The sequence below is a fragment of the Pleurodeles waltl genome, chromosome 8, assembly GCF_031143425.1.
Source record: "Pleurodeles waltl isolate 20211129_DDA chromosome 8, aPleWal1.hap1.20221129, whole genome shotgun sequence".
Taxonomy (NCBI): Eukaryota; Metazoa; Chordata; class Amphibia; order Caudata; family Salamandridae; genus Pleurodeles; species Pleurodeles waltl.
In genome coordinates, this window is record NC_090447.1 from 707,863,076 (window position 1) to 708,893,366 (window position 1,030,291).

The 1,030,291-nt window shown below is 44.3% G+C and overlaps 2 protein-coding genes across 2 annotated transcripts; both read right to left on the minus strand.

Annotated features, from left to right (window-relative positions):
• Nucleotides 1-108,103: 108,103 nt before the first annotated feature.
• LOC138250233 (G-protein coupled receptor 35-like) lies at nucleotides 108,104-262,338 on the minus strand. Its single transcript, XM_069204849.1, has 3 exons — nucleotides 262,216-262,338; nucleotides 191,467-191,574; nucleotides 108,104-112,335 (listed from the first exon to the last, which is right to left on the minus strand). The coding sequence occupies exon 3, from the start codon at nucleotides 112,307-112,309 to the stop codon at nucleotides 111,335-111,337; it is 975 nt and encodes a 324-aa protein (XP_069060950.1). The 5' UTR covers nucleotides 112,310-112,335; nucleotides 191,467-191,574; nucleotides 262,216-262,338; the 3' UTR covers nucleotides 108,104-111,334.
• Nucleotides 262,339-304,070: 41,732 nt separating this feature from the next.
• IMPG2 (interphotoreceptor matrix proteoglycan 2) lies at nucleotides 304,071-962,701 on the minus strand. The gene is made up of 22 exons (XM_069203500.1): nucleotides 962,604-962,701; nucleotides 962,382-962,474; nucleotides 958,369-958,629; nucleotides 782,553-782,719; nucleotides 657,403-657,434; nucleotides 651,738-651,755; nucleotides 623,304-623,353; nucleotides 591,479-591,570; nucleotides 564,711-564,872; nucleotides 550,202-550,260; nucleotides 545,518-545,535; nucleotides 538,543-538,796; nucleotides 514,977-515,041; nucleotides 509,007-509,352; nucleotides 459,820-461,762; nucleotides 437,215-437,434; nucleotides 434,071-434,281; nucleotides 424,805-424,993; nucleotides 395,477-395,678; nucleotides 384,051-384,130; nucleotides 382,248-382,309; nucleotides 304,071-313,626 (listed from the first exon to the last, which is right to left on the minus strand). Exons 1-21 carry the CDS (start codon nucleotides 962,638-962,640, stop codon nucleotides 382,270-382,272), a joined length of 4,539 nt encoding a protein of 1,512 aa, XP_069059601.1. The 5' UTR covers nucleotides 962,641-962,701; the 3' UTR covers nucleotides 304,071-313,626; nucleotides 382,248-382,269.
• Between the last annotated feature and the right edge of the window lie 67,590 nt (nucleotides 962,702-1,030,291).

Here is a 1,030,291-nt window from a genome sequence, read left to right on the forward strand (position 1 = left end):
GTTGAGATGATGGATAGCATGGCCATCCCCCCTTAGGCTCAGGGGGAGCGGAATACCAAATTTGTAGAAAGACGTGATGCTCACAGTGTAGGTGACAGTTATGTTGATCAGGCTTGCATGTGTACTTATCAGCTCTGACCCCTTATGGTTACCAACAGTTTACCCTCCTCACACTGACATGTACAAGATACTGGTTATGTATGATTAGAAATAGACACAGATGAGGAGGAATTTTGTCTTTTCTGGAGAGTGTGTTGGAGTGCATGTGCCATTAGATGTAGTAGTGTAAACTAGTAATCTGTACAGACTCCAGCCAATGCTGACACTGATGGTTGCTTGTCTTCATATTACAGCTGCTAACATGACAAATGAGGAGAGGCGTGACTTCCAGAAGAGGGCAGTATGGTACAGCCACATCTTGGAAGTGGAGTCAGGATACCGACAAATGGGTCGCCACTTCCGGCCAGAGAAGGCTATAGGGGAATGGCAAGTATTCCCACATGGGGCCCCCACACAGCCTAAAAAGGTCCCCCAAGGTTCAGGATCCTCAGCATTGGAGGGGAGCACAGCTGGAACCACCTCAATCACATTGGCTGCACTGTTCGCCACACAGACACAACTGCTCACACAACCTGCAGCCGGTTCTAAGCAGTTGCTGCAGGATCTGCATAGGGACGTGTCCCTCATTCTAAATCATTTAGACAAGCTGCAGGAGGAAGCGGCGGACAACAAAAAGATATTGAGATACATCAAAAGAAAGATTAAGAAGGCCAAACTATGATTTTACTTGTTTTTTGCTACCTCCCAGTTCAGTCCCCTCCCTTATGAAGTTGTCTAATATTTTATTGTGGGTGGTAGAGGGTTAGTGTAGGTGTATAGATTAGTTATGATAAGTGTAGTTGGGGGTGTTTTTTTGTCTTCTTATGTGTTTATTTGTGGGTGGTTGGGTGGGGGTATCTATGTGTTTAAAAATAAAAACATAAAACAAAATATAAATGAAAAATAAAAAATATATATATGTTTGTTCAGGATTAGTTAGTAAATGTATAGTATTAGTAATTGTTGCTCTGCTTTTTTCTAGTAACTTAAGGGGCGGGGAGGCAATGTTTACAGTGTGGTGTTCAATGTGTAAGTTAAGTTTAGCATAGGGTAGATAGCCTTAGTTGTTGAATAAGTATAGTTAGTATAGGTTAGTTTAGGAGAGGGTAGGTTTTAGTTGTTTTTAGGTTTCTTGAATTAATAATAAATAGGTTTGCATTCTCTCATACAATTTGTGTAATATGCTTGAGTCTCAGAGCCTTCCCATGAGTGCACAGGGCAAATTGGGGGTTGGCATAGGGAATTCGTCCTGCCTTCAAATCCCTCTCTTAACATTTGCATCACCTATTGACAACGGAGCTGTCACATTGGCTGCAACATCACATCTACTTATCCATGCATCTGCCATGCAGCGTAGCCACCATTCATTATGTCTATGTATTCCTTCTCTTGAACAGGTAAGTCGGATCCTACAGCTGTCATTGTTGGGGTCCTGTTTGGACAATGTTGGGAATTGTGACAGATCTGACTTAAGGCCCAAATGGTACTCTATCCTTCAACATAGACCGGTGTCCATCACTGATAAGGTTAGCTACCTCAGTATCACACCAATGAGGTATTCTGGTACTCCCAGCTGGCTACAATGCCTTTTACTCGGTTTTCTGCCAGACCTGCCTTATATCTTCACCAAAGTCTATATGTATCTATCAGCTTATGAGAAGTCTATATCAATCACCATAGTCATGTTTGGATCCTTGTGTGTAGCTTTGTGGCCCCACAGTTCAGCACTCATGCACTGATTTTCTGAAGTCATTGACATGGTTCCACACAATGCTATCATGTTGCTGAGTAGATGGATCACAGAAAATATTGAAATGGAAAATGTGTATAAAGTGTTTGTTTACAGGTGGAAATGCCTACGTGATATATGAACAATGTCCATGTGTAAAACCCCATTTGTGAATAACAGTTTTTTAACACAATCAGAGTCCCGGGTTGAGGGACATGTCCTGAGACATGCTTCAGAGTAGTGTTGATAAGTGTGGAGGAACACAAATTGCCAATTGGTAACTGAGAGACAATGACAGTCCATAGCAGACAGGTCAACAGTGTGTGGGTGAGGAGTGCACATATCCTACAGTGACAACAGTGGCATGATCTTTAGCACAGAACTAAGGAATACACTGCCCATGTGGCATAGACTTGTACTACCGGGTACTCTTCTGAGTAAAGGTGATCTGTTCAATCTTTTCATCTTCTGATGTGTGGTGTCTCCTGTGCTATTGGTTGTGGTGGTGAAGAGCTTGAGGGGGCCACACACACTTCAGTGGGTAAAGATGTGGAGTCCCACTTCCCGGCAGCTGCCATTTGTTGTATTACATATGGCATCACTGAAGCAAAGAGGAAGTGCTGATTTTATAGGATAGCAGCAACATTCCGATGGTAGGCAGCCGTCTCTGCCTAAGGGAGGACACTTCCTACTGAATGGAGTCCAGCTTTTTCTCTATCATGCTGCTGTCAGTTTGAGAGGGCAGTTGTTGTAGCAACTCCCTCATGGCAGCAGCTATGTCCTTCATACACTGGTGGACTCCACACAGTGGGGAGTGTGTGCCTTGGTTGGCAGCTGTGTGTTCATTAGCTGTCACAAGAAACATGTGCATTCCCTCTAGGCTGGGTAACACTGTCTCCAACCCCATCCACACCTGCTTGGCCAGCTCCCTCTAGATTCCTACCACTGTCCTTGGGAAGCTTGTCCCTGGGTCCTCGGAGTCCTGTGCTGTGTCTGTACTGGCAGGTTGCACATGTTGGGTGCTGGGTGGGTCATCTGGGATAGCTGCTACATTGGTTGTCATCCTTGCAACTGGAGGTAGTGTCTGGAGGGATACTAGGACATCCCGGAGAGTCTGTTGGCTGATGGTTGTCATCTGGTCATCCAGGTCAACGGAGAACTCCAGAACAGGCAGATCAGCAGGAGAGACATCATCCTCTTCAATTAGATGGTGTGAAATCAGTCTTTCTATGTTATGGCAGTTGACACGTCACATAATTGATTTGCTATTGGAGGCTCAAAGACAACTTACACCCCAGACATTGTTCTTGTACATTTTGGGTGCAATTTATCAGCCCTTTGCTCCACCTGAGTGTCACATAAAGGGAAGCTCAGATGGCGCAATAGGCTGCATCGTATTTTCAAGGTGTGATGTATTTCCTTTTGGTGGCTTGACCCATCTTGTTATTGTGGCCCCTTCTTATGCATCAATTTACATGGTACGGACTTGCAATGGGTGTTGCAGTGGTCATGCCACACCAACACACATTGCATTATGCCTCTGTCTTAGTTTTAAGTGTTTTTCTTACACCAAGGCTGCACCAAAACCTTACACCACCCCAGGGATGGCATTACCGAGGTGCAATGATGTAGTTTTCTTTGATTGGTCCTCATGTTGATGTATGTGTATGTGTTCTACATTCCACAGCACACATGGACCTAGCAGATTGCCATTTCAGTTTCTGGCTGTGCTGGAAGGTGCTCCTCCTACATTACTAATGTCTCCCCCTCAATGCAGCCAAACTCGCACTATGGTGCAAGGGATGCAGCATTGTGGCAGTGCTGCTAATTTAACTCTGGCACAGGGTTGGTATCATTTGTTGATCTGAACATCATTTTCTACATGACAGTGCCTGATGCCATCTAATTATGGACAAAGCCAGTTGACTCATTTTTTACTTTGATCAGGGCCTCGAGCTAGTTTGATGGCGATTTTGAAGCTAGTTGTACTGGTGCATACATGGACCCTCATTACAAGTCTGGCAGTCCTATGACCACCAGACTGCCATTGGCAATATGTCCATTGCCGACAGCACATGTTGGCCATGGAGAATGCCCCATGGGCCAATGGCCTGGCACTGGCAGGTTGCCGGCACCTTAGAGACTGGCTATGCTACCTGCCTTGTGACACCGGCCCAGCATTACAATCAGTGCTACCCTCCAGGTATTTTACCACTTTACCGTCAGCATTTGCATGGCAGTCCAACCTCCATACAAAGGTTGGTGGTAATGTGGTGTGGTGTGCCCCTGGGTGCCCCTGAACATCCCAGGCACCTGGCATGGGCAGTGCAGCACGCTTTCCACTGCCTGATTTGCAGTGACAAGTGCAATGTGTGCTGTCACACCCAATGCACCCCAAGATTGGCGCTGGCTCTATTTGATCCTGCAACAATGTTGTGGTAACTGCCCCACAGAGCTGACATGAGGAGACAGATTTCCACCGACCATCCCATCGTGTAACCCATTATGCCACCCGCAGAGGCTAAACTGCACTAGCAGTCTTACCAATGCCAGACTTGCCCATGCACCATCCCCCGCCCGTCAATGTGATATTGTGCACTGTGATGTTCACAGACATACACCATAGGTTGTGTTTGTGTGATTGTTTCCAAATTCCTATGTGGCTCACATGGTTGTGTCAGAGTTGTTCTTGCCTCAACCTGTATGTGTTGTGTTCTACAGATTGCAATCTGTAGTGCATATGTTCTCTAGTGGCACAGTTCTGATTAGCATCAATATGTGTGGCTCCACACTTCACCAGATTAGTTACAGAGGGTAGTGCCATGATTCCTGTGATACAGGACCACCCTGCAAGTACCCCAGCAGCTGCACAGATTAGTTTTCCCTGCACCCAGACAGGCATTGTTGCAGCATGGTGGAGAAGTGGCTGTCCTATGAGGATGTGTTGTTTATGTGCAGTGGGATGTTGGTTCCCGCGCATATCAGTGGAATGTTAGCTAAGGTGCCATTTTAATGTGTGCTGTAAGATGCAGCATGCCATGTGTTTTGGCAATGGGACATGGTAGTTGCAAAGTGTTTCTGCAAGAGACATCACCATGCCATTACCCCAGGGATGGTATTGACTGACATCCTAGTCTATGATGTCTCAGTTGTGGGGGAAGGGTAGGTTTGACTGTCTGCAAGAGGTGTTGTGATGACAGCCACAGGCACAGTAATTATACATGCCTTCCATGCTGCATATGCACATGGTAGAATATAGCCCTGGTGACTGATGTATGTCCAGGTTGTATATGTGTTGTGGTACATGTGTACATGTGTTACTTAAGTTTGAATGGTGCAACTTGATTCATGGGCAATGTGTCCCACTGAACTCCTTTTGCATGCATTGGATATGTCCTATGTGCCTCCCCATTTGTAAAATTGGCAGTTATTTTCCCCATGCAACTTACCCTGCATTCGTGGTGGTTGTTCAAAGTCTGTGCTGTCCTGTCCTTGTATTCCTGTGACCAGTTCTTCCGGGATGACGCTGCAACCATTTCCTCCATCTTATCCAGGTCCTCCTGAGGTGCATGACTTTCACCTCCAGTTTGCAGTACTGCCTTTCTGTTCCTGGACACTTTCTTTTTAGTTCTTCGCTTACAATCATGCCAGCATTTCTTGCACTCAGTGACAGATCACTTCACCTCTGTCACACTGTTGAATTTGTCTGCTATTTGCTGCCATGTGGCTTCTCTCTTGCCAATTGGCAATTTGGAGGTGACGAACAGCTGCTATTGGTGCTCCGTCACCTCTCTCACAAGGATCTCATGCGCCTCCTCACTATGTCCGACACTTGCAATTTCTCTTTTCCTTCCCCTGGGTCTTCTGTGTCCCCTCCTGGCGGGTTCCTGGGTATATGGGGTCACTCTGGGGTTTCTTCTTGCCTGCTGATTCCATCTTCCCTCTGCTTTGCCACCTTTCCTGCTTTAGCATGTAAAGTTGATGCTAATGCAGGGTTAAAATGGTTCACATCCATTTGTGACATGTTTACGTGCCACAAAATGGGTTAGAGTCAGTTTCGCAGCATTAACGTCAATTCGCCTCATGACAGGGCACAATGGCTACGTCAAAACTTTTGACTCTAACCATTTTTTAGTGCCATCCTGCGTCATAGTGTAAATATGATGCCCAGATGGCGCTAAAAAATGGTGCAAGCCAGCACTAAACGTTTTGGTGCGTTTGCCCAGTTTTGCATCAAAAAGTATAAATATGGGCCTATTTATCTAGGATTATTGTTGTAAGATACAGATTTTGATTGGTTGTGCCTAAACAAATGTATTGCCTGAATGCATTTAAAGTGTATAAAATCATTTTCACCCATACAGAATTGCTGTTTATTACATTTTTAGCCTTTTAACCAGGTAATGAGGTCAGAAAGTGGAAAGTAGATTATTGGTAAGGGCAGGTAAGTACCTACACTAACCCCCACTAGGTCCAGTCAGGTCTCAATAAATTAATCCCAGCTCAACCCTTGGTAGCTTGGCAACGAGAATTTAGGCTTAACTTAGAAGACAGGTGTGTAAAGTATTTAAAAATCACAAAACAGTAAATAAGTAAAACAATAAAAACCCAACAACAATTTCTAAAAATAGATTATGGCCCTCTTTGTGACATTGGTGGTAAATCCCACTTACCACCACGCTGACTGCCGCCAACATACCGCCGCTGCGGCAGATATCCGTTCACCATATTATGACACATACACACCAATCGGTCACTATTCAGCCACACACACAAGTCCGCCACCCCAAAGGTCAGTGATAAACTGGCGGTATCCAAACCCACGCCGTTACTCCAACAGAACAATGCCCATCACATAATGACACACGAATCACCACGGCGAACATTCATTGGCGGTAAACCATTGGCGGTACATACTGCTGCGCTCAAAATACATACACACAAACAAAACAGCACCACATTGGACAATTCAAACTGCACACAGCTGATACACATACACACACCACACCCACACACCCACACCACTATAAAATACACGCCCACACTAGCCACAACCCTTTATGACTACAAACAATTACCACGAGATAGACACCACAGAAAAGACCAGAGCCACACATCACCATCACCTACACGCCACCCACGCACCCCAAATCACACACCCCAAAACATCACCCTACACACCCTCACCCACACTACTCACACAACACCCATGGCACCACAAAGACACCCCCGATTCTCGGAGGAGGAGCTAAGGGTCATGGTGGAGGAAATCATCAGGGTTGAGACTCAGCTATTTGGAGCACAGATGCAGCAGATATCCATTGCAAGAAAGATGGAGCTATGGCGGAGGATCATGGACAGGGTCAATGCCGTGGGACAGCACCCCAGAACAAGGGATGATATCAGAAAGAGGTGGATGACCTACGGGGGAAGGTATGTTCTATTGCAGCAAGACACCAGCTCGCTGTACAGAGGACTGGCGGTGGACCCCCTACCTCCTCCCCCAAAATTAACAACATGGGTGGAGTAAGTCTTGGTAATCATGTATCCTGAGGGCCTGGAAGGAGTAGGAGGAGGACTGACTCTGGTAAGTCAACTATATGCTACTACTGCCCCCCTACCTGCATGCCATCACATACCTCCACCCTCACTCCCATCACTCCACCACTTCCCACACACCGCACCATCACATATCACTCATCCCAATGCCAAGCACTGCATGCCATACCAATGCATGGAAACCACTCACAGACCTGAATGGACACCTAACACTAAAGCATTCACACTAGAGAGAATCAGCTAGCCCACCACATACCAACTAACACAAATTAAAGTTGCCAGGGCAAATACAACCAAAGAGGGCAACCCACCCATGCAAACTATGTCACACACAGAAACAATAACACTGCATTTACATCCTCACAGGTATCCCAGCAAATGTCAGTGGAGAAGAGGTGCCAGCAATTTCCAGTACCCCCACAAAAGAGGCCCACAGTGATGACAGCAACTCTGGTCGCCTGGATCTGGATGACCAACCTGGCCCATCAGGGACCTCTGGACAGTCGGTTACCCAGGCACAGTCACACACCACCATAGAGACTCCCCCCTCAGGAAACACCACCACAACACCCACGCAGCGTACCCATGTCTCTGTCCCCAGGACACGTCAATCAGCAGTGTGTCCACCACTACAGGGACCCCGGGGCACACCTCGCACCCAAGAAAATCAGGGACCTCGGGCAGTGGCAATGAGCACACAGTTTACGGGACAGAGGCACAGGGCAACAGGGACACTGGGAGGAGTGCTGTGTACCAGGGGAAGGACAGGCCCAGGGAACCGACTCACCGAGATCCTGGGAGCCTACCAACATTCCCAGGATATGCTGGGCCACATCCTGGACAACGTGCAGAAGAACAGGTGGCTAAGGAGGGACAGTGCTAGGGGATCAGGGAGGACTTGCAGGCCATTAACACCACCCTGTTCTCCATTGCAGGGGTGCTGGCACACATGGCCAACATCATGAGGGAGGTAGTCTTACAACAGCGGGCCCCTGCCACTAGCCAGACATCTGAACTGCCTTCAACCTCCGCTGCCGCTAGTGGACAGGAGGCCCCACTACAGGACCAACAGGCCACCAGCACCCCTCCCCCTGCTGAAGGAGAACCACCCCACAAATGTTCCCTGAGATCCAGGCAGAAGTCAGAGACTATTGCCAAGTCCCCCGCCAGGAAACAGGACTCTCCTGATTGTCACCCTTGTGTCCCACTCTGTCACCCTGTCCACCTTGAACTGCCATTGCTCCCATTCCTATGTCCCCATGGACAATGCATCTGTACTAAAAATAGACTGGAACTCTACCCTGGACTTTCCTCCATCATCACCTCATCCCAATGCACTTGCCCCACTCCTCCTTATCACTTCAATAAATATCCTTTGAATTAATACAAGTATGGAGTATGTCAAAGGATTTAAGTATGTATACATTTAACAAGGTTCAAACATTGCAAATCAGCTGTACAGCAATGTTCACATAGGATAGACCTGTAGTTGGCTGCAGTGAATACACCAGGAGCAATAGTGGGGCACCAACATCTGCAAAAAGAGTAGCCAAAGGGTACAGTGAATGGGCATAGAAGTGAGAAATCACAGCCTGCCAGTGACAATGTGAAACAAAAAAATGACAATGAAATGTGAAGTTACACTGTCTTACCTGTGTGTCATTGGAAGTATTGTCGAATGACTGCAGTTCTGTTGTCCGCATCCTCATCCTCTGCCTCCTCATCTTCACTGTCCACAGGGTCCACTGCTACCACACGGCCATCTCCAGCCTCCTCCTGCTGCAGAAAAAGCACATGGCGTCGCAAGGCAAGGTTATGAAACATGCAGCATGCCACGATTATCTGGCAGACCTTCTTGGGTGAGTAGCATAGGGATCCACCTCTTTGCACAGAAACCTGGCCTTCAGGAGGCCAAAGTTAGGTCCAATTATCCTTCTTGTTCACCCATGTGCCTTATTGTAATGTTCCTCTGCCCTTGTCCTGGGATTCCTCACAGGGGTCAGAAGCCATGATAGGTTGGGGTACTCTGAGTCACCTGTAAATATTGAGGGACAACTGTTAGCCACACACTATGCCATACGGCACACAACATACCCATACACCAACATCCACTGGGTGGGAACCGCGGCTCACCTATTAGCCACACCCTCTGCCTCTGTGGTTGGGCCATCACATTTGGGATGCTGCTATTCCTCAGCATAAAGGCATCATGCACCTACCCAGGATACTTAGCATTGACGTGGGAGATGTACTGGTGCACCAGGCACCCCATCTGGACATTCATTGAGTGAAAACTCTTTCGATTTCTGAACACCTGTTCATTTTGCCGGGGGGGACAACTGCAATATGTGTGCCATCAATTGCCCCAATGATGTTGGGGATAAGTCCCATTGCATAGAAGTCAGCCTTCACTGTGGCCAAATCCTCCACCTGGGGGAAAACAATGTAGCTGCACATGTGTTTAATCAGTGCAGCCAGCACTCTTGTCAGTACAATTGAGAACATTGGCTGTGACATTCCCGCTGCCAAGCCCACTGTCACTTGGAAAGAACCTGTTGCCAAGAAATGAAGCACAGATGGGACTTGCACAAGAGGGGGGATCCCAGTGGGGTGACGGATAGCAGAAACCAGGTCAGGCTCCAGTTGGGCACACAGCTCCGTGATTGTTGCCCTGTCAAGTCTGTAGGTGAGGATCATGGGCCTGTCCTCCATTGTTGGTACCAGGGGTCTGTACATGGGGTATGTCTCCATCTCCTATTCATCCGCAGCGGTAGCAATCTATGTGGCAAAAGAGTGTGGAACCGGTCACAAACTGTACATTGTAGCCACAACAGTACAATGTACAATGCATGATGTTAATTTGAAATATATAAGTGGTATTTGTCCTGTACGCCCAATTGTGACCTGTGACACAGTTATAATCCAGGGCCTGCCCCCTCCCCCGAAATGGCGTCCGCCTGTCCTGTGTGGAGGGACAGGTGGAACTGATGTAAGTCCACTGACATTGTGCGCTGTTGCGGGAGGCAGTCGGGAACCGCCGTGCAACACCTCATTGGATAATATTGGGCCCTATGGGGTACAGTGGCCAATGGTGATGTACGCCGGCGGAGACGGTATGCACCTCCGCGGACGTCACCGCCATTTTCTATTTGTTCACTCACTTGCTACCTGACCTTCAACAGGAGAGGACCTACACTGCATGTGATGCTGTGATGTGTGTCTGGGACCTACCATGGCGCTTGTGACGGGGAAAGGGCCCCTGCCTTCACCTCGGCAGAGTTGGAAAGACTGGTGGATGGGGTCCTATCCCTGTACAGACTGCTGTATGGGCCTCCTGACCAACAGGTGAGTACACATTGAGCACGATCCCTGGGGCATTAATGCATGGAGTGGTGTGTGTGAAGGCCTCGTGTGGGGGGGTTGGTGGATGTCCCCTAGGATGTGCGGACCTTGGGGGTCTACAGCAGGCAGAGCACCCATTGTCAGAAACGGTGGGGAACCTGAGACGCTGGGTACGGAAGATGGCGGAGGCCCAGCTGGGGATGGCCTCCCAACAAGGAAGGGGTGCCCGTTGAACCCTGACCCCTCTGATGGCCTTCATACTGGTGGTGGCCTAACCTGAGCTGGATGGGAGCTTGAGGGCATCACAGCAGCCACAAGGGGGCGAGTACAGTGCCCATCATTACTACTTACGCCTAGTGGGGTGGTATCCGGGTGGTGGATGTGTATCTGTGGGTGCTCCTAGGTCCGGCCTGACATTGCAGACTAGATCCCATGTTGGGCAGGGCTCTGATGTGATATTCCTGCTACCTAGCTTGTAGACATCCACTACTGGGCAGGGCTGTGTGGGTCCCAGGTATGCTGCAGTTGGCGGTATGTGTCCCTCCCCATGCCCTGGTGACTAGCATTGTTACTGGTAGTGCACTGCATAGTGCATAGGCCTGTTCCCTGTGTGTGAGGGTGCTGTGTACGCCAACGGTGGTGTTGGTGCAGCCATTGGCCCAGTGTATCCTTTGTTTCTCCCCCCTTCTTGTTTTGTCATCCTGTCCTTATGTGCATTAGCATCATCTGGCAGAGGAGCAGAGGCACCGGCGATGGAGGGAGCTGCATCCCACAGGACCCAGGAGGCAGAGTCCACTGACGGTGAGGGCACCAGTGGGACAGAGGGCCAGGGAAGCACCACAGCGGAGACTCGAGGGGACAGTTCGGACACAGATACCTCCTCCGATAGAAGCTCCCTGGTGGTGGCGAACACCTCTGTGACCACCCCAGCTACAGGTACAGCCGCCACCCCTGTACCAGCACCGCCCTCCAAGCAGCCCCTCATTGAGTTGCCCGTGCCCGCTCACCCGGGAGGGTGGGCATCTCCTTCGCTGCAGGCACCTCAGGTACTGCCCCAGTTAGCCCTCCTGCCCTGAGTGAAGAGGCTATTGACCTCCTGAGATCCATCTCTATTGGGCAGTCAACCATTGTGAATGCCATCCAGGGGCTGGCAGCCCAAATGCAACAGACCAATACATTTCTGGAGAGCATTCACACTGGCTTGGTAGCCCAACAGAGATCAATCCAGGCTCTGTCCTCCTCTCTGATGGCAGCCGTTGTCCCTGTTTCCACCCTCCACCCTCCAACGTCCTCTTCCCAGTCCCATTCCCCTCAACCCCAACATATCCCAAGCATACAGGCAGACAAGCATGCACACACGACAACACACAAGAGTGGCACAGGCAAACACAAGCACCACACTTCATCCCACAGGCACTCACACAAACACCATCCAGATGCAGACATATCAACATCCACTGCCTCCACTGTGTCCCCCTCCTCCTCCTCCACCTTCCTCCCAGTTGCGTCTACACTCACACCTGTATGCACTACATCCCCATCTACTACCGCCATCACCAGCACACCTAGCAGAACACACACCTCATTGGCAGACACAACCACAACAGCCATGCACACTTCCCCTGTGTCCTCTCCCACTGTGTCTGTCCCCCCTCCTCCCAAGGTACACAAATGCAAGCACTCAGACACCCAACAGCCATCCACCTCACAACAGCATCCAGCCCATGCACCTGCACACAAACACAGCAGACACCTCCCACAACCACTCCCTCTTCCTCTACTCCCAAACCTTCTCCCTCTTCCCGCCTCAATGTCCCTAAGAAGCTTTTCCTCTACACCACTGACATCTTCCCTATCCCTCCCCCCGTCCTTCACGTCTGGCCAGGGTGGCTAAAACCCAGGCAAGCACCTCAGCCACGCAGTCCATGGGCCCAGTAGTGTCCACAGCAACTTGTGGTGGTAAAGGATCCAGGGCATCAGGCAGCCTCACTGAAAGAGTGCCTCCCCCAAGCGCTGGCCGGAAGGGCAAGGAGCCCTCCCCAGCTTCTGCCCTGAAGGGCAAGGTGCCATCCCCAGCTTCTGCCCTGAAGGCAAGGTGGCATCCCCAGCTGCTGCCAGGAAGTGCCAGGAGCCATCCCCAGCTGCTTCCCTGAAGGGCAAGGTGCCATCCCCAGCTGCTGCCAGTAAGGGCAAGGAGCCATCCCCAGCTGCTGCCAGGAAGTGCGAGGAGCCATCCCCAGTTGCTGCCAGAAAGGGCAAGGAGCTATCCTCAGCTGCTGCCAGGAAGGGCAAGGGGCCTGGTGCTGGGACTCAGTCGAAGCCCCCACCACCAACCATAGTTGTGAAGCCGTCCGAGGCTGCAGGGGATGGGCAGGAGCTCCCCCGACAACCAGCAGCAGCAGCAGCACCCCCACCACCAGCAGTGGGCAGCCCTCCGAGGCTGCAGGGGATGGGCAGGTGCTTCCCCAACAACCACCAGCAGAGGCAGCACCACCACCAGCAGTGGGCAGCCGTTTGAGGCTGCAGGGGATGGGCAGGAGCTTCCCCCGACAACCAGCAGCAGCACCACCACCAGCAGTGGCAGCCATCCGAGGCTGCAGGGGATGGGCAGAAGCTTCCCCCCATAACCACCAGCAGCAGCAGCACCACCACTACCAGCAGTGGGTAGCCGTCCGAGGCTGCAGGGGATGGGCTGGAGCTCCCCCCACAACCACCACCAGCAGCAGCACCACTGCCACCACTGAGCAGCTGTCACCGCCAGCGGACATTCTGTAGACCTGCCTCAATGGGCTGTTGTGCAGCCTGCCCCCTGCAAATCCTGTAGGTATGACACCCAGCTGAGAGACTGTGACCTTGCACTCCCCAAGATCTGCATCACAGGGCACAATGCCCCCTCCAGAACCAGTGAGTATGACACCCACTCACCCCATCCTCCCCAGGATGAAGATCACAGGGCACGATGCCACCTCCAGAACCAGTGAGTAAGCCACCCACTCACCCAATCCTCCCCGGGATGAAGAGCACAGGGCACAATGCCCCTTCCAGAACCAGTGGGGAAGACACCCACTCACCCCATCCTCCCCAGGATTAAGAGCACAGGGCACAATGCCCCCTCCAGAACCAGTGGGCAAGTCACCCACTTGAGAGACTGTGGCCTTGCAATCCCCAAGACCAATCACAGGGCATGTTGCCCCCTCCAGAGCCAGTGGGCAAGTCACCCACTTGAGAAACTGTGGCCTTGCACTCCCCAGGATCAGAAGCACAGGGCATGTTGCCCCCTCCAGAACCAGTGGGCAAGTCACCCACTTGAGAGACTGCGGCCTTGCACTCCCCAGGACAGAGCAATGGGCATGTTGCCCCCTCCAGGACCAGTGGTGTTGTTCCTTCTGCCAGCTGAGGTGTCCTCCCATCCCCCGTCACCCTGAGGTGCCTGCCTATTTTCCAACTGATGCCCCTGCAGTGTTCTCGCCATGTTGGTGCAGGAGACAAGTGGGGCCTTGGACCTTGTCATGTGGCCCTGTGGCCCATGCACATTGAGGACTGGGCAGTGTCCCTTGAATTGTACATATGTATATTCTTTTAGATTGGATGTTCGTATTTTTACTGTATTTATATTATAACACTCACTTTCATCTGTTCGTGTTGTCCTTGCATTATTCCTGAGGGGTACAGGGTAAATATGTTTTATTACTGCATCTGATTGTGTGTATGGTGTTGGGGGTGTTGCATGTGTGTGTCACTCTTGTTTTTCTCCCCCCTCTCCCTTGTGTGCTAGGCGGCTGTACTCACGGTGGTCGTCTTCGCCGCCGTTGGTGTTCGTGGTGGAGCAGGACGTAAAATATCATCTGAAATATTTGCAGCTCAGGCTCCATGGAGGCGTGGTTCTTCCCTGTGTCTCCAATGGTGAGTCCTTTCCCTTCTGAGGTCTGTTTCTGCCAGGCTTTTGATGTCGTTGGTATCGCCCCGGAAAAGGTTGTCATGTTACTGTGGGCAGAACATTGTCTTCTGCCTGGCTGTAGGTGGCTACCGCCGTGGTGCCTGTTGTTTCCACCCTGGCGGTCAGTGTGGTAAAGTGGCTGTCTATCTAAGCTCTTTCCGCCTTGGTCATAATTTGGTGGTATTTACTGCCAGCCTGTTGGTGGTATTACCGCCACTTTATCACCGACCGTCAGGGTTGTAATGAGGGCCTATATTTGTATCTTTAAAATGACAGAAAATACAATAAAGGGGCCCGGAGATTAGAATTTTTAAAGAATAAGGCCCCCATTACGTCCCTGGTGGATGGTGTTATTTTGGAGAAAGGTACTGCCAACAGGCTAGTGGTACCTTTCCCCAAAATATGACATTGGTGGTTTGGCTCAAGCCAAACTGACAATGTACCATTCCTTCTGCCAGGGCGGTAACAGCCGCCGGGCTGGAGACTTTGGTCTCCAGCCAGGCAGCCGTCACAGTCCCACCCTCGGGATTATGACCCCACCTACCGCCATGGTTTTCGTGGCAATCTAACAACCACAAAAAGCATGGCGGTAGGCACTATCAGTGCCAGGGAATTCCTTCCCTGGCACTGATAGAGGTCTCCCCTACCCACCTCTCCCTCCCCAGAGTCCTCCCCCTCCCGACCCCTCTGACATACACACACCTACACGCACAGACATACAAATGCATACACACACGCATACACACATTCACCCACACAGTGACATATATTATAGCACACACGCATTCACACAACATACAGGCACACTCACACACATTCCTCTACACACGTATTCCACACACCTCACACCCGCACGCACACAAAAATAGTCTCACACACACACCCCCCCACACACACAACACCCCCCCTCTCCTGTCGGAGCACCCGACTTACCTACTCGCAGGGGGTCCTCTGGGAGGAGATGGGACGCAGTGCTGCTGCCTGCAGCAACATCCGCCAGCGGAACACCGCCAGGCCATATCATGTGTCATGATACGGTCGGTGCCGGTCTACTGGCATGGCACTGCTGCTGGCAACAGCGCCACCTTACCGCCGTCCGCCGCCATGACCGTAGCCAGAATTCCGGCTACGGTCATAATATGGCAGACGGTAGGTAGCCACGGCGACAGTCTTTTGGAGGCCGTCGCTGTGGCGGTAGGTGGCATTTACCGCCTGGGTTATAATGAGGGCCTAAATGTTTTTAGCACATAGAAACTAAAAGCGCCATTCTGGACACCTGGTCTCACTTGACCAGGGCAAAGTCCAAATTTAAGGCCAACCGCGATGGAGCCTTCCTACAGTGAGTGGCAGGCCTTGGTCATACTTTCACCTTCAGGCTTAGTCTTTTTCTTGAAGATTTTTATCACCGAGACAAAGTCGGAAGTCAGATCCGACCTCCCTGGAGCCCTCAATGGATACGTGTCGCAAGAGACCTCGGAGAAGAATTCTACGTTCAGACTTGAATGATTTTTTGTGCCAGAAATTTTCATTCAGGATGAACTTTAAATTGAAGCCAAGTTCCCGGAGCCCTCCTTGGATACTCGGTCAACTTTTTACGTTTGGACTTAGAAAGATTTTTGGAGCTTTTTCCCGCTGATGTCAGACGACCCTCTACAGCATGCATATTTTGAGTCGACGTCGTCAGATTGCGTTCCCACCAGCCCTGGTGAAACCCTGGAAATCTGGGGCTCTGGAGCTTATCAGCTGGATAAATCTGCAAGTCAGGCCGGGTCGCGGTCAATGAAAGCCAGCTTGACTCACGACATTAGGTCGATTCACTTATGGAGCTTTTTTCCAAAGTTGCTCCAATTTTCTCCAAACTTCTGGATCTTCTTCCAGAAGCTCTTTGAAGGTCCTTTAGCAGTCTATAACTCACCCCAAGGTTCCAGAAGCTCTGAGTTGCTCCTTGAGGGTTAGGACTCCAACTCCCATAATGCATCTGGTTCAAATCTAAGAATGACCACTGGTCAGCTGGTCAGTTGCTTCAGGACTTGATGCAGGAGTCTCTGGTCAGCTATTTACTACCTGTAGCAAACAGGGAGTCCCTTCTTGAAGCAGTTGATGACAGACAAAGTCCTTTTAGTGGTGAAGCCCAAGTGTGCAGCTGGTGCAGTCCTTCAGAGTGCAGTGTCCAGGTGCAGGTCAGGGGTCCAGCAGGGCAGTCCTTCTTCTTTGTCTTGTTACTTTTAGGGATCTGAGGTGGGGGTACAGCTCTGCCAATTTTCTCATTGCTCCTAGGGTGGAAAGCAGAGGTGCCTCTTGAGCAATCACATGGAGGCCACTACCTTCTTGAGTGACCACTTCCTGGCAGGTGTGGTAAAAATCAATCCCAGGGATCAACATTCTCCCAAAATCCAAAATGGCAAAACTTCAATCTCCAAGGTTAGGTCTGGTTGAGGCTGCCCACTGGTATGGCTACACTTCCCTTAATACACCCCTTTCCAGTCCTCTCTTAATCTAATCAGGAGGCACGTAGCTGTCTGGTTTTGCAGGAAATGGGGAGGTCCATTTGCTGGCCCAAATATCCTTCCCTCCTTTGCAGTACAGTTTGGCAGCCCTCCAGTTTAGCAGCCCTCCCCCATCCTGTTTCGCCATCTGCTGGGGCAGTTCTCCTCCCCCAGGCACTTCCTTTGTGTTCAGCCCAGGGCACTTCACACCTCACCAAGGCAGCCTGGCCAGGCTGCCAGAGACTGGCCAATCAGAGAAGGGCATTACAGAGCTGAAACTGATAACTTTTAGAAAGAGTTCTAAAACTCTTTCTAGGTGCAGGTTATAACAAATTCAACAGTGGCAAGATGTTGGATTTATTATAACTTTTAGTTTTATACCATATTTTGCTCCTTCTTGTGGAAAAGAAGACTTTATTATTTTAAAATAGGTCTTCCCATGTTAGCCTAGGGAGCCCATTTCACTACAATGGGGGAAAATGAATTTAGCTATTTTCCCTCACCACAGCTTATAAAACATCTTCTATAGAGTTCCTGCTTATAGTTGCCCCGCACCCAACCCTGGGGGCACCTAGGGCACACCTTAGGTTGACATATGTAAAAATAAGGTAGCCTAACATTTTGGAATTATAATTAGTCTACTTTGCATATCCAGTTTAATCAGAGCACAGTCCGTGGGATGGTTTTGCAGTGCCCAGGGCACCATCCGAGTCAGAAAAACACCAGCATAAGTAAAAATGGGGGCAAAAATTTAGGGGGCTTCTGCATTTAGCCCAGTTTTCCCACAGATGATATTTATGTTTTTAATGTACTTTTATTGTACCAAAGCCTACTTGTATATTATACTACTGTATTTTTCTTTAGTGTGCTGTGGTCACATTTGTTCATTACTTTTATTGTATGTTCGTTTATGGATTTGATTACAAACCAGAATAAAGATATTTTAATTTGAAAGTGCATCATTCATCAATCCATATTTCGGATTACACTGGTCACAATTATTGATGCAGTGAAGCCCATCTGTACATGTGGGTCAGTTTGAGGGTCCAAATTTAGGATCCACTTCATTTCTTAACCATTATATTCAGGGATAAAACATTCACAACTCACAGAAAGCACAGTTGCAGCAGTTGAATAAAGTGCATCAATTAAGGGTCCATCGAAAACCACTTCACTTTGCAGTAAAAATGCTACATCTAGTTCAAAGTGACACTGCTGGGTTCTAGAGGAATTTTCAGGATCTAACCTTCAGAATACCTACATTGCACTGCAAAAAGTAAGAAATATAAACACACTGCCTTAAAAGTACTTTAAACAAACTGCTTACCTTTTAACTTAAAATCAACCACTGACATTTTTATTTTTTATGTCTCCAAAATATAGGGCCTCATTACGACTGTGGCAATCGAGGATGGCCATACTCCTATTGACAGTTGGACACTCTGGAAGGTCTGACCACCCAATTATAACTCTGGGGGGTGGAACTGCCTGGGGACCTCCCTCTCCGCCAGCAACAAGGCTACCGATGGAATGACAGCAGTCAGAGTTGTACTCGCTGAACTCAGCACTGCTTGGCCGAGTACAACACCCCTGATTGCCATTCTTTCCATGGCGGTTTCACATGGAAAGGCTGTTGATGTGCTGGGGGGCAACAGTGCAGGATCATTGGTGCTTTGCAGACAGTGCGCATTTCGAGGGTGTTTGTCGGCCTACTCTGTGCTACGAGATAGCACTTGTCTCCTTTAAAGGAGCTGAGAGCTATCTCGTAGCACAGTTCCTGCCGGTCTGACCAGCGGGAATGCTCCATTTCAATGTTCCCCCGGTCAGACCGGTGGGAATAGTGTAATAGGGCAGGGTGGAAGCCACCGCCATGGATAAGAATGGAAGACGTAAGATGAAAATGCTGTCCTGCTGAACAAAAAGACCAATTTATCAAACAAAAAATTAAACAGACTTAAGTAAATGCAAATAACTATTAAAAAACTAAAAGCTCCCAAATGTTATAAATGCAACTAACATCAAAACACCATTAAATAAAAAATTAAAAAATCCTGTTAATTAAATTAAACTTTCTATATCCTACAGGCAAAAAAACCTGGCCCTCATAAAAAGCAATTAAAGAAATCTAAAAACAAACCACATGAAAAGGACAGCAAAGATGTAAATATAAAATCTAAAAACTGGTCATTCGTATTAAACTATTAACATTACTAATTAATAGATACATTAATAGAAATATAAGTGTAATGTTTATGCATATAATGACTGAAACAGCCCCTTACATCACCTCCCAAAACAGGAACAGCTATTAGCGCACCTGTGATACACATACAACTAAAATAGTAAAAGCATGAAGAATATGCATTGAAAATATACAAAATAATATGCTTGTTATGGGAGGGCTACAATTAGAAATCATGTTGTAGTTAATGTTAGAAAGCATAACCACCCCAAATGTAACAGAGATAGAAGTAAGAAACGGTTTAAAAGACCTCATAGAAGCAAGCACTAGTTTCAAAGAAGCAACAGGAACAATTTAAAAAATATATACTACAACAAGTTCCTGAGTACACTGCAGGGCAAGTGCTGGCAATCAAAAATTTAAAAAGATTAGTAGCATGCTCCAGAAATGGTACAAGAGAAACAACTTGGTGCTCCTAAAAAATGCCAAGATATACAAATTGCTGAAAATCTAACCACTAAACATAATGAAGAACCCCTCTTCTTGCATGTAATGTTAAAAATGACAGAAGAATAATAATCTATACAAAAGAAAATAATCTTCTTCGACTAACCCAGAGCCAAATGTGAAAGATGGGTGTCACTTTTAAATTGTACTCTTCACCATTCAGACAAATATTTACCATGCAAGCTGAATATCATAACAATAGTATACCTATAGTATACGCGCTGCTTCCTAACAAGCAAAGTGCAACATACTATGAACTACTTTGCCAAATTAAAATCAAAACAACAACTACTACCACCAAACAATACTTTTTTACTTTGAACAAGCAATGATACAGACAATCGTGAAAGTCTACTGACTCATAGCCATAAAAGACTGCTATTACCATTACAACCAAAGCAGCTAGAGACACCGCTAAAAATCTATGCTAAGGGCCTCATTACGAGGCTGGTGGTCTTGAGCATGCCAGCCTCATAGTAGCAGTCAGACCACTGCACTACAGGTGGTCTGACCGGCAAATTTAGACCCTGTCTGTCAGACCACAAGGGGACCACTGTCCCGTGAGGGACATAGTCCATGTCATGGGCAGTGCAGGGCGTTTCTGCCCAGCACCCTCAGAATGCACACTGTCTGCTGTGGCAGACAGTGTGTATTCTGAGGATGCTAGGAGCTCCCTTTTTGTGACGGCATTGGCCTCGGCTCCATGAAGAGCCGAGGCCAATGTTGCCATATGGTTTCCAATGGACTGAACCGTGTAAAGCTTTGATTTCAGAGGTTTCCACTGGTGAGCTCAGTAGAAACCTTGTAATCGGCCTGGTGGAAGACCACCAGCTCCATGGCTGTCTCCTCTCCATGAGGCTGGCGGGCAAACGGTCAGCCGGGCAAACTTGTAATGAGGTCTTAAGTGTAGAATATGCAACAAACACACAATTTGCTTTGGAAAAAAATATATAAATAGCCCTAGCATATGCAGCATTCACAGAAGTAGCTAACCAGCCCAACCTCCTCATGAAACCTGCCTACTACCAAATACACAAACAAAAACTAAGGACCAGATTTAAGAAACCCTAGCGCCACCTTGCCCCACATTAGCGTATTTTTTTTTACACTAATGTGGCATTAGGTTGCCAAAAATGCAGCACCATATTTACAAAGTGGCACAATGCACACATTGTGCTACTTTGTAAACCTTTGCACCATATTATACCTGCTCCAGGCATAATGTACACATGAACACATACGTTCCAGCGTTAGCAGACCCAGAAAAACCGTGCCATGGAATCTATGAGATTCCACTGTGCATTTCAGCACACATGCAACCTAGCATGCATGCAGCGTGAGAAAAGTTTTAAAGTGCGTCTAAGGATAGTATTTTGTATTGGAAGGGCACCCTTCGAATACAAAACCTTTGCTAGACTCTCCCACACACCCTTGCACTATGGTGCAAAGGTGTGAGAGTGGTGCAGGGCACCTAAAATCTGTGCCAGCACTATAGAGAGGGGGGAGTAAGCCATATCTTTGTAGATATGGCGCTCTCTTGCTCTCCCATCACACAGCGCAGCGCAGCACAGCATTTTTCACTGCTGCGCTGCTCGTGGTGATAGTTTTGTAAATCTGCCCCTACATATATATACTACACAGAGGACTACAACATTACACAGTGTTAAACCAAAATACAATCTAACACAAAATTAAAGAGCCACTACAAAACAATACACTAGTCCACATCTTCCCTACCCACAAAATCTCAAGTAACTCAAAAATAGTCTTACCTTATCAGTGGAGCATCAGCAGGGAACCCCACCAACAGGAACCAAGAACAACTAACAAAGATATTAATGAAGTAAGAAAATGCCCACTAAATGAAAACAAATAAGATTATATTGAAATACAAGTAGCTGTGTGTTTAAAATAAATATTAAAACATATTAGCTTTATCATTACCAATGTGTAAAAATGATTTTAAAATGTTACTAAATATAATACAAAATGTAATAAACATCTACAAAATTATATGTAAAATGCATGTTAACAAGACCTGTTAGATTATTATTACTTATTATATATATACAATTAGTATATATGGTTACAAAAATGTTTATTCAATGTCACCTTCAAAATAAATTTACATATATATGTTAAAAAACTATTATATGACATGTGAAAAAGCATCTAATGTCTAATATATAGATATGTCATGTAAATAACACTAAAACATCTAAAAATCTAATAAGTGCAAATTTATGGTAACAGAAAAACATGTCAAACAATGGATTAATAATCGTTCTTAAGTAAACCTATGTGTAATAAATAATCACTAAAAAGCATGTATTGCAATTATTGGAAACATGTTTTAACAAAATATATGTTAAACAGTGAAAGTGTATTATTTCTTGTAAAAACATACACTACCCAATACAAAAAGTTGAAAATATATAATAAATATAGGAATTCCAAAGCCTTTGTGTCAGGTTTGTATTACTTTTTTAACATAGACCCAATGCAAAGTCTACTGGTGGGATAAACAATCAACAACAAATGAGGATTTGCATTGGATTGCAACCCAAAGTACCACAAGGCAGAGAAATACAATGCTTTGCATTACTTTGCATCAATGAGACACTCTGTGGGTGGTGCATGGGTGTTTTTATTCAACCGGACATGGATTTTGAAGCAAATCCCTATGTTCAAAGAATTGAAGACATTGATTTGAGCCAGAGACATTGATTTGAGCCAAAATCCTGCCTTTCCCAGAGGCAGGCTTAACAAGGAGAAATATTTTCATGTCTCTGCTTTTTTTTACTCTTTCCATGTGTGCCGCACACAGACAAAGAAGAAGAGGCACCCATTACTGCACAAAAACTATACTGACCACAATGCAGATACCCTTGCACTGTGGCACAAGGATGCCTATGTTGGTGCATGATTGTCAAAAGTGCACCATTGCATGGAAAGAGCAGAATCACGCTACTTCTTAGTAGATATGATGCTGTTTTTCTCTCTCCTGCTCACGCAAAGCAGAGAAGCAACTTTACATGCTGCACTTCAACCCGTGAACTATTTGTAAATGTGTCCCATGATTTATTATTACATTCTTCTCCACGATATAATTGAGGTGAGTTTGCAAATTAAAGGGGGAAGATTTACTATTCCCACTCCAAATTAAGCTACATTGGGGAAGTTAGTGAACACTGAAATTGTTAGATTTACTATTCCCACTACAAAATATGCCTTTTCAGGGAAGATGTTGCACATTAAGGGGTTTGGATTTACTATTCACGCTTTAAACTAACCTACATTGGGGAAGTTGTGTGGAGGGGTTAGACTTACTACTCCCATTCCAATGTAAACCATTTTGAGGGAAGTGTTGGACATTAAAGAGATAAGATATACAATTTCCACTCTAAACTAAGCAACACTGGGGAAGGTGTTGGGAATGAAGAAGTTATATGCAGTATTCACACTTTAATCTTATCCATTTTGGGGAAGGTGTTGGACATTAAAGAGATAAGATTATTTGATTCCACTGCAAACTAAGCTACATTGCGGAATGTGTTGCGCATTGACAGGGTTACATTTACTATTCCAACTCCAATGTATGCTATTTTGGGGGAGGTGTTGAACACTAAAGGGATCATTTTTACTATTCCCATTCCAAACTAATGTACAGTCGGGAAGGTGTTATACACTGAATGTGTTAGATCTACTGTTCACACACCAATGTAAACCAGTTTGGGGAAGGTGTTTCACATACAAACAGTTAGATTTGCTGTTCCCACTTCACACTACACTACACTGGGGAAAGTGCTCAAATCTGTATGTTGTGCTAGCAATTCCTGAGGGTTATTGTATAATTAGGCAGTATCGCAATGACAAAAGAGGGGACAATATTCCCATTATGTATAAACCAACCTTGAGATGTAATGTATCTGAATTTTTGTTATACTCAACAAAAACAACCCATAAGTAAATGTGAACCTGGGTTTATTGTTATAGTAACAGTGGTTCACACGGATATCATCTAACATTAATTATGTTTTTAAAACTGTAAAGTTACTGTAAGCAATATATGAAGGTATATAAAATAATATATAATAATAATAATAGTACATATGAATATTAATATAGAATAAATAATATAGAAGGTTCTAATGGCAAAGAGTGATTTATTACATCATAACTCAAACATGTAGCAAATTCTATGATCAAGTACTTGCAAAGTGATGCCAGTGATTGGGAAAATCACAAACTGATGTAGTGCATAAAGGTTAGTATATAAACAAATGTGTGTTAATGTACAAACAACGTATAGAGCTTGTTTCATCCAGTATAATAGACCTACAATTACTTGTATTTGGTTCAAATCAATTTGTTTGTATTTTGGTGCTGAAGGCATTTTGATATCTACAAGCAATTCAAGAGTCTCATCAGGACATGGAGATAACTGGTGAACACCTTGTATCCAAAAGTATGTAGACAAGGGATACCCTGGCCACCTGTAGAATAGAGAGACTAAGGTGCAACCAAGGTAATTCACCTTGGTGGGAATAAAGATTTGCACTTGCAGGTAATGAGTCATGTTGCAACACAGGCCTTGGATCCATGAAATGGATCATCATGTATTTGAGAGTGACAAGAATGGACACTGATAGTTCAGTCTACTGCACTTGTCTCTAGGGATCCCTCATTGCTCAAGAGACCCTGTGTTGCATGGAGGCAGTACATCTGTTCTATGCCTTGACTGACCACATTTCCTTATAAATATCTGATCACCGTTCTGCTGTGAATGTGACTCTTCCCCATCCACCCAGAAAACAGTGGTATAGTCAATGATTAATTCTCACATAGTTAGATGTCACTCAGGCTTTGCAAAAATAATTTAAAATCATACAAAATGTGGTCGCTTTTATTCTCCTATGTATCCCGATACAACAGTCAGTTTCCACTCATCTAGCTGACCTCCACTATCTTCTTATTGGAAATTGTATTCAATTTACAGCTCTCTGTGTCACATTTTGTTCCCTTTCCATAACAGGTCCTATCTTCTAGAGACACCTGATTAAACCTTACACTCCTAGAAGAACCCGGAGGTCCTCCAATTGAAAACTTGCCTGAATACCTAGGGCTGTCAAGTCCAGAGAAGGAGGACACTCCTTCTGCTATTTGGCCTTGAAGCCACGGGATTCTTCTCCATCTAAAACTGTGACTTCCTTCCAGGAAATCTTCTACGGAAAATAATTTAAGGCTTTGTTGTTTTAACCATGTAAAATCTGGCTGTTTCAACTGCTCTGATATGGTCTTGGGACAGTTTGCCTATAGCACTGAGAAGCTTGTATTGGTTAGCCATGCACTCTACAAGTCAAATCAAATCAAATTAAAAATCACTTTATAAAAAGGAAGCAGTTTTAAAAAAACAATAAAATGAAATATATAATTATTCTAATGTACATTTTATGTTCATATAAAGTAAAAAAAATGAAATCTCTAAAAACGAAAAAAGGACTGACTTTTTTTATTTAAATGTATACATTTTAATAATTACCAAATGTATTTTATACATAAAAATTAAACAATAAAAAATGTGTATTTTAAAATAATAATTAATGATTACAATTATTAATAAATAATACTTCTATTACTACTAAATAATATATAATATTAATATAACATGCATGTACTTTAAATTCTATTGTTAAAATAACAATACAAATTAACTATATGATATTAATTAATTATTATTCCAACATTAACATTTCTTACCTAAACCCAAAAATTATTTACTGAATTAAAATGTGATATATAAAATTTGATCAGTTTTACTTTACATATTTTACAAAACAAAATCTCCCCACTCTTTTACCCTTTAAACTCTACATCCTGCTGCAAAAACAAATAACTTAGGGCCTCATTAAAAGTTTGTCTAAAGACTAGCAAACTTGCGGTGGCGGTTGGACTGCCACACTTGTGATGGTCCAACCACTAGATTACAAAGTTGGCGACCGGACCACCAGGGGGCCGCTGCCACTGCCACGATCACGTATCCAGACAGGGCGGTGGTGGTCGAAGTCGCGGTCACCCACGGAGGTGCCCATGGCAACACCGCCGTGCTGATCATGAGTTCACTTTCTGCCAGCATTTCCATAGCGGTTTCACCACCATGGGAAGGCTCGCGGAAAGCCAGTGCTTGGTGCCACAGGAGGGGCACTGCACTGCCCATAGCATGAGCAGTGCAGGAGCCTCCCTACCAGCACCCTCGGAATGCGCTCTGTCTGTTCTGCAGACAGTGCGCATCCCAAGGGTGCTGTGTTCAACAGCAGTGGCCTCGGCTCCCTCAAGGGAGCTAAGGCCAATGCTGTGGCACTGTTTCCACTGGGCTGACTGGCGGAAACATTGTAATACGATGTTTCTGCCTGGTCAACCCGGTGGAAACATGGTAATACAACGGGGGTGAGGGTGCCAGTATAACGGCTGCCTCACCCCGAGGGTTTGGCGGTCCGAACGGTTGGACCGCCAAACTCATGATGAACCCTTAATAAAAATAAAATGATATAATTTAAAAAAGTGAAAAACATTATTAAACATGAAATATTCTCAAACTAATATGCATTTGAATTCTTCAAAACATTAAAAACAATTGGACGAAATAACAACTGCAATAAAACAATTTTTAAACATTTTATCATAAAAACACTTACAAAATATATAGAATATAAAGTTATATGACTATAGAAAAAATGATATTACTTACAGTGATATTTTCAACCACAATATTTGTAACAAGAGTAAATAGCTATATTCTTACTTTGATATTCCTGTTGATATTTTTAATATCACAAAAGTTTGTTTAAATACATTCCCTAACATAGTATTACAGCTTATGCCAGAATAACCTTTGGGCCACTGGTGCACTCTACAAGCCTCTGAAGTGAAGAAATAAAAAAATGTGGTTTTCTTTTCTATGTCCAGACATGAATAACCTTCCGTACATCACGATGTTTAGGATCTATATTGTTACCTCTTGGTTAATCCAGAGGTGCAACTACCACATGGATGCTTTGTTTATGTGGATCCCTGGCACTACAGCTGGCTCAACTTATTTTTCTTTCTTCTTTTCAGATACTGCCTGTTTTCCTTCCATGTTACTTACTCTGGTGTACATAAGCTTATTTCTGTTTTTGCACAGCACCAATTCTTTACATGATGATGTTAACTTCTTGTTAGGAAAATAACTTCATGGTGCTAATCTTATGGTTACTCTTTACCTAAATGTTTCCTTTTCAGTTGTGGTGAATAGGAACGTGTTCTCTAATAGACACTTTTGGCAAAGTATTGTCTTTTGCAACTTCATTAGGAATGTTTGATACTGCAAGTTAGTAAATTCAGTTGGAAGGGCTGTGACTACACCTTAGGGATAGTACCTAGATCTTTGACTTGACCTTAGCAATTTCCTTCATTGATCTTGAACAAAATAGCAATTATTAACCTGGTAATATCACCTGTAGGTGAAGTGGAATTGTGACAGTAACTTCAGAACTAAGAGGCATATTTACAAGCCTGTGCCATGCTGGTGCGTCAATTTTGTGACTCACCAACAGCGCATAATGAAGCCCCATATCACTTTGCGTGGCTTTTCATGGGCTTGCACATATGGGCTAAGGCAACACAGCGAAAGTTGCTGCTTTGCCCTACACTACATTAAGGGTCGTTCCACGGGGTTTGCGGTAGGTTTTCCCTCACACACCCATGGGTTTTGATGCATTTACAAGAATCTGCAAACCTGGGAATGCATCAAAACTGTACTCCTCCCCAGGGCAGGCACAACAAGGAAAAATACCTTTGTTTCCCCTCATTGTTTCCCCTTTCTACGTGTGCTGCATTTGCAATGTATTTTGTAAATATAGTGCATTTCTGCCCTTTCGAATTGGCATAGGGCAGCACAGCAGAAAGGCTAGCTGCGCTGCCCTACTCGAATTCCTTGCAAATATGCCCCTGAGAATTCAAGAGTAATATAATCCAGCAATAGCTACACTTCTTGTATCATTAAAAACATTTTTTCAGACAGTTATCTTGGGTTTTAGCTAATTTCGATGAACCATGTTCAAAGAACGAATTACCTTTCTCTTTGTCATTTCCTGCAGTTACTACTACTTCCACTATTGCTACTACTGTTGTGATTACTACTACTACGACTACTAATCTCATTTGAATAGTGCCTGATGACTCGGATCTCTAAGCGCGTCAGTACATTTTAGCAAATTATAGAAAAATATATGGTTTACATTTTTCGTTGAACGTTCTAATTATTTTTCTAACCTGACGTTTCTATTGGGAGACCATTGCATACTTTTGAAGCCAGCATTGCGAACGTCTTTTGAAGAGAGTTTAAAGCAGGGCAGCGAGTGAGTAACAGCATTTCTACAGCCTCAATAGCCCTGAAAGAGTCTCTTGGCGCTATACCAGAAAAGACTCAATAGGGCGCCTTTAGAGATGATCCTACCGGTTAGTTTGTATTGAGACTGTTATATATTCAGGGGGCAGATTATGCAAGCGATTTAGTGCTAGGTAGCAGAGCTTGAAGAGAATATGGTGTCAAAACTTTAGGAACACTGAGGGACAGAAACCAGGCGTAAATATCACTCCAGTCCTAGGCGCATGTCTGATGTGCAGTTTTCAGGAAGGCTGGCTAGGTTGTAACCCAGGTCGTGTCTTCAAGGATTGCTCGAATTTGTCCTTTTCAAGTCCCAGTTGGCTATGTAGTGAGCTACAGAAGAAGGTGCCTTGATAAAGCACGGATCAACTACCAAATCTTTTATATCTGAATTGATGAAGTGATAAAAGGCCTTTTTCAGCCAGCCTGAGAATCCAGATCACTTGATAGATAATTAAATGTGTAACAGTTTTTTTCGAATTTCTGTCATGTAATGCCTTTTGGACAAGACAGTGTTGTAGAAGCCACCCTAAGCTTCGCAAGGGAGCCAGTGCAGAGATATCAGAGCAGGGGTAAAATGATTATGTTGTTCAAGGCCAAAAACAAGTCTAGAAGAATAGTTTTGTACACATTGGAGCTTGTATAGGGATGTTAGAAGAAGGACTGTATACAGGTAGTTACAGTAGCCCGAGTGGGTCATGCCACATCGAGAATGAAGGCAATTTCCTGCGATCAATGTGTTAACACCAGGATCCTTCCGATCTGTGAAAGGTAGAAAATGCAGTCTAGCAAACCACTGCCCATATTTATACTTTCTGGCGCAAACCTGTGCTAACGCAGGTTTGCCCCAAAAAGTATAGCGCTGCAGTGCCATTCCTAGATGCCGGGCGCCATATGTATTGAATGGCGCTAGCCGGCAGTAAGGCCCTGTTAGCGTCCTTGGTAAGGACGCTAACAGGGTGGAGGAGGCATAGGGGCAACTAGGGCTTGTGTGCGAAATTATGGAGCTACACTGTTTGGAGGCAAAAAAATTGCCTCTAGGCAGTGTAGCGCCATTTTCTGGCGCACAAGCCCCATGGACATGGTTCCTGTCTTAGTAAAGACAGGAGCCATGCCCACCACCCCAATGGCCATGCCCAGGTTGCGAATGTCCCCTGGGCATGGCCATTGGGGCCAGTGCCGTGCAGGGGGCCCCAAGTCAGGGCCCCCGAGCGGTGTTGGGCAAAAAAAAAGAAAATACTCACCCAGACTTACCTTGGATGGGTTCCCCATCCTTAGGTGACCTTCTGGTGTGGGTAGGGGTGTCTCTGGGGACAGGGGAGGGCACATGTGGGCAATTTCCATGGTCTCCGACCATGGAAATCTACCTACAGGTCCCCTTATCCCTGCCCAGACCCAGACGTTAAATAATGGCGCTAAGCAAGCTTTGCACCATTACTTAAGGCCCCCATCCCACAGTGCTGCGTTTTAGCACAGGGATAAATATGGCGCAAAGGCCATATCGTCCTTTTCTGGACATGAACGCCTACCTTGCATCTCAATGACGCAAGATAGGTTTTCCCCTTCAGAAAACGACATAAACTCCATAACTTAGGCGCTAGACGTTTCTAGCACTAAAGTATAAATATGGAGTTTGGTTTGTGCTGAATTAGCATTAAAAAAATGACGTTTATTCAGCGCAAACCGAGTATAAAAATGGACCCACATTTGTCTACAGTGAGCCTGAGAGATCACTAGCAACAACAGCTTCTTGGATGCATGCTTGGTTCACCAGGTTGAGGGTGGGGCCCAATTTCTCAAGGCCAAAAGATGCAGAGATGGGCTGATCTAGCCAAAAAGCAACATTTCTGTATTTTCACCATTTACGCATAATCAGTTGCTCTGCGGACGTATGCACACTAAGGCCCTCATTACAACCCTGGCGGTCAGTGATAAAGCGGCAGTAATACCGCCAACAGGCCGGCAGTAGAAAAAATGGAATTTTGACCACGGCGGAAACCGTCAACACAGACAGCCACTTTAACACACTGACCGCCATGGCGGTAGCAACAAGCACCACGGTGGTAACCACCAACAGCCAGGCGGAAGACAATGTACCACCCACAATATTTCAACAAGCCAATCCGCCAGCTTTTCCGGGGCGGTACCAGCGCCATCAAAAGCATGGAGGAAACAGAACACAGAAGGGAAACGAATGCCGGCGAAGACGACCACAGTGAGTACCACACCTAGCATACAAGGGAGGGGGGAGGAAAAAGAGAGTGACACACACACGCAACACCCCCACCCCAACACCATACACACAAACAGATGCAACAACATTGCATATCCACCCCATACCCCTCAGGAGTAATGCAAGGAAAAAAGGAAGTGAGTAAAGTCAGTGTAATAATATAAATTTCGAGAAATACGTCCTTAAAGCACAAAACAGTATCTACTATATATACAAATGAAGGGACAATGCCCAGTCCAAAATGTCCGTGGCTCACAGGGACATAACACATAGGCAAAGGCCACACTTGACTCCTGCCTCAATACGGGGAGAACACTGCTGGGGCATCAGCTTGAAAGTACACAGGCACCTCAGGGAGAAGGGGAAGGGGGGGCACTTCAGCTGGAAAATGGTAAAACACCACTGCTCCTGGAGGGGGCTACACGCCCTCTGCGATGTCCTGGGGAGTGCAAGACCACAGTCTCTCTAGTGGGTGGTTTGCCCACTGCTTGGTCCTGGGGAGTGCAAAGCCACAGTCTCTCTAGTGGGGTGGTCTGCCCACTGCTTGGTCCTGGGGAGTGCAAAGCCACAGTATCTAGTGGGTGGTCTGCCCACTGCTTGGTCCTGGGGAGTGCAAAGCCACAGTCTCTCTAGTGGGTGGTTTGCTACTGCTTGGTCCTGGGGAGTGAAAAGCCACAGTCTCTCTAGTGGGTGGTCTGTCCACTGCTTGGTCCTGGGGAGTGCAATGCCACAGTCTCTCTAGTGGGTGGTTTGCCCACTGCTTGGTCCTGGGGAGTGCAAAGCCACAGTCTCTCTAGTGGGTGGTCTGCCCACTGCTTGGTCCTGGGGAGTGCAAAGCCACAGTATCTAGTGGGTGGTCTGCCCTCTGTTTGGTCCTGCAGAGTGCAAGACCACAGTCTCTCTAGTGGGTGGCTTGCCCACTGCTTGGTCCTGGGGAGTGCAAAGCCACAGTCTCTGTAGTGGGTAGTCTGCCCACTGCTTGGTCCTGGGGAGTGCAAAGCCACAGTCTCTCAAGTAGATGCCTTCTTACACTGGTTCTGGAGGGGCCTTTGTGCTCAGCGATGCAGATCTTGGATGGTGCAAGGTCACAGTCTCGCACCTGGGTGTCACACCTACAGTTGTTGCAGGGGACAGGACGCACCACAGCCCATGTAGGCACGACTACACACTGCCTGCCGGAGGTGATGGCTGCTCAGTGGTGGCAGTGGCGGGGCTGGCGGTGGTGCTGCCAGTGGTGGGGGGAGGCTCCAGCCCTTCCCCTGCCAGCCTTGGACGGCTGCACACTGGGGCTGCTAGCAGTGGTGCAGGTGGCGGTGCTGCCAGTGGTGGGGGGAGGCTCCAGCCCTTCCCCTGCAGCCTCGGACGGCTGCCCACTGGGGCTGCTGCTGCTGGCAGTGGTGCAGGTGGCGGTGCAGGCGGCGGTGCTGGTGGCAGTGCAGGTGGGGGTGCTGCCAGTACTGGGGGAGGCTCCAGCCCTTCCCCCGCAGCCTCAGATGGTTGAAGTGCCATGGCTGGTGTTGTTTGCCCAAAGGCTTCTCCAGCACCAGATCCATCCTGCCTGCAGTATCTGTGCCTTTTTCATTGCCTTTGGCAGCTGGTGTTCCCTTCCTGCCCTTGGCAGCTGGTGGTGCCTCCTTGCTTCTGCCAGCTGGTGTTCCCTTCCTGCCCTTGGTAGCTGGTGGTCCCTTTTTGCCCGTGTTAATTGGTGGTGCCTCCTTGCCCTTGATAGCTGGTGGCGCCTCCTTGCCCTTGCTAGCTGGTGGTGCCTCCTTGCCCTTGTTAGTTGGTGGTGCCTCCTTGCCCTTGCTAGCTGATGGCGCCTCCTTCCCCTTGCTAGCTGGTGGTGCCTCCTTGCCCTTGCTAGCTGGTGGACCCTTCTTGCCCTTGGCAGCTGGTGCAGGCACACTGGTAGTGCTGACGGGTGTCTCCTTGGAGCCACTCACACCTGCACTAGCTGTAGAAACTACAGTGGCCGTGGACTGGATGGCTGAGGTGCTGGCCAGGGTTCTGCCCACACTAGCCAGAAGTGAAGGACGGAGGAGGGGCAGGGAATAGGTCAAGGTTGGAGAGGAAAAGCCTTTTAGGGACACTGGGGCTGGAAGAGGGTGAAGGTTTGGGAGTGGAGGAAGAGGGAGTGGTTGTAGGAGGTATCTGTCTGCTGTGGTTGGGTGCAGGTGCATGGGCTGGATGCTGTCGTGAGGTGGATGGCTGTTGGGTGTCTGAGTGCCTGCGTTTGTGTCCTTTGGGAGGACGGGGTACAGACACAGCGGGTGAAGACACAGGGTACGTGTGCATGGATGTGGGGGTGGTAACTGCCAGTGAGGAGCGTGTAGTGATAGGCGTGATGGTGATGGAGGTAGTGGATGAGGATATAGTGCATGCAGGTGTGAGTGGAGACACTACTGGGAGGGAGGTGGACAAGGAGGAGGAGTGGGACACAGTGGAGGCTGTGGATGTTGGTGTGTCTGCATCTGGATGGTGCTTGTGTGAGTGCCTGTGGGATGAAGTGTGGTGCTTGTGTTTGCCTGAGCCACTTCTGTGTGTTGATTTGGGTGCATGCTAGTCTGAAGGTGTGCTTGGGATAGGCTGGGGTTAAGGGGAATGGGACTGGGTAGAGGAAGTTGGAGGGGGAGACTAGAGACATGGACAATGGCTGCCACCATTGAGTTGCCCAGAGCCTGGAATGATCTCTGTTGGGCCGCCACGCCAGAGTGAATGCCCTCCAGGAATGCATTTGTTTGTTGCAAATGCCCTGGCAGCCCCAGGATGGCATTCAGTATGGTTGACTGCCCAACAGAGGTGGATCGCAGGTGGTCAATAGCCTCCTCACTGAGAGCAGCAGGGCTGACTGGGGCAGGGCCTGAGGTGCCTGGGGCGAAGGAGATGCCCACCCTCCTGGGTGAACGGGCATGGGAAACACACTGAGGGGCTGCTGGGAGGGCAGTGCTGGTACGGGTGGTGGCAGCTGTACCTGTAGTTGGGGTGGGCACAGAGGTGTCCACCACCGCCAGGGAGCTTCCATCAGAGGAGGTGTCTCTGTCCAAACTGTCCCCTCCAGTCTTCGCCGTGGTGCTCCCCTTGCCCTCCGTCCCACTGGTGCCCTCACCGTCAGTGGATTCGGCCTCATGAGCCATGTGGGATGCAGCTCCCTCTGTCATCGGTGCCTCTACTCCTCTGCCAGATGATGCTAATGCACACAAGGACAGGGGGACAAAACAAAAAGGGGGGGAGAGACAGAGGATACACTTGGTCAATGCCAGCAACAACACCACTGTTGGCGTACACAACACACAGGGAACAGCCCTATGCACTAAGCCATGCACTACCATTTACAATGCTAGTCACCAGGCCATGGGGTACAATGCCTAATGCCAATAGCAGCACACCTCAAACCCACAGGACCCTGCCCAGTAATAGATGCCCACTAGCATTTTTGGGGTTGGAGTGCATCTATGCCTGCCCATCATGGAACCTACACTGCCATGTTCGTCCTGGCCTAGGGGAACCACCAGACCCATATCCCCCACCCAGATAACACCTCAACACGTGCAATTTCATGATTCTGAAACTGTACTCACCCCCTTGTGGCTGCTGTGATACCTTCAAGTGCCACCTGCACCTCTTTGGCAATGGCACGCCAAATACCCTTTTTCTGATGGGCGCTGACCTGCAGAAAAAGATACATAAGAAAAGGTATTAGTCATACCGTCCGGCCTGTTACACTAATGGCCCACCATATCCCTCCCATCCCCTTACGCACAGTCATTGCCCACCATACATGCAGCGCTCTGCCCAGGACCCCTCAGCCACCCCGCCACACGAGGCTTACACACACAGCACTCCATACATTCATGCCCCATGCATCGTGCTCACAGTGTACTCACCGGTTGGTCTGGAGGACCATAAAGTAAACGGTACTGGGTAGGACCCCATCCACTAGTCTCCCCAACTCCTCAGGAGTGAAGGCCTAGACACTCGAGCCATGGTCGCTTCCAGACACAGGTCACAGCAGCACTTGCAGCGTAGGTCCTCTCCTGTTGAAGGTCAGGTAGCAAGTGAGTGAACAGATAGAAAATGGCAGTCACATCCGCAGCAGTGCGTAACGTCACCACCGGCGTACATCACCATTGGCTCATGGAACCCATTGGCTACAATGATAACCAATGAGGTGTTGCACGGCGGTCATCGACTGCCTCCCGCAATGGCGCACAACGTCAGCGGAATTACCTCATTTCCACTTGTCCCTCCTCACAGGTCACGCAGCCACCATTTCAGGGGGGAAAAGGCCATGGCACCTAACTGCGTCACAGCAGACATAGGCACATCAACAAATCTACACGTTCACATACTGATTCTGTCACAAAATGCAAGGCATTTTTCTCTGAGGATATGTTTGAATATGACCATCTGCTCACCGTTTTTCACCCTAGAGTTCAACCGGTGAGGATGAATAGGAGATGGAGACATACCCTGTGTACAGACCCCTGGTGGACCTGGCGACAATGGATTACAGGCACATTATCCTAACCTACAGACTTGATAGGGCCACAATCCAAGAGCTGTGTGCCCAATTGGAGCCAGACCTGATCTCAGCTATCCGCCACCCCACTGGTATCCCCCCTCTTGTGCAGGTCCTGTTAGTGCTCCATTTCTAGGCAAGTGGCTCCTTCCAAGCGACAGTGGCCAAGGCAGCAGGGATGTCACAGCCTATGTTCTCAAACATGCTGACCAGAGTGTTGTCAGCCCTGATGAAACACATGTGCAGCTACATCGTATTCCCCCAGGTGGAGGATTTGGCCACGGTGAAGGCTAACTCCTATGCACTGGGACATATCCCCAACACCATTGGTGCTATTGATGGATCACATATTGCCTTTGTCCCCCCCGGAGAAATGAACAGGTGTTCAGAAATCGAAAGAGCTTTCACTCTCTGAATATGCAGATAGTGTGCCTGGCGGACCAGTACATCTCCCATGTCAATGCAAACTATCCTAGGTCTGTGCATTATGCCTTTATCTTGAGGAATAGCAGCATTCCATATGTGATGTCTTAACTCCAAAGGCACAGGGTGTGGCTAATAGGTGAGCCCATGGTCCCTACCCAGTGTCTGTTGGTATATGGGTGTGGGGTTGGCCCTAAGGGTGAGGGTGTGGCTAACAGGTATCCCTCGATATTTACAGGTGGCTCTGGTTACCCCAACCTCTCATGGCTACTGACCCCTGTGAGGAATGCCAGGACAAGGGTAGAAGAACGTTACAACGAGGCACATCGGTGAACAAGGAGGATCATTGAGCGCACCTTTGGCCTCCTGAAGGCCAGATTCTGGTGCCTCCATCTGACAGGTGGATCCCTGTGCTACTCACCCACGAAGGTGTGCCAGATCATCATTGCATGTTGCACAACCTGGCCTTGAGACGCCAGGTGCCTTTTCTGCAGGAGGATGAGGCTGGAGATGGTTGTGTAGCAGCGGTGGAGCCTGTGGACAATGATGAAGAGGAGGCAGAGGAAGAGGATGTGGACACCAGAACAACTATAATTCAATAGTACTTCCAGTGACACACAGGTAAGACACTGTAACTTCATCTTCCATTGCAGTTTTGTGATGGACATTTTACATGACAGACTGATTTTCCAAATTCTATGGCCACTTACTGTACTCTTTGGCATCTCTATTTTCAGATATCTGTGCCCCACTCTGGCTCCTGGTGTGTTTACTGCTGCTCACACCTATGTATACATAACTGTACAGTTGAACTGCAATGTTTACAGCTTGTTAAACAAATACATATTTCAATCAACAGACTCCATACTTGCATTTGTTCAAAGGGTTTTTATTTTTGTGATAATAAGTGGAGGGGGTATTGCAATGGTCTGGGTTGCTGACGGAGGAAAGTCCAGGATAGAGTCCAGTCTATTGATATCACAGGTGCATTGTCCAAGAGGGCATGGGAGGTGGAGCAATGGCAGTTAGAGGTGGACAGGGTGACAGAGTGGGACACAAGGGTGACATTCAGGGGAGATTTATTTCCTGGCAGGGGTCTTGGCAATGTTCTCTGGCTTCTGCCTGGACCGCAGGGACCCTTTGCATGGTGCTTCTCCTTCTGCAGGGGGAGAGGTGCTGGTTGCCTATTGTTCCTGTGGCGGGGCCTCCTGTCCACTAGGGTCAGCAGAGTTGGAAGGCTGTTTATCTGTGTTGCTAGTGTCATGGGCCCCTGCCTCCCTCATGGTGTTGGCCCTGTCTGCCAGCACCCCTGCAATGGTGACCAGGGTGGTGTGGATATCCCTCAGGTCCTCCCTGATCCCCAGGCACTGTCCCTCCAGCAGCTGCTGGGTCTCCTGCAACTTGGACAGTATCTGGCCCATGGTTTCCTGGGAATGGTGGTATGCTCCCAGGATGTTGGTGAGTGCCTTGTGGAGAGTTGGTTCCCTGGGCCTGTCCTCCCCCTGTCACACAGCAGTCCTCCCAGCTTCCCTGTTGTCCTGTGCCTCTGTTCCCTGAACTGTGTGCCCACTGCCACCGACCCCAGGTCCCTGATCGTCCTGTGTTTGTGGGATGTCCTGGGGACCCTGTAGTGGTAGACACACTGCTGATTGACCTGTCCTGGGGACAGAGGTATGGGCCCACTGGGTGGGTGCTGAGTTGGTGTCTCCTGAGGGGGAATTTCTGTGGTGTTTCTGTGGTGTTGTGGGACTGTGGCTGAGTAACCGGCTGTCCGGAGGTCACTGATGGGCCAGGCTGGTCATCTAGATCCAGGCGTGCAGAGCTGCTGTCATCACTGTGGGCCTCTTGGAGGGGGGGGACTGGATGTTGCTGGCACCTCCTCTCCGGTGACATTGTGTGGGGGTCCTGTGGGTATGTGAAAGCAGTGTTATTGTTACTGCGTGTGACATCTTGTGCATGGGTGTGTTTCCCCCTATGGTTGCTATTACCAAGGCAGCTTTGGCTTGTATGATTTGTGATTTGGTTGGCTAAGTGATTGTCAGTAGTGTGCATGCTGTGGTGATGGGTGTCCATGCAGGGTTGTGAGTGGTATCCATGCATTAGTGGTGCATGCAGTGCTTGTTACTGGGATGGGTGGGTTGTGATGGTGGGGTATATGTGAGGTGGTAGGGTGATGGGGGTGAGGGTATGTGATGGCATGCAGGTACGGGGGTGAAAGTAGTAAAGATTTAACTTACCAGAGTCTCGTCCTCCTGCTACTCCTGCCAGGCCTTCAGGTTGCATGATTGCAACTTGCTCCTCCCATGTTGTTAGTTGTGGGGGAGGAGGTGGGGGTCCACCGCCAGTCCTCTGTATAGGTTTCTGGTGTCTTGTAACCACAGAATGCACCTTCCCCCTTAGGTCGTTCCACCTCTTCCTGATGTCACCCCTTGTTCTGGGGTACTGTCCCACGGCGCTGACCCTGTCCACGACTCTCCACCATAGCTCCATCTTCCTAGCAATGGACGTCTGCTGCACCTGTGATCCAAATAGCTGTGGCTCTACCCAGATCATTTCCTCCACCATGACCCTTAACTCCTCCTCTGAGAACCTGGGGTGTCTTTTTGGTGCCATGGGTGTAGTGTGAATGGTGTGTGTGAGGATGTGTGGGGTGATGTGTTGGGGTGTGGGCTGTGAGGTGCGTGGATGGTGTATGGGTGATGTTGTTCTGTGGCTCTGGTTCTGTGGGTGTTCCTGGGGTGTCTCTCTCTCTGTTGTAAACTGTTTGTAGTGGTAAAGAGTTGGTGGTAATGTGGGTGTGTTTTTTATAGTGGTTTGTGGGTGTGGGTGTGGTGTGTGTATGTGTGTCAGGTGTGTTTAGTTTGAATTGTCCAATGTGGTGTTGTTTTGTTAGTGTGTCTGTATTTTGAGCGCAGTGGTATGTACCACTAATGGTTTACTGTGTTGAATGTCCGCTGCGGTGATTCGTGGGTCATAATGCTGTGGGTGTATTTCTGTTGGCGTAACGGTGTGGGTTTTGCTACCGCCAGTTTATCACTGACCTTTGGGCTGGCGGACTTGTGTGTGTGTCTGTGTAGTGGCGGATTTCTATGTGTTGGTCATACTACGCGTAGCGGTATACTGCCACAGTATGTTGGTGCAGTCAGCATGGTGGTAAGCGGCACTTACCGCCAATGTCATAATAATGAGGGCCAATGTGTATGTTATGCATAATACTGTTCAAGCAAATGCACCCAAACTCAATAAAAATAGGTAAAAAGTAGGAATATTTCTCCATGTTTAATAAAAGGTAATGCATTAACCATTTATTAGTACACCTTGAATTTTTTAGCAAACAAACCATTTCCAGGCAAGTACAAATCAGCTACAGGAGCCTTCATGATGTTGAGGGAAGCACCCAGCTAGCTGGAATGCTACAGAGACACCATCCCAGTCAGACTTTCAGCTGAATGTACAGTCACTCTTAATCTGACAGCACCCTAAAAGGCCCCCCTTCTATGGAACAATGAACTCATCGCTTGCCAGTGAGATCAGAGGTTCTCTCAGGAAAGGTGGAAGCTAGTCTAAAGGTCACGCAGTCATTTCAACTGGTCTTATATTTTGGAATGCTTTCATATGAGACCTTGCTGTCCACTGGAAAGAAGTTCAGTTTTCAAGAAATGAAACAGATGAAAGAGGATGTCAGTGTCACGGTTCGCCTGTGAACTGACTGGCCACATAAAGTTCACGATGGCCCAAGATTCATGATTCACCCTTAAGTAAAATGAATGATAAAGCCTACTCTTTGGGGAATATGAAACAGAGAGAAAGGCTGAAACACCCATCAAACGGAACGGAGACAACTGCTAGAGGAGTGGCATAAAGCATTTCATTCTACCGCAGCCACAATCTACCAACATCTTAATGTACTGCCAAGTGTTGTACATCTTAAACTGCATCAGACTTCAAGATGAACATTTTTCCAGTTTTTGGTTAGTCCTGGAGATTGCTTTCGCTTTTCTCACATGCCCTATGTCCAAATTTCACCATATCAAAAGAGGCTAAGAAATTAAAATGGCAGAAACACAAGGGAAGTAATTTGTTCTCTGCACTCTATAATGTCATTATGAATACCAAGTTTCCATGGCCTGACTGCATACTATCTAGAATACTACAACTTTCCAGGAATTCTACAATAAAGGATGATAAAGGTTCTCTTCAATGACTCAGAAAAAGTCGTATTCTGTTTCCTGGTAATACTTAGGTGGGAAAACAGTTTTGAACAGCTTTAACCCCTTCGCTGCCAGGCCTTTTCCCCCTCCTGTGCCAGGCCTTTTTTTGCCTATTTGGGGCAGTTTGCGCTTAGGCCCTCATAACTTTTTGTCCACATAAGCTAACCAAGCCAAATTTGCGTCCTTTTTTTCCAACATCCTAGGGATTCTAGAGGTACACAGACTTTGTGGGTTCCCTTGAAGGAGGCCAAGAAATTGGCCAAAATACAGTGAAAATTTCGTTTTTTTCAAAAAAATTGGAAAAAGTGGCTGCAGAAGAAGGCTTGTGGATTTCCCCCTGAAAATGGCATCAACAAAGGGTTTGCAGTGCTAAACTCAGCAGCTTCCTAGCTTTCAGGAACAGGCAGACTTGAATCAGAAAACCCAATTTTTCAACACAATTTTGGCATTTTACTGGGGCATACCCCATTTTTGCAATTTTTTGTGCTTTCAGCCTCCTTCCAGTCAGTGACAGGAATGGACCTGAAACCAATGCTGGATCCCAGAAACCTAACCATTTCTGAAAAGTAGACAAAATTCTGAATTCAGCAAGGGGTCATTTGTGTAGATCCTACAAGGGTTTCCTACAGAAAATAACAGCTGAAAAAGAAAAATATTGAAATTGAGGTGACAAAAACATCAATTTTTCTCTACGTTTTACTCTGTAACTTATCCCTGCAATGTCAGATTATGGAAAGCAATATACTGTTACGTCTGCTGGTCTCCTCTGGTTGCGGGGATATATAGGGCTTGTAGGTTCATCAAGAACCCGAGGAACCCAGAGCCAATAAATGAGCTGCACCCTGCAGTGCGTTTTCCTTCTATACCGGGTATACAGCAATTCATTTGCTGAAATATAAAGAGTAAAAAATTGCTATCAAGAAAACCTTTGCATTTCCAAAAAGGGCACAAGATAAGGTGCTGAGGAGCAGTGGTTATTTGCACATCTCTGAATTCCGAGGTGACCATACTAGCATGTGAATTATAGGGAATTTCTCAAATAGATGTCTTTTTTACACACTCTCCTATATTTGGAAGGAAAAAATGTTGAGAAAGACAAGGGGCAATAGCACTTGTTTTGCTAATCTATGTTCCCCCAAGTCTCCCGATAAAAATGATACCTCACTTGTGTGGGTAGGCCTAGCGCCCGCGACAGGAAACGCCCCAAAATGCAACGTGGACACATCCCATTTTTTTTAAAGAAAACAGAGGTGTTTTTTGCGAAGTGCCTACCTGCAGATTTTGGCCTCTAGCTCAGCCGGCACCTAGGGAAACCTACCAAACCTGTGCATTTCTGAAAACTAGAGACCTAGGGGAATCCAAGGAGGGGTGACTTGCGGGGCTCGGACCAGGTTCTGTTACCCAGAATCCTTTGGAAACCTCAAAATTTGGCTAAAAAAACACATGTTCCTCACATTTCTGTGGCAGAAAGTTCTGGAATCTGAGAGGAGCCACAAATTTCCTTCCACTCAGCGTTCCCCCAAGTCTCCCGATAAAAATGATACCTCACTTGTGTGGGTAGGCCTAGCGCCCGCGACAGGAAACACCCCAAAGCGCAACGTGGACACATCCAAATTTTGGAAGAAAACAGAGGTGTTTTTTGCGAAGTGCCTACCTGTAGATTTTGGCCTCTAGCTCAGCCGGCACCTAGGGAAACCTACCTAACCTGTGCATTTCTGAAAACTAGAGACCTAGGGGAATCCAAGATGGGGTGACTTGCGGGGCTCGGACCAGGTTCTGTTACCCAGAATCCTTTGCAAACCTCAAAATTTAGCTAAAAAAACACATGTTCCTCACATTTCTGTGGCAGAAAGTTCTGGAATCTGAGAGGAGCCACAAATTTCCTTCCACCCAGCGTTCCTCCAAGTCTCCCGATAAAAATGATACCTCACTTGTGTGGGTAGGCCTAGCGCCCGCGACAGGAAACACCCCAAAGCGCAACGTGGACACATCCAAAATTTTGGAAGAAAACAGAGGTGTTTTTTGCGAAGTGCCTACCTGTAGATTTTGGCCTCTAGCTCAGCCGGCACCTAGGGAAACCTAACAATCCTGTGCATTTCTGAAAACTAGAGACCTAGGGGAATCCAAGGAGGGGTGACTTGCGGGGCTCGGACCAGGTTCTGTTACCCAGAATCCTTTGCAAACCTCAAAATTTGGTTAAAAAAACACATGTTCCTCACATTTCTGTGGCAGAAAGTTCTGGAATCTGAGAGGAGCCACAAATTTCCTTCCACCCACGTTCCCCCAAGTCTCCCGATAAAAATGATACCTCACTTGTGTGGGTAGGCCTAGCGCCCGCGACAGGAAACACCCCAAAGCGCAACGTGGACACATCCAAAATTTTGGAAGAAAACAGAGGTGTTTTTTGCGAAGTGCCTACCTGTAGATTTTGGCCTCTAGCTCAGCCGGCACCTAGGGAAACCTACCAAACCTGTGCATTTCTGAAAACTAGAGACCTAGGGGAATCCAAGGAGGGGTGACTTGCGGGGCTCGGACCAGGTTCTGTTACCCAGAATCCTTTGCAAACCTCAAAATTTGGCTAAAAAAACACATGTTCCTCACATTTCTGTGGCAGAAAGTTCTGGAATCTGAGAGGAGCCACAAATTTCCTTCCACCCAGTGTTCCCCCAAGTCTCCCGATAAAAATGATACCTCACTTGTGTGGGTAGGCCTAGCGCCGGCGACAGGAAACACCCCAAAGCGCAACGTGGACACATACATTTTTTTGGAAGAAAACAGAGGTGTTTTTTGCGAAGTGCCTACCTGTAGATTTTGGCCTCTAGCTCAGCCGGCACCAAGGGAAACCTACCAAACCTGTGCATTTCTGAAAACTAGAGACCTAGGGGAATCCAAGGAGGGGTGACTTGCGGGGCTCGGACCAGGTTCTGTTACCCAGAATCCTTTGCAAACCTCAAAATGTGGCTAAAAAAACACATGTTTCTCACATTTCTGTGGCAGAAAGTTCTGGAATCTGAGAGAAGCCACAAATTTCCTTCCACCCAGCGTTCCCCCAAGTCTCCCGATAAAAATGATATCTCACTTGTGTGGGTAGGCCTAGCGCCCGCGACAGGAAACACCCCAAAGCGCAACGTGGACACATCAAAAATTTTGGAACAAAACAGAGGTGTTTTTTGCGAAGTGCCTACATGTAGATTTTGGCCTTTAGCTCAGCCGGCACCTAGGGAAACCTACCAAACCTGTGCATTTCTGAAAACTAGAGACCTAGGGGAATCCAAGATGGGGTGACTTGCGGGGCTCGGACCAGGTTCTGTTACCCAGAATCCTTTGCAAATCTCAAAATTTGGCTAAAAAAACACATGTTCCTCACATTTCTGTGGCAGAAAGTTCTGGAATCTGGGAGGAGCTACGAATTTCCTGCCACCCAGCGTTCCCCCAAGTCTCCCGATAAAAATGATACCTCACTTGTGTGGATAGGCCTAGCGCCCGCGACAGGAAACACCCCAAAGCGCAACGTGGACACATCCAAAATTTTGGAAGAAAACAGAGGTGTTTTTTTGCGAAGTGCCTACCTGTAGATTTTGGCCTCTAGCTCAGCCGGCACCTAGGGAAACCTACCAAACCTGTGCATTTCTGAAAACTAGAGACCTGGGGGAATCCAAGAATCCTTTGCAAACCTCAAAATTTGGCTAAAAAAACACATGTTCCTCACATTTCAGTGGCAGAAAGTTCTGGAATCTGAGACGAGCCACAAATTTCCTTTCACCCAGCATTCCCCTAAGTCTCTCGATAAAAATGGTACCTCACTTCTGTGGGTAGGCCTAGCGCCCACGAAAGGAAATGGCCCAAAACACAACGTGGACAGAACATATTTTTTCACAGAAAACAGAGGTGTTTTTTGCAAAGTGCCTACCTGTGGAGTTTGGCCTCTAGCTCAGCCGGCCCCGGGAGGGGGGGGGGGGGGGTGCAGAAATGCCCTAAAATAAATTTGACCCCCCAAGCCCCCCCTGCCCCTGCCCGGGAACAACCCCTGCCTATGGGGTTGCTCCCCCTGCATGACATTGGCGCCAAAAAACAAATCCCAGGTGCCTAGTGGTTTCTGCCCCCTTGGGGGCAGATTGACCTAAAATCGGCCAATCTGCCCACAAGGGGGGCAGAAATGGCCTAAATACAATTTGCCCCCCAGGGGAGCGACCCTTGCCTGATGGGTCGCTCCCCATCTCGAAAAAAAAAAAAAAAAAACACAACAAAAAAATTTGCCCTGGTGCCCTGAGGGTACTGCCCCCCCCCCCCCCCCAGGGGGCAGTTCGGCCTAATAATAGGCTGAACTGCCCCCAGGGGGGTCAGAAATGGCCTAAAATAAATTTGCCCCCCCAGCCCCCACCCCCGCCCCCGGGAGCGACCCTTGCCTATGGGGTCGCCCCCCCCTGCGTGACATTGGCGCCAAAAAACAAATCCCAGGTGCCTAGTGGTTTCTGCCCCCTTATTGACCTAAAATCGGCCAATCTGCCCCAAGGGGGGCAGAAATGGCCTAAATACAATTTGCCCCCCAGGGGAGCGACCCTTGCCTGATGGGTCGCTCCCCATCTCGAAAAAAAGAAACCAAAAGAAAAAAAAACACAACAAAAAAATTTGCCCTGGTGCCCTGAGGGTTCTGCCCCCCCCCCGGGGGCAGTAATGGCCTAAAATAAATTTGCCCCCCCAGCCCCCACCCCCGCCCCCGGGAGCGACCCTTGCCTACGGGCTCGCTCCCCCTGCGTGACATTGGCGCCAAAAAACATATCCCAGGTGCCTAGTGGTTTCTGCCCCCTTGGGGACAGATTGACCTAAAATCGGCCAATCTGCCCCCAGGGGGGCTGAAATGGTCTAAATACAATTTGCCCCCCAGGGGAGCGACCCTTACCTGATGGGTCGCTCCCCATCTCTAAAAAAAGAAACAAAAAAAAAAACAAAAAAAAAAATTGCCCTGGCGCCTAGAGGGTTCTGCCCCCCCCCGGGGGCAGTTCGGCCTAATAATAGGCCGATGTGCCCCCGGGGGGGCAGAAATGGCCTAAAATAAATTTGCGCCCCCAACTCCCCCCCCCCCACGGGAGCGACCCTTGCCTACGGGGTCGCTTCCCCTGCGTGACACTGGCGCCAAAAAACAAATCCCCGGTGCCAAGTGGTTTCTGCCCCCTTGGGGGCAGATTGACCTAAAATCGGCCAATCTGCCCCCAGAGGGGCAGAAATGGCCTAAATACAATTTGCCCCCCAGGGGAGCGACCCTTGCCTGATGGGTCGCTCCCCATCTCAAAAAAAAAAAAAAAAAAAAAAAAAAAAAACACAACAAAAAAATTTGCCCTGGTGCCCTGGGGGTTCTGCCCCCCCCCCCCCGGGGGCAGTTCGGCCTAATAATAGGCCGAACTGCCCCCAGGGGGGGCAGAAATGGCCTAAAATAAATTTGCCCCCCCAGCCCCCACCCCCGCCCCCGGGAGCGACCCTTGCCTACGGGGTCGCTCCCCCTGCGTGACATTGGCGCCAAAAAACAAATCCCCGGTGCCTAGTGGTTTCTGCCCCCGGGGGGGGGCAGAAATGGTCTAAATACAATTTGCCCCCCAGGGGAGCGACCCTTGCCTGATGGGTCGCTCCCCATCTCTAAAAAAAAAACAACAACAAAAAAAATTGCCCTGGCGCCTAGAGGGTTCTGCCCCCCCCCTGGGGGCAGTTCTGCCTAATAATAGGCCGAACCGCCCTCAGGGGGGGCAGAAATGGCCTAAAATAAATTGTCCTCCCCCCCAGGGAGCGACCCTTGCCTAAGGGGTCACTCCCTTTGCGTGAAATTCACGCAAAGAAAAAACTCCCTGGTGTCTAGTGGTTTCTACCCCCCTTGGGGGCAGATTGGCCTCATCAAAATAGGCCAATCTGCCCCCAAAGGGGGCAGAAATGGCCACAATATAATTTTCCCACAAGGGGAGCGACCCTTGCCTAAGGGGTCGCTCCCCACCAAAAAAAAAAAAAAATGAAACATAAAAAAAAAATAGAAAAAAAATGGTCCATGGTGCCTAGAGGTTTCTGCCCCCCCTGGGGGCAGATCGGCCTAATAGTAGGCCGATCTGCCCCCATGGGGGGCAGAAAAGGCCTTCCCGAAAATATGCCCCCCCTGGGAGCGACCCTTGCCCAAGGGGTCGCTCCCTTTTGTCAATAACAATAAAAAAAAAAAAAAATCCCTGGTGTCTAGTGGGGTTTCAAAAGCCGGATTGCAAGCAATCCGGCTTTTGAAACCCTCGGAGGGACTTCAAAGGGAAGGAAATACTTTTCCTTCCCTTTGAAGGCCCTCTGGGCCTCCCAGTGATTGAAAGAGAAATGCTTTTGCATTTCTTTTCAGCGCGCGCTGACGTCACAAGGGGGGGTGGGGGGGGTCGGGGGTGGAAGGGGAAGGTCTTCCCCTTCCATCCCCGACTTGGGGGGGGGAGCGGGGTGCACGGGGGGCGCGCTAGCGCGCCCCCAAGTTCCCCTCTGCCATCGACGAGATGATCTCGTCCAAGGCACAGGGGAACTGTAGCCTTGGACGAGATCATCTCGTCCAAGGCACAGAACCGGTTAATACAGATGGAGAAAGCAGATCTGTTGCACCGGGAAACTTGCATTTGCCATGGAAGCGAATTTTTGAAATAGACAGTTTAGGACATGTGTATATCACAGCCTGAATAACAATTATATTTTTCCTGTTGAGCCACAGTTAACCATGGTGCTCTGAAATTACTCTGGAATATTAAGTAGTAGAAGGACGTTTTGAAGTTCCAAGACTCAAATGTGACCTTGGTCCGTGGAGGCATATCATATACCTTTGTCTTAGGAATTCCACTCTATTGTATGAGGAGAGAGAAGAGGACTAATCCAAAACATAATCAGCTAGTAGGACTGCCAGAAAGACAGTTTGCAGTAAAGAGAAGTATGTCTAGATGTTCATAGAGTTGTCCATTTGACAATCATTCTGTATAGGCAGGTTTTGAAAGACACAAGCAGTTGACACACTTATCTCATTTTCTCATAATCCATCACATGTGGGAGAAGGAGGAGGGGCTCAGAGTCCAGTGTCCCTCTTCTGAATGTTTTGTTAGGGGTATATAAGTGTGCAGAAACCTATGGGGTGTCCTCGTGCTGGGAGACTAGCAACTACCCTACCCACACCTTAAAGTTCCCAGAACCTAAACAAAAAGAAACAATTGAAAGACCCAAAGTCAATGCTCTTCTACCAGGCTTTGCAAAAATATTATCTGCTATATGGCCAGGTGTTTAGGACCTTTAAGAAGTACACGTGCAGAAAATGTTTTCAAAATGTGATAGGAAGGGAATTGCCACGAGAGTGAAGGCCATCCCATGCAGGAGTTCTCTCTGAAATTTGGGAACTAAAAGAAGGTAATTGGTCCTTTCCAAAGAATAAGGGAACCTATTTGTGGTACAGATATTGAATCTCTTCTTCAAGGCAAGTGGCTAGAATTATTTATTGTGGGATGGATGATGCTTAGAGATTTATAAGTAATTCTTTTAGTAACTGAAAGCCAATGTAGCATACACAGTGTAGAAGAGGATAAGGAATGCCAAGACAGACCATGAGCTAGGGCTCGATTACGAGTTTGGCGGTCAGACCTCCAGTCTGCTGCGGAGGCAGTCCCAAATATACACTGATTTGGTGGTCTCCTGCACTCCCAATTAAGAAGCATGCAGCCCGAAATCCCAACTGCAGAGACAGAGGTTGGCTCGCCTTCATAGCAGTGGTCTGAAATGTTGGCCATACGTACTCTGTTGTCATCAGTGCAGCGTGTTCCCGCCAACCAGATTATGAAAACACAGGGACACTGTTGGTCCCTTGTCGGTCGACTGCCGGGGTATTGGCACAGCATTGCATCAGAATAGTGGGCAATGAATGGAGACAAATACAGCATTACTGATGACCAACTGCAAACTGGAAATACCTGACAATCACACTATAAAACACACCCCATTTCAGACCATGATTCTTTGCCACTTCAGCGCAGCACAAGCATACTGACAGTGCATATTGCTGAGAAAAGTCAGGCCTTTTTTTCCAGTCCCATCCCTATTAATGCTCACCACACACCTTGCCAGCACCTTTTTTCACACCCCTTTGTGTAAATTATTCACTTCTATTGTTGCACTGTCACCCTATCCTGAGGACAAGTCACAGCCCAAAAACCCATGTTTTTCTTAGGCAGAGTTGAGAATCATGGTGGATGAAATCATAAGAGTGCAATTGTTTGATGCCCAAGTCCAAAATAAACCTTTCCATCAGAAAAGGGAAATGTGGTCCAGAATAGTAAACAGGGTGAATGCAGTAAGCACCAACTTGCACATACAGGAGGAAATTAGGAAGAGGTGGAACGACCTAAGGGGATGATGCATTCCTGGCTTCCAAGCAACACATGGAGGCCAATAGGATTAGTGGTGGTCTTCCAAGCAACCCTATTTGATGGTTCCCATGGGAGGAGAATGTCTTGGCCATCCTGCATCCTGAAGGCTTAGCAGGAATACTGGGGGGTGTTGCGACTCTGGTAAGTTACCGCTCACAGTCACCCAATCTCAATGTTTTGTCTACCCCCAATCAAAATTAAGCCTCTACAAATGTGTGAACCACCTAGTTTTCAAACATGCAAAGCACAAAGTAGCAGACAGCTGGTGCTATCTTTGCCAATGTGTGTTGTTGTAGATGAGATTCCATTACATTTTTTAAAAATAAATTTTCATTGAAACTGCATATTGTACTATATCCATTAAAAATCCCCATTGTTGTCCTAACGTTTTGTTTGCCCATTGATCGGCAAAATGTACAACCCTGAAGTATGTTTAAAAAAAATATATGTTCCATGTATTTGGGAATAGGGAAGATACTGTTAATGATGGTATATAGTGCACCGCTCTAATCAAGCCTACATGCACACAAAAGCAGCAGACACATGAAAGTGTTAATTAAAATCCTTGCCAAAAGACAGATGGAACCCCTCATTTGTAGTGGTGGTGACACAAATAACGGTCTCCATTGCAGCATTATCAGCTGCTGAAACAGCAGCTGCCTGACCTCGCATATTGGACATTGTGCGTCAGACCCCGCCGGCGGAAGTTGAAAGCACAGTAGGCGGATGAGTGCATGACGAACACAGCCATAGGTTAACATTGTGGATTGTGGCATATGTGGGCCAATGGATGTATCCACAGACGCTGACGACAGCGTACGTCACATACATGTACTCCCCGATTTTGAAAAAAGCTCACTTGCCTCCTAACACTGCTGCTATCAAGACCTCCTCTATTTTAACTGCTGTTTGTGACCTCTGGGAACAATCATGACTACCCAAACAGGTGAGAGGGCCCCTGCCTTCTCAGCAGAGGAGCTAAAGATGCTGGCAACTGAGGTCCTCTCCCTGTATGAGCAGTTCTATAGCTCACCAGAGGAACAGGTAATTCTCGCACATGCATATGTCACTCAGTATTAATCCATAATGTTCCTTCATACTGGTAACATTGTGCCTCTGTCACCAAATGCTCACTCTGTTTACTGGGCTACAGCAATGTGGCCCTTACATACCCTCATGATATCTAGGAGTGGGCAGCACTATACATTGTGTACTGTACATCATCATTGTGATGTGTGAAGTGTGGAAAGCCCTATCTTCCATTGGCGGATTATGTACCCATATATACATGTATAGCTTTCCTGGGAGTAGTGTGGCATTAAGAGCATGCTAACTCTGCAAACATGTCTGCCCCTTACTGAATGAACTGTGAATGTATCCTGGAATGACTTCTTGAGAATGAGGTAGGGTAGGTGCAATTTCCCAACTATCGCTCAGTACAGTTCGGGTCTCCAAAAATATGTTGTCCATGAACTATCAATAGCTCACAGACACCTTCAGAGTGCCACACAGCCTTGAGCACACATATGGAATTGCCTAAAGTTGCAAAACATCATTTTGAAATGAATATGAGGTTAACTTTGGACTAATATGCTCTGCCAGCAGTTAGCAAGACATGAGATTGAGTTGTACCCAATCATTACCATGGGCCAGGCTGGGGCAGGGGATATGTGGCAATATGATGAGGCCAAGAGTATTTCCCCTGTGGATCTATGAACCGTGAATGAGCACTGAAATAATTTGACCACATATTCTTAGCCATGTTTAGTTTTGAAGGAAATACATTTGGAATGGTGACAGAGGTAACCCCTTTAATCTGATGCCTCACCCATGGAACCTGTTCTCGAGTAGGGGGTGGGTACCTGTATTACCAGTCAACTTAAGTAAGTGACCGGTTTCCATATATTTCTAAAGAGGTCTGTTTACATAGTTACGTGGGTCCTGATGAAGCGTCAGTGGATCTGTATGGACCAATAGACGCGAAACATGTCGACCATATCATAGAGGTGCCTTATAATTTTTAGGACTCTCTAACACAATTTTTTTCATTTTTGAAAGACGTATGAGCATAATCCTCAACCTTACTTTCAAAATTGTTTTTAACCTTGGTCTTCATCCTTGTTACATTTGACCGATTAAATGATGAAGTTTATGGATGAATAACCAATTTTAAATCCTTTTTCCTCTTTTTTGTCTTTGATGGTGACTTATAGCACCTTTGTTCTGCACTATTGAATTTTCTAGTCACTATCTCAGAATTCGGCTGAGAGCCCCCATTTCGGGGTGCCCACTAGGCATTGCAGTGCCGGCCTAGTGAGGAGCGTTTCCCAATGATGATGCTAGCCATCCAGAGTGATGCTTGAGGGCTCTCGCTCCTGAGATTACAGGTCTTCCCTGTCTTCATTTTCTTTTCTCTGATTTTGGAACAGTGTACCTGTATATAGTTACTATTATAGGGAGATTGTACACTGGACCATTAACACTCCCAGTCCCTCCTTTTTGTGTTAACAACCAATAAAAATAGCCAGATCTTTGCATTGACATACGTTTTTTTTTCCATCTCTTGTGTCCATACATGTCAACTCACATCATAAGCGGACAATATGGAAAGTCATCTCCTGGAAGGTGCATTCTGGCGGAGGCCTATCCAAAGCTGGATGGGCAGTTGAGGGCCCAACAGCAGCTTCAAGGGTATATGTAATGGACAGAGTTGTCCATGATACCTTATCATGGTTTCTTTTTCAGTGAGCCATTTGCCCAAAAACATTGTGGGTGTGTCATGTCCAACACAAGGAAGATTTCTGGATTGTGTAGGTCTTGTAATAGAGGTATGATGATGTTCTTTGCCGAATGTTGTTATGCCTAAGAGGCCAGCAGAGACCAGTCCACTGCCAATTGTCTATTTTGAGCAGACACATGACTGGGTAAGGCCATGATCATCACATGTTGTTTGATGTTCTAGGAGAAGGTTGTACCAGGCAGACCACATGTCTTCATTGTGTCAGGAGGGATTATCCCTCAATACTGTGTTTAATGTTCTGAGACCCATATTACATGTGCCATAGCATACAGTGCACTTTACCTGCAGTAGCTGACCTGCAGGGTTTCCAGTGACATGAGTATGCAAACATCACTGGTGGCATCAGCAGCAGTGGCTGCACATTACACAGTGTACCTTTCTATGGAGTTGTTTCATCTGCAATACTGTTTGAAGGTACATTCATTGACTGATGACATGCATCAGGGAGTGATATGTGGCAATGTTAGTTTCATATGTGAGTGCCTGCACTCATTTTTACAGGGCCATTGGTGTTTCATGTCCCAAATGGTGCAGTGTTGTGCCATACCATCAAACCTGACGTGTGTTCACCTCTTCATGTCCTTGTCATTCACTGACATACAACAGACATCAAAGATGTACGGGCTTCTAGGAAGGCAAGCTGACAATGGTGTTGTCACCACTTCCCAGCCTGAATGGTGATGCTCCTGGTGCAGTATGAACTAATGTGATATCTGCATTTGCTGTAGGTATCTCCCAATGTCTAGGCCATGATTCTCTCCTGTCACTTTTCTATGCTACATGTGATAGGTAGTGGAGCTACCTCAATACAGCTTTCATTGTACTATCGTGAAGTAGGTCATAGGGAGAAGTATAACCAGAAAAATGTAATCAGTGTGAACTCAGCATTTGCACGTGAAATGATCCCTGCCACAGCACTTATTCTATCTACCTTGCATAATGACTTGCTCGGCGTGACTTCATGATGTCTGTCTAGGAAAATGAGCATTAGGGGGAATATGGGGCTTGTGTGGACACTGTGGAGATGTCCTATTGGTAAACATTATGGCCCTCATTACGACCCTGGCGGTTGGTGTAAAAGTGGCGGTAATACAGCTAACAGGCCGGCGGTAATTACCACCAAATTATGACCATGGCGGTGTTATCCCCAATAGAGAGCCAATGTACCACACCGACCACAAGGTGGAAACAACAGCCACCACGGCGGTAGTTGCCTACAGCCATGACAAAGTCAAAGTTCAGCCCACCATATTAAGACTCTGGAAACCACCACCTTTTCCGGGGCGGTACCAACAACATCAAAAGCCTGGCGGAAACAGAGCTCAGAAGGGAAAGGACTCACCATTCGAGATACAGGGACCAACCACGCCGCCATGGAGCCCGAGCTTCATGTCTTCTCCATGGTCTTCTACATGCTGCTCCACCACGAACACCAAAGAAAGTGAATGTAATGAGAGCAACACATCAAGATCAATAAGTGAGGCAACATAATAGATAACTACAAATGTACATATAAAGGGACACAGCCCAGTCCACAATGTCCGTTGTCCACATGGTCACAGGCCAAAATCCAAGGCCATACATGGCACCTGCCTCAACACGTAGAGAACACTGCAGGGGCATCAGTTTGGAAATAGCCAGGCACCTCAGGGGGACTGGAGATGGGGGGCACCTCAGCTGGCAGATGGAACAACACCACTGGTTCTTGAGGGGGCAACATGCCCTGTGCCTGGTCCTGGGGAGTGCAAGGCCACAGTCTCTCAAGTGGGTGACTTTTCCACATGCTCTGGAGGGGGCAACATGCCCTGTGCTTAGTCCTGGGGATTGCAAGGCCACAGTTGGGACATAGGAAGGGGAGCAATGGCAGTTCAAGGTGGACAAGGTGACTGTGTGGGACAGAAGGGTGACAATCAGGAGAGTCTCATTTCCTGGTGGGGTCTTGGCAAGTGTCTCTGGCTTCAGTCTAGATCGCAGGGAATGCTTGTGGGGTGGTTCAGCTTCTGCAGAAGAAGGGGTGCTGGTGACCTGTTGGTCCTGTGGTGGGGCCTCCTGACCACTAGCGGCAGCGGAGGTGGAAGGCTGTTCAGATAACTGGCTAGTGGCAGGGGCCGCTGGTGTGAGACTGCCTCCCTCATAATATTGGTCATGTCTTCCCGCACCCCTGCTATGGAGATCCAGGTGTTGTTGATGGCCTGCAAGTCCTCCCTGATCAACCTGGTACTGTCCCTCCTGCAGCCGTCTGTTCTCCTGCACATTGTCCAGGATCTAGCCCATCGTGTCCTGAGAATGTTGATATGCTCCCAGGTTCTCTGCAAGTGCCTGCTGGAGAGTCGGGTTCCCTGGGCCTGTCCTCCCCGTGGCTCACAGCACTCCTCCCAGTTTCCCTGTTGTCCTGTGCCTCTGTCTCCTGAACCAAGTGCCCACTGCCACTGACCCCAGGTCCCTGATTGTCTTGGGTATGAGGTGTGCCCTGTGGTCCCTGTAGAGGTGGACAAACTGCTGATTGACGTGTCCTGTGGACAGAGGTATGGTTACGCTGGGTGGGTGCTGTGGTAGTGTTTCCTGATGGGGGAGGCTCTGTGGTGTTGTGTGACTGGGCCTGGGTAACCGGCTGTCCAGAGGTCCCTGACGGGCCAGGTTGGTCATCTAGAACCAGAAGACCAGAGTTGCTGTCATCACTGTGCGCCTCTTCTGTGGGGGGATTGAATATTCCTGGCACCTACTCTTTGCTGACATTGGCTTGGGTACCTGTGGGGATGTAAATGCTGTGTTATAGTTTCTGTGTATGACATAGTGTGCATCCATGGCTTACCCTCTTTGGTTGTATTTGTCCTGGCAGCGTTCACATGAGTAAGTTGGTATGTGGTGGGATAGCTGATTCCCTCTAGTGTGCATGCTTTAGTGATAGGTGTCCACGCAGGTCTGTGAGTGGGGTCCATGCATTGGTATGGCATGCAGGGCTTGGCATTGGGATGAGTGAGATGTGATGGTGGGGGGTGGGGGTCGTGGTGATGTGATGGGAGTGAGGGTGAGGCTATGTGATGGCATGCAGGTAGGGGGGTGTTAATAGTAGAGAGTTGACTTACCAGAGTCCAGTCCTCCTCCTACTCCAGCTAGGCCCTCAGGATGCAGTATTGCCAAGACTTGCGCCTCCCATGTTGTTAGATGTGGAGGAGGAGGTTGGGGTCCACCGCCAGTCCTCTGTACAGTAAGCTGGTGTATTGCTGCAATGGAACGTACCTTCCCCGTAGGTCGTTCCACCTCTTCCTTATGTCATCCCTAGTTCTTGGGTGCTCTCCCACAGCGTTGACCCTGTCCACTATTCTCCGCCATAGCTACATCTTCCTAGCTATCGTTATCTGCTGCGCCTGTGCTCCAAATAGCTGTGGCTCTACCCTGACGACTTCCTCCACCATGACCCTTAGCTCCTCATCTGTGAATCTGGGGTGTCTTTGTGGTGCCATGGGTGTTGTGTGAGGTGTGTAGGTGAGGGTGTGTAGGATGATGTGTTGGGGTGTGTGACGTGGGGTGTGTGAGTGGTGTATAGGTGTGAGTGGTGTGTGTCTCTGGTTTTGTCTGTGGTCCTGGTGTCTGTCTTGTGCCAATGCTTTGTAGTCGTAAAGGGTTGTGGGTAATGTTGGTGTTTGTTTTATAGTTGTGTGTGTGTGGTGTGTGTGTATGGGTGCCATGTGTGTGTTGTTTGAATTGTCCAATGTGGTGTTTTGTATGTGTGGGTGTATTTTGAGCGCAGCGGTATGTACTGCCAATGGTTTACCGCCATTGAATGTCCGCCGTGGTGATTCATGGGTCATAATGTGATGGGCCTAGTTCTGTTGGTGTAACGGTGCGGTTTTGATACCGGCAGTTTATCACTGACCTTTGGTGTGGCGGATTTGTGTCTGTGTCTGAATAGTGACGGATTGGTGTATGTGTGTCATAATATGGTGAACGGATATCCACCGCGGCAACGGTAAGTTGGCGGCAGTCAGCGTTGCGGTAAGTGGGAATTACCACCAATGTTATAATGATGGCCATTGTTGCACCACCTGTCTTGGTCTTGACAGTGATTGTGCTCCACTGGATGAGTGACAGCAATAAGGCATCCTTAACACTTTTTCATGGCCCGGGCCAACAGGCACTTCAGGGAGGGCAACACGGAGTTGACACACCCTGATGGAGTGACAGACATTTGTCATGACCTTGCGCTGGCCACCTATGACATCCATGCAACCCTGCATGTGACTATTTGCCCTCAGCTTGGTGTTGAGGGCTAAAAAAACTAAAACTATAGGGCACACAGCTAGCTAGGCTGTGGGGTAGAGCAGCAGTGCTCCACTGCCAGGTGGATTATAGTCCTGAATATCAACTTCAAAAAGCTATCAAAATAATGAGGCCACAATATTGACTATTAAAATGTTGTGAACCCTAGAGTAATAAATAAAATAACAAAAATATTGATTCTAAAATATCATCCTACAAAAACGTATAGAGTAAAAAAATGCCTACTACAAAAAAATAGACTACAACAATATTAAGTTTAAAATTAACATTAGAATTAACAAAATATTGAAAACCAAAATACTGTGTAAAAATGTTGATAGTATAATTTAAATTATTTTATATATTTAATTTAGAAAATAATTTGATATTTAGAAATTGTAATATTTTTCAAAAATATATTTTCAATAAATAAAATTAATCTATTTTGAAATAGTTTTCTAAAAAATAGTCATAATAAATTACAAGCATTCAAAAATACTGTACCTTTTTACATTAAATATACTTAATCGTAGTAATCGTAAACATTTTGTAAATTAATTTTGTTCACATTTATCTATCTAAAATCAAATAAATTAAACATCTTGGAAAAGGAAATGCATTTTTCAATTTCATAAAAATATAAAATATTTTACAAAATGTAAAAAAGTAACTATTTTACTAAATGTAAATTAATAGTACATTAACATAGATCATGAACAAAAATATATAGTAACAAAAGGTAAATAAATAAATTATTCTTTTAAAACTTAATGAATTGCAGAGAAAAACTAAAATAATTAAATGTAAAAATCAAAGAACAACTATAAAATCCAAAGTAAACATTACCTTTATGTAATGCTAAGTCATTTTCTAAAATTATAAAAACAAAAGGAAAAATAAACTTGTGGAATTAGATGCAGTATTCTAACTTCAGCCCAAAATGCATATTTGGGGGGGAGGCAGTTTTAGTTTTCCAAATTCAGTCCAACTTACTTTAAGGGATTTTGTATATAAATTAGGTGTGGGGTTGATAATCTAACCTCAATTTATGTAACACTAGTGAAAGTGAATATGTTTGGTGCAACAGATTTACTATTCTGACTCCGTTCTCATTAACACTGGAAAGTGCATAACCTGGGGTGGGAGGCAGATTTACTGTTCTCACTACATTAAAACAAAAACAGCGGTGAGTGCATATAAATAGGAAAGGTATATTTACTATTCAATCTCCAATCCAACAAACATTTTATGGTAAGCTCATGTAACTGAGTGGAAGCATATACAGGGAGTGCAGAATTATTAGGCAAATGAGTATTTTGACCACATCATCCTCTTCATGCATGTTGTCTTACTCCAAGCTGTATAGGCTCGAAAGCCTACTACCAATTAAGCATATTAGGTGATGTGCATCTCTGTAATGAGAAGGGGTGTGGTCTAATGACATCAACACCCTATAACAGGTGTGCATAATTATTAGGCAACTTCCTTTCCTTTGGCAAAATGGGTCAAAAGAAGGACTTGACAGGCTCAGAAAAGTCAAAAATAGAGAGATATCTTGCAGAGGGATGCAGCACTCTTAAAATTGCAAAGCTTCTGAAGAGTGATCATCGAACAATCAAGCGTTTCATTCAAAATAGTCAACAGGGTCGCAAGAAGCGTGTGGAAAAACCAAGGCGCAAAATAACTGCCCATGAACTGAGAAAAGTCAAGCGTGCAGCTGCCACGATGCCACTTGCCACCAGTTTGGCCATATTTCAGAGCTGCAACATCACTGGAGTGCCCAAAAGCACAAGGTGTGCAATACTCAGAGACATGGCCAAGGTAAGAAAGGCTGAAAGACGACCACCACTGAACAAGACACACAAGCTGAAACGTCAAGACTGGGCCAAGAAATATCTCAAGACTGATTTTTATAAGGTTTTATGGACTGATGAAATGAGAGTGAGTCTTGATGGGCCAGATGGATGGGCCCGTGGCTGGATTGGTAAAGGGCAGAGAGCTCCAGTCCGACTCAGACGCCAGCAAGTTGGAGGTGGAGGTGGAGATGAGCTTGTGGGGCCTTTTTGGGTTGAGGATGGAGTCAAGCTCAACTCCCAGTCCTACTGCCAGTTCCTGGAAGACACCTTCTTCAAGCAGTGGTACAGGAAGTAGTCTGCATCCTTCAAGAAAAACATGATTTTCATGCAGGACAATGCTCCATCACACGCGTCCAAGTACTCCACAGCGTGGCTGGCAAGAAAGGGTATAAAAGAAGGAAATCTAATGACATGCCTCCTTGTTCACCTGATCTGAACCCCATTGAGAACCTGTGGTCCATCATCAAATGTGAGATTTACAAGGAGGGAAAACAGTACACCTCTCTGAACAGTGTCTGGGAGGCTGTGGTTGCTGCTGCACGCAATGTTGATGGTGAACAGATCAAAACACTGACAGAATCCATGGATGGCAGGCTTTTGAGTGTCCTTGCAAAGAAAGGTGGCTATATTGGTCACTGATTTGTTTTTGTTTTGTTTTTGAATGTCAGAAATGTATATTTGTGAATGTTGAGATGTTATATTGGTTTCACTGGTAATAATAAATAATTGAAATCGGTATATATTTGTTTTTTGTTAAGTTGCCTAATAATTATGCACAGTAATAGTCACCTGCACACACAGATATCCCCCTAACATAGCTAAAATTAAAAACAAACTAAAAACTACTTCCAAAAATATTCAGCTTTGATATTTATGAGTTTTTTGGGTTCATTGAGAACATGGTTGTTGTTCAATAATAAAATTAATCCTCAAAAATACAACTTGCCTAATAATTCTGCACTCCCTGTAAACAACTCCCTTTTTATATGTTCTGCGACTACATATTTATAATCTCTGTCTTACTGAACAACATCATCAGGTGTCTCACAATCACCAAGGACTTAGACCTTCTTACACTTTTCAACACGTTTTTGCACATTCGCAGTCCCAAAATCAAACTGTTATTCTGTTGTTACTGCATGGAAATCAAAGTTTGTCCATTTCTTCAATTTATCTTCTGGGAACCTTCTTTCCATGTGCTCACAAGGAAATTTAATGAAGGATAAAATTGGCTCACTGTTATACTTCTGGTCTTCTCTGTACAAATCCTTTAGATTTCTTACTGTGTTGCTCCAAAAGGCAGAGTCGCCCAAGTACTCTTCCTTGATTCAGCCAATTTTTGCTCTTGCATACTGTACAGCTTCTACAGTGGTCACAGAGCTTTTCTGAAACAACTTGTATAAAGATACAAGTTCACTCAGAATGTGATATAGTGCTGCAAGGAAATATGGCAGTTTGATTCAGATAGTTTCTTTTAATAATATTTAGCAATTGGGTCACTGTGACCGGATGGTAGGGAAGGAATCACTCCAACAGAATTCCAAGTGTAAAAACAAAGAGGTTTTATTTGAATAATATGGATGAAGCAAGCGCAGGTACGTGTTTTCTGATCATTAATTGCTGGGTAGAAGGTGTTGAGGGTTGGTCTGTAGTCAGGTTTTCACTCTCCTCTTCTCTGTTCCACTTCCGTAGGGCTTCCCCGGGAGGTACATGCAGAAAGAAGAGAACAGAAGTGGTAAGTGGACTAGGTATTTCTGTCATATGGTAAGTATTGAGTTCCTTATCCTTTTATCCTCACTTTCTATTCATGATACTAATCATTCCAGTGTTTCTTTTACATTTAACATCCTTTCTTTCTATGGTTTTGTTTTTCTGTAGAGCTTGTGATCCTGGTTGTGATGGCTTCGGTGATTTAGTCTCTTATTATATTCTACGGTGTTAGTGGTAAGTGAAGTTTCCGACCTTTCCCCACCCCCTTCCTTCCACTCCTTCTCCCCCCCCTTTAGTGCTCGTTTGTGCCCTCGTTCGACTCTCTCTCTCTCTCTGTCTCTCTCTCTCTCTCCGCTGTTACTCAGGTTCAGGCTCGTGATCCCACGCACCTGTATTGCCACGCTTCTCCGGAAGCGTGGTGGGCTGCAGCAGCTCGTCCTCCCGGTCTCTGGGCTTCAGGATGTCCGATGTTTGTCCCCAGCCGTCACCGCCAAGATACGAGTGCTTCACCTGCCTCCGTGTAGTCCTTTGGCTCCGTCCTCTGCTCCCGACGTCTGTATGGTTGTCGTCCGTCTCCTTGCTTTGATGGGATTTCACTGGTCCTTGATCGCCTCCAACTCCTTCCTCACAAACCCCGGACACCGAGAACTCCGGTAGCGGCGATTTTAACTTCCTGACATCCCGCCGCTTGCAAACGTCCAGCCAATCATGGGACGATAAACTGGGCTGCCGGGGCCCACCAGTGGCAGCACAAGTGAAGTCCGAGTACGGGCGAAAAGGTTCCGGCCCGTCACAGTCACTCTCCTCAACTTTTTCATGCTCAAAGTATTTAAGAGCAATCTCATAATTACGCAATAGCGTGCCAACTGCAAAGTGCCTGGAAAGCCACCACACGTCATTCAGTTGCTGAAAGGAGACCGTGTCACATTCAGTGGCCAAATCAATTTCATCCAGTTTGGACTTCCTTCCAGGAGACCGGGAGAACACAGTGTAGACAATTCTCCATAGCATCTCCATTTCCTGCATCATCACCACTTTCTTCCAGGTATCATCAACTCCCAAATCTTCTAAGTCTTTAACACAGTGATGCTCAACTAGATATTGAATAGATTGTTTAAGGTGGGCAGCAACACCATTGTTCTTTCCCAGCATCACTGATGCACCATCTGACGTATACATGACCATTCTCACACGGTCCAGTTTATTTGCAGTGTAGAAGTCTCTTACAGCTATAGTGATAGCATCTGCATCACATGTACTCAGAGTTACTATACCCCCAAACACTGATGTGTGCTCTGTTGATGTTAAGGATTGGAATGCTTAAAGCGATTTTGTAACTGAAATATCTGTGCTCTCATCAATTATCAATTTATGATACTGAGCGCTGTGAAGTTCTGCCATGTTGTCAGAGCGTATCACACTGTCAGAGTCACCAGAACCTCAGGGTCTGTGCACGTTCCCAACACGTCCACCACTGAACAGCTCCAAGACTCTGATAGATAAATCACAGAGACTGAGAGAGTTCAAGAGGGGAAGAGGGGATTAGGAAGGGAACAGCTGGGAAGGAGACCTGTAGTAAAAAAAAGGTTAGAACACACAATATGAAAATTATATATCCCGAAATCAATGCTAGACTATGATTCTAATCCTAGTCACTCTGAAAACATGAACAATCTAAGGGTTAAGTTTAAAATGACTAAGTTTCAAGATGGCCGGATGCCTGTAGGGGAATCAAGATGAATTAAATGAAAACTTTCTTATTCAAGTACTTTTCTTTACATGAGAATCAGAAAAACATTCTGACTAAATTTTAAACCAGTCATATAAATCCTGTTTTGAGAATGTATACTAGGACCATACAATATTGCATCTAGAAACTCTGGCCTCCTGTGTACTCTTAAAATGTTTCAACACAAATTGCGCATATTGCAGATATATATATATATATATATATATATATATATATATATATATATAGTAAACACCATAAAAGGATTGTGCACCATGAATAACACAATATGGATTCAGGAAACAAATCACATAACTTGTCAACTCGAATATTACATAATAAATATCTTAGAATAGTGGCATACAACAAACAACATGAAATAAACTTGAGGAGAGAATCGTGCGTCTTGCCGATTCAAGTGTCACCATGTAAAATACCAAGAAATGGTAGCACGCAATGAATATCAAAGTCAAATCATCATTAATTGAATCGCGCGTCTTGCTGATTCGTAAAACACAATGTAAATGTCAAGAAATAACAGCTCACAATAAATAACCAAAGTACAATGAACCAAATTGCGCTTCGTTTGCTGATTCTTAAGCCACCATGTAAATGTCAAGAAATGGTAGCGCGCAATGAACAACAAAGTTAAAGCCTCATGAAGCGAGTTGCGCGTCTTGCCAATTCGTAAAACATCATGTAAATATCAAGAAATAGTAGCGCGCAATGGACAACAATGTTTAAACACCAGTAAACGAATAGCGCATCTTGCCGATTCTTAAGCCACCATGCCAATGTCAAGAAATGGTAGCACGCAATGAATAACAAAGTCAAACCTTTATGAAACAAATCGCGCATCTTGCCTATTTGTAAACTACCATATAAATGTCAAGAAATGGTAGCGCGCAAGTAATCTGTTACTCATTTAAGAATTAAACCAAGAATATGAAAATTCTCAATAACGGTGTTGGGACAGTCCAACCACCGTCTTACCACCTGGAACAATGATCACCAATGAAGGATGAAGGGCAGAAGACTGGAAGATCCAAATAGGCCGCCGGGACAGGAGCTCAGGAAGAAGCTGCTGCTCTGCACCGGGACCTCTGAATAGTGAGCACTGGGAGTTGGGCTGGCTCTCTTTTATAGAGTCTTGGCCCAGCCCCAGAACCACGCCCAGGCATGTTGCAGGGAAAGTCTCTTGAAGGCCCGGGAAAGGGGCCACACCCTAACACACTCTGAAAACCTGCAGCAATACATTGCAAAGGAACAGTATTTGTAAGCATATTAAAAATAAGTTTTCAGGATTGAACTCTGTAATGCAAAAGGTTAAACCACAACATATCAGCACAATGCATAAATTACGTTGTTTTGAGAGTGCTGGGTTTTTGCATTTTTGTCGCCAATAGAGCACGTACTGCTCTGGTGTTGACAGTACTCCCCTCTCCCAGACGCACTCTAGGGCCTGGTTTGCTTGGATTAAGACGATGAAAGTGTCTCCCAAGTACTGGATCATGAACATCAGATGCGGAAACCCATGAGTTACTTTCAGGACCATAACCTTTCCATGAGATTAAGTACCATACATTACGCCCTCTCAGTTTAGAATCCAAAACTTTCTTGACTTCGTATTCTTCTTCCCCTTGTACTAGAACAGGAGCTGGATGAAAGAGGACCTTTTGGACTGCCTTTTTCAAGAGGGAAGTGTGGAACACTGGATGAATCCATAAGGATCTGGGCAATTGTAGTTTATAGGTCACCGGATTGATTTGCTGAAGGACAGCATAAGGACCTATGAATTTGGGGTTAAGCATATGCTTCTTCTTGAAGTCTATATGTTTTGTGGAAAGCCACACTTTGTCACCTGGTTGATATTGCGGTCCCTCACAATGTTTCTTGTCATAGTGCCTTTTATAATTTTGTTTGGCTTTTTCTAAATGCTGTTGAATCAGTTTCTGGGTTTGATGTAAATGCTGAATGGTTTCTGACACAGCTGGAGTAAGAGAACTTTCTTGAGGAATTGTGATGGGCAAGGTGTTAGGATGATAGCCAAATAAACCAAAAAAGGGTGTAACGCCAATAGAAGTGTGGAATGAGTTATTGTAAGCTAACTCAGCTAACCAGAGCATAGATGTCCAAGAATGAAGTGCCTTTTCAGCGTAGGCACGTAGGTATTGTTTCAAAGTCTGATTTAGTCTCTCTGTTTAACCATCTGTTTGAGGATAATGACTAGTAGATAGCGTAGATGTCACTTGGAGTGTTTTACACCATGTCTTCCAGAAATTGGAGGAAAATTGTGACCCCCGATCGGAGAGGATAACCTTTGGCAGTCCATGATAACGAACCACTCTGTTCAGTAAAATAGTTGCCAATTCACTAAAAGTGGGCAATTTTTTACAGGCGATGAAATGTCCATATTTCGTGAGACTATCTACTACCACCAGAATTACTGAATGCTGTTGAACCACTGGCAGACCGGTAATAAAGTCTAAAGAAATGTGCTCCCATGGACGACTTGGGGTTGGAAGTGGATGTAACAACCCTTTTGGTTTTGAATGACTTGTTTTAATGCGAGCACAAACTTCACAGTTGTTTACCATTGTTTTTACATCTTTTCTTAGGGTAGGCCACCAAAACTAGCATTGGATCAGTTCAAGGGTTTTAGGAGTACCAGGGTGACCTGCCGTAGGTATAACATGCAACCAATGAAACACTATCTTGCAATGTTTGGTAGTGGTTACGAACAAGCGAGCGTCATGAAAGGGTAAACCTTGCTTGATTGACCTTTTGGGATCTGCTTGGGCCCATGTTTGCCATTTTTCAACAGTGAAAGAGTTACAAATTTCTTCAAAGAAATCTTCAGTTTTTATGATACATAGGGGGTTATTCTAACTTTGGAGGAGTGTTAATCCGTCCCAAAAGTGACGGTAAAGTGACGGATATACCACCAGCCGTATTACGAGTTCCATAGGATATAATGGACTCGTAATACGGCTGGTGGTAAATCCGTCACTTTTCCGTCACTTTTGGGACGGATTAACACCTCCTCCAAAGTTAGAATAACCCCCATAGAACCTTGTCAGGAGCAATGATAGCTCTGGAGGCTTGAAATGCAGGCAATGTGGTAGACTCTTGACGGGACAAGGCGTCAACCTTGCGATTATCTTTACCAGGCCAAAAGGTTACTACAAAATCATATTTGGCATAAAAAAGCATCCAGTGTAATTGCCGAGGGGTCAAAAGTCTGGCGGAACTCATGAATTGAAGATTACGATGATCAGTATATACTGTGACAGTGTATTTGGCACCCAACAAATGATGTCTCCATTCTTTAAAGGCGTCACGAATCGCCAGAAGCTCTTTTTCAGCAATGACATAGTTCTGTTCGGCTTCGTTCAACTTCCGAGACATATAAGCTACAGGATGAAGTTGACCAGTGTTTTTATTTCGTTGCATGGATCACGTCAAGGATGATTTTCTCTTTATGTTTTTTTCTTTGATTCTTATCTTCACAAATCATCGACAAGGGGATAGTCTGAAGAGTTACCGGACCTCCAGTCAAGAGTTTTCCATCGACTGCCTGGATGATTTCTGGGGTCTTCTTTTCAATACATGGGATCCCCCGTGCATAAACCAATTGGACATCAACAAAGTTCCCGGTAGCCCCAGAATCGACTAGAGCTTTTTTGAAATAGATCTTTTTCTTGACCTGAACTCTTATTTCCAGTTTAAGATGTCTAGATTGTGAAGGGTCCACGGTGACACCCAAGAGCAACCCTTCTCTGCCTCTTGGGTGTTTTAATTTTCCAATTCGACTGGTGCATTGGCTGCGACCTTCTGAACTGGACCTTGCTTGTTCTTTGGTTTGATTGGACAATCTTTGGCAAAATGACCTTTTCGCCCACAATAAAGACATTGTCCATTTTTTCTGCGTAGGTCCTTTTCATCTTTGGTCAAAGGTCTTCTAATGGTTCCAATTTCCATTGGTTCCGACGTTCTTTCTTTCAGAGTTCCTGAGTCTCTGTTATCATGAATGTGCCATGAATATTTTGCAATCTTTTTGCGCGTTCCTTTACGTTCTGCTAAACGATGATCAAGTCTCAAGACAAGATTTATTAATTCTTGAAAGTCTGTAGGTTGTGGGTCGATTTGCACTAAGATATCTTTTAGTTCCTCTTTGAGTCCCTTGTAAAACAAGACCGCTTGTTTTTCTTCAGGCCAGGATGTCTCGGCAACCAGCCGGTTGAAGTTGGCTAAATACGACACTAGATCTTGATTCACTTGGCGTAAATCTAATAATTCATGATCTGCTGACTGTGTTACAGTTCTACGATCAAAAACTCTCTCAAATTCACGAACAAAATTTCTCCAGTTGTACAACAAGGGACTATTTTTATGCACAAGAGGAATTGCCCAAGTAGCTGCATCCCCAGACAGATATGATAACAAGAAAGCTACTTTGGACTGGGCATCGGGGAAACATTTGGTCTGCAGGTGAAGTGTAGTTCCACTTGAACCAGGAAAGATTGCGCTTTCAAAGGGTCATCTGAGAAACGTTCTGGGGGAGCTAAAGGAATTGCAGAAGGGACATTTAGGGAAATCGGATTACTTCCTGATGCCTGAGAAGAAGTACCTGGCCAAGACACACCTGTGGGACTTTGTTCCTTCTTCTCTACCTTATCTTGCAACTGACTCACTCTCTCTGCTAAGCTAGCTGTCAATTCTTTGGATGATACCACCTCTGCTTGGAGCTGGGTGATAGCCTTGACTAACTCGTCTAACGTGGCCATGCTGAGAACATACACAAGCCAGGAGGATAATAATTTGTGGGCTCACTATTCTGTCAGAATCACCAGAACCTCGGGGTCTGTGCACGTTCCCAACACGTCCACCACTGAACAGCTCCAAGACTCTGATAGATAAATCACAGAGACTGAGAGAGTTCAAGAGGGCAAGAGGGGATTAGGAAGGGAACAGCTGGGAAGGAGACCAGTAGTAAAAAAAAGGTTAGAACACACAATATGAAAATTATATCTCCTGAAATCAATACTAGACTATGGGGGTCATTACAATATTGGCGGTAAAAGCCGCTTACCGCCGTGCAGAAGACCGCCAATACACCGCCGTGGCCGCGGAAAACCACCACAGCTATAATGACCCACATCTCGGAATCCGCCGAAATTCAGACACCCACACAACTCCGCCACACCAAAGGTCAGTGATAAACTGGCGAAAACTAAACCTCCACCGTCACGCCAACAGAAACACGCCCATGCTATCACGACCCACGAATCCACGCAGCGGTCTTTCAACCGCGGTATTCCATTGGCGGTACACACCGCCGCGCTCAAAATACACACGCATCTCCAAAACACCACCACATTGGACAATTCGAAATACACACACCTGATACACATACAAACACCACTCCCACACACCCAACACAATATAAAACACACACACACGTCACCCAAAAACCCCTACGACCACAAATTATTGACGAAGGCCAGAGAGACTGCACAGCATAGACAACCCCACCACACAGAGGCACACGACAAAATCACCCACACAACATCCACGCACAAAACACCACACACCACTACACATCACCACATTCATCACCACACACACCACCCCTACACCACCCATGGCACGGCAAAGACACCCCAGGTTCACCGAGGAGGAGCTCAGGGTCATGGTGGAGGAAATCGTACGGATAGAGCCACAGCTATTTGGCTCACAGGTGCAGCACACGTCCATAGCTAGGAAGATGGAGCTATGGCGAAGGATAGTCAACAAGGTCAACGCAGTGGGACAGCACCCAAGAAATCGGGACGACATCAGGAAGAGGTGGAACGACCTACGGGGGAAGGTGCGTTCCGTGATATCCAGGCACAACATTGCGGTACAGCGGACTGGCGGCGGACCCCCCACCTCCTCCCCCACAGCTAACAACATGGGAGGAGCAGGTCTTGACCATCATGCATCCTGAGGGCCTCGGAGGAGTCGGTGGAGGAATGGACACTGGTAAGTCAAATCTTAACTATCATATCCCCCACCCTACCTGCATGCTATCACAGACCCCCACCCTCACCCCCTCCCCTATCACTCCAACTCCTCACTAATGTACTAATAACACAAACCACCCATCCCAACACCAAGCCCTGCATGACACAACAAAGCATGGTCACCCCTCACTAAAGCATGCCCACAGCACATACCCATAACACCACCCCAACCATCATCACACAAGCCCCCACACTGGAATGCTTGCACTGGGGTACACCCTCACCCACCCATTGCACACCATGACACACACAGATGCAATAATCATGCTTTTATACCCCTGCAGGACCCCTACCCAACGTCACAAGACAGGAGGGTCCAGACATCTCTACCCCACCCACAGAAGAGGCCTACAGTGATGACAGCAGCTCTGTCCAACTGGATCCAGATGACCAGCCCGGACCATCGTGGGCCTCAGGACAGTCAGTTCCCCTCGCATAGGCACAGCCCAACACTGACCTTCCACCCTCTGGTAACACCAGCACAGCACCCACCCAGCGGGCCCATACCTCCGTACCCAGGACACCTCAATCAGCTGTGTGTCCACCACTACAGGGAACCCAGGATAACCCACCACCCCAACAACAACAGGGACCTGGGGGCAGTGGTAGTGGGCACACAGTCCAGGGGACGGAGGCCCAGGAACACAGGGGAACTGGGAGGGCTGCTGTGTGACAGGGGGCGGACAGGCCTAGGGAACCCACTCTCCACGAGGCCCTCTCCTCCATCATGGGAGCATACCACCACTCCCAGGAGACGATGGCAACGGTCCTGGACACGTTTCAGGAGACCCAGCGCATGCAGGAGGAACAGTATTTGGGGTTCAGGGAGGAACTCAGAACCATCAGCTCTGCCCTGTGCACTATCGTAGGGGTGCTGAAGGACATACAGAACACCATGAGGGACACCGTGGCACTCCAAGGGGCCCCTGACACTAGCATGGACGATGAACTGCCCACCACCTCCGCCGGCGCTAGTACACAGGACGCCCCGCCACAGGACCACCACACCAGCACCCACCCCCTGCAGATGGAGAAACACCCCGCAAGCGGTTCCTGAGAACCAGGAACAGGACAGAGCACAATGGCAAGACCCCCGCCAAGAAATGAGACCACCCTGATTGTCACCCCACTGTCCCACTTTGTAACACTGTCCATATTGAAACTGCCCCAGCTCCACTTCCTATGCCCATATGGGCAGCGCACCTGTGAGACTAATAGACTGGACTCTGCCATGGACATTCCTCCACCATCCCCCCCTCACCATTTTACCACCACCTCCAATAATTAGCACTTCAATAAACACCCTTGAAGCACAAAACAATCTGGAGTCAGTCTGTGATTTTGAAAATGTGTATTAGCAATGACAGTGACAGAAAGCGTTTACAAATTTAATGTCAACATACCTATGTCACACATCACAAGTCCATGAAGGATGCAAGCAGATGACACACATTGGTAACCACACCTGTGAAACAGTAATGGATATGTACAACTCAGTTACCAAATACTGCTTGAAACAGACAGACAGGATAAAGTTAGAAGTGTGAAAGTACTTGTAGTAGGCAGGAATGTGTTCTCACCTGTGTGTCACTGGAAATATTGCTGGATGATTGAGTCCCTGTTGTCAATGTCTTCTTCCTCTGCTTCCTCCTCATCACTGTCCATAGGCTCCACAGCTGCCACAACACCGTCATCTGGACCATCCTCATGCAGAAAAGGCACCTGGCGTCGCAAAGCAAGATTGTGAAGCATACAGCAGGCGATGATGATCTGGCACACCTTCCTTGGTGAGTAGAATAGGGAACCACCTGTCATATGGAGGCACCTGAACCTGGCCTTCAGGAGGCCGAAGGTGCGTTCGATCACCCTCCTAGTCCGCCCATGGGCCTCATTGTAGCGTTCCTCTGCCTGGCCTGGGATTCCTCACTGGGGTCAGTAGCCATGACAGGTTGGGGTAACCAGAGTCCCCTAATAGCCACACACGGTGCCTCTTGAGTTGACCCATCACATAAGGGATGCTGCTATTCCGCAGGATGTAGGTGTCATGCACAGAGCCAGGGAACATAGCATTTACCTGGGAGATGTACTGGTCTGCCAAACATACCATCTGTACATTCATGGAATGATAACTCTTCCGGTTTCTATACACCTGTTCACTCCTGAGGGGGGGACCAAAGCCACATGGGTCCCATCAATGGCACCTATGATGTTGGGGATATGTCCAAGGGCATAGAAGTCACCTTTAACAGTAGCCAAATCCTCCACCTGAGGGAAAACAATGTAGCTCCTCATGTGTTTCAGCATGGCAGACAACACTCTGGACAACACGTTGGAAAACATAGGCTGGGACATCCCTGATGCCACGGCCACTGTTGTTTGAAATGACCCACTTGCAAGGAAATGGAGCACTGACAGCACCTGCACATCAGGGGGGATTCCTGTGGGATGGCGGATTGCTGACATCAGGTCAGGTTCCATCTGGGTACACAGTTCCTGGATTGTGGCACGGTCAAACCTGTAGGTGATGATTAAATGTCGCTCCTCATTGTCAACAGGTCCACCAGCGGTCGGTACACCGGAGGATTCCGCCATCTCCTCACATGTCCCAGCTGACGGTGCCCAGGAAGGACAACAGCGACCACAGAGTCAAGCTACTCAGAGGTGTGTACCCACAGTCTACACAGAACACGAAACATAATCCAAACAGTTGTCTGTAAGTGTGTTGAGTCCAGGCCTAGGTATGTGCGAAGCAGTTGAAAATGAAGCCATGTGGGCCCCTGAAATGGCGGCTGCCTGACCTGTAAACTGGGACAATGGGATGTGAGTTAACTGCGCTGGCGTTGTACACCGTCACAGTAGGCGGTCGAATACCGCGGCGCAATGCTGCATTGGTTAACATTGGACCCTATGGGTCCCAGGAGCCAATGACGAAGTGCGCCGGCGGTGATGATACGCACCGCCGCGGACGTCACCGCCGCAGACATGACTGCCATTTTCTATCTGTTCAATCACTCGATACCTGATCTTCGACAGGAGAGGACCTATACTGCAAGTGCTGCTGTGACCTCGGTTTGGAAGAGACAATGGCTCGTGCGTCTGGGGAAAGGGCCCCTGCCTTCACTGCACAGGAGTTGGAGAAGCTTGTGGACGGGGTCCTCCCCCAGTACACGCTACTCTACGGTCCTCCAGACCAACAGGTGAGTTCACAGGGAACAAGTTGTATGGGCTATGCCTGGGTGGAGAGGGCTGGTTGTAAGAAGGAAGGGGGCACAGTTCTGCGAGCATGAAGAACTGTGAATGCATGTGCCACATGGCAAGGGTAGGTATGGGGGTCACTCACTTCGACGCTGCAGTTGGTAATGACTTCTCTTCTCCCCCTGTACATGTCATGTAGGTCAGCGCCCACCAGAAGAAAGATATTTGGCGTGCCATCGCCAAGGACGTCCGGACCCTGGGGGTCCACCAGAGACGGAGCACCCACTGCCGGAAAAGATGGGAGGACATTCTCCGCTGGAGCAAGAAGACGGTGGAGGCTCAGCTGGGGATGGCCTCCCAACGTGGGAGGGGTGCCCGTCGCACCATGACCCCCCTGATGTTCAGGATCCTGGCGGTGGCCTACCCTGAGTTGGATGGGCGCTTAAGGGCAACACAGCAGACACAAGGGGGTGAGTACAACATCATTCAGCTGAATTTGCACGCAGTGAAGGTGTTTGGGTGGGGGAGGAGGGCTGTGGGTTCCCCTAGGCCAGGGCGTGTTCCGTAGGCTAGGCCCCTCCGTAATGCAGGCCATGTGGCACTCCATCCCACCTCTGTAGAGTGCCAAGTACAGGTATACATGCCCCTGTGTCATCTATGTGTGCTGATGTCCACCATAGCCATGTAGGACATATCCCAGGAACTGCATCAGTATAGCCCAAGAGCGCGGCGTAGTGCAGGGGGCTGCTGTGTCTGTATTGTCAGCCAACTGTAGCGGTAAGCCATGCACTCAACCTGTCTTTCTTCTGTCGTCCCCCCCCCTTTTTGTGCTCTCCATGTTATTTTGTGCATCAGCATCATCAGGCAGAGGTACAGTGGCACCGGAGCATGAGGGAGCTGCATCCCACATGGCCATGGAGGGCCACACCACGGACTCTGAATGCACCAGTGGGACGGAGGGCGAGGGGAGCTTCACAGCAGTCACCGGATCAGCAACCAGCGACACGGACTTGTCCTCCAATGGGAGCTCCCTTGTGGTGGCAGCAAAATCTGTGCCCCCCACTTCTACAGGTACAGCCGCCACCCCCCCTACCAGCACCGCCCTCCCAGCAGCCCCTCAGCGTTCGAGCCGTGCCCGCTCACCCAGGAGGGTGGGCATCACCTTCGCCCCAGGCACCTCAGCCCCTGCCCCTGTCACCTCTGCTGCCCTCAGTGAGGAGGCCATTTACCTCCTCAGGTCACTCACTGTTGGGCAGTCTACCATTGTGAATGCCATCCAGGGTGTAGAAAGGGAGTTGCAACACACTAATGCATTCCTGGAGGGCATTCATTCACTACACCGACTAGGACCCGCACCAGCACACCCACCACCACACCCCGCTCACCTGCACTCACCACCCCCACTACCATTTACACGTCCCCTGTGTCTTCTCCCAGTGTGTCTGTGACGCCCCCTCCCAAAGTACACAAACACGGGCACACACACACACCCAACATCCATCCACCTCACGACAGCCTCCAGAACATGCACCTGCACCCAAATCATCAAAAGTTACACCTCCTACAACCACCTCCTCTTCCTCCACTCCCAGGCCCCCTCCAGCTACCCGTCCCAGTGTTAGTCAGAAACTTTTCCTGAGCAACGTTGATCTATTTCCCACCACCCCCCCTCCTATTCATAGGTCCCGTACTAGCACCTCAGCCAAAAAATCTCCGGTACCAGTGGTGCCTGTTAGAGGTATGTGGAGTGCACCGGGCACCAGGGCAGCCAGCGTGACACGGAGCCAAAGCATAGCCAGTCCCCCCGTGAAGAACCAGAAGTTGGACAGTGCCCAACGGGATAGGGGGAAGACTCAAGCCGGCAAAGCAGCTCACAAGGGTCCCGGGGGGAGTGTCGAGTCAGCTGTGACTCCTCCCAAGATGGGGAAGGGGCAGAAGAAAGCGCCAAAGTCTGGGAAGAGCAGCACGGCGGAGAAGGCCGCCATCATCCCCGCTGCCCAGGAGGCCACTGTAGGAAAGTACCATCTGGACTAGCATGTTACCCCCATTTTTCACTGTATATATGTTGTTTTAGTTGTATGTGTCACTGGGACCCTGTCACCCAGGGCCCCAGTGCTCATAAGTGTGCCTGAATGTGTTTCCTGTGTAGTGACTAAGGGGGTTATTCTAACTTTGGAGGAGGTGTTAATCCGTCCCAAAAGTGACGGAAAAGTGACGGATTTACCACCAGCCGTATTACGAGTCCATTATATCCTATGGAACTCGTAATACGGCTGGTGGTATATCTGTCACTTTACCGCCACTTTTGGGACGGATTAACACTCCTCCAAAGTTAGAATAACCCCCTAAATGTCTCACTGAGACTCTGCTAATCAGAACCTCAGTGGTTATGCTCTCTCATTTCTTTCAAATTGTCACTAACAGGCTAGTGACCAATTTTACCAATTTACATTGGCTTACTGGAACACCCTTATAATTCCCTAGTATATGGTACTGAGGTACCCAGGGTATTGGGGTTCCAGGAGATCCCTATGGGCTGCAGCATTTCTTTTGCCACACATAGGGAGCTCTGACAATTCTTACACAGGCCTGCCACTGCAGCCTGAGTGAAATAATGTCCACGTTATTTCACAGCCATTTTACACTGCACTTAAGTAACTTATAAGTCACCTATATGTCTAACCTTTACCTGGTAAAGGTTAGGTGCAAAGTTACTTAGTGTGAGGGCACCCTGGCACTAGCCAAGGTGCCCCCACATTGTTCAGGGCCAATTCCCCGGACTTTGTGAGTGCGGGGACACCATTACACGCGTGCACTACATATAGGTCACTACCTATATGTAGCTTCACAATGGTAACTCCGAATATGGCCATGTAACATGTCTATGATCATGGAATTGCCCCCTCTATACCATCCTGGCATAGTTGGCACAATCCCATGATCCCAGTGGTCTGTAGCACAGACCCTGGTACTGCCAAACTGCCCTTCCTGGGGTTTCACTGCAGCTGCTGCTGCTGCCAACCCCTCAGACAGGCATCTGCCCTCCTGGGGTCCAGCCAGGCCTGGCCCAGGATGGCAGAACAAAGGACTTCCTCTGAGACAGGGTGTTACACCCTCTCCCTTTGGAAAATGGTGTGAAGGCAGGGGAGGAGTAGCCTCCCCCAGCCTCTGGAAATGCTTTCTTGGGCACAGATGTGCCCAATTCTGCATAAGCCAGTCTACACCAGTTCAGGGGACCCCTTAGCCCTGCTCTGGCGCGAAACTGGACAAAGGAAAGGGGAGTGACCACTCCCCTGACCTGCACCTCCCCTGGGAGGTGTCCAGAGCTCCTCCAGTGTGCTCCAGACCTCTGCCATCTTGGAAACAGAGGTGCTGCTGGCACACTGGACTGCTCTGAGTGGCCAGTGCCACCAGGTGACGTCAGAGACTCCTTCTGATAGGCTCCTTCAGGTGTTGCTAGACTATCCTCTCTCCTAGGTAGCCAAACCCTCTTTTCTGGCTATTTAGGGTCTCTGTCTCTGGGGAAACTTTAGATAACGAATGCAAGAGCTCATCCGAGTTCCTCTGCATCTCTCTCTTCACCTTCTGCCAAGGAATCGACTGCTGACCGCGCTGGAAGCCTGCAAAACTGCAACATAGTAGCAAAGACGACTACTGCAACTCTGTAACGCTGATCCTGCCGCCTTCTCGACGGTTTTCCTGGTGGTGCATGCTGTGGGGGTAGTCTGCCTCCTCTCTGCACTAGAAGCTCCGAAGAAATCTCCTGTGGGTCGACGGAATCTTCCCCCTGCAACCGCAGGCACCAAAGAACTGCATCACCGGTCCCTTGGGTCTCCTCTCAGCACGACGAGCGAGGTCCCTCGAATCCAGCAACTGTGTCCAAGTGACCCCCACAGTCCAGTGACTCTTCAGTCCAAGTTTGGTGGAGGTAAGTCCTTGCCTCCCCACGCCAGACTGCATTGCTGGGAACCGCGACTTTTGCAGCTACTCCGGCCCCTGTGCACTTCCGGCGGAAATCCTTTGTGCACAGCCAAGCCTGGGTCCACGGCACTCTAACCTGCATTGCACGACTTTCTAAGTTGGTCTCCGGCGACGTGGGACTCCTTTGTGCAACTTCGGGTGAGCACTGTTTCACGCATCCTTGTAGTGCCTGTTTCTGGCACTTCTCCGGGTGCTACCTGCTGCTAAGAGGGCTCCTTGTCTTGCTCGACGTCCCCTCTACCTCCTGGTCCAATTTGGGACCTCCTGGTCCCTCCTGGGCCACAGCAGCATCCAAAAACGCTAACCGGACAATTTGCAGCTAGCAAGGCTTGAGGGTGTTCTTTCGGCGGGAAAATACTTTTGCACGACTCTCCACGGCGAGAGGGATCCGTCCACCAAAGGGGAAGTCTCTAGCCTTTTTCGTTCCTGCAGAAACCTCAGCTTCTTCTGTCCAGTAGAAGCTTCTTTGCACCCACAGCTGCCATTTCCTGGGCATCTGCCCATCTCCGACTTGCTTGTGACTTTTGGACTTGGTCCCCTTGTTCCACAGGTACCCTCGACTGGAAATCCATTGTTGTTGCATTGTTGGTTTGTGTCTTTCCTGCATTATTTCTCTATCACGACTTCTATGTCCTTGGGGGAACTTTAGTGCACTTTGCACTCACTTTTCAGGGTTTTGGGGTGGGCTATTTTTCTAACCCTCACTATTTTCTAATAGTCCCAGCGACCCTCTACAAGGTCACATAGGTTTGGGCTCCATTCGTGGTTCGCATTCCACTTTTGGAGTATATGGTTTGTGTTGCCCCTATCCCTATGTGTCCCCATTGCATCCTATTGTAACTATACATTGTTTGCACTGTTTTCTAAGACTATACTGCATATTTTTGGTATTGTGTACATATATCTTGTGTATATTTCCTATCCTCTCACTGAGGGTACACTCTAAGATACTTTGGCATATTGTCATAAAAATAAAGTACCTTTATTTTTAGTATAACTGTGTATTGTGTTTTCTTATGATATTGTGCATATGACACTAAGTGGTACTGTAGGAGCTTCACTCGTCTCCTAGTTCAGCCTAAGCTGCTCTGCTAAGCTACCATTATCTATCAGCCTATGCTGCTAGACACCCTATACACTAATAAGGGATAACTGGGCCTGGTGCAAGGTGCAAGTACCCCTTGGTACTCACTACAAGCCAGTCCAGCCTCCTACAGCCACCGCCAGGCCGATCGTCACTGGTCAGGAGGCCACCGCCAGAGTCAGTGCCCAGGAGGGCAGTCCCATCGTCACTGGTCAGGAGACCACCGCCAGAGTCAGTGCCCAGGAGGGCCCCGGCAGCCACAGCCCCGCTGGGCAATAAGGGACCGCCATGGCAAACACCGCTGCACATGTCAGAGACAGCAAAGTCAGTCACCGCTGAACAGGGCAAGCACCGCTGAACAGGGCAAAGACCGCCATGGCAAGCACCGCTGAACAGGGCAAGCACCACTGAACAGGGCAAAGACCGCCATGGCAAGCACAGCTGAACAAGGCAAAGACCGCCATGGCAAGCACCGCTGAACAGGGCAAGCACCGATGAACAGGGCAAAGACCGCCATGGCAAGCACCGCTGAACAGGGCAAGCACCGCTGAGCAGGGCAAAGACCGCCATGGCAAGCACAGCTGAACAAGGCAAAGACCGCCATGGTAAGCACCGCTGAACAGGGCAAGCACCGCTGAACAGGGCAAAGACCGCCATGGCAAGCACCGCTGAACAGGGCAAAGACCGCCATGGCAAGCACCGCCAGCTCAAGCACCGCTAGCCCATGTGCGGCAGGGGCAGTGACGGAACTGGGACCGTCACGGTGAGAGTGATGCACTCTGGGCACCAGTCCCCCTCCAGAACCAGTGGAGACATGCATCCACTACATCAGTCCTTGGCAGAATGACGCACTCTGGGTACCAGTCCCCCTCCAGAACCAGTGGAGACATGCATCCACTACCTCAAGTCCTTGGCAGGATGAAGCACTCTGGGCACCAGTCCCCCTCCAGAACCAGTGGAGACATGCATCCACTATATCAGTCCTTGGCAGGGTGAAGCACTCTGGGCACCAGTCCCCCTCCAGATCCAGTGGAGACATGCATTCACTACCTCAGTCCTTGGCAGGATGAAGCACTCTGGGCACCAGTCCCCATCCAGAACCAGTGGAGACATGCATCCACTACCTCAGTCCTTGGCAGGATGAAGCACTCTGGGCACCAGTCCCCCTCCAGAACCAGTGGAGACTGTCATCCACTTGAGAGACTGTGACTTTGCACTCCCGAGGATATGGCAGTGGGCAACCCACCCACTGTATAGACTTGTGAGACTGTGGCTTTGCACTCCCCAGGATGGTATAGTGGGCAAGCCACCCACTGTAGAGACTTGAGAGACTGTGGCTTTGCACTCCCCAGGATGGTACAGTGGCCAATCCACCCACTGTAGAGACTTGTGAGACTGTGGCTTTGCACTCCCCAGGATGGTACAGTGGCCAACCCACCCACTGTAGAGACTTGTGAGACTGTGGCTTTGCACTCCCCAGGATATGGCAGTGGGCAACCCACCCACTGTAGAGACTTGTGAGACTGTGGCTTTGCACTCCCCAGGATATGGCAGTGGGCAACCCACCCACTTGTGAGACTTGAGAGACTGTGGCTTTGCACTCCCCAGGATATGGCAGTGGGCAACCCACCCACTTGTGAGACTTAAGAGACTGTGGCTTTGCACTCCCCAGGATACATCAATGGGCATGGAGCCCCCTCATGGATATGGCGTGGTACTGTCATCCGGCTGAGGTGCCCCCCCTTTCCTTCCCCCTGAGGTGCCTGTTGTATTTCGATCTGATGCCTCAGCAGTTTTTTCTCCGTTTTGCCCAGGTATCATGAGTGGGCCTCGCCCATGCATTTTGGGCCCAGTGGTCCACAGACATTGAATGGTGCATACCTGCACTACTAATCGTGATGTATCTTTTGTTGGATTTGTATATATATATATCTGTGTATATTTGGTTACTGTATTTTGGTACATTACAATGGTTGAACTCATTTCCTTTTGTCTTTGCATTCTTCCGGGGGGTTTTGGGGTTGTTACTGTAATGTTTGGATATGCATTGGTGTGTGTGTTGTAGTGGGTGAGGGTGGGGGTGGGGGTGTTGCATGTGTGTGTCCCTGACTTTTGCCTCCCCCTCCCCTATGTCGTAGGTGCAGTACTCACCGTTGTCTTCAGCGCCAGCGTTGCTGATGATCGTACAGGAACAGGAAGACTAGTGCAGAAAGAATATGGAGTTCCGGCTCCATGGTGCCCTCGTTCCTCGTGGAGTGTGTAGAGGTGAGCGTTTTCCCATTGAAAAGGCTGTTTCTGCCGTGTTTTTATCCACGGAGAATCCGCCCCGGAAATGGTGGCGGATTGGTAGGTTGTGATACTGTGGGCGGTACTTTGTGTCCCGCCTGTCTGTTGGCGGTGACCGCCGCACTGCTTGTCTGTACCGCCGTGGCAGTCGGAGTGCTAAAGTGGCTGTCTTTGTTGGCGGTTTCCGCCACGGTCATAATTCCCTTTTTTTTCGCAGGCCTGTTTGCGGTCTTACCGCCACTTTAACACCGTCCGCCAGGGTTGTAATGACCACCTATGATTCTAAGCCTAGTCACTCTGAAAACATGAACAATCTAAGAGTTAAGTTTAAAATGACTAAGTTTCAAGATGGCCGGATACCTGTAGGGGAATCAAGATGAATTAAATGAACACTTTCTTATTCAAGTACTTTCCTTTACATGAGAATCAGAAAAACATTCTGACTAAATTTTAAACCAGTCATATAAATCCTGTTTTGAGAATGTATACTAGGACCATACAATATTGCATCTAGAAACTCTGGCCTTCTGTGTACTCTTAAAATGTTTCAACAGAAAGTGCGCATATTGCAGATACATATATATATATATATATATATATATACATATATATATATATATATATATATATAGTTAACACCATAAAAGGATTGTGCACCATGAATAACACAATATGGATTCAGGAAACAGATCACATAACTTGTCAACTCGAATATTACATAATAAATATCTTAGAATAGTGGCATACAATAAACAACATGAAATAAACTCGAGGAGAGAATCGTGCGTCTTGCTGATTCGAGTGTCACCACGTAAAATACCAAAAAATGGTAGCACGCAATGAATATCAAAGTAAAATCATCATTAATTGAATCGCGCGTCTTGCCGATTTGTAAAACACGATGTAAATGTCAAGAAATAACAGCTCACAATAAATAACAGGATCAAAGTACAATGAAATGAATCGCGCTTCTTTTGCCGATTCTTAAGCCACCATGTAAATGTCAAGAAATGGTAGCGCGCAATGAACAACAAAGTTAAATCCTCATGAAACGAGTTGCGCGTCTTGCCAATTCGTAAAACATCATGTAAATGTCAAGAAATAGTTGCACGCAATGGACAAAAATGTTTAAACACCAGAAAACGAATTGCGCGTCTTGCCGATTCTTAAGCCACCATGCCAATGTCAAGAAATGGTAGCACGCAATGAATAACAAAGTCAAACCTTTATGAAACAAATCGTGCGTTTTGCCTATTTGTAAACTACCATATAAATGTCAAGAAATGGTAGCGCGCAAGTAATCTGTTATTCATTTAAGAATTAAACCAAGAATATGAAAATTCTCAATAACGGTGTTGGGACAGTCCAACCACCGTCTTACCGCCTGGAACAATGATCACTGATGAAGGGCAGAAGACTGGAAGATCCAAATAGGCCGCCGGGACAGGAGCTCAGGAAGAAGCTGCTGCTCTGCACCGGGAGACCTCTGAATAGTGAGCACTGGGAGTTGGGCTGGCTCTCTTTTATAGAGTCTTGGCCCAGCCCCAGAACCACGCCCAGGCATGTTGCAGGGAAAGTCTCTGGAAGGCCCTGGAAAGGGGCCACACCCTAACACACTTTGAAAACCTGCAGCAATACATTGTAAAGGAACAGTATTTGTAAGCATATTAAAAATAGTTTTTCAGGATTGAACTCTGTAATGCAAAAGGTTAAACCACAACATATCAGCACAAGTGCTGGGTTTTTGCATTTTTGACGCCAATAGAGCGCATACTGCTCTGGTGTTGACACATGCTGTTGATGACCTCCAGAAACTCAAAGGCATAGTTCTTGCTCCTCCAGCAGTCTGGTATATTCACATACAATGTGAGGTGGTCATGGATGTCTTGAACAGATACAATTGAATTGTTCATCCTGACCACTAGCAACACATTGTTGATGAGAACCTTTATCTCTTCAGGCAGAGATCTTTGGTGGTCAACCACTTCTAGTCTGTTTGCTCTGCCAGTGGCAGTTTCTATCAGCATAGTGCACACTCCAAAAACCAGCCTGACAGCAGCCCCTTTGTTTCTTGGGGTCACCAACGCATATTCATGAACTTTGCTAGTCAGATGGCATTTCAAGTAGTCCAGCTTACAGCCATCGCTCCATTTCTTCCTAGTCTGGGTTGTATTGAAATAGCTCTCCCAGTTGTATGCAAACTTTGCTCCATGGCTTCGCTGTTTCAGTCTCCACAATTGATTTCATCCATTCTTCTTTGAACACAAGACAGCATTTCATTCTTTGTGGTGAAGCATTGTCCTCTGCAGAAGTGACAGCTTTGAGCGTGAACATTTTAATGACAATCAGACTGATCCTACTATGCTGCAAAGCATGCAAAAAAAGGGAAACAAAATTAAGTTGGTTCTTAGGCTCATGAATGCAGTCCGTCAGACAGTCCTGAACTACCTCTTGGAAAATGTAGTCAGTAATTACCTGGACTTTTCTGTTGGTCCTCACACCTGCCCATTCAACTTTCTATGAGTATTGTCTGTAATGTCTGCAATGCAAGATAAGATGGATAAACAGGATGTTAGTTTATATTCTACCAGATGCATTGGAAGTAAAAACTGTCAAATATTTTTTCTGATCTGTCTGCTCCATGTCTGCCCATTCAAATTTAGGTGTAACACTGTCTAAGATGGCTGCAATAGAAGAGAAAAATTGCTAAACACATGGTTATGTTCCAATGTTTCAGATGCAGCACAAAGGAAAAACTACCAAATAGTTACCTTGTCTTTCTCCTTGTAGTCACACCTGCCCCTTCTAATCTACTATGAGCAGCACTGCCAAAGAATCCTGCAAAAGAAGAAGAAATGGTTGAAGCACCCTGTTATATTATAATATGCACAGTGCACTATAGGGGAAATAATCTACCAAATAATAACCTTGTCTTTCTGCTTCTACTCACCTGTGCCCATTCACATTTATGTGTTGCACTGTCTAAGATGCCTGCAACAGAAGAAAAAGTGGTTAAATGTTGGTTAAAGCATGTTGTCATATTATGATGTGCCAGGAGACCCAGAAGGGGGATCTACCAAATATTTACCTGGTCCTTCTCCTTCTACGCATGCAAACTCTTTCAAATCTATTAGCTTTGGCAATGTGTTTTGCCATGTTGTACACCAGTGTGGCTACCATCAGCGTGGCTAAAAGTTAGTGGTGTGGAGTGTCAGAGTGGGGGGGGTGGTAGAGTGGATTTGTTGGAGTGTCATAGAGTGGAGTGGGGGGAGTAGAGTTGAGTGGTACAGTGGCTGTGAGTGTTGTAGAGGAGAGTGCAGTGGAATAGGGTGGAGTGGGTTGGAGTGAATTATGGATGTGGGGTGGATTAGAGTAGAGTGGGGTCGATTGGTTTGGGGTAGAGTCGATTGAGTGGAGTGGGATGGATTAGATCGGACTGGGGTAGATGGAAATGAGGTGAAGTGGATTGGTGTGGATTCGAGTGGAGTGAATTAGATTGGATTAGGGTGGTGATGTAGATTAGAGTGATATGGCTTGGGTGGGGTGGACTGGGGTGAGGTGAGTAGGCTTGGATTGCAGTGGAGTGGAGTGGGGTGGATTGGATTGAAGTGAGGTGAATTGGATTAGAGTGGGGTTGCTTGGACTGGGGTGAATTGGATTGGTGTGTGGTGGGGTGGATTGGATTGGATTGGTGTGGGATGGACTCAATTGTAGTGGAGTAGACTGGATTGCAGTGGAGTCGATTGTGATGGATTGGAGTGGGGTGATTTGGGATGGAGAGGGTTGGATTGGATTGGGGTGAGGTGGATTCGAGTGGGGTGAATTGGATTGGGGTGGGGCAGATTGTTTTAGAGTGGTGCAGATTGTCTTGGATTGGAGAGTGGTTTGAATTAGAGTGAAGTGGATTGTTTTGGGGTAGAGTGGCGTACATTGTTGTGGGGTGGGGTAGGGTGAGGTGATTGTAGTGGGGCAGATTATAGTGGAGTGGATTGGAGTGTACTGCACCATTATGAGTAAAGGCATCATTTCGGAAATTACACATAATAAAGAAATCATGTTGTTTTGCAATATTTAGAACAAGATAATAGTCATCTTTTGAGAACAGCGCCCACAAGCAAAAACAAAAGAAAACATGAGTGCAAAGTTAGAAAAGACGACTTAGCAAAATAATAGAAATGTAGCTATAAAAAGAAAACTTTTTAATTTAGGCACATATTCAGACTTTTTTTGAACCACATTTGCGTAATTCTTTTACGCAAAAGCAGCACGTACTTACGAAATACAATTATATTTTGTAAGTTTGTGCATGTTTTGCGTCAAAAAATGACACAAATGCGGTGCTAAAAAAGTATAAATATGGGCCTTAGTTTGTCCTTCTGGACACGTTTTTGCCAGTCACAAGCCTTTAGTTTGCAGGGGGTTTTGAAGTTAAAAAGAACAAAATAGTACCCCAATCACGTTGGGAGCAGCAGACGGGCACTGATTACAATGAATAAATCAGTGCTTGGACCCTACTACACACAGAGGGACAGAAATGATGCTTGGAATGCAGTGACAAATTATGAGGCTGTAAAGAAGAGTGTCACACAAGCCCAAAAATGGTAAGCGACAGGCGGCTCCAGACCTTTACTGTATACAGCTGAATCTCTCAAGCAAGATGCATGCGCTAGCGCATGCACTCGCAGGCTCAATCCTAAAAAGAGGGTGCTACAAAAGGGAAGGGACATGTTCAGACAGATGCCTAACACCACCACTACTCACCTACAGTGGAAGAGCACTGTGAGCTTAAACAGGGATTGGTGCTCTCCTAATTACTATAGCTCTACTTCGCAGACAATGAGGTGGGTGCAACCTGCTCTTCAGTCGCCTTCAGGGGCAAGCAATGCTCATGTGCCCCTGAATAGCTGCCACCTGCTCACCTCTGTAAGCTGGTCATGGAGAGAAGAGAAACTTTCTCATAGGCATCTCAGCCACAATCCCACTGGTGTGAGGAACTGGAAACAGCACCTCCAGCAGCAGCACAATATCTACATAAACAGTCTATTCTCATCCAGGTGGAAGCTGTGAGCAGAGCTGGCAGTAAGGCCATGAGGTCTCCTCACTCTCCTTACCCCAAAATATAAGGGCACCTAAGGTTGCATGGGAAAGCACAGGACACACATGGTCACCTCAGATCCTTGCTATTACAGTCCTGCCTCCTTGAAAAAGGCCATCTCACCAAGAAGAAAACATTGCCCTCTACAGGTAGCAGTCACTCACAAAATTACTAATGGATTTTTATTCTGAGTACCTCGGATATGAAGTCACCTACATTCACATTATTATTACTAGGGCATGGCTAAATTGTCTCAACAGCACCATTTGCTGACCCCCCCTCTCATCCACAGAACGGTCAGAGGAAACAGTGTCACTCAACGCACATTTTATGAGACCAAAAACTTAAAGATCAGAGGGAATTTTGACCAACAATGCACCATACTTAAGACCACAATAGCAAAAGATCAGATGAAACAGGTGACTCAACACATTGTTCATTCAGGATTCACAGCCATCTTTTCAGCAATGTGGGAGCTAACCCATTTTTTCAGCTGCAAATCTGAAGTCCTGTCTGAGGAGTAGTAAGATGAAGTGATTTACTCACAATCCTGCATTCGGAAGTCAGGTTATAACTTTACATTTTACTCCTTATTGTTCTTCCACCTCCATAGTACTGCATTACCTGTCAACGCCACCCTTGCAGCCATTAAATAGTGCTTTATTATCCCCTAGAGCATACCACCACCCTACTAGACTGTTTTACCCACAGCACTACACTACAAACCACTAACTGATGCCTCCTCCCACAATAGGCCCTACATTTCTTCCCACTGGACAGCATGACACACACACCCGTTTCGCCAGGAGTCACACCTTCTCTTCAAATAAAACATTCTCCTACATCCTCCTGACCTAGCCCCTGCCTCTGGTTATGAACCAGTGTAAATTAGGCCAAGAATGCGTCCATGAATCATTGTAAACAGTAACAGAAATGATGACCTGAACCATCATAAACAAGATGAGAATGTGACATGAGTTGAAGGAAGCAATGGTGGCATGAACTAGCATAAACAATGGTGAGAATGGTGACATGAACTAGCATAAACAACATAAAATGGTGAAAGAAACTAGTGTGACTGGGACATAAATGATGGCAAGTGGGAGACTAAGGAGGTCATTACAACTTTGACAGATGGTTTTCACTGTCCGCCGAATGCCTGCGGTCAGATTGCCGCCAGTGCGTCCGCCTTCCCGTAGGCCCCATTAGGAGTTCCCTGCTGGATCAGCGGGTGTTTCTGCCCGCTGGCCCAGCGGGGAACAGCCTACAACATTGATGCTGACTCAGAGCCTGTGGAAATGCTGTAGTGCTTAGGGTGCACCAGTACCCGTTGCGATGTTCACTGTCTGCAAAGCAGATTTTAGCAGTAAAACACTAAGCAGGAACACACTTAGCAGGAACACACTAAGCGCTGGAACACCACCTTAGCACCACCTGTAAGGCACAGTTTATATTTTACAAGAGAAATCAATCTTCAATCAAATCCATGTCAATGGTTGCATACTGGTCCAAGAACCAGAAGCAGGGTAAGCATTCACTCAAAATTATTTCTTTAACACTGAAAATACATTTCCACAAAGCACCAGCCCCATCAAAAAGAAAGTTGAATAGTCCAGGAGGAAATTTAATGAAGGCAGCATGATCGCACCTACAAATTGTACAGACGTTTTTGGGCCTCTAAAAATACTTTTGAACTTTTAGACAAACTGAGGGTGAGATGAGAAAACTTGGGTTGCAAGAGTTTGGCTCACTCAGAAGATTGCTAGAGTTCTGACCTGCACAAGTGCGGATCGCTTTTTGTGATCCTGGTAACATGACAGAACAAACAGGTTCTTCATTTCTTCATGATTCTTCATGATTCTCTAAGGCACAGGGCAGGGAAGATGCCAGAACCTTGCTATTACAGTCCTGCATCCTTGAAAAGCAAAGCAGACAGTGAACATCGCGATGGGGCTAGCTGGAAGTCTCACCACAGCACAACCGCCACGGTCATAATGTGGGGGTCAGACCATCGGCAAATCGGTTGGACCACCGCTTTTGAGGCAGTCAGATCGCCACAATTACCCTCTAAATGGTAAGACTGGTACTAGGAACCAACTAAGTCAAGATCAACAGATTGGATGAACCAGTGTCAACAAAAACCACTGTAAACTTTAACGTGAATGGCACCACAAGACATGAATAAGTAAGTCAGCAAGAATCAATGAGCTTACAATAATAGAAACAATGGGAGCATAAATGCATGACAAATTAATGAACGTGTGAACCTTTGAATGAAAGAGACAATGAGGATGGGGCTCTTCCTGAGGGCCTATATGTTTGAATGAGCAGACACATGATGGATTTACCATATTTAGTGAATGGAGTGCGGTCTGGGGTCTGCATGAAAACAATTATTAAATTAGGGAGTGAACCATCGGAATACAAGTGAATGATTCAATTATTAAAAGACTGATATAGCAATAAAATTAATTAGTGAATGCAAGGCTGAATGCTCATAGTTTAGTTTAAGTGTCATTTTACAGAGGGGTACCAAGCTACTATTGCACCAGTGTAGAACAGATCTAACGTTCCAGGAGAGAATGAATGGGATTTTATGTATAACTATTCATCTGGCCTCAAGAGTCAACATACTGATTTTAGTGTTAAATACAATTTCCACGTTAATTCAATACATTTAAATACTTAAAATTGACCATCAAAAACCAGTCTGCATGGCATTAAATAGTCACTTGAAACAGTCTATTTCAGCATGCTAATGTCAAAATGCTTGGATATGCAATAAGTAGTGGTACACATTTTATAAAAGTTAAACGAAGGCCCTCATTACAACCCTGGCGGTCGGTGATAAAGTGGCGGTAATACCGCCAAAATGCCAGCGGTAATAAATATGAAATTATGACCACGGCGGAAACCGCTCAGACAGACAGCCACATTAACAGGGCGAAACCAACAGGCACCACGGCGGTAACCGCCTATAGCCAGGCGGAAGACAATGTTCTGCCCACTGTATTATGAGACACCAATCTGCCACCTTTTCCGAGGCGCTACCAACGACATCAAAAGCCTGGCGGAAACAGATTTCAGAAGTCAAGGGACTCACCTGTGGAGACTCAGGGAACAACCACGCCGTCATGGAGGCCGAGTTGCATATGTTCACCATGCTCTTCTACCTTCTGCTCCATTACGAACACCAATGCCGACAAAGATGACCACGGTGAGTACTGCCGCCTAGCACACAAGGGAGGGGGCGGGAAAAAGAGTGGCACACACATGCAACACCCCCAACACCATACACACAAACAGATGCAATAACATTACATATGTACCCCCTACCCCTCAGGATTAATGCAAGGACAAAAGGAATTGATTAAAGTGAGTGTAACAAGATAAAATAGTAGGAATACGTGCATCCAAATCAAAAAGTATATACATATTTACAAATGTAGGGACACTGCCCAGTCCTCAATGTCCGTGGGCCACAGGGGCACATCACATAGTCCAAGGACCCACCTTACTCCTGCAACAATACGGAGAGAACGCTGCCGGGGCATCAGGTCAAAAATAGCCAGGCACCTCAGGGGGAGCGGGAATGGGGGGAACCTCAGCCAGAAGATGGTACTGGAGGGGGCAACATGCCCTGTGCTCTGTCCTGGGGAGTGCAAGGCCACAGTCTTTCAAGTGGGTGATTTGCCCTGTGCTTGATCCTGGGGAGTGCAAGGCCACAGTCTCTCAAGTGGGTGACTTCTTCCACTGGTTCTGGAGGGGGCATTGTGCCCAGTGAGCTTCATCCTGGGTAGGATTGGGTGAGTGGGTGGCTTCTCCACTGGTTCTGGAGGGGGCATTGTGCCCAGTGAGCTTCATCCTGGGGAGATGGGGTGAGTGGATGGCTTCTCCACGGGGTCTGGAGGGGGCATTGTGCCCAGTGAGCTTCATCCTGGGGAGGATGGGGTGAGTGGATGGCTTCTCGACTGGTTCTGGAGGGAGCATTGTGCCCAGTGAGCTTCATCCTGTGGAGGATGGGGTGAGTGGATGGCTTCTCCACTAGTTCTGGAGGGGGCATTGTGCCCTGTGATGCAGATCTTGGGGAGTGCAATGTCACAGTCTCTCCCCTGGCTGTCAGACCCACAGGATTTGCATGGGTCAGGCCGCAAAACAGCCCATGGATGCAGGACTGCACACTGTCCACCGGCGGTGACGGCTGCTCAGTGGTGGCAGTAGTGCTGCTAATGGTGGAGCTGGCAGTGGTGGGGGGAGGCTCCAGCCTTTCCCCTGCAGCCTCGGACTGCTGCCCACTGGCGCTGCTGCTGCTGGCAGTGGTGCTGGTGGCGGTGCTGGCAGTGGTGGGGGGAGGCTCCAGCCTTCCCCTGAAGCCTCGGACGGCTGCCCACTGGGGCTGCTGTTGCTGGCAGTGGTGCTGGTGGCGGTGCTGGTGGCGGTGCTGGCAGTGGTGGGGGGACGTTCCAGCCCATCCCCTGCAGCCTCGGACGGCTAATAAGCGCAGTGGTGAAACATAAAGTCAGTGGTCAAACACATTTAATGGCATAAACCCCCCCCCCACACACACAATCACACACAGACACCCCCCCCCTCATACACGCACTCACAACATTCACCCCTATAGACATGCATACATACCCATACACATCACACACGCATGCATACAGTCTCCATCCCCCGACCTCCTCCCTTCAACAATATACATACACAACCCCCACCCCCTCACACATCTTCACACAACCTCACCCCCCACCCCAAATGTATCTCACCGCACGCACACACATACACACCACATACACATACAAACATACACGTACCTGCATGCACTCACACACACACTCACCCATTCACACATCCCCACCTCCCTCCCCTTGAGGATGACACTTACCTTGTCCGACGAGGTGCTCCTCAATGAGGGGATGGGAGCTAGCACTCCCACCGCCGGCAGCACCCCGCTACCAGAAGACCGCCACACAGAATTACTGGTCATAATTCTGTGGGCGGTCTTTTTCTGGCATGGTGGTGCCAGCGGTAGAAGCGCCTAAGCGCCGCCAACTAGTGTTGCGAATGCCGCTGAATAACAGACCGCAGGCAGTATAGATATCCTGCAGCAGTCGTAATATTGAGATTGAAAGACCGCCAGCACTGGCAGTCTACCCGCGGCCATGGCTGTGACTGTGGTGGTCTTCCGATAAGACCTCCACAGTCGTAATGAGGGCCATAGTCCTGAATGCTGCTCGGTGCCCACCAACCTCGATAAGAACATACTAAGCATCATAAGGAGAAGGAGCTGAACTCTGTGGCCTGCTGTAAATCTGAGGCCCTGGAAAAACATGAAGCTTATTCACTTTTGGTGGTGTCCTCTTGCAGGGTGATTGCTCCTCTGGATAGACTGTTGCTTCTTCCCCTGTGCTAGCGCGAAGAGAGCATATTTTTGCGCTGCTTATTTTTTTAATCCAGCACTGATGAATGGTTTCACACTCTTTTGTGATGCAAGCAGTGACGTCGTAGTAAAGTGCGCGCTTGGCAATAGTGTCTACGCGGTAAAGAAAGGTACGGTGCACACCTTACAGGGAACATTGGTAAGTATATATAATTGGGATGTGCATATTTACTATTCTAACACTAGTCCAGCAAAAAATGGTGTGAGTGCTTATAACTAGAGTGGGCATGTTTACTATTCTAACTCCAGACTGACAGATATTGGGGTAGGTACATATAATTGGAGAGCATGCACATTTACAATTTTAACACAAACCAGCAAACATTGGGATAAGTACATATAATTGGGAGTGTCACAGATTGATGAAACTGCATTTCAAAACTTTACTTTAACCATTTTATATCCATTCCTACATACATTCTTAATTAACAAATACTTTTGTATTGTAACCCTCTTATCTTAAAATAAAATAATTAGAATATATTACATTTAACTTAAATATACTCTAAAAACTAGGTTTTAAAAATTAAATGATTTAAAAAAATACTATTAACTCAAAAATCATTAATACATGTCATATTTTAAGTAACCTTTATTCATTATTGTAAATAATTTTGAAAATATAAAGGTAAAATACATTTCAACATTTCCATATATTTTAAAGTCCATTTAATCCAATATATCTAAAAATATTTTATTAGAACAATGTCATGATTCACTAATACTTATTTCTTTTAAAACACTACCCACCGACCCTCACAAAACCCACAACCCTTTAAATAAAGCAATAAATAAAACAAATATTAATTAGCATAAATTATTAAGACATCAAGAACACACAAAGTTACAAATTGCTTGATAAAACACTACCTACCCAATAGCCCAATTAAACCCAACAACCTGAAAGAAATATTAATATTTATATCTTTTATATTATTAATAACAATATACCTCTAACAAACACATCTAGCAAAATGGTATAGAAGACACAATCTTAACTTCCACAATATTTTAACAATCGATATTTGAAACTTGAATATTAATGTAAAACATATATATACTTCCCCTGAATATTTCCTACTTTGATATTTTTGTAGCCACGATATTTTGACCTCAATATTAAACACCAACAATATTCTGGAGTCGATAATCAGGATCGTGCTGATCCTGTCTCTGGCTTCTACTCTAAACTCCCACTTGGCCTTGTGGCTGTCTACTGTTGCAGATGGAAAAAAAATGCTCCTGAGACTCAAATAATCATGCAGACTCTTCTTAGCAATCCAAAGACAGTAATTACTAACTGTTGTGACTGGGAGAAGAACACTGCGGACTGCACCTCAGCTATGCACACACTGCCCCTACGTTTTTTCTCAAATGCCTGTTCACAGCCTTTTTGAACAATTTGACACAATACCTTATTACTCATAGCAAAAATAGTTAACTTGCAAGTTATAGAGTTAAAATGGAAAAACACTTGAAAACATGTGACCCTCATAACCCTGAATTCCTCAGCTACTACATTGCACATTCTTTATTATACATTCACCTATCTTTATGACACAGTATTCTTTGACCAATAAATGTCGGTGTGCTTCATGATCAATGTAATTTATGTGAAGTGTGCTAGGTGTGTCTTAGACCTCCATGACCTCTGAATCTGGTCTATTCCCTGCACCTATTGTTTAATTGTGTACATGTGTGTTCTGCACTAATTTAATGTTGTACCCAGTGCCTTATCATGCTGCAATCTGTTTGTAGGGACAGAGAGTGTGCTGGGGGACTCATAAGTGAATGCTGTAAATGTTTATGGGTCAAGTAGACATGAGCTGGCCTTTAACTGAAAACCCTTTCATGTCTCTTATTCCATTATACTGTATTCTAGAATGAACCTTTCACCTTGTTCGTGTCGGTGTGGGGGTTAGGCCTAAACTGGCTTCAAACTGACAACGGCTGTGTGGCTTCTGCTTGGGCTGAATACTGTGTGATATTTTCATGTTTGTTATTTGCTATAGTGCATTTATTATGCACATTTCATTTCACATTCCCCCTCTAGTTGATATTTCAACTACTTCATCCAGATCTTGGTCTGTCTTGGGTACCAGGTGATACATGCTGCCTTGGGAATCCACTACATGTGCTGGTGTCCTAATTGAAAACATTCCTCCCGCCTATTCTCCTAACACATGCTAAAATTGCTTGTATCATACAATATACTAGTAGTAAGATCACAGTGATTGGTAACAGAGCTCCCAATAGTCCCTACATCCAGGATGGCAGTGACGCAAACCAACCACTAAACCAACTGTGTGAGGCACCTCCTTCATCTACCATCTTAGTTTATAAATTATGCAGTATCTGTATTGCCTTTGACAAAGTTCTATTTTCTGCATCATTCCCTGGGATAAAAGTGCATCATGCAGATCCTATCTTCTTGCAACCCCCTCCTTGTGTGTCCGTCATAAGGTTTAGTACATAGCAGTGTTGCAGCACCATTATTCTTAGGGCATCCAGTTGTTCCTTTATGGCATTGAAGCCCTCGTTGGTGATGTTAGTGACCTTGAGGAGCTCCCACTTTGTGATCTGGAGCCAACGAGCTCTTGCTTTTACTTGGACAAATGGCAAGATGCTCCCGAACAACAATTCAGCATCATTAACATTCAATACTCTTGAGGAACTTCATTCCAGGTGCTTGTGCCATAGTATTCTGCAGTTCTCTTCCTTCGGCTGTGATGTAGCAAGGTCATTGAATAGCTCATGGAGTGTTTATGCAAGGCAGAAATGTTTATTCTAGGTATTTCCAAAACTGTAGTGTGCAAGGTCACTATGGAAATCCCTCCTTAATCAGGTGGTAACTGGGCATGCAGCAGTTCTCCACACTGTCAGGAGAAAACCATGAGACAGGAGATGCCCCACTGCATGTCGGCATTGAAGACTGTGACCTTATAACCATTATTCTGACCTACCTCAATGCTGCCATTTCACCGTAAACATTAGGAAATGGAAGTTAGTTTTATGACAGCCTGGGGACTTTCAGTGTTATCTACCGAAGGGTAGTGCATAATACTTTTGTCCCATGTAGTTGTACATCTCTTTACTGCATACTAGCCAATACCAATGCCATTCCATGAAGACATAGCCCTGCAGGAAAACTCAATGATGGGATGCCATTGATTATGAGGAAAGACAGTCCCACTGACTCACTCTAAACCCTGGCTTCCAGACACAATCTGGGGGTAAGGTGTTTGCAAAATAGGTGTTACATTCAGTTGGTGGGCATGTCACCCCTAGAATTCCTAGATCAAGGACCACCTGGGCCCAATCCACAGTGGTGGGGTGACCTGTCTTTCTCGTACGTGATATTTTTTCCCTGATGTGTTACTTAGCTATGAGGAAGTATAGTACTTTTGATAAAGTGTTTTATCTTGTGGCATTGACCAGAAAGCGCATTACTTTGAGTTATTTGCATTTGGGCCTTAATTCTACAGGAGTACAGATGTAATAAGCAGGGAGCTATGTTTGGTGCTACTTTGTGGGGTGCGGTCTATCTGAACCAGTCGTGTGAGGGTTTGGGGAGCACATGAAGCACGACTCATTTGTGGTCTCTGCACCTATTTCTAACATGTGCTGATACAAAAGATTATCTGACAGTTTAGCATGGGCATTATGGGTCACATTGCTATCAGAGAGCTCTCTCAAGATGTGAAAGACATTAATATCAGGGAGCCATTTGCTAGCAGAGAGAAGAAAGAATAGAATTAAGAGGCAAAAAAGAAGCATAAGAATAAAAATACATATCTTTTGTATTATCCATACCGGTCTGGGGACTGTCAAACCCACAGTGGCAGTCGGACCGCCACACTCCTGGTGGTCTGACTGCCAGATTATGATCCTGGTGGTCAAATCATCAGGAGACCGCTGCCATCACTAGGATCATGGATCCTGACGGGTTGGCGGAGGTCAGAGTCGTGATCACCCAAGACAGTGCCCATGGTGGTACTGCCATGCTGATCACCACTCCACTTTCAGGCAGCCTTTCCATGGTGGTTGCACTGCCATGGAAAGGCTGGCAGAAAGCCAGTGCTGAATGCCACAACACCCTCAGAATGATAGCAAACACAGCATGTGCTTAAAGGAGCCGAGGCCAATCACGCTGCACTATTTCTGACGGGTTGACCAGTGGAAACATCACAATATGATGTTTCCACCGGTCAGCCCGGTGGAAACATCCTAATATGATGGGGGGTGAGGCCACCAGCATGACGGCTTTGTCACCTCCATGTGTTTAGCGGTTTGATGGTCGGATCGCTAAACTCATAATGATCCCCATAGTATCTCCTCTGCACTGTTGTTCAGTAGGACTACAGATCAATATGTCATCAACATGTTGCAACAGAGTGCTGTCACTTTGACATTTTTACAGGCCATTCTTTATTGCCATTTTGAACATACTGGGGGGCTCGCAATAACCTTGAGTCAAACAAGTGTAACAAATACTGAGTACAGAGATATGAGAACACAGTCAAAGAGTGGCTATCTGGATGGAGTGGGATGCTGAAGAAGACGTTCTTAAGATCAATGACTGAGAAATATCTGAATCCTGGGGGATATTCCTCAACATAATGGAGGGGTTAGGGACAATTGGGAACTCTGGTAACACTTTCTTGTTCAAGGGGTGCAGGTCTTGAACCATGTATCAAGTTTTGGCCTTAGCTTTCTTAACTGGGTAAATAGGGGTGTTCCTAGGAGACACCCCTTGCTAAATTACTCCCTGTTTTAGAAATGCCTGTAGAATGGGGGTGACTCTCTCATCAGCCTCCTTGGCCAGGGAACACTGCTTTACTCTGTATAAAATGGCACCTTCCTTCAATGTAATCCAAAATGGTGCAGCAGTACGGATGAGGCCATCATCGTGGTTACCCTTAGTCCACGGGGTATCTGGTTCTTGTGACAGATCTACTTCTTTTACTGAGTCAAACGCTCTGTTTGATGTGGGTGACCTGACTTCTGACACATTTCTTAGTGGTATGTCTTCCTGAAAAAGTATAACTCTTTTATTGGGGTCATCATCAAACAGTTCGCCATCCAGTATCTCTTTAACCATCTTTGCTGGCTCAAGGAAGGTGACACATGCCCACAAAACATCATTATGGTTGTGGGCTATAAGAGCACCATAAGCTGGTGTTAATTCCAAAGCCTCTTTCAGTGATATCACCTCAGCTTCTGAAAACACAGAGTCCTGTCCTTGTTGTAATATAAACGCAAGCTTTATTCGGTCAACATAACCATCAAAGCAACCATAAAACAATTTTAACTCATAAAAAGGTTAAAACATGGAAGAAATTAAAGAATCATTCAACAATTACAATAAAATATAAAACCTCCCACATCATATCCATAACATACTTATTTACAAGGCTTTTAAAGATTTTTTAAGAGAACGAATACGTATATGACAGGCAGCCACAAGGAACTTGCTAACCACAGAGATTAAAAAGGTTGAAGTGTCACTTTTCAGAATCCTTAAGGCAGCACGACATTGTCTTAAGCCCAAATTTCGGCAAATTGTACGAATCCACTTTAACCAGAGAATAGAATATGCTGGGCAAAAAAAACATAAAATGTTCAACAGATTCAGTACTGTCAGAACAGGCAGGACATAAGTCAGATGTTAAAGACGATCCCCAACTATCACTTAAGGACAGCAACAGTAAACACCCAAAGCGAAAACGAGCATACAAACTCTTTCTCAATAAGTCAGGTATGAGATTTAAGTAGAGTTCAAACTGGGGATACCACTTGAAGTCAAGGAATTGATTTGTCAACCGAACCATGTGATATACAACAAAGGAGATTATTTCTTACATAGGACCAATAAACTGCTTTCAAAGTCAATTTGTGATTTTTCCCTAAATTCTGTGGATTCTCCCAGTAGCTTTCTAACCCCAAAGTACGAAACCATTTTGACACGTGTCTAAACCATGGGATAGAAACTACATTCAGTCTTTTTAGTAGGTCAAGAAGGGAGTCCCTGTATATAATAAGCTCCGGGGTAGTCCAAATCCTTACCCAAAAGAGTAAGGGTCTCAGAGCTATCAGATCAGCTATGTGATTAAACCCAAGATCCAGAAACGCCGGGGTCAGAGGTGTGCTATGAGGGCACACAAGTAGAGCCCTGGCAAAACAATTTTCACCCACGGACAATCTTTTGCTAATATAGAACCCCCACATCTCGGCACGTTAGACAGCTGCACCCTGCGCCTTTGCCAGATAGATTTTAATAGCCGGGTATATGGCTTTTGATACAGAGCTTTTATAGAAATGCAGGATAGTGCCCGCCCTATGCTGGAGCAGCACCGCACTTTTGCTAATCTGATCCTCCCAATGTAAATTATTTGAGATCCTCACTCCCAGTTAATCTATTGAGCTAACCTTACTTAAAGAGGTCCCATCTAAAATGATGGTACATCTCCTAATTGATCCTGGACTAAACACCATTAATTTGGTTTTACTAACATTCAGTTCCAGGCCATAGTACACAGTATGATTTAAACCATTCAACAAGAATCTGGAGACCCATTGGGGTCTTAGAGATGAATAGAGAATCATCTGCAAAGAGTAGTATAGGGATTTTCTGCGTATTTAGAGAGGGGGCATCATTCTGACAGAAAGACAAAATTTGTACCACCTCATTTATAAATAAAGTAAATAAGGCTGGAGCCAAAACACATCCTTGGCAAACCCCCCTCTGAATGGGAATATGTTCTGTTAATTCTCCCTGATTACCCCATCTCACCTGAGCATATGTATTCTCATGTAGGCATTGTAATAGAGGGATTATATTGATAGGAGTACCCATTCTGTGTAACACTTCCCATAGTTTTTCTCTGGGGACCATATCGGAAGCAGATCGAAGGTCCACAAAAACAACATATAGATTTTGCTTGGCAAGGACTACATATTTCCAGTACAAAAGGATCAGCCTAAAGACCTGATCTACTGCACTGGTTTTTGTGCAAAAACCCACCTGTAATGGGGATAGCACCTGGTGGTCTTGTACCCAATTTAATAGCCTTTCCAAAAGCTGTTTGGCAAAAATGTTCTGGAAATTATCAATAAGGCTAATAGGTCTATAATTGGCTTGGGAGCTCACATTGCCCTTTTTGTGAATATTAATTATTTCAGTCCCTTTCCAAGTACTCGGGATTGGGCCCCAAACTGCGATTTTATTTGAAATCAGGTTTATATACCAGGACCATATTATTGGTTCAGATTTGTATAGGTCCCCCGGAATCTTATCCGGGCCTGGCGCTTTATCAGATTTTAGGGAATTAATTGCTGCTATAGTTTCCTCTAGAGTAAAGATAATTGGATCTTCATAAATACAAGTATCCAATCCTGGTTCATCCGGGAAATAGCTTGTTCTAGCCAACAGCGGGGAAAATGATTCATGGATTGAAAGATTACAAGGTGTAGCATAAAGTTTAGTAAAATTATTCACCCAGCTCTCAGGTTGAATATGATTACTTATAGTGCTCTTACCCCCTCTTTGTCTATTACAAAGTAGCTTCCAGAATGTCATGTTATCAGTATGTTTAGTTGCATCAAGCAAATTTTGTCAGATTGAGTCTTCCCAGTTTTTCTTTGCTTGTATTGTGATCTTCTTATAAGCAAGTCTAGCTGATTGTATCGCCCCATGAGAACATGTCATAATAGCTGTTTTTAATGCTAATTTAGCCTTTGAATAATCCTTATTAAACCACGCATTATTTTTAGAGTTACCACAGAAATACTTAATGTTGGTCTTTCTGTAAAAAAAGCTCTGCAGTTTCTTCAGTAGATCTTCATGGATACTAAGAATGGGAATGTTGTTAACTTCATACTCCTCATAAACAGCCATTACATCAACAAACAATTGATAGATCCCACTTATCAAGTGGGGATTAGACAACACTTTTGGCCAACAGACCAGAGTATGACTATTGTCCAACAGTGGAGCTCGAACCACGGTACGATGGTCATTCTCTGATCTCCTAAATACATCCCTATGCATGGTAAGAAGCAAAGGATTATGATCACTCTCGTAGTGGGAGTCCACCTTCATATCTTTTAGAGAAGGACATAACCTAACGTCCACTAAGAAGTAATCAATTACACTAGTGGACGTACCTCACTTGAATGTAGGCACAGTGCTCAAATCAGAGGGAGTACGGCCATTACAGGCCCTAAGTCCGTATTTAAGACATAAAGATACCAACTGGGAAGCAGAACAAGAACAAGTACATTGTCGTTTATTCGTTAGGTGTGGAATACCCCAAAGTTCATCTTCTTCATCCATCAAACCACTATTTCGACAAGAGGGTTCAAAAGTACAGTTCATATCTCATGCAATCACTAAATGAGTCAGAGGGTGCAAGGTATCCAAGAATTCAGACAACTGGGCCAGGGTCTGAGACTCAAAACCCAGAGAGACTGACCGAGCATAGACGTTAATTATAGTAATCTTAAAATCTCGATCAAATAGGAGTTGTACTTCCAGTAAATCAGGTGAGTCCTTTTTTAATACTAAATTATCACACTGTAGTTTCTTGTTTAGCAGTACCAATAGGCCTCCTTCACTGCGCAAATTTGCTTGGGGACTCATTTGCTGTGCTGGTCTATTGTGGAGTGTCACCCATCCCCTAACCTTGCTGGATCCTATTCTGGAGTCTGGCTGGCAATGGGTGCTTTGAAACTGGAATCGCTCAAGCTCTGATGCTCAGAGCTCCCTTCTTCTAGGGAGCACGTGTCGCTCTCTTTCCGTTGTATTGGTTTGTTCAGTTAGGCAGTCTCCACGCACCCCTTGTGAATTCTCAGTCAATGAGGGGTCTCTTTTGGATACCATAAGTAGGATAACTTACTTCTTGGGTTTGAAGAAGTTCACCCACACTCTCCACATGCTGGTGTATGGATTCTAGCCTATCCTCCAACTTCCCATAACATCTTGTCTGTCTTGTAAAGTCATCATCATGCCCTTCTCCTCTGACTTCACTTGTCTCTCTTCTACTCTCACTATGCGATAGCCAGTCCTGCACCCTCTCTGGTGAGACTACTACACACCCTTTTCCTCCTGCCAAGAGGGCAGACTACCTTCAGTCCTCCTATTTTCCTGTTCCCTTCCTTAAGATCTTGGCTGTTGTGTCATAGCTACATTCCTATGCACATAGTGTAGGAGGCTGGCCTGGTTTGTAGTGGGTACCTAAGGTACTTACATCTTATACCAGGTCCATTTATCCCTTATTAGTGAAATGTAGTCAGTGTCTAGAAGCCAGGCTGCCTAGAGGTAGCTGTAGGCAGAGCAGCCAGGGCTGAACTAGGAGACATGCAAAGCTCTTGCAATACCACTGTAATCACACATTACTTACAAAAAAGAAAGACAATACCCAGTATTACCAAAAATAAAGGTACTTTATTTAAGCGACACAAGGCCAAAAATATCTTAGAGGCTATACTCCCTTAGGAGATATTATACACAAAATATACACTAGTAACCAAAATCAGGTAAGTAAACAGTCAAAAATAGTGCAAATAGTGAAAATCACCATAGGTTACAATGGGCTGAGGGGAACACATACCATAGACTAAAATAGTGGAACGTGAATGTAGGTTTCCCACCTAGGCAAGAGTGGTGTGTAGAGGGGGCACTGGGAGTGTAAGAAAACACCAAAGGTAAGTAAAGTACCCCACCCCAGAGCCCAGGAAAGCAGGAGTAAAGTACAGCAAGTTTCCTCAGAACACACTAGAAGTTGTGATAAAGAATTTTGCAAAAAAAAAGCAAGACTGCAAGACACCAACAATGGATTCCTGGACCTGAAGACCTGGGGAGAGAGGAGACCAAGTCCAAGACCCGCTGAAGAGTCCAGGATTAAGAGGACCCCCTGCTAACCCGTAACAAGGTGCAAAAGCGGATTCTCTGGTTAGAAGAAAAAGTAAGAAATGCATCAACGAAGACAGCTGCAGGTTCCTGCTTGGTGCAAGAGATGTCCCACATCGAGTAGATGTATGCAGGCTGGTTTTCGTCATTGGATTCCATCAACAAGCCTTGGCTCACACAAAAGACGCCTTTGGTGCGAAAAGGCACTACCTGGACCCAGGAGGGACCTGGGGGTCTCAACTCAGACTGAGGAGACAGAGGGGGCCCTCAGCACTTCAGAGAGCCCTCTTAAGAGCAGGCTCACCCACAGGAGTCCCAGGACATGGGGACAAAGGAGTTGCAAATCATGGTTGTCGCAGCACTACACAGAGGGATCCCACGTCACTGGAGAACAACCCAGGGAGCTCAGAGTCACAGGATAGATTCCTGGGGACCTGGGCTATGCTGTGCATGAAGGATTCCTTGGCGAAGCACACAGAAGTCCTAGGAGCTGCAAAACATGAGGTGCACAGGGGTACTGTTTGGCTCAGAGAGGCAAGGTCTTACCTCTACCAAATTTGGACAGTGGGACCTTTGGACAGTCAGGGTCACTTCAGTCTACCACCTGGGTTACAGGATCCATAATCGTCATTAGGGTAGGGGACCCAGAGTACTGGTCATCGCTGCAGAGAGGTGCCTGCTGAAGCAGGGAAGTGACTCCATCACTCCACAGGAGATTCCTTCAGTCCTTCTGGTGCAGGGTGAAGACAGACCTCAGAGCTTGCATGACCTGGAAACTGTTGCAGTTGCTGGCAGGAGCTGAAGTTACAGAGTTGCAGTAGCCTTCTTGGATACTTTGTTGCAGTGGTAGGGTTCCTGGAGCAGTTCTGCGGTTGATCCGATGGTAGAAGGTGAAGCAGAGGTTGCAGAGGATTCCTGAGGGAGTCTTGCAAAACTGAATCTGAGGAAACACCCAGAGGAGAGACCCTAAATAGCCCTGAGAAGGGGATTGGTCACCTAACCAGGTAAGCACCTATCGGGAGGGGTCTCTGATGTCACCTGCTGGCACTGGCCACTCAGATGCTGCCAATGTTCCCTGACCATCCTGAAAACAAGATGGCAGAACCCAGAGACACTCTGGAGGAGCTTTGGACACCATCCCTGGGGTAGTGATGGTCAGGGGAGTGGTCACTCCCCTTTCCTTTGTCCATTTTCACGCCAGAGCAGGGACTGGGGGTCTTTGAACTGATGTAGACTGAATTATGCAAGGAGGACACTGTCTGTGCCCTTCAAAGCTTTTTCTGAGGCTCTGGGAGGATGCCCCTCCCATTCCTGTAACACCTATTTCTAAAGGAAATGCTATGTTCTGCCTTCCTGGGATTGGAATGCCCAAGCCCCAGGAGGACAGAAGCTTGTCTGTGAGGTGGCTGCTGCTGTGGATGCTGTGAAAACCTCAAAGAGCTGGTTTGGCAGTACTGGAGGTCCATGGTGGAGCCCCCAGGGTGCATGGAATTAGCTCCCTAACACCGGAATCAGATTGGGGGTTCAATTTCTCAATCTTAGACACCTCACATGGCCATATTCGGAGTGCTAGTGCAGGGGTGCCCTCGCACACAGTGACCTCAGACAGGAGAGGTCATCCTGGAAAGGGGCAAATCTCCCCTTTCTAATGGTATCCCTCCCAAGTGGATCCCTGCTAGGGGTTTGCCCACTAGGCATCAGGGAGGGGGGAGCGGCCCTTTTAAAAGGATTTTTTTACCCCTGATAACTTTGGGCATAGTCAGTCTTTCTGCCCCTTGGGGCACAGAAAGCCCACTAGGATGCCAGGGATTTTATTATTTAGTTAGCATAGGGGTGAGGACGGGCTGTGATGGCCCTACCAATGCCCGCACCCCAAAGAAATTAGCGGTCTTTCTGCCCCCTCTGGGGCGCAGAAAATGGGGGTAATAGCCCCCAGTCTGCCCCCCGACAGGGGCAGAAAGCCCACTAGCACACAAGGGGATAATATTTTTAATTATTAGTGGAGCGGCTGGCCTTGATGGCCCAGTCAATGTCCCTATCCAATAATAAGTGGGTGCAGTCTTTCTGGCACCCCTCCAGGGGTCAGAAAGCTCATTAGGACACCAGGGATTTTTTTTATTTAATTAGTGTAGGGGTGGGGGCTGGCCTTGATGGCCTTGTCAATGGCCAAACCTAAAAAAAATGGGCACAGTCCTTCTGCCCCCCCGGGGGGACAGAAAGCCCACTTGCACATCAGGGAATTGTATGTATTAGTGTAGTGGTGGGGGCATTGACAGGTCCATCATGGCCAGCCCCCACCTCAACAAAAAGGCCACAGTCTTTCTGCCCTCTTTTGGGGGCCCTTTGAGGGCAATATCCTCTGATCTGCCCCTGGGGTGCAGAAAGCTCACTAGGCACAGGAATTATTTTGTTATTACTGTGGGGGTTGGGGCTGCCCAGTATGAGCATGGCAATGCCGCCACCCTAAAAACAAAATGCGCACAGTCTTACTGCCCCCCCTTGGGGAGCAGATAGAGGTAATAGCCCCTGATATGACCCCGGGAGGCAAAAAGCCTACTAGGCACCAGGGGCTATTAGGAGGGGGGCTGCCCAGAATGGGCATGACAATGCCCCACACGCCAAAGTGGGCTACCTGGAAAAACTTACCAGACCAACTCACTTCTGCAAAGTATGCTTACGTGGAAGTCCAGGGTAGTATAATTTAAATGCACCACACACCAATTTCTTATCCACAATGCCCTGCAAAACTCCAACTTTGCCTGAAGTCACACATTTCCCCTACATTTCTGTGATAGAAACTTCCTGAATCTACAGGAATCCACAACATTTCTGCCACTTAGTGTCGCTCCACATGTGCTAATAAAAATTCTGCCACACTTGTGTGGCTAGGCCGAGTGCTAGCTACAGGAACGGTCCAACTGAGGTCAATAGGTGCCTCCACGCAATTGTTTCCTTTGTCCTCAGTTGATCTGTTCCTGTTGTGGCACTAAGCCCAGCCACACAGGGCGGGCAGCGTTTTTATTGGCACAAGCGAGGCAGTGCTGGGTGGAAGGAATCTTGTGGATTGCTGCAGAACTTTCCAACATAGAAATTAAGAAAAATGGGTGATTTCAGGAAAAGTTTAAGGTTTGCATGGCACTGTGGGTAGGAAACCTAATGGGATCCACTCAAGTCACATCGTCCTTGATTCCCCTAGGTGTCTAGTTTTAAAAAATGTACAGGTTGGCTAGATTTCCCTAGGTGCCAGCTGAGGTAGAGTACAAAATCTAGAGCTACCCAAAATGGAAAAAGTTGATCAGTTTTCGGTGGAAAAATGTGATGCATGCATCTTGTGTTTTGGGACATTTCCTGTCGTGGGCACTAGGTCTAGTAAGGTACCACTTTTATCAGGAGACTTGTGGAAATTCCCCGAGGGAGGAAATGTGAAGAAAACATGTTTTGTTACCCACCGTTTGAGGTTTGCAAGGGATTATGGGTAAAGAAAACCGAGGGGAGAGCCAAGCAAGTCAGCCCAGCCTGGATTCCCCGATGTGTCTAGCTTTCAGAAATGTACAGATTGGCTGGGAGACTTGGGGGAGTGCTTGGTGGAAAAACGTTTGTGCCTTCCCTCAGATTCCAGAAAATTGCATCACAGAAATGAGGGGAAATGTGTTTTTGGCAAATTTTGAGGACTGCAGAGGATCCTGGCTGACAAAAACTAGTGAATGCCCCACCAGTGGCCTCATCCTAGATTCCCCTTGGTGTCTAGTTTTCACAAATGTACAGGTTGGGTAGGTTTCCCTAGGTGCTGGCTGAGCTAGAGCCCATAATCTACAGCTAGGCTCTTTTTAAAAAACGAGTCTGTTTCAGTGGAAAAATGTGATGTGTCTATGTTGTGTTTTGGGGCGTTTCCTGTCACCGGCACTAGCCTACCCCCACAAGTGAGGTACTGTTTTTATCAGGAGACATGGAAGAATACAAAATAGCAGAACACGTATTATTACCAATTGTCTTTCTTTGCATTTCTGCCTTTCAAATGTAAGACAGTGTGTAAGAAAGAAGTCATTTTGAGAAATGCCTTGTAATTTACATGCTAGTATGGGTACCCCCAAATTCAGAGATATGCAAATAACCACGGCTTCAAACCTCCATATCTTGTGGCACTTTTGGAAATACATAGGTTTCCTTGATACCTATTTTTCACTCTTGCTATTTTACCAAATGAATTGCTGAATGCCGGGTACACAATGAAAACCCATTGTGAGGTGCAGCTCAATTATTGACTCTGGGAACATAGGGTTCTTGGTGAACCTACAAGCCTTATATATCCCCACAACCAAAAGGTTCCAGCAGATGCAGCGGTATATTGCTTTTGAAAATCTGCCATACTTAAAAGACGATACAGATGAGAATGTGGACACATAGCTGTTTTCAATAACAAAGGTGCACTGTTCCTAACTATAGGGTGAACAGTTAAAGTTTAGGAGCTAGAACCCTCACACACCCTGTGGGTGTCATGCTTCATCATCGGGAAGCTCCTCCTCAGACCGGCTGGTGCAATGTCTGACGGGCTCCCCTTTCGGGGGCTCTTTGCCGGAGATCTTTTTTGGTGTGTGGTGGCTGCCGTTGAAGTTGTGGAGGTCAGACACTCTGAATGGCAGGAGAGTGGAAAGAATTTAAGATTGATTAGAAACCCCTGAACTCATTCTGTTTAATATGTATCCAGAGGGGTTACGATCAAGATTAAAAACACTATTACGTGGAGATTGAGAATAATGCTCAGCCACTTAAGAAAGCCTGGAGTACTGGGAAATTGTCACCTGCCCCCTAGGGTCTGGTCAACATGTTTCGCGTAATATTGGTCGTGAAAGATCCTTTAACGCTTCATCAGGACCTACATCAAACTAGACTTCTCCTGGCTATATACAAAAAGAAAGAAAACACTATCTAATAATGTGTATGGAAGGTAAGTAGCAGTCACTTACATTTATGTGAACTGTCTCGTCAGTAGTCTGTAACAATAAATGTCGCCCTAGAAACAAAACAAATATATAATACACACAAAACTGAGAGCACGGTTGTTTGAACTTCACCCCCAATGTGAATCTGTGCATCACGTGGTGTCAAAATAAAAATAAAAAACACACAATATTTGCTTACCCGCCCTCTTCGTATGGGGGGCCCCTTAGGGAGTAGCACGATCCAGCCTATAGCTTCTGGTAGGGGTAAGAAGTTAATAATACATGAAAAACTATATATATATGACCGCCTTCAGTGGGGGACAATATCTGCAATAGAATAACCCCTAAAACAAAAGGTATTGGTGCCGAGATAAATTAGTATACAGTGCAACATTGAATACCATCGTTCTGACATCATCATAATTTGTAGATCTCATATCTGTGAAAAAGCCATATATAAATACCTTTTTGTCTTTAACAAATATCTGCTAGAGTAACTGGCTCCATAAGTTAATAGTAATAATATCTCATGGATTAGAGCATATTTCCATCCGACCATCGTTTGGGATCAAGCAGTCTCACTCGGTCAGAGTATATTTAACTTAGTGAAAAAATCCAGAGGTAGTCTCTTTAGAGCGCTATCCTCGAAGTACAAGAACCCCCCCACCTCACTTACTTAAAGGGTGTGTGAGGGTTCTAGCTCCTAAACTTTAACTGTTCACCCTATAGTTAGGAACAGTGCACCTTTGTTATTGATTATATGTATAGGGAGCATGTGCACTGGACCTTTAATTCTCCCGATCCCTCTCTTGGTTGACACATAGCTGTTTTGTCAACTCAATTTCAATATTTTTTTATTTCAACAGTTACTTTCTATAGGAAAACCTTGAAGGAGCTACACCAATGATCCCTTGCTGAATTCAGAATTTTATCTACTTTTCAGAAATGTATAGCCTTCCAGGATCCACCACTGGTTTACACCCGTTTATCGAGCTAACTAAAAGGTGATTGAACAAACAAAACATAGGAAAAACGGGCTATGTCCCAGTAAAATGCCAAACTGTGTTGAAAAAAGTAGGTTTCTGATTTAAGTTTGCCTGTTCCTAAAAGCTGGGAAGATGGTCATTTTAGCACCCCAAACACTTTGTTGATGCCATTTTCAGGGAAAAAAACTGATGCTTTCTTCTGCAGCACTTGTTTCCCATTTTTCCCCAAAAAACAAATTTTTGCTATTTTTGGGCTAATTTCTCAGTCCTCGCCAGGGAAGCCCACAAACCCTGGGTACCTTTAGAATTCCCAGGATGTTGGGAAAAGGATGCAAATTTGGCATGGTTAGCTTATGTGGACAAAAGGTTATGGGGGCCTTACCGCAAACAACCCCAAATATAAAAAAAAAGGTTTAGCACAGGAGGGGGGAAAGGCTTAGCAGTGAAGGGATGAATACTTCAATTTATATCTTTTCTGTTATCAGACTAAATAATTTTAAAGTTGACGTACATGGATTTTAATGATGCTAAACCTAGCATGACAGCAGTGTCAGGATCGGTCTGAGTGGCTTGGACTGCCGCTCAGACACTGCCCTGGGGTCTGTGCAGCTTCTCCAGCCTGGATGTTCAACAGAGCTGGGTTGGAGAAACCTAAGTGTGCATGTGTGTTTGGCCGACCTAAACCATCGGCCAAACACACATGCACACTTAGTGCACTCTATTCTACCTTTCCCCACCTCCCCCCATGGCCCAGCCCTCCCCATGCCTTCACATGCTGACTGAGCCAGCAGCAGAAAAATAAAACAATAATGAAGTATTGTTTTATTTTTTCTGCTACTGGCTCTTACCCAGGGGGGCGATGCTCCTCCGCCAATGCAGAGGAACTGCCCCTGCAAATACACTTTACTATCCTGGCTTTTCAAGCCTGTAAACATTTTTTATTAGAGGCTGGAATCACAGTCTCCCACTTCCTCAGTCCAAGCTAATGAAATGTATACACTTATGGATTCTGGAAGTTTTAGTGGAGATTTCTGGTGAGGAAACACGTTACAAATTGAGGGGCATATTTAAAAGCTCCTAGCACCACCCTAGTGCCGTCATACACTAAGGCGGCACTAAAGTGCAATTTTCCCTGTGCCATATTTACAAAGTGGCACAATACATGCATTGCTCCACTTGGTAAACCCTTGTGCCGCATTATGCCTGCGCCAGGAATAATGTATGCAAGGGGGGTGTTCCCCCATTAGGGTGGCTATAAAAATGGCGCAAGGAAATCTAAGGGATTTCCTTGCACCATTTTTTTTGGCACTTTTAACGCCTGATCAGAGCAGGCGTAAAAGGTGGAATACCATTATTTATAATAGGCCCCTATTTACCCTGCAGGAGTAGAGCCAAAATGTGGGCGCTACTCCTGCAGAGTACAACAATAGTGTAAAAAAAATGACACTATTGCCCCCTACCCTGTGACACGGTGCACCATATTTTAAATACGGCGCACACTTGTTGGAGGTAGGGGAGCGCTAAGGTACACAAGGTAAGTGGCGCTGCACTAGGTGCAGTTGCACTTTCCATAAATCTGCCCTTGAATTTTAAATTTGTTTTTTAAACTATGGTTTTCAGTTTTTTCACATATAAGAATAATGGTTTGAAATGTAAAAAATAAAATGAGTGTCTTTCTTTCTGGTCAACAGTAGAAAGGCAGTTTATTGTTCTTGTCTTTGTGTTTAACATTGATGCTGCGTTTTTGCAACTTTTAGCTCAGTAGATTGCCTTTTCAGCCCTGTTTTACTGGACTACACTGTTTAATGAATAATATGATTTCATCAAAGACTTATTTTGGTGAAATAATTTTCAGAATTGCGTTGAACTAATTTAAAGCTGTCAGTGTTAAGAACATTGCACTGATGTATAATTCAATGAGAAAGTTATCTGGGAGTTTTTTGTTGTTGTATACGTCCTAAGTCACTGCACAATTTAACTGCAAAATTTTATTGCTTTTGTTAGTTTTGGAGGTGTTTATTGATATGTTACAACAGTATAATTGAAATTACTGAATTGTGAAGACCAATGCAATTATTTAATTCACATCCTAGAAATTAGACACGTTTTAACCTACGCATATGGTACACTGCTTTAAATTTAGAAGGCAATTCAGACTTAGCAGCACACAACTCATTCAGACTTTTCCTGTTTTTTAAATCAGTTTATTGATCTTAGATCAGAAATCAGTTTCATTGTAACTTAAAGAAAACACCAATGAGTTTTTACAATTGAATTGTTAAAATATAGCATCAAACTGAAGCATTATGGACAAAGATGATGTCATGAAGCAAGTGAACATTACCGTGACCCTTCCTGTGTTTTATTTCTCATTTATAATGGTACCTGACCAGGTAATGGCATAAGCAGCATTTTTTACTAGTATATAATTAAAGTAATGTTAACAGTTTAAAACAGCTTATAAACAAAAAGTCATGCAATGTTCCTGGTATGTACACCTTGACTTCGATATTATTCTAAATGTAGATTTATTAGGCAGTGACCTGCTCTGTACCAGGAGTAAGCTATGTGTACAAGAGTAGGTTCTCTCTGCATACCAAACACTTCATTATTTAGTGACTGCACAATCCGCTGCATGAGAAACGTGTAAGTACTCTGGCCCTCATTATGAACTCGGCGGGTTCGGCGCTGGCAGTTAACAAAAGACCGCCAGCGCGTATAAGACCCTGCCAGCCACATTATGATCATTCACCTGGGTCGGCGGGCGGAAACAGTGTTTCTGCCAGCCGGCCCAGCTGAATGCAGGGCCTGTACATTGAAGCTGGTTCCACATGGAGCCGGCAGCAATGTAGCAGTGCAGCAGGTGCAGCAGCACCTGTCGCACATATCACTGCCCGTATATCGGGCAGAGACATGCGTGATGGGGCTGTGCACGGAGGCCCCTGCCCTGCCAATGCCAAGTACAGCGGCAGTGCAGAGGCCCCGAGACACCCATTCCGCCAGCCTTTCCCTGGCGGGGTAAACCGCTAGGGTAAGGCTGATGGAATCAGGTACATTATCCAGGGGGCAGAGCTGCTTGCAGCGCTGCCCTGTCGGATATGTAACTCCGCCATCACTAGGCTGCCTGGCGGTGGAAGCCTGGCGGTGGCGGAGTTACTCCAGTGGCGGTTCTGCCATGTATATTATATGGCGGTCTGGCCGCCATGCCGGTGGCGGTAATTACCAGCACCGCCGACATGGCAGCCCAGACCGCCATGTTCATAATAAGGGCCTCTGTGTCACACCATGTCCTGGGCATGAAGTTTCATATGCACGTTTGTATTAAAAAAGTGTTCTACAGGAATGCATTTGACAATGGGTTGAAGCTCTTCCGCCTGAAAAAGCCATTCGACAAACTAGTATTGTCGTACCATGAAATGTGGTTTCAGTGTGCTGTATTTTATCTTGAAATTATTACCAGGTGTATTACGCCTCTTGCCCTAGTCAATTTGGCAGGTGTCTTCTCAGATATTAGAGACATGTGCCTTAAATGCTTTTAAACTGCAAGTCTCAGGTGTTTTAGCTTTATTTTGCAAGTTAAGCACCAACTCCCCCAACCTACCAATTCAACAGTGTTAGATTTCCTTTCCATGTAGCAGTAAACTGCACAAAGTCTACTATAGAAGCCCTTTTTGTTTTGTTGCTTTAATGAATCTCTTTAGCTACTGGCTTCCAGTGTAGCTTCAGTAGTCTTTTTTCCTCTGGCCACAAGCTGTTTTCCCTTTTTAGCAATCTGTTATCTGTGTTTTTAAGTTAGTTCAGTTATTTGCATTTCTTACAAATGGAGTCTAAGAGTAACTGCCATGTTTAGGCACTCAATATGTTCCAGTCTTTGGTGCTTCTGCCAGGCAGTATATTAGCCAGACAACCTGTTTATGACATTTGTGCCATGTCCTCATATTATCTTTTGCAATCTGCACTTTCTGTTGTTTGCTGCAGGTTTGCAGGTCACTCACCCGATCTAGCATGTATCGGTTTCATCGGTATGTTGAGCCACCATCTAAGCTGAAAACCAAGGCCCATATTTATACTCAGTTTGTGCTGAAATAGCATCATTTTTTACACTAATTCAGTGCAAACTTAACTCCATATTTATATTTTGACGGTAGATCCGTCTAGCACCAAAATATTGGAATTAAAGTCATTTTTTGGATGCGAGAAACCACCTTACGTCAATGAGATGCAAGGTGGGCGTTCCCATTAGGAATATGACTCTAAGGTCCATATTTATACTTTTTGGCGCAAACCTGCGCTAAGAAGGGTTTGCATCAAAAAGCATAGTGCCATTCCTAAACGTCAGCCGGGCATCATATTTATGAATTACGCTAGCTGGTGCTAAGGCCCTGTTAGTGTCCTTGGAAAGGACGTTAACAGGGCCGGGGAGGCGTAGGGAGAACCGGGATTTGTGCACCAAATTATGGTGTTACACTGTTTAGAGGCAAACAAAATTGCCTCTGGGCAGTGTAGCACCATTCTCTGGCGCACCAGCCCCATGGACATGGCTCCTCCATGCCCACCACACCAGTGGCAATGACCAGGGGACAAATGTCCCCTGGGCATGGGCACTGGGGCCAGCGCCGTGCAAGAGCCCCAAGTCAGGGCCCGAGCGATGTTGGGCAAAAAAAATATAATACTCACCCGGACTTACCTTGGATGGGTCCCCCATCCTTAGGTGACCTCCTGGTGTGGGTAGGGGTGGGTGGGGGTGTCCCTGGGGACAGGGAAGGGCATCTGTGGGCAATTACCATGGTCTCCGACCATGGAAATTTGCCTACAGGTCCCCTTACGCCTGCCCATACACAGGCGTTAAATAATGGAGCTAAGCAAGTTTAGCGCCATTAAATAAGGCCTCCATCCACCCGTGCTGGATTTTAGCACGGGAAGATAAATATGGCGCAAAGGCCATATCATCCTTTTCTTGACGGGAACGCCTACCTTGCATCTTATTGACGCAAGGTAGCTTTACCCCTCCAGAAAACGATGTCAACTTCATAACTTTGGCGCTAGAAGGCTCTAGCACCAAAGTATAAATATGGAGTTTGGTTTGACAGGAGTCATGTGGTATGGATGGTTTTCCATCAGAAAATGACACTACGTTAGTTAGAGGCATTTTTTTTTGCCTCTAACCAGCCTAATGTAATTTTTTGTTGCAAAACCTCCTTCTCAGTACCGTCACCCCCATCCAGCTAAAGTCATTTTTTTTACGCTGGCCCATCCTTTGCGCTGGATTGTGCCATGCCATAAACTTGGCGCCCAGCTGGTGCTCTGGAATAGCGCAAGCCAGCGCTATACTTTTGTTGATGCAGTTCTGCGTCAAAAAAGCATAAATATGGGCCCAAATGCCTTATCTTGAACATCACTAATGTAAAGGGAGAGGCGGTGTGTCATTTGAAGTCCTGTTGTATATCTCTGCACCAATCTGACTAGGAATTTTAATCATACACTAACCTGGAAACACTTAGGGCCTCATTAGACCGCCAGGGTTGTGGTGGTGGTCAGACCACCGCCAATGCGGCTGTCCGACCACCATATTGTCATCTCCCTCACTACGAACCCAGCTACCGCCAAGAATAACCTACATGCAGGACTCCTCGACATTGCCAACTGGATGACAGCAAGCCACATCAAATTGAACTCAGAAAAAACACAGATCATCATCTTTGGTCCCAACAAGACAGCATGGAACGACTCTTGGTGGCCCACCATCCCTGGACTACCCTCAACACCCACCACCCATGCACGCAATCTTGGCATCATACTGGACTCATCTCTCTCCATGACTCAGCAAATCAACACCATATTATCCTCCTGCTTCAACACCCTTTGCATGCTACGCAAGACTTTCAAATGGATTCCATTAGAAACAAGAAGAACAGTCACCCACGCCCTCATAAGCAGCGGACTGGACTACGGCAATGCCCTCTACGCAGGGACCACAGCCAAGCTTCAGAGAAAACTCCAGCGAACCCAGAACGCAGCCACACATCTCATCCTCAACCTCCCTCGCCACAAACACATCTCCGCCCACCTCAGATCCCTACACTGGCTGCCCACCAACAAAAGGATCATTTTCAAAATCCTTGTCCACGCTCACAAAGCCCTCCACGACACTGGACCGGCCTACCTCAACGAACAAATCAACTTCCACAAACCATCTCGACAGTTCCACTCCGCCGACCTCGCTACAGTCCCCCGCATCCAACGCACCACCTCCGGCGGCGGATCTTTCTCCCACCTCGCCGCCAAACCTGGAACTCCTTCCTCACCAACCTACACAAGACCCAGGACCTCCTAACCTTCAGAAAGCACCTCAAAACATGGCTTTTCGAGCAGTAACCCCCCCAGCGCCTTGAGACCCTACCGGGTGAGTAGTGCACTTAAGAAATGTATTTGATTGATTGATTGATTGATTGATTGATATTACGACCACAGCGGTAATGCATAGTCGGACCGCCAGCACCATCAGATTACACCTTAATGTCAGCCTCGAGGTGCTAGCGATCCTAATCCACCAAGGCATACCTGCTTTGGGGATTACGACCCTCTTTCCTCTAGTGTTTTCATGGCAGTAGCACTTGGCATGGGCAGTGCAGGGCCCCCCCTGGCCAGCCCGGTCACAGTGTTCACTGTCTGCAGACAGTGAACTTTGCGGCAGGTGCTGGTGCACCCTGTGCACTATAGCATTGCCACCGGCTTTATTACAAGCCGTAAACAATGCTGTAGGCCGTTTCCCACTGACCAAGCGGGAAAGTCGTAATGGCCCAGGCGGGGAGGCTGCCATACTGGCGGCAACCCACCCATTGGAACTTTGGTGGACGGGCTTTTCCATCCACCGAAGTCACAATCAGGACCTTAGTGAACAATGGAGTATTCATATCAGTTTTGGAGACACCCCTTTTGCTAAATGTTATGTATTACCATTTAAACAAGCTTGAAAATATATGTACTTATTCTATTAGGATTATGTTTTATATTTTAGCCACTTTAGTGATATCCACTCTGGGTAAGTAGTCTCTTGCAAAGCTGCTTCAACAATGGTATAAATGTAATGTTCAATTGATGTCACTTCCTGTGATGTCCTTCCTGTGACGTTACAGCCTAGAGGGGCTTTGCAGGATTGTATTCTATCCAGGACCCCACAAATTCTAGGACTGGCCCTGCCTTAGTGTGAGATGCCAGAGCACATTATCGAAATGGCTAGCGAGCTTGTCCCTTGGGGAAGTGCTTGGTTGGCAGGGTGTTGAATTTGAGGTGACCACATGTGGAAAGGTTTTTAGTGCTATGTACCAGTGGCCAGCGAGGTGCTCTTACCTTGGGTTACCCATTAGCCGGCAATTTACAAGTTTATTCAGCAGATCTCATGTTGCATATAAAATGACTATTCTATTATTCTCAATCTGCACACGACCGCTGTACAAATGCTGCAGATGGCCTACCAGCTTTGCAAGTCTTATTAGTGTGGGAAGGATAGTAGACAAAAAGAGGATGGGGGAGAGACCGCTATTACTGCTGATGTAGTTGGCTGTGTAGCACTAAACAAGTGTTGTTTAAGTCCACCCATTAAAACACAAACCAAAGTGCAAATTTTAATACTATTTTTTAGCAACAAACACGAATATTAACCATATTTTCTTTGCACATATGACAGACTTATTGTGAAACTGACCTGTAGGTTTGGGTCCTAAAGGAACAGTGTTTTCAAGAAATACGTAGAAAGAAACGTAGAAAAAAGATTGTTGCTACTTTTTTTTCATTCATTTTTTCCTGAAACGGTGGATGCAACAAACATTTCTTGATTTGGATTTCTTTTGTTTATTCATTTTCTTGGTTTGCATTTCTTGCCTTATGTAAAGCTTTTAAGGCGAATACCAGATGCCGCATTGTGGCAGACATCACAGACGTATATCTTGTGTTGGATTTGATTCTTGTTTTGGATCTTTTTCTTCTGTTTGATTTCTTGCCTTTTGCAGACATTTTAAGGTGAAAGCAAGACCTGAAGCTTCCCAAAATTCTTTTGCCACAAAGTAATAGCAAATGGCATCTAAGCAGCAGTTCAAGTGGGACAGGCAAGTAGTAATGTGTATATATGTGTGGGTTCTTTGGATGATGGTGCATGAGGTCAAGGAGGACTCTAGGCCAAAACGGATAAGTTTCCCTACATGGTCTGGCAGAAAACAGAAAACAAAAACAAATAGATTGGCAACCACTATTTGAATGGCTTTCCGAACAGATCTTCCACAATCTTGACTTTTGGTTATCTTCCTCTTGAGAATTCTGATTACTTGAATGGAGCAAAAGGTCAGTATTAAGAAGGGCAAGAAAAACCCAAACACAGAGAAAAAGAGAATTCGCTTCATAGGGCGATCAGGATTTTTCTGAAAACATCTAAGATTGTCATGTGCTGGGATCCATTGAGCATCCTGCACTAGTAAATAAGTTCGAAAGGAAATTATGATAATCCATAAAAGAGTGCATATTATAGCTGCCTTGACTGGAGACCTTAAAACCTTTGCTTTCAAAGGGTGCTGAATTGCTATATAACGATCAACAGCTATCATGGTAATGATAAGAATGCTCATGTATACGTTCAAAAAATAGATAAACATTACAGTGTCACACATCCTTTTCCCCAAGCTCCAGGTCTCGTTGTAGGAGTACAAGCGGAAAGGAAAGGTAAAGAGCAGGCTGAAGTCTGAAATGATGAGGTTGATCATGTACACCCTTGTTTCAGTCCATTTCTTAAGCCTGAAACAAAAGACCCACAAAGCCAGTCCGTTGAAGACCAGTCCAAAGCTCAATGTAGGGATAAAGATAATCAGTTGAAATACTTTCACTGATGGCTCCATTGTCAGGTTGGTACAGTTCATTCTTGATATAGTCACAAGTTGAAGTGCTGCAAAATAGAAAGATAAGAAATGAAGTAAATAAGTGGTTCTGGTGTTTCACAGAGATCAAGTTTTTATTACTAAAATAGTGACTTAGAAGTAGCATATGGCAGCTAATAAATATGCAGTTTTATAAAGATTAACAGAGAAAATAAGGTAGAAATGAAAATGTGCAAATTTAAAATGTGGCAGACATTTGTGCCCACCAATCGTATTTTGACATCACGTTTAACATGAAGACATGCATTTGTAATTTGAGTGAATTATCAACAAATATGAACCTGAAAGTATTACTTTCAAGTAAAACCAATAGGAATGAAGGGCCAGATGTAGCAAAGGTTTTTCCCCATTCTGTGTCTATGGGAAAAAGTGTTCGTACATATGGCCCGAAATGTATTATGAGTATTAACTGAATATGAATTAAACTCACTTACATTGATATAAATTGATTTCATTATTATGGATTACGTGTTTAGAAAATAAATACACACTATAATCGCTTTGACATAACATGAATAATATTGGAAATAAAATAAATTGCTTTAAATGTTTGATATACAATTTAAGGTATTTGATGGGTTTGTTAATGTATTAAATGTATTAATGTACATTTAGGTTTCTTAACTTGACTAGGCTTGAAAATTCATTTTACAAGCAGCATGGAAAAGTACTTGTTTATTCTGTCCCCTCTGACCTGAATTGTTTAGCTAGGTTGAATGTCCTACTGTATTGCAGAAGAAGAACATGTTTCAAGTTTGGTTAATGTAACAATATTTGTTCTACCTGTCAAGAGGAGCAGGAAATCATAGCGTTCATGTGAAAGAATATTAATTTAGTTTACTGTGGATTGTGTGCAAGGAACTGTAAGTTACAAATCATTTGAAAATGTAATATTTTGGTGGAACTGTATTAAGTCACACAGCAAGCAACACACATTTGCTGAGAAGATTCCTAAAAGTTGCAAATTTAGTGGTGTCATCTACAGTGATTGGATGTTGAAACTGACGCCCAGTATGTGCCCACCCGAAGGACGAATCAAATGGATTTTGGTTATTTTAATTAGTGAAGAACTTTGGAATTGAAGTCAGTTCCCTTCTGCTCCTTCTTGAAGTCAGTCCGTCTTGAGATCTCTTTAGGGTCAGTTTATGTCTGCTTAAGTCTGCTCCTACACATTCTGTTTTCTTTAAGTTTCCTGATGAATTTCCTTATCATAGTTGTAACTGCCCTATTCTGCTATGTGGTTCAGTGCTAATAAGGCCAACTAATTCTGAACTGCTGATCTGTCTTATGTGCAGCACGTGTTCTGCACTGTCCTGATGCTGCTGTCAACTCACGCTGGAAGATGGTGACCGCTCTGTCTTGATGAACTACAACTGTATGCTGTCCCACGAGGAAAGGTATAACTAATTGTGGTTTTTTGTTTCCCTTTTCAGTTAGTAACTTACATCAGCATATTTTTGTGGTGAGTTATTCTAGTTAAATGGTATCCAAATTGTTTTTGCCTTCTTTTAATTTTGATTTTGCCCACATGTGTTAGCCTGTTCCAGCACATGCAAATCTCAATTCTGGTTAGTGTTAGAAATGGCCCAGCTCTGAAATTGATTGTTAAAATAGTATTTTGATGATTTACTGATGTCACCATCATCTGCTTTCAATTCTAATAATAATGTGCATATTGTGTTGTTGCTAATCTACATAATTCTTTTGGAGTGTCTACCAGTATTGATGCTTAGTAGGTTGAATCTTTTTGGATGTTTCAGTCAGCCTATGGTTTTCATTTATGTTTATAACTTAGTTTTGGGCACCATTTATTTTACATTGATTTTGAGATTGTAATAAAGCTTTGAAACTTCATTCGGTTTGGAGTCTGATTTGGAGTTATATTGTTTATGGTGCCTAGAATTGTGTATGGTATAATGTCATTGACTTGTGATTGAATGATTCTGACTACTGCACTCTTCACCAAGATCTAGTCGACCTCCATAGGTGAGAAAAGTGATGGTATCTCACCTGCACGCTGGTGGTTGTTGAACCCAGAATAAGAGAGTAAAAACTCCTTTCTGGGGCCCCAGCGGCACTCCAGCAGGTTTGGTAGCAGAGTTACGGTTATGTCTTGTGAGGAGCAGAGTCAGAATTAGCCCACATTGTGAGTTGTTTTTGGTGTAGTGTAGGGGTTGATTAAATCTCAGTGTTGTTTTACAAGTGTACGGTATGTGTTTTGAGTAGGGTTTGTGCTTGCAATGCTTTGGCAAATCGCTGTGAAGTGTGATGTCTGAGTGAAGTAGGGAGTTTGTGTACTCCAAGGTAATTGAGTAGGGAGTCTGCGTACTCCAAGTGTGAGAGTGGGGATTTGCCGTACTCCAAGTGAATGCTGCGCTATGCAATCAAAAATTGCCCACATGGTTGTTGTTGGTAACGGGTCCTGCGGGGCTTAAAACTCCAGAGGATTGTGCAAGTGTATGGAGAAACTTGGTTCATTGATTTTCTGTGGGTAATGTGTTAGTCGATGGAGACTTTCAACAACACTAAAAGATTTCCCTTGAGTGTGCGTATTGTTGGGTGGTAATAGGTGAACCCTAAGTGCACATGGGGGATTCATACTAATCCGAATGAGGTTTGCAAGTCAAATCTTACTTGTGTTTCTGAGAAAGCCATAGCCGGAAGAGCAGCTGTTTGTGCAAAAGGCCACAATTGAAATTTCTGTACAGCTTCTGAGGTGTTTGAGTCCTACCCGTAGTGAACAGACAGGTTTTGGTTTTGAGCTCGCAATATTTTCATTTAGGTTTTATGGGAGAGGTGTATGAGATGGCTCTGATGTGAGTCGCAGCTGCCGAACAGAGTGAGTGTGTTGTCATTTGGTCTGCGCTGGGATAGGTTGGATAGTAAGACAATCTGCACATGAATTGGTGGAGAAGACTATGCTGCTATAGGTTGAGAATGGCTTGTGAATAGGACGTGTGGGGCTGAGCATTACTTCCTGATTTCGTAGAATTTGTGCTTGTGAATTAGATTTGTGTAAAAATGCAATTTATCAAAGCTTTAAGGAGTGCGATGAGAGGGGATGTCTTTATTACAGTTAGGGAGGGTGAGCCTATTCCACTTCAGGGTACACCAGCTTTTGAGTTAATGGAAGAAAGAGGAGTTTCAGCATGCCTCTGGGTAAATCAATAGTGCTAGCTTTTCCTAGTTATGGAACTTTTAATTTGAGAATTTTGGTGAATCTGAGGAGGGTGAGGTATGAATCAAAGCCCCTACGTTGACCTGTACAGTTTGAAGCACTTGCTATTTGTGAATTAGTTGCAAGACGAAAAGAAGCTTGGAAATTCGAAAGGAGAATGAGAAAAGCAGAAAAGACCTTAGCTGAAGCTAGGTGGGATGTAAAGCAGAAGATATGGTGAGCAGATACATTACATGGAGTGAAGTTATTTCCAGCAATTACACAGGAATGTGATATAAGTGATAAGCCTAAAGCAAAAAAGAAACCTGAGGAAGATGCAGAATAAAATCTGGGTGAGAATAATAAGGTAGCAGAATTCAAGTGTGATTCAGATGATGAATTTATAACTCAGTTCTTCCAGAATCGCCCCCAATGTATAATGTAATTGAATCAGTAAATCAGAATGTAGTCCTGAATGTTGCCACAGGTCCAATTGTACAATGCCAAACATGCCTACTGTAAATGTTGCAAAGGTGCCAGGTGTTTATCCAACAGTTCCAAATGTTAATACAGTTCAGAATGTTCCGGCTCAAGTTATACCACAGCATATTCAGAATTCAGGAATGACTCAGTTTGAGTCCACACCTAATGTACCGACATCTGCACACTTTGTGAATCAGAGACAGACAATCCCGATGTATTCCCAGTAATGACACCAAAGAATGTTGCCCCAACTCAGTCAAATCAAGCTTTTAGTACAGTATTAACTGGCCAAAGTAAAGTATTAATGTTCTCACAAAATCAGTTGAATTTGTCAACACCAGAAGCATTAACAGTTCCTGTAACCATTGGATCAGTAGTCCCATTATATGCCCAGGGTAATAATGAGAGTGGTCCCCAGATTACAAATCCAGTATCAGTAATGAATTCACCTTTTGGAACTAATTCAGAAATGGAGAGACTGAGCACTACTGTTTCAGCCATAACCCCTATGAATTATTTCAGTTCGAACCAGACACATAATGGAGTTGGTCCACTAATTAAAGTGACATGTCCCGTGCTCAATGGGATCATTCGTAATGGCTCAAGAGCAGGCTATAAGAGCCCTATATAATATACCAGTTTGTGCTCTAAAACAGTAGCAATAAAATTAACTTAAAACACTGGTTCACAACCTCTTGACTTCTGTGGACCCCCACTTTATCAGTACTGGAACCCAGGGACCTCCACTGAATCATTATTGGACTCCTGCCCCCCCAATGGGTCATTACTGAAAGCGAGGGACCTAATGTGTTAATATTATTAAATTTTCTAAGCAGTCACGGGCCCCCTGAGGAGGCTTTGCGGACCCCAATGGGTCCCCAGACCACAGGTTGGGAATGACTGGCTTACAAGGATTAACAGCCCAACAATTGACTGACTGGTTAGATAATTTGTGTGAAACTTCAGCTTCAAGAAACACGCTAGAGGGAGAAAGGACATAACTAGATTAAAATTTGAATTAAATGAGATGATCGAGGGAACCCTTGAATTGAATAGATTCGATTTGTACAATGAGAATGAATTGCGCTCCATGTGCAAGGACGTTACTCTTAGAGCAGGACATGTTTATAAGAAATTAACTAATTTGACTGAGAAATATGAAATTGAAACTAATATATCCAAACAGTTGATGAAGAGTTACAGATTAGAATTCGATTTGAGAGACATTGCAAACATGAGATCACCTGGAATGAAAATGCACATTAAGGAATTGATTCAAAACATTCAAACATGGAGAGCATTAGATAAATGAGAAGGCAGATGGGCAAAGAAAAGAGATTAGAAGAAACAGCCAACTGCATCTTCAAGTGATGTGCAGCAGGCTGAAGGAACTGTAAAATTTATGCCAATGAGGCAAATTTTGGGAGGGAATTTTGTTCAAAACCCTTGGAGTAGAAGTTACATATTGTCATTTCCAAATGATTACCCCAGGTTGAGGGAGAAACCAGGGGAATTTTACCAGCAAACAGAAGTTTGTCTAGCTTGCGAAGTGTTTGTGGGAAGATATGAACACTTTATTTGAGATTGTGGTTCCAGCACATTTGTGGGTTGAGTGCATGCAGAGTATTGATTGGCTAACGCTTGAACCGCAGAGAAATGCAGTAACAGGTGAGCCATCTGAAGAGGTGATAAAGAACTATTGCAAAAGATTGAGTTTCTGAAAACTAGAGTTTTCCCTAGAGACACTGATTGGCAATAGAATTGACAGGACATCCATGTGGCAAAGGAGTCTGTTCATGCTTATAATGAGAGACTGCTAAAAGCATTTAGACAATGTAGTGGCACAGAAATTAATGAGCAAAGAGACATGATTCATTCTGTGTTTAGATTCTCGCAAGGATTAAAGCCTGAAGTTAGCAATATGACTAAGACTCATTTGATTTGCTGCAAGGAAAAAAGATTGATGAGGTGGTGCAATATGCAAAATACTTTAGTGAAGAGACTGATATGAACAAGAAAAGGTTGAAGAAAAAGGTAAAAGTGATGCGGATTAAATCTGCTCAGGTAAGATGAATGCAAGGAATGCAACAGCAGGGCAATGTGGTGTCTCAGTTCAGAGGCAGAGGTCATGGAATTCGAGTAGATCCAAATGCGAATGTGGCTGATGTTCAGAAAATGAAGAAAATGCTGCCTTGTCATGTGTGCTGCAACGTTGGACATTGGAAATGTGAGTGTCCCTTTAATCATGTAAATAATTTGGTGCAAGGCGGTGGTATTCCACAGATGGCTGACAACAGTCAATTTCAAAATGCAAAGGTTGAAAGACCCTGTAATCAAAGCATGAATGTCCCTAATGGAGCAGTCTGAATGCAGGCTCCCAGGCAACAAGTACAATTTTCTCAACAGCAAATTCATGATCCACAGCAAATGTAGATACCACAAGGTCCGATGACACAGCAACAGGTGATGGATCCTCAGCAGAACACGAACCAGAGAACAAATGCAAATGAAATCAGTTAATCACACAATACCCATTGATTGAGTTCAGTGATTATGAGATGAGTGAAGAATGCATGTGCAAAAGTTCAGAAGAAGAATGTGTGTTGGCTGACTCATTGGAGGTAGATCAGCGTGGTCCTTATGTGAATGCGAGTGTGATGGGTCATGATGTTTCATTCCTGGTGGACACAGGAGCAACTCATTCCTCTTTCACATCTGCAGAAGTCCCAAATGTGCCCCTTTCAGGACGGACAGTTCAGGTTGGAGGAGTAGCAAATCAGCATTTGGTAAATTCCATTACACAGCCCACTCTAGTTAAAATTGGAACCTTTGAGGTCCTGCATCGTTTTGTGGTTTTCAATTCCAAGTCCTGTGAGTCTGTTAGGAAGAGACTTGCTATGCTAATTAAAATGTTCCATTACTTGTACTCAAGAAGAAATAGAAATTCAGACTAATAGTGATGATGAAACTTTCAGTCAAACTGATGAGACGTATCCTCTCATTACACTGTTTCCTGCCATGACAGTTAAAGATTTGCCTGATGAATTATAGGAGACAGTAAAGCTGAGAGTTTGGGATCTTTCTGGAAAAGATATTGTACTTATTCGAGGTGTTGAACCTGTCAAAGTAACTGTAGAGCCAAATGCAGTTTTCTCCAGAACACCACAGTATCACATGACCCCAGAAGTGATTGAAGGTATTACCCCAGTAATTGCAGATTTTGTTGAGCAGGGTGTGTTAAAAGACGTGATGGGCAGCCCATGTAAGTAAACAATTATGGGATTGCGGGAGCCAAGTGGGAAATATCGCATTGTTCAGGATTTGGGAAAAGTGAAAGAAATTGTAGTATCCTGTTGTCCCATAGTGCCAAATCCAGCAGTGATTTTATTTCAGATTCCATGTGAAGCAGAATGGTTTACAGTTATTGATTTGTCACAAGTGTTTTTCTCAGTGCCATTGCATTATGATAGTTCCTTTTTTGTTTCCGATTCGGCAGCCATGTGTATGCATGATGTCATACTCCACAGGGGTTTTTGGAATGTCTGTACATTTTTAATCAGCTCCTTAAGAAGAGCATAGAGTCTTTGAACATGCCATTTCAGTCTGCTTTAGTGAAGTACATTGATGACCTGATGGTTGTGTCCAATAGATGAGAAGCTTGCAGGCAAGACACAATAGCATTATTGAATCATTTGGGTGGAATTGGACACAAGGTTTCCCAGGCTAAATTATGGTATTGTCAGAAATAAATGAAGTATTTGGGTCACTAAACTGAGAGAGATGTGAGAAAAGTGTTCCGAGAGAGAGTTGCAGTCATTATGCAAAGTAATCCCTCAGTTAAACAGAGAGGTGTCAGAATATTTTGGGGAATGGTGAGCAACTGTCACAAATCGATCTCAAATTTTTCAGTCATTTCCAAGCCACTGCATAAGTTGATACACAAAGAAGTCACAGATCCAGCCCCTTTCAATGAAGAATGCATGGAAGCGCTCACTGAGTTAAGGGAGAGTTTGTGCAGAGCTCCAGCTTAGGGAATGCCTGATTATTCTAAAGCTTTTGCACTGTTTTGTCATGAACATGATGTTTGTTCTCTTTCTGTTTTAACACAGTCACATGCAGGAAAGAACAGGCCAGGGGCATATTTTTCCACCACATTGGATCCTGTCGCTGTTGCTTTGCCCGGCTATTTGAAGGCCTTAGCTACTGCTGGTGTGAGCATTAGTCAATGTGAAGACATTGTGATGGGACACCCTTTAACTGTCTTTGTCCCACACTCAGTAAAAATACCCCTGACCAGGTTGAAGATCCAATATTTGACCAGGGCCAGTCTTACCTGTTATGAGTTATTAATTCTTGGATATCCGAATGTTGTGATTAAGACGTGTTGAACTTTGAATCCTGCCACATTGATGCCTGTAAATGTTGATGACTCAATTGATGTTAATGAAATGAAACATGACAGCCTCAATGTCCACTGAACTATGCACCAAACCCAGACGTGATATTCAGGATACTCTGCTAGAGGAGAATGATCAAGTTGTTTTTGTTTATGGCTCCTGTTTAAGAGACATTGAAGGTACTTTGAGAGCAGGTAATGCAGTTTGCACCCTCTCAGGAGTTGTCAAAGCCTCAGGGCGTCAAGGAGTCATTTCTGTCCAAGTAGCCAAATTGGTAGCTCTTACAAGAGCATGTTGTGTATCAGAGCAGCTCAAAGTGACAATATTCACAGACAGTCAATATGGAGTTGGTGTGGTCCATGATTTCGGGTAGTTATGGCACCAGTGAGGTTTTATGGCCTCTTTTGGATCACCAATTTGAAATGGTGAAAGAATTCACGATTTGTTGAATGCTTTACACTTACCTTAGAAGACAGTGGTTGAAAAATATACTGCAAATGTAAGGTCAAATGACTATGCAAAGTTGGGTAATGCCTGTGCTGACCAAATTGGCAGATATTGTGTGCTTCTTTGCATCACCTTCTATGAAGAGTGGAGTAATTAAAATGACACCAATGAGACAAATCAAAATTTCCTGATGTCAGAGGTTGATACCTGGGATGAAATTAAGAGGCTGAAGGAAGAAGCAACAGGGGAAGAACACAGAGGTTGAATAAAAGCAGGTTGTTTTCAAAGAGAGAGAGATGATGTCTGGATTTCAAATGAAGGGAAAGTCATATTGCCAGATTGTTTGCTGAACTTGATGGTTATGGATTATCATAGTCAGGGTCATCTCAGAAGAGATGCAATGATTGGCACTTTCAAATAGACATGGTATAACCTCAGATTTAGATTGGTCACAGAAGCAGTTTGTCACAAATCTATTATATGCCATCAAAAGAATATAGGGAAGTGCACAGTGGTTAATTTGAGCCACATAGGTAGATCGAGAGGTCAATTTAACAGAATGCAACTTGATTTCATTGAGATGCCTGCTTGCAATGGATTGAGGTATGTGTTAGTCATCGTATATGTATATATGAAGTGGGTGGAAGCTTATCCAACACATAGGAATGATAGTCTCACTGTAGCTAAGCTGCTGGCAGGGAACTTATTCCACGCTATGGTTTCCCGATTTCTTTGGAATCAGATCGTGACACTCATTTTAATAATGAGATCATAAAGGTGTTGTGTGCTGCACTGAACATTGAGCAAGAATTGCACTGCAGTTACAGACCTGAGGCATCTAGAATGGTGGAGCAGATGAATGGAACACTACAATCACTACTGGCAAAGGTTTATGCTTCAACTGCATTGTAATGGCCAGATGCATTGCCACTTCTCCTGATGAGCATGCGTAGCACCCCTGACAGGAGAACAGGACTGTATCCTCATGAAGTCATCATGGGTCTTGCAGTGAGACTGCCAGCAGTACCTGCAGGTGCCCTTGAGGACATAACAGCTGACTTAGTGCTGGAATATTGCAAAGGTTTGGCTGATGAGGTTTGCTCTTTGTCTCATCAGGTTGAAGCAGCAACAGTTCAAATGACCCAAGAACAGTGTCATAGCTTGAAAGCTGGTGACTGGGTTGTAGCGAAGAAGCATGTGAGGATGACTCGCTTGGAACCAAGGTGGAAAGGTCCATTCCAAATCATTTTGTTGACAACGACAGCTTTGATGTGTGCTGGTCTTCCAAATTGGATAAATGCAAGCCACACATGCAAAGTTCTGTGCCCTCCTGAAAACACAGAGTCTGATCCTACAAGAGCGAATGCTAAAGAAGAAGGTGTTCAACTTGACCATGCTGTGAGGACAGAACCAATGGCTGAAGCAGAAGTAGTCTGCATGCAGAGAAAAGTGCAGATAAAGGCGCAGACAAAGACACAGATAAAGGCACAGACAAAGGTGCAAGCAGCCTGCAACCTGACAAAAGTGCAGGAGAACAAAGGCAAAGTCAAACTCAACTGATTTCTGCCAGGACAGCTAGATTGTGAAAGCAGTTGCACAAGGAAAAAGAACTGTGAAAGGAGACAAATGACCTTCAGCTGCACATCTATTCTCTATCTATTCTCCCCCTTCTCATCCAAAACCTGCCTCACAAAAGCAGGAGTCCCCCAAGGATCAATCATCTTGCCTTTGTTTTTCAACATCTACATGATGTAATTACTAGAATTGATCAATGATTTTCAACTCACATGCTACAACTATGCAGATGACACACAAATATTACTTAAATTGGAATGCCCCAAAGACATTGAAAACTCACAAATCTTCAGTTGCCTCAGAGCTGTTGATCAGTGGATGACTTAGAGCCATCTCAAACTAAATGCTTCCAAAACGGAAATACTCACATGTGGCGACTGGAAAAATAATGATCCACTGTGCGCCTGGCCTGATGATCTCAGAGTATCTCAAGTATCCAAGGAAGTTAAAAACCTTGGAATTGCCATGGACTCCAAGTTAACAATGAATGCCCAAGTGGACAAATTAGCACGATCAAGCTTCATCACCTTGAAGACTCTGCGGCGCATCTTTCCCCACCTCGGATTTCCACACAAGGTACAGGCTACTATCTCTCTTGTACTATCCAAACTGGATTATGCCAATGGCCTCTACCATGGATTGAACGGAATTGGGAAACAAAAAAAGGACGCTGTCCCGCAATTCGATCAGAGACTGAGAGCCAATTTGATGGTACAGGGCTCTTCCTGAGTATGATAAGTTCCAAATAAAAGTAAACTCTATGAAATTATTCATTTGTTGGATTATCGTGAAGCAAAATACAATTTGTGGCTAAGGACTTGTGATGAATGGTGAGCAGGTATCTGTTTGACTGATGCTGGATGCAGATTTGCAAAATATATGTTGGGAGTGTATTGAACTGTCCTGAAGAAGGTGGTAGAAGAATCTTTAAAGACCACTGAAACGCGTCAATGCAAATTGGATCACTGGACCCATTGGAACGGGCTTAAAATTGAATAGGGATTGTGTGCACAAATCAATTGGCCTGTTTATACTAAAATTAGGAGAGCAACAACATAATGGACTAAGATGGATGTCTTTAATTTGTCTCCCTCATATTTGACTTTTACATGTATGGTTTTTATTAGTTCTATGTTGGTTTTTAAGGGTGATTTCATTTTGTATTTTTATGGAATTAGCTATAAAATATTTTTTTAGATTTCTTTATTTGAGATTGATCATTGGAGTGAAGGAGTGGGGGATTTAGTGAGCTGTATATTGAATGGTTTGTTGCTTCCCTTGGGGATTTTTTCCTATTACTATCTCTCTTGTCCTATCCAAACTGGATTATGCCAATGCCCTCTACCATGGATCATCTCTATGTATTATGAAAAAACTACAAAATATTCAGAACTCCGCTGCCAGGCTACTATTACATGTAAAGCCACAAGCCCACATCTCCCCTGCCTTGAGAGCACTATACTGGTTACCCGTTGCCAGAAGATCCACCTTGAAGCTGCTTTGTATCACCCACAAAGCTACACATGGAACAGGACCACTTTTTTATGAAAAACAAAATAACCGAATACATTCAACAAAGAAACCTTTGCTCACAGTTTGCACCCTGCCTTAGAACACCACCATACAAGAAAAAGTTGATAGGTGGTACATCCTTCTCCGTCCAAGCAGCCAAACTACAGAATTCATTACCCCCAAATATAAGATCCACGGATAAATATCTTGCCTTCAGAAGACTACTCAGGAGTTAGCTCTTTCCTTCATAACTACCATAACCAAACAGCAATGGACTGCATATGCCTGTGTTGATAAAAATTCATAATATGATTGTGTATATTCTAGATATGTATAGTTCTTTAGAAAATATGTATCATTACTATGTCATAATAATTAATTATACACATACTCTTTAAGTCTGTTTAACAAATGTATATTTACTCATGGTTACATATATACATGTTTGTGAGTGTGTGTGTGTGTATATATATGTGTGGGGGTGTGTATATGTATATGTATCTATTATTATATGCTTAACATGTTCATAGGTCATTGAATAACTCCTAGATAATAAGATATTAAATACTTATGAATCCTTACTTTCGTTTTTATATCAAACTGATCAAATGTTTTATTATCATGAGCATTTTGGTATTCAAAAATTTAGGAAAGATACATAAATGTTAGAAAAGTACACTTATTACTTAACTTCACACATTACAAATCTCGAAAGTCTGTGTTCATACAATACTACTTTTCTTCTCATCATATTATACTCAATATGTTATTCCTTGCATATAAATTACATATCTATTTATTACTCTAGTCCTACTGTACTAGAGAAAAACGAAATAAAAATAAATAAAATAAAATATATAAATACAATTCAAATTGTAAATAAAGTACAAAATAATAATAAAAGAAAAATTAAAATAATAATACAAAATTATATATGTAAATATGAATAAAATAATAAATAAAAAATATAAATTTACTCTCCTGTAAACTTTACTCTGTCTCCCCATCACCCTATGTCTCTATCAATCTATCCTCCATCCCACTCCGACTCATCCCAATCCCATTCTACTACTTTAATCTTCAAAATAACCCTGCCTAAGCTCTTTCCTTCTCTACCACCTGTAGCTCACCCCAAATCTCAGTTTACTACCATGAAATCCCAAACGTCCCTACTGAATTCTCCCTCATTTATCTCACCTTTGACTCATTCAAAACCCCTCCTACTACTATGATCTCCCTAACCCTTTCCACAGACTCTTTTCTCCTTCAACTCTCCTTTACTCATCCCAAGCCTCATCCTATTACTATAAACTCCCAATGAACTCTTCTGGATTCTTCCCTCCTCTATCCCTCCATTACTCTAGTCAATCCAGCTAACAAACTCACATATCATCTGCTCAAATTAACTCATAATAATACTAATACTGTACTCATATTTCCCTATACTAATCCACCACTAATTCCTTTTGGGTTCCGGAGTAGCTGCTATTCACCGAAAAGTGCTTTGATGCCTCGTCAGGAGTAGTAAGCGCTATATAAATACTATTACAATTACAATTACATGAACTGGTTGCTGATAAACTCCCATCAGTAACAAAAGCAGTCAAAGAGTCAAATCAAAATGAAAATGAAGATGGTGCTGTAAGGAGAATGAAAAGAAAATGAGTGGCGAGTCACAGATACTGTTTACCTGAATCAATCTATTTTGCCACAAATGAATGGGAGAACAAGTTTACGGCCTTTTGTTTTTACCTTGCGAATTGAGTTGAACATTTTAGAACTTGAAATTGCATTTGAACTGAGCTTTGAAATAACCTTGCCAATAAGTGATCATCAAACTGTGTTCTATTGAAAATTAACATTTGAACTTATTATGACGATATTTGCTGAGTTTGAGAACTTTCTTGAAGATTGATAACTGTTGTAAATAGTGCAAAGAGAATTAAAAAGCTTTTGTTTTGTTTTGATTTTTGCTCGCTTTTTGTCTTTATATATATTGTTTTCTTTACTCCTCTGACTCTATAGAAGCCATGAATCCTGGATAGGACAATTACAGTAGTTGTAAATATGTGTATGTTGGTTTGATAATAGTATATGATTGCATGCATTTTGTTGATTGCAGGAATGTGTGTTTCAAAGAAATGAGAAGTGCAAAGTACAGCATCTTCAGTGCTGAGAATGACAACATCTGAGCAGGATAAGATTTTTAAAGACTATGGATTGCTTCACTTAGATGATATAAAGGGAGATTTGTCTTTCAATGTACATTATAGTTTGTTGTATGAGTATGTGGATACAATTAATGTGCGTGATTGTTATGTATGTATACAAATTCCTTCATCAGTGCAAGAAGGAATCACTTATCGTACGTTACCACTAATTTATGGGATTAGCTGCAGTCTATTTTTAACATGATTGTAAAATCAGGAATATGTTCAATATTTTGATTCAAACTACAATGTAGTTTTCTCTTGTGGTCCTATTAATCAGCATTTGACTAGCATGGCAGAAGCTATAAACATAGACATAGTAGGAGGTTTATTTGCGCCTACACTGACTTTTGGCACAACATATGCACACAGGAATAATTTAACATGTATTCTTTCATGGGTAGAAAAGCAGTTCATTAATCAGGTAGGTGACAGAAGAAAAGTAATAAAAGAAAGGATAGGTAAAGGGATAGTTAGCAGGAAGAAATCATTTCAAAACACACCTGATTACACAAGGACGCTTAGCTCTAGATTGGCAACGTGCAAGAATGTTTTGTATATGTAGGCCACAATCAAAAACTGACTACAAGTTTGTAGGAACAAGTGAATGCAAACGTGTTCCTGTTCAAGAATGTATGGGATTTTACGCTACATTGACAAGACCCCACTGTACCTAGTGCCTTTTACACCTGTGGTAAGAACACTTATTACAAATTGCCAAAAGGCTGGTATGGTACATGCTATTTGGTAGTGGTTTTCCCGAACATTTACCAAGTGGACAACATTGACAATCCAGAAGGGATTGAGAGATCCTAACTGAGATTTAAAAGAGGAGCAAGTGGTTGAGAGAATACAAGAGATGTTTGTGGAGATATTATTCTATCAGTGGGAGTGATCTTGAATGACCTAAAAATAAGGAAGTTATCAACAATTGTAGATAAGAGGTCAACTGTTCAGGTGCAATGCCTCCAACGTATACAGAAATGGCTGTGGCAAGGTCAATGGTTTTTCAGAATCAACTTGCGTTAGACATTCTTTTAGCAAGAGTCTGCAGAGTTTTGAAATCACAGCACCGCTGCATGAATATGTCTAATAACAGCAAGGAGATAAGGAGGTACGTATCTAATCTGACAAGTCTGAAAAATGACACAAGTGATCTAAAAGAGACAAATGTTTGGGAAATGGTTTTATGAAAATGATCGTGAAACCTTTATTGATTGTGACAGTGTGCATATTATGTGCACTTGGATTTCACAAAAGTTAAAATTTCTAGAGAAAACAAAGAGCAAAGAATAAACAGAGGAGGGAAGAAATGGAATTGGTGAATATGAGAAACAGGTATCATCAGACGATGAACAAAATTGACAATTATCGCAAACCTAGATCTATGTGTTATCAAACTACAAGGTTTTGATTTGTCTCATTGTAAATGAGAATAATTCTTTAGTGATGGCATAGATTGCCTTAAGAGGAGGGTTTGAGATTGATCATTTTTTAAAAATCAATTAGTGGCATAGAAGTAGCACATGGTAGCTAATAAATCTGCAATTTTATAAAGCTTAACAGAGAAAATAACTTAGAAATGAAAATGTGCATGTTTAAATTGTGATGGACATTTGTGCCTATAAGTCGTATTTTGACATCACATTTAACATGAAGACATGCATTTGTAATTTGAGTGAATTATTAATAAACATTAATCTGAAAGTATTACTTTCAATTAAAACCAGTAGGAATGAGATATATTATAAGTATTAACTAAATATGAATTAAACACACTTACATTGATGTATATGGATTTCATTATTATGGATTATGTGATTAGAAAATAAATACACGTTTAAAATTGCTTTGACATAACATGAATAATATCTGAAATAAAATAAATTTATGTAAATGTTTGATATGAAATTTAAGGTACGCGATAGCTTTATTAATGTATTAAATGTATTAATGTGCATTTAGGTTTCTTAACTTGACTATGCCTGAAAATTCATTTTGCAAGCAGCATGGAAAAATACATGTTTATTCTGTCACCTCTGACCTGAATTCTTTCTCTAGGTTGTTAACGTAATGTCGAATGCCCTATTGTATTGCAGGAGAACAGCATGTTTCAAGTTTTGTTAATGTAACAACACTTGTTCTAGCTGTCGAGAGGAGCAGGAAATCATAACGTTCATGTGAAAGAATATTTGTTTAGTTTACTGTGGATCGTGTGACAGGAACTGTAAGTTGAAAATCATTTGAAAATGTAATATTTTGATAGAACTGTATTAAGTCACAAAATAAGCAACTCATATTTGCTGAGAAGATTCCTAAAAGTTGCAAACTTGATGGTGTCATCTACAGTGATTGGATGATGAAACTGATGCCCAGTATGTGCCCACCTGAAGGACCAATCAAATGGATTTTGGTTATTTTAATTAGTGAAGAACTTTGGAATTGAAGCCAGTTCCGTTCTGAACCTTCTTGAAGTTAGTCTGCCTTGCGATCTCCTTAGAGTCAGTTTATGTCTGCTTAAGTCTGCTCTTTCACCCTCTGTTTTCTTTTAAGTTTCCTGATGAGTTTCTTCATCATAGTCTTAACTGCCCTATTCTGTTATGTGGTTCAGTATTAGTAAAGCCACCTAATTCTGAACTGCTGATCTGTCCTATGAGCAGCCTTTTCAGTTAGTAACTTACCCCAGCATATATTTGTAGTGGGTTATTCTAGTTAGATGTTTTCCAAATTATTGTTTTCTTCTTTTAATTTTGCTTTTGCCTGCATGTGTTAGCACTTTCCCACACATGCAAATCCCAATTCCGGTTAGTGTTAGGAATGGCCCAGCTCTGAAATTGATTGTTATAACTGTATTTTGATGATTTACTGATGTCACCATCATCTATTTTGAATTCAAATAATAATGTGCATATTGTGCTGTTGCTAATCTACATAATTCCTTGGAGTGTCTAACAGTATTACTATTTAGTAGGTTGAATCTTTTCAGACGTTTCGGTCAGCCTATGATTTTCATTCATGTTTATTGCTTAGTTTTGCACACCATTTATGTAACATTGATTTTGGGATTGTAATCAAGCTTTGAAACTTCATTCGGTTTGGAGTCCGAATTGGAGTTAAATTGATTTTGGGTTCTAGAATTGTTTATGATATAATGTCATTCATTTGTGACTGAATGATTCTGACTACTACACTCTTTTCAAAGATCCAGTCGACCTCCATAGGTGAGAAAAGTGATAGTGTCTCACCTGCGCAATGGTTGATGTTGAACTCAGAATAGGAGAGTAAAAATTCCTTTCTGGGGCCCAACGGCACTCCAGCAGTGGGATAATCACTAAATATTTCAGCCAGTCATGCATTTCCAGCACTTACTGTACCTTCTTCAAGACAGCCAATGTTATATACAAAAAGCTCACACCAAATTCATTCTAACCAGTGCCCTTTTTCTCTCTGGAATTACTGGCATTCAGTCACCTCACACTGTTATATCACTATCTATTGCCTACCAAACTGATGCTAGTCAAATTTCCATACTTACCATTGTACTGGGACAACTGCCATTCAGACCTCCAAACTCGTTTTCACCTACACATAACAGGCACTTGTGTCTATTCTCTTTTTCCTCCTCAGCACAGTTAGCTTCTACATACTCCTTCCAACTCTGGTTCACCCATATAAGTCCAGGCTTGGTGCTATTCTTTCTGACCTCTATCAGTCCTTCTTTCCAGTCTCTTGGTGTTTCATTATTTCACCATAACTCACTTCTGGTAGCAGTCCATCAAGATGTTTAAGCAATGTCACCTCATTTGTGGTTTCTAATGCCATCTATTCATTGATGCAAAAAGAACAGTTGATGGACAGAATTCAGAACAAATCATTCACCCCCAGTCACAGATCTGGGTTGAATCCATCAGTTGTTTGCTCACCATGCCATTCCAGTTGGACCCAGCCATATGCAAATCAGTCTTGACCCTGTTCCCCATGGGAACAGTCCAGCCTGAACTACCAGACCAGGTCCTCCCTGGACCAGAAACAAGCATCCTGACACCGGTTTTGCAGTATCACCCCTCTTCAGCCAGCCTAGCTTGAATCTGGTGGCATAGTGAGCACGGGACTGACGTCTGCGCATACCCTTCCGGCTTGGGGCAACACATGTAAAAAGAACAGTTGATGGACGGAATGCAGAACAAATCAAACATTCACATCCAGTCACAGATCTGGGTTTAATCCATCAGTTTGTTTGCTCACCATGTCATTCCAGTTTGGACCCAGCCATATGAAAATCAGTCTTGACCCTGTTCCCCATGTGAACAGTCCAGCCCATTCATTGGTAACACACAGAACATATTCTCTAGTCCCACTTTCAACCTCAATCTAGTATTAAAAACTGTATGCATACATTACTGCGTAGCAATTAAACTTTAGCAAATACATGAGTAGTTAGTTCTATTTTTTCTTTGCTGCCACATTTCTTCATCCCCAGGGACTGCCCCCTTGGCATCTGTTTGCACTTTGAAATCCGAATAAAACTGTCCACCTTCATTATCTCCACTTTAGTAGCTACTTTATTGCACCTCCTGAGTATACTCAGCGTCCTGTAAAACATCTCTTTCAAATCACCCAAAACATGAATTAGTTCTGTAGTGTTTAGTAAACTTCAAATTTCTTTATGGTAATAGCCTACTGGTTTACCAACTATGCATTCACACTCATTAACAAAGTTATCAACTTTGCCACAGTCAATCTGTTCAATTTCTGCAATCCAGCCCTAAATCACATCATCATCACCAGGCCAGATAGGGACAAATTGTCAGACACAGATTTACCATTACTTGACACTGATTTATCATTATTTGATTCAAAGCAACGCAATAGTACAACTCGTGATGTGTCAAATGGGGCGAGCAGGAATGTGCCACATTTACTTACATAGGGCTTATTCCTGCTCGTTCTGTGCTGGGACACACTGCAGCCTAGCGTCAATATAGGCACCCTGCTGCCATGGTACAAGGATGCCATGTAATATGCAGGATTGTTTTTGTTTATAGATAAAGAAAATAATGAGGAGACATAAAGGCATGTCTCCTTGTTACGCCTCTGGAAGGTGTAGCATTATGACACATTCCCATGTTTACTAATCTTAGTAAAGCTGGGGATGCCCCAACATTCATTAGTAGATGTGTGGGAACACCCACACTCCACCCATGGAATGCCTTCCCAATGCAGAGTAATGCAAAGCAATAACTTGCACTGCCTTCCGTTACTATGCGTTACACTCCCTTGCGTTATTAGTAAATCTCACTGAATCCATTGTGTTGCCTTAAGCCACCTTACATGACGCAATGACAAAACACACAAGGGCACTCTTAAATCTGGGCTTCAATTTCTAATCAGTTAATTTTACATTTACATGACAGTGAAAACTGGGAGATGTCAAATAGTCTTGCTTTCACTAGAACATAAAAAAGTGTTTGGTTCTGAGGGGCTTCTAATCTTGCTTGTTGGACAGATCCTAAGATCTGAAGGAGAAGAAATGTCCTATAATAAACAATCTGATGATTGAGTGATGAGAGAAATCTGGGTTCCCAGACACCAGGACAGTCAGAAGGTACTGTCCTCAACTGTAACAACTTATGTCGTTTTCTTTTGGTGTTGTGTGGCCCCTGTACTTTGGCCAACAAACTGGGAACCAAATATCCCTTTTAGAACTTGATTCTCAAGGTACTGAGGAAGAGTAGTGCAATGATAGCAAAGGAGATGCTGTGTGCTACAGACTCCACTTAATAAATCACTGGTTTTAATTTTAAAAAGGAAATATACTTTATTAGACATAAATATAAACACCACACATAGATTAACAAACATATAGACTGGCAAAAGGAATATGCAAGCACCTCACTATCCACAGGGAGGCACACATCAAGCAAAAGTCACAGTTACCCAGTAAGCCCGAATATGTAGGCTAGACATCCTAAAGTGAGGGCACCTTTGCCACTTTGCACAGGAGCAGGCTCTAACTTAAAAGCATGAGCTCACCATCATGTGGTGGTGCAGTTTCAAACACTGGACTACTGGCTTTGGCAGAGTGTTCCCATACAATACAACAGTAGAACATAAGGTATTCTATATGTTTTAGAAAAGAAAGACGTTCCAAAAAAGCACCAGAAACATGCCCTCATTATAACTTTCATTTGCAACATGACATTCCCACAATAATAAATATTAGAAGAGTGAACATTTCCTTCAGGATTCAAATGTCTACTCCCTATAAAATTGCCTAGCAACCACAGGTAACCTAATTAGAAAAGTCTATGCGCCCGAGCCTCTAAGCAAAATCTCTAACTCCAAGAGTACTTGCAATAACAAGGACATTTTCTTCCAAGACATTATAAGAAAACCTTGGTGTGACTGGCTGTTTTCCAGTTGTCCCTAAGACAAAGGCAAGCATAGTCTTGTCAGGGAGTGTCAGCTATCACCCATTATAGATTCCTCCCACTCCCTTCCTCCAAGAGAAAGCTAATTCTTCCTAAATGGGTCTACCGTGCAGGGGATTTTTCCTGCTACCTAGCCAACAGAGTAATAAACCACGTTCTCCAGCAGGGTAATTCATAACCTAAACCTCATTAGGGCTGGCTCATTAAAATATCACAAAACTCAAAAAACATCAAGGAATGCATATAGGTAAATACTAATATTTGCATCTATTCAGGACAGGGGAAAACATGGAACAAGTTGTGTCAATAGCTTTTGCATTTTAAGCCAATCCAAAATTAGATTTCACCCAGCTTTCAAACAAAGACTAAATACAGTTCAGAACTACCAACTTACTCTTTAGTCAGTGAGAAAGGAGGCATTCCTTTTTACAAAACTAATTAAAATATAAGGCCTATACAGGCCGTAACTGATTTTTTCTGAGTTCGTTCTGTGACACAGACAAATATGCATAGGCACCAGGTTGAGTCAAACAACAGTTATGTCTAACCAGTCTAGCTCCTCTTAGCCCAGCTAAGCATCAGTAGCCCCTATTTTAAATGGTTGTCACTGGCACCTTTCAAATGGACACAAGTCAATTTTAACAGAAGCTTACAGTGGGTAGGATGCCATAGAGAGGTGGGGGTCTCAATCTTAAAAGATCCAAATACTTGGAAGTCCGAAATATAAAATAAAATGGTGTTCTTTTACAGGTCAGAACCCCTTTTCTTCTCAAAGTTTTTTTTGTTTTTGGAGTGTATGTGCATAGAAATGTTTCCAAATGAACAGTGTTACCTTTTCTCCTCAGTGAATAACCGTTTTTCAATGGTATCACCTTTTTGTTAACTGGCCAACATCTGGTGCATGGTTTTAGAGTTTGGCATTTCAGTACTATTTTGATTTCAGACCCTCCACCAGAGTAGAAAGGTGTTCTGGGATTCTCTGAAGGTATATATCAGAAGTAGAGATTTACTATGAGAAGGCCCTAATAACAGGCTGAAGCAAGAGCAAGTCTTAATAATTTAACAGTATTGACTAGGACCAAGAAGGGGTTAGAATTCAGGGGATACCTGAGAGAGTGGCAGTGGGTCCAGTAGCTAAGCTCCAAGAACGGTTGTTACAGAAGATTAAGAACTAAACTGGTTAAGGAGTTAGCTGTAGCTTAGGCCACTCAAAATTGAATTTAGGAAAATAAAATTGTCAACAATTGGTCTGAAATTGTTTCCACTGGAGAGCGGGCCAGGAGAAAAATGCGAAGGGGTTGTGAAACTGTGTACACAACAGGAACAGTCTACCTATAATTCAAGTATCCCTCCTCATGAATCTGTTTCCCTTGATAAATTGGATTGACTATGTACAGGGGCTGATCCAGAAGCCATTCCCTGTTTACCTAGTCTTCAGATAACAGAGAACAACATTAAGAACCTGTTTGTGGAAGGATTCAACTCTGTTGATTTCCCCAGTGACTGCTTTGATGTCATTTATAGTGAGCCAATAGTAGATACAGGAGTTCAAGCACTTTTTGAGGACCACAAGGGAGGGGGGTCTACTATGAATCCAACACTCGCACCACATGGGACAGTCTCACAAAGCACTATTGACAGCTCCACTCAACCAGAAGAGTCTAAGAAGCTACAATCACATCAGGCTGTTTTTAACTTGGGAAGTATTTTGAGAAGTGGAACAAAAGTAATCTCCAATAGCCGGCACATAGTGATGTCATGGAACCTAGCTGGAATTATACACAAATTACTTGACGCTGAATGATTATCTTATAAAGAGAACTGTGACATCTGTATGTTCCAAGAGACTTGGGCCACAGAAAAAATATTCTTTGATGGCTTTACTTGCTACAACATAGAGGCTAAACCACCTTGTAAATTTGGGAGGGCAAGCAGGGGTCTGCTGACCTTGATAAAGAATGATTTACCCAGCCTTCGCAAGATTGTGCATGTAGATTCACAGGATATTTTGGGTGTTATTTTAACTTTCCCCTCTGGCGCACATAGTGCTTTTATTAATATCTATGTGCGATAGGTAAATAGGAACAATGAGACCTCAACTCTACTCCTATTAGAGGAGTTATTAGGGAAAATTAACATTGATGTAAAGATCATATTGGCGGGGGATTTTAACATTACTTTTGAACCTTTGTCACTTTTGAAAGAGGTCACAATCACTGATGATGAATTGTGCAATATTCCCCCAATAAATGGGAAGTATTGCGGAAATTATTCAGCTACTGTCCTTAAAATAGTGTCCCGATGGTTAGTTGGAGTTTGAGAACCATAAATGGCCGCACAGTATCTGATTCTGGGATGGCCAAAACTTTTAAGAGGGGTAAATATTCAAGAGTTATTGACTACATCCTACTGGATGTGAGATTGTGGGGCCTTCTGGGAGGTATGTTAGTCAACAATCATTTGGATAGTGACCATAAGCCTTTACTTTTATTGTTATCTGGGGACACAGTGAGGAACGTAGACAACTTCTTTGAGATGACGGGCCCAGAGCCTATAGTGGCTGGTAATGGCTGCTATTTATCCTGGCCTGCTATGACGTCTGATCAGAACACTTACCCAAAGATTTATGATCTCTTTGTATCCCATCTTTCCGGATACAAGGGATATCAACCCCCAGACATTCCAATTTTAAATGTGCACAACCAGTTATTTCGCAAATTGAAGGAACTGTTTTACAGGGATTATAGTGGGAAGGAGGGAAAGGGTAAAATTGCCAGCTGGTTTAACACAGACTGCAAAAACGTAAAAGCCCATTTGAGAAAGGTTCTAAAAGAAGGAGATACAGTGGGTATAAGGGAAGCTAGATGAGAATATGGCAGAATTCTCCATACTGCAAAAAAAAGAGGGATGAGCGGACATGGCGCGATATGTTAAAAGCGTCTGAAAGGATAGACACAAGTGCTTTTGGAGGTTGGTAGCTACTGCAGGGTCAGATGACATAATCCCACTCCATTATCATATAAACCCAGATTTCTGGGTTTCCCACTTTACTACTCTCTATGCCCTTGAGGTTACTCTTGAATGTGAATGCGATAAAAGTGAGGTATTTCAGGGGGAGACTGCAAATGGCTTGGAAGTGAGGGGAGAGATAGGTCTAGTAGTGTTTAGTGTAGTAGACACAGTGAGAGCAATAAATGCCCTGAAGTGTGCTAAAGCACCTGGTCCAGATAAATATATAGGCAACCTATATAAATCAGATACTAGTCTTGAGTAGTTACATAAATTTACTATCAAATGCAATTTCCAGGGATAGGTTAGACCAATAAGCATCATCGACAATCCCCAGAAGTTTTTTCCAGACAAATCCTAGAGAAACTGCTACTGTGGGTGGCAGATGAAAAAAGTTGACTCCATTACAGGCAGGCTTTCGCCCAAAAACTAACACCACGGGCCAGGTCTTTAGGCTGGTGGGTCCGTACTGGAAATATGTGCTACTAGCAAGACAGTCGCTTTATGTAGCCTTTGTAGATCTCAAGGCTGCTTTTGATTCTATCCCACGCGCAACACTGTGGCAGGTATTGTCGGATAAGGGAGTTCCTCAAAATTTGCTTACGCTGATTATCAGACTATATTTGAAGAACTATGCACAGGTGTGATGGGGCAAAAGGGAAGAACTGACTGACAAGTTCGCCATAGGTCGTGTTGTACAGCAGGGGTGTGTACTTGCCCTGACATTATTCACACTCCATATGAATGATGTGGCGAAGGAACTCCTTGATTGCGAAAATGATTCTCCTTCACTGAGCAATGTAAAAATCCCCATATTACTTTGACTCCCTACTAATATCAAAATCACCAATGAGACTCCAGGCCCTCATAAATAAATTCATGAGCTTTTGTAATTCTAGAGGTCTGGAGCAGAATGTAAGGAAGATTAAACACATGACTTTTGGGCAAAGGAGATCTAAGACTAGTCCAATTATAGCGGGCAACAAATCATTGGAGAGGGTTAAATCCTTCGACTAACTTGGGGTCAAATTAACCAGCGAATTAAAATAGCAGCCACATCTAACAAAGTCCTTACTAGCAATCAAGCACAGTTCTAATGCCATCATAAGGACTTACTATACTACTACTACCGCACAATATGTTTCTCCTGCCCTTGCCGTTTACCAAGCTAAGGCACAAGGAGCTGTCTTATTTGGCACTGAATTGTGGGGACATAAAAATGTGGACTGTTGAACTATGGTCGAAAATACATTTATTAGGAAACTTTTAAAGTTACCCGTAAGAACCCCTTTGATCCTACTTTTTTTAGACCTAAACGTACGTAGAATAGCAAACCTGGCAGCTTTAAGGTCATTGGCCTATTGGGTCCCATTATGGACCACTAATGAATTGAGCCACTATAGGGACTCCCTAAGGGATTTGACTATACCAGCTAATAGTAACTGTTTTCCCTGGGTGAAGTTGTTGGGCGACTGGTTTAGTAGATTGAAACTGGATAGGTTCTGGGATGAGCCTGACTGCTTGCACAAATCTGATATCCTGGTATTAAAAAATCGATACTGGGATTACATGAATGAGAGAAATGTTTTGTCAGATATCTATGGCTCTATGACACCCAAGTTTTTGGAGATAAAGTTGTACCCACACTTTGAATAATTTTTGATAAGATCACTCCTGCCCTTGCTAAAAGTTTGTATATTGAATTTAGGATTGGTGCACTTCATCTAAGTTTCCTTATGAGTAGGTGGTAGAGGGGAACCATAACAAGCTTATGTCCCGCATGTGGCTTAGCTTATGAGACTGAAGCCCATATTTTATTTGCATGCCTAGAATATAGGGAGTTGCGCAGGAGATGGATTTGCATGATATGTTTGGACCTTGGGATAACACAATACTTGCAGGCCTTAAGAATCTAAAAAATATGACACAACTGAGCTAACTGTATTTTCGATCAGTAGATTTTTATTGTTATTCTGGTGTAGACGTAACAAATGTTTTGCATCAAAAGTTCAATTTTAAAGCAGAATTTTTAAAATATTTCTTTGTACCTGTTGATTATCCTTGTATAACTGAACACACTTCTATTGTATCCTAGGTAATGGGGAAAATAATGTTTTTATAAGATACAGGGGCAGAGGTATCCTAACTTTAGATAATTAAAAAAGCAAATAAGTGAAATCTTCTGCCCCCCCTTAGGAGCACCATTTTTTAAAACAGTGTTTACTTTATTTTTACTGTAACTGCTTTGAATGTAATATTTGCAATTTGCACTTTGATAGTCAACAATGGCCGAATAAGGTATGTATGAATGATTGAATGAATTAATTAATTAATGTAGTTATTCCAAATGGTAATTTTATAAAATATTACAGCGACTTACTAGATTGGTAGATAAAATCTTTGACAAAAAGACTATAGTCTTAGTGAATGAGTTGGAGTTACTCATTCTGATAAAGATGAGATGTCTGGGATGGTTGTGTCAATTCTTGAAAAGGACATTATGTTGGCAATAAAGTTAATACGTATATCACCAGATTTTGGAAAGTTTTCTGACTGAGTCTCATCTTAGGTCTAGTGCAGAATATGGTGGTCATTCTGACCCTGGCGGTCTTTGACCGCCAGGGCGGAGGACCGCGGGAGCACCGCCGACAGGCCGGCGGTGCTCCAATGGGGATTCCGACCGCGGCGGTAAAGCCGCGGTCGGACCGGCACCACTGCTGCACCGCCGCGGGGATTCCGACCCCCCCTACCGCCATCCAGATCCCGGCGGTCGGACCGCCGGGATCCGGATGGCGGTAGGGGGGGTCGCGGGGCCCCTGGGGGCCCCTGCAGTGCCCATGCCACTGGCATGGGCATTGCAGGGGCCCCCGTAAGAGGGCCCCTACATGTATTTCCCTGTCTGCTGCGCAGACAGTGAAATACGCGACGGGTGCAACTGCACCCATCGCACAGCTTCCACTCCGCCGGCTCGATTCCGAGCCGGCTTCATCGTGGAAGCCTCTTTCCCGCTGGGCTGGCGGGCGGTCTGAAGGCGACCGCCCGCCTGCCCAGCGGGAAAGTCAGAATTACCGCCGCGGTCTTTCGACCGCGGAACGGTAATCTGACGGCGGGACTTTGGCGGGCGGCCTCCGCCGCCCGCCAAGGTCAGAATGAGGGCCTATGTGTCTTCACTATTTTTTATTGAAAATTAGTTTTTCCACAAGTAAAGTACTGTGCTTCCATTTTAGTTCTTGTGATGGCAATACTTACAGTTTGATAGAGATAAAGGTTGTAGGCCAATATCTTTGAATTTTGATTATAAAAACCTAATGTGTTGTCACTAGTTTGGAAAAGTCTCATAGGAAAATTACAATGTAAAACTCACAGAGGTTTTGTAAAATATAGACAAGAAATCTCTCATTTCATTCATTTTAATTGTTTAATTCAGCCATTTGCCAATAAAATGATTGCACAGTCCTCGTAAACAAACATTCCCTGCAGTACTTGCATTAAAACCAACAATACTATAAATAAAAAATGAAGATAAAACCACCTTGTTAAAACATAATAAAACCATCCACGTTATAAGAATACATAATTTGCTCCTAATAATACAATCAGAATTGATTTTAGAATGTTAGTCCATCCTCTTGATTAGCCAGACTGCACATTGATATCAGCTAACCCCACAAACAAAAGGCTCACTCAGATCGGAGCGCAAGAGCCTGTAAATCTCTTGATAGCGCCTCACACCACTATCATTACATAGAGGTTTAATCCAGGATCGGAAGGCTTGTTATATACAGGATAGAAGAAAATCACATGCTCTATACTCTCACGAACAGATCCACAATATTGACATCCAAATAATGTAGGAGGAAAAGTTTACCACTTACTCACAAATCACAAATACACTTGCTAAAAGATTCCCCAGGCTGAACTTTAAAAAAAGCATCAGAGTGACAGGAGGGTATATATCGTCAATATAGGGCTCTCTTCCAGACAATGGTTTTTGCTCTAGGAAGTCCTTCTCCAAACTGTCTATCTTAGCATTATGATGTTACTCCAGGACCCTCTTCTCCCAACAGCTGGAATGATCCTACCCTTGGCAGCTGAACCAATCTCTTGGGGACCAAACCAGTACTCTCCTAACCCCAAGTTAATAAGGTGATACTTAACAAATCTGAACCAAGAATAGAATGAGTCTTACTTAATTTTAGCACCTCCTCCACAGCCAGCCTGTAAGGGTAAAGCTCTTTCATGGACCATGACCTATCCCAATACAGAAGTTGCCCCACAGCTCTTAAAGTCCTAGAGTTTGAGTGCCCCCATACTTCTGCCCATATAGGACAGCAGCCTGCACCTTTGCCCTATAGATCTCGACCACTGGGAATAGGGCTTTTGGGGTTGTCCCGTCGACCCTTTTGGCATTTGCAGAGGCAGCGTTATCCAACCTCACTCCACTTTTATCCAAATGGCCCTTCCAAGATCTAGATTTATCAAACCTTATCCATAAATAGTCAAAGGAGTCAACCTGTTGTGACAGTTCCTCTTTCATGCTAGATCTCCCTCTACAACATCTATGCCATTTAAAATAACATGATTTTTGTCTTGGTAGTGTTAACCTCTAAACCCCGAACATCACAAAATCGACAAACTTATTTAATTTAAGACATTTTAAAAAACAATCGGTGTACAAGAGATCAGAAGCGTATCATCAGCATATAGCAGTGCAGGGATTGATGCTCCTGCCAGTTTTGTAGAATTATGGACACAATCACACAAAAAGTCAACAACCCTGTTTATATATAGAGAGAAAAGAGATGGTGCCAGGACACATCCCTGACGGACCACACGGTGGACTGGAATTAATTCTGTAAGTTCACCATCCATCCCCCATCTCACCTGGGCTGTGGTGTTTTCATGGAGTCTTATTAGAGTGCTCAATAAGTTCCTTCACGTACCCATATTGGCCAGTGTGGTGCACAGTACAGGCCTCAGTACCAAATCAAAAGCAGCCCTAGGTTCCACAAAGGCCAAATATAGGTGGTCCTGTGTTTGTCCAACGTATTTCGACACAATGAGATTGAATCAGAACACTTGGTCAATGGTACTCACCCTCGACTGGACCCCCGCCTGCAAGGGGGAAAGTATTGAGGCTTCATCCATCCAGGTATTTAGTGTACCCAATACCTGTCAACAAAAGATCTTCTGCAGATGGTCAATTATACTACTTGATTGGTACTTGCTGGGAACAGTTCTATCGCCCTTTTTACACACAGGTATAATTATAGCATTCGTCTAGGAATCATGGCTAGCTCCCCCTGCTGGTACATCATTTGAGAGCCAATTGATATAGAGATCCCACACTAATGGGTTGAATTGATCATTTTCTTATTATTACTTATTGATATAGATGCTACTAATTTGAGTCCCCGGGCCATTGGCCTACCCAAAAAGAGGCCCTTCTGCTGAAGCTCATTATGATCACTATAACATCAATTTATAATTTCAAAATCCACTGCACCATGCCAGAGATCCAGATCTAGAGGAAGTAATCAATATTACTTGATACTGTCCCCGGTGAAAAGTGGGACAACCTTTCAAGTCTGAGGGAATCTCCTGTTGCATGCTGACATCTAATGGTTTAGTGTTCAAAACAAAAGCTGAACAGAAACCTGGGGCCAGGACGAGAGAGACTCAGCCCCCAAAGCAGGAACACCTCTGGCCAGGTCCTCATCACCATAGACTTGTTCCAACCTTTCCAATGGTTCAAAGGTGGTGTTAAAGTCCTCTGCCAAAATTAACTGATGCCTTATTCTCCTATTGCACAAATGGCAATCCAATAACGCCAGAGTGGGTGACTCCTTGTTGTCCTGTTTATAACTATTATATATATGCACCCAAGCCCCCCTTTATCTCCAAACCACTAAGGCTAGGATGTCTTGACGATTTGTATTCAATTTTGTTATCTCAACGTCCAAGCTATTTTTTACCCAAATAATCAGCCCCCCAGATGTGCGCCCCTTTTTAGAGAGTAATGCCTCAATGCTATCATTTGTATATCCCACTCTGTGAATCTGATCTAGGGCCCATAACTCTTGCATGAGGATTACATTGGATTTGTTTATAAACAGCCCCTACTCCTGATATACAACTTTATCTTTTAGGCCAGCTATGTTCCAGGATAGTAGATCACTACATTCCATTGGTACCAAGGTTTTAACTTCGGCCTCAGCTTGAGGGGCTGGATGCTCTGATCAAGAAATTACATGAGGATAGCTGGAACAACGAAGTCTCAGTACTAAGTCCCCGGCCCTAAAGCCAAATTATTTTCCTCACTGCTCCTCCTGGGTTGTATCAAGCTTCTCAGTACAGTTCCCATTCAAACAAGGCACAGTATCTCCCCTTTACCCACTTATATGATCACTATAAAGTCAATCCTAGCTCTCAAGATCATTGAGGGACAGAAATCCATTGTTAACTGGAACGTTGTACTATACCTTCTGCTCGTTTTGATCCACCATGGACCCCCCTCATTCTTGCTTAGAGACTTGCCCCCATTAAATTAGAGTAGAAGAATCCCAACGGGACAACCCTCACACCTGTGCTCAGCCTTTCTAAGTTAAGCGTGTTCCCCCAATAAATCAATATTTCTAATAGTGCTGGATACCTACAAGTAATTACCACACAACTCCCCCTTTTGGTTTTAGCCAGCAGCCCAATCCACCCAATTCTGCTCACCATCAACATGTTGCTTTACTCGTACAGCTTAACGGGGGCTTGTCACTATGTGGACTACCCAGTGTGCATAGCCATTTCTCCAACCGCCCAGCTTGCATCTCTTGCTAGACATACAGAAGTCTCGTTCATTTTAATGGTGGGCCCTCCTCCCCGGCTGGTACTCTCTCTCCCCTGTCCTCCACCTCTAAGTGTGGCCATTTGTTCACTTGATGACCCACTAGGCAGTAGCACACTAGATACGTGGACCAGGGGATCCCTATCCCTCATATCACTAGAGCACAAAAGAGGAGCATGACTAGTCACCTTCGCCTCTATCATAGCTAGTCATAAAACAATCTGGGTCAGTTTATTGTCTAAAGCTGATATACATTTTGTATAAATCTCCTCCATGAGTACTCTCAGTTTATGAATTCCTGAGTCAGTTGCCGGTCTATCACCCAATGTAGGAGATGGTACAATATGTGGGTGTTTAGACTTTCTATCCACACCTCTCCTTTCTCTTTTACCCAGCTTGGCCTCCCCCTGTTTGCCAGGGATCACTCGAATTTCAGGCTCCTGGGGCACAGATTTACCTTCCCACAAATACACAAGGGCAAAGACATTCCCCCATTGTATTTGGCTCTGTCATCTGACTCTCCAACAGCTGGAGGAGACGAGGAAGTAATACATAACCAGTGTCCTGCCAGTTCGATCTCTTTGGTAATAACCCCCATAGCACATTCCAAAAAGCCATCCAAAGACGGTGGGTTAGGTACGTGGGGTTTGTTCAGCCCAACTGTCATTCAGTTTTCCCATCTTTACATGGGCAGCAGCAAACACATGCAGCCTTACCAGTCCCTAAAAATGGAGGGAAATAGCATACCTAAGTTGTAGCACAGCCGAAAGTGGAGATACACAATAAGGAGGGGTTGCCCAGCTCAGTCTCTTCCTGGCAATGACGGGTGAAGACAGACCCATTCTTGGCCTGATCTTGTCCCAGGCATGTCTCACGTGCGTACAGCACAGCAGGGTGAGTGCCGTGAACATATAGCACCTCCGGGGGCGCTTGCTCCTTCATCTGCTGCTCCTACCGTAAGTCTCCCTTTGGCTTGTGGTCCACCCCCTGCTGCCGGCAAGTTCCTTCTCATGCAACAGGGTGGGTGCTGTGAATATACACCACCTACGGGTGCATTAGCTTCTTCACCTGCGGATCCTGTCACGAGTCTCCCTGGGGCTTGAGGTCCGCCCCCCTACTGCCACCAAGTTAATTCTTTAAGTGACAAAACTGATACAAGAAGTTGGTTACAAGAAGTGAACGTGATAGTTTTGACTGAGTAAAATGGGAATTATCAATGGACATTTGGAATCCTACTAATACTAATATTTGGGGGGAAAGGCATGCATATTGACAAATAGAGAGTGGGCCTAAGCCCTAAAGCCTCTGTAGAGGGATGCATCAATGTCGTTTTTCCCCATTTTTATCTGATTTTTGTCTTATACGTATTGCCTGCCAGTATTCATCAACAAAGTACACTTAATCGACTGAAACCACATTTAATTTCTGCATGTAGATGATATGTTGTTGTCCCTGACTGAATCTGAGGAGTCTACTAAATCTTTATGTTTTTGATGGTTGCATTTAGTGGTTTCACAGGAAGCAAAATTTATGTTGAAAATGTGTTTTTATTTTTTTATTGTTTTTCAAGGGAAAGATAGATTGTTGGAGCTGTAAATGTTCCACAATCAGGTTATGTACCTGGGTATTAACATACATAGAGCATTTCATACATTAATGGTTAAATAAAGAGAAGAAATGTTGGAAATGATCAAGGATGGGAACCTGTGGTAGAGAATTGCTATTTTTGTTTGTGGGTAGAGGTAATATACTACATATTATTATCTCTATTTTAGAATGTGCAAGTAGGGTTACAAAAATATTCTTTTGGAAGAAGCCTTAAAGGATTTTTGTGGGTATCTGGAAAAATACCTACTTTTTGTGGATGATTTAGAAGTTAATGTTTAGAGGTGATGGATTTATTAAGCCTAAGCTACAGCTTCAGTGACCAATGCACAAACGTGCCCTGTCCTGTGAAAAAGTGTAGTTCATTCCCTACGCCTATGACACTATGAATATAAATAAACAATTGATTAGGAAATGTGTTTCCTATTAATTAATATATTGATCCTTTTGAGCACATTTGTGGTTGTTTTTATCCATTGGAAATCAACAATTGTTAAAGAAACTCACAAATTATATTTAGGACTGTAGTTGAAGTGATACTTCTATGACCTGTGCACTTCTATGACCTCATATAGGACATCACAGAAAGCTTCACAAATGTCATAATACATAATATTACATCTGACATCACCAGAGTCTTCCTCAATGACACCTCTCAGATGACTGCTATTTACCAAATTTAGCATATGTTGGATTGTTAATAGGAAACAATGAAACATTTATTAGAGGAAATTAAACTGTCAGGTGTTCCAGGGGACAACAGAAAAAAACCCTTATTGTAAGATGGCCATTGTAAACACAAAAAGGCCCTTTACAAACTACTTATGTTGAATTTGTGTGCAGTGTTGAAACTAATTAGTCAAAAAGAGTACATTATATTTTATTGGTAATTATGTTTCAAATATATGAGATTGAAACCTTTAAAAATCATGTTGGGTATTGAAGTAGATTTCTGGCAGAAATGGTTTGCTTTCCTGTGCAAACAATGGGAAAAGGGAATGCTATAATGGCCTTTCTGTCCATCAAGTTGGAAGGATTGCTTCAAGCACTTTGGGCCAAACAGTTATTGGATACTACTCTTGCTCCCTTATGGCTCCTTTCAATTCTTTTTCCCAAGACACGGAGGCCACATCCAGCATCTTGTAAAAGCAACAGCAACATGTCTTCTCTGTTGCAGCCAACCAATCAGAGCACTTTGGGTCTGTGGGAACACTTTTGGCTCAGTAGACTTGATATGGATGAAGTGAGAAAAAACTCCTTCATCCAAAACTATTTGATTATTATTTTAACTCCTTTGCTGCTATGGATTCAACCCCCACCCCTACTCCCAGTGCTTAGTCTTATTTTGGCTATTTGGGGTAGTTTGCACTTAGGCCTCCAAAATATTTTGTCCACATGAGCTTTTCACTCCAAATTTGCCTCTTTTTATCTTAAAATCCTGGGGATTCTCAAGGCACTAAGGGGTTCTGGATTCTCCTGAAGGGCATCAAAACATTAGCAAAAATATAGCTACATTTTGGGCTTTTTGGGGAAAGAAATGGGACAAAAGTGGTGCAGAAGTTAGTGTCTGGTTGTTTCCTGCAAACGGCATTGATAAAAGGTTTGCAGTGCTAAAATCACCATCTTCCCAGCTATTAGGAACAGCAGACCTCATTCAGAAAACGTTTTTTGTGCCACAGTTCTGCTGTTTTAATGGGATATAGCCCATATTTCCTATTTTTTGTGTTTTTAACCTCCTTCCAGTTTGTGGTGGAAACGGGAGTAAAATCATCCATGGTAGAGCCAGTAAAGCTATACATTTCTGAAAGCTATAGAAAATTCTGAATTCAGCAAGGGGTCATTTGTGTAGATCCTTAATGGTTTTCCTAAAGAAACTAAGGGCCTCATTATGAGCTTGGGGGTCAGACGAGCCAACTGGAGGAGGATGCTAACATCATATCAGTGACGCCCCCCAGCGTCTTATAATGTTCCAGTTAGGCTTAACAGCGGAAACATTGTATTATGCGTTCCTGCTGGGCTGACCATCGGGAACAGTGCTATGGTATTGGCCTTGGGTCCATTAAAGGGAGCTGAGCCCAATATCGTAGCACACCAGCACCATCGGAATGCACACTGTCTGCACTGGGGTTGGGCAGGTGGGCCCCAGCACTGCCCATGCCATGGGCAGTGCAGGGGTCCCCCTGTGGCCCCCGGCACTGGCTTTCTACCAGTCTTTCCATGACGGGGTCCCTGCCATGGAAAACGTGGCGGTAAGCTGGGTTGTATTGAGTTCAGTGTTGCCCTTGCTGAGTACAACTCAGACTGACATCAGCCCTGGTGGGGATGGCGGTCATCTGGTCAGTCTGCTGACCATGGTTGTAGAGCAGTGGTCAGACCACCACACTCGTAATGAGGCCCTAAGTGTTTTAAAAAATATTGAAAATGTATTAGGAACAGATGGGCATTTTTGACAATGTTTTCATTTGTAACTTCTCATCACAATGGACGATTTACAAAAGCAATATATCATTACATCTGCTAGACCGTTATGATAGCAGGGATATATTGGGTTTGTGGATTTTCCAAGAACTTGAGATACCCACTGCCAATAACTGAGCTTCACCTTTCAATGGTTTTTCATTGTAGACCAGGTATTCAGCAATTCATATGATAAAATATAAATAGTGAAAAAATAGAAATCAAGGAAACCTATGTTTTTGCATAATGGGCACAACATATGGAGTTTACAAGCAGTGGTTATTGGTGGGTACCCATATTAACATTTGAATTACAGGGCATTCTCAGAATTACTTCTTTCTTGCATAATGAGTTACATTTAAAAGGTTTAAATGCAGAGAAATACTATTGGTAATAACACTTCCTCTACTAGTCTGTGTTCTCAATAAAAATGGTACCTCACTTGTATGGGCAGGCCTAGTGCCCGCAACAGGAAATGGCCCAAAATGCAATATGGACACATCACATTCTTCCACTGAAAACTGACCCTGTTTTAGCAATGTGCCTAGCTGTGGATTTTGAGGCCCTAGTTCAGCCAGCACCTAAGGAAACCTAACAAACCTATACATTTTTAAAGCTAGACACCTAGGGGAAACCAGGACAGGGTGGTGCACATGGATATGACCAGGTTGTGTTATCCAGAATCCATTGCAAACCTCAAAATTTGAATGAAAACCCATTTTTCTCACATTTCAGTGATGGAAACTTCTGATTCTGAATACCCTGAGGAATTCTGCACCAGCAATAGACTCGATCCAGGAATTTGAAACAAAAGAGAAATTGACTATCCTCATGAAGGGGCACAGAAAAGATTGCTTGTGACAAATCGATAACAGTGAACCACTCAGCATCACATGGAATCTGGAACATTATCACAGCTGGGTTTGGCACCACGGTGCAACATTTGACCACAATATCATTTTAAATTCAAATTCAAAGAAGCTTTATTGCGGCTACAAGAGCCAAAAAAGCGCGAGCAGTAATAAATACAAATAAATATACGTAATAAAATAAAATTGTAGGTAAATATAGTGATAAAAGGAAGTTAAAAAAAAGAAATAATAAAAAGAAATAAAAATGGAATAAAAGTGAGATAGAATAAAATGAAATGAAATGAAATGAAATGAAATGCGCTGTGCAGGATGTTAGGACAGTCTTATTAGGAGTCTTTGTCCAGAAGAGTTTTCCCTCTGATAAGCCAACTAGCTCCGAGGAATTTGGCGATAGCGATCACTAGCGTTGGCCTGGTGTCTGATCTAAGGATTCGCAGGGCTAGCGCAGAGCAGCGTGCTCCCAGTAGTCTGCATGCCGGGGCCAGCCATTTCCTACGGGGGGCGGTATACGCGGGGCATGCAAAAAGGAGGTGAGGGAGATTCTCGACGGGGGCTTTGCAAGCAGGGCAATCTCATTTATTTTTCTCAAATCCTGAACAATCTGAACCTTCCCACTGGGATTTTTCAAACCCATTATCAGTGAGTTACATGGACTGCTCAATACTTCCTTCAGAACCCCTTGTTTTACAAAGTCTGCAATTATCTGGGCTACTTTCATCAGGACATCTTGCGGCATGTGGTACTGCGGAAGTTGAGGGAAAACTGCATTAGGCTTCACAGTAACTTTGACTGGCTCCACTCTCTTTATCAAACCTACTTCTTTTCCTGTCAAATCCCACACCTTCTCCTTTACTGTTCCCTACAAATCAGGATGGAGCTCTTTCACTGTGAACATCCGGAAAAACTCAATCAAAGGGTACGCCTCATTTATAGTTTCACACGCTATTTCTGGGGTTTGCTCTTCTTCATCATCACTAGTCATCTGAATCTCAATTCCATCATCTGAGCAAGTAATTAAACACCTTTTTTTACACAACAAGTCTCTTCCCAGTAGGGATACTGGACTGGAATCGCAGACTACAAATTTATGCAATCCCTGAAAATTGCCAATCTCTACTTGAACTGGATCCGTAATCAGGTTTGTCAAATACTGGTTTGCTACCCCCACGACCTGAACTGTTCTACCTGGAAGGGGTAAATTTGGAACGTCTGCACTCCTCAAATTAGAGCGTGTAGCTCCTGTGTCAACCAAGAATGAAACCTTGTGACCCACAACCTTTCCTTTCATGAAGGGGCCTCTTTGATCTACTTCTAAGGAGGTCACAAGCACACATAGCTCATCACCTGAAATATCACTCGTCCATTCATCATTTGTTCTATTCTCACTGTGTATTGGGAATTGGTGCACTTTGTTACTACTTTTGTTATTCCTATGACCTGTGACCTGTTGAGAAAGCATCATCTGTTGCTGCTCGATCGGGCTTGAGGTTTTTGAATTTGCTATCTAGGTACCATGGGAACCTGCTGTTGCATCGGATGCAACTGTGATATTTGTGCACAGGGTATTTGCACCTGCTGCATGGGCTGAAATTGTTGTATTTGATTCACATTATTCTGAAAATTTCGATTAGGACCTCTTATTGTCAGTCCTCTCTCATTCTGGAATGAATTGATGTCATTACTCTGCTGAACAACACCTTCATGCACCATCATCGGACACTCCCGTTTCCAATGTCCAATGACTCTGCAAATGTGACATAGCAATAGCTTCTTCATCCTCTGCACATCATTCTGAACCACTACAGTATTCAAGTCTGGACCACGATTCATATTGCCTTCATCTTCATCCTCTGCACATCATTCTGAACCACTACAGTATTCACGTCTGGACCACGATTCATATTGCCTTCATGACCTCTACCCCTCATCTGAGGCTGAAACACGATGATTCCCTGCTGCTGCTGTGGCATCTACTGCGAAAACATTCCTTGCACTCCTGTTTGAGATGCTTTAAACTGCATCACCATTGCCTTATCTTTCAGCTTTTTCTGATTCAACTCAATCTCATCACTACAGTATTTCGCATACTGCAATACCTCACCAATCGGCTTTGCTAGCCAGCAAATCAAATGACTCTTAATCATCTGGCAAATTTCAGGTCTCAAACCTTCCACAAATCTGAACACAAAATTAATCATGCCTTTCGCCTCAATTGTCTCTGTACCACTGTAATGCTTGAATGCCTGCAACAATCTCTCATAATACGCATGTATCGACTCCTTTGCTTCCTGAGCAGTCCTGTCAATCCTCTGTCAATCAATATTCTTGGGCGAAATCCTCGATTTTAGAAACTCAATTACCTTATAATAATATTTCATTACTTCAGGGGACGGTGCACCTGTATTCTTGTCTCTCTCTGGTTCACTTATTGGCCAATCTACACTTCTCTTACACTCGATCCACAAGTCAGGTGGAACCACTATCTCTAGTAATGTGTTCGAGTCCTCCCACAAACACTTCACAAGTTTTACGAACCTGTGTGTCTGCTGATACCACTCTACTGGCTTTTCTCTCAATTTTGGATAATCATTTGTAAATGACAGAATGTCACTTCTGCTCCAAGGGACATGAACACAATTCCCCCGTGTAATCTCTCTCATTGGTAAAATCTTTACCGGATCTTTATCCTGCTGCACATTTTCAGTCAGCTCTAGAGAATCTGTTTTTCTCTTGCCTCTTTTCTTTACCCATCTGCCTTCCCATTTGTCTAATGCTACCCAGGTCTGAGCACTCTGAAGCAATTCCTTAAGGTGCGCCTTCGTTCCGGCAGACCTCATGTGTTCTGAATCTTTTGTCTCAAAATCTAATCTGTAATTCCTTTTCAAATGCTTTGTTTTCTCTATTTCTATGCCGTACTTGTCTTCCAACTCTGCTAATCTCTGACGCACCTTGCTCACTTCTCTCGTTATCTTTGGGCACAAATATCTCAACTCTGCCTCTGTGTAGGATTCCAACCTATTCACTCCCATTGTTCCCTCAATGAGTTCACCTGCTTCCATGCTTAGCCTAGCACAATTCAAATGCTCCTCCCCATTAGGGGCACTCTGTGGGGTATTCAGCTTGTCTAACCATTCAGTTAATTGCTGAGCTGTCAAACCTTGTAACAAAATGTTACTCGCTTGGACCGGGGGCACCTGCCTGTGCAACTGCATTCAGAGTCTGGGGTGTCAATAATTTCAAGTTCTGGCTAACATTTGGCCCTGTCACCGTATCTGGAAGTGCTACGAATGGACTAAGGTCTAGCAATGATCTTGATCCATCAAAAGTCTGACTCACAGGAGAGACTACCTGAACATGTTCATTATGTCCTCCCCTTATTAGGTTCTGGGACATTGTTCCCTGTTCACCTACAGTCAGCTTCTTCTGTGCGAATAATGGTACAGCTGGACCAACAGTAATAGGTAGCGATATAGCATCTGAGGCCATTCTGGCACCTACACTATGTGGGAGAGCAACTCCCATATTTTGATTCATCATCAGAGTCATATCTGACTGTGTCCCTGTCACTGGCGTAAATCTTGGCATTACCTGTGGCTGCACTTGGGGCAACAAAATTGGAGTCAGCTCAGTCTGAACCAGTATTGGTCTCGGGAAGACCTGCTCCGTGGGCACCACTAAGTTGAAAGTCTTTTCCATAATGGGCACATCAGGATAAATTCTCTGCACCTGTGGCGGTTGCATCTGGGTCTGCACTACAGGAGTAGTAGGCACATTAAGACTACCTTGTACTGCATTCTGTGTCAGGCTAGCATTAACCTGCACCAGACTTGCTGTCCCATTAACCTGTGATGGGGCTGTCGGATCGAAACTGATACTCGGACCACTCTCATGTACTGTATATGGTGGTAGCGAATTCTCAATAACTATGTAATAAACTCATCATTGTGCAATTCCTCCTCTACGGTTGAAGACTTTCGAGTCTCCTTACTCTCGGACAGACTATTACTAGTTTTCCCAATAGCTTTCTTTCCTTCCTTCTCATTCTCATGCGGAAACAACTTAATCCCCTGCAAAGTATTCATTATCCATACTTTCTCAACACAATCCCATTTAGCCTCTGCTAGAGTCTTTTCTGCCTTTCTCATCCTCCTCTCGAATTTCAATTACTGTTACTGTTGCTACTAGCTCCCAAATCACTAATGCCTCAAACTGTGCTCGTCTTGGAAGGGGCTTCGATTTGTATAGCACCATTCGTAATGCTCCAAAACTCTCAAATTAAACGTCCCATTTGTAGGAAACACTAAGGCCCATATTTATACTTTTTGACGCAAAACTGCGCCGGCGCAGTTTTGCGTCAACAATATTACCGCCGGTGAACGCCATTTTGGTGCGCTGTGCGGGCAACATATTTATACTTTGACGCACGGCGGCGCAAACAACAGGTGGGAGTCATTATTTTTTAAGCACACCGCGGCGTCAAGTCGTAAAGGAAAACGACGTTAACGCGGCGGAAATTAATGTGGGTCGATTTACGACACCGCAAACCGGATATGCGCCGTTTTTTTTGACGCAATAGCGTCAAAAACCCCACCGAACACAGCCATTTCAACAGAGGAGAGCCAAAATGGATCCCAGATGCCACTACAGACCCCAGGAAGATGACAGCAAATCAGGAACCAGCCAGGAGGACCCACACAAGAACCAGGACACTTTTAAGAAGAAAAGAAAGTGTTGCTTTAGTGCAGAGGAGCAGGAAATTCTGGTTATAGAGGTGACGGAACACCAGCACCAACTGTTTGACACATCAAAGTTGCCAATCAGTAGGAGAGAGGCTATATGGCAACAAATTGTCGACAAGATTAACAATGTGGCTGAAGTACGCAGAACAGTCATTGAGTGCAAGAAACGCTGGCATGACTGCAAACGCAGGACCAAGGAAAAGATGGCAAGGAACAGGAAGGCAGCACTGCAGACTGGAGGGGGGAGTCCAGCACACCAGGAGGCCCTGGACCTCATGGAGGAGATGGTCACAGCCGTCATCCCTGAGGAGATCGTCACAGGGATTCAAGGACAGGACAGCGCAGACTACCAGGAGACAACGCACATATAGGGTAAGTCGAATGGGGATTTAAAATGCACAAATGTTAACTGCAAGCAGGGGGGATACCGACCACAAAATGCATAGAAGTCAACATATACATGGAGTGGCATGGGTAAAGGGGCATGACATTGGGGCATGGCCTGCACAGACAGAAGCTGGGGCACACCATTACACTACACCAACAACAGTCCCATGGGGGCATGCTGTCATGCCAACGATGGAGCAAAGGGAAAGCCACGACAGGAGGGAAGGCCACTACGTCAAACTTACATCCTGGCACTCGTCAGCCAACATACCTCCTACATTAACTAGGGCCCTATTAGCAATCCTCTAGCCAAACCGACAACTGCAATGTAACTGCGACAACAGTTGCCACTACCACCTCTGATCTGTGTGCAGCTCAAGTAGCCAATGGCAGTAACCTCCCCATGGATCATACACACCTAAATTAGGGGGTGAGGATGACATCTGCAACAATCCCCAGAAACAAGACAAAGGCCCCAGTACACTCAAATGTCAATGCCCATAGTTGTCACAAACATCAGCTAAAGTAAACAACAATAGGAGTGACACAGCACTAAGGACACACCCATGCTGCATATGTCAGGGTCCATCCTGTGCATGGGTAACAAGGCAACATCCCAAATGTCATACTGCTCAGACAACAGCATTGAGGAGGGGACACATGTAACTGGTCACTGAAATACACCTGCACAGTCAGAGGGCGAAATAGGACACTGATACGACTATCAGGGCAATCCAATGTAACACACATTACCCAACATCAGCAGGACACATTAACAATGTCAACATCCATATCGGATCATAACATTACCATGCATAGGATATGCCACATGTCAATTACATTTAAGTCGATGTGAACGATCAGGGATTGGGGCAGGTCCAGATTGTTAAGTGTGCTGCCAGGGCCATCAGAACACCCACAGCCAGTGAAAGGTCTCACCATGAGAATGGATGTACACGGAGGGTCGAGTAGGAAAAGAAGGTGGCAATTCTCTATTTGGCTAAAATCAACACTTAGAGGCGATGAGGCTGCCAAGTCTAATAACTCAATAACATACATGTGACACACAGGTGGGCCATAGGCCTGAAACAATGCCCATCTGAAGTACTGCAGATATTAACACAAAACAAGATCACAAAGTGAATTCATCAAAAGGCAGGCACGTCACATCAAAATTGCCACAACACAGACACACTAATTGTACCCTGTTTCATTGCAGAGGAAGATGGATCTCCTGCTGATATGCCTGTCCCAGATTTCCCTGATGACATGGATGACGAGCCAATAAGCATTCCCCAGGAAACTATCCAAAAGGTCCTTGAAACCCTCCAGACCCCACCTTCTGTCACAAGGAGGAGCACAGAACAAGCAGCCATCACAGAGGAGCCACCCACCACCCCATTTGTAAGACCTGCCAGCTCCAATACAGCTAAGGACTCAGACGACACTGGCACCAGCTTTGAGAGAACTGTAGTTGGAGTACAGCGGGAGCTGGCCAAGGAGGTGGGGGTGGGGATGCAAAATATGGCAGCCAGCCTTGAGGGGGTGCGTTCGTGCATGATGTCATTTGCAGATCAGGCAGCAGCTATGCAAGCCCTAACATCTATCTTGCAGGAACTGCAGAAAACCCAGCAGGAAATCAGTACATCTGTAATACAGTTGACCCAACACCTACAACAGCAATCCTGTCAACGCGTGCACAAATGCAACATTGAACCCCTCAGTGCCGACCTGGCTGCCTACCATCGTGATGTGGCTGCTATTCTCAAGAACCAGCAGGCCCTCCTTGCAGCAGTACTGCCCTTAAGACCTTCACAGGGAGCAGCGACCGGGATGTCTGACTCCACGTCTTCTAACACTGAGGTGTGTGTTGCCCCTTCACAACCAACAACAACAAGGACAAAGCAGGCAACACACACATCAGAAGAAGAAGACATGGAACAGATCACATTCACAAGGAAAAGTACCCGGAAGCACTAGTCCCTGCCACATGGCCAACTATTACCAAAGTCCTGCGTTTTGAAACATGACAGTCTTACAACAACTGTACTCAAGCACTGTTCTGCTAACCACTGTATATCTTGTCACCCAGCCTAGTGATTGTCTCTCTCCTACTCATTGGCTAAGTCTGTCCCTCTGCACTGTCTGAAACAGCAACCCCAGCATGACAAAAGCATTTAGGTAAACCCTTGAGTTGGATCACAATGGAAGATATCACTATAATGGACTCACAATCATGGACAATGTACATATAGCACTACAGCACTTTTCAATAAATAGCACTTTCACAACAAATCTGTCTCTGGGTAATGCGACATATCAACTGTGCAGTAGATAACTGAAATGTGCCTACTGTCAAATTACGTAGCTTGTCAATACAACTGTCCTGATATTATGTAGTTAGAGAAATCTGCACAGTGACCATGATTGCATCATACTCTGCCCATCCTAAGGGAATAATCTGATGAAGTGAGAAAACATACACCACCATGCTATGTAGGACAGAAGAATGCTTCCTCAGGGGATAAGTAAGTCATCAAATACTGCCCGCTAAATGTTGTCAACATGCAAAAATAACACAATAAACCTTCCACACTAATCTAAGTAAATACAAAAAAAACTGCACAAATGAAGGTGTCTGAGTTAACATACAAATAGGTAATCATGGCAAACTGTGTCACAAATGATCTATGAGGGTCATGAAGACAAGAATTCAAGATTGCCAATGAGAACTCATCTTATAAGGGTGTGCATGATCATCACACTGCAGTCAGACCTAAAACTGTTTCCCCAGTATAAAGTCTGGAAGCACTGTTAGTGACTTTGAAAACACACTTATCAACAGAAACACATTGGGAACCATATTAACTGTGATTGGTGGTTGCAACAAAGGGTAGACACTTTGCAAGGTAGTTCTGGGCCAGCTGCCAATCGTACAGCTCAGTTGGGATTTGTTTGTAGCATAGGACACAGATGTCATGGTACAAAATTGATGTACACTGAATCCAAACCCACGATCAAGTACCATTCAACACATACTATTAAGGGGTAACCAAATATTTATTAAAAGCTAACCATAGATGAGGAAACTGAATGAAAAATCTTACCTACCCTAATCTACCCTGACTACTCATTACCCACAACTGTCCCTAACTAACCTAAGCTACACTTACTAATCACATGTAACGAAACGTTCTAAACATCTACCCCCCAGCCCCCTTATGAGACGGGACACACTGAGGACAACACATACTAACCTAAACACGTACTATACTATCCTAAAGAAACATATATTTTGTTGGTAATTTTATTTTTATTTTAATTTATTTATTCATTTTCACACACAAGAACCCCAACATAGCCAACACATGTAATAAGTCAAAAAATAAACTAGCAGGACCCCCCACCCACCAACACTAACTAAACTAACAGCCTATACTAACCTAACACTAAGGGGGTTATTACAACTTTGGAGGAGGTGTTAAACCGTCCCAAAAGTGACGGTAAAGTGACGGATATACCACCAGCCGTATTACGAGTTCCATAGGACAGTGTTTTTCAACCTTTTTTGTGCAAAGGCACACTTGTTTCATGAAAATAATCACGAGGCACACCACCATTAGAAAATGTAAAAAAAATTAACTCTGTGCCTATATTGACTATATATAAAGTAATTCTCTTGAATAGGAATCAAATAAACACAAAGAAAGTATTTTATAATTACTTTATTATGAAATAGTAAGTAAACAGAAATATGCAAAATTATAAAATACTTTATTCAGTGCGCAACCTGGGCCTGTTTGGCTGAACACAAAGCTGATATTCTGGCTGGAATCGAAGAAAGACACATACGTAGCTCTTCGTCAACAGCTCTCAGTCTCTCTCTGTATTTAGTTTTTATAGCAATCATGCTTGAAAAGCTCATCTCACACAGATATGTAGTGGAAAATGGGAGCAATGTCAAAATAGCTTTGTTTGCCAGAAGGGGGAACTCCTTGGCAGTATCCAACCAAAAACTGTCCAAAGGTAGATCAGCAAATCTTAGCTTGAAACCACGATTTTGTCTCAGTTCAGTTAGTTCCTCCTGCTCCTGTAAAGTCATGTCCTTTCCACCAACTGATGCTGAGCTATAAGGGTCCCTAACCCAGTCAAGGCATTCAGTGGAGACTGAAGAGAAATAAAATGACAACTCCTCGAGAGTTTTTAAATGTTTAACTATTATCTCACACAGTGCAGCAGTGTGAACACCTTGCCATTGCTTGGTGAGTGTGAACATTTCAAGATTGCCACTTTCCACGTGTTGATGCCAGAGTTGCACCTTTGAACGGAATCCATTTATTTTATCTGTACTTGTAAGCAGGTTTTCATTTCGGCCTGGCATTCGTGTGTTCAGTTCATTCAGATGATGAAATATATCTGCCAGGTATGCCAGCCTTGCACACCACTCATCACTTGCAAGCAGCTTTGCGTAATCTGACCTCTCATTTGTCAGAAACACTTTAAGTTCCTCCCGCAGCTCATACACACGAACCAAGACCTTGCCACGCGACAACCACCGGACCTCCGTATGAAACAGCAAGGTTTTATGCTTCGCTCCCATCTCCTCACACAAAGCTGCAAATATGCGAGTTTTCACGGGTCGTGACTTTACAAAGTTTACCATGCGCACAACATCATCCAACACATGAACTAGGTCTGCTGGTAAAGTCTTGGCTACGAGGGCCTCACGGTGTAAAAAACAATGCGTAACAATCACATCTGGATTTCTTTCCTTCACTCTGCTTACAAAGCCTTTGGTGCGCCCGACCATGGCTGCAGCTCCATCGGTGCAGACACTTGTGCAGTTTTCCCACTTAAGTCCTCCTTGTTCAAGGTATTCTGATGTGACCCGAAAAATTTCTTCTCCTGTTGTTTTTTCTGGCAATGCCTTGCAAAAAAAGAAGTTTTCTCTAATTGCATCACCATCAACAAAACGCACATTGGCCAAGAGTTGAGCATGTCCACTGATATCAGTAGACTCGTCAAGTTGCAATGCAAATTTCTCACTGATACGGATCTTTTCCAAAACCACACTTTCGATGTCTGCAGACATGTCATTAATACGTCTGGAAATTGTGTTGTCTGAGAGAGGGACTTTGGCTATTTCCTTAGCTGCTTCAGGTCCGAGCATCTCCTCTACAATAGCTTTGCAGGCGAGAAGTATTAATGTCTCTGCCACAGTGTGCAACTTTTTTGACTTGGCTATAAGTTCAGCAACTTGATAGCTAGCTTTAAGAGCTCTTTCATTTACCTTTGTGGTTTTTCTCATGAAAGTTGGCTGTTTCTCCGTGTTTTCACGCAGACAAACAAAATAGTCCACATTCTTGTTTTGAAGCGAAGGGTGTTTCGTTTGGAGATGGCGTTTAAGTTTGCTTGGGACCATAGCACTGTTAGCTAGCTTTTCACCACACACCACGCACAGTGGAGTTGGTTTGTTTGCATCTCCGGTGAAAGTAAATCCAAATGAAATATAGCTTTCGCTATATTGCCTTGTGCCAGAGAATTTGCTTGAGCTAACCATCTTTGCTTTCTTTTGATCCCCACTCATACTTGGGCTCTCATCTGGCTCCAAATTTTGTTCAGAGTCCAGTTCTTTCCTTTTCAAAAACTTGTCCATCACTGCAGTATCTCACTGTCACTCAGTACTTACTGCGCTTGTCTCCTCCAGATAGCCGCTGTCCGTCACACTCAGCACTCTTCTGCGCATGTCTCCATCCAGATCCATCAGTCAGCGCTCTTCTGCTCTTCTGCTCATGTTTCCTCCAAATCCAGATCCATTGGCGCTCTTCTGCTCATCGGCGATCTACTGCGATGTCTCCTCCTGTCCTCCTCCTGTTAGTGTAACAGTGACACCGGAACTATTTATAGTCCTTAACATCAGTGGTGGGATTCAAAAATTTTAGTAACCAGTTCCGACATTCAAGCATGGTTTAATATTTTTTTCTTTAATGGCAAACAAAAACGTTGCAGACCGTTCTCTGCTCAGCGGGGATCGATCCGCTGATACCCGCTGAGCCGGTGGATGACAGCTCCGTCTCCGCACTGTGTGCGGAGAGGGAGATGTCAGAGCCCCGCTGCTCTCTATGGGGAATCGGATGAGAGCGGACCGCCTGTCCGCTCTCATCCGATCCCATCCAATCTGATCCCCACCCAGGACGGATGGAAAATAGGGTTTCCATCCGTCCGGATTTCACGGACAGGATCGGATGCGGATGGCAACGGGTGTCAGCAGACATGTCACCGCTGACGCTGACATCCGCTGCTCCATAGCGCTGAATAGGGCATCCAATCAGATCTGACAGGCGGATCTGATCGGAACGCCCGTGTGCAAGAGGCGAGCCCTTACTTTTATTTGATGAATAATAAGTACTGAATAATAAACTTTCCAAACTACTGTATAATAAAAATCATAGTAATAGTCAGAAAAAATCACAATGGTTTGTAAAGTGTTATTGCTATTTTGAATGATTTTTTTTTTTTTCATCTTAAATTGTCTCACAATATTATATGAATGAATGCGTGGTGGTGGGGACAAGGTGCCTTCCAAGGGGGAGGCTGCGCAGAGAGCATGGGGTGGCAGCATACCCCCTCCTTCTGAATCATACCCAGGCCACATCCCTTTTAACACTGCGAGGGTACCTTTCAAAATGAAGCCCCCCCCCCCCCCCCCCTCTTTGTAAGGCAACTTGTTCCCAGGTTGAGGAGACAAAGATTTAATTTCTACATCTTGCTCCCAGAACGGATCATGTGACTCACGGGCATGTGCCGGGGGCCTATTAGAGTGGAAGCCCCTTTATAGTAATAGGCTTTGCACAGGTGATGGTACAGGCATGGCACAGGTGATGGTATAGGCATGGCACAGATGGTACAGGTATGGCACAGGTGATGGTATAGGCATGGCACAGATGGTATAGGCATGGCACAGGTGATGGAATAGGCATGGCACAGATGATGGTATAGGCATGGCACAAGTGATGGAACAGGCATGGCACAGGTGATGGTACAGGCATGGCACAGGTGATGGTACAGGCATGGCACAAGTGATGGAATAGGCATGGCACAGGTGATGGTACAGGCATGGCACAGGTGATGGTACAGGCATGGCACAAGTGATGGAATAGGCATGGCACAGGTGATGGTATAGGCATGGCACAGATGGTACAGCCATGACACAGGTGATGGTATGGGCATGGCACAGATGGTATAGGCATGGCACAGGTGATGGAATAGGCATGGAACAGATGATGGAGTAGTATGGTAAGTATGGATATTTAATTAAATCTGTGCGAATATAGAATATTATAAGGTTTGTCTTGCGGGCTGGGGTGGTTCGGTTCTTTTGTTAACTTCGTCTTCTCCTGATTATTCCTTAGGTTGGAGGCTCTGGTGGGCTCTGGTGGCTCCAGTATTACCGGCAAGGAAAACAGAAATAATACCAAGGTAAGTGATGGGGTATCTCTGGGGTTTCTATTACCGTAGAAGAGGGGAAGGGGTTGTGGGGTGACAGGTATATAGTGGAGTTACCCGGTGCAAGCAATAACGGGTAATGGTGAGGGGTCTCTAATTTAGTGCATCGTGCTCCCAAGTGGACAGGAAAACAAGACTGTCCTCGGTTGCTGTTATTGTGCCCCTATCCTTTCTCCTCTCCCAGCTCCCCTATTTCCTTCCCCAGTGCCCTTTTCCCTCTAGGTTCCCGCGTCCCCAGGAGGGACCGTACCTTTGCAAGCCACGACCCTCCTGGGTCGTGGCTGGCTCCTCGGCTGTTCTGCTCCGGCTCTTCTCCGTGGTAGACCTCCTTCTCCTTGTCTCTCGTTACCGCCGCTCTCTCGTCCTCCTCGTCCCGCTCCTCGACTCCGGTTCTTCCTGACTTGACCTCCTTCGCTCCTTCGTCTCGTCCTGACCTCGTCGCGCTCTCCCTCTCCGCGTCTTTCGGCTCCGGCCCCTTTTCACCGTCGCTGCCCCGGAAGTCCTCAAGCGTTTCCCTGGAAACAGGGAAACGTGTCATCGACGCCCGGAGCATTCCCATGGAGACATGGGAACGCGGAACTGACTCGTCGGGCTTTCCTGGCGAGAAGCTGGTTGGCGCTGGGGTGGACGTGGTCGTAACGACCCGTTCACAATGTCCTACTGTGATAGGTCCAGGCTGGAGTCTGGACCAATCACAGCCCGGACATCAGAAAAGTGGAGGGTGTCCCCCTGAGGAGCGCCATTTGGCGCCCCTGTGGCCGAGGGTGGGGTCAAAAACCCCACCCCCCCATACCCAGGACACAGTCTGGCGCCCGCCTAGTGGGCGAAAATGTGATTTTTTTTTTTTTTTTTAACTCTTTCGAATTTTTCAATTTTTCTCACGGCACACCAGGCAACATCTCGCGGCACACTAGTGTGCCGCTGAACAATGGTTGAAAAACACTGCCATAGGATATAATGGACTCGTAATACGGCTGGTGGTATATCCGTCACTTTACCGTCACTTTTGGGACGGATTAACACCTCCTCCAAAGTTGTAATAACCCCCTAAGCCCCCTAAGCCCACTAACTATAAGAACAAGGAAAGAGGAGGGAGGGGAGGGTATCATGTCCATCAAATCAACTGTCTAGAGGTTGTCCCTCCGGAGGGTCCTCTTTATATCCTTGACCTGCCGTTTAATCTGCTGCACGTCCCGGCTCAGGTGGCTCACCTTGCGCAGCACTTTGTCCATCTTATGTTCAAGTCAATTGAAGGCTGCAGGGTCAACAGCTGGAGCAGTGGCAGTCTGGGTACCGGTGGAGGAGGTCTGTGTGGGCTGTCCTGCACTGGTGGCAATGCTGGGGCCAGGAAGTCCAGCAGATGTTGGATCAACAGTGGCAGCTGTGGGTGGGGCCACCTGGCTCTGATTGGTGGTTATTTCTGTGGTGGATGTGGTGGCCAAAGTAGGCCCACCCCGTGGGAAGGCTCGCCATGCCCCGGAAGCACGTTCATGGCGATATCGTCAGGCCATCCTCCGGAACCCCGACTCCACCAGCAGGATGTGCTGGTATCGCATGGCCCGACGCTGAAATTCACGGACCTGGTCTGGAGTCATGTTAGCTGCTGTGAAGACAAATGCAGATATGCTACATTAGTAACTGCATTGTGTGAAACGGCACAGCAAGTTAATCAGACATTACATCTACTGTACTTGTAACAGCTCATGTCACGATACAGAGCATTGAATGTCCCTGAGAAAGTATATAGCAGGCCAGGCAACAAAGGTGACATCACACAAAGCACATCCATAACCCACAAGATGGGTAACTACTGGCTTTGACTTGCAATCTGAGTTCTGACAGTTAACATCTAAGAATCATGCTGCATATCCTCCACCAAGAGCTGGGCTACAAATGTCAGTGTACAGAAAGCAAAACTAAAGCCACATGGTCTGCAAGTTGTAACTGGACTTTCCAGTTTGGTACCAAGTGCCAAACCTGAGTGTGTATACTAGTATGCAACCAAACCGTCACTTATTCACAGGTATGTGTAACATACTGATAGCATCAATACTAGGTACCCCATTCACAAACCCATGGCCATGTTTGAGGGGGGGCGGTGGATACACAACTATAATTTACCAACAACATGTACACCAAGGAGTGTATAGGCAACTCCACACGTGTTTGTCTCTACAGACACACCACAGGTAAGGTCTATCTACAATTTGGAGTCAGCAAACCCTAGAGCACTCATAGGGTCAGACATGTCAGGAAATTCAGAACTTAGTACACAACATATACTTCCAGTGAGGCCTGACTTACATCAGACACAGAGTTGCTAGAACACCCATGATCATGAATTGCATGCACACCTAGGCCATTACACTCAGGTTCCACAGACTTGATGCACTACATGTGAAAGTACATGCTGCTAGGAGGTTCTACCTACTGTTTCAAACTTACGTAGGTAAATAGGGAAGCAGATGTCTATTGGGATGCTATTAGCTCCACCAATCTTGGAGAATGTGGGTCTGACAGGCTGACTAAATAGGGGCTGACTTCCATTGCGACTCTTTGTGATACAAGTGTCAGACACATGACTATCCCCTGTACTCACAGTGGGGCCTACAGGGATGTCCTACAATCCCTACATGATACCATTGGATACGCATTGGCAAACTCAAAACATGTGAGAACTGCATTACCACTCATGGAACAAGTGAAAAACTTGCCCAACGCATCACACCTTGCTATGCGTCCAACTCACACAAGTCCATAACCAGCAAACACAACACATAACAGACATATAAACACTTACTGGAGTGGTCGGGGTCCTCAAATGTCACCACCTCTCCCACAGTGTAGGGTGCCGGTCCACCTGTAAGGTATGGAAGGAAGAAATGTGCTCAAATTCTGTGCACAGTGCAACAATTTCATAATCATTTACAATGTGTAGGTTGAATAAGAACATGGCAGCCATTCAGACATGATGGTACTGCATCTGATATTTCACGGCCAACTTGTACATAGCATGGGTCTTCTGTGACAGTTACACACATATCTGCACACATACATTGGCCCTAACTATCATGTGGTTGCAAACTTGCCCCGTAATTGGTGAGCACTAAAAAATATGGAGTGTAATCGTCTCATCATGTGCATCCAAGAAAAACATCCAACGCCTGGTTACTTGAGGGCTGCATTACCAGTCAAACATGCCTTGTGGCCATGACACATTTATTGCACATAGGCCCAATGTACAGAGGGAGGGGCAGGGACTCCTGTAAGCCATCCTGTTGTTACAGTATAGTCAATTGATGTGGCCCAGCTATGGTGATTTGCACCAACCATGGAGATGGGAGGCCATGTGCATACACTTGGACTGCCATCCATATTTGGATTGTGGCTCAACTAATTCCAACAAACATCTTAAGATGTTAGCTGAGGGCACCTTACACCTTTTCACGATGTTTTCAAATCATAAACTGACATGTATCCAAAAAGATCAAGAAACCAAATAATCCCACACATTCATAGTATTTCTGTGAACGCTTTCCTTCCACACTCACCAGACTAACATGAGACCAATGTTTGAGCCACTTTGCTATTATCAATTGACGTGAAGGCAGCACTCATTTTCAGCATCATGTAGTGATTCTAAAGTCCGTCTAGCAATTGCGTCAACATAGTTGGCCTAAATGTTGGTACATCTGTACTTCTCTGTCAATAATACCCTGTATAGACATGATTGGCTCCTATTTTGTTAGCTGTGCTGACAAAAAGGCCATACCAATTTCCTTCATGGTAAAGTTACCTGTAAGTTTGCTGAGCACGTGCTACCTGACAGCTAGCAATTGTGATCCTTGCCATAGTGCATCAATGATCCCCTTATATTTCCCCAGCATTATACACAGTCATCAAGTTAGCTGGCAGACATTGCACTAATCCCCTGATGTCACTACAGAGCATTTAATTGTGCACATTAACAATTGTCGTACTCACCAACAGTGCCACCAATCATGATTCCCAGGTGGTCCAAGAGATCCTGCCACCTGGTGATGAGGTCAGCCCACCGGTGCTTCAGCTGGTGGTCACTCCTCTGGCTGGCATACACACGCTGCAGGTGATGCAGCACCTTTCCCCACCGGACTCTGCACGCCTCTGTCGGGTACCCCTGTATGACCCTGCCCCCTGCCTGGATCATGAGCGGCAAGAAATATGTCACCAGCCAGATGAAGCCCCCCAACTCCTCTTCCCCCATCCTGCCAAGACGTGGCCTACCAGACATACTTATAGTTGAAGATAAGGAATAGGGGTAAAAGAAATAGAAAGGGGAAATAAGTGAAAGTAGGGGTAAAAAGACAGAAATAAAGTAAACCTAAACACTAAAAGAGCCCAACTATCCCCAAACTAACACTACACACAACAGACTCCCACAAACAAAAAATACACAAGATAAATGGACAAATGTAGCCAAACACAATACTACAGTATACACAAACAATATTTATTTCACAAAAGGACTTTACAGATAGCACACAGGACAAATACAACACAAAATCTCTGGACAACACTCTCTACACAGCCACACAGTCTAGAAGGATCATAGACTGCAGAGTGAAAGTGAAAATACACCCACTGTACATGATCTGTAAACAGGATATCCTATTACATCACTTCCTGGATGAAAAGTCCCACCTTTTTCACGTTATGCGTCATTTTGTGTTTACCAAAACTGTATTTGCGTCATTTTTTTTTTACGCACAGACGTGAATATTAACCCGCATCCACATAATGATACATGGACTGTACAAATATCTGGATGTGTGCTAAATTTCACTCCTGTGCGTCCAAAAAAATGACGCAAATACAGTTTTGGTAAACACAAAATGACGCACACCGCTAGGGACGTCAATATTACAGTGCATTAACTGGTTTGGGGCATTTTTACTTGTTTTTTGGTTATTTTACATTTGGAACACATCAGAGATTGGTAATTGAAGACAGTATGGTGTTGATGGTGTATGTTCACATGTGTTACATCATACTGCAGCGGAACATCGTCCACTACACCCTTCACAGTATGTTTACAGTTGGCTGACGTCATAGATGGTCATAAGTGTGGCCTACATATATGTGTGGCACAAATTGTGCATGCTTGTCATAAGGAGAGGATAGCAATGTGACACACATATGTACAATACCTAAATGCCTTTGGCTCAAAGTGTGTGCTTTGACAACTAATGTGTTGGTTGACCAAGTGTGTGTGTATATCACATGAAGCATTATTGTACATATGGTTGTATGAATGTGACGTCCATGTGTCCAATCCTAAGATGCAAGTCAAATTTGGAATGAGCAAGGGCATGTGTTAGTCATACATGTAACAACACCCGTAAAGTATACTTCCAAGTTTTAGGGTCACGTAGACACCACATGTGACATAGCATGCACCAGATGGATGGCAGACGCATGTTCATGTCAATGGTCCACATTTTCATCATCCTATGTCCTAGAGTATTGGTAAGAGCTTCCTAGGCACTAGTTGATGAATCCCAAAGTGAATCATACACATGCATTGAGGAAGTGGGTACCATGTTGTTTGCACAGACACACAAGGGTCAATCTCATATGTATGATGACACCACAGTTGAGGCCATAGAAGTAAGCCTCAACTATCAAGTGGCTGTGGTGGGCCAGCATACAAGACAGCACGTGTCCACATATTTCCAGTGATCAATTGCACATAGGTGTCTTGTTCATGTGTGTGGTTCAATGATGATCCTGTAGATTGTTTGGGGTGTAATTTGTCACAGTTCAGACCAGGACTCATCATGAGTCAGTGGCAGCTATTCCTGTAACTACTGAGTATCCTTTGTTGATCAATGTGAGTAAAGTAGATGTGGACATGTGAACCAACATGTGGATGGTCCCACCCTGTCACTAAAGACGTGTAATGAGACAGTCAACAGGGCAACCTTGGTGTGCTGAGTGAGATAATGTCTCAATTGTCATGTTCCGGCAGGTGTCATTACAACATTTGTACACAGGTTGGCCTCTGCACTTCCCACTGCATCAGGGAACATCATAGCCTCTGTGCTGTTTATTCTCGCAGCTATTCACCACACACGGCCCGTCACTATGTTGTGCGCACTGTGATGCTGTGTGTGAACTGTCATGATTCTGACATTTGTGTATTATTCATGTACATTATCAGAAGTTGCTTATTGTGCTGAAAGCCCTGTACCCAATCCCTGCCTATGACCCTGGGACACTGTCACACTTTGTCAATCATGCATATATGCAAGCCAGACAAGGGATGGGCCATGAATTTTGCATTTCCAAGAGGATGTAACTCAAATGGTACAGTTAAAAGGCAGATGATGCTATACAATGTATTTGGGTATGCATGGAAGAAGCCCATGCCCAATGCCCCCTGATGAATGGGAGGTTTTCTTACGCACGTGTGGTACATATGTAGACACAGGGATACTTTAGTGTGACGCACAGACAGTTGCCAGTCAGGCTGACAGAATGCAAGGTGATTCAGGAGCCAGCTACTGGACAAGTTACATAATCAGTGGTCTGACTGAGACTGTTTGGAGGACAAACTAGACAGTTGACATGTCAAACTGTGTACGTCCTGTGTTTTTGAAGGTGACAAATGAACCCAAAGGCTGTGTTACACGGCTTAATTAGTATCAATGGTTGACGGTGTATTTGACATAATGGTAACTCCTATGCTGTTCCAGGCATCATCAGGGGCAGTGCTTTTTTAAATGGGTGGTGTGCATGGAGGTGATCACAGGTGTGGGCTGCATCTGTTTCTCACCAGTCCTGTAGGTGAGACTTGGATTCTAAGGGCCAACAGATATTTTCACAAGGGGAAGCAATCTACATGTGCTAACAGGGCTTTGAAACTAGAAGACAGTGTATAAATTGACCTGACGTCCATGCAGTCAGATGTTATATGACAATGGCATACCTTAGGAAAGGGTGTAGCACACTGGTTTGCTAATGTTGGTCTGTGTGTGTAGAGAAGGTATTATCAGGGTACACATCTTAGTATTCCAGGGACCTCTTCTGACAGGTGGGTTGTGAACAGGTGCATGGGTGTGTCAGGAGTTAGGAAATGGGCTGACATGTGCATGGAATGTCATGTGCGCAATGCATGTCATATGTGTGGCACTTGTGCTGTCTATGTTCTGCTTCTATGGAACTCTAGTCACAGATATTCCTTGCAAATATTGGATGCAGTTGGACTAACTGCTGTCAAGGGTCTTGTCAGACATTCCTGTTAGTGATGCCAAAGCACATTGACTGCCTCATGTATGAGGCTTGTTTTTCCCTTATTGAGTGATGGTGTCATAGTTGTGTGCCATATGCTGTGTTGGACCTTGCTTTCAACATGTATGTGTGAAATAGTTGTGGTCCTCTGCTATTGGCCTTCAAAGGAGATATGTACATGATATATGTCATTAAGGGTGTGTGTGTATGTGACCATTGTATGTTAGGCATAACATTAGCTCCGGGATGTTCCGTGTCCTACTCAGTATCTCAGCAATGCTCCATGAGGCAACACTCTTATTCTGATAAGAAGAGATGAAGGTGTGCAAAAAGGAATAGCCAGACCATGATATGGTGATTAGAATAGGTATTTATTAAAATTAGTTAACTAAAGTGGTGAAGGTGATCATATTCAGAAGAAATTATTTACAATCTGTTGCCGCCTGCGTATACCAGCAGCTGTGTTCTGTAGTTCCCCCTTCTGTTGCAGGCCAGCATCCTCCTCTTCCTCCTCTTCAGGCATGTGTGGCTCTAGTTCCAGGAGGGGAATGTTTCTTCTGATACAAATGTTGTGCAATATTGCACATGTGAGGATGATCCTACAGATCATCTCGGGGGAATATAGGAGGCTACCACCAGTGATGTCGAGGCAGCGGAACCTTGACTTGAGGATGCCGAAGGTCCGCTCGACAATGCTGCATGTCCTCCTATGGGCCTCGTTGTATGCACGCTCTGCAGCTGTACTTGGGTTGCCAAATGGTGTCATAATCCATGGCTGGATGCCATACCCCTGATCAGCTGCAAGAGAAAATGAATGGGATCATGTTGATGTAGCTGGCACTATTGAAAAGACCTTTAATGGCAGTAGTTGTCTTGTGATGTCTGTGACTCTTTTGTGTACTAATGTGACATCCTATGCTTGTAGGCTGTACCATCTGCATTGTGTTGTTTCCTTGGCTGAACGAGTGTTTGTCTGCTAACCGTTTGTCAGCAGTATGTTTTGGGATTTGCAGTACAGTGTGCCCTCCCTAGCATTGTTACTTGTGATACAAGTGTCCGTGTGTCTTCACTGGGGGTGAGATGATAGTTCCATGCACAGTTAAAATTGAAAGTGTTGTTAACACGTTCATATCAAAGTACCCTGGACATCCCATACCTTGACACTTAAGCAATGTATTAATGTAAAGGTCATTGGGACACTTACAATTTGCAAGGTGACATTTAGGCAACCACACTCATTGACGACTTCACATTAGGCTGTACAGTAATTTCCAATGTGTGACAGGTTCAATGGTGACTTAAGAAACATGGCTAGTGATGTCACGACCTCAGTGTGTTCCTGTTCACATGTTGCTGTTGTGGTGTATGTGTTGTGTGTCCTACAGGGTTGCTGTGCAGTGTGTATATAAGTAGGTTTTTGTACTTACCAACAAGTAGTCCATTGCCATACCGTCCATCCTGGAAGTGTTCATTGATGGTGCAGTGACAGAAGATGTATGAGTCATGTACACTCCCAGGATATTTAGCCACGATGTTGGTGATCGACTATGGCCTGCACATTGATGGAATGTGTGTGCTTCCTGCTGCGGTAGAGGTGTTCAGTTGCAGCAGGTGGCACAAGGCGTACATGTGTGCAGTTGACTGCACCAAGGATGTGTGGAAAGCCACTGATTGCGTAGAACCCCTGTTTTGTTTCCTGCTGCCTCTGCAGTGTGTTAGGGAAGCAGATGTGGCAGGGTGTCAGTCGAATGATGGCATCCAGTACTTTGGGCAAAAAGGGGGAGAATGATGGTTGTGATATTCCGCCAACCAGGGCACCAGTTGTTTGGAAAGAGCCACTTGCCAGCATGTGAAGTACGGCAAGCAGCTTGGTTTCTGTTGGGAAGGTGCGGGGTGTCACCAAAGTGGGGGCCAACTGCAGTTCAATGTTTCGCAGCAGCTGCTGAATGGCCTGCCAGTTCAACCGGTACCTCTGTATGATGTTGTGTTCCCTGAGGCCCTGAAGGGTTGTTCTTGGGCGGAATATCCTCTCCTGCCTTCTGCGCTGCCTTTGGGGTCCCTGCTGGTGTTGTTGTAGCTGCTGTTGTTGCTGCTGGGCTCTGCGCCTGCGTGCACGCTGGATTAGGATCACCTCCATGGCTCCCTGTTGCTGCTCTGCTGTTTGTTCTGTGTGTTCTGATTAAATACAGGTGTGTTTGCCCCATTTTAACACCTGCCCTGACCCAGTCGTTAATTTTTGACACAAATCAGGCTGTGCGTCATTTTCTGGCTCTGCCTCCTGGCTGTGCGTCATTTTTGCCCAAAAGCATAAATACGACGCACAGCTGTTTAAGCCATTTTTTGAACGGGAACGCCTACCTTGCATATAATTAACGCAAGGCGGGTTGCCGCATCCAAAAATGACGCACACGGCGGAATTTTGTCATCCGCGGGCTCGGCTGTCAAAGTTTAAATATGGGGCAACGTTTGCGCTGATTGTGCGTGAATTTTTTTTACGCACAATCGGCGCACGCAGAGTATAAATATGCCCCTAAGTTCCCATCTTTCTCTGTTAATTTGCACCATCACTTTAGCAAACACATGGCGCAACACCCTTCTCTTCCATTACAATGTAAGCTGGTGTATTTTCTGGCGGTGTAGCCTTACCTACACTCGCTGTAATATATGTATCTCCTCTTAGGGCACTTTTCAATGCTTTGAAAAACTTCATCTTTTCTACCTTTTCTTATTCAAAATCAAATCAGGAAGTGACTTTTAATCCCAAGATTCCTTTCACCTACATTTCTCAACCAATTGCCTCTCACGGATGGCTGCCATTCCATGCGTGACCCTTCTCACTTACCGACCTATCCCTGCGCGGCTCCAATGACGTCACACTCACACGTACTGTGGCAGACAAAGGGGGTGATTCTGACTATGGCGGACGGCGGAGGCCAAAGACCGCGGCAGCCATTCAGACATTTCCTCTGGGCCGGCGGGCGCTCTCCAAAAGAGCGCCCGCCGGCCCAGAGGAAATGCCCCTGCAACGAGGACGCCGGCTCAGAATTGAGCCGGCGTAGTTGCAGGGGTGCGACGGGTGCAGTTGCACCCGTCGCGTATTTCAGTGTCTGCAAGGCAGACACTGAAATACTTTGCGGGGCCCTCTTACGGGGGCCCCTGCCGTGCCCATGCCATTGGCATGGGCACGGCAGGGGCCCCCAGGGGCCCCGCGGCACCCCCTACCGCCATCCTGTTCATGGCGGGTTTCCCGCCATGAACAGGATGGCGGTAGGGGCTGTCAGAATCCTCATGGCGGCGGAGCGCGCTCCGCCGCCATGAAGGATTCCCCGAGCAGCGGTAAGTCGGCGGGAGCCCGCCGACTTGCCGCTTCTGACCGCGGCTGAACCGCCGCGGTCAGAATGCTCGTGGGAGCACCGCCAGCCTGTTGGCGGTGCTCCCGTGGTCGGTGGCCCTGGCGGCCACCGGCCGCCAGGGTCAGAATGACCCCCAAAGTCTTTCGGCTTGTCCTCCTAAACTCCAATTCACACAACTAATGCAAAATATTGTGAGCACTAATCAAAAAACAAAAAACAAAAACAAATCTGCTGGTTTACTACAGGAAAGGTAACACAATCACTTCAGAAACCTTACGGATTTTTCACTGATTCCTCTTCCCACACTCCTTCTTTCTCAGTCTCCCCGATTCACAAGCAAAATTCGACCTGCAAATTTTACTCTCAACTGATCAATGGGTCTGTCCTGGTGCACATAGAACTCGCCAAATCTCAGTCAAAATTTTCTTTCACACACTTTGAACTCACATACTGACTTGTTGACCACACCCGATCAACCTACTGAACCAGACGGATTACAACATATAACCAAGTGTCTCATACACTTTTCAATATACTCCGGAGTCTTAGACCACGCAGGGTCTGTGCATCAACAACCACATAGACAATTTGTAACCACAAAGCGCCACACACATATGAAGTTTGACGACTTCCCTACTCTCACACTGCGGAGTACGCACACTCCTACTACAACTTCATTTGGAGTAGGCAAAAACCCTAAATCCTTGAAAACTTCACAATTCACCTGTGATTTGCATAAGCTGTGCAAGCGCAACCTATTTCACTCATCATTAGAACACCGGGAACATCCTCAGACAACCATTAGCCTGATCCAGGATCTGGGAAAGTCATTTCTGGAATTAAGGGAACATTTTCTATCCAAATTATCATTATTGAAAAACAAAATCCAAATCTCACTAATAATGAACTCTCAAAAAACCAACTCATCAAGCTGCTACCATCTCTGGGAACACCTGTTACTGTGTACTGCATGTCTATGGTAAGCTCCTAAGGAGACAAACCATCAGTCTCTTACCATCCCTGATAACACCTGTCACTCTGTACAGGATGTCTATGGCAAGCTCTTAAGGAGACAAACCATTACCTCAGCTACCATCTCTGTTAGCGCGTCTGACCTTAATAAGTAAACTTACAAGGGGATACGAATGGGTCACAGAACCTTTTGTTTTGCAATTAAGGCGTTCTTACCATAGATCCAGTACATAATCAATAATCAGTACACAATAGTCAATAATCAATTGGTAATCAATAACATCAATAATCAATGGAGTCAGTAATTGTCACACACCATGACCTTTCAGTCATGAATAACCACACCTTTATTAAAAGCTTAGAATGATTATTTCCCTATAGTAACAATGCTAAGGTATTCTAGATTAATCTCAATATCAAATGAAACACATACAGAAACAATACTGGTTGTCCAAATCGGCGGAAGAAATGCAATCTAATTAAAGCTTGAACTTCAACACATTCTAAGGCTATGGAGCAAATCATTAACAAGGTCAACAGCGTCATTGAACTGAAGTACATGAAGTTGAGCATTGAAATTCACCAAGCATTAGTCCATGTTGTCATAAGTCATTAGTGAGAAACCTTAACTAACATCAGATTAGCATTAGCATGATGGGATTCATGCAAAACAAGTTATAACACAAATTTGAAAAACATCTAACTATGGTTCTATCAAAATAACGCAGTTGGTACCTAGAAAGAAAAAGAAAATATGCATAGTAATCACAGTTCTGAATATACCTATCCTCAGGGTGGATCAGCAAAGCAGAATCAGTCTTCGTCCTCAGGACATCAGTCGATCAGCAAAGCATCAGGCTTCAGCATCAGAATTTTAAAGGGCAAAGTCTTTAAGCATTTAAGTTAAGCACGTCTCTAGTAAAGACGCATAAGAAAGTAATAACCTTTCGGTCAGAAAAATATGTGCAGTAAGCAGTCTTCTCTCAGAATGTGTGACAGCATGAAGTCAAGGGCAGAATGAACCAGAATGTCCGCCTTCTCACTGTGCAGTGTTGTTATATTAAAGTTACCTAAACTATCCCCTAATTCCCCATTTGTCAGTTAATTACATATTCACAATCGGTCCAATAAAACTAAAATCCCAAATCTATGATTTCTAATATTTCTCAGTTCTCATATTGTTGATTGGTTCATCTTGTGATGTCCTATCATCCGGCTTGTCAGGTAACAATATTTTTGCAGCTTCTACTCTAGTCATTATCTTCATTGTTCTTGTCCTGGGAAAGTCAGCCTCACACACATTACACATAAAATGTTCACTTAGCAAGAACATCATCTCCTGGCAGTCGGTTCACACGAAAGGTTCCGTTATGAGCACATTTAAACAATACAATAGACATTTCACAGTTTAATTCACTTGGTCAGCATTTTCATTAAACGCTAAGAAATACAAATTTTACATGAGGCCCACCAAGGAGGCCAAGACATTCGTTAAGTTAAGGCCTACAATTAATAAAGTTGAAGCTTAATTCATAACCCTTAATATGACATATTACTACATTTGTCAAACATATATTCAGCATTTCATAATATTAAATCATTGATTGGTACACTTTGTTAACATTGGTGGCTATTCTTCATGATCACATTTTCAAATTAGTGCATGATTTTTCTATGTTATTACATTCTCTACATAAACATATTATTCAAAATACATAAACACCCATTAATAATTTTGTTATTAAGGCACCTGTGCTAGCAGTTGCAAGTAGGAGTTTGGGTGATCCCACACTCACAAGAGTCTCACAGAATTGTAAAACAAAAGTAGTGGGGCAGAGAAAATCTGTCCCTAGAAAGAAGTTTCATTGAAGAGTGTTGTGTGTGCAGACTGTAGTACTGATACTCTATTATGCACAACTATTATCCATGAAATATATGTTAAATGTTTGAACTTGAGAGCCTCTTGCAAGAGTCTGGAAAACACATGCATGGAAGAAGGAGTTTGGGTGCTCCTGCTCTCACAATATTCTTGTGGTGTCATTATTTCAAAAGAAGAGGGAGTTGTTTCATGAAAGGATCACATTATGTAAGAATAGGCTGGCTCTGACAAGAGCCACTGTGTTTACAGAGTGAAGTGTTGAACTACACATAGAACTGGATGCATTATTTGATGTTATTGAGGAAGATCTAGTTCCCGTCTGCAGTGAAGTGCACTCCATCTCTCCTACAGACACCTGGCATATCAAGCTGGATGTTGTTGTGATATTCAGAGCCCATTCAATGGTCATGAAAAAATGCAGAAACTGATTTATTGACACGTTTTCAGGACTTCTTAATCTTAGCACAAAACCCTTTTGACCATTGCCATTTCTGCCTTTGACATATATAAGGATATACAAAGGTGGTTTCAGGAAAGAGAGACATCAATTGAGAAAAGGTCTCCTTCATCTGGACTCCAAGTGCAACACATGTGATTTTGCCTAGGACATTGCCACTGCAATGCACTATCATCAGGTTTGGGTGCTCACAATCCAAAATGCTTTCAACCATTCGTAACAATTGATGCCACTTCATACCTCTAGGGCCAACCTGAGTTAGGGAAATCCAAGATTCTTGTCAATACTACAATTAATGACATATTCTCTAGCCCAGTGGGTGAAGCTGTGTCCCAAAATCCAGAGGCGAACCATGGTGCAGTATGGAGATTTGAGTCTCAAGAGAAGTGCTCAGCAGAATGAGTAAACTTCAGAAACAATATTGAGTGTTATGATGTAGGAAAGTCAAGTATTATGTTGTGTGAGAATTAGTCCTCAACATGTAATACTCTCACAAGACCCCAGAGGTGGTCCTTGGATTCACACTACTAAATCATTAACTGAGTCCTGGTAGTATGGCAAATAGCAGTCAGGCTTTACTTAGAGGAACATGTGTAAGCATTTCACAGCACAAACATGGACGATAAGTAATTGACATGACTGGAAAGAAATCCAACACCAATTTATGAAAATAGAGCTTATTTATATCTTATATATTAGGCTTCAAAATAAACAGAATTGAGTAATTATAACTGGAGTTATTGATTTTAGAAGCAATATTAATTCACAAGGGAACTGGCATTTAAGTGTTGCATTGAAGTCTATGGGGAAATATCACTAGTTGCAAAAATACAATTAGAAAGCGAGTTGCATGGAACCCTTATAGGGTTAAAGTTGTGCATTACCTAGGACCAGATCACGACAGTCAGTGCAGTTTTACCTCGCCCGTGGTGCCAGGGTGCAGAGTTGTCTTGGCTGTCCATGGTACTAAGCGGGACGTGCATTGAAGTCAATGGCAGGAAGCAGCTGGTGACAAACTACCACTTGGAGTCGATCTGCGGGGAACACTTTCAGGGTTAAGATTGTACAGGTCCTGGGACTAGGCCACAGCAGTCACTTTACTTATACCTAGTCCATAGGGCTCGGGTGCAGAGTTTTGCTGGCTGTCCATGGTGCAGGACGTGACTCGCACTGGTGCTGATTTTACCACTTATACAACGGTGCTGACAAAGGGATGCAAAATCTCAGCTGGGTTGCACATTGTGCCCTGCACCTGCATCGTCGAGTGTGGGAGTTAGTAACCGGACTTGCAACCAACAAGCCCTGGCAGCAGTATGGGTGCAAAAATGCTTTGGGAACTTCTTTGTGTCTTAGACAGTGGTGGAGTGGCCTGAAACTTGGAGGCAGGCAAGACTACAACTCCCAGAAGATGCTGGACCATCTGCCTTTTGACGGTCCTACAGCTGTCCTGATGGCCACCAGACGAGAGTTAATCACGCAGTTTGCAGTTCACAGCTTGTTGCCTCGGGCAGAGTAGCCCTCTTGTGCCTTGGTGCAGTGAGCGGAGTCCAGTTGTCAGTGATGCAGAGCTTCTCCAGGTCCTTTTTTGAAGTTTGTCAATCAGAACTGAGGTTGTGGTGTCAGGGGTGTCCCTTACATCCTGGATTTAGAGGAATTAGGGGTGTGGAGAATAGTGACCAATGGGCAGCTAGCTCCTACAGCTAATCTGTCCCTGAGGTGACCACAGACGGTGGGACACATCAACTTTAGCTACCCAGAACCCTCTATTCTGCCTCTCCTAAGATGGTAAAAATCAAAATGTAGTGCACAGACTGGGCTGCTCACTCTAGAGGTGTGGTCAGCCTCCTAGAGGTGTGTACAGTCCTACATACCTAATGTCACACTTGTCCATGAGCAAATGTGCCTGGGGCCAAGGGGAGAGCTACTTCCTCCACTGGGGACAGCACAGATGGCTAACAGGAGGGTGAAGCCTTTGAAGCTCGCTGCCATGATGGCTCTATTCACTGGCCTAGCGGGGGACAGGAGGTGTGGCCTTCTTCCTGCTCAGTCTTTGTTTCTGTCCTCTGGGAGTTCCCAGGCTGCCTGGCAGGAGGTCAGAACCCTTTTTTAGCTGCAGCAAGCATGTGGAAAAGTTCAGGCTGCTCGACCAGAGCACAAAGAAGGGTGGAAAACAGGTGGGCATCCTCTAGTGTGCCACCTGAGTGCATGCTAGCCATCCTTCAACACCAGATTCATATTGGGGGAGAGAAAACACATTGTTTGACACCGAACTCACCGTACCTTGGCCGTACTATATTGCTGCTAGTAACCTGTGTCTGCCCGAGCTTAAATCCTATGATATCCTATGGACTGGCCTGCACTTATAGTGTACCTTAAGGGAAAAAATGCTATTGAGATATACATGATTGTGCTTATATGTCTGCACCTCAGATATAATGTAGCCCGCCTCCTGGATTGCAGAGGCTTACCTTACAGGTGCCTGACATATATGTAAGGCATTGTATGGGACTGTGCCACTCTTGGTGAGGGCACAGTCGAACTCAAGCAATTTGCACTGCTATTACAGTCTGCAATGGCAGATCTGCCACCAGCAAATTGTGTTGGTCACTTAGGGTGGCACAAAGTCGTGCTGCAGTCCTAAGGACCTCTTTACCCCCTATGCTCTGGGTAGCATTTATGAGGGGCTTATAAGGGGTAAAGTCTTGCCAATCAGGGAATCACCATGTCGACAAAGCAGTTTAGGGAGAGAGTACAGGCACTGGGGGTTGGCAGGCTTCCAGAGCACTAATAGAGTCGTACACAGCAGAATTGGGGGCAAAAAGTGGGGGCGCACAAAGGGCCCCTTTCCTACATATGAGGACAGAAAGAAATGGGAGGGTGGCAAAACTATAAACGTAATTGGTAGGTTTTTTGGCAGTTACAAAAGTATGTTAGGTTAGGTCCAATTGCTGTCTGTATGGTACACAGTTACATGATAAATAATATGAGCTTTTCTATTGCTTGACTTTCAACTTTTAGTACGATCCCCAGAGAGTATCATAAGAGTCATTGAGAAGTAGGTGAATCTTGATGAGGGTTTCCTGGTATAATCCTGCAGGAATCTCTCGAAAGTCACATGGAACTTGACAGTGTGACCCTGGCACGTGGTCTTTCGTTTGATCTCGTGAGAGTCTCTCATTTAGGACTGTACAGGGAGCAACCAGTGACATTAACTTGTTAAACGGACATAAAGCAACAGAAGTAAAGCAGGGTAGTCAAGATAAATTATGAAGGAGAAATAAAAGGTTACACAAGCTATTACAGGGGATTATGCTACATGCAGTACACTTACTATGAAACAGATGCATTGCTTCTCCGAAGAATCCAAGAATGGGGTTATATTATGATCAACCAATCGTTGACTTTCCCTCTTTAATTTCAAAAACAGCTTAAATGTGATTTGCCTGAAGGCTTGGGCATTCATATACATATGTGTTATATAACCTCAGACACCTGAGATTGAGAGTTTGAGGTGAAGCAAGTGTAGTCTCTTTGACTTGTGCTCAGCAGAGGTCCCTTGACTTTGATTACAAATGATTGGTGTATTCAGCGACCTTCCAGACACAGCTTTATTTTCAGGTAAGTAAAAATATACTGTGATTTAATTATGAAGCCTGTGATTAGATAATAAAATAAAATAATATATTTAGAAAAAAGTTTTAATATATTTGCTGATTTGCCAGTTCTAGTAATTTGGAATTTTAAAATGATGAATAGAACTCAAAAGTGCTTGCTAACAAGCCTTAAATGATTGTATTTTTCAGATATTGTTCAGTTCACAGCTGTCTATGGAGACACTTTTATTTTAAGATCTAGATGTTGCTCAAGCATGGTTGATGTATATCCTCAATATGGTTAAATATCTATGTTTTTGCAGTAAAGAGTGTGCACTAAGTGCATTGAGCCATAAAGTCAGGTCAGTCAGAGTAAATATTTTCAGGTAATGAATGAATTGGTTTCTACAATGTTTAACTCTGAGATTTCACGCTGTGCAAATGTTTTGTGGCTCTCAGTATGACACTGGCAGTAAGTCCCGCTTACTGCCATGCCGACTGCTGCCAACATACCGCGACCGCAGCGGTATACCGCTACCCATATTATGACATACACATAGCAATCTGTCACTATACCGACACACACACAAGTCCGCCAGCCCAAAGGTCAGTGATAAACTGGCAGAACCAAAACCCACACCGTTATGGCAACAGAACTACGCCCGCAGCATTAAGACCAATGAATCACTGCGGCGGACATTCGACCGCGGTAAACCATTGGCGGTACATACCGCCTTGCTCAAAATACACACACACATACAAAACAACACCACATTGGTCAATTCAAACTACACACACCTGACACACATACACACACCACACCCACACCAATATAAAATACACACACACATTGCCCACAACCCTTTACGACTAATAAAAAATGACAAAAGAGAGAGAGAGAGAGACTCCAAGAGCACCCAGAGAACCAGAGCCACAGAACACTATCACCCATACACCATCCACGTACTTCACAGCACACACCCCAACACATTACCCCACACACCCTCACACACACCACACACACTACACCCATGGCACCACAAAGACACCCCAGGTTCTCAGAGGAGGAGCTAAGGGTCATGGTGGAGGAAATCATCCGGGTAGAGCCACAGCTATTTGGATCACAGGTGCAGCAGACACCCATCAGGAAGATGGAGCTATGGCAGAGAATCTTGGACAGGGTCAACGCTGTGGGACAGCACCCAAGAACAAGGGATGACATCAGGAAGAGGTGGAATGACCTACTGGGGAAGGTGCGTTCTGTGGTAGCAAGACACCAGATAGCAGTACAGAGGATTGGTGGTGGACCCCCACCTTCACACCCACAACTAACAACATGGGAGGAGCAAGTCTTGGCAATACTGCATCCTGAGGGCCTGGTAGGAGTAGCTGGAGGACTGGATGCTGGTAAGTCAAATCTCTATTACTATCACCCCCCCCTACCTGCATGCCATCAAAATCCCCCACTCCGACCTTCACCCCATCACCCCACCACCTCACATACACCCCACCATCACACCCATCCCAATACCAAGCCCTGAATGCACCACCAATGCATGGACATCACTCACAGCCCTGCATGGACACCCATCACTAAAGCAGGCACATTAGAGAGAATCACCTAGGCCACAAAATAACTACTCACACAAGGCCAAGCTGCCAGGGCAATCACAACCATACAGGGCAACACACCCATGCACAACATGTCACATGCAAAAACAATAACACTGTATTTACATCCCCACAGGTCCCACACCCAATGTAACCGGAGAGGAGCCAGCAACATCCAGTCCTCCCCACAGAAGAGGCCCACAGTGATGACAGCACCTCTGCATGTCTGGATCAGGATGAACTACCTGGCCCATCAGGGACCTCTAGATAGTTGGTTACCCAGGCACAGTCCCATACCACCACAGAGCCTACCCCCTCAGGAAACACCACCACACCACCCACCCATCGGGCCCATACCTCTGTCCCCAGGACATGTCAATCAGCAGTGTGTCCACCACTACAGGGACCCCAGGCAACCCCACTAACACGTGATGATCAGAGACCTGGGGTCAGTGGCAGTGGGCACACGGTTCAGGGGACAGAGGCACAGGACAACTGGGAAGCTGGGTGGACTACTGTGCGACAGGGGGAGGACAGGCCCAGGGAACCGACTCTCCACAAGGCACTCACCAACATCCTGGGAGCATACCACCATTCCCAGGAGACCATGGGCAAGATACTGGTCAAGTTGCAGGAGACCCAGCGGTTATAGGAGGGACAGTACCTGGGGATCAGGGAGGACCTGAGGGACATCCACACCACCCTGGTCACTGTTGCAGGGGTGCTGGCAGACATGGCCAACACCATGAGGGAGGTAGTGGCACACCAATGGGCTCCTGACACTAGCCACACTGATGAACAGCCCTCCACCTCCGCTGACGCTAGTGGACAGGAGGTCCCGCCACAGGAAAAACAGGCCACCAGCATCCCACCCCCTGCAGAAGGAGAACCACCATGCAAACAGTCCCTATGATCCTGGTAGAAGCCAGAGACTATTGCCAAGACCCCCGCCAGGAAATAAGACTCTCCTGATTGTCATCCTTGTGTCCCACTCTGTCACCCTGTCCACCTTGAACTGGCATTGCTCCACTTCCTATGACCCCCTTGGACAATACACCTGTGATACAAATAGACTGGACTCTATCCTGGACTCTCCTCCACCAACCCCGAGCCTATACCAATACCCCATCCACTTATTAGCACATGAATAAACATCCTTGTAAAAAATACAAGTATTGAGTCTGTCAAGTGATTGAACTATGTATTCGTTTCACAATCTGTAGACATTGCAATTCAACTGTACAGTCATGTATACTTAGGTATGACATGTAGTTTGCTGCAGTCAATACACCAGGAGCCAGAGTGGGGCACAGATATCTGTGAATAGACATGTCAAAGGGTACAGTAAGTGGCCATAGTAGTCGGAACATCAGCCTGCCAGTGAAAACTTACAACACAAAACTGCAATGGTAGGTGAAGTTACAGTGTCTTACCTGTGTGTCACTGGAAGTACTGTCAAATGATTGCTGTTCTGTTGTCCACATCCTCATCCTCTGCCTCATCTTCATCACTGTCCACGGCTCCACCGCTGCCACATGCCCATCTCCAGCCTCATCCTCCTGCAGAAAAGGCACCTTGCGTCTCAATACAAGGTTATGCAACATACAGCATGCCACAATGATCTGGCACACCTTCTTGGGTGAGTAGCACAAGGATCCCCCTTTTAAATGGAGGCACTGAAACCTGGCCTTCAGGAGGCCAAAGGTTCGCTCTTTAATTCTTCTTGTTCACCCATGTGCCTCATTGTAGCGTTCCTCTGCCCTTGTCCTAGTATTCTTCACTGGGGTCAGTAGCCATGAGAGGTTGGGGTAACCAGAGTCACCTGCAAATACCGAGGGATACCTGTTAGCCAGACACAAACCCTTAGGGCCAACCCCACACCCATATACCAACATCAACTGGGTGGGAACCATGGGCTCAAATATTAGCCACACCCAATGCCTCTGGAGTTGAGCCATCACATATGGGATGCTGCTATTGCTCAGGATAAAGGCATCATGCACAGACCCAGGATACTTTGCATTGACGTGGGAGATGTACTGGTCCGCCAGACACACTATCTGCACATTCATAGAGTGAAAGCTCTTTTTATTTCTGATAACCTGCTCATTTCTCAGGGGGGAGACAAAAGTAATATGGGTACCATCCAGTGCCCCAATTATGTTGGGGATATGTCCCATTGCATAGAAATCAGCTTTCACTGTGGCCAAATCCTCCACCGGGGGGAAAACGATGTAGCTGCACATGTGTTTCATCAGGGCAGACAACACTCTGGTCAGCACGTTTGATAACATTGGCTGTGACATTCCAGCTGCCAAGCCCACTGTCACTTGGAAGGAGCCAGTTGCCAAGAAATGAAGCACAGATAGGACTTGCACAAGAGAGGGGATCCCAATGGGGTTACGGATAGCTAAGATCAGGTCTGGCTCCATTTGGGCACACAGCTCTTGGATTGTGGCCCTATCACGTCTATAGGTGAGGATAATGTGCTTGTCCTCCATTGTTACCAAGTCAACTAGGGGCCTATACACAGGGGATGCCTCCACCTCCTATTCATCCGCAGCGGTTGTAATCTCGGGGGCAAAACAATGAGCATCTGGTCAGTTTTCAACATTACCTAAATGTACATTGCATTGCATGTTATTACAGAAACAGTATGTTGCTGTTTAGCCCCAAAACATGCCTATGTGTGCTGTGACGCAGTTAGGTGCCATGGTCTGCCCCCCAAAATGGTGGCCGCCTGTCCTGTGTGATGGACAGGTGGAAATGAGGTAATGCCGCTGACGTTGTGTGCCGTTGCGGGAGGTGGTCGAGTACCGCGGTGCAACTCCTCATTGGTTAACATTGGGCCCTATGGGTTACAGTAGCCAATGGTGATTGCCCCGGCAGTGACGGTATGCACCACCACAGACATTACCGCCATTTTCTATCTGTTCACTCACTTGCTACCTGACCTTCAACAGGAGAGAACCGACATTGCAAGTGCTGCTTTGACCTTTATCTGGAACCGACCATGGCTCGCATGACTGTGGAAAGGGCCCCTGCCTTAACTGCTGCGTAGTTGGAGAGACTAGTGGATTGGGCCCTACCCCAGTACTGAATGCTGTATGGGCCTCCAGACCAACAGGTGAGTACACTGTGAGCACAATACATGGGGCATAAATGCAAGGAGTTCTGTATGTGAGGGCCTCGTGTAAGGGGTGGTGGTTGAGTTGTCCTGGGCAGCCTGCTGCATGTATGGTGGGAAATGTCTGTGCACAAGGGGATGGGAGGGCAATGGTGGGCCATGAATGTAACAGGCCGGACGGGATGACTGATACCTTTTTTCAATGTTTATTTCTCTGCAGGTCAGCGCCCATCAGAAAAAGGGTATATGGCGTGACATCACCAAGGATATGTGGACCCTGGGGGTCTATGGCAGGGGGAGCACCCACTGTCGCAAACGGTGGGAGGACCTGAGACGCCAGGCAAGGAAGATGACAGAGGCCCAGCTGGGGATGGCCTCCCAACGAGGAAGGGGTGCCCGTCGAACCCTGACACCCCTGATGTTCCGCATACTGGCGGTGGCCTATCCCGAGCTGGATGGGTGCTTGAGGCCATCACAGCAGCCACAATATACTACTTGTGCTTGGTGGGGTGGTCTACAGGTGGGGGATGTGCGCCTATTGGTGCCCCTAGGCCAGGCCGGACATTGCAGGGTAGGTTCCATGTTGGGCAGGGCCTGAGGAACTCCACCTCCAAACAAGCTAGTGGGCATCCACCACTGGGCAGGGCTCAGTGGGTCTCAGGTATGTTGCAACTCGTGTTAGGAATTGCTGTCCATGGCCTGGTGACTAGCATTGTGACTGGTAGTGCATTGTCTAGTGTGTAGGGCTGTCCCCTGTGTGTCAGGTACGCCAACGGTGGTGTTGTTGCTGCCATTGACAAAGTGTATACTCTGTCTCTTCCCCCCCTTTTTTTGTTTTGTCATCCTGTCCTTCTCTACATTAGCATCATCTCGCGGAGGAGCAGAGGCACCGGCGACCGAGGGAGCTCCATCCCACAGGGCCCAGGAGGCCGAATCCACCGACGGTGAGGGCACCAGTGGGACAGAGGGCGAGGGGAGCACCACAGCAGAGACAGGAGCGGACAGTTAGGACAGTGATACCTCCTCCGATGGAAGCTCCCTAGTGGTGGTGGACAGCTCTGTGGCCACCCCAACTACAGGTACAGCCACCCCCGTACCAGCACCGCCCTCCTTTCAGCCCTCAGAAAGTTTCTCGAGCCTGCTCACTGAGGAGGGTGGGCATCTCCTTTGCCCCAGGCACCTCAGGCCCTGCCCCAGTTAGCCCTGCTGCCCTGAGTGAGGAGGCTATTGACCTCCTGTGGTCCATCTCTGTTGGACAGTCAACCATAATGAATGCTATCCAGGGCCTGGCAGGACATTTGCAACAAACAAATGCATTCCTGGAGGGCATTGACTCTAGCGTGGCGGCCCAACAGAGATCATTTCAGGCTCTGGCCTCTTCCCTGATGGCAGCCATTGTTCTTGTCTCTAGCTTCCCCCCTCCAACTTCCTCTGCCCATTCCCATGGCCCTGAACCCCAACCTATCCCAAGCACACATTCAGACCAGCATGCACCCAAGACAACACACAGGAGTGGCTCAGGCAAACACAAGCACCACACATCATCCCACAGGCACTCACACAAACACCATCCAGATGCTAACATAACATCATCCACTGTCTCCACTGTGTCCCCCTCCTTGTCCACCTCCCTTCCAGTAGCGTCTCCACTCACACCTGTATGCACCACATCCACACCCACTGCCTCCATCACCATAACACCTATCAGTACACGCCCCTCGCTGGCAGTCAACACCCCCACATCCATGCACACGTCCCCTGTGTCCTCTCCCACTGTGTCTGTGCCCCCTCCTCCCAAAGTACACAAATGCAAGCACTCAGACACACAACAGCCATCCACCTCACAACAGCATCCAGCCCATGCACCTGCACCCTAACACAGCAGACAGACACCTCCTACAACCACTCCCTCTTCCTCCACTCCCACACCTTTGCCATTTTCCCACCTCAGTGTCCCTAAGAAGCTTTTCCTCTCCTCCGTTGACCTCTTCCCTACCCCTTCCATCCTATCCTTCACGTCTGGCCAGGGTGGGCAGAACCCACGCCAGCACCTCAACCACCCAGTCCACGGCCATTGTAGTTTCGGTAGCTACTGCAGGTGTGAGAGGCTTCAAGGAGACACCTATCAGCACTGGCAGTGTACCTGCACCAGCTGCCAAGGGGAGGGGCAAGGTGGCACAACCACACAGCAAGGGCAAGGTCAAGGAGGGACCACCACACAGCAAGGAGGCACCACCACACGGCAAGGAGGCACCACCAGATGGCAAGGGCAAAGGCACTGCCCTTACAGGCAGGAGGGACAAGAGGCCTGGTGATATGACAGAATCTGAGCCCACAAAACCAACCATGGCGCTTCTCCCAGTGGGCAGCGTCCGAGGCTGCAGGGGAAGGGCTGGAGCCTCCCCCCACCACTGGCATCCCCGACACCAGCCCCGCTACTGCCACCACTGAGCAGCCGTCACCTCCAGCAGGCAGTGTGTAGTCCTGCCTCCATGGACCGTAGTGCGTCCTGGCCCCTGCAAATCTTGTGGGTGTGGCACCCAGGTGAGAGACTGTGACCTGCACTCCCAATGTTCTGCATCATATGGCACAATGCCCCCTCCAGAACCAGTGGAATAAGGCATCCACTCACCGCATCCTTGCCAGGATGAAGCACAAAGGGCACAAGGCCCCCTCCAGAACCAGTGGAATTAGGCATCCACTCACCACATCCTTGCCAGGATGAAGCACACAGGGCACAAGGCCCCCTCCAGAACCAGTGTGCAAACCACCCACTTGAGAGACTGTGGCCTTGCACTCCCCAGGACCAAGCAGTGGGCAAACCACCTCCTAGAGAGACTTTGGCTTTGCACTCCCCAGGACATTGCACAGGGCATGATGCCCCCTCCAGGATATGTGGCGTTGTACCATCTTCCGGCTGAGGTGCCCACCCATTCCCCTACCCCCTGAGATACCTGTGTATTTTCGACCTGATGTGCTCCAGCATTGTTCTCTCCGTGTTGATGCAGGAGTCAAGTGGGGCCTTGGCCTATGTGATGTGGCCCTATGGCCCACGGACATTATGGCCTGGGCAGTGTCCCTCCATTTGTCTATCTGTAAATACTGTTTTGAATTTAGAGGACGTTTTTCTGGATTTTTATCTTACTACACTCACTTTAATCAATTCCTTTTGTCCTTGCATTATTCCTGAGGGGTAGGGGGTAAATATGTAATTTTACTGCATCTGTTTGTCTGTATGGTGTTGAGGGTGGGGGTGGGGGTGTTGCGTGTGTGTGTGTGTCACTCTCTTTTTCCTCCCCCCTCCTCTGTGTGCTAGGTGGCAGTACTCACCGTGGTCGTCGTCGCCTGCGTTGGTATTCCTGGTGTAGGAGGAGGCAGACCAGAATGGGGAAGATCTGCAGTTCGGGCTCAATGGCGTTGTGGTTGTTCCCTGAGTGTCCAGAGGTGAGTCCTTTGACTTCTGTGCTTTTGATGTCATTGGTACCGCCCCAGAAAAGGTGGCTGATAGGCCTGTCATAATAGAGTAGGTGGTACATTGTCTTCTGCCTGGCTTTTGGCGTTTACCGCCGTGGTGCTTGTTGCTACCGCTGTGGCGGTCGGCGTGTTGAAGTGGCTGTCTGAGTTGGCAGTTTCCGCCGTGGTCATAATTCTATTTTTTTTACCGCCAGCTTGTTTGCGGTATTACCGCTGCTTTATCACCGACTGCCAGGGTTGTAATGAGGGCCTCTATGTTAACATTAAATCAAAACGTTCATGCTATCTAATGTTGTATGATGCACATTGAAGGTTTTATCAAGTTGCACTTAATGTAATCTTAACATTGTTAAAATGTATTGTATTCTGCAGTCTAATGAAAGAGGTGCTGTTTCATAAAGCACTTATATATGTAGTTTTCTGAAAGAAAAGGGTTTAATAGAGGGATCTGCTTATAGTAAAACTCTTTTACAAACAGCATGGTTTGCATGCTATTTTTAGCATTGTTAGTAAAGTGTTTTGCTGTTATGAGGTAATTCATTTAGACTGTATACGCTTTGAGAAAAGGGGCTTCTTTCTCTTGAAAATGAATTATATATAATGAGAGACTTCTTAAGGTGTGATATTACATGTGTCATTTTCAGTTCACTCTCAGAAAGCATCTGTTGAGAGACGTGGTACTGTTACTGAATAACTTCTCACCCAGTGTCTAACTTGTACAGGGCTGTCAGGAGACATACTGGTTGTTTTAAATTTGAACCATTCACTCCGTATGGGCTTATATAGGAGGGAGTTAGTCTTTCATGAAACAGTGGCACAACCAAAGTGTACTCTGTTTAAATCTGGGAGCAGAGGGCCTAGGAAAAAAGGAAGTGGAAGTGGAAAAGACTCTGGTTCCAGGTCCGATCCCCAAAAAAAGGAACAATTGAAAACAAGTTAAATGAAAAAAGGGGCTAGAAAAGTTAAATTCCCTATGGACATTCCCTCTACAGAGATGATTTAGTAGACCCTGGGTATAGAGTGCAGCCAGTGGTTGCTACCAAGAATCTACAGTCAAATCTTGGTACTGACAATTCCTGTGAGCCAAATAGGGCGAGTAGATCAATATTATCAAAGGAGGCAGAAACTGTAGATAAAAATGTTACTGACTTAGATAATGAGGCTGATGCAGTGTCCATTGGCCTGAAGAACTCTGTTCCAATTATTCATTTACTCTGGGATTCTAAAAAGGAAATATCAGCTTCATCTTCACCTTTGAACTCAACCTCATCCGCATGTGTGCCTCATCGACTGTCTGGAGTTCTGGAAAATGGACCCCAAAATCATCATACTTACAAGAAAAAAGTACAAATGAGAGAGGAGAAACATGCAACTTTATTGTCTTATTTGAGAACGATTCTGTTTTTTAAAAATCTTTGTTGAATCTTCTGGCACAGGTAGACCAACTTAAGTTAGCAAGGAGTGGTGATTTGGAAATGGGGGAACTACTAGACACATAGAGAAGAAAACAAGGGCTACGTTTAATTCACCATTTATTGTGATGTTAATCTTGAACAATTGTGAGTTCTTTATGTCTCAAGGGATCAATTTTGTACCTTTTCCTTTTAAAAATAAAGTTTTGCTTGTGGGAGGGAAAGTTATTTGCAAATCTTACGCCCCATAAAGGAATGAACTGTTTCCCATGGAGACATGATGATTAATGCAAAATTAACACTAATTTTTTGCAAGGCTGGGTCTAGGGTGGTATCATATTATGATTATAAATCTGGCTTGGAACCAAAAACAATGATGTATCCCAATGGGCTTGGTGGGCAAGTCTTTTAAATAGTGTAAAAGTGGCTGCTCCAAATGTGATGGATCAGGTGTTTAATAGTTTGATCTACTTTGTTAAAACTGTGTCATGGAATATAACTGGCTGGTGGAATCACTTAGGAAAAATCCAAAATCTGAACACATTACGTTCTGTCGTAACCGTTTGGCAAGAAACATAGGCACCTGCTACTCTTGAGGTTGAAAATTACTATGTGATTAGGTGTCCTGCTATTAAGTCAAAGAGGGCATGCTAGTGGTGGTTTAGCCACACTATTGTCAGCAAATGTTATTTGGACATACAATGTGTATTATCACCAATCAAATTTAATGCATTGTATTAATTTCAAAGCAGAATGTGGGTACTTGCTCTTTCTTTACTTTTATTCTCGACAATCTTTATATTTACCTGGTAAAAAAAAGAATCACTTGTTAATTGAGTTTTTTCAATTTATAAATATGATTATGCGGGTATTTCAATGGTCTCAATAATGGGAGATTGTTGTTGCTACCATCTCTAAACAGAGGCTGTAAATATACAAGTCACTGTGTTCCCTGCCTACTCCAGGACAAATAAATGAGGAACTCTCCACCTGGAGGCCCTCAGGGAACATGAGTTATTTATCCTTAATGGGAGATTTCAGAGTGACATTCCAGCTCACCATACTCATGTCATAGCTATATCGACTACAATAATTGACTATGCTATCAGCTCATACTTGGTTTTGTCTTGTTTATCGGAACTAAAGGTGATAAATCCCATCTGGAGGGACTATAATGTTATACTTTTTACTATCCATGTGAAGCCAGGTGTTGTATGCTCATGGCAGAGATTGGATAGTGATGAGGTATTATTTAGTGCTGTGAATGGAAAGATATTATGGGTCAAAAAAGATAAGCAGTCACTACCAGTAGAATTAAAGAAAATTAGGGGAAGCCTTTCCTCATTAGGTTGGTTGCCTGTTGACATATTTGAGGAGCAAGTATTTTAGTAAATTGTTTATTTTTAACAAGATCATTAATCATTTGCAAAGAAGATAATACGCCTTTTTCTCCAAATAACGTAACAAGTGTATCTCTCGACTGAAACGAAGACCTAGGTTAGTAAGAAGTCAAAAAAGATTTAATGCTGATAATATTCAGGTTCGGGTAAAAATAATAAAAGTAGTGAAATGTAAAAATCAAAAAACCTTTGGAAAAATAATAGAGGAAAATAGTGGATCTTTCTCTAAATCTAAGATACATAAGAATATTAGCTCTGAAAGGCAGAAATATATAACTTCTCTTTACGCTTTGAAGAAACAGATGGATAGCAACAATGTAATGGACTCCCCTGGTGAGATATCAGATGGGAGATGTCCTCCTCTTTCCCCTCCATCTATCTTGGAGGTGTAGCGTTATCTTAAGGCTGCCAGGAATAGCGGTGCAAGAAGTCCTGATCAAATGCCCATTGTTAGAAATGGGGTCTCTCATTTGCAGTGGTTTGCATCCTGTCCAAGTAGGGACTCTCACTCTAGTCAGGATAAGGGAGTGACATACCTAAAGCAATTAGTTTTATCTCAGAGGCAATGTGTAAAATCGGTGAAGTGAGGTGTCGCTGGAACTGGTGGGGTGTAAGTTCTTACTCTTAGGCGGGGTGAGGCATCGGCTGTGCTTCCTTATGACAATGCGGGGTCGATGAATTCAGCAGGTCAAGATGCGAGGTGTCAACTTCAGGGTGACGCGATCACAAGTGCTATGGCAGAGTCGGAGTCGAGTGCCACAGATAACAGTGAAATGGTGCTGTGGACTCATGCTCTGGCAAGACTTCGGAAGCGCTGCGGTGGCATCAGGCCTGCATTGTAAGTGGGGACCATGGCTCCAGTGCAGGCAGTGGCATAGGGTCAGAGAGCGGTGCTGGTTCCGAAGTTGTTCTGGAAGTCGATGTACTAGTCTCTACCTTGTTGCACCAGAACTCACTCCCAAGGGCCCAGGAACTGGATTTAGTACCACTTGGCGAGTCAGGACTCCCAACAAGAGAGGCCTGGTGCTGACAGTGAAGTCTTTGATGTTCCAGAGACTTCTTAACAGGAGGCAAGATCAGTCCAAGCCCTTGCAGAACCTTTGAAAGCAGGACTGTAGAAAGCCAAGTCCAGTTCTTTCAATCCCAGGACAGAAGCAGCAGGCCGGCACAACAAACAACAGGCAGAGTGGCAGTCCCTCCTACAGTCTCCAGCTCTTCTTTCTGGTAGAATTTCCTCAGTCCAGAAGTATTCTAACTGTGTGGTGTCCAAGTTCCAGTACGTATATCCATTTCTGTCTTTGAAGAAGGCAAACTTCCCGGAGAAGTCTTTGTAGTGCACACGACCCTGCTTTTCCCTGCCCTGGCCCAAGACACACTCCAGGGATTGGAGACTGCTTTGTGTGGGGAAGGGTACAGCCCTATTCATGTGCAAGTATCTAGCTCAGGAAGAGACATCAGCCTGGTGATGAGCCATCAAGATATGCAGGGTAAATCTCAGCTCTCTTTATGTGACTGTCTAGAAAGAATGCACAAACAGCCCAACTGTCATCCTGATCCTGACGTGTATTCAGCAGACAGGCAGTAGCACAGAATGGTTAAGCAAGCACATGGCCACTTTCTAAAAGTGGCATTTTCAAACTCATAGTTCAAAAAAACAACTTCACCAAAATATCTATTTTTAAATTATGAGTTCAGAGACCCCACACTCCATATCTCAATCTGTTTCCAATGGGCAAATACACTTAAAATATATTTCAAGGCAATCCCCATGTTACCCTATGGGAGAGATAGGCCTTGCAATAGTAAAAACTGAGTTTAGTAGTATTGCACAAGAGCACATTTCCTGCCTCTTAAATACACTGCACCCTGCCCATGGGGCTGCCTTGGGCCCACTTTAGGGGTACCTTATATGTAGTAAAAGGAAAGGTTTGGGCTTGGCAAGTGGGTGCACTTGCCAGATTGAAATGGCAGTTTAGACCTTCACACACAGACACTGTAGTGGCAGATCTGAGACATGTGTACAGGGCTACTCATATGGGTGGCACAATCAGTGCTGTAGGCCACTAGTAGCATTTGATATATAGTCCCTGAGCATACATAGTGCAATTACTAGGGACATACTAGCAAATCAAATATGCCAATTGTGAATAAATCAATCACCAACACAATGTAGACAGGAAGCACTTGCACTTTAGCACTTGTCAGCAGTGGTAAAGTGCCCGGAATCCTAAAGCCAGCAAATTCGAAATTCAGCACAGGATCATAAAAACAGGAAGCCAGAAGCAAAAAGACAGGGGAAACCACACCAAACATTTCCAGGTCTAACACCCTTTACTGTCATAAAATTGGATCTGCACTTATGGGCCTCTTACATAGTCGCACTAATTCGTTATTGCTGTTATACAGGAGCGGTCCCTAGTACTTGGAGGGATAATATTATCACGTCGCTATATAAAAAAGGCCCCTTAAACATATTACAGGCAGATTACACTGTTGGATGTCACAAGGAAGGTTTTTCTAAATGTGTATAACCTAACCTACTTGAATAGGTAGGGGAAAAACACATGTATACCTTTCGAGCAGACAGGGTTCAGAGCAGGCCATTCGACTCTGGATAATTTAACTGCAATACACCTGGTATTGAAGAAATACATGAAACAATGGGCACAACCTGTCTACGCAGTCTATATTGATTTTCCAACTGCTATTGACCACATAGACAAGCAGACCCTTTAGAGGAAGTTGAGTGTCATGGGAATCACAGGGGGTCTTTTGAAACTCATTATTGCTCTTCACACTGCTACATGGCATCACATTATGCTAGGAGGCAGGCACAGTATGACTCTGAAAATCTCCACCAGAAATGGCTTGAAACAGGGATGCCTGTTGGCCTCCTTTCTTTTCTGACTATATATGGTGGATGTGCTGAGTAAAGCAGCTGGTGATGCCCCAAAATTAGGCTCTTACCTTTTGGGTACACTCCTGTATGCAGATGATATCGTCCTGTTACACCTTACTCCTAACAGTCTCCAGAGATGTCTTGATACCTTATTATCCTACTCAGATACTCATTTCCTGAAGGTAAAGATAAATAAAACCAAGGTTATAGGGTTTTGTCAGATAAACACAAAGTATAAGTGGCTTTAATAATAATTCTGTCATAGAAGTAATACAATCGTATCCTCATCTTGGAAGAATTATTTTGGCAAATTTGGCTGATAGCAAACTTATTGCACATACATCAAATAAGGCATTTGGCCACGTAAATCCACTAAAGGTACTTTATGGAGCACCAGGTAAAAGGCACTTTAATCACCTTTTAACAGTATACAAAATAAAGATCAAAGATCCCAACGGCACTCATATGCTGTAGACACAATAAGAATTAATCACCAGTACTTTATACATAAGGTGGGGGGAACATTCTTTGCATTATTTGCACTTTAAATTCTATGGTATCAACACAAACTCTAAGGTTGGAATTAGGATTGGTGAGCACTTTCTTAACAGGATTGGCTGCTGAATTATGATGGTGCATAGTCTATTGCATGCTAAAGAAGGCCTTAAGGAATCTTTTGGTTTTGGAATGTCCTTCCCCAACTATTTAGACTGCGTCACTTTAACTAATATTTTAACTGCACTTCAGCACTTTCCTTTGACTAGGTTGGATAATCAGAATATGAGATATGTTTGGCTTAAAAACGATGTAAAATATACTATGAAAAACTGCTCCATAGAAAAAGTTATATAGAACTATGTAGAGCAAAATGTCATTTCCATTTTATTATTCAATGCAGTCAGTCAGCAGCTTCTCTAGCATATTTGAACTGGAACTTGGAACATAGAGTGTGAAGATGCATATTGCTATATAGAATGTAGGGCCAGATGTAGGAAACTGTTTGCGACTCGCAAACGGCAAAATTTGCTGTTTGCGAGTCGCAAATCGCAGTTTCCTATTCAGAAATGCATTTTGCGAGTCGGGACCGACTCGCAAAATGCATTTCCGACTCGCAAATAGGAAGGGGTGTTCCCTTCCTATTTGCGAGTCTGAGTGGGATGCAATACCATTTGCGACCGCGTACGCGGTCGCAAATCGTATCGCAGTTACCATCCACTTCAAGTGGATGGTAACCCACTCGCAAATTGGAAGGGGTCCCCATGGGACCCCTTCCAGTTTGTGAATGGACCCCAAACATTTTTTTCAGGGCAGGTAGTGGTCCAAGGGACCACTGCCTGCCCTGAAAAAAAAACGAAACTAAAGGTTTCGTTTTTTTTTTTAAGTGCAGCTCGTTTTCCTTTAAGGAAAACGGGCTACACTTAAAAAAAAAAAAAACTGCTTTATTCAAAGCAGTCACGAACACGGAGGTCTGCTGACTACAGCAGGCCTCCATGTTTGCGAGTGCCTTGACTCGCTATGGGGCCGCAATTTGCGACCCACCTCATGAATATTCATGGGGTGGGTCATTGCTACCCCATAGCGAGTCGCAGTCGGTGTCTGAGACACCGTACTGCATAACATTTTGCGAGTTGCAAATAGCGAGTCGCTATGACTCGCTATTTGCAAGTCGCAAAATGTTTCGTTTCTACATCTGGCCCCTGGTGTTTACCAATAAAATGGGTGATGGATGCATCACAGAATGTAACATGGGAGGAGAGAATATGCACCATATGTATAAATGATTTACAGATTATATACACATTATATTTCCTTGTTCTGCTTTAAAAATGTATCAACAGAGATGCTTAACACCACTTTTTATAACATATGGTATTATATCAGCAATAGTTGCAATGGAGATGCTAAATTGTACAGTTAATGATTTAATGTGCTGTAAATGTTTTTCCTTTTAGTTCCTTTCTAAAGCTTTATTAATGGTTGTAATGTTAAATAGTGTAGATCTCATTGTAAGATCTAAGGGCCACATGTATGTAGGTTCAGATTTGTGACTCGCAAATCCGAATGTAGGATGGTGTCCTTGACACCATTTGCGATTTGCAAGGGGGTCGCAAATGCCCACCTCATGAACATTCATGAGGTAATTTGCAATTTGCGACCCCCTTGGGAATGGCGGCCCTCACAGGGATGGTGTCCTGCTGGAGACAGCAGACCACAATGTCTGTGACTGCTTCTCAATAAAGCATTTTTTTTTTTTTTTGTAATGCAGCCCGTTTTCCTTAAAGGAAAACGAGATGCATTAAAAAAACAAAAAATGAAACGTTTTCGTTTCATTTTTACAGAGCAGTCAGTGGTCCGTAGGATCACTGCCTGCTCTGATTTTTTTTTTTACAGTGACATTCACAACAGGGAAGGGGTCCCCAGGGACCCCTTCCCTTTTGCGAATGGGTTAGCACCCATTTGAAATGGGTGCAAACTATGATTGTTTTGCGACCGCGTTCGCGGTCACAAAACAATCCTACATTGCACTGCGAGTCACAATTAGGAAGGGAATACCCCTTCCTAATTGCGAGTCGCACACCCGTTTTGCGATTCAGTAACCAGGTTACCGAATCGCAAAACGGGGTTTGTGCATCGCAATGTGCTTTTTGCACGTCGCAAACAGCCAAATTCGCTGCTTAGTACATGTGACCCTAAATCTCTAATAAAAACTTGAAAATTGAACTTAGACTAGTGCTTGTCTAAAACCTTCTACACTAACCCTTTACTCTCTTCAGAGGTATGAGTAGAGACCTTGCTGTCTGTAAAGTCATTTATACACCACATCTGTTAGTAGAGATGCCTTTGTGCAGGGGTGAATTACTTATTACCACTTTTACACCCAATCTATACCCTCAACACATCTATTAGTAGAGAGGGAATGTTCTTAGAAGAGTGAGCCATTCATTTTTTTACAGCTGTGTTACAAAGCTCTCATTTTAAATCAAAGTTCGTTATTCCTCATTGCCCCTATGGCAAAATGTATTAGTACAGGGGTATTGTTTATCTTAGGTCTGTTACAGACACTGTTTACTCTGTTCACAAATATGAGTACATAGATTGCTGTTTGCAAACCCATGTGAAACATGAGGTACTAGCTCTCAAAGGTCTTGAACACAAAACATTAGCTCTCTGTAGAGCTCTCATTTGAAGAGGCTGCTGTTACAGGGTTGTATGGGATAGAATCACTGTTTCATCCAACTGCACCATGCAGAATGTGTAGCATGCTGAAGTATACTTGCTCAGGGCCTACTTGTTCTGCTAATGCTGTTACGGGCACTCTCTATTCCTCTGAGAGGAATTATAAGAGATGGTGGTGGGACTCTACTGAACTAAACACCCCATTCATCCCATTCACTCTAGAGAGGGATGGCTTTCTCAGCAAAGCCTTTTACAGACAGCCCTCAATGTGAAGAGATGTCTCAACAGAGAGGCCATGATGTTGTAGAAAAAATAGGTATTTAGCCTGTGTACAGTTATAAGAAAAGGAACTGATTGCTCCTGAAACAGTACCATAAAGAATATGTGGGTTTTTAAAGTGTGCTAATGCAAGGCTGACTGTTCCCATAGATCCTTCTACATATCCATTATACATTTCAGAAATCTTAGTAGACAGATAGGTCTTTCTGATCTGAACCAAACATTCTGTTCACTCTGGGAAAACATCTTTTGAGAGACATGGGTCTATTACTAAATCCCATCATGCCCAGTGGCTTGCACAGGGCTGTCAGGATAGATGGTGTTATCTTTTAAATGTGAACCATTCACTCAGTATGAGCTTGAATGAGAGGGAGCTAGTCTAGCATGAAAATGTACCACAACCAAAGTGTACCCTGTTTAAATCTAATAGCAGAGAGCCTAATTCTTGTCTAAAACCTTCTATAGTGACCCTTTTCTCTCTTCAGAGGTATCACTAGAGACCTTGCTGTCTGTTAAGTCATTTATACACCATATTCTGTCAATAGAGATGCCTTTGTGTAGGGGTGAATTACTTACTAAACCCTTTAATACCCAATCTATAACCTCAACACATCTATTAGTAGAGAGGGAACGTTCTTAGAAAAGTGAGCCATTCACTCGCGTTTGACTCTTCCTCATCGGGCCGGCACAGGGCAGGAGCCCTTTGAAATTCTGCGTAGCGCTCCCGCCACTCGGGACGCGCTCGACTCTTCCTCATTGGGCCGGCACAGGGCAGGAGCCCTTTAAATTCCGCGTAGCGCTCCCGCCACTCGGGAAGTGCTCGACTCTTACTCATTGGGCCGGCGCAGGGCAGGAGCCCTTTAAAATCTGCGTAGCGCTCCCGCCACTCAGGACGCGCTTGACTCTTCCTCATTGGGCCGGCACAGGGCAGGAGCCCTTTAAATTCTGCGTAGAGCTCCCGCCACGCGTGACGCGCGCAGGCTAAGGGCGGGCCCGTCCTGCGCCCGTCAGTGGCTGGCAGAGGCTGGGCTGGGCCACCTCCCTGACATTTACCACCCAAGTAGGCCTCATTGGACTTAGCCCTACATGCTATTGCCAACACTGTGCCCCCCGTAAGCTGCTCTACTAAATCTGACACTTTATAGAACAATCTTGCACTAACATCCATTCCAGATGGGCAAAAGGAAAGCAATAGAGGCTGGGGCAGGGGTTGTGCTAAAAGCCAAGCGAAAAAGACACAAGCGTGCAGCTGGCAACTGCGTTATGGACAGAATCGACTCTCTCCTGGGTGAATGTAATGGAATATTAACTAGCCCCCAGGGAAATAATTCTATTGATACTGGGGGGGAGCCCTCACCAACCAACAGGAAGGATGGTCATAAGAAAATCGCTGAGATTTTCGTGAAACGTGGACAACAAGACGCAGCCACTACAGGGCAGGGAAAGAGCAGGAATGTTATCACCCACACCGCCCCATCTCTAGTAGAAGACCTACCACTGGGCTCTAACAATTTCATCCAGTTCAGTAACCGCTTTAATCCTTTAATCAACACCCCTGAATCACACAATGACATCGACCCAGGCACCCGGGCGGATGGGCCAGCAGCCACAAATACGCATTTAACCCACATAATCCAACAGCATATTGAATGCATACAAGATCTAAAAAAGGAAGTTATAGAACTCAAGCTTATGGTCAACTCCTTAATTGCGATTGTAAAACAGCTAACTCTCGCAAATAACACGGCCACCATGAACCTTACCCAAAATCCAACCCTACCAGGCATCACAACAAATCTGCCCAATCTCTCAGCACCCAGCTATGTCGGCCCTCTCCCAATCGGTGATAAGACCACGAACTTATACCAGACTCCCTTTTTCCTCAATTTAGGCATAGGAAATTCACTAGACGTCCATCACAAAACCCCCAAACCCATGAGCAATACTCCCTCAAAATACTCTGCACAGCCTGCCACTGATCGGCCCCATACAGGTAATATAGTTCTAATGGTTAACGTTCCCAAGTTAACCACATCGACACATAAGGAAGGGGCAGACTCTATCAAAAACAAGGCAATCCATTGGATTCGCCATGTTAGAGGCTGTCGCTCCATAATACGCGAGGACTTAATTAATGTAGTACGATGGCCAGACCCGGGAACACATTCTGACATTTTAAAACTGACACTCAAGGACGGGATCATGGCGAACAATCTGGTGGCCCTAGATGCAAGAACAAGCCCACCATTATACTCACGCATCCAGTTTAAATACCCTAGGCCACCTACGTACTACGAGGACTGCCCGAGTTACCACCCAGCAGAAAATGTATCTACTCTTGGCAAAAATGATTGACTTTCAGCTTCATCTAAAATCTATGCTGGTAAACAATGCAACCTTCTAACATCTATCACCCCCAGGTCTGCCTTAAACCCCACCACTGTCTGTCCATGTATTCTCTCCCCTATCCATGACACTAAGACCACTGTCAGTCCACTGTGCAAACATGACAACGATGCATCTTTCATCTTGCAGGCGTATTGTCCACCAAACCAAGAGCTAATGGCTAGGCCTGCAAGCACCTCCCGCACCAAGACCAGGTCAGTTCCAATAGAGGAACATCACCAATCACCTCAGGCCCCACAGGTAAACATTGGTATTGACCCACTTCTTCCCACTCAACCACATCTGCCAAATCAACCTCTGACAGCCAACCATGCAAACACCAGGCATTTAGACAGGATAGCTCAACCACTGACTGGGGTACGACTTGTCTCGTGGAACGTGGCAGGTTTGAAATCTATTCCCCCCTTCCATCCTTCTCCTCCTTTATTGACGAACATGACATGTATTTTCCAAGAGACATGGTCACTCGACCCACTTTTTCGAACAGGCTATTCCAACTTCCACATCCCCGCTGTGGCCAGTATGATAGGCAGGCCCTCAGGGGGCCTGACCATCTGGATTAAAACATCACTTAGCTGCCATATATCACAGCTACCTACCGATTCTCCCGACCTGTTAGGCCTTCGTCTATCCTTTGGGCCTGACTCTGTGGTGAACATTTTTTATATCTACACTCGAGGGGTCAGGGGGGTCAAGTTTCCAAAACCCTCTGCGCCCTGGCAGCCCTCTTACAAAACTATCCCTGCCATCATAAAACCATTGTGGCAGGGGACCTCAATGTCACATTCAAACCCCTTGACTGGGACGATCTCAGGTCCAAAAACGAGGAGGATCAAGCATGGTCTATCCCCGCCCTGTCGATCCCACCCATCAAGAGATGGACGCAGGTCGCTGTCCAAGTCAAATCACTGACCATGGAGTTCGGGCTCAGGGCGTTAAATGGCAGAACCAAATCAGACGCCAATGGCCATCACACGTTCAACAAAACCAATCACACCAGCAGAATCGACTATTGTCTATTCGACATAAGACTATGGCCTCTAGTCATCGACATGACGATCGTTGAAAGGACTGAAAGTGATCATAACCCTCTCTCTGCTCACACATTAGCTCTAGGTAATCTCCCGCCCACGTTTAACTCCCCAGCAGTAGCACCAGAGGGTATTAGCCTGGTTAACAATAAACTACACTTAAAGTGGGACAAGGTTGCGGCTCGGCCCGCACTCATCAACGCAGCTAATAACACCCTAAAATCCACAATAATGGACCTAGAGGCGGGTCCCGCAATCCCCTACCAGGAAATAAGCTTAATCCACACCTCCAGTTTCAGGGATATCGCAGCCCACCGCTCAGTACCCCCAGCCCATGATTTCAAACGACCCATAGGTAGGCACCGCTGGTTCAATAAAACATGTCGGTCCCTAAACAAGCGCTTAGTCCAAGCCATTAAATCCAAGGACCCCACTGCCATCCGCGTAGCTAGGAAGTCCTACAAGTCAGCAATACGCAAAGCCAAGCGTGACCAAGATAATAAATGGTGGACAGCACTCAGTGACGCTGTGCGCAAGAGGAACTATAGTCTGTTCTGGTCCCTGGCAGCGCGAGACCCAGAAACCAGTGGTTTGGACATCACAACCAATATTGCGCCGAAAGACTGGGTAGTTCATTTTAGCAGCCTGTACTCCCCTGACCATGATAGCCCCGTTCCTGTTGGCATGGGCCCCCACCTAAATCCCTCATTAGCACCCACCACTGCAGTACCCCTGTTGTTCTCCCAAAGTGACATAACCTATTCCCTAAGCACCTTAAAACGTGGCAGGGCCCCTGGATCGGACTGTGTCCCAGCAGACCTGTTCTCAACAGACTTAGCATCCTGGTCAAGATACCTCACTATTATAGCGAACGCAATAGGGGGTGCCAATCCCCGAGTCCTGGAAAGCGGCTATTGTTATTCCAATCTTTAAAAAGGGCGACAGATCACTCCCTTGCAACTATAGACCTATTAGTTTAATTGACTGTGTGCAAAAAGTCTTCTGCCACTGCCTCCTAGGAAAGATCGAAGACTGGATGACTGAACATGATATTCTTAGTCCCCCACAAGCCGGCTTCCGGAAGAAAATATCCACCACTGATCAAGCCCTCAGATTCCTATTATTATATTGGAAAACAGTGTTCATTGGTAAAGGCAGCCTTTATGTAGCTTTTGTGGACCTAAAATCTGCTTTTGACCTAGTACCTCGCAACAAACTATGGGACACTCTCTCTCGGATGGGAATCCCGGAGCATATTCTAGCCATATTGATACGACTCCACGAGGACAACTACGCACGAGTCAGATGGGGCAACAAGGGGCAACTAACTGATAGAATCCACGTTTCTAGGGGTGTGCGGCAAGGGTGCGTCCTTGCCCCGACCCTCTTTTCCCTGTATATCAATGAAATCGTCCCCTCCCTCCTCAGAGTGCAGGCTGACGCACCTTCACTTGGCACACAAAAAATCACAGTCTTACTCTTTGCTGATGACACTCTTCTGATATCCAAGACCCCTAGCGGTCTAAGGAAACTCCTCAAGTGTTTCTAGAAATTCTGCTCAACACAGGGACTTGAAATCAATGCCTCGAAAACAAAACTAATGACCCTCAATCCCCATAGATCTTTTAAAGGGAAGTTTACTCTCGAGGGCTCCACACTTGAGAAGGTGGGCATTTTCAGCAACCTGGGCATAACATTTACTGACAACATGTCTTGGAAACCACACATTGGAAAACAAGCTCTAAAACTAAAACAAACAACAGGGGTACTACTAAAAAACTTTCACCTCTCACACACAAAACCAATTCGCCCAGCAATACAGATATACGAAGCCCAGGCCGTGACCTCAGCGCTTTACGGGGCTAAACTATGGGGCTACACCAAAATCCAAGACATAACCATCACTGAAAACAACTTCCTGAGAAACCTTGTGTCCCTTCCGCCAAGCACCCCACTGTTCCCCCTTTTTAAGGATCTCTGTATCAAACGCATTGCACATAAAGCCCGCCTGCGTCCTCTGCGGTACTGGCGGTGTCTCTGGACCACCCCTGAGCTCGATATCTTTACTGAAGCTCTACAGGTCATTTTAAAAACCGACCATCTTCACAGAATCCCCTGGCTACGATGCATCAAGGGTTCACTGTACTCACTTGGGCTCGATGATCTCTGGAACTCACCAACTACGTCCGTCTTCCCCTCGAAAAGCGAACTAAAGAAACTATATTGGCAAATGGCAAATTACGAAGACACAAGGGCTGCACTTCACACTGCATTATCTTGTGACTTTGCCAACCTAAAAGAGTCATGCAAGTATGAAGCTTTTTGGGACCTAATCACGGCCCCAAGGGAAAGGAAACTGTACTTTCAGCTCCGCATTGGAACACTCCCATTAAGACTTTTCACCAGCAGCTGGTCACACAATGAATCAACCGCCTGCCCAGCCTGCAAAGCCCCCGTCGAGAATCTTCCTCACGTCCTTTTTGCCTGCCCTGCGTACACCGCCCCTCGCAGGAAATGGCTGGCCCCTGCATGCAGACTACTGGGAGTCCGCAGCTCTGAGCTAGCCCTGCAAATCCTCAGATCAGACACTAGGCCAACGCTAGTGATCGCCGTCGCCAAATTCCTCGGAGCTAGCTGGCTTGTTAGAGGGAAATTCTTATCTGTATAAAGACTCCAACTAAGACTGTCCCATCGTTCTGTGCGAGCGCATTTTATTCCATTTTATCCTTATCTTTTACTTCTTTTCATCATTATATTTATTATTGTAATTATCATTTTGTGTATTTATTTGTATTTATTACTGCTTGCGCTTTTATGGCTCCTGTAGCCGCAATAAAGTTCCTTTGAATTGAATTGAATTGAGCCATTCACTCTGTATTTAAGTGTATTGCAAAGCTCTCATTGTGAATCAGAGTTCAGTATACCTCATCTCCTCTCCGGTAAAGTATATTAGTATATGGGTACTGTTTGGCTAAGGTCTTTTACAGACTGGATTTACTCTCTTCACAAATATGAGTACATAGGTTGCTGTTACTAAAGTCATATTACACAGGAGGTAAAGGCCTTGAACACAAAATCTTAGCTATCTGTTGAGCTCTCACTTGGAGAGTTTGCTGTTACAGGGTTGTTTGAGATGGGATCATTGTTTCAGGATACTGCATCATGCAGAATACGTAGCATGGTGAAATACAGTGCACAGAGCCTGCTTCTTCTCTCAATGCTTTTGCAGGCATTGTCTAATTTGCTCAGACAAATTATTAGAGAGGGTGATGTGAGAGGGTGCACTGAACTAAACACCCTATTCTTTCAGACAAGACATCTCTAGAAAGTCTCAACAGAGAGGCTATGATCTCGCAAAAAAGAAAGAAGCCTTCAGCCTGTATACATTTATGAGAAAAGGAGCCCCTCTCTCCTGAAACCGAACCATAGTGAATCTGTGGATTGTTAAAGTGTGATAATAGGAAGCCTAGGGCCACATGTAGTAATCTTTTTGCACGTCACAAACAGCGAATTTCGCTGTTTGCGACATATAAAAAGCACATCGCAATGCACAAACCCCGTTGTGCGATTCGGTAACCTGGTTACCGAATCGCAAAACGGGTTTGCGAGTCGCAATTAGGAAGGGGTGTTCCCTTCTTAATTGCGAGTCGCAGTGCAATGAAGAATTGGTTTGTGACCACGAACGCCGTTGCAAACCAATCGCATTTTGCACCCATTTCAAATGGGTGGCAACCCATTCGCAAAAGGGACCCCTTCCCCATTGTGAATGGCACTGCAAACATTTTTTCAGAGCAGGCAGTGGTCCTATGGACCACTGCCTGCTCTGAAAAAAATGAAACGAAAACGTTTCATTTTTTTGTTTTTTTGTAATACATCTTGTTTTCCTTTAAGGAAAATGGGCTGCATTACAAAAAAAAAACTGCTTTATTGAAAAGCAGGCCACCATCCCTGTGAGGGCCACCATTCGCAAGGGGGTCACAAATTGCGACTCACCTCATGATTATTCATGAGGTGGGCATTTGCGAAACCCTTGCGAATCGCACATGGTGTCAGGGACATCATCCAACATTCAGAATTGCAACTCGCAATTTACGGGTCGCAATTCTGAATGTTGCTACATTTGGCCCCTAGTGTTTGTACTGATCATTCTACATCCATCCCTTATCCTACTGAGAAGTGTCAGTACACAGATAGCTCTTTCTGATCTGAACCAAAGACCCTGTTGTCTGTGAGAAAACATCTGTTGAAAACATCTGTCTATTACACAATCCCTTAATACCCACTCTCTAGCCTGTACAGGGTTGTCAGTAGAGATGGTGTGTTGTTATAAATGTGAATAAATCACTCTGTATGAGTTTGTATAAGAGGTAGTTACTCTTTTATGAAACAGTACCATAAGCAAAGTGTAGCCTATTTAAATCTTGTAGCAAAGAAGCCAGTGCTTGTCTAAAACCTTCTATATTAATACTTTACCCTCTTCAGAAGTATTAGTGCAGCCCTTGCTGTCTGTCGACCCATTCAAACGCCATGTCCACTCAGAGGAGATGCCTTTGTGCAGGTGTTAGTTACTCACTAAACCCTAATACACGACCTTTAACATGTACAACCTAATTATTCTGTAAACAATTATTTAATACATTTCTCATTTGACACCATACTTTATTATCCCTAATTTCTCTTCAGGTACAATGTAGTAGCACAAGCGTTAGTGTTTTTCCATGGCCTTTTAGGCACATTGTTTACTGTGGTCAGAGATATTAGTAGACACCTTGCTGTTTATAAAGTCATGTAGCACAGGAAATATCAGCTCTCAAAAGCCTTTTAACCTAAGTAGTTGGTGTGTGTTGAGTTGTGACTTAGAGAGACTGTGGTTACAGGGTAGTTTGAGATAGGACCAGTGTTTGGTGAAATATATCATGGAGAATGTGTAGCATGCTGAAATGTAGTACCACAAAGCCTAACTTTAATTTATTAGTAAGTACTCTTTAAAATCAGAAAAAAAATAATATGTGTTGCTTTTCATTTCTATGGGAATTCCAGTCAGGTCAAGATGCCAACACACCAAAGGAAGAGAAAGAAGACAAAACAGCAGTACTGCAAAGAACTCTCCAAAAAGGAAGCAGAGAAGAGAAAGAAAGTGATGGTAAAGGAAAATTTCGATCTAGTAAGTCTACCAAATGTTTTTTTAAAAGATTAATAACATAATGTAAACGAGCCTCCACTAATGTGAGTAGAATACAAAATGTGTCAACATCTAACAAAAAATTGTATTATTCTTCAAAAAAAGATAATGCCACAAAAAAGAGCCCAGCCAAACAGGTTTAAGAAAAGTTAATTTTAAATAACTTCATCAGGAGTTCTTTCGTTGAAGAGTAGTATGTAATATTATGAGAAGCATGAAAACAGTATTGCATTAAAAAAGAAAACTATTTATTTTTATTTTGTAGAGAATGAGATGTTTAGATCAACTGATTACTTCTCTCAAGAAAAAATGCTGTCAGAAGGTTCAAGTAAGTAAAGCACATTTCTGCAGTGTTTTCTAGGGAGAGTGGACACACATCTCCATTATGGAGGCTTTTTTTAATGAGTAGAACTATTTACAATAAACTCAGTGTTGTCAATTGACAGGGATGGTCATGAGATGAAATAAATGAAGATACACCTGTTGAAAAAGAAAAATCTGTGCCTACAAAAGTAGAAGAGTTAACTAATGAAGTATTAGGTCTACGTCCCACAAATCCTGTGTTTGACTGGAAATGCAGAGACATTTGCAGCATAGGACCACAGTCTATTGACATACATAGACTGTTCTTAAGAAATACAGCAAAGGAACTGTAAAACAAAAAATTAAATCACTGCAAAGCCTTGATCCTTGTCATGTAAGGAAACTTACAAACCTTCAAGAACATTTAATAATTTGCTTATCACAGTGGATCTGTGACAGTACTTTCCATCACATACGTATGCTGTATTTGCACCACACTAAAATGTGTAATCTATAAGGAAGATTGTATTTTGTAAAATGTCCAGCTCTGCAGCTTCAGAAACTAAATGATATGTCATTAACAGGTCAGTTCTGTAATAAATGACTTGTAGATGCAATACTTTGAGCCTGAAAGGTAAAGTCAAAATGCTTATTGAAAACAAAACTGAAAGTTCTGATACTAAAACACTGTTAGATCATTTTAAGAAGTAAATTGATGCATGTGGAAGAACAACTGCAGAAATTCCAGACAAGACGTGTGTTTGTTGCAGGTGAGCTCACTACAAATCACAAGTCAAAAAATGATATTTGTGAAAATCAGTTTGTCTGTAAATACTCTATTGATAAACTGGATGATAATAAAATGCCTACAAGAGGAATTCATAACAAACTGGACGTTTTTCCACTTCCACCTCAACTTCAAAATCTGAATGTGCATGAGAATATTCTCATACACACATTACATCTATTCCAAGCCATTGCTATAATGGAAACAAAAAATACAAAATTATTTCCTTCAGAACTACTTAAAGGTTTGAAAGCTAAAGTTGTGTACTTGCCTTTAAATATGAAGGAGAATATTAAATGTATTGCAGTAAATTGATGTGATGAAGAACCGCTGGTGGTTCTAGTAAATATAGATCCTACCAAATAGAAATAAATGATAGAAACTTGTCAGCATTGGCTGGGTTAAGAGAGCTTTACAATATCTTAAAATAGAAAATATATTATTTACAAAGATATTGATGTAGAGTGACATGTTAGCTCTTAGAACAGTCAGTTCCACATAAATTCCTTCTGCTCAGTTTGAAAAGGTTGATTTAGGTCAGGCAGAAGAAATATATAAGCATTACAGCATCCACCCTCTATATTCCAGAGATGTCATAGGTTAAACTTTAGAATTGAACCAAATGAAGCAAGCAACAGTAGAACCAGTAAGTGGGTGGGAAAAGAGTATAGAAGCACAAGATTTTCCAATTCTGTAACCTACAGGACAGGGTGGTTGTTATGATGACCATCCTCTACAGATTCCTGCATCAGGATATAGATGCAGTAGATTAAATTCTAAAGGTCCCCACTTTAGACAAAATATACTGTACATTTTTCACCTTTTGTTTGAGAGTGATCTCTCAGTGATATCATATGCTGTGGGCCATGTTATGAAAACAGTCAGATGTTTTAATTTCATTACTGCAAAAGATGTTGTGGGAAAAGTACATGTTAAATATGAGGTACTAGAAAGTAAGTTGATGAATGTTTTAGCTTGCCAACATGGTACCAACGAATACTGGTTCTATCATCCTGGTCAGCTGAAATGTATGTTACACAATCTAGGAGCTCCCACTTGGTTTGTTACTTTGAGTTGTGCAGAGTATGCTTAGGATTATCTTCATGACTTCCTCCGGCAAGCTACTGCAAACATTCCAGGGACTGAATTCAAGTCTGCAGGTAAATTGTGTTACATTGATCCTGCAAATGTTTGTAGATACTTCAAGCACAGTTTTGAAGCAATGCTTCATTTTATCTCCAATAAAATGAACGTACCACTAGGTGAGGTTGTAGACTTCTTCTCGGGAAAAAATACAAATCAAGAGAAACACCACATATACATATGTTATTGTGGGTGAAAGATGAGCCAAAGGCTGGTCGAAGATGACTCAGTGACTCAAGGCTGCAGATGACTCAGTTTTGTCATTCATTGAGCAATATTAACTTGTGATATTACAGAAGAGTCTCAGAACAGATCTCTTAGGCATCAAGGCGTGTGATTCAGTCCCATAAATGTGGAAAATATTGTCAATGGAGATACAGTGCAAAACAGAAATACTACACCAAGTATTATTTTAGATCTCCTAGGCCAGTAATCTCCAAAGGAAGAGTGAACAGTTTGATGTCACCAGTCAGACACAGCATTACTGGGAAATCTCCTAAAAATACATGCAACCTTAAAAAGAGTGAAGCTCCAAAATTGATCAATAATTACAATCCAGTAATCCTGTTCATGTGGAATGCTAACATTGATATTAGGTTTGTAGCAGACAATTCTATTGCTGTAGCTCAATAAGTCACTTAATATATAACACAGGGCTTGATTTAGATATGGGTGGAGGGATTACTCTGTCACAACGGTGGAGAATATCCCAACTGCCTAAATTCTAAATCCCATTATATCCTATGAGATTTACATTTTGGTGGACAGGATATTCATGACCGTTGTGATGGAGAAACCTCTCCACTAATATCTAAATCAGGCCCAAAGTCAGAAAAGACAGAGATGAAGGATGTATAGGAAGAAAGAAATAGCAGCAGAGAATTCTTTAAGTAAAAAGCTTTAAGGTTTTAGTTTAAAAATGCCCTTACACAGGAAAATTGTATCCTATGGAAGTTGTGACAGACATAGGGCCGTCTTATGAGTTTGGCATTCCGGGGACTGCCACAGCAGCGTTGGTGGTCCGACCACTGCAGTGTTAGCGGTCTGATAACCATATTGCGATAGATTTGGTTAAATAGACAAAAGACCACCATGGTCCTACCCACATTGCTAGTAAATCTAGACTACAGTGAGATAGGCAAATGTGTCTGTCAGAGGGCAGACTACCAGTGCAACAGCCATCCCAATCACAATGTGCTTTCTGCTGGCGTGACTGTGGCAGTCGAACCCCCACACTTGAGCTGGCAGAAACAGAGTGATATGAGGCCGAAACTCAACTGAAGGCAGCACCTCCCATGCAAAATAACTGAAATTGACCCACACATATCACCCACATTGCAAGAGAACGTAAGGTAAATGGGGTGCAGAATAATTTGTTTGACAAACATCCAAAGCACACTATATAAACAATCCCTGTAGAATAGGTATGGTGGCGTCAGGGGGAACCCAGGAAGGCTACTGTGCTGTGACACATTTCACTTTGCACATGCCTCAAAACACTATTTGAATAGGAACTGTGGCCTGAAGAATACCAGGGACAACCAATAGTATAATCATGTGTCATGCCTATGTTGCAAATGTGTAAGTGCAATTCTAGAAAACAAATACACCACTAACAGTATGGGTCACACATTTAGATAAAGTAGGTGCAAGCTACACACATTGAATTGGACATTCAAATTTAGAGAAAGTAAGCACAATTGAACACCCTCCATGCGTAGACAAACAAAGCTCAAGCTTACGTACATGAAACAAATGTTTACAACAGGAAGAAGAATGTAACCCAACAGATGTTGACAGTGGCCAAACTAATAGGAAATACTTACCATATAAAACAACACCCAATGCAATGCCACCCCAATTGGTTTACATCCCACATTTCCACCCATCAAACAATTCCCCTTGCCCTGGGTGACTCTAGCACTGGTTCCAAAGTAAGATCTTACCAATCACATCAAATGGATCATCAATCAGGGTAAAACAGACACAGCCGTAGTCATACATCACACATAATTCATGAACATCATAAATGTATAAAAATAATGGCAGGACCAATACGTAGCAAACCCAACAACTGAACTTTATTTACAACACTTCAAAAATGGAGAAAAGACCAATGGCCAGACCTTGGTAAAAAAGTGTGCTGAGCACACTAGTGTGCCCCTCAACGTGCCTCACACATCACTGCCACAGGAACCTAAACAGGAAAGGGCATCAAGTGGGCATTCCAGGCACCTCAACGATCACCCCTGGGTGGGGTGCGGTTGGGTTTTGGATGGATGGGTTTGGTCTTGGGTGGGCTACATTTTGGGAGGGGTTGGCTTCTTTTTGGGTTTGGCTGGGTCCAGGAGGAGGGGCAGGTGTCACAGGGGAGGGCTTGAATATGAAGGGATGGGTTGGGATGTGGGTGGTGTCCCTTTTGCTTTGTGCGTGGGGGTTTCACAGTGGTAAGGGTTCAGGCCAAACAGGAAACCTTATTTGGGAAAATGAGGAGGGTGTACAGGAGAGAGTAGGGGTTGGGGGGTTGAGGACATGCTTGTGTCAGGTGTGCTTTGAGTGTTGTTGGTGCTGGTGTGTGTCTGAAGTATGTTTGTTTTTTGTTGGTCACAGTTGCGTGTGAGTGTGGGCATTTGTCTCTCCTGGTGGGTTGTGACGTGGATGTGATGGGTAAGGTGGGAGTGGTGGATGTGTCTGTGTGGGTGAGGGGGATTTGGAGGTATGGTGTGAGTGGTGACAGTGTCTGTGGGTGTTGGAGTGGTGTCTGGGAGTATGGTGGATATGGTGGCTGTGTCTGTGGATGCTGTGGTAGTATTGTGGGGGTATGGTGGATGTGGTGGCTGTATCAGCGGGTGTTGGGTGGTATCTGGATGTATGGTGGATGCGGTGGCTGTGTCTTTGGTTCCGAAGTGGTGTCTGGGGTATGGTGGGCGTGGTGGTTGTTGCAAGTGAGGTGAGTGACCTTTGAGTGCTTGTGTGTCTTGTGGTGTTTGTGTTTATGTGTGTTGTTTATGGATGTTTAGGTGTGTGCGTGCAAATGTATGAGTGTGCTTTGGACCGGTGTGGGAACTGGATGAAGAAGAGGAAGATGGTGGGGTGAGGATTGTGCGGGGTGGAAGGCTGCCATGAGGGAGGAGACCAGAGCCTGAAAATATCTCTGTAGGCCACACATAGCACTGTGAATACCTTCCAGGTATGTAACCACTTGTTGGAGCTGGGTGCACTGCACCTGGATGGCATTCAGAATGGCAGTCTGTTCCATAGAGATGCTCCTCAAGAGGTCGATAGCCTCCTCACTCAGGGGGGCAGTGGGTTAGGTGCCTGGCGTGAAGGAGACGGCTACCATCTTGGGGGAGCGTGCCCTGCCACCTAGGTAGGGAGCAAAAGGGAGGGTAGAGATGGAACTAGGGGTGGCAGACAAGGATGGAGCAGGTGTAGGTCTTGAGTGTTCTGTCACCACTAGGGAGTGTTCTGATGTTTTCTGACTGGAGGTACCGTGGCCAGCTGCTGCCCCACTGATGTCGGCCCTGTCTCCTCCACTTGTCTGTGATGATGCTGAAATTACAAATACAAATAGGGTCGGTCCAAGTGCCTACACACACTTGAACAACAAATTTTATTACAAAACATTACCATGTAAGGTAGCCCTCAGCCAAAACGTCCTCCAAAGTACCTCTAACATTTGCAACACCACATGCACGCATGCTACATGAACTGTAAACATTTGCACACAGGAAAATCAGAAACACAGACAACTTTAATTGCATGAGTGGAGTTGTTCAATCACAATACCCATGGATCAAGTAGGAGACCTTATCACCTTGAATGGTTTGGCTCTTGGATCAACCCTTACTAACCTGTTGGCATCAATTATAATGTCAACACCAAGGACATTCCACAGATTCCACAAAAGGTTCAGTAATCAACAAATGTTCATACACACAATACCACATCATGATGAAATGATGGGCAAATAATACAGTTATGTTGCAGTAAAAGGTACAGTAGCCTGAAGAAGGGAAACACCCATGTCACACTGTAAAAACTCACCAATGAAAAGTTCACAATATGTTCATTGTCTAAATAGTCTAACGGACGTTGTACTAAAGTTACTTTGGTGGATAACATACCTTGCACAGGCTCAGGGAATCTTCAATATCTGAAGAAGGCCTTTAACATGTTTCTCAATGGGAAGGCATACTTCTATAACTTTTTGTCATGCAAAGACAGATTCCATTGGATTACTGAGTGTACACACTGACATATGATTCCAAAATTTCTGCATGTCACACCCTGAGGTCATCAATCAGGTAATGAACCTTCAACAATTAAAATGTGTAAAGTCCCTAGCCAAAGGCACATTGTGAGTAATTACTGTATGTCTACCAGTCATGCCCTTCATTGCTTCTGCAATTGTCCATGATAAATGACTTGAGGTAACGGGTTAGGGTAAATGTGACCCAACAAGCAATGTTTACACATTCCTGTCTGTGATACCACATGAAATTTATACCCATCATATAAAACTATTTTCCAAGAGATTTTGGTAATCACACATATGTGATGGAATCAGACTTCATCCCATGAAGACAGGTAGATCATGTATGAAATAGTTGTAGGAAAGTACCATCTTTCTTGACATGCTACCCCCAATTTCTGCCTGTTTGTCAGTATGTTCTCAGTATGCTCTCCTGGCGACGAGCGTGCTCCTTGGAACACAGGTGGTGGACCCCTTCGGCCCAGACAGTCCTAAGGTCCAGCTGTTCAAATCTGACAGAGGTAAGAGCTTGCCTTTCGGGTTTGCAACAGTACCTCTGTGCACTGCGTCATCTCTAGATCCTGTGGCCTCTGTGCACTTTTTGCAAGAATCCTTCATGCCCAGGTCCCCAGCATTCCATCTAGCGATGTACAACTCGCTGAGTTGTTCTCTGGCAGCATGGGACCTTCTTTTGTTGTGCTGCACCAACTGCAATTTACACATTCTTTGTCCCCGTGTCCTGGGACTCCTGTGGATGCTGCCTGGTGATCTGTGGGCTCTCTCCAGTGTTGGGAGTCCCCTCTGCCTCCTCAGTCCAAGTTGAGGCCCCTGGTCGCTCCTGGGCCCAAGCAGCGCCATTTTCATGCAAAACTCGACCTTGCTTGAACCAAGGCTTGTTGGACGAATCCAGCGCCGCCAACTGCCAGCATCCAACATCTCGACGTGGGACATCTCCTGCACCACGCAGTAACAAGGAGTGTAAAAGACTTGAAAGGAAATGGAGGAAAACCTACAATGATGTTTCCAAATTGGAATGCAGAAAATCGGTCAGATTATATCATATGGAAATCAAATCTTTGCAGGCAGCTTGTTATGCTTCTAGAAGAGAACGATCCTCTAATTCTCCTAAGGAGATCTTCTCTATATTTAAGGAAATGACTCAGGAACCTGTTGCCTCCAGTCTTATAGAAGCTTCCAAAGAACACAGCAATAATTTAGCTTGCTTTTTACGTAATAAAATTGCTGAGATTCAGTCAACCTTTTCTAATGACTCATCCAAAGAGCCTAAAAAGTTATCTCAAACTGAACACCATCACTCCAGACCCTCTCTCTCAGTCATCCAACCAATGACAGATCTACTTGGAAATTATTTGTTAAGAATGAAATCTCAGGATCTCCTTTGGATCCTGCTCCTCCAGCCACTTTAGTTCAAGGTTTGGATGTTATGGCGCCGCTTTTAACAAATATTTTCAACGATTCTTTTATAGTTGGGAGTCTACCCCAAATTTGGAAACACGCTATTATCAAACCTCTACTGAAAAAGCCTAAGCTGGATGCATCTCTACTAAGCAATTATAGACCTATTGCTCCTCTTCCTATGGCATCCAAAATAGCGGAAAAGCATGTTAACAAACAAATTTCTGGCTTCTGAGAAGAACATAAGCTCCTACATCCCACTCAGATGGGTTTCAGACCTCAACATAGTACGAAAACCACCCTTTTCACAGTGACAGAAGAAATTCGACAACGACTAGATACTGGTGGCTATGCACCAATTATTTTATTAGACTTAAGTGCAGTATTTCACACAGTCGATCATAAAATCCTTCTTCAAAGATCTACTCAAGTGGGATTCGAAGGTACTATTTTTAACTGGCTTTCTTCCGTCTTAGAAGGTAGGTTGTTTCAGGTTTTTGATAAGTCTGGTCTATTTTTTCTGCTATCCATTTCTTTAGCTGTGGGGTTCCTCAGGGCTCCTATCTAAGCCCCTCTCTTTTTAACATCTATAGGTCTCCCTTGGCTAAAATTGTGGAACCCTATGGTCTCTCTCCAATATCTTATGCTGATGATACCCAGCTGGCCTAGTCTTTTAGTAGCAATGTAAACTCTGATCAAGAAGTGCTATCCTCCTGCCTTACAGACAACGTTAACTGGATGTCAGATAGTAAGCTCAAGCTGAATGATGGAAAAACTGAAGTAATGTTGGTTGGCAATTGTTCCCTACTTAAATCGCCCATCTCAATTCTAGAAGAATTGAAAAGACTTCCTCCCCCAAAGGAAACCATAAAAAGCCTAGGAGTATGGCTGGACTCCCGTCTATCGATGGAACAGCATGCAAAAAAATTAGCAGCTTCTTGCTTCAATCTTCTAAGAATGCTTAGTAATATTTTCAAAACTCTCCCCTTTCTTGTCAAAAGACTTATTATTCAAGCCCTCATATTATCCCACCTAGACTATGGGAAAGTGCTGTTCCTGAGTTCTCCCATCTGTGTATTAAGGAGACTGAAGATAGTGCAGAATGCAGCAGCCCGGCCACTCATGGCCATCCCTTGAACTGCATCAGCCAAACCAGCCTTAGCCTCCATCCATTGGCTTCCTATCCAGCAAAGGATTAATTTTAAAGCTTTGTGTATGGTACATCGAGCTCTTCATGATAGGGGACCTTCTTTTATCAAGCGCATGATCACACCCTACACCCCCCAGAGATCCCTGAGATTCTCATCTGCTGCTCCAATTAACACCTGCCATGTTAAAAATGTTGGGGAGGTAGGTCCTTCACGTGCAATGCAGCGAATCTATGGAATTTCCTCCCACTGTCACTTCGAATGGACAATTACAACTCTCTTTTCGAGGTAAATTGAAGACTCTACTCTTTTCACCATAAATTCTCACTGTGATGCCTTCATTCTCTTTCAGCACTGGGAGGCCTTCAGGTAGCCATGCGCTTTATAAATCTATTAAACTAAGCTAAAAGAAACTAAACCCTTAGCCATCTTCCTTGGTGCTCTTCTGCAGACTTCTTCTAACCGGAGAGTCCTCTTTTGCACAATCTTCTAGGTTGGCAGGGGCTCCTGTCCTTCGTGGAACCTTCTGCGACTTCTGGACTTGGTCTCCTCTTACACAAGTCTTCAGGTCCAGGAATCCATCTTTTGTTGTTTGCAGTCTTGCTTGGTTCTTGCAATAACTCTAATCACGACTTGAAGTTTGTCCTGAGGAAACTTGCAGTCCTTTACTCCTACTTTCTTGGGTTCTGGGGTGGGGTAGTTTACTTACCTTTGGTGTTTTCTTACACTCCCAGTGCCCCTTACACAATACACTTGCCTAGGGGGGAATTTGTGATTCGCATTCCACTTTCTTAGTATATGGTTTGTGTTGCCCCTAGGCCTATTGCATTCTATTGTATTTTCTATTGTTTGCACTATTTTGGGACTATTTACTTACCTGATTTTGGTCTCTAGTGTATATATTGTATATAATACTTACCTCCAGAAGGAGTATTGCCTCTAAGATATTTTTGGCGTTGTGTCACTAAAATAAAGTACCTTTATTTTTGGTAACACTGAGCATTGTCTTTTATTGTGCATAAGTACTGTGTGACTATAGTGGTATTGCAGGAGCTTTGCATGTCTCCTAGTTCAGCCTAAGCTGCTCTGCTACAGCTACCTTTAGACAGCCTAAGCTGCTAGAACACTGACTACATTTCACTAATAAGATATAACTTGACCTGGTATATGGTGTAAGTACCTAGGAGACCCACTACAAACCAGGCCAGCCTCCTACAATAGTAGTGGCAATTTTACTACGAAAGTGCTAGGTACACATACTAGCATGTAGGAACAAATACTGATGCCAACAGTGACATTACCCAAATCGTGTGACTGTACATTCACTACTTACCAGAGGAAAGTATTGCTCAATGACTGCACACAAGGGACAATGTATGCTAGGTCACAGGTATGATGGCCACCATCACATGAGATACAGTAGTGAGCCACCAGCACGCCTGACACACTGAGGACAAGTAGCCTGTTGGGTACAGATTCGAATATACTCTCTTGAGCAAACACATTGCTGAGTACAGTGATCTATTACCTCATGTTGTTTGAGGTTGGGGCTGACACACTAAAGACAAGTGGACGGTTGGGTACAAATGACACCCACAACTTGAAACAGCATGAGATGATTGAACACTGCACTCAGCCAAGTATATTGGTAGTGGAGTGTAATCTTTTGTGCACCTGGTCACTAGGACAATAGACAAGGCACACCATGATGAACCAACTACCATACCTACACAAACAATAACTCATCTTGTGTATCGCATATTGGACATCTTCAATATTCATGGGGAGATGGCTGTCTCTAACACATCACCCTCGTAGCTGCTGTGCTCCCCTCAAACATCCATGAAGCTCAGGATAGGCCACAGTCAGTATGCCGGCTATCAGGAGGGTCAGGGTCTGGTATGTGTCCCGCCCACGTGGGGAGGACAGCCCCAGCTGGACCCCAGGATCTTCTGTGATCTTCAGTGCCCAGCTTTTCAGGTCCTCCTACCTTTTGCGACAGTGGACGCTCTGCCGATGACAGACCCCCAGCGTCTGCACCTTCCGGGTGATGGTGATGGCTCTCCAAATCCCTTGCTTCTGATGAGCTTTGACATGTATGGATGCAATAGACAAATGAAGAGGTCACAATTGTACTTTTTTAGGGTAACTGGTTGTTTAAAACACATTTTGGAAATACCAAGCAAAAGCACACATGGTGATAAGTACAGGGACATAAATACGCACTTTTGGAGTCACACACTTGGCCATGGCCTACACTGACCAAGTAAGCCCACTGACCTCATGTAGCCCAGGGCCAAGCAACACGTACTGTGATGTGAGCTACTCGAAAACACAAGGCACCATTGTGACCTTCTGAAGGGTAAACTACTTATGCATGACTGTACAGATACCTTTACATCCTGGCACATTGACTCTCTGCACACGGTCCATAAAAGCAACTATCATGGTACAGACCACACCCCAAGAAAATTAAAGGGCTAATGGGTGTCACTGATAGCTGCTTCTCTGAGGATGTGTGGACATGTGATCTACATAATGGAATCTCATACCACTTCTGAGTGGGTTTGTGTGGAATACACTGGTATCATTGGAGATGCCTCTTACCATATGTGGCACTCCTACAGAGATGACATTCAACATGCCAAGTTATGCTTCAGGCATATTGGTTGCATGTAACAAAGCTAGTGATCCACATGTCATGATCTCCCCTGCATTAACCAACTATCTGCACTGTGGGTTTGTCACTTGTGTAGTAGGCTTGTTCTGTACAAACATGACTTCTGGAAAGGTGAAAACAGACCTATAGGCGTAAGGGGCCTGTCATTAGTCAATGATAAACATGGACAATAATGGTCAATGGAAAACAGTACCAAGTCAGGTGGTTACGCCAGTCCCCATTCTTAATGCAGTCAATGTAAAAGCATTCAGGCCAAATTTTGCTTCATTTTAGCCACGTCCAAGGATCAGAAGGTCTACAAGGAGTGGGCCCAGTGCCTCAGTTACATAGCCACAGTACTGTGCACCAGCTTGGGCTATGTGCCATACTGTGAAAAGGCTTTGACCAGCCTTGCTCTCTACAGGCTGAGCATACAGAACCTACATGCACATCACATGTTCATCACTTCAATACATGACAGTACATCCTGTGGCCATCCTATATGTGTGCTCAGGGTTGTGTGGTACTCTGAAGGGCTCAGTGAGTTTTACATTGGTCTCATAACACAGTTTGTCAAGGCCTAATCTGGGCTGAGTACTTTGTGGGACTTCACACATTGCTAACAACATCCTCCACTGACTCAAGCAGTATACATACATAGCTCATGCTGTAATGCAAATACATTTATGTTTTTTTTTACTATCACCAGATCATCAGATATATCATTATGTGGCTGTAAAGTTTACTTGCATAGATATATGAATGCAACACAAGGAGGATCTAGGGCTTATCACACATCACACAACACAGTGGTCATTTGAGATGGGCTCCACAATCCACAACCTGTTCATCCTATGTATGGACTGCAGATTGTGTCAGGCACCCAAATAACTCACTGGGACCCAGATGCACATTTACCCTGTGAGGAGGGAAAGGATGATTTTGAACATAGTCAAACATGTATGTGAGATAGTTACCTGTTCCTCTAGTGAGCTATAGAGCTGACCATACAAGGGAAGGACCTCTTCAACAAGTTTTTTCAGCTCCTCTGGAGAGAAGGCAGGGTCCTTTTCACCTGCTTGGCCTGGCATGATTGCTCTCAGAGGTGGCACACAGCAGCTGAAGTGGTGGAGGCATTGATGTTAGCAGTGTCAGGAGGCGAGTTAAACCGCAGCAAGCATGTACACCACGTACACAGTCATCACTGTCGACGGCACAGCCATTCGGCCACAACCATCACAGTTAACAACAGTAGCCGATGGCTGTGTCCTCTGCGGTTGACACCACCCACGGCGAGGTCGACTTCTGTCAGTGGCAGGAGGTTCCTAAAGTCCAATGAACGAGGTCAGGCATTGACCATTTTGGCAGTTGAAACTACAGTTTTGGTGACTATTAAATGCATCACAAAAAATATTAATGTGCAGTAACATCTCAACAGATGTAAGCTCCCTTGATATGTAGATTCTCCTACACAATCAACAATGTAGTACGTTGGTGGTCACAGATACCATATAACCAGAGTGCACTGCACCCCACTGGTGACGGTATTTTTGGCGGTCGGAACATACTTTATAATATCAGTGGGCACAAGAGAAGCAGATAGATGTGTTATTTACAGATATATGTTGTAGACACATGTCTAGACAACCATGGGGATCAGAGTTGGATCTTGAGTAGCAGACAGTTTTGAGGTGAGATGGGTGTAATGTATTTTCAGTGAGTAATGTTTTGTCACATGACTTTGGTCTTACTCATCAGATATGTTGGTCCGGACACAGTGACTAATGCTCCAACTCATTTGATTCCACAAATAGGTACCCTGGGAGAGGGAGGAGACGATAACCTCCAGTCTACCGTCCATTTACAGAGCTTCAAACCATGGAAGAATGTGACATAATAAAGCAGTTCCATCTTAATAGGCAAACAATCCAAGATATATGTCGTCAGTTCGAGACAGATCTCATGCTTACAAACACTAATCTGACACGTATACCAGCTATTGTGAGACTCATGGTAGTATTACACTTCCTGCCACAATGTACTTTCAGTATTCAGTGGCGGTATCTGGTGGTATGTCACAACCTATGTTCAGTGGTGTTTTAAAAGACGTGCTATCAGCAATGATGAAACACATTGACAGCTGAATCAGATTCCCCAGACGTGAGGATTTAGCCAGTGTGAGGGTTGGCTTCTATGGATTTGGTCACCTCCCACATGTGGTTGGAGCCATTGATGGCACCCATAATGCATGGGTGCCACCGCATGATTTGCCTCTAAAGGTCCCCTTTCAACAATGACTAATAACAGGGAAGTAGTCTTGGAGTACTCCAGTCTGTTCTGTCCTATCCCAGACTCATGTATCTCTTCTTGGTGTGCATCCAGTGATCATGAAGGATGAAAGGTAAGTTCAATGGCTGAGATAGTGTAATAACGCAAAAAGGCAGTTTAAGAAGACATATTTATTAGGTCCTAAGTCCAAGCTACAACTACCCTCCTTTTCACCCTCCAGCCATCTTCTTCTCCGGATGCTCCTACCCATAACTGCCTAATTTTCAATACTTGACCTGTCAATGCAGACGGTGGTGGTGATGATGAATGACATTTTTTCACTCTAATTTCTTTATGCAACAGTAAACGGAAAGGAAGAAAGCTGCCATGCTCTCCCACAGGATTTACATCCACCAAACTTGCCTTACTGGCCCTATTGTGTCCCACATACCCATTCCTGTCAGACCATTGGTCCCTAAGATAGTTCAAATTAAGTTTATAGACTTTTCAAAGGGTGCAGAGAGTGCTTGTGGTAAATTTTCAGTTTTGAATATTTAGTAAATTCCTGCCTATTGCTACTGCACACATCAATGCTATCCTTTGTGCCTCTTGATAACTGGATCCAGGGAAGGAGTGGCAGTAGATATTGCGAGATATACTCATCACTCCATTTATTGGCCATTGTGGGAACCGTGAAGCAAAAAGCAGAACATGTCAGAATAGTAAAGTTAAATGGAGCAGCAGCAATATATGTCAACAAAACTAAAGAATTGAAAGAGCAGGAAAGGAAAAGAAACCAAAATGCTAAACTTGTTTTCTAAGTCTCCTGCTAAATCAAGCACTATGCACACCTCGGTAATTTAGGGCTTATTCACTCGCCAGAAGCCTGTATATTGGTCTTAGGGCAAGGGTGAGACCATTATTAATGAACCTCGGCAGCCAGCAGACATTCAGAGCATCAAAGTGGAATAAACAGGTTCATAACATGCGTCCCATTGCCTTACTTCCTTTTCTGGCCAAGATTTTGGAGAAGCATATTAACAGGGAATTAGCTAATTTCCTAATAGAGTCAGGAGAACAAGATGCCTCCCAACATGGTTTCAGGAAAGCACACAGTATAGAGTCAGCCCTCATTACCTCATTGGATTTGATCCGGAGAAAGGTGGATGAAGAGCAAGGGGCTATTCTAATCCTACTGGATCTATCTGCAGCATGAGACACTATCTCTCCGCAGATTATGTTAGCCCGCCTACATCAAGCAGGTATTAGAGATGAGGTGCTTAAGTTGTTGGAATCTTTTCTGGAAAACAGATGGACCATAGTAAGCTGCGGTGACTTTAAATTCCCTTCTTACCTCTTACCTTGTGGTGTCCCTCAGGGATTGTCCCTTAGCCCCACTTTGTTTAACCTGTATGTTGCTCCTTTGGCCAAATTGATTTGTTCCTTTGGTCTTGGACCAACCTCGTATGCAGACCATACCCAATTGATCATCCCAGTTAACAAAAATTGGGAGGAAGTGGCTGATCGCGTTAACAAATGCATGCAGGAAGTCAATGAATGGATGAATTCTAATTGGCTCACATTAAATGGTGACAAAACCGAAATGCTCCGCTTTGGATCAGGAAATGAACTGTGGAACTCTTGCTGGTGGCCGACCGACTGTGGCACTCTCCCAGTTCCTATTTCCTCCACAAGAAACTTAGGGGTCATTTTTGACAATAGTGTCTCCTTTAGATCTCACGTTAACCATATTGTGAAAACAAGCTTTTGGACATTAAAGATGCTAAAGAAAGTCTTTCCCTTCCTTCAAGGGGAATGGAAAATTACAGTGACTTTGGCTCTGGTGATGTCCAAATTGGACTACTGCAATGCCCTGTTGCTTAACCTAGACAAATCATCTCTAAACAAACTTCAGTTGATTCAAAATAGTGCTGCTCGGGCAATTTTGAACCTCCCATGCTCAGCATCGGGTAGTAGCAGCCTAAAACAATTGTATTGGCTCCCAGTGGCCCAGCGCATTATTTTCAAGACCTTACGTTTGACCCACAAAGCAGCACATGGATATGGCTCTAAATATCTGGCTTCTAAACTACTTTGGTATAAACCCAAACGTTTTCTTTGCTCAGTAGGAGCTTTCAGAATTCAGGTTCCCCATACTTATAAAGCTAAATGGGGAGATAAAGCCTTTGGGGTGGCGGCATCTAAATGCTGGAATTCCCTACCTTTGACTATCAGGAAGGAACAAAATTTCTTAGTCTTTAGGAGGTTAGTCAAAACATGGCTTTTTCCGCACTAATGCCTCCCTTTGACTTCTTTTACTCGGTGGACGTGTCTCCTACCTCTTAGCGTTTCGATGCCTCGGCCGGAATGCGCTTTACAAATACAAAATACAAATACAAATACAAATAAAGGCTACCATGGGCCGAAGGCCGAAATTCTGCTTCTTGAAAGGAACTGATTGAGCACTGAGCTCCTACCTCGCTTATACTTGTTTCAAGTTGGGGTTGGGGTGATTGATTTCACACTAAAATATAGCAAAATGCATGCTTGCCTTCCTGCAATTTCAGATAATTATGCAAAAGCAAATTATATGAAATACACACACCCTTACTCTAAACACAGCAGTGTATTACATATATCTCATCGCTAATTGCTTAAGCTACATAAATACAACAAAATATTTGTATCTTTGTTTGATGTGCTTAATTGCCTCTGTATTGATGATGTTGGAGTAAGGAAAATATATAGTTACCATTTACAAATAAGCAAAGTCAATTGTTCTGGTTTGTTTTAGTTGTATGTGCTGTTTAGGAAATGTTCAAATGTTGTCTGATGTTATTTTCGGATTCACAAACACATGTACAATACCAATGTGCATTGACTCTTTGTTCAGACCTCTCAAACAGAGGTGGAAAGAACACATAGAAATTGCTAGAAATATGGACATGAAATAGCCTTTAGCCATAAATCAAAAAGATCACAAACTGTGAAAATGTAATCATACTAGATTCAGATGTATACCACATACAAAATAGGAAGGATTAACGGAAACAGAAAACTGTATCCATGTGAAAAAAATAGTTTAAATATGGTGGTTTGTGGCTTAAGCAAGGACCGAAAATTACCACCATTTTTGTAGTAGTATCATTTGCAACACCACTCATCCCATTAGAGATATGCATTGTAAGTTTATGATTGTAATTTAATGCAATGAGGATTAGTAGTGGTTCATTCAATGTTAAATTATCGTTAAACGATGTGGCGTTCTGAACACTAAACACCTAAAAGCTACTGCATGAGGACTGGTATGGGAAATGTTTATGGAAATATATAAAGATTTAAATAAAGTTTGTATGTAATACAGTAAGATGTCCTGATGTCAATGTTAGAAATAGGGTCTCTGGTTTGCAATTTGTCTAAGCATGGACCCTCACTCTAGTAAGGGAGTTACAGTCCTCAGACAACCCCTGCTCACCCCCTTGGCAGCTGAGCACAAGGAATAAGGCTTATCTCAGAGGCAATGTGTAAAGTATTTGTACCAACACACAGAATAATACAGTGAAAACACTACAAAAGGGACACCACAACAGTTTAGAAAAATAGCCAATATTTATCTAAATCAAACTAGACCAAATTTACAAAAATGCAACATACACAAGCCAAGATATTAATTTTTAAATTAAAAATAGTCTTAATACATAGACACAAAGTACCTGGTATGGGCCTGGCACACAGTGGTGAAGAGTCACGCTGCGTGGGTGAATAGTTGATTTCGGCAGCCGCAAGTAGGTGTTACGTTGATTTTCCAGCCACGATGCAGATGGTGCATCGATTTTTCAGCCTCAAGGCAGGTGCTGCATCAATGGTTTTCCTGCTCGGCTCCGGTAGGTGGATTTCAGCCTTGGGTCCACCAGCACAGGGACTGAATAGGGCACCACTTGGCAGTGCAAGAATCTCAGCAAGAGAGTCCAGGTGCTGGCAGAGGAAGTCTTAGATGGCTCTGAGACTTCAGAACAAGGGGCAAGCTCAGTCCTAGCCATTGGAGACACTTCACAAGCACGAAACACCACAAAGTCCAGTCTTTGTCCTCTCTAACTTAGAAGCAGCAACTGCAGGCCAACCCAGCAAAGCACACTCACAGGCAAAAGGGCAGTGCTCCTCATCAGGCTCTTCAGCTCTTCTCTTTGGCAGATGTTCCTCATGATGCAGAAGCAATTTTAAAGTATGTGGTTTTGGGTCCACTACTTATACCCAGTTCTGCCTTTGAAGTAGCCAAACTTCAGTGGAAGTCTCTGTTGTTGACAAAATCCTGCCTTGCCCAGGTCTGGCCCCATACACACACATGGGGATTGATTACTGTATTGTGTGAGGACAGGCACAGCCCTTTCAGGTGTGTCAGCTCCTCCCTCCCCACTCTAGCCCAGGAGACTCATCAGTATATGCAGGACACTCCTCAGCTCCCTTTGTGTCACTGTCTAAATGGAATTCACAAGCAGCCCAACTGTCAATATGACTCAGACATGGATTCCACAGGCAGACAGGCAGATGCACAGAATGGTTATCAAGAAACTGCCCACTTTCTAAAAGTGGCATTTTCAAACAGACAATCTAAAAACCAACTTTATCAAAAGATGTATTTTAAAATTGTGAGTTCAGAGACCCCAAACGCCAGATCTCTATCTGCTCCCAATAGGAAATTACACTTAAAAGATGTTTAAAGGCATTCCTTAACCTATCTGAGAGATAGGCCTTCCAATAGTGAAAAACGAATTTGGCAGTATTTCATTATCAGGAAATGTAAAACACACCATTACATGTCCTACCTTTTAAATACACTGCACCCTGCCCATTTGGCTACCTAGGGCCTACCTTAGGGGTGTCTTAAATGTAGTAAAAGGGAAGGTTTGGGTCTTGCAAGTGGGCACACTTGCCAGATCTCATTGAAAGTGCAGGGCTGCACACACAGACACTGCAGTGGCAGGTCTGAGACATGTTTAGAGAGCTACTCATGTGGATGGCACAATCAGTGCTGCAGGCCCACCAGTAGCATTTGATTTACAGGCACTGGGCACCTCTAGTACACTCTACTAGGGACTTAAGAGTAAATCAAAATATGCCAAACATGTAAAAACCAATTAGAGTTACAATTTACACAGAGAGCACTTGCACTTTAGTACAGGTCAGCAGTGGTAAAGTGCCCAAAGTTCCAACATCAGCAAAAACGAAGTCCAGCACACAGTCAAAAACACAGGAGGCAGAGGCAAAAAGACAGGGAAAATCACATCAAGGATACCAGGTCTAACAGTTAATGAAACTATTTGACTGTTAGTTATAAAAGTCATAAAAAATGTATTGCAAATTTGGTAGCAGAATTGTAGAGTTCAGTTTAGATATGTTCCCGTGAGTTTTGCATTCATTGGCATAAGGTGGCTTCTTCAGTGTTATGACAACTTAAATCAATGATCAGGAATTTAACTTTAAATGAAACTTAACATTTTTGTTAATTTCAGGTAACAAATGTTGAAAATGATCATCGTTTTCCATGGTGTACACCTATATCTTGACTGTTTTTGCAGGTTGTAGAATTCTGTACATCACCTGTCCTAACCAGTGGTGAAGTTCCTGTGTTCCCACATTCAGCATGATGAAATTGCCATATGCCTAAATAGTACATTTAACTTATCTATAAATCCCTAGCATATGGTACTAAGTGTACCCAGGATGCGTAAGTTAAATGCCACCAGTAGGCTGCAGCACCCACTGTGCCACCTACTCCAGTAACAGTGCAGATATGACTGCAGACCTACCATTTGTAGCACTGGCTGGGCTGTTTTATGACTCATACATGCCAACATTTGCAAAGCAGAAAGAGGGAGATTTGAAAAAAATAATCAGGTGGGGATATATTTTCCCCATTGATTTTGTTTTGAAGTGAGGTCAATTTCAAACAGGAGAAAGCTACATTTAAGCCATTTTTGGCTTTAAAAATCAGAAGTCTCACACCTGAACTGAGTCTTTTGCTATGTATACTAACTGTAAATTTGACTAGTCAAAAGAAACCCTTCTAACAGATCAAAGCGTTTTAAAAAAATATATTAATACATAACTGCTAAATAGGTCTTATTGCTCATAAAACAAGGTGCATGGTATTCAAAAGTAGGACATGTAAAAGTTTTTACAGTGAAAAAGCTCCAACATCTATTTTCAAAATAGTAAGGCTGGTTCTGGAGAGCTTTGGGATACAATAATTAACTCAATAATGTTATCTCCAGCTAAGAAACATCTACATTTCATTACTGGTCTAAATAAAATATTTATTACAAGCCCAATTCACTGGTGAAGTTGGATTTGTAACAACTGAAAAGATACTTTTAGAAAAGTAACGTTTTCCCTGCATAAAGCCTCTTGGGGCCTATTTGTATGAGTTCCACTTGTCACCTAGCAGGTTAATAGCCCCCTTGATGAAGTGTGAAAACTGCTCCCAAAACAGGACAAAGACCTCAGGTGTGTGAAAATGTTTCTGATCCTCTGGCAGATGGCAATCTGGCCTGTGCCTAGGGACTTATTACTTTCTAAGCAACTTACCCTGTTACAGGAAAATGTTAGCTGACATCTGGGGAGGGACCTCCTTTGTTCCCCCAGTCAGATACACATAAATCACTGTGGGAGAGGAGCTGCTCCCAGAGCTGCTTTATAGTGACATGACCACAGAGGAGTGGTTGCTCACTTCCCTTGCCACACCTCTGTGGTGGGCACACAAGCTCTGTTCATCTTGGATATAGGCAGTGAGGGGCACTGTGGGATTGTTAGCAGTAGGGCACACAGGAAATGCTGCAAAAATGGGAAGGGTTACACCTAGAAACTTTTACCACATTTGCTAGGGAGGAGCCTGGAGTCACCCTCATCTACAGGCCGCTATCAGGCATAAATGTGGCACCCACAATACCCTCCTCAAAACACTTTCTGGTCCTGTGGAAGACAAGAGGGAGTTGGGACCTAATGTAGGTGACCCCAGGAGCATAGAGGCCAGGACCTGTTCTCCTTTTCAGACCCAAGTCAAGAAATAAACTTCAAGGGTCATAAGGCTGACCTCCTATTCAAGCTATGGGACACAACAAGCTACACTAGGCCTTTTTCTGCAACTACCCAGAAGACCAGTTCCAACTGGACCTGCCCTGAACCCTGCTGCTGGCCTCTGCTGGAGTGAGTCTTTATCCCAGTGTTGTCCCCAAGACCCAGGACCCTTGGCTGGTGTCAAAGTGTACTCCTCCTAACATTTCTTGAAACCTGGGACGTTTTGGCTCTAAAGACTTCTTGAGGACAAGAACCAACCGGCCAAACCAATTTGACAAAGGTGTATTGCCACTGGGCCAAATATTCAGGGTGTTCCCACCCAAAGGTTTTCTGCAGCAGCAAATCCAATTGAGCATGACCTCACAGAGAAAGTATCGGGCCCCCGTGGAACGTTTGTAGGCTATAGCCTGTAGGCTTGCACTGTTCGAAAAATCAGAGCTCCAAAAAAAGTTACTGAGTCAGAAGGTAGAAGTCTTCACTAGGCAAAGGGGCCAAAATTATCTGGCCAGTGAGGCACCTTCTCTGAGAGCAAAGTTCTAATTTCTCTCACTTGTAGCGTTTTGACCAAAAGTCAACGGCTTTATCTAAATCTCTCCCAGCGGCTATCTGATGATGTTATGTTGTTTTGTCTAATGGGTATTTGTGTAGCACTAAAGCCAGGTCTTCAGGTTCTTGAGGAATTCAAGAAGAGAAGAGGTGGCTCCATGCTGCTGGGCAACAGCAGAGTAAGGTGCCAGGCTGACAACTTGTGTTCTGTCTGTTAAGAAGGATCAGATCCAGCGGAGAGTAGGTCTTCCAATGCAAGTCTCGTGCAGGCACCTGATGAGGATGGGGTATGAGACTGGGTCAGATGTTGCAGAGAGGTGTTGCAAGTTGGTCCAGGAGAATGAGGGATGCTGTGTCTCTTCAGTGAAGGATCATGTGGATGTCAACAATGTGGAGCTATCTTCAGTTACAGCCTTCTGACTTATGCAGCTGAAGATTTCTGTGTTGTATTTTAGAGACTAAGGGACTGATTTAGAGTTTGGCCGGCAGACTACTCCATCACAAACGTGACGGATATCACATCCGCTGTATTACAGTTCCCATTTGATATAATGGGATCGTAATACGGCGGACGGGATAGTTGTCACATTTGTGACGGATTAACCCCATCTGCCAAAGTCTAAATTAGTCCCTAAGTCCGAAGGTAAAACTTCAGACAGGGTTGAACCTGGTTTCTGTATCCGTCCCATGCTCCATCGCAGTCAATCTTAATTTGAGCCTAGATACTAGTCAGGTGCAACCAAATGACTGTGGTTGGTGCTTAATGATTTTTGGCATGTTTTTATGTTTAAACTTTAAGAATGTATGACTCTAATTTCCCCTGTATGAGATTTGCTGCTATGGAGTCAATTTACGTAATAAAGTTTGATCTTTTTTTTCTAAATTTGTTTGGGTTTTTTCTTGTCTTTTTTTGTCGTCATTACTAGTTTGGTACTGTATAAATAATATGCACATTGCCTCCAAGTTATACTTGTCTGCTCTGTGCCATAGTTACCAAGGGGCTGAGCTCAGGTTAATTTATCTGCAGTGGCTCACCCTGTCAAGGGTTGTGGCTATTATTTGAGATAGGTACTCCCCTCCCTCAACTAATACCCAGATTATTACACTTGACATATATTACTTTGGATGAAATAGAACAGTTAATAAACGAAGATGTTGTCGAGGGGGTGGCTTAGCCAAATCATTTTTCTTCAATATTAGGCTGTAGTCTACCATACGTTCATACATATTTTCCTAGCCTACAATTGGCACCTCTATTGTCATATATTGTAATAGGTTACTTCTTTTATAAATGTTCTTTAGATTAATTCGACAAATTTATTGGTTACTAACAAATCAACCAAAAAATACTATCACACATAGAAAATCACATACTTGTAAACAATAGCTACGAAACCTAGAATTTTTGTATCTGTAAGTGTACCAATAGGTGTTCTAAGTGTATGTTGCCAGACTATCACGTTGAAATTATATGATAACGGAATGTGTTGTTTTCTGATCACTCTCATTTTTAGAAATGATTTTCAGAAAGATTATATACAGAAATTATAACAAAATTAGCATGGTATTTTTAAGAACTGGGAAAAATACTTTCTTCAGACTTCTTCAGATATCATTTATAGCTCCTCACCCACGCACACAAAGCACTTCACAACACTGGACCAACCTACCTGAACAGCAGACTCAGCTTCTACACCCCCACCCGGCAACTCAGCTCCGCCAACCTCGCCCTCGCCTTCGTCCCCCGCATCCGGCGCAGATCCTCCGGCGGCAGATCTTTCTCTTACCTCGCCGCCAAGACCTGGAACACCCTCCCGTCTGACCTAAGACAGATCCAGGACCTGCTCTCCTTCAGGAGACACCTCAAGACCTGGCTCTTCGAGCAGTAGCAGCACCCCCTCCCCCTCCAGCGCCTTGAAACCCTCACAGGTATGTAGTGCGCTTTAGAAATAGACTGATTGATTGATTGATTGATTTATAAAATGTGCACCATTGATTTTATGTGATCACGCTATAAAGTGACAGGTGTTCTAACTGTCAACATGTTTCATATAACATAGTAATGCTAGTCTAACGTAAATTATTCATTATGGTCTAAAACTGTACTTCTTTATTGCCCAAAACTGGACAGTAATGAAGTAATGGATGATATCTTTCATTAATGACAGTTTTAAAATAGTTAAAGGTTTTTCTTGAAACTTGTGTTGGTATGACTCGACATCATATTTCATGAGAATGCCTGAACATTGACAATAATTTTCCATCGATGGTTTAAAAACATTTGACTATTTAATCGTAAGGAATAAATGTTACAGAAAGGGAATACAGGTCGCATAGTCAGCATTTGTTTACTTGACCAACACCACACTTTGGTTTGCATGTGTGTTGTTTTTGTCCTGAGTGAGTGAAAAGTTCAAAACTTCAGAATCAAAAGAAAGCATTAAAAATCCCATAACTTTGAGCTAGCAGCTCAATATTTCCATTACCAGTAGAATACCTTTGCTATTCTCATTTTGAACACTTTGTTTTCGGTATTCAATAGAAGTGCCCATTTGAAACCACAAACCACAGTTGAGCAGTTTGCAATGAAGGACCGCAATTTGGAACCCGCCTTCTTGTACAGACGGTGCAGTGGTGTTGATAAATAGCTAGTTACGTGAAATAGAACCACAAGTCCCAGTTCAAGCACATTTACAGTTAATCATTAGGTGCTCATATAAACATTTCCGTAGTAGACCCTAAAGCCATGGTCGATTGGATACCTAGGCTCAACTTGTCACCTGTAAGTCCATCAAAGGCTGGAGGCGAACACCCAGACAGTTGCATCTCGGTTCATTGCGAAGCAGGTATTTTAAGAGCTACGTCAAGATGCTGGTCATTGTACTGTTGATTTAACTCCCCTATGCTTTGTACCATCATGAAATGTACTAAAACTTAGAGTCACAGGTCTCTCAGTCTCATAGGAGGCAACAGCTTATCCAGGTTAAATGCATCAGCTTGGGCTGCCTGCAAACCCTCAGAAGGCTGTAATGGCAACACTGGGCATCCTGTAAGGAGCCCCCAGAGTGCATGGAATCATACAATCAATTCTTCCAAAAGCCCTGGGGTATGATTCCAACATGTTTGATACCCAGCATTCCTATGTTTGGTGTTACCATGACGTAGCTGGACATAGGTAGTGACCTATGTATAGTACACGCGTAAAATGGTGTCCCCACACTCATGAAGGTCGGGAAAATGGGCCTGGAGTTCGTGGGGGAACCTCTGCTAGTGCAGTGGTGTCCTCACACACAGGTACTTTGCACCCTGTCCCCTGGGCTAGAAGGCCTGCCATAGGGGTAACTTATAAGTAACCTGGTGTAGTGAAAAATGGCAGTGAAAGTGTGCTTGCACCTTTTCACGCAGGATGCAACGGCAGTCCTGCAGAACCCTTTGCTTGGGCTCCCTATGGGTGGCAAAATATTTGCTGCAGCCCATAGGGAACCCCTGGAACCCCAATGCCCTGGACACCTAGGTACCATGTACTAGGGACTTATAATGGGGCACCAGTGTGCCAATTGTGGGTGAAATACAGTGATAACATTAACCAACAACTAAATTTAAAGGAGAGAGCATAACTACTGGGGTCCTGGTTATCAAGATTCCAGTACACACAGTCAAACACACTGACAAATAGGCCACAAGTGAGGGTAACCAGGCTAGAAAGAGGCTACTTTCCTACAGCCAGGAAAAGGCAAACCAAAACCCCCTCTCTTCAAAGAAACCCTCTGTCTAATTGCTTAACACCTGCATCACTTATCCATTGAATGGACTGCTCTAGGGAAGCATTGCAATATATACCTTGGCTCTCCTTGCAAGCCTTCAACTTAGCTATGACCAAAGTACGCTTGATAAAAGATGGAACCCACTGTGACTTAAATCACATCCATAAACCACTGAAAGTGTGGGGTAGTAAACGGTGAGGGTGAGACTGGATCAGTGTACCCTCAGTTAGTGATACCGGCTAGGTGTGGGTTCGTACTATGGGAAGTGTATGTTGAGTGTCTCTATAAGGGTGGCTGTATCATACAAAGGGGAGTTCCTTTTACGGACTAGGTGGTCTCACACACATAATAGTGTCATGCTTCGTCATTTGACCACCTAGCCCCACCCAGGTAAGATGGTACTACCTGGGCGGACTCAACCTCTTTGTTAAAGGAACAAGAGGGAGTGCTGAAATAAATCTTACTGGATAAATATCAGGGATCCAGATAGGGTGAGAATAAAATTACCATACATGTCACCTATTTCAATTGATTAAATTTAATAAAGGTGCATGCAGATAAGGTTAAAAAGTAGGAGAGAGACTCATTAGAGAACTTATGTCTCTTAGAGTCTAAAATATAATAAGGACCAACATGTTTCTGCCCTCTCTATGTGCTGGAAGGTCAGGGGCATTCGTCAGGGTCTAGGATCCCCAGAGCACACCTGCTAATGGGTGTGCTCGCTAAGTGAAATAAAGGAGGTCGGAGGGCCTACCTGAACAGTTGGTTCATTATTTAGTGTAGGTCTGTGAGGAAGATGAATACACTAAAGATTATAATCAAGTAAAAAATGGTGGCACACAACACAGCAAACAAGGTGGTGAAAAACAAAGGTGAAAATAGAAACACTCCTGGTATCAACCAAGACCTGTGTGTTGCCCACAGAGCATGGCAAGTGGTGATGGCCAAGCACTGTGACCTTAGCCATCCGCCACTGCTCATACTGACTCAGTGTGGCTGCATGTGGTGGTGAGAACCTGGAAGAAATATGAGCCTCTGAGAGGATCAAACAAAACCTTTCTTTTTTCTTGGATTGTGTGCTAAACTAGAATAGGTTTTCTTTGCACCCTTCTAAGACTCCACACAACTGCGTACATTATCAACCAAGATGTGTTAACTCGGCCATCAGTTCACTCTATGCTTCAATTAGTTATGAAATTCTCACTTCAAGTATTTGGCAGATTGTGAGCTACTCTGCTCTTAGAAAAGTATAAACCAGTATATTGTTGGAAGACCCAGCACATCTAAATAGCTGCACCGGCTTATCACAAGAAATCCTCCTAAGCAACATTTAAAAATTACACTGATTGAATACAAAGGTGCTCCAAAACTCTGAGCATCACCCTATCTCCTTCGATTGTCCTCCAGTTATGCTGAGACCAAAACTGGAGTAAATGCAATAAAGCTGGATATCACAATTGTATGAGATAATTATCCTTCTATGACATAAATGTGGCTCCTAAATGACTTGATAACATGATTTTATGGTGGTTTAAAAGTGTCTCACGATATCTGACTTCAATCCTTCCCAGAGTCACTCAAAAAGGTGATTTACTGGAGGGGAAACAGTGCCTCTTGGCCTCACATTACCTCAGGGTGGATTTCATTAAGTAATATACAGGTTGTGTATCTTTCACTTCAGAAGCTGGGCTTTTTGTACCAGGTCCAATTTACATGAAGGTAATTTGAGAGAACACCTTCCCTTGTTTTGCTAGGAAAACTTTGTAACTCACCCAAAGTCTCTCTATGTATCTTTGTCTATGTGTGTGTATATATATATATAGATATATAAATGTAAGTTAAAGTTACGACCTAGTTTACATAGGTAAGAGTTTTTTGTTTTGCCACTAACTTTGACACCGTTTGACAAATCATCCCAAAAATTTCAAAAATAGTACGACAGTCAGCTCAGCTGCTGTGTTGAAAGTTTTGGGGTGATTCATCAAGCAGGGGCAGAGAAAAAAGGGAAACCCAAAATGCTTTTTCCCCATGCAATTTCCATAGAGATTTTTATACACGACTACAGCCCTGACCACTGGACGGAATTACATCAAATTTGGCAGACAGGTAGGTTCTGGTACTTAAAGCATCCTTTTTGTGATTTGGAGTAACTCAATTGAGTACTTTCTGAGATATTAAAGGAAAAAACATTGTATATCTGGGCGGCGACTAAGCACTGACCTCATGGTGAGATTGTAGTGAATGGCAGGTTTTGAGGGGCACAAAAATGAGAAGGGTGATAACAGATTTTAGTCGCAATAAACAACTTTTGTTGATGGTACCTTAGTAATTTTAACAATTGTGATGTGTTCTAAGGGGGAAATTTCTTAAATAATGCAACGTAAACAATGTAGATGTTTCCCACACAAGCGGAACAAAGCTTGCTGGAACAACTACTGCCTTTTTTCTCTGCCTTAGCCACTCATGTGCCAAACTACGCATATGTGTGGCTAAGGCAGAGAAAAAAGCAGAGTGCAGTCCAGTGGATTGGGAGAGGACGCTGTGAGGTAAGTGGGTCTGGGGCAGTGTTGGGGGTAGTTTTTAGGGGTGGGGTGGACTAAGGGCTTAGGTAGGTGGGGGTCGGGCAATTTTGTTTTAGGGGTGGGGTGCAGGGGTTGGGGTATTCCTTTTTTTAGGGCTTAGGGTGGGAGGCAGGCTAGTTTATTTTTTAGGGGCAGGGAAAGGTTTAAGGAAGGGCGGGAGGAGAGAAGGAGGGATCAGGAGAGGATGCCGTGAGGCAGGTGGGTTGGATGTAATGTTTAGGGTGGGTGGGGGGGTCTGAGTAGTTTATTTTTTAGGGGCAGGTGGGGGTTGGGGCATTTTTCTTTTTTAGAGCTTAGGGTGAGTGGGGGGTCAGGTAGGTTTTTAGTTAGGGGTGGGGAGGCGAGGTAGTTTATTTTTTAGGGGTGGAGAAGGTTTAAGGAAGGGAGGGAGGAGAGAAGAGGAGGAAGGACTGGCTACTTGAGTTAACTCTAACGATAACAGGTTATTTTCTATGGTTTTGTGCATTTAAAATGTGAGCCTAACTATAATGTCCCTCTAATCTTTGGTTTTTTAAAGTGAGTATATATATATATATATATATATATATATATATATATATATATATATATATATATATATATATATATATAATAATAATTACAAGGAAAATAAACCACTGCACTCCGATTATCATTATTATCATGAAAAATGAAAAAAATAACAGTGTTTAATCCAGGCCAACAAACACCAACGCATTTCTGAGGCGTTCTGGAACATGTAGTACAACAAATTAAAAAAGAAACCAATGGAGAGTCAAGAAAGTTGAACCTAAATGTCAAGGTAAATCCACCATGCCCAATAGAAAGTAGGTGAAACCACATACTATTCCAATAACACTCTTACATACTATACAATCTAATTACATAATATTGCCCATCAAGCCATAGATCAATCGCTTATGAGTCTTATTGTTATATATAGTTCACATTGTATATATATCCTTATATATGACAAAGCTGTGAACAGTAACAGATTATGGCTGAGTGCCATCTTACCTTTTATGTTCTATTTATCTCACTTCCCAGATGATGTCATTGTGAACGTGTATAGACATTGTAATGTCACCTACCAATTATTCACAGTATCAATCACATAGCTATTCCAAGTGAACATGAAGTTCTTCATCGGCATTGAGTGCTCCTGGAATCTTAGTCCGTAATTTAATGATATACCTACTTTCGAGCAAAGGTACATGTGACAAACCATAATATCGGAGGGATTTCTTATCTCCACACTGTGATACTGTTAAATGTTTGCCCACAGCGTAGCTTCCATCTTTGTGTTCCAATATACTTTTCTTTAATGGACAGGCTGTACTCCCAATGTATTTTAGACCACATTTGCATTCGATGACACAGAGCACATGAGTAGTCCCACGTGTAATCCTCTGTTCTATCGTTATCTGTTTGACTTTAGGATCACTGATCTGTTTGAAATTTTTTCCAATTGTACATGCTTTGCAATTGAGGCACTTGACAAACCCTTTACTTTGTGTTACCAGCCATGTTGTAGCCTGTTTGTCAACTAAATGGCTTCTGACCAGTTTATCTTTAAGTGAGGGAGTCTTTCTGAATGTATTTGGTGGTCTAGGTCCAATGATCTTTGTGATGTCTCCATCACTCATAAGAATACGCCAGTTTCTCCGAAAGATCTGTTTGATGTCATTACTCTCCTTACTGTAAGTTGTTATCATCCTTATAGCATCTGAACCATCAGATGTCACTAATGAGTATTAGTATTCAATGAATATCAAAAAAAGGACTCACCAGGCATGAACAAGACTCTTCGGAGTTGAAATGCGTTGGCGCTTGTTGGCCTGGATTAAACACTATTCATTTTTCATGAGAAACGGAGTGCAGTGGTTTCTTTTGCTTGAAATTTTATATATATATATATATATATATATATATTGGCGCTTGTTGGCCTGGATTAAACACTATTCATTTTTCATGAGAAACGGAGTGCAGTGGTTTCTTTTGCTTGAAATTGTATATATATATATATATATATATATATATATATATACATATATATATATATATATATATATATATATATATATATATATATAGAGAGAGAGAGAGAGTGAGAGAGAGAGTCCACAGTTTGCACAAAATATCTATCCAACTGGAAAGCTTTCTAATGGTTAGTTAGTAAGTGCTTCCTTGGGGGGTAATGGCCATGTGGGGGAGAGGGGCCACATGGCCCCCCTCCGCCGGACGGTTTTGGCCCCAGGGAACCCCATCCCCTGGGTTCCAGCTTTAACATTTGTTTTTGTGAGGGCCAGTGGCACCCTTCCCCTGGTCGATCTCTGCCCGAGAACCCCATCCCCCAGGGCCCAGACTAAACATTTTATTATTTTGGGGGAGTGTGGGGACTCAAGACCCCCCTCCCGGCCCGATTGTGACCTCAGGGACCCCATCCCCCAGGGCCCTGCCATCTGTCCTGGGAGTCCCACAGTGCACACAGTGTGCAATGGGACCAGTGGGGATGGCTGAAGGCCTCAGTGGTCCAGGCCAGATCCCGGCCTTCTGCAGGAGATGGCATTGCTGTCACAGTGAGGGTGCTGCTAAAGATGCAGCTCCCTTTCTTTGAGATCAATTGTTTCCTCTGTTTTCCTGTCCGCATCTCTGTAGGCAAGGAAACACAGGAAACCTTAATTCGCAGTGAGAGCTGTTTGACAGCTCTCACTTTCTGTGAATAGAGTGTTTGCTCAGACTTGGCAGAAGCTGTCAGCTTTTGCCAAGTCAGAGCAAACAGCTATGTCCCAGGGGTGAGCACCCCGGGACTTAGCAGGAGCTGGTCCTGTGGATTGGTGCACCCCAGTGCCATCTAGGGATCCTTGAGAGGGGCTGTGGGGTCCCCCTCCAAAGTTTTATTTGCCCCGTGGGGTGGTGGTCCCCAGGGCCACATTCATACTTTTTTTTGCCACAGGGAGATGGCAGTCCTTGGGGCTGCAGGGTGGTCTGTGCAGCCCCCGAATATAATCAAAACAGCCACGGGGAGGTGGTGTTCTGCCCTGGGGGGGTGGTAGTCCCGGGGTGCAAATACATTTGGGAGGGTAGCCCTGTGTGCCCTTGTGCACCCCCTCTTTATTTTTGACATGCCCCTGGAACCTGGCACACTTGGGGGCTGTATGAAAAAAAGCACAGGCTGTAATCGTGTTCAATCTCCTGTGGAAATTAACATGGGAAACACACGTTTTTTTTTTACCTCCCCTCTTTTTTCGGCTTATGCTTGTGATCTCACATATTACATCACTGATGACATCACCAATGGCATCTCAAATACATCACCTATGGCATCATCCAGTGAGTGTGAGTGCTTTCTAAACGCTTGTGAGTGTCAAGCATATAAATCAAGGTACTGCAAAAGTTAGAATAGTATACTTTCTATACTACTAATGAATGATACTATTTCTGACAGATATTATGTGAGTGGCTGTGACTGTGTGTATCCGTGTGAGTGGGTGTCTGAGTGCCTTTATAGGTGTGTGAGTGCATGTATGGGTGTATAAGTAGTTATGTGAGTAGCTTTGTGGGTGAGTGAGTGGCTGTGTGAGAGACTATGGCCTATATTTATACTTTTTTAGTGCCGCATTTGCGTCATTTTTTGATGCAAAAGCGGTGCAATCTTACAAAATACAATTGTATTTTGTAAGTTTGCGCCTCTTTTGCATCAAAAAGCGGCGCAAATGAGGCGCTAAAAAAAGTATAAATATGGGCCTATATTGGTGAGTGAGTGGGTGTGTCAGTGGCTGTAGGGGTGAGTGAGTGGCTGTGTGAGTGGCTGTATGGGTGGGTGAGTGGGTGTGTAAGTGATTGTATGGAAGAGTGAGTGGGAGTCTGAGTGGCTGCATGAGTGAATGATTGGTTGTGTAAGTGGCAGTATGGGTGAGTGAGTGGCTGTTTGGGTGGCTGCTTGGTTAATTGAGTTGGTGTGTAAATGGGTACATTGTAGAGTGAGGGTCTGTGTGAATCGATATATGGGTGAGTGAGCAGATGTGTGAGTCCTTGTATAGATGTGTGAATGGGTATGTGAGTTGTTGTGTGGGTGTGTGCGTGGATGTGTGAGTGAATGTGTGATTGCTTGTATGGTTGAGTGAGTGAATGTGTTGTGAGGCTGTATTGGTGAGTGAGCGGTGTGTGAGTGGCTGTATAGGTGAATATAGGGGTGTGTCAGTAGCTGTATGGGTGAGTGCGGGGCTCTGTGAGTGGGTGCATAGGTAAGTGACTGGTTTTATGAGTAGCTCTATGGGTGAGTGAGTGGTTGGGTGAGTGGCTGTATGAGTGAGTGAGTGGGTGTGTGAGTGGCTCTATTCATGAGTGAGTGGTTGTGTGAGCACTTGTATGGGTCTATGAATGGGTATGTGAGTTCTTCTGCGGATGATGTCATCAATTATGTCATTTGAGATGTCATCATTTATGTCATGAGTAATGTCACTGATCATGTTATGAGTGATGTAATATGTGAGGTCATAAGTAGTGAATTGCAGGGGCATAAATTGTAGTTAGCTCAGGTAACTATAACTGCTAAATTTCATTGGTTTTGTACGAGTGAAATGTGAGTCTAACTATAACTTCCCTGTTACCTTTGTCTTTTTCAGTGAATTTCTAAAGTTTTTTTAAATTCTATTTCCTAACTATATCTTCCATGTAACTTTTGGTCTTTACAGTCAATTTCAAAGTTTTTTTTAATGTATAGTAATTTTCATTACTATACGTTAATCCAGTCACCACCGCGCATGGACTTTGGGCGTGCCTGGCGGCAGTTGGCTACAACGCCCGGCCTGCACCATGTACGGCCTTCACCCGTGCACAGTGGAGGTTGCGCGCAAGACCTGTCCTGCAGCCAGACCATGCAGCCAACCCCCTAACCACCCAACCCCATGCTGTATACAGTCCTTTGACCATGCATGGTGGGAATAGGTGTGAGATGGTATATCTGGGGGTGAGAGTGGCTGTGAGAGTGTCTAGCTGGGTGTGAGAATACGTACATCAGTGTTTTAGTGGGTGTGTCAGTGTCTGTGCGGGTTTTTCAGTGGGTGCATGAAGCTGTCAATGGTTCTGTGAGTGGGTGTGTAAGAGTCTGAGTCAGCCTGTAAATGGTTGAGTAACTATCTGAGTGGGTCTGTGAGTGGCTGACTGGGTCTATGAGTGTATGCAAGAGGGCCTTAGTGGGTCTGTGAGTGGGTGCATGAGTGTGTGAGCGGGTTTGTGAATGGTTTGTAAGTGTGTCAGTGGGTGTATGAGTGGTATAAAGAGATTGAAAGAGAAGGAGTGAGAAAGAGAGGGAGAGAGACTTTCTCATGCTTTGATGTATGATATACTTAGAATTACATATTTTTGTTTAATTTAAAAATGAAAATGTATTAAAAAAAAAGTTTTTTTTTCACCTTTTATTTTTTATTCAAACATTTGTAATTTTTAAAAAAGAGGGAAATAAGTCAAGCTGGACTCGAACCCTCAGTGCTCAGTGTGAAAGCCTTTGACTTCATTGCTCAGCTTTTTTTTTCTTCGTTTTTCAGCCCTGTTTTTTTCACCCTTTAAAGGCTATCTGGGACTGTGGGGGAGCTCTCATGGACTCCCCTGCGTTCCCTATATGTATTCTTTTTTTAATTTTATTTCAAAACCAGGCCTTTACAGGGTATTTGGGACCACCCTTAAGGCCTCCCCCCGTTCCCACTGCTTCAGCAACCACAGAGCTGCTTTAAGCAGCAGCTCCGTGGTTGCTGAAGCATTTCATTTCTGTCCCCTGCATGCGTACAGGGGACAGAGATGAAAGCTTTGGATTTTGACAGCGGGACCTGCTTTACAGGTCCCGCTGTCAAAATCCAAAGTGTTTGCTGTAGCTTGGCTTGGCTGAAGAGTTGCAGCCAAGCTCCAACAAACAGCAAAGTCCCAGGGGAGGGCACCCCCGGAAATAGCAGGAGACGGCACTGGGGGGTGGTGGTCCCCAGGGCCATCAGAGGCTCCACAAAGGGGTCACACAACCCCCCTCCAACTGTGCACACAGCCCCACATTATTAAGTATGGGGCCCGGGGGGCGGTGGTCCCCCTGGCACCCTTTTCTTTTCCTAAATATTTGCCCTGCATTTTATAACACAGCCCTGGGGAGGTGGCGGTCCCTAGGGCAACAGGGGAGCACGTGGCCCATCTGCATATACATTATAAGCCCCAGGGAGGTGGCAGTCCCTGGGGCAGCAGGGGGGGCAGGAAGGGGCCAAGAGGTTCTCCCCACATTTCTAAATAAATGCCCCCGGGACTTGGCCCACCTGGGGGCTTTATGATAATGAAATGCAGGAGCCCACGCTTCGTTTTCTCTTTTTATTTTACAGTGTATCCGCGGAGCCGATGCGGATCTGAAAGTAACATTTAAAAAAAATGCTTTTGAGCCCTGGCGGGTGTCCCTTTGGGACCCCACCACCAGAGCTAAGGAGTCAGGGTGTTCGTACCCTAGTCTCTTCTGTGTTATTTTTTTCTGCGACTCAGCTTCAGCCGACTCTCAGCTGACAACAATTCTGTTGTTGAAGTATCAGCTAATCAGATCTCAGCACGAGATCGGGAGGGGTTGCAAATCCTTCGCACCTCTATGTAAACAAATTTGGATTTCCTTACATTTCTCACATGACTGTCCAATTTTTTGGGATAATTTCATGAAGATTTGCCAAGCAGCACCAAAGAGATAGGCAAGCAAAAAACAGCGTTTTCTATAGAAACTAGGTCCTACTGAGGACCACCAGTAGGCAATATCTATTATTTCATGCTTTTTAATTCTTAAAAGATTGTTGCAGACAGATAAGAAGAGATGCTAGGAAGAATTATAACAGTGCAAATCTTCTCCCATGGAAGTTGTAAGAGGTAGGAACTAACACTAAAATCATTTCGCACAAAGTTAATCTGTGACATTTCATGCAACAAAATGCCTTCATGTAGGCTTCAATAAAGAGACTCTTATATTCCTATTCATTTTAACATGTGCTTTTCACCATCAGTATTTCAGGCCAAATGCATTTACCATAACTTTTCATAATAAATGGATCAATGCTATGGCAATAAAAATATTTTTCCCACTTAACTAAACAAGCACATAGCTGTTGTCAATGGCTTATCACCAAAACCAACTGCAGTATCCTGTCCTGAGCGTAAGTTTTCCACAAGGTAACTATAAGGGGTAGAGTCCTACAATTACATAATATACAATTTTACAGTTGGCAAAGCAAAATAACATCTCTCCTAAGAGGGTCTAACAAGGCTTCTGACAGTACAAATGTTAGATACCCATGGTTTGTCAGAGGGAGTAACCAGCACTAAAACCCTAGCTTACTATGATGATCTGTGAGATTCCATCTGGCAAAATCCCTATCAGTATGCTTTATTACAGAGTAATAAAAAACTACCCTTTAATGCTTACAGATTTTAACATAGGCTTTTCGCAAGGAATATGCCGGGTTTGCTACCTTTATCATGACTTTTCATTTAAAATAATCCAGACTAAAACTTTTACCATTGACGTGTCACCAGAACCAACTCAGACCTACTGTGTTGGTTCATAAGCTTTCCCACAAGGCAATCATCAAGTAGCCTGTAATAAAATTACAAATATGTACAAAATACAGTTGTCGAAACAATTTAAATCCCTATAAATGGAGCCTTATAATGATTACCGTAGTGAAAATTGTCTATCCCCAATAATGTGTTAAGGTGGATCACCAACACCACAACCTTTGCCTACTATAGTATTCTGAGAGATTCCATGTAAAAGAATACCAGCCTAGAGGGTTTAGCTAAGTGTGATAACAATACTCCATTAAAAGATTATTGCCTTTAACACATCCTTTACACAATAGGTTAGTAAGACCTACTTGCTTTGCCTCAACGTTTCATTGTAAACAGATCACACTTTAGGAGTCTGACCTAACTTTTCCCAATAAACTAATAAAGGCTCTAGCCTTGACTAATGGCTTGACACTATTTACATCACAGGCCTACTGAAGTGCACATAAAATGACAACTGCCTGGCATACATTTACAGATTATAAATAAACAAAATTACAAAATATAAGCCCTCTCAATAGGGCCTACAAAATCATCATAGTGAAATGCTACCTCCAGAAGTTGGCCGATAGGTGGCTAATACCAAAACTATTGCCTATTATGGTAATCTCTGAGGTAACATGTAACCAAATAAACTTCTACAGATGTAACATAAAGTGATATCAACCCACTATAAGGGGCTAATTGACTTCTACAGATGTAACATAAAGTGATATCAACCCACTATAAGGGGCTAATTGACCATGCGCTTCACAAAAAATAAGGCAGGCCTACTGGCTTCGGAATGAACTTTATAATAAACAGACTACATTTATGGCATTGGGCATATAATTTCCCTGCATTCCAATGAAGCCTATAGCACTGGCGTTTTACCATAACCTACTCATGTCTACTGGATTGAGAGTCAGCTTTCTCACACAGCAACCATCAGGTATACAGTCATATAATTGCAAATGTGTTTAAGATGACAGTTGGCAAAGCAAAACAACATCTCTCCTATCAGGTTTTAACAAGGATTGTCACAGTGCAAATCTTTTATGCTCATGGTTTGGAAGAGGGAGAAACCAACATCAATCCCTTGCCTACTCAGGTAATCTTTGAGATTCTATGTAATAAAAAACTGTCAGTAGGTGTCAATTCAGAGAAGGAACAATCTAACTTTAAATGCCTATTGAATTTAACATGCTTTTCACAATCAGTATGTTGGGCCTGGTGCACTTATCATAACTTCCACACAATAAACAATCAAACATGTAGCCTTTCTCATTGGCTTTGGTGATAAGCAACTCCAGCCAATTGTACTGAGTGTAAACTTTCCACATATCAACCACCCATCATAGAGTCATAAAAGCACAAATGTATCCAAAAAGACAGTTTGCGAAACACAATATTGTCTCTCCTAAGAGAGCCAAACAATGATTTTTGTAGGGAATATCTCCTAATCACCCTGTCAGCATCAGGGCAGTGCGTGCTCTACGGGTGACTAAAATGCAAAAGCCTAGCAATTTCAAGCTAACATAATTTATGCATTGTACTGATATGATGTTGTTTAACCTTTTGCACTGCAGAGTTTAATCTTGAAGACTTATGTTCAGCATGCATATAAATACTGTTCACATGTGATGTACTGCTGCAGGCTTTCAGACTTTGTCAGGGTGTGGTCCCCTTCCAGAGCCTTCTAGATGTTTTCCCTGCAGCATGCCTGGGTGTGGTTTGTCGGCTGGGCCAAGACTCTATATAAGGGAGCCAGCCCAGCTCCACATGTACACTATTCAGAGGTCCTGGTGCAGAGCAGCAGCAACTTCCTGAGCTCCTGTTCCGGCGGCCTACTTTGATCCTCCAGGCCTTGCCCTTTTTTACTTCATTTGGTGATCCTAGATCAGGGCGGTAAGACGGAGGTTGGGCTGGGCCCCCGACTCTGTTATCAAAGACGCTCGAGTTCTTGGGACTAATCTTTGCATGATAAGCGATTTGACTCTTGTGCGTGTGAATGTGCGCTTGGTCGTTTCATGGCATTTACATGTGGATACTCGAATCGGCAAGACGCGTGATTCTTTTCTCGTGCCTAACTAATGTTATTCATTGTGCGGTGCCATTCCTTGGCAGTTACATGGTGGCCTTCGAATCGGCAAGACGTGCAATTCGTGTTCTTGTGCTTTAACCCTTGATATTCATTGTGCGCTACCATTCCTTGGCAGTTACATGGTGGCCTTCGAATCGGCAAGACGTGCGATTCGTGTTCTTGTGGTTTAACCCTTGATATTCATTGTGCGCTACCATTCCTTGGCAGTTACATGGTGGCCTTCGAATCGGCAAGACGTGCGATTCGTGTTCTTGTGCTTTAGCCCTCGATATTCATTGTACGCTACCGTTCCTTGGCAGTTACATGGTGGCATTTGAATCGGCAAGACGCGCAATTCTTTCCTCATGCTTAATTCATGTTATTCATGGTGCGCTGCCGTTACTTGCCAGTTACATGGTGGCATTCGAATAGGCAACACGCGCAATTCGTTTTCTTGTACTTCAACCCTTGATATTCATTGTGCGTTACCATTCCTAGGCAGTTACATGGTGGCTTTCGGATCAGCAAGACGCACGATTCGTTTTCTTGTGCTTTAACCTTTGATATTCATTATGCGCTACCATTCCTAGGCATTTATATGGTGGTACTCGAATCGGCATGACGCGCAATTCTTTCCCTGTGTGTAATTCATGTTATTCATTGTACGCTACCATTTCCTGACATTCGTTTGGTGACCTTCGAATCGGCAACCCGCGCGATTCCTTTTCTGTGTTAAAAAATCACAGTGTTCATTATGCGCTACCATTCTAAGGCATTTACTTGGTGGTTTTCGAGTTGGCCAGTCGCGTGATTTATTTCCTGAGTTTAATTGGTGTTATTCATGGTGCACAAATCATTCAATGATATTTTCTACCTATGTGAAAATCTGTAATGTGCGCAATTCATGTTCCGGCAATTTGAGGGAACACAAAGTCAGAGTTCAAGATGTAATGTTATGTGTTCCTAACATTTTTTCTCAAAACCTGATTCATATGATGGTTTAGAAATCATTCAGATTGTTTCCTGATCCTCAGGCAAAGGATGGTACTTGAATTTGAAAGTTGCATTTAACTTTTCTTGATTCCTCACAGGTACCCAGTCATATTGAAGCCTAGTCATTTTAAGTCTATGCTTAGTTTGTCCATGCTTTCAGAATGACAATGTTTAGAGTCATAGTCTAGTATTGATTCATATGATAAAATCGTGATGTGTGTTTTAACCTTTTTGCTTCCTACAGGTCTCCTTCCCAGCTGCTCCCTTCCGAATCCCCTTTTCCCCACTAGGACTCTCTTAGACTCTGTGACAATTCTAATCAGAGTATTGGAGCTGTTCTTGTGGTGGAAGTGTTGGGAACGTGCACAGACCCTGAGGATCTGGTGACTCTGACACACCCACAGTTTGTTGAGGCAGATCACCAGCTTCAAAAATCTTGCCTGCTAGGGTAATCTGTGAAATTCCAGGTAACAAATACCTGCCTAGAAACTTCAGTACAGTATAATAACAATTCAAACTTAAAAGCTAATTGTCTTCAAGACATGCTTTTGACAATAAGTAGTTAAGGCTTACTGCTTTGTCTTAGTGTTTCATATTAAACAGATCAAAGTTTATGAAATCTGGCATGACTTTTCCCAATGAAAAGATGAAGCCTTTACCCTTTAATGTTGGCTTTATATTTTACCCAACACTAGTCTATTCAAGTACAAATAATCTCACAACCATTGTGCATATAGAGGTAACATTACAAATATGTATACAAATATTGTAAATCTAATTCTGCAAGATTTTTAAAGGTCGTGTTTACACAACTGGCCTCCCAGCACTGGCAATAGAACAGTAGCCATAGGATGTCTCTGCATACCTGAAGGAGGAATTAGAATAGAAAATTCTTCACTGCATCGAAAAGCTGAGCTCTGATTGAGTCATTCTAATGTTCAATGGAAGGACTTCCATAGCTTAGGAGCCAGATAAGCGAAGGAGCTACTGCCACTTCTTTCCTAATTAATCATGGGAACCAACAGTAACCTTGATCCCCAGATCGTACTAGTCTCCTCTGGGTATAGGGGTTCAGCAGACGCTGTATTATCTGAAGACCTCTATTGTGTATAGCGCAATGGGCTAGTCAGAGGGGCTTGAACTAGGTTTTTTTTGTGCACCAACAGTGTACATACTGTCTACGTAAATAGAGTTCTCACAGTTCAGGCATGAGTTGACTAGACCCTGCACTATCACTCTTCGCAGTGGGATGGGAATCCAGCTCACCAATTTTCTCAAATTCCTGCGTATTCCAAAGCAACACGCTGCAAGGTTTCTGGCTTGTACCTTCATAGAGAGTTTAGTGATTATCCAGAACCCAAAGCTGCAAAACAATATACAACCCCTCTCAACAGGGTCTAACAAAAATCATTGCTGTGAAAACCCCCAGGGTTTGTCAGAGTGGGCGGCCAATCCCAAAACCCTTGGGTACTATTGTAATCTGCAAGATTATATGTAAAAAATACCTGTCTATAGCATGTAATACACTGTTAGAGACCCCTCCTAATAGGTCCTTACCTGATAAGGTAGCCAATCCCCCTCTCAGGGCTATTTAGGGTCTGTCCTGTGGGTTCTCTTCAGATTCTGCTTGCAGGTTTCCTTCAGGAATCCTCTGCAACTGCTACTTCATCCTCTGACCTCGGAGCCTGCTCCAGGAACCGCTGTAACAGCAATAAAGTATCCACAAGGGATACTTTTCTTCTGCAACTTCAGCTCCAGCCAGCAACTGCAATAGTTTCCATGGTGTGAACTCTCTGAGGACTCCCTGTCTTCATCCTGAACCAGAAGGACCGAAGACATTTCCTGTGGGGTGACGGAGTCACTCCCCTGCTCATGCAGGCACCTTCAAAGTAGACCGGTACTCCTGGACTCCTCTCACAGCGACGAGCATGCTCCTAGAAACACAGAAGGTGGACTCCATCGACATAGACTGCCCTGAGGTCCTGCTCATGCAATTTGGAGTAAGGAAGACCTTGCCTATTGCTATTAATATAGTGTTTAGAGATAATTTAAAAAATAATCAGAGGGGAAATCTGTTATAGTGTTTTTCAATAAAGAAACATTGTGTGAAAATTATTCCTCATAATTAGTGTTTTTACAATGCAAGGAGTTGTAACCAATGAACTAATGGTATTGGATGTGAAAGGAGTTTTGAGTCTTAAAGAAGGGTGGATAATGAGAATAATAGTTATGAATAATAGTTATGCCACATTTTCGTGCAAGATGGATGTAGTTTCTGATGTTCTGTTCAACCTTCTCATTGTCCCCTTCCTATCAATATCCAACTCCAAAGCCTCCACAGAACTTCAAGTGAATGACATAATACTAATAGTGACCCACAACATTATTAGAAAGCCTATGTTGTGAATGAAGCTTCCACTACGTATCCAAAGAAATATTTTCAAGGACATCAGCTGGGGATGTTGGTATGGACTTGCAGATTCTATGAGCCATTGTTAAAGGGATATTTAATTTTGTGTTGATCATCTCCGGACGAAGGTTCCTGAGAGAGAAGATGGAATATTCCTCTTACCTTAAGAAGTGGGTTAGTGTTATTTTCTTAACATGTGTAACATATGAATGGTTCTGATTTGCCTATGTGACCATAAACATGATTATAATATGCTGATTTTGCAGATTCTATTTTTAGAAAGTTGTGTTTAAAAACTCTTGGCTCTAGCTGTTCAGGTTTTTAATCTTAGCTTCATTAGGCGGATCCCTTTGTTGTTCTGTTGGATTTTACAGCTGTCGTTAGGGCTGCTGTCACAGGAGCATTTATTTTTCATTGGCAATTTGACTTTCTGTGGGATGTTTCTGTACTCTCTATGTGTTTCACCCCTAGAATACTTACTTGAATTCTTTTAAATAGGCTTATTGTTGTGGGCCCTGGCCCTTTTTGGCGGATTCATCCCCTGTCTTTTTGCCTCCTTCCTCCTATTTTTTTCTGACCTCTTGTTGTTGGCTATAGGACTGTGAGCACTTTATCACTGCTGATCAGTGCTAAAGTGCAGGTGCTCTCCCTTCTAAAGTTGGTATGATGGGCTTACACCTAATTAGCACATTTAACTTACCTGTAAGTCCCTTGTACAGTGATATCCCTATACCCAGGGTCTGCAAATGAAATGCTACTTGTGGTCTGCAGCGCTGCATGACCACCCACAGAAGTAGCCTTTTAAACCGGTCTCAGGCCTGCTAACGCTGGTACTGCATGTGCAGTTTACTGCTATAATGACCTGTCATCTAAATTTAATTGCCAAGCCCAGAATTCCCCTTTTACTATATGTATGTCACCCCTAAAGTAGGCCATAGCTAGCCCTATGGGCATGGTGCTATGTATGTAGAAAGCGGGACAAGTGCCTGTCCAGGTAGTGACAAACAGCCTATTTGGTTTCTCACTGCTGTGAGTTCTGCCTTCTCATAGGATTGCATTGGAAATGCCCTGCCTTATCGCAAGGGGGTATTGTCGGATTTATGAGGGGTAGCGGAGGCATGTTTGGTATGGTTGTAATGGTATCGAGAAATGCTGCTTATTGGTGAAGGTGTATTTTTGTATTACCATTATAGAAATGTCACTTCTAGAAAATGAGCATTTCTCTGTTTTTAAGACTGGTGTTTTGCATCTTGACTCTCCAATCCACGTCTGGGCAGAGTGGCAGTTGGGCTTTGTGCATACTATTCAGACAGCCTGTACACAGGGAGGGTGGACGAGTCACAGAGGTACATCTGCATTTTGAATGGTCTTCCTGGACTGAGAGAAGGGGAGGCAGGGTACACTTGCACCTGTAAAGGCTGAGCCCTGGCCTCACAAAAAGGGCTTGCTTACCTCCAACTGATGTCTGGAGCCTATGCTTGAGGAGAGAGGGGGCACTCCTGGAACCAGTTATAACTGGTTGGAACCTCCTGTCCTGCTCTTTGTTTATCTTTTGCAAAACTGAGTACAAGTACAGGGGTTTTTCCCACAATTAGGAAACACTCTGGACACTTGAACATGCTTGTAACTATACATAGAATGCTGCTGGAGGGACTCACCAGGAACCGCCTTGGACTGCTGCTGCGGTGCTGACCTGTGACCTGCTGGGTCGCTTGGAGGAACTGCCACTGTCTGCTTTCACGTTGTGCTGGCCTGCTGCTGGGCCCTAAAGCCCTGTGCTCCATCCTTGTGTCCCCAGAGGCTGGGTGCTGTGGCCCCTGCCCTCTGCAACCTTTTTGGAATTGCAATGTGAAAGCACATGAAGAATGCTTCACCTTTGTAGTAGAGAGCCTGAAGAAGTGTTTCTCTTTCTGCCCAAGCGCCGGGGGAGCTCTGTGACTGATTTGTTCCCCGTGCTGCACAAGCACTTTCAGGGTTTCTATGAGGGAAGGTTGCTGCTGCGACCCGGGCCACCATGTTTGCCGAAGCACATCTGCGATGCGCTGTGTTTTGTGCCCTCGGGGCACCAGAAAATGGAACCTGGAGCAAGCGCGCTCCTAGCTGTGCCCCCAGGGCAACGCACGCTCCAAGGAGCACCTCCTGGCACAGACCATCCCCACTACTGGAGGTTCACCACTGCAGCCTGGGCAGGCTGCAGCTGACTAGTGCACCAGGTCAAGTGCGGGCCAGTCAGCCCTTCGAGGATGGGTAGGGAGGATGCCTTATTGGAGGCTCCCCGCTCCATCTGGCCACCAAGTCAGTGTTGAGAGGACGGGCAGGGAGGAGGCCTCATCGGAGGCCCCCCGTACTGCTTGGCTCCTTTGTTGATTCTCTGCTCCCCCAGGGAGACCCGGTCGTGGACCCAGGGGGCCCACAGAAACAGTGGGCACCCTAGTTCTGGCATGGGCCCTGGGGGGCCTCTGTGTAAAAGAAGAGGGGCTGCGTGCCACCCACCCTTCCCCCAAACATAAAAACATCCCCCGTTTTGGCACAAAGGAGCGCAGGGGGCACCCATTCTTCTTCATGGCATTGGAGGTGCCTTCATCATAAAAACAGGTACTTTGAATGGCCACATGTTCTTTATGAATCATCTGGGAATATGATGCTAACCAGTTTTGTATTATGTTCCATAAATTTGCTAATGTTCCTTTTATGGGCATTCTATGCTAATATGTTTTTATGTCTTGCCATGAATTGCCTAATGTTCCTGGTATGGGCATTTATGAGGATTTGGTGACCATTATTGTGGTAATGTTTTTCCTGACTACTGCTTATGTTGCAGAATAATGAGTAACCTGTGTGTTATACGTGACCACTGCCGATTTCTGCAGGGTAACAGTACTGTGTAATGTTCTGACAACTACTTAGGTAACAGGGTATTACTTACATGTTGTGTTTGGTCTGATGATGCTGTGTACAATACAGTTTATTTTTATACAACTTGGTGTTGTGTTTCCTTTGTGGTGAGGATAGTGTTTTGTGCAATTGCTTAACGCCTTGCCTCTGGGATAGGCGTGACTGCTCGTGCCAAGCCATTAAGGGGGTGAGCGGAGGTTATCTTGGGTGTGTAACTCCCTCGCCCTGACTACATTGGTTGGGTTCTGCCTGGCTTAGGTGCATACCTTAGCCAACCAGAAACCCAATTTCTAACAGTTGCGTTCTATGGTTTTGCATTTATTTTGTAATTCTGTATTTAGATCCTTTATTGCATTTTGTGCATATGTTCTCTGTATCACATTTATCTGTTTCTGCATGAAAAATCCACCTTTGGCTCTAATTTTGACCTAGACCTCAATATTTTACACTTCTAACATGTATTTCTGTTGAACTCAGGTGAATTGTGTAATTTTGATGAGGCACAGCACAGGATCAAACATTTTGTGAAATCAGCAGACATTAGAATGCAGCACACTGCTCCTTACTGCAAAGACTATACATTTATCACTACATAGTAATTAGGTGAATATACCATGTAACTGGGCACTTGTATTCCTGCCTACCCAAACTATCCATGGTAGTTTCCAGTCCATTTGTTTAACCAGATGCTTACCAGCATCTTTTAAATGTATTCCAAATACTCTCAATCTTGCCAAAAAGGGAGCAGAGGAAAAAGTTCAGAAAAGTGACTAAGAAAGAGCACACAATTTAACCAAGTGGGAGGCCGAGATTGAAAAGCATGTATTTTGCTTTACAAGCAGTCCACTAGACCACAATTGGAGTTGCACTGATTCTGATGGCAAGGCCAAGGGACTGCCCTTCCCAGGAACACGTCACTGTAATGTGGGCTCTGCCCATCTTTAGTACTCAGGGGTTTATTTACAATCCCCTGTGCACTGCTGGAACGTCACTTTTAGTGATGGTTAGGTGATACACACTGCAGAGCCATATGTACAAGGCCAAGTAAAACCACCAGGCGTGGCGCAAGCCACTGCATTGCCTCTTCCTGCGATAGAGAGGCGTGCCATGTGCATTACGGTGGGTGTTTCCACGTAGCACCCATGGCATTTGACACATTCCCAGATTTCCCTGGGGAGGCATAAGAAAGGCACAATGGAAGCATTTCTCCTCATTTTTCCTTTTTCCATGTGTGCTACACACATACATTGGCGTCCTTTCCTGCACAAAAACAATCATCCCTGCAATGCAGACACCTTTGCACTCCGGTGCAAGGGTGCCTGCATTGGCACATGGCAGCCAAACTGTGCGCCAGCAGAAGGGAAAAGAACAGGAATGTGCTGTATTTAATAGATACAGTGTATTCCTGCCCTTTTCATCTGACGCAGGGAAGTGCAGCAAGAATCCTTAGAGCGCTGCCCTGCACCAATACCTCATAAATGAGGACCACAGTGTTTATTACCATCAGATTTAGGTGAAGTGGTAAAGCTGAAATTAGATGTCAAATGTCCTATATTTGTGCCTAAAACAAATGCACTGGACCAGAACCTGTGGCAGGGTGTATTTACTGGCCAGTATTCATAGTGAATACTGATATTTACCACAGGTGTTTCAAAGCCCCATTTGGATTTCAAACTTGTTCATTTTCTAAAATAGTCTCTCAAAATGTGCAATATCAAGCAGTCGGTTTCTCCAGGAGTTGATAGAGGGATTCAAATCCAAAAATAGTATGAATAGTAATCAATTTAGTACCTCAATCTCCAGCCAAGTTTTCTTTTAAGATGAACTGTTTTAGAAGAGGGACATTTAGAATGAAACCTTAAAAATGCACTGAGTCCCCATGCACCCCAACAAACATCATCTGATGTCTACGCATGAGCAATGCGTCTACACAGGCACAAAGTGTCTCGTGAAGTTATAATAGAAAGTTTGCCATACTACTTGGGTCTGCAGCACTAGACCATGGCAAGGTGGCCCTACGGAACGGAGGCCCCACCCGTGAACCTCACAGTTATACGCCATATCTGTGAGCTCCAGGAAATGGTACACCCATCACCATGGCCTTGCAGTACTTGACCATGGCTGTGACACCTAGGGCAATGGAAGCCCCTTTGATGGGCCTCACAGCTATAGACCGTGGGATGGGACCACCCTTCCATGGGAGTCGCAGAGCTAGACTATAGATGTGAGGTCCAGAGAAAAGCACCAAGTCTCCTGTGCCTCACAGCCCTAGATCATTGTAGTGAGGCCCACAAGAGTGAACCCCTCTTCCCTGGACTTGCAGCGAAAAGCCAATGCTGCAAACCCAGAAAAGAGGGCTTCTCTACTGTGGGATCCCCTCCCATGGATCTTGCAGTGCTGGACTATGGTTGTAAGGCCCTATCCTAAGCCTCATATCTATGGTTTAGTGCTGCAAGGCCTACAGAAGGAAGCCATTCCTTAGGATGTGGCAGCCATGGAACAGAGCTACGAGGCCCAAGGAAGGTAGACGGCCTCCCCTATTCCTTTCAGCACTACACCATGACTATGAGGTCCCAGACAGGGAAGCCTCCATTGGCCCAATTGCTACGCCCTCACAGTGCTGTACTACAGTGCTATAATAATGCTATGTGCATGGGTCTATGTTAGGGGAATTGGCATCAGTAATGCAGCAGGTGCAGTGGCACCATGCCCACAGTTATTAGGTGCCCAATGTACTATTTTACTGTGGACCTAGTGCATGAGAATGAGGTCCCGCTTTTACTTTCCACCAGGGCTCATGGCAACATTGCTATGCTATTTGCCTCTCTGCCATGGACTTGCAGCCATTGCTCAGCACTGTGAGTCCCAGGAGAGGCCTTCCCTTTCTTGGACATCTCAGCCATGGTTGGGCACTCCTAGGAGGAAACACACGCCCATGGCTTAGCAGCACTGGATAATGGCTGTGACGCCCATGGAATAGCCTCTGTCGGGGTGTAGCTATCAACAGTAAAGGAGGTGCTGTGGCACCAGGGCTTAGTGATGTCAGGAATCCAATGTACTCAAAACATTGCTGTGAAATATTTGCTTGCATCAGGGCCTATAGTGCCATTACTATGCCACTGTTTTCTTCTGCTGTACAAGACCCAGGAAAGGCCCATCCTCGCCCGGGCCTTGTAGCTATGGCCCAGTGCTGAAAGGGATCATCATCCCCAGGCCTTGCAGCAGGGACCATGGCTTCAAGGTCCAGAGGAAGAGGCCCAGAGAAGAGGCTTAGCTTTCTGCAGTGTACCATGTGCAGTGGCATCATGGTTTTGTGGAATTATGGGCCTAAAGCATCAAAATTAAGGCTATATTTTATGGTCTAGTGAGAGTGCTTTGAAGGGGGCAATCTACCTTGCTTAGTGGACATTGGGATAGAGAATGACCCAACTGCCTTGCTTTTGATAGGGCCCAGCAGACAATTGCTATGTCACTGGCCTCTCTCTCTCCTGGGCCTCACAGCAACGATCCAGCCTGCAGGGCAGAAAAAGGTCCCCCTCCTCTGGATCTTACAACCATGAACAAGTGTTGTGAGGCCCAGTGAAGTACAGTGGGAGGGTGCAGGATTGTCCATTATTTTTTATTTTTATCCTGCAGTGAACTCCAAATGTCCAACCTGTTTTTCCTTAGCAAGGGAGTGATGTTGGCCAGCAGGCTAATGAACAGGGGTGGTAGAACAAATAGGGTAGCTGAGAAACGTGTAGCAGCCCATCCCAGTTGGATGTCCCAACACTTACACTGGGAACAGTCACTGTACAGACGTGTGAATGGGTAGCATTTGTTAAGGCCGTAACTGGGAGGAGGCCTTGTGTCACAGGAGGTTGTCTACACAGGCCACTTAGTTAGAATGTTTATCTTAGAAGTGCTAACAAGGAGGAATGAGGAACTCAGAATGAAGCAGCCCTAAATGAGCAGGCACCCGGCCTTTACTTCAAGATAATGGTCAGTGATCTCACGAGATAATGGCAGATAAGAATAAGAAGATCCAGGGAGCACATGATTTGCTCAAGATCAAACAATGTGATCAAATATAACCAGGATTGCCACACATGACTGCTTGTTTCAAGACGTATAACTTTTCCTCGTTATCACATGCTTTATATGTTAAAGAGATTCAGGGCCTGATTGAGGACCAGGTGTGATGGGAAGAAAAACCGTGAAATGAAAATGCCATATAAACATCTTAGTGAAACCAAAAGTATGCTAATTGTTCTGCAAAGTGATAATGGAAAATTGGCAGTTATACTGAGGAGGGAGCCCTTGGGATAGTGTGGGTTAGAGTTGAGTCTGTTCTTTACTTTTAGAAGTTAGGAACTGCTTCTATAGCGTGAGTTCCAGGGGAAGGTCCTCCCTACCATGAGCCCAGAGACATAGTCAAGTGCTGCAAAGCAGAAGGGAGGGCCATGCCCTGGTCTTGCAGCACTGGCCAATGGGTGTGTGGCCCAGGGGAGGGCGCTTCCTACCTTGGACCTCATCACTTTGGTCAAGCACTGTGAGGCCCAGAGAAGGGAAGTAAGATTTGCCTTCCAAAGTTCAACAAATATTTTTCCATTTCCTTTCCTCTATGCAACCTGGCACTGATATCCTTAGATCCAAGTCCACCTGTGCACAAAATCTGTCCAACAATTTGTTGCACAGTGACTTTTCAGATTGCACATAGCCATGCCATTTCAACAAAGATCTGCTTTCTTTGGGCGAAGACGTAACTAATCATTTATGTCATGCTATAAGACAATCAACAAGCTAGAATTAACCAACTGAAATTGTACAGGATAAAACTTTTTCTACTAAGTATATGACCTGGGTTGAGTTTATTGTGCTTATTAAACAGTGAAATATCCAGTCTGCTAGTTTCTCAACTTAGCCTGCATGATCTTCAATTTTACCCTTGCTTTCTCACTTTTGTTGCATACTTGTCTGGAGACAAAACATATGTTACACTAAGCTTCTTGGCACTAAAATAGTGACATAACTGGCCTAGAAAGAAACAAATAGAAGTCATTAATTAAAAATCTAAAAATCCAGATTTTGATGGCTATTTCAAATTAAATTAAAATAGGTTTTGAGTGAACTACAGCTGGGAGAGAGTTTCACAAGTTGGCAGCCGAAGTGGGGAAGGATCTAGCCCCCTACTTAACCCTTCTTGTGGTGCAGTTAGTAAGAAATGATTGGTGGAGCATAAGGTTTTATGTGGCTGAAAAAGTTAAATGTGGGAGGTCACAAAGGTACAACAGTGGTGATATAGTTTTTATGTAAATCATAAGGACTTTGAAGGCAACTCTAGACCGAATCGCAGCTACGCAGTTTCTCAGGGATGGCTAAGTAAATGAGCTTACTGTAATCCAACCTACATTCAGTAAAGACATTGATTACTGTTATCTGCCAATTGCTGTGGAAGTAAGTTAAAAGTTTCTTCAAGATCTTGATTTGGCCAACTGACATACCTGACACTTTTGTCACTTGCGTTTTGAGTGATAGATTGGTATTGGGATTGATGTCCAGCTGTGCATGTCCTTAGGTGAGAGTGGAGAAAGTTCATAAATTCAGGCCAGCAAGCACTGAGCCAGGAAGGGAATGTGTTGGGCATCAGCAGCACTTCAGGTTTTGTGGGATTAATCTTCAGGAAATTAGAAGACATACACTAGCATGTTAAAGCAAAGCTGTTGGTCAACATCTTTGCATCTTGTGCAAGCTTCATATCTGAAATCGGAAAAGAAGGTCTAAATATTATTTGAGTGTCATTTACATACATATAGAAAATGTCCCTCAACTAGTGCTGAAAGATGATTTAAAAAGCAAGGAAGGGGAGGCTTGACCACCGGGGGACACCAGAGTTCAATTGCCTATATGTGGATTTAAAAGAAAATAATTTGATGATCTGCTGTCGGTCAGCCTGAAATGCTGAAATCCAATTGATGACTTGGCAGCCCAGCTCAAATGCCATTTCATCTAAGGTTTTTTCAGAGTAGAAGGATTTATGGGATTAAAGCCTGTTGAGATTTCTAAAAGTACCAGTGCCCCAACACCCCACAGTGGACCACGCTTTGAAGATCATCCAGTAGGATCACCAGTAGTGTGCCATGTCCAGAAATCAGCTTGGCATGTATCCAAAAGCTTATTGTTGTTGACAAATTGCTAGAGCTTTTTAAATCCAGTTTTTTCAAATATCTGCCAAGGAAAGGTAGAATGCCAATTGTCTGAAAGCTGTAATATCTAATGGGACATAGGACATCGTGTTCTTTTTTAACAATGGCAGTTTTGTACGCTAGAGGGAAACCCCTCATCCTAAAGAACAGTTAAACAAGCAAAGTAGTTCATTTTTATGAAAAGATAAAAGAAGTTTAATAAACTTAGCTGGGCATAAGCTGATCGACCAACAGTGTGTAACACACCATCAAGCTAGACCCCATTAATTCATGTGAAAGAGTTTATAGTAATCATAATTCGGATATTGTGAATTGTCATAGATAGAATATCAGGTGTAGGATTTTTTCTGCCTATATGGTGTTGCATTTTAACTTTATTTTGTTGGAGAAGAGTTGGACAAGGTTATCAAATAGATGTTTTGAGGGTTGCAAAGTAGCTGAGGAAGCTGAAGGAAAGACGGAAATTGATTGTAGCTGCGATACAATATGGAATGACTATTTGGACAAGGCCAAAGCTTAGGAGATAAGTAATAGCATCTCTTGACTTCCTTATTTTAAATTTATAGTCTGCAGCTATGCTTATCTATTCTTTTTCTTATGTATTTCATAGTGTCTACACAATTGTCTTTACATTCTGTTGACTTCCAATGTGATGGATGTAAAAAAGTATTTTTATTTTTTGTTCTATATACTTATATTCCAAGGCATTCTGTTGAGATTTTTGCTCTTTTGCTCTGCTGAGAAAAAGAAAAAGTGATTAGAGGAATGCTTCAAATTAATGTACACACTTGTCATTACTTGGGCAGAATACTAGTCCGTGTTTCAGTGTGTCACCACTATCATGGGCCAACATTATGGAAATCTGTCTTGGTTCTGCTCAGAAAAGAACAATCCAGCCATGTCATGTCATGCCCCCTCTAATGTAAATATAAAAGCAACTCCAGACTGGTCTCAGTCGTGTTAGTCCTCCTCAGTGAGGTTCATATTGTGTCCTATGGCCCAGTGAGCTCTGAAGCCCACATCTGGGCATCTTCATTACACTTAGAGAGTTTTACTGAGAAGACAAAAAAAGTGATGTGTCAAACACTTGAAGTAATTACAGCCCCCAGTAATTAGTGTAGTAAGCATTCTAGACTATTGTTGTTTTGCTCATTGTGCTGCATACGAGGACCAACGATATGCATATCAGTCTTTGTCCTCCAATAGGTAGCATTGAAAAATACAAGCCTTTGGTCCTTTATCCGTTTTTTCTTCTGGTTTTGACAATTAAATATTGGCCATGCATGTAAAATACCGGCCAGGTTCAACCCCTGAGGCCTAGTCTTCCGCTCCTGGTCCTTGGCAGCCATAGTTCAGTATTGTAAGACATTTAGGAATTGACCGAAGCTTGCAGCACCATTTAATTGCACTTGGATATATGTTTTGTAAGTGTGCTGCAAAATTGGGAAAAATTATTGTATGTAGGTGAAAGGAGGTGTATCTAAAAAATGGTTAATTGTTAAACGCACTCTGCAAACAATTAGTATCCGAACTTTAAAACGCTGCAGTGGGCATTGAAAGGGGTCTTGTAGCAATGGCTAAAAAACACTTTAGTCTACATATCATTGCATTCTAGTACTTTCTGGTATTTTACAATTACTTGAGTGATCCCTTTCGCAGAAGTCAAGCTATTGTCAAATACTTTGTTTTCTTTCATATATTTCTTGTTCAAATATCTTCTGTGCCACAAAACTCATATTGCACTGCGTATCTGAGAAACTATTGTGGAATTTTATTTCACAGTGCCTCCCTTAAGGGCATCCTATATGCTGCAGCACATCTCATTAGAGACAGAAGAAATATGATCATATCACCCCAAACTGATGGAATTCCGTAGTCTCCCCTTGGCAGCCAGAACCACCTTCAAACCCAGCTGCATTATCTACAAAGTCATCACAACTGACCATCTTAATGGATTATCAGCTCACAAACCAGCTATTTTTCCCATCACTCACTGACTTTTTGCTGGTCTTTGACTCTGTACAGATCTCCCCTGCCTTCTTGTTTGTAATATAAAAATACAACTATACATGATTGGCACACCTGCCTAACTGGATTACAAGCTCACTTTCTGCGGTGGCCCTCTGCACACCTGCTGAAAGGAGACCTTCAGACAGAAGAAGAAGTGCAAAAAAGAAACAAAAATTCAAAAGGCCTTCCCCATCTATGCACCAAGAATCTGGAATGATATTCCATTATCTATCTGGGCATCCCCCACCGGCTCATATTTAATAAACAGCTTAATGCTCAGCTCTTTAAAGAATACTATATCTTAATGTAGGTCCACAAACCAGCTACCTCTTTCACATGTTGACTGTGTCTTAGGCTTTGACCCTATGCAGCTCTCAATCAATCAATCAGGGTACTTCTAGAGCGTGGTTAATCACCCATTTGGGTCTCAAGGTGTCAGGCGCCCAATTCCTCAGGATCTGCACGTCGCCAATCAGGGGGCTCACCTCCAGACAACACCAACTCAGTTCCCTTTGTGGCGCTGAGGATTGGAGGGGCCAGGTGGGGGGAAGGAAAAAACAGGAAGGGAACAGCCAGGAGGGAGATCTGGAAAAGAAACTGTTAAATGCAAGCAATAACAATAATCACAATTGAATGCCAATCAATGTCAATAATAACTCACAGGTCTTAGAATCAAAGAATCTTCTTAACATGCGATTCATGAACTCTCAGCAATATTGAGAGAGCAACAGTCTTCAAGAAACAGCTTAACCTTGGCTGAGAGAGAATTTAGGCCGAAGCCACTGCGCTTCGTCAACACGGAATCTCAGACGAGTATGTCTCGCTAGAAGTACAAGATTGTCCACACCATACCCTCTGCAGTGTATCTTGTGGACTGACAACACCAACCTTAAACAACTTAAGAACGTCCTTACTTTCCCTATACTGGAGTATATCACAATTCTGAGTCTCCCAAAACATAACCAATGCAGAGCCCAGCAATTTGTAAAATATCAAACGTACAGTGTAATCGTTATTGGCAGAATTACACTTTCATAAGCTTCAACAATGGAGACTCACACAGGAAGAAGCCAGCGTTTCTACTGACTAGCGACTGTTGCTACAGGCGCTCAGAATCCTGAGCAGAAACAAAGTATCTGCTCCGATTTCAGAGACCTAAAAGCCGGCGGGGGGAAGCCCCCGTCAGAAAGAGCTCACCGTAAGCGAGTTCGACCACCTGGTAAAGGAAACTTCAAGTCAAAGTCCCAGGGGCGGCACAAGGAGTAGCACAGAGATGATTATGCCAGAGAAGACCCAGAATAGTCAGCGCCGGCATTAGGGTGTGGCTGTTTATTATAGAGCGGCCACACTCAGGATGGCTGCCGCACAGGGAAGCTGGGAGTTGTAGTTTCAAGTGGTGGCCTTTGACGAGGACACTGTAGCCACCATCGACCACTCCTCTCAGGCAAATGGGTCTTGCTACAGGGGTGGCAGGAGGAGCGCGGCCTGCTGCAGGGGAGGGAGACCAGTGAGGGAGCTCGTAGGGTGTGGCAGATGCGCAGATCAGTAGGATGTTCGTAGCGGGCGTTTGAGACCGCGCATCCCAGAGTTCTGACAAAAGGCACTTGGGTGGGTGGCAGGGATTCTGCGGCTCAGTCAAATGCTGGATGGCTGGTTCAGTCGAAGAGCCAGGTCTTGAGGCCCTTCCTGAATTGAGGCAGAGAGGGAGATTACCTGAGATGAAGAGGAAGTGAGTTAAATGTCATTGTCTTCGCAGCAAGGTAGGGCCGGATCTTCCTTCTGCTGAGGTCCTGTGGGTCCGTGGGATGGTGGCCACAGCCAGGTGAGCAGAATGGAGTTGACTTGTGGGCGTGTGGAAGGTGAGACAGTGATTGAGGTATGCAGGTCCAATGTTGTGGAGGGCTTTGTAGGCATGGCTGAGGAGCTTGAAGGTGATTCTTTTGTTGATTGGAAACCAGTGGAGGTCTCTCAGGTGCCCAGAGATGTGGCTGTGGTAAGGGATGTCCAGGATGAGTCTGGCATAGATGAGCGCCTCGGTAACTGTTCTTCTGGATTTGATGGGGATCCACTTGAATACCTTTCGGAGAAGGTGGAGCATGTGAAAGCAGGAGGATGTGACGGCTTTGACTAGGTGGTTCCAGAGAGTGAGCTGTCGCGGATGATGCTGAGGCTACGTGCGTGGTCAGTCGGTGTAGGAGGGGATCCCCGAGCGATGTGGGCCACCAGGAGTCATCCCAGGCAGAGGGGATGGTACCCAAAATGAGGACTTCTGTCTTGTTAGAGTTGAGCTTGAGGCAGCTTTCTTTCATCCAGACAGCAATAGTCCTTCATTCTGTTGTGGAAGGTGGTCGTCTTCACGACCGTAGGGTCATTGATGAGGGATAGGATCTGCTGAGTGTTGTTAGCACGTCAGTCCTTATTTGGTCTTTAAATGTTACTAGATGAGGGGACGCGTTATAGGTTGATGGACATTTTGACTACGCTTGGAGTGATTTCAGTACAATGGAAATAAAACATCACAATTGATAAACATCAGCCAATTATTTCCCTGGACCCAATAATCTTCACACACCATGACCTATTTGCTCATGAAGAACCATACCTTTAGTAAACATTAATGAGTTTATTTCCTTATACTAACAATGCTAATATCACGTAAATTAGTCTCAAAACAATGCGATATACATACACGAACAACACCGGTTGACCAAATCTTCTAAAGAATCTCATTTTATCTAGGGCATTGGCTAGCAAACATTCCAGAATCACAGTACGAATCAATAACAAGAGTAGCTGCACATTAGACATGACATAAATCTAGATGTCAGCAAATGAACAAAATCAGTTTCTTTAGTAATAATCTGTTAGCATTTTCCGTGTCTTCCTCTCTATCTTCAGATTAGAATAGCATGTTTGGGCTTCATGCAAAACAATTTTAGCCAAAAGTAATTTGGAAAAAATATCTAACTATGGCTCTATCAAAATAGCTGTTGGTATCTAGAAACAAAGAACAACCTAAAACAAGAACAATAGCATTTTGTCATACCTCTCCTCAGCTGCGATTCTCTTCGTCAGTTGGACATCCGTCTGGCCTTCTTCAGTGTAAGAACAATGAAAGGGAATGGTTCTGACAAAGGGGTCTCTAAGCTCTCAGAACCATTAAGAATAAAGTCATCAGGAACTGCTCAACTCCCAAAACAGAACAGAATGAGTGTGCTTTGCCTCTGTGTAGTAGGGCTAAGTTAGATCACCTAAAGAACTTCCCACATCGTAATTGATCAGAAAATCAGACGTTTGCAGTCAATCCAAATAGAATTAAACCTCAAGTCTATTATATAACTAAACTGTCTTTCACACATTGATGAATGGCTTCTCTTCTCCGGTTCCCAATATCAGGCTCATCAGGTAATAATTTTGTAACACTCCGTACTGCAGTCAGTGCATCCATTGTTGGTTCCTTAGAACTTCGCTGTCTCACGCATCAAGTTTACATTTGTATCATTTTGAGTACAACGTGATTCTGCAAGCAGTTTCTCATGAGAAAGTTAATGACATCTGCTAAAGCTTGGTCAACTCAGTGCGAACAATAATTGTATTAGATTTTTAGGACATACATTCCCACAATTTTATTCAGCCATTGCAGTTTAGCATGAGGCAGTGCAAACTAGGCCCAAAACCTTGCTAACTTAAGGCCTATGATTGTTAAGCAAATACATAACAACAAATCATTCATATAACGTATGATTATAATTTCTCTACACATGCACTTTGAATAATCACTAATATGCATTTACTGAAGGCATTACGCATTTATGACGACCACTCAAGTGGGCACATTTTCCAAGTTGCACATTATTTTCTATGTTACCTAAATTCTATGCAAATTCATAACTCGTAACACATAAAAATTATTAGTAATAAATTCAGCGGTCACAGTGTTGTCAGCACAGGAGACAAAGTTGAGTCTGGGGTTTCTGACGATGTTTGCTAGGGGGCCATGTAGATGCTGAAGAGGGTGAGGCTCAGGGAGGAGCCTTGGTGGACGCCACAACTGATCTCTGTAGGATCGGGTGAGAACGGTGGGAGCCGACTCTCTGGGTTCGGCTGGTGTGGAAGGAGAGGATCCATTCCAGGGCTTTGCCACAGATGTCATGGAATCTTGTGCAGAGGGTGTGGTGGGAGGCGGTGTCGAAGGTGGCTGAGAGGTCAAGGAGGACGAGGGCTGCAGCTTCACCTCGGTCCAGGAGATTGCGGATGTCGTCTGTTGCGGCGAGGAGAGCAGTCTTAGTGCTGTGGTTGCTTCTGGTCGAGGATGTGGTTGGTCTCGATGAATTTGGTGAGTTTGGCATTGATGGCTTTTTCGATGATTTAGGCCAGGAAGGGGAGCACAGAGATCAGTCTGTAGTTCTTGAGGTCAGTCAGGTCTGCGGAGGGTTTCTTCAGTGGGGTGCTGATCTCTGCATGTTTCCAGTCTTCAGGGAAGGTGGTAGTCTTGATGGAACAGTTGATGGTGCAGCAGAGCTAGGGGGTGATGGCATCGCTGGTTCGGTTGAAGATGTGGTGGGCTCTTCATGATCCGCAGGGTGTCGTCAGTGGTGAGGGTAGACCAGTTGGTCAGGGTCGGCTGTGATCAGGAACCCTGGGGTGCGGTGATTGTGGGTGGAGTTGGTGGGTCTTGTGCTATGAAGCTGTCGTAGATGTCAGATATCTATTAGTGGAAGAAGGTGGCGAGGTTGTCGCAGAGGGCTTGTGATGGGGGGATGTCTGCAGAGTCACTGCAGGGTTTGGTGAATTCTTTCATAACAGTGAAAAGTTATTTACTGTTGTGTGCATTGGCATTGATTTGTCCTTGTATGGTGGTTTCTTCGTGGCTCTGAAGAGGCAGTAGTGTGATGTGATGGCGGTTTGAAGGACTGCCTGGGTCTTTGCTGCACCTCCATTTCATTCAAGTCATCTGCAGGTGCATCTGGACCCTTGGAGAGCGGGGTAGAACCAGCTGGCTTTCTCAATGGTCTGTTAGCTGGAGGGTTTCCTGAGGGGGGCCAGGGTGGTGGCGCTGTCAGAGATCCATTGGTGGAGTACATGTGCAGATGTGGTGGCATCTGTGGCAGTCGGTGGTGGTGGTGTGCTGCAGAGATTGGTGGCGAGTTAGTCTTCGGTGACCTTGTTCCAGCTTCTATGCGGATAGCAGAGGGCATGGTGGTGGGTGGGTTTGGTGGCGAGATTTTCCAGTAGGGGTGAGTTGTTAGGATGGCTGTGGTTGTCCAAGTGAAAACTGAGGTCACCGAGGAGGATGTAATCTGTTGAGGCAAGGGTGTGGTGTGCGATAAAGTCGGCTATGGATTGACTGAAGGGGGTCGGAGTCTGTGTGGCTTGTAGAAGAGGGTGCCATGTAGGGTGGTGTTCGGGTTGGTCTGGATCTGGAAGTGGAGGTGCTTCATGTCAGGTGAGTGGTCAGTACTAGTTGTGAGGCAGAGGGTGTTCTTGTGTAAGATAACGATGCCTCCTCCTTGATGGTTGGCGCAGTTGTGGATGATCTTGTAGCCGTCGGGATGGCAGTGGCAAGGTCCGGTGCAGAGGTCGGGTTTAGCCAAGCTTCCACGAGGAATGTGACGTCGGGGAGGTGGAGTCGAGCAGGACCCAGATCTCTCTAGTGTGTTTCTTGAGGAAGCATGTGTGGAGCAGGATGCAGCTGACGTGGTCATGTCTGGTCCTTGGGGGCTGTGTGGTTGGTGAGGCTGGTGTGAGGCAGCAGGAGAAGGCGCAGTTGCCGCAGGTGAATGGTCCTTGGGTGTCGCTCGGCGATGGGGGTGGCAGGTGGTGTTTCATCCGGTGTTGAGGGCGTGGAGGATACCTTCATTCCAGATAAGTTTGTGCCGTATAAATACCACATACATACATAATAATGCAGTGATCTGGAATTTTTTGAAATTTCACTAAAGATATTTGTTTAGGTGAGACCAACACTAACCATTTCCACCAACTGTGATTAATATAATGTATTTCCCATTAACAGTACCTTTAAATATGTCATTATTTAAGTACAGTGTGTTTTTATTGTTTTAAGGATATCCTCACCATGAAAATTGCTTATTCAAAGAGGCTTCCCTGGTGATTGAACACTAAAAGTTAAATTGATGGCTCATCCTGTGATGTCATATATTGTGATGTTACACTGTACGCAAAAAAGAGGGACCTAGAACATTCTGGCCCATATTTATACTTTTTAACGCCGCATTTGCGTCATTGTTTGACGCAAAAGCGGAGCAAACTTACAAAATACAATTATATTTCGTAAGTTCGCGCTGCTTATGACGCAAATGCGGCGCTAAAAAAGTATAAATATGGGCCTCTGTTTCTGCCCTGAGGCCCATAAAATACAAGAACTGTCCCTGACTCGGGCACTGCTACCCGAAGGCGATACACTTTTTAGCACGCACACCTTCAACACAAATGAAAGCTTCCCTCTCGAATTTGAGTTACTTGAGACGTAAAACTCAATTTCCTATCAACGTGACCGCTTCTGCTATGAGTATATTTATTAATAAACAGGAAAAAGCTAATATGTTTACATTTTTTATTACGAATCTCATTGCCATTGTTATACAGATATAACTAGTGCGTAATTTAACCGTCAAACAACTAGTAAATGAAATGGAATATCGAACTCAAGGAACGTACTTACTAGGGTGTCGTGCAAGCCGTTTCCTTAGCTTTCTTAGAAAGGAACGGGAGAGTACTCCGCTCGTCAACCCGGTTCAAGATGCATAGTTAGTGGCTCGCTAGCCCCCCCTCGCCCTCTCGCGTCTACTGCAATGGTAAAAGAGAATGCATATAAATTTCAGTGCACGATGGCCTGGTGACGTTTACTTCCAGCTTCCAAATGCGGAACAATGACAAGTTTCACTGTTACAAAAACACCGCAAGCAACTATCAATGACACGTTTCAGTAATACAAAAAAAGGAAGCAATAAGTTGTCTGCCTCTCCTTAAAGCGATATCGCTACCTGAAGGGATATTTTTGTTTCTTTTCTTCAGAAGCTACCGTAGAGCAGGAAACGGTCTTGTCTATGTCTGGAAAGCTAATTTGCAATTTAAACTCAATTCCTCTGATATGTGAAGAAAGAGCAATGTATCCCAATATAACTTAGGAGGCGTATTTACTATTTTAACTCCAGGTATAGAATAGTTGAACAAATGTAAAAACACCATTTTCTGCCTGTGTGGACACCATTTGAAGCCAAGGACTTAGGGATAGCCTCTAAGGGCTGCCTCGTTTTGTGAATACATGAAAAACAAGCATTGTCAAAGTCAGGTGTTGGCAAGCTGGTGAGATAATTCTTTTTGTATTGCAAGCATATTCCACAAAAAGAAAAATGTTGCTGCCTAAATATGCCGCTATGTGCTTGCAATAACAATGTTAAATTAAAAAATAAATAAACATCTCATACATATTTAATGTAATATGGACCCTCCCTTCCAGGCAAGTTTATTTAGAACAGTTATAGAAAAATGTTTCAGTTCTGAAGTAATAATTCTTGTTAGCCAAATACAAGTTTCTGTTGGCTCTTAACTAGGGCAACCAGTGGTGGCTGCCACTCAACGTGGGTGGCAGGATGGGGGTTGGGACATTCGGGTGAAAAAAGAAAAAAAAAAACGCTTACCTCTGGGGGAGACGCATTTGTCTCCCCTCCGTCCTCTTCCTGGCTGCACAGGCTCCCAGCCAATCACTACGCTGCTGTCACCAGCATGACAGCAGCGTTGTGATTGGTCTGAGTGGCCTGTTTCGCCTCTCAGACTGGGAATGGGAGCCTGGGCATGTTCTCCACTTGGCTGTGCAATACAGCCGGGTAGAGAACATGCAAAGTGCATGTGTCTATTTGGCCGGTCCAACACGGCCGGCCAAACAGACATGCACATAGCTCTTCTCTGGCCCCCTTTCTACAGCCCAGCCCCGCCCCTTCTCCCAGAAAAAATAAAATGATAATAACATAGCATTATTATAATTTTTTTTTCCTTTCCCCACAATCCAGTGGGGCGATGCTCCTCCCCCTTAACGGAGGAGCCGCCACTAAATGCAACATGAAAACATAGATTGAACACACAAGGGTGGCTAAAAAATAAAAAAGGATAAAGAATGTAAAGAATAAAGTAAAATATAGGCCCATCATCCCTAGTACTGAAACACACTTCTTCTTAGTGTGGTCGACATAGGTCATCAGGCAAAGTGCCGCTACTCACAGCTCAAGGCAACTGATAGATAAAGTGGTCTGACCTGTTGCACCATGATGTACAGCAGTGGAAGGAAGCAAATGTGATGAATGACTGAACAGAGCTGACCTAGTGACCCTATTTATAAATGTTTTCTTTGCACAGGGGTAACAACATCTGCACTTATTTCTAGGGCAGATGTGAGGATGTGTTTAAACAAAACAGCTCTCTGGTTTTCAAATGTGATAGTTTCTTATAAGTGATCATAAATTAAAACTTGCTAGAAATGATGAGGAATACAATAAAACTGATAACATACTTAATGGGCAAACACATGAACCCATATGGATTAATATTGATGGACATGGGCAATATTGTTTTTTGGAATCTTTTTTGTGAATGTAATTTCAATTTATCAATATATTTTCTTTTTTAATTAAACACTAGGCTTTATGTCGTCAACTACTGTTTTTTCACCAGGATCAAAGTCAGGGTCATGAGCCATCTCGTCCTTCAATTCAATCTCAAAAGTTTTTGATGCCACTTCCTGTGCTGTCATGGAGGTTAAAATATTTGTGATGTCACTTTCACTGCTCCTGGCATTTTGGTGAATTGATGTCCATGTACAAAGCATGCTTTAATATTTGACCTCGACAGCAGTGCTGGAATCTGCCTTTACCTCAAGGGCTCGGGAGTACCACCAAGTGAAGAATTTTAAAAACGTGTTAATGTAGCTCATTTTACAGCACAATTTCCACTTACGTTTGCCAAAAAGTCATAGGTTCTTAAAGACCATCACAACTACTTCCGATATTTTTATGGTATGGTTTGAAGGGAGGTCACGAGCTGGAGTATATGAAGCTGTACTTTGTGCTTCTCATGCTGCTATGTGTTTATAAGCAATAATAAATGTTTACGGGCTGTTATTTTAAACATGATACATCACTTTCAACAGCATCTATAGTTTAGCAAATTTAGTTTATTTGCTCTCATTTTTCGTTACTGCGGCTCAACCAGCAATCAATAACTGGACTATTGGCATGGTAAAGAGCCTGCCCTCCAGCCTGGTCTGTGTGCACTCTGAATTGTGGTCAGCCCAGCTCACCATGGTCTCAGGCAGACTACAACGTCTTGTGGATCATCTCAGAACTAGGCTCAGGGGCTATGCATGCTTACTTTCAGTGCTTTAACCACAAGCAGGTTTTGGGCAATTGGGCCATCAGCATGTAAGGCATGCAAATACACAGGCTTAGTGCAGCTATCATCTGTCATGACACAGTAGCTTATGCTGCAGGCACACACACTGCAACGCTCAATATGTACTGCATTAGTCAATGTCTAAATGAGGTCTTAATATGCTTTAATGAGCTCTAATTTTTATATACCAACATAAATGAGTTTCAGTGAAAACCTACATACAGTCATGGTTAGAATAAAAGCAATTGTTACAATGGAAGAGGTTTTTAGTAGAACGTTTAGTAAGTAATAAACCAGAGTGGGCTGTAATTGTGTTTAAGGTCCATGGCCCATCAAGCCCAGTGAGTCATTCCAGCTGCTAATTAATCAGTGTGAGGACAGCCAAAGGACAGTGACAGGTGAAACTGCACAGCCTACGCCATTGATGGATTATTGCTGGAAAAAGTAATGGGACTGGAAATAATCAGAACGGTGGATACTCCCATCATCCTGACGTCACTAGTGAGTGTTACCTATGTAGTAGCAGAAGCTGTATACTTGCCTGGACAAGCCTGGAGAGACAGGCAGCCAGGCCTGGCCAGTCCAGGGGACTTAGATTGGGCCTAAGAATGTCTACTGTGGGAGTGATCTATACAGTCAGAAATCCTATTAAATAAGTGTTGGTGGAGACCACTGACAACTGCCAGCATAAATGAAATGCTGCTTACAACTACAGAAGGATTGAACATTGCCACACGGAGTCACACCAAACCGACCGTGTTGAAGACAATGTTCCTGCCCAAACATAGGCTCAAGCAATAGTTTGAAATTCATACACAGACATGGATTAGAAGCTAATACAAAGATAAAAACAACATAAACAGCAAAGTCTCTTTTTTGTTGTTCTACATGCAACTTAAATTGTTTGGAAGGCCTCATGTTACCAATCCCTTTACAAAGTATATGTAAGAAATAGTACAGAGAGAGTGAAGTTTAAATCTAGACTCATGAGCCACTGACTTTACTGGGTTTCTCATGCTTTGCTGTTGCTTGGATGCACTGTCTGTCAAGGTCGTGGAACCGAAGTTTAAATTGGTCCAATGGTGTTTACATTGCATTAAGTTTGGTGATGGCCTCAAGTTGTTCTTTTGTTAGACCGCAGAACCTACATGGCTGTAGTTTGCAATTCAGAGTCTTTGTGTTCCTTGATGTATTTACTTTATTTTGTTTCGCTTTACTATCATGAGAACATGTTGCTGTTTTTGGAGTTTTGTTTTTTTTACAAAGTAAGACATGCTCGTACATGGGCTTTCTTAGAGATGATCCGAAAATACTGCCTCACTGTCAAAAGTATCTGCTATGCAATATTTTTCTGCTTATGCCTTTTAAATTCACCATTTACAATGCAATTCAGGTCTCATTTCAAGTTGGTGGACAAGATTTTCTGTCTAAATGTGGCAGAAACCCCAACTGCTACTCTCAGATTTCCCTGCTCTATTTAGGGTTGGGGGAACTGCCATGTTTCAGACGGCAGAAACTAAACTGGCTCCTCTAGCACAAACCTTTGTCCCCCAGCTTGTCAGATATAGTACCGTTGGGAAAATACTTCCGACCATCCACCCTATTTAGGTTGGATATTCCGGTGTGTTTTTTCCTGTTCACAACTATTTTCTTGCAGAAACCCCCCAGCACATCAGGGACATTTATTTATTGTTTGTTTTCAATAACAAATTCCCTCTTTGGGTTTATGTTTTTGAAGGAAAAAATCTTTGTTGAGCTGTTGCCTTAAACATGGTGGCCGCTCAGAAAACGTTCAGTTCCTTCAGACGGGCCCTTTTGATAGTGCCTTTACTGAAGGCATAGAGATCTCTACCCGCTTTGCAGAGATCTTTGAATATGGATGCCTCTACTCTGCCAGGGCAGTAGACTACATCACCCTGCTCACCTGGCAGAATGAAGTACATAGTCTAAATATGGACTTAGGCTTCTGAGTCTTTTTTATAACATAACTCTGATAGTGCAGTCTGTTTAGAGCAGGAGCCCTACTGTCAGACCCGATATTGACATTGTAGTTCATTACGGAATTTTCTTTCTAGGACAGTTGGGGCGAGCACACACAAAGCCACCCAACTATTACGAACCATGTTCTGTGGCAAAAAAATAAACCTATTGACTGTGCTACTGCATGTTTAAAATATGCACGAACTTCTGGCTTTCTCAATATTCGTTTATTAGGTTTCAGAAGAGAATAGTACAACAAAAGCAGAAAGACTAAACATTTGCAATTCATCATCAGAGAAGAGAAAATAAATGAGTGCACAGCCAAGAGTGGTTACCTGTACACCTTTGTCAAATAGAGAACTAGCAAGACCCAATTCACTCTTAAACTTCAGTTGATTCCTCCTCTGTCAATTAATACTTTTTTTAGTGTGTGCCAAACACTAAAGTTTCAACATTTCACGTAGGAGATGGTGGTATCATATGTTTATCACACCAGAAACCATCTCAGTCTATCTGACTCAATACCATTAGATAATTGTGTTTTAGGTGACAGTGTGTGGCAAAGGCTGATCTCGCCTCTTAGGAGGGCTGAAATCTGAGCTAACTAATTCATCTTCAATTAGTGACTCTTTCTGAACAGACAAATGAGAACTCGACAGCTCAGCTCTGAACTTCTTAAAGTAGGGCATATTCCTTGACACCTGCTCTTATTCACCTCTTTTAGGATAAACCAATATTCGGTCACTGGAAGTCACATTCCAGTATGTGGTTCGTAGACGGCCTTAAACGTGATCCCTAATTTGCTGATGAAGCAGGAGGGCTTTGATTGCCTGTTGGTTATTACAGACCATGGACTTTCTCTCACCTGATGGGGCATATTTACAAGCCCCTAGCACCAACTGGTCACTTTTAGTGACACTCCAGTGGCGCTGTGCCCTGCGCCATATTTACAAAGTGCCATTAGGCTACTTTTTGTGGCTTAATGCTGCCTTGTAAATATGGGCCCCTCAATGCAGTTTTCTGCTGCACAGGGGTGTGCAATGGGTGTTGTTGTGGGCGTACCCATGCAACACCCATTGCTTTTGGACACTGCTCAGATTTACAAGGAAATGTAAATCTGAGGCAACACCAAAAGCTAACGTCACACCAGGAGTGAAGCTAGCATGGCTCTGCGTCAAAAGACTTTTATTTATCCTCGTTTTCATTTTTTTTTATGTGGCTGCATTCTGCAGCACACATAGAAAGAGCAAAGTGCCATTAACAATTGTCTATGTGCAGAAAGGTGTTCCTTCCTGCACATAAACAATCATTAAATAATGATGATTTGCTACTTCTATGTGTGCTGCATTTCGCAGCTCACATAGAAGTAACAAATCACCAATTTTGATTGATTTCTTGATGCAAATTCAGCATTCAGTTAGAAATATGGTGATCCTGAAAAATGACTGAAGCAGGTACTCCCTCGTCTCATAACTTGGCAGGGAGGCAGCTACACCACACTGATGTGGTCACATCTTTAGCTTAATGATACTCTGATGATACTCTGATCATCTACATACACTCACATCCGGATGCAAGGAAGTAGAGTGGGGACCACGATGTGACCACTCCACATCAACAATCCTTCCTCAGTCACTGACAAATTCTAACACAAAGCGTACAGCTCTGGAATTACCTTTTTGCATCTTTCATGTAATGCAACTGTCTCAATGGCCATCAGGGCAATAGTAAGCCATTCATTAGTCATCGTCCCTGCAACTTTGCCCCCACTGAGTCGTTCCTTCCATCCAAAGTATCATCAGCCTTTAGCAAGTCGTTCAGCCACTACACCAAAGATAACCGGTCCTGAAATACATGTCCATAGTAGGCGATCTCTAGGAAATTACAAATTGACAAAATATTTTGGAGAGAAGGGGCATGTTTAACATCATGGACCTTCACTGAGTCAGGAGCTAACCCCTCCACTATGAATTTTCACCCAAAGAACATAATGGCTGATTTCAGAAATGTGTTGTAAAGCATTAGCCCACAGCCACAAATCCTCATGAGCTTATTACATAGGCTAGCATTGTGTTCTTCTATGTATGTGTCATCTATTTAGATGTCTCCACTAATGCTAAACACACTTCAGTAGATCTGGATATTCTGACAATTGAGATGTTTGTAGCGCCTGACCACACATGAGTTTAAACTATAGTAGTAGAAGTAGAGAGCTCTACAAGTAGAAGCTGTTGAGATATTTGTTTTGAATACATTTTTAAAAGCCAACAGATCACCTTCTATTCCACCATCATGTCACCAATTGTGGGAGTAATATGACTCTCCATCTTTGATTGTTCTGTCGGGTATTTAAAAATTTGCACAGATGTAGACCTTGCTCAGCTTTTGGATTCTCTCTACAACTGGAGAGCTTAATCTTTCTCCTTTTCAATGATGCCATCCCTCTCTAGCTTACCTAGTTCTGGCTCCACGTGGAAACGCTCAAGAAAGGAAATTCTTCTGTTGCACAAGATCACCAGTTAATCCGAGGAGTCAATATGCAGCTTGAAATTTCTCCCTTCTCATTAGTCAATGCCCTCAAATAAAGTTTTGATTTGTGCAACCTGTCTTGTAGCTTATTATAAAGGTTATAAAAAACAACAAGCACTGGAAAAGCCAATATGTATGGTGTTAATGTTCAAAGCCATGCACAAATGCACACTTATGCATACTAGTACCTGCACACGAAAAGACAGACCAACCAGCTTTGCAATAGCCTTCACTATACGTTAGACAGTTTTTCCGTGAAATTCAGTGATAAAAGTCAATAATTGTTTAGGTTTTTAGGTTGCCAGCTTTATGGTATTTATGTTTTCACCTTTCTTTCTGTATCTATCTGATTTTATCAATATTTGACTTCATTTACTTCATTCATTTACTTTTCCGTGCTGGTGGGGGGCGTTTGCGGTTTGTATTTTTCACTTCTATTTTATTATAATAAAATATACAGCTCTAGTAAACAAAAATATTAAAGTGCATTTAATATTAGGCTTAATTAAACATAATTCTGGCACTAGCTGTATTTTGATACTGTACCACAGCAACATCTCAAAATATGTTCTCAGGCTAACAAAGAGATATCTACTATTTGCTTTTAGGTCATCTTGAACTAATCAAGGCATACCTAAGAAAAGGTATGGATGTCGGGTCTATCAATAGAAATACACTCTTTCTGCTTAAAGTCCACATTGAACCCAAACAACAATTATGTAAGCTGCAAATAGAGGCAAGGATAAGGACTGCAAACGTGAAACCATTCTTTTAATTAACATTCCTCCTGCAGCAGGGTGTGGCCGGCAAGATGGCCAACTGGCAGCACTGAGCTGGAGCTCATGGTCACATAAACAATCCCACATCATCCTGCTGCCCTGGGGGAACCACTGAGCCCACAATTCACTTCCTGGAGCAGGTAAAGTAGTAGAGGGCCCTCTGTGCTAGCTCCATTGTCACTTGAGGAATCAAGGTGTTATATGGTTCCTATTTTGGTATTAAGACTGCATGCTTAGGATGGCAGCACCACCCATCGTACTTGTACTTGGTACTTGTACCGCGCACTACTCACCTGTTAGGGTCTCCAGGCGCTGTACGCATACTGCTGTGGAACCCCTCCTGGCTTTTCCCTGTGAGGTGCCCACTCCTGGGCAACCTCCAAGGTGAAGCCAGGCCTCCCAGCGCTGTTGGGGCCGTTGTGGAGATTAAGCAAGCTATTGCCCAGAGTTACAGAGTGGGACCCATGAATTAGATTAGGCACTGATGCAAGAATTATCAGGTCCGAGGAAATTGAGTCCAAAACCCACCGAGACGGGAATTGAACCCTGGTCCCAGGCCAGATTTCTGCATCAGGGTCTACCGCTCTAACCATTGAGCCACACTACTCCACCAGTGAGGGAGACTGAGTCAATCCCACACCGCGGGCAGCTGTTAGCCTAACTCCTGGCTAGCTTGCAGTGCCTTACCCAAACCTCCAAACCTGTCAGGGTGAAAGGTGATTTGTGGCAACCTAGACCTAACATCCTGACTCTTTAGGGAAGTCGTGGAAACAGTTCATTCCCCTTTCACTCAGTCGCTCACTTACTCATGCATGCTAAGGCAAGACAGAAGATGCAAACTAGATTTCAGTATATTTATTGAAGCAACTGCATCCTAGTGTAAAAAGCATGTGCTTTAGTCATAAGGCAGATGAAACAGAGCACAGTATTCATCATTACAACCAAAGTGAAGTAGGTAGACAACCCCGCTACTTTGTGTGATTTCTAGAAAGCTTAGGAATTCTAGATATTACTAACAAATCCCTGTGTCCCCTAGATCTGAGAGCATAGTGATGGAACCCTCTGCCTGGCCCAACCTAAGGGATTAGTCCTAGCCCCATATGTGAATAGAATATCAGGGATCTGCCTTCTGTTTGGATGGCAAACTTCTCAGGAAGCTGAAGAGTCAGTGCCAGGATTAGTAAAGCTGTCTGTTGTGTGGTGTGCATCCCAGGATGGTCATGACTTGAAGGTCCTCTACCATTCTTGGATCTACGTGCTCTTTATATAATGACCCATACATAGTTCAGAGAACAGGCTTGAGGTAACGCTGTGTCTCGAGGATAGACTCTGGCTCCTGTGCCGGCATTATAACTTAGCATTTCATGTACCGTACATGGCAGCCTGGGACAAAGGTACTGTATGAGGCTGGCCTGGCTTATAGTGGGTACCTGATGGTACTTACACCTTGTGCCAGGTCCAGTTATCCCTTGTTAGTAGATTAGTAGTGTTCTAGCAGCTTAGGCTGATAGAAGTAGCTATAGCAGAGCAGCTTAGGCTGAACTAGGAGACATGCAAAGCTCCTACTATACCACTTATATCATATAGCACTATAGCACAAGAAACATAATACTCAGAGTTACTAAAAATAAAGGTACTTTATTTTAGTGACAATGTCCCAAAAATATCTCAGAGGATATACTCCCTTAGGAGGTAAGTAAAATACACAAAATATACACACAAACCAAAATCAGTTAAGTAAACAGTTAGAAAAGTAGTGCAAACACTGTAGAATACAGTGGGATGCAATAGGCCTAGGGGCAACACAAACCATATACTAAGAAAGTGGAATGCAAACCACTTAGGGATCCCAGGCCTAGTGCAGTGTGTAGAGGGTCGCTGGTAGTGTCAGAAAACACTAAGGGTTTCCAAGATACCCCACCCCAAGACCCTGAAAAGTAGGAGTAAAGTTACCCTACTTCCCCAGAAACACACTAAAGTCGTGATAGGAGATTCTGCAAAGACAACAACTGACTGCATAGTGCTGAAGACGGATTACTGGACCTGAGGACCTTCAAAGGAAGGAGACCAAGTCCAAGAGTCATGCAAGCGTCCGGGGGGCAGGAGCCCACTAAACCCCAGATGAAGGTGCAAAATGGCTGCCTCGGGGTGGAAGAAGCTAATGATTGTGCATTAACGGATGATGCCAGGAACTTCTACTTTGCACAGAAGATGTCCAACACCATGCTGGAGGATGCAGAGTTGTTTTCATGCATAAAGACTGCAAACAAGCCTTGCTAGCTGCAAAAGTTGTGCTCAAAGAAAATGGGTGCTGCCCGGGCCCAGGAATGACCAGGAGGTTGCCCCTTCAACAAGGAGACAGAAGGGGCACTCAGCAGCACAGAGAGCCCACGTGAAAGTAGGCCGCCCCTACAGAAGTACTTGAACAGGTGTTCAAGAAATCTGAGCATGGCAGTCATCTCAACACTACAAAGGAGGGTCCCACAAAGTCGGTGGTCAACTCAGCGAGTTGAGCAATGCAGGACAGAGTGCTGGGGACCTGGGCTATGCTGTGCATGAAGGATTCCTTGCAAAAGTGCACAGAAGTTCTAGCAGCTGCAGTTCACTGAGTACACAGGATTATTGACTGGCGTGGGGAGGCAAGGACATACCTCCACCAAATTTGGACAGAAGGCCCACTGGACTGTTGGGGTCACGTGGATCCAGCTCCTGTGTTCCAGGGACCAAGCTCATCGAGGTGAGAGGGGACCCAGAGGACCGGTGATGCAGAAGTTTGGTGCCTGCATTAGCAGCGGAAAGATTCCATCGACCCACAGGAGTTTTTTTTTCTTGGCTTCCAGTGCAGGGTGAAGGCAGACAGCCCTCAGAGCATGCACCACCAGGAAACAGTCGAGAAAGCCAGCAGGATTAGGCGCTAGAATGTTGCTGGTAGTCTTCTTGCTACTTTGTTGTGATTTTGCAGGTGTCCTGGAGCAGTCAGCGGTCGATCCTTGGCAGAAGTCAAAGAGGGAGATGCAGAGGAACTCTGGTGAGCCCTTGCAATTATTATCTGATGGGAAACCCACAGGAGAGACCCTAAATAGCCCTCAGAGGAGGATTGGCCACCTAACCAGGTAAGCACCTATCAGGAGGGTCTCTGACGTCACCTGTTGGCACTGGCCACTGAAAGGCCTCCATTGTGCCCTCACACCTCTGCATTCAAGATGACAGAGGTCTGGGACACACTAGAGAAGCTCTGGGCACCACGCCTGGGGTGGTGATGGACAGGGGAGTGGTCACTCCCCTTTCCTTTGTCCAGTTTCACACCAGATCAGGGTCTGGGGGATCCCTGAACCGGTGTAGACAGGTTTATGCAAGGAGGGCACCATCTGTGCCCTTCAAAGCATTCCCAGAGGCCAGAAGAGGCTACTCCTCTCAGGCCCTGAACACCTATTTCCAAAGGGAGAGGGTGTAACACCCTCTCTCAGAGGAAATCCTTTGTTCTGCCTTCCTGGGACTGGGCCACCCAGACCTCAGGAGGGCAGAAGCCTGTCTGTGGGTTGGCAGCAGCGGTAGCTGCAGTGAAAACCCCAGAGAGCTAGTTTGGCAGTACCCGGGGCCCATGCTGGAGCCCCAGGGATGCATGGGATTGGCTCCCCAATACCAGATTTGGCATGGGGGCCAATTCCATGATCTTAGACATGTTACATGGCCATATTTGGAGTTACCATTGTGAAGCTACATATAGGTATTGACCTATATGTAGTGCACGCGTGTAATGGTGTCCCCGCACTCACAAAGTCAAGGGAAATTGCCCTGAACTATGTGGGGGCACCTTGGCTAGTGCCAGGGTGCCCTCACACTTAGTAACTTTGCACCTAACCTTCACTAAGTGAGGTTTAGACATATAGGTGACTTATAAGTTATTTAAGTGCAGTGAAAAATGGCTGTGAAATAACGTGGACGTTATTTCACTCAGGCTGCTGTGGCAGTCCTGAGTAAGAATTGTCTGAGCTCCCTTTGGGTGGCAAAAGAAATGCTGCAGCCCATAGGGATCTCCTGGAACCCCAATGCCCTGGGTACCTAGGTACCATATACTAGGTAATTATAAGGGTGTTCCAGTGTGCCAATTAGAATGGGTAAAAATGGTCACTAGCCTGCAGTGACAATTTTAAAAGGAGAGAGAGCATAAGCACTGAGGTTCTGGTTAGCAGAGCCTCAGTGACAGAGTTAGGCACCACACAGGGAACACATTCAGGCCACAAACTATGAGCACTGGGGTCCTGGTTAGCAGGATCCCAGTGAGACAGGCAAAAACAAACTGACACACAAGTAAAAATGGGGGTAACATACCAGGCAAGATGGTACTTTCCTACAGGTACAGATTACATGTCTTATAATATAAAATGTCCAAAGTGAGCTCTGCCTTCCTAGAATAGGCAGCTGCTAAAATGTGTAAAACAATTGCTAAAAGCAGGCTTGCTACAAAATATGAATAAAACATGAATAAAATGTGTATGAATGTAAAAGGTACAAGCAGTGGAACTAATCTAAAATCGAATTGCCTAACCCGGGAGCTAAAGGATCCTTACAACAGAGGAGCTGAAGATCTGCAGCGGACCATGCATGGGCCAAACACCAAGGCAGAGGCCTAGACTGCTGGAAGTCCTTTGCATCGGCCAGAGGACTCACATGACATGGCACGGCAAGAGACAACAGTGGAGGTAGATGCTCTGCCCCCCATCGAAGTAAATTCCTCGCAGGGGGCAGCACCGCAGCCGTGAATAACTGGGGACCTGCGGAGGCCCGCACTGGTGAATTGAGGCAGGGCCTTCCACATCGAGCAATGCCGCCATCGTAGCTCTGAAAATGCGGCAGTATCTATGCACCAAGCCCATAGTTGATTGGACTGGTTCCTATTTTCTGTGCGCTAAGTGTTCAGAGAGTGTGATACAAGGTGTAATTTCTATCAGATTATGCTCCCCTCTTGTTGGGTGTGGGTTAGGGGGTCATCAGCAGAGCATTTCCCTGTGAAGGCTTCAACAAAAACACTCTGGGGGACCCTGAATATAAAACACATATGCAAATTACACTAAAGAGCCACTTTGACAATAATTAGAACACTGCAGAGACACGTGGAATGGAGTCAGGTGCCTTAAAAGTAGTCTGAGGGTCAAGAGCCTCAGTAAGACTAACGGCACAAGACAAAAATTAGAACAGGAACTGTAGGAGGGGGAGGTCACCTGACTCGACTGCAGAAGCAAGTGGTGGGAAAGGCTGCAGGGGAAGCAACATTAACAGAGGCACATAGAAGAGTCGCAAGCATCTGGGAAAAACTGGATTGTCATGTACACTGGGACTACTGACAGAGCTTGCATAGGAAGGGAGACAGGTCTGGCCGACTAGTAGTCTGGCTACTCACATGTGAGCAGCCCCCACTGATGATTCTCTCTATGGCTCAGGCAGACAGTGGGACACTAGTGGGACACGCAGTGATACATTTGTCACTGCAAGATCATCTAGCAAGGGTGTATGTCTCCCCTTCAGGCAATACAAAGAACAGAGTGGAGGAATTCCTAAGTAGGGTTGTGGTCTCCAGACTGTTGGTGGACCAGACGGCAATGCTAGATAAGGAGATATGACTGAAGAAATTACAGCCCTCCAAAACATGGCTTGTGGGAGCTGCCCAGAACTGGATGGCCTCTTGGTAGAGTATTACCACACATATTCTGCTGTTTTTCGCCCTAGTGGGTGGAAACTCTCCCAGAGGCACAAACAAGTGGTACCATGCTGCTGCACATGTGAAAGGCCTTGATAATAATACTACTAAAACCTGACAAAGACCCAAAGAATCCCGGGTCCTATCCTCCTATGTCCATGCTTAATGTTGATGTTAAACTACTTTCGAAAGAACTTACAATGCATCTGGGCCGCATAGTCACACACTTAGTGAGCAAGGACCAGTGTGAATTTATGCCAGGGAGGGGCACACATTTGAACCTACAGTGGCTAATGTACACCTCAGAAGGAACAGCTGAGGGGGCAGCATTGGTTGCTCTAGAGAAAAAGAAAGCATTTGATACTCTATCTTTGAAGTATCTATGGGCGGTGCTGCAGAAAATGTGGTGGGTCTGGGGGATGGACTTTCTCATTTTGAGTCAGTCCCCTTTAGAATCTTGTTCCGTTAAATTGTCTCATAGATGCTTCCTGATTTTGTTTGTGCCGCCCATGTTTTCCACTTTTCCCAGATTTTGCTGATGGCATACATGCTTTACTGATGAAAGTGAATTGAATACTGACCCTAGGAGAGGTATATTCTATTACAAATGTTATTTTCCCCTGACCTGCTTTTTTCAGTAGACGTCAGCATGCTGACACCTGCCTATTCCATTTTTCTAGTTAGTCTAACTTAGCCTGAGATAGATGATTTTCCAAATTATTTTTGTCTTTCTTTTTGACTTTTGACCGCAAGTGTTAGCCCGTTCCTACACATGCTTGTCCTAATTTGGCTAGCAGTGGGGATAACCTATGTCCAAATCCTGATTACAGAATCTTTGTAATCTGATTTGATTAATGTATTCACATTCTGATTTAAAGATTCTTTCTGTGTCACAAATTGTGTCTTCATTATTATGCATTAATCTTCTTGAATGCTCAATGGTGTTGATGTTGTGTAGATTAAACTTGTTTCGTAGATTTGGACAAGCTATGGTGTTAATTGACCTTTACAATTTGATTTTGCACATTCTTGACATCACTTTGACTTTGTGGTCATAAACAAAAGATTTGAAACTTTTACTGATTGGAGGTTTCGTCCATGACCACATGGGTCATGGATTTTAAATTTGTTGGTGAGTTTGAATTCATTGTGTATGGGTAACAACACTCTTCATTGGGTCGACCTTAGGGAAGGGTTTTCAAATCCTGCGAAGGAAGAGAAAAACGAGTAAACAAATCTGGTAGCAGAGTGACAGTTTTATCTCATGAGGAGGGGAACAATATATTTGTGAAATGTGAAGAGTGACGAATCTGGTAGCAGAGGAACGGTTTTCCCCCATGAGGAGGGGAACCATATATTTTGTGTAGTGTTAAGCGTGACAAATCCGACAGTAGAGTCGTTCTATGGCTAGTTGAGAGGTTGATGAGATTCCAGTGTTGTGTAGAGATTTGCACTTGTGGTGCTTTTGTTACAAATTGTGGTGAAGTGTGATGTTGTGAGGTGTTTGTGGAGTCACCGTACTCAAAGTGACTGTGGCACTGTGGCTAATAAATGTCCATGGTTGCTTTTGTTGACGGGTCTGTCGACGCCTAAGGCTCCAGTGTAATGCACACGTGTATGGAGACACTGGTCTATTTAATGTCTGCAATGAGGGATTGGTCATGAGGCACCCTTGACAGAACCAGTAGTTTTCCTTCAGTGAGTGTGAGTTGTTGGTTTGAATTAGGAAAATCTTGAGTGCACGTGGAGGATCCGTATCAACCAGGGTGAGATTTGTTGGTCAAGTCTTACTTGTGCAATTGGGAAAGCCACACTCATAAGTGTAGTCCATACAGCTTCAAAGCGTTTGAGTTCCTACCAATAGTGAGCAGACAGGTTTTTGGCTTTCTAGTCTTTACACTTTTTTGCATTTAGTGTATGTGTCAGTAGCTGTGTGAGAGACAGTTGTGAAGCAACTACAGCTGCTGAGTGAAGTGAGTGTGATATCAATTGTACTGCACTAAGATATACCAGTTAGTGAGAAAGCACATATGTATTAGTGGACAATACTGCATTGCCATTGGTTGAGAACAGCTTGCAAAAAGAATTGTGGGATTGAATTGACTTCTTGGTTTTGTTGCTATTTGTATTACTGTGTGAAAATTAATGCAAAAATGAAATGTTTGAAAGCTTTAAGTAGTGCGCTGAGAGGATATGTGTTTATTCCAGTTATGGAGGGTGAACAGACAGCACCCGAGGGAACACCAGCATATGAAGTGACAGAGGCAAGAGCAGCTTCAGCATGCATTTGGGTTAAACAGTGGTGTAAGGTCACAGAGAAAGAAGGTTCATTGGCTTTCCCATGTTACAGAACCTTTAATTTGAGGATTTTATTAAATTTGAGGAGAATGTTGTGCGAATTAAAGCCTCATCCAAGATCTGCACAATTTGAAGCTGTTCCTATTTGGGAACTTTTTGCTAAGCAAAAAGTAACAGCCACATTTGAGAATAGAAAAAGGAGGGAAGAAAACACATTGGCAGAACCTAGATGGGAAAATGTGGAGAAAGGAGAGGTTGGATGGGGTCAAAATGTTTTCAGCTATCACAGAAGAAGGTGATGGAAGTACAAAACCTAAAATGAAAAAGAAGCAGACAGAAGAGACAGAGCAGACAGCAGATGAGGGTAAAAATACAGCTACACATGATGGTGACTCAGAAGACGACTTTGTGAATCGTAAGTCATTTCCCCGCAATATCATTCAGTTGAGAAAGTAGTTCAGAATGTAGCCCCACACGTGCTAACAGCTCCAGTTTCATAAAGTTCGATTCAGGTAGCCCCAAGTTCTACTGTCAGTTCAGTGATACAGGTGCCCACAATTTATCCACCAGTTCCTGTTGTTAGTACAGCACAGCAAATAACAAGCCCCGTTGTGAATCAGGTAGTGCAAAGTACAAAAATGATTTAGATGCAATCTATGCCTAATGTGACAGCACCAGTGCAAAATTTTAATCAGAACCCGACTATGGCCATGTATACTCCAGTACAGACAATCCTTAGTATACCCCAAATCAATAAGGGCAGACTTTCAGTATAGTATTAACAGGTCAAATTGCTGGGATGTCAATTCCTCAAAGTCAGACACATTTTGACAGGACCTGATGCCCTGACAGTCCGTGTAACCATAGGTTCAGTTGTTCCATTGTGTGCTTCAGGTAAATCTGGGAGTAATCTCCAGACTCTTACTCCCATATCTGCAGGGGCGTGACCATATGATATGCAGAGATCAGTATACTCAGCTGTTTTGGGAATTGAGAGATTAGCTTTGTTTGTTCCAATGTTAACCCCTACATGAACTGAATATTCTAACCAGATATTAAATCAAACAGGACAAATAGTTGATGAGAGATGTCCACAGGGAACTCCAATTCCACACATGCCCACATCAGACCAGATTGCCAGTATGCAGTGTAATACCGCACAAAATATGACACAGAGGAGTAATTTTAGTGTGCAAGGTTTTAAGCACAACAGTTAAATGAGTAGTTGGTCAATCTGAGTCATAAAAGAGCAATGGGTACAGCAAACAATAGTGTCAAAACAGAAGAGACCCCAGAAAGAGACAGAACAGTGAATGTACCCAGATTAAAATTAGAATTAAATTAATTAATTGAGGGAACACTTGAGCTGGAACAGTTGGGCACAGACAAGGAAGAAAAATCGTGCTTTATGTGCAAAGATGTTACACAACGTGCAGGACTGACATGACAAGTTAGTAGGATTGGCTGAAAAATACAATGTAGAATTAGAGAAGTCAAAGCCCCTACAAAGGAGTTACAGATTAGAATTTAGTTCCAAAGACATTGCAAACATGAGATCACCCGGCATGAGAATGCACATTATTTTAAATGATTAATTATGAACATTTAAACATGGGAGCATTAGATAAATGGGAAGGAAGATGGGCAAAGAAAAGAGATCAAAAGAAAGCAAAGTAGAATTTGCCTAAAGCTGGAGCAAATCAATCTGATGAGAGTGTGAAAATGTTACCAATGAAGGAGATTCCAGGTGGGGGTTATGTACGTGTCCCTTGGAGCAGAAGTGACTTATTGTCATTCACAAATGACTACCTAAGATTGAGGGAGAAACCAGTAGAATGGTATAAGCAAATAAAGAGATTTCTGAAACTTTCAAAAGGCCTGTGGGAAGATTTGAACACCTTATTTGACATTGTGGTTCCAGTTGATTTTTGGGTTGAGTGCAAGTGGAGTGTTGATTGGCTAAATCGTGAACTGCAGAGAGATCCAGTAATAGGTGCGCCATCTGAAGAGGTGATGAAAGGGTAGTATAAAGTGATTGAGTTTCTGAAATCCCCAAAAGATGTTGATTGGCAAAAGATTAACAGGACAGCACAGGAAACAAAGGAGTCCGTTTATGGTTATTATGAGAGATTGCTGCAAACTTTCAAACAGCATAATGATCTGAAGTTATTGAGCTGAAAGACATAGTCATTATGAATTTGGATTTATGCAAGGATTGAAACCTGAAATTAATATGATTCAGCAGCATTTGATTTGCTGGCAGAATAAGCCGATTGATTAAGTACTGCAGTATGCTAGGTACTGTAGTGAAGAAATTGAATTGAAACAGAAAATGCTGAAGGACAAATTAATGGTGATGAAAATTAAATCTGCTCAGAGAAGAACACAGAGTATGCACATGATGGTAAATACTAGTGGGATGCAAGGTGTGCAACAGCAGGTTAACATTTTGCCTCAGTTTAGAGCTAGAGGATATGGTGATCGAATAGATTAGGGTGGCAATGTGGTTGATGTTCTGTCAATGAAGTCCATGTCATGTTGCTGTAGGTTTGGGCACTGGAAGTGGGAGTGTCCATACAGTAATGTGAATAATTTGGTGCAGACTGGTGGTGTTGCTCAGACTGTGGTCAATAGTCAAGTTCAAATCAAATCAAATCAAATCAAATCAATCTTTATTTGGCCAGCAAGGAAAGAGTAAAATGACAAAGGTATAATTAGAAAATTAATACATGTAAATAAATATGATAAAAACCTATCAGTCCATCTAAATAAACATCATCACTGTAAGTATATTTATGAATCCATAAATTCACAAAAATATTCCAAAATATCAGCGTTCCCAGGAATATACACTGCATATGCTCTTTTTATAGCAAAGGTAGCTGTAATAAAAGTGAGCACTAGTGTAAATATCCATACTAGACAAATGTTGTAAATAGTTTAGCCCCTCCTTGTAAGATGCAAAGTTTTTGTTCAATAAAATAGGGTGAAAAAATCTCAACCTGGGATGGGCATACAGTGTGGAAAATAGCATGAGATGTGCAGGTGATTGTGCTGAATGCCCATTACATGGGCAAGGGATAAGGAATGCAGCCCAAGAATTACAAACTGGAAAGGCTACCAAATGATGGATTGTATTGAGCCTTAATATAGTAAGATCAAATATATGTTCTGTTTTAGCTCGGCATGTTAAATATCTCTCTATGCTAATTGTAGTTATAAATTGCATGTAGCTATTGCATGGTCTATCTAATATGCCAATCAATTGTGCTTCCTCTTTGGCTGAGTCAAAAAGCTCAGTTAATTTGGCTTTAGAGTTAGCAACAATTGATTCCCACTTATCAAAAAAAGTGCAAAAAAGTGTGTTTTATGTATGCTAGCCAAGGGATGAGTACCATATTTTCCAATCACAAGAAGTCCTCCAGTGTCTTCCTAGAAAAACTAGCTTTTGGATTACTCCACATCTTCATACATAGGAGAAACTGAAGCAACTCATGCACCGGCTTCTGCCCCTGTTGCTTTGAAAGTCTAAATATAGACTCTCCCACTGCCTTCATTTTTGTTGCTCTTTGTGATAATAATCTATCCCATTTCCCATTAGAATCAAATAAAATACCTAGATAATTAAAGGTTCATTTTTGCCAATGGTCTCTCTCCTATACAAAATATCTTTGATTTTAGCTTTTAGGGCCACATGACATGACAAATGACGTACGATGATTCACCTTAAGCTTATGTCATAAAATTATTTAAAATGTCAATCAACCTTTGCAAACCGTTTTCTGTACACGCCAAAATAACCATGTCATCTGCGTACAGCAAAACCAGTACTAATTGATTACAAATTTTGGAGACATCCTTGGTATATCCCCTCAATGCCACATCTATGGAATTGATATAAAATAAAAATTAAAAAATCACACATTTACCCAGGATGAGTGTAAGGTTCAAAGCCGTTCTGCTGTTCTCATGCCTGGGCAAAAACCATACTGTATTGGACTTAACAATTCATTCTCCTTCGTCCAGGGTTCTAATTTCCCCAAGATAACCTGGCCCAAGATCTTCATTGTTGATCAATGATATTTGTCAATAACATGCGCATGAGTTCCGGTCACCTTTCTTGTAAATAGGGACTATTATTGATTCTCTCCAGGAAACAGGCGGGCTGTGTTGTACTGTTGCCCTCAGCACATTCGTTATCAACTGGGCCCAAAAATCTAAATTACTTTTGAGCAAGTCAACTGGGACTCTGTTGGACCTGACAGCTTTAGGGTGGTCATCCCTAACTTTTTGTCTGCCTCCCTCCACTTTTCGGACACTGTGTTTGCTGGGTTTAGGATTCTAAGTGCTAAAGTGGATATGCTCTCTCCCTTAAAACATGGTGACATTGGTTCATACCCAATTGGCTTGTTTTATCTACTTGTAAGACTGCAGTAAAGTGCACTACATGTGCCCAGGGTCTGTAAGTTAAATGCTACTAGTGGGCCTGCAGCACTGATTGTGCCACCCACATGAGCAGCCTCTTAACCACTCCTCAGGCCTGCCATTGCAAGGCCTGTGTGTGCAGTTTCACTGTCACTTCGACTTGGAATTTTAAAGTACTTGCCAAGCCTTAAACTCCCATTTTTCTACACATAAGTCACACCTAAGGTAGGCCCTAGGTAACCCATAGGGCACGGTGCTATGTAGATAAGAGGCAGGACGTGTACCTGTGCAGTTTATGTGTCCTGGTAGTGTAAAACTCCTTAATTCGTTTTTACATACACTGCTGTGAGGCCTCCTCCTTTCATAGGATAACAGTACGGCTACCCTCATCTACTCTTTGAGTGGTAGATTCTGATCTGAAAGTGAGCATTTCTCTACACTGAAATCCTTCTGTGCCTTACAATCCAAGTCTGGTTAGGTTACTTGACAGCTCCCTTGTGCATTTCACTCAGACAACCCCAAACACAGGATGCTCAGTCACACCTGCACACATCTGCATACTGAATGGGTCTTCCTGGGCTGGGAGGGTGGAGGGCCTGACACTTACATTTGAAAGGACAGTGGCCTGCCCTCACACAATGGACTGCCAAATCTTCTACTGGGACCCTGGCAGACAGGATGGAACTGAAAGGAATGTATGTCGGAACCATACCTGCCGGAACAACGCATGCCTGAACAACAAGGTCGGAACAACGATTTTTCGTTGTAAAGGCATTCCTGGTAAAGGCATTAGTGATAGGCATGCATTGTTCCAGCATGCGTCCTCCCTGGCCCCCCACCCCACCCCTAAAAATTACCGCTGTGGTATATTTTTGTGGTGTTATACAGTGGTATTGCATGATTTATTGCACAAATACTTTACACATTGTCTACTACGTTAAACCTGACTACTCAGTGCCAAGCTACGAGAAAGTGGGCACAGGATAATTTGGATTGTGTGTGATTTACCCTGACTAGATTGAGGGTCCTTGCTAGGACAGGGGGTAACCTGACTGCCAACCAAAGACCCCATTTCTAACAGCCTCCATCTGGGCTGGGAGCTTTACCAGCAGTTGCACTTTTTATGGCATTTTTTTCAGAATTAATGCACACTTCCTTGTTTTCCACTCATCTCCTCCTTTTCAGTCCCTTGTAGTCCCTAATGGATAATTTGAACGCAAACCAGGTTCTTTGTGCTTGCAAGAGACACTTGTTGCTTTTTAAGGGACTAAAGACATTTCATATCATTTTACATTGATATTTCAACATATACTTATTGCATCTTAATCATTTTGACCTGCATTTTACCAGATAAATATTACATATTTTTCTAAACATTGTGTGGTGTATGTTTCTGGTGTTATACGGTGTTATTGCATGATTTATTGCACAAATACTTTACACATTGTCTTCTATTAAGCCTGATTGCTCAGTGCAATGCTACCAGAGGGTGGGCACAGGATAATTTGGATTGTGTGTGACTTACCCTGATTAGAGTGAGGGTCCTTGCTTGGACAGGAGGTAACCTGACTCCCAACCAAAGACCCCATTTCTAACATTGGTGATCAGCGGTGAGGATAGGACTATCATTTGTACAGTGGTACAATAGCTGAGTGTACACTACCTACCCACAGTTGAGGGTCAACTTGATTGTTTTTTATCTTTTTCTGCAATTTTGTTTCTGCCTGACAGTTTTAACTAAATCCTCATTGAACATGTCTCTGGCTGGGTCTCAAGCAGGAGCTGAAGATTTTGACCTAGCCGAGCTGAAGATTTTGACCTAGCCAAGCTGAAGACATACACTGTTAAACAGCTGAAGGGGTTCTGCAAGGGATGGGAGTACCTACCCAGGGTGCCTCCAAAAAGGAGGAATACCAAAAGGCGATGAGGGCCTGGTCAGAAGCCCATTCAGATAAGAAAGTTGAGAAGGAAGGTCCAGGGGATGGTCCCTCAGATGCTTTTTTGCCAGTAGTGGGGGATGTTATCTCTGGAATTGTGCCCCCTAGTAAGCCAGGGAGCAGTGTCTCTAGCCATGGCCTGACCTCAGAGGAAAGGAGGGAGGAGAGAAAATTTCAACTGCAAATAGCAAAGTTAAACATGGAAGCAGAGGAAAAGAAAGAAGATAGAGAGGCTGAGAGAGCCTTGGCTGAAAAGAAACTTTTGGTGGCTCATGAACTGAGTCTCAATGAGCTGGATATTAAGGCGAGACAGCCTGAGTCCAGCAGTGATGGTGGCAGCATACATGCAGGACCTGCTGGGGAAAGAAAGGTTTGTATACCCAAAACCATAGTGCCAGGTTATGTGGTGGGAGATGACATTGACAAATGGGTGGCTGCTTATGAAGTTGCATTAAGGGTTCATGGGGTCTCTGAGGAGCAATGGGAGATGGCCTTGAGGTGGTATGTACAAGTAATGGGGAGGGACGCACTCCTTGCATTGGATCCTGAGGATCAAAACAGGTAGACACAGATGAAAACTGCTTTGCTTGCCAAGTTGGGGATGACACCTGAGAAGTACCGTCAGAGGTTCAGAGACAGCACCAGTGGTCCCAGTTAGCTTGGGGGTACAGATAGAGGTATCGCTAGTGTCCGTGGGAGATAAGGAAATGGGGCCAAAAGCCCACATGCCAGCCAATACTTCCAAGTATAGGCAGTGGGTCACCATTGATGTGCAAAGGGTGGAGGTTCTGTGTGACACAGGAGCCAGTATGACTACTGTCCGGGGTCAGTGTCAGCAGAGCAAGTCATCCCTAATACATTCCACCAGGTCATAGTCACTGACAATCACAAGAGCCACCTACCAGTAGCTCTGGTTCCCTTTGAGTGGGGAGAGGGTCTCTGGCACTCTAAAGGTAGGTGTGAGTCCTGCCATGCCTGTAGATTGTCTGTTAGGAACTGGTCTTGAGCACACTGCCTGGAAGGAGGTAGAGCTTAGATCCCACCTGGAGATATTAGGTTTGCCTGAATGGGTCTGCATGACCACACGGTCCATGGCTGCCCGGGAAGGGAGTCAATGGTCTCTGAAGCCTGGAACAGTGGACTAGACAGCTGCACGGAGGAAGGGCAAGGGGCGCAGGAAACCAGCCCCAGATATTCCCAAAGTGGTTGACGGGGTCCCAGAAGAGGAGGCCCCTGAGCCAACTGGGAAGGATATTGTCGACCTGGTTAACCTGCCAGAGCTTGCTGGCTGGCAAGTGGAAGGTGGGCCAACCAGGGAGGAATTCTGCAAAGCGCGGTAAAGGAGTGCCCCACTCTTGAGGGTCTGAGGCAACAGGCCTCAGCCAAAGCAGCAGGTGAAGCCTCTGGTGATCACCACATATATTGGGAAAATGATCTTCTGTACAGTGAGCCTAAGGTACCGGCCGCTGGGGCAGCACGTGTTCTGGTGGTCCCCCAGTGCTACCGGGCCTTCCTACTAGGCCTGGCTCACGACATCCCCCTGGCAGTACATTTGGGGCATGACAAGACCTTTGCCAGGCTTGTCACCCACTTCCATTGGCCTAGAATGCAGGTAGTCTCAGATAATTTCTGAAGGGCCTGCCTAACCTGCCAGGCTAGTGGGAAGACAGGGAAAAGGCTTAAGACCACCCTGGACCCACTCCCTGTCGTTGGCACCCCCTTTGATAGGGTGGGCATCGACGTTATTGGTCCCTTGGACCCCAAACCACCTTAGGCAACAGGTTTATCCTGGTTTTTGTGGGCCATGCCCCCGCTACCCAGAGGCAATCCCTCCGAGGACAGTGACTGCACCGGTGGTGACCAGATCTCTGATGGGGATATTTACCCGTGTGGGGTTCCCAAAGGAGGTTGTGTCTGACAGAGGCACAAACTTCATGTCTGCGTACATGAAATCCATATGGGATGAGTGTGGGGTAACCTACCAGCTTACCACCACTTACCATCCTCAAAACAATGGGCTTGTTGTGGTAAGATTCAACAAGACCCCGAAAGGCATGATCTCTAGCCTGCCTGAGGCCATGAGGAGTAAGTGGGACATCTTCTTGCCATGCCTTCTCTTTGCTTATAGGGAGGTGCCCCAGAAAGGGGTAGGGTTCAGCCCCTTTGAACTTCTCTATGGTAACCCTGTCAGGGGACCACTAAGCATGGTAAAAGAGGGGTGGAAGAAAGCTACCAAGAAACCTCCCAGGATGTGGTCAGTTACATGCTGGCCCTCGGCAACCAGACATAACATTTCTGGAAACATGCAAGAGCAACCTCGAGGCCAGTCAAGAGGTGATGAAGGAGTGGTATGACCAGAAGGCCGCTTTGGTAGAATTCTAACCTGGAGACAAGGTATGGGTGATGGACTGTTGGACTGGCCCATTTGAAATCAAGAAGTGGAAGGGGGAGGCCACTTACCTAGTGGACCTCAAGACCCGTAGAAACTCCCTGAGGGTTCTCCACCACAACAGACTGAAGCCCCAGTTTGAGAGGACTGACATCAGTATGCTCCTTGTGACAGATGAGGGCATGGAAGAGGAGAGTAAGTCTCTCTCCAACCTCCTCTCTGCCAAAGAAGGTGATGGGTCAGTGGAGGGTTTTAATATCTCTGATTCCCTTACTCAAGATCAGAGGGGAGACTGCTACGAGTTGTTGGAGCAGTTCTCTTCCCTTTTCTCCCTCACCCCTGGACTCACACACTTGTGTGTCCATGACATTGACACAGGAGACAGTCCACTTGTAAAGAATAAGACTTACAGGGTGTCAGATAAAGTGTGGTCCAGTATCCAGGATGAAGTTTCCAAGATGCTGATGCTTGGGGTAATAAAGAAGTCCAGCAGTCCCTGGTCCAGCCCAGGGGTGTTGGTTCCCAAGGCTGCTGCTCCCGGTACCAAGCCAGAACTTTGGTTCTGCGTGGACTACCAGGGTCTCAACTTTGTCACAAAGACAGATGTTCATCCCATCCCCAGAACTGATGAGCTCATAGACAGGCTCAGCGCTGCCAAGTTCCTTATTACCTTTGACCTCACGTCAGGGTACTTGCAGATGGCCTTGACTAAAGGGGCTCAAGAGAGGTCCGCTTTCTCTACTCCTGAGGGCCACTACCAGTTCAGAGTAATGCCCTTTGGATTAAAAAATGCCCCCGCTACCTTCCGAAGGTTGGTTAACGGGGTCCTATCTGGCAAGGATGCCTTCTGCGCAGCCTACCTAGACGCCATTGCCATCTATAGTTCCTGCTGGGAGGAACACCTGCTCCACCTCAAGGATGTGCTTCAGGCCCTGCAACAGGCAGGCCTGACCCTCAAGGCCAGAAAGTGCCAGATTGGGCAGGGTTCCGTGGTGTACTTGGGACACCTAGTAGGTGGTGGAAAGGTGCAGCCCCTCAAGGCCAAGATTGAAACTATCAAGGCCTGACAACCACCTAGAACCCAAACCGAGGTGAGGACTTTCTTGGGTCTCACTGGTTATTACCGGAGGTTCGTCAAGGGCTAATGAACCATTCTGTCACCCTTGATAGAGCTCACATCCAAAAAGCAACCTAGGTTGGTGAATTGGACAGAGGCTTGTCTGAAAGCCTTTGACTCCCTGAAGGAAGCCATGTGCACGGCCCCCGTGCTCAAGGCACCTGACTACTCCCAGAAATGTATTGCGCAGATGGACGCTTCAGAGCATGGCATAGGGGCAGTTCTAGCACAGCTAAATGAGGAGGGCCTAGACCAACCAGTGGTCTTTATTAGCAGAAGACTATTACCACAGGATTAGAGGTGGCGTGCTATTGAGAGAGAAGCATTTGATGTGGTCTGTGCACTGAAGAAGCTGAGACCATACCTGTTTGGGACTCACTTCCGGATTCAGACAGATCACAGGCCCCTCAGATGGCTCATGCAGATTAGGGGCAAAAAACCTAAACTCTTAAAGTGGTCCATTTCCCTAAAGGGGATGGATTTAACGGTGGAGCATTGCTCTGGGATTGATCACGCCCATGCTGATGGTCTCTCCAGATACTTCAGCCTTAGCAGTGAGAGCTCCCAGAAGGTTGGGTAGCTGTCCCCACTTTCAGCTGGGGGGTACACATGTTAGACCTGACAGCCTTAGGGTGGTCACCCCTAACCTTTTGCCGGTCTCCCTCCACTTTTTGGACACTGTTTTGCTGGTTTTAGGACTCTGCACACTTTACCACTGCTAACCAGTGCTAAAGTGCATATGCTCTCTCCCTTAAAACATGGTGACATTGGTTCATACCCAATTGGCTTATTTAATCTACTTGTAAGACCCCAGTAAAGTGCATGGCATGTGCTTAGGGACTGTAGGTCAAATGCTACTAGTGGGCCTTCAGCACTGATTGTGCCACCCACATTAGTAGCCTCTTAACCATGCCTCAGGCCTGCCATTGCAAGGCCTGTGTGTGCAGTTTCACTGCCACTTTGACTTGGCTTTAGAAGTACTTGCCAAGCCTTAAACTCCCCCTGTTCTACACATAAGTCACACCTAAGGTAAGCCCCAGGTAACCTATAGGAAAGGGAGCTATGTAGATAAAAGGCAGGACATGTGCCTGTGCAGTGTATATGTCCTGGTAGTGTAAAACTCCTAAATTCATTATTACACTGCTGTGAGGCCTGTTCCTTTCATAGGCTAACATTAGAGCTACCCCCTTATACTGTTTCAGTGGTAGATTCTGATCTGAAAGGAGTAACACAGTAATATTTAGTAAACCCAGAATGGTAATAGAAATCCTGCTGACTGGTGAAGTTGGATTTAATATTACTACTTTAGAAATGCCACTTTTAGAAAGTGAGCATTTCTCTGCACTTAAATCCTTCTGTGCCTTACAATCCATGTCTAGCTAGGTTACTTGACAGCTCCCTTGTGCATTTCACTCAGACAACCCCAAACACAGGATGCTCAGTCACACCTGCACACCTCTGCATACTGAATGGGTCTTCCTGGGATGGGAGGGTGGAGGGCCTGACATTTACATTTGAAAGGACCGTGGCCTGCCCTCACACAATGGACTGCCAAACCCTCTACTGGGACCCTGGCAGACAGGATGGAACTGAAAGGGGACCTGGCGCGCTTCTAAGCCACTCTTTGAAGTCTCCCCCACTTCAAAGGCACATTTGGGTATTTAAACAGGGCCTCTGACCCTACCAACTCAGACACTTCTGGACAAGATACCTCTGGAGAAGAAACCCTGAAACAGAACCTGCAACCTCCCAAGAGGACCTGCCTGGCTGCCCAAAGAACCTCACCTGACTGCTTTTCTGCAAAGGACTGCTGCCCTGCTATTGCCCTGCTGCCGTGCTGCCCTCTGGTTCTGTTGAGAAATGCTCTCCAAGGGCTTGGATAGAGCTTGCCTCCTATTCCTTGAGGTCTCAGGAGCAAAAAGACTTCATCCTGCAAAGAACTCCATGAGCGGCGAAAATTTGACACACAGCCTGCAAGAAAAGACGGACAGCCTGCATTGCAGTGAGAAAATCACCGCACGCCGAACTGGAACGGGGCAGCCCGGCTCCCTGAGAGGAGATCAACGCAGCACCAGCGTTGCAACTGGAACTTCGATGCACAACCCACTGGATCAACGCAATGCTGAGCCAGAACAACGCAGCCCAACTTCCTGTGAGAAGAATCGACGCAGCGCCTGCCGTGCGACAATACATTTTCACGCATTGTCCATTGGATCCACGCAGCTCTTGTGACTTTGTTTTGCATGCCCAGGATTTCTCTGCATCGTCCCTGCGGCATCTGAAAACCCCACAACCCGAAGAGGATCCCAGTCTTTGTGCCAGAAATCGACGAAAAGCCTGCCCTGCGTGAAAACCTATTGATGCATCGTCTGTGTGCGCTGGAAAGATCAACGCACACCACCGTTTTGCACACATCTCCTCTTCTGAAGTCACTTGCGGAGAATTAAAACGCAAACCAGGTACTTTGTGCTTGAAAGAGACACTTGTTGCATTTTAAGAACTAAAAACTCCTTTTATCAGTTTCTGCAGTGATAATTCAAAGTGTACTTATCAAATCTTGATCGTTTTTGACCTGCGTTCAATCAGATAAACATTATACATTTTTCTAAACACTGTGTGGTGTATTTTTGTTGTGTTATATGGTGCTATTGCATGATTTATTGCACAAATACTTTACACATTGTCTTCTACATTAAGCCCGACTGCTCAGTGCCAAGCTACCAGAGTGGGCACAGAATAATTTGGATTGTGTGTGATTTACCCTGACTAGATTGAGGGTTCTTGCTAGGACAAGGGGTAACCTGACTGCCAACCAAAGACCCCATTTCTAACAGACTCCATCTGGGCTGGGGGCTTTACCAACAGTTGCACTCTTTATGGCCTTTATTACAGATGGTAAGTCTAAAAAATCTATGGCCCATCCTTCCTCCCCTTCGGCTCCACATTCTTCACTAATGCTGCTTTTCTAATTTCCAGGGTTAAAGACTATACAAAAATGTTTAACCCATTCCTGTTCTGCAATATGACATATGATCCCATCTGATTGTTCATCTGTAAAATGGGTGATTTACAGTGCTCCAAAACAACGTGGGGTCTTTTTTTTTGGGCGACCTTCTGGAGGTCTTCCTATGCCCTCACCCTAATCTCCTGCCTCCTCTATTTAAGCACTTGGGTATATTTAGATCATGCCAACCAGAAATCCTCACTATTGTGTGGGGTGCTATTAGTAGCCAATTTGAGCGTGCGAGGTGCAGTCGTACAATCATGTGAAAACTATGAATTGAATGATCAATCCTAAAGAGGTCTTTTAATATTTAGACCCCCTGATAAGGCTTTACAGATTCCATCAACATTTCCTAAGATATTGACCGGGTCATCTGACCCTGAAAGTTAGCCCATTACATCCCTGCAATTATTTGAAACTGAACTTTCAAAAAAGGAGTTTGGATCAATAGACCACCATTGTAAACAAACTCCCCTGCTGGCTGAATGGCTGACTGGGACAGTTATTTTCACAGTTGGTCTAACAAGATCAAGGGAGTACAATGTTAGGCAAATTGAGTTATGCTCTTTAAAAGAAAGAGTTAAAACTTGATAAACCACGGGGTACTGGGTCAGCAGGTCCATTGTTATCAAGCCAAAATCTATTATAGATATTTTCCCTCTGCCAATAAAGATAGGAGGATTGTGCTTGCGCTGCCCTTGGACGTCTGATGAGAATTTAAAATTCAATGCTAAAATTCAAGCTCAAATTCAGAGAATTCAAAGACCCCAAATTCAAAATGTGGCTGTTCCTACAAGATTACAACAGATCCCGCAACAGATTAAAGTCCCTCAGCAAATATGGGTTCCTCAAGCCCCAATGCAACAGCAGCAAGTGATAGTTCCTCAGCACAACATGAATCAGAGAGCAAACACAAATGTGAATCCGTTGGTAACACACTGACCATTAATTGAGTTTAGTGATGAAGAAGTTTCAGAAACATATAACAGCGACAGTTCTAATGAGAAGGAATGCATGCTAGCCGCATCCTTAGAAGTAGATCAATGTGGTCCCTATGTACATGGCAATGTTAGGGGACACAATGTTTCATTCCTGGTTGACATTGGAGCAATGCCTTCCACTGTCAGAACTGCAGAAGTACCAAATGGGCCTCTGTCAGGAAGAAGGGTTCAAGTGGTAGGAGTAGCAAATCAGCAGTCAACCAACCCAATACAGAACATATTCCAGTAAAAATAGGGCCATTTAAGGACCAACACCAATTTGCGGTTTGTCATTCAATTCCCATGAGCTTGTTAGAAAGTGACCTATTGTGTAAGCCAAATTGTTCCATTAGCCACACCCACAAGGGAATAGCCATTCAGACAAATCGTGTTGATGAAATGTCCTGAAATGTACCCTATAATTTCATTGGTACCAATGATGAAAGTTAAAGATTTTCTGAAGGAGTTACAAGAGACAGTTATGTGATTTTACAGAGATGGCAGAGATGCCATGATTAATACTTTCAGACAAACATTGTACAACTCCAGATTCAAAGTAGTGCAGAAGCTGTGTGTCACAGATGTGTAACATGTGAACAGATGAAAATTGGGAAATGCACTGTGGTTAATATGAGCCACACAGGCAGATCAGGGGGCCCTTTCAACCGAATGCAACTTGATTTTATTGAGATGCCTTTTTACAATGTGTTGGTGGTGGAGTGTGTGTTCTCACATTGGGTTGAGCCTTACCCAACCCGCAGGAATGATAGCCTCACTCTTGCAAGCTATTTTTAAGGGAATTGATACAGAGATTTTGATTTGTGGCTTCTTTCGAATCAGACTGAGGACCTCATTTAAATAATGGGATCATAAAATTCTTGTGTGCAGCATTACAGATTGAGCAAAGACTGCACTGCAGTTACAGACCAGAAGCCTCTGGATTGGTTGAGCAGATGAATGGAACGTTAAAGTCTCAACCGGCTAAAGTGAGCATCTACAACATTGAAATGGGCGGTTGCATTGCCACTTGTTCTGATGAACATGTGTAGCACAGCCAACAGAAAGACAGGACTGTCCCCTCATGAAATACTTATGGGCTGTGCTATGGGTTTACCAGCTGTGTCTGCAAATGCACTTGTGAACATATCAGATGACTTAGCTTAGCGAATTATTGCAAAGGACTAGCTGATGTAGTTTGCTCTTTGTCTTGACAGGATGAAGAAACAACTGCTCAGCAAGCACAAGAGCAGAGCTGGGATTCAAGGTCAGGAAACTGGCTTCTGCTGAAGAAGCATGTAAGAAAGTCATGCTTAAAGCCACACTGGAAAGAGCCATTCCAGGTTATCCTAGTGACTACAACAGCTGTACATTGTTCTGGTCTTCAGAATTGGGTTCATGCAAGCCATACATGCAAAGTTCCAAGTCCTCTTGAAGATACAGTGCCTGTTCCTTTTGAGTCGGAATCAGTGAGAGAAGCGGTCGAGGTTGGCCAAACTGTGAAGACTGGACAAGTGGCTTTCGCAGAACATGCACAGACTGGTTAAAATCTGAGCGTGTCAAAGGCATTTGAAGGTGCAGAAAGGTCAAGCCAGAATCAATCAACTCCTCCCTGCTCAGTGAACATTGAAAACCGAGTTGTGCCTGAAACGACAGCTGAGAGAGGCGACCAGTGGCTCTCAAAAATTCCAGACCCAATAACAGAAGTGCTTCTAAATATAGCTGAAGTAAAGAAGACTGATCAAACTGACAGTGAAAACTGTGCATCAAGGAGATTAAAAAGGGTGCCAAGTTGCAGGTACTCAGCACCTGAATGGATTTATTTTGCTGCTAATGAATGGGAGAAGGAGTTCATTGCCTTTTGTGTTGACAATTCAGATTCAATTGAATATTTTGGAATTTGAAATTGCTCTAGAACGGAACTTTGAAATGTTATTGCTATAAGTGGTTACAAGATGGTTTATTACTAGAGACATTTGAACCTTTATTAGTGATTTTGAACATTCACAAGTTGAAAAAAGACTTGATGAACTTTCTAGGAGATAAATAACTTTTCAAATAAGTACAAAAAGACTCTGAGAAGAAATATTTATGGTTTTGTTTTTGCTTTGCTCACTTAAGAAAAAAAAGAAAAAAAGATGCCTGAAAAAATCATTTAAAGCCACTTTATATTTTGGATTTTGCATTTTCATTTTTGGTTTTGATTCGTAATTTGTGAATTCTATACATCGGTTTCTGTTAGAAATGGGGTCTTTGGTTGACAGTCAGGTTACCCCCTGGTCAAGCAAGGACCCTCACTCTAGTCAGGGTAAAAGAGAATCACCCTCAGCTAACCCCTGCATACCTGCTTGGTAGCTTGGCAGAGCAGAAGGCTTAACTTCAGAGTGCTAGGTGTAAAGTATTTGTACCAACACACACAGTAACTCAAGGAAAACACTACAAAATGACACAACACAGGTTTAGAAAAATAGGGAATATTTATCTAAACAAAACAAGACCACAACGACAAAAATACACAATACACAAGTCAAGTTATCAATTAAAAATCAAAAAGAATCTTTAAGTAGTTTTAAACACACACTAGCACTGTTAGTGATGCGTCGATTCCACTCATGAGAAGGACCTTGCGTCGTTTCTCCTTTTGTCGGGTCGGGGAGCATAGTTTCTTCTCCCCGCAGGAGAGCGATGCGCCGATCTGGTCAGCACTCTCAGGTCCCGGCAGGCCTTGCGTTGTTTTTACACACCCAGTGGTGCTTGCATCTGAAATGCAGCCACACGATGATCCGAAAACCACACAGCACTGGTTGCGATCTCCCAACCTCTGTCAGCGATGCTGCACGTCATTTCTCCTGCTCCGTGCATCAATTCTTCATTGTGTTTCCACCGAGCGTCGATTTTCAGCCTCGGAGCAGGCGGCGCATCGTTTCTTCAGCTGGTGATCGGAGTTGCGTCCAACTTTTCCCTGCACAGCACTCTGTGCGTGGATTTCCTCCTCTTAGGTTGCCAGCTTCTCCTTTTCAGGGTCCCAGGAACTGGATGGGCACCACAGGGCAGAGTAGGGGTCTCTCCAGAGACTCCAGGTACTGGCAGGGAGACGTCTTTGCTGTCCCTGAGACTTCAAACAAGACGAGTCAAGCTCTAAATCAATCCCTTGGATAGTTCTTTTCAAGATGGAAGGTACACAAAGTCCAGTCTTTGCCCTCTTACTCTGGCAGAAGCAGCAACTGCAGGATAGCTCCACGAAGCACAGTCACAGGCAGGGCAGCTCTTCTTCCTCAGCTCTTCAGCTCTTCTCCAGGAAGAGGTTCCTCTTGGTTTCCAGAAGTGTTCTAACGTCTGTGGTTTTGGGTGCCCTCCTTATACCCAATTTCTCCTTTGAAGTAGGCCTACTTCAAAGTAAAGTCTCTTTTGAATGTGAAATCCTGCCTTGCCCAGGCCAGGCCCCAGACACTCACCAGGGGATTGGAGACTGCATTGTGTGAGGGCAGGCACAGCCCTTTCAGGTGTGAGTGACTACTCCTCCCCACCCTCCTAGCACAGATGGCTCATCAGGAAATGCAGACTACACCCCAGCTCCCTTTGTGTCTCTGTCTAGTGTAAGGTGCAACCAGCCCAACTGTCAAACTGACCCAGACGGGGAATCCACAAATGGGCAGAGTCACAGAAATGGTATAAGCAAGAAAATGCCCAATTTCTAAAAGTGGCATTTTCAAACACACAATGTTAAAATCAACTTTAATAAAAGATGTATGTTTAAATTGTGATGTCAGAGACCCCAAACTCCACATGTCCATCCGCTCCCAAAGGGAATCTACACTTTAATCAGATTTAAAGGTAGCCCCCATGTTAACCTATGAGAGGGACAGGCCTTGCAACAGTGAAAAACGAATTTGGCAATATTTCATTGTCAGGATATATAAAACACATTACTATATGTCCTACCTTAACCATACACTGCACCCTGCCCTTGGACCTACCTAGGGCCTACCTTAGGTGTGCCTTACATGTAGGAAAAGGGAAGGTTTAGGCCTGGCAAGTGGGTACACGTCCCAAGTCGAATTTACAGTTAAACCTACACACACAGACACTGCAATGGGAGGTCTGAAACATGACTACAGAGCTACTTATGTGGGTGGCACAACCAGTGCCGCAGGCCCACTAGTAGCATTTCATTTACAGGCCCTGGCACCTCTAGTGCACTTTACTAGGGACTTACTAGTAAATCAAATATGGCAATCATGGATAGGCCAATTACATACACATTTTGTAAAGGAACACTTGCACTTTAGCACTGGTTAGCAGTGGTAAAGTGTCCAGAGTAACAAAAACAGTAACATCAGAGTCCAGCACACATCAACAACTTGGGTAGCAGAGGGAAAATGTTAAGGGAGACCACGCCAAGGATGAAACGTTTAACACGTGTGTCCCCCAGCTTAAAGTGGGAAGCAACTACCCAGCCTCATGGGAGTTCTCACCATTAAGGCGGAAGAACCTGGACAGACCATCAGCATTAGCGTGCTCTGTACCAGGACGGCATTCCACCGCAAAGTCCATCCTCGGTAGGGAAATGGACCACCTCAACAGTTTTGGATTCTCTCCCCTCATCTGCATTAACCATCTGAGGGACCTGTGGTAGGTCTGAAATCGGAAGTGAGTCACAAGCAAGTAGGGTCTTAGCTTCTTCAGTGCCCAGACCACAGCAAACGCTTCACGTTCTATGGCACTCCACCTACGTTCCCTGGGTAGTAATCTCCTGCTAATGAAGGCTATGGGTTGATCTAGGCCCTCTTCGTCAAGCTGTGAGAGTACTGCTCCAATACCATGCTCTGAGGCGTCTGTTTGCACAACAAACTCTTTGGAGTAGTCAGGTGCCTTCAGCACAGGTGCTGTGCACATGGCAGCCTTCAGGGCATCAAAAGCATTCTGGCAATCCTCTGTCCAGATCACTTTCCTGGGTTGCTTCTTCTAAGTCAACTCAGTTAAGGGAGTAACAATGGTACCATATCCCCTAACAAACCTCCTGTAGTATCCTGTGAGACCTAAAAAGGCTCTCACTTCAGTCTGGGTTTTGGGAGGCTCCCAAGCCAGAATTGTGTCAATCTTAGGCAGTAGTGGCCACCTGGCCACTCCCCTCCTGGTGTCCTAAGTGCACTACAGAACCCTGCCCTATTTGGCACTTGCTCACCTTAATAGTGAGGCCTGCCTTCTGCAGGGCCTCTAACACGCTTCAGAGGTTTTGCAGGTGCTCCTCCCATGTGGAACTAAAAACAGCAATGCCATCCAGGTAGGCGGCACTGAACTCATCCAGCCCAGCCAACACCTGGTTGACCAACCTCCGAAAGGTGGTAGGGGCATTCTTCATCCCAGCACACATCAACAACCTGGGAAACAGAGGCAAGAACTTAAGGGAGACCACGCCAAGGATGAAAAGTCTAACAGTCTCACTCTAGGCAAGCCATAAGTTTGGATCAAGGTAAGCAGAGTGAAAATAAGTATGTGTGTATAGGTTTGGCAATAGTGTGTGTGATTGTGAGCATCTTAATGATTGCTGGGTTGAGTGTGCCTTTGAAGGACAAAGTTGAGAGCACAGTTACACCAGTGATGGAAGAGTCACATACAAAACAAGATGCTCTGTATGACGATGAAAGATTACTTTATCTTGACAACACAAAGGGAGATATATCTTCAAATGTATAAAACAGGTTACTTTATGTATACATTGAAACTATGGACGTGTGTGATTGTTCTGTGTGCACACAGATCCTTTTATCAGCACAGGTAGGAATCACATACCTCAGCTTACCTTTAACCTATGATATAACTTGCGGTCTTTTACTAACTTGATTATATAACCAAGAGCATACACAATATTTCTATTGAATGTATATTTATTGTTTTACTTTGTGCCTCTTAAGCAGCATCTGAGTAGTATTGCTAAAGCAAAAAATATTGTAACCTTGGGAGATTTCTTTGAACCAACCCTAACTTTTGGAACTGCATTCTTGCACAAAAACTATTACACCTGCATTCTCACACAAGTTGAGAAGGAATTGATTAATCAAGTGGATGACAGGAGAAAAGCAATGCAAACCAAAATCGAAAATTGAATGGTTTTACAGAATTGGCAAAAGGATGCTACTCATCTTGCAGGTAGTGATACACAAGGACGCTTAGCTTTATTTGGCAACATGTAGGAAAGCTATGCCTATACAGGTCGAAGTCAAAGACTGACACAAAATTTGTAGACGTGATTTCGTTTAGGAGTGTTGGGATTTTATGTTAAATGGACAGGACCCTTCCGTACCAGGTGTTTATTTCATTTGTGGGAAAAATGCCTATTACAAACTGCTGAGAGGCTGTTATGGTGCATGTTACTTAGGGGTAGTTTTTCTGAAAATGTACCATGTGAAAAATTTTGACAATCCATTCTGGAAGGAAAGATCAAATTCCAAATCAAAGAGACGAGCTAGTGCAGCAAAGATTACAGGTGATATATTTGGTGCCATTATTCCATCAGTTGGTGTGATCTTGAAAGATATCAACATTAGAAAGTTGTCAGCTATCGTGAACAAGATTTCTACTGATTGTGCTGGAGAAATGTTGCTCATGTATACGGAAATGGTTGCTGTGAGATCATAGTTTTTGCAAAATTGTCTTGCGTTAGAGTTCTTATTCGCGAACAATAGTAAGGAGATAAGGATGTTTATCTCTAACATGAAAAATCTAAAAATGACCTGAAAGACTTAAAGGAGACAAATGTCTGGGAGGCAATAGGGGAAGGATTTGCATGCAACAGATCATGGTTTAGAGACTTGGGAAATGGAACATGGTTTGGAGACTTGGGAAAGCGAATAGTAAGGATGATCCTTAGACCTTTGCTGAGTGTGGCATTGATGTTTTAGTTGCTCTTGGATTTTACAAACTATACAAATTTTGGAAGGTACAAAGAGCTAAGAGTAAACAGAGATGGAAAGAGATTGAAATTGAGAAAATGAGGAGTGTTTATTACAAGAACCTGGAGAGGATTTAGAGTTCTAGTAGAGCCAGACCTACACACTATCAGACCACAAGCTTTTGAGTAGTCTCCTTGAAATGTGAGTGTCCTTTTTGTGATGCATAGATTGCTGTCAGAGGAGGGACTATAGGAGCATAATGTTTAGTAATGCTTTTAGTGACTCAGCCATCAGCATTATGTGACATTTATACTTATGTTTAAAAGCCTAACATAGAGAAAGCTGCATTGACACGTATTTTTAAAAGTGCTCACGTTTTATTTTTTAGTGGACATTGTGCATACCAGAACTGACAATCTGCTAACAAGATAAAAAATGATGTTGAAATATATAAGTTAAGTGCCTAAACCTAAATTTGGTTTTGGGGAAATACACAGCTGCTAAGCAGTCCCCTCTAAACTTAACATTTATGGTTCTATCTTCAGCTTTTGATGGTGTGAATCGGTTGAAACTGTGGGCTCTTATAATTGATCGGGGACTGGACACTGTAATAGTTCCTGCATAAAGACACAAGGGCCAGGTTTCGAATTAGTGCACTGGATGAGGTGTCAGGAGACATACCCATTCTTTGTGTTGTAAGGCAGGGCTGCAGGAGAAGGCTCTCTTGCCCCACTCTTACAAATATATAACACACAATGCTTACCTATCACTATGTATGGATTTGAGGTGTGGGACATCTGGAATTATAAGGTGATCCAATACGAGGAGAATAGGTTAACTAGAAAATTATTGTCTGCCTCAATATCTGCCTCTCAATATATTTTCCACATAGAACTGGGGCTGTCATATGTGGCAGACAAGATAGGCGCTTGGCCTGCTCTGTTTTGGCTTGTTATATAGAAGAATTCAGAGGCTGATTTATCAAAAGATATTTTAACAGATTGCCTGTTTTTAGATAAAGGGATGCTTATCCCGTGTCTAGAATATGTGAATGCAGAATACTGTAAAATTCGTATGCACTCTGTTTTAGAGATCCATCTTTATGCAAGTAACTGTGGCACAAGCACTTTCCATCTATGTGGAATCCCAACGGCTAAGGGATGCAGTATGGAAGCATATTGTGATAGGCTATCTAAGTCTGACTGAGTTGTATGGCACTACAGAGTATATATTTCAGGCACGTAGTCATTGGAAATGTTCTTTATTGTTCTGTTTTAGATCCAATACAATGAAGTATTTGCTTTGCTTCCCATTGAGTTTTATACAGAACCTAGATTATGTGCCCAGCCCTTGTGATAATGTATATGGTCAGTCAATGTTACATTTTACCTTTTTTGTAAATCTTATGTTTACCAGATTTTATTTGATCCTGTTTTTTTAAAGTAATTGTCAAACTTTGACTCTGTGCAGGGCTGCTTTTAGATTTGTATTGCTGTTATGTAACGAAGAAGCTGTTTTGCTGTATGGACTTATTGTTACATGTGATCATCCTATTGTAACTCTGACTGTTTATTACCATCTGGCTGCTCTGGATACACGGACATTTTGTACAACGCAGTCTTTGTGATTGAGACTTTAACTACCTACTTGCATCTATAATGAATTCCTATACATCATCTACCCAGACCGGACATCTACTCAATTCCTGAACATTATCTGGATCTACAATACGGGTGTGCCCTGGCCACTCCTCTTTTGTTATATAGGCAACCACCCACTCCTTAGTGTGTGGCCCTCTGCCACCTGTGGTGGCAGGTGTTTTGGCTAGCCTGGCACCCACTACTATATTGTTCACGTAAATGACTACTTTCTTATCTTACAGCTGGTATACCTGTTGTTGATGTGCGAGCACCTGTTGGCATTCTCCACCTCTTTTGCTTTGCCGATGTCCTGAATTTACCAGGACAGTCCCAGTTTTTCAAGAACTGTCCGACATCCCAACAGTTTTTGCTGCAAACAAGACCTGTCCCGTTTTTAGAGAGAGGGTCGAATAAGCATGCACATTAATTACAATGTGGTGCAGGCCCATGTTTCCTCCAGCACCCTCTCTTTACACAAGGGACAGATTTTGGGTTGTAAAAAGATTTTGTGCTATGCTCTCCAAAGAAAACCTTTTATGTCAGACTTTGTGTTGGGAAGAAGGGGAACCTGTAAAGGTATGTAATTCTTCCCTTGGCATAAGTAAAGCTCCAACCTTTTCTCTCGTGGGAAGGGGTCAGGGATGAGTTTGTGAGCTCCCATTTTTCAAAAATGTTTGCGAGTGGTCACAAACTCATTTCATTTCCAACCCGTAAATTCCACTTCCCACTCTTTTTCATGGATGTGTTTCAACACAAAAAATCAATTTTTGAGGATTTAACTTCTTGACAACCAAAGTTAGAAACAGGTGTGATACAGGCTTCAAGCTAGCAATGTGGTATAAGGGACCAATTGAAATGGGTCAATGTGGTAATGTGGTAAATAGGTCATTAATGTTAAGGTGAGATTGAAAGCCTTAGCTAATGCAATTGATGCTTGAAAGCACTGCAGAAATTACACAAAAAGCTGCACAAAAGTTGTGGCCCAAAAACTGACCTAAGGACTGCAGGAACGATTGTCAACATGTAATAATGAGTAACAGAAACACTGGTATTTTAATAGTTATAATTATGATTTCCAACGAACGCTGTAAGATGCCACTGCTGTTGTGTTCATCAGTATTTATGACATAAATTCTGTTCCCTGGTGCAAAACAATCTTATATTCCCATGTCAATTACTATCCTAGGGGTTTATTGGGAGCTTTGGTTGGTTGGTTGGTTAACCGCAAGTGGTTTAAAATCCCTCTTTAGTCTACTACTGTAGGTTGCAACCACTTCTCAAGCTTGATGCACCTCTTCTTGTTGACAAAGATATTGTGTAAAAATGCTGCCACTCTTCTTGCCTTCTGCATTCCATTGTATTTTCCCTAGTGTTGTTCACGAGCATTGTCAGGTTTTGGCCTCAGCTTACCCATAGTCTTACAAACTCATCAACTAACTCATGCAAATTTAGTTTCATAGACTTGCCTGCTCGCATTGCTGGTGCCTGGATAGATGGAGAATTTTTCAAGGTCTCTCTCCTCACAGGGTTCCACCATAAATGATTTCCTTTTTTATTCGTGGCTTTAATAGAGCGCCATTAGCATGAATGACTGAATTTGAATCCAGTAATTCGCTGCTGTGAGAGAGGAGTAGTGGGCACAGAACTTGTTAACTTCTGTTGCTAAGTCATAAAGGAATTCCATGCTTCTTTGAGTGGGCTCTCTGAAAGCGTGCTAGAGTAGTGCTGGAAAGCAAGGAGCACAGCTTCTGGAGAAAACGAAAGGAAGGCACTGACAGTGGTGAAGGTGGTTAGCAGGAGACCATGTATTTTTTTTAAACTTGGGACCTAGGAGGAGAGGTCATGTTATGTATTGCTTCCCCATTACTACTTTGCCCCCTGCGTAGCAGTTAATGCATGGGCAGATGATTTTGGGGGCCATACATACACATAAAGTTATAGATGGGTAAAAAGTGAAATACACTTCTGTATTTCATCTTAGGGATCAGAGTAACATAGTGACAACTCGAACTTCACTCTCATTATCTATTCAACATCACTAAGAACACCTTGTTGAAAAACATCCCCATAATTCACTGTAACCCATCTATAATTCTATATTTTACGCCTGCCGACTTGATTTTCCCCTCATGCTTCAGTGCATATTCTACTATAAAGACAAGTCAGCATTGCTTAATTATGCGATATTGGCCAAGTTTACAGTCATATAACAGTATCATCAATGTGTACTGTTTCTCTTGCTGTTTTCCTTGAATTCAAGTCAAAGCTCAGTTCAGCAGTAAGTCCAATGGTATATTTGACTTTTTTAAATCAGCAATAAACAACACATATTTAGATTTGGTGGTAGGGAAGGGGTGGGGGTTAAAAATATTTTTTTTTTAGCAATTTATAATATTTTTGCAGAATCGTACACTAGTACAGCAAGAAAAGAAATATGAACTTTTTATGCATTTAGGCCCATATTTATACGTTTTTAGCGCTGCATTTGCGTTGTTTTTTTACGCAAAATCTGCGCAAACATACAAAATACAATTGTATTTTGTAAGTTTGGGCTGCTTTTGCATAAAAAAATGACGCAAATGCAGCACAAAAAAAGTATAAATAAGGGCCCTAGTTTTTTGGCAGTTAATTGTAAAAATGTGTGAATTCTTCATTATCAAATCAGATGTCATTCACAGAGCAACTTTAAGGACATAATATCATAAAAGAACCGCAGTGTACAATTTATCAATAGAGATGAAGTTAACAGAAAAGGGGGTTGGAGTCGGAGCCTCAGCTTCATCAGAGTTGTTTCTTTTTTTGGTCCTTTGGGATGCAAAGCTATTCATCTACCCTTCATCTCCTGTCATCTCTCAAATAATCTAACCAACAAGTCGGAAGGAAATTCCAGCTATGGGGCAGCCGTATACTTATGACCAATATTCTGGATTTGGGAACCCATCAATCCAGTGCCTAATCAGTGATGGTGGTTGCAGGTGGTGAATACCAGCGTTCATTTTTGGGGAACAGATCTTATTTTCCATCAGCAGACTTTGACTTTTGACCCAAAACAAGACAGAGAAAGGCAAACATGAGAGACAGACAGAGGAACAGCAAGACAGGAAAACAGTGACAAAGGAAGAAAGCAGGTAGGGAAAAAGCCTGCAAGCATGACATAAAGAGAAAGGAAGCGTACAGTTGTTGAAGAAGTATAGCATTGTGTAAGAAAGAAACATGAGGTGAGGTCAAGATGAGGCATTTTTGTTACGTGGCAACACTGACAATCGGCAGCACCGACAGAGAGCTCCTAAGAAAAACTTTGAACCTCTGCCCTTTCTTTTTTTTTTTTTTTACAAATTAAATAATGGATTTATCACGGAATAAAGGTTCATTGATCCAGTCAAAATCTTCAGTACTAACAGTAATCTTTTCCAAATTTGCAAATGACAAGATATATTCGAACAATTGACGACAACCTACAAATCAATTCATGAAACAATACATATTTATTGTAGAAAAACGAATTCAACCGTATGTACAAAAATATTGATTGAATCTACAATGACATACATTATTATTGCAGCAAGTGAGTTGTGGAGCCAAATTAACCTCACGGTTAACGAGAGGTCCTTATTAATTTAAAGAAATGGTTAAACACTGCATTAGTAATATCGGTTCAAATATTCACTTGAATCTGAAGAAACAAAAAGTAGTTGGCTCATGTATCCTTTCTCTTACACTATACTAATCCCCAGATGTCAGAATACACGTGATCACACTAAAACATACATCTTCTATTGTTCTCTGGCAGCTGGAACCTAATAAATAAAATTTGCTAGTATTATTAATTCATAGAAATAACTATTAATGTCCAGAGTAATTCATTTGAATATTAACCACACACAATGTATATAGCTGAACCGTTGAGCACTAGAGGATGCCCTGGGCAACCTTATTAAAATTACATGCTAGTTGGAGCCCTTTAAACCCGTCTAGGGCACTGAGAGTTTTTGTTTGATCCCTTTTTACCAATAGAAGACAATATATAAATCCTTGATAACCAGAGTTCACGCATAAACAAATAAACAGTGAATACTTAACCCATCCACTGCCTCACAGACGAGATATGGAGGCAATCTGTAAATGAGGCAATAATTATTCTTCATTACGCACACAAATATAGTCACATAAGTCAGGCTATGGTGCAAGTACTGCTTGATGATCCGTAGTGAAACTCATGTTAAAAAAAATTAAGCTTGTTCAGTGTAATTTTAAAAATCTTGCCTATTCCAGAGCTAAAAATCTTGCTTGTTGGATTAGGCTGTTCTTTCTGCGGAAGGGCCAAAAACCTACTTGTATATGTTTGGTCCCTGTCTGTAATAATACAGATGATATAAAGCTAACAAAATCGAACGTTTACACAGAGATTGTACTTTCCACTGTCAGATAGTTTCCACTGTCAGATTACATCAGGTAAAACATGCTGAAGTTTATCAGTGAAGAGGTCCATAAAAAGGCAAAATGTGCAGAATTTGGTGTGTTAAACACTGATTCCACATGCAATGCCTCAGTTGCAAGATACAAAGTTGGAATAGGAGTTATTCACCACATGTGGTGAGTACTTCACCCAGACATAATGGTATTCACCCTATGTCAACAATAATGCATCCTATACCACCTAACTCGTAATGAGGGCCTAATAGTGTTTATAATTATGAAATGCAAATGAACCATTGACCTTTATGATAGCTGTTCATATTGCTCATAGGACATATGAAACAGAAATCTGCAAACAACAGGTAGAGAGATTACTGTTTAAAATGTGTGTACATAAAAAATATAGAATTCACAGATCTATAAAAGTAACTCCTAAGGACCACATGCAGAAAACACAGATTCATTATATCTGACACATTTAAAACTGCAAACCTATAAGGAAAAAAATACATTGCATTTCAATAAAAGCCCAATATAACAAATGTCAATAAGTTAAGATCAACACACAGTGAATATCATATTATAGTGTCTTCTTCTGCCTGAGATGCAACACACACATTGAGTATGTCAGGAATCATAGATTGTTGTTTCCTTCTGTAAATTGAAACTCGCTTAAGATATCAATATATCTTCCACAATATTCAAGTACATGCATTTTCAGCGGATCACAAATGTCAACCATTCATTTGTAATGCAATAGGTCTCACATTTTCTTGTGTTAGAGCTATTGGCATTGTGAATTTAGAAGTGGACTTTTCTTGCCACATAAATGGTTTGGTGGTCACTGGCAGCTACTGACATCAGAAATCACAAGCCCTTGAGGAGGGACAAGAATATGACTGCACTACCTCGCATTGTGTAAACGTCTAAACAGAAATTGGAAAACGAGGCTGGAAAAGTGCTTTCTTTTTATTTTAACAGAATGAAAAGTCTTGCAGGCATTCTTGCCTCCCATTTCAATGAGCAGAGAAACCTGAAAAGATGTATGTCCCCAATAAAGAAGATAAGCAATGCCCTGTGTGAGGTGTGGTGAGTGCTGGCAGGGGCCGTAGAGAGAGACTCGAGGTGTGATGTGTGGCTAAGCAAGTTTTGCATCATTGTTGCCAGGTTTAGCTATATTCTACCAAAAAGGGCTTCTTGTGGCTTTCGTGAACAGTGAGCTAAATGACCTGGTGTTTCTTTTGTAAAATAAGCTTATTTGAGGAGCCAGAGGTAAACGAGGACAGCACTGGAATAAAGTCAAAACAAATGTCAGCGACATGGGAGGAGATGGGAGGAACAGAATGCTGCACTGAAACCCAGGCAGCTACCAGCTAAAAACACCTACAGTGAAAAGGGAGCACAAAAGAAATAACAAAAATAGTCTGTCACAGCAACAGATACAGAAACTAAAGTGGAATAATACAGTAGTTGGTCACTGCCCTGAAACAGAAAAAGGAGGGAGAAAAAGGCAGAACTGATCACTAGCAAGCAATACATTTTAAAGGACACTGCAACCATCAAATGAGATCGCTTTAAGCCATAAGAAGTATACTAAAAGTATACACAAGGTCAAATGCTTGGGCTCGACCTAATAAAAAATGGCTTCATTTTTATGTATTCTCTGATTTGGAGGTAGCAGACCATTAGAAAACTGCTGATTGATAATAGAAGTGCAGATATTGCTGCCCTTTTTTACATTCAAAGTAATTCAAACTGAACTAACAGAACTGAAGATTTCAAGTTACTCTTAGCTTAAGTGCCTAACCTAACCTCTTCTCAGCTCCAGAACAGTCTTTCCCATTCCACTTTGCCTCGTGGGCTACTCTTCCAGAAATATCAACAAGGATGTGACATACAAAGATGTTTTGGCTACAGGGACACTTGGCTGATGGTTTTTACTGTAGCAAGAGAATATCTATAAAGCTAATAGCCTCACAGATTAAAAGCAATTGATGCAACTTTAGTGACAACATTACAGCAAGGAAGTTAGTGCATGGCTGCATCAGAGTGACACACACGTTATTCTATCTCCTTCAGGTATGTGAAGAACAGAGGTGAGGTAACTCATAAGAAACTATCCAACATTCCTCACTATGCTCTAGTCTCGAGTTAGCGAGCAGTGGAAGGCAATATTTGTTTTTCTTTCCTGTGGCATAAGGATGGTGAATAACTTAATTTTGAATTGGTTATTTATGCTACTGGCTCTTAATAAGAGCCACACATAACAACAAGAATACATGATCACTTGCTATTGTTTCAACATTCTATTGTCTTCCAGAGTCCCAAACAGTTCAACAAACTTGTATCATGTTTCTAAATTGTGTCAACTGGAGGGGAAACAAGGTATCTTTAAGCTATGGGGAAAAGCATTGAGAATAGAGTGCCAACCTCCATGCACCTAAAGGCTTGGGATCCCTAATTAAAGGCTGACAATTTGTTCATCACAGTCACTGTATTGTATTCTCAAGTTTCTACCCCTTGAAGGAACCTCTTCCCTAAACAAGAATACATAAGGAAATTTGAATGCGGAGTATGGAGTGCTTGATGGGGAAGGGATATGGACTTCTGCAATGGCATGAGGTGTGTCCCCACTGTATGGAGAGGGAGTAACAATGTTGCTTGAGAATGTGAGAAGTGTCAAGTAGGAGAACTGCAATACAAGCCTAACCATGCTGGTGTGGTTGGGGGCATCAGCTTAGATTGTTCCCCTGAATGCTCCTACAATGGGTAGGATTATTTTAGGAGCTGTAGTGGTCTAGGACAGACTCAAGGACAGTTCTTGCCACATCAGCATGACTCAACCACCAGCAGATTCTCTTAGGAATCTTGGTTAATGTCCATCTCTGTAGCATTGGACAAGGATAGAGGTGGTAAGTAGCCCTTGAAAGCCCAGATGATTTGCACTTCTGAACAAGCAATGGTGGGAGATGCTTCAAGAATCATCATTGTAGGATCACAAATCAGACTGAGATTGTATCATCACCCCTTGACTAACAGCTTTCCTGTTGGACCTTTCCAGGCTTATCACTAAATTGTTACAGCATGTGCAGAATGCAGCTGCAGAATTATGTGGAAGTCCACAACAGTTGTCGAGGAAAATAATTTGTGCTCATACCCTTGCCTCCCACTTCGCATGCCTTCTTAAGTTCCCTGCCTTTCAGCTGCTCAAGATTAAGAGGAGAGTATTCAGAACTAGGACAGTCCAATTCCATTTAGGGCATGTGAGATAGATGTTAGCACTTTCACTGGAGCACTAAAACCAGGCGTGCCACTCAATAGTTCAGCTGTGAATAGATTTTAAGTGCAAACTTTCCTCACACTTTCAACAGCAGCAAGAACGATGGATGTTAAAGCACTCTATTAAGATTTACCATTCCATAAACATCACAGCAACAGGGAATCCACCCTATGGTGAGGTATGGCATACTTTAGTAAAATGAGGCAAGAGTGATAGGCAAGTTGGAGAGGCTCCTGTGGCAGTGAGAGTAGCGCATGGAAGGGTGGAAGGATGCTTAAAACAATTTAAGATTATGCTGCATCAATTTTACAGAGGTGGTCAGCTACTCACATTGATTGCATATCCTTCGCATGGAAACCTCACATTCACAGGTGGGAGATTCAAAAGGGCTGTCAACTGCATACACCATGGAGTGATGTAGATCTGTGGTATGATGCAAGATTTTGTACCATGATGAAATGGAACAACCACATTGGTTCTAACATTTCACACACCACACATTTACAAATGTAACCTGTGGTCCATGGATCCCTGGTGCTTCTCAGGGGTTCTGTGACTGTTTAGAAAATTAATTTTATTTACAGATTCATAAAGTATGGAAACAAAATTGAAAACAGTAAAACGTTATGTAAAAGTGTAGGAATTGGAAATTGAAGATTAAAAATTAAGTTTGGATCCTCAGCTTGTTTTGAAGAAACAGCAAACAGAATATAGTAAGGATGATAGATGGTCTCAGCTGAAGCTCAATCAGAAAGACAGCATACGTTAGGTGTAAAAAAGCCAAAGTGATATATTGAAGTTTAGCATATTGCTTCATTTTTTAAATTAAAAATCGAACTTTTTTTTAAATTCAACTTCTTAATAAAATTAAATCTTCTTGCATAGTTGTTTGCGAATTAAATAACATAGTTCCACATTTGGGTATTTGTTTGATGATTACTTGTTTATGTATATCTATGTATTGTTTTTATGTATAGAATTGCTTAAGTTGAGGTACCAGGCTCCCACTAATGACTTGGGGGGGGGAGGGGCTGGATTCCAGCACTGAGTCAATGGGGGTTTCTCAGATTCCAGTAATGATTAAGTGGGGGTCCAAATAGGAGTGAATCACCAGCAATCTGACCCCCTCCGCTGCTCAGATGGGGCATACTGCTGACACGCCTTAAGATGTTTTCTATTGCATCACGTCAGGAATGACCATGGCACTCAGAATCCCAGAGATAGACTGTGTGACAGGAATGTCAAAAGGTTGAGAGTCAACAGTAAAGCATTTGTAAGTGGACCAATAAACTGCCTAACCATGAATACCTTACAGTAATTTCCGTTGGCAAATATATTTTGTCAATGAAATATCAAGAATGTTCTCTCTGTAGTTGATGAACGTATTGATGGCTGTGTTGGTATTTTCTCTGAGGTGGAATATATGCACACACTGGCAACTCTCCAGTTTGAAATGTTTCCAGCACAGTGACACTTAAACTTGTGGATATTTTCTTAATTTGACAAAGAATGCACTTCGTTTTAAACACTCCTTATTCTACTTCTGTGCTGTTTTCTCAACTGTTAGTTGGTAGGACTAGTAAGAGGTGGAGACTGCTTAGAAGTGCATGCTTTTTAAATTCACATCTCCTGTGCCATATTTTAAAAGCCTATTAATTGCACAAAATGTCAACATATTACACATAGGCAGCCCTTTTGTCTGATGTCAAGTGGGTCTCTTTTGTATTTAATAATACAGGCATTAGATGTTAGCCATGTGGATGTTCAGTACTATAAATACCAGTCGATTGAGCTGTATACCTTCTAATCGACATAATGATCTTAGACCCTTTTCAATTTTGAAGACCAAGAAACAGCATATGTCATAATATTAGGCCCAGGAAAGTCTTTGTCTCCAACCTACAGCTATGTCAGCAGCTTCATTTATTTTCAGCTAAGAAATACCTTTTGTTTACTGTGAACTGTAAATCCCCTTGACTGAGTCATAAAGATCTGTCAAAACCCATATCTAAAATAAAAGATCTAACATAATTTTTTCAGCATTATTCATTAAAAGGGGGGGGGTCAACTACTGACTTATTCAAAGACCTCACGAAAAGTAAACTCTTGACTTTCTCAAGACTTAGGCCCAGATGTGAAAAGCATTTTCACAGATATAAACACTCAGGTTTGGAGATTGCAACCACAAAAATGCTTTTGTAAAATGTGCTAATATAATTTTGGAAATTGGTAAACTTTTACCAGTTGCAAAAATGGCATTCCAACTCCACACAAGTTCTATTAGTGGAAGGGGCATGTTGTTGGCGTCCCTTCCAAATACCAAATCGGTATGCAATGCATCAATGTTTTCCAACTGAAAACCAGTTGCAAAGTGTTGAAAAGTTATTGACTCCCAAGTTAGAGTGGTAATCCATTCACAAAATTTAAGTGGTACTCTTTCACACCCTTCCCCTTTATCATTGTTAAAAACTAATTTGTCGGGGTAAGCAGTGGTCTAGGGGACCATTCACAACTCTCAAACAGAAAGTAAACTTTTTGCAAATGCAACACAGATCCTTTAAGGAAAACGGGCTGCTTTACAAAAAAAACCTTACTGAAAAGTGATCATAGACATGGTGGTCCCCTGACCCTAGCAGACCACCATACATGTGATGGTCTCCAATCAGGCTGAGTTGGAAACTGCAACCCATCTGCACCTACCTCATTCTTTCGGTTAGAAACCACTCCAAATCAGAACTTTATCAACCAACCTCTTAGTACAAAAAGTCAGTTCATAAAATTCTCTCCTGTTTGCAAAAGTACTGGCCGGAAATTGCAACCAGTTTTTTTTAGACCACTAAATAGTACAACTGGCCAATATTGCTGCCATGTGGCTTCCAATCACAAGTCAGTGCTATGCAAATTAATAACATAAAATCAAAATAATAGAAAGTGAAAATAAGATCTGCATTTACCTCTAAGAGCACATAAACATTCTAACCACAGAATGGAGTGACAAAATATCACACTGAAGCGTCCAGGATATGTTGTGAGTCTTGGTCTATTGTCAACAATGACCTGGCTGGTGATTTTTCCCCAGTCTTCTTCCCTGTAGATGACGATTAGCCTACTGCTGGAGCTTTTTAGTGTAGAGGCAATGACTACAGTTTTGTAGCCACTAAAACCTCATGGATGAGCACATGGCACAGAAAAAAGCAGACATTTCAGAGGAGATTAGCAAGAATATAAACCTCTCAACAAGCTGTCAAAGAATTAATTGAACATGAAAAACAAGTAGAGATATCTGATAAAAAGAAGTCTATTTAATTTGTTTGTTTCTGTCCTATTGGCAAAAGAAGGAAAACATCTTTCTTATTTCGAGATAAAGGGTCTCATTACAAGTTGTAACCGCTGTGCGGCCGCATTGCGGTGCCCATTTTGACATCCCCGCTGGGCCGGCGGGCGGGTGGGTGGAGACGGCTCCCATGTTGCGGCTGTGCGACTGGTGCAGTTGCACCCGTCGTGCTTTTCACTGTCTGCAGAGCAGCCAGTGAAAAGCCGCATGGGGCCCTGTCAGGGGGCACGCGACTCCCCGTACCGCCAGCCTTTTCCTGGCGGTTAAAACTGCCAGGAAAAGGCTGGCGGTCGGGGACTCATAATCCCCTGGGCAGCGCTGCTAGCAGCGCTGCCCAGGTGGATTATCACTGCTGGGGCAACTGTGGCGGGAAACCGCCGGCCCCGGCAGTGCGACCGCAATGCGTAATGACCTCGGAAGCACCGCCAGCCTGTTGGCGGTGCTTCCGTCATTTCAGCCCTGGCGGTCCTGTACCGCCAGGGTTGAAATGACCCCCTAAGTGTGCATTGTGGAGAAAATTGGCTTTTTTCTGAGGTTATGCAGATATTAGATAATACTGTGAAATAAACTATTTAGCAAAATAATAACACAATCTGTAGAAACTAACTATAGTAAATACACATATATAAAGAAAAATCGTCAGTTGGTACAAACTATTCCAAAATATAATCCGTTTATGAAAGCTAAGCAGCTGTACCACCACAACCTATATGGCTCCAGGGAGTCACCAAACTAAAAACAACTTTTGCTGACTATTAGATGTTAAACCGTAATCCAGCTAAGCTTGTATCATAGTCAAAGTGCCATTTCTGTGATATGGTAGACACTGTGCAACAGAATGATATACATAACACATACTAAGTCAGTCAATGTATGGAATAACGATTTATCACATTAGGTGAATTATGATGAGTTTGTGAGAGAAACAGCACATAGAGACAATCTTGTTTGATGTCTTGATTGTTGTCCCAAGTAGATGAGGAAGGCAGGGTCCTGTGTCCCGCACACCAATTTAAAAGATGTGACTGACCGTGCCCAAATCAGGACCCAGGGCCTGTCAAGTATTACACTGCAAACTAGGTGCAAGCATGTAACATACAACCTCCATCTGGGTCGCATTCTTTAAGATAAGTACATTCTTTACCTATAAACTGAGCTTTGTTTCTGCACTGAGTACTAAAATCTTCATCATCCGTGGTCAGCGAATGCTGTAAGCGAGCTGTGTCAGTCTAAACGCATGAGTATAGCCTTGACTGAGTTGCATCACGGTACAGTATATCCATCCAAAATATCTTTTTCTCTGTCACTTTCAGGTAAAAATGTTCATGATCCAAAACGCATGATTACACATATGTGATTAAACTGTGGTTCTAAATGAGAGTACATACATGTTCACCAGATTGCATGAATTACGAGAGAACGCAAGTATGTGAAGCAGATGATGAAAAGCAATATAAAGTTACTAACATTTGTTTCCAACATGTGGTGGGCGACTGATAAAGGCTTCAGAAACTGTTAATGACTTCTTCAGAGGAGAAAAGAGTGGAGCAGGCGTCCACTCATACATAGGTTTAAATGTCCACCACCGAAACTATGTGTTCATTGCCAAAAACTGACACCGTCGTTGACCTTCACTGGATGATCAGCACATTGGGACTGTTTGGTACAAACCACCTTTTCATGTAAAGACCCATTGAAGCTATGGATTTCCGACTTGCTCCTGTTATTTGTGGACACGTCCTACCTTTGGAGTCTCTTTTAGCCATTGTGCTAGGGGAGCATCACTCTACAACACACAATCAATCAATAAAAAGAATCAAAGATGCATTTTTTAGAATTTCTAGCTTGAATCCACACAATATAATTGCAGATGCCACACTGGGCTGTTGTCGGTCATTCATGGTTGTATCTGTAATCAATTATTATGGCAAGTGTAAGGTAATCACCAGCTTCGGCGTCCATACATTCTGTAATGTCTTTCATTTGTATTCACTGGAAAAGAAGAGAACAGACATTAATTAGTGTTAAGAATAGGTCTGAAGAAGTAGCTACTCAGGTAGCCCTCTAAAGCGTGTATGCTTAATCCAGGGATCCTGGCCCAGGAAATACGTAGATACATTAAAAAAGGATGAATTGCTGCTATTGAAATATTAAGGTCTGACAAAGACATCTCAATGCCTGCCGGAGCTCAAGGATTCAATACATAACATACAGAGAAAGGGGCAATGTCTGTCTCACATAGCTGTTGCTTTTTGCAGGTGCCATTCACATTTTGGGTAAGCCCACATTACAGCAATTGAGAGCAGTGACTATTAATCTTGGCGCATTGAGTTTGTCCTCGGGTCTGGGTAAGTCCACACAAGGACCACCTGACAAAGGACTGCAGCAAGGAAAAGGAGGCCCAATGCAGAGCCATCAATGCAAAGAACAATACACTCATGGAATCCTGTTTACTGATAGGCGGCGAGTCAGAAGTTGGCTATTAGTCAATCACTCTGTCAATTAATAATCTTGGAGGTTTACGTTGTGTATGCCATTAGTTTGTGTACAATCGCTGTATATAACTTCTCTGTAATGGGAAAATGGGAAACAGTAGCAAGATGGTCTTGGCATGCTTGCAGTGGAAGTCTATCAAATTCTAATGGCAGTGTGGTGACTATACTGGAACCAAACAAAACAATTGTTGCAGGCAGGCTGGCATAATTTCAGGGTATAAATTAATATCCCTGTTCATTTGTTTAAATAATATTTTGATTTTAAACTTCCTAGTGCATTTTAACCGAGTCTACACAAGCACCACAAGGAAGAGTAATCAATCTCAGTAAAGTGTATATAAGGCCAAACAACCACTAGACTCACACAAAGCACATACACTCCTTCAGGTTTAGAGTAACTGATAGGTGGAAATGAGAAAATGCTGAAAGGAATGTTAGCCAACCCTTCTGTCAATCAATAACAAAGGTGAAACACGTCTCCCTCACATCATAGGAATTACCAGAAGAGAGACTTTGTTTCATCAGTGTTGAAGTATACCTTCAAATCAAGGTCAACCACATTTCGGTCACTTCCAAAGAAGAGGATGCACCACACAAAGTTACACAATATAACTCCATTGTATGAGGAAGGGTAATCACTCTCAATCACCAGCAGTATGCTTGCCTTTGTTCTTACTTCTGGGGTCCACTATGCACTTTGACTTGGACTATGTGTTCAAAGAGGGATTTTGTCTTTACCTCCTGCAAGCACCATGCTCACAGCTGCTCTGCACTCTTGACAGGTACACTTAATGCAGCCACAGCACAGTATAAAGCATGCAGCAATCAACCAACAAACTGGTTCAGTAGTTACCTACACAATGGTGGAGGAATGACTGGCTCATTGGGATGGATGGTGGGTGAACGAGGCATAGGTAGGCAAGAAGAGGGGAGATAAAGAGGGGAAAAGGCAGGTAATTCAAGGAGGAAAGAAGCATAATCAACTGCAAGGCTGAGTTGTTTGGGAAAGGGGTGCAAGCAGACCAGAAGGAAGCCTTCCCCACTACTGTGTGTAGGTAGATCAAGATGATGAGTTTGCTGATGCATGGCTCTGCCCTCTCACTAGAGCACTCTTTGTAGACTATGCTGCAGATCTTCCCTTCCTGAAAGTGTACATTCTCTGCCTGTGACCCAGGATCTCAGCGTTGCTGTCATGCTCCTTGACAGGCACTAAACATTCACTAACCTCCATCGAAAAATAGATTGATGACTGAGAAGCACTCCTACTTAGAGACTCTTTCAGCAGCATCTAGAAAGTATGACCAGGTGTTTGAACCAGAAGACTTCCTGGAGATTGTCATTATCATTATATTAGTCTTCCTGTTTACTGCCACCGGAACCAGGCACCTGCCCATTTACCCATTACCATCAGGGCATAGCTCTGTCAAGCCCATTACCACCAGAGACAGTAGCCTGCTCGATTAACTTACAGGCTGAGACCTGCCCAACCCTGCTATCAAGGCCAGAGGCCTCCTCATCAGTCCTCATCATCATGGTCAGGAAAATATTGACCCAGGGTTTTCAGTTACAGGGAACTCTGGTGCCCCTGATGGGTGTATTTAAAGGCAATTCAAAGGCAGCAAATTATCGTCCAGAGGAAGAGCTGCAAACACTAGGCTAACCAAGAGGAACGCACCTTGGTGTAGTAAGTGGGGCTATAGAAGGGCTAACGGCTGGTTTATGTTTAACTAGCGATTATGGCACTGGCGATTATGGTACTCCTAGCTCAACTTTTTTCATCCCCTACTCCGACCAAGAGTGTGATTACAGGGGTTCCTTGGGCTTGTAAAGGAGCCTTGGGTAGAGCTTTCCGGGGACGATTCAACAGTTGACATTTTTGTAAATAGAAATGTGTTGGAGGCTGGCTCACCCTCAAGACCCCTCACATCTAGTTCCCTACCTCAAACAGATTTCTGGGGTTTTGTGTTACAGGAACATATTTACCCATTGCCACTACAGCCAGAAGCATCCTAGCCATCATGATCGGAGGAAAGATGTTCTCTGCACATTACAATCAGATACAAGTGCTGTCACAATAAAGTTAGGAATCTCTCTGTTGACTGCCATCAAACCAGGAGCCTGATCTTGAAAGTCATCAGTATCAGGAGCCTTTGCCAGTTATCATGAGACTAGCCCCATCATCATCTGAACCAGACGACTACCCAATTATCATCATAAGAGTCAGAAAGCTGTTGGCAAATTGCCAGCAAAGACAGGAGCATGACTGCTGATTACCATCAGAGCTATGAGCCCTCAACACCCATAACTTTCCGAGATTGAACCTCCTGACTGTGGCAACCCCACTAATTAATCATGAGAGCCAGGAGATCATTGTCCTTCACTGACAGAAAAAGAAGCCTCCCTGTTCATTGACATCATACCCAGAAGCCTGCAATCCCATCATTATCAACCCAGGTCCTGTACCCAGACAATATTGACACAGGGATTCCAAGTGCTACAGTTGGATTTGACTTAAGCAGGAAGTTGTTTTCCTTCCACTACCTTTTTACCCAAAGACAAATCACTAAGCAAGGTCCCTTTGTTGAATAGAGGAATGCTATTTTCATGGTAGGAAAGTCCTCCACTAACAGCATTGGCCGCTAGGGACCTGCTTAAACTGGGGCCTACAAGTGCTACACCAAAGAGACCATTTTTAGCTCAGGTTAGACAGACACATTTAGTTTTAACCTATAACTACAGTATATAATCGATAGACAATTAACAGAGAGGTGTGCAATATGTTGTCCCACCCCTGGATAAGCACAATATCAAGATATGCACCCGCCTTGAGAAGAGACTGAGAAATGAAGAAGTTCCCAAGACAAGGAAAAGAACAAGAGAATGAGGATGGAAGATTGATAACCTACTAGACATCCAGTATTAGTGGAACTGTACTGCTTCTCAGGACATCTCCTGATTGATTTGGGATTTTCTCGGCCTGTGCCATGTCAGAGCAGGACATGGCATCTGCACCTTTTTGCCTGTGAGCTGTGGTACATAGCAGGTGTTGCTAGAGCCAAGTGTCGAAAAGGTAAACTTCTGTAAGCACCACATGAAGACAGTGATGTGGTGTTGTTGGATGACTCAATCTGCACCTGGAACGTTGAGCCAGCACTAAAACAGTCACTTGAGCCACTGGCTAGACTCAGTAAGGATTACTGAGTACTTGAAGGTAACTGCAAGTTCCAGCACTACTCCCAACCAAAGATGACCTGCAAGTGCAGTTTGGCCTATTACCATGCCAAAGACAACCTGAGGTAATAGGCAGATACAGAGTCTGTGGCAGCAGTTCAGGAGATGCTGAGTCATACCACACAATTTGAGTACTGCTAGGACTCCATGTGACACCCTCAATCTTAGAACAAAACTTGAGAAATCTCCAAACATTCCCCAAACGACCAATGAAAACTAAACTGAAGGCGCATCCATTCATCCCTACATTTGCTCATCTACTTACTTATTAACCCATATATGGACTCATTCACTCATCAATGTATGCCCTCACTCAGCCATTCATCATTGATACAGTCATCTATCCAGATTCACACTCACTCATACACCTATACATCTATCCACCAATCCATCCATTAACTCAGTCACTCATGTATTCATCCATGCACTCAATCATCCAAGTATTCTACAAATCATTTAGCTCATTGTCGCGTTCGTATGATCAACAAAGATAAGGTAGCCCCTGTTAAAAAAGATCAGAAATGACAGCACAGTTCTAATTCCACAACTCTGTCAAGGCAAACCTTTGAGGGTGTAAAGGGGTTCACACCCAGGGATATCTTGTGGCATGCTTCATCATTGGACCTCTCACCCAGAATAATGATACCTATGCTTTGGCTCAACTAGTGCTTCATTGTAGGGATGGGTTTTAGACAATTTTCTATGGAGTAATCATTTTCTTATTCACCAACTCACCAATTAAGACTACCACTTGCACAATCTCACCAATCAAGAAGTACTTCATGTATAAAAAACAGACCTACTGGCTTTGTTAACGCTTGTTTCTATATACAGTTAGGAAAACTGGGCCACCAGAAACCGAGGCCAATTACATGTCATGAAATGAATATTGTAAAGCAAGTAATGTGATTAGTTAAACTGATGAAGCACTTTATTATTACTGGTGGATTCGTGATGGAAACATCTAGAATTATTTTCTTTGGTTTGCACCACACTGTCAGGATAGGGTTACTACCTTTGTCAGCAAAAAACATGTGTGTCGTTTATTTACGTTGTTGTATTCTAGAGGGGCTCAGAGCTGGTAGGTTAAAAAGAATTCATGCATATTTTACATGAATCTTTTGTTATATAGCAATTATCCTTCTGTGCACTCTAATAATCATTCTGAAACAATTTAGACAGCTCTCAAATATTCCTTAACTGACTTATTTACTTGTTTGGTCTTTTAGGTTCAAGTTTAAGAATGAGAAAAAGTATGTGAGTGCACAGCTTTTTACAACATTTTTATCAGCCTGGACTTAAAGACACAGGCTAGGCCTGTAAAGAAACGGCCAGGTGGCAACCCTATGTGAGTATTATGCAAGGTTTCCTTATCCCAGTCACATCACACTTTCTCATTTATCTACACCAGGTTCAAGAAGTGCTGCTGGTGACCACTTGACATATTATATTGTTCAGGATGGTGGCAATATCCTCCTCATAAGACTTTCAGGCTCCACATTGACCCACCTTAACAACATCCTACGCGCAGCAGCATGTCTCATCAAGTGCCTGAAAACATGACCATTTCACCTGCACCCTCATGGATCTCCACTGGATCCCTGTGCAGACCTGCACCATCTTCAAAATTAGCTGCATCATCTACAGAGCTATTGACAACAGCACTCCTGCCTTTCTGATTGACAAACTAATGATCTTTACTGGCTCTTGACACAACTGCAGCCAAGATTCCATCAGACTGGAGTCGAGGAAGTGAAAAGCAAGAAAAGTCAACACAATGTGACTTCTCCACGTATGCACCCAGAATCTGCATTGACATCCCATATTCATCAGGATCACCGCAACCATTCTCGAATTAAGGAAACATCCAAGGACACATTTCTGTATAAAAGGCTACATCACAAAGCAGTAACAGACCACTTTTGCTCTCAGAAAATGCAATTGTTCCAATCACTGGATGACTGTGTCTTTGCTCTTGACCCTGTATAACATTCCACTGCCTTTCAATTATTTATGTCTACACACATGGAGGCTTGCAGGAAAGTTCCTCATTTCTAATACCAACCAGATTCTAACAAGAGCTGCCAAAGAAAATGAAAACTAGTCATTAAAGCTTTGACCAGAACTCTTCATACTCTACTCCTTCATAAACAACCCTAATGACACACATTCCCCAGAGACACCAGGCTTAGATTTCCCTAACAATCCTGGTATGAAACTGATGACACAACACCCAACTCAGATGAGGCACTTTAAGATTTTAAAAATCGAAATTGCCAAACCCCCACTAGCCTTAACATCACGCTCATCCTGCAGAATTTCTGGATTCGTATTCAAGAACGAGAACAAATGGAATCCGTATAAGACATGGCCTTCTAGTGTTCAGTAGTATAGGAATGGTACAAATCACATTAACCCCTTCAATGCGGGCGTCGGCCACTGTCCGACGCCCGCAATACCTCCCTGGTGCGGGTCACGACCAGTGGCCGACACCAGGGAGGGGGTGAATAAATCCTCAGGTGCGTCGCACCCGAGGATTTTTATTTTTATTTTTTGCTCCCAGGGAGACATGGAAGCTCTTCCGTGTCTCCCCCGCCCCCCACCCGCCCCTTTGTGACGTCAGTGCACCGCAAGGCGCGCTGACGTAACAAAGTTGATTTCCCCATCAGAGCAGGAAGCAGCCTTGCGGCCGTTTCCTGCTCCCATGGGGAAAACGGCCTTCCCCACGTTTGGGAAGGCCTCGTAAGAAAGGGGAGAGTCTCCCCTTTCTTACGAGGCCTTCCTGAAAGTGTTTCCACGTATTTTTTTATTAAAAAAAGGTAGGTGCCCCCTGGGGGGGGGGGGGGTGCGATCGTTCTACAGAGCCTGTATCCGCTAATTAGGCATGATGGTCTGTGTGTGCTATTTGACTTATGTGCGCTTGGGGGTGTGGTGTATTGATATCAGTGCCGAAGCGCCGTTGCCAGGTGTGTGCGCATCCCCTGATTTACTGTCGCATTATAGCCGGGGCGAAGCCCGCGGTTATCTGGGTAGTCACGACTATCTGCCGTTCAAGGGGGTTTTTCGTCGTTCTTTGTTTCTAGTTTGGAGACCACTGTGCCCCAGGTTTCACAGCCTGAGTGTCACAGTCCACCCCGCGCCAGTTTCGTTAGTACCTGATATTCAGCACGTGCCCAGCGAAGCGTGAGAGTGAGCCAGGTCCCAAGGTCGGGGACCTTGGGGGCCTTCCAGTTCATGGCTATCAGTCTTTTGTACATTGCATAAGCCAGGTCTACGAATCTGTTCATATGTTTGCTTCTTTTTGTTCTTGTCCTGAGGCCAAGTAGACAGGATTTGGGATTCGCGTCCAGGCCTAGGCCAGTCATTTCCAACAGTACAGGGGTCAACACGACCCACTCCCCCCACACCCGCAGGCATTCCCAGACCATATGACAAAACTGTGCTGCTGGGGTTTTGCATCTGGGGCAAGTTGGGTCCGATCCGGGAAACATGCGTTTAATCCTGGCTGGCGCCAAATATGTCTGATGTAAGTAATTAAACTGTGTGTATCGGAATCTGGGGTTTCTTGAGACTTTGCGTGTGTGACTCAGGGCTTTTGGCCATTCTGTCTCTGAAATAGGGGCAGGCAGTGCGGCATTCCACCTCTCCCGAGCTTTCTGCAGATTAGACTCCTGGGGCTTGTTCAAAAGTTTGTACGTATTTGAGACTGCTTTTTCTCGAATGTCGCAGCTCAGCATATGGTGCAGATTAGTTGAGGTGCTTGGCTCAGCGTCCCCAGACCCCCATGTATTTCTAATGGCGTGGCATATAGCGTGGTATGTCAAAAAGTGCCCTGGGCTGATCTCTGTGAGGGCCTGTATGGCTTCGAAAGACATTAGTTTTCCTTCCTCAAAACATTCTCCCACTGTGCTAATGCCCGCATCCATCCAGGTTGCGGACGAGTTAGATCCGGCTTTCACCCATCCGGGGATTCATTCTAGTGGTAGGAGCGGTGAGTAGGGAAGTTTTTTGGCATCTTTTTTAATGTACTTCTTCCAGTATGCATGTGCTGCTGACATCAATGGATTTATGCATGTGCTTTTGGTTTGCGTGGTCATGTGCCACTCAAGCAGAGGGACTCCCCGGAGTCGGGTTAGCAACCAGGTCGCTTCCGCTGAACTGGGATTATGGATCCAATTTAAGATCCACTGCAGCTGTGCTGCTGCAGAATAGAGCTCAAAGTTAGGGGCACCCAGTCCACCCGCCGCTACCGGGTGATGTAGTGTATTGAGTGCGACCCGCCTTCTGCCATCACCCCACACCAGCTGCACTAGTGCAGAGTTTAAACTGTTGAAAAAGCTTTTGGGGATAATGATCGGCAGGGCTGCGAAGTAATACAGCAGCCTGGGCAGTACTAGCATGTTGGCTATGGCAACCTTTCCCAGTTGGGAGAGTGGTAATTTATTCCAGAAACGCATTGAGCTCTTTAGAGATGTCACCGCTCTCCCCAGATTGCCATCCCTGAGATCTTCCGCTCTGTGGTAGACGTTAACCCCTAGATATTTAAATGTGTTGAAGCACCATTTTAATTGGCCTGATGGGGTATTCTCACACCTCGCTGGGGACCAGCTGACTAACGGGAATATGCAGGATTTCCCCCAATTAACTATCAATCCAGAGATCTCTCCAAATTCGCACAGCAATGACATCACCAGGGGCAGCACCTCCTCTGTGCTGCGTATATATATCAAGGCATCATCTGCGTACAGTGATATGACGTGGGATATGACGCTCCTTACCACCCCCCATTCATCTTTTTTTGCACGGACACACGCGGCCAATGGTTCCATCGACAGGGCGAACAACAGGGGGGGTAGGGGACACCCCTGCCTTGTTCCCCTGCTAATCAGGAAGCTCTCTGATATGACTACCCCTGTCTTCACCCTGGCCTGTGGGTTAGTGTACAGAATGCGTACTATCTTATAAATTTTGGGCCTATGCCCATTCGCTGCATGGTGGCAAACAGAAAGTCCCATTCTAGTGTATCGAATGCTTTTTCGATGTCTAGTGAAATCACCGCTTCCTCAGATGCACTCGGGGGGTGTCGCCCATTACGCTCAGTAACCTGCGAATGTTGAGGAAGGTGTTGCGTTTTGGGATAAATCCATTCTGATCTTCGTGTACCAAAGTGTGCATGTGAGGAGCTAGCCTGTTGGCTAGTATTTTACCAAGTAGTTTGCAGTCTAGGTTTAGCAGAGACAGGGGTCTGTAGGACCTAACATCGGTGGGGTCTCGCCCCTGTTTCGGGAGGACCACAATCATTGCCTCTCTCATTGTGGGGGGGAGAATTCCGTTAACCTCTGCTTCTTCAATAACTTTTAGGAGATGTGCGATATGGTGTGTCGCAAAGGTGGAGTAATATTCTGATGGCATGCCGTCTGCCCTTGGAGCTTTATTTCTAGGTAGTTGTTCAAGAGCCTTGTTGAGTTCTCCTAGTGTGATGGGGGCCTCTAATGTCTCTCTGTCAGTGTGTGTGAGTTGGGGCAGGGAGGAGTCCGCCAAAAAAGACCCGAGTTGTTGGGGAGTGCATGATGTGCGTGTAGTGTATAGTTGTGTGTAATATTCCCTGAACGCATCATTTATTTCTTCCTGTGTGGTTGCTAGTGCGCCTGCACCTATCCCTATTGCCCCAATTGGAGGGCATTGCCGTTCCTCCCGTAGGAGCCATGCGAGCAGCCTTCCCGATCTGTCGCCTTCCGCTTGTAATCTGGTCAAGTGGTATTTGTAGTCATGAAGGCGTAGTGTGGCGTCGGCGGCTGCGTATTCTGCGCGCGCATCTTTTGATGACGTGTATGGTGTTTCGTTGCGGGCCACTGCATTTTCCAGTGCTCTTAGTTTCTTCTCCAGTTTGCTAACCTCTGCATGAAGTGTGCGTCTTACCCCCCATGTAGTAGAAATACAGTGCCCACGAGTCACTACTTTATGTGCGTCCCATTCTACTGCTCTTAAGTTTGTGGTGCCAGCGTTTAATTCCCAGTACTGTTTTAGCGCTGTTCTCAGTGCGTCTGTGAATGCAGGGTCCTGCAGCGCTTCCACTTGTAGTCTCCAGGTTGGGATCGCTTGACGCCTCCTGCCCCAGTCTAGAGTTATTTTAAACGGCGAGTGGTCTGATAGTGTCTTAGCTAAGTATTCAATCCCGTAGGTTACTGTGCAAATTTCCTGGGTACCCCATAGTAGATCTATCCTGGTGTGCACTTTGTGTGGTACTGAATAAAATGAATATTCTCTGTGTTGTGGGTGCTTCATACGCCACAAATCATGGAGGCCCATGTCACTGGCCAATGTTGATAGTGGGCACCTGGGGTATCTATTGGCCGCTAGATGTGTGAGGGGGTTAGACCTATCCAATGTCGGGTCCGGCGTATTATTGAAGTCTCCACCCCAAATTGCGGGTGTTGCGGGGTTCGCCAATAGTGCTGGGGTGAGCATGTTCAGGAACTCAGGTAGCGCAGTGTTGGTGGCGTATATTCCTATGAGTGATAGTTGTTTGCTGTCTAATTTACCCTCCACCACTACGTACCTACCCCCCTGATCTATCCTGTATGATGTTTGGAGAAATGGGACATTCCCTGCTATCCATATGAGGACCCTCCTCGCAAAGGTTGAATAAGATGTGCCTACAATCTGTCCTCCCCATTTGTTCCGCAGTTCTTGTAGGTCTGGATCCTGCAGGTGGGTTTCTTGTAGGATTGCAATGTGTGTGCCCTGGCGTTTGAGTCTTGCATGCACCCTGGACCTTTTGCTATGGTTCCCGAGGCCCCTGACATTCCAGGTGACTATGTCATATTTGTGTGTGTTATAGGCTGTGAGTTGGGCCATGTTTATTTTGTAGTGGTGCAACTAACGTTCTGCCCCCCGGTAGGATCCGAGCAGTTTCCCCCCTCCCCTTCGCCGTGGCGGCCCGGTCCCCCGCCCCTAGCCATGTATCCTGTGTTATGCGCAGACCCGTGGTGTACAAACTAGTAATTACCCTCCCCAACTGGATCCCGTCCCCAACTGTGAACCAACAAGCAACTGCGCACCCTGTTGGGGTGCGACCTGGGCTGTGTCCATGTGGATGTCTGCGGGGGAGCAATAATACTATCCGGGTGCGGCTCATTATAGGGGCTCACATCCTTCTGCAGACACAGTCTGCGAGTAGTGTAGTGCGTCCCCAGGGCGCAGCAAACCGTCCCTCCCCCCGCCGCGCGCCGTCGCCAATTACGCACAGATTGAATAAAGGAATTGTCTCTGAGAGCAGAAAAACAAGGATACATAAGTTCAGGCGATGTGTCCAACCGCTACCAGTGAGGCACACAATGTTCAGTCCTGCTCTCTGTCTATGGCAGCGGGTCCCGCCCTGGTGGCAGGTCAGCGGCACTCGTTCAGAGTATATCTGCGGTCCGGGGGATGATTTCCGGGCCCTTCAGCGACCCTGTTAGCGTGGAATCCGAACTTATTGAATCCGATTCCGAGCCCTCCTCTGGGTGGGTTCTGAGACTCTCGAAAGAGTTTTGTGTCAGCAGGGGAGTTTCCTTCAGGACCCCGGCTTTCTCTTCCGCAGCCTGTTTCTCCGTGGGTTGACCCCCCGGGGCGCCTCTTGGAGCGTTTCCGTGAGGGTCCTGTGCACCAGTTTTCGTTGATTCCGGTTGCTTCTCAGGGTTGGGCGAACCCCTTGGCATGCAGCCATGTCCAAGCGTCCTCCGGGGATGTGAACACTTGGGTGCGTTCGTCTGTTAGTACTCTTAATTTGGCGGGGAATAACGGAGCATACTTTATGTCATGTTCACGGAGACATTGCTTTATTTGAGCAAAGGAGTTGCGTTGTCTTTGCACTTCCTGAGTAAAGTCTGGATAGGCGTGAACAGTTGAGTCCTCATACTGGAATGGGCCTTTACTGCGAAATTGTTGCAGTATCGCATCCCGGTCCCTAAAGTTCAGGAACCTGCCTATCAGCGGTCTTGGGGGCTGACCCGGTACTGGGGGGCGCCCGGGAGTACTGTGTGCTCTTTCAACTGAGAAGAATTTCGATGGGGCTCCATTCAGGACCTCTTTAGCAAACCATTGTTCCAATAGAATCTCTGAGTTTTGATCTAGTGATTTTTCCGGGAATCCGAGAAACCGTATGTTGTTACGGCGGGATCTTCCCTCCACCTCCTCTGCTCTTCTCAACAGTGTTTTTACTTCTAGATCCAGGCGGAGAATTTGTTTTTGGTTGTCCGTTACTTTGGGGTTCAGTTCGTTTAGCACCTCCTCCGTTGACTTCACTTTTTCGGATAATTTGCGGTGGTCCGCTCTAAGAATGTTTAGGTCTTGCGATACCGTATTTATTCTGTTTTCCAATGAAATTTTAGTGTCCATGATTGCTTGAAGTACTTTCTCAAATTGTGCGGAGTGGGCCAGGAGTGTAGATTCCAGCGATTGTAGGGTAGGTATGGGTTGTTGGTCCCCAGGTGCTGGTCCATACGTGCTCCGGTCCTGGCTCCTCGCTGATTTTGATCTCCCGGCCATTTTGTCTCGACTTGTGGGTCCCTGTTCCTGCTGCACCCACGCAAACTTCCACGTTCCCCCGGTTGGACAGGTAAGGAGGGCTGTGTATCCTCACGGGTCCACACCGGCGTGCGCTTTTAGTTCTTTAGGTTGCGACTCGCCTGGTGTTCTTCGAGGTGAATTCCTGCTCGGCCGCCCGCTTCCAGGCCCCTCAACCAGTACCGGCGGGAGGGAGACGGATGGCGGGATGGGGGGGCGAGGCCCGCGCGCCCCCAGTGATACCGCAGTCGGCCTGGACAATTCAAGGCCTGGGTGAGGGCCCCTCACTCCCTCTATGTCGACCACCATGTACGCGCTTCTTCGTTTGGGCCTCCATGCAGGGTTCTAATCCCCGTGCCGGGGGAATAGTGGTAGACATAGTGTACTGCAAAGAGCGCTTCCTCCGTGGCCCACGGATGTCCAAAAATTGCCGGAGCCACCAGCAATGGTCAGGGGGGCGTAAAGAGCAAGCCCCCTCCTCCGACTCCAAACTGCCGGCGCTCCAGAGGCGCCCGCGGGTTTCTCCGCGTGTCCCCCCTAGGTCGAGGGGGGGGCACGCCTTTCTGCTGGTCTGCGGGCCAAGGGGAGCACCCCCGGGGGTCTCCGTCCGCGACTCCACCACCTCTCCGCCCCCCCCCATGTCAGCAGTGGGGAGGGTTTTCCAGTGATGGGGGGTAGGGGGACAGCCCAAAGCGGTGCAGGGCAAAGCGGCTGGCCTGCTGCCCACCCGCAAAGGGATCCCCCCGCCGCCACACACCCACCTCACCTTCGGGGCTCCAAGACGGAGCTCCAGACCTCACAACGAGGCAAGATGGTGGCCGCAGTTCCCGAAGCGGCGTTGTCGTTCGTCAGCCTCCCTTCTCGGCCGCACAAGCACCTCCGTAGCTGCTGGCGAGGGGAGAGAGGCTCCCGGAGCGGGTCTCTCCTCCGTGCAAGGATATTGGCGTCCCCGGGGCGCCCCGCAATTATTTTAGTGGCGAGCCCGAGACGGAGCTCTTTATTAAGCGTCCTTCCCGGTCGCCATCCTGGCTCCTCCCCCAACCAGACCCACATATAAAAGTGATATATATATATAAATTTAGATTTGCCACCAGTTGTCTTGCAGTTGCAGCTTGCGTCTTCAAAGCAATGCACATACTTCAACTGACGCTTTTCAACTGTAGCTTTTAGGCAGCAATAAAAAAGTCAAGTAAGTATTGTGATTATGTTTCTGCTACAAAAGGGTCAGACTTGTCTAGTGGCAGTTTTAGTGCCATAAAGAAGCGCAGAAGGTTTATATGCCTACTGCAAAGAGCAAATCTGAATTTTATGTAAATAGCTGAGTACATTAGTAAAGTCAGCCATTACCTGTGCTATAATACAAATGAAATGTATGTGCGGGGTGGAGGGCGGCTATGGAGAGATGAAGGGCACTTTTGCTGGGTGGTAATGAGGGAATCCGAGGAGGAGGGAGTAGGAGCACTAATAATTATTGTTGGACTGGGCGCAGCAGGTGCTAAAGACTGTGACGAATGGTATGTGACAAGGTGTTTTTTGAGTGTCTTGAAAGAACGTGCTGATTGAGGGAAGAAGCACAGGTAAGGTGGCCTCTACTGTTGCACGTATCTCACACACACCATCGATTTTTTGACTGTCTACGTAGGCTAGTGTTTTAGAGCAACAGTTTAGCCAATAGCAGAGATGACATCTTGATGGATGACTGCTGCCGGCACTTGGGTTATAGAGGACAGCTCTGACATAGGATCAGAGACTGAGACATCAGATACTGAGACAGCATCTGAGGGATAGGACAATGGCGCAGACTCTGGGAGTGATTTTTCAGTCGGAGGAGTCCCATTCGATAACTCCTCTTCCAGTATATTATGAGGGAGGTGATGAGGACAGTCCTGCTGTCCCTTCGCAAGCAGTCTGTGCAACTGGGTAATAGTGGGTTAGCCCAACCCAGAGAGCAGGTGAATGCGGCGGCAAGCAGAGAGAGAGAGAGAGTGCTCTCTTGGGAGCTCCCCAATTTAGCTCAGCCCCAAACTGCACCACCCAAATCGTATTGTGGAGACATCAAAATTATCTATCGCTAAACAAACTGGTTTTGTAAGGCAGACATCTGTGTTTTTGGTCCTGGGTTCGGCGGCCATATAGAGAAACACATTAAACCCATACTTTTCTGGAAACTAGCCATTCGGGGGAGTCCACAGAGGAGTGACTTGTGTGGATTCCCCAAAGTTTTCTTACCCAGAATACCCTGCAAAGCTGAAATGTTGAATAAAAACTCTATTTTCTTGCATTTCTGTCACACAAACTACGGGAATATGCTGGGATCCACAAAATTCCTACCACCCAGTGATTTCTCACCTGTCTTGATAAAAACACTACCCCACTTGAGTGCCTACACCTAGTTCCTGCGTCAGGAATGGATCACCCCAGGGTCAACAGCTGCCTCATGTAAGGACCAACATGGACCGTTGTGTGATCTATTCCTGTCGCGGGCACCAGGCCTACCCACACAAGTGAGGTACCATTTTTATTGGGAGACTTGGGGGAATGCTGGGTGGAAGGAAATTTGTGGCTCCTCTCAGGTTCCAGAACTTTCTGTCACCGAAATGAGAGGAAAAAGTGTTTTTTTGGCCAAATTTTGATGTTTGCAAAGGATTCTGGGTAACAGAACCTGGTCAGAGGCCCACAAGTCACCCCATCTTGGATTACCCTGGGTTTCTAGTTTTCAAAAATGCGCTGGTTTGCTAGGTTTCCCCAGGTGCCGGCTGAGCTAGAGGCCAAAATCCACAGGGTAGGCACTGTTTTCTATGAAACAATGTGATGTGTCCACGTTGTGTTTTGGGACATTACCTGTCGCGGGCGCTAGGCCTACCCACACAAGTGAGGCCTCATTTTTATCGGGAGACTTGGGGGAACGCTGGGCGGAAGGAAATTTGTGGCTCCTCTCTAATTCCAGAACTTTCTGTCATCGAAATTTGAGGAAAACTTGTTTTTTAAGCCAAATTTTGAGGTTTGCAAAGGATTCTGGGTAACAGAACCCGGTCAGAGCCCCACAAGTCACCCCATCTTGGATTCCCCTAGGTCTCTAGTTTTCAAAAATGCACAGGTTTGGCAGGTTTCCATAGGTGCCGGCTGAGCTCGAGACCAAAATCTACAGGTAGGCACTTTGCAAAAAACAGCTCTGTTTTCTGTCAAAAAATGGGATGTGTCCACGTTGTGTTTTGGGGCATTTCCTGTCGCGGGCGCTAGGCCTACCCACACAAGTGAGGTATCATTTTTATCGGAAGACTTGGGGGAACGCTGGGTGGAAGGAAATTTGTGGCTCCACTGAGATTCCAGAACTTTCTGTCACTGAAATGTGAGGAAAACGTGTTTTTTTAGCCACGTTTTGAGGTTTGCAAAGGATTCTGGGTAACAGAACCTGGTCAGAGCCCCACAAGTCACCCCATCTTGGATTCCCCTAGGTCTCCAGTTTTAAAAAATGCACAGGTTTGGTAGGTTTCCCTATGTTCCGGCCGAGCTAGAGGCCAAAATCTATAGGTAGGCACTTTGCAAAAAACAGCTCTGTTTTCTGTCAAAAAATGGGATGTGTCCACGTTGTGTTTTGGGGCATTTTCTGTCGTGGGCGCTAGGCCTACCCACACAAGTGAGGTATACCTTTTATCGGGAGACTTGGGGGAACGCTGGGTGGAAGGAAATTTGTGGCTCCTCTCCAATTCCAGAACTTTCTGTCATCGAAATTTGAGGAAAACTTGTTTTTTAAGCCAAATTTTGAGGTTTGCAAAGGATTCTGGGTAACAGAACCTGGTCAGAGCCCCACAAGTCACCCCATCTTGGATTCCCCTAGGTCTCTAGTTTTCAAAAATGCACAGGTTTGGCAGGTTTCCATAGGTTCCGGCTGAGCTCGAGGCCAAAATCTACAGGTAGGCACTTTGCAAAAAACAGCTCTGTTTTCTGTCAAAAAATGGGATGTGTCCACGTTGTGTTTTGGGGCATTTCCTGTCGCGGGCGCTAGGCCTACCCACACAAGTGAGGTATAATTTTTATCGGAAGACTTGGGGGAACGCTGGGTGGAAGGAAATTTGTGGCTCCACTCAGATTCCAGAACTTTCTGTCACTGAAATGTGAGGAAAACGTGTTTTTTTAGCCACGTTTTGAGGTTTGCAAAGGATTCTGGGTAACAGAACCTGGTCAGAGCCCCACAAGTCACCCCATCTTGGACTCCCCTAGGTCTCCAGTTTTCAAAAATGCACAGGTTTGGTAGGTTTCCCTATGTTCCGGCCGAGCTAGAGGCCAAAATCTATAGGTAGGCACTTTGCAAAAAACAGCTCTGTTTTCGGTCAAAAAATGGGATGTGTCCACGTTGTGTTTTGGGGCATTTTCTGTCGTGGGCGCTAGGCCTACCCACACAAGTGAGGTATACCTTTTATCGGGAGACTTGGGGGAACGCTGGGTGGAAGGAAATTTGTGGCTCCTCTCAGATTCCAGAACTTTCTGTCACTGAAATGTGAGGAAAACGTGTTTTTTTAGCCACGTTTTGAGGTTTGCAAAGGATTCTGGGTAACAGAGCCTGGTCAGAGCTCCACAAGTCACCCCATCTTGGATTTCCCTAGGTCTCTAGTTTTCAAAAATGCACAGGTTTGGTAGGTTTCCCTATGTGCTGGCTGAGCTAGAGGTCAAAATCTATAGGTAGGCACTTTGCAAAAAACAGCTCTGTTTTCTGTCAGAAAATGGGATGTGTCCACTTTGTGTTTTGGGGCATTTCCTGTCGCGGGCGCTAGGCCTACCCACACAAATGAGGTATCATTTTTATCGGGAGACTTGGGGCAACGCTGGGTGGAAGGAAATTTGTGGCTCCTCTCAGATTCCAGAACTTTCTGTCACTGAAATGTGAGGAAAATGTGTTTTTTAGCCACGTTTTGAGGTTTGCAAAGGATTCTGGGTAACAGAACCTGGTCAGAGCCCCACAAGTCACCCCATCTTGGATTTCCCTAGGTCTCTAGTTTTCAAAAATGCACAGGTTTGGTAGGTTTCCCTATGTGCCAGCTGAGCTAGAGGCCAAAATCCACAGCTAGGCACTTTGCAAAAAACAGCTCTGTTTTCTGTCAAAAAAATGGGATGTGTCCACGTTGTGTTTTGAGGCATTTACTGTCGCGGGCGCTAGGCCTACCCACACAAGTGAGGTATCATTTTTATCAGGAGACTTGGGGAAACATAGAATAGCAAAACAAGTGTTATTGCCCCTTATCTTTCTCTACATTTTTTCCTTCCAAATATAAGAGAGTGTGTAAAAAAGACATCTATTTGAGAAATGCCCTGTAATTCACATGCTAGTATGGGCACCCCGGAATACAGAGATGTGCAAATAACCACTGCTCCTCAAAACCTTATCTTGAGCCCATTTTGGAAATGCAAAGGTTTTCTTGATACCTATTTTTCACTCTTGATATTTCAGCAAATGAATTGCTGTATACCGACTATGGAATGAAAACCAACTGCAGGGTGCAGCTCATTTATTGGCTCTGGGTACCTAGGGTTCTTGATGAACCTACAAGCCCTTTATATCCCCGCAACCAGAAGAGTCCAGCAGACATAATGGTATATTGCTTTCAAAAATCTGACATCGCAGGAAAAAGTTACAGAGTAAAACATAAAGAAAAATGGTTGTTGTTTTCAGCTCAATTTCAATATTTTTTATTTCAGCTGTTATTTTCTGTAGGAAAACCTTGTAGGATCTACACAAATGACCCCTTGCTGAATTCAGAATTTTGTCTAGTTTTCAGAAATGTTTAGCTTACCGGGATCCAGCATTGGTTTCATACCCATTCCTGTCACTAACTGGAAGGAGGCTGAAAGCACCAAAAATAGTAAAAATGGGGCATGTCCCAGTAAAATGCCAAATTTGTGTTGAAAAATGTGGTTTTCTGATTCAAGTCTGCCCGTTCCTGAAAGTTGGGAAGATGGTGATTTTAGCACCAGAAACCCTTTGTTGATGGCATTTTCAGGGAAAAAAACCACAAGCCTTCTTCGGCAGCCCTTTTTTCCAATTGTTTTGGAAAAAACTAAATTTACACTGTATTTTGGCTAATTTCTTGGTCTCCTCCAGGGGAAACCACAAACTCTGGGTACCATTAGAATCCCTAGGATGTTGGAAAAAAAGGACGCAAATTTGGCGTGGATAGCTTGTGTGGACAAAAAGTTATGAAGGCCTAAAAGCGAACCACCCCAAATAGCCAAAAAAGGGCTCAGCACTTGGGGGGGGGAAAGGCCAGCAGCTAAGAGGTTAATGAAGTAAGGGCAATGGATCCCTGTTTGCATGGTAAAACAATGCACGGATTCCAGTACAATAGCCCCCCTAAACACTTGGGCCATGGTACCACTGCTTATCTTGCACTATTGATAGCTATGTCTCAGCTTGTGGTGGGGGAAGTGCTCTATGGCCTAGCTCATAACATCTCTTTGACTCCATGACGTTTGCCTTTGTGCATGTGCATATCTGTGGAACAGAAACTGTGATCCACCCCTGAACATCTAAATGGCAAGGTGCAATATAATGCATGAGTAGCACCAACAGTAGAAACAGATGTGAGGTTTGTGAAAAACACAAAGGTAAAAGGAGAATGGTTGGTTTAAGGTAATGAGATGTGGGTAAATGGGTAAAATCACTGACGAACCAACTGTATACCGTAAGAAAATATGTTAATTTCCCAAACCACCATTTCAGAGACAAGCAATCTAACAGCAACCTCTTGTTTGGCAACCTTTAAGTCAGAAATGCACAATTGTCTGGCTGATCTGCTTTTAGGGTTAGGTAGACTCCTTGCTACAGAAACACGAAGTAATGAGTATTTTGTTTGTAAGTACACCATCTTTTCAACTGCTGATTGCTAGTGTTTTCAATTGGATTAGCGACAAAAGTCTCAATCTGAATAGGACTAGGTGTTTACTATGTTGCAGCATCTGCTCCTACATTCATTCCTGTAAACAATTAGATTTGTTTTCCTTCGCCACACAATGTGGTCAGATAGGTATGTATGGAGAGGAATACGACATGGCTTCCTGCCAAGTGTGCTGCATAGTTTCATTTTCTGTCACAGAATATATCCCTATCCCAATCCTATACCAAAAGGCACATGTTCCCACTTCTGGTGAAAAGGAGGAGTAAGGAAGAAATCCCAGATCAAATCCACTACTGCGGCACATTTAGGGCCAACAAGGAACATTAGAAAGACTACTTATTAGGAACCATAATCAACTCTTCTCACAGAATAGTTAATACGCATGATTTCTCAAAGTTATTAAAAAAGTACAATACACCAGAAGTTCATCACTGCAGAATCACTGTGGTGGAAGACATATTGGGCGGCCTAGAACTCCTCAAAAATGTCCAAATTGTCAGGAGCAGCTACAAAATTGGAATTAGCTGAGTCATTATTGGGTCTTCAGTACAACAGAGGGACTCAAAAGAGGTGATGCCCAACTGGTACTAGTCGACTGACAAGTATCCAAATAGTTGAACCTATTCTTTTAAAACACCCGAGAGATCCCGAGGGCTCAGAGAATCAGGTACAGGAATATAATTTAGCAAGGGAAAGTATGCCCAATATAAATTCGACTTTTGAGCATATATATTTCAAGTGCTTTAGTCATGCAGCAAACAGTTATGATTCTCCGACTACAAGCACCAGATAATCTCAAACAAGAGTCATAATTCTTCAAGTCCTTTAGACAATTTATAAATCAGCAGACCTTTGTAGAGAAATCTTGAATAAATGGAACAAACTTCTGTACCAGTTTGTGGAACTAGTGATACCTTAAATATAATCTGAATGAGCCTTCACAAGTTCTTGTTATTGCAGATCACAAAACTAAATACTTTCCTACCAGGAAGAATGGGCTAATTTCTGAGACATATCTCCAACAACATGGGCCGCAACTGGAATAACAAAATAAAAGACGATGAAGGCACGTTTCAGACTCGCTAGGTCTGCCATATATGATACTCTCCATGGGACATTAGGCTTTCTTAATAGGTCGTGGGGCGCAGTGACTCAAGAACGAAGAAGTCTTAATCCCAATCAATAATTTCAACAGAACTGTATAGACAATCACATAAAACGAAGATCATAATTCCAACTGCTAGACATTTATGCCCCCCCTTGCCATAGAAGATCATATTTAATAATCAACCATAATCAGATGACATTGTTGCCACCCTTGTAAACCACCCTCTAAATTCCATTCCACAGAAAGTCTGGAGAGTGATTTTATCACCGGGCTAATGAAGCCCGCAGTGTGTGACCTCTCAAGACGAATGTCACTGTCAAACTGACAGTGGCATAACAATGTAGTCTGAGTATGGTCGATTATGGATTTTTGACTCACTGAGGACCAAGCCTGAGTTGCGAAAGCTAATGTCCTGCGGAGGGTCTCGTGTACGCCAGACACCAGCCCTTGCTGTTGTTTGTAATCCACCTGAATAGAAAAATGAAGCTGAAGTTGGATATCTATGTACAGTAGAGACAGCAGAACGTTTTTACCCCACGTTTTTGTTTTGTGTCTTATTGTTTAATTTGTAGAAATGCTTATGAGTGTGTTAGCTTTTTGTACCCATGGTCTATTTTAAATATGAGGTATTTATGAATAAATTGTAGTATTACTTTGTGAAATATTAATGTTATTCATATTAAATATTTTTAATCATTATTTTCCTTCAGAAACATACTGTTCATTTTCATTGAAAAATATTGTTCATCGTTAAGACACGTGTCTATTCCCTTTAGAATTGCCCTGGAGCAAGAGCGTGAAAGAACTACAGGATAGATAGACCGTCCATAATGTTTCTTTATGGACAGCGAATTTTCTCTATCTTACATTCACTATTCAGACACAAATATGTTCACGATTGTGATTCTAGTGACAGGTACACCTAACAGCGATCACGCTGCAATTTTTACAATGTCCTCAATCATATTTTCAGATATAAACCAATAGTACTCTTAAACATTCGTATTGATTAGAAAAAAACAAAAAAGGGGGCCCCGTTTCTCTGAAGTCAAAGGACTTAATTTACTAGGGATTAAGTAACTATCACCTTTCATTGGAGCTGTTCACCTCAAAATTACAGAAATTATGCCAACAGCCAGAACGTTGGTTAAAGGGCCTCTGGGGATACACAGTTCAACAATACAGAGCTGGGAGACCAGTGAAGGTTTAAGCCTCACTTTATCCTATGTATCCATCGCCTTATCCGCAGTGTCACTAGGGAGCACTAGTGTCACAGTTTGGTGTGTGCTTTGTGATTAGAGACCCCCTCAAATTAAGACAAAAAAGACAAATGCCGGAGAATACGAGAGCCCAAAGTAAAAAATGTTGCGGATGGGACAAGTGCACAGTCTGTCATGGACTCTCAACATACATCTGGTCAGACCATTTGTTATTTTTGCCACTTTTTGATGTTGGTGTTCTATAATTCCTGGACTTTGCATGCAAGCACTAAAGCATTGTGCGTAGTTAGACATAACTGACCTCGAAGTTATACAACAACAGGGCTTCAATTATATCATTCATTCACCTCCCCAGGAACACTTCTGTAGCACTGTAATGACTGGCGTCTGTCACCAACACAAACGTACATTGAAAGGCTACCTAACCAAAACAGGAAACTATCAAGCTGAACAGTATATTCCTCCGAATTATTATATTTAAAGAAAGTTCCTCTCTTCTCAGGATATACTCCTGTTGCGAAGTGACGAGAGTTGGAAAAAAGAGCAGTGATATATTTAAAGAAATCCCTTGTATTGAAAAGTCTGCAAAAGAATTTCTCACAATTTTGAGAGTTCTAATACTACCACCGACTAGTTGTGCAGGTCCGTGGTGCATGTGCACCATCATTCCATTATGAAGGAAGTGATAATTTCCATTTATAATTGCTATCTCTAATGGGTAACAGATGTATGTTTGCTCCTGCAAAAAAAATGAACTAGATTGTATTTTTTCTATTTCTCCCCAGGATAACGTATTTCCCGATAGAGAAACAGCGGTCTCTACACCCCCATAAATGCTGGATTCATGCTTGCACTTTGCTCTTGATTATCTCGCAGAGGTTTCACGTTACGCATCATTATACTTTTTTCAGCTTTGATGACTATGACTTTACAACTTTCGATATATTGTAGATAACGCAGTTTTGCAGAAGGGCATGATTTATATTCCCATAATGCACCTAAATTCCATTTTTTCGTCTCTGGCTTGAGGTAATCAAAAAGGAACTATTAATTGGTGTGTTTTCTATCAGTGACTATGCAGAATTTCAAAGAATCATGTTGATCTAATTCATCCCACTAAAAAAGTAAGTTATGAAGAATTCGAGTATGAAATGATTTGAACATTAGACTAGACCAGATGAATAGATTATTACAGCTTGAGCACTGTTACAAGAACCAAGATAAATGGATGTCCATCATAATGTGTACCTGAAGATTATGCATTGAGGTCTACAGCACAGTCAAGAAATTGCAACCGGTTCTCAGCAAAAGCAGTATCTAATGTGGTAGTCAACAGACCAACAATAAATGTTTACTACTTTAAAGCAACTAGGTGTCGTAAAGTAACATGGCATGCAAGAAATAAAGTGTAAAAATACATCTTAACTTCGTGCTTCTTCAGTGGGTTTAGGTAGGTGGTGAAAGGGAATAGCAGAGCTGGCATAGAAACAGAAAAGGAGAGCATTGGACTTATTATTTACTCTTTAGAGACAATTCAGTTTTGTCAGTTCCTTGGTGTTTTAGTTTTGCGGGTTGTTTATTTCTATGCTGTGTATTGTCATTCTTTAGATTTTGAGATTCAGCTTTCGGTTTCGATTTGATTTTGAGGTTCATTCCCGAGAAATTGTCCGAGTGTCTTTGGAAGATGGTTCAAGTGAAGAGGTAACACAACCCCACTAAGGCAGTGTTTGATTAGTTTGATTTTCCTAAGAAGGTTCCAGCTTCAGACACCACCAGGCTCCGGTCAAGGAAAAGCAATGCTGGAAGTTTATTTTTGAATGGGGTTCATGGCAATTAGTACTATAAACATCTTGAACTAATACACAGCAGTATAGAAGACATATAGCCCACGCATGCTTAGCTCTTCAGCAGAAGCAGTGACCAGTCCAATCATTCCTCATTGTTCCAGCACCTTTCTTCTTGCAGATTCCTCACTGCATGAATAACTCTAAAAGAAACGTCTCACTTGGAGGTGGGATTGGTTAGTGCTGAATAACAAATACGGTCATGCAATTCAGCCTTGGTAAGTCCTCAATATTGCATGAGTAAATTGTGAGGCATTTGCATTTAGCAAAAGTTTGCAGTGAGGCCACGTGGCTTCATTGCAGAAGTCAGCCACCAAAATGCCTCTGGTGAGATCTGTGAACTTAGTCATAATATGGCCTAGTGCAGTTGTCATATTGTCATCAATACCCTGCAGCTGATTATTTTGGCTAAGGCATAGCAGATCTTCATATAGAGGATGCCCCAATGCTAAATGGTGCACATGGTCACCACTATGCCCTTTGTAGCTTGACTGAAGCTCACAAAGTGATGATCATCTATCCTTTCCTGCAAATCATGGTTGAGGTACAGCCTAAAAGACGCTCCTAAACTTCGCTAGGATGCAGCGGAACAAAGAAGGATAGAGGAGTACTGAACTGAATTGAATAATCCAATTGGGATGCCATTGAGAAAGCCGGCGGAGTGGGATGAAACAAGTAAAGTAAACCTTTTGGGAAATGCTCTACTAGTGACAATATAAACAAGGATGGCTGGTTAAGAAGGCACATGAAGATGGACTGGGTAGCCAAATAACCCTTAACTGTTGCCAGTGTCTGACAATGCCGTGCATATGGCAGCACAAATTGCAGGACATCAGAAAGGTAGGATTTAAAATAATTTAGGCATTCAGACCAGCACCGTTTGAACAAACTAGTTTTGGCTGCCTGATTATATGGATTGCCTTGCCAGTTTCATGACTGAATAGAAGACGTCTGCAACTTAATCAGGAAGGAAAAACGACTCCAGCTGCAGTGTTTGGGGCCTGAAGTAAGGGACCTAATCAACCTCCTATGAAAGTAGGTTGACTGCGTACAGAGACTAAGAGGTGGCTGGATATTACTTGTAAGCAGATTGTCATACCAAATCGCCTTAGCTCAATTTGGGGGATAAGCTGTGACTGATCTTCCTGCACCTTCTGCAGGGCTTTCAACAGAATTGTAATTGATGGAAATTGGTGTAGAAGGCCCTTAAGTGAAACTGAAAGGCATCCTCCAAGGAACCATTCAGAAAGAATTATGTGGCACAAAGCTATGGAAAGGACACATTCCTTCCCAGGCCGTAGCTAAGAGATCCACTTGTGAACACTCCAATCAAGCAAAATATCACCTCTGTCACTTTGCAGTTAAGTTCCCACTGACAATCATCCTGCAAGAAGTGACTGAGAGTACCCACTCTCATGCTAAGGGAACCTGCTAGATGAGCCTGTAATGAGAGAAATCCCTGCCATTGTGACCCCTGCTACAGACAAATCACCGGCCAACACACGGTTCATGACCACACATCACCATGTCAATTGATATAATGGACAACTGTTGTGTTGTCTGACAAAATTTGCTGGGTGCTTCCTGAGAAAGCCAGGGGGAGCATGGGTAATTCCAATAGATTTAAGGGCAGACACTGCTCCAAAATGGGATAGAGGCATCATGCCATCATGTCGGCCAAATGGGCACGAAAACCATCAAGGGGGGCATGAGGGTGACCAGCACCATGAACTCCACCTTTGCCAGGCAGTCTTCCGAGTATGTAACACTGACTCTGTCCATTTTAGTGATGGCACCACAACTGCTATCACTTTCCTAAAGATGTGGTGTGGCAGTCTGCCCAAAGGCAGTACTGGGAATTGGCAGTACTGGAAATCCATGTTGAACCTCATGTAACATTTTGTTGTTGGGGAGAATCGGAAGATGGGAAATGAATTCCTGGAGAGCTAGAGGTTCCAACCAATCGTCTACATTCAGGGTCAGCAAGACGTGGTTCATGGACTGCATATTTAGCTTGTCCTGATGAATGAACACGTTCAGAAGCTGAATAGCCAGAATAGGTCTCAGACCTTTGCCCTACTTAGGGATCGAAAAGGAAACAGAATGAAATACTGTGCCTCTTTCTTCCAGAGACCTCCCTCTTTGGCTGCTTTGATCAGTAGGGTGAAGACTTCCACCTCTAAAATTAAGACATGATCTGGAGAATAGAAGAAGGGTGGTCTTGATGGAGGAATAGGCAGGGTAGGAAGTAGACTTGGATATTTCTAAATAACCCAACAAGCTTTTTCCTAATTGATGGAAAAGTGGCCGATCCCCCCACTAGAAAATGTAGGTTTTAAGAGAGGTTTTTAAAACAGCAGAATTGGCAGGGGATGGTGAAGACCAAGTCTGTGTCTGGTGATGGCATTCCTGATTTTCACCCCCACCTCAAAAGGAACAGTGTATTTGTTGGGATGCCTGGTTCTGTTGAGAACATTGTCTCTGTTGGGTGTAGTTTACTCTGGGATATCCTCTGCATTGTACTGTGAATGAAACTGCCTGGCTGGGAGGCTAGGCTCAGCGATCGAGCCATGGCTCTATTTTTGAAGTGCTCCTAGGAAAAGTCAGCCTCATCTCCCAAAGGCCTGTCCATAAGGTTCCTGCACACATACTGAGAAGCTCAATGAATGAATGAACTAAACATGGTGATGCTGCATGATGTCTGTGCCTATAAAGTGAGCTAGAATGTAAGGAGAGCCCAGACCACCCTTCAGTATTGGTTTGGAGGCATCCAGATGATTAATGACTAAATTAGAACATGGCTTTTTTTAAGTTGATGATAATGAGTTTTGTCAATTCCCCAAGAGCTTGGATGTAATGGTCCAGAAAACGGGTGGTATTTGCTGTGCGGAGGGAAAGGTTGCCAGAGGCGAAGGTCTTAGGACCCATCAGGTTCAGTTTCATCAACTCTCTGAAGATGACATGGAAATATATTGGAGTTCAATCTGGGTGAAGAACCATGGACTACCAGGCTTTCTGCTGAATCATGAAAAGAAAGATATTTTGGGTCGCTTGAGACAGCTTTAGTTTGTCCAGCTGTCTGTGAACATCTGGATCTGTTCTGAAGGCAGTATCTGTGTGGATGATATTAGATATCTGCATATTTGCAGTCTCAGACTGTTTAGGCACCGCCTCTAGAGCCCAGAGAGGTGGAACATTGGGAGGTTTCAGGGAGCTGCTGGAGTCACTAAACCTGCAAGATCAGCCTCACACTCTGTAGTTTCCTAGGGCAGGGGAGCTATCAATAATAAATCCAGCATTGCTAATCAGAAGACCTGGAACTGCACCAGTTCAGTCAATGGAGCCAGGATCTCAACTCTTTTTTTAATTTCTGGATTTTCTCTGACGAAAAAAGAAGAAAAGGACATTGATGAACAGCATCAAGATTCTGAATCTATCAGAATTTCTTTCAATGGGCCACGGGGAAAGAAAAGGTTACTAGGCTGTGGTCCTTTCTTCCCGCTGGTCTGGTGCCCAGAATGCTATGGATCTTGAGCAACTGGGCCAAGTATTACCTCTTTCAGCACTTAGCTCTCACTGGTAGTGTAGGTCAAGCAGTCCAAGGCTCAATGAGGGGGAGGTAGGTCTGAGGTATACGCAGGTGCAAGGCTCAAAATACAAACAGTAAGCAAAATAATCTGATTGTCCAGTCAAATTCTTGTTTTTATGAAAGTAGTAGTTTAATACAAGCAAAGCATAACTTTAGCGGTGCTACATTAGTGCATGTTTCCTGCAGGCCTGATTGCCTAGAACAGTATGACTGAACCCGAGGGCAGCCCAAATGCAGGAGGTCTGTGGAGCATCTTCATGGGCTCCAGTCCCTCAATGGTGAGGGCCATGACCTCTTGCTGTCTTTCTCTGATGACATGTCGGGCCTCCTCAGTTTTTGGTCAGTCCACATCAGTGTCAGACATCCTCTCTGTGACTCTTGTGGCATTTGATAAGTGTCCTTCACAGCAGCCTAAACACAATGATCCAGGGCAAGGGCCCAGACTTCACATCACCAACCCTCCCCCGGTACACCAGGGTCTCCAACTCTGCTGGCACACTGGCGACAGCCCTAATTTCATGGTGGTCCCTCCTGACACACCGGGATCACCAACTCTGCTGTCACACAGGGCCAACAGCCCTAGTTTCTCAAAGGCCCCCTCCTAGCACACAGGAGTTATCATCTTGTTTCCCACAATGCTGTTGGCCCTCGTTTCACGGTAGCCCCATGTGGGGCACATGGGTTGTCAATTTTGCATACCCAAGGCGACTGCCCTAGTTTTACAGTGGGCGCCTCCTGGGCCACGGGGATGCCAACTTTGCAAGAACAGATAGGTAGCTCACTGACGTACATCGGTCTGAACTAGACCGGGTGTCTCATACTTCACTCAATGGGATCCACTCACCAGGATCCCCACAGGACCCCACTACCTTCAAGTACTCTCCTCCTCCTCACAGGGTCCGCTTGTCTTTGCAGGCAGAAGGCTGGTGCTCCAGGCTCAGGCAAAGGGTCTTGACTTCCTGATGGTATCTCACCCAGCAGGATAACAAGCAAGCCTTGGTCCCTAGTCTTGGTTCCAGCAGCTAGAAGTCTTGCTGGTCTTCTCTCCAGTTGAGCCCCATCATTGAACAGTGCTGTTGAACGACTCATGCTCTCATTTTGAAAGTCCAAATTCAGACACAGATGTGATTTAGTGTTTGTTCCTTTGATATTCCTGTTGTGGGTGTCAACTTCTTTGAAATGCCTTCTTCTCTGTCTTATCCTTTGTCAAAGTGACAGTATGTCACAGCAGGAGTAACTCCAATTTTGAACAACCCACAACACAGGCCCAGGAAGTAACTGGGAATCACGCTTAGCTACCAACCACTACTAAAATATTCCTCACAAAGGTTCAAACGTATAAGCCTTTCCTCTTTCAGGACTCCAGTGAAGAGCTGGGGCGGCGGAGAGACCTGAGGGGGGTGCGCACCCTCTGCTTCATACAGTACCTGACACTGCACCTGCTGAACTGGGCCGCTCCCCAGATGTGATAATTGAAGGGAGCGGTGGAGCTGAACGACCGACGTGCAGTGGTTCTAGGAGGGGCTGAATGACTTTGTGGAGCATGGTGCTGGCCGCGGCTGATTTTTGTGTCAGCCACGAGCCATGATGCAGAGGAGACATCGGTCTCACCTGAGTGCGTCAAGAGGGGTCTTGGATGCAGCAGGCGAGAAAGGCTGTGGTAGGGCCTCCAGAGTACACGTCTGCTGCCTCCCTCGCTGTCCTTCTGCTCCATGGAACCACGCTGCTGCGACGTACAGAAGAGGAAGTGGCCTAGACTGGGGCACGCCAAGAGTGCTCTGGATTGTGTTGAGGAGGAGAGGGGCCCTGGGGAAACCTAGGGAAGTGGTGCTCCCTCCACACCGACCTCTATTTTTCTGATAGCTCCTGCGATCTTCCATAGCACATGGAGGGGGTGGACGACAGTGGTGTAGCTCTGCCACGATCACTGCCACAGCTTAGGTAGCAACGTCCTGTGGCCGGGAAGAACATGGTGCAGGAGGGCCGCCAGGTGGGGGCGCAGCATCGCCTGGTGGGGGACCCTCCACCCCCCAGCTGGTCTGGGGCGACAGGGGATCAGGCAGATGGCAGAGTCCCAACTACTGAGCCACAGTACTCCCTGATGAGAGAGGCCAGGACTAAGAGGAGGAGGTTGGGCCCCTAAATAAGACATGGGTTAGATGAGAGTGGCACTGGAGGTGTCTATGGAAACCCCTTGCATGGCACAACATTGAATTATGGCAGAAACTGACCTGAAGGGACGCAAATAACACAGGCAGGCATGGACTACTAGAGTACTACCTGAACCGACAGCCTTGTTGCCTACTGGGGCATTAAAGCGGGAACCTGCCCTGATATTGCAGCGATCCAAGTTACTACAGGTCAATGGTGGGGTGCTTGGACCCTCTCGGCCCCCCTCAACTGGAAGCAGCACCTGGCAGATAAGAATAGACACCAACAATCAAAGCATTTCTGGCAAATTGCTTCGCTGGCTGTTAGGCGCGGGAAAGAGGGAACTGTGCCCCCACCCTTCATAATGACAAATTGGACAAAATCCTAGAAGCCATAATGATCACAGGGCAAGACTTGCACAATAGAGTTGATGCGGTGGCTGTGGAGGTAGGCCTGCTACAAGAAGACCAGAAGAAACTATCCGCAAGAGTGCCAAACACAGAAAGCGAGTTAAAAGATTTACGACAAGTGCTAGTGGGGCTGGAGGAGAAAGTAAGTTCCCTCACTGGTAAGGTCAGGGAATTGGAGATCAGAGGATTCAAAAGGTCGATCCCATCAGAACAATATTCGAATAGTGAGGTTCCCAGAGGGTGTGGAAGGACTAGATCCCATAAAATGTTTTTAGACCTGGCTGGCGCAGACGATGGGAACCGAAGTGTTGTCTCCACTCTACATCGAGCACATAGAGTACCCTGAAACCGGTCCTAGGATGCTTGTTTCTGCTCCAGCGAGGACCTGGCCTGGCAGTTAGGGCTGGACTGTGTCCATGGGGAACAGGGTCAAGACTGATTTGAATATGGCTGGGTCCAAACTGGGGTGGCACGATGAGTAAAATAATTGATGGATTAAACCCATATCTGTGACTTGGGGTGAATGTTTGATTGGTTCCGCATTCTGTCCATCATTTGTGTTTGTTAGATAAGTAATAAGCAACGTACTGATTTGGAGTTGGCGGCATCGGCCAATGAGACTCCATCTGACACACTACCAGAGGTAACCGAGCAAACAGCAGACATGCTACTCTAGAAGCACACTGATTGGAAATGTAGGAGCTGGAGACAGGTTTGCTCCCTACAGTTTGCTGGGTCACGAGCACCGTTGAAAATAATTGATGGGATTAAATGTTTAAACTGTGATGTTGTATTAAGTTATTAATATGTTATTGTGAGTCAGGCTTCGCACATGACGGAATTCATGCTCACACTGTGCTACCGGCCAACTAACCCCCTGCCCTGCTCCTGGGCGCCCACAGCTCGCACTGCTGGGCAAAATGAAGGCCCCATTATTTGCAATTGTATGTTTATGGTTTGGGTGTACCTAATTGTCCAGGGTAGCCCTGGGATGGGAGTTCTGGGGATCAATTCTAATCAAAATCAAGTTCAAGGTAGATGCATGAATCATGGCAGCACAGTAGCTAACCTCACCCAGCAGCAGGGTATGGTCCTCCATCCCTGGAACTCTTTTCACAGATAAGGTTAAATGGCAGAAATTAAAGTAGTAACATGAAATGTTTGGGGTCTAGGCACCGCCAGGAAGAGACATGCAATACAACAGTATATAATGCGCCGCAGGGCGCAGATAGTGCTCTTACAGGAGACACATATAGCTGGGGGCGAGGATATTAGATTACAGTGCAGATGGTGGGGACAATGCTACTGCACCACGTACTCTGGATTTGCACGTGGAGCCAGGGTTTGGATCCACACAGGAGTCCTGTTTCAATCTAATAAGATGGAAATGGACTCAGATGGTCGTTACGTTTTTGTAGAGGGATCCCTGGATGGTAGACCTGTGCTGCTAGGCAGCGTTTATGCCCCTAACCTTAACCAAACTGCATTTATTGCACTTATGACCACGGTGTTGGTCAAATGGGCCCATCTACCATGGATAGTGGGTGGGGACTTTAACAGTGTACACAAAATAGATCAGGATAGCTCATATACCCCATTGTCAGCTTCAGCATTGGTGTCGGTAGCCACTCACTTTTCCCAATGGCAGCAGCAATGGGCGTTGCGCGATTGCTGGTGCGTATGACATCCAGAAGCCAGAAAGTTTTCACACTATTCTATACCACATGACCTCCATGTTTGGCTGTATTATATATTCTGTCAGTCCCCCACACAACTATTGGTTAATACTGCAGAGTATCTTGGGAAAATATTCTCTGACCATAATCCCTCATTAGTATGCTTTCAGTAGGACAGCTAAGACCACTGGTTCCTACATGGAAGTTGCAGCCTGCAACACTGGAGGACCAGGGATTTTGTGAAAGCATGTGAGAAGCTCTAACACACTACTTGACAGATAATTGGGGCACGGCAACTGCACGTGCGATTGAATGGGAGGCACTGAAGGTAGTAATACGGGAGCATTGTATCCGTCCAGCACTGGGGGTACAAGCAATGATACACAAGGAATTAACAAGTTTAGATACTACGCTTAAGGAGGTAGAACTCCAGTCTCAGGCTTCACCAGAAGGAAAGCAACAATTATTTGCAGCTAGAGAGACGCACGCTTAAGTAATAGAACAACTACAATGTCTTGACTTTAGAGCATATCAGGCAAGGATGCATGCTGAAGGAAATAAGTCAGGGTACTTACTAGCCTGGCTGCTGCGTAGCTCGGCCCCCACACCACCCACCACGGCGATAAGACCATCCACCACACGTCTAATTACCAGGCAAGTAGATATTTATGGTGCTTTTACTGCGTATGATCTGAGACCTATACAACCCCCCCCACCAGTAGACAGAACCCAGAAGATACGGGCCTTTATGCAGGAAATAGTCCTACCAGTGCTGTGCCTCCCTGATGTAGAAGCCCTTAATGCGGCCATTACGACACAAGATATGTGAAGCAGTGCGGATCTCAGCTACAGGGAAGACCCCAGGCATTGAGGGGTACCCTATAGAGTTTTAGAAAACCTATTTAACGATATTAGCACCCAAGCTATTAAATGTCTATCAGACGGTGTTGAAGGAAGGTCGGCTCCCATAGTCTCTGAGGGAATCATTGCTAATATCTCTACCCAAACTGGGGAAAAAACAGCAAGAACGGTCTCTTTATCGTCCTCTTTCTATGATTGGATCAGATTATAAAATATTGGGCAAACTGACAGCCACAAAGCTCTTAGCAGAGCTACCCCAACTAATACATATAGACAGGACACATGAATACACATATACAACTTTTAGATGTGGACCCTACAGCCAGAGTAAAGATAGGACAGGGTATCTCCCCTGCCTTCCCAGTGAAGAGAGGCACGTGCCAAGGCTGCCCCGTATCCCCATTACTCTTCATCTTGGCAATGGAGCCGTTGGTACAGAAACTCCTACAGAAAGGAGCAGAATGGAGTAATTCCATTAGATGGAAATATGCATGTTGCTTCCTTATATGCAGATGATGTGCTGATTTAGACAGGGAGTAAGTGCCATAACTAAGATATTGTTTGACTTTAAAGCAGCATCGGGTCTTGGGGTAAACTGAGCCAAGTCATGTCCTTATCCTTTAAGCCCTCGCTGTCCTTCGCAGCGCCTCAAGGCGGAGACCCCAAAAATTTGCTGGGAACCCACCACTTTTCGCTATCTAGGTATAAGCATTTACAACGCCAAACAAGACCTACTAAATGGGAACCTTACAAGAGCCATCACAGCTGTACACTCTCAAATGGCATTCCCGCTTACAGTGCAGGGCAGGATAGCATTATCAAAAAAGGTTGTACTACCACGCCTTCTGTACTATTTTCAGAATCTCCCTCTAATTATCCCCAGGAAAGTCTTTCACGTGCTGCACGCTACATTGGGCACCTTTATATGGAATAGGGGCAGACGCCGGGTGGCGCTGCAGAAATTGCAACTGTCAATTGAAAAAGGGGGGTTTGGGAGCTTCCAATTTTGAACATTATTATTTAGCAGCGCAACTGCAATGGCTGGTTCGGTGGCTGCCGGGCCGGCTACTAGAAGAATTGAGGCAACACACTCAGAGCTGCGCAGAGCCTAGTTCTGGAAACATTTCTCCTGTCTGCTTTACTGCCTCCACACTGCAGCACCTTATTGGCAGTAGCCCACGCTAGTTACAAGCACAGTATTTGAATCTTGCACTCGATTCTGACATATTCCCCTAAAATTAGTTTGCAGGCCTTAAAGCCCTTTCATATAATGTTAGGCCAAGGGGAAATACAACAATGGGAGGCAGTGGGGGATGAACACAGTTGTATCCTTGTTCCGTGAAGGAGTGCTTAAGCCCTTTGATCATCTGCACATGGAGGGGGGAGTTCCAAGGGGACACTTCACTGCACACGCTAGGTTAACTGCCATACTGTCGGAACACTGGCAAATAAGAGACTCAGAACCAGATCCGCACCCATTGGTACATGCACTACACGTCATAAGAAGCTAATCACTTGGTTCACCCGGGCATTGGCACACACGACCCAGGAACCCCTGCGAGTGTTGCGTGACAAATGAGAGTTGTGAGTAGGAAAATCCAGGGCAATGAATGGAACAAGGTATTGATCTACCATAAAAAAAGTGCTGAGCAATGCAAAATTCCAATATATACAGTAGAACATCCTACACTGTGCCTACCTTTCGCCACATACACTGAACAAAATGTTTGGGTCTTCAGCAGGATGCCCCTGTTGTCACAAACCAGTAGCCAATATGATACATATGTTCTAGTCTTGTCCAGAATCAGGTCGCTTTTGGCTACAAATAGCGGAGACTCTTGCAGAATTGACCCAGTGTACAGCTACATATATGGTAGAGAGCGCCCTACTGGGACTGTTTGGCCGTCCCATTCGAGCAACTGCAAATAGCCGCTTTATTGACCTCGCACTAATTATAGGCAGAAAAGCCATAGTTATAAACTGGAAATCCCACCAGCTCCTGACACTTACCCAATGGTGCGCTGCATTTCTAACGTGGGAAAAGGCTTAAGCAGTCGCACTTAGACGAGAGGAAGCCAGAGGGCAATGTAAAATACCAATCACTAGCAAATGGGACATGTACATGCAGGAGTTGGATAGGTATTGAGAAAGAATACAGCCCTAATGATCGCGCCCTAATGCTCATGTTAAAAGACATGCAGGCTGTTTTAGTAAAGGTCCTGCCCCCCCTCCCCCGGACATATACATAGTAGAACTACATGATAATACTTCACAGCAGGGATGTTGGTGAGGTCTAATCCATCATTGTAATCTGACAGGGGTGAGGTCCCAGAGACTGGGAGGTAGTGCATCATAGATATCATGCTAATAATATGAAGTTATGTTAATGCTGTGGACTGTTTCCTCCCACTGCCTTCATTTTAAGAGAGCAATGCGCTTGTCTATTATCATATTGCCAAGCATAGGAGACATCTTCCAATTTGTTTGTTAATTGAGTTCAGATTGTTCAAGATTTTAAAAAATGGGAACAGTAACTCCTGCCTCGCCACTGCAGCCTATGTCTGATATTGTCAACTGATAATGCGATGCATGGTGGAAGATGTGTACAATGATAATGTAGCAGATTTGTAATATTATATTTGAAAACTAATAAAATTGATTACAAAAATGAGTATCACATGCTGCCCCAATAATACCCACAGTCACCCTGTAGGCCAAGGGTGAGTTTAGAACATATCAGCTGAACTTTACATGAATGGACTGGTATTCATCACTCTAGTGGCACAGGCACAAAAGGCTTATTCACACTACTCAGCACAAAACTGGTATATTGCCACCATTGTTTCCTTGAGGAATAAAATGATTTTGCCTTCCTAAGGCAGTTTTTGTGTTTTTTTGTGGGAATATCCTTCAGAAGATTATTTGATGTAGGGTGCCTTACCTAAGGGGATGACATAGCCTAAAATAACCTGGCCTCTCACTCCCTGATCGTTTTCAGGTAGATTAAAGCACACGAATTCCAGGTCACAACATTGTTTTCCTAGCCTAAATACCATATGCTGAGGACATGTGGGTCTGATAATGACATCTACTTGAAGCTTCTACAACAGGATTTCAATTCTGTGATTTTTCTGTGGAAGAAATGTAATTGGCGAAGTCCGAAGAGAGTGCCAGACCTACGTCAATGCAACACCAAAAAAGAAACATAGCAGCATGCCAGTTGGCACCTAATATCCCTTAATGATATTATATCAGGCAAACATCGTTGCAGCTGACGCCATATGTTACCATCTAGCATATCTAAACAGCTGCTTATGGGGAAATGTTTTCCAGTTGATTCTGTCACCTGGAAGGTTATCCATAACTTGAGGAATCTGGTGAAATATCCATTCAGCAAAAATACGTAGTATGAGGTACAAAAGCAAAATGTGAGCAGGACTGGACTGGTTGTACCAGGCACCAGGTATTTTTTCCTTTGGGCTAGCAAGGTGGAGGCCTTTCACAGCTGGGTCTGGGGGGTAGTGTTCTTAGGTGCCAGTTGTGCCTATAGCACTAGGCGCTTTAGAAACAAATATAGAGAAATAAATTGTTTTCATGTATGCTAGTTTCAAAACCATTTGTTTTTGCAATTGTTTGGTTCCTGGCTTCTGCAGGGTCACCATGAGCACTGCTTACAACCAGCGGGAAGGAAGAAAAGGGGTTCTGCTAATACTTGGCTCAGCGAGTCTAGTGCAGATATGATTAGGTATCTTTAAACATTTCTAATGTTCACATATCATCATCACCATCCAAAATGCTTTATTTTGGCCACACGGGCCATAAAAGTGCATAGCAAATACAAAAAATAAATATATAAGTATACAATAATTACAATTCATTTTATAAAAAGAGTAAAAACCTGAAGACCTGAATACTCCTCATAAGCATTCTTCAGTACATAATTATTTACACAAATGCATCATGTTAGTGCAGATAAAAACATTTCTCTAAGAATCCACATTGCTTTAAGAAACTTGGCAATGGCAGTAACCAATGCCAAATGAGTATCTGATCTAAGGATTTGAAGAGCAACAAGGGACTGACACACTCCCAACAACCTAAAGGCAGGACCAAGCCATTTCCTGTGGGGGTTGCATAAGCAGGGCAAACAAATAAAAGATGAGGCAGATTTTCGGTAGGAGCATTACAAGCTGGACAAGTGGTCACCCCCTCAGATGACCAATGACTGGTAAATCATCTTAATGGTAAGGTTCCTACACGACATTGGAAATACAACTTCCTGTCTTTGGGAACCAAGATTGCATCCCAAAAAGCCTTGTATTTACCACATATCTTTCTGATCTATAAAAATGTGTGATAATCTGGAGTGAAGTGCTGTCCCCAGCTCCTCAGAGTCTACCGCTCTCCAGTACTGTTTTTTAAGGTCAAGTTTCAAAGCAAAGGGAGCAATACTTTGAGAATCCCAAAGCTCAATGAGCCCAAGCATGTATAGTGACTATTTAATATATCTGAGCCAAGGAGTGCTAAGGGAGCGACCAGCTTCCATTAAGGCCTGCAGGGCTACAGTGTAGGGGGCAAGCTGTGGTGTAGTCCACAGACGCCTCCGGTACAAAAGAGGGCGTAAGCGGGCCTTATAACTTATGCTCTTATGTCCAGGTCCTTAAAAAAAGGGAGCAACAGAGTGCTCAAAGGAAGAGAGACAAGCTTTCTTAGGAAGGTATTCTCAAGAGTTGATATTTCTTGGGCTTTGGCATGGCCCCATAATCATGCACCATAAAGAGCAGAGTTCACAGCCGTGGCTTCAAAGATCTGGAGTACTGGACGAATCGGCTTAGTATAAGAAAAGCCAAAATCCCTAATTAAAACCCCCGTAATTTGCTTTTGCTTCAACACCTGCTTAGTGATGTGTGGCTTCCAAGACATGTCCTCAGAAAGCATTAGGCCAAGGTAGCTAAACGATTTCCCCTTCTCAAGTGGAGTACCTCCAAGTGTAATCCTCCCTTTAAAAGATCTATGGGGATTGAACACCATAATTTTGGTTCTGAAGGTGTTGATTTCCAATTCCCAAGCAGAACAGAATTCCTCAAAACATGTAAGGACTTTTCGTAAGCCACTCTGGGTCTTAGATATCAAAAGGGTGTCATCTGCAAATAGCAACTTTATGTTTGCCTAAGAATGATGTTTCTGCCTCCACCTTGAGTAAAGAAGAAACAATGTCATTAATATATCAAGAGAACAGAGTTGGAGCAAGTACACACCCATTGCGTACTCCCCTTGTCACAGGTATTTTATCAGTAAGCTGCCTGAAATTGCCCCACCTGACACGTGCATAGTTGACCTCATGGAGCCGTACTAGCACGGAAAGAATGTGGGTGGGGATTGCCATCCCGGAAAGAACTTCCCACATCTTTTTGCGAGGCACTAAGTCAAATGCGGATTTCAAATCAACAAAGGCAATGTACAGATTCCCCTTACCAATGAAAACCGTCTTCCAATATAGAAGCAAGAACCTAAAAGCTTGATCAATAGTGGGAGTTTTCTTGTGAAAGCAAGCTTGCAATGGGCTAAGGATATCACACTCCAACATCCAGTCCTGAATCTTCCCCAGGAGGCAGAAAATGTTTTGCACACAGGCCAGTAGGCTAATTAGTCTATAGTTGCAAGGTATGGCTCTATCACCCTTTTTGAAAATGGGAACTACAACAGCACCCTTCCACGACTCAGGAATTGGTGCCCCCACCACTATTTAATTGGATATGATATTAATGTCTCTTGACCAGATTTCAATATCCTTTAGGAACAAATCTGCTGGAACGCCATCTGTGCCAGACACCATGACACGCTTTAAGGTACCTAGTGAGTGCAATGCGTCCAAAAGAGTAAACTATTTCAGTGGTAAAGGTCTCGGAGTTTGTTCAGTAGTGACACTCAAGACCTTATCAGACTCACATCGTATACTGAGATGATCATCCAAAGACATTCGGGTAAAGTGGTCTACCCACTCTGCTTCAGTAATGTTCATTGTAACATTGAATACACTATTATCAGGGCCACGGACAGCCAAAGACCAGAATTTAGTGCAGTTCTTTTCACACAAAGCATCATTTAGTGCTGCCCACCACTTATTGTCTTGCTCGCATTTGGCTTTACAAATAGCTGACTTATAAGACTTCCTAGCTATACTGATAGCAACTGCATCCTTGGATTTGATGGCCTGGATCAAGAGTTTATTTGAAGCTCGACATTCCTTGTTGAACCAATGATGTTACCCTTTAGTCCTTCCACCACCAAAGACAATACCTGCTATGAAGTTGTTTGCAATACTCTCAAAACATTGAGCATGAGATGTAATTATTTGCTCACCAGTACTTGCAAGGCCCACCTCTAAATGCACCAATGAAGTCCTCAGAGCAGCATTCGCAGAGCTTATAATGTCCGGCATGCTGATACTTTACTCCACTTTAAGTGGAGCTTATCATTAGTCATACTAATTGTTAGACCTGACAGCCTTAGGGTGGTCACCCCTAACTTTTTGCCTACCTCCCTCCACTTTTTGGACACCGTTTTTGCTGGTTTTAGGACTCTGCGAACTTTACCACTGCTAACCAGTGCTAAAGTGCATATGCTCGCTCCCTTAAAATAAAGTGATATTGGATCATACCCAATTGGCTTATTTAATTTACTTATAACTTCCTAGTAAAGCACACTATATGTGCCTAGGGCCTGTAGATTAAATGCTACTAGTAGGCCTGCAGCACTGATTGTGCCTCCCACTTAAGTAGCCCCTTAACCATGTCTCAGGCCTGCCATTTCAAGGCCTGTGTGTGCAGTTTCACTGCCAATTCGACTTGCCATTTAAAAGTATTTGCCAAGCCTAAAACTTCCCTTTTTTACATATAAGTCACCCCTAAGGTAGGCCCTGGGTAATCCACAGGGCAGGGTGCTGCGTGGACAAAAGGCAGGACATGTACCTGTGTAGTTTCCATGTCCTGGGAGTGTAAAACTCCTAAATTAGTTTTGCACTGCTGTGAGGCCTGCTCCTTTCATAGGCTAACATTAGGACTGCCCTCACATACTGTTTGAGTGGTAGCTCCTGGTCTGAAAGGAGCTACAATGAAAGACATCACTATCAACATACAATGGCTCCTCTGCCAGTACTGAGGAAATGTGAGCGGTAACTTGCCCCCCCCCCACCCTATGGGTGCTGTAGGAAAGTACCATCTTGCCTGGCATGTTACCCCCATTTTTCACTGTATATATGTTGTTTTAGTTGTATGTGTCACTGGGACCCTGGTAACCCAGGGCCCCAGTGCTCATAAGTGTGCCTGTATGTGTTACCTGTGTAGTGACTAACTGTCTCACTGAGGCTCTGCTAATCAGAACCTCAGTGGTTATGCTCTCTCATTTCTTTCCAAATTGTCACTGACAGGCTAGTGACCATTTTTACCAATTTACATTGGCTTACTGGAACACCCTTATAATCCCCTAGTATATGGTACTGAGGTACCCAGGGTATTGGGGTTCCAGGAGATCCCTATGGGCTGCAGCATTTCTTTTGCCACCCATAGGGAGCTCTGACAATTCTTACACAGGCCTGCCACTGCAGCCTGAGTGAAATAACGTCCACGTTATTTCACAGCCATTTTACACTGCACTTAAGTAACTTATAAGTCACCTATATGTCTAACCTTTACCTGGTAAAGGTTAGGTGCAAAGTTACTTAGTGTGAGGGCACCCTGGCACTAGCCAAGGTGCCCCCACATTGTTCAGAGCCAATTCACTGAACTTTGTGAGTGCGGGGACACCATTACACGCGTGCACTACATATAGGTCACTACCTATATGTAGCTTCACCATGGTAACTCCGAATATGGCCATGTAACATGTCTATGATCATGGAATTGCCCCCTCTATGCCATCCTGGCATTGTTGGGACAATTCCATGATCCCAGTGGTCTGTAGCACAGACCCTGGTACTGCCAGACTGCCCTTCCTGGGGTTTCTCTGCAGCTGCTGCTGCTGCCAACCCCTCAGACAGGCAGCTGCCCTCCTGGGGTCCAGCCAGGCCTGGCCCAGGATGGCAGAACAAAGAACTTCCTCTGAGAGAGGGTGTGACACCCTCTCCCTTTGGAAAATGGTGTGAAGGCAGGGGAGGAGTAGCCTCCCCCAGCCTCTGGAAATGCTTTGTTGGGCACAGAGGTGCCCAATTCTGCATAAGCCAGTCTACACCGGTTCAGGGACCCCTTAGCCCCTGCTCTGGCGCGAAACTGGACAAAGGAAAGGGGAGTGACCACTCCCCTGACCTGCACCTCCCCTGGGAGGTGTCCAGAGCTCCTCCAGTGTGCTCCAGACCTCTGCCATCTTGGAAACAGAGGTGCTGCTGGCACACTGGACTGCTCTGAGTGGCCAGTGCCACCAGGTGACGTCAGAGACTCCTTGTGATAGGCTCCTTCAGGTGTTAGTAGCCTTTCCTCTCTCCTAGGTAGCCAAACCCTCTTTTCTGGCTATTTAGGGTCTCTGTCTCTGGGGAAACTTTAGATAACGAATGCATGAGCTCAGCCGAGTTCCTCTGCATCTCCCTCTTCACCTTCTGATAAGGAATCGACCGCTGACCGCGCTGGAAGCCTGCAAACCTGCAACATAGTAGCAAAGACGACTACTGCAACTCTGTAACGCTGATCCTGCCGCCTTCTCGACTGTTTTCCTGCTTGTGCATGCTGTGGGGGTAGCCTGCCTCCTCTCTGCACCAGAAGATCCGAAGAAATCTCCCGTGGGTCGACGGAATCTTCCCCCTGCAACCGCAGGCACCAAAAAGCTGCATCTCCGGTCCCTTGGGTCTCCTCTCAGCACGACGAGCGAGGTCCCTCGAATCCAGCGACACCGTCCAAGTGACCCCCACAGTCCAGTGACTCTTCAGCCCAAGTTTGGTGGAGGTAAGTCCTTGCCTCACCTCGCTGGGCTGCATTGCTGGGAACCGCGACTTTGCAAGCTTCTCCGGCCCCTGTGCACTTCCGGCGGAAATCCTTCGTGCACAGCCAAGCCTGGGTCCACGGCACTCTAACCTGCATTGCACGACTTTCTAAGTTGGTCTCCGGCGACGTGGGACTCCTTTGTGCAACTTCGGCGAGCACCGTTTCACGCATCCTCGTAGTGCCTGTTTCTGGCACTTCTCCGGGTGCTACCTGCTTCAGTGAGGGCTCCTTGTCTTGCTCGACGTCCCCTCTCTCTGCAGGTCCAATTTGCGACCTCCTGGTCCCTCCTGGGCCCCAGCAGCGTCCAAAAACGCCAAACGCACGATTTGCGTGTAGCAAGGCTTGTTGGCGTCCATCCGGCGGGAAAACACTTCTGCACGACTCTCCAAGGCGTGGGGGATCCATCCTCCAAAGGGGAAGTCTCTAGCCCTTGTCGTTCCTGCAGTATTCACAGTTCTTCAGCCTAGTAAGAGCTTCTTTGCACCAACCGCTGGCATTTCTTGGGCATCTGCCCATCTCCGAGCTGCTTGTGACTTTTGGACTTGGTCCCCTTGTTCCACAGGTACCTTCAGACAGGAATCCATCGTTGTTGTATTGCTGATTTGTGTTTTCCTTGCATTCTCCCTCTAACACGACTATTTTGTCCTTAGGGGAACTTTGGTGCACTTTGCACTCACTTTTCAGGGTCTTGGGGAGGGTTATTTTTCTAACTCTCACTATTTTCTAATAGTCCCAGCGACCCTCTACAAGGTCACATAGGTTTGGGGTCCATTCGTGGTTCACATTCCACTTTTGGAGTATATGGTTTGTGTTGCCCCTATCCCTATGTTTCCCCATTGCATCCTATTGTAACTATACATTGTTTGCACTGTTTTCTAAGACTATACTGCATATTTTTGCTATTGTGTATATATATCTTGTGTATATTTCCTATCCTCTCACTGAGGGTACACTCTAAGATACTTTGGCATATTGTCATAAAAATAAAGTACCTTTATTTTTAGTATAACTGTGTATTGTGTTTTCTTATGATATTGTGCATATGACACTAAGTGGTACTGTAGTAGCTTCACACGTCTCCTAGTTCAGCCTGAGCTGCTTTGCTAAGCTACCATTATCTATCAGCCTAAGCTGCTAGACACCCTATACACTAATAAGGGATAACTGGGCCTGGTGCAAGGTGCAAGTACCCCTTGGTACTCACTACAAGCCAGTCCAGCCTCCTACATTGGTTGTGCAGTGGTGGGATAAGTGCTTTGAGACTACTTACCACTCTTGTCATTGTACTTTTCATAAGAGAAAAATATACAAAACAAGGTCAGTGTATATACACATAGCCAAAAAGTTTTGCATTTCCTCTTTTCACTCTTTTCTAAGTGCTGAAAAGTACTTCTAAACTTTCAAAAAGTTCTTAAAAGTTTAAAAAGTTTTTTTTCTGTCTTTGCAAAAAGTTCTGAAAACTTTTTTCTCTTTGTCTATCACTTTTACTCTCTCTAAAAAATGTCTGGCACAGGCCAAAAAGTTGAACTGTCCAAACTTGCATATGATCACCTTAGCTGGAAAGGAGCAAGGAGTCTCTGCATAGAGAGAGGTTTGAGTGTAGGGAAGAATCCTTCCTTGGAACTGTTAATTAATATGCTTAGAGTACAGGATAAGGCCATAAGTGCCCAATCTGTAGAAAAAGTAGCTAATGGTTCTCAATCTGATCCAGGGACTCCCCCAGGAAAAGGTTCAGGAAAGAAACTTCTCAGCCTGCCCATTACTAGACAGTCTAGCATAGTTGGTACAGAGGTTGAATCACATCATACTGATGATGTGCTCTCACATTATACTGGTAGCCAAGCTGTTAGGGTGCCCTCTGTAAGGGACAGGTCTCCTTCTGTTCATTCCCATCATACCTCTGTATCTAGAAATGTCCCTCCCACCCACCCTGATGACAGATTGTTGGAAAGGGAGCTCAATAGATTGAGAGTGGAGCAAACCAGACTGAAGCTCAAGAAGCAACAGCTGGATTTGGATAGACAGTCTTTAGAAATAGAGAGGGAAAGACAGAAAATGGGTTTAGATACCCATGGTGGCAGCAGCAGTATTCCCCATAGTCATCCTGCAAAAGAGCATGATTCCAGGAATCTGCATAAGATAGTTCCCCCTTACAAGGAGGGGGATGACATTAACAAGTGGTTTGCTGCACTTGAGAGGGCCTGTGCTGTACAGGATGTCCCTCAAAGGCAGTGGGCTGCTATCCTATGGCTATCATTTACTGGAAAAGGTAGGGATAGGCTCCTTACTGTAAAAGAAAATGATGCTAACAATTTCCAAGTTCTTAAGAATGCACTCCTGGATGGTTATGGCTTAACCACTGAACAGTACAGGATCAAGTTCAGAGATACCAAAAAGGAGTCTTCACAAGACTGGGTTGATTTCATTGACCAGGCAGTGAAGGCCTTGGAGGGGTGGTTACATGGCAGTAAAGTTACTGATTATGACAGCCTGTATAACTTAATCCTGAGAGAGCATATTCTTAATAATTGTGTGTCTGATTTGTTGCACCAGTACTTGGTGGACTCTGATCTGACCTCTCCCCAAGAATTGGGAAAGAAGGCAGACAAATGGGTCAGAACAAGAGTGAACAGAAAAGTTCATACAGGGGGTGACAAAGATGGCAACAAAAAGAAGGATGGTAAGTCTTCTGACAAGGGTGGGGACAAATCTAAAAATGAGTCTTCATCAGGCCCACAAAAACACTCTGGTGGGGGTGGTGGGCCCAAACCTTCCTCTAATCAGAACAAGGAAAGGAAACCATGGTGCTATTTATGTAAGATAAAAGGCCATTGGACAACAGATCCCAGTTGTCCAAAGAAAGGCACCACAGCTCCTACCACTACAACCCCTACTGCTACACCTAGTGTCCCTACTAATAGCAGTGGTGGTGGGAGCAAACCTACTAATAGCCAATCCAAGGGAGTAGCTGGGCTCACTTTTGGTAATTTAGTTGGGGTTGGTCTGATTAGGGAGACCACAGAGGCTACTTTAGTCTCTGAAGGGGCTATTGACTTAGCCACTTTGGTTGCTTGCCCCCATAACTTGGAGAAGTACAAGCAACTAACCCTAATAAATGGTGTTGAGGTCCAGGCCTACAGGGACACAGGTGCCAGTGTCACAATGGTGATTGAGAAACTGGTGCACCCTGAACAACACATACTTGGACACCAGTACCAAGTAACCGATGCTCACAACATAACACAAAGCCACCCCATGGCTGTTGTAAATCTCAACTGGGGGGGGGTATCTGGTCCAAAGAAAGTTGTGGTAGCTTCAGATTTACCTGTAGACTGTCTATTAGGGAACGATTTGGAGACATCAGCTTGGTCAGATGTGGAGTTGGAGGCCCATGCAGCAATGCTGGGCATCCCAGGGCATATTTTTGCTTTGACAAGGGCTCAGGCCAAAAAGCAAAAAGGACAGGGAAGCTTGGATCCTGGAACAATGGACCAAGTGCTCCCTAAAGCTAGGGCTAGTAGAAGCAAACCACTTCCTACTATCCCTCCCTCTACAGTGGATTCTACTTCTGAGGAAGAAGAATTCCCTCCCTGTGCAGAACCTACACCAGAGGAGCTGGAAGCAGACACTGCTGAGCTTTTGGGTGAAGGGGGGCCTGCCAGAGAGGAGCTGAGTGTGGCACAGCAAACCTGTCCCACATTAGAGGGTCTCAGACAGCAAGCTGTCAAACAGGCTAATGGGGATGTCAGTGACTCACACAGAGTTTACTGGGAGGACAACCTCTTGTACACTGAGCAAAGGGATCCTAAACCTGGAGCTGCCAGGAGATTAGTGATTCCTCAGGAGTACAGAAAGTTCCTCCTAACACTGGCACATGACATTCCCTTAGCTGGACACCTGGGTCAAATGAAAACTTGGGACAGATTGGTACCACTGTTTCATTGGCCTAGGATGTCTGAGGACACAAAAGATTTTTGTAAGTCCTGTGAAACCTGTCAAGCCAGTGGCAAGACAGGTGGCACTCCAAAGGCACCCCTTATCCCACTGCCTGTGGTTGGGGTTCCCTTTGAAAGGGTAGGGGTTGACATAGTTGGCCCCCTTGACCCTCCTACTGCTTCAGGCAATAGGTTTATCTTGGTGGTAGTGGACCATGCCACAAGATATCCTGAAGCTATTCCTTTAAGGACCACTACAGCTCCTGCAGTGGCAAAGGCCCTCCTGGGAATATTTTCCAGGGTGGGCTTCCCAAAGGAAGTAGTATCAGACAGAGGAAGCAATTTCATGTCTGCATACTTAAAGGCCATGTGGAAGGAGTGTGGTGTAACTTACAAGTTCACAACACCCTATCATCCACAAACAAATGGACTGGTGGAGAGATTTAATAAAACTCTCAAAGGCATGATTATGGGACTCCCTGAAAAACTCCGCAGGAGATGGGATATCCTTCTACCATGCCTCCTTTTTGCCTACAGGGAGGTACCCCAGAAAGGAGTGGGCTTCAGCCCCTTTGAACTTCTTTTTGGACACCCTGTTAGGGGTCCACTCACACTTGTAAAGGAGGGTTGGGAACAACCTTTAAAAGCTCCTAAGCAGGATATTGTGGACTATGTACTTGGCCTCAGATCAAGGATGGCTGAGTACATGAAAAAGGCCAGTAAAAACCTTCAGGCCAGCCAAGAGCTCCAGAAGCAATGGCATGATCAGAAGGCTGTTTTGGTTCAGTACCAACCAGGGCAGAAAGTGTGGGTCTTGGAGCCTGTGGCCCCAAGAGCACTCCAAGATAAATGGAGTGGTCCACACACAATTGTTGAAAAGAAGGGTGAAGTCACCTACTTGGTTGACTTAGGCACTGCCAGGAGTCCCCTTAGGGTGCTCCATGTCAACCGCCTGAAACCCTACTATGACAGGGCTGATCTCACCCTGCTCATGGCAACAGATGAGGGACAGGAAGAAGACAGTGATCCTCTACCTGATCTCTTCTCTTCCACAGAACAAGATGCTCTTGTGGAAGGGGTAGTTTTGGCTGATTGTCTTACTGCTGAGCAGAAAGATAATTGCATAAATCTCCTAGGACAATTTTCAGAACTCTTCTCCATTGTGCCAGGCACCACTTCTTGGTGTGAGCACACTATAGATACTGGAGACAGTTTACCTGTCAAAAGTAAGATCTATAGGCAGCCTGACCATGTCAGGGACTGCATAAAGCAAGAAGTTCAGAAGATGTTGGAACTAGGAGTGGTTGAGCACTCTGACAGTCCATGGGCTTCTCCTGTGGTACTGGTACCAAAACCCAATTCTAAAGATGGAAAGAAGGAAATGAGGTTTTGTGTAGACTATAGAGGTCTCAACTTGGTAACCAAAACAGATGCTCACCCTATACCCAGGGCAGATGAGCTAATAGATACACTGGCATCTGCCAAGTATCTAAGCACTTTTGATTTGACTGCAGGGTATTGGCAGATCAAAATGTCAGAAGATGCTAAACCTAAGACTGCATTTTCTACCATTGGAGGACATTACCAGTTTACTGTAATGCCTTTTGGTTTGAAAAATGCACCTGCCACTTTTCAGAGGTTGGTGAACACAGTCCTGCAAGGGCTGGAAGCTTTCAGTGCAGCATATTTGGATGATATAGCTGTCTTTAGCTCCAGCTGGGATGATCACCTGTTCCACCTTTGGAAAGTTTTGGAGGCCCTGCAAAAGGCAGGCCTCACTATCAAGGCTTCAAAGTGCCAGATAGGGCAGGGTAAAGTGGTTTATCTGGGACACCTTGTTGGTGGGGAACAGATTGCACCACTTCAGGGGAAAATCCAAACTATTATTGATTGGATTCCCCCTACCACTCAGACTCAGGTGAGAGCCTTCCTAGGCCTCACTGGGTATTACAGGAGGTTCATTAAGAACTATGGCTCCATTGCAGCCCCTCTTAATGACCTCACATCCAAGAAAATGCCTAAAAAGGTATTATGGACAGCAAACTGTCAGAAAGCTTTTGAGGAGCTGAAGCAGGCCATGTGCTCTGCACCTGTCCTGAAAAGCCCTTGTTACTCTAAAAAATTCTATGTCCAAACTGATGCATCTGAATTAGGAGTAGGGGCAGTCCTATCACAACTTAATTCTGAGGGCCAGGATCAACCTGTTGCTTTTATTAGTAGAAGGTTGACCCCTAGAGAAAAGCGTTGGTCTGCCATTGAGAGGGAGGCCTTTGCTGTGGTCTGGGCTCTGAAGAAGTTGAGGCCATACCTGTTTGGCACTCACTTCATTGTTCAGACAGACCACAAACCTCTACTTTGGCTAAAACAAATGAAAGGTGAAAATCCTAAATTGTTGAGGTGGTCCATATCCCTACAGGGAATGGACTATACAGTGGAACATAGACCTGGGAGTAGCCACTCCAATGCAGATGGACTCTCCAGATATTTCCACTTAGACAATGAAGACTCATCAGGTAATGGCTAGTCTTATTGTCCTTCGTTTGGGGGGGGGTTGTGTAGGAAAGTACCATCTTGCCTGGCATGTTACCCCCATTTTTCACTGTATATATGTTGTTTTAGTTGTATGTGTCACTGGGACCCTGGTAACCCAGGGCCCCAGTGCTCATAAGTGTGCCTGTATGTGTTACCTGTGTAGTGACTAACTGTCTCACTGAGGCTCTGCTAATCAGAACCTCAGTGGTTATGCTCTCTCATTTCTTTCCAAATTGTCACTGACAGGCTAGTGACCATTTTTACCAATTTACATTGGCTTACTGGAACACCCTTATAATCCCCTAGTATATGGTACTGAGGTACCCAGGGTATTGGGGTTCCAGGAGATCCCTATGGGCTGCAGCATTTCTTTTGCCACCCATAGGGAGCTCTGACAATTCTTACACAGGCCTGCCACTGCAGCCTGAGTGAAATAACGTCCACGTTATTTCACAGCCATTTTACACTGCACTTAAGTAACTTATAAGTCACCTATATGTCTAACCTTTACCTGGTAAAGGTTAGGTGCAAAGTTACTTAGTGTGAGGGCACCCTGGCACTAGCCAAGGTGCCCCCACATTGTTCAGAGCCAATTCACTGAACTTTGTGAGTGCGGGGACACCATTACACGCGTGCACTACATATAGGTCACTACCTATATGTAGCTTCACCATGGTAACTCCGAATATGGCCATGTAACATGTCTATGATCATGGAATTGCCCCCTCTATGCCATCCTGGCATTGTTGGGACAATTCCATGATCCCAGTGGTCTGTAGCACAGACCCTGGTACTGCCAGACTGCCCTTCCTGGGGTTTCTCTGCAGCTGCTGCTGCTGCCAACCCCTCAGACAGGCAGCTGCCCTCCTGGGGTCCAGCCAGGCCTGGCCCAGGATGGCAGAACAAAGAACTTCCTCTGAGAGAGGGTGTGACACCCTCTCCCTTTGGAAAATGGTGTGAAGGCAGGGGAGGAGTAGCCTCCCCCAGCCTCTGGAAATGCTTTGTTGGGCACAGAGGTGCCCAATTCTGCATAAGCCAGTCTACACCGGTTCAGGGACCCCTTAGCCCCTGCTCTGGCGCGAAACTGGACAAAGGAAAGGGGAGTGACCACTCCCCTGACCTGCACCTCCCCTGGGAGGTGTCCAGAGCTCCTCCAGTGTGCTCCAGACCTCTGCCATCTTGGAAACAGAGGTGCTGCTGGCACACTGGACTGCTCTGAGTGGCCAGTGCCACCAGGTGACGTCAGAGACTCCTTGTGATAGGCTCCTTCAGGTGTTAGTAGCCTTTCCTCTCTCCTAGGTAGCCAAACCCTCTTTTCTGGCTATTTAGGGTCTCTGTCTCTGGGGAAACTTTAGATAACGAATGCATGAGCTCAGCCGAGTTCCTCTGCATCTCCCTCTTCACCTTCTGATAAGGAATCGACCGCTGACCGCGCTGGAAGCCTGCAAACCTGCAACATAGTAGCAAAGACGACTACTGCAACTCTGTAACGCTGATCCTGCCGCCTTCTCGACTGTTTTCCTGCTTGTGCATGCTGTGGGGGTAGCCTGCCTCCTCTCTGCACCAGAAGATCCGAAGAAATCTCCCGTGGGTCGACGGAATCTTCCCCCTGCAACCGCAGGCACCAAAAAGCTGCATCTCCGGTCCCTTGGGTCTCCTCTCAGCACGACGAGCGAGGTCCCTCGAATCCAGCGACACCGTCCAAGTGACCCCCACAGTCCAGTGACTCTTCAGCCCAAGTTTGGTGGAGGTAAGTCCTTGCCTCACCTCGCTGGGCTGCATTGCTGGGAACCGCGACTTTGCAAGCTTCTCCGGCCCCTGTGCACTTCCGGCGGAAATCCTTCGTGCACAGCCAAGCCTGGGTCCACGGCACTCTAACCTGCATTGCACGACTTTCTAAGTTGGTCTCCGGCGACGTGGGACTCCTTTGTGCAACTTCGGCGAGCACCGTTTCACGCATCCTCGTAGTGCCTGTTTCTGGCACTTCTCCGGGTGCTACCTGCTTCAGTGAGGGCTCCTTGTCTTGCTCGACGTCCCCTCTCTCTGCAGGTCCAATTTGCGACCTCCTGGTCCCTCCTGGGCCCCAGCAGCGTCCAAAAACGCCAAACGCACGATTTGCGTGTAGCAAGGCTTGTTGGCGTCCATCCGGCGGGAAAACACTTCTGCACGACTCTCCAAGGCGTGGGGGATCCATCCTCCAAAGGGGAAGTCTCTAGCCCTTGTCGTTCCTGCAGTATTCACAGTTCTTCAGCCTAGTAAGAGCTTCTTTGCACCAACCGCTGGCATTTCTTGGGCATCTGCCCATCTCCGAGCTGCTTGTGACTTTTGGACTTGGTCCCCTTGTTCCACAGGTACCTTCAGACAGGAATCCATCGTTGTTGTATTGCTGATTTGTGTTTTCCTTGCATTCTCCCTCTAACACGACTATTTTGTCCTTAGGGGAACTTTGGTGCACTTTGCACTCACTTTTCAGGGTCTTGGGGAGGGTTATTTTTCTAACTCTCACTATTTTCTAATAGTCCCAGCGACCCTCTACAAGGTCACATAGGTTTGGGGTCCATTCGTGGTTCACATTCCACTTTTGGAGTATATGGTTTGTGTTGCCCCTATCCCTATGTTTCCCCATTGCATCCTATTGTAACTATACATTGTTTGCACTGTTTTCTAAGACTATACTGCATATTTTTGCTATTGTGTATATATATCTTGTGTATATTTCCTATCCTCTCACTGAGGGTACACTCTAAGATACTTTGGCATATTGTCATAAAAATAAAGTACCTTTATTTTTAGTATAACTGTGTATTGTGTTTTCTTATGATATTGTGCATATGACACTAAGTGGTACTGTAGTAGCTTCACACGTCTCCTAGTTCAGCCTGAGCTGCTTTGCTAAGCTACCATTATCTATCAGCCTAAGCTGCTAGACACCCTATACACTAATAAGGGATAACTGGGCCTGGTGCAAGGTGCAAGTACCCCTTGGTACTCACTACAAGCCAGTCCAGCCTCCTACAGGTGCTGGATCCATTGTCTCACGTTTTTTAAATATGTCTGTAATTTTCCTGTGATACTCGCCCAAGCTAGCTAGAGAGCGTGCACTCTGAGTGCCTTCAGGGACATTATCAGGGGGAGAGGATAATATTTCTTCACATTCAACCAGGAGATTATCAATCCTTTCCATTACACAATTATTTGCTGCATACTTCTGCTTCTTGTATATTTTCTCATGCACCACCCACGCCCCACCCTCTGTTGCCTTCCTTTTACCCATCAGTAATACTTCGTTCAACAAAAGGGTGGGCCCTTGACGATCAAATAGGTCAATAACATAGTCCTGGTTATAAATGCAACAGTAAAGTGGGACCTAAAAAGAATCTGCTTCAGAAAAATCAAAAATGTTACAGTGGTGGCCCAGCATCCTTCAGGCTCCGACAGGCATGGACTAGCCTGCCCTTGAAAGCGCTTATGAGCGCAAGTTACTGCCGGTGGGCCTCGGACTGCCTCCTGGGGCCCTGGGCCTGCTGGGACCTGTAGTCTCCCCTCAAGACCTGATTCAATGCTGTTAGCGTCCCATGCTGTGGAAGAAAAAAAGTGCTTATGAGCGCAAGCCAGTGAGGGTGGGCCTGAGACCACCTCCTTGGACCCTGGCCTGCTGGGACCTCTAGTCTCCCCTCGAGACTGGGTTTGATGCTGTTAGCGTCACACGCTGCGGGAGAATGAAAGCGATTATGAGCACGAGTCAGTGCCGGTGTGCCGATGGGCCTGGGACTGCCTCCTGGGGCCCTGGGCCTGCTGAGACCCGCAGTTTCCCCTCGAGACTGGATTCAATGTTGTTAGCATCCCGTGCTGCGGGAGAATTAATGCACTTATGAGTGTGAGTCAGTGCCTGTGTGCCGGTGGGCCTGGAAACGCCTCCTGGGGCCCTTGGCCTGCTGGGACCTTTAGTCTCCCATCAAGACTGGATTTGATGCTGTTAGCGTCCCATGCTGTGGGAAAATGAAATCGCTTATGAGCGCAAGTCAGTGCCGGTGTGCCGGTGGGCCTAGGTACGCCTCCGGGGGGCCTGGGCCTACTGGGACCTGTAGTCGCCTCTCAAGACTACAATCAATGCAGTTAGCAATTCGTGCAGCGGGAGAAAGAAAGCGCTTATGAGCAAGAGTCAGATCTGGTGTGCCGTTGGGCCTCGGACTGCCTCCTGGGGCCCTGGGCCTGCTGGGACCTCTAGTCTCCCTTTGGGACTGGATTTGATGCTGTTAGCGTCCCACACTACGGGAGAATGAAAGCGCTAATGAGAGCAAGTCAGTGTCGGTGTGCTGGTGCGTCTGCGACCGCCTCCTGGGCCTGCTGGGACCTGTAGTCTCCCCTCGAGACTGGATTCAATGCTGTTACCAAATGTAATACAGTCATGCAGACTGCTTTCAGGGACGGTGGGACGCTAAATACTTTATTAGCTTTCGGTCATGTTTATTTATTTGTCTTTAAAGCGTCTCGCTCACCTTTCATTTCCATGAGCTTGTATTTAGTATAGATTTTCTTTTACAACTGCACCTCCTGAAAGCAGTCACAACATTTTATACTCTACTTTACTGACCTCTTTTGCTATTCCACGGACACATAAACATTCCAAACAATGTATTTTTTATGAAGTGGCCATCTCAACTCTTTTCAGTTTAGCATATTTAATTATACCATTACGAAGAATGGCAATTGTTAAACTTGATTCTACTCGTGAGCTTACAAATATTCATGCCTAACACCACTGCCCCCAGTGACAATGTTATTGGAGACTCGGGAGGAAAGTGAGTTGTCTTTTGCCCCCATGTGCCTGATCTTGACTTGTAATAGGTATTATTTATTGCACCCAATAATTAACCCACCCTGTGGTATCATTATTTATCAAGTGCATAAAAAACACATAAACTCGCAGTCAGTCTTTATATGTAGGTTAAGGTGTGACTATAGATGAAGTAATATTAGTTACAGAGAGCACACCCTAAGCTGTTTTTAAAGGTGCACTCTTGTGATGATAAGCAAAAGGAGACACTGAGAAAATGTAAATGCCAAGGATCACACATTGTGGTCATAGTTTGGAGACAAACCAGCTCTCTTATGTTTGGGTCCATAAGCTCCCTGCCCTCTTTGTTAGCCAGAGAACTGCTTAGATAGAGTTACATGATCACCATGTTGTTATCTCTTTTTCATTTCCACTTTAGATCAAAGCTTAAGGCTTCATGTTTAATTGTCATTCATTCTTGAATTAATCCACCCACCTACTCCACTGTCATACAACTATTCATTCATTCACTGAACCATGCAACCCTGCCTCGGAACTCCATACATACATTCAATGATAAATCAAGTTTCTATAACGAAACTTTTTTGTAAAATGCACCACATTTCCATTTTTTTTCCACCCCGGGGAAAAAAATCTTCCCTTGCAGTGTTCAGACTCACTCCCTACAAGCAGTATGAGGGCTGGTCTGACAAAATTTGCCAGAGCTGCTTTTTATTGGTTTGGGATGTGGCGTGTCCCCAATGAAGATGGCGGCATCCTGCTAGCTCTCTGGGGAGCGATGGGAGAAAGTTCTACTATGGAGGCGGTTTTCTTTGATACAGCCATCCGTTTTTTTTCCAGAGGCAATGTGAAGGTTGGGAGCATTCCTAAGCTAATTTGAGGGGCCTTTCTGAGTTGCATTTCAATATTTATCTCCATAACACACTTTCCTCTGCCACAGCGTGCATGTCCATTCAGAAAGGCAGCAATGGAACATTCTTGAGGGGCCGGTTCCTGCCTTCAAGGTAACCTAAAAAAACTCTAAATTTTCCATTATTTCCTAGCACGTTTTTCTTCTCAACACCTCCTCTCACACCATTTCAGGTGTTTAGGACTATAATTAACATGTTGCTTGCACTTTAGCTACATTTAAATGCTGCAATACAAAGCACATGAAGAAAAGACTCTTGCCTACAATATGGGTATCGTAAAGGTCTGAACCTGAGGTTTTTAAACACTCCTAAGTAATTTCTCCTTTTTTGCTTCTCCTCTGAGACCAATACAGGAATTACATTAATTAAAACAGTGTTAAATTTGCTAATTGGATCACTTTAGGTCTACAGCGATGCGCCTCTGTCGGGAAATGGTTTGTGCTCTTATTTGGCCGCAACAAGGGTTTTCACCCATTGTTTCTCAGTTTATGCTATTATTGCAGTTCTCACTCCTGTCAGTGCACCATTGAGCAATTGCCAATCATTGGATGAGCAGACTAGGAAATCTTCAACTACGCACTAAAGCATTAACTGGTTTTGCTAGGTCTTCTGTTGCTTCATTATCCTCTTGGTCATCACAACTTGAGATGGAGGACGCAAATGCATTGACCACTCAAGGCTCCTTGTCAACAACATCCTCAGATGGGGCTATTCTTTAGCATGAAGGAAGCCAAGCTTCTACTAAAAGGTTAAAAAAGGACCCTTCATCTTCTACGAAATCTACTTCTTTAGTTTCTACCGATCTTATTTTAGAAGCGATTAGGACATTATGGTGGTCATTACGTTTTTGGCAGAATGGCCTGCCGCCAACCGTGCCGGCGGTCAATGAAAGACCGGCAGTGTTGTCGGCCGGCATCCCACAAAATAATGACTCATGGAGCCTCACCGGACAGCCATGCGCCATGCTGGTGGTCGGCGGCGGGTGTGGATGCTGTTCCACCCTCACAGCCACGTCAGACCATACACCGCCATGCCTATAACGAAGCAGTTATAGGCGTGGCAGTGTATGGAGAGGTGGCGATGGCGGCAGAGCAGCATCCAGGGAGCCCGTTCCCTCCCGGAGCAGTGCAACAGAAGAGATAAGTGCTGTCCGAGCGGGAAGGGGGAGAGGGGTGTGTGTGTGAGTGTGTGAGTGCATGGGGGAGTGCGTGAGTGTATGTGTGGGGGGGATGTGTGTCTGAGTGCATGTATGCGTGTGTGCATGTAAGTGAATGGGTGCATGTGGATGTGGGGGATTTGGGGTTTGGGGGGACCTGTATGTAGGGGTGGGGGATGGTGAGGGTCGGGTTGGGGCGATCTACATAGGGTTTTGAGGGTGGAGGGTTGGGGGTCGGTTTTTGGGGTTCGGGGTAGGGGCTGGTCTAGGGGTTTGGTGGATGGGTAGGTGTAGTGGAAAGGGGGAGGGGCCTGGTGTGTCACATACAGGTGACAGGAATGATTATTCCTGTCTCCCGTATGCTTCCTGCTAGGGATTACCTTGTGGGGTAACTCGCCAGGGTATCCCTGGTGGAAATGTGATCATAATCATACCGCCTGTCTGGCCTCCACCGCTGGGTCAAATGTGCCCACAGTCGCCCAGGTGGTTGAATCTGGCCCGGCAGTGGGTGGTAGTGAACTGGCTGTTGTGCAAGTTTAGCCAGTTCACTACTGTGTTCAGAATATGGCGGTCTGGATCGCCATGCCGTTGGCGCTAATGACCGCCACCGCAGGTGTGGCAGTCCAGACGGCCATGTTCATAATGACCACCTATGTCCTTGTGTGATGCTATTAATTGTGTTTGAACAATGACTTTGTGTTTCACCACTGCGCATATTAGTTGCTCAATGTTCACCAGTAGCACATTATATGTTTTGTTCCGTTTAGCTGCCTATTGGCTTTAACATGGAGTTAGCCATTACTTTCTGTATTCAGTTTAGCCGCCTATTGGCTTTGACATTGCATTAGCCATTACATTCTGTATTCTGCCTATTGGCTTTGACATGCTGTATTCAGTTTAGCCGCCTATTGGCTTTGACATTGCATTAGCCATTACATTCTGTATTATGCCTATTGGCTTTGACATGCTGTATTCAGTTTAGCTGCCTATTGGCTTTGACATGATATTAGACATTACATTTGATATTTAGGTTAGCTGCCTATTGGCTTTAACGTGGAGTTAGACATTGCAGTTGAAACATCGCAGATGTCTGTATTCTTCCAAGCTGTGTTTTTCCACAAGATGAACCAAGCGGTTTTCTTCACACCAGACTAGACCTGATAAGAGAGAGTACATTTGGTGTTTTCCTTTCTGCTCAGGCTTGGGAATAGGAGAAGTCTAGGAGATCTGGCCAGTCTAGTTTTCCCCAGTCTGAGAGGAGGGGGCACGCTTTTGTAAGGATGACTCTGGGCTACAGTGAGTTAGATTCAAATCTGCTTGACTTGAGGCTGGAGCTAGGCGTCAGTTGCCAGTCTCCCGTTTAGGTAGATAATCTCTTTCTCGCAGTTGACCGGAGTCATCAACTTGCAGACCCCAGAAAGATGAAGCTGAGTATGTAGGCCCTGCTTCCTTGCTCAAACAGTGATAAATTTTACTTTTATGCTTTGCTTTGAATATATTATATATATGCTGTGTACATTGCAACTGAGAAGTACTGTGATATATTTTGTTTTCTTGCTGCGACTACTTTGTGCTTGAAATCTATTAATTCGTCTCTCATGAACTTGTGGGTGGGGAAGAATTAACAATAAAGGTCTTCTTTGAACTCAGAAGTGCATTCCAGAGAGGTTCTGTAAGCTCTGATATGAGATAAGTAGGAAAGCAGAACACCTTGTATGGAGGAGACCAATGCAAAACTTCAAAGTCTAGATCAGTGGTTTTCAAACATTTTAATGCCGTGCCTCCCCAGGTGAAAGAAAGAAATAATCAGGCCTACTTTACATTTTTTTCAAAATCATTCTACTAAGTTGCCAATGTTTAAATATGTCTAGACTTATTTCATCATCATCATCATTTAACTTTATTTTGGCCACTACAGCCATAAAAGCACATAGCAGAGACAAAATAGATGCACAGTAAATATATAAAATATATACAGTACATATAAAAGAATAAAACTTAAGTGTTCTTCCAGAGCAATTTTGATACATTGTTACTAAAACCATCATGCAGATAAAACTTTTTCTCTAAGAATCCAACTTGCCCCAAGGAAGTTGGCAACAGCAATTACCAGAGTCGAATGAGTGTCTGATCTAAGAATTCGAAGGGCTGCATTGGACCTACAGACTCCCAGCAATCTACAGACAGGGGCCGACCATTTCCTACAAGTTGCAGCATAGGCAGGCAGGTATAGGCAGGGCAAACAATTAAAACATGAGGGAGATTTTCAATAGGTGCTTTACAAGCTGGACAAGTGATTGCCCCGTCCGGTGACCAGCGGCTGGTAATTGATCTTAGTGGCAAAGTACCTATGCGAAACTGGAAGTACAATTTCCTTTCTCCAGGCACCGGAATTATATCCCAGAAAACCTTGTATTTCCAGATCTCTTTTAGGTCAGCAAAATCACATGACAGTGTAGAGTGAAGTGCTACCCCCAGTTCCTCAAAGCCTACCATCTTCCAATGGTTTCTGAGGTTGATTTTCGATGGAAAGGAGGCAATAGTTGGAGAGTCCCAGAGGTCATTAAGCCGAAGCGAATAAAGTAACTCTTTGATATGTCTGAGCCAGGGGATACTAAGGGAGCGGTGAGTTTCTAAAATGACCTGCAGGGCTGCAGTACAGGAGGCAACTGTGGGGTAGTCCAAAGATGTTGCCAATACAAGAGAGGACGTAGGCGAGCTTTGTAGCCTTTGCCCTTCATGCCTATGTCCTTAAAAAGGGGAAACAGCGGAGTGCTTGACTGGAGAGACACAAGATTTCTTAAAACATTGTTTTCAGAAATTGATAGTTCTTGAGCTTTGGCATAACCCCATAGTTCGGCCCCATAGAGGGCCAAGTTCACAGCCTTAGCTTTGTAAATCTGGAGTGCAGGACATATAGGCTTAGTGTATGAAACATTAAAATCCTTTATTAAAACCCCTGTAGTTTGCTTCAGTTTTAACGCCTGCTTTGCAAAATGTGACTTCCAAGACATTTTCTCTGTTAACATTAAGCCCAGGTAACTGAATGTGTTCACCTTTTCAAGTGGAGTACTTTCGAGCATAAACTTTCCTTTGAAGGATCTGTGAGCGTCGTTAATTTAGTTTGGGAAGCGCTGATTTCAAGATCCTGTGTGGAATCAAATTCCTCAAAGCACGTAAGGAGATTTCGAAATTCGCTTGGGGTTTTAGATATCAAAACTGTGGCCCTCATTCTGACCCTGGCGGTCTTTGACCGCCAGGGCGGAGGACCGCGGGAGCACCGCCGACAAGCCGGCGGTGCTTCAATGGGGATTCCGACCGCGGCGGTAAAGCCGCGGTCGGACCGGCACCACTGGCGGGGTCCCGCCAGTGTACCGCGGCCCCATTGAATCCTCCGCGGCGGCGCAGCTTGCTGCACCGCCGCGGGGATTCCGACCCCCCCTACCGCCATCCAGATCCCGGCGGTCGGACCGCCGAGATCCGGATGGCGGTAGGGGGGGTCGCGGGGCCCCTGGGGGCCCCTGCAGTGCCCATGCCACTGGCATGGGCATTGCAGGGGCCCCCGTAAGAGGGCCCCTAAATGTATTTCACTGTCTGCTGCGCAGACAGTGAAATACGCGACGGGTGCAACTGCACCCGTCGCACAGCTTCCACTCCGCCGGCTCGATTCCGAGCCGGCTTCATCGTGGAAGCCTCTTTCCCGCTGGGCTGGCTGGCGGTCTGAACGAGACCGCCCGCCAGCCCAGCGGGAAAGTCAGAATTACCGCCGCGGTCTTTCGACCGCGGAACGGTAACCTGACGGCGGGACTTTGGCGGGCGGCCTCCGCCGCCCGCCAAGGTCAGAATGAGGGCCTGTATCATCGGCAAATAGCAGGACCGGAATTTTTTATGTGCCTAATGATGGTGCGTCAGCCTCCACTCTGAGCAAAGAGGAAACAATATAATTACTATATAATGAAATCAAAGTGGTGGCAAGGACACACCCTTGACATACTCCCCTTGACACCTGCATTCTGTCAGTGAGCTGCCCCTTGTCATCCAACCTAACACGTGCATAATTATCCTTGTGAAGCTGTATTAATAATGCAAGAATATGCTTGTGGATTGCCATAGATGAAAACACTTCCCACATCTTCTTAAGAGGCACTAGATCAAACGTGGATTTCAAGTCCACAAATGCAACACACAAATTCCCTTTGCCAATGGAGACTGTTTTCCGATATAAGAACAAGAACCTGAAGGCTTGTTCAATAATGGATATTTTCTTATGAAAACCAGCCTGTAGTGGACTAAGTATGTCACATTCGGTCATCCACTCATGAATCTCGCCCAGAAGGCAGTGACAAAACACTTTCTGCACCCAGTCTAATAGGCAAATTGGCCTATAATTACAGGGGTGGGCTCTATCACCCTTTTTGAAAATCTGGACTACAATAGTGCCCTTCCAAGACTCAGGGATTGGTGCCCAAATCACTATCGCATTTGTATGATAGTAATACATCTTGACCAAACTTCAATGTCAGTTAAGAAAGGTCTGCTGGAACACCATCAGGACCAGGCGCCCTATCGCACTTAAGAGTACCCAATGAATATAATATATCAGCATGAGAAAACAGTTGCGTAAATGGAGGGGTAGGGATTGGGTTAATAACTGAAGAGACCTTTTGTTTGTGATCCATAGTGCAATGATCAGGAGAGTACAGTCTTCTAAAATGGTCTACCCAGTCTGCTGGAGCAATATTAGTTGTAATATTCAATGTGCTATTTTCAGGGCCGCGACGCCAGGGACCAAAATCGACTACAATTCCTCTCACATGAAGCGTCGTTGAGTGCAGGCCACCACTTGTCATCTTGCTCACATTTGGCTTTGCAAACAGCTAATTTATAAAACTTCCTAGCTGAACAAATGGCATCTACATCCTTAGATTTAATAGCTTAGATTAAACGCTTGTTTGATGACTGACCTTCTTTATTAAACCAGCAGTGTCTACCCTTAGTCCTCTAGCCACAAGAGTCTATATCTACTGTAAAATGGGCCGCAATGCCCTCAAAGCTTGAGGTGTGAATTAAACTTATTTGCTCATTGGGGATTGCGGAACCCACCTCTAAACACATCAATGAAGTCTTCAAAACATCATTAGCAGCACTAATAATATCTGGTTGGGCCAGAATCATATTCCACTGCAAGTGACATTTGTCATTAGCCAAACCAATTCCCACAGGTGCTGTAACTGGAGTATTAATCATAAAAATATGGTTGCACAGAGCAGACATATGGGATGAGAGTCAGTTATGATCGCTCTCAGATATTTCAATGACCTTCATATCGATGACTAGGGTCCACAATCTTATGTAAACTAGGCAATGATCAATTCTGCTAGTGTGGTTGAACTTGTTATAAGTATGGTAACCCTTTGTATCAGTTTTAGTCCTGCCATTGAGTGCCCTGATCCCAAATTCAATAGTCAAAGACTTTGCCTGGACAGCAACTTGCGACCACCTTTTGATGGGTGGAATGTCCAAGGCAGGAATAGACCATGCCCGATCCTCCTCATGAGTAAACCCAAGATCATCCCAATTTAGAGGTTCAAACGTGACATTGAAATCACCTGCCACAATGATTTTATAAAGCCGGGGACAATTCTGCAGAAATGTCGCCAGAACACAAAGGTTTTCGGAAGACAAGCCCCCTCCAACCCCTTTAGTGTAGATGTTAAAGATGATCACAACTGCGTTTGCCACAAATGATAGCCGTAGACCTAATAAGTCAGAGGAATTGATGGAAAGTTCAGATATGCAACAATTTAATGATGTTCTGGCCCAAATAGTCAAGCCACCACGAAGGCCTACCCCTGGTACTGGGAAGAGCGGGAAAATAAAAATGTTGATAACCAGTCCGAAAAAGTGGATCAATAGACCATGTCTCCTGGAGGAGACATAGGAAAAGTTCCTCGATAAAAGAAGTAAAGGTTGGAATGGGGAGGAAAGATATCAAACCTGCCACGTTCCAACAAACATGTCACACCCCAACACTTTAGGGAATTGCCCTGACAACAGATGTGATATTCACAGGATTGGCTATCAGATTTTGATTTGGCAGGTAGAATTGGTGGGGAGAAGGTGCATTACTATCACAACTGCCTAGTATGTCCTGGGTTGACTGGTGGAATCTATCTAGGGGAGCTGACCTAACCATAGATGTAATGTTCTCACACTTAGCTGCCTGATCCTGGATTGCCAGATTTGGTTTGTGAGGGAATGAGGGTGTGATGTTATCACAGTTGAGCAATTGGTCCTGAGTAGACTGATGGAATCTTGTAAAAAAGAGGAGTGTGAGTGCTTGTGGCATCAACCAGACCAAAGACAATTGTTTCCTGTGAGTCAGAGGTTAATTCAACAAGGGTTTCCGGTGGTACTTTAAGTCAATGGTTCTCATTGAGAACAGATAGGTTACCTGCTGAATAGTGGGTAAGCCGGGCCCCATAGTACGAGGGGAGCCTAGGGTATTTGAACGGAATACAAGATTGCCCAGGAGCACTAGTCCTTGCCTCTAGGGCCACCAAATTATCCATCATGCCCACCCCCTAAATGTCAACTTTAAGATATCATAGTGTGTATCTGGATCGTGCCTTCTAACTGTTTCAATTATATCCTCACGTATTACAGAAAAACAACCTCTCACATAGCGAATCCAATGGATCGCCTTGTTTCTGACAGAATCTCCCCCTTCCCTTTGGGCCAGTGGATGTAATTTAAGGACGTTAACCATTAGAATAATGTTGTTAAATTGCCCTTCCAAGACTCAGGGATTGGTGCCCCAATCACTATGCAATTTGTAATTATAGTAATACATCTTGACCAAACTTCAATGTCAGTTAAAAAAGGTCTGCTGGAACACCATCGGGACCAGGCGCCCTACTGCGCTTTAGAGTACCCAATGAATAGAAGATATCCGCATGAGAAAATAGTTGCGTCAATGGAAGGGTAGGGATTGGGTTAATAATTGTAGAAGAGACCTTGGGGGTGATTCCAACTTTGACGGGCGGCGGAGGCCGCCCGCCAAAGTTCTCCCAACAGAATACCGCTACGCGGTCAGAATACCGCTACGCGGTCAGAAGACCGCCGCGGTTATTCTGTGTTTCCCGCTGGGCTGGCGGGCGACCGCCAGAAGGCCTCCCGCCATCCCAGCGGGAAACCCCTTCCCACGAGGAAGCCGGCTCCGAATGGAGCCGGCGGAGTGGGAAGGGTGCGACGGGTGCAGTTGCACCCGTCGCGATTTTCAGTGTCTGCATGGCAGACACTGAATATCTTTTTGGGGCCCTCTTACGGGGGCCCCACGACACCCCTCACCGCCATCCTGTTCCTGGCGGTCAAAACTGCCAGGAACAGGATGGCGGTGAGGGGGTCGGAATCCCCATGGCGGCACAGCAAGCTGCGCCTCCATGGAGGATTCCTCAGGGCAGCGGAAAACCGGCGGGACACCGCCGGATTTCCCTTTCTGACCGCGGCCATACCGCCGCGGTCAGAATGCCCTTGGGAGCACCGCCAGCCTGTTGGCGGTGCTTCTGCGGTCGTTGACCCTGGCGGTCAGAATGACCCCCTTATGTTCAGGAGCCATAGTGCAATGATCAGGACAGTACAATCTTCTAAAATGGTCTACCCAGTCCGTTGGAGCAATATTCGTTGTAATATTCAATGTGCTATTTTCAGGGCTGTGTGCCGCCAGGGACCAAGATCCGCTACAATTGCTCTCACATGAAGCATCGTTGAGTGCAGGCCACCACTTGTCATCTTGCTCACACTTGGCTTTGCAAACAGCTAATTTATAAAACTTCCTAGCTGAACAAATGGCATCTACATCCTTAGATTTAATAGCTTGGATTAAACCCTTGTTTGATGACTGACATTCTTTATTAAACCAGCAGTGTCTACCCTTAGTCATCTTGCCACTAGAGACTATATCTACTGTAAAATGAGCCGCAATGTCCTCAAAGCTTGAGGTGTAAGTTAAACTTATTTGCTCATTGGGGATTGAGGAACCCACCTCTAAACACATCAATGAAGTCTTCAAAACATCATTAGCAGCACTAATAATATCTGGTCGGGCCAAAATCTTATTCCACTGCAAGTGACATTTGTCTTTAGCCAAACCAATTCTCACAGGTGCTGTAGCTGGGGTATTAATCATAAAAATATGGTTGCACAGAGCAGACATATGGACTGAGAGTCGGTTATGATCGCTCTCAGATATTTCAATAACCTTCATATTGATGACTAGGGTCCACAATCTTATGTGAACTAGGCAATAAACAATTTTGCTAGTGTGGTTCACCTTGTTATAAGTATGGCAACCCTTTGTATCAGATTTAGTTCTGCCATTGAGTGCCCTGATCTCAAATTCAATAGTCAAAGACTTTGCCTGGACAGCAGCTTGCAACCACCTTTTGATGGGCAGAATATCCTAGGCAGGAATAGACCATGCCCGATCCTCTTCATGAGTAAACCCAAGATCGTCCCAATCTAGAGGTTCAAACGTGACATTGAAATCACCTGCCACAATGATTTTATAAAGCTGGGGACAATTCTGCAGAAATGTCACCAGAACACAAAGGTTTTCGGAAGACCATCCCCCTCCAACCCCTCTAGTGTAGATGTTAAAGATGATCACAACTGCGTTTGCCACAAATGATAGCTGAAGACCTAATAAGTCAGGGGAACTGATGGAAAGCTCAGATATGCAACAATTTAATGATGTTCTGGCCTAAATAGTTAAGCCACCAGAAAGGCCTACTCCTGGTACTGGGAAGAGCGGGAATATAAACATTTTAATAATCAGTCCGAAAAAGTGGATCAATCGACCATGTCTCCTGGAGGAAACATAGGAAATGTTCCTTGATAAAACAAGTAAAGGTTGGAATGGGGAGGACAGATATCAAACCTGCCACGTTCCAAGAAACATAACACCCCAACACTTTAGGGAATTGCCCTGACCACAGATGTGATAGTCACAGGATTGGCTACCAGATTTTGATTTGGCAGGTAGAATTGGTGGGTGGAAGGTGCATTAAAATCACAACTGTCCAGTAGGTTCTGGGTTGACTGGTGGAATCTATCTCGGGGAGCTGACCTAACCATAGATGTAATGTTCTCACACTTAGCTGCCTGGTCCTGGATTGACAGATTTGGTTTGTGAGGGAATGAGGGTGTGATGTTATCACAGTTGAGCAATTGGTCCTAAGTAGACTGATGGAGTCTGTCAAAAAGAGGAGTGTGAGTGCTTGTGACGTCAACGTTAGAAGAAGCAACCAGACCAAAGACAATTGTTTCCTGTGAGTCAGAGGTTAATTCAACAAGGGTTTTCAGTGGTACTTCAAGTCAATGGTTCTCATTGAGAAAAGATAGGTTACCTGCTAAATAGTGAGTAAGCCAGGCCCCATAGTACGAGGGGAGGCTAGGGTATTTGAACTGAATACAAGATTGCCCAGGAGCACTAGTCTTTGCGTCTAGGGTCACCAAATTATCCATCATGCTCCCGTCCCTAAATGTCAACTTTATCATATCATGGTGTGTATCTGGATCGGGCCTTCTAACTGCTTCAATTATATCCTCACGTATTACAGAAAAGCAACCTCTCACATAGCGAATCCAATGGATTGCCTTGTTTCTGACAGAATCTCCCCCTTACCTTTGGGCCAGTGGATGTAATTTAAGGACGTTAACCATTAGAACAGTGTTGTTAAATTGGGGCTGGTCAGTGACAGGCAGTAACGTGCAATTTGGAACAGTTTCATTCGTAGGTTTAGAGATTGACAGCAGAACCTTGGTTCCTTGCCTACTCCTATAGTGTGTTGTGGGGAAGGCTGATAAGAGTTCCTAGTCTTGTCACCTGCTGGAGGCTGGCCAGCACAAGGTGCTGAGCCAACAGCAGCAGGACAGGAAACACAAATATGACTATTATTGCGACTAGTCACAGGCAATTTGGGCAACTTCACCAGAGACCCCGGGGGATTAGACATGTGACTACAAATACGATTCATAATGGTCGTGGCATCTAAAGGAACTAACTGTTTGACTACTGAGATTAAATAACTTGCCATAGATTTAAGCTCTGACACCTCACTCTTTAGATCTTCTATACATGAGATGTACTGAGCATTGGATCGAGCTGAGTTCACATTTGAGTCTACTATCCCACCCACCATGGTACTTAAGTCAGGATCATCGAGTGGGTCTGAAATATTGATTAAGGGCTGAAGCGGTCGGTACACTGAAGAGCGTCACTAACAGCAAGTGATGGCTCATTCGCTGATATTAAGGGAACGTAGGTGATGACATTTATTCCCTCCCCCGCCCTGTAGTAGCTAAAACCTGTTGTCCACATTTTTTAAACATATCTGGAATTTTCTTGTGACACGCTCCCTTCCTAACTGAGGAGCACTCGCACTTGGTATCACTGGAGACACTATCCAGGGAAGAGGTTAACATTTCTTCACATTCACCCAAGAGGTTATCAATTCTATCCATAACAATTGCTAGCTGCATGCTTTTGATTTTTCAGTTTTTTTTTTTAGCACCACCCCTGTCCCGCCCTTAATCGCTTTTCTTTTGACCATCAAGAGTACTTTGATCAATGAATAAGTGCTTAATAATCAGTTAGATCAATAAAGCAGCCGGCAAGAAGTTACAACAGTAAGAGGAAATCACCAGGAAGGCCTACTTGATAGTAAATGTTAGAGGGGTGGCCCAGCCTCCTTCGGGATCAGACAGACTGGTGAGCTCCCTATCGCTTTATAACGCTCATTGGTGTGGCAAGTGGAAGCAGCTGTGGCAGAAAATGTCCGCCTCTTGGGGCCAAAGAGCAGTCTGGGATATGTAGTCCACCTCGTGGAGTTAGCACATCCCGCTCTGCGGTGAGCTCCCTAGCGCTTTATAGCGCTCGTTGGTGTGGCAAGTGAGAGCAGCTGTGGCAGAAAATGGCTGCCTACTGGGGCCAAAGAGTAGTCTGGGATATGTAGTCCCCCTCATGGAGTTAGCGCGTCTCATGCTGCTGTGAGCTCCCTAGAACTTTGTAGCACTCTTTGGTGTGGCGAGTGGGAGCAACTGTGGCAGAAAACGGCGGCCTCCTGGGGCCAAAGAGCAGTCTGGGACATTTAGTCCTCCTCGTGGAGTTAGCGTGTCCCGCGCTGCGGTGAGCTCCCCACCGCTTCATAGAGCTCATTGGTGTGGCAAGTGGTAGCAGCTGTGGCAGAAAATGGCCACCTTCTGGGGTCAAAGAGCAGTCTGGGATATGGAGTTCCCCTCGTGGAGTTAGTGCATCCTGCGCTGCAGTGAGCTCCCTTGCGCTTTATAGCCCACGTTGGTGTGGCGAGTGGGAGCAGCTGTGGCAGAAATGGGCCACCTCTTGGGGCCATTGAGCAGTCTGGGATATGTAGTCTGCCACATGGAGTTAGCACATCCTGCACTCCAGTGAGCTCCTTAGCGCTTTATAGCGCTTGTTTGTGTGGCGAGTGGGAGCAGCTGTAGCAGAACATGGCCGCCTCCTGGGGCCAAAGAAGTCTGGGATATGTAGTCCCCCTCGTGGAGTTAGCACGTCCGCGCTCCGGTGAGCTCCGTACCGCTTTATAGCACTCGTTGGTGTGGCGAGTGGAAGCAGCTGTGGCAGAAAATGACCACCTCCTGGGGTCAAAGAGCAGTCTGGGATATGTAGACCCCTCATGGAGTTAGCGCATCCTGCGCTGCAATGAGCTCCCTATCGCTTTATAGCGCTCGTTGGTGTGGCCAGTGGGAGCAGATGTGGCAGAACATGGCAGCCTCCAGGGGCCAAAGAGAAGTCTGGGATATGTAGTCCCCCTCGTGGAGTTAGCCCGTCCCGCGCTGTGGTGAGCTCCCTAGCGCTTTATAGAGCTCGTTGGTGTGGTGAGTGGGAGCAGCTGTGGCAGAAAATGGCTGCTTCCTGGGGCCAAACAGCACTCTGGGATATGTAGTCCCCCTTGTGGAGTTAGCACGTTAGACTTAATTAAACATTGTAGTTAAATTCTGTAACCTTTTTAAAAATGCAATTAATTATTTTCTGCTTAAGAAAGAGCACTGTTATTTGCATAGTGCATCTTTGGACCACAGCCTGACGCCCTCACTGGATCACTTGAGCCCCCCCTAGAAGGCCACCCTCCCAGTTTGAAGACCACTTGTCTAGTTGATAATTTGTCTAAACTGGAGAAGAGGATGGTGATAGCTGAGCAACAGTTTTCAGATCTCACCAGCACAGCTCATAAAGTTCTCCATCTTCAATTCAAGATCTCCTTACTTCAAAAGCAGGCTAAAGAAGAGAAAACAGAAATTGCTGGAATATTTACATGTTTATGGTTTGCTGGAAGGTAAGGGGGGCTCTGATCCTGTCTCATTCTTCCGAACCTTTCTTCCTAAACTACTCCACATGCGGGAATCACCTCCTGTGAATATACATGCTCACAGACTTGATCATCTGCTTCACACAGCATCCACTTCCAAAAGACCTCCTGGTGCCATACTTTATTTTCTTGAAAACACAGACCTGCTTAAAGTTTTGTCAATTGCCAGATCTAGGAAACAGATTTTATGGACTGGCAATAATCTGTACTTCTCCCAGGATTATGCTAAAAATACAGTAGACAGACATAAAGAATTTCTTTCCTTGAGAGTTGCACCCCATTCTCATGGACCCCATTTCTGTCTGTTTCACCCATGTTTCTTCAAGGTCACAGATAATAATCAATCTTGCACCTACGAGGACCCTGCCCTTCTGAGAGCTTTTCTTCAGGAACACATTGTGGAGTTCATGGTCAAGACTTGAGATATATTCTGTTTTATCGCAGTTGCAGCCTATTATTCCTTTCTGAGGCATCTTTCATGCTTGTTATACCTGTGATGTTATGTTAGTCTTTTTACTTCACTTTAATATCCGTACATTTACTGTCATATTATACGTACCACATTTTTCTCTTTGTACGTTTGTGTTTCACAGTATTATCTTACAAACACCCTAGTACAGTGGTTCCCAACCTTTTGACTTCTGTGGACCCCGTCTTTATCATTATTAGAAACCGGGGACCCCCAACTGAGTCATTACAAAAAGCTGGGGACCTAAACTATTAATATTATTTAAGTTTCTAAGCAGCCACGAACCCCCTGAAGAGGCTTCGGGGACCCCCAGGGGTTCCTGGACCACAGGTTGGGAACGACTGCCCTAGTATGTCTCCTTCATCATCAACCTTCTCCCCTCCTGTTGTCTTCATGAAGCTTGGATGTGTCGCCCTTCTGTGAGGTCTCAACACCCCAGTCTTCTTTGAAAATATCTTTAGGTATGTTCTCTCTCACTCGTGCTCTTCATTCTATTTATACCTTCTTTTGCCTTTCTGTGATCCAAAGCTTCTCCGCCACCTCATACCCTATGTGCATACTTCCCTTCCTTTTCAGTTCTTGTTTCAACCTAATAAAGTTCCTCCAAACTAAAAGACAAGACCTGCTTTTTGTTCCCAGTCCAGCCCTGATTGCGGTAAATGTTTTTCACATGTGCTATCACATGACAATACAGCATTGGGCCATGAGAGTTGCAGTACTGAAATCTGCAATTGCGGCATAACAGAGTCTCTGTAAAATACATACCTAGAAGGTATACAATGAGTGACCTGGCATACAGGCATATTAAAAACAAAACACATTAATGTTGGTTTGTGAGAGTGGAGGCGTAACACACAATTTTGATTCAAGCTTTTGCTTTTTAGCTAGTAGTGGCTGTGTACAGAGGGAGAAGTTCCCTTGCAACACACTGTTCTTTGAACAGATACTGCCATTTTAAGGTGAGCGATTAATTGTAACGAGCTGTAAATTGTACAACTACAGAGTGCAAAACGTTATCAAACACCTAGAACAGCTAAAGCCAAAGTTCACACCTGGCAGACATTGATGGTGGCTTGAAGGAATGAGGCCGAAACACAAGTTTGGAGGTTACGTGGTCTTTTGTTCTTAATGTAAAATGACTGCCAAGTGACCACTGTGAGAACCCGGGTTTCACTCTGTTCCATGACATGACCTGTCATGTTTTAATTTTAGTGAGTAGGCACGTTCTACACTCGCAGGAAGCTTGCTGCAGAGACCCTTTACCCTCACCACACGGCCCCTTTTCACCACTGTCAACAATTTCCTAACACAATACTTTCAATGAACACCTATAATAAATTATGAATCCATGCGTAAATATAATATATTCAGAAACTAAAAGGAATTATGAAACCATCGCTTCAACTTTCACCTTGTAAAGAGGCACAGAAGAACTAACTGGTGGGGTTTGCTTTCCTGGCCGCATCCATAGACCTAAAAGAAATAAGAACGTAATTAATGTATAATAAATATAGGTATACAAACTATAATGTTTGGGATTACTTTGGTCATATGGCTTTCAAGGTGGCACGTTTCATATGGATCGATAGGCATTTCTCCTATAAACTGTGGTTCATAGTTGGAAAAAAGACTGATCTGTGAGAAGTGGGATATTGTTTAGAGCTGATTCTCCACTTATCCCTCCCAAATGTTAGCAATGTATTTGTTTTCTACGATCTCACATCAAATGGAGGAGCTTCAGCTCTAATGTTGTGAGGAAGGGGTCTCCAGCTAACAGTTAATATCTAATTCTGAAATATTCAATAGGTGCTAGCTATTGCGGCACGAGTGCATTATATGGGTGTCATTTAAGGCGTCAATAGATATATATTTTCAACAAAAAACATTCTGACATTTGGCAAATACTGTGACATCACACCAGCGTGCTTCAAACATTTTTGTAACCTGCTGATGCACAGTCATAGTACCAGTAGGCATCTTCAGCTCCCTCCTCTGGGTCTCCTAGGACCCGAAGGAAGAGTGTGAAGAGGCCTTCTCTACCAGATATACTTTCTCTGCTGACTTTCGGAGCTCTACAGACCTTGGAGTCGTGGAAGCCTGTGCTAAAGTACTTCCCTTCTCTGCTTCTCAACATGTCTACAACCCAGAGAGAACCTGAGGAGAACACGCCGCTCCATAGGAGCTCCTGTTGCCTTAAGCTACCTCTCTGATTCAAATTGTTTTCATGTTTGTTTTCTCTGCAATATTACTCTATGCATGTTACATTGTGTTATTGGATACACTGTCACTCCTGAAAAATGTCACCGTGTTTTAGCATGGAAGCCTAAAGGAAAGTTTCGTTAAAAAAAAAAAATAATCTTGAGCCACATTTTATGATCAGACTTTGCGGCTCGCCTTGGATGTTACTAGGGCTCACTTTCGTTTGGTAAAAGTGGACTTGTGATTTATGTGTCAGAAAACTCCTTAAACAAGGACTCATAGAAGTGTGGGCTGTACGTGGGGGTATGCACACTTGACTTACTTTACATATTACATAAAACGCTTTTATGTAATTTATGTATCAACTCTTTCTGAAGAATTCATTCGAAAAATAAAATGGGTAAAGTATAAATAGATGCGTTGATGTCAACCTCGATTTAATTACTCAAAATATATGGTTAATGAAATTATCTCTCCCACCAGGGGACTTATAGCACCCTCTTCCTGCAAGTTATTAGTTTCTGAACTCACTTTAATGAAGAATATGTTTTCGTGGAAAGCATTCAGAGACATCTCAATTAAAGTTAAAACTAAATATTAACTGAAAACTTACATAAGTCAAACAAAGAAAAGAAATGTCATCAGATAACCAAACACTGTAGAGAAGCCTACAGCATTCCAACCCGTTAAAGTTTGAGCAGCATTGTGTGTAATAGTTAATATTTGAAAAACAACTTTATTACATATTGAGCTTAACACAAAAAACAACATTCCGAAGTTTACGACAGCGTACATTTAAAGTTGATTTTTTTTTCTGCCATTGCATTTTTTTCTGCTATTGCCATGCGCTTACATAAGAATGAACACCTAACAGAGCAGATTTTTTAAGAAATCATTTAGGGCGTCAAACAACATTTATTTAGCAATGTCACAGAACTTATAATAGCATCAGTGGATGATCTAGCACAACAGTTTGATTCGGAATTTCACAAATAAACACATTGATTTATCTTACATTTGATGTTGTTTAACGAACTCTGCAAACTGTCGATCTTTAGCATATAGTTCTAAAATGCGTATCCTGTCCTGAATTTCCTGAAAAACAGAAAACATGGATAGTTTTATAGCATTATGTACACCCTAGTTCAATAATTCTCAATTGCATGTCAGTGTTTTAAATTAGTAAATATTGATAACTTCCTCCAATTTAGAGTATGCAGGAGATCTACTCACACAACAATGTTTTGTAGGACCTTTGTGTTTCGTAACGTTTCTTCATATTATTTACATAATAGACATTGTTTTCCTATTATGCAGTGCTTGATGTAGGAATAGCTTGGTAAACACGCTGGCATCACTGAGTGCTGCATTTCACATGTATTTGCTAATTCCCTTAGGTTTCCCAAATTCTAATGCAGAGAGGAACAAGTGTTCATATATGATGGGCCTTCTCTGACAGGTTCATTTTGTATTATACTCCACACAATGTTTTCTAAATAAATTGCAATACTCCAGCTATATAGCTTATTGCCTGCTCTGCTTGATACCTTCTTCATTTTTATCAGTCTTCTCTTCTTCATTACACGTCGCTTTTTTAGCACCATCTTTTCCATCTCTGGCAGAGCAAATTCTTCAATTTCACAACCGCAGTTAAAGATGACTCTGATGCCACAGCTAATTTTGGTTGGAAAGCCATTCCCAAAAGGCAGTTTGTGTTTCAGTCAGTCTGATGAGCGACCCACTGTCCAATCAGACTGGACTGAATACAGAAATAAATTCTGATGTGTATCTGCTAATCCGATTGGCTTCATTACGACCACTCAGAATTGACTCTTTCTGATTTGCACTTCAGAAAGACAGCACAGCACCACCCCATCTTGATTAGTGGAGCAAATTACATTCCATAGCATACACTGAACCTAAGAAGGGGTAAAATGCCTGTTCCACTGCTCTGTTCAGAGGATAAGCAAATATGTGTGCTGCTCACACTTACTTCGGGGTACAACCTCAAATACCCTAACCTAGTTTACTTAGTAGTATTATGAATAGTAGGGAAACATTTTCAATGTAAACTTGTAGGGAGAGGCTTAGAAAATGATCTGCCAAAATATAAGCACGTACATATTCTCAAGTTGCTAATTACATTGAACCAGTGTCTCTTCATTTATACTAGCCGAACAATTGGGAATATGATTTGGTGGAGACAAACACAAACTGAAGGGTTAAATGTACTTTTGAGCTTGAGTAGCCTACAGTTCGTAAAATCACATGTGAAGCCAATAGGCCAAGCGCTGGCTGAAGAATTTGGCTTTGGCAAAGTTTCTTTTGAAATGTTTTTTGTGACACTTCACTACAAAAATATTCAAATATGGCCACCTGTGCATGCACATGGATGGACTTACATGTGTACATCCTTGCGGCAATTTTGATTTTTTTTTGTAATAAGGCTTTACAAAAAACATTCAAGAAATGGCCTCCTATGCATGTGCCTACATATGCAAGTGCATGTTTGGACTTCCATCTTTGAATGTTTTTTTACAAAATAAAGAACATTCAAAGATGGCCACCTGTGCTTGTACATGCACGTGCAAGAGGCGCTATGGTTTAAAGCCCAGTCAAAACGACACAACTACCAATACCAACGCATGAGAGGGTGAACTGTGAGCAGCGATGAGAACAAAAATAATTGGTATTAAAAAGGACACATTATTCTGGAAGTCGCTGAAATAGAAGACGGCTATCTTCTCTGTGGCCAAGACAGTGTGCTTCAACAGAATGTCGTCATTCATACAAAAGGGAAAAAATGTGACTGAAGAGGGCTAAGCTGTTCCCTTTTGCTGTATGCCAAAGTGGGTGGCAGAAAAATGTGACAGACACCACAACAGTCCAATAGAATAATATGTTGAAAAATAACTTTTGTCTCATAATTATGAAAGAGACCAGAGGTTTAATAAGCTCCCGAGAGGTTACATTTTTGATACATCCGCTGCATTACAAAATGGAAGGGCAGGTCACAAACCACTGGGCTGATTCTAAAAAACATTGCTGTGACTTACTCCAAGGGTACAGGAGACAGAGAGGAGTCACTAAAAAATCCTTCTGAATCAGGTCCATTGACAAGTTTGCTACCTGCTATTTGTAAACAATGGGCTTGTAATAAAAGTCTAGGAAGTGTTGGATCTCTTTAAACATTGGTGGTCGGTTTTATGCAGATAGATTGTTTAGTCCCTTGCTTTGGTATTTTGATATATTATAAAAAATAAGTAAAGTTCAAAGTGGCATCTGAGTATTACATTCTGATATATTTTAATGAATTCATTACTTACTGGTAATACTCATTAGTCCGAATACCCTGTTTCTCATCCCAATACTCACCTAATGAGGTATTTCACCTCTACCCAGGCCCACATGTCCTAGCCAGGTCCAATCAAAACGTTCCCCTGAAACTCCTCCCCTCCCTTCTCCTATCCTCCAAGTACCCTATTCCAATATAAGGACAAGGAGCCCAGAAAACAACCTGTGTTTTTTGTCTGCTCAAGGTTCCTGTATTTTTTCTGGTCAGGTAAGCCCTGGGAGGCTGGGCCTCTTGAGGTTTTATTTATTTTTCTCTTTGTTTCCCTAAGTGGCATTGTGCTAGGCGCTCTGCTGGGGGACTGAATGGAGGTTGTGGTGCTGGGCTCCCCTTGATTGGATTTCTGTATGTGGTTCATTTTGTGGTGAGCCCCCGCTTTTCCTGCTCTTCCGCACAACATGCGCTGGCTGGGCATGTCAGCGGTGTGTTCCTGCACTGTTGGTGAGATGGGGTTTTACTTGGTAAATTATGTTTGTTAGAAATTGGGTCTCTACTCGGCAGAGACATACACCCTTGTCCAAGTAGGGACCACAATCTTAGTCAGGGTAGGTCACACACAATCCAAATCATCCTGTGCCCACCCTCTGGTAGCTTGGCACTGAACAGTCAGGCATAACTTAGAAGGCAATGTGTACTAGGGATCCTGAGTTGGGCTCCTATTTATGTTCCCTCTCATCTCTCTTCAGTGTGCCATCATAGAGCACAGGAAGAGCTCTTCTAAGCGCCACCACTGTTCCAAAGATCTGGAAGCCAGAAAGCACCCTCAGACGGAGGGTATTTTTCAGGGCTCTTCGCGTGAGTTTGGCCTATGAGAGGATCAGTTTCAGCATTTACAGGCCTCCCTTTCTGATACACTTTTGAGGTCTAATGCTTCAAGGGGTGCCAGTTATTCTTCCTCTTCTTCCACTTCATCTGTGTCATCTTTGGTGGTTTCATCTCCTTCCTCTTCTTCTTCCTGGCCTTCTCCTGATTACAATGAGGAGGTAAATTCTCCAGTTGCATAGGCGCTACTGTGGTCAAAACTTTTTCAAAAGGCTGATCTTCTGACCCTGTTTTGTTATCTGGGGGATAACTTGGGTATCCCTATGGAGGATGATGTTCCTAGTACTAGTACTGGTCTCTTCCAACAGTTTCATTCTCTCCCTCCTACTTCCTTGGCTGTTAGAAAAGAAGTGTTTCATCTTTTGCTCCGGGAATGGAGGATCCAGGAAAGGCAGACCTCCCTATGTTCTTGACCCACCTTTACCCTCTGGCAAAGGGTGATGTCGAGTTTCCCTCTTCACTGAAGGTTGATCCACTTCTTTCTCATTAGGCTGGGAGACCTTCTATTATGTCTGAGGTAGTTCCTATTTCAGACTTTGTGGGCCTCCATGTGGAGGCCTCTTTGAAAAAGTGCTTTTCAGGACTGAATCTCACTCTTAGGGTGGCTATTTACACTGTTTATGCCTCCCAATCCTTCATGAAAGACTTTCATTCTCTGACTATGGCTCGCCATGAAGGTGTGAATGTTCCTCCTTATTTCCTAATATGGAGACTGAGGACAACTTTTTGGCAGATGTGTCCTGTGATGTCTTGAAGGCCTCTCCTTCAACCATGGCTTTTTCTGTGTGGCACGCCACCTTGTGTATCTTCATGATTGGAAGGTTGACTCTGCTCATAAGTCTGGGTTGTTACACATGCCCTTCACTGGCAGCCGCCTGTTTGGTGATGATTTTGAACCTTTTCATAATAAATCTTTCAAAAATCAGAAACATGCCCAGCAGTTTCATTCCCACCCTCGGGGTGAGCCTTCAAAGAAAGTTCCTTCTAGAAAACGTTCTTATGGTTTTTCGGGGCGCTTCTGCTCCAAAGCTAAGCAGTCCTCTTCTTTTCCTGCTCGCCCTTTCTCCAAGCCTCGGCCTCCTCAGCCGCCTAAGCCCGGTCAGTGCTCCTGACTATTCCCCCCTTCCGGTAGAGGGTCATCTGGCTACTTTTCTTCCTACTTGGCAAAGTCATGTTTCAGACGCTTGGGTGTTAAACATAAATTTCTGAAGGCTACTCCATGGACTTCGAAAGCTTTCCTCCTTCTTCAGGTACTGTGGACTACCTTACAGGTGCTGCTGGCCTCCCGGCTCTGCTTCTGGAAATTGACGCTCTTGTAGACAAACATGCTGAGGGTTCTGTCCCACAGGGGCAACAAGGAAAGGGGTTTTACTCCCTGATTTTCCTGGTTCCAAAGGCAACTGGAAAGGTTCAACTCATCTTCAATCTCAAACCACCAAACCCCTTTCTGCGAAAGCCGAGGTTCAAAATGGACACATTACAACGTATTATCTCGCTGTTTCGTCCAGGCGAATGGCTTGCCTCCTTGGGCTTAAGGGATTTGTATCTTCACATTCCAGTTGCTTCTTGCTATTAGACGTTTCTCCGTTTTTTTGTGAACTGGACCCATTGGCAGGTCCAGGTCCTTCCCTTCAGCCTGCCTACCTCTCCCAGTGTGTTCACCAAAGTCCTGGCCCCTCTGCTGGCTCATCTTCCTGGACTTGGGATGGAGGTTCATCCATATCTGGGCAATTGACTTCTGCATCATCCCCGTCTGTCTGTGCTTCATTCACAGATTATGCTTGTATGCAAGACTCTGGAGAGCTTTGCCCTCCTTGTGAATTGGGAGAAGTCCCATCTGACCCTGTCACAGGATTGTCAGTTCATCGGGGCTCGATTCCAGATGGACCAGGACTGAGTCAGTCTTCCAATGAACACTGCCCAGGTGCTGTGCGACTTTCTGGGGTCTCTGGGTCAGAAGTGGATGGCAACAGCTCTGGAGTGGCTTTGTCTTCAAGGTCATACGGTATGTAGTTTTGACTTTTGATACTCTTGAGTGTTCCTTTGTGTGTGCTTGCTTCATGTTGTTTCTTTTCTTTCAGGCATTCTGCGTCTTTGTCGTCCCTTGGGCTCGTCTGCACTTGAGTCCACTGGTTCCACATCTGCTATCTCATTGGGCTTGCATCTTCAGTCCTTGGATTCTCCCCCAGGAGAGCAGGCTCTCACCGAACTGGAGGGAGCTGAAAGCAGTCTCTTGATCAAGAATCAGATGGTGCTTGTCCAGACGGACAACACTGTTGCCAAATCTTACATAAACAGGCAGTCACACACAGGGTCCGCTCCTTGGCCTCGCTGGTGTTTCAAGTGGGGTGTTGGGTATAATCCCATCCTCTCTCTCTGTCAGCAGCCTATATTAGAGTAAAAGACAATGTTTTAGCCAACAGACTTAGCAGCGTTTTTTCTTCTTCCCTTGAATTTTGTCTGGTCCCTTCCGTTTTCACTCGCCTTTGCCACAGGTTCGGCAATCCTGAGGAGGACATGCCTGCTTCAGGGGAAAATTGCCTCCTACCGTGTTTCTTCTCCAGATCCCCAGAACCAGGGTCCTGGGTGTGGATGCTCTGTCTCTTCCATGTCCTCCAGTTCTTATGTATGCCTTCCCTCCATTTCATCTTCTGTCCCAAACTTTTGGCCAGACTAAGGAAGGAGACAACATGTCTCATTCTGGTGGCCCCTTTTGGCCTCAGTTGGGGTGGTTTCTGCTGTAGAGGTTGATGGCATTGGTCCTCTATTTCCATCCATGTCCCATCAGGACCCCCCTCCTTCCTCTTTCCACTTGTCAGAAACTGCATCTGATGGCTTGGTTCTTGAAAGGAAGGGTTTGAGATTACAGGGTCTTTTGTCTCCGGTGGCTGCTTCCATTCAGCACTCCTGTGAGGCGTTTACTCGGAAGGCATATGCTTGCCATTGGTCTTCATTTGTTCGGTGGTGTGTAACTAAGCAATTGGATCCTGTTTCCTGTACCCCTTCTGAAGTTATTCAATTCCTACAGCAAGGTTTTCAAAAAGGTCTGGTGGTTGCTACTTTGACAATCCAGTGGGCTGCTATTAGGGCCCTTCATTCTCCTTTTGATGTGCCTGAATTGCTGCCTTTGGGTTCCAGCCTTATCAAGGGGTTTTCCCTGCTGTGGCCCTAAGTTCATTCTGTAGTTCCTGCTTGGGAATCTGCCTCTCACCCTTCAGCCTCTTCAGGCTGCTCCTTTGAGCCCACAGAGACTGTGGGTTTGAAATTCCTTTCTTTAAAGGTGTGCTTCTTGGTGGCTATCACCTCAGCTTGGTGTTGGGGTGAGATCGCCACTTTGTCTATCAGGTACCTGGATTTGCAATTGTTCTCTGATAGGCTGGTTTTGGGGTTGGGTCCGGGCTTCCTGCATAAAACTGTTTCTGCTTTCCACCGGCATCAGGATATTATGCTGCCCTCCTTTTTTTCAGAGCCTGCTACTCCTGAGGAGGACTCTTTGCATACTTTAGATGTGGTGTGGGATGTGTCTGTTTATCTTGCATGCACTAGAGATTTTTGCCTGTGTGAGAGCCCTTTTGTGAACTTTGGAGTCTTTCATCACAGTCTAAAAGTTAATCCCCCCACTTTGAGTCATTAGATTCACTACTTGCTTTCACTGGCCTATATTTCTAAGAATATTGCTATGCCAGTTGGGGTCCAGGGAGATTCCACACAGAGCATGGCGGCTTCTTGGGCTGAAGTGCAAGGGGTTTCTACTCAGGACATTTGTCAAGCATCCACATAAGCGACTCCCTCTACCTTTGTTCCACATTACCATTTCAGGTTGGATGTTCTTGACCCTGTGGCCTTCGGCTCTCGTGTTTTGACCACTGGAATTCCATGAGGACTTTGATTCTTCTGTTTGCTGCACTTCTGGTTTGCAATAAAGTAGTTATGCATTTTCCAATGGTTTGCGGATGTTCTTTTTCTGGGGAGTCAGGATGTTTATTCTGCTTTGGTATACCCTCATTTAGTGATACAGGATTGAGGAGGTAATGAATTCATTACTTACCAGTATTTCTCATGACTCAAAATACCCTGTTTCTCATCCCAATATTTACGCCCCTCCCTCCCAGTTCCTTCCCGGATTTCAACCTGACTCCCTTTTTATTCACTTGATTGGGGACATTCAGGTTGTTTTCTGGGCTCCTTGCCCTTATATTGGTATAGGGGAAATGGAGGATAGGAGAAGGGAAGGGACGAGTTTCAGGGGATTTTCTTTTTATTGTACCTGGCTAGGGCACGTGGGCCTGGGTAGAGGTGAAATACCTCATTTAGTGAGGATTGGGGCAAGAAATAGGATTGAAGAGGTAATACTTTCTTTTGAACTGACAGATGCAAACCTAAATTAAATATACAGAGGCGCTGAAAAATGTTAAATGTAGTTGGTTGAACTATCATGGCAGCAGACTGATAAAAGTCAAAATTAACCTTTAACACAGGATTTGAATGAGGGGGTCTAAAACGTAATTTGCTAGAATGATATTTAAAAAGGTATGTTTATTTGGTATGTTTTCCTGCTGTCAAAGAATTGCCAGACCTAAGTATCTTTGCCCTAAATTTCGTCTACAAAAATGTCACCACACTGGAATTATTAAATAAAAAAATTTACACGAAACGGGACGATATTTTTGTAAACAATGTATAGGATCCAACTTTTTTTCAGACAATGTTTCTACCTATATATAGTCCGACTTCATTCATGGAGGTGGCTGTCCCCCATTTCCCCGTGAGGTAGGGCTCTGGTGACCATGAGACAATCTTTTTTTTTCTTGCACTATGACACATTGTGCTTAAACTTTCCTTGTACCAAACCCATATACCTTCACTTCTGCAACCCCTTCAAGTGGGAAGTTATGACTCTATCAATGACACATGAAGTCATTCAAAATGAAATACTGTCTTTGTACTGAGAAGGCTTTACAATGCAGCCGTTACCAGTCAATACCTTTACCACATATCCATTAGGAGGAATATGCCTTTTCCCACAAATGCTTTTACCATGCAAAATGTTACCACACATCTATTAACAGCGGGGCTCAGCGCGGCCCCTGTGTGTACATTTGCCTTGGATCCGCGGATCCAGAGAAAAATGGAAAAAAAACACCCACTGCATCCCACCATATATAAATATATATGTATAACTAGTGCCCCCGCAATGCACTTTTATTGCGAATGTTGCAGTGATAATTTCAATGATGCCACAGAAGGTGTTATCAATGATGTAATATGTGGGGTAATTAGCTGTGCATGGCAAGGGTGCAAGTTATAGTTACTTTAGGGCACAAGTTATAGGGGGTCATTACGACCTTGGCGGTCTCCGACCGCCAGGGGTAATGTGGCGTCCGTACCGCCAACAGGCTGGCGGTACAGAGACCCGTATTACTACCGCGCTGTTTTAGCCCCGGCGGTGATAATCCGCCAGGGCAGCGCTGCAAGCAGCGCTGCCATGGGGATTATGACTCCCCTATCACCAGCCTGTTCCTGGCGGTTTGCACCACCAGGAAGACGCTGGCGGTAAGGGGAGTCCTGGGGCCCCTGGGGGCCCATGCCACTGGCATGGGCAGTGCAGGGGCCTCCTAACAGGGCCGGTGCAGTTGCGCGACAGGTGCTACTGCACCCATCGCACGGCCGCAACACCGCCGGCTCCATTAGGAGCCGGCTCCTATGTTGCAGTCTCATCCCCGCTGGGCCGGCGGGCGTAAACTAGGTTTGCGCCCGCCGGCCCAGCGGGGATGTTGTAATGGGGTCCGCAGCAGTGCGGTCGCATTGGTGGCCGCACAGCGGTTACCGCCAACTATAACTCGTGAATTTCTACGGTTTTGTGCGAGTAAATTCAGAACCTAACTATAACGTCCCTGTAATTTTTATTTTTTTCAGTGAATTTCTATGCGTTTTTTAGCACGCATGCATGTTTACATACCAAGCACCACGCACAGCCGGCAGCCAGGCTCTGCGGCCAACCCTCCCGCATGCACCTAAACCCAAGCTGCGGAAGTCCAAAGGTCAAGTGCAGCATGGGGTTGGATGCAGTGGGTGGGGTTTTGTTTTCATTTTTCTCTCCATCCGCAGATCCACCACAAATTTAAATGGGGCTGTGCTGAGCCCTACAGTGGATCTGTGGATCAGACAAAATAATATTGGGCAATTATTTGCACCTGAGGGGTCCTCTATGTGTCCTAAGGGGTCAGGGTAGTGTAGCCTAACCCCTTATGTGTTTTCTCACTCTTCTTTTCCCACCCCTCCAGCTGATGCAACAAACAAAAGGGCACCTGCAACGTTTCTGTCAGGTTGCGGCCAGCCAATCAGGGCCCTGCTTTCCCCTGTATCAGCAGATCCATCTCAGGTGGATCTACGGAGGATCCACATCCCTATGTATCTATGTTTTTTAACCTAAAATAACTCTGAATCTACTGAACGGACTTTCAGCAAATCACAAAGAGCACGATCTGCAGACGAAGATCTGGCTTCCTGCCAAATTTGTGTATTTCCATTCAGCCATTTGGGCTGTAGCCGTGTCTAAAGAATGCAAAATCCCCATAGACGAAGAATAGGGGAAAAGTGTTTTGGGACCCCCCCATTTTCTTACCCTCGCTTGATGAATCACCCTGAAGCTTTTCAAGCAGAACTAGGTAAAGTAGGACACTTTTTTCAGATATTTCATGAAGATTCATCAGACGGCACCAAACTTATTGGCAAAACAAAAAACACTTCTTCTATGGGAAAGGTTGGGCCTAACTATAATTACTATTATCAATGGGTAACACATATATATATATATATATATATATATATATATATATATATATATTCACTTAAAAAAACAAAGGTTACAAGGAAGTTATAGTTAGGAAACAGCACTAAAAAAAAACCTTAGAAATTCACTGAAAAAAACAAAGGTTCAAAGGTTACAGTTACAGGGACATTACAGTTAAGAATTATGTGATGATCAGTGATGTAATATCTGAGGTCATAAGCAGTGCATTGTGGGGTGTAAGTTATAGTTAGCTCAGATAACTACAACTGCTGAATTGCACTGGTTTTGTACGAGTGACTTGTGACAAAGTTTACCCGAACGTTATAGTTAGGTTCTGAATTCACTCGTACAGAACCATAGACGTTCAGTAGTTGTAGTTAGAGTTCTTTCAAGTACGTATAACTCGCCTTAGGTAACTATAACTCTAAGTTGGACACTGCTTAGGATTCAATTAAGTGGTTGACTGAGAGACTGAGGTATTAGTCATGCAGCTGGTTTTTCAAATGAATGGGAACAGATACGAATTTCTGTTTAAATTTGAGACTGGAGAAATGGTTTGAGAAAGTATTTTTACCATGTTGACTGTGATTTACTCATGTGCAAAGGATATAAATGAATAGAGAAATGGTGCTTTTCAGTTGAAAAATGCTGAACTATCAGCCAAAGCGCATTCTGAGCCTGAGGTTGATGCTGCTGAATAAATGTTATCATTATTCTCTATTTTGAATTCAGGCTTTCTCTTAATTAAGAGATAGCAGCTTGTGATATATATACATATATGTATATATATATATATATATATATAAACAGTTTGTGTGTGTGTGTGTGTGAGTGTATATACACACACACACACACACAGATATTTGTTTTTTTTAGGGTTTAGGGCGGGTATGGGTATTTGGGTGGCAAGGGTATTTTTGGGTTTTAGGGTGGGTAATTTTGTGGCAAGGGTATTTTTAGGTTTTACGGTGGGTAGGGGTATTTGGGTGCCAAAGGCCCGTTTAAGGTTAAGGGTGGGTAGGAGTGTTTGGGAGGCAACGGTTTTTTAGGTTTTAGGGTAGGTAAGGGTATTTTTAAGCTATAGGTTGGGTAGAGGTGTTTGGGTGGCAATGGTATTTTTATGGTTAGGGTGGGTAGGGATGTTTTGGCAGCAAGGGTATTTTTAGGTTTTAGGTTACGTAAGGTCATTTGGGTGGCAAGTGTATTTTTAGGATTTAGGTTGGGTAGGGGTATTTAGGTGGCATTGGTATTCTAGGGTTTAGGGTGGGTAGAGGTATTTGGGCAGCAAGAGTGATTTTGTGGTTTTTACTGACTTGCAAAATACTTACATTTTGGTTGTGAAGGCATGCGTGGCAAAGGCGTATGCATGATAAACTTTTGCATAGTAAAGGCATATGTGTTGTAATGGATGTATTGCAAAGGCATGCTTGATAATGGTGTGCGGGTCTTCGTCATGCAACCCTGTTCAACTTACGTCCTTGGTAAGTTCGCTGTTTTCATAGATGTGTCTGATCTCTTCACTGCTGAAGTCGGTTGATGTCTCTGGACTGGTTGAACTGTTGGAGGGTAGCTGGGGGTATCTTCTGTAGTAGTGGCTGTATCCAGTAGTGTCACTCTCATACATAGGGTTGTATTTCACTGCATTTTCGACTGAGGACAGGCTGTCACTTGCTCTTCTAAAAGAATGAACAGAACACATATTTCATATGCGCACTCGTATCCCAGGAATAGCTGCACTGCTTCCACAGAATTAGATATTTATATTAGAATATTTTTTTTTTAGACTTGAGCTTATAGCCATAAGAACCGTTGTTTTTACCGAGACCCTTGATTTTGATGTCGAGTACTTGTTCACATAAAGGAGCTTGAAACAGAATGCATAAAATTACATCCAAAACCACAGTAAACAACTTAATGTAAATCCTCGGTGAGTTCCTTATGATGCAATAGCGTTTTAAAGTACATAATACTAAGAATTATCAGTGTTGAGTGTGTGGTGACAGTCAAGTATTTTGTGTAGTGGTGCGACTTTGGCACTATAGGTTGCCAATTGTGGTGTATGAATATAAATACCTTTTGGAACCACCATTATTAGAGCATACATTAGTGCAAACCAACCATAATACAAGAGTGGACCTTGTTTGTTGGGCACAACTAAGATAAATGTGCAAAGAAGAACCTCGCACTCAGGTCACTTTAGCAGTGATGGCATTGCTTTCCGGGAACAGCTCCTCTTTGTGAAGAGCTAATAGAAAATGTTTCTCCAAACTACTTTTGAGTACATAAACTGAGATTAATAAAAAAAAGAGATATTGGCCTCAAGCAGCTAAATCACCTGTGCGAGGAGAATGAGGCCTGCGCTGACAGTTTAAGAACATAGGGCCAGATGTACGAAAGGATTTTACCCATTCTGTGTCTATGGGAAAAAGCTTTCGTACGTATGGCCCATATTTCCTAAATAGCACGAATTATGACCCTGTGGTAGAGAATGTATGATGTGCTAGGAATTAGCAGGTGTCTTAAAAAACTGTCAGGAAGTAACCAGCAAACTATAATCAGATAATAGAGTGAAACACATGCAAGACTCCCCCTTCTATGGAAATCTCTTTTTAGGTCTCAGCCACAGACATCTTTAGCTGTCTGTAGGCATACCTTTTGTTTTCAGTGCATACTACTTACATATAGTAGAGTTCAGGTCAGTCCATTGCTCATGACTAGATGACTATGCTCTCTGCCTCAGTCGTCTGTTCTTGATGTGATGTTTTTCCTTTCTATCCTTGTGTTTGTCCCAACCAGGCGTATTTTGGTCCCCGGATTCTAATTGAATGTGATATACACTTCCCCGGCATACTTGAGAGGACTGTTTATTAACTTTTTAGTGAGCACCCCAGGAGAAAGCATGTTCCCTACTCACCACCCGCTATTTCCACCATAACCCTTCATTCACCCAGGTTCTCTGTTTTCATTCCCCACCTCCACTCCTAAGTCTTCCCTGCCACACACCGCAGGGTGTGTAACATTTTCTTTTATTATTTATTTATTTATTTATAGGGGCCTCGCATGCTGCCTTTGACAAGGTTGGTGCACACTTACAAAAAAAATAATATATATATATATATATATATATATATATATATATGTGTGTGTGTATATATGTATATATATGCATATGGGCCATAGGCGCATGAGGTATGCTTTGTGGATGGTGCTGTAGCATCCTCAAAATAAACAAGCGGGAGTTTAGAAGATGAATGATGAGTACTAAAGATGCCTTTACACGTTGTTTTTAAATAGTCACATCTGTTATGCGTTGAAAAGCAGAGGTCAAATGTCAGGCTATATCTTCTGAAAAACTGCTGCTTATTCTTTTGAAATGTAGAATGATGTTTACATTGCGTGATTTTGTAAAGTAAAGTATCTAACAATTTGGAAGGAAAAGCTGAAGGATCTCAGTTTTTTTCCACACAACAACGTTATTAAATGTCTGTAAATGAACTGTGCAAATGCAGCAAAACAAACCAGCAGTTAGGAAAGCACACATTTTTTTAAATTCTGAACTGTGATGGAAACATTGATTTTAATAAGATCAAACAAATCAAAACACTTTACTTGGTGATGTGCAAATGATCAATATATGCTTACACGTGATTTCCACACATTATCCCTGGTACGCTATATAGTTTTATGAGTAAAACTGCATGTCAGTGCAAATTTTGTTACCATTTCAATAGAAAAGGGGCTGTCTGTAAGTTACAGTGCTCTACCACACCATGCTTTAGAAATATATTTGCCTAGTGTGCTACAAAATAAGCTACTGGCTAGATACCACACCTTTACCACTGTCCTGCTGAATAAATCTTCTACACTTGTTCTTTCCATAGTGCATGCATTTTCACAATCCATGTGACTTGAATAATGTATCATTGATGTCAGCACCCCGATTCTGAAAATTGTTCCATCCCCACTGTATATGACTTTAACATGTCTGTCTGTCATGTTTAAAGATTAAATTAACTAACAGTTAATGCTGGTTTTGTAGATAATGGGTTAAAGAAACTTCCAAGAGGTATAGTGAGTCCTCAGGTTTAGGCAAGTGCCCTTTTGTATGGTCAACCGCACACTTTTTGCTCTAGATGCTGTTAGTAATGACTCTGGAAGTGCAATGAAGTCTGCTAACTAGGTCCCAGTGCCAATGCTGTCTCTCTAAATTGGTACATGTGAATTAGTAACTCCAATTGGCAAGGACTTTAGCCCCTTATAAGTTCCTAATGGATGGTACCATTGGTAGCCATAGCATGGGTGTTGGAGGGGTCACTAGGGCTTGAAGCACAGTTTGTGCCACTCCGAGTGACCCAAGTAAAGTACTGCCAGCCGGCCAGCCATTGCAGACTGCTGGAGATGTGTAATCTGCTCAAACTTGACTTTGCTCACACCATGTGCGGCAGAGTCAATGGTCTATCTTTGATATATATCAGTCACTCCTAAGGGAGGTTTCCTGAGCCTCCAAGGCAGGGTGCATTATATGAAAGGTGTGGGCATATAAGTGCAAGCTTATATTCCCCCATAGTGGCCTTTTCCATTAAAGGCTACAATAAGTGATAGGTGGTCCATTGGATAACATGGGAAGGCAACCAGGCAACCCAGAGGTTGCCAGCTCCATTCTGGTACCGCCAAAATAAGTCATGTTTGGTGCAGGTATCAAACAACATGCCTTCTCACCCCTGACACAAATCTTGTGTTGAGGGTGATGTTGCACACAAACAGGTGGCAACGCTAGAGGTTGTCCACCTTGTGCCCCTAATTCTCCTGTGCTCTGGCTGCCAACACACAGCAGTTGCCACCAAGAGAGGATTCTGATTCCCTGCCAGGAAGTGTTAACACTCCTATGAGTCAAGAAGAATGGCCTGGAAAGGAAGGAGGTCTCAACTCCTTTCCTGACAGGTAGGCTAGTGAAGTGGCACATCAAGATGGTGAGCTTCAAAGGGCACACCACCTCTGATATGCAAGTAGACTGTCCCCCATGGGAGGACAAAGCCATCCTCCTGCCTCAGGGACATGTGCACCCAGGCAGGTCAGAAAATTAGGTAGTCTGGAGGCATACACACCCAAAAGACTAGCCACACCTCTACGGTGGACTACCAGGTCTGTACAGCCATGGATGGGTTTAGCCATCTTAACAAGGGGCGAAATAGAGGGTTATGGGTAGGAAAACTGACACACACCCTGGGATGTGATCACCTCAGCTGAGGATTTGCTGCTAAGACTAGTAGCCCATTGGCCACTTGTCCCCACACCCATAACGCCCCTAAATCCAGGATTTAAGGGGCAGCTCTGACACTCAAGTCTCAGTTCTGCTCTGAGCTGCAAAGAAGGACAAAGAAGAGACCTCTGTCTGCACCGCCAGGACTCTACAAAGAAAAAGGTGCGAAACTCTACACCTGTGGCAGCCACCCTGCACCTGCATGACTATGACTCGTCCTGGACTAGAGACCAGTTCCAAAAGGGAGGAAAACCCCTCTGCAACCAAAAGTCATCATTAGAACTCTCTTGGGCTAGAGGTACTAGTCCCCTTCAGCACGCTGGTAGAAATCGCACTCTCAGAACAAAGAAAGTACTGGCCATTGTGGCCGCAAAAGGATCACCCAAAAGTAAATGGTCCGGTGGCTTCTAGGAAATGTAGTCCTGACCTCCAGTAAGTTTCAGCTGACTACCTGCTTCCCACAGGCTCTGGGACGTTGAAGCATCCCAGCACTGTGTTTGCCACTGCCAAGGTTTGTTGGTGGCCAGTCTGGCTACTGACCCCTTTGTTCGATGCTGTCCAATGAGGAAACACCCCTGCAACTTCAACCACCCACCTCAGTGACTCTGTTATTGAGTGTTTGCATCTGTTTCCTCTCCAGCACTGTCTCAGTGGTAAAACCAGCATGTGCAGCTCCCGTTCTGCACCAAGGATAGCCAAGCACACCACTGCACCCGAGATGCCGGAGCTAGGTAGAGTTGTTCTGCCTGGTCAAACCTGGTCCAGGGCCCAACACAAGCTTAACGTCAAGTGGGCTTCCTCGAACTCTACCTGGAAGTGACAGTGTCAGAAGTGTGAATTTTCTGCATCTGCAGCTCCCACATTCACCACAAAGGACAGCCAGGACACCTCTGCACCCGGGCCCCATGAGCCATTGGTCTCAGTGTTGAATCTTGGTCCTGGGACCCGCATCATCTTAACTTCAGGTGGGTTCACCTGAACTCACCCTGCAAGTGATCAAGAGTCACTAGTGATTTTCCCCATTGACTGCAAAGGTAAAACTGACAGCTTGTAAAATACGGATTCATTTTTCACTCTAAAATACATATTTTCAATTATATGTAACTGATTTACTTCACTTTGATGTCTAAATTAATACAGAAACCTGCTCTATTTTTATAAATTGGTGTTGGATTTGTTTTGAGCCGTGTCAATTACTTATCCTCAATGTCAGTGCTCTGAAATGTTTCTCTAAATAAGCCTTACTGCTCTTTGCCACACTACCAGGACTGAGCTAAGGATGTATTACTGTGAATCCCAGGACCATCTTTGGGGTATTGTGAAAGTGTTACATAGTGAAGCCTAACCGGCATCACTGTATAATACTTTCCTACAGCGGGCACAAACAGATAGAGGTCACAGAAAACACTTTTCAAAAATTAATAATGTAATGGAAATTAACATACAATAACACCAAAGGAAGAGATCAAGGTCACATGGACAGGAAGACCAATTCAGTCTTAATAAGCCCAGTAAGTTTGCATTGGAAAGAATCCTAGAGACATATCAGAATGGAGAAAAAGAGGAACGAAGACAGAAAAGAGAAAAGGAGAAAATAAGGCCACAACTTGAGCAAAGCTTCATAGGAAATTAATTAAAAAAGATCTGTTCTGTATACAGAACGTATGCAAGTTGTCACAAGAAGGCCAGGGGTCATGAATGAGTGTAAATGTATGGAAAGGCAATGGTAAACCGAGATTTACAACAAGGACTCAAATGGTACAAGATAATTCACAAAATGCCCAAGTATTCTGTACAATACATACTTTCAATGCACTTTATTGGCTCTGAATACTGAGAAACTGTATTGTTGTGCATAAAATCTAGATAGACAGACCGGGAGAGGTAAGTAAACATAAAATAAACTACTGGCCAAATTTCTTGGGGAAATGGGTATGGCTGCTGCAGGCAAGAATACGCATTTGATAAGGAGGATAAATTAAAGCTGACAGAAGGTCCATGTTGTTAGCAGGAGAATATGCGTGCAAAGTTCCTGGGTCAGTCGCTGTGCCAAGAGGTCTGTCTGGATTAGACAGGATGGCAATTACCATGGCCATTACTAACCTATTTCCCAGAAACTGACACAAGCTTGTTCTTGCACCAGAAATTAGAAAAACTGGCCACCATTTTGGCTTGAGAAAAGGGCACTCACAATGGGACAAATCCCTAGACTACCTAGGGTGGTAAGGCAGCACCAAAACCAGAGGCATATCATAGATAATGTTATATTTTTTGGCTTCACAAAATGTAACTTAGTCAAAAATAAAGCACATGAATTGAGTAAGTAATTACATTTTGTGAGAAATAGGTTTGTGGATCAGGACCTGTTTTTCCGTGATTTATAAAATAGTTTGCATTGCTTACTCATCTGAGTACCACATGACATGCATGATATTAGCAATGTAATCTGCTCATAACAGTGGCATATATAGGTTACCACAGGCCATGGTGCAAGCAAAGTAACTGCTGCCCCTCACTAGGATAACATCTCAGTCTGACAGCTGCTCCCAACAATCATCATCCTCCTTTGACATAGTCCGCATCTGCTATAATAAAACTCTTCACCTCTCATACACATACGTTGGAAAATGGCCCTCTCTGAGGGGTCACCCCCAAACTGTCTGCCTTCCTTCTCCTTCTCCTTTTTTTACCTTATTTTTGCTGGCTTTAGGACTCTGGACACTTTACCACTGCTAACCAGCGCTAAAGTGCATGTGCTCTCTCCCTAACACATGGTAACATTGGCTCATACACAATTGGCATATTTGATTTACTTGTAAGACCCTAGTAAAATGCACTACATGTGTCCAGGGCCTGTAAATTAAATGCTACTAGCGGCTCTGCAGCACTGATTGTGCCACCCACATAAGTAGCCCCTTAACCATGTCTCAAGCTTGCCATTGCAAGGCCTTTGTGTGCAGTTTCACTGCCACTTCGACTTGGCATTTAAAACTACTTGCCAAGCCTTAAACTCTAGTTTTCTACAAATGAGCCACCTCTAAGGTAGGCCCTAGGTAACCTATAGGGCAGGGGTGCTATGGAAGTAAAAGGCAGGACATGTACTTACGTGTTTTACATGTCCTGTTAGTGAAACACTCAGTCATTTTCTACTTCTTTGAGGCCTGCTCCTCATTAGAATTGCCCTCGTATAAGTTTAAGTGGCACATTCTGCTCTGGAAGGAGTAGCCCTGTCATGTTTAGTATGGCCTGAAAGGTAATAGAAAATCCTGCTTATTGGTGAAGTTGGATTTAATATTACTTTTTTAGAAATGCCACTTTAAAAACGTAGCATTTCTCTGCACTTACTGCCATCTGTGCTTTCCAGTCTGTCTCCAATCCACGTCTGGACTGTGCTGGTTGACAGCCCCCCTTGTGCACTCCGCCCAGACAGCCATAAACACAGGACACTCAGTCATACCTTCATATATCTGCATATTGAATGGGTCTACCTGGCCAGGAAGGGTGGTGGGGCTTTCTTTTACATTTCAAAGGCCGGTGGCCTGCCCTCACACAGAGGACTGATAACCCCCTACATGGATCCTGGCAAATTTTGCATACTTCAAAACCACTCTTTGAAGTCTCACCCACTTCAAAGGCATTTTTGGGTATATAAACTGGGTCTCTGACCCCAACAAATCAGACACTTTTGGTCTACACCTGAACCCTGTCAGAAGAACTGCCTGTCTGCCCTAAGGACCTCATTTGGACTGCGTTGCTGAAAAGGACTGCTGCTCTGCTGTTTCCCTGATGCCTGCTGGCCTCTGACTATGCTGGAAGGACTCTGCCTTCCCCAGAAGTGCTCTCCAAGGGCTAGGTTTGAGTTTGCCCACTGTTCTGAAGTCCCAGGGACAGCAAAGACTTCATCTACTGGCAGCTAGTTTACCAACTTCAGCGACGCCTGGAACAACTTCAGCGACGCCAGCACCAACACCGCAGCCTGGTCCTGCTCGTTGGACATCGCTGCACGCAATGACCACGGCTTGCAACTCAAGAAGGACGTTGCTGCAACACCGCTGACGTCATGCAGGATCAGCGCAACACTGCAAAGTCGACACATTATGTCTTGACTGACTGAATCCATCGGCCCCAGTGGGTCACAAGGAACCAATGCATCACCACTGACGTCGAACCACTTTCCCCAGCAACCGGATGGAACCACCGCCTCGCCTCCCCCTACTTCACAATGTGGAACTGACCCCTCATGTCCCCGGATGCTGTAAGAGACTGATGCTGCACTGGCCCCAGTGATGCCTCATCTCCCCGACCTGGTGCAATGTCTTTGTTTCTTCGTTTTCAAAAGGTACTGTGCCTGGCCGTCTGTGTGACTCCCTGATCTGCTCCTGTGGCATCGGATTGTTGGGAAAGACTCCATCAACGACACCATGATAGCCCCAGTTGGAGCTATTGTGTTCCTAAGCACTTTAGTTGGATTTAATCTTTAAAAAGTCATAACTTTGCTTATGTACATTGGATTTTCATTGTTTCAACAGTATTTTATTCAGATAAATATTCTCTATTTTTCTAAACCTGTGTGGTGTACTTTTGTGGTGTTTTCATTGTGTTATTGCATAAGTTATTGCACAAATACTTCACACATTGCCTTCTAAGTGAAGCCTGACTGCTCAGTACCAAGCTACAGGAGGGTAGGCACAGGATAATTTGGATTGTGTTGTGACTTACCCTAACTAGGATTGTGGTCCCTACTTGGAGAAGGGTGTATACCTCTGCCAACTAGAGACCCCATTTCTAACATTGGACATACTATTGTAGTTCCACTCCCTGCACTGCAAGTCAAAGTCATGACTCTGAAAAGCATTAGCAAAGCCAGGAGGTTTGGCCCTTGTAAAGTGCATACACACAAAGACAAAACATGCAGGGATCCCACACGCATACTGCTGCCCTTACATAGGCTCACACCCCTCATGCTGTACTCACGCAGGCATATGCCTCACTCTGTACTCACACAGGCATATGCCTCACTGTGTGCTCACACAGGCACAACTTTCAACTTGCATACCACTTATCCTGCACTGGTCTCCCATCTTGCAATAATAAAAAATTATAGAATATACAGAATACCATATCAAGATGGTGGCATGGTTTTTAAGCTTCAAGCAATGATGTCTGGCTCTCTGCATAAGAAAGTTGTGGTCCAGAAGCAGTGTCAGAGGAGCCGCTGGTACTCTCATTACTCAATTAGCACTAGTCTGCATTTGCAGGTGAGCTGTTAAAGGATGAACTAAATAAAATACCTCCTGAAGTCAGATTTCTTTGGATGCAGAGTAACTGAGAGAAACAGGCAAAATAATGTTACTCAGTCTACCTGACGTCCTAAAGACCAGTGTCTGTCTACTAAGCAGAGCCAAATATTGGCAATAAAGCCAGTGGCCAAAGAAGGTGGTTCCACTGCCCAGTTATATTTATGCTGTTCTGAAGGGCCAAACTAATATGTGAACAACACTGTCTGATGAATAACTGAAGTGGACTTACCCAAAGACCATTTTCTCCTATCAAGATTATATATTATTTTTGAGACAACGTGAGGCTGGTATGCCAGTTAAAACAGTCTTTTGCTTAGACATAAAACACACAGAAATAGATAGAGCACCGGGAGCAAGAGCGCAGGGGGTCCTTGACTCACATGCATAAGACATACAGCACTGGTCAAGAGCATCATGATCTTCCTTGCAGTGTGGTACTGCAGGACCAGTACAAGTTTCCATCAAAGACATGGAACAAATGTGGTACTGCAGTGGCAGCCAGTACAGGCTTCCTTCAAAGGCATGGAACAAATGTGGTACCCCAGGGCCAGTGCAGCTTCATTCAAAGACATGGAGCAACTATGACGCTGCAGGGGCAAGGAAAACTTCCTTTGAAGACATGGAACAGATGTGAAACTGCAGGACCAGCAAGTGCACTCTTTCTTCGAAGACAAGGAACAAGCATGATCAGTGCTTAATTTGTAAAAGAGTAAGTGCTAGGGCCAAAGCTTTGCTCAGAAGTCTGTGGCCAGTACTATAGAATGTAGAAGGTGGCGAATACCAAGGCTGCATAGTCTTGCCCCCCCATCTCATTATTGTGTCATTGATCATCAGACTCTCCTTGCCCCTTTACATCACTCTTTCAGGTTCTTTTATATCCCTGGGATGTATGAAGGCAAGCCTAACTCACATGTATAGCAATATTTCCACACACAAAACTGGTACAGCACTGGGAAGGAGTACACACTTCCCTCACACCCAAAAAACACACACAGATCTAGCCAGAAAAAATGCAAGTTTCTCTCACATGCACCCAAAATGGATGGCATTTGCAGAAGCAATTCAAGCCTGTGTGTAAACACATACACCATGTGCAGCATTCGACAGCAAAGCTCCCCTCATACACAGCATAGGTACACAGTGGTCAGCAGTAGTGCAAGTTAAGATATCCTCACATATAAACAAGGTAACATACTGGCTTCAGCATCTAAGCTTATTTCGGGCACAAGGAATCCCCAGAGATAAGTAGTATAAAGGTGTGTGAGTCACTTAAGACTAGAGCTAGATGCTAGGCTCTGGGTCCTCGAGCTTTTGATTCCAAAATGACCGGAGCTTACATTTGGCTTCTGCCTGCTACCCATGCTTTAATCTCAAGCACCAAGGATGAAAGACAAAACAAAACACTTACTTTCAAGCTAAAGGGAGAAAACAATACCAATTTAGTGGCTGAAATACAGAATTTGAAACCAGAAAATGTGGAATGTATCTTCGCTGGGACACTTGAATAAAGTATGTGATCCTAGGCAGTTATCACTACATGTGAGAAACCCTTGAAATGCTTGAGGATTTGCGTTGTACAATAATCTCTTTAGTGTTTGATATAATGGACTGTAATGCTGTTCTGTCCAACAGAAGAATGTAGCCGAAAAATAGGGTGTACAGGATAACTTACTTGCCTTTTAGTTCACTAATTCTTTTGTTGTCGGGGTGGGGAGTGGTGGCATGAATGTTTCTAAGCTCATGTGTAATAACTATCACTTTTAATAAATGCCTCTCAATGCGGTGATATAATGTGATGTACTAAGGTGGAAAGCTTCTTAATGAAATGTATTTTTTTCAATTTTGAAGACACTTTATCAGATATTTACATAATATTTGTTGCACGATTTTCAAGCCAGATCTTCCCATTGCTCACCTTCTACTCAGTTCTCTTAAAAACAAGACAGACCCTTGGCTCAGCTCTTCCTGTTAATTTCTTGGCTTTCTCACTTCTACTATAGTATTGTGTATAGCTGTTACTTGAGTTACACATCTCAGTATCGTTTTCGAGAAGCAATATTTTGTTTTCTGATATTTTGGTCAGTTTCTACGGGTCTCAGAAAGATAACTATTCCTGCTGCTGGTTTTAATAAGGACAAATTGTGCATTAGTGATCCCAAGAAGTTGTTTTGAAGTCACCTGCAAATTTTTTAGCAAACAAATAAACAAACAACACTCAAATAATGAATTTTTCCTTTTCCAGCACTCTCTTACAAGTCTATGGCCCTCATTATGACATTGGCGGTAAGTCCTGCTTACCGCCATGCTGACTGCCGCCAACATACCACGACCGCGGCGGTATACTGCTACCCATATTATGACACACACATAGCAATCCGTCACTATACAGACACAAACACAAGTCTGCCAGCCCAAAGGTCAGTGAAAAAATGGTGGTAGCAAAACCCACACCGTTACACCAACAGAACTACGCCCACAGCATTATGACCAATGAATCACTGCGGTGGACATTCAACCGCGGTAAACCATTGGTGGTACATACCGCTGTGCTCAAAATACATATACACATACAAAACAACACCACATTGGACAATTCAAACTACACACACCTGACACTCATAGACACACCACACCCACACACCCACACCACTATAAAACACACACCCACAGCTATGGTGGAGGATAGTGGACAGGGTCAACACCGTTGGACAGCACCCCAGAACAAGGGATGACATCAGGAAGAGGTGGAACGACCTACGGGAGAAGGTGCGTTCCATGGCTGCAAGACACCAGATAGTTGTACAGAGGACTGGCGGTGGATCCCCACCTCCTTCCCCACAACTTACAACATGGGAGGAGCAAGTCTTGGCAATACTGCATCCTGAGGGCCTGGCAGGAGTAGCAGGAGGATTGGACTCTGGCATGTCAAATCTTCACTACTTTCATCCCCCTCCCTGCATGCCATTGCATACCCCCACCCTCACCCTCACCATCACTCCCATCACTCCACCACCTCCCACACACCCCACCATTACAACCCACCCCTCCCAGTACCCAGCACTGCATGCTTCACCAATGCATGGACACCACTCACAGCCCTGCATGGACACATCACCACAGCATGCACACTAAAGAGAGTCACCTAGCCCACAAAATAACAACTCACACAAGGGAAAGCTGACAGGGCACTTACAACCATACAGGGCAACACACCCATGCACAAGAAGTCACATGCAGAAACAATAATACTGCATTTACATCCCAACAGGTCAGCCACCAAAATTCACCGGAGAGGAGGTGCCAGCAACATCCAGTCCCCCCCCGAGAAGAGGCCCACAGTGATGACAGCAGCTCTGCTCGCCTGGATCTGGATGACCAACCTGGCCCATCAGGGACCTCCGGACAGTCGGTTACCCAGCCTCAGTCCCATACCACCACAGAGCCTCCCCCCTCAGGAAACACCAGCACAGCACCCACCAAGCGGGCCCATCCCACTGTCCCCAGGAAATGTCAATCAGCAGTGTGTCCACCCTTACAGGGACCCCAGGCAACCCCACAAACACAGGACAATCAGGGACCTGGGTTCAGTGGCAGTGGGCACACGGTTCAGGGGACAGAGGCACAGGACAACAGGGAAGCTGGGAGGACTGTTGTGCGACAGGGGGAGGACAGGCCCAGGGAACCGACTCTCCACAAAGCACTCACCAGCATGCTGGGAGCATACCACCATTCCCAGGAGACGATGGGCCAGATACTGGCCAAGTTGCAGGAGACCCAGCGGCTGCAGGAGGGACAGTACCTGGGGATCAGGGAGGACCTGAGGGACATCCACACCACCCTGGTCACCATTGCAGGGGTCCTGGCAGACATGGCCAACACCATGAGGGAGGCAGTGGCACACCAAAGGGCCCCTGACACTAGCCACACCAATGAACAGCCCTCCACCTCCGCTGACGCTAGTGGACAGGAGGCTCCGCCACAGGAACAACAGGCCACCAGCCCCCCTCCCCCTGCAGAAGGAGAACCACCCCGCAAACGGTCACTGCGATCCAGGCCGAAGCCAGAGAACATTGCCAAGAGCCCTGCCAGGAAATAAGACTCTCCTGACTGTCACCCTTGTGTCCCACCCTGTCCACCTTGAACTGCCATTGCTCCACTTCCTATACCCTCTTGGACAATGCACCTGTGATCCACATAGAATGGACTCTATCCTGGACTCTCCATCACTATCACCTAAGCCCACTGCACATCCCCATTACATTTTCAGCAATTAAATAAACACCCTTTTAAAAAATACAAGTATGTAGTATGTCAAGTGATTTAAGTATGTATTCCTTTCACAATCTGTAGACATTGCAAGTAGACTGTACAGTAACGTATACATGGGTATGACCTGTATTGTACTGCAGTCAATACACCAGGAGCCAGAGTAGGGCACAAATATCTGTGAATAGACATGTCAAAGGGTAGAGTAAGTGGGTATAGTGGTGAGAACAGGAGCCTGCCAGTGAAAATTTACAACACAAAACTGCAATGGAAGATGAAGTTACAGTGTCTTACCTGTGTGTCACTGGAAATACTGTTGAATGATAGATGTTCTGTTGTCCACATCCTCATCCTCTGCCTCCTCTTTGTCACTGTCCACAGGCTCCACATGCTCCATGGCTGCCACACGCCCATCTCCAGCCTCATACTCCTGCAGAAAAGGCACATCTCATCTCAAGGCAAGGTTGTACAACATGCAACATGCCACGATGATCTAGCATGCCTTCTTGGATGAGTAGCACAAGAATCCACCTGTTAGATGGAGGCACCGAAACCTGGCTTTCAGGAGGCCAAAGGTTTGCTCTATAATTCGTCTTGTTCGCCCATGTGCCTCATTGTAACGTTCCTCTGCCCTTGTCCTGGGATTCCTCACTGGGGTCAGTAGCCATGAGAGGTTGGGGTAACCAGAGTCACCTGTAAATATCGAGGGATACCTGTTAGCCAGACACTCACCCTTAGGGCCAACCCCACACCCATATACCAACATACAATGGGTGGGGACCATGGGCTCACCTATTAGCCACACCCGGTGCCTCTGGAGTTGAGCCATCACATATGGGATGCTGCTATTCCTCAAGATATAGGCATCATGCACAGACCCAGGATACTTTGCATTCACATGGGCGATGTACTGGTCCACCAGGCACACTATCTGCAGATTCATAGAGTGAAAGCTCTTTCGACTTCTGAACACCTGGTCAATTCTCTGGGGGGGGGGGGGACAAAGGCAATATGTGTACCATCAATTGCCCCAACAATGTTGGGGATATGTCCCATTGCATAGAAGTCATCTTTCACTGTGGTCAAATCCTCCACTGTTTCATCAGGGCAGACAACACTCTGGTCAGCACGTTTGAGAACATTGGCTGGGACATTCCTGCTGCCATGGCCACTGTCACTTGGAAGGAGCCACTTACCAAGAAATGGAGCACAGATAGGACTTGTACAAGAGGTGGGATCCCAGTGGGCTGACGGATAGCTGAGATCAGGTCTGGCTCCAATTGGGAACACAGATCTTGGATTGTGGCTCTATCAAGTCCATAGCTGAGGATAATGTGCCTGTCCTCCATTGTTGCCAAGTCCAACAGGGGCCTGTACATGGGGGGATGTCTCCATCTCCTATTCATCCTCAGCGGTTGTACTTTAGGGGGCCAATACGATGAGCATCTGGTCAATTCTTAACATTTCCTCAATGTACAATGCTTTGCATGTTGTGACAGAAGCAGTATTTTTATGTTTATTCCCAAAGTGTGCTTATGTCGGCTGTGACGCAGTTAGGTGCCATGGCCTGCCCCCCGCTGAAATGGCAGACGCCTGTCCTGTGTGGAGGGACAGGTGGAAATGAGGTAATGCCCCTGATGTTGTGCGTCGTTGTGGGAGATGGTCAAGTAATGCGGTGCAACTCCTCATTGGTTATCATTGGGCCCTATGGGTTACAGTAGCCAATGGTGATGTACGCTGGCGGTGACGGTTCGCACCCCCTCGGACGAGACCGCCATTTTCTATCTGTTCTCTCACTTGCTACCTGACCTTCAACAGGAGAGGACCTGCACTGCAAGTGCTGTTGTGATCTGTGTCTGGAAGCGACCATGGCCCGAGTCACTGGGGAAAGGGCCCCTGCCTTCACCGCTGCAGAGTTGGAGAAATTGGTGGATGGGGTCCTACTCCAGTACTAAGTGCCTCCAGACAAACAGGTGAGTACACTGTAGGCACAATGCATGGTGCATGAATGCATGGTGTGATGTGTGTGATGGCCTCGTGTAAGGGGGGATGATGGAGAGGTCCTGAGCAGCGTGCAGCATGTATGGTGGGCGATATATGTGCATAAGGGCATGGGAGGGATATGGTGGGCCATGGGTGTAACAGGCCAGACGGTATGACTAATCACTTTTTCCATTTTAATTTTTCTGCAGGTCAGCGCCAATCAGAAAAACAGTATATGGTGTGCCATTGCCAAGGATGTGCAGACCCTGGGGGTCTACGGCAGGCGGAGCACCTACTGTTGAAAACGGTGGAAGGACCTGAGATGTTTGGAAAGGAAGACGGCGGAGGCCCAGCTGGGGATGGCCCGTCGAACCGTGACCCCCCCTAATGTTCTGCATACTGGCGGTGGCCTTTCCGGACCTGGATGGGTGCATGAGGGCATCACAGCAGCCACAAGGGGGTGAGTACAATTTCAAAATCTGTATATTGCGCGTGGTGGGGTGGCCTCTGGGTGGGGAATGTGGCCTGTGGGTGCCCCTAGGCCAGGCCGGACATTGCAGGGTAGGTTCCATGTTGGGCCGGGGCTCTTGCACTCCACCCCCAAACATGCTAGTTGGCATCTACTACTGGGCAGGGATCTGTGGGTCTCAGGTATGCTGCTATTGGCATTAGGTATTACTGTCCATGGCCTGGTGACTAGCATTGTGAGTTGTAGAGCATCGCATAGTGCGTAGGGCTGTCCCATGTGTGTTGTGTACGCCAACGGTGGTGTTTTTGCTGGCATTGACCAAGTGTAACCTGTGTCTCTTCCCCCCCTTTTTGTTTTGTCACCCTGCCCTTCTGTGCATTAGCATCATCTGGCGGAGGAGCAGAGGCACCGGCGACGGAGGGAGCTGCATCCCACATTGCCCTGGAGGCCAAATCCACTGACCGTGAGGGCATTAGTGGGACGGAGGGCGAGGGGGGCACCATGGCGGAGACAGGAGAGGACCTCCTCCGATGGAAGCTCCCTGCTGGTGGCGGACAGCTCTGTTTCCACCCCAACTAAAGGGACAGCCGCCACCCCAGTACCAGTACCGCCCTCCAAGCAGTCCCTCAGCAAGTTATCCGTGCCCGCTCACCCAGGAGGGTGGGCATCTCCTTCGTCCCAGGCACCTCAGGCCCTGCCCCAGTTAGCCTTGCTGCCCTGAGTGAGGAGGCTATTGACCTCCTGCAATCCATCTCTGTTGGGCAGTCAACCATTGTGAATACCATCCAGGAGCTTGCAGGGCATTTGCAACATACAAAATGCATTCCTGGAGGGCATTCACTCTGGTGTGGCGGCCCAACATAGATCATTCCAGGCTCTGGCCTCCTCCCTGATGGCAGCCATTGTCCCTGACTCTAGTCTCCCCCTTCCAACTTCCTCTACCTAGTCCCATTCCCCTGAACCCCAACCTATCCCAAGCACACAATCAGGACCAGCATGCACCCAAGACAACACACAGGAGTGGCTCAGGCAAACACAAGCACCACACGTCATCCCACAGACACTCACACAAACACCATCCAGAAGCAGACACACCAACATCCACTGCCTCCACTGTGTCCCCCTCCTCCTCATCGTCCACCTCCCTCCCAGTAGCGTCTCCACTCACACCTGCATGCACTACATCCTCATCCACTACCTCCATTACCAGCACGCCTATCACTACACACCCCTCACTGGCAGTCACCACCCCTACATCCATGCAGACGTCCCCTGTGTCCTCTCCCACTGTGCCTGTGCCCCCTCCTCCCATAGTACACAAACGCAAGCACTCGAACACCCAACAGCCATCCACCTCACAACAGCATCCAGCCCATGCACCTGCACCCAAACACAGAAGACAGACACCGTCTACAACCACTCCCTCTTCCTCCACTCCCAAACCTTCACCCTCTTCCCACACCAGTGTCCCTAAGAAGCTTTTCCTCTCCACCCTTGACCTCTTCCCTACCCCTCCCCCGTCCTTCACTTCAGGCCAGGGTGGGCAGAACCCAGGCCAGCACCTCAGCCACCCAGTCCATGGCCACTGTAGTTTTGGCAGCTACTGCAGGTATGAGAGGCTCCAAGGAGACGCCCATCAGTACTGGCACTGTGCCTGCACTAGCTGCCAAGGGCAAGGCAAAGGAACAACCACCAGCTGCCAAGGGCAAGAAGGGACCACCAGCTGGCAAGGCCAAGGATGCACCACCAGCTGCCAAGGGCAAGGAGGCACCACCAGCTGCCAAGGGCAAGGGCAAAGGGCCTGCCCCTGCAGGCAGTAGAGACAGGAGGTCTGGTGCTGTGACAGTATCTGAGCCCCCACCACCAACCATGCCGCTTCAGCCGTCCAAGGCGGCAGGAGAATGGCTGGGGCCTCCCCCCACCACTAGCAGCATGGATCTAACACCCAGGGGAGAGACTGTGACCTTGCATTCCCCAGGTGCTGCATCACAGGGCGCAAAGCCCCCTCCAGAACCAGTGGAAGAAGGCATCCACTCCCTGCCTCCCTACCAGGATGAAGCACACTGGGCACAAGGCTCCCTCCAGAACCAGTGGAGAAGCAATCCACTAGAGAGACTGTGGCTTTGCACTCCCCATGACCAAGCAGTGGGCAAACCACTCACTTGAGGGGCTGTGGCTTTGCACTCCCCAGGACCAAGCAGTGGGCAAACCACCCACTTGAGAGACTGTGGCCTTGCACTCCCCAGGACATCGCAAAGGGCATGTAGCCCCCTCCAGGAGCAGTGGAGTTTTACCATCTTCCGGCTGGGGTGCCCCCCATCCCCTTCCTCCTGAGGTGCCTGTATCTTTTTGACATGATGCCCCGGCAGTGTTTTCTCCGTATTGAGGCAGCAGTCAAGTGGGGCCTTGGCCTATGTGATATGGCCCTGTGCTTCACAGACATTATGGACTGGCAGTATCCCTTCATTTGTATATCTGTAAATACTGTTTTGATTTTTGAGGACGTATTTCTAGTATTTTATATTATTACACTCACTTTCTTCAAATCATTTTGTCCTTGCATTATTCCTGAGGGGTGGGGGGTGAATATGAAATGTTATTGCATCTGTTTGTGTGTACGGTGTTGGGGGTGGGGGTGTTGTGTGTTGTGTGTTGTGTGTGTGTCACTCTCTTTTTCCTCCCCCCGTGTGCTAGGGGGCAGTACTCACTGTGGTCGTTGGTGTTGGTGTTGGTATCCCTGGTGTAGGAGGAGGTAGACCAGCATGGGGAACACCTGCAGATCGGGCTCCATGGCGTTGTGGTTCTTCCTTGAGTCTCCAGAGATGAGTCCTTTGCCTTCTGTGTACCGTTTCACTGTGCTTTTGATGGTGTTGGTGCCACCCTGTAAAAGGTGGCGGATAGGCCAGTTGTAATATTGTGGGCGGTAAAATTGTCTTCCGCCTGGCTGTTGGCAGTTACCGCTGTGGTGCTTGTTGCTACCACCATGGGGGTCGGTATGTTAAAATGGCTGTATGTGTTGGCGGTTTCCGCCATGGTCATAATTCAATTTGTTTTCCCGCAGTCCTGTTGGCAGTATTACCACTGCTTTGTCACCGACCACCAGGGTTGTAATGAGAGCCTATGTTTTTTTAGCAATCACCATCATCTGCCTTCCACCCGTGAGGGTGAAGGAAGTGATTACTGTGACTATCTTGTCTTTGCAAGCCACGCAGTAGCATGGGTATAACTTTTTCTTTGACCTCTGCTGCCGACGGACAGCCAGGGCTGAATGGCGGAATCTACATTGACAAAAGTGAGCATGCGCACTGAGGCCTTCGCAGTGCACCTGGAAGTGCTTCAGTAGATTCTGCTGCTCAGCGCCTGACTTCTGCAGCTGAGGGAATGCAGGCAGAACATAAAGCAAGGTACCAAACCTGTAAGAGCTCGTGGGGCCCTTGAAGGCAGTATTGGTGGAGCAATTTTCAGACTGGGGTTGCTGCCATTAATTTTATGTCACTGATTCTGAAAAATCCAAGCATCACACAAAGAAAAAGTGTTGCAAATAAGCCACACCTATTCAGTAGGAGAGTGTAGTACATAGCTTGTGTTGCATTTAGGAGCACACTGTCACAAATATATTACTAAAGCATGGTGTGGTAGTGCTCTGTCATTTATAGACAACACATTTTCCATTGAAATGACCACTAAATTTGCACAGACATGCAGTTTTACTGATTAAAAAAAGCTAAATAGCACACAACTGATAATGTGTGGAAATTGGGTTTCAGTGAATATTGGTCATTTGCACATCACCAGGTAGTGTCTTGCTTTGTTTTGACCCTATCAAAATCTGTTTAAATCACACAAGAATTACAAAAAAAGTGCTTGATTTAAGCTTTTCTAAGTGTTTACTTATTTTGAAATATTTGTGCAGTTAATTTATAGGTATGTTAATTTTGTGTGTTAAAATAAACCAACATCCTATAGCCTTTCATTTCACACTGGCAAGACTGTCACATCATTCACATGCAAAAAAGCAAATACCAATCTTTCTGTTAAAAGAATAACCATCAATTTATTAGAACTAGACTGGCAATTGACCTCTCTGTGTGAACATACAGCAAATCTGACAAGATAAAAACTAAATTTGAAGTCATCTTCAGGAGCGGCTTGCAGCACGAAGAAGGGGTGGGATGTCGCAGGGGAGAGAGTGGGGGGAATTAAATTTTAAAAAAAAGAAAAACACCTCAACACTGCACGCCACTCCGCTCCTGCTTCTTCTCGCTGCAGGCACAGGCTCCCATCCTGCCCTGCGGCCAGTCCTGACGCTGCTCAAAGCAGCCTCAGGATTGGCTGGGAGCACACAGCCGGGGCGCTCCCAGGCAGACTGGGAGCCTGTGCAGGCTCTTCAGCTCAGCAACTGTGTTGCTGGGCTGGAGAGAGCCTACAACACATGTGTGTTTGGCCGGCCCGAGATGGCCGGCTAAACACACATGCGCCCTGTGCTCGTCACCCCCTTGGCCCCACCCTATTACCAAACAACATTTTTAAACACAGTTTATTATTGTACTTTGGTAAAGGTCTTGCAGCAAACGCTGCTGGCGGGGGAGCGATGATCCTCCGCCCTCATGGAGGAGCGGCCCCTGTTCATCTTTAATGCTCATTCACGCTCGAAGCTGCAGCATGCAGTTGGGCCACCTCTGGGCTCCAGTGCATTGCACCTGCTGCACTACTGGTCGCTACTCCGCTGACTTATAACCTGCACCTGGTTATGTGATGCATTGTGTTAGTTAATTTAATAATGTAAATTTTCGACTTTTTTTCCAGAAAAACAATTTGCAAAACATGTTATTCTAAGGACAACTTATTCATTTTTAATTATTGGTGCACTTGACCCAACTTTTCAGCCCATTTAGGCCACTTTCTTTTAAGTGTAAGCTATGTTTATACAAGTAAACTTTAAAACTCTTACAAACGACCCTAAAGTCTGATTCTTTGCAGACACTCTCAAAATGTGCATTGGATTCCCTTGACAATTTCTTTACACTTGCTTACATTCCTCTAATTCCTCTAATGGTTCTGTAAACTATGCATAAGTAATTTAAGGGTTTTTGATTTTGTTCATGTGTGTTTTAGAACTAACTAGTTATGTTCTACATATGTTGCACCCAGTCACAGAAAAAGCTGTGTCTCTCGAACCCATAGATTTAAAGGAAAATTATTTTGAGTACTTTTAGGTAGACAGTATTAACTGATGTTGATGTGTTTGCAGGCTGACTCAGATGATGTGCCTAAAATGTTACATACCTGTGGTATACATATTCACATGTGTTTGTATTACCTGTGCGCCTAGTGTTGCACCACGACATGCACAGACAGTGAAGAATATAGAGGATGTTTCTGTTTGATTGTGGCTGGTATTCTGGGTGCTTGCCCGGTGCAGTCACTGGCAGAATCGTGGCATTCTGGCGGAGACTAGGGCGGTGAAGGAACTCAGTCATGGGCTCTTGTTGTTGGGACTCATTACAGTCTCCGTTCTACATTTGCTATGCTTGCCTTTCAATGCATACCGACTAAACAATAACCCGTGCAAGACTTTAGTAATCTGTTATTTGTGAAAGACATGGCTCACCTCACGATAAGGTAACGGCTAGGTGTTATGACATTACGTTTTCCAGAACAAATATGTCTCATCCCTTGGCTCTTGTAACCGAATATAACTGTTTTTTGAATGAGTTATTGTTTGTAGAACCTGATGTCACACTCGCATTATGTGACATCACACTGTTCTGATTCAGCCTCATTAAAAACATCTACCTCTAACTGTAATCCTTTTTCACCGATTCACGTTGTTTCACAGAAGCAGGATCACCATTTAGTTATTTACTTACTCATTTTTTAAAGCGTTAACTTAGTTCAGATGGACATCAGGGCACATTCTACAACATGACACCCTTTTTGCCATGAACAGAGGTAAAGTACTTACATCAACTATTTTGGTCAGATGTTGCATCCAAATCACCAACTTAGGTAACCGATAGGCACTGTACCATCATATAATATGTAACCTATGTCAAGACCACAGCAGAGCAAGGTTTCTTTATGATAGCATTTTGCAGCTCTCAGAGAAGCATGCTAAATATATAGCATGGGGAGAAATATTCAAAAGGAAAAAAACGAAGTGACTGTGCAGAAAAGGAGGAGTTCTCAGCAGTGCTTGAAATGGAAAAAATAAAGTGCCGGTACTCTGTGCCAGAGTACCTGCTTGTTTCCGAGAAGTGCCGGTACTCTCCAATTAAAAGTATTACGTTTTTCCTGAGATGTGCCGGTACTCACTCTCTCAAAATAAAAAAGTGCCGGTACTCAGTACCGGACAGTACCGGCCCATTTAAAGCACTGGTTCTCGGCACTACAAGAGTGAAGGTGAACAGTGACACATACTAAGGAACAGGCATTTCAGTGATAGTTAACAGTACTGCAGGACGAGCTGAGTTGAATATACATTCAGCTGTAAAAAATAGAGATGTTCAACCTCTAGGTTTTGAATGATGAAAACAGTGGCTCTACTCTAATATTTTTCAGAACATTATTCTAGATTCTGAGGGCAATCCTGTAAAAGGAGATGTGTGTGTAGAGGCTTTTACACATCTGAACAGTACAAGATAAAGTAAGACAGGCCTGCTGAGCTTTATGTAGTTGCTTCAGGTTTTGAATTTATATTGGAGATAGATGGTTGTAATTGGGTGGTATCAATTTCGGAAAAATGTACAATGATATAAAAATACACTAAGTTTTCAAGGGAAGCTATTTGAAATGTGAAGGTAGAGGAGATATACAGTCATATATTCTGTTACTATATACCACTCATGTAAAAATGCTTTGATGGTTGGCATGTATGAAGTAGGAAGGCCAGTTAAGACAGAGATCTAGCAGCCTCTGCAGGAACTTTCAGATTGCTTCACAGCTTCTGTAAGATTCTTTTCATGAATGAAGGGTTTCATTGATCTGTGTGGGCTCAGCGCATGGTAAATGCTTTGGGCGTTGATGGTCATGGCAATGGTCAAGTATAAAGTCTGATACGCTAGTGGTATGGATTATTTCTGGGTTTAGCCCAAAACTGTAAACATTATCTTGCCCAAGAAGATACAATGTTCCCATTCAGGCCTGGCTGATAATGATAAATTCCGTTTTTTTAGGTTTCAGTTTCAGCTTCCTCTAAGTCATCCAGGCATGTTTCTTGAGGAAGTAATCATCAATGTGAATTATAAATGTATTCTGGGTTAATTTGAGGTAAAGCTAATTATCATCAAAGTATTGGTGATCAGACTCCATTTAGGAAATACTCATGCAACTCAAGTCACAAATTAAAAAGGGTGAAATCTAAAAAAACTGATCCTTGGTGGGTGTCAAATGGTATGGGAAAAGGGTGTGAGAACCTTCATTGCATTTTACCATCTGAGATCGGTGGGAAATATTGTATTTGAGCAACAGCAGAACTGCACTGCTGTTCTGCCATTTGATAAGTTTTGTTTTGACCAATGACTTTGTGTTTCACCACTGCGCATATTAGTTGCTCAATGTTCACCAGTAGCACATGGTATGTTTTGTTCAGTTGAGCCGCCTATGGGCTTTGACATGGCATTAGCCATTACTTTCTGTATTCAGTTTAGCCGCCTATGGGCTTTGACATTGCATTAGTCATTACATTCTGTATTCTGCCTATTGGCTTTGACATGGCATTAGCCATTACTTTCTGTATTCAGTTGAGCCGCCTATGGGCTTTGACATTGCATTAGCCATTACATTCTGTATTCTGCCTATTGGCTTTGACATGCTGTATCCAGTCTAGCCGCCTATTGGCTTTGACATTGCATTCCTATTGGCTTTGACATGATGTATTCAGTTTAGCTGCCTATTGACTTTGACATGCTATTAGATATTCTGCCTATTGGCTTTTGACATGATATCATATGTTACACTTTGTATTCAGCTCCGCTGCCTATTGGCTTTGACATGATCTTATACATTGCATTTTGTATTCAGCTCAGCTGCCTATTGGCTTTGACATGATATTATACATTGCATTTTATATTCAGCTCAGCTGCCTATGGGCTTTGACATGATATTATACATTGCATTTTGTATTCAGCTCTGCTGCCTATTGGCTTTGACATGACACTAGACATTGCATTTGATATTTAGGTTAGCTGCCTATTGCCTTTAACATGACATTGCATTTGATATTTAGGTTAGCTGCCCATTGCCTTTAACGTGGAGTTAGACATTGCAGTTGAGAATCCAAGCTGTATTTTTCCAAGCTGTGTTTTTGCACCAGAGAACCAAGATGTTTTTCTCACAGTAGACTAGACATGATAAGAGAGAGTACATGGGTGTTGTTCTCTCTGCTTGAGCTTGGGAACAGGAGTAGTCTTGGAGACCTGGCCAGTCTCCAAAAGGCTTGCTCAGTTTCCCAGGTCTGAGAGGAGGGGGCACACCTTTGTAACGAATGTAACAGGCTGCAGAGAGTCAGATTCGAATCTGCCGGACCTCGTGCTGGAGCTTGGCGCAGGCTGCCAGCAATCCCGTGTGGGTAGATGAATCTCTCTTTCTCGCGGCTGACAGGGGTCATCAGCTTGTAGACCTTAGAAAGATGAAGCTGTGAATAGTTCCCACACGGTGAAGTATTTGTTTTGCTTTGCATTCAATATCTTATAAATATAACCTGCTGTGTATATTGCAAACTGATATATTTTGTTTGATTAACGCGGACTTGAAAGCTACTAATTCGTCATTCATAAAAATTGGGGTTGGGGAAGAATTAACAACAATAAAAGTCTTCTTTGACCTCACAAGTGCATTTCTGTTGTGTTATGTTAGTGCTTAGAAACTAAATAAGAGGAAAGCACTACAATTGGTACCAGAAGTGGGGTTGGTCATTAAGAGGTGATTAAGAAGGGGTTTGACGAGTTAGTAGATTTCTAAGTGCACACTTTAAAAGTGTAATTGTTTTTTTGTTGTTTGGAGAATTACAGAAATTGTTTTGTTTGGAGAATCACAGTAGCACCGCAGACCATGTCTGAGAATGCATGTGTTGATAAACTGCCTGATGGTGCTAAGAAAAACTGTGAATTGTTTTCTGTTTGGGGAATTACAGAAGAAAATGCATGTGTAGCTAAAATGCCTGATAATGGTTGTACATATGTAGAAAACGTGTGTTTTGGAAGTAATGATGACAGAAAGGTCTGGATACCTTTATCTGCTTACAGAGAAATGCAGGAGAAATGTAGGAAGTTGGAACATGAAAATAGGAATTTACGTGAGCAAATTAGCCAGGATACAATAATTCAAAATAAGACTGAAAGTTATAAAAGGGCTGTTTTTGAAGAATCTTTCTTGTCCCATTCCAGTAATGAGGGGGTTAAGACAGCTCCGAGCTGCACTGAGTTTTCCTGTGAGCCAGGGTTTTTGGCAGACAAAATGCATTCCTTAACTGATAACACGGACGAGAGAGACCAGAATGTGATTTACGAGTTACCGTTGCAAAATGCACAAGTAAAACGAAGAATTTTAGAGCAAGACACCCCGAGTTTCATTAGCTTGTTTGATTTTTGGAAAAAGAATAGCCCTCATTTGAGAGAAATCCTAACACTTTTGTACATGGTCACTGTGAAAAATAATATGCAGCTGCGCGCGTGTGATTTGGCAAATGAAATAATGCAGACTTTAGGTTTCTGCGCAGTGCAAGAAGGAAAAACTGATGTACATGTAATTCAAGAACAAGGGAAGAAAATAGTGCCCCTAGCTAGGATCATACAATGGATCTGGTACTTGCAAGACAGGGCTAGAGTACCACAGGTAAAAGAGTTATCAATGAAGTTGAGTGCACCATTTGAATTCGTGTCCACTGAAGATAAAAAGCATGTTTGTTTTACTAATGATTCATTGACTGAAATGTTGCTTTCTGGCACAGTAGAAGGAACAGCGTTGTATAATGTGTGTCAGATTTTAAAGCAAGAGCTACGTGAGATGTGTCATTTTTATGCTGATTTTTGGTTCTTTGATAATGTTTTAGCCACATGGCTTGTACCTAACTGGTTCAATTACCTTGCAGATGTTAATGAGAAAAATTCAGAGAGAGAAGTGTTCACCCAGAATTCTGCCTTAGTGGGGATGGCTAAGTGGGTGCCCCAGAAATGTGAACAGCTGAGAGAAAAGGCCACTTACAGGTGGGCAGAGATGAGAGAGATGCACATTCCCCTAGTTTTGATAAAAACTGTGCAGCACGCACAAAAGCAATCTGTCATGCAAGCAGTCACAGAGCAGTTGGGGAGAGGAAAGTTACCAGATCAGAAATGGCAAATTGATCAGGTTTTAGGGAAAGTGATTGCTGCAAATTACCAAGGAAAAATCGAAATTATGCTGATACCTAGTAAAGAATCTGATTCATTCATACAAATTGGAGACAGAATGGCCCAAATTGACAAAAGTGCAGTGAATGGAGGTTTGGTAAAGAATGAGTCTGCCCCAGCCCTTCTGACAGTGCAAGAAAAGGGAAGCTGTGGTGCAGCAGATAAAAACATCAGTGCTGATGTGTGGGCTGAAGCCCCAAGTGATCCTCCAGAACCTGCAGAGAATATAACAAAGGGCCCCAAAAACGTCCTGCTGATTATAAAACAGGGAAAGAAAGAGGAAGGGTGCACTTTAAATGAAAAATGTTATTTGCAAGAAAAGTCATACTTGTTTCTTTTGCAGATCCTACCACGTTTCGCCACTGTCCCTGAGTGTGCTGTGTGGTCCCCCTTCCGGTGTGTGCGTGTGGGGTCGGGGAAGGGACCGAATCCCCAACCTGAACCTGGCTGAGTAAAGTGCCAGCACCATGGATCCATTTTGCGCAAACTGCGCCTTCAGTTCAAGTTCAACTTGTTTGATTGCATTCTTCCACTGGAACTAAGCTGTGTTTTTTTTTTTGTTTTTTTGTTTTTTTTTCCCTTCTCGTATGGAACTCTGACTTTTGCTTACCTTCCAGTATACCTTTCAGATGGACCGTGCATCTTTACATGAGTAGAACTCATGCCACATCAAATTGCTAACACTGTTGAATTAGAGACTCATTCAGAGTATAAAAATTGCCCAGTCTTTTCTGTGTAGATGTAGCTGATGTGAAAGGTTATGAGATCAATGTGTTAATCCACTTCTATTGCTTTACAGGGATTGCTTTGATCTGATGTTTTTTTTGTTTTTGTTTGAAACAAGAGATATGTGAAACAAAAATTCATTGGTCAAAGGGCGGAATGTACTGCCATTTGATAAGTTTTGTTTTGACCAATGACTTTGTGTTTCACCACTGCGCATATTAGTTGCTCAATGTTCACCAGTAGCACATGGTATGTTTTGTTCAGTTGAGCCGCCTATGGGCTTTGACATGGCATTAGCCATTACTTTCTGTATTCAGTTTAGCCGCCTATGGGCTTTGACATTGCATTAGTCATTACATTCTGTATTCTGCCTATTGGCTTTGACATGGCATTAGCCATTACTTTCTGTATTCAGTTGAGCCGCCTATGGGCTTTGACATTGCATTAGCCATTACATTCTGTATTCTGCCTATTGGCTTTGACATGCTGTATCCAGTCTAGCCGCCTATTGGCTTTGACATTGCATTCCTATTGGCTTTGACATGATGTATTCAGTTTAGCTGCCTATTGACTTTGACATGCTATTAGATATTCTGCCTATTGGCTTTGACATGATATCATATGTTACACTTTGTATTCAGCTCCGCTGCCTATTGGCTTTGACATGATCTTATACATTGCATTTTGTATTCAGCTCAGCTGCCTATTGGCTTTGACATGATATTATACATTGCATTTTATATTCAGCTCAGCTGCCTATGGGCTTTGACATGATATTATACATTGCATTTTGAATTCAGCTCAGCTGCCTATTGGCTTTGACATGACACTAGACATTGCATTTGAAATTTAGGTTAGCTGCCTATTGTCCTTTAACATGACATTGCATTTGATATTTAGGTTAGCTGCCCATTGCCTTTAACGTGGAGTTAGACATTGCAGTTGAGAATCCAAGCTGTATTTTTCCAAGCTGTGTTTTTGCACCAGAGAACCAAGATGTTTTTCTCACAGTAGACTAGACATGATAAGAGAGAGTACATGGGTGTTGTTCTCTCTGCTTGAGCTTGGGAACAGGAGTAGTCTTGGAGACCTGGCCAGTCTCCAAAAGGCTTGCTCAGTTTCCCAGGTCTGAGAGGAGGGGGCACACCTTTGTAACGAATGTAACAGGCTGCAGAGAGTCAGATTCGAATCTGCCGGACCTCGTGCTGGAGCTTGGCGCAGGCTGCCAGCAATCCCGTGTGGGTAGATGAATCTCTCTTTCTCGCGGCTGACAGGGGTCATCAGCTTGCAGACCTTAGAAAGATGAAGCTGTGAATAGTTCCCACACGGTGAAGTATTTGTTTTGCTTTGCATTCAATATCTTATAAATATAACCTGCTGTGTATATTGCAAACTGATATATTTTGTTTGATTAACACGGACTTGAAAGCTACTAATTCGTCATTCATAAAAAATGGGGTTGGGGAAGAATTAACAACAATAAAAGTCTTCTTTGACCTCACAAGTGCATTTCTGTTGTGTTATGTTAGTGCTTAGAAACTAAATAAGAGGAAAGCACTACAACTGCTTAAGCCAAATATCTCAGAAAGATATTCATGAGGGTTTTGTGATCAAGTGTTGAAAGATGCTGAAAGGTCCAGAAGCATTACAAGGCGTGCCTCATCTTTATCAAGTTTCACGTAAGCATACTGCACAATACTCAGTGCGGCAGTTCCAATACTGTGCCTATTACGGAAGTGTCATTCCTAGTTAGTATGTACCAAAGTGTGTCCAGTTTTTTAAATATTGGGAGGGTCGGGATAAAACATAGAGCATAATATGTTTGCAGTAGAAGTGATTTATTCTAGTGTGTCAAGAGAAAGTGGTATAAAAGGGGTCAATCAGTCAGATGGATTTTGAGGATTAGTAGAGCAGTTACAATGTGTTATTGGAAGTTATGAGTGGCCACTATTCAGAATAAGAGATTTCTAGTGAAATCAGTTATCCATAAATTGCTAAGGTACATGTATTATGCATTTACAAAACACATAATTCACGTTAGTCAGACATAAATACTTGATAGGGTGATTTTAAAAATACAATAGTACATCATATGGAATTATTTCTTTATGGATGGAAGTTAGTGATACCTCTAAAACATACAGTGAGATTTAGCTCCTCCCAAATTCAACTTTTTTTTTACACACAATCATTATCCACAGCATAACAGACTGAAATTCTTACAACCACATTGTACACTAAGCTTTTAAGCATGTACTGGGACTCATGCCTTCTTGAGACAAATAGCAGCACAGAAACCATTGTAACTGGTGTGCTGCATACAGTTTAAACCTGGAATTCAAAAAGAGTGAGGAGATGTCACAGAAAGCTTGGAGAACCATCCCAAGTTCTGCCATGAGACAGTACTCACCCTGAAGATTCCTCTTTGTCACTCTTTGCGTTATGTCCTCTAAGAGTCCTTGCCAGAAAGAAGATAACTCCTGAAGCTACAAGAAGGAAGCCAAGCACTGAAGCAATTGCAATCCCTACAACAAGAGGCTCCGATACATACTCTTCACAATGTGCTCCTCTGTACCACCAGTTTTCACCTACACGGCATCTGAAATTATAACCCAGGGAAACAAAGAGGAAGGAAAAGGCGAAAAGTTAGGTTCCACAAGTAAACACTTCTTCATATGCCAGATTGTTTAAAATACAACAGCCCCGCCCCCACACGAGGTCACCCAATAAGCTTTTCATTGTTGTAATTTTAAATTGCAGAATTAGAATTGGTCTATTTCTCTGTCAGCTTTCTGAACCATGATTATGCTTGTTTTTCCCAAAAGGTGAACTAAGTATTTTGAAAAAAAAAAACTTTGGACTGATGAACTGATTTATCTGCTGCTCTTCGGTGAAGATTTGTGTTAGTAGTCAGAGTGTGAATTTGCCTTCATGGTCATGCCCACAAAGGTAAGCACAGTTTACCTTGTCTGCTGGAGACATTTTGTGAAAACGTTTCGGCATGTAGAGTATAGATAAGGCCTAGAAAGTAAGGATGAAGATGAGAAACAGAGATGCACCTTGAAGAGCTTGTTGGAGTTTCTGAAGCATGTGCAGAAGTAATAATAGAGGTCTCTAGTCTATAGTTGGGTCTCTGAATACAGAGATGCTAGGGGAAGATGAAAATAGATTCCCCATGATGATCTGTGCACCCTGAGCACAGATGTCAGTCCTGTAACAGGCAGTCATTTAGAGACTGAAAGCATTAGACCCTGGTCTATAACAGTCTGCAAGGGCACAGACAGAAGAAAAAGAAGGTGAAAAAGAAGGTGATGGTATCATGGCTGACTGGCAAGAAGAGGGCCTATTATTGATCCCTGCTTCCTGGTCTACCTTAGATCACTGTTGCAAATGGCCTGCAACAGAATGTGTCAGGAAATAGGACGTCCAAGACCATGGTCAAGACCATGGTCAGTATTTCTCTGAAATTAAGGTGCACATGTGTAGATGTAAGCAAAAAGGGAGGTTTGGCAAATATCACCAAGTACAGTGGTGAAGGTCACTAAACCAGAAGACACTAACATAATATCCATAGTTGTAAGAGATCTAGAGATGGAGAAATCTAGTACAAAGATGATCACCTTCTCTCACACCTACGTTCCCACATGTGTAGATGGAAGTGCGAAGTGTACCAAGCCCACCCAGACAAGAGGTGATACAGGTAATAACTTCAATAGCCAAGAGTTCTCATACAATGTTACACAGAAGCCAGGGATGCTGAGAAAGGGAGTCTAAGATCTAGGGACAGAATGCAGCTAAGTGCACATATGAGCAGAAGGAAGCAGGTAAGTTGAGATGAATAAGGCCACTCAGGAAGTGAAAAGCAATGGGCCTAGGAGTAGTCTGGAGCAGTAGTCTAATGTTCCTCAGCATGTTGGAATCCAGAGATGGCTGACAGGTGATGATGCACCCTAGTGAATCCTGCAACACTGGCACCAAAACAGGGAGTACATAGTGAATCAGAAATGCACCTTCCTAGGACCAGGTCTACAACCTAAACTCACATGCTCATGGTGTAGTTATATGTGATGAATGCTGCATTCTGGGGCCCAGGTGCAATGTCCCACAGCAGTTACTCATCTGAATTAATGAGTCAATGATTTACTGAGTGCATATGTGTGTCACAGAGTTATTTGGGAATTGAGTGTTGTTATGTTATTTGGTATTTTTTTGCAAAGCACATACATTCCATATGTTGTTTCAAGGCATGAAGAAACTTGGGCTAAAACCAAGTGGAATACGTAAACATAGCCAATGTGCAAACTACCGAATGATTGCTCTCAACTGTAGAGTCCTTATCCTCTTTCTAAAACTAAGTGTGCACCCCTAAACATATAATTGTGCAAACTAAATAAGCTTTTCTGCAATGGCCTCCTGCTTGGCCACAAACCCTACAAAGGGCAGGATGGTCATAAACAGATTAATCTAGCACACAACCTATAGTAGGTAACCCATTGAGTTGAATAAAGAACAAGGAAACTTGACTACAGTTTTTAAAATGCAACCTGTGGGTCTCCATTCATAACTTTGCATCTACCAGGTTCCTCCATGAAATGCTCAATCAGTTCACCTGAGGCTTATCTGTGTGCGAAAACAAAGATTTATGAGGACTCAGACAACTCACTGAGTGGCAGAATGCTGAGAAACTGAGCACCCAAAAAGCTTGGGATTGTACTTGCTGTCATCACGAAGATGGAGCAATCACAGGGCCTAACAGTTCCAGAGTGGGCACAATGCAACCCACTGCCAACACTCCTGTCACCCACTTGCAGGCCAGAAATAGTAGACATGGGGCTCACTGAGGGCTCTCTTCAAACCTTCACAGAAGTTGAAGAGTAACAAAACTGTCTTAGACAGGCCACCACAAAAGCTACTGCCATCATGAGGCATCATCAGCTTCAGCAGATTTAGCCACACCATAGCACAGAGGAGGTGAACTGACAGCAAGACATGCTGGATGTTCTGAGTTTTTGGGATCACCCAAAAAAGTCTCAGTTTTACTGAGACGTTAAGTAGGATGAAGGGCACATCTGCCACCCTGAAACAAACATAATTTAATTTAATGTGAGAGCCTACTCAGCACAAAGCAATTTGCCATTTTGTAGTATACATTTCTTATTGGGAACTTAGCCACTGACTTAAAATCAAAAGATGACTAAGGCAGACCCACTTCTCTTTTTACTACTGGAATAGAAGTAACATGGCCTATCCACAGACTTAAATGTAGAGAAAATAGTGCTACAACATAACAAAAGCAGAACCAAAAGAAACCCCGCTGTACCTTACGCACAGAAGGAGTAGAGAGATCCTGAATCTGCCATTGTGAGACTAACTTTTTGCAATATCATCTGGATTCAAGAGACACTTAGGTTTTTGAATGCATACAGGATACTAAAGTCCATCTGCAGCACCACATAGAACTAAAAACAAGAAATCTGCTTGTTCCTATAACGGCACCCATGACAAAGCCAACATCAGCATGCCACCTAATTTAAATCCTCCACATGGACTAAGAGAGGGGCAGCTTGAGTCATGTACAATCCCTGATCAGGAGAACTTGTTGTTGGTAAGTGAGATACAATCCTAAAATGTGGACCACTGGGAGAGGCCAGTTAAAATGCATGTAGGTCAAATCGCAACCCACTTCCTATAGCTTTTATTATCTAAGCAGAAATTGGGAGCTCTGATTTTTCGCATTGTTTGCTGACCCAGAGGACATCTTTTGGCAGAAAGCACCATCATGCCTGTTCCTGTCAATGTGTTAAACTTTTGATGGACAGCTCAGTGAAACTTGTCAGCCGCCAGTCAAACTTTTAACTTGTTTTTGTATTTTCCAAACACAAAATTCCAAAACAGGATTTTGTTTTTCAAATGAGGCCCAAAAGCATCTTCACTATTTACTCCCACACCACCGGAATTGCCTCCTATGGTGTGAGGGACACTTAAACATTCTCACCGTCCCTTACTATGAGTGTTTCACAGCGGCAAGGGAGAGTGAAAACTGTCAGTCCGTCAAAATTATTTATTCGGCTAGCGGCATGATAGTACAAATCATCATTTAAGATATACAATAAGATAAAACAGTTTTTTTAAAACATTTACTGAAATGGTCATAATCACAGCACAACAATGTTTACCTCTATGTAGCATACTTTTTTTAAATTCTTACAGTCCACCGGATGAAACTGATACCTGCGCAGCAAATTGGATAGGTTTCTAAGAACTGAAGAAATCTCAGCCCAGACTTATAAGACCTAAAGTTTTCGGCATGCTATATTGGGATCAAGAATTGTGCCCTGAGGTACTAAAGAATTTTCAAAATAACATAAAATATCCAATGGACTGAATGATATATTGTCACAGGGGCAGCAGGGCAAAGATGGAAACAGAAACCATGATTCATGCTGAGGGAAAGCTACTGAAAAGTGCACAGGGCATAATCTAAAAGGAGTGAGGTAAAGTCTATGTTCAATATTAGCTATCTAATTTAAATACAAGTCATACACGTTGATCAAGGGGTCGAAACCTTGACGCTTTAAACAGAGTATGTGGACTAGAAGTACCCAGTTCGAAGAAAGGGAATGTCAGTGATCTGTCCTTCTTTTAGGGTGCAGACAAGTGGATTATAGCCAAGTCTCTTTAAAATAAAAAATAAAACAGTAAAGTTCTGTTTAAGAAAGTATCTTCTTGTTGAATCTCTGCACTTTTTCTGCACAACACGAACATTCCATTTGACGCTATTGCACCAACACATCCTGTTTTTTCTGTCAAAGATTTGTAAATATACAAAGTAACTAATATTATTTAAATCAATTAGACAACACATTTTTAATGGAACATGGAGCTTGATGGTCTTTATTGTATTGAATGTAAATTAACATGGAGGAAGAACTATTGCAGTCTATACAAAATTTGTGAATGTGTCTGAAACAATTCAGACAGAACCACTTGTGATCTTATTGACACTCTAAATTATGCCCAAGTCTCAGCTTCTCCATTTACTTCATAGCGGCAGAGCCTACCTCAGGCCTCAGGGCAAAATAATCAATACGAAGGTGGCCATGCCCTGCATGATAAACTCAAGAGTAAAGGAGAAATCCCATTTAAAATACGCTACCTCCCAAATCGCTTGAAAAGTGGCATAAAAACTTCAATCAAAGATCACTCATGCAGAACCCTGAAGCACTCATCTCTGACCAATATCAGTGCAATAAAAATGCTATGTGAAAGCTGACATCTGTTCTTCACCCAAAACTCAGCTTGTTTGAGAATCTTCATGCATGCACTATAGATAGTGAAATCACAAAAATCTCATTTGTAAGAAAACTAAACACATCAGCATCTACACATTTGAAAGCTCATCTCAACTTACAGCAATGGAAAAATTATGATCCAAGCCCAGGGGAAACCTGAAAACTTTTAACTCACATTTACAAATGACGCTAAACATCAAGGAAAATCTCATGGCAGGGAATCCACCTGGAACCAATACTCCCCATTACACCAGAAGCAACACACAACCTCCTTACTCAAAATGTCTGGGTATCCTAACCCCAAAATATCGATAACACACATCACAGTTACATACCTACTCTTAGTTACCCTGTCACCACTGCAAATCCAGTTCATATGACAAAACACCCATATCCTCACATCCAGTTCCTCCAAATCCAGAAAAATGAACAATCCACCAATATTACAAGCAACACTGAATCCAAAATTGACAACCCCACAGTATTAAAAACAATCACTTGCAACTGATGTCAGGGAAGCCCTGTCTAAGCTTAGTGCTATGATGAGACTGTGTAGAATCAAACGCACATCCATGCAACTGAGGGTCTTCAACCACAACAGCAGCAAGGTACAACCTCAGTGTAAAAAAGAGCCACCTGGAAGGAGTGCAGCTTCTCCACTTCCAGATGTGACACTGATGATCTTCTAAGTGATTATAACAAAGAAATGTTGGATACGGCTAAATAAGGAGTTGTACCCATCCCTATCTTCTGAACCAAAGAGAAAAACACAGTTTTCAATGTAAAAGGAATACACTACAGTAATCTCTTAGAAATAAAATCTTACACCTGTCTCAAATCACTCCCACTACAATCATTGTTAATATCCTTCCTACATAGCTGCACCTCAAAGGTGAACATAACATAGAGGTTGATTATCTAATTACAGCGCACATCCTAGACATAGCATTCCTAACAGAATCCTGGCTAACCAAACTAGGACAACCTGCCCTAGCCTTATTTGTCCTTAAAGGTTATACCATCCTCTGCCCAGAAAGAGCTAACAAAGTAAGTGGATGAGTGGCAGCCATCTACAAAGCCTCCATTAGAAATCTCACAAAAGAGCATTACCATGATTTTAATGACTGTCAACAAAGTTAAAACTGACTGAGTTAATCAAGCTTTATCGACTACTTCCCAGGAGACAAGATTGCTTTTGGAGAATAGCAAAATAAATTCTTCATAAAAAGTGAGGTCAAGTCAGTCAATAGCATCTTTTTGAAGACTTTGATCTCCATTGGTGTGACCCTATAATGCCTTTCTTATCCAGATACCTAGACAACAACAATGTCATGCAGTTCTGTACATCACTGACTCACTCAAAACGAGAGATGCTGGAATATCTGATTGCTAAAGCAGGTAAATTGATGATAGGCTACATTCTACCAGTACACTGATCCAATTACTAAACACAAGTGACCTCACTAACCTGTATGCTGATATCTTGATTACGATAACAGATGTGCTTGCTCCTAAAATTTTGAAAAGGCAAAAATGAAAAAATGTGATGTGGTTCTCAAAGGAAGTCAAGAAAGAAATAAAGAAAGACCCTTTGAAGCACTAAATAATGATGGTGGAGAAAGTTTTCATCAAAGAACCTGTCCATACTATGATCAGTAAGAATAAAGTACAAAAACACACCCTAGGAGCAAAATCCTTGTTTAAAAAGAGGGGAATCAACCAAGCTAAAAACAAACCAAAGAAACCTTTTGCAATTGTTAAGAATGCCACATGGCTAAGCCTAATGACAATTACTAACTTGCCAGAAAAAAAACGTGAGGAGTTCTTAAACTTCTTCGAGAAAAGATTAAAAAGATTGAGCATTCCCTCGCACACAAGTGAACAAAATCACAAACGTAGGTTTCATTCAGAAATCAGAGACATGTTGGTCCACGGTCGAGGAAATCACCCACATTTACATTTTTGTAACATCATCATCAAAAGCAGATCTTCATCAAACATCTGAGAACCCACACCATTATCTGTTCTGAAAGAAATTAGGGGGTCATTGCTAATGGTCTGAATGAAGAACATCGTAAATTCATTCTTTGCACAAAGAACCATCTCAGACACCCTAAAATAAGGACAAGTCACATGACTGCTAAATAAATACAAAAGAGAGAGCAGACGCAGAAGATTTAAACCATTACTGTCCCCTAACTAATCTACTCTTCCTGGCCAAGGTATTAGAAAGCTGTGCATAATCATACCTCAACCTCTTCTGAAAACAAATGAGCTGCTGGATGACCTTCAGATCAGCTTCAGAGTGCAATAAATACTTCGAAGACACTGCAACGCTAAAGATAACTGATGTTGCTCCCCACCCTTTAGACGAAGGCAGATCTTGCCTCCTTGTTCTCCTAGATCTGTTAGTGGCCTTCAACACAGCGAACCATGACTCCTTTCTCACAATACTTAGAGAAAGAATACACCTAAATGGCTTAGTCATCAAGTGGTTCCCATCATTCCTGGAAAACTCCAGTCAGCAAACAAAAACTGACAACTTCCTCTGCCTCATCACACCCTGAAGGCTCAATAATTTCACCCACTCTATTCAACATCTACATGAAAGCACTCACCTACATTCCAAGGCATGCAAACATCAACTATCACTTCAATGTGCGTGGCATACAACTATACTTTGAATTCCTATCGACAAATAATATTGAGGTTCTTCCTAAAGTCCTCATCACGATTCAGTTCTAGATGTCTGCCCACCACTGAAACTCAAACAAATAAAACCGTGCTTTTCCTCATCGCATTCCCCAACTCCAACATCCATTCCTGATACAAGCTTCTCTCAAAGAAAAATCAGTTGTCAACATCAATCTAACCATAATTGTGTCTAGACAAACATCTGTGCCTAAAAGATCACATCAAAAACATCAAAAAGGTCGACCAGCAGATGGGGGCCTCTTTGTGTGGCTCCCAATGCAAGATGATAAAGTATTTTCTTACAGCACTGGAGGTGCTGAGACATCATGCTAGACAATATCACCTATTTCTTCCTAAAGTGTAGCCCTTGAAGAGGCATTCACATTAACTAAACATATGACTTCAATCAAAGAAAACAGGATCAGAAAGAAAGTCTCAAGGAACCTAACTGGAGATATCAGAAGTCAGACTAGAGTCGCATATCTAAGGCTAATCTGTTTGTGTGGCAAAACCAGGCATAGTTAGAAGGAACTGAATAATAGAAGTAAAGTTTTCAAGGTTATGTGAATCTATCAAGAATCTTTCTTAGCTGAAAGTGAGACGGGTACAGGAAGGCAGAATGTAATTTTAAATAGCATAATGAGTACATTAGAAAGAAATGTAATTGAAAATTGGTAAATTGGGAATCATAACTCTGGAATAATTAGTGATTGACATCTGTAGTCTGGGTCATTGATCATGCTGTGCAATGGGTTGGCCTTTGCCCTCTTTTGCCTAATTGGTGAAAGACTTTGCCTTTTGAGCCTTACTTGAGTGGTTCATTTCTATGAATGCAACTTTTACTGTATAGGCAACTAGAAGGGGCACTGAGGGTCTGAGTGATTGACTTGCTTAATGCTTTTTATGCAATATGTTTACTCAGGAGTCAGCGGCAGCTCCTCCGCTAAGGCGGAGGAACGTCACCCCACTGCTTTATGCAGTGGACGGAAGGGAAAAATAAATTGATAATAGCATAACGTTATTATCATTTTATTTTTCCTCTGGAGCAGGGTTAGGGAGGGGTGGGGCGGGTTGGGCTGGAGGAGTGGTATGTACACATAAGTGCACAGGACGCTTTGGCCGGCTGCGTTGGGCTGGCCAAACAGTCATGCACACTTTGCATTTCTCCACTAGGCTGTATTGAACAGCCGAGAGGAGACAGTGCACAGGGCCCTACTCCCTGTCTGAGAGGCGAAGCAGGGCACTCAGACCAATCAAGACACTGCTGTTTTGCTGTTGACAGCAGCGTCATGACTGAAGGGGAGTCTGGAAGCCTTGTGCTTCCGGAAGTCCGGGGAAGAAAGAGAGACTGAACCATCTCTCCCAACATAAAGGTACAGTTTTTTTTTTTTTTAATACCCCTCCTTCCCCGCCCCACCACCCCTGTTGACAAGTGGCCGCCACTGTCAGGAGTCCCAGTTGTGTAGTGCTATTTAACATCTCTAGAGCCAAAACTATGTGTTCACATTTAAGACATTTGGACTGTGAAGGTAATCTTCAGTAGCACAGCATAGATCTGGATCTCCACATTAACATGTTTTTGGCTTACTTACATGGAGAATGGTATTAGAGCAGAGCAAAGAATGCTTGGGTAGGTTTACTTAGGTAGAGAGAGAGATGATGACAAAGATAGCATTAGTTAATAACTTACCTACAAATGGCTCCTTGTCCAGGGATGACGTCACATTTTCCATCATTCAGGCAGAAGTCAGGCTCCAGGTCACAGACACTCTGACAGGGCAAGCCATCTATGCTCATATAACCGGGACTACAAACACACTCTCCCTCCCCACTCCAGCGGTTCACTAGACATTCTGAAAACTCATTGCAAGCCTGGAATTTACAAGGATCTGCCTGGTCTCCTAATTCATGGAAGTAAAAAAAAAAAACAATAAAAATTTTAAAGATAGCATAACGTTTAACAAATATAAAATATAAAACAATATCAATAATACATTTTGTAATTTTTGCATTTCATATTCTAATTAACGTTCTTCCTAAACCTATGATCCTTTTCACGATATTTCTCTACACTCCTTATAACACTTTTGCATATTTTATCTGTATCGGAAGACAGTTCCTACAGACTTTGAGCCACACCATATTTTAACTTGGTTTACATTAAATGGATTCTAATATCTTTTTGAAAAAATTAGTAACTGCTTTTTGATGTCTTTTATTTCGCACTACAGATGCTGTCTTTATTATTCATGTATGTAGTGAACATTAAAGAGCAAAAAATCAAAGAGTTACGAGGTTTGTCTGAACTGTGATTGTGTGAACATATATTACATGAATAAAATACCCTCTGTAGTACATTAAAAAGATAACTCAAGTCCCCTCGGAGTTCAGTGACCTTTTCATGGAACACTGCCGTTGGCTGCATTTCTTTATATGGCCATGGAATTCGTCGGTAACTTGAAATATCCTTATAACGTAGGGCAGGGTGTACGTTATTCCATACATGATATGTGAGAGACTACTCTACCCTATAATTTATTGTGTTTTGTTTTCTAATTACTGTGTATTCTGATGTCAGAACGTGCCAATATTAAGAAAATAATGCCTTCAGTCAATTGCCTTAAGTTATTACTGGTGACATGTTGTCACAATGCTCAATGGGTACAGTGGCCTCACGGAGGGTGAAGGAGGTCGGTGTGCGGGAATACAAGTACTGTTTGCGTGTACCAGCAGTTTAGAAAATAGCTGCCTCGCTCTCACGGAGACACTGCTTGGGGCCGGGTCCCAGCTTCCCTCGCTCTTGAACGCAGGCTCTCTTAGGCACACCGCAGGAGCGAGCGGTCAGTCTAGCAGCAAAACTCGTTCTTTCACAGGCGACGTTTAGAGAAATTGGTTTGTTTGCCCCTCCGTCTTTCACCAGCGACAGAAATTATTTTTTTTCTGGATGGGCTGGCACGGTAATTCCTACAGGCTACCTAAACACAACTGCCAAAATGCTCCATCAAATATGTGTAATCTTAAGCAAATCCTATTTCTAAGCCTGCAGCTGGTTGCATTTTGGGATATGTAGTTTTGATTTCAACATTGAAAATCCCAGGATGAAAAGTGTTCTTGGCTGCAACAACGGGACTGGCGGAACGTGTTACACATAGCATTATGCCACATGTCAGCATTGAGGGTGCAAGACACCCACATGTTATAGGGGATAAACCCCCCTTACTTTACATTAGGCTATTTCAAGTCAGCTCGGAGTTCCTTGACCAATACATTCACTCTTGTCTCTCTCTATGGTCACTTAACTCGTAGGTGACATTCAAAGTCCTCATAATTGATAAAGGGGGGTATTTTATCACATCTGTATCTCAGGTTGTAATTTGAGTTGGGTCTCTGGAGGTAAAACGCCCACTTTTCCTGTACATTGAATGGAGTTAGCTTCTCTCGCTTAATTTGTGCCAATAGTACTCGATTTACAAATCATTATGAGCATTATGTGACATAATCACCATCTTTCAAATGTACACATTCACTCCTTATTCACAGGCTCGAACTTGGGGAAGTTTAACATTTGTATGATGCATTTATAAGTTTCGAAATTCCGCCAGTGGGGAGAAAGTACTACACTATTAGCTTTAAGGTTAGGATGCAGTTATTGGTGCCTCTGGGTCAGACACCTCTCAAAAGTGGCAAACTTGAACATTTGTAAATACTACACTGTAGATCGTGCTCCACTCTGTAAATGCACACGTTTTGAGGAAGATTAGAGTTGATACGAACATGTTTCCAGGGTAAGAACGTGAGCATCCCAATTATTGTCATATACAATTGAGCTGTCTTATTCTACGATCTTGGGGAGAGGCGATGAAGCATTGGATTTCTACAGTGAAATGATCTCTTAATATCCACATCACTTAAGAGGTAACGAGTAAATATCGGGCTCCTGTTTAAGATGCGTCCGTTTGCTCCCGTAGGTTTACTCTTATGTTTGGAGGAAGTTTCAAACTTTCCACACAGAATTACTCCAGGAAGCCTCTGGCAGTCTTTGATTACCTGGAACCGAAGGTATAACATTTACCCTTTTGAGCATTTCCTCTAGGCAGAACATGTTGCACATATAATTGTGCCACAAGTGTAATTCTGCAAATGTAACTTTTATTCCACAGAGAAAATATGTTTCCCAGTGGAGAAACTCCTTAGCCCATAAATATGGGGGGGTTTCCCTAGCCATTACCATTGTGGGATGTTGACTTATTCCTTCCTTTGGTCTGAGCAATTTTATGATCATTTCAAGGTGGGAAACTACCTTAAAGGTGTATTTGAATAGTCAGAAACGTATGCATTAGTGCGTGTTTACGTTTTTTACTGTGTGTCCCACCCAGAAACGGCCAGAGTCCTGCCCTACCTCAAAACCTGTAAGCGTGAGTCTGGGGGTCGGGATTTTATGCGTTTAAATTGCTTATTTCGTGTATTCAAGTTTAACTTACCCATTTAAAATTCTTTAGCGATTGGGCCCACTGAATCCAAAATCTGGTTATCTGATAACAGTCACACAATTTACTTCATAGTTTTGTTGACACTAGGGCAATAATGTTAATATTTTATGCATGTCTCGACCAGCCATACTTATATTAGAATATGTAAAAGGGTATTTTACATTTTCATCTAGGAATTAATCTCAATACAGTGACATTTCTAGGAGAAATAAGACTGGTCATACAGCTCCTTATAAACATCATCACATTGGAAAATCACATGTTGATTCAGGGTGATTTCTGCTCTAGGATAATACATATTACACTGTATAATCTTTTTCTACTATCTGACGTAGCAACATTACCTGATTCCACATCCAGAGAGTACTTATCTATGGCCAAGTTCATGGTTTGATAAGCAGTGTTGCAGAAGTCTTCCAGGATGATGTACACAGCGTTTGTTACATTGTGAGGCACAGGCTTGGCAAATTTCATCCGGCTATTTACCACGATGCTCCCATTACGGAAATTTAGAATTTCTAGGTTCTCAAAGCCTGTTAAATTGGATTGAAGGTAGGGAACCAGCTGAAATACAAAACATAGATATGTCTAGTCAGGAATTGGGAAATAGAAGGACCTGCACAGCTAATGCAATAATAAAGTTTTGTCGATTGACAGAACAGCTCTCATTTATTTAACAGATAGGTACTGTCCCTGCATCGAAAATGAAACTGTTTAGCCTCTGAAAGGTATCAGGTAGTATCTTTAACAGCATTTTTAGATACAAGATATTGCCGTCCTCTGGGTTAAATAAAAAGTATTCCAAGTAACTAGGGTTCAAAAGATGTATTTTTTTACCACTACTACCAGAATAACAAGGTATTCAGCTGTTCAGTTAGAGGGAACCAGTGCTGTGGAGAACCTTTTAAAGTGTGGGTGAGGAGTTTAAATTGTGCACACTTGTGTATCTGAAACTAGTGGAGTTCCTTAAGGTGTGGTGTGATGTGGGCTCAGCATAGGTGGTTGAGGACTATTCTGGCACATGTAAATTTACTCTTACGCTTTTGAGAAACTTTACTATTTGTTGGCTATTCGACATTTATGAGTGTAACAATACTCAAAATTGTAGACTTATATCTCACCACCTCCAGCACTGAGGGTAAGGGACCTAATTTATAAGTGCAAAATTACCACTTGTAAAGTTTCACACGTAGACAGAAGACTCCACCACTGGGGCAGACATCTCCTCATCGTAAAGTGTAGGGAAAATGTAAAAGTGTATTAAACTTTAAAAAATAGTAAAAGTATTTTGCTGTTAACTACAAATGTAAATACAGTTTCAAACAATTATTTTAAATGTGGAAACCAAATGTAAAAATGCTACAGCATTATTAATCTAATCTTGTAATCAAATAAATAATTGTTTTTAACATATTAATTTAAATGAAAGTTATTTTAGTTTTGATTAAAATAGAAAATCTTAACTGAAGTATACAATGTACAATTATTTATTATAAAGAAAAACATTAGTTAATAATAAGTATACAATTATTTAAATTAATTCAATTATGTTTTATATCAAACTAGTAATCATGTTTTATTTAAACATACATTTTTAACATTAAATTAAATGTATATTTAAAAACAAAGTTAACTTAATTTAACATTAGTTCCTATGGGATTTTATTTTACATCTCTGCCTTCATTATTGTCTGCCAAGAGTTTTACTGTACCAGTGGTTGGCCATGTGTTGTGCTGGATGTACTCCAACTCTGAGTTGGAATACATTTACTACTGTTTTGGGTCCTTTTTGGCAGTAGTTGCTATAGCGATGCACTTACTCTTTTGTGGGTTAGTGCATGTCCCTCTCTAAAACCCTCCCTTGCTCTCCCTTAACTCATCCTTACTCCTCCTTAAACTCTCTTTAGGTACTAAACATTCCCTAGTTTCCTGTCACTCACCCGTACCCTTTCCACATCTACTAATAAGTGTGTTGAGATGTCTACACAAAAAAGATAGGAGCGGTGACAGTACTGACGTACACATATAGGTTAATGAATAACATTTTGCAGTATGTTAGTAGTACTACTGTAATACTACTAAGCATACTGCAAAATGCAGTTGGCGAATAGGCTCCTTAATGTGTGTTTCATGGGTGACTGTAGATGGTAAATAAAGCAGAGTCTGTGATGAATTCAGGTTTAGTAGTTTGGCTGGATTCTTTGAAAAGGCAGGTTAAATAGCCTGTGGAGTTAAATGTTAATGCTGTTTACTATTTTGTGCAGCTTCCCCAGGGGATAGAGAGAGGTACTGTTAGAAATTGGGTTACTGGTTGACTGGGTGTGAGCACTGGTCAAGCATCCACTACAATCCTAGTCAGCGCAAGGCACAAGCAGACACCAAAGTAACCTGTGCTCAATTTCATGCTAGCTTGACACAGAGCAGTCATGCTTAACTTACAGGTAATGTATACAGTATTTGTGCAAAACTTCGAACAGTACAGCAGTGACAACACCACACAAAAAGATACCACTCCAGGTTAAAAAATAGAGCAAAATTCAATAAATAAACCAAGACCAAAACAACAAAAATCCAAACAGTAAAAGCAGAGTTATGAAATTAAAAAAAATAAAACGTAAAATAGCACCTAAAAGCAGAAAGCGACAACTGTGGCCATCTAGTAATGCTGGACCGGGTCAAAGTCAAAATTCAGGCTGAGCACAGTTGAGTGAGGGATGGATACTGTCCCAGATTAGACCTGCTGAAAAATGACCTACTCAGGTTTTATGCCAAGACTCCTGTTGCATTGGAGAGGTTTGAAGGGTGCAAGGAGAGCATTGAGGGTGTTAGTCGGCCTGGTGCAAGAAGCAGACTGGGCAGGGCAGGCAGGCAGGTGCTTTGCGTTGTCGGTCCTCTGCGTGTGAACAAGGCTAGTAGAGGCTTGCACAGAATGTTTGTGCTAGTGGCATGGTTCCATTGCAAACGGGCCCATTTGCAGTCACAAATAGTTCAAAAGCTTGACTTAAGGAGCTAAAGAGCCACACCAAGGGTCTAGGACTTGAGGGGCACGACCTGGGGGCCAGAAACTCACTGATAACAAGTCAAGGAGCTGTTGGGGAGCATTTTATGTCCCTGAAGCTCAGATCAGAAGGACAGCACACTAGCCTTTGGAGTTATTCAGGGGTCCTGGGTTCTAGATGAAGTTGGAGATCCAATTCTTCTTTCACAGGCAAGAGGGCAGCAAGCAGTAGGACAGCACTGCAGGACGGCAGTTCTTTTAGAGCAGTAGTCCAACAGGATGGCAGTCCTTGTAGCAAAACAGGAGTCCCTTTTCCTTGCAGAATATCTACAGGTCAAGAAGTGTACTGGGGTGGTGTCTGAGGTCCTTTTATACACAGTGTAGCGCCCTCATAGTCTGGGTACCCACCAGTGAGTACGCTGCATAGAGCTGTAAATCACTCATCTTTATTCTTCTGTGTGTACCGGTGAACTCCAACATTCTAACCCAAGCTTTCATTACGTTCTATTCTACCCATTTCGACACACAGCTATGGAGTCCATCTGGAGCCAAAAGGCTCTTCATAAAACTTGCAAGACACTGCATCATCCCCTCTGTTAAATGAAAATTTTTAATTTTTACCAAATGAGTAGACATACACACATATATGCATATAAACATGTGCAATCATATCCCTGCAATCAATCTTCTTGGCGCTTTGATAGTTCGACCCAATCTGTTTACTGGAAGCTGAATGCTGTCATTTTCAGTGTCAGAGATTACTAACAATAGTGAAAAGGTAGCAGCAGTCACTGAGTTTTCCTGGTCCGTCTTTCTTTCACCAGTTCAAGTAGAAGACAGATGAATTATAGGCCTAAAGTGAGAAGAGTCACTGGTTTCAGACTTCCCAGGGCGCTGGGCAGTCACCATGTCTCCCTTGGTAGACACCACATAGAAAGGTTCAGCATCATATGGAGCAGCAGATTTTCTTTTGCATATCTGTCAGGTTATCACCTCTTTTAAACTTGATGTCCTTTGCATGTCGCCTCCTGTCTACATAAGCTTTAATTTTCTGCTTGTTAACCAAGTCCATTGTACGAATCATGTTCTCACTTTTCTCTCTTAGTGGTCCATTGAGGTAACTTGGTTGTCATTGCTCTCCCGAACATCAAAGTCACAGGACTTATGCCTGTGGTTGACTGGGGGGTTGAACGATAAACTCTTAGAGTTGAACTTAGTACTTTTTCCAAACTGAGCTTCTCAAGGGTTGCAAGCTGTAGTGCTTTATTTAGCGTACTCATAAAATGCTCAATAAGTTCATTGGCCTGCAGCCACAAAGGTGTGCTCTTAAGTTCAGAAGCTTCAGGAATTCTTTGAATTCTTTACTGTTAAAAGACGGGCCATTATTAGACTTCACAATGGCTGGAATGCCCCAGGTCACAAAGAGGCCATGACGTTTTTTAATGACTCATTCAGAAGTCGTAAATGAGAGATCTTCAACCAAAGGGGAACGTGAGTACTCATCCACAGTCACCATCAGGTGATGGCCATTATCAAGTGGAACAAAGAAGTCAATGGCTATTCACTCTCATGCATGCTTACGAAGTTCGGACATGCTCAGAGTATGTTGAGTAACACTCGTAGAAAGGCATTTGTATATATAACAGGCTCTGAGTTCCTTTTCAACTCTTTCATCTAAGTACAGGAACCAAACTCAGTCTCGGAGAGCTCTTTTTGTGGCAATGACACTATGATATCCTTCATGAGCCGTTTCAATTGCTTCCTATTGCAAGCTCCGTAGAATCAAGATTCTCAAACCTCCCAGTATAACTTCTTCTTGAGTTATGGACAATTAATCTTTGACATTTCTATATTTTTGATATTCACACTCATTGGTGAGAGGTCGAGTGTGTCGATTCCATGACTCATGTGTAATTACATCTTTTAACTTCAGTATGTCACTATCATGGCTCGAGGTGGTGACAATCTGGGCTAACAATATAGCTGGTGTATTCACTTGACGATAAAATGAATGTAAGCTTCAGACATCTTGCAAAGAGCACCGTCACCTTGTATAAGCGCTCTAGAAAAGTAGACAGCAGGATTCTTATTTTTTCCTGGACAATACACAGTTGTATAATGGTATTCTTACAATCGGAGTCGCCATCATTCAGTGCGAGGAGGCACCTTGGCTTTTGGATTGCCAAAGATGGTCAGAAAAGCCTAATGATCAGTTACAAGTGTAAAAGGCTTTTCGTACTACAATACATGAAAATTTTCACAAGCCCATGGCAAGGTTAAACGTTCTTGCTCAGATTGTGGGTAAGCATGTTCTGTTTGGGACAAACTTCTACCAGCATAGGCCACAATATGCCATTGATCATTTGGACGTCCACTGTGCTGTGCAAGTATAGCGCCTAACCCAACTGGGCTAACGTCAACAACAATCTCAGGACGAAGCTTTGGATTGAAGTATGTCATTTCAGTAGCATTTTCAATGGTAGGTTTGGTTCTCTTGAAACTTCTCTCAAATTCTCGTGGCCATTGTAAGGAACATTTTTTTCTATTAACTCTCGTAGTGGAGCACTAACAGGGGCAAAGTCTTGTATGCATCTTGAACAGTAAATGACCATGCCAAGATAGGAAAACACTATTGAAACATCCTGTGGGGGATCCGCATTTGACAGAGCTTGCACCTTTGCAGATTCAGGTGTCATACCAACACCAGAAAAAATATGGCCAAAGAATTTTTGTTTTGTCTTGTGACATTCACACTTGTTGACATTAGAAGTCAAGCTTGCATCACTGAGTAAACAACATGCTTGTGTGAGAGCTCTATAGTGCTACTTCAGTGTAGCTCCGAAAACTAATATGTCATCGCCATAATTGAACGCATTCACAACAGGCTGCATGATACATCGAATGACATCTTGGAAAGGTTCTGCAGCCAATGAAACACCAAAATGAAGTCTTTTATATCAAAACAAACCAACATGTGTAGAAAAGGTTGTAATTTACCTGTAACTTTCTTTGAGTTCCAACTGATGATAACCTTTATTTAAATCAAGGTGAGAAAAGATCACATCAGAAATGTGTGGAACTGGATGTCGTTCTCATTCAATTGCCTTGCTTGCCTGATACATGTCAATGCAGATGCGTACATCTCCTTCACTGTCCTTTTTGCGCACAACTACTAAGGGAGAAACCCATGCTGTTGAACCAGTGGAATGCTCAATAATGTCATGCTTAAATAATGATTCAAGTTCTTTTTCAATCTCTTCTTGTAGATGAAAAGCAACTTCTCAGAGCAACAGGACGGACATCCTCATTAATACGATCATCAGAGAAATCACCTACCCATCAGCCATGCAGAACTCTATCCTGCCTTCCTTAGAACTCTGTGGCGCCGTAGCTGACCACTTCCACAACAAAATAACAGCTACCTATAAGACGTTCAACACCCAACCAGCCAACCTACTCAGCAAATCATCAACCGCAACCACCAACCACGCACTCACCGCTTGGGAACAACTAAGCACACCGACTACGACTTCCCTGATGAATTCCATCCACTTAGGAGCCCCAACCGACACTTGTCCCCATTGTCTCTTCAAACTCGGAAGCACTGAAATCAGACCCCCTCCTCAAGAAAACGTTGGCCGACCTCAGCGAGGTGCATAACTACCGCCCCATCTCCCTCCTCCCATTCCGAGCCAACGTCCTAGAAAAAGCCGTCAACCTCCAACTCACCGAGCATCCAGAAGGAAACAAACTGTTGGGCCCTTCCCAATTGGGCTTCAGAGCCAATCATAGCACCAAGTTAACCCTCATAGCTGCAACAGATGACATCGGACTCCTTCTTGACAGAGGAGAGTCAGCTGCCCTCACCCTCCTGGACCTCTCCGTAGCTTTTGACACTGTCTCCCACGAGACACTCATCAACCGACTACGCCAGATTGGAATCACTGACCACGCGCTCAAATGGATGGCATCCTTCCTCACAGGACACACCCAGAGAGTTAGCCTCCCTCCCTTCTACAAGAAACCTCTTGCAAACATTGCCAGATCTCACCACATCAACATTATCTCCTATGCTGATGACACACAGCTCATCCTCTCCCTCTGAGAGGACCCCACATCAGCAAAGACCAACTTCTACAAGTGCATGACAAACTTTACAAAAAAGATGAACGACAACTGCTTGAAACTCAACACAGACAAAACAGAAGTGCTGATCTTCACAGACACACCGCTCTCTGGAAAGACTCCTGGTGGCCTTCACAGCTAGACTGACCCCCACGCTGAAGGCCCGCAACATTGGTATCACCCTGCACACTGAACTCTCCATGAAACATCAACTCAAAGCTGTCTCAGCATCCTGCTTCCACACTCTCCACATGCTCCGGAAAATCTTCAGATGGCTCCCATCAACACCAGGAAAACTGTAATGCAGGGCTTGATCAACAGCCAACTTGACTACGACAACGCTCTCAATCCCAGCACCACCACCAAACTCATGCAAAGACTCCAGTACACCCAGAGTACCGCAGCCGGACTGATCCTCAACCTGCCCAAGAAAGCACACATCACCTAGCACCTGAGAGACCTCCACTTGCTCCCCGTTCAGAAAAGATGAGACTTCAAGCTCCTTACCCAAGCCTACAAAGCTTACAGGACCAAGACCCAGCCTGCCTGAACCACCACCTGAACTTCCACCTACCGACCAGAAACCTCCGCTCCACACACCATGCCCTCGCTCTGATACCCCGCATCTGCTGCAGCCACTTCAAAGGATACTTCTTCACCTATTTTGCCGCCAAAGCCTTGAGTGACCTACCCTTCCACCTCCGCACAGCGCCCTCGCTGACCCAATTCAGGAAAGGACTCAAGACCTGGCTCACCAACTGAACCTGGCGGCACAGCGCCAGTATACGCCTCGGGGTGATTAGCCAGCTATATAAGTATGGCTGATTTGATTTGATTTGATTAATATACAGTTTTACTTTTATAGTCTTAAGATTTCCTAAACCATGAGACAACAAAAGGAATTGACTTACTATTTTGTGACAAGCATTCATGTTGTAATTCATAGAAATCAGTACCATACCAGCAGCAGTGTTGAAGCTGAATAAACAGGCACTTGAGGCTGTGCCTCGAAGCACATGGATCAATGTTTGTACCTTCATTTTCTTATGTTTCACTGTTGCTACAAATGAACCATGAACCTTTATGGGCATCGATGCAGTCCATGTATACACTTTGGGGGTTATTCTAACTTTGGAGGAGGTGTTAATCCGTCCCAAAAGTGACGGAAAAGTGACGGATTTACCACCAGCCGTATTACGAGTCCATTATATCCTATGGAACTCGTAATACGGCTGGTGGTATATCCGTCACTTTACCGTCACTTTTGGGACGGATTAACACTCCTCCAAAGTTAGAATAACCCCCTTTGTTTTTTAATAGCTTAAGCCCCAGCAACAGAGATAGTTTATTGAATTTTTCTTCAGGCATTGTAATTATTGATGCACCACTGTCAATAATGAAAGGTATTGAACAACCATTTACTTTCGATGTTATCTTTGGACAATGTTTGTATGATTTTGCTACTTTGGCGTGTTGACTTTTCTTTGATTGACATTTTTCTTAACATATGCGCGTTTCTTTGAGGCAAACATCAACATGGCACAATAACTTTCTTCACTTTCACTTGACATTGAGACAGAAGAACTGTTTGATGATGATTTAGATGACAATCAACTTTGTTTAATATCGATTTCCCTCACTGGATGTCACCGCTTAGCATTGTAAGAGTGCACCGAACTTTGCTTCTGGAATGTTCTTGTGGCCATTTTGTTTTCACGCCATGATGCACTTTCTTTTATATTCACTTTAGACACCATCACAAAATGTTTCTCTTTCCCTCAGCATTTACATATTTGTCCAATGATAAGACATTTACTTTTGTGTAGAAACGAAAATCTACATCTAAAACATAATTTCTTTTTAGGTTTAAACAACACCTTGCGTCCTTCAGTCTTTTGATTTGGCTTACTTTACACACTCTTGACTGATTCGCTCTGGGTACCTCCGGCATCCATATTTAAAAGCCCCTAGCACCTCCTTGAACCGCCCTAGCATCATATTTTTATGCTAAGGAGCGTAAAGGAGGCCTTTTCTCCGCGCCAGATTACAAAGTAGCGCAATGCAAGCAGTGCGCCACTTTGTAATCCCTTACTCCACACCAAGCATAATGTGAAAAATTTAAGAGATTACACTGAGCCATTTTTCCTATCATTTTTAACACCAGCCCAAGGCAGGCTTGAAAGCGACCATCTCAATGTTCCCTATGGTCCTCCCCATGCATTGCTGGACTAGCACCATCATCTTTAGCGCAAGTCGACCAATGAGCCACAATAGCTGACGTGCCATGGTGCACTGTATTGTAAATATGTCGCTACCATGGTGACGTTAGGGGGCCACAGGTGGGCGCAACAAAATTGGCGCATCATAGCTGATGTGTCATCTTCTTGTAAATATGCCCTATAGCTTCATTGAACTTACATTGTTTAATGAGTGCATCTAGTCTTTCCACAAACTCAAAGGTTTCACTAACTCTTCGACATTCTTGACTGAAAATGTATCTTTTGTAATCAACATTTGACATTGGATTGAATTTGGGATTCAAAGCATCTTTAATCTGACTGTATGTGGCTTCTTAATCAGTTCTTGGTATTTGCTTTATAATTTCTTTCTGACCACAACCAGCAAGGTTTTTGAGATACTTGATAATCTTTCTTTTATCAGTCTCTTCAAGTGTGTCAATGAAATTCTCAAATGTCTCTGTCCAAGCAGTCCACCTATTGCCAATATTTTGCTTTTTTGGTATAACAAAAGGTGGTGGTGGTTTCAGGAAGACAGCAGCATGATAAACTAGTGTGGAACATACTGATGTTGAAAGTAGCATGTTCTCTGATGCTGTTTGATGATCAGGGTTTATGCAAACTTTCACTAAAGTCCTTTGATGTGTGGGCCTCAGAATTGTTTTTAACATTATTTGGAACTGCGGCTTCTCTCTTAGCTGCCATCATAAGATTCCACAAATCCAAACAGTCACTTTCAGTTCTATATTCTATTAAGACTTCTGCAGTTGTTCTGAGCCCCACTCAGCAGCCTTGAGGGCAACTGGTTTGGGTAGGAATGGCTTTCTAAGTACAACCCTGGGCACTCACTTTAGTGGACTCTGTACGTAATTTATTTCCTCATTTCTACACTTCAGTTTGCGCTTTATGACACCTAGTTGATCTCCGCCTTGAGGGCTTGAGTTTGCAGCATTCTTTGGCAAGATATATGTATCTTTGATTGCACTATGTAAACCTGGTTGCTTTCACCTTCAGCATGTATAACTTTATTTTGTATGTCAGCACAGTGCCTTTTGGTATGGCCTTGGTTGTAGTTTCTTGACCTATGATGCATAGACTTCTCAGTGAAACTTTCTTTATCTTCAAATGCTTCACTCTGGGTGGAGTTGTGCTTTGATTCCACATACGCCAACAGTTCACTCTGCACTTCAACGAAGGCACATGTGGCACGCACAAGCAGTTTACTTGAAAGACGGCAAACTCTCTGGGAGAGCACTTATCCCCTATCTCATCGCCAGATGTAGCATCCTCCCCAGCCTAGGTACCCATCAATGACTACACCACACACAAAGCTATAAATCAAGCATCCTTGTTCTTCTGCGTGCACCAGTAAACTCAAACATTCTAAACCAAGCTTTCATTACATTCTATTCTAGCAATTACATCACATGGCATGCCTTCAAAGTGCACAGATGCCCTGCCGTCCCTGGTTCCTGACTAACTACAAGCGATATGCAGCTTTTGGGTGGACACAGGGCATAGCCTATTCGGTGTAAGTGGGGCTGGTCCCAGCTCCTCCCTGCCATCCTGTCACTGATGGCTCTCCCTTCCCCTCCAAGCTCCCATTCTGTGTGGCTGTCTGAAAGGAATACACAAAGCCCAGCTGTCATCCACACCCACTACTGTGACCAGAGACAAGCTACAAGCATTAAATGGCCAAGGCAAGAAAAGGCTGGCTTTCTAAATGTGGTATTTTCAGGGTTGTAATTTAAAATAAGACTTCATCAAAATATAGGATTTTAAATTGTGATTTCAGAAACACCAAACATGAACTAGTTATTCCTTCTCATTTGAAAATTACACTTATGAAATGAAATAAGGTAAACACCAATGTTATTCTATAGGAGACATAGGCCTTGCAGAGGTGAAAAAAAAATGTAAGATATGTTCACTACCAGAACATGTAAAACTTAAAAGTGCATGTCACACTTTTTAAGTACACTACACATTGCCCTTTGTGCTGTCCAGGGTGTACTTTAGGGATGACTTATATGTAATAAAAATGTATTCAAAAAGATTTATTTTACCAGGTCAAAGTGACAGTTTAAACTGCACACACAGGCTGTGCAATGGCAGGCCTGAGACTTGTTTAACGTGCTACCTAAGTGGGTGGCACAATTGGTGCTGCAGACCCACTAGTAGCCTTTAATTTAAATGCCCTGGGCATATGTAGTGCCACATTTCTAGGGACTTATAAGTAAATTAAATATGCCAATTTGGTATAGGTCAATTCCATCATGTTAAGCAGAGAGCACAAGCACTTTAGCATTGGTTAGCAGTAGTAAAGTGCACAGAGTCCTAAGGTCAACAAATACAAATTAATCAAGAAGTAGGAGGAGGATGGCAAAGCATTTGCAGATGACCCTGCAGAACGGAAAACAAAAGAAGGGTGATTTGGCAGAACAGGCACTCAGTTATGAAGTTCACACTATTTTTAAAGCCCACTTGCTACTCGCTGTGTTAAAAGGGAGGATGCCCACCCTACAACCTTAACAAACCAGAAGGTTACAACAGAAACCAAAGCCTTAAGCACACACATTTCATCTACTAGTACATGAGGTTTTTTAGCAAATATCAGAGTCCATTAGAGTCAGGAGTCCAAACGTTATATAAATCCTTCACCCTCTGCCAACATGTGTTTTGTCGATTGGGCCTTGCGACTTCATCAGGATATATAATCACTAAGAAGTCCAAATCCAGCATGAGCATCAACTCAAATTCCAAGCCGTGCTTTCCCCTTTTCAATGATCAGGGGCAAAATGGCCCCTCATTCAGCACAAGATCCGCGCTTCAAGTATCCCAGTGGATCCAAACAAAGGGCCATACATGGCATGTATCAGCCAGTTAGGACGAGTACACCTGTATTTTTGTATCATCACCTTATCAAACAACAGCACTCCATCGGTGCTCTATTAAACAGTGTGTACGCTATGAATCTCGGCATTGGAGTTTATAGGGACTATTAATTACTGGCCCAAGTTGTTGTAAATAGGTAGTACCTTCAAACTCAAAATAGTTCTTTGTCAGTGCCAGTCTGGCTAAACTCATGATCCAGTGAACAGGGGCTTTGTGTGACCATACTTCTTCTGAGAGCAAATTATGTTTCCTGACATAACTGTGACAGTGTCTGACTACAGGGACATGTTTCCCAATTCTGCTATATAGCATAACCATCCCAATAGTACATGATTATCAATCTGCATCCTTTGTGTGTTACCGAGTAAGTGATTACAGATACCTGTTAAAAAAACGTGCAACTGTACTTTGTCTCATGTTCTGTCTTTGTTTATGTGGTTTTGTTGGTTTCTACTACTGAATACAATAATCACAATTATAATCACAGATGATTCCTCTTGAAGGGGGTGTTTGCTCACTGATTGGGGTGATAATGAATGTGCGCCACTGAAGTGCACGGAACACCTGAACCATTGACTTTATATATCTTTTCACAGGACCCAAGATGAGAACATTGTTGGAGAAAGGACAATTTAGTCCTTTGCATGCAGTGCATTTGTATGTTTGGAGTTATCCTGATTGAGCACAATTAGGTTCACTGACATTTTCTCATTACATTTTTCCAGGTCACTGAATTAATCTCATTCTGCTGCTGAAACCCCAGGACCATATGGCTTTATAGTTTGGAGCTGAAACATATTGATCATTATCTCCACAGACACCCCCCTTGTAGTATTGCTTTTAATCATACCAGGAACGCCACTAATACATGGATACCCAGGTGTTATGAAGTATTTGCAGGATCATTATCTTTATAGACACCCCCTTATAGTATTGCTATTAATCATACCAGGAACACCACTAATAATTTGAAACCGGGGTTTTATGAGGTATTTTTGTACTAAGAGCCCAGCAGGAGAATATCTAAAGTGCTCCCTGGAACATGGTTGAGCCCAACCTGTTTTTTAGGCACCAGGATGAGACCCACTGTGAAGCATGACACCAATAGAGTATGTGAGAGTCTAACAAAGAATATATAAATCATTTTATCTAAGGGTCAGCAGAAGTCACAGAGTTTCACTCTGTGGAATTCCACGAAGTTACATGAAAACTCACCAAGATTCTGCAGAGCTCAGCGAATGGACAGAAATCAGAAAGTTGCACTGCTTGTGCTGATTTTTAGTGCCAGAAGTGTGTTCCACTCTGAAAAATGAGTGCAAATGGCACCACGCTGGTTACCAGAGGATTGACCTGTTGGTCTCCCTGTGCTACCATTGCTTTGGATATTTCTGGGGCTGCCTACATACTGGAAAATACAGCTACCAAAACACTGATCCTACTCACCCTGAAGCCAAGTCGATACAGAACGAGGAAACCACTATAGGGACTTCCCATTCCTCCCACATTGAAACTATCATAAGACTCAGGCAAAGAGCCGCTGTCACTGACATCAAAGCATTCACATAACAATATAATCTTTTTCACATCAAACTCTGTCTCTTCAGACCACTATCCCTACTAATGCCCTACAGTATATCAAAGCAGCAGTTATAAACTGCTGTGGGGTGTAGTTCATCACTTAGAACACTATTTTTATCATAAGCTTGATCTACTAGTTTTGACTGAAACGGTTGAACTTGTACTCTTACAATCAATTATTGGACTTATTCTCTCAGCAGCTTTCTACATTAGGCACCTAGATAGAGAAGAAAAATAGGAAAAAGAGCTGAAATCATTCACAGTTACTATTGTGGACAAAAAACTTAAATGATCAGATTACCTACTCTAAATCTACATTACTCAGAGGTTAGATCTCCCTCAAACCTAGCCCAAAGGCAGTGACACACTGTATAGTGTTGAAGGCAAAGGTGCATTCAGCAAGTGATTGGAGTGGTAGCTGGGTTCTAAGAGCAGAAGTAAATTGTTAGTGTTTGATATTCTAGTGCCCTTTAAGGAGGGGTGTTTTCCCTCTATTATTCTACAATGTGTCATTAACTTATGTCGGACACCTTTGTGGCACTTTCACAATTGTCATGTAAAGACACCCCTGGAACATAGCCCATGAGGAATACATTCCACTACAAGAGCTACCGTGTACTGCCAAAGATAAGGAAAATTCTGCCTGTTTATGTATTACAGATTGCCTCCTGATTCAATGTTTAGAGAAAAAAACAGACACTTTTGAATCTTTATTCAACTGCTAAAGGTCGTGTATAAGGAATCTCCCTTTCTCAAAAGAGCCATAATTGTATTGAGAAATCATCCTCATCATCACATTTGCACAGCGCATAAACCCAGCTGGGTAACAAAGTGCTAGGTAAGTACTAAATAATCAAATATTTCTCTTGAATAGATGGGCGTTTCCAAATGTTATAGGCTGGTTTAATTGAATATGATAAGAATCTCTGTGATAAGCCCCGAAAGATCATGGGGCAGAGCACAGGAGCAGTGAGGATTGGAATGTCCTGCTCAGTCCACAGATCTATTTACTGACTGAGTGAGGTAAGCAGATTCCAGCAAAACAATGTTCTGCTCCCGCAAGTACTCATTACATGTGCTAGGTTCATTAGTCTGACATACCTGGTGACCCCATTGCTCATATATTGTTTACCACCCAGTTCACAATCCCTTGAAGACTTCCTCTCCTATGCTGCTTTTCCCAACAGGCGATGGACATATCCAAGCAGTGCTTTGTGGACCACTGCTAGATGCTTTCAATTAGAGAAGCAACATGCTTCTTCTTGAATTGCATGTGTACCCAAGTTGGCCCTAACCCTTTTGACAGGCGCTAGTTCTTATTATCAGAAGGCGGGGGGCAGAAAAAGGGAACATCCACCTGAGGGATGAAAGAGATCTAACTACCATGACAGAGAGCTGTATACCCAAGAGGACGTAGGAATTAGATCTATGAATCTTTCTGAGTAGGAGAAACAGCAGGCTTTAAAGTGTCATAATATGGATGTCATGTGCATATGCATACATGGGACTAACTGAGAAGAAGTTACCATCTTTTGTATTCTTGACACCAGACTCTGGATGTCACCATTTTGTCAAAAGAGTTTTCACTTTGAATTTGATAGTTTCCCGATGCCAGACCAGCTAAAAGGCATAGCCAAAGAATATCCTAAAAAGGCTTTTATGATATCCAACTCTTCAGAAGGAACTAGGTAAGACCACTCTGATGAGTAGATCTGACACACTATCTGGACAATATTCTGAGCCTTTGAAAAATATGACATAAACATTACCATCTTGCATTTGTATGTACCAAATGAAAGTTCTATACTTTTGTGGACACTCCTAGAACAGAGCAAAGACTAAGAAGTTTCAGTGGCCATCCTACACCAGCAAAGCTCAATAACAATCAATACGGTACTGGTAAACTTAGCCACAAATTTATGTAGGAGCTCTTTTGATTTTTCTTTTCCAACACAGCCCACTGTAATTCATTGCTTTCAAATTCTCCACTCTTACAACATATTCTCTATTGTTTATATCATTACATTTTACAATCTTATATTTAGCCCAATCTGAACCTACTCTTGAAATTGACAAACATGGAATGGTATTCCAATCATATTGCTTTCAATGTAATGTAATCTAGTGTCTTTACACCTTTTCACAAACCCTTCATTCTCCTTGCTCATCTGATCCGACTGAGGAACTGTACAGGCTCCTCTGTCTCTTTTCCCCTCTTTTCACTATGGCCCTAACAGGAGTGGAGACATAAAGACAGCCCATTGAGCTCTAAATGCTTGTGGCATGCAAAAGACCTACTGTTCTGTAACACAGATAGTGGGTAATGTTCAAATAATGCAAAATCCCTTATGACAAGAAACATTATTGGAAATAAAACTCAAGTTTGTGAACTACATTCTGGCATACATACTAAGGAAAATATCATGATCCAAACCTACGTAAATTGTTCAAAGTATTTACCAATTTTAAACTCTTTCCCAAAAATAACATCTACCTTTACTACCATTAATATCAGCATTAGTTAAATTTCATTAAACAGCCCATACTATTCTGATTCCTTCTGAGAAGATAGCACTGTCACTTAGTATATACGCCATACAGAAGCTTCATTTAACACCAACACCAAAGTGGTTACAATCTCCACACACCTGTCTCAAAAGTAGACATCCTAGTCACATCAAACCAGGTTCTAAACTTGAACATAGGATTGACAACACTCCCACTTACTTGAACCTTGTTCAAACGTCCACTGCACCATCACCACACCTACGAAACGCCAGTCCAATATAAACAACTCTACTGAATTTAACAACACATGCACAACATTGACACTAACTAATGCCAACCCTTGCAAAAATCATGATCAGCAATCATCCCCTTCTCTTCTATTAACCCTCAAGACTAGATTTACATCACTATGCCCTCCTTTGCTCATGCTGAAGACAACTATGAACACAATCTCAACCCTTTGTCCATAAACAAACTACAGACCTTGAATCCTCCATGTCAAGGCAATAATCAGTGCATCTATGCTACCTAGGCAACTAAACCCTAATCAATAAATTGACAAAACACCTTAAGCCCAGTTATGCTAACTACTCAATACAATCTGAAATGTAAGCAAAGTCACAGTGCTAACGCAATTAACGCCTTTGTCACCAAAATCAATTCCATCATGTTACTGCACTCATCAAAATAAAACAGAAAACCATGCATAAAGGAACTCTTCCCACAATAGCAAATATCTCTCAACCCTCCTTGGCTAACTCCATGGTTCCTGATACCACAAACCTGTCACCACCACCTGAGGTTGCAACTCACCTGTGCCCCAAACAGATAAACCAAACAATATGCACATTGAACACATACCCACTATTACTCATTTAGGACACTTAACATATACACTTTATTACTCATTTGCAGAGAATAAAACCTACCACTAATCAATCAAAACCTTTTAATATTCCTAGGTAACTTGATACACCGCACTTCTGGAACCAATGCTCCATTTGTTGAAAACCCAATTGAACTGATGACCAATCAACTGCTATGCTCTAACAAATGAGTTAACCTAGGTGAATGCTTTACACACTGGTATGACAATTTGGATCAAGCGACAAAGCACTCATCTCCTTCCTCCAAGAATTGTTTATAAAGTCCTCATGGCCCTACACACACAAACAGGGGTTCATGTTCAAACTAATCATTTCTGCATTTAACCCCATTAATACAGTCAAATAGTTTGGCCCTTCACATTTAGATTAATTTGCCATAGCTTCTCACTCCCCCTTGACAGGTCTCAGATGGAGCTAGCTTACAATTGGGTCAAAAACATTAAAAACATCTTGTCAGAATCACTGAATTCTATAATAGACTCCCAGCCAGCCTTTAACAAGGAAAGGCATTTATGCGACTCAACAACTCCATTCAACTGTAAATAATTGAAGACCTTTCTCCCATCAAAAGGACATGATGAGACGCATGATCTGTTTTCCCTAAACTTTGAAAAGTGCTAGTCTGTTTGATAACTAGTTTGGGAGGCTGATTTGTCCCACACCAGTTCGCTAATCCACCCAGGAGTATATACCTGCTTAAGCAACAAGGCATTTACTTGCGAATTGAGACAGGGCAAACATTTTCTCAACATCTTAATTAGAAGAAAACAGGTGGAAGTAACGATAGTGATGCAATGAACACATGAATAACGTATATTGATGTAAAACAAATGAACATAGTTTATTGGTTTGATGAAAAGTGCCACCCAGATTTATAAATAAACCCCCTATTTCTAGCCAAAGTAGTTTAAAACGTGCATAGCAAAGCAACACAACACTGGCATATAGTAAACATCATTTACTCTACCTTCTCTACGTTTTATTAAAATATTTAACACAATAAGGATGATAAAAATTGCTGATAGTGCTTCTAGATGCTGGCTAATAGGGACATGTGCTTCCTCAATCTCCTACACTTATCCTTGGTCCTTGACGCCATTGATCATACTATTTTTCAGGGCACTTGACCAATAGGAGTAGGCAACAAAATTCTTGACTGGTTTACACCTATCTGAACAATGGCTCCCAACTGGTCAAAACAAACCTTAAGACTTTATCTTAGGCCCTATACTCATTAACAGCTAACTCAAGTGGTAGGTCATCTCATGAACCTGTAAACACAATGCAGATGACATTCGCCTAAATCACATTGAATGAAGTCTCTCCAAAAGTACCAAAATGATATCTAGCCTTTAATGATCTAATTGGAACTCAAGCTAAATTCTAATAAAATAAAATTCCATAGCATTACCATTGATTCAATACGCAGTCAAACTCTCAAACGACAGGAAAACCTTATAAATTCAGGTGTGGCATCAATAATCGCTAGAAACTCCAAATGCCTAGACATCATTTTAAACCATAAACTGAACAGAAAATAACAACTCAAAGTTTAAAACCATAGCTAAGTACTGTTACTACCAATGCACACTGCTAAGGAGTAGATCATTCATAGCTGGAGAAAATGCTAAAGAAGCTATCCAGTTTCTATCCATGGTGCACAGAGAATATGGGAACTCCCTCGTCACAGGCCTCAATGTGATCAACCTAGCCCCTCTGAAGGCATTATCACATGCTGCTGCCAGAGCTATTGCAGACACTCCAAAATAAGATCACATCACCCTGCTTTAAAAATTCTAAAATGTCTACCACTTGATACCTGCTTAATATTCAAAGCATCTCAGATCACATACAAATTCCACAAATACAATATGCATAGTTACAAAGTTGGCAAACTCACTGTTCCCGGGATCAAATACTTCTGAAAAGTAAGTCACCACTCCATCTTAGTGGGACAGCAACTCTTTTAAAGATGCCCCAGATTGGCAGACACACTGAGGTATTATATATTTTTCTTCCCAATGTTTGTGATGACTGGGAAGGTGTTGCGTGTCAAAGTCCAGTGTGTAGATGCGTTTAGGTGCATGCAGTTTTTTTCAGAATGGACAACCTATTATTTGTAATATTCAGATCACAAACGGTTTTGGGTACATGGATCTTCAAAACAACTGCATGAAAAATCACAAATCAAAGAAAAGATACCATGTGATGAAAAAGGCTGCCATAGAATGATATTAGTTGGACTTTCCATAACTTGGGATTCAGGGTTATTCATGGAGAAATGTGCCCATGCAAAAGTAACACGCTTCTGCACCCCAAGATAACTTTTCATACTTTTGACTAATTTTCTGCTTGAATATCATCCTTTGCCTACAGGAGCTGCTGTCTGCTGATTTATGTTCACCTATGACCTGCTTTGAATGTAAAAATTCAGACCTTCTACAGACATCAAGTGTGCAGGCCACGAAAAGTCCACTCAACCACTCGCTATGGCGAGTCATAATTTATCAGATCCATATATTTTTAGGACCTACTCCCCCTTCTGGCGAGTTGACAAAGTAAAGGTGTTCTGTTCAGTCAGAAATTGGAGGAGCAATAAAGAAGCCTTTAAATCTTTTCCTTGTCACATTTGCTCTGTGTTCAGAGACAGAGTTCAAAAGTCAGTTTGTCTTACAATTAAGTTTCCTTCTCACTGCAGAGTTCCAGGTTTGTGTCAGGTTTTTCCTAGCACACAACATTTAAACAGCTAAGTAAACTGTACAAACATTTCCAAAATATACTTCAGTACTTGTGAAAGCACATTGTTCGAACTTCTGTGTGATAAAAACATTTTTTTAATAGGATGAAAACAAACCAGAACACTTTACATGGTTATGTGCAAAGAATAAATTTGTTTTCTGAAACACGATTTTCACACACTGTTAATATACATTATATAGTTTTATCAGTAAATCTGCAAGTTAGTGGGAAGGTTTTTGAGCTTTCCTTGGAAACGGTCTGTCTGTAAATGACAGTGTACAATCACATCATGCTTTAGTAATATATTAGAAGTGAGTGTTTAAACATAAACTGAGAAACATTCCTGCCCTGATGGCAATGCTATTAGTAAACTAAGAAGCAAGCAATGGATCATGTGTTCCCTATATGTGGGGTTGATTATTTTGGATACATGGAGCAAACATTTTGGGCCAGATGTATCAAGCAATTTTGCATTCGCAAACGGTGCGAATCGCAAAATTCAGCCGTTTGCGAATGCAAAAATGCCATTCAAGATGTATGAAAGGCAGTCGCTGTGCACTTTTAAGGAACCGTAAAAATAGCGATTCCTTAAAATTGCGACCCCGTTTAGAGAATCGCAAATAGGGAATTCCTATTTGGGATTTCCAAAGCACATGGATCAAGCATCTCCTAAATGTAAATTGGGCATTTAGGAAATGCAATTACCACCAGATCCAATTTGGTGGTAAGCATGTGCAATTTTTAAAAATGCATTATAAATGTATTTTTTAAAATGACATGTAGCGCACACATGCCCCTAGGGCATGTGTGCTCTTCACATGCATGCAAATATTTTTGGGGGGTGCATCAAAGGGGGCCTTAGGCCCCCAGCACCCTGGGGTTTGCATTACCTAATTTGCGAATTCCTAACAGTAATTGTCAAATTAGGTAATGCAAAACCATTCGCACCTACAGGCCCATAGGGATAAATGTAGTCCCATTCCCTAATTGCGATTCAGTAATAGCGATTGCGAATTTTAAGAAATCGCTATTACCGACTCGCAATTTTGATACATCCCATTTTGCGTTTCTTAAATAGCGATTTCTTAAAATTCACTATTTAAGTAATGCAAACCGGGAGCTTGATACATCTGTCCCTTAGTTTATTTAATCAAACAAACACATTTTTTGTTCCGCAGAAATGCTGAGCGCACACATTTGAAGGTGCACTCGTATGTGACAATGAAGAGGAAGGCAACTCTGTATACCAAAATATTTGACTAGGATCACAAAATGTGAGACCTGTTTATGGGTCAAGTATATTGCAGTTATGGTCGAGTAGATTATTCAAGTTACTCGACCTGCAGATCTAGTAACATTTTTACGATTTTTCAAGGCTTGGGTGGTAATCTCTTTTTCATCCTGTTCTTTAAACACTTTGCTCCTCATTCCGCGTAGTGTGGTAAATACTGAACTGTGCCAAAAGAAGTTTGACCGTAAATCCTGATTCCACATGATGGAATAAGTACTGCATATTGTAAGTCGTGCAGAGAATAAATAACACATGGGTAACTACCCCATAGCTGCCATTTTTTCTGGACATTATTTGGGATAAAAAAAAAATCCCCGCATACTTTTCTGAACCAGAATTAAAATTTAAAGCTGCTCCATTTTTATTTCATTGAAGGCCTCCTCTGACTTGATACAGAAAAATGGTCCAAAACTAATTTTCCTTACCCATCTCTGACGGCTTCTCAACTTCATTCTGCCATTACTCTAATCCACTCTCTCTTGAAGATTTCCTAATATACTTGTGGCATAATGATTGCCTGTGTTACATTGCCTTTGTCCTAACACATTATCCAGCATACCTTCAGCAATATTTCTAGAAGCATTCACTCAGACAGATCCTTGATTTGCCAAGTACAGAGATTCTTGTAGATATGTTACTGTTGAAAAATATAAACAATGCAAGCGTGTCCCCCATCCTCTTGCCATTGCAGAGATCACCTTCATGACTCCAGTACAGTGCATCAAGATCAAATTATTCACAAATCACTAATGTTTTGCATGAGTCGTCCACCAACAAACATTTCATTTACTCCATATACTTTGTGCCTGAGATATCTTTGCCACGTATAAAACATGGAAGGTTCTCCTGCCACTGATTCCATCCTATAAATCTCATTCACCTTTTGCTCACCTCAACATCTTAAGCAGTGCTTAATTTGTAAATAAAAATGTGGCGGTGCCCAAAGCCCTCCTCTTAAACACGGTGCTGCAATTAAATGTGGGAACACGGAATACTGAGGCGGCGTAATCCTGAAGCCATCTCGGGCCTCTTCAATCCATGTAAAGCCACTGCCTGCCCTTCAGCTCACTATTGTAGCTTTCTACTTTCTCCCTTTGTGACGCTTTTTCGTTTTTCCCTTCCTCCGTCTTTCCCATATGTGTCTTTTGCTCGCAGCAAATGCTTGAGGCAGAAGAATAAGCCCCGGCACACAAAAATAAGTGCCGGTGCTCAGCACCGGAAACAACAAGCACAAATGAAGCACTGATCTTAAGTTACTCTATGCTCCGCGATTACTACCTCTCTGAAACTTTGCATACGCATGATTCCCCTATAACTGCCATTTTAACCCACTTCCTAGAACACACTTCTTCACACAGGTTTCATACTAAATCATTGACGTATTTGCTCATTTCAATATGTTTCACACTGCATCATCCTCTCAATGATTTCCTTAAATTACATGTCACCCATTGATATGCAGAGGACTATACCTCCATTCGTTTTTACACCAAAGATATTCTAAATATTGAAGTCCAATATTCTGCATATTTCCTATTATCTGTGTAACATAAAACCTTACAATTTACGGCTGTGCAACTGCAACATGTACCATCTTATAACATTCCTTTTCTTTGGATTAAAAGTCATTACATGGAATCAAAGGACGACAGGTTGTGAACCAGGAACAATAAAAATAATAATAATCTCACCAGCTCCAAGAACCGCTGCTCCAGTGCTTTGTATTCTGGTGAATGTTTGTTAAACAGATCCTCAGAAAACATCATATTTGTAACCCGGAGACTAAAAAACACCACAAGAGCACGGGCTGGCATTGAAATATTAATACCATTTTCATATGTGGATAAAATGACTCCAGCCATCTCCGTAGAATAGGCATTTTCATCCGTCAATATCCTCTCCTCTTGATTCATTTCTGGATGGTAATACACAGTTCCCAGGTTATCTAGTTCCAAAGATATGCCTTCAGCATCTGAAATAACTTCGCTGTTGTGCGTCACTGAGAGAGTGAGAGGGTTTTGCTCTGGTGGCTGTTCAGAAGGAATATTGAGCCACTGATCTTGATGGTCTAGAGTATGCAATTCCATTATTGCAAGCTCCTTTTCATTCAGTGCATTTTCCATGGTAGCTCTTGTGGCTACAGAATTCACAGTAAAATCAAAATAATTCAAGGATGGAGCATCATGAGCTTGACTGCTTTGCTCTGTGATAGCCTCCGAAGCCGTTGTTAGATCTGCTGTGTAAGGAAGACTGGTTGTCATCTCAACATGTTCACCAGGCTGAGAGGTTGTGAGTATGTTGTGCTCTACAATGGCAGTGTCAGATGATGATATTCCTATTGATGATCTTGTGTCTTCATTTGAAACAATTGCTATCTCTCTGCTTGTACTTTCAGTTGGCTCTTTTCTATGTATAGGTACATCCGTTAAATCAGTGCCCTCATTACCATTGAACAGTGCATTTGATATTTGATTTTCCTTGTGGTTTGAACTGTTTGAAGTGTCTGGATGGGCCATATTTACATCATACCCTTCATTTATCTCGTTGCTCTCAAAATTTGATATGTTTCTATCTTTTTCCAATGAACTAGTAAATGGTTCCAACATAGGTGCTTCACTTTTAGTTTCTTCCATAACAGGCATCTGAGGTGTGAACAACTCTGCATTTGCTTGCCAGAATGGGTTTGCTGAGCTAAAAGTGTCCTGATTTGGAAGGGCTAAAGAAGAATACTCCACAGACGTCTCCAATGCAAGTGACGGCTCCGTCAGCAAGTAGTCCAGCATGCCAGAAGATTCCTCTGCTTCCACTAGCAGGTCAACCGTTGGAGGTTTCAGTGTCCAGTAAGCAGATATCTGCTCGGTGGTCACCTCCAAGAAGGCAGGTGTGTTTGGAGTGGGTCCTGTAGCAATGAAATTATCAACATTTTGGGAAATGTGGGTGAAGTCCTCTGTCATAGGTGTCACAGCCCCATTGCTGTAATCCTCAGGTAGGGCTTTGATATACTCTGTAACAAAATCCCCAGGAGTCTCTTCATCTATTATCAGGACTGATTCATTCTCTCCCAGCACTGGGTAGAAGACAGGTAAGGGAGCTTCTGTAGTCCAATCAATGTCGTTTACACTGAAGCCTTGTCCTGAATGATCAAACCCTGAACCAGATCCACCTTCAATAAAGATCTCTTTCCCAAGATGTATGTCTGGTGGTGCAACATTTCCCTCTAAATGTCTCTCACCCATGTCAATACTGTTAGAAGAGATAGACGCAGGGTTAGAAGATTCTGCAGGCTCAGTTGGACAAGAATTTATTGTGTTACAGTTGGAAAGCGGACTCTGAGAAACATCAGTCATGGAAGGCATCATATTGCCAGTATCCTCATCTGCATGGCGAAAGGTACTGGCACTGATTGCGGGCTCCTCTGCTGCTATTGCCGAAGTCACTATGGCGGTATTGACTTCCATGTGTAATTGAGAGGCCATGGTTGGTGCGAGAGTGACAGAAAATAATGCAACTTCACTGGAGGGTTGAACGTTCTTTGGCACCACAGGAGGAGGAGTTTTGGATTCAGGAAGATTGAAAGGCAACTTGTCGCTGAAAATAAGGCCTTCGGACTCTTCTTCTCCAGCGACTGGAAGTCCTAAAAGAAAAAAAAGCAAATAAAAGATATTTAAATTCTGTCTAATGACCTGATCATATAACCACAACGAACACTTTCGCAGCAGTGCTTTCTTATAAATAGTTGATTCGAATAGCGGATTTTAGGCAACACACATTTATGATCTTACAAGAGCCTTCTATCCTGTTCCCGCTCGAACAAGAAATTAGCACATAGCTTAACAGACAATGAAAAATGGTCGCTCTATTTATTCTGTACGAAAGATTAATAACGTAATTACAACAGACATTACCAGCGTTTAATGGAGTTAAAAATGTTTTCTAAACAATAAATTGAGCAAGAACGCTGTCCTAGCCATTATTATATCTGTATTCCTATTCCCTTTTCGAACGACAACTAGAAATACTCTAGATTGTTTAAGCCTGGACTACCAACATCCAAAGAATAGCCTACACCTGCGGTTTTCTCGATATCACTTTTCGCAAGGAAGAGCTGCCAGTCGACATTACAAGATTGGGCTTCTCAATGAAAGTAAAAGCACAGTTGCGAGTACTTTTATATTAAAGCTTAGCATAAGTTGGACTGGCAATAGCTTGTATATTTAAAGCTTAGCATAACTTGGACTGGCAATAGCATCAAAAGTTTTGACTAACGCCTGCTCTGAGCAGGCGCTGAAAGCAGTGCTTAATTTGTAAATAAAAAGGTGCCAGTGTCCAAAGCCCTCCTTTTAAACACGGGACTGCTGCAATTAAATGTTCGAACACGGGATACTGAGGCAGCGTAATCCTATAGCCATCTCGGGCCTCTTCAATCCATTTAAAGCCACTCCCTGCCCCTTCAGCTCACCCCTGCAACTTCCTACTTTCTCTCATTGTGACGCTTTTTTGTTTTTCTCTTCCTCTGTCTTTCCCAAATGTGTCTTTTGCTCGCAGCAAATGCTTGAGGCAGAAGACTAAGCGCCGGACCTAAAAAATAAGTGCCAGTGCTCATCACCGGAAACAACAAGTACAAATTAAGCACTGGCTGAAAGTGCCGAAAAAAATGGACACATAGAAATCTCTTAGATTTCTTTGCTTCATTTTTTCGGCCCCCCTAACAGGTGAAAGCACCCTTTGCATACATTATGCCTGGCAATGTATAGCGCAAAGGGTTACAAAGTGGTGCAATGCATGCATTGTGCCACTTTGTTAATATGGCACAGGGAATAGGCCGCCTTAGCGTCAAATAATTATGCTAAGGCAGCGCTGAAGTGGCACTAGGCCCTCTTAAATCTGGGCCTCAGTTTCAAACCACAACCGCACCTTGTTTCCCATTCTGACCTGCGGAATTCAAAAGGGATAGAACTGCAGTTGTTTTCCCCAGGGTGCTTTTACTGGATGCACAAACTGAGGAATGTGCATAATGATCAGCACAGTGTTTCCAAATCATGCTTTAGAAGATTAATGAGATGGCAGCAAATCAACAAAATAACACACAATCCAAGCTTTGAACCCCTGATCTTCTAACTGGAAGGTTGTTGTTGGGAACACCACCCAGTAGAAATTCCTCATTTCGTTTTTATTTTATTTTACAAGTTTCGCCATACAATGCCAGCAGGACACAATCATAACACTACTGGCAACTCATATCCCAACGTTCCCCACATCCTTCTGTTCCAATACTGCATCATACTCCCAACCTTCTATCCCCAACATTCCAATGTCCCACACACCCTTCTCCCAAAAAACAAATGTAAAACACACAACAGAATAAGAGCTAACCTTAAATAAAATATTAACATAATACAAATAATACAACTATAAATAAGTAGACATCTCAAAGGTTCCTACAAGATAACATATTTTTTCACTCCATCATAAACTCTTTAAGATGACCCGGCAATCTCCTCTCCTTTGCACTCTGTCGTACCTGCACCTCTGGCTCACTCTGAACATCATCATTTGCCCCCACACAGCTTCCACACATCTCCCTCACCCAGAAATTGGGTTAAATCCCTGGACACATCATCACCCATCAAATATCCACTACATCATCCTGCACCTCACACTTCTGACTAGTAGGTGCCGTAATTGCCTTGCACAAACTTACATAGCACAAATTTTGTACTCTACCATCTTCAAGTCTCACTGCATCTTCCAATACTTTCAAAATCCTCATTGCATCGGACCAACAAGGTGCTCCTTTCCCTACTAGACCCTGTTTTCTCACTCATACATACTGACCAACCAAAATTTTAGGCTTCTCTTTTCCCATATTAACTCTTTTGTTCACTTGACTTTGAAACCTTTCCACATTCCTCCTCATTTGAAGATTTTGGAGATCAACTTCTGACTTCCCTTCCATTTTTTCCTTATTTTTCAACCACCATGGTACAAGTTTCAAAGAAGATTTCCTTCCTCTTAATACCTCAAACAGTGTTTTACCCATTAAGAATGTAGCGTAATCCTGTAGGATAACAACATACTTTGGAGAGCCTTTTTCCACAACTCAGACTTAAGTGCCAATTATATAGCTTCTTTGAACACTCTACCTGGCCATTACTTTCAGGATGATATATTTACACCACAATTTTAAAAAAAAGACTGCCTTTTATTCGATGAAAGTGGCACCCCATTGCCAGACACCAATGTTTCTGGAACACCTTGCTTGGAGAAAACATAATCTAGAAACTCATTAACCAAGTCTGTGGGCACACTACTAACCACACGTACTTCTGGCCACTTAGAAAAGCAGTCTGTGAATACAATGTCATATGCCTCCTTGGATGGTAACTTGACAAATGGTCCCATGAAATCAATCACCACTTTCCACCACGGGCATAATGAAATCCCACCATTTGCAAGGGCACCAGCACAGGTTTAATCACCTTGTCAATTGACTTACATGCATTAAACTTTGTCACCCAATGGACTACCCTATGATCCAAACCCGACACTAAAGATTTTCTATGATTCTCCTAGTTCTTGACATCCCGCCATGACCTTCATGTCCTGACTTGATGATACTTTTACGCATCACACTAAGAGGTACAATCCTATCTCCTTTCGACACAATACCATTACATATGCAAAGTTCCTCCTTTACCTTCCAAAATGTGCCATACTCACCTTGCAAATTTCGTTCCAATGGCCGCCCCTATACAATGAACTCTTTAACACCCAACACCACACTTTTTCCCATTTCCTCCATCCATTTTACTTCTGACAACTCCAACCCATTCTTCTTATTTCTACTCTCAATACACATCACATCTTCTTACGTATATGCTAGATCACATTTGCTCTCATCCATTTCATGTGTGTTACAGTTTTCCATCGTTAACCATGACAACCTATCAGCAACACAATTATTTTTCCCCGGAATATGTACTATGTAAAATTTTTAATTTTGTTCCCCATACATAACAAAACACTCCACAGTCTAATTTGCAGCAAGGAACTGTTTTTCTATCACGGAATAATTTCTTTCTGCTTGGTAAGGGTACGAGATGCATATGCTACCATCCAATCATTTCCGTCTTTCTTTCGTGACAAGACAGTATCTATTCTATAACTACTGGCATCCACAGATATCATACAATCTACTCCTATTACAAATAACTTTAAACATGGTGCATTTACAATCTCATTTTTGATTGCTACAAATTCCTCATTGTGTTCCTGCCCCCTACTGCATGTCACATTTTTCATTAATGGTGCTCGTAAATTCTCCACATTTGAGGCATAATTCTCCACAAAACGAGAATACAATTCTGTCATCCCTATAAAGGACAACAATTGTTCCTTACACTTGGGCTCTGGGGCTTTTACAATGGCCTCAACATGACTAATTTTGGGACGTACGCCCTTCTTAGATATAAACTGCCCCAAAAATTCGACTTGGCATTTCCCAAAATCACATTTCTGTTCCTTCATGGTCAAACCATTCTCCTTTAGAGCATGTAAACTTCCATCAATACTTTGTCATGCTCATTTTTGTTTTTCCCCAAGATCAACATGTCATCCTGATACACTTTTGCACCTGTCCTGCCAGATAGTGTTCTGGAAATCTCCCTCTGAAGCACAACAGATGCACTTGCCAACCCAAATGGCATTCTTTTGTACTGCAACATGCCTTCAAGTGTTCGAAATTCTCTATAGTTTCTAGAATCATCATCAAGCTGGATTTGATCAATTTGGCTAAATCAATTGTAGAGAATACATTGGCCTCCCCAATAGACAACACTAGCTCTTGCAAAATGGGTAAAGGAAAATCATCCACCCAAATGGCTTCTTTGAGACATCGCAAGTCCACAAACAATCTTAAGTCTCCATTAGATTTCAACGAAATTACCACCAGAGATACCCAGTTTGAATTTTTAATGGGTTCAATAATGTCTTTTCCACATAGATGTTGTAACATTTTCCTCAGTATCATTCTGTAGTTCAATGGACAATTTCCTAACGTTTGCCTTACAGGCAAAACATTTTCAAGTAAGATTATCCTGTGTTAAAAATATTTCATTTTACCTAACTGGTCCCCAAATGCATTTGGAAACTCATTTTTAAATATGCCATACCACATGTCCCTTGAGACACCATTAATGTTTTCACCTCCCACAACATACACAGGTGGGTTGGCATTAGAGTCTATTTTTATTGCAAGCTCAAACATATGTGGCCACCCCAGAATCATAGCACCTTTCTCGGCTACAAGCACATCACCAATACATTTCTGACCTGTGAATTCTGACTCAGCTTGCATTGCGCCCACTATCAGGATCTTGTGCTCAGAAAAACTAACTGGTCATATGCTGGTAGTCTCCAACTTCCTTCCTGGCCACAATAGCTTGAACAATGTTTTAATCATTATGGTGTACCATGCACACAAATCCACCATAACCCCATCAATGCTCAAGGAACAGTTGGGAAACTTACATTTTTTTTTCTCACGTCCTTCTCTTTGAATACTCAACACTACATCTTGCATGCCATACTCATGCTCCTCAGCATCCTCAAAATCCTCAGCAATACAATTTACCTTCCTCCCAATATATTTACACACAGGCAAAATGCCCCTGTTTCTTACATGTACTACATACTTTCCCTATAGCTAGACATATTATGAAGTTTGCTAAATGATTGCTGGATCCACACCTATAAAATAACAATCTTTTGACATTACTATTAGATTAATTCTTGTTACCTGTACCATTGTTATGCGTTCCTCCCCAAAACGTTTTTTCATTACTGTTTTTCTCACCGCCAACGGCACATACAATACCATCATTCTTGTTCTCCTTCCTTACAAATTGTATACATTTCTCAGTTACTTCCATGCTTCTGGCAACCTCCACTGCTGCCTTCAAAGATAATTCACCAGATGATCATAGTTTTTCCTGAATCTTCTTGGATTTAGATTACATGAATAATTGATCATTTAATACTTGGTCATACGTCATACATTCAAAAGCACATATTACAGCTAATCCCCTTAATGCAGCTATGTATTGATCACTTGTTTCGTCTTTTTTCTGTTCTCTAGAATAAAAATTATATTGTTCCATCACCACATTAATCTTCCTGCCATATCTTTCCTGTATTTGTTTACGTGCACACTGGTATACATCAGCTTCAACTAAATTTTCCACAGGTGATACATTTTTAAATTCTCCTAAACCTATATCCCCTAATCTATGCTTAAGTAGAGACAACTGCCTTTTCAGGCTACAGTCTCCATCCTCTAGTACCTCAACATATGCTTCAAATAAATCAATCCATAACTTCCATTGAATGAGTGGAACCCCGAGTTCTGCAAGAAAAAAAAGGTGGGGGTTGAATGCTGGCCTTACTAATATATATCACGTTATAACTGTAACATACCCAGAGATGGATACGAGAAGTATAACCAATACACACTCAATAGGTGTTCTAACACCGTGATAAGTTGCAATTACTACTCAGCACACAATATACATACATACATATATATATAAGTTGCAATTGCTACTCAGCACACAATATATATACATATATATATATATATATACATATATATATATATATATATATATATATATATATATATATATATATATATATATATATAATAGAGGGTGTGTGCCAGTTACCTGTAATCAGCACACAGGCAATGACGGAAAATGTAGTGTCTCCAACGCTAAATGTACATCTGGGAGATCCTTATAACCTTATTGAACACACAAAAACTAACAAGTATGACATCTAGTTAGTTATAATAAGATGTAAGCATCATCAATTATTTCTTTTTCTTTCACCTAAAAATACTTTAGTCCGCTCATATTATAAATTCAAGGTGTGCACAACACTGAGTAGAAGTGCGCACAGAAGAGTTCTTTGGATCCATTTACCTACTGTGGGACAGTACGCTCATGTAATCTACATTCCAGCATCAAAACAAATGGCCACTATGTTGCATCTTGACCGACGTGAAATGTGTTCCCCGTCACTGCTGCCCTTCACGTTGGTGAAGTCACCATTTGCAATGGGCAGCAGCCGAGTGAACATCGCTCCTCGCACATTGTTCTATCCCCACTATTACAGCTGAGTCACCTCCACGTTCACGGACTCCCTTCATCAGCCTTCATAATGTATGCCGCACAAGGCTACCCGGCCTCATCTTCACAGCAATCACTCCTGCAAGGAAACCAGTTATATATAGATTACTGAAAGCTGTCAGCTGCTTTGGCGTTCGGACCTCTGACAAAAGTGGCAGACATAACTTGTATTAGTCTTTATCAAGTCTTCATATGAATGTCTCTAGGAAGCAGGGTTAAATTACCTTTAAATATGCCACCTAAAGTTGATGTTGTTCAGCATTTTAACACAAAAGATGCCAACCCAATAATCCCCAGGAGATTGGGTGTGTAAATGTGAAAAAAAGGAGAAACTCCTGAAGGACTAGTTTTAGAAAGGCTGAAACTCATTTTTTGGGACTTGTTTCTGTCAAATCCAACCCAAACTCAATTGTATATACAACAAGTAATCAGTGACACTCTCAAGACTACTATATTAACTTTAGCAACTTGCCCATATGTATACTGCCTTCCCGGTTTAGGGAGATAGAAATTACCTTGAGGGACTTTACTTAGTCTGCGGGCAAAACAGAAGGACTTAGGCACTCTGAAGCTACCACTGACAGTGAGATGATTGAGGTTTCCAGAACGTGAATTATATTATTTTTCAGCCCAGGTCTAGGGGATGGCAGATGACTGGACGGGAGCCTTTCACAAAAACTAGGGCAAATAGGAACAGAAACATCAGGAGGTGAAATGATACAGATTTTGGGCCTAAAGAGGAAATCAAACACACTATTCGAGCAGCAAATGTTCTGCAATGCTAGAGGCGCTTTGTTCATAAAACGGCACCCGACTAACTATATGCCCGTACCATAACATTGATGTAATTGCCGACTGACAGAAACTGTTTTAAGTCCCCAATGTTAACTCCCTGGACAGTTGGAGTGACTACGGTTGGTGGTTTATTTCAAGGTGTTGAACTTCTGTTACTGACTACCTTGGTGGATGAAGTGAGTCTTCCACCTTCCCAGTTTTTGAATTATTTATCAATGACACTAATTATCAAGAATAGGTGGATATCTAATAACTGTGAGCAAATCGATGTTACTGACACAAAGATCAAATTGGAGCCTTTGAATGCACAAAATGGCATTTTTAAATGTACAAAATCCAAATTGGGATTCAATAACACGCTACTGCATCACAAACTGGGTTTGCAAGTAAATACTAAATCATTATTTTGAAGGGCCATCAAAAGGGCATCCCTATCCAAATACCAATTCATTAAGGGCCAGATGTAGCAAAGGGTTTTTCCCATTCTGTGTCAATGGGAAAATGTGTTTTTACATATGGCCCTAAGTTAGGTATTCATATTTTGTGACTGAAACTCAATCCAAAACATTATTATTTTACCACCAATTCAAAGGAGGTGGTAACCATTTGTAAACGGGAAGGGGTCCCCAAGGGTGAATGTAAACAAAAATGTTTTTAGGAGCAGGCATCCTGTTTTCCTTTTAGGACAAGAGGTTACATTTAAAAGCAATCACAGACATGGTTGCCTACAATGCCCAGAAGGCCACCATGGCTGTGACTATAGTCAATCATTGTGGGGCCCAGTTTGTGACCTACCTCATATAAATTAATGAGGTAGGTTGAATTGTGACCCACTACGATACTGTATTTCATGAACCAACCTATTAATATATAAGTTGGTTTGCAAAATTTGATTGCGTTTGGTAGAAGTTTATGCACAACTTGAAACCACTTCTGAATCTAATATAATGCATTCCAAAAAAGAAAAACGCGAATTGCAAATCGATATTTGTCAAAATGTACGATCTCTTATTTGAAATATTAGCACATGAGGTACAAGGTTCTATCACTCCCTGTTAGAAATGACTAAACCTGACCTCTCCAGCATGAGGAGTAAATGGAAAGCTAAGACTGGTGGAGAGCTCAGTAGCACAGAGTGGGAAAGGCTTTAGAGTACACACAAAAACTTTCTAGGAACATGAGACTTACTTATATCCAATTCGGGTATCCATATATGGCAAAATGACTCCTAAGCAGATAAACCTAATGTTGGGTACTGTGGATATTAACTGTCCTAGTTGCGACTGTGATAATGTTTTTTTTTATCATGTGGTCTGGACCTGCTGTGAGATACAGGTACTCTAGAGGAGGGATGAGGAACAGTTAAAATCTGCTTTGTATAAAGAGGTACTGTTTGTGCCAGGAGTCTGGTAGCTGGTATTTTTCCGAAAACCCAAACCATTGGAAGCAGGTAATAAGTTAATATATCCAGTGTTGGAAAATGGGTTATTGGTAGGGCAGGTAGGTACCTACACCTAGCAACAAGCCACAAACCTCCACATAAGTACAGTTAGGTCTCAGTAAATTAATCCCAGCTCTACCCTTGGTAGCTTGGCATCGAGCGTTAAGGCTTAACTTAGGAGACAAAGTGTAAAGCATTCAAATATCACACAACAGTAATTAAATAAAACACAGGAAACAGTTTAAAAATCCAAAACCAATTTATAAAAATAGCTTTTTTTTTTATCTTTAAAATGACACAAAAACGATTAAAATCGGTTCAGGGGAACCGGAGATATGAATTTTTAAAGTATTATTATTTTCTAGCGCTTAGAAACAAAAAGCGCCAATCGGGTCATCTGGTTGCACCAGGACCGGGGCAAAGTCAAACTTTCAGGCCAACCGCGATGGAGCCCTGCTCGGCTACAAGTCGCGGGAGGCCTCGGTTAAAAAGTTACCTTCTGACTTAGTCTCTTTTTTGATGTTTTTCTTCCCCGGGACGAACCTGCCAGTTGGATCCGACCTCCTGGAGCCCTTGTCCGGATACGCGAAGTCGGTTTCCTCGGTGGTGATTTTTACCTTCGGACTTAGTCGTTTTTTCAAGATGAAAATCCTTCGACCGGGGTAAACCTGGATCTTGATCCGACGTCCGTGGAGCCCTTCTCGGATACGATGGCTGGAAGGTCCCGGTCAACTTTTTACGTTCGGACTTAGTCTCTTTTTTGGATGTTTTTCTTTACCGGGACGAACCACGAAGTCAGGCCGGGTCGCGGTTGAGGCAAGCCGGCTAGAATTTCCGCGTCGGGTCGGTCACTTTATGGAGCTTTTTTTTCAAAAATTCTCCAATCTTTTCCAAACTTCTGGGGCTTCACCCAGATGTTCTTTTAAGGTTCTTTTGGGATCCACAGCTCACCCCAAGGGTCCAGAAGTTCTGTGATGGTCCTTGGGAAGTGCGGACTTCAACTCCCAGAATACACCTGGCGCAAACTCCTTTTTGGCCACTGGACAGTGGTCAGCTGGTCACTTTTTCAGGAGTTGGTGCAGGGGACTCTGGATAGCAATTTTTCACCTGTAGCAAACAGGGAGTCCCTCCTTGAACCAGTGGAAGCCAGGCAAAGTCCTTCTTGTGGTGAAGCCCAAGTGTGCAGCTGGTGCAGTCTTTCTGAGTGCAGGGTCCAGGTGCAGGCCAGGGGTCCAGCAGGGCAGTCCTTCTTCTTCTTGTAGTTCTTTCTTCTTGAAATTTGGTGGGGATCTGAGGCGTGGGTGCAGGTCTGCCAGTTTTATCCTTGCTCCTGGGTGAAAAGCAGGGGGGCCCTGGTCCTCCAATCAGGGACAGGGTCGTCCCCCTGTGATGACCACTTCCTGGGAAGTGTGGCAAAAATCCATCCCAGAAGGCAACAGTCTCTAAAAATCCAAAATGGATGAATCTGATTTTTGGAGGAGAGATCTGGCTGAGCCCACCCACTGGTGTGGCTAAAAATCATAAACACACCCCTCTCCTGCCCTCTCCTAATCTAATCAAGGGGGCACCTAGCTGTCTGGGGTTGCAGGATGTGGGGGTGTTGCTGGGTGCTCCAGATGTCCTTCTCTGCCTTTGAAGACCAGTTTGGCAGCCCTCCCCCTTCCTGCCTCACCATCTGCTGAGGGGAGATTCTCTCCCCCAAGCACATTCCTTTGTGTGAAGCCAGGCCACTTCACACCTCATTAAAGTAGCCTGGCAGAAGCTGCTGCAGGCTGGCCAATCAGAGCACAGCAGCAAAAACAATGCAGAGCTGAAATTGGCAACTTTTTAGGTAAAGTCTAAACTTTTTACCTGCACTAGTTATATTAAATCCAACAACTGGAAGTTGTGGGATTTATTATAACAATCAATTTGATACCAAATTCTTGGTATGTAACATTTAAGGAGACTTTAAAATTTAAAATAAAGTCTGCCCATTCTAGCCTATGAAGGCCATTTACTTCAATGAGGGAAAAACTAATTTGGCTGTTTTTACCTCACCAGGGCTTATAAATCTATTTTTATAAAGTCCCTGCTTATAGTTACATGGCACCCAGCCCTAGGGGCACATAGGGCACACCTTAGGGGTGACTTATATGTAAAAATAAGGTAGTTTAAGACTTTGGAAGTACCTTTAATTCCAAAGTCGAATTTGCATATAACTTTAATTTAAAAGCAGCCAGCAAGGCAGGCTTGCTTTTAAAATGACACTGGGCACCTCAGCAATGCACCTAGGTGTGCACCACCTATGCTGTGGTCCCTAAACCTACATGCCCTACCATATACTAGGGACTTATAGGTAGGTTAACTTAGCCAATTATAATTAGCCTAATTTGCATATCCATCTTACACAGAGCACTGGCCCTGGGACTGGTAAGCAGTACCCAGGGCACAGCCAAGAGTCAGTAACCACCAGTACCTATCCAGAAAGAGTGGGGGTGATCAGGCAAAAAAAAAGGACTTTCCTACACTGCCCCCCCCCCAGATGAAAGGTGATGGGTACTAACCTACACCCTGGTAGTCCTCATCAGCTAAGTGGAAAAACCTGGAAAGGCCATCTGCATTGGCATGAGCAGTCCCAGGTCTGTGCTCCACTGTGAAGTCCATCCCCTGTAGGGAAATGGACCACCTTAACAGTTTTGGGTTCTCCCCCCTCATCTGCATCAACCATCTGAGAGGTCTGTGGTCAGTTTGTACACGGAAGTGAGTGCCAAACAAGTAAGGCCTCAACTTCTTCAGGGACCAAACCACAGCAAAGGCCTCCCTCTCAATGGCACTCCATTTTTTCTCTCTGGGGAGTAGTCGCCTGCTGATGAAGGCAACTGGGTGATCATGGCCCTCTTCATTAACTTGTGCTAACACTGCCCCAATCCCTTCCTCTGAAGCATCTGTTTGCACTACAAACTCCTTGCTATAGTCAGGGGCCAGTAACACTGGTGCTGAACACATAGCCTGTTTTAGGGTGTCAAAAGCTTTCTGACACTCTGGGGTCCAAATGACCTTCTTGGGTTGTTTCTTGGAGGTAAGCTCAGTCAGAGGGGCCACTATGGTCCCAAAATTCTGAACAAACCTCCTGTAATACCCAGTCAGGCCAAGAAAGGCCCTGACCTGAGTCTGGGTTTTTGGAGCCTCCCAATCCAGGATAGTCTGGATCTTGGGCTGGAGAGGTTGTACATGGCCTCCACCAACAAGGTGGCCCAGGTACACAACAGAACTTTGCCCTATCTGGCACTTGCTTGCCTTGATAGTCAGGCCTGCTTGAAGCAGGGCCTGAAGCACTTCCTTCAGGTGGACCAGGTGGTCCCTCCAGGTGGAACTAAATACAGCTATATCATCTAGATAAGCTGCACTAAAAGATTCCAACCCAGATAGGACTCTATTCACCAACCGTTGGAAGGTGGCAGGAGCATTTTTCATGCCAAAGGGCATCACCTTGAACTGAAAGTGGCCCTCTGGTGTGGAAAATGCTGACCTCTCCTTAGCTCTTGGACTTAAGGCAATCTGCCAATATCCTGAGGTCAGATCAAATGTGCTCAGGAATTTGGCAGCCCCCAACCTGTCAATGAGCTCATCAGCTCTAGGTATGGGGTGAGCATCAGTCCTAGTGACTGCATTTAGACCTCTGTAGTCCACACAGAATCTTAATTCTTTCTTCCCACCTTGGGGATTAGCTTTGGGCACCAGTACCACTGGACTGGACCAAGGACTATCAGAGGGCTCAATTACCTTCAGGTCCAACATCTTAGCCACTTCAGCTTTGATGTTGGCCTTGACCTGGTCAGACAGCCTGTACAGCTTGTTCTTGACAGGCAAGCTGTCACCAGTGTCAACATCATGGACACACCAATTGGTGAGTCCAGGGGTCAGGGAGAACAGACTAGCAAACTGTCCCAAGACTTGCTTACAGTCTTGTTGTTGCTGATCTGTCAATTTGGGAGAGAGTACCACTCCCTCCACTGACCCATCTTTTTCCTTTGAGGACAGGAGGTCTGGCAGAGGTTCACCCTCCTCCTCCTTCCCTTCATCAGTGACCATCAGCATGGTCATGTCTGCCCTGTCCTGGTGGGGTTTCATCCTGTTTACATGCAGGATCCTGTGAGGATTCCTGGGGGTGCCAAGGTCCACCAAGTAGGTGACCTCACCTTTTTTTTCCAGAATTGGATAGGGCCCAGTCCATTTGGCCTGTAGTGCCCTAGGAGCCATGGGCTCCAAAACCCACACCAGCTGTCCTGGGTGATACTCAGGCATGGTAGCCTTTTGATCATGCCAGAGCTTCATGAGCTCCTGACTGGCCTCCAGGTTTCTGCTTGCCTTCTTCATATACTCAGCCATGCGAGACCGCAGGCCTAGTACATAATCCAGCACATTCTCCTTGGATTCCTTGAGAGGCTTTTCCCAAGACTCTCTCACCAAGCACAATGGGCCTCTTACAGGGTGCCCAAACAGTAACTCAAAGGGGCTGAATCCAACCCCCTTCTGTGGCACCTCCCTGTAGGCAAACAGCAGGCATGGGAGGAGGACATCCCATCTCCTCCTGAGTTTGTCAGACAAACCCATGATCATGCCCTTCAGGGTCTTATTGAATCTTTCCACCAGACCATTGGTCTGTGGATGGTAGGGTGTGCTGAACTTATAAGTAACACCACACTCCTCCCACATGGCTTTCAGATAGGCTGACATAAAGTTTGTGCCCCTATCTGAGACCACCTCCTTTGGGAATCCCACTCTGGTGAACACACCAAGTAGGGCCCTAGCCACTGTGGGAGCAGTGACTGTCCGGAGGGGTATTGCCTCAGGGTACCTGGTGGCATGGTCCACTACCACCACAATGTACCTGTTACCTGAAGCAGTTGGTGGGTCTAGGGGACCAACAATGTCAATCCCCACCCTCTCAAAGGGAGTCCCAACCACTGGCAGTGGAATCAAGGGAGCCTTTGGTTTGCCCCCTGTCTTGCCACTGGCTTGACAGGTGACACAGGAGCTGCAAAACTCCCTAACTTTTTCTGACATTTCGGGCCAAAAAAAATGGTTGACCAGCCTGCTCCAGGTCTTGGTCTGTCCCAAATGACCAGCTAAGGGGATATCATGGCTTAAGGTAAGGAGGAATTCTCTATACTTTTGGGGGACCACTACTCTCCTAGTAGCCCCTTCTTTAAGGGTCCTAGCCTCAGTGTAGAGAACTCCATCCTCCCAGTAAACCTTGTGGGTACCACTGGTATCCCCTTGTTCTTGCCTGGCAGCAGTCTGCCTCAGGCCCTCAAGAGTGGGACACTCTCTTTGTCCCTGGCACAAATCTTCTCTGGTGGGCCCACCTGCCCCTTGCAGTTCTGCCAAGTCAGGCAGAGTTTGCAGGGAAGGTGTCCCTCCCTCAGAGTTCAGATCCTCCCCCTCAGGGTTGGATTCTTCCTGACCCTCTGTACTTGTTGGGGCTGGCAAGCCAGACCCAGTGCCTTTTCTCTTTCTCTTGGAGGCTTGGCCCATTGTTCCAGGGTCCAAGTGTCCAGCATTCCCCTGTTGTGCTGCCTGTGACCTGGTCACAGCACACACCCATTCAGGGAGGTCCAGCATCTGTGCATGGACCCTTCTCTCCACTTCTGACCATTCAGATGCTTCAAGATCATTTCCCAGCAGACACTCTACTGGGAGGGCAGGAGCTACAGCTACTTTTTTAGGGCCAGTCACACCTCCCCATTCCAGACTCACCATAGCCATGGGATGGAGTTTGGTTCTGGTATCTGCATAAGTCACCTGGTGGAAGACACCAGGTAAGACCTGCTCTGGAGAAACCAGCTTTTCTGCAACCATTGTCACACTGGCTCCTGTATCTCTCAGAGCTTCCACTTCAGTCCCATTGACTTTAGGCCTCTGCCTATACCTCTGCATGATGGGAGGTAAGGAGGCCATAGTTGCAATGTCCACCCCACCCACGGATACTAAGGTGACTTCAGTGTACCCTGATTCCACCCCTGGGCCAACTTCCACCCCCAACCCTACACTAGCAATCCCCTGGGATTGCCCACCAGTGGGGGGCTTCTTGGTGCAGATAGCATCTCCTCTTTTATGTCCTGGCTGATAACAGTCAAAACACTTGCCGGCCTTAGCAAGCTCCTGAAACTTTCCTGCTTTAGCAGGATCAAAATTCTTTCCCTGATACCCTTTCCCTTTAAAAGTGAATTGGCTCGGGGTTCCCCCTCCCTGAGAAGTTTTTGGGGACTCTTGTGAGGACTCTTTGGGTTTTTTGTCATCTTTCCCCTGGTTCTTCCCCTGAGAAGAACAATGTTCTCCCTTTTTCTGATCACCCCCTGGGGGTCTCTGGTTAACTCTAGTTCTTAACCAGTCATCTGCTGCCTCCCCCAGCTCTCTGGGGTTGGTCAACCTAGAGTCTACTAGATACTGGCGGAGCCTCTCTTGGACACAATTAGTTAGAAGGTGCTCCCTCATAATCAAATTGTACAGCCCCTCAAAGGTACTTACCCTGTTGCCCTGTATCCAGCCCTCCAGTGCTTTTACTGAAATGTCCACAAAGTCCACCCAGGACTGGGTGCTTGTCTTTTGGGTGTCCCTAAACTTAAGCCTATACTGCTCTGGGGTTAGACCAAACTTTTTAGTCAAGCAACTCTTCATACTGGGGTATGAGTCTGCATCCTCCCCACTCATGGTTAGGAGCCTATCCCTCCCAGAGTTGGGAACTAACTCCCAAAGGAGTGAACCCCAGTACTGAGGCTTGACTTTCCTCATCTGGAGGGCCCTCTCAAAGGCCCCCAGCCACTTATCTATGTCATCCCCCTCTACATAGGCAGGAACCACCCCTTTGGGTAATCTGGGGGCAAAACCCCCACCCAGGGACACCTCAGTTTCTTTCTCGCTGCCTCCATCTTTTTTTTCTTTGCTTGCCCACTTTTTCTTTTCTAGGGCAAGCTTATCTGCTTCCAAAGCTATGTAGGCTAGCTGGGCTTCCAGCTCTCTTTCCCTGATGGATGGGTTCTCTCCTCCTGAAAGGACCCTCTTCCTACCACTAGCTTTGGGTCTGCCCCTAGTGACTGTATCCAGTGAGGACCGTTCCTCCTCTTCCTCACTTGGGGTCTGATGCCTTCCCTCCCCTGAGTGGTTAGAGTTAGCATCTTCCTCTTTTTCTTCTTCCTCTGGAGCTTCCTCTGTCTCTACCTCTTGTGCCTCAGCCCATGCTGTCAGGGATTTAATCAGGATTTGCTTCCTGAGATCAGGGGTTGCAGGCAACCCCCTCTCAATACACAACCCCCTAAACTGGACTACTGTCAGTGTGGGTAGGCTAGCCAGATCAAGCTCCATGGTTCCCTAGTTTTGTGTCAACAAAAACTTTTTGCAAAAATTGGAAACAAGAATTTAGAAAAATTACAAAAATTCAATAATTGAAATTAATCCAAATTAATTTAAAAAAAAATTAAAATTAAAAATTAAAAACAATTTTTGCACTAGGACAATTTAAAGGATTTTTAATTTGTTTTATCTAAAACTGTAACGTGATATTGAACACAAGTACAGGATCCCGTCGCTGCTTCCAATTATGTTGGAAAATGGGTTATTGGTAGGGCAGGTAGGTACCTACACCTAGCAACAAGCCACAAACCTCCACATAAGTACAGTTAGGTCTCAGTAAATTAATCCCAGCTCTACCCTTGGTAGCTTGGCATCGAGCGTTAAGGCTTAACTTAGGAGACAAAGTGTAAAGCATTCAAATATCACACAACAGTAATTAAATAAAACACAGGAAACAGTTTAAAAATCCAAAACCAATTTATAAAAATAGCTTATATTTTTATCTTTAAAATGACACAAAAACGATAAAATCGGTTCAGGGGAACCGGAGATATGAATTTTTAAAGTATTATTATTTTCTAGCGCTTAGAAACAAAAAGCGCCAATCGGGTCATCTGGTTGCACCAGGACCGGGGCAAAGTCAAACTTTCAGGCCGACCGCGATGGAGCCCTGCTCGGCTACAAGTCGCGGGAGGCCTCGGTTAAAAAGTTACCTTCTGACTTAGTCTCTTTTTTGATGTTTTTCTTCCCCGGGACGAACCTGCCAGTTGGATCCGACCTCCTGGAGCCCTTGTCCGGATACGCGAAGTCGGTTTCCTCGGTGGTGATTTTTACCTTCGGACTTAGTCGTTTTTTCGAGATGAAAATCCTTCGACCGGGGTAAACCTGGATCTTGATCCGACGTCCGTGGAGCCCTTCTCGGATACGATGGCTGGAAGGTCCCGGTCAACTTTTTACGTTCGGACTTAGTCTCTTTTTTGGATGTTTTTCTTTACCGGGACGAACCACGAAGTCAGGCCGGGTCGCGGTTGAGGCAAGCCGGCTAGAATTTCCGCGTCGGGTCGGTCACTTTATGGAGCTTTTTTTTCAAAAATTCTCCAATCTTTTCCAAACTTCTGGGGCTTCACCCAGATGTTCTTTTAAGGTTCTTTTGGGGTCCACAGCTCACCCCAAGGGTCCAGAAGTTCTGTGATGGTCCTTGGGAAGTGCGGACTTCAACTCCCAGAATACACCTGGCGCAAACTCCTTTTTGGCCACTGGACAGTGGTCAGCTGGTCACTTTTTCAGGAGTTGGTGCAGGGGACTCTGGATAGCAATTTTTCACCTGTAGCAAACAGGGAGTCCCTCCTTGAACCAGTGGAAGCCAGGCAAAGTCCTTCTTGTGGTGAAGCCCAAGTGTGCAGCTGGTGCAGTCTTTCTGAGTGCAGGGTCCAGGTGCAGGCCAGGGGTCCAGCAGGGCAGTCCTTCTTCTTCTTGTAGTTCTTTCTTCTTGAAATTTGGTGGGGATCTGAGGCGTGGGTGCAGGTCTGCCAGTTTTATCCTTGCTCCTGGGTGAAAAGCAGGGGGGCCCTGGTCCTCCAATCAGGGACAGGGTCGTCCCCCTGTGATGACCACTTCCTGGGAAGTGTGGCAAAAATCCATCCCAGAAGGCAACAGTCTCTAAAAATCCAAAATGGATGAATCTGATTTTTGGAGGAGAGATCTGGCTGAGCCCACCCACTGGTGTGGCTAAAAATCATAAACACACCCCTCTCCTGCCCTCTCCTAATCTAATCAAGGGGGCACCTAGCTGTCTGGGGTTGCAGGATGTGGGGGTGTTGCTGGGTGCTCCAGATGTCCTTCTCTGCCTTTGAAGACCAGTTTGGCAGCCCTCCCCCTTCCTGCCTCACCATCTGCTGAGGGGAGATTCTCTCCCCCAAGCACATTCCTTTGTGTGAAGCCAGGCCACTTCACACCTCATTAAAGTAGCCTGGCAGAAGCTGCTGCAGGCTGGCCAATCAGAGCACAGCAGCAAAAACAATGCAGAGCTGAAATTGGCAACTTTTTAGGTAAAGTCTAAACTTTTTACCTGCACTAGTTATATTAAATCCAACAACTGGAAGTTGTGGGATTTATTATAACAATCAATTTGATACCAAATTCTTGGTATGTAACATTTAAGGAGACTTTAAAATTTAAAATAAAGTCTGCCCATTCTAGCCTATGAAGGCCATTTACTTCAATGAGGGAAAAACTAATTTGGCTGTTTTTACCTCACCAGGGCTTATAAATCTATTTTTATAAAGTCCCTGCTTATAGTTACATGGCACCCAGCCCTAGGGGCACATAGGGCACACCTTAGGGGTGACTTATATGTAAAAATAAGGTAGTTTAAGACTTTGGAAGTACCTTTAATTCCAAAGTCGAATTTGCATATAACTTTAATTTAAAAGCAGCCAGCAAGGCAGGCTTGCTTTTAAAATGACACTGGGCACCTCAGCAATGCACCTAGGTGTGCACCACCTATGCTGTGGTCCCTAAACCTACATGCCCTACCATATACTAGGGACTTATAGGTAGGTTAACTTAGCCAATTATAATTAGCCTAATTTGCATATCCATGTTACACAGAGCACTGGCCCTGGGACTGGTAAGCAGTACCCAGGGCACAGCCAAGAGTCAGTAACCACCAGTACCTATCCAGAAAGAGTGGGGGTGATCAGGCAAAAAAAAAGGACTTTCCTACATCCAGCATTTCTCTTAGCTAAACGACTGGGAGGTCCAGAACACCACCTTCAATAGTTAAATGGTGACATGATCTCCCAAGGTGACAAAGTCTGAATGCCTTGCTTTGCATGCAGAGAAGAAAAGGAGACCGCAGGAAGCTGTTTCGTCACTTATGGAATAGAATCCTTTTGAACATTGACCCTCAGCATGAGGTAACAAATATATGTCCCTGTGGAGAAACATTAGGGCACATTTATTAAACTTCCATGCACTGCAAGGCAGCAACCAAAGTTGCTACGCTGTGTTACATGAAAGGAAGAGCTCAGAAATGCTCCATATTTACAAAATTATGGGGCATTTCTGTTCTCTCCTTGTGCTTGAGCACTGTGTGCAGTCTAGAGCCAATGCAGGCACCCTTGCTCAATAGTGAGTCTCCACATTCATAAAAAGACTATTAGTAAAATTAAACTTTCATTTGTGAATACCAAAAAAGATAGTGAACTTACACAAAAATGAGAGTTTACCTTTGTGAATCCGGACCCATGAGGTACTGATCTTAATATAATAGTCCTGACTCCCTACAAGCCAATACCTTTACCTCTGTTGCTAATTGTGTAAACTCTGTGTACCTCTATGTCAGCAGGGCTGGTGCATAGACTCTGGCTGTTTTGGTCTGGCTCAGATTCATTTTCCAACAGTGACATGCACTGGGTTCTTGCATGATAACTCAAGTGCAACTGGCGAGAGGTCAGAGATGGTGCCAAAGTATCTGGCTAGTTCACTCTTCTCAGTTTTATCAGACCAACGAGACACCCACTGCACTTCTGCTGCTATATAGTAATTTTCAAACTTTGGCACACTAAGGCCTCCTTTGTTAGTGGGTAGTTGGAGTTTAAGGAGTTCAATTTTGTGCCAGTCCCCACCCCATATTAGTTTCAATAGCTGCGAGTTCAATGTTTGAAAGAAATGTGTAGGGATGACTAGTGAGATATTGGCAAACAGGTACAGTAGTCTCAGCACTATTATCATCTTGGATATCACAACGTTCCTGATTTCTGCTAACGTGAGTTTTTCTAGAATTCAATGGAGTCCCTAAGGCCCACTATTACTTTCTCTAGGTTGCCCTGCAAGATATCCCTGTCTTTTTTATAAACCTGTATCCTAAGGTATCTAAAGGTTCCTTCTGTACCATTTAGTAGTACACCCCAAGGTTGAATTCCTGCCACATTTCCATGTAAAGGGAATAGGCACAACTTCTGTTTATTGACTTTCAAACCAAACACCCCACCAAATCTCTTCATCTGGACAAGTTTAGGGTCCACCTCTCGAGCCAAGGTTTTCAACTATATAATCACATCATCTGCATACATGGATATTAAGTGTCTACAGCGATATAACACCACCCTTCACAATACTACTGCCAGTGGTTCGATTGCCAGTGCAAATAGCAGCGGTGGGAGTGGGCACCCTGGTCTTTTTCCTCTCCCTATATCTCAGGTGTCTGAGATCACAATGATATTTATAAACCTGGCTTTTGGGGCTGAGTACAACAAGCAAATAAGTCCATGTCATTATCTCTAGCCCGAAGCCATGACCTCCAATATTTTATGCAGGTATCCCCAGCTGAGGGTGTTGACAGCTTTTGCAATGTCTATCAAAGCCACTGCAGTCTGGGATCCATGCAGTAGGGGGCTGATTTAATAAATGATAAAGCTTTGACTTTTGCAGTGGTGATTCTGCCAGGGGCAAATCCCTACTGATCTGGCTGCACTAGATATGGAAGGGTGACCACTACTTTTTGATCAATACTCTAGCCAAGACCTTTTAGTCCAAATTTAGCATTGAGAGGGGTCTGCTCGATCCCACAACCATCCAGTCTCCATTGGGCTTTGACAGCATTATGAGCAGAGCTTCTTTAGTCATGGGGGTACACTGTGCTGGGTCCTGGCCACTAGATACATCTCCAAGAGATAAAGGGAAAAGTAATTAGCAAAGGTTGCATGGAATTCTAATGGCGAGCCATCATTTCCTGTTGTCTTGCCCTTTGCCATCTCTTTATTTGCCCTGTCTATTTCCCCAAAAGTAAGGGGTGATTCCAACTGCTCCTGCCTTTCATTGGTCAAATGGCGCAGGCCGGTATTCAAGATGTATCTACAGAGGCAATCCGAAGTCTGATACACCATGCCATATAGGTTCTGAAAGATTTCCCTAATAGTATGGTTGATTTTAGCCTGTGTGTGACTGATTACACCAGCGCTCCCCCAGATCACCAGGATAATCTTGGGCTCTCACCTATCATGTTAAAATATGTCTCACCTTATCACCTTCTGTGTGTTTCTTAGCAAGGTAGGCTTTATACTTATGTTTCCCTAACCAATTCACAAGCTCACGATAATCGTCCCTAGCCTGTTCTAGCAAAGAAAGTCCATTCTGTGATCTCGCTCCTTTTCTAGTTCTGTTCAAACACCATATGTCATCCCAATGCAGTTCCTCCTAATGGTGGCCTTGAAGGCTTCCCATACAACATGGGCGTCTCCACCAACAGTTGGTGCAACTCAAAGAAATGTCTTATGCATTTCCCCCATCCCACCCTATATGGTGTGTTTGGTAGTGCATCTGGCTGCAATGGCCATGTGAGTTTCATCGGGAGCTGAGATCCCCAATGCAGAAGTAATTTGAGTGGGTTATTGTTCAAGTATATCTTTTTTAAATATTCTGTGTTAGTGACTTATGACTGCATCTGAGGGTTGCTTACAAACAAATCAGTTCTAGTATGTAGTGCATGTACATGCAAATAGGATGAAGATTCTTTGTCAAATGGATGTTCACTCCTCCACACGTCCATTAATTGTGAATTCAATAGTCATAATCTGTTTGTGACCTGTTCTGCTGTAGCCCCCTGCAAAGGTGGAAATTATACATCCCTACAGAGTTCTGCGAAGCACTTAAAGTCGCCACCCAAGATAGTGGGAATGGTTGGTCTCCCAGGAACTGTGACATTACGATCTCCAAAAACTCTCCTTGTTGCACGTTGGACATATATCTCACTAGCCTAATTGATTTTCCATCACACTCACACACCACAATTTTAATTATTTCCTAGCTGATCTGAAGGAAAGTTTTCCAGGGGAAAATGAGTTCTATGATAAATCCAGATTAAGGTACCCCTAGCAAATGAAGAGCATGTTGTTTGAAAAAAATGACCATTCCATCTCCTTTTGAGTTTAAGACCTTCTGCTGTGTTCAAGTGTGTCTTTTGCAAGAACATAAGATCGATGGCCACCTCTTCAGTTATGCATGAATTCTGTGTCTTTGGCATGCATTACCCAGTCCTCTGATATTCCAGGTGAGGTTAACTATACACAGGCACCCCTATGTGTCTGATTAGAAAGTAACTCCAGTTCCTCCCTCCACAAGTTACATCACTGATATCAGTGAGTGTCAGTGCTGTCACCATCAGTGACGGACACCAGAGGAGGCCATCTACAATTGCAAATATGTGCTGTGCCAGGTTTGTTGCAAATTGGGGAAACTAAAACTCCTATCCTAATACTCCCACGTGTTAAATACAGGGTTTCACAGGGATTGCTCACCCTCATAAATATGTAATTAATCTCTACAAATGCCCTAGAGAATGAAGAGCAGAGAGAAGTGATTGGGATCTCTCATACCTCTGTCAGCTACTCTATTAGCCTTCAAAATTTTTGGAAATAAATATTGGTCTGCAACTTGTCATCATCGTAGATTAATTGTGAAAATGGATAAATTGCATCAAAGAACCCTGTCTTCAGTAAGAAGACACACTTTAAGGCATATGTGTTTTAGTAGAACTCCCAGGAAACTCATATACATTTTCTTTTCAAATACATTGTTATCTCATTTGATGCTCTCAGAGCAAAACATATTTGCTCTTGCTGCAAAGGAATTCCACCTACTAAAAATGCTAGGATTTTTTGCTTTTTGATCACTCGTTTTTTTGACAAGTCTCACTACCTGAGCCTCACTCCCAGTAATTTCATGGTATTCAGAGTGCATGTCTTTACTGTCAGTGTGTGCCTTTTAAGATAAGACAGCTGTGATGCAGCTAGGGTAAGGGGTACTGGACTGATTACACATGAACATTTATGCATGCACATGTGTGGGCTGCACATTAGAGACTACAGTTGTGCACACCTGGTAGCTGCACACAGATAACAAGCCCATGGCAGTTTTAATGAGCAAATGACCCTAAACACTCTTGACAGGCCTAAACGTTTTTGGGGGATATAAATAAGTCACCACTATGTAGGCCTTAATGTCCATAAAGGCAGGGTGCTTGATATTTAAATGTAGGACATGTAGAAATCAGTGTTGAGCATGTCCTTACAGTGAAATATGCCCAAAGCTATTTTTATTATAGAAAGGCTGGCTCTGCCGTAAGTAGTCATTGAACTACATTATTACATTTATTAAATGCTGAATTCACATTGGTATCAGCTAGAGAAATACTTCTTCCACTCATTGTAATCATAGTTTGAAATTCTCTTTAATGCGACAGTCGAATTATAAATTATTGTTTTGTAAATGCTACTTTCAGACAGTTGACATTTCCCTGCCTAAAGTTTCTGGGCCTTACTGTGAGTGACCAACTGCCTGTGTTGATGATGGCTCTCCCACAGGCCAATGTGTATGGGGGCCGGACGGAGACAAAGGGGCCTAGGAGTGGAAGGAAGCTGGTCTTCCTGATAGTACAGCTAGGAGGAGTTGTACCCTGCCCTGATTACACTTTAAAGGACCCTCTCTCTAACACACACAAAGGAACCTTACACCAAGCCTGCCACAGTATTTGCTTCTCTAGCCAGGCTACAGCCACACCTACAAGGAAGAGAGAAACTGTCCCCAAACAGAACACAAACAGTTTTAGGGTTAGACAGAGGGGTGTCTCCACCCACAGGCTCCATTGGGTATATAAGTATCATTCCAGATCATGCAGGAGAACAAGACCTTGGACCTGGGTGGCAGCAACACCCTGGACAGCTGAAAGGACAAGCCACCTGATAACCTGATGGACAAAGGATTCTGTCTGCAGCTGATTCCAGGACTAGATAGGTCTCTTCAGGGCCACTGGCACTACCCCCTGGGAACCAGTTGATTGAAGACCTGAACTTCTGAACCACAGCAGGAGGAGAGGAGAACCAGGGGCCAGCCAAAGCTGATGCAGGAAGCCATTGAAACCAGTCGGCACATGGAGTGCACCCTTTTTGAGGCTAGGAGGCCTGCTGAAAATGTTCCAGGTGGCTAAGACTCATCACCAGGAGAACAGTGAGGCCAAAGTCAGGACAACAGGCCCAACATGACCACAATTAAGCATATTTAAAGAATTTGACTTTTGTAGAACAATGGAGCACATGGCACTCTGCCACAATTATGTTAAACTATCCCCCAAGGTAGGCCAGTCCCCAGGGGCTGGTGCAAGGGTCTTAGTGATTAAAGTTGCCTAGGAAGAGGTGTTTATGGGGCTCCCTCCCTTGTCTCACTTTGGGCTTAGGGACCCCATTCCTGGGTAGAAGCAACACTGAATGGGGCCCAGGACCCCAACCCTGCAACCCCAAAGACTACAACACAGGCCTTGGACCCCATCCCCAGGCCTCTAAGGCAGCTCCTACCCAGGGGAAGAAAACCAACCTGTCCATGAGGAAGCATGTGGGAGAATACACACGCCAGCTCCTGTGCTGGCAATGGGTCCTGTTGACTTGGCAAGGAACAGGAGGGCCAGTGCAGGAGTGCACTCCCCACACCATCCCCACTTGAAGAGATGTGTGGGCACCGCGAAAGGGACCAGGGCGTCCAATAAGCAAATGGAAAGCATACCACATAATGCCCTGTGCAGCTTAACCTGCATATAATTATTTTCTTTGTGGAGCCCCACAGAGTTCCAGGGATACCATCAACAAGTCAAAGGATGTGTTTGAGGAGCTGCAGGAGTGCAGCCCCCTTGGTCAACATTAGAGCGCTAATCCTATGTCTCCCAGGTCCCATGATCTGGGTAGACGGGTTCATCATTGTTAAGCATTTCTAAGTCTGGAACGTTTATTTTGCAGCATGGGAGTGTAGAGACCTCTAGTTGTTGCTTGTATGTGGGTGCCTGCCCCTCTACAGACCTGCTGTGGTATGGAACCCCCTGTCTGAGTTCACCATCTACTGGCACTCTCACTGCTGGGGGACAGACAGTGACAGACCTGATGGTGCACGCGGGCTGAATTTGCCTGTTTCTCCACAATACCTGGACTTCAGCAAGTGAGCAGTGCTACTGAACGTGCCCTCATTCACTGTTGGATGCTTCCTGGGTTGAACCCCTTATCAGGGAGATGGTGAGAGGCTTCTCAGCTTACTCAGGAGTGTGGCAAGCCTCCTCATCTCTGAGGACCAGGATGAGAGCCACACTAGAAAACTCTTCTTCCTAAGACCTTTGCACCCCCTATAGAGGCCTTTGGGTTGGTGATCTCCTGTTGTTGCCCCCAAGAAATGCCTACCTCAATCCTGTAAATATACCCACATAACTCAGCCATTTTTGGGAACCTAGTGGCGTGATCTGCAATAGCTGACAAGACAGGACCCACTGACTCACATTGTATCATCTAACCTACATTGACTGTGTGGTCCAGCTGCTGACCCACTTTCCTAGCTTGCATTTTAGGTATGCCTAGAGGCCCTAGCTTCCACCAACACATGAACCCTTTCCATGAGAGAGGTTCTTTCTCTACCTGGCCAGTGGAGACTTCATCCATAGCGCCTTATCCAGCCAATGCAGATGCTGGGGTCCACTGTCACAGCTGCGGCTAGCTTTTCTACTGACTCCTCAATGGAAACCACGCAAGACACATATGGACATGTAGCACCTACTTGATGTATTTCCGCCACAACAAACTGATCTCCACCTTCCCTACGATTTCCTTGGCTAATATAATTTTGCTATTGAAAACATCCCATATTGAACGCTAGCGCTGCGGACCCACAAGAGACACCACAGCAAAGTGTCATAAGATGACAGACATAACAGCTTATTGGCAGTTTGCCACCAGAGATTGCTTTAATGAAGCTATACAGACAATAGTAGTCTAGCGTTATCCCCTCCGTCTAGTTCTGCTGCATGACCTACACTAGGTGTGTCAGTGTGGCATCATACTACTACTAGGACATCCCCTACAGGGAAAAGCACAATGGGCACTACAAAACTGATCTCCAATGACAAGTGCTATTGCCAGTTCAACAGAAACCTCCACTGCCTACAAGCTTAAGGACCAAACTGCTAGTGCTACAGTCGAGTTCTGCCATCATAAGCACTGACAAGTTCCTGTAAGCTGACATGAAAACTTACAGATTCTATAAACATCTCTGCCACTCCTACAACTACTTGGAAATGACTATGGCTTCAGACACAATGGGCAAACTCTGGTCCACCACCTGCTCAAACTTTCTCCTTACCATTCCAAACCTCTTTCCTGGTACCTGCTGTGATTCCTAATGCTTTACCTGCACCAACAGATGCATCCAATAAGTTGGGTTCCGTCATAGTAGCCATAAAAAATTCAAGGACTTTGCTTGAAAACAAAATTAACGCTGTGGCAATTAAGGGCAATTTGTTGCAAGATGATCACAGAAAACCCGTTGACAGAATCTACCATATTGAGGTCAAACTTCAAGGCCTGCAACCTCAAGCTACTAAAGCAGTGAAACATTTACTGGATTTCGTGGCTCAAGTGACATTTTTAGAGGGTAGAGTTAAAGAGGCTGAGGGCCATGCTTGCAGGAGTAACAAAAGAATTATGGGCATAGCAGACAGCACCGAAGGTCAAGACACAGTAAACTACCTGGAAATCCGGTTTCAAAGTTTCAGATTGCCTCACAACCTAAAGCTAACCTTCTCCCTTGAAAGAGCCCATATGGTCCCCACAATGCAGCCTCCTTCAGGTTCTTCCACCCAGCTGTTTGTAGCTAAGTTACTTCATTACAAATACTGGTATGAAATCCTACATGGAGCCCAACAGTTAGCCTCTCTAGAAATTGACAACAAAGAAATCATGCTGGTGCAGTCAAATCGTGCAGCACAAAGTCCCCTTTGCCAGTTTAAAACACAAATTACGAGAAATGGACCTGTAATACTCTCATTTATTAATTGAAAAACTCACAATTGTCATGGATCATAAAACTCACTACTTTGACCTGACTGAAGCTTAGAACTAGGCTGTGCAAGTGACAACTACCAGCCTGATACCAGCCACAAGATTAGGTGCAGTTGACATATAATCATATGCATAAATGAGACAACTATAAACGCTTAGCATCTGCAACAAGATTGTCCCATTGGAGACACAAGCTGATGAAGATAAATGTTTAGTGCTGGATGCTGCTACCTCATTCCATGACTATAGAACAATGTCTGAAGCTGAGCAATGAGGATCACTGAACAAGTCCTCCTCATCCCAATCATCTCTGCTTGAGTTAGCAGCCTCCCCGGTTGTAACCCAACAGACAGCTGCCGAACAATTATAATCCTATATGTGACAAACTCCTATTGTCTGTTCAAAGAGGTCTGACTAAGACTTCCTTCTTTTGATTGACAAAGCCTTTATTGTACACATATTGGGCTTTTGGCCCAATACAGCTGTTCCTATAACTATCAACGTAACTGTCCAGGCTCTATTAATAATTGCGTATGACGTTCTGCCTATCATTGCGCCTGCACCTCTTGTTTCTCCTATGGGACTTCCCACATTTTATACTGGTCCTCACACACCCGCTTTAACAGGTGCTCCTCTGCAATAACAAGCTGGGTAGGGCGTAAAGTGGCATTCCAGTTAACACCACCTGCAGCTGTCTTCCCGTTAGAAGATGTAATGTTGTTCTAACCGGTTTAGATGGAGGGCAATGCATGCATTGCTCCGTTTCTTAAAATGGGGTGGTGTTTTTCCCCTTCCAACACCACATTAGTGTAAAAATAATTTTGCTAATGTGGCGTTGGAATGGCGCAAGGCCAGCATAAATCTGGCCCATAGTGTTTCTTCAAGAGCAACACATGACAGAACCAGAAGCACCACACCTTCAAAGGCATTGGCAGGGACAGTTTTTTCCAAAAATTATTTTGTCTTCTTCCAAGGTTCAATAGCATGAATTAACATTGGTGTCCATTTTCAACCTCATACTACCATTAATAATAAAGAGGGAAGCTATTTTCCGGATGAGAGACATCTCAATTGAAATCTGCTTGTTATAGGTACCATATGTGCCCCCTAATTCTGAGCAAGCTCGTTCCTCAACAAACTGTCAGGCATACTAGCAAAATGGACTATCACTTCCTTAATACTTGGTGGATACTTTGGGGCAGGCTTAAGAGCTCCTAGCACCACCTTCGCGCCACCATAGCATAATTTTTTTACGCTAAGGCAGCGCTAAAGTGACATTTTCTCCGCGCCATATTTAAAAAATGGCACAATGCATGCATTGCACCACTTTGTAAACCCCTGGGCCACATTATGCCTGCGCCAGGCATAATGTATGCAAGGGGGCGTTCCCCAGTTAGGGGGGGCAAAAAAATGGCACAAGGTAATCTAAAAGATTTCTTTGTGCCATTTTTTTCGGGACGTTTAACGCCTGCTCAGAGCCATGGTGTGCAGTGTTTTAACTACGCCACACACATGGTGGCAGGGCTGGGACGCTAAGGGGCGCAAGGAAATTGGCGCTGCACTAGGTGCAGCGCCACTTTCCTTAAATCTGCCCCTTTGTGTACTAGATGTTTCCTTAAACAGAAAAATTCCCACTCTCCTAGAGGCACCTATGTCACCAGCACTTTTCCGTTGGCTGGAAAACTGGACACTATCAGAAATCTGGCAACAATGTAAAGCAGGTGTCAGGGTGTGCTTATCCTCCATTTGCTCCTTGATCACTCATATTGACTACCTGGACGTACTCTTTCAGACCTTAATCCTCTATGGACTGGATTTAATTTGGGAATTGTACACCATGACATCAAAATGGTGGTTAAGAACCTCACTGCTTGAGGACCCCGATTTCCAAATTATACTGAGGGATAAAATTACAGATTACTTTGGCCTCAACCACAACTCAGGCTCCTCCTGTGCTACAGGATGAGAAGCATTCAAAGTTTCAAGTAGAGGCCAATGCACAAACACAGTGGTAGATGCCCTTAAAACATTAGACCTGAAATTAAAAGGGATTAACACCTCACTGCTTCACCTAGAAGGACATACTATAAATAATGTCTCCCACAGGGCTCATTCAGTTAAATGCACCAAGAACAATGCTTTGCTTCAATGAATCCACTTGATCAATGCACATGCAGTGAAAATTTACACAGAAGCAAACAAACCAAGCACTTTGCTCACCTGGTTAACTAAGCAGGAACACACCCACCCTCTATCGCTTCCATCAGACTGATACCAAACACCTCTGCATAAACACACCTTAAAATATATGCTAAATAATATAAAGTGTTTTATGGTGCCACTCATTGCGGCTTCCATACTGACATTGCAGATGACATTCCACAGCCTCAGATCTCCCCAGAACAATGGAAAGTTATATACACCCATAACCTCGGCAGAAATAAAAGACGCAATACCCTCATTGGCAATGGACATAACCCTGACCTGCTTGTTTCAGGTTTGGCCAAACTGTATGAACCAGCAGTAGATGCAAATCATCTGCCCCTCCCTTCATGGACTCTCTTCTTATGTCTATGCTAAAACCAGGCAAGATGCGACTCACCTAACTTCCTACAGGTCCTTAGCGATCCTTTATAATGATGAAAAAAGTTATAGCTAAATATTGGCAGAGTGTAAGTTACCCCTGCTTTCCCCTCTTATTCATCCTGATAAAATTAGCTTGGTGCCAGAGAAGAGCAAGTTGCTTAGTATCCGTAGACTTTTTTGGGTCATGGAATCTCCCCCTGGTCCTGGAAAATGCATTAGATTCCCTAGAACGGGTTACCATATCACAGCACTGGAGAGGATTGGAATAGGCAGACACATGATACACATGTCAACCTCTTTTACATCGTGCATAATCAAACTCCTTCATATTGCGCCCTGGCACTGGTCAAAACTAGTGACATATCTCAGATATGAGAGCTGTCCTTAGAGGCACTAGGCAGGCTGGCCACTGTCCCCGCTCCTATTTGCTCTTGCAATAAAACTAATGGTTATTAGGTTGTGTCACGGGGGAAACGACCTGAGACATTCTTCTGGGTGACAAGATCTGCTTTGTCTCTCTGTATGCCAATGACATGCTGTTGTATCTAAGAGATGTTTTTTACGCTCTAAGATTATGCCAAAGTGTTTGACCTGAATGTTTACTGGCAACGCAATGTTTGTTTTCTCTCCTTTCCAACTGACCAGATGCCAGGCTGGATGTGCGGGAAGGGAAACTCCAATGGCACAACAGAATATGTCAAGTCTTGCCAGTGAAACTTTATCATGATGATCATTTATTGGATGGCAATGCAAATAGGACAGTGTGAGCACTCCCAAGTCCAGCTGCATGTTCATTGGTCCTATTGCCTTATCCAAAATGTTAATGTTTCCTAAATTGTTATATAATTTTGCCAATCTCCCACTATATCTACAGTGGAAGCGTATCTGAACTCTGCATGCCTTACTGGGAGATCTTATCTGATACAAACGGTATTTTAGGGTTGCCCTGGCTAAGGTAAGTTTTCCTTTAGACAGGGATGATCTGGGGACTCTGAACTTCAAACACTATTATCTTGCAGCATAACTGTTGATGGTTGGCTGAGCAACACCTAGATGATACAGCCATGAGACTCCCCATATGGCAATTGGAAAGACTATTGCAACTGTTCTATTCTTCAGCACGGTTGACACCCCCACCACCCTTGCTTACTTCAGACAGCATTCTGATGTTTTCGAAGAAGCCTTGTACAATGGTTCAGAATACTCTACATGTATATGCTATCCCACTTCTATGCTTCCTGACAAATAGTTGTATCTTGGCATCTTCTGAACTAACACATTGGCACTCTGCAGGCATACTGACCATGGGTGATACTTTCCAAGACAGATGTTTCTGCCCTTTGACACACTAGTGGAACAATAATGTCCAAATAGGTCACTTTATGACATACAGGGCACTAACACATGCTTTTGCACCATCAGACATAGGGGTATGCCTATATAACCACACTATACCTGGGCGAGCAACATTTTACACAAATTATCAGGCATATAGTGGGGAAAAATCACACAAAATTAGGCCCCCAGAGTAAGCTTATCAATTGCTTACCACTTCTAGATTCAGTTAGTTATCAAGAAAAAATATTTATCACACTATTAAAATAACTGAATAATCTAAATGTTCTGTATCTTCACTTTGAAAAATATTATATTCAATGTGTATGTCAAAAATATAGTAATATATACTAATCTGAACAAATTATATAACACAATTATGTCAACAAACAAAAGTCAAAAATACAAATCAACAAAACAAAATGTCACTTCACATGCCTTCCAATGAGTTGTGTGTGGCTGCAAACACAAATGTTTGCAGCCACATACAACTAAATGGAAGACATATGAAGTGACATTTTGTTTTGTTGGTTGTTTGTTGACACTTTGTTTGCCCTTTGTTTGTTTACATAATTCTGATATATATTTTGTTTGGATTATCATATATTACTATTTGTTTTTTTTACATAAAAAGTGAATAGTAATCAAATTGAAGATACAGAGAATGTGGATTATTCAGTTATTTTAATAGTGTGATGGAGATTTTTTCTTGACAAATCACTGTATCTAGAGGCAGTGAGCAATTTCTAAGCTCACTCTTGAGACCTAGGGCTACATGTACCAAAGTCTGGTTATGTGACTCGCAATTTGCGAGTCACAACACCATATGTTGCATAGTGTTAATGACACTATTTGCGATTCGCAAGGGGGTCGCAAATGCCCACCTCATGAATATTCATGAGGTAGGTCGCAATTTGCGACCACCTTGGTAATGGCGGGCCTCACAGGGATGGTGGCCTGCTGGAGACAGCAGACCACCATGTCTGTGACTGCTTTTAAATAAAGCAGTTTTGTTTTTTTAAATGCAGCCTGTTTTCCTTAAAGGAAAACAAGATGCATTTCAAAAACAAAAAACGGACCACTGCCTACTCTGAAAAACAGTTTTTACTAACATTCACAAAGGGGAAGGGGTCCCATGGGTGTGACACTGGTGCTAACTGCGATTGTTTTGCGACCGCATTCGTGGTCACAAAACAATCATACATGGGACTGCGAGTCGCAATTAGGAAGGGAACACCCCTTCTTAATTGCGACTCACAATCCCTTTTTGCGATTTGGTAAATGGCTTACCGAATCACATAAATGGTTTGGAACATGTCAAAGTGCATTTTGCACATCGCAAATGGCCTGATTCGCTGTTTGCATGTGCAAACTGCTTCGTACATGTAGCCCTTAATTTTTGTGTGATTTTTCCTACTAAATAGCCCTTATTTGTGTAAAAGTTTGCACTATCTGGAGCACTGAGTCAGCAGAGTTACAATCCCACACATTCATGCTATACATACAGTCTATGGGAATGGCCGGCACTTGATAGCAAGCTAGCCAAGACTTTTGGCCTGCACACTCTGATCTCCTTAGGGGGCCTTTAATATAAGAAAGAGGCAGAGGTCGAGAAAGTGTTCCATGACAATGAATTGGAAAGGATATTGGCTTATTCTACCGTAGCCTCCACAAGTCCTAGATTTAAACTTCTTGTTTTCAATGTGTTCCACAGAGCCTACGTCTCAACTGGCAAATAATTGTTGCCCTCATTGTAATTTGACAAATTCAGACCTCTTACTCGTGTTGTGGTCCTGCCTGCCATTGTCCCACTTCTAGTTAAGAGCTCCCTCACAGCTAGCTCAGGTTACCGGATGCTCAGGTTAAAGGGTGCTCCACCTTACACCACTGGGAGGTCTGTGCCCTGGGATCCTTCAAACACACAAAAAAGATTAGGCTTGTAACTTGATTCCTAGACCTTTCCCTAAACCTTGCAAAGCACATTATCACACAGAACTGGAAGACCAACCTACCCACGGCTCTCTGCATGGAGTCATAGGCTCTAAGCATGGGCTGAGGCAAAAGTCAAAGAGCTGAGAAAGGAAAAAGTCTGAGGCTTTACGAAGTAATCTTTCTCTGATGAATGGTATATATTTGTGTTCAGCTTCCAATCCAGAGTCAAAGATGATACATGCCCACCTTAAACACGACCCCAGCAGCAAGGACACAGCACATCCCAATGATGAGCTTCATGGTACACCCTACCTGACCCCAGTTAGGCAAAATTGAGATTCCTCCCTACTGAAAGCCCGGGTAGGGCAACACCAATGCCTGGTTGACTAATTACTTTCTTAGTGGAATGCAGTGTGTTAATTAATTGGCCATCATGTGTCTCCCTGTTTATTTACCCAAACCATTTAAGAAGTCTCTACAGGCCCTGACTATCTCTTAAGTAGCCGCCATCTACTGCCTACTAAATTTACTATCTTATATTTCTTTTTCTTTTTTTTGCACATCACGCTTTTACAAGGTGAACACAATATTTCACTCATACTTCTAATCAAATGACACTGTTCATTTCTATATACTACACCAGTCATTCCTACATACTACACTGTAGTAGATCTCATGTATGCATTTAGTACAACAAATATTACAGTGCAACTACATCTGCAATGCATGTACTGCCATGCAATGTTAGTAATAAAATGTCAGTACGGAAAACTTTAAAAAAAGAGGCCATGGCGAAATGCATTATGGGTTGCTACATAGGCCCACGTCAAGAGGCACCATGATTTCATCCCAGGGCTTTTGTTGCAGCTGTACTGACATCATAACCACAGAGGTCCAGTGAGTTCAAGAGTTTATTAACATTAATTAGGACACTGGAATGTTGAGAGCTCCATAAAGAAACGTAGGTAGGGTTCAGCCCACAGCATATGTGTCAACCCTGGGGGGAAGCAATTCCGTCCCCCCTTCTCCACCCCCCCCCCCCCCCCAGGAAAAGACACATTTAAAAAAAAAAGTCACATTCGCCACATAATCTATCATCTGCTGAATAATCTGCAGATTATTAAAAATATTTGTTTCTAACTTATACAGATCAAATATTACTGAAATGCGGTGGAAAGCCCTGTGAAAAGGTTGACTGGTCATATTTCAGTTGCTTTTTCTGTATTCGATTGCTAGACTAGAATTAATGAGGTGAAATCTTTCCTGGGACAGTATTATCATGTTTACAAATCTCAAAATAATGAAGTAATACTATCAAAAAATGTGTAGCATTATTCTCCATAATTTGCCTTTAATTGCTGCATAGTTTAGTCGACCCGGTTGCATCTCCTACCACATAATTCCGCATTATTTCCGGTGACAGCACTGTGACCTTTCGCAAGGAGCATGCATGTGCAGAATGTTGCAGGAGCTCCTATGTGAATGTGTGCTTCGTGAGATCAATGGTAGATTTGTGGCTTCAGGAAATTACTTTTATACTAGCACACCAGCTCCCCCAACAAAGTTTTGTATAAACCATGGCAAAACTATGCTGTGGGTTTGGGTATGTGGCAAGGAGGAGTAATACTGTGTCTTGTTTTTCTTTCTTTGGTGCCTTTGGAGAGCCTGTAGCTTCAGCGAAAAATATGACTTTTTTGTTTATTTACTGCGGCACATATCTCACAGACACATGCACCAACCAACTGATTTAGAACCATACTTTTGCCTTCTACTTAGGACAATCTTTTAGAAGGAAGGTTTTAGACAGTCAGCAGAGATGACATCTCAGTGGATAACTAATGTCAAGCCCAAACTCAAGTTATGGAGGACATCTCTGAGGCAGGATCGAAGTCTGAGACAGCTTCTGAGGGAGAGGAAAATGGAGCAGAATCTGAAAGTTAACTTTTAGTCGGTGGAGTTCCATGTCTTCCAGCAATTCTAGAGGAGATGGAGTGCTCTCTTGGTAGCCGCCAATTTAGTGCTGCCCCAAATTTCCTCACTCACTGGTGACACTAAATGTAATGTCGATACAGCAAATATTTTGCAAATTGAATACTTTTTGGATCTTGCCTTCATTGAGGAAATTGTGAACCAAACATTTGTGTGCAGAATAATTTCTGAGGAAGCATGTCAGCATTCTTGGGCCTCATTCCAATGCCCACTGGTAGACTCCCACTTCACTTGAGGAGTTGAAGACCTTTTTGGGCCTTATTCTCAAAATGGTGTTAGTGAACAAACCAAGCTTGCAGTCATACTGGTCTACTCACAGGATTTGGGTAACATCCATCTTTGCACCATACATGAGCAGAGATTGGCTTGCTAATGCAGTGTATGCTGCATTTCAATGATAATTCTGCTGCATTGCCTTGGGACCATCCATACCACGAAAGGCTGTTAAAAATTCAGCCTGTCATGGAACATTTGTCTGCTAGGTTTCCAGAGATATATACTCCTAGAATAAATATAGCCACTGACGAGTCCTTGATCTTGTTCAAGGGGCGACTGCTGTTCAGGCAGTATATACCAAGCAAAGGAGCTCTTTATGGCATCAAGAGAGATTTCCTGGCTATGTATACTGCTCTAAATCCTGTAAGCTGCTGTCCCATGCTAGAAGTCATGGAAAAGATTGTATGGGAGCTTTTGCAGCCACTCCTTCATAACCTTTATGTGGACAACTTCAGTACAGGAGTTGAGCTATTCAGTGAGCTGTACAAAGCTGGCGTTGTGGAGTGGGGTAAAGTTCGTTGTCACCACAAAGGATTTCCACAGGAGCTTGTTTGTAAGAAGCTAAAAAAAATACCAGAGAAATGCTTTGCATTCCAAAGAACTGTGTGCAGTCACGTTCTCTGATATGCATGACATGTACATGCTCAGTACAATCCCTGATGAGAGCCCTTCATCCATCACGGCTCGGGTCAGTTACCTGAAGTTCACAACCCCACCTGTACTTTTGATTACAACAAGTACATGGGCAGAGTGGATAAGAATGACCAGGTTCTTCAGTCTTACAACGTGAGTCATAAAACTCACACTTGGTATAAGTAGTTGTTTACCCACCAGATCCAGAAGTCAACATACAATGCTTATGTTGTTTATTGTGATACCACCACAGGAAGACACATCTTACCTTGAATTTCAGTTGAACATCCTTGAAAGTCTTACTAGTATAGAAAAAGCAGCCTCCACTTCATATGCTTTTGAGGACATGGCAAGGCTGCAGGATCAACACTTTGCTGATAACAATCCTGCAACAGCTAGAAAATCTTGACCATGTCCACACCGCAGACTCTGTCCTAAGCCAGGAAAGAGCCAGGACACTCACTGTTACTTTCCTCAGTGCCCTTATCAGCCATCCGTATGTCTTCCTACCTCCTATATGTTGTACAACACAAAAGGGCAGTATTGGGAAATTTATTGATGTGAATCTGCCGTAACATGTACCTATCAATTGCTGTGCATAGATACATAGTTTCCATGGGCTACTTCTTCACTAGGCAAGCAGCTGTACAAACTGTTTTCCTCTACTTGAGGAAATCATGGTCTTGCTAATAGCCTGCTTGACACCTTTATTCGCCGTCAGAACATGGTAGGTGTTCTGTTCGCTGTATGATAAGTATATTACACACTGCACGTAACTGTGGATGGAAATAAGCCACAGTGTCACAGAGTATCCTGTGTGGCAAAAACATCAACTCTTTAGTAGTTTTTAAAGTGCTCTTTAGGGAACTGAGGCACTTTTCCCCAGCATGTTTGTCTTAGTTTCAAAGGCTGATATGCTCCCTCAGTTCAAGGAATGTGGGCCTTGAAAGGCAGTCTCAGACACCCCCAACTTGCATCCACAAACTGGAAGGAGTAGGATCCAGCACAGCGTGTGCGCTGGAGGAGCATGAAAGGCATGTTTCTTGAGCTTCATTTAATTAGCAGCTGAAGGTGTTAGTAATGGTTCACTTGGCAAGTATACAGGATTAGTTGGGACTTTGAAGTGGACAGAGACAGTAACAGGTAGGAAGGGAGTAGGCTAGGTGTGCTTTCCGTGATGGAAACTTCCGGAAATCACAGGAATCCACAAAATTCCTTTCACCCAGCATTTACTCACTTGTGTTGCTAAAAATGCTGCACCACTTTTGTGGCTGGGCCTATTGCCTGGGGCAGGAAAAGATTGAACCAAAGATATTACATAGGTAGAAGGCAGACAATCAAGGTAGTAGAAATATATATATTGTCATTTCATCTTCACCAAGGGACTCAATCCATTAGCGTTGCACTCACCCCAATACTCAGTCTTTCACTCAGCTAATCAGATGACTCCAACCCATAGAGAACGCAGCAGCCAGCCTCCCTCTCAACCTCCCATCAAGTATGCACCCTGCATCTCAAAGAAATTCACTGGTTCCCCATCCAAAGTGCTCTTCAAACTCCTGAAACACACATTCAAATCCTTACACCCCACTGGCCCAGCATTTCTCATAACCGTCTCAGAATTCAGACACCTTTACTCAGCTGGACTCATACTCGCACACATTCCATGCATATGCAGCACCAAAACAGGCAGTAGTGACTTCTGCTCCCTTACTCCAAATGGCTGGTGTGACCTGCCCCAACACATCTGCACCACCTCTATAATCATTACATAATGCACAAAGCTGAAGACTTGGTTCTTTAACTAGGTGAGTCCATGGATTCTCCCTGACTGCTCCTGCATCAGTGGTAGGATATCCTCCGGGTGACAGTGCACGTTACACAATCATAACATTTCAGAGAACTCTGCACCCATCGCTACATGTATGGGTAACACAATTGTCCTGCTTGCTATGTTCATTCTCCTTCAGAACTTAGTAGATGTTCAGTTTGCCATAGTACAAGTGCATTACAGTCACAGTACTGCTCATGACAGTGGATGGGATGCATGCCATTTTCTCACTGACTACCCTGTGTTAAAAAAACTAACAAGTTTTTTGTAGTTAAGGAAGGGCTCTCTAGGGATCTTTGGATGGTCTTTCCCAGCATGTTTATCTTAGTTTCCGAGGTATATAAGGTCACTCGGTTCGAGGAATGTTGGCCTTGAAAGGCAGTCTTGGACAACCCCTCAATTTGCATCCACAAACTGGAAGGAGTTGGATTTAGCACAGAGAGCGCTAAAGGCGCATGAAAGGCATGCCTTCCTGAGCCGCATGTGGCTGTCAATGGAACCATTAGTAAAGGTTCACTATGCACGTTTGGTAATTCTCCGAATGTTGACGGAAGCGGATACTTGACAGGTAGTAAAAAATTAGACAAGCTCTTTTTAATTTGTAAAGGTTGTTGATGCACCAACTATTAACAAGTCTGTCTATATGTTTGTAGAGGTTTGCTTGTGGTGTGTTTGTATGTTAGTTGGTTGATGACTGAGTGAGAGTTGGTTTGATTGGGGATTCCGTCCTGTGGAGTATGAATGTGAATGCCCTTGAAAGGCAGCATTATGTAGATGTGTGTGCACTAATGTGTTGGATTGGGCCTCTGGCTGGTGGTATGAAAGTTGTATATTTGGTGTGTGAACGAAGTGTGAGTGGCCAATGAAGGGAATGGTGCCTTGCTGAGGTTTTATCACTCACCTTCAATAGCCTTGGTTTCAGTATTCTGATAAAGTGATTAGTATATTATCTGTTCTTTGAAGCAAGCACTTCTAAAGGTGCTGAAACCAACCTGTATGAGCGGTGGTGTTGTTTTGAAAATTCAGTAACAACCCCTCATTGTTTTTCAAACTGAACACCTGAAGGTGCCCATGTGGCATAATTCACATTGATCCTACTCACTTTCCCACAACACCCTGCAAAACTTGAAAGTTTGAGTAAGTGACTAAGATCACACCTTTATTTACATTTTGTGATAGATGTATCTGAAATCTGTTGAGATCCACAAATTGCACACTCACTCAGCGCTTCCACATGTCTCCTCAGCAAAACAGAAAGCAATGTTTGTGAGTGGCATTAGCGCCCACAATTGGAAAGTGCTAAAAACGCAACATGGACACATCAAATGTTTGCACTGAAACCGCCCTGTTTTCGCAATGTGGGTAGCTGTGGATTTTGGGGCTTGTCTGTGTCGTCACCCAGGGAAGGTAATCAAATCACACACTTCCGAAAACTAGACAGCGAGCGGAGTTCAGGGGTGCATGATTTGTGTGTGTCTCACTAGATGATTTTACCCACAAGCCTTTGCAAACCTTACATATTGGCTACAGACACATTGTTTTCCTCCAATTTATGTGATGGAAAGTTCTGGAGGTATAGTGAGGGTTAGGTTATAGTTAGGGTTACCAGAGAAAGGAATTCCTCAGATTTTTCACCATTAGTAACTCTGCACCTGTTTTAATTATCTCTACAAAACTTTGCAGATCTAGTCTACCTTTTACATTGGCAGAAGATGCAAAATGTCACTATGATTTGCCAAGGTGGTGCAAAGATAAAACAGGGGTCCCAAAATGCATTTTTCCACCAATGCACAATTCCACCAGTAGACTCTTGTATCTTGTGTAGAGGAAAAACGGCTGAATGGATTTACATGAAATTTGACAGGATTTAACAATATGATGTGCAGATGGTCATTTTGGGTACTACAGGTAAGTAGGGTTGGTATTTTTTTAGATATAAGGCATTTTAACTTAGTGATATTTGTTGTCCCTCTATTTTTACAGAATTTTGCTGTATTTTGCGGAAGTACCACGGTACATAGCAATGACAACTCATTATGTGATTGGCTAATGGCTGCCTTTACAAAAGGTAAAGACAGACATGTTTTTAGGTACAGTCTGCCTGTGTTCTGTGTTTCACCATTAGATGTAGGTAAGTATTAGGTTTGACATTTTCCCCTTACTATTACCACTGTATAATCGTGGTAATAGGTAGGGAAGAATTTACAGATTTTTTTTTTAAATGTACAGAGTACTTTGGTACTGCCATGGGAGTACCACGGTACCAAACATGTTTTTTTTTTTTTTTTAAAGTTAAAAATGTAAAATATACTGTAGTACCCTATACTTTTCATATATAGTGTAAAAAGTGTATTTTGTATTTTTAACATATTTAAATCTTTACAAAAAGGTCTACGAAGTACCACTGTAACACCTACAAATTACCATGCTACCTAAAATATATTTTTAAAAAATGTGCAGGTGCCCCTAAATGCTGTGAAAGTATATAGAACATTTTAAATCCACTCCTTTGCCTATTACCACTTTAAGTGGTAATAGGTAGGGAACAACAATAAAACCTAGTACTTACCTAGGTCTAAGACCTTAACCCAGAATGCAACAAAATGCAGCCAAAATTTACTGAAAGAACATGGCTGCCTTTTACATTTTGTAAGCACAGCCATTAGTCAATCTCATACTGCCTTTTCATGCACATGTACTGTGGCATACAGCAAACATACTGAAGTATACTGTGGCACAATATATAACTAAGTATTTGAAAAATTATAAGTTTGACACTACTTACACTATTCACACACACTAACACAAATGACCATTTACTCCGAATTTTCTCTCTTCCTGTCACTTCACTTTACATCTACATCCGTTAACACACATTCACACTATGTTTGTTGCAATTACACTCCACTGTGCCACCACACTCTATGCCACTCAACTCTATTCTGCTACACTCTAAGCCACTTCATTCTGTCACTCCATTCTACACTAATCCACTGTATACCACTCTACCGCACCACACTCCACTCTACGCCACTCCACTCTACACTTCTACAATGTAAACTGTTACGCTCTACACCTCTCCATATTATGATACTCCAGTGTACACCACGAGACTGTACATCCCTCCACTTTACGCTACTACACTGTACGCTGTTCCACTGTATGTAGCTCCACTCTACAACCCTACACTCCACTCTAATCCACTCTTTACCACTACACTCTATGCCACTTCTGTGTACATCACCTCACTGTATGCTATTCCTCTGTACACCACTGCACTTTACACCTCTCCTCTGAATGTCACTCCCCTATATGCCACTCCACTCCACGACAATCCACTGTGTCCTGTTACACTATATCCCTCCATTCTATAAATGTATTAAATCGAATGCAGCTCTATCCACCGGTGCTAAAATGATATACAACCAATGGTACAGGTGAAGACAACCATAACTGAATTAGTGAGAAATATTTTATTAATCTATTGCATACATATTGTTACATTTGGTACCAATAAACTAAAACATCCAAAATTAGAGCCCTAATGGAATCATTTACCTTTCGTATCTTTCGTTTCGTATCTACAAACACACATCCACTCACTCTCTAACCATAATAACAAACTATGTGTTCTCCCATTTTAGCCATGTTATCCAGAGATAAAATCATGTGTTGATACATGAAAAGAACATCAAAATTTACTCAAGTCATCTTGTGAAAATACTACATTGTTTGGTTATTTACTGGAATACAATGCAAAAAGTTGGATATAGATTGAACAACCTGATGTCACAGATTGCTGACTCTCGACGTACGTTTTGGCGCGAGTGCACCTTCTTCAAGGAAAAACTACTCATCATCATAATTTAAAATCCAAAAATACTATATTGAAAACCCTATTTGTACCTATCACAAACAGAGACACAATGTTATCCTAAAGGTTTGTAGCCTATTTGACAAAGACAGACCCTATTGGTTAAAAGAACTCAAATCCAAACCACCATGTGCAAACATAAAAAAATAAAAAAAAGAAGATCCCTTATAACCACCTATTCATCCCACATTAATCACTGTGAACCATAATCACGCCACAGGCACGAATAACGTGATCAAAGTGCAAACACCATAGCACAGAGAGCCCTCTAAGGCAAACCAGATTATACCAAAAAATGATGGTGAAACAGATATGCTTTTGTGTGCATTATTAATCATGCAAAAGGAGAGGTATCTCCAAACATAGATCCTACACACTCCCACCTTCCAGGGTCATTTGATCCACAACTTGGCAAGTTGTGTGGTTGATGGTCGCTCAAATGCAGAAAAAGCTCTGAATAACAAGGACAGCCACTAAAAGGGTAGTCGCTCTAGAATAAAGGCATAATGAATTACAACAATAAAGTTTTCCTTTTAAAGTTATATGCCCAGAGATGGATAAACCCACTAGTCGGTAAAAATGGGAGATATAAATCCCATCCACATCTGTTATTTCCCTGTCTTTGGAGCTCTATTGTGTAGCAGTGGTCCCTTATGTCTTTACAATTTGAATCACTCCATTCTAAGGTATTACACTCTACGCCACTCCACTTACGCCAATTTTCTCTACCGTACTACACTCTATGCTATTGCACTGTACAACACTCCACTTAATGCCAATCTATACTGCACTGTTTCATTATATACCACTCCACGGCACTACACAAAATAACTTTAGACACAGTTACAGCCAAAATGGCTGAACAGAATTACACCAAAGTTGTCAGAAAGCTAGATCTTGACCCAGAAAGCATGCTTATGAGGTTTGTTGTAAATCTGTTCAGCAGTTTTTGAGAAATGAAGTGCAAAATGTATAAATATCTAACAACGTACCTTGGTACCACAAGCTCAAAGCAGTCGCCCAAATAGAGTGGCTGCAAAATGAAGAGAAAGTTGCAGCTGCCATTTCATGACTTGGTAACTTGGTCTCATTGTCATAAAAAACAAAAAAAAATAAGGGGGAAGTGTATGGTTCTCTGACCCCCTGGCTCCTTTGGGGGTGTCCTAAAGGGACACCCACAGCACTCTGCACACCAGACTCAATGACATAGGAATCCACGGAAGAGCCCTGGAATGGATCCACTCCTTCCTCTCTGGGAGGATGCAGAGGGTCAGACTCCTGTCCTACACCTCCAGTCCCACAGGAGTCAAATGTGGAGTACCCAAGGATCCTCATTGAGTCCCACACTGTTCAAAGTATACATGGCCCCTCTTGCTGCCATTGTCAGAAGCCACGGTATGAACATTGTGTCATATGCCGATGACACACAACTCATCATTTCCCTCACAAAGACCCGGACATGGCCAAAAGGAACTTTCACGCAGGAATGGAAGCCGTCACCACATGGATTTAAAATATTACCTTTTAAACTAAAAAAAAAAACTGACATTCACCAGTCATAGTAAAACTGAAGAAACTACAACTCACCATGCACTGCTTATTACCTCACACATTACATCATTGTTAACATCAATATGACATCTGAAATAACATAATTGATGACAACACTGTGCATGGTGGGGTGTTTTTTATGAAATAATCTTTATATACATAACCAATCTAAAACATAGTAGATGAGGGAGTAACACATTCAACACTTACATTTTGCTCAATTGATGCACATAGAAATGGGGGAAAAATACTTGTTTACTGTTTCATTGACGTCATTGATACGTCAGTTTTGATGAAATACGTTATGTTAAGCTTCTAGTATATCGTAAGCATACTTCTGACAGATGTAAGATCATATGGCATTTTTAGAATCATGAAATTCCCAATTGATCAGAGTAGTTATGGCCTAGCATTGTTGTGTTTTGTCAGTGAAGAGCGAATTGTTCAATGTATTCTTTGGTAATCATGTGTGCTGGTTCACAGGGGACGAGTGACATTTTTCTGAAAGTGTTTTTGTGGTTACTGTGTCCGTTGATGTGTGTGTCGTTTATTTCATTCAACAAGAGTAATTGGTTTTATCAATTGTCCAGCCTTAAGTGTTTGCATTGTTAGAGCAGCGTCATTCATTTCCCAAATATATTGGGTCTCATTTACAAGGCCTTTGCACCATTGTTGCGTTATTTTTGTTTGACACAGCGGTGGCGCTAAGCAGTGCTTTACATTGCTCCCGATTTACGAACTGACACATTGGGCCCAATGGGTCAGTTTGTAAACCCCTGTGTCACATTATACCTCCACCAGGTATAATGTATGCAAAGTAGTCACTCCCAGGCAAAAAGCCAAGCTGGACTGATGCAGTGAAATTTACAGCATTTCATTGCGTCACTCTGCGACTTCTCTGCATCAAAAGTTTAATTCCTGCTCAGACCAGGCAGCTTTCCTGCACTGCTGGAGGAGCATATTTTTTGATGCTAGTCCAGGAATGCAGTTTAGCGCCACAGATGCCTCAGAATTTCTGACACATCTGTGAAAACGTGCACCATGGAGCTCTGTACAGTAAATGCACCATATACATAGCGTTGTTGGTAAATCATTGGGCAGCGCAATAAATCTCATTCATCGGGTGTCAGTTTCTTGTAAATGAGGCCCATAGTTTTACAGCTGGGTTGTGCATATTTGGGTGTGGTATGGTTTAACCTGTGATTTGTATGTCGATGCGTCCTCCCTGTAAAGTTAGGGCTAGTTATTGTGTTAAATTTAGTTTTTAATTTTTAATCTGATCTTAGGGACACAGGGTATTTTTGGTATTCAGTGGACTTCATTAAACTGTTTGTGTTGGATGTTAACATTTCCCTGTCCCTTGGCACTTCAGCAAATGCAGTGAGTTCTTTAGGCGACTTAGCGCTTCTTCACTGGCTTTCTGCTAAACTGCATGGTTGTGGTGGTGACCAAACTGGATTCTGCTTTATTTCGGCCTGCCATGGTCTAGTTATTTAATTGGCTGGAGCAAGTGCAGACAGCACTAAGCCACTTAAATGCGAGCACTGAAAAATTCTGTAATCTTAGTGCTTGCTGCTCTGTTGATGGTTATGTTGCTGATGGTTATGTTGTAATGTATAATTTCTATTATGTTCTTAAGGATTTAGGGGATTGTTGACTAAGACATTTTTCGGCACCTTGGCACTTAATTAATAAGATTTTCATGCCTCGTCTTTCTTGTGCAGCTTGGCTCCTTTTATCATCTAACTCACTTGGCGATGGCCATATGAGAGTGCATTCTCTTCTTCCTTTGTTGTGTTCTGATGGAGTTACACAATTTAAATATGGGCCTATAAAAGTCATACAAAGATACTCTGTGGGCGTGTAATTGATAAGTGGTTAAAGCTGTTGGGAACCCTATGATAGCTGACAATATGACATGTGTGAGCTTTGTTGGGAATGTATTCTATAGGTTCTCTCTAATATGCTGTGTTGGGTGATCCATCACCCTGTGGTAACAGCAAATAACAACAGATAACATTTTTAATTTTTGTGGCATTTTTCATACTCAGCTTTTGTCTATTTAACTAAATTGGACAGGATTTTTATGCCCTAACCTAGCTATCTGTATTTTGCTGTCTGTGGCAACCTATGGTCGCTCACCCTGCTGCTGTGCTTTGTAAACCACTCTGCAGATCCTCAAAGGTAGGTCTTGTAGGAGGTTGGCCTGGTTTGTAGTGGGTACCTTGGGCACTTACACCTTACACCAGGTCCAGTTATCCCTTGTTAGTGAATGTAGTAGTGTTCTAGCAGCTTAGGCTGGTAGAGGTAGCTATAGCAGAACAGCGTAGGCTGAACTAGGAGACATGCAAAGCTCATGCAATACCACTTATAGTTACACAGTACTTATATGCATGCAAAGACAATACTCAGTGTTACCAAAAATAAAGGTATTTGTTTGGGTGACACAGTACCAAAAAATATCTTAGAGACAATACTCCTTCTGGAGGTAAGTATTATACACAATGTATACACTAGACACCAAAATTAGACAAGTAAATAGCCATAGAACAATGCAAACAGTAGGAAATCCTATAGAATGCAATGGGAGAAAATAGGTCTAGGGGCAACACAAACAATATTCTAAAAACGTGGAATGTGAATCACAAATCCCCCTAGACAATTGTAGTGTGTGCAGAATCGCTGGGAGAGTGAGAATACAGTGAAGGTAAGTAAATTACCCCACCCCAGAGCCCAGAAGTAAATTACTGCAAGTTTCCTTAGGACACACTACACCTTGTTTTTGGGATTTTTGCAGCAGACAACCAAGTCTGCAAAGAACAACTGCTTGATTATTGGGCCTGAAGAACTGCAAAGGAAGAGGACTAAGTCCAGAAGTCAAAAGAAGTTCCAGGAAGGACAAGAGCCCCTGCCAAGCCAGAAGAGGGTGCAAAAGAAGAGTCCCTGGTTAGTAGAAGACTGCAGAAATGCACCCTATGGTTTCTGCATGATGCAAAAGATGTCCCACGGTGTGAAGATTGGTGCAGATGAGATCTCGTGTTGGAAGGCACCAACAAGCCTTGGCTACGACAAAAGTGCATTTTTAGTCAAAATAGCGCCGGATGGACCCAGGAGGGACCTGGGGACCTCAACTCTGTGTGAAGAGGAAGAGGGGGCTCTCAGCACTTTAGAGAGCCTTCACGATCCCAGCCAGCACCTCCAGAAGCCGCAGGATCCGGATTCAAAGGAGGTCCAAAATGTGGTTGATGCAGCACAACAAAAGAAGGTCCCACGCCAGCGAGTTGAGCGTCAGCAGGGTAAAAAGCTTGGACATGGGCCAGGCTGTGCACAAAGGAATTTTGCAAAGAGTGCACAGAGGCCTCAGGAGGGAACACAATCCACAGGGGTACCATCGTTCTCATGGAAGCCAAAGTCTTACCTCCTCCAAATTGCGTCAGCAGGACCTCACGACAGTCTATGTTGATGATGTCCACCCTCTGTGTCCTTAGGAGCACGCTCGTTGCCGTGAGATGAGTCCTAGGGTACCGGTCGTCACCTTGGAAGGTGCCTACTTGGAGCAGGAGAGTAACTCCGTCACTCCACAGGAGATTTCTTTGGTCCTTCTGGTGCAGGATGAAGACAGGGAATCCCCAGAGCATGCACACTGTGGAAACTGTTGTAGTTGCTGACTTTGACCTGAGGTTGCTGAAGAAAAGTGTCTGTTGTAGACACTTTGTTGCTGTTACAGCGTTTCTGTGGGTGATCCTAGGTCAGAAGAGTCTGAAGTTGTTGCAGAGGATTCCTGAAGGAAACTTGCAAGCAGGATCTGAATAGAACCCACAGGAGAGACCCTAAATAGCTCTGAGAGAGGGATTGGCTACATAACTAGGTATGGACCTATCAGGATGGGTCTCTGACATCACCTGCTGGCACTGGCCACTCACAGCCCTCCAGAGTGCCCCCACACCTTGCAAAGCAAGTTGGCTGAAGTCTAGGACACACTGGAGGAGCTCTGGGCACCACCCCTGGGGTTGTGATGGACAGGGGAGTGGACACTCTCCTTTCCTTTGTCCAGTTTCCCGTCAGAGCAGGGGAGAAGGGGTCCCTGACCCAGTGTAGACTGGTTTATGAGAGGAGGGCACCATCTGTGCCCTTCAAAGCATTTCCAGAGGCTGGGGGAGGCTACCCCTCCCCAGCCTGTAACACCTATTTCCAAACAGAAATATAAAGTCTCTTAATAACTAAAAGAAAAATAGAACCACTTACCTTTTTCAAAAGGGGTAGGATTAGGAAGCCATTTTGCAGAGTCAACAGAAGAATCTGTTTGTATTTTTCCTGGCGTGGCCAAAGAGGGAATGGTGCTTTCTTCAAGGATAGAAACTCCAGGAGCCAAGGTGAAATCCACATCTGAATTCAAAGCAAATTTGGGATCTGGATTTGGGTGACTGTTTGCAGCAAAGGGCCTTTCTGATTCTGATATGATTTCATTTTCCAAGTGGCCAGCAGATGGTTGATGTTCTGGGCTAACAGCCATTTCAGTTTTGTCATGTAGCAGGATGTTGCTTATTGTTGGTTCGGAGTTTGGGAGCCACTCAGCTTGAAGGGCATTGTTCTGAAACATGAAAACAAAAAAGTAATTATCGTTTGGAGAAGAGAGGTCTGGGAAGCTATTATCAACATGAGAATCAACCAGATGGCTAACCTACCTCCCCCTGATCCCAGTTTGTGGCAAATGCAGTTGATGTTTCCAAACCATGTAAGGCAATGGAACAGAATGACTGTGGTTCTGGAACTATCTCAAATGCTCTTTCTTTTCTATCATTGATGGAGAACAGAGTTATAGAGAGGAATTGTGAGCCAGCTCCCAGGGTGGATATGCCACCATCAGAAGCTTGCAGTTGTATGCAGTCTATTTCTTATTTTTAAAAGACATTGAAGAACACAGTTCCACATGAAGTTTAAGGGGTCATTTCGCTACACTAGTGTTGCCTATATGAAATATGGTGTGTGCTCAGTATATGTAGGAGTATATGACAGTAATCTATTTTAGTTTAAGACCTTTTCCTGAGAAGAAAACTTCTCTCATGCAAGCAGGGCCAGCTTTATCTCCGATGGCATTCGGTGGGACAACCTTTGTCAGTGACCCCCAGTGATCTCCTTTTCCATAAATTTCACTACCACCCTCTAATGGTGCTTTTCATTCCTCCATAGCCCTTCTCTCGCATGTATTTCATTTCTTTTATAGCACTATTCACACCAGTGTAGGGAGTCAGAGCACTTCACCTCACACATATTTTACAGAGACAATGAATAATGTGTGTGCAAATCAATGTATAGGACATGTTACATAAGACAATTAAGACTGCAACATGTAGAAGTTACATGTCATACATACTGGTAGGCATTATGGGCCTGATTACAACTTTAGTGGAGGGGGTTAATCCGTCCCAAATGTGACGGATATCCCGCCCGCCGTATTACGAGTCCATTATATCCTATGGAACTCGTAATACGGTGGGCGGGATATCGGTCACATTTGGGACGGATTAACCCCCTCCGCCAAAGTTGTTATCAGGCCCTATAGTTTAAGATTACTTGGTCAAGAGAAGCACAAACTCAAGACTTAAAATATAACAGAGTGGTTAAGTTTGGATTTACTAATAAGAATGTATTTCTACCCAACAACACCCTTTTTAGCAGCCTTAGGATAATGAAAGGTGAGGGAAAAACATAAGTTTCTAACCTATATCTTAAGCTGTAAGTAACAAAAGGATCTCTGTGACAAACGCAGTAACCCACTGACCTAGCTGCATAAAATACAAGTCTTTGATCTGAATGGTACACATGGTTTTTGCAGCAGGCACATTAACTATCTGCACTACTTTATGGTGAGTCAAAACTGTGACTAGACAAACTTCCATCTCTCTTCAGCAAGTACATTAATCTACAGAGTTATCTTGATGTTTTTATTATTGCCTAAAATTGCTGGGGGTACCACAAACTCTTCAGCAGGTGCTTTTAATCCTATAAGACATTTCACAATACAGCGCCTTCAAACTCGGCACTCACTGCGGTGGCACCGCTCGTGCTGCTTTAAAGCCGGTCCTGCATGCAAGTACCACACGCAATTGGGAACATATAAGTAATCAATCAGTATTCTGAGGTAGAATAGTTTTGAGAGATGTTGTGGATGGAATACTGAGAGGGTGTCTTAACTGGTCAACTAGCTGGGACGTTCCAAAGTAATCTAAGTCTTAAGTAATTTTATCCGGATGCCTAAGCATGTGTTTGCTGTCCGGCAAATTTGAAGAATACTGTCCTTTTTTCAGCTTTGACAAGATCCTCGCCACGCGGCATGTTGAACAAGGTGAGAGGTCAACCTTGGGTAAAGTAGTTAACGGGGCAAACTCCTGAAAACCACTACCTATGTGATCTCTGGAATGGGGCTAGGGGCTAAGCACAGACTTACTTACCTGGATAAGGGCAAGAAAATGAGAACAATAACTCGTTTTTATATAGCATTTGTTAACCTACATCTACCATTTACGAGTATTACAAGTAAGGCGTTATTTTTACCCACTATAATTGTGCTCGTTTACTGGCCATTGATAGATGAAAGGATGAGTTAGCCTTGACAAAATTCATACTTCTGGTCTGTGGATTACGGAATATGTCTGCCATGCACTTTTAACTCACAGAGCAATCTTGCTGATAAAAAAGTATCATCATCGTCAGAAGTGAAATAAAAGGAACTGAAAACACACCTCAAGATAAGTTGTATGTGATATAAATAGCAATCAACGTCTGTCGGGGGTGATTGACAAATATATATTCTACAAAGGTATAACGTTACTTTTTAATGTCACAATGAAAAGGAAATTCTGTTGACGTTGTCAACACTTTTCTTCTATTAACACATTTTTGGACTGGACTTTAAAATGATGACATTATATTTTGGTAGATTAATTTGAAAGAAAATATACTTTCTGAAATAACTGGGGCTGGGATCAAGGCTATCCCTTAGTTAAATTTTACGTTTTGATACTATGGCATCAACTTTTGAAAATGAAAGGTTCTGGCTCCTAATATCAAATAATTCGTAGCACATATCCGAATAAACAAGCTGATGATACTTGGGCCCATACTTATACTTTTTGATGCAAATCTGCGCAAACGCAGTTTTGCGTAAAAATGTATAGCACCGGCTTGCATCATTACAGAGCGCCAGCCGGCCACTAAGTTTATGGAATCCAGCAAGCCGGCGCAAAGGTTGGGCTAGCACCTGGGAGTGGCGGAATAGGGGAAGGGGGTTTTGCACCAAAAAATGACGTTAGGCTATTAGAGGCAAATAAAATGGCTTTAACGAGCCTAGCGTCATTTTTCTGACACAAAACCATCCCGACAACATGACTCCTGTCTTATAAAAGACAGGACTCAAGCCCACCACCCCAATGGCCAGCACAGGGGACAATGGTCCCCTGGGCATGGCCATTGCACCTAGTGCCATGTAGGGGCCCCATTTCAGGGCCCCCAATGGCACTTAAAAGATTATTAAAATACTTACCTCTACTTACCTTGGATGGGGTTCCCCCCATACTCTGGTGACCCTCTGGTGTGGGTCAGGGTGTTCCTGGGGCTTGGGGTGGGCACCTGTGGGCTCTTTCTTTTCATGGTGTTTGACCATGGAAATGGGTCCACAGGTCCCCTAATGCCTGCCCTGACCCAGGTGTTAAATAATGGCGCTAAGCAGGGTAGCGCCATTATTTTGGTCTGCCCGCACCTTTTTTACAAGGTAGGATCGATAAGGCACTAGGGGCATTCAGTCATTTTTTGGACAGTAACGCCTACCTTGCATCTCATTGACGCAAGGTGGTTTCACTCATCAAAAAATGACTTTAGCTCCAATATTATGATGCTAGACGGGTCTAGCATCAAAATATAAATATGGAGTTAAGTTTGCACTGAGTTTGGGTAAAAAGAATGACGTTAATTCAGCGCAAAGAAAGTATAAATATGTCCCTTGGTATTGGGAATCAAGCTGCAAAGCTATGCATGATGGAGGTCACTGTCTACATGTGAGCTGTGACTCAACCCCCACATTACAAAACAGTAATACTCACTAAGGAAAACAGGTTTCTTTGCAGGCAACATAAGCACCCACTAAGCTCGAACCTGGTGCCCCATACTGGTGAATTGTTTTTATCTTTGTGTTTTCGTGGCAGAAAATATTGTCAGTGTTGTAATCCAGAGGCAGATTACGACAAAGGCACCAGAAGGTCAGAGTTGGCTTTTTCCCTATTGGGAATAACAGAGGATATATCACATAAAGCATGCAAAGGATGTGCTAATTTAAAGCATGGCCTCTGCCACAGTTTCGGGGTGATTGGTGTCTTGACAATATCTAAAGTAATTACAGAGCACAGCAGAACACAACACAATTGAATGGCACAAAGAAAAATAACAACACAACAAAACACATGACAAGACACAACACAACAAATAGTCAAGGAAGATACCAAAACAACCACAGTGCAACAAAACAATACGACAATGCAAAAAGAGGGCAGCAAAAAACAAGAAAACACATCACCAGAACAATAAAATGCAACAGACCACATGAGCTCAAATATATCTGTCACACACTACCAGCTTCACAATTCTACTTTCATAATGTGATGCTAAAAGACATTTGCACTAAGCACTGCCTTAATTACCACCAAGGACATGTAACAGCACCAGTCAGGAATGTTTTGTGATTTGTCCCCATATGTTCCAGATAGCAAGGACTGTCATACAGTGCTGAATTGGATTTACAGTCAAATTGCAAATATTTTTAGACCCAATAGCCTGATTATGACTATGGCCCCAGGAAAAATGTACTACTTAATGCAGCCTTAAATCTGACACATCTGTATTTGAATTGGGGTGGGGGCTAGTACTGTTACAGTGAAATGACCAGGTAGAATTTATTAATAATGTAGGACTAGATTTACTAAGGGCTTGCCCTCGTGTTATGCAAGGAGATGCAAGGCAACTCAAGCACTTAAATAGGATTCACTAAGCCACAATGTGTTGCTCTGTGTGGCGAAGTAATTTTAGAGTAATGCAAAGTAACGCCACTCAGGGATTTTTAAGCACTCCCAGATTTACAATAATCATTACACATGGGATTTCATCTAAATGGTATGCCTTCCCAGGAGAGGTGTAACTAAGATAAATATCTTTATTTCTCCATGGTATTTCCTCTTTCCACTCGTGCTGCACTCTGCACACACATAGAAAGAGGAAAATGACTCTAAGGATTCTTTTTTGTTCAGGCACCATGGCTCAAGGATGGCTGGGTTGGCCTGAGTTGCACACAGTGCATCAGCACAGGGAGAGAACAGAAATGTGTCACATCTTAGTAGAAAAAGTACCTTTCTGCTCTTTCCCTGTCACACAATGCAGCACAGCAAGTTGTCTTGCTGCATTACGTGACTTCGTAGTAAATCTACCCCTTAGCGTCAACCTTGTGGGTTGATACTTGTTGAGTCAGTTTCATTGTAGTATATGCAGAATTGACGGCAAAGATAAGCACATTCCATAGACTTGGAGTCTCTTTACTTTGTCTAAGGCGACAGCCAATTCCTAAAATACGGAGGTCCAGAAAGAACACACCGGGGTACATGCAGATGTCATTCCTAATATTTTAAATCCAACTATAGATGCAAGTGTTCTTGGTAACGTTATATGACTGGCATAACTGTGCTGTGCTGGTTGAGCTAGACACCATGGTCTGATTTGAGTATTTCAAAATCTTTTATACTCATTAATTCACATTATTACAACCCTTTGTGCCCTTGCTATCAGTGTTGGTTAGGTTCAAAATTCTCACAGCAACCACTGCCACATGTGATTGCATTTCAATGGTTATATATAACGTCATGTTTCACTTCCCCCACGCTTCTTGAAACCACTAGTTATACCAATAGCATGTGAGGAATATGTTTAATGTTAACTGCGCCTTAACTTTAATAAAAGTCATTAAGTACCTGTTTTACCTTTAACGAAAAAGTGTAATTGACAATATTCAATAACCAGGAAATTTAAGGCAGTTGCACATGAAATCAGCTTGATGAGTTTGTGCTCGACGAAGAGAAACATTATTATACACATTGATAGCCTACTGCTGATGTCGTCAGACCACCCTGAAGTTTACGTATATTTGTGTGGTAAAGCTTTATAGAAAGTACTTACGATATTGGTTGGTAAAACTCCTGGAAGTGTTGGGGTTTTCAGTTCCAATGGCTGCACTTCTTTAACTAGGAAAACATGAAGAGGTAACTTGTTATGAGATTAGGCTATTCAAAGCTGAATTTGATATGTAGATTGTTAGCTCATATCTACAAAGTAATGATCCCTACCCAGGCAGAAGCACCGAACTCAAGTTACTGAGTCCACATATTAGGCCCTGAACTTATGTAGGATTTTAAAACACTTGTGGTCAAAGCCAGGTTCTTCATTCTCACTGTTTGGCAAAGAAGGAAATGTTTAATTAAACTGGATGACCCATACTCCTGATGTGGAAAAGTTATTTAATGAAAAGGAGATCAACCATGTGGTCTAGTTTCTCCTACATTTATGTGGATATTCTATGCCAGACAAACTCTACATAATCCCCTTTACATAATTTATAATTACCCTCATCTGCCCCCTCGGAGTGGGGGCAAAAGCCCACTATATACCAGGATTACTGTTTTTATTGTCAGGGCTGGGGCTGCTCAGCATGGATATGGCCATTCCACCACTCCCTCAAAAGTGAGGAAACAATCTTTCTGCCCCACCGGGCGGGAGTAGATGGAGGCAATTACCCCAAAAATCCCACTGTAGGCAGCAGTGTATATTTCTAATAAAATAACGTTGTGGGTCTGTCTCAGCCTAACATCAGGCTCCACCCTCACCCCTGAAAATATCAACAGTAATTTTGCTCTCCTGCAGATTAAATTATCACGTCCCTATGGCAAGCAAGAGGATGTTTGATTATTTTGGGTGTTGTTTTCACAAATGGGCCAGGAGAGGTTGGTTAACACCCATTATCATCCCACTTGCAATGGTGAACAGCTGCACATTTTGGACTTTAGTAGGCTGCCACCTGACAAAACCTACCAGAGCCAGACAGTTTTAAAAACTAGACATCTGGGGGAGTCCAGGGTGGTGTGCTTTGCATACATCCCACACCATTTTCCTACCCATCATGCTCTGCAAACATTGACTAAATGGATCCAACTGAGGTCAATAGGAGTCTGCACGCAAAGGTTCCTACTGTCCTTCTTTTGATCAGTTCCTGTCACTGGCACTAGTCTCAGCCACACAAGTAGCACAGCATTTTTATCAGCAAAAGTGGGGCAACGCGGGCTGAACACAATTTTGTGGATTCCTGCTGATTCCGGAAGTTTCCATCACAGAAATGTGAGGAAAATATGTGTTTTTAGTCAACGTTTGAGGTTTGCAAGGGATTCTGGGTAATACAACCTAGAAAGAACCATGCAAGTCCCTCCATCCTGAATTTCCCTGGATGTCTAGTTTTCAAACATGTACAGTTTCCCTAGGTGCTGGTTGAGCTAGGGCCCAAAAACCATAGCTACCCTCTTTGCAAAAAACGGGTCCGTTTTGCGTGGAAAAATCTGATGTATCCATGTTGCATTGTGGGACATTTCCTTTTGTGAACACGAGGACTGCCCACACAAGTGAGATACTATTGTTATCAGAAGACCTAGGAGAACGCTGGGTAGAAGGAAGTTTGTGGATCCATGCAGATCTCAGAACTTTCCATCAAAAAAATGTGAGGAAAATGTTTTTTTTTTTTTATTCAACATTTTACGTTTGCAAATGATTCTGGGTAACACAACATGGTGAAAGCCATGCAAGTCACCCTATTCTATATTTCCTACGTGTCTAGTATTCACAAATGTACAGGTTTACTAGGTTTCAGTGGGTGCCAGCTGCACTAGGGTCTGAAAATCATAGCTACCCACTTTGCAAAAACATGGAAGAATGATGTGTCCATTTTGCATTTTGGGCTACTTCTTGTCATGGCACTAGGCCTACCCACACAACTGAAGTACCATTTTTATCGGGAGATTTAGGGGAACACAGCATAGTAGAACAAGTGTTGTTACCAGTTCTATTTCTCTGCATTTGACCCTTCCAAATGTAAGACAATGTGTAAGAAAGAAGGCTTTTTGAGAAATACCCTCTAATTCAAATGCTCGAATGGGTACCTACAAATTCAGAGATGTGTAAATAACCCCCGCTTCTAAACTCCTAATCATTTATTTCACATTATTTTTACTAAGCACCTGCTTTGTACATCTTACAGAACTCTGATATCGCAGCTACAGTTATCAACAGCATTGGATGCTCAATCTTAAGCAATAGAGCAAAAGTAAACACATTACACATAGACATTGCAGCTTCTATGTCTGAATCCCAGTCCTGACAGTGGGGTCCAATGTGTCATCAGCCTCCCTCTCTGTATTTCAGCCAATTGCCACACACCTTCTTACATTTTTCGGTCATCCCCTGCTTTGGTATATGACTTTCTCGGCACGCTGGCACCAGTCTAGGTCGGCCTCCCAATCCTCTACTCAAGGTGGTTTGTCCGCTCCCTAGGTTCTTGCTATTTTTCATCTAAACTCCATATCTTATGTCCATTCGACCATCGTGATGAGAATTTAGAAATGAAAACAATGGTTTAAATGGCTGTTTTTTTCTACTAATTTTCAACATTTATTTTTTTCAAAATTTTATTTCTTTTTAAAAACCTTGAAGGAGCTTCACAAATGACCCCAAGCTGAATTCAGAAATGTGTCTAGTTTTCAAAAATGTATAGATTTCCAGGACAAACCATGGGTTTCATACCCATTTCCACCACAAACATAAAGTAAGTTGAAAGCACAAAACAGAAAAATGGGCTATCTCCCAGTAAAATGCCAAACTGAACTAAAGAATTGGTTTTCTGAATCAAGCCTACCTGTTTCTGAAAGCTGGGGAAATGGTTATTTTAGCACTTCAATTCTTTTGTTGTTGCCATTTGCAGGAAAGAACAAACACTTTCTTCTGCATCATTTTTTCCCATTTCCTCACCCAAAAACAAAATGTAGCCATATTGTGCCTAACTTCTTGGTCCCCTCCAGGGGAATCCACAAACCCTGGGTACTCTTAGAATCCCCAGGATGTTGGAGAAACACTGAACACATCATGGACCTTCACACCATTCTGAAGCTTGATACACTGTTCATCACAGAAACATAGCTCTGCCCTCTTTTATCATGCATCCTCGGCTTCCTGGTTCCTAAAGGCTACAGCATCCAGTGAGCAGACTGTGCACATAAAAATAAAGTTTCCCTAACATCATTTCCTGATCCTGCACTTTAGGCAAGTAATCAACACTCAACTCCATCCTGCTCCTCACGTGCCACTCTCCACAACTCAGTTTGCACCTTCCATCTCCCCTGTGGCCTCTCCAACTAAACAAGGAATTTATTGATGAATGTTTAGACCTTCTCACGACCTCAGCCATCCATGACACCTACATCATCTTCATAGGTGACTTCAAACTCCCAGACGAGGCAAGCCCTTTAAAAACAACCTTTTTCATTTCATGTCACCCAACAAACTAACTTCAAAGATCACATCCTTGCCTTCATGAAATCACTAACCATCAAATGCAAATTGATACCCCTTGGAAATACCAACTACATTTCCATCCCCGGCTCCCTAATCAGTAACCAACCAAAACACCAAGGTTATTTTAAAAGAGAACAACAAACTTTCAGATCCTTCAAAGACATCTCCATTGACAACATAAATCTCAAACTCATCTCTTACCTTACCACCTCTATGTCTAACATTAACATCCTTCTAAACGATTCAGAACTTTTCTGGGAAACCCTGTGAATACCAATGCTCTAACTATAACACACATGTGCAAGCCAAAAGCGTCATTGCCCTGGTACTCCATAGATTTTTCCAACAACAAATGCTCCATCCACAGACAAGAACGAAATGAAAGAAAAAAAACTCCCAACAACCTAAAACTATTGTCATCCCTCTGTCAACATGCAGACACTTATCACGTCACGCAAGGACTAAAAAAATGTCATCAATGAACCCCTCAAAAGAAGTAAAACATTTTTCAAGACAATCCAGCCTTGTATCACCCCCCTGCCGGACCCTACTACATTCCACTCTAGAGACATGTGTAATTACTTCAACCTTGTCTTTAGTGAGTAAATATCGAAGATCCAACAGCACCTTGACAACCCTGCCTCACCTGTTAGACCCATCCCTTCTTGCAGCATCCAACAGGAATCATCTTTCAAAGCCCTATGTCTTGTATATCTAGCTGGCATACTACATTCCCTCAGTCTGCTCTCAAGAATATGATGTCTTAACCTCTTTCTTCCTCAAAGTTCACTCCCAATAAGATCTTTGTTAGACATTGTGTGTCTGGTTGGCATAGGTATGCACCCTGTACAAGCAGGAACCACATTCCTAGTTTGGGTAAGTTAGGGTAAGTCAGATACACACCATAAATTAACCTGTGCTCCCCATCTGGTAGCTTGGCACAGAGCAGGCATGCTTAACTTAAGAGGCAATGTTTACAGTATTTGTGCACACAATAAACCTGTGAAAACACCACACAACAAATATCCACACCACGTTGGAAAAATAGAGCTTAATTTATTAACAAAACATGACTAAAACATGAAATAAATTAAAGGGTAGACGTGGAGCTACACATTTTTAAAGAATATCTGCAATTGCAGTACTTAGAAACTTAAAGTGGAAACCGGGGCTACCTGGTCATGCCACACCATGGCAAATCCAAAATTCAGGATAACCGCGATGGAGCGCTGTGAGAAAGTAGCCTCTTCCTAGCATGGTTACCCCCACTTTTGGTTTGTTTGTGAGTGTGTGTCAGTGTTTTTACTTTCTTACTGGGATCCTGCTAGCCAGGGCCCCAGTGCTCATAATAAAACCCTATTTGTCAGTGTGTTTTGCCTGTCTCACTGGGATCCTGCTTGCCAGGACCCCAGTGCTCATAGTGTGTGGCCTAATGTGTGTGTTGTCCGTAGTGCTTAACTGTGTCACTGAAGTTCTGCTAACCAGAACTCCAGTGTTTATGCTCTCTCTGCTTCCAAATTAGTCACTGTAGTTTAGTGACTTCATATTCCAATTCCAATTGGCACACTGGACCCCCCTTATAAGTCTCTAGTATATGGTACCTAGGTACCCAGGACATTGCGGTTCCAGGAGATCCTTATAGGCTGCAGCATTACTTTTGCCACCCATAAGGAGCTCAGACAAACCCTTCTTCAGGACTGCTACTGCAGCCTGCGTGAAATAGTGCACACACTATCTCACAGCCATTTTCACTGCACTTCAGTAACTTATAAGTAACCTATATGTCTAACCTTCATTTACTGAAGGCTAGGTGCAAAGTTACTAAGTGTGAGGGCACCCTTGCACTAGCAACGGTGCCCCCGCGCTGTCCAGGGCCAATTCCCCGGACTTTGTGAGTGCAGGGATACCATTACACGCGTGCACTAGCGTCAATACCTGTATGTAGCTTCACAATGGTAACTCCGAATATGGCCATGTAAGGTGTCTAAGATCATGGAATTGTCCCTCCATTCTAAATTTGGTATTGGGCGGGCCAATCCAATACATCCTGGGGGCTCCACCATGGACCCCCAGTACTGCCAAACCAGCTTTCTGAGGCTTGCTCCACAGCTACATCTGCTGCCACTTCACAGACAGAGTTCTGCCTTCCTGGGGCCTGAGCAGCCCAGTCCCAGGAAGGCAGAACAAAGCATTTTCTGTGGGAGGACGGTGTTACACCCTCTCCCTTTTGAAATAGGTGTTACAGGCTTGGGTTGGTATCCTCCCAGAGCCTCTGGAAATGGTTTGAAGGGCACAGATGGTGCCCTCCTTGCATAAGCCAGTCTACACCGGTTCAGGAACCCCCAGTCCCTGCTCTGGCGTGAAACTGGACAAAGGAAAGGGGAGCGACTACTCTCCTGTCCATCATCACCCCCGGGGTGGAACCCAGAGCTCCTCCAGTGTGTCCTTGGCATTAGCCATCATGTTTTCCAAGGTGTGGGGACAATCTGGAGATCTCTGAGTGGCCAGTGCCAGCAGGTGACGTCAGAGACCCCTCCTGTTAGGTGCATACCTGGGTAGGTAGCCAATCCCCCTCTCAAGGCTATTTAGGGTCTTTCCTGTGGGTTCCTCTTCAGATTCAGCTTGCAAGACTCCTCCAGGAATCCTCTGCATCCTCTGCTTCAGCTTCTGACTGTTGGATCAACCGCAGACTGCTCCAGGAACCACTGTAACTGCAACAAAGTATCCAGGCTGACTTATGTGACCTGCAACTTCAGCTCCAGCCAGCATTTGCAACAGTTTCCAAGGTGTGGGCGCTTCGAGGACTCCCTGTCTTCACCCTGCACCAGAAGAACCAAAGGAATCTCCCGTGGAGTGACGGAGTCACTTCCCTGCTCCTGCAGGCACCTTCCAAGACGATGACTGGTTCTCTGGGACTCCTCTCCTGACAACGAGTGTGCTCCCTGGAACACAGGTGGTGGACTCATCTGCCCCAGACTGTCCTAAGGTCCAGCTGTCCAAATTTGGAGGAGGTAAGAGGTTGCCTTCCCAGTTTGCGACAGTGCCCCTGTGCACCACGTCATCTCTAGCTCCTTAGGCTTCTGTGCATTTCTTCTAAGAATCCTTCGTGCACAGTGTAGCCCAGGTCCCCAGCACTTCATCCTGTGACGTACAACTCGCTGAGTTGGTCTCCGGTGGCATGGGACCCTCTTTTATTGTGCTGCACCAACTGCAATTTGCACCTTCTTTGTCCCTGTGTCCTAGGACTCCTGTGGGTGCTGCCTGGTCATCTGTGGGTTCTCTCTAGTGTTGGGAGCCCCCTCTGCCTCCTCAGTCCTATTTGAGGCTCCCAGGACCCTGCTGGTTCTAGGCAGAGCCATTTTGATGCAAACCGTGACCTTGCTTGAACCAAGGCTTGTTAGATTAATCCAGCGACGCAAACAGCCTGCATCCAAATTCTTGACATGGGACATCTCCTGCGCCATGCAGGAACCCGCAGCCATCTTCTTTTGGTGCTCTTCTGCAGACTTCTTCTAACCGGAGAATCCTCTTTTGCACCATCTTCTAGGTTGGCAGGGGCTCCTGTCCTTCCTGGAATCTTCTGCCACTTCTGGACTTGGTCTCCTCTCTTCACAGGTCTTCAGGTCCAGGAATCCACCATTTGCTGCTTGCAGTCTTGCTTGGTTCTTGCAATAATTCTTATCACAACTTGTAGTGTGTCCTGAGGAAACTTGCAGTACTTTACTCCTATGTTCCTGGGCTCTGTCGTGGGGTATTTTACTTACCTTTAGTGTTCTCTTACACTCCCGGTGCCCCTCTACACACTACACTTGCCTAGGGGGAATTTGTGATTTGCATTCTACTTTCTTAGTATATGGTTTGTTTTGCCCCTAGGTCTATTGTATTCTATTGTATTTTCTACTGTTTGCACTATTCTACGACTATGTACTTACCTGATTTTGGTCTCTAGTGTATATATTGTGTATAATACTTACCACCAGAAGGAGTATTGCTTCTAAGATATTTTTGGCCTTGTGTCACTAAAATAAAGTACCTTTATTTTTTGTAACACTGAGTGTTGTCTTTTACGGTGTACAAGTACTGTGTAACTATGGTGGTATTGCAGGAGCTTTGCATGTCTCCTAGTTCAGCCTAAGCTACTCTGCTACAGCTACCTCTAGACAGACTAAGCTGATAGAACACTGTCTACATTTCACTAATAAGGGATAACTGGACCTTGTATAAGGTGTAAGTACCTGGGGTACCCAGTACAAACCAGGCCAGCCTCCTTCAAGTGCGCGGCGGCTACAGGGACCAACCTTGTCCTTCTGAAACAGTACTTTGTGTGGAGGGTTGTGTCAACATCAAAGATTTGATGCAAACACCAGAATAGACGATGCAAAGGAAATGTATCTGTTCCGATTCCCCCAGTCAGGGATGCATCATTGTCGAGCTGTGCAGTTGTCAAACCTCGAACAGTGGTGCGGCATTGAACCATTTGCGATGAGGGTGATGTGTCTGGGTTGAGCGACACAGCCGGCCATTCGAAGGTGATGCACCGGGGCTGATGGTGATATGTCAATCCTAAGCTGCGCAATTGGCAATGCAAACTCCTTGTCCTCGCGGCAGCGGTGATGCGTGGAGATCGAGGAGAGATGGGGCAGTTCCAATCAGCGCGGTGATGGTGATGGAAAACAGCTGAAGACCTACTTCCAAGTGCCCAGGACTGGATTGGCACCACTTGGCAGGGTAGGACTCACAGTACGTAGAGTCCAGAAGCTGTTGTAGAAGTGAGTGAAGTCTTTGATGTCCCTGAGCTGTCAGAACAGGCGGCAAGTCAGCAAGCCCTTGGTGTCACTTTGGTTCTGGGGATGTATAGATGAAGGTCCAGTCCTTCTCACTTCCAGGAATGGAGGGTAGCAGAGCAGGCACAGCAGTCCTTCTCCCTGGCCTATTGTCCTCAACTCCAGATGTGTACTGATTTGGTGGTGTCTGGGGTCCAGTACATATACCCATTTGTGCACATGATGTCAGGGAGACTCCAAAGAGAGTCCTTTGAAGTGCACAAAGTCCCTGCCCTTCCTTTCCTGGCTCTAAACACACTACAGGTGGCTATTCAGCACTTTCTGAGGGCTCAGGGCTCAGCATATACAGCTGGCAGTGTCAGCTCCTCCCTCCCATCCTGCCCAGGATGACTCATCAATATATTAAAGGTCCATCAGGCACAACTATGCTGCCCTTGTGTGTGTCTGTCTGTATGAAATGCAGAATAGCGCAGCTGTCACCCACCCAGACATGTATTCAGAGACAGAGGCACTGAATGGTTGAAGTAAGAATGTGCCAAATTCCTAAAAATGACATTTTCAGACTTGCAATTTAAAATCTAATTTTACTATAAGTTGTGATTTTAAATTGTGAGCCCAGAGAAACCAAATGCTAAATCCCTATCTGGTGCCAATTGGAACATGCACTTATAAAATGTAGTGAGGCAATCCAAATGTTAACCTATGGGAGAGATAGGCCTTGCAGCAGTGAAAAAATATTTTAAGAGTTTTTCACTACCTGGACATGTAAAACTTAAACGTACTTGTCCAATGTTTTAAATACACTGCACCCTGCCTTTGGGGCTGTCGAAAGTCTACCTTAGGAGTGACATATGTATTGAAAAGGAAGGTTTGGGTCTGGCAAGAGGGTTAACTTGCTAGGTTTGCATGGCAGTTTAAAATGGCAGGCTCGAGCCAGGTTTGAAGGGCTCCTGAAGTGGATGGCACAATCAGTGCTTCAGGCTCACCAATAGCATGTAATTTACAGGCCTTGGCCACATGTAGTGCACTTTTCAGCTAATGTTACCGGGTTTTAGGGAAAAAGCACATGCACTTTAGCACTGAGCAGCAGTGGTAAAATACCCAGAAGCCTAAAGCCAGCAAAAATGAAGTCAGCAAACCAGGAGGTCAGAAGGCAAAAAAGTCAGGTGAAACCACACCAAGGATACAAGGTGTAACACATGTTCCCTTCCCCCCACAGCTGAAAGTACCCAGCACTCAGGCGGAACCATCTGGAGAGACCATCAGCATTAGCGTGGTCTGTTCCAGGACGGTGTTCCAACATAAAGCCAATTCCCTGTAGGGAGATGGACTTCCTCAACTGTTAGGGATTCTCACCCCTCATCTGCATTAACCGCTTGAGAGGCATTTGGTCTGTCTGAACCCAGAAGTGAGTGCCAAGCAGAGATTTTGAGCATGGGCGCTGTGCACATGGCCTCCTTCAGGGTGTCAAAAGCTTTCTGGATGCCTCTGTCCAGATCACCTGATGTGGCTGCTTAAAAGAAGTCAGCTCTGCCAAGGGGACAACAATGGTGCCATACCCCTAAACAAATCTCCTGTAATAATCAGTGAGACCTCACTGCTGTGTGGGTCTTGAGTGGGTTCTCAAACCAGAATGATTTCAATTTTGGCCTGGAGGGGCTGCAATTTGCCACCTCCCACTTGGTGATCCAAGTTGACCACAGAACACTGCCCTATTTAGCACCTACTGCCATTGATAGTCAGGCCTGCCCTATGCAGAGCATAAAGTGCTTCCTTAGAGTGGCAGAGGTGGTCTGTCCAGCTAGAACTGAAGCCCACAATGTCGTTTGGGTAGGCGGCACTGAAGTTCTTAAGTCCAGCTAGGACCTGGCTGACCAACCTCTGGAAGGTGGCGGGGTGCTTTTTAACCCAAAGGGCATGACCTGGAACTGGAAGTGCACTTCTGGTTTACAGAATGTAGTTCTCTCTTTCACTCCCTCGGTCAAGACAACTTTCCAGTACCCAGAGGTTAAGATAAACATGCTGAGGAACTTGGCAGCTCCAAGCTGATCCATGAGCTCATCAGCTCTGGGGATGGGGTGTGCACCAGTCTTGGTGACCGTATTGAGCCTATGGTAGTCCACACAGAACCCAAGTTCAGGTGTGATACTTAAAGGAGCAGCCTTGGGGATCATTACCACTGGGCTGGACCAAGGGCTGTTATAGGGTTCAATTGCCCCCAACACCAGCATCTTGAAAACCTGGGCAGACCAAGTAGACAATCCACAGGCATGTATGGACTCACAGCTACCCTCAAGAAACCTGAGACGCCCCCCTCCCCACTCAAAGGGAACCAAAGCTACTGGATAGTGGCCCTCTCGGTTGTTGGCAGCAACAACGTGGATGAACAAATTAGGGATACCTGCAATGAAGACACCAGATGACACCTGACAGATGGCATACTCAATCCTGTGTCTATCAGAGCCTCGACCCTCTGCCCTTTGATGGTGACCCACTGACTGTACTTCCTAGTATTGTCAGGCATGTGGTTTCTTTGCACCATCTCTCCATCACCTAGGGACACTACAGTAACCTCTACATTGCCCCCAAACTATCTGAGACAATCTCCTCCCCAAACGCTACACTACCCAATACCAGTAACTTCCCTCTTGTGAGGGGCTGTGCCCACTTGGGACACTTGGCATCCCCTTTGTAGGGTATTTCCTGTTGACACTCAAAGCACTAAGGGGTGCTTTCCCTGAAGACTTTTTGTCAGGTAACCATTTAATTTTCTTCTCAGTAGGGGAATGGGAGCCCTGAACCACAGAACTAGTTTGTGGCCCTTTAGAGAACTCCTTGTTTTTATTTTTGTCTCCCCCAATTCTTCTGTTGAGGACCCTGCCCACCCTTGTGGTGATCCTCCCATCTGCCTTGTAGATTTGTAGGCTCTTGTAGAGCCTGGTGCTGACACAGCAGTCCGCCTCCTTAGCAAGCTCCCTGGGGTCAGAGAGCTTACTGTCAACAAGGTGTTGGAGGAGATCAGGAAAACAAAGACTGACCATGTGATCTTTTGCAACCAGGTTATACAGCCCCTGGTAATCCTGTACCTCCCTCCCCTTCACCAACTCTCCAGTGCCTTACAGAAAGAATCCACACAATCTACACAATCCACCCAGGCTAATGACTGCCCCTGAACGTCTGCCTGTACTTTACTTGGGTCAGACCAAACTTCCTGATTCGGGCCTCCTTCATGCATCAATACTACATCATGTCTCTCAATTCTAGGACCAGTAGATTGTCCCAAGCCTCACTAGGTATATGCCTCCACAGACTAGCTCTGCAATCCTCCTCAGAAACCTTGTGCATCTATAAAGCAATCTCATAGGTCTCAAACCATCTATCTATGTTGTCTCCAACCACAAAAACAGACACCAGCCCCTTTTGTATGTAGACGCTGCTGTCAGAGGGCACTGCTGAATTGCTGCCACCACTGGACTCTACTTGTAGGAGGCTGGCCTGGCTTGAAGTGGGTACCAGAGGTACTTACACCTTGTGCCAGGTCCAGTTATCCCTTATTAGTGTAGAAGACGTGTTTCTAGCAGCTTAGGCTGATAGAAGGTAGCTATGGCAAAGCAGCTTAGGGTGAACTAGGAGACATGTAAAGCTCCTACTATACCACTGGTGTCATATGCACAATATCATAAGAAAACACAATACATAGAAGTACTAAAAATAAAGGTACTTTATTTTTATGACAATATGCCAAAAGTATCTCAGTGAGTACCCTCAGTATGAGGATAAGTTATATACAGAAGATATATGTACACAAACCACAATTATGCAGGTAATAGCAAAAGGAAGTAATGCAAGCAATGTAAAGTTACAGTAGATTGCAATAGGAGCACATAGGTATAGGGGCAACACAAACCATATACTCCAAAAGTGGAATGCGAACCACAATTGGACCCAAACCTATGTGAGCTTGTAGAGGGTCGCTGGGACTGTAAGAAAACAGTGAGGGTTAGAAAAATAGCCCACCCCAAGACCCTGAAAGGTAGGTGTAAAGTGCACCTACTACCCCTAGAGAGCACAGAAGTTGTGATAGGGGGATTCTGCAAGGAGAACAAACACCAGCAATGCAACAACAGTGGATTTCCGGGCCTGAGTACCTGTAAGACAAGGGGACCAAGTCCAATAGTCGCGACAATGTTGAGAGTGGGCAGGAGCCCAGGAAATGCCAGCTGAGGGTGCAAGGAAGCTGCCACCGGATGGAAGAAGCTTGGAGTTCTGCAAGAAAGAAGAGGACTAGGAACTTCCCCTTTGGAGGATGGATGTCCCACATCGTGAGGAAGCTTGCAGAGGTGTTCCCACACATAAAGACCGCAAACAAGCCTTGCTAGCTGCAAGGGTTGTGGTTAGGGTTTTTGGATGCTGCTGTGGCCCAGGAGGGACCTGGATGTCGCCACTTGGATGAGGAGACAGAGGGGGCACCCAGCAAGTTAGGGAGCCCTCACTGAAGCAGGCAGCACCCGCAGAAGTACCTGAACAGGCACTTAAGTCCACCCGAAGTCACAAAAGGGAGTCCCACAACGCCGGAGGACAACTCAGAAGTTTGTGCACTGCAGGTTAGAGTGTCGGGGACCCAGGCTTGGTTGTGCACGAAGGAAGTCCTGGAAGAGTGCACAGGAGCCAGAGCAGCTGCAAATCACGCGGTACCCAGCAATGCAGTCTAGCGTGGGGAGGCAAGGACTTACCTCCACCAAACTTGGACTGAAGAGTCACTGGACTGTGGGAGTCACTTGGACAGAGTTGCTGAGTTCCAGGGGCCACGCTCGTCGTGCTGAGAGGGGACCCAGAGGACCGGTGATGCAGTCTTTTTTTGCCTGAGGTTGCAGGTGGAAGATTCTGTCGACCCACGGGAGATTTCTTCAGAGCTCCTGGTGCAGAGAGGAGGCAGGCTACCCCCAGAGCATGCACCACCTGGAAACAGTCGAAAAAGCCGGCAGGATGAAGCAATACAAGGTTGCTAGTAGTCGTCTTGCTACTTTGTTGCGGTTTTGCAGGCGTCCTGAGCAGTCAGCGGTCGATCCTTTGGCAGAAGGTGTAGAGGGTGATGCAGAGGAACTCTGATGAGCTCTTGCATTCGTTATCTGAAGAATTCCCCAAAGCAGAGACCCTAAATAGCCAGAAAAGGAGGTTTGGCTACCAAGGAAGGAGGATTGGCTACCAAGAGAGGTAAGAGCCTATCAGAAGGAGCCTCTGGCGTCACCTGCTGGTACTGGCCACTCAGAGCAGTCCAGTGTGCCACAAACACCTCTGTTTCCAAGATGGCAGAGGTCTGGGACACAGTGGAGGAGCACTGGGCACCTCCCCTGGGAGGCGCAGGTCAGGGGAGTGGTCACTCCCCTTTCCTTTGTCCAGTTTCGCGCCAGAGCAGGGCTGGGGAATCCCTGAACTGGTGTAGACTGGCTTATGCAGAGATGGGCACCATCTGTGCCCATCGAAGCATTTCCAGAGTCTGGGGGAGGCTACTCCTCCCCAGCCCATCACACCTATTTTAAAGGGAGAGGGCGTAACACCCTCTCTCAGAGGAAATCCTTTGTTCTGCCTTCCTGGGCCAGGGCTGCCTGGACCCCAGGGGGGCAGAACCCTGTCTGAGGGGTTGGCAGCAGCTGCAGTGCAAACCCTGAAAAGACAGTTTGGCAGTACCCGGGTTCTGTGCTAGAGACCCGGGGGATCATGGAATTGTCCCCCCAATGCCAGAATGGTATTAGGGTGACAATTCCATGATCTTAGACATGTTACATGGCCATGTTCGGAGTTACCATTGTGACTCTATACATAGGTAGTGACCTATGTATAGTGCACACGTGTAATGGTGTCCCCGCACTCACAAAGTCCGAGGAATTCGCCCTGAACGATGTGGGGGCACCTTGGCTAATGCCAGGGTGCCCACACACTAAGTAACTTTGCACCCAACCTTCACCAGGTGAAGGTTAGACATATAGGTGACTTATAAGTTACTTATGTGCAGTGGTAAATGGCTGTGAAATAACATGGACGTTATTTCACTCAGGCTGCACTGGCAGGCCTGTGTAAGAATTGTCAGAGCTCCCTATGGGTGGCGAAAGAAATGCTGGAGCCCATAGGGATCTCCTGGAACCTCAGTACCATATACTAGGGAATTATATGGGTGTACCAGTATGCCAATGTGAATTGGTAAATTTAGTCACTAGCCTGTTAGTGGCAAATTTTGAAAGCAGAGAGAGCATAACCACTGAGGTTCTGGTTAGCAGAGCCTCGGTGAGACAGTTAGGCATCACACAGGGAACACATACAGGGCACATACTTATGAGCACTGGGGTCCTGGCTAGCAGGATCCCAGTGACACATAACAACCACACTTACAACATAGGGTTTTCACTATGAGCACTGGGCCCTGGCTAGCAGGATCCCAGTGAGACAGTGAAAACACCCTGAGATATACTCACAAACAGGCCAAAGGTGGGGGTAACAAGGCTAGAAAGAGGCTTCTTTCTCACACTACTTGCATAGCTTTTAGGTCCAGTTCCTTTTGGCTTCTATCATGAGCCAATTGCTATAGAGCAATCCTCTCCATTGCCAATGTATTTTGCTCTGTTCCCATAGCTAGTCTTCTCTCTCTCCCACAAGGCCCTCTCTTTCTCCAATTTGAGCTTAGCCAGCTCCAATTTCAATTTCTTCTCCTCCCTCCTGTCCTCCAGCTCCTCTGGGGACAGGCCACTAGATGAAATGCTGATCCCTGCCTTTGTGGGTGGTGGGAGGGTTCAGTCAATTGGCTTCCTGCCCCACAGTCAGCTCCAGGGAATCCTGATTCCTGATCCAGCTCCACATCATACTCCATTATGTCCTCTTCCTCCTCTAGGATCACAGATGCATCCTGGGCCATTATCCAGGATCTCAGTACCTTTTTCAGCTCCAATTTCATAGCGAAGCCTCTTGTAGCCAGCCCAAATGCCTTGCAGAAATCCTTCAGCTGAGCCACAGTGCAACTCCGCAGCTGGGCAAGCTAACAGTCCATTTTTGCAGGTGCAGATGTAGGAGTTCCAGCCAGAGACATCTTTTTGGGGAAAACAAAAATGCAAATCATATAGCATAGAAAACAAAAATGCCAATGAGGATCAGAGACAATTGATGATAGTAGTGTACACCAAATTACTGTGAGGTACTGCACAAACACAAGTCCTATCCCACAGCTGCCACCAATGTTAGAAACTGGGTTTCTGGCTGGCAGACGTATTCACCCTGTCCAGGCAGGAACCACAATCATAGTCAGGATAAGTCAGATGCAGACCAGAAATTAACCTGTGCTCACCCTCTGGTAGATTGGCACAGAGCAATCAGGCTTAACTTAAGAGGCAATGTATAACGTATTTGTTCAACACCTAAAGCAGTAAAACAGTGAAAACACCACACAAAAATAATCCACAACAGGTTACAAACATAGAGCTTAATTTAATGAACAAAACAAGACCAAAATAACCAAAATTCAAAAGTAGAAGTGAAGATATGAATTTTTAAAGAATATCTGCAATTGTAGTGTTTGGAAACTTGAAGTGCCAACCGGGGCTATCTGGTCATGCTAGGCTGTGGTAAATCCAAAGTTCAGGCCTACTGCATTGGAGTGTGGGACAGCTAAAGGGACCAACCTTGTCCTATTGAAGCAGTTCTTTGTTTGGAGGATTCCGTCAAACATCAAGGATCGGATGCAAGGAGCAAAGGAGAGGATGCAAAAGCAATATGTAGGTTCCATTCTGCGCAGTCAGGGGGTGTGCCGCCGTCGAGCAGGGCAAACATCGATCGTCAAGCAGTGGTGCAGCGTTGACGCCTTGGCATTGAAGGCAATGCATTGTTGTCAAGCCACACAGCTGGTGATGTAAACATGATGTGTCGGGCTGATGGTGATGCGTCAATCCTGAGCCGCACAATCAGCGATGCAAAGTACTCTTTCTCAGTGGCTGCAATGATGTGTCGGCGTGGAGAGGTGATACAGCAGTACTGATCAGTGCACTGACGGTGATGCGTGGATTTTCATAGAACAGTGCTGCAGAACCCACTTCCAAGGAGCAAGGACTGGATTGGCACCACTTGGCAGGGTATGACTCGAAGTTGGCAGAGTCCAGAAGCAGTAGTAGAGGTGAGTGAGATCTTTGATGTCCATGAGACTTCAGAACAGGAAGCAAGCCTGCAAGCCCTTGGAGTCACCTTGGTTCTGAGATGTAGAGATGCAGGTCCAGTCCTTCTCACTCCCAAGCAAGGAGGGCAGCAGGTGGCAAGGCAGGCACAGCACAACAGAGGTCTAGCAGAATTCCAGCAGAGAGACGGTTCCTTTAACAGCACAGCGGTCGTTCTCCCTGGCAGAATGTCCTCAAGTCCAGAAGTGTACTGATTTGTTGGTGTCTTGGGACCGGTACTTATATGCAGTTGTGCCTTTCAAGTGGGGGAGATTTCAAAGAGAGGCCTTTGAAGTGCACAAAGTCCCTGCCCTTCCTTCCCTGGCACCAGACACACAGCAGGGGGTTAAGCAGCTCTTTGTGAGGGCTCAAGACCCAGGTATTCAGGTGTTTTAGCTCCTCCCTTCCATCCTTCCCAAGATGACCCATCAAGGTGTTAATGGCTTGTTAGGATGTGGTTGGACCATCAGGCACACCTATGCTTCCTTTGTGTGTGGCTGTCTCGGGGATATGCACAAGAGTCCAACTGTCACCCACCCAGAAATGTATTCAGAGACAGGTAGAGACACAGAATGGTTAAAGTAAGAAAATGCCAACTTTCTGAAAGGGGTGTTTTCAGAATTCCAATTTGAAATCTAACCTTACCATAAGTTGTGATTTTAAATTGAGAGTCCAGAAACACCAAACTTGAAACATCTATCTGGTCCCAAATGAAAATTACTCTTATACAATGTAATAAGGCGGTCTCAATGTAACCTATGGAAGAGATATGCCTTGCAGTAGTGAAAAATGAACTTAAGAGTTTTTGACTACCTGGACATGTAATATTTAAAAGTACATGTTCAACTTTTTAAATATACTGCACCATGCCATTGGAGCTGTCCAGGGCCTAACTTAGAGGAGACTTATATGTATTAAAAAGGACTGTTTGGGCCTAGCAAGAAGATTAACTTGCCAGGTCAGCATGGCAGTTTAAAACTACACACACAGGCTCTGCAATGGCAAGCCTGAGCCAGGTTTGAAGAGATATAGAAGTGAGTGGGCAACAGGTAGCATTTCATTTACATGCCCAGGGCACATTTAATGCACTTTACTAGAGACATATTGTAGGAGGCTGGCCTGGCTTATAGTGGGTACCTTGTGGTACTTACACCTTGTGCCAGGTCCAGTTATCCCTTATTAGTAGAATAGAGGTGTTCTAGCAGCTTAGGCTGATAGAGGTAGCTATAGCAGAGCAGCTTCGCTGAACTAGGAGACATGCAAAGCTCATGCAATACCACTTATATCATATAGCACTATATCATACGAAAACACAGTTATTAAAAATTAAAGGTACTTTATTTTAGTGACAATATGCCAAAAGTATCTCAGAGGAAACACTCCCTTAGGAGGTAAGTAGTATCCACAAATTATATGCACACAAAACAAAATAAGGTAAGTAACAGTTCGAAAAGTAGTGCAAGCAATGTAGAATCACAATAGAATGCAATAGGGAGAAATAGGCCTAGGGGCAACACAAACCATATACTCCAAAAGTGGAATGCAAACCACAAATGGACCCCAGGCCTAGTGTAATGTGTAGCGGGTCGCTTGGACTGTAAGAAAACACTAAGGGTGTCCAAGATACCCCACCCCAAGACCCTGAAAAGTAGGAGTAAAGTTACCCTACTACCCCAGAAAGACAGTAAAGTCGAGATAGGGGATTCTGCAAGGACAACAAATGACTGTAAAACACTGAAGACGGATTCCTGAACCTGAGGACCTGTAAAGGAAGGGGACCAAGTTCAAGAGTCACGCAAGTATCCAGGGGGGCAGGAGCCCACTAAACCACGGATGAAAGTGCAAAAGGGCTGCCTCTGGGTGGAAGAAGCCAAAGATTCTGCAACAACAGAAGGTGCCAGGAACTTCCCCTTTGGTCAAAAGATGTCCCACGGTGTGCTGGAGGACGCGGAGTTGTTTCCATGCAGAAAGACTGCAAACAAGCCTTGCTAGCTGCAAGAGTTGTGGTTGAGGATTTTGGGTGCTGCTGGGGCCCAGGAAGAACAAGGAAGTCTCCTTTTGGAGGAGGAGACAGAGGGGGTGCTCAGCAACTCATAGAGGCCCTGCAAAAGCAGGCAGCACATGCAGAAGTACCTGAACAGGCACTTAGAAGATCTGAGGACAGCAGTCAACTCAGAGTCACAAGGGAGGGTTCTACGACGTCGGAGTCCAACTCAGCGAGTTGGGCAATGCAGGACGGAGTGCTGGGGACTTGGGCTAGGCTGTGCATGAAGGAAGTCTTGGAAAACTGCACAGAAGCCCGAGCAGCTGCAGTTCACGCAGTACACAGGATTACTGTCTGGCGTGGGGAGGCAAGGACTTACCTCCACCAAATTTGGACAGAAGGGCCACTGGACTGTGGGAGACACTTGGACCCAGCTCCTGTGTTCCAGGGACCACGCTCGTCAGGATGAGAGGGGATCCAGAGGACCGGTGATGCAGAAGTTTGGTGCCTGCGTTGGCAGGGGGAAGATTCCGCTGACCCACAGGAGATTTCTTCTTGGCTTCCAGAGTAGGGTGAAGGCAGACAGCCCTCAGAGCATGCACCACCAGGAAACAGTCGAGAAAACCGGCAGGATGAGGCACTACAATATTGCTGGTAGTCTTCTTGCTACTTTGTTGCGGTTATGCAGGCGTCCTGGAGCAGTCAACGGTCGATCCTTGGCAGAACTCGAAGAGGGGAGTGCAGAGGAACTCTGGTGAGCTCTTGCATTCGTTATCTGAGGAATAACCCACAGAAGAGACCCTAAATAGCCCACAGAGGAGGATTGGCTACTGAGAAAGGTAAGAACCTATCAGGAGGGGTATCTCACGTCACCTGCTGGCACTGGCCACTCAGAGCTGTCCATTGTGCCCTCACACCTCTGCATTCAAGATGGCAGAGGTCTGGGACACATTGGAGGAGCTCTGGGCATCTCCCCTGGGAGGTGCTGGTCATGGGGGTGGTCACTCCCCTTCCATTTGTCCAGTTTTGTGCCAGAGTAGGGCTGGGGGGATCCCTGAACCGGTGTAGACTGGCTTATGCAGAGAGGGCACCATCTGTGCCCATCGAAGTATTTCCAGAGGCTGGGGGAGGCTTCTCCTCCCCAGCCCTTCACACCTATTTCCAAAGGGAGAGGGTGTAACACCCTCTCTCAGAGGAAATCCTTTGTTCTGCCTTCCTGGGATCAGGCTGCCCAGGCCCCAGGGGGGCAGAAACCTGTCTGAGGGGTTAGCAGCAGCAGTAGCTGCAGTGGAGACCCCAGAAAGCAAGTTTGGCAGTACCTGGGCTCTGTGCTGGAGACCCGGGATGCATGGAATTGTCCCCCCAATACCAGAATGGTATTGGGGTGACAATCCCATGATCCTAGACATGTTACATGGCCATGTTCGGAGTTACCATTGTGGCGCTACATATAGGTAGCGACCTATATGTAGTGCACGCATGTAATGGTGTCCCCGCCCTCACAAAGTCAAGGGAATTTGCCCTGAACAATGTGGGAGCACCTTGGCTAGTGCCAGGGTGCCCATACACTAAGTAACTTTGCACCTAATCTTCACCAAGTGAGGGTTAGACATATAGGTGACTTATAAGTTACTTAAGTGCAGTGTAAAATGGATGTTCTTTCACTCAGGCTGCAGTGGCAGTCCTGTGTAAGAATTGTCTGAGCTCCCTATGGGTTGCAAAAGAAATGCTGCAGCTCATAGGGATCTCCTGGAACCCCAATACCCTGGGTACCTAGGTACCATATACTAGGGAATTATAAGGGTGTTCCAGTGTGCCAATGAGAATTGGTAAAATTAGTCACTAGCCTGCGGTGACAATTTTAAAAGCAGAGAGAGCATAAACACTGAGGTTCTGGTTAGCGGAGCCTCAGTGATACAGTTAGGCACCACACAGGAAACACATACAGGGCATACTTTATGAGCACTGGGGTCATGACAAGCAGGATCCCAGTGACACATAGGCAAAAACAAACATACATACAGTAAAAATGGGGGTAACATGCCAGGCAAGATGGTATTTTTCTACACATATAAGTAAATTAAATATGCCAATAATGGATAAGCCAATGTTACCAGGTTTTAGGAAAACCAGTGGTAAAGCGACCAGAATCCTAAAACCAGCAAAAATGAAGTCAGCAAAACAGAATACTAGAAAATCAGGGGAGTCAGGGGAAACCATGCCAAGGATGCCTGGTCTAACACTCTCTTACTCCTTTTCAAAATTGTAAACACCCCAAATGCTCAGGAAAGGTTCCTTGAAGCTCTCAAGGAAGGCCAGCTCCTCCGACCTTTGAAGAGACCTCTCAAACTCCTGGTCTACCACTAACATACCCTTTAACAGCACAATAGTTGAAAAAGCAGTTTACATTGACTTCCAAGATCCCATCAATGCCAACCATGTCCTGCATGGCTGCCAATCTGGCCATAGGTCAGGCTGTGCAAAGATAGCTTGCCCACACATCCAAGATGAGGCCCTCCTGACAACAGATGAAGAGACCTTCTCCCTTCTGATATTGCTGGACTTTGAAGAGACCACCATCACCCACACCCAGCCTAAAATGTGATTCAATGGAAACATCTTTCAGTTTTTCCTCCTATCTATGCAACTGACATCTGTTTATTTGCAAGGGCACCTCCAGATCTAAGAAGATCTCTATCACCCAAGGAGTTCCTGAAGATTCCATCTTGCCCCCATCTCTTCAACACCTGCATTGAGCCCCCTCACTGATAGTGGCATCCAAAGTATCCACTATGCAGAAAATACACAACTGTACTTGAAAATCTCCTACCCACCAGACACCCAATGTCATGACCACCTATATGAGGACAGTATGCAGACAGATCCTCTCCAAACATCAGACTTAGGAAGGAACAGACAGCGAAAGGGTGGGAAAAGTAAAAACACTGGAATCTTCACATTAGGTCGTGACAGTGTCATAACAGAGTTTGCCAATCTAATATGTCCATACCCCCACCATGCTGGAAGCATTTAAGAGTGGAGCCTTAGAGGCCTAGCGTGTACATGACAGAGAATATGGACTCCAGTACAGACTTGATCAGTGTTTCAATGAAAACAGGAAGGCAAATTAATTGGAAGTTCAGTCAGGGGAAGAACTTAAGTAGGAACCTGAAGAAAAGGCCAAATCATGATAAGTTCTATAAAAGGAATAACTAGGGCGAATTTGAAGTGACAGTGAAAATCCTACAAAAGCACTCATTTGCCAGGAAAGGATTGTTCAGCAATCACTCCATCAACGACACGCTACAGACCTACACCCACAAGCCCACATCTTTGGCTGCGTTGGTGTTTACTTTCTTGCCTGGATGTGGGATCTGAGAAGGATTTCAGCTAAATCCTGACATTCAATGCTTCAAATGCTGCCTACACCTCATCAAGATATGGATACCCAGCACCTACTCGAACCTCACATCAGCAATATAGAACTCCTGCTATTTACTAAGAACAAAAAGGAACAATTAGTCCAAATCTGTCTTGGTGGCATGAAACGCAAATTTCACCCAACGCCAAATCAGTTGGAGTCCTTCTGGGCACAAATCTCACCTCAACAAATATATTGGCAAGAAAAATGGATGGCCTGGTACCATCTCTGCCTAACAAAAAAAGTGAAACTATTCCTCCCAGAAATTGTACTTCAGTTTTGAACCCTCACATCTGAATGGTAGCCACGCCATGCTTCATGGCCTCTTAGACATCACACTGTTCCCCCATTACATGTTATCCACAATGCCTCTGCAAGTCTCTCCTGTGACCTGAAGAAATATAACATCACCCCTATTCTGAGAAGAATGCACTGGCTCCTATTACCAGTTCACATTCACTTCAAAACTAGCTGCTTCACTTACAAAGGTATCAACACCAGCACCCTGCCTAACTGGTTGAAAGCCTCACCATCACCATCAGACTAGATGCAAAGAAGTGTCAAATGGAAAAAGCAAGGCAACAGGCTTTCACCATCTATGCACCCAGCATCTAGAACAACAACCCTGTGTTAGTCACAACTACTCCAACCCTATTCCAATTTAGGAAAGAAGTGAAAATGCACCACTTTAAAGAACACTACATAACAATGTATTAACAGACCATTGCTGCACCCAGAACAGATCTTCCTCTTCAATTGATTGTTGACTACTGTCTTTTGGCAAAGTGCACAGAATACATAGGTTGCATACATACGTACATACAAACCAATAATCAATAAAGTGCAGAATAGGGAGAAATTACAACAATGGGTCTGTGCTTTGCAATATACATAAATAATACAATGGTGAAAGTTAATGTGCATTTTATACATATTTCTTCTGAATGATAAAAAGTGGACAAAACTTTATGTTGTGTCATTTTGCATTCAGTGGCACTGGGCCCTAATGCAAGCACTGCAAATCGGCCCAACCACGGGCCTGATTTACAAAGGTAAACTTAGACCAAAAACCTAACTTTAGACCTGAAGTCTAAGTTAAGACCTAAAGTCTAACTTTACTGGTAGTACAGTTAGATGTTTGGTCTAAGTTAAGACCAAATGTCAAACCTAGGCCTAACATCTAACTTTACTAGTAGTAAAGTTAGACTTTTTGCCTAAGATAGACTTCAGATCTAAGCATACATTTGGTACACGTTTACCTTTGTGAACTGGGCCCAATGTAGTTGGTAATACAAAACACTCATAATTGGAGTCAAGCTGGCCCATTACATTCCTATGTCCTGGTACCACTGCACCTGGTGCATCATTCATTGATCACTGCCCCTCCCAGTTTGTGTTTGTATTTTGTCAAGTTGATAATAGAGTGTTTTCAGGGTGTGCATTACTACCATGACCCAAAGCTGAGAAAGCTAGGCACTGAGCTTGGCTGTGTTAGTTACATTGATAGGAGTGCAGGTGAAGGATAGCAATTTGAAGTGGGTTTTTTCGTTGACGGGAAGACAGTACAGACCACGTATGGATGGAGCAATACTATGAGCAAGCCATAAGATACAGAGAAGCAGCCTGCCAACATTTGTGACAATTTGCAATATTTTGATAGACATTTGTATATGAACCACTTCTCAGCTGTTTATTATGAAATGGAGTAAAACATTTTGCATGCATGCAAAAGATGTGTTTGTTGTATACCAACCGTTGATGAGCTGAAGTGTGTTTGGATCCAAGTCCAATGTATAATTTGTTGACATCATCTCCTGGTGCAAGGCTTCCGCAATGTAATTTCTGAAATCACTGACCGTGTACATGACTGTAGGTATATCCTCGCTCTCAGTGAAGAAGTTGTCTTCCACCTTATTGGACTGAAGGTTAATCAGATCTAGAGTTGCATTACTGATGGCCTCCGCGTCCCCATCAAATGTCACTGCGTAATGGACCTCCACTCCATCTCTGTGTAGAAAGCACATGCACAGCCATAATTACAAAAGTATTGGTGTGGTTTGAAACTTAATTAAAGGTTTTTATTCACCAGAGACTAATTAGGAAATGCAAACAGCATGTTAATGCCATATGCTATAGCCTGTTCTCAGTGTGAGCTGTTTGGTTGTGCTGGAGCATACACTTCAGTAATGCTTTTAGTGACTCAGATGTCAGCAGAAGGTGATGATTTATGTCGCATGTTTGGCAGCCTAACGTTGAAAGCTGCACTGACACGCATATTAAATGTGCTAATGTTTTTATTTTCTGGTGGTCACAATTGTGCTTTCCTTACTAAAAAACATGTTACTGAAATAAAATTGATATTAAAGTATAATTTAGACTCTAAACTGATTATGTGCCTCGAAACTAATTTAGTTTTCTAATGTTTAATGTGTGATTCATGAGTTTAAAGATGAGGGCCGAAATGAAATAATTGCACTTCTCTGTCACATTTTCTGAAATGTACTGCAAAGTTATTATTTTAAAGTAAAATGTATTGCTCATACTAATGAAGTATTAATATTGATGAATTTATAAGTTTATATTTTACATGTTTTATTAAATTGCAATGAGTAACTGTAATGCCGATGATTTTCTTGTGATAGCTTAAATGAGGCCTACAGACCTCATATTTTGCGGTCATGTAAAAGTGATGAATCATTGTTCTTTCTAACGTGAGTTTATCTCTAGGTTCCATTCTCATGAGAAGTTTGTTTAGTGACTTTGAAAGGAACATCCAGGCCTGTGGACTTAACGTGAAATAAAATGTTGCCATTACTGTATGGAGTCACACAGATGGAACATCGTTTTCCGGGAAAGACTGAAAATGTGATGGACTGTTGCAACTTCAAGATCACCCGTTGCCGATGATTGGATGACGCCCCTTTTGCATGATCTGACACAATCAATCCAGCAAATCCACATGATTTATGTGTTTTCTATTAGGGATGGACTTTGAAAATTTAGACCAGTCCCGCAGATCCCGATTACTTTCTTCTGACAGTCTAGTTTTTTTGTCTCCACTCATGTTGAGAACGTTTTTTTATTAACACTTCGTTATTTTGATTCTACAGGTGACTGAAGGGGGTTGGGCATTGCTCGTATACACAACTATGAGACGCCTACATTGTCTGACAATGCAGTATTGTATTGCAGGCCATAGAGAGCATAAGTGCTTGGTGTCTTAGCTACACTTTTAAATGGCAAAATACTAGGATCATGTTGGGATACATGAAGGGTTGTAGTAGGGGAAGAAATGCAAATTAACATGCTTTATTTTGTCATTGTACTCCTCAGAGTTACTTAACTCATGGGTGAGTGAGTGGGTGAGTTATATTACATTGCAATGAAAAATCAAACTGGTTTCCTGGGGCAGTAAATCTCCATTTTGGTGAATCAACAACACGGTAAAAATCTTTTTGACATAAATCTGATGATTTCCATCAAAAAGTAAACTGAACTGGTACTAACTGTTTGCAAAAATACATTTAAAACATTTTACAATTCCTAAATACTTAGTCACTGTGAGCACAAATACTTCTTAAGAAAAATAATAGTCTAGAAACAGCTTTAGGGACATTATACGTGTGTGTGTTTATGTTTTCTAAAAAGGTGGCGTGGACAAAGTAGTATTTTTTTATTTATTTTTTAACCTATTCTGCCACGATCTTTACAGGAACAAGGAACAAAACTAGGACAAATGACAACCGAAGAGATAAAAGGTAAGAAGTTAAAGGGAAAGTGTGACTAGGGAAGAGGTTCACATTAGGACTTGTTGGGAAGGTTAAAAATTCAAAATACAAAACAACTTAGAAGTATTTCATAGAATACTAGAGGGTATCAAGTAGCCCATGAAGTGAATAAAAAGGGCGTTTGATCTCACCACGTTATAAACAATGAAAAGCAAGCATAACACTATAAGAGACATGGCTGACAGATAAGACAAAAAGAGCCTGCAGTCCCTTTTGAATGTGTTTGGCTCCTTTATGGAGGGTTTGTATCTACCAGTAAACGTAAGGAAATCTTTTGTAATGGTGGTTGGCCCCCACTCCACCAACATGAACATTTCATTTCGGGAAGTGCATTTTGCCTACAACAAGATTGTTCTCTTATCTTGGCATTTTATTTGACTCCTGTTTTAGTTGGAGCCCCTTGGTGAGTAAGAAAAGAGAGGAATTCACCTGGGCTAATGCTTCTGATTTTAACTTTGCCACAAGACTTGATAGAAGACCTAACAAGGCCCTACTGCAGGTATACCACGCCAAGAGCATCTTGAAAATAGCATATGAGATTGAGATCTGGGGGTATGCCAAGCAGGCCCAGCAGCAGACGTTTGAAAATAAATTCTTTAGGCGGCTGTTATGTTTTCCTCACAGGGTTCCTATGGATTCAGTGCATGAGGAACTGGGTGTTGGTTATATCACTGACTTAATGGCATTCCGTCCCCTGTCTCTATGGTTGAGCATTTGGTCAAGTGCTGAGACTAGTTTGAATAATGAAATCCTAAGGGACTGTGTGTACCTGGATCACTCGCTCCACATCCCTTGGCTCATATATATTAGAGATAGCTTTGAGATCGTAACTAAAGCAGAACTATTTACTTTCCCAGAGACAATAGGTAAGGCCGACAGCACATGGTCTAAGGGGCTTTTTTTTCAGTTGAGGATCATGGGGAGAGAACGGGCAGCCGTACAGATGCCCTGTGTATGCAGTTACATTCTGTTGAAGACTGTCTCAACTATGAAGCCTTATCTTTCTATTGCTAGGAGCACATATGATCGTTTTTGGTCACTAGATTTAGCATGAATCTTTTGCACTACTTGCCAGCTTTTCCCTGGGACAGGTGTAGAGCTCACATTTTAGACCCCTACAGCTGCAACAATTTGTCTACACAGGATACCTTGCACTTCATGATCTTTTGCCCTTTTATATTGTTCCTAGAAAGACTTTTATATTCCAATACTGAAAACGCCAAGTTCGTTCGGCTCTTCTATATCTTCAACAGCTCCCGGGGGGACATTGTTAGGGCCTAGCCTGCGTCACATGCGCTTGTGCATGTGTTTCGCTTGTGAGACGCTTTAGTACATAGAAAAGGGCTCGGAGCCCCATCCATGTTACGTCAGTGTCTTTCATTGGTTCGTGGGCTTGCCTTTCAGAATCTGGTTGCTTTCATTAGTGGAAAGCATGAACACATCATCCCTTTTCCGGTGGTTAGCGCTCCTCGAGTGCAGCGACCAAGTACAGAAAACATGCGAGGCTCGCTGTTTCCCATCAGGTTTGTGCATGACTTTTTATCTTTTTTTCGCAGCGCAATCCCTCGCTTGTTCTCGACTGCCTTCTCCTTTCCAGGACAACAGCATTCTCATTAAATTTGTTTAACCTGGATAAACAACACCTGCACATTAAAGAAAACTCACAGCCATAACTTGTGCCAATGAAAACAGATCAGGGCCGAAAAGATAAATCATTCATTAATTAAAAAGAATGTATCACTGTCTAGTTTTATTTTTTGTGCAATATTAATTAAATCTCTCTTTGGTTAACCCCCGGGGACCAATCAACTAGAAACTAAACCAACTAGTAACCTTCTTGTCAAAAGAACTAAATTGAACTGTTTATGTGGCGGCGGCAGGTCAGCAGGCGCATTTATATGGTTTCAGCCACTTCTCAATCCCACTCCAAGGAAGAGGGCAACTGTCAATCCAGCAGAGTGGCAATCATTGCGGGGCTGCAGCCAAGCAGAAAACGGCTGTAATGAACAGGCCCAGCTGCCTCCTATCACTCCCTTCATCCTGCGCCTGAAAGTGCCCAGGCCTTCTGACCTTGCTGAGCAGAGACCCTATTATGAGGACATGATAGGCACCCCTGTCACTCGAAATCGCTGCAACAGTCGGATGCACCGAATCTATCATTCCGACAGGTAAACCTATGGATACATTATTTTCATGTGGCTTATGAGCCTGTTGACAGCCGTCAGGTGGTGTAGACAACGCAAACTGTGTTTTCAGGTGAACGGGTTTCATTGCCTTGGCGCCATTGTTAATGAACAGCTGCTAAAAGGAGGCTGCAGTAATGCTGATTGGTCACCTCTAGCAGACAATCCCTTTATATGATCTCCAGGCCATAAAGCTGTAATGCAGCCTTGGCATATGCATCATTGAAATCAATGTCCAATACTGTAAGCAGTAAATCCCCCGGATTCTTGCTTCGACAAGCCTCCCTTCAATGCCGTTCACTTAAAGCCACCAAGGGATAACTTCCTTCGTCAGATTTAAATATATAGACTGCGTAATAATAATGGACATTGACATTTCACATTAATTTGATAAATACAGTTTTATTCCTCAGCAATGCTGCATTAGACTAATTGTAGCGAGAAGGGTTTCCAGTCTATTAAAATGTTGAAACGTGGCGCAGGATGTTCATTCTCACTGCAGTCCACTTCATTGTCGGATTTTAAAACAAGGTTTTAATTGGTAAAGGGGTGAAGAAGTTTTTCAACTCCGCTGCCCGGTGCTATGGACATGCGCCCTATGCTTCGGATAGAAAGAGTTTAAAAATGGGTTAAATACAAGCTTTGCGTGCCTCCAGAGCAGGGTGCACTGAGAGCGAATGACTTCCAAGTCACCCTCTTGATTGCTGTTTGACCGTACCTTTACAATGTGCGCCATTTAAAGCCAGCGGAATCCAATCAATGTGTCAGGTAAATGGCTGCTCATCTGTCGAGATTAAGTGCTCGACTATTACCTCTGATTTAGTAGAATTCTCAGAAACTGGCACATTTCACTGAAGCCATTAGTAACACCTGGAATCATTCACATTAGTTTAAGATCTGGCCCCATAAATTTCCAGCCATTAATGATTATTCTGACTCCTCGGAATAGATGGCTTAACGTTTTTGATAATGAAAATATACATTCTGCAGTTCTTTCTTAAACCCACATTACCTTTCTAATGTACTTCATGGCTGATAGTAACAGGCGGAGTCATAACTCTCGCTGGGTTTTTTATTGTGCTGTAAAGTATTTAAGGTCTGTTGTAGTGTTTATTTCCCCAAAATGTAATGCTGTACTTATTTCGCTGTTTACAAAATAGCATTGAGGTCTGGGCATTAATTGGATTTATTCCAATCAAGGCGTTATTATGCGTAACTAGTATTATGTGCTTTACCATGGAAGCCGCTCAATTTGGTAATCTATGCGCTTAAGGAAACAGCAGTCCCAGTCACCGAGTTATTCTGCACAGGATAAAATAATAATAGAAAACACTGGGCTGTGAGTGGAGTGCATCAGATTAGTTATAGCTAAGAGGAATTATTTAAATGTCTCAAATAAATCTTTTCATTCCCTGCACATCCATCTCTTTTAAAAGCTTATTAAGGGGGCGTGACAGACCTGGAAAATGAAACACTAATTCTCTTCTCTGAAGCCTGAGTGAAACCTCCCAGGGGCAGCTAGTGTAGGTGTGCTACAATTCCGAGGCGGCCTACAAACAAATACCAGCTCAGATATGCCTAGCAAAACACTCTTGAAAATACTTAACTTATTAAAGGTGCCACACATAACATGTGGCCACTTGTCTGCTGTGCATAATTAGGGTCGAGCGCACAAGCGCTCCATCCCTGTTATAATCTCTCTTTGGGCTTTTAACCACGCCCATGTCACGCCTGTCACTTTAATTGGTTTGTGGGCTTGCCTTTTAGAATCCGCTTGCTTTTATTAGTGAAAGGCATGCATACGTCATGCTTTTTCCGGTGTTTAGCCCTCCTCGAGCGCACCGGCCTACTGAAAACATACAAGGCTCCATGTTTTCAGCCTATCATGGTAATTTAAAAAAAAAAAAATTACATTGCAAGAAAAGTCTGGTAAGGAGTTTGCAACGCTAATAGCTATAACTCGAGCAAATGCGAGACCCGCTGCATTACAAATGCTTGTTTTTCATGTTGTCAGTTTTTCGAGAGCTGTTTTGAGACAGAGGAACAACTGAGAATGGTGATTTTGTATGTGCTAGGGCAGCTATGTCTGTGTGGGGGGTTGTTTTTATGCCTGTCTTTTCGTACGCTTGTTTTAATTCATTTGTACGGTGGTCGCTGATTGATCTGAACTCACTCTAACCGTGTCTCACCTCTATTAATTTTTTATTAGTATCATGACTGTTTTTATCTAATTGTATCATTTGTTTTTGCTTTTATGGATTGAACAAAATCTGAATAAAGCTTATTTTTTACTGAATTGAATTAAAGATAAGTAAAAAAAAATCAGAACGTAGATGGTAGAGCCGTGGAGGAGAGTGGTAGGAACAATATGCGAAACCAAATAAGACAAGAAATGACACTGAAAAGAAGGCCTAAGTAAAGACGTAAAGATGTTTTAATACTGAAGGCATTCTCATGTCAGAATCACCAACATGTTGAATGAAATTCATCCTCCCATTCGTATTGAAATATTCGAGGATTTGGAAACAAAGTTAACATTATAACGAAATTGAGTCTACTTTTCAGGCTTCTTTTTGTCCTGCTCAACCACAAATGAATGAGTGAGTGAAGAAAAGTAAGTATATATAACAGTGCGCAAATATTACTTTGCATCAGTTGGTACAGCAAGATGGGTTGCCTTTCAATATACCCACGTGAGGGAAGTATGAGTAGGCTGGAAACAATACATTTGACAATGCAAAAGATCAAATATCTTACCTCCTATTAATCGGTGGTCTGAAACGGAACAGAAAAAAACAAAAAGGTGAAATTTATACATTATTATAAACTTGCTTCAGACATAAGTTCATTACATGCTTAGCTCTACTTATACATTTTCTTTGAGAATCATTCTTGGCAAGGAACAGGTTTTATAAGTCAAACTAAACATTTATTATAGTTCATTGTTATAAATGAAATTTTCAATGAATTTGCAATAATTCCTATGTCACCTTCTCTGACCCTGCAAAAAAAAAGAGCTAATTCCACATCCAAGATAACTAACCGCATTATTGGTATGTGAATGCACCTAAGAAATTTTTGACATGCTTGACTGGTTTCGTTTCATTTATTTATTTATACAGAAAAATATATTCCAGAAAAGCAAGCTTGAAAGTGCTTATACTATACAAACCAATTCATCTAAGATACATTTAACACAAACAATTATCCACCTCAAATAAAAGCAGTAAAACTTTCAAGCAATGTAATAAAAATATCTATATAAAAATAGATTTAGCTTTATTCTAGTATAACATGAGAGACAGTCTTAAAGCTGGTAATCGCAATTACATGGTATTGGCGAGAAGGTAACACTTTCCAGGGGACCGCTCTAGCTGCTCTTAGGAGCCTACCACATGCTTCAGGCATGTTAATCTTTTGGAAGCTAACTTAAGATCAGATGCTAAGTGGGTTTCTGTGGGAAGCGTCTTAGCTTGAAACCAGTCCATCAAATACACCTGATTAAGCCATGTATGGACCTTCATAGTAAGACCAAATTTAAAATAAAGTCGTTCCTTAATAGGAAGCCAGCAAAGTATTCTACAGTGCTTTGGAAAACCTTCATATTTTTAAGGCCCCAAAATACTGATGGCCCTATTTTGGGCGGCATGTAGCTTGTAATGGTAACATTGTATGATGTTAAAGTAGATAGAAAAGATATAAAAACAATTCTAGAGTAGACCACCGAGGGCATCAAAAGAATGATATGTGTAGGTGGAGTAGAGAAGCTACCTTTGACAGATGGTAGAAAAGCAAATAGACACCTCAAGCAACTGCAGCTATTTGATACCCCAAGTTCAATAAAGTGTCAAATAAAATGCCCAATTTCTAACAGCATGAACTTGCTCAGATAGTACGACATACTCCACTGGGCAGAACTACAGTTGGTCTACTAAATACCAAGGAGTAAAACGCTATTCTAAACCGTCATGAAGGCACAGTTGATTCATGGCCATCTATTGTCTTGTAGCCTTTGCCTTGGCTATGACTGCTGATATTCCGAGAAGGTCCAGTGTAATTACAAGCCTTTAGCATACATTTGATGCTGGAGACCAGGTGCTGCAAGCGGGCAGATGAGGTTGATCATGTAGATGTTAAACAATAAGGGCGAGAAAGCAAAGCTCTGAGAGGATCCATAGTCAAGGACAGGGGACATAAGTCTAAACTGTCTCACCTGGACAAATTGTGTTTTGTCTGTAAAAAACAAAATGATCAAATCCAGGGCACTGCACCCTCTATCCCACAAGTGATTTCAACTTCACACTCAGCAGACCATGCTCCACAATGTCAAAATCCACAGAGAGATCCATTATGAATAATGCTGCTGGTTTTCTCTTGTCCTGATGAGATAACAGTTGTTCACAGACGTCCAGTATTGCTAAATGCTTTCCTCCATCTAGAAATCAGCGAAAATGCAATTTTTCACTATGTAGTTCTGTACCTATTTTACTTTAATGGTTTCAGTAATATCAGCTAGAAATTGGAGGGTTGATATTGGCCTATAATTTACAGGCATTTTCGGTCCTAGTATGAGCTTTTTCACAAGCAGGTTTACTATGGCGATGGTTAAGGAAGAGGATAAACATCTTGCTATAAACAGACATTGATCAGCCTTTAACTGGTAAAACCTTACTTCCATGTCCAGTCTTTGATTTCTCACTTTCATAAACCAACGCGCAAGTTTCTATAAGCCAGTATTGGCTGTCCAAAATAATATGTCTCAACGTAACTGTAGGAAACTTAACAACAACCATACTTTTCAGTAAATTGCAACATGTATTGCTCTAAATCCAATTAATAAGGTAACTTTAGGCTCTTATTTTAATGCTGATTTGAAACATGCTCAATGCATCATTTATTTCTTATAACAATCTACAACCTAAATGTGACAGTAATGTCCTTCCTTGGCTTTAGTGGGTACTTTCAAACACGAATGGCATTTCCCGTCCAGAAAGTTTTTGTGAGTTTCTTATATACTCCCAATATGTGAGTAGCTCTGCCCGATAGTATTATGAGGTTCAACTAAATCTTCATTCATGCTTTTGAAGTGGAATAAACATATTAAAATAAATTACGCCCAAGCACCATTCTTTATACTTGCTACCCGATGCCTCCAAATCAGCCACACAGCAGCCACGACAAGCTTCCAAAAACAACACCCTGGGGTCATTTTGACCTCGGCGGTCTTTTTTGAAAACAGCCGAGGGACCGCCGTGCGGAAGACCGCCATTGGTGGCGGTTTGCCGCTCGGCCTATCATGACTGTTGGCAGCTCTCCGTCCTTTTACGGACGGAGAGCCGCCAACAGCCATACTGGCGGGAGGCGGGGAAGTGGAGGTTGCTCCACCTCCACCGCCACGGCAACAGAACACCGCCCAGAGAATCACGTCCTGTGATTCGCCGTGGAGGTGTTCTGTTGGCGGTGTGGTGTCGGCGGAGCTGCCCCCATGGCTCCCGTCCCCTCCCGGAGGATCATCGGACCAGGTAAGTCGATTGTCCATGAGGGGAGGGAGGTGTGGAGGTGTTGTGTGTTGTGTGGGTGCATGGGGGTGTGCAGGTGTGTATGTGAAGCGGGGGTGTAAGTGCGTGTATGCTTGCGGGGGTGTTGTGTGTATGGGAATGAGTGCGTGTATGTCTGTGGGTATGTCTGTATGGATGTGTGCGTGTATCTTTGAATGTGGGTGTGCATGTCTGCCTGTGTGTGTGTGTGTATGTAGGCATGTATGTTGGCGTGTGTGCGTGTGTAGGTGGTGCCTGCGTGTGTGTCGTGTGGGTATGGGTGATGTGATGTTGGGGATCGGAGTGGGGAGGGGGACCCTGCCACCTTTGGGGGGTGGCAGGGGTGGTGGGTGGGTAGGGGAGGGAGTCGGGGTCGGGGAGACCCGTATCAGTGCCGGGAAATAATTCCCTGGCACTGATAGTGCTTACCGCCATGGATTTCATGGCGGTTCAAACCGCTGAAAATCCACAACGGTAAGCCGGGTCAAAATACCGCCAGCGGTATAGTGACGGACCCCAGGCTGGAGACCCAGGTCTCCAGCCCGGCGGGCGGAACGGAGAACCGGCGGATGACCATGGCGGTAACCGCCATGGTCATAATTCCATGCAGTAAGACCGCCAGCCTGTTCGCGGTCTTACCGCCGGTTCTCCGCCTTCCGCCAGGGTCATAATGACCCCCTATGTCCCTTACGTACTTTATTCCTGACTGAGCCTCAAAATCAGACTCTTGGCTTCTGACACCACAATGTCGAAACAAAATTTCCTGCCTCTGCTCAGTGATTCGCTCTCCATTGTATAGTAGGTCGCAGAATGCTCCTAGATTCACACACAGTAAACCTTATCTTCGACCCCCTTAACATATGAGCTCCTGCTACACCCATCCTTAAAGAAGTCAGGTTCCAAAATCAAGTCTTTCCTTTACTCTCAACAGTTGCCCTGCAAACAGCTTCAACTGGACTGCACCTTGCAAACTTGCTCTGCTTCTTTTTCTAAACAGAGACACTCAACAAGAAGGGAAGCTGTGAAGGGCCCACCCATAACAGCGCCAGTAAATACACATTGCTCTGTTTTATATAGCAAAGTGTGTGATGCAATATTATGCTCTAAAGCGCGTTGCAACAAAGGCATGCAGTGCACTAAGCATAAGAGATGGCATGTGCATATATAATCTACAGATAATGGTATTTTGTAATCGCTGTAGTCATTCTTAGCAAAAGGTAGAGTAACAAAGCTAAAGTGCTAAAGTATCAGTTACTGTTCTTATGTAAAGCACTCAGATACCCAGTGTGCCTAGTCCACGCTATATAAAACCAAAAAGAGATGCATATTTTCTGACTCTCTATGAGCAGTGGAATTGGTACTCAAGAATCACAAAAACTGATCACTTTCCTAAATTAATCTAAAATATGTATTCATTTTGTTCCATCGCAGGAAAGTCACCCCAACGGCCACTGGTTCACCTTATCTGGGATCATATATGGCGGACGGGATTGCACACTACAGTTTCCATAAAGCACCGGAGCTTCAGCAGGACCAAGAGCAGCCATGCCAGCATTTGCCAGCAGTACGGGAAAGGAAGCCTTTAGAAAATGTGAGGTAGGGTAGAGGAATGAGAGTCTTCCGAGGGAAATCAAGGGCGAGGCATACAGATAATCTGAGACTGTGAGGCCACGAACTGACCAACACTCACAGAAAGAAGGGGAAGGGGAGGGCATGGAATTGAAAGGGCAGTAAAGGAATAATAGCAGTGTCACGCGCTTATAATCAAGTAAAAGTAAAATATTGATTGCCAACTTTTAACAACAAATACACCGTTGTAAATGAAGTTTTTGATTACTAGAATGAAACAGCTTGTTTAGAAAAATTATCTAAAAAAGGAAACATTTGCATTATGCAATATTTACCTAAATCTCACCACATGGATCTTTTTATATCCAGATAACCCCTCAAACACGTTTTGAACCTATAAAGAAAAAAAGAAACACTCCATTATGTAAACATTATCGATGTGCATTTATTTATATTTAAACAAGGACACCAACAGATGTGTCGAAATATATTGGAATACAGTGAAGCACATGAAGTAGTGCAATTTAGACTCCATCCTTTACATTTTGCCTTTAAGCAATAAGGCATTTATATTCAACATTATATTCACAGTGTTCCTTAATCATATTAATGCGTGTGAAACATTTGAGCGCATTAATGAAATGTAATCACTGCAGCAATTGAAGATTTATACACGTGTGCACTACTGCTTAGTTCAAAATGCTCACATGTATTCATTATTCATGTTTTATATTTACACTTCAAGTTATGTTAGCAAATGTAGACATGCATTTTTGTGCATGTGTGACCATACATTCAAAATGCACATTAAATACTTAGTTACAGTTAGCCTGACTATAGGCCTAATTTCTGAATGTATATTGCCCGGTCAGCATGTTCTTTCTTTGCAGGAGCATTCTCATGAGTTCATTAGGTAGAGAAAGGAGTATTGTTTTCCTTAGACGACTGATAGTGATGCTTGAGTAGAGAAATGTTGGCAAGGAGTTTGGAGACCTAACGGGCAGATTAAGCCTCCTATTCATTGTGTACAAAGAAAGAGAGATGTTCAAAGTTGCAGTAAGTGTTTAAGCTTCAGTGGGATGGGAAACCTAGGTGAAGTTGCAAATGTACTTCATCAGAAATTAATTGATTGGTTGCTGGTGGCATGGGAAAAGATACAAATGTTGCTGAAACGTGTGTCATTTTAACTAATGATCACACAGTTAGTAGTTAGGCTTAGACTTTCAGTGGTACAGACCTCTCTGCTTCCCTTTACTATTGCATGTGTGAAGCTTCATGCTAAACACGTATTACTTTTCCTGCAGACTTCTACTGAAGTCATTGGTATGCTGACACCTTCCCGCATTTCCTGAACTTTCCAAATTTCTTGAGATCCTATTCCAAAGCCATCCTAATTCCCTAATTTAGAGCTATGATTAGATGCCCTTATAGCTATTCTATGTTTAACAGAGAAAAGTAGAGTTTCTTGATGGGACACTTATTTCTTATTCTCAATTTCTGTATTGCAGTGGCTGTTACTGTTCCGAATCTTATTTTGCTACTATTGAACTTATTGAGATATTTCAACTTGCCAGCTTTATTGCTGCATCTTTTGAATATATTTCTGACGTGTCTATATACTAGACTGATCATTAATCTGAACCTTTTTATGGGTGTCAGATTGGCTTAACAAGTCGGAAATGTAGTAATGATGCCTACTTCCTCTAAATACCTCCAGTCAACTTGTAAAGGTCCATACGACCAATGGGGAAAAATCTTTGATGACTTTGCGGTTTACTTCCCTGACTGCTCTCATACAAAACAACTACATATTCCCAGTAATTCTTTGCTGATTATTTTAACTTTTCTATAGCCATCACATTTCAGAAATTTACTGACAGAGTTTCTTACAAATTACAGTCAGGGGTGTAACACTAGCCATTGCAGCACCGGTGGCACAGATTGGCCCCAACACTTCAGGGACCCCTCACACTTTCAGGAGGACCCCACTCAGCCAATGAATATCTGTGAGATATGACACTCCATGGCCCCTTTCCATATTCTGCACGGGGGCTCCATTATTTTTTGCTACTTGTTTCGAATCTCATCCCTTTTCCAATTTGAATGTAATGGATTAATATTGCAACGGGCCTCTTCATGAGCACATATGTTACATCAATAAATCAGCATACATACTTTGTTTTCTTTGTGTATATTAGGCCCAAGAGACATACTGTCACCAGTATTAACCGACCAGCTGAGTAAGCCACACATTTCAGCACCTTGTCCCAAAACTTGGAGTTCACAGAGAAAGCTGCACCATATGGTAAAAATCAGCTTCTATCTCTCCACACCTGAGATATGCAGTCACTGCTTCTGAGTACATGTGCCAAATCCTTTTCTGAGTCAAGTATGTGTGGTGCAGATAATTAAATGTTCTGTACTTCAGCCTAGAGTTTCTGGAACCACTTTCACATTACTCAAACATCTTGCCCATTGTTTATCAGATAACTCCTGATTCAAGTATTGTTCCCAACAAGTCTTTAGAGATCCCCCTTCGCTTGGCTTTGCTAATTTTGTTTTTGCTTCTCCTAGTTTGCTGCCGAACATGCACGCACATGCATGGCAACCATCTTGTAATGGAATTTCCTATGTTTTTTTAAAAATCCATTAGAAGACGACCTCTGTAAATGCACACGCATAGACGGTGACCACTTGTAATGAATTTCTAAGGTTTTTTTGACAATGATTTACAAAATGCTTAGTGGGCATGTTGTAATGAATTTTCTAAAAAATGTTAACGCATTTTCAAGGTGGCTACAGTGCGAGCACACAGCCTCTTCAAAATAGAGTGGCTTTGCGAATGCTTATGATGCCATTCACTGCATTGAAGTGGGGGAGTGAGAGAGGCTGGGGTGGGCACAAATACATCAACAGGGGGCAGAGAAGTGGACAGGCTACCAAAAGGAACTAATAAAGCCCAATATAACCTTTCAATAAATGCCATGGATTTACAAACATTCCACTCGGTCAATGACAACTCATAAAAAATTTCCAAAAACCAGTGGCTGAAGGGTTCTCATCAAACGTCTTACCCGTTTCAAATGTATTCATGTATGTTGTATGGCTGTACTGGTAACATGACGTCATCGATAGACAGCTACAGCTGATTGTAGGTATGGCCTAAAAATGAGTCAGATACCAAATTGGCCAAGAAACTAAGGGCCTGATTTAGAACTTGGCATATGGGATACTCTGTCACAAACGTGACGGATATCTCATGCGCTGTAGTAAGATCCCCATAGGAAAAAATGCGATTGTAATACGGCAGACGGGATATTCGTCACGTTTGTGATGGAGTATTCTCCTCTGCCAAGTTCTAACTAAGGCCCTAAGACTTGGATTATGAGAGGTCCAGGGAAGGTGAGTGTTTACCACACCTGTTAAATGCCTCTTGGGGTGTGGTATTTACCAGTTGCCGTAATTAACCCCTATTCTAACTTTTATTCTGGACAATTAGAAAAGAAGATGTGGAATTTAGTGTTTCCTGCATCTTATTCTAGATATGTTGGAATATAGTGCCTGTTTTTACCATCTGTGCTATTAGAGTCACATATGTGGCCTCTGGTACCCTAAATAGGCTACACAAGTGACAATAGTATGGGTAATCCTTTATAAATTAAAGCTCCTGCAAGTGAACTTCATTCATGCTGATTCTCCTGTTTTGAATGCCTAAATCTGGTATGATTTGGTGTTGACAATGATAACTTGCTGACATGATTTCAAGTGAATATGTTCTGTTTTTCAGATATACACACAACTGCAGTGCTTTTATCTACCAAAGCAGTCTCTGTTCTTGTGGTTGGGGTCTGTCTTGTGGGCCTTCCTTTATTGTAGAATATAATTACTTCAGAGTGGAACTTTAGTTTGTTGGCTTATCTGTCCACTTAAAGCTGTGGGCTGAAATACAAATTCCTTATCTTTAGTGACAGCAAACAAGGAGATGAAAAGCACGATCAGCAAATTAAAATAATTTATCAATATGTGCCTCAAACAAAGACCAGGGAAAAATCAGGAATTACAACAAAAGCAAGCAGCAGGGGAGTTAACATAAAAACAGAAAAAATTAGAATCAGCACCATCACTTTCAGATCTTGTTCAAATGTCTGGCAGTTGTCTACAGGGTAGTTTAGTGTGTTGCTCATCAAAATCGATGAACCATCTGAAGCGTGTTATTTGATATGCAATGTCTTGTACCATGAAATTAGTGACCTTCTAGGTCAATATTAGAACATCATTTTCTCATGATGCAAGGACTCACCTTACGATAAGATGGTGTCTTTATGACACAATGCTTCTGTTGAACTTGGCCCTTTTTCCAGGGTTATCCCAAAACGTTTTGTTTTTTTCCTCCTATTTTCCTGACCTGCTTTTGTTGGCTTTAGAACTCAGGGCATTTTAGCACTGCTCACCAGTGCTAAAGTGCATATGCTCTCTGTCTAAAATGTATTGGTGATCGGTTTCTCCATGGTTGGTACATCTGATTTACTAGTACACCCTTAATACAGTGCACGGTGTGTGCCCACAGCCTGTTAATCAAATGCTATTAGTGGGCTTGCAGCACTGATTGTATCACCCACATGAGTAGCCCTTTAAACATGCCTTAGGCCTGCCACTGCAGTGTCTGTGTGTGCAGTTTTAAACTGCCAAGTTGACCTGGCAAGTGCACCCACTTGCCAGGCCTGGACCTCCACTTTTACTTCATGTACGTCCCACCTAAAGTAGGCCCAAGCAGCCCCATGGGCAGGGTGCAGTGTAATTAAAAGGGAGGACACTTAGTGGTGTGTTTTACATGTCCTGATAATGACATACTGTTAAATTTGTTTTTCACTATTGCAAGGACTATCTCTCCAGTAGGGAAATATGGAGATTGCCTTGAAATATCTTTTAAGTGTAATTTCCCATTAGGAGCAGATAGATATCTTGAGTTTGGTGTCTCTGAACTCACTATTTAAAAATACTACTTTTGGTGAAGTTGGTTTTTGAATTGTTAGTTTGAAAATGCCACTTTTAGAAACTGGGCATTTTCTTACTTAACCAGTCTGTGCTTCTGCCTGTCTGAGGAATAAACATCTGGGTCAGTATGACAGTTGGGCTGTTTGTACATTCACTCTAGGCAGCCACACAAGGGGCGCTGAGATGTGCCTTGCATATCCTGATGGACCATCAACAGGCTGATGGGTGTTCTTGAGCTAGAGTGGTGGGAGGAAATGACACTTGCACCTGAAAAGGGTTGTGCCTGTACTCACACAATGCAGTCTCCATCTCCCAGGAGTGTTTTTTGGGCCAGGGCAAGAAAACTCAGGACTTCTCTTTGATTTTTGCCTACTTCAAAGACAGAAATCGGTATAAGTACTGGGCATCTGACACCACATAGTTAGAACACTTCTGGACTGAGGACATTCTGTGAGGAAGAAGAGCTGGGCGCTGTTGGAGGGACTGCCACTCTTCCTGTTGCTTTGGTGTGCTAGTCTGCTGTTTGCTGCTTCTGTCCTGGGAGTGAAAGGACTGGGCTTTGCTGTCTACATCCTGCTTTCCAAGATTCTCCAAGGGCTTGAACTGAGCCTGCCTCCTGTTAGGAAGACCCAGAGTTATCAAATACTTAATCTGCCAGTGCCTAGGCTCTTCTGCTGAGAGTCCTGACTTGCCAAGTGATGTCAAACCCAGTGTCTGGGCCCTTGGAAGTGTAAGCTGCACAGTAAGGATCCGACATATTGCTTTGCTTTTCCAGTGTCTCACCTCCCTTGTGGCAAGCATCGTCTATTTCTGATGCATCCCAGGTACTTTGTGCTAAAGTGATACAGTCCTTGATTCCTACAGTTTAAGACTCATTTACATTTTTAGAGAGAGAGATTTTTACTTGTTTATATTGGATTTGTGTTGTGTGGGTCTTGTTTTATTCAGCTAAATATTGGCTATTTTTCTAAACTGGTGTGGACACTTTTTGTAGTGTTTTCACTGTGTAACTGTGTGTGTATACAAATACTTTACACATTGCCTGCGAGATAAGCCTGACTGTTTGAGGCAAACTACCAAGGAGGTGAGCAGGGGTTATCTTAGGTGTGTGACTCCCTTACACTGACTAGAGTGAGGGTCCCTACTTGCACAGGGTGCAAACCCCTTCCAACTTGAGACCCCATTTCTAATTGCTTTCGTACACACATATGTGACTTCAATAGCACAAATGGTAAATAAATTAAAATACTCTAGTTGCAAAGGTTACTTTTGTTGCATGAGCAATTTTGTCTTTACTTATCTCTGCATAGAAAAACGTATAAAACACTAACGATCATATAGATTCCAAAAAGTTTGATTAAATGTGCATTAACAAACACTCAACATCCTTTGTTTAGTTGGGGTTTTCTCTGTTGAAATGACCAAATGAGTAGAGAATTAAGAACTTCTAAAATGGCAATACTCTGATTCGAAAGTAGCAGTTCGATTTAAGTGACCACTAGTATGAGTTCGTATATGTAAGATTAAGCTATCCTTTCTACACGGAGTTTTTAGGGGCATGTTACAACTGCAGACTCCTAGGCAAGCAAATCAAAATGGGCGTGCTCAGTATTTCGGGGCAGAAACGGTTTCTTGCATTTCTGACTCATTTCAGTCCCTATCGCATCAAGTGACAACCGAAGAGTCTAATTGTCAATGCTTGAAATGTAAAGGCTAATTTTTAAGGCATAATATACATTGAAACCTTTAAAAAAGCTTTGAAAAGCGTTTTCCTAAATGTGGAAGTCACATATGAACATGACTCCCCCCGACGGCAAAAGATGAAAAGAAATCTTTTGAGAGTGATTTTTGAAAATACAGTTATGAACATTGCAGCCTGTACCATTTTGTTTTCGATAACGTTACTGTTGGCCTGTTAGCTTATTTTGCTTTAGGGAGCATACATTTTGCACACATTTTAGGATAATTATTCAGGAATACATACAGTGAGGCACAGTATGTACGGGTTAAACATTTTGGCTAACATCTGTCTGAGAAGTCTCCCAAATGCCACGCAACATCTGCACATGAGCGTTTCTGCTATAATCTTCAAGTTGCCTGTCCTCTGCTGGCCCATATGAAATTGTATCCTTGGCTGCAAGAAGCACAACAAATTTCAACATCTGACTCAGAATTGAGTCTTGGATCTGTCCAAAGGAAATGGAATTAGCATTTGTCCCTAAAAAGAATCATCTATTTACATCAAGATGGAAAAGGAATAAACATATAACAAAGTGCGGTCTTAGCAACAGGTGAGGGTTTGGGCACATCTATTGTCACGTTTGATACTTCGCAGAAAGACAAGTGCTTAGAAAAGCTCAGCCCCACGGATGCGTGCATCTGGAATTACCTGCAGGATAATGATGATAAGGAGCCAGAAATTATTATATTGCTGCAAATAGCTGAAAAGCAAACTTTCCAGGATATGACCGACGGAAAAGCATAGTCTGAATGACCGTTTATGGAACTTTAGGACCTTTTCTTGTTCATACGTATATCAAACTTTAAATTCATTGGAAAAATATGTTTTGGAAGTGAGGAACTGATTTTCTCAGGACACGCCTGGACTATTTGTTTTGTAGCTCAATTTTCCCACTGGTGAAAAATACACGTCCTTGGATGGCACTTCTAATAAGGAAACATGTTTGCACTAACATGAAAAGGAGAAGGCATTTCCTAGCATGTGTCCATGCACTATAATGACACAATGATCATCTTGCAAATAGCTTTTCTGGTTCACCCTCCATTGTGTATACTCCCAAGAACTACATGTTCAAAGCTGTTTGGTGCCACACTCTGTAAGTTTATTTACAACCATAGACACAGCAGGTCAAAGATATCTGAAAAACAACCAGTGAGCTTTGGAAAACTGAGTACAGTGACTTACCTATAAACGTGAGGTATCATTCTTCTTACCTACTCTATTTTGGGATTGTCCCTGCTTCATATTTGCCAGTACCATGCATATAAGTGTCATACTCATACTATGACGTGATATTACAACAACGAAGTGATACAGCAACTCTGTCATGTAAGAGGTGTGAGGTAAATTCTCCATATGTCCATTCTGGAAATACCCATACGGGCCATCTTTCTACTCTACTCTATGTCAATGACTGAGGGCTACTGCTGATGTTCCTGTGCAGTCAAGATTCAAGCTCATTGGACACCAAAGTTCCCAGACACCTGCAGAGACTAGTTCCACACACCAGGATTAGAGACAGGCTGCCTAAGGTAGTGACAACTGCCTATATTGTGGAGATGGTTTTGAATCTGCCTAGCAAATTTGCCGATTTGTTAAACTTTTTTATTAGTTTGTTGCTACCTTTCACCTTATCATACGTGCCAGCCTGGCACACGCTAGGATAGCCAGATACAGGGACCTTTGCAGTCTAATTTGAGACCCAATTACTCCCAGGCTATCATACCCGTGTTATTCTGGCTTTCTCTACCATACTCCCCAAGAACCTCTACCATACTCCCAGTGTGCACGAACAAAGTGTGAGACACTGTCACCTTCATGTACATTTAACCCCTTAATGCTGCAGATACCACTGTTTGCTTTTGCTGTTCTTTTTAAATGGTCACACACAGCTAAGTTACCAAGCACCTTTCAATAAAACTGACATAAAGTGCCCTGCTTGGTGGGAAAGGTTTTAATCTCTATCATGATTAACAGGGTCTATATGCATTAGCTGTTTGTAAAACTTAGGTAACTATATATGTAAATATATTCCAAGTGGAACTGCTACATAATTTGCTGGTGAATAATCATATATATATATATATATATATATATATATATATATATATATATATATATATATATATATATCCGAAACTCCGCCATCTCAGTGAACAGAAACAAAGTCACACTCACATTTCCAGTGTTTAATTACAAATTTCACAGGCAGCAGTGACCTCAAATAGCAGTAGCCTTACGCGTTTCGGTCCTCCTTGGACCTTGATCACAGATGAAAACAAGTCCTTCTTTCCTGTTGTGGCTACTTTTAAATGTTACTTTGTCCATTCAATTGGTGGCTAATTCAGTGCATGCTGGTCCTAGTACTGCAAAATTATCATTTTCCTCCCTCCAATGAGTAATGCTTTACATTTGATTTACATTGCTCTTCATGGCTTTATACTGAAGTTAAAATTAATGACATTGCATCAGTTGCACCCAACTAGGAGGAAACGTGAGGGTACCAATCAGACTGAACCAACAGATGTGTTTACTGTGGAGGACTTACAAGCATTAAAGTTATTGCAGGAATTGGACAATTTGGTACCAACGAGTTCTGGAACTACTATGGAAAGTACGGTTGAGATGTTAGAGAAAGTGGGCATTCCACGAAGTAGTGGGAAAAGATAATTTTCAAATAAAATCACGGTTCATTCCAAAAATGCCCCATGACACAATTGATTGCTTCCAGGATGCCCCAATTATAGGGACCTCAAATCCCTAACTGTACAACAAACATTGAAGGGGACTAAAAAGAGTGACAACATAACCAAGGAACAGTGGCAAGCTATTCTACCTCTCAAAAAATGAGGCCACCATACTCATTAAACCTCCTGACAAAGGCAGAAACATTGTGTTACTCTCAAAGGAGCAATACCAACGGGAAGCTCTGAGACAATTAAGTGATAAACAATGTTATCAGCCTATAACAAGGGGACAGTATGTGGGTAGCATACAGTCTTGTCATGCATTGTTGGAGTTTTAGAGAGATAGAGGTATGTTAACGGAAGAGGAATGTCGGGTTTTGAAAGTGGAACATCCTCTTATTCCTACATTTTGTCACATACCTAAGATCCACAAAAATGATAGAGTTCCACCAGGGTGGTTAATAGTCTCCTCAAAGGGAAGCTTATTAGAGAATGTTTCCGTCTTTGTGGCTCATTTTCTGTTTCGATTCATGAATGATCTCAGCTCCTATGTTAGGGATTCTACAGACTTTACAATGATTATTCAAGGCATAGAGTGGGATTATTCAAGGCATAGAGTGGGAACAAGATTTTCTTCCGATCATGCAAGACATAAAAAGTTTCTACACTTGTATTTCACATGATTTGGGCCTTCAAGCTGTGGAATTATTTTTTAAAACAAGACCATTGTAGTATTTTGAACATAATGCCATGATTTTACAATTGATTTTGTTCTGTTTGCATAACAACAATTTCATTTTACCAGGACAACTGTATCAGCAGAGGCAGGGGACAGTGATGGGCACGTGCTTCTCACCCAGCTATGCGCACCTTTTTGTAGGCTGGTGGGAGAAGTACGTGGCCTGGGTTAAAGAAAATTATCTTTGGATGGAGCAGTGAGTGCTATGTGCACATTACATAGATGATTCATTCATTATATGGAGAGGCTCATTGGAGTCTGCAGAGGCAGATATTAAGGTGTTAAACACAAGTTCCTTTAATCTGAGATTTACAAGTCAGAAAAGTAAACAAGAAGGTCCATTTCTTGATTTACTAGTGTATGTTCAGGATGACAGGCTACATACAGCGCTGTATAGAAAGCCCATGGCAGGGAATTCAATGTTACATGCCAAAACTTCTCACCCAAGTACCTTGATTAACAGAATACCATATGGGGAGTTATTACATTTCAAACACAACTGTTCCTCTCCTAGGAAGTATGACGAGGCACAGAGGGAGGCTTTGAGGAGATTAAGGTCCCGGGAATATTCCACAGCAAAAGTTTACAACAAGCCATCCACAAAGTACATCAGGTAGATAGGCAGACACTCTTGACCAGTAAATCAAATTTTGTCCCAAAGCAGAAGGGAAAGGGTGAGGTTAGATTTATCAATCATTTTTCCAGTGCCTCACAATGCTTTCATCAAATATTGAGAAGAAATTGGCAGATTCTCATTATGGATTTGGTCATAGGGTCTAAATTGCCCCCGGGTCCACTGGGTTCTTACGGGGAGAGCATCTTGCTACGTGACCTTCTGGTACACAGTCATTATGTAGAAAGACCTATGCCACCAGCCAGGATGACATGATTTTTTCCCTGTACTAACTGTAAGGCTTGTAAGCACAGCCACAAGGTGAGGGACTTTGATGTACCAGGATGCAAATCAAAGAAGAGGATTACTAAATTCTTAAACTGTTATTCTGAGTATGTGGTATGTTGCCTCACTTGTCCATGTAGTATGAAGTATATAGGGAGCACCACACATTCTGCTAAGAAAAGAGTATTGGAGCACATGCAACCCATACTGAACAATGTTGTGACTTATCCAGTGGCTCTGCATTTTCAACAGGTACACAATAGCAATAGGTTTCTCTTAAGTTTCTTTTGCATAGATCGGCTTGGCAGGGATGAAAGAGGGGGTGACAGGACACAGAAGCTTAGACAAATGGAGTCCCGATATATTGTAGAAATGAAAACCAGAGTGCCATCAGGTTTGAACTTTGATGAGGGGCTATGGACACATATAGGTTGACTGCAGATTTAGCCGGTTGTGATATATAGGGCAATTTTGCCTATCCATGGCAGAATGCAACTGATGGATGTCATGCGTTCATTTGAGAAATGTTTGGTGACCGTTAAACCATTTCCTGAAAAAGAATAGGCGCAGATGACACACAAGCAAATGAATAGTTGCAATTGATGGATTTCTTTTACATGTATGTGCGTAGTATTTTAGGATTTGGATGTGAATTTTCAACTCAATGGTATTCCTATCTACACCACACCACTATATGCTACTCCATTATATGCCACCCAACTCTACAACACTCCACACCACTCCAGTCCATGCTATTCAACTCTAAACCACTCCACTCTATGCCATTCCATTTTAAGTCACACTACTCTATACTACTCCACTGTGTAATCCTCCACTGTAAGCAACTCCACTCTACACTATTCAATTGTACGCAACTCTACTCTACATGACACTACACTTTCTGCTATTCCACTCTATGCCGCTCCATTCTATGACACCCCACTCTTTGCCACTTTACGCTGTTACACTGTGTGCCACTCCACTCTATACCACTTCACTGTACACTACTCCATTGTACGACACTCAACTGTGCCCCACTCCAGTTCACACCACTCCACACCACCATAATCAGTGCTATTCCACTGTATACAACTAATCTCTATGCAACACTGCACACCAGCCCACTCTACGCCAGTCCATTAAACACTATTGCACTGTATGCAGCTACATTCTACACCACTCAACTTTATACGTTTCAACTGTACGTCACTCCACTCTACCCAACTCCATTCTATGCCCTTCCACTGTATGACATTCCACTGTATGCTACTGCATTATACCCCACTATGCTGTACACTGCTCTACTCTATGCTATTCCACTCTACTATACTCCACTTTATGCCACTCCATTCTATGCCACTCTACTCTATGCCACTCCACTGTACGATCCTCCACAGTAAGCTACTCCACTCTACACTATTCAACTTTATGCCACTCCATTCTATGACACTCTACTCTATGCCACTCCACTGTACGATCCTCCACAGTAAGCTACTCCACTCTACACTATTCAACTGTACGCAACTCTACTCTATGGCTCTACACTATTTGCTATTCAACTCTATGCCGCTCCATTCTATGACACGCCACTCTTTGCCACTCCACTTTATGCTATTACGCTGTATGCCACTCCACTCTACACTGTTCCACTGTACGCCACTTCACTCTATGCCACTCTAGTGTATGCCACACCATTGTATGTTATTTCACACTACCCCACTCCACTCTACACCACTCCACTGTACCACACTCCACTGTATTCAACTTCATTCTACACAACACTGCACACCAATCCACTCTACGCCAATCCATTATACAATATTGCACTGTATGCAACTACATTCTACGCCACTCAACTTTATACGATTCAACTGTACATCACTCCACTCTACCCAACTCCATTCTATTGCCTTCCACTGCATGCTACTGCACTATACCCCACTATGGTGTACACTGCTCTACTCTATGCTATTCCACTCTACTATGCTCCACTCTACACCACTCCACTCTACGCTATTCCCCTCTATGCTACTTCACTCTGTCACTATACTACATGCCACTTTACACCACTACACTGTATGCTATTCAGCTCTATATCACTCCATTCTACAGCACTCCAGCCTATGCTGCTCCGCAGTATGCCACTACAATCTATGCTTCTTCACTGTACACTTTTCCACTGCATGGAACTCCATTGTACGCCACATCTACTCAAAGCTATTACACTGTAAACCACTTCACTCCACTCTCCCTTACTCTACTGTACAACACCTGTTGTATCTTATTCCTCTGTAAAGCACTCCAATGTATGCAACTGCACTGTACGCCACTGCACTCTTCACTATTCCACTGTGCAACCCTACACATTACCTCACTCTCCTGTGTGCCTCTACTCTTTACAGCATTCCACTTTACGCCTCTCTACTCTGCTATTGCACTCTACACAGCTCCACTCTACGCCATTCCAGTCTACTGTATTCCACTGTATAACACTGCACTTCAACAAACTCCACTCTATACCACTCCATTGTACACTATGCAAATGTTCACCACTCCAAAGTACCACACTCCACTCTACTCCACTACACTGTATACTATTCTATGGTGTGCCGCTCCACTGTACCATACTCCACTCTATTCCACCCCTCTCTACTCAACTCTACCACACTTCACTCTATGACACTACAGTGTATGACACTGTTCTCCATTCTACTGTACAACACTCCACTTAATGACACTGCACTCAACAACATAAAACTTTATACTTTGAAATACATTTCTAAAGTTATAGGAATACCTTACATTTATAATTTACTTTCTAGCATTAAATTACTATAATTTTATTCATTAGATACAAACCAACCTTAAACTGCAAAAAAATTATACATTCTAAACTTATACCACTAACTTATAATTTATATAACACCTTCAAAATATTTGATCTCTAACACATCCATACACAGTGGGCTGGATTCACAAAGAGCCTCCACAGTTGTGGCGGAGTTTCCACATTTGTGGCAGAATCTCCTCAACGAGAATTTCAATTCTCATTGTGAAGATTCCACCCTGAGTGTGGAGACTCCACCACAACTGCGGAGCCTCCGCCATGACTGCGGAAGCTCTTTGTGAATTGGCCCAGTGCATTGAACTCGGTAGCCTCACTACATTAACTATAATTCATGCCTTCTCCATGCACTGCTTTTACCCTATGATACTATTTTACTTATAACATCTAAAATAATAGCATTTACAAGAACATTTATGACATCACAAATCACATCAATTGTGAGAACGCAGTGTATGGTAGAGTGGTGAGTTGTAGTGAGGGAGTCTACTATACTTTAAATCGAGAAAGTATTATTTGTTGATCCTTTTTATTGATTTAAATGTTAGTTTTTTATTGTGCAACTGTTACAGGTAAATTAAATGGGACTGTTAGAAACTGACTTGCTGTACTGACTGGATACATTAGGAGCTCTCTTGACCTAATGTTAATTAAGTTTTAGGCAAATATGCAGTTGTTTAAACAACCTTGGTGATTTCAGAAGATGGAACTGGAATTTGTGAAATAAAATATAATCAAGGTAGCTTCCTATAAGGTATTACGAACAGTGTGGTAACGTAGTGTTGTAGGGTGATTGTGGCATGATATGATCTAGCACCAGTGTCTGTAGTCATGCATGCCTTATCTCACTCAACTTCTCTGCTAGTATCATACGTGTTTGCTTAGTGTGGTTACTACAGAAACTGAAACATGCACCAAATGAAAAGCAGAACATAATACCTGAGAAACGAACAGTTTGGAAAGTTGCTGATACTCCGCACTGGCCTTGTCACTCAGCTCCACCTTATATTTTTCTCCAGGAAGGTAAATGCTGAATTCAACCATTTGCTCTGCTATCAGCTTCACTGGCCTTTGGGTCACCTGCTCAATCTCATTGTTTATCTGTTAAAAAGTAGCCAGGGACATGCGTTGACCTCTTTAATACATTGTAGATACACATTTAAATTAAAGTAGCAATCAATGCAATTATCTGGGGTAAAAAACAAAGTTTGATATTTTGGGTGTCTCCTTCACATATTTTTTAAATTTTCAGCAGCCTCTGTAAGCATTCTGTCAAATTTGCCTTCTTCTTCCGAGCAAGGATGTAAAAACATGATGATAATTTGCTTGCAGGCTGTTTTTGCCATAGAAGCATATATTACATTCATTGATGTACTGTTGCCATCTTGTAGTCATCAGTTCTTAATTTCTTCAACTATCTAAGTGTTTCCCACCGCAATCACTACCCCAAAATTTGTAAAGTTTGTAGTTGCGGCGACATGTCAAAGATACCTCTTCTAAACAGTTCTTTTTAATGGGAGACAATAAATTGACTATTGGGAAACAACGCTCAATATATGTAGCATACTATATGCTGAGGGCACAGAGATATTGGGAGGCATCTGTAAAGAGAGCCTGTATTTGGACACAGTTCATAAATCGTATGTCTGTATAGAACACATACATGAGAAGTGTGTTTGAATGCATTTTGGTGCAGGATACAGGAATCTCAAAAATATGTGCCAGCACAATACAAAACTGCCACGAACGTGTGTAGAATCTGTGTTACAAGGTTGTGCAGAAAAACGTTACTAGGATAATCAGAATCAGAAATACATAAATAAGAGATTGGTATCAATCAATCGTGGCTGGCAACTCGGCATGGTGGCGGGGGAAGGGGGGGCAAACAAATGTGTATACATAGAAAAAAACTAATTTGGCAACACTAAGCAACAGTATCAATGCACATTTCCTAATTTACCCAAGTATAAATGCTGTTAGGTAGTGCTCATACACTAATGCACATCGTTGTCCTGATGTGATTTCCGTTTTTTCAAAGAAAAGACCGTAACAATAGAACCAAACAAAATGTACTAGCGGAGCACAACTATTTTTTTCTTTCTTTCTTGTTTCTTTTTTCTAAAGTATTGATAATCAAAAAGTCAAAAAGTCAAATATGACTATATAATTAGTAAATTGTGATAGACTGTCCACAATCCATATACATTCATATATTATTAACCTTAAGCAATGTAGGTTCTCATAATTTTATATAATGAAAATATTTATTTCAAAAATTGGTGACAATGATAAATAACATACAACACTAAACCCCTACAGTAGACAACCAACCAACATAAAAGACATAGGTGGTCATTCCAACCTTGGCGGGCGGCGGTAGCCCCCCGCCAGGCTGGAGCCGCCAATCGCCCGCCACGTAGCCAAAAGACCGCTGCTGGCATTCCAACCTTCCCGCTGGGCCGGCGGGTGCTAACCATGTTAGCGCCCGCCGGCCTAGCGGGAAGGTGGCCTGCAACACAGAAGCCGGGTACGAATGGAGCCGACAGTGTTGCGGGCGTACGACGGGTGCAGTTGCACTCGTCGTGCTTTTCACTGCCTGCTAGGCAGACAGTGAAAAGCTGCCCGGGGCCCTGTTAGGGGGCCCCTGCACTGCCCATGCCAGTGGCATGGGCAGTGCAGGGGCCCCAAGACACCCGTTACCGCCAGCCTCTTCTTGGCGGTGACAACCGCCAGAAACAGGCTGGCGGTAAGGGGGTCAGAATCCCCATGGCAGCGCTGCTTGCAGCGCTGCCCTGGCGGATTAGCCCAGCCGGGGGAAAAATGGCGGGAAACCGCCGGCCTCGGTTTTCTGACCGCGGCTTTACCGCCGCGGTCAGAATGGGCTTGGAAGCACCGCCAGCCTGTTGGCGGTGCTTCCGTCATTCGCGACCGCCAGGGTAACAAATGACCCCCATAATGTAAATAGATACAATAAAAGTCCATAATCTAACACAGAAATGAAGTATGAGTCAAAGGGCCGGATGATATTTTGTCGAATCCACATATAACACCAGCCAACATGTGTTTCGTCCACACATTGGACTTCTTCAAGGCTTAATCTCTCCATTTACCACTTGTATCTCCAAATGATATTCAAATCTCTATGTGTATATATATATAGATATATAAAAAATAAAAAAATTGACTTACCTCATCAATGCGCTGCTCCTGCGTCGCCGCCGTCGCACTCCAGGCACAGGCTCCCAGTCTGCCCTGTGCCAATCATGACGCTGATCAAAGCAGCATCATGATTGGCTGGAGCGCCCCGGATAGGCGCTCCAGCGCCGACTGGGAGCCTGTACAGGCTCTCTCCAACTCAGCACCAAAGTGCCGGGTTGGAGAGAGCCCTTGTGCACATGTATGTGTGGCCAGCCCGAGACGGCCGGCCAAACATGCATGCGCACTGAGGAGAGTGCTCTGTGCACTTCTCTCACGCTCGTCACCCCCATGGCCCTGCCCCTTTAGAAACAAAACGTCAATAAACAGTGTTTATTGTCGTTTTGTTTCTAAAGGTTGCAGCTCCTGCTGTGCTGGCGGGGGCGATGCTCCTCCGCCCTAACGAAGGAACCACCTCTGGTATCAATGTAGAGCCCTTGATGGAAGGATTACATATGAAGAATACATGGTTTGTACCGAGAATTGAAAAGGAATGAATATAGTAATGGTGTGAGGGGACAAATTTGAGTGGGGGAGGTGCCGTCTGTTTGATCAGGAAATAAGGGTGCATGTGTGCCAGATTGCATGAGAACATATTTGGAATGAAGGGAGCGCAATATAGAAATGAGGGAGAAAAGTAGGTTGGTAATCTTGCAATATTTTCCATTGAAACAAATTAAAGTTTATAGAACCCCTATCTATAGTAGGACCACATTTGAAATGAGTATCAGGTACAACAGTAAAGATGAAAGAGATATGCTTGGACAGAAAAAAAAAGTAAAGCAACTTTTAAAATGATTGTAAAATTAGTTTTGGATATTTACCTGAAAACTCAGACATGGAGAAAACTAGCACCTAATAGTTCCTGCTCACTTCAAGCTCTTGATTACCAGATGTGAGCATACAAGAAGCATATGGAATTCTTCTTGTTCTTGTGATGTAATGCATATTGTTAGAAATTGGGTTACTGGTTGACTTGGGTGTGAGTCCAGGTCAAGCAGCAACCACAGTCTTAATTAACCTGTGCTCATCCCCCTGGTAGCTTGGCACAGAGCAGTCAGGCTTACCTTTGTATAAAGTGTTTCTTCAACACTTCAAAGAGTAAAACAGTGAAACCACAACACAAAAATATCCCACTTTAGTTTAGGAAAATGGAGCAAAATTACATAAATAAAACAAGACCAAAATGACAAACATCCAATCAGTAGAACTAGAGTTTTGAATGTTTAACAAAGAAACTGAAAAATAGCAGCTAAATGCATAAAGCACCAACCAAGGATATTTGGTCACACTGGAGTGGGTTAAAATTGAAAGTTTACGCCGACCGCAGTGGAGAGTGAGGTAAATACAATCCCAGATTAGTAGTGCTGAAGTTCTACCTTCACAAGTTTTGTGTCAAGAGTCCCGTTCGCCTGGAAGAAACTAGCTGGGAGCAAGGACAGTATCGCTGGCGATGGTTGGCGTGATGCTAGGAGCAGGCCAACTGTCGCAGAGGGGCAGGCTGGAGCTTTGAGCTGGCGATCCACACTGGTGGATGATGCTTGTTGTGTAAAGAGACAGATTCACAGGCTTCTTGCTGATTTTGCGTGCAAGCAGTGCAGTTCTGGTGTGAATGGGCCCATTTGCAGTCATGAAGAGCCAAAAAGCTTGGCTTTAAGCACTTGAGAGCCACAACAAGTGCCCAGAACCTGAAAAGCACCTTTTAGGGGTCAGGAACTCATTGACGTTGGGGCAAGGAGCTGTAGGGAGTCTGTTCTGTCCCTGAGGCTCAGATCAGGAAGCCAGCAGACTAGTCCTTTGAGTCACTCCGGGGTCTTGGGTTAAAGATGGAGGTGCAGTTCCAACTTTCTAAAAGTGGTATATTTAGAATTGTAATTCAAAATCAGACTTCACCATATGTTAGAATTGTTTTTTAATTAGTATTCTAGAAACACCAAACATGAATCAATTATCTCTTCCCAGTTGGAGGTTACACTTATAAAATGTAATAAGGCAACTCCAGTGTTTTCCTATAGGAGAACAAGGCTTTGCAGTACTGAAAAGCAAATTTGAGAGCTTTTCACTACCAGGACATGTAAAATTTAAAAGTACATATACAGACCCCTATCAGTGCCAGGGAAGGAATTCCCTGGCACTGATAGTGTCTACCGCCATGGTATTCGTGGCAGTACAAAAACCTTGAAAACCATGGCGGTATGCAGGGTCATTATCCTGCAGGTGGACTAGTGACGGCCGCCGGATTGGAGACCGTTGTCTCCAGCCTGGCGGTCATTACCGCCGTGGCAGACGGTGTGGTACATTGGCGGTTTGGCATGTGCCAAACCACCAATGTCATAGTTTGGCGTTAATTACCGCCAGCCTGTTGGCGGTGCTATCGCCAACTTAACACCGTCCGCCAGGGTTGTAATGAGGGCCTTATTCTGTGCTGTTCCTCAATCTTACAGCAACTTTCGGAAAGCGAAGTACATTAACAAGTATTTGCAATGCAATGGGTCTCGCATTTGCTTGAGTTAGAGCTATTGGCGTTGTAAATTAATGATTGGACTTTTCTTGCCACATAAATTGGTCCACCCTGCCTCATAATTTGGTCTTTTCCTGCCACCTAATTCCAGTGGCCCTGCGTATAACTAAAGCACTTCCATTTACCTTCTTCCTCTATCTGCAGGCAAAAGTGAAAATGTTGTCATTTAGCATCTTAATTTAAATCTGCCATGCTAATTTGAATAGAATACCACTTTCACCACCCCACCATCAGAGTTGCTGGCTGGCTAACAGAATTCGCAAAACAAGACAGCCACGGAGGAGTAGCAATAGAAACAAACTAGAAGAGTCACCCAAACATATCAAGAGTGCACTAAGGATGTTAAATTGGCCTGAATCATGGTCATAATTGCAAAAAGGAGAGCTTGATAAAACATATCCAATTATCGTATAAACCCAATAAAAATCTTTATCAGAAATAAATGCTTGGCATTAGACTGTAATGCTCAGAACAGCCCCTAAAGGACATCACAATAAAAAGAGCATTTGTAAGAAATATGGCCATGTTACCATAAAGTCAGCCCCTAGAGGACATAACCCAATGGAAAAAAATGACTCAAGTATTGCAATATGACTATGGCCCATATTTATGGTTTTTGACGCAAAACTGCGCTAGCTAACCAGCCTAGAGTCATTTTCTGACGCACAAGCAGCCACATACATGACTCCTGTCTATGTGAAGGCAGGAGTCATGCCCACCACCCCAATGGGCAGCACAGGGGGCCAGAGTCCCCTGGGCAAGGCCAGTAGACCCAGGGCCAGGCAGGGGGCCCCATTCCAGGGGCCCCCAATGGCACACCTAAAAATAAAAATGAATACTTACATCTCCCTACCCAGAATGGGGTCCCCCAACCTGTTGTGTCCTTCTGGTGTGGGTAGGAGTGTTGTTGGGTTTAGAGTGGGCATCTGTGGGCCCATTCCATAGTGTTTAGCCATGGAAATTGGTCCACAGGTACCCTAACACCTGGACAATGTTAGCACCATTATTTCGGTCCACCTACTCCGTGCACGGTGTTTCTGCGCCGGAGTATAAATATGGCGGTAGGGGATTAACATTATGTTGTGGACGGGAACGCCTACCTTGCATCTAATTAGCACAAGTTAGTTTACCACATCCACGACATGGTGCTAACTTCTATATGTTGACAATAGACGGCTCTAGCCTCAAAATATAAATATGGAGTTAAGCTTGCACCCTTTTTCAGCATAAAAAAATTATTCCAAAACAGCAAAAACCAAGTATAAATATGCCCATATATATTTAGCCCCCAGAGGATATAATACATTACACATTTTCAGGGCTAGCAGGCCTACAGCAATAATATTACAAACAAGACCCTTAAAACACAAACTACTCTCAGCTGTAGAACAAAGGTTCCAGCCATGACAGAGATAAAAAAAAACACTGAATGGAGGGAGTGGTTATTATTTTTGGGTCCCCACTAACCTAGTGTGGGGACACAGAGATGAGCTAGACAGAACGAACAGAGTATGTCATGCTGAATGTTTTGGTGGTGGTTGCATTGTCCTAGGACCACCACAGGCTGAGTTATGAGCAAAAATGTTTTGAAAAAGAATGCTTGCAAAGCATTATGGGGTGACTTTTCCCGAGTGCAGTGAATATTGTTGTTTCGGCTCTCCCGCTGTGCCAGGCGAACCATGTTGGGGATTCCTGTTTTTTTAGTAAAACACTTATCAATTATAAGTGTTTTTGGGAAAGCTATGGAGCGTGAAGGGGAGAGCCAAAAGAAATGACTCTGATTAGGTAACAGTGTGAGCAATGTGACCAGTGCTCCAATACCGCCAATGGAGTTTGCGCTGTTGGTACTGTGAGGGCCATGGGTGCATTGGAGCATGAAGAGTAGAGACAAAACAAATAGTTCATCCACGCTGAAGTATATCGGCCATTGTGTAATTATCCATGCAACATGGTCAGTCTGCGAGGCAGTAACAAAACCGCCCCAAGGAGGGACAAACGTAAAGCAATTAGCAATGACATCAAGGGATTTTTGAAAGGCAAACCCAGGAACAAGTGAAAATGATGGGCGTGAGGTGGGCGTGGTTAAAAGCCCACAATACTTACAGGAGGTCAAAGCGCTTGCGCTCGACTTAAAAATGATATCGCTCAAGAGTATTGGTAAAAACATAAGAACTGGTCTGACTTGGGAAAAGTTTGCCTTCTGGGGCATTTCATAAAAACTGCAGGACATAGTAAAATGCAGGGTATTTTGCGGGGACCTATTATCACAACCACAAGGTACGAGTTTCTGGCCCCTGTTTCTGGCACCGGTGTAAGCTAACAAGAAGATCAATAAATCAAATCGGAACCTAGTTAGCAGAAAACAATCATATCTGCTTTTGATAAAAAGAGAATTTGGGGGCAGATGTATCAACCCATTTTGCAATCTGTAAATTTGACCATTTGCGAATGCAAAGTAGCCTTTCCAGATGTGTGAAAGGAATAGACAGGGCAATTTTAGGGAATCACAATAATTTTTTGTGGTTCCCTAAAATTGCCACTAAAAACAGTGAAATCGCAATGTGCAATTCCCTAAATAGGAAATCGCACATAAGAATTTCCTATTTGCGATTCTCTAAACACATGTAACAAGCATTTCCTAAATGCAAAATGGGCGTTTTAGTACATGCTATTACCATCAGCTTCAAGTTGATGGTAACCAGGTACAATTTTGAAAAACAAATTAAAAATGCATTTTTTGAAGTGCCATGTAGAGCATACACGCCCCTAGGGCATGCATGCGTTTTACAGATGCACAATTTATTTTAGGGGTGCATCAAAGGGGGCCTTAGGCCCCTAGGCACCCTTGGTTTGGCATTTCCTAATTTGCGATTTCCTAATAGGAAATCGCAAATTAGGAAATGCAAAACCATTTGCACCTGTGGGCCGCCTTCAGGTCCATAAGAATGAATGGAGTCTTAATCGCTAATACCGATTCCCTAATAGCAACTGCGATTCTGTAGGAATCGCTATTAGGGAATCACTATTTTGTTACATACAAGTTTGCATTCGCGATTTCTTAAAATTCGCTATTTAGGGAATGCAAAATGGGATTTTGATACTTCTGGCCCATGGTTTTGCAATTAACACTGTTTTTAGCATAAAATGTCTACGTACACAGGGCTTTACTAATGCAGGCCCCTCTCTTTCCATAAGTCTCTGCCTAACAAGTGTTCTTTCGCCCATTTAAAATCTGCTTTGCATATCCCCTCTGGAGTACTGAATAAGTCTCCCTTCCCCTAATTCTGAAAGGAGACACTGATGTACTTTAGCCACTGAATATCTACAGCATGATCAAGGGCTAAGCATTCTTTTAAAATCTCCTTGCTAAGTTTAATGACAGAACTTAACCAAATATCCAACCAGAGTGCACGAGGGCGAAAGGTCAAGGTGTTCATTAAATAGGCTACTCCTAATTCCTCATGTACTGAAAAGATGGGGGTACTTTGTGGAACACACATCAGCCACCTCAAGAACTTATTTTCCACTGTCTGCAGCTCAACCTGGTTAATATATCCCCACATTTTGCTCCCATAGATCACTTCAGAGATGCACTTGGCGCTACAAACTTGCAGGAGGGCACCAATTGGTCTACTGCCCAATCTTGAGGCAAAATTAAAAACCGAGCATTTTCATGAATAAAATCGTCCCTTTTTTTATCAATTAGAGGTGCTAACTTAGTGCCGAAACAAACAACATACCCAAATAAGAAAATACCTTGGTCTCAGGAAAGAAGCAAGATCCTAGGTTGAACTTTGTCGATTTAGTGGAAAGTGGGCCAAAAACCATAACAAAAGATTTCTTCTCATTGACTGATAAATCGAACTCCATCATACATTTAGCAAAGGTTCTTGCAATGAGAAACTCGTAATAGCACCGGTAAGCTACATGACTCCACTTGCAGATAATCAGCTTTTACGTCAACCAAGGCCTCCTCTAAACTGTTAACATACAGGTTAAACAAAAAGGGGGTCAGAATGCATCCCTGACATACTCCTCTTTCAACACTGAAACAACGTGAACCCTGTGGGTCTTTAGAAAGTCAGACTGAGGCCTTGTTATCTCTATGAGGATCTCTTACAAACAAAACTATGTCCTGGCCCATCCAACATTCAACACGACCTGCCGAAATTTTGACTGATAAACCCGATCAAATGCCACCCGAGAGGTCCATAAATTCTAAATGCATGGAATTGGGGTGTGCAACTTTGTATTTGCTTAAGACCTAGTGCAGATTCAAGCACTGGTCTATAGTTGACCTATGTGCCCAGAAACCATACTGGGCTTCAGATAACACTTCATTTATCTTTGCCCATGCAGAAAGTCTATTCAGAAGAATACTTTCTGTGACCGTTACTGCTAAGTCAAGTAGGGATATAGGTCGATAGCAGTGATTACTATCTCTATCCCCCTTTTTAAAAATGGGCACAATAATCAATGAGGCCCATGAATGTGGAGGACCTGCCCTCAGCACAGCATTAAAAAGGACTGTCAAAATAGGATCCCAAACCTGAACATCATCTACGTAGAGGTCAGGCAGTATTCCATCCGGTCCTGGGGCTTTATCTTTTGATCGTTTTTGCACGTGGCCTGCTCCCGTTTGCACAAATTACGACAGGGCCTGACTAAGGCTGGGTCCCTGGGTTTACTGCTCAAAGCTTTCTTAAGATCCCTCAATGCTTTAGAACAGCCAGAGTCAAATCATCTAGGTGACTCATTGTGCTTCTGCGACACGGGTAATTCCAATAAGCTAGATACAGCTTTAGAAATCACTGTAAAAGCCTCCAGAATGTCACATGGATTACTTGTGTTCGATGTACAAATGGCCAATTCCTTTTTACACCTAGAGTAAAGAGATTTTGTAGAAGTTATTAGATATAAACTGAGACCACCTAAGTCTCCTACCCCCACTTGACACCTTCATTGCCGTGGAGAGCAATGGATTGAGATACACACTGGGTTGTGATCACTGAAGATGCTCATTGGTATCCCAAAATCAGAAATGTAAGAAAGAAATGATGCAGAAACAAAGACAAAATCAATAAAAGACTCACAACCCTTACCTACAAAAGTCAGATTAATATCTTTTCTAATCGTGGACATCTTGTCCATTGTGTGAACTAAATGAAATTTATCTAACAGTACATTTAGGTTTGTGCCCTCTTGACTATATTCCAACTGTATACCAGGCATTATAGGGCAACCAACATTTTGATCCCAATTTACCCTCAGATCCCCGCACAAGTGAACGTTAAAATCCCCTGCCACCGCTATGTGTCGCTGACACTTTAAAGTCGTTTAGTTTCCTAACGAAAAATGTCGAAAGTTTGAATGTTACAGACCTCCTGCAGGAGAGGTTTAGCATGATAAAAAAAATGATCAATAATAACTTATCTGAACCTAAAGAGAATGTTATAGCTTGAAAGATGGCAACTCGAGAGGATAACACTTTGAACCTCCCTGTAATTGCCAATGAAACAAAAACAATCAACACCCTTCTCTGGTCAACCCGCCCAGGAGTCTGACGCTGGAAGAAAAAAGTGTTTTAACCCTCTAGGAAATAACTGCGCACAGTAACCAGATTACTGCAAATCCTCTAATAAAGGTCAACAACTCTGAATCATTCAATTTTCCCCATGAAACCTGCAATGTTCCAACTGATAAATCTACAGCCCTTCCCGTTACTGGTGACCATCAGACCTACAATTGGTTCAGGAGAGGGGTCTGTCCCCACTTCACCCCATTGAGTGTTCAATTGCGCTTCCCTTGACAGTCAATCACATGCATCAAATTAAGTTAAAGAGCAAATCTATTCAGAGAAACCAACTCCAATAGGTCAACACCAACTCTGAATTTTCCATTGATTATACCAAGAAACACCAACCGGTGATTTATAGAAAAACCTAACAGGAGTGCCAAGATGGAAGAAGCAGGGCCATTCTGAGGGGGGCACCTGATAGAAGCTAAATCCTCCTTGCCACACATGGTCTGTTGAAATTTATAACCATACAATGAAAATCCAGGTTTTCCTCACCTTTATCAAGCCAGTTGACCGGGCATACCATGTTAATGTAACCTCCAACTTGTGCCCCAAGAACAGTATTAATTCCCAGCCAATGCAAAACTTTATTCCACAGTGGATAAAAACTCTCCAAAATATCAGCCTCAAGTGGAGGCACGTTACCCAGTATTACAACATAAGGCATGGCTTCAGCAGGTAAATTAAGTGATACACTCTCCTTCTCTTCACTGCCACTCTAGTACCACTTTCCAAGTCTTCAACAGTAGCAGGTGCCGCCGAATTGCCAGGGTTACCTGGCCCAACCGGTGAGCAAACTTCCAGAACTGGGTACACAAATGAGGGATACCCCCACCACCTACTCATAGAAGGAGAAGAAGATGTCGGCCCAGGACCCGGGTCATTAAAACCTGGCAAAGATTCAATATGTGGCTCAAAGGGCTCAGAGGACTCCAAGGGCATGGTGGATATGGGAGAGTGGGATAATCTCTGGGTAACCAACATGATTTCTTTATCAATAACGACCACCGCCATTTTAAAAAAAGCATCCATAGTGTTGACCGTATTAATAGGGGCATTAGATGCACCGACAGGGGGGTTACGTTTCCCCATGTCAACCCCAAGGTTGGCGCAGGCTAATGAAATAAATGTACTGAACCGTAGTAGCTCCTCTCTTGAACAAAGTGTTTAGCCTGGGAAAAATCTAATATCGCATGATAAGAAATCTGCTGCAATTACACTAAGTCACTGAGGAATCTGACGGGGTGAGTAAAGCCCAAAAAAAACTCAGTCGTATTGTGCAGAATACAGATAATGAAAGCAAATCCCCTCCCAGCTCTCTTTATGCCAACTAAGGCAGATGAAACACAGGATCAAGACATGCCCTTCCAGCTCTGCTCGTGGTCCAATAAGTAGCAGAGATGGGCCAGCCAATGTTTTGGGACTCCATTAGGTGTATTTTGCTCATGAGCTGCGGCAACCAGCAAAGTACAAGTGTATCAATGCTGACGCCATCTTAAAAAAATAATCATACTAAAAGAAATACATTCCCTGTGACAAACAAATGCTTGGTTGAGCTATAAGCTAAATAAATACATTAGTGCACTGTATGTGGTATGTCTTATTTTGCAAGAGGACCATTTTTGTACTAAAACGATAAATGAAAAACTCCAACGTGATTTTATTGAACATAAGACCTGAATTTAGCAGCTCTGGGGAAGTAGCGGTCCATGGTGCCATTAACAGCTTTGGGAAGGGGGCCCTGTGGCCCCCCCATTAAATGTACATTGACCTGTCCCAGAGAGGAGGCGGTCCCTGGGGCTGAGATTGGCCATGGCAAGGGGACCACATGCACCCCTCCTCCAAATGCATAATAATTTATGCCCCCAGGACCTGGCCTACCCTGGGGATCAACTTTAAACTTGAAGACTGCGCTTGTTTTTTCTTGTTTTTTCTTTTTTTGGCTTGATCAGTGGATCGTCTGCGATTTTCGCAAGGACATTTTTTTAACTAATGCCTTTTGGGTATTCCTATCCTGCCCCCTTCTCTTTTTAATTTTTTTTGTGGGACTCAGCTGAGTACAAATCCCACAATGGTTGCCAACACTTCCTGGCTGAAGTGTTGGCAGCTAATCAGATTTCAGCATGCGATCTGTCTAATCCGCGGAGTGTCTGCGTCCCTAAATTTACAATTTTGTTTTTTCTATACTCAAAAACTACTGAATGGATTTACACCCAATCACAAAAGGGGCTCTTTCTGGAAAAAGAGCTAGCTTTTTGCAATATTTGGTGTAATTCCATCTGGCAGTTCAGGGTGTAGAGTGTCTAAATTCCCCATGGGGAACTGCATGGGGAAAACGTGTTTGGACACCCCTCTCTTTTTCTTGGTCACTGTTTGACAAATCACCTTGAAACTTTCCAAACAGCAGCAGAAGTGAGTGACATAGTAGTTTTGAAAAGGTGAAGATTTATTAAGCTCTGCCAAAATTACTGGCAAAACCAAAAACCCTTTTCCTATGGAAACTAGGTCCTAACTATAACTACCAACTGGAAACAGCCAGTAGGGAAAAAAATACATAACTGATTGGTAGGTGTCCAGTAGGTGGTTTTCTTCCATGCATCTGGTGAGCTGCTCTTATTTATGGCATTCTCCAGTACTTTAGCAGGAGAGTATAGAGATGGGTCACTAATGTTTTAGTTAGTTGGGGTTGGCTGAGGGTTTTTTCAGGAGGGGTTTGATTTCCCCATGTTTCATTTTGTCTGAAAAACTGCTGAGGTGATGGAGGTTTTGAGGATGCTGGTGAGTTCCGTGCTGATGAGGATGGCTCCGAAGTTGAACAGATGGTGGGGGCATGGGTCAGTGGGTGCCCAGGAGTGAATGGATGATATGAAGGCTGAGGGAGATTGAGTGGTGAGCGGTGCCCACATGGAGCTAATGCTGTTGGTGTGCCTGGGGAGTCGAGAGAGCTGAGGTTGGAGATCATAGGTTGGGGGTTGAAGTTGTTGTAGATGGTGGTGATCTTGCTGTGGAAGTAGTCTGAGAGGGTGTTGCAGAGTTCTTGGGAGGGTGGATGGTGTTCTCTGTGGCTGCGGGGTTGGAGTATTGTTTGACTATTTTGGAAAGTTTTTTGTGCAGTGGGATGCTGAATCGATGCAGGTACCGATGGCCCGCTCTCTTTGCCTCCTTGAGTTGTCAGTAGTAGTTGCTTAGGGCCAGTTTGTGGGCTGTTCTATTGGAGGAATTCCTGGTGGATACCAATTGTTTCTCGAGGTTATAGCAGCTGTGTTTGGTGGCTCTGAGCTCCAGAGTGTGCCAGCTGATGTTTGTAGAGGCTTTGTTGGTTCTGGATGGTTTCAGCAGGGCAACTGAGTCAGCGCATTTGGTGATCCAGGAAAAGTTCAGGATGGCTTGGTCGAGGTCGGATGAGGCTTTGGGTTTAGATAAGCTGAGGGCCCACATCCACTGTGATTCAGTTACTCTGTTCCAGTTGCGGTAGTCGGCTCTGTGGTTCTTGGTGGTGCTGTGTTGGGCATCAGTGATGGTGAAGTAGAGGATGCTGTGGTCGAAACAGGAGAGTTCTGTGACATGGCTGAATCTGACTCTGTCGCTGGAGGTAAATGGGGGCGACGGTGTTCACGCTATGTGTGTGGGTATGCCGACCCCTTGGGTGGGGCCTACGTTGCTCAAGTTCTTGAGGAGTGTGGTGGAGTTGGCGCTGTTGGGTTCATCGATGTGGAAATTTAGGTCACCGAGTAGAATGCAGTGGTTGGAGTCGATGGCTAGTGGTGCGATTATGTTGGGTATGGCATCACAGAAGACCAGTCAGGGTCATACGGGTCTGTATACGAGGGTACCTCTTAAGGTAGTTTTGGTGTTGGTTTGTAGTTGGAAATTGAGGTGTGCCTTGAGGGGTGAGGTGTTGCCACTGGTGGTGATGCTTCAAATGGTGTTCTTGAATATGATGACGATGCCCCCGCCATATTTGTGGGTGCGGTCTTTGCGTATGATCTTGTAGCCATCAGGTGTTACGGTGACAATGTCAGGTTTCAAGGAGGGGTTTAGCCAGGTTTTGGTGATGAAGGCTACATCTGGTGAGGAGAAGATGATGGTGTCCCAGATTTCTGTGGTGTGTTTTCAGAGGGATCTGGCGTTCAGCAGGATACATCGGAGAGGTTCCGGGTTGACCCTGGTCCTCCAGGTGAGTGTGTAGCCTGGGGTCCTGTATAGGCTGGCTGCTCGTGCTGCAGAAGAAGTGGCAGTTTCGGCAGGTGAAGGGTCCTTTGGTAGCACAAGGGGAGGTGGTGCATCAATTGTTGATGTGCTGCCTAGGATTCAAGGCTCTGAGCTACTCAGTGGAGTAGCGGTGGGTGGCTGAAGGGCCATGGTTTCTGGCACTGGGCATTGACAGGCGCAGACAGGCTTTCCTTTGGCGTGCTGATGGTGCGCCAACTGCAGCCTCCATTAAATAGGTACCGAGGGCAGGGAGGGGCACTGGGTGGCAGGAGGTGGGAAACAGTGGGAGGAGGGAAATGGGGAGAGAGGAAAAAGAGCAGAAAAGGCAAGCAGGGCAAAACGAGCAGAAAAGAGGGAAAAAGGAACAGAAAAACAAGCAGAAAAGAGAGGGAAAGTGCAGAAAAAAAGCAAAAAAAAGGGGAATATGGTGCAGAAAGGGAGCAGAAAATGGTGAAAACAGAGCAAAGAACTAGCAGAACAGAAGAAAAAAAGAGCAGACAAATGAGCAGAAACCACGCAGCAGAGGGTGACAGTGGGCAATATGGACAGGAGACTGTCACAGGGAGAGCTGGTGCAGGGACCTGCTCAATGGGGTTGCAGTGTGGCCTCCATTAAGTAGGTCCTGGAGGGAGGGTGGGGCGCTGGTTGGCGGGAGGAGGGAAATGGGGGAGAGAAGAGAAGGAGCAGAAAAGGCAAGTGGGGCAAAAACTAGCAGAAACAATTGAAAATGGGGCAAAAATCAAGCAGAAAAGAGGGGGCAAAAGGTGCAGATAATTAGCAGAAATGAGGCGAAAAAGGTGTAGAAAAGAGGAGAAAAAGGTGCAGGTATCAAGAAAAGAGTGAAAACTGAGCGAACATTTAGCAGAACAGAAGATAAAAGGAGAGGATAAACGAGCAGAAACCAGGCAGCAGAGGCTGGCAGTGGGCAAGCTGGACAGGAGACTGTCACGGGGGAGCTGGCATGAGGACCTGCTCTAGTTTAAGAAGTATCTGTGTGTCATTTGCAAAGTTATATCATGTGAGCTGAAATTCATTGATCTTTGCCGGTAATTACTTTATGTAGATGTTTAAAAGCATGGGTGAGATGATAAATCCTTAAGGGACCCCTGCTTCTTCTAAAGTATGGTTTGGATGAGAAATGGAGAGTATGGATGACATTTATCCTGGTTTGAAGATAAGATGTTATCTATTCGAGAGCAGTCCCCTCTGTTCTGGCTTTGTAGAGCGGATTAGAGTGTCATGGTCAATGGTGTTGATTTTTCTTACTGGTAGCAGATGTAGTTAAAAGAATGTTCTTGAGCATTTGTGATGGACAAGGATCAAAAGGGCAGCCGGATGGCCTGGTTGCTTTGACCAGATTCCGATATACACTTTGTGATAGTTGTTTGAAGTAATGCAGAGTCATGGGATGAGCTTCTTCTGTGAACTTAGGTTTAAGAAATTCAGTGAGAAATTTATAACATTCTTTATTTCAACATTCGGCATTTTGAATTCTGTCTCACTAGTATCTTTTTTTGTGTTTTTGATTGTTGACTTGTATAGTCTGTTGGGTTTTGTAGGTGAACTTTTTCTTACTATTTGTTTTGAACCAGGTGCATTGCAGCTTTTCAATTTGTTGTTTTATCTTTTTTAGTTCTCCATTCCTCCAAGGTACTTGTTTTCCTTTGTCCTGTTTCATTGTTCTTAGTGGTATCAGGATATCAAACGCTTCCTAGAGCCATTCAAAGTTTTTGAATGGAATTTATTGTGTCGAGATCTGTGCTGGAATTTAGTTGTGTTTTTAAGTATTCACAATTGAGTTTGTTCCACGGTCAATAGGTAGGTACATGTATGGTGGCCTTAGGTATGTTGATTTGTGGTATTTTGAGTTGGAAACTTACCAGATGTTGATCCGACCATGTGACTGAAGTAATATTTTGAATGGTAACTAGCTTTGGATTTGCCAGAATGACACCTAGGATGTGTCCAGTGATGTGTATGAGTTTGTGGACGATGTGATGTAGGTTCCGCGTGTCTAGGCCAGATTATAGTTCTTGGATGCGAGATGGATGGATGGATGGGTTTGTCCAAACATATGTTTAGGTCACCAAGGATGCATTGGTTGGTGTGTAGTGTCATAAGGTTTGAAAATGTGTCTAGAAACCTGTCTGGGAATGTTGGATTGCTCGCAGTGGCCTGCAAAGTAGGAGGCGGTTACAGGAGGGAGTTGGTGTAGGGTTGCATCTGGTCATGAGGGCTTCACAACCTTGTATGGAAATGTCATAAACTTTGGTGAGAGGTATTGTTTCCTTGAATAGAACAGCTTCTCCACCTCCTTTTTTCCTGTGTGACTTTACATGACAGTTTGAAAGCCTAGAGGAGCGGCTTCATTCAACACTGGAGCCATGTCACCTCCTAACCATGATTCAGTTATGAAGAGTTAGTCAGGTGTTGTGTCAGTGAGTAGGTCATAGATGTGGTGCTTGTTTTTAGAGAGTGATCAAGCATTTAATAGTATGTAATCCAGAGACTGTGTTTTGGTTGTGGTGTGATTTTGTTTGCTAGAGGAGTAGTATTCTATTGCTAGTGTATTATTAGTGTTGGTATTAACTGTATGAAGGTAGCCATAATGTTGTTTGTCTGTATCATAATCCTCGTAACTGTATGAAGGTAGCCATAATGTCTGTATCATAATCCTCATTTAGCAGGTTTAGAAGGCACTGTGTTGGGTCTGTCTGTATAGGAGGTGGAAATGGTAATTGATAGTGAGTTGAAGAACTGTGTTGTTTTCGGAGAATAGCGTTGTTGTTTAAAAGACATGGATATGGATTTGAGTGATTTTCTTTTAGGACAGCATCCAATAAAGAATAAAAGATTAATAGCTACAATAATCCATGCAGCTTCAAAGAAAGAACAAGCAAACTCTGAGAGAGAAGCTGCAGAGAGAATTAGAGAAGCGGTTGGGGAAATAATGTAAATCACTTTCAAAGTTATTACCAATAGCTTTCAAATATATTCTAGACATATTTATACTGTATCTACTATTACCTCCTCTACTTTAAATCTGTTGCAGGAAGGCTTGAATTCTTCACAACCTAGACAAGGTCAAAGCATGTACTAACTCATTGGTCCACTTAAGGTGGGTACTACAAACACTTAAGGCACATATGGCGTCTTGATGACTGATACATGATATAGCTATCGTTGTTACTTAAAATACAAGACAAATAACCATTCCTAAAAAAAGAGGCATCCTATCATTGCCTCTCAGTCGAACAGAGCACGCCTCTTTCTATCACTGAAGACGTATATATTCTGCAGGTGCTGCATGTGGTAATTACTGCCTCTATTACTGCTTTTCATTGCTATCACTGCCAGAAACATACATTTTTTAGATGCTATGAACATATGCTTAATACTTTCCTGCAATGTGTTTTACTGATAGCTTGTGAACTCCTCGCAAAATCTGTTCCTTTGATTTCTTCTTATCACACACTGTTAACAAATGGTAGCAACGATATTCATACAATTTAATCCTGTTGTGAATTAGCCAAAGGTTGTTTGTATTTGTTAACTGTTAAAACAAAATTATGAAATAGTGCAGAATTACATTTTAAGGTCCTACAGTGATGGTCTTTCAAAGTGTCCACGGCCAAAAAGCAATATGATAAGTAATGTGGCTTGATAAATTAAATAACCTCAGGGCAATTCTAAATCAGAAAGTGGTACCATTGACCTCTGAGATTGAGACTTTTCTCTCCAAACACCCCATTCTTCTTCTAAGATCCAGCCATTCCTGAAAACTTAAATTCCAAAACATTTGCTCATCTATTGCACACTATGGGCCAGATGCAGGAAACGGATAGCGACTCGCAAACGGCAAAAATTGCCGTTTGCGACTCGCTAATCGCGTTTCCCTATGCAGAAATGCATATTGTGAGTCGGTTCCGACTCGCAATATGCATTTCAGAATCGCAAATAGGAAGGGGTGTTCCCTTCCTATTTGCGATTCGGAGTGGTATGCAATACCATTTGCGACCGCATATGCGGTCGCAAATGGTGTCGCAGTTACCATCCACTTCAAGTGGATGGTAGCCCACTCGCAAATTGGAAGGGGTCCCCATGGGACCCCTTCCACTTTGTGAATGGACCCACAAATATTTTTTCAGGGTAGGTAGTGGTCCAAGGGACACCGTTCTGCATTGGAAATTGCGACTTGCAATTTGCGAGTCGCTCCGACTCGCAAATTGCAAGTCGCAATTCCCAACTGTGCTACATCTGGCCCTTTGTTTGGCTGGATGAGGCTCAGCCGCCTAAAGCTGAACTCTGAAAAAACTGAAGTCCTCATCCTCGGCAACACCCCGTCCGCCTGGGACGACTCCTGGTGGCCCACGGCCCTCGGCACCGCACTAACCCCCGCAGACCACGCCCGCAACCTCGGCTTCATCTTGGACCCCCTTCTCACCATGACCAAGCAAGTCAACGCCGTGTCCTCCGCCTGCTTCCTCACCCTCTGCATGCTCCGCAAGATCTTCCGCTGGATCCCCGCCGACACCAGAAAAACCGTGACCCACGCCCTCGTCACGAGCCGCCTGGACTACGGCAACACCCTCTACGCTGGGACCACCGCCAAACTCCAAAATCGCCTGCAACGCATTCAAAACGCCTCAGCCCGCCTCATCCTCGACGTACCCCGCAACAGCCACATCTCCGCACACCTGAGACACCTGCATTGGCTCCCAGTCAGCAAAAGGATCACCTTCCGACTTCTCACCCACGCACACAAAGCCCTCCACGACAAGGGACCGGAATACCTCAACAGACGGCTCAACTTCTATGTCCCCACCCGCCCCCTCCGCTCCTCTGGCCTCGCACTCGCCGCCGTCCCTCGCATCCGACGCTCCACGGCGGGTGGGAGATCTTTCTCCTTCCTGGCGGCCAAGACCTGGAACTCCCTCCCCACCAGCCTCAGGACCACCCAGGACCACTCCGCTTTCCGGAGACTCCTAAAGACCTGGCTGTTCGAGCAGCGATAACCACCCCCTTTGTCCCTAGCGCCTTGAGACCCGCACGGGTGAGTAGCGCGCTTTATAAATGCTAATGATTTGATATCAAACACACTGTCATTATCCATGCTTTTAAAACTTTCAGATCTGACTTGCTTACTGGCTTCACATACATTTTTGGAATCATCCATTCTTTTGTTTGGTTTTGCTTTTCAAATCTGATAGAGCATCAACAATCATTCTGCGTGGGGTGCGCTAATTTTATTCTTCTGAAAAAATAAGATCAACATGTATGGCAATGCACCCTTTCCACCTGAATGTCATTTGTGATGTAGAGCCATTTTGTTCTGTCTTGTCAGAGAGCATGCTCGCTAAGCTAAATGCACACTGAACTCTGTCTTTTTGCAGATTTCAACCTCCTCTAGGAAGAACCATGTTTCAACGCTTGAACTGTTTTCAAACTGTTATCTTGATTATTCGGTTGGAACACAAACTGTGCTTCCTGTTGATTGTTAGGAACTGACTCAAACAATCAGACAGCATCAGGGGTTCTGCAATGCAAGGTAATTGCCCATCATCAAAGCGGCTGTGTTTCAATCTTCACTTTTGCTGACTCATGTGCCGATATGTGTGGGATCGGCAATCTCATCATTTTCACACACATTCAGTGTTGCTAAGTTAGGGAATTAATTTTAATATAGCTTTTAGAATATTTAGTGAGGAAAGGAGTTTGAGATCTCCCTAATAAATAAATAAACCTGCGGTCTCACAGGACTGATCGTTGCCTGGAATGCACATCCTCATTTAATGCACATGTTTTGTGGGGTACAGTCCGCTAGATTCCCTGTCTAACCCTATTAAATTGGGTTTAAGTCTGTGCTTTTGATGGAGTCTGTGTGTCTAAAACAGGGCAGTGTTTTGCTAAGGTGCAAAAACCGTATCAAGTAGGTGGTTTACATACTCTAAACAGGTGCACCAAATTGGATGCCCAGCACAAAATACTTTTAGGGGAGAACAGATCAGGTCGTTTGCTAATCAATACTGAGTCCTGGTGAATGGTTCTTAACATTAGTGTACAGCAAAGAGCCAAAAGTAACTAAAATACCCTTATCATCCATCTTGGTTTGAATGCCTCAGTTACAATCCACTTAATTGTTTTTAACTAGCTACAGATGACAGAGGTCTAGCCCTCATGATAAATGAATGGTCTATAAGATGGTGACCTGAGATTCACAAATGCCTAAATCCACGTAGAGATGAACTTTCAATAAGTTCATCGAAATTGTAGTGCAAGTTGAAGTTGCTAATCCCTCTCTAGTTGCCACCTTCGAAAAACTACTTAAATTAATTTCTAAAGCACTTTCACCTCACTTAAAAAAGTGGTAACAAATAGAAGCAGCAATAAGATAGGAAACCCAAACTGATTCGATAAAGAATGCTTCAAAAAAGAGAATTAGCCTTGTTTTTTCAACCCTGACACACATTTATGTGAGGTGAAGAGGACTTAAAATTAGAGAAAATGAAATATAACATTTAAAATAATTTATTACAAAGCTTAAAACCATCTAAAAAATGCTTTGAGAAAAAGACCCTCGGAGGTTCTGGGAACTAATCAAATGAGGATGCAATGACCCACCTATAAATCCAGAGACAGAGATAGGACAGGCTGATTGGCTAACCCTTTTTTCAGCACTTTACAAATGTAACAACCAGGAAGACCCAGCATCACCCATGCAAGGGAAAACAGATAGTAATAATGAGTCAAGAAAGGACACATTACACAATAACTATTCTTCCTCACAAATAATCAAGTAAGGGGTGACTAGTGCCATTCACATCCAAAAGCCAAACAAAGCTCCAGGCCCTGCCCATGTCCCCTCAGATGTCTGCTGCGTATGGGCCCTAGCCATATATGTAATTGTTAATGCAGTTTAGAAATTCGGCCAAGCACCATGATCTTGGAAATAAGTTATAATAAAATCAGTCTTTAAGAAAGGATCCCAGGAAATTATAATCCATTCTCCTTGCTTAACGTAGAAGTGAAAATATATAGTAACATACTCGTTGAGCATTTACAAGACTAGGCAGAGCAGAAGTAATCTTTGGTTAGCTTCCAAGGAGGCTTCAGTAAAGGTATAGGTGCCATAGAAAAGGATTTTTTTTTTTGATAATCACTAAACATCTCAAAATTATAAAAGACCCCTGAATTTGGCCTTTAATGATCTAAAAACAGCTTTCAGTGCAATCAATTGCCCCCTTCTCTGGGCAACTCTGCAGAGATAAGGCACACCAGATTATTTGTTGCGAGCTCGGAAAAGTCTGTACTATCTGACTACATCCGGAGTAAGGTATGGTTCAGCAGGAGAATGCGCAAATGCTTTCCCAATCAATGTAGAGGTGAGGCAGGGTTTTGTATTTGCCCCTTTGTGATTCATACTCTATATAAATACTGCGGGCACCTTCCTCCTTAACCTAAAGCTCAACATAGCAACTTTGGGTAAAGAAAGAAGTCCACTTCTCTTTTTTGTTGTCCTGTTAGCACAGACAGAGCTGGATAGGCAGCACATTTTGAAGGTCTTTGAAACAAACTGTGGAAAAAAAACCGATAGTCAATGCAAACAAAACAAAGATTTTGCTATTGACTTTGCCAATTGGATTGGGGTGGTGAGTGGGAGGGCTGGTGAGGGTGGTGAACAGGGGCGGTGAGTTGGGGTGGAGAACAGGACACTATTCTGTGACTCAAGTTTAAATTCTGGCACTTTTGTTAAACATACCATCTCATCTAATGAGACACTTTATGTTGATGAGAAGAGAAAACCTAATTGTTGCAAATTATTTCCTGCAGTGCTCCTTTTTGGTCAAGAAAATTTTGAAGTATGGGTAAACTAAAATCTCACAAAACATAGTAAATGGACAAAAGTATCTGCAGACCACATGTATAGCGGAAGGCTTTATTGCGGAAGAATATAGGGCCAGATGTAGCAAATAAAAAATGTGCGAGTTGCAAAGTGCGACTGCAACTCGCTATGGGGTCGCAATGACCCACCTCATCAATATTCATAAGGTGGGTCGCAAATTGCGGCCACATAGCGAGTATAGGCACTCGCAAACATGGAGGCCTGTGTCGTCAGCAGACCTCCATGTTCGTGACTGCTTTCAATAAAGCAGTTTTTTTTTTTTTTAAGTGTAGCCCGTTTTCCTTAAAGGAACCTTTAGTTTCGGTTTTTTTTCAGGGCAGGTAGTGGTCCCTTGGACCACTACCTACCCTGAAAAAATATTTTTGGGTCCATTCACAAAGTGGAAGGGATCCCATGGGGACCCCTTCCAATTTGCGAGTGGGTTACCATCCACTTGAAGTGGATGGTAACTGCGACACCATTTGCGACCGCGTACACGGTCGCAAATGGTATTGCATACCACTCAGACTCGCAAATAGGAAGGGAACACCCCTTCCTATTTGCGATTCCGAAATGCATATTGCGAGTCGGTACCGACTCGCAATATGCATTTCTGCATTGGGAAACCCGTTTAGCGACTCGCAAACTGCAATTTTTGCCATTTGCGAGTCGCTAAACGTTTCCTACATCTGGCCATAAGTCTTTAGACAACGGTCAGTGCTACAGATTTTGGTCACTAAACCTTTGCTTATCTTAATGGCAGAGAGAGTGCATGCATTAGTCACTGGCTGCTCAGGTTGTAAAGTCTTTTGCTAAGTCATCAAGCAACCAATGTATTTATGTTATTCATTTCTGAATAGTTTTTAGCAAAGAGTAGAAGCTACTAAGAAGTCTCACTCACCCTGCTGACCCGACCCATTATTTAAATTAACAAGAAGCAAACTTGTGAGCCAAACCACTCCACAAGTACTGCACCTACATATTGAACCATTTGAATAGACCTTTATACAGATTTAAAGGCAGGCCACCATAACTGTCAAGTGGATACATGACACATGCTACATCTTCAATGAGTTGGGGCTCTTTAGCAACCGACAATTAGCATGTTGCAATTTTTAGGCCCTATACAACAATATTAAAAGCGATACTAGAGGTCCCAGAATGCAACCTAATGTTAAAAAGCCAGCGCTGTTTGAACGTTTTGCATATAGCATTGTCAGTTAAAATTGGATGTCTCTGGTTGGAGCAGAAGCAATGTGTTGGCATGTACATGTAATGCCCTGCCTGCCAGGAACATATGAGTGTGTGGGAAGCAGCTGCGATGCATGCCACAGTTTGAGCTCAGTTTAGAGATGCATGACAGCTGAGGGTTCGGAGATAAAGAGGGCTCATTAAGGAGGTAGGTGAGCTCACTCACCAACTGCAATATCCACATGACTGCAGAATGCTTTTTGCAACTCAGAAGCATCAGTTATCAGCGGGCTTTAGTCTCAGCTCCTGCAACCAGCGGCACACTTGGAGCTGCTAAGCGCAGCAGCAGCCGGTACTATATCAAAGTGGCAGGGCGAGCGAAGTGCCCACACCGTACCAAAAATAAATAGTTAAAACAGTACACAAACACAAGCATGCACATTAAAAACCCATGCATGCATTGCATTAAAATTAAGAATAAAACAATTGAAATTACCCGGGCTGTGTCCTTACAAATCTCCAACCGGCACAAGTGGAAAAGGAAACTTCCCTAAGCAACCTTTGTGGTGCTCTCATGCTGGTAATCAGCATGAGAGCAGCACCAGCATTGGATGGAGTGGGCCGGCCAGACACTCTTTCATGCCCTTTAGGCCTGTGCTTGGTCTTCACCCAGCTGTCCAAGACAGCCGGGTGTAGATCTTCAAAGTGTGCATGTAAGTTTGGCAAGCACAAGTCTGCCAGCCAAACTCACATGCACACTTTTCACTGTCTGGCCAGCACTGCTGTAGTCCTCTGTTCAAAATAGGACACTCCCTTTATTTCTTCTGCCTCTGGGGCAAGCTGACAGCTGTGGCGCACTATGTGAAAAATAAAATGGCAATGAAATAATATGATTGGCATTTTATTCTTCACGTGTAGCGCAGCTCGCAGTGGGTGGGGTGGGGTCGCTCCCCAGCCCTCGAGGAGAAACCGCTGCTGGCTAAGTGGCCATCCAACTGATTGTTGGGAATCTCTGCTGTGCACATGAACACAGAACTCACCAGAGTCACATGCTCACATTCTTTTGGGGCAGGATGTTTACCAGACGTTACTTGTGAGAGGTCAGGAAACAGAAACAAAAGTAAAATACAAATCAGGACTTTACTAGCAGGCCACTAAGGGAGGCGTGATCAGAATGGCGCTACAATCTCGACACTAGAATTTATTTTTCTTCCGAAAATGTTCCGTTGATTGCACTGTGATTAATGCTCTGTCGGATCCTACCATGGCCAGGACAGGAACTCGTTCCTAAAGACATGCGTTGAGAAGTTTGAATCTGCGAACGTCAATAATTGTTTTTTTTTTCATGCATCTCAGAAAAGTAGAGGTTGGGGTGGAATATGAAAGCAACAACCTAATGGATATGCACAGATAAAACTGTCACAAGCTGGGTGGGTAGAGAAGAAACAGGGACAGGTCAAATGAGGGGAGAAGAAACTGACACAAGGCTGGGTGGAGGGAGATGAAACAGGGAGGAGGTGGATGGTGGGGGAGATGTAAAGGACGGAGGCAGGGAGGTGGGAGAGAAAATAAGCAACATGGGCAGGGAAAAAAACACAAGCACTCATATGGAGTGCTTGAAATAAAAAAAAAGTCGCTACAAAAACGGGAGCAGTGGATGGCCACAAGTACTTGGTCCATTCTCCAGGGGAGGGACTACCTCAAGAGGCTACATGATGCACGCATACCCTGTAAAACAGAAAAGAAGCAAACAAGATTGATGCTGAAGCTAACCAATTGTATGCTAAAGGTGGGCTGTAGCCAACTAACTTTAAACAAAATGTTTCAGAGACAGCGCGTGCGCAGTGCATGCACTGTGCATGCACTGTCTATGCTAGACCTAAATATGGAGGACTCCTAAGTAACCCCATCTTAAAGGTGTATAAAATAAGAACAGTTTTATCAGCAGTTTAGGCACAGAATTGTTGGGGTTACAAGAAATCTAAAGATCTCCAAAAGATTGGAAGTTGTATCCAAAGAACCCTGTTAAATCGAGGCTCAGGGCTTTCCATAGAAGCCCTGGGGCTCATACTCGGCCTCAAAAGCATTGAACATGTAATGCAGTTGAAACCTGTGCTCTTGTGGCTTAGAATGTGGTGACATCCTGCAGCAAATACATTGTCAACTTCATTGATGGACTTAATAACAATAGATGGCTCTGCAAAAAAGACCGCGTTTAAGTAGTAGAGTATCATGCCCTGTAAAGAAGGACTGTCTCTTTGTGGACACACTAAGAAGACATTCTTTTCTGCATTGCAACTGCATAGCACCTAGTGAGATAGAAGTAAGAGGGATATGGACTCAGAACTTTCCCACATTGGATGCCATATGCAAGCAGTATTTCTGCATTTAGCACAAGACACCTAACAATATATGTTCTATTTTCAGATCTGTATTTTTACGATATTTTTGTATATATCTTTAACTCGATATTTTTAAATTACCAGAAGATAGAAAACACTTAAGGTTAGCAAGACTGTGGTTCAAACTACATCTTGGCCCAATGATACCACTAACTTACCCATCGATTGGGATGCACCTATCAAAGCATCCATGATTTAGGGACAAATGGGCATATTATGTTTCTTCTTTATAAAAAATGTGCCTATGGTTGTAATTTTATCTGTAGTTGACATAATCTGTTGTTATGGCTTGGATCTGAGTATGATAAAGATTTGCTCATTTGAAGGTGTGGAGTAAAGTAATGTAGAAAGTGTGCCAAATGAATCCCAAACTTGAGGGCCTGGATCCCAAAAGCTTTTTTGAGGTTGGGTCTTAACAGTTTGTGATCCTCTCTTTGGTTCCTAATCCAAGAAGCAGCTCGTAATTTAGGAGACATGTACACAGAAAAAAGGGAACAGTATTTGGTGCTAACTAATGATTTTGCAGCATCACAAAGGTACATAGTAGCCTTGCTTTTTATTACATAAATACATATTGTAACAGGAATGTGGGACCCCAGAATGTGAGGGCCTTGGGCACACTGCCTAACTGCCCCCCGTGACTGCCCTGGCTTTAAAATATGTTTGTACAAGTGACATAAAAGAAAACAATCAGAATAGCTACAGCATACATAAAACATTGCTTACAGTCTGTACTTGTTCCTCTTGAATTCCAAAGCTGCTGGCAGAGGTACTTTCGATAGTTGGCTCTTGGGGTGCTGGGATGTTGGCTGCTGCATCTAGCAAGAGTAAACATGTAAACATCAGTAATAGAAACAAAAAGACATTAGCAATATATGGCAGGCCTCTGTCTAGAATTACACAGTCAGCGAAAAGCACTTGTTGGAATGTACCCAGAGCGATTGTCAGTGAGTGATGAAGACCATTTGCAAGCATTCCTCCATCACCCTTTGAGTGTTTGATGTAATGCTCAAGGCTATGCACAAACATGGGTCCCTTGCTTGCTTTGCCAAAGGATTTAATGTATATCTCGCTGACAAGGCCTAGTTAGCAGACGCCTGTCTGGAGTTGCTTGAGTTCGCTTGTGGAGGGAGCGTCACCTGGCAGTATCTTATGGATTGTTCCCATGAGAAGCCGGGTCAGTACTGATCTGCATGTGGCAAGACTCTGTTTAGAATAGCACAGTGGGCAAAAACACAATGGGTTAGAATACTAACCAGAGTGACTAGCAGTGGTTTACACTATTCCCAAGCATTCTGTGCATTACCTTTTATGTGTTTTATCCGAAGAACTACTATCCCCATGGTCAACAAGCCCCTCCTGCACATGGCAGAATTCCAGTGATTTCCCTATCTGCCTGTAACCGCCCCATTGAGAAGGTCATGTCTTGGTTTACCTAAATCCCTAAGGGCATTGACAAACTAGTCTCATTCTTTTGGCCTCAGGGAGGCCTCGAAATTCCTTCTGGCCTGATGCATATTTGAGATAAGCCTGGATAAACCCCTAAGATACCGATAGGCAGAGACCAGGAAAGGGGGCGTCTATCAGTTCCAAGCCAGCAGGGCATAAAACCACCTTTAACAATTAGTAGTTAGCACCCACTGCTTCATGACAGCAACACATACAACTGTAGTTATATACCACCCAGTAACATACTGCAGCAGAGAAGACTAGAGAGAATGACGTGCACCCTCCAGTATATATAGGGGTAAAGATGTACTGCCTATGCATTGGTAACCATGAAATGATTGTTTCATGCAGGTGACAGGGCAAGGTTTTAGTGTTCAGTTGCATGCTTTAAACATTAACAACAGCTGATTTAGAGCAGCATGAAGGATCGTTGGTTAGGACCATATTTAGGCCCATATTTATACTTTTTCAGCACCGCATTTGCACCGCTTTTTGACGCAAAAGCGGTGCAAACTTACAAAATATAATTGTATTTTGTAAGTTTGTGCCGCTTTTGCGTCAAAAAGCAGCGCAAATGCGATGCTGAAAAAATATAAATATGGGTCTTAGTCTATTACTCTTTAAGCCAATACATTTGCATAGCTTTAACATTTCTATTGCTGACAGGGGCTAGATGCCTATTTTCAGCACAGTTTCTCTTTATTGCCATCCAGGGGCTTCGGTATGAGCAAAGTTGATGGTTCTTCCATTGTGCCACTTCTTGCACAAAGCCACTGAGCTAATGGGAGGAGTTTAGAATGTATAATACAAGAACTCGTAAACTGAGAAGGTAAAGTTGGCCCTGTCTAGGTGAAGTGGCTTGTTTGATTTCAAAGGCTCTTCCATTTGAAGTATTTATCTATCACCATGGGTCTATCAAAGGTATGCCTCTGGGACTCCATTAGGGTGAGAAGCAAGTTGCTTTCAGAATATGTCTTCAATTTCCATTTCTCTTTTAATATTTGTTCAATCTTTTCATGTCTTGACATAGCTTTGTGAACTCTCTTCTAGTGATTACTGGTCAAATGCTTGTTGGGGTTGGTACCTTTGTAGGGAGTACTCTGTTCTATTCATGAGAACATGTATTTGGTCCCTAGAGCTAATCCGTTCTGGAGACGTTTCTTCAAATGTGTCTGTTTATGCTTGCTTTCAAAATCAGTTGCTTAATTCTGCTGGATCTCACAGCTTGTTCTCCTAGGTTTATACAGTATTGCGGCTCAACTACTAAGAATCACCAGTATTATTTCCCATTTCAATGGGGCTGTCACTTAGCCATGAGAATTCCTAAAATAGAACCTGACCATTCCTTCTTTCAATTTACCTAATCTCATCAGGTTTTTGAGGTGAAAGATGCTCATATCACAAAATACCTGACACTGTCAATCAGGTGAAATGAACAGTAGGAGGAGGACATCATGTACTGAAAAAGTTATACTGTAGTTTTGTTGCAGTTTTACAAGTTATACTGAATAGTATATTAATTCGGTCTATTATAAGTGGGGTTTCAAGGCCATAATCTGAACAAATTGCTGCAGACAAACTGCAGAAGAGACATTTGAAAACCATAAAGTAATATTGCCCGCCCTTTCCCAGTAAACAACATCCCCTGTAACACCCAGGGCCCATAGGCAAATCATTGCTATTATGAAACAATTTCAATGTAGAGAGCCTGACAAGGAGCTACTGCAAATTACTGTGTAATTTGGAAGTCTCACTACATATTTACACTAGAAATTCTAAGTTGAAAGGAACAATCTGATGTGGTAGTGAACCAAGAGTTAACCATATAAATGATCCAAATGACTAATGCCCCAGAATCTGAGGCAGTTATTTAAAATGTATTGAAATTGGTCGAATGCCAAACCTTGGTGGACGCAGATGTACTGTCTGCCCCATTTAAAGTGTGTAAATGGATATAAGCTCTAAATAAGACAGATGGGATATCCAGTTATTTTTCACTGATATCCCATTTAATAATGTAAGGGCGTGGAGCAGTTATGGATTGAAAAAGAGACAGATTCTGTATATAAGTGAGACTTCAATGAAAATCTGACAACGGGTTTGTCTAGCGTCCCAGGTCAGGGAAGTCAGTCACTGGCAATCACCTACAAAAGTGGTCCCCATTGACTCCACTGGAATATCTGTGAGGTAGTTAAGTTCAAAGATAGAACTCTCTCACCCTCTTCTGGTAGAAGAGAGAATGTGAAGTTTCAAATAAGACTGGCAGTTGGTGGAGAGGAGGGCTGATGGATGATGACAAAGAGCTGTTTGTAATCTTTACAAGACATTTCTTTCACATCACAATATCCCAAATGTTTCCATAGATAATGGTCTCGTTTCTGCAACTACTAAGTTTTTCAAAGTGTGTGCTCATCAAGCTTCATCTTTAATCAGTTACTGAGTGAAGATGGAGCTTTCCAGTTACAGCTTCATTTTGTTATCTTAAAAATGAGCAAAGATGATGGCAGCAGATGCTCCAGGCCGTTAATTTAGGTAAAGGTTAAGTAACAATAAGGGAGGCTTGTACCTATCAGTACCCCAAATATCTGACTATAGAACAGAGGTAAAACTAACCATTCTCACCATCTGCCTCAGGAAAGAACATGTATAACTGGGAATGTGTCCCAGTGGCAGCTGGTTGATTTTAAATGTGGTGGGGTAGAAATTTTATACTCGAGTATAATGTGCGAGCACAGGGAGCGAGGACTGAAAAAGGAGGGTGGGTGGGACTCTCCTACTGCAAGAACATCTTCTGAAAAATGTGTTCGAATGGTGGATATTGGGACACACAGTCATTGAAAACTCTGCACTTCACTGTAAAGCAAAGCACAATAGCACAGTGTGCGTGTTTTCGCCTAGACATAACCCCACACATACGTATACACAAACATAAGAACTGTAAGATCTTTGTACAAAAAATGTATTTGTGTACAATACGTTCTGCTAGCATTTGCTTTTTACAGCTCTATTGTCTGTTTCAGCCTTTTGACGACTCAAAAGAAAGAGACTAGAAGCAGACAAGCAAACTAACTTCATATTAAGTGCATGCCCTAGTAAGGGAGACTGCCTACCCCTAGTAATATCTATTAATGATGCCCTGATATAGTGTACCATTCATCATCTTCATTTTCCACCAGCATACTCGGTGCCTGCTAAAACTGACAATCTACGTGCCATGGTTCTCCGTTTTTGTAGAAGCCACCTAGGCATTGCCTGCTGTTGTGCTCATTTTTATTTAATTCACCTTTTCCTTTGTGTATGGTTGCTACTGTTGTTTACTAATGTCACCAATAAACCCACACTTCCATAAACGTGCACACGTATGTCTTTGAGAAGCTACTGATGTTGCTTTTGTGTTGCAGTTGTCTCTAATGGAGCACAAGACCAAAGACTTGTTTTTCAGAAGCTCGTTTGTTGAAATATTCATTGCTAAAAAGTATTCAGTATTTTGTCACACTGTTATAAAGAAACCACATAATTAACTTAAGAGGGCGCTTCTACATCCCACTACAGGTGCAGCTACTGCTCCTTTTCTGAATGAAAAGCCTTGGTCGTCTGGATAAGTAATTACATAGAGCGTGTAGCAGTTTTTACATTTCAATTTCTTTTCTTTCAATGCAGGAATGCATTTTTTGAATCGTGAGTTTTTTCTTGCTCCAAATTGTATTTTTTTAGGAGAAGAAGAAATATGTGTTTCCCTATATACCTAACAGTATACCCCACCTGGGTCTGATATTTTTAATTGAAGATTATACTACTGAACATGGACACCAACAATATTGTGGTACAAGTATGGAGGGACAAAATAGCTAAAGGCAAGTGGATTTATGGAAGTGTAGATTTAATATTCCTAACTCCACATACACATACTTTGAAGGTATATGTACCACGTAGGTACATACAGGTGGCATTAGGTATAGAAAATCTCAACGTACTTACCTCTCGGGATTTTATTTTTGATATTATGTCCTCGATATTGTATTCCATCAATTTTGGGGTTACGGTATTCAGGAGGCATGTTTTTTTGGAAAGCTAGCCGAAGTGACTTTTAATCCTCAAAGCGTGAAATTCGGCTAATTGGTTATAAAATCCTACTAACGAGGAGTTTAATTACAGGAGGAACACAGCAGAGGCATAAGAAAGCCTTTTTCCGGCAGACCTGTCTAAGTAATAACACAATAGGTCAAGGAATAGTGAAATGCGATATTTCCGGCTCGAGTCCCCTGATTGGGTCATCAACTCAGAAAGACGCAGTGGACCAGGTCAGCAATAACTGATTGATAACGACTGTGTTTGGAAGTCAGTCTTGGGGACCTACAGAGTCCAGGGCTAGGGATGCGGTTGGTCCAGTATCCTGTTTGCTCCCAAAACATAAAGGAAATCAAGTCTCACTTACACCCTATTCATTGTTTACAGATAGTATATCAATGAAAACTTGTATTTTCACCTAAAGGGCTCAATATGGCGCAGGTGGGAGCACACTGCTGCTATGAGATAGACTAATAATTAATAACCGAAATTGAGCACAGCTGTTCTGGGCTGGTCTCAGGTAGGTTAAACTCAGACACTGTGGCTCCAAACGGTCAGTATATGGCCTTGTATAAAGCGCTCCAATACCTTCAGATCAAGTTTGCACTATGTTAAACTGCAAAAAATACCAAATCTGTTTTACTGCCCACCTCGAATTCTTTGCTTATGTTGGGACCAGTCTTCTACTAGCTCATGTTGCAACAAACCAGGAGAGAGATGCGCCTTCTGAAGAGGCAGACTCAGCTCCATAACTTTTCTGAAGTAAAAACCTGCAGTACTGAACACACGTTTTCCCAAAGCACTCCTCCTACAGTCCCCCCACCCCCTTTTTTACAGTCAAGTTGTTGCCACCGGCTAACTCATTCTCTCCATTGGCCAGTCCCACCCCTGGCCATTAAAGTGAATAGAGCTCTGTTAACTCCTCCCAGGGCCATGGAATAAGCACCCTAAATGCAATCCTTTAAATGCCTTCATAACTCACACACACCCTCTACCATGATGTCACTGCTCCAGCTTGTGCCAGCCAGTCGACAAAGACCTCGCCCCAGCTGGCACATGTGCAACAGAACATGCCTAAAATATATCTCCCTTACACTTTAGGTAAAAGGCACAGACTCAACCCTCTTTATCACCAAGCACCAAGTAGTCATTTGATTCCAGCTGCTCAGTGTTTCTTCTTGACTGTCCCTGTGGGTGGTAGTGCGACACCCATCATTCCCATTATCACCAGCTGTCCCTGCTGTAAGCACTTTGTCTGTCACTATCCTTAACTTTTCCAACATAGGGCATCATTATTAGCACCCTTTAATTCCAGTAGGGCTGGTAACAGGATTCACCAGCCCCTCAGAATTATGAGGTCCACAGGAAGACCAGGTATGTGGTGCATTTCATCCACTGATTTCTGGGTGAAACGCCTGTGGGAAATGGGTAACTACTGAGATAATCAACTGTGGGCTTCCTAATTAACCAGGTAAATTCCATTCTTTCTTTTTGAACATTGCGAAACGGTTATTCAATCTATTATCATAGCCCACTATGACAATAGTAGTTTTGGCTACCTTGGCGCTAACCCTGAACAGTACATCAATAGCATCAAAAATGTTGACGCTATTGCCCCCACCCTATGCCATGGTGCACTGTATTTTAAATATGGCGCACACATGTTGGTAGTGGGGGGGGGGGGCTAAGGGGTGCAAGAAAAGTGACACTGCACTGGGTACAGTGCCACGTTTCTTAAATCTGCCCCTGTATCTAGGGGTATGGTGAACAAAGATTCTGCTCCCGCCTGAAGATGACTACCTGTCTCAGGGGGGTTAACAGGAAGAAGAGGAGGAGGAGGACCCTCCTCCCCCACCACATCGCTTTGACAAGTGCTATAAAGCACCCCCACAGGTCTCACTCAGCGGGTAAACAAAGATGCTGCTCCTGCCAGAAGGAGACTACCTGTTCCAGGAGAGGTGTTAACAGGAGACGGAGGAGCCCATCCCTTGCTGGGACAAGAGCTATGAAGCACTGGCGCCACTGTGCAGAATGTGTTTGGGCCAGGGCAGGCCATCAAAGCCAGGGCAGGGCCATCCCTCATGGTTCTGACTTTTCTTTACCTCTCAGTTTCCAGACAGACTGACAAATGCGGAAAGTACGGTTTTAATCTCCAGCTTTTAGGCATACTTTTAACTATCTTAATGTTTCATTCTTTTTTCCCTCGTAAAGCTGCTGATTCTGTTTGGGGGTTTTCAGGTATATGCAACAGAAAAGTTGGCTGAGAAAGAAACTAATTGACAAATGCTCTAACTGTTATTTAGTTCCATCGCCCACAGACATTTTAAGGCATAGGTAAAGTGGGCTTGTACCCTTGTCCTTTAATTTATTTGAATGTGGGTGATGTGTGAGAGTCTATTATGGACATTTTGCATAGAAATCCTGTGTTTATGTTTCATGCAACATCCATAAAGAGTATCTTTTGGATCAAAATAGGACATCACAAATGAGAATGGGAGTGTCACATAGATCATATGCAGTACTATTAGTGAGCTGCTGCTGTTAAATATTGAAAACACAAGTCACTATCTATGAATGATAGATGTCAACACATTTAAAATTTGGACACGTGTGTCTGTGCGCTGGCAGTGACCTGGCCAAAGAGAAAATAAAAGCTGAAACTGGAACATCAATTCAAAGCTGTTTTGAACAGTGGCCCCCAAAATCCTTTTGACCCAGGGCCCCAAAATCATTCAGATGTCCCTTCCATCGCTCACACTTTAGCAGATTGTTGGCTGTTATATTTGTTTTCTTGTATTGCTAAGTGCACTTCACTTTTTGGATCTTAACATATTTTCAGCAGTAGGCCCTTCGGTTATTTAATCTACTTTCTCATTAGTGAAGTGCCAGCTGCTGATATGGGTAAAAGAAAGGCCACAGAAAGTCCAGCCGTTCCACAAACCAATAAAAAGTCGAGTAAATTGGCAGCTGACAATCGCACGATTGACGACAGTAATTCGTTGATAGAAGAGGTTGAATCATCATACAAGGACAAGGCTTCTGCAAAGAGCACCCTGTGCGATGGGCGGGCCAAAAGTTCGAAAAGATATTTAGGTTAAATAGGCACGGTCTACAAATAGTGCCCAACTTCCTGAGCTGATTAATTTAGTAAACATTGAAACTGATACAAAAAACACAATCTCAAACTGAGTTAAGCTCGCACAATAGCAGAGTGCCTTTAGAACCTTCGCTTGTATGGTCTAATAGACATAACATTTTAGAAACACTATCAAACAGATGTTATAGATGTCCCAACTACTGACTGTGGAAAAAGACCAGAGATCAGTCTCTCTTCCCAGCTTAACAACCCTTTACAGTTGCAAGCCCATGTTTGCAAACTCATAGAGGACTTCCGACAAGAGGTCATTGATTTAAAAAGAGTTGTAAACAGTCTTGTTGATGTTTTTCAACTATATCACACTGATCAATGATAGTCCATCAAATGCCTTGATGGATGACCTTGCAATAGTCGGGGAATGACGTCGCAGTACCATTTGTGGCCTCCCTATGATTGAATACAACAGTTTCAAGAGAAGCACAGCTAGGAGGGGTACTAGTGAAGCGGCTGTACCCATGAATCAACCAAGCAAGATTAGTGAATATAGGCAGGCACACTGGAATTATGCGGCAGGAGAGGGTCAAATTATGCAGCAGGGTTGAGTAAATTATGCGACAAGAAAAGGCAAATTTTGCGGCTTAATGTGGCACATTTTGTAATAGTATTACTTCATTATTTCATCATATTTGAACTTGGTAACACTGTCTAGATATTGGCTGCTCCTCATTAGTACCAATTTAACACCCAAATACAGCAATAAGCATCAGAAAGTTGACCAGTCTAGCTTTGCTTAAGTGCCTTCCATTAGACAGCATGACATCATTGCATTTTTAGTAAAATTTGAACCGTTTGAGCTATAAAAAACATTTTTTTTGTTAACATCTGCAGATTATGCGGCAGATGGTGGATTATGTGGGAATTGCAGAAAATCTATAACTATACGAAAATCGCGCATCTGCACAATCGCATAATTCCAGAGGCTCTAAATATAGGAGGCCAACAGGTGCAAGTAATAGTGAGTTGGTAATTAAAGAGATTTACCAGGTGCGTTACCACTGAAGATGAGTCTGCAAATATCAGCCTGCCCTAGGTTTGGGCTTCAAAATAACAAAAGCCGTTTGAATAGAGCCCAAGGGTAAAGAGGCTTAGAAAACTTACCTAGTGTTCGTTTTTACGCTCATGCATTCAGTTATCACGTCAGCTTAAGAGTTCATCCAAAAACAATTTTGTATACTGAACTCATATTCAAAAACTATGATGCAATATGCACAAAACGAGAATTCTTTGAGACATTAGGTAATTCCCTGGATCCGAGGTACCCGAGGCCAGTGGCAGCCGGCAGCTTTAGGAGGGAGGGGGCGGGTGGGAACCACACACACACACACACTCATTCTTTCACACACAGACACGCGCGCACGGACGCACATCCATTAACAACACTCATAACATTCAAACATGCAAACATTCATTTTAAAACATCACACACACACACTCATTCTTTCACACATGCACGCACATCCATTAACACTTATGACATTAAAAACATGCACGCACGCACCAGACATTCATTTTAAAACATCACACACAAACACACACACACACACACACTTACCTTCAGCCTCGAGGTCTCAGGAGGGTTGGGACTTCTGCCTTCCCTCATTGGCTGACCTTAGGTGACTGCTGACCCCACTCTGTGTCGAAGTGTCACTGATTCACACTCGCCCTGGGCGCTTCAGGACTTAAACCTGAAGCGCCCAGGGCGAGTGTCAATGGGTGACGCTTTCCTCCTCACCCAGGGGAAGGCCTCGAGGCACCTTTGCTGAGCCGAGGAGGTCACGCTCATAGGAGCTGTGACCTCCTCAGCCCAGCAAAGCTCAGCTCAGGCAGCCAGGAGTCGGCATGAAAATGAAGAGTGTCTGTCAGGCTGACCTTTGTTCAGCCTAACAGACACTCTTCATGAGGGGCAAAAGGTGGGGGGCCGTGGCCCCTCCGCCCTAAAAGACGGGGTGCGCCTGCCCGAGGCTGCTATACTGTTGTTTGATCGGACATTATTTATGTAAATGCTTTTCTGAACTGGGCGAATGGTGGGACTACATCAAGGTAACATTAGCAGATGCCAGTCTTGTCCAAGAATTGATTGGCTTAGAGCTAGGATTCCCTTTAACTACTGATTGAGATATGCAGTTTAAACTGAGGCTGCCACGCCTTATACAGCTCCCGAATACCAAAACGATGTAAGCACTCATCATGACAGAATCAAAAGAAATCTTGAAAGTTTCACTTGAGAAACTGTAGACTGACTTTACCAGCACTAGCTGACTAACATTAGGCTAGTTTCAAACATTAAACTATCCCATCCCGTTATACTAAGCAGAGATACATTGGTTAACTCTTGTGTAACAGACGTGATTGATAATCATAGCTCTGCAATTAAAAACAACATGGTAATGTCTGCTTTCCAGCTGTTAGACCTAGAACTCAAGGAGGCCGCTAGAATAAGCCCAGCTTTGACATCCAAGTTGAAAATCCCCTATGATACAGAAAAAAATGTCCCTTCCACCCAGCACTTGTCACTGCTGCCAGGCAAAGGGAAATAGTAATGAAGATACTTTGACCTTTCATCTACTCAGCTTCCAAAATTCTGGTTAACCAGCCTAACATTTCCTTAGTTGCTTGTAAAGTAGGAGACTTAAGGTCTAAATAGCAGGGTAAAATAGCAGCTCCTGATGAGCACCTTCATTGAGAGGTTTGACTGTTCCCTATGCCAGAAAACCTGGGTAGCTATCCAGTACACAAGATGAGATTTAGAACTTTTAATATCAAGGCCCACACCTGCAAGATAGGTAGGCTGTCAGGAGATCTTTTAACCTGACTGCCATCCATGCATGTTCTGAGGACTTCCTGGGATTGAATATTAGTATAGAAAATGACAAATCCAGTGCTCTATTCAACATCTATAATAGAGGCACATCCCCTAATAAGTAGTCTATAATTTTAATAAAATTGGCCACTATTTTGGAATCTCTGGATTGGGTTTGTTAAACAATCCTTGCCGGAGATTTCAATAACTCTTACAAAACCTTTGGGGTGGTAGCTGGGCTTACTGTATATAAAGATGATTATTGGGGAGTCCCATTCTTTTCCTTACCTGAAAAGTATAGCTGCTCAAGGACAGCACTTTAATTAGCATCATTATCATTGTCATATGGCCTTCGTATCTGCAACAGTATATCAAAATCATATAGACCTTGTTGGAAATGGTCAGGGTAGAGGAGAATCACACTCGGTTAACCCCCGCTCACCCCCTTGGTAGCTTGGCACGAGCAGGCAGGCTTAACTCAGAAGCAATGTGCAAAATATTTATGCCAACACACACAGTAATACAGGGACCCACTACAAAATGACAAAACACACATTTAGAAAAAATAGTAAATATTTTATCTAAATAAACAAGACAAAATTTGATAAAATTCCACAGTCCACCATTAAAAATATGATTTTAGCCCTTAAAAACACAAAGATAGTGCCTACAAGCACAAGTGCTGCAATTTGAAATAAAGCAGCATCAGGATGGAGTCGTTTCCTACAATGCAATGCCACTGGTGCCGTTTACAGAGTCGTACGACTCACAGGTACAAAACCTTTGTAAAACAAGTAGAAACAAGCCGGTGCACGGAGTCAGGGAGCGAGGTGTCGCTGGATTTGATACGGCATCGGGTCCAGTGGTACGGGGCAGAGGAGCAGCGGCGTCGTGCAGCAGCATCAGGTCCTTACTGCAGAGGGGTGGAGATGAGGTGGCATCGGTGGTTGCGAAGTGTTGATCCTTTGGCTCCAGCAGGTATGAATTCCGGTGAAGTCACAATGCTGCGGAGCGACCTCACGGAGTCATGATGACGTCACAGGGCCAGAGGCACTGCAATGTCGTCGGGTGTCACAGACGTCGGACTTAAAACACTCCAATACAAATTTGAGCAGGTTCAGCAACTGCAGTGATGCAAAGCCTGTGGAGTCGTTGGGGTTGTCGTGCTTCTGCGAGGCCCACAGCTTCGGGGCAGGCGGCGTTGCGGTTTCGGTGCAGCTGCGTCCTCTTAACGAAGTTGCACGGCATTGTCCAGCGTCATTAGACAGGTTTTCTCCAGAAATTCACTTCCAGGGGCCCAGAAACTGAATGGTGAAGCCTTTGCTGTTCCTGAGGCTTCAAAACAGGAGGCAAGCTCTACTCCAATGCACAACAAAGTCCAGTCTTTGTCCCGTTTCACAGGCAGAAGCAGCAACTGCAGCATAGCCCTACAAAGCACAATCACAAGCCAGGACAGCACTTCTCCTCAGCTCTTCAGCTCTTCTCCTTGACTGAGGTTCCTCTTGAGTCCAGAAGTGATCTAACTTTCAGGGGTTTTGGATCCAGTACTTATACCCCTTTCTGCCTTTGAAGTAGGCATACTTCAAAGGAAAGTCTCAGTTGTTCACAAGATCCTGCCTTGCCCCGGCCAGGCCCCAGACACACACCAGGGGGGTGGAGACTGCATTATGAGAGGGCAGGCACAGCCCATTCAGGTGTAAGTGGCTACTCCTGCCTCCACTATAGCACAGATGGCTCATCAGGATATGCAGGCTATACCCCAGCTCCCTTTGTCTCACTGTCTAGAGGGGATTCACAAACAGCTCAACTGTCCAACTGTCCCATACATGGAATCCACAAACAGGCAGAGTCACAGAATGGTTTAAGCAAGAAAATGCCTACTTTCTAAAAGTGGCATTTTCAAACTGACAATCTAAAAAACAACTATACTAACAGATGTATTTATAAATTGTGAGTTCAGAGACTCCAAACTCCATATTTCTATCTGCACTTTAAAGTTATTTAAAGGCAGCCTCCATGTTAACCTATGAGAGAGATAGGCCTTGCAACATTGAAGACTGAATTTAGCAGTATTTCACTGTTATGACATGTAACACACATCACTACATGTCCCACCTTTAACATACACTGCACCTGCCCATGGGGCTACCTCGGGCCTTCCTTAGGGGTGCCTTCCATGTATGAAAAGGGAAGGTTTAGGTTTGGCAAGTGGGTACAAGACTGCACACACACACACTGCAGTGGCGGGTCTGAGGCATGTTTACAGGACTACTTGTGTGGGTGGCACTGTGTAGGAAAGTACCATCTTGCCTGGCATGTTACCCCCATTTTTCACTGTATATATGTTGTTTTAGTTGTATGTGTCACTGGGACCCTGTCACCCAGGGCCCCAGTGCTCATAAGTGTGCCTGAATGTGTTACCTGTGTAGTGACTAACTGTCTCACTGAGGCTCTGCTAATCAGAACCTCAGTGGTTATGCTCTCTCATTTCTTTCAAATTGTCACTAACAGGCTAGTGACCAATTTTACCAATTCACATTGGCTTACTGGAACACCCTTATAATTCCCTAGTATATGGTACTGAGGTACCCAGGGTATTGGGGTTCCAGGAGATCCCTATGGGCTGCAGCATTTCTTTTGCCACCCATAGGGAGCTCTGACAATTCTTACACAGGCCTGCCACTGCAGCCTGAGTGAAATAACGTCCACGTTATTTCACAGCCATTTTACACTGCACTTAAGTAACTTATAAGTCACCTATATGTTTAACCTTTACCTGGTAAAGGTTAGGTGCAAAGTTACTTAGTGTGAGGGCACCCTGCCACTAGCCAAGGTGCCCCCACATTGTTCAGGGCCAATTCCCCGGACTTTGTGAGTGCGGGGACACCATTACACGCGTGCACTACATATAGGTCACTACCTATATGTAGCTTCACCATGGTAACTCCGAATATGGCCATGTAACATGTCTATGATCATGGAATTGCCCCCTCTATGCCATCCTGGCATAATTGGCACAATCCCATGATCCCAGTGGTCTGTAGCACAGACCCTGGTACTGCCAAACTGCCTTTCCTGGGGTTTCACTGCAGCTGCTGCTGCTGCCAACCCCTCAGACAGGTTTCTGCCCTCCTGGGGTCAAGCCAGGCTTGTCCCAGGATGTCAAAACAAAGGACTTCCTCTGAGAGAGGGTGTTACACCCTCTCCCTTTGGAAAATGGTGTGAAGGCAGGGGAGGAGTAGCCTCCCCCAGCCTCTGGAAATGCTTTCATGGGCACATTTGGTGCCCATTTCTGCATAAGCCAGTCTACACCGGTTCAGGGACCCCTTAGCCCTGCTCTGGCGTGAAACTGGACAAAGGAAAGGGGAGTGACCACTCCCCTGACCTGCACCTCCCCTGGGAGGTGTCCAGAGCTCCTCCAGTGTGCTCCAGACCTCTGCCATCTTGGAAACAGAGGTGCTGCTGGCACACTGGACTGCTCTGAGTGGCCAGTGCCACCAGGTGACGTCAGAGACTCCTTCTGATAGGCTCCTTCAGGTGTTGCTAGCCTATCCTCTCTCCTAGGTAGCCAAACCCTCTTTTCTGGCTATTTAGGGTCTCTGTCTCTGTTGCCCCTATCCCTATGTGTCCCCATTGCATCCTATTGTAACTTTACATTGTTTGCACTGTTTTCTAAGACTATACTGCATATTTTTGGTATTGTGTACATATATCTTGTGTATATTTGCTATCCTCATACTGAGGGTACACTCTAAGATACTTTGGAATATTGTCATAAAAATAAAGTACCTTTATTTTTAGTATAACTGTGTATTGTGTTTTCTTATGATATTGTGCAAGTGACACTTGTGGTACTGTAGGAGCTTCACTCGTCTCCTAGTTCAGCCTAAGCTGCTCTGCTAAGCTACCATTATCTATCAACCTATGCTGCTAGACACCCTATACACTAATAAGGGATAACTGGGCCTGGTGCAAGGTGCAAGTACCCCTTGGTACTCACTACAAGCCAGTCCAGCCTCCTACATTGGTTGTGCAGCGGTGGGATAAGTGCTTTGAGACTACTTACCACTCTTGTCATTGTACTTTTCATAAGAGAAAAATATACAAAACAAGTTCAGTGTGTGTACACATAACTAAAAAGTTTTGCATTTCCTCTTTTCACTCTTTTCTAAGTGCTGAAAAGTACTTCTAAACTTTCTAAAAAGTTTTTAAAGTTTTTTTCTGTCTTTCTAAAAGTTCTGAAAAACGTTTTCTTCACTTTTTCTATCACTTAAACTCTTTCTAAAATGTCTGGCACAGGCCAAAATGTTGATCTGTCGAAACTTGCATATGACCACCTTAGCTGGAAAGGAGCAAGGAGTCTCTGTATAGAAAGAGGTTTGAGTGTAGGGAAGAATCTTTCTTTGGAATTATTGCTTAACATGCTTAGAGAACAAGATAAGGCTAAAAGTGCCCCATCTGTTGAAAAAGTAGCTAATGGTTCCCAATCTGATCCTGGGACTCCCCAAGGACAAGATTCAGGAAAGAAACTTCCTAGCCTGCCTATTACTAGACAGTCTAGCATAGTTGGTACTGAGGTTGAGTCACACCATACAGATAGTGTTGTCTCACATCATAGCAAGAGCATTCATTCTCATCACAGTAGAAATGATGTTTCTGTTAGCCAAGCTGCTAGGGTGCCCTCTGTAAGGGACAGGTCTCCTTCTGTCCATTCTCACCATACTTCTGTTTCAAAGCATGTCCCTCCCACCCACCCTGAAGACAGATTGTTAGAAAGGGAGCTCAATAGATTGAGAGTGGAACAAACCAGACTGAAGCTCAAGAAGCAACAGCTGGATTTAGAGGAACAGACTTTAGAGGTAGAGAAGGAGAGACAGAAACTGGGTTTAGAAACCCATGGTGGCAGCAGCAGTATTCCCAATAGTCATCCTGCAAAAGAGCATAATTCCAGTAATCTGCACAAGATAGTTCCCCCTTATAAGGAGGGGGATGACATTAACAAGTGGTTTGCTGCACTTGAGAGGGCCTGTGCTGTACAGGATGTCCCTCAGAGGCAGTGGGCTGCTATCCTATGGCTATCATTTAGTGGAAAAGGTAGGGATAGGCTCCTTACTGTGAAGGAAAGTGAAGCCAATGATTACAAAGTTCTTAAGAATGCACTCCTGGATGGTTATGGCTTAACCACTGAACAATACAGGATAAAGTTCAGAGAGACCAAAAAGGAGTCTTCACAAGACTGTGTTGATTTCATTGACCATTCAGTGAAGGCCTTGGAGGGGTGGTTACATGGCAGTAAAGTTACTGATTATGACAGCCTGTATAACTTGATCCTGAGAGAGCATATTCTTAATAATTGTGTGTCTGATTTGTTGCACCAGTACTTGGTGGACTCTGATCTGACCTCTCCCCAAGAATTGGGAAAGAAGGCAGACAAATGGGTCAGAACAAGGGTGAACAGAAAAGTTCATACAGGGGGTGACAAAGATGGCAACAAGAAGAAGGATGGTAAGTCTTCTGACAAGGGTGGGGACAAATCTAAAAATGAGTCTTCATCAGGCCCACAAAAACACTCTGGTGGGGGGGGGGGCCAAATCCTCTTCTAATCAAAACAAGGAAAAGAAACCATGGTGCTATTTATGTAAAATAAAAGGCCATTGGACAACAGATCCCAGTTGTCCAAAGAAAAGCACCAAGCCTCCTACCACTACAACCCCTACTGCTACACCTAGTGTCCCTATTAATAGCAGTGGTGGTGGGAGCAAACCTACTAATAGCCAGTCCAAGGGAGTAGCTGGGCTCACTTTTGGTAACTTAGTTGGGGTTGGTCTTGTTAGGGAGACCACAGAGGCTGTGTTAGTCTCTGAGGGGGCTATTGATTTAGCCACCTTAGTTGCTTGTCCCCTTAATATGGATAAGTACAAGCAGCTACCCCTAATAAATGGTGTTGAGGTTCAGGCCTACAGGGACACTGGTGCCAGTGTGACTATGGTCATAGAGAAACTGGTCCACCCTGAACAACACCTACTTGGTCACCAGTACCAAGTAACCGATGCTCGCAACAACACACTTAGCCACCCCATGGCTGTTGTAAATCTCAACTGGGGGGGGTTACTGGTCCAAAGAAAGTTGTGGTAGCCACAGATTTACCTGTAGACTGTCTACTAGGAAATGATTTGGAGACATCAGCTTGGTCAGATATGGAGTTGGAAGCCCATTCAGCAATGCTGGGCATCCCAGGGCATATTTTTGCTTTAACCAGGGCTCAGGCCAAAAAGCAAAAAGGACAGGGAAGCTTGGATCCTGGAACAATGGACCAAGTGCTCCCTAAAGCTAGGGCTAGTAGAAGTAAAGCACTTCCTACTATCCCTCCCTCTACAGTGGATTCTACTTCTGAGGAAGAAGAATTTCCACCCTGTGCAGAACCTACACCAGAGGAGCTGGAAGCAGACACTGCTGAGCTTTTGGGTGAAGGGGGGCCTGCCAGGGAGGAGCTGAGTGTGGCACAGCAAACCTGTCCCACACTAGAGGGTCTAAGACAGCAAGCTGTCAAACAGGCTAATGGGGATGTCAGTGACTCTCACAGAGTTTACTGGGAGGACAACCTCTTGTACACTGAAGCAAGGGATCCTAAACCTGGAACTGCCAGGAGATTAGTGATTCCTCAGGAGTACAGAAAGTTCCTCCTAACTCTTGCCCATGACATTCCCCTAGCTGGACATTTGGGGCAAATGAAAACTTGGGACAGGCTTGTTCCCTTGTTTCATTGGCCTAGAATGTCTGAGGACACAAAAGATTTTTGTAAGTCCTATGAAACCTGTCAAGCCAGTGGCAAGACAGGTGGCACCCCAAAGGCACCCCTTATTCCACTGCCTGTGGTTGGGGTTCCCTTTGAAAGGGTAGGGGTTGACATAGTTGGCCCCCTGACCCTCCTACTGCTTCAGGCAATAGGTTTATCTTGGTGGTAGTGGACCATGCCACAAGATACCCTGAAGCAATTCCTTTAAGGACCACTACAGCACCTGCAGTGGCAAAGGCCCTCCTGGGAATCTTTTCCAGGGTGGGCTTCCCAAAGGAAGTAGTATCAGACAGAGGAAGCAATTTCATGTCTGCATACTTAAAGGCCATGTGGAAGGAGTGTGGTGTGACTTACAAGTTCACTACACCCTATCATCCACAAACAAATGGACTGGTGGAGAGATTTAACAAAACTCTCAAAGGCATGATTATGGGTCTCCCTGAAAAACTCCGCAGGAGATGGGATATCCTGTTACCATGCCTCCTTTTTGCCTACAGGGAGGTACCCCAGAAAGGAGTGGGCTTCAGCCCCTTTGAACTCCTCTTTGGACACCCTGTTAGGGGTCCACTAACACTTGTCAAGGAGGGTTGGGAACAACCATTAAAAGCTCCAAAACAAGATATTGTGGATTATGTACTTGGCCTCAGATCAAGGATGGCTGAGTATATGAAAAAGGCCAGTAAAAACCTTCAGGCCAACCAAGAGCTCCAAAAGCAATGGCATGACCAGAAGGCTGCTTTGGTTCAGTACAAACCAGGGCAGAAAGTGTTGGTCTTGGAGCCTGTGGCCCCAAGAGCACTCCAAGATAAACGGAGTGGTCCCCACACAATTGTTGAGAAAAAGGGTGAAGTCACCTATTTAGTTGACTTAGGCACTGCCAGGAGTCCCCTTAGGGTGCTCCATGTCAACGGCCTGAAACCCTACTATGACAGGGCTGATCTCACCCTGCTCATGGCAACTGATGAGGGACAGGAAGAAGACAGTGATCCTCTACCTGATCTCTTCTCTTCCACAGAACAAGATGCTCTTGTGGAAGGTGTAGTTTTGGCTGTTTGTCTTACTGCTGAGCAGAAAGACCATTGCATAAATCTCCTGGGTCCGTTTTCTGAACTCTTCTCTACTGTGCCAGGTACCACTTCTTGGTGTGAGCACACTATAGATACTGGAGACAGCTTGCCTGTCAAAAGTAAGATCTATAGGCAGCCTGACCATGTCAGGGACTGCATAAAGCAAGAGGTGCAGAAAATGTTAGAACTGGGAGTGGTTGAGCACTCTGAAAGTCCATGGGCTTCTCCTGTGGTACTTGTACCAAAACCTCATTCCAAGGATGGAAAGAAGGAAATGCGGTTTTGTGTAGACTACAGAGGTCTCAACCAGGTAACCAAAACTGATGCTCACCCTATACCCAGGGCAGATGAGCTCATATATACACTGGCATCTGCCAAGTATCTAAGCACTTTTGATTTGACTGCAGGGTATTGGCAGATCAAATTATCAGAAGATGCTAAACCTAAAACTGTATTTTCAACCATTGGAGGACATTACCGGTTCACTGTAATGCCTTTTGGATTGAAGAATGCACCTGCCACTTTTCAGAGGTTGGTGAATACAGTCCTGCAAGGGCTGGAAGCTTTCAGTGCAGCATATTTGGACGATATAGCTGTCTTTAGCTCCAGTTGGGATGATCACCTGGTCCACCTATGGAAAGTTTTAGAGGCCCTGCAAAAGGCAGGCCTCACTATCAAGGCTTCAAAGTGCCAGATAGGGCAGGGTAAGGTGGTTTATCTGGGACACCTTGTTGGTGGGGAACAGATTGCACCACTTCAGGGGAAAATCCAAACAATTATTGATTGGGTTCCCCCTACTACTCAGACTCAAGTGAGAGCCTTCCTAGGCCTCACTGGGTATTACAGAAGGTTCATTAAGAACTATGGCTCCATTGCAGCCCCTCTTAATGATCTCACATCCAAGAAAATGCCTAAAAAGGTATTATGGACAGCAAACTGTCAGAAAGCTTTTGAGGAGCTGAAGCAGGCCATGTGCTCTGCACCTGTCCTGAAAAGCCCTTGTTACTCTAAAAAATTCTATGTCCAAACTGATGCATCTGAATTAGGAGTAGGGGCAGTCCTATCACAACTTAATTCTGAGGGCCAGGATCAACCTGTTGCTTTTATTAGTAGGAGGTTGACCCCTAGAGAAAAGCATTGGTCTCCATTGAGAGGGAGGCCTTTGCTGTGGTCTGGGCACTGAAGAAGTTGAGGCCATACCTGTTTGGCACTCACTTCATTGTTCAGACAGACCACAAACCTCTACTTTGGCTAAAACAAATGAAAGGTGAAAATCCTAAATTATTGAGGTGGTCCATAGCCCTACAGGGAATGGACTATACAGTGGAACATAGACCTGGGAGTAGCCACTCCAATGCAGATGGACTCTCCAGATATTTCCACTTAGACAATGAAGACTCATCAGGTCATGGCTAGTCTTATTGTCCTTCGTTTGGGGGGGGGGGAGGGGTTGTGTAGGAAAGTACCATCTTGCCTGGCATGTTACCCCCATTTTTCACTGTATATATGTTGTTTTAGTTGTATGTGTCACTGGGACCCTGTCATCCAGGGCCCAGTGCTCATAAGTGTGCCTGAATGTGTTACCTGTGTAGTGACTAACTGTCTCACTGAGGCTCTGCTAATCAGAACCTCAGTGGTTATGCTCTCTCATTTCTTTCAAATTGTCACTAACAGGCTAGTGACCAAATTTACCAATTCACATTGGCTTACTGGAGCACCCTTATAATTCCCTAGTATATGGTACTGAGGTACCCAGGGTATTGGGGTTCCAGGAGATCCCTATGGGCTGCAGCATTTCTTTTGCCACCAATAGGGAGCTCTGACAATTCTTACACAGGCCTGCCACTGCAGCCTGAGTGAAATAACGTCCACGTTATTTCACAGCCATTTTACACTGCACTTAAGTAACTTATAAGTCACCTATATGTTTAACCTTTACCTGGTAAAGGTTAGGTGCAAAGTTACTTAGTGTGAGGGCACCCTGCCACTAGCCAAGGTGCCCCCACATTGTTCAGGGCCAATTCCCCGGACTTTGTGAGTGCGGGGACACCATTACACGCGTGCACTACATATAGGTCACTACCTATATGTAGCTTCACCATGGTAACTCCGAATATGGCCATGTAACATGTCTATGATCATGGAATTGCCCCCTCTATGCCATCCTGGCATAGTTGGCACAATCCCATGATCCCAGTGGTCTGTAGCACAGACCCTGGTACTGCCAAACTGCCTTTCCTGGGGTTTCACTGCAGCTGCTGCTGCTGCCAACCCCTCAGACAGGTTTCTGCCCTCCTGGGGTCAAGCCAGGATTGTCCCAGGATGGCAGAACAAAGGACTTCCTCTGAGAGAGGGTGTTACACCCTCTCCCTTTGGAAAATGGTGTGAAGGCAGGGGAGGAGTAGCCTCCCCCAGCCTCTGGAAATGCTTTCATGGGCACATTTGGTGCCCATTTCTGCATAAGCCAGTCTACACCGGTTCAGGGACCCCTTAGCCCTGCCCTGGAGCGAAACTGGACAAAGGAAAGGGGAGTGACCACTCCCCTGACCTGCACCTCCCCTGGGAGGTGTCCAGAGCTCCTCCAGTGTGCTCCAGACCTCTGCCATCTTGGAAACAGAGGTGCTGCTGGCACACTGGACTGCTCTGAGTGGCCAGTGCCACCAGGTGACGTCAGAGACTCCTTCTGATAGGCTCCTTCAGGTGTTGCTAGCCTATCCTCTCTCCTAGGTAGCCAAACCCTCTTTTCTGGCTATTTAGGGTCTCTGTCTCTGGGGAAACTTTAGATAACGAATGCAAGAGCTCATCCGAGTTCCTCTGCATCTCTCTCTTCACCTTCTGCCAAGGAATCGACTGCTGACCGCGCTGGAAGCCTGCAAAACTGCAACATAGTAGCAAAGACGACTACTGCAACTCTGTAACGCTGATCCTGCCGCCTTCTCGACTGTTTTCCTGGTGGTGCATGCTGTGGGGGTAGTCTGCCTCCTCTCTGCACTAGAAGCTCCGAAGAAATCTCCTGTGGGTCGACGGAATCTTCCCCCTGCAACCGCAGGCACCAAAGAACTGCATCACCGGTCCCTTGGGTCTCCTCTCAGCACGACGAGCGAGGTCCCTCGAATCCAGCAACTGTGTCCAAGTGACTCCCACAGTCCAGTGACTCTTCAGTCCAAGTTGGGTGGAGGTAAGTCCTTGCCTCCCCACGCCAGACTGCATTGCTGGGAACCGCAACTTTTGCAGCTATTCCGGCCCCTGTGCACTTCCGGTGGAAATCCTTTGTGCACAGCCAAGCCTGGGTCCATGGCACTCTAACCTGCATTGCACGACTTTCTAAGTTGGTCTCCGGCGACGTGGGACTCCTTTGTGCAACTTCAGGTGAGCACCGTTTGATGCATCCTCGTAGTGCCTGTTTCTGGCACTTCTCCGGGTGCTACCTGCTGCTGAGAGGGCTCCTTGTCTTGCTCGACGTCCCCTCTGTCTCCTGACGCAATTTGCGACATCCTGGTTCCTCCTGGGCCACAGGAGCATCCAAAAACCCTAACCACACGATTTGCAGCTAGCAAGGCTTGTTGGCGGTCTTTTGGCGGGAAAACACTTCTGCACGACTCTCCATGGCGTGAGAGATCCGTCCTCCAAAGGGGAAGTCTCTAGCCCTTGTCGTTCCTTCAGAAACCTAAGCTTCTACTGTCCAGTAGCAGCTTCTTTGCACCCACAGCTGGCATTTCTTGGGCATCTGCCCATCTCCGACTTGCTTGTGACTTTTGGACTTGGTCCCCTTGTTCCACAGGTACCCTCAACTGGAAATCCATCGTTGTTGCATTGCTGGTTTGTGTCTTTCCTGCAGAATTCCCCTATCACGACTTCTATGTCCTTTGGGGAACTTTAGTGCACTTTGCACTCACTTTTCAGGGTCTTGGGGTGGGCTATTTTTCTAACCCTCACTATTTTCTAATAGTCCCAGCGACCCTCTACAAGGTCACATAGGTTTGGGGTCCATTCGTGGTTCGCATTCCACTTTTGGAGTATATGGTTTGTGTTGCCCCTATCCCTATGTGTCCCCATTGCATCCTATTGTAACTTTACATTGTTTGCACAGTTTTCTAAGACTATACTGCATATTTTTGGTATTGTGTACATATATCTTGTGTATATTTCCTATCCTCTCACTGAGGGTACACTCTAAGATACTTTGGCATATTGTCATAAAAATAAAGTACCTTTATTTTTAGTATAACTGTGTATTGTGTTTTCTTATGATATTGTGCAAGTGACACTTGTGGTAGTGTAGGAGCTTCACTCGTCTCCTAGTTCAGCCTAAGCTGCTCTGCTAAGCTACCATTATCTATCAGCCTATGCTGCTAGACACCCTATACACTAATAAGGGATAACTGGGCCTGGTGCAAGGTGCAAGTACCCCTTGGTACTCACTACAAGCCAGTTCAGCCTCCTACACACACCCACTGCTGCAGGCCCACTAGCAGCATTTGATTTACAGGCCCTAGGCACCTCTACTGCACTTTACTATGGACTTATTAGTAAATCAAATATGCCAATTATGGATAAACCAATCACCAATACAATTTACACAGAGAACATATGCACTTTAGAACTAGTTAGAAGTGGTAAAGTGCCCAAAGTCTTAAAGCCAACAAAAACTGGTCAAAACAATTAGGAGGAAGGAGGCAAAATATTTAGGGATGACCCTGTAAAAAGGACCAGGTCCAACAGCCTTATGCAGTGCACTTTCAAAATGAGTTCCTATAAGAATTATGTTGACTAAATAATTCTATACGTTCACATCTGGCACAAGGTTGTTGATATGGTCGTAAAACCAAGGATTGAGAGAGACCATGAGCCCCTGTTGTTAACCTACAAAAAACTTAAATGTGCACCTTGTGGGAGGAGTGAGTCAACAGTCACATTCCTTCGCAGTAACAAGTAAAAGGAAAAATATAAAGTGGACCAATATTATGTCATCACAGGATACCACATACCAAGTTTATGAAGCACTTGTACCGATTCTATCTTTATATGCTCACAATGATATAGATGATAAAGGTATTATGAAATCTTGTTGAAAAATATTTTAACTTCTTGAAACAGTTTTTTATGGAAAAGAGAGGAAGTCCATATGTTGATCATTATGGATTATATGATAGTAACTGTAGAGCAGTACAAATAATTGATCTATGAAATAAAGAAGGATGAGAAAGCAGAAAAAACATTGTCCGACAAACTATAAAAATATCCAAATGCTGTTAAAGAATCTATGGGAGGCAATGTATTGGAATGATCTTCAGGAAGCCTGCATATCAAAGAATGAAAAGACTTTCTGGTATATCATTGTTCATGGAGAATGGTGGCACTCTATGAAACTCAAAATTTATATCCAACCTTATGAATGGATTTACCATTTCTCCAACTTATGTAATGACGCTATTGACTATTTATCCCTTCCTTGCCCTTCTTTATCTAATAGAATCTTAAATGTGTCTTCACAAAATACTATTCTGGGAATTAAATTCATTTTGAATGATAATCTGAATGCTGAAAAAGCCCAAACAATTAGTAAGGATCTTGGCCCAGATAAAATTCACAACAATTTATTTCACTCAGAGCCCTTCTTTTGGGGTGTTTTCATAAATGAACTGTTGAATGCAGTAGCAGCTGGACTAACAATCCCCAAATTATTCAGAGGGGCAGAGTTCATAACTGTTTATTAAAAGAGCTCTTAGGCCAGTCCAAGGAACTATTGGCCAATACGTTTAATTGGTAATCTGTAGAACATATTCTGCAAGCAGGTGTTAGACCAATTAAACCTCTGGATGGCCAAAAACCAAATACTTTTCCATTTGCAAGCTGGTTTTAGGACGAGGGTTACTACTATTGATTAGGTCTTCTGTTTCCATAGGGTTAAACAGAAGATTGTTGACCTGACGCCAGGAGATCTTTATGGGACTTTTGTGAGTTGACAACTGCTTTCAGGCTTGTGCCACTGAAACAACCTTAGGAGGTACTGGAAAGCAAAATAATCTGTCTAGGCTTGCTTTTAACATTAACTCAGCTACATGCAGAAAATGTTGCACAAATGGCAAGCTAAACAAGAAAATACCCATCAAAAGAGGCGTTAGGGACTGCTCTACATAAATTATTGTGTTCCATTTCTGTTAGACCTTCTGAATGATTCCCCAAGTATCTCTGGCCAAAAAGTACCTGAACTTCCATTTGCAGCAGATACTTTGCTGCTGTTTAAAACTCCTATAGGTCTGCAAGTATTATAGGAAAGATTCAGCTTCTTCTGCTCTGATTATAGGCTTGACATTTAAACAAGTAAGGCAAACTTTATGGTACCCAATCCCCACAATTCCCACAATTAATTCAAATCCAAACATGATACTGTTATAGAGAGGGTTCATGAATTCCACTATCTGAGCTGCTGCTTCATGGATTCTCAAAAGCCAATTTAATATTGAATACTGAATGGCTAGCCTTCTTAGAACATTATGGCTTGATGCTGCTTTTAAACCTATTTCACATTTTGTGTCCATAAAGCCATTAATCTATTGGATGTGCAACTGGGCGACAAGGGAAATACTTCCCTATAGAGAGGCCATGAAAAGTATAATCCATAGTCCTGGTGCCCTCTAGTTTTTCTCACGTTTTATGTAAAATCTTGGCTTCAACATTTTGAGCTTGGTGGCTTTTGGGGTAACCCTACAATGTTACCTACAAACGGTTCACAAATAGTTCACATCAGATATAGGCAGATATATGACCAAATGTGGTAGCCAGTAGCCTAACAAATGCTTTTTCAGAATCCAAATGAGATCTGAAATTTAAGTATTTCTTGGACAATATCCACCCCTCGACCCCCGTCTCCCCACCATTAAAAGAGCACTTTACATTAAGCTCAAACAGGATGTTTTACCTTTAGGAGTTTTCATTACGTGCCTGAATCCTAGTGAGTTTCCCAATCTGTCCTGAGTGTAATTTAGAGGATGAAAGTGAGGAGCATGTGTAATCTTCATGTATAAAATATTTAAAATCAAGGTGTAAATGGATTATACCACTATTCAAGCTCCTGCTGATTAGACACTACAGAATATGTATATTTGTGGTTTCTAAGTTCTTGGAATCAGCTTGGTCGTTTAGAGGCAATTTGTTTAGATTAACCTTTGTTTTATGATTATGTGTCTCAAAAATGTTTTTAAATACTGTATTTTACTATCGTATATTATTTTTGATGGATCTGTGAGGCGATCAAACAAAGAAATAATAAACTGATGGACAGTTACATATATGTTTTCAACAGGCCTGAAGAATCTTTACAAATGCAGAACTGACACAGGGCTATGTGGTAGAGGTATAGCTCCGTGTCAGCAGAAATAAAAGCTATGGCTGAAGCTATCCACACATTCTTTCTGTGAAAAGGGGCACCTTTTTGAGTGGTCTTTCTATCTTTATGCATTGTTGTATACTGGCATTTTGCTCTGTGCACTCTAGCACTGTAATTCAGTGTCACGAAGCATTTGCTTTGTAACTATGACATGAAAAATGGGCTACACTGATTTGGCTTATTTAACGTTCCTATTAGGCAGTGATAGGTTGATACAGGAAATGCACCGGTGGCAGAGAAGTTAAATGTTATATGGTTGGAAAAGTATAGCTCCGGGTACACTAATGTGGGCTAGCTGGCTGCAGCTATAAAACCCAGAAGTAACACATGCCAGATGAAAGTGTGCTACTGTAAAGAACAACCTACTTTTGTGCATTTGTTAAATTGCCCCTAAGTATGTCCTATCATCCTCATGGTTTAGGGCTTATGGTATAAAAGCTGGCTCTCTAGATATAAATTTTCAATTTTCTATTGAGAGGCCTGGTTGTGAATAAAAGTTTAGTTTGACAGTTGTGTTAGAAAATATGCTAGAAACTTGATTAAAGGTCCATTTTTATGGGCGAGCGCAAAACGCTCTGTCCATAAAGTAATCTCTCTTTGGGCTTCAAACCACGCCCAGGTCAAGTCAGTCTCTTTCATTGGTTCCTGGGCTTGCTCTTTAAAATCTGCTTGCTTTCATTTGTGAAAGGCATGCATACGTCATGCCTTTTCCGGTGTTTAGCCCGCCTACACAGCACCAGTAAACTACTAGAAACATACGAGACTCTATGTTTTAAGCCTGGTTTCTGGACTACTTTATCTGTTAATTTTCCCCGCAGTGCGATTGTGCTGGGGTTTACATAGCGCGATTGCACTCCGTTTTTTCATTTTTTTCATTTCAGCACGATTGCGCTGCATTTTACATAGCGCGATCACACTGTGTTTTTTTTCTTTTTATTTGTGTGGCAAGAAAAGTTAGGTTAAGAGTTTACAACGCAAATAGCTCCAACTCAAGCAAATGCGAGCCCCGTTGTATTTAAAATGCTTGTTTAATACTGTCAACAATCTAGTTCAGTGGTGAAGATAGATTTTTACGAGCTATGGCAGAAACGCAATCTAGTACCTAGCATCCTGATAAGGACTGAAAAGGTGCTTTGCTAGGAAACAAAACCTTCTTCCAAAGGCAGTAAAAGTGAACACTTAAGAAGGATTCAAATAAAGTACTCACACTATCTAATTTAGTATAGTGTATATTTTAATACATTTATTTGTGGTTGACAGTTACTCCTCTTTCTTGTTAGTTGCCACGGAGTCCTACCTGAAAATGATGTTTAGCATTTGGTAATCTTTTCTATGTAGTTTCTATGTAGTTTCTCTCACACAGAAATAAGGGTTACGATGCACCGGATGTGCAGTGGACACGCAGCGGAAATTTTTGATTGCCGGTATCCTTTTTTTAAATTCTTTTCTCCAGTTTTTAATATTGATTTTAAATTCATTTTTTAATCACTGGTCAGCGGCCCTAAGCACACCAAGGTTCACACAATTGAACTTGTATTTAGTAATATCACTGATTTAAGAGTTCATACTCCTCTACCGCTCACCTGCTCCGACCATTTTCTATTTGCTCTGAAACTTCCTATCCCCTCCGCCTCTATCCTTTTTGTGTCGAACAAGCGGTTGGGCCGCTGTTGGCCCAAGCTTAATCTTACAAAATGGACTACTATACTAGAAGATTCCAGACCCCTCTGATCAAATTACTTTATTGTGAGATAGATTCAGTGAATGGATCTCCAAGTCACTGGATACTGTACTGCCGATAGAGGCCACTACGAAAGGACATTGCAACAGGAAATCTCCCTGGTTCACGCCTCATTTATTGGAGTTAAAAATGGAGTGTAAACGCTTGGAGTGAAGGTGGACAAAGTCCTGCAATAACATCACAAAATCCGACTGTAGGAAAGCCATTAGAAACTACCTTGTAGAAATAAGATCTGCTCAAGCCACTTATTACGCAACAAAAATAGAAGAGTCTGCTAATTCTCTCAAAGAAATCTTCTACGTTTTTCAAGAGATTGTTCAGCCTGTTTTACCTTCTGACCCTATTAGGCCTCCTTGGAACACAGTAATAATCTTGCTTCCTTCTTTCAAAAGAAAATATTGGATATTTATTTGGCCTTCCCTGATAAGCCTGCCCAGGATGTCAACCAAGTCAGCCAGGTCGCGGCTCGACAAATAATGGCTTCTCTCTCGGACTTCCCTCTCCTCATGGAAGAATCAGTGATACGTCTTCTCCATTCTATAAAATCTGGGAACCCCTTGGACCCGGCACCTCCCTACATTCTTGCTCTGGGGTCAGATATCATTGCCTCTACCAGTAATCTACTTTAGTTATCTCTCCCAACAGGTAAGATTCCATTCCACTGGAAACATGCAATAGTCAAGCCGCTACTAAAAAAAGCCTCATGTTGATGCAGCTCTTTTGAACAACTAAAGGCCAATTTCTTTGCTTCCTGTTGCCTCTAAACTTGTAGAAAAGCATGTCATCAGGCTTTCTTGAGGACCACAAGATCTTACATCCTACTCAAATGGGTTTCAGACCTCAACATAGTACTGAAACTGCTTTGCTTCCAGTGGTGGAAGACCTAAGGCGCAGTCTTGATCGAGGAGGCTCTGCTGCTATCATTCTCCTAGATCTTAGTGCAGCCTTTGATATCGTAGACCATACCATTCTGATAAAAATAATTTTTAAAGCTGGTAACAATGGCTCTGCTCTAAAATGGCGGTCTTCCTTCCTGGAGAATCGCACAATCCAAGTTCTTGATCAATCATACCTCTCCGACAGCCTATGCCTTAACTGTGGGGTGCCTCGGGGATCTTCCCTGAGCCCCACACTTTTTAATCTCTATAAGTACCCACTGGCAGAGATTGTAGCTCCTTATGGTCTGTCGTTGGTTTCTTATGCTGACAACACCCAGTTGGTGATCTCATTCTCCTCAATGCAAACTTTGATCATTCCCAACTAACACCCTGTCTTCAGACGGTAGCCCGATGGGTGGCTGACTGCAAACTAAAACTAAATGAAGACAAGACAGAGGTGATGTTATTAGGGAATAATCTTCATCACAGGTCCCTTTATTCAGTCCCTGAAGGGCTGGAGACTTTACCTCCTCCACAAATAGCAATAAAGAGTCCAGGGTTGTGGTTGGGCTCCTGCCTCACCATGGGCCATCAATTAAAAAAGCTGGCTGCCACTTGTTTCAGACTGTTAAAACTATTGAGGAAAAACTTTCTATCTCACCCCTTTTTTTGCCAAGACGCTTATTGTTCAAGCCTCATAATCCCGCGTTTGGACTATGGAAATGCTCTTTGCTTCATTTCACCCCAGTATGTGGTGAAGAGACTTCAGGTTGTAAAGAATGCCACCGCTCGTCTCCTGAAGAACCTTCTAAGACATCAATCGGCTAAACCTTCCATAGCCACCCTCCGTTGGCTCCTGGTGGAACAACGTATACATTTTAAGGCCCTTTGCATTATGCATAGAGCACTGCACAACAGGGGCCCTGCTCTTTTGAGGCTCATAGCCTCTCATTATACCCCCTGTAGGCCTCTCAGATCGAGTACGGCCTTTTTGATGAAGATCTCTATGGTTAAGAGAACACAGTGGTGTTGAAGATCCATTGCTCATAAAGCTGCCAAACTTTGGAACTCCCTCCAACTGGGGCTTCGTCAAATCAGTCATGAACTCTCCTTTCCCCAAAATTTGAAAACCTGGCTGTTTATGGTTTAATCAGGTGTCAACGCAGTTTGCTCTGTTCCGCTTTAGCATTGAGAGACCTTTGTGTTGCCATGTGCTTTATAAATCTTCTCAACTAAAACTATTGGAGAAAAGTAGTTCAAGTTTTGTTTACCTTTGACTATGGGTTAAAGGGGACAAGTATAGAGGTTCGGGGTTGAAAATTTCCTACACAGGAACAGCATATTATAGAAATCTTTTGGAAAACACTGCTTGCTCACCACTCCTGTGGCAAAATACACCAACCCTGCCAAACATAGCAAAAACATCTATTTTATCACGATGCAGTTTCTAAGAAATATAGGTGTAGTAGACAATGGCCTTGAGACGTAAATACAGGAGTTCTAAGTGTTTACTCAAAACTTTTAAAAAGTTGAAATTCCTGTTCTACCTTCTTCTCACATGAGCAGGTAAATGAGGGAGAAAGCAGAATCATAAATGTTGTGCCTTAATACCAGTGCTTTATTACAAACATGCCATTGAACATAAATGCCTTAACCTACAGTATGCTGATGTTATATGACTGAATTTCAATGACGGACCTGAAGTACACAGTGACTTTGATCTGTCTACAAAGTTTCATGTATTTCTGAGGAGCAGAAGCCATTTGTTCATTCTACCTCAGCAGCCACATACAAATTAACCTTGGTCCTGCTCCATTAGGAACAATCTAGCCTGAAATGCCTAGCAAGGTCCCCTTTGAACACCAACACATGTAACCTCAGACCGGTTTTGACCTATTTGGGCCTTTTCATTACGGTGCAGCTTGAATCTAATGGTACAGTGAGCACTGGACCGATGTCTGGAAATACCTGCTGCATTTAGATCACAGCACTGAGGAAAGCAAACCAGAGGTATGTGGACTGCTTTAATTAAACTCAGTCACTGGTAACTGCTTGGGCCACATTCCAGTCCATTGTTGTTTTGCCCACCAATTCACCTAAAAAAGGAGACAGTCATATTCCTTGGCCCTGCTCCAATAGGAACAGTCCTGCCCAAAATGCCTGATAAGTCCCTTCTTAACTGGAACACAAGCAAACCCCAGACTGGTTTCAGCCTATCAGTTTGAGTCCTGTGGTATAGACAGCTTGGGAAACATATCGGGGTAAATCTGTCACACTTAAAGAATAATGCTGAGAAAAACAAAACCGTGATGGGTGGAACGCTTGAGTTAATCTCAGCCGCTGCTAATTGCTAAGGCCCCATTCCAGTCCATCATAATGAGAATATTCATGGTGGAAGTGAAGGAGTCTGTGTGTTGATGCCACAACAGCTTTGTCACCGACTATTTTTACCTAAACAAAAGATGGCAGCGTTTTCTACTTAATATGTTAGATTGCACACATATGCCTCTCTTTAAACACTACTAATTACAACATGATTTGCACTAAAACATCGAATACTGGAATACAACATCGATTTTTTTCTAAAAAGAAACAATATATCTGACATTTTTAAATGTGCATGTTTTAATTTGTACTCTCTTAGGGAAAAATAGTTCGTTCAAATCATTACAAGTGACTGTACCTTGTTTTCTGAACAGAGCCATAGTGGAAATGCAACTGGATAAGCGCAAGTCCAATTTATGACTGATTGTTGCCCGCATTTTAATTTTTGGCTGATACTTTACTGAATGCTTTACCATGAGATTACACGTTACGCACGCAGAGCGGGTGGAGAAGATTGTTGTGTTCACCTAGCAGGACTCATTTGTATGGATGGTTCCACCTGATTCTGCTGGCATTGTCATTTCTCACAAAATTACTTGGAGGTCTGAGTGTGGTGAAAAAACAACACGGGAAAAATAATAATTTTACCCCTCTAGTACTAGGCTGTTTTAGAAAGAGGCAAAGTCATTGCATCAGAGGACTCCAGGTGCAGCTCTGAACTGACAACTTTCTATCACGAATAATTGTTTGGAGCAATGACAATGATCACACCTCCCACATGCAGTGGAGGTGATTCTCAGACATGTGACACCATAAGCGCTCTGGGCATACTTTGGTGCATAATCTTTTTCCTACTTGTCAGTCATACATGTAAACAAACCTTTCAACGTTGTGGCCTCCGTTGCTTGCGAAGATGTTGTTGCCTCTGTGCTGAAAATACAAAAAACATGTTTTAAGTATGAGTTTCATCCATTAACAAAAGAGTCAGTTTAGTGTTACCTTCACCCACGGTCGGCCAGACTTATTTGGCGCTGTGAATCCCTAGGGCAGCTATGCGCTCTACTAAATGCTACAACATAACATCTTAGGAACAGTTACAATAACGACCCGGGCAAAATGTATCAAACTGTTCACGGGTCACCACACAGGATGAAATGAATGTAAGGAGTTTCTAGGCCTGAAAATGGAATGCGTCTTTCTGGATGCTGCAAATGCTCCTGTTTATTTTGCTTTCTACCATCTGCTCCCCACTCCCCCTGCACCCACTCGCTTCCCTTTCATCCCCCCAGCACTCTGAGGCAAACTTCTATCAGCATATAGCGTCTTATAATCCATGTTGTAAGTACGAACATAAAGATAAATGAACCAACAAACCCCTTGTCCATGTCCTACAGTACATGCAGTGCAACTATACCAAGATAAGGGACAAAAGGATTGATGACATTCAGGGTAAGCGAACAAATAGGTTCAGCACTTTTGGAAATCTGAAAGAAGGAAAAGATATTAGAATGATCAAAGAACTAAACAGAAGACATGAAAACAGAGATGGCACCAGGATGTAGATATCCGCAGCCCAAGCGCTGCATTACATACTGAAAAGGATATGTCAGCTAGGTACAAAGACCTAAACACTTGGGGCCAGATGTACAAAAGTTAGTCTTTGCGATTACCAAATGGTGAATTTTCGCAAATACTTTGACACTTCCCAGTGGGACACAAATAGTCCTACCTCATTAGTATTAATGAGATTGGTCGCAATATGCGAGCCACTATGAATGGAAAAAATCACAGGGATGGTGACCACCATCCCTGTGATTACTCTTAAATAAAGCAATCTTATTTTGGTCAGTGGGACCATTGTAAGCTCTCCAAAAATATTTTAACATCCATACTCACAGGGGAAGGGGTTCCTTGGAGACCCCTTCCCATTTGCGAATGGGTTACCACCTCCTTTAAGAAGTCAGTAAAATGCTAATGTTTTGCAAGCGCATTTCAATCACAAAACATTCACCCTTACCAATGTGGTTTGGTATTAGGAAGGGACACCCTAAACACACTCCTTCCTAATACCAAATCACAAACCCAATTGGCGATTCAGTAATAGGTTACTGAATTTCAAATAGAGCCTCTGTACATAAAAAAAAAATCTTTTTAGCGCTGGCAAACTGACTGATTCAGCTAATCGGACCATTTGAGACTGCTAAAAGGTTTTGTACATCTAGCCCAAAGAGGCCTATTCACAAGCTGCATTTTATATATTGTTTAGTAGTACTAAAATAGTACTAGTAATGGTAATCAAAATGCTATTCATACACTTCTCCACACACACCAGTATTTGTTTTAGTGGTAAATGTGGGAGAGGAAGAGGAGAGTGCCTGGAAAATGTGGATACTTATTACTAAAGGGAAGAGTTTAAGGGAGGAGCAAGGAGGGGTTTAGGAAGGGACAAACACCAACCCATGAAAGAGTAAGCCTATTGCTATTCACAAACTGCCCTTCTATAGTTACTATGTGAAAAAAGGACTTAAAATGGTCTCCAAATCAGAGCTGCGGTAAGTACAGCAACACAAATGGCATCTAGACTCCCACAGGAGTCCCACAGGAGACAGTAGGGCTCCTGGCTCACACAGGACTCAAGTGGGATTGGGAAAACATTTTTTTTTTAAAAGCAAGAATGTGGCGTGGAAGTCCGTGGGTGGTTGTCTGCTAATGCGGGCCTGCCCGCCTGCGTGAGGTTTGGCTGTACGCATGGGGTTGGGATCATTGGCAAACCAGAAGCAGGCCCTGCGGTCTCTGCAGTGCATGGCCAAAAGCAGTGTGCAGAGGAATTGGCTGCTGACATATCATTAGAATTAAATATTATTTTAGTTTAAAAAATAGAAATCAACATTAAAACAAAGGTTAAAGTGGAGTTATATGTAAGTAAGGTAGTAAGATTATAACTTATGTTTAAAAAAAAAAAACTTTGGAAATTCACTGAAAAAACAAAGGTTAAGGTGGAATTATACGTAAGTCTTCTAATAATAGAAAAGCTTGCAGTTTAAAATAAAAAACACTGAAATTCACTAGTTATAAATAATTGACATAAGGTTAACAAGGACAACAATAGCCTCATGCTGCACCCAAAGATGAAAAATTGGCTCAGCTCCTTGCAGGTGATAACTTCTCCTGATACTCTGCAACAAATGCCAAGTCACTGGGTAGTACATTGACCCATGCCTTTGCTTCAAAGAGAATTCAGAAATGAATCTTAGATGTACTGCCACCTATTCAGCTTTCTCCCCAAAATGTAACCTTTAATGATACTCTACAATTTGTGATCCATAATTCAGCATTTGCTCTTTTAACATCTCTAGTGCAGATATGCTGCTGGCTGACGTCCCATCTTCATCCTCACCATTCTCAAGATAATGTTCCATTCAATGTCTTACCCAATCACTTTGAACCACAAATAGGACCACATCGCTCCCACACTCAGGAAACTCATTGGCTCCATCTCATGGCTTACATACAATTCAAGTCGCTGTCATTTTCACAGAAGAATATCCACCTAAACAACTAAATTACTTCCCACATAAATACACATTTTCTGGCCGTGCTCACACTGCCCACAGCTTAATTCAAATGTTACTTGAATATCCAAAAGTAAAAAATGAGTTCCCAGAAAATAGCCATTCTTCTCATTTGTCCCTACTTTCTGAATAGATCTACTCTTGCAGGGGAGGCAGGTCCCAAAATTCCTATTATTGAGGACACAAATATCAATATGCTTCTGGTAAACACCTTCCTCCCTCCTTATCCAACCTCCTACTGCTTTGGTCCTGTGCCCCTGGAAGCTCACTTTCTAATTAGGAACTGGTTTGCATTGTTGCTACTCTGCCTTAATTAGTTTGAATATTTGTATTTAATGCATACATCATCACACTTTTATCACCATTTGCATGAAATTGTTGTTTGCAAAGGTTTAGGCCATGGGTCAGTCTAAAGAGATCTTGGTTTCATACGAGGGTGACAAAAATTGCCCTCTCAGGTAATTAAATTCTATGCAATTTTTAGAAAGGAATACGTGGTCATTTTATCATCAGTATTGTTACTGATAATGGGAACATCAGAAGGCCTCTACTGCTGATCATGTGTTCTTCCATCTGGTAGGGAGTAAGCTTGTGCAAAATGTTTTGCTCAGAAAAAAAGTAATTTTAGGCAAAAAATTGATTCAATTGACACCCCAGAATGGTCCGGTTAGAGACATTCAAGCTCTTAAAAATATAATATAATAGCATACAATATATCCATGACAGTACATTACAAGTATTTTGCAGGTCACTTAAGAGCTTGGTGACAATATAGCAGAATGAGGCAGAGGCTGTTTTTTTTTAGTTTTTTTTTTTATAACGGCGCAGATCTCCAAGGTGACTTGCAAAATCCTTACAACATACAGCAGAAGATATGTTATTCCTCATAATACATGGTCACACCTTCACTCTTCCCACAAACCACATAAATTCTTGGTATCTTGCATTTTCATATGAAAGTGACAGCATGGTTACAGACATGAAGAATAAAAGTCAAATCTATACTTCAAACTCAAATACACCATTAATTAATTAATTATTATTTGCAAAACAAAATTAGAATTAGTTTACTTTTTAGGTCAAAACATATTGTAGCTCAGAATGCGTACCAACATTCAGGGAGAGTCTGCCTTTCCTGTATTTGCCTATAGCATTAACAAAATAAACATGTTGCCATATATATCTCGCTTCTCTTGATTACTGTTCACTTTAGAAACACAGATCAAACTGACAAGTCGGTTCATCATTTGATGATCTGTGACCTGTTCTTCTCCTTGACTGCTGGCACTAGTTATTAAGTTATCACAACTCAACTGTGATAATTTACTACAACTGAGCAGCTACATTATTGTTATTACAACAGATTAGAGACATCGCACTTTGATTGTAATAAGGAAATAAGTAAAATTAATGTATATAGGGATTGCAGACTCCCATGTAGTGTAACATAACATAACCTACCATATCATTACAGAATATAACATAGAGCCTAAACTTGCAACTTCCAATCAGTGGAAATTTGTATCACAGCGCATGTCACTGGAACCTGCAGGTCTGTTTTTTTTGTTTTGTTTTTTACTTTATCCCACTTTGAGGTTTGCAGCTTTTCATTTTTTGGTTTACCACCTTGAAATCAAATTAGATACAGCTGTCAGGTTAGCACCTCCTTCATCAGGGCGCACCCGCCATTTTGATCCGACGGCTCGTGGGGTAGCCGCAGGTGCACTTCAATCCTCATTCACTCTTTGAGGACTGTTGGAAATGTTTTCAGTATGTTTCATGACTTTTGTGTTTTGAGTGCATTTATCAATGTAATACGTGGTCCTTATTGATTTCTATTGGGGATATTTGTGTTTTGCCTTCACATTTGAATCTCTTCATAATTTTTCTTTACTCTTGCTTTATTTTTCTTGTTAACATTTTGCCTTTATACTGACGCTTTGCATGAACATTAAAGTTCTGCATTTCCTTACTGTATTATGTTAAAAGATTGGTTTATTAAGAACTGCACCACAACACCTGTCTGTAATTTCTCAATGGATTGCCTTCTCAATCTGGCCTAGTTACCAAAGATGAGCTAATGTTATAGATCAGGAAATGTCTACCTAAATGTGCACGTTCGATATTAGCAAGAAGACCTCAAGCACTTGCAACACTCCCTGTGAAAACATGTTCGCAAGTCTGTATTTCTAATGTGTATACATTGTAAACGTATTGCACTTATTTTTTTATTGATTAATACATTGACATTGATACGTGTTTACCTCTAAGGTCAGGGCTACTGCACATTAGCAAATAGGTCAGATTCGATATAGGTTGATTTTTGAGTATCTAAACCTTCAGTTGTCCATGTTGAGGAAAGTGTTAACAGGCTCACAAGCATCGCCAAGGTTTGTCTGGAAAAAGACTAGAGCTTTCAAATTCTGGCTGACAGAAAGAGTTCATTGTTCACCACTCGACCAACCAATGTTTATCCTGGGTACAGGGCTCGTTTTTGCATTTGAAATCTCGTGTCTCACAAAGGAGCTGTTTAATAAGCCTTAGTAGGTCGACATACTCCATAAATACTACTTGCAAAGTGTGCAGAAAACTTTACTTTTATCGCAGCAATGTCTTTCGGTAACATTGCTACATCGCCTCAGCAACCAGCTACAACTGCTGAGCCAAAAGAAAGATATGTAAAACCGAAACAGATCAAAGCAGTCCATGTTTTACAACCCTGATGGGCCCTGCTCCAAGAGGACAGAAACTAGTCCGGATCTTAAATGTACAAGCTAAACATTTGAGACTGGATTTAAAATACAACTAAAGGTGTTTTGCTCGCTCTGAGGTTGAGCCATTACATCATAGATTCACACGGTCCTACTTCTTCGCACTGTATCATTTATCTGTGTGATTGTGAGTGCAATGCTCCCACCTGTTTTTCCGTCACATTGACCTGAACGATGTGGAAGGTTTTCCTGTACTACATAAAACACATACTTCTCAATAAAGCGGTGCTGCGCTCCCATGTCTTCGCATTCTAACTATGGGGAATGTTCAGCTAGGCAGATCCTTTGCTAGTGGAACGTGGGGCAGCCCAAAAGCCCTTACATTTTCCGACAGTCTGTTGCCTTGAGTTGTGAAGAAATAACTGAGGAGTGCCACTTTCTTTTTGTTATCCTTGGTCGTTTTAGCGTGGCTTTCTTGTAGCGTACTGTGAAGGTTTTCTAAAGATCATTTGGTGTAGGTCCAAAAAAGTCTTTTGGCAGCTAGTCAGTGCTGAAGGTAAGCAATTACAAATAACTTCATAACTTCTACTGTTTTTGTAAAAGCTGTTTTTTTAATTAATTGTCCACACCAACCTTCACTGAGCATACAAATAATGTTTTTGTTGGCTTGGTTTCAAATCTATTTAATATTGCCTGATATTAAAGTGCTGTGACAATGCAAAATGTCACAAGAACTCTTATTGTTAAATGTTGTCATTTCACAACACAAGGCAACAAGCTACCATTCTGGAGTAATTCTAAAAATAACTCTAGATCCCTGTATGAAAAGTGAAACTGAATGATGTGATCACCGTATGCATTTTTCATACAGGAAGGACCCTTTGACTAGCTAAATTCATAGGGTGGACGTCTCTGGGGCAGCAGTGAAAAAGCTGGAAGACCACAACTGCTTACCTGCAGGAGTGAAGCCATGGAGGGACATCTTGGCTGAACGTAAGGCAGAATACAAAAATATACACGTGTATACATAGAGAAGCAAGGAGACGGGCACAGATGGTGACAAGAACATACAATGGTAAAATGAAGACATCACTGGCTGATTCTACATAAATACAGCATTGTTTGATGCCTTTCTGAATAGGCTGTGAGACAGGCCCTGATTCTAAGTTGAACATAACGCTGTAGTCCATACTTTAAGAATACATTTGGTTGCATGCCCGCTCCGTTCCTTACTTAGCAGTTTATGGATGAGCTGTAAAGAGAGGCAGAGCACAGCGTGTGTCCTCGCTCAAATGAGGAATAACTGCACTGCCACAGTTTAAGGTGACAGCACAACGTTGTTCCTTTGCAGGCACCACCATTCAGCGCGAACAGGACTGCGGTTGTGGCAAGAGGCTGACTTCTCTCATGCTGAATGCCATAAGCTGTCTATTTGCACTTAAGGGCTCAGGGGCACTGATGGACTGCCCATATTTGTTTCTAAAGTGGCACAATGGTTGATTCAATGCATATGCCTATTTGTGATACATTTGAGCACATTTGAGGAGAATCTCTTTGCCCATGTGCCAGTAAGTACAAAAACATATATCAGCTCACTTTTACCTGCCTCCCTGCGTTGCTTTTGTGTTCCAATGCAGCACTAATGTAGTGCACTCACATTCATTTGTGCCAAACCTGGACACAAGGATTGTCAGGGATATGTCACTGTGGCAAAGTACACCACAGAGCAACGTAGAAAATGGTAGCACAACGTGTCGTCCGCATGTGTTGTCCACCCAAATTACAAACCAAAAGTATAACGCATGCCGAAGAAGTGCTGCTCCACATAAGTGATGCAGCACTCAACTTAGAATGAAGACCTGAGTGAGTCACACAGGAGGTACAATAATGCTCTGGTAAATACAAGTACATAGTGCTGCTTTAGTGCAAAATAATTCAATTATGAAAGACATTATCATAATTGAGTGTGCAGTTGAAAAGACATATAACACATGATCCTTTATACAACACAGTTTCAGGGGATTCACATATTTCTCAGCACAGATTCAAGATCGGAGTTGCGGTATTAACATTCTACTTATGAAATGAGTCACTGAAATGAAAACTAGCCTGCAAAGACTGACATTACTGCGTTTAAAGGAATGGGCATCAAATTAGTGTAAACCACAGGGCCACACACTGAATCTCAAATACACAAAAGGTGATGGAATGATGTTTGCAATAAGTCTAACCACTGGCAATTGGTCGGAGTAGCATTCCAACATTTTTGCCCATCATGCCAACTGAGATTCAACCCAGGCATAAGCAGTCTTGGTCCAGTTCTGTCTTCTTCACAAATACATAAATAAGGAACAAAATCTAAAAAGGCTTGCATCTTTAGAGTGCGTACTGTTAGACCTGACAGCCTTAGGGTGGTCATCATTGTTGGTATTAGGACTCTACAGTACACACTTCACCACTGCTGACCAATGCCAAAGTGCAGGTGCTCTCTCACCTAAACATGGCAACATTGGTTCCTACCCAACTGGCATATTTAATGTACCTATAAGTCCCTAGTAAAGTGAACTACATGTGCCCAGGGCCTGTAAATTAAATGCTACTAGTGGGCCTGCAGCACTGATTGTATCATCCACATAAGTAGTCCCTTACTATGTCCCAGGCCTGCCAGTGCAAGGCCTGTGAGTGCTGTTTCACTGGCACTTCGACTTGCCAAGCCTTAAACTCCCCTTTTTCAACAGATAGGTTACCGTAAGGTAGGCCCTAGGTAACCTGTAGAGCAGGGTGCTATGTAAGTAAAAGGCAGGACATGTACTTATGTGTTTCACATGTCCTGGTAGTGAAAAACTCACACACTTGCTTTCCACTACTGTAAAAAAGTGCTCCTCTCATAGACTAGCATTAGAGATGCCCTCACATACTTTTTAGTGGTAGATTCTGATCTGGAAGGGATATTTCTGTCTTGCTTAGTATGGCCAGAATGGTAATAGAAAATCCTGCTTACTGATGAAGTTGGATTTAATATAACTATTTTAGAAATGCCACTTTTAGAAAGTGGGCATTGCTCTGCACATACTGTCATCTATGCCTTACAGCCTGTCCCCAATCAATGTCTGGTATGTGCTGGTTGACAGCTTTCCTTGTGCATTCCACAAAGACAGCCATAAACACAGGACACTCAGTCACATCTACATTCACATGCATACTGAATTAATCTTCCTGGGCAGGAAAGGTGGAGGGGCTTTCTCTTACACTTCAACGGCCAGTGGCCTGCCCTCACACAAAGGACTGATAACTCCCCACAGGGATCCCTGGAAGACAGGACTGGGCTGGAAAGGGAACTCGTGCACTTCAAATTCACTCTTTGACTTTTCCCGCACTTGAAAGCCACTTTTGGGTATATATACTGGGTCTCTGGCCCCATCAAATCAGAGACTTCTGGATCTACACCTGGACTCTGTCAGAGGGACTGCCTGGCTGCCCAAAGGACTCATCTGGACTGATTTGTTGCCTTGCTTGTTGCCCTGCTGCCTGCTGGCCTCTGACTCTGCTGGAAGTACTCTGCCTTCCCCACAAGTGCTCTCCAAGTTCTTGGATTGAGCTTGCCTCCCGTTCCAAAGTCTCAGGACCACAAATACTTCCCTACAGAGAAGAAAATCCCAGTGCATTGGAAAATTCACGCAATGTCTGCAGAAATCGACACAGCACCTGCCTCGCGGAGTAAAAATCTCCTCATCGCCTACCGGATCGAGGCAGCACCTGCTCCCACTACCAGTGTGTTAAGGATTTTCAACACATCGTCCCTGGGCGTCAAAATATATCTGCATCACAGTGAGGAACCAAGGCTGCATGCCTGGAAATTGATGCATCACCATGCAGACTGGAAAGAAACGACACAGCATCTGTGCTGCGCCAGGAAATCTGACGCAGCACCTTAATTTTGAATCCGTCTCCTCCTCCGTGGCCACCTTGCGTCGTTATTTTTGATGGATCCCAGGCACCTTGGGTTACAAGGATATAACCACTGATTCGTAAGTATTGAGACTCATTAAAACCTTTAAAAAGTGATCTTGACCTGTGCACATTTGATTTTTGTCATTTGGATTTTATTTTATTCAGATAAATATTATCTATTTTTCTAAGTTGGTGTGCAGTAGTCTTTGTGGTGTTTAACTGTGTTATTCTATGAGTTATTGCACAAATACTTTACACATTGCCTTCTAAGTTAAGCCTACCTGCTCTATACCAAGCTACCAGAGGGTGAGCAATGGATAACTTGGATTGTGTTGTGACTAACCCTGACAAGGACTTTGGTCTCTACTTGGACACGTGTATATACCTCTGCCAACTGGATACCCAATTTATAACATTGGTGGTCAGTGGTGAGGATACAACTTGTGATTGTGCAGTGCCATACAATAGCTACGTATACTCTACCCAACCACAGTCAAAGGTCAATTTGATTTGTTTTCTTTTTCTAAAATGTTCCCTACTTTGCATCTTTAAAATCCTATACATCATGTCTCTGGCTGGGTCCACAAGTGAAGCTGGGGAGCATGACCTGGCTAACATGGAGGAGCACACAGTTACCTAGCTGAAGGGCTTTTGTAAGGGGATTGTGGTACCTACCCATGGAGCCTCCAAGGAGGAGTGCCAAAAGGCACTGAGGGCCTGGGCAGAATCCCACACCCAAAACCCTGATGAGTTGGGGGAGCAAGAGAATGGCTCTCCCGAGGACCTGCCAACAGCAGTGGGGGATGACACCTCTAGATTTGTGCCCCCTGTGAGACCAGGGAGCAGTGGCTCAAGTCATGGCCTGACTGTAGAGGAAAGGAGAGAGAATTCAGGATGTAGTTGACAAAATCACAAATGGAGACAGAGGAGAGGAAAGCTGAGAGAGCCCTGGCAAAAAGAAATTACTTCTGGCTCATAAACTGAGTCTAAAGGATCTGGACCTCAAGGCTAGGCAGTCTGAGTCCAGCAGTGATGGCGGCAGCACACTTACAGTAACTGATGGAGACAAGAAGGTTTGTATACCCAATGATTTGGTGTCCATTTATGTGGTAGGAGATGACACTGACAAGTGGTTTTCTGGTTATGAAGTTGCACTGAGGGCACATGGGGTTCCTGAAGAGCACTGGGGGTTGGGTCTGTGGAAACACATGCCTACACTTGGGAGGTTGGGAGGGACACACTTCTGACATTTGAGGTTGGGGACCAGAACAGGTACACTGCCATGAAAACCATTATGATTGCCAAATTTGAACTGACCCCTGAGAAGTATCGCCAAAGATTCAGGGACAGTAACAAGCTCCAGTCAGTGATTATGTTGGGTTGTATAATTTAAATTCTGAGAGAGCACATGCTCAGTATTTTGTTTTGTACAATTGTGCCAGCACCTAGTTGACGGTAATCTGACCGATCCCAGGAAGCTTGCTAAGAAGGCAGACCTCTGGGCTAGCACCAGAGTGTCCAAAAAGGTATCTAGGGGGACACCCACAAAGGTGGTCAGGGTTCCCAAAAGAAGAAAGGGGGGGGGGAACTTAAACATAAGGAGTTCTCTAAAGGTCCTCAAAATAATTCCCAAGAGAGTAGTGGTAATCAGTCCCAGTCTGATGCTAAGAAGGAAGGGTTCTTTCATCACAAAACAGAGGGGTGAGTTCCTCAATGTGAAGAGAGCTCCAAGTATGTTCTCTTCCCTTAACATGATAACATTGGTTCCTACCCTATTGGCATATTTAATTTACCTATAAGTCCCTAGTAAAGTGCACTACATGTGCCCCGGTCCTGTAAATTAAATACTACTTGTGGACTTGCAGCACTGATTGTACCACTGACATAAGTAGCCCCTTAGCTGTGTCTCAGGCTTGCCATTACAAGGTCTGTGTGTGCAGTTTCAATGCCACTTCAACTTGGCATTTAAAACTATTTCCAAGCCTTAAACTCTCCTTTTTCTACATATACATCACCCTTAGGGTAGGCCCTGGGTAACCCATAGGACAGGCTGCTATGTAGGTAAAAGGCAGGACATGTACTTATGTATTTGACATGTCCTGGTAGTGAAAAACTCACAAATTCATTTTCCACTACAGTGAGGCCTGCTCCTCATAGACTAGCATTAGAACTGCCCTCATATACTTTTAAGTGGTAGATTCTGATCTGGAAGGAGTAACCCTGTCATGTTTAGTATGGCCAGAATAGTAATAGAAAATCATGCTTACTGGTGAAGTTGGATTTGATATTACTATTTTAGAAATGACACTTTTAGAAAGTGGGAATTGCTCTGCACTTACCTCCATCTGTGTCTTACAGCCTGACTACAATCCATGTCTGATCTATGCTGGTTGACAGCTCCCCTTGTGCATTCCACCCAGACAGCCATAAACACAGGACACTCAGTCACATCTGCATTCATCTGCATACTGGATGGGTCTACCTGGGCAGGAAGAGTAGAGGGGCTCTCTCTTACACTTCAATGGCCAGTGGCCTGCCTTCACACAAAGGACTGATGACCCCCGACAGGGATACTGGCAGACAGAACTGGGCCTAAAGGGGAACTTGTGCCCTTTAAAACCACTCTTTGAAGTTTCCCCCACCAAAAATGGCACTTTTGGGTGTATATATACTGGGTCTCCAACCCCACCAATTCAGAGACTTCTGGATTTACACCTGGACTCTGTCAGAGGGACTGCCTGGCTGCCCAAAGGACTCATCTGGACTACTTTGCTGAGAAGGACTGCTGCACTGCTTGTTGCCCTGCTGCCTGCTGGCCTCTGACTCTGCTGGAAGGACTCTGCCTTTCTCACAAGTGCTCTCTAAGGGCTTAGATTGAGCTTTCCTACTTCTTTTGAAGTCTCAGGGCCACAAAAACTTCATCCCAGAGAACGAAATTCCTGTGCATTGGAAAATCAGTGCAGCGCATGCAGAAATCGATGCAGCGCCTGCCTTGCGGTAGAAAAATTGCTCCATCGTCTACCGGACTGATGCTGCACCGGCTCCTTCTACCAGCTCATCAAGGAATTTTAATGCATCATCCCTGGGCATCAAAATATCCCTGCATTGCAGTGAGGGACCAAGGCTGCCCTCCTGAAAATCGATGCATCACTTTGCAGTGTGGTAAGAAATGATGCATCGTCTGTTCCACGCCAACAAATCCGACGCACGTGCTATTTTTCAAAGCATCTCCTCCTCTGCTTCCCCAGTGCATCGTCATTTTTTACGCATTCCAGGTATTGTGTGTTATAAGGAGAGAACCAGTGATTTTTAAGTATTGAGACTCATTTAAACCTTTAAAAGGTGATATCTCAACTTGTGCATATTGGATTTGTGTCATTTTTATCCTATTTTATTCAGATACATATAATCTAGGAGTATTCTTTGTAGTGTTTTCACTGTGTTACTGTATAAGTTATTGCACAAATAGTTTACACACTGCCTTTTGAGTTAAGCCTGCCTGCTCAGTGCCAAGCTGCCAGAGGGTGAGCACAGGATAATTTTGATTGTGTTGTGACTTAACCTGAATAGGACTGTGGTCCCTACTTGGACAAGGGTGTATACTTCTTCCAACCAGAGACCCAATTTCCAACATGTACTATTTCCAGAAAGATGACTGATAATACTATTATTGTATATTATGCATACAATGTTTATGCTATGAAGTTTACATATCTAAACATAATGTATTTCATGCCTAATTTATTATTGACTGACCCCAGTCATGCTTACCCTTGCCATGATGTTCTTGCACCATCTGGAGCCTATGCACAGCACACGGAATGGAGTTCATGGAGGATGTCATCTTTACAATACAAAGCAAGACATTCTGGGAGCATCTGACTGCACCTCAGTAGCAACCATATTAAATGCTCCACTCCCTTGCTGCCACAGCCCACCCTCCTTCATATGTAGTACAGTGGGGCGAGGTGATGCTGCCACAGAGATCCTTGCCCACAAAAGAACCAACCTTCACACTGTATTATGCACCATATTACTAGAAACTACTTTAATACTGGCATGGCCTGCACTCCTCTCATATCTCAGAGTGCAGCCTTCTCATTAGAGGGGACATAAAACTCTCAGCAGCCTCTTTCTCACCTCTTTCCAACCAAAGTATTCAGCTCAGGAGGAATTACCTGCACACTGACTCTGTCCTCCTTCTACCAGATGACGTTTGTCTTCACACACCAATGTGACACTAAGAAGCTGCAAAATATGAGTTTCAATGGCACTTCCTGTGAAAATTTTGTTAATGAATGATTGTAGGCCATTCATTGTCAGAACTGGAAAACAGAATTGGCCGGTTCTTCCTCAACCTGAATAGTTGTTGTTTCTATGGGACATCCATATGATCACAGACAAATGGGAGATTCCAAGAGTATTGAGAGCAAACACCTACGCATGGCAGTTTATTAGGCAGGGCTTCACAATAAGCCTGTCTGAGACATGAAGACTGATAATTCAAACTGACCACAAATTACTTTTTCTTTTCCAACTCATATTTACATCTTCTGGGAAGCTGCAAATCTGATGAGTGAGTTACTGAAAACAACCAGCCTAGAGGCAGAAGATCTCCCAATGCAACCTAGTTCCCTCTGCATCTCTACAAAAATTAGATCTCTCTGTTTAATCTACGCAAATTAATAAAAAAGTTTTTTGTTTTTTTTACACCTTCACCAGCTTACTTCACCCTAAGGCCAAACTGAGACATCAGGTTAAATCAGAACCTACTTGGGTGAATGATAAAAACATATGTGCATTCTACCCTTATCACAGGATATACTTACCTAAATCATAAAGCCAAGCTTTACTCAGAGCTCACTCAGACAAGTCCTGTTTTTGCCACACCTCCACCTGCTAAGCCCCTTACATGGAGATGTAAATCACTCAAGATCAGCCACATAAAAACTTAAGTAGCAGTCAAATACATTCTAGAAATCCATGAGCTGGTGGAGCAGAAGAAATGTTCTACTCTAGTGCTGACAGAGAACTGGGTCGAAATTTACTAAGGGCATGCTGCGCGCTTGCATCACGCAAGGTGACTCAAGGCAACGCAAACTCTTAAGTCAGATTTACTAAGCCACGCAAAGCCACCTTGTGTGGTTCTGTGTGGCTTAGTAAATCTAGGGTAACGCAAGGGGATGCTGTGCATTACTCTGCATTGGGAAGGATTTCCTTGGATGGAGCGTGGCACATGTCCAGGATTACCAAGAATAGTAAACATGGGAATGTGTCAAAATGCTACGCCATCCAAAGATAGGCATAAGAGAAGAAGTATGTTTATTTCTACTTGTTTTTGTACAAGAAGAGAAAATTATCCTGCATTTAATACAGGCACCCTTGAACCATGGCATAAGTGTGCCTGCGTTGGCACTAGCTAGCACTCACTGCATCAGTGCACAAAGAGCTCCGGACTGCGCCATATCTTAGTACATATGGCGCAGTCCTACTCTCTCCATTTGTCTCCATTTGCACGGCCAAAGAAGCTCGCTGTCTGGCTGGATAGGTAACAGTGCAAGTGCTACTGACAAATTTTCCATCTGCCGCCATGTACCAGGTTAGCTCAAATTTGATTAGAAATCAATCTCCCGAGATAACAACTTATGCTTATGGTCAGATTTCTCATATGGCGAGAAATAGCATTTGAAGTTTCTGCTTGGAATACTCACCTCAAGCAGGCATAATGCAATCTGGGCAATGCGGACCTCTGGGAAGCCTCTCTACCACCCCCTCCCAAATCGCTAAGGAGGGCACTCATCAAGCAGGCAAAAAATTATCTCTGCCTGGCTGATGTAGGGGAGCTGGCAAAATGCTCACATGGTAGCACAGCGCACAAACTTTATGACCTCTTGCCACTGCCTGCATACTTAACTTCGCCTCTCTCAAAGCTGCAGAAACACCAGCTGAGATGACTACGATTTGGCCTGATTCTGTTAAAAAGCTATAGATATGGTAGGCTGAAGGGGCCGTCCGAGCCCTCATGTCACTTATGTAATGATACAGCAGAACCTCTCATCTACATTGGGTGTATCTGTGAAAAACTCTCCCCGTATAGGAAAATTTTGGTCGAGGCCGATGTTTAGTAATCCCAGCTTTCGGGCCCGTTACGAGGCGCTGGAAGCAGGCCTAAAGGGAGACTCCAGGCAACTGACTCCAGATTTTTGAAATTGCTGATGACTGTAATAGACGTCCTATGCCTGTGTGATAATCTCATGAATGATCCAGTTAGGCTCTAACTTACTGTGGTACTGCTTTCAACACCTCGATCTTCAGCATCTGGGTGGCTCCCCTCTGTCAATGAACTTGTGGACTGGGCCTCAACGTCATTATTTCAAACTATATATTTAATAGCTTTGCAATGTTTCCTTTGTCAGGTTTTAAAATGTAATTGAAGTGCATGCATTTTAACGCAACTGTGTTTTATATTCAATTTTAATCTGTTTTAATGTTTGATAATGTTTGATTATTTTTATTAATTGCACTACAAAATATCTACCTATGTCTATTTGGCACAGCACAGCAAATTGTCTTGGTGCGTTGCGTTCTGCAAATTGTTAATACATGTGGGCCCTGTTGTCTTCTGCCACATCCACCTTTCTTGGCGGTGTACTGCCATAAAACTATGTTTAAATTATTGAATTATTTAAGCAAACATGCCTATTTACAAAATAGAAACACTATTTCTTATAAACAACATTAATAAAATGCATCAGGACATATTACTCAACCAAGCATATAAATAAATGAGTAAGTCTATAAAATTGTAAAAAGTAACAGACCATGTTATAGATACATTGGCCATGCTCCGAACTTCTGACAAATTAAGAGAGAGGAGTTTTGAGAGTACATGATGACTTTGCCATGTATGACAAGAATCCTTTCCTTCTAAAGTTCTTCTTTGCCATTTATTTGGATATCTCTCCGACCAATGATTAAAGGGTAGTGCAAATTTTTAGCATATCTCGAAATATTGAGTACTCAGATTAAGGTACCTTTCTTCCCCACCAGAGCTCGAACATGTGTCCAAGCTTTAGTCTGCAGCACCCGTGTATAAACCATGACTAAATTAATTAGAAAAAGCAATGAGACAGTGATATGCGCTCCTAAGAGACCTCCACTTTTCTCCTTGCTGTTCAACACTTAAATGAGACCACTGGCCCACTGGTTATCTCTAAGCATTGTTCCAAAAAATAATAAGAAGAATGCAGGGTCGAAATCAGTCTGTGATATAAGGAGAGCCCTCATACACCCAATAGGATGCCAAGCTTCATCACAGGGCAATCTCCTCATCAGACTGGTGCTGCAATGTCTGGCGGACCACCCCTAAAATAGGGATGGTACTGTACCGAAGATTGTTTGCCAAATGTAATATATATATATATATATATATATATATACACATATAGGAGAGACTGAAAGAGTTAAAATTAGCTCTGAGCCTTAAACATCACTTTAATGAGTCAGGGAAAGGTTCAGGCAAAGATTAAAAAAACAAAGGGAGTGAATACAGGCATGATGTCCCACTACACTCTACACGGAGGAAAAAGGTAGTGTACCTAATCCTATAGTAATATGGTCAACATGTTTCACGTCTTGATGGTCAACAAATGATCCCATAACGCTTCATCAGGACCATAACCACTATTTCTCCTATTCAAAAATGCAAAATGCAACAAGTGCAAGATAGTCACTTACTGAGTGAAGACAAATCGTGAACGTCAGTTGATCAATCAGTCGCCCATCCCAGAGTCGAGAATAAGCATCTTAGGAACGCGCAAGCCTCAACCAAAGGAGAATTATTTGTTCTTTCCTCGGTTATGCGGGTAACCTGCCCTCAGCCGCGCGCCTGTAGACAGTCCTCCCAGTCCCTCTTCTTTTTTGATATCTCTAAGCATCACCTACAGTTCCAGATGTACAGGATATTCACCTCCACACTGCTCTGCACAGCCATAAAAGTCACTACAGAAAACCGCCTGGTTGCCTGAAACACACATTATTCTAGCTGAGGGAGCGGTACTTTTATGTGAACTGGTCAAATACTGAACATTTCACAAATAGAGACACTCCAAGTAGTCTTTTACTATTCATTCGGTCCGAGGAATTGGAAGATATTTCAAACTCATTTCAATTATTTTAAAAATCATGGAGTATGTTGTGCACACCAAATTACAGCAGTGGTAAAACACCAATTACCTATGTTACAGAAAAGAATGTTTCCACTGCGTAAGCTCTCACATCACCTTGAACTGCCAAGGGCCTTGGTGATGTTGTGACTTGCCTACTATAGCTGTGTAGACCCAAGAAAGAGATCCTGAATCTCAGAGAGCCCAAATCTAAGTAGCCTTACTCTGAACCTGAAAAAATCAATTCATACTACCACGGTCCTCATAGACCTCTACTGGCTTCTCGTGGTACAGAGATAACATTTCAAAATACTCTGACTTGTCTTCAAAGCGCATGTAAACAATGGCCGAAAATAATTTCAAGCATTGTTTGAATATCATACAACCAATCAAAATGTGATGACCTCTGGAGGCAGACTAGTTTGGATTATGGGTGCACAGATGTGGAACTAACTCAGCTCAGTTCCCATACATCACCTAAATTTGTAAACCTTCAAAAGAAACCTGAGGACAAACCACTTTAAAGAGGCCTTCCTGCCGTTCCTCGAAACAATCCAGACAACTCCTTTCAATCTTCTCAAAAAGGTGAAGATGAAACCTTCTGGATGCTGGATCTAAACATCCACATGTGGCTCCTTCTGAACTCATGATAATGAAGATTACTGGTGTCCTTGCTGCAAAGGTGAAACCAAAGGCAGTACAGGGGAGTGGAAATTATAACAATCAAAGAAAAAACTCAGGAGATGCTAAAAGTCCTGAGGGAAGGAACTATGGAGATCGGCATCCACTAATTCCACCACAAACAGGCCAGGTGGACTAGAGAAAGTATGGCTTGACGGGAGACCATTTCTGATGCATGATGTAGCATGATGTGGTGTTCTGCCTTCAAAACCAGAATGGTCTGTAGTTCTCCCAAAGAATTCTGGATATGGATTTGACTCAAGTAGAACCTTCTTTGCCAAGCAGGTTCTGAGAATAATGACCTTTCCTCTAACAATTTCATTGGCTCATGGAAGGGGCTGCTTACATGACCATGCCTTGTGTCAGGAAATAGGAGCATGAAAGGGGTATATTCTCATGGACAAAATGTAAACAGTTAGCCATTTTTCATGATGGGCGACACCCAGAAATCCAAAACTGAAGCTTATCATTTGGTCAAAAACGCAACCAGGAAGCCTCCTTCAAGCAGTTGGTGGAGATTGGGGATTGGTAGCATAATCATACCTTCGAGACAGGAAGGGTAGCAACATGGGAAAATCATAAATATTCTGAGACACCAGTCCCCAATCATGAAAACATGCTTGGATCCAGGAGAAGCACACAATGGCCAGCTATCTTCTGTAGAAAAGGACCTCCAGAGGGTGATTATGACTGAAGAATTAATACAACCTCCAACAGAGGACCAAACATCTGCAGTTTGAAAATGGCAAATTCTTTAGCAGAGACATATAGGCTAGACCTGTCTTTCTAGACCCAGCCAAGGCATCAAGATTGTCAAAGGTGACGGGGAGCAAGAAACAAACCCTTAGATCCATCACCTCCCTTAACTCATACCTGTCATCTTCCCTTTGTATGGATTTTGCCATTCTCTTACAGTCTTTTAGAGTTGACTGTACAGAATACATGGAGAAGGTGTTGCCCTGGATTGGAAAATGAATGGCCAAAACGGAATGTTTGAAACTCCAACTTTTTATATGTTTTGTCAAATGAGCAGGCATACTTGCAAATCCACAGTGTCCTGCGTTGTCAACCTGGTGATTAGCAAGCCTAACCTAATCATCAACATAAACTCTGCATCAGATATTTTAAGCGCACAGTGGTGAGAAAGAGTGTAAGTAAATATCGTGTTGTCTGTTTTTTTTACACTTTTTGGTCTTGATGTATGTACTCCAATGGGTTAACACAATTATAATGATGGAAATATTCAAGTTCATCAGACTTTTACTCTTTGGGGAATCAGTTGTATAGGTAGGCACAAATTAAGGTCTGAGACGTAGCCACACAAATATATCTTCCAACTAACACATAAAAAAGGTAACATGTTTAAAAACAATTGTGCACAGGCTCCTTGGTCTCTGTTTTAATGACCCTACCCCTATTTTTCTAACATTTACTAGGAAAATACTGTAAACTTAAAATTTACAATGGGAAGATAAATAAGTATTACAATATCAATGGAAACTGTGATATGCTCTACAAGTTGCCAGACTACCTACCAGAAGTTTAAATAGTATTAGCAAACAGCTATTGCCCTTTCTCTGGCAGAGTCCTCTGTGGCTCTCAGTCATTTCATTTCAAACGGAATCTCTCTTTCAGCTCCCATGGCAAAATGCCTGCTCTCAAGGGGTTTCACTGCAATACACTCCAGGAAAGGTGTTCTCCAAGGCATATCTCTCTTTCAGTGTAAGCTACAATACGTTTGTGGAAAAGGAGCTTCTCAGTCACATAAGAGCCCTTAATAGCATGGGATTGGGAGCATCTGGGTCCTGGTGGGGAAGGAGGTTTTTCTTTTATCCTTGGGAGGTTAGAACTGGCTGGCTCTGGCAGAGACTGAAATGTAACTTGTGGCTGACCCACAAGAACAAGGGGGCATATTTATACTTGTTTTGTGCCAAATTTGCAGCATTTTTCTAGGCAAATTCGGTGCAAAACTAACTCCATATTTATGCTTTGGCTCTAGACCAGTCATTTTTTGGATGTGGAAACCTACCTTGCCTTAATGAGATGCAAGGTAGGCGTTATCGTGCAAAAAAAGACTCTATGGCCTTAGCACCATATTTATCCCCCGTGCTAAAATCAGGCACAGGGGGAAGGAGGGGTCAAAAAATATTTAACACCTGGGTCAGGACAGGCATTAGGGGACCATTCCAATGAATAAGCCCACAGGTGCCCTACCCAGGCCCCAGGGACACCCCCACCCACACCAGAGGGACAGCGGAGGATGGGGGACCCAATCCCAGGTAAGTATAGGTAAGTATTTTATTTTTCTTTAAAGTGCCATTGGGGGCCCTGAAACGGGCCCCACTACATGGCACTGGGTGCAATGGCCATGCCCAGGGAACCCTGGTTCCTTGTGGTGGCCACTGGGGTGGTGGGCATGACTCCCGTCTTTTCTGTATGACGTGGTATGGATGGTTTTGCTTCAGAAAATGACTCTAGGCAGGTTAGAGTATTTTTTTACTCTAACCTGCCTAATGTCATTATTTGGTGCAAAATCCCCTTCTTCCATGCTGCCAGCCCCACCCAACTAAAGTCATTTTTTTTTTTTACGCTAGCCTACTCTTTACACCAGCTTGCACCATTACATAAATATTGTTAGAAATGGGGTCTTTGGTTGACAGTCAGGTTACCCCCTGTTCAAGCAAGGACCCTCACTCTAGTCAGGTTAAAAGAGAATCACCCTCAGCTAACCCCTGCTTACCCCCTTGGTAGCTTGGCAGAGCAGTAGGCTTAACTTCAGAGCGCTAGGTGTAAAGTATTTGTACCAACACACACAGTAACTTAATGAAAACACTACAAAATGACACAACACCGGTTTAGAAACATAGGGAATATTTATCTAAACAAAACAAGACCAAAACGACAAAAATCCGACATACACAAGTCAAGTTATGAATTTTTGAAGATTAAACTCAAAAATAGCGCTTAGAAACAAAAATGCTTCGATGAGATGTTAACACGGCGTCGTGACGGAGTCGTTCCCAACAAGCTGACACCAGCGGCGCCGGACACGGAGTCGTGTAGACCCCCAAGTACAGTACCTTTGGTGAAGAGTGAAAACAAGCCGATGCGCGAAGACGGGGATCGCGGCGTCTGTACGAGACATTGAATCCACGCACTTCGAGCGGCGTCGGTCATGACGTGGGGTGGCGACTTCCACGAAGTCGCGGACTTCAGTGGGGCTGCTGCGGCGTCGCGTTCCAGCGAAGCTCACGGCGTCGGGTGCAGACGGCGTTACCGGATTCAGCAGTGGCGTCGGTCCGGAGTCGTCCGAAGTTGATTTCCTTGGATTTCCACCAGCTTTCCTTTCAAGGGCCCAGGAACTGGATAGGGCACCACTTGTCAGAGCAGGAGTCTCTCCAAAGACTCCAGGTGCTGGCAGAGAGAGGTCTTTGCTGTCCCTGAGACTTCAAACAACAGGAGGCAAGCTTTAACTCAAGCCCTTGGAGATTTCTTCACAAGATGGAAGGCACACAAAGTCCAGTCTTTGCCCTTTTAATCTGGCAGAAGCAGCACTGCAGGAAAGTTCCACAAAGCACTGTCACAGGCAGGGCAGCACTTCTTCCTCAGCTATCAGATCTTCTCCAGGCAGAGGTTCCTCTTGGTTCCAGAAGTGTTTCCTAAAGTCTGTAGATTTGGGTGCCCTTCTCATACCCATTTTAGTCTTTGAAGTCACCTTTCTTCAAAGGGGACTCACACCTACTCGTGAAATCCTGCCTTGCCCAGGCAAGGCCTCAGACATACACCAGGGGGTTGGAGTCTTCATTGTCAGAGGCAGGCACAGTCCTTTCAGATGAGAGTGACCACTCCGCCCCTCCCTCCTAGCAGAGATGGCTAATAAGGAAATGCAGGTTACACCCCAGCTCCCTTTGTGTCACTGTCTGATGTGAGGTGAAAAACAACCCAACGGTCAAACTGACCCAGACAGGGAATCCACAAACACGGCAGAGTCACAGAATGGCTTAAGCAAGAAAATGCTCACTTTCTAAAAGTGGCATTTTCAAACGCACAATCTTAAAATCAACTTTACTAAAAGATGTATTTTTAAATTGTGAGTTCAGGGACCCCAAACTCCACAAGTCCATCTACTCTCTAGGGGAATCTACACTTTAATCATATTTAAAGGTAGCCCCCGTATTATCCTATGAGAGAGACAGGCCTTGCAACAGTGAAAAACGAAGTTGGCAGTATTTCACTGTCAGGACATATAAACAACATTACTATATGTCCTACCTTATCCATACACTGCACCCTTCTCTTGGGGCTACCTAGGACCTACCTTAGGGGTGCCTTACATGTAGGGAAAGGGAAGGTTTAGGCCTGGCAAGTGCGTACACCTGCCAAGTCGAATTTACAGTGTAAAAATATACACATAGGCACTGCAGTGACCGGTCTGAGACATGATTACAGGGTTACTTGTGTGGGTGGCACAACCAGTGCTGCAGGCCCACTAGTAACATTTGATTTACAGGTCCTGGGCACCTCTAGTGCACTTTACTAGGGACTTAACAGTAAAACAAATATGACAATCATGGAGAACCAATTACGTACACATTTTAAACAGGAGCACTTGCACTTTAGCACTGGTTAGCAGCAGTAAAGTGCCCAGAGTAACAAAAACAGTAAAATCAGAGTCCAGCACACATCAACAACCTGGGGAACAGAGGCAAAAAGTTAAGGGAGACCACGCCAAGGATGAAAAGTCTAACAAATATGATGCCCGACTGGTGCACAGAAATGGTGCAAGCCAGGGCTTTACTTTTTGGTGCAAAACTGCGTTAGTGCAATTTTGCACCAACAAGTATAAATCAGGGCCTAAGTGTCCAGGTCATGGTCAGCTGAGCATGATTTAAAAATCTTTCTCAAAGCTGTAGATTGCAGAAACTCCTGGAGATGGGAAATCACTACCACCTCCAAGAAGTCACTACCATCTCCAAAAGAGCTGAAAGTACAGTGGCAAGTTGCAGTCAATGTGAAACTTTACCGTGTGAATGGAGAGTGGGAAGGCAATGTGGGCTAGGGAGTTGGAGCTGCTATACAGGAAACCAGGAGGTAGTTAGCTGAACATTTTGCTGTTGACCTTCTTATAACTTGAACCAATGACCAATTTTCTAACAAAATGATCATAAAAGTGTTTAGGGCAAACTCTTGCACCAATAGGATGCATATATCTATATGTGAGTCCTGGCTCGAACTCCCTCTTCTTTTGAGCTCAAACTGCCTCTCACAGTTAAGGCTTGTGAAGGGCAAGATAGGTGTGGGTTTTTTGTGTGTTTTCACTGAGAGAGGAGGGGCCCTTGCAGTTTTTTCGGGATTGGCCTTTGGAGTAGGGCCGAGTCTGATTTGCATGTGATTTGTCTCTGTCTCCAATTGCACAGGCAAGCAAAAACGTAGACAGTCATGTGGTCCAGAATGCTTCGAAGTGGCTGAGATTAATTCAAACATTCAGCCCATCACGTACTGTGGTAAATGAGTCGACACAAGGAGGAGGGGTATGCCTAGATGTCAGTGGCATGCTACCTGAACCACAGGACTCACTTCGCACCTCAATGTTGAGGCCCAGCATGGACGAAACCTGTTTGAAGTTTCTTATATTCCCTTTCAGAAAGAAATGGACTAGCAGCTTGCCCTAGACCATTGCTCAGAGGAGGGGCCAAGTCTGATTTACATATGGTAGCCCTGGCAATCTATGACAATGATGAGCTACAAAAGGATGGACTGGAATGCAGCCCAAAGTCACTGTTGTGGATGTGATTAGTTCATACGTTTCTCACATTACGTTTTGTGCCATCTAAGTTGTTGGGAGTTGACACTTTCCTAAAGTGGTTGCCACATTTGAGGGAAGTAAAGTGTAGGAGCTGGGAAAAGCACAATGTCCTAGCACTATCTGCAATAATATGTTCCTCCACTATAATGAAGGTGTCTGCAATATTTACCTTTCTCGATGAGTGACTACTACAGGTATTGCCTATGACTGAATATAATAATGAATCAAGAGTAAACTTATGACATTAAAACACATTTCAAACCTGTTTTGAGTAAGATAGATAATCATAATTATCAATTCATCAAATCCATGGTGTATCAACAAACATACAAGTAAATCTCAGGCCTCTGTGTCATCTTACACTTATTGAACATTATAATGTCCCGAAACTGCAGACAGTCTTCTGCCGAGCACCGGCACTGCTCCCACTGCAAAGCTAGGTCTGGTAGCCCTGCAAGTGAATGAGATGGGGCATGGACCCTTAGTGTGAGCAGAAGGGTTGAGGTGTGAATTGGTTGGTTGTCAGTCATCTGTTTGCAGCACAAAACTTTGAAAACAGTGAAGGACAGCTGTCTCTTCCTCTGAAACCAGCTGGAATATCAAGAAGGAACTACAGTGCGGATGACCTGATAGTGTGCGCTTGCCTGAGAGTGTGAGCCATCAGATGGGGCAAGTATCCCCCAAAGAGACAAGTGGGGACTCTGGTCAGCTGTTACTGAGGGCACAAAGTCAATGTTCATGTGGCAACTTGGCGAGCCCTGGAGTAGCGGGAGATGCCAAAATGGGGGACAGTAAAGCATGTAGGGCATACAGGAACTGCTGCAATGGAAGGCACCAGCCTACACAGGATGGCTGTATAGATTCTGAAATCAACTGAGCAACTGAGACTGATGAAATATAAAGTATTACCCATTCGAAGTTTGCACCGCCATGATGCCTAAAGAAGTCAAAATTGTTCTCCACAGACAAAAGAGACCTTTTGCCAACCACAAATAGCTCCACTCCAGGAAGACAGAATGGACAGTGATATGGAGAGTCCTCAGACATTTGGCCTGAACTCCCAGACAGCCAATGATCCAGGACCTGATAAGGAACCTGAAGGCCACTGTAGGAAACATTGATCGAAAAGTCACAGCAATCAAAGGAAGTACTAAAGATCTCAAAGGGAGAGTATGCTGTCATGAAGTGCAACATGAGGGAATTGAACAACACATGGTGAAAGTGGAAACAGTCAATAGAAAAGTGGGGGGCTTATAGAGTCTAAAGAGCTTCTAGAAGTGCGCTATCCATGCTAGGATCGCCCTGGAAAGCAAGTAGAAGTATTGGACAAAGCATTGTCGACCTCACACCAGAGAATACTTGGATTCCCTAAACAGGACGATGGGTAAAACATCAGAAATGTCATCAAACAATTTCTGAAAATGGCAATGAGGAGTGAATGCAACACAACTTCTCTGGGAGCCCTCATTACATGACCTCGCGTTCACTCTGAGCTCACCGCCATTCTGCTTCCCGGTTATGGTGACAGGCTTATCAGGGCCTCCTCTATCTGCAGTATCATACAAGCTCCCCACCTACGCACCTACAGCTGCTTGGCGCAGCCATACTAATTACAGCTTTATGACTATACTAAGCCCACTCAATCAATCATTGAGCAACTTCTCTACCAAGTACTACCATCACCCATATTGGCTAACTGCCCCAGCCTTGATGAAGTCACCTGTGTGACGAAACACGTGTTGGCTGTATCTCCATGATGACTCAATGATTTCTAACACTTACAAATAAAGATACCATCTGCAAACAGGATTTGAGACTCGCTTCAACTTCATACTTCTCCCAACTCATTACGACACCAGGATTACCTATTCTCGTTTTACTGTTGGACATTACTCTCTGTGTGCTGTGGCCATCTTGTCCCACTTTGTTCTAGGGTACTTCTAGCACCCGTTTGGTGCCTACCGGGTAGTAAGGCACCGGGCCGCTTTGCACCAAACTTCGCTTATACTTCTGTATTCTGTAAAACTTTTTGTTTACTACCTAGAGGTGCGGCGCCTCTCACCCTTACTACCCTCTTTTCTCTTTCATGTTATGTTCTCTGGAAGTCCACCTGCTGACATATCAAACAAAAGGACATGAGAACAAACCATCAGACAGTGGAACAATCCCGGCGACAGACGGAGGAGGTCACACATTTGGTCTCTATGAACAGAATACAATACAAGAGTTTGCTGTTCCAAATCATTAAGAGAGAGCTGGTGGCATTTGGATGCTGTTCCTTGATGTGGTATCCAGCAATATTAAGTTTGTAGAGTGATGGGAAACAGTACACTTGCGCAGTCTCCAAGGTGACGAGAGACGTTTTTGCAGTCAAAAAGACAAATACAGAGCAGAGACAGAGCAGAATGGATGAGATCTGACAGAGAACTATGGATAGTGGATGGAGAACTCAGCTGACACTCCAGGGAATACGCAAATGTTGTTTCTCCCTCACACCATTCTTGTCACTGAGCATGCAGTAGTTTAAGAAAATCTAAAGTTTAAATGTAAGAGTGCAGAGGAGAAATTGACAAACTTGAATATTGCCTCCTTGTTCTTGAAAATACTTTGGATATATCTCCATAATAAAAGACCTACACCACAGAATAAAGGTTAGGTTGTCAACACTTGAAGTGTTAAAAAATACATCTATCCTTTATTCTTGACATGATCCTCCTGTAATGGTCACCACAAATAGCCATTATGGAATGATCTTTTTATGATCTCCAACTATCTAAAGGAATAATTCTTATGCCACCAAACATTTATTTCCCCCCCCCTACTGCCTCATACACCTCTAGCCAACAATACCATATGTTTATCAAGCACGCCATTCTTGTATTTCATACAAAATTATTTAAAAACTACGTAAAATATTACAATATTGTAATTCTCCTAACTCCCTCAATCATATTTTCATTTACAGGTCTAGCAACATCAATTAATATAACATCATTAAATCACTTTCTTTAAACCTGGTTACCGTTATTTGAACAGGGCCCAAGACAGTATTCATTTCCTCTCTATATAAAAAGGTTAGTGCAGGAAATGAATCTCCCCTACCTCGTAGTCTGTACATAGGACCAGTAGTCTATCAAGACAACATTCACACTACGTTTCGACTACCTTCCATATTTGTACCATCTTCATGAGTCTCTGTTTAGGTCTTTTTTTCAAAGGCTATTCATGCCTAATCGAGAGATGATACGTGATGACTTTTTCATGTCATGAATCCTTTTCTGCTAAGGTTCTTCTTTGTCATTTATTTATTTAATCCTGATCTCTTCAACCAGTGGTTAAAGGGTTGTGGGAATGTTGAGCAGATCTTAAGACATCGAGTACAGTCACTTCAGCACAGAGTAAGGGACCTTTCTTCACCACCAGAGCCGAGCATATGACCAGGCTTTAATAGCGAACTTGATTGAATGAACTGGAAAAAACAATATGACAACCCTGATATAATACAACGGCTGATACGATCGTTTAATTCCTAAAATTCAACTAGAAAATATGTTTACACACATTAGGAAGAATGTTTGCTCACATACTGTTCGATTATTTTTCTCCTTGGGGCAGATTCACAAAGTCATAGGACATATGTGACCACAAAAATGTAGATATATGATCAGTAACTATCAGACCATAAAACCACGCATGACTGAATAAAACTAGCTGGAATTGTGTTTTTGCAGCATTTTAGAATTAGTGGTGGGAATGTGAGGAAAGATGGATATGGATAGTCATTAACACGCCCACACAAATTGAACATCTTTAGTCCGACAAAACATGAATTGTGCATACAAATAGGATGGGAAAGTGTCCAAAACGTCCATTTATTTCAGAGAGTGTGGGCTAAAAGCTTTTAGTAGGAGTGTCTTCCACGTGAAGAAGAAAATGGCAGATAAAAGTAAAGTAACCAAATATTAATCTCCAGGATTTGTAAACCTACAGATTGTCATCAGTGTGGATAACTGGTAACAGCTAGTGTAAGAGTGTGGGCAGGGGTGTAGCTTCGTGGGGCTGGTGGGGAAGGAGGTCTTTGGGGTGTTAACCCTTAATGTATTTTCTAAAGCATAGTTGGATACCGTTGCTTTCAGTCGGGTATAGTGAGGAGTCTATCGGATTTCACCTGGCATTTATGCACACACACACTCACAAAAACACACACACACTCTCGTTTCCATTTTGAAAGCCCTAAAAATGAAAAGTTTTTTACAAAATATTGTGTTTCTCTCTCTTAGTACTTCTACCAGTTCGCACACCTCTCCCTTTCCACTGCTTCTTAAGTCCCTCTTATGTGCTCTCCTTGTCATATAACGTTCGATTTAAATCAGCACATCAGTAAGCCAAACAAGTGAATAACTAATCAACAGAAATTGAGTTACTTACCCACAGTCCCGGCAAGCACTTGAAAAAATAAGGAAAATAAGAAAGCAGAGAGACATTTACCAATTTAGTACAAAAACATGGTAAGCCATTTAGTAATTACAATACTTTCAAACTAAATGCTAATTAGAAATTGGCTGGAAATGAGCACGCCATATTTTGACATGGTACTCACCCGACAAACGTGCCCTATTTAGAGGAAGTGGAAGGCAGGGGCTCTTGGTCGCAGAGCCTCAGCTGACTCTGCCGTTGGAAATCCTTGACCTGGCAGCTCATCCTCCCCTGGGGATGCCAGGTCACAATGACAGTAGAACCACTCTATTTAGGGCCAGGCTAGCGTCACAGGCTTTTTTCTTCCTGGGTGTACCCATGCAATACACATCAGACCTGAGAACGAAATTCTGGAAATCTCCCTGTCATATAGGGTGAAATGTCCTGAACGTCTATATCCCCACAGTACTACCCATGAGTGGTAGGACATCAAAATAATTCTAGGTGGCTTTCAAGAGGCGGCGGGTGTGCTTTTCTGCTGCCAGAAAGTACACGTACCAAAACGCACAAACTCTGGTGAAAGATTGATTTGATCCCTGTGCATCCACTTCCAAATTCTTAACTCTTCTTGAAGCAGTCATGTTTCATAGGAAGGTGGGACAAAATGTTCCATGTCCGTAGTTGAACAATGCAACGTCACAGTTCCTCTCCATAATAAAGACTGATTGATCAGTGCCCTCTGGTAATTTTACTGATGGGTCTTACACCTTCCCTTTTATGCACTGTGCAGTCAAAGCGACGCATTACACTTACAGCAGTGTGACCTTCTGTACCAGTTTAATTTATGTTTAAACAAATAAACACTCTAATAATTACTGATGAGTGTTGGTACAGCCAGCGGCAACGGAAATGCGAGCCATGTATTTCATCTGCTGCTTCAACCACAGCCCTTGTTAAACCCCTTAGATCCTAAATCCCCAGTTAAACCAATAGTAGAAGATTCTAATTGTCCGATCTCTTTGTTGTCAACAAAGGATGGTTAGTTGCTTGCTTTTAAAACAATGATCACTCTCTCTAGTTCTTAATTGTTTACCTTTTCTAAAAGTGTGATTTATTTTTATAAACAGATTTTTGGGGTTTTTTAAAGTACTCAACAACCCACAGCATTTCCACAGGCCCGAGTATAGAATGAAACCAGAGTGTGCATCAGCACACCACTTAAGAACATATATATAAAAGCATCCCATAATACGCCATCCCTTCCCCATACCTTTGCATGTTTTTGGGACATCCCCTAGCTGTGTACACAGATCTCTCCTGTGTGGCACATCAATCCATCACCTGTTTCCAGGGAGCTGCCAGAGTAGGAGAGGCCAACCCCCGCCATGTAGCAATGTCTCTTTTTGCCAATGTCACCCCAATCCCCACCAAAGTCCTATCCTCAATGGTACACACATCCCCTCCAGGACTCTCACAAAACGAGCACAGAGGAGCTATTGATAGGGCTTCCAAGCACCCTGGATAGGACAGGACATCAAGTACCCTACCCCAAATTTCCAACAATCACCAGATACTCTTACACCATGTGGTAGAAGTGAGGAAGTGTCCCCGAAAAGCACCAGCATGCCAGTGACTCTATTTACACCCGCACGCCAAAGACTTTCTGGTGTCTTATAGATCATGTGTGGGTAGTTGAGCAGGATAAGCTGGAGCACAGCGAACCACTCTATGACTCCAGGGCATGGTGCAACTGCAGGTAACTAAAAAACTGAGATCTGTGCAGGACAAACTGTTCGTGCAATATCAGATAGGACTTAAGATTCATCCCCTGTAAAACATCACCAACTGTGGGAATTCCTATCCCATCCCAGCCGCTAAACCTTCTAGGGAGAAGCCCTGATGCAACCAACCACCCACCCAGAGGGGAGAGGTCGAGAACGTAACCAGCTGATCCCGACCAGTCCACTGCAGTGCAATAAGCCAAATCCAAAGAACCCCCCTTGTGAGCTCGAGGAGATGGGAAGGGATATGATTACCATACAATGCTCCCTCAATCTTTTCTGGCCCATCCTGGCCACCTCTAACCAGAACACCGCATCTCCCTGCTCCCAACTCGGCTAATCATTGATCACCAGCAGCTGAGCCACCCAGTGGTAGAGGTGCACATCTGTTATCCCCAGTCCCCCATTTCAAGTGGATTTAGTGCATTTCCCATAAGCTATTCGAGGAGGTAAATTAAGCCATAAGAAGGCCCAGAGTTTGGCCTGCAGCTACCACTGCATCACAATTGTGAATTGTGTATAACAATCAGGGGAGGACGATCATCTTAAACAGTGCAATGCGGCCTAGAATATTAAGAGGCAACTAAGCCCACCGAGTGAGGCCTGTCATTAAGCAGGACAACAGAGCTCAGATATTCAGGCTCCAGGTAGACCTGGTTCACAAAGTAATGGAAACTCAGTCTGAGTGCAGTAAACCACACTGACCATTCCACGACAATCGGCAGCCCCTTTAGGGGGACCAAGACTGATTAAGTCAGTTAATGGTAAGCCCCAAGGAATCCTCATAGAGGCCAAGGAGCACCCATGGAATTGTGAGTGATGGATGAAAGATGTACAAAAGCATGTCATCAGCACACAGTACACTGCGATCCTCTGTTGCGACACCCCAGTCAAAGTCCCAGACCTAAGCATTGCATGGAATCCATGCCGCCAATGGCTCGATCGCCAGGACAAACAAAAGTGACGACAATTGGTAACCTTGGCAGGTGTAACTTCCAATCATGAAGGGGGCAAAAAAGGTGCCATTGACCTGAATACGGGCCTTAGAGTTAGACTAGAGCGTCCAAACAAATACCCGGAATCAAGGCCACAGGCCCACCCTAATCGACACCTCCTCCAAAAAGGCCCAACTAACAGAATCAAAGACCTTCTGAAATCCAAAAGAAGAAGAGCTGTTGGGTCCCCCAGCAGAGAAAGACATGTTAGCACCATGTGTACCCTGTGGAAGCAGGGCCTAGTAGTCCTACCGGGAATAAACCCACACTGATCAGGGTGAACCAGCTGTGGAAGGACTGCAAGGAGCTGATAAGCCAGCACTTTCCCAAAGTTTTCTACCTCAAACTTAATGAGCGAGATCAGGTGATACAATGCACTTCGATGTACGGGCTGGCAAAACATAGGCAAGACCACAATAGTCACCAAGTCGAGCTCAGGAGCGAACTGTACCCTGTGGACCGCCTCCTGATAAAGGCTGAGATGATGAGGCATCAGGTGGCCCTGGAAATGTATATAATATTCCATTGGGAAGCCATTGGTGCCTGAAGTTTTCCCAGAGTTAATTTTCTGAAGGGGAAGAGAGACCTCCTGCGCCTTGAGGGGCGATCCAAATCCACCCTATCATTCACAGACACCATGGGCACTAGGATGTCAAACACTAATGAACGTACTGCATCCCTCGAGGGCATATAGATCCCTATAATAAGTTGAAAACACTGCCGCTATATCCTCGGCTGTTTCCGCTATGACCCCCACTCCTGATTTAATAGAGGGAACGATCTGGGATGTTAGCTCCTGCATCCCCAACCAATGCGGGAGCTTGCCAGATTTGTCCCCCCATTCATAAACGCTGTGTGTCAAGGGCATCCAGCACTGATGAGCGTCTTCAAGCACCATCTGCTGAAGTGACTTCTTTTTCATAGCTAGTTGGTGTAGATCCGTGTCATCCATATTAGCAAAGCCATTGTGTTCCAAGCCATGCATATTCAACTCTAGTTCAGTAATCTGTTGCCGCTGAGTGTGCTTTTGCCCCCTCAAGTATGACCTTGCTGTTCCCCTCAGAAAAGCCGTACCAGCCAACGAAAGAGTTCCCAGGGACCCCACAGTGCCGCTGTTTGGATCAAAGTAACCACCCAGCTCATGAGTAAGGAAGTCCTGAAATTCCTGTTGCTGCAGAAACTAGGCATTAAGGGGCATATTTATAGCCCCCAGCACCACCTTGTGCCACTTTAATGTCATTTATTTTGATTTTAATGTGACCCAACGGGGCCAAAATCCCTGCTCCATATTTACAGGGTGGCTCAATGCATGCATTGCGCCACCCTGTAACCCTTTGCACTACATTATGCCTGCACTAGGCATAATGTATAGAAAGGGGGTGTTCCCCCATTAGGGGAGCCGGTAAAATGGTGCAAGGAAATCTATGTGATTTCCTTACGCCATTTATTATGGATCTTTTAACACCTGCTCAAGAGCAGGCGTTAAAAGGGGTCTTTCATTCTTTAGAATGGGCCCTTATGTACTCTGCAGGAGTAGTGCCAACAGTTTGGCACTACTCCTGCAGAGTACATCAATAGAGTCACTAAAAATGACTCTATTGCCCCCTACTCTGCACCATGGTGTGGCGTATTTCAAATACGGGGCACGCATGGTGGTGGAAGGCGGGTACTAAGGGGCGCAGGAAAAGTGTCGCTGCACTCAGTGCAGCGCCACTTTCCATAACTCTGCCCCAAAGTCTCTACATTGGACGGGACCCCGTTGTCACACGGGCATGGTCCAAAATACCTCTGGGCAGAATGTGGGAACCAGAGGTGCCAGGAAGGTCAGAAGCCGGAAGAAGGATTAAGCCAATGCGAGATAAGGATTTATGAGCAGCTGAGTAGTGAGTATAAGCCGAAGTCCCAGGTTTCCATACCCTCCACACATCACAGAGACCCAGGTCCTCCAAGCAGCTGTGAAACCCTACTCTCTCTAACCCCATGAGCACCCAACCCAAGGAGTCTTCCCTGCGGACCGTGATATTGTTAAAATCCTCACCAATGAATTTTGTCCCAAAAGGGAGTCGGAAAATCTACAGCCGCAGATGTTTCATGGGACTTTGTACCAAGATTGGAGGGCTATATACACTAATAAAGTGATATATGATCTCATGCAGTGTACCCTCCACCTCAACATACCTTCCCAGAGAATCTACGTGGACCTGTGAAACCACTAGCGTGAATGTTTATGGAGGAGCACAGCTGTACCACTGCATCCCCTAGTGTGTCTTTAGTGAAATTGTAACTTTACCTGTAAAATATTGCGAAGATTAAACCTGGTACCTTAACAAAGATGCCAAGTTAACCACCTTGAATAACTTTGCTGTAGGAAAAATCCTCCACAAAATGACGTTTTTCTTCCAAAACTCACTTTTGTGAGGGCCTTTTTACCCATTTATTACACTTTTAAAACGTTGCCAAGTTTATAAAGTTGCAAATTGTGTTTTCATAAATCACAAATTTGATAAAAGGCATCTTTTAAATTTTCTCTCCAATGAATTTAACCTTACCCCAATGTAAGAATAAGAATTCGATTTAGGGCCACCATGCATAGGGTAATTCCTGGAATAATGCTCTTCATTATCCCCTGGGCTAATTTAGGCGTGAACAGCTCCCACATTTTTTTTACAAATGGAAGCTCGGGCACCTCCATACACAAAGGATAATTCCAATTCGGAGCATGTCTCAACCTCCTCGGACTTCTAAATCAGATTGTCCTAAATCCATATGAGATTTTTCACCTTTATAAACTCAACCTTTAGATTAGTCGTCATTCAAATAAATTCACACTCTCCGGAACGATTTCACTGCCCAAATGCCACACCTACTATATAATTTCAAGAATAAAGAATTCATAGTTACCTTGCAGCAGCTTTCTTGGCAAGAGACAGTTTCTGTAGGAAATAAAAAAAAGTCGTGGTATGTTTGTAGACAAAGAGAACGTGGGTGATTTGATTCACACATTGTGGTTCTAATCTTCATACTAATATTTACATCGGTTGCTACTTCAGCCTCCTTCTCTAGTAGAGTAATGATTGATTTGAGATACTCAGTTTCACAGGGGCCTAATCATAACCACTGTAATAGAAGTCGATAAATCACCATCAGAAAAAATGAAAAATAAGATATACCTTACCTTTAAAAGCACTCAACGTGGAAAACGCATGGTTTCTGCTCCTTTTGTTCGGTGCTGGGGAGGATTAGGCTTTTAAGGCTAGATTGCACTATTGCCTTTTATGATTGAACCAAATGTTTCGGATGACACGGATTTCACAGGTGCTGGTGCAATTCTACACCCACATTTGCATTGTCTAACAATGGCACTTAATCACCAGTGTAAAGATAGAATGTTGTACCAATGAATTCTAAAACTCAGCGGAAAATTACACCCGTACAACGCATCCTGGAGCTTGTGGCCCTGCCAGCCTTGATGCAGTCTCTAGTGCTAACAGAAATTACGAGCAAAACACTAAAATTATTTGATTTGTTTTTCCGGTAATTGGTGAGGTCTGTTGCAATTACCATAGCTACCAAAGAGATACATAGCCATTAAAAAATCACCATTAATGCACCAGGCTATACACGTAGTGAGGGGATGTAAATGTGTGGTATAAACAAAAATAGAGTAATTAATTCCTCAATCCCAGATGACTAAAACGGGAGACTAGTGTCTGTCAGTTATCGAGTCTTTAAACTAGAATATTGGCTTGACCTCACTTAAGTGCTGGAAAGCCAAAATGAATTTCTAAGAAAGGAGTTGCCATCAAAAAGTTTTTATATCTGAGAAAGGAGCATCAGAGGGTCTGATTTAGATGTCAGCGAAGGGCAGTGCTTAATTTGTAAATAAAAATGTGCTGGTGCCCAAAGGCCTCCTCTGAAGCACGTGGCTGCTCTAATTAAATGTGCGAGCACTGAATACTGCAGCAGCATAATCTTAATGCCAGCTCATGCCTCTTTAATCCATTTACAGGCATTCCTTGCCCCTTCAGCTCACTCTTGCAGGTTTCAGTTTTCTCCATGTGTGACACTTTTTCGAATTTCTCTTCCTCCGTCTTTCCCATATGTGTCTTTTGCTCGCAGTAAATGCTTGAAGCAGAAAAATAAGTGCCGGCCCTCAAAAATAAGTGCTGGCGCCCTGCACCGGAAACCACTGGCTCAAATTTAGCACTGGTGGAGGGAATACTCCATCAGAAACATGACAGATATCATGTTCATCGTATTACGATCCCCATAGGATAGAATGGGATCCTAATATGGCTGACAGGATATCTGTCATGTTCGTGACAGAGTATTTCCCTCCGCCGACTTCTAAATCAGGCCCAATATTCTATTGGAGACATCAGCAAAATGTGGGACTAATCTAGAAACCGGATGGGAAAAACAGGTTTTGATAGGGTAAGATATTTGATTAGAAATGATTAACAAATATTATACAGTATTATCTAGAGGCCCGGAGAGGTAAGATCATTTAAAATTATGTACACTAGATAAATTTGAAACAAAATGCGAGACCCAGGTTCCATCCTTAGCTTGGGACCATGAGGGATGAAGTGATGAGTATGTTTGAAAAAAAACTCTGAGAAGAAAATCTCAAGCCCACAGTGATCACCCAAAAATGTGATGGCAAACGAAGATTAAGTGGGTATTTGAGGAGTCTTAATTAATGTATTTGGAGGATGGCATTCCCTTCCCAATTACAAACAACATGTTGCGGATGTTAAAGGGATCACTATTTCATGAAATTAGATTTAAGATCTGCTTACTTTCAGATCAGTCTCATTCCAAGGTGTAGAGATTTTCACCTCAAAGGAGAGGAGTATTTCAGATAAATAGAGTATATTTTGCATTACCCTTAGTTGCATCTTTATTCCAATGTAAGATGAAAAATGTATTCAGGGGACAGGGCAATATTTTGCACTTTCAAAATCATATTCTTAGTTTTTTGTGGATTTAGGTGCATCACTATAAACCAAAGAAGTGGACACCCACAAAGTGAGCATTCTCAAATTATTTCTCCCAAAGTCATTTTTCACTACTGTGAGACCTACTTCTCTCATAGGCCAGCACTGGGAATTCCTTAGTACACTTTAAAGCTGTATCATCGGATCAGGAAGGAGTAGCTTCATCATGTTTCATATCTTTGGAATGGTCTTTCATGGTAAAGTTGAATTTAACATTACTCATGTAGAAGGTGGGCATTCTTCTGCGCTTACTGCTATGTGTGCCCTGCAGCCTGTGTTTAATACACATCTGGGTGGGTGACAGCTATACTTTGTGCATTCCTTTTAGACAGCCACAACACAGGAAGGTTAGGTGTGTCTGATCACTCATCTGCATTTATCTGCATTCTGATGACTCTTCCTGTACAGAAAGGGATGGGGGGTGACACTTACACCTTAATAGGCAGTGCCTGTCCCCACACAAAGGACTGATTACCCCCTTCTGATAGGAGCTGGGCTGGGATGAAAGGGGTGCATGTGTGCTTCAAAGAGCTGCTCTGAAGTCACCCCCACTTCAAAGGCACATTTGGGTATAAGCACTAGGGCTCTGACCCCCACCAAGACAGTACACTACTGGACCTGTGAAGAACTGTGCCAGGAATAGGGACTGCTGTGCTACAAGGACTGGCAGTCAGCTTGACTGATTGTTCTGAAGGAACTGCTACATTACTTTGCTGAGCTGCCCCTGCTGCCTGCTGATCTCTGTGCTGCTGAGGACAAGGATTGGGCCCATTTCACTTGAACCCAGAGTGACTCCAAGGGCTTGTCTCCTGTTCCTGATGTCTCAGAGCCATAAAAGGCTTCCTACAACTCAGCTGCTGGACTATACCATATGTTAGTCCTACCCTTCCCTGAGGTGCCAACCCAATCCTGGGCCTCAGAAGTGGGTTTCTGTGGGTTTTTGTACATCAACGCATCAGTGACTTTGAGCCGATTGGAACCGACACATCTCACTTTGACGCTGATGCAGCAGCTGCTCAAGGACAGAGGTTCTACAGCCAGCAGAGCTCAGCGATGACAGTCTGCTCGGCTCAACAACGACGCAGTGCCTTCAACTCAACGGAGCCCAACGACAATGCAGGAACTCAGTGAAACTCGATGATGACGCATCAGGCCCTCGGAGTCGACATTTGCTTCATCCAAGGTACTTTCACAACGGGTCCTGTCCGAGTCCTGAAGCCAGACTACCCTCCATCGCAGTCAGCTGAACTTTGGATTTACCCAGGCTAACGCAACCTCAACTAACCTTTTAGTGCTATTGACTTCAAAGCACTGTCTTTGGTTTATTCTTTAAAAATTCACATCTCGACTTCTACTGATGGTATTTTTGTTGGTTTGGTCTTGTTTTACTCAGATAAATATTCCCTATTGTTCTAAATCTGCGCTGTAGTATTTTCATTGTATTGCTTTGTGTATGTGTTGCACAAATACTTTCTACATTGCCTCTTAAGTTAACCGTGCCTGCTCTGTGCCAAGCTACCAGAGGGTACGCACAAGTTAATTTAAAACGTGTATCTAGCTTACCCTGTCTAGGATTGTGGTCCCTACAGGGTGCATACCTCTGCCACCTAGAGACTCAATTTCTAGCACACCCTATCAACTCTTGTTGCAATTCTGAATTATGTAGAAGCGGGGCCAGCCTATATACCAGCCTAAATAAACTGAACCCCACATGCAAACAAATCTGTATCCAGGCAGAAGAGTCTGGTCTTAGCAGTGATAATAGGCATCAACTATGGCCCACTTTGAGCATTTAGGTCTGATCAACAATACTGAAAGATGAAGCTGAGTCAACACACTCACCTTAATGGAGCCAAACACAAATCACTGCTAACAAAGTAGATAGTGATCTTCACGTTCTGACAGAGGCTGGGCGAGTATGTTAACAATCATTACTCATCAGACAGATTTGCATTCTGCTGTATATAGGGGTCCACGGGCTATTGCCAGTTGAGTGATCAAAGCCATGGTGTAGGAAGTTGGCTCTGTATGCACTATTTCAAAGTGAGGAATAGTATGCACAGAGTCCAAGGGTTCCCCTTAGAGGTAAGATAGTGGCAAAAAGAGATAATACTAATGCTCTATTTTGTGGTAGTGTGGTCGAGCAGTAGGCTTATCAAAGGAGTAGTGTTAAGCATTTGTTGTACATACACACAGGCAATAAATGAGGAACACACACTCAGAGACAAATCCAGCCAATAGGTTTTGTTATAGAAAAATATATTTTCTTAGTTTATTTTAAGAATCACAGGTTCAAATTCTACATGTAATATCTCATTTGAAAGGTATTGCAGGTAAGTACTTTAGGAACTTTGAATAATTACAGTAGCATATATACTTTTCACATAAAACACAAATAGCTGTTTTAAAAGTGGACACTGCAATTTTCACAGTTCCTGGGGGAGGTAAAGTATTGTTAGTTTTAGCAGGTAAGTAAATTACCTACAAGGTTCAGTTTTGGGTCCAAGGTAGCCCACCGTTGGGGGTTCAGAGCAACCCCAAAGTTACCACACCAGCAGCTCAGGGCCGGTCAGGTGCAGAGGTCAAAGAGGTGCCCAAAACACATAGGCTTCAATGGAGAGAAGGGGGTGCCCCGGTTCCAGTCTGCCAGCAGGTAAGTAACCGCGTCTTCGGAGGGCAGACCAGGGGGGTTTTGTAGGGCACCGGGGGGGACACAAGTCCACACAGAAAGTACACCCTCAGCAGCGCGGGGGCGGCCGGGTGCAGTATGCAAACAAGCATCGGGTTCTCTGTAGGTTTCAATGGGAGACCAAGGGGTCTCTTCAGCTTTGCAGGGGGGGGGCTCCTCGGGGTAGCCACCACCTAGGCAAGGGAGAGGGCCTCCTGGGGGTCACTCCTGCACTGAAGTTCCGTTCCTTCAGGTGCTGGGGGCTGCGGGTGCAGGGTCTTTTCCAGCCGTCGGGACTTTAGAGTCAGGCAGTCGCGGTCAGGGGGATCCTCGGAAATCCCTCTGCAGGCGTCGCTGTGGGGCTCAGGGGGGACAACTTTGGTTACTCACGGTCTCGGAGTCGCCGGAGGGTCCTCCCTGAGGTGTTGGTTCTCCACCAGTCGAGTGGGGGTCGCCGGGTGCAGTGTTGCAAGTCTCACGCTTCTTGCGGGGTTTTGTAGGGGTATTTAAATCTGCTCCTTTGTAACAAAGTTGCAGTTCTTTTGGAGCAGTGCCGCTGTCCTCTGGAGTTTCTTGTCTTTCTTGAAGCAGGGCAGTCCTCTGAGGATTCAGAGGTCGCTGGTCCTTGGAAAAGCGTCGCTGGAGCAGGTTTCTTTGGAAGGCAGGAGACAGGCCAGTAGGACTGGGGCCAAAGCAGTTGGTGTCTTCTTTCTTCTTCTGCAGGGGTTTTCAGCTCAGCAGTCCTCTTCTTCTTGTAAGTTGCAGGAATCTAAATTCTTAGGTTCTGGGGAGCCCCTAAATACTGAATTTAGGGGCGTGTTTAGGTCTGGGGGGTTAGTAGCCAATGGCTACTAGCCCTGAGGGTGGGTACACCCTCTTTGTGCCTCCTCCCAAGGGGAGGGGGTCACATTCCTATCCCTATTGGGGGAATCCTCCATCTGCAAGATGGAGGATTTCTAAAAGTCAGAGTCACCTCAGCTCAGGACACCTTAGGGGCTGTCCTGACTGGCCAGTGACTCCTCCTTGTTTTTCTCATTATCTCTCCTGGACTTGCCACCAAAAGTGGGGGCTGGGTCCAGGGGGCGGGCATCTCCACTAGCTGGAGTGCCCTGGGGCATTGTAACACGAAGCTTGAGCCTTTGAAGCTCACTGCTAGGTGTTACAGTTCCTGCAGGGGGGAGGTGTGAAGCACCTCACCCAGAGCAGGCTTTTGTTTCTGTCCTCAGAGAGCACAAAGGCTCTCACCGCATGGGGTCAGAAACTCGTCTCTCAGCAGCAGGCTGGCACAGACCAGTCAGTCCTGCACTGAACAATTGGGTAAAATACAGGGGGCATCTCTAAGGTGCCCTCTATGTGCATTTTTTAATAAATCCAACACTGGCATCAGTGTGGGTTTATTATTCTGAGAAGTTTGGTACCAAACTCCCTAGTATTCAGTGTAGCCATTATGGAGCTGTGGAGTTCGTTTTTGACAGACTCCCAGCCCATCTACTCTTATGGCTACCCTGCACTTACAATGTCTAAGGTTTTGCTTAGACACTGTAGGGGCATAGTGCTCATGCACCTATGCCCTCACCTGTGGTATAGTGCACCCTGCCTTAGGGCTGTAAGGCCTGTTAGAGGGGTGACTTACCTATGCCATAGGCAGTGTGAGGTTGGCATGGCACCCTGAGGGGAGTGCCATGTCGACTTAGTCATTTTCTCCCCACCAGCACACACAAGCTGGTAAGCAGTGTGTCTGTGCTGAGTGAGGGGTCCCTAGGGTGGCATAAGACATGCTGCAGCCCTTAGAGACCTTCCCTGGCATCAGGGCCCTTGGTACCAGGGGTACCAGTTACAAGGGACTTACCTAGGTGCCAGGGTTGTGACAATTGTGGAAACAATGGTACATTTTAGGTGAAAGAACACTGGTGCTGGGGCCTGGTTAGCAGGGTCCCAGCACACTTCTCAGTCAAGTCAGCATCAGTATCAGGCAAAAAGTGGGGGGTAACTGAAACAGGGAACCATTTCTTTACACAAGCCCCCCCCAGCCCACAGGCCAGGAGACTCAGCCAAAGCTGGGAGAGTCTTCCTAGTCTGTCAGGCGAGGAAGAGTAGAGGAAATAGGCTGGTTTGTTGCAGGGCCTACTCTGCCTTACATCCTCCTGTTCAGGTCATTCCCTCTGGGGAACTGACCCACTTCCACAGTAATAGGACCTAGTCTGAATTGCCTCTTGTCTGTTTCTTTAATGTCTCCACCCATTCTCTCTATTTTGGGGTTAGAGGTATCCACCTCTGCTAATCTTATCTTAGCCAGGGTCACCCCTAGCTTACCCAAAGAGGTTACCCAGAGCTGGAGTAACCCCACCATGACCAACAGGGTCAGGGGGCCTAACTTGCTATTTGGCATGGGGTCAGACCACCATGCCAAGGATAGTGCAGCCATAAAGGCTAACACCCAGCAGAGGCCACTGACAGCTGTCAGTGCCCAGAACCACACCTTTAGCTCTTCACCTACAAGGGAAGGGGCTAAGTTACAGGCTTCTTTGGGTTCAGGGTGCCTGTCTTCTGTATTAGAGTGGGGGTTACCTCATCTTGTGGTAAACACCCTTCTTCCACTCTTTCTTCTGTTAGCTGAGGAGCCACCCACTCAGGCTTAACAGTTGCCTGACTAGCCAGGACTTCTTGTGGGTCAGGTTGGACTTTATCAGTGCCACTTTTGGAGTTCTCCCCTACTGGAGCAGAATCTCCTTGGCTTGCTGAAACCTTGGCTAAAGGTTGTCCACCCTTCCTACACTGTTTTCTTTTCTTTTTCTTCTGGGGCCTGCTTGCAGTTACTGCAGGGGTAGCACCTTCAGAATCCTTGGGAGAGGACTGGCACTGGACCACTTCCTCTCTTGGGCTCTGACTAACCTCTGGGTAGTCATTTCCAAGGAGACAATCAAGGGGGAGGTCTGTTCTGACTACCACCCTTCTCCAGCTAAAAGTCCCACCCACTTCTATGGGCACAAAAGCCACAGGCCTATCAGTGACCCTGCCTGGGCTAACTCTTACTCTGGCCATCTCACCTGGGATGTACTGGTTTGAGAACACCAGCCTGTCATGCATAATAGTGTGACTGGCACAAGTGTCTCTCAGGGCAGTGGCTGGGATTCCATTTACCAGTAGGTGATGGAAGTGTCTACTTCCCTCTGGAATCTCCAACTCACCTGTTGGGCCCTTTTTCCAGTTGAAGGCTATGAAGACCTCCTCATCTGAGGAGTCATCCCCAATGGCTACACTGGTCACCCCTGGGATTTTGCTAGGGGGTTTGTTTTTGGGACAAGATGTTTCCTTGGTGTGGTGCCCTGTCTGTCTACAGTTATGGCACCATGCCTTAGTGGCATCCCAGTTCTTACCCTGGTACCCACCTTTGTTTTGGGTTGTGTCTCGGGGCCCACCCACCTGGGCTGGTTTTTGGGGGCCTACAGAGGACTCTTTTTCTTTGTTTCTAGTGTCACCCACTTTCTCCTGAGGAGGTTTTGTAACCCCTTTCTTTTGGTCACCCCCAGTGGAAGTTTTGGTTACCCTAGTCTTGACCCAGTGGTCTGCCTTCTTTCCCAATTCTTGGGGAGAAATTGGACCTAGGTCTACCAGATACTGATGCAACATTTCATTGAAGCAGTTACTTAAAATGTGTTCTTTCATAAACAAATTGTAAAGCCCAACATAGTCATGCACTTCATTTCCAGTTACCCAACCATCCAGTGTTTTCACTGAGTAGTCTACAAAATCAACCCAGGTCTGGCTTGAGGATTTTTGAGCCCCCCTGAATCTAATTCTATACTCCTCAGTGGAGAATCCAAACCCTCAATCAGGGTTCCCTTCATGAGGTCATAAGATTCTGCATCTTTTCCAGAGAGTGTGAGGAGTCTATCCCTACACTTTCCAGTGAACATTTCTCAAAGAAGAGCACCCCAGTGAGATCTGTTCACTTTTCTGGTTACACAAGCCCTCTCAAAAGCTGTGAACCATTTGGTGATGTCATCACCATCTTCATAATTAGTTACAATCCCTTTAGGGATTTTCAACATGTCAGGAGAATCTCTGACCCTGTTTATGTTGCTGCCACCATTGATGGGTCCTAGGCCCATCTCTTGTCTTTCCCTTTCTATGGCTAGGATCTGTCTTTCCAAAGCCAATCTTTTGGCCATCCTGGCTAACTGGATGTCCTCTTCACTGGAGTTATCCTCAGTGATTTCAGAGGTGTTGGTCCCTCCTGTGAGGGAGCCAGCATCTCTGACTATTATGTTTGGAGTCAGGGCTTGAGAGGCCCTGTTCTCCCTAAATAGGACTGGTAGGGGGGAATCTCCTTCCAAGTCACTATCATCATCCTCTGTGTTGCCATCCTCAGAGGGGTTGGCCTTTTCAAACTCTGCCAACAGCTCCTGGAGCTGTAGTTTGGAAGGTCTGGGGCCAATTGCTATTTTCTTTATTTTACAGAGTGACCTTAGCTCCCTCATCTTAAAATGGAGGTAAGGTGTGGTGTCGAGTTCCACCACATTCACATCTGTACTAGACATTATGCTTCTAAAAGTTGAAATACTTTTTAAGAATCTAAAAACTAGTTCTAGAATCTAATTCAAACTTTTCACAAACTTTTAAACACTAAAAGAAATGCTAAACAGGGACTAACACAAGGCCCTAGCAGGACTTTTAAGAATTTAGAAAAATTTCAAATTGCAAAAATCAATTTCTAATGACAATTTTTGGAATTTGTCGTGTGATCAGGTATTGGCTGAGTAGTCCAGCAAATGCAAAGTCTTGTACCCCACCGCTGATCCACCAATGTAGGAAGTTGGCTCTGTATGCACTATTTCAAAGTAAGGAATAGTATGCACAGAGTCCAAGGGTTCCCCTTAGAGGTAAGATAGTGGCAAAAAGAGATAATACTAATGCTCTATTTTGTGGTAGTGTGGTCGAGCAGTAGGCTTATCAAAGGAGTAGTGTTAAGCATTTATTGTACATACACACAGGCAATAAATGAGGAACACACACTCAGAGACAAATCCAGCCAATAGGTTTTGTTATAGAAAAATATATTTTCTTAGTTTATTTTAAGAACCACAGGTTCAAATTCTACATGTAATATCTCATTTGAAAGGTATTGCAGGTAAGTACTTTAGGAACTTTGAATAATTACAGTAGCATATATACTTTTCACATAAAACACAAATAGATGTTTTAAAAGTGGACACAGTGCAATTTTCACAGTTCCTGGGGGAGGTAAAGTATTGTTAGTTTTAGCAGGTAAGTAAATTACCTACAAGGTTCAGTTTTGGGTCCAAGGTAGCCCACCGTTGGGGGTTCAGAGCAACCCCAAAGTTACCACACCAGCAGCTCAGGGCAGGTCAGGTGCAGAGGTCAAAGAGGTGCCCAAAACACATAGGCTTCAATGGAGAGAAGGGGGTGCCCCGGTTCCAGTCTGCCAGCAGGTAAGTACCCGCGTCTTCGGAGGGCAGACCAGGGGGGTTTTGTAGGGCACCGGGGGGGACACAAGTCCACACAGAAAGTACACCCTCAGCAGCGCGGGGGCGGCCGGGTGCAGTGTGCAAACAAGCGTCGGGTTCTCTGTAGGTTTCAATGGGAGACCAAGGGGTCTCTTCAGCGGTGCAGGCAGGCAAGGGGGGGCTCCTCGGGGTAGCCACCACCTAGGCAAGGGAGAGGGCCTCCTGGGGGTCACTCCTGCACTGAAGTTCCGTTCCTTCAGGTACTGGGGGCTGCGGGTGCAGGGTCTTTTCCAGCCGTCGGGACTTTAGAGTGAGGCAGTCGCGGTCAGGGGGAGCCTCGGGATTCCCTCTGCAGGCGTCGCTGTGGGGGTTCAGGGGGGACAACTTTGGTTACTCACGGTCTCGGAGTCGCCGGAGGGTCCTCCCTGAGGTGTTGGTTCTCCACCAGTCGAGTCGGGGTCGCCGGGTGCAGTGTTGCAAGTCTCACGCTTCTTGCGGGGTTTTGCAGGGGTCTTTAAATCTGCTCCTTTGTAACAAAGTTGCAGTTCTTTTGGAGCAGTGCCGCTGTCCTCGGGAGTTTCTTGTCTTTCTTGAAGCAGGGCAGTCCTCTGAGGATTCAGAGGTAGCTGGTCCTTGGGAAAGCATCGCTGGAGCAGGTTTCTTTGGAAGGCAGGAGACAGGCCGGTAGGACTGGGGCCAAAGCAGTCGGTGTCTTCTTTCTTCTTCTGCAGGGGTTTTCAGCTCAGCAGTCCTCTTCTTCTTGTAAGTTGCAGGAATCTAAATTCTTAGGTTCTGGGGAGCCCCTAAATACTGAATTTAGGGGCGTGTTTAGGTCTGGGGGGTTAGTAGCCAATGGCTACTAGCCCTGAGGTTGGGTACACCCTCTTTGTGCCTCCTCCCAAGGGGAGGGGGTCACATTCCTATCCCTATTGGGGGAATCCTCCATCTGCAAGATGGAGGATTTCTAAAAGTCAACGTCACCTCAGCTCAGGACACCTTAGGGGCTGTCCTGACTGGCCAGTGACTCCTCCTTGTTTTTCTTATTATCTCTCCTGGACTTGCCGCCAAAAGTGGGGGCTGGGTCCAGGGGGCGGGCATCTCCACTAGCTGGAGTGCCCTGGGGCATTGTAACACGAAGCTTGAGCCTTTGAAGCTCACTGCTAGGTGTTACAGTTCCTGCAGGGGGGAGGTGTGAAGCACCTCACCCAGAGCAGGCTTTTGTTTCTGTCCTCAGAGAGCACAAAGGCTCTCACCGCATGGGGTCAGAAACTCGTCTCTCAGCAGCAGGCTGGCACAGACCAGTCAGTCCTGCACTGAACAATTGGGTAAAATACAGGGGGCATCTCTAAGGTGCCCTCTGTGTGCATTTTATAATAAATCCAACACTGGCATCAGTGTGGGTTTATTATTCTGAGAAGTTTGGTACCAAACTCCCCAGTATTCAGTGTAGCCATTATGGAGCTGTGGAGTTCGTTTTTGACAGACTCCCAGCCCATCTACTCTTATGGCTACCCTGCACTTACAATGTCTAAGGTTTTGCTTAGACACTGTAGGAGCATAGTGCTCATGCACCTATGCCCTCACCTGTTGTATAGTGCACCCTGCCTTAGGGCTGTAAGGCCTGTTAGAGGGGTGACTTACCTATGCCATAGGCAGTGTGAGGTTGGCATGGCACCCTGAGGGGAGTGCCATGTCGACTTAGTCATTTTCTCCCCACCAGCACACACAAGCTGGTAAGCAGTGTGTCTGTGCTGAGTGAGGGGTCCCTAGGGTGCCATAAGACATGCTGCAGCCCTTAGAGACCTTCCCTGGCATCAGGGCCCTTGGGACCAGGGGGTACCAGTTACAAGGGACTTACCTAGGTGCCAGGGTTGTGCCAATTGTGGAAGCAATGGTACATTTTAGGTGAAAGAACACTGGTGCTGGGGCCTGGTTAGCAGGGTCCCAGCACACTCCTCAGTCAAGTCAGCATCAGTATCAGGCAAAAAGTGGGGGGTAACTGCAACAGGGAGCCATTTCTTTACACATGGTGATTTGCAGTGACACTCTCAACATACTTAGATCACTGCCTATAAGGTTTACAGAGTTCAGGTTAGACCAACGTTTGCCGTACAAGAACAGAGAGATGCTTAGAGCCTTTTCTCAGTGTCTCCAATAACCCTGACGGGGCTGGTGAAAGTATCTATGGGCCACATTGGGATTACAAATTTGTAGGTTTAATCTGTCGATTCTAGCTTCTGAGAATAGCTAAATTCTTTCCGAGAAGACAAGCTTTAATGTGTGCAGGAACACAGATTCATGTGTGGCATTCCCAAAAACATGCAATGGGATTTATTTGCCTCTCGGCATTACTACTGACTCAATATCTGTAGCTCTGATCAGTTTATAAGGTTGAAACGTGCATGACTTGTAGTCCTGACCTTTGTAGCAAGAAGCATAGACCACATGATGCCTGACAAAGCAACCTTAATTTGGCTGAGGTTGGTGTTCTCCCAGAGCAGTCAAGAGTTGCCTTTTTGCAGTGCCTAGTCTAGCATGAAATCACAGCTCTCCCAGACGAAGAGTTGATAAAGTACACAAACTGGAATGTGCAATGCGTTGCTCTTATGGTCTTTTATTTAGTAAAGAGGTTAACGTCTTGGTATATGCTATCTATGTGAAGACAATCAGCTAGTTTCAGAAATTCTTGAATGGCAACACATTGTTATGAATTTGCCCTGTTCCGCTCAGTCATAAGACTAGTGGGAAGGCTGGAAGCATGAAGTGGTATAAATATGTATGTAACCAGTCATATGACCAGGACCGTAAAAAGAACGTGCTACCCTCCACAAGCGTGGCGTAGATCAAACAAAAGCTGTCGACACTCTCTTGTGACTTTGTACAGGCATAGAATGATACTAGGGAATATTTTTAAAGTAAATGGAGACATGTATTTAGGCATGCCCTCCTTTTGTCATAGAGGGATTAGTACCAGAAAAGTAGCACAACCATGCGAAGCAGAGAGCAAAACATGTTGAAAAATCCACAGAAACAGAATGCCTGTTGGTGTGCTTTATATCACATGTACACATTATACATTGACAATGAATCATAAGTGTGTAAATCAGCATACATGATGTGTTACGCAAGACAGTGAGGGTTACAAGGTGTAGGAGTCATGTGTCCTTCATAACTCACTGTATTATATTATGTTTACAATTTATCCACTGTAGGTAACAGAAGGATCTCTGTGTTAAAAGCAGTAGCCTAGTTCCTATGTACCTAATCTAAAAAAAATTCATCTGCATGTTACATGATGTGCTTTGCAGGAGACACATTAACGCTTTATGCTACTTTGTTTCAACACTGGGACTAGACAAAACAGATTTCTCTGGCAAGTGCGCCAACCACCACAGTTATTTTACCATTATTGTTCCCTGAGATTTCCTGGGCACACAAAGCTCTCTGAAGCAGGTGCCTTAACTCCATAAGACATTTTAAAATGCAGACATTACAACCAATTAAGCAGAACCGATTTACTTCCTCATTTCTCCTTGTTGCCAATTTCTTTGTGGCAGCATGTTTTTTAAAATTATAAATGAAAACCCAGACTTTCCGTTGGGTCGGCACAACCCGACGCAAAATCTCATTTGTTAAATCTTGTGCTCAAATTTATTCATTATAGAACTGCTAAACATATCTGTGAGGTCTTAAGATCTGATGTCACTTCTTGTTATGTTACTTTCTGTGAGGTTATAGTTTGTAATGCTACTTCCTGTGATGTCACTTCCTGTGATACCACATGCAAAGTCACATACGGTGATGCCACACACTGTGATATCACACGCCATGATGTGACTTGCATAATGTCTAACTTGGACATTTCCCCAACTTCTTTTGTTAGGACTTTTGTGCTGCCTACGAACCCCCCACTCTACCACACTATCCGTCACTGTATAGCACTCCACTTTACAAGAGTCTACTCCAGCCTAAACCACTGTACAACACTCTACTCCACTCTAAGCCACTGTACAAAAATCTACTCCACTCTACAACACTCTACACAACACATTATTCATCACTACACCCCAGTTTACTGCACTCTACTGTATGCCACACCACTCCACTCTACTCCACTGTATTTCCCTTCTCAGTTCTATGCCAATCCACTCTATGCTACTCTATGTCACATAGCTCTACAAGACTTTATGCCACTCCACTCTACCACACTCTACTGCTCTCTACTCCATGCCACTTTACTCTACTCTACAACACTTAATCCACTCCTCTATGGCACTCCACTCTATTCCACTCTACGACACTTTCTAACACTATACGAGATGCCACCCCAGTCCACTGCACAACTCACCACTCCACTCTATGACACTTCACACCAGGGTATGATACGGCACTCCGCTGTGCACCACTCCACAGCACTCTACAACACGCCAATCCACTCTGTGACACTTTACTCCATTTTATGTTACACCACTCCACTCCACTCTACTTCACTGTACAACCGGCTGCCTCACTCTACACCACTGTACAACACTCCACTCTATGATGCTCTACTCTACAACACTCTACTAGACTTTATTCAACTCTGCTCTGCAAGACTCTACTCCACTCTCTGCCACTCTAATACACTGTAATCCACTATTTTCCTAGCAAAACACTCTACTCCACTCTTTGCCACTCTACAATACTCTACTCCACTCTATGCAATTATTTGTATGACATCCCCATCTCACTTTACTCCACTCTACTCTATGAACCAGTACTCCATTCTGCTCCACTGTACTCCACTACTCCATTGTATGCATCTCCACTCTATGCCACTCTACGCCATTCAACTCTGTGACACTCTATGCAACTCCACTCTTCCACATTCTACGTCAGTCTACTCTGCCACTTCACTCTACCATACTCTGCTCTATGATACACTATGACACTTTACCCAACTGCCACTGTATGATAGTCTACTCTACGCAGCTCCACTCAACAACACTCTACTCCACTCTATGCAACTCCACTCCACAAGACTCTACTACGCTGTATGCCACTCTACAACACTATACCCCACTCTATGCCTCTACATTCCACTGTACAACACTACTCCACTCTATGACACTGCAAGACACTCTCCTCCACTCTATGACACTCTGCGATTAACTTTGGCACTCTAGCCAACTCTCTGGATATACTTCTATCCCACTTTACTCCACTCTACTGTATGACACAATATGCCACTCTACTCCACTGTACTCCACTCTATGCCATTCTATGCTATTCAACACTGTGACACTCTATGCCACTCCACTCTACCACACTCTATGTCAATCTACTCTACTGTGTGCAACTCCAATCTACAACACTCTACTCCACTCTATGCCCCTCCACTCTACTCTACAACATTTTCCATCACTGTACTACACCCCACTCCACCCTAATGTGGTACACACCACTCCAATTTATGACACTTTACTTGACTCTACACTATGCTGCTCCACCCTATTGTACTCCACGCCATTCCACATTATGACATACCTCTTCACTCTAGGACACTTTACTCCACTCTCCGCTATGCCACTTCACTCTACTCCACTACACTCTATGACACTTTACCTGACTCTATGCCACTGCATGATGGTCCACTCTATGCTGCTCTACAATACTCTACTCCACTCTATGCAACTTCACTCCACAAGACTCTACTACACTGTATGCCACTCTACGACAGTCTACTCTATTCTCTGCCCCTACACTCAACTGTAAGACTCTACTCCACTCAAAGCCACTCTACAATACTCTACGATTCTCAAGCCCTTCTCTCTGTATATAACTATATCACACTTTATTCTGCTCTCCTGTATGACACAGTAATCCACTCTGCTCCATTGCACTCCGCCATGCCACTCTACGCCACTCTATGCCATTCGACTTTATGACACACTCTGCCACTTCACTCTACCACGATCTATGACCGTCTACTCTGCTGTATGCAATTCCCTTTACAACACTCAACTCTTTGTTACACCACTCAACTCTACTGCAATCTGTGCCACTCACTATACTTTATGCCACTCAACTCTGACATTTCAGTTTACTCCACATTACGCTACTCCTCTCTACTCTACTCACACAGCGTCACTATAACCAACTCTACACCACTGTACGATACTCAACTCTATGCCACTCCACTCTACGACACTCTGCTCCACTTTATGCAACTCCACTCTACAAGACTTCACTACACTTTATGCCACTCTACGACACTGTACTCCACTCTGTGCCGCTTCACTCCACTGTACTTCACTCTACCCCACTCTGTGACTATGTACGACACTCTACTCCACTCTATGCCATTTTACTATACTCTAATACAGTCTACGACACTCTAGCCAACTCTCTGTATGTCACTCCACCCCACTTTACTCCACTTTTCTGTGTGACACAGCATTCTATTCTACTTGATTGTTCTCCCCTACACCACTGTACTCCCCTCCACTGTCTGCCACTCTATGGCATTCAACTCTATGACACTCAACTCTACCACACTCTACGATAGTCTACTCTACTGTATGAAATTCTACTCTACAACAGTCTGCAGCTTTGCTCTACTCTATGCTACCCCCATTCCACTCTACTGCACTCCATGCCACGCCACTCTATGACACACCACTCCACTCTATGACACTTTACTCCGCTGGTAAATCCTACCACCACCACTGGTCCAAACTGTCTCACAAGTGGTACAACAGCAAGTCAATTATGTATGGCTCAGGGCACTTTCAGTTCCAATGCCCCTCCTACTATGCCAGTCCATTGCAACCTAAACTGCAGTGTTCTCTCTTGCTTGCGTTTGCACACACCTCTCTCTGAGGCACATTGCCAGCAACTCTTTCCTTGTCTCCGGGTTGGGAGAAATGACAACAGGCTCTTGAACTAGTAATGACATGTTAATAGTTTGCAGTTCCCCGTCCCAATCTGCTCCCCTTCAAGTGTTGGGGAGCTCCATGCTCATTCTGACTTTTTATTTAAACAAACTTTGTTGCATTTAGTTAGGTGTCGTGTAGCAAATACATGACAAACCAACAGAGACAAATACTTTATATAATAAAAGAGTACAAGAGTATCTTGGTATACATCTTCCACAGCATACAACATTGTAATCATACCACATTTATCAAAACATTTCCAATTAAGTTGTTATCAGGGGAATATTTCACACTCATCAGGTGCATACAATATGTGAACACATTGAGAATAACAAATGGAACAAAAGGAAAGGAACAAGGAACTCTTGAGTGAACCCAAACCTCCTCCCGCATCCCAAGCTGTCATCTCAACACTCTGCCTCTAGGATCTGCATTGTATCCAAGTGGGAAATTCATTTGTAAGAACCTCCTATACACGAATCTATGAAGATAACCCTACATCAGATGAGATCATGTTGTAATTGTGTCAGTTAAGGTCAGGAACATGCAGTGGGAAAATACCTCAGTCATCAGAGGGACATGGGGCCGACAATACGTAGGTGTATCCCCGACCCAGATACAGGGTGAAGCTCTAACATTACTCCTAAAGAGGGGGTGTGTAGAGGTATTGAAGAGGTGTCTGCAACGCATTCTCCTATTGGGGTTTAAAACTTTCAAGCATATCATCCCATATCATGGCAGTGGAGCATTACGCAGACCCCCTTATTTCTCTCTGAGAAGGGCATAGCTACCCGCCGTGCCCCAGCATTCCACCTCCTCTCGTCATCGAGACACAAAGGACACCTTGGAGGACCTTCGGAGCAGTAGCGGCTTGCTGCGCTCTGAAGGAGTTGTGGCGCGTCAGGGGAATGTGCGATGGGGGAACATTTAATTTTTTTAAACTTATCTGCTCCGTTGCCACCGCGCCACTCCTCTTTCCCTTGTCACTCCAGGCCCAGGCTCCCAGCCTGCCCTACAGCCAATCCTGACACTTCTCACTGCAGTGTTAGGATTGTCTGGAAGCACCCAGCCAGGGCGCTCGCCGGCTGACTGGGAGCCTGTGCCTGCAACGCAGTGCTGGGCTGGAGAGAGCACAGTGCGCATGTGTGTTTGGCCGGCCTGAGCCGGCTGGCCAAACATACATGCCTACTGAGGAGAGTGCACAGTGCACTCTCCTCATTTCCTTCATCCCCCATGGCCCGCCCCTTTCACAATGAAAGGATAAGAAACAAAAGTTTATTACCCTTTCGTTGTGAAAGGTTTACAGTGGCTACTGCTGGCGGGGAGGGGCGACGCTCCTCCGCTATAGCAGAGGAGCCGCCCCTGCTTCAGAGTTTTGTTATTTGCCACTTCACTGAAAGGAGCGCCAAATCCACAAATCATGCTATAACCCTAAAATCTTTGGGTCTAGGATATAGGCCTAATAGGCAGGTTTCAACACTGTCCCAGTGGGAAGCTCCTGTTAGTGTAGATAGTGTTGTTTGTATGTTTGACTAGTAAAAGATTAACAAGGGCATGCCTATAACATGTGTAGTAAATCTGAAACCTCTGTGTGGCATCTGGGGGAGGTAGCACGGAATATTCAGTGAAGTTTATGTGCTGTGAGGTATGCTCTGTGTGGGACTGAAAATTCTATAAATTTAAAGCGTGAATTACGAGAGATTCTGGGGTATTCAAGGAAAAAGTGGGACTTCTTATCATGCAGAGCCCGGGCCAGATCCTCCTCCAATTTAATCCACGGGGTTTCCAGGGGTGCATTTAAATGTGTATGTAACCCCCGATATAGCCATTAATTAGACGTCTAACATGACCCATAATATGTACTTGCTGTACAAGGGCATGTGTAGTGGGTTCAGAGCCCAAAGGGTTCCAATGTTTGCAAAAGTATCTAAGAATGCTGATGAGTGTCAAAAAAGGGATTCCTGTATACCACGGACCTGCATACATTGTTGATGTGTCATTAGTGTGTTATCCGAGAAAGGTTTAGCCACCGTTTTGATCCCAGAACATTCCCAGGGCAACAGTCTAGTCGTCATGAGTGTTTCCAGAGAGTTAGGTAATTCCTCAAGGGAATATTAAAGGCGTAGTTAAGTGGCAGAATGGTATAACGGAGAGCGCGTTATGCTCATGCAGACTTGAGCTGATTTTGAACTAGTTGGGGCATACTATAGTTGTCCAATTACAAAGCAGCTCTCTTGGGATGAGAAAAGGCCTGTGTTTGCAGCCTCCCCTCACTGCTGTAAAGTAATACAGGATACCTGTCTGACTGACATCTGCCCTTTCATCTAGAAGAGCAGACAGTGAGAAGTATCCACCAGCACGCACTAGCAGAATTTATTAACTCCAGTTGGTGTACTCTGTAGGGCAGACTATCCTACGGCTGACCTCATCACAAGGACATCAGTTAGGTATCACGAAGAGTGGTAGTTGCAAGCCCTGGCTTTCACCTTGCAACCTTTAACACTACCTTTGCAACCCATGGCCTTAGAGGTGATAAAATTAGTCTCGAGAAAAGAATGTAAACAATGCGTTGAAAAATACTGTTTACTTTCTGCACCTCTCATCGGGACATCGTACTTTCAATAGGGTAAAATAAATGTATTCAGCAGTACCCCACTCTTTAGAATACATCCTAAAATAAGCAAACGAAAAAGGTACATATGTTGTTTTTAAACTTAAGGCCAGGCTTTATTGTGAATATATGAAACCGGTATTAGTAAAAACCAATAGGTCTGATCTTGGCAAGCTGGTAAGATGTATATTTTACATTATAACAAGAATATGCCACAAAAATACGAGGAAAAGAAAATATACTGCCTAAGCTTGGTGCCACATGCTTGCAAAAGCAATTTTAAAATAAAAAATAACAATTGCATGTAATTGCAGTTGAACAGAATGGGACCATCCTAGCAGAGATGTACTTAGAACAGGTAAATAAACCCTTTCAAATTTTATTGCACATCACAGGAACATATGTTTCCTATTGGTGCAAGTAAAAATTAACATTTGCTTGGAATTACTGTAATCTGAAGATATAGCTTAAACATGCAAGGGGATTTCTGTCGGGTGCATAGGACCCCATTTCCCCCTCTCCAGAGGGCTACCATCAGGGGGCCTCCTGACAACTACTTTGCCTCTGTGCCAGCATCTATAATACTGCATGGGTGCAGTGGCAAAGGGATTCCATACTACCTTGCCAAAGAGGGAACACCCTCTGGTGATAGCGCTGGCACTATATGTGCACCAGCGCTATCTGTATTACAGAAAGGACCACACAAGCATCTGCAGCCCTTTCTGTTATACCAAAGTGCCCGGGGGGCACAAAAAGTGAGCGCACATGTCTGTTGAGCCCCAGGGGCACTTTGTATAATATGGCCCCTGATCTAGTTGCTATTAGAGTTTTTACACACCGACTAATACCTCCTTTTATCGCCCTCCTTTCGTGTCTATCCCTTCATTGGCCTGCTTATTGAGTGCTAATTAGTAGGATGACCATATTTTGAGAAGAAAAAACTGGGACAGGCATGGACAGAACTTAATTTTACCATACTGAAAGTGAAAGTAGGACTAAAGCCTTTAGTCGTACTACTGTATGTAGCCATTAGGTAGTTCTAGTTAGGTCTGCTTTTCTATAGAAAGAGTGTTGTTTGGTTTCCTGATAACTTTGGCTCCGTTTGACGAATTGTCCCAAAACTTTCAAAAATAAAAAGTTCATCCACCTCAGCTCCCTCCTGGAAACTTTTGGGGCGATCCATCAAGCTGGGGGCCAAGAAAAAAGGGGAATTCCCATAACACATAATCACCAATGCATTTTCCATTGACTTCTTTAAGACAGGCTACAACAAAGAGCGATGAACGGAATTGCACCACATTCGGCAGGAAACTAGATCTTGGTCCACAGATTGTGCTTTCCGTGATTTGGTGTAAATCTGTTCAGTAGGTTTTGAGAAATTAAAGGTAAAATATAATTGTATATCTCGACGGTTGGCTCTCAAGAATCTTGAGAGACTCTTACAGATGCACCAACTTAAAAATGGAGCTTCTGATTGTCCCAGGGACTTTATTTTTCTTGGGCCATCTTGCTCCTGCGCGAGTCAGACTACAGCAAGAGCAAGCACTCTAAATGGCTGCCAGCAACATAAGAATATGTTGCTCGCAGCCATTACAGGACTTGGGGACTTAGTCCACTGTCCTGAAAATAAAAACTAATTGTATACGAGTACAGAGTAGGGACAACGTGACCCCTTAGGTCCCATGGGGGAACCCAGAGGGCCAAAAAAGAAAAGAAATCTGCAATAATAAATGCTGCAATTTGGAAGATTCTCTGGAATCGGAAAAGAAAATGGTGGCCCGGCCACATTTATCTTATGCCCTGGGGAGCCTACCCCGGTGCTGATTCCATAAATGAGAAGGGGCTCTGTGGCCCCCCTCCCTGAGCCTAGAGAGTCCCCAGGGAGGCCACCCTCAGGGCTGAAGTTTGTAAAAAAAAAGGGGGAGGGGCAGAAATGTGCCTCTCCCCTTGCCTTCAAAGGTCCTGAGGAGCCCACCCTGAGCCACAATTAGATTGTATGGGGAGAGAGGCCATGCAGCCTTCCTCTTAAGCCTTGGGAGGTCTCCGGGAGCCCTACCCCAGTGCCAATATTTTAGGAAATCGTGAGAAATGTATGCCCTAAGGTAACTATAAATCGTGCCCCTGTCATGCACAGTTTTCTTTCATTATTTTGACTGCTAATGCTTTATTCATATTTTTAACAATGTTATAGAAGTTGTTGTGAGTGCTGTAATATCTGGGGTAATTAGCAGATCATGGCAAGGGCGCAAATAATAGTTACATTAGTGCACGAGTTATAGGTACTTGAAATAACTCTAACTATAACTGCTGAATTTATATGGTTTTGTATGAGTAAATTGAGAACCTAACTATAATGTCCCTGTAACGTTTGTTTTTTTCAGTGAGTTTCTATTTTTTTAACAAAATAATTTTAATTACTATACGTTAATCCAACCACCACCGAGCACAGCTTTTGCCAGTGCGCGGTGGGGGTTGGTCGCAGGGCCTGTCGCTCTGGGTCTGAAAATTGGTGTGAGAGGGTGTCTCTGAGAGTGAGAGTGGGTGTGAGAGTGTCTGTCTGGGTGTAAGAGTGGGTGTGGCAGGTTCTATGTGGGAGTGAGAGTGTCTGGGTGTGAGAGTAGGTGTGAGAGAGAGTCTCTGGGTGTGAGAGTGTCTCTGAGTGGGTGTGTGAGTGGTTTTATGGGTCTGTGAGTGGGTGTGTGAGTCTTTGAGTGGGTCTGTGAGTGGGCGTGTGAGTGTCTGAGTGGGTCTGTGAGTTGGTACATGAGTCTCTGAGTGCATCTGTGAGTGAGTGCATGAGTTTCTGAGTGGGTCTGTGATTGAGTGTATGAGTCTTTGAGGGGTCAGTGAGTGGGTTCATGACTGTCTGTGAGTGGATACATGAATGTCTAAGTGGGTCTGTGAGTGGATGCGTGAGTGAGTGGGTCTGTGAGTGGGTGTGTGAGTGTCTCTGTGGGTATGTCAGTAGCTGCCAGAGTGACTCGGCCACAAAGGAACCTTACCTGCCCTTTAATCCAACAAGAGTCCACAGCTTTGCACACAATATCTTCCCAAGTGGAGTTCTTTCTGCCTCCTTGGGTAAATGGCCAGTATGTATTCTACACTACAGTTGCATAATGAAGCACAAGAAAATGTCACCAGTCTGCGTTTTGGCAAAATGATTGTTCCAGGTGAGTCTTTTTCCAGAATTCTGTGATAACATGAATCCAAATACAATAAAGAAGTAAATCTCCACCAAACCAGGGTCCTTTCTTTTATCTATATGAGGTAAGTGCTTTTTTTTGTGGAGATGTCCTCATATTCCCCTGCATCAAGAACACGCCACCGAAATCGGCGACTAGTGGACTGGGGGTCCTTTTGGTAAGCTGTCCATCATCCAGGCAAAATGCGGAAGACCTTCATATACTATAAGGTGGACGGTGCGGGCCAAGTGGGCAGAGCTTCCAGGTGGTTTGTACATTTGCATACTCATAGCAATTTAAAGGGAGAACCATGGAGTCTGCTTACACCAGGAGAGGACAAGAAAGAGTTCACTTTTCACAGCCACATACAGATTGTGCTTCAATATATCAACGAAGCATTCACCTCCACAAAGGATTTCAGATTCTTATAGAGTGGGGCTATGTCCCGGGCCGATCTCGGCCCCTGGTACCTCACTTCCCAGGGACCGTCCTTAATTCAATAGGGGAGAGGGGTACATGGCCCCCCTCCCTGGGCTGATTTTGGCCCCAGGGACCCCATCCCCGGGACCAACCCTTATTTATATATTTTTTTTTGTGGGGGGGGGAGGGTGGGTGGCTCTCCTCACTGGGCCGATTTTGGCCCTCAGGACCTCATCCCCCGGGGACCACCTTTATATATGTTTTGTTTGGGAGGGGTGTGTGCCCCCCCCTTACTGGGCTGATATAAGCCCTGGGGATCCACTCCCATAGGGCCCAGCCCCCAGGGCACCCAGTTACCACCGTGGGGACCGCAGGGGGAGTCTGAATGCCCCCACAGTCCCAGCCAGCTCCCAGCCTCCTGCGGGAACCAGCATTGCTGTCACAGACAAGGAGCTGCTAAACATGCAAGCACCCTGTCTGTAAGAGAAATGCTTTTGTCTATTTCCCTTCCCACATGTCTGTTTGACAGCTCTTGCTTGCTGGGAGCAGAGTTGTGTTTGCTCTGACTTCATGGGAGCTGTCAAAGCTCCTGCCAAGTCAGAGCAAACAGCTATGTCCTGGGGGTACGCACCCCGGGAAATAGCAGGAGCTGTCCCTTGGGGGTTGCGATCACCAAGGCCATTATTGGTTCCTCAAGGGGACACACACAGCCCTTCCCAGCCTTTAATTTAGACCCAGGGAGGTGGTGGTCCCTGGGGACACGGGCCCACAACAGACCTCCTTCCTCATGTTCTTTCAGACCTGGGGAGGTGGCAGTCCCTGTGGCAGCAGGGGCCGCAATGCCACCATTAATTGTAATCAATTGCCCCTGGGAGGCGGTGGTCCCCAGGGCTGCAGCTGTGGGGCCGCACAGGCCCCCTGCATAAATTTTAGATTTAGCCCTGGAGAGGTGGTGGTCCCTGGGGCTGTGGGGAAGGACATACTAGCCTCCCCACTTGTAAATTAAGATTTTGCCCTGGGGAGGTGGTGGTCCCCGGGGGCGCGGGGGCCACAATGCCCACCGCACATTTTTGCATAATAGCCCTAGGGAGGCAGTGGTCCCTAAGGCTAATAGAAGCCCTAGGAGGGAAGCGCCGTGCACCCCATCCTTTTTCAATCACCCAATGACCACAGGACCTGGTCCACCCATGGAAAAAGAAAAAAGAGGGTGGGAGGCCGCTCTTTTTTAAAAATAAATCTTGAAAAAATCTGTGGGTCCAAATCCACAGATTTTTCCAGTATGCTTCCTAAATGCTTTTCAGCCCTGGCGGGGTCTGTGAAGGAGCCCTAGTCCAAGGCTAGGGGGTCGAGGTGACCCTACCCTGGCCCCTTTTTTTTTAAAAAAAACAGTTTTTTGTGGGAATCCGCTGAAACCGAGTCCCAAGACGGCTGCCAACACTTCCTTGTTGAAGTGCTGGCAGCCAATCAGTTATCAGCACGGGGACAGTTGGATCTGTGGAGGATCCGCGTCCCCAGATATCTATATTTTTAAGTTTTTAATACCTTAAAAACTACTGAACATATTTACAACAAATCACAAAAAGCACGGTTTTGGGACCAAGAGCTAGCTTTCTGCCAAATATGGTGTAATTCCATCCTGCGGTTCGGGTTGTGGTCGTGTTTAAGATCCCTATCGGAAAATGCATGGGGAAAACGTGTTTTCGGACCCCCTCTTTTTCTCAGTCCTCACTTGATGGATCACCTCGAAACTTTCAAGAAAGCAGTTGAACCCACTGACGTTTTGGAAATTTCGTGAAGAACTGTCAAGTCGCACGCTCTACCCCTTAAGCGCAGGCAGCCCGCTTCACTGATGCAGTTCAGGAAGGACCTCAAGACCTGGCTCTTTGACTGAGCAGCACGCCTACATCCAGTGCCTTGAGACCCTATGGGTGATTAGCCGTGCTTTACAAATCCATGATTGATTGATTGAGTGGAACCAAAGTTATTGGCAAAACAAAAAAATGCTTTTCCTATGGAAACTAAGTCCTAACTATAACTACCTACTGGCAACCACCAGGTAGATAGATACAGATAAAGAAATATATAGATAAATAGCTATATATATATATATATATATATAATAATAAGGGTACATTTATTTAACATTATCTATAGCAGGACATCCACCCTGAGCCCCTGCCCTTCTCCCCACCATGTCTCCCGTCTGTAGTCTTCTTGTGAAAGGAGAACATACCTTTTAATTCTGATTTGGAGAATGTTCTGATCTTTGTCCCAAAAACAAAGACATACATTTAAAATTAAGAGAGTTTTTGGGACAACACAACAAACCACTGAAATTTAGGATTGTCGGGGGAAATACAGGATGTCTGGTCACCCTACAATTAGCCCGGTCCAACTGCCAGACGCGTAATACTGTTTCATGAAATACTGCTTAACCCTCCTTTTAGTGCCCTTTCTCGTCTGACCTGTATTTCTTGTTGTTATCACCTTTCCAGCGCTCAGAACTTCTGGCCATTTGCCTGCCCTCCTATCTCAAATTAGCATCCTACTTTCAGAGCCTATCTTTGGTCCTTGTAGTCGCCCCCCCCCCCCCCCCAATTGCCCTTTATTGCTCTCCCCAATCGCATTTTGCCACCCCTCTATGCTATAAATAAGAGGTCGAAACAACCTTGGAATAATGGAAGACTAAGTTGGCATGCGTCACGATTCTGACTCATGATGTTTATGCCTTCACAGATATCAAGAGTGAAAGTTTAAATCTCGTAGCCGTTAAGCTCGATTTTGCGAAAACATTGCTTGGATTGGTTGCAGTCAAGTAGTATATATGGGAGGTGTGGGATACTGTCAGAGCCAACTAACGTAGACATTGCTCAATAGATTTCCATTTGGCGCAACCTTTACATAAGAGGGCAGCAAGTTAAATCAATAGAAAAGGGTATCATCGAAGAACACCGTTTACTACCATTTACTTTGGACCTCAAATGCCAGTTTTGTGGCACAGATTGAGAAGTGCTGCTTACATCACATATTTCGAGGAAGACATGGTGGGCTCAGTTTGGCTGCAACCTGGCAGAGAGGAGGCAGGTGCCAGCCTCACCTTGTGCAGGGATGAGAGGATCAATGTTGAGAACAAGAATGACTCTGAGGTGAACAGTGCAGTCCCATCCCATGAAAAGCCATGAAAAGCCCAGATGGGAGTAGACTTAGGGGTTGATTAAGAAGTCGGCAGAGCGCAATACTCCATCACAAACGTGACGGATATCTTGTCTGCTGCATCACGTTCCCTTTTCATCCTATGGGGATCGTAATATGGCGGACGGGATATTGGTTGTGTTTGTGATGGAGTAGTCCCTCCGCCGACATTTAAATCAGGCCCTAAATCTCTTCCTTTACCAAGATTTTGTGCAGTCAGACCGGGCAGCTGAGGGTGGATGGAAAACGGCAGATGAGCTGCATGTATGCTCACTAGACAATGTAAGACACAGACATCACAGAAAGTGTCTTTTACAATCGAAGTCAGCAAGAAAAGTCCAGTGCTTAGTTTGGGTTTGGGTTTGCTAGTGCTCGGCACCACCACTTAATTTTCAACACCTGAATTTATGATAGTCAACCACGTGGTGGTGAAGTTTGTCTAATTTTGAGGTTAACACAACAGAGTGTTTAGTAATGTATTACAATTTTAAAAATACCTGTCTCCCTGGTCATTCTTATAACTTTAAGTGGCCTGAAATAGTTTTTCACATTTGTAGCAGAGTGATGGTTAGTAGTTGTGTTCATACTGGCATTTGTACCTCTGGCGGGAGAAATGGGTGTTGCAAGTTGCAATGACCTCCTGAGAAGGGCCTCAAACATTACTTTTTTTAACAAATTAAGCACTTGAAAAGCCTCCGATTCATAATAAGAACTCTGGAACACAAACACAACCACATTATTCTGTGAACCAGCCCGTTAGGTATGCATAAAAAGCCTGCAGTGGTAGCTGCACAGTGTGGTTTTTTTACAGCGAGAATATTGATTGACACCACAGCCCCCACTTACTCTCCTTTGAGTGTCTGTTCCGTGCCTCTTAACTGACTCTTGTTTTCCCCCATGCAGATCATGAATTAAAATCCTGACAAGGCCAGCTCAGACATTCATCCTAGCAAAGCGTTCTCATATTGGGGTAGAGTAACACGTGTTAGTGCTGATATATGAATCAAACTTTGGCAAAGCTTATAGTGCTGGGTTTTATTAAAAGTGCTTCTCCATTAACTGACAATTTTGTGTGTGTGAATTTGTGGATCGTGAGTAGTTCAATAAAATAATGAGAAAATAATTGTATGATTTGATGAATAAATGGGTCTAGGAATTAATGAATGAGTGAATGACAGAAACCAGTAGGCTAAGTTTAAGACGCAACAAAGTGAAAAAGCCTCTTACTTTATGTTTTGTAGTTATAGTTTAAATGACAAGCAGCACTTTATTGTTATTCTTTGTATAATGCCAACAAAGAGTTAAAAGAGATCTTGTATAGGGAAATTACAGCCCCATTGTTGGTGGTATATGAATGTAATTAAAATCAATAGGATATTCATATGCCATATGTCATATCTTTATGGTTTATGTTTCATTTGTTGGGTGGTTCATAGCTGAAAATAGTGATTTCTTTATGCTTTCTTCCAAAGGGTTGTCAAGGTCGCTCAAAATTGCAGGTTTTGTTTTCAAAAGGTAACTTTTCAACTTCTTTAAATGCGCGCACCAGCCGGTTAAATTTTACGAACAAGTTATTATCTTTAATGATCTTATTATCAGCTCATTTAGAAAAAAATGCTTTTGAATTTGTCCAGGGGCATAGCTTTCAGTGGTGCAGCTAGTGCATTGCACCGGGGCCCAGAGGTCAGGGTTGCCCAGCCTGCATTACACAGGCTGCCATCCTTTTAGAAACTGCCTGGCGCAGAGGTTACTTTTGGGAAGGACGGGGGTGACTATTTCATGGAAATTAAAGTGATAAACACAGCCCTTTGCAGGCTACAGATCAAACCTGCCGCTAATCTCTCAGAGTGAAATAGGCTGTAGTCATTCCTTCATTCATTCCGCGCTGGGACATAATTCTGCTATAAGAAACTAAGACTGAAGGAGCATCATCCAATTACAGAGCACCTCAGATCAACAAAGACGGCAGTAGGAGCTGAGAAGCAACTGAGAACAAGACTTAAGAACAAGCATTGGCAAAGCCCATAGATCTGGTGTCTTCTGTCAGCCTTTTGGCAATTCTTGTTTTGATTTGTCATGCGTTTGCAAACCTTTATTGTTTGGGATGCGGCTGGGAGATTGTTAATCTAAAAAAAAGACACTGACTAAAGGTAAATATGTTTTTTTGTCATTTTGTCTCAAAAGGCACACTGTGCCATAGTACTCCCTGGGACAGAAGGAAGCTGCTCTGGGTGTGGTTGTACTCCTTGTGAGAGTGCAGCACGCCACAACTCATAGTGAAGTCAGCCAATAGCTGAAATAGGGAGACGCATTGTCCCTTGATACCTGCTTGAGTGGTTGGGAGAAAAAGTAGGATGACACAACAACAGGCAAATGGATAAAGTGTGGCTGAAAACCCCTATAAGTAACTATGTCATACACATAATTTTAATAAAATTAAAAGGTCTTGGCTAACACAGACTTAAAAAAGCCAATCGTTGTGCCACTGACTGTGAGCCGCTTGCCTTTGAGAAAAAAAAGAAAGAAGGAGAAATAGAAGGAAAGAAAGCAGGAAAGAAGAAAAAAGAAAAGAAGGAAAGCAGGCAAGAAGGAAAGAAAGAAAGCAATGAATAATTAAAGCAAGAAAGAAGGAAAGAAATATGGAAGGCAGGAAAAAAGGAAGGCAAGAAAGAAAAAAGGATGGCAAGAAAGAAGGGAAGAAAAACACAAAAAGAAGGAAGGAAAGAAAGAAGGATAAAAAGTCAGAGAGAAAGGGGAAAAATAAAAGAAACAAGCATTTGCAATGCAATGGGTCTCGCATTTGCTCAAGTTAGAGCTATTTGTGTTGTAGATTACTAACTGGACTTTTATTGCCACACAGATTGAAATTAAAATTAAACAGTTGACATAAGCAAGCCAATTCAAAGCGCCGCAGTGAGCGTGAAGGAGACACACAAAAGGAAAAAGAAGTTGGCTTGAAGTCAAAGTTATCGGCCAACGTGCAATTATTCATGTAACAAGGTTGATGGCCAAGGCGGTAACAAAACTGCCCCAAGAAGGGACAAACATAAAGCAGTTACCAATGAAAAGAAAGGATTTTTGAAAGGCAAGCCCATGAACGAGTGATAGTGATGGGTGTGTGATGGGTGTGGTTAAAAGCCCAAATACATAGCAACACGTTGGAAAAGCAGCGCTTGTGCTCTGCTATGCTCAACCTAAAAAGGGTAGAAAAACAAAATGCAAGAAAGAAGGAATCAAAGCAAGAAAGAAAGACAGAGAAAGAAAAAAGAAACAGACAAAAAAAGAATAAGAAAGACAGCAAGGAGGAAGCAAAATCTACAAAAGGCAAGAGAGAATGAAGGAAGGAAGGAAAGCAAGAATTAAAACAAGAAAGTAGGAATGAAAGCAAGAAAGAAGGTATGAAACAAGAAAGAATGAAAGAAGGGATGAAAGCAAGAAAGAAGGAACAAAAGAGTGCAAGAGAGGACGAAAGTAAGGAAGAAGGAAGGAAAGGAGGAAAGAAAGAAGGCAAGCAAGAAGACAATCAGAGGACTCTCAAGAAGCTAGAGATGATGCAGATCTCTCTGTGGTGACCCCAGTGACATTAGATATTTTAGACTGAAGGGGTCAAGGTTTGACTGCACATCTGATGGACACACAAGAGGCTGTGCTCGAGGTCTTGAGGAGAGTACTGGGTCAGTGAGAACCAGTATATTGAGAGTCCATAGGGCTACACTCCCCTCTACAGACTGCAACTACTGTCCTTGGCAGGAACATTTTTCTAAATATTAAGTTTGAAATGTTGGGGTGACAGGCATCCCATCCACTGGGGAGTTAGATAGTTTTAAAACTACAGCACAAGGTCGACCAGTGCTGGAGACCATTTGGAGGGGTTGGTGGGGGGGGGATTTGAGGTATGTTGGTTCAAGCACTGAATAAGACTAAGCTAGTCTAGGGAAGTGATGATCAATGACCGTGGCTCATGGGGGATTCATGCAGCAAGGACCTACCCAAAGTCAGACCCTAAATGTCCTCTCCAGGAACGTAAATGGCCTCAGAAATAAGCTAAGAAGGAGGGGTGGAAAGAAATACTTGCTCAGACATGAGCCTAATATTGTCCTGCTACAGGAAACACACCTGTTCGGTAATAATTGTGGATTCCTTAATCGGGGTAGGTACAACCTACTGGTGTAAGCAGGATTTTCCTATGGTTCCAGAGGTGTAGGGATCCTAGCCTGCAGGCCTCTCCCACTGGAGGTCTTCAGGAGGTGGGTCAGTAAGAATGGATGCCAGGCGGCAGTTTAGGGGCACTGCTATGGAGAAGATCTGGGGTTGGGGTGCTGGTATTTCCAACCAGGCCTAGAAACCAAGGGGTGGATTCTCCTGGGGGCTTGGATAGTGAGTCCCCGCTGATGTTCATTGGGGTAGACATTAATCTCACCCTGGAGGGTGTTGAGAAGGGGCCACTCACCTGAAAAGAAGGATGTCTGCAGGGGCAATGGTATGCCCCCGACCTCCTAGGAACACCTCTCGGCACTTCCTGGTCTACACAGAAGCCCCGGCAGGTGTCCCAAAAGGAAAGGGGGAGTGGAAGAGAAAGAGACAAAACACTGCCACGTCCTGCCGGTCCAGCCAGGCACCCTGTATCTTCAGGGGGCAGGTCGTTGTTGACAGAGTGATAGTAGAGTTAGTGCACTCAACTTCCTTGAAACTGAATCTCTCTTTCTGATATGGGCACAGGAGCGGTAGAAAAACACCGAGATGCTCCAGCCGTATTCTTGGATAATAATAACTGTTGGCACAATTACTAACACTGCATTATCAAAAACCCAAACTGAGTACCATAACAATAAGTACTGCGACACTAGGGCTGGCTTCACAGAGATTTACTGTTGCACACTACAATTAGAACTGCGGTTGCACTTATCATGCACAAGAAAGACAAACAAGGGCATTAATTATATCACATATAACTTTGGGTTTAAACAGTTAGGGTGGCACAGTTTGGTTTGGTTTCACTGTGTGTGTGGAAAACCCTTCAAAAGCAAATTCCTCAAACCTAAAACACAGGCATGAATGACACAATTCAAATCCAATAGTTATGCTATTAGAGAAAGAAAAGTCACATAAATGCTCTTTTAAAATTGCACTGACACGTTTTGTAGTACTTGAGCTCAAGCAGATTTCCTGAAGCACATTTAGGCAAGTAACTACAATAATAATCTAGAATGTTCAGAAATGCATTTGTCTCTTCAAGATATGCACTCTGCAAAAATACGAGGTCTGAAATACACCAGCTGTTCTAGGAAAGCGCAGCGCTCAAAGAACAAACTCCCAGGAGAATACTAGTCACTTAGCTGCAGTCTTTTCTGGAGTGCTGGAGGAATGCCTGGTGTCAGCTGGTACTGGAACGAAGAAAAGAATTGCCTCAAAAGTCCTGAATATGAGGATGACAGCAGGGGCTGGACTGCCAAATCAGATGCTGAGATCAGGAAGCAAAACAAAGCCAAGCAGGGAGGCATGCTTCACTCTGCTATTTATAGCCAATCAGGAAAGCAGTTGAGTGTCCATATGTGGATGAGTCACCACACCCAATTAGAAGCACATGTCTACACCACACCCAATTAGAAGCACATATCTACCCCTGCTCACATTAGCAAACAAGCATTGGTAAAACAAGCATTGATAAAACCAATTGTGTAACACAGCACATTATGTTTACTTAGAAACAGGAAGGTTTAACCAAGAACACAGATATGATTTAACCCTAATCCCTGGAGATTCTGATAGATAACGCAGGAGGCACCTTGAGGATTCCTGACCCAGGGGGAGTAACGATGTCAGGAGAGAGAGAACGAGAACATACGCACACTTAGCTAATTTTGTGGAAGCCCTGGAGTTGGTGGATGTCTGGCAGAAGGAACATCTGGGATAGCACCAATATATTTATGTGCAGCCACTCTTTGGATTGGACTATCTACTGGTACCATGCCATCAACTGGGTAGTTTTAGCCACACTGCCTTTTTACCATATGGAATATCAGATTACTCACCTTTGGTCATAAACATACGGACGGGGATACTAGGTCTACAAGGGGCTTTGAGAATAGGTGCTTGGGAGCAGATGGCTGGATATTAAAAATATGATCACCACCACCATAGATATGTACTTTAAAGACAATTCACGGACTGTTAAATCCAAGATAGATTTGTGGGAGGCATATACATGGTGATTAGAGGGTAGCTAATTACCCATTTTGTAGGAAAGAGGAGGAGAGATGAGGAATGCAAAGAGCTTGAGGCACAGCTGCTGGAATGCAAGAATGAGTATGTGACCTTGCCTTCCTATGACTTGGCTCACAGAATTGAAGGGGTGAGACAAGATTACTGGGCCTTTCTGCACCAAGAAGCCAGAGTTCATTTTCAAGCAACACAGGGTAGACTGCATAAGGTTGGCAATAAGGTGAGGACACTACTAGCCTGGTTGGCCAAAAAGGAGGAGGAGCAGAAGTGGCTTTGAGGAATCAGGACAGGGACAGCAACAATGAAGGAACACCCTCCCTCCTCCCCCACTGTGATTGCACAGGCATTCACCGTTTATCTGGAAGACCTCTAAAAGACACAAACTGATGACAGGATGGGACACCTGGACAGGTTTGTCAGGGATAACCCGACCTCCAAACTTGAAGCTGAACAGTGATTCTCTCTAGAGGTGGACGTTACTGAAGGGGAGACTGTTGAGGTCATAACCCAGCTCCATAGTGGCAAATCTCCGGGCCCCAACTGATATCCAACAGAAATTCTTTGAAAGCATGAAATCCAGAGTAGTCGGTTGCTCCATAAAATGTTCTATGGGGGCCAAAGAGGATGGCAGTTTTCCAAGAGACCTTATGAGGGCGGCAATTGTCTTGATACATAAAACAGGGAAGACATCCACAAAGATATTGGCAAAGTGCTGGCAAGCCATTTAATACATATGGTGGACTCCCTAGAGGCCCGGATCGATCGGGCTATATGCCCTATTTAGCTACAGGGCATAATCTGATACGGCTGATGTGGTGTTTGGTGCATAGGGACAGAGTGGATGAGTCAGCAGTCCTGCTATCCCTAGCTGCTGAAAAAACATTTGAATCCCTGGAGTGGCTTTGCATGCTGTCCATCCTTCGAAATAGAAGATAGGCTTTGGTCTGAATTTCCTGTCCTGAGTTGGGCTGTATACAGAGACCTTATGGCCAAGGTCAGTCAACGGGCTGCTCTCAAGTGAATTAAGGTTGCTCACAAGCACTACGAACAGGTGTCCACTGTCCTCCCTGCTTTTTGCAGTGGCATTTGAGCCACGGGGAGCTTAGATCCATACAGATGCATTGCTTGGTGGTCTCTGCTTGGACCTGGGATGGGAGAACGTCATCTCGCTTTATGCAGATGATATCCTGCTATACCTAGCGCACCCACAGCAATCCTCTCTGTGCTGTGTATCCTACAAATTTTTTAATCCTACGTCGGGATCTGTATTTATTGGCACAAATCAGTAGCACTCCCACTAGTGGAGGGGAGTCAGGGCCAGGAGTGGAGCTACCCCTCCACCCGCCAAGTGAGAGACTCAGGGTTTCCTGTACCTGGGGTTCTTCATAACACCAGAGTGGGATTTATTCCTCCAACAAAATCTTACAAGGATCCTGGAGGCCTTAAGGAACGATGTAGATCAGTGGACAAAGCTCTAGCTCTCTTTATTGGGATGAGCTGCTCTTTACAAAATGGTTTACATACCTAAATTCGCCTATGTCTTGCAAAATACTAAGAGTGGGTGGTAAACTCCACTCCGCCATGTAGTTTATGAAGATTTGCCACTGCACACTCCGCTTGAGGTGCTGAGTTTGGCAAAAACTCTGCCACCCACCGCTTGGCAGCGTTTACCACCCGTCCCCTATTTAAAGATGCAAAACTGCATGATGGTGGACGCAATTCCAGATTTAAAATGATATTACCAATGCCATCAGTGTTTAGAGCAACTTCAGGTCCAAACAGATTTGCTTGGAGCTTCCAAGGAACCAAGCGAAAGTGTAGCACAATTATTGGACATCAGTGGGAGCTTCTTGCAGCTCCCAGCCAAAACCCCTAGTGAAAAACAATCAGGGTCGCTAACATCCAGCTAATTCTCACTATGTGGTAGCGATAATGAAATTCACAGCACAATTTCTCCCTCTGTCCAGCAGGCCAGCATTTCCAACACAACAAGCCTTCACAACAGACCCTGAGGTCAAGAACCCCCCACTGCCTGCCATGCAGGCGTCCAACCACTCAGAACTCAAAGGTCGTAGTAGAAAGAGAGAAGGATTAATATTCAATCTATTTGCGCTGTTATGCCGCAGTGCTTTTTGGTGTGCATATTCCTCCTATCCTGATAAGTAAAATTGTCTCATTTATGTGATGGGGTGTAAAGTTCTACCGATCTCTCCCACCTTGCATTTTCTGACGTAGCAGGCCATCTCTTTATTAGAACCGCTTACGCGTCATTTAACGTCCTATCACTTCTACTGCAGAAGTTGTGCAGCAACATGCCTATGTTTTTAACCCCCACTCCCACCTACTAGACTATGGATATGAGATGGAATTCTTCCATCCAAGCCTTTCTCCATCCTCTTGCATATCACTAGCAGACTGTCATCTGACAGAAACAAACCTGCAGCCTTGCCAGCTCCTCTTCAAACAAATCCGCCATGGAGACAGCGCTCATCCAACAGGAGGAAGCACAGGATCCAGTCTCTGCTTTTTCTGGATTTTTTTTTATCACAAATCTTGGATGGCATAAAGAGATGTAAATGTACTGAGCAGGACAAGTGAGACAGAGTCTGAACCACGGCGTGAGGAGGGATCGAGGACAGAAAGCGAGCCCGGAGACAGGGGAGAAGAGCAGCCGGGCAGAGGAGATCTCCCAGGGGTTTTCTGCTCTGGCTACAGAAGAAAGATTGGAGAAAGTGGAAGGATGCCAAGAAGAAAACAGCAGACACCCAAAAGGGTGACAGGCAAGATTCTAGTGCCCACAGCTACCCACCCCTGGTAGTCCCCTGCCTCCTCCTCCGCAAGTCCATCATTTCATACCTTATTTATTCCCCCAATGGCTGATCTGTTTTAAAAACCCTTTAAGAAGCTAATGGAGACCTGCTCACGCAGCATGTCATACTTTTTGGGGGTGCCCCTCTGTGCCACATTGGCACCTAAGTGATGTCCCCCGTCCTTTACCTTGAATTGTAACGTTTTAACTTAATAGGTTACCTTGACGTGACATTTTATATTTTCCTGTCAGTGACATTCCAAAAATGTACATATGTGTGTGTGTGTTTTTGTTATTTCAGGTGTTTCACTAAGTAATTGGGCACTTTTAATTGCCCATTGGATAGACAGGACAATAGGAAGCAAATAAAAAAAACCTGCTGTGTTTCAAGCAGCTCGGTCAGCCCATCAGTGTTAGGTTTAATAAATATCACACAGGTGAAAAATGAGCCAGTGGTGGTGGGAGGGAAGGTGTGTTTTAAACTTCAGAAAGCTTTGCGGCACTGGGATGCGCACCAGAAAATGTTAACCGTCTTAGGTCAAAAAGCTTGACCTTGTTTTCAGAATGGGCTGGCAAGTCAACACCCAGGGGAGTTAGCAATTAGGACAGGTATTTGGGTAATTCAACTGAAACTTTTTCATAGGGCATACTTTACAAGGACCTGGTTATTCTAGATGGGAAGTACTGCCAATGACCACTGTCTGGGGACTGCTGGGTCAGAATTACCCAGATTCACATGATTTGGCAGTGCCCGAGGGCCCAAGAGTACTGGGAAAAGGTAGGCAGTAGACTCTCTGAGGTGTAAGATCTTGAGGTAACGCTCACCCCACAATTGATTTCCCTAGCATATGGAAGGATCAGTCGCTTGACTGCTAAACCTTGCTTTTCAGTAATTTACCCTGATGGTGGCACAGAGAGATCTGATTAAATACTGGGGGGCAAAGTCGCTCCCGACTCTACGAGACCTGGAAGAAGGTATGGACTGGTGCATGGGGGCAAAAAGGTTGGTGTATCAAGCAAGGGGCTGTCCACATAAATTTGAAGACATATTGGACTCCTAGATGGCAGCCAGAGAGGTGGCATGAAGGGGGTACAGGCGAGGTGGAATGTAGTAAGACAACAGAGTGCGAGATGCTCCAAAGAGACAGGAGAACACGAGGGATGGGAGCACAACAGGCAATGTTATGCCAGGGTATGCAATCTTACCCAGGACTAATTAGGGGATTGGTTACTATTTAATGAATGCTCGACTACATGCTTCTTACAGTTGGGATAGATTTGTTTTGTTGTTTATCTATGTACAAAACTCAATAAAAATATTTTATAAATAAATTAAAAAGAATGAATGAAAGAAAAAAGTAAGAAAGAAGGAATGAAAGAATAAAAGAAGAAATAAAAGTAGGAAAGAAAGAGAAAAGAAAGAAAGAAATAGGAACAGAAAGGAAAGGAAAGGAAAGAAGGCAGAAGACAATAATTAATAGTGCTCCAAATGCAAATTAAACACAACAAAGGCTTCTTTTCTTCCTGGCAAAGTTTATTAAAGAACCATTGGTGAAACTGAGTCCAGAATGAATGTTTTCGAAAGCATTGTCTGCTTATGGATTCATATGTATAATATTAAAGCATTCAATACCTTAATAAAGAACAGGTTCACATGGATGCAGTCTTTTATGCTGTGAAATACTAGCAGTTAAACAGTAAACAAAGGACACTCCATAATGAATTTACAAAAGTATTGGCAGGTGACAGAAATTAATAATAAGTGGAATGTGGCCTGTGCTAACATCTAGTAAAGCATCCCTGCTGTCACATCAGACTCTAAACACAAAGGCAACATCAAAGAAAGGATTAAAAAACATTGACACCAAAGGGAGCTACGTTTTGTGTGGATGTACTCCTTGTGAAAGAGAAAAATGCAGTCACTCAAAGTGAAACCCTTGCCCCATGCTGTATGCTACTTAGTGTGTGGAAGCAGAATTGAATGACTTACCAACAGACCAATGGATGAAAAAAGATGGCTGAAAGTTCCTTTAAATAAGTATATTGTATATATAATTTTTTAATTATTAAAAGGTCTTGGTTAACATCAAACCTAAAAGTTACTTTAGGTGCTCCTCACTTAACAAAAAAGTGTTGAAAGGCCTCACAAAATATTTATAAACATTTTACACTACGTTTGCACCACAGAAGTAACATAAACTTGCATAAAATGTTTTTTTGGATTTACTTTCCAGTGCAAAACCTGTACCAAAATTCATGGTTGGTACATGGACATTCCCATGCAACTACAATTGATTTTTGATGCAAAACCCTATCTACTAACAATACTAGATAGGGCTTTGCATCAAAAAGTAACACCTGTTTGAAGCAGGTGTTATAAAGAGAAATGCTTTCATTTATCCTAACTATTTAACTAATGCCACTTTGCATGTGTGCTGCAATGTACAGCACACATCTGACGTGGGAAAAACTGTAAAGTTTGTATAGGTATAGTATTTTGCATTGGAAGTGTAACCTTCAAGTACAAAACCTATGCCACACTCACGCACTATGTTGCTAAGATGTGTGCTTGGTGCTCAGCAGTATGCTGTCCACTAGCGCTATGAAGAGAATGTTAGTGCCATATCTTAGCAGACATGGTGTTTTACTGCTCTCTTCCTCTCTTGCAATGCAATGCAATGCACCACCTTTGGGTGCTGTGATGAGTTGTGTGACAAATTTGTAAATCTGCTCCTTCAGAGCCACACGTTTGAAACTACATTTATTGGGGAAACAGGCTTTACCACAAAGTTTTCTACAATTACCACACATTTGTTACAACACAATTACTGTTGCCATGCAAGTCATTACCACACAAGTCTTTATAAAGCATATTGTAATGGTGAGTATTTGGTAAGTAGTTTATTTATTTACTTAAATTGGTCAACATGTAATTACATATGTATTACCTACTGGCAGTCGCCACTAGGTAAGTTATATTTAGGGAACGTTTTTCCATCGACTGAGTGTTTTATGTTTTGCCAGTACCTCTGGCGCCACTCAACGAATATTCACAAAATTTTCAAAACGTTTACTCAGTTAGGTTTAACTGCTGTGTTGAAATTTTTGGGGTGATCCGTCAAGTGGGGGCTGAGAAAAAGGGGGCCCACAAAACACTTTTTCCCCATTTTAAGTCAATGGGATTTTTCACATTTTTGAACACGACCACAGCCTGAACAGCTGAACTGAATTACACCAAATTTGGTAGAAATCTAGATCTTGGTCCAGAAAGCATGCTTTTTGTAATTTGGTGCAAATCCATTCAGTAGTTTTGGAGAAATTAGAGTCTAAAATATATAGATATATAGGGACATGAATACTTCGCTGATCCAACTGTCCCCATGCTTATATCTGATTGACTACCAACAATTTAAGCAGGAAGTGTTGACAGAAAGAAAGTAAAAAAAGTAAAAATAATGAAAAGGGGCCAGGGTAGGGCATCCTCACCCCTTATTTCTGCTGCTGGGGTACCTGCCAGCGCTAAAAAGCTTCTTTTTTTTTATGTCAGAAACATCAGTGGATCCGGATCTGCAGATGTTTCCACATTTTTTTTTTTTTTTTTAAAAAGGAGGTTTTTTGCCCTTTTCTTTCACTGAGGCCCCAGGGTGGGCCAGGTCTTGGGGCCATGCCAAAAATAAGGAGGGGGTCGCATGGGCCCCCCTGGGGCTTGCTGAATACCGAGGGACTGCCACCTACTCGGGGTGATTATTAGATTGAATAAAGGGTCTGCACTGCCCCGTGCCCCGGAGGCCAACACCTTCCCAGGGTAAAATGTTTTAGTTAATGTCTTTGCCCCTAGGACCACCACCGCCCCAGGGCCAATGTAAAGTGATATGCGGGGGCACCCTGCAGACCCTCCACAGCCCTGGGGACCGCCAACTCCCTAGGGCTTCAACCAAATGTAATGCTGGGGGGTGCCCGCCCATACACAGCACCAGGGATGGCCGCCTCCCCGGGGCTCAAAGTAAACATAATGTGTTGGCCCGGGCCCCTGGGACCACCATCTCCCTGGGGCTTCAATCAAATGTAATGCTAGTGGGCACCCCAGCCCTTCCGCAGCCACTGGGACAACTACCTACATGGGGCTTCAATCAAATGAAATGCAGGGAGGCCTCCCAGCCCTCCCGCAGCCCCAGGGACAGCCACCTTCCCGGAACACAAATTAAATGTAATGCGAGGGGGTCATGAGGCCCTTGCCACTGCCCCGGGGACCACCACCTCCCCGGGGCTAAAATATAACAAGGAGGGTGTTTCAGACCCCCAGCCCTCAGAAACACCATCCCCTGGGGCAAATACAATGTTTGAGGGGGCCCATGTGGCCCCCCTTGAGGAGCCAATGATGGCCCTGGGGACCACCACTACCCCCCCCAGGGCCGACTCCTACTATGTCCCAGGGTGATCACCTCCTGGCTTAAACAAAGTCTGCTTTCGGACAGCGGGAGCTCCTGCTGGCAGAAAGCGGAGTTTTCATCTGTTTTGCTGCACGCAAAAATGTGTGCAGGAAAACAGATGAAAGCATTGCTCCCGCAAGCAGGGAAATGCTATTTAAGGCAGCTTCCTGCTTATGGGAGCAATGCCAGCTCCCGCAGCCTGTGGGGAGCCGGCTAGGACTGCAGGGGCCTTGAGGTTCCCCCTGAAGTTTTATCTCTTTCGCTCTCTCTCTCTTGCATCCCATAGAGGGATAGAAGAGAGAGAGATTGTTATTGCAAAGGACTCACCATACAATTAATTCTGAGAGTCAGACTAGCAAGATGTCAGTACACATGTTGTAGTTATGTTTAGATGCAGGGAGGGGCAGAGTCACTTCTGACCTAATGGTCAAGGCCTTGTGCTGTCAGTCAGTAGGCTTGTTTATTTACTTTGTTTTGACTGTTAAACCTTCTTAGTAATAGAACATTCACATTTCTTTCCAATCACATGTGTGGGTTGACTGTCATAGGTATGTCTGGAAGCACACTAAGGAGTCACATAAAGGTTAAAGTCATAGACCCTCACGCTAAAGGTTGAGGGTTCTATTCCAGGTGTGTCCATGGTCATTTTCCTTTTTAAATTTCTTTTAAACCTAAAAAGTTTAAAGTTCATACTGAATGGTGAACTCACTCTTTTTAACGGATAAATACATTTTTATTTTTATTTTGTCCAGAAATATCTCATTCTAAGTGTCTCATTCAACAAAGCCATAATATCTCTCTATATCTCTCCCTCTCACTCCCTTTCTCTCCATCTCTCACAATTTCTCTCTTTCAATCTCTTTCTTCTGCTCACAGATCCATTCAGACCATTATGCACCCACTCACAGACCCAGACACTCATACACCCACTCACGGCCCCACTCAGACCCCGACGCACACACTCACAGACCAACTTAGACACTCACTCACCCAATCTCAGACCCACTCAGACTGTCACACACCCACTCACAGACCCACTGAAACCCTCATGCACCCCCTCACAGACTCACACAGACACTGACGCACACCTATTCTCACACCCAGGGAGACAAGCCATGGCCAACTCCCGCCATGCATGGCCAAAGGCCGTATGAAGCGTGGGGTTGGGTTATTAAGGGGGTTGGCAGTAGGGTCTGGACTGCAGCCAAACCCCACGTGTACAGCCAAAGGCCATGCGTGGGGTTGGGAGGTTACCGGGGGTTGACCTTCGGCTGTGTGCAGCAGTGGTTTGATTAAAGTATAGTAATGAAAATCACTTTATGTTAGAAACACCATAAAAATTCATTGAGAAAACCAGCAGCTACAGGGACATTATAGTCAGGAAATAGAATTTTTTAAAAACATAGAAATTCACTGACAAAAAAAAACAAAGGTTACAGGGAATGTTATAGTTAGGCTCACATTTCACATGTACAAAACCAGTGAAATTCAGCAGTTATAGTTACTTCAGCTAGCTATAACTTGCGCCACCGTAATGCAGTGCTGATGACCTCACGTTACATCACTCATGACATGGTCAATGACATCACTGATAACATCACTGATGAAATCTCAGATGACATCACTGATTGCATCATCCACAAAAAGCTCAGACACTCACTCATACCCTCATACAAGCAATTGTACATCCACACATACAACTACTCATAGTTATTCATAGATCCATAAGACTGCTGACACACACAGTCATTCACTCACACAGCCACTAACACAACAACTCACTCACCCATACAATTACTAAGTCAGCTATTCATACACTTACACAGCTACTCACACACCCACACACACACCCATATAGCCACTCAGACACCAACCCTACACCTTTGCACCACTCACAAAAACAAGTAACATTCCCACACAGACACTAAAATGCTCACTCACTCACTCACCCACACAAGCAGCCATACACCCAGACACTCACTATCTAGTCACAGACATAGCCACTTACTCCCCGATACAGACACTTACACACAAGGTAACTCACCTGAACAAGAACTACCAGACCCAGACACTCGTCCATGCAGGCACTAACACACCAACTCACTTACTGATGCAGTTACTCACACATCCACTTCCTCTACCATGCAGTCACTGATAACAGCCTGTCACTTATGTATACAGTCACTCATACACCCACTCAGTCACCATACAGTCACTTACTCACCCACTCACTCACTGACACAGTCATAACACATGCACTCACTCATCCATACAAGCACTCACACACTCACTCACCCATACAGCAACTCATACACCCACTCACTCACCAATGAGACTCACACACCCAGTGACTAACCAATACAGCTACTCACACATCCACTCACTCTCTTATAAAGTCACTGACACATCCACACCCTTACAAATAAACTCACTGATACATCCACTCACTCATTCACTATTACAGTCAAAAACACACTCTGTCATTTACCCATACCACCAAGCACACACCCACTCACCTGTACAGCCACTCCCACTCACACATCCATACAACCACTTACACTCACTGGATGATGTCATCAGTAATGTCATCAGTGATATCATTTGAGATGTCACCATTGATGTCACTGACCATGTCATGAGTGATGTACTATGTGAGGTCATAAACAGTGCATTACAGGGGCATAAGTTATAGTTAACTGAGGTAACTATAACTGCTAAATGTTACTGGTTTTGTATGTGTGAAATGTGAGCCTAACTATAACGTCCCTGTAACCTTTGTTTTTTTCAGTGAAAAAAAAATATATATATATATATATATGTATCTATATATATATATATATATATATATATATATATATATAGAGAGAGAGAGAGAGAGAGAGAGAGAGAGAGATGTGTATTTTTTTGTACAAATAAAAACATAGAATAAGGTACTGATATTTTTGGTTTATGATTGTTTATTTTCTGTTTTCACTTTTCCTCAGGGTAGGTCTGAATAAATGTTAAAATACTAAATAGGTCCTGTTGTCCATTCCTAGCACTCTTACTAGGGGCACGCTTCGCTATACTTAAAAAACGTTTTTACTAATTTTTCAACATTAAACATTTTACTAGGGTCAACAGTAATATTACTTACTGTCTTGCAATGTTGTTAAACTCTAATGAATGATACTGTTCTGGAACTTCGATTTTCAGTATATTTGTTTTTTTTTGTCCTGTGCGAAGTAAACGTGTAAATGACATAATAAGTAGGTGGCAGTGTTACTCTGAGTTAAACTCCGGTACTGGTTACCACATCAAAAGGATGGGTGGCTTCATAGTAGTAGGTGGGTTGTAGCTTCCTTTTAAAATAAAAATATGTATTCATTTTTTTTCAATTAAAAGTATGACTAAACCACGAATTTGAGTTAAAATCATTTTTGGCCGTTATTAATCTGACCTATGTTTTCGAGATCTGCAATCTTGGTGGTGATATTTGTTCAAATATGTATAATATACCGTTTAAAGCAGAATGTTTATCATTATCTACAGCGTTTTTCAAATGTTATTGTCTAATCAACATTGCAAGTCTGAATTACACATAAAAGTACAATTTAAAAAACGAAGTAATAGTATGCGTGGTGAACCTTTTGCATGGTAAATGTGTTTTTAATGTGAGTTAATGTAAAAGCTTTGTAATGGTGTGCGTGGTAAAATCTGCGCTGTAAAAACGTTCGTGGTAATGCCACCCGTAGTAGTGGCATACAACCCTGGATTGCTTAATGGCGGAATTATGACTTAGTCCTGCCAGAATCTCCATTTCCAGAACAATAGACACCAAGACCTCTCACAGTAAAGATGAGATGTCAGGGAATATATTTTCAATTGAAGAAAGATGACTGCTTAACGCAATCACCCAGCAAAAATACTGGACAGTAAATTAACTAACAAGAGCTCAGGTGAACTATAGCAGTATCGAACACGCTAGGGTGAATCTAAAGGGGCAGCAACAGATATAAATGGTTATGAATTAAGCAAGTTTGAATTTGAAGTTGGTGACCCTAGATTTGTCCCAACCCCGGCCAAGAGTCCTCAGTTTGGAAGATCCTCTCTACCTGCTCAGGCGCCTTCCAGTTTCAAGGTGATCACCGCTCATTAATGTTCTCTTACAGACAGTTATTCACAGAGAATGCATGTTTTGTGACCAGAGGAATCTATCTAGTGGATTAGGGGTTTTCTTGAGAATGGGGGTTATCCTGTTCACTTCCTGTAAAGAGTTCCTCCATACAAATTTGGCTGCTTTAAAAAATAAAAGTCCAACCTTTGATGCTCTAAATCGCTCCTTTTCCCACAGGGATACGGGAGCAGTTGAGCGATGCTTTGGAGAGAAAGTAGGGCTAGGAAGAGATACTGAGTCTGCGGAGAGATGCTGTGGCTATACATAAATGCAGCTGCAGACAGGCGAACACGTTGCGAACAGTGATTGGGCAGTTGATTGGACGTATGGCATGGAATAGATGCTGCTTTGGAGATATGCTCTATTGTAATGAGATACTGGGACTAAGGTAATATGTGAGGATGTTAACAGATGCCCGAATACGAGGAGATATCGGTGCTGTGAAGAGATGCTGAGGCTTTGAAGACAATATGAAGGTATAAATATTATCTTTTGCAATTCGGATGAAAAGCTTGGGTTGAGGGAAATTGGAGGTTACTGAGACATTAGGCAGACCGATATTGGAGCAATGGGTGTCCAGTGGTAGAGAAAAGGGAGTTGGGGAAAAATAATAGGTTATAAAGAGATGACTGTGGGTTGGAAAGATAAAGGGCTCTGAGGAATGAGATGACCGTTGAGTGATGGGACCGTTTTGGATAATGAATAGTCTGTGGGGAAAGTTGAGATGACAAGTAGGGACTATACAGTAATATGACAGGGAAGTGATGCAGGATTTCCATCGAGATGAAAGAAATGCAGAGGTTGTGGGGAGATGTGACGGTGAAAAGATACAGGGACTGTGGCGAAATGATTGCAGACCATGGAGAGAAGCTGGTGTGGAGAGATATGGCAGTCAATAGATTCAAGGCCTGCTGTTGAGAGGTGGAGCAGTGAAGAGATGAATTGGCTATGGAGAGACGGGAGGGAGATGAAGAGGCTGTGGAGAGAAGTGTCTGTGAAGATATCGAGAAATTAAGAGATGTAGGTGTCCACCATGTGATGGTGCTGTTTGTCTAATTTAGCAAAAAGGGTAAGACATGCATGTGGTGTGTAAAGATGAGCTTCTAAAAGAGATACGGATGCCATGGAGGGATGTGATTTTGATAAGATGCGTCTACTGCTGTCTATAAATTGAACAGTGAAAAGATGCAGGGGTGAGGCGAGATGTGTTAGTGAGAAGTGCAGGGGTTGTGGAGAGATAGGGCAGTAAAAAGAACCATGAGCTACAGAGAAATGGTCTTATGGTGAGATATGTTCACACATGTTGTGAATTTCACATTCCTGGTAAACAAATGGTATAAAATAAATCAAGTTAAACATTAGACTCTCACAGAAAATAAGGAGGCACAGAAAGGTTTTGTTACGACAAACCATAAATATGTTGCATAGAGCAATGATAAATATTCCAGCCCTCCATCTGCCTTATGAAACTGCTTATCACCTGACCCCCACATCACCCTACCGGTGAACCCGTCTTTCCCGTGAAAAGCTTAGTTGCGAGGGGGCTGTCCACAGATCATGTCAGGAGCTGGCTGTGCCCAGGCGGTTAGATCATCAACTGTAAAGCCCACTATGTCCAGAGACTATCTCTGCCTACATCTCTTACCGTCCACAGAATAATTCCTCCTTTTAGAGTGCCTCTACATGAGTTCTGCCCCGGGCTGAATGATTGGACTATGGAGTGGCCATATGTGGTGGGTCCACCAGCGGACCTGTTGAAGAGGGCACCGGTCCTAGTAGAAATATAACTATAATGCTAACATTGCACCCTCAGAAGAGTTCATGTTGGCATCACTCATGAGCGGCAACAAGGCCATGTGTGGCCCTTTCAAGGGTGATGAAAAAGACAGAAAAGAGGTTCATTTAAAGCAAATGCAGCAGAGCACTTCCTTTATGGAAACGGGGCCTCTCTTATCCTCACGTGTTCAGGTGGCAAGATTTCCAGGTTTCACACCGGAGGAGCTAGAGTGGGGATACCTGGGCTATATCGAAGAATCAAAAAGCCTGAAAGAAAAAGAGATTCATGTAGATGGGAAAGATGCTCTCTCTTGAAAGATGTTCCTCCTGTATTTAATAGGAACCTCTCTTCAGTTTGTCAAGAGATGTATTCTGTACAGGAAGCAAGATTTTTCCCTGAGCATTAAAAAGAGGTGTTATATTGTTTAACAAGAGATGCTTTGTGTATTACAACAAGATATTATTCAGCCTGGTGAAAGTTCTTTTATCTGGGCCCAAATGCATGCCTTTGTGACTGTTTTATTGGAGGCTTATACATATTGAGAGATTTATTAAATTAACCTTTTTTGAAGGGTGCAGACATACAAACCTAGCATTTTCATTGTGCTACAGGCTACTGGGGTACAAATAACCTCTTCTGTGCCCCGGTCTGTGTGCAGGGGCAAAGGAATCACTGTCGCAGGACGGTGCTTGTACCAGGTCTCTGTGCAAGGGGCCTACTCCAACACAATGATGTCACCCAACCAGTGGTAGGTGGGGACATTTTCCTTGCTTGCACTGGGACTAATAGCACCCTTGCTACCTCACTGGGCTTGTCTTGCTATACACGTACGCCAAGGCAAGAAAAACGTGTGATTTATTAGAGCTGACATTAAACCCAGGTATATCAGCAGGAGGGGGTGATAATCCTTTAATCCCTCTTGGATAATCCATGCGTTGTCAGTCTTTGCTTAAAACATCCATGAGACTCACTTTTTTACGCAATTGCCATTCGCGTTAAGAGTGCATGTGAGGCATTTGGTTCTTGCACATCCACGTTCAGGTCAGACAAGATCTAAAAGGTGTTCATGCTCTATGAAAAAGCAGGGGTACAAAAGTGATGAAAATCCAATAAAATGCAAAAAAGAATTATCAGATATAATAAGTGACCGATTGTCCACGAAATCACTACAATGGGAAATATGCATTTCGGTGTTCTTCTGCAGAACACTTGACCATCACACTGGATGTAATATTGCCAGGGTAAAATTGCAGAAAACAGCCATTTTATTGAAGTTTTACGGCCCTCATTTATGACCACTCAAACCTTCCTTACTGCTCAGCATCGATGATCCATGCTGTCATCTTTCTCGGGAAAAGCGCCCGCCCCGCAGTGGGGGGGGCGCGTCCCGTTAGGAGACGGGGCCTCCAAGGCCCTGGGGCACTCCCCCCCCTTTCCTTCTGCCGGGGGTGCCGGAGTTCGGCCGGATTTCCGCCCTGGCGCCTCGCGAGGCGTTAGGGCGGAAGTCAATCCTGCAGGGGGCATGACGTGGGGCCGGCGTTCGCCGTGCGCCGGTTCCGGCCGGCGCATACTGGTGGGGGGCTATTTAAAGGCCCCCCCAAGAAGGCTAGACCTTCTTTTCCTGTGTGCGGCGGCGGGACCTGGCGTGCGGCCCGCGATTGGAGTGTCGGTCGGCTCGCAGTTGTGGCAGCTGGAGTTGATCAGCGATCATGCGTGAGTCCCGACGTGCCTTTGTGGAACGAAAATATCTATCAGACCAACCGGTGATCGATCTGCTAACCTGATGCGCCTGATCGGGGTGAGGCTATTGCAGTATCGCAGGAGGTAGGGGTCTGCACTAGGAGGGTGGGAAGAAGCCTACTCTCACCGCGGTTCTGCTTGCTGACCACGGGCAACATGCACCACACCAGGCAATAACATTTGGGGCTTGAAAATAGCCATTGGGTGGTCTCCTGAAGTGCCACTTGCCTGAGTACAAATTCGGGCCTATATGCAGCCCTGTTGAATGGGTTTAGTCCATTTGGTAATTTTAAAAGTGGGGCCACCCTTCAATTGACATCATTAATAAGAAAACTAGGGGCAGGGACGAGGTCAGCGGTTAGGCCTCACAAAAAGGCAATGGCGGCGCCATATACTCCCTTGGCACAGGAGCAATTTTCCCCAGCAATAATTGGAGGGGGCATTACATATAGGTAATTTAGGGTGCCGAGTTAACATGGCTCACCGCAGGATTTGCAATAGAACATGATGCTACTCTGCGTCTGTCGGTGTTCTCCAACCTTTAAAGCCTGGGCGGTAGAAACAGAACCCCAGTCATATACGGAATTTCTAAATGGGCTCCTGGGGTTGGGATAGCTTGACCAGCTAGGGTTTGCATTATTACCTGTAGTGCACTTCCAGCATTTAAGGAAGGTCTGGCAAGAAATAGGGTGGGAAGGCTCCTTAACACCCTGATGGTGCCACAATGTCTGCATCTTAGGTAACTAGCAATGGGAGCTGGTAGATGGAGCTTCTGTTGTCCTTTGGTTGCATCGCGGGGTGAAAGGCTGATACACAAACATATTTCATTGCCTTAGTGGCTCGAATTGAGGGGGATGGGGGCTCCTGCCCCGGGCCACCCTATCTCTCACCTATGGCGGGTGAGATACACAATCATTTGGGAGCCCATCCCTTCATCCTTTTGAGGTCAGATCAATGAATACCAATTTTACAGTAACCAAGCTACTGCGAGTCCGTAAATGACTCGGGCAATTCAAAGAGGTACCCGTATGATACCTAGTTAGTTCCTTGTCCTTGGGTTCATCAGTATGTTTGGCAAATAAACATATCTCTTCGTTCCGTGAATGGGCACTGTTTCATCATGTGGTGTTGGCAGAGAGGCACCGATGTGCGCCAGCATGACTGCACTCACATCTCATGTGTAATTGCACAGCTTACACGAGCCCCTCGCTGGGTCAATTGCAGGTTGTCTCTCTCTTCCTCATCTTAGCGGGTCGTCTCTCTCTCGCCCTGTCACTGGAACCCCTGTGGTCCCACTCCCTAGGAGGCCTGTTCCGGCCAGAACCCTATGATGCTTCAGCAACATTCTGCTGGGACCACGGCAAGCAGCTGCTCACTTGACTTATAGGCATCCTGTTGGTGGGCAGTTGAAATCTGTAAGGCAGTAACCCCCATTTCCTGTGGGAGAGGGGTGCACTTCCTCAGCAAAGGTTTTCCTTCACACGGGTGAAGATGAACGGGTTCGGTATTAGCTCTCTTCAGACAGGGCGGCGGACTCAGGAATAACTGCGGCTCCCAACTGGTTATTTGGCGGTCATTTCTTCAAGGGGCGGATGCCGCGGCGGCAAACGCCGGTATGTTCTCAGGGGAAGCAGGAGCAAGCGGCTAGGGGCCTCCCCCTGTTTGCTGCTGGCGTTGTATGCAGCCGGTGATGCATTGGAAATTACTATTCTGCTTCGCTTATGCCTCGCTTCTGATAAACACACTCATGCTTGTTTTCTTCTGTTTCAGTAGCAGGATGGTTTATGAGTGCTCAGTCACTCCTTTGTCTGGCAGGCGGCTTACAGGTTGCCTCCGCTCCGTAAGCCCATGCCGGCAGGGGATGCGCAGCATACACTGTGGTGATCGTCGGGCTGAGAGTCGCTCACCTACATCGACTGGTCCTGAAGGTGAAGGGGGGCGGGGGACTTCTGTTCCCAGACCTCTTTGCCGTATACAGGTGAGACTTGGTCAGCCCCCTTTTTTTGGGTGGGGTGGGCGAAGGACCTTTTGGGCCCTGGTCGCCCTTGTGGCGGAAATTGAGATAAAAAATGTGACTAGAAACAATAGGAGGGGTTCCCCAAGGTGGGGCCCCCAGGAGGACATCTGGGATAGGATCCTGAAGTTCTGAGCCAACCAGCGGATGTACACACCAGATCAGGGGGTAAGAGACCTCAGATCGCTGGGGGAGAACATGGGGCTCCAGCTCTTGGCTCCCCCCATTACACCCCAGGGCTGATTGGTGTTTGGAGGGGGGGCGGAACCCGAAACTGGAGGACAAGGTACCGTGTAGTCGGGGTAACCGTCCCTCCTAGGGATACAGGTGACACATGGGTCACCTGTGTGGTCCAAATGGTGGTTCAGGACAGGAAGGGATCCTGTCAGATTGGTTATGGTCACAAGAATTTCTCAGTAACATGTAAATAAAAACTGTTTTCCCTGTTGACTAACCTTGTCATGCTTGCTATTTGATGTTTGGCTTATTGAAGTTATGAGTCATTTTGAATTATGTCTTTTTGAAATAAAAGATACTTCTTCCAACGAGTAAAGCTTGTCGTCTCGTGTATTCCTGGCGTGGGGAGTGTGGGCCGTTTTGGAGGCCTCCGGATCGTAATAACTGATGCAATGCGCTCAGTCAGTCTCATTACACGGGCTCTGTTACACTGCTATATTATTTTTAAAGTAGCACGTCTGTGTCACGAGGCAACTTTCAAGAATTTTCTTTGAGTGAATGAATTATCTTAACCAGATAATTCTCTCCCGACAGATGTTGCTACCCTCAATGCAAAGACCTTCATCATGTGTCTTTTTCCAATTTACTGCATTTTTGGAATTGTATATTGGGATATTTCAGTCCTGGGTGCAGCAATCATAAGACATATTCACCACTATTCAAGGTTGCTCACTGAACCTGATATGGATGGAGGTTCTCCAGAGTGCTTCTTGGACTTAGGATTCAGCTTCTTTCAACTAATTTATATTTAAACTCAAGTATACAGGCTTTCACGTGATACACAGCCCCATTACTACCATACGATTAATATTTACATTATAGCTTTATAGCGCATAGTAGCCGGCCATCCCAGCCATTAAAGGCCCACTATAGCATTAACAAGAGAGCAAGCTATTAATGGCCGGTATAGCACATCTAAGAGCTATGGTGACCAATAAAGCTATTAGAACATCCCACCCCATGAAAGCAGAATGTTCTAATTGAGAAAACAAAGCCATCAGAGACTGAGGGGCTCGAAATCCCCTGCAGCTCCAAAGCCTTTGATTCAGAGCTCTTACTGTGAATGTTTAACTGTTAACAGCCCGTGCAGGCCCACATCTGTTAACTGTTAAATCATTCAAAGCAAGAGCTGTGGAAACAGGCTGTCAGAAATCACCTCTGGTTCTGCCCAGCTCCACCAAACTGCTTTTTGTAGTTCAGCCAAGCCAGGGAGTCCCAGGAGCTGAGCAGCATTCACTCCTGACTCCTTCAGAAGCTCTTGTAATACCAAGCTACAGAAGGAAGGAAGAGTGAAGGCTCCATGTGCCCTGCAGCATAGACTCTGCCTTATGCCTTTCCCTGTCTAATCCATATATTTTGTAGAGGCGAAGGAAAGAGAGAAGTAGAGGACATTACCATATATTAATGTTGAGAACAGCGGGCCTGTGCCAGTTTATATAGGCTGCATTGTCTTCAACAGAGCTATCAACATTCCAGTGTTCCAATTTACAGTATGGTATGGAAACCCATATCTCCTTGTCTGCAATGGAACAGAAAGTTGCAAACTATGTTAAAGCCTGAACCCTTCAGATCAGAATTATTTGCTCTAACCAGAGGTGGTAAACATGGTGTGATGTGTTTATCTTTCATTAGAGACCCAGGCAATTCTAGGTATTTAGCTATTCAGGAATAGCTGTATGGCAGCGCATGTATAAATACAAAACATGCATTTAGTTCAACAAATTGAAAAAAAAACGTGGAGTTCTGAAAGAGACTCATTTTGTAGATGATGTGGCAGGCGGTTTAAAAAAAATACGTTGGTGAGCTTAATGAGTGTACCAGCCTGACTTAACCAATTGTATGCATCGTTGTTCAAAGTTTGATCACCAACTCTCATTGTTCAAAGTTTGATACAATGACACTCCCTTAATTTTTAGACATTGCCTCAGGCACAACAATTTCTATACAACACCAGTATTCATTATTTTCTCACTGGGGCGAAGAGTACAGTGAGAAACAGGGACCCATGTGGTGGAGGGGGTGGTGGGTTCTTCGGCCTGAAGGTGATGGCAGATGTACACTTTAGATCTTATGATGGAAGGTGGCACTGGATAAATAATAGGGAAGAGCTTGCACTGAGGACCTGATGTGGCAGTGCGTGCACTAAAGACATGAATGTGGGCACAGGGGCCTAACACAGTAACCTGTAGCCCCTGAGGCGCAGGGGGCCCACAACCTTCAATTATGGGTAGCCCATTGAGCCTAAGACCAATGATTATCTTTAAGATATGGGAGACTCAGTGGCCTTTTATCACTTTCTGCCGGGGGTGGGGGGGGGGAGATCATTTTGTGTTACTCCTAGTACTATAAATGGCAAAAATAACTGCAGGTACTCACCAAAAGGAGCAGTGGGCTATAGTGGAGTTTGGGGCAGGGATGAGGGTGGGACAAGGGACAGGGCTAGGTTTTTGACCTTTCCATCCTTTGTATACAAGAAATCTACATGATTGTAAGAATAATGCTGAATGTATCTGGTTTAAGAGTTACTACACTAATATCCACTTATAAAGAACTTACTGTTTTTTTTGCCCAGCATATGTGGCTTCCTGGCATAAGTGGATTCGTCCTATCTGCTGAAACCTGGGCCTTAGACAGCTTGCTACAGCCTTTAGGATTTTAAAACGTGATACTACTATCGTAATTGTACAGGCAGGCAGTACGTTTTTAGTTGCTGCATGGTACATGCAAAATCGTTTTTTAAAAGAATGCTAATACTAATTACTTTTAGAAGACAGCATTTTACGAATAACTATGGGTAAAATGATTTGAACTAGTATGTACGAATTTATGAATGGGACTTGGGGACAGTTACGTTGATTCTATCTGCGGTTTGGAGGGTTTTAAGGCATTTTGATATTAATAAGGATTTGAGATTGTTTTTATTGTTGTCTGTATTTACTGTGATGATTTAATTTCTTTATATTTATATGGATCACTTCCTTTTTTGTATGTATGCTTTGATGGTTATTATGACTGAATAAACCTCTGTTTGAAGAACTTACTAATACATGTCAATTACTGCCCAAATTAACTCTTTTCAGCATCCAAAAGTTTGAGTAAAAGGGTATGGTTCTAAACATATGTCTTGTTGTTTGCCTGCAGCTGCTTGAGGCAAGGTCATAATTTTCTAAGCTATATGGCAAGGATTTTCATGTGCGCAAACTTACAAAATTCAATTAAATGCAGCGCTAAAAAAGTATAAATCAGGCCCTTAGTTTAGAGCTGGTTTTCCATGTAAAACAAGAAGTTAACTGTTTTAAATTCACTAGACCAGTTTGTAAAACATTTTTTTAAATGTTTGTTTTCCCTTCCATGTAATTTTTCTTGGAGGTTAACCGGGTAATTGGTGGAGATGGCAGGGATTTACTTTCAAGCAAATACGTTTAATTGAACTTGCTATATGGGCAACGATTTTCAGTCACTTAAAAAATGGGCATGCTAAAAAGCTGTAACGCCCAGAACAATTCGTCCCTCCCCCACTATCATTAGGTTTTACACCCACCTCTCTACCACCACTGTGTAAGGTCCATGGAAACATCCTGCAGCCACACATCTCATAATGCTTTTTGTTTGCTTTTTATATAGCGCAGACGGTGTTGGAGCGCTTTAAAAGAGCACCAGTTGCATTACACCAACACAAACATTTCTGTTTCTTTAGGCACGGAGAGAAAATGTGATTTGCACAGAAGATGACAAGACTAGAACCTAGCTCCTCACTTCCAATCAGTACTTGAAAGCAAAAATAGAACCGCGGGTACTCTGTGTCTGAGTACCTGCTTGATTCTGAGAAGTGCTGGTACTCTCCAATGAAATGTATTACATTTTTCTTGAGAAGTGCAGGTACTCTCCCTCTCAAAATAAAAAAGTGCTGGTACTCAGTACCGGACAGTACCGGCCCATTTAAAGCACTGCTTCCAATATCGGCATCCCTTGCCAGAATGCCTCGCGCTCTCACGGAAGATCGGCGTGTCCTAGCGACAAGAGCTTCTGTTCGCGTGCCCTTGTACTACTTTAGCTCACACTGTGACTGAAAGGGATGCTTGAACCAGCACAGAGCACGCGGAAACAGCTGCCGAGGTACGGGCTGATGAGAGCAGCACCACCCTCGTCAAAGCCTGGCCCTAGGAGTACCAGTACTCTCCTTGTCCGGGAGAGGTTCGTGTATTAAAAATGAGAAAGTGAAAAGGTGCCAGTACTCGGTACTGGTGAAAACTGGCTCATTTAAAGCACTGGTTACACCACTGCCCAAAGATGCATTTTAGAGAAACTGGAGAACATGTGAATATGTTCATGTGTGAACTTCTAAGCTCCAATAAGTGCGTGGCCAGTTGGTTAGCAGACTTATGCTGAAGTCTGCATGGACCCCTCTTTAAATATTACAGTAACAGGCATTTCCAAGATTGTAACACTGCGAAGCCGTAGTTGCTGCATTATTAGCACTGGAGACGCTCATGGATTTTTCAATTTCATTCAGATTAGACAACCATAGCAGCCCAAAAGTCATTTCTAAATGGTTAGCACAAAACAAAGAGTTAGCAATAATCTGCTGTTCTCTGCCTAATCAAGCGCGAAATTATAAATTATTTGTTTTGTTAGGCATTGAGTTTGGTTACCGGAGTCTCTGGATATAAGATGGCAGTTGTTCAGAATCTTTTCAGACATCTACAGCAAATCTGACCTCAGGTTCACGATTTTTTTTACATTCTTTTTATGGCATTTCTTAAATATTGATGTCTGACTGTCTGCTAAAGATTCTGATATTCTAATCCGAAAAGTTATTTTTTTCTGTAATTCCTTGTAAATATGTTGGAAAATCAATATGAAAACAAGTTCGTACCGCTCCATAACCTACTCCTCGTTTTCCCAATCTTTCCCATATTCAGCATGAACATTCGTGTGAATCGAAAGTGTATTTTAGTTCGTTTGCTGCACATTGATAAAAAGAGTCAAAGTTGTCAGGTCCATTAGAAAAGGGATTTTGAATCTACCAGCTGCTTCTGTAAATAACAATAATTACATTACATTTTATTTAGCAGTTGTTATCTAATAAGCACATGTGTTTTCAGAAATAAATTAATGGGAATGCGCAAACCAGTAAATTGCAGGGGTATGACGTCACTCCTGTGAATTCTGGTTATTCCACAATGAGGAGCCTGTGTTTTTAGAAGTGATATTAAAAAACAAAAGTGTAATTTGTATGCGCACATTCATTAGAATGCTGAAAATGTACTAGAAAATTAATTTAATGTTTGACAGTACATAAACTCAGGAGAATCTATCACAACACAGTTTCACTGGGTCTGGAGATGGGAGGACGAGGCCGAGCTGTCAAATGTTAAGAAACCTCCCGACTGTGGATTCAGTCAGTAACACCAGTTGTTTCTCCTGCTTTTCAACCTCTTCTGGGGCACATACCTTGTGCGAGAGATGACAATATAGAGAGGCTCCTAAGTCTACTTTACGCAAACCAATAGGTCTTTGGCTATGCAATTTGTATCGTTTCACAAAATTCCCTCAAACAGCAGTATAGTAGGGTAGTTGAATCGCATTAAGGCAATCGTGGTTTATTTGGACGCTAGCTAAGATAATCAATGCTGCTTCATGCACCATGAATTAAACAATTAGAGGCCTTATCATTATTTACCAACCAAAAGAAAACGTAGGTGCCAAAGTATTCATGGTCCTGATTCACAGAATCGGGAGTGGTGGAGCAGTCCGAGCACAAACGTATTTTTTACTAATATGAACATTGCAACAATATGATTGAGTGTCCATATTCAGAAATTTAGGGGCAGATTTAAGAAAAGTGATGCTGCATGCATGTATTGTGCCACTTTGTAAATGTGGAGTGGGAACATACCACTTTAACGCCGCTTTAGCGTAAAAAAGAATGACGTTATGGCGGCGCTACGGTGGCGCTAGGGGCTCTTAAATCTTCCCCTTAGACTCAGGGCAGGTTTCTACGTGTTGCTTTAGAAGATGGTAAATATTCAGAACATCCCTTCAAGGCATACATGGACAATATGCAGGTAGATTCTCATCCTGCAAAAGTACACAAATCTACTAGTGTGAAAGTAAGAGGTCAGGACTAATATGTTTCCAGCCTAGGATATGGGAAACAAAAAACGAAGACGTTTGTCTACAGAAAAAAAATCTCTGATAAGAACCAAAAGGAAGCTAAATGTGCTAACAATACATGTCTGTTGCATGTCTACATCCAGAACTGTACAGATAGTTGCAATTCCACGTTCAGACTAGTTCCAGTTATTCACGTGGAAAACCTATGAGTGGTATTGTACAGTTGCAGAGTTCTACGTCATCTGCTGGACTTCTTGAAACACAAAATCCAAGACAGTGAGGAATTTGCCCCAAATGCAGGAATCCAAGGCAACCTTTTCACTTTTATTTCAGTTCTTGGCTGAATTAGTCCCGTTAATGTGCTACTTACACAATACATTTAAAATAGGCATCTCTAGTAATTTTTACGCTTCGAAAAAAAATCAAATTTTGGAATTTGAAATGTTTCTTTCATCCTCTTATTTTGACTCAAGATGTTGAATAACAGTGGGATCGAGACCAAATTAACTGACATATCTTTGGTCAGAATATGTGTATATCATTGTTGTATCAGAAGAGTGCTCCAGAGAGCAACAATCTGGATTAATTTAAAATGTGTTGTGGCTCTTCGAATATGCGCATAGTCTATGCATATACCACAATTGCTCCCATGTGGATGAGGAGAACTCCTATGTATTTAGAATTTGGCCTCCTGCATGCTTTATAAAAAGTGTGGTTTCCCCCCAATGGTTCACTGCTGACAGCTTAATACACAAATAGTCATGGATCTGAACATAACTACAGATGTTCACTTATCTCAATGCCATATTTCAACTAATATAAAACTGTGCTGTTTCAAAGCTAAGGAGTCTACAGAGAAAAATGCCATTTGGCTATCACGTTTTCTTTTCTAAAGAAATATTGTGTGCGTATGAAAACAAATACACACCTATGCCTGAATACAATCATTTTGATATGGTGTTAGTCTAAGAAAAAGATTTGAGATACAGCGTCTCTTAATTGTTCTCAATCTAACACTATTCAACGTGAAAATATCTTATTAAAGAGTCATCTGACCAGTCACATGCCGTCCTCAGATTAACACTAGTGTTTCCTCCACTGCATGAATGTGCTCAATGATGTCAAATTCAGGTGGCCCTATAACTGAAATAAGATGCACTGTTCCAAAAGAAAGGACTCCATTCCACCAATTAGGGTAGGGGGTCTTGCAGTCACCACTTGCATTAGTTTTACAGGAACAGTACCCCTCACTCACCATTGGGTGACATGCTTCATCGTCGGGCCATGCTCCTCGTCAGGCCGGCACTGCAATGCCTGACGGGCCCTACTAGAGAGCTCTTTTCTGGAGATCTTTTTAAGAAAGAATGCCGGTCGTGAGTGGGTGTGAGACGGGCTGGGAAAACTGCTAAAATTGGCTAAAGGTGCCCAAGAAAACTATCTTTAATACAACCTGGCACCCCTCACAAAGGTTAAAAACAAAAAAAAGAGGCGGAAGTACAGAAAACAATCATCTGTTCCCTGCCAACAACTAAATGTATGTCTATTACTCTAATTAGAGATGTAGAGATTATGGAACTGTGTGTGGGCATTCCCTACACTACAGAACTGTTAGTCATGGTCACATGTTTTTTGCCTAATACAGTCACACGAATCAGGTGGAGATTCTTCAGGGCCTTCTGTTATGTCTAACCCTCACCAAGAGAGTAAACAACTCTACTCCTATTGCCTATGTAAGAAATAACTGAAATCTTACGTTGGAATCAAACTTCTGAATGTGGAGACCCTCCCAGGTCAGGTTCATGGGCCCATTGGAAATAACATGGATGCACACCGCTCTTCTATCAAGACAATTTAACTGGAAAGGGCCTTGGTCAGTCTGACCTACCCTGTCGTTCAAGCTCCCCATACATTCAGGTGGCCCACATACTTCCAATACACATGCATACCAAACAGGCACTAACAAAGCTGTCAGACATTTTTTCTCCAGGACTCGATGTCACACGAGCCACTAACCTCTCTAAGAGTAAAGATGATTGGGGCCCCTACTAACCAGGACACCGGGTATTTGGTCTATTTTCAAATGTTGGGATCATTAAACATCTTTGACTCCTTTGGTTGGAAGAGATGAGTAGTCAAAGCTGAGCTCAATGGAGCTGTGTAGGACAAATCTACACACAGCACAACACAACTATCAGTTTTAATCAAGGTGAAAATGGGCAGTCAGAGCTGTAGATATACATTGCTTTACCATTAACTCAAGGATAAATTTATATATTTACAGTATAAAAGGGAACTTAAATGAAAGAAGATACGCAAATTACAATATGTAATCAAGGACAATGTAACAAAATACAAGAGTAAGTCTAGGACTCATACCTTTGTAAACTAAACACTGCCGACAGTCACTATATGAGTGCGACCATCAGCACAACCTAAAACAAAGAACACAATAACACAAAAATGCAGTTATGAAAACATTAAATTAAGCAATGTCCGCAAAGAATGATTACAATCGCTAGATGTTCAAGAACAACTGTTTGCAAAACATAGGATGTGCAATCTTTCTGACAAAACAAACTGAGGGCCTCAGCAGGCAGCATGTGAGCAGCCCCATCAGAGGAGGACCATCTTCCCTGTCTAGAGATCCCCACCTGACTTGCATCTGTGTGCAGAAAGCGCATCTGTCATTGGGGTGGCACTTGTAGCACAGTTGCATGCAAATCAAGCTCCCACGTTGATGCAGTCTTCTCAGAATGTTATTTTCTGGCACAGCAAAACACCTCGTTAGTGGCATTTATGCATGGGACACAAAAAAAATCACTATTGCTGAAGTACAGAGAGTTGTTTTGCTTCTCGCCAGGGAGCATTTTTCTCTTTTCCTCCCCAAGAATGCTATGCTTCACATGACAGACTTGGGCAGGAAAAAAACTGTGATGTGTAGCCGTCCCTTAAATAGGGCAAGGCGACCGCCATTGTAGCCTTGGACAACCAGGACAAGGGTCTCTAACGACAGACCCAGGTGAGACTCCGGTGTTGGAAACATGGCAGCTCTCCCACCTCTAAAAGAGGTAAGAGAACCATAGCTTTTGCAGGATGGGAGCGCCATCGATGTATGCTAAAAACTAAGGGCCTAATTACCAGGTGCCCTGAGAAAAAATGGTACCACGGGGTAGGTTGTTTATCGGGTATGATAAATAACACCTATTATGAGGTCATGGGGAGTAACATACAGATTTAGGTGTTTAACGCACCACAATCTGAAAGAGAAGATAAATACCATACGTTTTCCCCTATTAAACTGAGGCCGGTTAGACGTGCTGAAATTAAATAAAGGTTGAGTTAACGCATTCGATAATTCTTGGATGTGTTAAATAACTTCAAACTCGTCATTCTGACCTGTGCGTACGCAGGAGTTTACACATGTCTCGGAATAGTACGAGGAAAGTATGACCCTGTAAATTATTTTGTTACTAATCTGTAACATGTTTTATTCATATAATTCACAGTGTATTAACCAACCTGTGCCCTCAGACAGAGTTCCAACAGTGCATTTACTAAGGCTAGATAGGTAAGCCTTTCTCCTGGATTGACTCTGAGCCAGCCCAGAAGCCCATAAAATGTGCAACCAACATATAATTGACTCCTTTCCATCCCCGATGTGAAACACATGTGGCTGACTCTTTCTTGCCCCTATTGGTCTGGCAAAGGTGCAGGAAACATATGGCTGACTTTGCTCTCTTTTCTTGGCCTTTTAGGGGTATGTCTACTGTTGCATATGACTGGCTCAGTGCGTTTGGTCCTGAACGCACATGTACTGACGTTTCAGACGTTTCCAAACATGTGACTGGCTTTGTCCTAGCCCCACTGTCCTTCGAGAAGTGTGCCTGATATGTGTGTGAAGTCTTTCACAGGTGAGTTTGGAATGTAACTGACTTCACCCCAACTCTACAAGTCTGTTAAATGTAGGTCAGGCAAGCATGTGACTAACTCTAATGCAGCCCTGCTCCTTCGTCACAGAGGTAAACCTCATATGTGACTGATTTAGCCATGCCCATAAGATCCACACAGCGATGCGCTGGTGTGTGAATAACTGTGTGGCAAACCAGAGTGATATTTGGCATGCAACTAACTTTGACTCTGTTTTTAGGTTTCGCCTGTACAGCGCACATGCGCTGTCAGCGAAAGCCATCGTAAATTTAAAAGGTCTTAAAAGACAGGCTTACAGCCTGCCCCATAGTGACCATTATTTAATATTGTCCGGTTCCCACGTCACTCTCATCTGCTTGCTTCCGATTAGTCAGAGGTTCCTGCTGTTTCCACTTTCTCTTTGTTGCTTGCTGGCATCCGATTGTACATGGAGCTTCCACCAAGTACAGTTTCCGATATCTGCAGCCAGTGTCCTTCCACTTGCCGCAGCTTGTACAGCTACTCTTTGTATTCTTTTTAATCAGGTATTCCTTAAGAGTGCATGTGTTTGCAGGCTCTGTCCATGCCCCTTCACCCTACAACCCCCTCCCCTGTCCTTGATGTTTGCTGTATTCTTCCCATTCACTTCAGCTTCATTGTTGGTGTCCCTCCCAACCCCTCTCACATCCTTTTTATCTTGTTTGCACCCCCCCCCACACACCATAGCTCTTTGTTTTATTACATATACATTTATCCTCAATGCCACATTTAAGGTGCCTGGTGCCCAGCTAAGTTGACATACTTTGTATATTATGTACAAAATCATTGCAACTTTTATTTATTTTAACTAATTTGAATGTAAATAACTGTACTCAAACATAAACTGCAAAAGTGTTTCGGGGTTGTCTTGTCTGCTATAATTCATATTCGTTTTGTAACAAGTACATCATTTGGCCCAGTTGTGGGGGCAAAACTTGAAACCTGTTGAATCCCATAGTTCCAATGCATTACTTGATCTCCCTTTTCACTACTTTCTATTGTCGATGCGCAGCAGTCTTTGAAGGAAGTCTGGTACAGCTGAAAGATTTGAACTGCTGAAGCTTGTCTCCACATTTTAGTATATTTTTAAATACTCTGGGACTGAGTTTTGCCCATGTTTTCTCCCAACTCTTGCCTAGTCGGGACTGTATTGTTTTGTTGTAGGTCCAGCATGCGTTCCATTTACCACTTTGTAGGCTACTGAGCTAGCATGTTAAGCCAAGTGCTGGGTTGTGTTTAAGGGTTATTTCAAATCATTTTGTAAAATTCCAAAAAAGTCTAAGTGACTTCTTTATAAAGTGATAACGTTTGTAAAATAAATTAGTACTACCAGTGAGTGATCGGGACATACGTGTGTTCTTGTAGCAAATGTTTCAATTCTTTCCAGATTCATAGCATATGGTAATTGTTGGCAGGACTGTCATGTAATGCTCATGTTACACGGCAATATGTTGGCACCTGCTTCACAAGAACGAAGACAAGCAGTTTATTGTTCAAAGTCCGAAACGTCTGGCATTTGCAGAATAAAAGGCTTACAAACAACACTTGTTTAAAGTTCTGCAGTTTCATAGGGGGCATTTCGTGAAACTACATTTTCGTTTGGTGCACTCGTGTCTTAAATGGGCTGGTGATATAAAGTAAAAGGTGCATAGTTCAGAGCAGCACGATTAAATGATAAGCAAATTCTTCAACAAAGTAATCGCATAGCTGGCCTATTAGAATGACCGTGTCGGTTTTCATAGACCAACAGATGTCTTCTGCATGTAAACGGCGGCAATTTTGGAGTGGGTTTGACCGGCTCAGTACATTTGTGCCTAAATGCATTACACAGTCTTCAAACAGCATTACTAAACATGTGGAGGTGTTTAGTTTAACTTTTACGGTTTCAGTCTTCAATTCCCAGCATGCTCAGTAGTCTTGGCTGGGATAGCCGAAATTGATGGAGTCACGTTTGTGGTATCACTGGTCGGTGATGTAACTGACCATCTGACACCATGCTGGATCGTGGGGGGAAGTTCTTTATGTGTAATGACGTGGTGGAATCCCCAGATGTTTCTGGATGGACTCCACCTCTTATTTGTGTGTGCAGTGGTTTTCTCCGTGGCTTCCGGCCTGGAGCTATAAATAGAGGCGTGGTCGGGAGGCCAGGGAGACGCTCGCAGCAAGCAGCCGGGGACCCGTGCTGCCTGGCCTGATCCGACCACGCCGACCGGTACAGAATTACAACTGTGTCGCGTGAGTCCTTTCAGCAGCGCGTCACATCCTGCACTGTGTTGTGGCTATCACAGCCACAACACAACAAATTGGCGACGAGGGTGTGCCGGCCCCACGCCCCTGGGTGTGCCCCGTGGCGGCCGCGTGTAAAACGCGGTGCTCGTGCGGCGGGCACAGGGGCCAGAATAAAAAAAAAAAATGCAAATCGAACAACAGAGCGGCGGCCGTGTATTACACGGTGCTCGTGCCGGTTCTGTTTGTTTTCATTTCTGGAGTGGTCTAGGTGGAAACTAGATCACGGCAACAGAAAGGACCCTGTCTGAGCCCTGGTAAAGACCCCAAACACAGCGTTTGAGACATCAACAGAAGTCCAGTGGAGCAGCCAGAGTAAACAAAGTTGGTGAATAAAGTGAGACACATCAGGACACAGGGAGTAAAAGAGTGGCCCCCCATAAGCTGTGCCTAGAACCCTCTGCCACCAGACAGTGTTTTCCATTACCTGCACGATAGTATCAAGCCCAGCTCAGCCCCTCAGCCCAACTAGCCACGATGTCTGCAATACCTCCAGTGGAACCATTCATTGTAGAAGGAGCCCCATCTGCCCAAGCTCCAAAGTGGAAAGAATGGGTGGAAAGAGTACTCCTATTCTTCGAGGCCACCAAGGTAGCAAATGACCAGAAGCGTGCTATGCTCATCCACATAGGAGGGAAAGACATATATAAAATATAAAAAAACCTGGTGGAAGATGCACCCACATGCAACACTGATAGCGGCACTCAACAGGCACTTTGAACCTATGGTCAACACTGACTATGAAAGATTCATATTCAGACAAGCGATTCTTCCACCTAAGGCTGAGAGAGTTGGCGAGCATGTGCAGATTCAACAACGAAATAGAAGAGGTGAGAGGGCAGTTGATCCAAGGGTGTGCATCTTTAAAGCTCCGGGAGCGCATCGTAGAGGAATCCGGAAAGTCCTTGCCGGACATTTTGCAATTGGGGCGCACAAAGGAGCTGTCGAGAGCCAGAGCCTCGCACATGGAGGCTGCCTTACAACGACCCATAAAGGAAGAGATGGCCAATACAGTCACGGCACCCATGAACAGACCAAGACAAAGACTGAACAAAGCCCGAACGAGGCAGTGTGGGTATTGTGGGGTAATACCACACAGATCATCTGAGTGCCCAGCAAAAGGAAAAGTATGCTCCAGCTGCGGAAAGATGAATCATTTCGCAAAGGTTTGCCGGTCCAAGGGAACTGCAAGTGCATCTGTCAATGTCGCACTGGAAGAGGCTCCTCCAGAAAAATCGGAGCGGGGGAGTGACATGGATGATGACTAAGCGATGATTCACGTTGTCCACTCCCTATTTGCTGTCAAGCCTACCAACCCTCGGCAGCACAACTTCCAAAGTGCCAGATCGTGATGGGAGAACACGAGATTGTTGCTGTAGTAGACACAGGAGCATCCATAAACCTTTTGGCTGCAGAGGAGTACTGTCGGATGGTGCCGACTCCAGCACTGACCAAGACAAACATCAAGGTGTATGCATATGGGCAAAGCACCCCTTTGGCTTTGAGAGGCATGTTCCAAACCACTCTCACCCATGGATCACAATCCACCTCAGCGAAGGTCTATGTGAGCGAGGGAGGAACTGGAATGCTGTTGGGATGTAAAGCGGCGGAAGAGTTGGCGATTGTGACATTCGCATTCAGTATTCATCAAGAGTGATAACTGAACTGGTGGCCCGATATGAAGGAGTATTCAAAGGAATTGGGTGTCTCCGAGGCCGAGAGATCAAGCTCCACATTGATCACACAGTACAACCGGTAGCCCTTTGTCATCGGCGAGTGGCGTTCCACCTTCGACCCCAAGTGGAGAGAGAAGAGGAGAATTTGGAAAAGGCTGGAATCATTGAGAAGGTCTCTGGACCCACTCCATGGGTCTCCCCCATCGTGGTGGCGAGGAAACCCAAACAGCCTGGCGAAGTACGAATATGTGTGCCATCAAAAGGGAAAGGCATCTCACACCAACGATTGATGACATTCTGGGGGAGCTCAGCGAATCGCAGTGGTTTTCTAAACTGGACCTCAGGTCCGGATACCACCAGCTGGTATTAGCCAAAGACTCCCTGTTAGAAATGGGGTTTCTGGTTGGCTAGGGTATGCACCTCAGCCAGGCAGAACTTACCCACTCTAGTCAGGGCAAGGGAGTTACACGTCCAAGATAACCCCTGCTCACCTCCTTGGGAGCTTGGCACGAGCAGTCAGGCTTAACCCGGAGGCAATGTGTAAAGCGTTTGCACAACACACACAACACATGTGATGCAATATCCCCACCACAAAGGAAACACAACACCAGATTATATGAAAATATACTGTATTGTACACAACGTAATTATCAGACCAAACATCACATATCAGTACTGTCCTGCTACCTTAGCAGTTGTCAGAACGTTGCACATTAGTTACTCTGCAAACTAGCAGTAGTCACACATAACACACAGGTTACTTAGTATTCTGCAACATAAGCAGTAGTCAGGAAACACGTTATCACATTAGAACACTTGTCATAAGAATATCATGAAACGCCCATAGTAGGAACATTAGAAAACATATGGCAAGTTAGGGAAACATATTAGCAATTCATGCCCATAAAAGGAACATTTGCATACACATATGTAAAATCATCAAACGCAGGTAGGTAATATATGAATCAAACAAAAGTCTGTAGAAAGAACTTTGGATTGCAATTATATTGGTCCTTTAAACAGTACCTGGTTGGATGAAGGCACCTCCAGTGCCTAGAAGGCGAACAATAGGGCCCCCGGCGCTCCTATGCGCAAAACGGGGGCCTCCCTTATACTCTGGGGTCAGAGGAGGGCGACATGCACCTCCTCTCTTTTATAGACAAGCCCCTCCGGGGACCGTGATTACTGGGGGCCCCCCCGGCCTCAACCGGCCCTCACGAGGGGGGCCAAAGCTAGCAAAAACAACTTAGGGCAGGAGGGGGACACCACGCACCCCCTCCGGTTTAATGGCAGCCCCCTCCCGGGACCTGCGATCTCTGGGGGCCCCCCCGGGCCTCCACTGGCCCTTCCACCAAGGGGGGGGCCCACAAAAATGCCCGTTTTACCTAACAGCAGAAAAGGAGCGTCCTGCTCCTAACGCAGAGGTCAGGGGTAAGGGGGCACTCCCCGCGCCTTCCCCTGGTCCTGCCATGAAGCCACAAGAAGATCGGACCCCTCCTGGGGCCCGAGCAGACACTCACCTGCAGCCGATGCGGTGCGAGAGTGTTCTTCCAGCTTCCCGGGCCGCTGCGGTGATCTTATTTAAAGGGGCACAATGCAGCAAGGAGCCTACTAGCTCCCAAGACTCCATAAGCGTGCTACAATCAGTGCTATGGCAGCCGCAACCACGGAGAAGCATCCCTTGTGAAGAAATGGATGCAGGGGTTAGGGGCCACAGCACCCTGCCCCTGGGGAGCAGAATCTTAAGACAAGGTCCTCAGTTGGAGGGCCCAGCTACAGGCCAGCACAAGGGAAAGGCAGCAAGTGGCAAGTCCTTCACAGTGACCAGGCAGGTCACAGGTCAGCACAGCAGCAGCAGTCCATGGCGGTTCCTGGTGAGTCCTTTCAGCCTTTGGTGTCCAGTTCCAAGATGATTCCAAGAGTCTCCAAATTGTGGGGAAAATTCCCCTGTACTTATAGTCAGTTCTTACAGTGTTTTACAATGGTAGGGAGAGGAGGTTCCAGCCAGTTACAACTAGTTCTGGGAGTGCCTCCTCTCTCCTTTCAGCACAGGCTCCAAACATCAGTGGGGGGTTAATGACCCTATTGTGTGAGGCCAGGGCACAGTCTTTACAAATACAGGTGTGCCCCGCCTCTCCCTTCTCTCAGCCCAGGAAGACTATTCAGTATGCAGATGCACCTCTGTGACACCTCCACCCTCCCTGTGTACAGGCTGTCTGAAAAGTATGCACAAAGCCCCAACTGTCACTCTGCCCAGACGTGGATTGGAGTCAAGCTGCAAAACACCAGAGTCATAAGCACAGATAAATGCACACTTTCTAGAAGTGGCATTTCTGTGATAGTAATAAAAAATACACCCACACCAGTAAGCAGTATTTATTATCACCATCACAACCATACCAAACACGCCTACACTACCCTTCATAAATCAGACAATACCCTTTACACATAAGGCAGGGCATTTATAATGTAGTCCTATGAGAAGGCAGCACTCACAGCAGTGAGACACCAAGTTAGGCTGTTTGTCACTACCAGGACAGGCCATGCAATATGGCACATGTCTTGCCTTTCTACATACATGGCACCCTGCCCATAGGGCTAGCTAGGGCGTACCTTAGGGGTGACTTACATGTAGTAATAGGGGAGTTCTGGGCCTGGCAAGTAAGTTTAGATACCAGGTCCCTGTGGCAGAAAACTGCGCACACAGGCCCTGCGCTAGCAGGCCTGAGACAGGTTTGAAAGTCTACTTCAGTGGGTGGCGCAAGCAGTGCTGCAGGCCCACTAGTAGTATTTAATTTACAGGCCCTGGTATAGAGATACCACTGTACAAGGGACTTATAGGTAAATTAAATATGCCAATTAGGTTTAGGCCAATCATACCAACTTTAGATGGGAGAGTACCTGCACTTTAGCACTGGTCAGCAGTGATAAAGTGCTCAGAGTCCTAGAGCCAACAGCGAGAGGTCAGAAAAACCAGGAGGAAGGAGGCAAAAAGACTGGGGATGACCCTGTGTAAGGCAAAAAGTCCAACACTCCCGTTATATTACGACTTTCTCTACACAAGTCGGGCTCCGGAGGTATAAGCGGTTGAGTTTTGGGGTATCCAGTGCAGCAGAGGTATTCCAAAATGTCATTCAGGAGCTGTTGATTGGATTGCCTGGAACCATCAATGTTAGTGACGACATCCTTGTCCATGTGCCCACCATTGCTGAACACCACTCCCGACTCCAGAAGGTCCTACAACGTATTCAGGAGTCAGGACTCACACTCCATCGCGAAAAATGTGAATTCCTAAGGGACAGGATACAGTTTTTTGGTTATACATTTTCCGCGAGTGGGGTAGCCCCAGATCCGGCCAAACTAAATGACATTAAAAAAGTGCCCCCTCCCACCAACATCACTGAAGTCAGGAGTTTTCTAGGAATGGTAAATTACTGCGGCCGTTTCATTAAGGATTTGTCTAACCTCACACAGCCTTTGCGGAACCTCACCAAAGCCTCTGAGCCATGGAGGTGGGGAATCCCTGAACAGTCTGCGTTTGATACTATCAAAGAGGCACTTTCCAGCGACACCATTTTTAAATATTTCGATCCGAAACAAAGTACCAAAATCGCCGTTGATGCTGGACCAAAAGGACTAGGGGCAGTTTTGCTGCAAGAACAGACAGAAGGGATGTGGTCCCATGTTGCCTATGCCAGCCGGTCGCTTACTGAAACTGAACAGCGTTATTCGCAGATAGAAAAGGAAGCGATTGCAGTGCACTAGGGCTGCAAGCACTTCCATATTTATGTGTATGGCCGCCCATTTATCGTAACTACCGACCACAAGCCGTTGCTCCCTCTCTTTAATGGCACCGCTTCCAAACCCCCGCCGAGGACTGAGAAGTGGATGTTGCAGTTGCAAGACTATCGGTGCCAGTTAGAATACCGCCCAGGATCTGAAAATCGGGCAGACTACTTGTCGAGACATCCCCGAGCTGCGTCCGCGGTGGAGATTGAGGAAGCGCAGGAGACCGAGTAATATGTTAGATACATCACAGACCGGTCCCGGCCGATACCGATGGGTGAAGTTGTGCAAGCTACCAAAAAGGATGAGTGTTTACAGAAAGTTCTGGTAGCAATGCAGAATAACCAGTGGCACCGTCTTAAAGGACAACTACCTCTGCTGACCACAGAGTCCCAACGTATCATCGGGAGTCTGTACAACGTGAGGGATGAACTCACCACTGATATCGAGGGGTGCATTTTGAGAGGAAATCGGTTGGTCATTCCATCTTCCCTCACCCCGAGTGGTTGAGTTGGCCCACAATGGCCACCAAGGGATGGTTAAGACGAAGAGCCGCCTCCGGTCGAAAGTGTGGTTTCTTCTTATGGACGAACAGGTGGAGAGTCTGGTGAGGTCTTGCAGGTGGTGTCAGGCCACTGGTGAGTCGAGTAGGCCCAAACCGATCGAAACTGAGCCCTCCCCAGTTGGACCCTGGGTATCGGCTAGCTTGGATTGTGGAAGCTTGCCTGATGGTCACCACACCATGGTCCTCATCGATGATTTTTCAAAGTACCCCGAAGTGGAGATCATCCCTGCCCTAATGGCTGATGTCGTGATTTCTGGTCTCGAGAAGGCAATGGCTACACATGGTCTCATATCTGAGATAAAGACAGACAATGGGCCACCGTTCCAAAGTAGAGAACTAGCTGAGTATCTTAACATTACGGGCACACGTCACCGCCGGATTACCCCGCGTTGGCCTCAAGCTAACGGTGTGGTAGAGAGATTCATGAGGACTTTGAACAAGGTTATTCGGATCGCTTTAGCTGGTGGTCAGGCCGTTGAGTATGCTACATTTTCATTCCTGAGGAATTACAGGCAAACACCAAATTCCACCACGAACAGAGTGCCGACTCACCTCGCGTTTGGGAGGGCGTCTGTGGATGCCATTCCGCATCATTCTTCTTGGATTCCTCCCGCCGTGTCCAGTGACTTAGTTCAAGAAAAAAGGCGTGTGTCTAATCAGCGGGCAAGCCGTACTCGCCGAGCGGTCCCATCTGATCTGCGAGTGGATGATCAAGTGTTACTGAAGCAATTTCTGCCGGGGAGTAAGTTTTGCACGCCTTTCAGCTCTGTCCCATGGATAATTGTGCAAAGAAACAGATCTGCTATCGTAGCCCACCGTGGGAATGAGACGGTGACCTGCAACATCTCTTTGTTTAAAAGGTTTTACCCTTCCAGAGATACTGGCGGAGATAATTTCCGTGATGCTGATGATGTTGGTCCGTTGTCTCTGGGGCCTGGTGTGGACAGTCCAACTTCCAGTTCTAATGACCGACATGAAGATGACCCTGGTCCTGTCCCGGCTGGGCAGGTGGCTGGGGATGTGGGTCAGGATTTGTCGTCTCACCGCTTAGGGTCTGCCCGATATAACTTGCATAGTAATCCATGCCCTTCTGTTCTTCTGCGTGATCACCTGTGTGACAAGTGAACAGTTGTCTACGTGTTTTAGTTGTTTTCATATTTTGGGGAGGAATGTGGTGTCGCTGGCCGGTGATGTAACCGACCATCTGACACCATGCTGGATCGTGGGGGGAAGTTCTTTATGTGTAATGACGTGGTGGAATCCCCGGATGTTTCCGGATGGATTCCACCTCTTATTTGTGTGTGCAGTGGTTTGCTTCGTGGCCTCCGGCCCGGAGCTATAAATAAAGAGAGGCGTGGTCGGGAGGCCAGGGAGACGCTCGCAGCAAGCAGACGGGGACACGTGCTGCCCGAGCGCAGACGTGCCAGGCCTGATCCGACCACGCCGACCCGTATAGAATTACAACTGTGTCGCGCGAGTCCTTTCAGCAGCGCGTAACGTCCTGCACTGTGTTGTGGCTATCACAGCCACAACACAACAACATTCATGACCTCTTCACTTTGTTTTCCTGGAAATAAAACAAAAATTACGTTTTGTCCCTGCGAAGCTGGTGGCTGTCCTATGGTGCGTACTTATTTGGGTTTAAATATCTGTTTCGGAGTAGTTTGCCTAGTCTTGTTTTTTTTTGTTTTTTTTAAATTTGTATTTAACCTGCAATTTATCAATTAGATATTTTTTAGTTTACATCATGTTGCACAGCAGTTCGTGCTGCTGTGCAACCTGTAAAAAAAAAACACATTGACGAAGCGGGATCTCGCATAGACAAAACCTCTTGGCTTTGCCAATGCTTATTTGTCTTCTAGTCTTCCAGCCATCACTATTTGAATTCCACACCCTCTTCTGATCCTTAAGTACCCTTGAGAATGGTCAATTAAGCACATAAAACTGCATCCGTCATTTTAAAGTGTGCACTATGCTCCCACTGTTTTCAGTAGCATTGAATCCAGTTGGTGGAAATTGCTAAAAAGTCAGCTTCAGACAGCTCACATGATTCAAAATGTACGTATAGAAAATTGTAATATTTTCCATCTGTGCATATGCAAACCAGTAGATTATGCACGGGAATCAGTACATTATTTTTGTAAATCAGCTTGTAATGCTTGCAAAACAGAAAGTGTATATTTAAATCAAAATATTATTTATACTACTCAGTGAATTACAAAAGTGAATCAGTGTATTATGCATACAAACTGGTACATTAAACACGAGCACTCTTGTGATACTCATACCTACCACCACTATATTTTGAGAGCTATGTAACATATTATTAATCTAGAAAAGTATATATTAGTGGACTAGAATGTTTTGCATGCAGAATAGTAGCATGTGCATGCAAACCACAATTTTGAAGTAGTGCATTATAACAGCAAACCAATAAAGTACTCATACAAACCAATATATTGTTCAATGACATCTCTATGTTACCCATGTACACCATATTTAGTTTACTTATACCAATGCATGAATACTTGCAATTTGTGTAACCACAGCAACTGCTTGGGGTAGCATTCCAGACCATCGTTCTTTTGCTCACTATGCCTCCTTAATCCTGCTGTAGTAGTAGGAGTCCTGCCCAAATTGCATAGTCAGGTTCTACCTAAACTAGAACACAGGCAACCCAAGACCGGTTTTCCCATGATTGGGGCTTGTCAGTCAGGTAAAGCTTGGTTTCGGGGGCACAGTGAGCACAGGACCTACATCTGGGAATACCTACCTTTTGTGTGTTTGATATTGGATAAATAAACTGCTATAGCACACTTAAAAAACACACATCTCAAATTATTTGCTTACTTACCCAAACTTATGTGCTTGATATGTATACCAGTGGTTTAACAATGTGTTAACCAACCTATTGATGCCACAAACATGTAGTGTATACAAACCAACATAGTGCAAGCAAACCAATTTAACTTGCAGTCTGTGCAAAGGCACATCCATTTTGTTGTATGCATAAAGCAATGCTGCTGCTGTGTCATTCACAAAGATTGAAATAAACTAATAAGTGTTCCTTATCGGGCTATAAACTATAAACCTGAGTGGCCTGCTTTGCCCATCATACCTCTCTGTATTGGTAAGAAATTGGGTTATTGGTTGAGGTATTTATTTCGGTGACACAGTACCAAAAATATCTTAGAGGCAATACTCCTTCTGGAGGTAAGTATTATACACAATATATACACTAGACACCAAAATTAGACAAGTAAATAGTCATAGAACAATGCAAACAGTAGGAAATCCTATATAATGCAATGGGAGAAAATAGGTCTAGGGGCAACACAAACCATATACTAAGAAAGTAGAATGTGAACCATGAATTCCCCCCAAGACAAGTGCAGTGTGTGCAGAATCGCTGGGAGAGTAAGAATACAGTAAAGGTAAGTAAATAACCCCCCCCCAGCCCAGAAAAAAAGAAGCAAAGTACTGCAAGTTTCCTTACGACACGCTACACCTCGTTTTGGGGATTTTGCAGCAGCCAACCAAGTTTGGAAAGAACAACTGCTGGATTATTGGACCTGAAGACCTGCAAAGGAAGGGGACCAAGTCCAAAAGTCAGGAAGGACAGGAGCCCCTGCCAACCCAGAAGAGGGTGCAAAAGAAGAGTCCCTGGTTAGTCAAAGACTGCAGAAATGCACCCTAGGAAGACGTCAGTGGGTTGCAGCATGATGCAAAAGATGTCCCACGGCATGAAGATCGTTGCAGATGAGATTTTGTATTAAAAGGCGCCAACAAGCCTTGGCTACGACAAAAGTGCGTTTTGCACCAAGATGGTGCTTGATGGACCCAGGAGGGACCTGGGGGCCTCAACTCAGTGTGAAGAGGAAGAGGGGGTTCTCAGCACTTTAAAGAGCCCTCAGGATGCCAGCCAGCACCCCCAGAAGCCACAGGACTCGGGTTCAAAGGCGGTGCAAAATGCAGTTGATGCAGCACAACAAAAGAAGGTCCCACACTGCCGGAGAAAAACTCAGCGAGTTGAGCATTGCAGAATGGAGTGCTGGGGACTTGGGGCAGGCTGTGCACAAAGAAATTTTGCAAAGAGTGGGCAGAGGCCTCAGGAGGCAAGGAAGACACATTACACAGGAGTGCCATCGCTCTTGGGGAAAGCAAGCTCTTACCTCCTCCAAATTGCGTCAGCAGGACCACAGGACAGTCTATGTCTATGACGTCCACCCTCTGTGTCCTTAGGAGCATGCTCATTGTTGTGAGAGGAGTCCCAGGGTACCAGTCATCGTCTTGGAAAGTGCCTGCTTGGCGCAGGGGAGTGACTCTGTCACTCCATGGGAGATTTCTTCAGTTCTTTCGGTGCAGGATGAAGACAGGGAGTCCCCAGAGAGTGCACACTGTGGAAACTGTTGAAGTTGCTGACTTGGAGCTGAGGTTGCTGAAAAAAAGTGTCTCTTTGTTCCAGTTACAGCATTTCTTGGAGCAAGCTGCAGTTGATCTGAGGTCAGAAGAGTCTGAAGTTGTTGCAGAGGATTCCTGAAGGAAACTTGCAAGCAGAATCTGAACAGAACCCACAGGAGAGACCCTAGAGGGGGATTGGCTACCTTATCAGCTAAGGACCGAACGGGAGGGGTCTCTGGCGTCACCTGCTGGCACTGGCCACTCAGAGCCCTCCAGAGTGCCCCCACACCTTGCAAAGCAAGATGGCTGAAGTCTGGGACACACTGGAGGAGCTCTGGGCACCACCCCTGGGGTGGTGATGGACAAGGGAGTGGTCACTCCCCTTTCCTTTGTCCAGTTTCCTGCCAGAGCAAGGGGGAAGGGGTCCCTGAACCGGTGTAGACTGGTTTATGCAAGGAGGGCACCATCTGTGCCCTTCAAAGCATTTCCAGTGGCTGGGAGAGGCTACCCCTCCCCAGCCTGTAATACATATTTCCAAAGGGAGAGGGGGTAACACCCTGCTCTCAGAGGAAATGCTTTGTTCTGCCTTCCAGGGACTGGGCTGCCCAGACCCCAGGAGGGCAGAACCCTGTCTGTGAGGTAGAAGCAGCTGTAGCTACAGTGCAAGCCTCAGAGAGCTGGTTTGGCAATACAGGGGGTCCATGGTGGAGCCCCCAGGATGCATGGAATTGGCTCCCCAATACCAGATTTGGAATCGGGGAACAATTCCATGATCGTAGACATGTTACATGGCTATATTCGGAGTTACCATTGTGAAGCTACATATAGGTAATGACCTATATGTAGTGCACGCGTGTAATGGCGTCCCCACACTCACAAGGTCCGGGGAAATGGCCCTGAACTATGTGGGGCCACCTTTGCTAGTGCAAGGGTACCCTCACACTTAGTAACTTTGCACCTAACCTTCAGCAAGTGAAGGTTAGACATATAGGTGACTTATAAGTTACTTAATGCAGTGAAAATGGCTGTGCACTATTTCACGCAGGCTGCAATGGCAGTCCTGTGTAGGGGTTTGTCTGAGCTCCCTACGGGTGGCAAAAGAAATGCTGCAGCCCATATGGATCTCCTGGAACCCCAATGCCCTGGCTACCTAGGTACCATATACTAGGGACTTATGAGGGGAGTCCAGTATGCCAATAGAAATTGGTAAATGAAGTCACTGGCCTACAGTGACAAATTTAAAAGCAGAGAGAGCATAAGCACTGAGGTTCTGATTAGCAGAGCCTCAGTGACACAGTCAAGCACTACTGACAACACATAGATTAGGCCACAAACTTTGAGCACTGGGGTCCTGGCTAGCAGGATCCCAGTGAGACAGGCAAAACACACTGACATACAGGTTTTTATCTATGAGCACTAGGGTTCTGGCTAGCAGGATTCCAGTGACACAGTAAAAACACACTGACACAGACTCACAAACAGGCCAAAAGTGGGAGTAACCATGCTAGAAAGAGGATACTTTCTCACACTCATTATCTAGGAGCAATACACAAAGACCAACTCCAACTACACCTAGTCATGTGACCAAGGATAAGACTGCAGACAGTGAATGGTTAGGACAAGAAACTGACAACTTTCTAAAAGTGACATTTTTAAGATTGTGAGTAAAAATCCAATTTTACAATTAAAGAGGGCGTTTTAAATTACAATTCATGAGACACCAAACTTGCTCTACCCACCTGCTCCCAAATGGATGTTACTCCTTGTTAAATGTAATAATATAATTCCAATGCTATCCTACAGGAGAGGTAGGCCTTGCAGTAGAGAACAACTAATTTAAGAGTTTTTCACTGCCTGGACATGTAAAACTTAAAAGTACATGTCCAACTTTTTAAAATTCCTAGCACCCTGCCCTCTAAGCTATCCAGGGCCTACCCTAGCGGTGATTTATGTGTATTAAAAAGGAAAGTTTAGACCTGGAAAAAGGTTAATTTTTGCCAGGTCAAAACAGCAGTTTAAAAACTGAAAACACAAGCTGCAACTGCAACAACAATGAGGTGATGGATGGAATGCTTGAATTAACCTCAGCCACTGGCAATCGCTCGGCCACATCCCAATCCATCGTTGTTTGCCAGCCATGCCACCTCAGTTTGAACCCAGCCATAAGCAAACCTGTCATGACCTGCTCCAATGGGAACAATGCAGCCTGAACTGCCAAGCAAGATCCTCCCTGAACCACAATACAAGCAACCTAGGACCGGTGTTGTTCTTATTATGAGCACTTCAACCAGATATAGCTTGTTTCCAGTGGCACAGAGCACAGACCCACAACTGGGCATACCCGTCAAACTTAGGGCATCATCTGCAATAACAAAAAAGTGATAGATAGAATGGCTGAATTAATCTCAGTCAATGGTAATCACTGGTGCTGCATCCCAATCCATTGTTTTTTGCCCACCATGCCACCTCAGTTTGAACCCAGCCATAAACCAATCTCTGTTGATCCTGCTCCAGTGGGAAATGTCCAGCCCGAACTGCCAAGCCAGGCCCTCCCTGAACAGGAATACAAGCAACCCAGGACAGGTTTTGCCATTATCATCGGCCCTTCAGCCAAGTATAACTTGATTCCAGTAGCACAGTGAGTACAGGACTCACGACTGGGCATGCCCATCACACTTAGGGCTTCATATGCAACAACAAGGTGATAGATGGAATGCTTGAATTAATCTCAGCCACTGGCAATCGCTCGGGCGGCATCCCAAACAATTGTGTTCTTTTTACCCACCATGCCACCTCAGTTTGGACCCAGCAAATCAGTTTTGACCCTGTTCCAATGGGAACCGTCCAGCCCAAACTGCCAAGCCAGATCCTCCTTGAACTGGAATACAAGCAACAGAACCTGTTTCACCGTTATTATGGGCTCTTCAGCCAAGTATAGCTTGATTCTAGTGGCACAGTGAGCAGGGGACCAACATCTGGGCCGACCTGTCACACTTAGGGCATTAACTGCAACAACAAGGTGATAGATGGAATGCCTGAATTCATCTCAACCACAGGCAATCGCTCCCGCCGCATCCCAATCCACTGTTTTTCGTCCACTGTGCCTTCTCAGTTGGAACCCAGCCATAATCTAAACAGTCTTGGCCCTGCTTCAATAGGAACTGTCCAGCCCAAACTGCTCCTCTCCCTCATTAACTCAGAGTGACCCATACTGCCAACATCTATCTTCCCTCTGCCTCAGTGCCTGGGAGCAATACACAAAGGCCAACTGCCAGCTATACCTAGTCATGTGACCCATGATAAGGCTGCATACACCAAATGGTTAGGACAAGAAAATGCTAACTTTCTAAACGTGGCATTTTCAGAATTGTGATTAAAAATCCAATGTTTCCTTTAAAGAGGGCTTTTAATTACAATTCTTTAGACACCAAACACAAACTTTCTACCTGCTCCCAATTGGAAGTTACAGCTTGTTACATGTAATATGGTAACTCCAATGTCATCCTATAGGAGAGGTAGGCCTTGCAGTAGTGGAAAATGAATTTCAGAGTTTTCCACTAAAAAAACTTAAAAGTACATGTCCATCTTTTTTATTTACCCTTTACCCTGCACTCTGGGCTATCCAGAGCCTACCCTAGCGAGACTTACATGTATTAAGAAAGAAAGTTTGGGCCTAGCAAAATGTTTATTTTGCCAGGGTGAAATGGCAGTTGAAAATCTGCACACACAGGCTGCGATGGCAGGCCTGAGACATGTTTAAAGGTATTAACAAAAACAGAAAGACAATCATTACAATAATTTAACTCACAAACAAATGTTCTGAATTGGAAAGCCCATTGAAGAAAGGGCTTCAAACTTTATAGTAAATGTTAAAAGTTCTCTTTATTCAATTTGTGCCAAAGAAAATCAACCACCAACACATTTTGCTCTCACAGGAGCTATAACAGGGCTTCAACATACAAATATACCATAAAAACTCTATAAATCAATGAAGTTACCCACAACCAATTAAAAAATATATAGACATTTATATCAGCAGTACGTATTACTGCATAGAAAATTGTCAGGCAGAAAATAGGATTGTGCAGTATTCAATATTTTTTATAACATCTCATTATTTACAAACTTACATAGAGAACATTTGATTCATAATTCATACTGTCTGGACCCACACCCAACTGTGAACTTTTAATTTGAAAAACATATAAGCATAGGCTACTCACAGCATTAATGTCTATAATGTAATTGTAAATGGAAAACCATCACCATGAAATTACCTGTGATGTATATGATCATTTACTTCTCAAATAAGCATAAGTCTTATGGTTAAATTCAGTGTTTTTTTAAAAACACACATAACCGCAAGTAAGCCATCACCATTGCAGTATCCATAAATTTGAATACCTAACCTTTACCTCTGAAGTATGTATAAGATTATACAATTGTCTGAACGAGAATGTCTCCTAGACCAAGGTCTTATTAGATTGCACAAATCATCGAATGATCTAATCCAGAGAAACCTCTATGTATTATATTACGCTATTTACAAACAAACATAGTATTCTCATTAATTTCTTGTGTGTGTTTTGATATTCCACAAATTATAAATCACAAACCTCCCAATAGGGACCCATTTCAGAAAGTATTATACTTGTGTCATTTTATCAAACAATTGCCATTACACAAAGTGTTAGATAGTATGTTAAGATACTACAAGAAGACTGTCTCCACATCTATTCTTCCTGGTGTCAAATGCATATCAGCTATTAACCATATTAACACATATGCAATTACATCATGTCCAACTATGAAAAATGTGTAAAAAAGGGGTATAAAGAAGCCCTTGCAACCGGAGACACCATTCAGTCATGTCCAAATATCAAATTGGTAACCACATGTAATCATTGGTAACACAAACTTATAAAGTCCCTCAACCTATGGCAAAGACTGAACTTGTGAAAAGCGTCTCTTTATGGATAATAGTGCATCTGATTCACAATAGTAAATAAAAAATGTATGTCAGGAGAAAGTGTAACATCAAACACACCAGTGTTCAAGTTTTAATGCATCTGATATGTTTCCACTCTGCCAAATGAGACCAATAGTCCGTCTTCCCTATTTATGCTAAGACAAAAGCCCAAACGACTGTACTGTAGAGAGCCACCCGGGCTTTACTATACTTTGTTGTCATGTTTCACCCTATCGGCCGGCCTCAGCCTCAGGGTTATAAATAAAGGGGTGCACAGCAGCTCGTGGCTTGCGGCAGAAATACAGTAGAGTTGTGTTGTGTGTGTCCGTGCTACTGTGCATTGCTGCCGCGTGTGTGGCCTACTATTCAAGGGCTGACGCACTTAAACATTGGTGACGAGGGAGGTGCAGCCCATCCCTCTTTACCTGCTTGGCTGCTCATAGCTCCGCGACGGTGTGTCTGCACCTGATGCAGCATCGAAGGTATGGCACACCACACGCATAACCCAGTGTGTCTATAGGTTTGACCACAACAACCGTGAGGCTCCAGTCCCCAACCAGTGCAAACACTCACCTCGTACCTCAACAGCTCCGCCACTCCATGCGGCATGCAAGGCCTGCAGCTCACCGGTGGAGTCTCCGCCGGCCAAGTGGCTCTGCCCTGTCAAGACTGATTGTTGGGGAGCAGATTGGGTGCACTCTGTGGCTGTTTTCCCCACTTCTGACCCCCTAGCAGCAGCTGGCCGGCAATGTGAAGCCTCATCAGGCTGCCTCTGAGCTGGAAGGACCCCCCAAGGGCTGCCCTTAGCTGTGCCTGTCTGGGGGAAAGGACAGTCGAGGCTGTGACCCTCATTCAGCAGTGAGATTTGGAGAAAAGGTCAGTGGCTCACCCTCATTGAACCTGCGGAAAAAAATAAGTTTGACGAAAAAAAGTAAAACAGTGAACAAGGACTACCAGAGAATTTCCTGCAGAGTAATACACGGACAACTAAAGGCGCACCACCATGAGCTCATCACCCCAACATGACCAGCCATTCCCGGCGCCCATCCTAGGGGCCCACTCGTTGATCACCGTCCGACTCCTGTTCAGTCAACTGGAGGACCCTGCTATGGTTTCACCCCAATAGCACCATTGGCTTGGCAGGCCGAGACACTACTTTCGCGCCACGAGGGAGACAAATGGGAAAGGGCAACTGTCCCTCATGATGCATTTTGAGGGGCAACAAGCTCTATAGGCTATTTGAGACTTTACCAAATACTAGCACTGATGATGACTTTGATGCAGCAGTGGCTGCCCTCAACCAGTACTTTGATCCCCAGCTGAATCCGGACTACGAGTGGTTCAAACTGCGGCAGGCCAAACAGACAGACACAGAGTCTGTTCTTCGCACAGTTGAGAAAACTAGTGAGCACCTTTGTGGGCCTGGACCAGAATGAAGAAATTTTCAACCAGATCATCCAGGGGTGCCGCTCTAACCTGCTGCGCAAACTCATTCTGCGTCAACCAGGTATTTCGCTTGACGACATCCTGATTTTGGTAAGGTCGCATGAGTTGTCGAACAGCCGAGCAGAGGACATGGCAGCCGCGCTAGGTCAGATATCTTCGACCCCAGCGACCCCAAAACAGGCAGTCATGAAGGAGGAGCAGGCTGACGTCCTTCAGAGACATCGGACTCCCCCATACCCGCCACACTACCAGAAGCTGGATGATAAGGGATGTGGGAACTGCAGCATAGAGCACAGAATACCAGGAGTCTGCCCCGCAAAAGAAAAACCTTCTCTAGGTGTGGGAACCCCAACCAGTTCACCAAGGTCGGCAGAGGGGGGGGAAGCCACAGCCAGGACCGTGCAAAACAGAAAAACAGCAGTACAGGAAATTGCAACTGACTAAAGTGCCGGAGAAGCAGCCTTGGAGATTGCGCTGGGTGTGCCCATTTCGAGGATGAAGAGGATGAAGATATCTTCGTTATCTCCTTTGCAGGAAGACCCAGCAGAAGCGGTGGCCACCACCCATGTGTACAGTGAGCATCAATGGGTCTCAGCTGGCAGCACCCATTGATACAGGTGCATCCGCTAATGTTATGGATACTGAACAATACAACAAACTATCACCCAAACCTACTCTGGTACCATGCAACACCAAGATTTACACCTACGGTGGCCAAGAGCCATTGTCACTTTGTGGGGCAATTGAAGTCACTGACACCAGCACCAACCACACAACGAAGGGCAAATTTCACATTGTGGAGGGGTACAAAGGGACCCTGCTAGGATGCCAGACCGCCGAGGACCAGGAGCTCATGTTCTTCTTACTGCAAATCCATGACTTTTGGGTTGAAGCTGTGCTTCAGGAGTTCCCACAGCTTTTTAAGGGGTTGGGCAAGCTCAAGGGGAAGCAATTCCAGCTCCACATTGATCCAGCGGTGAGGTCGACAGCCATGAGACATGGAAGGGTACAGTTTCACCTGAGACCCCTAGTGGAGCAAGAGCTGTAGACCCTGGAATTACTGGGAGCCATTGAAAAGGTCACGGGCCCCACCTTGTGGGTGCCTCCCCTTTTGATCGCCCAAAAGCAAAAGCAAGCAGGCTCCATACACCTGTGTGTGGACATGCGGCTGTCCAATAGCTTCAAGTGGCTCAGCTCTGAGGTTTCCTCGGCAGTCAAAGTGTTTCAGAATGCGATCCGCAAAACACTGTCAGGCCTCGTGGGTGTCCTTAACCTCGGCAACAACATCCTCATCTTCTCAGAAACCCTATAGGATCATCACCAACATTTGCGAGTCATGCTCCAGCAGCTCGCAGAGACCGGCCTCACCCTGCACAAGAAGAAGTGTGTCTTCTATTGCAATTCTGTCAAATTCTTAGGGTATATATTTTCAAGGGAAGGGTTGCAGGCCACGTACTGCGGGAGGTTCTTTCCCTGCCGCCAAAATGGCGGAACCACTCCAGCACTCACACAGACAGATGCACAGTGGAAATTGGGCCCTGAAGCAGATAAGGACTTCCACACCATCAAAGCTGCCATGCTCGATAAGGTCCTGATGGCCTATTTTCACCCCTGGAAGAGAACAGAAGTAGTGGATGCCAGCCCTGTCAGACTCAGCGCTGTTCTGTTGCAGGAGCAACGAATTATGGGTGGACTCGGGTGGCATACACAAGCAAAGCCTTTTCCGCAACTCAGATATGCTATGTGCAAATCGAGAGGGAGGCCCTTGATATTCGGTGGTTCTGCCAGAACTTCCACCTGTATCTGTGTGGGCATTAATTCTGGGTGATCACTGGCCACAAACCACTGGTCTCGCTCTTCGCTGGCAATGCCTGACTCTCTCCCCCGAGGATAGAGTGCTGGGCTGTACTACTGCAGCCTTATTGATTCCAGTTTGTCTATAGCCCCGGGGGTCAACAACCCAGCCTACTATTTCTCACGCCATCCTCCTCAGCAACAGATGCCTGAAGCCGGGGAGGAGGAAGACGAAAGGACAGAGAGTTTAGTTAACATGGTGGTCCAGGCGTCGTGCCCAACATCATTGATGGTGCCCCAAATTGTGGAAGCCATCTGCCAAGATCCTGTAATACAGAAGGCAAAGGAAGCATTAGCCAGGCAGCAGTGAAAGCGCTTCCTGGACAGGGCAAAGGCCCTAAACCCTGAGGAGCGCATGGCCATGCAATTGCTGTGGAAGGTAAGGAGTGAACTCTCAGAGAGTAATGAGGGTCTCCTGCTCCGTGGACAGAGAACTGTGATACCGCACTGTCTGTGGGGCCGTGTGCTCGATTTGGCTCACCAAGGACACCAAGGGGCAGCAACGATGAAAGCTCATCTCCGACGTAAGGTCTGGTTCCCAGGGATGGATGCGGTTGTCGATGAACGGGTGAGGTGATGTCATTCCTGTGCCATCCCCACCCGGGACCAGCGCACGGCCCCCGTTGTAACCGAGCTGCCGAGCACTCAACCTTGGTCTAAGCTGAGTATGGATTTTGGGAATTTTCCTGATGGCCGGTTGACAGTGGTGCTGAATGAAACCTGTACCAGGTTTCCTGTAGTCTAGTGGGTTACTTCCATGGCATTGGAACATGTACGGCCTGCACTGGAGAAGATGTTCACGCTGATGGGCCTCCATGACGGACTCCGGACAGGCAATGGTCCGTCCTTTCACGGACAAGAATTTCAAGAGTATCTGGCATCCCTTGCCGTCCAACATTGCAGGATCATTGCCCACTGGCCCCAGGCAAATAGGGATGTGGAATGGTCTATGAGGAATCTCAACCATGCCCTCTGGATAGGAGTAGCCCAAGGGGCTGATGCTGAGATGTGTCTACATCAATTCCTGCGGGCCTATCGGCAAACACCCTACAGCACCATGGGCTGTGTCCCAGGTGCGTTGATGTTCAAGCAGTCCCCGTAGGATTGCATTCCGGACGATGTGCAATGGTAACCTCCTGTCCTAGACATTGAAGCAGCACAGGAGAAACAACAACAAACCAATCGAACGGCAAGTGAGAAAAGGAGATTTAGGCACCCTGATTTTTAAGTAGGTGACTCATTGTGAAGGACCGCCACCCGGGGTGGGAGTTTCGGACCCCTTATGATTCTGATGTGTAAGGTAATCCAAGTGAAGGGAACCATGGTGACTGTTCAACAAAATGTTCAACACGTCACCCGCATCGTTTCATGGTTCAAGCGAGTGGTGGTGTGGGACGAGACGGCTGATGGACACACCTGGGAGGAGGAGAAGGAAGACGAGGCTGGGGATCCTCCATTGGTGATGGAGGAGGGCATAGTCCACTCAGGGCTCAAATGTAGAGCCACACAGGAGCGGTGCCCCTTGGGACCCCAAGAACCCGGCAGGTGGGCCCCCGGCGAGTCAAGTGGACAAAATGAATGGTACGACCTGCGTCCCAACCCAACTCCCATCCAGCGACTCCAAGGTTTTGTTTGTTGAACCCATACGTTTTTTTCCCTTTGAGGTGTTTTTTACAGGCTATCGCTTTCATCTATCCCTCTGTCTGCTTACCACAAGATAATGTTATGTTTTGTTTGAAACTAAAATAGGGGAGGGATATAGAGAGCCACCCGGGCTCTCCTATACTTTGGTGCCATGTTTCAGCATGTAGGCCGGGCTCAGCCTTAGGGTTACAAATAAAGGAGTGAGCAGCCACCCATATCTTGCGGCCAAAATATAGTGGAGTCATGCTGTCTGTGTCTGTGCTACTGGACATTGCTGCCATGTGTGCGGCCTACCATTCAAAGGCTGGCGCACCTCAACATGTACTGCTCCATATACAAAAGGGGAAGCGCCATCCTGGATGCGGTAGTTCGAATATCCAACGTGGGCGCCATCTTGTGTGATTGATTAATACCGTTACAAATGCCTAAGAAAAGAGGAGGGAGAACTATAATCACTCCAAATTAGTTCAGTTAGTATAAGAATCAACAGCCAAGTGATGTCCCGTCACTCCTACAATATAGAGACGTAAAAACACTGTGTCTTGGGGGCGATCCACGGCCACATGCCCAAACTCTTTCTTAATACATGTGTAGAGTAAAATTATGTACCTGGTTACATTCGATGTAGAATCGCTCTACGCAAGTATTAAGAAAGAGTTTGGCTTGTGGCCCTGGACAATATCAGCTGTTAATGCATCCGACGTATTGAAACTGATAGAAGCTCCAAGAAATAGCTAAGAACTGCACATTCGGACTCAGTGAAAGATGAATAAGATCAGAAGAAATTAAAAGGCAGCTTGATGAAAAAGCCTTTTTCCAGCAAAACTCACGGAGGCCTTTAGCAGTCTATTATTACTGAACACAATGTAAAGAGCTGCGATATATCGTTTAACTAATCAGGAAATGTGCTTGATAAAATCCTCAAGTTGACCTTCCCTTTTTGAATTGGTTCTTTTTAATAGTGACATGGTCAGTATGGGTGACATCTTTGTTGGGGATATCAGTCATTTTGTGCAAGTTTGTGGTTCTGTGGTTCTTTGTATGGTATCTAACTTACGCTGCAGTACGTGGCTTTATAATTTAAATAGTATTTTTGATTTCATGACTCTGTACAGTCCCTGCTTCTGACTGTTAAAGATAGCTTAATTCAAAGTTCTCTCACTCGTCTTCTGTACTTTTTTTCACGAGAGCTACTCTGGCTTTGTCTGATCCAAGAGAAAAACATTCATTTCGTGAACAGCAAACACATAATATCAATATTACATTTGACTGACAAAAAGGGCATAGCTACCATTGGTGCAGCAGGTGCAGTGCACCAGGGTCCGGAGCCCTGAAGGGCCCATTGACCATTGATAATTGCTATATTTTACTACCAGCAGCCATATGGACAACTTTCCTTGCTTGCACTAGGGCCCACAGCATCCATGCTAAGGCTACTGGCTGGCAAATGGTTTGTCTGTAGTATGCCACACCTTTTGGCAGTAGTAGTCCAAATCTGTTTACTTTAAGTCTAGTATACTTAGTAGAATATTTATGAACCTCTTGTGCCGCCATGGCGTCACTTTTTGTGGCGCATTGGCAGCGCAAACCTTGCACTCATATCTATGAGGAAACGCAAAGCCATTTTGCGTGGCTTTGAATGGTCTCATGTATATGAAGTAAGGCAAGGCAGTTCAAATTGCTATGTTGCCTTACTCTGCGCAAGGGAGGTGTTCTATGGGCATTGTGGTGGGTGTTCCCAGGCAACACCCATGGATGGATTATGACACATGCTGAGATTTACACTCGCTTGTAAACTTGGGGATGTGCCAAAACCTTGAGCTTCCTCAGGGGAGGCGCAACAAGGAGAAATATCTTTATTTCTCCTCGTTTTTCCCTCTTTCTCTGTGTGCTGTCTCTCTTTCTTGTACAAAACAATCCTTCCTACAATGCAGACACCCTTGCACCATGGTGCAAGGGTGCCTGCAATGGCCCTAGACTGCAAAAAGGAGTCAGAGCAGTGGGAAAGGACAGGAATGTGCTGTATTGCATAAATGTGGCACATTCCTGCCCTTTCCCTTTGAAGCCAGGCAGCGCAGCGAGGTGACCTGCTTTGCTGCACCAGTCAAAAGCCCATAAATGTGGGCCAGAGTGTGCACTTCTAACATCCATACATTTTTCTTGCTCTGCATCTCTGTTCCAACAAACATACTAATTTGTCTTTTTGTTCATTTCTGATATTTATGTAGATTTCTTTTCTCTCGTCTTCGGCACCCGACCAGGATCTGAACCCCATGTAGTGTGTACCTCATAACAGATTGGCCTAAGTTATGGTGCATTGTGAAGGCTGTGTGTGTTTGTGAAATGTTCTTTAAGTGCTTCCTTTTTCTACTGTCTCCTTGTGCAAGAGAGTAGACTATCCACTGTTCTTCATGGCTTTACATGGTTTTTACCTATGCATGAATTTGTAGATTCTATAGCATACAATGCACAAGCAGCTTGCCAATATGCGGGACTATGGTTGTCTTAATCATAACTTTCACTGAATTGGTGTGGCCCCTCAATATCAAGTCCAGGATAACGTGGGACACTGATATCCTGGACAAAATAATGAACCGTAGTTATGTATACAATTTCTATACCTAACTTCATATCCATGTACCTCGACAATAGGTATATTGATATATAGAAGTGGAGTAGGAATAGTAGATCTATCCCTAACTCCAAAGCCATTTACCTCGACAATATGTATATCGATACATAGAAGTGGAGTAGGAATAGTTAATCTATACTTCCCTATGTGCGCTCACCTTTCAATATTTTGTCCCTCGATACTTTGTCCACGATATTAGTGTGCTATAATATTTTTGTACTCAGTATTTAAGAGTACGATCCAATGAACCAAGATACAATGGCCTAAGCATAAGCAATCCAACTGGCTACTCAGAGGTAAATAAAGAAGGACTCCTTCCAGGAGGGATGAGGTCCTTCATGAGCAGAGGTGTATTAGGCTTGACTCCTCTCATAAATATATAAGGCTCATATAGGTTGACACATGCTCTCTGTCACTAGTGCAACTCCAGTCACTCATTAGATACTTCTCCAAAGAATCAACATCGTCTCCAACTGAAGTAATGAATGCCTTTCCATCCTGCAACAGTAAGGTCTTAAGAGGCCATCACACGCCTGGTATTAGCTGGCACTCTCACTTTTTACTAGGTGTAAGGGATAGTAGGTGAGAACCAGGTACTAGAACTGTGGATCTGACTGAGGGTAGGGAACTAGCCATCATCCCCTCCACAATTCCCACAATCAAACCTGGTCATCCAGAAGCAACTTGCTGCACAAGTGTGCACTCACCATACCTCTTCCTATTACTAGCTCCTATCTCGGCTGCACCAGGATTGTGGATCAGAAAGGTCCTGGGGATCGCTAATGCTCTGTCTAGTGCCTTTGCCAGTGAATACCCTATGCCAGAGACCTAGTTAGAGTCCCTTCAGGATAAGCTCCCGGGGTCTGAATGGCGTTATCGTGAGACCATGTGCCTTGCTTGCACTATTTCAACAATTAAACCTTCCGCCTGTTCCACTGTCAGTCTTACCTATGCAAGCATACAGATGATAATAGAAATCACTCTAATTATAAGGTGTTGCCCATGCGCATCTTTCAATCTCCTATCACCAAAAATACCTGCAGCCCCACCACTGGCTAAGGTACACACAGTGCACCGCTTTCTATGAGTCTTTGCATGCAAGCATGCAAGCGTGTATCGGTTCCCCTTTACAAACTGGCTTCTCCGATACCTAGGGCCTCAAGGAGTTCTATTACAACAAACCCTGCAATTAACAACATCACAGGCTTTGAGACCATAAAACTGTAAGCCATAATGTACAAAAGGTGCTTTAGGGATGTCTTTCCTTATAAGGGGATTAGAAGGGAAGCCACACCCTCGTACAAAACACAATGAAACGTTCAATGCTTTCAAACCACAATTGTTGTTGCAAACTATTGATGACACACCAATATCACAAATGGTGCGGTATTACACTCGTAAAGGGAAAGTTGCCAATGAAGGACAGACAGGTTTCACTTTGTGTATGTGGGCACTTACAGAAGCATGTAGTGGTCCAGAAAGCCTCTACAGGCTTCCCCAGTGCCCTTCACATCTTGCTAGTCTTATATTTTTCTCTGACTGTAGCCTCGGTCCCTGTGAGAGACAGGGACTACCAGAGAAAATAAAAAGGAACCGTGCAAATTAGAGTGCAGGAATTGAGGTCTGATATCTCCAAAAGGCCTGCTCCCCTGCTTTTGTAGACATTCACGGAGATTCAGAAATGCAATAAATGTCTCAATCCAATTAACGGGCCAGAGATTCTGCAAATCCTACTGAGTGCCACGTTTGTGCTGCAATGGATCTGTACATCTGTCACAATACACAATTAATGTTGTTGCACCACATATGTTCAAAAATTGCACCTCTGATGCGAGTTGAGATCAGTACAACAGCAAGTACATCAAATCACATATTGTACAAAATCATGAAATTATCACTGATCTCACAATGGTGGTAGTATACTACTCCAGAGAGAACAAACAACCACATGCACCAAAACAAAGCTCAACAGCGGCTGACATCAAGTTTAAAGGTTAGCAGGCGAGAAAAGAGACAGGCCTACTGTTGCTGAAAATGTGACCTGAAGAGTGGCCGTATAGAAATATTTCTGTGGCATCTGTAAGCGAGTCTGGCACCGAAGCAGAGAGAGGTCTAGTTAAAGGTTGTCTTTTGGCCAATGGAATTTCCAGAACATGTCTTAATTTGTTTCTTCTGGCCACTTTACCTATGATATTCGTCTTAGCGAACTGTTAGGGAAGGAAGGGGATGTTACCATGTTCTGCCGTACTTTTATCACAATCTTAATCTGGCATAATGACTTTCCATATCACATGGTAAAATACTCCTAAGGACATTTACTGATTACAAAACGTATTTACTGGCACTAAGTTAATACATTAATGTTTTACCTATCTATATCATTCATCCAATTTAGCACCCTTCTCATGTTCACTGGAGCATTTGCACATTTCTCCATCTACTTTCCACCTATTGGAAAACTGTTCTAATGTTTGATCCCCCAAACATGACTGCCAGTGGGCCCCACCTGGAACCACCAGCTCAAATGAAGCACTGCAGGTGTATCCTCTTAGCTGGCATGGAGCCTGGGACAGCACTAACAGACACAGAAGACACATGGCTGGCTTCATGTGCCAGAGTTTAAACATGACATGGCAATTTGCAGTAGAAAGCACACTGATAATGTCTATGCCTGTGTCATCAAATAACATGGCACACCCAGACAGATCAGAAGCCTTACTTGCTGCTCTTAAAGAGTATTCTGCTGGACCAACCCAACCGCTAAAGAGAGAAACAATGACAGCTCAGGTCTTGTAGACCGTATCAAGGCATGTGTCTTGGCGGCATGACGTTGAGAATGGGACAATGACCCGCACCCGCACAGAGCATAGCTGACTGATACAGCTTCCTACCTAAGACTTTTCAGGTCCCTTCAAAATCCCCTCTGAAAGGCCACAAAATGCCTGCTACCTTGAGTGGCAGACATTCTGCATCTCTCTCTGGGACATTTTGCTCAAGCACATGTTGCAGCAGATATGCTAATATGAGAAAGTGCTAATGAGTTGTGTATATTGATTAATGAGAACATTTGACATTTGATTAACAGTAATTGTAAATAACGTGTATTGTGCAAAATGTGCCCATGGGGAGTGGTCACCATCTGTGTTAACAGTACTAAAATAATGTGAAATGCTTAATGTTTTGTATTAATATGTTATAATGAAGGATATAGATTTATAATTATGGTGTTACATATTCTTAAATTAGCTATTCCAGAGGCCTAGTCCGCGCTGGGCCTTGCCTGTTTAAACGTGGAGACGCAATGAGCTGCCGCAAACTGGAACCGGAGAAAAGGACCTTGAACTGTACAGTGTTCACCATTGAACACTGCTAGAAAAATCTGCAAACTCACCAGCGGACAGGATACGATCAGAACAAATTGATACAATTGTGTGTAGAGTAGGCTAAATGTACTTTCCCAGGACTTGAACAATGGAGCTAAGGACTAAGAGCTTGGGGCAACAATTTTGTTACCTGAAGAGCCGGGTGATGTCCTCATCGACTAAAGGACCAATCATGTTAATGGAACTTGATTCTCAAAATAACGTAGACAAGTGGTAAATAAAAATTATAGATTAGAGTCATAACCCCTGATAAGGTTGAGCAATGGGCAAATTGTGGGACGGACTGAGAGACCCTAATAAAAAGTCATGACATGAGAGGAAAAATCAGAACGGAGAGGCGAATGTTGATGACGTCAGGAGACGCTGTCCGAAGTGCTGAAAGTTGCGCTTCCTCCTTGTGAGCCTGAGCCTAACTGATGACTGATGACCTGGAGACGAAGACTGACTTGCTGCTGATCTATCTTGGATAGGTAGCTATAACTCAACTGACTAATATGTGCTTTTTCTTCTGGGTACCAACTGTGCAGTGTTAAAAATGTTTTTCTCTTTTAGTTAGATTTTTCCAAATTATTGATTTTTGACCAAATTGTTTTCGCATGAGGACCCACATGCCGATGCTAATTTGAGATAGGTAGGCTGGTGAGGGCGACTAAAGGTGACTTGGACTAAGACCGATTGACTCATATTGCTGAATTATTCAATGTTCATGAATCGCTATGCTTGATTAATGTTGGATGCATATCAATAAAAATTCTGATGATTCATTGCTTGCGTTGCTAACAAAGTTTGGATAATTATGGTTCCACGGAATAAAGGTTTTTTGATATTAGAGTTGTAACTAATAGGGAATACAACAAACTAACTTCTTATGAGTGAAAGTATTTTCTTTTAGATTGGGCTTCGGTATTATGTGTTGATTTATAAATTGTTTAGAGTGGATGTTTACTTGACTAGGATACCCTATGCGATCCAAAAGATTCATCAACCTATACGCGTCCCCTTGTAAGTTTACTTACTAAGGACAACGCACTCTAGCAGTTTTTGGTAGCAGCTTGATAGTTAGTTTCCTTAGGGAACTAGTTACGTGGTGAGTAAAGGTTATTGTGGTAGTTTAAATTTGAGTATAGTTGTTTGGATTTTATAAGGTTTGAATTTTGTTTTTCTGAAATGTCAATGGTAGCAAAGATGATGTTCCCTTAAGCCCAGAAATGACTTTCCCAGATCCTGGATCCCGTGAGTGAGGTTGGGTATGTTACCGGCGTATTTGAGATAGTATGAGAGTGGTAGAATTGCGCTTGCCTAAGCTTAAGCACACCGCAGGTGAATTGTGATGTGTGTGAGAGTAGGAAGTTTGCGTTCTCCAGTTTAGAGTTAGTAGGAGTGTGCGTACTCCTAAATGGTGTGCGAGTAAGGAAGTCGTCGAACTTCACATGTGTGTAGCGCTTTGTGCTAAAAAATTGTCCACGTGGTTGTTGTTGATGTATGGACCCTGCGTGGTCTAAGACTCCGGATATTGACAAGTGTAGGAGACACTTGGGTATATGTTGTAATCTGTCTGGTTTAGTAGGTTGATCGGGCGTGGTCAACAAGTCTGAGTGAATGTTTGTTGAGTAAAAGAAGCTTCGACTGAAACTTGGCTAGTCCTAAGAGCACCAGGACAGACCCAAGGATCAGTTGAGAGCAAAGTTTGCTGGTTGAATTTTACTTGAGGACGTGGGGGACAGAGAAAGAATAGCTAGGGTCCCAGAGAGTGCCCTTTAGTGAAAATCTGTAAGGTCCCTGAAGCGATTGTGTCCTTTCCTGTAGTAAACCAGTGGATTTGTTTTAGTTATTATTTGATGAAGATGCTCGCAATATAATTGCATTAGTTGAATGAATTTGAGCTGAGGGAGGCGAAGCCTCAAGACTTTGTCAGCCGCTGTTTGTTAGTGTGAAGTCAGTGTGTGCCACGCTGGGATAGGTCGTTACTGAGAAAAGCTGCAACCGGTTTGGCAGCCATCCTTGAGAGGCAAATAGGTGAGCGGACGGGGGAAGGGAATCTTGGGAGTAAAAGTCATTTAATTTATTCAATTGTAATACATAACACAGGCAAAATGAAGTTTTTCAAGGCACTTAGGAGTGCAATCAAGGGTGAATCATACATTAAGGCTTCAGTGGGGGAACCAACCCCCCAGAGGATAGTCCAGCACATCTCGTAGTGACAGAAAAGGGCATAGCTTCTTGTCTTTGGTTAAAGCAATGGAGCACATTGACTAAGAATCAAGGAACCCTAGCATTTCCAGAGCATGGAACGTTTAATTTAGGGGTTCTAGACCAATTGCGATTATCATTGTATGACATGAGACCGTTACCGAGACCAGCACAGTTTGAGGCTTTAGCAGTTTGGGAGCTAGTGGCCAGATAGTAGCATGAGCTGAAAACTAATAGAAGGATAAAAAAGATAGAGAAGTCACTTGCTGAAGCTAGGTGGGATTAGGAACAAAAAAGATGGAGAATGGCAACTATGAAGGAGATTAAGATGTTCCCTGCAATCACAGAAGGTGACAATTCAGATAAAGGAGATGATAACAAGAAAAGGGAGAGCGAGGAAAAGAAGAAAAGGAAAAAGGCCTATGTAGATGATGACGATTCTGATGTTGAGGATTACATTAAGCAGTTACTAAGAGATAGACCTCCACCTATGACGACTTATGCAGGGGGTCCAGGGAATATTGATACAGCCCCTCCTGCTACTCCTGGAACATCCCAGGGAGCTGCGGGTGCTGTCCAAACAGAAGGAGGACAGATACCAGGGGTAGTGCAGAGTACACCAGTTGCAGGAACGAGAGCGGAAGCTCAAGTGCATGTACCTACTCCTTCAGCACCAGGAATTTAACCGAATATACCCACTCTTGAGATTGTTTCAAATATTGTGGTGCCGAGGAAGCAGGTGCATCCACAGCCAATGCTAGTTCAGACTGACTCGACTCCAATGTTACTGCCGCAAGCACAGATACAGAATATGCCAAGGCCTAATCAGTTAACTGGGACATCAGTGGATCTCGCACCAGTTATGAATCAGGCTATGGGAGTACCACAAAGTGCAGGTTCCAGTGCAGCTCCTGATGCAATATCGCTACCGATTACTGTTGATCCAGCGGTAACCTTATATGCTCAGAAGAAATCAGAAGCAGGAGGACAAATTGAGATATCACAGAATTTAGGGAGAAGGTGAGTGGGAGACTCAATACCAACGACATAATCTTCAAGTACTTGTCCGGGTGAGCTTAAATCTCTTGTGGGATTTAGTCCTCTTGTGGCATTATCAGATGCGAATCAAAGTATGAGACTTTTGACACCACAATCTGTGGGGACTGGTGTACAACAGTTGCCAGCGGTTAATGCGAGTAACATTTCATTACAAGGGTTAACAGCACAGCAGTTAACTAGCTGGCTGGATAGTCTAAGCTCATCGCAAGGTGCCTCAAAAGGGGAAGAGCAACTGAATCGAGTGGGACTCAATATTGAGGCAAACGAGTTAGTCGAGGGAACAATGGGATTGAATAGGTTAGAATCCTATACAGAAGAGGAGCTGAGGTATTTGTGTCCGAGGATTACAAATGAAGTGGGAAAAATACATCAGAAATTAGTAGAAGTAGCGGAAAGACATGACATTGATCTTAAGACAACAAAGCATTTGAGACAAAGTTACAGATTGGACTTCGAGGCAAAGGATTTTGAACACATGAGGTCAGCAGGAATGAAAGCACATTTAAGATACTTACTGCAGAGTGTGCAGATTTGGGGGGCACTAGGGAAGTGGGAAGGTAGATGGGCAAAGAGAAAAGATAAACGAAAACGAGATTCAGAAAGAGAAACAGAGGGAACAGAGAAGAGAGATGCAATCAAAATGCTACCAATGAGGGAAATTCCAGGAGGGCAATTTGTCCATGTTACTTGGCATCGAAGTGACATGCTGTCTTTTACCAATGATTATCTTAAATTAAGAGAAAAGCCAGTTGAATGGTTTCAACAGACTGAAAGGTTCGTGAAACCCTCCAAGTGTTTGTGGGAAGTCTTGAACACTTTGTTTGAGATAGTTGTACCGGCTGACTTATGGGTCGAGTGTAAAAGGGCAGTAGATTGGCCAACAAGCGAACCTGAGAGGCACAAAATTACAGGCGCCCCATCACCCGAGGTAATGAAAAATTAGTATAAGGTGATTGAGTTTCTCAAAACTAGAATTTCTCCGAAAAACATTGATTGGCAGAGGATTGACAGGATAGTTCAGGAAACTAAAGAGTCAATACATATCTATTACGAAAGATTGCTAAAGGCTTTCAAGGAGTACAGTGGTAAGGAAGCAGTCGAACCAAAGGACATGTTGCATTTCATGTTTAGATTTGATGAAGGGTTGAGACCTGAAGTAGGGCAGATGATTAAGAATCATTTGATTTGTTGGCAGGCAAAGGTGTTGTTGATGAGGTGTTGCAGTTTGCAAAATATTGTAGTGATGAGATTGAATTAAAGCAAAAGAAATTGAAAGAAAAGGCAATGGTGATGCAGATTAAGGCAGCACAACCAGGAATTCAAGGAGCTTTAGTGCTGCTGATGCCGCCGCAACAGAGAGCTATTGCGTTTCAGCCCCAAGTGAGGGGTAGAGGACGTGGTATGGATGTGATGTGTGGTCAGGATTTGAACACGGTGGTGATTCAGAATGACGTGCAGGGCATGAAAAGGATGTTGCCATGTCACCTGGGCGGAAACGTGGGACACTGGAAGCGGGAGTGTCCGTTGATGGTGCAGGAAGGAATGGTTCAGCAAGGTGATGTCAGTACAGTGCAGAAAGTGAGAGTCCCTAGAGTGAGGGGCCAAGTCCTGAATGTCCAAAATAGAGGTCAAAACTTTTTGCCAGTACAACAGATGCAGGTGCCACAAGCACAATATACTCCTTTAGTACTGGTACAGCAGCAGATTTCTATGGTGCCTAGACAGCAAATGCACATACCTCAAGCCCCGATGGAGCAGCAACGAGTTATGCTTACTCAGCAGGTCAATGGTTAGAGATCAGATAACAGTAACAATACAGTGCACCAATTCCCATTTCACAGTGAGGATGAAATAAACAATGAATGGATGAGTGACAGTTCGGATAAAGAAGCCTGTATTCTTGCTGCATCCCTAGAGGTAGATCAAAGAGGGCCTTTTGTGAAGGGAAAGGTAACCATTCTTGGTTGACACTGGAGCCACGCGCTCCACAGTAAGGAGTGTAGAAGTACCAGACTTGCCCCTTTCCGGAACAGTGCAGGTTGTGGGAGTGGAGAATAGGCAATGAACAAATCCTATCACAGAACCAGTACAAATTGAAATTGGGAACTAAACAGGACTTCATAGATTTGTGGTGGGCGACTCAAGTCCTGTATCTTTGTTAGACAGAGACTTATTGTGCAAAACCAAATGCTCCATAAATTGTACAGATGCAGGAATAGAAGTCCAGACAAATAGTGATGATGAGGAAGAGCAGACATCAGCCATGGTTCTTAATGAAGCATTTGAAGAGTACCCTTTGATTGAGATTTTCCCAATGTTCACGTTGAAGGAATTGCACGCAGATTTACAGGGAACAGTGAAGGAGAAAGTCTGGGATTTGGCAGGAAAAGAATGAGGTTTGATCAAAGGGGTGTATAGTACAGTTAAAATCACCTTGAAGCCGAATGTTGAGTTTCCAAAACGTCCACAGTACAATGTGCCACAGGATGAGTTGATGAAAGTGGCACAAATAATTGGGGATTTCTTGAAGCAGGGTGTTTTAAAAGAAGTGTTGAGCAGTCCATGTAATTCACCGATAATGGGATTAAAAAAGCCTTGTGGAAAAATACGAATTGCACAGGATTTGTGAAAAGCGAATGACATGGTGATTAAATGTTGCCCAATTGTGCCTAATCCAGCATTGAAACTGTTTCAGATTCCATGCGAGGCAGAGCGGTTCACAGTAGTCGACCTGTCACAAGATTTCTTTTCAGTACCACTTCACGAGGATAGTCAGTTTCTTTTCAGTTTTGAATTCCTAGATAAAGTCTATAGCTGGTGCAGGCTTCCACAAGGGTACACGGAGTCACCGTCCTTGTTTAAACCAGATTCTAAAAAAGAATTTGGAGTCATTGGAATTACCTTGCCAATCGACTCTTGTACAGTACATTGATGACTTATTGATTGCGTCCAGGACAAGGGACGAGTGTAAACATGATTTGATTGTCCTACTTAATCATCTGGGAGACTTTGGTCACAAGGTCTCACCTGCAAAGCTGCAGTACTGTCTAAAGTCTGTCAAATACTTGGGTCATCAGATTGAGAAAGGGTTGAGGAGAATTTCCAGAGAAAGGATTACATTGATTTTGCAGAGAAGTCCACCAACTTCTCAGAAGGATGTACGCATGTTTCTAGGAATGGTAGGATACTGTAGACAATGGATCCAAATTTTTCAGAGATTGCCAAACCTTTACAACGATTGACCCATAAGGGGGTTACAGACCCCATTACTTTAGATGAAGATCAGATGAGGGCTTTCACTGAATTGAGAGAGACTTTGTGTAGAGCTCCAGCGTTGGGAATGCCTGATTACACAAAGCCTTTCACACTGTTTTGTCATGAATGTGATGCTTGTTCTTTGTCTGTCTTGACACAGGTCCATGGAGGTGCTTATCGCCGAGTAGCCTATTTTTCAGCTACCGTGGACCCTGCAGTAGCTGCAGTTGGTCAAAGTCTTTCCCAATGTGAAAGGGTAGTCATGGGATACCCAGTGATGGTAATGGTGCCACATTCAGTTGAAATTTTGCTGACAAGAACAAAAACCCAACATTGACGGGGGCCCGACTGACAAGGTATGAGATGAGTATATAGTGGGAGCTCCGAATGTTACTTTGAAAAGATGTACAGTGTTGAATCCAGCAACATTACTGCCAAGTGATACTGTTGAAGTCGAAAAAGAGTAAGACATAGAACATGATTGTCTTGAAGTTACAGATCTCTGTACAAAGCCTAGACCTGATATTAGAGACACCCGACTGGAAGAAAATGATCAAATTGTTTTTGTTGACGGTTCATGCCTTAGAGATGGGACAGGCACATTGAGAGCAGGATATGCTGTGTGTACAATTACAGGAACACTGGAAGCATCTTGGCTTCCAGGTGTATATTCAGCACAAGTGGCAGAATTGGTGGCTCTCACTAGGGCATGATATGTCTCTACCAGGCTAAGAGTGACAATATACACAGATAGCCAATACGGATTTGGAATTGTTCATGATTTTGGTCAATTGTGGTCACAAAGATGGTTCATGACCTCCATTGGAACCTCAGTACGAAATGTTGACAGGATAAAAGAGTTATTGTACGCAATACAGTTACCTGAAGAAATTGCTGTAGTAAAATGCAGTGCACATCAGAAAACACCAGAATACATTTCCTTGGGAAATGGATATGCGGATCAGGTAGCAAGATTTTGAGCCCCGAATTGTACATCGTTCAAGGATAAGTGGGAACTAATGCAAGAAGAAGAGACCAGTTGTGCAAATTTGCTTTAAAGGTAATTGACACCTTAGAGGAATTGAAAACTTTGCAAGAAAATGCAGACAAGGAAGAGAAAAAGTTGTGGGCAATGTTGAAGTGTATGCAAAGACCAGATGAAATCTGGGTATCTGAGGAGGGCCAGATGGTGCTACCCAATTGTCTGTTGACTCAGATGGCTCGATATTACCATGGTCAGGCACACATTGGAAGGGATGCCGGTTAGGTTGTTCAAGGTTGACTGGTTCAATCTGAAATTTAGACAAACAGCTGAGGCAGTGTGTCATAGATGTGTAATTTGCCAACAGTTGAATGTGGGGAAACGGACAGTGGTAAATTTGAGCCACATTGGAAGAGCAGGAAGACCATTCAGCAGAATGTAATTAGATTTCATTGAGATACCTGCATGTGGTGGACTGAAGTACGTGTTGGTGATTGTATGTGTATTTAGTCATTGGATTGAAGCATAGCCCACACGTAGAAATAACAGTCTCACAGTTGCAAAGCTACTGCTTAGGGAGCTGATACCAAGGTTCGCATTTCCGATCTCTTTAGAATCAGATAGAGGAACGCACTTCAACAACGAAGTGATCAAACTCTTATGTGCAGCACTGAATATTGAACAGAAGCTACATTGCAGCTATCGACCAGAGGCATCAGGATTGGTAGAACAAATGAATGGTACCCTGAAATCAAGAATCGCCAAAATGTGTGCAGCCACAAATTTGAAATGGCCAGATGTATTGCCTTTAGTGTTAATGTCAATGAGAAATGTACCTGACAGGAAGACAGGATTGTCCCCCCACGAGATTCTCATGAGAAGAGCAATGAGACTGCCAGCAACACCAGCCAATGCTCTTGTGAACATTACAGATGATATGGTGTTAGACTACAGCAAGGGTCTAGCTGACGTGGTTCGATCTTTTTCTCAGCAGGTACAAGCCGTTACCCTGCCACCTATCCATGACCCAGGTCACAACCTGAGAGCCGGAGATTGGGTTGTGATCAAAAAGCATGTGCGGAAAACCTGCCTAGAGCCACGTTGGAGAGGTCCACATCAAGTGGTGTTAACGACCACAACAGCTGTAAAGTGTGCAGGGCTGCCCAATTGGATACATGCAAGCCATACGAAAAAGGTGGTGAGTCCCCAGGATCACGAAGAAGTTTTGCTGAGAACACCAGCAGCGAAGCAAGAAATTCTGCCTGAACCAGAACAAGTTGAGCCAGAAATGGACCCAGATCTGACGGAAGAAGGATCAATCACCCCAGTAAGAGACGACGGCATGGAAAATCAAGAAGCAGAAAGTGCAGACAATGCAGAAAAGACGTTAAGAGATCCATGCAACGGAGAAGTGCTAACGCAAACAAAAGGGACTGAAAAACAAGGAGACTCAGTGCCAGAGCCTGAGATGGAAAGAGTTGAGCCAGGTCAAAGCAAAAGTGATCTGACTCCTCCTGAACCCATTGCAGGACCATCAAAAGAGGGCACTTCAGACAAAGTAAAAGAGAAAAGTCCTATCTTGAAGAGATTGCTGACAGAAGGTGTAAGAAAAGGGGATAATTGGCCTGAATCTCAAATAAGCAAGAAGAAGGACTTGGTAATAAATGAAACAATAGAGGAAGAACAAGACACCACAAAGAAAGATGAACTGAGTGATGGAGAACTAACAGGGGAAAGGAGGTTGAAAAGCAAGAGAGTGGCAAGTCGAAAATACGCAGGACCAGAGTGGGCATACGCCACAAAAAATGACTGGCAAAACGAGTTTATGTCCTTTTGTTTTGACAGAGAAGTTCTGAATCAGTATTTTGACGCAACCTGAAGAAAAGAAAAGATAGACTGAACAAGGAAAAAGATTGAAATTACTTACCGGAAAAGACATCAATCACCTGATATGACACCTAAACCCTGGAGTTGACCAGCTGCTAACCAATTTTGACAAAGGAAGAAGGGGTCTTGTCGTGTGAAGTTAAAAGTGTGAAGAAAGAAGTATATTTTTGATTTTTGTGTTGCTTATTAATTAGGAGTTGAAAACTCTGCATTCTGATTCCTTACAGATCATGGTTTATTTAGATAATAACGTGAGGTATATTAAGTATTGTAAATATTTGAGTGTAGGAATGGCGATTGTGTGTGGAATATTGTTTGTAATAATGATTGTGGGTATGTCAATTCATGAGATGAAAGAAGTAAGAGTTACAACTGTGCATGAAACTACTACACTAACAGCTATAGAGAAGTTTACATTAGATGAGCAATACTTGCATGATTATACTAACGAAAGGGAGAATTATCTTCTAACGTCTTTTATCGTCTATTGAGTGAGTATGTGGAAACCATGGATGCAAAAGATTGTCTTGTGTGTACACAAATACCTTTCTCTGTGGAGAATGGGTTACTTATCATTGTCTACCACTGACCTATGATATAACTTGCAGCCTGTTACTAACACGCTTCTATAATGAGGAGTAAGTACATTCAGTACTTTTATTCAAAGTATGATTTAGTATTTTCCTTTGATCCTATAAGTAGATACTTGAGTAAGATAGCTCAGGATCACGATATAGTACTAGTTAGAGAATTTTTCGAGCCTACACTAACATTTGGCTCGGCTTATGCGCATTGTAACAATTTGACTTGCTTATTAACTCCCATGGAAAAGAGCTTTATAGGGCATACTGACGATAGGAGAAAACCATTAAAAGAAAAACTAGAAAAAGTATTAGAGAAAAGGACTTATAAAAATGATTATGCTTACACTGCTATTAAAACACAAGGAAAGTTAGCTTTAGACGCCTTACATGTAGGGAAGCTTTGTATATACAGGCCACAATCATGCACTGACACTTTATTTGTGGGAACGAGTTAATGTAGGCATGTATTTTTGTTTCAGAGTAAATGGACGTTCATGTTGAATGGTGCTGACCCTGTGATTCCTGGAATCTATTATATTTGTGGACTCAATGCTTATTACCGTCTCCCTAAGGGATGGTATGGAACATGTTATTTGGGAATAGTATTCCCTAAGATCTATCAAATAGATGATTTGAAGAAAATACCAAAAATGAATAGCCGCTGCAATAGTAGGGGATATTTTTGGTGCAGTAATTCCTTCAGAAGGAGTTATATTAAATGCAAACAAGATGCGAAAGTTGTCAACTATAGTAGATAATATGTTAACTAACTTTACAGGAGCTATATTATTACTAAACACAGAGTTAGCTGCGGATAGAACTATGAAGCTTCTAAACAGGCTTGCTTTAGACATAATATTGGCGAACGGCGGAGGAGTCTGCAAGATGATTAATGAAAAGCACTGTTGCTCGTACATTCCTGCAAATGAGAAAGAAGTAAAAGAATTGCTTACTAACTTATCTAATGCAAGTAAGGATTTGAAGGAGTTGAAAAAACCAGGAGTGTGGGAAAAAGTGGGAAATGGATTTGCGACACTAGGAAATTGGTTCAGTCAAATTTGGGGTGAGATATTGTGGAAAATTGTTCAAGGGATATTAATTGTGATCACTATTATATTAGGATTATGGGGGGCATGCAAATTATGGCACACAATTCAATTAAAAAGAGCTAAGAATGATCAGAGGAGGGAAGAACCACCTAGAAGAAGAATCTATGGGGAAAATAGAAACAGATGAGATCAAAATGTAACTGAAAGTAACTTGTAATGTTTGACAAAGAAAGGTGTGATAACATATTTAGTCATCAGAGGAGGGACTGTTGCAGCAAATATGCTAATATGAGAATATGCTAATGAATTGCCTATATTGACTAATGAGAAAATTTGACATGTGTTAACAATACTAAAATAATGTGAAATGCTTAATATTTTGTATTAATATGTTATAATGAAGGATATAGATTTAAAATTATGGTGTTACATATTCTTAAATTAGCTATTCCAGAGGCCTAGCCCGCGCTGGCCCTTGCCTGTTTAAACGTGGAGACGCAATGAGCTGCCACAGACTGGAACTGGAGAAAAGGACCTTGAACTGTACAGAGTTCACCATTGAACACTGCTAGAAAAATCTGCAAACTCACCAGCGGACAGGAGACGATTAGAACAAATTGATACAATTATGTGTAGAGTAGGCTAAATGTACTTTCCTAGGACTTGAACAATGGAGCTACAGACCAAGAGCTGGGGGCAAAAATGTTGTTACCTGAAGAGCCGGATGATGTCCTCATCGACTAAAGGACCAATCATGTTAATGGAACTTGATTCTCAAAATAACGTAGACAAGTGGTAAACAAAAATTATAGGTTAGAGTCATAACCCCTGATAAGGTTGACCAATGGGCAAATTGTGGGATGGACTGAGAGACCCTAATAAAAAGTCATGACATGAGAGGAAAAATCAGAACGGAGAGGCGAATGTTGATGACGTCAGGAGAAAGTTGGGCTTGCTCCTTGTGAGCCTGAGCCTACTGATGACTGATGACCTGGAGACGAAGCCTGACTTGCTGCTGATCTATCTTGGATAGGTAGCTATAACTCAACTGAGTAACGTGTGCTTTTTCTTCTAGGTACCAACTGCGCTGTGTTAAAAATGTTTTTCTCTTTTAGTTAGATTTTTCCAAATTATTGATTTTTGACCAAATTGTTTTCGCATGAGGACCCACATGCTGATTCTAATTTGAGTTAGGTAGGCTGGCGAGGGCGACTAAAGGTGACTTGGACTAAGACTGACTGACTCTTATTGCTGAATTATTCAATGTTCATGAATCGCTATGCTTGATTAATGTTGAATGCATATTAATAAAAATTCTGATAATTCATCGCTTGTGTTGCTAACAAAGTTTGGATAATTATGGTTCCACGGAATAAACATTTTTGATATTAGAGTTGTAACTAATAGGGAATAAAACAAACTAACTTCTTATGAGTGATGGTATTTTCTTTTAGATTGGGCTTCGGTATTATGTGTTGATTTATAAATTGTTTAGAGTGAATGTTTTCTTACTCACAATACTTGACTAGGATACGCTATGCAATCCAAAAGATTCATCGACCTATACGTGTCCCCTTGTAAGTTTACTTACTAAGGACAAGGCGCGCTAGCACAAATATCCCAGAAAGGACACATTTACTAGAGTAAATAGGATTTTCCTCAGTCCAATGAACGTGCTGCAATTACATCATTTGCAAATCTTGATTTTTTTCATTATACGAACCAGAATGCAGAAATAATTCCTGCCTTAAAGCTTTGGAAGAATACAGAGGTGGTATCAGTTAATGCGCAATGTGCAGTCGTGTGACTCTTTTAATCTTAGTGCCAATTTTCAGGTTTATATTTCTGTGGACAACCGTAACTGTTTACATACGCTAATGTTTGCGAGGAAGGTTTAGCATTTTACCAAGAGTTTGCTGACTCTGACAGTGATGTACTCATCATGGCCACCTACCACACCACATCTTGCTACCCTGTGCAACTTCAGCTTTAGTACCAATGCAATAACTAAAGCACACACTCTCTATTAATGCTGCACCAGCAAAACCTTTCGAACATTAGAACATAACACTTCCATGAGTAATCATCTCTCCCCCGGTGTTAAATATCTACAGGTGTGATAGTTGCAGGCTGGAGAAGGGGGGCACAGCTAGTGATGATTCCTCACCTTGGCCACCTAGACAGACCAGTGTGTCTCTGATCTCTGTGAGTGGCCTTGTAGTGTGGTCAGTTTTACGTATATTTTGCGCATTAGCTTCAGGCCTTAGGCCTCTGTGCACTTTGCCCTAAATATATTTTATTCATTTGCTAACAGCTTAGAGCCTCTGTGCACTTTACTCTAAATGCTTTCTATTAGGCTTCGTACTGTTATTTTACAGAATAGCCAGTTCTACGGTGTTGTTTTTTATTCATATCACACTGTTTTGCCTACTTCAGCACTGGAGTTCTTCATAACATATTCACTCTGTGCTTTAGTCAAGGATACAGTCTGGTACATTGCCGATAGACGTGGTAGGAGTCTAGACTTGCCATTCCTGCGTAGGAACATTTTGTGATCACAATGACATGTTAGTTATAAAATCACTTCCTTGTCCCAATACATGTAAGAGGGAGATTCTGACCAGGGAACCACAACTAGACGCTGACTGCTTCGTTGCAGATGCTGAAACAAGATCACAGGTCTTTACTCAGGTATGAGGGCTGATGTCTCCACAGTGATTCTAATAGGCAAGCTAGAAGCTTAACATGCTGTGCTCTAAATAGAACAAGCAGAGGGAGAGTAGAAACTGTTAGACAATATGATAGCTTTGTTCTTATGTTTTACTCTCCTAGTGACTATTTCAATCCTACTGTGTTGTATCGTTCTGGTTATTGCGACTCACGCCTTAATATCTAAAATACAGTCGTTTTATTAAAAATATTATATAAAACTTATACTGTCTTTGTCATTTGTATATGAGATCATATTGGAAATAAGAGAGTTGGTTTGGATCTGAGTAACCACGACTTCCCTGAGAAGTTCCAAAGATGTCATGCGCTCGGCTGCCAAATCATTTCTTCCCCATGGGAGAAATTAGGCACTGCTAGTTAGCCGGAGCAAAAACCGGATTTAGGGTGACAGAGTTCTTTACACGTGGGTCAGACTCAGTCCCCCACACCGTTATAGATCCTGCTACCTAGAAATCCAGTAGTCTCATTTAGAATAATGAGAGCCCACGCGACATGGCGCCGCCAACGTTTGGTCTGGCTCTAATGATTAGGTCCGACTGACTCTCTTGGTCTCATATGTATTTTGACTCCTCGGTTCCGTATACGGAGACGTCCGTGGGGCTGAGGATTTCCGCCGTCACGGGATAGGTGCTTCCTATTGCTTAGTGGTTGGTTGTTCAAGCTTGAACTTTGAAAGGAAATACCCCGATATTGGTGTGCCTTCTCTGTCCTAGATCTATTATTGTTATACTAATGGCGAATCCAGTTGTAATAAATATACCGCTTAATATGCGATTGCCGCTCACGGGTCATCTGATAGCACATTGACTGACGGTCCAGGGGGGTCCGGTCACTTTTGTGGTGGACGCCCATGCAGCCTATAGAACAGAACTTTTTTATTCTTGGGTCGTATTTCCAGCAGCTGATGGGGGTACAAATACTTTTCACGAATATACTGTTGCGAATGTCCCTGGACAATACAGGGCTTATGCATACTTAGAAATACCTTTATCTTATCAAGAACACCATAATTGGCTTGATGGCGCCCTCCCACATTCAGTAACACCAGTAAGGTTAGGTCCATTGAGTAATGATGGTCCGACCTGGCCTTTATTGGCTACATATACACCATATCCTGGAGTGGCAAATGTGGCAGTGGCTGAAGTGCGTCGTTTATATGTGGAATTAACTGCAACGTACAGACGATTAGTTCAGTTTGTGATGCAGACATTAAATACTAATGCAGCGCGTGCTGCTCCAGCTCACCCACATGCGGTGGTACCGGGAATCAATCCGGCCACTGTACACTCTGTAATGGGCAAAGTACCGGCTAAACGTGAGGAGACTCCATTTTGGCTGGCGCAAAAAATTAATAAGCTGGAAGCAGTATTTCCCCATACGGGACCTCAGGATAAGCATAGAATTTTGACGATGTGTTTGCCGTATGGGATGGTTCCTACGGTGGATCTTTGTAATACTTGGGGCACGGTGTTTGCTGCACTCTATACTACAGCACACGGTACACCGACTGGCTAATTTGCCGGAGGTGCTTAAACAAATTCAGGATGAATATGGGGCTGCCCCTGCCTTAGATTTAGGCATGCAATTGATGGGTAATTTTGACCCGGTTTCTTCTATTATTTTGAGTAATCTCAAGGGGGAGGCTGTAGCACTAGCAGTGCGAATGCGTCTTCGGGATGTTCCGCTGCTTAATCAGGAGCGGGAGCTTCCGAGAATAATAGCGGAAACATATTCTAGTATTGGTCGTGATAGCCTGGGGGCTAGACCACAAAAACCCCAGTTACAGGGTAAAAATAATAAGGACAATGCTAAACAGCAACAACCTGAGGGTGCGAAAAAGCGCTGGGATAAGAAACAGCAAACACCTAAGAAAGATGGTGGGCAGTCTCCGCAACCGGAGACCCCACAAAATAAGTATAATCTCAGGAATAGGGATACTTTGAAGACGCCTGATAGATATCAATATACTGATACGCGCCAATCTCGTTCCTTTCAGGACTCCTCGGAGAAAAGAAGTGAGAGAGGTGGGCGGTCAGAGCGGAGGACGGAGTACGTGAAACCGAGACAGGATTCACAACGCTCAGCGGAGGTTTCTATTAAACAAGAAGAGAAACCGCTGCAACAAAAACAGCAATTTAAAAAGAAAAAAGTGGCCGCAGTCTCAGTTAGACATGCCGCTCAAGAAGAGGGTTCTCTTGACGAACACAACATGGGCGTTAGCGCTGTTAGACAGCGCGGCAGAGGTCACAATAGTTCGCCGGAGTCTTCTAGAGCATCTGGAGGCGAAAGCAACTGATGACTTCATACAAGTCGAGACGGCAGATATGCGAGTCTCTGACCCTGATCAAGTATATCTTGTGACTCTACGATTAGAAGGGGACATTGACTGCGTTGTACACGCCATCTTTTGGGACCATGTGGTGAAATCATATGATGTCCTGTTGGCCGAACAAGATTGGCCACCTGACTTTGTTCGCGACTGTCCGGTTGGGGAGGAGGTTATAGGGCCTTCCTTTTCACCACTTGTTCCGAGAGAACTAGCGGAGTCATATGGTAAATCATGGGCTCTGGCACAGGCTCCCGCCTTGTATAGAAATAACGTGGGGTGGGACAGACAATCACCTTATCATGTAATTCCGATAAAGGGCGATCCTCAGCCACAACCGCAGTATCCTATCAAATTTGAAGCACGGGCATCGGTTAGGACAATTCTTACACAATTGGAGTACCAGGGTGTAATTGAGCCCTGTGTCTCGCCGATGAATAATCCCTTGTTTCCGGTTGCTAAACCGGACCATTCATATAGGATAGTGGTGGATTACAGACATTTGAATAGTCATACACGCACATATGCAATACAGAATTCACACAGCGCAGCGCTTATGAATAATATAGTGCGTAAAAAATACAAGACAACATTAGATATCTCGAATGGATTTTTCTGCCAGAATATAGCGCCCGAGAGTCGGGACTATACCTGTTTCAGAGCGTTTGGCTCTCAGAAAAAATGTTGTCGTTTGCCTCAGGGGTATAAGAATAGCCCAGGACTGTTTTCGGCTCGTGTAACTGAAATGCTGCATGAGTTCGACCCTGAAGCATTATCATATGTTGATGACATTTATCTGACAGGCGATGAGATTCTGCAACATCTAAGGCGTGTATCGCGCATTGTTGTGGGGTTTGCTGATATTGGCTATAAGTTTAACTTTAAGAAATCAAAGATTGCCTTCCTCAGCGTCATTTTCCTGGGATATGAGTTGTCGAGTGAGGGCAATAGCCTAGCGCCACATTTTTTGGAGAAATGTGCTTTATTGCAGCCTCCTAATACGGTTCGGAAGCTCCAGTCATTGTTGGGGTTTCTGAATTTTGGCAGAACTTACATTCCTGATTATGCGACGCGTATAAAACCCTTATACGAGTTGATTCGCCCGAATTTTTCGAGTAGATTTTGGACGATTGAACATACACACATACTGCGAGAGTTACAGAGTGATCTCTTAGCTGTTAAACACTTACATACACGGGACAATAAGACACATTTAGTCATCAGGGTGAAACCTGGGACTGTTGGGTTTACTTATGTCACCTTTAATGAAGGGGAGACAGTCCCGATTGCATACAAGTCTCACTTGTATTCAACTGCAGAGCAACGTTTTGCACAAACTGAGAAAATTCTCACTGCAGTACAGATGGCTGTTATTAAAGAAAGACCGCTGGCCCAGGGTCAACGCATCGTTGTCGTTTCCCCGATTCCGGCCTTAGAGGCAGTTACAAAAGCGAGTGTTCCAAATTCGAAAGCTTTACACCCGCAATGGATACAATGGTCTACGTCTTTGACAGCCACTGATGTAGATTATGTATTTGACCCTAAACTGCAGACTCAAGAATTTCTTCAATACGAAATAGAATACCCTGTTCCTGCTGGTACGTTGCCTATTGACCAATATCAAGTGGTCATGTATACCGATGGCTCTGCGCAACCAGCGGTTGGGACTAAACAACAGTATTCTGCTGCATGTGCGGTGGTGAGCGGCACTATGGAGGGGGAAGTGTTCTGCCCCTGACATACTTATACTAAAACCTTGGGAGATTGCACGGCACAGCTGGCTGAGCTCAAAGCTCTACTGTTAGCGTTGGAGCACGCGGATCCAGCGACTTTAACCTTGCTGGTCTGTGACTCCTACTACTGTGTTCAGTCTTTCAATGAATATCTACACTATTGGAAGATGAATGGGTTCAGAGATTCTAAAGGCAACACCATTAAACATAAAATGTTGTGGGGTAAGGTTGCGGATCTGAAGGAAACGCTTCCTAACGTCCATGTTGTGCATACACTTGGACACCAGCGCGTTGGAATACACGTTGCTGGGAATACTTTGGCTGATGAAGCTGCGAAATCGGCAGTGGCTGTCGCCACTGTGGCCGCAGTGACTCGTTCGAGTTCCAAACCAGACACAGAAATTTCGGCTGCCATAAAGGCTACGGCTGCTGGCACGCCCTTTCCTAAAGGATTTCCTTCAAAATATAGTTACTGCTTGAATGGTGCGCTGAATGCTACTGTTACAATTCCAGGCATTGGTGTACGTGAAATTCCCAATAAACTAGAGAGGCCTCAATTAATTTCTGCAGCACATGAGGGGGTGGCTTCTGCACATGCTGGGGTGGCTGCCACGATTTCACTTTTACAGGCTCGTTACTGGTGGCCTGGTCTCTATAAAGAGACAAAGCAATATGTCCTTTGTTGTGACGTTTGTCAACAAATTAAAGCATCGTCGGCTAGACGCCCGCAGCAGACGCCCCTTCTGATTTCAAATAAACCATTACAGTGTATGTACTTGGATCATTGTGGTCCTCTGACACCAGATAGTGCATACAAATATATATTGGTTGCTGTAGATTCATGCTCCAGATTTGTGTGGGTCTGGCCACAACGCTCGGCTGACGCTCGAACTGTTATTAAAGATTTGCGCATCTTTGTCGATACTATTTGCAGTTGCGGTTTTTCATTCGGACCAGGGCCCTGCTTTTGCCTCTAAGGCATTCAGGGACACCATGGCTTCGTTGGGGGTCCAACTCCAATTCTCGTCTCCATTTCATCCCAAGGGAAATTCTGTCGTGGAGCGTTTAAATCATGATTTAAAGCAGTCCTTAACGGCCAGAGTTATAGGTACGGGTCGTGGTTGGCTAGCCCACCTATATGGAGTACAGAGAGCACTTAATAACTTGCCTAGAAGGTCACTGGGGGGTCGTACTTCATATGAGTGCCTGTTTGGAACACGAATGTATGTTCCTGATCTAGATGGTCCTGGTGTGGAGGCGGCAGATACGCCCTTTGAAATAAATGATCGTGTCCCTGTTTTGGAGGATTTACAACAATTCCGTGAAGATAACTCTTCTGCCAATGCTGCCTCCTCAGGAATTAAGGATGAGCCAGTAACACCTACTGGTTGGATACCCAGGATTGGGGATCTAGTGCGTGAAAAGGTCGCAGTTAAAAAATAATTTGGTCCTTCTTATCGAGAACCTGTCCCTGTGTTAGGGGTGAGCGGCACAAGAACTGTGATTTTACCGCCGCTGCGAGGGGCCAAAGGAAATCGCTTTCTTTCCATTGATAATGTCAAGTTACAACATGTGGCCGATTCTGCACAGCAGACCAAGAGGGACACCCAGTAGTTCCGGAATCCCTCTCACTACTGGGGAAGAAGTCCCGCTGCAGGTGATTTACACCGACACTGTTTCCTCTCCGAGCTTGGGGAGGGTGGATAATGATCTTGCGATTGTTCCCCCGACGGCGATTAATATGGAATCTTGTGATCAAATTGCTGTACGTTCTACTGACGTTTCTGAACATGTGGTTTATAGCGTGCCACGGCGAGAGCCTCCATCTGCTTCTTCGTTCACAGTTGCACCTTTTGCTAGAACTGCTTCTGGCTGCTTCAACGACGCTGATATTGATGGGTCCGGCTCCTCGTCCTCGATGTCTTCTGTCCACGGTCCACGACGGCTGCTGGGATGGCTTAAACGAACATCTTTTGTTTTTCCTTGGAACTATTTTTGGCTGTTTTTGGCCGTGATGACTATTTTATTATGGTTGGGATTTGTGGTTACTTTTTTTCTGATAATACATGGTCATTTTCTTCCTGATCGATCTGACGTTGAGCACGTAGAGACTGTGTTAAAACCGCATTTTTCGTTTCATATGGTTCGAAGAGACTTGTCCACAGTGAACATTTCTGCTATACCAGTTCCGGATGGAATTGTGTGGGATAAAGTAATGTTTGATATATATGGTCCCACTGAATTGATTCAAATACCGTATGTCCTCAAATTATCAATGAATGATATTGTTATACCTGGCATTGTTTCTGATGATTGGGATGTGAAGACAGTAGATTCTATGCTAACGGATTTGCAATATTATACTGTCTATGACGATGAAGATGCTTACCAGTTTAGAGATAATAATGGTGACATGTTTTGTTATAACTATTATGGACACCACTTTATTCATAAAGCTAGTAGCCCTAAGACCATGTTTAATTATGTGCAATGGGAACATTGCTCGACTCCTCCACAAGGAAGTTCTAAAACGTATTATGATAAATTTGCATATTTTTCTGGGCATGATCAACGTAATGCTAAGTCCTACTATTTTAAAGTTGCACCGTATTCTAATAAGTAAATGTTATTGACCGATACTAAATTACTGTATTCCAATTTGTTTGTATCTAAACTTTCGGTCGAGGGATATGAATACTGGTTTAAAACTGTTGACTTAAAAAGTGTTTGGGGTTCGAAAAATTGGCATATGCGGGGCAGGGACACGTTATTTAGAGCATGTATTATCCTGGTCCAAATGATTTTCCTCAATGACACAGTACAACAGACTAGCTGTTTGGGCTTAGCGACAATTAAGGAGTTGACTTTGCCTAGTATACCTGTCCCTTCTAAATTAACAAATTGGCAGCACTATGTAAATGCTACTTTTAGTGCCTTTACACATTGGGTCCAAAATGGTACGCTTAACACTTCATCGTTACATCCAGGCGGGTGGTTATTATGGCCTGTAGACACTAATGTGTGTCATCAACGTTTTGTCACCTCTTCAGGGGGGTTCAGGACTAGTAGGGCAGACCCTCGTTATGTATCACCAGAACATGCTGATATTATAACTACAGACAGTGTGGGGAAGCTTTGTCAGCAATGGTTGAAGTCATCCACGCTGGATGCAGTTAAGTCACATCTCACGTTACTGTCTAATGATACTGACTTACAAGATTTTTTGTCAGGTCCCAAAGTACCACGGAAGAAAAGGTTCTTATACGAGGTTTATAATGAGATTTGGAAGCTTTCACAACAAGAGGCTGCAGCCCGGTTGAGGCAGATTGATCAGGAAAATCTGATGCAGACTTTGTCTGTTGTTGATAATGGCATGCATACCCTTTCTGACCGTGTTTACACGATTGACAGCATTGTTTCCTCTGCCATTGACATTATTAAATCGGACATGTCGTCTTTATATCATGGGCAGAGTCAGACGCGGTCCATCATGCAGCTGGGTTGGACTCTTCAGACCTTGAAGGCGGGTCGTGTTCCATGGCAGCACGTTCGTGCCAGAGAGATCTTTATCTCTTTTAATTTGACTCGTCAACAACAACTGATGGCTAAAAAGGAAGCGACATATGTTATGTTAAATATTGAGAAATTAGAGAAACTGCCTTTCACGGTAGCTGAGATTCCGTCAGCTGAATGGTTGATTCATGGGGTTATTAATTTGCCTATCTCTGCTTTGCAATTTACTTCGTGTTTGAAGCACATTCCGGTGGGTAGATATGAACTATTGGGAGACAGTTACATACACGAGGTGTGGGACCTTCCCTTTCAGTACAGATGTGTTAATGGTTTGAAGGAGGTTTTTCTTAGCGGCATCGAATGCGAAGCTTCTATCAGCCATTCAATGGTTTGTAAACAGCTGTCCTTGCACGGGGCGTGTAACGCTTCGATTGCTAACTTAGCTTGTTATCTGAAGGGAGTTCCAGTCCTGGTTATTAAAAACACTTTCCAGGTGCTTTCTAACGGCAGTTACATTGTTCTTAACAGAGAACGCTGCTGTGGCATGCGTGCCGGAATAGTTTACATCGTCGTTGTCAACAAGGCTGTTACGTGCTGCGGGAATGTGTTGTTCCCCCCACTCAATTTAGGGAGGTAGCGGACATCTGGCCTCATATTGCTACTTCCAAGGTTGATTTCGACAAGTTGAGTCGGCTAAAAGCTTTATTGTTTCAAAAGCATGTGGCCCTTACATCTGCTAGCGAGACCTACGCACTTCAGGTGGCAAGGTCATCGGCGGAGATACAGTCCCTTTTGAATACTAACTTTCCGAATCACTTCGGTGAACTTGTGGGACGTATATTTAATGCATCCAGCACTGCTGGTATTGCACATTTTTTCAAAGTCGTTGGTGTTGGTTTTGCTCATACCTTCTCTTCCATATTCGGTTTGATACCTTCGGCTATACATTCTATTTTCGGAAGCATTTTTGGGGGTTTCCCGATTACTTTGGCTTTATTGGCTGGAGTCTTGCTGTTGTTGCTATTTTTTCGCAATGGCTGTCCCGTCACGACGAGATCCTGTATTGCTGCTCCCGTCAGCGCTGCTGTGTCGTGAACGCATGATGCAGCATTTTGGAGCAACACTCCTGGGAAATTTGGAGTGTGACTGGTCTCTGTCATTCAGACCGGTTTTGGATTGTGTGCAACCCGTGTTTCGATGCCTTTGGTGCTTGTTTGAACATGCACTGGCTCTCTGTCTCTCATTGCAGTGCCCTCCAATGGTCGATACTGATCTGTTGATGTTCCCGATTAGGACTCATTCCCAGACTTGTGCACTACGATTGCGCTTGCTTCGTGAGGCAGTTTATGAGATTCCCTTCCTGGAGGAAGATGGTATTGTCTCTTTCATAGGCCCTGCACGGGGTGCCGCCCTGAATGGTTTTGGGGCTTTGGATCACACCTGCTCCATGGTACTTTGTGGCGTGGATCTTCCGATATTGACATATATCGAAGTGGAGGAACTCCTACGTTCTATTGCTTCCATCTGACGATTGGATTTTTACGAAATTGACACTATATGGAATTTGGTTTTATGGTCACATGTTACCTAAATTTATGACTTTGTTGTCTTCTCACCTTGTCGAAATAATTGTTTTAGATATTGTTTATATTTAGGGCATCCTTTTATATTATTGGAACCACTTGCTACCGACAAGGGGAGGGTGTAGTGTGGTCAGTTTTACGTATATTTTGCGCATTAGCTTCAGGCCTTATGCCTCTGTGCACTTTGCCCTAAATATATTTTATTAATTTGCTAACAGCTTAGAGCCTCTGTGCACTTTACTCTAAATGCTTTCTATTAGGCTTCGTACTGTTATTTTACAGAATAGCCAGTTCTACGGTGTTGTTTTTTATTCATATCACACTGTTTTGCCTACTTCAGCACTGGAGTTCTTCATAACATATTCACTCTGTGCTTTAGTCAAGGATACAGTCTGGTACATTGCCGATAGACGTGGTAGGAGTCTAGACTTGCCATTCCTGCGTAGGAACATTTTGTGATCACGATGACATGTTAGTTATAAAATCACTTCCTTGTCCCAATACATGTAAGAGGGAGATTCCGACCAGGGAACCACAACTAGACGCTGACTGCTTCGTTGCAGATGCTGAAACAAGATCACAGGTCTTTACTCAGGTATGAGGGCTGATGTCTCCACAGTGATTCTAATAGGCAAGCTAGAAGCTTAACATGCTGTGCTCTAAATAGAACAAGCAGAGGGAGAGTAGAAACTGTTAGACAATATGATAGCTTTGTTCTTATGTTTTACTCTCCTAGTGACTATTTCAATCCTACTGTGTTGTATCGTTCTGGTTATTGCGGCTCACGCCTTAATATCTAAAATACAGTTGTTTTATTAAAAATATTATATAAAACTTATACTGTCTTTGTCATTTGTATATGAGATCATATTGAAAATAAGAGAGTTGGTTTGGATCTGAGTAACCACGACTTCCCTGAGAAGTTCCAAAGATGTCATGCGCTCGGCTGCCAAATCATTTCTTCCCCATGGGAGAAATGAGGCACTGCTAGTTAGCCGGAGCAAAAACCGGATTTAGGGTGACAGAGTTCTTTACACGTGGGTCAGACTCAGTCCCCCACACCGTTATAGATCCTGCTACCTAGAAATCCAGTAGTCTCATTTAGAATAATGAGAGCCCACGCGACAGCCTGAGCAGAGCGGCAGCACACATGCGAGGAGAGACAGGTGGCATTGCCCAGCAGCCTGCGCATTAACCACTAGAGGTGAAGAGCCTAGGAGCCCTGTGCTGCCCGGTGCAGGGTAGGACAATAAATCGGGTGGGACTGTGTAAAACTCTGCTTGCCCCTTGCCCACCAAAGTGTCAACGGCAAAGCAGAAGTCAGTGGTCTTTGCAGTATCCAGGCCTGTAGTTACAAGGGCAGTTGAGTGAGAACACAACAGGTACACCTTGCAATGCTCCTGGACTTCTTAAGGAAACCCTTGGAGAACAAAGAGTAGAGGCAAGGGGGAGATTGTAAGATTTCTTGTCATCTAACATCGGCAGGGAAAGGGAGACGGGGCTATGTTCCTAATGGTCAGAATGGCCGCCATGATCCTTCAAGCCTCCTTTACCTTAGAATGTGATGGGGCCAAATAAGGAGATCTGGACTCTGAATGGCCAATCAGGAGTGGTTCCAAAATAAAGGGGACCATTATTCTATACATGTCCTAGTAAAGGTCCCAAGATAAATACGCAACTATGGAACAGAAGGGTTGAGAGACAGTGAGAGAGATCTAGGAGAAAAATAACGTGTAAAACTGCGCACAAAATGCCATCTCAATCGTTTTTCTTTAACTTTTTAGGTCTGAGTTGACCGTGCATTTGTTTGTAAGTTGTACTGTGCCAGCACCTTAGCATATACATAGAGTGAGCTTTAGCCCAGAGGAATATTAACCTCTCACCTCATTCTATTGACTGTTGGCTGGAGTATTTGCTTTGCAAAGCAGAAGTGGCATTTCAAAGGTGCACTCAATTATTGCATATTGAATTCAATATGACAGCCAATTAAAAAAAAAAAAAGTATTTCCTCAGCACTGTGATTCACAGGTAAGGAGGTTGGGGTGGCATATGTGCTTGTGCGCCATCTGCATATATCTATGGTAGTGTCTATTAGTTTGAGGTCATCAGGCAGCGCAAACTACTTGTGATGCTCACCAGGCTTTCATTGTTCCCCTGCGCAAGACTGTGCTCCTGCCTGTAATGCAATGCATAATGCAATGCAATGTAATGTAAGGTGGATTTGTAGAGCACTGCTTGTCACCCGTGAGCGTATCCAGGCGCTGTCTGTGCAGTCATTGGCTTCTAGTGGAAAGAAAGTAAGATGTGCCTAGTGACAATTAGCATAAAAGACAATTATATTTGTGGTCTATCGAAATTATAATTCTCTTTAGTTTTTTATTTGCAATCGCACCAACGTGACGCTTCCTGCTACAAATATCGCTGTTCTTAGATGTCTATAGCACTAATGGTTATTTGCATTTTGACAGGTAGAGCTCTTACGTTTCCCAAGTCCATCTATTAGTAGATAATCCATTTTCGTTTTTTTGCTTTGCATCTGGCACTTGTCTGGATTTTATAATCGGATCAACAGGACTACAAATCCCAGAACACACAAGAAAATTCTGGAATGAATGAAAGCTCATGCTTGGACCTGTAGAAACCGTTCTAGGTACAGTCGGATTTGGTGAAGGTACATCCAACCTTATTGTGTCTGTTGATTTGGAACAAGTCTGTGATGGCAGGGTCACGAAAGAAGCTTTTAGTTTAACAGGGCTTCTGCTCATCACTGTCCAGTTCCATCATGCGAAACAGAATATATACACTAAAAAGCGTGGAGCCATCTATTTTGCAATTAAGAAGTTGCTAATTAATTTTCTAATATGCAAGATTATATTTTTGAGCGAATGTCGTATTGTGTAACTCTACATTTCATAATTTTAGCCTTTTTCTTACTCATAGCACTGCAAACATGCCTCTAACACCTGTGGCTGTATTATACAAGTGCCCCGGAGATGCAACAGGTGTTTGCACCAGTTTTGTGAGCCCTTGAACACTTTGGTATTACAGAAGGGGCCATAGAAATCCTTGTGTGGCCCCTTCTGCAATACAGATAACGCTGGCGCACATATAGCGCCAGCCCTATCATTGGAGGGCATTTCTTATTTGCATGGGGATTGGCCCCATGCAGATGAGGGATTCTCTATGACTCTGCGCCTGTGCTATATTACTGACATAGGTACAGAGCGAAGCATGTCTTTAGAAGGAGCATTAAAGGTACTCCACAAAAATGTGACACACTATTAGTGTGCCTTCTAAATGCAGTCTTCTAAAGGGATGAAAAGGTCCATCCCCTTGCAAGCGGTGCAGTCACTTACTGCAACCGGCTCTAAGCGGTCCTTCCTCCAAGGAGCCACCTGCACAGAGAAACAAAGAGCAGCTTTCAAACAGCTGCTCTGTATTTCTCTTGAAAGCGCTGCCCAGGGACAGCACAACTTCACGGCTGCCTTGAGGGCAGCACATTCTTCTTGATAGGGCTCACTTTCCATGTTTGCACCGAGCGCACCTGCTTTAAGTTGTGCCGTGGTGCAAACATCGAAAGTGCGCCGTATTTGTAAAATGGGCTCTGAAGTGAAATAGTGCAAAACAACAAAACGTGAACAAGGCCAATGTGCAGCCACCAGCTACATCAATCCTTTGGACATGATTTGATGCTTGCACTGCTCCCTCTTTGCAGCTTTGTTTAGCTCCCACTTAGGGCATTATTACAGGTTTAGTCAATATACGGTGGAGTATTTACAAACATGGTAAATACCATTACCCCCGGGTGAGATAAGTACCACCTAGGGACAGATTGAAAGTGGCCAGTGAATTTGTGATCCAAAAGGTGGTAAAATGTTTATCACAACTGAAGAAACCCACCTTCAGATCAGAATTCCTAAAGAGCAGAATTCCAACAGGCCTCATTGACCTGGACACATATGGTTCATTGGATCTGTTTTCCTTTTTCATCTTTGTGTTTAAAACTGCGGCCACTCAAAGGAAAGTTTTCATCAACTTATAAGAACTTTGCTTTTCAATGAAGGTCTTATTATAAATATGGGGGATTGTTTAGTTTCAATGTACAATGCCCCTGTTGGACATTTAAACTTGTGGTCATGGAAGAATTGTTAACCAATGATATCATGTGGGACCTTATGGACAAATATTATGGGCCTCATTCTGAGGCTGGCGGTAGCCGCCCGCCTGGCGGGAACCGCCATATGGCCGCTCCGCGGTCGAAAGACCGCGGAGGCCATTCTGGCTTTCCCGCTGGGCTGGCGGGCGACCGCCAGAAGGCCGCCCGCCAGCCCAGCGGGAAACCCCTTTCCCACGAGGAAGCCGGCTCCGAATGGAGCCGGCGGAGTGGGAAGGTGCGACGGGTGCAGTTGCACCCGTCGCGAATTTCAGTGTCTGCTAAGCAGACACTGAAATTCTTTGTGGGGCCCTCTTACGGGGGCCCCTGCAGTGCCCATGCCATTGGCATGGGCACTGCAGGGGCCCCCAGGGGCCCCACGACACCCCATACCGCCATCCTGTTCCTGGCGGGCGAACCGCCAGGAACAGGGTGGCGGTATGGGGTGTTGGAATCCCCATGGCGGCGCAGCAAGCTGCGCCGCCATGGAGGATTCATGAGGGCAGCGGAAAACCGGCGGGAGACCGCCGGTTTTCCTGTTCTGACCGCGGCCAAACCGCCGCGGTCAGAATGCCCTGCGGGGCACCGCCAGCCTGTTGGCGGTGCTCCCGCCGACCCTGGCCGCCGGGGTCAGAATGACCCCCTATATGTCTATGATGTATATGTTATTTGATGCTCTGTCCAGGCTGTGTTTTTATATTGTATGATTGTGATTGTGTGTCTGTATGTTGTTTTAATTGCTTTTTATGTCCCAGGTGACACAGGATTGTTTTGTATCATATATCTTCATTTGATTATCTTTTTCAATAAGTGTATTATTTGTTAAATGAAAATTCTTTTTTTCAGAACCATGTTCTGAATTCTAGAGACTTGTATTTGTTATTTAGTTTTTGTTGACTTGATGTTGTTATCATCTGTCTGTTGGGAATTCTGCTCTTTAGGAATTCTGATCTGAAGGTGGGTTTGCTTTAGTTGTTGATTATATTTTTCCCCATCCCACTTCAGCTTTCTGTAGTAGGGGAGCCCTTATTATTTTTGACAATGTTTATCGCACCCAGTAATTACAAAGTGTAATAAAGATTGCACTCATTGCATTGTTAAATTTCAGCAGGTCCAGCTTTTTGGAAATAAACAACGGTAAAAGGTCACGTATTTACATGGACATGTGAATTTTAGAGTGATAAATCCCAAATCATGTTATTTTTCAAAAATTTGAATATGTTATAATCATTGCGTTCAATAAATTCTGAAAGCCTTGGTGTTGTTATTTTATTGGAGTTTATAATTGGGTCCGATTCACACAGGTAAACTTAGACGTTTGGTCTAAACTTTAACCAAATGTCTAAGTTTATGACTTAGGGATCCACCCAAAGTGTGGACCTAAGGATAGGACTCATAAATGCCCTTTGTGAATTCCCAAAGTAGTACATTTAGACGTTTGGTCTAAATGTACCTTTGCGAATCGGGCCCATTATTTCATTTGACAGGATCTATATATAATCAGACACTTAGTCCGAGTTTTCAGCTTGTATATGAGGCATAACATGCAGAATAGGCACTGTTTTATACAACGTGGCACAAACAAGAAGAATGTGCAAATATTAGTTTGATTGCGCTGGCCCCAAGGCAGCTGCAAATTCGCACTGCCCTGGAGACAAGTGAAAAAGGGAGCGGCTTTGAAGCACCCACTTCATGTTTCACTGTGCAGGCGACAACCTGTCTACACTTTTAAGGGGGATTTGTGATCCCCTTGCAGGCGGATGCAGGGAGGGGATGTCTGGTGGGGTCCATAAGACCGCCTTTCCCACCTGCAGAGGGCTGCCAGCAGGGGGCGTACTGACTTCTTCTTTGCCTCTGCACCCTTTGTCTATAATACGGCGCAGGCACAGAGGTATAGGGGTTCCCTCATTTGCATGGGTCCACACCCCCATGCAAATAAAGGAACACCTTCTGGTGATAGCTCTGGTGCTATATGTGTGCAAGCCCTATCTGTATTACAGAAAGGGCCGCACAAGCCTCCAAGACCTTTCTGTAATACCAAAGTGCCCCTATGGCACACAAAGCGGATGCACATGCCTGTTGCGTCCCCAGGATACTTTCCAAAACATGACCCACATGTATTGCCTAATTTGCTGTGTCTTCCTCCCAGTACCAATAACTTTCACTAGGTTTGACCTGCTGTAATCTATCAGGGTTACCTTCAAGGGCCTGATAATTATCACACAGCTTTAAAATTAGGAATTTAACCCTTAAATTGTAATGAGGGCCCTGCTGTTCACTGGACAGGAGGATTGGGACAAACCCAATTACATCATGGTAGAAGCCCAGCAAATAAAATGAATTGCTTTCTCTCATGATTGTATGTTTTGATTTTACTGTGGGCGACACACATGAATGTGAAACTGACAAAGCAAGCCCTCTGTTCTCGCTGGGAGGGGGTAAATGGGATCAGGAACTCCTATGCAACTAAATACATGTAGATTTCTTTCTTTAAAGCGACCCTGCACAGGAACTGCTGTGTTTAAGATGGTTACATAATAGCAAGTGCAGCGACCAAATTACCCTAAAATGGTAAGTGCTGTGTTCCACAATGGCCTTAATTTGAATAGCTAGTTGTGTGCCTTGCTTTGATATAACTCACAGATTGCCACCATACAGTCAGTATTCCACTTCTAACAGTAGCTTAGAATTTCTAAAACGAACTATTATAATCAGTTCACTCCTGGTAGTAATTAGCTTGTAAAAGATAGACATAAATAAGTGCCACTGCAAAGAGATTTCTCAGAAGGCCACCGCAGCTTGCAGTAAGCATCCCCTTGAATACAACTCAGGTCTCAAGAACTATTAATCTTAAAATCCCTGCAGACTAAAAATGCACTGACAGCAAGAAAGTAAATAGGGTTTGCCTTGCCTTTGCAAACCGCTCCCAATGTGACAGAAACGCGTTCTATACTTAAAATAGCTGAATCCAGCCATCTAGCCAATGTTATTTTGTTCATTTAAAGGCACTATGAGTGTAAATTATGCCTTTCTTAAGGGTGGTTTAACATTATCTAAATGCGCTGTAACTCCGTTCACAAGCCCCATGTTTTTGTTCTGAAAGTAAGTCGATGGGTTGTTGGACAGTTAATTCAACCTACAATGACAGCAAAAGGCTTTAACTCACCTTATATATCATCCCCTTTCTGGACAACCTAATTCGTAATTGAGCCTATAGATCTGTGGTGGTTAATGGTTTGGTGACTAAAGTATTGGCGTATGCCAACGTTGTGTCAATCTAACTACAGATCTCAACGGTGAGATTCAAGAAGTCGAGATGTAGGCAGCCAGGTTTGGGCAGATATTAGAGTATCTCCTTAACAGAGGAAAGAATCAAATCATTTGTAATGGAAATACTCCCATAAGCGACTAACATAAAACCTACAGGGCGATCTATCTGTGAGTAGTCATAACTTCTACTATGTGTGAAATTATCCCACTGAACTACGACCCTCTGCTGCCCATAATTAAGAAAACTTAGGGGCATATTTACAAGCACCATGTGCCGCTGGTGCGTCACTTTTTGTGACGCACCGGCGGCGCATAGTGCAGACCCACATCTACAAGCCATGCAAAGCTAGTTTGCATGGTTTTTCATGGCCTCGTAGATATGTTGTAAGGTAGCGCAGCACAAGTTGCTGTGTTGCCTTACTCGGCATCAGGGAGGTGGACCATGATTGTTGCTGTGGGTGTTCCCACGCAACACCCATGTGTTTTGGTGCATTCCTAGATTTACAAGAATCTGCAAAGCTGGGAATGCATCAAAACTGTGTACCTCCCAGATAAGGCGCAGCAATGAGAAATATCTTTATTTCTCCTCGTTGTTTTCTCCTTCTATGTGTGCTGTGTTCTGCAGCACACATAGAAAGAAGGACATGCCTCTCTGGAATGTTTTTGTGCAGGAAGGTGTCCCTTCCTGCACAAAAACAATCCTTCTGACAATACAGACACCCTTGCACCATGGTGCAAGGGTGCCAGTGTTGGCGCTAGGCAGAAATGTGTGCGCCAGCTCAGGGGAAAAAGCAGTGACAGCCGCTGCCAATAATACTTGGTGGGGCAGCATGCAGGGGGGATATTAAAAAAATTGGTCCTCTGCTCCTGCTGTCTCGGTAGTCCTCTTCTCCCTTCGCCTCAGTGCTTTTCTGCCCCCCCTCCACCCAATCCATATGCTGCTCTCATGCTGTTACCCAGAATGTGAGAAGCACCAGGATTGGTCTGAGCGGGCTGAAATGCACTCAGCTGGGGACAGGGAGCCTGCACTGGTTCTCTACCCGGCTGTGCAACACAGCTCGGGAGGAGAGTTCTAAGTGCACATGTGGGTTTGGCTGTCCTAAGATAGCCGGCCAAACCACCATGCGCACTTACAGTGCCCCTACCACTCCTCCCTGGCTGCTGCTGATGCAGAGGATGGCCCCGCCCCAGCCTAGACTCGGCGACTGGCTGACCAAGGGAAAAATAAAATGATAATGAAATAGTTTTATTATCATTTTGTTTTTCTGCTTACTTTCAGCAGTGTAGATGACGTTCCTCCGTCAAAACGGAAGGGCCGCCCCGGGAGAAAGGACAGAAATGGACCATATCTTATAAATATGGTGTATTTCTGCCTTTTCAAATCGGCGTAGGGAAGTACAGCAGAAAGGTTTGCAGCGCTGCCTTACACCACTTGCTTGTTTAGTGAGTATCAACAACCTTCACTTGATGATGGTAGGTTGATCCAATGTTATCAAGATGACGGTACTTCCTAATGACCTTTTTCTATTTAGGTCAGTTCCAATAAGAGTAGGCAATGATTGGTTAAAAACTTTGGAGAGTATATGCAATAATTTCACCTGTAAATATAAAATAGCAAGAAGGGCTCTGAAAATCCTAGTTCTCCCGCTGGGCAGAGGCAGCTGGACCATACCCTGCTTTGAGTATGACCTCTGTGCCGCTACGTTGCAATTTGGGGTACCGATATTAATGGGCTGTAAGGAGTGGCATGATGAGCTGGGGGTCCCACCAAGCATTTATGAATTAACACTGGGAAAGGATGCCAACAAACGTTAAGAACTCTGGAGCCTAGCTATTATAAAAAAATCAGTTCAAGAAGGTTGAGGCAGCATATAGAATCTGAGTAGCACAGAAGGGCAAACTTGGAATTGTCCATTAATGCCTATACTCCACTCTGGGGGCCTCCTCAGTAGCTGCAAGTTTTTCAAGGTGAACATAGTTTGGTTTGGAGGAAGGCGGGAAAATTTAAGTTAGGGGATCTCTTCTCAGATGGTCAATTCAGCATATGTGGCTCTGCAGTCTAGATATGAAATACAGCAGCAAAGGTTTCTAAAATACAAATTAGAAACTGTGTTTTAAAATTAAATTAGGAAATTATATTGTTGAGTAAAAAGCAGTTGTGGAGTCGCTGACCGCCATTGAAAGAACTGAAATCCGGGCCACAGACAGGCTTCTAATTGAATCCAATCCAGATAATTTAGCTTGTTTCCAAGGATGTATGCAGGGGTGTAGCTTCAGGGGGGTGTTTGGGTGTTACACCATCCTAAAAAACGTACTCTGTGGTAAATAGTTGAGTATTGGTGTTTTCAGTCCGGTATGGTGAGGTATCAGTCGGGTTTCACCCTGGAGTTTTACATGCACACACAAAAACACACACATAAATTCACTCTCTTTCTCTCACTCTCTCTCTGCCTTAAACTTGGTTAGTTTAAAAACAATTGTGTTTTAAGTATCGCTTACAATCCACACTCCTCTCTCTTTCTACTACCTCTTAAGCCCTCCTCGGTGTCCTGCTGTTGAGAAATCTGAGGCTTACACCCCCCAATTTCACTCACCAAGCTATGCCCCTGGATGAATGCTTTCAGCAAGCTGTAACTATGGGGCATGAGGTGTTGCTGAGTGGCAGGGTGAAAAGCCAGCACTATAAAACTTTGTTTAATCTGTATTATACTCCTCGGGAATCGCAGATCTGGGGTAAAAGAAGGGACTTGAAGTGTCCGCAATGCAGAAATAGCGTGACAGATATTGTGCATGTGTTCTGCGCTTGTGTGAAATCAGGCGAACTCTGAAATAAAATCTGCAAATTTCTAAATGGGATTTTAAATACTCGGGTCAATCTTACGCCTCAGCAGGTGGTATTAGGAGTGGGTACTGGTGTGAAGGACAGATACATTGGTTATCCAATTTTTGTTGCTGTAACTGTCGCTTTGGGTATTATTGCAGCAGCATGGTTGGACCCAGAACCCCTTCTTTTCAGTAGAGGAGCAAGAGCTAAAGGAGCTGTCATCTGAGCAGGTCGTAGGAAACTGCAAAGTTTCTCTCTAGGGGTGTACCGGATAAGAAGGGCTGTACTACTTTCCACACCAAAGATATTATAATAATGAAAACACTTTCAATGAAAATTTCTAGCAAATAATAAAATATCAGAAAATATGCTTTGTTAATGGAATATAACTATGCAATGCAATATAGATTAGGTGATTTAAAAGGTCTTAATTGCTATTTTAGATACTACTGTCATCTTGGTGTTCCATGTATTCGTGTTAGTTTTGGTCTTTATGTTTATCCCGTTCTGTATTTTTCCTCAGTAAAAACTATTTTTTAAAAAGACAGCAAAAGCCTTTAAGCTGCTGCTCGGTAGCATTTGTATTTGGCGGTGAATCGCGAACTAAATACAGAGAATCTAAAACATATTGGACTCTGGGTGCAGATAGCGCTAAAATAAACACAAAGCAATGGCAGGCACTGTTAGTGCATTCCCGCCATTTCTAGCGGCAGGTCATGCTCAATCCATGTGATAAAATATGGGGTTGCTTTTGCGCGGGCACCATACTCAAGCCGCCAGACAGGCGTTCGGTTATTTGACCTGTAGGCGACATTCACACCTCGCCTTAGCTCTGTAAACATGGGAGGTGATGCCATTCTGTCTTTCAGCAATTCATCTGTGCAGCATCCTCTCTTGAAATAAGTAATATGTTCACATACAGACGGGACCTGTCTCCCCCTCTTTCAGCATTAACCAAAAAAATGCGTCAGAAGACATTAGTGCCTTCGACAAGGCCCGTTTAACAGAAAATGTGTACATGGTGTGTGGATTCCCTCTTGACGTGGTGCAACAGGTCGCAGTCGAACTGATGTGAGGTCAGCTTTCATGAGTATCTGCAGATTTGTGACAAAAACACGTATGTCGACCTGCCCCGTTCACAATTAGAGTAATATCAATGCTCAGTCTTATTTCTACTCCTGCACACAGTCAAACTTAATCCAAATCCAATTTACTCCATACTAACTTTTACTCTTTCTCTTACTTACACCGATTTACGCTTCTTCATACACTTACTCCTGCTCTGAATACCTTGTTAATTGTGAATCGAGCTCAAATTCTTACTCGTTCTATTGCTCCTACTTATGCCTACTCTTACTTACACTTGTTTCTGCTTATTTCTGCTATTACTCCTATTTACTACCACTAACACCTATACTTGAACCCTTCCTTCCTTACTCCTTCTTAAAACTCACATTTTCCTTCTTATTCCTAATCTTACTCCTAATGTTACTCCTTCTTACACCTATTCCCACTCCTATTTGTCTTATTTTTTCTCCTACTCACATACTCCCTCCTAATTACTCATATTACTACCGCTAATCTTACTGCTGCTCTTTTCCTTTCACCCATTCCCATACATTCCTCATCTCCCTTCATCTACCAGTCCACAAGCATGCATCCATCTACACTGCCATATAAATACTCCCATCCATCTGCCCATACACCAACCTATGTACCCACAGCCATAGAGTCATCCATTAATCCTTGCATAAAGCCAGACAGGTACAGATCCACCCAAGCATGCAGACAGCACCCACCTATCCGCCTCTCCCTGTATTTGTGTAACCTGGATGAATGCATGTCAGTGCGTGCGCACGCGTAATTGAGGATTGTACATATTCAGATGGTGCTGTATGTCTGGTTTCCTTAGTGCATGGTTGTTACAGCAAAGAACACGTGCACTTAAAACAAGCACGACCTGATGGTTTTGGCAATGCTTGTTATATCCTGGAGGAGATACGACCTTTTAGTTAATCTAAACAATAATCCTGTCAAGAAACCTTACAGATTCAAAGCGACCGAACTCCTCGCTGCCTAGCAAGGGGCTATTACTGATGAATTCCTTTTCGGATAATGAAATATTCAGACCCTACAGCTGTATTCGGAAACCTTCATCCCAGTGCAGTATAACACAAACACTGTCTACGTTCACACCTTGCTGCACGTCCACTGTTCGGATTTCCTTACCAATACTAAACGCCATTTGACTACGGAGGAAACTCGGTGTGCGTGATGTACACAGATTAGTTCTGAACCAGACATCTCGGCAGGAGACACTAGATTAGCCTTTAATGCGCCCTTGGCCGGGAGAATAAGTTGTCAAGGCTCAGTGGTAACAGTCGTCTGCGAGTCTCACTTTCTTACACAAGTGTCCATACAACTAGATTGGCATGTAAGTTGTTTGTAACAGGGCTGAGCAGGCCCAGGGAAGCCTCCAGACAGGCTACCCTACAACAACAGAAGGACTGCAAAATACATTTGCATGAGCAATCTTAGAATTTCTGGCCTAAGGGGTTGAAGAAATCGGTTTGTGTGAATCCCAGATGTGTGCCAAAAGTACTCAAAAGAGGGTCAGCATATTAAGAGGACACATTTTGTTTGCTCCTTAAGGGGCATATTTATACTCTGTTTGCACCGAATTAGCGTCATTTTTTTAACTCTAATTCTGTGCAAAACTAACTCCATATTTATACTTTGGTGCTAGACCCGTCATTTTTTTGCACGGGAACGCCTACCTTGCATCTCATTAAGGCAAGGTAGGTTTCCACTTCCAAAAAATGACTTTAACTCCATAAATTTGGCACTAGACGGGTCTATCACCAAAGTATAAATATGGAGTTAGCTTTGCACCGAATTAGATAAAAAAATGACGCTAATTCAGTGCAAACAGAGTATAAATATGCCCCTTGGCATCAAAAAATGTCGCTAATCTGGTTAGAGTCATTTGTTTTTACTCTAAATTGCCTAACGTCATTTTTTTTTACGCTAGCCTACCCTTTGCACCGGCTTGCGCTATTCCATAAATATGGTGCCCAGCTGGTGCTAAAAAATTGTGCAAGCCGGTGCAAAACTTTTTGGTGCAAAACTGCGTTAGTGCAGTTTTGCACCAAAAAGTATAAATAAGGCCATAAGTTCCTAATGACCAAGTATAAGAAACAGGCAGTTCAAGGGGTTCTTTAAATTGAAAGATTTCTAACGGTGCTGACAGAAAGGTAAACGTTCAAGTAGGAACAATAATCAACAGGGATGTACCAATTGATCAAAATGCAGGAGCACACACAGCTGTATTTAATAATCAGTTAAATCACACTGGTGTGAACGTACCTTCTCAATTAGGCTTAGATGCTCTTCTGTGTGGCTAAAATTGGCCCCGATTTCAAATATGGTCAGACTGCCTTCCTGGCACTGCTCCATCCAGTTTTGATACTCATTTCGGTCAGGGAGTCGGTCCCAGAATATTTTGAAGACTTCCCACATTGTTTCCTGGCACACTGGGAAAACACAAAACTAAGTGAAATAAAAATAGGGCTTATTGCGATTTATTTTAAAGCGTAGTAAACAACTAAACTGGTGATAATAAATTATCTGTCTCATATACCTGGTATCCCTCCTAGCTGGAGTAAATGGATAGCTACCTCTCTGATGACAGTTATGGTTTACATACTCTCTGGACTTCACCCACCCTATTTACACAAGAGGAGTGGCAGTCAATGAAAGAGTAATTTAAAGACACCAATACTAAATTGAGGGGTGCAACCATGTCTGTTCTTTCTTTTTGAATAGCACTACAGAGCAGGATACCTGCTGACCCCTCCACAAGGTAGTTGTTTTTCTTAACTATTATTAAAACGCCATGTAGTAAGACCAGTATACCAAGAGCACTTTATTGTAGTATGTATGCAACTAGATACCAATAATTCAAAATTGAACCTATTATACAGCACTTAATTGACAATTTAAAACTATCTTGGTTAATTTCTTCTGGGTTGATGTCATGGCCGTTTGCCTGCAATGCATGTACCAGATATATCCTTTCTCTTCTTCTCCTGTAATTTCACAACCTAATTTTTTGATTCCTCCCCAACCACCTTGTCGCTACCCACCCCATTCACAAACAGGAGAAAAGATCATTATAGACAATTATATGTAGCTCCCGTCCCGATTACTCACTGTAGGTAATGTTGATGGCAGGTTATGAGACAGATAATAATACTACATCAAGGATCTGATTTTTATTTGCATTTGGCTTACTATGTCTACCTAATAGTGTTAACAAAATACCAGACACTCTTGTAACCTTGCATGTGTGCATTCTCCACCGGGGGACCATGCCTCCTGATTATTGTACATCTGTTTCGATCTAATGGGACTTTGTTTTGTATAGAAAATATGAGAACTTGACTGACCACATTGATCAAGCCATCCTGTGAATGTGTAACAATACATCTCAAAACCATAGCAGACATCGTCAAACCAATCAACATTCTAGAATGCTTATCGTTGATGATTGTTAGAGAGTTGGGATAGGGTAAAGAAAAGTGTTTTTAATCTCCTCATCTGAATACCACTTCAAGATCACCTTGTTCAATATGACTGATTTTAATGCTGAAACTACTATGTGGAATTTTTAGAATTCTTAAAAAACCAGGATGAGTAGGTAGATTCCTACCAGAGACAGTGTTGCTCATTGTACTTTTAATTTGTTAGATCGAGTAGGTCTGATTTTCATCTCTCCACTGTGTTGCAAGAAGAAGGCCTTTTTTGTTACAAACCAAAAGATCTCACCCTTTGCTCCCAGTTAAAAATAATCACAGCATATTTTATGAAGGTCTGGTTGGATCTGTTAAGCATTCAAGCTTTGACCTCAGTAAGGGATTCTGTTTATTTAGATTCTCTTTCCAGAATGCCATTTTATCCTGGGAATCCAGAAACCAAGACTACTTACAGTCTTTGTGTCATTCAGCTCAGGGAATGTCTCTGAATTATGCCTGGAAATTGTAATGTATCCATGAAAACGTCTCTCTGTTTCTTCTCCAACGTTCATGGTACTATGTAGAGCAAATACAGTGAGGGTGAAAAGGAATTCTGGTGGACTCTATGCTCCAGTAATTCCTCATACTCATAGAGAATAATTGTTGGAGAAGCCTTGCACTAGGGTTGTCCTTAAGCTTCGACCTCACAATGTTTTCATAACCTTGCAAGGGAAGAATGAAACTCATCTAAGTGGGCACCCTTCAAAGTACATTTCAATTTGGTCACAAACCATTACTTCACCATCCACCTCCTAAACAACTACATCAGTTGCTTTCCACCATTGTCACCACAGCTTCTCCAGACAATAGCCATTATCAATGCATACCTGATGCCAAACCAAGAATTCTATGAAAGGCAAAATAGTAGTGGTTTACAAAGAAGTTCTCTAGTCGAGTTAGTTTTGAAAAATTATATCGAGAAGGTTAATATGCGAGCGAAAGAGAAGACAACGTTGAAAGATTATACCACATTCTCCATCAGAATCAGCACTAGTACACTGTCTCTTTCTTTGATGCTAGAATTTACGTATTTACTGCCCTTGAGGCTGGCTCTGTTTGGCCCTGAAGCGACTCAGAGGTGGGAGGAGGAAAGGACTATTCATGCCGAGATAGCTGCCAACCAGTGTGGTCTTTAGCATGGTAAACCTGTGGAAGCAAAGTGTGGGTCGAGCGGTCTGAGCGGGGCCCTTGTCATTTGTGGTTTCATGCTCAGAGACAAAACAATTCTCTCGCTCAGCCTCTGCCTCCCCTCGCTTCATGTTGCACCCTCCCCCCCATAGCTCAAGGAGTGCCTTGGGAAGCTGAAAGAGAGGTCTAATTACAGACATTTGCATTTGTCTTCTGCTCTGTTGCTGGTTAAGCCAACGGAGAGTGTGATGGTTGTTAGAGGTTATCTGTTGGCCACCTAACTACACTGCGCATTGGCCCGGGGCCTTTGAACTAGAGACTGACTCGCTTTTCCAGACCACAGTGGCACGATTTATGTGGTTGTAGTAGGTGGCTGAAGGTGGAGGAAAAACCAAGGAGGAGAGAAGGCTGAGGAGCACGGTATTAGCTCTCTGGTGGGGGGGGGGGCTCACCAGGGGGTTATGTGGGGGGCAGCAGAAGCAGACAAGGTAGGTTTCAGTGTGACTTGTGGCCCTGTGCACCCCTAGTCACCCTCCTTTTCTGCAATGTCAGTCAACAATAAAGTACTTAGAAAAAATATTGCAATAAATAAAGTCAAGAACAACAATAAATTGTCTGGGGACATACACCGGGAAAGAATACAGCTGCCACTATCCTACACACAGTAAGGAGTGTGTCCCAATATTTAAGCTCTGCCCTGAGTGACCCACTTGTGTGACCAACTCCATCAAGTTAGGAATATTGACACTGGTGGATAAGAATCAAACGACGACAGAGAAGCTGTGATCCTGGTGTCTGATTATGGGGAGGGCTTCTACCAAAACTAAATCCAGTAGTTTGTGGAATAGAGCACCTGATATAATCCACGGAAAGGCAAATATCAGATCTTCTCTCTTTGGGGGTAAAGAGAAAATTATCTAAGATGATTCAAATGAAACCTACTTTTTGACAAAGCACGTAAAATCTCGCTGTATAGCCTCTTCCTGTCAGTCCCGATCTTGGTGAATCTGGAGTAATATCTCCAGAGGAAATGCCGCAGGAGGAAATGCCCCACCTTTTGAAACAGGATTTTACTTTTTTGGACATGGATCCGGAGTTCAGTTGCAAGCGTAGGTTGCAAAATTAGTATAATAACCCTCAAACCCCGTTCACTCCCCCATTGACAACTGGCCTACAACTCTTCAGTAGTACGCCCTAAGAACACTCCTTATTAATAGCTCAAACATCGGCAACTCCAGATTTGAAATTAATGGGCAATCAGTTTGGCTCGAGAGAATTCTATACTCCATCTTGGCTTTTATTAGAAAACATTGTAGTGGGGTCCGATTCCATTCAAAACACTTCATTTTAGAGATGTTTCACAGACATAACCAATTTGAATCTAATCCAAAGCAGTGACATTTCAGTAGTTTCACTATCGTGTATTGGGACAGGGACTAAATACAGGGTAACTTTCCTCTCTAAAATCGTTGCGAATATGGTACTGCAAAATAGAGAAAGTTTACAATGCTAAGGTATCAATGTGTTCCCCGTTTTTGAAAGAGCAGATAGGCAGTACAAAAGGCTGGATCTATGACAAAATGGGGGGTGGGTGGTTGTTGGTAGTCTTATTCCATTCATGGGGCCCTCTGGAAGATCCTACGGGGCTGAAAGGTCATATAGGAAGGAATAGACAATATGTGACATCAGGTTCTCTGTGAACACTCGTGGTGACTGTATAAATGATGAAATTTAAAAAAGGAACTGGTTGTCGGGTGTCTTAAACAGTGCTTGCGTGTCTCCTCCTCCACTGAATTATCATAACTAACAACACATTAAAAGTGATATCCTGGAATGTGACAGTAATAGAGAAAAGTAAAGAGAAGTTGCAATTTTTAAGTGTCCTAAACGTTGACGTTGACATGATCTTCCTCCAGGAGATCTGGTGTGATGGGGAGCTCCAGTAAGATGATTCTTTAATATAGAATGTAAAGCTACCCCATCTAGGAAGGGCCATGCCAAAAGAGGGGAGGGGATAGCGATTCTCCTGACCAATAAGATTAACTGGAAATGTGTGTCATTAGGATCCCCTCACTCTATTTACAGCGGTATCATTACTCTCTAATGGAGGGGAGCAAGTCTCAGTGCCAATCCTTTTGTTAAATGGTTATATCCCCCCAATGTTTCGTATGATATGCTTGTGCACAAGGTTTTTTCACATTCATTAAAAACACTTTAGATAAGGAGCAGGCTTCACATCTAATTTTGGTAGGTGACCTAAATTGCAAAATCTCCAATCATGCTTTTAATCTATATCATGAAGGTGAAAAAGAGGAAGCCTTGAATATTCCTCGCATTTGTTTTCCCTCCCAAAACTAGAACTGATAAGAGAGGAAAGATCCTTCTCGACTTACTAAGAAGTAATGGTTGCTTAGTAGCAAATGGGAGATTGCCGTCTGGTTCCCACACAACAAATACTCATACATCTCTGCTGGGGAAGGCTATCTTGGACTACCTGGTTGTTGTGTCCTCCTCATTCTATTTGTTGGGAGATTTAAAAATAGTTGACTTTATTTATAGTGATCATCTTCTGGTTTTCAGTTTGGGGGCAAATACTTCTTCTGTTAGTTCCTGGAAATCTGATGGGGCCTCCTCAAAATTGAATAAAATATCAGGAAGAAACCAGTTGGACTGCAGAATGATCAGGATAAATTAGAAAATGCGGTTACCAATCTGGACTCTTGGGAAGCTGAAAATAAAATCATACCGCTTGAGGACACGGGTTTTATTGCATTTAATTATTGGCCTTCAGTGTTGTATTTGGTGCCAGGTACTATTAGGCAGAGACCGTGGCCTCTCAAGGCAAACCTTAATTAAGAATGGCCTAAAACCATGGTGCCTCCTATTTCTGCTGCTCTTCTCTTTATATAGCTCGGATTTACCAGCTTCTCTATCACAGAGTGCAGTTTTATCCCTTATTAATGCGGGAAGACCATTATTGAGTCTCCTTAATGTGGACGACATAGTGATCGTAGTTTTTATCTTCAAGGGTCTTAAAAACTATATGGAGGCATTGCAACAATTTGCTCATGTACACCATTTAAAGATTAACATGTCTAAGAGCAAAATAATCTGCTTCCATGGCAAGAAAAAACCTAAATATGGCAATTTTTCTTAGCATTTGTGTGCCCAAAAATTGGACATGGTGAAGTCCTATACTTTCCTAGGGAAAATAATGTGGTGTAATTTGGGTGACAGTGACCACATTTTAAATAATATTTGTAAAGCTCAGTCTCAGGCCAAGTGTCTAGGTGCACTTAATGGGGCTACAGGACATTTTGCTCACCTTTTAGAGGTTTACCGGGGTAAAGTCCCCACTACTCTATGCATAGGAGCTTATAGATATTGAAAAATGGGGATTTTTGAATACAAGTGAAGGGCAGTTTTTTAGATTCACAAAGAAGTTGGGGTTGAAACCATTGGATGCCATAGTAAATGTCTATACAGCACGCTGTGGGGCTACAGTTACATATGGAGCTAGAGTGTGGGGAAACTGTAATGCATCTAATCCTAATTACTCTATTGTATGCAGTGGAGCTTATAGATATTGCCAAATGGGGATTTAAAAAAAAATTTGAAGGACAGGTTTTTAGATTCACAAAGAAGTTGGAGTCAAAACTCTTGGATGCCATAGTACATGTTTATACAGCACGCTGTGCGTCTATGGTTACATATGGAGCTGCAGTAGGGAGATACTGTGTTGCATCTAACCTCCAGGTCTCTGAAAATAAATTCCTGAAAATACTTTTGCTAGTCCTAAAGAGTCTGCCTGTAACTGTGTAATCAGGAATTAGGTATGGTGCCTCTATAGGATCAAATTAAACTTGCATCACTAATGTTGTGGAGAGCAATCTAGACCAAAAAAGAAGCACTTCTTAATCAAACCATAATAAAAGATTCTATGCTTTTTGACAATGTAGAAAATATTACCTGGCTAAGATACGTAAATGAGCAGCTTGCCTTGCTAGGGAGAGAGGACCATTATCAGAATCATCTATTAATGGCTACTATCTCTAAGGTACAATGCAAAACGATTTTCTAATTGAACATGAACAACTCCATCAAATAGAACTTGGTAAGAAGAGGCTAAAGGGATACCCCCCTCGTTACTGCAAAGTTTATGGAACCATCTCTTACCCTTCCACCTACCTATACCCAAATATTTATTCTGACTAGTTTAGGTTTGGCTTGGTCCAGCCTTTTGTCTCATAACACATACCGTGATGCCAGATTAGAACCTTGTCTCTGTAATTAATTCTCCAATCAGACATCTCCTCATTTTCTTCTTTTGTACATTATATACTCTACCCAGAAAAACGTTTTTAATCCCGCTACTCAGACTTTTGAATATTAGAAGGTGCAGACCAGCTTCGTTCTACTTGCAGCTTCTTCAGACAGAACACATCTGAATGATGTCTACAAATGTATTTCAGCTGCTGTTTGCCTGCGATATCTAGTTGGGAAATATATATCTGGTGAAACTGCAAATATCCCTGAATGGAGTGCATGCTAGCACAATGCATAGGATACTGTATGTTATCTTGTTTACTTAAATATAGTATGGGATGAGAATCCACAAGTCTATGTTATATGACTACATTGGCTCTCTGTGATATTTGTTTTCACATGCACATGGCACTTTATAAAGAGGGGTGTATACTTTGCTTCCATATTCTTTGACTGAATGACTGCTCTGTACTACTTCTTGGTTTTCGCCTCATATTGACTGCTAGTAAAAAAACTGCTTACACATCAAATTTGGGTGCTGGAGTTCTGTTGGTCTGTTTTGTGCAATAGCAATTGCTGACTTTTTGTGCAGACTTGTGATGTTTTTAATATTGATTTTAAAAACAGATATGTCATGTTTTTATCATTGTTCTTATATGCTTGAGATGTATTTATCTTTTATTTTTTCATTTTCGAAAACCAAATAAAGAATATTTTAATTGAATTGAACTGAACTGAAGGGCAGGTACTGAGACGTCTCGTCTCTTGTAATTCCTCGACATCAATGACAGCATTAAGGCTGGAAATGGGAATTAAAAGTGCTCTCGCTCAAGGCGTGACGAGGGTCGTTCATTGGGTGGTCTGTCTCGAGAGGAAATCCTTGTTGGCAAGAAAGATAAGACTCTAGTCTACAGGAATTTCAAGTATGCTACAGCCCAACTTAGCCTGAAGCCATGTTTGATACTTTCAATCCCTGCACCTTCAATTAAAGGCTATTTTAAAACATAGGCCTTAAGCCTCCACTTGGACAGTGAAGCTTGTATAAAAAATGGATACCAAAAAAATCTCAGGCTCAATTTTAATTAAAAAAATTGCACCCTTATAAAAGCTCCAACATGCTCAATGAGGTCAGACGATTTTGGATCTTGTTCAGGTTAGACATGCTTCCTTTGAATAATATTACATCTTAATAGTATGGAACTCCTGAAGTATGCAATTTTGGTCAGAATGGGATCCAAGATCTGAATCATGTCTTGTTCATCTGTCCCTTTTCTTGTACCACCGTAAATGGTAGAGGCTGAATTTCTTGAAACTGTACTATCCTCCATGGAAGTCTTACACTATTAGTTGACCCCCTCTAACGAATTGTTCTGCCATCAAATTTGGGCTAGCAACCAGATTCTGTGTATGCCATAACTAATTTCATGAATTTTAAGGTTTTATAAAAACAGTATATGTTGTATTTATTTGCATGAACTTCTTTTATGTGGTTCTCCTTGGTGTTCCGAAACATAAATAAAAACAAACTTGAAACTTGAAAACTTGAGGAAGAGAGAGACATGCCTAAATATAATTGACATGAATACTGCAGTAGAAACTAGTTGTAAAACAGTTGTGAAACAGTATGCTTTGTAATTAAATATACTTACCTTGGTTAAAAGCTGAGGCTGGGTATATTATATGGGGCACAGTGTGAAAATCTGCCTTGCAGATAGGGACAAAATAGAGTGGCACCTGCTGGTGGTAACCTTACGAACGAAAAAGTGAATGTGAGGATGAGTGTAGGAAAGTACCGTCTTTTTGCCATGGTTACCCCCATTTTCTGCCTGATAACAGTGTGTTTGACTGTGTTCACTGGGATCCTGCTAACCAGGACCCCAGTGATTATGCTTTTTCTCCTCTAAATTATTTCACCAGTATTTCACCCAAAATTGGCATAGTGGTGCCCACTTATAAGTTCCTAGTATATGGTACCTAGCTACCCATGGCACTGCAGTCCCAGGGGATCCCTATGGGTTGCAGCATTTTTTTTCCCCACCCATAAGGAGCCCATGCAAAGGCTTCTACAGGACTGCCATTGTTGGTGGTGTGAAAATGTGCATGCACCCTTTCACTGCCATTTACACTGCACCAGGACATTTATAAGTCACACCTATTGCAGACCTTCCAGCCCTGAAGGCAGGGTGCAGAGTACCTGTGTGTGAGGGCACCCCTGCACTAGCAGAGGTGCCCCCACGACCCCCAGGACCATTTTCCCAGACTTCATGAGTGCTGGATGCCATTTTACTCCTGTACTGGATATAGGTCACTACCTATGTCCAGCTACATAATGGTAACTCCGAACATAGGCATGTTTAGTATCAAACATGTTGGAATCATACCTCAAGGCTTATGCAAGAATTGGTTGTATGATTCCATGCACTCTGGGGACTCCTTAGAGGACACCCCAGTATTGCCATTACAGCCTTCTAAGGTTTTCCAGGCAGTCCCAGCTGCTGTCACATCACAAACAGGTTTCTGCCCTCCTGTTGCTTGAGCAGCTCAAGCCCACATGGGAATCTTTTCCAAGGTGGGTTTTCCAAAAGGTGTGGTGTCAGACAGAGGTAGCAACTCCACGTCTGCATACCTGAAAGCAATTTGGAAAGAGTGTGGTATAACATACAAGTTCACCCCACCTTATCATCCCCAAACAGATGGAATGGCTGAGAGGTTTAATAAAACTCTCAAAGGTATGATTATGGGACTCTCTGAAAAGCTTAGAAGGAGATGGGATGTCCTGTTACCATGCCTCCTTTTTGCCTATAGGGAGGTACCCCAGAAGGAAGTGCGCTACAGCCCATTTGAATTCCTTTTTGGTCCATTAGCTCTTGTGAAAGAGGAGTGTGAGCAACCATTAAAGCCCCCTAAAGAAGATATAGTGGACTCTGTGCTTGGCCTAAGATCAAGAACGGCTGAGTACATGTAAAAGGCCTCTAAAAACCTTCAAGCAAGCCAAAAGTTACAGAAACAGTAGCACGACCGGAAGACTGTGTACCAACCAGGACAGAAGGTATGGGTACTGGAGCCTGTGGCACCCAGGGCACTCCAGGACAAATGGAGTGGACCACACATAATTGTGGAGAAGAATGGTAAGGTCACTTATTTAGTTGACCTAGGCACTTCTAGAAGTTCTCTTCGAGTACTTAATGTGAACCGCTTGAAGCCCTACTATGACAAGTGACAGGGCTGACTTAACCCGGCTCATGGCCACTGATGAGGGACATTAAGATGAGAGTGACCCTCTCCCTGATCTCTTATCTAACACTGCAGCTGATGGCTCAGTGGACGGAGTTATTCTTGTACACTGCCTTTCTGAAGAACAGAAGGAGGACTACAGGAACCTCCTGGGTCAATTTTTGGAACTCTTTTCTCTTGACACCTGGTCAGACTACTTGGTGTGAACACACCATTGATAATGGAGACAGTTTACCTGTCAAAAGTAAGATTTCTAGACACCCTGACCATGCCAGAGAATGCATTAAATCAGAGGTTCAGAAAATGCTTGACCTAGGAGTGATTGAGCACTCTGATAGCCCCTGGGCCAGTCCAGTGGAGCTTGTACCCAAACCTCATTCTCAGAATGGAAAAAGGGAGATGAGGTTCTGTGTAGATTACAGAGGGCTCAACACAGTCAAAAAGACTGATGCTCACCCTATGCCCAGGGCAGATTGGCTTATTGATACCGTGAGCTTTGCATGTGCCAAGGCTTGTTGGCGGAATCCAGTGATGCAAACCAGACTGCAATCATCCATCCAGCGTGGGACATCTTCTGCACCAACTAGGAACCCTCATCTGTCTTCTTGGGTGCAGTAATGACTGTTGTTCTTCACCGGTGGTTCTTCTTTTGCACCTTCATCCGAGTTAGCAGGGGCTCCTGTTCTCCCTGGACTCTTCAGTGCTTCTTGGACTTGGTCTCCTTCTTCCACAGGTCTTCAGGTCCAGGAATCCATCATTGGTGTCTTGCTGTCTCTTCTGGTTCTTGCATATTCTTCTTTCTCATGTTCTTGTGTGTTGTAGGAAAGTTACTGTGATTTACTCCTGCTTTCCTGGGCTCTGGGGTGGGTTCTATTACTTACCTGTGGTTTTTTCTAATACTTTCAGTTGGTTAACTCTCACTGGATTTCAGTTTGGATTGGTGCAAAGGACCCTTTTGGTTAAAACTTAACTATGGAGTGTGTGATGTATAATTGCAATGTGTTTACTTTTTCACAATACTTGTCTGGCATGTTATATTTTTCGGTCATCAGGGATTTAACAGGACTACAGGTCACCTGTGAGATTGTGGTGACCCCTGTTAGATGACGTGCTGTAAAGGTTTGAGTTATCTTATTAAATTGGCAAACATTGCAAGCCATCCATGAATTGTTTACTGAAAAGCCTTTACTGACAGGTGTTATTTAGGGGTGAAAGTCCCAAACTATGACAGGAATCTAAATTGGCTTTTCTAGGCTAAGCTCAATTGAGAAACAGGAATCTTTCTCTCAACCAGTGGCAGCTCGCGGGAGGGGAAAGGGGCAGGGTGGCGCACAACAGGGGAGGGCGACAAAAAATGTATACATAATTTAAACTTACCTTTCTCGCTGTGCCGCTCTGATACACTCTTCGGTCCTCCACTGCAGGCACAGGCACCCATCCAGCCCTGCTGGCAGCATGAAAGCAGCATTAGGATTGGAAGGAGCGCCAAAAGCCAGGGTTCTCCGAGGCAGAGTGGAAATCTCTGCCTGCCGTCTCCAACCTGGCAACGCAGTGCCGGGCAGGAGGGAGCCTAGTGTGCATGTGTTTTTGGTCAGCCCAAGACGGCTGGCCAAGCATGCATGCACACAGAGGGGAGTTCTGTGCACTTCCCCTCCATCTCTGTCATTGCCCGTGAACCCTCCCTTTTGACAAGAAAACAACTATAAACATGGTTATTATAATTTTTTTGTAAAGGTTTTGCAGCTGCTGCTGCAGGCTGGGGGGGGGGGGTGGAGATGCTCCTCCGCCATAGCGGACGAGCCACCCCTGCTCTCAACGTCAATCACACACCCTGAAAGCACTCCAGGTCTGCCTGACTTGATTATATTCAGTTAAGCTTCTAAAAAGCATACAACAAGTCTGGGTAAGTAGTTGATGTAAGGCAGGGGTTGGGGGAGTTGAACTGACATCCTGTGTAAATTCTTATTTTCTTAAAATAAAGCCTTGTGACTCAGCGAGCACCTTTCTGAAATGCAAAGCACAGCATAACAACAGTATGCTTGGCATCTGACAGTGTGCACTGTTGCTTATATGTGCTTTCACTGTGTTTAACAGGTATGCGTTGTCACATTTTAAACATACTGATAGCGAACAAGGCAGTGGTGCTGATAGGGGTGGTGGCCAGCAACATCACCTGCTTTAACTATACATTTCATGCCACTGATTTAGTATCTGTTACAAAATCTGTGGAATACTGCAGACTACTACTTTCATCTGTGCCCCTGGAAGAGTGTCACTAGTTAAAATTACAAAATGCTGTTACATGCAATAAGAGAAAGTAATAGTAAACACAGCTTTTTATTTTGAAAGCATTAGCATGTTGTCAAACAAAGTTTCCCGCGTGAGGCAGTTTTTATTTTAATACATAATAAATTTGTTAGACTAATAAATAATTGTCTCTGCTTTGTTATTTCTCCATCTGAACCCCTCCAAGGAGTCAAGGCAACACCCCTACTTCCAGAACCACTGGAAAAACGTAGCAGCAGTGGCATAACACAAAATGACACCATAACCCCCACCTTGAAGGATAGGATGAAGGGCACCTGAGTCTCCTTAGAGGTATTCGTTTGCTTTTGGCTGAATAACGTAGCTTGGGGGCTCCTGAACGGTTTGTGCCCCCGCCCCCTGCAAAGCTGGACCTTGAGGGTCCTGCGTTAAGCCCCTTGGTAGCACTCAAAAACAGCATTTCCTCATTCACCACAGTGCCAGGGAAAAGTTGTTCATAACTGCCAAGTAGTCAATGCGACAACTTCAAGCAGTCCTGCCTTTTGTAGCCAATTACCCTTCCACTATGGGCCTTTTAGTTTCACCTTTAAGACTGCTTAAGTGTTGGTGATAAAATACCACCATGCAAAGTTCTTCTTTGCACAATAGACAGCACTAGTTAAAAGTAACACAATTGACATGAAGGAGCTTGGTAAATGGCACTACTGTTCTGCTACAAGAAGTGATAAACTGAGGTACGATATGAAATGTGAGTAAAAGATTATGCGGTCTTTGAGTGTGCATTTTTCAAAAATTACACATATTCCATGTATCACATCCTTAGTGGCGCTGACGGGTGTAAGGTAAAACTGTATTGTCCACCCTGAACTTACTCAAGCTTACTAAAGTTTCTGGTAGGCTCTGGAAGGCACTGACCAACACCACAAGATGATGGACGGAACTTTTCAATCACTCACCCCCAGTCACAGATCTGGGTTTAATCTATTGTTCTTTTGCTCACCATCCCACCACAGTTTTGACCTAGCCACATGCAAATCAGTTTTGACCTGCTCGCCATGGGAACAGTCAAACCCAAGCTGCCTAGGGCGGTGGAATGTGCAACAGGAGGTTAAGCAGCAGTGCCGTAGTGATAGGAGTGGCCGTGGTGCAGGCCTGCATTATTGTGCGGTCTGAAGACATTTGGGGAATGGGAAAGTGTGCAGCTGGTGATTAAGTGGCAGCAAACAGGACCTGAGTCCCTGCCTATTAACACTTCTATTAAGAAGGTGATGGAGAAATAGTGGCAGGGCATTAATAAGGCCACATTATTATACAAAGAAGTATGCCATTCACAAATTTGCAAAGGATTTTCCTCTTTCAGTAAAAGTGGATCAATTAATGGCAGGATTGTCATCCAAGGGATTATTATATCAGAGGATGGCTCCTGTTGGATCCTGTAGATAGAAGGGCAGAGATAGCAGTTAAGAGATCTTATGCTGCCATCATTTTCTCCATTAGAGTGCCTGTATATTTGTCTTACACAATTCAGGAACTGTTAAAGGACTATCACAGTCTGGCAGAGCTGATGGAGCAAGGGCGGATATTACGCCAACCATAACAATGATGGTCAAACAGACCAGGATGTTGCGTGTTATTTCTTTTGATACTTTGGAGGCAGCTGCGGCATCAGCAGCCACTGCTATTCAGGCCAGGAGACAGGTCTAGTTAAGAAATTGGTAAGCAGATGCGGCACAGAAAGCATTGCTGATGAAGATCCTATTTTCAGGGGTTAAACTGTTTGGAGCACTATTAAAAGAAATAGTGAAGAAGTCGGTTGAAAACAGGAAACTGTTGGCCCTGACTAGGTCATCAAGAGGTAGGTTCTTTGGTGGTAATTGAGCTTTTGGTCAGTCAATGGCTTTCAGGGAGGGGGCATGGCCTGAGTGTCCCTTTCGTGGATAAATCCAGATCCCAGCAGTCAGATGGCCAGGCACACTAGCAAGCAAAGTCCTGACTATCTGCGCAGTTCCATCATAGAGATCCAAGTAGTAAGAAGATTGATGAGGTTTCTGGAGAGTTGGAAGATGTTAATCACCGATCAATGGGTGTTGAGGATCACAGATGAGGGCTACTTTGTAGTCTTCAATTATCTACCCCAGAGTTTTTTCCATCCAATCCAGTGAATAGGTTTGCCCTTATGACTGGTATTCAAGACCTGCTTTCAAATGGAGCAGTGGAGCTAATTACTCATCCTCAGAGGGGTCAAGGATTGTATTCCATTCTCTTCATGGCAAGGAAAACAGCAAGAGATTTCAGACCAGTTTTGGAATTAAAGTTTAAAATGTTGTAATTACAAGAGATTCTTCCCTTTCTGAATAAAGGGGAGGTGGTGGCATTGCTGGGTCTATTGGATGCGTATCTCCATGTGCTGATCCATCCCACCTCCCAAAGTTTTCTCAAGTTGTGCTTGGGATCAGAGCACTACCAATTCCGGGTACTCCCTTTTGGGTTATCATCTTCTCCTAGGGTTTTTACGAAAATATCTGCACCTTTGGTGGGGGTAATTTATAAGAAGGGAATACAGGTTTTTCCGTATCTGGAGGTATGCAGGATACTGGAGGTTCACAGTTTCCTCATCATCTCCAGGAAATCTTGCCTAGTTCCCACGCAGGGTCTGGTATTCATTGGAGGTCACCTGGACATGAGCAAGGTGCAGACCTTTTTTCCAGTGGAAAGCAAAGAGACTATAAAGAAGGGAATGGGGAGTTTGCTCAGTCAGGAATTGGCACCAGTGTCCCTGTAGTTGAGGTTGCAAGGGTTAATGGCTCCAGCAATCAATGTCCTTCTTTAGTGCATTTGCACATGTACCCCCAATCACCATCTGCTAACTGATTAGTCCCCATTCTCCAACATTTACCATCTACCTGTGCGGGTGTCTCTATAGATCAGGGGTTCCTTGGAATGATGGGTGGACAACACCAATCTAGCAGGGGGACTTCTATTTTTTCTGACTCCATCTCAGGTTACTACTGATGTCAGCTAGTTGGGTGGGTGGAAAACGTGGACTCTTGGTCTGTATAGGGGAAATGGGACTGTCTTCAGGCTGATTGCTCCTCAAACTACAGGGAGTTGAAGGCAGTCCAGTTGGCCTGTGTAGAGTTTGTATCATAGTTCAGGTGTCACCGTGTTCAGGTCCGGACGGACAATCTGGTGGTTTTGGGGTATTTGAACCACCATGGGGATTGCAGGGTGTTGTCTCTGTGACTTCTCACTCAGGCGATAATGTCATGGGCAGAGAGCTATCTGTTGCCCCTGAGGGCAATTTATTTCCCTGGGAGGGAGAACTGAGCGGCAGACAAACTGAACAGAGTTTTTTCCCTGATGAGTATGATTTCATTAACTAAGGAGGTGTTCAACTGCTGCAGAATAAATTTGGGTGTCCGTCTGTGGATCTGTTTGTGGTTAGGGACAATGTCCTCCTTCCACACTTCTGCAAAATTATTCCTTGTACAAAGGCATGGAAGATGGATGCAACGTCATTGAGGTGGATAGTGGAACATCTTTATGTATTCCCACTGATTCCGATGATTGCCATAGTATTGCACAAAATCAGAGAGGACAAGGCCTGGGTGTTTTTAGTGGTACCAAAGTGGATCAGATCATCTTGACATTTTGAGGACTCAGGCAGTACAGACACATTGCAGATTCCAGACCATCCCTATCCACTGAAGGATCCTCCTCTTCCAGCAGGAATGTTGCAGGGATTACACTTTCAGGCCTGGCTATTGAGAGGGTGAATCTGTTGGCTAGGGGTTGTTCTGAAGAAGTAGTGGACTTGATTGAGAACTCCCAGCAACTCTGCAGTCTTATTCTAGGCACTGGGGTTCCTTTTCAAGATGATATATTGAGAAAGGTCTGAACTCTAAGTCAGTTGAACCTGTGAGGGTGTTGTAATTTTTATCAGATGGCTTCACAATGGGGTTGGCTCCATCTATGATACAGGCACAGTGGGCAGCTGTGAAGGCTTTTAAAAGCCCGTATTTGGATCATTTGATCCAGTTGGTGTCTACATTGATGTGTAGATTCTTTCTGCAACGTCCTAGAGTGGTGTGCCCAGCCACAATATAGGATCATTCCTTGGTGCTGAGAGCACTTGAAGCTCCACCTTTTGAGCCATTGGCAGAAGATGTCCTTAGGTTTTTGATCCTTAAGGTGGTATTTCTGGTGGTAATTGTGCCGGCAAAGAGAATAGGAGATTTAGGTTAATATTTTAGGTCCCCAACATTTTTGAAGGTTTAGCCAGATAAGATTGTTTTATGATCTGATCCCAAGTTTTAACCCAAGGTTCGGTCTATAACTAACAGGACCAGGGCGGTGGTGCTTCTGGCTTTCTAACCAGACTCTCTGAGTGAGGAGGAGGCAAGCTTACATCCTTTGGATGTGAAGTGGGCTGTGTTGTTGTATCTTGTGAGGATAGAGAGCTTTCAGAAGGCTGATATTGTGACTTTTGGATCAGTTAAGATTGGTCTTAAGCCTTCCAACTCCACGTTGAGTAGGTGGATTAAGCAGGCTATCCTGCTTGCTTATGATGCTCAGGGGACAGAGGTAGGGAACCAAGTGCAGGGGTGTCTACATGGAATATTTCAGTGTCTTGGGCTTCCTTTAAAGGCGTTTCCATTAAAGACATAAGCAATGCAGCCACATGGGCTTCCCCACACATATTTATGAACTATTATCAGGTGGTGTTGGGGGGGTGCGGCAGGCATTGATTTGCATCAGCGGTATTGAATGCAAGCACTAGCTGGTAACATACATTGTGACCGACTGTGTACATTGGTTATTATTTGTCATGTCAAGTTTTTGATTAAATAATAGTGTGTTACATGCAGATTGATTTCTGGTGTACCTAATTGTGGTCATGAAACCAAGTACAGCTTTGCTATCAGCTCACTACGTGATTCTTGTGGCAAAGAAGATTGAGGAGGATGTAATACCCTAGTTACTCACTGGTATTCTTCACTACTATGAGTTCAAGCCTTCCTCACCACATCTGGTTTCCCATCTCACCCTTCCCTTTTTTCTTTTTCGGCTTCATGTGTTGCGGGGCTTGAAAAAGGAATAGGAAGTGAGGTAGGTCACTCCTCCTTTTATGGTTAATGTCAGAGATAATGGAGAGACGAGGAAGGCTGGAGCACTAAGTGTTGCTTGGAGGGTTCTGTGAGGGGAGATAACACTCACTACATGATTTTTGTGGTGAGGAAGACTTGAATTCGGAGTAATGAAGATTACTTTTAAGTAACTGAGACATTAATTGGGAAGAAGAGGAACCCAGTGCCATTATACCTGCTCCACAGTTGATAGTGCACTCCTGCTTAGAGCAGCACTTCCCATGTTTCAGGAGGAGCCCCACAGGCTAAAGGCACACACATGCTGACAGCAGAAAAGGCAGTATGTCACTATCTACAGAGGAAGAAAGCAACATAGTAGGTAAGTTTCTTTTACACATGTTCCGGATGGAGTGTACATTTTTAGTAATGCTTCAGTGGCACAGAAGTCAGCACTAGGCAACTTTATATTTGTCTTTAAAAGCTCAACTTAGACAACTGCATGAATCTGTATTTAAAAAAAAGTGTATACATTTTAATTTGTGGTGGACATTGTGCCCTCCATGGCAGACGTTGTGCCTACCAGAACTGACAAAAGTGCTAACATGATTTAACAATGTTGAAATATATTAATCATTAGAATTAGTTATTATGAGTAGAAATTAATATGTTTTATGTTGATGTATGCTTTATTAGTTTAAAGTTACATATGCGCAGAAAAATAAATTCACATCAGTCATATCTACTGTAACGCATTAACAAAGATTACAGTTCATATTGAAATGCTTTCGCATAGTATGTGATTTATTATTAATGATGAATTCATAAGTTTGCATAGTATGTGTGTTTTATTAATGACAATATTAATGCATTTAATTTATTGTATTAATATAAATAGGCCTGAAGTTTTCATATTGTAGTAACGTGAAAAGTCAAGTCATCTTCTTTTCTCCAACATGAATTTTTCCATTAGGTTGTTTCACATGATTAGTAAAGAGTTCTATTGTATCATGTGTTCGTTTTTTGTCCTCTGACATTGACTTTGGTACATCGAGAGCTGGAGATTTGGAATCAAGACAGACTCTATTGTTTAAACTATGCGGTCTCATGAGAACCACTGGAACTATCGTAAGCCCTGGGAAGATGTTGGAATGTATCAAATAATGCACAGATTTGCTGGTTATTGCCAGTGTCACATGGAAAGGAAAAATGACTTCACCAAGACCTGGGAATCTTCATCTTTGTTGTAAATTTATCTTGTGTTTTAAGTTTTCATTGGATACTGTCCTTTTTGCATAATGTGGGCTCATTGAACTGACCAATCAAATTGTTTGGCATATTTTAGAATAGGGATGGACATTCTAAGTTAGAGTTCACTTCCCATTTGTTTCCCACTCTGTTAAGAATTCCTCTCTTGATTCTTGTCTGAAGCAGAGCCCCCTTGAATTTTGAACTGTTAACTTGTCCCCTTGGACTTTTCCTGTTTCCTATGTACAGCCTTTGTTTTGCACTTCCCCCCCGATGGTGCTTCCAGTGGATTTTGCTGAAGATTCACTGCTTTGTCGACGATCCTGAATTGTATGCTGATCCCAGGAGAGGTATATTCAAATGCAATGCTAATTGTCCCCTTGTCTTGTTTTTCTAATTAGAGTTAACATGTTGACACCCGCCTATTTGTATTTTTAGGTAGACTTATGTAATCTAAAATAGATGTTTTTTAAAAATTATTCTTGTTTTGATTTTCGTTTTCCTTTTGCCCGCTTGTGTTAACCCGTCCTCACACATGCTTGTCCTAATTTGCGATAGTAGTAGGTTGTCCCTTCATCCTGTCCATCTAATTTGATATATTGATATGTGAAATTGACTTGCCTAATGTCATCAACAAATGATTTGAACTCTGTTTCTGTTGCACAAATTGTTTCTTTGCTAGTATGTGGAACTCTTTTGGAATGCCTAATGGTGTTGATATTAAGTAGATTAAAGTTGGTTCATAGATTTTGTCAGCCTATGCTTTTCATTTATTTGTACAATTCAATCTTGTGGGCAATTTAAGTTACTTTGGCTCTGTGGTAATAATAAAATTTTTCACAGATTGGGGATTTGTTTCTGTGGCAACATTGGTAATGGTGTTTTAATATGTTGTTGTATTGATTGAGTTTGGAATGTTTGTATGCAGTTAACCACACTTTTTACTGGGTCCAAAGATCCCATCAACCTCAAGGAGAACATTTTGAGTCCTGACCAGGAGGAGCATTCCCGTTTGAAGCCTTAATGCAACTGAGACACGTTTTCAAAACGTGTTTCCGTAAGGCTATTCTGTAAGGCTATTAAATAAATAAATTGAGTCATTTACGTTTCTTTGCCCTTCCTTTGCAAGTCACAGAGCATGAATTATTTTTTCTAGAAAACAGAAAGAACAAATAATGTTGTTTTCATTTTTAAAATACAACTTTTTATTCACATGACAAGGAACACTTATTTTCTTCTATTTTTAACACAGTTTCCTCCTTACACTAGGACTTTCGAAACATATAGCTCTTCTATGTTATTCCCCACTACTTCAACCAATCAGTGATTGTCAAGCCGCCCTGTAGTACACTTAAAGGAAATGAACAGCTGATCTTACAATAGGAAATTAGAAATGAATGTTATAAAAACAAAACCTCCAAGACACATTAAATACCACACGCAGATGTACAATTTACATAATCTGAGCAAACAAGGCTCGAAAAAGAAGTTAAGATACATAAGGTCTGAAAAAGTACACTTCGTAGATACGAGCAACAATCGGTGCGACTAGAGCAACTTTAATGTCATGTAGGAGAAGCGTAAATGAAATATTAGAAGGGCTGCCTCTGGCGTTGTTGAAGTGTAATTGATGAAAAATTTATTAAAAATATAACTAGTACACAAGTACCCTTTCACTGGAAATAAATCCTGTTGGCTGCCAACATGTGGGCAGATTCAAAACCCCTCTTAAAGATTCTCGCATACTCGCCTGGTGATAGTTTTGCTGTCAAGCCAGATCATAAAAATTAGGTACAATATACACTATCACACATTAGAAAAATTATGGGGCATATTTATACCCTGTTTGCACCGAATTTGCATCTAGATTTTTGACGCAAATTCTGTGCAAACCTAACACCATATTTATACTTTGACGCCCGACCCCACTAACGTCAAAATTCAGCAGTGTGCATCATTTTTTGGATGCGTGAAACCGCCTTGCGTTAATGACATGCAAGGTAGGCGTCCCGTCCAAAAAATGACTTTAAGGCATGTGCGCCTTATTTATATTCCCGTGTCATTTTGACACACAGAAGGGGGTGGGCCTTCAAAAAATGGCGCCCAGCCTGATTTGCGCCATTTTTTAACGCCTTTGTGAGGGCAGGCATTAAGGGACCTGTGGGCTCATTTCCATGGTCTCTGACCATGGAAGCAGTCCACAGGTGCCCTTCCCTGCCCCGGGACACCCCCTGCCACACTCGCCCACCCCTGGAGGACACCCATGGATGGGGGGACCCATCCCAGGTAAGTACAGGTAAGGTGAGGTAAGTATTTTTTTTTTTTTTTTAAGTGGCATAGGGGGCCTAACTTGGGCACCCCTACATACCACTGTGCCCAATGACCATGCCCAGGGGACAGAAGTCCCCTGGGCATAGCCATTGGGCAGGGGGGGCATGACTCCTGTCTTTCCTAAGACAGGAGTCATTTTAATGGGGGTTGTGCGTCAAAAAATAGCACAAGTCCGGTTACAGCCATGATTTTTTACTCTAACCTGACTTGCACCATTTTTTGCTGCACAACCCCCATTCTTCCCTACGCCTGCATTGCCCTGTTAGAGTCATTTTTTTTTTTACTCTAACCAGGCCGCAGCGCCGGCTAACGTCAATCCATAAATAAGGCACCCGCATGGTGCGTTGGAATGGAGTTAGACGGCGGAATTTTTTTTTGCCGCAAACCAGCGCTGGCGCTGGTTTGGCGTCAAAAAGTATAAAGATGGGCCCATATGTTTAAAATAAGCGATACAAATCAAGCAATCAAAACATGAGAAACTAATCGTCACTTTCATAAACGTCTGCCTTCATAGACTTTAAAAATATAACATTTAAATAAAATCTTCACTTGTATTGTTTCACCCTTTTACGTTTATTGCAACTTCCTACATAAATATGACAACTCTCTTTATAATGCGGTTGTTATCCCCAACCGAGCACATTATTATTTCCTCTTCAAATGTCCTATAATACTTATTTTTAAAATAATTGTGGTAATCGTATTTTCCTCCACTCTAGCAAGTGAACAGGCATATGCACAAGATGTGTTCGATAGGTGGCATGAAGGCTCTAGTGCAATAATGTTCTGCCAATAACATTTGACATGGAGTAAAGGGGAGTACACGGTAGAGGTCGACAAAACCTTTTTGTCTTCTGCTACTACTTGTCCTTGCTGGTTAGTAAGACAGTGCTTTCTGCAAACACTTCTTCCAACCATATTATAAAAGCAAATTTGGGCAAGTGATAATGTTTCATTCGAACATTTGTGCACATTTGTCATGTCATATTTAGTTGTGGCACAGATACGTATCATTATTTTTGTGCTTTGTCAAGGTGGCTCCTCCGCTATGGTGGAGGAGCGTCACCTCCCCCCCCCGCCAGCAGCAGCATCAGCTGCATACCTTTATTACAAAACGATAATAAACTATGTCTATTATCATTTTATAGCAAAAGGGGCACGCCATTGTGGATGACAGGCATGGAGGGGAGTGCACAGAGCACTCCCCTCAGTGTGCATGTATGTTTGGTCGGCTGTCTCAGGCCAGCCAAACACATATGGGCACTGTGCCCTCTCCAGCCCGGCACTGTGTTGCCGGGCTAGAGAGAGTAGGCACAGGCTTCCAGTCTGCCTGGGAGTGCCCCAGCTGGGTGCTCCCAGTCAATCCTAACGCTGCTCTGAGTAGCGTCAGGATTGGCATCAGGGCAGGCCGGGGGCATGTGCCTGCTTGCTGAAGAGACTGAGGAGCGGTGGCGAGGAGCGGAGGAAAGTTTTTATTTTTTATTTTTTTTATTTATTAATATTTCCCCCAACCCACATGCCGCCCTGTAACCCCGGCGAGCCACGACTGGCTTTTGTTGTGTTATATTGCTGTTGTTATGTTTTAGTCTATGTTGATTCTTAGATTGTATTGCTTTTTGCTTTGTGTTATGTTATTGTGCTGTGTTCTTCTGTGCTCTGCAACTATTTTAGAGATGCCAACAACCACTAGCACACTTCCATCCAAAAGCAGCACATACCTTTGTAGTTCTAAGGACAAACAAACATTTACAGCTCTCTAAGGTGGCAAACATACTACTGCTTCATATTTTCAACTATTTAAAATAACAGTCAGCCCAAAATTGTGTCAGATACCATCAACCGGATCATGAAACATTTTTGACAGCCACTAATCCAAGTCCTTGGTGGTAAGTAAGGTAGTGCTTGGTACAAATACGATTTACCACCATATTATAAAAAGCATATTTGTGGCAGTGGTAATGTTGGATAAGAATGTTTGTATATATTTGTTGCATTTAATTTGGTTGTTGTCATGACATGCTGCATTTTATTTCCTGTTGTGTTGTGTTGTAGTTCTACTGCCTTTATCCTTGTGTTATTGATGTGTGTGTACTATGGTTGTTGTGTTGCATTCTGTTTAACTGGATTCTCATATGTATTATGCTTTGTGTTGAATTACGGTGTTCTATCCTGTTGAATACTTTTGATATGTCAATAAAAGCTACCATATCTCCAGCCGAAAGCAGCACTTTCTGTTAAATTTCCAGTGGCAAAAAACAGTTAATGCTATCAAAGGTGGTAAAATAATGCTGCTCCAGTTCTTCAACTAATTAGGTCACCACTCAGCCCTAAACATGTTTTAAATTATCTCTTTTAGACAGCAGTGCCTTCCATGCACTGGCTCAGAGGCAGCTGCTGAAAAATAAAACTATATTTTATTATTGTTTTATTTTTCAGCTGCTGGCTGAGCCAGCGTGGGCAGGGAGGGGTCGTGGCAGGCATCGGGGGGGAAGGGGAGTGGAGTGCACTTAAAAGTGTGCATGTCAGTTTGGCTGGTCGTCTTAGGCCACCCAATCCGACATACGCACTTAGGTTTCTCCAACCCAGCTGTGCTGCACAGTCGATTTGAAGAAACAGCACAGATTCCCATGAACTGTGAGTGGCAGACCAAGCCACACAGACCAATCCTGGCACTGCTCTCAAGCAAGTTATAGCGTGAGAGCTGCACCAGGATTGCGTGGTGAGCCTGTGCTGGAGACTCAGGGACTGCTGGAACACCATCAGGAGCAGGAGAAAAGAGGAGTGAGGAAGCCAGCAGCAGGGCAGGTAAGTTATTTTTATTATATCCCTAATACCCGGTCCCCCCCCATTTGAGATTTGCGGCAGCCCCCACTGTTTTAAAAGTTACATTTCTGTGCTACAACAGAAAGGGACCAGCGGTGGAAGGCAGGGCCTCGTGGGATTTAACCAGCCAGATTTTCCAACCTCTGAAACCAGGTTCTCTCTCCTGAGCTGATTTGAATTTGGCCAAGTTGCATTCCTCCCAGGAATATCAATTTATAATTGGGGCCTTGATGTGCCCAGTTAAGATGAGAGTCAGAAGAGATTCCATGATATGAAGAATGTGTTAAGATATTTGGGCATTAGAAATACACCACAAAAAGTTCATGCTATTGTGAGAAAAAATCATGATCTTCATACTAGTTAAGTTTCTGCTAAGGCAGTATCATTGATTATAGCATCATAATTCCATCAGCAGCCATTGCAGTCTTATCAAGATTTGGGGTTACAGCAACAAGTCTTCTGCAGAGATAAGATTACTACTACCTCCATTGCAAAGCTTTGCCAGGAAATTGTCTACTGTGTACAGGTATTGGGGCAGGTAAGAAAAATATAGACCAAACAGAAAAACCGAGGAACCATTGAATCCTGCCTCAACCCGATTACTCATGTTGACCAGGCTGGCACATTTTCTATGAATGGACACTTCTTTCGAAACCAGTGTCATCAAAGCCTATCAATTTATTGTCACTGACCCGGGCTTCCAATATCTGTGGCAATTAACTTGCTCTCCATATTTAATAGGGAAATAAGCCTGTAATGTTTTGGTTGATTATTTAGCTCTTTATTGCCGATCTCTTGTAGTACTATGCCTTTCCAAGATTTTGGCAATGCTTCCATATTCAGTGAACTGTAATATACCTTACTTCACTCATGTGACTCTGTAAATACTGCACATACATATATATGTATGTAGGAATTAGGAATGACTCACATTTCAGCTCGCTAATAGTTTTGCGCTCATTTCACAAACCTTCATGAAACTTTCCAGGCCTATACCTTTTTCTACATTGGTGAATGTTAGAAATGGGGTCTCTGGTTGGCAGTCAGTTTATACTCTGTCCAAGCAGGGACCCTCACTCTAGTCAGGGAAGGGAGATACACAGCTCAGATAACTCCTGCTTACCCGCTTGGTAGCTTGGCACAAGCAGTCAGGCTTATCTCAGAGGCAATGTGTAAAGTATTTGTACCACACAGCAATATAGTGAAATCCTTACAAAATGGACACAACACCAGTTTTAAAAATAGCCTATATTTATCTAAATGAAACAAGACCAAAACGACAAAAATCCAACATACACAAGCAAAGCTATAAATTTTTGAAGATTAAACTTCAATATAGTGCTTAAAAACACAAATGCTTCAATTTGGTGATATCACAGCATCATGAAGGAGTCGTTCCCAACAATCTGATGCCAATGGTGGCAATCCCAGAGTCTAGTGGACCTCCAGGTACAGTACCTTGTGAAAATGAGGAAACAAGCCGGTGCACGGAGTCGGGTATCGCAGCGTCACTGGATCCAGTGTGGCGTCAGTTCCAGTGCTCTGGAGGCAGGAGCGGAAGTTTCTCTGTGAGGCATCGGGCCCTTGCTGTGGAGGTGAAGAGGCATCTGTGCAAAGCTTCGGTTCCTTACACTTCCGGCAAGGTTGATATCCGGCGGCATGACGTGGTGCGGCGACATCACAGGATTGCGGTAATACCACAAGGCTGCAGGCACCACGGCAGAGTTGGGTGTCAGGGACGTCGGAGACACAGCACTTTGGAACTCACAGAGTCGCCGACTTCAGCAAGGCTGCAGTGGCGTTGGGCCTGCGGGGTCGGGATCGTCGCACTCTAGCAGGGGCCATGGCTTCAGTTGCAGGCAGCGTTGAGCAATTCGGCAGTGGGGTCAGTCCGGGCGTCGTCCGAAGTCAGTGCACTTAGTTCTTCTTGGTTTTTCACCAGCTTTTCCTTTCAAAGGCCGAGCCCGGGATTAGGCACCACTTGGCAGGGTAGGAGTCTCAGCAAGAGAGTCCTTGTGCTGGTAGAGGAACTCTTTGATGGCCCTGAGACTTCAGAACAAGGGGCAAGCTCAGTCCAAGCCCTTGGAGAATCTTCTCAAGCAGGATACACAGCAAAGTCCAGTCTTTGCTCTCTCTACGGCAGAAGCTGCAACTGCAGGCCAACCCAGGAAGCACACACAGCAAAGGGGCAGCACTCCTCCAGCTCTTCAGCTCTTCTCCTTGGCAGAGGTTCCTCTTGATCCAGAAGTGTTCCAAAAGTGTGGGGTTTTGTGTCCATATTCATACCCCTTTCTGACTTTGAAGTAGGCAAACTTCAAAGGAAAGTCTCTGTTCTTGACAAGATCCTGACTGGCCCATGCCTGGCCCCAGACACACACCAGGGAGTTGGATATTGCATTTTGTGAGGACAGGCACAGCCCTTTCAGGTTTAAATGTCAGCTCTTCCCTCCCCACTCTAGCCCAGGAGACTCATCAGGATATGCAAGCTACACCCCAGCTCTATTTCTGTCACTGTCTAGAGGGAATTCACAACAGCCCAATTGTCAGTCTGTCCCAGACGTAGAATACACAAGCAGGCAGAGGCACGGAATCGTTAAGAAAGAAAATGCCCACTTTCCAAAAGTGGCATTTTCAAACTAACAATCTAAAAAACAACTCTACCAAAAGGTGTACTTTTAAATTGTGAGTTCAGAGACCCCAAACTTCAGATCTCCATCTGCTCCCAACGGGAAACTGCTCTTAAAAGATATTTAAAGGCAGTCCCCATGTTAACCTAAGAGAGATCCTTGCAACAGTGAAAAACGAATTTGGCAGTATTTCACTGTCAGGACAAGTAAAACACATCAGTACATGTTCTATCTTTATCATACACTGCACCCTACCCATGGGGCTATTTAGGGCCTTACTCAGGGGTGCTGTACATGTAAAGCAAGGGAAAGTTTGGGCCTGGCAAGTGTTACACTTGCCAGGTCAAATTGGCAGTTTAAAACTGCACACACAGACACTGTGGTGGCAGGTCTGACATTTTACTGGGCTACTCATGTGTGTGGCACAATCAGTGCTGCAGGCCCACTAGAAGCATTTTATTTACAGGCCCTGGGTACTTCTAGTGCACTTTACTAGGGACTTACTAGTAAATCCAATATGCCAATCATGGATAAACCAATCAAAAATATAATTTAGACACAGAACATATGCACTTCAGCACTGGTTAGCAGTGGTAAAGCCCCCATAGTCCTAAAGCCAACACAAACCAGTCAAACAAAATAGGAGGAAAGAGGCAATTGTTTGGGGATGACCCTGCAAAAATGGACAGGCCCAACAGGGAACAATGGAATGTTTTGTGGAGATTTATCAAGGGGGTGCAAAGAGAAAAGGGGGGTCCCATAAAGCACTTTGGCCCCAATGCATTTCCCATAGACTTTGGACTCATGCGTAGTGACCAAATCCTCAATCAGATTTCCATGAACTTTGGCAGGATTATACATTACGGTGTGTAGGTGATCCTTTTTGGTGGTACAGTTTAGTAGAGTAACTATCTGTAAGGGTAACAATTATAAGGTAACTTTAAGGGACGCCTTCCTGTACAAAATCAATCCACAGAGGGATTTCCCTTTCTTTAAGAGTGTTGAAGAATGCAGCACACATATAAAGGGGAAAACATGAGCAGAAACAAAAATATCTCTCCTTGTTACACCTCAACTGGGAAGGGGTAGCATTTAGACACATTCCTAGGTCTACCCATAAGGGTAAATCTGGGAATATTCCAAAATCCATGGGTGAATGTGTGGGAAAATCTATGCTTCACCCCTGGAACGCCTCCCTTGGACAAAGTAATGCAAGACAGTGATTTGCACTGCCTTGCGTTATTCCAGACTTACAAGCCATGCAGGGCTACGCAAGGTGGCCTTGCATGACTGGATAAATCTCACTTAGGTTTTGCGTTGCCCTTGCCCCCTCCCCATGTGGCGCAAGGGTGACGCAAAACCTTGATAAATCAGGCCCCAAATGATTTGCCCATGATCACAGGATGTTGGGCTAACACCAAGACTCCAACCTGATTCCCTAGTTCCAAAGTGGGCAGCTCTGGCTGTCAGGCCACATCCTCTCCACTGAAACACCTACAAACCAAACATATTATGTGTATAAACGTTTCACACAATTCAGCCAAAATATAAACCACATATACAAATGTTGTGTTTTTGCTTTCTCAAACTTATATAAGAATGTAACGTATTGAGGACTATATGTTATCTGAGAGTTTGTTAGGTGTACAACTGTAAGTGTGTATTTTCATTAACAATAAGCATTTTGTTTGCAGGAATATATAATTGTTTACCATTTAATAATAGATGTTAATTGCTGTTCAACTCAATTGTACACTGTAGGAAGTTGGCTCTGTATGTGCTATTTCAAAGTAAGGAATAGCATGCACAGAGTCCAAGGGTTCCCCTTAGAGGTAAAATAGTGGTAAAAATAGATAATACTAATGCTCTATTTTGTGGTAGTGTGGTCGAGCAGTAGGCTTATCCAAGGAGTAGTGTTAAGCATTTGTTGTACATACACATAGACAATAAATGAGGTACACACACTCAGAGACAAATCCAGCCAATAGGTTTTTGTATAGAAAAATATCTTTTCTTAGTTTATTTTAAGAACCACAGGTTCAAATTCTACATGTAATATCTCATTCGAAAGGTATTGCAGGTAAGTACTTTAGGAACTTTAAATCATAAAAATTGCATGTATACTTTTCAAGTTATTGACAAATAGCTGTTTTAAAAGTGGACAGTGCAATTTTCACAGTTCCTAGGGGAGGTAAGTTTTTGTTAGGTTTACCAGGTAAGTAAGACACTTACAGGGTTCAGTTCTTGGTCCAAGGTAGCCCACCGTTGGGGGTTCAGAGCCACCCCAAAGTCACCACACCAGCAGCTCAGGGCCGGTCAGGTGCAGAGTTCAAAGTGGTGCCCAAAACACATAGGCTAGAATGGAGAGAAGGGGGTGCCCCGGTTCCGGTCTGCTTGCAGGTAAGTACCCACGTCTTCGGAGGGCAGACCAGGGGGGTTTTGTAGGGCACCGGGGGGGACACAAGCCCACACAGTAATTTCACCCTCAGCAGCGCGGGGGCGGCCGGGTGCAGTGTAGAAACAGGCGTCGGGTTCGCAATGTTAGTCTATGAGAGATCTCGGGATCTCTTCAGCGCTGCAGGCAGGCAAGGGGGGGGGGTTCCTCGGGGAAACCTCCACTTGGTCAAGGGAGAGGGACTCCTGGGGGTCACTCCTCCAGTGAAAGTCCGGTCCTTCAGGTCCTGGGGGCTGCGGGTGCAGGGTCTCTCCCAGGTGTCGGGACTTAGGATTCAAAGAGTCGCGGTCAGGGGAAGCCTCGGGATTCCCTCTGCAGGCGGCGCTGTGGGGGCTCAGGGGGGACAGGTTTTTGTACTCACAGTCTTAGAGTAGTCCTGGGGTCCCTCCTGAGGTGTTGGATCGCCACCAGCCGAGTCGGGGTCGCCGGGTGCAGTGTTGCAAGTCTCACGCTTCTTGCGGGGAGCTTGCAGGGTTCTTTAAAGCTGCTGGAAACAAAGTTGCAGCTTTTCTTGGAGCAGGTCCGCTGTCCTCGGGAGTTTCTTGTCTTTTCGAAGCAGGGGCAGTCCTCAGAGGATGTCGAGGTCGCTGGTCCCTTTGGAAGGCGTCGCTGGAGCAGGATCTTTGGAAGGCAGGAGACAGGCCGGTGAGTTTCTGGAGCCAAGGCAGTTGTCGTCTTCTGGTCTTCCTCTGCAGGGGTTTTTCAGCTAGGCAGTCCTTCTTCTTGTAGTTGCAGGAATCTAATTTTCTAGGGTTCAGGGTAGCCCTTAAATACTAAATTTAAGGGCGTGTTTAGGTCTGGGGGGTTAGTAGCCAATGGCTACTAGCCCTGAGGGTGGGTACACCCTCTTTGTGCCTCCTCCCAAGGGGAGGGGGTCACAATCCTAACCCTATTGGGGGAATCCTCCATCTGCAAGATGGAGGACTTCTAAAAGTTAGAGTCACTTCAGCTCAGGACACCTTAGGGGCTGTCCTGACTGGCCAGTGACTCCTCCTTGTTGCTTTCTTTGTTCCCTCCAGCCTTGCCGCCAAAAGTGGGGGCCGTGGCCAGAGGGGGCGGGCAACTCCACTAAGCTGGAGTGCCCTGCTGGGCTGTGACAAAGGGGTGAGCCTTTGAGGCTCACCGCCAGGTGTCACAGCTCCTGCCTGGGGGAGGTGTTAGCATCTCCACCCAGTGCAGGCTTTGTTACTGGCCTCAGAGTGACAAAGGCACTCTCCCCATGGGGCCAGCAACATGTCTCTGGTGTGGCAGGCTGCTGGAACTAGTCAGCCTACACAGACAGTTGGTTAAGTTTCAGGGGGCACCTCTAAGGTGCCCTCTGTGGTGTATTTTACAATAAAATGTACACTGGCATCAGTGTGCATTTATTGTGCTGAGAAGTTTGATACCAAACTTCCCAGTTTTCAGTGTAGCCATCATGGTGCTGTGGAGTTCGTGTTTGACAGACTCCCAGACCATATACTTTTATGGCTACCCTGCACTTACAATGTCTAAGGTTTTGTTTAGACACTGTAGGGGTACCATGCTCATGCACTGGTACCCTCACCTATGGTATAGTGCACCCTGCCTTAGGGCTGTAAGGCCTGCTAGAGGGGTGTCTTACCTATACTGCATAGGCAGTGAGAGGCTGGCATGGCACCCTGAGGGGAGTGCCATGTCGACTTACTCATTTTGTTCTCACTAGCACACACAGGCTTGTAAGCAGTGTGTCTGTGCTGAGTGAGGGGTCTCTAGGGTGGCATAAGACATGCTGCAGCCCTTAGAGACCTTCCTTGGCATCAGGGCCCTTGGTACTAGAAGTACCAGTTACAAGGGACTTATCTGAATGCCAGGGTGTGCCAATTGTGGATACAATGGTACATTTTAGGTGAAGGAACACTGGTGCTGGGGCCTGGTTAGCAGGGTCCCAGCACTCTTCTCAGTCAAGTCAGCATCAGTATCAGGCAAAAAGTGGGGGGTAACTGCAACAGGGAGCCATTTCTTTACATACACAAACATATCTATTAGGGTATCTTGGTTCATAACCAATCCACATTATGACTCCAAATTCAATTCTGAAAGAGCTTCCTACTGCCTACTAGCGATGCAATAGCCCTATCTAAGATGGCAATGCTCCCATATCTGCTGTATTAGTTTGCAAACGTATTGGCCACTTTCCATTGGACTTTCTTCTGGAAACTTGACAGCATACCCAGTGACTTATTCTGGGGCAAAGGGCACCGCCAAAAGCACTGAATAAAATTCTGCTCCTCACAGGCCAGGGTGGACTGGGCACTCCGTCCATTGAACAGTACTATCAAATGGTTACCATGCTGGCTAGCTAGCCACCTTCTTGGATATACTGGTTTGGATCAGGGGATACTAAGACCACAAGAAATGCTCCAACTCCTCCTCTTCAAGGCAAAGCTGTCACCTGCCTCTCCTAGATTGGTGACTTTTCTCCAATGATGCATCATACATGTTTTTCATTTCACACGGCATATCCCACCATATGGCCCTGAAATACCATTCCAGGGTCTGTCCAGCAGTATGGTACTACTGACATCCAAGAACCTGTGTCCTTGGCTTGAAAAAACCATAACCACCCTTGGGGATCTCTTTTAGATGGCCACTTCATATCTTTTGACCAGCACATTGCGGAATACGTTGTCTCTACAGGCAAGTGTCTCATGCACAGGGAGTTCCAGCAGATCTGATTTATGATGTGTGAAACCACCCCGGAGGAACCGCAAACGAATGCAATTTTGCAAAAATTACTAGTTATGGGCACAGGCCAGTACTTACTTACACGGCTATACTAGGCCCTGCAGAAACCCACTCTAACCCCTCTTACACAGCTGCAAGAGTGCTGGGAAACAGACTTCAGGAGTAAGCTTCACTAGAATACCCTCACCCAATATCCAGGAACACCTGGTTTAGGAACATTCAATTCTCCATATTGCACATGGCATATCTTACACCTGCCAGACCAAACCAGATCTTCCCTGATATTCAACTCCATTGACCGAGGTGCCAATATGATACTGCAGATTTTCAACATTTTCCATGGTCCTGCCAGTTCCTTGTGCAATATTCGTGAGCAGATCTAGCTATCATAACAGATGTCAATCACTGCGAGGGGCTGGATTCCTGGGAGGCTGGTACCCTTGGAATATTCAATTGTCCCAAGAGCAGTAGGGTGGTGGTTGAATTCACAGACCTGCGGCTCGTTCTTCTTCCTCCTGGTGGAATACGCTGGCCTGCTGGGCAAAGGCCTACAGCATGGTGATTAGACAAGAGGAGGCAAGAGGTCTCCGCAAATATCCCATATAAATGGAACAGATAACCTGATGATCCACCTCCAAAGCCTTATAAAAGATAAATAACACCTGCCATCAAAACATAACTCTCTATAGCTCAATATAACTCCAGTGGTTCCTACTGCCACATATTATGACATCCTCAAATTGGACTCCAATGCTCTGGTGCCTCAACCCGGGACATGACCAACATTTGCCCCTGGCTCCATTCATCTGTGCTTACTGCAGTTCACTATCCGTTCTACAGCCCATGGCTTCTCCATCCCTTAACCATCGCTTTCCAACTAGTAGTGGTCCTTCACTGGCCCACTTTCTAGTACCAATGCCATGACACTTTGTTCACCCTAGTTTATTTGGCTTGTGAGTTTCTATATGGTTTTGTTATAAAGCAAAATATTACTTGTGTTTCTTTGCCCACGGTGATGTGCTCACATACAGTGTGTTTGTCATCAACACTTATTTATCCTGTATGACATTTAAAGAGTAACATCAATCATGTTTACATAGTTTGTAACAGAAATGCCTAATTAAAACATTTTTATTTTAAATTACAGAGTAGGACATGCAGCAATTAATGTTAAACAAGTCCTTACAGTGAAATCGCCCCAAAAAAGTAGGAAGGTTGGCTGCTGAAAGGGAATCATTTGGCTACATTGATACATTTATTGAATTCTTAATTAGGACTGTTAACAGTTAGAAAAACATTTCTTACACTCTTTTGTACTTTACAGTGTTCTTTAATAGTGAGGTCAGATTTTAAATTGTTATTTGAGAAATGCCACTTTTTGAAAGTTGCCATTTTTCTGCCTAAAGTTACTGGGAATTTCTAGCTGCCTGGGCTAGTGATGCCTCTCCCACAGGGAGATGCATATTGGAGCGAGACAGTTTAATAAATGGCCTGGTTGTATGGGAACTGGGTCTGCCTGATGCTCAGGGAGTAGTTAGGCCCTGCTCGTATTACACTTTGGAGGGACTTTCCCTAGCACACATGAAGAGACCTGACACCAGGCTTTTGTGTTACTAGCAGGGCCAGAAACAAACACATGAACGGGGGAAGGTTAGACAATGGGGGAGTCCCTTACCCACAAGCTGGACTGGGTATAAATGTAGCACCTCGGAACATGAAGGCGACCAAGACTTTGGACAGCGACAGCAGTAACACCCTGGACAGGCAGAAGGATAAGCCCTCTCCTCTGACCAACTGAGGAATGAGGACTAGTGGGTCTCTCCAGGGCCAGTGAGGCTGCCCCCATTAAACTCCCTGAGTACCAGCTGGGGGAAGACCTGAATGTCTGTCCCAAGCATGAGGAGGGGGGCATCAAAGAGCTAGTGAAGCTAGATCCCTGCAAAGTGCGCCCGTTTTTAACACAATGATGCCTGGTGCAAATGCTCCTGGTGGAGCTACCACCAGGAATAAAATGTGCCCAAGATCATTTAAATCAGCCCAACAACCTGAGATATCTATAGATAAAGGATGTGACCTTTGAACTTTTGTGAGCCACAGAACGCTTGAGGTTTCACAACTGCTTTCTAGAATTTCTGCTAGGGATGGCCAACACCCCAGAGAATTATACAACACATTTTGTTACTTCTGCCCAGTGTGGGGGAAGGTGTAGTGCCCCTTCCCTAGTCTCATTCTTGATCCCGCGGCTGAAGCAAGAAAAAGTGGAGGCCCAGGACCCCATCCCCAAGCACCAAATTAAAATGAATCCATGGGGAGCATCCAGGGACAGGCACAAACAACTCCAAGGCCTGGGCCCCTATCACCATGCACCGACATGAGGACTGTCCCACAGTGACGGAGGGCCCACTCCTGATCCTTGTGCCCAAGTCTGGGGAAGTGGGCAGCCACTGCAGAAACAACACCCGGCCTCCACAGAGTGGACAGGGAGAAGGCAGCTGCTGGCTCCTACACCGCCAAACAGCAGTGCCGGCCGGGTGAGGTCCCGAATGGGCAGTGCAGGAGTGGACTCCCCATGCTGCTCCAACAATTAATATCTTGATTTCCCAGGTGGGACCGCGTACCTCCAAAAGAACCTTTGGTGAACATTTGACAAAGCCAATAGACTTGCCTTACATACATTAATGTAGTGACCATCGGCAAAGGCAATAGGCTTACTTTATACATTGTTGTGGTGACACTTTGGCAAACCAATAGTCTTTCTTTCTGTTGATGTTGTCATTTGTGACAAAGCCACTAGGCCAACTGTATTTAAAGTGATACCCCCTTATACAGTAATGTACTAGTTGGCATAGGTGGGGGGATACTGTGATGTTGGAGGTCATGACCCAGTAGGAGTTAGCTCAGATTTCAGAATGTCACTGCAGGTAATTCCATCTATGTAATGTAAATATTTATAAAATAATGTGTAGTATTTAGTAGTGTGTGTAATGTACTTTTTCTTTTTCAAAGAAAAAGCATTGACTGGACAATCAGTTATTGAGTGTTATTGTTGTGTGCCAGTGAATAGCGATTACTAGTCCTCCCCACCTCCCATGAGTAGGCCTTGAACTGCACTGCTTCGCCAACCTCAGAGAGCCAGGTTCTACAGCGGGATGCTTCGTTCCCAGCAAGGACTGATTGTGAACCTATTACATGTGCAGGTCTCACATCCTGCACAACTAATTACCCAGTTTCTTACAAGCAGTGATCTAAACCAGGCGCATTAACCATATATGCTATTTTATGACCGTTCAAAGGTGTGACCTATGTATTACACCCAAATCTCTTCTGCAAGTGTCTTGACCACCTGAGCTATCTGACCACCACCATAAGTTGGGATTTGTTAGACACACATAGATGCCTACAACAGGTGCATTAAAATGCTTAAGAGTCTTAAAATTACTTTGTCTTATTCTAATGACCAATGAAAGTAAAATGGAAGGTCAATACTACTAATATTGTTTCATGTTATCAATTTCTGTGGGGGCAGATTGATTACAAATAATACAAATGTACTGGCCAGCAATTGGTTGTGTCACTAACTTTGTCCTCCTATGACTATGTCATTCATACAGCCACCCCATTTCTGCACCTAGCCCCTCAATTTGAGGATTGTTCGAGTAAAAATGCTCTAATTCTAGCAATGATTCGAAAACACTGCACAACAGCCATGGTTGCCCACCCAAAGTAAGGAGATGTTGAGTAATGAACCTTCCTTTCATGACTTAGTTTTTGCCTATCTTCTTGCTTTCTGTTTACACTGTGACACTTTAATTTACTTGAAGTACTCCCTGTAGATGTGCAGAGACACCTAGTCAATTTTTGGATTCTTTCAGCTAAGATATTGTAATAGCGGAGGCTTAGAAACACTGATTCAACCACAGTCATCTGCACATGATGTTCCCAAGCAGCTCATGGTCGCCTGCACTCCTAGAAGCTTCTTTTCTGATGATGCCATTTCAATGTGCCAGATCAGGGCTATCTCAAAGACTCATTCCTTTTGTCCTTCTTCTGGCATCATCATCATCATCATCATTGAATGTGCATTTCCCACGAGTCAGCAAAGAATACGTCTGAATGTTAAATGTGCTTGCGAGATTTATTTTGATAATAGCCGCCAGGAGGAAATAACTCCATGTTATTGCCAGAGTACTTTAAAAACTGTTTTACTGAAAACACCATTGCCTCCATGCATGGAGGGAAACAGCAAGCAGCTGAATTATAAATCAATTGGCAGATGCTGGATTTAAATGCATTAAGTCAAATCAAATGATAAAAGTGGGCAGACTACTTTCACACTGAGACATTCTTATTTCAAGTGTATTTATTTGGGCGGATGTTAGGTTTTCCTAATTGGAAGTGTCTACCCGGCTACCAGCCAAATTGTACAACATCTCTACTATTTACCCAGCAGCTGGCAAAATAGTACATAATCCCTGCTGTTTAGCTGGCCATAGACTAAATAGTAAAGATGTTCAATTTGACCAACAGCCAGTTAAATAGTATGAACAAGGTCTTTATTTAGCCCACAATGAAGAACAAGCATTCTTGGCTCGCATTTTAACGAGCAGAGCAGCCTGAGTAAAATTACGGCCCCAGTAAAGAAAATAAGCAATGCCCTGCATGTGATGAAGTGAGTGCTGGCAGAGAAGGGCCCTGGAGAGAGAGACTCGAGATGTGATGCAAGGCTAAGCAAGGTTCGAATCATTGCTTCTAGGAGTAGCTGCAGTCTACTAAAAAGGGCATATTGTGGCTTTCATGAGCAGTGAGTTAAAGGACCATGTGTTTCTTTTGTAAAATAAGCTTATTTTAGGAGCCAGAGGTAAACGAGGACAGCACTGGAATAAAGCCAAAACAAATGTCAGCTACATGGGAGGAGATGGGAGGAACAGAATGCTGCAATAAATCGCAACAGCAGCTACCAGACAAAAACACCTACAGTGAAAGGGGAGCACCAAAGAAATAACAAAAATAGTCTTTCTCACCAAAAGATAAAGAAACCAAAGTGGAATAATACAGTAGTTGGTCACTGCTCTGAAACAGAAAAAGGAGAGAGAAAAAGGCAGAACTGACCACTAGCGAGCAAGTATTTTTAAAGGACACTGCAACTAAAAAATGAAATCACTTTAAACCATAAGAAGTATACACGAGGTCAAATGCTTATGCTCGAACTAAAAAAGGAACTCCAGGCAATGATAATGTGGTTGCCATCTTGTAATGGGGTTGCATTGTGTGTGAAGCATTTCAGAGTAAGTGCATATGCAAATGTACAATAGTTTGTAAAAAGAAAAGTGCACTAATTAAGCTAAGCTCTTACAAAAGAAAAAATATTAAAATAATTTTTCATAAAAACATTTATGCTCTGTTACTATTCAAATAAGACTTGTAGAAATCAAACAGAAGCTTTTGGATATGGTACACAGATATTTTGTGCTTTAGTCAGGGAATATTTGGCTGTCAACAAAGACTACTGGGTGTGTTTTTAAAGCATGTTACATAAATGTATTATTCACTCCTCAGAATACATTTTCTTAATGTTCATAACTCTCTTTTATCATGATTTTTGAGGGCTGGGCTCTCATTGAGCTTCTTATGGAAGGCCTTGTGCTAGTGTTAGGCTTCTGTCTAGGGGGGAATTGTGCTTGCTTGTATTTTAAATCTGGCAATACAGAAGCAGTCAACAGGCAGCAGCAAACTGAAATCTGTGCTCCAGAAGGAGGGACAGGTACAGTAGGTAATTGGTGTTTGGGGGCACGTTTTTAGGGCTCTTTCAGGAGGTAAATTGAGTGAGACACTGTAATGGGGCTTCTATGAAATGGGGAAGTGAAAGCAGGAGACAAGTAAGTAATGCATCTTGGTAATACACAGGATGAGTTCTCTCTGTTGCCTGTGAATAAACACATTTTTCATACTATTCACCCAGCCAAGTAGGTTTAGGGCATGGAAGCTTATTGGTCCCATGTCATTAGTGACCCCTTCAGCCACACTGACATTTTAGGCACTTGCACAATGCATCTTTGGAACTGTAGTTGTGATTTTTAATATGTTAAGCAGTGTTTTAAGTGGGCAAGGTCCTATCTCCACGGGGCCCTCATTTCATTACTACTTGACAGTGCTGTCTCAGCAAAAGAAGTCTGAAAGCAAAAACAAAAATCTGTGTGGCAGGCTTTGCGGCTGTACCTGACTAAAGTCATTGTGGAGGAGGGTTTGGAAAGGAACCAGTAGGAGGATTAAAAGTAGGAGAATAGGGGCCAAGAGGTGGACTGCTAGAATGACCAGAACCACTAAGGACAGGACAAGAAGAATCAGACCCAGGGAGACCTAATCCATGAGGACCAGGGTTACCAGTGCCAGAGGGTACCATGAACAAATGGACAATGAGGAACAGAACAATGAAAAACAGCACAAGGAGTGCTGGGACCAGGGTGATAAGGAACAAGAGGGCCTGGAGGATGTGGAAAAGAGGGATCTGCACGGAGTAGGCAAGGGCCTGAAGGAACACAGGGACCAGAGGTAGAAGGCACAGAAGACCCTGGATATTACCAACACGGAGGGCTATGAGTGCCTTTGCGCACAAACCAGGACAAGAGGTATGAGGTCATCCAGAGACAGGAGTAGCAGGCCCAAGTAGACCAACCAAAGAGGACAAGTACCAAGAGACCAATGGAGAGAAGGGCCAGAGACAAGAGGGCCAAAACCACGGACATCAGGAAGGACAAAAGGGCCAGAAGCAAAAGGACTAGGAAGACCACAACCAAAAAGGATTGGGACTAGCAGGATCTTGAAAACTTATATTAGAATGACCAGGAGGTTATAAAGGACTAGGAAGTCCAGATCCAGTGGAACCAGGATCTGAAGGACTAGGAGTCTCAGGCTCAAGGTGAACCAGGGTGTCAAGAACTACATGAACCAGGGTGAATTACAATATACAAACTAGGAGGAACAGTTCCAGTGGAATGAGGAAGACCAGCCCAATAGGACCATTACTAGGAGGACCATGATAGAGGGCCCTTGGTCTGATGAACGAGAACAAGGTGGCATAGGAAGAACAAGAGACCAGGAGGACTAGTAGGAGGAGGATGGGGCAGGAGGACGGAGACTATGAGGGCTAGGGAACCAAAGCCAGAGGAACTACCACTAGAAGAACAGATATATGAGGGGCAAACAAAGGAGTACCAGAACTGGGACTAGGCCTACATGGAGCAATATGACCAGAATCAGAAGAATTAGGACAGTCAAACAAGGGGTCTTAGTAAACTAGAGGACCAGAGGGACTGATGGATGAGAATTAGGGTGAGTACAAAAAAAAGGTCCAAGACCAGGAGACTGTGAAAAAGGTTACACAGGATCCAAATTACTAGGTGCAGGAGTATATGGAAATGACGACCGGTCAAACCAGGCCAGAAAGTACAGAGGTAGGAAGTTCTTAGACTAGCATGAACTGGAGATCAAAGAACATCAGAGGAAAGGCTAGGATGATGTGTGACAGAACAAGTTATTCCAGAGCCATCCTTGGAAAGGAGCAGCAGGATGAGGAACAGGAGGATTAGGACCAGATTGAGGAGGGCTACGAAGATCATGACCTGTAGGGTAATGGCCAGTATGTCCAGGATAGTATGATAAGCAGGACAGAGATTTGAAAGACAAAGGGCAGAAGTACCAAGAGCACCCAGAAGACCAGAGCAATAGGAGTGGGTAACTGTTAGACTTGGCATCCTCTGGGCACTTTACCACTGCTATCCAGTGCTAAAGTGCAAGTGCTCCTATATAAAATGTGTATGTAATTGGATTTCCATGATTGGTATATTTGATTTACTGGTAAGTCCCTAGTACAGTGCACTAGGGGTGCCCAGGGCCCGTAAATAAAATGCTACTAGTGGGCCTGCAACACTGGTTGTGCCACCTACATTAGTAGCCCTGTAAACATGGCTCAGACCTGCCACTGCAGTGTCTGTGTTGCAGTTTTAAACTGCCAATTCGACTTGGCAAGGATACCCACTTGCCAGGCCTAAACCTTTCATTTTCGTACATGTAAGACACCCCTAAAGAAGGACCTAGGTAGCCCCACAGGCAGGGTGCAGTGTATGGTTAAGGTAGGACATATACTAATGTGTTTTATATGTCCTAACAGTGAAATACTGCCAAATTAGTTTTTCACTGTTGCAAGGCCTATCCCTCTCAGAGGTTAACATGGGGGCTGCCTTTAAATATGATTGAAGCGTAGATTCCCTTTGGGAGCGGATAGACATTTGGAATTTGGGGTCTCTGAACTCACAATTTAAAAATACATCTTTTAGTAAAGTTGGTTTTGAGATTGTGTGTTTGAAAATGCCACTTTTAGAAAACAGGCATTTTCTTGCTTAAACCATTCTGTGACTCTGCCTGTTTGTGGATTCCCTGTCTGGGTCAGTTTGACAATTGAGCTGTTTGCACCTCTCGCTAGACAGTGACACAAAGGGAGCTGGGGTGTAGCCTGCATATTCTGATGAACCAAATGTGCTTGGAGGGAGCGGAGGAGTGGTCACTTACACCTGAAAAGGCTGTGCCTGCCCTCACACAATGCAGTCTCCAACCCCCTGGTGTGTGTCTGAGGCCTGGCCTTGGAAAGGAAGGATTTCACAAACAAGAGAGGCCTTCCTTTGAAGTAAGCCCACTTCAAAGGCCAAAATGGGTATAAGAAGGGCACCCAAAACCACAGACTTTATATCACTTCTGGACATCAAGAGGAACATCTGCCTGGAGAAGAGCTGAAGAGCTGAGGAGAAGTGCTGCCCTGCCTGAGACTGTGCTTTGTGGAACTATCCTGCAGTTGCTGCTTCTGCCTGGTGTAAGGGGATAAAGACTGGACCTTGTTGTGCATTCCTGCTTGTGATGAAATCTCCAAGGGCTTGTCCTGAGCTTGCCTCCTGTTGTTGAAGTCTCAGGGCCATCAAAGACTTCCCCTGCCAGCACCTGGACTCTCTGCTGGACTCTATCCAGTTCCTGGGGCCTTGACAGGTGAAGCTGGCAGACCAAGATTGAAAATCCACGCACAGACCGCCGTGCGGGGAGAATATTGACGTACATTCCGAGATGCGGCTGAGAAACGAAGCGCCGCCGGCTTCACAGCTGAAATCGACGCTCCGCCTGCAACACTGCTGGAAGATCGACGCATGCGGCTGGAGAAACAACATGCAACACTGCTAATGGAGACTGGTAACATCGCAACCAACACAGCACGTTTTTTGGATACCATGCAGCCAGATTTTCAACGCAACATTGCTGGGCGCAGAAAAACAACTCACCGCTCTCCTGGGGAGAGAAGAAACAACGCACACCTACACGACCGGAGGGGGAGAAACGATGCACGGTCTCGCTTGCGGGTGAGAAATCGACACATCGCTAACCCTTTTTGACGCACACTCGCGACTCGCCCGTGTGTGTTATTTTGACACTACGCAGGTACTTTTCAACGCTAACAGTGTTTTTACTGTTTACAAAATGATTTAGGACTCTTTTGCTTTTAAAATTGATATCTTCACCTGTGCTGGATATTTGTCATTTTGGTCTTGTTTTGTTCAGATAAATATTTTCTATTTTTCTAAACCTGTGTTGTGTCACTTTGTAGTGTTTTCACTGAGTTACTGTGTGTGTTGGTACAAATAATTTACACCTAGACTCTGAAGTTAAGCCTGCCTGCTCATGCCAAGCTACCAAGGGGGTGAGCGGGGGTTAGCTGAGGGTGATGCTCCTTTACCCTGACTAGAGTGAGGGTCCTTGCTTTGACAGGGGGTAGCCTGACTGCCAACCAAAGACCCCATTTCTAGCAGTAACCTTCAGGGGCTATGACCTGGAAGACTTCAAACATGGCTAAAAGTATCATGAAGATCAGGACCTAGGGGATCAGGGCTCAGATTATTAAGTGGAGCAGAGCAATCGTTATAAGTAGCAAAACCAGGCAGAGGAGGATCTGAGGTCAGAAAGCAAATAGGCATCTGGAAGACCAAGTGGAATGGATTGTGTTGGGAAGGAGGACCAGGCCCAAAATGACCAGGCTCAGGAAGACTAAAACAAGGAAAACCCGGATAAAAATGACCTGGATCAATGGCTGCGGTACCAGTAGGACTAAATGGACCAGAAACAGATCCAGCAGAACATGGAAAACCCGCTCTAAGAGTGCCAGGACATGAGAAGCATGATGGACAAGGATCTGTGGTACCAGTGCTATGATGTTGATGGTGAGAAGAACCAGGGCAAGGTGGCTAGAACTAAGAGGACCACAAAGGATCAGGGCCATCTAGGCCAAGACTGGGGGAAGCAGGAAAGGAGATAATGGCCAAAAGGTAATGTTTATGATAACAAGCACAATAGGTTAAGAAGCACCAGGATGACCAGGACCAAAGAGACCAAGACTGAATGGCTGATTTAGATCTTGACGGAGGGGTTACTCTGTTGCAACAGTGGTGGCTATCCTGTCCACCAAAATCTTAATATAATAGAAAACAATGGTATTTAGGTTTCAACAGGATAGCCATCACTGTAGTGACAGAGTAACCCCTCCGCTGAGATCTAAATCAGGCCCTAAGTTAGCAGATGGGTCATGTCCAGGAGAACTAGGTCCAGAAGAACCCAAACTATAAGAAACAGGACTAAGAGGATCAGGGAGAATGGACACAGAATTTCAAGAAGGGCAATGACAATGAAAAACAAGAAAAACATGGCCTTGGCCAGGAGCGCCATATAGCGGAGACTAGGGACACAGGCAACCAGAGTCAGATGGAAAAGTTCTAATGGGACCTAGAAACAAAGGACTAAAGGAACCAGTAAGAGTAGGACAAAGAGGACCAGGACATTGAGTACCAGGACAAGGGTGAAAGGGAAAATCAGGACCAGGGACATTAGTACCAGGATGATCACGGCCACAGGGCTAGCAACAAAGTGAACAAGAAGATAAGCAACAGAATGGCAGGTGTAGGAGGCCCAGATAAAGAAGGACCATGATGAGTTTGTGTAGCAGCACAAGGACAAGCAGCAGGAATACCTGAACCAAGATGGTGAGTACTAGATCCAGGAAGACAAGATCTAACCCATCAGTACTATGGGCCAGAATAAGCAAGGAAGATCAGGAGTCAGTACCAAGCATACCATTAGGACAAGGGCCAGGGCAGGGAGGATTAGTAGGATCACCACCAATAGGATGAGGATCAGGCCTGAGAGTGCCAGGGGGGCAATGACCATAGGACCAGGGCCCAGAGTACTAAGTGGAGAAGAAAGACCAGGACCTGTGGGTAGAATGGCCAGGGTATGGAAGATCAGGAGAACCAGAACAACCAGAGCCAGTAAGACTAAGAGGCCTGGGCCTGGATGTCCAGGAGAATTAGGACCAAAATGATGAGGCTCAAAAGTACCGAAACAAAGAGAGGAATAGATACAGATTCACTATACACTCGGAGTGTAAAGGCTGCATCCTTGTGGATGGAGGGTGGAGACCAGAACTGAAGTGAAGTGATGGAGAATGGAGAAAAGGTGACCCAAAAAATTCTGTGAGGTCCTTTTTAGCAAAGGGCTGCTGATTAGTTCTTCCTGTGTGATGACATAGGGTAGATGGAAGAAGTAAGAGGTAAGTCATATGTTTCTCTTGTTAAAGGTGTCAAAGTTTCTAAGCACTGTCCATTTGTCTGTGATCGTTGACTACTCACAAAAGCTGATGACAGCCGGGTTCTGACTGAGATCTCATCTTCTTTGTGTCCTTGTTTTGGATACTTCAGCTTGGAACTAGCACTATGGCTTCTGCCGTGAAAGCCATCACATAGCACAAAGGCTGTGTCTGAGCAGCACCAAGAAAATGATTTTTGATAGAGAAACACCCCAAATCAAATCTGAAACCCCAATAGCGCATCCATGTCACCTGTCGGGAAAATGAGTATTAAAGTGGAACTGTGGAATGATCGATCAGTAGGTCACAAGAGTGGAAATACCAAAATGTTTTTGTTTATTTAGTGTCTTATTTCTTACAATATGTTTAATAAAGTCAATAAATAAAAATCTCAGATTTTCTTTTCTTCTGTGTCTTTGATGAAATCAATGAACACAAATCTTTGTGAGTTTCTTTTCTTCCGTGTCTTTGATGCCTGTACGCCTTCGTCTAGTTTAGTGGGAAAATGCATTTATATTTTATTGACATTCAGTTGTAATAATTATAGTCCTGTTCCTTTGCTTGTGGCTTCTTGACAAAATACTTCCTCTCATAGCATGATAAAGTATGAACCGTCGAAGGAAGGACTTCAGAGCATATACACTACTTAGAGAAAAACTTGGCCATAAGGGACAGGAAAAAAAGAATGACTCTGTAACCCTAGGAGAAAACTCCCAGCATGTGGGACCATGAGTATTTTTCAAAAACAAACTCCTGATATGGGAGTTTGTTTTTGAAAAACAATCATTGTTTTAAAGGTTTGCTAGCCAGCCATCAAGTCTGACTATGCTATCTTTCAAATGTTTCCTTTGCACAGACAGAAACCCCCATGACAGTAGTTACTGCCATTGTAGAGAGTTGTTCACAGAGCCAGCGGTCAACTCTAAATTTGAAGGGCAGAGGTCACTCAGGATGTCGGAAGTATTGTCCTCTTTCATCCTGACAGAGTTAACTCTGTGCTCTAAACTCTAAATCAAGACCATAGTTTTTCTTACTTCCATCATAAGATTGCAGTGAAGGCTCTCAATTATACAGTGTTGGTCACTTAATAAGGTAGCCCTATGCAACAGTTTCTATTTTGATACAAATCATCCTAAACATTAGGTGGCTCCATGTTACTGGGATACAACATTTCAGTTTTTTGCTTTTACAAATCATTGTAGTCCAGTGTTTTGGTCTGATTTGTTTAATTGAACCGAACCAGAATTAATAATTCAAGAATGAACTGATTTGCTGCTGAAAAAGAGGTGTTCTCATAACATGGAGCCTTTTGTTAAGCCCATATCTGGCCCTTGTGCATTCCCATGGCTTTGTGAGTATATACCTTTAGAAGAGTGAACAGCTTTAACTAGTCTTGCAAATGTTCTAATCATCTTTATCATTAGTCACATCTGCAGGTAAATGTAAAGGAGTCAGAGTATTTGTGGCGCATGAGCCAGTTCCATAAAGGGCATCCCAAGTTAGTATGGCCCTCATTATGACGGTGGCGGTCAGCTGACTGCCACACCGGTGACGGAGGTAGTACCGTCGCCAGGCTGGCGATAATGATCGCCAAATAATGACCATGGCAGCGATCCCTCACACAGACAGCCAATGTACCACCCCAACTGCCAGTGCGGTATGACCACTGACCTCGGCGGTAGCCACCTACAGGCAGGCGGAAGACAAGGACCCACCCACCATATTATGACATAGCAGACCGCCAGGATTTCCTGGGCGGTAGCATCGCCACCAAAAGCCTGGCGGAAACACATCATATAAAAGGAGACACTCACCTCCAGGGACACAGAGGAGTCCGCGGCCGCCATGGAACCAGAACTGAAACTCTCCCCGATGCTGACCCATGCGATGGCAGTCCAGGAGCACCAAAGCCAACAAAGACGACGATGATGAGTACAGCTACCTAGCACACAAGGGAGAGAGGGGAGAGTGACACACACACAGGCACAACACACACACCACACACACTGGACTAACTGCACATTAAATCAACAGCAACAGAACCCAGGAGCAAAGAAAGCTAGGACACATACCTCTGGCCAAACACTGTAATCATGTTGGAGAACGAGCGTAAATATAAATAATTAATAATAAATTACATATTTACAAGCAAGTCCATTGGCCAGTCCAAAGTCCACAAATGCCCACAGGGCAAAGGTCCAAGGGCCCAATTTGACTCCGGACAACATTGGCACTCCATTGGGCAGGGGCATCTTCGAGATGGCAGGCAGGCACCTCAGGGGGCAGGGGGTTTCCTCTTGGGAGGGGGGTCCTTAAGCTTGGGTCTGGAAGGGGGTGGGTCCTTGCCCTTCTGTTTTTGGGGCGGAGGAGTGGCCTTGGGATGGGGGGCCGGAGTTCCACTCTTTTGCACCTTAGTGTAAGGAGTACTCTTAGGGGGAGGAACAGGAGTCTATTTGGTGCTACAGGTACTGGGCTGGGGAGGTGGGACTTTTCTCTTACTGGCTGGACAGGGGCTGGGGGAGGTAAGAGGTCAAGGCGGGAAAGGAAAAGCTTCTTACGACCAGTGGGGTGGGGTTTGGGAGAAGGAATGGGGGTGGAGGTAGAGGGAGTGGTCGTAGGAGGTGGAGGTGTGCTGGACTTGGGTGCAGGTGTATTGACAGTGTGCGTGTGTGAGGTGGATGACTGTTGGGTGCCTGAGTGGTAGCGTTTATGCATCTTTGGAGGGGGGGCAGACAGGATGGGGGAGGACAAACAGGACGTGTGTATGTTTGTTGAGCTGGTGTCTACAAGTGAGGTGGGTGTGCTGCATGAGGTGGTGACAATGGCGGTGACTGCGCATGTGGTGTGTGGGGTGCGTGTCTGCTGGTCTGCTGTTGTGGTGACTGTGGTCACGGCTGTACAGGTGGCAGGATCTGGGACTGTTGATGAAGTGCTTGCAGGTGTGGGTGATGATGTGACTCTTAGGGAGGAGGAAGAGGGGGAGACAGTGGAGGCAGTGTCTGTTGAAGTATGTGCATGTGTGTGTTGGCTGTGTTTGCACTTGTGGACTGAAGTGTGGTGCCTGTGTTTGTCTGTGCAAGTACAATCTGTTGATTTGGGTGAATACTTGTCAGATTGTGTGCATTGGATGGGTTGGGGAGAGGGCTTTGGGACTAGGAAGAGGTAGTTGGAGGGGGATTGGTAGAAACAGGGACAGTGGCTGCTGTCAGAGAGGAGGCCAGATCCTGAAATCATCTCTGTAGGGTAGCCAAGCCACTGTGAATGCCCTCCAGGTAGGCGTTGCATTGCTGCATCTGGGATGCCAGTCCCTGGGTGGCATCCACTATGGGTGACTGCCATACAGAGATGGATCTCAGGAGGACATTAGCCTCCTCACTGAGGGAAGCAGGGCTGACTGGGGCAGGGCCTGAGGTGCCTGGGGCAAAGGAGACACCCACGCTCCTGGGTGAGCAGGCACTGGCAACTTGGTGGGGGGCTCGAGGGGAGGGTGGTGCTGGTACGGGGGTGGCGGAAGATCTTGTAGCTGAGGTGGTCCCAGAGGGGTCCACCACCACCAGGGAACTTCCATCGGAGGAGAAATCAGAGTCAGTAGTATCAGCTCCAGCCTTCCCTGTGGTTCTCCCCTCACCCTCCATCACACTGGTCCCCTCAGCATCGATGGACTCTGCCTTCTGGGTCCCGTGGGCTGCATCTCCCTCACTTGCCTGTGCCCTGCTCCTTCGCCAGATGATGCTAATGCACACATGGACAGGATGACAAAAGGAGGGGGGGAAGGGAGCACAGGGTCAATAACAGCACCAACAGCACAGATGGCATTCACATGACAATCACTCCCTGTGACTTACAGTACTCAGAATGGATCAGAGTGACAAATCACTGCCCAGGTACTAAAGCAGGTGGAACACAAACACTACCATCTGCACACCTACTGGGACTAACTAAGCCCTGTCTGACATGGCATGCTAGCTACCTAGCAATCCCAAAAATGGATACCACCCTACATAGCTAAGCAGGACCATGCAGGAATGGCTAAACCGGCATAGTGGGGCATCCACTGACTAGAAGCTTGCACCCAAACCCCATGGCAGGCAACAAAAAAGGTAAATAACACACACTGTACTCACCCCCTTGTGGCTGCTGTGTTGCCCTCAAGTGCCCATCCAACTTAGGATTGGCCACCGCCAGTATGCTGGCCATTAGTGGGGCCAGGCTCCAGAGGCCACACCTCCCTCGTTGGGAGGCTGTCCCCAGCTGGGGCTCCGCGGTCTTCCGGGCCCACCCTCTCAGGTCCTCCCACTGTTTTCTGCAGTGGGTGCTCTGCCAGCTATGGACCCCCAGGGTCTGCACGCTCTTGGTGACGGCACGCCACAACCCCTTCTTCTTATGGGCGCTGACCTGCAGAGGAAACACAGATAGAGGGACATCATGAACCAGACAATCCAGCCTGTCAAACAAATGGCTCGCATACTGCATTTGGCCCTAATCAAGCACACACATGACCCGTACCTCTGCATTCACACTGCCTGCAGCCATACCCCCAAATGGCACTCTGCTAGCACACACATACATCTACATTCAGCCATGTCGCATGCAACGTACCCATGATGTTCTTACCTGTTGGTCTGGAGGCCCGTACCACTACCCATACAGGGGTAGGACCCCATCCACGAGCCTCTCCAACTCCTCTGACGTGAAGGCTTGTGCCCTTTACCCTGTAGCACGGGCCATGGCAGGTACCAGACACAGGTCACAGCAGCACATGCAGTGGAAATGTTGCCCAATGGAAAGTCAGGATTCAAGTAAAGTGTTAGGAAGAAAATGGCGGTCACGTCCGCGGCGGTGTACACTGTCACCGTCGGCGTTGATCATCATTGGTTCCTCTAGTCCACAGAGCCCCATGTTAGCCAATGAGGAATTGCACGGCGGTGCAGACCACCCTCCGCCATGATGCCTAACTCCAGCGGAGTGAGATCACTTCCACCTGTCCCTGCATACAGGACAGGCGGTTGCCATTTCCTAATGCTACTACTCATGTTTGGAATTCATATGTGCATCATTGGTGTCGAGTGTACACATCTAGACAATTATAGTGTCCTACATACATACATGCTCTGTGTACTATGATGTTGTGTGTCCACAGGTCCTGTAGTGACACCCATTTTACTTTTGGCTCACTTAGATACCAACCACTGCAGAGGAATAGGAGGGGGAGGCAAGCACCCGTATACAGACCCCTTGTGGACTTGGCTACACTGGAGGACCGGCACATCATACTCATCTATTGTCTGGACAGGGCCACAATCAAGGAGCTGTTTACACAATTGGAGCCTGATCTGCTACCTGCTATCTGTTGCACCACAGTAATTCCCCCTCTTGTGCAGGTAGGGCCAGTGCTCCATTTCCTGGCAACTGGTTAATTTCACGTGAGTGTAGGCTTGGCTGCAAGAATGTCACAGCCAATGTTCTCCATTGTGCTTGGCAGGATTTTGGCTCCCATGCTCAAACACATGTGCAGCTATATCTCATTCCCCCAGAGTAAAGATTTTCCCACTGTAAAGGCTAGGTTCTACAGAATGGGACACATACAACATGTGATTGGGGCAATTGACAGCTCTCATATTGCCTTAGTCCCTCCCAGGGCAAATGAACAGGCATACAGGAATAGGAAGAGTTTTCACTCTCTTAATATCCAGATGGTGTGCCTTGCTGATCAGTACATCTCCCCTGTCACTGCCAAGTACCCAGGATCTATGCATGATGCCTATGTCTTGAGGAATAGCAGCGTCCCACAGGTCGCTCAATAAATCAATCAATGCATTTGTAAAGCGCACTACTCACCCATGAGGGTCTCAAGGAGCTGGGGGGGGGTGCTGCCACTGCTCGAACAGCCAAGTCTTGAGGTGTCTCCTGAAGGTAAGTAGGTCCTGTGTCTGTTGCAGATGGGTGGGAAGAGTATTACACGTCTTGGCGGCGAGGTGGGAGAATGATCTGCCACCAGTGGTCGTTCTGTGGATGTGTGAGACGGTGGCGAGGAAAAGGTCAGCGGAGCGAAGCTGTCGGGTCGGTGTGTAGAAGGAGAGAAGTCTGTTCAGGTATTCTGGTCTGGTGTTTTGCAGTGCCTTGTGAGAGTGGGTGTGGAGTTTGAACATGATTCTATTGTTGATGGGGAGCCAGTGCAGGTCTCTCAGGTGGGCTGTGATGTGGCTGTGGCAGGGGATGTCCGGGATGAGGCGTGCAGGGGCGTTCTGTATGCGTTGCAGTCTTTTCTGGAGCTTGGCCGTGGTTCCTGCGTAGAGGGTGTTGCCGTACTCCAGTCTGCTGCTTACAAGGGCTTGGGTGACTGTCCTTCTGGTTCCAGTGGGGATCCATTTGTAGATCTTCCGAAGCATGTTGCGGGTGCTGAAGCAGGAGGAGGAGACAGAGTTGACTTGCTGGCTCATTGATAGCGATGAGTCCAGGATGAATCCCAGGTGGCGTGCGTGGTCGGTGGGTGTCGTGCAGTTCCCAGTGTGGCAGGCCACCAGGAGTTGTCCCAGGTGAAGGGGTGGAGCCAAGGATGAGGACCTCTGTTTTGTCTGAGTTCAGTTTCAGACAGCTGTTCTTCATCCTTTCGGCAATGGCCTTCATTCCTTAGTGGAGGTTGGTTTTGGCGGTGGTGTCATCAGCATATGAGATGATGTTGAGGTTGTGAGAATGGACGATGTTTGCGAGCAGAGCCATGTAGATGTTAAAGAGGGTCGGGCTGAGGGACCATTCCTGGGGTATGCCACAGATGATTTTGGTGGTTTCAGAGCAGACTAGAGAGAGGCAGGCTCTCTGGGTTCTGCCAGTGAGGAAGGAGGTGATCCAGTCCAGGGCTCTGTCGCAGATTCCTGCATCATTGAGGCGTGTGCATAGGGTGTGGTGGTAGATGGTGTCGAACGTGGCCAAGAGGTCATGGAGGACGAGGGCCGCGGCTTCGCCGTTGTCAAGTATGGTCCTGATATCATCAGTGGCCACGATGAGGGCGGTTACGGTGCTGTGGTTGCTGCGGAATCTGGATTGGGATGGGTCCAGAGTGTTGTTCTCCTCGAGGAAGTGGGTCAGTTGTTTGTTGACAATTTTCTCAATGACTTTTGCTGGGAAGGGGAGCAGGGTAATGGGCTGGATGTTCTTGAGGTCTTTTGAGTCCACCTTGGGTTTCTTGAGGAGGGTGTTGATCTCAGCGTGTTTCCAGTTCTCTAGGAAGGTGGCGGTCTTGAAGGAACTGTTGGTGATCTTCCAGAGTTGGGGTGCGATGACAGAGCTTGCTTTGTTGAAGATGTGGTGAGGGCAGGGGTTGGATGGTGAGCCGGAGTGGATGGTGTTCATGATTTTGATGGTGTTGTCATTGACGTGGGTCCAGGAGAGCAGGAGGCTGGTGTGGCTGGAGGGTGGTGAGTCTGTGGTGTCGGTGGTTTGACAGGGAGGTCTGGGTATTGAAACTGTCATGGATGACTGTGATCTTGCGGAGGAAGAAGGTGGCTAGGGAGTCGCAGAGATCTTGTGATGGCTGAATGTCGTTGATGTTTGCGCCAGGGTTGAAGAGTTCCTTCACGGTGTTGAAGAGCTCTTTGTAGCTGTGTGCATTGTTGTCAATGCGTTCTTTGAAGGCGGTTCTTTTGGCGGTTTGGATGAGTTGGTGGTTTCTACGGATGGTGTTCTTGAAGGCTGTGTGGTTGTCCGGTATCTGTTTTTGGCACCACTTTTTATCGAGTCTTCGGCATGTTTGCTTGGATTCTTGGAGGTCAGCTGTGAACCAGAAGGCCTTTCTGTCAGGTGATGGCAACTACAGAGGCACAGAGTGTGGCTCTTTGGTGAGCTTGAGTCCCCACCCAATGTATGTCAGTGTGCGCCTACTGGAGTCATACCCCATGCCATTGTACATGGCTAATGTGTGTCCCTCACTTCTTCCAGGTCACTCCAGCTACCAAACATGTCCTGGCTCATAAACCCCTGTTAGGTGTCTGAGAACACAGGCTGAAAATTGGTACAATGATGCTCATGGGCATACCAGGAGGACTGTGGAACGCCCTTTTGGTCTCCTGAAAGCCTGGTTCAGGTGCCTCCACATGACAGGTGGATCCCTATGCTACTCCCCTGAGAAAATCTGCAAGATTGTGGTGGTGTTCTGCATGATGCACAATTTGGCACTCAGACACCATATGCCCTACCTGCAGGAGGAGGGGTGTGACAATGCACCTGTGGCAGCAGTGGACACTGAGGACAGTAAGGAGGAAGAAGAGGAGGATATGGACAACAGGACAAATATCATTCAGCAGTACGTCCAATGACACTCAGGTAAGACTGTTGATCTCTACATGTCTCCATTTTAGTAAAGTGGTGTGTGGTTAAAGTGGTGTGCCAGTCAGCACCTTTGCATCACAATTGACTGTCACCTATGCCTTCCCTTATTGCAGATGGTGGTGTGATACAACAGTGTTCTGATGTCATAACTACAGACTGCTGAGACACATTTGTTGAATGGATTGACACATGAAAAGACATTTGCATAGGATAATTAAGTTCAATACAGTTCAATACATTGCACATTTCAATCTGACAAATCACTATTACTCAAGTTGTGCTCTAGGGTGTTTATTTGACTTTTTGATATAATGGGAAGTGCAATTGAGTGAGGTGATGGTTGGGAACAGTCCAGTGTAGTGGGTCAGTCTGTTTGTTGCACAGGTCCAGTGTCAAAGGGGCCATAGGATGAGGAGCAATGGCAGTCCAAAAGGAACAAGGTGACTCAGTGGTACACAAGGGGGAGATTTTTGAGGGGATCATTTCCTGGCAGTGGTCTTGATCTTGGCAACTGTCTCTGGTGTCTGTCTGGGTCAGAGGGAACGTATGCAGGGTGGTTCACCTTCTGCAAGGGGAGAGGTGCTGGTGGCCTGTGAGTCCTGTGGCAGGGCCTCCTGTCCACTTGCTGCAGCATTTGGAGGGCTGGTCAGTACACTAGCTGGTGGTAGGGGCCCGCTAGTGTCATGTGTACTCCTGCATGATGTTCACCATGTCACTCAGCACCCCTGCAATGGAGGCCATAGTGGTAATACAAGGCCTGCAATTGTTGCATGACCTCCTGGTGATGTTCCCCCTTGCAGACGCTGGTTCTCCTGCATGATGTTTAACATCTGACCCTTCTTGTCCTGGGATTGTTGGTATGCCCCTGGACATTTGTGAATGCCTTCTGGGCAATGGGTTCCCTGGGCCTGGCCTCCCCCGGCGCACAGAAGTCCTCTGATTGTCCCTGGCCCCCTGTACCTGTGTCCCCTGAACGTTGTGCCCACTCCCACTGACATCAGGATCTTCATCGTCTTGCCTGTGTGGTGTCGGCTTGGGTCCCTGTACAGGTGAGCACACTACTGATTGACGTGTCCTGGGGATAGAGGTTTGGTGGCATTGGCTGGCTGCTGTGGTGTTTGAGTCTGAGGAGGGGGCCCTGTGGTGGGCTGGCTGTTGGATGTGGTAGCCGGCAGACCAGTGGTCCCAGATGGGTCAGGGAGTACATCCAGATCATGGCCTCCAGAGTTGTTGTCATCACTGAGGGCATCTTCTCGTGAGGGACTGGGTTGGCGTGGCACCTCCTCGCCGCTGACATTGGCTTGGGCACCTGTGGTGATGAGAGTGATTTGTTAGGGTACTTGTCTGTCACATATTGCGCATTTCTACCTTTCCAAATGATATTGGTGTTGTCCTCCCACTTTTGGTAGTGTATGGTGATGGATAGTGGGATTGGTAGTCCTACATGCTGTCCATGCATTGGTGGTGGGTGTGCATGCAGAGCTGGGAGAGATGTGCTTGCAGTGTGTATGGCATGCAGGGGTAGACATTTAGGTGTGGTAATTGGAGTGGGGCACTATGTGGGATGGAGTGGGATGAAGGGAGTCAGGGTGAGGGGTTGAGAAGGCATGCAGGTATGGGGTGGTGGTAGGTTGGTAATGTTGACTTACCATTGTCCAGTACTCCGGCTACTCCAGTGAGGCCCTCAGCATGCAGTATTGCCAAAACTTGCTCCTCCCATCCTGTCAGCTGTGGGGGAGCAGCTGGGGGTCCACCGCCAGTCCTCCTGATGGCGAGCTGGTGCCTTGCTGCACCTTACCCCGTAGGTCGTTCTACCTCTTCCGGATGTCGTCCCTTGTACATGGATGTTGTCCCACGGCGTTCACCCTGTCCACAATCCTCCACCATAGGTCCATCTTCCTGGCAATGGGGATCTGCTCACCCGTGCTCCAAACAGCTGTGGCTCTGCCCAGACTATTTCCTCCACCATCACCTGCATCAGTGAAACGGGGGTGCCTTTGTGGGGACATGGGTGTTGTGTGGTGTATGTGTTGTGCAGAGGGTGTTGAGTAATGTTGTGGGGTGTGTGGCGTGTGCTGCGTGACGGATGTATGGGTAGTTTTGGCGTGTGTGCGCAGTTGTCTCTGGGATTGATGTGGCAAGGTGTAGTGGTCTTGTGTTTGCAACGGTTTGCAGGTGATGTGGGGGGGTGTTTTATGGTGCTTTTAGTGGGTGTGTGGGGTGTGTGTATTTGTGTCAGGTTTTTTGCTCTGGCCAAAGTTGTCTTGTTTTGAGGCGGCCATTTCACCCGTGGCGGTGTGCACCGCCAATGGTTTACCGCCGCTGTATGCCCGCTGTGGAAATAAGTGGGTCATTATTTGGAGAGTGTTGTTTTGGTGGGGTAATGGTATGGGTACTAGTTCTGACAGTTTATCGCGTTCATTGGGACTGGCAGATTTGTGGTTGTGGCTGGTTTCTGTCAGTTTGGTGTGTGTATTTTGTAAGTTTATGCCGCTTTTGCATCAAAAGATGACGAAAAAGCGCCCCAAAAAAAGAATAAATCAGGGCCTAAGTGTGCCATAGAGCAGCTCACTAGAGCCATTATTCATGCTTAACCTAAACAATAAAGTACTGGGGAAAATATTAACTAATTGCCTATTGGTGCTGCTCTCTGTACTGCCACATCAGGGCTTGAATGTTTTCATTCCTACAACTTAAGTCAATTGTTCCATATTGTGAATGCCAACTGTGTCAGCGTTTTCCCTCTTGCATTGGCTCCCATTTACGTAGAGAAGTTCGTCAATACCTTAAAAGAAGATTTTATTTATAGTATGCACTATGAAAGACTTTAAGTGGCAGTATCCTTGCACGGATTGGCCATTAGTATCTGCTCCCCCCAGCTAGGGTCCAAACAGGATCAGTGATATTTGATCAGAGACCATTAAGAAGAGGCACCAGACAAATAATGACCTACAACTCATTTACACAAGCTGCCGGTGTGACATGCAAATGTGACCTGTGCAAACCACAAATATGCAATATTATGCAAACATTCATATAAGGGGAGGGCAGGAACCCCTTATGCTTAATGTATAAACTACTGTTGGGTTCATAACAGACAGGCATCACGAGGTTGAAGAATCATTGGAAGCCAACTCTTAACAGATCTAACGAGGAATGAACTGCAGCCTTTGGGTGCACCAGGAGGCTGTCCAGAAATTCAACATTCATATTCCTTCAAGTCAATTATTTGTGGCAAGTTCATCTTGCCCTAAAACATATTTGTAACACGTGTGAAGTACTGGGGAATCTAATACCACTGAGACAGACTTCTACCACATGGTTTGGGAATGCCAATAGATTAAGGAATATTGGGGCAAGGTAGTCATTAAGTCTTCTGAACCTATTCAAAAACAATAGATGACAACTAGAAGCTTACTTACTGGCCTTCTTTCCTATGAAAGTGACTAGTGAGTTTGTTGGTCTGGCGTATGTTTTAAGAGAAGGACCGCCATGTCAAAGAAATCTCCCACAGCACCCCACATAAAATGGCTAAGAGATTTACTAAAATGAAAAGGAGGGGCATCCTTTACTCAAAACTAAAAAGCTGAAATGGCAGGGAAAGAGAGAAAATGTGCCTCATTGGACACAGTTATGTTAGCATTGGCTAGAAAATCAGGCATGAGGCCACCTTAAACAAGGATGAGGGGCAAAGGTGGGCTAAATCAAAAGAATGAAAAGGTGATGAGAGTGGAGGGTGGAGATTTAGCAAGCATCACCTTGTCTTAAAAGGTGTGAATGAAGCATCAGAGGGAATGTAACTGTCAAAACCCAGATACTCATAAAATGTTGAAATTTGGCCCTATCTAATATTCCTGCAGAGGTGACGGAAAGAACAGCTATTGAACCTGGAGATATAAAGGGTGTGAATTGAGTTTTAATTGGTCGAGCAGCAAATAAAGCGATTACTCCCTAACTTACTTAAAAAGTAATTTACTATGCTTGTGCAACACGAATAATTACGCCTGCATGCACGCACGGACTCAGGCCACACAATGGCAACTGAGTATACCAAAATAAAATGGTATCCACAAAAACAGCAAAATGTGCATGCAGAGCAATATAAGTCATTCGAAACATCAGAAACACCAAAGAGCACAATTAATTATACTTTGATTACTTTTTAAGTTGCTCTCATTGTTCCAAGCTACGATGATCTCTCGTGAGAAACAATTTTGGAAGTGCATTTAGAAAAACGGTTGATTTGTTTGTGCTTTGTCAATAAGCTAGAGTTTGTGTGTGTGTGTGTGTGTGTGTGTGTGTGTGTGTGTGTGTGTGTGTATGTGTATGTGTTATAAACAGTAACTTTAACTTTTAATTATTGAGTAATTTTATTTTCATTTAACACTACACAGTTTCAACAACAAAGTAAATTAAAATGTGGACCTTTTTAAAATCTAAAAGGTATTTCAATTAATTCAAAAAATACTTTCAACCACATTCACAACAAAACACATTAAAATAAAACTGCTAGTGAGGTTGGCTAACTTTTTACTTATTGTTCCAAAACTAATATTTATAAATTGCATGATTAAATTATTATTTTTTTTTATTCAATACACATTTAAATTGAGGAGTTAATGTCATGTGATTTTATATTTTATTAGAAAGTTAATAATAATGATTTTACATTATCTTAATATTTTTCATTTGTGTTTAAATGTATATATATATATATATATATATACATATATGTATATATATTTATAAACATATATATTCAGTGAAAACAACAAAGGTTACAGAGACGTTATAGTTATGTTCATATTTGACACACACATAACCATAGAAATTCAGCAGTTATAGTTGTGCTTATGTTAAGAAACTATAACTTGTGGCCATGCCACCCCATTTTGGACCCAGCCATATGCAAATAATTCTTGACTCTGTTCCCCATTGGAACAGTTCAGCCTGAACTGCCAGTCCAGGTCCTCCTTAAACCGGAAACAAGCAACTTTAGCAACACAATATTGTGGAGGCATGGTGAGCAAAAGAACGATGGATTAAACCCTGACCTTTGACTGTGGGTGAGCGTTTTAAAAGTTTCAGCACTTCGTTCATCATCCTTTTGTGTTGCTAAAGTTACTTTATGGCATGAGTTACAGTTTCTTTAGATAATTATAACTGCTGAATTTCTATGATTTTGAGTGTGTGTAAAATGTGAACCTAGCTAGAACATCTCTGTAACCTTTGAGTTTTTCAGCGAATGTCAAAGGTTTTTTAAATTCTATTTCCTAACTATAGTGTCCCCCTAACTTTAAAGGTTTCATTGAATTGCTGTTTTTTTTATGCACAGTAATATTTAATTACCATTCGTTAATTCAACCACCGCCATTTGCGGCATATAAGTGTATTACATTTCCCCATATTTCATCATACTTTCCCATAGGGAGATCTCCACCTCAGTGGCACAGATCTCCACCAACAGTTGAAAATTTACTCATATACTCATTCAAAGGATGCTTCGCATCCTCATTTATTGTAACATTAATTGCTGGAATGGAGTACATTTAATTTTATTTTCATTTAATAATGCCTACTGTTAACAAAAAGTAAGCTAAAATGTTTTACATTCTTTTTAAAATCTAAAAAGTATTTAAGTTAATGAAATATATACTTTCAACCATGTTCACTACAAAATAAATAAATATAAAAATATTATTCCCTTGGTGGCTGAGATTTTCAACAACAGGTGAAAAGTTGCTCATATAGAGGGTCATTCTGACCCTGGCGGCCGGTGGCCGCCAGGGCCACCGACCACGGGAGCACCGCCGACAGGCTGGCGGTGCTCCAATGAGCATTCTGACCGCGGCGGTTCAGCCGCGGTCAGAAGCGGAAAGTCAGCGGTCTCCCGCTGACTTTCCGCTGCTCATTGGAATGCTCCATGGCTGCGGAGCGCGCTCCGCAGCCATGAGGATTCTGACCCCCCCTACCGCCATCCAGTTCATGGCGGGAAAGCCGCCATGAACAGGATGGCGGTAGGGGGGGTCGCGGGGCCCCTGGGGGCCCCTGCCGTGCCCATGCCAATGGCATGGGCACGGCAGGGGCCCCCGTAAGAGGGCCCCAAAATGTATTTCACTGTCTGCCTTGCAGACAGTGAAATACGCGACGGGTGCAGTAGCACCCGTCGCACCTTCCCACTCCGCCGGCTCGATTACGAGCCGGCATCCTCGTGGGAAGGTCGTTTTCCCCTGGGCTGGCGGGCGGTTTAACTGGAACCGCCCGCCAGCCCAGGGGAAAACTCGTAATACCCGCCGCGGTCTTTTGACCGCGGCGCGGTAATTTGGAGGGCGGGATCCTGGCGGGCGGCCTCCGCCGCCCGCCAGGGTCATAATGAGGCCCATAGTCATTCATAGGAGGTTTCACCTATCTTGAACTAAACCCCAAAAATGAGTTCGTTCTCATCAGTGGAAGAATTCTAAAGCGTCTCATTGACGAGAGGATCATCAGTATAACGTTACATGACATCACCCCATCTATTACCCTCCGCCAAATACATGGCGTTTCTCATTGGCACGTCTGTCCCATAAGTGCGATCTCAAGAAAAAAAAGAAGCACACACAGTATGGTACCAGCTTGCACTCTAGTTCTCATTCACCCTCTTCCTTCCCTCATGAACTTCAGGCATGTGTCTCGTGGTGAATGTATGTTTGAGTGATAGCAAAAAAATGTGTCTCGAATCACTTTCTCTGTCTGGTGGCAACCTGATTTGAGTCAACATCATGTCGATTTTTGTGTTTACCTTCTATCCATGTATAATTAGTTTTTTTTTGCAGGCATATTGTTCCATTTGCTTGTTATTTATCAAGCTTCAGATACCAAAAGCATTAAAACAGAGCATTCTGTCCGAGCAGTACAAATTACTTTGTTAATTCAGTGTTTTTTACTGTGTTCTGCTATTGTGTCAAAAAGTGAGATTAATCATATTTTTAACGAAATAACATTCATATACAGTGAAGATCTATATGAGGGACAGCATAAACTATCTCTTTAAACACCCAAACGTTCCGAAAGAGACTAAGGGGGTTATTCCAACTTTGGAGGAAGTGGTAATCCGTCCCAAAAGTGACGGTAAAGTGACGGATATACCACCAGCCGTATTACGAGTCCATTATATCCTATGGAACTCGTAATACGGCTGGTGGTAAATCCGTCACATTTGGGACGGATTACCACCTTCTCCAAAGTTGGAATAACCCCCTAAATCATCTAAATGCAGAAGTTTGTGACAAGTTTGCATCAATCTACTGCTGCTAATGTCTCTGCAAATTGAAACGCACCCAGTGCAAATTTGCCCGGCACAGGTGGAATATAAACATCTGGTCCTATCAGAGAAACTATTCCTCTCTTGCAACAATCTATCTCTCTTCTGGCTAAACTATTTATCGATATACCCTACTGATGATAATGCGTAACATAACTTCAGCTTCTCAAACGTCTGTGCGCTGAGATTTAGACAGTTCATTGCGAGGGCAGCCCGGCAGCTGAACATCAGCCCTCGTATCTATGTATTCATTTGTTTAAGTGGTCTGCGCCTCTTTTAATCCCACTTAATCCATTTAGCACTTCTAAGGGGATGAATTATAAACAGTACCTAATAGTACACAGCAGGCACAATATTCTATTTTTAGGATGCGCTGTGACAGCGCCATTGCGGTTTTTCTGAATAATTGACTATTTATAACTCTGTTTCCAGCTCCCTCAGTGCAGTAATCTTCCAGGAAAGGAAGCGCTTTCATGATGCAGTAGAGAATACAGCACAGAGACCTACAACACATCTAAACACATGCTTTTCAATGACACTGATGCTGGATCAAGTGGTATTTCATTCACTCTCACCAGGGCAGGAAAGTAGGAGATGTTATTTTGGACAAACCTGGCTTGTTAATGGATAGATTAATACCGGATTATATTTTTAAAGTACCAGGTGTCAGATTAAATAAAATTGACCTTTATAAACACTTGGCAGTTGTAACCCATAACTCCATATTTTCCTGCTCATACTTAATCCCGTTAATCTAAAACTTCAGTATCTTAGTTGAAATATGGAAGGATCCTGGCACCCAAGGCACGATTTCTCAAAAAGTGTTGCTTTTGTAGAAACCATGCTAAAGGATTGAATGCAGTTGGCATAAAGAATCAGAGACTCCCATACCCTTTTACAAGCTCCATTACTCTATCTGTCAGTCTGATCATGGAAAACTATGCTTTCCCTCAGAACCCCACCTCTCCTGCCAATCAGTTATGTAAACTGAACTGTACTCTGCTTTGCACTAATGATGGCCTTTTTGTTCTGACTGATGGGTTAGATGCTGCCATTGGGGCTAGCCCCGCAAACGAGTCAATCCCTGAGTCAGGATCCAAAGCCTGATTTTGGTGGGTGGACATCCCCAGGAAAGATGAGTCCTGACTCAGCCACCAAGCGTATGAGGGGCCGTGCTAAAAGTCCCCTGTCCCTTTAGCTTCTGGGCCTCAGGACCTAGCTCCCTTTGTGAATGAGGAGATGATCTTTACTGATTCAAATCCTACTACAGCCATGAACATGGCAACACCACCCGGGATTGTTTCAAATGCTAGACTAGTCTGTTGCAACCTAAGCACAATTTTCAATGTTTGTTCTGGAATGTGGTGGCCAATTGAACAAAGAGAATAATGTTGACTGAAATGATTTGATGAGGAATTTTCAGGGCACAGTCTCCTGACCTATTAACTTACACCAATGATAGTGGATAGTTCTTTGCTTCCACACAAATTCATGTCCATTTCCATGGTATTTACTTATATTGGTTCACATTACCTTACAACATACCTTTAAAGTCAGACCTTTTGCGATTCCAATGCTTGTTTTGTTTTTGGTGAGACTGAGGGAGCTACATAAAAGGAAGGAGCTAATTTTGCACTACTGGTGAGAGAGCATGTGATAGGAGACTCAACACCCTTGTTGTGCTTATTTTCGTGGTTTGCTAGTACAGTTTGTTTGATGTTTTTTGGCAAATATCTTTACAAGATGGTTTCTGAGACTAATATGCTGAGAGATGACATATGTTGTTGTAAATTGTATATTGATAACTTTGCTCCTTTCTCCCTCTTTCCGAAGTTTTGGGGTTCTGAAATTGGACCTTATGATACATGAATACAGTTGTCTGAGGAATTAATGCACAGGCGATACATGTTTCAACACGTGGCTGCACGTTTACAGTTATTTTGATCAAAGTATATGCACGACATTTCTTTATGTATGTAAGTCATACTGCTCCAACCAAAATTATTAAAAACAAAACCTATGTTATTCTTTTTTTTAAAATAAAAAATATATTATTGTCGGGAAAGATCTGGTTGCGGGAGTATAACGTTTATGTTATTTTTTATGATTCTGTGTAGCACTCAGTGTGGTACTACATTTCCTTGATGCTATTCTAAGAGAGTTAAGTCAGATAGTACTGGCAAAGGCATTATGGTAACTATGACCCGATTGGCATAGTGACAGAGTACAAGGCGGTATGGTGTTCTAGACCCTATTACTTCTCTGCCCTTACAAAAGCAAGCACAGCATTTTTATGGTCAGGCATATCACTGGTAGGGTAAAGTGACTCGTGTGGAGAGTAACCCCTCATTGCAAGATGGTGATTCTTTGATCCCTTCTGAATGGTTCCAGAGGCACTTTCAAGATTAGGCATTTCATGGGTTAGTGTACTGAGTATTGAGTTTTTGTTTTTGAGATCTTGGTTGTGGTTCATGACTCTGACCTAGAAAAGGTGTAGTTTTCATTTGACTCTGAAAACCATGATTGTGAGGGGCTTGCCAATATGCACGGGGAGATTGTACTTACTGCAGGCATCTGCCACCCTTCTGCTAGCATCTGGTTTTAAAGGTGGACTAGTACATTGCTTTGGTCAGCATAGTAAGTAGGTGAGTTTGATTTTGTCTTGGAGATATTTGGGAGTAGATATATCTAAACATTTAATGAGACACAAAATGAATCTGCTCTGTTTTGATTTTGCTTGCAGTAACTGTACTTTGACCGATCCGGTTTTTGAAATATTTGTTGGTTAGATTCAAGAGCCAGCGTGGTTGCTGCCTCTTGTTTCTCCATTATGTTATAAATAAAGGTTATTTCCCTACATCAGTTAAAATTGGTTTCCTGCTTCATATAAAAATATAATTAAAACGTGTGTTTGCTGTATCCAACCAACCAGTGGAAATACCCAACAGCTTTACAGAGATCACAAAGTCGGGTCAAGTCACTCTGGCTTTGACATCGATTGTATCAGTCTTCCAAACATAGACAAAGTGAACAAGCTCTGATTTTATGCCATGTGGTAAGTCCAACATGCAAGATTCCTTGCCTACTGCAGCCTTCTCAAATCACTAATGGGTCCAACCCTTGGTTCAGGCACAGCCCATGACATGCCCATGCCGTGAGAGGCCTGGTCTTTAGATGCAGTCAAATGTCCATTCCTACCTGAAAATGAGTGTGGGAACCAGAGGCCAGATTATACGTATGCCCTTCTGACTGCTGCCACCTATTGACTCACACTGCTCTGAAATCTCCACTGTGGTCAGATGGATGATTGGTTCTGTGAAGGCACCTCCAGTGCTCTCTTTCCTGGCACAACATACCATCAGTTTGGGCCCACTTTCAAATCTCTTTTAAAGATAAATATGAACACTACTGCTCTAAGACATTGCCAGCCATTGTGGAAGTTAAGTTGAGCATGACTCCATATGGCAGCCTTTACACTGTGCTCATCATCTGAAGCCTTTTGTAGCAGAAAGGGGGAGACTGACAGCAACTATCACACCTTGTTATGTTATATTTGGTTAATAAAACTTAATTAAGCACATGTTCACCATGAGATTTCTTGGTGATGAGTAGTCACAGGAATGGAGAGAAAATTGAAAAAAAAGAAACAGTAGTCAGTGGTATGCCTTTTTAAAAAGTCAGATTTTAATTGCTTCTTAAACTGTATGAAATTATTTTTAAGTTGCAACTGCTGCTTTAGAGAGTTCCATAGCATGGAGCCTGAACAGAAAAACTGCTTTCTCGCATGTATTTATTCCTGTATTTTGGAATCGCTAGATTGGTTGGGTTGGAGAATATTAAAAGTCAAAGGGCGGGAGTATACTTCCTAATTGTTTTGGTCACAAAGTGAGGGGCCGTGATGTGTAATTCTTTGAAACAAATGCAGCAAGTCTTGAACTGATTTCTTTGATTTACTGGGAGCCAATTAAGTTGCTTCAGGAGCAGGAGTAAGCAGTGTCACTTGGGTAGTGTGCTGTGGTATATGAACCAAACACCCTGTCTCATTTAAGATTATTTGAAGTTGGTTTGCAGAATTGATAGGGAGACATACATATACTAAATTTGAGTAGTTGAGTCTGGACATAATAGTTGCCATGACGATCATATTAAGAGCCTCCATTATGAGAAGAGAAGCTACCTTTGTTATTATTTTTAGCATAAATATGCACGTAAAAACCACCGCCCCAATTTGGGATTTCATTGAAAGATAATCATCAATGATAACTTTCAGGTTCTTAGATGCAGATTTGGGTTCAATAAGACTTCCATTTCCACCGGCCAATATAGGCCACTCTACAAATTAGTTTTGTTGTTGGGAACTACTACCTCTGTCTTATAAGCATTCTGTTTTAATTGATTATTGCTCATCCAATTTAAATAAAGCTCAGGGTATTTTGGAATTCCAGCTCAGCTGCAAAAGTTAACAGTTGAGAGTCATCTGCGTAGTTGTAAAGTCTACGACCTATGGCAGTTAGCTCTCTTATTAAAAGTCCAGTATATATGTTAAATAACTGGGGAGACAATGCACCCCACACTTAATTCTCTTCGAATGATTTCAGCAATATACAGCTTGCACCCAGTCTTCAACAAGAAAAGATGTGAGTCATTCCAGTACTTTACCTTGGATCCTTGTGGCCTTCACCCTCTTCAAAAGAATTGCACGATCCATTGAGTGTAAAGCTGCATTTGTTCTGACCTGTGTTGTGGTTGTGATGCGGAAGCGACGGAAGCTCTTGCGGGATCTCTCTGCCTGCGGGTCGGATCGGATCGGCAGCGGTACCCTTGAGCTTCCCCATGTACTTCCCCAGGCTCTTTACCCAAGCGGGCACTTGAGTCTGGAGCACCGCCATTCGGAGAGAGCCAGAGCCGAGAAGCTGTGGAGCTGCTGAGCCGCAGATGTTGCGGCGTCGATAGGAACAGCACCAAGTGGCAGGCCCAGAGGTGCTGTGAGATGTTGTGCATTTAGGACTGACGCCACCCAGGATGGCGTATCGGGTGGCTGGTGACTTGGCGGGGGGCTGGTGGCTAGGCTTGGCAGCCAGTTGAGTTACGGTTGCTGGGCAGTGGGTTCTTAGGCCTTGGGCATGGAAACCCCCCCCCCTTCATAGCTCAGCATCGCTCTGCACAGCCGCTCCTCACTTTTCATCCTCGCTACGCCCATATCGGACAAAAGGCTAGCAGAAAACGCTGGTGCGGACTGGTGAGGACCTTTGGGCATTCTATGTGACGCTGTGATCCTACCAGGAGAGCCAGTTAAGGTAAAACGGCAGAAAAAAGTACAGAACAAAAAGGCAATTATAGATGATAAAAGACTACAAAAGGCAATAAAACTTATTGGGCGTGCCTGGCCTGGCAACAAAGGTTATTGGGAACACCTGCCCAGTGGCCTGAGGAGCAAGACAACAACGGCACAGTTTTGTCATACTCCTGTATTCCTGTTGTATCTCTGTTGAGTTATTGGGGAGTGGAGAATTGAGGGTGGAGAAGGCAAACGTTTAGGATTATTTCTATCAAACTCCCTAAACTAATCACTTCTCGCATTCAAGCCCCCCATGCTACCTGCTTATTGACAATTTTGTTTGACGCTCCACCCGTCTACATGTTCTTTAGCTCATACTGCTTTAACCTACTCTGGTCTACTCGGTCTACTTTGGATCACTCTGGTACACAAAATTTCGCAAGTTGGGAAATTAAGACGCTGAACAAGAGTTGATAAAGCTGATAGAGAGCCTGAGAGACCTGAAAACAGGGGTCGAGAGGTAAAAGTTCAGAGCTGTTGGCCAATTTCCAAAGGTAGTTCCTCCTTTGAATATGACGGCTAAATGTCTCCGAATGGGTAGAGCTTTCCTTAACCGGGCATGTAAAAAGACTAAATCGAATCCCCTAAGAAACAAGAGCATTTCTCACTTGAATACAAAAAACTCTTGCACTATTCTTCCCTTTTTTCAAAAGGAGCTACTAGATGAGCTACCATCCAAGGAGGAAGCTAATGCAAACTCTAATGCTCTTGATAACTCTGGAAAGGGTGTGGCTCTAATTCCCCCGATCAGTAAGTAGCCTATCATTGAGGGGGGGATTTGGAGAACATTAACTTTCCTCCTACTAACATGGGACCCCCCGATGTAGAGGATTTTACCTTGCCGGACATTGAGGTGAAAGGAGCGCAAGATATAAAGAGCCTGTCCTCTCGTTGTGTGACCCCGTCCTTAGATGGAAGAGATAATTCTCCCAGTATAAGGCTTATTAGCAGTACACCTTCGGACCCCACTTTGTCTCCAGTATTTTCTTCATTGACCCCCGATTTTATGATTCCAGGGAATTCCCCAAATGTACCTTTGGATCAACACACAATAATATTGTAGACCATTAAACGCTTAGAGAGAATATTATCTTCTATCTTAGCAATTTTAGAAAAATCAATAAATAGTTTTGATCACTCTCAAGACACTCTCTTGGCCATATTGAAAGCTCTAATGGGTCAAAAGAAGGATGGTCCAACCCTGATTGAGAAAGTCCCGATGCCTACAAAGGAAGCCTTCAACAAATCGGGGTGCAGCAGACCTAGTAAACAGTTGCATACCTTGGATGGAAGTTTGAATGTGAATTTAACCAAATGTTCAGATCATCCAAATAAGGGAACCCAGGCTGGTAAATCAAAAGTGTCCCTTAAACCTCTGATCTGCGAGGAAACCTTTCAATCAGAAAGTTTTGACTATTCTTTGGAAAATGTATTTTTCAGTAAATCCGGAGTTAAAGACAACTTCCCCAGTGGTCCCTTTCCACATCTTTCTACCACAGTCTAAGATACCTCCCAGTTCCTCGATTGCTGAGAACAATGGGAATTAACCTATTAAGCAAGCAGACAACAAAAGGAATATGGGAAAGTCATTAAAAGGGAAAAAGTTGGGAAGAAAGGTTAAACGGTGAATTTAAAAAAAACCAAGAAAGGTCAAGTTTGACGTCCAGGTACCAACAGGAACCCCTTCTCCTAAGAAAGACAATAATAAGGTCCCAAGGAAGGATAGGTCTAAAGACTTGAAAGATTTGGAAGACATAGGATCTTCCCCATCCAGGGAAGAACTTGATTTAGTACCCCTCTGGGGCCCTCCTTTGGACAATTCGGATGACCTACCTATTGTAAAGAGGGTTTCATCCTCCCTAAATCCACATGCCGTTTCATTTTGTAATGCGAAAACAAACTCAGTGACCTTGTACTTAAATTCTGACCCCTTAGGTGGTGGGGATGTTAATTGTGAGATGGAGAACCTCTCCCGGCAATCTGAGACGACGTTATGTCTTGAGTTTTTTTTGCTTTATTTGATTTGAATTTACTTCTGAACCGCTCTCTTTTAATATCTTGCTTTAGAGATATACCTGAGTTAAAACTAATTGAAAGTAGTGCTATCTCTCGTGTATTCCTAATGCAAGGTCTCGGTTCTGTAAAGACAAAAGTCTGGTTTTATTCTAAAACAATTGTAAATCTGATTTTAGTCAGCTGTGAACAATTGCAGCGTAGGGGCATAGACGTGAGTCCAGTTAGGAGAAAGGACACTCATTTGTTCAGAATGTAGTCCCCCACTGTTCCATATGTGAACGGAAGTTATCCCTTTGATGGGCGAGAGTCTTCCGCTTCCTCCCTGGAAAACGGTAATGTCTCTCTTCTCCATGGAGGAAGAGAGGTGAAGCTTGTTGAAGATGTCCAGTCTTCTCATTGGAGTCCTAAGCAGGATAGCTGGAGTTGGTTGGCAGGGGCTTTAAATAGTACACAGACGAAGGGGAAATTACCACAACATGGTTTTTAACCATAATTTTCATTTGGTCTCCTGGAATGCTGCAGGAATAGAGAATCATACGGGTAAATTAGATTACATCTGCTCTCTTCAGGTGGATCTAATCTGCATCCAAGAGACCTGGAGTGTAACCAATCTCTCTTGCCTGGGGTACACGGTCCTTTGTCAAAAGGCGCAGCCGTCCAGGAAGGGGCCTGGGAAAGGGGGTACAGCTATGCTTTTAAATGATAAGTACAAATGGGAGTTTGAAAATATTTCCGTCTCACAGAAATCATATCAGATAATTAGAGTTAATCCAATAATGGAGGATGGTAGAAAAATTTCTGTGTTCGTGGTAAAGGAGCATGATACAATGTTACTGCATATGCTTAATTGTATTTCCTCTTTTTGTTTAAATCCACATCAAAGTGTATATGAAGTATTGATATCAGGGGATATACATTGCAAAATCTCTAGTCTGTCTCTTTCCATTTTCCGTGATATAGAGAGGGAATCTGTGCTCAAAATTCCTCCTATCCTATTTCCTCAAAGAATTAGGGCAGATAAAAGGGGGTATATTTTATTAAACGGTTTGAGTGAACTTAGTTGTATAATTTTAAATGGTCCATTTCACTCGGACTCCTCAGCAGCCTTTACCCACAAATCTCATCTGAGTAATTCCATCATTGACTATTTTTCGGCCTCCTACTCCCTAGCACAATTAGTGGAGGACATGACAATCATCGATACTCCATTTAGTGACCATAAGATCCTGAGCCTTATGCTAAAACTCCAACTGTCCTCAATGAAGACATGGAATTTCAAGAGTCATAATATTAACTTCAATAGGAAAACAGGTAGAATCTATTGGTCCCCTTTAAAAACTTTTTTTGTGAAAAAAATGCTTGAAATGGCTATGAGAAATATTGATGATTGGAATGAAGATGCGCTAAACTGCATTTCTGACTTTATGGGAAACATAATTGAGAGAGACCAGTTAAAACGTACTAAACCTCCACAAAAGAATTAAGGCTCTCTCTTCTGTTGAATAGGGAAATCAATAGATTGGTTAGGTGGCAGCATGGGTGGCAAACTGAGGAGAGGAGTAGAAGTATTTCCCTACTTAAGAGGAGAAGAGTGCAGATGAAGTTGGGAGTAGGGAAGGAGGAGGCAGACCAGAAATGGATAGCCTTGAGGTAAGCGGCCATGATTAAAAATACTCATAAATTTTGGTCACTCATTTCCGAAGGATGTGGGTCACGTAAATCTCCCTCAGCCGCTCCGATAGCTGAGGCAGAATGGAGGGATTATATCCTCTCCCTATATGCGGAAAACGAGGAAGTTGAGTCAGGTGAATTGGATCTCAAGATTGATGGTTGGCTGGAGCCTGATGCTTTCAGTGCCCTTTAAGTTACCGAGATTAAAGGGTTTATAAGGTCGATGCGGGCCTCTGGAACAATGGGCCCAGATGAGGTTCCAATGGCAGTAATTAAACAAGAGCCCAGGGACTGGAGTTAGCACCACTTGGCAAGTCAGGGCTCAACAGAAGAGCCAAGGCACTGGCAGATGAAGTCCTAGAGGTCCAGTACTTGTACCCAGTTCTGTCTTTGAAGTATGCAAACTTCAAAGAAAAGTCTTTGCACTGTACAAGACCCTACCTTTTCCTGCCCTGGCCCCAGACACACTCCAGGGGTTTGGAGACTGCTATATGTGAGGGCAGGCACAGCCCTATTCCCGTGCAGGTGTGTTCCTTCCACCACTCAATCTCAGGAAGACCCATCAACCTGGTGATGGGCCATCAGGATATGCATGCAGGAAACACCTCAGCTCACATTGTGTGACTGTTTAGAGTGAATGCAAACAGTCAAACTGCTATCCTGACCCAGACATGTATTCCACAGACAGGCAGAGGCAAGAATGGTTAAGCAAGAAATGCCCACTTTCTAAAAGTAGCATTTTCAAACTTACAATTCAAAAACCGACTTCACCAAAGGATGTATGTTTAAATTGTGAGTTCAGAGACCCCAAACTCCATACCTCTATCTGGTCCCATTGGGAAACTACACTTAAAAGATATTTCAAGGTTATTCCTGTGTTACCCTATCTGTGAGATAGTCCTTGTAATAGTGAAAAATGAATTTAGGACTATTTTACTATCAGGACATGTAAGACACACCAGTACATGTCCTACTTTTTAAATACACTGCACCCTGCCTATGGGGACTGCCTTGGGCCTACTTTAAGGGTGACGTGCAATTAGGTAAAGGGAAGATTGGAGCCTGGCAAGTGGGTGCCCTTGCCAGGTCGAAATGGTAGTTTAAAACTGCGCACACAGACACTGCAGTGGCAGGTCTGAAACATGTTTACAGGGTTACTCATGTGGGTGGCACAATCAGTGCTGCAGGCCCACTAGTAGCATTTGATTTACAGGCCCTGGGCACATCTGGTGCACTGTACTAGGGACTTACTCTCAAATAAAATATGCCAGTCATGGAGAAACCAATCATCAGCACAATTTACACAAAGAGCACTTGCACTTTAACACTGGTCAGCAGTGGTAAAGTGCCCAGAGTCCTAAAGCCGGCAAAAACTAAATTCCGCACAGGGTCCAAAAACAGGAGGTCAGAAGCAAAAAGACAGGAGGAACCATGCCAAGAGCTGACAGTTCTAACACCTTTCATATTAGATATACTACTAGGAGTACTCCTCGAGGGTTTACCTAAAGAATTATCCTCATACACTCTTTCCCTAATGTTGTTGCTATTTCTAAAATAGCAGTTCAGTGGAGGGCTTAATATTTGCGGCGGAGAGTTCCTCACCAGATTAAGAGAAAATATGTCAGCTTGTCCCAGCTTTTGGCAGACGGGCGTAGGCAGGCTCAAGAATAGACAAGCCTGCTTGGAACTACATAGGGTGTTTCCAGATGTCTACAGAGACCCTCACAGCGTAACTGTGAAACTTTCAACAACATTCTGGGAACTTTGTTAATACTGATGTGTTTGCAAATATGAAGGTTAATATTCATACAGGTACCAGGTGTGTTTTGAACTACCAGAATCCCATATGTGTATATGCTGTGATGACTCCAAGTGTTACATGTGGGGAGAAAAGCTCTGTCGTTCTGCTGAGAGCTGCAACTTCTGCTAATTAGGAGTTACACCAGTGAAGTTATCCTCTAGAACTTGGATTCTCTTCATTGTTCAGAAGGGAACCGATTGATATATACTTTGGCACTTGACAAAAGGAATATAGTTTAGTTCCATAAGTGGTTTAAACACCTTGGTGCAAGTCACCAGATTGCTTCCCCATCCAGCAAACGTTTTCAATTTAAAGGAAAGTTAGCGTTTTCCAGTTAGCACAGCCTTTTATTCACGGTGGGATTCATACTGGGAGCATGCCTTATTGAGCACAGTATTTACATCAAAGTATGCAAAGGTATAACTCCATTTCTTATTATCTGTCCATCTTGTGAACCGTATTCCTAGTCAAAGTCCCCTTCTTCCCCTTTCCTAACTGTTCCTCCCAGAGTCACTCCTTCATATCTTACACCCTCTCGTTACTGAGTGTTGGTGATAGAGTCAGAGAGGCATCCATGCTGCTTCTGTGAAGACTCCAGCATCCATAATGGTTTCTGACTGCTCCATGATGTTTGCAAGAAGCTGAGCTGTATGGCATGGCATTACTTGAAAATGGACAATTTTACATTCAGTTGTAACTAAATGGTGTTTTAATTCTTTCAGAAGATGAAACATCTCACAGCATTTTGATATTTTTGAAGTATTTTCGAGAGGTGGCTCCTCTGCTATGGCGGAGGAGCATTGCCCCTCCTCCCCACCAGCAGCAGCTGCAAACCTTTAAAAATAAAAAGATAATAAAGGATTTTCAAAGTGGCGGACCATAGGGTATGACAGGGATGGAGGGGGCACGCTGTGCACTCTCCTCCGTGCGCATGTGTGTTTGACCGGCGGTCTCGGGCCAGCCAAACACACATGCACACTTAGCTGTCTCCAACCTGCCACTGTGTTGCTGGGTTGGGGACAGCAGGCCCAGGCTCCCCGTCTGCCTGGGAGAACAAAGACAGGGTGCTCTAGCCAATCCAAACACTGGTTTTGTGCTTCCAGCAGCATGAAAGCAGCGCTGGGCTTGGTCACAGGGCAGGCTGGAAGCCTGTGCCTACAAGTGGAGCCAGAAGAGCTGTGTGGCGGCAAGTCAGCAGTATTGTCGCCGCCACGCACGGAGCCGCCCGTTTACCACACTGCAACTGGTCTTTTCCTCTGTTATGCAGGTTGCCCAGTATGTAGGCAATAACTGTCATTTGAGTCATGAATTGACCATGGCACTGAGTACTATTGATTAGTTCTCTGGTGTTATAAGTGGCACGTTTTTGTAGGAGTTTCAGCTGCAAGAATGCTGCTTTCCCTATGTTCCCAACTGGTGTGTTGGGCCTGAGATCGGCATCCCACATGACACCCAGGTTTCTTTCTCATATTAGTTCATATTTGAACTTTTTCTTCATAGAAGATGCATGGTGGGCAGAGTGAGGTCATTTTAGTAAAGAGATGTGGGTTGTCCTAGAACAAGATTTAATTTTTGTGAGCTATTCTCTCATAGGCTGTTTCGACCCATCCATATCACAGTGGCTACCAGGGCAAAGGGCACAGCTAAGAATTTGTATTTTCTCTGACACATAGGTATAGTTATGTGTTGCCAGCATCGGAGAGGAGGTGAAGATTGTGGGATCAGAGGAGATCCACGAAGGATTTAATATAATCAGCAACCGTGCGGAAAGTAGAGTGTTTTGATGTACTCAGATGTACTGGGCTGGGTGTGGATTTTGCATTATGTAAAGCCTACCTTTTGGGTGCAGTCAGACAGGAAGGATTCAAAACATTTGGTTTTCTATGAGCTGCTGTCCAATGATTGCTGAAGGGCTTTGTGGTCTACCACACTGAAAGCAGCAGAAAGGTCTAGGAGGACCAGCATTCTAAGGATGGCTTGTAGTTTTACTGCAACATCCTTGACATTATCCAGGCCCATCTTCATGTAAATATCATGTGTGGACGCCTTATTGGTGGATGCCTAAGATTTGGTGGGACTCAAGTTCAGACTTGAATTAGGAGGTAACAATCTTTTCAGGAGATTTTAAATTCCACATGAGCATGGCAATGAAGAAGTAGTGGCCTGGGTCTGTTGGGTCTCTATTAGCTTTCTTCAGGGATGGGTGGCCAGGCAATGCTTAAGGGCAGCAGATATATGGCAAAGCTTTTGGAGAGCTGTTTATGAATTTTAGAGTGGAAGAAGAGTGCACTAACAAACTTCATGTGCCATAAATGATCATGTGTGCTGATGGAAATTGAGCTATGTGTCTATATTTAAGACATTGCACTGTCTAAAGCAAATACACTTTATTCATCATTTCTCCCAAGTTGGAGCATAAACAGCAGGTAGCGCAACTTGGACACAGGGAGCAGTAGTTGTCTCACTCTAATTTTTTAGTCTTAAATTCCATTGTAACAACAAAATGTAATATACCTCTTTGTGATACTCCTATCTACTAGCGCTCTATTGATTGCAGCTGAGACATGCAGATGTATATTCTGTTTTCTATGTCTGAGAGGATAATGCCTTATGCTGATTATGTGTAAGTATCTCTCTGTAATTCAAGGTTTTTCTAAACATGATTTCTACATGATCTTTCAAATAACAGAAAGTTCAAATTCCCTAAGTATCCTTCTGCACCAGTCTGAAGCCCCGTTCCCAATCAACTCCAGTACTGCTCACGGAAACTTTGTAGTTCTATAGACACTTTCTTTATTGAAGTAATTAGGACAATTCACAAAGGGACACTGGTAACTGTTAAAGCAGTATTCCCTGCCAAGTTCTCTTTCAGTCCGTATATGGAAGGCTTCTCTCAGCCGCCAGAAACTTAAAGAGGACTAGTTGGTAATATAGTTCCAATATTCCAAATTAGTGATTTGACCAAATCTGATATCTGTTTATCACTTCAGTTCATAGATTCCAAGCTCACTCATGATCCTGTGCCAAGTTGGTTGGTCTATCGGCTCAATTATTCTCCTGCTCCATATTTCACAGCCTGTCATTTAAAGAAGGGCTTGGTCCACCAAAATTAAAACTGAGGCTAATCATTCGGTTGTTAAAAAGAAGTCTCTGAAATACAGCTATTAAAAGGCCCGTAGCTGTATGTCCAGCTGTGAGCACAATCCTAGACAACGTGGAAACAAACAGCTGAAAGTCCTTGGTCAATTGAGTTTTCTCCAGGGTATGAGATAGAGTAAGGTGTCACCAATATCACTGATGCTTTACTCAAAGTAGTCATTGCTTGGGGCCTGGGCCTGTTGCTTACTGTAGATATTTCTGATGCATCTGACATGGGAAACCACAGAGACTTACTCATCAGCCTAAGGTCGGGGGTGGAGGTACTAGAACTAGTAGAGTGCTCATGTAGCTCCTTTTCAAAATGGCAGAAAAAAGAGGTACAAATAAAGTCTTTCACATGCAATTATGTGGATATCACAAATGGAGTTCCCTTAACCCCCACCCCCTATTAGGCCCTTGCATCTTCATTGCTTACATTCACGTACCTCTGGGTGTTATCTCAGGTTACAGCCTTCAAGATTTCTCTTATGCAGAAGATACTTGGTAAATGTGCAAAAGGCAGTGAATTGGTTTAAGAAATTGATTTTGCTTTCTCAGGTTCAGTAACAGATGTCTCAGAATTGTTAACAGGTAGGGGGTCAGTAACTGAGTCCACTGTCTTCAGGAAATTGGCAAAATTGAGAAACAGTGTGCCTCTCGAGTTTCTCCCTACAATCTTTGGAAACACTCCTGCCCCCGTTGGAAAAATCAGTGTCTATTTTAACATCCCCCTTTCGATGGAGAGCAAGACTTTGCAGTGACAAGAACACAGTTTGCCACATTGCCCCAATGAGCCGAAACATAAACCATATTCCAGTCAGGTGAAGGAGGGTCTTCATCTGGGGTCTGGATTGTTCTAATATGTTATAGTTAGGCATCTCAAATTTTAGTTCACCAGAAACACCTTGTTTCTCCTTGTTTCCTGCTCAGTGGAAAAAGGGTGACATTACCATCCCCTGATGAAAGTTATACTGACTTCCAGTGGGGACCAGAATCTGGTACATTTATGTATATATAATGTCTCCATAGAACAGCAAACAGACTAGCTATAGTAATTAGTCAGCACCCTAATGGGTCCTCATTCTCCAAATGGAACCTGTAGACCCTCCCACCCACCCCTCGCCCACCGTACACAAACACTGTCCTATATGGAATGGGACATGAACTTTCTGAGCACATCTCTGGACAGCTCTCACAGAAATTTAATGTGTGAAAGAAAATGTCTTTAAATTTTAGTACAACCTAAAAATGGTGTTTTGTAGATTTTCTCAGTTTTGTGCTCTGAAACTGCCTTGGCTGCATTGTGCACTATGTAAATGTTTTAACAAACTAAGCTAACTGACCAGGGGGATATGCACTATTTGCTAACAGGGCCCTGCACAGCTGTTCATAGGACAAACATTTTGATTGTAGATAGTTCTCTAATAAGAACTCATTGTCCATATAGGTTACTGAATCCATAGTCATGTACATAAATTCCAAATTCATAGATAGGACTTGCTGGATTGCTGGAGGCACTCGGTGTCCCATAACTCCAAGCTGCCGGAGGAGGAGGGGCAGCCTACAGTTCTTCCTGTCGCCTCAGCGATATAAGGCACTTCTTCATATCCCACGGCCACGCCAAGAACAAAGCGTCTGCTCCTGTCAGCCGTCGATAGGACGGGCAGTGCCACCCCTCTTGGCCCTTAACTGCAAACCTGTGCGCCGTCATCACTGTCAAAGGCCCTGCTTTACTGTGCATCACAATGGGTAAGAGAAAATATACAGCCCTAATTGAGCCAAATAAGGAACGGTTAATAACTGACACCATCACTAGCTCTCTGACTACTGCTATGGGCGTGTTAAACACTGAAACTGTGTGTGTGGAGAAGAGACTGAATGCTACTGAGAAAGCATTAACTCTTTGTTTATCTAGAGTTCCCTCCCCCGAAATCCCATGAATCAGTGCAAAAGGACAGCATTTAAAAGGGGCCCCTACCGAGGTAGTGGTAGACGGGCGGCTGCCAAATGATATGTATTCACCAGGGAGTTGGAGGTTGTCTTGGAGGGTGAGCCACATAGTGAGAAGGATTCTACTAGCGCTCCTCCAACCAAGAAGAAGAAGAGCAGTGCATGTAAAATAAAAACTGCCCCTAGGAAGCCATCGGTGACCAAGAAGTGTTCAGCCACAGCAGTTAAGGCATTACTCAAGAAGGGTCCCTCCCATTCAGAGCATGGCAAGGGACTATCTATGCACCAACCATTAAAACTAGAGGAGAGATGAGGGTAAGGGTGACCCCACAACCATATATGTACAATGCATAGTGGATGCCGATAAACTCACTCAGCCTAGTTGTCTCAGCACATAAGGGCATAGAACTGGCACTGAAGGAATTCTTTGCATTATTCCCATTTTAGTCAGCAGAGCAAACCAGGTAAATGTGCCCAGGGAATACCAGCATTTATATAAAACCAATTAACCTCTTGAAATGCCTAGAGGCTCACAAAGGAAAGTAAGCAGGGCCGCAACTGAACAGCCGCTGCTTCTCTGTCCACCTGAACATTATGTTCCATTGCAGCAGCTGAAAGCGATACCTTAAACCTCTGACCACCAAATGAACAGGAAAGCCAGTGACCCATCTGTAGCTGCACCTCCTATTACTTTACAGCTGCCTCCCGGATCCACCCCTTGTGATTATACAATAAGGCCACTCACGGCTGTGTTCAAGGTTGGCCAATTCTAGCTATAATGCCATATTTAATGATATCATTACGAAATGGAGAGTCTCATGGACAACAGCCCTAGAAGGGAAGAAGGCGATTGCATAGTTATAAACTTTCGAAATGTAAAATTGACTGGCTTTGTACTGCATAGTTTGTCCAGAGCAGCTTGAACTAAATATAACATACAAGAGGTTCCTTTGTGTTATTTTACTAGGCCACGTTTTGTTGCACTGTTAATGTCATCCCAATGAGAGCTTCAGTGCCCAAGTCACTTGCCCTGTCATTTGATATTCCAACATGCCAAATTGCTTCAACAGTTCCGTAAGGTGAGGAATCACAGTGGTATCGTTTCTCAGTAAACTAAGACGTCACTTGCATACAACTAAATTATGTACCAGCTACCCCCAGCTCGAATTCCCAATTTGGAGGGGCGCATTCAGAGTGCACAGGCAAGGGGTTCCATTGCTAGTGGAAAGATTATTGGGGACAAGGGGCAACCCTGTTGGGTGACGTGTCCTATAGTGAATGAGTCAGAAATGATATGTCCGGTCTTCACCCGGGCTAGAGGCATATTGTAGGCAGGACAATCTATTGTAGGAACTTGGGTCCTATCCCAAGTCTTGCAAGGACCTCCTTCAGGTATTCCCACCCCATGGAGTCAAACGCCTTCTCCATGTCCAGCGATGCGACCCAGGGGCTGGTGCCCGATGACAGTTAGTTCCCAATCCATCAGAATAAATACACTGAGCAGGTTCAGGAATGTATTTCTCCTGGGTATAAACCCATTTTGATGAGGGTGCACTATGAATTGGGCTCTTGGGACCAGTTGATTAGCCAGGCTCTTCCCCAGGATCTTGTAGTCAGTATTCAATAAAGAGAGGGGGTGATAAGACCCTATTATTAGGGCTTCTCTGTCTGGCTTCGGCAGTACTACCAAGACTGTCTCTCAAAGGGTGGTTGGGAGTACTCCCATAGTGAAGGCAGAATTATACACCTTTAGTAAGGGAGGGGCGAGCTTGGACTGAAAGCCGGCATAGAAATCCACCGGCCAGCTGCCTGCTTCGGGGGTTTTGCCACATGTCATTTGTTTCATCGCATCTGTAATCTCAGCTACTGAAAGGGGTCTTCGAAATCTGCCCACTGGGACGCCTGATAGTGTGGTAATTGTAGAATGTCAAGAAACAAGTACATTTAGGTCTTATTGATGGGAAGTGGAGCTGTGTAAAGTTTAGCATAATAAGAGTGAAAGCAGTGATGATGGCTTTCTGGGTGTTGAGATGGAGCCTGTCTTATTGAGAATGGCAGTGATGGGTACCCTGGGGGGGTCAGAGCGTAAAGGCCAGGCTAAAAGCCTTCCTGCCTTTTCACCCTCTGTATATTTGCTGGTCTGGTATACCTGGTAATCAAGTCTACCCAGTTGTTCCAATACTTTTGTGTGGGCAGGTCACGATCTTGCCAGAGGAGCAGCTACTGTCTGGTCGCCCGGCAGCAAGCATTCAAGTCTTTGGACATCTAATTCCAGAGTATGTAATTCCCTGCACAGGACAATGCAGGAACCATATACCATTTTAATGTCATGTCCCCACAGGACTACTTTAAACCTGTCACAACAGTACCAGGTCGAGATGCTGTGCTTTCATTATAGTAAAGTATGAGGTCAGACAGGGTGTTGTGTAAGGGCTCATCTTGAAAGTCGTCTATAGGAAGGTACCAGGTAGGTATACAGAGATGCCCATGGCCCCAGGTCAATTAGAGTTGCAGTGGGCAGTGGTCTGATGTGGTGCGGCCTTTGTAAGGGCTTCCGAGCTGCAGTAAATAGGGTCAATCCTAGTATGGATATCATGCAATCCAGAGTAAACAACAAATACTCGCGGAGTAGGGAATGCATGCTTCACCATGCACCTACTACTTGATTATGTGAAGCCCAGCATGTAAGGTGTTGAGTGAGTGCCACTAAGCGTGCCCCTGGCACAGGCACAGGCAGAAGGAGAGTGGTCACAGTTGAGGTCTGGGATGCAAGCAAAACCCCCTCTCCAGTAGCAATGTGCAATGTACTGTGGATCAATACAGGGGAAAGAGACTGGACGAAAAGTGCCTGATTGGTGTTGGGGGGCATACAATGAAATAAAGGTCACATGGAAACCATCTAGGATCCCCTTCAGCACTGCGTATTTTCTGTCTGGGTCTACCCTAGTGTGCACTACCTCCAATGGTACCACGCAGAAAAGCACACCTCTAACATATCAGGAGTATATAGTCCCCACAAGTGTGCTACGCCAGCTCTTAAACATTCCTTCCAGGTCTGGAGCTGTCAGATGGGTCTCCTGCAGGAGTGCAATCTGGATCTTGCGTTCACGCAGGTATTGGTGTATGTGATAGCGTTTCACATACCTGCCCAACCCCCTTACATTCCAGGTTAATAACATATATTGCGTCCCCATTGTGATGTTAGGTGTAACCATATAGTATCATTCATTTAATCGGCCACCCATGCCCACTCATTCCTCCTCCAGTACCAACAGATTGTAATTGACGTGACCTCGCACAGGACGCGCCCGGGCCAAGACGGGCCCGTCTTCGCCCGCCATCGCCCGGTAGAGGCCGGGCAGGGCCCACCAACTTGACTGGTGAAGCAAGCATTAAGTAAGAGCAAGTGGTTATTATTTCCTTCTTACCTGGGCTGTCAAATACATTACTTATTAATCATCATGGGGAAAATGAAGGCTGTTGATTTTCCTGTGCCTTGGAATGGCACTAAAAAATTGAAAAAACGCTCTGGTAAACAAACAAGCTCGGTCACTGGTTGTGGACCGAATCCCCTTGATGAAATCGACTTACTGTTTGAGGAAGTAGAGGCTATTTTGAAATGTGGTACTCATTCAGCCGGGGGCTTGTCTACCAAGAAGGATTCATCTCGAAATGGGAAAATCCCAGAAATATTTACAAGGAAGAAGAGGAGGCAATTATTAGACTTTCCCATAGAGGTTGTTGGAAGGGAGGAATTGCACATACCAAGAAACACTGCTGTATCTCCATCGCTGGCAATATCCTGTAATGTCCCTAATTTTCCACCTCGTCAGGAGGGCATTCTTCCTGAGGGAGCAATGTCCATTCCCCATCCACTAAGTCCAGTGGTAAGGGTGGTCCCAAATATATTGTGTACCAATTGATTTGATCCACTGGCAGAGGAAGGGGATTTACCTATGGGTACACTACAATCTCTGCCCAGAGTAGCCATTGACGACGATACTCTGACCAACCCCCATCTGATTCCAAAGGGTTGGAACCGTTATACAATGGAATTAACATGGCTCTTATTTTACAGAGGGTGGATGAAGTTAGAAGCTTGGTCTTATTATTAACAAGATTAATGAAGGAAAAAATGCCTCATCAATGTGGTTGTAAATGTCAGCAGGGTGTCAGGGAGGTAAGGGGGGGACAAAAACCCTGCTATGGCTAAATTAACCATATGCAATGATATCCCCTTAGGGGGGCCAGTAAGTTCTCCTGTTTGTGAAAAATTGTCTACATTTGGTGCAGAGGGGCATCAGTCAGTTCCTATAAGTAATCTCATGAGCGATAGACAGGGACCCAATAAAGCTTTTAATTGTAGGGATACCCCAGGGAATCAGATATGTAATATTGCTCACCCCGATGTTCCCAAAGATAGGCGAAGACTAAGGGGGTATGATATCTCTAAAACAGCCGGTAAGGAGGTCGACCCCCTCCCCCCACGATTAACTCATTGGAACCTCCCATTAATATTACTATTCCTTCTTTTTAACAATGCCAGTGGTTTAGCAACTATGGCCCAGGATCTAGGCCTAAAAAGTGGAAATAATATAATCTATATGGCTGATGTCCCAAAGTTGCCAATAGGCTCTGTTGAGAACCATGAATCCTTGATTAATAAGGTAATACACTGGCTACGTATCCGATGGAACTGTCTCTCAAGTTATCCGCTCAGATAGTCTTGCAGTGGAAAGATGCAGTCCCCCAGGTTCAAACTTTGATCTAATTTCTGTTTATCTTCTTGATAAGGTATTGGTGAACCAACTTATGGCTTTTGATTTACGTACTCGCCAGTATAGGGAGTCGAGAAGGGGGGCATTAGCCTTGCACTGAAGCCATCTAGTGCCTGTTTGATTGCTATTCATGGAAGTTCACACTATTCCCAGGAAAGTGATTCATCTGTGACAGCTAAAATTCCTTGTTCGCTGCCAAACCCCGTATGACTAACTACTGCTCAGGAAGCACCTTACTGAGCAGGAAGGACAGAAGAACATAAAATCTCGTTTAAATGTGGGCACGGTGTTTAAATCTGAAGGCGTACGACCATTGCAGGCCCTAAGGCCATACTTTAAACATAAAGAGGCCAACTGAGAAGCCACACAAGAAGGGGTGCAGTACCGAGAGTTAGTTATCTATGGAATTCCCCAGAGTTCATCCTCTTCAATCTACCCCATCCCGCCTAGACTTCAGTACAACCTACCCCAATGTACTCACTTGAATCTATGTCACGCCACTCCACCCAATCAATCCCACTCCAAACCAATTTTCCCCACTCCAATCTACCCCAATCAAATCTACTCCACCCCAATTTACCCCACCCCAGTCCAATCTATCCCACTTTAATCTACCCTAATTCAGTCTACCCCACTCTAACTCTATCTACCCCACTCCACTTCAATCTACCCCAATCCACTTCACCCTGATCCAATCTACAACACTATACCATAATTTACCCCACTCCAATATACCCCACTCCACTCTATCCCAATCTACCGCACTCTACCCCAATCTACCGCACCCATTCCAATCTACCCCACTCCACTCAGTCTAACCCAATCAACCCCACCCCACTTCATTCTACTCCAGTCTACCTCGCTGTAATCTACCCCAATCCAACCCACTCCACTCTACCCAACTCCATTCCAGTCTACCCAACTCCAATCTTCCTCAGTCCAATTTACCCTACTCTATTTCACTCTAAAGTCCACTGCAATCTATGCAACTCCTCTCACCTCTAATCTACCTTACTCCACACTCCTATCTACCTCATTACACTCCATTCTACCCACATCCACTCCAATCCACCCCAGTCCACCAAATCTACCCCACCCCAATCTACCACAATCTACCCTTTCCAATTTACCACAATCTACTGCACTCCACTCCAATGTACCAGACTCCATTCCAACCAATTAAACCCACTCCTGTCCAATTTACCTTCCACTTTACCCAAACTTACCCCACTCCGTTTCATCCAATCTAGCCCACTCTAATCTACCACACTTCACTCTAATCCACTCCACCCCAATCCACCCTTTCACTGCACTCCAATCTACCCCACCCCACCCCACTCCACCCCAATATACCCTACTCCAATTGGCCCTCCCTAATCTACCCCACCCTGATGCACCCCAGTCCAATTTTCCCCTATCTACTTTACTCCAATCTACTCCAATCTACCACACTCCACCCCAATCTACCTCACCCCACCGTACCTCACTCTATCCAACTGCACTCTACTCTACCCCACTCCACTCCACTCCAATCTATTCCAATCTACCTCACTCCACTCCAATCTATCCCACTCCAAACTTCCCCACTCCAATCATCCCTTTCCAATCTATCCCACTCAAATCTATCCCACTCCAGCCTACGCCACTCCATTTCAGTGTACCCTACTCTAATCCACCCAATCTTCCCCCTTCCACTCAACCTTAATTTGCCTCACTTCACTAAAATTTACCCCACTCCACTCTTCTGCATTCTTTCTCACTCCACTCCAATCTACCCAGCTCCACTCCACCCCATTCCACTCCAGTCTACCCCACTCCACCCATTCCACTCCAAACTACCCCACACCAGTCTACCCCAATCTACAACACTCTTGTCTACCCACTCCAATTAACCAACTCTACCCCACTCCACTCTACCCCAGTCTACTGCACTCCATTCCATTGTACCCAATATACTCCACTCCACCTCAATCTACCACATGCCACTGAAATCTCCCCAATCCAGTCCAATCTAACCCACTTCAACCCAATCCACCCCCATTTAATCCCACTCAATCTACCCTACCCCACCCCAAACTACCCTTCTCCAATCTACTTAATCCGAATCCACCCCACTCCAATGTATTCCAACCTAGTCTATGCCAATCTATCCCACCCTAACCCCGGATCTACCCCCACTCCAGTCTCCATCACTCCAATCTACCCCACCCTATTCCAATCTACCCCACATCACTCTATTCACCTCAAATCCAATCCACTCCACTCTATCCCAGTCTAATCCACTCCAAACAACCACCTGACTATCTCACTCCAATATACCCCACTCGACTCCAGTCTACCCTACCATAATCCATCCAATCTATCCTACTCCAATCTACCCCACTCCACTCTAATCTGTCCCTCTGTAATCTATCTGACTCCATTCCAGCCTACCCCACTCCGCCCCACTCCACCCCAATTTACTTCAATTCAATTTACCCCACTATCTTACTTCAATCTAGCCCAATTCACCCCACTCCATTCTACTACACTCTACTCCACTCTACACCACTCTATCCCAATTGTCCCTATCCCAATCAATTGTCCCCATTCCACTCTACCCTGTTCCACTGTACCTAAGATACATCAGCACAAGCTACTCCACACCATTATCTTTCAGCCATGCTGAGCAGCAGCCACACTTGTGTACATAATAGCTACACATTGACAAAACAAATAGCTCTAGCATAGACGAGACCTATAGGCTTTGCCAATGCTTGTTTTATTGGCCCAGATTGTTTTCAAACTGCAAGATATAGCTCTGCCATGTGTCACTCACCGCTAGTTAGACAAATACAAACAAGTTATTTATGTCACACAATTCTGAGCACCTATGCTCAAGCTTGAGTTTGTTGCACCGTACAAGTTAAATTATCAGCAATGAGCGCTGAGCAATGCAACTGTTCAAAGTTTCGTGCTGTTACTTGACCTGCCTGGGCCTGGGTTGAGGAGAGCTAATGTCCATAGTTACACAGTATACATTGGTACCTGAGAGCTCTCCAGCCTTTTGCTCCCCCATGCACACCTTGAGCCCCAACTCAGAAGCAACAAACACTGCCCACCAACAGCAATCAGCTCTGATTGCAGGGTGTGCCAGAGTCCAGTAAGAGTACAGCAGATGTAGCCCTTTTATTAAAACAGAGTGCGACACCATGTGTGTATTCTTCACATTGACACTGCCGCAGGCGATTGAAAGCATTTGCGGGGAACAGTACCTCCCATGGCAAGCCCTATTGATAGAACATCCTATAAAATTTGGGAACTGAACTTCAGTAGCAGGTCTCGTCCGAGTGACCTTTCCAGCCCAGCTGTGCAGTACAGGGATAACCTTGCTAAAAATATTCACTTTTAACAGTTCAATCATTTAACACCTGCTGCTGGATGTGTAGCTGCCAAATGGCCTGAGGTTATGAATGAGTCCTTCAACAAGTCTTGTCTTTTCACGCTGCAGGATGTTTCATTCATGGAACTGTAGTCTCTCTTGTAAAAAGATCGGGCTCAAAAGCCCTTACATGCCCTTAAATGCAAACTGCCAATGGATAAAAAGCCTGGACTAACTGAAGGTATCACCAAATTGGCTGCTATGTAGCTGAAACAGCTTGATTTCCTGCTTCTGAACATGCTAACCACATACTCCCTCCCAACATCGGAGCTCTATAGCTGTGCTTCCCTTGCCTCATCACTGCTGGTTGTGACGGACAAAAGGAAAGATATGGGGCCTGGAGTTTAAAGGCATTTTTCGGTCCCAAAGCCAGTGATTTCCACCATCACAGGGTTTGTAGCGTCAAAATATCTTTTACCTATTTACAAAGCACTTTTATGAGAGATATTTGACAATCGTCCAAATCACATCTAGCTTGGGGCATGAAACTGCACTCCCTCCTAATTGTGATTCAGGAAGGAATTTATCAATGATTTATGATCACAAATGCATTCGAAAACCATTGATAAGATAGCAACACTTCAGAGGGAGTACTATCTGACTGACAAAGGGGAAGCTGTGCCTATGGATCACCTTTCCCTTTAGAAATCATGACGGCTGCCTCGCCTGCAGTCTTCGATATCTTCCCAAACGAGGAATGTTTTAGCAGCGCAGGTCCCTCCAAATGGACACAACCTGCTTTTTCCAAAAAAGTTTGGGAAAGTACATGTGCCTTAGTTGGACTCTTGCTCTAGGCAAAACTGCTGGTTTAGGGATGACAGCACTTTTGTTTGTAGGTGACTCTGCAAATCCCACCACAAGTCGCAACTGTTGGCCCAACCCTCCCGGCTCACAAGCAGTACCTCACCCGAAGCCCAAACAGTAAAAGGTGATTTTTTAGCAGCCTTTATGCATGGACTCAAGAATGTGACACTTCAGAGGAGTTGTGGTTAAATGGAGATTACCCTTTTCTCACATAAACAACAAGTCTCATTCACACACAGGCAATGAAGGAGATGCAGTAAAGTTTTCAATAGGTTTTATTAACAAGACGGCAATCTACTGTAAAGTGTGTGAGCAGCAATGATTAGGATAACGAACAATGCAAGAAGCAGAATGGAAAATGGAAAAGATGAGTCATGAATACAAAGACCCCAACCATCTTGCAATAACATGGAATGTAAAATACACCTAAAACCCTAGCCTAAAGAGAGCTAGGTATGTTAAACATAATCTGCTAGTACCGTGTCCATGAGAAGCACCCTCCATCCCTCGTTACCTTGGAATGAGGTCTCTAGATCAGACTCCGTGGGGACACGAAGACTGGGTCTGCATCAAGGCGAAGTGTAGCATAGAAAGAATTAATGGCATCTAGTAGGAATCCCTATGATAACCTTGTCTGGGCGAGATGTATTTATACAGATCTTGTAGGACTCCTGACGCAGGTATGTTCCAAAACAATAGATAAGAGGGCATTCTTGGGGTGGAAATTATATAAACAATTCCCTCCAAAAGTACATTATGTTCCTGTCACATGTAAGTGGGAAAGGGACGTGATGTGAATACCTATGTCTAACACCTGTCTTTGACGCTGATAGTGACACCTTCGCAGAGTGGCACTGATAACGTTAAATCAAAACATCTCCCTAACTATAAGCATAGCAGCCATTTCTGAAGGAAAAATTAAATAAATGCACTAAAACAGAGCAAGCTAAGTAGGTTAAAAGTCACTAGGTGACTGGGAACAGGCCTGCAAGCCAGAAGGCTAAGCGAACTCCTGACTCCTATAAAAACTAAATAGTATCCACTACATATGCAGGGACAGAGGTCTGCTGTCCCGGCAGGCCTGCATGCCTGCATTTACAGCCAGTGGCGTAGGTTTACGAATTGCACCCTGACTATTAGTATCAATTAGGCAGGTTGGTCTGTTGCCCGTTGAACATGGATCTATGCATTAATAGGTTGCATCAAAAATGTCTTTCACATTAACAAAACAGTTGGTGCAGAAATTTCACATCCCTAGTTTGTGAATGGAAATAGTACATCAGTGCAATGATTACACAGCAGTTTCGGTAGTGCCCAGTGCTGGTAGAGAATATGGCCTTGCTGGAATCTCCACACTATTTTACAGTGAAACGTCTGTTTTGTCAAAGACACTGCTGATTCAAGTTGAAAGATTCAGATGGATCCACAACAGTTTAAGCAGGATAATGGAACCTTCTTCTCAGAAACAGTTTGAATCTGGATCAACTAGAGTCAACTAAGCCACAGCATCTCTCTCTGCCACCCACATTGAAGGAAATTAGCTGGACCCTTTGTGTTAGGTGGAAAGTGACGGTAAACATGCCATCTTTGACCCAAAGAAGCTCTCTACAAGATGCTCTCAAAAAAGGAGATGCAGAAGTACCTAAGCTGAATGATTTGGGACAACAGGAGTTAAGGCAAAAAAATAACGTTTTAACTACAGTAGTAATAGGTCTGTGCAAACTAATGTGACCAGAGTGTCCCTGAAATTGCAGCCATAATCTAATAAACTGGCAGACTGTGAATCCCAGGATTCATAGGGGTATATTTATACTCTGTTTGTGACGAATTTTCATCATTTATTCCTGCAAATTAGGTGCAAACTTAACTCCATATTTAGATTTTGAAGCTAGACACATCTAGCATCAAAATATAGGAGTTTGCACCTTTTTCTGGATGCGGGAACCTACCTTGCGTCAATGAGATGCAAGGTAGGCGTTCCCATCCAAAAAATGGGGCTATCCCCATAGCACCATATTTATCCCCGTGCAAAAATGTGGTCCCAAAAAATGGCGCTAAGCTTGCTTAGCGCCATTATTTAACGCCTTGGTCAAACCAGGCGTTAGGGGACCCAAAGCCCACCCCAAGTCCCAGTTATGCCCCCACCCACACCAGAGGGACACCAGAGGATGGGGGAACCCATACCAGGTAAGTAATTGTAATAACATGTTTAAGTGTCATTGGGGACCCTGATATGGGGTCCCCTGCATGGCACTGGGTGCAATGGCCATGCCCAGGGGGACACTTGTCCCCTGTGCTGGCCATTGGGGTGGTGGGCATGACTCCTGTCTTTTATAAGACTGAAGTCATGTGTTATGGATGGTTGTGCCTCAGGAAATGGCCCTAGGCTGGTTAGCAGCATTTTTCTGCCTCTAACCAGCCTAGCGTCATTGTTTGCCACTCAACCTCTATCTCCTCTACCTCTACCGCCACCCCCACCCGGCTATTGTCTTTTATTTTGATGCTAACCAAAGGTTAGTGCCAGCTTGCGCCATTCCCTAAATATGGCGCCCGGCTGGCGCTGCAGAATCGCTCAAGCCGGCGCTAATCTTTTTGATGCAAAACTGGGTTAGCACAGTTCGGCATCAAAAAGTATAAATATGCCCCCAAGGACATATTTATACTCTGTTTGCACCGAATTTGCATATTTTTGTATGCAAATTCAGCGCAAACTTAACTCCATATTTAGATTTTGGCACTAGACACATCTAGCGTTAAAATATAGGAGTTTGCACCATTTTTTGGATGTGTGAACCTACCTTGAGTTAATGAGATGCAAGGTAGGCGTTCCCATCCAAAAAATGATGCTATTCCCATAGTGCCATATTCATCTCCTCCATGCAAAAATGGCACATGGGTGGGATGGAGCCCAAAATAATGGCGCTGAGCTTGCTTAGCGCCATTATTTAACGCCTGGGTCAGACCAGGCGTTAGGGGACCTGTGGACCCATTTCCATGGCTAAACACCATGGAATGGGCTCACAGGTGCCCACCCCAAGCCCCAGGAATGTCCCCACCCACACCAGGGGGACACCAGAGGCTGGGGGACCCTTCCCAGGTAAGTAGGGTAAGTATAGGTAAGTAATTGTAATAAAAATGTTAAGTGCCATTGGGGGCCCTGACATGGGGCCCCCTACATGGCACTCGATGCAGTGGCCATGCCCAGGGGACACTTGTCCCCTGTGCTGACCATTGGGGTGGTAGGCAGGACTCCTGTCATTTATAAGACAGGAGTCATGTGTTATGGATGGTTGGGCATCAAGAAATGACACTAGGCTGGTTAGCGGCATTTTTTTTTGCCTCCAACCAGCCTAGTTGTTTGTTTGACGCTCAACCTCCATCTCCTCTACTGCCACCCCCACCGGTCTAGTGTCTTTTATTTTGGCGCTAGCCCAAGTTTAGCGCCGGATTGCGCTGTTCCTTAAATATGGTGCTTGGCTGGCACTGTAGAATGGTGCAAGCCAGGGCTAATCTTTTTGATGAAAAAATGCATTAGTGCGGTTTTGTATCAAAAAGTATAAATATGCCCCTTAATGTTTACAACCATAGACAGAGTCTGGTTCATATATAAAAAGAAAACTTGTTTTCCAATGTCATTCGTACGTATCTCAACTTAGTTTTTACCCTGTGTTTTTTGGTACTTGTATTACTACATTCGTAATAGAAAATGTAAAGCTGCAAGAACCATAATGCAAGGATAAAACAGTAACTATATAGCCTGCTCCCTCCCTACAAGCACTAGTGTGAGATCTCTTATCAGACAAAAAACATATTAAATTGGACAATTTTATTTTTAAAATCACTGTTAGTGTATTAAATTAACCAGGCTGTTTCTTATATTTTAAACGATTTTAAGTGATCTTATGGTAACTGTATGTACGTTTATGATTATCCGAGTTATAATTGAATAAAGTTGTATTGTGATGATGATGAACCAGGCGGGAAATTTATTTCAGAGTTTTAAGAGTACTGAAGTATCTGAGCCAAAAAAAGAGGAACTAATAACATGACATGAGGCAACTCGAAGATCTCAAGTTTTATCACGTATTGTTTCAGTTAACTTTGCCCCATTCCCCTAAATTTTGGTTCTTTCAGTTTTAATCTTCTTGGTATGCACTAGGATGGGGGAAGGTATTCCCTTAGCTCACAAACTGCCATATGTATGAACACTCTTTCCCATAGACACAGAATGGGTAAAAACCTTTGCTACATCTGGCCCAAAGTTGTGAAACTTTGCCTCGGCAAACGCAAGTGAAGCTTCCTCTCTTTGCTTGAAGCAAAATCAAAGCCTCCTGTAAGGCAAGATATCCTTTCACAAGATTTCCTGTCGACATTAACGAGATCAGGCAGTAATAGGGATTTCACCCCAGGGAGGTTGAAAACAAGGGACTGGGGAATGCCCCAGCGCAGTGCAAAATGTGCCATGTATGTTAATTACAGTACATCTAGGTTGCCATATTTAATTATATTTCTTTTAGTTACTCATCAATACAAAACACCTAATACCTGCATTTATGTGCTCTCATATTAATATTATTTGTGAGGAGTCAGGCTAAAACCCAATTATGTTTCATCTAGGACAACTACAACTGAGGCCAGTAAATACATAAGATATATGGAAAACCCATTCCACATGAATTTTATGACAAGAAACATATACCTGCAACATTCACGCCACATTAACGCAGAACATAGTCACACTTACTCAAGATCGGGGCTAGATGTAGTGACCTGGAAAATGACAACACCTACAGTTCTTACTAAAGGATGAAATAAGATAGAAAAAGCTCCCAAAAGCAACATAACTAAAATTCCGTGTAACTGTGAGGAGAATCCAGCAGTCGAGGATGAATAACAAAAATGCGAAAAAATCATTAAAGGTAAGAGTGTATTTATCCACCCACTTTTTTTAATATCAGCTACTTATAACCACAAAGGATCTGATACATATGCACAAGTACTTGGAGCTTAAGTTGTAATGGTTCATTATAAGGAAGAATGCATTGCTCAGTTTAGCATACTGGTACTTTAGTAATTTTGGGTTCCAAATCGAGAATTTCTTTGAGGTTTTCAGGTAACTTCGCGCAGTGCTAATACAATTGCGCCTGGATCTGGAACATAGATCTGATACAGATGGATATATCTGTTGAAGTTTTACTTGTGTCAGACGTTATCGAACCGTTATGTATTCCAATCTAGCAAACATTTTGCACATATGTCCAAAATGTATCTGAGAGAGATTTACCAGTGTAACATGCTTACTCATTCATTTTATTTTATATCTTCAATAATTACCATAACGATTGTTTCTGGATGAATAACCGTTTGATGTTTTTTCAACCTATATCTTTTTTTAAAGACTCTGATGCAAAATACCACTGCCTGACCTACAAAATTTAGGGCCTTGTCGCCGCATTAAAATCAGAAAAAATCTAAAAATATAAGTGGCAATTCTAAAAGCTTTTATGATAAGAATAAATCACACAGAATAAGTTGTATGGTATCATTAAATGCAGTTTTTAAAAGTGTAGCACACATACCTTAGTGGGACATGAGTATGCGTAAGGTATGGCAATCATGCATATGTTACACAACTGTAAAGTCTCGCTGGTCGCAGCTACGTTAGTGCTAGAGTGAAGGGCGTGACAATGCAATGGTACGCACATATATCCATGCACTTCTCTAAATATCTGAACTCCAAACTCAGACACACAAAGCAGATATTGTAAGAAAGTACTACAATGCTGCACTCTGTTTCTAAAGATGTATCTACGAAAGGGTGCCATTTATGATTAAAAAAAATATAGGCCTTTATTTGGCAGACGGGATACTCCGTCTTAATTATGACGGATGCCCCGTTCGCCGTATTACAAGTCCACCAGTCTATGGCACTTGTAATACGGCGGATGCGATACCAGTCACGTTATGACCAAGTATACCATCTGTCAAGCTCTAAATAAGCCCCTTAGTTTTTACAGGAGGCAATAAGAGAGAAAACAAATTCACAGTTTTAGGAATCCTGCATGCTAATGTGTACCACTAACCCAGACGAGGTTGAGATCTTTTAAAACATCACTGAGCTTCAATATCTAACCTATATATCAACTATTTACAATAGGCATCCTTGAGATATTTGTCACAAGAGAACGAATACCAAGAAGCTGCAAATTAGGCACATGCATGCAGTTTGGGTACATCTTATAATGAAAATGGATGTAAGAAACAAGTATGTATAAACGCCTTATCGATTTATGTGGTTATATTACAGAATGCACAATTCACACGTGAACTGCAAAAAGCTTGTCAAGATACAAAGTTTATGAACTATACAGATGCGTAAGTATAGTCTACACATTGCACTGTTTATATGTCTAGATCTATAGCTTCGTGATTCCACCCTCTACCTCGTACCTTTCAACACACTGGGGCCCATATTTATGGGGAATTGGCGTAGAACAGTGCCGCAAATCTTCATGCTGCGCTGCCCTACGCCAATGTGAAAGGGCAGGAAGGCACCGTATTTATGAAATACAGTGCATTCCTGTCCTTCCCCCTGTGCTAGGGCACAATTGGCTGTCAAGCGCCAACAAAGGCACTCTTGCACCATGGTGCAGAGGAGCCTGTGTTGCATGCAAGATAGTTTTACTGCAGCTGCAGCACACATGGAAAGAGGAAAAAACTAGAAGAAAAGAAAATATTTCTCCTCTTTACGCTTTCTCTGGGGCGGCATAAGGTTTTGATACTGCTCAAAGTTCATGTGATTTCGTAAATCTGCAGCAGCGTCACAATCTATGGGTGTTGCATGGGAAAATCCACTGCAAACCCCATGGAACATCTCCCTGGAGCAGAGTAAGGCAACGCAGCAACTTGCACTGCTTTGTCTTACTCCATATCTGTGAGGCCATGCAAAGCCACGCAAACTGGCTTTGCGTTGCCTCATAGATATGGTTGAGAGGCTTGCGCAGCTGGAGCATCAAACAAAGTGATGCACGGAGGCGCAAGCCTCTCATAAATATGCCCTTTAATCTGCAAAGACTTGCTGGCAAAAATGGAAAACTGAAGAGAGTAATTCCCAGAATATCAGAAGATCTAACCATTTGTGTATGGATTTATATATTAGCATTCTCTCCCAAAGTCTCCCTAAGTCTCCCAAAGCAGTATGGATCTACAACTCACTCCCCCAGTAGGTAAATGTAAGTCATATTCAAGCTCCGATAATCAGAACTTTGTTATTTTCAATCAGGCATCTGTTGGAATTGTAAAAGATTGTAAAAATGCCATCATTGGATTTTATGTTACTGGTACCTGTATGACTTGTGTACATTATTGGTATGGCCTCGTAACTGGCTGCGCATAGTAGCATTTGCTATGAGTTGTCCACACTGTGAATTACTGTACTGATATAGGCTGGTCAAACAGCACATTAATAAATGGTCTTATGAGTTTCGAGAGCCAGTTCCAAAAAGGCAGTGTGTTTGTTAGAACTAGAATGGTTAACCTTAGGGTAACCTTTCCACAAACATTTTGCATTTCTCCTCCATTTTTGCTGATTTTGTTTTTGCTGAGCTTAGACCTTTGTGCACGTTTCCACTGCTAACTAGTGCTAAAATGTATATGCTCTCTACTTTAACCCCTTCGCTGCCAGGCCTTTTCCCCCTCCTGTGCCAGGCCTTTTTTTGCCTATTTGGGGCAGTTCGCGCTTAGGCCCTCATATCTTTTTGTCCACATAAGCTAACCAAGCCAAATTTGCGTCCTTTTTTCCCAACATCCTAGGGATTCTAGAGGTACCCAGACTTTGTGGGTTCCCCTGAAGGAGGGCAAGAAATTGGCCAAAATACAGGGAAAATGTCGTTGTTTTCAAAATAATTGGAAAAAGTGGCTGCAGAAGAAGGCTTGTGGTTTTTCCCCTGAAAATGGCATCAACAAAGGGTTTGCGGTGCTAAACTCAGCAGCTTCCCAGCTTTCAGGAACAGGCAGACTTGAATCAGAAAACCCAATTTTTCAACACAATATTGGCATTTTACTGGGACATACCCCATTTTTGCAATTTTTTGTGCTTTCGGCCTCCTTCCAGTCAGTGACAGAAATGGGCATGAAACCAATGCTGGATCCCAGAAACCTAAACATTTCTGAAAAGTAGACAAAATTCTGAATTCAGCAAGGGTTCATTTGTGTAGATCCTACAAGGGTTTCCTACAGAAAATAACAACTGAAAAAGAAAAATATTGAAATTGAGGTGAAAAAAACATAAATGTTTCTCTACGTTTTACTCTGTAACTTTTCCCTGCAATGTCAGATTATCGAAAGCAAGATACCGTTACGTCTGCTGGACTCCTCTGGTTGCGGGGATATATAGGGCTTGTAGGTTCATCAAGAACCCAAGGAACCCAGAGCCAATAAATGAGCTGCACCCTGCAGTGCGTTTTCATTCTATACCGGGTATACAGCAATTCATTTGCTGAAATATAAAGAGTAAAAAATTGCTATCAAGAAAACCTTTGTATTTCCAAAAAGGGCACAAGATAAGGTGTTGAGGAGCAGTGGTCATTTGCACACATCTGAATTCCGGGGTGACCATACTAGCATGTGAATTACAGGGCATTTCTCAAATAGATGTCTTTTTTACACACTCTCCTATATTTGGAAGGAAAAAATGTAGAGAAAGACAAGGGGCAATTGTTTTGCTAATCTATGTTCCCCCAAGTCTCCCGATAAAAATGATTCCTCACTTGTGTGGGTAGGCCTAGCGCCCGCGACAGGAAACACCCCAAAGCGCAACGTGGACACATCCACATTTTTGGAAGAAAACAGAGGTGTTTTTTGCGAAGTGCCTACCTGTAGATTTTGGCCTCTAGCTCAGCCGGCACCTAGGGAAACCTACCAAACCTGTGCATTTCTGAAAACTAGAAACCCAGGGGAATCCAAGATGGGGTGACTTGTGGGGCTCTGACCAGGTTATGTTACCCAGAATCCTTTGCAAACTTCAAAATTTGGCCCAAAAAACACTTTTTCCTCTCATTTCGGTGACAGAAAGTTCTGGAATCTGAGAGGAGCCACAAATTTCCTTCCACCCAGCGTTCCCCTAAGTCTCTCGATAAAAATGGTACCTCACTTCTGTGGGTAGGCCTAGCGCCAACGAAAGGAAATGGCCCAAAACACAACGTGGACACAACATATTTTTTCACAGAAAACAGAGGTGTTTTTTGCAAGGTGCCTACCTGTGGAGTTTGGCCTGTAGCTCAGCCGGCCCCGGGGGGGGGGGGGGGGGGGGCAGAAATACCCTAAAATAAATTTCTCCCCCCCCAATGCCCCCCCCTCCTGGGAGCGACCCTTGCCTACGGGGTCGCTCCCCCTGCGTGACATTGGCGCCAAAAAACAAATCCCCGGTGCCTAGTCGTTTCTGCTCCCTTGGGGGCAGATTGACCTAAAATCGGCCAATCTGACCAGAAATGGTCTAAATACAATTTGCCCCCCTGGGGAGCGACCCTTGCCTGATGGGTCGCTCCCCATCTCTAAAAAAACAAACAAACCAAAAAAAAAACACAAATTTTTTTTTTGCCCTGGTGCCTAAAGGTTTCTGCCCCCCCCGGGGGCAGATTGGCCTAATAATAGGCCGATCTGCCCCCGGGGGGGCAGAAATGGCCTAAAATAAATTTCTCCCACCCCCCCCCCGGAGTGACCCTTGCCTACGGGGTTGCTTCCCCTGCGTGACATTGGCGCCAAAAAACAAATCCCTGGTGTCTAGTGGTTTCTGCCCCCTTGGGGGCAGATTGACCTAAACTCTGCCAATCTGCCCCCAGGGGGGCAGAAATGGTCTAAATACAATTTGCCCCCCTGGGGAGCGACCCTTGCCTGATGGGTCGCTCCCCATCTCTAAAAAAACAAACAAACAAAAAAAAACACAAACAAAAAAATTTGCCCTGGCGCCTAGAGGTTTCTGCCCCCCCCCGGGGGCAGACCGGCCTAATAATAGGCCGATCTGCCCCCAGGGGGGGGCAGAAATGGCCTAAAATAAATTTGCCCCCCAACCCCCACCCCCCCCGGGAGCGACCCTTGCCTACGGGGTCGCTCCCCCTGCGTGACATTGTCGCCAAAAAACAAATCCCCGGTGCCTAGTGGTTTCTGCCCCCTTGGGGGCAGATTGACCTAAACTCTGCCAATCTGCCCCCAGGGGGGCAGAAATGGTCTAAATACAATTTGCCCCCCTGGGGAGCGACCCTTGCCTGATGGGTCGCTCCCCATCTCTAAAAAAACAAACAAACAAAAAAAACACACAAAAAAATTTGCCCTGGCGCCTAGAGGTTTCTGCCCACCCCCAGGGGCAGAAATGGCCTAAAATAAATTTCTCCCCCCCTGCGTGACATTGGCGCCAAAAAACAAATCCCCGGTGCCTAGTGGTTTCTGCCCCCTTGGGGGCAGATTGACCTAAACTCGGCCAATCTGCCCCCAGGGGGGCAGAAATGGTCTAAATACAATTTTCCCCCCTGGGGAGCGACCCTTGCCTGATGGGTCGCTCCCCATCTCTAAAAAAAGAAACAAACAAAAAAAAAAACTGAAAAAAAAATTTGCCCTGGCGCCTAGAGGTAGGGCAGAAATGGCCTAAAATACATTTGCCCCCCAGGGAGCGACCCTTGCCTAATGGGTCGCTTCCCTTGAGTGAAATTCACGCAAAGAAAAAACTCCCTGGTGTCTAGTGGTTTCTGCCCCCCTTGGGGGCAGATTGGCCTCATCAAAATAGGTAAATCTGCCCCCAAGGGGGGCAGAAATGGCCTAAATATAATTTTCCCCCAAGGGGAGCGACCCTTGCCTAAGGGGTCGCTCCCCACCTAAAAAAATAAAATGAAACATAAAAAAAAAAATGATCCCTGGTGCCTAGAGGTTTCTGCTCCCACTGGGGGCAGATCGGCCTAATAATAGGCCGATCTGCCCCCAGGGGGGGCAGAAAAGGCCTTCCCGAAAAAACGCCCCCCATGGGAGCGACCCTTGCCCAAGGGGTCGCTCCCTATTTGAATTTCAGTAAAAAAAAAAAAATACCTGGTGTCTAGTTGGGTTTCAAAAGCCGGATTGCAAGCAATCCGGCTTTTGAAACCCTCGGAGAGACTTCAAAGGGAAGGAAATACTTTTCCTTCCCTTTGAAGCCCCTCCGGGCCTCTCCCAGTGATTGAAAGAGAAATGCTTTTGCATTTCTCTTTCAATCGCGCTGTAAGCAGAGCTTCCAGCGCAATGGGGGAGGCCCCTGTGACAAATCATCGGGCGCTCGCGCGCTGATGTCACAGGGGGGGGTGGGGGGGGAGGGGGTGGAAGGGGAAGGTCTTCCCCTTCCATCCCCGCCTTGGGGGGGAGGGGGGTGCACGCCCCCAAGTTCCCCTGTGCCATGGACGAGATGATCTCGTCCAAGGCACAGGGGAACTGTAGCCTTGGACGAGATGATCTCATCCAAGGCACAGAACAGGTTAAACATGGTGAATTTGGTTTACACCCAATTGGTACATTTAATTTACTTATAAGTATGCCCTGGACAGCCCAGAGGGCAGGGTGCAATGTATTTAAAAAGTGGGACATGCATCCTTAAGTCTTACATGTCCTGGTAGTGGAAAACTCTTAACTTTGATTTTCACTATTGCAAGGCCTACCATCCCCATAGGATAACACTGGAGTTACTTTATTCCATTTAATAGGCTGTATCTTCCAAATAGGTACAGGTAAATAGTTCATGTTTGGTGTCCTTGACATTGTACTAAAAATCCTCTTTTTTGGTGAAGTCAAATTTTTGGTTACAATTTTGAAAATGCGACTTTTAGAAAGTTGCCATTTTCCTACCCTAGCCATTTAGTGCATGCAGCCTATCTCCAGGTCACATGACTGTGTGGCTGTCAGTTGGGCTTTGTGTATTCCCCCATACTGCCACACACAATAGAGATCTTAGTTGTGCCTGGATGGCCCATCACTGGCAGGATAGGAGGACGGAGCTTGGAACAGCCCCAGTTACACTTTAGTAGGGTGTGTCCTGCCTACATGCAAAGGGCTGCATATGCCGTGTAGGTAGTCTAGGGCCAGAGCAAGGGAGGCAGGAAACCTGAGCACTTTAAAGGAAATCCACTAGACGTTTCTCCCATCTCAAAGAAGGCACTAGGTATATATTTTGAACCTCAGACGCCAACTCTTCTGTACAGTCTGTGACTTGTGGATGCTACAGAAGAAGGACTGCTGTGCTGCTTTGCTGCCAGAAGGACTGCCACTCGACTGCCTGCCAGTCTGTTGCTCGGCTGCCCTGCTTCCTGAGAAGGAAGACTGGACCTGCACCCTTCATCCCAGGCTGAAGTGGCTCCAAGGATCAACCAGCTGACCTCCTCTTCTGAGCTACAGGGACATAACAGGCTCCAAAGGCTCCCTGTAACTGCCCAGCTTACCTGCTGTCTTAGACCTGCAGCTGGACCTTCCCCAGTTTTGCTGGATTCTGCTGGAGTGGTAAGCGGGACTAACATGGTCTCTGTATGCAACCAGCACTCCATCATGGTCAGCCTGAACTAGTGACTTTCTCCCTGTCTTGCATAACCAGATAGCCACGAGTGGCACTTTGTGCTTTTAGGTGTTATTTTCACCTAAAATTTTAAAATTGAATAATTTCCAGGTCTACTAATTACACTTTTGTCATTTTAGTGTCAACTTGTTCATTCAATTTCTCGCCATTGTTCTAGAATGGTGTGGGATTTTTCTTGTGTGCTGTTTTCACTTTATTTCTGCTTGAAGTGCTGAATAAATACTTTACACATTGCCTTACTTTGCGTCTAAGTTAGGCCTGACTGCTCTGTGTGAAGCAACCAGAGGGTTGAGCACGCTTAATTTGGGATTTGCTTGTGACTTCACCCTGACAAGGATTATGGTAGCTCCTTGAGCAAGGTTTCACCCTCCTAAAACAGTAACCCAGTTTCCTTCACATTATAAACACAGAACCCATGTCAAACACAATAGGAAGGGGCGTACTATGAATTAACCCTGCAAACAAGGAGAAAGGGTTTCACATTTTGAACTCTCTGACAAAAAAAATTGTCAGTTTCTCTGCATTGTATAACCTGCGAAAAATGCAATAGGAATGATTCTACATTGTGAAGTCTGACAGGCACAATAGAATCTCCTTTTGTTAGACCTGACATCCTTGGTTTGATTGTCCCCTAACTTTTTGCCTTCACGCTTCCTGTTTTTGCTAACTTTGTTGTTTTTTGCTGGCCTTAGGACTCTGCACACTTTACCGACACTATCCAGTTCTGAAGTGCTTGTGCTCATTCCCTAAAAATTGTAACATTGATATCTTTAATTTACTTGTAAGTATTTCAAACTTTCAAAAGTTGGACATGTACTTTTCATTTTTTTCTCGTCCAGGTATTGAAAAACTCTTAAATTCATTGTTCACTACTCCAAGTCCTACCTCTCCGATAGGATAACATTGGAATTACCTTATTACATTTTATTAGTGTAATTTACAAATGGGAACAGATGGCCCTTTCATGTTTGGTGTCTCTGTAATCAAAATTTAAAATCCTAACTTGTGGTGAAGTCAGGGTTCAACTTGCAACTCCGAAAATACATTTTTTAGAAAGTTGTCATTTTCTTGCCTTAGCCATTTAAAGACTGCAGCCTGTATCTGGGTCACATAACTAGGTGTGCTTTTTTGTTTTAGGGTTTTATGTATTTCTCCTAGACAGCCACACACAATGGGGAGCTTAGGTGTGACTGGATGGCCCATCACTGGCAGGATGGGAGGGCAGAGCTGGGTCCACCAACTTACCCTTGAATAGGCTGTGTCCTATCTCCACACAAAGGCTTCCAGATCTCCAGTAGTTAGTCTAGAACCAGGGCCCGGATGGCAGGATACCAGTGCATTTTAAAGGCAAGTCTCTAGAAGCTTCTCTAACCTTCAAAGGGTCAACTGTGTATAAATACTGCACCTCAGACACCACCACTGCTGCTCTGAAAGAACTGCTGCCCTGCTTTGCTGACCTGCTGCCTGCAACCCTCTTGTGTGGGTGAGAAGGACTGGACTGTATCTCTTGAACCCAGAACCCAGAGTGACTCCAAGGGCTAGTTGGCTGGATCCTGACCTGTAGCCTCAGGGACAGAACAGGCTTCCAACAACCTTGCACCTGGACTCTGCCATCTGTGTGGCTACCCTGCCAAGTGGTGCTACCCCAGTCAATCACCCTTGGAAGTGGGCTGTAGGAAAGTCCTCCTTTTTTCCCTGGTCACCCCAAACTTTTTAGACAGATACTCGTGGCTACTGACTCTTGGCTGTGCCCTGGGTACTGCTTACCAGTCCCAGGGCCACAGCTCGGTGAAAAGTGGATATGCAAATTAGCCTAATTATAATTGGCAGTATCAACCTACCTATAGGTCCCTGGTACATGGTAGGGCATGTAGGTTTAGGGACCCCAGCATAGGTAGTGCACCCATAGGCGCACTGCTAAGAAACCCAGTGTGATTTTAAAGACAGGCATGCCTTGCTGGCTGTTTTTAAACTAAAGTTATATGCAAATTCAACTTTGGAATTAAAAGTACTTCCAATGTCTTAAACAACCTTATTTGTACATACAGGCCCCCCTAAGGTGTGCCCTATGTGCCCCTAGGGCTGGGTGCCATGTAACTATAAGCAGGAACCTTATAACAATTGTTTCATAGGCCCTGGTGAGGTAAAATAGCCACATTCTTTTTCCCTCACTGTAGTGAATGGCCTCCATAGGCTAAAATGGGGAGAATGTATTTTAATTAACAAAGTCCCTATAAGAGACAGATACTTTGAATTTGGTATCAAATTAATTGTTATAATAAATCCCACAACTTGCAATTGTTGGATTTATTATAACTAGTTCAGGTAAAAAGTTTTAAAATTCTACCTGAAAGTTGCCACCTTCAGCTCTCTAGTGTCCTTCTCTAAGTGGCCAGCCTCTGACAGCCCTGCCAGGCTGCCTTGATGAGGTGTGAAGTGGCCTGGGCTGAACACATAGGATGTTGCTGGGGAGGAGATCTGCCTCAGCAGATAGTGAAACAGAATTGGGGGAGAGCAGCCAAACTGGTCTTCAAAGGCAGGGATGGACATTTGGAGTCGCTCAGGACCTGGCCCATATCCTGCAACCCCAGACAATTAGGTGCCCTCTTGATTAGATTACGAGAGAGCAGGAGGGGGGTGTTTAGGACTTTTAGCCACACCAGTGTGTGGGCTTAGTCAGATCTAACCTCCAAAATATCACTTTCATCCATGTTGGATTTTTCAAGAATGTTGCTCCCTGGGATGGATTTTTGCCACACTTCCCAGGAAGTGGTCACCTAAGGGGGAAGGAGCCTGCCTGGGATTGGACAGCCAAGTCGCCCTGCCTTTCCACCCCAGGAGCAAGGACATATATGGCAGAGCTGCACCAACACCTCAGATCCCCAGAAGGAAGAACATCAGAAGAAGAAGGACTGCCCTGCTGGACCCCTGACCTGCACCTGGACGCTGCACTCTGAAGGACTGCACCAGCTGCACACTTGGGCTTCACCACAAGAAGGACTTTGCCTGGCTTCAACTGGTTTCAGAGGGGACTCCCTGCTTGCTACAGGTGAAGAATAGCTAATCAGAGTCCCCTGCATCAAATCCTGAAGAAACTGACCAGCTGACCACTGTGCAGTTGTCATTTTGGAGTTTGAGCCAGGTGTATTCTGGGAGTTGGGGTCCTAACCCTCAAGGAGCAACTCAGAGCTTCTGGAACCTTGGGGTGAGCTGTGGACTTCTAAAAGACCATCACATAACTTCTGGAAGAAGATCCAAAAGTTTGGAGGAGATTGGGGAACTTTTTGTAAAAAGCTCCATAAAGGGACCGACCCGCCATCGAGAGTCAAGCCAGCTTACGTCGACTGCGACCCGGTCTGACTTGCAGGTTCGTACCGCTGAAAAGTGCAGCCCCACTTTTCTTGCACCCTTTACCGCCGCCCTACTGCCACTATGTGTGCACCGTATTTAAAATACGGCACACCATGGCGCAGGGTAGGGGACAATACTGTCATTTTGTATGACGCTATTGATGAACTCTGCAGGAGTAGCAACGAATGTTTGGTGTTACTCCTGCAAAGTACACAGGGGCCCATTGTAAACAATTGTGTCCCCCCTTTTAAGGCCTGCTCTGGGCAGGCCTTAAAACGTGCCGAAAATAATGATGCAAGGAAAATCTGTTAGATAGATTTCCTTGTGCCGTTTTTTCAGCCCCCTTAATGGGAGAACGCCCCCTTTGTACACATTATGCCTGGCTCAGGCTTAATGTAGTGCAAAGGGTTACAAAGTGGTGCAATGCATGGGTTGCGCCACTTTGTAAATATGACACAGGGATTTTGGCCATCTAACCGAACATTAGTGTAAAAAATTATGCTAATGTGTCGGTAGATGTCACTAGTGGATCTTAAATATGCCCCATAATCTTTCAAATTGAACATATCTGGTTCTACTAATTGGAGTCTTGTCATTGAGTTCTTGTTTTATTTATTAAAGGACGTTCAGGTATTCTAACTTGGTGTGGGATCCTTTTGTGCAGTGCTTGCCCTTTATTACTGTTTCAAGTAATGTGCAAATACTGTGCTCAATGCCTCTAAGTTAAGCCTGACTGCTCTGTGCCAAGCTACAAGTGGGTTGAGCACAGGTTAAGTTAGGGTTGGCTTGTGCCTCACCCTGACAAAGACTGTGGTTGCTCCTCAACCAGGGCTACCTCCCCAGTCAACTAACAACCCAATTTTGCATATTAATGATCAGTGGTAGGGACAGAACTTGTATTTGTACGGTGGCAAACAGTGATTTGGTGGCCACTGCCATTCTATATCTATGCCCAATTCAAGTTTCAAATTCTCCCTGATGGGTCTTTTTGCTTTCTCAAGTTCTTCTCTACTCTACCGGAATGTTTATGTCAGTGGCCGCACCTACAGGGATGGACTTTGAGCTTGTCAACATGAAGAACTATACAGTGGCTGGGCTCAAGAAGTTTTGCTAGAAGAGGGGGTTGCCCACCAAAAGGGACACCAGGAAGGCAGAGCTACAGAAGGCCTTGAGGGCTTGAGCAGAGGCCTACAAGTTACCATTCACAACAGATGTCTTGGAGGAAGAGGGTTATGAGGAGGAATCAGATCAGGAGCTGCAGGAGAATCTGAGTGTGCAGCCTGTTAAGGAGAGGAATAACTTACCCCCAGGATTGGAGATCCCTCCCCATGCAGGAAACAGTATGTTCTCTCACAACCTGTCCCTGGGAAGGAGCTGGTGGAAGGGAAAGCAGAGAAGGAGTTAAAAGTGCATGTGGCCCTGTTAAGGATGGAAGAGAAAAAATTAGCCATGTAGGAAACAAAACTGTTCATGGAGGAGATAATCACTTTGGATTGGCTGGCTCATGAGAGGAGCCTTGATGAGCTCGACATCAAGGCCAGACAGGCAGAGTCCAGCAGTGAGAGTGGCAGCATTTCCACAGTGTCCTCTGGAGACAAGAGGGTCTATTTACCCAAAGGTCTGGTGCCTGTCTTTGTGTGAGAGATGAAATTGACAAGTGATCCCTAAAGAAGATTGGGGGCTAGAATGTGGAGGCATATCCCTAGTGATTGGAGAGACACCCTAATGGCCCTAGAGAAGGGAGATAGAATGAGGTATCCCCTCATGAGGGAAGCCCTTGTCAGGTAGGATGGTCTCAACCCAGATAAGTATAGGCAGAAGTTCACTGACAGTTACAAACTGACCCAATAGATCTGGGTGGATTGTGCAGATTCCTTTTGCAAGGCACTGGAAGGTTGGGTGAAGGTCAGTGAGGTAAAAGATTATCAGGGCTGTACAATTTGATTGCAAACGAGCACATGTTCAGTCTTTGTTTTGCAGATCTGCACCAACACTTGTTTGACAGTAAGCTCATTGACCCCAGGGACCTTGCTAAGGAGGCAGACCATTAGGTCATAACCAGGGTCCACAAGAATGTATTAGATGAGAGGATCACCACAAGGGTGGACAGGGTTCCTACCAGAGAAAGGAGCAGGGAGACAAAAATACAACAAAGAAGTTCTCCAAAATAGTTCCATGGCTCTGGACTTCCAGCCCCCAATTGAGAAGAAGAACAAATGTTTTCCTAATAATGAGTCCTCAGGGAAGGCACTACTCCAAGTGCTATGAGAGCCAACCGTTAAGGGCACTTTAAGGGGATGTCAAGAGTCTCAAGCGGGCACAGTTCACTGGTGGGCAGTCTCTAGGGTAAGCTAGTGTAGCACCTTGGAGAGGAGATAGTGCCATTTAGTGGGGGGACATCATAGAGGTTAGCTTAGTGTCCCTGAGTGATGGAGAGGTGGTGCAGAGAACTCACATGTCTAGTAACACAGGAAAAAAACAGACAGTGGGTCTCCATAAATGGGCAGAAGGTGGAGGCTCTACAAGACACTGGAGCCAGCATCACAACCATAAGATATCATCTGGTGACCTTGGAGCAGGTTTTCCTTAAAGTATTCTACCAAGTTGTAGCAGCTGACAACCATGACAGTCACTACCCAGTGGCTCTAGTTCCCCTTGAGAGGAAGGAGGTCTCAGGTTGCTTGAGGGTAGCAGTGAGTCCGTCCATGCCAGTAGATTGTCTGCTTCGCAGTGACTTCGAGCACACCATCTGGAAAGCAGATGTCGCACTTGGAGATGTTAGAGTTGCCTGAGTGGATGTGCCTGCCTAACCACATGGTCCATGGCCACCCATGAGGGTAGTTAGGAGGGCCTGGAGCCTTGAAAAATGGCCCAGGTGACTGCCAAAAAGAGGAAGGGCAAGGAGAGTGGGAATCCTGCTCCTAAAATTCCCATGGTCCTGGAGGAGGCTGAACCTGAGGGGAACACCCCAGAGCCTACGCGGGAGATGGGTGTTGTCACCCTGGAGAGCATACCTGAGCTTGCCAATGGACAGCATGAATAGGTTCCCACCAAGGAAGAGGTCTTACCAGACACAGGTGGAATGCCCTACTCTGGTTGGCCTACAGCAGCAGGCCAAGGCCCAGGCAACTGGTAACACCCTTGGTGATCACCTGATTTATTGGGAGAATGGACTCCTTTGTAGCGAGCCTAAGGTTCCTGAGCTTGGGGCCACATTTGGGTTGATGGTCCACTGGTGCTACTGGGCCTTCCTACTGGAGCTGGCTCATGATGTATTCCTGGCAAGTCATTTGGGGCAGGACAAGATCTTTGACAAGAGTGTCAACCACATTTATTGGCCTCAAATGAGGAGGGCCTCAGATGCGTTCTGCAAGTCCGGTCCTACCTGCCAACTCAGTGGCAAGTCAGGAGGGAAGAGGAGGGTTCCTCTACAACCATTTTCTGTCATTGGCACCCCCTTTGAAAAGGTGGGCATCAACACTGTTGGGCCTCTGGACCCCAAGACAACCATGTGCAACAGGTGCAGCCTGGTCTGGGTGGACTATGCCATCCAATACCCAGAAGCTATCCCTCTGTAGATGGTGGCTACAACCACAGTGGCCAGGGTACTGATAGGGATATTTACTTGCATGGGATTCCCTAAGGAAGTGGTGTCAGACCATGGTACCAACTTCATGTCAGCGTACATGAAGGCCATTTGGAAGGAATATTGGGTAACCTACGAGTTCGCCATTGTCTACCACCCTCAAACCAATGGGCTTATTAAGAGGTTTAACAAGACCATCAAAGGCATGATCATGGGCATGTCAGAGCTGTAGGGGCGAAAGTGGGACATTGTTTTACCATGCTTGTTGTTTGTGTACAGGGAGGTGCCTCAGAAGGGGGTTGGCTTCAGCCCCTCTGAGCTTCTGTATGAGCACCTGGTGCAAGGACAACTCAGTCTCGTGGAAGCAAGCTCTGAGGGGTGGTAGCAAGCTCCTAGGAAGGTCCCACAGGATATGGTGAGCTACATGCTGGTACTTTGAACCCAGATGAAGCAATTCTGGGAGCAAGCTAAGGCAAATCTAGAAGTTAGTCAGGAGGTAATTAAATAATAGTATAACCAGAATGCCACTCTGTTCGAGTTTCAGCCTGGCCAAAACATGTGGGAGATGGAGCCTGTAGAGCCCTGGGCCCTGTAAGGCCTCTGAACTGATAAGACCAAGGTGTTGGTGGTCGGAAACAATCCTTCATTATGGGGCCGAGATCTTTGCCCCCCCGCTCGCCACCCACCCCTAAACCTGAAGTAAAAAGCCTGGATATTATCCTAGATAAAGAGTTACCTATGGCTGCTCAGGCCCAGAAGGTACCTGCTGTGTGTTTTGGACTATTAAGGTCGTTGAGAAATCGCTCAGATGGCTACCTCAGGAATGTAGGAGGCTGGTTTGTCCAGGGCCTGATCCTGTTGCGCATGGACTATAGTAATTCCCTGTTTCTGGGCAGTCCAGCCTACATCACGAAAAAGTTGCAGGTCATCCAAAATGCCACAGCACACTCTTTATTAGGAGTGCCAAACAGAAAATCTGCAGGTATAGCTTTAGTTTGCTGATTAAAAGGAGAAATTAATTTAAAGCCCTGTGTATTGTTCAGAGACTGAAATATTCAGTAAGCAGACATCCCCTGCATTATCTGATCACCCCACATGTGGCCAAAAGAGTGTAAAGCTCCAACAACCTCTCCCTCCTAGATGTTCCCAGCATTAAGCGAGAAAGAGGAAGGGGTCAGTCATTTGTCTACAGGGCCAGTGTATTGTGGAATGCTCTTCTACTTAAGCCCTGGTCCAACAGTAACCTTTTGAGATGTAGAAAGCAATTCAAAACTCACCTGTACGGATAGGGCCGGCTCAACACTTTGAGATAATGGTGGTTTCTGTGCTTTTGTACAGCGTTGGGATGCCCATGAGTTGGGTAGCTACTTGGGCTTTATAAGAGTACCTAACATAACATAACATCTGGGCCCTATGAGGTGAAAGAGAGCAAGAGTGAAGTTACCTACTTAGTTGACTTCAAGACTTCCAATACACTTTTAAGAATTTTGCATATTAGTCACCTCAAGCCCCACTTCAAGAGGTCCGGGTTAGCCATGCTCCTGGTCACAGACAATGGAGAGGAAGAGAAGAATGAACTGCTTCCCAACCTTCTTTCTTTCAAGGGGTAGAATTGGTCAGTGGAGGGTGTCAGCCTCCCCCCTATAATGATCCTAGAACAACAGAGAGACTGCAGAAAATTGTTGGGGCAGTTTGCCTCTTGACTCTCCCTTACAGCAAAACTTACTACGTGGTTTACCCATGATGTTGACACAACTGACAGCACACTGGTGAAGAGTAAAATCTACCAGTCGTCTGACAAGGTGAGGGCCAGCATCAAGGAGGAGGTCGCCAAGATGGTGGAGTTGGGGTTATTGAGCCCTCAAACAGCCCTTTGTTTAGCCCAGTGGTGTTGGTTCCCAAAGCTATCCCTACAGATGCCACCCCGGAACTCCAGTTCTATTTGGATTTCTGAGGGCTCAATGCAGTCACCAAGACTGATGCACACTTATTCCCAGAGCTGATGAGCTCATATATTGGTTGGAAGCTACCAAGTTCCTCAGCATGTTTGATTTAACATCTGGGTTTTGGCAGATTGCCTTATCAAGGGGGCCAAAAAGAGGTCTGCATTCTCTAACCCAGAAGGGCACTTCCAGTTCTGGGTAATGCTCTTTGGATTAAAGATTCTCCTGCCACCTTCCAGATATTGGTCAACCAGATCCTGGCTGGGTTGGAGAACTTTGGTGCTGCCTATCTAGATGACAATGCAGTCTTCAGTTCTAATTAGGAGGACCATTTGTGCCACCTCAGAGAAGTGCTTCAGGCTCTACAGAGGGCCGGCCTGACTATCAAGGCCAGTAAGTGCCAGATAGGGCACAGATCAGTAGGCTTCTTGGGTCACTGTTTGGGAGAAAGCAAAGTGCAGCTCCTTCAGGCCAAGATTTAAACCATCTAGCATAGGAACCCCCCAAGAATAAGACCGAGGTGCAGTCTTTCTTAGGCCTCACTAGCTATTACAGGAGATTCGTGAAGGGGTTTGCACCACTGTTGCACCCTTGACAGAGCTGATTTTCAAGCAGCAGCCACATCAGGTGATCTGGACAGAGGCATGCCAGGGCTTTTTACACCCTGAAGGAGACCATGTGAACAGTACCCTTGCTCAAGGCCCCTGAGTTTTCCGAGGAATTATTGTCCAGACAGACGCTTCAGAGCATTGCATAGGGGCTGTGCTCTCACAGCTGAAGAAGAGGTCCTGAATTAACCTTTAGCCTTCATCAGTAGGAGGGTTACTTCTCAGGGCACTTAGGTGGCCTGCAATAGAGAAGGAAGCCTTTGTAATGGTGTGGGCACTGAAGAAGCTGATGCCATACCTGTTTGGTACTCACTTCTGGGTTCAGACAGACCACAGACCCCTCAGATGGTTAATGCAGATGAGGGGTGAGAATCCCAATTTGTTGAGGTGATCAATCTCCCTACAGGGAATGGGTTTAATGGTGGAACACTGAACTGGAACAGACTACGCCAATGCAGATGGTCTCTCCAGGTTCTTCCACCTTACTGAAGAGAACTCCCAAGGGGTTTAGTAGTTCTCCCCACTTTCAGCTGGGGGAGAATGTTATACCTGGCATCCTTTGTATGGTTTCTCCCTACCCTTTTGTCTTCAGAACTCCTGTTTTTGCTGACTTAATTTTTTGCTGGCCTTAGGACTCTGCACACTTCATTGCTGTTATCCAGTGCCGAAGTGATTGTGCTCCTTTCCTAAAACATGGTAAAACTGGCTTATACCCAATTGGCATTTTTTATTTACTTTTAAGTCCCTAGTAAAGTGGCATTACCCATGCCCATGCCCTGTAAATGAAATAATACTAGTTGGCCTGCAGCACTGATTGTACAGTCTACTCAAATAGCCCTCTATGCAGGTCTCAAGCCTGCTACTGCAGAGCTTGTATGTGCAGTTTTAAATTGCCATTTCAGCCCAGCAAAGTAAACCCTTTGTCAGGCCCACACCTTCTTTTTCAATACATATAATTCCCCCATAAGGAAGGCCCTGGACAGCGCAGAGGGCAGGTTGCAATGTATTTTAAAAGTTGAACATGTACTTTTAAGTATTACATGTCCTGGTAGTGAAAAACTCAAATTCATTTTTCACCACTGCACGGCCTACCTCTTCCAAATGATAACTTTGGAATTAGCTTATTACAGTTTATAAGTGTAATTTACAAATGGGAACAGGCCACCCACTTAATGTTTGGCCTCTTGTCTGGGTGAGAATGACTGGACCTGCATCTCTCAATCCCAGAATCTAGAGTGACTACAAAGGCTAATTGACTGGCCTCCTGATCTGAAGCCTCATAGACATAACAGGCTTCCAACAACCTTGCACCTGCACCTGCATTCTGCTATTTGTGGGTTTACCCTGCCAAGTATGCCACCCGAGTCCTGGACCCTTAGAAGTGGTACTGAGGTGCTTGGTAGCCTCTGGGGGTCCAGCAGATCTGACATAACTCCTCTGCTGCGGGGCTCAATTCCAAACATAACTGATGCATCTTCGCTGCTACATGGATTAGACCCAATGCAAAGACTTCCATCTTCTACACAACCCGTGGTGCCTTCAGAACCACCGCTGTGCAACACATCCTCAGCGCAGGCCCTTGCATCCCTCTTGGAGGGCAGCCTCAATGACAATGCCGGACTTCGCATCTCAACCTTGAAGCAATTTTGGACCAACAAATGGCCCCAAATGTATGCCGCATCCTCAACACCTGACCGTGCATCACAAACCCCCGTCGACGGGATCCTCAATGATGATGCAGACCCTCACATCACAGCCTCGCAACATCTCAGAACTGATACACCCCTCCTGCTGTGCAATGCATCTTCGATACAGACCCACACAATGCTCCAAAAAACAGGATTTAAGTAATTTGTTCAGCAGGCCTAACAGGGTCCATTTAGCTGGCCCACACTTCATCACAGTCGGCCGGAACTTGTGACTTTCTCCCAGTCTGGCGCAACCAAATACCCACAATTGGCACTTTTTACTTTTTGGCACTATTTTGACCTAAATCTTTAAAACTGAATATCTCTGGCTCTACTATGTGAATTGTTATCATTTTGGTCTGGTTATGTATATAAAAGAAGGTTCTGTCATTCTAACTTGGCGTGGGATCATTTTTGTGTGGTGTTTTCACTTTATTACTGTTTGAAACATTGGACAAATACCTTACACATTGCTTTCAAGTTATGCCTGACTGCTCTATGCCAAGCTACCAGAGGGTCGAGCACAGGTTAATTTTGGGTTGTCTTGTTCCTCATCCTAGCAAAGATTGTGGTTGCTGCTGGACCAAGGCTCACTACCCTGTCAACCAACAACCCAATTCTTCACACATTTCAAAACACATACAAAGAGGGCAAAAGGGGGTTTACATTTTGAACTCTGTAATGAATACCATAGGAAGGGGATTTACATAGTGAACTAATGTGACTAATGCAGTAGGAAAATGTTTTTCATTATAAGGTCTCTCATTAATGTAATAGGAGAGGGGATCAAATTAGGAACTCCATAACACATAGAATAGGAAGGGGCTTTACATTGTTAACTGACTGACAAATACAATAAGAAGGGGATTTACATTAGGAATTATTTTGAAAAAAAGCAAGAGGAAGTGGTTTGCAATGTAAACTCTGTTACAACTGCAGAAGGAAGGGGTTTTACATTGTGAACACCATGACCCACACCCGAAAAGAGGATTTATATTGTGAACAAATACAATGGCAACATACAGTACAATTGCAAACACCTTATCAGTTGTGCCAGAAAAAGGGCTTGGTTTTTCCCTACAGACAGTCTATGAACACCAACTGGTAAAATTGTATAAACACAGAGGATTGCATTTGTCACTCAATTCAATCCTTTGAATAGTAAACTTATGAACATTGTTTTATCAAATTGGCAGACCTTGAGTTCTGTAGATGAAACATTGCTGCTTTTTTAATTTAAAATAAAAACAAATATGAGACTATCTGGTTCATTTTGCGAGTTACCATAGTGTACTTGCTACACCGTTTAACTCAAATATGGGGTCTGGCCCCTTTGACTAGCCATTACAGATATGGCACGTAAATCTTTAAATCTTTAAATACTAAGCCCTTTAAACATGCAGACATGCATTTCTCAATTACGTGTCATACAAACTGGAGGCTATCTCATTTGATGCCCCTCTGATAACATTGACATCAGGGTGACTACAAGGAACAAATGCACTGCAGAATTCCACGGAATAAGAGCACGGTACTATTTTGGACTGCTAATGCCCCAGTGGTTGAGCATTTTGAAACAACTAGGCGCTCTGCGAATTTTCATAGATGGCTAGCAATTGAACATGTGATACCTAATTAACGCACTATGTAGAAAGGACAATTTTGATGCTTGAGTGTCACTGGATTGACCAGTTAGATTCTATTAACACTGAACTCAATGTGTCAGATGAAACTATATAGATCTTGTCTACTTACACCCATAGAATATGTTTCTGTACCATGTGGTACCCTAAAATGTTTTGTGAGATTATTTAGGTATTGTATTAATTATTCTGTCCATGTTGTATGTTATGTGTAATCAAGCAGACTGACTGCATTATTCAATATTTGTTGCACATGCCTATGTCTGTAGTAACTTCTTTCTGTTTGATGGGTTCTTTCTTTTAGTAATATTCACCCTTTATCACAGTCAGCTTCATCCCGGCTTCCTGGACTACTGGTCCTTTCACCATTCCAGGTATATCCGTTAGTTTGGTTATTTATTGTGGCTGCAAAGGGGTTTCAGTGATTTCCATCTTAAAATGCATTTGCTTTCTTTTTGATTTGATCCCTTCTTTTTTCTATAGACTGAGCCTTAGTAAGTCGATCTTGTCCTAATTTTGGTTTTTCTTCTTACCTTTCCACTAGGGTGGTTTAAATTTTTATTTTTCTCGTGCAGGTTGCTTTTTTTTGGCTGTCTTCAATTGTATTCTGAAGAAGTGATCAAATAAACATTTGGGCCCAAAACGTCAACCTTTAAAATCTTTGAGTAATTTGCACTATCATGTCTTTGTTTGTACTAGTGCCTCACGGCTTCTAACAACCACCAGTACATGATTATCATTTTGCATATACAACTTATCGCTTTGTAAAAAATTGGGTGATATGCATATATTATATTGCTTTTCACCTTTATTACATACTATCACACTGCACTGTCACGAGTCCCTTTCTTCCTTTTTTTAAATTACATTGCTACATAGGAGATTTTCTTCTCTTTTTTCCTCTCACGTATATAATGATTTTGCAGTAAAATAAAATATTCTTTTGTAGTTTTTGTTTCTTTCCTCCTTTGTGGCATACCTCTGTTATTGCTAGCTATATCTGAAGGAATTATTGCTCTTTTAATTGTGCTTTCCCTTCTCTTTCTCCTAAGTGAACTATTGTTTTGTTATAATTATAATAGTCTGATTTGGGGCATTGGTGGTTTGTAGGGCTAGAGCCAGATGGACACAAATGTCCACATGGTATCTCTCAGATAATAGGTTCTGACTAGTTTTCCGGGGCTAGTTCCTCGATTATATGTCTTCAGGCGCCATGATTTGCACCCTTGTCATTTTGCAAGGCTCCTTTGGGATGGGTTCCAATTAGTAATTGTAATGGTAATCTTGTAAATATTTTTAATTTTGTGTGTAGTATTTAGTTGTGTGTACATTAAATTACTTTGAATTTTAAATGAAAAATAACTGGCTGGACAATTATTTGTTGACTGTTATTTTTGAATGTTGCTGAGATTTGAGTGTCTAGCCTAGGATACCTTCCTAAGGTAACCTTGAGCTGCATCATTACCATGAGAGGTAAGTGCATAATGAGTTAGTGGTCACAAGTGTGAGGATCAATAGAAATGAAAGGTCACCAATGACACAATTGGGTCCCATTAACTTCCATCTACCCTGGGACGCCGCTAACCAGCCTTCTCAAATACAACAAAAAGGAGTTTTAAATTGTGAACTCTCTAAAAAAATGCAACAGGAGAGGGTATTATACTGCGAATCCCATATCTGTCAGGAATCCCCAAGGTGTCTCCTGTGTTATCTGTCAGCATCCCCAGGGATTAGGGTTAAATCATATCTCTTTTCTTCGTGTTATGTTTCTAAGTAAATATTATGTGCTGTGTTACACACTCAGTTTTTATCAATGCTTGTTTGCTAATGTGAGCAGGTGTAGACATGTGCTTCTAATTGGGTGTGGTGAGTCATCCACACGTGGAAACTCAACTGCTTACCTGATTGGCTATAAATATCAGAGTGAAGCATGCCTCCCTGCTTGGCTTTGTTTTGCTTCCTGATCTCAGCATCTGATTTGGCAGTCCAGCCCCTGCTGTCATCCTCGTATTCAGGACTTTTGAGGCAATTCTTTTCTTTGTTCCTGTACCAGATGACACCAGGCATTCCTCCAGCACTCCGGAAAAGACTGCAGCTAAGTGACTAGTATTCTCCAGGGAGTTTGTTCTGTGAGCGCCGCACTTTCCTAGAACATTTGGTGTATTTCAGACCTCATATTTTGGCAGAGTGTTTATCTTGAAGAGACAAATGCATTTCTGAACATTCTACATTATTATTGTAGTTACTTGCCTAAATGTGCTCCAGGAAATCTGTTTGAGTTCATGTACTACAAAAAAGTGACAGTGCAATTGTAAAAGAGCATTTATGTGACTTGTCTTTCTCTAATAGCATAACTCTTGGATTTAAATTGTGTCATTCATGCCTGTGTTTCAGGTTTGAGGAATTAGTTTTTTGAACGGTTTTTCACACACAGAGTGAAACCAAACCAAACTTTGCCACCCTAACTGTTTGAACCCAGAGTGGACATTTGTATTTCTTGGATATTTTTAGTTCCTTTTAGCTTAACCCTATGCATGCAGGAAAGTTATTTGTGATATAATTAATGCCCTTGTTGTCTTTCTTGTGCATGATAAGTGCAACCACAGTTCTAATTGTAGTGTGCAACAGTGAATCTCTGTGAAGCAAGCCCTAGTTTTGCAGTACTTATTGTTATGGTGCTCAGTTAGGGTTTTTGGTAATACAGTGTTAGTAATTGTGCCAACAGTTATTATCCAAGAAAAGTGCTGGAGCATCCCGGTGTTCTTCTACCGCTCCCGTGCCCATATCAGAAAGAGAGATTCAGTTTCAAGAAAGTGGAGTGCACTAACTACTATCACTCTGTCAACAACGACCTGCCCCCGAAGATACAGGGTGCCTGGCTGGACCGGCAAGACATGGCAGCGTTTTGTCTCTTTCTCTTCCACTCCCCCTTTCCTTTTGGAACACCTGTCGGGGTTTCTGTGTCCACCAGGAAGTGCCAAGAGGTGTTCCTGGAGGTCGGGGGGGAATACCATCGCCCCTGCAGACATCCTGCTTTGCAGGAGAGTGGCCCCATCTCGACAATAACAAACTCAAAAGGAATGTTTGTTACACTGTGAAGTATCTGACACATACAACTGGAAGTGGTTTCGAACTGTGAATTATATGAGAAATGTAATTGGAAGCATATATGGCCATTCTATATTTGGTCACAGTAAATACTAGTTCCCCTATTCACAAACTGTATGTTGTAGTATGTAAATTACTTCTACAGGTGTACTACAAAATGCTATTTACCTACCTACAGATGGAGATCTTTGTCTCTTTTTCTTCTGTCTTTTCTGTTTGGAGATCTCTGCCACAGTGGAAGAGACCCCCACGCACATAGATGTATGTTACAGTAGTACATGTAGGAAGAGCTAGGGGGAATGGAGAGATAATTGTGACTTCTTACTACTAAAAGGGAGGAGTTTAGGGAAATTTAAGGAGGGGTTTAGGGAGGAACATGCTAGTACAGACACACACTCGCAAAACAGTGAATCCATTGCTATTTATTTGGAATTATTGCTTACTTTGCAACATTCTTTAATGTTTATTTAACTCCTTTAGTTGCTGTAATTCATTCTTTTGATTTTACTGTTTTTAATTGCACTGTTGGTACTCAGTTCCAGAGCAACTAAGTAGCTGTTACTATCATGTTAAACTTTAGGAATGCCTTATTACCGTTGCATCTTGGATGATCAATACCTTTTTGAAGTTGTATGCAGATAAAACGTAATTGTGGTCCTATGAGTCCAACCTTCAACCTGGACCTCTATGTGGTAGACAGTGGCTCTTGGTTCGCCCTCGGCCTGCTCCCACTGCCTGCAGTGAATGCACTGTAATGCTGGTTTTTAGTGCACCACTTTAAAATTAGCTTGTAATTAATCCACACAATATAATGTCAATATGGTTACATATAGATCAACATTGTGACATCAAAGGTAACAGCCAAATCTCATCAGATTACAATCTAAGATATTAATGAGACAGTTCAAAATCTCTGAGGTCGAACCAGGAACGATCTTCTTGACTCATCTAACTGCTTAATGCCACTGTAATAGATATTTCATCTAAACTCAAACTCCTCTTTTCTTCTCTCCTTCTCTTCTCTCTTCACTTTCATTCTCTTGTATAGCTTGAAAGAGACCAAACACAACTAACGCACACAAGGCTATTATCAGCACATGTCCCAGGAGGCTTCCAATAATTCTTCTCCTTAGATTTCCAAACCACTTTCCAACTGCGGAAAAATTACTCCCTTGTGCTTTCCATGCAACTGTTGCTTCTAACTCCTTCAAATTTTATTTCCGGTCACTCATATTTTTAACGTACTTTCTCAGTTCCTTAATGTTATCTGGGACAAAAGTGCAACATTGTTGAACTTATAGCACTTTTTCGCAAGAGGATGTCTAAAGCAAGACAATTTTGCAAAACCATTGATCTTATGGCAACCATTTCATTAGTGACTAAAAAGAAGTAACCTGCTGCATCTGTGGACAACTTATCTACAGTAGTTGACAAATTCCCTACCTTTAGATAATTCAAGATCACTCCTACAGATGAATCATAACATCAAAAATATATCCTACAATCTCTGCAGCACTGGCACCTCTCTTGATACAGTTGTTTGACTTCTCATCCCACACTGGATCATCAAAATGTCCCACACAATAAATCTTTAGAAAGACTATTACTAAATAACATGTACCAGACCATCCTCTTGCCAATCTGAAATAAGCATGCTTTCCACACATGAAATAAACTCTTGGAATTGCTGGATCTTGTCCACTTAACAGAGATGCCCTACTATTCTGATATTGAAATACATGTTTGAACTCACTGGTCCCTACAAATTTTATGTCAGCTTTTTATATTGGTCTATATACATATAATTCCCTACATGTTGCCAATCTAGTGTCAAGGCAGCTTGACTTCCTGCTGCTGAATGGGTGTCTTCTTCGTCCTTTCACCAGTGTATTACAACTACTCTTCTCTCTACCCTGGTTTTCATACCTCTTCTTCTATCTTCAACTTGTCCTAAAAGCTGTTTTTCTACTGGGATGAGAATACAGGTCAAATTATGTCTATGGGCAAAAACTGTACCAAATGTCAAGGTAGGTTCCAAGAACCCTCCTACTGTCTCTATACGTTTTCCTTTGGAAACTATTCAGGTGTCTCGTGATGAATACTTCTGAAAAGACAAGATCATAACTAGAATAAGAATACTGAAAGTGTTCCTGTTCATACAAAAGGCTCATCAACAAACTACATGAAATATCACAAGTCAAGGGAAGACTGTAATTTGTAATTCCCTCACTAACTAATGCAGGCAACTGTGAACAGATGTAACAGTTGTTTGCATCCATTGTGTCAAAGTACTCATAAAACAATTTGTAATAAGCATTTGAAGAAACATCTCCTCTTTAACTACCTACATGAAATTCCTTCTCATCTAATGTATGCATTCTACTATCAATAGGAACTGTGAAACTCGGGGCACTTGTGGTTCTAATGTTTACTGTTCTAGAAGATGTAGGTAAGCTTATCCTATAAGCAATGTGATCATCAGAATAACTGTCACAGTAAACACTCCTACACATAAATATTTACGTTTATTGCTCTTGTTTCTATTAGGCTCCATGAGTTCTCTAATTTCAGACTAGTATTCAAAAATGAATGTAAAAAAGCAAAATGTAAGAATGCAAATGGGAGCACTAAAAATAGGGACTGCCTCTTTCAGCAAAGAAAATAGCAAGCAATTGTCTTTCAACAAAGTTCAAATGCTAATTACAAAACTCTTCTTTATTCCATACAAAGTTTACCAAGTGTTTCTACTAAATGTCCAAATGTCTATAATAAATGTGCAGCTCAAATTCACTGGTAATCACATCCAGGATATAATGTCTCAGTCTATCAAGTGGCATTGAAGTTTCCAAGTTCGGTTCAGCCACAAGAACAAATTCAAGAAGGTTCAACTGGATACATATTGTTAAAACAAAAGGTTGTAAATTCCTTCTCCCATTCATTTGTTGCAATATATGTCCATTGAGGTGAAGCATACTTTTGATAAGGTACTCTTGTATGCTTTGATCTCTGAACTATTGGTCCTTCAGTATCGCTGTCACTTCAAGCAGATTCTTTAGTTTCTTCCCAAACAGTTGGGGCACTTACACTACAGGTATAATCTGTTCACTTGGCCACTGATCTCCAGGCACAACTCTTTTTGCTAGAGCACTAGGTTCTAAGTCAGCATCTGAGTTTTGCGCTGTTAACTGTTATTGTCTCAATCCTTCAGTACTAACTGCTGCTGTTCTCTCACTCAGACCCCCCTCAGACTGCAATTGTGTTGTTTCAGTCACTTGCTCATCCCCAAAAGCTTGACTAACCTGCTCCCTTCGTCTCACTGTAGCCGGCCCTTCAGGGACAGGTGTTGTTTCATCAATGGGACCTGCAACTTTGTGAGTATGTGCCACGTGTACCCAATTCGGAAGACTAGCACACTTTACAGCTGTCGTTGGCACCAGTTTTATCTGGTAAGGACCCTTCCACAGAGGTTTCAAGCAGGACTTCCATACTTGCTTTTTACCAAGACCCAGTCACCTGGACACAGGTCATGGCACACCTCTTGCAGTGGCTAGAGAGAAGCTTCTCCAACCTGAGGAGATACATAATGAACCACATTAGCCAGTCTTTTGGAATAATTGAATACCTTGTCATCTGTAATGTTCACAAGGGCATTTGCAGACACAGCTGGTAATCTCATGGCATGGCCCATGATTATCTCATGGGGCGATAATCCTCTTTCCTGTCTGGAGTACTATGCAAACTCATCAACACAAGAGGCGATGCATCAGGCCATTTTAATGAGGTAGAAGCACAAACTTTCAACAGTTTGGATTTCAGAGTACCATTCACTGGTTCCACCAATACGGAGGCTTCCGGTCTGTAACTGCAATGTAGTCTTTGCTCCGCTTGTAATGCTATACATAGTAATTTCGGAATTTCAGTATTGAAGTGAGTGCCTCAGTCTGACACTATAGAAGTCAGTAAAATGAGCCTAGGTATAAATTCCCTAAGCAACAGCTTTGCTACTGTGAGACTCTTTTCTCTTTGTCGGGAGAAAATGCATGCAATAACCAAGATGTATCTCAGTACATTACATACAGGTAGCTCAATAAAATCAACCTGCATTCTGTTGAAAAGTCCTCCTAATCTTGCTATGTGACTCAGTGTAACTGCAATACATTTGCATATGTTCATCTGCTGACATGTGACACACCTGTGACAAAGAGCTTTTGCCATTAACCTGAATCTAGGGTTAAACCGTGTCTCCTGAAAAAACTCTGACCATAGCATCACAACCAACATAAGCTGAACTGTGGTAATGCCTTGCCATAGGTAGTACCAAAATATTAGGCATCACAACTCTTCCACCACTTCAAACCTAAAAAACATATTCATCTCTTTTGACACAACTTGATCTATTACAACTGTGCTGCTCTTCCTTGGACACTTCTTTCTGCAATCTTTTGACCTCCTCCCGTGTATCTATAGCAGTTAACAAGAGTTTGTAATTTGTCTTATCATTTCCCTCATTAGAATAGTCCTCATTAAAGGCAATACAATTTAGGGCACAATACCCAGTCACTTTGTAAGCATAATTATTGTAGAGAGTAACATAGTCCGTGGCCTTACGCTGCGCAGAACACTTCACAACTGCAATTTGGGCAGACAACTGCAATACATTCAACACATTGTAAACTTTTTGTCATTCCTGATTAGGGATCCAGAAGAGGTTATAAAACCTCTCAAGGGCCATAGCTGTCCAAAATCATGAACAACACCAAAGCCATACTGACTGTAGGTGAAAATGGCCACCTTCAGCAGTTCAGAAACACGGCATGCTCTTGGAAGAGCAACTAATTCAGCTACTTGAACAGAAAAGACTTTTGAAGCCAGGAGGCTTAGACCACACCTTAGACAGTACAAGCTGCATTGCCAGCTTTCAGGGTTCCATCATGGTCTCTCAAACAGGAGCCATCAACAAGCATCACATAATCCGATAATTTGTGAAGAGGAATATCTTGAATATCAGGTCTAGACTTGGTGCATAGTTCAGTGACATCTAGACAGCCATTCTCAATTTCATCTATACCATCAACATTTTTATCATCAACAGGTAAAGACAGAAGTGCAGCTGGATTGACAGCAAGACACCCTTTCAACGTAACTTGGGGAGCAACTAAAATGGTCTGCTCATAATGTGTAAGCCTACTACTTGTCAAGTGCTGAATCTTTGTACAGGTTAACAACATTTCCACAGAATGGGGGATAAAAACATTCAAAGGATGACCCATTAAAATGCTTTTGCACAGTTCTATGTTAACACTGGAGGCAGTGACTGCTTTAAGATAATTGGTCAACGCCGAAGTCACAGGATCAAGAGTGCCTGAAAGGTGAGCGACTGGTCTGTTCACATTTCCATTTAACTGAGTCAAAACTGAGAGAGTGCATCCCTTCCTCTCACAGAAGTACAAATTAAAACACTTGTTGTAATCAGGCATTCCCGGAGCAGGGGCACGACAGAGATTTTCTCTCAGCTGTGCAGGCACATATGCAGTTGTCATGCAATAGTATTGAATGAGACACATCCTATTGTGTCAGCCTCTGTAAAGGGTTGGCCATAAGCAAAAAATTTGGAATCCACTGACAACAGTAGCCAACCATTCCCAAAACACCCTGACTTCTTTCTGAGTTGTTGGGGGATTCATTTTCAGAATGGCTGAGATTCTCTTTTGTGACACCTTCTTAGCATGTTTCTCAATGTGCTGTCCTAGATACAAGACTTCTTTCTAAAAGTACTGCAATTTAGTCGAGGAAACTTTATGTCCATTCCCAGCTAAGTGATTCAACAGGGCAATTCTATCTCTCTTGCAAGCTTCTTGAGTATCTGACACCACTAACAGGTTGTCTATGTACTGTATCAGGACTGAGTGATAGGGCATTTTAAGGGACTCAGAATTGGTTTTCAAGATCTGGTTAAAAATTGAGGGGCTCTTGGTATGCCCTTGGGGGACTCAGAACCATGCCAAAACATGACTGCCAAACCGAAACGTGAACAAAATTGACTTTGCTTGTGCATCTTTATGGGGAAAAAGACTAGCGACAGGTCAATCACAGTGAAACACTCGTCCTTACATGGAATTTGAAACAAAATCACTGCTGGATTCAGTACCATGGGACAACAAGGAACAACTATTTTATTTACCTTTTCAGGATACTGGACAATGCAGTATTTTCTGTTGGGCTTCCGCACTCCCATAATGGGAGAGTTACATGTACTTCCTATAATCGCCTTCAAAATTCCCTGTTCTATCATGGACTCGATAACTGGGGTAATTCCTGCAATTGTTTCAGGTCTCATGTTTCCTGGAAAGCCCCAGACTTCAGGGGATGCAGTGTCTCTCAAATCTGCGGGTAAATCTTTACAGGTCAACATAGGAAACAGTGTGACAAATGAGGTTTGATTTACAATTTTGAAAGCCATCTCCTCATCATTTGTGTGGATTCTATTCCTCTTGGAATACAACAAATGGAATTATTCAACTTCCATAGCAAGACTCGAATCACAAACCACAAATAGGTGCTCATCTTTAAAGGAACCTATGTTTACAGAGACAGTTTCTGTTTTAGAATTGGTCAGCTACTGATTTGCAACTCCTACAAATTGGATCTTCTTTCTCGATAGAGGCAGGTTAGGAACCTCTACTGTTCTCACAGTAGAGCGGGTAGCACCTGTATCATCTAAAAAGACTACTTGGTGGCCATTCATGTCACCATCAACATATTGACCAGGGTGGTCCACCTCTAAGTATGCACCAAGAACGCATTCCTCTTCTCCCTTTGGGCACCATAATTGAAAATATCTGAAAAGTCCTCATCCCTCAAACCAATCAAGGGAAACTTAATTGCCATCTGGTTGGAATTTATATTTGTGACTTGGTTTAAGTTCCACTTGATTGTTAGAAGGTGTTAGAAATGGGGTCTTTGGTTGGCAGTCAGGTTACCCCCTGACCAAGCAAGGACCCTCATTCCAGTCAGGGTGAAGGAGAATCACCCTTGGTTAACCCCCGCTCACCCCCTTAGTAGCTTGGCACGAGCAGGCAAGCTTAACTTCAGAAGCAATGTGTATAGTATTTGTACCAACGCACACAGTAACTCAGTGAAAACACTAGAAAATGACACAACACAGGATTAGAAAATAGGTAATATTTATCTAAACAAAACAAGACCAAAATGACACAAATCCAACATACACAAGTCAAGTTATGAATTTTCAAAAGAATAAGAGTATTAATCCTTAGAAAACAGCGAGAATGCTGTTGTTTCACAAAGTACCTGGTTAGCTTAAAAATAAGCCACACAGGCGAGTGTGCGTCAAAAAAGGGTAGCGATGCGTTTATTCCTTACTCGCAAGTGAGGCTGTGCGTAGTTTCCTTCTCCGGTTGGGTCAGCTATGCATCATTTTTCTCCCGCAAGAGAGTGATGTGTGGATTTCCGATTTCCGGACAGGGCACCTCGGATCCGCATAGAGTCGGGTCAACTTTGATGCCCAGGGACATTGCATGGAAAATCCAGTCACATGGTATCAAGAAACCACGCTGCATGGGATTTGCGCCGTTATCAGCCTCTGTTAGCGGGTTCTGCACGTTGTTTCTCCAGCCACGTTGAGTCAATCTCCCAGCCGCGATACAGCTGGAGTGTTGATTTCCAGCGGCAGGTCGTTTATCAGCCGCGTCACGGAAAGTGCGTTGAAAACTTCCCCACACGGCAGTCTGTGCATAGATATTCAGTTCTTGTCTGCCAACTTCACCTTTCAAGGGCACAGGAACTGGATAGGGCACCACTTGGCAGGGCAGGAGTCTCATCAGAGAGTCCAGGTGCTGGCAGGGGAAAGCTTTGATGGCTCTGAGATGTCAACAACAGGAGGTAAGCTCAGTTCAAGCCCTTGGAGATATCTCTCAAGCAGGAATGCACAACAAAGTCCAGTCGTTGTCCCCTTTCACAGGCAGAAGCAGCAACAGGATAGCACAACAAAAGCACAGGCAGGGGCAGGCAGCACTCCTCCTCAGCTCTTCAGCTCTTCTCCTTGGCAAAGGTTCCTCTCGACTCCAGAGGTGATCTAATTTTCTGGGGTTTTGGGTGCCCTTCTTATACCCCTATCTGCTGTGGAAGTAGGCCTGTAGGAAAGTACCATCTTGCCTGGCATGTTACCCCCATTTTCACTGTGTGTATGTTTGTTTTTGCCCATGTGTCACTGGGATCCTGCTAGGCAGGACCCCAGTGCTCATAGTGAATGCCCTGTGCGTGTTCCCTGTGTGGTGCCTAACTGTATCACTGAGGCTCTGCTAACCAGAACCTCAGTGCTTATGCTCTCTCTGCTTTCTAAATTTGTCACTGCAGGCTAGTGACTAAATTGACCAATTCTCATTGTCAGACTGGTATACCCATGTAATTCCCTTGTATATGGTACTGAGGTACCCAGGGTATTGGGGTTCCAGGAGATCCCTATGGGCTGCAGCATTTCTTTTGCCACCCATAGGGAGCTCAGACAATTCTTACACAGGCCTGTCACTGCAGCCTGAGTGAAAGCTTTGATGGCTCTGAGACGTCAACAACAGGAGGTAAGCTCAGTTCAAGCTCTTGGAGATATCTCTCAAGCAGGAATGCACAACAAAGTCCAGTCGTTGTCCCCTTTCACAGGCAGAAGCAGCAACAGGATAGCACAACAAAAGCACAGGCAGGGGCAGTCAGCACTCCTCCTCAGCTCTTCAGCTCTTCTCCTTGGCAGAGGTTCCTCTTGACTCCAGAGGTGATCTAATTTTCTGGGGTTTTTAGTGCCCTTCTTATACCCCTATCTGCCGTGGAAGTAGGCCTGTAGGAAAGTACCATCTTGCCTGGCATGTTACCCCCCTTTTCACTGTGTGTATGTTTGTTTTTGCCCATGTGTCACTGGGATCCTGCTAGGCAGGACCACAGTGCTCATAGTGTATGCCCTGTATGTGTTCCCTGTGTGGTGCCTAACTGTATCACTGAGGCTCTGCTAACCAGAACCTCAGTGCTTATGCTCTCTCTGCTTTCTAAATTTGTCACTGCAGGCTAGTGACTAAATTGACCAATTCTCATTGTCAGACTGGTATACCCATATAATTCCCTTGTATATGGTACTGAGGTACCCAGGGTATTGGGGTTCCAGGAGATCCCTATGGGCTGCAGCATTTCTTTTGCCACCCATAGGGAGCTCAGACAATTCTTACACAGGCCTGCCACTGCAGCCTGAGTGAAATAACGTCCATGTTATTTCACAGCCATTTTTCACTGCACATAAGTAACTTATAGGTCACCTATATGTCTAACCCTCACTTAGTGAAGGTTGGGTGCCAAATTACTTAGTGTGTGGGCACCCTGGCACTAGCCAAGGTGCCCCCACATCATTCAGGGCAATTTTCCTCGAACTTTGTGAGTGCAGGGACACCATTACACGCGTGCACTGCACATAGGTCACTACCTATGTGTAGCGTCACCATGGTAACTCCAAACATGGCCATGTAACAACTGGTATTGGGGGGACAATTCCATGATCCCCTGGGTCTCTAGCACAGAACCCGGGTACTGCCAAACTGCCTTTCCGGGGTTTCCACTGCAGCTACTGCTGCTGCCAACCCCTCAGACAGGATTCTGCCCTCCTGGGGTCTGGGCAGCCCCGGCCCAGGAAGGCAGAACAAAGGATTTCCTCTGAGAGAGGGTGTTACACCCTCTCCCTTTGGAAATAGGTGTGAAGGGCTGGGGAGGAGTAGCCTCCCCCAGCCTCTGGAAATGCTTTGATGGGCACAGATGGTGCCCATCTCTGCATAAGGCAGTCTACACCGGTTCAAGGATCCCCCAACCCTGCTCTGGCGCAAAACTGGACAAAGGAAAGGGGAGTGACCACTCCCCTGACCAGTACCACCCAGGGGAGGTGCCCAGAGCTCCTCCAGTGTGTCCCAGACCTCTGCCATCTTGGATTCAGAGGTGTTGAGGGCACACTGGACTGCTCTGAGTGGCCAGTGCCAGCAGGTGATGTCAGAGACCCGCTCTGATAGGCTCTTACCTTTCTTGGTAGTCAAACCTCCTTTCTTGGTAGCCAAACCTCCTTTTCTGGCTATTTAGGGTCTCTCCTGTGGGGTATTCTTCAGATAACTAATGCAAGAGCTCACCAGAGTTCCTCTGCACTTCCCTCTTCGACTTCTGCCAAGGATCGACCCCTGACTGCTCCAGGACGCCTGCAAAACCACAACAAAGTAGCAAGACGACTACCAGCAACATTGTAGCGCCTCATCCTGCCAGATTTCTCGACTGTTTCCTGGTGGTGCATGCTCTGGGGGCTGTCTGCCATCACCCTGCACTGGAAGCCAATAAGAAATCTCCTGTGGGTGGACAGAATCTTCCCCCTGCTAATGCAGGCACCAAAAGACTGCATCACCGGTCCTCTGGGTCCCCTCTCATCCTGACAAGCGTGGTCCCTGGAACACAGGAGCTAGATCAAAGTGACCCCCACAGTCCAGTGATCCTTCAGTCCAAGTTTGGTGGAGGTAAGTCCTTGCCTCCCCACGCTAGACTGCAAACCTGTGTACTGCGTGATTTGCAGCTGCTCCGGCTTCTGTGCACTTCTCCAAGGATTGCTTTGTGCACTGCCTAGCCTGGGTCCCCAGCACTCCTTCCTGCAGTGCTCAACCCTCTGAGTTGGACTCTGACATCGTGGGACCCTCCTTTTGTGACTCCAGTTACACCAATCTTCTAAGTGCCTGAACTGGTACTTCTGCGGGTACTGCCTTCTTCTGTGGGAGCTCTCTGAGTTGCTGAGCACCCCACCTGTCTCCTCCTCCGAGGGACGACATTCTGGTACTTCCTGGTCCCCAGCAGCACCCAAAAACCTCTACTGTGACCCTTGCAGCTAGCAAGGCTTGTTTGCGGTATTTCTGTGTGGAAACACTTCTGCAACATCCAGCATGCCGTGGGACATCTTCCATCCAAAGGAGAAGTTCCTAGCCCATTTTTTTGTTGCAGAATCTTTGGCTTGTTCCACCCGGAGGTAGCCCTTTTGCACCTTTGTCCGGAGTTTCTTGGGGTCCTGCCCCCCCCCCCGGACACTATCGCGACTGTTGGACTTGGTCCCCTTGCCTTGCAGGTCCTCAGGTCCAGGAATCCATCTTCAGTGCTTTGCTGGTGTTTGTGGTTCTTGCAGAATTCCCCTATCATGACTATTGTGTCCTTTAGGGGTAGTAGGGGGACTTTATTCCTACTTTTCAGGGTCTTGGAGTGGGGTATCTTGGACACCCTGACTGTTTTATTACAGTCCCAGCGACCCTCTACAAGCTCCCATAGGTCTGGGGTCCATTTGTGATTCGCATTCCACTTTTGGAGTATATGGTTTGTGTTGCCCCTAGACCTATGTTCACCTATTGCATCCTATTGTGATTCTACATTGTTTGCACTACTTTCTTACTGTTACTTACCTGTTTTGGGTTTGTGTACATATAACTTGTGTATATTACTTACCTTCTAACTGAGGGTACTCACTGAGATACTTGTGGCATATTGTCATAAAAATAAAGTACCTTTATTTTTAGTAACTCTGAGTATTGTGTCTTCTTATGATATTGTGCTATATGATATAAGTGGCATAGTAGGAGCTTTGCATGTCTCCTAGTTCAGCCTGAGCTGCTTTGCCATAGCTACCTTCTATCAGCCTAAGCTGCTAGAAACACCTCTATTCTACTAATAAGAGATAACTGGACCTGGCACAGGGTGTAAGTACCACAAGGTACCCACTATAAGCCAGGCCAGCCTCCTACAAGGCCTACTTCAAAGAGAAGTCTCTGTTGTTTCAAGATCCTGCCTTGCCCAGGCAGGCCACAGACACACACCAGGTGGTTGGAGACTGCATTGTGTGGAGGCAGGCAAAGCCCTTTCAGGTGTAAGTGACCACTCCTCCCATCCCTCCAAGGACATATGGCTCATTAGGATATGCAGCCTACACCCAACTCCCTTTGTGTCACGGTCTAGAGAGAGGTGCAAACAGCCTGACTATCAAACTGACCCAGACAGAGTATCCACAAACAGGCAGAGGGACAGAATGGCTTATGCAAGAACATTCCTACTTTCTAAAAGTGGCATTTTCAAACACACAATCTAAACACAACCTTTATTAAAAGATGTATATTTAAATTGTGAGTTCAGAGACCCTAAACTCTATATTTCTATCTGCTCCCAAAGGGAATCTGCACTTTAATAATATTTAAAGGCAGCCCCCTTGTTAACAAATGAGAGAGATAGGCCTTGCAACAGTGAAAACCGAATTTGGCAGTATTTCACTGTCAGGACATGTAAAACACATAAGTACATGTCCTACCTTTAACATACACTGCACCCTACCCAAGGGGCTACCTAGGGCCTACCTTACGAGTGCCTTACATGCAAAAAAAAAAAAAAGGAAGGTTTAGGCCTGACAAGTGGGTACACTTGACAAGTCGAATTGGCAGTTTAGAATTGCACACACAGACACTGCAGTGGCAGGTCTGAGCCATGTTTACAGGGCTATTTATGTGGGTTGCACAACCAGTGCTGCCGGCACACTAGTAACATTTGATTTAAAGGCCCTGGGCACCTCTAGTGCACTGTACTAGGGACGTACTAGTAGATCAAATATGCCAATCTTGGAAAGCCAATTGCACATACGTTTTACATAGGAGCACTTGTAGCACTGAATAGCAGTGGTAAAGTGACCAGAGTAACAAAAACAGCAAAAACAGAGTGCAGCATACATTAACATCCTGGGAAACAGAGGCAAAACGTTAGGGGAGACCTCACCAAGGATGCCAAGTCTAACTCTGGGGTATCGGGGCCTGCAAAACTTGTGTCTGTTGTCTCTAGGATGCATTTTAATTTTTGCATGTGGGGTTTCTGCACTTGCTGCACCTGAACCTGATTATTTCCCTGCGTTTGTACACATCCACTATTCTACATCTGATTATTATTCAAATTAAGAGGACACTCCCTCTTCCACTGGCCCAATTTGCCACACACATAACACAGATTTGTTCTCTCTAAAGTCACCACATCCACACCTGTATTGGGATCAAAAGAAACACCTCATCCTCTACCTTGCTTCTGAAGTTCATTACCTCCTTGTATCATTGGGGCTCCTGGTTGATACACTCCCTGAATTTAGTCAGTACTCCCTGCAAACTATTGATTCTGATTTCTCTGTGCTGGTTTCAATTGCATTACCATTAACTTCTCCTTCAACTTTTTCTGCTTTAAATCCAATTTGTCGCTGTAATACTTTGCGCGCTATAGGATCTCATCAATCGGTTTGTTCTGCCAACAAATTAAATGCTGTTGAGTCATGGTATTCACTTCTGGCTTCAATCCCTGTACAAATCTGAACACAAATTCACCCATATCTTTCACCTCTATGGTCTCAGTACTGCTGAAATGCTTGAAAGTCTGAAACAATCTCTCATTATAGGAATGTATCAACTCTGTAGACTCCTGAGTAGTTCTGTCAATCCTCAGTAAATCAAAATCTTTGGAGGACACCTTTTCTTTCAAGATTGCAAACACCTTCTAATACTTTTTCATTACCTCTTCGGACAGCGAATTTGTCACTGAATCTGTTGAAGGTTCCTTGTCAGGCCAATCAACAGCATTTTTGCATTCAGTCCACAAGTCACTCTGAATCACAACGTAAAACAATGTGTTCAAATCCTTCCAGAATCATTTGGAACGTTTCACAAATCATTCGGTCTGCATATACCATTCTGTAGGTTTTCTCCCAATTTTGAGAAATCATTTGTGAGTGACATAATATCACTTCTACTCCAAGGTGCATGAACATAACCTTCATCCGGCACTTCTCTCATGGAAAGCATCTTCATGTCGCCCTCACTCTGACTTGCTCCAGCTGGAGGCAAATCATTTCTCACTTTCTTCTTTACCCATCGCCCTTCCCACTTGTCTAATGCACTCCATTTTCTAATATAACAAATTAATTCTCTAATTTGCAATCTCATTCCCGGAGGCCTCAGGTTTACAATATCCTTGTCACAGAATCCTAATCAGTAAATCTTCTATAAAGGCTTTGACTTTTGTAAGTCAACTTCATATGTGTGGGCTAATTCAGCTAGTCTCTCATAAGCTTCTCCTGCATGTTCTGTAATGTCTTTACATACGAACCACAGTTCATCCTCTCTGTAACTGTCTATCGGAGCTGTATCTGCCACTCCCAATATTGTTTCATTAAATTCTCATTTTAATCTGGGCACACGTAGCGGCCTCTCTCTCTCTCTCTGGGGGTTGTACTAATCTTTCACTGCAATTCATGGTTCTTGTTACATTTGTGTCGCTCAGACTATTTAACCATTTGAAAGATTCAACAATGTTTCTCCCCTTGAAGAACTAAAATTTGCCTGATCTGGGGTATTCTCAGTAGACATGTCTTCCTCCAAAGGGTAGTCACCGATTACAGGTATTTTAACCAATGTCCAATGTAGGTTCTGATCTGGGCACAAAATATGGTGAGTATCTCTGAGAAAACCTCGCATTGGGGTAAATTCTGACTGACTTGTCATTGGAGTCGGATCTAAAATGCATGTAGGGGTCAATGGTCTCGGAAGTTAAAGAATTCTATCTCATTCTGAACTACTTGGACTAACAAATCCTTGTGCATTTGTGGATAAAGGAACAATTACAGCAATTGGGGTATTAAGAACACTCTGAACATTTGGAACAATTAACGCATGAGCATTATTTCCTGTCATGCCTGGACCATATAAAGGAGCAACCTGACCTATTGTTACTGGAACTGTTACTGCATTTGGATTAGTGTGATTCATTGAATTCTGTGGACCTGTCATCCCTAGGCTTTGTCCTGTCAAATTGAAACCCTGTCCTGTCAGGTTTGAACTACAATTCCGTCCCATCTGACTGAAACTTGAACTTTGTACTAGCTTACTAGGGCTCTGTTCAACGGGTGCAGTAGGTATAGGTATGTCAAAGGTCACATTGCTTGATGTCTCACCTTACACTCCTGTCTGCTCAGATTTGTCTGGAGGCACATGATTTAACAGTTACTGATATATAAATTAATCATCTGAATCACTCTCATAAATTTCAGCTTTCTTCTCTGTCTCTGTTGTCCTGCCTTGTCTGTCTTTTTCTTTCTGTTTGGTTTAGTGCTTTCTCCGTCTTCACTATTAAAGGTAGGATACAATCTATTAAAGATATGTCTTCTCTCCAAGCTTTCTGTTGATTGTCCCATCTTGCCTCTGCAACCGTTCCTATTGCTTTCTTTACTCTGTCCTCATACTTCTCTTTCATTCTCTGAAGAGCTATGTGTTCCCAAGTATTAAGAGCTAAATGGGGCAAAATGTAACAAAGAATTAAAGAAGAAAAAGAAGTTGGAAACATGACATCTGGGGCAAAGTGAAACTAATCAAGGTTGGCAAAAAAGTAAGTAAAAGGGAAGGTATCAGCATCTCAGAGGTTCAGTCAAGAGCCTTCTCATGGGTCAAGAAAAATCTATGGCCCAGATTTACTAGAAAATGACAGAGTGCGGCGCTGCACCAAATTTGGCATTTTCAAAATGCAGGGATGTGCCATATTTATTAGAATATGGTCCACCCCTGTGTTCCCCCTACGCCTACATTAAATTTGCTGCTGAGCACCACCACAGCCACCCTTGCGCCATGGTTTAAGGATGGCTGTGTTGAGGGGGAGATTTATTTGTGCTGGAAGGGACACCTTCTCTTTCTATGTGTGCCCCTGGGGTGGCGTTTGATTTTGGCGCTGCCCCAAGGTTTACGAAATATCATAAATTTGAGGCAGTGTCAAAATGCAATGGGTGTTGCTGTGGCATGCCCACATCAACACCCTTTGCAGGCTCCTTCCACGCAAAGTGCTGCGTGTAAAGGGGCCATATTAACAAGGTGGCGTTAAGCCACAAAAAGTGGCATAATGCCACCTTGTAAGTACGGCGCAGGGCATTGAGTCACCGGAGCGTTAGAAAAAGTGCCCTGTAAATCTGGCCCCAAGTTCTCTCAGCAAGCACTGGGAAAGTGCTAGTCAAGAGCAAAGAGGTATGTACCTCTCAAGGTCCAAGGTATCTCTCCTTCTCCAGATAACTGGAATCGATAAATTAAAGTCCAAAGTGAATTATGATTTGTCCTTTGGTAACACCATATGGATTGATTGATTTCAGTGTCCAATCATGGCACATCATAAGACAGGCATCTACAGCCTCCAGACAAGTTCCCAGGACTGTCATGAGAAGGTATCTATCTGTGCTCTCCTATACAACTTTGCAACAATTATGAATTGGGTTAGTGTCCACATTCTCTGTTGTCCTGTGTGCTGTCCTCAAGGTTACTTTCTCAGGCTCTCTATGAGTAAAACATCACATCTATTTCCAAACTAAAATTTTATGGAACAACATCTGGAAAGACATGTCAGCAAAATAAGACAACTTTCTCATATTTCTATGAGACTGGGCCCTAGCAAATCAATATGGTTAAGTTAAAGCTGGATAGAATTAAAATGGCACACTTTATTAATGTTAATCAAACACATATAACCCACTGATATAACAAAGGCCCCCGCAGCCCCCACATTGTGAGCAGGGCCTGAGATCTGGGGCCCCCCTCAGCACAGCACCTGGATTGAGTGAGTCCGGAGGTGGACCCCTCCATGTTATTTGCAGGGGGCGGCTCTCCAATTTTGTTATACAACTGATATAAACATTGAAGTTATAAAATAATTTTTAATCAATCTTGTCTAATTTCGTGTTACAGTAAATAGCAAAAGTGAACTTGTAATACATTTCACTAAATATAATGGGGGACTAAATATTTCAACATTAGCATGTAACATTCAAAGCTTCTCCATCATGAAATTAAGTATTGTTTCAGTGACAACTATTCTCCAACATCATAAGGAAACATATGAAATCAAAAATAAATTATTATACTTTAGTTTAAAAGGCTATACTAAAAACATTAAAGTACTAGTCTACAGTGAATGCCCTACGATCCTGGTTTTCAGTGCACCACTTTACAATTAGCTTGGTATTAATCCACGTGATAAAATGTCAGTATGGTCATGTATAGATCAACATTATGGCATCAAAGGTAACAGCCTAGCTGCACCAGCCCCATCTGATTAAATTTCTGTATTTATGATATATTCATGATGAGGCAAGTATTACATTAACCATTAGATGTTACCATATACTGGTGCTGCCTTTAAATATAGCCTAGAACATATCATCGTGTTTGAGCAAGTTTCTCATATACCAGAGAAGGGCCTTGCAAAGGCCCTTGCTTTACATTAGAGACCAGGGACCCACAACATTTTCTGACAGACCTGGAAAAGTGAAGCTCAGTGCGCATCGCTTCATCAACGCAGCGCCAGTGGATATCAGTTATTAATTGCTACTATTGCTTAATTTGAGCCGGTGGCAGCCACTGGCACTTGTTTTTGGGGACAGGCACTTATTTTTGTGTGTCAGACATTTCCGTAGCGCAAGAGAGGGGAAAACAAACAAAACTGAACGAAGGAGGAAGAGAAAGATGGCAAAGAAATGTCACAAATGGAGAAATCAGGAATCTGCAAGTAGAATAAAGGGGTAAGGAGTGTCTGGTAGTGGATTAAAGAGGACAGAGGTGGATTTAAGCTACCGAATTTTTGCAGTTTTCGAATTTGGTACACCAGTGTTTAATTGCACGCACCAGGTGGGAGCTGCTGAGTAGAGCTTTGGGTGCTGGCACTCTCTTTTTTCACAAATTAAGTACTGATTGCTACAACATCAAAAAGTAACAGGGCTGCTGCCTCACCTGGGTCCTGTGAAATATATAATGGTTCACAGAAGACAGTAACAACAGTGGCTTAGTAGAATAAACAATTGTTATATGTGCCCCTACTCCTCTCAACTGGGAGAGACAAAACTGAGCTGGGGATTGTTGAAGGAGAATTCAGACTTCGGGCCTGATTTAGAGTTTGGCGGGTGGGGTTACTCTGTCACAAATGTGATGGATATCACACGTGCCGTATTAATATCCTATTATATCCTATGGGAATTATAATACGGTGGATGGGAGAGCCGTCATGTTTGTGACAGAGTAAATTGTCCACCAACCTCTAAATCAGGCCCTAAATCTGCATGAAGAGACTTTTATTTTCGGTTCTCTTTTATGAATTTTGTATGTTGCTGTTTTTAAAATGATGTCTAAAAAAGCCCTATCCCACAGAAGGAAATATAACTCCGTATTCTTCTGATGACATTAAGAGGCATGCGTACCACAACAGCTGATAAAGTCCCAGGAGTGCTTGACACAAAACAAAGAATTATAATGTGACCCATCTCACAACTAGAAGCTGCTGCTTCAGAGAACCTCACTGGATCCTCTCAAAGTTCCAAAACCCACCATTCTCCTCTGAATGGGGACCACATCCTGTGCCCTTTTGCCTAGTAATCCTCATTTTAGAACCCAGCAGACCACTGCATGTGACCCCTGAACCCCATCTCTTTTATGGCTGTCTTTTGTGCCCGATTGTCATCTCAGCCCCACTTCACCATGACTGTTGACTGAGGAAAAGGGGCCACACATTCTTTCTCTCACTTCTCCTCTTCAAGTGGAACTGCTGTGGAGTGGGCGGGAAGAATGGCAGAAATTAATGAGGAATGTGGTGAGTGAGAGATTTTTCACCTAGGGGTGAGCTGAGGACTCCTCTAGGGTGTTTTGGGCAAATGGTGCGGTCCACTCACCTTATTGGGAGCAATGATTTTGCCAGTGGGCTGAGAGGGGTGGCTAGAGGGGCCCTTAGGTAGGGGAAGGGTCCTGGGGTGGCCTCTTTCGCTGTTTAGGACGTGCAGATGGAAAGGCAGAGATTGTAATATGTAATAATAGTTGGTTTATTTGCAGGATGAAATATTCCAACTGTTTGGAGCTGTGCTCTTTTCAGTGACAAAAAGTGTTTGCACAGGAAGGTGCAAAAGGGCAACAATGCATGACTTCTAGACCAAACAGGACCAAGTAGGACAAGGTATGTATGTGGTTGGATGTTTTTAGATTGTGCTGAAGTAAGGTTATGAGTTGAAATTGTAGGTATAAATTTATTGTGATAGTGAGGTCAACAGAAGGCCTCAAAGAGGTATACAATATAGCGTATTCCAGAATTGAGTTACCAGCCTCAACCAGAACAGCCACAATAGTTTTGCTAACAATGTTGTGAGGACCTTTTGGACCCAAGTAGATTCCCACTGTTCTTAGCTTCATTTTATAATTTAAATGTTTTAGCTTCATTGCTTTTAGCACAGCTTTTTAGCAATGACATTGTACACACTTTATTAGAATGATTTTATTCTAGGAATATAAGGTACGACCTGCTTGAATAGTTAGCCTTTGCATGACATGTAATCAGTACTTTCTGTTGAAGGTTAGGTACATTGTACACAATATCCTAGTTAAGGGTGGGAAATAAAATCAGATCCGCCTGCGGAGTTTGCGGAAGCACGAAGTTTGTCCAAAACTCCCCCAACCAGGGCATGGGGAGTTTACCGGTGCCCACCGAAGAGCTGTAGTCTTTTACCCCCCTAACATGGCCCCGTTCAGACATTCTTATAGTTCAATTTGTGCAGTCTTGTGTTTTCCACTGTATGATTTAACCAATAGACTCCTAAAGGTTGCTCATCGGCCAATGGTGGGCTGACAGTTGACGCTTAGCCAATGAGCGTGGGAACACCAGAGCTTCTGGCATCATCACCGGGGCCCAGTGCCATCTCTGGTTGTGAGTATGTGCCCTTTGTTCTCCAAGTATACTGCAGTCGACTTTGTTTCAAAGCAAGTCTCCTGTGTCATCATAGATTTCCCTCCCAATTGATTAATTTCATGTGGTTAGAGACGCCTCAGGTCACCGGATGCAGCTGCAGCTTTAAAACGTTCTGGAGGTGTCCCAAGGCTGAGTTCAGGTGATAGCAATGATGGCGTGAGGCTCCGTGGAGCTCATTGATCGGAATCATCACTACAATGAATCATGTGGTTGCTTGACCAGGCAGGTAGCAAGATGAGACAGAAGGGAATATTGGTTGCTGAGTGACCTTGAAGTGGTGGGTACTGAAGGTGCAGTAGGCATGCTGCTTTAAATTTAAGGTGGGCGAGTTGCTGAAACTTCTCCGACTGCATGAAAGTAGAATAATTTGTCCAGTGCTGACGGAAAGGTTTTTACCCTCCCACATGTTCATCTCACTGCACATGCCTGTGCACCCACTAGGAATAGGTAAAATATGCAACCTCTGCCTCACGTGTCACGTGGGAAACGTGTGCATGCACAGCTTTACATATCGGTAAAAAAATCAAGAACAAAAGTTTGTGCGCCATCAGCAGCTCACGCAAAAATGTATGCAGTGCTGAAATAAGAATTTGGAAGGGCGCACCGCTTTCCTATGGCTATGTGTTTGGGGGTGTGCCTACTATGAACAAAAGGTGAAAGCAGACATGCCTTTGCACAAGCGTGCACATACAGAGTACAGTCAAGGGAGTGTTGTGTGTTTGATCCCAAATTAGAAGGGAGAATGGGCTCACATCCAAGTACCTTTTATTCTGTTGCCTGCAGCCCATGGAAGTGTGCATTAATGCATCACCTTCTGCTGGTGCGTCTGCAACGTACATTGAAATTAAGCAGTTTATGGACATGTATTTAAAAGGGGACCCCACTAGCTTTGAGACAAACACATCTTGTTGTTTTGGGATTAAACCTGTCCATTTGCCCTTTCCTGAATTGGTAACTTGGTATACAGATACTCTCCCAGAGCTGACCGGGTTTCTTATTATTCCATAGATGAGCATTTCACTTGTGCAGTTGACAATGTGTGGGTGGAACTCTGTGCAATCTCACAGAGTTTTTCTATAACTCCGCTGAATTCCACAGAGTAAATTTCTGCCAGTTCGACCCACCCCTAATCCTAGTTTGTATTGCCCATTCAGGAAGCAACTTTTAATACCTAGACACAGCATTGCACCAGAGCTGTACTTCCAACACTGTATGGTTTATTATATAACAGTACCTGGACTCGGGAGGGGTAGAAGGCACTCCAACCATGACCATCCTGTTGATGCTAATTTACAAGCTTACTGAAAGGATTGCCACCCATGTGGCAGGCCAACTCCTGATACAACCTACAGATATGGGGCTAAGGCTAATCCTTTCGATCAGGCTAGGCAGAAGGGTAAATCTGCTATGTTCTCACTATAGTCTCAGGGTTAGGCAGGAACTTCTAGAATCTCTAGAATCTCATTCACCATAGTTGGATTATTAATTGTCTTTACCATGTTTGTAATGCTGGTTACTTTGCTTGGTTTCAATTGCCGAATAACTGCAGCGCATGCTCTCTATGCAATACTATGAATGTTTCAATAAATGTATTGAAAACTTACTTCGTATCTCTTCTGTGTTTCACCCAGACATGCATGAGTAATACAATGAAAGGAAAAGATCTGTTCTATGACTTCCCGAAGGAGTCAGAGTGTCATTGGCATTGTCAGCTAGCTAGGGATTGGGCCAACAGTTCCTGGTGGTGTGAATGGAATTCGTCCCCCACATTCTGAAGTTCTGTTATCGTACTACACAGTCCTATTACCTTGGTATGAACTGTATAACATGGCGCCACCAATGTAAAGAAGGTCAGTTACTTAATTAACAAGCCACCTGAGTAGTTTCTCTTGGGTGCCAAAGGTGCCCTATTCACCATAATACAGCGACATCCATGGTGTTAGGGATTACATCCTCCTAAGTGGTATAGGAAGCACCTATATTTGTCTGAACGTTGTTCAAGCTTGAAACATTAAAAGAATACCCCAAGTAATATTTCCTTCTCTTACACTGCAATTCTTAAAATGACTAATACATTTCTTAGTCCTGTAAATAGTAGGCATTCTGCCACAAAACATTTACTCCAAAAAGGGCTACATAATAGGGATAGAGATGTTACGTTCATAAAGTATTTTACTCATCGGCCTCCTTTCCTGCAGTCGATGCCAAGACAAATACACTTCATACATACACAGTAGCCAGCCCTCCACAACATACAGAGCATACCAATACTTGAAAATACCATTAACAAATCAGAAACCCAAAAAAAAGGTTCTAAGGCACCCAACCACACGTTGAACACATTAGATTGGGTCCCCTCAGTAATGATGGGGGCCACATGGCCAGCCTTTAGTGCCTATACACCACATCCAAACATATATAATATAGAAGCAGCAGACTTAAGACCATTAAATAATAATCTAGTTAGACTGCACAGATGTTTAAAACAATTATTTATGCGCACCTTAAACATGGGCCCAGTGAGGGCTGCTCAAGAGCGTCCAACCACAATTTGCTACATTGGGGATTAACCCAGTGACTATTAATGCTAATATGGGTAAAGTGGCTAACAGATAGGATGAAATTCAGTTCTGGATTGCTCAAAAAACAAGCTTGAAGCAGTGTTTCCCCATTTGGACACCAAGATAACATAGAATTTTCACAATGTGCTTGCTACATTGGATGGTGCCATCTTTTGACAACTATGTCACCTGGAGTACAGTCTTTGCTGCAATCTTTACCATAACTCGTGGTACACCATCTCTTGCTGTTATACCAGATGTGTTGAAACAAATACAAAATTAATACAGGGCTACACCTGCCCTGAATTCAGAGATAAAATTAATTGGCTATTTTGCCTCAGTATCCTCAATTATTTTGGGAAATATGTAAGGGGAAGCAGCTTCCTTGGCAGTACACCAACGTCTTGTGCAGGTTCCTGTAGTGGATCAGGAGTGTGAGCTACCAAAAATGAGTGCCGAAACCTATACATCTATAGATTGTGACAATTAGGGGCCAGACCAAATAAGCCACAGCTTAAAGGTAATCCTGAAAAGGATAATACCAAGCAAGCACAAGAGTCTTCTAAAAAAAACACTGGGACAAACAAATATAAAATAAAGATACACTAAATTCATGGGGAGAATCTCTGCAACAGGAGACCTCTGAAAAATGTTATAATTTTCATAACTGTGATCATTTAAAACAGCCTGACAGATATCAGTACACTGAAATACTCCCTTCTCATTTCTTTCAGGACTCATCTGACAAGTGGTACAAGAGAGCATGGCAGACAGAGCGCAGACAAGAAGGGTTTGTAAAATCATAAAAGGACCCACAACGCACATCTGTCATCATCATAAAAAAGGAAGAGAATCTTCCACAAAAAAATCCCAATTCAAAAAGAAGAAGGTTGCAGGAATCTCAGCGAAATATGCCACAAATACTGAGGACTTTACTGTGGAAGTGGGCAGTGACTCTGATAGACACTGCAGCACAGATCACAACAGTTTACCAGAATCTTCAAGAGTTTCTGGTTGCGAAAGCAAGAGATGACCACATGAAAGTTGAAACCCCAGATAGATGAGTCGTCCCTCAACATAAAGTTTATAAATTAAACATTCAAATTGAGGGGGACATAATATGCACAATTAAAGTAATTTTGTGGGAAACCTTAACACTTAGGGGGTCATTATGACCCCGGTGGTCGGCGTTAATGTGGTGGTAGTACCGCCAACAGGTTGGCGGTACTTACTGCCACATTAAGACATTGGCGGGTTGGCTGAAGCCAACCCGCCAATGTACCACTCCGACCGCCATGGCGGTAGCAGGCGTCGGGCTGGAGATAGCGATCTCCAGCCCAGCGGCCGCCATTGTGCCGTTGGCAGGATTATGACCCTGCCTACCGCCATGGTTTTCGTGGCGTTCGTAACACCACAAAAACCATGGCAGTAGGCCCTATCAGTGACAGGGAATTCCTTCCTTGTCACTGATAGGAGGCCCCCACCCCTCCCACATCAATGACCTATATTCACACAAACACACACACAGACACATACTCATTTACACATACCTACACGCATGCATTCATCCATCCATTCACACTCACATCCACACACAGTTCAAAACATACATGCAGACACGCATTCCGATTTCCATACATACACGCACTCACACTTTCATACATACACGCATGCAATCAACACTAAACACACACTTTCATTCATGCACACACTCACACATACATGTACAAACCCCTACACACACACAAAACACCCCCCACTCCTCTCCCCTGTCGGAGACCCAACTTACTGGATCCAGGGGGTCTTCTGGCAGGAGACGAGAAGGGGTGCTGCTACCGCCAGCAGTGCCTGCCAGCAGAACACCGACAGGCCATATTATTTGTCATAATATGGCTGGTGGCGGTCTACTGGTGTTGCGTTGCTGGTAGTAGCAGCGCCACCTTACCGCCATCCGCCAGTATGGCCACAGACGGATTTCCACCCTTCTTGTGGCGGAAATCCACCTGTGGTCATAATATAGCGGACGGATGGTAGCCATGGCGACGGTCTTTTGGCGGCCGTAGGCGTTTTTTACCGCCAATGTTATAATGAGGGCCTTAGATATGACATTCTCTTTGGCTGAAAAAATTTGGCCACCAGAGTTTGTTAGAACTCTCCCGCAAGGGAAGATTTGATTTTACCATCTTTCTCTGTCTTTGTTCCTGAGCATGTAAAGCAAGCATACACTGCAGAAAGGACTCTTGCACAAGCCCCTGCACTATACCGCAACCATGTGGGCTGGGATAAGGACATGCCCTGTCATGTAATACCCATAAGGTCCAGCCCAAAAGCGCAACCCCAATAAAACATGAAGCAAAAGCTCCAATGAGATAATTACTCTCACAATTTGAGTCCCATGAGTAATTGAACCCTGTGTATCTCCCATGAACAAAACCCTGGTCCCAGTAGCTAAGCTGGATCACTCCAATGGAATAGTCTTAAATTACAGACACTTAAATTGCTATACACGCACATTTGCAATACAAAATTCACATAATATGGCATTAATGATAACATTGTCTTTAAAAAATACAAAACAACCCTGGAAATTTCCAGCAGGTTTTTTTGCCAAAATATAGAACCTGAAAGCAGGGATTTAACTGCTTTTTCAGTGCTTGGCTCTCAGTGCTGTTTTTGCCAGCTCCCCCAGGGTTATAAGAACAGTCCAAGGCTGTTCTTTGCCTGTGTAACCTCAATATTACACGATATTGATCCAGAGACATTGCCCTCTGTTGATGACATATTTGATGGACAATGACTTAAATACTAAAGTAGCCAGAGTAGATTGTATTGTATTGTAGTGGGATTTGCAGAACATGGCTACAAATTTAACTTTAAGAAAATAAAAATTGCCTTTCTCAGTGTCCTGTTCCTAGGAAGGGAAAAGCCTGGCACCACATTTCCTTGAGAAGTATGCTCAATTACAACCAAACACCATAAAAAAACTACAATCTTTGTTATGATTTTTCAATTATGGCAGAACATACATTCCAGATTATGCACAAATAATAAAACCACTGTACTATTTAATCTGCCCAGATTTATCCAGTAAGCATTGGACACCACAACACACACAGATACTCAGATCAGAACAAACTGACATCCTTGAAGCCTGACATTTACACTCAAGTGTAAACAAAACAAACTTGGTTATCTAAATAATACTGGGCGTCATTGGCTTTTAAATGAAGGTGAAACAGTACCAATTGCATATTTCATTTATATTCCAATGCTGAAATCCGTTTTGTATCCACTGAAAAAATACTGACAGCAGTTCAGATGGCTGGCGTTAAGAAAAGACCACTGGCACAGGGAAAATGCACTGATGTTCTTACTCCTGTCCCAGCCTTGGAGGCTGTCACAAATGCTAGTGTTATACAAAAGCCTTACATCTAGAATGGATACAATGGCCCACTTCCTTGACTGTAACCAATGTAGATTATGGCCTTCATTACAACCCTGGCAGTCGGTGTTAAATCGGCGGTAATACCGCCAACAGGCCGGCGGAAGAAAAAATTGAATCACGACCGTGGCGGAAACTGCCAACATAGACAGCCACTTTAACACTCCGACCGCCACGGCGGTAGCAACAAACACCGCAGCGGTAAACGCCAACAGACAGGCGGAAGACAATGTACTGCCCACCCTATTACAAGGCACCAATCTGCCACCTTTTCTGGGGCGGTACCAATGCCATCAAAAGCACGGCAGAAACAGGACACAGAAGGGAAACCACTCACCTCTCAACACCCAACCAGAAACCAGGACGCCATGGAGCCCGAGTTACAGGTCCTGCCCATGTTGGTTTACCTCTTCTTCTAGCAGGAGCAGCAAAGATGCCGGTGACAACCACGGTGAGTACTGCACCTAGCACACAGGGGAGGGGAGGAGGGGAAAGAGAGTGACACACATATGCGATATGCAACACCTCCACCCCCACCCTCGCCCACAATACCATACACACAAGTACATGCATCAACATTACATTTACACCCTGTCACCCCAGTCTCTCCAGTGGGTGGTATGCCCACTGCTGTATCCTCGGGAGTGCAAAGCCACAGTCTCTCCAGTGGGTGATATGCCCAGTGCTGTATCCTGGGGAGTGCAAAGCCACAGTCTCTCAAGTCTCTCCAGTGGGTGGTTTGCCCACTGCTATATCCTGTGGAGTGCAAAGCCACAGTCTGTCAAGTGGATGTCAGTCTCCACTGGTTCTGGAGGGGGCATTCTGCCCAGAGTGCTCCATCCTGCCAAGGACTGGGGTAGTGGATGCTTTTCTCCACTGGTTCTGGAGGGGGCTTTGTGCCCAGAGTGCTTCATCCTGCGAAGGACTGGAGTAGTGGAGGCTTTTCTCCACTGGTTCTGGAGGGGGCTTTGTGCCCAGAGTGCGTCACTTGCATTGTGGCAGGTCCCATTCCCTCACCTGGGTGTGTGTACCATGAGATTCCCTGGGAACAGGTAGCATGATACCCCATGGAGGCAGAGACACACTCCACCCTGCTGCGACTTCTCCTGCCACCTGCAGGTACAAACAGTGCTGGGTGTCGTACCTCATGTACGCTGTGCAGCATCTAGGGCGTCGCCTGCAGCCTCCGACGGCTGCCCAGTGGGGATGACAGCCATGTCAGCTGGGGTGGCACAGTCTGAGCACGTCGCGGAGCTGGTGGCGGTGGTTGCGGCGGTGTCTGTGGCGGAGATGCTGGCGGTGGTGAATGTGTCAGCACCTGTGGCGGGACACAGCAGTACGTCTCCTGCAGCCTCGGACGGCTGCCGACTGGGGAAGATCCTGGGGACTGTTGCTGAAGCAGCAGATGTGCAGTTGGCGGTATCCACCGCTGTTCAGGTTGCTGTTCTGGTTGCCAGAAGGGGTGACTCTGGTCCCTCAGCCGGAGGCTCCGTGGCCAGTCCTGACTTGCCCTTCGCCTTGTGTCCCTTCCCCCTACGGCATGTGGGCACCGTCTTAACCTTGGCAGGTGGCGGGATGGGCTGATCCTTGGGCTTGCTAGGTGGCACACTGCCAGCCCTGATGGCTCCCACCCGCAATGTGACCGCACTTGCTGAGACCACAGTGCTGGACGATTTGGTGGCTGAGGTGCTGGGCTGGGACCTGGACATCCTGGTCCTAGGGGAAGGATGGGGGGGAGGTGTAGGGAAGAGGTCAATGTTAGCCAGGAAAAGTTTCTTAGACACACTGGGACAGGAAGGTGGAGGGGGTTTGGGAGTGGAGGAAGAGGTAGTGGTTGTAGGAGGTGTCTGTCTGCTGAGTTTGGGTAAAGGTGCATAGGCCAGAGGCTGTTGTAAGGTGGATGGCTGTTGGGTGGGTGTGTGCCTGTGTTTGTGTACTTTGGGAGGAGGGCTCACAGACACACTGGGAGAGGTCACAGGGGATGTGTGAATGGTAGTGGGGTGATGATTGTACGTGAGCGGTGTGTGGATATGGGCGTGCTGGTGATGCAGGTAGCGGCTGAGGATGTAGTGCATGCAGGTGTGAGTGGAGACGAGACAGGGAGGGAGGAGGAGGACGTGGAGGAGGGGGACACAGTGGAGGCAGTGGATGTTGCTATGTCTGCATGGGGATGGTGCTTGTGTGAGTGCCTGTGAGATGTGTGGTGCCTATGTTTGCCATGTCCATTCTTGTGTGTTGATGAGTGTGCATGCTGGTCTGATGGTGTGCTTGGGATAGGCTGAGGTACAGGGTATTGGGTCTGGGTAGAGGAAGTTGGCGGGGCAGGCTGGACACAGGGACAATGGCTGCCATCAGTGCTGAGGCCAGAGCCTGAAATGCTCTCTATTGGGCTGCCATGCCAGAATGAATGCCCTCCAGGTATGCATTTGTTTGCTGCAAATGCCTTTCAACACCCTGGATGGTATTCAAAATGGTTGCTTGCCCAACAGTGAGGGATCTCAGGAGGTCAATAGCAGGACTGACAGGGGCAGGGCCTGAGGTGCCTGGGGCGAAGGAGATGCCCACCCTCCTGCGTGTGTGGGCACGGGAAACACGCTGAGGGGCTGCTGGGATGGCGGTGCTGGTAGGGGGGGTGGCGGCTGTACCTGTTGTTGAGGTGGGCACAGAGGTGTCCGTCACCACCAGGGAGCTTCCATCAGAGGAGGAGTCCCCGTCACTGGTATCCCCTCTTGTCCCTGTCGTGGAGCTCCCCTCGCCCTCCGTCTCATTGGTGCCTTCTGACTCCGTAAATTCACCCTCTAGGGCCATGTGGGTTGCAGCTCCCTCCTGCTCCGGTGCCAATGCTCCTCCGCCAGATGATGCAAGGACAGGGTGACATAACAAAAGGGGGGGGGAAGACAGAGGAGACACATGGTCAATGCCTTTGGCAGACACAACACATAGGGAGCAGCTCTATGCACTAAGCCATGGACTAAAAGTGCAGGGTAAAAGCACATGCCCATGGGGGACTCTGTCTAGACCCATGTCATGCACAGCTGGAACCCATAGGAGCCTGACTAGGTGTGGAGGGCAAATACCACCTTTGGGGTTGGAGTGGGACAGAGCCTGCAAATCAATGGATCTACTTTTGCGTGTCTGCCCTGGTCTAGGGGAACCTGCAGCCCACCACCCCCCCACACCTTATCAAGCATGCAGAGTCTTCTGAATGGAAGTGTACTCACCCCCTTGTGGCTGCTGTGATGCCATCAAGCGCCCATCCAACTCAGGATATGCCAGCGCCAGGATCCGGTACATCAGGGGGGTCATGGTGCGAAGGGCACGTTGGAAGGCCATCCGCAGCTGGGCCTCTGCCGTCTTCTTGCTCCAGCGGCGCAGGTCCTCCCATCTTTTCCGGCAGTGGGTGCTCCATCTATGGTAGACCTCCAGGGTCTGCACTCCCTTGGCGATGGCACGCCAAATACCCTTCTTCTGGTGGGCACTGACCTGGATGAATAGTGAAGGTAAAAAACATGTTACTCCCCCGTACAGTTCTTCTCACACATTGGCAACAAACCTCTCACCCTGTCCCAGGGAAACATACACTCACCATCCTCACATGCTGCCCTGCCCCCCGTCTCTTCCATCCACGACACTCCATACAATCATGTCCCATCCACCATGCACACGGTTCACTCACCTGTTTGTCTGGAGGACCGTAGAGTAGCATGTACTGGGGAGGACCCCATCCACCAGTTTCTCCAATCCTCCGCAGTGAAGGCAGGGGCCCTTTCCCCAGACACTGTAGCCATTGTCGCTTCCAGACGCAGGTCACAGCAGCACTTGCAGTGTAGGTCCTCACCTGTTGAAGGTCAGGTATCAAGTGAGGGAACTTATAGAAAATGGCGGTCACGTCCGCGGCGGTGTGTACCGTCACCGCCGGCGTACATTGTCATTGGCTCCTGGAACACATAGGCCCCAATGATAATCAATGCTGAATTGCGCAACGGTCTTCGACTGCCTACCCTGACGCTGCACAACGCCAGCGCACTTACCTCATTTCCCCTTGTCCCTCCTCACAGGTCAGGCAGCCGCCATGTCTGGGGGCCACATAGCAGGCCAACTAGCCAGGAATACGGACAGATAAAGGTACACAGAGATATTTTCACAATTTACCTAAACAGCCTTGTGAAACCTATGTGGTTTCTGACCCTCTGCTCACCCTTCTCCTCCATAGGGTACGTCCGCTGGGGCAGGTGATGAGATGGCGGCATCCTCCAGTGTACAGACCACTGGTGGGCCTATCCACAATGGAAGACAGACACATCATAATCACTTACAGACTTGATCGTGCCACAATCCAGGAACTGAGGGCCCAGTTGGAGCCAGACCTGATGTCAGGTATCCACCATCCCACAGGAATCCCCCTCCTGTCAGTGCTCAATTTCCTGGCCAGTGGTTCCTCTCAAACAACAGTGGCCATGGCATCAGGGATGTCACAGCCAATGTTCTCCAACGTGTTTTCCCGAGTGTTATCTGCCCTGCTGAAACACATGCACAGCTACATAGTTTTCCCTGAGGTGGAGGATCTACCCACAGTGAAAGTTGACTTTTATGCCCTGGGACATATTCCCAACATCATTGGTGCCATTGATGGTACACATGTGGCATTTGTCCCCCCTGCAGGAATGAAGAGGTGTACAAAAACCGCAAAAGCTACCATTCTCTGAATGTGCAGATGGTGTGTTTGGCAGACCAGTACATCTCCCATGTGAATGTAAAGTATCCTAGATCAGTGCATGACACTTACATTTTGAGGAATAGCAGCATCCCTTATGTGATGGGGTAACTCCAGAGGCACCGTGTGTGGCTATTATGTGAGCACCTGGAAGCAAGTCAGTGGGAATGCCCAAGGTCCCTATACAGTTTAATTTGGTGTCTGGGTATGGGAGATTCCATATTGTTTGGAGGATGTCTAACAGTTGTCCCTCGATCTTTGCAGGTGACTCTGGTTACCCCACCCTGTCATGGCTACTGACCCCAGTGAGGAATGCCAGGACAAGGGCAGAGGAACGCTACAATGAGGCATATGGCGAACTAGGAGGATAATAGAGCACACCTTCCGTCTCCTGAAGGCCAGACTCCGGTGCCTCCATCTGACAGGTGGCTCCCTATACTACCCACCGAAGAAGGTGTGCCAGATCCTCGCGGCATGCTGTATGTTGCACAACCTGGCTTTGCGATGCCAGGTGCCTTTTCTGCAGGAGGAGGCCTGATGCTGGTTTTGTGGCAGCTGTGGAGCCTGTGGACAGTGAAGAAGAGGAGGCAGAAGAAGAAGATATAGACAACCGAAACAACATCATCATGCAATACTTCCAGTGAGACACAGGTAAGAGGATGGCACTGCTTTACACATCTCATATTACTGTAGGACACAGCATGTATCTGCCTTTTTACCTCTGTGTATGGAGCCTGACATGTCACTTTGCCTTTCCATTTCACAGATCTGGGTCCCACTTTGTGCCCTCTGCTATGTTTACTGCTGCACAACAACTGTGTAACATTGGTATGTGTACCTGAACATTGACATTGCTATATTTCAGAGAGGTTCCAATTACACATTTGTGAAATTACAGACTGACTCCAGATTGATTTGGGAATCAAGGGTGTTTATTTCTGTGCTAAAAAGTGGAGGGGGTTGTGCAATGGGCTGGGGTGATGGTGGAGGAATGTCCATGGTAGAGTTCAGTTTCTTGGTCTCACAGGTGCATTGTCCATGGGGGCATAGGAAGTGGCGCAATGGCAGATTAAGGTGGAAGGGTGACAAGGTGGGAGAGGGGGGTGACAATCAGGAGGGTCCTATTTCCTGGCGGGGGTCTTGGCAATGTTCTCTGTCTTTTTCCTGGATCTTAGGGACCGTTTGCTGGGTGGTTCTCCTTCTGCAGGGGGTGGGGTGCTGGTGGCCTGTTGTTCCTGTGGCGGTGCCTCCTGTCCACTAGCGCCGGCAGAGGTGGAGGGCTGTTCATCGTCCAGGCTAGTGTCAGGGGCCCATTTGTGTGCCACTGTGTCCCTCCCCTTGTACTGTTGACCAGGTCTGCCAGCACCCCTGCAATGGTGACCAAGGTGGTGTTAATGGGCTTCAAGTCCACCCTGATCCCAAGGTAGTGTTCCTCCTGCAGCCGCTGGGTCTCCTGAAACTTGGCCAGTACCATCCCCATGGTCTCCTGGGAATGGCGGTATGCTCCCATGATGTTTGAGAGTGCCTTGTGGAGAGTGGGTTCCCTGGGCCTGTCCTTCCCCTGTCGCACAGCAGTCCTCCCAGCTTCCCTGTTGTCCTGTGCCTCTGTCCTCTGAACCGTGTGCCCACTGCCACTGACCCCAGGTCCCTGATCGTCCTGTGTTTGTGGGGTTGCCTGGGGTTCCTGTAGTGGTGGACACACTGCTGATTGACGTGTTCCGGGGACAGTGGCATGCGCCCACTGGGTGGGTGCTGTGGTGGTGTTTCCTGAGGGGGAGGGTCTGTGGTGGCTTGTGACAGTGGCAGGGGAACCGACTGTCCCGAGGTCCCTGATGGGTCGGGCTGGTCATCTTGATCCAGGCGTGCAGAGCTGCTGTCATCACTGTGGGCCTCTTCTGTGGGGGGACTGGATATGTCTGGCACCTCCTTTCCGGTGACGTTAGGTATGGTATGGGTCCTGTTGGGGTGGAAATGCAGAGTTTTAGTATCTGTGTGTGCCATCTTGTGCATTGGGTGAGTTACCTTCTACTCCTGTGCTTGCATTATTGTGTTTGCCCTTGTGTGATTAGTGTTTTGGGGTCTTTGTGGGTATCTGTACTGGACATGCTTTGCCAATGAGTGTCCATGCTTTGGTGTTGCATGCAGGGCTTGGTATTGGGATGTGTGGAATGTGTTAATGGGGCATATGTGAGGTGTTGGAGTGATGGGGTGAGGGGGTGGGTGGGGGTATGTGCAAACAAAGCAAAGCAACAGAGGTGTTTATGATGAACCAGCTGCAGAGGTGTCATCCAGTTCTGAGGCTCCTTTTCTCCGCACAGACTGCTTATAGGTCCTTTGTTGACACAGCCAACTTTTCTACAGATTCGTATGTCACTTTTCTTCATGGTTTACGTAAGCTTTTTCATTGACTCATACGTAATTATCTGATCCCTCCATGGTTCCATTTGTGGATAATACTTGCACTGTTTGCTCTGTTCTTGTGGATTGGATTTGTGACTGTTTTCTTCTTGCTTATAAATGGGCATTATCTTCCGCAACACTCTGCTGTCGAACTGGTAGATGAGGTGCTGAAGCCTCATTTGTCTTCCCATAAAGTGCAAAGAGATCTGTCCATTGTGAACATTTCTGCTGTTCCACGTTCTGATAGAATTGTTTGGGATGAGGTTCCATATGATATATTTGGTCCTACAAAGACTATTAAAATTCCATATGTTTTAAAAGTTGCCATGGACAATGTGATAATACTGGGTGTTGTATTTTATGATTGGTATGTTAACACAGTTTCTTCAATGGTTTCTGAGCTTGAATATTATACTGTATTTGAAAGTGAGAATACATTCATGAATTCAGCCAATTGCAGTGAAATGTTTTCTTACCATCACTGTGCACACCATTACCTACATACAGCTAGTACACCGCTTACAATTTTTAACTATGCACAATGGGAACATTGCCCGACTCTACCAGTCGGGAGTTCCAAAACATATTGAGCAAAATTCATATATTTTTATGGATAAGATACTTCAGATCCCGTATCCTATTATTTTGAATTACCATCAACAAAAGCAAGGAAAAATATGCTGACCAATACAAAATGATTTTACTCAAATTAATTTGTTTGCCAACTAGCCATTAAAAGCTCTGGATATTGGAAATAAACTATTTATTTGAAAGCAGTTTGGGGAACAGAAGTTCAGGGCATAGATGACTAATTTAAAGCATGTCTAATACCATTACATATTATTTTTTCTGAATGACACAGTTTAGTAGACTACTTGCTTAGGTCTAGCAAAAATAAAAGAGATTAATTTGCCCAGTATCCCTTAAATTAAATTGCACGATTTGACAATTGGCAAAAATTGGTAAATTACACAGAAGAATAGCTCAATACTATGGTTCAGAATGGTACATTTAATTTGTCACTTTCACGTCCTAACGGGTGGTTATTGTGATCAGTGGACACAAATGGTTGTCATGGATATTTTATAAACTCCTCACAGGGTTTCATAGCAAGCAGACTGGACCCCCATTATATCCACACAAAACATACAGAGATTGTCACTAATTATAATGTAAGGAAATTATGTCAACAATGATTGCAACATTCCAGTCTACCAGCTATAAAATTGCACCTTTCTCTCCTCTCTGATGAAATGGGTCTACAAGACTTCTTGTTAGGTCCTAAATCACCATGCTCCAAAAGATTTTTGTATGCCATTTACAATGAAACTTGGAAGCTTTCATAAATGGAAGCTGCCGATCATTTAAGGTGAATAAATCAGTCTAATTTAAAGAAAGTATTGGCTGTTGTTGAAAATGGAATGAACACATTGTCCACGCATATTTACACACTAAACAGCTTTTTGTCTTTTGCATTTGACATCATACAAAATGGCATATTTTTTTACAACATGGAAAGAGACAGCTTAGATCTATAATGCAGTTGAGTTGGACATTTCAGGTTCTAAAATCAAACTCCATGCCCTGGAAGCATGTAAACTCAAAAGAGTTGTTCTTGCCTTTCAGTTTAACACGCAAATATCAGGTGATGGCAAAGAAAGATACAACATATACAATGCTTAGTAGAGAAAAAGTAAAAAAACTGCCTTTCAAAGTGGCAGAAACACCATCAGCAGTGTGGTTAATACATGGAGTTATATCTCTACCAATTTCCATGTTTCAGTTTACATCATGCTGGAAACATTATCTGATACACAGATTTGAGGCTTAAGGGTGCAGTTTTATACATGAGGTGTGGGAATTTCAAACGTATAAGCAGAGAAACTGAAGTTTTTCTAAGTGGTAGGGATTGGGAAACTTCTGTAAACCACTCAGTGATTTGTAAACAGGTGACATTGCACGGGGTATGTAATGTGTCAGTGGCCAATATGGCATGTTACTTGAAGGAAGTGTTTCCGTTACTTTCTAACAGAAGTTACTTGATGCTGAATGATCAAGGCTGTTGTAGGATGGCAGCAGGTATCTTATATGTGCCTTCTGTTTTTTAACTAGTGACCTGCTATGGCAATGTGCTTTTTCCTTTTCGCACATGAGGTTAGAGTAGCGAGCTTGTGGCCTTCCATTCCTATCTTTAAGGTTAATTTCGACAAGCTGAGCAGATTCAAAGCACTATTGTTCCAGAAACACTTGGCGCTAACATCTGCCCGTGAAACATTTGAATTGCAAGTTGCAAGATCATCCTCTGAGATACAGTCACTTTTAGACACCAAGGGCCTCATTTACAATCTTTTGGCGCAGGGCAGCACCGCAGGCCTTCTTGTTGAGCTGCCCTGCATCAAAAGAAAAGGGCAGGAATGCGCCATATCTATAAGATATGGCGCATTCCTGTCCTTTCCCCCTGTGCTGGAGCACAATGGGCTGCCAGGTGCAAATGCAGGCGCCCTTGCATCCTGGTGTAAGGGTGTCTGCGTTGCAGGGATGATTCAGGAAACAGTCATGAGAGGCATTTCCCTCTTTCTATGTGTCCTGCTGAATGCAACACTCATAGAAAAGGGAAACATTAGAAAAAATAAAGACATTTCTCCTTGTTACATCACCCTCATGCCTCCCCTGGGGAGGCACAGGCTTTTGATGCATTCCCAGGTTTGCAAAATCTTGTAAATCTGGAAATGCGTCACAATTAATTGGTGTTCCATGGGAACACCCACCGCAACACCCATGGAATGCCTCTTTGACACAAAGTAAGCCAATGCAGTGACTAGTGCTGGGTTGCTTTACTCCATATCTACAATGCCATAAAAAGCCATCTAAAGTGGCTGTGTGTGGCATTGTAGATGTGGGCCTGCAGGGTGCAATGCTGATGCAGAAAAAAAAGTGACGTACCGGCAGGGCAAGCTGCTTGTAAATGAGGACCCAACTTTCCAATAAACTTTGATGAACTTATGAGTCACATTTTTAATGCCTCCAACACCGCCGCTGTTGTGAACGTTTTTAAGGCGATTGGGTCTGGTTTTGTCAGCACCTTCTAGACTGTTTCAAAGTGATTCCACCATTTATATACTCCTTGTTTTCAAGTGTACTTGGAGGCCTACCCCTTGTGTCGCTCTTAATTGGTGGTATTTTGCTACTACTCTTTCTGCTCATTAATGGATTTCCCATCTTGAAGCCAAGTGGTAATGGAACTACAGCACGTTCAGTTGTGTCAACAACGCATCACACAGTACTTTGGCATACTCCTCTTGGAGGAATTTAATGACAATAGGTCTTTGTCCTTTTGGCTGGTATGGTTCTATTGTGTGCAGCCTGTGTTCCACTGTCTTTTGTGCCCTTTCAAGTTTGCGCTGGAAGTGTGTCTCACAATGTAATTGGTACTATCTACGGACATGAATCTGATAATGTTTCCATTGAGGGCTCATTTACAGAGTTGTAGTATGAGACTACGATTGCTTCAGGATGCCTTCTATGAGCCATCATATTTGGATATAAATTCTATGGCTCCAGGATTTCCTTCTTTTGGCTCACCCATTATTGGCATTACACAGAATGCCTACAATGGGTGAAAGTGACCTTTCACCCTGGTAGGTTCAGGGGTTCGGGTGAGGCACTGCGAGCTAGCCAGGAATTGGGCATACAGTTTCTGATGGTGTGGATGGACTCAGTCCCCCAAATTCTGAAGTTCTGTCATCCTAATTTGCAGTTTGATTACCTTAGGAAGAATTGTATAACACCAAAAGCTGGGCATGATCCTCGGGATGCCAAGTCATGCAGACTATTGTCCTTACTGAATACATAATATAAAATAATGGGGAAATTAATCAGCAAAAGGCTACTACCACATATAATGATGCTGATACACCCTGACCTTAACAGATTTATCCTGGGTCCCAAGACGCATGTTAATCTCCACAAAATGTACCTGGTGATGGATGGGGCACCACACTCACAGGTGACCCGGGTGTGTGGCCACACTAGATATAGAAAAGGCTTTTGACACCTTCCTGTGTCCTTTCCTGTTTGCTGTGCATTGCAGATGGGGGTGGAGGAGAAGCTGTTACAATGGATTCAATTGTTATATGTGAAACCACTTGCGTTGGTCTGATCAGGACAAACATACTTAAGACAACAGGTAATTTGGAGGGGCACATTGCAGGGGTGCCCACTTTAGTGGTTGCCTTTTGCAATGGCGACAGAGCCCCTGGCCTGCCTTATGAGGGGGATTGTCCAGGAATGGGGTTTGTGCCTAAAGAGACATCCACAAGTAATTTCACTCTATCCGAACAATGCATTCTTGTCTATAGGAGATCCTGGTTTGTCTGGAATGGAAGTATTGAGGAAGTTTGGAGACCTGTGGTTTGTGAATAAACTGGGATAGATCCTGCTTGTTTCCAACACACCGGATACTGAACCCAAATGTGGTGAGGCCTTGTGCTTCCCTGCTAAAATGGAGATTGACACATTTAAACACCTAAGGGTCCATGTACACCGCAAAAATACCAGGCTGAAGGTGGAAAATCTGAGGAGGGTTTTCATTTCTGTAAGCACTTCCATACCTTTGTAGAGCAGATTCCCTTGGACACCACTCGGGAGGATCGCGTTTGCCAACAGGCTGATCTTACGAAGATTGCTATATCACTTTGTAGCACTCCCTATCATTTTACACAGATCATTCTTTAAAGAAGTGAATAGCTTATTATTTGTTTCAATACAGGCTCATAGATGGAAGAGAATTACCATTGATAAAACTATAAGAATTTTGGGGGGAAGAAAGAACTTCAAACTTGAAAGCATAGTATATGGCAGCACAATTAACATGGCCAATACAGTGTGTGGATGCAAAGTAAATCAGGAGGGTCAGAAGATAAGAGTTTTACTACATCGAAGGACACTCTTACAGTGATGCTTAATACAATTCTGTGTCTAAGCTCGTACCCTAGGGACTTTCATGTGGCAGCAAACTGTTGGAAAAAGTATGCAACAAAGGCTGATCTGGGAGATGATGTATACCACAGTGATCAGACTGTGGTGATTACCAAAGTTTAGGAATCCGTGTAGGTCAAAACATAAATATAGGGATCTTTATTGTAGTATTTTGATGATTTATTATCATCTGTGGTATAAACATTTTTGGGAATGGGAAACACATTACCAATGAATTTGGTTGATTAACAACTTTATTTTTGTAATAAGGACTGTGTATTGCTTAATTACCCAATGTGAGAAAATGTGATGTTATAAGGTAACTTTGTCTGTTCTGTATAATGGTTATCATGGTTGTACCTGTCTGGATTAGTTTTTATATGATCTGATCTAATTATTTATGGTTTTAAAGCATGGTTTTAATGTTTATTTTGCATTATTGTCATACTATCTAACATAATTATACAAACTAAAACTAAAAATGAATAAAGCAAGAAGTGAGGTGGGAGATTTGTATGCATGAGGTCACCTTCTCACTTTCGAAGAAGAGAGAGAAAATAGGGGTTATGTGTAAGACCATTTATGGCATATAATGCTATAAAAAGAGTAATAAGACAGACATTGGCTTTGTGGGATAATGAGCCTGCAACGTCAAAAATATTCACCAAATTGTTGACGCACTGGGATGATGTAAACAATTGGGAGTATTATTTTAGGAGGGTCAGAACCCACCTCAAATAATAAACCTAATCCTACGCAGGGTGTACCATAAAAGGCAATATGTAACCTCTGCATAGGCACAATGCTGTCAAGCTTAACTTAGAGGCAATATGTAAAGCATTTATGCAGTACTCAAACAGTAATAAAATGACAACTCAACAGAAGAAAACCCCGAACCAATTTAGAAAAATATAGTACATTTTAATAAATAGAATGACATCAAAGAACTAGCTATATGAATTAGTAAAGTTTGAATTAAAAATAGTGCTAAAATGATCAAAGCTCTATCCGCATTTATCTGGTCACAATAATACAGGTGAAAGTCAAAAGTTAAGGCCCACAGGGATTGAGAGCAGGTCGGATACACAGACCTGGTTAGCCCCAGTGGGAAGTTTACCTTCTGACTTAAAAACATTTTTTTGGGAGGAAATGTGGTCCAAAGCAGGGCTGGATGACGGTAGGTTGCTGAAAAGCAGGGTCCCAGTGCACTGGTCAACAAAAGCACAAAAGTTCAGAGCAGGTGAAGTCCAACATCCATGCTCAGGAAGGCCTCCTCATCAATGGAATGCTGCTCAGCATTGGACCAGAGGAAGCCCTCTACATTTGGAAATAGAAACTTTTCTAGCAGTCAGATCTCCTTCAAGGCGGCACACCAACAAGCTGAGGTCAACCAGTGATTTGAGGTAGACGGCTGAAGCTCTAATGGCAGTCATGGTCTCCAACTGTCCTCCAAGCACAAAGTTGCCAAAAAGTTTTAAAGTTCCACTTCTTGCAGTTTGGGGGCAGGAGGAGTACACTCTAACACCAGCCAAAGATCCAGGACTTGAGGGGAAAAACTTGGGGTTTAGGACTCAATCCAACAGTTGTCAGCAGCAGAATCTAGCAATGGTCCAGTTGGATCTGGTAATCCGGGCTTTTGCTTGGAGACAGGTCTCTGGAAGCTTGTTGTTTCCCTGTAGCTCAAACAGGAGATCAGCCAACTGACCCTTAGTGTCACTCTTGGGGTCCAAACTTAAATGTAAATAGGTCTAGTTTTCCATCAGGTCTCAGACAGCAGGACAGCCGCTTTCTGTTTTTCACAGGTGAAGAAGTATTCTGAGGAGTGGTCTATGGAATCTACTTTTATGGCCAGTGCCAGCATGTGGGTTTAGGGCAAGCCTTTGTCCACCCCTAAACCAGTTCTGGTCAGTTCCTCTACTCCCACAGGGATGGTACCAGCTGATTATCGATACAAAGGGGAGGTAGGCGTAGATGTGAGCTTCATCTGCCAATGACAAGGTAGGCATCCTTCGAAGCTTAGGAAGAGGCTGAGCACTGCCCCCAGGCCATCCTGTTAAGGGGACGAATACCCCAGACCACATCCAGAGCCTTTTGTTGCCTGTCTGGGAGCAATACACATCTCACTACAAGGGATCCATCAGGGGTCAGGTGACAGCTGGACATGGGCAGGAAAGTCTTTTGGTTTTAGGCACGAAAATGACAACTTTCTAAAAGTGTCATTGAAAAAATAGTAATATAATGTTTGAGTTGACCATTAAGTTGGATTTTAAAATAATATTAAAATGAGTCTTTGAACCATTTTCCCATCTATCCCCAAACTGAATTTTGCACTTATTAAATGTAATAGAGTAAACCAGTGTTAACCTGTGGGAGAAATACCCTCGCCAGAGTGAAATTGGGCTAAGGGGATTTTCCACTTCCAGGACATGTAAAACATTAAGGGCCATATTTATGGCCATGTTACACAGTATAGCGCAGCAAATCACCTTGCTGCGCTGCACTGTGTGACAGCAAAAAGGCAGGATTAAGCTGTATTTATGGCAATACGGCACATGTCCTTTTCCCTGCACTGGCACACAATGGGCTGCCTTGCACCAGGGGTCCCTTCTTGCACAAAAACAACTCCCTGGGGCTTTTTCCTGTTTCTGTAGAAAGAGGAAAAATGAGCTGAAATAAAAATATTTCACCTTTCTACGCCTCACTGGGGAGGCGTAGGTTTTTGGCACATCCCCAGGTCTACCTATTCTTGTTCATCTGGAAATGCGTCAAAATCCATAAAATCTATCCTAGGGCACCCAATACCTTTCCAAGATGTATACTGGCATCAGTGCACTTCTTCCATATGGTCTGGGATTGTGTGCCTGCATATGTCAATACTGGTTGGAAGTGGCCCAACTGATAAAAGAAATATCGGGCAAAACAGAGTTGCTTGAACCAATGTTTTGCTTGTTGGGACAGATGGTACAAACCATGGCAACTAAGCAACTAGTCAGAATAATAAATTAGGCCTTGACACTAGCCATAACAAATATAGCTGTGGGCTGGGAGGTGATTAGAGCGCCAGACGTGAAAAAATGGTCAATAGATGTAAAAAATGGGTTCAAGTTGAGATTGCAGTCTTACATGTTCTATACAAACAATGTGGATGTGGTGCTGTAGGCTACAGGATCAAATGGGACATAAAATAGGCTGGGAACCAAAATAAAAGTGCCCCTGTTACATCTGCAAACCATGCCACTTTTTCAACTTGTAAGGATATGCTGCATGTGTAATTTGCCAGATATGGGAGACTGCATGCATTTGTGCTTGCAACAGGCAATGTTTGTGGTGACATTAGAGAATTCAACAATAAAAATCGACCGACTTAGCCATAAAACAGGCCCACAAACTAGTAAACATGCATTTGCAATGCAACGGGTCTCGCATTTGTTCGAGTTAGAGCTATTAGCGTTATAAACTCCTAACCGGACTTTTCTTGTCATATAACTTGAAAATTATAAGTACAACTGTTTCACATAAGCGAGCCGATTCACAGTGCCACGGCCGTCATGAGCATCAGGGTGAAGAGGCACACTAAAGGAAAAAGAAGTTTGCTCGCAGTCAAACTTATCGGCAAAAGTGCAATTAACAGTGTAACAGGGGTGATGGCCAAGGTGGTAACAAAACCTCCCCAAGGAGTGACAAACTCAAGCCATTTACCACTGTCATCAAAGGATTTTTGAAGGGCAAGCCCACGAACGAGTGATAGTGATGGGCGTGATGTGGGCATTGTTAAAAGCCCAGATACATACCAACACGTCGGAAAAGCAACGCTTGCGCGCTGCTATGCTTGACCTAAAAAACGGCTCACTGTCAGCCCATCCCATTGGGCACTGCCTGATTGCCCTATAACCCAGTCTGGCCTTGGTTGGCTATAGAGATCAATTATGATGTTAATCTGCCGTGAGGTACAGGAGTAACAAATTGCTACGATCTTTTACAGTTGTGGATCATTTGACAATGAGAAAAGAATATAAAATAATATAACTTAAGGACAAACACAAAACGAAATGGCACGTAAGTGAGCTGTAGTGAGGAAACAAACCGATACATGTTCTCTGCCTCTTCTGGGGCTCAATGTCAGATCTAAATTATTTGTAATATGTGCTTTCTTAGGGGAAGGGTTGCAAGGTGGGGAAAACCTGCAAGGCCTGTCTGAATTTTTTTCTACTGCTATTGTTTCTTGTTCTGTTTCCACCGTATTAACCTTCCTTACATGGAAGTGGTGTTCAAAATTAAATCATGTGTAATGGTCTTTCATATGTAAAAGCTGTTAACGATTGTTTGCCTCTTATGAGAACCAATGATAATTGTGTTTTTGTTTTTTATGCTAATGAGAACTGAATAAAGAACAACTAAAAAAGTAGAGTTGCAAGCCGTATGCCAAGAGCACCGTTATATAATGCAGATCTGTTCTATTAAAGCACCCTTTTGCACTTTAACTATGGTTTGAGTGATTATTGTGCTGTCCGTCCCGAAGAGATGAAACAAAGAAAAAAACAGTAGCGGGAAATATGGTAATAAAAGAAAGCAGGGTGAGAGAGATTGTTGGAATGAGACAGAAATTGAGAATGAGAACAATTGAGAGAGAGGTGATAGAGAGAGGGTGAGGCTGAATAACTAAGAGATAGACAGAATGAGAGAGAGACAGAAACCAAAGAAGGAAGATACAGAGAGCGAGGCAATGGCTAAGGGCTGAGAAAATAACAGGGTGAGAGAGGGAGAGATTGACAGTAAAATACAGGGAGAGAGAGAAAATTACAAGGAGAGAGGATAACCTTAGAAATAGGAAGACTTGTAAGTAAGATCGATTGCGAAGTAGTCTGGCAGAAAGGTATAGTAATAAGATGAACGACTGATAGAGACACTGAGAGGGAGATGAACAAGAGAGAGAGACTGAATGACAGGCAGGAGAGAAAGATATAAAGACAGAGGGACTGACAGACTAAGCATGAGACACAGTGACAGAGATTGAGGCAGAAAAAGTGAGACAAACGAGAAATAATTACAGGATTGCAGAGTAAGAGAGACACACAGAGACTGAGAGTGTGTGTGTGTGTGTGTGCATGCACGTCTGTGTGAAAGGCAGAGACTGAGTGGGAGTCTGTAAATGAAACTGACAGAGAGGGAGAAAGAGAATCTCAGAGGGGCAGAGAGACAAAGATATACTGAAAATGTGTGTTGGGGGGGCTTTAGGAGTGAGAAATAGAAATGAATATAAAGAACTGGGAGAAACACATTGAAATAAGAGGGAGATAATTTGAATGCCTGTCAAAGAAAACCCAGATCCTAAATTACAGCTATTGTTCATTAGTGGTATTTGTCACTGGGAATGTTAAAGCTGGTATTACAAATTGTTAAGCATATGGATGTTGGCTTGAACTGTTTTCAAGCAAGTTTAAACTGGGAGCAGATGTTGCTTGGAAAGTGGAGCCTGGCCTGATATGTTGTTGGGAATTTCATGGCTCGCCAGAGACATTGCTTGACAGAAGTATGCGGGCGGACATATGGGTGCTAGTATGCTTTTTTTTAAAGATATCTTTATTGCATTTTCAGTATTAAAGATATACTTGGTTTCAGGACTTTGAGAATGCCACTCAATCCGTCTGCTACACAAAATAAACAAGCATCAGCATGTCTTCACTACCGTTCTTATTGTGTCTTGCATGTCTCTTTCTGTGCTCTTTTTGCTAGACTCCCAGGAATGGAGGGCAACATATATTCATTTCTTACTACATTATTGCTTGCAATATAACATAAACTCAAACTTAACCTAAACATCTCTGGAAGTACCTTCTTTCTGTGTATGCACGTGTTTGTGAGGGCTTGTTAGTAAGTTGTATGGCACAATTTGTCATGATTTGAATCCTAAGGTGGCATGGGTCTTTCGTTTTCCATGTTTTGTAATAGCCATCCTCCTTTTAATATATTGTTTATAAATAGGCAGTGTGTGGCGGTGTAATGTCTGTTCCTTCCTGGGATTTCTTGGTCAATTGCCCCCACCGTGTTTCTTGGTCTAAAAGTAACCCTACTATGTTCCACCCAGGTCTGATTCGTCTGTCACATTCTCTATCTTCATAATGTCCCTCTCTCCTCCCCGTTCCGGTGTTGATGGCATTTCACAACTGTTCAACACTTCCTGACATAGCTTGGCCATAGGTCTGCGTCTAGTGCCCTGTGCATCCTCTTGGCGCAAGAACTGTCCCTCAACTCCAACCCATTCAGCGATCTCTTTTGCTAATTTTTCTACCTTGATCCCAGAGCTCGATTTCCATGCCATTGCGATTTTATGCTTGACCAGGGCCATAGCTAAGTCTAGGTACCTTGTACCCACCTTGTTCCTAGTTTATTCAGTCCTCCCCCATTTCCATCTTATTCATCACCCCCATCAGGTAGTCCCACCGTATGGAGACGAATGCCTTCTCTAAGTCTATCGACAAGAAGTGTGCTGCTGGTTGGTTCATTACCTCAGTGTGATAAAGTACATGATAAAGTCTCCTGAGGTTGGCTGATGTGCTCTGCTGAGGGATAGAACCATTTTGATCTTCATGTACAAGTGCTTGTATATGTGGAAGCAATCTGGTTGCTAGGATCTCGCTTAGGATTTTAAAATCCATACTAAGCATAGGTAAGGGATGGAATGCTGTGACTGGTGCCCCTACTGTTGATGTCTTGGGCAGAGGCACCACTGTAGCTCCACGAGTCGAGGCAGGCACCGTAGCGACTCCGCATATAGTAGCTCCAACTTCGGTGCAAGCATGGTGGCGTAAGTGGCGTAAAACTCCACTGGGAGTCCGTCGCTACCCGGTGTCTTACACTTACCATGTCTTTTATTGCCTGCTTTACTTCATGTAGTGTAATCAGTCTCTCTATTTCATCTTTCACGTCCTGAGCCAGAGTCCTGAGAGGGAGCCCGCCCAAGATGTTCTGCATTTCAGGACCCAGGAGTATCAGGGGTGCTCCATACAACTTCTCATAGTATTGTCTGAATTCCCTATTGATGTCCAGCAGTAAATATACCTGTGTTCCTGTTGCCGTCTTTAGTTGCGTAATTGGGGAGCCCCAGGCTTCAGACCTGACCAGCCAAGCCAACAATTTGCCTGATTTAGCCTCCTCTGCATAGATTCTGGTCATGTATGCTTTATAATCGTGGCATCTCAGTTTTTCCATTACCTCCCCATGTGTTTTCTTTGTGACTATTAGCTGTTGGCAAGTTGTAGGACTTGTAATCATGGAGGTCTCCATGTGTGCATTTTTTCTTCCAAAGTGTGGAGTTCTGCGGTGAGTTTTCTAGTGATGTCCACCGATTGTCCCAGTCAGTGGCCTTGTATCACTACCTTGAACGCCTCCCACTCCAGCAAGGGGGATGTAGTTGTGCCCTGATTAGTGGCAAAGAATGAGTTACTTACCTTCGGTAACGACTTCTCTGGTGGATACATTAGCTACCTGTGGATTCCTCACCTAATGAATACTCCCATGGCGCCAGCATTCGACGGAAATCTTCTTCCTAGTCTCTGCACGTCGACGAGGACGTCACTCTAGCCCACGCGACGCCGTCTGACGTCATACAGGCAATAAGAGGTCCTCGACGACGTGCCGACGTCAGTACCAACATTTTTTACGTGCATGAGAACAACCACCCAATGCAATGAAAGAGCAAGGCAACATCCCATAACCTTGTAAAATACACAATATTGCAATGAATAGCTGTAAATTTAATATAACGAACAAATATATGCAAATCATGTATGTACACAAAGATATATACATATATATATATATATATATATATACAGATAATATGCACACGTATCCATATATACAACGTCTATTGCAACCTTGAAGACCAAGAGGAGCGCACTCAAGGATTACTTGGTAAGACCAGAAAGGCAACGGGGAGGCGGGTGGGACCGTGAGGAATCCACAGGTAGCTAATGTATCCACCAGAAAAGTCGTTACCGAAGGAAAGTAACTCGTTCTTCTGATGGATACAACTACCTGTGGATTCCTCACCTAATGAATAGAGTCCCAAAGCAGTACCACGCCCGGTGGCGGGTGCCTAAATGGTCAAACCAAGAAATCCTGCAGCAGTGACCGTGCAAAATGGCCGTCCCTTCTGACCTCAGAGTCCAAACAGTAATGTTTCGCAAAAGTGTGAAGGGACGACCAAGTTGCGGCCTTGCAGATGTCAACCACAGGAACACCCCTGGCCAAGGCCGAAGTGGCCGACTTAGCTCTGGTGGAATGAGCTCTAATGCCCTCAGGAGGGTCCTTCTTTGCCAAAGAGTAACAGATTTTAATGCAAAGAACCACCCACCTGGAGAGTGTTCTCTTGTGGACTGCCTTTCCTCTCCTCTTGCCCACGTACCCGATGAACAGCTGATCCTCCAGCCTGAAATCCTTTGTTCTATCAATAAAGAAGCTCAACGCCCTCTTTGGGTCCAGACGGTGCAGTCTTTCTTCCTCTTTAGAAGGATGAGGCGGAGGATAGAACGTGGACAAAGTAATTGTCTGAGCCAAATGGAAGGGTGAAACAACCTTTGGGAGGAAAGCAGCCTTGGTCCTCAACACCACCTTATCCCCATAAAAAGTTGTATAAGGGGGCTTTACCGATAAGGCCTGCAACTCACTCACTCTCCTTGCAGATGTTATCGCTACCAGGAAAACTGTTTTTATAACCAAATACCTTAAGGGGCAAGAATGCATAGGCTCAAAAGGGGACCCCATAAGGAAAGTCAGGACCAAGGACAAATCCCATTGCGGCATAACGAATGGTTTTGGAGGATATTTATTTAGAAGACCTTTCAAGAATCTGATAACAATAGGGGATTTAAATAACGATGGTTGGTCTGGAAGACAAATGAAGGCTGACAAGGCCGACAAATAACCCTTAATGGTAGCCACTGCACAACCTTTCTGCGCTAGAGAGAGAGCAAAAGACAAAACGTCCGATAGATGAGCATGTAAGGGATCAATCTGCCTCTCTCCACACCACGCAACAAATTTAGACCACCTGTTAGCGTAGATAGATTTAGTGGAGTGTCGCCTGGCCGCTAATATAACATCCACTACATCAGGTGGGAGAGAGAAGGAACTCAGGTTGCCCCGTTCAATCTCCAGGCATGTAGGTGCAGACTCTGGAGGTTGGGGTGTAAAACCTGCCCCTGCGACTGCGAGAGGAGGTCTGCCCTGAAAGGGAGACGGAGCGGAGGGCACATTGAGAGTTGGAGAAGGTCGGAGTACCACACCCTCCTTGGCCAATCCGGAGCTATTAAGATGACTAGCGCCCGGTCTTGGCGAATCTTCCTCAATACTCGAGGAATCAAGGGTATGGGAGGAAACGCGTAAAGCAACTGGCCGCACCAGGTTATTTGAAACGCGTCCCCTAACGCTCCCTGCATCGGATACTGGAGGCTGCAGAATAACGGACAATGCGCGTTCTCCCGAGTGGCAAACAGATCTATCCGAGGAAACCCCCACATCTGGAAGATTAAACGGACTTGATCTGGATGGAGACGCCACTCGTGGTCGGCCGAGAATTGGCGACTGAGACTGTCCGCACGTACATTCAAGACCCCGGCCAGATGATTTGCTACCAAGCAAATCTGATGGTCCTTTGCCCAAGACCATAGTCGAAGAGCTTCTCTGCAGAGAAGGTACGACCCTACTCCTCCCTGTTTGTTTATGTACCACATCGTGGTAGTATTGTCCGTCAGGACCTGTACCGACTGACCACGAAGGGAAGGGAGGAAGGCCTTGAGAGCCAGACGTACAGCCCGTAACTCTAACAGATTGATATGAAACATCTGCTCCTCTGGAGACCAAAGGCCTTTGATCTCCAGATCCCCCAGATGAGCTCCCCACCCTAGAGTGGAAGCATCCGTTATGACCGTGGCCACTGGTGGCGACTGCGCGAACGGCTTTCCTTGTGAAAGATTGTTGCTCGCAATCCACCACTTCATGTCCACAGCAGCATCTCTGGAGATCTTGACAGCACCTTCTAGATCTCCTTTGTGTTGAGACCACTGCCTTCGGAGGCACCACTGAAGAGCCCTCATGTGCCAGCGAGCATGCGTGACCAACAGAATGCAGGAGGCAAACAGACCGAGCAGACGAAGGACCTTGAGGACTGGAACTACCGCTCCATTTCGAAACATTGGAACCAATTCCTGAATATCTTGAATCCGCTGAGGCGGAGGAAAGGCTCGACTCAATGTTGTATCCAGTACTGCCCCTATGAACAGGAGGTGCTGAAAGGGCTCCAGGTGAGATTTGGGCTCGTTCACCGAAAAACCCAGGTCGAACAACAACTGAGTCGTTGACTGCAGATGATGCGACACAAGCTCCGGCGACTTGGCTTTGATCAACCAGTCGTCCAAGTAAGGGAATACTGCTATCCCCTTCCTTCTGAACTCTGCCGCAACCACCGACATCACCTTCGTGAAGACTCGAGGTGCTGAAGTAAGACCAAACGGAAGGACTGCAAACTGATAGTGCTGCGATCCCACCATAAACCGGAGATACTTCCTGTGTGACTTGAGTATCGGGATATGAAAGTAAGCATCCTTCAAGTCGACAGACACCATCCAATCTTCCTTGTTCAACGCCCAAAGCACCTGAGCTAGGGTCAGCATCTTGAACTTTTCCTGTTTGAGGAACCAATTCAAGATCCTCAGGTCCAGGATTGGTCTCAACCGACCATCCTTCTTGGGAATCAGGAAATACCTAGAGTAACAACCTCGACCCCTTTCCTGCTCTGGGACCAACTCTACCGCACCCTTTGAAAGGAGGACTTGTACCTCCTGTTCTAGCAACAGGAGGTGTTCTTCTGAACAATAAGATGGGCGGGGCGGGATGAGGGGCGGGAACTCCCGAAAGGGAAGGGTGTAGCCTTTTCCCACAATACTGAGAACCCAAGTGTCCGTTGTAATAGTCTTCCACTTGCGGAGAAAATGCTGTAATCTTCCCCCTACAGGAGAGGAGTGAGTGGGAAATGGTGGAAGCCTAAGGCTGCTTTCCCTGCTGCACCCCTCCAGAGGACGAGGAAGAGGCAGAGTGCTGCTGAGAGGCTCCTCTGGTGCGGGCCCTCCCTCTCCCTCTAAAAGATCTATAGGGATGGGAAGAGGCAGGTTGCTGGAATCTCCCCCGAAAGGCAGAGGAGGAAGAGCCACGCCCAAATCCCCGAAACCTCCTGAAAATCCTGGAAGAGGCAGAGGAAGAAGGAGCTTGGAGTCCTAGCGATTTGGCTGTGGCCCTGCTCTCCTTAAAACGTTCCAAGGCCGAATCTGCCTTGGCACCAAACAGCTTGTCCCCATCAAAAGGGAGATCCAATAGGGTTGACTGCACATCTGCAGAAAACCCCGAATTACGGAGCCAGGCCTGTCTCCTTGCCACCACAGTCGTGCCCATTGCTCTGGCCACCGAGTCGGTCGTATCCAGCCCAGCCTGAATAATCTGGGTCGCAGCAGCCTGGGCATCTGAAACAACATCCAAAATACCCTGGGGAAGCTCCGTAAATGATGAGGAAATGTCCTCCATAAGAGCATGAACATATCTCCCCAGGATACAAGTTGCGTTGGTGGCCTTCAACGCCAGACTGCAGGACGAAAAGATTTTCTTGGACTGCGCATCCAGTTTCTTCGAGTCTCTGTCCCCAGGCACCGTCGGGAAAGAACCAGGCGCTGATTTGGATGAACAGGAGGCCTGCACCACCAAGCTCTCCGGTGTAGGGTGCCTAGAAAGAAAGCCAGGGTCAGTTGGTGCAGCTCGATACCTCCTGGCTACGGCTCTATGAACCGCTCGGGAAGATACTGGTCTCTTCCACACCTCTAGCACCGGATCCAGCAAAGCGTCATTAAAGGGCAATAGAGGCTCTGCCGCAGCTGAGGCCGGATGAAGCACCTCTGTCAGAAGGTTCTGTTTTGTCTCTGCCACCGGCAAAGGCAGGTCCAGAAAACTAGCTGCCTTCCGTACCACTGCGTGAAAGGAAGCAGCCTCCTCCGTGTATTCCCCTGCAGACGAAAGATCCCACTCAGGGGAAGTGTCCAGCCCACTGGCTGTATCTAGACCATGCCGTACATCAACCGAGTCCTCTAGTTCTCCTTCTTCCAGGACTCGTTGGTACTCCTGCTCCTCTAATAAACGGAGAGCACGTCTCCTCGAATGAAGCCTCTGCTCGATACGCGGAGTCGACAATGCCTCCGCCGAAGCCGAAGATCGGCGCCGATCTTCAGAAGCCACCGACGCCGCATCCGGCGCCACAGGTAACTTCGGCGCCGATGAAAGAGCACTCGGAGCGGATGGACCCACCGGAGTCACAGGACGAAATCCCGACGTCGACGGGATGGAAATCTCCGGGGCCAATCCCTCCGAAGCCACTGGAGCGGCCACCGGCGCCGACACCGGCGCCGAGCCCACGTTCCCAAAAGGGAGAAAGGGCATAAAGGGTGCCGGCCGTAGAGGCGCAGGATCACCCAATGAAAAGGCCAAAGGGCCAGCCGGAGCACCCCCTGGAGCCATCTGTTGGAAGATGGTATACATCGCATTTAGGAATGCGGTACTATCGGCTCCAGGGGTGGGAAAAGCCGGATACTGGGGTGCCTGTATCGAAGGCGACCCCGACGCCGGCCTCGACGTCTGCGACGCCGGGGACAACACCAGAGGCTGCACCACTTCAATCACCGACGCCTGTCCAGGTGAAGTCGGTGACGCCGGAGAGGGCAACGGCGTCGATGGATGCGGCGTGACCGTGGGACTGACCTCCCAAGTCCTCCGGCGCCGATCCGAAGACCTGGAACGAGTCTCCTTGCTCGAATGGCGCCGTGATTCTCTACGGCACCGGGAGTCTCGATGACGCCGATGCCTTGGCGAAGAAGACTTCTTATGATGTTTTTCTTTCTTCGACTTCGCCATAAACAACTTCGCCTCACGTTCCTTGAGGGCCTTTGGATTCATGTGCTGACATGAATCGCAAGTCGAGACGTCGTGGTCGGAGCTTAAACACCAAAGACAGTCGGAGTGAGGATCCGTAACTGACATCTTGCCCCCACACTCACGACAAGGCTTAAAACCCGACTTTCTCTGCAACATTATTACTGCAGCGAAGGACTACGCAGCAAAAAATACACTGTAACCACGAAAGTAACAGTTGCTCCCTCGAAGATAACCGTTTCGAATGCACGGAAAAAAGGGAACTGACGTCGGCACGTCGTCGAGGACCTCTTATTGCCTGTATGACGTCAGACGGCGTCGCGTGGGCTAGAGTGACGTCCTCGTCGACGTGCAGATACTAGGAAGAAGATTTCCGTCGAATGCTGGCGCCATGGGAGTATTCATTAGGTGAGGAATCCACAGGTAGTTGTATCCATCAGAAATATTCAGTTATGGCCATGCATAGCATCTCCCTATATGCTGGGTCATCTGGCACTTCTGGCTGCAGTTTCCACATGGGAATAGGTGGTCTATCAGCCGATATTCGTAACCCTTGTAGAATGGGACTATGGTCCGACAACATGCGCCCGAGGTATTCCGTGAAGTGTATGCTGCCGCTCAATTGATCTGAACAAAGGAAGGCATCTAGTCTGATATGTAATGAGTGTAGGGGTGAATAAAAGGAGTAGTCCCGATCCTCTCCATGCTGGACCCTCCAGATGTCAACCAAGCCCCAACTGCATTGCCATTATGCAAAGCCAGTGGATAATTTATGTGCAGGAGCACTTGATAAAGGAGTGGTAGAACGGTCTAGGAAAACACCTGTTACACAGTTGTAATCTTCCCCCAACAACAATGCGCTACTCGCCACCTTTCCCATTGGTCCACACAGGGTTTGGAAGAAGGCCAGTTGGTCATGGTTATGAGTATATATACTCTTAGCATGATTTCCTTGCCCACAAGCTTACCCATCACCAGGACATATCTACCCTTGTTGTCAATCAGGGAGTGAGAGGGTGTAAAGGCAATGCCCGCCCATATCCATAGCAGTGTCCCTCATGCATAGAAAGAGTAGGATGTTGCAAATAGCTGTCCCCGCCACCTACGTCGGAGGCGGTCCATTTCTGTGCCTTCCAGGTGGGTTTCTTGTAGCATGGTTATTTGTACCCCTATGCGCTTCAGGTAGCGGTGGATGGCATATCGTTTGGACATTGACCCCATTCCCCGTACATTCCAGGAAATGCACGTCAGTGTGAGACCCTCTTTTGCCATCTGTGGATTATGTATGTCATGTGTCTGTGCCCCATTTGTTGTCTGCGCTTGTGCCTTGCTGACCATATGTGTAGGCTATTTGCTTCAAAGACGTCTAAGCAAACCATCCCCAACTCAAAACTCCCCATCCCCAGGACCGCCCAGCAACAGCCGGCCATCCAAATTTGTAAAGTTCAAAAATTAAACCCATCTGGCCCAGTTCACCAAGCTTGGCTGGTGGATAGATGAAGGGGGCTGTCTAGGGTGCCATCCTGGACTGCTCCAGCCTGCCCATTGTTCTATCCCGGGGATCTAGTCCAAGCAGCGGGTACAGGGCCCTCTGCTTTTCCCAAGGCTCCCCAGATATTCAGGGTTGGCAGATGCTATTGGATGTCTCAGCCCCTGGCAGGTACCGTGCCTGTCCGCAGGTGTTACATTCTCATTTGTTTCAACTTTCTTCTTGACCCCCTTGTTCATGTCCTAGGGCAGTGGTTCCCAATCTGTGCGCCGTGGCACCCAGGTGCGCCATCTAAACTAGCCAGGGGCGCCATGCACAAAGCACACGGTTTGGGAACAAAATATCTGCTGTCACTACTTGCCCTGACCTCCTGCTAACTGCAGAGTTAATGGATGACACTGAAACATAAAACCATCTCTCAACTCAGAGTTATTTAACAGGTCCTGACCCTGAGCTAAACAGTTCAGAAGTGTTGTTGGAGTGAATTTTAGAAATCCCTTCATGCAATTTAACAAAACCTTTTGTGCAGTATAATTAAAATATACATGCTAATTCTTATAACCTCGACCTAGGTAAGGAGACAAGGAAGTCTGCTTATAAAGGTCATTAAGGGTGAATGTGAATAACATAAATTTAATACACAAGCTCCAAAAATAAAATAAACGGTAAATAAATATGCAGTCAAGCACTGTAAAGGGCATTTCTTCTGCTCAGCAAATAATGCATACTCAGGCCTTCATGGAAGACATGCTGTCCCAGACAACTAATTCTGTCCCTTCAACGATAGGTCACAAACACTTCACTCGGAATAAGCCACCCTAAGACAAACACTTTTGAAAAATGTGTGCAGTACAGGTGCATTGTCTGTATGTAGGTACCTTTAGTGTCTTGTGCACTTTGTTTTTCTTGTCAGATAGGCAGTTTATTACACAGCTAACATTTGTCTATAAGACGAAGATCATAGGATACTCAGCCTAGTGACTGCAGTCGGACCTTGGCTGGATGCCTGCTAATGCACCACAGCCCACCTTCCAGTGCACTCTTCTTCCATACAAGGTATGTTACAGAGACAGGTGGAGCTGTAAACTATTGTACAGATGGACATTGTACCTTAGCGAGCCAGTGAAACAGCAATAACGTGCTTATAAATGCCAGGTAGTGCATGATCGCCTTAAAATGTGTAAATATTACCTATTTCAGCTGCGTACATGTGATATTTAACCAACTGAAGCAAGCTGCAATAGTGCTTAATTAAAGTCCCTTACTTCAATGTGATCTGTGCATGAAACGGAAAGCACATCCAGCTTTACTAGCACGGATTCTTTGTTAGAAGTAAATGAAAGGATTTGTTCTCTTATCATCTTTATCTCATTCTGTCATTCTCACTTTCATCACTTTACTAGCAACAAAGCTTCTGCTTACTTCAAATGATATTCCTTCTAACTCTTGCAGCTATTCGCTGTCTGTTACTCTGCTAAATATTCCTACTCTTAACTCTACTTCCTCCTTCTTACTCTGAATACTCCTATTCTTACTCCTACTGAGTCCCTCCCACCTGCAGCAGCAGTTCCTGCTCTAACCTGCATTTCAGCAAAGAGAGAGATGGGTGCCTCAACTGCTACAGCTTTGCATGTGTGAGAAATGCAGGTATGAGTGCAGGGTTTGGATAGCCATCTTAAAGGGTGCTCAGAGGTTTGCGCTGCTCTTCTTTTCCTTTAAGGAAAACAGTGACCTGCCTGCAGCTGGAGGACGGTTGGCTTCCTCAGCATCAGGTTCATGTATGAGGGGATATCATCTTCTTGGTGTCCTAGCACTGAGATAGTTTGAAGAGGAAGTTACTCCCATTGCATTTCAGTTATAGCTTAGCTATATATGGCATTTGGATGCCATCTGCAACAGACTTTTCTATTGAAGGTCCTTCTGCGAATGTAGCCAACACTGCCCTTTTCAGATTGCTGATGTTAATGCCAGAATTCCCAAGAAAATAAATGTTTAAATTGGCTGCTTAGTGGTTGTGTCATATTTGTTGCTAAGGATTGTCAGAGATATGCATTCTATTTAGTTCTGTGACATGCAGAATATGATGCAAGCTGCTGCCACTGAAGAAGATGCTTTCATGGCAGGAACGTGTGGTTTAAGGCTTCAAGGCCTGGAGTAAAAAGGAGAGGTGGTAAAGTGAGTATTTGTTGCTGAAAAAGTGCTTTATTACAGCATCAGTTCAGTGACAAAGTAGATCACAACTACGATTATAATACCTTCACAGCAATTAATTTCAGGGAGGAAAATGGAAGTACCCCTGATGCTGGGCTTACATGCTCCCACCTGCCAAAAAAGTAACGTAACGGCAAGCCACGGCCAACTGCCAATAGGTCAAGTTTGGGAACCACTGTCCTAGGGCATCAGCTTCTCTGGTGTCAGTGTGTGGTGTCTTCTTGCTGTCCATCCTGTCAGATCAGATCTTCCACTGACTGCGGCGTCACTCCACAAAGCATCGCATGCAAATGCATCTCCCAGGTTCCGAGTCTATTGATTGCTTATCAGATTGTGACTCCTGTTCAGAATCTGTTCCTGATTTATGCAGGAGATCCGCTGCTGTCTGCAGTGCTGCTGCCCTGTCTCTATCTGACTCTACTTTACTTGGTTTCCTTGGTCGTGGTCTGCCTCGTGTTCTCCTAAGATTTTTCCTCAGACTCTGAGGAGCACTGTTACTGTGTTATCTAGAGGCAGCAGCAGCTCCCATCGTTTTGTATGAGTCGAGCCAGCCCCATGCTGCCGTTGGGTCTTTGTAGAACTGGGTGTTACCGTTCAGTATGATTTTCAATTTAGTAGGGAACATCAGGGAGTATTGGATTCCTTCCTCCCTTAGTGCTTTCTTAACTGACATGACGGAGGTCCATTTAGATTGGACAGCAAATGAGTTTTCTGGAAATAATGTTACTCTTCCATTACCAATCTTGTAGAGGCCGTTGTCTCTCGCTCTTGCAAGAGTGTGTCTCGATCTTTAAAATGTAAATGTCTTGCCACTATTGGGTGTGGGGGTCCTGCCTGGCTGCGCGGGCTATCCCAGGACCCTACGCGCTCGCTCAATAGCAAAAAAGGATGTTAGGCAGCCTGGGGCTACTTCAGAAGTAAACCAGTTTTCTAGATATGTCACCATGTCACTTTGTTCCGTGCTCTCTGGCAGATCCACCATTCTTACGTTGTTTCTCAGGTTACACCCGTCGGCGTCTTTGGCCCTCTGTTCCAGTTTCAGCATCCTTTCATCTAGTTCCCCCAGCTGTTTCTTGAGGTCTCGCTGGGATGGTTGCATGTCCTCGACTACTTTCCCCACTTCTGTCATCTTTTCCGCCAATTTCCTATGCTCAGCCCGCAGCAGTCCCCTGGCCCACAGATACCACTCCAATATCTTACTGCAGCGCTTTTTTAGTGTCCGCTATTGCTGCCAGAATGAAGTCAAATTGTGCTTGTATTATAAGGGCCATAGTTTCCTTCTCTCCCTCTCAGGGCCACGTATGATGAGTCGCGCCTGTAGTCTCCATCTGTAAGTCTCCTTGTTTGCCTCTGAGCTCCCCTATAGCCAGTCTGGTATGGCCTAGGCCTGCTTATGTCTGCTGGGATGGGAGCACCCTATTCAGTGGACTTGGTTGTTGTCGGATTTATATCGCTGTAAGCAGGAGCGCAGGTTTTTCAGGGGGGCTACTGTTCTTATGATTCCAGCTGTACTTTCTAATTTAAAGGCCACAACCACTCAAGGACCTCTATTCCTGCAGACTATTACCCGGTTGCCCGCAGGTCCACAATGATTGCTCTGGTGCCCGGGGACTTCTCCTCTGCAGTCGCCTTCAATGCTCTCAGCAACGTACTTGTAATTTCAATCCCCTCTGCATTGCTCCTGGCCCACAGGGGCTCTGGTCTGCCCCCTTCCGCTGATCTCTTGACTCGTGGGTCCCCTAGGGCCACCAGTCACCCACTATTTAGGCCATCACTCCGGGCTCCTGCACAGCTTGCATTTGCAGCGGTCCCAATGTGCCGTTCCTCCTTGCCGCAGGCCTCCCCGACCCATCTCATCTCTCTCCAGGGCGTCACCCTGTCTCTGGCCCACCACGCCTCAGCGCTGCCCTCCGGGGTTCTCTGGTGTCCTCACTTGGGGGCACTGCCTTCCAGGCAGCGCCCAGGCCTCGCTCCTGTGTGGCTCCTGTCTACATCGTAGCCTCCAGACCACCTTGGTGTCTCTGTGACTGCCCTCTCGGTGGGGGTTCGTGTGTCACAGCTCCGATGTTCCTCGTATGGCCTCCTATTTCCGCCGCTTCTCCCATGCCGTTTCGTCATTCAGGGCACCGCCACTCGGGCCGCGTTAGTCCTCCAGACTTTTCTCCGCTATCTCTCTTCCCAGGTCCCCTAGAATCCCGGCCACTTGACCACTCCAGCGCCGAGGCTGGCCAGGGGGGACACCGTTCGGCCCCCTGGGCAGGTTGGAACAGGATTACTACTAGGTCGGAGCGGAGCGCTGTGATTACGCATCCGCCATCTTTGGCACTCACGCCACACCCCTGGGTGTTAGTATGGCTCATTGCTTTGAATGAGATCACATGGATTTCAAGTTATTAGGCTGATTTCCAGTTGTTAGGTTGTTAAACTGCACATACATGTTGTTTGGATGTTGGAGGCAATTTACAGGTGTTTCTGAACACATGTAGGCTAGCCATGCATGTTTCTTGGTGGGTAGAGGCTCATTATTCCTGATTCTGAGCATGGGGAAGCTGGCCATGCAAGTCACTGGACAAGAAAAGGTTGATTATCTATAGTAGCTGGGAACAAGACGATTACGTATAACTAGGCATGTATAACTAGACAGTCTGCCTATTACTACCAAGGTTCAGACAAATGCAAACATGGCTTTTCTCTAGCCAACTGTAATAATTCTACTTTCACATTCTGTCTTACTCCAATAGTAGGTATCCTTCAGGTCAGTGTCAGATGGTTTCTTAAGAGTAAGTTGCGCTCTATAAAATCTAAGCAGTAGAACATAACTAACTAATTGGAAATGCCTCCTTTACCAGCATATGTTGACAATCCCTAATCACCAGTATTAAAGAATTGTTATAACATACCACATCTTGAACAAAGTTACTTCTGGACCTAATACACGTGGGATGATTCTCAGTTTGGTTTCCCTGTTAATTCCAGGGCTGCACTATCAATTAAAGCAGCAAGGGATTGTTTCAGGAATTACGTAACTGGGAATGCAGTAGAGGCCAGCGGTCTCCTTAACCTCCTTGCAGCTTTTGACACCATTTGTGACTCTATCTTCCTCATTTGATGCAATCGTATAGATGTCTGAACTCCCCGACCATATACTTTATGTTTCTGAAGGATTGACAGTTTCACTTTCTGTCTCCAATGTATATTTGAAAACACACTGATAATCTTGAAACTGAGCCAACAACAAACTAAACCTCCTGTGTGATAATTTCATCCATTCATGACACAAGTGATAACAAGAAAATATCCAGTAAGACAGAGATCATAATGTGTTTGAAAATACACAGATTTAGTTATGTTTCCTAAACACACTCTATTGGGAAAAAATCCAATTTATGTGTAAATACTTTTTTAATCCCTTTCATATGTGGTCAGTACTTCTGACTGACCATGCTTTAAATGCACAACTCTGCACTTTTATTTTACCAAATTGAAATGCCTAATATGCTCCATTATGAACTATTTTGCCCAAACAATCCTTGGTGAAGAACCAAGCACTAGTCTTTAAATATTTGTATTTTACCAATTTTACTGACCCAATATGCTTTAAAATACATTTGTCACTATTTTTCTCAATAGAGAAGCACCCTATAAGCTTCCTCAAAAATGATCTTAAAATATGTGTGTTTTAGCAACGTGACTTGATTCTTCAAAAAGAACCTCATGACACAGAGGAGACCTTTTTAACTTTTAACCTCTGAGAAAGAAAGCTTAGTGGTGTCAAATTAAGTAAAGAGGAAAGACTAACTGAACTTTTTTTTTTTTTTTTTTTTTAGTAATCAGGGCTTCATCACATGTATTTCTCTGTAAAATGTTATGTTCCAATGAATATGCAACAAAACTTTTGATAATTAACAATGAATTATACATTGTACAATCGATGACAAACATTCAGAGTATCATTGTAGTAAAACAGTGCCTCAGCACAAGTTTAACTCCCAAGTTTAACCAACATAGGTGATATATAATATGATCTCTCATTAGATAGTGCTGGGCAAACAAATAGTACAAGATTCAAATCTTGAACTGGACAGAGGAAAACTAATAATTTCCTTGTTCATTTCAATGGCAAATTATACCACCTATTGTCTGCTATTTGTAAACCTCCAAATTTAAACAATCATGCATATCTAAATATGCATTAAGATAAAACTGCATCCCATGACCCAGCAAATAATGGCATAACAATGAAATTTTCTTCGCATTTTGGAACTGATTAAAATTGTGTAATCACCTTTCATTCTTTAGCAACCTTTTATGGCAGTTCTTAAAAATAGACTCAGATATTGCATAACCAATTGCATCGAGGTTAACTGAAAAATGATTAGCAGTATTCTTTATTCACAATAAAAGGTTAATATAGAATTTAATTTGGAAACTTCATTGTGGACTAGTTGATTTAATGATAATGCCTCATTTATTCTTAAGAGACACCACATCCATAATAATTGGCCATATTCCTAATATGGTATACATCAATATCTGATTTCAAAATCAACGTTTCAATAGAGCAACATTTTTGAATCATCAAGTAAGATTTCCATAGTAAACTTTCAAGCTTAGCTAAAAAATAATTATCCGACATTTTATAGCAATCAACGGCATATAGTAGTAAGCCAGATATCTTTCTTTATGAGCTTTAAAAGAGCATCAACTATCTGCCTGCCTTTATACACTAAAAATCTTTCATAAACCTTTACCAACACTTGTGAGTTTGGCAGCCTGAATGTTAGCATAATCTTTACTGAAAAAATATTTGAATTAAAACCCCTATAAAAGAACAATGAGGTACTTCGTTCTGATGCTATACTTTAAAAAACACACACAAGCCAAATGTCATAAGACCAAAATCTTAATTTTATTGACGGCAATTGACAAATTCAAAGATTCTAAGTTTTGAGTGAACAAGTTAACTTATTTTGAAGTCCAACATGGGTTATATCAAAGAAGATGATGTTATTTGCATACATCAAAAGGTTCATTTTCTTTCTACTTAAAGTAGGAGGAAATATTGTGATAGACCAGTAATACGTAATGAAAATATAAGGGGAGCTAACACACATTTGTTTTTAATCATTCTTTACCAATAGCTTTTATGAATACTCATAAAAGAACCCCAATGTACCTTAATCTATACCTTAGAATGGAGTAGTATCAGCATATCTAAAAGTAGAGGCTGATCTTTGAGTTAAAGAGCTGCATAGAAAGAATTTGCCAAACAACTCAGTCAAATGGCGACAAACATCGACAAATGTACGTACAAATTAATTTTATAATAAATATTATATTTCTTTTTGAGAGTATTGAATACCGGTATGTTGTCAATCATCGATGTTCTAGAGCAAAAGCCCACCTCTTCAAATGGGAAGGCATTATTGCATCCCACCCATTTTGAGAGAGCAGATAAAGTTTTCAAAAACAATTTATTTACAGTATCAAGCAAAGCAATTAGGCCATGCATTTGAGGAAGCTCTCTACTTCCCTTCCTAAACATGGGATCATTAGTAAGCCTCTTCAAGCAGATGGAATAGCTAATGTGTGCATACCAGATTTATGTAATTGATAGAAAAGCTTTGCTCAGACTTAAGGATTCACTTGATACACTGTGATAGGAACCCCATCGGGCCCTTCTACCCTACAGCATCTGCTAGACTTGATAAAACTGACTGTATTATTCTCAGTAAAAACATAATTCTGGTGTAACAGACTGTGAGTAGGAGTTATAGACAATGGTAATGTGATATTTGGGTTATTGTTTTTATATAAATCAGGACAATTTGTACCAGGATGCTTCACCTTTGGGGACTGGTATTATAGCAACAAGAAACCAAGGACCATATTTATGCTTTTTACACCGCATTTGTGTCATTTTTTGACGCAAAAGGGGTGCAAACTTACAAAGTATAATTGTATTTTGTAAGTTTGCGACGCAAAAAAAGTAGAAATATGTGCCCAAAACTGTTGCATATTCACCTTAGTTAGTGTAGAATTAATGTTATTCCAGGCTTTTGCTATCTCAAGTTCTTTGACTTACTGCCTATGGCAGTGGAGGAAATGTGATCTTTTTTTCTCCTGAAGGAGACATTTTTATGTCATATGCCTACGAAAGTGGAGGAAATGTGATCCTTTTTTCTCCTGAAGGTGACATTTTTATGTCATATGTCATATTGATGATTTGTAAGTGAAAATGTTTAGATCAAAGACACAAATTGATCAATTCCAAAGGGTGAGTGAAATCTCTCAAAAAAGCAGTTAATAGATGCTTAGGTTTTAAAGAGTATTATCATTCCACTTTACCACACGGTTTTATGTTGAAAATATTCACTCGGAGTTTCTAGTTAGCTACTTCAAAGCAAATGCTTTAAAATCAGTCTGAGGTCAAAACTGTTATGATCACTGGCTGACTTAGGGCCTGATTTACAATTCAGTGGACTGGTTACTCCGAACTCAGTGGACTGTCCTCCGAAATCTAAATCCCATATGATATAATGGGATTTAGATTTCGGCAGATGGGATATCTGTCACCATTGTGACGGAGTAACCCCTCTGCCGAGTTCTAAATCAGGCCTTTAATTCTAATTGAAAGATGAGTCAAGAGCCATACATATACAAATCAAAGAAGTACATAACTTGTGGTGGATATGTAAGACCCTTGTTCCATGTAAATGAGCCCCTGAGACCATCATTAACACAGCCATTCACAATGGCAATATTTAATTTTTTAGGCCCAGTTTTACAGGTTGATTGCTCTTGTATCAACAAAAGTTACTACCAATGACATTATGATGCAGATCACTCATCATATCCAACTCTTTTAAAAAGGTTTGGGCATATATGGCTGAGGTAATATGGGCATTGAAATGGCCCACAATTTATACTGAAAGATTAGGATAAAGGTTTCTTATCCTCTATTTTGCGATCATGATATTATTAAGGATGCAATCTTAACAATTTCTTAGTGTAATATAGACAATAAACAACAATATCAGTGAAAGATGAACAAAGGACAGGGTAGTGTAAATCCTTAAAGGCAACGATGAACTGGAATCAGATGTAATAGGCAATCATTTTTAAATAATATTTTAGCCAATAAAATTGGATCCCCCGTTTTGCAAGAACACTCCTAAGGGCCACTGCAGGTTTGTAGGATGAGATATATTCTGAGAAATCATGTTCATGTATCAACCAAGTTTCTTGATGGCAAACTATATTAGTAATAAAATGAGTGCCAGGCTTAGCAAGAGAGCCACTTGTGACGGTTTGCAATGTTCCAAAAGGTAATGCTAACAGCTGTATCAGCCTTGGTGCTCATACCTCCTCTCTCCCTTTATGAATGAAGGTAAGGAGTAGAAAACAGCCATCACCTTTTTACAATCCGAAACAGATCTTGGCACTGGATATATCTGATGTGCTCTTGATTTGAGAAAGCTCGCCAACAAGAAACCTCAAAAGCAATAAAATCGGGATCAGGGTGATATATATAGTTTAGTAAAATGGGCTAGCTCACCAATATCAACCGTCTCAAATGAATTACAGGTGGGTTACTCTATCAACATGGTGACCCCTGCAATTTCAACTAGACGTGCACTGATAGAAGCAAAGAAATCTGCAATTCATTCTCTGTTGTGGGAATTCAGCCACCAAAATACAAGGACGCTGTGAGAGATATATGTGGTGTTCAGTATTTTCATGACCATAACTGATGAATTTCAGTGGTTTTACACATTTGGACCAGAACCATAACACGTGTGTGTGTAAACTATAACTCGTGGCTTAAAGTTAATTTACGGTAGGAGTTGAATTGCAATGGTTATATAAGTATATATATATATTTTTATTTTTTTATTTTAATAAGCATATATATATATGCATTTTTAATTTGTACTATTCACCTGAGCAGTCAAAATATATAAAGAATAAAGAATATACCGGGTGCATAATGAAGGTAGTAGAGGGTTAAGCACTGAACTAGACATTAGGCTTTCAATCTTACTGGTATTTAGTTTTATATAATTCTGGGTCACCCCAATGTTTATTACATGACAAGAGGATCCTAGTACACATGAGCCCGATAATGTTATTAGATTCAATTTCAGGATAACCTGTGAGGCCTCTCATGCATATTGGATAGTGGATCCTTCAGCTACACCACATAGTAGACAGTGGATAAAATAAATTATAGGTGGGAGAGAGACCATCTGCATGCAATCAGAAAAGGAAGAGATCCAGTCCAAGGTTTGTCCTTGATAGCTATATCATTAATGAAATGGAGGAAAGTAGGATGATAAATGGTGTCACATGCTGTGGACAGATTTAGGGGGCGAAGACCACTGTTCCAGTCACATTAACTTAAAATTAGATGTTGTCACTAAACAAAACATTTAACATTACCTCCTTAGATGCATTCTTTGCTGTATGAACCATTTTCTTTTGAGATTTCCCACTTTCATAAATATTGTCTTTGAGGCTTCTTATTTTCTGTATAGATGTTAACCTATGGTACTCTCTGTTGGTATCAATCCACACTATTCATGACCACTTCATATTCTCGAAAGTCATTAAGACTTGGACGTTTCTGCTCTCCAAAGTATATATCTACATGACATCTAAGTGCCGCTAGGTTCCTTCAGAGTTACTCATGGCACCTACTCCAAGACATGGATACTACCACAACCACACTCCTCTTTGACCACATGGATGCACTGCCAACAATCCCTCACCAAGGCTATTACAAATTACATAAGCATCCTCTATAGTATTCTATGATACTGGTTTACACTGATGTAGCACCAGGTTCACAGTCATATGACTAGAGCACATCTTTGATCCTTACAAACAATACCCTTCACAAAAAGGTTCCCTGCACTAGCACCCTTTGCAATCACATACATGTAGCCTTGCAGGTCATCTTATGCCATAGCATCAGCACTACAAGACCATGCTGGCATGCGTGTGCCATGACAGACGTGTGCCATGTACATCACAAGCGTTAACCTTGCAGATACAGTTCAGCCACAGCCTTCCAATGTGAAATCATGAGAACTGCTTGATTTACATCTACTTACCTCTGAGTTTAAAATACTTCAGATGGTTTGCAACAGCTTGCTCAAGAGTTTCTTCTGGGCACACTTTCACTCCACTAGGAAACAAGATGGCCCTCTTCTTCCGAAGATGCAGCACTCCATAGTGCTTTGCTAGTTGCCAGTTGCTTGGGGTAGGTTGAGGCCCACGAGGTAAGGAAGGCTGTGCCAGAGGCCAGCCACTGAGGTGAGGTACTACTGCCCCATCTGCTACTCGAGTATCCTTCTCAGGCATCTTAGCATCAACTATAAAATAAGATCACAAGAACACATTTTTGACAACAAAACAGTCATTCCCTGCTGGTGTTTCACATTTACCAACAAATACTTGCAATGATCTGAACACAAGAGATTTCTGGAATGGTAATACTGAACTAAAAGTAGGAAGAGAAACAGGAGTATACTGTTATGGGAATAAAAAATGATCTAGCTGCATCAAACTTTGGCCTTTAGCACCAAATCTAGAAAAGTCTAACTAATCTTTGGGGAAACTAGATAGAGCAAGAAACAGTCTGTGGATCTAATCACTTCCTCTAACATGTTTTATACCATTGCATGGAATTTAAGGTATCAATGAGGATGAAACAACATGTCAGGAGAACACCACAAGCATGCATCATAATTGGCTCACAATGGTATTCTTCTTTGTTTTATCTCTACCATCGCCATTCTGAAAGTTATGATAAGCATCCACAAATAGCTGAAACCTAAGGATAGAACTTGCATCACCATGCCTTATCTAACAGGACAGAGAATCAGAAAGCTAATAGACTGAACAATTATTGTTATATAGCCATATAGCCCTCTGCCAATGCTAAACTGGTTATTAAATTTCCTGAACCTGAGTTATAGGTTTGAGCTATAGTCCAGTGCCAATAACAAGAGAGAAGGTCTTTAACAACTTGTACAGCATGAGACAGAAGGGCTAAAGGCTATTATAACATTCCATCCACTGAGGGCAGAATGTTACATATTAAAATTAAAAAGGAAGAAGCATAAAGTCAAACCTTGGAATACTGCCCCTGAGCCACTCCATTGTCTTCAAAGGAGCTCTCAATATTCCAGCGTTCTAATTGTAACAAATTTAATTGGTGACGGTCTACCATGAGATAAGGCATGAAGGGTGATAGATTCCAGAGTGAGAGGTAGGCCAACCAGGCAAGTATTTAATTTGCAGCAGAGCCTAGACTAAGAGGGCTCCATTGATATTGAAGGACTCCACCTAAGTGTGGGTAGCATTATGAACTACAATGGTTAAAGGGCAAGATAACACATAGCTAAACATCATTCAGCCAGTGGCTCTCTGCTTCCGAGTGTAACTGTTGAAACTAAAACAGAAACAAGACAGATTCTACTACAACCAATTTACTTACAGCACAGATGTAATTAAGGTGGAAGATAAAATAAGGAGCCCTGAGGGTACTACACATAATAAATTGATGTATTCAAGACATTTAAAATCATTCTGGGCAGGCAATGACTACAACTGAATGCAGTCAAGTTATGGAAATCCCTTCCATCTCCAAAGGCAGTTATAAATTAACCCTCTTTCAATGGTATTAATGCACCTTAGAAGGCTTACTTGATTTAACATAACAGCTGATGTAACAGAACCTTGTTTTCTAATTGTCTTTTTATATTTATCTTAAGTATTTCATTATGGCCTTATCCACAGTATGTGTATTTTTTCTCATTAGAAGTGTCATATGTCTCACACTCTCAATTACACACTCATGCATCCACTCACAGACCCACAAAACCACTACCGCACCCCTCACAGACCCACACAGCCACTCAAACACCTATTCACACACTCATACACCCTCTAACAGACTCACAAAACCACCACCACACCCATTAACAGACGCACACAGCCACTCGCACACCCATTCACACACTCACATACCCACAAAAACCACCACACCCAGTCACACACCCATTCACACACCCAACCACAGACCCACCAAACCACTACCACACCCACACAGCCACTCACACACCCATTCACATGCTTACACATCCACTCACAGACCCACAAAACCACTACCACACCCACTCACAGACCCACACAGGCACTTACTTACCCATTTGCACACCCATTCATACACTCACACATCTGCTCGCAGGTCAACCAAACCTCTAACACACCCACTCACGAATGCATACAGCCACTCACACACTTAGTCACATGCCCATTCGTACACCCACACACCTACTCACAGACCCACAAAACCACTCACACACCCACTCGCACACACACTTACACAGCCACACAACCACTCACACACCAATACAGCCACCCACACACCCAGTTATACATTGTGGTACAATTTATATCAAAAACAGTGAAATTCACAAAAAAAGCAAAGGTTACAGAGACCTTACAGTAAGGAAATAGCATAAAAAACCTTAGCAATTCACTGAAAAAACCAAAGGCTAGAGGGATGTTATAGTTAGAAAATAGAATGTAAAAAACATTATCATTCACTGAAAAAAACAAAGATTACAGGGGCGTTATGGTTAGGTTTAGATTTCACACACAAAACTACAGAAATTCACCAGCTATTCTTATTGTTATCTCAAGTAACAATAACTTGTGCTCCAAGGTAACTATAACTTGCGTCCTTGCCATGCACTGCTAATTACCTCACATATTACATCACTCATGACATCTTCTATCACATCAATGATTATATCATTGCAACATTTGCAGTGAAATTATTAATGAGAAAACTGTGCTTGGCAGGGACGTGCATTATACTTACCTTAGTGCATGAGTTATAGTTACTTGAAATAACAATAACTAACTGGAGAATTTCTGGGGTTTTGTGTGTGTAAAATCTGAACCCAACATAATATAACATCCCTGCAACCTTTTTTTCAGTATATCTTCAAGGGATGTGTCTTTGGAGTTAGGGATATTAAATCTATACATCCTCTATATGTGCTTACTTTTAAATATTTGGCTTTTCAATATTTTGTCTCTGATATTTTTTTATGTCGATATTTTTAGCCTCAAAATTCAATAGTACAAACACCCTTCCATCATGGTCTTTGCAATTACCAGTTTAATGTTCAATTGTGAACTAACTAAATGGTTATACTTTATCCTATTAAATGTCTGTTTCTTAGACGTTATTTAAACTCTGCTAGGAACCCATTTTGGTTGTTCTAAATTAACACCCTAAATATTAAAATTCTTCTTGTTTTGTGCATTGCATGTATGAATGAACTAATGAACATTACAAAGACGCAGTTATGATTTATTTATATAAACTAGGTCAACAGGATAAAAAAAGCAGGTTTCAGTAGATATTCGGAGCAATCTGCAGTATTCACTGCAATATGTAATTTCCATTGTGGGAACTTTGTGAAAACAGTTATCTTGCCCTTAAGTTTCTAGGGCTAAGAAGACAAAGACGGCCATTCAGAAATCAAAATCCAGTAAAAAAAAAAATACTTGGATAAAGGTGGTGAAAGCACCAAGACTTCCAGTAACCTGGTTCTGAAATCGGGTTTAGGTGTCTGCTGCTGAATTCACTTAGAGTTAGATTCTGAATTCGTATCAGTAAAATCCACACACTCTTCTGCCTTTGGTACCCACATCAAAAATTAATTGTGTACATGAAATTACATATAGGCAGCATGTCATTTGTGCTGGTGGCTGCTGGTAGTGGCCTCTGGTATCTATTGTTGATAATCTGGACTTTGACCCAAAATAAGAGTAAAAAAGGCACACAAGGAGAAGGAAGGAGCAAGAGAAGAATAGGAAAAAAGCATGGAGGAAAAAGAACCAGTAGGAGTGAGGGAAGGAAGAGGAAACGGAAGGTGGTGGAAGGAACAGGCATGGTGTTGAATCAAGTCTAGGCAGCCTTGGTATTGGGCAACCTCGACATTCGACAGACGGTACTTAAGAAAAGCTTTGGGCACCGGCACACATTATTATTTTTTAGACAAATTAAACACTTCAGACTTTTCAGCCAATGCTCTTTCGTTACCTGAAAAGGCACCAAGATCCTCTGTGATGAAGGCCAACACCAATAGACACAGAGGTATACTCCGACAGCAGGCCATCATGTTTCTAAATGCCCCTATAAAACAGCCAAGAACGAGTCAGCTCAAATTGATCTGCCATCAAGACAACCGCATGATAAGCTGCACAAGGAACGACCGTATGCTCTTAAAATCAATAAAAACAGTGAACTCAAAAAATCACTCACCCATAAGGTCCTCCAGATTTGTTTTCCTTCGTGCCATCTCACAGCATGAGTCCCACAATCTTTTATGGGAGCACAGGCTGCGGAAAGGTGCAGCAGCTCCTCGGTTAACAGATGGGAAAGCAGAGACAATTCTTTTTAGGTTTAATCTGCTGAGATAAGCTCTTTACCGGAGCTTGCCGTGCTGTTAACAGGAGGTCCAGGCTAGGGCAGCCCACTTCACACGTAATTAACCACTTCTTTCAGTGTCGCTGAAATGGTGTGTGTGTTCTTGAAAGGTTTCTTGCTTTGTCTTACACAAAAAAACGATTATTCTCACGTCTGAAATGAACGTTACCATAATAACTGTATTACAAAGAAATCGAAAGAATCCCTCCGCGTGTCCTCTGAAAGAAAAAGAAAAACATGTTAAGCGTTCAGGAATTGCGCGGAGAAGAGGTGTTCTTAAATGACATGTAAAAAGATGCGAGAGAGGTTGCAAGACTGAAAATCGGAGTGAAGGGACTTCGGTTTCTCTGGTCAATTATTGTGAACGTCTTTTTGTGTACGTTGGTTCTATTAGAGCATTGAACTTTGATAGTGAGGCCGAACTTGCTTCTGTTGCTCAAAGTTACGCCCACAATTGGCATCTGGTTTGGTTTTTTTGCTTCAACCTCTTTACTTTAAGTATAGGTTACAGGTAGAAATCCCACCAGTGGTTAGATGTATCTTGCCCAACCTCTAGGTCTATGATTCCTGGACTAATAAACCACTGGTGGAGGAGAGGAGAGGAGCATACCACCACTGACATCACACACTCCACTTACCTACTCACTAGTGCATAAAATGGGAATACACAGCGTACCAGCCTTCACCCTCCTTTTACAACATGCACGCACCCATATGTACATGACTTACCCTAAGACCACCTACACATTTTAACACCGCACAATCAACATAGACAAATTCACTAAATGAGACTAAACGCAATATTCTTCAACCCACTTGACAGACAGACAGAAATCACACAAGATGAAGCACAGCAGCAAGCATATACACAGAGTGAACTGCAGAAATACCTGAACACTGATGTTAACCTTCACCTGAGTGACAAAACCCCACTATGCCAAGAACAGGGATTACGATCCTAAAACACAGTCATAACCACTGGAAACTGCACAGGGTATTTCTCAGGGAGGACGTTAGGTTGAGATGAACGACCTTCTGATGCAGCCAATTTTTAAGTTAATCTGTACCGAAGTTATCTAGCAGTGGCTGGAGATATTTGTATGCATGTCTGTGCCTTTACATTGCACAAGAACATTGTACACATGTAAGGAGCATGCTTGAAGTGTCTGGGAAGTTGAAACATTTCCCTGTAGATTCCTACAATGGTAGTGTCCAGGATTTGTGAGTCCCTACCTAAAAGGGCTTTGCTTCTGTATGCCAGGGTGGGCACCACTTTTGCCCTTGCTGTTTCTAAGATGAGGCTGTATGACAGCCCATTCAGGTTCCTGAATAAAGTCCTTAGCCTTTCTGCCAGTGCAAGCCCTCTCATTTTTATCACCTCTTTTTGTGGCTTGAAACTCCCCTTGTTGTCAAATATAAGCTTGAGGTACTTATATTCGCTTACTTTGTCAGCCTTGGTGGAGCCAAGAAACCAGCTGAATATACCTCTCGTTTTGGTTGAGCAATTCATGATTTTGGTTTAATTGATACTGATTGTCAAACAATTTTTTGTTGAGTATTCTTGTGCTGCGTTCAGAGGCGTTGCAGCCAGGCCTTTGTGCGGCTGATCAGCACCAGGTAATCGGGGTAGAGGAGGATTGAAAGGAGGATGCAGCCAAGCTTCAGGGTGTGAGAGGTAACAAAAGACAGGACTAGAGGACGGTCAGCCAGAAATAGGTTGAAGAGGATGGGGACCAAAACGCACCCTTGTTTGAGTCCATAGGATGTTTGGATAGCCCTTGAAAGATTGGCCCAGCTGCCCAGGTTAATTCTGACTCGGGTATTGGAGTATAGGTTTTCAATTGCTCTTAAGAGTGACAGTGGTGCTGACCAATCTCTTAGTTTGCTCCAGAGCCTGTTTTGGTTGAGGCAGTCAAAGGCAGCTTTATAATCGATATAGCAGAGGTACAGGGCAGTTTTGTGACTTAAGAAGAGTCAAACAGTAGTGATAGTGCCATGATGTTTGTCACGGTCTTGCTTTTTTTTTGTAAACCCAGACTAATTGATCAGAATAATAGAGTTTGTATTGACCCAATCGAGAAGCTGCACCAGCAGGACCCCGTGGTCAAGAAGGGCTATCAGTCTGTAGTTCCCAGCTTTTGATTTGTTTCCTCAGTTTGACTACTAGCTAACAGACCCTTCTTTGCCTTCCAGAAACCCGGGACAAAAGGTTGAAAAGTCTAGTTAGGCATCCCATTTACTGACTTGAGGACTGTCAAAAACTAAAGAAAGACTGTGCTTTTGGATATTTTTCATCCTGTGTCTGAGGGCAGTGTCCTGGTGCGTGTAACTCATTTCCCTGATTAAACAACATTTGAATTATCTTTCAGTGCATATAGCATAGACATATCATTACTTGGTGCCATGGTTGGTCCTTATCTCTATACATCAGTTTTGCAGATAAAACTGATGAGTCTGTATGTGTAGTGGCCACCTGAAATGTTGATACACCAAAAGGGTTTTACTTTGTATGCAAGCGCATGTAGTTCCCCTATGTTGAACTTTGGCTGTGAGGGAAATTAGGACCTCCACTGCTGCCCCACTGAGATAGAAGATAGAAACTATAGGATCACAGGTTACTTTATTAATTTGGTCCCAAAGCTCGGTGGACACGTCCATTGGCATCCTAACATATAATCGTGCACACTAAATGGAACACCTGTTCATTTTTTTTTATTTTGATTTTAGACATTTTTCCTGGATTCACAACCATCTGGGCACAAACAATCTGAGTTATAAAGCCTTGCTCCAAGAGACACTGAGGGGGGCAGGCAGCATATGCACTTTGCCCATTTGATACATTGTAGCACTCTGTCTGGCACCTTTGCCAATTGGGTGAAAACCCAGGACTAACAGCAGTTTCTGTGATGGCATGGAATAAGGTGGCCAACCATAAATAAAATACCTATTATTTTTCATGGCTGGGCACTGAATGAATTGTGTTTAATTTCCTGTAGTGTATGGCCTCCACATCACGTCCAGAAGCAAGACGTACATGTTTTCCGCACTATTCTTAACGACTCAAATGTTCAAAAAGAGTAAATGGTTCATTTACTTGGGATTCAATAATATCGGAGTCCTCTGGACATCAGTGGCAAACAACAGTGCTCACCACGAATAGTGACAAGTAGCCACTGACAGGAGCCGTACTCAAAGAAGAGACAACACACATTCTATACAAATATATTAGAATACTTGCAACGCAAGATCGAACGCTCCAGTGGCCCACGTACCACACCACTCTTCCGCTGCCACAAGGGACATACTTAAACTCTTAAAGACTGTATTCGGACCACACCTTCTCTTTCACTCCAAGACTGGGGCAAGACCTCCCATTACGCATCATCTTTTCTCTGTCCTACAGCACTTCTGCAAAAAACTGAAGATTCACCTCTGTTCCATCTAGCTACCGACCAAGGACTAGTGCATTTCTCGTTCCCTCTTCGCCCACCACCCCCACACTAACATAACGTTCTCTCTTTGCGCTTTGTAGGCCATCTCACAAATACCCATCAACCCCAAACCACACGTGGGTCACGCACCCCTGTATCTATGTACATCACTCTTCTGTCCTTCATGGAAATGCCCACCCAATATAAACATACATTAAATCATGAACATTTTCTTCAGTTTTGTAAGCATTTTACGGAAAGCTGTACTCAAACAATACTAGACCTTGGTATACGAGAGAGAGAAAATCAACAGCACTTTAGAGGCAAATGACACCATTTGCAGAATGCGCCGAGGGGCCAAGATGTGGTGCATGTAGGTGGATAAGGCCCACAATTCACTAGGTAAATGCTCGTTTCAAAATTTACCATTGGAATAATAACGTCTGGCCTGGAGAAAACAGGCATGTTTTTTCAGTAGGTGGGTGTGACCAACTAGTATCCTGAGATTAAAATCTGTTACCAGCAATTTATGCACAGCTGTCTGCAAACGCACCATTTATCTATCAACTGATAGTTTTGACTGCCAATACAGCCGGTTTCATACAAATGTCAAACATTTTCAGGACAATTCTATGAGGGTAATATGTCATGCTCGATATTCTGCACAGTTTCAGGCTATTGGCGGAATCACTGGCCTATCCCCACGTGAGTAATTGGCTTCCCCAATGGTGTGGAGATCCTGGAATCTAGTGGCGACATTGTGGCATCACTCTGGCTGTTTCTGTCCCATGTTTTGGGCAGGTCTGCAATTTTCTTATTCTGCCCATACTGGTTCGGGCAGTGTTTATGAAAAGTATACATGGGGAGGTAAAGGGGAGCTGAGCGTCTCCAGTCAGGAGCAACCCCTGGACAAGCACAAGCCTTATAGCATTCAATCCATTGATGAATATTGACAGGATTAATTCCTCCTAATGCCACCACCTGCCCTCTCCGATCTAGAGAACGCCAGCTGAACCAAATGAGGTGCCCTATGAAGAGCGAGGCCTGAGCCCCGGCAGAGACCACGCTGCTGTCGGCCTCCCACCCTATACAGGCAGTGTCCTCTTCACTACCTTCGACCGACTTTCAACCCCTCTCTCTGCAGAGTATTGCCTCGCCCACTCATATGCACCCCTTCCAACATGTGCATGGGCTGCCCTCCCACTTCCTCCTACAATGCGAGAGCATTGGACCCTGCAGCTCAAACTCTCCATTCCGTGCACCCCTGCGGGTTGTGTTCTTCACCCACTTTCCGTCATACTCTTCCCTGTGTGTGGAGTCGTGCCCCTCACTTCCTGTCTGGCATGCTACTGGACTTTTCCTGTCAAGTATCAAAAGTGCTTTATTGACATGCACCCTCAAAGCAAATACGTGGAGCGCATCAAGTGAAATATACATCAAGGAACATATACATGGCAATTGCCTTATTCACATAGCTTTTTCAGTTTCCCATGCACGGCTTTTTTCTGCGTTTCGTGTCCTCTTGTGACATGCACAGACATATGTACATTCTCCTCACTGGTGGTTCTGGCAGTTTCACAAGGATGAGGGAAAGATTTCCTTCTCCAGTTTTCTCAGGCAGTCAGAATCATTCTCAGAATGTGTAGTTCATCAAATGTTCTTGGCGCAAAGAAATCCACAACCCAGGATGGCGCCCGCAGCCAACTGCGAGTAAAGGGCCTATACCGGGCTGGCTTGGGCCCAGCGCAGACAAACGCGTTTTTATGCGCTTGTGGTGTGTGTGCAATGAATTAATTCAAACCAACATTTCTCCGAAGCGGTGTATTATTTTATACTGCACAACTCACTCACAGAAAGAGGCAATCCCTTCTAAATGTGTATGTGCGGCATTGTCTGAAAACAAAGCCCTGCATCAAATAAGTATTAAGTTAAATGAATGCACTTTAGACGTTGCAGAAGCATAAAATAAACAATCATTTGCAATGCAATTGGTCTCGGATTATCTCCACTTAGAGCTATTGGCGTTGTAAATTCATAATTGGACTTTTCTTGCCAAAGAAATTGAAAATGAAAAGTAAAACAGTTGACAAAAGTGAACTGATTCAAAGCGCCATGGCTGCCATAGTGCAAAGGAGAGACACTAAAGGAAAAAGAAGTTTGTTCACAGTCAAACATCGTGCAATTTTCCATGTTACATGGTCAGTTTGCAAGGTGGTAACAAAACCTCCCCAAGGAGGGACAAACGTAAAACATTTACCAATGATGATAAAGGATTTTTGAAAGACAAGCCCACAAACGAGTGTAAGTGATGGGCGTGAGGTGGGCATGGTTAAAAGCCCACAATACATCCTAAAAATGGAGAAAGACTTGAACAACAAGGGTGTAGGGGACAGAAAAGGACAGACGGAGAAAGGTGGAGAGAGAAGTGGACAGAGACTCAGAAATAGAAGGCTCATTATAGGGAGAGAGGGAAAGAGCAACACAAGAGACACACTGGGAAAACAGGTGAGGTGCAGCAGAGAAAGAAAAGTAACTGTTTAAGCAGGGAAAGGGGTGGAAAAAGGCTGGAGGGGCGATCCAGAAGGGAAAGAGATGGAGAACTATTGGTAGTGGAAATTCAGTATGAGAGAGGAGAATGATAGAGCCAAGGGAGGAGAGTGGTGGAGAGGCTAAGAAACAGAGCTGGTTCAGTCTAGAGTCCCCAAAGCAGGTTCTCCATCTACCCAGGGTCTAAGAGTATGTTACAAGTCTCTGCTTGATACATAACATTCAGCACTTATCCAAAATGTAAGTATAGTGAGAGATGACTGACACCTGCAGTACATGAGTGTCTGCCCACGTTACAAACAGCGCATTCTCTCCTGTCAGCCTACACTATGCACAAAGTAAAACTATCAGTCTCTTATAGATGCAAATCAAAAGCACTCAGCACAGTGCACTATCTTCTCCTAGTGTCCCTTTCTGACTAAGCCCATGATCCAACCTGTGCACTGCCTCCTTTGGTCCATTATATCTGCAGATAACAGCTCTGTGCACACAGGGCAGTGTCTCCTCCCTGAGTGCCTGTCTGACTAAGCCCATGATCCAACCTGTGCACTGCCTCCTTTGGTCCATTATATCTGCAGAGAACAGCTCTGTGCACACAGTGCAGTGTCTCCTCCCTGTGTGCCTGTCTGACTAAGCCCGTGGTGTAACCTGTGCACTGCCTCCTTCGCACAAGAGACACACTGGGAAAACAGGTGAGGTGCAGCAGAGAAAGAAAAGTAACTGTTTAAGCAGGGAAAGGGGTGGAAAAAGGCTGGAGGGACGATCCAGAAGGGAAAGAGATGGAGAACTATTGGTAGTGGAAATTCAGTATGAGAGAGGAGAATGATAGAGCCAAGGGAGGAGAGTGGTGGAGAGGCTAAGAAACAGAGCTGGTTCAGTCTAGAGTCCCCAAAGCAGGTTCTCCATCTACCCAGGGTCTAAGAGTATGTTACAAGTCTCTGCTTGATACATAACATTCAGCACTTATCCAAAATGTAAGTATAGTGAGAGATGACTGACACCTGCAGTACATGAGTGTCTGCCCACGTTACAAACAGCGCATTCTCTCCTGTCAGCCTACACTATGCACAAAGTAAAACTATCAGTCTCTTATAGATGCAAATCAAAAGCACTCAGCACAGTGCACTATCTTCTCCTAGTGTCCCTTTCTGACTAAGCCCATGATCCAACCTGTGCACTGCCTCCTTTGGTCCATTATATCTGCAGATAACAGCTCTGTGCACACAGGGCAGTGTCTCCTCCCTGAGTGCCTGTCTGACTAAGCCCATGATCCAACCTGTGCACTGCCTCCTTTGGTCCATTATATCTGCAGAGAACAGCTCTGTGCACACAGTTCAGTGTCTCCTCCCTGTGTGCCTGTCTGACTAAGCCCGTGGTGTAACCTGTGCACTGCCTCCTTCGGTCCTTTTTACCTGCCAATAATAACATAGTGCACCATAGTGCAGTGTTTCCTCCCTGTGTGCTTGTCCACACTAAGCAATACAGTGCAAGCTGTGCAGCCTATTCTGCTTTTTATTGCGCCTGTCCACGTTAAGGAAATGGTACAAAATGTGCGGCGCTGCCTCCGTTTCTGCATGTCTGCCTGTAGCACACGACACAAGCAGTGAAGTACTTGTGGTCAGTGCTTCTCCACCTCATGTCTTCCCAATGTTTACAGTCTCTGTCTGCCTACACTAAGTACCAGACAATAATCCAGTGTCTCTGCCTGTGATATGGCATCCTACACTAAACACACTGTACAAGCGGGCAGCATTTCTACTCGTGCTGTCTTGCATAACTAACCATGAGACAGACAAATCACTATTTACAACCTGCTTGACTACACTAAGCACATGAAACATATGCAGTGTTACTGTTTTAGCTGGCAAATCAAATGTGAATAACTTAATGAAACATACAAAAAGCACAATGTTTATAGTCTGGCAACTCTAAAAGACACACAAAATGAAAAATGAAAAGTAAAACAGGTGACAGAAGCAAGCCGATTCAAAGCGTCAAGGCCGCCATGAGCGTGTTTGCGAAGGAGACACACTAAAGGAAAAAGAAGTTTGCTCGCAGTCAACATATCGGCAAATGTGCTATTATCCATGTAACAGGTTTGGTCCCCAAGACGGTAACAAAACCGCCCCAAGGAGGGAAAAACGTAAAGCATTTACCAATGATAACAAAGGACTTTTGAAAGGCAAGCCCATGAACAAGTGATAGAGTGAGCGTGAGGTGGGCGTGGTTAAAAGCCCACATAGGTACCAAAACGTCAGAAAAGCAATGCTTGTGCGCTGCTATGCTCAACCTAAAAAAGGGGCTCAGCTCTGGACTGAGGCAGCTAAGTCCATTATGAAACTGCTGCAGATGTTGCAGCAGGTGCCCCAGGGCTTTGTGTACAGATGAATTTGTGATTGGTCAGATGAGTGAATTATGAAGATGTCCACAGTCATGTAGCCATGTAGGTATCAGGAAGCTAGCTTCCACTTTCACCTAAGCTAATCACTCACCCTTTCTTTCATCCACAATTACCCACAGTCGCCCACTCACATAACTCTGACAGCCAGTGTGGCTCAACCAGTCAAACAAATAGAGTAAGAACTCACTTATCTATTAACAAGAGATTTGCTGTATATTTTTGCCTTGCCAATGTTTGTTTTATATATGTTTTTAACCACTGAACTGGAAAAGTCTGTAAAGACAAGCCACTGTTGGAATGTCAGAAGTGCAGGGTACAAACATATAACTTCAAGGACTGGACTGAGTCTGAAAATAAGCCTGAGCCAAAACAGAAGCAGCCACTATTAGCGAATCAGATAGGTATTGAAATGACCCTCCTTTGCAAATCTTGGAAGTTTGAGGTTGTAAAGGTGTGCTATATATACATGTTGTAAGGTTTGGGTTGCAGGTATGTGTCTGGGTCCAAGGAAGATCCTCAAGCCCCAAGATTCACCCAGGCATGCATTTGATGGCCTACTAATAGCCTCTGGGACTAGTGCTGGCATCGCCTCCACTCTTTTGGCCTAGTCGGCACTGTAAATGTCATCAGTCTATCAACCAGTCGCTCAGGAGACACCGGGAGCAGCACAACGGCCTTGAGTGCCGTGGAGAGAGTCAAACTGATTGACTGCGCAAACCTGGGAGTTAAGTGATAAAAGAGTGTACTTGGGCCTCAGTTTTGGGCCCAATAGTTGGGTTAAGCTTGAAGACACCAGTGGTGAATGGCTTGTAGTGATACGATAGCTAAACACAGTAGCCCCGGACTTCGGAAAATGTTTCCCCACTTACTCTCAATGTTTCCACAACGAAAGATGACCTTGTATTTGTCTGATTGGTAAAAAGTAGCTGTGAGCTTCTGTGTATAGCTTTACTTTGAACAAGAAGCACTGTGTAATAAAGCAGGAGCGAAGCATGAGTCGACACATTCCAGTAGCGGAACGCAAAATGATGCCCTCCCCGAGAATGTCATGATGGGTCAAGATATTCATTAGTGTTGAGCTCAATGTGGGCCTTGCTGAAGGGTTGACCGCACCCCCACTCCCCAGTTACGGCCCTGCTATGGACATGAGGTACCTTTTGCTGAGCCTCTGTCTGCCAGTGATGTTACATGAAGTGTTGCTTTTCTGTGGGGTTTTTTCTGCTTCTGCAGAGTGGGTTTCCAAAGCGTTTAAATGTTTCTTATTCCGTGCTACGTTGCAAGCATTCTACCAGGTATGCAACGACATGGCTTAAGGGCCGAGGGGGAGGGCCTCCAAAACAAGGAACCACGGGGGTTCCCCACACTGTGAGGGCTGCAGGGGCCTTCCTTAGGCTCCTGGAGGCGGGTGGCGGCACCGGAGTATTTTTCAAATTTATGTGGATGAGTGAGAGAGCTCCTCACACTGTCCTTCAGTGCTGTCTCTCACACTGTCCACTGCTGACAACTCCTTACACTGCCCACCAATGCCTGCTCCCACACTACCCTCCAGAGGCAGCTCTCCACACTTTCCACCTCTACCACATGTCTCCTCTGTACCAGGTTTTCTCAGACCACCACAGCCAGACGCCACACTTCACAGGAAGCCCCATGTTATGACCATCAGTACCATCCTCCCACAGAGTGGTCCTGCCCAGTAATTCAACAAGTCTCATTACAAGGGCCACTAGAATTATGTGGCAAGGGAGGACCATAATAAGCAACAGGGTTGGCTCTGTTATGCAGCAAGAAAAGGCAAATTAGGTGGCACATTTTATGATAGTATTACTTCACTATTTTGTTGTTTTTACTCATGTTAACACTACATGGGCAAAGGTTTCCCCTCATTGGTACCAGTTGAATATCTAAACCCATCAATAAGCATCTGAAATGTGACCATACAATCTTTACGAATGGCCTTCCACTACGTGGCAACCAGTTGAGCTAGAAAGTATTTTTGGTTAAACTACGAGGATTATGCAGCAGATGATGAATAGCTAATGCAGCAAATCCATAATTCTGCAGAAAACGTTGTGGCCACAGAATAGCATAATTCCAGTGGCCCTGCCCATTACCCACTTGTGCCAGTGCATCAACGTTTGCCCCTTCTACCGCTATGAGCGTCAAATGGAACCCGATGTTCTCTTCATGCTACTTATGCAACTTACTCACACTGCCGATTCTAGATCCCCACACTTTCAGCTAGTGCCAGATCCTCAAAATTCCACTAACCATGCAAGCTTCATACATTGCAACGGCTGCGGTTTCCTTATGCCGCCAATCCCTGCCAGCTATTCACACGGACCCAGTGTCTCTTTATTCAGCAAACCTTTATCAGGTGTTTACACGACTCACCAGTGCCAACTTCTCAAATGTTCCAGACGTGGTAGCTTCTCATACTGCCACCAGTGAGCTCCAGTGTTAGCTGTTCACACTACCTACGTATTCACACTGCCTAATGTTTTCGCTATTCACCAGCGTCGAGGTTAACTTTTTCTCGAGTGTCAACTTTACACCCTCCCGGCTAGCACATTTACACAGTCAGCCAGTGCCAACGGTTTCATCTATTCGCCAGCTTCTCAAATGTTCTACCAGTACTACTTACAGTGCCTTTGATTGCCACTTTATCACATTAGCCACCAGTTTGAGCTACTCCCACAGCAGTGCCAGCTCCTCACACTATGCCCCAGTTTCACATATCCACACTAAGGGCCTGATTTATGACAAGTTAGCGCCGCCTAAGTGACATTTTGTGACGCAAAAGCACCTCAAACTTACAAAATACAATTATATTTTGAAAGTTTGCGCTGCTTTTGCGTCAAAAAACGACGCTAAGGCGGCGCTAACTTTTCATAAATCAGGCCCTAAGCCTCTCATGTGGTTCTTAACACTGGCCACAGTGTAAGCTTCACACAATGCAATGCCAACTTCTCTGCACTGCAATCTCCTCAGATTGTCACTGCCAATAAATACTCTCAATTTTCACTTGTGCCAGTTCCTACACGCCTTCTCCCACAGTCCACCACTACCAGTGTCTCACAATGCCCATCTCCACATCTTTTTTTCAATGTGCCTACTGTTATCATCTCCTCGGATTGCCCACAATTTCTAGCTTCTCACACAGCTTGCTGCTGCCAGCTCCCCACTGCTCACATGGCATCTTCGCGCACTTAATACCAGTGCAAGTATCTGAAACTGCACTCTATTCCGAGCTGCGCACAGTGTCCGCGAGTACCAGCTCCTAACGTTGGCGCCTGTGCGAACGTCACACAGCCTATTAGTACCGGCTCCTTACTCGACACTTACAGGCGTGAAGTGTGAAGTCCTCACACTGCTCAACGTTTTCAGTTTCACATTCTGCTCACGACTGCCAGTTCTCACTTGATATTAAGTACTCGGTGGATCATTGCAGCTGCCACGAACCCCTTTTTATAACCTGCAAATACATACTATAATTCCATTCCCCTCGAAGCTGTGCATTGCAAGTCGTAGTTTCAAATCCAGAGAGCGCCAAGACTCAGACCATTTTCGACTGTATTCAAAAGGCGGTACCTGACAACACCAAACCTACTGTTTTTTTCTGCAAGAGAAATCTACACCCCCCCTCTCGGGACTCAATGAGGAGCTCCTAGGCCAGGGCACTGTGCTGAATTAGACCCCCTGGTGCTCGCCCCCCTCCCCAAACACCGCGGGGGTCTTTAAGCCACTGACCCATCCTTGCTTGACAGAATACCATGCTCATGAAAGGCGTGTAAGATACGGTGTAGGGACAGGTTAAGAACACAGACCCATTGCTGGAGGGGATACTGAACTACGGAGTTCCAACTTTAAGTCTGAAGGCATAATAAGGTACACAGGAAAGCATGAATTACTTGGCATCTCATGCAGAAGACACATAACAATACTGTTAGACAGCTGGTCATAATTTAGGTATATTTTAACTCGTAGGTTAGGGATGTGTGATGAAATTTATATGTCCTTTTATAAGGCCATTTATTTATTATATCTATTGTTTTTTTGCCAATCTCATGTACTTTTTTATTGAATGACTTTCCTTCCTTTTCTTGTGTTTGTTCTTCACTGAAGCATAACTTATTTATCTTTTGAATCAACTTAGTTCTATTCTTTCACTGCTCACATTCAGGAAACTAAAGGCTTCATTCACAAGAATCTGACGCATTGGCTCCAATCTGTCCGATTTCTTCTGCTGCCCTGTACCCCACTAACGTCGCCTGGTCGTGCTGTATTGCTGTATTTATAGTAAGTACAGATCTCCATGGCACTCGTTTCCACAGATGCCTTAGAAATTCTGAAGCATCTGTGGCACTAAAGTCAGGCATTGCCGGATTAGCTTAAAAAATGACTCTAGGCTAGCAATGCAAGGGGGCTGTAAGAAAGTACTATCTTCTTGGCATGTTACCCAAAATTCCTGCCTGTTTGTCCATATGTTTTGCCTGTGTCACTGAGATCCTGCTGGCCAGGACCCCATTGCTCCTAGTTTGTGGCCTAATGTGTGTTGTCAGTAGTGCCTAACTGTGTCACTGATGTTCTACTAACCAGAACTCCAGTGCTTATGCTCTCTCTGCTTCCAAATTAGTCACTATAGTTTAGTGATGTCATATTCCAATTCCAATTGGCACACTGGACCCCCCTTATAAGTCCCTAGTATATTGTGCATAGGTACCCAGGACATTGGGGTTCCAGGAGATTTTATGGGCTGCAGCATTTCTTTTGCCACCCACAAGGAGCTCAGAGAAATCTTTCTTCAGGACTGCCACTGCAGCCTGCGTGAAATAGTGCACGCACTATTTCACTGCCATTTTCACTGCACTTAAGTAACTTATAAGACACCTATATTTCTAACCTTCATTTACTGAAGGCTAGGTGTAAAGTTACTAAGTGCAAGGGCACCTTTGCACTGGCAAAGGTGCCCCCACTCTGTCCAGGGCCAAATCCCCACACTTCGTGAGTGTGGGGATACCATTACACGTGTGCACTACATATAGATCAATCCCTATATGTAGCTACACAATGATACCTCCGAATATGGCCATTTAAGGTGTATAAGATCATGGAATTTTACCACATTCCAAATTTGGTATTGGGGGGCAATCCCATGCATCCTGGGGGCTCCACCATGGATCCTCAGTACTGCCGAACCAGCTCTCAGCGGCTTGCACTGCAGCTACAGCTGCTGCCACCTCACAGACAGGGTTTTGTCCTCCTAGGGTCTGAGCAGCTCAGTCCTAGGAAGGCAGAACAATGCATTTGCTTTGGGAGGAGGGTGATACATCCTTTCCCTTTGGAAATAGGTATAACAGGCCTTCAGAGCCTCTTGAAATGCTTTGAAGGGCACAGATGGTGCACTCCTTGCATAAATAGGTTTACATCAGTTCAGGGACCCCATGTCCCTGCTCTGGCGCAAAACTGGACAAAGGACAGGGGAGTGACCACTCCCCTGTCCATCACCACCCCAGGGGTGGTGTCCAGAGCTCCTCCAGTGTGTCCCTGGCATTAGCCATCTTGTTTACCAAGGTGTGGGGACACTCTGGAGATCTCTGAGTTGGCAGTGCCAGCAGGTGACGTCAGAGACCCCTCCTGATAGGTGCATACCTGGGTAGGTAGCCAATCTCCCTCTCAGGGCTATTTAGGGTCTCTCCTGTGGGTTCATTCTTAGATTCAGTTTGCAAGACTCCTCCAGGAACCCTCTGCATCCTCTGCTTCAGCTTCTGACTATCGGATCAACTGCAGACTGCTCCAGGAACCGCTGTAACTGCAACAAAGTATCCAGGACGACTCCTGTGACCAGCAACTTCAGCTCCAGCCAGCATTTGCAACAGTTTCCAAGGTGTGCATGCTCTGAGGACTCCCTGTCATCACCCTGCACCAGAAGAACTGAAGGAATCTCCCTTGGAGTGACGGAGTCACTTCCCAACTCCTGCAGGCACCTTCTAAGATGACGACCGGTTCTCTGGGACTCCTCTCCTGACGACGAGCGTGCTCCCTGGAACACAGGTGGTGGACCAACACGACCCAGACTGTCCTAAGGTCCAGGTGCCTAAGTTTGGTGGAAGTAAGAGCTTGCCTACCCAGTTTGCAACAGTACCCCTGTGCACCACGTCATCTCCAGCTCTGTGGGCTCCTGTGCACTTCTTCCAAGAATCCTTTTTGCATAGTGTAGCCCAGGTCCTCAGCACACCATCCTGCGATGCACAACTCGCCGAGTTGTTCTCTGGCGGCGTGGGACCTTCTTTTCTTGTGCTGTACCAACCGCAATTTGCACCTTATTTGTCCCCTTGTCCTGGGACTCCCATGGGTGCTACCTGGTCATCTGTGGGCTCTCCCCCGTGTTGAGGGCCCCCCGCCTCCTCAGTCCCAGTTGAGGCCCCCAAGAACCTCCTGGGTCCAGGCAGCACCATTTTGACGCAAACCGCGATCTTGCGTGAACCAAGGCTTGTTGGGTGAATCCAGCGACGCTAATAGCCTGCATCCCACGTCGAAAATGTGCCATGCAGGAACCCGCAGCCATCTTTCTCGGTGTTCTTCTGCAGACTTCTTCTAACTGGAGAATCCTCTTTTGCACCATCTTCTAGGTTGGCAGGGGCTCCTGTCCTTCCTGGAATCTTCTGCAACTTCTGGACTTGGTCTCCTCTCATCACAGGTCTTCAGTTCCAGGAATCCACCATTTGTTGCTTGCAGTCTTGCTTGGTTCTTGCAATAACTCTTATCACGACTTGTAGTGTGTCCTGAAACTTGCAGTACTTTACTCCTACTTTCCTGGGTTCTGGGGTGGGGTATTTTACTTACTTTTGGTATTCTCTTACACTCTCAGCACCCCTCTACACACTACACTTGCCTAGGGGGGAGTTTGTGATTCGCATTCCACTTTCTTAGTAGATGGTTTGTGTTGCCCCTAGGCCTATTGCATTCTATTGTATCTTGTACTGTTTGCACTATTCTATGACTATTTACTTACCTGATTTTGGTCTATAGTGTAGATATTGTCTGTAGTACTTACCTCCAGAAGGAGTATTGCCTCTAAGATATTTTTGGCCTTGTGTCACTAAAATAAAGTACCTTTATTTTTGGTAACACTGAGTATTGTTTTTAATTGTGTATATGTACTGTGGCACTATAGTGGTATTGCAGGAGCTTTGCATGTCTCCTAGTTCAGCCTAAGCTGCTCTGCCAAAGCTATCTCTAGACAGCCTAAGCTGCTAGAACACTGCCTACATTTCACTAATAAGGGATAACTGGACCTGGTATAAGGTGTAAGTACCTAGGATACCTACTACAAACCAGGCCAGCCTCCTACAAGGGCCCCCAAAGACAAAAGTCCTTGCATCAGTTTAACTCCCTTTCTGAGAAGTGAAATCTTGTGCATTTCACTGTGCAAGTTCTGTGAGACTTTTAACGGGGGAACGCACCTGGTGCAGGTATAATGTGACGCAAGGCTTTACAAACTGGCACAATGGTCCCATTGCACCAGTTTGCAAATGTGGTGCACTGTTGAAGACTGCTTTGCGCCACTGATGCGTAAAAAATAATGACACAAAGGTGGCGCAAGGGGCTTGTCAATAAGCCCCTAATTTGTTCTTTTGCTTTTAGGATTCAATGGGAGCACATGTATTTTCTTCTGCTTACCTACTCTCCCTGGAGTGATGTTTCCCCATACACAACCATCCCACACTCTCCATTTTGGTCTCCTACCTTCAGCTTGTCGTCGCTTTCCCCACTCCTCCCTGTCCCACTCAACCGTTTTTATATTTTATAACAGTCCTCTGTTACTCTCTATTCCTCCCTACTTGTCACTCATTGCCAGCGTTTACTTGCTGCCCAAACCCCTGCACCTCTGTTGTTACCCTGTCAATCTGTGTTTTTTATTTGTTTCTAACTTTTTAGAAGGATCAGCAGCTGAAATTTGCTCCTTGCTGCTCCTTTGTGAAAATGTATTTTAGTTCGCCGTTATTTAGTTTTTGTTTATAATTTATTGCCCCGGGGCATAGCCATCTTAGAACAGTAAATTTAAAACAAAATGGTGTCCACTTCATTACATATGTGCATGCAAGCTTGGTGCTGCATGCACATGCACACGTCTTTATGCTGGCTCCACTGGAGCATCATGAAGTGTAAGTGCATATGGGTGTTCAAGCATGCACACATATACATTATTATGCTTTCTTTACTGACAGTGGCCAGGGCCTGGAAATTCCTATTTTTCTTCTTTTTGCCAATGTTGAAAAGCATCATTTAATTTAGAAGTATTAGCAAAGGCAACATGTATGCATTGACAAAGGTTAACGCTGAGATCTGTTGGCTTGTCAGTGCTCATTTTTTGGCAATTGAGCTGCAACATAATTTTTTTTTTTAAAAATCAATCTGTCTGCCGTATTTCTTTTATTTGAAGGATTGCCATCCCAGAAGTCTGAGTTTTAAACATGCATCTACTCAACCCTTGTGGAATTTGTTCTCCCTACATTTGTTTAATTTGACTACCTCTCATACACATTTAGCTTCACTGTGCCTGGTTTCCATTCCAGCTGGCAGGACCTCCTCGGCTTCCTCTTACCCAGTCCATCAATCTCCCCTCCACCTCCCACAGAGTGTGCCTGCTGGAAAGGGCTGTATTTGTGGTCACGTGGCCCACCATGCCCTCCAAAGCAATTAGCCCCTGCAACCAGGGCTTCCAGTAGGGATATGCAGATGAAAGGTGAAAACGTCACAGGTGTCTTCCTGTGATGTCATCACTGTTTGGGCCTAAAAGGTGCCAAACACCAGACATTCTACGCCACAACATTTAAATGACTCCACCAGAAAACTAATCTCACAGGTGAATATTGGCAATTTTACTGTCTTTTTACTAAGTGCTAGCAACCAATGCCACTACTGCAGAGTCAACGTTCCTCTTTAGATTTGCTGTACTCTTCTTCTAGGTAGGCAACCCAGAATTACTACATTACTGATTTATTACTGTAGTGTCTCAATCCCCCCTTATGCTGGCCTTACTCCACTTCTCTGTATGCTCCCAGACCTATTAACCGTACTAGTATACTGCAGTAGTGGCCGGGCACCTCATAGATTTTTATCAACTCTGCCTGTGGGTAAGTATCTCAGATCCACCCACTATCTTTCGTGTTAAATACTGGGGCATCCAGTTCCCTCAATAGGTCTACCTTGCTCCACGTTTGATAGGCATTCCAGCCCTATAATTTAATTGTTGTTTACTGTAGATCTGCCTAATGCTGCCACTGGTTACGCCTCAAAGTCCTAATACAGTGGGCCACAACTGTATTTCCAGGTCCAAAATAACCTTATCACCACTCAGGTAAATCACAAGGAACACTTACAGCAGTCTCTAGGTCCCACTTGAAGTGCACAGTTTCTACTCCTAAGTAGGTCCCTTAACACCTACCTTAGTCCTCTCTAGTGAACCATGAGATAGCCACCTATTAGATAGTTTTTAGAAACAAAGTCACCCTCCCCACTCTTACTCCTACTCCTGGCTTGAATTTCAGAGTCCTATTTTGCTTACTATCCCTTTGCCTGTTACCCTAACTACTTGTCCTCCTTCCCATCATTTAAGTACACCCACAACAGCGTAATTTCCCACTCTGCCATTAAATCCACTGGATTCCACTTTCACAAATACTCAGAATCAAACACATATCTACTCTCTACTGGCACAAGTTCCCCTCCTTCTAATACTGCATATTCCTCCATTAAGCAATACCTGGCCATCACACACAGCTTGCCATGCCTCCCTAATAGCTTGACATGCTACTTGTGTAGGCTCTGCAGTCTGTTCACTCCACTGCCTGTCTACTATCTACCCCTTATACTTTTTGGCTACGATCCCTAACCATCTATTGATCTTCCCAACTGAGTTCATCCCCACCTCACCCTACTCTTCTCCCACAATACTTGTTGCTAATTTCTGAACATCCTATCAATCTACCATCAAGAAATCAAAAAGCGCTCACTAACCACACAGAGAAAACACTTTAAACTGACCTCATTCATACAACTCTCATGTTCTGAATTCCACATTTCAAAAAGTAGTGAAGGCCAGTAGAGCACAAACCACTAGAGCACAGACCTTCAAGAATATCCTGCAATCAACAGCAGGCGCAACACAAGCAGAGAACATAAACAATTCCTCAACTACAGCCGTGTTACCACCAGAGCTCTAGAGATCCTATATACTACTGCTCGGTAAGAAGAACAATATCACCCACCAGATCCGACTTATTACAGACAATCTCAATTGTCCATTTCTTGGAAAACTAAGACAAAGAGCAGTTTTCACTCAGAGCTCCATAATCCTTGAAGAAAAGAATCTACTATCTGAACAACAAACAGCGTTTCATCCAAGGAGAGATGCAGAATATGCCCTGATCCGCATCTGGCACGGTTCCAAATTACATAGCCGATTTACCAACGTTTCCCACTCCTGGACTGTGGGGGGTAATTGCCAGACCCATGTACAACAAATTTCGCGTTGAGCCAAGAGCATCAATACAAACAGCAAATATTCTTGCTGCGCAGTGACTTTCTTGCCTTGAAGCTCTTGATTACGTAACCCAAAGGTAACCATCAAAGAACTTATCTCCAGATCACCACTAAATATTTCCTTAAGAGTTTTTTCAATGCCTACTTAAAACTTGGCCAACTTCGAGCACCGCCAAAACATGTGAAGGTCGTTTGCACTGGCATCACCACAACGAGGGCAGTTTTAAAAAATCTTTCCGATGACTGTCATTTTTGCCAGTGACCAACACACCCTGTGCAAGGTGAACAAGTGATTTTTCTTCATTGCTGCAGATTTAATGGTAAGCCAAAGTCTAGAATATGATGTTTCCCATAGATGAACAACATCTCAGGTTGGAAAAACCTTTCCTCATTTCAACACCAGGAGAGGCTGGTCCTCTTCCACTGCATCCAACAGCGCATGGTACCATAGAGCAACTTCTTTTCTGATGCATTTCTGCCTTAGTTTCTCTTCCCAGTTTCTCCTTCCTGAAGAGACTTAACCCAACTAGATAGTTGGTAATACTTAAACTTTGAGATTGTCTTGCCTGCTCGCTCCAAAAATGTAGAACAAGATATCAACTCAGAGTCTTCTATACTTTGTCCTCATTCACTCACCCCGTTAACTTTCAACAGCACTGATAACTTATCCAAAAGACACACAGGAGTTCCTGGTGAATCCCAGATGGGAGCCAAGCTTCAATAGTAAGCTATTGCTAAAACACCCCGAATCTGTGCCCAAATTTTACAAGCCTGTTTAGGGATCTTGAGTCGAACCTTCTTAATGAACTTCGGGTGGCCGAATTTATATGGAAAGTTATCACCCCCATCTGCGAGATGTGCAGTAAGAGCTTTCCAAAGAAAAGTATACTCTGACCTTTTGTTCAGTAGCATTCTTATGTTCTTCAATTAAAATGCAACATAATACTTATAGAAGTCTGGTGATGCAATCCCCCCACTCCTTCTTCTTACATAACTTTTTCCATGCTATCCTTATTCCCTTAGATGCCCAAATAAATGCAGATAGGTCCCCCTGTAGTTTTTTTTAAACCAACATGCTTTACATTGTAATGGAATAGAGTTAAATAGAAACATGAATTTGGGGAGAATAATCATCTTTAAAATGTTAGACCTACCAATCAGAGAAAGGGGAAGAATGGCCCATGTCTTGAGGAGTTTTTTAGTTTCAAAGTAAGCTCTATTGAAATTCACCCTTGCCACTTTGCTAAAATTAGCCATAAGCTGGACTCCCCGATATCTTATTTCTTGCTTAACTAGCAGGGAATCATAGGCCATATTCCAACACATAATATCTGTCTTCTCTGCATTTACACAGTAACCCGACAATCTACCAAAGTCTTCCATCAACAGGTTAATGGTAGGAAGGGAAGGAGTCTCATCTCTAGTATAAATCATCAAATCATCGGCATACAATGCAACTTTCTTTTCCCACCCACTGCTTTGGAAGGGAAGGATATTGGTATTGCCAAAGGCTCGATATACAAATCAAAAAGAAGAAGGGATAATGGACACCCCTGACGAGTACCGCGCCCGATCCCAAACTCTTGTGACAGCTTATCATTAATCAGTATTCTCGCTGTCGGGCATCTGTACAGTTCCTTGATTGCTCTAATAAAATAATTCCCCAATCCGTAAAATTCCATCACAATCTTCAAAAAAGACCAATTAACTTGGCCAAACGCCTTAGCTGCATCAAAGGTCAAAACTGCCAAAGGGGCCTCCTCCTTCAATGCCAGATCTACCGCTCCCAACAAGTCATGAGTTAATTCCTGGAGTTGTCTACCTTTAATAAATCCCTTCTGTTCCGCATGTACCAATCTACCCACCACTTTCCCAAGTCTCCTAGATAAAATCCCGGTGTAAAGCTTATAGTCGGAATTAAGTAGCGAAATGGGTCGGTACGACATACACTGAGTTGGGTCCTTACGAGGTTTCAACAGTAGACAGATTATAGCTTCATCCCATGATTTTGACAACTGCACTTCTTCGAGGAACACGTAATTAAACAGTTCCAACAAAATTGGGACTTGCTCCTCCCTAAGTACCTTATTCAACTCTTTCGGAAGACGATCGGGGCCAGATGCGTTTCCTTTCCTCAAGCCCTTTTCTACTTCAAGCAATTCCCTCTCATCTATCTCACCTCCTAGCAGCTGCTGTGCCGAGTCATCCAAAGCAGGAAGATGAATTTCCTTCAAAATATTTCTGACCTGCTCTACCGACTTCCTGAGATCATCTGTGTAAAGTGTTTGAAAAAAGGGGACAAAAGCTGCTTCTATCTCTGTTGCCTCTGTGCAGAGCTGACCTGTAATGTCTGACCTAATCGATGAAATGTAGTTATTCGAGTGATCTGACTTGACTTTCCAAGCTAAGAGCTTGCTGCACCCTTCCCCATACTCATAATGCGCATACCGACCATTATACCTTTTTTTCCTATTTTGTATCTCTAGAAATAAATCCAAATCTGAACAAACTTTTTCATATTGAAACTCCTAACTCCTCAACTGGCACTTAATCTCATCCCGATAGGCGTTATATATTAACGCCTGTAAAGTAGCTATGGATGATTCAAAACTTTTTAATTTTACCTTTTCTTCTCGATGCCTATAAGCCACAAAAGTAGTAAGTCTGTCTCTAATATACGCCTTATACACATCCCACACATTCTGTAAAGTGGCCGACCCATAGTTTAGGGCAAAATATTCTCTCGTGTCCTTATTTAAGGCTTTGATTATCAAGTCGTCTAAAAATAGCACCCGATTTATCGTCCAACTAAAATTAGAAAGCTCTATCATAAAACCAAGGTGTAATTTTACTGCTGAATGATCTGAAAGATGTGCCGGGGCATAGCCCACATAATTAACATTTCCACACAAACCTTTATGTACTAAAAAAAAAAAATCTATTCTGGATCTATGGCCATATTTCTTATTATAGAATGGAAATCTAGAACCTTCCCCCCCCCTTCCAATGCCAAATATCAACAAGACCAAAATCTATCATGGCCTGCCTCACCCGTGACCGTGACCGTGTTCTAGGAGAGTTAACCGTTCCACAGGGGGTAGATTTATCCAAAATAGGGTCCAACAATACGTTAAAGTCACCTCCTAATACTACTGGATGCTTAGCTGAAAGTAGGTGGTTACACAACCCTTGAAATGGTACCGGATCATCTGTGTTAGGGCCATAATATCCTGACATCGTAAACCAACACCCAAATAGGCCCACTTCCACCACCACCCATCTACCCTTTGGATCTACTGGCACATCACCCACCTTTATCTTTATATATTTAAAAAAAAAAAATTACCACCCCTCTGACTGCACAGGATTGATTGGTGCTTACACTGTAACCCGCCCATTTCACTTGCTAAAGCAAAGTATCCCATTAATCTTGCAACAGATGGGTCTCCTGAAGAATAACTACCTTCTCATCCACCATTCTCAAAAACTCAAAAAATCTTCCTCCTTCTCCCCTTAACCCTCAAACTATTGACATTCCACAAAAGAATCTTCAGCTGAGAAACCTTACAGTTAACCATTATCAAAGAAAAAATCTGAGTGCCCAATCCCCTCTACCATGCCTGTATAAACAAGTTCTGAGGACAATCATATTTTTATCTTTTTTTCCCCACATGCTCCCACACCTAGTGCAAAACCAACCCCCAATCACCTCTAAAGGAACCGTAACCAAGCCCACCCCCACCCCCAGGGGAACCCTTCCATCTTTCTCTAGGATAACCATACAGTTACCCCCATTAAGCACTCCACTGGACAGAGTGTTACATATACTACTGTGACGCCTTAATCTGCTCTATAAAAATCTGAACCTCCACAGGGTCCCTGATGTTATGCATTTTATTTCTCCACATAATCCGTAGGGCAGCCGGGAACCTCAGCTGAACTGTGGCACCTAGGGACCTAAGCTCTTGCATATATTTTACCAGTTCCCACTGCCTATTCAAATTCACTTTAGACACATCTGATTGTATGCAAAAAGACCAGTCCCCCTTGGGGAAGGTCCCTACTTTGAAAGCTTCAGACAACATTTTCTCCTTAATAGAATACGTGGCAAAATGTATTAGAATCTTCCTGGGGGCCTTTCTTCCGGGGTTCCTCTTGAAGGGATCTCAATGGATTATTTGAATGTCCTAGTCTAGATTTAAATGGGCTAAATTTGGAATAACATCCCTAATCAACGATATCACATACCCCTTGATATCTTCACCTTCCATGCCCTCAGGGACACCCAACAACCTAATGTGTTCCTCCGCATGTTATTTTCCAAGATCTACAACTTATCTTGCAATGACTTCTCTCCAATTTTCAGCTGTGAAATATCCTGGCTATTAGCCAGCACCTGTTTATCCTGTTCTTCCACCGCTACTTCCAATCTACCCAACCTTTCCGTTAACAGATTGATCTTGCCTTCCAAGGCCTCGCAAACTTCTCTGATTTTAGTTTGGTTATGGTCAGAGATCTCGAACTTCTCTCTGATCTCCTTTGTCAGGGAAACTAAAAGGTCCTGTACTGCCGGGCCATGAGGCATGGAGGAGACCGAAGGGCTAGGTTCAGGGTAGACCGAAGTTAATAGGGAGGGTGAAGCCTCCATTAGTCCTGAAAGTCCTTGCTTCACTGTTCATCGCCTCTCCCCGACTCCTGAGTCACCAATCCAAGACCCCCTAAAACCAAGGAGGTATCAACTACGTCTTGTGGGGGCAATACCACACTCTCCCCTACCTGAAGATATTTTACAATGGAAGCCACAGTAGCACCCTTTGTCAAAGCGTGTAAGGATCCTCCTTTACGGGGCAAATCTTCTTTGAGCTTTACAGTGGGTTGATGTTCCTCCGTGAAATTACCTGCCTCCAAAAAAGTACTTTTAATCCCAGACCTCAGGCTTTCTATCCCCTTACCACGAGCCTTCAGCCTACTTTCAGCCCCTTTCTTTTTACTAGAGGTTATTAAAGGGGAAGTAACAAGGTCCGACCCCAAGGAGCTGGGCTTAACTTTTGTTACACCCCCAGTATGTTGGCAGCAGCCTGGGGGCCTCTGGGGCAACGTTTAACCGGCAACATGAACGGTGTACCCTCCGTGCTCCTGCCAAACCCCTCGCCCAGGCACCAGTGAAACTTTCCCTGTAGGGGAAGCCCAGGTCCTGCACCAATCATTCCTCAGAGGCTGAAGCGGAATGAGCAGCGTCTCCCTTGACGCACGCTCCTCGCAGCCTCAATCCACATGCCGGAACCCAACACGCATCCCCGGCAATGCTCCTCGTCCGTCTCTGCCAGAGCACACGCCGTCCTTGCCTCCGAGAAGCCCAACTGCAGCGCTTCGGCTCCTCAGCTGCCCAAGGTTAGTGCTCTCACATTGCTGGCATCACCCTGAACAATCCTCCGTACGCCTCCGTCCAGGACAGCTCGCGACTACAGCTCTCAACTGGCCGCCATGTTCTCCCCTTGGTTCTCCAACCTGCATCTGTCTTTTCCTCTCCTCTTCAAGGTGCATCTCAGCACACTCCTTGAATTAATTAAATATTTTAATCTCAAACGACACTCAGATTATAATGAAACTGGAAAATACAAGTAATTACTATAATACAAAACTAGATGTCTGTGTCCTAGCTGTTGACCAATGAACGCTAACAAATCACCTCAAACATAATGCATAAAACAGATTCTGAAATGTGGAGACTGAAAGAACTATGATGCTCTGACAGCTTGGTCCAGGAACTTGGGACACCACCACAACACTACAACGTAACTGCACATCTCTGCAGTTTCAACAACAAATTCAGGTGACTAACCTCCCTCATCATATCACATCTGGATTATGCAAATGGTCTGCACCTTCGGGTCTTACTTTTCATTATGCATTGGTTAAAAAGAATGCAGAACACTTCAGGAAAGACAATGTCGCCACATAAGTATACAAGATGGCATTCCCCCATCTTAGACACACTTAACTGGAAATAAAAAAAAATGGACCTCATCAACACCTGCATGCAATAAGAAAATGAGGAGGTGAATACTCCTTTGTTGGCTATCGTGATGGTCTCAGCAAGAGAAGAAGGCAGCAATGTATTATCCATGTGAAGGAGGCTGACATCAAGTACCAAGAGAACACTGGATTTTGATTTGTTCCTGTCTGGTGGGAATCTGAAGAATGTTTCATTTGGATGGAACTTATATTTTAAGTGTGTGAAGTTAGTTAGATCACTTGCAGCAGACTTCCTTTTCTCTTCTCCTCTTGAGATCAATGCTCCTTACTTTCCTGCTCATTGAGGACCTCCCAATAGCATGTATCATTGTAGTTGGAACTTTTTTTCGGTTCCTTGTTTAATACTATGCTTGCTGATATCAGCTGCTTCTGATTTCCCCCGATCTGCCTACAAATTGTGATTAGCTATAGGGTCCTTCCTTTATGTGAACGAGATTTTGCTTTGATTTGCATAATTTTTCTTTAATAAAGCAATAGTCGCATCACTAATTAAATTATTTACATTACGTTTGTGTATGTATTATTCAGGTGAATTTCAGTGTATGTCCAATTGATTTGATTGGAAACTGTAACTTTGCTAATTTGTTATGACGCCTCTATGGTTTTGCAGCCTATTCATCTCTGTCGTTACTGTGGGGCCCAATCTGCTTCACTGTCAATTCAGTGTTAATGAATTTGTGATTTCAGTCTCAGCTCGAGCTAAAGTTCCATCCTGGTGGACATAGCAGAGTTCTGGGTTTGCGCCACGTTAGTGTGTTGCAAATACTTATCTAGCATGCTATCAAATCTGGTAGCCATGGATAGTTCTCACTAGGATGAAGAGAGTTAGAATTTGCCCCAAAATCCATCTGAATCCGTTCCAGCCCAAACTGTGTCCCGAATTTCTGATGGTTAAGCTTGTTTCAGCTTGGAGTATTGGTGGAGTTCCAGTGTTAAGCATGTGAGTTTAGTAAAGTGCTCTAGAGAGTCAGAGTGCTGTAGAGCACTGGAGTGTTTGTGTGCATTGATGAGTTAGTGTTTTGCACAGTGTGGTGTCCATTTTGAGTCCAAGAGGGCTCGGTGTTGTTATAAGATTTGTAATATTGTCTTATGTATATACATCTATATATATATATATATATATATATATATATATATATATATATATATATATAGTGGGTGCATGAGGGTCTGAGTGGATCTGTGAGTGGGTGCGTCAGTGTCTGGGTGGGTCTGTGAGTGGCTGCATGAGTGTGTGTGGGTCTGTGAGTGGGAGCATGAGGGTCGGAGTGGGCCTGTGAGTGTGTGCGTGAGTGTCTTAGTGGGTCTGTGGCTGAGTGCATGAGTGTGTCTGTGAGTGAGAGCTCCAGTGTCTGAGTGGATCTGTGAGTGGGTGCATCAATCAATCAATCAATAAATCAATGATTTCTAAAGCGCAGCTAATCACCCCTAGGGTCTCAAGGCGTGGTTTGTGGGCATGCTGCTCAATCGAAGAGCCAGGTCTTGAGGTCCTTCCTGAACTGCTTCAGTGATGCATCAGTGTCTCAGTGGGTCTGTGAGTGGGTGCATGAGGGTCTGAGAGGGTTTGTGGGTGGGTGCATTAGTGTCTAAATGGGTCTGAGTGGGTGTGTCAGTTTTCGAGTGGGTCTGTGAGTGGGTGCATGAGGGTCTGAGTGGGTTTGTGAGTGGGTGCATGAGTGTCTGAGTGGGTCTGTGAGTGGGTGCGTCAGTGTCTGAGTGGATCTGTGAGTAGATGCATGAGGGTCTGAGTGGGTGCATGAGTGGGTCTGAGGGTGGGTGTGGGAGTCTATGAGTGGGTCTCAGTGGGTGCATGAGTGTCTGGGTGTGTGAGTGGGAGCATGAATCTCTGAGTGCTTGTATGAGTGAATGAATTAGTGTATGAAAAAGCCTGTAATTTAACTTATTTTTTTTGCTTATTCGCTATTAATCTCGATTAATCTTGATTATTCGCGAATATCGTGTATGGTGAAGAAAAATCATTTTAATTCAATAATTTGACCCTTATACACCACATATCACACCCCTGGGGTCAGGTTACCTCCATTCCAACCCCTTATGCTACTTTTCATGTTGTTTTTCAGCCCCAGTGACCATGATCCAAGACCTTAAAATGGCGGCCGCAACTTCCTGTTCACGTTGTAGCCAGGAATCACCAGGTACTTGTTTGGAAAATTTTGTGAGGATTCATCGAGGGGCATGTAAAAATAAACCAGGGTGTGCACAGGGTCTGCCACCTCCCTTGGACATGCGCCCCCTCTGTAGTCCCTGGGACCGCCACCTCCCCAGGCTAAAAACATTATGAAAGGTGGGAGGGGGCACCTTCCCGGGTGCTGCCACCTCCCTGAGGCTATTCATGTTCATTAAGGGTAGGTTGCACGCCCCCCTGCAGCCCCAAGGACTGCCACCTCCCTGGGGCTAAATACATTATGCATGCAGAGGGGCCACGAGGCCCCACCGCAGCCCCAAGGACCGCCACCTCCCCAGGGCTAAAGACATTATGAATGTAGGGGGGGGTTGCAGCCCCGGGGACCACCATCTCCCCAGGGGGGCATGTGGCTTCCCCACATTATGAATGTGGGGAAGCCACATGCCCCCCCAGGAGCCCCATATATAGCCACCTCCCTGGGGCTGAATACATTATGAATGTGGGAGGGGCTGTGTTCCCAACGCAGCCCCAGGGACTGCCACCTCCATGGAGTAAAGACATGAATGCGGGGTAGCCGCGTGGCCCCCCAGAGTCTTGGGACTGCCACTTCCCCATCAAACAGCTTCTGTTTGCAGAAAGCAGAGTTTTCGTCAGTTTTCCTGCACACAAATATGCGTGCAGGAAAACAGATGAAAACATTGTGGCCAACTGCTGCTGCACACATCTGAAGGCCATGGGTGGCACGAGGTTGCATGGTTATAGGGGTTGGACACAGGACCTGGCCACAGGCCCTGCTGTCAACCCCCACTGCAAATGGCCTGAAGCTGTGCATGGCGCGGGTTTGGGTAGTTATAAGGGTTGGTTGCTGGTCCTGTGGCAAACCCCATACTGCGCACGGCCAGGTGGTTATAGGGGCTTGGCCCAGGCTCTGCTGTCAAATTCCTCTGCACATGGCCAAAGGCAGTGCACAGCAGTGGTTGAATTAACTATAGTAATTAAAATTACTTTACGTTTAAAAAACATAGAAATTCACTGAAAAAAAACAAAGGTTACAGGGACGTTATAGTTAGGAAATAGAATTGAAAAAACCTTAGATATTCACTTAAAAAAACAAAGGTTACAGAGACAGTATAGTTAAGTTATAAATTCACTCACACAAAACCAAAGTACTTCAGCAGTTATAGTTGGAGTTATTTAAAGTAACTATAACTCACGCCCTAAGGTAACTATAACTCGCGCCCCCGCCATGCTCAATTTTACTGCAAATATTACATTGATATTATCAAAGATGTCATCAGTGCCGTAATTTGTCGGGTAATTAGCAGTGCATGGCAAGTTACAATTATCTTAGAGCATGAGTTACAACCCATCCCCAAGGTCCAGCGTTAATATATTGTTTTGCTAGGGAGGGGACCGCGTGGCCTACCTCCCTGGGCCGATCTTGGCGCTGGGGACCTCATCCCACGGGTCCATACAAAACATTTAATTTTTTTAGTATTTGGGGGGGGGGGAGGGCCCGCTGGATCCCATCCCCCGGGGCCAGGCCTAAACATTTGTTTTTTTGGCTGGGGGTGGGGCGCCAAGCAGCCTCCTCCAGCCAGGCCCTTCTTGACCCCAGGGACCCTACCCTCGGGGCCCGGTGAAGTCACCAGGGTGCCACTAGGGTCCCACTACCACCACCTGCAGTTCAAGCCAGCTGCCTGCCTCCTGCGGGAGCCAGTATTCCTGTCACAGACAGGGAGCAGCTAAACATGCAGCTCCTTGTCTGTGAGAGCAATTGTTTCCTCTGTTACCCTGCCTGCATTTCTGCAAGCAGAGAAACAGAGGAAATCTCAGCTTGCAGCAAGTGAGAGCTGTTTAACAGCTCTCACTTGCTGGAGCCAGGGTTTTTGCTCTGACTTGGCAGGATCTGTCAAAGTCCCCGCCAAGTGCGAGCAAATAGCTATGCCCTGGGCTTGAGTGCCCCAGGACATAGCAGCAGTCGGCCCTGGGGGGTGGTGGTCCCTAGGGCCATTATTGGCTCCATGAGAGGGGGCCACGTGGCTCCCCTCCAATGTTAAGGACCCCCTATCTTATTTCAATTTAGCCTTGGGGAGGCGGCGGTCGCTAGGGCTGTGGGGGTGGGGGGCTGGGCGGCTCCCCCACATTTCATTAAGATGTTAGCCCTACGGAGGTGGCAGTCCCTGAGGCGGCGGGCGGGTGGTCCTCCCACACTTCATTAAGATGTAAGCCCCAGGGAGGTGGGGGTCCCCAGGGCTTTGAGGGTCCGGGTGACCACTGCATTCAAAATTTCAATGCCCCCAGGACCTGGCCCACCTGGGGGCTTCACTGAAAGAAGGACATTCGCTATGACTCCCACCGATTTAAAAAAAAACAAAAAAACTTTTTTGCTCTGGGGGACTCCCTCTGGGACCCCAGCACCTGAGCTAAGGAGTCAGGGTGTCCTACCGTGGCCCCTTTTCTTTTTTTGCATTTTTATTTCTGGGACTCAGCTGAAGCCGAGTCCCAATATGGCTGCCAACACTTCCTTGCTGAAGTGTTGACAGCCAAACACATCTCAGTGTGAGATCGGGAGGGTTTGCAGAGCCTTCACGTCCCCTATATAACATTTTTGATTTTTTTAAATTTCTTAAAAACTACTGAACTGATTTACACCAAATAACAAAAGGCCACTTTCTGGACCAATAGCTACCTTTGTGCCAAGTTTGGTGCAATTCCGTCCAGTGATTCGGGTGCTATTCCTCTTAAAAATACCTATGGAAAGTGCATGGGGGTAAAAGCGTTGTAGGACCCTCCCCTTTTTTCTCAGCTCCGGCTTGACAGGTTACCCCAAAACTCTCCAGACAGATGCTGAAATGAGCGTTGTATTTTTTGGAAATATTTTATGAAGATTCATTAAACGGCGCCAAAGTTATTAGCAAAACAAAAAACACTTTTTCCATAGAAACTAGGTGCTAATAAACATATATATATATGTGGTATGTTATGTTGTAACGTGTCTGTTAAGGTTTGGGTGTCAGACTGTGAAGTGATATTGGCCACACATTGAGATAGGGACTTTGAAACTTCTTTGGTGAGGGAGTACTAATTGAGATTGGTGTTTGGTTAGTCCTTCTCCGCAGAAGAGTAGCCTGCACTAGTTAGTTTGAGCTCCCATTGCTCAAGATTTCACTTCGAGTGTGTGTAATATCATCAGGAGGGTGTTATTCCCCGATTCCTAGTGTGTGCTTAGTGTACTGTGAACTTTCCTTTAGTGGAAAAGGCAAGAGTTGTGTTTTGTTTATGGTTTTTAATAATTTGTTATCTAAAAGATGAATTGCTGTTCAGTGAAAGTTGCTGTGATTGCTGCGTTTTGCGTCACTGGGTGCTGCACTGGTATCGGTGGTTAGGTGTGTTATGTGTGTGAACTGCAAAGTGACTGGTCATTATATCATAGAGTGTTGTGTTGTGAGTGGACAGCTTTGTGGTGTACTTCTGGGATTGGAAGCCAGTGGGGGTGCATGTAGACTTGTAGACTTGTGATATGGTAAAAAACGCTGGTTGTTTCAACTAACATTTAGCTGATTAATGTTGTGTAGAATAAAGAGAACGGATTAGATTTTTCAAGAAATTAAGGACTTTATTCGGAGATGATGAGACAATACCTGTCTTTGAGGGAGAAGGGGCCCTCTCGAGGGTATGCCTACTTATTACATGACTCCAATTATCAGTCTGCACACTTGTATTTAGCTTAAACAATGGAATAAGATCACTGCAAACAAAGGGTCCTTGCAGTTTCTTTCCCATGGACCAGCACAATATTAAGCTTGAATCCATCGAAGAGTGCAGCACACATAGGTGGTAATCATTTTGTGATGGCAGTAAAAAGGTATGAGGAAGAGATAGCTAGATATTGCACTCTTGGTTCTTGTGCGTTTAATAGGGAATTTTCAAATGAATCAAAACAACACTTCCTTAAATGTTTTTCTCACTGTTGCTGACACATGGGAAGAGGTGAAGAAATTGCAGGAGGAGATGCCAGAGAGTGAACAAGAGAGGTGTGTCCAGAAAAGGGTGGGTTTTGCTCTAGTAAGGTCTCATCAGACAGGTATAGTATGATTCCAATGACACAGGATGCACAGGACCGAGGTCTGGGCATACCCGATCAACTTAGGCCAACTAAAGTATACAAAAAAGGGATGATCAGAATTCTGGAATTATTTTCAATCACTGGTAATTAGTTAGGCCGCATCCCAATCCATCATTAGTTTTTTTATACCATGCCACCTCAGTTTGGACCTAGCCATATAAAAATCAGTCTTGACCCTGCTTCAATAGGGACAGTCCAGCCCAAACTGCAAGACCAGGTCCTACTTGAACCAGAACAATAGCAACCTACAGCCAGTTTCCTTCTCATAGGCACTTATTAGCCCGGCATACCTTGTTTCAAGTGATACAATGTGCACGGGACCCACGTCTTGGCATACCTGTCCCATTTATGGTGACTAAAGTATACAAAAAAGTGATGGATGGAATGTTTTAATTAATCTCTCCCACTGATAATTAATTAGAATCACTTCCCAATCCATCGTTAATTTTCACAGTATGCCACCTCAGTTTGGACCCAGCAGTCTAAAAATCAGTCTTGACCCTGCTCCAGTTGGAAGGGCCCAGCCCTCACTGCCAGGCCATGTCCCCCTGAAACAGAAAACATGCAACCTAGGACTGCTTTTACTTTAGTAAGGGCTCATCAGCCAGATATATCTTGGGGTCAGTGACACAAAGTCCATGGGATCCACATGTGGGCATACCAGCCCCATTTATTGTGTCTAAAATATACAAAAAAGTGATGAAAGGAATGATTAAATTAATCTCAGCCACTGGTAATTACTCACGCCTCATCCCAATCTCTCATTATTTTGCACACCATACCCCTCAGTGTGGACCCAGTCTAATGTACATCATTCTTGGCCTTGTTCCATTAGTCCTCCCTGAAATGTAGCACAAGCTAACTAGGATCGGTTTTGCACTAGTAAGGGCTCATCAGCCAGGTATAGCTTTTCCCCATTGACACAGTGTACACTGGACCTATTTCTGGGCATTCCGGTACTAGTTAGGGTGACTAAAAATACAAAAAACTGATGGACAGAATGCTTGAATTGATCACAGCCTCTGGTAATTAAATGGGCCGCATCCCAATCCAACGTTATTTAGCACACCATGCCACTTCAGTTTGGACACAGCCAAATGCAAATCAGTCCACACCCTGCTCCAATAGTAACAGTGAACAAATGCTTGAATTAATCTCAGCCATTGTTAATTACTTGGGCTGGATCTGAGAACAGTCCAGCTCAATATGCCAGGCTGGGTTCCTCTCTGAACCAGAACAAAACCAACCTAGGACTGGTTTTGCTCTAGTAAGGGATCATAAGCCAGGTATAATTTGGTTCCAGTGACACATTGTGCACAGACCCCACGTCTGGGAATTCCCGTCCTTCTTAGGCCGACTAAAATATACAAAAAGGGATGGGCAAAATGCGTGAATTATTCTCAGCCACTAGTATTTACTTAGGCTGCATCGAAATCCATTGTTATTTAGCACACTGTGCCAACTCAGTTTAGACCCATTCATATGCAAATCAGTCAATGGAAGCACTTAAGCCTGAACTGTCAGACCAGATTCCGTTTGAACTAGATCAAAAGCAAACTAGGACAAGTTGCACACTAGAAAGGGCTCATCAGCCAGGTATAGCTTGGGTCCAGTGGAACAGTGTACACTGGACCTACATTTGGGCATACCAGTCCCACTTAGGGTAACTAAAGTATACAAAAGAGTAATGGACGAAATGCCCAAATTAATCTCAGCCACTGTTAATTACTCAGGCTGTATCCAAATCCCTTATTTCATACACTATGCCACCGCAGTTTTGACCCAGCCATATGCAAATCAGTCTTGACTCTGCTCAAATAGGAACTGCTCAGCCTGAACTGCCATGCCAAGTCCTATCTGAACCAGAACACAAGCAACCTAGGCCTGGTTGTGCCCTAAGAAGGGGTCCTCAGCTGCGTATAGCTTGGTTCCAGTGACACAGTGTGCCTGATGTCAACAGTTTAATTCAATCTTATTGGTAGATCAGGTGGCCCCTTTAGTCACATGCAGCTCAATTTTGTTGAGATGTTTGTCTGTAATTTACTCTGTTACATTTTGGTGTTGATCTGTCTCTTCCTCCGTTGTGTGGAGACGCACCCTACTAAGACGAATGACAGTCTTACTGTGGCCAAGTTGTTGCTGAAAGAGTTGATCCCTCATTTTTGGATACCGCTTTCTCTTGAACTAGACTGTGGGAATCACTTCAAAGAACTAGGTGATAAAACGTTTGTGTGCAGCTTTGCAAGTGGATCAAAGGTTTCACTCTAGTTACGGCCCTGAGGCCTCAGGCATAGTGGAACAAATTATTGGGACATTGAAATCCGTTCTTGCTATGGTGCGTGCATCTACGTCTCTAAAATGGCAGGAAGTCCTTCCAGTGGTGTTGATGAGTATAAGAAGCATTCCAGAACAGAGGACTGGACTGTCACCCCACAAAATTCTCATGGGTAGAGACATGAGACCCGCTTCTGTGCCTGAGAGTGAACTTGTAAATATTACAAATTACATGGTTCTTGACTATTGCAAAGGCCTGGTTGATGTGGTGTGTTCCGTCTCGCATCAGGATTGATGAGCGACTCCACTTCCAAAGCAGGAGCAGTGCCATGACCTCAGTGCCGGTGACTGAATCTTGGTGAAAAAGCACATGAGGAAGTTGTGTCTGGATCCTAGTTCCAGGCCCCTACCAAGTAATCCTGGTCGCAAACACTGCTGTTAAATGCGAAGAACTTACAAACTGGATACATGCCTCACAAACTAGGAACATGAGATAAGCTGGAGAAGAAGTGGTGACAGCCACTACTATTGTGCAGGGGACATATTCAGTGCAACCTGAGAGCTCAGAGGGAGGAAACAATGGATGCGCTCAAACATGTCAAAGTCAGCCTGTGAAAAGTGCAGGGCCTGTGGTGAATGAGTCATGAGTAGCCACACTGACCCAAACTGTAGCAGCTGTAAGTGTAGACGCTGAGTTTGGAGAAGGTACAAGTAATGTGACCAGAGGGGAGCTAAAAACAAATGGTGGCCACAGAAATGAGAGAGGCAGAAGATTTCTGTGTCTGAAGAACGCATGCCAGATGACATCAACAAGGAGATAAAGACCAGTGACCAAAGTGACAGTGATTGTAAACAGTCAGTGGTCAGGAGATCAAAGAGAACTCAGATACATAGCCAAAGGTACTCAGCTTCTAAATGGACGTACTTTGATGAAGGAGAAGCTGACTTGAGACTACATGAGATTGATGATCAACAGACTGTTTTTGAGAAACCTCGATGACTAAAGCTGCCACATTTTACCTTTGACGTAATTCTGATTTTGGTTGAACCAAAGTCAACTAACACTTCTGAATGACTGAACAGTCAGGCTCCAGTAGAAAAGTAGGGATATCATTTTAGAAGAAAATTGACGTAGAGCTAGGATTTGACTTTGAGGCTATTGAGCTTGATATTCATCGTGAACAAGTCAATGGTTTTGCAGGATTTTGCATGAAATACGAAGACACATGAAGACTGCTTGTTTGTAGTATTTTTGAGTTTGCATTTTTCCCTTTCTGATTTATTGGAAATCATGGTGACCCTTTCAAAGAACTGGTATAGAGCAATAGTGGTCATGGTATCAGTCATTTCCATCATATTAATGACATCCTTGTTAAAAGGTTTGAGTGCCTCTGCTGAATTAGTTGCCCCTCTAACCCCTACTCCGGTAGTAGAGCAATCTATTTTAGATAGATTAGCTTAGATTACTCTCATAATAGATCAATCTAGCATAGTAGCGACTGCTTTAAATGATGAAGAACAGCAACACAAGTTTACTTTGGAGATTCTACATAATAAGGGTCTGAGGGAAATGCCTCTAATAACGGCAATTGCATGATTATTCACAGCTGATAGACGCTAAAGGGTGTGATATCGGTGTATCTAACTGCTGACATCAGTTGCTGGTGGTAATGACTGGTACCACATTCCGTTTACATATGCTGCAACTTGTAGCATTAGTTCTAGTTTGTTTTATGGACAAGGTAGTTTAGGTTATCATTTTTCAAATGTTTACAAGCCCATACAGAAGGTACCTATGTTCAGGGTGTTGAATCTATATGCTCTGGTGCATGGAGCGGAATGACAATACCTTCTGGATGGAGAGACTACCCTGACTTGTAAAAAAGGGAATTTCACTTGTATGATGGAAAGGAATGAAAAGGATTTTATGGAAGAGTTAGAGGCAAGATGGGAACAGGTTACTAAGAATTTGAAGAGCATCAAGGCAACTAATTGCTAGAAAGAAGAACTTGAGTTAAAGGATGCAGGTGGGCATCCTAAATTGAATCTAGATATACTAAAGGAAGGAAAGGTATGTTTTATGAGGGTGAAGCAATCAGTTAGGAATCCACTAGACGTATGATTGAGTAAGTGTGTATAGGAAGTGGAAGTTAAAAAGGACTATATTTTGGCTGGAAGAGAACTTGCAATGCCAAGAGAGTATTCTATATATGAGACTAGTGTTTATTTTCAGCTTCCATCTAACTGGGCAAGCAGTTGTTACATGGGTTTAGAGTTTCCAAAGGTATATTGTAGAGAACATAGAAGTAATGAGTAGAGCTGCACATGGGAGATTTGTTCAAAGTACATCACAAGTAGTCATATCTTAGGTGCTAGAATTCCTTCTGTGGTTGTGGTTTTGAACAATTTGAAAATTAGAAAGCTTTCCACCTTATTTAATTGGTTAGCTACTGACATGACAGGATCATTTTTCACCATCGATTCAGAATTAGTAGCAATGAGAGCAATGCTCTTCCAGAAATGGCTTGTCTTGGAAATTGTGCTTGCAAAACAGGGTGACGTTTGCAAAGTTTTGCACATCCAGCAATGCTGCTCTTATGTGCCAGATAAGAGTAAGGAGAGCAAAAGTAGTCACAGATCTGTCGAAAGATTTGAAGGTTTTGGAAAAGATGGGCGCTTGGAAAGCAGCTGGGAAATGTTTTTCTTCTATATGTAGCTGGGTAGACACCATTGTTTGTTCTATATTAAGTCCCATGTTGATTATTGCTGTTTGTCTGATTTGTTTGTTTTTAATCAGAACGTTATTTCATGCACTGAAAATAGAGAAGAATACTGGACAAGAGGAGAAAGAGACAGCTGCACAGGGTAGAAAACTGAAGGGAAAGAGGAAAGAAATAAAGATAGAGGGAATAAAGTGCTATGTCTATTTTGAGCTGAAGGAATTGGAGAGATCTAGACGTAAGCAGCAACGGACAGTGAAAGGTTTCTAAAGGTGTCATGAGACAAAATGGTGGGTATTTTGTATGCTAGCTCCCACAGCCATCAGAAGGGTAAATTGATGATGGAGTGTCATCATCACTTATTTGTGGTTAATAATATGTTAACCTGTAACCCACATAACCATAGCTTACATTATTTATTCATTATCAAGCCACAGTATTTCACATATTATTTTTTCATGTTGTTTTATATTTAGGTTTAGCAAACAAAATTAATCATATAGTTTGATTAACTTTAATTAGCGTATGTGCAATTTAAGATTGACATGAGTAGGCCCAGGTGCCATACTTTACATTTGAAATGAGTGTCGTATTTCTGCTTCCTGTACATAACACTTCTTCTGTTTCAGGCACCAGAGTCAGTGTGTGCTCATTTAGAAATGTTTTTTGTTAGCTTACATTTTGAAAGTTGTAGAGTAATAAATATTTAGCTTGGGCATCAACTTCAGCAACTGAATTGGGTAGAGAAAGGAGGAGGTGAATACTCTTTGTGGGCTACAATAAGGGACTTAATGAGAAAATAAGTTGGCATTGTCTTAGCTGTTAAAAGTAGACCAACACCAAGTACCAAGAGAACCACATATTTTGATGGGTTCTTGCCGAGTGGGAACCAGAAGTATGTTTCATTTGGATTTAACTTCTGTTTTAGTTGTGTGAAGCTTGTTAGGTAGTTAGATTACTTTCCCTGTCCACTTTTGCAGGTGAATGCCCTTTTCTCGTCTCCTATGGACACCAATGTTCCTTATTTTCCTGCTCGTAGAGATACACTCAAGAGCAAGTACATTCCTTCTTATTCTAGTTGGAACCTTTATTTGGTTCTTCTTCCAATTCTATGTTTGCCAACACTTCCTGCAATTGAACTTCACTGATCTGCTCACAACTTTAGCTTAGCTTTAAGGTGTTTTTCTTTGTGGAAACAAGATTTTCCTTTGATTTGCATAAGTTGTCTTTAACAATGTAATTGTTTTGGTAATTGAACTACTTGGTGATTTGTGATTTCCTTAAAACGTACAGACGGGAGTACTTTATCCCTTATGTATAGTACTTGCAGCCAACTTTGGGCCTGCAGCAAATTACTGTTGGGGGACAAATTAATTAGGGCGGGAAACTACTAGAGAAAGGATTTATAGAGGAAAGGAAAGGAGGGGCTGTAACAGTGTTTCTTGTTTTTATTGAAGAGTGGTTAACACTGCCCTTTGCTCTCCACAAAGGATACCCACCCTGACTTATTTTAAGAAGAGGAAGAACACCCCAGATCTATTGTCAGAGAAAATAGAAAAAGGAGAGAAGTAAAAACGTAAATGTACGGATAGCTCCCATAAAGTAACAGCTTAAGAACCTGTCTCACAGAGACAAAAGGAGCGTTGTAGAGCCTATATAGCTGGCAGTAAGATGGCAAAAGTGGAAGGCACCTCAGGACAAGGAAGCGTGCTGTGCTGGGGGAATGGCCTATCCATGATGCACAACTGTACTGTTTTATCCAGAGATCGCTCATAGAGATAAGTTATAATAACAAAAGTATGATTTGCCATAACCCCATAGAGAGCAGAGGGACCTTTCATATGAAGGTTCTGTGCCTGCCTTGCAAACAGACATCTACTGTTCACACTATCATTCCCTTTCTAATAATAGTAGTTCCGTTTTGCCGCATCTGACAATACAGGTGGAGTTCATGCTATTAGAAGGTTAATGCCAACATGATATTTTGCAGTTCAAAAATTGCCAAGAGAAATATTGAGCTATATTGGTTGCCAGTCTATAAACCAACCATGAACCAATGAACGTTTGTGCAATATTCTTTATAGGTAATTACTTTAATCCAACTAGTCTTAATAACGTTTTATACCGTTCCTCTTAAACATCAAAGCCCGCATTATGACATTGGCGGTAAATCCCACTTATATCCGCCAACCATATTATGACACACACATACCAATCCGTCACTATACAGCCACACACACAAGTCCGCCAGCCCAAAGGTCAGTGATAAACTGGCAGTATCCAAAACCACACTGGTAAGCCAACAGAACAACGCCCACAACATTATGACCCACGAATAACCGCGGCAAACATTCAATGGCGGTAAACCATTGGCGGTACATACCACTGCACTCAAAATACACACAACCTAACAAAACAACACTACATTGGTCAATTAAAACAACACACACTGGACACCTATACACACACCACACCCACACTACCCACAACCCTTTACGACTACTAACTGCTGCCAACAGAAAGAGACAGCAAGTGCACCCACACAACCAGAGCCACATACCACAATCACCTATACACCACCCACGCACCTCACAACACACACCCAAACACATCACCCTACACACCCTCACCCACACCACTCACACCTCACTCATGGCACCACAACAACACCCCAGGTACTCTGAGGAGGCGCTAAGGGTCATGGTGGATCCACAGCTATTTGCATCACAGGTGCAGCAGATATCCATTGCTAGGAAGATGAAGCTATAGCAGAAGATCGTGGACAGGGTCAACGCCGTGGGACAGCACCCCAGAACAAGGGATGACATCAGGAAGAGGTGGAACAACCTACGGAGGAAGTTACATTTCATTGCAGCAAGACACCAGCTAGGTGTACAGAGGACTGGCGGTGGACCCTCACCTCCTCCCCCACAACTAACAACATGGGAGGAGCAAGTCTTGGCAATCATGCATCCTGAAGGCCTGGCAGGAGTAGCAGGAGGACTAGACTCTGGTAAGTCAACTCTCTATCACTATCACCCCCTTACCTGCATGCCATCACACACCCCACCCTCACTCCCATCACTCCACCACCTCCCACTCACCCCACCATCACAACCCACTCATCCCGATGCCAAGCCCTGCATGCAACACCAATGCATGGACACCCCTCACAGACCTGCATGGACACCTATCACCACATCATGCACACTAGAGAGAATCACCTATCCCACCAAATAACTCACAGAAGGAAAAGCTGGCAGGGCAAATCCAACCAAAGAGGGCCACACACCCATGCATAATATGTCGCACACAGAAACAATAACTGTTAGACTGTTCATCCTTGGCGTGGTCTCCCTTAACCTTTTGCCTCTGTTTCCTAGGTTGCTGATGTGTGCTGGACTCTGATTGTTTTTGTTACTCTGTGCACTTTACCACTGCTAACCAGTGCTAAAGTGCAAGTGCTCCTATACAAAATGTGTATGCAATTGGTTCATCCATGAATGGCATATTTGATTTACTAGTAAGCCCCTAGTACAGTGCACCAGAGGTGCCCAGGGCCTGTAAATCAAACGCTACTAGAGGGCCTGCAGCACTGGTTGTGCCACCCACATTAGTAGCCCTGTAATCATGTCTCAGACCTGCCACTGTAGTGTCTGTTTGTGAAGTGTTTTGCTGTAAATTTGAATTGGCAAGTGTACCCACTTGCCAGGCCTAAACCATCCCTTTTCTTATATGTTTGGCACCCCTAAGGTAGGCCCTAGGTCGCCCCAAGGGCAGGGTGCAGTGTATGGTTAAGGTAGGAGACATAGTAATGTGTTTTATATGTCCTGACAGTGAAATACTGCTAAATTCTTTTTTCACTGTTGCAAGGCCTGTCCCTCTCATAGGTTAACATGGGAGCTACCTTTAAAAATGATTAAAGTGTAGATTCCCTTTGGGAGCGGATAGCCATGTGGAGTTTGGGGCCTCTGAGTTCACAATTTAAAAATACATCTTTTATTAAAGTTGATTTTAAGATTGTGTGTTTGAAAATGCCACTTTTAGAAAGTTGCCATTTTCTTGCTTAAACCATTTCTGTGACTCTGCCTGTTTGTGGATTCCCTGTCTGGATCAGTATGACAGTTGGGCTGGTTGCACTTCTCACTAGACAGTGACACAAAGGGAGCTGGGGTGTAGTCTGCATTTCCTGATGAGCCATATGTGCTAGGAGGGAGGGGAGGAGTGGTCATTCACACCTGAAAGGGCTGTGCCTGCCCTCTCACAGTGCAGTCTCCAACCCCCTGGTGTGTGTGCGTGGGGCCTGCCCAGGGCAAGGCAGGATTTCACAATCAAGAGAGACTTCCCTTTGAAGTAAGCCTACTTCAAAGGGTAAAATGGGTATAAGAAGGTCACACAAAACCACAGACTTTAGAACACTTCTGGAAACCAAGAGGAACCTCTGCCTGGAGAAGAGCTGAAGAGCTGAGGAAGAAGAGCTGCCCTGCCTGTGACTGTGCTTTGTGGAGCTATCCTGTAGTTGCTGCTTCTACCTGTGCTAGAGGACAAAGACTGGACTTTTTGTTGCCTTCCTTCTTGTGAAGATCTCCAAGCGCTTGGTTTAGAGCTTGCCTCCTGTTGTTTGAAGTTTCAGGAACAGCAAAGACTTCTCTCTGCCAGCACCTGGAGCCTCTTGAGAGACTCCTACTCTGCCAAGTGGTGCCATCTAGTTCCTGGGAGCCTGAGAAGAGAAGCTGGGAGCCCAAAAGTGAGAAATCCACACACAGACTGCCGTGCGGGAAAAAAGATTGACGCAACTCCGATTTGCGGCTGAAAGACTGACGCGTCCACCAGATTTGTGGTGGAAAATTGACGCTCACCTGCAACATGACCGGAAGATTGACGCCTGCGCCTGGAGAAACGACGCACAGCATCACTGATGGAGGCTGGTGAGACCGCAACCCATGCTGCGTGGTTTTTGGACCATCGTGCGGCTGAATTTCTAACCCAAACACCGCTGGGCTTGTAAAAATGACGCAAGGACTGCCCAGACCCGAGAGTGCTGACCAGATCGACGTATCGCTCTCCTGCGGAGAGAGGAAACGACGCACGCCGACCCGACTAAAGGAAAAACAATGCAAGCTCTCGCTCGTGAGTGAAATCGATGCATCGAAAGCCCATTTTGACGCACACTCGCCCGTGCGGGGTTGTTTTTGACACACTTAAGGTACATTTTCACACTAACAGCATTAGCATTGTGTTTAAAATTACATGAAGACTCTTTTTGAATTCTTAGTGATAATTTGAGTTGTGTATTGTGGATTTTTGTCATTTTGGTCTTGTTTTGTTTAGATAAATATTCCCTATTTTTCTAAACCTGTGTTGTGTCATTTTGTAGTGTTTTCATTAGGTTACTGTGTGTGTTGGTACAAATACTTTACACCTAGCACTCTGAAGTTAAGCCTACTGCTCATGCCAAGCTACCAAGGTGGTGAGCGGGGGTTAGCTGAGGGTGATTCTCTTTTACCCTGACTAGAGTGAGGGTCCTTGCTTGGACAGGGGGCAAGCTGACTGCCAACCAAAGACCCCATTTCTAACAATAACATTGCATTTACATCCCCACAGGTAACCCAGCCAATGTCACTGGGGATGAGGTGCCAGCAACACCCAGTCCCCCCCACAAAAGAGGCCCACAGTGATGACAGCAGCTCTGGTCGCCTGGATCTGGATAACAACCTTGCCCATCTGGGACCTCTGGACAGTCGGTTACCCAGGCACACTCTCACACCACCACAGAGCCTCCCCCCTCAGGAAACACCACCAGAGCACCCACCCAGCAGGCCCATACCTCTGGCCCCAGGACACGTCAATCAGCAGTGTATCCACCACTAAAGGGACCCCAGGCCACCCCACTAACACAGGACAATCAGGGACCTGGGGTCAGTGGCAGTGGGCACACGGTTCAGGGGACAGAGGCACAGGACAACAGGGACGCTGGGAGGACTGCTGTGCGCCAGGGGGAGGACAGGCCTAGGGAACTGACCCTCCAGGAGGCACTCACCGCGATCCTGGGAGCATACCATCATTTCCAGGATGCGCTGGGCCAGATTCTGGACAAGTTGCAGGAGAACATGCGGCTGCAGGAGGGACAGTACCTGGGGATAAGGGAGGACTTGGGGGACATCAACACCACCCTATTTATGGGGTGCTGGCAGACATGGCCAACAGTATGATTGAGGCCGTGGCACATCACCGGGCCCCTGACACTAGCCAAACTACTGAACAGCGCTTCTCCTACGCTGCTGCTAGTGGACAGGCGGCCCCGCCACAGGACCAACAGGCCACCAGCATCCCTCTCCCTGCAGAAGGAGAACCACCCAGCAAACGTTCCCTGTGATCCAGGCAGAAGCCAGAGACTATTGCCAAGACCCCCGCCAGGAAAAAAGACTCTCCTGATTGTCACCCTTGTGTCCCTCTCTGTCACCCTTTTCACCTTGAACTGTCATTGCTCCCCTTCCTATGCCCCCTTGGAAAATGCACCTGTTCTACAAATAGACTGGACTCTACCCTGGACTTTCCTCCATCATCAACACAGCCCATTGCACTACCCCCTCTTCTTCAGAGCACTACAATAAACACACTTTGATAAAATACAATTATGGTGTATGTCAAATGTTTTCAAAATGTATTCGTTTAACCAGGTTCAAACATTGCAATTCAACTGTACAGTAATGTTTACATTGGAAAGACCTGTGGTTGGCTGCACTGACCTCACCAGGAACAATAGTGGGGCACCAACATCTGCAAAAAGAGATGCCAAAGGGTACAGTGAGTGGGCTTAGAATAGGAATACCCAGCCTGCCAGTGACAATGTCACACATCAAATTGTCAATTATATGTGTATCAACACTGTCTTACCTGTGTCTCATTGGAAGTATTAACAAATAGTCGCACTTCTGTTGTCCTCATCCTCTGCCTCCTCATCTTCACTGTCCACAGGATCCACTGCTGCCACACGGCCATCTCCAGCCTCCTCCTCCTGCAGAAAAGGCACCTGGCGACGCAAGGCAAGGTTGTGCAACATACAGCATGCCACGATGATCTGGCAGACCTTCTTGGGTGAGTAGCACAGGTTAGATGGAGGCAATGAAACCTGGCCTTCAGGAGGCCGAAGGTCCTCTCTATAATCCTTCTTGTTCGCCCATGTGCCTCATTGTAACGTTCCTCTGCCCTTGTCCTGGCATTCCTCACAGGGGTCAGTAGCCATGAGAGGTTGGTGTAACCAGAGTCACCTGCAAAATATTGAGGGACAACTGTTAGCCACACACTCACCCTTAGGGCCCACACCATACCCATACACAAACATCCACTGGGTGGGAACCAGGGCTCACCTATTAGCCACACCCTGTGCCTCTGGAGTTGGGCCATCACATTTGGGATGCTGCTATTCCTCAGGATAAAGGCATCATGCACAGACCCAGGATACTTTGCATTGACGTGGGAGATGTACTTGTCAACCAGGCACACCATCTGGACATTAATGGAGTGAAAATTATTTCGATTTCTGAACACCTGTTCATTTCGCCAGGTGTGGGGGACATATGCAATATGTGTTCCATCGATTGCCCCAATGATGTTGGGGATATGTCCCATTGCATAGAAGTCAGCTGTCACTGTGGCCAAATTCTCCACCTGGGGGAAAATGATGTAGCTGCACATGTGTTTAATCAGGGCAGACAACACTCTGGTCAGCACTATTGAGAACATTGGCTGTGACATTCCTGCTGCCAAGCCCACAGTCACTTGAAAAGAGCCGCTTGCCAGGAAATGGAGCACCTATAGGACATGCACAAGAGGGGGGATCCCAGTGGGGTGACAGATAGCAGATATTAGGTCAGGCTTCAATTGGGCACACAGCTCTGTGATTGTGGCCCTGTCAAGTCTATAGGTGAGAATAATGTGCCTGTCCTCCATTGTTGTCAAGTCCACCAGGGGTCTGTACAGGGGGGATGTCTCCATCTCCTATTCATCCACAGCGGTTGCAATCTATGGCGCAAAAGAGTGAGCAACTGGTCATTATCTCTACATTCCAACCACTACAGTTCAATGCATATTGCGATTGTAACATTATTTTGTTGGAGATGTCCAAAATAGTGCATTTGTGTACTGTGACGCAGTTAGGATCCCTGGCCTGCACCTACCACTGAAATGGCGCCGGCCTGTCCTGTATGGAGGGACAGGTGGAAATGAGGAAATTCCACTGACGTTGTGCGCCATTGCGGGAGGCGGTCAAGAACCGCCGTGCAACTCCTCATTGGTTATCATTAGGCCCTTTGGGGTACAGTGGCCAATGGTGATGTAGGCCGGCAGTGACGGTACGCACTGCTGCGGACGTGACCGCCATTTTTTATATGTGCACTAACTTGCTACCTGACCTTCAAGAGGAGAGGACCTACACTGCAAGTGCTGCTGTGACCTGTTTCTGGAACCGACAATGGCTTGTGTTACTGGGGAAAGGGCCCCTGCCTTCACCTCGGCAGAATTGGAGCGACTGGTGGATGGGGTCCTACCTCAGTACCGACTGCTGTATGAGCCTCCAGACCAACAGGTGAGTATATCGTGAGTACGATGCATGGGGCATGAATGCATGGAGTGCTGTGTGTGAAGGCCTCATGTGGGGAGGGGGGTTGGTGGATGGGCCCTGGGCAGCGTACAGCATTTATGGTGGGCCATGTCTGTGCTAATGGGTATGGGAAGGGGCATGGTGGGCCATGAGTGTAACAGGAAAGACGGTCGGACTAATACCTTTCCCTGTGTCTATTTCCCTGCAGGCTGGCGCCCATCAAAAGAAGGGCATATGGCGAGCCATCACCAAGGACATGTGGACCCTGGCGGTCTACGGCAGGCAGAGCATACACGGTCTGAAACGGTGGGAGGACCTGAGACGCTGGGCACGGTAGACGGCGGAGGCCCAGCTGGGGATGGCCTCCCAATGAGGAAGGGGTGCCCGTCGAACCCTGACCCCCCTGATGGCCCACATATTGGCGGTGGCCTCTCCGGAGCTAGATTGGTGCTTGGGAGTATCACAGCAGCCACAAGGGGGTGAGTACAGTGCCCTAATTTACAACTTATGCATGGTGGAGTGGTATCCAGGTGGGGGGTGTGGGCCCTGTGGGTGCCCCTAGGCCAGGCCTGGCATTGTAGAGTAGGCCCATGTTGTGCAGGATTCTGATGTGAAAGTTCTCCAACCAAGCTAGTAGGCATCCACTACTGGGCAGGGGTCTGTGGGTCTCAGGTATGCTGCAATTTTGTTTGGATGTCCCTATTGATGGGCTGGTGACTAGCATGGTGACTGGTAGTGCATTGCCTAATGCGTAGGGCTGTTCACTGTTGTGTACGCCAACTGTGGTGTTGGTGCCGCCATTGACAAAATGTATCCTTTGTCTCTTCCCCCCCTTTTTGTTTCGTCACCCTGTCCTTATGTGCATTAGCATCATCTGGCAGAGGAGCAGAGGCACAGGCGACGAAGGGAGCTGCACCCACAGGACCCAGGAGGCCGAACCCACTGACGGTGAAGGCAGCAGTGGGATAGAGGGTGAGGGGGGCACCACGGCGGAGACTGGAAGGGACAGTTTAGACACGGATTCCTCCTCTGATGGAAGCTCCCTGGTGGTGGCGGACACCTCTGTGACCACCTCAGCTACAGGTACAGCCACCATCCCCCGTACCAGCACCACCCTCCCAGCAGCCCCTCAGCGAGTTGCCCGCTCTCCCAGAAGGGTGGGCATCTCCTTCGCCCCACGTACCTCAGGCCCTGCTGCCCTGAGTGAGGAGGTTATTGAACTCCTGCGATCCATCTCTGTTGGGCAGTCAACCATTGTGAATGCCATCCAGGGGCTAGCAGCCCAATTGCAACAGACCAATGCATTTCTGGAGGGCATTCACACTGGCTTGGGGGCCCAACAGAGATCAATCCAGGCTCTGGCCTCCTCTCTGATGGCAGCCATTGTCCCGGTTTCCACCCTCCCCCCTCCAACTTCCTCCACCCAATCCCATTCCACTCAACCCCAATCTATCCCAAGCAGACAGGCAGATGAGTGGCACCCAGGACAACACCCAAGAGTGGACATGGCAAACACAAGCACCACACTTCATCGCACAGACACTCACACAAAGTACATCCAGAATCAGACATACCAACATCCACTGCGTCCACTGTGTCCCCTCCTTCTCGTCCTCCACCTCCCTCCCAGTTGCGTCTACACTCACACCTGCATGCACCACATCCTCATCCATTTCCACCATCACCAGCACACCTATCAGTACACACCCCTCACTGGCAGTCACCACCCCTGCATCCATGCACACGTCCCCTGTGTCCTCTCCCACTGTGTCTGTGCCTCCTCCCCCTAAAGTACACAAACGCAAGCACTCAGACACCCACCAGCCATCCACCTCACAACAGCATCCAGCCCGTGCACATGCACCCAAACACAGCAGACTGACACCTCCTACCACCACTCTCTCTTCCTCCACTCCCAAACCATCTCCCTCTTCCAGCCCCAATGTCCCTAAGAAGCTTTTCCTCGCCAACATTGACCTCTTCCCTAGGCCTTTCCCCTCGTCCCTCACATCAGGCCAGGCAAGCACCTCAGCCACCCAGTCCACAGGCACAGTAGTGTCCCCAGTTACTCCAGGTGGAAAAAGATCCCGGCCAGCAGCCAGCCAGGCGGAAAGGGTGCCTGCCCCAAGTGCGTCAAGTAAGGGCAAGGAGTCAGCCCCAGCTGTAGGAAGGAAGGGCAAGGAGCTAGCCCCAGCTGCTGGTCGGAAGGGCAAGGAGGCAGCCCAGCTGCAGGAAGGAAGGGCAAGGAGGCATCCCCAGCTGCAGGAAGGAAGGGTAAGGAGGCAGCCCCAGCTGCAGGAAGGAAGGGCGGGCAAGGGGCCTGCAACAGCAGGGAGTAGAGACAAGGGGCCTGGTGCTGGGACTCAGTCGGAGCCCCCATCACCAACCATGGTGGTACAGCCGTCCGATACTGCAGGGGATGGGCTGGAGCCTACCCCCACCACTGCCAGCACCGCCACCAGCAGCAGCAGCCCCAGCGGGCAGCCGTCCAAGGCTGCAGGGGATGGGCTGGAGCCTCCCCCCACCACTGCCTGCACCGCCACCAGCACCACCAGCAGCAGCAGCCCCAGTGGGCAGCTGTCCGAGGCTGCAGGGAATGGGCTGGTGCCTCCCCCCACCACTGCCAGTACAGTCACCAGCAGCAGCAGCCCCAGTGTGTAGTCCTCCATCCATGGGCTGTTGAGCGGCCTGGCCCCTGCAAATCCTGTGGGTATGACACCCAGGTGAGAGACTGTGACCTTGCACTCCCCAAGATCTGCATCACAGGGCACAATGCCCCCTCCAGAACCAGTGGAGAAGCCATCCACTCACCCCATCCTCCCCAGGATGAAGCTCACAGGGCACAATGCCCCCTCTAGAATCAGTGGAGAAGCCATCCACTCACCCCATCCTCCCCAGGATGAAGCTCACAATTCCCCCACCAGAACCAGTGGATAAGCCATCCACCCACCCCATCCTCCCGAGGACGAAGTTCACAGGGGACAATGCCCCCTCCAGAACCAGTGGAGAAGCCATCCACTCACCCCATCCTCCCTAGGATGATGCTCAATGGGCACAATGCCCCCTCCAGAACCAGTGGGCAAGTCACCCACTTGAGAGACTGTGGCCTTGCACTCCCCAGGACCAAGCACAGGGCATGTTGCCCCCTCCAGAGCATGTGGGCAAGTCACCCACTTGAGAGACTGTGGCCTTGCACTCCCCAGGACCAAGCACAGGGCATGTTGTCCCCTCCAGAGCATGTGGGCAAGTCACCCACTTGAGAGACTGTGGCCTTGCACTCCCCAGGACCAAGCACAGGGCATGTTGCCCCCTAAAGAGCCAGTGGGCAAGTCACCCACTTGAGAGACTATGGCCTTGCATTCCCCAGGAAAGAGCACAGGGCATGTTGCCCCCTCAAGGACCACTGGCGTTGTACCTTCTTCCGGCTAAGGTGCCCCCCCATTCCCTGTCCCCTTGAGGTGCCTGGCTAGTTTCAACCTGATGTACTGCAGTGTTCTCTCCGTGTTGTTGCAGGAGTGAGGTGGGGCCTTGGACTTTGTGATGTGGCCCTGGGGCCTATGAACATTGAGGACTGGGCAGTGTCCCTTGATTTGTGAATATGTATATACTTTTTTTTTATTTGGATACATGTATTCCTACTATATTTATGTTATTACACTCTTTTTACTCTATTTTAGTTGTCCTTGCATTATTCCTGAGGGGTACGGGGTGAATATGTAATGTTACTGCATCTGCTTGTGTGTATTGTGTTGTGGGTGGGGTTGTTGCGTGCGTGTGTCACTCTATTCCCCCCTGTGTGCTAGGCGGCAGTACTCACCGTGGTAGTCTTCGCCAAAGTCTTGAGCTGTGGTGACGTCACCACTACAGCAACGTGTTTTGCGGGACACTATATTTTAAGGCTTAAAATTAGTTTTCAATATGCATTTGACTTGATTGAATAAAGTTATACTGTTCATTTTCAAGATAATCCAATTCCTTACTGCGGTTTTCGGTTCCTTACACTTTGATCATAATATCTTGTAGTTGATTATTCACTGATTATGTGTGCTTCTAGAAATCAATTCTTTAATGGATGTCCCAAATGCGGCATCTGCCATCTAAAGTATGGCATCACAGCATCAATCAATCATTAACGGTTCTTGAGTGCGTGGCTCCTCAAGTGAATGTCCCGGCGCTAAAGGTCGACCACTAGTCAAGAGGAATTAGTGAAAAACGAGGCTGAACAACAAGGTTTTAAGACCACTTTTGAATGATCCTAACATCACAAAATGTACATTGAGGGACAGATTAACATTATTTGCGATGTGTTGTGTAATATAGAGAGCAGAAATGCACTGTATCTACTAAAATATGGCACACTTCTGTAAATCTGGGCCAGTATATATTGGTATATACTTCCATTCTTTAAGTACTTGAAGAGCCAGACAGCAAATTTCTGCTAACCCCTCTGTTTAAAAAAACACAACAAAAAAATAAGTTTGCAGTACTGCATATTCATTTTTTTTAAAACATTTTTTTGTTAATTTAAATAAAATAATGTATTTAAATTTTAAAAAAATCGCACCACAACCTTTCATAGGCGTGTGCATCTGTCATCAAACATGCTCCACCAAAATGATAAAGGTACTGGTAGCTGCGTTATCACAACCTTTCTTTTTTCTTTGGCTACGCTACTCCGCATTGGCAGAATTTTTGTGGGTGATGCTGTTCAGCATGGCCAGAAAGTAATGGAAAAGCCAAAAGAACCCAGAGGCGAAATCAGTTGGCTTTGCCAATACTTGTTTAGTTCTACATGTCTGCTTATTCTAGGTCTTCGGGTTAAAGTAATTCTAAAACGATTTCTGTACTTGTTCCTAGTTCACCAGACTGCTAGAAAACTCTTATGGAGTGCTATTAAAATTTTAGGATAAGGTTGATTTCTTTAAAAAAAAAGAATTACATTTTTATTGCAAACACGTGCCAACCATGTTTAGGTGTCCCAAACGCTTTTTAACATTTTTATTTTTGTGGTTTATATTTTCCCTATTTATTTTGTAGTATAACTACCACACAAGATTGCCAATGCCATATCTACTGGCTTTGCCAGTTGTTATTTTTCATGCATCTTATTTGTAAGACCTTAGCAGTGAACATGTGCATTCTTGTTTTAATGAAGGGCAGTTGGTTAAGCACCCAGGGTTCGTTGGGTATCCTACACAACACCTGTTCGGATTCTGCTTTTTATTCTCAAAGGTTAATATGAATTGGACCAGATATACTAGGTGATGTCCGTGCCAGATCTGCACCTAGTGTGTCTTTGGAGCAGATTTACGAACCTTTCTCTTGAAGCAGGACTTGAACTCAGTTTTCCTCTGTACATCCTCAACACACCAGGAGTTGAAAGCTCAAAAAAGTTTCAACAATAAGTCAAAAAAAGCCAGTCGAAAAATGACTGGTGGGGAGCTCTCTTTGGATCAGCGCCAGCTGGCACAGAAAGAAAAGAACAAAAGTCAGCATGCCAGGATGGCAAATATATAGAATCCTCAATGTCAGACAATACAGACGATGGACACAGAGCTGATCGATGCCACATAACGGCGTGCAGGTGTACTGCTCACAAAAATTCTCTTGTTCCAGTCTGATGCTTGGAGGAAATTCAAAGGTAAGGATTCTGCAACTAGAAGTCTCAATCAGGTGGTTTATGACCATAAGTCTAGTTGCAAACTACTGAACAGATACAAACATGTCAAATTGTGATATCTAATTTGCAATGACGAAGCTGGTCCTACAGGACAGCTTCTCCTTCTGGATCATGTTGGTGGCCTCAGTGGGGACCAGAGAGTGGTCCAACAGACTACCGCCTTCCCCCACTACTGACTTGCTCCCAAATGGGAAACATAAAACATTTGTTAAAATCATCTCTGGTCCCTTTAATTGGTACAGGCTGATTGTTTAAAAAACAAAAAAAAAAAACCTTCTGAGAAAGGAAATGCATGAATGATGGTATGCTGTCATGTAGGCCCCGAACCCTGGTTTTGGCACCAATTACAAGAGGACTCAAATTGCCATCAGTTTAATTATTATTCATTAGACAGGTCATATTGCTACACCTTGCGACCAGACAACTTGTGATGAGATTTATGGTATACAGGTCGCTTCACAAAATGCATTCTTATTCACAAACCAGCTTGAGTGAAAACTGCACATCCCTGTTTTTTCGAATGGGATTAGCATATCATGCCCATCATCACATTTTACGATTACTAATCATCCTTTGCTGTCAAAGTGATGTAACCCTTAATGATGTTTCATACTGCCGTGGGCCTTGGTGTGTACAGTACAATTGTCACATGGAGGATTGCAAATAACAAGTAGCAAATTCGATACCTTAGTTAGGTTGTCAATATGTCCAAGGATCTGTCATACTGCTGTTGGTCCGTACGATTTCTGCAAATCTGAAGATATTGTCTAATGGGGAGATTCTCTTTGAGTGCCTGGGGACGGTAATTATTTAACCATTTCAGCAGACTTGGTACATAGCCTAGGTTAAGGTCCTTCCACATTAGATATAATTAAATCAAAGAAAACAATCACCGAAGATCTAATGCCCTATTCAATCTGATATGTGGCTCTGTTTATTGAGCCAGTTAAGGAAATCGGGTAATGACTCACCTACGTCGTTTGGTATCATAGAAATGTCATATTTTGATCATTACCAAGTTTTAATATAATAGACCTGTAGTTCTCCATTTAATAGATTATTTAACCCAGGGCCCGCTTTAGGACTGGTTGTGCCCTGTGCAACACTTTTTTGTGACGCCCCCACCCCATGACCTCCTTCTCAGTTTCACTCACTACCACCGGCAAATGTCCCCCTCATCTCTCCATCACTCCCATTTCACATACATTCATGTGTTTTACAGCAATTATAAAGGCTGGCTTTACTAATGCACTCAGCTAGCCACCTAAAATATAGGGGCACATTCAAGAGCCCCTAGCGCCATTCTAACACCATATTAGCATCATTTGTTTCAAGCTAATGTGGTGTTAGAAGGCCAAAAACACCGTACCATATTTACAAAGTGGTGCAATGTATGCATTGCGCTACTTTGTATCCCTTTGTGCTACATTATGCCTGCGCCAGGCATAATGTATGCAAAGGTGGCATTCCTCTGTTTTGGGGGCCAAAAAGCGGTGCAAAGAAATCAGACAGATTTTGTTGCTTCATTTTTTTTCCACCACTTTTAACGCCTGATCAGAGCAGGCGTTAAAAGGAGACTTCTGGTTACAATGGGCTGCAGTGTGCTTTGCAGGATTAGCATCAATATTTTTTACGCTAATCCTGCAAAGTGCTGGACTGGTGTAAAACATTCTGACACTAATCCTCTAACTACCGCCATATGTGCACCGTATTTTAAATACAGCGCACACAAGGTGGCGTTAGGGGAGCACTAAGGGGTGCAAGAAAAGTGGTGCAGCACTGTGTGCATATCTACAAAGTGGCGCAATACATGTATTGCGCCATTTTGTAACACTTTGCGCTACATCATCCTTGCGTTAGGGGGGCCAAAGAAATCTGACAGATTTCTTTGTGTCCTTTTTTTCCAGCACTTTTAACGCCTGCTCAGAGCAGGCAATAAAAGGAGGCTTCCATTGGTTACAATGGGCCTCTGGGTGCTTTGCAGGATTAGCGTCAACATTTTTGATGCTAATCCTGCAAAACGCCGGACTAGCATAAAAAATTCTGATGCTAGTCCCCTAACTACCGCCATGGTGAGCCATATTTTAAATATAACACACAAATGCTGGCGTTAGGGGGGTGCTAAGGGGCACAAAAAAGTGGCGCAGCACTGTGTGCAGCGCCACTTTTTTCGAATATGCCCCACAGGGCGGTGCTTAATTTGTAAATAAAAAGGTGACGGTGCCCAAAGCCTTCCTCTTAAACATGCGGCTGCTGCAATTAAATGTGTGAACACGGAATACAAAGGCAGCGTAATCCTGAAGCCATCTCGGGTCTCTTCAATCCATTTACAGGCACTCCCTTCCCCTTCAGCTCACTCTTGCGGATTTCTACTTTTTCCCATTGTGACACTTTTTAATTTTTCTCTTCCTCCGTCTTTTTAATATGTTTCTTTTTCTGGCAGTAAATGCTTGAGGCAGAATAATAAGCGCCTGCCCTCAAAAATAAATGTGCCGGTGCTCCGCACCAGAAGCATCAAGCACAAATGATGCACTGCCATAGGGGCATATTTAAGAACCCCTACTGCCATTCCAACTCCACATTAGTGCCATTTTTTAAAACTAATGTGGCGTTAGAAGGCCGAAAACGCTGCGCAATATTTACAAAGAAGCGCGATGCATGCATTGCGCCACTCTGTAACCCTTTGCGCTACATTATGCCTGCACTATGCATAATGTATGCAAAGGGGGCCAAAAAAATGACGCAAAGAAGTCTGTCAGATTTCTTTGCATCATTTTTTTTAGACACTTTTAACACCTGCTCAGAGCAGGCATTAAAAGGAGACTTCCATTGGTTACAATGGGCCTCTGGGTGCTTTGCAAGATTAGTGTCAAAATTTGACGCTAATCCTCCAAAGTGCCGGACTAGCGTAAAAAATCCTGACGCTAGTGCCCTAACTACTGCCATGGTGCACTGTATTTTAAATATGATGCACACATGGTGGCGTTAGGGGGACTAAGGGGTGCAAGAAAAGTGCACACAGTGCAGCGCCACTTTTCTTAAATATGCCCCATATTTCTGTTTTTTTGCAGCAGGCATATTAACCCTCTATGCTACTTTATGTTGAGTCAAAGCTGCCACTAGGCAAAACTCCCATCTCTCTCTAGCAGGAACATTAATCACAAGAGGTATCTTGACATTTTCATTGTTTCTTGGAGGCTAAACGCACAAGGAACTTTTCAGCAGGTGCGTTTAAATCGCAAGTTTCGGACGTTATTGCTAAACACAGCGCCCCCCAGGGGTCACCGCCCGGTGTGGTCGCACCTCTCGCACCGCCCAAAAGCCGTCCCTGATTTAACCTGGTGGTTAACCTGGTAGACATGAAGGTTCGCTATCAATGGCCTTTTGGCGGTTGCAAACAATGTGATTTTGCAAATTGCAGGGTTTTCAATCGTATAATGCTTTCTATATCAGACTCGAAGTTCACTCTGAAACTGCACTCTGATGAATTGCAATGTCAAATATCTATAGTAGGCGGAATGATGAACTACATACACATACGAGGGGTGGTAACAAAGGGCTACTCTGTGTACTTTTAAAATAAATATTCGTTACAAATGGCCAGTCACGCAGATGCGCCTTCAAGCCAGACCGAAAACGATGGAATATAATGCAGCCCAGTATGACTACCAGTGTTTTAGATTAATACAAGCATTCTACGCGACAATTGTTGCGCTATCTAACTTACCTGAGTAAAATCAGGCATGTTAAATGTGAAAGGATTTTTTTTTAGCCGATGCTGTCATCTCCTGGTCGCTTAGTATACTCTATTTTCAGACTAATATAGTTTTATATCAGTGTCGCAAGATACGGAGCGAATTATTAAACTTTGAGCAAGGCCTCTTTAAGAAGTTTTAGCAACCTTTGCAATTCCTCTGGGGGCATACAATGAGGTTCAACAAATGAATCGAAGGCTACAACCCACAGACTGACGCAGTGTTTAGCAGCTGCCATCCAAAAGTAAATATCTGCAAATTGAGGACATCAGTAAGCCAGAGAACTTTTAAAGCATGGGCAAAGCCGCCAATTGCCATGGGCTCTCACCTTCCAGGGGGCCAGTGGCGGCCCGTCCTTTAGGGCGGAGGGGCCACGCCCCCCCACATTTTGCCCCTCATGAAGAGCGACTGTCACGCTGAACAAAGGCCAGACTGACAGTCTTCATTTTCAGCTCAGACAGCCAGGAATGAGCCATGCGCGATTTGCGCAGACTCCTGGCTGGCTAAGCTGAACTTTGTTGGGCTAAGGAGGTCACAGCTCCTATGGGCATGACCTCTTCAGCTCAGCAAATGTGCCTCGAGGCCCTCCCCTGGGTGATGAGGAAAGAGTCACTCACCCATTGACACTCGCCCTGGGCGCTTCAAGTTTAAGCCCTGAAGCGCCCAGGGCGAGTGTCAATCAGTGACACTTCTTCACAGAGTGGGGTGGGGTCAGCAGTCTCACTGACCCCATCCCACTCTGTGACGAGGCTGGGACTGCTGCCTTCCCTCCAGTGGCGGCCGGCAGCTTTAGGAGGGAGGGGGGCGGGCGGGAAGCACACACACACACACACACACACATTCTTTCACACACAGACACGCACACACATCCATTAACAACACTCATACCATTCAAACATGCATGCACCAAACATTCATTTTAAAACATCACACACACTCATTCTTTCACACGCATGCACGCACATCCATTAGCACTCATAACATTCAAACATGCACGCACGCACTAAACATTCATTTTAAAAGATCACACAACCTTATTCTTTCACACACACATGCACGCATATCCATTTACAACACATTCAAATACAAATTTTATTAAAAAAAATATTTGTTTATGAATTAAATCAAATATTTAATCGTATGTTTGTTTCTGTATTTTCTTAGTATTATTTTGCGGTCATATAATCAAAAATGCTTAGGTGATTCAATGGGAGTCCTTGGGTTCTAGTAATATTTAAGTGGAGATCCACAGAGTTCAAAATAAGAACCACGGCTCTGCCTCATTCCTTTCTCTGTACTTCTGTACCTTACTGCTCATTTTCATTTTTCATCCAACCTCTCTTTATCTCTTTTCCATCTACTTTACTTCTCACACAGCCTCATCTCTCTATCTCACCTTTCTAGCTCCCTCTTCATGTCTTGACTATCTTACCCCTTTCTACCTCTCTCTCAGCCTTATCCCTGCCTCATCACCCCCTTCATCTATCTCATTTCTCATTCAACCTCACATCTCCCTCACAGTCCCACCTCTTTCTACTTCACTGTGCTCTCTCTTAATAACTACTCAATTGACAATACAATTAATTCACTGATCTGAGTCTCCTATGATGGACAACGGTGAAACAGTCGCCCTCATTCTGCTCGACCTCTCGGCTGCCTTTGACACCGTCTGTCACCGCACCCTAATCACCCGCCTCCGCTCCACCGGAATCCAAGGCCAGGCCCTGGACTGGATCGCCTCCTTCCTCTCAAACCGTTCCCAAAGAGTTTACCTCCCTCCGTTTCGCTCAGAACCCACCGAGATCATCTGTGGCGTACCCCAAGGCTCATCACTCAGCCCGACACTCTTCAATGTCTACATGAGCCCCCTCGCCAACATCGTACGCAAGCACGACATCATCATCACCTCCTACGCCGACGACACGCAACTTATACTCTCCCTCACCAAGGACCCCGCCAGCGCCAAGACCAACCTACAAGAGGGTATGAAGGACGTCGCAGATTGGATGAGGCTCAGCCGCCTAAAGCTGAACTCTGAAAAAACGGAAGTCCTCATCCTCGGCAACACCCCGTCCGCCTGGGACGACTCCTGGTGGCCCACAGCCCTCGGCACCGCACCGACCCCCACAGACCACGCCCGCAACCTCGGCTTCATCTTGGACCCTCTTCTCACCATGACCAAGCAAGTCAACGCTGTGTCCTCCGCCTGCTTCCTCACCCTCTGCATGCTCCGCAAGATCTTCCGCTGGATCCCCGCCGACACCAGAAAAACCGTGACCCACGCCCTCGTCACGAGCCGCCTGGACTACGGCAACACCCTCTACGCCGGGACCACAGCCAAACTCCAAAATCGCCTGCAACGCATTCAAAACGCCTCGGCCCGCCTCATCCTCGACATACCCCGCAGCAGCCACATCTCCGCACACCTGAGACACCTGCACTGGCTCCCAGTCAGCAAAAGGATCACCTTCCGACTTCTCACCCACGCACACAAAGCCCTCCACGACAAGGGACCGGAATACCTCAACAGACGCCTCAGGTTCTACGTCCCCACCCGCCTCCTCCGCTCCTCTCGCCTCGCACTCGCTGCTGTCCCTCGCATCCACCGCTCCACGGCGGGTGGGAGATCTTTCTCCTTCCTGGCGGCGAAGACCTGGAACTCCCTCCCCACCAGCCTCAGGACCACTCCGCTTTCCGGAGACTCCTAAAGACCTGGCTGTTCGAGCAGCGATAACCCCCCCTTTTTCCCCTAGCGCCTTGAGACCCGCACAGGTGAGTAGCGCGCTTTATAAATGTTAATGATTTGATTTGATTTGATTGCATCCTGACCTGCTGCATTTACCAATCCCGCCAGATTGTAAGGAACAGATGCCACTGATGCCGCATCTCCTCCCCTGCAACCGTAAGGAACCAATGCCTTCCCTCCCCTGTCTAGCAGTAGGGAACCAATGCCTCATCTCCCCGGCAGCAGTAAGGAACTGATGCTGCATCAGCTGCAGCGACACCTCCGACTCCGTTCAGCGTCTATGTTTCCTCATCGTTTTCCAAGGTATTGTACTTGGGGTCCGACACTCCCTTGCGAGTGGCATCTGACTGTTGGGAACGATTTCGCTAAGACGCTGTGTTAACCCTTGTTGGGGTTATTGTGTTTCTAAGCACTATACTAAGATTTAATTCTTGAGAATTCATATATTTACTTGTGTGTTTTGGAGTTTTGACATTTTGGTCTTGTTTTACTCTGATAAATATTGACTGTTTTTCTAAACGGGGTTGGGTGTGTGAAGGGGTGGGTGTGTTTGTGTGTGTGTGTGTGTACACACACAAATACTTTACACATTGCCTCTGACTGCTTGTGCCAAGGTACTAAAGGGGTGAGCTACCCCATTTCAAATAATATATAAAGAGGAGACCAGGCAAGAGAAGACAAATTAGTAGAAAGCTAATCCATTTTAACCAATGGATGGTGAAAACTCTCAGAGCTGCACTATGATTTTTCACTATTGCAGCAGGAATGCATGCAGTAAAGGGGGTTATATTTGTGATTGCAAGTACTCTTCAACCAAAGCTACAACTTCAAGTACACTATGCATAGGTCCTATTTTAATATTATGGACTTCTCCCTAAAACATATCAAAAGTCATCCTTAGCATGTGTTTTTCCCCACAACAAGAGTATCAAGCTGGGTAGATCCTGAATTCTACATAGAATTTTGTTGCAAGTAAAAAAACGTAGATTCAAACTCACAAATAAAACGTTTTATCAAGTTTGGTCAAGCTTTCGTTAGTTCATATTTGGCTTGTGGACACAGGCAGCCAGGGCTTTCGGCTGTTTTTGCATGTACCAGATTATGAAGGTTTAGTATACGATTCAATATTGTTTGGCATCACAAGACACTGAATGAGCTGAAAGGGGGTAATCAATATAAAGTTGCTCCAAGCAGAGGGCCCCCAAATATATTGAAGGTTTAATATCTAAAATTCAGTATTGCTTGGCATCACAAGGAATTGAATGAGGAGAAAGGGGGTAATAAATATAACGTGGTTCCAAGCAGAGGGCCCAAAATATATATTGCCCAGGGCCCCACATATTCTTAAGATGTTACTGCAGTAAACAGGGATGTCTGATCTATAACATAACAACCTCAAAGTACCTGGAACCCTTACTCCTAGATGGAAGTCCAGGTTATTTCACTGACCTCAATTTCAATGCCCCTACTGAGTTTTTGCATAACCATCATACACCCTACTGGTACCATGCTCAATCATCGGGTCTCATCCTGGTCCCTATAAACCAGAATGGGCTTGACTGTATTTCAGGGAGCGCTTTTGATATTCTCTTTGACGGAGATCTGGATATTATAAGATACAAATTACCAGGATTCACCCAGCTGTCTCTAATTTAAGGTGACCCTTGTATGCTTTAACGTTTGAAGGGTGTTCTAGATAGGCTATAATGGTCCTGATTTATATGTTGGTGGTATGTACACTCCATCACAACGAAGTATGCAAATTGCCAACATAATTGTCAGCCCACCAAGTTTATATGAAGGTGGACTTTAGGTTTTGCTACGACAGTGACTACTCCGTCACAGTCATAGCAAAACCTCTCCAAAGACCCGACGGAGTAAAGGCTGTTGGAGAAATGGCTATATGTCTGCTCACCTAATCAGAATAGGAAGACATATGCCTTTTTTTTTTTTACTGTTCATCATCACCAGGCAAACCCTAGTGGTCAAGAGCAGTAAAATGCAAATAATGCTCTCCCCGCCAAGCGAGATGCCATGGGAGTTGAGAGCAGCCCTTCATTTTTAAGGTTTGAGTACCATTGCGAATCCGAAGCTCCCGCCACATCATTAGGTATGCATGCATCATTACGTAAGCATCCTTGTGAATGCTTGGAAGTGCAGTTTCCTTATTCACTGTGCTAAGCACATCAACAATGGATGTGTGTTAGATGCCTTGTTGTTCATAGTCAGGTGTGCTACAGTTATTGTAGAGGCCTCCTAACATGCATGTTGCTGCTTATAAGTAGTGCTCAATTAAAAAAAAGATAACATTTTAAAAAAAATAAGCTACATTTTTATGTATACTAAGTAACTACGTGATTTGGGGGTTTGTAGTTCTTGGAATGGAAACATGGGAGGTGTAGTGCTCCCTACCTCTTCTATCCATATCATTGCTGTACTTGATTTTAGATCACACCATGATGTAGAGTGCTCCATGTGCAAGCTATGCATGTTGCTTTTATACCTGTTTGTAATTACAATGCCAATTGGGATAATACCCTAGTTATAAGTAATGTATCCCATGATTAGGTTATCCGACATGTCATTTTATATTTCTTGCAATTATGTGGTGTCTACCCTATGGGGGTTCTTATCCTGAAGAATTGACTAAAGTCCATGGGATCTCATCATTAAGGCCATTCTAATGAGTTCCCAACCTGTAGACCCATCATTCGAGGAGGGCCTTGGAGATGTTACCATTATTTGGTAGCCTCTCAATTATTGTCCATCTTAGGTTGTTTTCACTGTGGCCTATAAGCAGGAAATGGGATATCATTTTTGTTGCCATCTGTAGGCACCCAATGGTGCTGTGATATTCAATAATCCTCTGTTTCACCCTTCTACTAGTCATTCCTACATACTGGTGTCCACAGGGGCACATAGTCAAGTAAATTGTGTTGCTAGAATTACAATTTGTGTGGCACCTCTGTTCTTAGGGGTGCCTGTTTTGCTTTTCACTAATGACAGAGCTGACAAAACTCTGGAATGCACTTCTTAGTTCAAAGAAGACATTTATTATTTCACCACAAGGTTCCTAAAAGGAGATTAGCATGTTGAAAGCACACGTTTAAAAATAGTCACAGCACTGAAACGAAAACATACCAAAATTATTCTCCACTGCAATATACACAGCAAATATCTGTATCTATTTTATAATGCAAAGCAAATAATGAATTAAAAATGCATACTCGTAGGGCCTGCCAAGTTCTTCATCTTTCTCATGCCAGGAAGACGATGACCCCGTTCGACTGCAAAAGAGAAAGAGATCTCTACCCTCACGGGAAAGATATCAGGCATCCGACGTCTAGAATCCTGATTGAGGCCACTGACCCTCTCACTGTCGCACTGGGTCTTTTTATATCTTAAAAAAAACAAAAGGAGCTTTCTGGAACCCCCCCCTCATTTTGCAATTCAAACATGCTGGCTAGTTTAGGTATGCTTTGAAAATAACACATTGGGGTTTGGCCACAATCCCAGAATGTCAAATCAAAACAAGGCCGTTCCATGCCGTCTGAGTACATCCTTATCAACCTAAGCCCTTGGTGAGAAAAAGCACGAAAACAAGATAGAATGCACAGTTTACAATGTGGAAAAGTACGGGCAGCCTTTAACATGGCAGTATCTAATGCTACAATAAAGTCAATAGGAAGAATTAATCTAAAGCTAAACTGAATACAAAATGTAGTCTGTAACTGGTGAACACTGGACAGCTAATCCAGGTGCAAAGTGGTGCAACACAAAGTCAGTGGTCAAAACACATATTTCACTACAGTGCTCTAATTCTAAATCAAGGCTAGTGGTTTGCGTAGTAAGTGTACAGACTGAGCAGTAGCAGCATGGAAAATGGCCCTTTGCCTGTGGTAAACGCCATAATGTATTCTGGTCTTGTCTGTCCTTTCTTTTTGGCCTTGTGTGGACTAATCTATCTCTAATGCCAGTGTTGTGCTTCAAGGAAAACATAGGGATCTAAGTTAATGCTGCTGCTGTTTAGTATGTGCCACTTTCTATTCATTACACTCTTCACTACACTAAAGGTGTTGGTGTTCACGCGCCACACAACTCCGTATGTTCCATTGCTTCCACTGCTGGGCCTCCCACACTTCCCCGGCTCTTACTCCGCCCCAGGCCTGAGGAGCTGGCAGAAGCAGTCGCTGATCCCAATCAGCGACATCTTTTCTGACGGACACCTCCTTACCATTGATTAATTTATCTCTGACTAGGACATCCCACAGGGGCAATTTCTCACCTACAGACAATACGCAATACTTGTCTGATCCTCTGTTCCACCCATGATGATTAACCCAAGAACCACACAGTCATTCAAACTCTGCTCAGCATGGGAGGGCTGCCACGTGGTTACATGGATTTATAAGGCTCTACTGGAGCTTACCAGTACTCCTCTGTCTTGTGGGACAAATGGGAGGATGACCTTGGGAGAGCGTTGTATGATATGGAATGGGAGCAGGCATTGGAGTTCTCCCAGCAGGTATCTAGAAATGCCCATTTGAAAAGCATACATTCTCTATACTCAACCGTGACTGACTCCAGCAACTCGACTGCTACTTTCCCCACAGCTTGCCTGTGCTGCCCGATTGCGGCTCAGCTACTGCTGATCGTCAACATATGCTACGGTCCTGTCCGGCCCTTAGGATGTATTGGCAGGTGATTTACAACATGCTGGATGAGGTCACAGAGCTCACTGATATTTACAATTGGGAGACCTGTGCCCTAGATATCTTTAAACATAGGAAACGCTGCACGGTGAGGTCCAGCTTCACAGGCATGGGGCTTTTACTAGCTAAGAGAGCTCTTACCTTTCAGTGGAGGGCACCATCAGCACTGCTAGTGGCAGCATGGCATGAAGAGAAGCGAACGTAGGGGAAAGCTGAGGAGGAGGCCCTACAGTACAGAGAGATCAGTCACTTCTGCAAACATCCAATCTTTAAGGAATGGGACCCTCTTCTCACCCAATTCCTTCGGCTTACGCAAAATGATAACCGTCCCCCGTGAACTACACCGGACCCCATTAGACCCCTTTCGGCGCGCTCGTGCATATGCACAGGACTCTCCCCCACTCTTGCCACTACATATCTTCAACCTCTCCCTAGGTACCTGATCTCCTGCTCTTCCCCTCACCGCTTCAGCGCATAAGCCCACCGCTAAGATACCTTACTGCTTCGCCTTCTCTGTAGCTTGCCTCTGAAGGTATACTGATGCTGCCCTTACCTGCAGATCAATCTGCCTCCGTACCCGAACCACTTACCTCCCTTCCCATGTTCAGGGATTCCACTCCCCTTGGGAGGGTAGCTCTACTGTTCCTCGCCTACCTTCTGTTCCACTTACAGCCTTTTTTGGGAAGATGCTTAACTTTGACGCTCTCAATATACAACATTATACACTAGTAATTGCTTTTTATTATAATATAGTGAAATGTCATTAATCCCCGTGCTTCCCCCATTCCTTGGGCCATGCACTTTTTTACGTACCTAATATAAACACTTTTTGTGAAAAAAAATTAGAGGTGTTGGTGTATGTACCTACATAAATTAATTATTGTGGTTCCCTTTTGTTACTGTCCACTAGCAGGTTTTCTCTACTTTATCTGGCTCTCTTCTCTGCTTTCATTATTAATCTTCTAAGGTAACCTCTATTGATTAATTTTGTACTCAACAGCTTGACCTTAGAACTGTAGTGAGTGAGATTAGAGCAGTTACGACTAATCCACAGGAATTGTCCTACCGGTAGGATTTCTCTAAGTGCGAGAGGGTGAATGCCATTCAAGTGCAGTGGCAATTTTTGTCTGTGAGTTAAGAGTAATCCTTAGTTGTCAGTAATTCCCCCTCAAACTATTCTTTGAATTTGGACCTCTAGTTTCCTAGTTGGGTCTGTTGTTAGGACTGCAATTTCTATGGTCATTGAACAGGCTGTTGCAGGTTGATAGTAGATATATCAACCATGTGTTTATTTTATGAAATGGCTCAAAAGAACTAAGTAGACTGCGTTAACAAACAAGCTGCCTCACCCATTTCCTCTTATCAGTTCGTTCTCCACAACTGGCTCCTCCCATAGGGTTCATAGGCCCTCCCAAATATCTCCCTTTCCAGGCCTATCCATTAAATAAGGAACTGGTTCCGCTTAGGGGAGTATGTCCTTACCTTTAAATATACCCAGGCATCAGCCTCGATTCACAAGATTTTCGAGCAGTACCCCAGCGCACCAGCAGGTGGCGTAGTTTGGTTCCATGCCGGAAGACATGCATGGCACCTATATAGGCAGTACCCCAGCGTGCTCATGTCAGTCACTTTGCATGTCAGGAGCGCGCTACTACATTGAGAAATTACTACTGGTGTGGAAAGCTTAGAGACATGAAAGGGGTGTCCCTCATACCTGAATTGGTTCGAAGAGCTGGGAGGATGGGACAGCCAATAAGAAACATGCAGCTAGATGGAGACTCTGCCAGATAAGGTATGACAGAAGGTAAGCAACTTGTTAATCTGATAGAGACTTCTAGCCGCAGCTTCCTGACCTCTGAATTGATACTCAAGCAATACCTTCCCAGAGCTGGGTCTGCAAATCCAATTAAACGAAAAAATCCTGTAGGATTGAAGGGGCGAAGTGACCGTCACATCGGACCCGACTGTCCAGGCAGTAATGTTTAGTGAGCATGTCCAGGGATATCCACGTCACTGCCAGACAGATGTCCAGGAGAGGAATGCCATGCGCTATCGCAGTGTTCGCAGCCTTGGCTCTGGTAGAATGAGCCCTCAATTCTTCAGGGGGCTGCTTTTTGGTCAATGCACAGCTAATCTTAATACATAGGACAATCCATCGAGAGCAGGTTCTTTCCTATACAGCTCTCCCTTTCTTTACTCCCACATAACTCACAAAGAGTTGATCGTCCACCCGGAACTCCTTCGTGTAGAATGACAACATTCTTTTTGAGTCCAGGTGGTGGGAGTATCTCCTCCTTCTTGGAGGGATGAGTGGGAGCAAAGAAGGTAGACAGGATGATATTCTGTCCTATGTGGAAAGGAGTGACAACTTTGGCAGGAAAGAGGCATATGTCCAGAGGACCAGTTTGTCTGGGTAAAAGGTGGTATGAGGAAGGTACACCAAGACCACTTGGTGTTTGGTGACCCTCCTAGTAGATGTAAAAGGCAGACTAAAAAGGCAGTTTTGATGGCCGGCAGCTTAAGAGTACAATTGTGCACATAAGAGGAGTAAGGACCAAGTTGAGGTCCCACTCAGGCATGATAAAGGACTTATGTGGAAACATTTATTGAAGGCCTTTAAGTAACCTAGCCACAACTGGTGACTTAAAAAGAGAAGAATGGTCCAGCAATCACTGAAATGCCAAAATGGCAGACAGGTGAACTTTAACTGTGCACAAAGCAGAGCCCCGCTTGACCAAAGACAGTGCAAACAGAAGAACACCTGGGAGATGTGCAGACAGGGGGTCGACATTGTGAGAGGCACATCATGATACCACTTTTCACAATGGCAGGCAATTACAGTCTTGGGGAGGGATGCCTGGCTGCCAGAATAACATCACAGACTTCAGGTCAAAAGCTGAACTGACACCACTCAATCTCCATGCATGGAGGTAGAGGCTGCTCAGATTGGGGTGTAGGACCCTGCCCTTTTGCTGCAACAGACGATCCTCCCAAAGAGGAAGTCTGACTGGACCAATGCTCAAACTCAACAGCTCTGGAAATCAGACTCTACGTGCCCAATTCGGAGCCACAAGAATGATTTGGGCCCACTTGTTCCTGATCTTAATGAGAATTCCGAGCAGGAGTGGTATTGGAAGTAAGGTGTACAGGATGCCAAAGATCCACTCAAGACAAAAAGCGTCCCCAGGCAAGAGCTGCCTTGGAAAATACAGAGCGCAAAACTGCTGACACTGCACATTCTCTGCAGTGAAAACCAGATCTAACCAAGTCTCTCCCCACTGCTGAAAGAGACTTTGGACCACCACTCGGTGGAGACGCCATTCACAAGACATCTTCGGCTGAGTTTGTCTGCACTGGAATTCATAGAGTCCGCCAGGTTTTGAACCACCAGGGAAATGCCCTGACATAGTGCCCATGACCCTGCACCGCCCTCTTTGCTGCTGTAACACATGCCGGTGGTTGTTGTCTGTGAGCACCTGCACCAGCCTTGCCCTGATCGAAGGAAGAAAGGCTTTTAATGGCAATCGGATTGTTCAAAGCTCCAACAGGTTTATGTGAAGCTTGGATTCTGCCAGAGACCAGGGTCCTCTGACCTCCACCTCTCTTTGTGACCACGTCAGCCCAAACGTCACATCTGTCACTATAGTCACCTCTGGTTGGGGAAGGGAGAGGGGTCTGCCATTTATCCAATCAAGTTTGATTAACCATCACTGCAGGTCTTCTGCAGTTCCCTTTGAGAGCTGGAACATGTTGGAGAGATTTTTCTCCTGCATAGGCCAGCGGGCATGTGTTACCAGCAGAATGCAGGAGGTCATAAGGCCCAAAAGCCTCAAGGTCAATCTCACCGAAACCTAGGAGAGAGGCTGAAACATCGGTATAATAACCTGACTATCCTGGTCTTGCTGATCAGGAGGGTTGGCCTGAATCTGCACCGTGACCAGAACAGCTCCGATGAAAAGGAGCGTCTGAGAGGGAGTCAGGTGTCACTTTGGCATGTTTACAGTGAATCTCACAGAGTGCAGAAGGTTCGCCGCAGTCTGAAGGAGGGAGACAACAGCCTTGGGTGAGTCCACCTTCAACAACCAGTCCCTGAATTAGGGGAAGACTGAAATCCCTGACCTCCGCAGATGAGTTGCAACCACCGTTATCACCTTTGTGAACACCCGACAGGTGCTGGTAAGGCTGAAAGGAAGCAGAGAGAACGGAAAGTGATAGTGGCCCACAGTAAACAGCAGATATCGTCTGTAGGTAGACAGGCCGCAGATGTGGAATTATGCATCCTGTAAGTCCAATGGTACCACCCAGTCTCCCAAATCCAGGGTAGGCAAAACGAGGGTGAGCGTGAGCATTTTAAATTTCTTGATCTTGAAGAAGAAGTTGAGAAGGTGAAAACCTAGATAATAGAAGAGAAACCACAGCACATCACAGGTTCAAAATGGTATCTTTTAATCCTCCGTGATAAGTCTAGATAAACGTTCAACCAAATATGTCCCCAGTGAGTAGATAGCTGAGAAAGACGTCGTCAAGCCAAGACAGTTCTTGTGTTCACATACATCAACAGCCGACACGTGTTTCGTCAATAATGACTTTCTCAAGGCTTTAAACATAATGTTACATATATAGAATATATCAGTCATATGTTACCAACTGTCTAACGAATGGTGTTACGTCTAATAATGGAGTAGTGACATTTCTACAAACACAAAGGCCCAAAATTAATAAGTGAAATAAGAAACAATGTGAGCACACCAAAACATATGTGTGAACTAAAAACTACTAGCACATATATAATAACACCGCTGTGTGTAAAAAGTGTGCATAGTGCTGTTTACATGCAGCAAGCAGTGATATTGTGTCCCAAGTATGTAAGTGCAGAACAAGTCACAGATGATTGGTGTTCCTAAAGCCCAAAAGCACAGGTCGAGAAGATGGTGAAAAAGCCAGAAATCCTGTATGAAAGTCAAAAGATTACATATGTACAGGGAGTGCAGAATTATTAGGCAAATGAGTATTTTGACCACATCATCCTCTTTATGCATGTTGTCTTACTCCAAGCTGTATAGGCTCGAAAGCCTACTACCAATTAAGCATATTAGGTGATGTGCATCTCTGTAATGAGAAGGGGTGTGGTCTAATGACATCAACACCCTATATCAGGTGTGCATAATTATTAGGCAACTTCCTTTCCTTTGGCAAAATGGGTCAAAAGAAGGACTTGACAGGCTCAGAAAAGTCAAAAATTGTGAGATATCTTGCAGAGGGATGCAGCACTCTTAAAATTGCAAAGCTTCTGAAGCGTGATCATCGAACAATCAAGCGTTTCATTCAAAATAGTCAACAGGGTCGCAAGAAGCGTGTGGAAAAACCAAGGCGCAAAATAACTGCCCATGAACTGAGAAAAGTCAAGCGTGCAGCTGCCACGATGCCACTTGCCACCAGTTTGGCCATATTTCAGAGCTGCAACATCACTGGAGTGCCCAAAAGCACAAGGTGTGCAATACTCAGAGACATGGCCAAGGTAAGAAAGGCTGAAAGACGACCACCACTGAACAAGACACACAAGCTGAAACGTCAAGACTGGGCCAAGAAATATCTCAAGACTGATTTTTCTAAGGTTTTATGGACTGATGAAATGAGAGTGAGTCTTGATGGGCCAGATGGATGGGCCCGTGGCTGGATTGGTAAAGGGCAGAGAGCTCCAGTCCGACTCAGACGCCAGCAAGGTGGAGGTGGAGTACTGGTTTGGGCTGGTATCATCAAAGATGAGCTTGTGGGGCCTTTTCAGGTTGAGGATGGAGT

Excerpts from the sequence above, each read along its gene's own strand:
- LOC138250233 (XM_069204849.1), bottom strand. The coding sequence starts at position 112,309 with ATGAACTGTACCAACCTGACAATGGAGCCATCAGTGAAAGTATTTCAA.
- IMPG2 (XM_069203500.1), bottom strand. The coding sequence starts at position 962,640 with ATGGCACGAAGGAAAACAAATCTGGAGGACCTTATGG. Across the intron at positions 782,720-958,368 it reads GAAGTATTTTAAACTCAGAG|TGTGCCAGGAAACAATGTGG; the intron begins GTAAGTAGATGT and ends GTGTTTTCCCAG. Across the intron at positions 434,282-437,214 it reads CTCTCTGGATGTGGAATCAG|GAGACCAGGCAGATCCTTGT; the intron begins GTAATGTTGCTA and ends TCCATGAATTAG.